Source organism: Ambystoma mexicanum, chromosome 11 (genome assembly GCF_040938575.1).
Source record: "Ambystoma mexicanum isolate Mex_15411 chromosome 11, UKY_AmexF1_1, whole genome shotgun sequence".
NCBI classification, from domain to species: domain Eukaryota; kingdom Metazoa; phylum Chordata; class Amphibia; order Caudata; family Ambystomatidae; genus Ambystoma; species Ambystoma mexicanum.
In genome coordinates, this window is record NC_090934.1 from 40,895,171 (window position 1) to 42,048,603 (window position 1,153,433).

Here is a 1,153,433-nt window from a genome sequence, read left to right on the forward strand (position 1 = left end):
TTCTACATCAGGAAGCAGGGGGGGCACTCGATCCCTGGCGCTCTGCCAGTAGGCCCAGGACTTGTGGCATTGGGCCATCAATCAGGGGATGTTCCTCGTCCCTCTTCACCTGGCGGGAGTCAAGAACACCATTGCAGACACCCTCAGCCGGGAACTGCCTCCTGCCACGAGTGGGAGCTTCGTCAGGATCAGGTGGACTGCCTGGGGCATTCCCCAGATCGATCTCTTTTGCAACGGTGGTGAACTCCAAATGGCAGAAGTTTGCCAGCAGGTTCCACCAGCCGAGGAGCTTGGGGTACGCATTCTCCTTCCCATGGGAAGGACTGTTTCTGTATGTGTTACCTCTCCTGCTACGAGTCTCAACACAGTGCCAATGCAAGATGATGCTCATCGCCCCTGCGTGGCCGAGGCAGATTTGGTATCTGGACCTTCTCGGCCTGTCCGCGTCGTATCCAGTCAAGTTGCCGGTGGTTCCGGATCTTCTCACCAGAGAGGGAGGCACAATCCTTCATGACCCAGGATCACTGAACCTGAAGGCTTGGTTCCTGCAGCCTTAGAGTTTGGAGTTTATGAGTTGCCAGCAGACTGCAGGGAGGTCCTCGCCAAGGGCAGGGCATTGTTGACTTTGAAGTGCTACGTCCATAAGTGGAAATGCTTTGCTACGTGGTACCGGGCACAGAATATTACTCATCTGAGGTCCTCAAATCGTGCCGTACTTGCAATCCTTGGCAAAGGCTGGGATGGCTCACGCATCCATCAAGGTACATCTGGTGGCTATCTCCTGCTACCCCAGATCCCCAGGGAGATCCTCACTGTTGTCGCACAGACTCGTCAAAGAGTTTCTCAATGGGCTTTTCTTCCGTACCTTCCCGCTGGTGAAAGCTCCTGCCCTGGCATGGGAACTCAACGTGGTTTGGACGAGGCACATGGGGGCTCCTTTCGAGCCTATGCATCAGGCCCCAGTCAAGTTTCTCTTGTGGAAGATGGTTTTCCTTGTGGGCATCACCTCTGCCAGACGTGTAGGGGAGATCCAGACACTATCTTGCAAGTAATTGTACCTCACTTTCCATGAATTAAGGCTGGTACTGCGTATGGACACCTCTTTCATGCCGAAGGTTCCGTCGGAATGCCACCTCAACGTGTCTTTGGTGTTGCTTGTTTTCTTCCTGAAACCTTTATTGCCAGAGTTTATGGTCTTGCATTCACTGGATGTTGCTCGTGCCTTGAAGTTGTATGTGACGCACACAAAGAGTTTTCGGAAGACTTCTCAGTTGTTTGTGAACTTTTGGTCCTGTGACCCATGGGAAGGCCTTGTCCAGGGCTTCCATTTCGAGGTGGCTCTCCGACTGAATCATGTACTGCCATCGGTTGGCAAACCGACCATTGCCGGGCCGTCCGAGAGCCCACTTCACCAGAGTGATCGCTGTGACGACGGCATTCCTGTCTGGTGTGCCCCTGGTAGACATCTGCAGGGCTGCTACGTGGAGGTCCATGTACACCTTCACAAAGTTCTACTGTGTCGACACGGATTCCAGGGAGGAGTCCAGAGTCGCCACGCAGTGCTACACAACCTGTTTGCTTGAAGCGAGTTTGTTCCAAGAGTAAGTGTTAATTGCTTCTGTTGAGCCTTGCCACCTCCCGTGGGTTGTGCAATGTGTACTTCTATGTATTCATTATTCATGAGCATGTGAATCCATGCCAGACGCCATGCTGGAGAAGGTTTAAGTTACTTACCTGTAACTATTGTTCTCCAGCATGCGAACCCTCCCTCCGGGCCTTCTGCGGCTCTTCGTGGTCATACTGCCACTTTACATGCTTACCAAATCTGAAGATGGCTGGCAGATGCAGGGCTTAGGGAGAGGACTGTTATTGGATTGGGGCAGTAGGACCCAGAGGACACTGATTGGTTTAGAGAACGAATACAGTTTTAAAGTGAAAGTGAAACTGTTTTTTCTTTTATTGTGATGCACTGTATCGTGCCCCCGGTACCCACGCTATCAGGCCTCGGCCTCTCATACCCTATGCACATTTTATTTCAAATGCGCATCCCTCCTTTTTCATAACAAAAATATAAAACCAACATGAACTATAAATTGCTGTCAACGTGACATACAGAAACAAAGAGGTGATGGCTGGAAGGTTTAGAATGAATCTTAACCACTGGCATTGCTCTGGGCAACCCTCCAGACCACCGTTCTTCGCAGCTCCACAGCGCCCACACACTCTCCCTTTTGCTGGACAGTCACTTGCATGTGGGAGATCGTAGCCACAATTTGGACAAGGCTGTGATGTGTCCGCCTTCTTCTGAGACCACCGGAGTTAGGACAGGCCAGCGTTCGCCACCCGCCCTATGGCACATACCTCTTCACCCTTCACTGATTTGACTGCAGCGTCCATCTTGGTGGCATAGCTGTCGGCAAGCTCGTAGGACCTCCCCATGTCAATGATGCCTGCTAATGTGAGCCCCGGTTCACGGAGTACCTGTCGACGTAGTTTCCCAGAGCTACAGCCTTGTAGTAGCTGGTTGCGGACCATGCCTTCCTCATTTTCCCAGTGGCACGTGCTGGCCAGTTGACGTAGCCTCCTGAAAAATCTGTCCAGTGATTCATCTTCACATTGCCTTTCGCTGCACATGACGAAGGGTTCGAAGTGTTGGTTTGCTAGTGGTATGAAGTGTTCCATGAACGAGTGCTTCACGGCTTGATATGAGCCATCAGTGGGAGTGAGGGATTTGAAGATGCAATATACCTCAGATCCTGCAGCATAGAGGAGTGTTGCCACCTTCGCTTCGTCATCCGTCTCACCCGTGGCCTTAAAATACATCTCGAGTTTCTCGACCCATAGCAGCCATTTTGGACCCAATGTCGAAGGAGCGCCCGATTCGTCAAACTCTGGCATGGGGGCCAGTGTTCCTTGTTGTCTGGGCATCCTCCTGATCTGTGGGGGTGTGTTCGCCCCTTGAGCGCCATCTCCCGGGTCACTCATGTCCACCGACCGCACAGGCACCTATCACTTGCGTGAAGGCAGCAAATGGACGGAGATGGACAAAGGAAAAGGGAGGTCCCATGACGGGCCCTCCCCTTCCTTGGCACTAGCAAGAAGGAGACGAAGAATTATTTTTCTTTTTTTTAAGTAATGGGGCCCCTCAGGCTCTTCCTGGTGGCCCTGTGGCCTTCTTAGCTTGATTTAGCCCCCATGGGCTCCAATAATTGAATGGATGGCGCACGAGCACCCCATGTGTGGGGCCGCAACCATCAACAGCACAAAATGGCGCATAACACATTCCCACGCGGGTAGTGCTCCAGGCTTTGGGAGACCTTCAATTGATTTCCTCTGTGGCAGTTGTAGAGTAAATGACCTTAGGCAGGTCCCAGAGGAAGTCCTGTGGGAAGAGCCGCGAGATAACGAGCGGCAACTCCCGCTCACAGCATTCAGAGCAACGAAGCACGGAGCAGCAGGCTGCTATACGCTGTCCCCTGCAACCTGCTGCCAAAAGACTCTTACGCATCTTAAACATAGGAACCACCAGCAGGACAATATCAACCACATGAATAGATGCTGCTGTGTATGCTGGAAGGGTATTATTATGTAATGCCAGTGGTGTGTGTGAAGATATAATAAAAGCACACTAACACAACCTTCAGGCCTGGTGTAATCATTGTCAGGCCACTACATAATTGGCCACAAAGGACGGGATCAGCCCAACTGCCCTACGATGCAAGCACAATGCCACCACCACCGTTCCTGCAAGTCCCATGCAAGCCAGCCATTCCGTGGCGCCAATGGGAGCCTTTATTTCAAACTTATCTGGAAGCGATGGATAAAACAGTCTATCCAGCGGTGCGCAAGAAGGCCATGCTATTAAATGCGCTGGGCATGGAAGGACAAAGAATCTTTGCAGGCCTGAACCCAGAAACCCCGACAGGAGACAGTGATGACGTCTATCAAGAAGCAAAAAGGAGAATAACCAAGAGATTCTCATGTAAAGAAAATGTATTACTACACAGAATCAGATTCTACAGCAGGAAGCAAGAACAGGCAGAACCCATGGACGAACACATAGTCAAGCTAAGAGAATTGGATGTGTTGTGCGCATTTGAAGCAATATCAGAGGAAAGAATCTGCGACATGCTCATCGTCCACACGAACAACAGAAAGGTACAAGACAAATTTATTCTTGAAAAGGAAATTGTATTATATAAAGCAATCCTGATTGCGAGGGTAGTAGAAGAGGTGTCCTGTAGGCACAAAGAGTGGGGAATTGCTGCGCAATCACCCAAAATACAGTGGGTGCAATCCAAAGGCAGAAGGAACCGAGGACAACGCGAAGCCAGGGATGACGCAGCAGTGAAATGCGAACTGTTGAAGTGCCACAGGTGCACCAGTACAAGCCACGTAGCCAACAGCAGAGAATGCCCAGCAAGGAATAAAGAATGTTCAAAATGCAGAAGGTATGGACATTTTGCCTTGTGTGTGCACATGGAAAGCGAAGAAAACTGTGGCAACAATCCAGAACGAAGAAGGCAGAGATGAGGTCTACTCAGATGAAGAAGCATGCGCCACAGTTCTCATGGTGAATAGCGGCACGAGTCGGAGGGAAAAGCCCCACTGTCAATGGCCATGAAACAAGAGTGATGGCAGACTCGGGTTCCGACCTCACCACATTACCCATAAATTTGTACAAAAGCATGGTGGGAAGAAAAAGGGTAGAAGCCTACAAAGCGAACATCAGTCCCACGGTGTACGGAGGTGCTAGTATAAAGCTTTTGAGGGGTACGTCAAAGCAATAGTGGAATTCAAGGACAGAGTCACCAGAACCAAAGTATATCTGGCAGAAAATGGACCACCAGTATTAGGTTGGGATGACCAAGCTAAATTGCAAATCAGGCTCGACCCCATCGTGGAGGAACAAGTCCTGTCCATAAACAAAAATGGTGCCTCAATCAGCAAAGTAGAATTTCCACAATTATTTTCAGACACACCTGATCGCATCTAAAACTATGTGCACAAGATGAAACTAAAACAGGGAGTAGTACCAGTCAAGCATAGTGTGAGACCTGCGCTGGCAACGGCGAGAGTTGCACTACAAGAAAAGCTCAACAGGCTGCTATCGGAAGGAAACATAGAGACGGTGGACTCATCAGAGTGGCTCAGCCCAGTGGTTCTCATAAAGAAACAGCATACTGGCGACTTGCGTATTTGCATTGACTTACATAGCCTAAATCTGGAGGTGGTGGCGGACAGCTACCCCTTACCGATTATAAATGATCTGACCTTCTGACCTTGCTCATGAAGGAGGCTAAAATATTTTCAAAATTAGACATGAGGGATGCCTACCACCAAATCACCGTACATCGAGAATCCAGACCCCCTACGGCATACATAACCCCATTTGGAACGTATCAATTCACAAGAATGCCATTTGGGTTGTCCTCTGCAGCCTCTGCGTTTCAGCGCATGATGGACTCCCTCTTAAAAAACATTGGTAATGTCTCTTACTTCCAGGATGACATATTAATATACACAGAAGATATGGAGACACATGATGCAGCTCTCTGCAAAGTGTTGGCAAAATTGCAGGAGGCAGGAGTGCGGCTATGCTACAACAAATGTGAACTGCAGGCGGATGAAGTAGAATATCTGGTATACACCATATCCAAGGCAGGTATCAGTCCCAAGAAAGACTTACTGCAAGTAATCGTAAAGGTGCCTCACCCAACCAGCAAAGAAGAGCTAAGATCATTTTTGGGACTATCAGAATACTATGCAAAATTCATACTAAACTTCTCAGAGACCACTGCTCCCATGAGAGAATTACTCAATGCACGCTGCCAAGAACGTTTTCTACCTTCTGGCCTGCCCGAACTGCACCCGAGGCCACTACCTCGTGCTGGGTCCACTCCGCACATGCGGCACCGGGCGCGGGCATTTACCTTCAGCCAGGCTACACCGCACACATGGCCTAGGGCTTAACTTTAAGCCGGGCTGCAGCTGACAGACGCTGCCCGGCTTGGGACTTTCAGGATGCCCTGGAGGGCCGCTCAATGCTGACAACCCCCAGGCAGCATTGATCTTCTTTGTCCCTACTTCCAACGGACACTTTCCAACTGTATTTTATCCTTTCATTCCGTTTTGGAACATCCTTAAGTCTAGTCCATCTGAATTGGGAGGGGAGATCTACCTGCTGTGCACTGTCTCAGTGTTCCAGGTTGTGATTTCCTGGCTGAAGCTAGGGAAGGAATCACGTGGGAAGGGAGGGAGTTCTCCCGTATGGGGTGTGGGATGGGTGGAAGGGGCGAGACAGGATGAGGAGCCAGTTGGTAGTTGGTGTGTATGCAATAAAATAGGGTGACCAGACGTCCCGGTTTTGCCGGGACGGTCCCGGTATTTGGTGCTCTGTCCCCCTTTCTCAAGAGTATGTTCCCATTAGAAACTGCAGTGGTCCCGGTTTTTTGTAGAATGTCTTCATAGCTGACAGGCAGGAATGCACAGAAGAAAAGCTGCATTTTACAACTTAAGATAGCGTAGTTTGTGATAAATTATTTATAATATGCATTTCTTTGAAAAGTAGCACTTAAACCCCCTTCCCCTCCAAACGTTACTGAAGTGTAGAGCTATGACAGCCACTTTCAAGAGTTAGTGCTACTTTTATGTTAGTTGCCTGTCCCGGTTTTTCACTTTTTAAATCTGGTCACCCTAAATAAAAACATACACCTAGCCCACTCTGTGTCCGCTCCTTCTTTCATGGGTGGGTGAATAGCACAATGGCAACAAGGGGGTCGGCCTGCTCGTGCTTCCTGTGATAGGAAGTGTGCCTGACGCCAGCATGGAAGCAAACGCTGCTGGCGTGGTAATTGCGGATCTCGCAGCTGCCGAGACAGATCGTGACGAGGCGTGCCTGGGCTCTGGGAAGCCATCCAAAGGGTCGGAACACTGCATCTGAGAGGAGGAGAAGGCGCGCGCGGGAGCGCTACTCTGCAGGAAAAAGCTCACGTGACTTTCAGTGCTACCGCGGGTGTGTGGAAAGCACTAATTATACAAGAGACATACCTTGTGTCTTCTCAGAAGAAGAAAGTCGTACAAACACAGTGGATTAAAGGCCTGAGCAACCCCATGACCCCACAAGCACACAAGGGAGATGTGAGGCCAGACACTTCACGTCAGAGACACAAGTGAGGCCACTGTGCACACGACGGTAGATGCAGACACGCACGCTCACGTCAAAACCCAGCTTGATAACTCTGATCACTGAGGGAATACTGGTGGACAGCCAACAACCTCATCAACCAATATAATTTAATCATCATGTCGGAAGAGAGGAGCCGCACAGTGCCTGTCACACCGCCTGTGTTCCTACCCTCAAGACTCCAGGACAATCTGGCAATGCAAATGTCCACTCATTTTGATCTGATGGAAACCAGCAGTCTAGCAGTCTAGGGCACCGCTGGAAGAGATGGTTAAGAGACTGTGAGTTGTACATTAAGGCTATTGGACCTTTAAGAAGATAAGAAACATAGTCTGTTGACACTTGCCATTGACACAAATGTACGGGACATAGTAGATGAACTCCCTTCCAGTATGATCAACCGACACATACACCAAACTCAGAACACCTCTCACTGACTACTTCACGCTGCACACTAATGTAGGCTATGCACATCACATCTTTCATATGACCAAACTGACGAAAGGAGAATCAATGGATGCCTTTGTAATGCAAAAAACAGGGGGGGTCCTGGGAGTTTCTTTGACAGACATTAGTCCAGGTTCCGAGAGCCTTACCCAGATTCTTTAGCTCACTATCTTTCACAGAGGAGATTTTGGGTCTCACCCTAAGTTACTAGGGGAATCCAGACGTGGACCCCTTGCTCACTATTTCTGAGAGAGGCACAGATCCACCTTACTGATGAGGTCCAACCAGACCGAAACACATGTCTGGGGTTTCTGTTGGTACTCTTGTTCAGAGGAGAATTGCCAGGCATTTCGGTGCTGGACTGCCCCAGGGCAGGACAAAGACTGATATGTTTGGGATGTTTCTTCTCTGTGAAAGATGGTGAGCTAAAGAATCTGGGAAAGGCTCTCGTAACCAGGACTAATTTCTGGCAGAGGGACTCCCAGGACCCCCTTTGTTTTTTGTACATTTAAGTAACGTTGGGTCTCACCCTAAGTAACTAGGGGAATCCAGACATGGAGCCCTTGCTCACTATTCTTAGAGAGGCACAACTCCACCGTGCTGATGAGGTCCAACCAGACCGAAACACGTGTCTGGGGTTGCTGTTGGTACTCTTGTTCAGAGGAGAATTGCCTAGCATTTTGGTGCTGACTGCCACAGGGCAGGACAAAGACTGATATGTTTTGGATATTTCCCCTCTGTGAAAGATAATGACCTAAAGTATCTGGGAAAGGCTCTCGTAACCAGGACTAATGTCCGGCAGAGGGACTCCCAGGACCCCCCTTGTTTTTTTGCCTTTGTAATGCGCCTTTGAATTTGCCCAAAACATTGTGACTTTAACAATTATTCAAATGAGGAGGCCTTAAGGTCACAAATCATTGCTGGGTGTGAAAGTGTAGAGTTCAGAAAATATCAACTTCAAAAGCTGTGTCGTTGGAAGAAATCCTACGCCTAGTGAGATCGGATACGTCCTGGGCCCTCCAGAAAGAGAACGTGAGCAACATCAAAATCTCCATTGGACAGGCGCAGGATGTCAACAAATTACAAACAATAGCACCTCAAAGGGGGAAAGGCGAACCGCTCTGCTACCAATGCGGATATGAGTTTCCCCATGAAGGTACATGTCCTGCTATAGGGCAGCAGTGCACAACATGTGGGGGAGACAACAACTTGAAGGCAGTATGTCGTATGTACCGCAGTCAGGCATGAGGTGAGGGGAGTGGTGGCGGAACAACATGCACCAGAGACAAGCCCCAGGGACCTCCAGCAGTCTATCACGCACACCATCGCGGCAGGTATGGAGTAGGTGGAGGCTATGCCGCCATTGAAAAGTCCCACTAGGATATCTCTACTTCCTGGTTTAACAGTGTAGTCTTCTTCCCCCTTTTGTTTTCCTTCCGGTATTTAGCCACACCCACCGATCTGTCCGGTGCGTTGCACCCCTTCGCTTTCCGCTCTGGGTGCTGTCGCTCTCTCTCATACTCTTTAGCTTTTGTGCTTATTTCCTGGCTGCTGTTTTTTTTTCCCGGTGGCTCAAATTTGTTTCCCTCCAGGTTCTTTCCCCTTTGTTACTTTCTTTCTATACTTCTCGTGCCCCGCACCTGCCGCTTGGGTTTCGTGATCGCGGTGGGGGCGGCACTGTCTTTTCCTCGGCTCTCTCTCTCTGTGGTTTTTCGGGTTTGTTATTTTGAATCTGTCACTAGCCCTTCCGCTCTCCTGATTTCCCAGGATTCTTTCCCTTCTATTTTCTTTATTTCCATTTGCTTTACTGGCAGCTTACCTTTTCTTTCCCTCTCGGTCTGTTGTTTGCTCTTTCCTGGTGTTCCTTCTCTCTCTTCTGGGGGTGGAATCACTCTGGTATTCCGTTCTGCGAACAGGAATCTCCCGCTTACCGTGGACACTCCTCCCAGCTCCACGGCGACAAACTACTTTGAACTGCAACCGGAAGCATACATCCTCCTGTTCTATTGATCTTCTACCCTGATGAACTTTTGCTATCTACGGTCAGCAAGCCAGAAGTCTTTAATCCAAACCAGCCCGTCTACGTCCTGAGAGGTTTTTTTAAGCACTGCTTTTTTCCTCTCTTCCGGCATTTTCCGGAAAGGGGTCCCCTGTTCCCCTGTGTAATTAGTGTACCAGGGTGGCTTCTTCCATGGGACGACCATATCTCTTCTGAAGGAAAAGGACTCATAAGAAGAAGGGACAGAAAAAGAAATCCTCCACAGAAGAATCAGGTCAGGAGGAGTGGGGTTCTGAAGAGCGGGAGGTTGTCGGAGTTGACACAGGCATGTACCAAGCACATGAACAAAACCCCAGGAGACATAAGTAAAATAGGGACGGAGGAAGTGCATGAGAGGTAGCACCACCAGAATGGCAAACAACCAGGTGTAAGGAAGGAATTGTATCAAGAATAGACAGACACAAGTGATCACGGTTCAAAGGTGTTTATTAAACTATATAGGTAGGGTGGGAAAACACCAAATCTAAATCTAAATCTAAGATGGGAGCAAGCTACGGCGATCAAATTAAAATAAGGCAGTCCTAGTGGCGTCATATCAAATAAAAAGGGCCCATACTAAGAAAATCCTATTGCCAATCCTTACTCCTTACGCTAAAATACAAAATAGTGTGGTATAGGGCTCATAAGAAATAAAGAAGTGTTCACAAATAATATGTCAGGATGCGGTAGTCGTGGTCTCCCTTCCCTGCGTTTTGAGCACGGGACAAGGCAGAACTCTGGAGCACAGCACACGCTCAAGCTTTCCCAGCAAGAGACGACAGTTCCGTTTTCAGCTATTAGGATCTTCAATGGCCAACCAAGACGCTTGTTCTATAAAAAGTCTCTTGCCTTCGAGGGCCTTATGCGTTCAAAATAACAACAAAAGTTCCTTTCTACGCACACGTTGGGTGAGGCTTTTTTCACCCTTGCATCCTCTTCTGTGGTATTCACAAATCTTAATGTCTTTTCAAACAGTTCAATGTAGACCACCCTCTGCCGGGTACAATCTAGTCAACACGCTGTTCCTTTGGGACTTTAGACTTCGCCCCTTGTCATCGGCATCCCTCCTACGGGTTCACTCTTGCCAATCTCACAGTTCCTTTTACTTTCTTACGATATGGGATTCACTTCCCTTTCACGATCATCTGCCGGTCAAAGACTTTCGACTGTATAGAGGATTTTAAAAGACCCCCGAATTACCACTTTGACCCACTTCTCGCCTTTCCCAAGGCCTTCTGCTAATAGTAGTTTAAACAATCGGGCAATCGCCCTGAGTTTTTCGAGTGAGCACACAGTTTGGTTACTTTATCGGTCCTCCCCCGACTCACCGACTGTGATGAACCGCTTGGCTTTCTTCATATCGGGAGTCAAGGCCGGTACTACGGTAGCAGGTGTCTCCCTCTGTCCTGCTTATCAACGTAGGCCCGCTCCGTATACCGTTGACATCTGCTGCAACACACTTGGGCTATTGTTTCTCTCCTTATCACCCCCTCGGTTTGCGCTGTCTTTCTCCTCCTCTTGAACTGTTGTGCCTGGGTAGCTGTCTCGTCGTGCGGTCTGCCTTGCTCATATGGTGCTCTCATGCTCCACCTTTTATCCCTGTGGGGAAGGGAAGGGCCGTCGGGTGTGTGTGTGATTCAGGTCAATTGCCTGACTTTGCCTGACCCTTGTGTTGGGACACATCAGGTGAATGGCTCTGGTGTTTGTCCGTCGTCTTTTATGATGTGCAAAAGTGTTAGAGTTGGAAAAGGGGGGGTAGAGTGTTTGAATATCCTACAGGGTAGGATGGGGAAAAGGTGTTATAAGAAGGGGGATACTGCGTCTCACCTGTCGGTGTCCCACTTCCACTCCCCGAGGACCCTCCATCCAGGTGATCCTCCCTCACTGGTCCACCCCTAGGAACTGGATCCAATACCAATGGCCGTGTCCTGGCCACCTGGATGACAGATCCCCGGAGACTAGTCAGGGAGACACTGTCAGGCATCTCACACAGGCCATCAACTTCTCAGCCTAAAAGAAGACCCAAAAATATGTCCACTACCTGTTAGAACAGTCCGAAACTGACAGTGGGTCCAGTCAATCATCGTCGGAGGAATCAAGGAAGAACCCAGAAAGAAGGAATACGTATATGCGCTAGGAACCCTACGGCAAAAGAACAGAGCCTGATATGGGCAGCAGAAATAAGCATATACCCTTACGGTTCAAGACCCTGCTGCCGTGCAAGGGATACTTCATGGCTCATTGCAGATACAAATCCCAATCAAACAAGATACCAATGCACGTGCTGGAAGCGCCACAGACAGTGGATGCATATTAAGTTTCAAAGCCGTGCTAGATATGGTACTGATACATATACTCTCATAGCTCACAAATATCACGACCCATCTGCAGAAATTGAAAAAAAATTCCCCACACTCTTTCAAGGGCTGGGAAAACTAAAAGACAGACAAATCAACCTCCACATCAACCCCGAAGTACAACCTGTAGCACAATACTGTAGAGGAATCCCTATCAACATACAGCAACAGGTACAAGAATAACTACACAACCTACTAAAACCAAACATCAACGAGGCAGCGATAGGGCTCACTCCGTGGGTATCACCCATCATTCCAGTACCCCAGAAAGGCATCAGAATATGTGTGGACATGCGCCGCCCAAACGCAGCCATCTTGGGGGAAAGGCATCAAGCCCATTGCATCACAGACATGGTACATCTATCAAACGGGGCCACCATATTCCCAAAATTGGACCTTAATAAAGGTTACCATCAATTAGAACTAAGTGAGGAAAGTCGATACATAACCACATTTGTCACACACCTAGGAATCTACAGATGCAAGCACAGCGCCCTCAGCTTTGGAGTGTTGTCGGCGGTGGAAATTTTCCAAGCAGAGCCCCCCTAACACTCCCTCATCCCTTCTCTTTCTTGGCACTTTCACATTCTGAATGCTCACATGGCCTGGTAGGCCTGCTTCTATCTTTCCTTGCTATATTCTGTTTTGCATTCCCATGTGCCCTCCATGTTGCCCTGTGGGTGCTTTGAAACACAATTTACTTGATGTAGAAGCAGAGCAAATAAATAAATAAAGAATGTCATCAGGCACATACCTTAACTGTCTAAATTACAGCAACGCCATCTTGGTGTTTGGGAGAGCGCAAGAACCATGACAACATGCTGATAAGACTCTGCGTGGCGTTAGAGGGAGCTGATCTCACCTTCAACAAAGAAAAATGTGAGTTTAGGAAAGGCACTCTTCGGTTCTTTGGACATATATTCTCGTCCAAGAGCATGACCCCAGATGCCGAAAAAGTGGCAGCACTCACCAACGCAAAAGCCCCGACAAACGTTTCAGATCTACGATCATTCCTGGGTCTAGCCAGTTACTGCACTCGATATATTCAAGATTTTGCATCTGTAAGCAAACTACTGAGGGCTCTCACAAAACAGCAAACACCTTTCATATGGACCGACAAGCATTTCAATCGATACACCGGCCACAGAAAACATGGTATAGTTCAATACAGCATTGGAAGACTGAACTGATTGTCAACGCCAGTCCTGTAGGATTAAGGGCCATACTGACACAAGTGGATCCCATCGACAGTAAAAAGCGACATATTGTCTCATATGCCAGCAGAAGTCTATCAGAGCAAGCTTACTCACAGGCAGAAAAGGAGGTATTGGCCGTAGTATGGGTCTGCAAACATTTTCACTTATTTTAATATGGAAAACCATTCACAGTGGCCACTGATCACCAAGCTCTACTGTTCACCTACGGGAACCCACAGGCAAAGATGCCTTCTAGAAATGCCCAATAGGGTTTGAAACTTCAAGATTACAGTATCCTAATAGTCCACCGACCAGCAAGGATGAGAATCCTGCAGATTTATTATCCCGACATCCAGTTGCATCGGCCTCAACAAAAGCCTCAGTTGAAGACCAATATATCAACTACATTGTGCATGCGGCTGCACCTAAGGGAGTAGATCTATCACAACTAATACAAGAGACTGAGAATTATCAAGCACTTCAAGTAGCTCTCAGGTGCATTGAATCAGGGAGGTACAAACAGACCAAACAGGCTGGTGAAAGTGCAGGGGGCCGGAAACACTCTAAGACATCCAAAGCCTGGGGTCAGTCAAGGAGGAATTGGCCAAGTCAGAAGACAGACCTGTTAAAAGGAACCAAGATCGTCATACCCAGGACCTTACAGAAGAGGATACTAGAAGTGGCATATGAAGTTCACAGAGGAATCATATCCACGAAAAGAATGCTCCGACAAAAGTTATGGTTTCCTCAACTAGACGCACAAGTGGAAGCACTTCCAAAGCAATGCCCCACCTGCGCAGTGATTACCCACACACCAGACCTGAGCCTCTGTGCATGACAGAACTACAGGAGAAGGCATGGGTTTGAGATAGCCATTGCATTTTTTGGACCCACTGAAGGGCGGAGGAATACATACTGGTGGCAATAGACGAATATTCTCATTTTCAGGTCACGCAGCTGGTAGCCGCTCATTACACCATACAATCTTTGGACAGGATGTTCTCCACATATGGAGTGCCAAGAGTAGTGAAATCTGACAATGGACCCCCATTCACAGGACAAGACTTTAATACCTTCATTGAATATATGGGATTCAAATATAGACAAATAACACCCTTATGGCCACAGGCCAGCGGCACAGTGGAATGTTTTAGGAGTTACATTAAACGACCGTGCAGATCGCCCATCTTAAGGGAGAACCCATTGAAAAGATGCTTTACCAACTACTGAGAGACTACAGAAACACTCCCCACAGCACCACTGAAGGTGGGCACCCAAACATGTGTCCTCACAAAGATGCAAAAGTAACAATAACACGCCCTGTTAGGGAATGAGACCAAGAGATAAGTTGCAAGGATCACAAACTTTATGTAAAATAAAGTATGCAAGCAAAGAACTCTGCTGCCCGAGAGCGCCCTGCCAAAAGTTACACGGGAAGCACATTATAAGAAGCACTTTCGTCATAAATGCCTAGATAAAAGATGCCTCGCACCAGTTGAATACATATCATATGTTCCTAATGCATAAACTGTATTGTAACGACTAACTGTACCAACCAAAATATCAGCTCTATGCCTTTTGGAATTCATAATGTACCACTGAATGCCTCTATTCCTGTAACTAAGCTCTTGCAAGTAACAGCGCCTCAATGCCCATGGGCTACTTGCGCGCTATATAAATATAAATAAATAAATAAGTAAAATAAAGGACATCATCGTATATGGTACAAAATCACAGTGTGGATTGGAGGGGCCGTATGGCACAACCTGCTCTATAGGGGATGCCAGGCTGCAATTGGCTGTTGCTTTCCAGTCGATCTGGTGGCACGTGGGTCATCTGGGCTCATCTCCGCAGTGAAGGTCAGGACAAATGTGACACAAATTTAAGTATCTAAGCTAAACAACAGGAACTGATAATATGAGAATAATTGCAAACATAAAATCATTGCATGAATGTTGGTACTTAGAGAAAACGGGTTAATATATTGGCATTCCAACCTCTACGTTCAGGGCTTCATTGATACCAGGGTCCCTCTCCCAGGTGTCTCCCTTTGGGGGTTTGATCTACTATTTATGTTCCCTGATGCCTCATGATACGAACAGACATGCGTTGATTAGAAGAGTATATACTGCTGCACAGGATTAAGTCTATGTTGGGTGTCCTGGAATGGCCAGTGCAAGGGGGTCAGATGTGTATCAACATGAAAGAGAGTGGAGGGTCAGGGACTGGTGGGCACTGGCCTGGCGGGGTGGCGGTTGAGAGGGCATGGGTAGTATAGTGGAGATGGATTGGCATTTGTGCTGGGGGCTGCTTCGATCTCACGCTCTGCAGAGAGAACATTCTGTGGAAGTGATAATAAACAATTCCAACAAATAAATGACTGGTCTTCCGTGAGAACAAGATTGCACGGAGCTGGCAGGGGGTGGCAATGTCATAGGCTCTCTGTGCGAGGTGCTGGGGGAGGGCGAGCTGAGTTTACAGAGGGATGATTTTTGGGCCTAGTGAAAGGATGGCATCTTTTGCAATGCAAAATGGCGTCTGTTCTCGGGACTGTGAAATCATACGTTTCTATGTCATATCATAAGGGGACGTGCAATGAGGGTGTGTGTCCCTCCACCCTTGGCCTACACGTGATCTACTTACCGTGGGAAAGGCAAGGGGGTGGGATAGGGCCATCTCCTTGTCAACACCACTGGGATGGCACCATCCGAAGTAATGTTTGTGCACAATATTCGGACAAGATTACCCCATGTCACGGCCCTGGAAGGAAGGTATGAATGAGACCGAAAGATGAGGGAACAAGACACCCGAGCAAAGGAGTACATGAAAATGAGGGCCTACAGTACAAGAAGAGCCCGGCAGAACGATCTAGTACCGGGAGACGTAGTGATTGTGCGACAACCGCAGACTCGCAAACACATGGCTGTTTTTCAGAGTTCTTCACTGGTCGACACCAGATTAAATGGGTCTCTTATCACTGCCGAAGGAGAAAGGATGACTGTGACGCGTAGCTCTTCACATTACAAAAGAATGGCAGGCATTGCGTCCTGCAAAGATCTCATGGGGAATACTCTGATTCCGATGGACAAGTTTCTCCAGAGCTCTCAACTCACACGCTTTTGGCAGGTGTCACCCGCCTTGTAAACAGCTGACTCACCCGCCAAGACCCCTGCACGCCCATTGGTTTCAATGGGCCTCTCACCCGCCAAAAATAAAATCGGGTGTTTTCACCCGCCTTTGCGACATAAATGGTTGAGAGCTATGGTACTCCATACGACGGTGATGGTGAAGAATCGAGTGGAGAAAGGCTTGATAGCCCAAACCAACTGGACCCTGGCCAAGGTTAGGTGAATGTTGGTACCAGGCCACAGAGAGCAAGAAACAGATTGCAGCGACTCATCGAAGAAATGGACTAGGAGCCAACCTAATGTTTAAGAATAGGGGGGTTGTTATGTCCTGGGTGGAGCTAGGGAAGGGAGGGAGTTCTCCAGTACAGGGTGCTGGGTGGACGGAAGAGGCGAGACAGGATGAGGAGGAGCCAGTTGGAGTGTATGCAATAAAGTCATACACGTAGCCCATGCCATCGTGTGAGTGAATAGCACACAGGTATCCCCCATGGTAGGGAACTTGGCACTTCCAGGTAATTCCACGTTAAAGACATAAACCTTTAATAATTAATAAAGAAACTGTTTGAACCGCCTTGTGTCTTGTCTTTTATATTTTTATTAATAACGCCCTCCCTGGAAGGCCCATTTGGCCCGGGAGTTACATTAGTCTCTTTTCTTTGCTGCTGGTTAAGCAGGTAAAGACGAGAAATGGGAGGAAAGTTTCCTCTTTCAATAGAATCAAGTCTGGAACTTGCCATTAGTTACTGCCACTCGGGATGAAACATCATAACACTACCAAGCTGTTTAATGGTTTGCATTCGCATTGAAGAATCAGTACTTTTTGGTGGCAATGATTTATTAACGTCATGCTCACGCTGAGGAGATCACCATCCATTGCTATAACACTACAGCTGAAGGTGTGGCGGTCGCTTGCGCATGCGCACATTCAACCCGCCGCGCAGTTTCATGTACGGCCTCTGCTGTTACTGCGCTTCGCGCATGCGTGGAGCTGTACCGCGAGAACTTGGCACGTGCTAGCTACATCCGCGGATTGGCGTGCGGCCGGAGCGATCGAAGGCGAGAGGGCGGCGCTGCGCACGCGCATCGTGCACTGCTAGGCGTGGGCGCGTGCTGCTGAGGTGACGTCGCTCGCACCCACCCACTCGCTGGCGCGTGTTAGGAGACAGGAGGTAAGGGGAGGGGTGGCGGGGGAGAGGCCGGGAGAACGGGCGCGCTAAGGCTGCCGGGAGGCGGCAAGAGCCACGGCCCAGCGCCCGCGTGGGCCCCTCTGCCTCCCTGGCATGCCACACCTCATTGCTTTGCGGCAGGGCGTATACACTGCCGATGCCCCGCGTGTCTCTGGCAGCCACAGACCTTTGCACTGCTGCGGCCTTTCCAGTAGATCACTTGACCTGGCAGTGCATTTCCTTTCACTTCACCCTCCATCAAGCAGGCCATCATCTCGGGCAGCCTTTTAGCACGTCCCCTTCCTCGGCAGACTGGCAGTGCTTTCCTCTTGGCAGCACCCTCCACAGCCCTCGGCAGACAGACTGGCAGTGCTTTCCTCTTGGCAGCACCCTCCACAGCCCTTGGCAGACTGGCAGTGCTTTGGTCTTTACACTAGTCACAGCCCTTGGCAGACTGGCAGTGCTTTGGTCTTTGCTCTAGTCACAGCCCTTTTCAGCACCCTCCACAGCCCTTGCGAGACTGGCAGTGCTTTGATCTTTGCAGCAGTCACAGTCCTTGGCAGCACCCTCCACAGCCCTTGGCAGACTGGCAGTGCTTTGGTCTTAGCAGCACCCTCCACAGCCCTTGGCAGACTGGCAGTGCTTTGGTCTTTACACTAGTCACAGCCCTTGGCAGACTGGCAGTGCTTTGGTCTTTACACTAGTCACAGCCGTTGGCAGACTGGCAGTGCTTTGGTCTTTACACTAGTCACAGCCCTTGGCAGACTGGCAGTGCTTTGGTCTTTGCTCTAGTCACAGCCCTTTTCAGCACCCTCCACAGCCCTTGCGAGACTGGCAGTGCTTTGATCTTTGCAGCAGTCACAGTCCTTGGCAGCACCCTCTACAGCCCTAGGCAGACTGGCAGTGCTTTGGTCTTTGCAGCACCCTCCACAGCCCTTGGCAGACTGGCAGTGCTTTGGTTTTAGCAGCACCCTCCACAGCCCTTGGCAGACTGGCAGTGCTTTGGTCTTTACACTAGTCACAGCCCTTGGCAGACTGGCAGTGCTTTGGTCTTTACACTAGTCACAGCCCTTGGCAGACTGGCAGTGCTTTGGTCTTTACACTAGTCACAGCCCTTGGCAGACTGGCAGTGCTTTGGTCTTTGCTCTAGTCACAGCCCTTTGCAGCACCCTCCACAGCCCTTGCGAGACTGGCAGTGCTTTGATCTTTGCAGCAGTCACAGTCCTTGGCAGCACCCTCCACAGCCCTAGGCAGACTGGCAGTGCTTTGGTCTTTGCAGCACCCTCCACAGCCCTTGGCAGACTGGCAGTGCTTTGGTTTTAGCAGCACCCTCCACAGCCCTTGGCAGACTGGCAGTGCTTTGGTCTTTACACTAGTCACAGCCCTTGGCAGACTGGCAGTGCTTTGGTCTTTACACTAGTCACAGCCCTTGGCAGACTGGCAGTGCTTTGGTCTTTGCTCTAGTCACAGCCCTTTGCAGCACCCTCCACAGCCCTTGCGAGACTGGAAGTGCTTTGATCTTTGCAGCAGTCACAGTCCTTGGCAGCACCCTCCACAGCCCTAGGCAGACTGGCAGTGCTTTGGTCTTTGCAGCAGTCACAGCCCTTGGCAGCACCCTCCACAGCCATTTGCAGACTGCCAGTGCTTTGGTCTTGGCAGCACCCTCCACAGCCCTTAGAAGACTGGCAGTGCTTTGGTATTTGCAGCAGTCACAGTTCTTGGCAGCACCCTCCACAGCCCTTTGCAGACTGCCAATGCTTTGGTCTTTGCATCAGTCACAGCCCTTGGTAGCCCCCTCCACTCGCTCCCCACAGTCCCTGGCAGTGCTGTTGTCTATCCATAGCACCATATATGACTACCCCCTAGTAAACTACAGTCTCTAGCAGCACACACCTCTTCCAACAGACCCTAGCCCAGCGCTGTTCCCCCATCAGGCCACAGTACTGACCGTACCCCTTTCAGCTTTCCATGGAACAGTACCCTGCCTGCAGTGCCCTGATATGCATCGAACAGAACCCATGTTTCCCTCAGACCTGGCATGATGTGTGTGTGTCTGTCTCTCTCTTGAACCCAATGCAGTGTACAGGACAGAATACACAGGCTACTTCTTTGATATGTATGCCTGCTGCCTCCTCTAGTTTGGCCAAATGCTGCAAGCCCCTCTTCTAGCCCGAGTATAGTTAATAAATAACTAAATTAGTAATAGCCTAGTCCCCTCGGTTGTAATTTGCTGGAGAGTTTCAGTTGTGTTCCATCAAAAAGTTCTTCAAATAGGAGTACTTTGATATGTTGTGTTTATGGTAAGTTTCAGAGAGACAAGTAGCCATAGTGATTATACATTGTAAGTTTAGTTGCCAATGTGACCACGTTGGATTGAAAGCTCCTGATTATGGAAAAAATGTAATACATTTAAGCATGTTTAAAAAACGAGTGCTCCAGAAGTCACTTGAGACAGTCGCAGCCTCCCCATGTTTGAGGATAATTGATTGCCTGTAACTACTCCTGTTTCAGAGGTTGAGTGGTCAGTGTATGGTATGTTGACTCAATGCTTAAATGTCCATTTCTGCAGGGGGAGCTTGAAGACAAGCGTCACATACATAGAACATGAGGCAGAAGAGTAAGAGTAGTGCCTGGCGGGGAGAGATGCCAGGGTGTGAAAAGGCTGAGTTTTCCAGCGATGCTTCAGGGAGCAGCACTGTACACCCCAGCTGTGGAACAGATGAGGGCCCCTACCTGCAGAACCTTCCTGACACAGCGCAGGTAGGATTCTACACAAGCAATTTGCCAACACTATTCTTTTCAGTTCCTAATCAGATAAAAAAGGAAGTCAATGCCGGAGACAATTGGCAGATCCAGTATCCAATGAGCTTCAGTACCCTAGACAGCTCAGATGTGCCAGGGGTGTCAGTGAAGAGTATGTTAGAAAAGGAGGTAGAGAAGGGTACGGTTGGGAGTGCACCAGGCAATGCAAGAGCCGCAGAAGACAGAAAAGCTGCAAGTTCTACAACACCATCTTCCATTTTCTTTAGCACGATTGAGGTTCCATATACTTCTGACACTGCAGTGACGCAAGACCCTCTAGCTAGACTGCAGGTAGAGAATAGAGCAGGAATCCCAGTAGAAGTGCAAGAGAAAGGGCCACTTGACACATTGGGGACTGTGGCAAACTTATTGCTTGAGGGCTCCTTGGCTTCTCCACATGTACATGGAGTAGGGGCACACAATGAGGCTAGTGAGGACCTACAGAGTATAATGCAAATCAGTGGATGTCTTTCACATGCTGGAGTGGAAGACCCCGGGGAAGGGAAGACCCACCCATTTGATGAACAAGCAAGGCAAGCAGGCTGTTTATCAGATTGTCTTGCAGATATGCTGGAGTCGGGGCTGTTTTCCCGGATGGCACCTCAAATGGAGGGAGGTATGGTCATAACTTGTAACTCCTCTGACCCCAAAGTTGGAGAAAGGGGAGCGCATACAGTGGGAAGGGGTTCCTCACAAGAGAACAGCATTGTGATACAAGAAACGTCACAGTTCACCCACCGAAAACCTCGGAAGGATAAGGAGAAAAAAGAAAAGAAGCAAGTTGGTTTCTCTGAGTTTTCTGTCGGCAGCAGATTCACAGACAGGTCTGGATGGTGCTCCGTTCTGCAAAGGGAAGAGGAATTGCTCTCAGAAAAGCCAATTGCAGATTGTTCATGTGTCATTGCTCCTGATCTTGCCACACCATCACTTAGGCCATGTTCTCTTATTGCAAAAGGAAGCAAGCCAAAGGCTCTGAAAATCAACGACGTTACAGCATGTGCAGAAGTAGCCGACTCGGCCATGAGAGAAGGTGCATCAGCCCAGAAATGTTGCAATAAATTAAGTGCTATCAGCAGCTCTGTTCATGTCTCCTCACCCCACTCAACACCTGAATATACTTCTGACCTTTTTGAAGGCTCTTTCAAAGCACAGGTGGGCATTGGACCAGACATTATAAATGCAAGACAACTGCCTGTACCCTACAAGGAAAGCAACAATGCTCATTGCATAGTGACTACTGCGAAGGTTGCAAAACAGAGTACCGCAGCCATTTTGAATAGGGCATGTGAAGATGAGGAGTCACTTTCCAAAGTAGCCATTGTGGTGCTGAAACCTGATGGACAGTTGGATGAATCTACCTCAGATAAAAGCATTGCCCTGCCTGTAGGGGTCGCTGAAAACACACTGCTGGAGAGCTTGGAGGAGGTGCCACCTAAAACGGTGCATTCTGACACAGAGGAAGTCATGGGTAGTGAGATAGAAGCAGGGACCACCAGAGCTTTCCTTGAGTGGGATGGAGAGGATACGATTTGTAACATGGATGAGATGGACCAGTCCCCGCCAGCCATTGTAGCAGATTGCACAGAGGTAGGATAATGGTAACACCTTTAATAATTTTGATGCCTTTAAAGATTTTTGTCCAATGATGATATGATGATTTGCCATGTAAAAAAGATCTCGTTAGTATTGAGGCTTGAACTATTGTGGACTAATCCACACACCATTAATAAAACACATATGGTGCATTTAAAAAAGATTGCTACTGACCATATTTTTAGGAAATTGTTAGACGCCTGTAATTCACTTCGATCCGGCACTCAGGGTGCAAAACCGAATTAGCCCTAGAAGCATATCTTGACGTGGTTAGTCCATCCACAGCACAAGCACTATTTCTCAAATTGAGAGTCAACATCTTTAGTGTAGCCACTTTTACCAGCTTTTGGGGATCTAGGCATGACTCCTCGTGCCCAGTTTGCAGATAAGCTTCCAAAACATTAGCCCACTTTTTGCTCCTGTGCATCGGGTACACGGTACTAAGAGCGAAATATCTGAAACCCTTGTTTATGCATAAGAATATCAGCGAAATAAACAAAGCGTTTCAAATGATAAGACAGTCCTCTGATATCACCTTGGTATTTCCAGTAATCAAATATATCCACTGTGCATGGCTACGTAAGGCCTTCTCCGCTTACATGTTCTCAACTGCATGTACAACCTATTTTAGTATGACTGATTGAGTAACAACGTATTGTAATGTCATTATATTGATTTCTTTTTTTTTTTATCGAACACATTTTAATGAAATATGTTTATGCTTGTATTTTGTCGGTTTATGGCACACTGCTGAATAAAGCTTGTGTTAATTGATTGATTCTGAGATTCAACGCAGTCAGTGTGCCTCAGTACGAGGCTGTGACCGGTATGGATTTTCATCCGGCGCCCAGAAAAGGGCAATTACCGGGTCATTACGACCTTGCCCGGCCCAGTAATTGCCCTTTTCTAGGCGGCGATAAAAATAATTCCCCATTACCATCTGAGCCCCATAGGGCTCAATGGGAATGGGGAGGGTGGTAGCAACGGTACCGTTATGAACGGTACCATGGTACCATCAAGTTCTGCTCGCAGGTGCCGGTACGGCCACCAGGAATAAGCTGGTGGCTGCAAGGGCACCCACGAGCAGAACTCGTAGTATGACGGTACAGTAGCAACGGTACCGGTAGCGATATCGGCGCCGTTGCTGCCTTACAGCCATACTCGTAATGAGGCCCAGTGAGTGAGACACCAGTTGTACCAAACTGAGGAGGGAACAGCTTTGCGTGAAACCTTATCCTCTCTTATTCATTCATTTTTGTCACTCCTTTCCCATTGTCCTCAGATCCTTCACAAGCATTGCTCTTTCCCAAACCATACAAAGGCTGATTCACAGTACAATTGCGACGCATATGTTAGGAATGTATGTAAATGTGCAAACTAGCTTCAATTCTGAAAGTACATTGTGCAAATACATCCTGAGATTAATTAAACAAATGGGGGTGAGGGGTGAGTGAATGTTTGGCCAGTGATAGCTTGTCCTTTTCTCATGAAGGGGTGCACTACGATTGCACAAAGGTCCATTTTCGCCTGAATATCATGAGTAAAAGTCCAACGTACAACAATTTATACTTTTACCCTTTTGAACTGTGTACAAATATATAATTGCTGTGGTGACATTCAGCAGCTGGCCTTGCAATGTCAGGATTGTGGTTCCACACCACTCACTGTGCACCTGATCCCCTAAGTGGTACCTCACCTTTTTGCAATGTATGTTCTTGCTGATGGTACGCTTCGTATGTCCTTTGCATTTCTATCAGCTGATTACATGCGCTTTTTGGCACACTTTCAAAGAGGTTTGGCTATGTTGATCAACCTGAAAACGTAAAGTGATACAGAATTGACACTTTCAAAATACTAAGGGGACTAGCCTTTTTTTTTACTGGTCAGCGCCCTACTTCCTCCAATAACGCTGTGGAAAAGGATCCATGACTGCCTGTCGAGGTATCTCAGTGTCCATTAGTATGTTGATAAAGTCTTAATAAATGCCCACTCGTTTGTCCAAAAAGTTGGATTGACAGATACAGCTATTTCCTTAAATGCCCACTAGTTTGCCTTAGGAGGTTGGCTGGCAAGCCTCTCAAATGCTTCGTTGTTTCACAGAGAACTCTTGTACCCCTGTGCATCTTAGTAAGCATCTGCTAATTTGTTCAAGGTGTCCGGAACAAATGTGCAGCTTTCTCAGCAAATTACCATTATTCTTCAAAAGAAGTCTGGCCAGCAAGACCAAATGCCTCCTAAAATGCCAGTTATTTTATCTGAGAAGTTTGGGCTGAATGGTCTAGGTGTTCTTTAAATGCTGCCAATTTGTTCAAGGAGACTGGGCCAGCAGGTCCAGATGTCCTTTATAGTAGAGGTCTGCAGTCTGTGGCTCTGCACATGCTTTGGACTTCAATTCTCATGATCCCTCACCATTGACTATGCAGGCTAGGGCTGATGGGAGGTGTAGTGCAACATATCTGGAGCCCCAAAGGTTGTAGACCTCTCCTTTATAGGGTTGTTAATTTGTCCCGCAGGTTGGTCAAGCAGACTGTTAAGCAGACCCTGATGTCTCTTTAAATACCTGCTGGTTTGCCCAAAGTTCTGGACTAGCATGTTACAGATGTCTCTTTAAATAACTAAAGTTCTGGACTAGCATGTTACAGATGTCTCTTTAAATAACTAAAGTTCTGGACTAGCATGTTACAGATGTCTCTTTAAATAACTTCTACGTGTTCCAGGATTGCTAGCCCCACTGCAGTTTAGAGAATGTACATTCAAAACCACACACTTCATCTGCCGGCCTGCCATAGAATAGAAAAAAGATCACAGAATATGCAGTTTTCATGCAGCCTATTATTATGTGCTTTTTATGGTGGATAATCGGAAAACAGAAACTACTGACTAAAATCATACTAAAAGTTGTGGCATCTTCCTAAATCTATTTACTGAAAGAATTACGCTTTAGCCGTTTTCTCTCACTCTTACAGTGGGGTTATGTTTGGCATAATGTGGATATTATTGCGATACCAATGGGTGAGGCTTACACGTCTGTACCCCGAAGGACATCAGAAGCTGTAACAGAGTGTAAGGCTAGATGACAATAGGAACAGTTCTGAGGATGCCAATGGATTATGACTTGCTTATCATGTCTCAAAGAGAACCGAGTTTGATTTTTCAATTTCATGAAGTACTACTAACCTTTATATAAGCAAAGAAATGCACTTTTGGCAACTGGGAGTGTAACCCACACCGCTGGCTCATTAGACAAGGTCTTTTTTCCATTTTGTCTGTGTGTCCTGAAATGGAGGCACCTTTGTACTGGGTTTGCACCCCACGCAGAAATATGTGCCTGATATAAAAACCAAAACCCTTTATTTGAAACCAGTGCTGTGCACACTCACTCCCCTCTCATCTCTCATCTTAACTTTCATTCCGATTCTGTTGGCTGTCTCCATGACCACCAGTCTGGCTTCAGAGCTGCTAGAAGCACGGAAACTGCTCTCCTGAACATCCGTGAAGATCTGCTCTCCAACCTTGACTCTAATATTCCCTCTGTCCTCATCCTACTCAATCTCTCTTCTGCCTTTGACACGGTCAACCATACCATCCTGCTCAACCGTCGGCGTGATAACCTGGGTATCACTGATCAGGCTTTGGCCTGGCAGATTTCTTTCCTCTCTGATCGACCCTTCCAGGTCCAACTTGGGTCCTTTCTATCATCTATCTTCCTCTCTAACTCAGTGGTGTTCCCCAGTGGTCTAACCTCTCACCCTGGCTTTTCAACCAATACCTGGCAACTCTCGCCGACTGCATTGCCATTTTCTGCTCAAATTTCCACTGCTACGCTGACAACACTCAACTCATTTTCAGGCTGCCCTCGGCCACCTCCTCTCCGTCTCTCATTTCTGATTGCCTAACTGCCATTCAAGATTGGTGTGCCGCCAATGATCTTTGTCTGAATGCCAGCAAGACGGAAATCTTCCTCATCTGCACACCTTCACCTTCCTTTCCCCTCACTCTCTAGCTGGCCTCCCTTGGCCCTCCTCCTACCCCCTGGGGTAGATCTCTGTCTTCGGCTGGGGCCTCCCTCTGGAACAGCCAGCCTGCCACTCTAAAACTGGAGGAGAACCATCTCTGGTTCCGGAAGCACTTCAAGACCTTCCTCTTTGCTTCTACCTTCACTCCCCTTCTCCCCTGCTGATCTGTTCTCTTCTGGCACCGTGCACCTGGCCACCCGCTGTCCAACGGGCCCAGGTACCTGCTCACCCTGCCACCCTCCTGCACTGCCTCCGGCTCACCCCTTGCACTAGGGTCTGTATCTGTACCCATACATCCACCCCCCCTTTTCTTCCTGCACTTATCAGACCTACCCTTTCTGCTGCCTTAAACCCAGCACTTGCCACTTGCTGGCTGCACTACCACAGTTTGTTGCCTTCATTATTTATTTATTATTATTTATCTGTTTCTCCTTTGCTCCGCACTTTCCACTGTCACGGGGCCTAGTAAGATCGTTGTTTTGTTCTCCCATGTTCCCCTCCCTTGCCTTGTCGCGCTCAGAAACACTTGTGTACAAGCGCGATAGAAATAAAACATCAATATCAATGGCTCCCCACAGAGGAGGGGGTTCTCTTCCAATCATCTGATTACAAAACATCCAGTACCCAGAGCCAGCCATACCCCAGAAGGGGGATGGTCACATTTCAGAGGGCCCCCTTTTCCTGTACCCTCTGTGCCAGTATGTTTATGTTGAATACCACATTGCATCACACCATGCTTGTGACCCGAAATGCTGGCCAAGATTTCTCTTCTCATTTCAAAGAAACAACAAATCCATAAGAACACCCCACGCAAAGACTTCTGGACACTCCGGCAAAGAGAGAGAGCTAACAGTAGAAAGACAGAGACCTTGCTTCCTCGTCAGAAAGCCTGTAGGAGCGGCATGCACACACCACTATGGGATAGAATTAAACAGAGGCAAAAACCTGAGCTCCTACATGACAATCGCCGAAGCCATACGTTGCACGTCCGGCATAACCCGCCCGATGAGTACAGGGAGGTTCCCCTATACATCCAGGAACGTTGAACAACCTCCTCCCAACCAAGAACTGAACTAATAGTATGGGCGGCCAGGCCAGAGCCCGGTAACACGAACTAGGACACTGTACAAATGCCATTGTTGATCTTCGATGGCCCTATGTGGATTTTGGAGGGTGGAGGCAAAGCACTATGCACTATATAAAGATAACTTTGTATGTAACACCTCCCGGGTGGGGAAGGCAGGGCCAGATAGAATAGGGACAGCAGACCAACCAGAGGATAGGGAGGGGGTTAAAAGCATCCGCAGGAAGTTATGAGTTGTTTGGCTGAGGTCAGAGGAGAAGGAGATGGCAGACAAAAATAACTAGCAGGAGGAAGGTGGAATGGGTTGTGGAGGACGATTTTTGGAACAAGTAAGGCATTGGTTAGCAAGTGCAAGTGGCCCTGCATTGTGAGTGGAGGAGGGAACGTCACATTGAAAGGTGGCGGTAAGAAATAAAAGGAGTGAGAGACATCAGAGGGGCAGAAGAGGAAGACACAAAAAATAGAGAAGGAGGGCTGTGTCAATATGAGGAGAGTAACCAGAGGGGAACAGCAGGAAGTGAGAGGGAGATGAGTATGTGGATGTGATAGGAAGGAGACATAATCAGGCAGAGTGTCTGAAAGGCACAATCCTAGATCCCTTTGTAGATAACACCACTGTATGCTGTAGGGAAAATGTATGAAGCCCCTGAGGGACTTTAGATAAATAAGGCACTGGCCTTTAGATTTTAACTCTGAGCAAAAGTCAGTACTCCTACGTCCCCTCCCCTTTCCTCCATACTTGTGGGACATTACGCCCTTGGGGACAGGACCGGAGCACTTTTGTCAAAAAGCATAAAAAATGAAAATGTTTGTTCTTCTATTTTTACGCGGGGTACCGCATGTGGCCGTAACCCCGCCCTCCTGAGCTCTGCCCTGTGCATCGCCCTTCAGTCCTTTTCTCCACACGGTCGGGGCTGGACGCACTAGCATCACTGGGAATTTTATTTTTGTTCCCGTTGTCCTTTCTTCTGGCTCCGGTTCCTTGGTCGTCTAGTCCTCTGTCTATGCCGGAGCGTCTGGGATTCGTGTCCTGTTCTTCATGCAAACGTCTCTTCGCTAGGGCGGATCCCCACTCTCTTTGCTTGGAGTGCCTAGGCCCGGAACATCATTGGGATTCGTGCTTCTACTGCGACTCCCTCTCTATCCGGGCACTCCAGCGTCATCTTCTTCGGTGGTAGGAGGGGTTTCAGCGGGAGGCGGGGCAGATCATCACCGAAGACCGGTGGGTTTTGTCCATCGGTTGGGCAGGCTTTCGCTTACCCCTTTCCCCAACCCAACCCTTCCTTCCAATAGATCGGGATGCCTTCCCTCAGAGCCGAGGTACAGAAACTTCTAGACCTCAGAGCGGTGGAACCTGTTCCCCTTGGAGAGCAAGGGGAGGCCGTCTACTCTCGTCTGTTTACAGTGCCCAAACCCAACCAGGCTGGCCTGCGCGCTATCCTCGATCTTTCCCAGTTCAATCTCTCTCTTCCCCAAGAGAAATTCAAGATGATCACGCCCTGTCAAATAATGTCTCTTCGGAAGGGCGACTGGCTCAGTGTAGTGGATCTTCAGGACACTTATATGCACATTCTGATATGGAGACCGCATCGGAAATATCTGCAGTTCTCCCTGGGAAGGGAACATTTCCAGTTCTGTGTGCTCCCGTTTGGTCTCAGCTCAACGCTGCGTGTCTTTACGAAGATGATGTCGGTCATTGCAGCTTTCCTTCGGCTACAGGGTGTTCATGTATATCTGTATTTGGACGACTGGCTCCTACGCAGCCATTGTCCACAGATGGCTTTCAGCAATCTCCAGTCTCTCCTCCAGCTTCTGTTCCATCTTGGGTTGTCGGTGAACTGTCGGACATCTTCCATGACGGTCTCCCAAGACCTGATTTTCCTGGGTTTCTGTTGGAATACGATCGATTCCAGGGTGTACCTAACAGCAGACAGGATTGCGGATCTATCTGCCACGTATGAGCTCTTCCTCCAGTCAGCGCACATGACGGCTTGGTGGTTTCAGAGACTTCTGGGCCTTAGGGTTTAGTGCGTACTTGCTCTTCCTCTTGCACGTCTGAAGAGGCAGCATGCTCAGCCGCTTCTTCGGAGCGAGCTCTTGGTGTCAGGCTTTGGACTCGGATTCCAAGATGATCCCAGTTCCATCATGCATGACAACGGATCTGCTATGATGGTCTTCGACCAACAATCTTGCTGTGGGGGCCTCCCTTCTGGAGCCCTGCCCACAAGTGACGATTACCACGGATCCCTCCCTTCTGAGGTGGGCCGCGATGCTGGATCATCTCCAGGTTTTCGATCTATGGACACTGCAGGACAGGCAGTTTCATAGAAACTATTTGGACTCCTGGCTGTATTTCTGGTGCTAAAAGCTTTTCAGCCGTCCATCACGAACAGGGTGGTCCGCATCCGCACAGACAACTCGGTGGCAAGGCTTAATATCAACAAGCAGGGTGGCACTAAGTCACCTCCCCTTGTGGATCTTGCCATTCACATTTGGGAATGGGCCGTCCAGCGCAGCATTTGGCTACTGGCGGTACACATTCCGGGTCACTTCAATGTGACTGCAGACTCACTCAGCCGGCGGACAGCAGCCAGCTACTAGTGGGAACTGAACACAGAGGTCCTCTCCACCATTTTGCCGATTAGACTGCCATTGATTCCCAACCTGCTTCACCAGTGCGATCAGCAGATGTGGCACCCCTCCCCACAATCTTTCAGCTTGGCGGCCTGGTGCCTGAATTCAAATCCTTAGTGCAGTTTAACTTGTCCGAGGACAATATGCGCATTATCCAAGCGGCCAGCAAACCTTCTACGAGATCCCAGTATAGGAGCAAGTGGCTCCGGTTCTGCCACTGGTGTTGAGCTAAGCAGCTGGACCCCAGACATGCTACGATTGACACTGTCCCTTTCGTTCATATCTCATCTGGCGGCTTCGAGCATTCATGTGTTGTCTTGCAGGACTTACTTGTTGGCTATTGCCGCCTACCTGTCCACTGACAGCTGCTCTTTTTCATTGACAAATCCAGTCATTAAAAGGCATTTTGCAGGTCTATTACATAGTTTTCCACGGTACGCAATCCTCACCCCAAATGGGATTTGAATGTGGTCCTCACCGCCTTATGCCATAAACCATTTGAACCCATGGCCACTGCCGATCTCAAATGCCTTTCTTGGAATGTTGCATTCTTGATTGCAGTGACATCGGCAAGACGAGTAAGCGAACTTCAAGCTTTGTGGAACATCCGTTCCTCACCTTCCATAGGGATACGGTTGTGCTCCGCACTCATCCTTCTTTCCTGCCTAAAGTGGCTTCTGATGTTCATTTGAATCAATCTATCTCATTACCTGTCTTTTTTCCTAATCCGACCTCAGTTGCTGAGTGAGTCCTACACAACTTAGATGTCAGGTGAGCCCTGAAGTTCTCGACAGAACGAGCCAATTCAGAGGCTCCGCACAACTCTTTGTTACATTTGGAGACCCGAAAGGGAAACCTGCTTCAAAGGCTACTGTGTCCTGATGGATTGCCTACTGCATTTCAGAAGCATATACCATTCAGGGCCTTCAATCTCTGAAGGGCATTCATGCCCATCTTGTACGTGGCAAAGTAGCTGCTGTTGCCTTCCAAAAGTATGTCCCTTGGGAATCCATTGCCAAGGCGGCTACGTGGGCTTCCCCATCAGCTTTTTGTAACCATTACTGCTTGACCTGAGCTCCAGGGCCGATGCCCAATTCGGCTAGGCTGTTCTTAAGAACCTGTTTCAGTAAGGAATTTCCATCCATCCGTATTACCTGTGAGGAGTGCTTGGGAGTCTCCCACAAGTATGGAGGAAAGGGGACAGGACGTAGGAGTATAACAAAGTTAATCACCGTAGTGACTACCTTACCCCTAGGCCATAGTCCCCTTTCCTCCATACGCCCGCCGGCCGGCCCCTCTAATAAGTATTTTCTTTTATTGCTTAAATGGTCGCAGACCTGGCGATAGAAAAGGACTGACGGGCGATGTGCGGGGCGGAGCTCAGGAGGGGGGGTTACGGCCACGTGCGGTACCCCAGTAAAAATAGAAGAAGGACAAACATTTTCATATTTTATGCTTTTTGACAAAAGTGCTTAGGTCCCGTCCCAAAGGCCGGAATGTCCCACCAGTATGAAGGAAAGGGGACTATGGACTAGGAGTAAGGTAGTCAGTACGGTGAGTAACTTTGTTAAAATAAGACAGTAGAGTGAAACCTGAGGTATATACTAACCTTAGGTGTTGGGACACCTGTGCTATGGAGGATTGGTGCTTTTTAGAGGAGAGATACAGGGACTGCTCTAGGGCCTGAAAAATCCAATAAAAACCTATCAAATGTGTTTGAGACTTGAGTATTTATTGAGCCATCTATGACACAATGTAGGCCACGGAAAATGGAGGTGATTTTTGCAGTTTTTCCAGTCTTGCACAATTTTGGCGTTGTGCGCTCTTTTGTCCCTTGCTAAAGCTAGCCCAGCGCCCCTGACCCGTTATTGTTAAATTACTGAATTCCCGAGACAGAGACATGGGATTGCGCAAAGCTAGAGGGAAAGAAGAATTGGGCTGTCTGAGCTCGAAAATAGGGATATAGTCAGACTTTACAACATCTGTCCAGTCTGCCTGACATTCCTTTATTCCTTTATTTCGGTCAAAACAAAGTTGCAAGTTCGAGCTATGCTGTAAGCCACGTTATTTCCAGCTAATCTTTGAGTTATCTATAGTAAGACACACATTATTTCTTCATTAGTCCAATGCGGTTGCCCTTCTGGAGGAACTCATTATGACCTCTCCTGTGGAAAGAGAGGCGGTTTGGTACATGATAGCCTGCCACCAAGAAGTATCATGAAACATTGTGGGGTTGTGACGAACCAGAAGAAGGAGTCTCACGCAACAAGGACGTTTTAGTGATCTTTATTTCTTAAAAGGAAAGGAAATGGCTATCTGACTGTCACACTATGGGAATGTTCCCTTCCTAATCAAACTAACTAAGGTGCTTGTCTATAAAAGTCCACAAAATAATATGTCTTCTGTCCAATAAGCTAATCCTGTCTGGCCCTACCACTAAACGTATACCTAACTCGGGTATCTCTCCTTTAGCCGTATTCCTCAAGTCTTTGTTTCAGGGTTTTCCAAAGTGTGAAGTTCTGTTGGGCGGAAAGTCAATATTGAATAATTCTCTTATTACTGTTGTCACAAATGAGTCTCAGCAGCTCTTGATATACGGTGGAGGCTTTCGTTTCTGTAAATCTCGGATATCTTTTCCACTTATTCCCTCACATTTTGTGGTGATCTTCTCTTCCCTTTTTGTTTTTATGTTTAAACACATGTAATACTGGGTATTTCCCTCTCTTAATGTTGGTTTCCTCTTTAGATATCTGAGGCCACTCCTCCTGGGTCATTTGGTTTCCTCCTAAATGTCATAAACTTGACAAGATAATCTCTGTGTTTAGTAATTTGATCTTCGGCTTCCACCTCTTTCAAGGAGGTACTCTTCCTTTTGTCCTTCTTGATTTAGACCCGTTTCTTGTGGGGTTTTTCTTTCTCTTAATATGGATTGCCTCTTTAGGTAACTGAGGCCTCTCCTCATATGGCCTTTTGTTAAATTCTCCCTTCAACTGTCTCTGAAATTGGAAGGTTCCTCTCTGAATTATCTCATTTAGTTTTTCATAGTCTTTTCTCCTAAACTGCTAATGTTCAGCAGTAGTTATCCTTTCCAACTCTTGTGGGTCCTCCCCATGTATGGGTTCTTGCTTTCCCAACTTTTCATATTCAACCTGACAGTCAATTTGATAGTGTTCATCTAATCCCTGTAGCCTCCATTTTCTCAGAATGACCCTGGTACCTTCGTTCAGCATGAGCTGATTCACCGGGCTCAGCTTTGGGATGTACCTGCTATGGCTTCTTGTCACGTCAGTGTCCTCGTTTTTGTTGCGGGCTCACTCTCCACGTCCCGTGTTTTCAGGATGCTCTGCACAGGTTTGCCGAACAAAGGCTTTCTTACACACTTCCGCTAAGGTTTCGGCATTCTTCGCTGGGTCAAAGACCAGTACGGCAGTCCTGTGGCAACACCACCACTTACAAGCGTCTGCCAAGCCTTCAGGCGTACAGTGCCTTCCCACTGGTCTCTTCTCCCAGCTCCCCGGTGTCTTTGCTTGATTTTTCCTATTCCACAGGCTCTCGTCAACTTTGCAGCTGCACTCTGCTCAGCCCCTCCAGGCCTGGGTACTTCAAGAGGGTTTCTCCGCCGTATCGCTCGCTCTCCTCTCCCATATCTGGTTTTTGTCTTTTCAAAGATTGTAGCGTGAGAAAAGGAGCGTGTCGTTTCCATTCATGGTTTGTCTTCTGTCCAGCATTACCTGAAGCCAATAGATATGAATCCACATTAATTATGTTTGGGGTGTACGGGAGGTATGGTATCACAAGAACGACACTGACACAAGAGTTACAAGTTTCCAAACATTTATTAGATTCTTGAGGTTTGGAGAAACTCCTAATAAAGGATCAATGTGGCTGAGTCAGCTCTCCTTCTCACATGTGACAGCATAGAGAAAGACGACCCCCGAAGACAGGATGACACACTCTGGCGCAGGTTCTCAAAACAAAGGCAGTTCAAAACATGGATCGAGGCCCATCTGGCCTTCCATGTTAAAGTCACTTATTCCAGCGTTCCTAAAGTTCTTTCAGAGTTCAACAAAATGTTCACGTAGGTTTCCCTCCGTCGGGCTCGGACCTCTCAAAGCTTTAATAATTTACATAGGCCTAACTCTGCCGGGCTCAGACCTCCCAATCAACAAGTACCTGATTGAATGCAGATCTCCCTCAGCCGGGCTCAGACTTCACAATCACAGCACCCGCAGGGGTGTAACGCTTACCTTAAATTCCTGCGGGAGCAACGCGCGATTGGTACTCCTATTGTCTTCTCAGCTGGTCTTGAAGCAAGCCCTGTGGGCAAAAATCTCTATTAATATGTAGGCTAACCCAGGCAGTTCACTATTGCTCCCAACGACTCAAAAATCCCAAGTCTATAACTGTTATTCCTGTTGAGAGAGTTTCTTGGCTCACCTGGTGCTTATTTTTGGCGAGCTCTCCATCCTACTCGTGGGTAGGGACGTATTGTTCTGAAGAAAAAATATAAATGCTGGAAATCTGATGAAGTGTAGAAGGCAGATGTCGTCACAACTGGAATTATGAATTCTGCTGCCAAGGATTCTCAAAAATAGGCTTCTCAAAACTTGGGAACTGTAGAATACACTAGGTCTCTCAAAGAAACTGGGTTCTTTAACTAGGAATTTACTCTATCTGTACATGTACTAAAATGTATGTCATAGGTAGTGGAAAAAAACGCCCTAGACAGGAAAACTGGGAAGAAATAACAGAAACATGTGTCTAAAGAGTGTCCCTAAATATGCGTTAAATGTGGGTGCCAACTATCAAAGAAGTAGAGTGACTCAATAGGGCTGTAGGGCTGGTAATACGTCTGTAAGTCCCTTCAAATGGAGGACTAGATAAACAGAGGAACAAATGGCAACATGCCACTGAACGTTACTCTGCTGCGGAAAACGATTGTCTAATAACTAAGTTACATGACTCAAAACCCATATCTAATTAACTAAAAGGTTAATTCCACAACCCAGGAAATGTTCGCTAAATATCTTTTCTCATTTGCTTAAGGTTCTGAGGAAAACTGTTTATTCACCAGCTGCTGTTGAATTCCCTGTCACGAAAACCAAAACGGGAGCTCCCTCTTGTGGAAATATGTTCAAGAAGATAATAACACCCAGGCACCTAATAACTCGCAAATAACTGATGACGGAAAAACCTGTGAAGGGGAACTAAACAATCGTAATATATTTTCTTAGGAAAAATGTACTGTGAATAAGCAAATAACGGATAGCACTGTGAACCGCGGTAAGCGTTTGTACTGCGAAGGCAGTTTAACGTGAAGCGCGGTGCTGAAGGAGCGCGAGGCTTATATAGACAGCCACGCTCTAAAACTGCCACGTAACACATAAACCAATGTCATTAACCACAGGGGGCCGGCATCTTAGGAACTGAGGAATAGAATTAAGTGCTATGACAATCCTGTAATCATTTGCTTTTAACCCCTCCTTTCCAGGCGCACCAGGCTAGTACCCAAGTCAACCCTAAACTAGGGGTCACTCCTGAATCTACACCAATGGAACCATTAACCTGGGGTGATTTTATGAGGGTCATGACAAGGGGTTCCCTTACCCAAGCTTAATTCACATTTGTAAGGGGTTCCCTTCTCCTAACTTATCACACTTCCGGTCTCCCTCAGTCGGGCTCAGAACTTTTACCGATGTTGAAGACTTTTGAATGCACAAGGCATTTACCATAGACCTCCGCAGGACCACTTCGACTATCTCTTCAGCCTGCACTCTTATGTTATTTGCCCCAGTGTCTCTTGTTCTTGGTAGTTCAGTACCATAAGCACAAAAGTTAAAAGAAATCTTTCTCTTCGATCATTTAGATTTTCACTTCCCCTTTTGCCAGGGTTAGTCTTGACGATTAAGCATTTCAGAGTACATTCACTTTGCCGCTTTATAACAAAACATTTTACATATCGTGGATACTTTCGAGTAGGCTACCTCCTTTCGCCAGCCCACTCCGCTACTCTGTATCACTGGCTTCATAGTTATCAGCAACTTAAAAGTTCATCACTAGTTAGCTTTCTTTCGCGCCTCATCAGCATGTGCGCAACCTCCCCTTGTGAGATACACTGTTGCGGCTTCAGTCTTTACTTGACACAAACCTGGCTTTAATGTCTTTCACTAACTCACTGGTTTTGCACATTCCTTTCTTGTCTCTGTGGCTTTGATTCACAAGTCAAGGTTAATACCACAGGGTTTGCCTTGCCTCCCCAACTCTGTCATTCAACCGGGAGGGTCGCTGGAGTCCTTGAAAAACAATGCAGGTTTCTTCTTGGCTGCGATTTGGCTTTCTCTGCGTCTCCTTCACGGTTTCCCGGAAGCAACAGCCTTCTGCAGGTATTTTCACGGTTTTCCTACCCTTTGCTATAGTCCATCGATCGGTCCTCCTGCTCCAGTAGGTTCGCCTTCGCCCCGGAAGTTCTGCTCCTTCTCATGTTCCACCTTGCTCACAGTGTGTATCTATGTTCCGCCTTTTATCCGTGTGGGGAGAGCCAATGGTTATCAGATGTATGTGATTAACGTCAATTGCCTGACTTTGCCCGACCCGAGTAGTGGGACATGTCCAATGAGAGATGTAAGTGTTAGTCTCTTTACTCACAGTCACCCTCTTCCTCAGCCCAGTGTTTGTGTAGAAAGGGGGTGGGGGAGTTAGGACGTTGGAGGATCCTATACAATAGGATAGGGTATGGGTGCAGGAAAGGGGGGAATACCGCGTCTCACCACCGACTGCCTCACCCTCACTCCCCGAAGATCCCTCAACCAGGTGATCCTCTGACACCGGTCTACCCCCATGGTCTGGATCCAAAGGCGAAGGCTGTGCCCTGGCCACCCGAGAGAGAGATCTCTGGGGACTAGTAAGTGAGACACCCTTTGGTTTCTCACAGGGGGAAGTCCTATGCAAGCAGATAGCATGGCTGCTATAGGGAGATCCATGTGGGAATGGGTTTTGCTTGTCCCCTAGAAGGGAGTTACTCCCAGTTAGGTCCCACTTACCCAGGCCCCTAGGGCAGGTCTTGCTAACCGGGCTCACCTCCCTAGCCTCAAAGGTGGTGGCTCCCCCCTGGGGAGAAAGGACGAGCATCCTAGATTGATCCACTGTTCCCTTTTTACTTGGATTTCTTTTACTCAGTCTGTGTCTCTTGGACGGAGGAGTATGAATGGGTGATTGTGCATCTCATTGGATATCAAATTGCCCTGATGAAGGTGTTCATAGTTTATTGTGTCCTTTTTGTCTTTGTTAACTTCTTATTTCTGCAGCGGACATTCCTGGCATGATGTTAATGGTTTTTTTTACGGAAGTAGATACCGTTTTGCATTCCCCCTCCGATGGAAATATGTAACAGAACCTGCTTATTTTGCTTGAACATGATTTATCTCTGGGTTGGGTAGTGGCGGTTAAGTGCAGTATTCTAAGGACATGGCTTTATCTGACACCCAATGGCAGTGGCCTTATGTTTATATTAGTATATTTTGGGCTCTTTGTTGGAAAGGGAGACAGTTTCACTGCATGTTGGGTGGTTGCGGCGAGGTTGATAGGTGGAATGTGGCTGAGATTCAGTTGTTCAAACTGGTATGGGTGTAACTAAAACATAATACATGTTGTTGCGGGTAGGAGACATATTGTTTCGATGAATCCTCCATATGTTGATACCTAGACAGGGTGAAATGGACAGAGAGAATGCTGATACTGTTCCACATGTATGAACTGAAATGTACAAGGTATTAATAGCTTGTCCAGGCTAAGAAATGTGCAGCCTATCTAAATATGTGGGGAACCGAAATAGCCTTTTTACAGGAAACACATTTGGCATATGCGATGAATGACTGACTGCTTTGCTAAAGGAAGTTGACTAATAGGTTTTACACAACATTCTCTGCCAATTCGTGGTTAGGAGGTTTATTATTACCCTTGTTCACTTGACCCTTCCATTTACTCCTTCAGCAATAGGTATCGAACTAGCCGTTTCTGCGGATACATTCTTATGCCTCAAATATAGATCTCCCTGGATTTTTTCAGGTACTTGTTGTCAAGTTTTGTCAATTGCTACTGTTGAACGTGCTCTGGGGTGGCGATGTGAACGGAATCGTACAAAAATGTCGACATGGGAATTGCGTCTGCCGAAAATGCAGACTTTTTTTTAACCTCCCCTTACACCACATATATATGTGGGGGGGTTTAGAGTGTAATATTAATATGGGGGGATGTGGGGGGCTCCCCGCGCATATTACATGTGGTGTAAAGGGTTAAAAAAAGTCGGCATTTTCGGACAAAATCTGGCCCATCTCTTCTCATCAATGGAAAAGTGGAAGTCTGCCTCCCACCGTTCCCTTATCTGATTCAGTTTCGGGGTGTGGGTCTGAACATCATTGTATAGCCTAGAGATTCCCAGACCGCTCTTAGCTGTCACCAATTGTACACCTGGATGTGGTGGAGGTTCATCCGGGAAGAGTGGCCACCTTTTCTGAAACGCAGATCGCATACCGTAATATTGAAGCGTTTTCAGTGGCCCATCTCCCAGCACCCTCAACAGACCCAGGTCCAAAAAAACACCATTCACAAACATGTCCCCAAGTTTCATTTCACAATTAGGGTCCCAAGCCTCCTGTATGCTCGTATCGTGCGTGGGGGGGATTCCCGGGAAGTTCCAGAGAGTTATCTCGGGGTTGTAGGGGGCCTCCAATCTAAGCCTTTTGAATATGGCTTCCCATACCCGGACTGTGCAGCTAACTGGATTGCATTCGCAGGTGTCTTTATAGCATGGGTCAAAAATAACTGATTGTATGTTGGTGGGATGTGTAGTGTACTCCTCTATCCAAGCGTGGGGCGTGTTGTTCTCATCATTGTACCAATATTTAGCAAAGTGAGCCTGTGCCACATAGTAGTAAAGCTCGAAATCAGGGGCCGCTATACCCCCCGAAGAATATGGTTCTGTCATTTTTTCCCAGCTAATTCTCGGTGCCTTGCCGTTCCAAAGAAATGTTACTGCCATGGATCTGAGTCTGGTGAAGAAGGCTCTGCCAGGCCATATAGGGATGTTGACAAATAAGTAGAGAGGTTTAGGCAGGATGACCATTTTGAGAATAGTGACTCGTCCAGCCAAGGAGATCGGGAGTCGCCCCCACATTTGTAGCTTGGCGGTCAAAGTTTGCAGGGCGCTGTCGTAGTTGTCTGAGTATAATGTGAGCTTATCCCTGGATACTAGAATTCCCAGGTATCTGATATGATTATCAGACCACTTGAGTCCATCCGTAGCTGCGGGGCACTGGGTGGCAGGTGTAAGCGGAAATATCTCCTTCTTGGCCCTGTTTACCGTGTAGCCGGAGTACTCAGCAAAGTCCTGAATCTCTGCCATAATGGGTGGTATATTGAGTTCAGGCTCCTTGACATATAACAAAGTGTCGTCCGCATAGAGCGATATTAGTTGGGTGGATCCCTTCATTTTGATCCTTCTATCAGAGTGCCTGAGGTGGACCGCAGCCGCCATTGGCTCAATGGTCAATGCGAACAGCAAGGGGGAAGACGGACATCCCTGTCTGGTTCCCCTCCCCAGCTGGAACATCTGGGAAATGGCTTTATTGGTCAGGACACGAGCCCCAGGTTCTGTGTACAGTAATTTCACATATCTTATGAAGTTGGGTCCCATCCCAAACGCCTCCAGAACTGCAAGGAGATAGACTCACGAGACCGAATCAAACTCTTTTTCGGCGTCGAGGGATATGGCCGCCGCACTTCTAGCGGGATCTATCTGCGCCATTATGCCAAAAAGTCTTTGGAGGTTTAGGGCCGTAGACCGTGTGGGGATAAACCCGCTCTGATCGGGATGGACTAGGGCAGGAACCGCCGGTAGAAGCCGATTTGCGAGGACCTATGCAAATATTTTAGCATCTGTATTTATGAGTAACAGGGGTCTATAGGACGAAACGTCCTGTGGTGGCAGTCTAGGCTTATGGAGTACGGTTATGATAGCCTCTCTCATGGTCAGGGGTAGCCTACCGCACTCAAGTGCCTCCTCCCATACCTGTAATAGTATCGGAACGAGTTCCTCATGAAACTCTTTATAGAATTCAGCACCCAAACCGTCCGACCCCGATGCCTTGCCAGAAGCTAGTGCTTTGACTGCCTCTACAATTTCTTCTGCAGTCACCAGTTGCTCCAACGCTAAGCGCTCTTCATCGGGGAGTTTAGGCAGGGAGAGAGCCTCAAGGTACATCCTAATTTCTGCAAGTGTTTTCTTATCTTTATTAGAATACAAATCTTGGTAGAATTTCATAAATTCCCCATTGATATCTTCATCGCTTAGCAGTATCCTTCCCTGTGTTGTGCGTATACTTGTGATCTGTGTGGGTTGCCTATCGTGTTTGAGCAGGTTGGAAAGTGTTCTGCCAGCTTTGTTACCCTCCCCGTATCTGCGTGCGCGTATGGGGGCCGCCATATATCGGACTTCCTTTGTGGCGAGCTTACCAAACTCCTGAAGGTGTGTGTGTATATCAGCCAACACTGCCTTGTCTCGCGTGTTTGTGTATGTTTTCTCTAGAACATCTAGTTTGCCTTCGATAGTGGACAATTCTGCTCTTACAGCCTTCAGCATACCCGCAGTCTTGGACATCAGAACACCCCTTACCCAAACCTTGAAGGACTCCCACACTGTTGAGCATTTGTCCACTGATCCCACATTATTGGAAAAAAACTCTTCAATCTCAACATGGAGCGCCTCTACTGTCCCGGGTCTCCCAGTATTCCACTCGGCATCCTCCACCTTCTAGCCGGACAAGGGGCCTTCAGGAACATTAGTTCCAACAGTACTGGGGAATGGTCAGATAGCGTCCGAGGGAAGATTTCGCACCCCTCCACCCAGGCCATCAGAGACATGGAGACAAACCAATAGTCAATCCTAGATTCCGATTTGTGCACCGAGGAATAGAATGTGTATCTCCTGCCATCAGGATGAACTTAAAGTTGTGACAAAACATGTTTCAGGTTCAATGCTGCCCTACTAGGAGTTCTGGTAACCTTCGAGGACCTATCAAGGACCTGGTCCAGAGCCAAATTGAAATCACCCCCCACAGCACCCCCGGAACATCCAGTGACACAATTATCTGATATACATCCATATAGAACGCAGGGTCATCGATATTGGGCCCGTATGTCATACCTGCGCCATGGGCGCACACATTGGCAAACATCATGGACTATTTGTTATTCATTTTTCTTCAGAATACTCTTGGAACAACCCCTATTCACACTTTGGTACTTAGTTCCCGTTTGCGTGACTTTGGTGCCTTCTTATATAACTCAACTAACTACATGTACCACAATGCACCTTGCTACAGCTATCAATTCCTGGCCATTCCCATTTGTCAGCATTGGAACCACAATCCCCAGAAGCCCTAGGGATCAGTGCTGCTTCCACCGTCTCAGGACCAGAGAGGGAGGAGGCAGATTGTATTCAGGTGTGCTGCTCCAGGTGCTGCCAATTAGCCTGCCGCAGTACAGGGAAGGGCGGCATTTAAGCAGCTGCCTGCAGGAGCTCAGTCTCTTGCATCAAGAGTCCTCCCAGCCCCTTTTTGCCTTTTGTCTCGAATTTGTATGCTGTTCCTGCTGCTGCATTTTCCTGCTTTTGTTCCAGTGCTCTTTCTAGGCTTCCTGCCTTGCAGCCTGCTACACCCTGCTGCCTACAGCCCTAGCCTTTTGGGTTCCCTGCCTCACAGCCCTGCTCCTCTGGGCTTCCTGCCTCACAGCCTGTTACACTCCGCTGCCTACAGCCATAGCCTTCCATGCTCCCTGCCTCGCTGCTCTGCTCCTCTGAGCTCGCTCTTTGCTGCTCTGCTCCACTGGGCTTCCTGCCTTGCAGCCTGCTACTCTCTTCTGCTTTCAACCTTGACCCTCGGGTCTCTCTGCCTCTACGCCCTGTTCCTTTGGGTTCGCTCCTTGCTGCCCTACTCCTCTGGGCTCTCTGTCTGCCGCCTACTACAGCTCTCAGTCCTGCTCCTCTGGACTCTCTGCCTAGCAGCCTACTACAGTCCTCTGCAATCCACTACAGTTTTTCTGTACCTTGTGCCATTTGGTACTATAGCCCTGCTTCCTTGTTTGCAGCCCCCCTTTCCTGGCTGCTGCTCCCTTGCTCTCTTCCTTGTTTGCAACCCCTTGTTCTTGATCCCTGTCCTTCTCTTCCTTGACTCCTCTGTCCTCCCCTTTAGTTTACCCATCTCTATTGTACTGTTTCTTCCTTCATTCCCTTCTGCTAGATTTCTCTTAGACTTCCTTGTCCCTGGTTATTTCTGTTCTTGTCTCTCTTGTGTCTTATGTTGATCCTTTGTACAGAGCTTGACTGTTGGTTTCTGGCAGGCAACCTCTGGCCTTTCCCTTGTCGCGTTTTCTGTTTAACAGACACCCACAGCTGTTGTTCCCAGCCATGAGCAGACAGAGTGGGCCTCTGTAATAGTAATCCGTGCAGAAGGCTGGAGTTTCCAAAGGTCTGTGGAACACTCTTTTTCCATATCTGCATACACCCCAAGAGGGAATCCAGTTTGTTTGTATCTTTGTATTTCCTGCCCCTTTCTGTTCACAACTACAGTTGCCTACTTTTCTTTCTTGATGAGTTTCCTGCTGTGTGTGTACTTATCTGTCACCTTACATCAGCACAGCCAACCAAACCCTACCTGGGGGCCCTGTGCCACTCTTGACAGAGTGCCATCCTTGACACCGTATGTGTAAACCAGGAGTATTTGTTGAGTAGCCACCTCCCCCAGACCATGACATATCTGCCCAGAGGATCAACCCTGTGGCCGCCCACCCTGAATCCAAGGCCTGGATGAATAAGCGTAATCACCCCTCTGGACTGGGATGAATAATCAGTGTAGAACCTCAGGGGACCCCACCTGGGCAGCATGTGGCCATTACTCGTTCCCACCATATGGGTTTCTTGTAGCATCAGGATCTGGGGATTATGTCTGGCAACATAGTTAGAAACCTTCTTGACCTTAGCCTGATTATTTAGCCCCCGAACATTCCATGTCAGAAGTTTAACCTTAAGTCCGTGACCAGGGCCCTGAAATGAAGCATTAGCCATTGTCCAATGACACGAGTGTACAGAAATCGTGCAATATTTTCAGTGCCAGCCTCAGTGCAGCCACATTTTTGCTTTTTGACCAACAAAACACTTTAAACCATTTTACCTCTGAACAGAGCTCCGCAGAGTGACACCAACCCCCAACAAGATGCCACCTTAGGTCTACACAAGAGCTGAAGACTCCAAGTACCAAACCCCTTCCCACCCCCCCACCCTCATCATCACCCCCAACTTGACGATGTATCCAACAAAACTTATGGAATATTCCACGGGTAGCCATGTTGCTCCACATGGCCGTCGATCAGGTCCAACGACTCCACCGACCACATTGCCTGCTGTAGCTTGATCGAATACTTAGCTTGACTGTAGCCTTAGAAAGAGTGAACAGGCGGGTGTTCCCTAGTCTGCAGGTCTGGGTCTGTTGTTTTGGGCCGGTCTGCCCCCTCTGGGAGGAAGGGGTATGGACGTTTCAATATATTGCGTGGCCTCAGTCGGAGACTCAAAGAAATGGGCCCTTCCTGCATGCTGAATCCTCATTTTTGCCGGAAACATCAAAGCATATGGGATCTGGCGTTCCCTTAAGAGCCTCTTGACTGGCTCATAGGATCTTCTGCTTGCCTGCACTCCTGCGGAGAAGTCCGGATAGAAATGAATGTGACTGTCCTCAAATTGTAGGGTGCCTGCCTCTCTCGCCTTACGTAGGATTGTGTCTCTGTCCCTATAGTTGAGGAGCCGTGCGATTATGGTAGGCGGTGGCGCACCCGGAGCTAATGTACGGTGAGCACGTTCCACCAAGAAATGTTAGGAGAATGCTTCCGTTCCAAACAGGGTTCTAAGCAGTGTCTCGAGTTGTTTCTCCATTTGGCCTTTGCCGAAAGATTCCGCCACACCCACCACACGGATATTATTTCTCCTGGAGCGCGACTCCAAATCCTCGCATTTGTTTTGCAATTTCGCCATGTTTTCTTTGATTTGGATGATGTCACGGCTGTGATGTGAGATAGTGTCCTCATATCCTGGTTTCGGTTTCTGTAATGCGTGAGCTTTCTTTCTCCACTCTTGCTTTTAAGGAGCCGATAGTGGAGACTATGTCATCCAATTTCGTGTTGACTACGCTGAAACCATTCTGCACTATTGCGGTCAGGTTGTCTAAATTCTCACCAGGCTCAACAGTGGGGGCTTCGTTAACATCAATGTGGGCGTCAGCCTGCGTGGCCTGGCTGTGACTGCCTGTGTAGGCATCCATCGGGCCTTTCTTCTGTTTCCCAGGAGTTTTGGCGCCTTTCCCAGACTTCTGTGGCTCCCCCATTCTAGTGTCGGAGTCACGCTCCAAGGCAGTGCAGAATGCTGTTGGTCAAATTCTAATTCGCTGTTCCCCGTATGCAGTGTCTAGGCTCTGGGGATGGATCCACACAAGGGGCTGAAGGAAGTCGAAACGGTTACATAATAGGTCCCATCAGAGACCAGATTGTCCGAATGGACTGTGTCCCCCCACGTACAACAATAGACGTTTATTGCATAAGCTGTGTGGAATAGTTCTGTGTTGATCCAGGGGTTCTACAGTTTATTTGTTGAACCGCTTTGGTCTGTAGTTACAGCTGCATATGATGAGGCTTCCGCCCAGTCCGGTCCCGCACGGGCCGCGGCCCCATTTCAGGAGTGCGGGCCCGTGCGACTGGCGGCCCGAGAGCCGGAGTAGATGTGCAGGGCGTGAGCCCGCCTCGGCCCAGCAGCTCCAGCTACTGGCGGGAAATCAGGGCTGGTATCGGGGGTCCCAAGGGGGTTGCAAGTCTTTACCCCCAAGAACTGAAGTGTATCTCGGCCCCTCAGTCGCCGCCCAGTCGTATCTCCTTACCCGATGTCTTTTCGTTTCCAGGCCCCACACGGGTCCGCCGATCACTCCACCGCGTGCCGAAGTGTAGGACCAGCGGAGAGTTTTCCCAGACCTCAGCGGCAATGGCCACAGGTCTCCATATGCCAGGGCCGGACTGGAATGTGAGTCGTATGATGGAGCCCCCCGCTCCGCGGCCGACCCAGCGCAGCACCAGCAGAGCTCAGGGTCTAGGTTGCAGCTCAGGCTCCTCCCCTCCAGGGGCCTCGAAGCTTCAGCCGCGCAGCGGCATTCGCGTGGATTTTTCTTGGAGCCCGGCAGCGGATATTGTAAGCCGCGCATGCCGGCTAATCTTCCCGGGGTTGTATCTCCGGCGTCTTTGGACTCTGAATCCCAGGAGTTCGGCCGGCGGACCACGGATGGCTGGGCTACCGTCTCAGAGCATGTAGGCTACACAGGCAGTGGTATAGCGGATGTTATAGCGCAGGATGTCGTGGTGGAGCGGGAGCTCTAGAATCAGGTGGCCATTTCTGACATGCGCAACAGTGCCCCCCCCCCCCCTGTCCCGAAGTTTTGAGATCAGGACAGTGACAGATTCCTCCATGGAGGGGGTGAACGAGCCCGTTTCCAAAAAGGTGTTGAACAAAGCGGGCAGTTGCAGGGCTAAAATGTTGCTGTATTTCTTATAAAACGGCACAGGGAAACCATCTGGGCCTGGAGCTGTGTTTTGCATAGATTTGATCACCTCAGCCACCTCCTCCGAGGTGATAGGCTCTTCCAGGGCGTCCATCTGTGGGTGGCGGGGCAACTTCGGGGCTGATTGCAGGAACCCTGTGATTAGATCTACCTCCGTAGGTTTCCCGGACATCACCTCTCTATGGTGTTCAGTCATGATGGCTAGATTTTCAGAGTCAAGACAGCGGGGTATCCCCTCTCGGTCCCGGAGGACTGTGATGGTATTCCTGGTGTGTAGTTTCTTTAGCTTCTGCACCAGCAGACGGTTGGCCTTATTGCTATTCAGATAGTAATATTGCTTTGTGAATGCTAAGGCTCGGGCCATCCTGTCCGCTAGGTGCATTTCGAGGACTCATTTTGCTTTGCGGAGCTCACTCCATGATTTAGTCGACTGTCTCTTCTTATGAGTAGATTCTTTCGCCATCACTGTCCTTTCTAATTCCTCTAGTCTCAGCTGGTGTCTGTGTTTGTGTGCTGCAGCACCGTTCATAGCCACCCCCCTTATGACCGGCTTCATGGCATCCCATACAGTTGCTTTTTTGGAACCCTTGCCCATATTTTCTGTGAAGTAGTTTGCCAGGGCCTCCGAGAGCTCCTGACTGTCTGCTATATCCGTCACGAGGTAGTCTTGCAACTTCCAGGCCCTTTGTGGGGGGTCCGGTAAACCCGCTGTAGTTGTGCCACCTCCGGGGCGTGGTCTGAAATGATCCTCAGTCCTATGTGGATGTCTGTGATGCAGGGGAACAGGGCGCTCGAGAACAGGAGGAGGTCTATCCTCGAAAGACCTTTGTGGACGTGTGAGAAAAAGGTGAAGTCACTTGCTTTGTCGTTAGCCAGTCTCCATGCGTCTACCGTCCCCGTCTCCCTCAGAAATTCCACCAGTCCCAGCGCTTTTGAAAAGTCTGATCCGCAGGGCGGCAGGGACTTATCGACAGTGGGGTCCGGGGTGAGATTGAAGTCTCCCCCAATTAATAATTTCCCTTCGGCACAGGTGGTTATAACTGGGACGATCTTGTGTAAGAAGCGCTCCTGGGCTTCATTCGGGCAGTAGATGGCCGCGATGGTGACCGGGAGTTCGACCAAGAGTCCCTTAATCAGCAGAAATCTGCCTTCGGGATCACGTTTGACCGTGACCTTGGAGAGCGCCACCGCTTGGCTGAGCAGGATTGCGACCCCTCTCTTTTTCTTGCTGCAGGATGCGAAAAATCTCTTGGGGAACCCGTGGAACTTGATGCGTTGCTCGTCTGCGGCCAGGAGATGAGTTTCTTGCAGACATACTATGTCCGCCTCCAGTTGGGCCAGGCGATGTTCCGCGGATTTCCTTTTCATAGGGGAGTTCAGGCCCTGGACGTTCCATGTGATCATGGTTAGATTAGTGGTAGGTGGACCCATTTCAGAGGATGTGGATGCTGATCCTTATTTCTGCCTCCCACCTTACTCTGCCGCCTCGTGTGGGTGGGAATCATTATGACAGTCCTCCATGTCCCTGATGTAAGACCCCCTCCGCTGTCCCCCCTTCCCTCTTAAAAAACAACAAAACTTGGTTCTCTGGACCATCCTTCAACCAAAAAGGGGGGGGCTCCGGCTGGGCCAACGCTGCCTTCTGAGGTGTGGGCCAACTGGCCTTTGCTGCTAGTTGAGAACTAAGGGTGTGCGACGTTTGTCAGTTTGTTGGTATGCTTTCCTGGTATTCGTCCTGTGGTGGGGTCCATCTGGGGTTTTGGGCCAACAGGGCCCGCTTCCCGGCCTCGGGACTCTGTTGGGTGCCTTCGCCATCTTTGCTGGGCCGTTTGCTTTTTTGTGGGGGGCCTCTGATCCTCCGGCACCTCCTCTCGACACGTGACCAGCCCTGGTGGGGGACCCTCCGTTCCTCCCGTTCGGAGGGCGGGTCTTCATTGTTGTTTTCCTCTCCCCCGTCATGGAACAACAACTTTTCTGCCTCGTGAGTGTTGCGTATGTGGTGGGTGCTCCCATTCCACACGAAGATTAATGCAGTGGAGAACCCCCTGTGGTATGAGACTCCTTTTTCCCTTAGCCATTCTGTGACTGGCTTCAGCGCCTTTCTTTTGGCCAATGTCGATGCCGCCAAGTCCTGATATAGAGAAATGAACAGGATACGAAGAGTGTTTCTAGCTTCCAGCATGATTTCCTCCTTTACCTTGTAGTAATCCTGTCTCGCGAGGACGTCAGGTGGGACCGAGGGGTTGGGCCTGGCCCTGGTTCTGTGGACCCTATCAATCACCAGGGGGCTGTCATCCAGTAGAGTCAGAATGAAATGGAAGAGGTCTCCCACATACCTCTCCAGGTCGGTATCCGAGACTGATGAGGGTATGCCCCTAAGACGTATGTTATTTCGGCGGGAGCGGTTCTCTGCATCCTCTTGCTTCAACTCAAGGGCCTCACATCTGGCCTCTAACGCCGCCATTCTGTCTAACCCCTTTTCGATTTCGTAAGCGTGTTCACATAGGGTGTTCTCTGCTTCCGCCGTCCTGGTTTCCAGTTCCCCTACTCTTGTGTCCAACACCGTGATTGTGCCTTTCACTTCCTCCGTCCCTCTCTGAAACTCCTTAGTTAGTGCCGCAAGCAGCTCCCGGAGGTCCGATTTTGTGACCGCACCCGACTGGGTGTTTTCAGCGCCTGTTTCCCCCATCTCCAGGTGTTCCCCTCTCCTTGATCTGTCCGTGGCTGGAGTGCATAAGAGGGTTGCTATGTCGGTCTGCTTGCTGGATTTCCTGGCCATGTCGGGCTAGGTTGGAAGTCCCACAAGGGCTCGGCATGCCGTAGGGTTTGAGGTACAGTCCAAAGAGGAGGGATGGGGGTCTGTCACTGCCGGCCCCCACCCCCACCGGAAGGTTACTGGCTCAGCTGATGAGGGAGGAGTGCGACGGAGCTCCAAGCCCAGGGGCCACTTTCTGGCCAGTATTGACCGGACGTGTCTGCGCTTCTGATGTGGGGAGGGGGGAGATTGTGTGATCCCCGTCTGGTGCTTGATGTGGTGGGACTGCCCAAGGCTGATCTCCTGCTAGGCGTCCGTGCTCACCTCCTGATTGTGTGCTTCAGTGCCCTCGGAGTTCCACCTCACCCATGTTGGATTGAGCCCCAGAGCCACTCCGCCTCAGAACTCCGGGACGGGGCGCCGACTGCGTGTGCCCCCAGGGAGCGGCACTTGTGGGGCTGGTGTCCCCGGGTGGCCTTTGCAGCTGTCTGCGTCTGCTGCTCCCCTGCTGGCCCAGGTGGAAGGATGCGTGAGATTTGGACGGAAGTCCCAATTCAGGCCCAGGAGTCTGCCTCTGCTCCCACCGGGCTCCAGCCCCTCTTGTCTGGGCTTTGCTGGGCAGCCGCCCCTGACTGACTGGGTGCCGGCTACCGAAAACTCTGTCTTCCTTAGCTGGGATTGTAGGGGGCGCCGGCCCCACCAGGACGCTGCACCCACCTCTGGAATGGGCTCCTCTCTCGTGGCGTAGTGGCCCGATCCTCCAACGGGGGGCGGGGGAGTAGGCACCGCCACCAAGCGGGTCGCGACGATGGGCCTCAGCCCTGTTCTGTCCCCACACCGCTCTGCTCTCAGGCCTGGGCCGTGTGAGGTTGCTGCCCCCAGCCGACCTCCCTCGGGGTCCGGCAACTCCACCTCACCCCTCTGGATTCCTCCAAGGCCCCGCAAGGTATCGCCCTGACTGGGGATCCTTGGTATAGCTACTATGGATGTCGGGTTGCTGTGGAGGCACGGGCAGACCGGTAACCGCCAGTGTCACGGTGCACCCGCTTAGCCCCCAGGCTCCGGCATGGGCTTCACGGGGCACCGGCCTCGGCGGGGCTCCAGACGGCCTCTGTTGACAGCTGTGTTGTTGCGCGGATGGGGCCGACCGGACTGGGATGCCGCTGGCCCACTGCGGCTCCCAGCCTCCGTGCCCGCCGGCCCTTCCAGCGGGGGGGGGCGCCTCCCCACGGCTGATGCCTCCGGCTGCAGGATCCTCACTCGCCCCGTTGGCTCTCGGGCCCCCTCTGGGTTCACCAGCCCAGGTGCCTCACACCCATCTCCGGCGGCGTGGTGTCGCCGGTGTGGCCGCACTCCGCTCCAAGCCCCGGTGTGGAGCCGCAATAGGGCACAGTGGGGGACGGCGATGCTATGCGCCAAGGAGCGCTACTGGTCCGGTGCTGCTGTGGTAACGACCCCTCGGATGTCCGCCATCTTATATGCCACGGCCTCCCCCGCTGCTTCCCCTCTCGGGTCTGGCAAAGTGCTCAACCCGGCCGCACCCCGGCACCAAAGACGATCGGGGGCTACCGTGAGAGTTCCGCTACACGAATCCGGGCAAGGCAGTATTGAAGATTCAGTCTCCCCGGTGCATTTTTAAAAGGCGCGTGGCAGCAGCTGGGAGCTCTTACAGAGCCATGCCGACCGCCATGACTTCAAGCCACGCCCCCGGTTACGCCTATTTATTCCTCACATCACTTTTTAGTCTCTTTTACCCTCCATCTGTACTAATTCGTCATTCGCTATTTTCTACTCCTCTGACCTTTTTTTTCTTTTTTTTTACTCCACCTTTACTTATTGTCTTTTCAATCTTGATGAATTTGCCACCCTTTCCACAGGATCTGCTACGTCACTCTCCTCTTCAGCTTTGACTTCTAATTTGAACTCTTTATTTACAGCTCCACCTTTTCCCCTACCTGGATACATCTTGCTCTTTGCTTCTTTTGATGTTCTCTCCATCGTGCTGAATGCTGCTGGAAGAAATCTTGATCTTGAAACTGTATGCTCTCTTCATGTTTCTTATCACTCTCTTTGTCTTCGCTAAGCAGCAGCACTATAATGTTATCTACTTACTCTCTCATTGACTATTTCAAGTACTTTTTCATCTTCTTTCTCTGCTTACACCTTATATTTTTTCTCCTCTTAATGCTATTTTGCTAATTATTTTGCTTCTAAGCGCACACTTCTGCATTCTTCCACAGGGCCTCTCTCCTTCCTCCCCCATGACTGCTTCCACCACCCATACTGAGTTCAAAATGGCAACCTATCTGTCGTGGACCCAGCCCCCCGTTCTTTCTGATTCTTTAGTTTGTTCCTTGATTCATTATCACGTTGTCCAACTCCAGGCCTCGAGGGACGGATCCATGTCGGATTTTCAGGATACCTCCCTTAATATTCATCAGATACATTTGCATACAAGGATTTTAAATGTATGCACATTTTTCTTCATGAGGATTAATGAGGGATATCTAGAAAACCTGTCAGGATCCCAGCCCTCGAGGCCCAGAGTTGGATAAATCTACTCCCTTTCTTGGCTGTTCTCTGTAGTATCACTTCACTCATCTCTTGTTTTCCTCTGAATTTAAGCATACATCGGCTCCCTCTTCTGAAAAAGCCTTCTTTACTTGCTTTACGTCCTTCTAATTTTGGCCCATTTCTCTTCAATTTGTCCCAAACAGCTCGAACCTGTTGTTTGTTGTAGTCAAATGTCTATCCATCTACATCACTTTTCACTGTCATCCTTAAACCAGTCTGCTTTAGTTTTTTTCACTCCGCTGCAATGGCACTAGTTTATTTGACCAACTCCCTTCTCTCGGCTCATTATGCAAAACACTAATCTCTTCTGATGTTTCATGATTTAATTTCTGCTCTTCACTCACGCTGTTGGTCATTCTACCTTTCTACTTGTTCTCTCCTCCCTTGTCTTTAGGGGATCTATTCAGGATTGATTTCACTCCTGTCTTTCTAATCACAGCTACTATGTTTCATGGGTATGCAACTCCAACGGACACTTGCTTTGCAGTATGTGTTACCTCAAGGTTCTGTTCTCTGTCCCCTTTTTATCTCCCTTGTTAGGGTGAATTCTCCTTCTAGGGCTAATTTCCCTCACCCAGTGTGTCCCCCAGCAGCTTTGCTGGATTTCTGGAGTTTATTTTTCCACCTGGTAAGAGTGTACATCTTTTTCCACTCTTACATGTGTTTTGGCCTATGTGTTTTTACTCATTGTGTGATCTTGGGCACTGGAGCACACCTCTCCAGGTGCCCCTGTTCTTGTATGGGTTAAACCGCACCTTTAGTGTAGTAACCCAGGGTTGTCTTTAAGACTTCCCCCTGACTCAATTTCACTGGGGCTGACTACTTTCCCCCAGAAAAAGGTAAAGTTGCCATTTACTTTACCTAGTCATTTTTACCACAGACCCAGTACACCCCATCTTACATGGAGTACTGGAAAGGGCTAATCTGTACCCCTTTTCTGTCTGTACCTCCCTGAGCATTGTTTTGCTCTTTTAACATTTAGACTTGGCTGGTGGCAGTGGTATCTACCCTAACTTTTCCACCACGATCATATTAGATAAACGTGGTACTGTTCTTGGCTATTATATTAGCCTCGAACATAAACCCGCTTGACCAAGTCGTCTTTCTTTTGGCTCCGGTTGGGTTTATTCGCCATTTCTTTTTGTTAAAGTACTTCTTGTGTTTTACTTTGCGCGGCAAACTAGGTTCGCCTTCTTTGTTCACCGTCTTTTTGGCGGTGCGTGATTGACAGCCAGGCTGTGTGAATGGGGGTTTTGCGCATAAAAGGCAGGTCTCTTGGGCTAGAAGTCAGAGTCACCTCTGGAACTACAAGGAACCGAAGAGAAGCAGAGAGAACGACGGCTGATGCAACTACCCCGTCCCGGTGAAGCCCTGCTGCAGTCCTGAGCTATCTACCCTTCGACGACTAAGAGAAGATCCAGTCCGGAGTCTTCTTCCCTTGAGCCTGGTGGAGATAACCAGCTCATCTTCTTCAGCCAGAGATCTCTGCCGTGGTCGAAATTGCTGCACACTGCTGTAGTGGTCCGGATAGCCACCTGCTGAACCTCTCCTGTTTTTAAGGAGCACGCCTTTTCGTTGTCGCTGCTGCCGGCTTCATCCCTCTGTGGTGCAGACCCCCTTCAGACGTCCTCCTTCAAAACGAAGCTCCAAGAATCGTGGGTCTGCGGGAAACCAACAGGAACAACTGCCAGGGCACCAGCTGCATCGTGGAAATAAGGAACTGTGTTCTACTCGAGGAAACTGGGTGAACCCCTTTTCTTCATCCTCAAGGCTCGTCCTTGTCTTCCCTCCTTCTTATAATTTTTGCTTCTGAACATTGACAATATTCAAGTACCCTTGGGCTATACGGAATCGTGAACTGTCTAACGGTGTGATCTTCGGCACAGGCCTCCGGTGTCCCCTAAACCTGGCCCGACCCTTTGACTTTTGAACTCCGGTTTCTGAGTGTTTCTCGATACTGTCTGCCTAACCTAAATATTGCCTGTGATTTTTGCCTCCAACTCCCTCTGGGTATCTCAGGTTCTAAGTGTGTTTTTGCCCCGGTAGCATTTCATGTCACGGATACGCGTTTATTTAGTAGACCGAACTGTCAAAAAGTGATCGCAACCGTATCCGCGGTATCGTGTTTTGTTCATAACACTGGTTCATTCAAACACAGGGTACTTACCTTGAGACTTACTGTACAAAGTGAATTGGTTAGTTGTAGTATATTTACTGTGGTTTTGTTTAAAGTTTAAATGAGGTGTTGTGTTTATAACTGATGGTTTAAAAATAAATGTACTTATATTTTTTACCTGAAACCTTGAGTCAGTGTTTGCTTGTGTCAAAGTAATTGTGGTCCCTTTGTGTAATCTCTGCTACTGCTTATATACTCTTGAGATAAGCCTGGCTGCTCTGCTACTGCTACCACTATAACTTAGTAGTACGGGCTTGTACCAAAGGTAAAAACCTGTATTGCCACCTGTAGTCTCAATTGTGTGTAGTGGTCCCTAAGGGCACTGCACAGGATTCTGCCTAACAGTGGTGTACAGCGGTGAGGATTTGGAAGTAGAGTGATTACACTTAGAGTGCTGCTATTGCTTGGGTTCAACTACCCACAAGGCTAACACTATTTAACTGAGAAATCATGTCAAGTATGGAAAACTACACTGAAGAGAGTCTTTTACTCTATACTACTGAGGTTCTTAGAACCATGTGTAGAGATAAGAATCTCTCTGGTAAAGGAAAAAAGTCTGAACTGGTTGCAAATGTAATGGGAAAAAGTCTGGAGAGGGGGTCAGAAGGGTCTACCACTCCAGCCAATGTGGATTTTGATGTTTCTGATTCTGAGAGTGTTAATTTGGAAGAAGTAGATGAGTCCTTGCTAGGAAACCCTACAACTCCTTTGCCTGCTCAGAATGCACAACCTCTGTCCACAGGGAACCCCACAGGTCCTACACTTACTCCTGAATTTATTGCACTTAAGAAAATGAGACTTGAATTAGAAGTGAAACGTATTGTTGCAAAAACTGCCATAAAACATCAAAAGTTAAGGCTCAGATAAATGGAGCTGAATCATGAACTAGAAATGAAGAAACTGTCTCTAGAAAATGCTTCTCTCCCAGAGTCTTCTAGGTCTTCCAGCCCTAAGAGACCCTGTATGCCAAAGGAAATGATTGGTATGTATGAGACTAAACTTGATGTTTTGGATTGATGTTTTGGATTGGTTAGCACTGTTTGAGTACAATCATGGGATTCAAGGTATCTCAGGGAATCAGTTGATTCCTTGGCTTTTCTCTGTTGCAAGTTCTGCTGTAATGGAGTTGGGGGAGGAGGATAAGCAGGATTATGAGGGTGTGAAACTAGCATTAATAGCTAGGTTTGGGAAGACCACTTCCCAGTATCTTAAGAGGTTTAGAACCCTCAAAAAGCATGATGGTACCCCTTCGGCTACCTGGGTGTGTGACTGTTTGAAAAACGTAGATGGTTGGGTTAAGGGTTACAAAGTGAACACTTATGAAGATTTGATGAATCTTGTAATGTTGGAGTCTATTTTTGATGCCTGCTCTCCTGAGCTTAGACAGCACTTGGCTGATTTGAAGGAGATAGATCCTAGGAAGCTAGCTAAGGCTGCTGACTTGGGGGTTGCCAACAGGGCCACTCACAAGGATTCTGGGGCTACTCAGAAGAAGGATGAGGGGAAGCAGTCAAAGAAAGACAACCAAGAGAATTCAAATACCTCCCATCCAGAAGAGGTCCCCAAACATAACCAAGGTAAGCCACAAGGGACACCAAACAGGGCTAGTGTACCTCCTCCTGCCAAACCAGAGGTAAGTCAGGAAAGACCCCCATTCCAGAGAGCATTTGGTAAATGCATTAGTTGTGGGTCAACTGACCATATGAGAGGAGATCCCAGATGCAAGGGTAACCGTGCAGGGGTCAGCACTACCTCCTTAGCCTTCTTCCCAGAGGAAGAAGTACAGATGTCTAGTGCTCACTTTCATTTGTTTGCTGAAGAACCTTTGGCCCTTCAAGCAACTGTATCCTTAAAGTCCAAGGGTATGAGTAAGAAACCACATAGTGATGTATATGACTCCATTCCTGAAAACTTTAGGGAGTATTATGTGGACAGTGTTCTTGTCAATGGTCAGGACACCCCTGCCATGAGAGACACTGGGGCCAGCAGAACAGTTGTGGATGAAAGATTTTTCAGGTCTGAGGATGTTGCTAAGGCACCCAAAGGCCCCAACAAGCTTGCTGAAGGCCCTATCCAAATGGTTCCTATTCTACCAGCTCTCATTCAGTATAACAATATGACAGTGAGGATCCCTCTCAGTATTCAGAGTGAGGTGCCTGGGAGAGTCCTGTTGGGCAATTATCTAAAAACTCTAGGAGTAGTATCCAGTACCCACATCTCCCCCCAGTATGGAGAAGCAGAACCACACCAAATTGGCTAAAGAGGCCACCTTAAGGGACCATTGCCGGCTAGTATGTTAGGGAAATGGGAGTCCAAACCAAGCTCCATCATTGTTCCCCCAGTTTTTTTTTATTTATTTGGTTTTATTGGTTTTAACACAAACAGAAAAGGAAAAGAAACAAAAAGATAAAGTATACATCATATGAGACACAATTCGTAACGTTCGACTGCATAACAATGACAGAGCACATAATATCCTCACGAGGTGTGGAACATTCGTCTCAGTTCACATTTTGAGGTGTGTTCACCTTAACTAAAGAACTTCACCCTCCCCCCTCCCTTCCTTGTTCTAGCACATATCCATTGTTCGTTATTGAGTCGTGGGAACATCGATAGGACAGTAATCGTATCTACGTTGTCTGGTCGGACAGCGATCACTCATTTCGAGAACTCTTCCCTTGTTGCTGATATGATTTTGCATTTCGATCAAGACCCTTCCGGCTCTTCCGATTGGGATTCGTGGTCCATTGTTAAGTGTTTACTTTTAAAGTCCATCTATAGGGCCTCACATTGGGCGGCCTTGCCATGTAGAGCGGCAGTTTTGGTTTCCATTAAGTAGATATTTGTGGCTAGGGCGATCCATTCATTCTTTCCAGGCACTGTTGCGGATTTCCATTTAATTACCAGTAGTGCCCTGGCGGCAAGTAGCAGGTGAGGGGTCAAGCCCTTCACTCTGGTCCAGTCATCTTCATCCCTTTCTAAGCCAAAAAGTACTAGGTAGGGGTCAGCGTCTCTTTGGATGCCTTCTATTTCCTTGATCCATCCCAGGACTTCATTCCAGAATACCTTGATGCGCGGGCAGCCCCACCACATGTGCCAGTAACTGGCTATTTGACCACATTTCCGCCAGCATATTGGGTTCATTGCTTGGGACATTTTGGATAGCCTGAGGGGATCGTATTGCCACCTTTGTAGGAGTCTGATGGCATGAAGTTTGTATTGACAGGATATTGATGTTTTGGAGGCAGCTCTGCACATTGTATCCCATTGATCTGGGTGTATAACCTCCCCAAAGTCTTTTTCCCATCTCAACCTCAGGGGTTCCGTGGATCCATCTCCCGCTGCTATTAGTTCTCGGTACATCGCTGATATAAGACCTTTCATCTCTGTTTTATTGTCTAGGATTTTCTCGAATGGGGTCAAGTCTCTGTTCAATTTGTCTTTCCATTCTGCCTGCGTTAGGACCCCTTTCAGTTGGATGTACTGGAATGTGGATAGGACGCCTATGCCCAATGCTTCAGTCAATTCTGGTAGAGTGATATATGAGTCCCACTCTTTCCAAGCTTGCCTCATACCATGATTGGTACCTTCCCACGTCGGGTATATGTTTTTTTATTTAAAAAAAATAAAATAAAAATTTAAGTTTAATTAACTTATCACACAACAAAACAATACAAACCAAACAAGCAATGCAACCTTCAACCGCTTCATTATACATCCATAATTTCTAGTCGCTGCTTCCCTTTCCCTCCCCCCTTTACAAGTCTATTTCTTTTAACCTTCCGTTTCTGCATCCTGTGGTACGGTCTCCGCTTCTATATCGTCTGCCTGGTCTTCAATTGACCCAAACAGCTCGGCTATCAAAGGTTTCCAGGCCATCAGGGACTCGGTCTTCTCCTCCCCCCCTGCGTTACTAGCCTCTTGCCACACCATGGTTTCTGTCTCGGCCCATTTTTGTAAGTCTCTCCACCATACCTCCACATTTGACATATAGCAGGTCTTCCAACCCATAGCAATTCTCCTTTTTGCAAGCACATAAGCCAGGTCCTTCAAATTGTGATCTTGGGAACCCCCCCCCCCCCCAACAAACAGGCCCACACTGTGTTCAACACAATCTTAACCCCTTTTTTCTCCAGTTTCTCTTTTACTGCTCTCCAAAAACATTAAATGACCGGGCATGACCAAAACATATGAACCATGCCCGCATTCTCCTCATCACATTTGGGTCATGCCTGCCGTCCTGCATTCTCAATCCTCGATATCCTCCAAGGTGTCATGTATGCCCTATGCGTAACATATAGTTGTAACTGTTTCAGTCTCACATTCCTAGACACCTTCTTATGATACCCCTGCACCCTTTCCCACATCCCAGCCTCCATCGGGGCACTAACGTCTGTTTCCCAGTCCATCCTCAACTGCGTGACTTCCTTCCCCACTTTAGAGATCAACATTTCATATATTCTGGAAATATCATGACCCCCTTCTGCTATGTCATATATCATAACTATGGTGGCATCTGGTTCCTCCTCCAGCACTGTTTCAGGCCATATTCTCCTAATTCGCTGCACCATTCTGTAATATGTACTGGCCCTCGTGCAACCCAGTTTTTTTCTTGCAGCTCCTTCACAGTAATACTAGAGCCCTCCCGCCAGATGTTTCCCATTGTTGCCACCCCAACCGGATGGCTCCTGATTGTCATTCTTAGCTGCACATCTGCCCCCGTTCACGTCGGGTATATGGTTGTCTATGCCGGGGGACCATAAGTGACTGAGCGGGGACGGCCAGGTAGTAATTTTGCGAGTTTCTTTGCCTGTACGCCATATGCTCCATATGGTGCTCAGTATGGGATGTCCTTTGATTTTCTTTAGTACCCTTTTGTGCGGAGTCCATAGCCATTCTGATACTGTGGCCGGGGAGAAATAATGGTTGTCCATTTGGACCCATTGGAGGTTGTGATGATCTCTGAGGTGTGGGATTAGGACTCGCAACTGGGCAGCATTGTAATAAGATCTCAGGTCGGGGAGTCCGACCCCTCCCTTGTCCTTGGGGAGCGTCAGCGTGGTGTATGGGATCCTTGGTTTCCTTCCCTGCCATATAAATCTTATCATGATTTTTTTAGCTTCAATAAAGAACCCTTTTGGTATTTCAAATGGCACCATTTGGAAGGGATACAGGAAGCGGGGAAGGCACACCATCTTGGCCGCGTTGATTCGGCCAAGCCAGGAGTTTGAGAGTTTGCTCCATTTCTTAAGGTCCGCTGCGAACCGCTGGAGGAGTGGAGGAAAATTGGCTTCAAATAGGTCGTTCAGAGTTCTGATAATCTGTATGCCCAGATACTGTAGTGTGAGGTGTTCCAGCTTAAGGCCTAGTGGGAGAAGTTTGGCGTCATTTTCTTCTGCGGTTCCTTGGAGGGGGAACAGAATGGATTTTGTCTTATTCACTTTGAAGCCGGAAAATTGCCCGTATTCATCCATTAGTCTAAGGGCGTGGGGAATGGACTCTGTGGGGTTGGTTATGTAGAGGAGGATGTCGTCCGCATAGAGCTCTATTTTGTATTCTGTCGGACCTAGCCAGATCCCTTCTATCGCAGGGTCAGCTCTCATCGTTTGTGCCAGGGGTACTAATGAAAGTGCGAATAGGATTGCAGAGAGGGGCTCTTGTCTAGTCCCCTGTTTCAATTGGAACCATCAGGAGTATTCTCCATTTACGGATATCGATGCCATGGGGGATGTGTATATCGCTTGTATTCCCCTCCTAGCTTTGGGGTCTATTCCAACCTTCTGCAAGACTGCTCCCAGAAATACCCACTACACTCTATCAAAGGCCTTTTCCGCATCAATTGACAATAGGACAGGGTCATTGGGGAGATCATGGGCCACGTGGATGAGGTGTAGTGTTTTGCGCATGGAGTCAGCTCCCTGTCTTGCGAGTATAAACCCGACTTCATCAGGATGGACCAGAGGGGGCATTTGGGTTTCCAGTCTAGCTGCTAGTACCCTGGCATAAATTTTGGCGTCAAGGTTAAGAAGGGAAATCGGAAGGTATGACCCGCAATTTTTAGGGTCCCTTCCCTGTTTGGGAATCACTGTTATCAATGCCTTTTTAAAGGAGTCCGGGGCCAGACTTGTCTCTGATATTTCGTTAAATAACTCCGATAGGAAATGGGTTAGTTGTTTAGTAAATGTTTTGTAGAAGCCGGCTGTGTAGCCATCTTCGCCCGGGGATTTGTCTAGTGTTATCCTTTTAATTGCGTCCTGGATCTCCTGTTCAGTAATTGGCAAGTCGAGGAGCTCAGTTTCTGCGTTCGTTATTGTGGGCATAGTGATTGATGATAGGTAAGCGGTTATGTCCAGTTGGCCGGGGGTTATTTCAGAGGTGTAGAGCTTCTCATAGAAATTAGCAAAGGATTCTGGAATGGTACGGGGGACAGGGGGAGAGGGGGTGGGATCCTCAATGATTTCATTCACTCTGCGGTCTGCTCTTCGTTCCCTAAGTCTAGCGGCTAATAAAGCGTCGGCATTATCTCCTTTCTCATAGAATTTCTGTTTTAGAAACTGTAATTTCCGTACCACTTGGTTGTGTTCTAGGAGTCTTAGTTCTTCCCTTTTTAGTTGGGCTGTTTTCATTTTTTCAGGGTCCACCTTAGGTTCTTTCCTCATCTCCCCCTCTAATTGACCTATTTCAGCCTGCAACCTTTGCTCCATGATCTTCCGCTCCCTCTTCTTGGAGGACCCTTCTCGTATTAAAACACCTCGCCATGTGGCCTTCCCTGCCTCCCAGACTGTTTGCTTGGAAACCTCCCCATCATTATTTGTCTTAAAATACTCATCAATTTCGGTCTCTATGGTCATTTTGAAGACCGGGTCTTTCCAGAGGGTCTTGTTACACCGCCACTTCCCTCCCAGGACAGGTAGATCGGCCCAGGAGATATCTACTAGAACCATGTCATGATCTGACCAGGTTATCGGGGTGATATCTGAGTGTTGTGCAGTGGTTGTGAGGTCGCTTGTGAGATATATGTAATCAATGCGCGTGAATGTGTGGTGAGGGTTCGAATAGAAGGTGTATCCAGTTGCGCCAGGATGCATGCTTCTCCAGACGTCCTTCATGTCGTACAAGTCCATTATCTCAGCCAGTTCGGTTCGCCCACCCTTATTTTGGTTCCTTGTTTCTGGGTTACCAGGTTTCCAATCCATATCAGGGTCAGCCCATTGGTTGAAGTCTCCCCCCAGAATGACATGCCTTGTGTCCGCTAACATTATTATAGGGATCGTTTTCTGACGGAATGCAGCCTGCACAGTGTTTGGGGCGTATACAGTGGCGATAGTCACTTTTACTCTGGCTATTTTCCCCGTTATCAGGAGAGTACGGCCCGACACGTCAGACCATGTCTTTTCCACCTCGAATTGGATTCCCTTCTTGAGTAGAATACCAACTCCTCCTTTCATTAGTGGGCCAGAGCCCCAAAACTCCAGGCCTCCACGCTTCCCCAGGATGCTCCGTTCTTCGCCTTTGGCAAACTTGGTCTCCTGCAGGAGTAGTAGTATGTCAATGTTGGATCTGCAAAATTCCTTGAGCACTAATGACCTCTTGGTCGGGGAATTCAGGCCCTTCACATTGATGGACGCAACTCTGAGCGAGCCTCTCACTTTGAGTTCATCAGGTGATGCTGTCGTTGGGTTTCTTTGGTGTGTCGTTCACTACTGGCGACCAGACAGTTGTTCGATCTCTCAGTCCCAGACAAATGTTGACATTGCGGATTTGAACAAATGGTGCTATTATTGTTCCCAGATTTCTTTTCTCCCCTCCCCCTTTCCCTCCCTCTCTGAGTCCCTGGCGTTCATCTGAAACCAGGAGCTGAAGATGTGCTATCGCCAGCACTTTGACAGCGTCTGACTCGGACATGATGGAAGAGTTCAGTGCAGTATCGGACCACCAGTGGGTAACCGTTGCCTCTCGGTCCCATTCAAGTATACCATCGTAACATATCGTTGAGCCCCCTTCACCTGTCTCCCCCCTCCCCCCAACTCCATAAATTTCAACAATAACATCAAAAAAAGGAAAACAAAGGTATAACGATACGTGGGTCATCCGGCCTTTTCATCGGGTGTTCGTTTCCCCCCTTACTTCAGGGGGGGTTGTCGCTGCCGGGCACTACCATCTCTACAGTGATTACGTCGGTTTGTGCCAATAATTGATTGGCTCCGGACCGTTTGTTTGTGAAGACCTTTGATTCCCCGAGTTCAAAAGATCTATCCTCATTTCCCGTTTTCGGCCGTGTTGTTTGGGCGTCTGTATTTTCTTGATCCTTTCACTCTCACTCTCTTTCTTCTAGGGCCCTGGAGTTCCCATTGTGTTCCACCCTGGTCAGTCTCGCCTCTTTCGCCACCTCTAGGGGATGTCCCGAGAATATCCGCAATACAATCCTTGATCTCATCTTCGGACCAAAGGACAATTCTCGTGCTGTCGTGCTCAAATGTAAGGGAGAAGGAGTATCCACAACGGTATCTCGTGCCCCTCTCTTTGAGCCACTTGGTCAAGGGCTGCAGAGGCGCCTTAACGCCAACGTGAGCAATGATAGATCCTGGAAGATAGTGATGTAGGCGCCGCCCAGTGTGAGTGCATCTCCGGACCTGGCCTTCATCAGGATCCTATTCCTGTCTTGGTATCGGTGGAATTTTGCGAGCACAGACCGGGGACCACCGGGGGGTCCGCCAGCCCTATGGATCCGTTCGGTTTTGGGCTTGTCTATCTCTTCATCTGCCATTAAGTTTTTTATGATGTTGTGTATCGTGATTTTGAGTGAGTCTTCATTTTCTCCTTCGGATTCTGGGATACCAAAAAATCGGAGGTTATTCCTTCTTTCCCTGTTTTCCAAATCATCAATTTTCAGTCGTATCTCCTCTTCCTTCTTTTCAATGTTGCGTAACCTCTTGTCCATTTGGGCTTCGAGAGTGTCAATGGACGCCTGATTGTTCTCGACACCTTCCAGTCTCTCCTCAAAGTTGTCCATTCTCTGGGTGATCCTGTCGATCTTACCGCCCAGATTGGCTCCCAGGGTCTTTATCTCCGACAATAATGCCGCAATGTCCCCCTTGGTGGCCGCAGCCTCCGCTCCAGTGACATCTGTTGCCATTGTTGTTTTCTGGTCAGGGACCGGGGGGGCGGCATGTAGGCGTATTTAGCAAGCTTGTTTTGTATGTGCATGGAATGGTTCTTAAGTTAGAGGAGGCACACGCCCCTGATTCGAGGGCCCTACCTTTTATATGGTGGTGTAGGATCGCGGAAGAAAGGGGGCGCGAATGTTCAGGTCTCCGTAGAGCTTTGGAGGGGCTGGGGAGGTGCCCAGGTGATTCACTTGGTAATCCACGTTCCGGCGAATGTTGCCACTTTGGGTCCGGTGGGGCCACTAGGGGCCAGAGAAGCTCCCTTCACTGTTCTCACTGGTATTCACTCCTTTACACTCACTGCCTTATTTGATGGGCTTGTTCACCCTTCTTCTCCCTCCTCCTCTTGATGTTGTAATTCACCTAAGTGCTCAGTGGCGTATTATGGCATTTAGATATCTTGAGGGCCTTCCATGGGGTGTGGGAGCCCGTGCGTGCCTGGGACGGCTTTCTCCTTCCTTGCAAAGCGATCTCGGGCATCGGTGTCCGTGCTGGAGGGAGCAGTGTGTACTCCGCAGGCAATACGTAGTGTGGAGGGGAGCCGGAGATGAGGGGAGGGAGAGGTTCGAAGGCAGAGATATGCGATGTTTATAAATTGCGGGTGGCCGTTCTGAAGTGTGTTTTAGGCGCGCACCAGGTGGTGTCTTGTAGGCATGGAGGGAGAGATGGGCACCCTCCCTTTCCGTGTTGCATTGCTTGCCAGAGGACTCAGTCGACACGGCCACCGCTCAGGTGATTGGGCCGGCCAGGAGCAGTATGATAGGTCTGCGCCCAGATGTCCTGCCTTCCCCGTCAGGCAGGTGTTGACAAATGGTGAAGGGCCCAGTTTGCGCGTGCACCAGATCTGCTTTTCAATAGTCGCTCCTGGGGGGTGACTGACACTGCAGCACGTGTGCCGCGGCTTCGGGCGACACGGGCAGCTCCCCCCTAGCAAGTCTCGGGGAAAAGGGCCTCTATGCAGCACGGACTCTGCTGCTGCTGTTGCGTCTATCGAGCGGCCGTGAAAGCGCCACTCACCTCCATCGCAGGCGGGATTCGCTACGCACTCCAGCAGGTCTCCGGGTGAAATGGACACAGAGTGGGGGCTCCCATCGAGCGGGGGTTGTGTGTTCTTTTGTTCCGCGGCACCCTCACCTCAACCCAAAGCGCCTGGGGGGTGGGCGGGCACCAGGGAGGAGGCAGGTCTCGATGCACCTCTTCAGACGCGGGCTGTGGGCCTGCCTTCGGATCCGCGGTATCGGGTTGCTTGTATTCGACTTTCTCTTTCATTTCTCCTCACGCGCGAAACTTCTATTGGTGTTATCTCAGGCTGCACACGTCTGATCTTCGTCGGATATTTTCCCGTAACTTTGGGGGGGGTCTTCCGACACACGTTTCTCCGTTTGACTCCTGTGGGGGGGCCGTGGTGTGGGGGCTCAGCTCACATTACAGACCTACAAGACGGAGCTCACACGGGGAAGCAGGTCATCCATGCGCCCCATGGTGGCCAGTCGTTCCCCCAGTTTTAAAGTCGCTAACTCTCCCTGCTTCCAGACCAACTGACCAACTGGACCCCTCTCTAGGCCTAAGAGAACTGGTAATTCTCAGTACTGGTGGAAGACCAGAAAAGACAAGTCTAAGGCAAAAAACCTTCAGACTGTTGGACCTTCTACAGAAGACTCCAACCCAAATCCTAATGTTAGGAGAGGAACTCCTAAAGTAGGTAAGGTTAGATCTAAGAGGAAGGGGAAGCATATACCTTGCTTATCCCCAGTCCCTTCAACCAAGATACCTGAGACCCAACCTGCTCCCCAAAGAGAGGTGGTGAGGAACCCTGGAGGCCACTCTAGATCTAAGGGAATCCTTTACAAGGACCCCATGAAAAAGCCTATCACAGGTTCAGGAGTTGTACCAACTTCTGAGGGACTGGTCAACCAGATCCACTATAGATTCAAAAAGAAAGATGTCTCTCCAAGGGTATGAAGGTCATATAGCTTACAAAGGAAAACCTTTGATTGTAACATTGAAAACAGAGTAGGACGTCACCACCAAAATGCTGGTGGTCTCTCTAGGATGTTTTTAACCGACTAGAGGTATGAGATCCATCCAGGAGTGGAATAAATCCTCCTGTCCCTTAGTCTGGGGGGGGCGAGTGTTAGGGAGAATTCTCCTTCTAGGGCTAATTTCTCTCACCTAGTGAGTCCCCCAGCAGCTTTGCTGGATTTCTGGAGTTTACTTTTTCTACCTGGTAAGAGTGTACATCTTTTTCCACTCTTACATGTGTTTTGGCCTATGTGTTTTTACTCAATGTGTGATCTTGGGCACTGGAGCACACCACTCCAGGTGCCCCTGTTCTTGTATGGGTTACACTGCACCTTTAGTGTAGTAACCCAGGGTTGTCTTTAAGACTTCCCCCTGACTCCATTTCACTGGGGCTGACTACTGTCCCCCAGAGAAAGGTAAAGTTGCCATTTACTTTACCTAGTCATTTTTACCACAGACCCAGTACACCCCATCTTACATGGAGTACTGGAAAGGGCTAATCTGTACCCCTTTTCTGTCTGGACCTCCCTGAGCATTGTTTCGCTCTTTTAACATTTAGACTTGGCTGGTGGCAGTGGTGTCTACCCTAACTTTTCTACCGCGATTATATTAGATAAACGTGGTACTGTTCTTGGCTATTATATTAGCCTCGAACATAAACCCGCCTGACCAAATCGTCTTCCTTTTGGCTCCGGTTGGGTTTATTCGCCATTTCTTTTTGTTAAAGTCCTTCTTGTGTTTTACTTTGCGTGGAAAACTAGGTTCGCCTTCTTTGTTCACCGTCTTTTTGGCGGGCTTCTGCAGAGAAGCCCTCCTCAAGGCGCCTGGGTGTCTAGGTGGGCTGAATGTGAGGGAGGTGTGTAGTCACCCCCTGCACAGGGTATCCTAGGAAACCCAAGTCACACTTTTCCATGATTGGTTGAGGTGGTTGTCCCGGCCGGACAACCCCCCGCTGCGTGATTGAGAGCCAGGCTGTGTGAATGGGGGTTTTGCGCATAAAAGGCAGGTCTCTTGGGCTAGAAGTCAGAGTCGCCTCTGGAACTACAAGGAACCGAAGAGAAGCAGAGAGAACTATGGCTGCTGCAACTACGCCGTCCCTGTGAAGCCCTGCTGCAGTCCTGAGCTATCTACCCTTCGACTAAGAGAAGATCCAGTCCGGAGTCTTCTTCCCTTGAGCCTGGTGGGGATAACCAGCTCATCTTCTTCAGCCAGAGATCTCTGCTGTGGTCGAAATCGCTGCACACTGCTGTAGTGGTCCAGATAGCCACCTGCTGAGCCTCTCCTGTTTTTAAGAAGCACACCTTTTTGTTGTCGCTGCTGCCAGCTTCATCCCTGTGTGGTGCAGACCCCCTTCAGACGTCCTCCTTCACAATGAAGCTCCAGGAATCGTGGGTCTGCGGGAAACCAACAGGAACAACCGCCAGGACACCAGCTGCATCGTGGGAATAAGGTACTGTGTTCTACTCGAGGAAACTGGGTGAACCCCTTTTCTTCATCCTCAAGGCTCGTCCTTGTCTTCCCTCCTTCTTATAACTTTTGCTTCCGAACATTGACAATATTCAAGTACTCTTGGGCTATACGGAATCGTGAACTGTCTAACGGTGTGATCTTCGGCACAGGCCTCCGGTGTCACCTAAACCTGGCCCCAACCCTTGGACTTTTGAACTCCTGTTTCTGAGTGTTTCTCGATACTGTCTGCCTAACCTAAATATTGCCTGTGATGTTTGCCTCCAACTCCCTCTGGGTATCTCAGCTGCTAAGTGTGTTTTTGCCCTGGTAGCATTTCATGTCACAGATACGCGTTTATTTAGTAGACCGAACTGTCAAAAACTGATCGCAACCATATCCACGGTATCGTGTTTTGTTCATAACACCGGTTCATTCAAACACAGGGTACTTACCATGAGACTTACTGTACAAAGTGAATTGGTTAGTTGTAGAATATTTAACGTGTGGTTTTGTTTAAAGTTTAATAGAGGTGTTGTGTTTATAACTGATGGTTTGAAAATAAATGTACTTCTATTTTTTTACCTGAAACCTTGAGTCAGTGTTTGCTTGCGTTAAAGTAATTGTTGTCCCTTTGTGTAATTTCTGCTACTGCTCATATACTCTTGAGATAAGCCTGGCTGCTCTGCTACTGCTACCACTATAACTAAGTAGTACAGGCTTGTACCAAAGGTAAAAACTTGTATTGCCACCTGTAGTCTTAATTGTGTGTAGTGGTCCCTAAGGGCACTGCACAGGATTCTGCCTAATATCCCTCTATTCTCTCGTTTTTTCTCATCACTTTCCTGTGGATGACTCCCACATCTATTCTGAGTCGCTTCACTCTTCTCTCTCTGCTTGATAGCTCCCCATTCAGTCTTTGATGTTGCATGACGTCCTTCCCCTTAATCCTGCTAATACGTAGGTTCTCCTTTTTCCTGCACTCTTTGTCCTATTTTTGTGCCTTCTTCTGCAATCACCTTTCCCCCTCACTGTTATCTCCTGCTTCCTCTGCTCATAATTTTGGAGTAGCCTTTCACTCCTCTTTTTCCTTTATTCCTCACATTTCTACTGTTGCTTGGTCCTGTTGCTTTCATTTGTAAAATATTTGTAAGGCTCAACCTTTTTTTCTCTTTCTCTTTTCATTTGTTCAAACTTCACATGTATGATTGCCTTTCTTCTCAGTCTTCCTGCTTCTCAGTTGCCTCCTTATTGCTCCATCCACAATTCTTCTATTTATCCTCTCTTTAGACTCTCTTTGAGATTCTGTTCTTCCTACTCAGAATTTGCTGGCTTTCCTTTGAGTTTCTCCTAGTTATTCATTTGCTTTGTATTGTATTCTGTGGTTTCTTTTTATTCACTTAACCACACCCTTTGGTCCCGATGCAGGTTTCTTTTGGCTTTCTGTCGCACCCCTTGGGCCCGATCTTGTTTCCACTCTTGTTAGTTTAGACTACTAAGTGGTCAAAATTATTGCTTTAGAGTACAGCTAGGGAGTAATGGTACATGAGGAGGGACACACAGCTTGTAGGTGTTGTTTGGTTATTTGCCCACCCATTGACTGCCTATGGCCATGCTAATCCCTATGGCCATTTCCACCCAGTTCCTGCCCCTCCCCACCCACAACACCTATTCATGGGAACTCTTTGAGCTTGCTTTAATCAAGCCTTACCATCAAACTGTGCACTCAAAGTGCCTGTCACTGTATTCTCAAAGCAGTATTCTGAGAGTTAATTTCTTAATTGGAGTGGGAAACGCACTACTCGTGTAATAAAAATGTCTTAACCAGGTCTGCCTTCAGCCTCTCGATTTATAAGCAAAATGGACATTACTGAAGTTCTGTTAAAAACAAGCATTGGTAAATCCAACAGCTTTGCCTTGTGTATAGGTATTAGGCATTTGTCTGGCACTGCTACTAGATGCACAGCAATGACTATGTTAAGGAAATATTAATGCTGAGCTTATTTCAAAGACATCACGATGACTTCTGTGACAGTGCCTATGTGACAGCTGGACTGAATTTTTCGTGAGACTCAGCTGCATTCTATGGGTTGCAGCGCGAGAGAGGGCAAGGTTGATGTAAGAAGCCTGGCCATCCCAATGCCAACTGTATACCGTTTGGGCTCTGCTGTACGTTATGTGCAAGACACACCTGTCTTAACGGCTGACATGCAGTTGACATGTAATTTCCATGCAGAAGAGTGAGAGAAAACACAGATACCACCCTAAGTCTTCACTTTCTTTGTATAGTAGAAAATACTGGGTTGGCTTTGGAAGTGGTTGATATAATGCATAGTCATCTATGGAGAATCAAGCTCACTGTAGGTGCCATTGTCGGTATCCTGGAGTGCCCGGTCCTCTAGAGACACCACTCGCTAATCCTCCTCGATCACCCACCTACATGAGTCCCTGGGAGGCCGATTCTCTACAGGGGAGAGTTCTGATTGCTAGGTCCATATTGCTGGGCAAGGTAGGAAGGCTAATGGATGGGTTGTGTGAGAGGGGAGTGGGACACCGAGCGGTATTAGGGTGGAATATGCTGACAAGGGGTTGTTTGTCGTGTTAGGCAAGTGGTGCAGAGGGGAAGAGCCAGGTTTGGAGTGCTTTCCTGAAAGTGAGGTGGTCCACTGTGTGGCGGATGGATACAGGGGAAAGAGTTCCAAATTGTGCGTACTTGTACTGAGAAGGAGGTGCCCCCGTGTGAGTTGATTTGGTCACTGGAATTACAAGTAGAAGTGCTGTGCCTGATCTGAGATTTCTGTTTGGTCTGTAGCGAGTACTTTTTTGTTGCAGGTATTCAGGTCATTTGTGGTAGAAGCTCGGTGAGTGATACACATCGCCTTGAAGTAAGGTCGCTGACCGACCCGAAACCAGCGGAGAACTCTGAGGGAAAGATGTGTTCTCTAGGACCTAAAGCTATGAAGAGTGTCGCGGCAGTATTTTGCACTCAGAGATTTCTCAGCTGCGAGGTGTGTGCTCCAAAGTATAGTGTATTGGCATGTAGGCATGAAAAGATGTTTGCAAAAATAGTAGTGACGGTGCGAAAAGGTCACGAAAGATAAAATGTGGCAAAGGATCTGTATCTGGAGGAAACTGACCCGCAGCCCCTTGGAGGGGGGCCAGAATACCCTCATCTGGCTGAGAGAAATGAGGATCTCGCTGGAGCTTCCTAATGTACCAGGGGTCGTCTCTGGCTCTTAAAGTTGGAAACGGCAAAGTAGTTAAAACAGGAGCATACACCAAGCAAGAAGTAACAGTGTTTATTACAAGTCCAGAGTCAGCTGGGAGAGCACAATTCATTCAGTACAGTGGAATAGGACTGAAAGAAGGGAGCTGTCGGTGCCACCTACCGCGGCCAAACATTTTATAGGGTTAAACATTATCAGCATAGAACAAAGTTAGCAACACTGTTTAATCATCCTATGAAGCTTATTGGCGGGACTACGTCAGTTCCCTATAGTTAGGCATACACTAGTCAAACATGATTGGAGTAAGCCTTCTTGACGCCCCGCTGCCCGAAACCACCCACAGTGACGTCACAGACCTTCCCACACCACCCACAATGACAAACTTTTCATGACATAGTTCTGCTGACCAGCGGAACATTATTAATCTGACAGTGGCCAGTTCTCATGAGAACCACAATGCAACCTGGGTTTGGCAATGAAGAGATATTTACACAGCATCTAACCAATGAGGTGCCCCGCTGACAGCAGCAAGGCCTCAGGACAACGAAACTCATCACCTGATTGGTCCCCTCCTGGCTTATCCCTTGGCCCCATCACCCTTCCCAAGCCCGTCTGTCAAGGGGGGATTTGAAACTGCTGACTCCACCATGGTGCTCCTTCAATTTACCAGTGTTTATTAATGAGAGATTTTCCTTTCCCAGCGAGTACACGGGAGCCTGGCTCACTGACCTCGAAAGTGTCTGCAGGACCCATGTCCCAGCAACTACAGTCTCCTGGGAACGGTCAGGTTGAAACATTTCCCCAGCAACCTGCAAGGGCAGAGTGCTAGAGAAATTCATGTCTGCCCCGGAATACGGGATTCGTCAGTATGGAAACCCAGGTGGCTTTACTTATCTGCGGCCTGTATGTCGTTGTGGTTATTGTATAGTTCAAATTATACTGTGCTACCCCCACTACCCGTGGCCCAAGTTCCCGGGTCTCTGTCACCCAGCTCACCCCTGGGTGCCCCCTCCCCTGATGTGTCCCGCCAACTCCTCATGCTGCGCCAGTATACACATAAGGTACATGGTGTAGCTGTCAATGGCGTCTCACCCACCTCTAGGGATGCCCTCTCCCCTTACCTATCATTCCCGCAACTGATAGGTGCGCCCCCCCTTGGCAGTGCTGTATTTGCACCTTTACCGCAATCCCATGCATTCTCCTTGCCCATGTTCCTCGTTGGCCATGTTGGCCAGAGACAAGTTGCAAGAGTTTGACTGCACCAAGCCAGTTTTCCCTGTTATCCTCTTGACTGAGCCTGAATTAGTCTTGACCTGGCATGGCCATTGAACCTCTTTGGAATACTTAAGAGCGTTTGGCATGTGTGGCGGGGACATGGCGTGGAAGTCTGTTTTATACCAAAGGTTCTGGGTAAAAGGCATCAACACACAAAAGTTATCAGCCCTATTTGATAAGCAGATTCTGCTTTTGTGAAAATGTTCAGACGGACAGGCCAGGATGTATTAGTAACATGTAAATTCTCTTTCTTTCCAAAGGAACAAGAGGGAGCATTTTACCGACCATGGCACGGGGCCAAAATTGCGTATTATGTACGTTCTTTATTTTTCTATTTTCTGTGACAGTTTGGTATGAACGTTTTTTAACAGGTTCCAATACTAATGTCAGTTAGCTGTGATGCCACTGATGGTCACTGAGCTTTGGTGCGAGTAATGATTTTCCTCATGGTTGACACCAGTGATAATGTCACTCGCTAGTGTGACTTAGCTGGGACATCAGTACTAATGGTAGCTGCATTGCCAGGGGTGATATGACATAGCTTTGGTACCAGTAATGACATTCTCCAGCATTGGATCTTTCATGAATTCACATGCTGTAAATATTCCCGTCGTTAGGCTGGGAATCTCCGGTTACCTTGACTTAGTAACGTTGTTGCGGGTGCTTTTGGTCCCCACCAATAGGACGTAGAGTGTATAGCTCTGCTCCAGCAGCTTCCCCTCCTCCTCTGATTTCTACCATCTTCCGAGTTGTTGAGATTCCTCGTGTTCGTCTCTCCTGGGAGAAAATAGTTCTTCAAAAAATGTATATTTCTTCAACTTCCTCCATTCGGAGCAATCAACGTCTACGTACACGGTTCCATTTACAACCATAGAGACCTCGGGACCAAAGAAGTCCTTATTTAGGCCATGTGACACTTGCGGCCTAAAACATGTATATGAGGGCAATAGACTTAATACAGAATGTCTTTACTGTCTCTACCCCAAACATTCCACGGACAGATGTGACATCTGCCAGGGTTTCTCACAAAAAACCTTTAAGGACAGAAACCGTTGCCTAATCTGTTGGCTCAATGAGGGAGCGTACCCAGCATCGGAAGTGGGGTCATCACGGAGTGGGAGAGCTACCACTCCCTCTGACAAGAGGTCACCATCACGGCAGCGATCCAGGTCTGAAGAGCCGATGGGGGAAAAAACAAAAAACAGGTGAGGCAAAATCTCCATGGGTCACTATAAGGCCAAACATTCTTTTCCTGTTAAAAAGCCACCAGGTAGTGGTGAGGGCTCCCATACTGGATCTAAGCACTCGGGTAAGGCCCCTTCGACGAAGACAGCATTAGAAAAACAGAAGGATAAATGCTCACGTCCGTCGACAAATCCCATGTCCGACCCGTCCAGAAGAGCTCTGACGATGGACAAACACAGATCCAAATTGGCTGCGAGGACCTCCTCTTCGTTTTCGATGAAAAAAGAAACACTATTTGTCATCGGAATCTTGCAGATCCTCCTCTGGGCATGAATCATCAACGAGACACCTGTCGACGACCAAATCATTGTCGAAATCCATTCCGACGACAACGCCATCGACAATGGCATCGACGACGACAACTTTGTCAGCGTCAACGGCCCATCCCTCATTGACGACCAACTCGTCGATTACCAAAAGACATAAATCGCCCGGAGACAAACCTACACAACTGTCGCCACCATCACGACGGAGACTTCGGGATTACCTAAGCAGGACAGTATATTGTCTCCCAAAGGTAATTTGAAAACTCCAACAGGGGACACGGTAGAGCATGACTGGGCTCCTCTAGGAATGTTTCCTATAGATTACCCTGATATCATGGCAGAAGAAATTTAGCAGCATGAAATCACGTCAGATTCTGAGCCTCCGCCAGAAGAATGTCCAGGTGTCCCTGAGTCCTGTCCTGAAGAAGGAACTTCCCATCCTCCTATCCAAGGACCATCTAGAGAGGAAGACACACCTATAGGGATTTAGACACCTACCATATCATCAACACCTGCTGGAATGCGCGGTATGAATCCGCAATACCCCCGAATAAACCTGCAATCCTTGCTTTCGTTGCTTACAACACTACAATCACTTTTGGGGCAGCTTGATGCCAGGCTTCCACTCCCGCAGACTCAGACAATTCGGGCATACGGAGAAGGTCAAGTTACGCTGCAGCATCAAAGGTACCCAAGTCATCCCTTTAGAGATCAACACAAACTTCCTAGACCTCCACCTCCACGAGGATATAGTCCACGTAGAAGAGAGCAAGAGGAGGGAGAATTGGTTGGCACAGACCAGGACACTGGTCCGCGGGATACAAACTCCACCACCTCTTGGTCTCCACGCAGGGACGACACGTGGGACACGGATGATCCTGACCAAGGCGTGCCAGGTAGCCCTGCTCAACCTTCGCCTCCAGATGACATTGGGGCTTTTCACTCCATGATGTCTAAAGCATGCCAGGAGTTTGGTTTGATCCCGGAAGAGGAAAAGAAGTATTGTTTCCTCTTCGACCACATGGATAAACGCAGGAAGAAGGTAGTGTTCTCCATACCCATCCTGGATCACATTTGGCAGGAGGGCCTCCATACTCTGAAGCATCCATTTACAGAACCGGCAGTTAAAGGTAGACTGGATAAGAAGTATAAGGCGCCAGACACAACACCAAAATGTCTCACTTCACAATCTGTTCCAGAGTCAGTGGTATCAGCGGCAGCAAGCCACAAGACTCGTACGCAGCATAAGTGCTCCACTCCCCTAGACAATGAAAACAGAAAAATTGATGACTTTGTAAAAAAGGTTCTCACTGTTAGGCAGAATCACCTGCAGTACCCTTTGGGAACACTACAGGTAATTAGGACTATAAGTGTAAGCACAATTACACCTTTGGTACAAGCCTGTACTACAAAAGTAAAGTTGTAGCGATGGCTGAGCAGCCAGACGTATCTCAAGAGTTTAAGTGAGCAGTAGAACAAGTTACACAAAGGACCAACAAATACAGTGATTCAAGTAAACACTTACTCAAGGTTTCTTGGTAAAAGAATATACGTTTAATTACTCAGTCACTTATAAAACATTACACTAGCACAAGCAGCTCAATATCACACACTAATACACCACAAAAATCCAACCGGTAAGTAATTGAACAAGTTTAGCTCAAAAATGAAGTGTGAGCAAAACGGCACTTCAGATACTTAATAAGGGAGGGAAAAGACAAGGTTATAGGAATAGACAGCCCAAATACGTTCATAGGCAGGGCAAAGGGTTTCAGTTAAATACACCAGCAATTCTTCTCAATAGGCCTGGGTGAAAGTCAATGGTTCAGAGTCTTTTGTATAGGATAGCACAGTTCTGGTAGATGACGGTTAAGTCTTTCCCACATGTTTTTAAAGGATTTGGCTAGGCGAAAAGACAAATGTTTAGGGAAGGACAAGCCTTTGTAGTTGAGGAAAGTTTCACGCACTTTCTCGATGGCCGAAATTTGAACCAGAATAGGACAGTGTCCAGGTGGCTTGCGAGTTGGTTGTTCCCACCAAACTCAAGGGAAGAAGTTAACCTTGAAAGGCTTCTCTGTCGTCGGAGTTTCAGGCAATTCAGACCTGCTTCACCGGTCGTCCAGGAGTTGCAGCAGTCCTCTTCCTTCCTCTCCTCTTCGGTTCTTTCGTTCTAGTGGTCGACTCTGCTTTCCAAGTCCCAGAGACCTGCTTTTAAACAGTTTTCCCCCATTCATTCCAGGCTGGCTGTCACTCACACAGCAGGGTGGCTGGCCTTGCCTTGCCAGACAGCCAGCCAGCCAATCACGCCAGAGTGCATTCTGGTCTTCTAGGAGACTAAGCACAGGGAGTTTCGGGCACCTCCCTCACATCCTGTCCACCCCAGACACTCAGACGCCAGAGGAGGGCTTCAGCACTGAAGCCCGCCAAAGGCCATCGAACAAAGTGACCAAACCTGGTTTGGCGCGCAGAGACAAACACAAGAAGGACCTTTCTTAAAAGAAATGGCGAAAAAAGATGGCCGGAGTCTGTTTTTACAGATAGGTCTTGGGCGCCATATTGAAAAACATGGCTGACCCGATTTTTAGCTACTGTTGTTAACAGTAGGGAAAAATAACGGTAGTTGATCTAAACCATTGCCACCAGCCATTTAAAGTAGGAAAGGGTAGCATTTTACTGTTACATGAGTGTTTTGACTCAGGTGAAGCTAGGCAACCCCTCCAGCACTCTATATGAGGTAGGGTGTGCTGGGTCAGTAAATTTAAAGAGACTAGTAAAGTCAATTTAACTTTAGATGCTCTGGGAGACAGTAGTCAGTCCCAGAGAAGGTATTTAATCCTTGGGGAGTCTGAAGGATACCCCTGTGCCACTGCACTGAAGGTGCTGGGTGACACACAGAAAAAGATGATGCCAGTGGAGGTGTGTTAAAACTCCATAACCAAAGAACACAAAAGTAAAACACACATAAAAATACATGAAAGAGTGGGAAAGAAGGCTCACACTCTTTCCAGGTAAAAAATAAAATCCTAGAAATCCAGCAAAGTTGCTGGGGGTCTCAAAAGATAAGGGAAATTAGCACATTTGGATAATTCTCCCTAACACTCACCGTTGGGGCAACAACTGTCAAAGCAGCAAATGCCCTTGCAATATTGGCTCGATACGATCGAGAGATGTGTCATCGGCTGGCTCCTATATTGCAACACTTGCCGGAACAACAGAGGAAGGAAGCCATGACCCTAGTGTGTGATGGGGAGGAAGCCTCGAATCACAGCATTAATATTGCTGTAGACCTCGCAGAAATGGGGTTCAAACAGATTGTCAATGGGGTAGTCCTCCGACGGCAAGCATGGTTACGTTGCACCGATTTTCGGCAGGAAGTACAGCACAAAGTCCTTGATATCCATGTGAAGGGGAAAATCTGTTTGGGGACACGATTGATGAGGCCCTTAAAGCCATGAAGTCAGATCCAGACACTACTAGGTCTCCTGCAGCCCTGCAGGGCATGCAGACCTTTTACTCCTTTCGAGGATCCTCAGGTAATTCAAGATTCTCATCCTCTAGAGATAACAAGAACTACAATAGACCCGGATACTACTCTCAGGGCTACAAGAGAAATTACCAATCCTCCCAGCGCCGCAGGGAATACCATCATGGGAAGTGAAAGCACGGATCAAGCACCTCTCAAAGAGGTAGGCAAACTAAGAATCAACAATGACTGCCACAGGAGCAGACTGGTGGGGGTTAAATGTGGCGTTCTACCTCGATGCGACGAGTGGCAAACAATAACAAAGGACGGGTGGGCAATCCAGTACGGCCACTTGTTGGTTCAAATGCACACAAATCTCGATACCTCCCTTAAAGGTATCTCACCCGCACCTTCTGGTTTTACAGGAGGAGGTACGTCAAATGCTAAGAAAACGAGCCATCGAAAGAGTTCCTCCTTCAGCAAGAGGACAAGGAGTATACTCCAGGTACTTTGTCGTCAAGAAACTAGACGGGAAGTGGTGCCCTATCCTGGACTTGCGAAGGCTGAACAAAAACATCAAAAAGCAGATGTTCAAGATGCTAAAGACCATACAACCCCACAAATATTTGGCGGCGTTAGATCTCATGGATGCATACTTCCACGTGCCAATACACCTAAGGCACTGAAAGTACCTCAGATTTGTGGTCGGCAAAAGCCAATACCAGTTTCGGGTACTCCCATTCGGCCTGAAATCAGCACCCAGGACGTTCACGAAGTACCTGGCACCAGTAGCATTCTTCCTCCAAAAACAGGTCCACTACATCCACCCATACTTGTACGACTGGTGGTTCGAGGTTCAACATACAAACAAGCCTTGTGTTCTCTCAGACAAACAGAAATTCTGCTCCAACAATTGGGATTTGCAATAAATTAAACAAAATCTTGTACAGTTCCCTCAAAAACGGTGGTTTTCCTGAGCACTCAATTCCTTGCGGACCAAAGTCTTGTCAGACCCTCATCAGACAGGTGACAAAATTGATAATCCTAGCGAACTCTTCCACGGCAGACAAGCTAGTCACGGTCCGCACATACATGACTCTCCTACGGACCATGTCCTCCTGCATCCCTCTAATTCCCCTCTGCAGGCTGCACATGCGGACAATGCAAAGGTTTCGGGCTACCAGATGGTCCCAAATCCGGGGCTCCTGGTCAGACAAAGTTACAATTTCTCAGCCTCTATCAAGCACACTAAAAGGACATACCCCTGCAACTTCGAAAAAAGAATGCCCCCTGTGGAACCCAATTACCATCTCACGCTTGTGACGGATGCCTCCCTGGTGTGATGGGGAGATCATTTGGACAAGCACCCAGTCAAAGGCCTTTGGACCCCCGAAGAAGCCATCCTCCACATAAATGTGCTGGAACTGTGGGCAGTACATTGGGCTCTAAAATCCTTCCTCCCGCTCATCAAGAATTCAGTGATTCGAGTCCTCACAGACAACTCAACCACAATGTTTTGTCTGCGGAAACAAGGCAAACACCCTGTCCCAAGAAGCGCAGACCATTTGGCACTGGGCCATCCAACACAACATTCTGCTTCAGATCTTCCACGTGCCTTGGATACAGAACAAGCAAGCAGACACCCTCAGTGGGGATTCATTGCAGTCACACAAATGGCAACTGCACAACATCCAGATATCCAAGATTTTCTCAATGTGGGGTCCTCCCCCTCTAGACCTTTTCGCCACTCACAACAAGCAGTGCAAGACATTTGCGAGCAGGATCCTGCATCTGGACTCTCAAGGGGACACATTCTCGTTTGCATATGCGTTTCCCCGATACAGATACAGATATACACAAAGGTCACTGCTAAATAATCCTGGTGGTGCCGTACTGGCCCAGGAAGACATGGTTCTCGGCCCTTCTGCAGCTGGTAGCGGACGATCCAATCCATCTGGGATCTCATGCCAATCTTCTATCCCTGACCAACGGGATGATTCTTCATCACGATCCGGGCTCTCTCAGATTAACAGCGTGGCTCCTGACCACGCTGAATTCGGCCATTTGGATATGATATGATACTTTATTTGTATCGTGCTTGTACACAAGTGTTTCAGAGCGCGACAAGGCAAGGGAGGGGAAACAGTGGAGAACAAAACAACGATCTTACTAGGCCCAGTGACATTGAGAATGTGCAAGTGCATGGGAAAGGGGAAAAGTGCATGGAAAGGGGAGAGTGGAAAGTGCAGAGCAGAGGAGAACAGATAAATAATAATAAATACAAATAAATAGATAATGAAGCAATAAACACGGGTAGTGCGATCAGCAAGTGGCAAGAGCTGTGTTTACGGCAGCAGAACTGGGTAAGTCTGATAAGTGCATTAAAGAATAAAATGGGGCATGAGGGCCTGTAGGGGTTACAGATACAGTCCCCAGTGCGAGGGGTGGCCAGGAGGCAGAAGGGTGGCAGGGTGAGCAGGTACCTGGGCCCGGGGGACAGAGGGTGGCCAGGTGCACAGTGCCAAGAGAGCAGGTCAGCAGGGCAGAGGGGTAGCAAAGGCAGATGCAAAGTGGAAGGTCTTGAGGTGCTTACTGAACCAGAGATGGTTCTCCTCAAGTTTTAGAGTGGCAGGGAGGCTATTCCAGTGGGAGGCCCCAGCCGAAGACATAGCTCTCCCTCCAGCTCGTTTCTTTGAAAAACGACTGACCCTGAGGTAGAGGAGCAAAGGGCTCGAGAGGGGAGGTATTTGCGGAGGGATAGCTGAAGGTATTTTGGGCCCAGGCCCCAGAAAGCCTTGTGGACAATGCAGAGGGTTTTTTAATTTAATCCTTGCATCCACTGCGAGCCAATGGAGAGATTTCAGAGCTGGAGAGATACGATCCGAGGGTTTGAGGCCAAGGACAAGTCTTGCAGTCCTGTTCTGGATTAGTTGCAGGGGGCGAAGAGTAGAGGCCGGTAAATTTAGAAAGAGGCTGTTACAATAGTCCAACCTAATGAGAACCAGAGCTTGGGAGACAGTGAGCTTCTGGGGGAAGGAAAGGAAAGGAAGAGGTGCAGTAGGAAGTTTGACTTTTTAGAGACCTCCGAGATGTGGGAGGAGAAGGAAAGTGTGGAGTCAAAGATGACCCAGAAGTTCTTAGCCTCGCAGGTGGGGATGGCAGGAGGGCCAAGCGAGGCCGGCCAGAGGGAGAGGGGAAAGGATGGAGAAGGTGTGCCAATGAGGAGGATCTCAGTCTTGCTGGCATTTAGGCAAAGATCATTGGCGGCACACCAATCTTGAATGGCAGTTAGGCAATCTGAGATGAGAGAGGGAGAGGAGGTGGCCGAGGGCAGCCTGAAAATGAGTTCAGTGTCGTCAGCGTAGCACTGGAAATTTGAGCATAGAGTGGCAATGCAGTGGGCGAGAGTTACCTGGTATTGGTTGAAAAGCCAGGGCGAGAGGTTAGACCCCTGGGGAACACCACAGCTAGAGAGGAAGATAGATGATATGAAGGACCCCTGTTGGACCTGGGAAGGTCGATCAGAGCAGAAAGCGGTCAGCCAGGCCAGAGCCTGATCGGTGATACCCAGATTCTCACGGAGACCATTGAGCAGGATGGTATGGTTGAACATCCCTGAAGATTGTCAGCGCATTCTAGCAGCTGCTAGGGCCCCTTCTGCTAACGTTTCCAATAACCACAAATGGAAAACATTCTTCTGTGCATGTTGTGCACAACAGCCCAACCTGCATGCACTGGCCATAAAACCTCATCAGGTCCTTCCTTACCTGCTAAAATGAGCAAAAGAAGGTCTAGCGATCTCTTCTATTAAGGTATAATTATCAGCAATTTCTAGATTTGCAAGAAAAGGGATATCATCCCCTCTCTACAGTGACAGACTAATGAAGCACTTAAAATGGCTTTTTCGTACCTTTCCTCCAAAGAAAAGGATTCCACCTGTATGGAGCCTGAACCTGGTCCTGGCAGGGTTTATGAAACCCTCGTTCGAACCTCTGTCTACAACACACATCACATTTCTCACATGGAAGGTGTCTTTCTTAGTAGCCATTACATCCTCTAGCCGTGTTTCAGAGCTACAAGCTTTGGTAGTAGACCCTCTTTTTCTGCGATTCGCGAAAGACAAGGTGATACTCTCCACCAATCCTCATTTTATCCCAAATGTTTCAACAGAGTTTCACAAAAATGCAACCATAACTCTGCCTACATTCTTTCAAAACACCACTTCACCAACGGAGAAGGCCCTACACTCTCTGGATGTGAAAAGGGCATTGAAATATTATCTAGACCGGACAACATTTTTAGATCAATTAAACAGCTGCTTGTCGCCTTTGGCCCATCCAACAAGGGAAAATCCATTTCAAAACGGGGCATCGCAAGATGGATTTCATCTACAATCTCCTTCTGCCACTTGAAGGCAAATAGGCTGGTGGAAAACTGCGCCTACAGCGCACTGTACAAGAGTCTCAGCTGCCTCTGTGGCTCTCTGGTCTGGAGTACCTATCAGAGACATTTGCCAGGCGGCAACATGGGCAATACCCCACACATTTACCAGGCACTACTGTTTACATCAGCAGCAAGCTGAGCATGTGCAGATGAGACAGCAGTCCTTCAACAGCTGTTTCAGTAAGGTAAGCCCTGCAGCTTCTGTTTTTTTCCCTTTGTCTACTTGCGTATGTATTCTTCTCGCATTAACACAGAGAATTTGAAAGTATCTAAACTGTGTTTGCCTGGGTTATCACCTCCTACCATGTATACTGCTATAAAATCTATTCACAGCATGTGAATCCATGAAAGATCCAATGCTGGTCAATGGAGTTGTTTCTTACCTGTAACTCCATTTCTCCAGCCTTGGTATCTTTCATGGGTTCACATGCGCCCTCCAGCCTTCCCCTACAGGCAAACATCCTCTATTAGGGATATCCTCCAGCTGGAGTAGTTAAAATTGGAGGGGAAGCTGCTGGGGTGGAGCTATACACTCGACGTCCTATTGGTGGGGACCAAAAGCACCCACAACAACGTCGAAAGGACACTCAAGGTGTCAAGTTCTTTCCATAGGAAAATGACTAAGTCAAGGTAACCAGGGATTCCCAGTCTGACAACGGGAATATTCGCAGCATGTGAATCCATGAAAGATACCAACACGGGAGAAATAGAGTTACAGGTAAGAATCTACTCCCTTCCTTACGTTTGATACCAGTGATAACATCACACAGTAGTCTTACTTAGATGAGACATCCATAATAATGTCAACGCTGGTGCTGAGATCACATTAGTTATAATCCCAGAGTCATGACAGCAGTAGTTTTTAATGCACAGTTATGGCAGCAATTTTAAATATGTATTTATTTATTTTTGCATTTGTGGCAGTGCACTGAACCCTCATGTATCTAGGCGCTAGTTTCATTAGGTAAGGAGACAAGATAATTACAATGGAGAAGGAAAACAAAGTATCAGGAATCAAGCAGTACAATCACACATAACGTGAATAAAAAGAGTCAGAGAGTCCGTTTCGGTGGAGGGGCCGGAGCATGGTGTCTCAGGTGAAGAGTCAGGTTTTTCTAAAGGTGGAGTAGGAGGGTTCTTTTCTGCGATGGGAAGATTGATCCAGAGCTTAGTGGCAATGACAGGAATGCTCATGCCCCCTGTGGTTTTTCAATTGAAGCTGCGATTTGCGGCTCTCTGTTGATGTGGGGGGATGTATTTCTCCATGCTATGGGAGAGGTAAGCTGGGCAGTGTTAGTGAGGCACCAGTGTGCAAAGCACATTGTCTTGAATTTGATTGGCTTGCGGATCAGTAGCCCGTGGTCATTTTATTCTGGCTTCTAAGACATGGTCGTGCTTGGACAGATTAAGGCAGCCCAGAGGGTGTTATTTTGAATGGTTTGTAGTTTACACATGTTTTGCACGGAGGCGCCTGCAAAGAGTGCGTTGCAGTAGTCAAGTTTGGCTCTGGTAATAGCTCTGGCTATGGAAAGACGGTTGGTTGGGTGAGGAGGGTTTGCTGATGTTGAGTAGTTTGGCGGTGTAGGCAGCAGATGAGGCAATGGCATTTACTTGGCGCAAAAGTTAGAGGGTAGCTAAAATTGTGTTCCAACTTTGCATTTTGTACTGCGTGCACACACCGTATTGTACTGCTTTTGAGTGCTTTCTGCTAAAATCGAATTTAGGAGTGCTTACCAATTTGTTAATGTTCTGTAATTCTGGCCACTTCCAGCATACTCACTGATTTCTGTTTGACTGGCGGCCTGGTGTGATTCTATTGTTGCATAGTGCTTCTGACCGTCTCTGTCAGCTGACTCAACCTCTATTTCCTCCGTATCTATGTCAGAAAACACCCCCTCCTCCTCACCTGCTTCTTCAGACGTGCTGTCTCGTCGGAGCTCCTTTCTTCTTCGTCCTCTTTGTTTCTTTTTGAAGAGATAAGGTCTTCTCCGGAGTGACGCCACAATGATACCCTTATAGACAGAGGTAGCAAAGGACCCCGCTCCGGAGGAGCCTTAGTAGAGGAAAAAGCCAGGAAGGCGGAAAAACCTCTCGAGATGGTTGGCAGGCGGTCCTTGCAGGACGAAGATCCGGCTGGAGAAAATCTTCCAGAGAGATAGGATGCGCGGGCAAGCCCGAGCTTCTTGAAGGTCTCCAAAGTCCTCTGACAGTCTTTGAGGTAAGTAGCTTCCGGCAGACCACATAAATCCCACGGGAAGGTTCCGGACCCAGTAAGACTGGAAGCACGGAGGACAGAATAACAGGAAACCAACAAGGGTAATGAGTATGAGGGAAAGAAACCCGGGGAATGGGAAAAAGCCAAACCCAGCGGGAAAAATAAAAAACGGGGGAGCCGGAAAAAGAGCAAGGAACGAGGACAAAAAAAAAACAAGGGAAAGAAAGACGGGAAAGCGGGGAAACCACTGGGCAGCGGGGAGAAAGGAAGCGTACAGAGAGAAATGGGAAAGGAACGAGCAGGAGAGAGCAACAGCGTGTAAACTCAGAAGCGGAAGCGAAAGGGTTGCAACGCAACGTGTCGCAGAAAGGGGAGTGTTTAAGAAGGCCGGAGGAAAACAGAAACTGAAAAGGAAAAAACAACTAGACCGATAAACCAGGAAATAGAGAAAGGAAAGAACGGCACCACCTAATGGCCGGAGAACCGCCAAGTCCTCCATAGCCTCCATGAAGGCAGGCACCCAATGCGCGTGACACTCTCCCCTGCTATCCTCTGTCAACCCCCCGCTTGTCTCTGCTCTCATGGTGCTCTCCGTCCGTCTCTCCTATCTTTTCTAACTGCTTCTCCATCACCTATCCTCCTTCGAATGGATTGTCCTCCAAAGTATTCCTCATCTTTGACACTGGTTGTCCAGCTTCAGCTGCTTCAGAAATAACATTTCGGCAGAAGGCGGCTCTGTGCGTCGATGGCGTCGAGTCGATGTCCCTCGAAGGCCTCCATCGAGGATGATGTCATCGAAGGCATATATAGCACGCGCATCGCCCGTTGGCCTCAGTTCCGTTTTTCTGCGACAGCGATTGCTTCGAGTGAAATTCGGCATGCCTCATCTTGTGACGTCTTGTTCCAAAAACCTCGATAAATATGTCTTCTTCTTCGACACCGTCAACACTGAAATCCGGTTTTAAGATATGCCGGGATTGCGGGTAAAAAATGTCACTCACTGACCCGCACCGTATCTGTCTGTGTTGCCTCAGAGAGGGCCAGGATACCACTGATTGTTCCAAGTGCCAATCCATGACGGTAAAAGCCTTGAGGGAACGGAAGGGAAACTTAAGGTAAGGATAACCCTAAAAAATCACATACCCGACCCGCTCGGCCTTCGACTGACGAGTCGAGAGGCGACTGTCCTCCTAGGAAGAAGGCCAAGCGATCTAGGTTGAGCAGTGGTTCCCACCACTCTTCTTCTTCTTCGAGGAAATTAAAGAGAAGGCACCCATGGTCGCCTTCATCGTTTGTCGTTTCACCCAAAAGGGCTGCATGTCCTACAAGAAAATCAACGCCGGCTGAATGAGAAGCCCTCAGGGCTTAAATGTTAAAGATTTCTGAAAAACAAAGCAATGCTCCTACTGAGCCTTCAAAAGAAGCCGGAAAGGAAAGGTCTCGTCCGAAAACCTGTGCTCCCTCGAGCCCGGGTAAAAGGCCTGATCCGCATCGGGAGCCCTCGAGGCCTCGATCCAAAAAAATCAAAGGATCATACAGGACATAAGGATAAGTCAAGGTCGAGGTTGTTGATTGCCTCAACACCTTCAATGGCGGCTGTGCCTTCGACGCTAGCCAGGCCCTCAACGCCGGCATCAACGCTGAAGCCTTCAATGCCAGCTGCGCCACACTTGCCAGCTGCGCTGTCAGTGCAAAGCGCCCCGCCAAATTCGGCGCTGATAAAGAAAATATCGACGACGTCGTAGCCTGTTAGTACAACACCTGACAAAATATATGCTCGACTCCCGAAGAAAGAGTTCTTCAAGTCTCTTCTATTTTTGAAGAAGAGGAGCTTTCTGAAAATGATGAAGCCCCATTTAGCTTACAGTACAGTACACCCAATGTACCAGAGAGCTTTATGTCTGAAGAATCCCGAATGCAGGACCTGTATGAGAACTTGCAAACATCAAGTGTTGTAGATACCTGCCAGAACTTGAGTTTGGAAAGCGAGGGCCAGGGGAACATGCAGACTCGTCTTTTAGACAGCTCATGTCAAAAGTGGTTGAATAGTTGGGTTGGAGTAGGCCCCCATTGCCCTATGACCACGACTACCTCACAGACATTCTGGACAAGGGTCCACAAACTGATCTTATTTTGCCTTTTCATGTGGCACTGCAAAAAAGGGTGGCTAGGAACTGGGAGACTCCGGAATCTAATCCGGCAGCCGACAAGAACTTGACAAAAAATAAAACGCAAAACACCCCTTCAGTAGCGACCCCGATTACCTTTTGAAACACCCCACACTGGAGAGTCTGGTGGTGCAGGCAGCCACGGCTACTTCTTAACAGGCAGCGTATCCTACCATCCCTCCTGATAGGGACCACAAGCGCGTGGATGGATGGGCGAGGAAGGTATTTTCTGCAGGGAGCATGGCACTAAAATCTGCCTACTCCACTTGTGCCCTCGCAAAGATTTCGTATACTGTATGGGACTGTATCTCCATGGCGGCAGAGCACATTCCCGAAGGGGATGAAAGGGATGGCTTCCTAGCTATTTTTAAGGATGGCAAAGCAGCCATGTGCGAGTCCCTTCAATCAGGATTGGATTTTGCGGATAGCATCAGCACATCCATGGCTACCAGCACCGTTATGCACAGATTTGCGTGATTGAGGAAGTCGGGTTTTGCACCTGATGTGCAATCTAGGCTTATCAACATGCCTTTTCACGTGTCTCATCTTTTTGGCAGCAAGGCTGATGAGACCCTTGAGAAGTTGCAGACCTCAAAGTCGGCAGCCAAATCTTTAGGCACCGCTATTAGGCAAACCTCAGCCTTTTTGTGTTAGTGGGCAACCTTGGAGGGGTATATCTTTTGCTACTACTCCTCATTTGGAAGGGTGAGACGAATGGCCAGTCAAAGAGGCCAGAGAAGATTTCCTCATGGTGGATAAGGTAGAGATGCCAAGCCAGCTCAAGCAGCAGCCTCCTTACCATTGGCTTCTACATCAGCCGCCGCAAAACCACTCTGAGTCCTTCAGTCACAGCTCACATGTGGGGGCCAGACTGACTCAGCATCTAGAAGACTGGCGAGACATTAATTTGGATGCTTGGGCTCTGGAAACCGTATCCCACGGTTACTGCCTTCCTTTTATAAAGAGACCTCAGAACAATCCACAGGGGAACCGCTCTTTGAGGATTACGGATCCGTTCCTTGTGTAGGAGATTTTAACCCTGCTAGAGAAAGGTGCTATAGAGCCAGCGCCTGCAGCGGAGAGGAACAAAGGATGGTACTCCCCATATTTTTTGAAACCCAAGAAGGACAGCGGACTGAGACCCATCTTGGACTTGAGATACTTGAACAAGTTCCTCAGAAAGGACAGGTTCAAGACGGTAACACTTTCTCAGATCCTTCAGGCCCTCCAACTCCAGGATTGGTTGATGTCATTGGACCTTCAGGATGCTTATTTTCCTGGGCCAATCCAGCTCAAGCACAGAAAAACCTGAGGTTCGCAGTTGGCGGTTCTCATTATCAATTTCGAGTTCTACCATTCGGGCAGACCTCCACCCGAGGGATTTCACCAAACCGATGGCGGTGGTGGCAGCTAGTCTCAGGAGAGGGGGGATTCACGTCTACCCCTACCTGGATGATTGGCTGATCAGGGCACGGTCTCCCGAACAAGCCCGGTTCATCTCAATGTCTCCTGCCACTCTCTTCACAGACTGGGTTTCTCCCTCAATTGCAAGAAGTCCCATATGACACCTTCCCAAAAGCTCCAATACATTGGAGCAGTGCTGGATACATCCTTGAGAAAGAGCTTGCCACCCGAGGTGAGGGCTCAAGGCATTCTTCAAATGGTGACCAAATTTCAGAGTGCCTACAGTCTACTAGCCTTTGATTTTCTAAGGTTGCTCGGCCTCATGACATCCTGCATTTTTCTGATGCCAGACGCTCGCCTGAGAATGAGATCTTTTCAGTGGGCTCTAAGAACTCAATGGTCCCAGTTCTCAGGAAAGATGTCGGACCGACTTCAGATTCCAAACAGGGTCTCACAGGATCTTCTGTGGTGGGCCTGCAAGGACAATATGATGAAGGGAGAGCCCCTTTGGCAACCATGGCCAGAGATTACAGTAGTGACGGATGCCTCACTCAGACAGTCAGCGGTCGTTGGTCTCCATCAGAGTCCAAACTACATATCAATCTGTTGAATCTGAGGGCAATCAGACTAGCCCTGAAGGCCTTCCTGCTCTCTGTACGGGGAAAGAATGTCCTCATAACGACAGAAATCACACTGGCCATGCACTGCACCAACAACAGAAGAGGCGTAGGGTCACTATCACTGTGCAGAGAGGCAATGCAGCTCTGGTACTGGGCAATTGAAGAAGGAAGCTCCATATCGGCAGTTCACCTAGCTGGGAATAAGAAGACGGCGGCGGATGCTCTTAGCAGGCAGAGCCCAGTCTCCCAAGAGTGGGAACTAGCTAAGGAAGTCCTTCAAGAGATCTTCACCCTTTGGGGAAACCCTCAAGTAGATCTATTCGCGACTGAGGTGAAACGGAAGTGCAAAAGATATTGCTCCATGGAATTTCGTCTGAGAGGAGCTCTCAGAGACGCGTTTCCTCCAGTCCCCGTCATTCCTCGTGTAATCAGAAGGTTGAGAAGGTTCGGGAAACACATAATCCTAATTGCCCCAGATTGGGCCAGGAGACATGTCCATCTGTCCTCCGATGAGTCTTCCACAAAGAAGGGACCTTCTCTCGCTAGAGGGAGGTTGGGTTCTCCATCCTGAGGTCAAGACTCTCAACCTTCACGCTTGGTATCTGAAAGGATGAGATACAAGGATTGGGACCTCCCGGATGATGTAATGGAGGTGTTGCTTTCGGTCAGAAGGCCAGCAACAAAGTCTTTGTACCATTGCCGTTGGAATACGTTTTGCAACTGGTGCAAGGAAAAGAATGTTGATCATTTTCTATGTAAAACTCTGGATGTTTTATCCTTTCTTCTATCCTTAGCTAATATGGGCCTTCAGATTGGTACCATTAAAGGCTACTTGGTGGCGCTGTCCATTTATAAGTGCTTGTCAGAGGAATGTTCCTATTTCAAAATTCCACTGGTGACTCAATTCCTGAAGGGGCTCACTGTGTTCCCTCTATCTCCTTTCCAGGTTCCGGTTTGAGACCTTAATCTGGTTCTAAAATTCCTGATGTGTGCTCCATTTGAACCTCTGCACACATGTCTGTTAAAGTTATTAACCTTCAAAACATTGCCATTGGTAGCTCTGACATCAGCCCGTAGAGTGAGCGAGTTGCAGGCACTTTCATCCAAGCCACCCTTTACCATCTTCCACAAGACAGGGTTGTTTAAATGGTCAAACCCTCCTTTTTGCCCCAAATCATTTCAGACTTACATTTGAGTCCGAAAATGGTTCTGCCTTCCTTCTATCCCCCACCTCATCCTGGTAAGGATGAGGAATGACTTCATAGGTTAGACTCTCTGAGAGCGTTCAGCTTTTACATCTCAAGAATGTCTAAATTGCAAATTGATGACCAACTCTTCATCGGATATACAGGACAGAAGCTAGGTCAAGCTGAATTTGTGAAGCGCCAACGTGGTCTTCTATACACACGTTCACTAAGCATTATTCCCTGTATTATTCCCTAGGCCAGGATGGTTCTTTTGGCAAGGCAGTCCATCATTCTATCCATGAAAATGTAGTAATTCGAATTCTACTCCCTTGGGAGTCTGTCAAAGATGAGGAATACGTCGGAGGACACAATCCATTCAAAGAACAAGTTACTTACACCTGGTAACGTTCTTTCGACTGGATGTTCCTCCCACGAATTCCTCATCGCCCTCCCATCCTACCCCTCAGTAGAATTTCCTGTGCTATTACAGCTTCCGTTGCATCAAGGCTGAGTACGGTTACTCCCGTGTTTTACGGGTATCTCTGCTGCAAGAGGAGGGAAAAACAGAACTGAGGCCAGTGGGGCTGCGCGTGCTATATATGCCTTCGATGACATCATCCTCAACGGAGTCCTTCGAGGGACATCGACTCAACGCCATCAACGCACAGCACCCTCTGCCAAATTTTCTTTTAAGCAGCTGAAGCTGGACAACAAGTGTGAAAGATGAGGAATACGTAGGAGGAACATCCAGTCGAAAGAACATTACTGGGGGCAAGTAACTTGTTCTTCTCACACAACACAAAGTCTGGAAGGAAGAAACTAAAAAAGGCACTCCTGAGATCCAACCCTGGTCTGCCCATAGCAGACACCTACATCAATGCTTCCTCCAGACAGACTAACACTGACATTAATTGTGCTGTTCCCTCTTCTAAACTTTGGACCCCCCCATATGGTCTCTGACCTCTCCCCTTTCTCCTCCTCTCCACTCTTCCAAATGCACCATTACTATGTATCATAAGGGCACTATCATGGCCCAGGGCTCTCAGCCCAATCTCCTCCTTCTTGACATGCGTCTTCCTTCTCTCCTCAACTTCCCACCCTCTCCTTCCACCCGTCCTTCCCTCATCCCTCTTCTCCCCGCCCCCTGTGGCGGCACCAAACTCCTGTGCCCCCCTCGCATTTCATTTAAAGGGGGCAACCAGCTTCATTTAGCTACCCTCAATTCTCGCTCTGCTATGAAACACTCCTCTGACATCTGTCACCTCTTGATGACCTTGACGTCCTTGCTCTCACTGAGACGTGGTTCAAGGCTAGGTCTGTCACTGCTTTTGACACTCTTCTCCCTGAGGGCTACAAGATCCTGTCTAATCCAAGGTCTTCCCGGTCTGGTGGTGGAATGGCTCTGATCTTTTCTGAGTGGGTTGCTGCCTCCATAATCTCCACTGAAACCTACTCATCCTTTGAAAGCCTAGTCTGCGGGCTGTCTATCTCGCCTACCTTTTCTCTCACTCTTGCTACCATCTACAGACCCCCCCGGACCGACTTCCCTCTTCCTCTCAGAATGGGCCCGTCCTCCTCTCTTCTTGCCTCCTCCCCCAAACTTAACTTCCTTGGGGATTTCAATATCCATTTCGACTTTTGTGTTTTGGCCTCTGTTCTCTTCTACCTCTGCAACACTCTTTCCCTCACTATCCTTTACTCTGGTCCAACCCACACTTCCGGGCACACCCTGGATGCTCTCATCTCAACAGACAACCCTCTCACCAACCCTCTATCCAGGTCTGACCACTCTCTCCTTTCTCCCCTCAGACCTCCCGTGTCCCCAGATTTCACTGCCTGCACTGCCAGACTCCTTCTTCGTCATTCGACCAATGAAGCGTGTCAGTTGATACATTTGCCGCCTCCTTCATCCCTCCTCTCCCACTTCATTGGACTCTCCTCCTGACTCTGTCCTAACTATCCCCCATCTCTCAATCTCTAACACCCCCTGGACATCTTGGCCACTGTCATGAGTATCCGCATTAAGCTTGCCTCCAAAAGCAACTCTTGGTATGACTCCGACTTGGCAGCTTTGAAATGCAAGTGCAAAGCTGCAGAGTGGAAGTGGGAGACTTCTAGCTCGTCCCCTAACAAACTGGCCTGCTGCCTACTCCAAAGGCAATACTGCCTCTCCATCTGCTCCAAGAAGAGGGCTCATGTCCAAGGCCGCATCTCTGCAGGCACCAACAACACGGCTGAACTCTTTAAAATCTGCAAGGAACTTTCCAATCCTACTGCAGTCTCCTCCTCTCCTCCTCCCTCCCAGGCCCTCTGCTATGCACTGGCCACCCACCTTTCCTCCACAACTCTTGACACCATGTCCTTTCTGTCATCTGACCCCCACCCCTAACCTTCTCTCATCCTCCTTTGCCCCCCACTCCCTCCTCTCTCTCCCATTGCACCAGATGAGATCTCTAGATTGTCCGCTCTATGAAAGTCTCCTCTAGCAGGTGCTCCCCTGCTCCTCCCGTACCATCAAGGACAACACTGCCTCTCTCGCTCTAGCTTTGGCTGACCTCTGCAACCCCTCATTAGCCACAGGCTCCTTCCCTCAACTCCTCAAGCACTCTCGTGTGCATACTCTCCTAAAAAAGCTGTCTGCGGACCCTTCTTGCCCGGCTAACTATCGCCCTATCTCTATCACCCCATTTTTGGGCAAACTCATGGAGAAGCGGGTCATTCCCCAACTGACCCTCCACACCGAACTGGTTGGCTGCGTCCATGACCACCAGTCCGGTTTCAAACTGCTCTCCTGAACACCCGTTTAGACCTACTCTCTAACCAGGACTCTAACACTCCCTCTGTTCTGATCCTCCTCGCCCTTTCTTCTGCTTTTGATACAGTCAACCACTTCCATCCTCATAAACCATCTCCATGATACCCTTGGCATCATGGATAGGGCACTGGCTTAGCTGACCTCCTTCATTTCTAACAGACCTTCTCAAGTGCAAATGGGTCATTTTCTCTCTTGCACCTCACTCCTCACTCTCTACCTGTGGCGTCCCACATGGCTCTATCCTATCACCAGTTTTTCAACATCTACCTGGCCCCTCTGGCACACGTGATATCCACTTTCTCCTTTCATTTCCAGTGTTCTGCAGACGACACACAGCTCTCTTTCAAAAAGAAACCTTGGGATCATCTTTGACTCCTCTCTCTCTTTCTCTCCACACATCATGGACCGTGCCAAGAAGTCACATTTTCAGCTTCATCTCCTCATGGGTATTCTACCTTTCCTCACCTTCCCCCAGAAGCTCAATGTCTCCAGAGCCCTGGTTCTCTGTAGGCTTGACTGCTGCAATAGCCTCTTCCTCAACCTGCCTCTTTCCTCCCTTCGCCCCCTTCAACTAATCCAGAATAGGACTGCAAGACTTATCCTTGGCCTCAAGCCCGGGAACCGCATCTCCAGCCCTAAAATCTCTCTACTGGTTGCCGGTGACTGCAAGGATCAAATTCAAGACCCTTTTCATCATCCACAAGATTGTCTGGGGCGTGGCACCTCTTTACATCCAGCTTTCCTTCCCAAAATATCTCCCGACCAGAGTCCTTCGGTTTTCTGGCAACAACTCTCTGCAGGTCAAACTTTTCTCCAAGCAGAGAGTGGGAGGTAGAGCCCTTTTCTTGGCTGGCTCCTCCCTCTGGCACAGCCTCCCTTCCCCCCTCAGACTTGAGCCGGATCTTCTTAAATTCCGGAAACTTCTCAAGACTTGCCTTTTTTCCTCTTCCTTCACTCTCCCCGTTCCATGCTAAACTCTCCATCTGCCGCTGAGACTGGGGCCTGGTCCCTTCAGAGTCATATAGGGGCCAGACCACCCCCTACCAGTCCCCCCAATATCCTTTGCCAGAACTTTCCCTTGGGATCCCTTTCCCGGACTAGCCCAACTTTGGTCCTCCCTGTCCACGGCACTCACCCTCGCCTCTCCCCTCCCCTGGCAATTGCTGCCTTGGCCCACACAGCATTTGCCACTCCCACCCCGGAGGGTACCCCACTCCTGCACTTCTCCCTCTACCCCCAGCCCCTTGCACTTATCACCTTGTATTCAGTTGCACGGTAGAATTGTCCCAAGGCCAATATAATCGTTTTTATTGTTCCACTTTTTGATTCCCTTGTCCCCACCAAACTCCCAATCTTGCCTGGAAACATCTGTGTGTATAGCCGCCATAAAAATGACCAATACATTAAAAAAAAGAATAAGTAGATGCCCAAGGTGGTGAAGTTTGGATCTGATTTCTGTCTATGTTGAAGGCTTTGTAGGCTGGGTCCTGGTTGCAGAGTGTGGTGTGTGAGGCTACGATGAGGATCTCGGTTTTGTCAACATTTAAGCAGAGCAGGTGGGATGCCATCCATTTTTGGATGAGACGTAGACAGAGTTTATAGCCGGAACATCTTAGTTGTAGATGCCTGAGAGAGAGAGGAAGATTTGGGTGTTATCAGCGTAATTCGTGTATGATATGCTGAGGACATCCAAATGGTCAAGAATGGGTTTCGTATAAATGTTATACAGAGTAGGGGAGATGCACGAGCCTTGTGGGACGCCACAGGTTACTAGCGGGAGTGGGACTGCATGATTGTCCATGAAAACCTGAGTAGAACTGTCTGGAAAGAAGGATCTGATCCTTTCAGAGGCTGGAGGGGAGAAGTTAGCTGTTGAGATGAGGTGGTTGCATAGGGTTTGGTGGTCGATGAGGTTGAATGCTGCTGATAAGTCCAGCATGAGGTGCAAGGGAAGTTTTCAATGTCTTTAATACCATCCAGTTTGTTTTTAAGGTCCAGCAAGGCGGATTCAGTGTTGTGTCTTGGGCGGAAGCCTGATTTTCTGATGGCCAGGATGTGGTTTTCTTCGAGTCAGTGTTAGATCTGGATGTTAGCTGCGCGGTCAAGGATTTTTAGGATGAAGGGAACAGTAGTGATGGGGCGGTAGTTTGTAGAAATGGTGGGGTCGAGAGATGGTTTTTTAAGCAATGGGAGAATACCATATTGCAAGCTGTCGACACACATGCCCTGCTTAAAAAGCGCAAAGATAAACAATGTGGTATTCTATAGGTTATATAGATTATAGGTTATAGGTTGACAAGGGCGCCCTGGGTTGGTTGCTATGTTGACAAGTTCCTTAAATTCAGAGAAAGAGGTATGAGGCGGTCCTTAATGAGGTTTCTGGAGCAGCGGGCTAGAGATTCTCGTTTTACTGAGTGGAAGGGGCTGGGCCGTTTGCTGCTAGGGACAACCACATATGTATGATAGGCAGACATTTGTCCCCCCCCCTTTTTGTAGAATTGTTGCAACAAACAGTAAGGACCGAAGTATTTGTACGTACACACAGTTAGGCTGTGAGTGACTATGCTCTTCCCACTGTCTGTCCCCCAAGAAATGATCATGGCAGTAAACTTGCCCCTTCACAATTAGTGCATTCATGGGAATACCCAACAGCATGTATGTCACAATCATGCCCCCTCAATCATTGCACACACATGAGTTCCCTTTAAGCAGTTATGGCACCATCATTCATGCACCACACGCAGTTATACTGCCATTAAAACCCACACATAACATATGCGGTACTCAGGCCACACCTAACTTTGTGGCAGCTATCAAGCCCCACACAGATAGGTTGGTTATAACTATTATCCACCAACAATTATGGTCTTCTCAACCTTGTACCAAAGAGAAGAATTTCTACAGTCTTGGAAAGGGAAAGAAAATAAGCGGACAAAAGACTGGTGTATGTCCAATAACATTTAAGTAGAAAAGTAGCTGCGAGGAGGGAAATATGGAGTCGCTGAAGCGCGATGATCAGGTCCCTGGCACTTCTTAGAACGAGTGTTGTCTGGTGGAATTAGTGCTGCTCATAATGGCACCATTTACCTTTACACATACACCACTATCATGGAAACAAAAGAACACCAGCAGTCTTAGGCATAGTCGTTAAGAGTTACAGCTCCTTAGTACGTCAGGATTTCTACTATCTTGAACTGTTAAGCAGTTCGTTTTTTAAGATTAGCACATGGAGCTTTGTTTTTAGTGAAATACGTGACAGGACAGTATTTACAGAACTGAATTTCCAGACCCTCTTAGAAGCCCTCGACACTTCATTTGCCGGTATCTCTTAGACAAAAAGCTATTAGAGGAAGATATGTTAAAAATGTGTTTATTTTGTTTCTGTATGCGTTTCCTTCTTTCTCGTGGTTCTTTACTGACTTTCTCTATTCTGCTCTCCTCTTAACTCCCATTAGAGAGTAGTTGATTCCGTATATAGGCTCCTTGGAACCAGAGGTTCTCCAGACACAAATGACCTCTGTAAGTTGCAGGAGTTGGAAAGTGTGCGCAGCGAAGACGAGTCTGGGAACCCACAGTGCCACCCTGTAGTGATGGAGGTAGGTTCAGCAGTCACTCAATAACAGTGTTGTAGTCAGGCCTTTGAGATGGAAAGCTACCATGTCCATGCTAAGTAAGTTGGAATAACACACTGTATGCGCATAGCACTCTTTTTCTTCCAAATTAGCACTGAAATGCCCCTCATTTGACATGATACCAATAATTTGGCACAAAGTAAAAACATTTGATACAAAATGTACCCTTGTCAGTCCCCATAACTGGGCGCAAAGGCATCCCCTAGTATTTTCCAAAAGATTTGCTGAATATCACCCTTAAATTGTATAACTAATTGTCCCAGTATTGTCCATAGTTGTTTTATGAGTGTCCCCTTATTTGTTTCCAAAGTGACTGTATATTTTCTTGCTGGCTTTAAAAAGTGACAGGCAAATTGCGTAATGTGTCTGAGCACCTGAGGAAAGCGATAAGGTGCTTATAATGGAGCCTTCATTCATTGTTTAACTATGGGAGTGTTAAAGAACACATACCTAAGGCAGTGCTGACTGGTGCAGACTGTAAGGGGTCTCAGTGTGCACCAAGTTCTGAAAGTGCTACCTGTCCCACACTCATGCAAGCTGTAGCAGGTATAAACCCATTTAGGTATTAGCGGGCACAGAGTCATCCAGGCACAAAAGGAAAAGACTCATAAAGGCAGCAGCATAAATGGACTCATGCAAGCACTGGAAGGCACATACAAATGATAGCCCTGGCTGTTAGTGGGCTGGTGGGTAGAGGGTATAGACTGTTGAATCAGTCCTTTTTTTAATTTATTCAGTTTACAGTATATACATATCATGAATATGAATGGATTACAAAGACACTGTGGGTCATCCATTGCAAATGACATCAAGTATCAGCATATTACAAAATCAATATCCGTCCGAATAATTCCCTTTCTTATAGACTGAGCTGGAGGGTTTGGAGCATAAAACCAGTGCAATAAGTTAGGGACATTGAACCATATGTCCCATAAGTGACTGATGTATGGTGAGCCTGAAATGTGGTGGTCTTTTGGCATGGCGATGTTAATGAGCTATAGATCTGCTCATAGGTCTTTGACAGTTGTGAAGACTTTGCAAGGATAAGGGGAAGTGCTGGTCTTGAAGTTTGTAAAGGCTAAGCTTCTTAATCTGCACTGGGAAAAGAGTGCGCTGAGCCATTGTTTTCTTCTGAGGAAATGGACCCATAAAATGCTCAAGACATTTTTGACAGAGCATGTGCAGATTAACGTTGTACATAGCAGTCTCAGAGTGAATGTCAGAATAGGACATGGGAAGTCGTGACTTCCAACATTTGCTTACAACATGGAGTTTATTATCAAGTGAGCTGAGCCTTTCTGGTCCATGCAGGGTGCTATATTGTAGATACACTATTTGGGCAGTGCTATTAGCTAAATACTTTGACAGTATCTTTATATCTAGGGACGCCTTAGGGACGTTTTGGCAGACAGGTGATAGTCAACCAGATCCAAGTCTTTGCTGGAATTTCAGTTCAAGACAGTTTCCTGAATAGACTTCAGTTGCTCGCCTGGGTAATGTATGTTGAACTGCTCATTACTATTAATGTTTAGGCTAGGCAGCAATTCCTGAACACCATAGGGCATGCACCTTTTGGGAAGAGTCCTTTCAGCTTGCATTGTATTCTAGCGGGATGGACTGGCCCATAAGCATTCATGTGCCTAAGCCATTGCAATTCTAAATGACTATAGCATACATGAGCAAATAGGGTCGGAGATGTTTGCTCATATTCAACAGGCTACACATTATTTAATGGTTTATTTTATCAAGATGATTTAAAAAGAGAATCATTATCTTCTGTGAAGTGTAGATGCAGGTAAAAGTGAGGGATGTGAGCATTATAGGACCCAATAGAGAGATCAGAATGGCCCTCTCTCCCATGTTGAAGATGATCAGTGTTTCACCTCTGTGAAGTGGGTCATTCCAGGGCACTGTGGTTCTTGCACTTGGCATTTCACTGCTCTGTTTCTCTATTATCCTAACACAGGCACTGGACGCCTTATAGAGTTGCAGTTAACAACCCATTGTATGTGCAGAAACCGCTCTCAGTGACATGTAAGCAGAATTCTAGGCCATTGCTGGATTGCCCAAAGTGGTTGGGGCCCTAAAATGCAAATATGCGGCCCTCGTACCCCCCAGGGCCCGAGAGAAGGTCTTCAGAGCACACACATGCAACACAGCTTCAACCTGCAGAAGGTCTGTGACACAGATCTGCTCTTCACACATGACATGATGATCGGGAGCAACAACTATCAGCCACGCGCCATGGAGGCACTGCATCAAATTCAGACCTGGCTTCTTCGTACGTGTTCAATGCAACACAGACTTGCATGTCATCACAAAGTTAACATTCGCTGCTTCTTACTTGGAAGCACTCTTTCAAAATGTCTTTGTGAGTTAGAGATGATGGAGCACAACCTGCACAGTATAGTCACTCAAAGCAATCACATGAAAACATTAACAATATTCTATCATTTACTCATGACCACACAGTTCTGTTTGGGTAGGCCATTAGTGCATGAATGAGTGTGCACTGCCTTTAAACTAGGAACTGCAATCATCCTAAACCCCTTCATCCTTCTTACAGGGAATTGGAATTCTCTCTATGAACATGGCTTAATACACTGTCACGTCAGCCTTGGACACCAAGGCAGCATCACTGCAATGGGGCACACATCAGCACTCAGATCACCATTGAGTTGGCATTTGGTTTTTGCAAGAACCTTTTCAGGTGTCTCCCGGTGACTGGCGTCTGGGTCTTGCAGGACACACCCCACAATGCTTATATTTCTCTTCAAAACCACACTTCCTTGCTATGCTCTGCTAGTAGACTCTAAAAGCTAAAACAATGTTCATGTTTCTTCATAGGAAATGCTAAAACTGCATGATGGGGGTTAAATTACAAGAAATGAGTGCATGATAGTGGGAGGAGGAGGGCGCTAGAGTGCCAAACAAGATGGCCGCTCCACCGTGAGCTCCTCGCCACGCTCCCGAAATTTTGATTTAAACAGCGCCTGTTGGGGTTGAGCCGACATCAGAACTCCACGATTAACCTTTTACAGTCACTGTGACCCCCCGGTGTGGAAGCATTGAAGTGCGGCCCCTGCAGCGCAAAAACTGTGCCATGTCGTCCCGCGCACACCCACAGACACGTCTCCGGCAACAAGTGGGAGGCTGTACCAGAGGCGCCAAACGCTGCTTCATCACCAAGGCACCCCAATGATGAGCCCGCAACCATCGGGTGTCCATAGAACAAGAGGCTGGGTTACCCCCGGCCAGCCAGCACGTCTGCCGCCATGGCAGTGAATCTCTGGAACACCCGTGCCGCGGAGTGCAGCCTCCATGCAGCAGCCAAATATCGCGGTGTGGGAGAGGCGCCATCTGGACTGGCCGCGTCCCTGTTGAACGCCCAAGCCGGCCCATCACCCCGCGCAGGAGAACTGGCTCTGAACACCAGACCCGGACCACCTGCTAGAATCGAGGTAAGGCATTGCTGGCCGCCCTTCCTGCTGTTTTTCTCGGCCCCAGCGCATCTATACCAGCTGCAGGGACAGGCTGTTGCATGCCTGTTCCTGAGTTTTGACTGGTTGAATCAGCAGCAGCCCTCCAACGCCCTGGGAGAGTAATCACCTCTGGCCGAGACAAGCGGCCAAAGCATACAGAGCGCCATAACTTCGCACTACCTCCGACCCACAACTCCTGAGCGGCCGCAACCCGCCCACCACCGCAGAGGCGAGGAGAGTGGCCCCTTCCCGAGGCCTTTTCCGGTGCCCATCACAAGAGTCATCAGCGGGGCAGGTGCGGCAACTGCGCCTGGAGCACACCCCACGACCCATCAGACCCCTGAAAATAATCCACATTCAGGGCTTGGTCCGCCCCTCCCACGCAGTCCCGCTTCAGTCGGACCGGGCCGATGGTGGTATTCTGAAAGCATGGCAAAGGACGCGCTGGGGTTCCAAACCCACTGTGGCAGTCAGCAGCATTCACCCCCCCGCCCCAGTCCCCCCATTCGCCGTGATACGGGGAGCCCGGCGGCGGCGCGTGGAACGCTCATAGCCTGACCCAATCCGGACCAAGCGTCAAAGGAATAAAACAAGTGTGCTCTCCCAACGACAAACACTTTGGGGCCTGGGGCGTTCGGCAGAATATTGCATGGCCCTGACATAACAAGTGGAACTAGCACCCACAGAAGTAACCCACCATAACACGTGAGACAACTGAGGCCCTCACTCCAAACCACTCTCACCTCCGGCTAAGAAAAGGTCACAGACTCCCTCCCCGGCTGCTCACAATGGACACATGCCAAATCTGGCCCCCAGGGTGGGAAGAGAGGATAGAGAGGAACACCAACCTGCCCAAGCGTTATGGCACATGGGTAAAACCGCGCCAAGAGGAAAGATCACCTCTTGCCAAACAAAACGCTAGTGGAACAGCAATCACCCTCCATCTACCCCGCTGGAGGTGAGTGAGGCAAGGGACCACTGCTTAACCCGGTCCGCCTATAGTTGTGGGGCTGCAGCTCACCTCCACTCTCAGAAACAGAGATTTTATAAAACAGCCTATCCTGAGTGACCTCCTCAGACCGCCACTCATGGCGATATAAACCAAGTACACAGCGTCTGGAAGACAGTCCCACAGTAATAAACACCCCGGCCTCTGGACACCCCTCGACCTGCCATAAACCAGCCATCGGTCGCATCCTCCGGGCCCCCTGTTTCCTGGCCCAGATCCTCAACGAGACAGCTCCCTGCTCCAGCTGGGCATGTTTCCCCCAATACAAGACTCTCCAAGCCCACTAACAGCAGCCACCACACATGAGGAAATCAGACAAGTCACAGAGGAGGCTCAACTTCAAGTCCGGAGCCACCACCAGGACCCCTGGATCACAGACTTCCCCCGAGCCCCTGGAGACAATGACGGAACCAAACAACGACGCTGCCCAGGTCCCATGCACTGACATTCGTGAAACCCTACTAGACCTTAAAGCTGGAATTGGCAACCTCGACTCGAAACTGGATGCCCTATCCTCAGAGGTCGATTAACTGCAACACCGACTTGACAAGCACGGGGATAGACTCGACACTGCTGAACAGCAAGTGTCAGACCAGGAAGACGGGAGCGCAGCTCTCTTAGTCAGGGTTTCCACACTTGAATCCCAGATGAGAGCCGTGATAGCTGAGAACAAAGCTTTGGAGGGGCGGAATGGTCACAACAACATTAGATGGTAGGGGTGAGAGAGAAACAAACTCCATGGAAGAATTTGTCGAGTCTGTGTGCAGGGAGCTGTTCAGAGATGCCGCTTTATCCCACCTCTTTGTGGTGGAAAGGGCGCATCAGATACCCGCGACCCGTCCAATTCCAGGAGCACCCCTGCGCCCAATCATCGCGCGGCTACTTAACTACAAAGACTGAGATACAATCCTGCGACTCATAAGGGAGAAGGGGGAGCTACTTTATGACTGTGACAAAATCCAAGTGTACCCGGACTTTTCGCAGGCAGTCCAATCGTCCTGCAGGTTCTTTCGCCGGAGTGAAGAGACGCCTCATGCACGACCAAATCCAATACTCTATGCTATTCCCTGCTAAACTGCGTGCACAGCATGCTGGCAAAACACCAGCCGAAGCAGTCAGCAGCTACCTAGATGACATTGGCTGCTAACCCACCTGCAACAAACCAAGACTTGATGGGGTCGACCGCACCCGAAGAGACCCAACCTGAAACCTCAAGGTATGTGGAGACCCAACAGAATATAGCCACATACCCCACTTTTCAACTGCAAAAAACAGCACAGACAAACAAGGGGGTCCAACAGTCACCCCTAACATTTACCGTCTTGATTGAACTACCTACACACTATTCACAGGCGCAATTATCCACATCACCACTGGTAGCCGGCGGTCTTGGCTGGGCACTCGCGCCCCGTGCACAGCACTGTTCCAGAGTTTTTGGTTTAAAGGGTGGGTACATCTAAAATGCAGGTTGGGGGTTGCCTGCGTGGGTAGGACTGGGAGGGGAGTTTCGTCTAATTTCAGGGAATGCGCCACCCATGGACCTGGCCGCCATCGACCAACCCTCCCATTAGATCTCAACACACAAAGGAAGCATGCACATAGCTATCGTACAGGACCTAAAATTGTCACAAATACCCTGCGTACTCATGAAACAACCCTTGGCCATTCAAAGTAGCAACATGAAACATTAGAGGCGGTAACAACCCAGAAAAGGCACAGAAGATATCCCACTACCTCAAGAGACACAAATTCGACGTCACCCTTATACCAGAGACTCACCTGCTTCCTTCTTCTGAGAGTCCATGGGCCTCCACGTGGGGATGTCATAGATACTACTCTTCTTTCTCATCCTACACCAGAGGTGTGGCCATATTGATTAGCAGGAATGCAAAGTTCAGGCTGGTGTCAGTGGCACGGGATGACGAGGGCAGAGCACTGTTGGTCCACGGGGTACTGGAGGACACTGAAGTTGTCGTGATAAACTCATACGGCCCAAACACTGACAGCACCAACACATTCGACTGGGTAATACCGGCCGGGGATTGACACAGCCACAATCAAATGGGGGTGCGACCTAAATACCACTCTAAACCACACATGGGATAAATGACATTCATCCAATAACACAATCACTAAAACAAGCCTACAAGTCCGAGAAATTTGTGAGAACTACAACTTGATCGACATATGGAGACTTCACCATAGAGAATCTCATGAATACACGTTCCACTCCTGGGTTCATGGGTCCAGCTTGCGCTTAGACTATTTATTAGTGTCCCGTTTGGGAGGTTTTCAGTGGGACGAATTCCTGATTTTCCCAAGAACACACTCCGATCACTACTCAGTCACCCTAGAATGCATCCCGGGGAGACAACCAAAAGAAAAGCTCCACCTGGAAATTCAAAACAGGGGCGATTCAAGACCTGGTGTTCACCCAAGAGCTCCTAAACTAGATTAAATCCTTTCTCACCATTAATCAGGAGTCAGATACATCAAATGTGATCCTGGAAGAAACGCTAAAATGCTATATCAGAGGGATATGTAGGAGGGAATTGGCGGGAAACGACATCCGGCTAAAAGAGCTTGAGCAAAACGATACCGCTCTAATAGACCCCCACACAGTAGCTCTCATCAGAGAAGAGAAGAGCTAGGTAGGTTTAGAAGTAATGCTGACGCGAGGGCCGGCTCCTGGCACAAGGCCACCTAATACGTGTTACGCTCACCTGGTCTCTGCGGAGGCGTTGGGGCACGGTTGCAGCCCTCCCAGGAATTAGATCACCCCCGTCCGGTCTTTCCCTCTGCGGATAAGTTGTGAGCGGCGGGAATTGGTGGCACTGCTCCTGCTTGGATATGAGAAAACGTGAGTGCACTGATCAGTGATTATTGTTCCACTCAAACCCTTCTACCCAAGGTGCGATTTCTTTGGGTGTGTACCGTCCCATATGGCTCACCTGTTAATTATTGATGGTAAGCGCTCCGTCCTGCTACTTCTGGCAGGGGCGCTTGTTGATGGGATCTAGTTCCTTCACTGATCCCTGGTAAGTAATAGTCCAGTCCAGCTGCCACTATGCTTCTCCTCTTGTCTCTTCCCCTTTCCGTTTTCTCTTTGTCTCTTCTTGTTTTCTGTCTTGGTATTATTGCTCTCAATATTGCTGTTAATTCCTGAATTACGTTTTCTCTCCAGTTTTCTTCCCAATAGGTGGAAATGTGGTTCTTAAGCAGCTGTGGGTGCGCGGAACGCAGCCAGGAAGAAGATGGTTGAAACCGCAATGTCTGACAAAAGGTGAGTGATGGTTTAAGGCAAAGCGCGAGGTTCGGTGGTAGCGCGACCTACGACATGTCTTTTAAATGTCTAACCTTGCCTTTTTTATTTTACTTGCAGGTGCTGCTGTCGCTGGCGAAGCGCGTCGCGTTGCAGTGCCAAGATGAAGATTTCAGCGTCCCAGAAGATTTGAAGATGAGCTGCGGTGCCAGGATGAAGATGTCAGCGTTCCGGGAGCCTTGAAGATGAACTGCGGTGCCAAGATGAAGATGTCAGTGTTCCGGAAGCTTTGGAGAAGAATGTCAGCGGTGAGAGCAGGTTTCCAGCTGGTAAGTATGAAAGCTGGAAGCAGGATTTCCAAAGGTAAATTTAATCCCAGGCGACGGAGAGTGTTATGCTGCATGGAAGTGCAGAATAACATGAATCGTCTGCCTCAGGGATCGGAGCAGCTTATATAGCTGTGATCGTGGGCATGTCTACTAGGCCTGGCTTGCCTGCCACACCCTGCCACTCCCAGAGAGTCAGCACATGCAAGGCAACCCAATAGCAGCAGCCCCACCTTACAGTCCACGTGGGGCTGCTTTAGTGATGAAAGTTCCCATGTTAAATGCGTCTTGCACCCAAATGAGGTGTTATGTCCCAAAATAAAAGCATTCTTGTCCCAAATAAATGTCTTTGGTTATTGTTATTCATGAGTCTGGTGCCAAAGGTGCCAGGACTGTGTCCATCCGGGGCCCCTGTGCATGTGGCCTTTGAATGTTTGCGTTCTTGGTCCGATGACCATGACATCACTCCCCCTCAAGGCCTCTCTCAAGGGTGGTCCTCCTCCCGGTCCTGGTTTGGTAGGAGTATTGCGATGGAACTGCCTGATTAAACGTGGAGCATGGACATGTTCGCTGGGTTCCCATGTTCGATCTTGAGGTCCATAAACTTTCCAGTCTATAAGGTAATACAATTTGGACCAAACCACCTTGGAGTCCAGGATGGATTTGACTTCATACTCCGGTTCCCCATTGAGTAATTCGGGCTCTGGTGGAGGACTAATCTGTGTGTTTTGTTTCACTGGTTTGAGGAGAGAGACATGAGATACTGGGTGAATCTTCATGTGCGATGGTAACTCTAATTTCATGGTGGCAGGGTTGATTATTGCTTAGCTAGAATAGGGGCCCAAATATCTGGGGTGGAAGGCCCTTGGTCCTTTCAATGGTATGTATCTTGATGCTAACCAGACTCTATCCCCAATCTGGTAATCGGGAGCTTTTTTCGGTGCCGGTCAGCAAACAGTTTTTGTCTTTCTTTGGCCTTAGTCAAATATTCTGTCGCTTCCTCGTGAACCTGAGTGATGGTTTTAAGCAAGGTTTTTATTGCTGGCATTTCCAAAGTATCGGGTGGATCAAATACTGATGTCCGCGGATGTCTTCCAGGCACAGTATAGAATGGAGTTTGTCCAGTACTCGTGTGAATAGAGCTCTTTTATGCATACTCGACTAGCCAGAGTATGTCTTTCAAGGAGTCCTCGGAGTGCTGTAACATACACCTTAAATACTGCTCTAACGTCTGATTAGTTCGTTCAGTTTGCCCATCAGTTTGAGGGAAATGGCTTGTGGACAACCAGATGTCAATTTTTGCCATTGTACAACACTTTCTCCAAAAGGCGGAAACAAATTGAGTTCCACGATCCGATATTAAAATTGATGGAAATCCATGTAATCAGACAATCTGTTCTAGAAACATCGTAGCCAGAGTCGATGCAGTTGGGAGTCACTTCAGAGGGATGAAATGGGTCATTTTGGAGAATAAATCCACAATGACTAAGATGGTGTTGTAACCATTGCAGGGAGGAAGATCTGTAATAAAGTCCATTGACAGAGTATGCCAAGGGGCTGGTGGTACCATCAAGGGACGTAGTAAGCCAGCACGGTTATGTTTCTGAGACTTGTGTTGTGCGCAGACACCACAGGTTGCAATAAACTGGGCAATGTCTTTTCTCCAAGTTGGCCACCAGTAGTTTTGCTTTATCTTAGCCTGAGTTTTGGCTATCCCTGGATGTCCTTCCACTAAGGAATCATGATAGTTCGTGATGATTTGGTTTTACAGTGTCTTGTCCTTGATATATAAGCGTCCTTGAAAATATGGTAGATTGTTTTCGATAGTGTACCGGTCTCCCTTTAAAAGCCATTCCTGTCGTGTTCACTCATTCATCTGGGATTGCAAACTGGGTTTTAAGTCATCTACACACCTGGTGGTGGCGATTTTGGTTTGGATTCTTTCTTCGGAAATGATGGCCACAGGATCTGATGTTATAAAAGCTCCTTTTTCTTCACTCATGTGTGATAGTGCGTCTGCCCTTCCATTCCATACTCCAGGTCTATAGGTGATAATAAAGTTGTATTCTGCGAAAAAGAAAGCCCAACAAAGTTGATGCGAGGATTGTGCTTTGGCAGTCTTCAAGTATTGTAAGTTACGGTGGTCCGTGATGACGGTGACCGTGTGTCTTGCCCCAAGAAGATAATGTCTCCATGCCTTGAATGCTGCTTTAATCGCCAGCAATTCCTTATCCATGATAGCGTAATTCAACTCGCGGGCAGAGAACTTGCGAGACCAGAATGCGACGGGATTTAACTTTCCTGTTTCCGGGTTCCGTTGGGACAATACCGCTCCCATTGCTACGTTTGAGGCATCTGTGTCAGCCACTTATGGGAGATCTGGTTGAGGGTGTTGAAGAACTGGTGTTGTGGTAAATGCTAGTTTCAGCTTCCGAAAGGCTTCTTCAGCTTCTGTCGACCAATGGAATTTCTTGTTCTTTCTCAGCAGAGAAGTAATTGGGTGTACGATTTGTGATACCCCAGGTATAAAGCGATGATAGAAATTAGCGAATCCGAGCACACTTTGTACTCCTTTCGTCGATGTTGGTGAAGGCCATTGGAGGATTGCGTCCACCTTTCGCGTGTCCATATGTACGCCCTGTGGTGTGAGCATGAAACCGAGAAATTGGGCCACGGTCACATGGAAGAAATTATTTTCCAGCTTGGCATACAAGTGGTGTTGTCAAAGATTTTCTGGAACGGCTCGGACATGACCAACATGTTCTTCCTTGGAATTTGAGTCGATTAGAATGTCATCTATGTAAACAAGCACGCAAATGTCCAATGGTTCACGGAGTACGTCATTCATAAAGAATTGGAACGCCGCGAGGGCGTTACATAACCCGAAGGGCATGTCCTGGTATTCGACGAGGCCATATTTCGTGCGAAAGGCCGTCTTCCACTTGTCTCCTTTTTTGACTCTCACAAGATAGTAGGCCCCTCATAAATCCAGCTTTGTGTAAATCTGAGCATGTTTCACCTGATCCAGAAGTTCTGGTATAAGTGGTAAGGGGTGACGGTTTTTTACTGTGATCTAATTGATTGCTCTGTAGTCAATACAGGTTCTTAAATCCCCCTCCTTTTTAGGTACGAAGAAGAGGGACGATGAAGCAGGGGACTTGGATGGACAGGTAAAACCGTTTGTCAAACACTGATCCAGGTAAGTTCTTAGGTGTTGGTTTTCCTGCTCTGTTAGAACGTAAATCCGGCTGCAGGGAATCTGGGCTCCGGGTACAAGGTCTATTTGGCAATCGTAGGGTCTGTGCAGAGGCAAAACGTTGGCTTGCTCTTTTTGGAAGACTTCCTGGTAATCTATGTATTCAAGTGGTAAAGAGCCAGTGAGACCCAGTGTTAGGCAGAAACCTGTGCAGTACCCTCTGGGACCACTGCAAAAGATTTAGGACTACAGGTGTTTGGCAGTAAACCCACTTGGTAGCATTCTGTACCACACAGATTCACTTGGTAGCTGTGGCTGAGCAGTCAGACTTCCCTCAAGAAGAGTTAGGCAGTATACAGAGTATTCACAATAGGTCAAGAGAAAACAATAGAACAAGTAAACACTGACCAGGGCTTGGTGTGAAAGAGATATCATTATTTATTTAAAACCACATCTAGAAAAACACACAGGCACTAATAGTAAGCAATTCAGAAACACGGTCACTAAAAGATATACACTCCCTTAAAAGAATATTAGACAAGTCTTAAGTAAAGCCCACTTATTTTTAGACAGCGGTGAGCGCTTAACGTAGATGGCACTCTAATAGTTTGTTTTAAAAAGGGAGAGAAAAACAGAATAAATTGAAACAGATCCCAACACTTTTTCACGAACACAACAAGAGAGGAAGGCAAAGTAACACCGTGAATTCAGAGTCAGTAGGCCGGCTCCGCTTCAAGAGGATCAAAACGAAATGTGTCCCAGGTCACACGGTTGCAGTGCACAAAAGTCTTGTAACGGTTCAAAAAGGAGTTGGACCAAAGAAAGGGATCAGTTAGAGGGTCAAGGCGGCCAGCCCAGTCCAGAAGGTTAAGGGGTTATTATTACCTTGTAGCAATCTTTAGAAAGGGAGGCCTGGCGGACACGGTACCTTAAAGTGGTGAGAATACTCCAGCGGGGGCAGTTGTTCCTGGCAGCGGATGCAAGTCGGTGCTTCGTCCGGGGGTAGAGAGGATCTCGTCGGGGAGGAAGACAGGAGTCCGTTGCACTGCCAGGGAAGAAACCAGCCGTGGAGTTTCTTAGGTACAAGGAGCGGTCCGTTGTTTCGCGGTCCAGTGGTAAGTGGCTATCCGGCTGCCGGGGTGCTTGGCACGGGCAATTCGACCACAAACCGGTCTGGGGTGCGAAGAGAAGAAGATAAACTGGTTGTGCCCACCAGTCAGGGGAAGAAGCCTCTCCAGCCGGGAGATCTTCTCTGTCGTCGGGAAGTGGTGAGTCGGTTCTGCAGGGCTCCACCGGTGGTGTCGTCGTGGTAGGTTGGCTCAGCTTCTCCCTCGTCGGATTCTCAGGTCCTGTGGCGACTTCTGAAGTTCCAGTCCCCAAAGCCCTGCTTTTATGCAGCATACCCCCATTCACTCAGCCTAGCTGTCAATCAAACATGCTAAGTGGTGAGCCGGCCGGCTCACCACTTGGGCCAATCACACAAGAGTGCGACTTGAGTTACCAAGGTAACTCAGTCCAGGGTGCCTAAACCCCCTCCCACAACCCCTGTGGTACCCAGACAGAGTGGCACCACTTTTGGAGGCTTCTGTGGAGAAGCCTGCCAAAAAAGTGGAACAAAGGGCTCGACTTGGGTTGGGGTCACAGAAGAGAACACAAACGCCATTTTAGAATCGAGTCTTGGCAAAAAATACCAACCAGCGAATTAATATTAATTAAATAAACCGGCGGTATGTTCGAGGCTATGAGAATTAAATAAAGTTGGTAGCCTCGAACAATGGGAAAATCCCATAGGGAAATATTTGCGGTCGAATATAAAAAGTAGTTTCCACTGCCACCAGCCAAAACTCGATCAGGGGGACGGAGATGTGCCCCCTCGACTAACAGACGCGGGGCAATCGAATTGCCCCGGCAGTACGTCCACAATATGATGGTTTGTACTTGTTTCTGTTCATAAATTGGGACTAGTAAAGTCAATGGTGACTTTACATGCCCTGGGAGACAGTAGTCAGTCCCAGGGTATGGAGTCTATGGTGGGGGTGTCACTATGACACCCCTGTGTTACTCCACGGAGGGTGCAGTCAAAGGAACACCATAAATCATGTCTATGAGTGGGAGAAAAAGAGTCTCACTCTTGGCAGGAGAAAAAAACAAACTCCAGAAATCCAGCAAAGCTGCTGGGGGACTCACTAAGTTAGGAAATTCAGCCTAAAGAGAGAATTCTCCCTAACACCCAGCACGATTCCTTTCTTTGGTTTCATGTTGACAACATCTTTGTTGTAACAGGTGTCAGCACATTGTTAAGAAATGGTCAGAACTTGTTTTCGCCAGGCGATCCTAGGATTATGGGTCTCCAGCCAAGGCATTCCCAATATCATCTGGAACTGAGGAGCACCAATGAGATCGAAGGTAATGTCCTCTTTATGTCCGTCCTGCAACAGAAGCTTGACTTTCTCTGTGTATTTTGTCACTGGGCCGGATGATAGCTGAGAACCATCCACCGCCGTGACGTTTTCCGATTTCAAGTTTTGTTGGAGAGGGAGGCCTATTCGGATAGGCAGATCTTGGTCAATGTTACCCACAGCTCCACTGTCAATGTACGCCTCCAAGGCATGTATCTTTGACGGTTGCTTGTGATTCACCAAAAGTACTGGAAGGACTAGATGGGAGGTTTGCACAGATTCCTTTTTCTCGCTCGACAAGTGGACCCCTATGCTTGCCTGGCATTGGAGTTTCGCCAGTCCTGTACTTCTTCTTCGTCGTTTTTATCCGTTGTTCCAACTACTTTCTTGGGTGTTTTTACCAGACATTCACGGAGGAAGTGACCTGCTTTACCACAATATAAGCAGAGCTATTGCCTTCTTTTCTCTCTTTCCGCCTTGGTAAGAGGACTCTGTAAACCACCGATTTACATTGGTTCCTACTGTTCGTGTGGTTCGGTTTGGTTTTCACGGGTTTGCACATAAACTGACCTTCCTTCTGTTCTGATCGAGTTGCACTGTTAGGTCTATATAGTCCGCACACCTCTCAGGTGGGATCACAACTTGAGCCAACACATCTTTAAGTTCCCCACGTAACCCTCGATAAAAGAGCATAGTTCTCTTTTCTTCTGGCCAGTTGGTCTGGGCTATGAGACGATTGTAGGTTGCAATGTAGGTTAATAGATCTTGATTCCCCTGTCTGAGTGACAACAATTCATTGTCCAGAGCTTGTCCTTGAGTATGTCGGGCAAACAACTTTTCCATCTCATGCTGAAAATCCCTAAAGTTCCGAAGCAAAGGGTCATCTTGAGTGACCAATGGTATTGACCAGTCTGCCGCGTTGCCTCCTAGATATGAGAGTACAAATGCAACTTTGGCTTGATCGCTAGGAAAGGCCCCAGTTCTGCATAAAAAATAAAGGCGACATTGGTTCATGAATATGGCAAACTTGTTTGGATCGCTGAAGAAGCTTTCGGGCGGGGCTAAAGGCACTGTTCCTGGAATTACCACCTGAACCAGTGTTGATTGCTGTGGCGTGGAAGAATGTGGTGTGGAAGAATGGGCTATCCCCGGCAAGGGAACCTGCCCTGCTTGTGCCTGTATCATCTGTCTTGCCAAGTCGTCGGTTCTTTCTCGAGTTACAATAAGATCCCTCCTTAAAGCACTGGTTTCCTGCCTTGAAGCATGTACTTCAGCCCGTAATTCCCCTAGTAATTGGGCCAATTAGTCTGTCTCTGAAGTCTCCATAACGCCCAGGCAGAGAGTCGTAGAGGCTTTGTGTTCTATTACGCTCACCTGGTCTCTGCAGAGGCGTTGGGGCACGGTTGCAGCCCTCCCAGGAATTAGATCACCCCCGCCCAATCTTTCCCTCCGCGGAAAAGTTGTGAGCCGTGGTAATTGGTGGCACTGCTCCTACGTGGATATGAAAAAACATGAGTGCACTGATCAGTGATTATTGTGCCGCTCAAACCCTTCTACCCAAGGTGCGATTTCTGTGGCTAAGTACCGTCCCATATGGCTCACCTGTTAATTATTGATGTTAAGCTCTCCGTCCTGCTACTTCTGGCAGGGGCGCTTGTTGATGGGATCTAGTTCCTTCACTGATCCCTGGTAAGTAATAGTCCAGTCCAGCTGTGACTATGCTTCTCCTCTTGTCTCTTCCACTTTCTGTTTTCTCTTTGTCTCTTCTCGTTTTCTGTCTTGGTATTATTGCTCTCAATATTGCTGTTAATTCCTGAATAACGTTTTCTCTCCTGTTTTCTTCCCAAGATGTGGAAATGCGGTTTTAAAGCAGCTGTGGCGGCGCGGAACGCGCCCAGGAAGAAGATGGTTGAAACCGCAATATCCGACAAAAGGTGAGTGATGGTTTAAGGCAAAGCGCGAGGTTCGGTGGTAGCGCGACCTTAAACTGAATGTCTTTTAAATGTCTAACCTTGCCTTTCGCTTTTACTTGCAGGTGCTGCTGTCACTGGCGAAGCCCGTCGTGTTGCGGTGCCAAGATTAAGATTTCAGCGTCACAGAAGATTTGAAGATGAGCTGCAGTGTCAAGATGAAGATGTCAGCGTTCCGGAAGCTTTGGAGAAGAATGTCAGGATCAACAAAGACATGCACAGGTGAGAGCAGGTTTCCCAGTTGGGAAGTATGAAAGCTGGAAGCAGGATTTCCAAAGGTAAGTTTAATCCCAGGAGGCGGCGAGCGTTACGCTGCATGGAAGTGCAGAATGACGCAAAGCGTCTGTCTCAGGGATCGGAGCAGCTTATATAGCTGTGATCGTGGGCATGCCCACGAGGCCTGGCTTGCCTGCCACACCCTGCCACTCCCAGAGAGTCAGCACGTGCAAGACAACCCAATAGCAGCAGCAGCCCCACCCTAGAGTACACATGGGGCTGCTTTAGTGATGCAAGTTCCCATGTTAAATGCACTTTGCACCCAAATGAGGTGTTATGTCCCAAAATAAAAGCATTCTTGTCCCAAATAAATGTCTTTAGTTATTGTTATTCATGAGCCTGGCGCCAAAGGCGCCAGAACTGTGTCCATCCGGGGCCCCTGTGCATGTGGCCCTTGAATGTTTACGTTCTTGGCCCTATGACCATGACAATACGGCAGTATGGCGAGGGCCAGAAACCTGGGTCCCTCCTGGCAAGGCTGCTGGCGGCGGAAAGGCGACCCCCACAGGTGTAATGCGTCCGCGATCCACAGGGGAAACTAGTCTACACAGAAAGTGAAATAGTGGCGTCATTCCGTGCCTTTTACCTCGAACTATACAGCTCCAAGACCCAGAACAACCCAGAAGCCCTCCAGGAGTACCTAGACGAAAATGAATTGTATTGGGTGGAGGGAGAATCGAGAGAGTCCCTAAAAAGAGAGATCACAGTTGAAGAGATTCTAGCGTCATAAAAGAACTTCCAGGGACTAAATCGCCAGGTCCTGATGGCCTGACGGGAGAATTCTATAAAGCACTCGCCGCCCCTTGATCCAATCCTACTATCAGTGTACGTAGAGTCCCTGATGAACGGATGTCTACCCCCCACACTACGTGAAGCCATCCTTATCCTACTCCACAAACCAGGGAAACCCGCCCAGGAGTGTGCCACATATAGACCGATATCGTTAATAAACGTAGACAATATAATCCTTGCTAAAATCCTAACCAATCGACTGCTCCCCCTAATGCCGGGACTGGTATTAGCAGACCAGGCCGGTTTTATACCAGGTCGAAACACGGTATCCGTCGACTGTTCAGCAATATCGAGGCATTAGACCCCTCGACACATGAGGTGGCAATCCTGCTTGATGCAGAGAAGGCCTTCGACTCTTGTCGAGTGGCCATGCCTCTTCGCTGTGCTAAAACAAATAGGCCTGGGGAACTACTTTTTGAGTCTAATCGCTCCCCTGCTATAAACACCCCTCAACCAACAATACACTGGGGAAAACAAAGTCAGATCCCATGGAACTAAAAAGAGGAACCAGGCAGAGCTGTCCTCTATCGGCCATACTCTTTGTGCTAGCAATGGAACCACTGGCAGCGGCCCTCAGAACCAAATTCATGGACGAAGGTCTCACCATAGGTCCCCACAAATTGATCCTATCCCTACACGCTGACAACGTTGCCCTCTTCGTCGGCAACCAAGCGACAAACCTAAATCCGGTACTCAAGTTCAGAGCTTTCTTGAACTAAAAATTAACCACAATAAATCAGTTGTGTTCCCACTAACCCAGGAAACATCCAAATTTAGAGACGACTTTGAACTCAAGTGGGAGTCCTCCTGCGTCAGGTATCTGGGTGTAATGATGTCCAGAAATTACAATGACCTATTCCAAGATAACTACAGTAGAGTAATGGAGTCACTTAGCGATAAAATATCGAGGTGGAAGCACCTCCCACTCACTATGGGGGCGTGTTTCAATCGTAAAAATGGTTATGTTGCCCAAACTTTTATACCTGTTTGTGAACATATCACTGTTACTGACAAAGGGTTTCTAATTCTTGAACTGATATGACAGGTAAGCCAGCAAGCGTTGCGATCCTCGTATAACCAATCTCCAAAGGCAGCTTAATGCTACACGACTATGAATCCTACTACTGGGCGGCGCAGGCACAATTCCTGAGCCACTGGTACACCACCCAGTTCTTCCGTCCACATGTCCGGATTGAGAGGGCCCTAATAACTCCCAACCTTCTATGAGCAGCCATCATAGGAGAACTCCAATTATCGGCAAAAACCCTGAATGTGGTACAGACCACGTACAAGGTGTGGAGAAGGATAGCACATAAAAGTGACGTTGCGTCAGATTTTCTCCCCTCCTCCCGGCGAGATTCATACCGGGCATACCACTCACGACTGAGAAAGTGTGCAGGCTCGAGAGTGGGAGCCGACTCGCCCTTCGACATTTCTGTCTACTTCAGACTCCAACACACTCCTAGGTTTATATTCCTCTTGTTCCCCAATCAACCATCCACATGGCAGCTCTTACACAGGGTGATCGAAGCACAAGGAGAGGGTAGGCTAGTATCCAACATCTACAAAGATCTACTATCCATCTCCACAAGCCGACTAACTGCCCCAAAACAGCAATGGGAAAAAACACTTGCAGACACGATAGATGAAGATGACTGGGCATATGTGCTGCAGCAGACACAAAAGGTGTCCCTAAACTCGATATACAAACTTATCCACTTCAACTTTAGTAAGCAAGTTTCTGATGTTTGTTAATCTGCTTAGAATCACATGCTGTGCATAGGTCCGACATCCAGTGGTCACTGCGGAGTATTGCATTTTGTTTTTCGTAGTCGAAAAGGGGACGTCGACAAGGCGTGTCTGTAACACTATCCCTATAGTGACGTGTGTTGTACCCACAATCCCTCACGCGTCGAGGTCCCTCAGATTGTTTTTTTCCGCCCAGCTACTGGTCGCCTTTACGCGGAGCTCCTCGAGAGACATTACAGATTTCATCTCCTCGACCTTTGGTCGTTTTCCTATATTAATATAGAACATATCGATCCCGCCCTCGACGCTGTTGTGAAGCTGTCTCCGCCGAGCAAGATCTTCGACGGAGGGGACGAGCGGAGGAGATCCTTCGGCGTTGCCGAACACGTGGCCTGGCCTCGCAGGCCATATACAGTAGGGAGAGTGGGGGTCGTGGGACATCTCTAATTTCTGAGAATGCCTTTCCTTTTCCCCTTCCTTTCCCTTGGGGTGGTTATCACGTTTTATTGCCTCGGCTATGGAGAGGACACCCTTTAGGTTTTGCCCGCTTTGCAAGGGCAAGTTTACTTGGAAGGACAAGCATTCACGGTGTAACCGCTGCTTGCCCCTCGATCACAAGGAGGAAGGTTGCACGGCTTGTCGACTTCTTAAGCCGAAGACTCTAAAAGACCATAGGGTCAAAAGGTGGGCGGCCTACGCTATGTCGAAGGCCGACGCTCCACCCACCGTCGCTACCTCCGACAGTGACGAGGAACGTGATACCACGACCTCCGCTTGGAAGTCGAAAACCCCCCTAGAGAGCGCACACACGCTTCGTCGTCTGTCCCCGGCCCCGACGGGCTCGGCTCACGCCCTGCTTATGGGGATGAACACCCCGGCGACACTGACGCACACAAGACCACACATAAGCACACAACCCATGGCTCTTCTTTGCCGAAGGCAAAGAGAGCATCAGCGCCCAAGGAGACGCAGGTTTCACCGGCGGCCTCCTCGGACCGGTCGGGTTCGAAGCCCCTCTCGCAACGGCAGCTGCGACCAGCGACTGGGCTTTCGGCAAATAAGGGCGCCGCCCCCAAATCATCGGCCGGAGCGCATCAGCAGAAAGCGCATGCCGCCGTAGAGCGTTCGACACCCATAACGTCGAAACCACAGCTCTCCGCTGACAAACGAGTCGCTGAGAGCTTGGCGAGGATCGTGGTAGCCGACGCCCACAGGCGTACGCCGAAAGACACGTCGAGCGCTACGCAAAGGTCGAAAGACACGCCGAAAACACAGGGATGATCACCTTCAGTCGAAGGGATTCCCAGCACACCTGAAGGCTTTTCGGAGGGCGACGGGACACTTTCCTCGACGTTATGGGAGAGGTCGAGCCGTTTTCAGCTACAAGACACCAATTTTCCCCCGATAGACCGCTCAGGGGTACCCCATGAAACCAGGGAAAGGCTCCATCTCTGCATGGAAAGAATGGAGAGGTTTATGAATGCCCAAAACCCTCCCACTCCAAAGAGAATAAGAGAAGGGCCTCAGGAGGACCCCAGGGCCAAAATTCCAAGATTAGTCAATCCCCACCAGGACACAGCCTCAGACTTCCATAGTGTGTATGACCTCACTGGGGAAGAACATTATTTTGAGGAAGAGGATGATTTTATAGACGAGGAAGACAGACGGAACCAGGAGGAAGGTCTGGAAGACAGCCCAGACTTGGTAGGAGAAGGCTTCGGAGAAAATCCAGAAGAAGGACCTTCTCACCCCTGGCAATCACCATCAATATATTCCGACACTGATGTCCTGAACCTAAATCCTCCTGACATTTCACCTGTTAGAAACACGTCTCCCATTGACGATTTAGAAACATGTCTCCCATTGACGATCAACCCACATTTAATGCCCTGTTGCGCAGAGCAGCAGCACACTTCGAACTGGACACTGGGGAGCTCTCCCCTGAATTAGACTTTGTAGAAAGGGTAATTAAGGAGAAACCCCCGGTCAGTCAGACAATTCCCCTCCTCGCTTCGGTGAAGAGAAGAATCATCCCTTCGCTGTCCACACCCGCACTAATCAGAGGGGTCAATCCTAGAATTGAAAAACTTTTCACTCCTTCACCCTCAGACCCGCTGTACATCAGGGGACATTCCATTCCGGATTCCCTGGTAGTAACCAACACAAGAAATAGGGCAGGGGTACCACTTTCCACCAGTGAGGCACCACCTGACAAGGAGGGCAAGTGGTTATATGCCCTTGCAAAAAGAATTACATCCTCGGCCGCCTTTTCGGCAAGAATTGCCAACAACAATTCTTTGCTCGCTAGCTATGCGGACGCGCAGTGGGCCAAACTGCGCAAAGACGCCGAAGAAGCGCCGGAACCATTACGTACACGCCTGCTTTCAACTATTGGCGAAGGAACCCAGGTCAACCAGAGTATTGTAAAGAGCTCTCTGGATGCGGCAGAAACTGCAGGACGTTCCCTAGTTCAGGGAATAGTCCTAAAACGACACGTATGGCTGCGCAACTCAGGGTTCAAACCGGAGACACAGGCATCTTTAATAAATAAACCTGTTGAAGACTCAAACCTCTTCGGGAAAGCGGTGGATGAGGCTCTGGAGATGGCTAAAAAAGATTTCGATACTATCAAAACTCTTGACCAAATCTCTAAGCCCGCTACCAGGCGCGGCTATGGCAATAAACGCTTTTTTCGTGGCCAACGCCAACAACAAAACCAGCAGCAACAGTACCCTGCCACCAATTTCCAGACCAATAGTGGCCAGTACATCCAAAGAGCACAGCGCCGGGGCAAAGGAAGAGGGCGAGGGTCCACCCCCAGAGGTTCCCAAGCCCCTAACAACACCAAGTGACGCGAAGATTCGCGTCCCCTCCCATGCAACACCGGTCGGGGGCCGGATAACATCCTTTCTTCCAGCATGGGAGGGTATAACGTCAGACCGCTGGGTACTTTCCACCGTAGCCCACGGATACTGCATCGAATTCAACAGTTCCCCAACATACAAACCCCCGAGGGGACGACGCATGTCACCGGAACATCTTGCCATCCTTCTACAAGAAGTACAGCAACTACTGGAAAAAGGAGCCATAGAGGTCGTGCCTCTATCTCAGGTAACGGAAGGTATTTATTCAGTGTACTTCCTTGTACCCAAAAAGGATCTAACCATGCGCCCTGTATTAGATCTGCGCCCAGCGAACAAGTTTATCAAACCCCAAAAGTTTCGTATGGTGACCCTACAGGAAGTGATCCCACTGCTATCACAGGGAGATTACATGACAACATTGGACATGAAAGATGCATACTTTCATATTTTAATGTTGCCAGCGCACAGAAAATACCTCCGGTTCATGATAGAGGGCAAACACTACCAGTTCAGAGTGCTACCCTTCGGCATAGCATCAGCACCGAGGGTATTCACGAAGGTACTGGCAGTGGCAGCGGCCCACCTGCGCAGGTTGTCCATTCCAGTTTACCCTTACCTCGACGACTGGCTCATAACAGGGGATTCTTACGAAACATGCTTCTCCAATACCCAAAAGACTGTAGACCTTTTGTTCCAGTTGGGCTTCTCCATCAACGAAAAGAAGTCCAGCCTAGACCCCAGCCAAATCAAACAATTCCTAGGGGCTCTAATTCAAACAAAGGACGGCCTCGTCTTCCCCTCCAGAGAGAGGGTCCAAAACATGTTGTTTCTGATCCCTCAATATGTGACCGGTCGAGAGGTGACGGTACGCAAAGCAATGCGCTTGCTAGGCATGATGGCGTCGTGTATTTATTTGGTACCTCACGCGCGCCTGCGCATGCGCCCAATGCAGGAGTAGCTCAACAGCCAGTGGTGTCAGGCCAGCGGACTATGGGACAACCTAGTGGTGGTCTCGCAGGCCTTAGTTCTCTCGCTACGGTGGTGGACAAAAGAAAACCTAGAAAAAGGGAAACCCTTTGCCACACGCGCGGTGGAAGCCACTCTAACCACAGACGCATCCCTCACAGGATGGGGGGCTCACCTATCCCATCAAACTGCTCACGGAGAGTGGACTCCGAACGTAGCATCCAAACACATCAATCTTCTGGAGCTACTAGCGGTGTTCAAGGCGCTAAAAGCCTTCAAGGAGCACCTACAAGGCAGGACAGTGATGGTCCTTACAGACAGCACCACAGCCATGTATTACATCAACAAACAGGGGGGAACCCACTCTCCAGGACTGTCCAAACTGGCCCAAAACATATGGAAGTGGGCTCTCAAACAGAATATGTTCCCTCTGTCACAACATGTACCAGGGGAACTCAATCTGCTGGCAGACAAACTCAGCAGAGATTTCCCCCTGCCCGAAGAGTACGAATGGTGACTGCACGAAGACATCGTCTTCGACGTCTTCACGCAATGGGGGTTCCCAGAAATAGACCTGTTCGCAACCCTGGAGAACTCACAATGCCAAAGTTACGCCTCCAGGTACCCCCAGAACCAATCCAAGGGGAACGGTCTGTCGATTCAATGGTCAGGGAGATTTGTTTACGCTTTTCCCCCGACTCCCCTTCTCAACAAGGTAGTGCACAAGATGCACCAGGAACAAGTGACCATGATACTGGTGGCCCCAATGTGGGCCCGACAGCCATGGTTCGCTCACTTGATGGAGATGTCTCTATCTCCCCCAGTGAAACTCCCCTGCCCGTACAACATGCTGTCACAAGACAAGGGCAGGACTCTGCATCCATGCCCCCAGAACATGAACTTAGCAGCCTGGCTCCTGAGATCATAGAATTTGGACATCTACAGCTCCCACAGAGATGCATGGACATCCTCAGGGAAGCCAGAAAACCTAACACTCGCCACTGCTATTCTAGCAAATGGAAGAGATTTGTCATTTGGTGCATAGGAAAGAGCATCAACCCAATTGACTGCTCTCCCACACATATTATTCTATACCTGACCCATTTATTGGATTCAGGTCTAGTGTTCAATTCCATTAAAGTCCACCTAGCGGCACTTTCTGCATACACCACTTCCCAACTCAAAGTGTCGTGGTGGAAGATCCCTGTTATAAAGGCCTTCATGGAGGGAGTAAAGAGAATACACCCCCCGATAGCTAACCCAGCTCCCGGATGGGACTTAAACGTGGTACTTACCAGACTCATGGGCTCACCATTTGAACCCATGCACAAAGCATCTCTTAAAGACCTCACTCTTAAGACTGCTTTTCTAATAGCTATCACCTCCATCAGGAGAGTAAGTGAACTACAGGCTCTTTCTGTTCTAGACCCCTTTGTTACAGTTCACAAAGATAAAGTGGTTATACGCACTCACCCAAGGTTTGCTCCAAAATTCATCTCAAAATTCCATGTAAACCAGTCTATAGAACTACCAGCGTTCTTTCAAAATCCTTCCAACTTGGGAGAAAGGACTCTGCTCACACGCAGAGCGGTCATGTTCTACATGGAAAGAACCAGACCACTGAGGAAGACTAATCAGTTCTTCGTCTCGGTGGCAGCAGGAAGAGAAGGGGATGCAGTTTCAAAGTCCACTATTTCTAGATGGATTGTTCAATGCATCACTCTCTGCTATACTCTTGCTAAGAGAGAACTGCCCTTTAGGCCAAGAGCACATTCTACTCGAGGCACGGGGGCGTCCATAGCATTCATTGAAAATGTTCCCCTTGAGTCCATCTGCAAAGCGGCTACCTGGAGTTCTGTGCACACCTTTACAAAACACTACTGTCTAGATGCACACTCTAGATCTGACTCCCAGGTGGGACAGGCAGTATTAAGACATCTTTTCTCTACTGTTCCTTCTCATAACCCACCGCCAACTCCGGGTACTGCTCGCTAGTCTATGCACAGCATGTGATTCTAAGCAGATTAACAAACATCAGAAGACAATGCATTACTTACCGTAAAAGCATTTCTGATGGTTGTATCTGCTTAGATTCACATGCGCCCACCCTTCCTCCCCGCTTGGATGGAAGGAACATAGACATCTTTCTATATTTCTCTCTTTTCTGTACTCACTCACGTCTAGAAGGCTCCCTCAGGGCAGAAAAATACAAACAGAGGGACCTCGACGCGTGAGGGATTGTGGGTACAACACACGTCACTATAGGGATAGTGTTACAGACACGCCTTGTCGACGTCCCCTTTTCGACTACGAAAAACAAAATGCAATACCCCGCAGTGACCACTGGATGTCGGACCTATGCACAGCTTGTGAATCTAAGCAGATACAACCATCAGAAATGCTTTTACGGTAAGTAATGCATTGTCATACCATACGCCAGCCAGACTTCACAGACAACGCACGGCCACTACCGCCGACTGAGGGAGGTGCAGCATTTCCTCAGCAGACTTCCTACACCTGGCCTGGGAGTGCCTGACAATTAGTCGATTCTGGGGGGAGGTGCTGAACAAAACCTTGGCAATAATAGGTGAACAACTTGAACAATGTCCTACAGTGTCAATGCTGGGGTGCACCAGGAACATACAACCCTGGGTGAGGAAACTAGCCGGTCTATTGCTAGTACTTGCACGACGACGCATAGCCATGGCGTGAGGGAAAGGACAGCCTCCCACAGCGCAAAGATGGTTGCAGGACATAGCATTTTGCCACGATATGGACGTGAGCTTCGTCAAAACTTTGCCCCTACTTGCTCAACCACCAGACATATGGGGTTCCTTCATCAATCACCGGTTGGCGTCACCAGACTGAACTTTGCTGCACCAACCCCAAGACCCAGTCTTTTGACAGACAAGCCCATCATGCGACAACCACTATGAATTAACTAAGACACTCATGCGTGCATGCCTTGAACTCTTTAAGTCCTGTATATGGGTGGGGCAGGGGGCTAGCGGGACCGGGAACCACAGGGCAAAGTTTTCATTTGTAATGTGATTTACATTTGTTTGAAAGACCAAAAATTAAGTTTAAAAAAAATGATGGGGGGTGGAGTAAAAATGACTAATGAAAAGGTGAGTAAAAGTGCCCTTCAAAATATACAAAATGCCTTAAAAAAAAATGTGCACGATCATCTTCAAAAACAGGAGAATTATCGGGGGACTTCAGACTTATTTCACTTTGAATACATTTTTTGCTTGATGGACAAGTAATTACCCAAATCAGTAAATCATCACAATAAAAACATATTTAACTATGCATATCTAACTCTCTAGAAGTTCTTACATTTCCACTGTAGAAGACAGTTATCGAGACAGGAGGCGAGCATTATGCTTTACTTCTTTATTACTGCTCCCACATCAATTCAAATTTAAACATTTTTCATCTTTAAAACTTGGTAACACATCTTTTGCTTCCTCCCAGGTTCTCTGGAGGTAAAACACAAACAGGTGTAGCATAGTTTAAAAATGTAAGGAAAATGTCTCCATAAACTACTAGTCCCCACAATCCTCTGGGTTTGGGTAGTCCTGGTCTGTCCACTTTGCCCAATCAGGCTCTGCCCATACCTATAAGAGAGACCCCTTATGAGTCCAACTCCTCTTTCTTGGTTGCTGCTCCAACAAGCTAAGTACCTTTTATGTAACGTTACGCATGAAATGCCGATAATAGATATCTGTGTGAGAAAAACAATGCTCTGGAGCGCCTAAGCACATGGATTCATATAATATTGAAGCGCACACGCTTTATATTGATAGAGCCTTCAGCGGGTGAATGTCCGTTTGTAAAAGCATTACTTTACCTCACATTTTGACATAGACCGAGCGAGCGTCCTGCTCCTATTCGCATCATTCACTGTTCACCTTCCCATTTTGTTTTTACTTGCATTTGTTTTCACTAGTAATACACATCATCGCATCATTCACTGTTCACCTTCCCATTTTGTTTTTACTTGCATTTGTTTTCACTAGTAATACACATCTGGGGCCGGAGCAGCTTGCGACCGTGCTTACGTATGGCAGCCTGCCCCACCCCCTGATACGGAGAAGCTCCACAAGAGTTTTCTCGCAGCAGGGCGTTACGACCCTGCGGGCGCAGCTTTGCAACAAGCTCGCCCCAGCAGCCACTGCGCTATTACAAACCATTGCCACAACTTCGAGAGGAGCCCACAGGTGAGGATCAAAACCTCTCCCTCAGTTTTAAGAGAGTCCTGGGGGACTCATTAACACAGACTGTGTCTGAAGGAGTTTTGCCCCTGACTCAGAGGCTAGACCGATTGGAAGCCATGCTGAGCAAGCAAAAAGCTGAACAAGAAAAGTCCAGGAAGAGGACCTCGACCCCTCTGGCCCAGGGGTGTACATTACTGGGATGAAGAGGATTCCGGAAATACTCCGGACGACGAGAGCGGGGAGGAGGCAGAAACCCCTCAGCAACCAGAGGTATCAGAGCAGCCCCCAGATGATGAGGGTCTATTAGACATAATCGACCCGAAGGCGATATGGCATCCTAAATCCACAGACTGTGTGCCTTCTCCCAGAGTGGCTCAATACATGACACATCACATAACGAAGCCTGTGGACAGAGAGATAAGATCCAAAATGAGAGCGGAGTTTCCCAGACCTGAGCTCCCAGGCAAGGTGACCGGCACTCCGGACCTCGATCCGAAAATGGTGACCTTTGTCACGAAATCATCCAAGGATGTGCGGAAAGGGGTGGACCGGGTGTGGCGAGAGTGCCAAGATAAACTCTTGGACCTCACAGACCCGCTCGCAAAGATCATGGATTTGGCCGAAAGAGCCATGGACACAAGCACGCCAGTGGACCCTGGGCCCAACGCGCAGTCTGTTTGTTATAGGGAATGCAAATTGCGCACTCTTCAGAGAGGAGGAGGGGTATGCTGTTAAAAATTGACAGCAAGCAGAGCGACCTCTTGTCGTACGAGGCGGTAGAAGGTGCAAAAGGCCTATTGTTTTGGGATGCTTTTGCCAAAGAAATGAATAAATTTGTCGGTACATATTCCGCCTTAGAGAAAGCTCAAAGCTCAATAAGAATGCTCCCAGCCGGGTTTTCGCTGGGACCGGACGTCCGAGGAGTCGGGCGTCCGTTCGTTTTAGTACACACAGAAGACCCCAAGGACCGAGGGCACAATACTGGTAGAACCGCCAGCAGGAGAGCCTGTTTCCCTAGTAACAGGAGAAGGAGAGGAGCCTACAGGCAACAGAACACGCCAGGGCTGAGTATGGTACTGTCAACTTCCACAGTGGGGGGCATGACGATCCAATTTTTGCATGCTTGGTGCGAATTATCCAGCGATGCTTGGGTATTACAGGCAGTATCAGGCATTGGGCTAGAATTTATAGGTACCCCCTACCAAGCGTAGGCACCAGCCTCAATGTTCACGCCGTGAAGCGAACAAGCGCCACTCTTCAGCGAATTGCACAGTCTAGCAGACAAGGGGGCAATAGAGCAGGGGTGCCTGGACAGCCCAGGTTTCATCAGCAACATGTTCCTTGTCAACAGAGGGGAGAAAGTCAGGCCAGTGATAAATCTGAAGAGTCTGAACGAATGGGTCATATACAGACACTTCAGGATGGAGGGCATACACCTTCTTCGAGACCTACTCAGGACACGGGATTGGCTCGTCCGATTAGACCTCAAAGATGCATAGTTGACTATCCCAATAGCGGCGGAGCATCACAAGTATATACGCTAAATGTGGGGCACGGAAGTCTAGAAGTTCACATGCCTCCCCTTTGGCCTAGGGTCTGCACCGTGGACCATCACCAAGATTATGTGCCCAGTAGCAGTGGCCATTCGCGAAAGAGAGGGATAAGGATAATAATTTATCTAGACAATATCCCCGTTTTGGGTCAGAGCGCAGATCAGCTACAGGGTCAGTCCCTATGGGTAGGCAACCTAGTGTCCTCTCTCGGCTTCGTTATAAACACAGAGAAGTCAAACCTTCGACCCGCCCAGAGAATGGAGTTCTTGGGGTTCATCATAGACACAAGAAAGGCCTCACTGGAATTACCAGCACAGAAGGTAAGATCGATAAAGAAGGAGCTGAGAGCTGTGATAGCGAAAAAGGTTATTTTGCTTCGCAATCTAGCTCGGACAGTGGGCCTCCTGGTGGCTTCGATTCAAACAATTTTTCCAGGGCCATTGCACTACAGAGCTCTTCAGAGACTGAAGATCAGACATCTCGGGGGAGGTCTGGCCTATCACCAGGTCATTACCCTAGATCAGGAAGCTATCACAGAGCTGCAGTGGTGGCTGCACAATATGGAAGCCTGGAATGGCATGGAGATATTTGGGGACACCCCAGATTTAGTGATAGAGTCTGATGCCAGCTGAGCATGCTGGGGAGCACAATGCGATAGTATAGAAACAGGAGGGAAGTGATCCGAGGCGGAGGTCCAGCTCCACATAAACTGTTTAGAACTCCTGGCAGGGACTGTTGCGCCCTTCTCAAGATGGACAACATCTCCGCCGTCCGTTACATAAACAAACTGGGATGAACATCTTCCAGGATGTTGGCGGAATTAACAAAGGATTTTTGGCATCGTTGTCTACAGCAGCAGATAATCAGTGTCAGCAGAGTATTTGCCAGGCGCTCAAAACTTAGTGGCGGACTGGAAATCGCGATATCTGGTAGACTCCAGCGACTGGAAGCTACTCCCAATCATCTTCACTCGGATCCAACAAGTTTGGGGAGCCAACCTCCAAGTTCTTCAGTTGCATAATAGACCCAGAGGCAGCAGGGACGGATGCATTCCTGCAACAGTGGTCGGGAGCAGTGCACTACGCGTTCCTGACGTTCGTCGTGTTGACGAGAGTGTTAGCGAAAGTGCAGAGAGCAGGCAGAGCTAGTGCTCATAGTTCCGATGTGGAAGTCCCAGCCGTGGTTTCCAGTAGTAATGGAATTTTCTACGGATTTCCTGAGAGTGCTCCCTCACAGGGAGGACATACTTCAGGACCCGAACGGTCAGTTTCACCCGCTATTAGCAGAGGGCTCTCTACGCCTGATGGCTTGCAAAGTTTCAGGCAACAATGGCAACTGCCAGGCATTTCGCAGCTTGCTGCAGACTGTATTAGGGACTCCTGGGCGCCTTTCACCATCAGGAGCTATGGTGCCGCTTGGGGGCGTTGGACCGCCTACTGCGCAAACTTCGGTGTTAATCCCGTTTCGGCCCCTTTAGTATACATGCTGAACTTTTTAGCCCAGAGGTTTAGTGAGGGCTGCACCTACAGAACAATGGGAGTATACAGATCTGTGATATCGGCGGGCCATGACAAAGTGGAAGGGAAGCCGATAGGGGAACACCCAGGGGTGCTACGCCTTCTGAAAGGGGTGAAGATGCGTAACCCCTCAAGCCCAAATATTTGGTGCTCTGGGACGTGCGAGTTGTATTTCAACTATTTTTGGCCTGGCCCGACAACAAAGACCTGTTGCGATCCCAGTTGTCAGGGAAACTAGCCATGCTTTTATGCCTTATAGCATGCAGTAGAGTTTCAGATGTGAAGGCACTAGAAATAGATAGAAAGATTTTCTATCCAGAAGGAGTAGCCTTTAACGTAGTGAACAGAACTAAATCTGACTCTGTGATTATTTTTTATCCATACTTTCTGAATAATGCCAAGCTGTGCGTAGCGCAATGTATTAAAGACTATGAGAGGGCTACAGCAGAAGTGAGACCGAGAGGGGTCACCCAACTGTTAATTACGCGCAGGAGTCCTTTCCATGCAGTTGCGACAGCCACCATTGTGAGATGGGTTAGAGAGGTAATGCACTGGGCATGTATAGATTTATCTCAGTTTGGCGCGCACTCAGCCAGGGGCGCGATGGCGTCTAGAGCATTTGCAGCAGGTTGTCAGGCTGAGAGGTCCTATGTCCGCGGAAGCTGCTGAACCCCCGACAATCCCCCTGAGATGTAATTCCCAGAACTAGATTTCAATTCAGCTCTGTAAACTACACCCCAAAGGGAAAGGGGGAAGTGGATAACAAAACAACACCAGGCAGACTGCGTCAAGGCTAACCAGAGCTGAACCTGCAGGGGATATAAGAATAGCAGATACAATTCCTTAATTTACTTACTTAACCTTATGAATGGGAAGACATTAATCCTTAACTAACAATGAAAAAATCATACCTTGCTCTTCTCTTGAAATTTCTTAGAGAAGCTGATAAAGAAGCTGAAAATCTCTCTTACTTGAGACACTTGAAATTCACAGCAACTTCTTACTTTAGGCAAATCTGGAAATCTTAGTTCATTGTCTTTTTTCCAAAATGCCCTGGATGTCCAGTTAGATTGTTCTTAAAAATATTCTTTCTTTTTCTTTCAAACTTTTCAAACTATTTATAATTATATTGAGTTTTAGAATCCTTGAAGAAAAAACACGTGTTAAACGCACACGCAGGTTATCTCCATTCAGATGAATGATGAACTTCACTTAGAAATCTTCCTGGTTGAAGAACACGCGCAAAGAGTTCACTTACGAACGAATACACGCGATCAAAAGAATCCACACGCGCAAAAATCCACACGCGCAATAATGTTCTCGCGCGGAACACGCGAAATAAAAACACCCGCGCTCTTGAGTTCAAACGCGTCGAATTGATTCTCACGCGAAGGAACACTCGCGCTGGAAAACACACGCGCTCTTTATTCCACACGCGACGTATTGATTCTCACGCGAAGGAACACTCGTGCTGGGAAACACATGCTCTCTTTAGTCCACACGCGACGTATAGATTCTCGCGCTAAGAACACCCGCGCTAGAAATCACACGCGCTCTTTAGTTCACACGCGACGTATAGCTTCTCGCGCTAAGAACACCCGCGCTAGAAATCACACACGCTCTTTAGTTCACACGCGACGTATAGCTTCTCGCGCTAAGAACACCCGCGCTAGAAATCACACGCGCTCTTTAGTTCACACGCGACGTATAGCTTCTCGCGCTAAGGTGCACCCGCGCTCTGAAACACACGCGCATTTAAAATCGCACGCGACAAACAGCTTCTCGTGCTCGGAACACCCGCGCTAGAAAACACACGCGCACTTGAATTCGCACGCGACAAACAGATTCTCGCGCTAAGGAACACCGCGCTGGAAAACACACGCGCACTCTGGGAGTTCAAAAGTTCTAGTACAAACACAACTTTTCACGAATTTTCAAGGAGAATGTCATTATGATGAACAGAGTTACAGTACAAATAAAGTCACTTATCTCCTGAGCAAATTCAAAAGGATCTTCTGCTTTTCCTGTCTTCAAAAACGAATTCCTGCCAACTGATAGCTTCTCCTGTAACCCCCAAGAAAGTAGCCGCTCAACTGCTGACGCCTGAAGGATAAAATCCACCAGGCCTAAGACTAAAGCAGGAGCAGCCACTAAACACGTCCTCTCAGATGGGGTTTTGATGATGAAAGGCACAGAGTGACAGTTTAGAATGTTCATTGTTGTTCTGCATTGTCTTCTAACCAATCAGAGCTGTCACTGGGAGGCTCCATTTTGCCTTGGGTCAGAACCAGGATTCTGAATCAGCAAGTTAAGGCCTAACCAACTATAATAGAAAACTTCCCACCCACACAAAGCTAATCTGAAAAGGATAAATAAAGAGAAATAATGAGAAGGAAACTTGAATAAGGGAAGGAAACCTGACAGTAACCCCCCTCCTAATGCCCAGTCTCTGGGCTTATCTTATGTGGATTTTTAGCGTGAAACTTAGCAACTAAACGGGGGCCATGTACATCAACTGAATCTTCCCATGATCGTTCCTCTGGTCCATATCCCTCCCAATCAATCAAATACTGTAACCTTCCCCTCACTTTCCTGGAATCCAAAATTTGTTTAACCACAAATTCCTCAGATGAATGCTCCAAAATCACATGGGAAGGTGGTGTTCTAAATCTAGTTCCTGAACAAACTGGTTTTAAAAGACTAGGATGTAGAAAGTAGGATGTACCTTCAACTGCTTGTGTAATTTCAATCGTACTGCCACAGGGTTGATGATTCTCTCTACCTCAAAAGGGCCTACAAATCGTGGACTGAACTTATTCTTCCCCTTAATTTTCAGGTACCGGGTAGAAAGCCAAACTAAGTCTCCCACCTTATATTCAGGACCAGCCTTTCTTCTCAAATCTGCACACCTTTTATATTTCAACTTATTTTCTCCCAGAACCTTTTTTGCTCTATCCAAGTTATTTTTCATTATCAACAAACGATCTTCCACTCTAGGATTCCCTGAATCCTCCAACACCTCAAAACACAGAAAGCGAGGATGAAACCCACGACCCAAAAAGAAAGGGGACATAGAAGTAGCATCTTTTCCACAATTGTTGTAAGAGAATTCTGCCAACCACACCAAATCCACCCATTCCTCTCTAGCTTGTAAATAACACCTTAAAAACTTCTCCAATTCTTGATTTACTCTCTCCACTTGTCCATTACTCTCCGGATGATACCCAGAAGTCAAACTAACTTCCACCCCAAGTTTCTTACAGAAGGCCCTCCAGAATTTTGAAATGAATTGAGATCCCCAGTCAGAGATAACTTGACTTGGGAGTCCATGTAGTCGAACTACACCTTGCAAAAAACTATGAGCCAGTTTTTCCGCGGTAACCTCTCCCTCCATTGGTAAAAAATGTGCTTCTTTAGTAAGAAGATCGACCACAACAAGAATGGTAGTACAACCCTTATCTTGAGGGAGATCAACTATGAAATCCATAGAAATTGTGTGCCAAGGACGAGGAGGAACAGGTAACGGCTCCAATAAACCATGCGGCTTCCCAACTTGACTTTTCGCTTGTGCACAGACTACACAAGTTTTAACAAAGTTCAATGTGTCTTGGCAAATTTTTTCCCACCAAAAATTCCTTCGAACCAATTCCAGAGTTTTTCTGAAACCAGGATGTCCTGATAAAATGGATTCATCACAATTTCTCAAAACCTTTTCTCTTAATTCATCAGTAGGTACATAAAGCTTGTTATCAAAAAAAGGAAGATCGTCTTTCAAACTTCTGGCTGGATCCAGTCTCGCCCACTCCTCCATCTTCTGCAAGGACATATTTTGACGAACTTCATTCAAAAAATCCATTTCTTTAATGGCTCCAGCTAACAAAAAACGTTCTGGAGCAATTATAGGTTCTGGTTCTAGAATCTCTTTCTCCTCACTTCCAGGAAATTGGCGAGATAACGCATCAGCTTTTTTGTTCTGACTTCCGGGTTTAAAAGTCACAATGAAATCATAATCTGCAAAGAATAAAGACCAACAAAGTTGTCGTGGAGACAAAGTTCTTGCAGATTTTAAAAACAATACATTTCGGTGATCAGTAAGGACCATTACTGTATGTCTTGCTCCTTTTAGAAAATGTCTCCATTCTTCAAAAGCGGACTTTATTGCTAATATTTCACGATCAGCAATTGTGTAGTTCACTTCAGCAGCAGAAAACTTCCTAGAAAAGAATGCAACTGGATGTATTTGACCAGTAGTTTCATTCCTTTGAGAAAGCACCGCCCCCAACGCTGAATTTGAAGCGTCCGCCTCCACAAAAAAAGGTTTAGAAAGATCTGGATGAATTAGAATTGGACTAGAAGTAAATCTTTGTTTTAACTCTTGAAAAGCTTTTTCTGCTTCAAGGTCCCAGTCAAATTTCACTCCTTTTTTCAAAAGTCTCGTTATAGGAGCAACCAGCCGAGAAAAACCTTCTATAAATCTCCTATAAAAATTGGCAAACCCTAAGAAACTTTGTATTTCCTTAACCTTAGTAGGAGAGGGCCATTCAAGAACTGCTTGCATTTTTTAGGATTCATTTCTAAACCCTTAGGTGAAATTATAAAACCTAAAAACTCCACAGAATCTGTATGGAATTTACTTTTTTCCAATTTGGCAAACAAATGATTTTCTCGCAAATTTTGTAAAACTAAGCGCACATGTTTCTGATGTTGATCCAGGTCAGAAGAGAAAATCAAAATATCATCGATATAAACGACAACAAAAATATCCAAGTATTCTCTAAAAACCTCATCAATGAAAAATTGGAAAGCCGCTGGAGCATTACATAGACCGAATGGCATAACTTGATATTCAAACAGCCCAAACCTGGTCTTAAACGCTGTCTTCCATTCGTCCCCTTCCTGCACACGTACAAGATGGTAAGCTCCTCTCAAATCTAATTTAGAGAAAATATTTGCTCCTTGGATTTGATTAAGCATTTCCGAGATGAGAGGAAGAGGATACCGGTTCTTAACAGTGACTTTGTTAACTGCTCGATAATCTATGCAAGTTCTAAGCGTGCCATCCGGTTTTGGTACAAAAAATAAAGGAGAGGCCGCCGGTGACTTAGAATGACGAATAAACCCTTTGGCCAAATGTTCAGACAAATATTCTTTTAAATAATCATTCTCTTTCTCAGTAAGAGCATATACCCTACTACTAGGCAAAATTGTTCCTGGCTCCAGTTCAATTTTACAATCAAAGGGCCTATGGGGTGGTAATTCTCCTGCCACTTTCTCATCAAATACGTCCCAAAAATCTTTGTAACACTGGGGAAGTTGACCCACTACAGCTCCCACATCATGACATCCAATTCCAGTCTCAGCCAGAAAACTAGACACGGAATTACTTTTTTACATCTTCCTCTAAGAGACTTCCTGAAAAGCAATTCTCTTTACAAAAATCGGACTGCATGTCAATTGTCCTAGCACTCCAATCAATCAGGGGATTATGGAGAGTAAGCCAAGGCATGCCCAAGATAATCTTCAACAAAGGGGCATCAATTAACTCAAACGAAATTATCTCTCTGTGACCTCCTGATAACTCCAAAGTTAAAGAACCAGTTCTATGCGTAATAGGACCAGAAGATAAACACGTACCATCTACAGCCCTAGCCTGCTCTACAACCTCCTTCTGAATAATTGGAATTCCCAAAGATTTTGCCAGACCCCAATCCATGAAATTCCCAGTCACACCAGAGTCAAGAATTACAGGACCATTTCCCTTACACTCCAACTCACAAAATAAGGATACATTTATGGTTATATGAGGAACCGCTGTCTGCACCGTATTGGCGATCTGTTGTACCTTGACTGCTGAGGAAGAAGTCTTCTTGGGAGTGTAAGGACAGTTTCCTAAAAAGTGCCCACCTCTTTCACAGTATAAACACAGATTATTATCTCTCCTCCTAGTCTTTTCTTCCACTGTTAAAGGGCCTCTGATTCTAGGAGATGGATTATTCCCTTTGGGTCTACTCTCTACTTTAGGTCTATCTACTCTAACTAGAGACTTTACATCACTCTGACAATGACGCCTCTCTGCCTTCCTTTCACTCAAACGAAAGTCCAATTGAATAACCAAATCAATCAGACCTTCACAAGTAGAAGGGCGTTCAACTACTCCAGACAATGCATCCTTTAACTCATCTCTAAGGCCCCGATAAAACAACGAGGCCTGTTTAACCTCGGGCCACTTGCTTTCTAACACTAGGGACTTAAATTGTGTTATATAAGCAATCAAGTCTCTATTACCTTGTTTTAATTCTAAAAGTTCACCATCCACTTCCAGAGATAACTGTCTTCTATCAAACATCTTTCGGAATATCTCTAAAAAACTGGTATAATTTCCTAAAACCACACTCTTTTGACTCACCAACAACCCAGCCCAAGCAGATGCCTCCCCAGAAAGATATGACAACATAAAAGTTATCTTAGAAGCATCCGATGGAAATAATTCTGGTCTACTCATAAAATGTAATTCACATTGTGTCAAAAACACCCTAAACCTCTTGGAATCCCCATGATAACGTTCTGGAGGCGCCAAAGGAACTGGCATAATTATACTCCTTACCCCTTCTGCCACTGGAGGCGCCCGTTGTATTTGTGGTAACTGATCTTCTCTTTCTAACTCAGGTGGAGAACCTGCGCCCCCTGAAACCTCATCCTCTCTTCTTTCTCCCCTCTGCTGAATTTGTGTAACTTTAACACTCAAGTCATCCACCTTTTGACTAAGTAAGGCATTTTCATCCCGCGAAATTTTCAACTCCTCCCGTAACTCCCTGATCAAAGATCCTAACATCTCCACGGATTCGTCGGGGTTCATGACAGCTCGGGCGGACTAAATTATTGGCCTTTCATTCTGTCAGGCTGAGAGGTCCTGTGTCCGCGGAAGCTGCTGAACCCCCGACAATCCCCCTGAGATGTAATTCCCAGAACTAGATTTCAATTCAGCTCTGTAAACTACACCCCAAAGGGAAAGGGGGAAGTGGATAACAAAACAACACCAGGCAGACTGCGTCAAGGCTAACCAGAGCTGAACCTGCAGAGGATATAAGAATAGCAGATACAATTCCTTAATTTACTTACTTAACCTTATGAATGGGAAGACATTAATCCTTAACTAATAATGAAAAAATCATACCTGGCTCTTCTCTTGAAATTTCTTAGAGAAGCTGATAAAGAAGCTGAAAATCTCTCTTACTTGAGACACTTGAAATTCACAGAAACTTCTTACTTTAGGCAAATCTGGAAATCTTAGTTCATTGTCTTTTTTCCAAAATGCCCTGAATGTCCAGTTAGATTGTTCTTAAAAATATTCTTTCTTTTTCTTTCAAACTTTTCAAACTATTTATAATTATATTGAGTTTTAGAATCCTTGAAGAAAAAACACGTGTTAAACGCACACGCAGGTTATCTCCATTCAGATGAACGATGAACTTCACTTAGAAATCTTCCTGGTTGAAGAACACGCGCAAAGAGTTCACTTACGAACGAATACACGCGATCAAAAGAATCCACACGCGCAAAAATCCACACGAGCAATAATGTTCTCGCGCGGAACACGCAAAATAAAAACACCCGCACTCTTGAGTTCAAACGCGTCGAATTGATTCTCACGCGAAGGAACACTCGCGCTGGAAAACACACGCGCTCTTTATTCCACACGCGACGTATTGATTCTCACGCGAAGGAACACTCGCGCTGGGAAACACATGCTCTCTTTAGTCCACACGCGACGTATAGATTCACGCGCTAAGAACACCCGCGCTAGAAATCACACGCGCTCTTTAGTTCACACGCGACGTATAGCTTCTCGCGCTAAGAACACACGCGCTAGAAATCACACGCGCTCTTTAGTTCACACGCGACGTATAGCTTCTCGCGCTAAGAACACCCGCGCTAGAAATCACACGCGCTCTTTAGTTCACACGCGACGTATAGCTTCTCGCGCTAAGGTGCACCCGCGCTCTGAAACACACGCGCATTTAAAATCGCACGCGACAAACAGCTTCTCGCGCTCGGAACACCCGCGCTAGAAAACACATGCGCACTTGAATTCGCACGCGACAAACAGATTCTCGCGCTAAGGAACACCGCGCTGGAAAACACACGCGCACTCTGGGAGTTCAAAAGTTCTAGTACAAACACAACTTTTCACGAATTTTCAAGGAGAATGTCATTATGATGAACAGAGTTACAGTACAAATAAAGTCACTTATCTCCTGAGCGAATTCAAAAGGATCTTCTGCTTTTCCTGTCTTCAAAAACGAATTCCTGCCAACTGATAGCTTCTCCTGTAACCCCCAAGAAAGTAGCCGCTCAACTGCTGACGCCTGAAGGATAAAATCCACCAGGCCTAAGACTAAAGCAGGAGCAGCCACTAAACACGTCCTCTCAGATGGGGTTTTGATGATGAAAGGCACAGAGTGACAGTTTAGAATGTTCATTGTTGTTCTGCATTGTCTTCTAACCAATCAGAGCTGTCACTGGGAGGCTCCATTTTGCCTTGGGTCAGAACCAGGATTCTGAATCAGCAAGTTAAGGCCTAACCAACTATAATAGAAAACTTCCCACCCACACAAAGCTAATCTGAAAAGGATAAATAAAGAGAAACAATGAGAAGGAAACTTGAATAAGGGAAGGAAACCTGACACAGGTGTACCTTTGCAAGATATTATTAAGTCAGCCAACTGGTGTAATTAATCCAGATTTAAGACTTACTTTCTATTTTAAGCCTGTTTCGCAGATAGCTAATAGAGTTATTGATAGCGTTGAACCAGCATAATGCTTGCCTTCAGTCTCGACATAGAATGACGATTGCCCACGCTTACAGTGCAGGCCAGTCTTGATTCTACTAAAGACAAGAAGGTGAGCATTATATCCCACCCGAATGGGTATGGACATACAATTAACTGTATTAATGAGTATGTTAATCTAGGACCCACCCTTATAATAGCGTCTCCTTTTCTTCAAGGAGAGGAGCAGAAAGCGACCTGAGTGGACGTGAGGAATAATGGAGGGTTCAGTTCGAGAAGGAGATCTTCTCATCGCAAGACCATGGTTTTGGCGCGATGGATTATACAAGTTCTTTAGTTGGTTCAAGTTGACTTTTGGGATTTTCACTTACATTTGTTTTAGCTGCTAAAGAAAGAGGAGTTGGACTCATAAGGGGTTTCTCTTATAGGTATGGGCAGAGTCTGATTGGGCAAAGTGGACAGACCATGACTACCCAAACCCAGAGGATTGTGGGGACTAGTAGTTTATGGAGACATTTTCCTTACATTTTTAAACTATGCTACCCTTGTTTGTGTTTTACATCCAGAGGACCTGGGAGGAAACAAAAGATGTATTACCAAGTTTTAAAGATGAAAAATGTTTAAATTTGAATTGCTGTGGGAGCAGTAATAAAGAAGTAAAGCATAATGCTTGCCTCCTTGTCTTTAATAGAATCAAGACTGGCCTGCGCTGTAAACCTGGGCAAGCTTCATTATAAATTGTTCCAAGGTGATTTAACAGGCATATAATATATTGTGGAGCCGTCGCATAGGCAAGCAGTCTCTGTAGTTTACTCCATTCCAGTGTACCTGCATCCAGCTCTTCGATCTACAGTCTTTTGTCAGTGCTAACTGAAGGGGAGGACTCTTAATCCCTGTTCTGGCCGTGGAGCGGTCGCAGAGCCGTTGCAGAGGCAAGCAGTCTCTGCAGTCTATGGCAGCGACTGCAACACGGAAGGCCCCTATCCTGGCTGGCGATAGCGAAGTGAGAAAGCTGAGGAGCTCTAGACCGCGTCTGCTGGGTCTCACTTGGAGCACTGTCGAACCATCAGAGGAAACAGAGCTTGAACGAACATCCTAACAGCCGAGGGTCGTACCTAACACCCGGCAAAAACAACATCCTCTGGTTCCTTCGAAGAGGCCAGGAGTGCGCCGTAGCCCCCACCAGCAGGAACTTTCAATTTTCCACCAATTGAGTCGGCGAGGATGAATCCGCCGAGCCACGTAGCCGAGGACAATGAGGCGGCCGGTGCTAACGACGGCGCACACGCCTCCGCTCCACACGACACACCATCCGGCCCGGTAAAGGGCTGCGTGGAGGACCAAGCCCAGGCCATTTCCCCAGACCTAGAGACGACCGACTCAAGCCTGAAGAATCCTCCAGACTTAACACCAGATCCCAAGCAGAAGACTTCTCTTCAAACAAAGAAGCGGCCAGGCTTTTATTTTACACCCGAGACTACAGCTGACACCAGCGCCTTAACGGCCCAGCGGGATGCCATAGTCGTTGGACAGACGAGCACGAGTGTGAAAGCAACAATCATGATTCACACCAACGCGGAAGAAGAGGACCTGCGGACCACCCCAGACGAAGAGGAGTTCTTGACCCCTACCTCCCCTGATCCATCATTGGAGGTACTGCCCCCGCCCAAAGTCCGGTCGACCCCTTGTACCGGCCAAGGACTCCTCGGTGTCGGGGGGTAACAGCTCTCCTAGCCCTTGGAGGCAGTCAAGTGCAGCACATCCAAAAAAACGATCCAGCCCATCTGGGTCTCAGAAGGCCCTTAACGGCTCTACTACCATAGTCAGCCACGACATCCGAGACCCTGTGGAGAAAGGTGGCCCACGCCGGCCCCTAATAATGAGACCATCTAGCAACACCCAAAAAATGATTTTCCGTAGAACTGTACGTTCTAAGGTGCCATACAAGAGTGGGTTAATGTGAGCGAAAAGACTTCTGGCTTCAAACCCCTCTGCTTCTATGAACACGCTCAAAGAGTTATTTGGCAAAAAGCGTGCCGAGAAGGTGAAAGTCACCAGGATCTCTCGGACGTAGAATTATTGGCCATTGTTGAAGACACGGCCACGCACCTTTCCACCTTAAATATACCCCTTAAGTATTCCACACTGGCAGAAGGAAATTCTCGCAAGAAAGTGCCATCAATATGGACGCTCGGTTCCCTATAATGGCACTTTGGAAAGCCACAAAACGACTTGGGAGAGAACTGTGGATGGGGGACAAAAGTGGAAAGCAGCGCTGCTGAAAGCAGCAGCACGCCTGAGCTATTGCCAAGCACTGATACTCAGCATGTACAAGAACTGACAGCTCTACAGGCAGAAACCAAGGGGGGAGATATAGCATTGGCCATACCGGAAGAGTGGAAGAAGGGCATAGTCCCTAGCGATGCGGGCGAGGCAACAACTCCCGTGGCCCGACACAAGAGTGTCCTGCCCTCGCATCCTCAACCGACACAAGAGTGTCCTGCCCTCGCATCCTCAACAGGACAAAGCGCCCCACGACTGGGCTAGCCACTCCCCTCGAGAGCCGATCAACAAACCTGGCCAGATTGCAAATACACAAGCATCGGCAGAGAGTCAAGTTCAAGAACCCACCCCTTAATAGACGCCTCAGCGAAATTACCTTAAGGCCACCCAATGAAACCCCCCACAAGAAGCTGGACCCAATGTCTATTCTTTCAACAGTTACCATCGCCTTGGCCCCATTTGGGAAGTTGTATGAATCACTCAACGACACTCTCAGAGATCAAAACACTCTAATAGCCTTCAGGCATACCAAACTCATCTACTTGGAAGGATTTGTGACTGCCTCACCATTGTGCCGGTCCAACGACCAAAAAAGTGGTTGGGAAGCAAGAACTGACCCACATCCTCGGAGGGGGGCACACTGCCAATGCACCCTGAAATTGACTCCCATCAAAGTCACAAGGAACTCAAACAAACAAAAGTGACTCAAAGACTGTAGAAATACCCCGAGAACAACTTGGGAAAGAAACCCCTGGGGGGGATATGACGAAATACACCTCGCTTGCGTCGAGGGATCTATTACATCGGCCACCTCAGAAATTCATTTGAAAGCAACGGACCTGAAAAACTCCTCGCAACCTCAGAGAAAAGCTTCCAAGAGTAATGGCTAGGCGGCTTTGACCCTGCCTACGAGTGCAACACTTCAACCCGCTCCGAATGTAATCAACTTCACGGCTGTCAAAATCCCCTCTACCTTTGAAATCTTTAACCACAAAAGGGCCGTCCAACAGGCCCCGAGAAAAAGAAAGGCCCTGAAGCCAAGAAACCCCGCGCACCAGGGCGGAGCGAAGCGAAGCTTCACTCTCCCAACTCTGACAAAAAAAGGGAATTCCAAGATAGCAACAAGGAAGACTCACCTGTTTATAGCAGAAAAATATTCAAACTGAAGCCTCCTGATCACCGGGATGACCCAGGCAAGACTACTGACCAGAGGGCGGAAGACTCTTTGAGTTCAGTAGATCTAATGAAAATGAGCGTATACACCGTGGAGGAATCGGAATCTGAAATTGCAGACATTCCCCAGCAAAAAAGAAAAAAAACAGAAAGTCGGGAGAACAGAGCAATGTATTGTATTGTATTGTATTGTATTTTATTTGTAACACACACCTACAGGCCCAGAGGCATCAGGGCGCAACTTTAGACATGGTTACATAAGCATACATAAATTCAAACTTTAGATACAGTGCAAAGTATTCAGAGCAAACAGCAATATACATCATTTACAGAGTAGAGGTCAGGGCAGGCGTATTACTGGGACAAGGCTCCCAGGTACATAAGAAGTCCGAATTTAGGGCTGATTGAAGAGCCACAATTTCGTTTTGGACTTGATGGCACTAAAGCATTCTTCAGATGTGATGGTGAAGGGGAGGGCATTCCAGAGCTTGGAAGCTAGGACGGGGAAGCTTGATCCACCCGCTTTTTGTAGTTTGAACCTAGGGATAGTTAGACAGTGGGTCTGGGCAGTTCTTTGAGGGCGGGTGGGCGCCTGGTGGGATAGCTGGCTGCAGAGATACGGGGGGGCTTGGTTGGCTAGGCATTTGTGGGTAAGGCTTAAGGCTTTCAGTGAAATTCTCTGTTTGACCGGTAGCCAGTGTAGATTGGACCTAGATTCCGAGATGTGGTGGTTCCGCAGGATGTTTAGGGCCGCTCTAATGGCGTTATTCTGGGAGATTTGCAATTTGTTCAGATTCTCTTGGCTGGTTCCTAGGTAGAGGGCGCTACCATAGTCGATTCTGGTCATGATGAGGGTTCTGGCCAGTGTGATCGTGTTTGGGTTGGTCAGAAATGGCCTGCAGGCTGCAATGAGTTTGCAGGTGTATGCTGAGGCAGATCGGACTGCATTTGTTTGTCGGGATAGGGATAAGGTGGCGTCAAGGTAGACGCCTAAAGTTTTAGTGTCTTTTGAAACTTGGATAGTGTTGCCATTGATGATAAACGATTGGTAGGAGGTTCGAGTTTACTAAGGCGTTGCGTAGTGCCCAAGATGAGGAACTCAATCTTGTCATTGTTGAGGCATAACTGGTGTTGTGCCATCCAAGCTTGGATGACCAAGTAGACATCGTTCAAGGCCTTAGTGTCAGCCAAGTAGTCTCCAGTGATGGGAATGAGTATCTGGGTGTCGTCAGCGTAATTCGTATAAGAGACACCCAGATAGTCAAGTACATCAAAGAGCGGTTTTGTAAAAACATTATTGAGTGTTGGCGACACGCAAGAGCCCTGGGGGACGCCGCAGTGAATAGGGGAAGGATCTGCAGCTGCGGATTGAGAAAAGACCCGCATAGATCTATTACTCAAGAATGATTTGATCCAGGCCGTAGCTGACGGAGAGAAATGGGCGGCAGAGTGAAGATGCTTGCATAAGTTATGGTGATTGACCATATCGAATGCCCTAGAAAGGTCAAGTAGAAGTAACATAGCAAGTTTGCCGTTGTCCTTTAGAACTTCAATTTGAGTTTTTAAGTCTAGTAGAGCTGTCTCTGTTCCGTGCCTGGGGCGGAAGCCAGATTGTCTAAGACCTAGAAGATTATTGGCTTCCAAGTACTCTTGGATTTGCAGGTATGCTGCAAGGTCTAGAATTTTTAGCAGGAACGGGACAGTAGTAACAGGTCGGTAGTTGGTAGGTATGCTGGGGTCAAGGGAGGGTTTTTTGAGCAGGGGGATCACCCATGCGTCCTTAAGGTTGTCAAGGACAATTCCTGTTTTAAAGGAGGCGTTAATGAAGGATGTGATAAATGGGGCCAGATCATGGGCAGATTCCTTAATGATTGGGGCAGGGCAGGGATCGCTCTGGCAATTGGAGGGTTTGATCCTCAGGATAATGTTTTCCACCTCCGCAGTGGTGAGCGGTGAGAAGGCAAACCGTTTGAGATTGGGCAAGTCAGTGGAGAGGGCCCCAGCTGGGGTGGGAGGGCGAGTGTCCAGTTTCAGGCTGTTTTGTTTAGCTATGATTTTAGATTGAAGCATGGTGATTTTATTCAGTAGCGCTGCCTGAATGTTGGCACACCATTTGCTGTCTTTAATGCAGGTGTTGGGGGGGGGGGGACGGTAGCAGGAGTTTCAAGCTCTTTTAGGATCTTAAAAAGTTCCTTAGAATTGGATTCAGCTTGCAGGATGCGATTATTAATGGACTCTTTTTTCGCCCCTATAATGGCTACTTTGTAGGTAACTGATGCCAAGAAGAAACCTTCTTTGTGCGCGTCAGAAGGGTGGCTTTTCCAACGATTGTCTGCGCATCGTTTGGTTTTGCAGAGTACTCTTAACTGTGGCGTGAACCAAGAGTTAAGGTGTGCCTGAGGTTTGGCCTCCTCAGTTTGATAGGGGCAATAGCGTCTATAGCTGTGAGCATGCTGCAGTTATAGATGTCAGCTAGGGTGGTGGGGTCATTGCAAGAGTCAGTGGCCGCTTTAAGCGAGGGGAGTAACAGAGGGAGAAGGTTTTCCTTGGTTATGTCCTTTTTATTTCTGGTCGGGAGAGCAGGCGCTATCAGGGTCGGGATGCGAGGGGAAGCTTCAATATTAAAGGTGATAATGTGGTGGTCTGACTATAAGCAAGGGGCAATGGCCAGGACAATGATATTGCAGTTAGAGCTGGCTAGCCAGTCAAGGGTCCTGCCTTTAGAATGCGTGGGCTCTTGGATGTGCAAGGTGAAGCCAGAGTTAGAAAGGGCGTTTTCCAAGTCTAGTGCAGTAGGATCTTTGGGGTCGCCAAGTCCCAGGTTGAGGTCTCCAAGGATGATAATTTGTGAGTTAGTTTTTGCATTGTCAAGGAGGAGGGGGGAGATTTCGCCGACAAAGGATGGTGCGGGGCCCGGGGGCCTGTAGATTAGGAGGAGGGTGGCTGTTTGATTAGGTGTTAGTGCAAGTTTGACTGATAATAGTTCAGCGGACTCAAGTTTAGTGTACGATGACATACGGCAGAAAGGGCGCACACTTCCCTTGTTTATTGCAATTAATTCAACTGTTCTCTTTCGAATATGCCCTGCGAATGCTTTGTCTAACAGTGACTTACTCCTCAACTTCCATGTGGGTAGTGGGGGTCTCGGAGCCGACACCCGCCATCTTGCTACGAGTGGGGAGTGGTGCGACAGGATCCTTGCCAAATATTCTACTTCCTCGAATTCAGTAACGTGTTCCTCACTAGCGAACACATGGGCCCTCATTACGAGTTCGGCGGTAACCATGCCGCTATTGGCGGCATGGCTGCCGCCGAAATCGCGTCGGGGTCCGGGTCCTCGGAATGAGGACTTACCGGGCCATTCTGAGTTCGGAAGGCCCGGTAATTCCTCCCTCCAAGGACACGGAGACGGTCCTTCCCCATTCCCATTTCAGCCCCTATAGGGCTGAATGGGAATGGGAGAGGGAGCAAACAACGGGCCATTACGAGATGGCCCGTTGTTTGCTCCCTCATCCCGTCGCGGGACCCGGTAAGCACGCCTGGTTTTCCCAGGCGTGCTTACCATGTCCCGCGAGGGGACCTCGTAATGCGGCGGTACGGAGTGAACGGCGCCGACACCTTTTACGGCTCCGTTTACTCCGTACCGCCAGGGTCGTAATGAGGCCCATAATCTATTCTCGCGTATACTTTATGTGGGGCCGAATAGTGTGAGTATTCTCTGCCTGCTCCATGGTTTACCCTCCATAAAACACACAGTTGAAAGTGATGTAGTAGCAAGTTTAACACCTTGGTTGGAGGAGATGGCCATTTATGTTTCTCATCCGATCTATCAACAGAAGGGTCCAATGTACAATTAAAATCCCCTCTCAAGTTCAGTGTCCCATCCCTGTAGGGTCCCAGCCTTGCATACAATGACCTGAAAAACACAGTAGCATCACGATTTGGGGCATAAGTGTTCACAATGCATATCTCCTGATTTTCCAATATACCCTGTAACATTGCCATTCTGCCTTCATTGTCTGTCTTGGTGAACAACACTTTGAATTGGGTTCACCCAAATGAGGACCCCTCTTGCATATGTAGAATATATGGAGCCCACCGTCACTCCCCCGACGCACCCGCCAGGTTTTTATGTGTCTGTGCGTCTAGATGCTTTTCCTGCAACAGTGCTATCCCTACTTTGTTCCTCTTTATGTACATGCTCACTCTTCTGCGGATCACGTAGTTATTAAGCACTCTGACATTCCATGTCATTATTTTGACAGTGTCAGCCATTGTAATACCATGACTAGGGTATCCGTGAGGTCGCCAGCCTGTTGCCAACCTCAATAAGAGTGCAATGTAGCGCTTAATCATGCATGCCAGGCTTCCAACCCCACTCCAAACAAAACTATAACTTAACTCGTTGAGCTATGCTAGGACTTTCCCGTTTCCGCTCCATTCAACCTGGTCGCTATACTAGGCTCCTGGTGCACCACGAGCGGGCTCTATACAGTAGCCCGTAAACTACTTTTCAGGGTGTACGCGGGGGAGGTAGTGGGAACTGCACTGAGCATTCCCTCTACCGGGTTTCTGTGACTCTCTATGTTGCTCCTGTTATCTCTGTAACATTTCTTTGCCGCTTCCGAATACTTTATATGTCCTATTGCTATGTCGCCTGATCTCGTCTTCTCCTGGGTATGTGCCTCTCTTTCTTGCCAGTTCTGTTGTGGCAGTCTGCTTCGGGTCTCTGCCCTCTCGCCTAGGAACGCTGGCTCAGTTCTGCAGTTTCAGGTATCTGCGCACTGTTCATCCATTCCTGTGCTTCCATCGGCGTCTCGAAAAATAGGGCTTTTGTATATCACCTTACGTTTTGCTGGCTATATTAACATGTATTTTAGGCCCGCTTTCCTGAGCCTGCCTCAGTCATGATATATTGGGCTCTCCTCTTCTGAACTTGAAAGGTATAGTCCGGGTATACTGAAATTTTTGCTGATGCCCTTTGTATCATTCCCCCTGACCTGGAAAAGGCCAGGATCTTCACACTATCCTTGTAGTTTAACACCTTAGCGATTACAGGCCCTGGTGGAGACCTTCGGATGAGGGCACAATGTACTCTTTCTATCGTAAACCCTTGGGTGAGTTGCCCCGCTCCTATGTTTTCAATATAGGTAGTGGGATCAGAGATTCTGATGTTGTTTCTGCGTGCTCAACCCTCCGCATCTTGTGCTCTATCTTCCAATTATTTAACTTTCTGCAAGAGGATGTCAATGTCCTTCTTCTTTGCACTCTCACTTCAGTGTTCTCCTTGACCTGCTCCTCCAATTTCCCTGAGTGTTCCGCTATAACTCGGACAACTTGTCATACCAGTCCTACATCGATGCCCCCTGCATCTATTTTGGCCTTGCTTATCAGCCATGTCTTTTGGGGCTAACGCCTGTTTATCCTCTTTCTCTGCACTGTCTCCTTCTTGGCGATTTGCTGGGCCTTTCGTGAATGTTTCCAGCGTGGTTTTCTTTTGTTTAGTGTTATTGCTCTTGGTCGACATTGCATTTCGCGGGTCTCACAGTGCTCCCTGTCTGCTCTTGTTCTGAGGAGGCTGACCTTCTCCTGTAGCCACCAGTGCTCTGTCTGACAGTGTTCTTTTGGGTCTGAATACTCCCCTTACTGAGTGGTCCCAACCCATCGCCGTCACCAAGCGTGCTGCACTCTTTTTTTTTTTAACTTTATTTTTGAATTTTGCATACCTTCGGTGTGCAATTGCACCAACTGGGTGCACATTCAGAACAATAAGAAAATAAAAAAAGGAAAAAGCTATACCCAACTTCGAACTCTCTTGCAAAGCCGCCCCCCCTCCCAAGTCCATCAAAATAAATTCCGATACATTCTTTCATCCTTGTCAACTAGTTTGAGTTCAGAGTTATATTACGGATCTCAGTTGCTGCATTAACAGAGTTTCATTTTACTGCTGAACGAACGTTATTTAATCCTGCAAACCAGCATTGTGAGCTGTGAAGGGGCTCTTGCTGGTGCCCGTGTGCTTCCTGGAGGAGGCGGGGCTTGTGCAGCACACGTGACGTATCACGTGAGTTCTAACATCTTTAAAACACCGAGCCATCCGCCCGAGGGGCGAACGTTGCTGCATTAACAGAGTTTCATTTTACTGCTGAACGAACGTTATTTAATCCTGCAAACCAGCATTGCGAGCTGTGAAGGGGCTCTTGCTGGTGCCTGTGTGCTTCCTGGAGGAGGCGGGGCTTGTGCAGCACACGTGACGTATCATGTGAGTTCTAACATCTTTAAAACACTGAGCCATCCACTCGAGGGGCGAGCGTTGCTGCATTAACAGAGTTTCATTTTACTGCTGAACGAACGTTATTTAATCCTGCAAACCAGCATTGCGAGCTGTGAAGGGGCTCTTGCTGGTGCCCGTGTGCTTCCAGGAGGAGGCAGAGCTTGTGCAGCACACGTGACGTATCACGTGTGTTCTAACATCTTTAAAACGCAGAGCCATCCGCCCGAGTGGCGAACCTTGCTGCATTAACAGAGTTTCATTTTACTGCTGAACGAACGTTATTTAATCCTGCAGACCAGCATTGCGAGCTATGAAGGGGCTCTTGCTGGTGCCCGTGTGCTTCCTGGAGGAGGCGGGGCTTGTGCAGCACACGTGACGTATCACGTGAGTTCTAACATCTTTAAAACGCCGAGCCATCCACCCTCGCGGCGTTAAGCACGTAGGAGACAAGCCCACTGGCTGTTGTGCGGCTGTTTGGCGCTGCCGGCGCCCATCCGGAAGGCGGTAAGACACAGGAGGTGAAGCCATCCCGGTAAATACAGTTGGCAAAGATTACTTGATTTGAATTATAAATATAATCACACATACTTACAAAGCCAGCCATTGAGATTCAGAACATAAACTAAGCACCTTTGCATTTTAAAACATTTTTACTGAAGATCTTGGTGTTTTACCAATATTGAGCAGCGGGAGACTGCAGGGCTAGTCCCTTTGATCCTAGTCGCCTTCTAGTCAGACATATCAAGTTGGTACAGATCGTTTTTACGGTGCACTTGGCCCAGCCCCATTTTGGTGTTGCTTCAAGAAGAGTGATCGCTGAGTGGGCTATCTTGCTGTCTAATTGTGCAGCAGGAGGCAGTGATTTAAACACTTCATATCTTCTGTATATTTCTCCCTCCTATTTCTTGTGAGCTACTTACTAGGTTTATGTACACATTGAAAACAGGTATGCCCGGTAACTTAGCCACAGTGGACTCTAACCCCATGGCCCCTATTTTAATGAAGAAGTTAGCAACTCCCAAAATTAGTAAGATTGGGGCCTCCCACATGAAAAAAAAATTCAACATTCGGTGTCATTGGCTTCTGACATATGTCAATTTTGCACCAACGATACTAACACGGCTGAGCCATGTGAGGAAGTCACTGTGATATATGCCTTGGCCGGGAGGGTAGCGGCAGAACAAACTATAATGCAAGGAAATGCCTCTGAATACGCCCCGCAGGTGATTCAAAGCCTTGTGACTTCGGTTAGTAACGAGGTTTGGTCCGCCAAACAGACAGAACCAGCAAAGGGGATGCGGTCTGATGTGGAACAAACTCAGGTGGAAGTATCTAATAGGCTCCTTGAGTCTTCGCCGAGAAAGGTCACCCTAGGTGCTATGGCCCCGCAGCCGAGTCCGGATGAAGAAAGGCATTCTGAACTGAATGCGGCCAAGACACGGGTGCCGGAAGCTTCTGATTTGACAATCCTGGGTGCATTTAATAGCGGCGAATTGCAGGGATCGCAATCAGCTCCAATATTGGTTGATTCATTTAGAAGCCATGTCTCCCCATCATCAGAGGTTCTCCCTCCCCTTTGTTCAGTTTTGGCCCAACAGAGGCTTAGAGCTGCTCATGATCTTCTAGTGGTTACAGGGGAAATTGATCAAGATATGATAAGTTTTATGAATACAAGTAACAATACGGGAACTGATATTACAGATGCAATGTACATTTGTTCAAATACTGGAGACCTAAATCAATCAGTGTGTGAAAGTGTGACTTCTCCAATGGAAAATACCATTTAACCTAGGCATCAGTCGGTAGATAATGAGGTGAAAACTATTAACCATGATCTGTCCAAATCACCCAGGCTGTTTGATAAATCCCAGGAGCATCTGTTGAACAATTCTGTCTCCTTTATTGCCCCTACTCCAACAGGCAGTCGCTTTGGGGAAGTGGTTCAAGAGCATAATAATTTTTTTATAAATGGTCAACGATCTGGTCGACCATCTTTCCCTGAAGCCCCGGCTCTAAACAATACCCTGAGTGCTATGAACACCGCACTAATGTCAATAGCCAAATTATATGAAGTGCTTGAATGTAAGATAAATGCTCAATCAGAAATGTTGTTACAATTGATAAAAAAACAGTCAACATTCAGACAAACAGGTTATGTCATCCGTAACTTCTCCTAAAGTGGCTGTCATTGAGACGCCGCTGGAGTTGGACTCCCGCCGCATCCCTATTACTATCAAAAATGAAGCCATTATCGGAGTTGAGTGTGGGGTCAACACAGAATTAGCACACTCTTTAACCCCAAATAAGGTCTGTACAAATATTGCTGAAAAAGAGGGCAATGATGTTGTTTTTAATGGGGTTAATGTAGATATAGTCTCTGAAATCGTTCCAGCAACAAAAAATGTGGTGAGTTAATCTGTTGGAACTAATAAAGATACTGGGTCTACTCTATCCTTTCAATTTTCCAAGACAAATCCCTTCTCATTTATGGGGAAGGCGATAACGACCAATCGCTTATCAGCAATAAGCAGACTGGTGTCCCAAAGCTGAAGTATGTCAAAACTCCTCATACAAAGAAATTAGCTGTTAGAAAAGTAACAACTTCTAACTCTCTTGCAGCTAGGGCGAAGAAGCTAGAAAAGGATAAAACCCAATTGAAACAAGTAAACAAGACTCAGGTGCTGGAAATTGTCCCCCCACAGGAACATGAACCTCTGAATAACTTGATAGCTATGATTTCACCACCGAATACCTCCACAGAGGTGCCGGAAAAAGGGCTGCAGTTCAAACAACTAGCATCTAACCAAATTCAACATGAGAAATTAACTCACCCTATCATAAATGAAATCCGAAATGAAATCAGGGGCTCTATTGCCCAAGGCTTCGCTATGGTGAAAACATCTATCACCACAGAGGAAAAAGAGTCGCAGGCGCCCCTGATAATGAATGAACAACTCCAGATGGCGAATCAACTATGCCCGACTGTGCAGGAACTTCGTGATGAAATCAGGGAGTCCCTTGCTCAATACATGGGTCAGTTTCAAGAACAAAGTAAAGATGTTGGGATGTCTCAGGCCATTCCCATATCAATTCCAAACATGTCCCTACTATTGAAGGGCCCTATGGGTGTCACCAATGGACATTCTCAATCATCTTTGATTTCCCATGAGCCAAACATAATAAACCCTAGAGATATCTTGGGTCCTGAAGGAAAAGCTCGTAATGATGGAGAATTCAGACAATGCCATTGTCTATTAATGACGTGCCGCGAGCATCCTTTTCCAAAATATGATCTGAATCGTATGAGCATCTTGAACATATGTGGAGAGATTTCAACCCTATATGATCTATCTTTCTCTGACATTGACCTGGTTGAATTTATAGAGCACACTAACCTATCTCGAGTAAGATTGTTCATGAGATCGGGTATCACCCTGAATGCTCTTTGTCAGGCAAGGTCAGATTTTTTCGATTTAGGTTTTCTGATTACCCAAGATTTAACGTTGAGTGAAAGCCCAGCCCCGTTACAGAATCAGCCCCGAATTTATCAAAACATGAAAGAGGCCCAATATGATACTCACTCATCCAAAGATCTGCAATCGAATTGGCAACTAAACTCAAATAATTCAAAACAACTCGAGAGCGAGGACAATATGAGGCTTCTTTCATGGAGTACTCGAGGTCATAGGCACTTCATAAATGCGCCGAATGATGGGTTAGTTGCCTACGACATAATTGTATTTCAGGAAACGTGGCTCATAAATGAACCGATTTGGGACTCGCATTACATTGTAACAGTGCCAGCAGTCAAGAAATTGTTTGGTCGCCCGATGGCGGGTCTACTCATAGCAGTTAGAAAATCAATGAACTGTAAGATAACTCCGATTTTCTCCCCCTCACCATACATTCAAGTAGTGAAAATTTCCAGAGCCTCTCTTTCGATTGTAATTATTAATATATACTGGGCTAAACAGCAGTTAACATCTAAAAAAAAATTCTCGCAAATGAATGAGGTCCTCAATTCTTTGGTATTGGATAAAACAGTTGATCACACCCTTGTTATGGGTGACCTAAATCCGCATATGTTATTGCGTAAGACCATGGAATACTCGCCTGATGAATTCCGGTGGTCCGAGCTAATGAGAGAGAGGAATTTTGTTATGCTAAACGGTTCCGTTGAGGGCGATATTCCGATGAAAACAACTTGGCACCGCCATATTTTATCTGCTTGCTTGGATTATATTTATGTTGATAGGTGACTCTTAAATATGATTGTCTCATTAGTGGTGAAAGAAACATCTATGAGTGACCATGACCAATTATGTATGCTGTGGAAATGGCTGAGTAATTCCAAGGTCTTACCTATGCAGAAAGAATTGGCCCACCTTGAAATAAACCAAGCTGGAAATCGCATTTGATGGAACAAGCAAAAGCTAATGCGTTTTGAACATGTTCTGGATCTTGACTTGGGTGGTTCTAGCTTTAAGGAGGGAGCATGTTATGTACAATCTATGCACATTTTCAAAGAGAGCGGGAGAAGAAATCACCAGCATAAAATCAAACACACCCATGCGTTTGACTTGGATTTAAAACTTCCGCCTCCTAGCTAAAAATCCAAGTTTTAACAACATTGCATTAATAAAACATCTGAAAATGATTTACAAGAATTGGCAAAGAGGTCATACGTATATACAATACCAACTCGATGGAGAAAGAATGATGGATCAACTGATAGCAAAATCATCAGGTGGCATTTGGTCCTTATTAAATGAAAATAACTCATCGAGCCAAATAGGTTTTCAAACCAACCCAGTTCCACAAGATAAGTGGATTGATTATTATGCTGGTGCCTACTCACCCCCCTTTCCAGGAATAAAATTCGACTGGTCAATGCTTAAAATGAATCATGACATTTCCTTCGATAAAGACGACATAGAGTATTGTATATTGAAACTCAGTCGATCTAGAGCGTGTGGTCCAGATGGTCTTTGTAATTTCACGCTGAAAGAGAATCCGTCTGCTTGGGCTGCTATTCTTCTTAAAATCTTTAATCACTCAATACAGACAGGTAGAATTCCTGAATCCTGGACAAAATCGATATTAGTCCCAATTTATAAAAAGGGAGATAGGACTGACCCTAAATCTTATAGGCCCATTGCCCTATTAGATTGCCCGGGGAAGATTTTTGCAAGGTTGATCTTAATGGCCTTTAACACCTGGCTATCGGAAAAAAACTTAAGGGATGAGTTCCAAACAGGATTTATTCCGGGCATAGGTACTGCAATTAATTTGCTTACTCTTAGCGCTGTCATTCAAGCAAGTAAACAAAAAAAACAAGCAATCTATGTGGCTTTTTTGGCATTTCGCACGTTGTTTGTTTCTGTACCCCGTGAGCTATTATATTTGAAACTTTTGAAGCAAGGTTGCCCCTGGCCAATTCTAAAATGGATAGTACAGTTTCATTCAAATACCACTATCCAAATTCGATTAGGAAGAGATGGGCTATTATCAACTGACATAAAAACGGAGCGTGGTTTAAAACAGGGCTGTTTGCTTGCTTCAGCCATCTTTAATTTCTTTATTTAGAATTTTGGATGTGGCTTTAAGGATTTAATTACAGATGCGCCTAGAATCATGGGTGTTCCAATCAAGAGGCTACTATATGCAGATGACATGGTCCTCCTATCAAAAACACCTCAAAGTCTCAATATCATGCTAAAGGCCCTAGATGAATATGCAGGTAAAAACTGCATTTCAATTAATGTGAATAAGACACAGATTATGCAGTTCGGCCTCCCAAAGCAAAGATGCCGTACACACTCTGGGATTCTACAGAACAGTAATCTGAGCGTGGTCAGAAGTTATGTCTACTTGGGTGTAATAATAAGCAATCACCCGATGGATGTTCGTTTTGAAGAGAACAAACAAACTAAGCAACATATGCTTATCTCTCAAGCTAGGATAATCAAAGCCAGGTTGTGTAAATTCTCAATCCGACCTTTGATAATATTCTACAGGCAAAAAAGTGATGCCGATTTTATTGTATGGCACTGAGACCAAAAGATGGCGCCCATATACATATTGGTCTAAAATAGAAGGCGTCTATTGGAGAAAAATGTTACATTTACCTGCTTCGGAGCCCTTACCCATGATTCGGTACGAATTGGGGCTTATTTCTAGGCATGGGATATATGAGTGGAAATGGAGTGCACTTTATCGAAAATTGATGATTGGTGACAACAAGAATGGCCTGTTATGCTTATTGTCTTTACATATGTGTCAAAATACGAGTGACACCTTTATTAAATCATGGAGACTGAGAGCGCTGACGTTGCTACACGATGCAGACATATCACTAAAATTGTTAGTTGAGAATCCTGAGAAGGCCAAGCAAAAAATGTGGGACCATGATTGGAACTTAACGCGCCTTCAGTGTTTGCGGTACAAAAAGTTTCAGGAAAACCCGTTTGAGTTAAAGAGACATGGGAAAACAGCGCTCTATCTATTAGTGTCTCCAAGTCCATCATACCGGTTGGCATTTCTGCGCTTCAGCCTTCATAATTATCTGACAGCTGAAGTCTTATGTAGACGTAACTTATTACCCAAGAACAGAATACTTTGTCGCTTTTGTTACACAGCAAAAGAGACTTTAAGACATCTAATGGTTGATTGTGTTGAATTGTTATCATTAAGATGTAACCATTTTAAACTCTTTTTTGAGGGTCATGTGAATGTTACCCATGATCACTTATGGCATACGCTATTTTATACAAACAGGAAATCACTTAATTATGCAACTATCAATTTTTTGAATTTGCTAAAGTTACAAGATTATGATAAACTTGGTGCAGGTGCTATTGAAATTACTTTATAATGATTTATATTCTTCTAATTTTATACCTTTAATGATAAACTAGCTTTATCTTCATCTGACAAATGAGTAGTCACATGATGTTTTATCTTGCTATGGTATGTAAATTGTTCTGGATATGTAAATTGTTGAAAGGCTGTAAAAAGATTTGTCTCTTTTTTCAAGCCAAAACAATAAAATAAAAAAAATAAAAAATAAAAAATTACGGCTCTCAGTCACAGAGCCCTATTTCAAGTTCCAGGGGTCTCGGAATCCGAGGATTCAGCGCTGTTTAGCAGATATGCTATATATGGCCCCCAGATGTCGGGGGGGCGCGCATGCAATGGTAGGTTTCTTATAAAATCGCTCTCCACGTCCTGACAGTATGTGATGTCTTTTTTCCAGTCTTCAATCTTCGGGAGTGGGCCTCGGCCCCAAGTCATGGCGATTCTCCTTCGAGCCAACACCAGAAGAAGGGCTGCCAGCTTACGTGATAGCTCCCAGCGCCCCTGAATTTCAAACCCTGAATTTCCCTTCTGAACATGGATGCAAAACTTTACTCAATGGTCCTTCCAAATGGACTACAGAGAGTACTGGGACATTCAGTTAAAAATGCAGCCGAATGTAACAAAGCATAATTAATGTTAACAGGAAACCCTTGCTTTAGGACAGGAGTTTTATGTACTTTCATTCAATTCCATCATTATACTTTGTTAATTAAATGAATGGTATTACCCATTCAGATTTGTTTCTAAGGCTGACATTTCAACATCTTCTTTGCATCAATAGTCCTTACGTGAGCAGTACAGAGGACCTCACCACTCATCGATCCTAACCTCCTAGCAGACCTATACTCGGAAACCATGCTGCAAGCGGTTAACAGCATTGCCCCTTGAACACCTCGCAAAACCAAGCCAATCACACATCTCAACTCTTGGTTCACTCCCTACCTTGCTGCCCTTCGCACCAAAGAGCGCACAGCAAAAGCCACATGGAAAAGATCACCATCAGACACCCAAAAACAGCATTTTGGCACCTCTGCCAAGACCTACAAAGTCGCCATTTTCCAAGCCAAATCCACCTCTTACAACACCAGGATGACCAATGATAATTCCAAAGCACGTGAAATAATCACCATTCCTAGATAATTAGAAACACCCCCACTCCACCTCCCAACCTCATCAAGGTTGAGGTGTGATGCACAAAAATCCAGAAAGCCCTACTAGACAAGATAGACACACTTCACAAAAAGATTGAGACAAAACGTACCTCCATGAGTACCACCCAACAATGTTCCCTCCTCAACCGGCCCACCATCACAGAACCTGACTACCCACCTTTCCACTTTACCCCAGTCTCCCAAGCAGAGGTTGCATCCATTTATTTTGAAAGGTTTGAAACCATCCAGGAGCTTTGGTTAAGGATTGCACTAAAGCATTGGCGCCCTTGATCACCTCCTTTGTTTATTTTTTTAACAACTTTATTTAAGGACCGGTCGCAACAGAATACATATATATTCATCAAGAAAGGCAGCCATATGGTATCAACTTTAAAAAAAAAGAAAATGTTTTATTATATTTCCAAACAATAATAAACACCAATCACATCCATTATACAGCATAATTGTCTTGAACTCTGTTCCTCAACCGTCTAACACTACTTTAACCCCCCCTTAACTCAGCCTGCATCTATTATCTAAACATACATTTTCAATCATACTGCATCTGCCTCTCCTAACGTGGTCTGTGTGGCCTCATCCCCTCTATTGCTTGTAAACAGTGTAATGGTTAGGGCTATCCATCGATGGATATCTATTCCCAACTCAGCTTTCTGTTCACCCAGTGCCTTTTCCCATACTCCAGTTTCTGGTGTGATCCAAATTTCCAACTCCCTCCACCATCCAGCTATACTCGGTTCCTTAGCATCCTTCCACTTCATAGCTATACTGCGTTTAGCCAATATGTACATCAAATCTTTGATTTTGTTTAACGGTTTGTCTTTTGCGTTTCTCCTGTATCGGCCCAGCAGGCAAGCCTCCAGTGTCTGGATATCTAGTTCTATCCTGCCTTGGGCTGCCTTGTGTACCACCCCTCTCCAAATAACTTGCACCATTGGGCATCCGCAAAACATGTGCATGAGTCCAGCATCCGTCGCTCTACATCTGGGACATTCTTGTCTATTTGCACCTTTAAATGTCGCAATGACGGCAGGTGTGAGGTACGCTCTTTGTGTAAAGTACAATTGTATTACTTGTAGTCTAGCATTCCTAGAGACCCTCTTGTGGTATGATGTCACTTCTTTCCTTTCTCTATCCTCAAACGTCTTCCCCAGTTCCTTTTCCAATTTCTCCCTACTCTTCAGTTCTGTGTGTGAATCCCGGACTATCAACACCTTCTAGATCCTAGAAATGTCATGTCCACCCTCTGCCACCATAAGCAGCTTCTCGATTTCTTCACCCCCTATGGTCTCGTCATTTCTATTCAGCCATATGTCCTGTAGTGCCCTCAATACCGTGTTATGTAACAGAAACTGACCCTCGTGTATGCCAGTGGCCTCTTGCAACTCCCCAAACGTCATCAGCCCCCTTTTATTCCTCAGGTCCCCCACCATAGCTATACCATGTGCTTCCCATCTGGATCTCACCATTGCTCTACTACCAGGTTTGCCTTCTAGAATCGCTGCTATCGGGATCTGCGGCGAGAGCGGGTCTGTTAGCCCCATCGCTCCACAGGTCCTCTTCCAGATTCGGATGCCTAATTCTACCAGGTAAGGCTGCCCTATTTGTTCCCTGATGGGCATCCATAGTAGGTACCTTAGGTACTTTTCTTTAATGACCGACTGCAGCAACTTTGTTTCTGTCGTGGGGTCATCGGCAATCCATTGCACTACATATTGTAGCTGGCATGCCAGGAAATACAACTTAAACTTTGGTATCTTTACCCCCCAACCCCTGTTCATATGGTCTTTGCAGTGTGCTCAAAGCCACCCTGTTCCTCCCCTCTTGCCACAGGAAACCCCTACAAACTTTTTCTAAGTCCCGAAAGAACGGTCTCAGAACATTATACAGGATTTTCCCAGAGTAATGCATGAGTCTCGGCCTTGCCACAGTTTTAAGCATCGCAGCTCATCACCGACAGGGGTAACTTACTCCAGCTCTACATAGTTTTTACCAACCCATTTTTAGCCTGTGCTGTGTTAAATTCATGCTCCTTTTTAGGGTCATGATAAATGTTGACTCCCAGGTATCTGAAGGTGTTCTTGCTCCAGGGTAGAGGAAGTACAGGTAAGTCCACCTCAGCCACAGTTGCTGTCGCTGCCAGTGGAAACAGACACAACTTGCTCCTATTTATTCTGATTCCTGTCAGTTTACTGGAGTTATCCAGCACCTCCAGGATGTGCAGCAGATTCCACTCCGGATTGCTCAGATACAACAACGTATCATCAGCATACATAGACACCACATGCTGCACCACCCCTATGTCTTTCCCAGCCTCTCCATATTCCTGCTGCAAATACGCTGCTATAGGTTCGGCCTCTATAATGTATAGCATTGGGGACAGTGGGCAGGCCTGTCCCGTGCCCCTATATGATTGCCATTTATCTGAGTACGTACTCCCTGTACGAACTCTGGCCATTGGTTTGGTGTATATCAGTCGAACCCATTTCATGTACTGTGGCCCAATCCCCATCTTTGTCATTGTGGCATGCAACCAGTTCCAGTGTACTGAGTCAAATGCCTTAGTTGCATCTAGTGCAAATTCTGTCCTATAATCTTTCGTGCTGTAAATCACTTGGTGCAGTCTCCGGTGATTCTCCGTAATACTTCTCCCCGGTACGTATCCAGTCTGTTCCGGATCGATGAATACCTGTATTACTTTGCACAGTCTGTGTGCCATGATCGCTGTGAGGATCTTGCTGTCTTGGTTTAACAGTGACAATGGTCTATAGGATCCGCAATCCGCGCTTGGTTTATCTGGTTTGAGTACTGGCACTACAACCCTCTCTGTGATAACCTGGGTATCACCGGCCAGGCCCTGGCGTGGCTGACCTCTTTCCTCTCTGATCGACCCTCCCATGTCTAATTTGGGTCCTTCCTCTCCTCTATCTCTATCTCTACCTGTGGTGTTCCCCAGGGGTCTAACCTCTCTCCCTGGCTGTTCAACCAATGCCTGGCACTTCTTGCCCACCGCATTGTCGCTCTCTGCCCCAACTTCCAGTGCTATGCGGATGACACTCAGCTCATTTTCAGGCTACCTTCAGCCACCTCTTCTCTTTGTCTCATCTCTGAATGTCTGTCTGCTATCCAGGAGTGGTGTGCCGCCAATGATCTCTGCCTTAATGCCAGTCTGACTGAGATTCTCCTCATTGGCACACCTGCTCCCTCCTTTCCTGTCACTCTCTGGCCGGCCTCTCTTGGCCCTCCTCCTGCTCCCACCTGCAAGGCTAAAAACCTCTGGGTCATCATCGACTCCACACTCTCCTTACATCTCTGACATCTCTAAGAAGTCTTCTAGCTGCACCTCCTCAGAGGTATTCTTCCTTTCCTCTCCTTCCCCCAGAAGATCACTGTCTCCAGAGCTCTGGTTCTCTCTAGGCTGGACTATTGCAACAGCCTCTTTCTAAATCTACATGCTTCTACCCTCCGCCCTCTGCAACTCATCCAGAACAGGACTGCGAGACTTGTCCTTGGCCTCAAGCCCAGGGATCGTATCTCTCCAGGACTGAAATCTCTGCACTGGCTCCCAGTGGCTGCAAGGATTAAGTTCAAAACCCTCTGCATTGGCCACAAGGCCTTCTGGGGCATGGGGCCTCAATACCTTCAACTCTTCCTAAATATCTTCCTTCTCAAGCTCTTCTCTCATCCGCCTCCAACTCCCTCAGGGTCAATCGGTTCTCCAAGCAGCGAGTTGGTGGTAGATCTCTTTTTTCGGCTTGGGCCTCCCTCTGGAACAGCCTCCCTGAAACTTGAGGAGAACCATCTCAGGTTCCGGAAGCACCTCAAAACCTTCCTCTTTGCCTCTGCTTTCTCTCCTCCTCTCCCCTGCTAAATTCCTGGCAAAAACTGAAACTGCGCTGGTTACCTGGGCACCCTCTGATATCGGGCCCAGGTCACCTCCCCCTCCAGTTGCACACCTGCACTGCCTCCCTGGGAACCCCCCCGCACTTGGGGACTGTGTTCTGTATCCGTACAGGCCCCCCTACCAGCTCTTATACCCGATGTCTTTACTTACCCTTGCACTTGCCACTTATCTGGCCTTATGTTTTATTTATTGTTTTATTTATTCTATGTATCCCATGTATTGCACTTTCCCCTCCCATGCACTTGCGCGATCAGAATGACACCTGGCCTAGTAAGATCGTTGTTTCTGTCTCTCTCTGTTCCCCCTCCCTTGCCTCGTCGCGCCTTGAAACACTTGTGTATAGGCGCGTTATAAATGCCATATCATATCATATCAGGGCCTCTCTCATACCATCTGGTAGTATGCTGTCTGCATACACCTCAATGTATACCTTGGCCATCAGCTGTGCCAGCGCATCAGCGTAGGTTTTATAGAATTCGCTAGGGAGCCCATCCGTAACTGGTGTCTTCCCGTTGGCAATGCTCTGATGGTAGCTATGACCTCCTGCTGAGTTATGGGTGCTTCTAATGGCTCTTTCTGGAGTGCATCTAATCGACGCAGGGTAATAAGATCAAGTGTGTCTTGTAGGTCCCTCTCCTCGCTACCTAGGGGGTCCACATAAAGTGCTTTGCAATATTCGGAGAAATCCTTGTTTATGCCTGCTTGCGTGTTTACTTCTTCTTGGTCTCTATTTGTAATAGAGCATATAGGGTTCTAGTGTAATTCTGTCTATACAGCCAGGCTAACATTCTCCCAGGCGTATCCCCCTGCACGTGACTCCTTTCCAAATATTTCGCACAATTAAACTTCCTCAATCTGTCCCACTGCACTAGACATTCCTGTTTCAGTGCGATCACTTCCTCCAGGTGTTCTTTGGTTACTTTAGCCTCCCCATCCAACACCATCAATTTATCTTCCATGTTCTTGAATTCATTGACAATGAATTTTTGTCCCCTCCCGATTCTGCTATCATTTACCCCCTCTTATGACCACTTTGTATGCCCCCCAGGTCGTGCTCACCTTCTGCACACTTCCCTCTTTTATTGCATTTAATTCAACTGTTCTCTTTCGAATATGCCCAGCGAATGCTTTGTCTAACAGTGACTTACTCCTCAACTAACATGTGGGTAGTGGGGTTCTCGGAGCCGACACCCGCCATCTTGCTATGAGTGGGGAGTGGTGCGACAGGATCCTTGCCAAATATTCTACTTCCTCTAATTCAGAAACGTGTTCCTCACTAGCAAACACATAATCTATTCTCGTGTATACTTTATGTGGGGCTGAATAGTGTGAGTATTCTCTGCCTGCTCCATGGTTTACCCTCCATAAAACACACAGTTGAAAGTGATGTAATAGCAAGTTTAACACCTTGGCTGGATGAGATGGCCATTTATGTTTCTCATCCGATCTATCAACAGACGGGTCCAATGTACAATTAAAATCCCCTCCCAAGTTCAGTGTCCCATCCCTATAGGGTCCCAGCCTCGCATACAATGACCTGAAAAACACAGTAGCATCACGATTTGGGGCATAAGTGTTCACAATGCATATCTCCTGATTTTCCAATATACCCTGTAACATTGCCGTCCTGCCTTCATTGTCTGTCTTGGTGAACAACACTTTGAATTGTACGACTGGGTTCACCCAAATGAGGACCCCTCTTGCATATGTAGAATATATGGAGCCCACCGTCACTCCCCCCACGCACCCGCCAGGTTTTTATGTGTCTGTGCGTCTAGATGCTTTTCCTGCAACAGTGCTATCCCTACTTTGTTCCTCTTTATGTACATTCTCACTCTTCTGCGGATCACGTAGTTATTAAGCACTCTGACATTCCATGTCATTATTTTGACAGTGTCAGCCATTGTAATACCATGTCTAGGGTATCCGTGAGGTCGCCAGCCTGTTGCCAACCTCAATAAGAGTGCAATGTAGCGCTTAATCATGCATGCCAGGCTTTCCCCTCCCATCCATCCCTCCATCCCCCAACCCCACTCCAAACAAAACTCAAACTTAACTCGTCGAGCTATGCTAGGACTTTCCCATTTCTGCTCCATTCAACCTGGTCGCTATACCAGGCTCCTGGTGCACCACGGGCGGACTCTATACAGTAGCCCGTAAACTACTTCTCAGGGTGTACGGGGGGAGGTAGTGGGAACTGCACTGAGCGTTCACTCTACTGGGTTTCTGTGACTCTCTATGTTGCTCCTGTTATCTCTGTAACATTTCTTTGCTGCTTCTGAATACTTTATATGTCCTATTGCCTGATCTCGTCTTCTCCTGGGTATGTGCCTCTCTTTCTTGCCAGTTCTGTTGTGGCAGTCTGCTTCGGGTCTCTGCCCTCTCGCCTAGGAACGCTGGCTCAGTTCTGCTGTTTCAGGTATCTGCGCACTGTTCATCCATTCCTGTGCTTCCATTGGCGTCTCGAAAAATAGGGCTTTTGTATATCACCTTAAGTTTCGCTGGCTATATTAACATGTATTTTAGGCCCGCTTTCCTGAGCCTGCCTTAGTCATGATACATTGAGCGCTCTTCTTCTGAACTTGAAAGGTATGGTCCGGGTATACTGAAATCTTTGCTGATGCCCTTTGTATCATTCCCCCTGACCTGGAAAAGGCCAGGATCTTCACACAATCCTTGTAGTTTAACACCTTAGCGATTACAGGCCTTGGTGGAGGCCTTCGGATGAGGGCACGATGTACTCTTTCTATCGTTAACCCTTTGGTGAGTTGTCCTGCTCCTATGTTTTCAATATAGGTAGTGGGATCAGACCCCTCCACTCCTTCAGGCAGCCCCACGATTCTGATGTTGTTTCTGCGTGCTCGACCCTCCGCATCTTGTGCTCTGTCTTCCAATCATTTAACTTTCTGCAAGGGGATGTCAATGTCCTTCGTCTTTGCAATCTCACTTCAGTGTTCTCCTTGACCTGCTCCTCCAATTTCCCTGTGTATTCCGCTATAACTCGGACAACTTGTCGTACCAGTCCTACATCGATGCCCACTGCGTCTATTTTGGCCTCGAACCTTGCTTACAGCGCGCAATTGCCTCCAGGATCTGATGGCTCCCCGTATCAGCCATGTCTTTTGGGGCTAACGCCTGTTTATCCTCTTTCTCTGCACTGTCCCCTTCTTGGCGATTTGCTGGGCCTTTCGTGAATGTTTCCAGCGTGGTTTGCTTTTGTTTAGTGTTATTGCTCTTGGTCGACATTGCATTTTGCGGGTCTCACAGTGCTCCCTGTGTGCTCTTGTTCTGAGGAGGCTGACCTTCTCCTGTAGCCACCAGTGCTCTGTCTGACAGTGTTCTTTCAGGTCTGAATACTCGCCTTACTGAGTGGTCCCAACCCATCGCCCTCGCCAAGCGTGCTGCACTCTTTTTTTTTTTTTAAACTTTATTTTTGAATTTTGCATACCTTCGGTGTACAGTTGCACCAACTGGGTGCACATTCAGAACAATAAGAAAATAAAAAAAGGAAAAAGCAATACCCAACTTCGAACTCTCTTGCAAAGCCGCCCCCCCCCTCCCAAGTCCACCAAAATAAATTCCGATACACTCTTTTATCCTTGTCAACTAGTTTGAGTTCAGAGTTATATTATGGATCTCAGTCACAGAGCCCTATTTCAAGTTCCAGGGGTCTCGGAATCCGAGGATTCAGCGCTGTTTAGCAGAAATGCTATAAATGGCCCCCAGATGTCGGGGGGGCGCGCATGCAATGGTAGGGTTCTTATAAATTCGCTCTTCACGTCCTGACAGTATGTGATGTCTTTTTTCCAGTCTTCAATCTTCGGGAATGGGCCTCGGCCCCAAGTCATGGCGATTCTCCTTCGAGCCAACACCAGAAGAAGGGCTGCCAGCTTATGTGATGCGGGTTGAAGGTATTTGGTGAGACCAAGAAGGGTCGGTAGTTATTTGTAAAACGGAGGTCCAGAAGCGTTGTATTCCTGGGCAGACCCAAGCTAGGTGGAGAAAGTCTGCATTTGCTGCTGCGCACCTTTCGCAATGGGCCGACGCTTCTGGGTGATGTTTGTGTTTCTTAACCGGGGTGTAGTACGTTTGATGTACGAAGTTGAAGTGAATTAGTTTATAGCGTGTATTTAATGCAACCTTTTGAGTTTGACGGAGGATTTAGGCCCAGTCTTCTGCGGTTATCGTTTCTTGAATGGCAGTCTCCCATTTCTGCTGTGTTTTGGGGCTGGGTCTCCCGGTGTTGACCACAAGGGACTGGTATAGCAGCGAGATTAGCCTTCCCTCCCCTTGCTCCTGAATTGTGTTGTGCAATAAATCCCATGTAGGGGATTGCTTGGGGAATAAGGGAACATCCTATGTAGGGTATGGTGCAGTCTAAAGTAGAGGAATATATCTAGGGAGGTGTTTCCGCCCCTGTATTTGGCCATTTGTGGAGTTAGAAAGGTACCCTAAGGGAAAAGGTCCCCGAAGGATTGGATTCTGACCTTATCAGCCCATATTAAGAATACTTTTTAATTTCTGATGGGGATGCCAGGGATAAATTTGATTGGCAGTAGAGGGGAAAATCTTATGTTCACTCCATATTTGACAGCCATCTTTTTCCAAATTGCGTATGCTGATAGGACAGTGTTTAACGTGTTGTATGGAACCGGGATCTGACTGATAATGACGGCACTTAGCAAGTCAGGGGAGGCCAGGGCTCGCTCCACTTGCACATGTGGGCGAACGAAATGGGTCATGTACCAGTGGCTCAGGAATTGAGCCTGGGCTGCCCAATAATATTTTTCAAAGTCCGGAAGCACCAGGCCACCCTTCGACGTTGGTAGAGTTAGTGTGGTGTACGCAACCCGTGCAGGTTTACCCGCCCATAGCAACTCTAGGACTAGACTCTTGACTTTTTGGAGAAAGGCTTTGGGGAGGAGTAGTGGGATATTTGTGAATAGATACAGAAGCTTAGGAAGGATGACCATCTTCGTCAAGGAGGTTCTGCCCCATAACGTTAACGGCAACGATTTCCACCTATGGATTCGTTCCTGCAGGGAATTTAGTGTGGACACATAATTATCTTTGTATATCTCATGATGGTTACCTGACATGTAGATACCCAGATAGCGAACCTTTGAGTTTTCCCATTTAAAACCATGATCATCTATGAACTCAGTTGTATTAGAGGTCAAGGGGAACACTACAGATTTGGAATGATTGGTTTTAAGGCCTGACATTTGGCTAAATGTTATCACTTCGCGCATTACAGGGTTGAGGTTGTCTTGGGGGTCGCTGACGAATAACATGACATCGTCAGCGTAAAGAGAGACAATCAGTCTATGGGGACCTAGTTTAAGACCCCGGTGCAATTGGTTAGCTCGTAGTCTCGAACCCAAGGGTTCCATAATAAGGGCAAAAATCAGCGCTCCAATAATATGCTTGAGGACCTAATGTTTTCAACATGACGTATGAGCACGGGTCTTTATATAACAGGGATACTAACTTTATAAAGAAATTGCCTAAACTCATTTGTCTGAGTCTTGCCAGCATGAATGGCCATTCGACAGAATTGAACGCTATCTCGGCGTCGAGTAGTACTGCTATTGCCTGTTGAGTTGGATTTAGGGCCTCAATGACGCCAAACAGCCTTCTGATGCCGAAGGTGGTGCTGCGCCCTGGGAGGAATCCGGCTTGATCTCCGATTACAAGTGCCGGCATTAGAGGAAGTAGCCGAGAAGCAAGAATTTTGGCCAGAATTTTATTGTCCAAGTTGATCATGGAGATTGGCCTATATGATGCACAATCGTCTGTGGGCTTGCCGGCTTTGTGCAGCACCATCACGTTGGCTTTGCGTAGCGTGGGGGGAAGGATTCCACGCTCTATTGATTCCTCGTAGACACGGAGCAGAAGGGGGGCCAGGATGGTCGCGTGGGCCTTGTAAAACTCCCCAATGAGCCCATCGGGTCCTGGCGCTTTGGTGTAGGGAAGTGATTTTTATAGCTGCCAGTATTTCTTCCACTGTTATCGGTGCGTTCAATGGTTCACAAGGGCTGCTTCCACCCAATATAGCTCGGTGTCGTCGAGGAACTCCTGTATAGATTCAGGATCAGAGTTGCCTTTGGAGCTGTACAGGTTTTGGTAGAAGTTACAAAATGCGTTGGCCATGTCCTCCTCCGAGTATACCAGTTGCCCTTGTGCGTCTTTGATGCATTCAACGCGGGTTGGGGTTTTGTCTATCGATAGTAGACGGGCTAATAATGCGCTTGGCTTTTTCCCTTCTCCGTATTGCCGGACCCGGTGCTTGCGGCTTAGGAAATTAATTTCTCGCTCAGCTGTTTCTTTAAACTTCAGAAGTTCTACCTTTAGTTCGGCTTGGGTATGTGGGTCTGTGACTGTGGAGGCTTTCAGCTCTAGTTCTTTTAAACGTTGTTCACTACATGAGAGTTCTCTATGGATCAATTTTAGTATACCATTTTCTTTGGCTAGGCATATCCCTCGCACAAAGCATTTTAGCGTTTCCCAAGTGGTGCTGGGGGAGTCGACAGAGTCTTGGTTTGTCTCAATGAAGGTTATTATTTCTTGGCGCAGTTCTGCTGCGAAGACTGCATCAGTGAGTGAGCCGGCCTGAATCAACAATTGAGTCCGGGGACTGTAGTATCTGCTAGGGTGACGTCGAGTGCGACCATCGAGTGGTCAGAAAAGGATCTTGGTAGAATTTAACTAATTCCCCAGACGAACGGGCTGTGGGTGGAAGCCATAATGTATTCTATCCGGGAGCTAGTATTGTGAATGGCTGAGTAGAATGTATAGTCTCTTGTATCCTGGTTGTGAAGTCTCCATGTGTCGGATAGATCAAATGTTTGGCAGATCTCTTGCACTTGGGCGCTGGCTTTGGACGGATTTCCTGTTGTGTTGTGGGATTTGTCGAGTCTGAGGTCAATTGGCGTATTGAGGTCTGCACCCAATATAATGGTTGCTGCTTTGGTCTTGTCTAGTTGGGTCATAACCCAATTGAAATTGTTGGGGCCGTCGGTGTTTGGAGCATAATAGTTCACAATTACTACTTCTTTTCCTGCGATTATCCCTCTCACTAGCAAGGCTCTCCCCTCGGAGTCTTTCTGCGACTCAATGAAACTGAAGTTCGTTCTTCTGTCAATTAGGATTGCAACTCCTCTGGCGTAGGATGAGTAAGACGCGAAATACCTATGACAACCCCATGATTTGGCCCAGTGAGGTTCTGCCGAAGGCAGGAGATTGGTTTCTTGTAATATGGCGATGTTAATTTTGTGTCTTCGGAGATACTGGAGGATTCTCCTAGTTTTCGCTGGTTGATTACCGCCAGGAATGTTCCAGGTGGTGATTTTAAATGTTGTCACTACTATTTAGGAGGCCGGGTGAGTTCATGTCTGCCAGGACATGAGGGTGTGACTGGAGTCTTGGTCCATATAGGTGTCCGAAGGAGTTGGTTTTCAGTCGGTCAGCGATATGCTGTGTGATTGCTGTGGAATGAGAGTGAGGGGTAAAAGGCGGCTCTGCAGAACTTGATTCCCTCCCTTGTGTGGGCAACCCCCAACTGGCCCACCACGAACAGTCCCTTGTAAACAATACAGTCAACATTGCTGTGCTAGGGGCGCTGGTGGCCCTCCAAGCGGAGGCTTGCTCCCTACTCCCGATACAATTTCGTTCCGTGGTGATGATTTCGTTACGTTGGCGGAGATTAGATACCTTTGTTTTGTGTTACTTATGTGGTGGGTTTTATGGCGGATCTCTCCTTGGTCGGCTTCCCCTTTGCGGGTTTCCGTTGTTTTGGGCAGGCCTGCAGCGGTTGCGGTCCAGGTAGTCACTGGTCTCCGGTGTGTTGAAGAACTGGGTTTTACCTTCAAATTGGATGCGAAGTTTCGCCGGAAAAAGCATTGAATATTGAATTTGGTTTTCTTGCAGTCTGCGTTTCACGGCTGTAAACAAACGTCTTTGTGCTGCGACTGCTTGGGAAAAATCTGGGAAAAACGGAATCTTGTCTCCCTCGTATTGGAGCTCCCCTTTATCTCTGGCGGCTCTGAGAATTGCATCACAGTCCTTATAGTTTAGCAACTTAGCTATGATACGACGAGGGTTTGTTCCTGGGATGGGTCTTGAGTAAGGAATTCTGTGAGCTCTTTCGACAACGAAAAGCTTGGACAGGATCTCTGGTCCAAACAGGTCTATGCACATCTTCTCCACGTGTTCCTCCATTTTGGTGGTCAGTTGATGCTCTATGACTCCGACAATCCTTATGTTATTTCGCCGGGAGCGACCCTCCAAGTCCTCGTTCTTGGCACTTACTGCTTTCATTTGCGCTTCTAGTGAGGATACCCTAGCAATTAGGGCTGTTGCACCGTCGTCGAGGTCGGAGACCCTCTGCTCAACTGTGTCTAGCCTGTCTGCATGTTTATCCAGTCGATGTTGGAGCTGGTCAACTTTAGCGGGAGTGTATCTAGTTTGCTCCCAAGGCCTCCTATGCCTGCTTTGAGATTGAGCAGTATTTCTCTGATGTCGAAGTCCTGCGCCTCTTCCTCGTCTTGGGGTGGTGCCTGGGTGGGGGATTGTGATCCGCTGTTGGAGGAGGTCAGTTTGGCTGAGGAGCAACTCTCAAAGTTCAGTTTTCTTTGTGACCTATCAGTTTTCCCCATTTTCGGTGTAAGTGGAGGTGTCAACGCACCAGGGAGGCGGTGCTGAGCCGGTCGGGGAGATCTGTCTGGGTGACTGTGTTCTATCTTGCCGGACGATACGGTGTGGTAAGCAGGCCGGGGATCAGGACCTTATGCTGTGCTCTAAGGTGCGGTGCTGTCATTCACAGGATGTTCACGCCTGGTAATTATCCCCCGGGCGAGGTGTAGGTGGCTAAAGCACTATCTGGTTGGTCTCCGGGTGAATACTGGTGACATGGCTCCGTAGGTTGGATAGCTTCCGCTTGGTTTTTGGTACCCCTGGGTTGTAGGATTATGCCGCTGTAGTTAGTGCTTGAATTTTAGAGCACTGCTCAATGCCGGCCATTCTCACTTGGGCCCCCCGACTTGCGTGCTAAAGTCGGGCTTCTAGGCGCTCTGTGCCTCTCCTGGTCACCCCCAGTGATCCGCGCTCGGGACTGTTGTCTCCTGGGCGGGCGCGTCACCGAGAATCGTGCCGCCAAGACTACCGCCGGCAGTGAGGAGATAATCCCTGCTTCCTCCGTGCCTGCAGTCGCTGGACCCTGCGGAGCCCCGGCGGCCGCTGATGATCCGAATGTCACATGGGGTAGTCCGGGGAACTCAGCAGGCTCGCCGAGCGGGTGAATGCATTATATAGAAGCGCAGGGCGCTCGTACCTGGACTCCAGCCGGGTCGCGGTTGGCTGTCTCTGCGCTCCTCTCTGCAATAGTGTCGGGCCGCTCCCGACTCTCAGGCCCCTTCTGGACGCTGCGGCTGGACGCCACAGCCGCGAGTCCGCCGGCCACCCCCAGCGACTCCGGAGCTCGAAGCGTAGCCGGCACTGCTGGGAAATTTCAGTCGGGCGTCGGATCGCCTCTCAGCCGACTGCCTCCCGCGCACCTGACTTTCTGTGCCATCGCCAGAGGCCGTGTCCCCACTTTGACAGGGGGGTGAGGGTTCCTCTCCGGCGGTTAATCAGGGCCGAAACGCCAGATGGCAGGCGAGATGGTCGCAGAGTTTTGTGCAAAATCGCCTCAGCGATGTATAACTGGTGAGAGGTAGAAGTACAAACACCACGGAATCAGCGATTAGTCAGGATCTTGTGGGAGCTACACGGAGCTCACAGGGAGGCCGCCATCTTGGATGGCTCTCTAGCACCCTCTCAAGCGTGCTGCACTCTTTTGATTAATGCCGCCTCTGTATGACCTTCTTTATCACTGGTTCTCCTCAGGATGCACTGTGACTATGTAAAAAGTTCCAGGGTACTGGGTCTTTTGATACTCCCGGCCCGCTTTCTTGGTCTCTGGCTTCATACCATGCGAGTTGTCGGGTTCCTTGGCTATCCAATGTAGTCTAATTTTTTAGCTATATTGATGTTCTTTATGGACTGGTCTTTTCCCAGTTCTTTGCAGTTGCCTTATGCCAGGACAGGGGGGGGGAGCTCAGGGCTCGTTTGACCAGTTTGTTCTGCCCCTTAAACCTTCTCTGTCAGCTATAGTCTCCTCTCCCCTCAGATCCTTTGCGGAGGTTCTATTGTCCCTTACGCTTGGCGCAGATGTGTTGTTTACTGTTCTCCTCATGAGGCATGTTGCTTCAGGTGTAGTCCCCCTCCCAGGGTTCTCTGTCATTATGGCGTAGTGCTGGAGTTTGTTGCGTGTACTTTCCTTCCCCTCTTCTCTCGTGTTGACCTTTAGCTCCAGCAGTCCGATCATCTGGCTGTGGGCTTCACTTATCGCCAGCTCAATTCAGTAGCGTATTATGGCATAAGCTGTCCTCCTCCCCGGAGGGTGTTGTCCCTTCTGAGACTCGGTTGCAGCTCGGGGGCTGTTACGCGGCACTGCCGCCTAAATTGTTTTATGCCCAGCTTGTTCTGGCCCCCAATTAACCTGCTGTTTTCGTCGCCCATCACGCTTCATAAGTGGGGCTTGCACACATGTCTGTGCAGTGTATTGTACCTTTCACTTTTCCTGGTGGCCGCCTGCCTTAATTAGATGGCCGCGGCGGTGCTTCAAGGGCGGCGGGGGGTGCCTTGTTCTCGTACGCTTATTTTAGCAACTCAAGTGCTGCGCCCCCACCTTCCACTCCTTACGGCCTTCTCCAGTGTCCTCCGGCGCATATAGGCCCCTTCTCCTGCTCCTGCCCAGCTGACCCTCTCTTCGTTGTCGCCTCGCAGTGACCTGGTGGGGAGTCTGCCTTCTCTTCGGTCTCTCCGCTTGTGTCCGGTAGCAGCAGTGTTCCCACCAACGATTTCTTGCTGGCTCAGGCACCCGCACTCGTCTGTCGGGCTGCTGCGGTCGCTCCTCTTGCTCTCTGCTACGTCCCACAGCATTCCCAAAGGTTCCGTAGACTTGGTCCAGCCACTCTGCTCTTTCGGGCGCAGGCCTCCTTTGTCCGCTGCACTGCACCACAGTCTGCAATCTGCCAGCCTCCTTAATACAACAGTTCTGGGAAATCCTTGTCTGCCATGGTACATTACTTCTCTCGTCTGTGCTTCCGGGCAGTCGCTTTGCTGATGGCACAGCTTCTGGCCTCCTCTACCGCCACATGGGTTCCCTGATTTTTGCTGCTGCAGTGTATTCATTTCTGGTGAGTCAGGCTGAATAAAGTCGGTATACAGAGATTCTTGGTGTCGGATCTGTCGGAGCTCCAAGTGTGCACACCTGCCTCACATGGCTGCTGGCCACGCCCCCATGTGGTATCAACTTATGTGGATTGAGCCCCCCATTCCCTTCCCCATCTCATGAACATGGTTCAGAAAACCACCCGATGACCCCGTCCCTCCCTAGCGTGAAGGAGGGGGCCCCTAAGGCCGTAGGAAACGTCTTGCTAGCTGTGGTTGTAAGGTCAGCACTGGGAACGTTCTGTTGTATTCCAGGATGGGGGCCCAGCAGTCTGTAAAGCGGTTTAATGCTCCTTCTTTAGCTGCCGTGACTTCTTTGGCCACTAGGATATCCCAGACTTTCATCCACCATAGTGGTAGTAGGGGGCCTTCCTGAGTCTTCCACTTGCGAGCCAGGGTGATCTTTGCTGCTAGGAGCAGCTGAGTGAGAAGCTTAGCGGTCGTTCCCGATTTCGGGTAGCATTCTGGCCACGCAGCTCCCGGCAAGACCACCTCTGGGGTCAGCTGCAATTTGCAATGGGTAATCGCTTCAATGGTTTGGAGCACCTTCTCCCAGAAAGCCCTCGCCCTCAGGCACTCCCACGACATGTGAAAGTAGGTCCAGCGGGCACTGCATGGCCTCGAGCAAGCCGGGTCCCGGGACTTCTGAAAGCGATGTAGGCGTTCCCAGGGATAGTACCATTGGTGGAGGACATTCCCTGTTGGTGATGCATCTCGACGCAGAGTTATTTCTAGTCCAAATGTCGACCCATGTTTGCTCGTCTATGGGGTGCCCCAAGTCGGTTCCCAGCAGGACATGTATGCAGGCTTGGTTGTTAACATCTTGTCTTGTAGCAATCTATATAGCTTGGTGATGAGTCCCTGGCGCGAGCTCTCCTTTAGCGCGAGCTCCAGGGAGTTAAGCTCTCTCGTGGCTCCTTGTTAGATTGCTGGCTGAGAGATCCAGTGCCGAATTTGGGCATAGGTGAATCTGTCTGTTTCTGCCAGGGAGAAGCGTCTCTTGCAATCTTCGAAAGTTAAATGGGCGACGTTCTCGTACAGTTGAGAGAGAGATTTTAGGCCGCCCCTAGCCCCATTTCTAAAGTTTGCTGTGTCCAGGCCTGGGGAAAAGTCTGGGTTTTGGAGGACTGGGGAAAGTGGGCTTGGCCTCCTAGGAAGTTTCTTCTTTCGTAGCGCCCAGTCCCAAGAATTTAGGGTGGTTCTGGTTGATGAAAGTATTGTCAGCCAGTGCCGGCGCGCCTTGCCTGAGATATGCAATAGAGAGCTCATTGGGGGTTTGGGGGCTCTTGGCTTGTTCAATGCATGTCCACCATGGGAAACTTGCATTCTTGCCCCATGCAATACCGTTTGTTAATTGGGCCGCCATGTAGTAATTGTGCAGATTAGGCATCCTCATCCTGCCCCATTTGGACGCACCAGTCATCACCTTTAGTGGGATCTGGAGCCTACCCCCTCTCCGTTGTCTTGCGAGTTGCACTGGTACGGTTGAGCATAGGTACAGGAATCTGGGCAGCAGGTTCATTTTACATGCTGTAACCCTTCCCAGGAGTGAGATTTCCTGGCCCTCCCATCTCTTAAAGTCGACCTCTAGGTCTTTAAACAGGGTGGGAAAGTTGACTGCGTATAGTTGAGTAGGGTTTGCCACAATGTGTACCCCAAGGTAGTTTGTCAACGTGGAGCTCAATTTCAATGGGCATGCCCCCCTAAGGCAGTTTATCGTCTCTTTGGCCATCTTTACCCCCAGTGCCTCTGACTTAGTGTAGTTGATAGCGAAGCCCGCCACCTGTTCAAAAGCTTCCAGCTCTGCTGGGGTCGCTTGAAGGGAGGTTTGGCATTTGGTGAGTGAGAGCCTCACGTCATCTTCGTAAAGAGATGCTTAGAATTTTTCTCCCTTTAATTCCATCCTTGTTATGCTGTCATTCTTCCGCATTCTCTGTGCGAACGGTTCCATTATGAGGGCAAAGATTAATGTGAAGAGCGGACATCCCTGTCTCATCCCACAGGAGAGTGGGATAGGGGCCAAGAGTTTTTGGTTTATCCTTATGGTAGTTTTTGGAGTGTGTAGTTGGTTAGCAGAACATTGGCCCGAACTGAAAGGCCTCCAAGATGAGACGCATGAGATGCATGAACCCGATCAAAGGCTTTCTTGCGTCCAGGGTAAGTATGGCTAGTTCCTGTTGTTCCTGTGATGCCAATTCGATGAGATTAAGGGCTCGCCAAATGTTGTCTTCTGTGCTTCTTCCCTTGATGAAGCCTGTCTGGTCCGCGTTGATGATGGCCGGGAGAACCGTCGCCAATCTGTTCGCCCCCACTTTGGAGTCAATATTTGAATCTATATTGAGAAGTGAAATCTGACTTTCTGATGCTTGTTAATCTGCTTAGAATCACATGCTGTGCATAGTCCGACATCCAGTGGTCACTGCAGAGTATTGCATTTTGTTTTTCGTAGTCGAAAAGGGGACGTCGACATAGGCGTGTCTGTAATACTATCCCTATAGTGACGTGCAGTGTACCCACAATCCCTCATGCGTCGAGGTCCCTCAGATTGTTTTTTTTCCGCCCAGATATTGGTCGCCTTAATGCGGAGCTCGTTAGAGAGAAATTGCAAAACATTTATTTGACCCATGGTCGTTATTCTTTAAAGATTACATCAGACCCCTCCTTTGACGGCGAAGCTGTTTTCAACGTCGATTAAGAACTTTGATGGCGGTGACTTAGACGGCGGCGATCGTTCAGTGCTGCCGAACACGTGGCCCGGCCTCGCGACCTATAAAGTAGGGAGAGTGGGGGTCGTGGGACATTTCTGTTTCTTTCTAAGAATGCCTTTCTCTTTCACCCCCCCTTTCCTTTGGGGTCGTTATCACTTTTAACTGTATCCTCAGCTATGGAGAGGACTCCTTTTAGATTTTGCCTGCGCTGCAAGGGCAAATTCACATGGAAGGATAAGCACAAGCGGTGTAAATGTTGCTTACCCCTCGACCACAACGAGGACGGCTGTGCGGCCTGTAAACTTCTTCGCCAAAAGACTTTAAAGGACCGCAGGGTCAAGAGGTGGGCAGCCTACGCTATGTCTAGAGCTGATTCCTCACCCGCTGCCGCCGAGTGCGACGAGGACAGTGATAACCCTACCTCTGTTTTGGAGGTTGTAGACCTCTCTAGGGAGCGTACCTGTTCCTCAGCGTCTGTCCCCGGCCCCGACAAGTTCGGCTCATGCCCTACTTATTGGGATGAACACCCCGGCGACACTGACACACATAAAAAACATAAACACAAGCACACAACCGACGGCCCTTCTTCGTTGAAGACGAAGAAAGCCCTAGCGCCAACGGAGATGCCGGGCCTACCGGCGACCTCTGCCAACTGTAAGGGTCGCAAGCCCTCCCCGCCACCGCATATGCGACTAGCGACTGGGCCACCCTCAGATAAGGGCACTACCACCAAAACGCCAGACGACATGCCTCGTAAGAATGCGGCCGTCGGCGAGAAGGACTCGGCACCGCCAAACACGGTGCCAGATGAACCTTCGACGGAGAAATTAATCGTCGAGAGCTTGGCTCGTATAGTTTCCACTGATGGTCAGAGACGGACGGCGAGGGATACGCCAAACCCCGCTCACAAGGCCAGGGAGACGCCGAGAATGCCGGAAGGAAGGCAGGGACCGCCCCCTCCGTCGAAGGACCTAGCCTACGAGAAGGGTTCTCAGAAGGCGAAGGGAGTTTATCCTCGACTTTATTGGACAGGTCTAGACGGCTACAGGCGGAGGAGCTTCCCTTTACGCCTCCAGACCGTTCTGGGTTACCACATTGGACCTTTGAAAGTTCCAATCATGTATGGACAAGCTGGATAGATTTATGTCCACTCCTGAACATATAATACCCAAGAGGTCAAGAGAGGTACTTCATGAGGACCCCAGGGCCAAATACCCTAGACTATTTAACCCCCTTCAAGAGGAGGTTAACACATATGACCTCACTGAAGAAGAATCTCACTTCCAAGAGGATGAGGAGTTCCTAAATAGTGAAGACCAACAAAACCTAGAAGAAGAAGGTTTTGAGGAAAACCCAGACATGGTTGGGGAGGTCTTCAGAGAAGACCCAGATGAAGGTGGCTCACAGCCTTGGCAGTCCCCAGGAGCGTCAACAGACCCTGACGTCCTGAACCTGTCCTCTCCTCAAACCACACCAGTCAGAAACCCGTCACCTATAGATGACCAACCCACTTTCAACGCGCTACTACGGAAAGCAGCAGCTTATTCTGAAATTGAGACTGGTGAAATTACTCCCGAAATAGATTTTGTAGAAAAAATCATTAAAGAGAAACCACCTACTAGCCAGACTATTCCCCTCCTCGCCTCAGTCAAGAGATGACTCATCCCATCGCTATCAACACCTGCGTTGGTTAGAGGGGTCAACCCAAGAATTGAAAAACTGTTTAGTCCCTCTCCATCGGACCCATTATACATTAAGTGTCACTCAATACCAGATTTCTTAGTAGTAACTACCACGAGGAAAAGGACAGGGGTTCCGCTATCAACTAGCGAAGCACCCCCAGACAAGGAAGGAAAGAAGATCTACGCCCTCGGTAAGAGAATTATAGCCTATGCAGCTTTTTCCACCAGAATTGTCAATAACAATACCTTACTGGCAAGCTATGCTGATGCCCAATGGGGAAAGTTACGCCAAGACCTCGAAGAAGTCCCTGAGCCCCATACGAACCTGCTTGTTAACCACTGTAACGGAAGGAACGCTGGTTAACCAAAGCATCATCAAAAACACACTAGATGCTGCAGAAACGGCTGGCCGTTCTTTAGTCCAGGGGATACTTGTCATGTCTGGCTCCGGAACTCAGGTTTTAAGCCAGAGACCCAGTCGTCACTCAACCAACAAACCAATTGAGGATTCCAACCTCTTTGGGAAAGCGGTGGACGACGCACTGGAGACCGCTAAGAAGGATTTCGATAACCTAAGGACTTTAGACCAGATCTCAAGGCCTCCCAATAAGTGAGGATACAGCAACACACGCTTTTTACGAGCCCAACGTCAACAACAGCAACAACAACAGCAGTACTCTGCAGGTAACTGGTCCTCTACTTAAGGAACCAGCGTCCAATACACTCAGAGAGGACAACGTCGTGGCAAGGGAAAAGGTCGGGGCCCCACTCCTAGAGGTTCCCCGGCTACCAACACCAAATGTCCTGAAAGTTCGGATCCCCTCCAGCATGGGAGGGAATACCAACAGACAGCTGGGTATTGTCAACTATAGCCCGCACTTACTGCATAGAATTCAGTCGGTCCCCCACGTACAGACCCCCAAGGGGACGACGCCTATCACCGGAGCACCTCGCCATCCTTCTTCAAGAAGTCGAACTGCTACTAGAAAAAGGAGTAATAGAGGTCGTCCGTCTATCACAGGTAACGGAAGGTATTTATTCAGTGTACTTCCTTCTACCCAAAAAGGACTTAACCATGCGCCCTGTATTAGATCTGCGCCCAGCAAACAAATTTGTCAAACCTCAAAAATTTCGTATGGTGACCTTACAGGAAGTAATCCCCCTGCTTTCACAGGGAGATTACATGACAACACTGGACATGAAAGGTGCATACGTTCATATTTTAATGTTGCCAGCGCACAGAAAATACCTCAGGTTCATGGTAGAGGGTAAACACTACCAGTTCAGAGTGCTACCCTTTGGCATAGCGTCAGCACCGCGGGTATTCACGAAAGTACTGGCAGTGGCAGCGGCCCACCTGCGCAGGTTGTCCATCCCAGTATACCCTTACCTCGATGATTGGCTCATAACAGGGGATTCCTACGAGACATGCTTCTCAAATACCCAAAGACTGTAGACCTTTTGTTCGAACTGGGCTTCTCCATCAACGAGAAGAAGTCCAGTCTAGACCCCAGCCAGATCAAACTCTTAGGGGCTCTAATTCGAACAAAAAACAGCCCCGTCTTCCCCTCCAGCGAGAGGGTCCAAAATATGCTGTTTCAGATCCCTCAATATGTAGCCGGTCGAGAGGTGATGGTACGCAAAGCAATGCGTTTGCTAGCAATGATGGCGTCATGTATATACTTGGTACCTCACGCGCGTCTGCGCATGCTGCCCATGCAAGAGTGGCTCAACAGCCAGTGTTGTCAGGCCAGCGGACAATGGGACGATCTAGTGGTGGTCTCGCAGACCTTGGTTCTCTCACTCCGGTGGTGGTCGAAGGAAAACCTCGTAATAGGGAAACCATTCGCCACCCCCGCAGTGGAAGCCACTCTAACCACAGACGCATCCTTCACAGGATGGCGGGCTCACCTATCCCATCACACTGCACACAGAGTTTGGACTCCGAGTGTTGCGTCCAAACACATAAACTTGCTGGAACTACTAGCGGTCTTCAAGGCACTGAAGGCTTTCCAGGCACACCTGCAAGGGAAGACAGTGATGGTCTTCACAGACAACACCACAGCCATGTACTACCTGAACAAGCAAGGGGGCACTCACTCTCCAGGACTGTCCAAGCTGTCCCAGAACATCTGGAAGTGGTCTCTCAAACACAACATGTTCCTGTTGTCTCAACATGTACCAGGGGAACTCAATCTTGGACGTGTTCACACAATGGGACTTCCCAGAAATAGATCTGTTCACAACTCTGGAGAACACCCAATGCCAAGATTACGCCTCCAGGTACCCCCAGAACCGCTCCAAGGGGAAAGGTCTCCATATAACATGGTCAGGGAAATATGTTTAAGCTTTTCCCCCGACTCCCCTTCTCAACAAAATAGTGCACAAGATGCACCAAGAACCAGTCACCATGATACTAGTGGCACCAATGTGGGCCCGGCAACCATGGTTTGCTCACCTGATGGAGATGTCTCTGGCTCCACCGGTGAAACTACCCTGCCCGTACAACATGCTGTCACAGGACAGGGACAAGACGCTGCACCCATGCCCACAGACCCTGAATTTAGCAGCCTGGCTCTTGAGGTCATAGAGTTTGGACTTTTACAGCTCCCTCAAAGATGCATGGACATTCTTAGGGAGGCAAGAAAACCTAACACTCGTTACTGCTATTGTAGCAAGTGGAAAAGATTTGTCATCTGGTGTAGAGGTAAGAGCATCAACCCCGTTGACTGCTCTTCCACACAAATTGTTCTTTACCTGACTCACTTATTAGACTAGGATTAGTCTTAAATTCTATAAATGTTCATCTAATTGCACTTTCCGCATACACCACGTCCCAACATAAGGTGTCATGGTGGAAAGTCCCAATTATTAAGGCCTTCATGGAGGGAGTAAAGAGGATCCACCCTCCTATATCTAACCCAGCTCCCGGATGGGACCTAAATGTGGTACTAACCAGGCTTATGGGCTCACCCTTTGAACCCATGCACAAGGCAACACTTAAGAACCTCACTCTTAAAACTGCTTTCTTAAATGCTATCACCTCCATTAAGAGAGTAAGTGAACTACAAGCACTCTCTATACTAGACCCCTTTGTAACAGTTCACAAGGATAAGGTGGTTCTACACACGCATCCTAGGTTTGCACCAAAATTAATTTCTAAATTCCATGTCAAACAGTTGATAGAACTACCAATGTTCTTTCGAAACCCATCTAATTTGGGAGAAAAAAGCCTGCATACACTTGATGTGTGCAGAGCCGTCATGTTTTATATGGAAAGAACTAGACCACTGAGAAAGACTAATCAGTTCTTTGCCTCGGTGGCAGCAGGAAGAGAAGGAGATGCAGTTTCAAAATCCACTATATCTAGATGGATTGTCCAATGCATCACTCTCTGTTACACTCGTGCTAAGAGAGAACTACCCTTCAAGCCAAGAGCACATTCTACTCGAGGCACTGGGGCTTCCATAGCATTCATTGCAAATGTCCCTCTTGAGTCCATTTGCAAAGCGGCAACCTGGAGTTCTGTACACACCTTTACAAAACACTACGGTCTAGATACCCATTCTAGATCTGATTCCCAGGTGGGACAAGCAGTATTAAGACATCTTTTCTCTACTGTTCCTTCTCACAACCCACCTCCAACTCCGGGTACTGCTCGCTAGTCTATGCACTGCATGTGATTCTAAGCAGATTAAGAAGCATCAGAAGACATGCATTACTTACCGTAAAAGCATTTCTGATGATTGTATCTGCTTAGATTCACATGCACCCATCCTTCCTCCCTGCTCGGATGGAAGGAACATAGACATCTTATTACTTTCTCTCTTTTCTATACTCACTCACGTCTTAGAAAGCTCCCTCAGGGCAGAAAAAATACAAACAGAGGGGCTCGACGCATGAGGGATTGTGGGTACACTGCACGTCACTATAGGGATAGTATTACAGACACGCCTATGTCGACGTCCCCTTTTCGACTACGAAAAACAAAATGCAATACTCTGCAGTGACCACCAGATGTCGGACTAGCACAGCATGTAAATCTAAGCAGATACAATCATCAGAAATGCTTTTACGGTAAGTAATGCATGTCATATGAAGCACATTCCCTTGGATATTTTCCAGGTTTCAGCAGCATGATAGAGGTGGACTCATGCATTTATGGGGTTAGGGTGCCTGTTTCACGGAAAGAGTTCAGGAGCTCGTTAGAGGGCCCATGAGGCCTGGCTTAAAGAGTTTGTAAAATGTGGGCGAAAAGCCATCAGGGCCTGAGGCTCTGTGTGTTCCTGGCTTTTATCACTGCTTCTACCTCTTTGGTGGAGATCAGAAGATCCAAGGCATTCTAATCTGCTTCTGACACGCCGGAGATAGTGACTTGGGCAACGTATCGCTCCTGTTGCTTAGGTGGTTCAAGGGGTGGCTGTCATAGTATTGGTTAGGTGGGCTGTTGCCAGCTGCAGCTTTGCCTTTTCCCCCTAATCGGTTGAACCCTCGGAGTCCCTTAAAGCTGTGATTTGGTTTTGCCTTCTCATTTTCGCCAGTTTGCTGACCAAAAACATGTTGGCTTTATTTCCATTAGCATAGTAACTTTGCTTTGTTTTAATCAGAGCCTGGGTTGTATCTTCCGCGTAGTGTGCCTCCAGGTTGGTGCGGGCAAATCGGTCCCCTTTGGCCGCTTTAGGAGATCACCCTTTCTTGAGGTTTTTCTCAGCCGCCGCCATGTCTTCCTCCAACTGTTCTTTAATCTTCCTGCATCGTTTCCTGTATGCCAATGCCTGGGCGATCAGTTCCCCTCTAATAATCATTGCCTCCCATCTGCTGCCTGTGGAGGTGAGGCCCGCAGGGTTCTTCTTAAAATAGTTGTGGATAGTTTTGGTCATGTCGTCTTTCAATGCCATGTCATGCAACATTGGGTTATAAAGGGACCATTGGTAAAGGAAAGAAGTTGAGGGCTGGCCAGTAGCAGGTCAATTTGCGAGGAGTTGTTGTCTGGCCTTCATTGAGACTAAGGTGTGTAATTGGCCAAAGAGCTCACCTTTTACCGCAATGTATCTGCCCTCAGGATTCTGCAGGACCTCCCGTCCGTTGAACGGTGTTCTTATTGCCAGCAGGATCGCTGTGCCGCCCCTCTTGTATCCACTGGATGCCAGGTGACTTTTTGGCAAGGCTCTGTCCCATAATCGTGGGAAGTCTGCTCAGTGCAGATGCGTCTCCTAGAGGAAGATTACTGAGCTGTAGAGGTCCCTTAGGCGTCAAAGTGTTGATTTGCGTTGATCTGGTGAGTAGGCCCCTAACATTCAGAGAGAAACTGTGCAGTTTCTGATGCTGTGGAGGAGTCTCTTGCGGCTCTGTCTCAGCTATCGTTGGGGTAGATTAGCAGGTTTGATTGCGGGCTTCTGCCTTCCAGAGTAGTAATGTTCGACTGTTTCTGCTGCGGCCAGAGCTTTAACTTTTGGGACCTGGTAGCAAACATGACCAGGCAATGAGGAGAACTAACAGTAAAACAAAGTCGAACTGGGCCCTTGGGGCCATGAGCCGATGTGTGTGTCCATGTACTCGGCTGTGGCGGGCCGTGGGACGCCCGAGTTCCAAGGCTGTGTTCTAGCAAGGAGAGTGGGTTACACTTCGCCGACTCCGTATTGGTGGAGGACCTGTAGCTGGGCGTGGGGAGATGGGTCATGCATTTTGGTATCTTCGTGCAGGAATTTCGTTGTGGTTTCGGGGGCTCTACCGTTTCTTTCGCTTGGGGACAGGCTCATTAGGTCTTCATCCGGGGTCTCGGGTTCCCTCACCGCCCCTCGAGGATCACCCTGCCTCCTCCAATGAGTGAATTCTACGAGTTTGGCCTTCAAATGAGAACTGGAGAGACGCTGGGAAGAGCCATCGATATTATATTTTCCGGTCTTGGAGGAAGGTTGAGAGGGGCCTGAGGGCTCTGTGCCTTTGGACCGTCGTGGCCGCTAGGTCCTGGTACATTTGCAGCAGGGCTCTATGATAATTTAGGTCTCCCTGGGTGCTACTTGCAGTCATGATTTCTGCTTAGTTGTTAAGAAGTGGACCCAGGTGATCACTTCAGATGGGTCTGCTGCCGGGGAGCCCCCACGACTCCGTAGTCTGTGAGTGCGGTCCAACAAGAGCAAAGTTTTGTCGCAGTCGGCGAGGAGGGTTAGGAAAAGTTTGCTTACGTAAGCCGCTAGGGCCTGGTCCAAGATTGAAGACAGCAATCCTCTAATCCGTATGTTATTCCTGCGGGCCCTGTTCCCAAAATCCTCCTGCTTGCGCTTTCTTCACTTTCCTCCTCCAGGACCTGGAGTTTTCTCTGCAGGTTTGTGAGTTGAGTTGTATGATCCAGGGATTGGTTCTCCATTTCCTCCATTCGGTTGTCCAGGCTTTCTGTCTTGGTTGCAACTTCCGTCATGCAGCTCCGGAATTCCGATTTGATATCCACTAGGAAGGCCTGTATATCGTCCTTCGTGGCCCTTTGTCCTGGGGACCTCTTGGGGGATTGTGCCTGGGCGCGCCCCGGGTCAGCTTTTTGATTCTTCTCCAGCGGCTGCTGGAAGTGTCTGCCGATTTTGAAGATTTCTGTTGTTTGGCCATCTTGGCTATGGAAGCTGGGGCGAGGCTGGAGTGCTGAGTGCTGAGACTTGATCTCTCTATAGCTTTCCCGCTGGTGTGTTGTTGGACTCTCTGCTTCTCGCCGTTCCGGCTGTTGTGTCACTGTGATCCTGCGCCTTGTGACTGGGGGCCTACAGCCTGTGCGTTCTCGGCTTGGGTCAACTCACGCTCTCCCCACCCGCCTATAGTGTCAAGCAGGCGGTAGGGAACCACTGATAAGAGGTGACCAGCGGTGATCCCCTGAGTTTCCCACTTTGTCTCCCTAGGCGTGGCACTGGGGGTTAGCTGCTGACCTTTCCGGAGTAGCTGGCGGAGGAGAGTAGTTCCGTGTTGGTGGCGCAGCGCTCCTTCTTAATGTGGGTGTCCGTGGCTCAGGCCAGGGTTGGGGCTGGAGTTCGTCTCGTGGCGTGTAGCAGGGCCAACATTACGGCCAATCTTGCGTCCATCACAGCCTTTGGGGAGGACTCACTGTTGAGGCTGCTATTGGGTCTCTCATATGCAGCACAGAAGTCTGTGGCGGTCCCCTCTGGCCCACGGATGCTGCCGCTTTTGTTTCCTTACGGCCCCGTCTGGGCCGGCTCTCTTGGTGGCTTTCGAAGCCCGTCTCTCGCTGCTGGGTTGTCTCACCTAGCCCGCGCCTCTTCCACCAGGGCTACAGATCTTGGCGGGCATCCGTTCACCTGCCGATCACCGTCCCTGAAGATTTGGATCCACTGGATTCTCCCCCATCGACCCTCTGCTTACTGTCCCGAGGGTTGGGCTGCTGGTGAGCACAGTATGCTCTGGCCGGGCGATCCGGTTTTGCTGCAGTCTGGGGCACCACGGTCTTGGCCGCTGCAGGCTCTTCCCTCTAGTGTGCCTTCGGAACTGCCATTTTGGAACGCTGGAGAGCTGGCGGTCCGACTTTCCAAGGCTTTTCACGGTATTGCCAGCTCCGGTTTCTCCCCCACTCTCTCTATCAATGCCCAGGCTATTCCGTGACTTGCGATGTGTCCCAGTTTCTCCTGACGGGTTTCATTTTGAGTGAATTTAGGCGAAAACACGGGTGTCGCACAGAGGCTCTCAGCAAGGCGACTGCATTGCCGGTGCCTCAAGCCATGCCCCATCACCTCCTTTATTAATGCCTCCTTTGCCTCCTGGACAGTCCCCACCTCCCTACAGGAAGCCTGGGTACTTCCTCTTCTAAAGAAACCATCTCTAGACCCATCCTTCCCCTCCAACTATCGTCCTATTACAACAGTTCCTTTCCTTCTCAAGATCCTAGACAGAGCTGCCTACATTCAAATAAACGGTATCTAGAATTAAACCGCATACAGGCGTTCGGCAATCTGGCTTCTGTGAGCAGTTAATAAAGCATAATAATGACTGTCAGATCCACATTAGCGCCCTACATAGACCCCTGAGCTGTTTAATCAAGTGTATATGACATCGTGAGAAGCAGGACCCACTGGTTGTTAGATAGAGAGGCAAAACAAATTGTAATGTTTATAGTCATTTTTATGCTTTACTGCTCAGCCCTTTTCTTGGAATCGCATTCACTTACAGGCTTTCCTTTTCTGTTGTCTGCTTTTGGTTTCCTTGAAGTATCAATAGTACTACTCCTAGGTTTTGCCTGGTACCAATATTCAGTATACATTTCTGTTCTTTGCACACACTTCTATGTTTCAAAACATCTGAAAAAGTTGTTTCTAAATTGTATATAAACTGAATGAATGTATAGAAAGTGATAAATATAAAGTATCACGTTTCCTGTCTAAATATATACAGAATAGTCAAAAATGCTCCCTGAAAAACCTAGGAGAGATACTTGTAAATGAACTTTGTTGACTGCTTGCATCGAGTTCTAAATCTAGTGATCTATCTCGCTAGAGTAATACTTTCTGGTTTCCCTGTCAAGACATCTTTGTTGTATTGCATTTATGTTTCCCTGGTCCTTGAAGGAGTAGGGGTTGACCCTCACGTGTACCAATGTTTATTAGCTAGACTGTCACTCAGTTTATTCTCTACACACACATGTGGAAGGTCTGACCGTCACCTATACTGCAGCCACACCACATCCCTGATTTGGGAGCCGATACTTACAGAGCATGGGCCTGTCAAGGACACCTGCACTCCAGTCACATTGCTTGGGTCAGAGTGCATACTCTAGAGGGCCAGGCTACATTTCGGAAGTAGATCACATGAAGCTTGATCTTGGTATGTGCGGTCCCAGAACCTCTCTCTCTCTCTCTCTCCTTTCATTTTGATGCCAAAAGGCTGTTTTTGGAGGACCAGAGATAATAAGAGGAAATCTTTTTATTTTGCTAATTTCTACAGCACTTTGGCGAAAGTGCCCTAAAAGTAAAATAAAATAAACAATTAAATGAACTGAATTATTAAATAGAGGCCCGCCCTGCACTCTGTTCTCTGGTTGGGCTGCTGGTTATATCCATTACTGACCAGCATTATTAACAGAAGTGAAGATGAGGTGCAGTGGATGATCTGTGATGCATCAGGATGGAGGGATATGTGTATAATTAGCACACAAACTACATTAAACTGTTCATAGTTTCTGTCCCTGAGCTTTTTGAACAGGATATATATTATAATTCATATTCGTTTTTGCTTTGCATGATGCCATATTTTCTTCTAAAGTTTTTCTCCTGCTGTATCTCTCCCTTGAATGTCCCTATCTCTGCTCTTCATCTTCAGACATGGCTTGATAAGGAGAATATGAAGAACATTCAGGCGACTGAGGAGACTCCACCAACCACAGCACTTTTCACACCATATGGTGCTAGTGTTTTTAAGAAGCCACCAAAGCTAGGTGCTACAGTGTGTGATGATGTGCCAGGTATGTGTCATTTCACCTTTGTTCTGATTTCCTCATTCCCAGTTCCAGAAGCAGCATCCAGTTGTTGGTGGGGCTCACAGGACAGCATAAAAGGGGGTTCAGAAAGAACACCAATGCCCCTCAGAGTATCCACAAACATCAGCTTCCCATTTTCATTTAGCAATCTCATTTACTGATGTCTATATTGCTGTGTTCATCTGTATATTCCAAGGACACTTTCATCTGCCCATTATCAGCATTATACACATAGGCAGCATAGGCCATATGGCGGACGGACTAAACACGTAACTCTAGAAGTAAAGGTTCAAATTTAGTTTATTCAAATACAGGAGGGGGATGGGATAACACCTACAGGAGCTAGGGGTTTAACTACAAGACTGGAATTCCCTCTTTGGGACTGTTCTTCAGTAACAATGTCAGGATTGGTCAAATAAGTTAGCATAAGGGGTCTTCCGCTCTAGGGGTTTGTGGTCCCCACCCCCTATTCTCTAAACACAACACACTCACAGTAGAACCAAGCTGCTTCTTGGCATATTCTCACAATCACAGGAATATAGCGCCCAGCTACATCTTTGCCACAGGTTCTCCACACAGCAATATAGCACCCATCTCACTATTTGTTATTTAACCAGGAGAATAGTATCTAGCCCACATCTTCCTGAACTGGGCCTACTATGCCCCATTTCACTAGTAAGGGATTTAGACACTTCCCATTGATCAACCTCATTGCGAGTTGGCCGGGATGACAGCAGTAATTCCGCTGGATGCAATTACTGTTAACGCTGTGGTGACCGGCTGAATGAATTACCGCCACATTACAAACTTACAGGAGCGTGCAGACACCATCAGCAGTAACAGTAATTCTGTCAGGTGGAATTACAGCTGTAAATGAAGTTCGGACTGTAAGGGCCTCATTACGAGTTGGGCAGCATGCATGCAGTAAAAGTGGCGGTAACCAAATTACTGCCACATTTACTACACTGCCAAATTATGGGTGGAATTAGCTACAGCACTAATTCTGCAGGTCGGAAATACTGACAAGATGCAAAATGGTATTTCTGCCATATGAGTAGATGGTATATCTGCCAAAAATGGGCAGTAATTCCACCAAAAACACAGTGCAGTTACCGCCACCAAAAAGGTCGAGGTAAATAAATACATGTGATGAAAATCAAGTCTCAGGTGCACCCAATCCACACTGAAAGAGTACATAAGGCCCACACCTGACCCAAACACCATGCAGCCACTGGGACATGCAGCACCTCCTGCTCTACATGGAGGTACAGAGGCAGGAACAGCAAGACAGAGCACATGGAGAAGAGAGGAGGGGGAGGCGCCATATAAAGCGAGCGCCCATTCACCGGGTCAGACCCTCACGCTGGGTTTTAACTGATTTCCAGCTAATAACTATTTATCGGCTGAATTGGGAGACGATTGGAGAGCTACTCTCCCTGGTCCACAACATCCACATCAGGATCAACACCAGAACTGCTTTACACCCGCTGCTGGTGTTTGTGTCAGTGATTCATTTTCTTGCAATTGGCACCTACCAGCACACTGTGGGCACGCGACATGGCATGTTTCAGCCCACATTTTCAGTTTTGCTAGGCCAGGTGCTGGAAGCACTCCTGCACCATGCAACCGGGCACATCTCCCTGTCCACCACCCTAGCACAGATGAATGCAACAAATGAATGTAATACACAACAGCCCTCCTGCCCAACATAATTGCTGCTCTGGACTGTACCCAAATGGTGTTGGTTGCCCCCAAGGCATCCAAAGAGGCATACCGCAACAGAAAGCAGTATCACTCAATGAATGTCCAGGTCACCTACGTTGCAGGACTCATCATCACACACTGCTGCGCCCACTTTCCTGGTCTCACCCACAACGCCGTGTACCTGTGGAACAGCACACTGACTGCCTACATAGGGAGCCACAGAAGCCAGCAGGCATGGATACTGGGTGAGTACAAGGGCAATCACACAAAATAATCTCACAGCACAAGTGAAATTTATTTATTTATTTATTTATTTATATATTTATAACGCGCCGAAGCTCGCAAGCATCAGGGCGCGACAACAACACAATAGGACAGATCACAGGACAACATGAAAAAGGAGGACAGGGGACTCAAGGAGTCCATGCTGAATATGTAGCGAAATTATCGAAAGAGTAGAGTTTTCAGCTGCTTCCTAAATAGCGAGTAGCTACTTTCTAATCTGAGTTTCTCAGGAAGCTCGTTCCAGAGTGCAATAGCTTTGGTGGGGAAGGCTCTCCCGAGTCCAGTAGCTTTGACTCTGGTGTGGCTAACTTTGAGTAGCCCTTTTTTTGCTGATCTAAGACAGCGGCTTGGTTCGTACCAAAGAAATTCCTTCTCTAGGTATGTAGGAGCCGTGCCAAAAAGACAGCGGTGGACAAGTGTCAGGGATTTGAATTTAATACGCTCCTCAATGCCGAGCCAGTGAAGGCCTATTCGGTCATGGGTGATGTGCTCGCGCTTGGACTTCCCGGTAATAGTTCTAACAGTGTTATTCTGGATGATCTGGCATTGTTTAATGCAAGATTTACTTGAACCGAGCATCAGCGCATTCCCATAATCCAGTCGGGACAATATTGTGGCTCTAGCAATGATAGCGCAATTTGTAGCGTTGCGATATGGCCTAATGCGGCGTAGTAATCTCTGGTGGTACTGGCAGTTCTTTTTAAGAAAAGCGACTTGAGCGTCTGCTCCTAATGAGGATTGCAGGTATATGCCTAGTGTTTTCACCTTAGTTAGGACCGTGATGTTAGAGTCCTTAATAAGAAATGATGAGTAGGCTGGGCCTAGATTGGATAAGGCTTTTGAAGATCCGAATGTCATAAGTTCTGTTTTTGAACTATTCAGACACATCCAGTGGGCTTTCATCCAGCTTTCTATAGTATTATAGATTGCTGAGAGTCTGTTATTGTCTGTGGTGTGGTCTCCGCTGAGTTCTATAATAAGTTGAGTATCGTCTGCGAAATTGGTAAAATAAATATCCAACTGTGAAAGAAGGGCACAGAGGCCACGGATATATAAATTGAATAGGAGAGGGGAGAAGCTAGCACCTTGAGGGACGCCACAATCCACTGGATTCGTGCCAGAAGAGTGTCCACCCCAGGTGATTTTGGATTTTCTGTCATTCAAAAAAGAGGATATCCAGTCGATGGCTTCCGCGGCACAGTTTCCTGCATTTCCCAGGGCCTCACGGAGCTTCTCGTGGTCTAATAAATCGAAAGCCGCCGAGAGGTCCAATAGGATGAGCAGGCCGGCCTTGCCTTTATCGAGGATTTCTAGCATTTTAGATTGAAGGTCGAGTAATGCTGATTCCGTGCTATGAGCACTTCTGAATCCTGATTGCTGTGAGTGTAGCAGGTCGTGCTTGTCAACATACACTTGAAGTTGATGAGTGGCCACCTTATCAAGAACTTTCAACAAAAAGTTGCAATTCGTGATAGGGCGGAGATTGGCTGGATTTTGCTGGTCAAGGCCGGGTTTTTTAACCAATGGTGTAACTGTAACTGTTTTTATGCTGGTGGGAACAGTCTGGTCTCTAAAAGACGAGTTTGTCATGCGACAAAGAAAGGGTGAAAAAGTGTCTGCATTATCTAGGATGAATTTGGGGGGCAATATGTTTTCAGGGCATGTAGTGCAGTTCATGTTAGAGAGAGTCTCCGCCATGATTTCTGGTGTTATTGGTGTGAATTGGAATTTGGGTACTTTGATCTCGGGATTTACCTTGTTGTAAGTCATTGGGGTGTCATTAGTTTGGCAATTTAAGATGGTGTCTTTAGCTTTTAGAATCTTTTGAGAAAAAGCAGTTTGGACCTTTTCGCAGTCCAGCAAGGATGGCTGGAAGGGAGGGGTGAGAGTAGGTGGCATCTCAAAGGTTTTTAAGATTTGAAACAGCTTTCCTGTGGAGTTGGATGCACCTGAAACTTGCTCATTGTAATAGTTTTTCTTTGTTTCAATAACTTTATTTCTGTAAAGAATGTCCGATTTCTTCCATATGTCTTTATTGAGTACTGTGGGGTTTTTGAGCCACTGTCTTTCAAGTTTCCTTTTGGCAGATTTTAGGGTGCCTAATTCCGTGGAGAACCAGCTTTGGTGGTTGAGGTTGGGGCGCACTAGTTTGTTTTTCAGTGGGGCATTCTTGTCTAGAAGAACTTGGAAGTAGTTGTTATAAGTGGTGATAATAGTGTCACAGGGGTCATCATCTGTGGTATTATCCATGATGTGTGAGATCCCCCTTGAGAGCATATCTGGCGTAATTTTCTTGAGGTTTCTACTCTGGGTAGTTTTGGGTAAATTGTCGGGAGGAAATGTGAAGGAGGCCTGGGGGACATTACCACTACTTACCAATGCATTCCTTGCCAAGACCCTGTACATGCAGGACCTGCCCCCTCACCACGCACATGACATCCAGCAACCCACAGGACTTGGCCCTGCAGGACAATTCAGTAGCATGTTAGTAATGCCTATTGCCCCAACAAGTAAGTAATATGCAAATACAGCCAAAACCAAAGTACAACACTGCACAATTACAATGCAACCCTAGGAGACAGCAATGGCATGTAATCTACAAACCATGCATGTGAAGCCATAACAGAAGGAACGCAGGAACCACAAACATGCACAAGAACAACCAATCACCCATCAGGGCACATGCATGTTAGTAACGCACAGGCCCAACACTGCCACATGCACATTGCAAATCCGATCACAGGCCATGCATCTCACAACTGGTGTGTATGAGCTGTGTGCAGTGTATCTCAAAGTGACAATGCATATGTACCCGGTTAGTTCATAACACTGCTTTCAATTTCCATTACTTCTTCAAGAGAGTGTCAGTCAACATGGCATGTAACATGCCGCGTCTCCTCAATGCACTGTGACTGACATCTGTGAACTTTGCACTTGCAGGTGACTGGTTGCCTCAAGCTCCCATGGCTGATGACACCTGTGCGCAATCCATGGGGTCAGGACAAGGGGCTTGACTGTGTTGCCTCCTGTGGCAGAACTCTCACGCCTGTGTTTGGTAATGAGTCTGTGGACCTTGGCCTGTCGGTCATTCCAACCTTTGCAGCAGTCTTCACTGTCACGTGGGACCCTGCACATTGCCGCAGCCTTGTCCCTGATGCTGGCCCAGATGGCAGCCTTCCACTGGCCAGAGGTCCTCGGTGTCTGGTGCCATAGAACTCATCAGTGTGAGCCACCACCTCATCAGCAGCAACCTCAGGCTCACCCTCGCCGAACTTCACCTTGCACAGCCTCATGCCAAGCACCTTAACTGGTCATGAGGCTTTGCAGGCTGGGCACGTAGCTAATTCAGACAAATGTTGCCGGAAATTCCTCCGCTGGAATTCGGCTGCCGGAATTAGCGCCCAACCCTAAACCGGCGATGTGGTAAATGTATTAGTAATTCCGTTACCGCCATTTTTACTGTATACCCCACAACTCGTAATGTAGCCCATAGTGTCCTTCTCACACGTAAGGGATATTTTACTCTTCCAACTCTCAACAAGGAAGTTGGTAGCTTTCACTTCGGCAAACAGTGTAGTTCTTATCAGGATTTCCAGGTGAGAGTCAGGAGGTCCAATAACCAGGAGCTTCCCATCAAGTTGGCTTGTTTGCCCAGTAGCCTTAAGGGTTTGGGTATGTGTTACCGAATTATTTTTTATCGCGGCAAACTGACAGAAAATTAATTTGCTCGAGTCCCAATTTAAACGCACATGCGTTTTTCTTTTGGGGCGGGGGGTTGGTCCCCCGCCTCCAATTTTAAAGAAGCAAGGACACCCCTGCACCTCCAAAATTGCAAAATCTCAAACATGGGGAACGGGGGACACCTCCGCAAACCCTGCTCTCCATGGTTGGTATTTTACAACAAAGGCCAAATTCCCCATGCAAAATTTGACCAAATTGGTCATTATGTCAATTGTTTTAGGTCAAATAGGCTAATACCGCCTCAAGCGGTTTCTTAGGCACCCTTTTTGTGCTCTCCTGCTCATCTTCTGCCTCTGGATAACAACCTTTGCTGCTGATGCCTTGGCTTTCCTAGCTTCTCTGGGTCCTCTCCCCTCCATGGCTCCTGTCTCCTCTTGCTTGTTTACATTGGCTCCTTTTCTCCTCCAACGTTCAACATTCTCTCACCTCCCTATCTGGCCTTATATAGGCATTATCCAAAGACATTTTTTCTTCGTATTCCTCTGATAGTTCGACCGCGGTACTCACATTATCTAGATTCGCCATTGTTTCTCTCCTGTGCCCCACCCGCTGTGGGTCCGCACCTCTCCAAATTACTAAAAAGCCTGTGTTCCATTTTATTGTCCAGTGAAATTCCTATCTATGCTTTCTTTTCCCGATGCCCTTGTGCATAGTGTAGGAGCGGCTTCCTGTGCCCTGTCCACTTCTGCAGCTTTCTGCTACATATCGTAAGATTTGTAATTCAACACTGTCTTTTAAATTTCTGCAAGGATACTGGCTCGTGAACAGTGCCGCCCCATGCTTGCAGTCTATAGCTTCTTCCTTCTCACAGGTTGTTTGTTGCACTGGGTGTAGGTTTCGTCTCATCCCCCACAAGGACCTATTTTGGCATACCAGGTTACATGGGTTTAGGCTCAGCCACAATTGTAACCAGGGCCAGTAACCAGGCTGAGACAGAATTGCACTAAATAACACTTGGTTTATTTCGGGAATACATACATTTAGAAAGGTGGGGCAAAAGAACAACTCAACTTGGGATTATAAATTGAGAAATTAAATAAATGCTCCTTCTCGCCTGGGCCACCCACTGGCCTACACTCAGGGAGACAGAAATGTGGGTTTGGTAGGTTCCCACATCCTGTGGCTTTCAGCTGAATTTACCCTTCTGAGGACTGAGACACAGACATCTGTGCTTTTGTGGAAGTCCTTTATCCTTGGTTCTCAGTCCTGGGTTTTAGGGTTCCTGCACCCCTTATCCTCTGTACCAGAGTTAAGGGGTTCCTGCACCCTTCTTCTCTTGTGAATTATTGGGTTAGTCTCTCTTGAGTGCTCCCAGAGGCGGGTTTCAAGAGGACTCCGTCACCTACTTCTCCTAGGGCCATGACCTCCCTCGACACTATGCTATGTGCATGTTCCTCCTTGCACATTGCTCCTCCCACCGTGAGTGTGACCTCTTCACAGTGGAGCCTTTTCCCTACTCCTTGACTTTGGCTCAACATGCTTTCTCATGCCCTTTCAAGCCTCCTTTAGCACCACCTGATGCCCTCCTCTTACCTCTCCTCACTGATGTTGTAAATCGGATGAACTCCTGATGATCTTGGCTATGCATTCTCAAAGCAATGGTTACATGACTGATGTCCCTAGAGGTTGGGAGAACCCATTTACAGAATGGATTGGCGTAGGCAGAAGCTTCAAAAACATGGTTATTGAGTATTTCCTGGTGGACTGTAAATCCATTTACATACATGGTGGTTGCCAAACAGTTGATATAGGCAGTGACTTTCACAGGCCTGTTGTAGTCCATACGAAGATGGGATAGTTGCAAAAGTGGCCTATGGGGAACACAAGCGAAGAAGAGTTCTTCATTATCTCTAAGCTTTGGCGTTTCCTAAAGTCGATAAAGGGCAGTCTTGTGCAAAGTGATTCATGTTTCCACTGAACATGCATAGGCCTTCCAAACGTCTCTCTCTGCATAGTCCATTTTCCATCAGGTAGGTTCTTCCACAACCTCAGTTCAATAAGAATTGAAGGGCTGGCTAGGAAAGGATGCTAAGGTTGACGCCTTTCAGGCTTCTTTTGTTTGTACTTGAGGTTCTGGATTCATTCATCAGTTCGAAGGTCTTCCATAGTGGCTGGGGCAGGGTGCACTTGTACTAGAGCATGATGAATTTCAATCTCCCACAGACCCTGAAACTCACCATGATACACATTATAATGGGAGACCAACATTAGGAGATCTGTAGTGATGAGCATGCTGAACTTGGTAAATATCAGCAGGGTCGAGTCATGGAGACAAACACAGGCAGATGAAGTGGAGAAATAAACACTTTTGAGTTTTGTGAAAACCTAAAACAAGTGTGAAAATTTACACTTTGTAATCAATCAGTTGCAATATTTGAATTTTATTTACAACCAAATATAAAGAACCAGAAATAACAATAAACAACAAGCGGAATAACACCCTTCCGGACTCCTTGTAATTCTTGAAGGTATACAGTGATCATAACGAAAAATAAATAACAAAGCTTTTATAACGAAAAATAAATAACGAAAAAAATGTTGAAATTTTGGTTCAAAGTATAAATGGGGGTGGGGTAATGGATTAAAAAGTGTGCAGGTAGGTTGGGGAGTAATAATGCTAGGGAAACAGAAGGTTTGGGGGGCCCTTCAAAATAAAAAAGAGAAAACAATTTGAAATGTTTTCGTTATTTTTCATTCACTGAAAAGGTTTTCGTTATTTATATATTCGTTATAAACACATGGAACCTTCTTGGAACTATCGTATAACAACTTAGAATTCAACTCAGCCGAGTGCAGCAGCAAGACACTTTCAATTGAATGACAGGCATATGAAGCCTATCACTGGTACCATTGTAGCCGATGAGACCCCAGTGATGAATGACGTTGCAAGGCATAGAGCGGGGCTCAGAGACACCTTTTTGAAGTCAGTGGTTTACACAGGTGGGCTGCGTCTTTTGTTGAGAGCTGGGCAAGGTTAACTCATGCAGTTCCTTGAGTGAACACTGAGGCCTGTGGGGTCGTCAATGGTTTGCGCAACAAACTGAGCTGATTCTTGACATTCGCTCTCCAACACACTCCAAATATCCTCTGCCATCCCCTACTCTAAACACTCTCTGCCTGGCTGGGTCACTGTGGACCCCTCTTGCGTATTTGAGGGTGAATGAGAAAGGGGTTGTGATTGGTTTGACTTAGTGAGGTTACTTGTGTGTTTCCACATTTTAAATAGGGCCAAGCCTTTAAAAGGCTGGCCCATCATTTGTGATTTTTCTTTCCCTACTGGTAAGGATGCTGTCCGCAATCCAAAGCCTGTGCTTGTGCGCCTTGCCCGGAAAGGTTACTTGTGAGAAAAGTATCAGCATTTTCGAACATGGTGTAATTTCCTGAGTGTGCTCTCGGGGCCTCTGCTTCAGCAAAACCAACATGGCATGAGTGTTTGAAGCTCAGGCAAGCTTGCGGGCCACAGACAAATATGGTTTTCCTTGGGAGTCTGCGCGAGCCCCTTGGTGCACGAGCCCCTTGGGCGAGTGCTGCATGAAATAGCAATTTGCTTGTGAGGTCGGATTGAAGGTATGCATCTAAGAATTCTAATTCCTTTGCTACGTGATTCATTTCTGTTGTACAGGTGAGCGTTCACAAAGGGAAAGTGTGAGGAATTTTTTCCACTACAGCAGTGTACAAAATACTTCTCTGTGTGCATGGGAAGGGTAGGGTACCAGTGATTCCATATTGTTTTTCTTTCTCTGGGGTAGAGATTGTTAAAGGGATATTGCCCTCAAGGGGTCTCATGTGACTGCCCCTTCCCCTTAGGTGGGGACTAAGTGTCGGGAACCAGGGGAAATTCTCCATACCACCCCTGGGGCCCTCATCCACTGGCTCAGTTAGGCACCCAGCCCCTTGGTCACTCCATTAGATTTACCTAGGACTAGGCAGGGGACTTTGTCATAATTCCAATCACTGTGTATTCAAATGGTGGTGAATCTTTGGATCTTGTTATATAGTTCATCCTGTCACTTAACCTTGTACAATAAAGTGTCCCTGTATGTTGTGCTCGAAATGGAATTGTTATCGTACAAGCTCAGGAATGTTATGTGGGACAGAATGTGGAAGGAAGGTGGAGTTCAGTTGGACACTGTAATCTGGAGATGATGTGTGATGCTGGAAATGCCTTAGGGCCTCCAGTCCTTGTCCTACCACTTCTCTGTGTGCGTTTTCCTTATGTTTTCTGTCACTGAGGTCCTGGGAAGCCCTGACTCTGTCCCTGCCTCCTGAGTAGCTGTTGGGTTTAAAGCCCATACATGTCTCTGTTATTTCCTTTCCCCCTGACTGGCTTTTGGGTGGAAATACCATATACGGCTCTGGGGGTGCTTACTGTCAGACTAACTTGAGCCTTCCCAGGTGTTGTCTGTTATGGGTACACCCTAGGGGTGGGACCTTTGTGAATGGAGTTGGGAATCAACTCACATTCTCTGTTGTGGTTGCCTAGTTTGTGTATGTGTGTGACATAATGAATGAGACAACCCTGACTGAAACTGACATGAATGCAGTGTAGTGTGCTGAAAGGCTGGGTACTAACTCCAATCCACATTCTTTGTTATGGGTGCCTGGGTGGAATTAATGGCCTGAATCCCGGTGAGCCTGATTGGCTGCCTGCCTGCAAGAATGCTCTTCTACGTAATTGGCTGACTGAGCCTGGCTCAGCCAGAGTGAATGAGGGACAGATGTGTATATCTGGGGACCTCTCACTTACCAATTTGTTCAGAAGCTGAAGTCGAAGCTTAGCAAGGAAAAGCTGTTCCTTGAAGCGCAGCTTGAAGAGAAGTATGTTGTTGCATATCTTCAATGTAATCTGAAAGCTGTCTTGAGTCAGAGAAGTCCATTGGTGTTGCCAAGGGTCCGGAGGTGCGTTTCGTGACCGCTGGAAGCCGTTGCTGTCTACCGCCCAGAAGAGGGGGTACACTGGCATAGTGCTGCTGGACACCAAGATCTGCGAATGTTCCAAACTGCCTAAGAACATTTGAAAGGACCTCCTTGTCGTCCCCACTGACCACGTATTTCCGCCAGAGAGAGTCCTGAGTCGCTGCATGCAGTGGAAGGTCTGCCGGTGGGTTTCCTGCCACCAGAAGCTAACAAAGACGTCCCGAGGGTCCAGACTTGGTGAAGGTTCGGGGCCAGGTCGCCAGACGCTGTCTAGAGGTCTGTGCCAAAAGTCAGTAAACCACAATAATACGAAACCTGACACCAAAAACTCCAAGTACAAAGTGTCATTATTTATATGTGTGTATATTCCTGAACTCTTATTTTATATAAAGAAGCTGTGTTATCACCTAACATTGTGTGGGGACATTCCTTTGTGCGGGCTTTGGGGAAACACTGTACTTAAGAACCTGACTTCATCACCTCCTGAAAGCTTAAGTATGGCTGTTTGCCACGTTATAGCAAATTGAGAGCCTTGCTGGGGTGTTCTGTGCCTTTACCCTACCGTATAGAGGGCAGAAGTACAGGTACCCCCCTCAAGTCTTTACATGGTTACATGGTGAATGTGCTGCACTGTTCTCTGATACACTTAAATAAAGATGGCTTCAATGGATTTGATGAAGAGCACCTGGTTCCTATCGACAGCTGTAGAGGAGAGGGATCAGGCGGTGTACGGAGTATGGTATTCATGTGCCTGAATATGCTGTTTTGGAGGCAATATGTAGCTCACTGCGCAAGGTAGCGAGGCTCAAGCTGTTCCCCACCTGGTACCAGCAGGGATTGTTGCACGCTTGCTGGATGTTGGAGGCCGTTCCCGAGATTTGGGCCTGAGAACTGCATCTGGGGGCTGTTAGTGTTGGGGCGTGACGTGGAGGCCACATGCCCGAGCTGTAGTCAATCACACTCCGGTTGCTTGTTAACGGGGACACTGCCACAACTCTGCCCCCCTTACACACTCGTTTGATCGTGAACACAACACAGTTGCTTGGCAATAAGGACGTCACATGTCTGTACAACATTCCTGCATTTATTTGTCCAGCAGCAGCTGTCAGTATGAAGACTTTGTGTTCTGTAGCTGCAGAGACGTTGGGCACTTCAGCACAAGATACTGAGTGTATTAATTGAGAACGATGGAGAGAATTGGATTGGAACATCTGAGGGAAGAACAATATGTTGAGAGACAAGCTCTGGGACTTATAATTCTTTTTTTTAGTTTAATTCTTTGCTCTTATCCTCTCTTTAATTACATATTTTGTTATCATGTTATTGTTCATGGCAAATATTCTAGACCCCGCTCTGTTCCACAGGGTGCCCTGGACAGTCATCAGACCCTGGAAGGTCATCAAGATGGACAAACTCCTCATAGACCTGAATGAATATAGCAAACTCAAAAAAGTGTCTCAAGAAACCTGTTCAAATCTTTTTTTTAAACACAGGCCTCTAGATGGTTGGTGGTTGGTATACCAATAACAACAACCACTGTAGGAAATAGAACAGAACGATGGAGCAAATCTGGATGAAAAATGATCATTAAACGGTGAAGCTGCTTACTACCAAGATCTTCACGGCAGAGACTCCAAAATTTTAAAAAGCCACCTACATTGCACAATGCCCTCAGAAGGAAAGGTCCATTTCTCCAGCATGGGGTCTGGCATGGATTCACATGCTCATGAATATTCCCTGTCGTCAGGCGGGAATCCTTGGGAAAAGAAAAAAACAGTTTCACTTTCGTTTATAAACTGTCTTTCGAATGCATTGTGTCCTCCCACATATTCCTCATCTTAGATATATTCGTATCATCGGCTTTGCTGCTTCGGGAAAAAGAATTCCACACCAGGGAGGGCTAAGCTCGATGCCGTGGCGCTGATGTCCCTTGATGGCTGCCGTAGAGTGTCAACGTCATCCGCAGTATAAATGGCTCGAGCTGCGCCCGTTGTCTTCAGTTGAGTTTTTCCGAAAGCTTTCGCTTTGTGTGTATGAAAACGGTGCTTCAGTCTTTCGAGATGTCATCCTCATCTAATCCTTCTACCCCTAAAACTGGCTTCAAAAAGTGCAGGAAATGCGGGAAGAAAATGTCTATTACTGAACCCCATCGAGTTTGCCTCTTGTGCCTGGGTCCAGACCATCGAGTTGGCGACTGCGGTTCCTGTCAAGCTATGACAGGTAAAGCTCTTAAGGAACGACGAGGTGAATTGGCGGTGGTGGAGGAATTTTCGAAGGCCTCTTCGAAGAAAAATAAAGGCTCTGCAGAGTCTAGGGAAGAGCCCCGACGTAAGTCGAAGAAATCTAGGTCGAGGAGTCAGTCAAGAAAATATTCGTCTTCATTGAAGAAGACGAAGAAAAGGCGTCACCGATCTCCCTCCTTCTTATGACTTGTCCATCAAAACATGATTCCTGTAGAAAATGGGAGGGTTTTAGAGCCTCAATGATGCGAATCTTCGAGAATGCGGCCGACCCCATCGAAGAAATCACGCGAAGACCATGCCCCAGCTCATACTAAGGATGACAGAGGAAGGTCAGAGACTAGATGCTCTAAATCCGGTGAGAAATCTTTGAGGGTGTCGTCTAGAGAAAACTCTCCGATACCTCATAAGAAGAGCAAGACAGGCCTATCGGTGCATAAACCAAAGGCGACATCAGGCAAAATGGCATCAGGTTCCAAACCGTCATCAAAACCTGTGTCGATGGTTTCCTCGACACCTCTGTCGAATACTTACTCGACACCAGTGTTGAATTTCCGTCGACACCTTCCTCGACAAAGCCTCTATCAAAGGTACCTTCGACATTATCGAAACCAGCGTTGACAACATCGACGCCATCAACGTCTTTGTCGAGGGCAACATTGATTCCGGCACCAGTATCGACGCCTTTAGCAAAACCAAGGTCGATGCCCTCACAAACCACAGGTACATTTTTCACCCTGTGCCAAGAAAATACTTTTTCAAGTTTATGGCCTCTATTTATGAGGAGGAACAATCCTTGGATGAGGACATTTCCCTTTTGGGGGTAAGATATGGTACAAAAAATGTTCCTGAGGAACTGATTGACAGCTAGTGGTATAGACACGTCACCTGAATTGGAATTCGACAAACCTGACCCAGCTGATCATGCAGACTCAGCATATAGAAATATTATGAATAGGGTGGTGGAGTTCATGGGGTGGAATAGGAATTCACTCGGCTACGAACAACATGACATGACAGACATTTCAGTCAAGGTCCTCAAAGGGATCCTGTTCGTCCTTTTCACACAGCCTTTCAGGGAAACCCCAGAATCTGGACTAGCGGTAAACAAACTTTTTGCTAGGAAATATAGACCTTCATCCTCTGACCCTGACTATTTAACTAAGCACCCTATGCCTGAAAGATTAGTAGTCCAGGCAGCTACTTCCACTAGACAATCTGCATAACCCTCAATTACCCCAGATAGGGACGATAAGAGAATTGATGCCTGGTCTTGCATGATGTTTTCTTCGAACAGCATGGCTTTAAAGTTAACAAATGTGACTTGGACCCTTGCAAGATTCACATACACCCTGTGGGATTGTATTAGTGCGGCGGCTGAACACATTCTTGAGGGCAAGGAACGAGACGGCTTCCTTGCGATTGTAAAAGATGGGAAGGAGGCTATGGGGGAATGCCTCCAGTCAGTTCTGGACACTGCTGGCAGCATCAGCAGGTCCATGGCATCTAGCACAGTGCTACGCAGGTTTGTGTGGCTGAGGATGTGCAGGCCAGACTTCTCAATATGCCATTTGACGGCTTGAGGTTGTTGGCAGCAAGGCGGATGAAAGTTTGGAGAAGCTGCAGACCTCTAAGGCGGCGGATAAGTCACTTGGCGCCTCCATACATCAACCTCAGCAACACTCCTACTCAGGCTCATCTTCCTGGAGGCTTCTTAATTTTCGATTTTATTCCTCATTTGGAAGAGGAAGAGGACAGGCTAGTCAAAGAGCACAAAGAAAATGTCATCGGGGTGGATGAGGAAAAGGTGCTAGATAAGCCCAGCAGCGGCATCTGTCCCCTCAGCCGCTGCTGCAGCCACTGCAAAGCCACTCTGAGGCCTTGACCCATGGTGGGAGGCAGGATGTCTCAGCATCTGAACGAATGGCGGGGCATTACTTCAGATGCTTGGGCATTGGAAACAGTGGCTCAAGGTTACTGCCTTCCTTTTCAGAAAAGGGCTCAGGACCATCCACCGGATACAACTCTGTCAAAATTCCAGATCCGCACCTGTTGCAGGACACTTTAACCCTGCTAGAGAAAGGGGCAATAGAACATGTACCTGTAGCGGAGAGGAACAAGGGTTGGTATTCCCCATACTTCCTCATCCCAAAGAAGGATGGAGGAAGAAACTTGAACAAGTTCCTCAGGAAGGACAAGTTCAAGATGGTAACCCTTTCTCAGATCCTTTAGGCTCTCCAACCCCACGACTGGTTGGTATCATTGGACCTTCAGGATGCTTACTTTCATGTGCCAATCCATCTAACGCACAGGAAGTACCTGAGGTTCGTGATTGGCAGTCCTCACTATCAGTTTCAAGTCTGCCATTCGGGTTGACCTCCGCACCAGGGTTTTCCCCAAGTTGATGGCGGTAGTGACAGCGAGTCTCAGGAGAGGGGGGATTCACGTCTACCCATACCTGGGCGATTGATTAGTCAGGGTACGTTCACCCGAACAGGCCCAGGGACATCTGAGCATGACCTGCCATTTCTTACACAGACTGGACTTCTCCTGCAATTACAAGAAGTCAAATATGATACCATTCCAAAGACTCCAATTCATTGGAGCAGTCCTGGATACTTCCTCAGGGAAAGTCTCGCCTCCCGAGGTGAGAGCTTATCACATTCTGCAGATAGTAACAAAGTTCCATAATGACCAGCATCTGCCAGCCTTCGATTTTCTGAGGTTGTTCGGCCTCATGGCATCCTGCATTTTTCTGGTGCCAGAGGCCAAAATGAGAATGAGATCCCTTCAATGGGCACTCTGGACTCAATGGTGCCAGTTTTTGTGGAATATGTCAGATCTTTTGCAAGTTCCGGCCAGGGTGGTTCACGATCTTCTATGGTCGGCTTGCAAGGACAATACTCTCAAGGAAGAATCTTTTTGGCAACCATGGCCGGAGATAACAGTAGTGACGGACGCCCCACTCACTGGGTGGGGAGCTCACACCTACGATCTGACAATCAGCGGTTGTTGGTCTCCATCGGAGCCCAAACTGCACATCAATCTTTTGGAGCTGAGGGCAATCAGACTAGCGCTGAAGGCCTTTCTGCCCTCTGTACGGGGAAAGAATGTCCTGATAATGACGGACAATACAGTGGCCATGTACTACCTCAACAAGAGAGGAGGCATGGGGTCACTACCACTGTGCAGAGAGGCAATGCAGCTCTGGTTTTGGGCAATACAAGAAGGAATCTCTCTGTCGGCAGTTCACCTAGCCTGAGAGCAGAACACGGTGGCGGATGCTCTGAGCAGGCAGAGCACAGTGTCCCACGAGTGGGATCTAGCTCAAGAAGTCCTTCAAGAGATCTTCACCCTTTGGGGAACCCCACAAGTGTATCTGTTCACGACCAGTGTCAACAGGAAGTGCGAACTGTACCGCTCAAGGGAATTTCCTACAAGAGGAGCTCCAGGGGACGCGTTCGTATTGGACTGGAATTTCCACTCCTATACGCGTTTCCTCCAGTCCCCGTGATTCCTCAAGTAATCAGGAGGTTGAGAAAGTTCAGGAAAACCATGATCCTAATTGCCCCGGATTGGGCCAGGAGGACGTGGTACCCGGACCTTCTGGATATGTCCGTCTGCCCTCCAATACGTCTTCCACTAAGAGAGGATCTCTACTCGCAAGAGGAAGGTCGGGTTCTTCATCCAGCGGCAAAGACACTCAGCCTTCAGGCATGGTTTCTGAGAGGCTGAGATATAAGGATTGGAACCTCCCGGATGACGTAATGGATATTTTGCTTTCGGCCAGAAGGCCAGCAACAAAATCCTTGTACTGGTTTCGTTGTAATAAGTTCAGTAACTGGTGCAAAGATAAGAATGTCGATCCATTCCTATATGGCACACCTATGGTACTTTCTTTCCTATTACATGTGGCCAATCGGGCCGCCAGTCTGGTACAAAATAAAGATACTTAGCTGCGCCTTCTACTTTTAAGCGCTCCTTGGAAGAGGTATCTTACTTCAAAATTCCATTGATTGTACAATTTTTAAAGGGTCTCAATAACTTGTACCCTCCAGTCCCACTTCAAGTCCCTGTTTGGGATCTAAATTTAGTATTAAAATTCCTTACATGCATTCCTTTCAAGCCTTTGCATTCTTGTCCGCTAAGGCTTCTCACTTTGAAGACAATCCTACTAGTGGCTATTACTTCAGCCCGCAGGGTGAGTGAGTTACAGAATCTCTCTTGTAAGCCTCCTCACACCATCTTCCATAAAGACAAAGTTATACTTAAAGTCAAAACTTCATTTGTACCAAAAATGACTTTCACTTGTCTCAAAAGATCACATTGCCTTCTTTCTATCCTCCCCCTCATGCAAATAAGGAGGAAGAAAGGCTCCAAAGGCTGGACCCAAAAGGGGCTTTCAGCTTGTATATTTCTAGACTGGCAACATTTCGGCAAAGTGACCGACTTTTCAATGGATACACCGGCCACAAATTGGACCTGGCAGTAACAAAACAGACCTTATCCAGATGGATAATTCTAGCAATTGGAGAGTGTTACAAGCTGGCAGGTAAAGAACCTCCAGATGAGCTAAGGGCTCATTCTACTAGGCACATGGCGACTTCGACGGCTCTTCAGAGGGATATCACCATGCAGGATATTTGGGCAGCGGCCACCAGGTCGTCAGTGCACACTTCTGTGAAACACTATTGTTTAAATTCCACCTCTTCCCAAGGAGGTCTTTTTGCTAAGGCCGTTCTACATACGGTCCATGAGTAGAATTGTTTAGTACTCCCTCCTCCAAATTTTCACTGCTTCGGGAGTCTATCTAAGATGAGGAATACGTGGTAGTACACAATTCATTCGAAGAACAAGTTACTTACCAACTGTAACGTTCTTTCGATTGGATGTTCCTCCCACGTATTCCTCATCAACCCACCCAACCTACCCCGCCGTACAGTTTGTGTCTTTTACACTCAATGTTCTTTGAGAGCTTACGGTCTAATGGTATGCCTTATCAACTCATCAGTTGAGAATATCGGAAAAACAGAACTGAAGCCAATGGGCGCGGCTCGAGCCATTTATACTACGGATGACGTCGACACTCTACGGCAGACCTCGAGGGACTTCAACGCCATGACATCGAGCACAGCGCCCTCTGGTGTGGAATTTTTTTCCCGAAGCAGCAAAGCTGATGATTCGAATATCTAAGATGAGGAATACATGGGAGGAGCAGCCAATCGAAAGAACGTTACATTTGGTAAGTAACTTGTTCTTCTTACCACTGCCCCCAAATAAATCCCCGGGAGAATTTCAGATGGTGATGGCCTACAAATGCATCAACACTCAGTTATACAGAACTACAGGTAAGAATGATTTCTTTACTGTAACTCGCTCATTTGTTCTATCCCAAGAGTGAGCATTTGATTCCAAACAAGAAAAGAGCCGCCTACTTGTAACTTGTTGATACACTAGTAGATTCCATCTTGCCTTTAATAAGTGACAAGTCATAAAACAAGCAGGGTTGCATAGTAATTTGCTATGCAATTCTGTAGGTTTGCTAATTAAATTGACACTTGTGTATCAACGATCGTTATTTAAGTTAGCCTGTTCAATGAAAACACAGCTCACCCTGCATTCCTCTCTTGCTCTCAGTGCTGTCTCCACCCTCTTTTCTCTGGTCACTGCAAGTTCAAAGGGGCTAATGGAGAGAGAGGGCAGCAGTAATCATTTCCTCCAGTAGTAATTGGGATGATACTTTTATTAAGCTAATTATATCCTGTCTGGTATAGACCAGTATATGTTAACTTTTCTTGTAAAAGACAGTCATGCAATTCCATTCCTTTTTTTTTTTGTTAACACTTTATTTTTGGCATTTGCAAAACAGAAAAAACAAAATCATAACCGAACATACATGGAAGTGACTGTATCTTTGCCCCCACTCCCCTTCCTCCCGCCCCCCCTCCTCCTGTTCACACCCGAGCCTGAGTCAGTAAAATTCTGCCGTTGACTACAGCAGTCGTACTGGGACGTGTGTCTTTGGGACCCTTTTGGGATTCTGGGGTCACACTTCTGGATGAGTCATTGCTTTCGGTGGACAACAAATAAGCGAAATATGGGCCCCAGATGTCGGGAGGTCGATCATGCAGGGGGAGAAGTTTGATGAAGTTCGCCTCTGTGTCCTGACAATATGATACGTCATGCAGCCATTGCTGAGCTGTCGGTATAGGTCCTTTTCCCCAGGCCATTGCTATTCTTCTATGTGCCAACAATAGCAGCAGCCCTCCCAGCTTGCGTACTGCAGGGGGGAGGTATTTAGTGAGCCCTAATAGAGTAATCTTGGGGTCTGGTTCGATGAGTGTGTCTACAATTGCTGATGTTTTTTCCAATATTGAAACCCAGAAGTGTTGTATCTTTGGGCAGGCCCATGCGAGATGGAGAAAGTCTGCTGATGGATTTCCACAACGGCCACATTGTGGAGGAGTCGCGGGATGGTAGTGATGAATTCTGGCGGGGGTATGGTATGTCTGGTGAATGAATTTCAGGTGAATTAGTTTGTATCTCGTGTTTAGTGATACCCTCTGCGTCTGTGTTCAAATATAATCCCAGTCATCATCTGGGATTGTGGCCTGGAGCACTCTTTCCCATCTCCCCCTAGATGCTGTCGGGTTTGTGGCGGTATCTGCTATGAGGAACTTATAAAGCATTGAGACCAGCTTACCTTCCCCCTGTGATTGGATAACCCCGTGGAGTAGCTGCCAGGTCTCGGGCTGGTGGGGAAACGAGGGTAGTATGGTTTGTAAGGCGCTTCTGAGGCGGAAGTAGATGAACGTATCTAGGGCAGTGGAGGCCCCGCAAGTTTTGGCCTGTTGGGGGGTAAGGAAATGCCCGTCTATGAAGCGGTCACCTATACACTTAAATTTTAGCTTGTCCACCCATGTCAAATAGACTTTTTCCGCGGACAGCGGGACCCCGGGAATTAATTTTACCGGAAGAAGGGGAGAAAACCTGGTCTGGACTTTGGATTTAAGCGCTATTTTTTTTTCATATGGTAATGGTGGTGAGCATCGGGTTTAGGGAGTGGTGTGGGGTTTGTGTTGTGCCTAAAATCACAGCTCTGAGCAGATACGGGGATGCCAAGGCCCGCTCAAGTTGGACATGGGGACGAATGGATTGAGTAGCATACAAGTGCCCCAGAAATTGGGCTTGTGCTGCCCAGTAATATCGTTCTACGTTGGGAAGAGCTACCCCTCCTTTTTTAACTGGCTGAATTAATGTTTTATAGGCTATTCTGGCTGGTTTACCCGCCCAAAGCAGTTCGAGAATCATACTCCATAGTCGTTGGAGATGTTTCTGGGGCACTAGTAGAGGGAGATTTACGAATAAATAAAGAAGTTTGGGGAGTATCACCATTTTTACCAGCGAAACCCGGCCCCATAGAGTGACTGGTAATGATTTCCACCTCTCCACTTTCACCTGCAATGATTGAAACACTTTGCTGTAGTTATCTTGGAACAGGGTTTGGTGATCCCTGGCTAAGTGGATGCCCAGGTAGCGCACATTAGAGTGTTCCCATTTGAAGCCATAGTCGTCTTGGAATTGTTGGGTCTGCGGAGTGAGTGGGAATATGACAGACTTACTGTGATTGACCTTTAATCCGGAGAAGTTGCCGTATTTTATTATATCACCTATTACTGGATTTAAGTTTGTTAACGGGTCACGAATAAAAAGGGCGATATCATCTGCGAATAGCGGGATTATTAGCCTATGGGGACCGAAGGACAGGCCTCTCTGTATATGCCGAGCTCGAAGATCTGAGGCTAGTGGCTCCATCTCCAGTGCAAAGAGCAGGGCGGGCAGTGGACACCACTGCCTAGTCTCCCTCTGGAAGTTGATTGCCCCTGATCTAGTTTTCCCTAGGATAACGTGGGAGCGGGGTTGATTATACAGCAAGGCTACTAGTTGGCGGTACCTTTTGCCCAGGCCCATTCTCTGTAGGATTTCAAAAAGTAATGGCCATTCGATGGAATCAAATGCCTTTTCGGCGTCTAAAAGGACTGCAACTGCTTGGTGTGTGGGATCCAATGCCTCCATGACCCCAAACATGCGTCTTATACCAAACGTGGTATTGCGGCCTGGCACAAATCCGGCTTGGTCAGCTAGGACCATTGCTGGCATCAGGGGGATGAGTCTGGAAGCAAGGATCTTGGCCAATATTTTATTATCTAAGTTGATCAGAGATATTGGCCTGTATGAGCCGCATTCTTCCGGCGGTTTGCCAACTTTATGTAGTAGTATCATGTTGGCTTCTTGGATGGTCGGAGGGAGTGATCCGACCTCAAGTGCCTCCTCATAAACCTGTTGTAATAGTGGGGCAAGAATGGGTGCAAACGCTTTATAGAACTCTCCTATCAACCCATCTGGGCCGGGGGCCTTGGTACTTGGTAGATCTTTAATGACCAGGACGATTTCTTCTATCCTGATTGGTGAGTTTAAGGGTTCCCTTAACGTGGCCTCCACCCAAAATAATTCTATATCTGCCAAGTAGTGGGACAGTTCCTCCTGGGAGGCGCTGAAGTTGGTCCCATATAGGTTCTGGTAGAAGCTGCGGAAGGATTCCGCTATTTCCTTTTCGGTATGCACTAGGGTGCCCTGGGGATTCCGAATCTGCTCAATTTGCGCAGGCTTACTGTCCGCCGCTATCAGCCTTGCAAGAAGGGCGCCCGGCTTCTGACCCTCCCCGTATTGGCGGACTCGAGGCCTTGTGCTAAGAATTTCAGTTCTCTGTCCGCCGCCGCTCTGAATTTGTCGAGTTCGGTCTTCAGCGATGCCAGCACCTGCGGTCCCGGCGAGTTTAATTGTAATCGTTCAAGCTCTTTCAATTAAGCCTCACTCTGTGCTAGTTCACGTCTGATGAGTTTCAGGATTCCATGTTCTCTGGTAAGACAAATCCCTCTGATGTAGCATTTCAGAGATTCCCACAGGGTCCCGGCGGATGATACTGAGCCTTGGTTGATGTCAAGGAACGATAACATTTCTGTGCGTAGTTCCTCGGCAAAAACCTGATCTTGCAGGGACCCCGGCTTGAACCTCCAGTGCCTCCTCCCCTCCGAGAGATCTGGCGGGGCGTATTCAACAGTGACGACCGAGTGGTCGGACAAGGATCTGGGCAGTATTTGGCTGTTTGACCATTGATCTGAACTGTGTGTGGACACTAGGATGTAATCCAGACGGGAGCTCGTTTGGTAGACCCAGGAGTGGAATGAAAAGTCACGTGACTCGCCATGTTGGCGTCTCCAAATGTCCACGAGATCATAGGCCTTGCAAATCTCGCAAACCTGGAGTGCCGCCCTAGAGGGCTCTGTAAAGGTTGGGTGCGATTTGTCTTTCTGAGGGTCGAGAGCGGTGTTCAAGTCTCCTGCCCATATGATTGTTGCGGATCTTGACTCTCCCAGGTGTGTCATTGCCCAATCAAAGTTATTATGACTGTCTGTATTCGATCCGTAAGATTTATAATAATAAACTCTGTGTTTTCGAGAATGCCATGAACCAGAAGTGACCGCCCTTCTTCATCACTCTGGGTTGCAATCAGTCTGAATTTCAGTGATCTGTTTATTAGGATTGCCACTCCCCTGGCGTATGAAGAGTAGGACGCAAAGTACCTGTGGCAGCCCCATTCACGTGACCATCGACTCTCCGTTCCAGGGAGGAGGTGTGTTTCCTGAAGGCGATGTCCACTTTGTGCCTCCGGAGGTATTGTGACATTTTCCTGGTTTTAGTCAGGTTATTGCCCCCTTTAATGTTCCATGTGGCAAGCTTGAATGTTGTGGATGGGAAAATTGTGTTTGTTTATTGGCCAAAATGTCAGACTTAATTTGCTGCGCAGTGACCCAGTTATTTTGTTTGAATCTTCGGGTTCCGAACTGCGGGACTGCTTCGGTGCTTTCTTTGGTGGGTGTCTCCAGGTGGCGGCGGGGAGAGGTACGACCCCCCAACAAGTACGCTTCCATAACATGAATCTTTTCCCCTCCCAATCATGGGAACCCCCAACTCGCCCATTAGCCCCCCCCCAATGTCCCCGAACATAACTTAGCTGCGCCTGGGGCGCTAGGGAACTCCCAAGGACCAGCGCATCTTAACTCTAATGCGGTTTTCCTGAATCCGGGGGATCATTTTGAACGGTGCAGGGTAGCCGGCCTCCAGGTGTGGATGTGCCTCAAGGTGGGTCGCCATTTGCTCGGTCTCTCCTTAGTGATCTTGAATTATCGAAATTTTGTTTGCACCCCAGTTTATCAAGAAACAAATTTGCCTCTTCGGGAGTGTTGAAAAATTGTGATCTGCCATCGTGTTAAACCCGCAATTTGGCAGGGTAGAGCATGGAGTACGTCAATTTGTTGTCCCGTAGTCGTCGTTTCACTCCTGTGAACGTTCTGCGCAGTGCTTGGAACGAGGGGGAGAAGTCAGGGAAAAATTGGACGTTGTCCCCGTCATACTGCAGTTTCCCTTTTTTCCCTAGCAAGGCGAAGAATAGTATCTCGGTCCTTGTAATTGAGCAGTCTCGCTATAATCAGGTGTGGGGGCCCTCCGGGAACAGGTCGGTTGGTTGGTACCCTGTGCGCACGCTCCACCACGAATAGATAGGGCAGTGCCGGGATTCCAAATAGTTCTCGGCATAGGTTTTCAACAAAGTCTTCCATTTTTCTGGCGGGTTGCTGCTCTCTTACCCCCAGGACCCTTATGTTGTTCCGGCGTGATCGCCCTTCTAGGTCCTCGTTTTTGGTCATGACAGCTTTCATTTGTGTTTCCAATGTTGTAACCTTAGTGGACATGGAGGCCATATTATCCTCTACATCAGAGATACGTTGTTCGGCAGTGTCCCCATGTTTGTCTAGCCGATGGTGTAGCTGGTCGACTTTGGTGGACAGCGAGTCCAGCTTACTGTCTATGTTGCTGATTCCCGCTTTTAACTCGAGCAAGATTTCTTTAATGTCTATGCTATGCACGGGTTCGTCATCCCTGGGCATGTTCTCCTCCGGTTGCTCTTGCTGCACATGTGCTTTAGGGGCTTTCACTATGGTTCCCGCCTCAAATGTTAGCTTTCGCTGAGACTTGTCTGATTCCCCCATCTCGTTGTTGGCGGTGTGATTGAGCCGAGTGTGTTGGGGTGATCGCTCCCCGCATGCGACGCTGTTTCAGAGCGGGCTCGAATCACGGGGCCCACTCGAGTGCTGTTGATGGCCGCCCGACTCCCTCAGACCATCACAGGAGCCCACCGGCCTTGTCGTGCTGCGTTTCGTTTGTGTTCTCCCCTCGGGCAGGCTGTGCAGCGCCGTTGGCGCGGACTTCCTTCTCTCCTTTTCACCCGCCCTTCAGGCTGCCCCGGGTGTCCTCCGGCCACATCCATTCCCAGGCCCCGCCGGGGCCGGACTCTCACCTCCGGGGGGCCGGATGGACCCCGAACCAGCTTTACACTGGTCGGCGTGGGGGGGAAGCTGGGTCGTCCCTGTATTGACTCGGCCCGCAAGGCCGCGCTGCTGCTGCCCTCTCCGCCTCCGCCGATGGGGGCCACTGGATCTGGTCTCTCCCCGCCAGTCTTCGCGCGGGCCTGAGCCCGTCAAGTCGTCTCGGGCGCTGTCCTCCGTGGCGTCAGGCTCCCACGGGTGACCCTGGGGGGGCCGCAGGACTCACCGCCGCTCACTCGAGAGAAAGCCCGGCTGCCCGCGGCGCCGTTTTTATCGGGGGCCTCTCTCTCTCTCCCATTCCGCACCGGCTGGCCGCCGAGGCGATTCCTCTTTCTTCCAGGGGGGGTGTCGGCTGACGCTTCTCGTGTTGGGATAGCTGTCCCACTGTAGAGGGGGGTCAGATGGCCCCTGGATCCGTGTTATTTTACAGGATTGCTACGATGCGCTGGCAGAGCTCACACCAGAGCGGCCATCTTGGTCGCGCTCTAGCGCCCTCTATATGCAATTCCATTCCTAAAAATGTAAGTTGGTACATCATATATACAGTTTTTCTACTGTAAAACACTGCACTGTCTCCATGTTTCACAGTAACGTTTGCGTTAGTGTATCTAAAGCTCATAGTGTGTACTATATTTAATTTTGTTGGGGCATATGCCTCACATTGACGAGTGAACAACTCTGAAAATGTACATGATCACACGGCCAAATGCTTTTGATGGCAAACCTTGTTTTGTGACCTTCTGGTTACAAACATCTGTGCAACTGCTGCTCACCCCATGAGCTGATCCCATACTCCCTGACGGTCTTACCTTATCACCCTGTTGCTTTGTACCAGCTACCCTGAAAGTGAGATGGCAGCATACTACAATATTCCACCTAGTTTGCCCAGTTCTCTGCCTGCTACACAATCCACTCTGCTTAATATCTTATTTTCTTTCCTCTTGAATAATTAACAGACACAGCTAAATAGATGTTTAGGCAAAGTAGTAATCAATAGTTCCATCCAGTCTGTACATCGACACATCTACTGCAATACCATACATTGTAGTAAGCCTCCAGAGCTCACTTTGCTCTATGATTATGATTGAATTATATATTAGCACCTGTGGCTCAGAGCTCGCCTGTTTTGCCTTTTGATCATATCTATTTTTTTAATCTCCATGCATACAGCTAACCTTTTACATTTTTACAGACACTCGTACAGGGCTTGCAAAGTCTACCTGCCCACTTGCATAGTCAAGTAGATTTTATAACGAGTGAGCACCATTTGCAGGGGATGCTTGAAACTTTTATGTAACATTTACTTTGCAGTAAATGTCAACTAAAGGCTTCACTGTGCATGGCTGGCCTCTGGGTGGTGCAGTGTGCCAAACATAAAGTAGGTTTGTAGTGACATGCACCATTTTACAGAAAGCACATTTACATTTTTTGCGATCCATTGCTATGGGTCGAGTGCATTTCTTTTAGGTCGAGTAGGTAAACTAAGTTACTCGAACTGCAGGTCTAGCAGACTTTTAAAGAATGTGCAATGCCTGACTCATCTCACTAACGTCTTACTTCCGCGGTACACAGAAGTGCTGTATTGATGCTCATTTTAGGTCTTGGGTACAAATAGCGTCTGCTGACATTAAAAATATTAGTATAACATAGCTAATCAAATAGGTTTGTTTGCTAATCAAGGTCATCTTAATTGGCAAACTCTCCCAATCAATTTTTGAAAACTAATTTATGCCTTGAGTGATGAGGTAGTTTCACCATTCTTTTTCAACTGAAGTCGTAGATGTATGATTTGTGGTGTTGTTTAATTCTTCCTAATGTTGATGCGTTTCACTGTCCTGTTTTGGCTGTTGTGAGGGCACTGGGCTTGACATCATTTGGCTATTAGAAGAGTATTCTTGGCCTTAAATCTGTCTGAATTGGATACACATTTACCTGGGGAATGTAACATTTAGTTATTTCAGTTAAACAAAGAAGGGAACCTAGGCTACCCCACCTGTTTCACACTGGCCGGTTATGGGTCCAGCACACAATTAACAGATCTCTGTTGGTTAGTCTGCACATATGAGAACACCCAAACTGACCAGACAGATGTGAACCTTTACTAAACCACACTATAAAACAGTGAAATTAAAGAACCAATGTATGAGGTTGTTTATAATGCCTTAAATGCTGAAACTATCCATGATTATTTCGGTTAAGCAAAAAGAGCTTTTGTCAATAGCAGTGTGATGCAACTTGTTTTAAATTCAAATACAAATAAATGTAATTGTTCTGCATACAGTTTGGGTGTTCTCATATGTGCAGACTAACCAACAGAGATCTGTTAATTGTGTGCTGGACCCATAACCGGCCAGTGTGAAACAGGTGGGGTAGCCTAGGTTCCCTTCTTTGTTTAACTGTAATACCCCTCATAACGTAGGCCCCCCTGATCAAAAAGAGGGACACACTACCCCCTAATTTACAATAACATTTTGTTATTTTACATCTGCAGTTTTATTTTGTATTATTATTGATGTTATTGTACACTGTTATTATTTTGTAAGGAGATAAGAATACAGAGAAGAGAAGAAAGAAAAAGAAAGCATTTTTAAAAGGGCAATTGCTTTTGAACACATCTGCGATGCCAACCCAGTCGATGGCACAGGTCCGAGATACCTGCCTTAACGTGCTGTGTGACATCATGCAGACAAGGTATGTTCACATTTTATATTATTCAGTGTGACCTTAAACTAGCAGTGCTTGTTATGGCTAGGACAATCCACCTGGTCCTGGTGTACTGCAAAGAGACATGGTAGCCATTTACCACTCACACTGGAACACATATTCAAATTCCTGGTTCACAAATCTACCCAGGGCAAGGCACCACTGTATCTATCCTCCACTATCCCACTCTACAAGCCTTCTCGTAATCTCCGCTCTGCCTCCTCGACTACCCGTGTGGCTCCTAGCGCTCCGTGTGCTTCCTCTCACTTCTGCTCTTTCTCTCTTCTTGCTCTACTTGCACGGAATTCTCTTCCCCCGTACATCCGAGAAAAAATCCACACAGAATTTTTCAAAACCAAACTAAAAGCCTACCTCCTCGCCTCTGAGTTACCCTCAGAACCTACCTCTCATCTGTCTTCAAGCTTAAAAATGTTCCTCACCTCTAACATGCCTCTGTTTCACTTCTTCTGCCTCCATTATAACACTTCACTCATCATGGTCACGTCCCGAGCACAGCTGGCCATACCGTCTACTTGCACTTAAAAATGTCCAATTTTGTCTATGTATGTCCACTTATGTATTGTCCCCGGTGACTGTTCCAGTTACTCCCCTCCACAACCTGGTCAGAGGGGCCCTCAAGCTCACTCCGTTGTAAGAAGCTCACAGCTCCCTGTCAAATCTGATTTTGTATCTATTGTACGTTCTTTTGTGATCAAAAGAGCATTGTTCTTCCTGTATATAAATAAAGCATTCAAATTTAAGGTGGTACTTAGAATGACTTTTAAATTCGACTAGTAAAGAACCAAGATAAAATGGGGTTTGTTTAGAAGCTTGAGAGGGTAAGAGATAAAGGTCATTATAACTTTGCTGGTGCAGTAATAAGGTACTGGTAATTCTGTTTACCAGCACTTTACCGCACCGGCAAAGTACAAGTTTGCCGGTGGGGCACCTGAGTTACCTGCAGCTAGGAATTGGAGGTAACTTCCCAGCATTACCAGCACTGGTATTACCGGTGCCAATAATACCAGCAAACCCCCCCATGGAGTCTTAATAGCACTCCATGGAATAGGGATTTACAGCCGTTGCCGGCACTCGTAATCAGGCAGTAATACCACCGGACCGAGTGCCTGTAATGGTAATACAGTTTGGTGGTATCTGGGTGGATTTACCGACCAGATACCACCAAACACGTAATGATATGATATGATTGGTTATTTACTACACGCTTAATACCCAGAGGTTTCTAAGCGCAGACCCGGGGATCGAACCTGTGTTTCTTCCAAGATGAGCATGTTGCCCCTGAGCTATCCTCCTGAGACGTGCAGAGAGTGTTTTCGAGTGACAGAAGGAGAGAGAGACAGAGAGAGAGAAAGAAGGAGATAGAGAGGGAGAGAGCGAGAGAAAGGCAGAGAGAGAGAAAGAAGGAGAGAGGGAGAGAGTTAGTGAAACTCAAACCAACGTGTCAGTCCATATTCTTTTTTAAATTGTAATACAGTTTATAATAATCTTTTACACACTCACAAATATAAAATAACACTATATATACACATTACTCATTCAATACAATATATCCACACAATTGATTATTCAGTCCATATAAATGCTAAAATTGTTTATTTGAAACCTCCAGATTTATGAATATTTTCCTCCAGAATGGCATGGATACCCATGAGACTCTGAACCAAAGTAATTATTAGGTTGATCTAATGACCACTGAGAAGTCTATGCCACAAATCCTCTCGGGACAGGGAATCATTCAATGAGTACATTTCCCAAGAAATGTGCTTCTTAGATTAAAGGTTTCTCTACAGTGTTGCACCAGGTTCTTTAGTGTTTCCTGTGAAGAGTCATCTCTGCAGAGTCTGCAGCGCCGTTCATTGCTCACAATGTTTCTAATTGGTCCGCAAATCTCAAGATTAAATCAAAAATGCATAAGAATGCTACGATAAATTGGACTGGGACGTTTGCAGAGATATTTGAGCAACGCATTGACTTGATAGTGTATTCTTCCATACTCTTTCAAAAGTTTGTATTTAAGAATAACCTCCTGGCCCTACTCCATTCCAGTTTTCAACTTTTCTTTTCAAACTGACTGAATTAATAATAAGTTGATCTTTCTGGTGAGACCAGTAAGACTGAATTTGCTAGAGCTGGAATTTGGTATGCCAGATCCTTCAGAACATGTAGGTGCTCCCTATAGACAACTAAAGTAATTGAATTTCTGGGATAGAGCAGGGCATCCCCTCCATTTGAGCAAGATGAGATGACTGGCATCTTCGATCAGGGGCCACAAAACGACCTTGTGTTGCTATTTCACATTGCCCTGCAAAAGAGGTTTTATGGCAAATTGGGAGGCGCTGGAAACAAGTCTGGCTGTCAGCATACATCTTACCAAAAAATAGAGGCCTTCCAGTAGTGATCCTGAATACTTATCCAGACACCCGACACTGGAAAGCTTGGGGGTCCAGACGACAAAGTCCGGTCAAAGCAAGCAGCATACCCCACTACACACCTCCAGATAGAGACGATAAGCGTTTCGATGTAATGGCAAAAAAAGTGTTCTCAGCCAGAAGTATGGTGTTAAAATCAGTCAATGCCACTTGCGCACTTGCAAAGTTATCTTTTACCTTGTGAGACTGTATTTCCATGGTGGCTGAACACATTCCAGAGGGAGAAGAGACAGATGACTTCCTGAGCATTGTGATCGATGGAAAGGAGGCAATGTGTGAATCTCTTCAGTTAGGTTTGGACTCTGCAGATAGCATTAGCAGAGCCATGGCAGCGAGCATGGAAAAACACAGGTTTGCGTGGTTGAGAAAGTCGGGATTTGCACCGGTCGTGTAGTCCAGACATCTCAACATGCCCTTTAACGGCATTCAGCTGTTTGGCAGCAAGGCTGAAGAAGCTGCAGACCTCGAAGGCGACAGCCAAATCACTTGGCGCTGCCATCAGACAGTCAGCGGGCGTTGGTCTCATTTGGAGTCAAAACTACACATCAGCTTTTTGGAGCTGAGGTCGATCAGACTAGCGCAGAAGGCCTTTCCACCCTCTGTACGAGGAAAGAATGTCCTGATAATTACCGACAACACAGTGGCCATGTACTACCTCAACAAGCGAGGAGGTTGTTATATATAGTCTTGTACATTGTCACTGGCCTGGAGTGATTGCCAATAGAATGTGATGTATGATGCAGCCAGGACAATGTTGAGTGCATCAGTATATGAATGTTCTGAGTGAGTCAGTTGGGGGCCTGAGCTGGAGTGAGTGGATGGCCGGTGGGTCTTCTCCTTCATGTGTACTGTACTACCTATCCCTGTCCTTGTCCTGTCATCCAGACTACTGTATATACCTGAGAGTAACTGGAACTGTATATACTGTACCAATAAAGTATACCTGGACCAACATCAGTCTCCACAGCTGGTCTGTGTGTCCCGTGTGACTAATAAGAGACTTTATTACATTGGCGACGAGAGTGAAAGAACCCTGGACGATGAAGAATATGGAAATGTAAAGGACAGACCAGCAGAGAGGAGCTGCAGCAACATAAAATGTACAGTAAGGAGAGCTGTGGGGGGGGGGGGAACAGCGTCTAGAGAGACCCACCATTCCCCTGTGACACTCATAACTCCATCCTGCCCAGCAAACATCAATATAACAATGGATTCCCTGGGAGGGAGGCCCCCAATCAAACAATTATGCCCAGGAATCCTAGAATGCTGCATCTGAGAAAATGACGTCCCACACACACGGGGAAATAGAGTGTTTATTTATAATAGATGACTCCAGCACAATATTGTGTACTTTCAAAAATAAAGGAGTTCATCATCAGAATAATTGCAAGAAATGTTATCCCACAAAGATTTAGTAAGTGGTGCCAACGCTCTATGCCTCTGTCCAATAACATATTGTGCTTTCAACCAATCATGCGCATTGACTTTCTTCTGGCGCCAGTAAGAAAGAAAAATTTAAAAATAAAAAGGGTGACTTGTCTTATGCGAAGACACGGCTGCGTCTGTAAATGGAATAGCACCAGTTTTAATGTTGAAATAATAACCATTGGCTATCCAGTACCTGCAGTAACACAGCAGATGACGCCGCAGCTTTGTGTTTTCCACCAATAATAAGGTAAATATACACTGAAAGTGCGACGTGCTGTCATAAAGGAACGATCCCAAACGTCCCGATACTCCTTGGATAAATTAGGACATTATTACAGTGATAGATATACTTGTTTTTAAAAAATGCTACATGAAATGACGGTTGGCATCTGAGGCCCAGCATGGTCTGTCCCCTTCCAGCCCTTCGTGTTAATGATGACGTCACAATCCTGATGGGGGGTATTGGCTATGACTTGCTCATGAACAAGTGTGGCAGCAATGTTCGGTGTTCCGTGCCCATGACGAGGACGTGTTCAGCAAAGGAACCCTCCTACGCGCACGTAGCGTCCCTCACAAGCGTAACTATCATGGGCTGCAACTTGTGAACGTGCACTAGCTGTGCATTCAATGAACTTTCCAGCGCAAACGGAGCATCTTTAAAGGCTGGGTCTGTTTAAGTGTGCTACTGCGTATCATCAGCAAAGGAAACAAAGTGAATCGGATGAAAGATCTCCATTAGGGTCTTCAAAGGAGGTGAAATGACTGCGTTCCGAGCACCCAAGATGTAGACATTTTCAGTGAATTGAAGCTGGTTCATATGATTGATACCCCATCTGGTGACTATGTTTCTAATGGAGGCATCGTGTTTAATAAAGTGCTACTGATTTATAGAAACAAGAGAAAAGTAACGGAACTCACACTATAACATTACAAAAGCATGTTTTAAAATTGCAGAATTTAGGATACTGAATATTAATAATTTTTCTTTTTGAAAAGCATAGTTTTAAAAAAAAAATGGCTGGGCTGATGATACTAATGGAAAAATATGTTGCAGAAAATTACGTGCTAATGTTGCTCAGGGGTTTTGAATATATATGGTTAACTTGTTCATTCATAAGTGATATGTAGGAACGTGTGGTTTGGCCAACCAACATGTGTCCTTTTAGTTTGAGGTTTCTTATTGATTTTCATGAGCTTTGTAAGTAGATCTACAAATCCACCCCACGTCTTGAGTTTACAATGGTGGTCATAATGCAGCATATGGGTATTCTAAATGGAAATAAATAGGATTTCTAAAGTGCAAATGATTTAGTACAAAGTGAATAATGAATATTTTTTTTTTCTCAATGACAATTTATCACCATCACTAAGAAATGTTTACGTGATTGAAAAACTTATGCTATGGTTATGGTGTTAAGGGTTATGATTTACCCTATGGAAAGAGGTGAACAACACATCAGATACCCTGCAATTGACGTTGGGACATTGTCTTGCTCAGTTTGTGAAATGTTGTGGCCCACTCTTATGTGTCTCAGTCCGACCATGACGCACGTTTTGCAGTCCATGGTCGCGTTGCAGGGTATTCCTGTTAATGTGCATTGATTAACTAGTCTTGGAGACTAGAGCCATAAAGGAAAAATGTGGCGGTATGTATACTCTTGTTTGGGGTACATATGTGTATGCTCTGATGTGAGGTACTGTGTTTGGGCAACTGACTGAATAAGGGTTGCGCCAAAAAAGGAGATTGTGCAACTGACTGAATAAGGGTTGCGCCAGAAAAGAGTTTGGGCAACTGACTGAATAAGGGTTGCGCCAGAAAAGAGTTTGGGCAACTGACTGAATAAGGGTTGTGCCAAAAAAAAAAATTTTTTGAAATTGCCGGCGGATGTACATAACCTGTATATAGTGCGCACTTTAGCAATAGTTAATGTTAAGCATTTTAACCTCTGTTTCTTATAGTAATAGTTTTAAGTTTAAGACTTCCGGTGCTGCCAGGAGCACCCCATCTGTTACATGTAGTTTATCTGTGTGAGATTCTGGTTGTGGTTAGATTTATGAGTGGGCGAGTGATATGTGTTTGGCTGTTTTTTTCTGCATCCTGTATGTAAGGGTGATGTTGTGTGTATGAACCTGATATGAAAGGGAGATGTCACGCGTGGGTACATCCGGTATGAAAGGGAGATGTTATGTTGTGGTTGAATCTGGTATGAAAGGGAGATGTTATATATAGTCTTGTACATTGTCACTGGCCTGGAGTGATTGCCAATAGAATGTGATGTATGATGCAGCCAGGAGAATGTTGAGTGCATCAGTATATGAATGTTCTGAGTGAGTCAGTTGGGGGCCTGAGCTGGAGTGAGTGGATGGCCGGTGGGTCTTCTCCTTCATGTGTACTGTACTACCTATCCCTGTCCTTGTCCTGTCATCCAGACTACTGTATATACCTGAGAGTAACTGGAACTGTATATACTGTACCAATAAAGTATACCTGGACCAACATCAGTCTCCACAGCTGGTCTGTGTGTCCCGCGTGACTAATAAGAGACTTTATTACAGAGGTGTAGGGTCACTACCACTGTGCAGAGAGGTATTGCAGCCCTGGTTCTGGGCAATTCAAGAAGGAATCTCCCAACACAGCAGCGGATGCTCTGAACACGCAGAGCACATCTCCCACGAGAGGGAACTAGCTCAGGAAGTCCTTCAAGAGATCTTCACCCTTTGGGGAACCCCTCAAGTAGATCTGTTTGCGACCAGTGTCAACCGGAAATGCGGACTGTGCTGCTCAAGGGAATTTCCTCTTGCGAGGAGCTCTAGGGGATGCGTTTGTAGTGGACTGGTAGTTTCCACTCCTGTATGCTTTTCCTCCAGTCCCTGCCATCCCTCACCTCATCAGGAGGTTGAGAACATTTGGGAAATCCATGATCTTAATTGCTCTGGATTGGGCCAGGAGAACGTGGTACCCGGACCTTCTGGTCATGTCATCTGCCCTCCAATGCGTCTTCCACAAAGAGAGGATCTTCTCTTGCGAGAGAAGGTGCAGGTTCTCCATCCAGAGGTCAAGAAACTCAACCTCCTTGCATGGTTTCTAAGAGGTTGAGATATAAGAATTGGGACCTCCCAGAAGACGTAATGGAGATTTTGCTTTCGGCCAGAAGGCCAGCAACGAAGTCCCAGTATTAATACCCAGGGAACAAATTCTGCAGCTGGTGCAGGGAAATGAATGTGGATTCTTTTCAGTGTGATGCACCTATGGTGTTATCTTTCTTATTACATTCAGCAAATCTGGGGCACCAGATTGGGCCCATCAAGGGCTATAGCCGGGCTTCAGTCTTTAAGCGCACGTCGAAAGAAACCTCATATTTCAAGATGCCACTGATTATTCAATTTCTAAAGAGACGAACAAATGTGTTCCATCCAGTGCCATTTCTGATCTCAATTTGGGATTTAAGTCTGGTACCAAAATTCCTTATGTGTGCTCCTTTTGAGCCGCTTCATTCCTGTCCATTGAGACTGTTGACTTTTAAGCCCATTTTATTAATCGCTTTGATATCTGCATGCAGGGTGAGCGAATTACAAGCCTTTTCAAGTAAACCAGCATTTACAACCTTTTATAAGGACAAAGTTGTCCTGAGGGTGAAACCCACTTTTCTTCACATCTCTCAAAAGATTGTTCTGCCAACATTCTACCCACCTCCACACCCTGGTATGAAGGAGCAAAGGCTAAACCGGGCACAAGTTGGGTCTGGCAGTCACAAAGCAAACATTATCCAGATGGATAATCCTATGCATCACAGAATGTTACAGGCTTGCAGGAAAGGATCCCCCATAAGGCATGAGAGCTCACTCCACAAGGGGCATGGCTCTGTCTTCTGCCTTGCAGAGAGGGGTGCCGATTAATGGCATTTGTGCGGAAGCCCCATGGTCTACCATTCGTGCCAGTAGTGGGGTTTAATCAAAGGCCCCAAACAAACAGAACCGAAGGGCCCACTGAAAAAAATGACCAGCCTTCAAGAACCTTCACACTGAAAATGGGCCTATTTAGGCAGAATACGTGGGTGTCTTTCTGCAATTGAAATGCACAGAAAGCTAAAACAAAAATGTAATCAGGATGCAGATTGGAAAGGCACATCACATTGCTGGCTGAGAGATAAACGCAGCATTTTCACTGAGACTGCCACCCATCAAAAGGGGATGCACTATGACAACTCAGACCCTCTTTTCAGCATAAAAACGAATTGCAGATAATTCAAAATATCTTTTATTAATGACGGAAATAAACCACCCTGTACTTTCAGCTGTCCAATTTAAAAAAAAACAAAGCTGTGTGAAAAGGAAGTAGACATCCACCGATGCAAAAGCAAAGTGAACCCTGATCAGTGAAATACCCAGGGCCTCATCACGAGTTGGGTGGTAGCTCATAAATGCCACGGTAACGGTAGTACCGCCACATTTGAGGACTCGCCTGATCATGAGTTGGGCGCTAAATGGGCTGTGGACCTCATCACGAGTTGGCCGGTATCCCATCTGCAATACCACCCAATTGGAAAAGCGTTAGTGCCCACCGGCCTGGTGGTATTACTGCCGGATCATGGGTTGGCATTAACGGTAAATCCCCTTTACCATTGGATCCAATGTGGCATTTTTTACATTAATGCTGCGCGCTAATACAGCCGACGATAATACAGGGCTCTAAATGGGATTTTCACCTCCAGAAAAACTCTGGAGGTAATACAGCCCATTTAGCGCCCAACTGGTGATAGGGCCAGCCCTTAAATGTGGCGGTAATACCGTTACCGCCACATTTAAGGGCTACAGCCCAACTTGTGATGAGGCCCACATGTGTCACCTCCAGCTTTTTTCTGGAGGTAAAAATCGCATTTTGGTCCTCATCACGAGTTGGGCAGTAGCCCTCCAATGTAGCTGTAACCGTCAAACCGCCACATTTAAGGGCTGGCCTGATCATGAGTCATGCTAAATGCACTGTCAACGCCAGCTTTTTTCTGGAGGTAAAAATCCCTGTTTTCGGCGGAGTTTATTACCACTGGCTGTATTAGCGTGCTGCATTTGCGCCGAAAAATGCCCCAAATGGGGAATGGGGGTATACCGTTAACGCCCAACCCGTGATCCGCCGCTAATAATGCCGGACCGGGTGGCTCTAACGCATTTACAGTTGGGCGATATTACTGCCGGGATAATGCCCAACTCGTGATGAGGCCCACAGTATTTAAAGAATAAAGGCTGATTTTAGGAATTGCAATATTTGAGTTCATTCAGCCAAGGACAATCTGTGGGTCACTGGGCATAATTTGCAAATTCCTTCCCCCACTGCAAGCCTGGCACATGCATCCCAGCCATTTACAACTGCAATAGTGTGGCCTGCTCTTAATGGTGTTCAAAGCAAATCTCCCATGTGGCCAGACCTGTTGTCTCTGATCCGTGCATCGCCAAAGGCCTAGCCAGGGCGTGACATGAATGTAGGAAGGAGCTGTGAAAACAGGGCTGCAATCTAGGCTGAACTCTGAAAACAATACAAGAAAATAGAAGGTTTTCAGATTGAAATGGTGGTCAACTTCAGATAACAGGTCACATGCTGGCCAGGAATGGACAATATGTCGAGACAGGAGAGATCAGAATTGCATATATATGAAGATGTCCGATTAGTTTAAAACGACTATCATAGCTGATGCATTTTTCTCAGCAACCACAAGTCGTACTGCATTTATTTATGTGTCATTTAAAAGATAATTTCCAGGTGATTTTGTTGAAATTAAGTTCCTCCACCTGCGATTGAGGGAATTGTAATGGCAAGCTAAAATGTGTTTCTGACCGCTCTGAAAATGTCCCAAATTTAAGAGTTGGCGAAATGGTGGAGTGTAAAATTAGATATCTGGTGAGTAAACTGCATGTTTATAACTATTCTACTTTTTGGATAAACGGTGAAAAAATTGCCACACGCCTGTGCAACATGATGCCAAAATGGCTGTCATTTGATTCAATCCCCAATGATAAATATATATCATGGCATTTCTCCAGCATGGGGTCTGGCATGGATTCACATGCTCATGAATATTCCCCGTCGTCAGGCTGGGAATCCTCGGTAGAGAAAAAATCAGTTTCCATTTCCTTTCTGAACTGTCTTTCTACTAGTAACCAATCACTGGTCTCTGGGTCATACTGACCCCAGCCAATGACTGCCCTCTACCTAAGCCCCTCCTCTGGCAGCCATCTTCATATTTTTACCACACGTTCAAGTGTTGGGAGTCCTTGTGCTATAGCTCTCGAGCTTTTTCTGCGTTTTGTGATTTTTCAAAGAGTTTAATCTCATTTTTTCGGTCAATCGAGCCTAAAGCTCCACCGTTTCTTCTTCCGATCAACGGTGACCCGTTTCAGAATTTTCTACGGCCCTCAAGGGCAAAGTTTTCGTCGTGCTACGCTTCTTGGAGGATTCCAGAAGACCTTGAGGCCCACCCCGTGGACATGACCCAGGACAAAGGAAGCTCGACGCCTGGATCCAATCTGTTCAGGAACTGCCCTGAATGCGGATTGCAGAATGTGTTCAAGGAGGACGAGCATTCTAGATGCCTCTACTGCTTTCACGAAGACAAAACGCACGTGGAGAAGGACTGTGCGTTTTGTAAGAACATTTCGGAGCGGACCATGAGGGATCAGCAGATCCGCCTCACCAACTGGCTGGAAGGGAAGAGCCCAGCGGTAGGTGAGAAGAAGAAGAGGTCCGAATGGTCTTCTAAGTCCTTTAAGGGCGCCCCGGCGACAGGGGCACAACAGAAGGCTAAGCACCACGCGTCTGTGGGCACCGGGAGCTCTGAACGGTCAGGCTCATCGGCTGCCAGGCAGGGCGCGCTTTCACCGACCCCATCAACCACGAGCCAACGCTCTGGCTCGGGGAAGAGAAAATCAGAGAACCCGGGTAAGCTTCTGGAGAAGATACGGTCGATCCCGACGGAAGTAGCCGAGGGGTAGCGAGGCGGTGAACCCCCCCCCCCAAGGTGAAGGCCTCAAGCACGCCCAAAGTCGTGAGGGCCTTGATTCACCTGGCTAAGGCCTCTATCGAGGGAGTCGGGGCGGCCCTGGCGAAGCCTGTGGAGGTGACCTCGGGTCCCAGAGTTTCCCTGCCACCGCAGAGGGAATCCTCTTTTCAGCCCATCGATAAGATCCCCGTGAGAACCCCGGTGGAAAAAGAGGGGGGGCGGTGGCCATCACCGACACGGATACAGCCTCTGAGGAGGAGCTGGCTGGAGTTGTGAAGATCCTCAATAAGAAGTTTGAGGCGGTCCGGTCCCACGGGAGGGATCCCAACGAGGCGGACGTAGAGAGCGACGGCGGTGCCGACGAGGTTCCAGTGGAGGCGGAGGATTCCACTTCCCAACAGTCACGCCCGTCGCAGCCGGTACCCGAGCCACGAGACAACTTGGGAGCCATCTTAATGGCGATCCAGGCCTTATGTATGGAGATAAGGACGAGGTTGCCCTTACCCCCAATGGATGATCCAGCGGAGCCTGGCCCATCAGGGAGCCCTCCAAGCAAGCAGAGGAGAGTTCACCCCCCCCGCCCTTCCGGTCTTCGCGGCCCTCACAGCCTTCATCTCCTTCCCCTGATCCTAGGGAGGACACGGGTACAGAGACGGCCACGACGGGGATGGATGGCGACGGTGGTGACAACGGGATGGGCCTTCCATCACCACCCCCTCGGGCCTCCCTGCCCGATGAAATTGGCTCCTTTCCCGCCATGATTGCCAGGGTATTCAAGCTCTTCGAAGAACAGAAGAAGGAAGGTTTCCTCTATCAACGGCGTGAGGCCAAAAGGAAGGTGGTCCTCTTGGTCCCGTTTCTTGACGACATCTGGGACGAGGGGCTGTTGCTCCTGAAGAACCCGTCCATGACCCCTGCCAAGAGATACTGGTACGAGAAGAAGTACCGGGTCCTGGATTCCGCCCCTCTGTGCCTTAGGGCGCAGCCGACCCCGGATTCGGTCGTCTAGGCAGCGGCCAAGAAGGGTTGCCAGACATTTGGTTGAAAAAATGTGGTCGACTGGACAAATGGTCGAACCAATTTGGTCGAAAGCCAAATGGTCGAATTTTTGTTTTTTTTATTTTCACCCCCTTTTTTTTTTTTGGGGGGGGGATCCCCCCAACCCCTTTTTTTTCTAAAAACCCTTTTTTTCCCTAAACGAAAACCAAAAAAATGCATGTATAAATAAAAAAAAAAATTCGACCATTTGGTTTTTGACCAAATGACGTCGACCATTTGTCTTTCGACCAATTTACAGTCGACCACTTGTCTGGACAGCGCCAAGAAGAAAGCGGCGGGGGCTACGGCTTCGACTTCTACCTCCCCCCCGGACGGCGAGGGGAAGAAACTGGACGCCATGGGGCGACGGGTCATCTCGTCGGCGGCGACGACGATTAAAACAGGCAACGCCCTAGCGATTGTGGCCCGCTACGACAGGGAGCTTTGGTTTAAGATAGCTCCTCTGCTGGACTTCTTCCCGGACGACAAGAGGGCAGAGGCCCTGGAGATCCTGCAGGAAGGCGAGGTGGCATCGGACCACGCCATAACAGTGGCCACGGACATTGCTGACACCGGTTTCTGCCAGTTGGGCAACAGTGTTTGTCTTTGACGGCGTGGTTGGCTCAAGGTGACCGATTTCCGCCAGGACATGCAAACCAGAGTTTTGGAAATGCCCTTCGATGGAAATAATCTGTTTGGCAAGACAGTGGACGACTCACTGGACTCACTGCAGGCCAGCAAGGCCGACACAGAGACGGCCCGGGGCTTGGGGATTTTGCAGCAACGATGGCCGCCTTTTCGGAACTCCGGAGGCAAGCAAGGTGCCTCCAAAAGATTTGGCGGCGGCTACTCGACGAACCGCCAGGCGGCCTGCTCATCGTTGCAGGAGGCATACAGAGGACGCGGCAAGTCAGGAGAATCTCGTAGTCGTCGCCAAGGAGGCCAAGGCGGCAAGGCCACTGCCAAGGAGGACTGAACCGGCCGTAGTGGCGGGCCCCCACCTGAGCACCCCAGTGGGAGGCCGGCTGGAGAAGTTCATCAGCGTGTGGGAGTCCATCACCACAGACCGATGGGTGCTGGATTTCCTGGCCCGCAGGAACACTCTGTGGCCAGGAAGGAAAACCACGTACCACAACTGCTGCTGGAAGTAAGGGCGATGCTGAAGAAAGGAGCCATCAAGCTCATCCCAAAGAGGCTCCGGGGCTCCAGAGTGTACTCTCGATACTTCCTCATAAGGAAGAAGACCGGCGGCTGGCGACCCATCCTGGACCTTTGTCGTTTAAACAAGTACATCAAGGCCCAGAAGTTCTGGATAGTCACCCTCCAGCACGTGCTGGGGCAACTGGAGGAAGGCGACTTCCTATCATCGCTGGACTTGGAGGATGCCTACTTCCACATCCCCATTCTAAAAGGACATTGAAAGATTCTCAGATTCGTAGTCCAAGGACGGCACTACCAATTCAAGGCCCTTCCTTTCGGATTGAAGACGCGCCCAGGGTATTCACGAAGTGCCTAGCACCAGTGGTGGCGCGGCTGTGCCTGCAGGGGATCCACGTTTATCCCTACCTGGACGATTGGCTCATCTGAGCAACGACAAGAGACCTCGCCGTCGGGCACACAGCGAAGACCGTCCAACTGCTCACGGACCTGGGATTCTCCATCAACTTTGCCAAATCCCACCTGGTTCTATCGCAGGTCGCACTGTTTCTGGGAGCCAAGCTCGACACAGTAGCGCGACTGGCCTCGCCGTCGGAGGAAAGGACGAAGGCCATCATGGGAAAAGTGCAGCGGCTGTTGACCATGGACATGGCCAGGGTGAGGTCCATCAAGTCCCTTCTCGGCACTAAGGCTGCGTTTCTTGTGGTCTTGATATCCTTGTGCATCTTCCTAGTGCGCCTGTGCAGACTGCGGATGCGGCCACTGCAGGAGTTCCTCGACGCCCGTTGGATGCAAGCGACGGGCAGCTTCGAAGACAGGATCTCGCTTGACGAGGCCTTTCGGCAAGCGATCCGGTGGTGGCGCACCCGCGCGCATCTGGCGGCGGGTATGGACTTCCAGACCCCGGCACATCAGGAGATGGTGACGACAGACGCCTCCCTGAACGCAAGAGGCCTTTGGCTCCCAGAGGAGAGGTCACTCCACATCAACATACTGGAGCTCCGGGCTGTGTTCTGGGCCCTCAGGTCGTTCCTTCCGTCCCTCAAGGGCAAGGTGGTGAGGATCTTCACCGACAACACCACCACAATCTTCTACATCCGGAAGCAGGGAGGTACCAGATCCCAAGCCCTATCCAAGGAGGCGCAGGATCTGTGGCACTGGGCCGTCGCCCAAGGGATGTTTCTGGTACCCTTCCACCTGGCAGGAACAAAGAACACCATCGCCGACTCACTCAGCAGGGAGCTGCGCTCGTGCCACGAGTGGGAGCTATGACAGGATCAAGTGGATCTGCTATTCCAACGATGGGGCAATCCCAGATCGATCCATTCGCGACGGCGACGAACATCAAGTGTCAGAGGTTCGCCAGCATGTTTCCCCAGCCGGGGAGCATGGGCGATGCCTTCTCATTCGCCTGGGACGGCCTGTTCCTGATTGTGTTCCCACCGTTGCCGCTGCTTCTGCGACTCATCAACCAACTCAGACGGTCCCGCTGCAGGATGATCCTCATAGCACTGGCGTGGCCGAGACAGATCTGGTTCCAGGACCTTCTGGACATGTCAGTGGCCCCCCAGTCAAACTGCCGATGGACGCGGATCTCCTCGCCAGAGAAGGAGGCGCCAACCTCCACCACGACCCGGTGTCGCTGAACTTGCAGGCCTGGCTCCTGCAGCACTAGTTTGGAGGGTACGATATCCCGGCGGACTGGAAGGAGGTGCTTGCAAAGGCCAGCGCGTCCTCGACTCTCAAGTGCTATGAACATAAGTGGAAGAGGTTCTTTGTCTGGGGCCGTGCACAGAAGATTAACCCTCTGTGGATTACGGCCCCCCAGGTGCTGCCTTACCTACTGTCGCTGGCCAAGGCGGGGCTAGGGCACGCCTCCATCAAGATACATCTTGCGGCGATCTCCCGCTACAGCAGAACTCCAGGACGATCATCTCTGTGGTCCCATCGTCTGGTGAAGGAGTTTATGAAAGGATTGTTCCGATCATTCCCACCGGTGAAGGCTCCAGCCCCGGTGTGGGAGCGCAACGTGGTGCTGAGCAGGCTCATGGGGCCGCCATTCGAGCCTCTGCATTCGGCATCGTTGAAGTTCCTCTCGTGGAAGACTGCGTTTCTTGTGGCCATCACCTCCGCACGAAGAGTGGGAGAGATCCAGGCCCACTCCTGTAAACCACCATACCTGACTTTCCACGAGACGAGGGTGGTGCTGAGGACGCACCCCTCCTTTATGCCCAAGGTGCTGTCGGACTTCCATCTCAACGAGCCCTTGGTGTTACCTGTTTTCTTCCCGTCGCCTTCGTCACCGGCTGTGAGGACCTTGCACTCACTGGATGTAGCTAGAGCGCTGAAGTTCTACGTTGATCGAACGAAGAGCCTTCGGAAGACATCACAACTGTTGTGAACTTTGGACCTGTGAACCAAGGGAAGGCCCTCTCGAAGGCTTCCATTTCCAGATGGCTCTCTGGCGGCATCATGCACTGTCAAAGGTTGGCAAACTGACCGTTGCCCGGCCGTCCGAGAGCCCACTCGACCAGAGTGATCGCTGCTACCACGGCGTTCTTGTCTGGCCTACCCCTGCTGGACATCTGCAGGGCTGCTACGTGGAGGTCGATGCACACCTTCGCGAGATTCTACTGCGTCAACGGGATTCCAGGGAAGAGTCCAGGGTCGGCCAGGCAGTGCTGCACAACCTGTTCGCCTGAAGGTGGGCCTGGTGAGGAGGTAAGAGTTGCTTAATGTTGAGTTGATGAAATTCTTAATGTTGAGCCTTGCCACCTCCTGTGGTTGTGCATGTGTGTACTGCTATGTATTCTTATATTCATGAGCATGTGAATCCATGCCAGACCCCATGCTGGAGAAGGAACAAGTTACTTACCTGTAACTGTTGTTCTCCAGCATGGGTCTGGCATGGATTCACATGCAAACCCTCCCTCCTACCCCTCTGCGGCCCTTCACTTGGTCCTACTGCCACTTTCCGTGCTACCAAATCTGAAGATGGCTGCCAGAGGAAGGGCTTAGGTAGAGGGCAGTCATTGGCTGGGGGCAGTATGACCCAGAGACCAGTGATTGGTTACTACTGAGAAAGACAGTTCGGAAACGAAACTGAAACTGATTTTTTCTTTACCGAGGATTCCCAGCCTGACGGCGGGGAATATTCATGAGCATATGAATCCATGCCAGACCCATGCTGGAGAACAACAGTTACAGGTAAGTAACTTGTTCCTTATTAGTAAATTACAAAGTTTTGCAACATAACTACTGTCTGGCGAAAGTTGACATAAGAAAAGGGAATTTCAAACGAGAGTTCCAATCTTCCTGTTCTAGACTCCTAAACCAGTCCTCAGAGAAAGGCTGGCCTTTGTGGGAAAGAGAAGGTTAACTGTCCAATCCTGGTTGCGAGGATTGCTGCAGGGCACTACCCAGTATTGGAATCCTGTTGGTGTCATCACAGGTATATAAAGTGGATACACTATGAGAGAAAGGGGAGAGCTACTAAAAATGACACACTGACAGCCGCAAAGAAACACCAAAAGAGATTTGCTGAAATTGCATATGAGTGGATCTTGGAAGAGGGCTGTAGATGTCCATTGTTGGGGAGGTCTAAAAGCATACTGGCCCTATGGTGAAGAGCTGGGGACCATCCTTGATAGTGATGTGACCAGACCCCAGCCATGCCATCAAAGAGGATCCTGAAATGCAGCTGGCTTTCCTGAACTTTAAACAGAGGTTTCAGAGTAAGTAGAATTGTCCCATTTGAAACCAAAAGGTGGGGGTATCTGCTTGCCTTAAACCCTTTTCCTGTATAGTGGGCGGGAGGGGCAAAACTGTGTATATCCTTAGCCTATTTGACTGAATATTAATGTAATTAATTCCCCTTTAACGAAACACCAAGGGGTGATTTTTGTTAACATTAAAAATTCACAAAGCTCACTTCCAGTGTACGCTAAAAGCTATAGCCTGTAATGTAATTGGGTAATCCTATTTTTCCTATTAACCCCGACTTCTTTTAGATTGAGGGGTCTCATTGTCCCCAAACTGAAATCCCTAACCAGATCCTCCAGTTTATAGTGATTTTGCAATCCCCCAAAATGTAGCGAAAACTGATGTTTTAGCAAAAATTACTTTAAAAAAAATACCTAAAAGGGTCAGGTTCTTAAAACTTTATATGATGCATTAAATGAGATACACAAGCCAACAAAAAAGAACAATTAAAAGAGCAATTACTAACTCATCACTTTCCCCAAAAAAAACAGCCCAATTTTAAATGTGCCCACTCAGATGGCCTTTTTCATCCCCTTACGCAAGTCATGGGGCGTTTCTGTGCATTTAAAAGTACATCCCAAATTTACAAACAAGATGCACTTTTAAATGTGCAGAAATTGTAGGTAACCCTATGCACATGCTTTGAATAGGCACACGGGGGGTGCCACTGCATGGCAGGGTCTCTCCTGACCCTGTCATGCATTTTTTTTTATTTTTTAAGTGTCACAGCATAGGTATGAACTACTGCTATCGCACTTGCATTTCTGTTCCTCCAACGGGAAAGAAATGCTATTTTTTGAGTCACCGTGAAATGCGTTATGAGCGTGTCGAACATTGTCAGGTGAGCGCTTCCGACACTAACATATTCAAGGCGGTTTGTCAGCACACTATTTGCGCTACAGCTCAGTGTAACCCCCAGAACAAATGGGGCCCTGTTAGGGGTTAATAATAAAATATAGAGAGACCACAAGGCACAAGAAGGAGTTTAAGGGGATTCTAGAATGGCCACTGAAAGAGTAGCAGCTTAGAGTGCAGCTCCTGCTCTCCACCCTTTCAACCTTTGGTTTATCCGTGTTGGCTGAAAATGTCAGGCAAGAAAAAGATTGAAACTGCTGAAAACCCCTCTTCTAAAAAACCTAAGCAGCTGAGTGATGCCTCAGATGAAGAAACACTTGAGTAGTGGAGATCTTTTTAAGCTGTTAAAGCAGGTGGCCAGTGATGTTTGAGATGTTAAGGGAACCCTGAATGATTTATCTGGAAAGGTCAGTAATTTAGAAACCCGCATGACTGAAGTGGAGGGGAGAAGTACTGGCTTGGAGTGAGAAGCTGCGGGCAGTTACAGAGCATATCCAGAACTGCAAGAAGAAATGAACAGGCTCCAGATGAGAAATATGTCCTTGTAAATAAAGGCAAAAAACAATAATATCTGTTTAGTTGGAGTCCCTGAGAAGCCTGATTCTGATCTAACTGCTCTGGTAATAGATATCTTACAGAAATGCCTACCTGCTTGCGGATTGCCGAAAAATGACTTGGATGTGGTATTCAGAGCAGGGAAAGTCGAGGTTGGAAGATCAAGGCAAATGATTATCTCATTTGTAAAAACATCCATTAAGGAGCGGATTTAGCATGCTGCACGACAGTCGGAATCAATATCTTGGCAAAGAGAGTGGATTCATGTCTTTCCGGAATATCCAAGAGAAGTAGCCAACAAGAGGCAAAACACTTGGATAAGGATAAAGGGATCAAAACCACACTTTTTAAACCTGCGACTTTGTAATTGTTTCTGCCTGAAGGAATTAAACTCACAGATACCCGGGGCAGGCTTGCAAATGGCTTAGAAAATATCCAGCCATCAGCCCCATATCTTAGGAGTATTTCTGATGCTTTGCCTGGATGACTGAATGGTCATGTGTTTGTTTCATTTTGTGCTTTTAATTTGCTTGTGTTTATACCCAGATCTGGATTATACTAATGTTATAAAATATGTATTAATTATTGTGATATACTGCATTGTTGATATGATATTGTCATTATTATTTAAAGTATGCTAACGGCCACTGAGCGCGCAATGCAAGGTGTTTCAGTTATCTTTTCATTTCATTACAATGTGGTGTCGGGGTTTGATCTGTCGGGACGTGACGGCTGTGTCAGTGCCATGTTGAAGTAGCTCTGGTGCGCATGATGCCAGCTAGATGATGGGTGGTGTTACGCGTCGCTGGTGTCTGGGTAGATTTCCATGGCCGCCGGATAACGTCGAGTGCTCAGCGTACCAGGTATGGAGGGACGCCTAGCCTTGTGTATGTAAGACAGTGTTTGGGGTGTGCTGCATGGACGTCTGGTATTGGCTGTTAAAAATGTCTTTCTTAATAGACAGCCCATTTCTTATTGGCACCTTATGCTGGTTTTTGTTTTTGTTTGGTGACTGGTAAAGACCCTAGCAACCGCATGATAAACATACTGTATTATCCACAATGGTATTCCGCTCCATTTGGGGAAAAACACAATGGGCCTCATTACAGGTCGGGCGGTCTGGAATTAACAGTGGCGGTATACCCGTCGCCACTGTTAATTCCGGACCGCCCGATCCCGACTCCTGCAGGCGGGAGATGATGTTCCCGCCAGGTCTGACCTGGCGGGTTTAACACCGCCTGCCTGCAGGCGGACGTGGAAACACCGGCACCATCACGAGATGGTGCCGGTGTTTCCACTTCCCCATTCCCATTGAGTCCTACATGACTCAATGGGAATGGGGATTTACCGAATTCCGACTCCCGAATTCCCGGGACACAAGGGTCGTAATGCCCTGGTGTTTCCGGGAGTCACGGAGGCGGAATGGTAATACGAGTCCAGCGGTAACCAGGTGGTTTTACCGCCTCGGTTACCGCCGGACTCGTAATGAGGCCTTTAGCCTTTACATTACTGACACCCTTTCGGGTCTTGGCTGTCAGAGTGGACGTGGCAGGTCTGTGTGTTGCAGTGGCTGATCCATCATGTGGATGGTGGATCAGATGAAGAGAAGGCAATAGGGGCCTATATAAGTGGGATATCTTACGGGGTGCAACGGTGACGTACATTGTCAAAGGATTACACTAGTTGATAAAATTGTATGATTGCCTTTCATATTTGCATTTAATTTTACTGCCGTGTGGGAGGGCGTCGGTTGGGACGGATGTGTCCTTTATTGGGAGTGTGATGGGAGCTGTGGCGGCATGGTGTTTTGGGTGCAAGAACAGATGGGGGGCAAATTCTGCAAATTGTTTTCTGACACAGGGTTAATGAGCGTGAATTGAAGTACATTTCCAACCCCACTGGTCAAGAATAATCAGTACTCGGAATGTATGTGCATTTTCGATGGGCATGTTATATTAGGTTAAACTAATCTACATAATTGTATTGGGTTACTTTGCAAGGATATGTGTTTTAGTATCAAATTCAAATGCAATGTAATGGTCGTATGAAGGCACCATAATGCCACTGCGGTCGCGGTACAATGGCCACATTGTTAATCTTGCCTGCTAGACCAAAGCAGCCAGCCCTCCCATATCCTTGAGAGAGTATCCATTTTGTTGGTGGCGTGTGGAGTGTTTGTGGCACGGGATGAACAGGAGATACAGGATATGGTGCGGTATGAGGTAATTGGCGTGCTGTAGACAGTGTTTTCTGTGTTCCCCGTGATCACCCCAGCTGATGGCATCCCCTCCACAGCGATTGTGATGGTTGGGATGTCCCAGTTGTCGGGGTTGGTGCTCTATATCGGGAGAGGTAGGAGCGGTTTCAGTTTTGGAGGGTCAGTTACTTTGGAAGTAATATTGTGCGTACCTTGGAAGGGGTTTATTTCTTTTTTTTATTTCTTTTTTTAAACTTTATTTCTGGTATATGTACAGTGAACAAACAAAATTACAACATAACAACAAATATGGAAGTAACGTGTGCTTCATATCCTGTCCCTCCCTTCCCCGCCCCCCTCCAGGACGCCCTCTTGTTGTGTTGGTGGTGGTTATCAATTGATTGCTGAACTCAGGCTGGGGAGTGTGCCCGCATGATTCTGTTGGGATTCCGGGGATGTGTCTCTTGAGAAGTCGCTGTTTCCTGTGGACAACAAATAAGCGGTGTATGGGCCCCATATATCGGGTGGTCGAGCGTGCAAGGGTAATAACTTGATGAAGTTTGATTCTGTGTCCTGACAGTATGCTATGTCTTTCAACCACTGTTGTATAGTTGGTGTGGGTCCTTTTCTCCATGACATCATGATTCTCCTGCGTGCCAGTAGTAGTAGCAGTCCTCCTAGTTTGCGTGTTGAGATGGGAAAGTGTTTGGTGAGTCTCAGGAGTGTGATCTTGGGGTCAGGTTCTATGGGTATGCTTACCATTGCGGCTGTCTTTTCCAATATCATTTGCCAGAATTGTTGTATTGATGGGCAGGACCATGCTAGGTGGAGGAAGTCTGCTGATGGCGTACCACAGCGACCGCACAGTGAGGGGGTCGAGGGGTGGTAATGGTGGAATCTAGCGGGGGTGTGGTATGATTGGTGAATGAATTTTAGGTGTATTAGTTTGTATCTTGTATTTAGCGATACTTTCTGAGTTTATGCTAGAATATATTCCCATTCTTCATCTGGGATTGAGATCTGGAGGGCCCTTTACCATCTCGTTTTGGGTGTTGTCGGGTTCGGGGCTGTTTCCATCAGTAGCAATTTGTATAGCATCGAAACTAGTTTACCCTCCCCTTGCGACTGGATGACCCTGTGTAGCAGTTGCCATGTTGCGGGTTGTTGTGAGAACTAGGGTAATCTGGCTTGCAGGGAGCCTCTAAATCGGAAGTAGATAAACGTGTGTAGGGCGGAGGAGGCTCCACAGGTTTTGGCCTGTTGGGGAGTGAGGAAGTTCCCTTCGAAGAAAAGATCGCCCATGGTTTTTAATTTTAGCTTGTCAACCCAATTCAAGTATACTCTCTCTGCGGTCAGGGGAATACCGGGAATTAATTTTATCAGAAGTAGGGGGGAGAACCTAATCTGAATATTACATTTCAAAGCAATTTTTTTCCATATTGCTATGGTGGAGAGGACCGTGTTTAGAGTGTTGTGTGAGGTGTGTGTCAGGCCAAAGATGGCTGCTCTGAGCAGGTTAGGGGATACGAGGGCTCGCTCTAGCTGGACATGGGGACGGATGAGGTGTGTGGCGTACCAATGACCCAGGAATTGGGCTTAAGCTGCCCAGTAGTAGCGTTCTACGTCTGAAAGTGCCATTCTGCCTTTTTTTACTGGCTGGATAAGTGACTTATAGGCGATTCTGGCTGGTTTGCTCCCCCCAGAGAAGTTCCAAGATTATGCTCTTCAGGTGTTGGATATGTTTTTGGGGTACCAGTAGGGGGAGATTTACAAAGAGATAGAGGAGTTTGGGGAGTATTACCATTTTTACTATCGACCTCCGGCCCCATAGAGTGAGTGGCTGTGTTTTCCATCTCTCTACTTTCCCCTGTAGTGATTGGATTACTTTACCATAGTTATCTTGGAAGAGGGTGTGGTGGTGTCTGGCCATTTGGATACCCAGATAACGAACATTTGAGTATTCCCATTTGAAGCCAAAGTCATCTTGGAATACTTGGGTCTCTGGGTTGAGTGGGAATATAATTGACTTGCTGTGGTTGATCCTTAAGCCGGAGAAATTGCCGAATTTTATTATGTCCCGTATTACTGGATATGTCGGGTCACGTATGTAAAGGGCGATGTCATCTGCATACAGGGAGATTATTAATTTGTGGGGGCCAAAGGTCAGGCCTCTGTGTATGTGTCTGGCTCGGAGGTCTGAGGTGAGGGGTTCCATCACCAGAGCGAAGAGCAAGGTGGACAGTGGGCACCCTTGTCTTGTTCCCCGCTGAAGATCTGCCGCCGTCGATCTGCCGCCGTCGATCTGGTTTTCCCCAGAATGATGTGTGAGCGAGGTTGGTTATACAAGAGGGCTGTTAGCTGGAGAAATCTCTTTCCCAGGCCCATACGTTGAAGGATCTCAAAGAGAAAGGGCCATTCGATGGAGTCGAAAGCCTTCTCGGCGTCGAGGAGGACCGCCACTGCCTGGCGTGAGGGGTTTAGAACCTCCATGACTCCGAACATGCGTCTGATACCGAATGTTCTGTTGCGGCCTGGTACAAATCTGCTTGGTCTGCTAGTACCAGCCCTGGCATCAGAGGAATGAGTCTGGAGGCCAGGGTTTTGGCCAATATTTTATTGTCCTGATTAATCAGTGATATTGGTCTGTACGAGCCACATTCTTCTGTGGGTTTGTTGGCTTTGTGCAATAGTATCATGTTTGCCTCTCTGAGAGTTGGTAGCAGTGACCCGGCCTCTAGTGCCTCCTCGAAGACTTGCAGCAGTAGTGGGGCGAGGATGGGTGCGAAAGCTTTGTAAAACTCGCCTATTAACCCGTCGGGACCAGGCACCTTTGTGCTTGGTAGGTCCTTGATGGACTGGAGGATCTCCTCTGGAGTGATGGGTGCGTTTAGGGGTTCCCTTAGCGTGAATTCCACCCAGTACAGTTCTATATCAGCTGGGTAGCATGCCAGTTCCTCCTAGGTGGCAGTGAAGTTGGTTTTGTATAGCTTTTGATATTAGGTGCAGAATACTTCATCTATTTGCTTGTCGGTGTGCACTAGGGTACCCTCGGGGTTCCGGATCTGCTCAATCTGTGTGGGTTTTCGATCCGCCGCTATCAGCCTCGCAAGGAGGGCTCCCGGTTTCTGCCCCTCTCCGTATTGACGGAAGCAGTGGCCATGTGATAAGAATTTTAGTTTGCGGTCCGCTGATGCTCTGAACTTGTCAAGCTCTTCCTTCATTGACACTAGCACCTGTGGCTCTGGTGAGGTGGTTTGTAAGTGTTCGAGCTCTTTCAGACGGGACTCGCACAAGGACAGTTCTCGCCTAATGAGTTTCAGAATTTCTTGTTCTTTGGTTAAACAGATCCCTCTGACGTAACATTTCAGGGATTCCCACAGGGTTCCGGCCGATGACACCGAGCCCTGGTTGATTTCAAGGAAGGTTATGATCTCTGTGCGGAGTTCGTCAGCGAATAGCTGATCTTGTAGGGATCCGGGCTTGAATCTCCAGTGTCTTCTCCCTTCTGGTGGGTCTGGTGGGATACACTCAACTGTGACCGCTGAGTGGTCCGATAGTGATCTAGGCAGTATTTGGCTATTTGTCCATTGCACCTTGCTATGTGCGGAGACCAATATGTAATCCAGGCGGGAACGGGTTTTGTGGACCCAGGAATGGAATTAATAGTCTTGGGACTCGCTGTGTTGGCGTCTCCAGACATCTACCAAATCGTATGCTTTACAGATCTCTAGAATCTGGAGAGTCGTTTTAGAGGTGGTTGTGGACGTTGGGTGAGCTCTATCTTTCTGTGGGTCCAGTGCGGTGTTCATGTCTCCTGCCCATATGATTGTTGCGGGTCCTGCTTCCCCCAGGTGTGTCATTACCCAGTCAAAGTTGTTGTATCCGTCCGTGTTCGGTCCGTAAGAGGTTATGATGATGAATTCTGTATTTTCCAGGATCCCGCGTTCCAGAAGTGACCTCCCCTCTTCATCATTTTTGACTGCGAGTAATTTGAATTTCAGTGATTTATGTATTAGAATTGCCACTCCTCTGGCGTATGTGGAGTATGATGTAAAGTATCTATGACAGCCCCAGTCTCGGGCCCAACAGTTCTCTGTTCCGGGTAGCAGGTGAGTTTCTTTGGTCAGAGCAATGTCCACTTTGTGTCTCCGGCAGTATTGCGTCATCTTTCTTGTTTTGGTTGTGTTATTGCCCCCTTTAATGTTCCAGGTAGCTAACTTGAATGTTGTAGGTAATTGACTGTTTGGTTGGATTTGGGGCGAGATGTCGTTCTATCGTGTTGGGGCACATCCCAGCGGGACTGTGCGTGGGTTCTTGCTTTTCCAGGTGAGAGCTGACTTTGGTGCATCCATTGGGCTGCCCCGGGCGGTGGCGGTAGGGTATGGACCCCTGATAAGCACACTTCCATTACATTAAACCATTTCCCTCCCGGACACGGGCAACCCCCAACTCGCCTGTCAAATTTCCCCACCCAAAGTCCCGAAACATAACAAATCTTCACTTGGGGCGCTAGGGAACTTCCAAGGTCCAGCGCACCCTGGAGTCTGGCGTGGTTGTAGGATCCAGGGGATCATTTTGAAAGGTGTAGGGCGGCGTGGTAATGGGCGCGAGTGGGCATCATGGCGGGTCTCTGTCTGCTCGGTCTCTCCTTTGTGGTCTCGGGTTGCCAATATTTTGTTTGCACCCCAACTTGTCGAGGAACGAGTTTGCCTCTTTGGGTGTGTTAAAGAATTGTGATTTGCCGTCATGTTGAATTCACAGTTTGGCCGGGTAGAGCATGGAGTATAGCAATTTGTTGTCCTGTAGCCGGCGTTTTACTCCGGTGAATGTTCTGCATAACGCCTGGACTGAAGGGGAGAAGTCGGGGAAAAATTGGATGTCGTCTCTGTCATGTTGTAAATTCCCTTTCTCCCTTGCAAGACGGAGGATCGTGTCCCTTTCTTTGAAATTAAGCAGTTTCGCTATTATTGGGTGAGGGGCTGTCCCGGAGATGGGCCGGGTGGTTGGGACCCTGTGGGCTCTTTCTACCACGAATATGTTGGACAGCACAGGGCTTCCAAATAGCTCCTTACATAGGGTTTCCACAAAGTCTTACATTTTCCTTGTGGTTTGCTGCTCTCTTACCCCTAGGATCCTGATGTTTTTCCGGCGTGATCGCCCTTCGAGGTCCTCGTTTTTGACCATGACGGCTTTCATTTGTGCTTCTAGTGTTGATACTTTGGTAGACATGGAGGACACGTCTTCAACATCGGAAATTCTTTGTTCGGCAGTGTCAAGCCTGTCCCCTTGTTTGTCTAATCGATGCTGTAGCTGGCCTACTTTTGTAGATAGGGAGTCAAGCTTGCTGTCTATGTTGCCAATCCCTGCTTTTAGATCGAGAAGGATTTCCCTGATATCACTAGTTTGTGTGGGGTCATCGTCTAGGGGCATGGACCCTCCTGGGCTCTCCTGTCTCTCGTTCGCCTTGGGGGTTTTGACGGTGGCAACCGTCTCAAAAGTCAGCTTCCTCTGAGATTCATCTGATTTTCCCATCTTGGCGGTGTCTCTGTGCCTGGGTCAAGGGTATGGATTAGCTCTAGTTTTTCACCCCTTAGCTATTTCTCTCCTATGGGGTAATTGGCAAGATTTGTGGTTCGTGGCTCTTGTGAAGGTTCTTGTGTCCTCTGAAGCCACCTTGAGAGGGGGTGGTCTCCCGGTGTTCAGCTGGCTTTCGCCTGGTTTTCGGGACCATTGGGGGTATTTGTTTTCAATCATCTTATGCCTTACTCTCGTGGGGATTTACTAGGCAACACGGGGGGTCCAGCTTGTTCTAGGCGTACGTTTTGGGCCTCTTGGCTGGTGCAGTTTCAAGAAATCAGCCGGGCCCTAATGTGCCTTTAGTGTCTGTCCCCCCGCCGCGGGAGCTGTATGGCTGTGGGTGAAGGAGAGATCCCCTGGTGGCCTCCATCCTGCTAATGTGCACTGTGCCTTGCCTGGGGGCGCAGTGTTCCCTGTCACATAAGCTGCCGCCGGGTGGGGGGGTGTTCGGGGGAGGCTTACCTGGGGTGCTAGGTTGCTGCTGCCTCTTGCCTGCTTCCTTGCGTGCCGAATGGGGGGGGGCGCTCGGCCGTCGGATGATTGCGGGGGGGCGTGCCTGCCGCCTGGATCCCCCGGGGCCTCCACTTAAAAGTATTGTGTCTGGATGCCGCTGGTGGGGTTTGCTCTGTGTGCTCTTCCCCACGGGCCGGCGTGTGGGCCGATCGTCGCTGGGTCTGCCTTTAGGACCTGCTCTCCAGCTGTGCGGCTGTTGTAGGCCCCCACGGGGGGCTTCAGGAAGGCCGCAGGTCTTTATGGCCGCGATCCCGCGTGTTGTCACCGAGGCCACAGGGCACCGCCGGCCTGCCCCCCTCCGCGGCGCTGCTGTTTCGCGGATGCCGCCGCGGGATGTGACCGGTGCGGGTTTCACCTCTTCCGGGCCCGAGCCCGAAAAGGTCGTCTCAGGTGTTCCCCCTGTCGTCGGAGGGTAGCAGCTGGTGCACCTCGCTCTGGGATATCTGCCACACCATTGGGGGGGTTGGATGGCCCCCGGATCTGTTGTTTTTGAAAGGATTTATCAGGGTGCACTGCTGGAGCTCACATAAGAGTGGCCATCTTGGCTGCGCTCTAGAGCCCTCTCTGGAAGGTCTTTACTTCTACCTGAAGGGGACAAGCCCTCTTATCCAGTGATAATTTACGGTGGGTAGGTGAATATACTGGAGGGGTTGGATGCTCTTGTTTTATTACTGGAGTTTAATATAAATGACAGCCGGAACTATCCGTGATGGGTGGGGAGCAGGTTTTTGGGTATGATCAAGTGCTTTATTTTTATTACTTTACTTGCAGGTTTCTGTACTATGATACAGCGCTATATCTGAACAGTGGGCTGTGTGTTGTAACTACTGCCAGATTTGTCGGGTCTCTCTTGCCCAATTTGGGTGTGGGTTTTTTATTTTTTATTTTCCTTTCTATTTCCTCCTTTCTCTCTCTTTCTTATTTAACTATATCTCTTATTTGTCCCATTTTGTGATGTAAAACATGAATTCTAGGTTGATTAACCATCTAATGTTATCAAACGAACCAAGGTGCTGAATCATTTTAAATCTATGCCTTGTGTCATTGCGTTTCTCCAAGAAATACGCCTTGATGATAATGAAGCTGAGAAACTTAAAAGACGGTCGGCTGGAAAAACCTATTTTTCAACACACTCAACCAGCAAAAGAGGTGTCTCAATACTTATCAAGAGGAATTTTCCTCTTAACAGTCCTGGCCAGCAAAATAGATAAGGAGGGGAGAATTGTTTGTGTTACAGTCAAGATACAAAGCAGTATACTGCTTTTATGTAATGTATATGCGCCAAACTCAGATGATCCTCTTTTATTTCATACGCTTGCACAAATTATCCAAAGCTGCAAAGTCGACTCGATTGTGTTGGCTGGAGACTTTAACTTGGTGATGGATCAAATAATTGACCGGTCTAATGGTGATTGCTCCCGGAATCCAAAACAAAGTAAGAGGTCACTAGAGAGTTTGGTTACTGAACTGCATCTGGATGATATATGGCGTCTGGAACACCCGTCGGAGAGAGACAATAGCTTCCACTCAGGTGCCATGACTCATATTCATGCATTGATTTTTCTTTTACCTGAGGTCGAGTGACGCTGAGTTGTTTTGATTCCAAAATAGGTCTGATCAATATCTCGGACTATGCACCTGTGTCGTTATGCCTTTCCCTTGAATATACTTTGGTCAAGTCAGCGAGGTGTAGACTGAACTCAAACATTTTGCAAGATTTGTAAACTAGAGGGGGGATTGTGGAGGACATCGAAGAATTCATTTGAAACAACAAGAAAGAGGGCATGGCAGTCTCTACAATTTGGTAGGCGTTTAAATGTTTTATCAGAGGTGTACTGATGTAAAAATCTGGTAGATTCAGAAAGATGAGGGAAAAAAGATGAAGACGTTATCTGCAGAAGCCAAGCGATTGGAAAAACAGTTGGTCATGTTCCTTGATGAAGGCGTTAAAACAAAACTGAGGGAGATAAAGTATGAACTGTACAAAATAATTTCAGATCTTGTTGATTGCACTTTATCCAGGCAGCGGATTAACTACTTCGAGAATGGAGAGAAGGCCGGTAGGCTTCTTGCTCACAGGGTGAAGGTGGCTGAGGGTTGCGCATCGTCACTGGAATTTGAAACCCAGAAGGGGGATTGGAGACACAACAAAAGGAGATCAATATCATGTTTCATAATTTTTATGAACGCCTCTATAGATCAGAATTGAACTGCGAGTCAGAGGCTATAAAGTCCTTCCTAGACTCCATAGAACTTTCTTGTCTAACCAATGAACAACCAATGAATCGTGAAGGTTATATACAATTAGAAGATGTTCGATGGCCCATTTCATCACTCAGTGTAGGCAAGTCGCCTGGCATCGATGGGCTACCTACAGAATTGTACCAGATATTGCCTGACAGCGTCCTACAGCTATTATGTGATGTGTATAATGCGTCTTTTGATACTGGCTCCCTGCCAGATACTATGCGGCACCCCTTGATAACTGTGTTAACAAAAAAGGACAGATCACCTACTAGGTGCGCCAATTATAGGCCGAGCAGCTTAATCAATACGGATTGTAAGATCTTGGTTAAAGTATTAGCTAAAAGGCTGCAACCAGTGATACCTTCGTTAATCCATAGTAATCAGGTCGGCTTTGTCACCGGAAGATCGGTAGCTGACAATATGAGGTGTTTACTATTGACAATTGAACATGGACAAGCGACTGCTGCGGCTGTGGAATCCCTTATCTGATGCAAGACATTCAACAATTTTCTTCTGTGTCGGGTTATAAGGTAAACTGGGGCAAGTTGGAAATTCTTCCAATCAATAACTTGTGTATGTAATTCACATGTAGTCAGTTCCAGTTTACTTGGTGTCAAGACAGAATGAATTACTTGGGGATCTGTATTGGGCCGGAATTGGTGAAGTTACTGAAAATGAACTTCGAAATGTCGGTCGGACATGGATAGATGGGGAGTCTTGAGGCTGTCAACATGGGGGAAGATCAATTGTATTAAAATGAATTTCGCGCCATGTGTAAATTATCTCCATTCCATGCTTCCAATCAAAGTGCCAAAGCATTTCTTCAAAGAGATTGATAGAATAATGCATAAATGTATATGGGGCAGCAAGCTGCCAAGACTTGCGTTGTGGAAAATACAGCTTCCCCAAAAATATGGCAAAATGAATCTACCTCACTTTTCAGAATATCATCTAGCATTCATGGTTAGACATCTGTGTAAAGTTATCGACACGGATGGAGAGCCAATGGTTGACATGATGAGGGAAAGTAATGCATCATCTCAATTAGCTCCCAAGGCCTTGCTGTCTATAGTGACAAAACATTCAAAAGGGCAAAATCCTCTGACTGCTTTTCTAAAGGAGTGCTGGTGTGACCTATCTAATTGTATTGGAACCAATCCGTTCTTATCCCCGGATGCTTCGATCTGGCTCAATCCAGCTTTGAAATCTCATAGAAAAGTGCTATTCTGGCCAGCGTGGTTCCTAGCAGGAATCAAATAAATTAAAGATCTGATCAAAGGTAAAGAATGGATTCCATTTACACAGCTATGCCACGCATTTGATTTAAAAGAATGCACCTATGCAGAGTATAAAAAACTGAAGAGCATCGTCTCCACGAATATGGACCCAACACAACTGGCGACTCAGGGCAAAGCTTGTTCGGCTTTAGAGACTTGTAAACGTGCTGTTCGCCCAGCTGCAACTATGTACAGGATTCTGAGAACATGCCATAAGGGGAATCCAGAGACAGCAAATGTTTGCACAGAAGAACTGGGTGCAGTGATTGACCAAAACTGCTGGCTACAGTGCTGTGGTAATGTGTGATTTACGAGCATGGACTGGGGCTTAAGAGCGTCGCAAACCAAACTTCTTTTTAGAGCCTTTTGAACGCTGGTGCATCTGTTTAAAAGACACCTGCTGGGAAAGGATTAGTGTTGGAAATGCAAGCAAGCAAAAGGCACTCTTAAGTCATCAGATCTGGTTCTGTCCCAAAAATAAGTATTCTGGGAGGGTGTTTGTGAAAGATTAGGCTTGGTCTTGTGCTCCGCCATTCCAATGGTTGCGTCTCTTTTGGTACTGGGAGATGTATTATTGTTAGAGGATGTTGACTTCCGTGGAAAAATATGGTTAATCCGGGCCTATATGAATGCAGAAAAGATGATTTTGAGGGCTTGGAAGTTGTCTACCTCTTTTTGCATCGATGACTGGGTGGAAGAATTACTTACCGTCTACACTTATGAAAAGGCAATTTGTAAACTAAAAGGAGAGACTGAAAAGTTTATGGACATTTGGGGGAATTTTCTTAATGTTTACGGTTAAAGTATATGGGCTGACGCCACCTACTGGTGTGTTTTGTCCAAATTCATTGTTATTTCGAAATGTATACGGATTAGCTCTTGTGTCAACAAAGACCATGCAAATGTTGTGTTAGGATATGTTTTAGGATTATTCATGAGTTGTACTACCAAATGATAAATTTAAATACCCTTTTGTTCCTTCATTTCCTCTTTTGCTAGTTTTTTTCTATTTCTTTTCCTGTTCTACCTTTTCTTCTCATTCTTGCTTTGTTATACATTATGATAAGGTTTGTTTTTACATTCCATTTTATGACCTCATTTGTGACTTTATGATGCTTATTTATTACTGATTGTATTGTAAACTTTATTTGTGTGAAAAATAGAAATATTTAAGAAGGAGTTTAAACGTTTTTATTTAATGTGTGTGCTACTAATGGACTTACCTGACTGTACCATGTTCCCCACCATGGGGGACACATGGAACTTGGAGGCTGAAGGATAACGGCAGGTCTCCCCTACCAACCAGCAGACACATGGACTGAACTCACCTGTGAGTGTGAGAAGAAAAGAACCATTAAAAGTGACAGTTGAAAAATGAGAGCCAGGGGACAGAAAGAAAAGGAAAGAGCTGTGTTACCTGGAGGGTTGGCAGCCTCGAGCACACCCCCAGCGCCCTCTTATGGGGTCGAGCCAGGCTGTGTCTGCCAGCTGCAGCTCGGCATGAAGATAAGCCCCAGGGCGCGTGCATGAGGCAGCCCGGGTGAAGACAAACGCCTGGGGCCGCATGTGCGCGGCGGTCCCCGAGCGAGAGCGTGACCTCATAGGCATTGACCGCCTGGTGGCCAACATTGTCGGGCCAGAAGATGGGAAAAGTCCTGGGTTGCGTGCCTGGTGCAGCCCAGGTGAAGATAACGCGCCGGCCCGGGCTGTGTGTTACCGCGACCCGGACCAAAGCGTGGCCTGAGGGCGACAGGGGCCTGGGGGCCTGGCGGCCTGTCCTGGTGGTCCGGAGGTATGGGAAGTCCCAGGCCGTGTGTGTGGCGCGGCCCGGGTGAAGATTATGGCCGTGCGGGGTGGGCGGTGAAGAGGAAGATAGCCCAGACTGCACATGCAGGATGAAGGCGAGTCCACCAGAACCGCCGGGGGACCCACGCAGCATCTGCTCTCCCTGGGGCTTAACGGGCAGAGCAGGGAAAGTAGAACTTAACTGGTGTCCCAGTGTCGATGTCTAGTGTGGCTGGGGTTCAGCGCTGTGCGTGCCGCTGGGTGGAGTCCAACGAAGACAAATCCCTGCCTGGGAATTAGCTATGAAACCACTGCCACGGAGGAACTAAATTATTAAAGGGCCATTCTTGCACAATAACAAAGTAAACAAAAACATCAACCCCTGCACTGCCAGCAGAGAGAATGCACTTTTAAGCCCTAATGAATATTTAGGGCGGCCAGAGCCTGAACCAAATAAAAATGGCCACAGAAGAAATAAAGCAGAATAAGGGCTCCCAAAGCACTAAAAAGCGAATAAGGGATCCCAAAGCCCGAGGAGGAAGTCATCGACAGATGTCCTGTGATAGGCACCCGCGGCAGAGCAAGGGCTTCAGTGTATGTGTGCAGAAGGACAGTGACAGCATCAACAGAAGGTACTGTAATTTACTGACTTTGTTTCAGGACTCATCAATGAGGACTGTGCTTTAGTTAGTAAGGGCCGACTGCAGCTGCCAAGGTTGTTCAAAGTTTCGTGGGGTTAAAGTATATGTGGAATGTGGGGAGGAGGTAGTAAAAGTGATGCCCAGGGTGAAGTAATTGATAACCTGCTTAAGGCTAATATGCATTGGGTTTTCAAAGGTAGCGGGCGCCCCTCTCTCGACAGAACAAGGCCTGATAACCTGTTCAGGTTATCATGTCTGTTCTTGCGAGAGAGGGGCGCCCGCTACCTTTGTAAAACTAATATGCATTGGGGTTTACGCAATGGGTATCCCTTACCTACATTAATGCATCATCAGACATGGAATGGAAATATGGATTGAGGCAGCGGTTGGCTTAACGGAATCTGTTATGCCTAACCAATGCGTTTTATTTTTATAAAAGCCTTTGAGGGCCTTTGAGGGCTTGTTAACATCTGGAACGCATCATTGTGGCCCATCTCCTGTATTAACACCTCTTATTTGCAGGATGCTTAGCGCAACCCACTAGAGCAGCTGGTCTGGAATGCTGGGGTGGTATCCATGGAAGCTGTCTATGCTCTGGGAAAGGGAAGAGTACACCCTTGCCCGGACCAGTGCAGTTTAACCAGGCGACATCTGTAGGTCTGTTCCTGACCTGAAGTATTTTTAATACTAGGCTTCCTGGGGCAGGAAAAAAAGAAATCAGGAACTACATTAGCCCTGTGGAAATGCGCAAGTCACCATTGAAAAATAAGGTGACTTGCTCATTTCTAAAAATGGGTTATCTAAAAATAGCATATATCCTCTGCTCTATTTTTAGATGCCCCATTTTGGAGGATCTGGGCCAAAATCTACATTTTAAAAAAATTGTCACAATATGAGAGGGAAAGGAGAGGGAGAGGGGGGAGTGATGGGTGAGATGTGAATTGATAGGCAATAAAGCAAAGGGAGAGCAGTTGGTCAGAGGGGCGGACGGTGGGCAAGAGAGCAGAGCGGAAGCAGTACAGCAATGGGCCAGAAATCAGAGACGGAGCGCCAGGCCAGAAATCAGAGATGCAGCGGCGGTAAAGAAAGTAGAGGGAGTGCGTGCTCAGGGGGAGCAGTGAGCCAGAAAGCAGAAAGGGAGCGGTTGGCAGGAAAGACGCAGTGAGCTGCAGATTAAGAGGGAAGAGTGTAATAGAATGGGAGAAAGGATGCAAGATGAAGTAGCACAAAAGAATAACTGTAGGGGGAATTGGGGAGCATAAGGTGTGAGTTGGGAGTATGATTTGGAGCGCAACAGGGATTGGGGAGTGCAAATTGTTGCTTGGCAGTGTGACAGAGCACGTGAGTCTGTGTATGACAGAGTGAGAGATTCGGGAACGCAAGTTGTGATGGGGAATTGGTGAGACGTGTGAGAGGTGTGTTGGTGTTTGGGGGATTGGAGAACATAGAAGGGGAATATTTTCAGCATTACAACTGATAATGATCAATACAGTTAATAATATGAACTAGACATGCACATTAAACTAAAAACATAGCCAAAACAAACACTGTTCTGCCAAGCCAGACACATTTGGGGCTCTTCTTATTAAATTGATACAAAAGCTACATATACTGACACAAAAGCTATGCACACTGACACCCTGGTTCTCTTGTAGCCTTGCACAATGCCTCCTTCTTGCAATGTGCCAATCTTACACCCTCCAGTAAATAAAAAATTACGCAATAAGTAAAGGTTTGTGCCGCAATATTTGCCATTTCATGCAGCAAACTTTGCCATTTCATGCCGCAATATCCTGGAGGGTCTGATCAGTAGACACTTGGCAGGATAGAAAACCAAGTGCCCTGGAGAGCCAATACCAAGGGGTCTGGGACCTAAGTGAACTAAAGAGGCAAAGCAAAAGTAAATAGGTCTGGGACCCAGCGGACATCAAGAGGAGGGACAGTGAAACAAACTGTTTAAAGTATCCTATGTATAACACTACGTGGCAGGGAAGTACACCGGGTCTGTTCAGCTGAACATTGAGTAAGATTGAGGTGGAGAACCCGTGAGAGCAACACAGCAGGGTCTGGGACCCCTTATGAAGTTGGACAAGGCCCAGAAAAACAAACCAAAAGGTTCAGGCACCCACACAAGAGCGAAGAAACAAATAATCAAGGGTCTGCGGCCCAAAGCAATTTGGATACAGCTCAGAGGGGTCTGAGAGTCACGTGAAAGAGGATTAAGACTGTAATAATGCGAAACAGGAGGTTGGGCACCCATAAGCAAAGGAAGAGGCACTTTCTGAGTTTTGTGGTCAGGTCTGGCAGGATAGCGCACCAGACTTGGCACTTCAGTTTTGAGTTGGAAGAAGATTCCCTGGGGAAGAGGCCCCCTTTTTACAAGGAAAGTATGTTTTGTCCTAAAACACTCTACGGCTAAGCCTGGCAGGATAGTAAACCAGACTTAACACTACATTTGGGAACTGAAGACAAGAACATGGGGAAGAGACTTAGCCCCATCCTTTTGATACTTGAGACCTGTGTTTGGAGAGTCACTCATTGGGCCTCATTACGAGTTTGGAGGTATTTCAGAGGTAAATCCTCTAAAATTACCACCAAACGGATTTACAGTTACCACCACTTGGTCAGGTGGAATTTCCACCTGATAACAAGTGGTGGTAGCGGTGTAAAACCCCATTTATTTTGCGTCCATTGGACCCAATGGGGCTTTTTTTTGCGAAATTACCATGCAGAATTACTGCTGCAGTAATTCCACCAATTCTGCAGATTTTTTGGCATTGAGTGGCAAGATTTACCTCGAGTTTTGCTGGAGCTAAATCTTCCCCTCGAAGCCAAAACTCATAATTTGGTGTAGTGGTAAAATTGGAGGTTTGTTACCTCTAATTTTACCACTTACTGCCACACTCGTAATGAGGCCCAATTGTGTTTTCACTCGATGAACTGAACTTTAAAGGTTTGCATCCAGAATGAGAGAAGCCTCCTTCTGGATCAATAAGATGGCCAGTTTTTCCTTAGTTTAGTGTAAGGGACGGACATAGGTTTGGACACAGGACGGTGGACTTTATATGTCGCAAGACATCCTGACAGAGGCCTTAGTGTTTTGTTGAAGTAGCGCAACCCCACATAGAAATAGGTTAAAATAGGTTTTTCCTTTTCTTTGTTTCAAAATAAAAGTCTTTGCCAACAAGCATGCCACCACTGTGTCAGACCCATACTTCTGCACCCTTACACTACACACTGGGCCTCATTACAAGTTTGGCGGTAGCCTTGCCGGTAAAACCGGCAGGCTGCTGCCGAACTTGCAAATTTTACAGGCGCCCGGGAATGGGCAATTACTGGGTCATTACGGCCCTGCCGGACCCCGCCGGACTTGCTATTTGCCCATTCCCAGGCACCGGTAAAAAATGCTTCCCATTCCCATTGAGCCCTATTGGGCTCAGTGGGAATGGGGAGGCCGGATGTACCAGCACCATTCAGAATGGTGCCGGCCCATCCGACATGCTCTGCTCGCGGGTGCCGGTCTGCCCGACAGGTCCGACCTGGCAGGCGAAAAGGCACCCGTGAGCAGATCTCGTAGTTTGTCGGTCCGGTAACTACGGTACTGACAAGCTTACCGATACCGTGGTTACCGGACCGGCAAACTTGTGATGAGGCCAGCTATGTTATGTGCCAACACATTTCTTTTATTAGATACAATTAGGTTTTGATGATGATATGCACATAAATAAGACTCAGATTGTACTCAGGAACTCTAGTTCAACAGTTAACACGATATATACAGTACCAGGTGGTACCACAATTATTCTTAGCTTTAGTAATAATGAACCAATTGTCACATGTCATAAAATGCACTAAAGTTAATAACCACTGTTTTACCTTAAAACCACAAATGTAGACATGCAGGCACATTACATTAGAACACTGGCAGAATAACTTTCAGGGTAAAATGCTATTCTGTGTGAAGATCCCCTTACCTGGGCAACCTGCACTAAAAGGTAAGTTATACTTTGCTTTTATATTAATGCCCAGTCCATGTTCAGTAATTTGTAGTAACAGAAATGCCAAAGCATACAAAAAGACCCAGGACTTTGCGCACTCTTTGGTTCAAGAAAGGTTTGTTTTAATTTCATCTAATATTAAGCATCCAATCTTAGATTATTGCCCTTATTACGATTACACGTGTTTCGGCCTTTCCTGGCCTTTATCAAATCAGGGCTAGTATGGTCATGCTGAAAATGATAAAAAGTCAAGGCAAATACAAAAAATTACAAAAAAATACACATTATATATATATATACATGGGTATAAAGCAAGTTTGGTGACCCGTTATATAGCTGCCAATTCATCAGAGTAATTACAAGAAAATCATGTATTACAACATACAGATTCCATGAGAAAAATGAAAAGTTATCCCAAGGTGCATCATTATACATGAAATAGAGTAACCAATAATTCATACAATTGAAAAGTAAAATGGGGGGTGGGAAAAAAGGGAGACAAACATACAGAGACAAGAAAACGAAGAAGGATTTAGTCACGATATGTCTCAGACTTTAACATGTATGCAAATGGGTGTCAGTAATAATTATCACGACTTACCCATACCAGGGGTCATTAATTCCTTGTATGTGGTAGTAGTTTGATGGGACGAATCCCAGTTAAGAGTGTTCTGATATCCAAAAATAGATGCAGAGAAAAAATATTATTTATATCTAGTGTTATGGTTTACATCTCATTGTAGTGCACATATCCCTCTTATTTAATGTCACATGCTTCTAGATTATGCCAAAAATAGAAAGCCCCATGTTGTTAAAAAGCAGTGGTGATCCGCCACCTTAGAATTCCATCCTCACTTAGTAGCAAAAAGTTTGAAATCGTATTGTTAACATGCCCGTATATATCCATCTGACCATCGGGATAAGAACAGTGCTACTGTGCAGACTTAAGACTGCGTCCTTACTTACATAGTAAACAGTTTAGGATCGCATTGTAATCGTACCCGTATGAGTCCGTCTAACCTGCGGGATATATCACCATCTAGTATGGAAATCCCAATTAGAGGGAAACGTAAAGTGCCAGTGCGCGAGAACATTAGTCAGCACTTACTTTGGGAAACACCCGTAGTCATTCGCGTCGGCTTCGAACAGAGGAGGCGGGTGCCATCTTGGGACCATATAAATGGTTCCCATAGTGACGCAACGCTCAGCGTTGTACGGCCCGGTAGCCCAGCTACTCACGCATACGTTCTAACCTGAAAAACCTGCTCGTATTAAGTGTTACCAGCTTTCGCCGTGGTGCACATAAAAATATAAATAAATATATATTGTTGCAATGTTGTCCACATTGTTGGTTTGTGAAAAGAAATACAACACTAGGCACACCTAATAGTAACAATATTTGTGAATAGTTTGAAATAAATCCTCAAATGCTTATGAGAAAAATGTTTACAGATATTTTGAGGTGCGGGGGAGATAATCTCAACCTTGGCATCTGGGTCGGTACAATAACAAAACAAGAAGTGTATGTTCCCAAAGTGGGGAACTCCTGTCCCCTGCACACTGTCTAAGCCCTTAATATCCCCAATTAATATTTTTTACAGGTAGTATCCTGTATTCCCTGGGTGATAGCCCCTCCCACATATGATGCCGGATGTTTCTCATCCTTTTTAAGAAAACGTTCTATTCCAGTTTGAAAAATACACCCTAAACACAAGGTCAGCAGAATTCACTTCTCTTTACATCTCGTTATCATACACCTATCTACAGGTTTGGTTCAAATAAATAGTCCTTAGTTTTCTGGACCGATTGGAGTGTTGAATTCACTAATTCTAACTAAAATGTACATCATTAGGTTGATAACAATGTTGATGTCAATATTGAAGCACTACATAGATGTTACCCATATCATGTATTTATCATGCTTGGTTTGAAGATGTATATTGTTTTGATTGCCACAAACTGTTGTGGCACAGAAGATTTGTTTAAGTTTTATAATATTATTCATTAATACTTTCTTCCATAATTTGTTTTTGCTTTTGTAGAAACTTTGAAAATTGTGAATTTTGCCCCTGATGAAGAGTGAATACTCGAAACGTGTTGGGCCATCAAATGATTAATCAGATTAATAAATTCCTCTTTGTACCTATAGAAATGATACCATTTCATTGTCTAAATTAAGGCCGAGCAAAGTAGTGTTAAAAAAGCTAATTATTCTGGATTCCTCTTGACGTAATGCTCGAACTCTGTCTCCACCTCTTTTGTTCAGTGTAACATGTTGCAAGCCAATGAATTGGATGTTGGTCTTCTCATCCATTTCATGATTCTTTTGCCAGTGTACTGCTAGCGGTAAGGTCGGATCCTGGCTTCCAATTTTAGCCAGGTGCTCACGTATGCTAATCCTGAGCTCTCTTTTGGTACTACCTATATAGAGTTTTGTGCAGGTGCACCTAATCGCGTAAACTACATATTTTCTTCTGCAATTAATGTAATGTTTAATTGTAAAAACTTGTCCATTTGTGCCCTGTAGTCTCTTGGTTTTGTCACCAGCAAATTTGCACAGTGTGACATTTATCATTGTCCTTGCAGTTACGTCTTGCTCGGATATATTCACCGAAGGGGATATTGTGAATGGTGGTACATTGGTGGCAGCTGAATGCATTTAAAACTGAGTTAACTTCCGTTGGTTTTCTGAAAGTCCATGTTTCTAAATGGTCATCCTGAATAGTAAGATCTAGAACGTTAATTGTTTAGCATTAAGTTCTCCGGTGAATTGTATCTCGAATTGGTTATGGTTCAATCTTTCTGCGAATTCTTGAAATGAAATTTCAGACCCCTTCCAAATCAGAAAGATATCATTTATATATCTTATCCAAAGCTTGACTTGGTCTTGGAATGCCGGGTCTTGATACACTGTATACTCTTCCAACATCCCCATAAAGATGTTGGCTAATAGTGGGGCATACTTAGTCCCCATTGCCACTCCCTTTAGTTGCTGAAATAGACAATTGTTGAAAATGAAAAGGTTGGAATCCAAGGTTATTTGTAACATTTCCTTCAACATTTCAATTTGACAATAATAGGATGTGGACTCGCCTTTGAAGGTGTGATCAATAGACGCTAATGCCCATTTATGTTGTATGGACGTGCATAGCGCCTTGACGTCCAAGGTTGCCAATATGAAGGAATCCTCCCAAACAAATGTTTGTAGAATGTTTATAAGACTGGAAGAGTCTCGTAAGTAAGATTTAAATTGTGTCACTCGTGGTTTTAAGATCATATCTAGGTATTCAGATAAGTTCTCCGATACCCACCCGATACCACTTAGTATCGGCCGTCCCTCTGGTATATCTTGATAGTGTTTATGGATCTTTGGTAGGAAATACATTGTTGGTGTTACAGGATTGTGCGTGATAACATTTTTTTTTTTAATTTGATTTAGTTGTTATTACAACTTTACACATTTTTTACAAAAAACAAATATAATCAACATTCACTATCAGCATAAAAGAACTATATAAAAATATACACATAAAACTTAGATTCTATTAGTGCATTATCTTCCACTTTTGCAATTTTCATTTTTTCTAGTGTTCCAGTACACTAAAGCACATCCTTTAGGAAATTCTTTTCGCACAAGGAAATGCTATGTCAAGCAATTGTATAGCAGCAATGCTGATAGATATTCTTCTTGCGCTAAAAATTTCAGACCATATTTCATCATAGGATTGACTAACATGTTGCCATGTCATTTCTTTTATCAGTTTAAGTCGATGTGGAGCAAAAGCATTACATTGGATAATGATATGAGCAATTGTTTCTGTTTGAGATTTATCATTACAGAACCGACAATAGCTCTGCTTCTTTGTGACCATATCAGGTCTTAACAAGATTTCATTGACTGGCCATAAATTAAAACGCAAACGCAGAATTTTCCATCTTAGATTTACAGACGGACATTTGATGAGATAGTCAGCCATACTACCAAACTCCTTGTGACCAAAAAGGAGCCTATTAAAATCTTTCAATCTAAGGCACTTTTCTTGAGTGGCTAACCAATCGGTCTGGTACAATTTAGTCTTGGCTCGATTTGAATTGGTAATCAGAAGATCAATTGATATGTGTGCCTCAGCAATGGCATTCATAACGTGTGTCCTGCATTTTTGTGGGAATGAGTGAGTAGAGAACAAAAGGTAGTTTGCCAGGATGGCTAGGCTATCTTGCTTACTTGTCCCCATAAGACATTTTCTTAGAAGGCTTCACATTTTCCATGTAACTTGAGCATGAATGGACAGCACGCCAAGTTCAAATCTCAGTAACATATTAGATGTGCACTTAGGCAGTCCAAGTGTGCGTTTCCAAAATTTTGCTTCAATGCAATCCCAGAACTTGAAGGTTCTTGGGAGCACAGATTCCAAACCATATATGAGAACAGGTGTTACCTTTTGTTGGTAAAATCTCATGATCGGAATGCAAGTAAACTTACCAAATCTTGCATGAATTATTCTGGCCTGCGAAATTAACCCTGCTAATTTGGTTTGAATTGTTGTCTCAAGTGCATTTTCTGAGGCAAAGTTGTTAAAATATACCCCTAGATATTTATATTCATCTACGATCTGTAGCTTTTTGTTACATATCGACCATGTATGTTTAGTCCGTAGAGACGATTTTGGTTTCCCAAGAGTAATGATTTGCGTCTTATGTTCATTCACTGTGAGATTATTTTTTGCTACATAGAAATCAAGGACATTCAGTAATTGTTGGAGGCCACTAGGTGTTTGTGAAATAAGGACTAAGTCGTCAGCATAAAGTAGCCAGGCGACAGTTTGGTTTCCCAACTTTGGGGGATCAGATTGAGCCACAACAAGGTCACCCGCCAGGTCAAGCAAAAATAAATTAAAGAGAGTGGAAGCAAGTATGCATCCTTGCTTGAGTCCTCTCTCAGTTGGGATTGCTTTAGATAAAAGACCCTCTAAGTTTAGCTTCACCTGGACAGAAGTGTTGGAGTGTAGCAAGCTCACAATTTTTAACAATCTCTCTGGGCAACCATATTTCGCCAATTTCCTCAAGAGTAGCACTCGGTCAACAGAATCAAATGCCATGCAAAAGTCCACAAATGCGACATATAAGGGTTGCTTTCGCATGGCATAGGATAGTTTGATTGCATTAAGGATGGTCAGATTAATAGCTGTCCCGAGTCCTGCTACAAAGCTGGATTGAAAAGGGTCTCTTCGCTTACAATGGAGAGACCAACTATTTAAATCACGTAGTACCAGCCTGCAGAAGATTTTTCCCGGAACATCTAATAAGGATATAGGTCGATAGCTCAAGGGATTTTGCCTATTTCCCTTTTTATAAATGGGAACGATGATGTAATGCGTCCAGGAGCTCAGAATTTTTTGAAGGTAAATGATTAGTTGAAAAAGTGAGTACAAAATTGGAGCCCACAGGTCGATGTATTTCTTTAAGACCGCATTCGAGAGACAATCAGGACCTGGGGCTCGGGACATGCTTGCTTTATTAATATAATATAAGATGTCATCTTGATCAAACATAAGAGTAAAGGGAGACGATATCATGTCCGAGGTCTCACTCAAGGTTGGAGCAACGTATATAGATGAAAAGTGGTTGCACCAATCATTTTCCGACACTCCATTTATATGAGATGACACTTGAGATGCATTAGTAACTGAATTAAGAAATTGCCAAATTTGTGCTGTATTTTTGTTTTTAATTTGGTCAAGCATAGCTTCTCCCTCTTTTTGTTGTTTTGTTATTTTGTATTCTTTTATCCAGTTTCTATATGTAGTTCTAATAGCTCTTAGTGTTTGAATCTTTAAAAGAGGAGATAATTTAAGAGCTTGTCTCTTTTGTGTTTTGAACAAAGCTTTCCTAGTGCGAATTGCAATATCATATGGTTGAGTTGACTTTAATTTAATGTTTTGTTTTGTGGCATATAATTGCATAAGATCAAAAGGGACCATTCTGTGTGGTTCTACCGACATTTGAGAGATCTCTGCATAAGATCTTATATGGTCACGAAAGCATATTAAAGACTCGTGAGACCATTTTAATCGGTTCAGAGAGTTATTGGTTTCATATCGGCCCATAAGAGATTGACTTTCTACATTTGGTACAGGGGACGACGTGATCTTAAATGTTAATGGGCATTGGTCACTATATTGTGATGACTTGATGGCAAAATCGGTAGTGTGTGCAAAAAGATTTCTGGAAACAAAAATAAAATCAATGGTTGCTGACTGTTTTTGGCTATGCCATGTCGGTAATGGAGGAGAATCTGCTGCACAGGTGCCATTCAACATAATCAGATTCCATGACTTCATAAATTTGTTCCATAATCTTATGCGCTCAAGATCTTTTGAGGTTTCTTTTTTGAGAAGATGCAAATTCAAATCACCCACAATAATTAAATGTACAATTTCCCGCACAAGCATAACATTTTCTAAGACAGCTGTTAGATCTTTCAAAAATGTGGCAGTTGTAATGCCCATTGGATTCCAATATACATTAATGCAAGCAATTTTAAGAGAACTGACAGAAATGTAGGAGCATTGGATTGACAGAAATATAGGAGCATTGGATAAACGGGTTGCTGAAAGGCAAGGGAGAGAGATGAATATTTGCTAGAGAATTAGATGCCATAAGCAGACCTGACATGGGTCTACCTCTCGTGGCACGCAAGGCTGGTTCAAGTAATATATCGTAATTATTTCAAGTTGGTGCAAGGGACAGCCAAGTCTCTTGTAAACAAAACAAATCATAATCACCCAATATGCTTTCAGAGTTATTAATAAAATGAGAGAAACCTTGAGTGTTCCAACTTAGCACCGACAACCCCACCTGCTCCTTATTTCGATCTAGTTATACTCTGGTGATAACATTTTGACTCTTGTGCATGGATGTATTTGTTTCGTTTCTGTGTTTAGGAATGTACGGTTGGAATCTATGAGCAGATTTTAGGCAGGACTTAATAGGACCTTTCTCCTTGTTGTTACTTGAGAGTACAAATCCCAATTCAAACAGCTTGTCCTGGGCAGCCCAAATAATGTTATGGATAATTAAAGACCGACACCATATAAGGACTGTTGTTAGATCCTCCTTGTTAGGGAATTCAATCTGATCAACATCAACAGAATCAATCTCCCGCAAGGATTTTACATCCGAGAAGAGTCTAAGAATACTCTCTCGGTTCATGTTATATGATGTGGCTAAATCTTCTCGTGGTGTTAAAAGCAAGGAGTGTCTATTTTCTACTTTTATTTGCTGCTTTCTACCAGACATCGTTGATTTATCAGAAGAAGGCTTTGGGACTGCCGCTGCTTCATTATCAAATTGTTGTGAGCTTAGATGTTTTTTGAATCTTTCATCTTTCGGATGATTTTGCATTTGCGCTTTGGAATTTAGCATCCATAAGCGTGCAATGGACTCTTTGATCTCATTTGAGTCCGTTTGTGACATGTTATTATTAACAGACCCCTCCCTTGTTGTTTTCTCATTGGCGTATGTCATTGAGTCAGCAAACGAGACTCGTTTTACCGATGACTTTGATAATTCACTAGGCATCACGCGTGACACAAGATCAGGTGAATTAACAGTCAAGAATTTTGCTGGACCATTAGTTATGATCGGAAAGACCGGAGGTTCAAATGTTCGTGTCTCCAGATATAAGTCAATTTCCTCCCTTAGTGCTTTTCTTGATGATGCAATATCTTCTGTCACTTTAGTAATTGAGTCACTCACTGCGTTTGCTTTGTCAGCAGTGGTTCTCAAAGGCACACAAGCGTACTTATTTGGAGTTCTAAAAGACACTCTTTCAGCCGCTGTGCTAAGATCATTGCTAGAATTGATAGGAGGAACAGAAAATAGTGCACTGCGAGCTTTGTTTTTGACTGAGGTCTGTTGTCCCTCGGCCAATTTGATCAGATCATTCAGTGGAGGATGATCCATAATCATTCCTACTGATTGAGTGCTGGTGATGTCTTTTATTTTCTTGGATTTTGCTAGAGCAACATATTTTTTAGTTATGAGGCTCACAGCTGTTGCTGATCTAGAATTCGCCCTTATTATATTATTGACGAATTGTTTAGTAGATGGAGAGGCTGTCACTGTTACAGTTTTCATATTTTTTGTTTTTATTACAGCCGTTTGTTTGGTACCCTTCTTTTTTGAAGCACTCTCACTCGCTTCATTGGCAGCTCATTTGTCAAAAACAGAATAGGTCGATTTAGGGGTTTGAACACACTCCAATTTTTTATTTTCTGTTTGCACCAAAGAACGATCAATAAGGGACGGTAGGGCGGACCCTTGGAGTGCAATTTTTTCTACTATAATACCTGGCACAAAAGGAACCGCTGTCTTGGAAATGTGTGAAACACTGGACTTATGTGATTCGAGGCAAATATGAGAGTCCATGATAATTTCTACGATTTGACAGTCTGGATCTTCGATGGTTTGAGTGCTTGCACAAGACCCAGACACAATATCTCTTAATGTACAACTCGGCTTCTGGGCCAGAGATTCGGCTATTTTTTGTTGGAAATGAGTAACATTATTTATTTTTGCATTGATGTCATCATGTAAAAAGATCACCTCTGATGACAATTTAATTTGATTATTTTCAAGAGTTTTAACATTAGCAGTAAGGCACTTTAAAGTGCTGTCCACTGATTCAAAGAGCTTCGCAAGGGCCATGAGTGCTATATTCATGACTTCCAATGTAAAATTTGCAGATTTTGAGTTGCCAGAAGATCTTTCAGGGCTTGTAAGGATGTTGTTCGATCTTCGTGGAGTTGGTGGTATATATGATACCTCCAACGTCGATATATCGCAATCAGGACGATGGAACATATCTGGAGATTGCGATAATTTCGAGCCCTCTGCTCTGGCCGAGCAACACGAGTTGTTAATCTCTAGATCATTTATTGTTTCACTTGATTGTTCATTAGCCGCAACGGCTCCAGGCTGCACAGCGCCAGACAAAGCATTTTTCAAAAGCATACTGTCTGACATAGAAGCAGGCGTTTTAGAAGTTTCCGGATTTTCTTCTAAGTTTAAGTTGTCATCTGAAATGAGCACCGGCTCAACCCCACTATCTGTTTCAGAGTTGGCCGGCACAACATCAATAACATCAGTAGCAACAGCAGCTTCTACCATCTGATTAGTGGGGAGAGCTGAAGTGCTCATTCCACTCTGTGCCCCAAAACCATATTTCCGAATGTCAACATTGTCCATCGGCAGCTTTTTCGTTTTGTCCTTTGTTTTGAGTTTAGATCGGGCAGAGCGTTGGACAGGCGTTGAGCAGATATTTACTGCAGGACTTGCTGATAGCCTTTCATCCGCCGTCGGCATCGGCATAGACTGCGTTTCCGACATAATTCGTTGCCGTATGTCCGTGGGCATACCAGTTGTAAGATGATAAATTTAGTTTCTTTTACCAGACATATTTTATAAACAACACTATGGACCACGAGCTTAGTGGGCGGAACAGACTACACAATGAAACTCTCAGGTGCTTGAGAGCAGATTTGGTAGTCCTGTGGAGCCCCGGACGCGGCAGCGAAGCGGCAAAGCGGGACTCCACGGGGACTCGTTCAGGTGCGCGCGCGCGGTGCGCGCGGATCCTACCTTATAAAGGCCCGTCTCCAACAGGGACCAGCACAAAGCCTAAATAAATATAAACAAACTATAGTTACTATAGTTCACCTTATGTATAAGGTACAAAGTGCTTTCTTGAGAGTTGATTTCACCTGCTGGTAATTGTAGTCACGACTGCACACGTCCACGAAAGTTTTATAATTCCAAATGAGTTGGAACAGAGCAGTAACCGAGCAGAGTGATGCGGCAAAGCGGGCCTCCACGGGGACTCGCTCGGGTGCGCGCGCGCGGAGCACGCGGCTCCAACCTCATAAAGGCCCGCCTCCAATTGGGACCAGCACAAAGCCTGCTGGTAATTATAGTCACGACTGCACACGTCCATGAAGGTTTTATAATTCCAAATGAGCAGGAACAGAGCAGTAACCGAGAATGGTGATGCGGCAAAGCGGGACTCCACGGGGACTCGCTCGGGTGCGTGATAAAATACGATCGTTCTTCATCAGTTCTCATTCTGTTCCAGCGCATTATTGATTCCTCAATTTGGTTGAGAATTATTTGGCGGTCTGTTAGGTTCAATTGTCTGTAACATCCCGGTGTTGCTAAATGATTAGTAGCCATGCGCAAGTAATCTTTTCTATCCATTACCACAATATTGCCACCTTTATCGGCCTCCTTTATAACAGGAATTGTCTGCTTTTCTCTCTACAGGTCCCACCACCCCCAAAGTACCTTGGAAGCAACATGGGAACCTGGCCCAAGATGAATCTGGGAACCCTGGGTAGACCCTGAGGGAGGAAGCCCCACTTCCTTGTCACAGTACCATGGATAGCTTGGAAGGCAAAATGACGGAGTCTCTCAGCCTCACTTGACGATGCCCCACAAGGGTCAACCCCCTCTGGAAGAAAAAGTCACTGGATTGTTGCTGTTGAGCAGGAGAAGGGAACCAAGCAGTGTTGGAAAGGCAGCAGGGCATGCTGTCACAGTAGTTCCCTTAGTCGGGTTGCTGTGCCGGCTGTGGATGTCCCATAAAGCTGAAATTCACTGTGGAACTCGATAAAACGTATGAGGTGAGGATGAGTCCTTTGGTTTTTGTTGATGACCTTCGGTGGCGACGGGTTCAGTGGCAGAAGTAGTTGTCGGGTTTTGTCGGTTGATGGTTTTTCGCCAGTTAATTCTTTGGTGCTGCAACCTCAGCACGAATGACAGGGTGGCTTCTGGCGACTTAGGCTCGAGCACTGGACTTCTCTGCGGGCCACCACCAAATTGAGACCTTCAGGATTCGTTCCTCGATGCAGAGTGGCAGGAAACCCACCGGCGAGCACTTCTCTGCAGGCGGCGACAATAAACTTCCATAGCCGGGGAAAAGTGGGCAGATGTCGGGCCTGCAGTGTCAATTGAAGATTTCTTACGTCGGGTGGATTTCCAAAGTTCCAAGATGGAACTTTACAATCTCTGGACGTCGAGCAGCACTATGCTAGGGTACTCCCTCTTCTGGGTGATACACTGAAGTCTGGCTTTACAACCGTCACAGACAGCCTCCGGACCCGGGACAATGCTGGTGGACTTTAAGGGCTCAAGATGTCCAGTCACTCTTGTTCTGGACCCACGAAGATCTCTGCAGGATGGCGGCGACTCAGCACTGGCTTCTAGGACGCTTCAGGTGACGAACAGCAGTTGCTCGATGTCCCCTCATAGCTATGGGAAGAGGTTACCTTTCCAGGTCCTTTCTTGATCAGTCCTTGATTCAGCACAGCAGACCTTAGATCTTGTTAAGATTTGCAGCAGAAAACTTCTTCCTCCATCTAGATTCAGGATACACCTTCAGGAAAACTCAGGCTTATGACACATGGTTAAGTGAGGGGTCTTCTATTATAGACACATCCCCCATTCACCCAGGCTGAGCTAGGGTCAGTAAGCCAATCACACACTAGTGCATTCATCATGCATCACCCAATCAGGCTCACAGGCATTCAGACCCTCCACCCAAAACCAGACACCCAAAACAGTTGATGTGTATTGCGGGCAATTCCCAGCTTTTCACACATCACAGCTTTTCACACACTGCATTCACTCCACTTTCAGACAGGTCTGGCTCAGACAGACCACAAGTATTTTGACACATAACCAAACCAGACACCCACAACACAGACTGTGAGTTGACTGCTCTTTCCATTCATTCATCACCCACACTTAGGGTGTACCCAAACAAGTAGTCTTTGGGAAAGGCAGCCCCAGAACCATGCATGGTCCGTCCACCCAAAAAGCAATCAGGGGAAGGGAACAGAGTCAGGGCTTCTGAGGACTTACTTTGAGAAACAGGAAGGAAAAGGCACTGGCAGTAGGGATCATGTCCTTAGGCATCCACTGATTCCTATGGCAGGGCCTGGGCGGCTGAAAATGGGGGATCCCCAGAGTCTCTACAAAACCAGCATGTAGCTGCCAGTAGCCCATACCATGTTCCGTGGGGCAACACACAGGTGCCCAAATAACACAAACTGGGGTACCAAGGTGTACCTCTACCAATGGGTATCATAGGGGCATCCCATGTGTTTTTTCAGCAACAATAAAAGAATGAAGAGCTGCACTTCCAGGTTTACAAACTGGAACCCTGTGCAGAAAACACACACCAGAGACGTAGGCCCTCATTACGACCCTGGCGGAGAGGGGTTTACGCCAGCGTAATGCATGGCGTACCTCTCCGCCAGATTAGGACTTTCCGTAGCGCCATGGTGATTTTTACGCCCGGATTTTCCGGGCGGAAAAATCCATGGCGCTACGGGTCCCCTCGTTAATTACGCCACCGTATTCTACGGTGGCGTAATTAACGCCTTCCCCACTCCCATTATACCCTATGGGGCAAAAATGGGAATGGGGAAGGGTAAATGGGGATTGGGGACTTACCGCCCCGCCAAGGTCGGAATGGGGCGGTAAGTCCGCCAACCCCCATGGCGGAGTTGGCAGCTCTGCGCCATGGTCCATGGTGCAAATTGCACCATGGATCTCCGCCAGGGTCGTAATGAGGGCCGTAGTAGGGTAAGGACGGGGAGGACATGTCCCTAAAAGCATTTCCAGCATCACACCAACCCACATGACTGTGCACTGCATGGCAATGCCGTAGCATAACAGTAAAGCATAATGCCATATCTAGTGAGTAATGCACCAAGGTAGAACTACATGTAACACATAGCATAGAGAAACCATACAAACATAGGTATTAGCACAGTGTACCACAGCAGAATGATTAAGCAATACAGTGATGACACGTACGCTGAAAACTATGAGGTACATTACACAATAGCAGGAACACACAAACCACAAAAATGCACAATAAAAACTGGACGCACACCTCGAGGACGCGGCCTCCATTCTACGACCAGGCTCTCCCGAGGGCTCGGGGCCCTCTCTCCCACCTCGGTCGGACCCGGCCTTGGAGCTTGGCTCCCCCAAGCCGAAACGGACCCCCTGGTCACGAGTGCAGAGATCCCGCAAACCCAGATGATGGCCCACGCTTCCCCTAAGGATCAAGCGGCACCGAGACTAGCGATATTCTCTTAAGCTCGCCGCGGACCCCATGCGGCCTACACCCTCATCCTAGGTGGATGTCATCGTATTACCCTTGGAGAAAACTTTGATCATGTTGCCCAGGTCGCCCGTTGCCGGGGGACCCGCCGACAGTTACCAATCGGCCCCCCGGCCAGTTAGGTCCTCCCGTTGGAGGCCGAAGTTGGAAGTCCGGAACTCCCGTTGGAGTCTATTGTTAAAAACCATCAGCCACAGGAGCTCTAACTCTGCTGACACATCGCAGCCATGGCTAACCTAGATCCCTCCCAATCCCTCCCCCCCGCGCGGCAAAGGTCCTCGGACAGCCAGCCCTTGCATCAGAAATTGAAACTCACCACCTTGAATGTTAGGGGCCTGAACTCCCCCCCGAAGAGAAAATCCATCCTACACAGGCTGCAATCTGACGGAACCTCAATCGTTTTCCTTCAGGAAACACACCTAATTCCAGCAGACTTTTCCCGCCTTCGGAGCAGGCTCTTCCCCACGCAATTCTTAGCGTCCAATGGCACCAAAAAGGGTGGCACCGCTATCCTTCTGGCTGCGGGCTTGAACCCCCAGGTCCTCGACGTCCTGCGCTGCCGAGATGGTCGCTTTGTGGCTCTCACTCTCGTCTCAGCATATGCCCCGAATGAGTTCCAAGAAGGATTTTACCAGGACCTGGAAGAGATCCTCCTCCCGTTCACTGAGGGTCAACTTGTCCTCAGGGGGTGATTTCAACGGGGCCCCGGACCCTCTTAAAGACAGGTCTCACCCCCCAACCTCCAGGGACCAGAAGCTAGCCCTGGCCCTGCTCCATTTGTTCCGCACGCTTGGTGTCGTCGACACCTGGAGAGTTTTATACCCGGACGAGAAGGACTTCACCTTTTACTCATATGTACATCGCACTTTCTCCAGAATCGACTTGCTGTTGGCCTCACCCCGGATACTGGCCTTCACGGATGACGTCACGATCGGCCCTCAGATCCTCTCAGACCATGCCCCGGTCTCGCTCTCCCTCCGAGTCCTCGACCCGGATCCCCCTCCACGTCGCCAATGGACCTTGTATGACCCTATCCTGGAGGACATGACGGTGAGAGATGCGATCGCCAGGACAATCAAAAACTTCTTAACGGAGAACCGTAACGAAGACACGTCCCCCGCCAACACCTGGGACGCCATGAAGGAGGTGCTCAGGGGGGAACTGATCGCCCAAGGCACTGCGTTTCACAAACAGAAGAAGGCGACCCGGGACACCCTGGAGGCCGAGGTTTTTGCAGCTGAAGCGGTCCACAAGTGGAAGGGCTGGTCCCCGAAATCCTACAAAGCCTTGCAAATGGCGAGGAAGAAGCTGGAGGCTTTCCACGCCGACACCACTGCGAACCTGCTCGCTAGAACCAAACAATGGTACTATGTCCACAATAACAAAGCCAACAACCTCCTGGTCAGCAAGCTGGCTGGTGAGAAGACTCGGAAATCCATCCTGGGGCTTCGAGACCCACAGGGGTTGGTTCACTATGCAGACCAAGAGAAAATTTGGCTAGCCGCGGCCCATCAATCTGAAATTATGACAGCGGTCCCGAGGGACTTTGAAGCGCAGCGAGCATTCATTCGTAAGGCGGCCCTTCCAAGCCTGGCCCCGGAGGTTAGCCAGGAGCTGCAAACGCCTATCACTGAGGAGGAGGTGGAAGAGGCTATAAAGAGTTTGAAGCCTAGGGCCCCCGGCCCGGACGGCTTCACCACCCGGTTTTATAAACTCTTTCGTCCCCAATTGGTGGCTCCCTTGGCCCGCCTTTTCAATTCATTTGCGACTACCGGAATGATCACTCCGTCCATGCAGGAATCCATCACGGTTCTCGCTTTAAAGCCCGGAAAGGACCCCCTTGAGAACAGCTCATACAGACCGATTTCCTTGCTCAATTTGGACGCCAATATTTATTCAAAGATCTTGGCTAACCGCTTGGCTCCGGTCCCACCGAACATCATAGACCCGGACCAAACCGGCTTTATCAACTACCGGTCCACGAAAGATAATATTCGCAGAGCTCTAAACCTCATGGAGGTGACCACAAGAAATTCCCAGCAGCTGGCCTTACTTGCCCTGGACGTGACCAAGGTCTTCGATAAGGTGGACTGGTCATTTCTTACTCTTACCCTCAAAGCCTTCAGCTTTGGTCCAATCTGCAGGAAAATGGTCCTGGCAAATTATCAAGCTCCCAAAACCAGGCTCAGAGTTAACGGCCACCTGTCGGACCCTATCCTTCCTACCTGCGGAACGAGGCAGGAATGCCCCCTGTCCCCCCTGCTTTTCGCCCTGGTCATGGAACCGTTGGCCCAACGGTTGCGGACAAACCATCTGATAAGCGGTCCGAAGATAGGTCCCAGCACAAGATCTCCCTCTACGCGGATGACGTCTTGCTAACCGTCACAAACATCCAATCCTCCCTGAGGGCAGCTCTGGGGGAGCTCCATAGCTTTGACGAGGTAGCGGGATTCACCATCAACTTCTCAAAACCAATAGCCCTCGGTGTGGGCCTGAGCCCGGACGAAAGGGTCGCCCTGGAGAAGCAAAGCCTGTTCCAATGGAACACCCAAGCAATGCCATACCTAGGGGTCCAGATCCCAGCACAGCCAACAAAAGTCTACCAGACCAACTTCCCCCAGGTCTTCGAGGAATTGGAGAAGGACCTCACGCGCTGGCGGTCGCAGGAAATCTCCCTGCTGGGCCGTATAACGACTTGCAAAATGAACCTCCTTCCCCGATTCCTATATGCCTGCGCTTCCCTTCCCGTCGCAATCCCCCTTCCCCCCTCACGAAGCTTCAACGGAAATTGATTGACTTTATATGGAAGGGCAAGAAAGCGAGGATTCCCCGGAAAACGATGATGGCCAGCGCTAGACTGGGAGGCCTGGGGGTCCCGGACCTCCGCAAGTACTATATAGCAGCGCAGCTGGCCCATCTCCAGGCATGGGGACTGGCCTCAGGTCGCCCAAAGTGGGTGAACATCGAACAATCCTGCCTACCCCTGCCTCTTCGCTTCCTCCCGTTCCTCCCCAACGGCTTGCGTCGGAGTTGGCCAGATGTGCTGATGGCCACGAAAAACTTGATAAAGGCATGGGAGTGGGCCCGCAGATACAGAGGGATCCCAGGCGACCTGAGCGCGCTCTCCCCAATCTTCCTCAACCTAGCCTTCTCCCCAGGAGCTCAACCAGCGAACTTCAGGAACTGGGTCGCAGGAGGCCTTGAAACGCTGGGACAGCTCTTCGCAGGAGACTCCCCCTTTAACTTCGAACAATGTAAATCCTCTTTTCAGCTAGCGGAGACGGACAGATTCTCCTATGCCCAACTAAGACACTGGTGCTCCAACCCCCAGACCCGGATGGCAGCAACTCGGCCTCTTTCTCCCTTGGAACTCACAGTGTCTGACCTGCCTGCCTGAGGGAAGATTTCCGCTCTCTACAAGCTACTGCTGGACGACCCCCTCCTCTCTAAACCCTCCCTACATGTCCCTGTGGGAGACGGACCTGGATCACGCTATAGAGGACCAATCCGGGTGGATATCTGGACCAGAACGCGCACGGCATCCCGCAGCATCACCAACCGGGAATGCGCCCACAAACTGCTTTTGCGATGGTACTACCCCCCTTTACGTCTTCACCACTTCCAACAAGCCCTGGGCTCCCACTGCTGGCATCTATGCGGCCACTTGGGATCCTACTTCCACATGTGGTGGACCTGCCCTAAGGTAAAGGAGTTTTCGCCACTATAAAAGACATCACCCAAGTGACCATTCCGCTACCTCCCAAACAGGTCCTTCTAGGGATCCCGCCCCCGGACGCTTACCCGAGAACGGGGAGGAGGGCCACGCTGATCACTCAACTCTTGCTGGCCGCCAAAATCACAGTAGCCCGCACCTGGAAAACTGCGGAAGGCCCCCTCATGGCCCTATGGTGGATCAAACTCTGGGACATCCTAATAGCTGAAAAGGTCACGGCAGCTAAGGCGGGCAGACTCTATCGTTTCTTGGACATCTGGACTCCAGTCCTGGGCTACGACCAGAAATATCCGGCGCTTACTTTTAAGCCGCGCCTGATCGCGACCGCTCTCCATTCTATGGGGGACGGCTCGCCGCCTGGCGGGAAGGAATGAGGCCCGGGAACAATGCCTTCTGCAGGCGTAGGGGTTGGGGGGAGGGGACTTTCCAAATGCCATATGTTGTCTGTAACAAATGTAAGTTTATCATGCTTGCTCCTGTGCGCTGTTAATAAATAAAGAAGTTTAAAAAAAAAACTGTACGCACCAAAGAGAACATTCATAATGGCATACCATTGGAATATCACAGTCAGCATGTACCTTGTTAATCCTGTCACAGTGTATGAATGACACAACTGGTGAATCAGAGATGTGTGAAAGGGGTATCCCAAAGTGCAATTGCACATGTAACCCTGTAGAACTTGACGCTTCAAATAATTACAGGCCGCAAGAACTCATCGACAACTTTTTCTAGTCACTCTACTTCACTCTTTTATGTATAGCCACCAATTAAATTGTACACTGTCACTCAAATAAGCATTGTCCTTAGCTTGTGTACATTTTAATTAATGGTTTATTCAGTGTGTTTATTCAGTGTATGTAACACCCATAGTCTGCCCATACCCTCACCCCCAACACCATGACCCACCACACACCCTAATCCCCAACACCATGTCTCTCACCACACCCTTATCCCCAACACCAGGATCCTCCCCACATACATCCCAGTGGTCTGCAGTCTGGCACATAAATGCGTCCACTACTACCTCCTCTTGTCACCTTTCCTTGTTGGTGTGGCAGCAATACTGGTGCGACACTGCGAGCACCGTGGTTGTGTGCTCACCACAGAACCGTCATTCGGGGTGGCTGTCACTGAACTGCTTGGTTCACTGCCCCGGAAGGGCTGCATGGTGAGGGTAACGGCCCTGGACATGGTGCCATTGGTGACAGACATATGCTCTGCCGACTCCCGCACCAGTTTTATTTTTATTTTATTGAGAGCTTTATTTAGGCGCTTTGTACATCAGAATTGTGTTTCAAAGTGCCACAAGGCTAAATGGGAAGGGAAGAGGGGAAATAATAACAATGGCAAAAACAGTGAAATATACAGTCCTGGTCCGAATAGGCCGTGCAAGGGCATTGAGGAAAATTGAAGGGGATGGGGATGGAAGGAGGGGCCCGGGACAGAAGTGCTAAGGGGAACCAAGGCCGAGAACCTCAGGCTAAGTGCTACTGCAGGGAGCTCTCAAAGTTGGGATGTGGAGCCACCAAGCAGGAGCCGGTAGGGCAGTGCAGTAGGGGGAAGGGTGCTGGCAGGGGAGGAATTGTCTGTGATCCTGTGAGAATTATGAGGATCAGGCCACTGGTCACAGCGGCAGTGTGGTGATTAGCAGGGAAGGGAAAAAGAAGAGCAGAGTTTTGAGCAGTTTCTGGAATTTACGGAGGACCGGCTCAAGTCTGAGAGGGGCAGGGTAGCTGTTCCAAAGGGAGGTACCAGCCAAAGAGAGAGACCTGCCCCCCACTCTATGCTTGGAGAAGTGTTTGACAGTCAGAGAGTTGGAGTTAGAGGAGCGTAGAGCCAGAAGGCGTTGTGGATGATGCACAGGGTCTTGAATTTGATCCTTGCCACCACCGGGAGCCAGTGGAGGGATTTTAGGGCTCGAGAGATATGGTCCCTGTGCTTGAGGCCAAGCATATGTCTTGCAGCCCTATTCTGGGTAAGCTGGAAGAGGCCAAGGGAGGAAAGATGGAGGTTGAGAAAGAGGCTGTTGCAGTAGTCCAGCCTGGAGAGGACCAGAGCTCTGGAGGCATTGGGCCTCATTACAAGCCGCCAAACTTGGGAATTATTCTGGCCCCTGGCAATAGGGAAATACAGGGCCATTACAACCCTGGAGGACCCTGTATTTCCCCATTGCCAGTGGCCGGAAATTTATACTCCCCATTCCCATTGAGCCCAATACGGCTCAATGGGAATGGGGAGGTTGGATGCACCAGCACCATTCAGAATGTCCGACCTGGCGGGTGAAACGGCACCCGCAAGCAGAACTCGTAGTTTGCCGGTCCAGTAACTACGGTACCGGCAAGCTTACCGGTACCCTAGTTTATGGACCGTCAAACTTGTAATGAGAGCCATTGAGTTTCTAGGGGAAGGTGAGAAAAGGAAGAATGCCTCTGAGGAGGTGGAGCTGGAAGTGGGGCTTCTTGGTAAGGTGCATGATATGAGGGGGGAAGGAGAGAGTGGAGAGAGTGGAGTCGAAAATGACCCCAAGGTTTTTGACCTCACAAGATGGTGTGGTTAGAGGGCCCAGAAAAGGTGGCCGGGGGTAGGAGGAAAAGAGGGCACAGGTGTTCCGATGAGGAGGATCTTCGTCTTACTGACATTGAGACAGAGATCATTTGCTGCATACCATGTCTGAATGGCAGACAGTTAGGGATGAGAGAGGAGGAAGAAGAGTGGGAAGTAGAGGGAAGTTTGAAGGAAAGCTGTATGTCATTGGCATAACACTGGAAATGAGGAGAGAAGGAGGAGATCAGGTGAGTAAGAGGTGAGTCGATATTGAAGAGCCATGGCGATAGGATAGATCCCTGGGGGATGCCACTGGTAGAGAGGGTGGTGGTGGAAGAGAAAGGTTCTAGTTGCAGTTGGGAAGGGCAGTTAGTGAGGAAAGAGGTCAGCCGATACAATGCCCGGTCCATGATGCTGAGGGTGTCACAGAGCTGTTTTATGAGGATGGAATGGTTGACCGTGTCAAAGACAGAGGCAAGATCGAGGAGAATGTGAACAGTGGGAGAGTTGGGAATCAAGATTTGCGAGCATGGTTTCACGGGGTGTACAGTAGAGCAGTTTCCGTGCCTCTGGATGCCCGAAATCCAGATTGATGTTCATGAAGGCAGCCAACAAGATCAGAGTGGAGAGTAAGTTGGAGGAGAACCAACTTCTCCAAGAGTTCACCCAGGAATGGGGTAGTAGCGATAGGGTGATAATTAGCCGGGCAGGAAGGGTCAGCAGACAGCTTTTTTAAGAGAGGGTGCACAAGGGAGTGCATGAGAGATAGATGGAAAGAGTCAGTGGTGAAGGAGTGGTTACAGAAGTCAGCAAGAGCCGGGGCGAGTGAGGAAATGTTGTCTTTAATGGTTCTGAAGGAGCAGGGGGGCACCTGTTTGGAGGAGGCCTTCATAGAGCGGACCACTTTAGAGACCTTTTCTGGTGCTGCAGGCAGGAATGAGGCAAGAGAGGGGCTGGTAGGATGGGGGCCAATGGAAGCAGGGGAGGAGGCATGGGAGAGTAGATGGGGGTGAAGGACAGTGAGGACAGGATGTCATGAGCTTTGAATGTGAAGTGGGAGGCCAAGGCAGTACAGAGAGCCTAGGAAGGAAGGAGAGAATTGGAGACTGCAAGTGAATTGGCAAGTTACTTGCAGATTTTGAAAAGTTCAGCAGTACTATTAGTGGCTGTAAAGATGCATGCTTGGATGTGTGCCCGCTCCTTGGAGCGGATACAGAGTCTGTATTGCCTTTGGAGCAGGCTGCGGGCCTGTTTGTCAGAGGATAAGCCCAAAGTCTACCACTTCTGTTCAGCAACTCTGCACTTGCATTCCAGAGATGCTAGAGCAGAGTCGTACCAGCTGTTGTTCTTGGTGGCAGCTTTTAGGCAGATTCTAAACGCACACTGCGCACTTCTCCGACCAAGCAGATTCTTGGATCACCTCCTTCTAAAAGGCAGAACCATGAAAGTCTTCTCAAACATAGCAAATGCAGCTCCCACCATCATTCCTTGTGGTGTCCCTCCGGGATCTTGTACTGCCCCAATGCTATATAATCTCTTCACAAAGTCCCCTTTTGATAAACTTGATGCACTTGGGATTGCATACACAAACTATGCTGATGATACCCAGGTGCTCCTTCCTCTAACAGGAATTTATCACCAGGACGCTACAGCCCTACAGCAAATGTACTCCACCATCCAAGCCTGGATGGGCACAAATGGCCTTTGCCTCAACAGGGATAAGACTGAGATTCTGATTCTTGGCCAAAGTCCACTCTAGCCAATCTAGACTCTCTCTACTCCAACTTCCACATTGACAACTGCATCATCCCGTCCTATCCTCTGTCAAAACTCTAGGGGTCCACATTGATGCTACACTGTCCATGAACAAACAAGTCAGCGCTATTGTCTCTGCCTCCGCCTTAAGTACCAAACTCATTAACGCCATAAAACTTTTCCTAACAAAGGACAACTGTCTCTCTATTGCCAGAGCCACCATGGGGGCCAAGCTTGATTACTGCAATGCGCTCCTAGCCGGCTCATCCAAAAAAACATAAACAGACTCCAACTCACCCAAAATAATTCAGTCAGAGCAGCCCTTAGTATTCCAAAAAGAGACCACATCACACAAGCAAGAATGACTGTTCACTGGCTTCCAGTCAAAGACCACATCATGTTAAAAATTCTCACGACCACACACAAATGCATTAACTATACAGCACCATCCTACCTTTCAGACACACTATCCAGATCGCTCTCAACCAGGCCTACAGGAATATGCTACTCCAACCAACTCACCGTACCGCGTATCAACAGGGCTAAGGCAGACAGGAGGGATAGGCTTCCCATATCTTGCCCCGAAGCTATGGAATGCCCTCCCCAATGCTCTCAGAGCTGAAACTTCTCTCCAGTAAAAGTGGCAAAGAGTGGAAAAAAACATCCAGAAGTGGAAAAACCCAGCTCTCTTCTACTTGCATTCATTCCCAGGACCCCTTATCACTGAACCTGCATTGCGCTCCGACTCCCCTTTTCAGTTCGTCCTTCAACAGACAATACTATAACTATTCTTCACAGTAAGTTCATTTAGCAACAATATTTAAGTGACCTTGCTCTGCCTTCACTACCAAGCTGCATGTCTACTCTGCTGTGCTCGCAAAGCTTACGAAAAAAGTAGGCTTTATTACATTGATGGAAGATGAATGTCCAAGATGGCCACACGCCGAAGCCATGTCATTTTAGCACATAAGCATTACAAAACACACTTTCACAAGAGTCTACTCCGTCGACAGGGATTCCAGAGAAGAGTCCAGGGTCAGCCAAGCACAGCTATGCATCGCTTGAAGGTGAGCCTGTTCTGGAGGTAAGAGTAATTGCTTCTGTTGAGCCATGCACCCTTTATTCATGAGCATGTGAATCCATGCCAGACCCCATGCTGGAGAAGGAACTAGTTACTTACCTGTAACTATTGTTCTCCAGCTTTAGTCTGGCATGGATTCACATGCAAACCCTCCCGCCATCCCCTCTGTGGCTCTTCTTGTCCATACTGACACTTTACGTGCTTACCAAATCTGAGGATGGCTGCCAGAGGAGGGGTTTTGGGAGAGGGCGGTCATTGGCTGCGGGCAGTATGACCCAGAGCTCCATGATTGGTTTAGAGGAGAAATACAGTTTGTAAGTGAAACTGTTTTTTCTTTTATCGAGGATTCCCGGCCTGATGACGGGGAATATTCATGAGCATGTGAATCCATGCCAGACCCATGCTGGAGAACAATAGTTACAGGTAAGTAACTTGTTCCTTCACAGGAGGAAAAGCTATGCTGTGGACTGTCTAACATGTCTAACGTGCCACCACAAAACTTGCAGGTATCCATCCTCATACAACACTTAGTCCTAGTCCACTGGGATCACGTTGCTGAGGACTACACCAGATCTGAATAACTGCACAGTTTTGTGCTGTCGATGTCACAATCAGATCACGGTGGGAATTGCCACACTAGATGGTTGGGCACAGGCCATTTCAAAAACACTAAGCATACTACCAATAGGACAATATATTTTTTAGTGGCAATTTCCCCCCATTTTGTAAAAAAAAAAAAAACTCAAATAACAAAAATACAACCAAAACAAATGTTGCCTTTTTTACCCATTTTTACATGTTATAACCGTAATGTTCTTCCTTCCCTGCAGCTTCTGTTGCTCAAATGTATTTTTCACAATTTGTTCTTTGTAACCACGGATATGGAGTTAATTGTCTTTTTCTGATAGCCGCGGGTAACAAAGGGCACATTATTATGGAGCAGCGATCGCCGCCCTATAGTTAAGGTGAGTGGGACTCCAATAGGAACCCCTCCAAATTCTGTCGATAACTTTTGTTTCGAGTAACAGAAATGACCGAAATTCCAAAATTGATTAAGGACTCGCCAGCCCCCCAGACTGCAAAGTTTCATAAAGTTTTGGTAAAAAATATAAAAGTTATTAAGAAGTCAAAAAATTATATATATGTGGGCAGTAGTCTTGCAAAGATGTATTTTAGGATACATTGAGTGTAGTCTTTGTACACAGTTACTTTAAAACTTTAATTAACTTTTAATTCATCGACAGTACATATAAATATCAACACTTTAACAAGTTAAGTAAATATGCAAAGTTATTTAAGAACAAGCTTATTTGGGGGCAATGTGGTTACACAATTTCTTTCTATTTTACTTTCTACACATACATAGTTTTCATTAGCCCAATTGTCTGTATTATTAATGTCAATTATGTATGGAATAACAAAACCCTTCAAATTCAAGAAAAAACGTTAGTTGTATGGACGTTAAGGTGAGCAATACGTTGTTTAAAAAAAACTTGAAATTCAAGGAAAAAACATAAGTTGCCTGGACATTAAGTTGAGAACTTAACGCAACAAAACCCCTGAAATGCAGCTAAAGCCACCTTAACTTCAAACCCCCTGTTGCGCTGCCTATGACCCCATTGATGACATTACAGATCACATCACTGATGAAATCACTAATGACATTACAACAGTATCTGGCATGGCATTCAGCTATTGTCAGTGTGCATGGCTAAATATATTTTAACACAGTAATGGCTACTAATCATTGCCTTCAGTTGTGGACTGTGGTCATAACCTTCACCCATGTGCACCGTATATTTTAAAACAGTAACATGCCACCAACCATAGAGTTTGGCCTTCACCAGTGGCTACAGCCATCAGTTGTGTCCACTGCATAGTATATACACTAATCAGCTACTAGCCATGGGCTTTAGCACAATACTGGCCAGTGGCCACAATCTTTGGCTGTGCCCACTGTATATTCTAATATATAAATGGACTTTGGACGTGCTCACTGTACACTATACACTAACCAGCCACTAGCCATTGTCTTCAACACATTAATAGCCAGTGGCTACGGCCTCTGCCTGTGCCGACTGTATATTCTAACATATTAATGGGTACTAGCTATAGCCTTTAGCTATGGCCATTGATTACAGCCTTCAACGTTGCACACTGTATATTTTAAAACAGTGACGGGCCACTAGGCATGGCTTTTAACCATGCATATCAGTATTTTGTAACACTAACTATCCAATAGCTAAGGTGTTTGGTCATGGCCAGTGACCTCAGCCTTCGTCAATGATGTCATCAGTGATGCAATGGGTGATGTTATCAGTGTTCTCCAACAACATGTAATTGGTGATGTCATCAGTGATGTGATCTGTAATGTCATCATTGGGGTCATAGGCTGCTCAATAGGGGGTGCAGAGACAATGGAGAGGGTTTTGAACGTAATCCTCGCAGCCACTGGGAGCCAGTGAAGAGTCTTCAGTCTTGGAGAGATATGATCCCTGGACTTGAGGCCAAGGACAAGTCTCGCAGTCAGTGTTTTGTGTGAGTTGCAGAGGGCGGAGAGTAGAAGCAGGCAGGTTTAGAAAGAGGCTGTTGCATTAGTCCAGCCTAGAGAGAACCAGAGCTCTGGACACAGTGAGCTTCTGGGGGAAAGGAAGAATACCTCTGAGGAGGTGCAGCAGGTAGTGTGACTTCTTAGAGATGTCTGAGATGTGAGGAGAGAAGGAGAGTGTGGAGTCGAAGATGACCCCAAGGTTTTTAGCCTCACAGGTGTGAGCAGGGAGAGGACCAAGAGAGGCTGGCCAGAGAGTGACAGGAAAGGAAGACACATGTATGCCGATGATGCACTTTGCGGCACCATACTTAGCGCCTTCCCCATTTCCATTGAGCCCTATGGGGCAAAAATGGGAATAGGGAAGGGCCATGGCGGCATGGGGAATTACCGCCCCGCCAACCTCGGAATGGGGCGGTAATTCCCCATTCCGCCATGGCGGAGTCGGTAAGTTACCGGCATGGACCATGGTGCTGTTAGCACCATGGTCCAACACCAGGGTCGTAATGAGGGCCACAGACACAGAGACTCATGGTTTTAGCCATAAACATTTATTGACAAAAAAAAAGGGGGTTGGAACATGATTCTCTGTTCCTGTGCTATGAAGTGTTCCCCTACCTCAAACAAAACTAAAGTATGTCGGATGTCAGAATGTCCAAAGTAAAATTATTCTGGCCCTCACATTCTAACTTGATTAACTCTAAGGTGAAAAGGGTAATGTCTTTGGCCTTGAGTGCCGCGTTATCAATGTTCAAAAAGGGAAATGGGTAACTCCGACTTAAAGTTCCAGAAGGATCAAGTTCCTTATTCCAGAGGGTGGTTCCCTCCCCCTGGATTTCTACTCCCTCTGGTGTACATTCAAAGATACCAGTTCCTTGAGTTTCTCTTGATCCACAACGCAACCGCTACAAAAAACAACTTGGTTTTTATCTTGGTAGAATACCTGGTGTACTTCCTGCCAAGTTTTCATTCTTCCTTTCTTGTTCAACATTACAACTACTACACAAATCAACTTGGCTCTTTAGCTTTATCTTGTTAGGATACCTGGTGTACTCTCCTGTCAGGTTTTCACTCCTCTTCTCTTTGGTTTCATGCAGCCTTTGGCTAGCCCTGATATATCCTTCTCAGGACCCCTTTAAGTGATGTAGTTCTTATACACTGTTCAGTTTGTCCTTGCCTGGTGTGTTTCCTTACCAGGGCTTTCTTATGTGAACACACTTGCAATTACCTGGTAAACTTTCCTGCCATGGCTTTCTTAAAAACACTTGCAACTGCCTGGTGTACTCTCTTGCCTGGTGTACTCTCTTGCCAGGATTTTCTTAAACACACTTGCAACTGCCTTATATACTCTCCTGCTAGGCCTGTCTTAAATGAATACACTTGCAACTTTACTTTTCCTGGTGTACTGTCCTTCCAGGACTTTCCTCTTGTGGACTCTGCACACACTTCCAAAAGTAATATCTTCCTGTGTTTGCTTTATCTAATACTGCATCTGCCTGATACACTATCCTGCCAGGGATTTTCTTAAATGTGGATTGTATGCGCTCACATACTTGAAAGTCTCCTACTTTTTGTCTGTTTTCCCTTTTAAAGAAATGTTCACTAGCTCCTTCTCTTTCAAGTACTTGATTTGCTTCCTTAACATATATTCACCTTTGATATGTCTGCCAGTAAGCCCTGGTCTCCCTGCTTCCCTTCCCTGGACTCACCGGTTCTTGCTGGCGTACTTTGTTCCTCTAGCAGCAAGCTGGTGGCGTTCGTTCTGCATTTCCTCCCGTCTTGCTGCCTTCTTTCCTCGGCTTCTCTGCTTTTTGCGGTTCCTGCTGGACCCTTCTGCTTCGTGTCAGGCTTTGGTAAGGCAAACGCTGCCGCTCAACACCTGCAAACTCCCAGGAGTCCTTCTGCCATTCCTGCAGCGTGCTTTCCTCTTCTTCCCCTTTGAGCCGGATGGCTCCGCAGAACTGCTGGTAGACCCATGGTATTTCGGTCCTTACCGAGAAAAGCAGCTTTCTCCCTCCAGCAGCGTGCTTCAGTCAGCTGCTTCTGCTGTTTAAATTAACCGGCCACAGGTATGCGCTCACAACAACTAGAACGCAGCTTGTGTTCTTGGTCTTTTTCCATTCTGCATTACTTGGCTCATCTTACTCGTCCCAGTATTCTTGCAGTTATGGGAATGGAAGTCCATTCTTGATGATTTACATGTAAAGTCGGGTTAAGTGTTCTCAGTGTTCTTTAAGGGCAAGTTAGCTCTGAATATCTTATAGGTAGTATCTGAGAAGATGTGTTCATGAGTCTTAGAGGGTAAGTCAAATTTTGATGGCTGACATAAAGATGTTGTTATAAGGTCTTTAGTACCCTTCCTAGGTGGAACGAGAAATGTTTCCAACAAGGACCATATACTTTCCTTTTCCATAGCCTCCTGGATTCTTGCATGTTTGTAGCTGACTGAAATGAGCAACCCTGAAGAACTAACCTCTCAATATCCAACCCACTAGTCTCAACTTATATATGGCCAAGGCATTCACGTTTCAATGCCAGAATTTGTCCGCGGAATTTCAATGGGGGTCATTCCGAGGTTGGAGGTAAGGAATTACCGACACAGGTAAGGGTGCCGATGCCAGTAATCCCTTACCTCCGTATCCCGAGGTCCCTTTGCGGGTCCTTCCTTACCTCCTGCTTTTAGCAGGAGTAAAGTACGGGACCCGCAAAGGTACTTCGGAGGTAATTACGGTACCGTAATTTACGGTGCTGTAATTACCTCCTTCCCCATTCCCATTGAGCCCTATGGGGCAGAAATGGGAATGGGGAAGGGCAAAAGATGAATGGGGAATTACCGGTCCCTCCAACCCTGGAATGGACCGGTAATTACTCCATTCACCATGCCGGATTTGGGACGGTTTCGGAGGCAACCATGGAGATAATTACTCCATGGTTAGCTCCAAACCCGGAATGAGACCCAATGTCTTTATTTGTAACATCTAAATGCCACCCTCAGAGGTCGAGTTTCTATTGCTCTTCTTGTTTTTACCTAACTTTAATTCCCAGAAAGTCGTTAATTTCACTGGTTGACATAAAGGCACCCTCCTCATTCTTCCCTTTCTGCTCCTGTCCTTTTCACTGGTTGACCTATGGGCACCATTCTTACTCTTCCCTTGCTTCACCTGTCCTTTTATAAATGTGCATAATAGAGGGTGGCGGGGGGGAATATCCCCATTGGCACATATGTCCCCTCCTTTTTATCTTCTCGTTTTTCCTCCTTTTCCACCCTTTTGTTTTCTTCCCCATACCTTTTGTTCCCCCACCAGCCGGCATTAATCTATGGTACTCCTCTTCTGTGTGTTCCATGTCTCTCCTACTGCTGATCTCTCAGCCACAGAAAAATTCAATTACTGCAAAGTACTCTGTTCTTTTGCATTTTTTCTATTTTGACATAGTTTGTCAACTTTTCAATCGTCTACTAACATGTCATACCCTTTTGGAATTATAGTGACTTTTGCAATACATTTTAGGAGCATGCACATCTGTTTTGATAAGTGCAGGTTTTATTCATCAAATGTGTTGGCCAACAGGACGAGGACGCATCAGCGCCACGCTATTCTGAACTCAGGGCCCACCAACAGCGCAGATGTGATACACAGGGCTGACCCATATCTGATACAGGACCCCAAATGGGGCAAGTGACAACTACAATTAGCCTTGATAAAGACCCACGGATCGAAACACGTGTCGGCTGGTCACAATTGGGACCATGAGCCCACACCACAATTGATGAATAAAACCTGCACTTATCACTAAAAACGCAGACAGTGTGGAAAATCTACTTTTTTCAAAAACAACAAATCGCAAGGTATCCAGGAAAACCCCCCCTATCATATATGTAAAGCAGCTCACCTAGGAGCTCCTAGCTAAATAATGTAGGCAAGGTTAAGTAGCCTTGTGTAGCGTCCTTCTGCCTTTTTTTGGCCTCGCTGTACTTGGCACTGAGATAATCGTAGAGGCAGATGAGAAACCTCTCGTGTTGATGGGTGCATGTCAAGTACCATGGTCCTGTGTGCAGGTACGGTTCTATGGGTTTAGCAGAGACCCTTGGGAATATGTTGCGCAGATGGGAGAACCAAAGCTCTAAGCCTAAAAGTGCTTTGGGTAAGGTTACCCACTAACGGTGGAAAGTGAGATTGGGCTAGAAAATGATGCATTGCTATCACTCAATTAATATTCATGTGGTGTCGGCTAGGCTTGTGTTGATCACTTCTGGGCAATTTGTTTGTATAGTGCAAGGTAGTATATTTTGGAGGGGGTAGGTTATTTGGTTAGGGGAATAGAATAGACAGAGATGCGAGTAGTGGTGCACCTTCTGGGAGTGAGGTAACATACGCCATCCAGCATGATAAAAATATTTTTTGTTATATGTTTGTGGCATTATTTGTTTGGCTCAGTTTCAGCTTGTGTTGAGACCCAGCATGTCCATTGTTAGTCTTTGTCAGCAGGTTGTGTGTGGTTTCCCAGTATTTTCCATAGTTTAAGTGGTTCCTTCCATGGAGCGAGTTAGAGGGTTATAAATGTATAGTTGAAGGGCTCTAGTCCTGGTGTTGTGCTAAGATTAGTTGCATTAACACGTTTTTAGTTGTTTTCTGTAAGTTAGGTGGATTTCTGTTTATAGGTGTTTAAGTAAAGAGTTCTAGTGGTTCCTAGAAGGGAGAAGGAGGTTCCCCCATGCCATTTTCAGTTGAAGTTGGTACGATTACTAATGAGTCATTGCAAGTATGTAATGTGGGAAATTCCTTTTGATGGATGCCAGGTCACTGCCATGGTAGGCACAGCGATCGATGTGCAGAGTTTTGAAATGGAGGACTTTGAAGTGTGCTGTGTACTGGGAGATGTGTTTGAAGCTTTATAACCTTCAGACTAATCTGGCTGTCACTTTTCGGGCTCCTTGTAATTTGTTGATGGCTATTCCGGTTGTCAAGGCGAAGGTTGTTGGCATAGACAAGTGTTTACAGTATCAGTGAGATTACTGCCATGGTCCTGTGTGTGAATATCAGGTAGGGAACGATGTGTTACACCTCGCTGGGGGCTCATTGTGGGGTTAGGTGCAGGGGTAAAATGTTCAAGTTGCAAGCTATTAGCCAACCATAAAAAGTCATTTTCCACCCAAGTTCTATACATACAGACAGCACACACTATTTCTTACTCGCCAAGAGTCAAATTATCACTAAACAATGGCTAGTGGCAAGTGCAAATTTTGGCCCTGGGTTAGGGGATGTTGCACTGCAGTTCATGAGTTATGTTTTCATTGGGTTGAAACTAAGCCTGTTTAAGGTTGTGTAAAGGTCCACCCGTGTAAGGTGAGTTGAGGACTGTTGTGTCCATTGTTGGTCCATTTGTGAATTTTATGTGTTGTTTGAATAGTTGAAGCATGTCAGACATGTTTTGCTGATGAAATACAGGAGTGTGGTCAAGTTTATTTTGAAAAGAAGAGGTGATAGGCTGGAACCGTGGGGTTTTCTACCTGCCACGTTGTGAGTGCCTGATCTGAAAGGTGCCATCAGTGTTGTTTCTGTTCACTCAGTAGAGAAGGAGGTGATGCAGCATAGAGCGAGTGAATTTATCTCAGAGTCCTCTAAGCTTTTTAGCAGGATCTTGTGACTGTTGGTGTAGAATAAAGATTACCCCTGCTATCTGTGCAGGGAGTATTCTATTAAAGACTAGGAGGCGAGCATTATGCTTCAATTTCTTTATAACCACTCTCAGCAGTTTTAACAAAACTATAACAAAACACACAACTTTCAAATGTCCCAAAGTGACTTTCTTTCATTGAACTACAAGTCCCATAGTCTCTGTAGTCCTCAACCTCCAGCTCAGTATATCACCACTTCCTGTCCCTGAGCTCCTCCTCTCTTTTACCTGCTCTGACTGTCCTTCGATTTCAACGTGTCCCGCCAACGGTGCGAAGACTCAAACCACTGTAACTGGCAGCCTTTAAACTCCGGCTGCTCACTCTTAACTTTTCTTAAGGTCTCTCACTCAGCTATTCTTCTGATTCTCCCCTGAAGAAGAATACAAAACAGACATAAGGGTGGTGCGTATGAACTGTAATCCAATCCATTATCAGTCATAACAGTAAAGCATATATAAAACGATACATCATAATCTTAATAATCCAGGGTGGGAAATTAATGCTCGCCTCCTAGTCTTTAATAGAATTAATACTCCATGTGCAGATAGCAGGGTTAATCTTTATTCTATGGCAAGACTGGAGGCGAGCATTATGCTTGTTCAAAGCTTGTTCCGTACTGTCACTGCTATATTCTCAGGTGGCTTAAAGTAAGATTATTTAAAGGTACGGTCATTAGCACAGTCTGCTGCTAGCATAATCTCTTGTAGGAACACCCTTGTCGTGTACGCTTTAGATGCCATGGCTCCTCTGATAGAATGCGTCCGTATTTTCGCAGATAGATACCTGCTGCTTGCATAACTTCTCTAACCCATCTTGCGATGATAGCTGTCTTTACCACCTGAAATGGTTTTCTGCACGCAATTAATAACTGTGTGATGCCTTCAGGTCTGTGCTCCGCTGACCTAGCTTTGTACTCTTTAATACAGCTTGCCACGCACCACTTAGTATTATCCGGATAGTACGGGTAGTGAACTGAGGATGTTCCTGTTTTAGGTCTTTGCACTATCATGAAAGTCACTCCCAGAGGCCCAAAAGTCCTCCTATTGATCTCTAAGGCTCTGACGTCCGATACCCTTTTACAGGATATGAGGCAGAATAACATTGCTAGCTTCCCTGACAGCTGCTTGTGAGATAGGTATCTGTTCGTTGGCCATCTTTCTGTCAGCCGAAGGACAGCCGTCACGTCCCATAATCTGTTACACTTGGGTTCGGGTGGAACCTTAAACTTAGCTCCCCTGATTAGTTTAAACACTGCTGGGGGTTCTTCTGCTGGCGCTCCGTCTATCGGCAGATGCCCCGCCGAAATTGCAGATCTATACACCTATGGTGCGGAATGCTTTACCATCTTGCAGAAGCTGCGCTAGGAAATTCAGTATTCCCACTACAGGTGCTGAAATGGGATGAAAACCTCTCCCCTTGCACCAGCTAGTCCACTTGGCCCAAGCCGCGTCATAGCTCCTCCTAGTGAATGGTGCCCAGGATTCTGCGATGAGCTCTGCAGCTTGCATCGAAATGCCTGGCAGTTCCCATCGCTTCCTGATATTCTGCACGCGATGAGCGGGAGTGTCCCTCTCACTCTCAGAGGATGACACGACCCAGCTGGGTCCGTGAGTAACTGTTCTCCTTTGGGGAGGAGTCTCGGCAGATCTATCGAAAGCTCCATCAGGGTCGGGAACCAGACTTGCGACTTCCATAGCAGCGCTATTATTATCAGCTTGAGCTTCCGGGTCTAATCTACAGCTGAACTATTTGGTTGTCTGAGCGTTGGATGCGAACAGGTCCGTATGGACTGGCCGCCATCTCTGATTCAGCCTCTGAAACACTACTGGATCCAGCTCCCAGTCGCTGGAGTCTGTGAGGTATCTGGAGTTCCAGTTCGCTATTACGTTCAGTGTTCCAGGCAGGTATCCTGCTGTCACTGGCGTGCCTGTTTGTAGGCAAAAGTGCCACAGGTCTTTGCCTAGCTCTGCTAGCATCCTGGACCTCGTTCCCCCTAGGTGATTTATGTAACGGACCGCCGAGATGTTGTCCATCTTTATCAGAACGCATGACTTCACTGTGTCCTTTGTGAACTCTTTGATTGCGAAAGAGCCCGCTAGAAGCTCCAGGCAGTTTGTGAAGTTTGAGCTCTTCTTCGCTCCACTTGCCCCCTGTCTGCAAGTCTCTGCATCTTGCTCCCCAGCCTATGTGACTGGCATCCGACTCTATGATTAGGTCTGGACGGTCCCCGAAAATGGCACGCCCATTCCAGGCGTCCATATTCTGTAGCCACCATTCCAGTTCCGAGACGGACTTCGGGTCCAGAGGTACCAACTGATGATATCTCAGCCCTTGTTGCAAATGTCTTATTTTCAATCTTTGTAGTGCTCGATAATGTAAGGGACCTGGAAATATGGCTTGAATGGAGACTGCTAATAAGCCTACTATTCTCGCGAGCACTCTCAGTGAAATCACCTGCTTCTGTAAGCATAGTCTGATCTCTCTCTTGATATCTCATAACTTCCGTAGAGGGAGCTCTAGGATAGCTTTTTTTTGTGTCTAGCACAAACCCCAAGAAGTCCAGTCTCTCTGCTGGTTTGATATCTGACTTCTCTGTGTTCACTAGGAATCCTAGAGACCGGATTAGCTCGAGGACCCAGTTCGTCTGGTACTCAAACACTTCTCAATCCTCTGCTAGCAGTAGTAGATCATCTAGATATATTATCAATCTTATCCCTTTCTCTCGGATCGTCGTGGCCACTGGTTTCATCAGTTTGGTGAAAGCCCAGGGTGCGGACGCAAGCCCGAAGGGCATCGTCTTGAATTGCCAAAGCTGTTTCCTCCAACGAAAAGCTAGAAAGGTCCTGAAACGCTCCTGTACTGGGATTGTAAGGTAAGCGTCTTTCAGACCTAGTCGTGTCAACCAGTCTCCTTCTCTCAGGCAATCTCTGAACTGGAGGATGCTTCCATCTTGAACTGAAGATACACCACCGAGCCATTCAATTCCTTTAGATTTTTACTGGTCGTACCTTCTCTTTCCGGTGAATGAGAAACATGTTGCTTATGAAGGTGGGGGTCTGTGTGCACCTCTCTATGGCTCCCTTCTGTACAAGCAGAGATAGCTCTTGGTCTAGGCATGCTTGCTCTATTGACGCTAGGCGCTGCAGATGGGGAATGCGCTGCTGTACTGGTGTCTGAATAAAATCTATCTGCAGACCTCTGACGTTGTGCAAATTCCAGGCATCGCTGGAAAGCGCGGGCCAGTTTTCCCAGAACATGCTGGTTCTCCCTCCCACTGGTGGGTTTGGTGTTATTCTTACCTGTTGTAAAATTTTGACCACAGCCGAAGCCCCTTCCTATACAACCTCTGAAATTACGGCCTCTGGCTGGGAAGAACGCGTCTTGCTGCCTGTTCTCCCAGTATTGTGCCCTCTGATTGGGGGGCCTTTGTCCTCCTTGCTGCCGACCGGTCGAACGACCCCTGAAACGACCGATCCTGGCAAAAACTCTATTCAGGAAAATCTTCCTGATGGAAGCCTGAGCCTTCTCCAAGGATGTGTATGTTCCTACGAAGCGGCCCATCTCCTTTCCGAAAGTCTCTGCGAATAGTAGGCCTTGCACCGCCTCTCCGGCTTCGTAAGACGCTAGGTCACTAAGCTTTGTGTCTATTTTGAGCAGGAGACCTCTCCTTCTTTCTGAGGCGATAGCGCAATTAGCGTTACCCAGTAAGCAAACCACTCTTTGTGCCCATATAGCCAATGCTTCTGGATCAACTTCCTCTCCGGTGTCTCTCGCTCTTTCTGCCAGATCCATGATCTTAGCGAGAGGACCCGCTAAAGCCAGCACTTTTTCTGGACAGCTCTTCCAGGATCTGTCTATCCCTTTGCGGGGGTCTTTGCTAGTTTTTGATACAAAAGTGAGCATTTTGGGGTCCAGCTCGGGGGTCTCCCGGGTAAGTCAGGTCACGGGCATTCCGCTCGGAGGCGTTGTCTGACCTCCTTGTCTAAGGCTTTCCTCAACCTCGCCGTCTTATATTGTGCTACTCTGGGTGATGGCTGCCAGTCGGATGATCTCAGGTTCCGGATGCTATCCCGATCAAACATATCATCTTGCTCCTCCTCGAGGTGCTTCTCTTTGCGGGCTCGCTTCCCGCTGGGTTTTTCCCATTCCTCCTCGACTGGTTCATCTTTGTCTGGGTAAGAGGAGTGTCCCTCTGTTGGCTCCTCTTCCGAGCCTGGGTCATTATCTCCCTCATTGTCTTACCCGTGAGAGGGGGGTCGTGAGGTCTGGCACAGCTTGATGCTGAAGATAGGCTTCCTTAAAGGCATGGTCTAGTAAAAATTTTTATTGTCCCTACGGGTCGGCCATGTTTTTTTAAGCCTAAGTGGCTCGATTTTAGAAAACTTTCCTATGGACCTTACCCGAGTTTTCGTCCATTAAACGCACGCGAAAACAAGCATCAGGGAGCCGCCATTTTCTGATAACCCTATCATTTCCCCCATCGCCCTGGCTGACCTGCTTTTGCGGCACTAAATCAAATCCCCCGCCCCTGAGCCTGTCATCAGCAGACTCGTACCGCCCATTTCCCAACGCCAAAGCACGTCTTGTGTCAACATTCGCTGCGCTTCAGCTAATGACGTGTCGCCATGGAAATGGCAGGACGCCTCTTTCCTCAATAAGTATAAACAGACCGTTTCACAACACACAGCAGCAGATTTTCAATTCCATTCCTCTCTCTGTGTTACTTTGAGTATTCTGTGACTCGTTTCAGTGCTCTGGTCAGCTACCTTTGCCGCTTGTAGCCCGTGTGAACAGATACCAGTACCACTGCTATAAATTATTTTGTTTGTTTAACACACAATGGCTACAATAATGCCCTTCATGTACGAGCCCGAGTATACCGAGGAGGAACTACTGGAAAGGGAAGCACGCGAAAACGATGGGGATTCGGACGGCAGTTGGCAGGACGTATCAACAGATGAAGAGCCAGGGCCTAGTCGCATGGACGGCGTCTCCACCTGGTGCACATGCAGTCGGTGCGAGCTAATGCCAACTGAGGACGAGAACTGCTGCTGCCAAGAAAACTCGGGATGCCTGGCCTACATTTCAGAAGGAGAGCCACGACCGCAATGCATCACCGAGCTGCCAGACCTCAGGGCAGCCTGCCTCACACGGGCCGTGTTGAGAATAATGATGGTGCTTATGCACGAACTTCGCGCAACTCGTAATCCGAGTAACGAGTAAGTATACTCTGCTTGTCATGCCACTCCTATTTCATGTTCTTCTACTAAATACAAAATTACATCTACATATCATTGTAACGCATGTAAGTCGTTCAATAATGTGCATTGTCTAGATAGCATTTGTCCGTGCAGAATGCCATTAGTTACAAGAATTGTCATTGAAAACGAACGTTTATTAAACTTATCTTGGTCATTTAAAAACAGTTTGTTTCATTCCTTTTCACAGTTGGTACAGGCTGCTGGCCTATCGTTCCTTTACATGGTGGCTCCACGGGAGGCTTGGAGACCGCGTTCGAAGAGTGATACCCGCCTGTGCCGTTCGTGCCATTAGAGAAACGTTCCCGAGTGACAGCGGTCTGTACAGGGGATTTTCTCTCGCTGTGCTGCAACCTGACCTGTATAATCTTTAAAGTCTTGTATTTTTGTGTCATGAAAATAAGATACAAAATAAAACACCACATATATTTTAACAACGGTTGTTTTGATTTTTTAAATGAATCAAGTGTGTCTCCATTCAAGGATGGAAGTCAGACATCTGTGCTCCGAATGGGTGAAGGTCTGGTCGCTGTGAAGCAGGGTGGTCACTATCTAAGCTAACATAACATATTCTCGATAATGCATGCACTAAATAACACTTGTTCAAAGTCTTTCAGTAGGTTATGTCTCTATAAAAGTCACACATATATCTATACTAACAATTACCATTGGATTATACAGGCCTTAGGGTCTTGACCACTATAATACACCGGTTGAAGTGTGGGTCTGTGCTCATAAGAATCTCTGGTATGTGGCATTTGTTATTGATAAGCAACGATATACTATCATTGATATAAAGGCGATATACTATATATTGATATAAAGGCGGTTAGCGCCAGTGGATGAGCGCTGGCATGGGGGGCTATCAGGGGCGCGAAAGGCCAAGGTGCCAAACTACATGTACACTTCAAAAGGTATCCCTCGCCAAGGGGCCATCGGTCACATGGCCTCCTCAGACCCTGTGTCTCCAGCCAGGCCTCCCCTTGAAGCAGGCCGCCCCCCTGCAATCCACATAAGTGTGTCTCCATTCAGCAGTCTTCCTGTGCCTTATCTGCACGCCCCAGGCCCATCCATCCCACCCACCCTCTATCAAAGGCGGTTCGCGCCAGTGGATGCGCGCTGTCAGGGGCGCGAAAGGCCAAGGTGCCAAACTACATGTACACTTCAAAAGGTATCCCACGCCAAGGGGCCATCGGTCACATGGCCTCCTCAGACCCCGTGTCTCCAGCCAGGCCTCCCCTTGAAGCAGGCCGCCCCCCTGCAATCCACATAAGTGTGTCTCCATTCAGCAGTCTTCCTGTGCCTTATCTGCACGCCCCAGGCCCATCCATCCCACCCACCCTCTATCAAAGGCGGTTCGCGCCAGTGGATGCGCGCTGTCAGGGGCGCGAAAGGCCAAGGTGCCAAACTACATGTACACTTCAAAAGGTATCCCACGCCAAGGGGCCATCGGTCACATGGCCTCCTCAGACCCCGTGTCTCCAGCCAGGCCTCCCCTTGAAGCAGGCCGCCCCCCTAAGACCACGACATATGTACGTCATTCATTCACAAACACACCCCTGTTTCTAATACTTTATAAACCACTTGATATGTCTCATGAGAACATCTTTGTGCTTTGCAAGTCAACTCCTGAACGTGTTACCTGGCAACCACTGAGATCTACGCTAATCTCCTCGTCGTTGTGCTATCCGTGAACTTCTGTGACCGCTTAGAGCAAATCCATCAGTGTGCTCCCTGTGGCCACCCACCTATTCTCCTGCAACATACTGCTCTGCTTGCTGAATCCAACTGTTTGTTCGTCAAGGTAAGGCCATGTATCCTACTCATATTTCGCAGATTTTTAAATTTCTATCTATTTGCGAGTTGAGTACACAATAGTGCTATGTTCATTGGTCTCATTGCTATTGACTTGAGTTTCCATTCCTATGCTATCAATAGATCTATTTATTTTCATCTGTGTCTATTGTCATCGAATTGCATCCTTCGGGGGTCCAGTCTATAATGTAAGCATGTTTCCTTCTGGTGCAATACAGAACATCCAACGGATGAGTCACATGTTCAGATTTTAGTCACATCATTTATACATTTCTGCAACTTATGCAAATACTAAGCCGCACATAATGAACTGGTATAGTTCCTGCGACCAAAACAAACCTTGCATTGATCATTGTATGATTCATTTACTTTTGTATCAAATCTTTATTTTTGAAGATTGTATAATAATGTCGATATTTACTTTTCAGATTTATCAACAATGCCTGCCTGTTCGATTAGCGGTTGCCCTTCGAAGACCCATGCGAAATCTGAAGGCACTAAAATGCATGTATTCCTGAAAACCGTTGATCGAATAAGAGAATGGGTCAGACATTGCGGATATCCACTGGATGAGCTGGAAAGCAGAGTCCAACAAGTGTTACAGGACAAGAGGGGTGATCAATACCGCACCTGCAGCCGGCACTTTTCCTTGGACATGTACACAACATCTTGGGTAACAAAGGAGAATAAACGGCTAGCGTCACGTAAATTGCTCGAAAACGCTATTCCCACTCTATTCGTCCACATTCCGCCACCGGTGAGTCAAGTGTCCGGATTTAGCTTTAGGCCTTGCGGTAGTGTGTAGGTATCCGAACGGATTAATTGATATTGTAGGTGTTCTATCCCTTGTAATAATTTCGATATTGATATGAGTGTATAGTTTTTTGAATAATGACATTTATCAATATATTCTTTTTCGATTTCATAACCCACAAACGCAATGTATATATATGGGAACAGGGAACTGTGCTGTATTGAGCATTTTTCAAGTATTCTGTCGCCTTACATGGCTATTTTTAATATTGGCATTTCATTATCAATCATTAATTTACCTTTACAACTTCTTGACTATCCCTTGAATCTGAAGCAAGAACATTCTACATCCTTGACGTGGTTGCAGTTATCAACCACTTTTAGCGCGTATCAGGTAATCTTACTAGGCTAATCCGCTACAGACTTGTTTTATGCATGTCAAGTAATAGTTTTATTTTATCGTGTAATTATTTTACCGAATGTTTGGTTAGTGCTTTCCAATTGGTATACACCTTAGTTATCGTCCACTGGTGTGTGTTTTCAGTTATAATTAGTGTTATCCATACTAATGCAAGTACTGTCTTTCAGGGAGATGCTGAAGCGTCCGCCACATCTACAACATTTCTAGATGTTCTTCACCAGCAGGAGGTATGGATACTGACAGCTCCATCGAGCGTCATCATCAGAGCTAGAATTCTTGTCGTTTGTTTGTGCTACACGATGTTTCATTCGTGGTTAGCCGTTGATATGTACCTGTGCTGTCGACCCCAGGTGTGTGTTATGTTTTCACTATTTTAATCCTCACTAATGCAAATACTATGTTTCAGGCAGTTGATGGAGCGTCAACCCCTGCACTTGATGCAGAGCCTGACATTCAAGTAATACCAGGGGAAGTGGAAGCGGGACCATGCGTATACGAATCGGCGCAACAGCTTTCGGAAGTGCGCACTACATTTGCAACATCCATAGATATTCTTCAGCAGCACGAGGTATGGATAATGACAGCTCCATCATGCGTGATCATATAACGTGATTCCATTTGCTATACTTTCTTCCCTATTAATGCAAGTGCTGTTTTTCAGGGAGACGACGAAGCTTCCACTACAATCACAACATCCAATTTAGATGATGCAGATGTAAATAAATCAGAGAAATAAGTCGATGAAATGTGATCATATTTAGATTTTCCTTGATTCTTTTGGACAATGCATCATTTGCGGTTATCTCGTTATATGTACCCGTGCATTCGACTCCAAGTGTGTGTTATGTTTCCAATATTGAAAACCATACTAATCCAAGTACTGTGTTTCAGGGAGACGACGAAGCTTCCACCACAATCACAACATCTCATTTAGATGATGCAGATGTAAAGGAATCGGAGAAATAAGTCGATGAAATGTGATCATATTTAGATTTTCCTTGATTCTTTTGGACAATGTATCATTTGTGGTTATCTCTTTATATGTACATGTGCCGTCGACCCCAAGTGTGTGTTGTGTTTCCAATATTGAAAACCATACTAATGCAAGTACTGTGTTTCAGGGAGATGTGGATGCCTCCTCTCCAATACAACCATTCATGGCAGTCCATGCAGAGCCAGAGGTATGGATACTGACAGCTCCATCGAAATAGATCATCACTGGTCGAACACTTGTCGTTTGATTGTTGCACACAATGTTTAAATCGTGTTTGGCTATTGAGATGTACCCGTGTGTTCGTCATCACTTGTGTTTTATGCTAACAATATTTTGATACATAGTAATGAAAGTACTATGTTTCAGGGAGACGATGGAGCCTCATTCTGTGCTGTCTATGCGGATACAGAAAATATAGTCGTTGCAGTGCAAGAGGTAGGGAGGACATGCGGAAACGAATCGGAGCTACAGCGTGCAGATGTTGAAGGTCGAGTCAAAAAAGTTGCAAAGAAAAAATAACAAAAAAAGGTTAGTTACAAACAGTTCATAACTTTAAAAAAATGTTTGTGCTGGGGACTATTTTATGTTTTTTTCCAGTCAATTGTACTACACTTTATCTTGTGTTTAAACTGAACATCCCTTTTCCAATCTCTCCTCCAGTTACCCGTGGGTGTCAGAACTATACACACACAGACAGTGAAGAGATGTGGCTTGCCAGACCGTGTACACTATGGAGGAACTATTAATTGAGGCGAGGCGTGTTCAGGCTCGAGATGCTCATGTCCAATGGCCAGAACATGAATTAACTGTGTTTGGAGACTACAGCAAAGTTGCATTGGACCATAGCTACAGTGCGACCGCACCACCACAAGAAGATGTTATTGAATGTATTGAAGATAGCTCTGAAGTAGTTGCAGATCAATTCACACAATCTACACCCGCCAAAAATTTGCCACCAAAAAACCTGTCGACATTGTTGTGTTCTCCCATCAATGTTGAAGTAATAGATGTCGAAATGACAGAGAATGAACCAGCCGCAGCATCCAAAGACGCATCAGAACTTGATATCAGCGATATTACTTTCCAATGTGTTGAAATCTCCACAACGTCACCTGCCGAAACAACGTTGACGCAGGATGACAGTCTAATGAAAGAGAGCAAATACATTGTATTCGACAGTTTGATGGAAATTATAAGTATGCTGAAATGTGTGCATTCCATTAGAGGGAAAGTATGTGGGAAGCCATTGATTAATGTGACTCGTCAAATAAAAGGCAGTAACGTCAAAATAAATGCTGCCTGTAGATTAAATCATATGTTCTCATGGTCTGCACAACTGATGCTGGGGAAACTGCCGGCAGGCAATCTACTGTGTGCAGCTGCATCACTTTTTAGTGGCTCCAGTTTTAGAAAGTCAGTGGCTTTCTTTCAGTTTGTGGGACTCCATTTCATTTCTAAAGCGCTGTACTACATATACCAACGTGATTATCTGTTTCTGGCAATTAGTGATGCTTGGAAAATTGAACAATTGTCTCTAGCAAGTACATTCGAAGGCAAACGATTCAGGCTAGCCGGCGATGGACAGTGCGACAGCCCTGGATTTTCTGCCAAGTACTGCACCTACCACTTTCAGGACATGGATAGTAAGAAAATTGTGAGTTCGGTGGTAGTGCAGGTAACACAATGTACATCGTCAGTGGTCATTGAGAAACTAGGATTTATAAAATCAGTGGAATATCTACAATCAAGGGGAATGCACATCGACCTCATAGCCACGGATAGACACGTTTCAATTGCCAAGACAATGAGAGAGCAGTTCCCACATATTAAACATCAATTTGACGTATGGCATCTTGCTAAATCAATCAATAAGAAAATCTTGGCTGCAGGGAAAAAAAAAGGTTTTGAAAGTATTTTGCAGTGGCCCCATTCTATCACCAACCATCTTTGGTGGAGCTCAAAAACTTGTGAAGGGTCAGTGGAAATACTACTTGAAAATTGTGGTCACTGGTGCACCACTGTACCAACGTTCACCGCTGGACAGCAAATCAACATTTCCACCAATGTGAACATGGCCCTTTGTCCCCAGAGGAGGCACGGAAGAAGAAGTGGTTGATTCCATCTTCACCGACACACAAAGCCATTGAGAAGATTGTTTTCAACAAAACTCTATCAAGAGATTTGAGAGGACTGACAGAGTTTGTCAGACACGAGATTTGGAGGTGTTCCACAATATGTGCCTAAAGTACAGGCCAAAGCGCTTGCATTTTAGCTTTCGGGGCATGAAACATCGCACTCTACTAGCGGTCTTGGCCCATAACAGCAATGTCCGACGTGAACAATCTAGGACTAGGGGTAAAGTAAGGATGCCTCGCTACACTAAGGTGTTTTCAAAACGAAGTAAGCAATGGGTGATCAAACCAGTCTATGATGAAATGCAGTTCGACTTTGTGAAAGGCCTTATTGTTGCTGTGTTAGAGAAGCACAGATATGGAATTTTGGACGTTTCTGTGTAGAGCAATGATCCATTGCCACCGAACATTGCGACTGTGCCATGCCCACCCGAAGCACAGCTGATTGTGAAGTACAAATCCCGATTTAAATAATTGCAATACGATTGTCTTTTTGTAAATAAATGTTATTGTACAGTGTACCTGTAACCCTAACCCCTACCTTCACCATCATGGGTGGCGAACAAGCTGGGTGTCATCTTTGAATTCCCTCTATTCACCTCATATGTGTATGTGTATATTTTTCTCATGTCTCATCTCATGTAAATGTAAATGCTGTGCACTGTAAACGGAGGGGAGGCTTGCGTATTGCAAATAATAAAACAAACAAACAATAAATCTCACTTTTAACTCAACTCCTGTGGTACTTTATACTTTCCCTAACCTTCCGCCAAAAATTAAATGTCTCAATTTGGGCTGCAAAGCTCGCAGACAACGGGGATAAAATTGGGGCACTTAGAACGCGCCAGCCAAGCGGGCCGTGGCATTTGGGAGAGAAGCCAGTTCGCATTTGCACATTGAGGCGCACTACATAGACGGATTCTAAACTTCAAGTTCTCACAGATGCCTATACTTCGTGATGTTGCAAATAAAGAATGCGAAGGACAGCAGCTTTTATTTTCAGCTCGCGCCCAGATGAGGCCCACAAGTCGCACTGGAAGTATAAGGGTCTATTGTTTTTTGACCTTGAGACAGGGACCATGCTGAAAGAACTACATTTGAAGGGGGTGCGCAATAACGTAAGAGACGATAAGGCAGAAAATTCAGAAACTAGACCGAGTTTCATTTTAGTTCAGTACATGAAAAATCGTTGTCAAGAGCACTTTCCGTTTTACAGACTGCATTACGAAGAGGCACAATGGAAATTTCAAATATAATGTAAGTAAATGTTTACACGCTTTTATACCGGAATGAAGATTTAATGAATGGATGCATGAATAAATGAATGAATGAAGAGCTACGAAAAGCAAGGAAAACGTGATTGTAGTGGACACATGGGCATGCAGCTCCACTGATCTCACCGATCTCGGTCCTTGGCCCAGCCACTTTTCCCTGCACTGCCTACCTGCACTACGAGACTGTCTCTGTATCCTTCAGCCCCTTCTCCCGGCATGTACCTTGTACTTGCCGCCAGCTGGCCCTATTATTTAATTTGTATTCAACTAACCATGTACGGCATGTACTTCAGCCCCTTCTCCCGGCATGTACCTTGTACTTGCCGCCAGCTGGCCCTATTATTTAATTTGTATTCAACTAACCATGTACGGCACTTTGCCCCGCTCCCCTCTTCCCCCTGCGCAATCAGAAAGACACCTGGCCTAGTAGGATCGTTGTCTGTCTGCCCTTGTTCCCCACCTGCCTCGTCGTGCCTAGAAACACTTGAGTATAGGCGCGTTACAAATGCCATATCATATATCATATCATTCCTCACGCATGTAGACTAACTGTCGTTTATCATTGTGTGTTGGCCTCGATTTATTTCGTTACTTTTCGCATTGATTTTAGAGCCGAACATACTCCATTGAACTATCCTTGCAAGCAAATAGTTTCTGATCGGCTGTAATAAATAAAATAAGTAATATTAATGAAGATCGGCTGGTGAGACTAATTATAATTGTTTTGTTTTCATAACAGGTATTTGCTCCCCTTCTGCTACTGCCATTGGTTTGAGACACCAGCAGATGGCTTTTACAGTAGACACATGCAGCTTCGTGTGAACAACTTGAGCACACTGACAATTTTATGGGATGATCGCCAAGGGCCCACATGCCCTTATGCTGTACTAGTGGCTAGAAGCAACATATCAACCTTTACGATGGACTAGTGCCTAGTTGATGGAACAGCCTTGCGGTTCACCGTGCTTCCAAAGTGCTTCTTTTAACGAAAAGCAACACCCTGTGGACCATGGCGGATACAGATAAAAGAAAATAAATGGCTTTCGGAGTTCATATGGCAATTGCTGAATATTCTCTAAACATTTAATGTAAAATAAATGTACTTTACCAAATGTACCGTGTTGCTGTTTGGTTTTAAAGTACAGTTTCATATTCCGAATTGTGGTGCGCTGTGTTGTGAGATGGTCTGTGTTGGTTTCCGGGTTCTGTGTGGAGTCGCGTAGAAGATGACTGGGCGCGTTTGCCTACGCAGCACAGTAACGTCACGGAGAGAGGCGGGGAATATGAATGTTTTGATAATGTCAGGCTCAGGGGCGGGGGAATTGATTTAGTGCCGCAAAAGCAGGTCAGCCAGGGCGATGGGGGAAATGATAATGGCGGCTCCCTGGTGCTTGTTTTCGCGTGCGTTTAATGGACGAAAACTCGGGTAAGGTCCATAGGAAAGTTTTCTAAAATCGAGCCACTTAGGCTTAAAAAAACATGGCTGACCCGTAGGGACAATAAAACTTTTTACTAGACCATGCCTTTAAGCTTAGCGTAAGCGTCAGCAGCCTCCAGGGCCTTATTATCCGCCCCATCCAAAGGGCCCTGGGGGTCCTCGGAGGCTTTCCTCTTCTGGGCCTGAACCTGCGGGTCTGGCGGGCGTGCGGTCAGTCCTTATGGTGCTTTCTTTTGGCTTAATCAACATAGCCTCCAGGGTTTCAAGTCTGTCTTGTAGGGGTCTCACCCCTTGAGCCACGGCTTCTACTAGCAAGTTCCCTAGCACCTCCTTGAAGCTTGCTCCTAAGTCTAGAGACTGCTCCATTCGAAATCCGACATTTTCAGGAGAGTACTGTGTGCCCAGGTACCTGCAACAGGTGTGTTTGCACGCCCACTGGGCTAGTAGATGTATATGCCTTATATTATTACTTTTTTTTTTTGTTTCTTTTATGTGGCTGCACCGGACTTTGTTTTTCTGTATGCCTGTGATGGCTTTATATTCAATATCTGACCTCCAATCCTGAGACTTATTCAATATCTGACCTCCAATCCTGAGACTTCTGTAATATTCTGTATGTGAGGCTCAGGAACTGTTCACTCTCACTGATGCTGGGGACATACACGAGGGGGAGAATCGTTTCTCAACAGTCCGGACAGTGCATGGGGGAGAACCTATAGGACTTCTCTCTCAGCGTGTCAAAAATCTGCGTGTGTGCAGAGGTTTCTTCAGTGTCGCATTCGGCAAACATGCTGATGCTCGTACAGCGTGCCAAGCGACGCCTCCGCAAAGGAGGGGGCTGGCGAGCGTGACTTTGCCCTCGTACGAGGGCTATGAGTATCACGGGCTGCCCGGCCACGCCCTCCCAAGGGAGGGGGCCAGAACGGTCTCTGCTCTCGCGTGAGGGCCCTGCTACCTCCGAAGCGGGCTGACAGACCCCTGTCGTGCCGAGTATACGACACAGGGTGCCAGCCGCCGGAGCCGCGGTAAGACTGCTTACTTACCTTCTACTACGCTCCGTTCCCATGTAAACGCCCGGCAGGCGTGTGTGAATATTAAAGAAAACGAACGTGCAGCGCGCCTCACATAAACGAAACATTCCATGAATCATATATATTAATATATATACTACGTGGTCCCTTGTGGGGGAAAACTTTGTCAATGTCTACTTAATTACCCCTATCTATACTTCAGGTAGGGTATAATCCCCCCAAGTACCATATCCCAAAGGGGGGAAGAAAACATTACTTATCTGCTTGAAGAGCAGTAAAAGAAGAGGAGGAGCTCTGGGACAGGATGTAGTCATATACTGAGCTGGAGGCTGAGGACTACAGAGACTATGGGACTTGTAGTTCAATGAAAGAAAGTCACTTTGGGACATTTCAAAGTTGTGTGTTTTGTTATAGTTTTGTTGAAACTGCTGAGAGTGGTAATAAAGTAGTTGAAGCATAATGCTCGCCTCCAGTCTTGCCATATAATGTGACTAAACTGTCCTTTAGGATGAGCGCACTGGATGAGTTACGTCAGTAGATTCTGTGTGCAAGCTAGTAGGGCACAGAGATAAGTGTACATATTAATTGCTACCTTGCCCAGCAGTTATTGAAACTACACATGTTTTCTCATGACACTCTAGATATACGCACAGGAAAATGTCTAGTGTAAATGACTTAGAAATAAACATACACGTACCCGTTCGTATAAGAGGACAAGAAAATAAAGGATTTTTGTTTGGAGACAGTGGGGAGTATTTCTAATTAAGACAGATGAGACAGTCTAGTCTTAAAGGATCTGGCTCTTCTCTTTCAAAGATATTCTGGAAAGAATTGCAATATGTCTGTATGGGCGAGAGGCTTCCCTCGCCATGTAAGGACTGATGTAAGGATTGTGGTGAAGAAGACACAGGGCCTCATTACACGGTAGGCGGTAAGGGTTTACCGGTACCAGTATTTTACCGGTACCGGTAAACCCTTACCGCCTTACTACGAGGTCCCTTTGCGGGTTGGAGAATTTAACGCCTGCTTTTTGCAGGCATTAAAAACCAACCCGCAAAGGAACCAGTGAGCTAATTACGGTACCGCAATTTGCAGTGCCGTAATTAGCACCTTCCCCATTCCCATTATGCTCTATGGGGCAAAAATGGGAATCCGGAATGACAATGGGGGAAGGGGGAATTACGCCCCACCAACCTTGGAATAGGGCGGTAATTCCCCTTTCCACCAAGGCGGTGCCGGTATTTTACCGGCATGGACCAAGGTGCTCATAGCACCTTGGTCCACCGCCGTCCGTGTAATGAGGCCCACAATCTTTTAGATATGAGAACTTTTGCATATAAAATATTGTCACAATTCACGTCTTAAATGATGAGGTTGCTTCATGACTGCAGAATTCTAAATGTTGATGACATTGGTGCCAGTGATCCTTGAGATTACACATTGCTCAAACGAAAATGGCCAAATCCGGCTCAGCACTGATCCAGGCATGAACAGATGCATTTATATTATTGGTGATATATATTGAGCTTAATGCCAGACTCCTCCATCATCTGAGAGCTGAATGGGGGATCAGGCCCATTTGGAACAGCATTCTCATGTTCGCAAGGCAAGCAAGTTGCCCCTGCGCTATCCTCCAGGCCCAATGCAATGCATGTCACTTAAAACAGGATTGTGCAGGAGGTGAAATTATTCAATGAGTTGTAGCTGGAGATGAACGCATAATCCTTTCTGGTTTTGATTGATGTCTTGGCAGAGTCACAGAGTCCACCGACATCATTCTACCGGAAGAATCAGTGCGAAACGTGGCAAGTAACATAGAGTACGAACTGTTTGCCTTGTGCAAAGGAACAGCCCACCTATACAAGAAGAAGTACAGGACCCTTGCTTTCAACCTGCGGGATCCAAAGAACAAGGTAGGAAGCAGTATTCCCTCTTAAGGTGGTCACCTATTTTTGCTCTTCTCCCTGTGTAAGCCTTTCCTTTTTCCATGCACATTGCCAGGCTGTAAATCATGCTCTTTCTCCGTTGAAGATAGCAGAGCTGTGCCAAGGATGCCTTTCCTCACCTGGTATGGTATGGTATGGTATTGTTTATTTATAAAGCGCCTATACACAGGCAGTGTTTGAAAGCACTCAGGAGGAGCAGGCCGCAGCTCTGCATTTCTCAGAGAAGGAGGATGTCTCCTCTTTTTCTGCCCTGCACAGAACTTGCCATAGGGATTCAGGTTCCTTCACGGACTAAACAAACTAACTGCCCTGGAGCCGTTGTACCGTGCCCAACACTCTATGTGTGGTCCAGAATGTCAGGGGCTTAGGACAAATCCCTGGATTTCATCAGAGTTACCCATTTTGATTGTGTCTTCCCACGTATTCCTCTTCCTATGATATCTCCATTCCACTGTTAGCTGCTGTGGAATTTCTTTTGCGGTAGAGGGCGCTGTGCGTCATCGCCATTCGCTGGATGCTCCTCGACGGCCTCTGTTCTCCATCGAGGTTGAAGTTATCAACAGTATACATAGCATGCACTGCGCCTGTTACTTCAGTTCCGTTTTTCCACTAAAGCGTTTGCTTCGGATACGACACAGTTGTTTTCGGACAAATGTTCGAGCTATTATTGAAATTGTGAACATCCTCTACCACGGAGACAGGGTTAAAAAAAATGTATCGACTATCGCTCGAAAATTTCCATAACCGACCCTCATCACATCTATTTTTGGTGCTTTAGCACTGACCGCAGGACGGCTGACTGTGGATCCTGTCCGTCCATGATCGGGAAGGCACTCAAGGAGCGACGGGTTGGCTTGTCAAAAATCCCCTTCCACAACACCTTCCAAAAGACGTTGATCGGACAAATCGAGGGGTGAGTTGCTACCGAGAAAACGTTCAGAGTAACGCTTCTCACCATTCCTCTTTGTCTTCCAAAAAAATCAAAGAAACAACATCACAGGTCTTCGTCCACGTTCTCCGACTCTTTTCCTGAACGCAGAGTAGCCTGCCCAGGTAAGGCAGCATCAAAATATGAATGTGTGGCTTCATATAATAAATATTTTCGAGAAGGCGGCTCGTCCCCCTCGAAAGGTAAGATAAAAGGCTAGACATGTGTCGAGCCTACTAAGGCCAAAAAGGAGGCAAAAAAGGCTAAAGCTTGTGCGCCCTCGAGCCCGTGCGAAAAACCGCCAACCGCTCGAGGACTCGAGGAGATGCCCAGTCCTCAATCCTTGAAGACTCCTTCGAGTCGCGAGTCAATCCCTTTGTGGCCAGTGCTGTCAACGCCAAAGGTGTCAAAACCTTTGCCCTTGAAGGAAATAGAAAAGTCTTTCAAGCCTCTTCCAAAAATGAACATTTTCAAATAGCTTTCCTCGATTTTTGAGGAACATGAACCTTCAGATCAAGACACGCCGCCTTTTGGTCTGGAGCATGGAACACCCAATGTTCCTGAGGCCTTAATATCTGAAGGGTCCAGAATGAAGGATCTATACGAACATCTTCAGAGTACAAGTGGCATTGGCACTTCTCCTGAAATTGAATTTGGGAAAGCTGATACGTCTGAGCAAGCTGAGGTGCTTTAATGGCAGCTTATGAAAAAGTTAACGGAATACCTATGTTGGGGGTGACCAGCTGCACTCTTTGAGCAGGATGATCTGATGAACATTTTGGATAACGGTCCACAAAAAGACCCTGCTTTACCTTTTCATTCAGCTCTTCAGAAAAGGGTCAAGGTTAACTGGGAGTCTCCAGATACAAAACCAGCCGTCAGTAAAAATCGTACCAAAAAATACAGACCCTCAACCATTGATCCGGAATATCTTTCAAGGCACCCTAACCCGGAAAGCCTTGTGGTTCAGGCTGCAACCTCTCCATCAAGGCAGCCAGCATACCCTACCATTCCACCAGACAGGAAAGACAAGCATTACAACGCACTGGCTAAAAAGGTATTTTCAGGCAGTATTATGGCTTTAAAATCGATCAATGCCACTTGTGCTCTTGCAATATTTACCCACACCTTGTGGGATTGTATTCCAATGGCAGCTGATAACATCCCTGAAGGAGAGGAGAGAGAAGGATTCTTGTATATTGTGAAGGATGCAAAAGGTGCAATGTGTGAGTCTCTCCAGTCGGATTTGGACTCTGCTGATAATGTTAGCAGAGCCATGGTGGCGAGTACAGTTATGGGTAGATTTGCGTGGTTGAGAAAGTCGGGGTTTGCACTTGATGTGCAGTCCAGACTACTCAACATGTCCATTGATGGCACTCAATTGTTTGGCAGCCAGGCTGATGCAAGCCTTGAGACATTACAGACCTCAAAAGCTGCAGCCAAGTCATTTAGTGTTGCTATCAGGCAGCCTCAACCTTCGAACCCCACAGCACAGGGTTGGAGGGGTAGGTCTTTTCGCTATTATTCCTCATTTCGAAGAGCGAGAGATCTGGCCAGTCAAAGAGGTCAGAGAAAATTCCCTTGTGGTGATCGAGGAGGAGGTTATAAGTTCTCCCTCAGCTGCTGCTTCAGCTGCCTCAAAGCCTCTCTGAGGCCTTAATCCACAAGACTCCAGTTGGAGGCAGGCTCACCCAGCATCTGTAAGAATGGCGGGGCATTACTTCTGATGCTTCGGCCTTGCAAGCAGTAGCCATGGGTTACTGCCTCCCCTTTTTAAGAAGGCCTCCGGATCAGCCACGGGGGAGCCACCAAAATTCCAGATCCGTTCCTCTTGCAGGAGATTTCCAGTCTGTTTGAGAAAGTGCTATAGAAACAGTGCCTGTGACGGAGAGGAACAGGGGGTGATACTCCCCTTACTTTTTGATCCCAAAAAAGTTGAGACCCATTTTGGACTTGAGATACTTGAACAAGTTCCTCCGGAAAGACAAGTTCAAAATGGTTACCCTTTCTCAGATCCTTCAGGGGCTCCAGCTTCAGGATTGGATGGTGTCATTGGACCTTCAGGAGGCTTCCTTACATGTGCCTATCCATCACAAGCACAGAAAGTACCTGACGTTAGCTGTTGGTGGTTCTCATTACCAATTTCGAGTTCCACCATTTGAGCTGACCTCTTCCCTGAGGGTTTTCACTAAGTTGATGGCGGTGTCTCATGAGAGGGGGTTTCACGTCTACCCCTACCTCTATGATTGGTTGACCAGGGGCCGTTCTCCTCAAAAGGTCCTGGAACATCTCAGCATAACCTTCCCCACTCTCTACAAACTAGGCTTCTCCCTCAATTTCAAGAAGTCCCACATGACACCTTCCCAAAAGCTCCAGTTAATCAGAGCAGTCCTGGATGCATGCTCAGGGAAAGTCTTGCCACCCGAGTTGAGGGCTCAACACATTCAGCAGATGGTCATCATTCTCGTCGACCAAGGTGGGTCCGAGCAGCATGCCTCTCCCGGTTCCAAGAAAGCTGAGCGGGCTTCTAAGACCATTGAGGGCGCCCCTCCCGCAAGGGTCCAACAAAAGGCTAAGCGCTGCAAGTCCACTGCCACCGGGAGCGCCGTTGCGAGGGGCTCCTCAGTGGCCAGGGCACGTCTGACTTCTCCAGCTTCAGTCACCAGTCAACGCTCAGGATCTTTGGCCAAGAGGAAGTCGGACTGTCCGGACTAGTGCTGAATACCTTTCTGCCAGGGGTGGACTGGGAACCAAAAGAGGCCCTGGAAATTTTTTTCAAAGTGGCCCCATATTGCACATTTTGAGAAAGCCCAACCCTTTTCCTATGAGAAAATTTGAAAATAGGCTACCTAAGAGGCCCACGGTGCAGAGGCCTACCAGGAAAACTCCAGAGTTCCCTGTAAGCCAGTCCAGCCCTCATCGGTCCGTGGTGTATTTTACTGCACTACTATTGCAGTCAAGTCCACCTCAGGACCGCCTGCCTACCTTCTGCTGGTCTGCACCTTCCACCCGACTGAGCCGAGCCGTTGCTTTCAGTTTCCTACAAAGATAATCTTTAAGCGCATGCGCACTTTAAAACAAGGTTTCAGTTCAACCAATTTTACAATTAAATTGCTTACCACAAAAACAGAACCTTGTTATTTAATATAAACCAGTTAATTCACTAACACATTTTGTCTATAAACTTTAATTTGGTACTTATGCATAACAACTCTGAAATCTATATTTGTATTAGCACCATGTGCCCATAGCATTATAGACCTCAGTGGACTAGTTATCGCTTAGGATAATGGCCGTTCCCCAATTTATGGCCCTCGACTTCACCTCAGGCCATAACTTGGTGATCGGCCAATTGCCCGCAATAACCACCCTTCCCTCATTCTAGAAGGCTAGATTAGCTTCCAACTAATTAATAGTCTTTCTTTCAGCCCCACTCTGCATCCTACTTGCATACCTCAAAGTGCACCACAAGGCTGCTAATCCAAACCTCACACATTTTAAGCCACTGCATAACGTACAATATCGACACGCATGACAACATGGGGTCTGCCATTCACATCCCCCTTGCAACCACTGAAGACAGCAACACCCACAGGGATACGGTGGAAGGAAGATGGTATATTATCCAGGAGGGTAGCTAGTTACAAAATTCACGTGCACGGACGCACGCACACACACACACTTTTCAACAAACATATGGCAGAAATCACAAATTTTACAAAACAATGTTAATGTTGTTGCCTCTGCCAAACTTAATAAAAGTGGAATACTAAGCACCGCACCCATCAAAAGTTTAGTCAGGAACTTCTGATAGCACACCAATAAAAGCAACAGTTGGGTAATATTTTTTAGAGCTAACATTCCTTCTGGGTCTATCTCACTGGTAACCAAACAGCCTAGGGGCCTTCTACCATGCACTTGGTTCATGTGTACCTCGCACAGCCAACAGACGATGTATATGAAAGTTATGATGCGTTACACATGGTGAGAACTGACGCTATGCCAAATCGCAGATATTTTTAAAGAGCCAACGCAATTACTGTGAAAAACGTAAATAAAGTGCGGACTTCCCTATATTTGGGTTCTGTATAAATTGTAAGCCACATTTTAATACATTACATGTCTATAAATGTTCGATTTCCAAAACCCTTTCCCATAACTAATTTATTTTTAGGGATACTGGTGTCTTTCGTAAAAAAGCAATGTCATGATTAATTCTATGTCAAGACCGGAGGCTCACATTATGCTTCTCTTTCTTTTAATTCATTATTTAAGAAAGCTCAGCAGCAAGGTATTTTAGCACTTACATGTAACAAAACTCATGTTGGAAGTGCATCAATAAAATACATAACCAGGAAAAAACTTAAGGTACAAAATATTCACAACACGGGGAAAAAGAAAAAACTTCAAATCCCATGATGCCCCGAGGGTCATCAGTGTCCCAGTGTCACGTGATACAGTTCCTCCAATAAGTGAATAGGTGTTCCCATAAACAGTCCTGAATAAGAAACGACTTCCTCTTTCTTTGCTGCTCACAGCAAGAGATAAGTCATTTCTTATTCAGAACTGTTGTCATTCATGATATATTTGCCTGTTATTCTTGTTTGTTTTCTCTAACGTAGTTAATATTTACAGAGATTGCGACGTTCTTGTCATGCAGTGTTTGCCATTCGTTTAGTCGTTATACACCGACGCCAGCTGCCTTTCGCTGCCGTCAGTGTGAATGTGCGCGAAACAAACGTTCGTTTAGACAGACACGATTCTGTTTATTCAAGCGCAGCTGCGGGCGGCAAGCTGCGGCGCCACGTACCTTTTTTCTCTGCCTCCCCGGCCCGGAATTCTACGCGCGGGCTCCGGAGAGCAACTGTCAGAAAGGCGTGACGTGCCAGTGAGGCACCAGGGGGAGCTGCAGTACCTACAGCACAGAGCTCGGTCTGCTTAGCTTGCTTTGCCAGGTACTGAGGGGAGGTAATACTCCTGAAGTTCATAACCTTTATTGCCCATCCACATATATATCTGGCATAGAGATCTTCTGGGCCATTGAGAGAAGGTGGTCAGCCCAGTTAAAAAAAATAAAAAAATAAAAAAAAAGCACGGTAAGGTGATTTATTATGGCAGCACAATACAGTCCCCAATCAAACCAGGAATGGTCTGAGGGAGAGGAGGACAGTTGTTTTATTGACGAAGTGGCTATGGAAAGGAGCCTACAAAAGGTCCTAGGACCCGCTGTCGAGAACAGTGTACAGAAAGCTGTGTCAGGCAGGCTCTTTCCCATACAGCAGCGCTTTGAAGAAATGGAAGAACGCATGCGAGGTACTCCTCCAAAGGGAGGTAAAAAGACACAAAAGAGGAAACACCTTACCCAAGGGGGAAGTAGTCAGGCTCGCAAGAGCAAAAGCTTTGTGACCCCCCTGAGCCAGTTGATACCTGCCACTGCTGCACTAACTGACACCTTCTCCAGGCTGAAACACGCCTTCATGACCAGGGAGGTAACCCCTTCCATTGAAAGACCCTCTAACCTCGAGGAAGGAAACAGGGGTGTTAGACCCTCGAGCCCGGAGGGAGACCAACAGGGCGTTGAAGATGAGACAAACTCGGCAGTATATGATGAGGAGTCATCACACACTTCTTCAGAAGAGAATACTGTGATTTGGGATTCAAAGCCCTCGACCTCGGGGAATGCGGCAGCCCCCATCCCCAAGGCAAGCACCAGAGAACAACACCCTACTGAGGGAATGTTCGACCCTGAGGACTTGATTCATCCCAGGTCCACCGACTGGCAGCCATCGGTCAGGATAACAGAATACATGTTTAGCAGGCTGCGTAAGCCGCTAGAGAAAGAAACCAGAGCAAGGCTCAGAGCTAAAATGCCCACGCCCTGACATTTCGCATAAGATAGCGATGACACCAGAATTAGATTCCAAGATGATCACCTTCATGGCGAAGCATGTGAAAGACCCTAAAAAGGGCATCGACAGAGCCTGGAAATCATGCCGGGAATAAACTATTGGACGTTGCGGGTCCCCTCTTAGTTCTGGGAGAAGGAGCTTCCACCTCCTCAACCCCCATTGATCCGAATTGGCGAACACAGAGTCCGGCGCGGAAGCGCAAGGGCTACTCTTTGGTGATCCTTTCATGAAGGAGATGACCAAATTTGTGGGCACCTTTACTGCTCTGGATAAGGCTCAGGCCTCCATTAAGAGGGTGTTCTCGTCTAAGGTTTTCACCAGGGCCGGTCGAGGTCGCTCTTCCGACTGTTATGCCTTCGACAGAAGACCTCAGTATCAACAGCAAAACACCTGGCAAGACCGAGCCGACACCTTCTTTCCCTCCAGAGGACATAGCAGAGGCCGCTACTGGAGGAGAGGACCAAGGAACAGGTCTCAACAACCCTCAGGTCAGTCTAGCGACTGCTGCGCCAGAGCCGCGCACGCCCATTGGGGGAGGCTAGTATTCTTTGCAGATGCCTGGGACGCGTTGTCAGGAGACGCATGGGTCAGGGATACAGCGCGTGGACTTCGGCTAGAGTTTTTCGCACAGCCCTTTCAGTTCAGTCCCCCTGTCCCAATACATATGTCAGAACTAGATCAAAGAGGGCTAGATAGCGAAATTCAGAGCCTGGTATAGAAGAGGGAGATTCAGCTCTGCTCGACCCCAGGCGGTTTTTTCAGTCCAATTTTCCTTCTATGCAGAAAGGAGAAGGTAAGGCATGTAATAAATCTAAAGGCGCTCAACAAATTCATAGTGTATAGACATTTCAAGATGGAAGGTATCCACATGCTGAGAGACCTTCTCAGACCGAGCGATTGGCTCGTGCGTCTGGATCTCAAAGACGCTTACCTCGTGGTGCCCATCCATCCGGAGCACACAAAGTATCTAAGATTCTCTTGGGATCACAGAGATTGGGAGTTTACGAGCCTACCCTTCAGTCTCTCTTCAGCTCCCTGGGCATTTACCAAACTGTTAAGACCCGTAGTGGCGCACTTAAGAGAGCAAGGCGTCCGCTTGATAATTTATCTGGATGACATTATCCTCATGGCTGAATCTCGAGAGCTACTGCAGGAACAGACCAAACTAACGATAAACTTGCTTCACAGCCTCGGCTGCCTCATCAACTGGGAGAAGTCGGTTCCTTGCCCATCCAAGAATATGGAGTTCCTCGGGTTCATTGTAGACACCCAGAATTCGCAAGCTTCGTCTTCCAGCTGCCAAGATACATTCGACCAAAAGAGAGATTTGCAGACTTCTACAGAAGGATTTCATTTCTCTACAGTAGCTAGCGAGAGTAATAGGCCTCCTGTCCTCATCCATACAAGCAATTTCTCCGGGCCTCCTACACTACCGGGAATTGCAAAGACTAAAAGGCCAACACCTGCAGCGCAGTCTTTCCTACTCTCAAAGACTGACGCTATTGTCCCAAGCAAGGACAGAGCTAAACTGGTGGCTTTTGCACATGGAGGCCTGGAACGGCAGAGCGATTTCCGGTTCTGCCCCGGATATCATTATAGAGTCAGACGCCAGCCGTTTGGGATGGGGAGCAAGATGTGGCACAGCTGCCACTGGAGGGACCTGGTCTCCGCAGGAGCTGGATATGCACATCAATTGCCTAGAGCTCCTCGCGGGATCATTCGCAATATGCTCTTTCGCCAAAAACAAGGTGAGCTGTTACATTTTACTAAAGATGGACAACGTACCTGCCGTGAGATACATAAATCATCTGGGTGGTACCAGGTCTCGTCCACTAGCAGAACCAGCCAAAGACTTATGGCATTTCTGCTTGGATCATCAGATTTCAGTGACCGCAGAATATCTGCCGGGTCTGAAGAACATAATAGCAGCGGATTGGCACTCTCGCCATTATGCCGATTCCAGCGACTGGAGTCTCGACAAGAATGTATTTCTCCGCTTACAGCAACACTGGGGCCCATTGTCCATAGACCTTTTCACGTCTCGGCTCAACGCACAACTACCAGTGTTTTACAGTTGGAGACCCGATCCAGCAGCATCAGCAACGTATGCGTTCCTACAGCCTTGGACACAAGGGATACTCGATACGTTTCCCCCTTCTCAATGATAGCGAGGACCCTGGTGAAGGTCCGTCAGGACAGAGCAGAATTAGTCCTCATAGCCCCAGTATGGCCTTCTCAGATCTGGTATCCAGTTATTCGGGAACTTTCCACAGATTCTCCAATCCTTCTACCCCAGTATCAGGATCTCCTGTTAGATCCATGGGGACAAGCTCACCCCATGCTGATTTCCGGGTCTCTGACTTTAGCAGCTTGGAGGATTTGAGGGCAAGATGGAGAACTCTGGGCATGTCCAGCAAGGTAATTCATCTCATTGAAGTGAGTTGGGCCCCTGCCCCAAGCAAGCGGTATTCCAACTGCTGGAATACATGGAAGCTGGGGTGTCAGGACCGAGGCGTGCATCCAGTTTCAGCGCCGTTAGAAGAAATCCTAAATTTCTTAGCCTCCTTAGTAGAGAAAGGTCTAGCTTACAGGACAGTGAACGCATACCGTTCAGCGATTTCTGCAGGGCATAATTTCATACAAGGAGCTCCAGCAGGGGAACACCACTTAGTGTGTAGATTACTGAAGGGTATCCGCCTTACAGTGCCACCTTCGTCCCGTTACAATAAACTTTGGGACGTTAATAAAGTGCTCAATCTCTCTTGGCCAGCCAAAGAAGAGCTATCGCGTACGGCACTCTCCGGCAAGCTTACTACGCTGCTTTGTCTGATCTCTTGCAGGAGAGTATCAGATGTCAGGGCTCTAGATCTAGAAGGTATAGTCTTTTTCTCCGGATGGTATAGTCTTTCACATACGAAGAAGAACTAAATGTGATTCTAGGGTGATCTCTTACCCAGCATTTAGGGAACAGCCCAAACTTTGCGTGGTTCAGTGTTTGAAGGCTTATGAGGAAGTAACGGCTCCGCTTAGACCATCTCCAAACGGGCAACTCCTCATAGTTATTCGCAAGCCTCATAAGGCGGTTTCGGCTCCTACCTTGGCCCGCTGGGTGCGTTGGACGCTGGCCCAAGCGGGAATAGATACACTGCAGTTCGGAGCCCATTCAGTCAGAGGAGCCATGGCTTCAAAAGCTTTTCAAGTTGGCGTCCGTCTCGAGGACATTATGAGAATGGCTGATTGGGCAGGCGAATCCATATTTAAGGACTTTTACTTGAAACCAGTAGAACAACCTGCTTCGATAGTGGTGAGTAAGCTTTGAACGAGCATAATGTGAGCCTCCGGTCTTGACATAGAATAAAGATTTTCCATAATAACTTACTAGAAAATCTTGATTCTATTTAAGACACGGAGGCGAGCATTATCCCACCCTTCGAAGAAAAGCATGTGGTTTACCACTTGGAAATGATGCTATTATCATTACAAACTGTCAGTTTGATCTCTTATATTGTGTAACAATATTAAGATGCTTTTCTCTCCCACCCCTTTAAGGGAACTAGGGTTGCTATACGCAAAAGCTAAAATATTCAATTTTTTCTTGATAGCTCCTGCAGACAAGTCCACCTGACTTACACAGTAGCGGACCCTTACCTGGTTGATCGTGCTTTAAAGTTTATCATCAAAGACAGCAAGTTCACAGCCTCGAAAGAGGAAGTTTCTTATTCAGGACTGTTTATGGGAACACCTATTCACTTATTGGAGGAACTGTATCACGTGACATTGGGACACTGATGACCCTCGGGGCATCATGGGATTTGAACTTTTTTCTTTTTCCTCGTGTTGTGAATATTTTGTACCTTAAGATTTTTCCTGGTTATGTATTTTATTGATGCACTTCCAACATGAGTTTTGTTACATGTAAGTGCTAAAACACCTCCCTGCTGAGCTTTCTTAAATAATTAATTAAAAGAAAGAAGCATAATGCTTGCCTCTGTGTCTTTAACAGAATCAAGAATTTCTAGTAAGTTATTATGGAAAATCTTTATTCTCTACATCAGTCGGAGCCGTCTTTCTTTCATAGTTTTGCATGCATACGATTTCTAATGCTCCTCTGCCATTTGTCAGACTTTGTAGCACTGATTACCATCTCAAATCTTCAGGGCCCTACCCAAGTACTGGCCTGTAAGAACGCCCCGTGAAAAATGCCCAGGCAGGAGGGCAAACGTCAAAAACACACAACGCCCAAACTACCCAAGCAGCAGGATGCATCACGGGTCTGCACAGCCGCTGAAGCTCCATGGAAAATATTTTTCAAGCATTCCCTCTGAACAGAGGTGCCCCTCATTTCTATTACCCAGCCACGCTCGAGCTACAGCCAACACCTCCGCCCCTCACCACCAAGCAATGTTCTGATTCAATTGTGCACCTCGCACCTGAGTGTAAATGCTGCCCTGCTGCGCTCACTTTGCCAGTCGTCGTAGAGCAATGTGTGCAGTGCATCATGTGATGCAACATGATTCGAGCGAGCACACTCACCAGGGCTGCATTCTTGCACGTGAGGTTCCACCTACGCGGGCAGTGCACTGGCCTCAAAAGGCGCATGCGCCAGCCCAGCCCTCAACTGCTCCGGCCGGGTAGAAAAGAACTGCGCAGCCAATTTCATGCGAACTACCCAGACTAACTGTGTCTTCTCACATGATTTGTATCCTTACGCAGTTCATTCCGCTAACTCCCAAAGAGGCCCTATGCCCCGAGACCTAGTGGGGAAACTCCCGGTGTCCCGCTGGGCCAGTCCAGCCCTGCTTTCTGCCCTCTGTACGGGGAAAGACTGGTTGTGATCATGATGGACAGCACAGTGGCCAGGTACTACCTCAACAAGAGAAGAGGTGTAGTGTCACTACCACTATGCAGAGAGGCAATGCAGCTCTAGTTCTCCAGCATGGGGTCTAGCATGGATTCACATGCTCAAGGATATTCCCTGTCGTCAGGTTGGGAATCCTCGGTAAAGAAAAAATCAGTTTCAGTATCATTTCTGAACTGTCTTTCTCCCAACAACCAATCACTGAGATCTGGGTCACACTGCCCCCGGCCAGTGACTGCCCTCTAGCTAAGCCCCTCCTTTAGCAGCCATCTTCAGATTTTTACTGCACGTTCAAGTAGTCCTCGTGTTTAGCTCTCGAGCTTTTACTGCATTTTTTTGCTTTTTGGAAGAGTTTTACTCTATTTTTCAGTCAATCGAGCCATGTGCTCCATCGATCAACCTTCCGATTAACGGGGACCCATTTTTCAGATTCTTCATCCCCCTTTAAGGGCAATTTTCATCGAGTTTCTTCGTGGAGGCTTCCAGAAGATTCTTCAGGCCATGTGGACCATGTCGGAGGAGAAGAAGGATTCAGCCCTCCTGTTCAGGATTTGCTGCGACTGCCGTTTGCAGAATGTCTTTTTGACGACAAGCATTTCCTGTGTCTTTACTGCCTGTACCCGACGCACGTGGAGGAATACTGTGCGTTTTGCCGGGGAAGATGCCACCTCGCTCGCTGAAGGATCGGCATAGGCCCCTGCTCTGGGTGGGTCCCAGCAGCATGCCTTTCCCGGTTCCAAGAAAGCTGAGCAAGTTTCAATGACCTTTGAGGATTCCCCTCCCGCGGGGGTCCAACAAAAGGCTAAGCACTGCGAGTCCACTGCCACCGGGAGCGCCATTGCGACTGGCTTCTCAGCGGCCAGGGCGCGTTTGACTTCTCCAGCTTCAGTCGCCAGTCAACGCTCAGGATCATTGGCCAAGAGGAAGTCGGACCATTCTGGCAAACTCAAGGAGAAGCCCAAGACTGACCTGCCGGAGAAGGCCAAGGTGGATTGGGCACGGACCCTCCCCCTAAGGAGAAGGCCAGGACACCCAAGGCCAAGCAGGACAAGGCTCCGGTCCTGACCGTGAAGGCCCAAGTACACCTGGCGAAGGCCCAGCCTTCCATCGAGGGGGTTGTGGCGTCTCTGGCAAAGGCTGCTGAGGCGGCTCTGCAGGACGCAACCCCGAAGGCGAGGGTATCCCTTCCTCCCAGCAGAAAGGCTGCGTTTCCGGCCCATTAAGAAGACCCCAGAGAAGAAGATGCCATTCATCTCCCAGAGACCTTCCCCTCTGGTAGCAAAGAAAGGAGGGGGGCGCGGTGGCCCTCCAGGGTACGGATATCTCCTCTGAGGAGGAGCTTGTCTACCTGCAAACCATCCAGGAGGAGGAAAGCGTAGGGAACAGGCCCTACGACGAGAGCGTCGATGAAGGCGATGACGTCAAGGATACCGTTGAGGAAGAGCAGAAAGGCAACGAGGGCCTGGGCTTCCTGCCGGTGCCCCAGCTGCCTATTCTGCCTCCAACTCAGCTGCCACCCCTGCCTGAACTACCTCCTAGAGACCTCTCGAAGGACATTTTCTCTGCACTGCATACTCTGGTCTCTGAGATACAGACAAGGATGCCTATCATGCTGACGGACCCGCCCGTGGCGCCAACGACGACCAACCCCTCTGTCAATGGGTCAGCCTCCGGCCAAGAAGAGGAGGATACACCCTCCATCTCCTTGCCACCCTTTGCCCCCATCTCACCCTGCCCCCAGGGATGATACGGATCCTGACACAGCGACGACGGACACAGGCACGGATGACAACGGTGCAATGTTGACCTCCCTTCGCCACCTCCCAGATCTTCCCCGCCGGATGAGATAGGCTAGTTCCACGCGATGATCTCCAGAGTTTCGGAACTCTTCCAGCTTGCTCCAGAGAAGAAGAAGGATGGCTTCTTTTATCAGCGCCGCGAGGCGAAGAGAAAGATGAAGAACCCTTCTACGGCCCCGGCAAAGAAGGATCGCATTGAGAAGAAGTACAGGGTGCCAGACTCTGCGTCGGTTAGGCAGAATCTTGTGCAGTGCCCTTAGGGACCACTACACACAATTAAGACTACAAGTGGTAATACAAGTTCACCTTTATGTACAAGCTTGTACTACACCGTTAAAGTGGTAGCAGTAGCGGAGCAGCCAGACTTATCTCAAGAGTAAATGAGCAGTAGTAGAGATTACACAAAGGACCACAATTACTGTGACTCAAGCAAACACTGACTCAAGGTTTTTGGTTGAAAAGTAAAAGAACATTTATTTCTAGACCATCTGTTCGTATAACACTTCACTTATACTAATGTAAAACCACACGTAAAACACACTATACACAACCATTTCACTTTGTGCAGCACAATTCAAGATAAGTACCATTGGTTTTGACTGACCGGTGTTGTGAAACAAAGACGTTACCGGGGGGACAAGTGCGATCACTTTTTGCCAGTAATACAGTTCGGTCTTACTAACAATACGCGTACCCACAGGAAGAAATGTTACTGGAGATAAAACACACTTAGCACATGAATCAACATAAGAGTGTTGGGGATAAAAATCATAGGCAATACTTTTGTCAAGGCAGATAGAATCAGAGGACACTTTTCTACAAGTGAATAAAAGTCAATAGGCCTGCGCCAGTGTCAAGTGGACCAGGGTTCCTGTTGTAGAGCATCACACGGTTTGTACAGTTCACGATTCGAGATTGCCAGGAGTACTTGGATATGTCACAAGAGGAAGCAAAAGTTATAAGAGGGAAGGAAGATAAGGACAAGCCTTTAGTGAGGAAAAAAGGGATTCACCCTAGTTCCTTGAGGTCAGAAACAGTACCTTATTCAGGTGAAGAAGAGCTGGTGCCACGGCAGTTGCTCCTGGTAGTTCCTGCAGACTCACGGTTCCTGTGACTTTGTGCAGCACAATTCAAAATAAGTACCATTGGTACTTGGTAGAGCAGATGAGCAGTAGTAGAGATTACACAAAGGACCACAATTACTGTGACTCAAGCAAACACTGACTCAAGGTTTTTGGTTGAAAAGTAAAAGAACATTTATTTCTAGACCATCTGTTCGTATAACACTTCACTTATACTAATGTAAAACCACACGTAAAACACACTATACACAACCATTTCACTTTGTGCAGCACAATTCAAGATAAGTACCATTGGTTTTGACTGACCGGTGTTGTGAAACAAAGACGTTACCGGGGGGACAAGTGCGATCACTTTTTGCCAGTAATACAGTTCGGTCTTACTAACAATACGCGTACCCACAGGAAGAAATGTTACTGGAGATAAAACACACTTAGCACATGAATCAACATAAGAGTGTTGGGGATAAAAAATCATAGGCAATACTTTTGTCAAGGCAGATAGAATCAGAGGACACTTTTCTACAAGTGAATAAAAGTCAATAGGCCTGCGCCAGTGTCAAGTGGACCAGGGTTCCTGTTGTAGAGCATCACACGGTTTGTACAGTTCACGATTCGAGATTGCCAGGAGTACTTGGATATGTCACAAGAGGAAGCAAAAGTTATAAGAGGGAAGGAAGATAAGGACAAGCCTTTAGTGAGGAAAAAAGGGATTCACCCTAGTTCCTCGAGGTCGGAAACAGTACCTTATTAAGTGAAGAAGAGCTGGTGCCACGGCAGTTGCTCCTGGTAGTTCCTGCAGACTCACGGTTCCTGTGACTTCAGTTGTGGGGACAAGAAGGAGGACGTCTGGAGCGATCTGCCCTACCCAGGGATGAGGCCAGCAGCAACAGTGAATAAAAGGTGCGCTCCTTTAAAACACGAGGGGCTCTTCAGATGGCTATCCGGACCACTACAGCTGTGTGCAACGATTTCGACCAAGAAGAGGATCCTCTGCCTGTGGAAGATGAGCTGGTTAATCCCACCAGGCTCAAGGGAAGAAGACTCCGGACTGGATCTTCTCTTGTAGTCGAAGGGTAGATAGCTCAGGACTGCAGCAGGGCTCCACCGAGACTCGGTAGTTGGAGCAGCCGTCTTCTTATCCTCTTCTCTTCGGTTCCTTGCAGTTCCAGTGGCTACTCTGACTTCCAGCCCAAGCGTCCTGCCTTTTGTGCAAAAGTACCCCATTCACACAGCCTGGCTGTCAATCACCCAGCAGGGGGGTTGTCCGTCCCGGACAACCACCTTAGCCAATCATGACAAAGTGCGACTTGGGTTTCCAATGATACCCTGTGCAGCGGGTGACTACACCCCTCCCTCACATTCAGCCCACCTCGACACCCAGGCGCCGAAAGGAGGGCTTCTTGAGAGAAGCCAGCCAAAGGACGGTGAACAAAGAAGGCAAACCTGGTTTGCCGCGCAAAGTAAAACACAAGAAGGACTTTAACAAAAAGAAATTGCAAATAATCCCGACCGGAGCCAAAAGAAAGAGTATTTGGTCAGACGGGTTTATGTTTGTGGATACTATGATAGCCTGGGACAGTACCACGTTTAAATAATATAATCGCGGTGGAAAGGTTAGGGTAGATACCACTGCCACCAGCCAAGTCAAAATGTTAAAAGAGCAAAACAAAGCTCAGAGTGGCACAGACAAAAAGGGATAGGAGTTAACCCTTTCCAGTACTCCATGTAAGATGGGGTGTACTGGGTCTGTAGTTTTAAATGACTATGTAAAGTAAATTGCAACTTTACCTGTTTTCTGGGGGACAGTAGTCAGCCCCAGAAAATGGAGTCAGGGGGAAGTCTCAAAGTCAACCCTGTGTTACTGCACGGAAGGTGCTGTGTAACACACATAAAAAGTGGGGGTCATGGAGTGGTGTCCTCCAGAGCCTACTATCACACAAACAGTAAAAATACACATGGCACAACACATGTAAGAGTGGGAAAAAGGCTCACAATCTTACCAAGTGGAAAATATAAACTCAAGAAATTCAGAAAGCTGCTGGGGGAATCACTAGGTGAGGGAAATTAGCCATAGAATGAGAATTCTCCCTAACACTCGCCCCTCCCTCCCCCAGACTAAGGAACAGGAGGATGTAATCCACCCCTGGATGGATCTCATACCTCTAGTCGGTTATAAACATCCTAGAGAGACCATCAGCATTTTGGTGGTGACTTCCTGCTCTGTGCTCAATGGAGAAATCAAACCCTTGCAGGCAGATTCACCATCTGAGTAATTTGGGGTTTTACCCTTTCATTTGCATCAGCCATCTCAAGGGTTGGTGGTCAGTCTGAATAATGAAGGTAGAACCATACAAGTATGGTCTAAACCTCTTCAATGACCGCACAATAGCAAAACATTCACGTTCTATTGTTGCCCACCTTGTCTCAGGACCCTTTAACTTCCTGCTGATGAAACAAATGGGGTGTTCCCTACCTTTCTCATCCAGTTGACTAAGGACTGCACCTATACCTACATTAGAAGCATCACTTTGTACAATGAAGGGTTGGTGGTAGTCAGGAGCTCTTAGGACTGGTGCTTGACAAAGGGCTTTCTTCAGGCCTTCAAAGGCTTGATTGCACTCCTCATTCCACCTGACCTTTTTAGGAAATTTGAGAGAGGAGATGACATTCAAGGGAGAAGCTATGTCCCATAGTTCTCTATGAAGTTCCTATAATACCCAGTGAGACCTAAGAAGGCTCTCACTTGGGTTTGAGTAGTAGGGGTGGCCCAGTTCTGTACAGCGTGTACTTTGCTAGGCAATGGCCTTATTTCACCTCCTCCTACCTCATGTCCAAGGTAGACCACTGTGCTCTGACCAATTTGACATTTACTTGCCTTTATGGTCAGATGGGCCTGCTCAAGAGCCTGCAAAACATATCTTAGGTGATCAGTATGTTCTTTCCTTGTAGGGCTGAAAACTGCAATGTCATCCAAGTATGCCATGCAGAAGTCCTCCATCCCATTCAGAACTTGATTGGCCATCCTCTGAAATGTAGCAGGTGCATTCTTTAGTCCTAAAGGCATTAACTTAAACTGGTAGAGGCCTTCTGGGGTGTAGAATGCAGTTCTCTCCTTGGCATGGTCTGTCAGGGCTATTTGCCAATAGCCTGACGTTAGGTTAAATGTGCTGAGGTACTTTGCTGCACCAAGTTTATCCACCAGCTCACCTGTCCTTTGCAAAGGATGGGCATCAGTCTTAGTGACTGCATTTGGAGCTCTATAGTCCACGCAGAATTTCATCTCCTTGGACCCTGCCTTTGGTACAAGCGCATCTGGGCTAGACCAAGGACTAGTAGAGGGTTCTATAACCCCGAGATCAAGCATCTTGTTGATCTCATTTCTTATATGGGTTCTTATATTGTCTGACATTCTATACCCCCTGCCTTTCACAGGCAAACAGTCGCCAGTGAGGATATCATGCTGGCCCCAGGGGGTCAAGCCTGGTGAAAGTGAGAACAGGGAGGCAAACTGATTTAACAGTAACTTGCACTCATCCTGCTGGTCAGTTGTTAGACTGGAAGAGAAATTAACTCCTTCCACTTGCTCATCTAAAGGTAAGCCTCTGAGGAGGTCAGGCAGAGGTTCACTCTCCTCCTCCTCCTGAGCTGAAGCTAGGAGCAATGCTCCCATGTCAGGTCTAGAGACACAAGCCTTTAAACGGTTGGTGTGAAAGACTCTGGGAAGCTCCTTAGGATTGCCTAAATCCACCAGATAGTTCACCTCTCCCGGTTTACCCACAACTTTGAAGGGTCCTATCTATTTGTCCTATAAGGCCCTCTGCCTGTTAGGTACCATAACAAGAAAAAGCTGGTCTTGAGTAAACTCAACCATGTTAGCCTTCTGGTCATTCCAATGCTTGACCAGAGCTTGACCAGCTTTCAAGTTATCACTTGCTTTTGCCATCATGTGTGACATTCTCCTCCGGAGACCTTTTGTGACATTCTCCTCCGGAGACCTATCAAATAGTCAGTCACTCTGACTGGCTTGGGGAAGGAGCACTCTCCAACCCCTCCTTAATCAGGGCCAATGGACCTTTGACTGGATGGCCATAGAGAAGTTCAAAGGGATTGTTACCTACTCCCTCCTGAGGGACTTCTCTATATGAAATGATAAGGCATGGCAGTAGAAGGTCCCACATTCTTTTAAGGGGTTCTTCTAAAGCACCTATCATGCTCTTCATAGTTTGGTTAAACCTCACTACCAACCCATTGGTTTTGGGATGATAGGCAGTCGAGAACTTGTAGGTGACGCCACAGGTTTTCCACATGGCTTGCATGTAGTGGGCCATAACATTTGATCCCCTGTCAGATATCACCTCCTTAGGAAAACCTACTCTGGTAAAAATACCAAGTAGGGCCTTAGCCATAGCCGGAGCCGTAACAGTCCTCATAGGTATTGCTTCAGGATACATAGTAGCATGGTCTACTACAATCAGGATAAACCTGTTACCTGAAGATGTGGGAGGGTCAAGAGGACCAACAATGTCAATCCCAACCCTCTCAAAAGGGACTTCCACCACTGGGAGAGGCACCAGGGGTGCCACATTCTTGGCTCCACTCTTGCCAGAGGTTTGGCAAGTGTGACAGCTCCTACAGAATTGGTCTGCCTCTGAACCCATTTTAGGCCAGTAGAAGTAGAGGGAGAGCCTTTCTTTGGTCTTCTTAAAACTTAAGTGACCATCCAAAGGTATCTTGTGGGCTAACTGTAGGAACTGGAGTCGGTTCACTAGAGGTACTACAAGTCTTTTGCAGTCTCCAGCGGTTGACTCAGTCAGTTCACTGTAGAAGAGGCCATCTTCCCAGTGCAACCTATACTTTCCAGGCTCGGTCCCATTGAGCTAAGAAGCTGCCTGTAGGCAAAGACCTTCAAGAGTAGGACACTCCCTTTGTCCTCTGCTGAAGTCTGCCCTGTTGGGTCCACCTTCTGCCATTAAAGACTGCAACTCAGGATGTTCAACAGGGTCAAGATCTACAACCAGCGTAAGATCTTATTCTAGATCTGATTCCTCAGTATCTAATTGAACCATACAGGGTTGAACCTCACACTCAGCCTCAGCTGGTGGAGGAGTCACAGGTGTGACTTTGGACAGTCTTGGAGGGGTGCTTTCTGGTTTCTTTCTGTTTGACTTTGGGTTTCCCCTTTGTCTCTTTCTGTCCTGCAATAGCAGTAAGTAAGTCCTGTGGACTTGGGGTGATAGTTTCTTCTATCAAGTCCCCAGGAGAGCCTCTCAAGGTTCTCTCCCTAGCAGACCTTGTCAGCTCCTGCTTCCTTTTGCTGGGAAGCCTGGGGGTACTAGACACAACTCCAAGAGTTTTAAGGTAATTACCCAACAGGACTCTCCAAGGTACGTCACTTTGCACACTTACAGATATTCTGACAGTCATGTCATTGCACTGGATGAGAGCTGGTAACTGGGGAACCATTTGCACAGGGCCTCCAGCTAACTTGGTTAAGTGTTTGGGTGCCTTAGCAACATCCTCCACCTTGAAAAAACATTCATCAACCACAGTTATGCTGGCTCCAGTGTCTCTGATGGCAGGGGTCTCCTGACCATCCACAAGAACACTATCTTTATAATATTATCTGGGATTGAGTTATAGGGCCTCATTACATGGTAGGCGGTAGCCATGGCGCTATTAGCGCCATGGCTACCCCCTTAACGCTATCCGGGTCCGTGTTCCCGGAATAGGGACTTACCGGGTCATTCTGACCCTGGAGGACCCGGTAAATCCCCATTCCGGGAACCATTCCCCATTCCCATTTGAGCCCCCATAGGGCTCAATGGGAATGTGGAAGGAGCTAATAACGGTACTGCAATTTGCGGTACCGTTATTAGCTCTGAAGTCCCTTAGCGGGTCCCTTCCATAAGGCCTGGTAAAACCAGGCGTTAGGGGTGGGATCCGCTAAGGGACCTCGTAGTAGGGCGGTAAGGGATTACCGGCACCAGTGCCTTTACCGGTGCCGATAATCCCTTACCGCCTACTGTGTAATGAGGTCCATAGACATCTAAGTTCTGTTGTTCCCAAAGACCCAAGGAGACTCACCTGACAAAAGAAAAACAGGAGGAGGTGGGGCCGGAAATGGAAAGGGACTACTATAGGAGCAACATATTCGGCATACGCCAGAGGGGTAATTACGTGGTTAGCACTGCATGTCCCTTTTAAGTCCCTTTTAAGTCATTACAGTCAACCATAGAGCCAGACGGGAGCACTAGTAGAAAATAGGGAGGTAAGCATTATTAACACGGATGCCCCGAACCAAGACACTAGCGGCTATTTCAGAACTCTATGCAGCAGGATCAGCCCCTATATTGGGGGGGACAGTTATATGGGGAGGGGGCTTTAATTATACGCTAGATCCCAGGGTGGACAGATCAGATGATAAGTTAGATAAGCCCACCCCGGTAGCGAAGGCTCTGAAGGCTCTCCTAAATGATTTTCGACTACTGGACGTATGGAGAATGCACCAGCCACAAGATAGGCAATATTCTCACCACTCGGCCACACAAAACCTACACACGTGGTTAGACTATATATTTACTGCACTGGAGCTGACAGGGGAACTAGTGCAGTTGGAATACAAAGCGAGAGTCCTCTCAGACCATTCGCCATTGATCATAACATGGCAGTACTCACCACCCAGAGCTCGGTTCCTGACGTGGAGACTTAGGGCCGAAGCTTTGAAAGACACAGTGTTCAGGGAGGACCTAAGGAAGGAAATAAAGGAATATTTTGAACATAACACCGGAAGCGTAGAATCGACTGGCACACTATGGGAGACATTCAAGGTGGTGGTGAGGGGGGCGGCAATATCAAAATCCAAGGACCTACAAGGTGGAATAACATAGGAGTTGCATGAAGCAGAAAAGAAACTAGAGACAATAATGCGCAAGGGTGCGCATTCCCCAGAAGAGGCCGGTACTATACGAAAATCACAACAGGATTGCAGGAAGTACTGGGAGAGAATATGTAACCTGAACTATAAAAGATACGTCGAAAGACAGCACGCAGAGGGAGACAAGCCGGGCAGTCTGTTAGCCTGGTTTTATAAGAGCGAGACACTCAGACAAACAATTAGAACGGTACAGGGGATGGATGGACAAATACTAGATACCCAGGAAGGAGTGAACAGATGCTTTTTAGAGTTCTACCAGCGACTGTATATGGATGTGGACGAGGGAGAGGAGATTGATAGGATGGAAACATTGAAGGACATCAGCCTTCCCAAACTAGATGCAGCGGAGAGGGAGAACTTGGAGGCCCCAATTACATTATAGGAACTAGAAGCAGTAGTAAAGCTCCCACCTACTAGTAAAGATCCAGGGGCAGATGGACTCCCTAGTGAGTTCTACAATACGTACCAGGCGGAGTTGCTCCCCCCTCTACTGGCAATGTTAAATGAGGCGCTAGATAAGGGGATGTTGCCGGAGTCTCTAAGGGAGTCAATTATCATCCCGCTCCTAATAAGCCTTACATGGACTGCGGGTCATATAGACCGCAGGATAGCAAGATACTTATGGCAGTGCTGGCGAATAGGCTGACACCAGTTATCAATAAACTCATACATCCTTACCAGACCGGGTATGTTCCGTGCAGAAGCATATCCGACAATCTAAGGAGGCCCCATCATGTTATAGAATACACAGAAAGGGATTTCCAGGAGTTTGCAATAATCTCGTTAGATGCAGTGAAGGCCTTTCACTCTGTCAAATGGCCGTGGCTGCTGGCGGCTTTGAAGGAATACGGGGGTTGGGCCCACGTACTTGAGATGGGTCCAGATGTTGTACAGTAAACCACTGGCTCGATTCAGGACGGAGCGTCCATCTCCGATCGGTGGCAACTCAGTACTAGACAAGGGGGTACTAGACAAGGATGCCCGTGATCCCGGATGCTGTTTATTTTGGCATTGGAACCCCTGGCAATATAATTGAGGCCACAATATGGAGAGGTGGGGATCAGCACAAAGGGAGGGCAGCCTCTGATATCAATGTATGCTGATGACATGCTGCTGTACTTGAGATACCCTGAAGCGAGCCTACAATATCTTTTGGAAGTAATTGGGCGATAGGCGGTGCTGTCCGGCATAACAGTGAACCTCAAGAAATCATGTATATTTCCCCTGGGTAGGTATAAAGGGATACCACTAGAAGAACTGCTGATATTACCAATACAATGGTAGACCAAGACCTTTAGATACCTGGGGATTGAGGTCGAACACAAACAAAACACAGAGAAGGCGGTAGCTAACATTGAAAACAGCATGAGTTTCTGGACCAAGCTCCCTTTGACCATGTTGGGGAGAGTGGCTCTGTTAAAGATGGTGGTGCTGCCTAGGCTGTTGCACTACTTTGTGAATATACCATACATGATACCTAAGCGGTTCTTTGTTAAAATCCAGGGTATATGCAGGGGGTTCATATGGCACAACTCTAGAAATAGAATCACATTATGGAAACTGCAAAAAACGTATGACCAGGGGGGCATGAAATTGCCCAACTTCGAGATTTACTACCTGGCCAGCCAACTACAATATGTGGCGAGGTGGTTATCAGAGGATTCCACATCAGAGTCCAGATTGTTCATAACAGAATATTGTCCCATTATTTTTAAAAGAATGGATATGGTTGCCAATATCACAACGACACGGGAGGACAAGAGTGTTCCCCACAGATGCCGCTAGTGGCACTGAACAGAGTGGATGAGCAATTGAGGAAGATAGTCCAGAAGCATTGGGAACCGATTGGTATAGCAATGCTAGGGGATGTATGGCAAGATGGGAATGTGGTGGAGTTTGACACACTGGTGGGAACCACCGGTTTACACTGGGGACTGTACATCACTTACACTAGGTTGGTGTGGAAGATAAAGAGCACCTGGTCAGAAATAGTGTTAGAGGGTCAGCCCGACACGGCCATAGAAACATTTTATGATGTGTCAGATGGAGGTCATGAGGTCTCCTGAATCTATGAACTGCTGATGTCTAGGGTGGGGAAGGAAGCTGAGACGGGATCGGGAAAAGGAAGCAGGAGAACCAATGGCCGACGGGCTGTGGGGGAGGGTGGAGGGATAGCACAAAAAAGTGCCCAGGAACGCGAGGTTGCAACAAATCCAGTTATATGTTATGCATAGGGTGTATATGACTCCTCAGAAGATAGCCAGTTTTAAGAATTCGAGAATGCAAACGGGTCCTAAATGTGGGGAGGAAAATGCGGGACTGGTGCATATGTTCTGGGCATGCCCGGCAATAAGGAGATTCTGGAGAGTGGTAGCCTACCTCTTGGCGGGGAAAGAGATAGGTTTGGAGGTGGAATCTGTGTGGGTGTGTATGGTAAGGGGGTTCCCTAGGCCGCGTAGAATGAAACACATAAGCAAAGTCAAAGACCTGGCTTACGTACTCGCTAAGCGCAGGATTGCTATGAGCTGGAAGGCAAGCCACAGACAGAAAGCAGAAGCCTGGTGGCAGGATCCTCTACAATGGGCAGACGCAGAAACAATGGTGTGGAGTTAGGCAGTAAATAGAGGGGGAGATGAAGAAGTTGAGACGTTGATGGCCTGGAGGTAACTAGTAGCCACTCTGTCTGGGTCTGACCAGACATGCCTGGAGGACGATGGATCTTGAGGGAGAGAGGGAAAGGAGGTGCCCTCAGAAAGGGTGGTGGAAGGCGGTGATGAGGCGTAGACTCGGGATAGGAGAGGGGGATAATGTCATTTGTTGTTCACTGTTTGTTTTTTCTTTTTTGTATTTGTTGTTGAAAATAGTAAAAACTGTTTTAAAAAACCAAAAAAAAGGTGGTGGGGAATTCCTGCACGGATTTCCAGACCCCACTGCACCAGGAGACGGTCACGACGGACGCCTCCCTGTAAGGATGGGGTGCTCACACCGGAAGTCTTCACGCAAGAGGCCTGTGGCTGCCGGAGGGGAAAACATTGCACATCAACGTTCTGGAGCTGCAGGCAGGGTTTTGGGCCCTCAAGTCGTACCTCCCGTCCCTCGAGGGCAAGGTGGTGCGGGTCTTCACGGACAATACCACCACTATGTTTTACATCAAGAAGCAGGGGGGCACCAGATCCCAAGCACTCTCCAAAGAAGCGCAGGACCTATGGCACTGGGCCGTCTCCCAGGGGATGTTCCTCATTCCTTTTCATCTGGCAGGAGTAAAGAACACTGTCGTCGACTCTCTCAGCAGGGAGCTACGCTCTTGCCACGAGTGGGAACTTCCGCAGGACCAAGTGGATCTCCTGTTCTGCAGATGGGGCACTCCCCAGATCGATCTGTTTGCGACAGCGACAAACACCAAGTGCCCGAGGTTCGCCAGCAGGTTTCCCCAGCCGGAGAGCATGGGGGACGCATTCTCATTCCCCTTGGACGGCCTGTTTCTATATGCATTCCCTCTGTTGCCGTTGCTTCTTCGACTCATCAATCAACTCAGATGGTCCTGGTGCAGGATGATCCTCGTCGCACAAGCGAGGCCGAGGCAGATCTGGTACCCGGACCTTCTCAGCATGTCAGCGTCCCCTCCAGTTAAGCTTCCGCTGGTCGCAGATCTTCTCGCCAGGGAAGGAGGTGCAATTCTACACCACGACCCAGGATCGCTAAACCTGAAGACCTGGCTCCTGCAGCGTAACAGTTCGGGGGCTACGATCTCCCAGCGGACTGCAAGGAGGTGCTTGCCAAGGGCAGAACATCTACTCTGATATGCTACGGACATAAATGGAAGAGGTTTGCCGTTTGGTGCCGTGCACAGAAGATCGATCCTCTATGAGTCACGGCTCTGCAGGTACTACCATATTTGCTGTTGTTGGCCAAAGCAGGACTGGCCCATGCCTCCATCAAAGTTCATCTGGCAGCTATCTCCCGCTACACAGATCTCCGGCACGGTCGTCGTTATGATCACACTGTCTGGTTAAGGAGTTTGTTGAAGGACTGTTCCGTTCGTTCCCGCCTGTGAAGGCTCCAGCCCCGGCGTGGGAACTTAGTGTGGTGCTGACTAGGCTTATGGGCCCTCCATTTGAACATATGCAGACAGTTCCATTGAAGTTCTTGTCGTAGAAGACAGCATTCCTCATGGCCATCACCTCTGCACGACGAGTGGGCGAGATTCAGGCCCTGTCTTGTAAGCCACCTTATTTGACTTTTCACGACACAAGGGTGGTGCTGAGGGTGCGCCCATGTCAGACCCCATGCTGGAGAAGTAACCTGTAACTGTTGTTCTCCAGCATTGGATCTTTCATAGATTCAGATGCTTGAATATTCCCCGTCGTCAGACTGGGAATCCTGGGTGATAAAAATAATTATTAAAATTTTTTTAATATGCACACATTGCTAAATAGAAATGCATGTACATAGCCCATTATGGCATATGAGCCATTGTATTGTGTAGTCCCTCCACCTCACTTTGGTCCTTTATGGCCCCAACCAATGAGGTGGTAGGGCTTCAGCTCTGCCCCCGGCAGCCATCTTCAGATTTTTCACCGCAGTCTAACAGACATAGGGAATCCTCAAGCTCTCTGAGCTCTTCAATTCTTTTCTACTTTTTGTGTGGAATATATTTTTCAAATATTTTTTACTTTGTTCCCCTGCTAAGGGGTTTTGGTCTCAGATAATTTTTGGGACAAATAGCTTTCGTTTTGGCTACATCTCAGGCTGTCAAGAAGCCTTCCCTGTTCAGGGACTGCATGAGGTGCAAGAAGAAGTTGGTTTATATGAAGGACCCTTATGAACATTGCATTTACTGCTTGTATCCGCATGACATTCAGAAATGTGATATTTGCACGTCCTTTTCCAACAAGACCCTTCAGGACAGGCACAGAAGACTTCTTTTACATCTGGAAGCCAGGGATCAATCTTTGGACGAAGAGTCTGTCAGAACAGCTCCTGTCCACTCCAGCATTCCATCTGAGAGGCAAACTTCGAAGAGAATGGCCTCTTCAGTTGAAAGGAGTTCCTCTCCCATTGCCAAAAGATAAGAGGAAGCTGGAGATAATACCTTTTCTACCTCCACTGGACTCCACAAGACAGAAGAAGTCACATTTGGCAACAAAATCTACCTCCAAAGATAAGGAGGAGTTTGCAAAAAAACAGGGTGGGTGGAGGCATTCGTCGACGGGGAAACCGTCCACGAGCGAGGGGAAGGATAAAGGCCCGTCGTTGGCCAGACCGGCGATGAAACCCTCATCAACGACGAATACACATAAGACATTGTCTACGGCAAAATCCTCGTCATTGGATTTATCGTCCACGAAACAGTCATCGACGAAGGAAACACACCATTCGTCCACGAGGCACTCATCCACGAAACGCTCGCCCACAGAGCACTCGTCGATGGGGGAGCGACCATCCAAAACACATTTGTTAACGAAACACTGGTCGACGGAACTACCGTCGGCGGGACGCTCGTCGACGAAGGTACCGTCGACCACAACACCGTCGGCGACACCGCAAGTTCCTGCATCTATGGAGGAATTGGAGCCAGAGGCGCCTTCCGCTCATCCCAGGGTGACACCTGTCATTGAGGACAGTTTCCTTGAGGCTGCAGAAGCTGCTGAACCAATGGTAGCACAAGTTTCTCCTTTGGGGGACATGGCAGAGCTTCCTGACGTAATTCTCCAGGAGGAATTTTCAGATGCAGAAGTGGTGGAAGAACGACCTTGTCCTTCTCCTTGGCAGCCTTCTACGGAAGAGGCCAACTATCCTCATGACCCGATACTGATGTTGTCCATACAGAGGATCATGGATGAGTTCTAAAGGCGTCAAACCGAGCAGAGCAGGCCAGCTGATTCGATAGAACCGGAAACTCGTCTGAGAGACACGTCTCCAATTCCAGGTACATCAAAAAAGTTCACCTCACAGGAGTAGACCTCAAAAGAGAGCACGATCACCTGAGCCTGCTAGAAGGTCTAGGAGCCGGACTCACAGTGCTTCACTGACAAGAGTCCCATCACCACCATCATCGCATAGACATCGATCTCCGGATAGGGATCCAACAATGGTGCCATCCTCCGTTTCAGTCTCGGATTGACAGGAGGATCCTTTTAGAGCATTCTCTGATCCAGGAGAAGGCGAGATTACACAGGAGCCTGACGCAGCCAGTGAGTGGGATGAATACATTGTAGAGAAGCCCAGGAAGAAAGATTCCCCAGGCGATGCTTCACCTCCGGATGATCTGGTTTCTTTCCACACCATAATAGGCAAGGCTGCAGAATTGTTCAAAATTCAGGTTACATCAGAGGAAAAGAAATCAGTGCTTTATGAGCACAGGGACAAACGCCGGAGGACGGTGACCACGATCCCTCTTCTGGACACCATTTGGGAGTCCGGATCCAAGATCTTGTCTATGCCCTTATCTACTCCGGCTCTGGTTTCTAGACCAGAGAAGAAATATAAAGCACCAGAGTCTGCACCGCTTTGTCTGAGAGGTCATACAAAACCGGACTCGGTCATCACAGTTGCAGCTAGGAAGAAGCTTGCCAATCCCGCTTCGCTGCTATCAGCACCACCGGATAAGGACGGACGTAAGCCAAAAGCTATGGGCAGGAAGGTATCAGCTTCGGCGTCGCTTACCATCAGAGCGGGCAATGTGCTTTGGCTCTGCATTTCATATGATCGACGCAGCGGGTGATGTGGCCGAATCAGGTTTCAGACAGATGGCCCATGGCACAGTACTCAGGAGACAGGTCTGGATGAAGGCTGCCAATTTCAGGCCTTAAGTCCAAGCGCAGATATTTGACATGCCCTTTGATGGACAATAGCTCTTCGGAAAGAAAGTCGACAACCACCTGAAGGGAATTAAATCAGACACGGACACAGCCCGAGCCATCAGTTCTTTAAAGGACAAGGATAAGGACTGTCGGTCTTTTCCCCCCTTTAGAGGCTCATCTTCTAAGTACAGAGGGGATGGCCGCTCCTCTTATGGTCAGAAGGCCCAAGGTAGCACGTACCAAGAGAATAAGTATCAATCCTCCAACAGATACTCCCATAGGGGCAGGCGTGGCTCTTCCCAGGGGAAGTATCAAAGCAAACAAAACTGACTATCCGATTCTTTCCCCTCAACGTCACACCCCAGTGGGGGGAAGGGGAAGCCAGTTCTTCCAACGCTGGCAGTTAATTACATCAGACAAATGGGTGTTGCAGGCGATCCGAGAGGGTCCACACCTTAGAATTTCTAGACCAACCTCCTTCCCTGCCTCCAACTTCGCGCAGGCTGCATATGTTAAGGCAGGTCATGTCTGAAGTTCAAAAACTGCTCCAGAAAGCAGCGCTAGAGCCGGTGCCGTATCCCCAGAAGGGAAAGGGTTTCTACTCACGCTTCTTCCTCATCAAAAAGAAAAACGTCAATGGAGACCCATCTTGGATCTGAGTGCACTCAACAAATATATCAAACGCATAACATTCAAGATGATAGCATTGCATGGAGTGCTTCCTTGGCCACTTTAGACTTGGAGGACGCATACTTCCATATACCGATCCATCCAGCTCACAGGCAGTTCCTCAGGTTCCCGGTGGGAGAGCTTCAATTTCAGTTTCTAGTGCTCTTGTTCGGCTGAAATCAGCACCAAGAGTTTTCACAAAATGCTTGGCACGAGTAGCTGCAAAACTCAGGAGGACAGGAACGGAAGTCTTCCCATACTTGGACGACTGGTTGATTAAAGCATGTTCCGCCGCAAGTGCTCGCTCAGCAGTTTTAAGGACTATCAACCTCCTAAAAGAGTTAGGTTTCTCCATAAACAACATGAAGTCCTGTCCAGTTCCTAGAAAGACAGTTCTCTTCCTGGGCGGCGAGTTCGATACCAGCATTCCCAGGGTGAGACCATCAGCAGAAAGGGTAGCGGCGATTCTACGCTCAACCTCGTGCTTCCTGGAGAGAGAGACAACATCTGTATGCTCTTAAAAATCCCTTCTGGGCATGAAGTCCTTGTGCATATGACTCATACCAAATTGCAGGCTTTGCATGAGACCGGTTCAGGGGGCCATGGACCACCAATGGAAAAAAGCTCTCAGATGTTGGGAGGGCGGTGTCCAGATTTCATCGACATTACACAAGGTTCTTCGATGTTGGAATGTTCTGCGAAAACTTCTACAAGGCATGCCGTTTCAAGCACCGACACCGACCCTTCTGCTGAGGACGGATGCGTCATTATCAGGCTGGGGCGCTCACCTTGCGGACCTCCAAACCAAGGGCACTTGGTCGGCACAAGAGTCCCAACTCCACATCAATGTGTTAGAGCTCAGGGCTATAAGGTGGGCGCTGAAGGCTTTCCTGCCTGTGGTAGTTGGACATGTACTTACAGTCCAAACAGACAATACAACCTCTATGCACTACACAAACAAGCAAGGAGGCACAAGGTCAGAGATCCTGTCACAAGAAGCTCAACAGCTATGGGCATTGGCCTTGCACCACGGAGTGCAGATCAAGGCAGAGCATCTTCCAGGAGTGGACAATATCCTAGCGGACGAACTAAGCAGAGAATACAGTGGGAGCTGGACGAAAAGGAAACCCAACAGATTTTTGCCTTATGGGGCCATACGCAGATTGACCTTTTTGCCACCAAGGAAAACAAGAAGTGCCGAAGGTTCGCCTCAAGGTACCCGGAGTACCAATCAATGGGAGACGCTTTCTCAGTGGCTTGGGCGGGAAAGTTCCTCTATGCCTTTCCCCCCATTCCCCTCATTGCTAGGATACTACGCAGACTGAAAGAACAGAATTTTTCAATGATCCTACTTGCGCCGGATTGGGCGCGACAAGTCTGGTACTCGACTCTGAAGCATCTATCCCGACGGCCCCCGATTCGTCCTCAAGGCGCATAAATATCTGTTGACGCAACAGAACCACAAGGTCCTCCACAACCCGAGGGGCCTATCTCACAATACATGGTTCCTGATCAGCATAAACTGATGAATCTTAAGCTACCATCAGAATGTTGGGATATCATCAGGGCCGCGTTAGCCCCATCGACACGACTCACCTACACCAGGAAGTGGACTCGATTTTCCAAGTGGTGCGAGAGATCTCCCCTCGATCCTCTCACTGTTTCGGTTGACCAAGTTCTACCCTACTTATTGTGCCTAGCTAAGACAGGGCTTTCATTGTCCTCCATCAAGGTCCATCTGTCAGCCATAGCGGCGTACACAACAACTCTGAGATGCAATCCTTGCTCTCTTTGCCGGCGGTTAAAGTCTTTCTGAAAGGCCTGATGCGTATTTATCCTCCTACGCCCACACCAGTCTCGAACTGGAGCCTGAACACCGTCTTGACAGCCCTATGGAACCTCCCTTCGAACGCATACACAGATGCGACGGGAAGTTCTTGTCTTGGAAAAAGGCCTTTTTGATAGCCATCACATCAGCCAGAAGGATCAGTGACTTGCAAGCTTTCTCGTCTGAACCTCCGTTTACTTGGTTCCAGAAGGACCGCATCATCTTAAGACCACATCCTAAGTCCCTTCCTAAAGTGCTGTCGGAAATGACACTCACTGAGCGCATTGTTTTGCTAACGTTTTTCGAGAATCACGCTTCTGAAGCAGAAAGAACATTACATTCTCTGGACGTTGCGAGAGTTTTGAAGTTTTGCTTGCAGAGAACCAAGGAGTTCCGCTCCTCAAACCGACTGTTCATTGCTTTCTCTGGTCGTACCAAGGGCCAGCATATCTCTAAACAAGGTCTGGCACGCTGGGTTTCATCCTGCATCACCCACTGCCATCAGATGAAAGGCGACCCTCTAACTAGACCGCCATCAGCGCACTCCACCAGAGGGAGGGCGGCGTCAGCAGCATTCCACGCAGGGGTTGCCTTGAAGGACATATGCAGAGCCGCCATGTGGAGCACTCTGCACACGTTCGCGAAACACTACTGCCTGGCTGAAGATACCAACAAAGAAACTGCAGTTGGACAGGGAGTGCTCTGGCATCTCTTTGCATAAGGTAGGACCAGCCTCCTTTTCCCACCTTTCCCTGAGTATGTAACCGTTGTGTTGCTGCATGGTAAAAGTTTGATCAGAAATATGTTTTCTGTATTTATGCATATATGTATATGATGGTGGCATATTTAACTGCTTGGTATTCTATTCAAGCATCTGAATCTATGAAAGATCCAATGCTGGAGAAGTCTTATTTACTTACCTGTAAATGTATTTCTCCAGCATTGGTATCTTTCATAGATTCACATGCGCCCGCCCGCCTCCCCTGAGAGGCTGCTCCTATGCTCAGCATCCATCATACTGTAGTCTCTACGGTTCAAAATCTGAAGATGGCTGCCGGGGGCGGAGCTTAAGCCCTGCCACCTCATTGGTTGGGGCCATAAAGGACCAAAGTCAGGTGGAGGGACTACACAATAGAGTGGCTTATAGGCCATAATGGGCTATGTACATGCATTTCTATGTAGCAATGTGTGTATATTAAAAAAAATATATATATTATTATTTTTATCACTGAGGATTCCCAGTCTGACGACGGGGAATATTCAGGCATCTGAATCTATGAAAGATACCATTGCTGGAGAAATACAGTTAGAGGTAAGTAACTAAGACTTCTCCATCATGGATTCACATGCGAACCCTCCCATCTGCGGCTATTCTCTTGGTCCTACTGCCATTAATGTGCTACCAAATCTGAAGATGGCTGCCAGAGGAGGGGCTTAGGTAGAGGGCAGTCATTGGTTGTTAGGAGAAAGACAGTTCAGAAATGAAACTGAAACTGATTTTTTCTTTACCGAGGATTCCCAGCCTCACGACGGGGAGTATTCATGAATGTGAATGTGAATCCATGCCAGACCCATGCTGGAGAACAACAGTTACAGGTAAGTAACTTGTTCCTACTGGCCACTTCAAGAAGGAATCTCACTAGAAGTCGTTCACCCAGCCAGAGAGGAGAACACGGCGGTGGACGCTCTGAGCAGGCAGAGCACAGTCTCCCACGAGTGGAAACTAGCTCAGGAAGTCCTTCAAGAGATCTTCACCTTTTGGGGAACCCCTGAGGTAGATCTGTTCGCGTCCAGTGTCAACCAGAAGTGTAAGCTGTTCTGCTACAGGGAATTTCCCCCGAGAGGAGCTCTAGGGGACATATTCATAGTGGACTCCTGTATGTGGTTCCTCCAGTTCCTGTCATTCCTCACGTGATCAGAAGGTTGAGAAATTTGGGAAATCCATGATTCTAATTACTTTTGTTTCGGCCAGGAGGACATGATGTCTGGACTTTCTGGACATGTCCATCTGCCCTCCAGTTCTTCTTCCACAAAGAGAGGATCTTCTCTCGCAAGAGAAAGTTCTGGTTCTCCATACAGAAGTCAAGAGTCTCAACCTTCACGGATGGTTTCTATGAGGTTGAGTTACAAGGATTGGGACCTCCCGGGAAGACGTGATAGAGGTTTTGCCAGCACCAAAAGCTCTGTATCGCTGCCAGTTGAACAAGTTATGTAGCTTGTGCACAGAGAAGAATGTGGTCCCTTTTATATGTGACACACCTACGGTGTTATCCTTCCTACTGCATCTGGCTAATCTGGGGCTTCACGACCAAGACCTGTGGACTCCTTCGGAGAGACAGGAACATATAAACCTATCAGAACTGGCAACCGTCTTCAAAGCCCTAAAACAATGACTCCCAACCATACTGGTCAAGTCAGTCATAGAAAACACTTTGGTCACGTTCTATTAGAACGTCTTTTAGATATTAGAGACAGAGAGCTACGAGGAGATGAAAATTAGTTTGATGGAGCTTCCATTTGAATGGGTGGGAGGAGAGTGGACAGAAGAGAGTGAGTGGTTAAGGAAAATATAGGTAACTCCAGTGGATAGAGCAGCAGAGAGAGAGGGAAGGTTAAAGTCACCAATGACAATGAGGAAGTTGTTTGGGAGGGATAGAGTCAATTAGTTGGGAGAAGTGGTCAAAGAATCGCACCAGGTAGCTGATAAAGAGATAATATGTATGCCGTAGGGTGTAGTGATTTTAGATATAATGTATTTGAAAGAGGGTGAATTAGCGGGAGATAGGGAAGTAGGAGAGAAAGGAGGTTTGGAAGATGGAAACAGTCCTATACCACTACCCCTACCAGTGAGGTGGGGAGAGTGGGTGAAGGTATAGGCAGGTTCATGAAGGGCATCAAGGGTTGCAAAATCAGAGGAAGAGATCCAGGTTTCGGTGAGGGCAAGAAGGTCAAGAGAAGGAGAATGAGAAAGGAAGAAGTCAGAGTAAAGGATGCAAAGGAGGTTTTATTACAGACAGACTGCTCATTCCAAAGAACAATAGAAAGAGAGTGAGATATAGAAGCATAGCGATATTGGGTATGAGAAATAGAGAGGTGCGGGATATATGCGAGAAGAGGAAGTGTAAGGAAATCTGTGGTTTGAGTAGGTTTTGTGAATGGAGAGGGTAGTGGAGCTAGAAAAGGGGTGGCATCGAGGAGAAGAGATCATAGGGATGGGAAGAGAGTGGAGATGGTTCTGAGCGGAAGAGAGTGCAGAGAGAAGTAGAAGGGAAAGGAAGAGATAGCATTGGAATTGCATGGTGAGGGCGAGATTGAGAAGACGGAATAATGAGTATTTAGAGTCAAGTAGCAGGACACAATAAAGCAAAGACTCATAGGCAAATGGCTGAGCGAAGAAGGCTTGTTGATTGCCCTTTACTTCTACGTCCTTAACTAAAGACGCCCCGGGCTGGTCACAATATGGAGCTACTATACTATGTGACAGGGCAAAATCACCTTAAGATGACTGCCACTTTCCGCTCCAGGAGCCAATGTCATGTGATCCGTGACTAGTGCCCCAATTGGTGGTTAGAATGGAGGAAGGACCGTGGGAACCTGGGAGCTATGCTGGCTGGGAACTGGAGTTGTTGCTGGGCTCTCTGGTGGGCAAAGTTGCGATGAAATGTCCGCAGATTTTCGCTCCGGGTCCATGCTCACATGATCTGAGAACAGTGCCCCCAATTGGTGGTTAAAATAGATGCAGAAAATGGTCTGGGAGCCACTCTACCGAGAACGAACAAGGCCAAATAAACATGTTCTGTGGGAAGGCTCACATTCGGGAGGGTCTACAACCACGTTTGAGCTCACTGTCCTATCACAGAGAAGGAATATGCACACCGTTGTTTAGAATATGTATTTATTTATTTAAATACTTGAGGAACAATGACTGCTCTTTTGATCCCAAAAAAAAACGTTCAATAGACAACAAATCAGATTTGACGGGAAGCAGTGAGCTTCTTCCAATGGGGTGAGTTTGAGGGACATTCTGACCAGGTTGTGGAGGGGAGTAAATGGGACAGTTACGGGGGGACAATACATAAGTGGACATACATAGATTAAGGACAACCAACATTGGACATTTTTAAGTGCATGTAGACGGTGCGGCCAGCTGTGCTCGAGACGTGACCATGATGGGGGAAGTGCTGGAATGGAGGCAGTGGAAGTGAGAGACAGAGTCAGGTTAGAGGCAAGGGAAAAATATTAGTTAGCAGGCAGATGAGAGGTAGGTTAAGAGAGTAACTCAGAGGCGAGGAGGTAGGTTAGTTTGGTGTTGTACAAATCCATGTTACTGTTTCTTGGATGCCCGGGTTAAGAGAATTCCATGCAAGTGGAGCAAGGAAACAAAAAGAGCAGAAGTGAGAGGAAGCACAGGGAGGATGAGGTGCCACAAGGGTAGACGAAGAGGCAGAGTAGAGAATACGAGAAGGCTTATAGAGTTGGCGAGAGGAGGATAGGTACAGTGGTGACTTACCCTGGATAGATTTGTGAACCAGGAGAAGACATTTAAATCTGGCCCTGTTTTGCATCATCAGTCATCCAGCCTGGTGACGGTATGAGGAAGTAGGTGTGAAAAGAGGGCGTTCAAAGAGAGTCCTGGTAGTGAAGTTAGTGATCTTATCTAGAGGACTGAAAGCATAGTTGGGAAGACCAAAGAGGATGCAGGCACAGTAGTTCAATTTGGATAAGACAAGAGTGACTAAGAGATGCTTGGTGTGTTGAAAGGAGGGAGCTGTCTGATTTTCCTAATATTACGAAGGTTGAGGCGAGCTGCTGTTCCAGTTTTGGAGGTGAAAGTAGAGAAGGTGTGAGAAGGGTCACAGATGATGCAGCATTTTCTAGCTGAAAAAGAGAAGAAGATTAGGGGAGAGTGTGAGGTGGGAACTGGATAGACAGAGGAAGAGATGAGAGAGAGCTTTTGGCAGGGAAAAAGAGTACCTCTGTTTTGGTAGGGTTTAACTTCAGAGAGTGCGTAGCCATCCCATATTTAATGGTAGAGAGACAGTTGGAAATGTTGATAGAGAGATCAGAGGAGAGCTCAGGAAAAGAGAAGAAGATTTGGGTGTCATCCGCGAAGAGTTGGTACGAGAACCCAAAGTAGGAGATTAGTGCCCCAAGAGCAGAAGTGGAGAGTGTGAAGAGGAGTGGACCCAAGACAGAACCTTGTGGAACACCAACAGTTAGTGGAGTGAGCAGAGTGGTGTTGTTGCTCCAGGAGACAGAGACTTGGCGAGGTGCAAGGTATAATAGAAGCAGGTCTTTGGGAAAGCTCAGAGCAGTGCTGGCTAGTCGCAGGAGTTGTGGTGGAAAGACCTTTCAAAGATGGCGGCTTTCCAGACAGATGTCTCCTGAGCAGCCTCTAGATTGACTGTGGGTGCTTATTGTAGGTCCCCTAATCTCTGCAGGAAGCCTCAGCCCAATGACATGAGTTCCATTGGAACCAAACATGCTGTTCCAATAGTTCACCTGGGGGAACGGACCAACAGTCTATTTACAGTTTGTCCTCTTTTTAATGGAATTCCATGAAAGGCAGGCTATTTCTTAGTCGGTGGAGTTGAAAGATGGCAATTTTTGCTATTTTGTTTATCTAGAGCAGAATGAAACAGAATGAATTGAAAATTACACAAAGTTTTATGACCACGTGAAAGGGAGGGTATCGGAAGAAGGGAGACTGAATATGAGCAAAGATATTTTCTAAGTCAAGGGCCAGTTGGAATAAGATTTTTACATCATCTAAGTAGCATTGGAAAATTTGAAGAAGAAGGTTTTGCAGAGGGAGGCCAAAGGCTTCATGCTGGTGTTGCAGCGCTTGGGGAAGATGGCAGACAGACCCCTGCCGCACCCCACATGTAGGCTTTGTATTGTTTGCCACAAAGTCCTTGTAGGACACTGGACTTGACAGCTAGACTTTAGGCTTATTGTTTGTTTATCCGTCTCCCACTGAAAGTTAAAGGCGGTTAGTGCACGGTCTGCACATAGGCTTCACAGAAGTGACCTGGAGAAGGATGTGAGGACCCCAATGAAGCGATCCTGACCCGCAAGATGACTCTGGACATACCAGAGAGCAGCTCCGTCATCACCATCTGGAGAAGTTGTGGTTCCTGTCTGGATGGCCAAGATCAGCAACTGATGACCTTGGGACCAAAGAAAGAACAGAGACCCCCGAGTGAGTTAAGCGATCTATTTGATGCAAGCACTGTAGAGTAACACAGACTCTGAGATTACAGATACCAGTTCCTGGAGGAGCATCCTGAGAGGTTTTAGTTCTATTCTGTATGTGCAATGTCAGCCAGGACAGACTCTTGAGGCCGAAGAGCAGAACCCTAGAACCTTGATTCCAGCATTCCTTCTTTCGTCATCCTCCTTGATCTTTCCTCTGCTTTCGACAAGGTCAACTATGGCATCCTAATCAATCGACTATGTGAGAACCTGGGCATCACGGATCAGGCCATGGAGTGGTTTGCCCCCTTCCTCTTGGACCGCCCCTCCCAGGTCCAACTTGGTCCATTTCTCTCTGCCACCTCTATCGCCACCTGTGGAGTTCCCCGGGACTCTATCCTCTCACCGTGGTTTTTCAGCCTCTCCTTGGCCCCTTTGGCCCACCTGATTTCTACCATCTCCTCTAACTTTCAGTGTTATGTGGATGCCACTCAGCTTTCCTTCAGGCTCCCCTCAGCCTCCTCTCCTCTCTCGCTCATCCCTGACTGTCTATCCACGATTCAGTGTTGGTGCGCCTCCAACAATCTCTGCCTTAATGCCAGTAAGACTGAGATCCTTCTCACTGGGACCCCTGCGTCTGCTTTCCCTCTCTCACTCTTTGGGCCCTCTTCCTTTGCTTTTCTGCGAGGCAAAACACCTTGTTGTCATCTTCGACTCCACTCTCTTTCTCTCCTCACATCTCGGGCATCGCCAAGAAGTCCCACTACCAACTGCACCACCTCAAATGGAATCTTCCCTTTCTCACTTACCCCCAGGAGCTCACTGTTTCCCGAGCCCTTGTTCTCTCTAGACTGAACTACTGCAACAGCCTCTTAATCTGCCTTCCTCTACTCTCCGTCTGGACAGGACTGTGAGACTTATCCTTGCCCTCAAGCCCAGGGACCGTATCTCTCCATCCCTGAAATCTCTCCACTGGCTTCCGGTGGCAGCAAGGATCAGGTTTAAGACCCCTTGCATTGTCCACAAGGCTTTCTGGGGGCACGGCCCGTACTACATCCAACGCTCTCTTCCAAAACACCTTCCTTCTGGAGACCTTTGCTCAGCTACCTCCAACTCCCTGAGGGTTAGATGATTCTTCAGGCAGAGAGTGGGGGTTATATCTCTCTTCTCTGCAGGTGCCCCCGTCTGGAATGGGCTACCTGCCCCTCTCAAACTTGAGCCGGACCACCTAAAGTTCCAGAACCAGCTCAAAACCTTCCTCTTCTCCTTTGCTTTCTCTCTCTCCTTCCCCTGCTGCCCTACCTGTCTGCTGTACCGACTGGTTGCTTGGCTACCCTCACAGTCTCACTGGGTACCACGCTCTTTCTTGATCAGCTACCCTTGCACTGCCTGCGGGCCTACCATGCACCTGGGGGCTGTAACTGTAACCCTACAGTCCCTTGTTCTCCTTGCAATACCCGGAGGCCGCTACCCTGGCTGCACTTACTCAACTATTGCTGCCCTGTTTCCCCTCCCCTCTCCCTTGCACTCCCCACCTCCCTTCCCCTTGCACTTCTCATTCTCGCACTTGCACGATCTGAATGACACAATGTTTAGTAAGGTTGTTTGTCTTGTTCTCCCTCTATCTTCCCTCCCTTGTCTTGTCACGCTTAGAAACACTTGTGTACAGGCGCGTTATAAATGACTTATCATATTATATCAAAACTGAGACATAAGGCAGGGCACAGTGTGTCCAGTGAAGAAGAGAATCTTTTGAAAGTGAATGTCCCAGCCCAGCGGCAGTAGATCCTGCAGTTGCCCCCTGCATGTAGAAGTCAGCAATAGAAGCCACTGTATCTACAAAACTGGACAAAGGCCTAAATTGAGGTTGGGGACCCCACAAGTTCAGACGAGACTAAGAACAGGTGACAAGGCCAAATACAGCTTCTGAATGAAGAATGCACAATGGTGACCCTATGATGAGTCAAAGGTTACAGCAGAACACACCACTGAAGGTCACACCGGGAGGACAGTTTCTGTGTCCCACCATCAGTTCAATCGTTGAGTAGAGACCAGCAGCATCAACGGCCATGTTGGGCCTCTACATGATGCAGTGCTTCTGATTCAGGGTCATGCATCAGAGGTGAGTCCTGGAGGTCAGAGGAGCACACTAGCGGCTTCAGAGGAATGGATCAAGTTGCCCCCGCTACATCACAGGGAAGCAGCTCTGCACATTGTTCCTTGTCGTTGCAGGACTGGCAGTGGCGTAAATTATTAATTTATTGTGGAAAACTGATTTGAAGAATAGGGAGGTCTACAAGCCTGGGAAGAATAGAACAGCACATGAAGCAAGGATAATGGCAGAAAAAAAGAACTTAAATAAAACAGCAGCATCAGAAAGGCTCCTAAGAAGTACAAGATGAAGAGAGATAGGACTTAGTAAGCGGTTTCCTCCAACTGTGCTTTAAATATTCTGCTTAATTCCCCGAAGGACAATTTAGTTCTGAGATCTGGTAGTAGATTGTTCCAGTAATTGGATCCAAACATAGTAAAGGAACAGCTACCATGTCAGACTCTGTGGAATTGTAGCATGCTTAGAGTTTCACAGAGGAAGATGTCAGATTCCTTGAAGGCTTGTGCATGTTCATGGTGGCCCCCTGCTAGTCGGGCCTTTGTGCAGAGAGTCTTAAAGTTGATTGTCTGCTTTAGTGGAAGCCATTTAAAAATGAAGCAATTTACGGTTCCCTGGAGCGACCGCATACCTTCCATCTACATGTGGTTCTCCACTTGTCAGGTGAACAAGTAGGCCGAAGCAGCTTCTCTTTTCCTGCTGCCTTCCTGTGTTTCGTGTCTGACTGAGTTGGTGCTCCCTTTCTGCTGTCTTCCTGCAGGGCTTTGGCATTGGTTTCTCATTGCGCCTCTCATTTGCTGCTGCTTGAGACTCCCCAGGGACGAGCTTCTCCTGTCTGTGTCTCGGCAGGGCGGCTGTGCTTTCCATGGGCTTGTCTGCATCTTGATCCACCACGCAGGGCTTGGGCTTTCCTTCTTCTTGCCACATCTTCCAAGGAGGAGGTCCCTCCCCTGCAGTTCTGCGGGTTACTGTCCTCCTGTGTAGTGACGCTGATTGGGTCTTTATCTTCCACACAACCAGGGATGGGTCTTTTCTCAACTGTCTTTTCGTAGGTGTGGACGGTGCTCTAAAAGGGTCAGAAACCATGCCCGTCCTAAGTATGGGATGTTGCAAGTTATTATACAGAGTACCGCCCATATAACCAACAAAACTATTAGGTTCTTTTGACAAGGGAGGAAAACATATATCCCTTTTTAGGGATTGCCTGTCTTCTAAGGGGGGGTCACCCCCAGTGGGATCCCACTTGCTCTGTCCCTTAAGGAGTGTTAAGATTAGCGGTCTCACATCGCTAGTCCAAAATGGGTGGTTCCCCCTTGGGGAGAGGAGACAAAGTCCCTGAGTTTGTCACATCAGTCAGGTTGATTTGAGGAGTTAGACCCATAGGAGGCAAGCAATTTGAATAGGGTGGAGGATCGATTTAGGGAACAAAGCACAAGATTTCATTTTTCTCAAGATTCAAGGAGAGGTTGTTATCAGTTGTGCAGTCTTGGATTTTTTACAGAAAAGTTGGAATCAGATTCACAAGAGATGCTGGTGCAGAGCTTTTGTAATTGTCTTCAGACAAGTCCTTCATCCTGGAGTTGCTCGATCAAATCCCAGAAGTTGACAAATACTTGTGCAGAGTCAACTCACATGCGTAAAACAGGGGATAAGGATTACCCCAACCTCCATTCACACACATACGCACCATTCAACGTTTTGGTCGACAGACAGCGAGTGTGGGCCGCCACACATACAAATTCCGTAGGTAATCTCACAGGATGTAGATTCTAAGAGAATCCCAGATAAACACACTCTAACACACACACTCACACACTCACTTGGCCAGAACACAAGTCGGAAATGACCCTACATAGTCTTTCCCAATCTTCTTCCAGTGTCCAAACAGCTAGGAACTCCCGTTCTGAGCCCACAGGAAGGAAAAATGCTTTCTGAGATTTTTTTAAAATGTTTTTTTATTTGCTTTGATCATAATTTTATCTTTCAAATTAACAACAATAATAAAATCAAACAAATCACCATTTATTTCATTCAAAATTAATTAGTTCATTTGCATGTATTTAAACCACATTTTAATAAATAAGCATCTTGCATTAAAAGAAATCTCATGCTTAAGTAGATATACATGACGTTTAAATCTGCTGTTATGGATTTTTCCTCTAAAAACATTTAAGAAAGCCCAGATTTTCCAACATTCTCAACATTTCTGTGGTTAAAAATGTTCCTCTAACTGCACCCATTCTACTCTATATTTCATCCGGGGAAGGAGGAAGAAAAATATTTAAAAAATGTCCCATATATTTTGTTTATATTTTGCTGAGGGCCTGGCATTCCACTAATATATGTCTCAATGTTTGTACGGTTTCAGTTACTTTGCAAAAGCTAGATAACCATAATGATGATTCCGAGTGGGAGAACATGCAAATGAAACTTCCCCTGTTAATAAAAGATTTAACCGGAATATAAGAAATTTACTTCGATAGTGTGCACTGGGATAGAGCATAAGATATTTTGGCAATGTACCTAGAGATTTGTCTTCTTTTGAAAAGGTGGAATGAAGATGGTAACCGCTTGTCCTAGCCATTGTCTCTATTCAGTCCTTTTCTCTAAGATATTTTTTCACCAATAGGGGATTTCTGTTGGAATCTGACATACTCCTGCCGCTTTTCAGTAGGGCACTTTCCACAATTTGCTTCATACATTTAAGTACATCAGATGATTCAATGATCAGAAGGCATTCCAAGTCCTTGTATAAGGAACTCTGCATGAGGCATAGCCGGTCAGATAGCACCGCGAGTAGAGCACTCGCTTTGACATCCGTGCAGAGCCTGCCGACGTAGGTTTGAATCCCGGCAGGGCCAAACTCAGCCTTTCATCCTTCTGAGGTCGATAAATGAGCACCACACATCATGGGTAATAATAAGCAGCACTCAGATACCTGAGGGTTCGGAGTGCTATATAAATGCTAAATTATTATGATTTTACCAGGCAGGGTTATAACATTCCACTGAAAGCAGGCTTGAAGGGAAAGCACTCCAATTCAAACGAGAAATAGGGCATGGGTGTTGAAGAGGGGAGATTTAGGGTTTGCTTCCATATTCTACACTCCAATCTTCCGCATGCTCACTCATAACACACTGGCCCCACTTCAGAACCATACAGAAGTGTAGGGACTATCATACGTATGTAACATTTTGTGAGCAGTTTTAACGAAACTTACAATATTTAGACAATCTTTTTAGTATGATATACCATTGAATCGACTTTTTTCTCCAATCCTTCCATGATGGTCCTGTCCCTAGAATTTTCCAAGATTGGGAAACCAAGATATGTTAGTTCGTTTACTAAAGGGATCTGGATGTTGTCTATGTACCACTTGAAACCACAATTTCATTTGGCGCACTTGAAGAGATGGAGGACACTTTTGGTTTATAATTAAATAATTACTTTTAGCATACACCCCCAGAAAAGTCAGCAATCTTTGCAGACCGATGGGGGTCCGATCTATCACAACGACATCATCGGCATAGACCAACCAATATATGCTTTTGTTGCCCAATTTGGGACTAACAAAAGTAGCCTTTTCCAGTGCCCCGTCCAGATCAGCGTGATATAAATGAAAAAAGATAAATTAAATTATCTCATCAGTAAAGTGGCCCTCCTCATCAAGGCGAATTTGTATACGATTATCATTGTAGATATACTCTAAGATAGCCAAGAACGTTGGTGGAATTCCCCAAAGCCTTAATTTGGACCATAGCTTATCACAGTTTACCGTATCAAAAGCCTTGAAAAAATCCACCAACGCTATATAAAGTGAATCGCTCTTCGTCTTCAAAACTTTCTCCCTTAAAACGGTTAAAATAATTCCATTGAGATTTGTACCCATTCCTTTCCTGAAGCCAGTTTATTTTTTTTCCAGAATATGATTCTCCACAATCCAGGCTTCCAATATCTCCAGACCTAAAGCCGAAAAAACCTTACTATCCGCATCCAGGAAGGCTACAAGCCGGTAGTTAGTAGGATCCGACCGATTACCCCTCTTGAATATGGGTATAATGATGGAGAGATTCCATGTAGTGGGCATTGTTTTAGTTAAAAGGATATCATCCTGAGATTTAAAATAGCCATAATGCATGCAGCTACCTTTTAATGGTACACTGCCACCAATTAGAATGAGAACAAGGGTCTTGCATTAAAGAGTTGCTTACCCAGTGAGATCTGGATGGAATTCACTGAAGAAAATGTTTAGGGCATCATAAAAATTAAGCACGATTAAAGAGCGACAAAACAAAATGCCATGCAAGGATTCTTATTTTACATTAAATGCTAATTGCACACAGGACGACCAACGTTAGCACCTACATGCCAGTGGGTCTTCTGCATGCAATTTTAAACTTTTATAAAGGTTAAGTGCAAAAGTAACCAGGCCTTTATTTGCTCTATCTTGTAAAAAATAATATGCTATCTGTACATTAAGCTTTGCAGACTGCATTTACCAGTGGATTCCTCATTTTAGCAGGTGATAAATGGAGGCAGATTCCATAGGATAGCATTTATTTTATGCCTTCATGAAATTCTAATGCAGGCATAAAACAAACACATTCAAGACAGAGCAGGAAAGGTGGAGATGTTAACCCTGCTTCCTTTACCTTCTCCACTCTTTGAAATCAGCAGGATCATTAAATGAAGGCATAAACACATTAAACCTTACTTTTATTCCTGCATTTACTTCTCCAGACAATATAAAATGACCTGATTTGTCACTGTCCAGATGGTTTGGACCACAACACCCATGATCCTGCACCGCTGACTAGTCTTACTAGAGGTGATGAGAGCTGAAGCCCAAAACATCTAGGCAGCCACATAATGAGTAACCATGAGAAAGTGCCATTCCTCCTCCCATCTGACTCACATCTCTCTTAGATTTAGGAGGAGCTTTTTAAAAGAGGAAGATTTTTTTGCCAGTCGTTTGCCTATCCATTTAGGTTTTCCCATTTCCTATGTGGTCTTATGTTTGTAAGTAGTAGCAGTTTATTTTGGTCATCCTGCAATATTGTGGTCTGAGACTTGAGGTGATTGAGTCCAAGCAGAAACCTGGGGAGAAAGATGGTTTGGAGATCGGATGTGGGAATTGTGTGATAACTTTAACGTGATGTGGTGTTGTGATATATGGACTAGGTGACATGGGGTGTGATGCTTGAGACCTGAGTATAATGGTTGAAATCAATGGGAGAGGTTCTTGGGTGAGAGATAATGAGTGGAACACTATGCTGAAGTAGCAGTCTCGAGGCTGTGTGCCAGTAAGTGTTATGGGTGTGTGTGCAGGTGTAAGGGATATGTGCCAGTTACTGTGAGCGATGTGTTCCAGTCATTGTCAGACTTATGTGTTGATGAGTATGAGTGATGTGTGTGGAATCATGTAATGGATGTTTGCTAATGAGTATGAGGGATTTGGGTAGGTAAGGCTGAGGGATGTGTGCCAGTAAGTGTTAGGTGTGTGTGACAGTCATGAAAGTCTGTCTTTAAGTGTGAGCGATATATGCAAGTGAGTGTGGGTTGTTTGCCAGTGAGTGTGAGGGATATGCAACGTTAAGTGTGAAGTATATGCGCCATTCAATCTGAGGGGTGTGCCAGTCAATGTGAGGGAGATGTGTGAGGAATATGTGCGAGTTAGTGGGAGAGATGTTGTTAGACAATTCCTCTCTTCCACTGTATTCAAAGTTGGAGAGGAATCACATTAGATCTAGGCAGTAAGGTGTTTCTCAACTCCATGTGACCCTTGTAATGGTAAGTGTAGGAGAGGAGCTGAGGGTAATCTCTTGGGTGGGACCAAGGTGGTAAATAAAATGAATTACACACACATTCAATAAGGAAATGGCTGCACAATGTTTAACTCAGCATATACATGTATCTTTTTTGTTGTGCAAGAGAAAAGGAAATTAAGTGTTACAAGTAAATATGTTCGGAAAAATGATAGTTTAGTGTCTTAGTTCCTATCCCTGCCAAGTTAGTGTCAGTGGGACAACTAGAAGGGCAACCAGAGCCTCCTGGCTCAAGGTTGACCAAGTTAGCATTATAATCATACCCAAAGTTGGGTTTATTCTAAAGGGAATAAACATCCCCCTTAGAAATCAGAGCAGCTGTGTATAGACAATAGGCAATCACTTGCAATTGTAGGACAGCAACCGCTAGCTGCCAAACAGTTTAGAAATAATAGTCTCCAGTTAATCAAAGATACTTATAATCACGAGAAGGAAGCTTTCCCCGCAGAATGGGAATTCCTTACAATTCTCCAACATTGGATTGTTTATGTTGCTGAATATTCCCAGTAGTCATGCTAGGCATCCTCTATACATTAGCAAAGCAGTGTGTATGCACATACACACAAACACTGCATTCACTTTAGTGCTCGCTCAGCTTAATTTCGGGTCATTTGGCTTCAGTCCACTGAGGCAGTAGTCCCTTAGCTCCTCCAACAGAGGCCATTGTGAGGGGTCAGAAATGAGAGGCGCACAGAGTTGTAATAATATCATTGCCAGACATTTTTATTCAACAAAAATGGGTTGGATAAATGCCTTTCTAACCCTATCCTAAGAAGAGTTTCCCCCCTGCCTAGGAAACTAAAGCTAAGTATCAGTCTGTGTCGAGTCTTTAGAAACTTATAAACTGTCTTTGTTCCCAAAACATTTTAATTAGGCCCTCATACTAGAAACAAACAGCTAAAGGAATGTCTCTGACTTATGTTTATCAAAGGGTGTTCGTACTCAAAGTAAAATAGGTAATCTAACAGAAAAGTCTTACTCAAAGTAAAATAGTTAATCCAACAGAAAGGTGTTCTCAAAGGAGAAACCTTTGGATCCAGAGGATGGCCCCCTTCGCCTAGAAATGTAGGTAGGATGTCAAAATTGTCTCTTTTAAACACCAGTTTCTTGATATCACAAAAATGTCTCTTTATCCAATAGTTGCTTTGGTTCTTTGTACTAGGTACAGAAAGTTCTTGTGCAAACAAGATATTCCAGAACATTCAACACTTCCTTGTCTTCTTTGTACTGGATTCACAAAAGTTCTTATTCATATGATAAATTCCACACTAAGCTTTCTTTAACTTCTTTTGTACTTTGGTGGATTGCCTGATGTGCTTCTTTACCAGGAACCCTCTTGTGAGCTCTTCAGATATCCTGGTATACTCCCCTGCCAGGTATCTTGTCACAATGTCAAAAGTCTTTGTGCAACTTCAATCTGCTTACCAGGACTTATTTCATGTTTTTTCCAGATTTCTTGGTATACTTCTCTGTCAGGTATTTTACAGCATGCTTAAACTGCCTTCTACGTTTGGGTGGACTTCCTGGTATACTCCCCTGCCAGGAATCATCTTGTAGATTCTTCAGATCACTTGGTATACTCCCCTGCCAGGTATCCTCCCATGGTTTTAGAGGTTTCTTTATATCTTTGGTGGATATCCTGCTATACTCCCCTGCCAGGAATCCATTTGTAGATTCTTCAGATCCCGTGGTATACTCCCCTGCCAGATATCCTCCCATAGATTTAGACCTTTCTTTACAACTTTGGTGGATATCCTGCTATATTCCCCTGCCAAGAATCCTCTTATGGGTTCTCCCCTGTCTAGTATCTTCCGATGGTTTTAAAGTTCTTATTCAGTTTCAAAATGCCTTGTATATATGGTTGCCAGGACTTCTGTTATGGACTTCTTAGATCCCCTGTGTTCTTCTCTGCCCTGGATCTTGCCAGAATGCCATATAGTTTGAAACACCTTTGGTGGTTTGCTGGTATACTCCCCTGCCAGGAATCCTTCTCTTGGGTCCTATAGATCCCCTGTAATACTTCTGTGCCAGGTATCTTTCCCGAAATGCCAACTTGCTGGTTTAATCCTTTCACCAGGACTTCTTATTGTTTTCACTGTCCTTTTTAATAGTTCACAGTCATATCAACTTTGCTGTGTTTCTGTTGATTGGCTTTGAATAACACTTACTACAATTTTCCCCACATTGACATCTCATGTATAGGGATTTGCCAAGTTGTGTCATTGCACTTTATCTTGTTGGTATTCAAATATTCTCAATTCATTCACTTGCTTGCATGCTTGTCGGTACATCCCGGGCTCCCCAATAGCCCTGGGCCGACCCACCGGTAGTTTGCAGTGTCTCTGACTTGTGGCGTACTTCTGCGGTGAAGCTTCCTCCCTGGGACAGCCCCCTTCACAATGCAGACCTATCGCCAGCATCTCTTGCAGCTCTGCGCTCATCCGCTGGCTTCTCTCTATGGCTTGGACCGGAGAATGCTGCTTCCTGGCATGACCCTACCTTCAGGGGCTCTGCTGCTGTGTACAGTGCTCAGACGGTCCTTCAGATGTGCTGCTGTGTTGCTCCTTCTTTTGCGCCACACCGGTATGTATAACTCGCTTTTGCGAGCCACCTCATGGCTAGGCCTGTTCTCTCTTTCTCTCTCTCTCTCTCTCTCTCTCTCTCTCTCTCTCTCTCAAAATCTGAATCAACTCCTTTCTCCTCTTCTTCGTCTCAGTATATGAGGCTTTATGGGAGCTGAAGTCCGTAGAAGTCATTGGATTTCTAAATGTATGTAGTTTAGAAGTCTTACTTAGAAAAACATCAGAAACATTGGATGTGTTATGTGTGTTGTGAATATTTGAGTAATAACTGGAACTCTGTTTAGAGTGACATAAACAAAGGCGTTTTACAGCAGGATTTGTGGGGTGATAGCAAGCCATCAATACTTTAGATATTATAAGATCTTCAGGAGAAAGGGTAGAATACTAAGTCTCGTTCACTGGGGTTAACCCCCTCCAACCCCTGTCAGAGCTGTCTCCTCCCATGTGATCCTCCCTCATATATCCACCCCAGGGTCAGGATCAGATAGCAACTGCCGTCCCCTGGCTGCATGGGAGGAGGTCACTGCCAGGTAACCAGTGATGACGCTACTGGATTCATCACATACCCTTTCCAAGACATAAATTAGTCTTGCAAAATTGATTAGTCGAGAGTGCTAAATAAAAATATTGTGATTAGCAATTCAACGTATATGATTAGCAAATTTGTATATCCTTACTTAGAATCAGGGCCAAAGCAAGACATGCTCACCCTGTACGGCAGCAGAGGGCCTAGGACCCTCGCATGCTTGTTTCGCCACTGATGCTATAATGAGGATGCCTTTTGTTGGACAAGTGACCGGTCACTGCTACCCTTGCAAATTCAACCGTGCTTCACACTAGTGCCTCGCAAACAGTCAACACACAATTTTTACTTACTGGCAGAGCATTTAAATAGCAAGCTCCTCATTAGTGGTGGTTCATTGGTGCACCATTGTTTCTGAAAAGTGTTCACTTTCCCTTCACATGATATGCAGTAGCAAGCATGATTCTGTCAAACATGACTTCAAGAAGGTGACCTTATCATACAATACCTTTTAATGTGAACATCTTAAACGTACAGTTCTCAAGATCATAGGATTTTTTTTAGCTTCACATTACTTGGTGTTCTACAAAAATCGGTAAATAAAGCTACAACCATATTATTTGTTCTCAACATGGATTTATATATTTTTCAGCTTGGATGATGCTTTTTTTGTAAATTTCAAAACCTCTCTACAAAATAGGGTATTCTTTAAAACCAAAGAGCTATCTCTACCAACTAAAGCTGGGAAGATATTTGGTTACAGTCGTTATGTTGCAGACTGGTCTCAAATCCCGGCTTCACAATTAACTAAAGTGTGGTATCAACCAGCAGTCAGAGGAAGGGCATTTTTCACTTGATGTCAACCCCCATTGCACTATTCTAAGTCTTAAACAAAATATTTTGACAACATGTGTTTTCCCTTGACATCACTGGTTCCCTACCCTTTGCTCTAATCTCTCGATTGGTCGTTCTGCTCCAGTAGGTTTGCCTTAGCCCTGGAAGATCTGCTCCTTCTGTGTTCCACCTTGCTCAGAGTGTGTCTCTACGTTCCGCCTTTTATCTATGTGGGGAGAGCTAATGGGTATCAGATGTTTGTGATTAAAGTCAAGTGCCTTACTTTGCCTGACCTGATTAGCGGGACATGTCCAAAGAGGTATGTAAGGGATAGCCTCTTTACTCTCAGTCTCCCTCTTCCTCTGCCCAGTTTTTGTGTAGAAAGGGCGGGAGTTGGCACGTTGGAGGATCCTATAAAATAGGATAGTGCATGGGTATGGGAAAGGGGGGAATACCGCGTCTCACCTCGGTTGCCTCACCCCTATTCCCCGAGGACCCCTCACCCAGGTGATCATCCCACACTGGTCCACCCCCAGGGTCTGGACCCAAAGGCGATGGCTGTGCCCTGGCAACCTGAGAGAGAGATTCCCAGGGGGACTAGGAGGCGAGACACCCTTTGGTTTCTCTCACCAGTCAGTCTGAGTTGTGTGCCAGTAAGTGCAAATCTGTGTTCTAAATCTTGTGAGATATGTGTGCCAGTAGGTTGGAGGATTCTGTGCCTGTTAATTCTGCAATAATCTCTCATTTCTTTTCTTCCCACAGTTGTTTCGTGAAGTGGTTCTAGGAGAAGTGACTCCTCAATGCTTGGTGCTGATGAGCCCTACAGAGCTAGCATCACAGGAGTTGACAGAGTGGAGAGACCAGGAAAACAAGCATGTATGTCACTGGCCAAGAAACACACCTTACTGGTTCCTCCCTGCCTGCAATCTGTACATGTTTTTTTTTTCATGTGTTCAGGACAGTTGTTAGGTTCACTGCATGTCTGTCCCCGTACATAGAAATGTATACTTTGTGATAAGATCCTTTCCAGACTGAAAATGGAAGCTATACAGAAAATGAAATACAAATATGAAAAGCATTGTTGCCTTAGTGCAGATCAATTTTTTACTCAAAATCAGACTTTGTGCTCTTACGCCTGTCCCCTTTTCGCCATACATAAATAATGTTGTCTCGGGGAAGTGGACTGGATCAGATCCTATGAAGCAGTAGCCTTTTTACTATTAAGAATAAGAAGGACCTACCTTGCACATGCTGCCTAAACCAAACCCTTGTTTTATTTCACTTAGCAGATGGCACTGGAGCTTTGCGTGGCAGCTGTGCTAAGTGGGTACCTACATTCTTTATATTTTTGGAGCTTTCTTGCTCATACCCGAGGCAAAGGGGTCTGGACAGTGCGTGTTGTGCTTGAGAAATGTTTTGCCACTGCCATGCACTCGTTATACTTGGAGAGGACCCTGTTTGGGGACAATGCTTTAGTTGTGAAGGACTTTCAGGCCAGGTTTTTTTTATATGCGGCTATGCAAGTGGATGAAGTGTTCCATCTTCTAATGGATTGTCCTTCCATGGATTCCTTATCTTAGATATATTCGTATCCTGCTTTGCAGTTCCCAGAAGAAATACATTGACAGAAGGGGCGCTATGTGCATCAGCGTCGATGACCTCGACTGTTACCATTCACGCGTCCGGACGTGACGTTGATGATAGTATATACAGCACGCAACGTGCCCCATTACCTCAGATCCGTTTTTCAACATGCAGAGCACGTTCTCGGAAAGTTCGACTTGCCGCAGCAAAAACCTTTCTTCAACGCACCTCGTACTGTTTGATTTATTTTGTTGACTGTGCCAATGTCTATGCCAAAATCAGGCTTTAAGAGATGTGTGGACTGAGATTCGAAGATGTCGATCACTGTTCCGCCCAGGATTTGTCTCTGGTGCATAGAAGAAGTGCCCAACGTTTTTGAGTGTGGCTCCTGCCAGTCAATGACCAGTAAGGCCTTGAAGGAGAAAAGATCGATGTTCATCTTAGGTCGATCGGTATCTAAATCTCTGTCCTCCAACCCTTCAAATAGAAAATCTTCAGAAGGAAGCCGTTACACAGGAGACAAATCTCCTTAAAGGCCCAAGACAAGATCTAAACACTCCAAAAGATCTAGATTCAGGAGTGAATTGCTTCATTCCTCCACTTCATCATTAAAAATAGAAGAGAAACTGCATCATCTTTTTTCGTCATCCAATTCTTCGCCCACCAGGTGTCAAATACGTTTCTCCAAGAAAACCACCTTGGCAGCTGAATGGAAACATTTTAGAGATAGAATGTTGGAGATGTCTCAAAGGCGGCTCCTACTGGTCCCTCGAAAGAGCCAGAGAAGGCTGTAGAAGGCTGTAGATCACACTGCGCCTTTCCATGACCAGCAAGGAATCGGTTAAGACTCTGACCTGGGCACCCAAGGCCAGAGTTGAAAGGTCTCTGAGATGTCCACCAGAGTGGCGTCCACACTGTCGACGGCTGAGGCAGCATTGAAGCAAAAGGCTGCCAATGCATCCTCTTCGAAGGAATCAACAAAGTCAAAGGGACCTTCGATGTTGAAATATAAACTACAATTGAAGACAGATTTTTTTAAATCCTTCAATTCCATTGAGGAAGAGGAAACCATTCCCTTTGGGTATGAATGTTTTGGGACTCCGAATGTCCCAGAGGAATTAATTTCAGAGGAATCACAGATGGAAGACCTAGTCCCATGCCTAAAAGACAGTCTAGATACCTTCCCTGAAATTGAGTTTGCCACTTCAGATATACCTTCTCACCCAAATACAGTCTGTAGGACTCTAATGAACACAGTCATAGAGTATTTGGGATGGGGATCATCCTGCAAAGGACATTACCCAAGATGACTTAGCTGCCATCTTAGATAAGGTGCCTCCTAAGGAGCCTTTGCTGCCCATTCGTAGAGCACTAAAGAATCCACTCTTGGAACTCTGGAAAAAAAACAAGATATCATTCTTGCAGTAAATAAGGAGCTGGTTAAAAAATACAAACCTTCTTCAATGTACCCTGATATTTTATCTAAACACCTTACACCAGAAGGCTTAGTGGTACAGGCTGCTACTTCCACATTCAAAGCCGTAGATTACCCTACCAATCCTCCATAAAGGAGCGGTAAGCGTTATGACGAGCTTGCAAAAAGGATTTTTTCAGCATGATATACAGCTACACATTATGGAATGTGATTGCACAAGCGGCCAAAAATATTCCAGAAGAAGAAACGAGAGAAAGATTTACTAACCTTATTAATGACGGGAAGGAGGCCTCATATCAATCCTTTCAAAATGTGTTAGATGCATCAGGCTGTGTTGGCAGATGCATAGGATCTAGCGCTGTTATCAGGTGTTTTGCATGGCTACACAAATCTGTTTTTGCTCCCCATGTCCCGTCAAGACTCCTGGATATGTCCTTTGATGGGTCCAATTTATTTGGTTCCAAGGCGGATGACAGTATGGACATACTGCAGGCTTCCAAGGCTTCAGCAGAGTCTTTAGGGGCAGCCATGTGCCAAGCACAACAACATCCACCTTCACAGAACTGGAGAGGACGGTTCTTTGGGTACTGCTCTTCCTTCAATCAAATAGGAGAGGTCAGTCAGTACAAAGATAAGGGCAACAAAGATTTGGACACGCCCCCAAGAAGTCAGGCAGCAACTCCCTCCTTGCCCTCAGCCACAGCCCCAAAACCTCTCTGCACATTTTGCTCACAAGACTCCAGTGGGAGGCAGATTGACCAAGTATCTGCAAGAATGGCACACCATTACTTCGGATGCATGGGCATTACAAACAGTTGCTGAAGGGTACTGTCTCCCATTCATAAAGAGTCCTTCAGTTTGTCCCAGGAGTGAATACTCTTAATGATCCAGGCCTTCTCCTCTTTAAGGAGATTCTTACTCTGTTAGAGAAAGACGCAGTGAAAAAGTTATCCGTAGCAGAGAGGAACCAGGGTTGGTGCTCCACCTATTTCATGGTCCCCAAAAAAGACATCCTGGACTTGAGGCACTTGAACAAATTCATCAGGAATGACAAATTCATGATCGTTTCTCTTTCACAGATCCTCCAAGCCCTACAGCTCAAGGGCTGGATGGTGTCAATCGATCTTCAAGATGCTTTCTTTCATGTTCCTGTACATACCAGACACCGGCAGTACCTGAGGTTCGCCATTGCTAGTTCTCACTATCAATTACGAGTACTGCCTTTCAGGCTTACCTCCACCACAAGAGTCTTCACCAAGTTGATGGTGGCAGTGAATCTAAGGAGAGGAGGTATTCACATATTTCCCTACTTAGACAACTGGCTGATCAGAGCTTGTTCTCGCGAGCAGGCTCTGGAACATCTCAACCGCACCTGCCACTCCCTCACAAACGGGGCTTCTGCCTCAACTCCGAGGTGACATTTTCTCAGAAGCCTCAATTTATTGGGGCGGTCCTGGACTCTTCCTCAGGGAAGTCTTTGCCTCCCAATTTGAGGGCTCATCATATCTCTTTTAGATGGTAATGAGATTTCAAAACGCCCAATATCTACCGGCATTCGAATTTCTGAGGTTGCTGGGCCTCATAGCATCCTGCATTTTCATGATGCCGGAGACCAGCCTGAGGATGAGGTTCCTCCAGCGGGCCCTCATATCCCAATGGTCAGAGTTCTCAGGCAGGATGTCATACCTTCTTCAGGTCCCGAGCAAAGTTGCACAAGACCTCCTGTGGTGGGACTGCAAGGAGAACTTGATGATCAGGGAACCTTTTTGGCAACCCTGTGCAGAGATAATTGTAGTCATGGATGCTTCCTTCATGGAATGGGGAGCACACATGCGCGATCAATCGTTGAGTGTGCTTTGGTCCCCCGTAGAAGCAAGACTACACATAAACCTGTCAGAGCTGGGGTTCGATCAGATTGGCACTGGTGGACTTTTTGCCTTCCATCCAGGGAAAGAACGTCCTGATAATGACAGACAACACAGTCACCATGCATTACCTCAACAAAAAAGGAGTTGTAGGGTCACTATCACTGAGCAAGGAGGCAATGCAGCTCTGGTTTTGGACTCTACAAAACAGTATATCTCTGTCGGCTGTTCATATAGCTGGGAAAGAGAATTCAATGGCAGACACTCTGAGCATGGAGAGCATGATCTCTCACGAATGGGAGTTGGCTCAGGGAGTGCTTTTAGAGATCTTCACCCTTTGGGGAACCCATCAAGTGTTTCTGTTTGCATCCAGTATCAATAGGAATTGCAACATGTTCTGCTCCAGGGAATTTCCTCAGAGAGGAGTTCTGGGAGACACGTTCATAGTGGACTGGGAATTTCCACTCCTGTATGGATTGTCACCAGCCCCTATCATCCCTAATGTCATCAACATGTTGAGGAAGTTTGGAAAATCCATGATCCTGATAGCCTCAGATAGGGCCAGGAGCCGTGGTACACAGACCTTCTAGACATTCCCTTCTGCCCTCCATTGCCCAGAGAGTGAATCTACTCTCGTAAGAGGTGGGCTGTCTTCTTCAACCAGGAATTAGAACACTGAATCTTCATGTCTGGTTTCTGGGATGCTAAGATGTAAAGATTGGGACCTCCCGGAAGATGTTAAGGAGGTGTTGTTTTCGGCTAGAAGACCAGCAACTAAAGCCCTATACCGCTGGCGTTGGAACACGTTTTGCAACTGGTGTAGAGCTAAAGATATAGATCCTTTCTCTTGCAGAACACCTGCAGTGCTTTCTTTTTACTGCACCTAGCCCATCTCGGGCTGCAGGTGAGATGCTTGGCGGCGTTAATCAATATTCAAACGTACGCCAAAGCAAGGCTCTTACTTTAAGATGCCTATTGAAATATAATTCCGGATAGGATTACAAACACATTCCCTCTGGTCCCTTTTCTGGTTCCGTCCTGGGATTTGAATTGGTTTTTACATTCCTAATATGATCGCCATTTGAACTGTGGAGCAGTACAAATGGCGCCTGAGAGCAGTCCTCTCAGGCTACTACCGTAGAAAACTCTCTTTTTAGTAGCTATCACTTTTGCAGGTTTAGTGAGCTACAAGCCTTATTCCACAAACCACTTTTCACCGTATTCTCTAAGGAGAAGGTCGTTTTGAGGGTTCATCCCTCTTTCCTTCCTAAGGTGGTTTCTGAGTTTCTCTTATCTCATACAATCACACTGCCATCGTTCTATCCCCTCCCCGTTCTAAGGATAATGAGAGGTGCACAGACTTAACCCCAAAAGAGCTCTAATTGTAAACATCTCAAAGATGTCCTTTTTAAAATTTCCTTTTACATGTATAGCAGCGTACAAAGCCCTGGGGCATCTAGGCGCTAGTTACAGTAAGTGCAATAGCATAGTTCAAAGGCGCAGGACCACGTAAAAGGGCTAAAGCCATAAGGATATATTTTGAAAACCCCATCAGTAAAAGCCCTGCCTCGTGATACAGGGGCTACTTCAGGTATGTAAGCAAATACGAATGGCAAAATAAGTGTGAGTGCACATTCTGGCGAAGCCTCGTCTCATGGTACAGGGGCTACTTCAGGTATGAAAGCAAATATGAATGACACAGTGGGTATGAGTGCACAACCTGGCAGAGCCTCTCCTCATGGTATGGGGGCTACTTCTGTTAAGTAATCAAACAGGAATGACAAAATAGCTACGAGTACACAATCCGGCAGAGCCTCTCCTCATGGTATGGGGGGGCTACAGCAGGTATGCAGGAAGCATTTGTATTTTGTATTTATTTTGTATTTGTAAAGCGCAAACTTGCCCTGAGGCATCTGGGCACATAAATTACAAGAAGGGGGTTACAAGCAGGCATAACAAGGTCCCTCAGTGGAATAATCTTAACATCGATGATACAATAAACCTTAAGCAGGTTACATAACGGTGCAAAATTACAAATATTACTCCAGAAAACAAATAAGGATGGTGAAGCCGAACGTAGAAGACTCTATGGCGAAAGAGTGGTAGAAAGAGCATAGAGAGGTAAGGGGTATGAAGTGCTAGTGTAGTTATGGTAGGCGCCTATAATACAGGTGTAGTAGACTCATCAAGCTTGTGAAGGCAGAGTTTGGTTCTGAAGGAATGGAACGTAGGTTCTGATCTGAGTGTGGACAGGATGGTGTTCCAGAGTTTAGCTGCGAGGACTGTGAAGCTTGCTCGCCCAGGTGACTGCAGCTTAAATCTAGTTATAGAGAGTGTATTGACCTAGGGTGTTCTGAGCTGTCTATTCGCGGCATGCTGCGTGAAAAGGTTGACCAAATAAGCTGGTGCCAGATTGTTCTGAGCCGTGTAAGATAAGGCTAAGGTTTTAAGGGATATTCTCTGCATGATGGGGAGCCAATGTAGGTTGCGTCTAGTGTCTGAGATATGGGATCTTCTAGGGATGTTAAGCGCCGTCCTGATAACATTGTTTTGTGTAACTTGTAGCTTGTCAGTGTTTTTTTGGTTAGTCCCTAGGTAGAGAGCCTTACAATAGTCTATTTTTGCCATGATTAGAGTTCTAGCTAGGATGATGCAGTTCTCAGTGCTCAGGAATGGTCTGCATGCTGTGATAAGTTTGCAAGTATAAGCCGAGGCAGACGCTATGGCATTTGTTTGTCTAGTTAGAGCTAGAGTAGCGTCAAGATAAATGGCAAGAGCTTTTGCTACATTAGACACTTTAATGATATTGCCGTCTTTGGTAAATGATTTGTAGGCTGGGTCAAGTTTAGCCAGTTTGGAATGCGATCCAAGGATGAGTAGCTCCGTTTTCTGATCAATGAGGCAGAGCCCATGATGCGCCATCCATGCCTGAATGATTGAGTATACATCAGTAAGTGCCTTTGCATCAAGGGCAAAGTCACTAGAGATCGGGATGAGTATCTGGGTGTTGTCAGCGTAGTTGGTGTATGAGACACCCAGATAGACAATTATGTGAAAGTGTGGCTTGATAAACACATTGTATGATGTGGGAGAGACACAAGACCCTTGAGGGACTCCACAAGAGACAGGGGCAGGTTCTGCAGAGGCTAAAGGAGAGAAGACCCTCATAGTTGTATTAGCCAAAAAGGAGCTAATCCAGGATGACGCTGAATCCGAAAAGTGCGCAGCAGTTTTGAGATGGCGACAGAGAATTTTATGATCGACCAAGTCAAAAGCCGCTGACAGATCGAGCAGGAGGAGGAGTGCCATCTTGCCCTTATCTTTTAGTTCGTCAATTTCAGTTTTTAAGTCAATCAGGGCAGTTTATGTGCTGTGTCTAGGACAGAAACCAGATTGACGGAGACCGAGTAGTTGGTTTGATTCAAGATAGTCCTGAATTTGCATGTAAGCAGCGCAGTCCAGAATTTTGAGTAGGTATGGTACCGTAGTGATAGGCCTATAGTTGGCTGGGTTGCTTGGGTCAAGGGAGGGTTTTTTAATTAATGGAATAACCCAGGCATCCTTACGGTTATCCAGGACAATGCCAGATCTGAAGGAGGCATTTATAAAGCTAGTGATAAAAGGCGCAAGGTCATGCGCAGCTTCCTTGATGATAGGTGCAGTGCAAGTATCACCTTGACAGTTTGATGGTTTGAGCTTTTTGATAATATTTTCCACTTCCTCAATGGATAGCGGAGAAAAGCTGAAAGGTTTTAGAGGGTGTTTAGGGGCTGGGAGGTTAAACGATGGTGTGTTCAGGGTAGAATCGGTAAGGTGGTTCTTTTTAGCATTTATTTTTGTTTGAAGTAAAGCAATTTTATCTAAAAGTGCCTTCTGAATATTCGTACACCAGGCGGCGTCAGGGGAGCATGTCACCACAGGGGCAACAGGGGACTCTAATTCCTTGAGGATCTTAAAAAGTTTGTGTTTGATTGGGCCTGCATGATACGTTTGTTGTAAGCATCTTTTTTGGCTACAAAAATAGCAGCTTTATAAGTGGAGGAGGCTAGAGTTAGGTTGTTTTTGTTAACAAGGGAAGCTATATTTTTCCAGAAGACTCTGCCTTTCTTTTTTCTTTGCGTAAGTCTCTAAAATGGGGGGTGAACCAGGAGTTCAGATGAGTACGAGGTTTTTGTTTACGCAATTTTAGCGGTGCAATAGTATCGAGGGCTTTGCACATAGCCTGGTTATAAATATCCACTAGAACTGTGGGCTCTGAGCAGGTGGTCAGAGAGGTATTTAGTAGAGGAAGAATGATGGGAAGAAGTTTCTCAGTCGAAATACCCTTCTTATTGCGTGATTGGGTTTGCACGTTTGAGGACTGGAGTTAATTGCAAAGGTTATTTTGTAGTGGTCTGACCAAAGGCATGGAATCACAGAGATCAGGTTAAGCTGGCAGAACAAAGAGACGAAGTAAGGACATTGCAGGTAAGTTACATGATTAGTGTTAGGCTAAGAGACAAAGATAAGGGATATCATAGACATATTACAAACATATCAATAGTCAGAATGTCGAAGTCGTGTGTTTTCAGAATGTTAAAAGTTTGGCACAAGTCTAATAATGTCAAGATCGGTGTGTTTCCAGAACGTTACAAGTTTAGCATAAGGATAACAATGTCAAGATCGGATGTTTTGTGGACATATTACAGTATTTGCAGATACGATAACAGTTAAACTTGGCGTGTTAACTGCTATGTTGCAGGTCTAATGTTAGACAAAGAGTTAAGGGTGTGGGCTTTGCAGACATATTCACGGTCCACTCAGGCAAGGAGAGGAGAGGCTGAAGTCTGGTTGCCGAAGGGATGGGGCTCTGGAGGCACATAACGTTGTTGCTGGATAGCTGCTGAGACATGTAGAGGGGCAATCACCTGGACAGGACAACCTGAACAGTTGCAGCGTGGGGGTGGGAGGGAGGTATGAATGGTACAGAAAAGCTATGTATTAGCGCATAATTCAAGTAGACAGAAGAAGAGATAGGCTTCTTCTTACCTTTGCGGGCAGCAGGTAATCCAGAGGGACAGAGCACCAGGCAGAGCCAGATCTGAACAAAGAAATCAGGCATGCAAGAGGGGAGGTGATAACGGAGTCCAACTCTGAGGGATGGCTTTGCAGCAGACAGAGACAGGCTACAAGAGCCTTATAACCGGGCCTTTGAATAGGGCCGGCTTTGCCTCCCGGCTCAGGGAAAGCTGGGCATTTGCTGATGGTGTGAGCCAATCAGGTCGCACGAAGCAGGGAAGTGCGGCCAAAGTTGGAGGCAATCGGCTGTTGTTGTAGTTTTCTCCACACTGGCGGCCATCTTTTCAGGGGGATTCGCCTACCGGATATTGCTGGATTCATGATGGCACCAGCTGGGGTATCGATGGCATGGATATCCGCAGTGTGCATGGCAGCAAGAGAGGCATATCAGACAAGACAATCAGTTATTCGTTGGCTACACTGGTCACAAATTAGACCAAGCCGTGACCCAACGAGCACTGTCACGGTGATGTATCCTATGCATTTCAGCGTGCTACTCCATTGCTGGAAAAGATATCCCTGATCATTTAAGAGCTCATTCCACTTGTGGAGCCGCAACATGGACCTCCCTCCATACTTACTTTCTTTAACTTTTATTCATTAGAACAGGTAAACACATTGCACTTGAAATTTCACAGTATACATTATATGACCAGTTTAATTACATCATATCTGAATGGCTCCATTACCATGACTCAGTGGAATCAGGGGGTTGGGGGGGGTTATATGTGTATTGCAGTGCCAGACCAAGCAGGCTCATCACCCGATGCAACACTTCACTCTACAATCGCTCGTCTCCGTACGTGATAGTACTGGAAAGGTTCCCAAATGTCCTTTGGTCGAGGGTGAGACTATCATCACATAGCCCTCCTCCTTCTCATTAAAGTAAGTCAAGTCTCTAAGCCATACATTGAGGAGCTGTTTTAGATATCCAGTATTTCAGAATACATTTTTGCCTTCAACACATCCCAGATTAAATAATCTTTGCACAATTATGGATACCATCCCAATATTTCCCAAGGGGTATTTTAGTGGTGACATTGCTGGGGGGACTTTCACAATCACTTTTAACACAACAGCAACCTCTTGTCAAAACCGTCTCCCACTCGGGCAATCCCAGAACATATGGTAAGAATCTGCCCCAGCACCTCTGCAATTTGGACATTCATAAAGTCAGTGTTATCGTAAGGGTGAACAGCAGCCGGGACAAAGGACATCCCTGTCTTGTCCCTCAGCTTAGATGGAAGGCGTGTGACAGGACTCGTATAGACACTGGCCGTTGGTGCTGCATACATCAGCCCACACAGTTTATGAAGTAATCCCCAAAGTTAAAATGGCGTAGTACTGCAAAAAGGAATTTCCATGAAATTGAATGAAAAGCTTTCTCTGAATCGAGCCACGCAGCAACTGCCTGAGCCTGTGGATTAATTTGCGCTAGTATGAAAAATAACCAACGTAAATTTAATGCTGTGGATCGACTGGGAATGAAGCCTGATTAATCTGGATGTATCAACCCTTACATGCATGTGAGAAGCCGGGAAGCCAACACTTTCACAAATATTTTAACATCTGCGTTTATAAGTGAGAGTGGTCTGTATAATCCCTTTTCATGTGGAGCCCTACCCGGCTTCCCCCAAAACTTTAAGGACGGCTTCAGAAAGCGTTGGCGGGAGCCTCCCTCCATCCACTGATTCCTCCCTTAACTTAAACAGTCTCAGTGTGATAGCCTGCCCGAATTCCTTATACAGCTCAATGTCCAGGCCTTCCTAGCCGGGGGCTTTCCCCGATGCCAGCGCAGAGATAGCTGCAGTAACCTCCTCCCCTGCTATTGGCTGATCTAGAGACATGCGGGCCTTTGCGGTCAGGGCTGGATGGTCTATATCCCTCATATATCTTTTCAGCTCGTCATCTGTACAGGTCTCTGCGTTGCTATACAGGGGATCGTAGTAATGTAGGAATTTGTCGTTATTCTCCTCCCTGGTGGTCAACACCTCCCTCGTCCACCCCTCTATATCGGCAATGGAATTCATCCCCCTTTCGGCCCTTACAACCCCTGCGAGGAACCGCCCAGGTTTATCAGTCGCCCGTATCTGCGTGCCAATATGGGTTTGGACAAACATTGTGCCTCCTTATCAGCCAACTGTTGTCATTTCAGCATGTTCCCCTTAATCATGCCTAATAATGCCCTGCCGTTGGTCACCCTGCATTCATTCATTAAGTCCCTCAGCTGCCCTTTGACCTCCTGCAGCTCTCCACGGGTATCCTTCAGTATCACAGTTGTTGAAGACACCAGCTCCCCTGCAGCTAAATCTTAAATGTTTCCCAAACAGTGGAGTACTGTGCCACTGACCTTTAATTTCTAACGAAAAAGTCATCAATCCTGTCCTGCAGAAGAGCCACCACACCAGCTTCCTGCAGTAGTGTCGAAGACATTAGTCGCCTAGGTTTAGGCGCCAACTCCAGCCATAGGGACAGTGTAACAAGCGAATGACCTGACAAGGTCCTCGGGTGTATAATACATCTGCACACCCTTGGCTCCCAATTAGAGGATACCAACCATTAGCCGATTCCTCACATAGTATCATGGACCGTCGAGAAATAAGTATACTCCTCTGTCCCCGGATGTTCGTTCCTCCAGACATACAAGGTTCATTTGGGACATAACCTGTCTGATCATCTGTATTGCCCCCGATGGTGGTACGCTGTGTAGAACTGGAGCGGTCCAACATGGCATTTAATACAGTTTTCAAATCGATAGTGCCTTTGGAAAGTGCAAAGCTGTGCTTCAGAAACAATGGCACAAGAAAAGTCGGAGAGAATCAGAACTGTGGTCCTATCTTTGAGGCATTAGGAATGAACATTGGAAAACCAGTGATCATGATCACTATTGGGCATGTGGATCTAAAACTTAAATGAAGTTACCCAAAGATTGTGGAGGAATATGCACACTCGTCATGTTCCGGCGTTGGTGATTCCTTAAAGTGATTTGAACTATGACAGTTTCCCGAAAGCAAATGCTCACCTGAGGAAGTGGAGCTGATTAATCAAATAAAGAGGAAGAACTATTTCCCTGCCAAGTCAATAGAAGCTTTTGACGCCATTCCTTATGAGCACAGACTGTTCAGGCAGAGTTTGTCAGTATTTACGTTGATCTTCATGCCAAGAATCCAGGTTGGAGCAAATACCAAATGGCTGCAGATTACCAGATGGGAATTGCTGCAGACGATCAACACAACCATAAAGAGATTCAATGCTATCAGAGAAGAGATGAGAGCCATATGACTGATGACTCTTCAGAATAGATACGTCCTGGACATGATCACAGCTATGGGTGGAGGTGTTTGTGCAAAAATTGGAGAATCATGTTGCATATTAATACCTTCTCATGACGACGAGAATGGCACCTTGACTTAGGCCATCGAGATGCTAACGAAGCTACACGTCCAGATGATAGACGAAGTGGAAAACATTGCTGATGACAGCAGGTTTGGATCACTCTTTTCTTGGGTTCCACAATGGATAGCAGACATGTTCAAGTTCCTTGGATCCCTGATCGTGTTGGTGTTGCTTGGATTTTGTGTGATCAAGATAATAATCACATAATGCAAGAAGATAGCAAAGAAAGCCAGGGGGATGAAAATCATGATCAATGTTGAATCAGGATGTAAGGCCAGAGACTTGACACATGAAGAAATCAGGGACTTTGTGAAGGCCAGTATCCATTCACCTGAGGGAACGAAATTCCTCTATCCAAAGAATCATAAGAAGTATGTGGGAAAGTGGATCTATTGCAGTCCAAGTGGACAGTGCATGCCCATGACTTGGAACAAGGATGAGCATGTGAAATCAGCTGGATGCCTGAAGGGAGTCATAAAGATATGGATCCCAATGAAGCATTTCTTCAGAAAAAGATGTCTAGATGTGATGAATGATGGGAGAGTGGGCGATGAATCGCCCAGAGGGGGGAGTGTAGAGAAGGAGCTAAGTACCCCTACCTCAACCACTTCGCCCATATTACCTATAGGTTGGGAACCAGAGTGTGAGACACGTGTGGTAACAGTGAGAGTATCAATACCGAGCAGAATCCTAGAGGCAAGTTTCCCATTGAGGAAACCATACCTGCATACGAGACAGTATGATATCGGGAGGATAGCTCAGGGACAACATGCTCGACTTAGAAGCAAGATGACACAGAGCAACACAGGTTCGATCTATGGGTCAGCGCTTTAAAAACTCTGGGTATAATGCGCGTTATAAATGACCTATCATATTATATCATGTGAATGAAATCCCGGAAGAAGCAGGACCAATGAATGGCAAAGAAGAATGGTGACGTCATGCAGAGCCGAGCTGATGTACATAGAAGAGATGCAGAGACTATAGAATGCAGATTTTCTATAAGACATCAAGAAAGTGTCAAAGATAAGTGACATCTTGGGATCAAGATGAAGAAACTTATGCTACAGAACTGATGAAGATGTTAAGTCAGTTTATACATGTACAGATGCAAAGAAACGCAAGCAGATGAAGTATTTTTGAGGCTAGCTAAGTAGTGAATAGATTGCGCCATGCGCCAACCTAGACATATATATATATATATATGTATATATATATATAAGTGAGTAATGAATAAATGCTTCTACTACGTGTTATAGCAGAGCTGGGCTATAGAAGAAAGGCCTCTTTTCCAGTATGTCGCAGTTAGAAAACAAGTGAATTACGAAGTGAATCTCAGAAAGGCGAGACTGGATGAGCCAAGGTCTTATCAGGCTGGAGTGAGCAGATATTGGATACAAATAGTGTGAAAGAACAGGGCTCCTGTTCAGAAAGCATGGACAAAAACAAGTTAGATGTCAGAGGTCTGTTAGAAAATAATATTTTAAATACACGAGAGGCTTCATTTTGTGGATGAACATTATGGTCACACCTACGCATGAGGGTGGAGCGTGCCTTTACTCCCCTGAATTCTCCAGCGCAAAGAACACTCCCAAGGACAAATTCAAAGCCCTAATTGACAGCAGACCACTGAGGTGATGATAGATGAATATGCTAATTGGTGGGAAGCTATGGTTGAAGACTAGCTCACCAGCATGCTGCTAACGTAGGTGGAAAAGTACTGACAGAGGTTAGAGTGCTAGCCAATGGTAGGGGGCCGCATGATTAAGGGTCCTATAGTTTGTGGAGCCAATGGGACGTTGTGTATTTAGTGACGTTCGTAGTGACCTGTTTAAGGGGAGGGCTTAGTTGCCCCATCTGATGTTAAGAAGCCTACCACTATTCTTCACTCCTGTAGACAGGATCGTATACTTGCAGGTTCCTTAAGAACCAATCACTTTCTTCACTAGGTTTTTGTAGTTTGCCACGTGGGATGACGTTAGTAATACATAGGTTGACGTCATCTATGATGATTTTTTTTGCTAAAAAAGGTTTTTTTCAAATGCATTGAGAGATCTTACGCTGAGACTTCCGTTGATGTCTGTTGTACTCCCTGTTTTATATAATTTATATTAAGTTATCCTTTTGCCAACTACGTGAGTCGTTTCGATTATTGATGTTTGAGTAATTTCTGCATCCCCATCCATCTCAAGGTTATTGCTACCTCATCTTAAAGGGCTGGAAGACTCCAGTTCACTTTCGTAAACAGAATGGTGGTATGTCAGGATCATGATTAATGGTATAGGAAGGCGGAAGTGCTTCCCTGTTTCCTACTGGTGACATTCTAAATTAGATAATTGATTGATAAGGTCTAGCATTTTGATCAGAATTCTTGGTGGATTGGTTGTACTTTTATTTGCAAAGACAGAACATCCTAGCGGTAACAGAACTAATTGGTCAAATTCATTAATGTTTGTTTCATCAAAGTTGCCAGTGGCACTATCGTTCCATCTCCTGAAAAACGATGCATAACAAGAGGTTGATAGTGGGAGCGGATAGATGTACCATCCTAAACCTTTCTCACTGTGTTGTGGTAGGTGAGAACATACCCAACAGTTAGTTTTGTTCAAGATTGCATGAGTGGCATTCATGATCTGTATGAGTGTATTATTATGATATCCTTCTCTGTGTTTGAGATCAAGTGGACGAAGAGTGTGAGAGTGTCCGTTCCCAGACAGTAAATTGTCTGAGGCATGAGGCAGGGCGTTGTACCATGTGTTGCCATAGCAAAATGCCCACCTCCGCAGGTCATGAACCGCCATCACATGATGGACGGTAACGCATTATAACTGTTCTGAAAAAGTATAAAGTGCGTTCGCTTCCCCATGCCTTTGCTCATCTTCTCTATGCCTGTACACATGCATTGATGAATCTGGGTCCGCTTAAGCGATAATAAACTGCTGTGATATATTTGTTCCTCGTGACTGGTGTGTCTTCATTTATTTGCATTAATCCAGATTTGGGACTAACAGTTGGGTTTTCGGGGGCAGCGGGGTGAGGTGGGGGGGTGATGTGGGCTTGTTTAGCAGTTATGTTCTGCTGTAGGGAGGAGATTTTGAAGCGCATTGCCTTTTGGATGTAAAAGCACCAGGATTCATATTTGATGATAGTACTGGGAGTGATTCTACTTCCCTGAGGGTGCAGAAGATTTCTTGGGCATTTGAGCTGGCATTAATTATTCTAGTGTAATAGGGGGTCGCTTTGGCTGTGATAATGGCTTGTTTGTATTGTTTGCTGATCGTGTTGAAGGAGGCTTTTAGTTGATCAGATGGATTTTTTCTCCAGAGTGCCTCTACTTGTCTTTTCTTCTGGCGTAAAGCTTGTATGTCTGGGGTTAACCAGAAGTTGATGTGACCTACTGGTTTGACTTTCCTGTGAGTTAAGGGGGCCGTCAGGTTTATGGCATTGGCCAGTAGATGTCTGCTAGAGTCTGTGGGTCAGTTAAGGTTAGGTTTTCAGGTTGGAGTGGGGTGAGGAGAGGCGATTAGAGTCTTTGGTTATTTTGCGTGTGCAGCGTGAGAAAGTGGAGAGCAGGGCTGATGGGCGGGCAGTTGCTGTTCCAGGTGTTGGAATGTGAAGCTCACGATGTGGTGGTCTGACCAGGGGCAAGGTAGTATGGAGGTGGTAGTGATCTGGTTATTTAGATTTGTTATCCAGTCCACGGTTCTGCCTCTGTTTTGAGTGGGGGTTTGGCTCCTTTATAAGTTTGCTACAGCTGTAACGCGGCTGTCACCTGGGTCGTTAAGGCCTAGATTTAGTTCTCCAAGTATTATAGTTCTGGTGGAGTGTTACTCCACACACCAAGATCCGGAGGATTGAAGTGGTGGAACTCTCAGATCAACCAGTCCCGACCTCAGCTACCCTGAGTAATAAGTTGGTTGGAATAGCAGAGCAGATATAGAGCCTGGAATAACAATGTATAAGACAATAAGAAACTGACTACTGAGTTAAAAAAATCCCCTTGAACCCTTAGGGAAAGCACAACTGACCTGGAAGGAGAGGGTTGAGGAGCCAAGAGGGAAATTCAATTCCAAGGACACAACGACAGGAGAAAATAATAAACAGGAAGGTTAGTTAGGGAGGAAACACCCGCACGGCACGAGGGACGCACTAGATACGGGTTGGTGCAGGTAACTGGAAAGCGTCCTGAACTGCACTTGCAATGTAAAATACAAATCCAGCACAAATCCAGCACAAAGTCCAAGGAGGGTAATTTCTTCAAAGCAACTAATGTCAGACGATGATTGTATAATGTAGCCCTTGTGGAAGGAACCGAAAAGCTACAAAGCATACGAAAACGACTACTAACAGCCGTCGGCAATCCAGGAAACGTTCCGAGTCGTAACAGCGTGTAGAACCAAAATCAGCTGGGCAATCCGTGAACAGTCCAAAGTGGAAGACAAGGTCGAAAACCAGGAAATCTAAGCTGGAAGGTTTGAAGAAGGAATTAGCTTGAAGGCTAAACACGTAAGAGAACGTGTAGACTACAATTAGCAGCACTGAGCCCCGAGCGGAACCGGATTAAGAAGGCAAAGGGCGGGGCATCGGTGTACGCGTAGTGCATAATGCGCATGTCAGCTGACGCGGTCGATACTGATACCGACGTCCATACAGTCTCCATGGAAACCGATAACGCTGCCACAGTGATGTCTTTCCCTGGACGGTGTAAGCCGGTGTAACTGCCGAGGGAGGCTGACGAGAACCGAGCTGTCGGAGGGAACAGCATCCGCCCCCAAAGACGCCGGCAACCCCCGGGAGGCATGGAATTCTCTAAGGAGATCAGGACAATGCAAATTACCAAGGGGTTCCCAAGTCCGGTCCTCGGGACCAAAACCCTACCAGTCAACCAAGTAGAAAGCAGTACCCCTAGTTATCCTACAATCCAGAATACTTGATACCTCATATTCCTCCTCTCCATCTACCAAAACAGGAGGTGGTCGAGCCAATAAACGTGTAGAAGGAGGACAGGGTTTCAGTAAGGACACATGGAAGACAGGATGGATACGCCATGACTTCGGCAAAGCCAACTTCACAGCGACAGGATTAATCATAGAGATGATAGGAAAAGGACCCACAAATCTTTTACCTGCCATTCGCAGGTTCCGTGAAGACAACCAGACCTTCATACCGACCCGATAGTCAGGACCAGGCACACGGCGAGCATCAGCAGTCTTTTTGGCATGCTCTTGGGCCCGGAGTAAATGGCAACGGATGTCCCGATGCAACTGGTCCAAATCACGAACACAATCCGAAGCAGCTGGATTTGTTGTAGGCAAGAATGGATCGAGAGGCAAAGACCGTGGATGAGACCCATATAGAGCAAAAAATGGTGACACTCCTGTGGCTGAATGCATAGAGTTATTATAAGCAAATTCTGCTTGGGGTAATGCAGTAAACCTAGATTGTTGAAATTGAAGGCACAAAAAACGTAAATACTGTTCTATGGTAGCGTTTGCCCTTTCAGTTTGGCCGTCCGTCTGAGGATGATAGGACGAGGAGTATCTGTCATCGATGCCAAAAGAATCAGTGAGTGCCCTCCAGAAACGAGATGTGAACTGTGTTCCTCGATCAGACATGATGATGGACGGTAATCCAAATAACCTGAAAACATTAGCCATAAACAACCTGGCCAACTGAGGAGCAGAAGGCAAACCTGCACAGGGCACAAAAATGGTGTGTTTGGTAAAATAGTAAATCAAAACCCAAATGGGTTTTGATTGAGCATTCACTTCAGGTAGATCGACTATGAAATCCATTGAGACCATGTGCCAAGGTTTGTAAGGGACCGGTAATGGACGTAATAGTCCTACAGGTTTAGATCTGGAAGTTTTGCATTGTGCACATATTGCACAAGAGGAAACATAATCTTTGATGTCCATAGACATGTTAGGCCACCAAGCCCAACGACGTAAGGCCTCTACTGTCTTCTTGTGACCGGGATGTGCCGCGGTAACAGAATCATGGGACCACTGTAAGGCCAAGGTAAGAGCATGACCCGGTGGTATGAAGATGCGTCCTTGTATGAAAGGGAGACCCTGAACCATGTCTAGGCTTAGATCAGCGACTTCCGTAGGATGGGAAGAAACCCATTTCTCAATGACGGAGCGTAGAGTGGGTTGCACAGCACACGCACAGATAACCTTATTAGGTAGCAGTGGAAGAGGTTCTGTCTTTGATGGCCGCTCCTCAACATGAAGGCGAGATAGAGCATCAGCAGACACCTGAGCTCTGGCAGGACAATAAGTAATAAGAAAATCGTACTGCGAAAAGAACAGATGCCAACGGGCCTGCCTGGCAGTCAGACATTTCATGGTCTTAAAAGCGAGTAAACTCCTGTGATCAGAAAAAACTGTGACAGGATGACAAGCCCCTAATAAATGATGCCTCCACTCGGAAAAGGCGTCTCGGATGGCCAAGAGTTCACGTTCAGTGATGGAATAGTTCTTTTCATATGTTGTAAGTTTACGAAAAAAGAAAGCAGTAGGATGTATTTCACCAGTAAGGGGACACTTCTGAGATAGAACCGCGCCAATAGCAAAACCAGAGGCGTCAGCTTCCACATAAAAGGGTAACTCCGGATCGGGATGTTTTAGGACAGGAGCTGACGTGAAGGCCAATTTTATTTGTTCAAATGAATCTTGAGCCGCCTTAGACCAGACAAATGGAACCTTAGCGCTGGTCAAGGAAGTGAGAGGTGCAGAAAGCCTCGAAAACCCATGTATGAAACGCCGATAAAAATTCGTGAATCCCAAAAATGATTGGAGTGATTTCACTGTTTTCGGGCTAGGCCATTCCAAAATAGCCTTCACTTAGGATTTGCTCATGCGAACTCCGATTGGTCAAATCATATCCCAAGAATTCAACCTCCGGGGTATGAAAAATACATTTCTCAATTTTCACATATAAGTGATTTTGTCGCAAACGCTGAAGTACAGTTCTAACATGTTGGATATGTTCTGGAAGTGTCTTGGAGTAAATCAGAAAGTCATCTAAATAGACAACGACATACTGATCTAATATATCATGAAAAAGGTCATTCATAAAATCCTGAAAGGTGGCTGGAGCATTGCAGAGACCAAATGGCATCACAAGGTATTCATAGAGACCGTAGCGTGTCTTGAATGCGGTTTTCCACTCATCTCCAGCTCTCATACGTACCAAATTGTACGCTCCTCGGAGATCCAGTTTCGTAAAAACTTGTGAGGAACCCAATTGGTCGAGAAGGACCGATATTAACGAGAGTGGATATTGATGTTTAATGGTCACAGCATTCAATGCACGATAATCTATGCATGGACGAAGATCTCCTTCTTTTTTGGGAACGAAAAAAAGTGGAGATGCCGCTGGCGATTTAGATGGACGGATGAAACCCATCACAAGTGCTTTGTCGATGTACTCCTTTAACACTTGATCTTCTTTGATCGTTAGCGAATACACCCTGCCGGTAGGTGTCTTAGCCCCTGGTATCAGATCTATTGGGCAATCATAGATCCGGTGAGGTGGAAGAGTTTCTGCCATACCCTTGTCAAAAAAATCTGAGTAATCCATATATTCAGGTGGAACTGAAGGTATTGCAGTAGCAGAGATAGCTCCTATATGCAAAGAGGAGACAAGTGCTTGAATTGGGCTATTCTGATTAATAGTATGCAAGGAAGTGCATGACGTATTGCATACAGAGGATGGAAACTGCACCAGTTGGGAAGACCATTCGATGGTGTGATTGTTGTATTGAAGCCACGGAATGCCCAAAATGACTTTATAAGCAGGGGCCTTGATAACGTCAAAGGATATCTCCTCGGTATGACCTTCTTTAGTAGACATGAGCAGCGGTACTGTCTGGTGAGTGACCATTCCTGAAATCAAGGTAGATCCATCGACGGCATTCACCATTTCAGGTTGTTTTTTGGGTATTAAGGGAACCCTAGATAAAGATGCACAAGACTGGTCAATATAATTGCCTGTGGCTCCGGAATCAAAAATGGCATTTGCCTCAAAGATTTCTTCATGGGCTACCGAAAAGGTAACAGGAAGATGAACCAATTGGAATTGGCCAAGTTTACAAGAGCCCTTGTTTGAATCTCCCGACGTATGGACTCCTTCTACTGTCGGGATTTGGCGTTTCCCGCCTTCTTTTTGGGCTTTTTGGGACACTCAGGCAACAAATGATCGGCTGCTCCACAATACATACAAAGATTGTGGGACCGGCAGTGTTCACGTTGAGCCGGAGTTAGCGGGCTTCTCACCGCGCCGATCTGCATAGACTCAGTGGTTGGCAGTTGTGCAAGGGTATCAGAAGGTACCGACATGAATGGAGGCAACCTCTTTTCCCCACGACGTTCAGCCTTTCGAGCGTTTCTTTGGAGGACTACGTCGAGGAGCTCAGAAAAAGCGGTAGGAACCACAGGAACTGTGGATAGTATGTCTTTCAGTTCCTCAGAAAGGCCTTGATAAAATACAGCGGCTTTTTTCTCTTCTGGCCAGTCCGTCTCCGCTGCCAATTGATTGAATTTTGCTAAATAAACCAATAAAGCGTTGTTCCCCTCTCTATGTTTAAGGAGCTCAAGATCTGTGGCTTGGGTGGTATATCTAGTGTCAAACACCTTGCTCATCATTGAAAGAAGAGCGTCACAATTATATAATAGATGGCTGTTGGATTCAAGCAATGGATTATCCCATGCTGCTGCCGTAACCCCTAAATGGGATAAGACAAAGGCTGCCTTGGTGGTGGAGGTAGGAAAGGACTTAGGACGGCATAAAAAATGCAATTTACACTGATTTATAAACGTCCTATACTGTTTTGGATCGCCTAGAAAGCGTCCTGGGGGGGCCAAAGGAAACTGAGTAGTCAGCATCACGGGAGCTGGTTATGGATTAGGTACAGGAAAGCCAGACCCTGAAGCCATAGCTCCAGCTCCTGCTTGGTATGCTGGTGAGGTTACTAAAGACTGGATTGCATCCATGCGTTGACGCAAGGCCTCCTGAGCTGTGGTTAATTCAGAACGTAACTCAGTGACCATTTGCACTATTTGCGCTAATGCGTTGGTTGTCTCTGTAGACATCTCAAAGGCTGCTAATTCTGTTACTCCACACACCAAGATTCGGAGGATTGAAGTGGTGGAACTCTCAGATCAACCAGTCTCGACCTCAGCTACCCTGAGTAATAAGTTGGTTGGAATAGCAGAGCAGATATAGAGCCTGGAAGAACAATGTACAAGACAATAAGAAACTGACTACTGAGTTAACAAATCCCCTCGATCCCCTAGGGAAAGCACAACTGACCTGGAAGGAAATGGTTGAGTAGCCAAGAGGGAAATTCAGTTCCAAGGACACACCGACAGGAGAAAATAATAAACAGGAAGGTTAGTGAGGGAGGAAACACCCGAACGGCACGAGGGACGCACTAGATACGGGTTGGTGCAGGTAACTGGAAAGCGTCCTGAACTGCACTTGCAATGGAAAATACAAATCCAGCACAAATCCAGCACAAAGTCCAAGGAGGGTAATTTCTTCAAAGCAACTAATGTCAGACGATGATTGTATAATGTAGCCCTTGTGGAAGGAACCAAAAAGCTACAAAGCATAAGAAAATGACTTCTAACAGCCATCGGCAATCCAGGAAATGTTCCAAGTCGTAACAGCGTGTAGAACCAAAATCAGCTGGGCAATCCGTGAACAGTCCAAAGTGGAAGACAAGGTCGAAAACCAGGAAATGTAAGCTGGAAGGTTTGAAGAAGGAATTAGCTCGAAGGCTAAACACGTAAGAGAACGTGTAGACTACAATTAGCAGCACTGAGCCCCGAGCAGAACCGGATTAAGAAGGCAAAGGGCGGGGCATCAGTGTACGCGTAGTGCGTAATGCGCGTGTCAGCTGACACGGTCGATACTGATACCAACATCCATGCAGTCTCCATGGAAACCGATAACGCTGCCACAGCGATGTCTTTCCCCGGACGGTGTGAGCCGGTGTAACTGCCGAGGGAGGCTGACGAGAACCGAGCTGTCGGAGCGTAACATGGAGGGTTTGAAGTTGTTGCATAACATTTGAATGATACCTTCTTCAAATGGAGGCAGATTGGCCAGGCGGCCGATAGGGGATGTTGATGGTCACCGTATCTACTGGGGAGGTGGAGAGTTTGACAGAGAGGTGGGTTTAAAGTTTGTTTGCCTTATGCTGTCAGTGGATCTGAAGTTGAGAGTGTCTTTGTAGATGAGGGCAGTGTGTCCCCCTCTGGAGTCCTCTCTGTCCTGTCTATGTATGGCAAAGCCAGCAGGGAGTGATAGGGATAGGGCAGGGCCCGAGGCTTTATGGAGCCAGGTTTCTGTTATGGCTAGCAGGTGTAGGTCCTGGGCGATGATAAGGTCATGTATTTCTATGGCATGGGCGGGGTAAGATCTGGCATTGATGAGGGCTCCTTTCAGGTGGTGGAGTGAACACTGGTGTGCAAGGTGGTTGAAGGGCGGGGAGGGGCTGAGGACTGGATCGTGCTTGCATGGAGAGTTTGAGATGAGCTAGTAACGATGATGTGGGTAGATTTCTGAGGGTGTGTTTTTAAGGAGCCAAGGTGCATCTTGGCGTAGGCCTGGCTGCTGTTGGAGGCTGAAGGGGGGTGAGCTGGTTTGTGTCTGCTCGAGGTAGCTATGGTGGGTTGGGTATGAGGACATTTCAGTGTTCGTGTCGCCTAGTCAAAGGTGACTGTATGTTTGGAGGAGGGGTTGGGTGTCTGGTGTGATCTGGTGCCTAAGTGGGCATTTCTAGTATGGGTGGAGGCAGGGCGTCAGGGGGGCTGTTAAGATGGATTTCTAAACTCTGACCTGGTGAGCAGAAGTTTCGGAGGCCACCCTAGTGGAACAGGGGAACCTTGTGGACAAACCAGACCCATCTACGGTAGCTTGGCAGGCGGTCAAGACTAAGGGCCTCATCACGAGTTGGGCGGTAACGCCGGCGCTAATAGCGCTGGCGCTATCTGCCCTACGGCCAAACCCACCGGCGCTATTAGCGCCGGATCACGGGTTTGGCGTATTTGGAAATCCCCATTCCCCATTGAGCCCATTCGGGAATGCCCCAATCCCCATTGGGCTCAATAGGGAAATTTTGCGCTCATACCGCCAGCGGATTTCCCGCCGGCGGTATGAGCACGAATTTTCGGCGGATTTCACCCCAGCTCAGAGCTGGGAAGAAATCCGCCGAAGCCCTGATTTGGCGGACCCTTAAATCCGGCGGTAACAGCGCTACCGCTGGATTTAAGGGTTACCACCAAACTGGTGATGAGGCCCTAAGTCTCAGGAGGGGCAAGAGTGATCAGAAGCCCACAATGAGCACACACAGTAAAACTCCACAGATTACTCTTAGACAGATGTATCAAAATACATTTATTATAGGCCTTCTAATCAAAACACAATTAAACCATAGTTATGAATAAACAATACCAGACACGTTCATATACTATCATATATACAATAATGCGATTAGCCTAAGGCTGATGATGGGAGAACAAAATAACCACATCCTGTAACAGTTAAGGGGTTAAATCAACACAGATATAAGTTTAGGCAGTCCTTCATCAACAATCCCTAACTTATGTAGTCCAGCCATACAAAGAGAGAAAGCTAGCGCTCAAAGTGTAGTTGTGCATTAACAATTCGCGGTTGTGCGTAATCGAAAAAGCAGCTCTCTTCAGGGGACTGTAGCTGCTCAGGACGAGGCTTGAGGCGATGAAGAATACGTTCCTATTCCTAGAAGAGGGCCTACCCTTGCAGATAGAGTGGCTTTTGGAGTTCGTGAATAGCTGGGGAGCGCAGGCTTTCCCAGCCAAGGTGAGTATCTTTTGAGGGACACTTGTGCGTAAAGGTGCCATGGGTCCACTGGTAAGCGATGAAAGTACTCTGCGACCTTTGAAACAGTCCGCACAAAACTTTGGCCGTCCAGCACTCTTCACCTGTTGGTGTTAACCCTGCAGTTTGAGGATGCTCACCGGGACAATCGACCGTGACAGGGTTTTTGCTTTTTCTCAGCCCTTGGAGGAAGAAGAAGGTCTGTTCCAGTGCGGCCCAGCCGAGGAAAGAAATCTACCACCAACTTGTTGCTTTGAGAAGCGATTGACCTTGAGGGAGTTAGAGGCGGATGAGCGAAGGGCACAAGAAGGAAGATATGTAGGAAGAGAGAGTTGAAGGTATTGCGGCCCCAGGCCCCAGAAGGCCTTGTGTACAATGCAGAGGGTTTTGAACTTAATCCTCGCAGCCACTGGGAGCCAGTGCAGAGATTTCAGTCCTGGAGAGATACGATCCCTGGGCTTGAGGCCGAGGACAAGTCTTGCAGTCCTGTTCTGGATGAGTTGCTAGAGGGCGGAGAGAAGAGGCAGGCAGATTTAGAAAGAGGCTGTTGCAGTAGTCCAGCCTAGAGAGAACCAGAGCTCTGGAGACAGTGTGCTTCTGGGGGAAGGAGAGGAAAGGAAGAATACCTCTGAGGAGGTGCAGCTGGTAGTGTGACTTCTTCAAGACGTCAGAGATGTGAGGAGAGAAGGAAAGTGTGGAGTTGAAGATGACCCCGAGGTTCTTAGCCTCGCAGGTGGGAGAAGGAAGAAGGCTGAGAGAGGCCAGCCAGAGAGCGACAGGAAAGGAGGGAGTGGGTGTGTCAATGAGGAGAATCTCAGTCTTTCTGGCATTAAGGCAGAGGTAATTGGCGGCACAACACTCCTGGATAGCAGACAGACAGTCAGTGATGAGAGACGGAGAGGAAATGGCAGAGGGTAGCCTGAAAATGAGCTAAGTGTCATCTGCATAACACTGAAAATTGGGGCATAGTGCGGCAATGCGGTGGGCAAAAAGTGCCAGGTATTGGTTGAACAGCCAGGGAGAGAGGTTAAACCCCTGGGGGATACCACAGGTAGAGAAAATATAGCGGAGAGGAAGGACCCAAGTTGGACCTTGGACGGTCAATCAGAGAGGAAAGAAGTCAGCCACGCCAAGACCTGACGGTGATACCCAGGTTATCACAAAGACATTTGAGCAGGATGCCATGGTTGACCGTGTCAAAGACTGAAGAGAGATCAAGCAAGATGAGGACACAGGGTGTTAGAATCAAGGTTAGAGAGCAGGTCTTCACGGATGTTCAGGAGAGCAGTTTCCATGCTTCTGGCAGCTCTGAAGCCAGCCCGATGGTCATGAAGGCAACCAACAGATTCAGTGTGGAGATTGAGCTGGGAGATGGCCAGCTTTTCTAGGAGTTTGCCCAGGAAGGGAGTGATTGAGATTGGGCGATAGTTAGCCGGACAGGAGGCATGGGCAGAGGGTGTCTTAAGAAGTGGGTGCACAAGGGAGTGCTTCAGGGGGGATGGGAAGACTCCAGTGGCGAAGGAGTGGTTGCAGAAGTTGGCCAGGGCAGAAGCCAGGGAGTCAATGTGGTCCTTAATGGTTTTGGAGGAACCGAGGTGAACCTGTTTGGACGAGACTTTCATAGATCGATCTTGTCTAGAAACCTTATCAGCGGAGAACAGGGGAAAGGCAGAGAAGGAGGCAGGAGAGCTTGTAGTAGAAGGGCCAGAGAAAGAGCAGGGAGTAGAGGGAGGGAGGGGAGAGGAGGAGAGTGAGGACGGGATATCCTGAGTTTTAGAGATGAAATGAGAAGCCAGTACCGTGCAGAGGGCCTGGGAAGGGACAGGAGAGGTAGAGACTGCGGCAGGGTTGGCCAGTTCCTTGCAGATTTTAAACAGTTCTGCCGAGTTGTTGGATGTCACAGAGGCGTGGGCTTGGATATGAGCTCTATTCTTGGTGAGGACAGGGAGCCGGTATTGCCTTTGGAGCAGGCGGCAGGCTAGTTTGTCAGAGGATGTGCATGAAGCGCGCCATTTCCTCTCAGCCCCCTTGCACTTGCGTTTATTTTATTTATTTTCAAATATTTTTTTATTGTCATTTGTCTACATTTACTTAAGAAACAATCGGTTAATAATAATTAACATTAAAAGGGGAGGAGGAAAAGTGTGAAAACAAACAATAAACAAACTAAACAAGTAGTCTTTGTTGCCAAGTAGGTGTGTTGGGGCTCAAGGCCCGCTTTGTTTGGACTGATGGGCTGCGGAAGTTCCCTGGTGGTGAATTGGCTGGGGGTGCCTGGTCTGATAGTTCTAGAAGCTTCCCTGCTGGGTGTTGAAATTTGCCCGTGGTCTGTTGGTGTTCAGGTGGGTAGTGGTATCTCAGGGAGGCTTGTCGTCTGACGGGTGCAACACTTCCCATATTAAAGCTTTCCAGTCCTCATAGATTGTGCTTACTTCTCCTCCCGCTTTGTCTGCTCCTTCTCCCCATACTGCTGTCTCGGCTCCTGACCAGCGCTCCAGTTCTTTGTGCCACCTGTCGAATTGTGGGCCCCTGGGAGATTTCCAAGCCATAGCTATAGTTCTCTTCGCCAGCACGCATTCCATGTCCATAAGTTTCACTATGTGTCATAGCTTGCTTATTCCTGGGTACGTTCCAGAAGGCATTCTTTCGGGAACCATTCGTATCATGTCACCCCCGCTTTTTTGCTGGTCTGTTCTATTCTGGACTAGAGGCTTTGGATCTTCAGACATCCCCGGAACATATGTATCATCCCCGCTCCCTCTGCGTTGCATCGGGGACATAGGGGGATATTGTCCTTACTGAATTTGACTATTTTTCCTGGTGTCATGTATGTTCTGTCTAAGACTTGTAGTTGAATTAGTCTAAATCTGGCGTTTCTGGACACCTCTCTGAGGTATAATAGGACTCCTTCCCATTCCTTTTCGGTGATTTCCACTCCCAGCTCTGCTTCCCACTTCGCTTTAATGGCCTCGCTTTTGGGATTGGGCCTGTTTGCTAATTGAGCATAGACCCTAGACACTGGTTTCCATCCATCTCCTAGGTTGTATAATAGCGTTAACAGTGGGTCTTGCTCTGGTTTGCCTCGCCATTCTTTCCATTGCGGCTTCGCGCTTTCTCTAACTCTTCTGTGCCACAGGAATTGGCCTTCAGGTAGAGCCTCTTTCGCTACCATGGTTTCAAATTCTCTGAAAGTTCCATCTTCATATGTGTCTCCCCAGGTGTAGGTGCCGTGTTCTTCCCATTTCCTCATTAGGGCTAGGCCCTTTTTTCCTTTACACACGCCTGCTGTGATCGGTATGTCTGCTGTGTAGTGGTGTGTCCCTCTTGTGAGTTTCATAGTCCTGGCCCATACCTTCTTGCCCAACTTTACTAGCATCAGGGTTTCTCCTAGGCATCCCTCCGGGACCCATAGTATTTCTTCCAGATTTGCTGGCGCTACAGGTTGTTTGAGCAGCCTGGTTTCGGAGGTGCGCTCATCCGCTAGCCATTTAATCACGTGACTCAGCTGGGCGGCTAGGAAGTACCTTTCGAGGTCTGGGAGTTGGATTCAGCCTACTTCGTATGGTAGTGTTAATGTTCTGAGGGATATCTTGTGTCTAGTATTGCCCCATAGCAGTTCCCTCAGTAACTTTTCTAATACCCGGAAGAAAGAGGCTGGGATAAGGCAATGTATGTTATGGAAAAAGTATAAGAACATTGGGAGCACTATCATCTTGACCGCTGCCGCCCTGCCCATCACCGATAGTGGTAGTGTTGACCAGAATTTCATTGATTTTCTGATCCCGTGTACCGCCACTTGGGTATTACCCCCATGCATCTGTGCTGGTGTATGCCAGATGTTGACTCCCAGGTATCTAAAGGTGTGCCGCTTCTACTGGAATCCCACTATCGGGAGTTTGGTTCTGGTACTTTCAGCTAGACCCCCCCAACAGGAATATGCTTGACTTCTTCCTGTTGAATGACATCCCTGACACCCGGACAAAGTTCCCTAGGACCTCTAGGATTGTTGGTAGGTTAAGGTGGGGGTCTCTCAGGTATAATAGAACATTGTCTGCACATAATGAGACTATGTGGTATTTGCCCCCAAGTCTGATGCCCGTATCAAAGAAAAGTTTCTTAATATATGGCTAGTGGTTCTAGACCCAAGATATAGAGCATTGGGGATAGGGGTCAGTCCTGCCTTGTGCCCCTCTGGATGTCCCATAGTGCTGACACCGTCCTCCCAGTCTTGACTCTGGCCACTGGAGATTGGTATAGTATTTATATCCATCTAATGAAGGTTTCCCCCAACCGAAACTGTCTCAGGACCTCCAGCAACCACTCCCAGTATATGGAGTCAAAGGCTTTTGTGGCATCCAAGGATACCACGGCATATGATTTGTGTGTGTGTTTTGTTTGTGCCACTATGTGTTGCAGCCTTCGTAGGTTCATGGCTGTGCTACGGCCTGGTACGAACCTATTCTGGTCTTCGTGTATTAATGTGCCTATCACCCTCGACAGTTTTTGGGCTAATATGGTCGTCAGTATTTTTATATCATAATTAAGCATGGCCAGTGGTCTGTACGAGCCACATTCCTCATTTGGCTTCCCAGGTTTGGGGATCGGCACTATCAGCGTTTCCCTCATGCTTTTCGGTAGGGTCCCTTTTTCGTATGACTCACTAAAGACTTCCAAAAGAGTAGGGCCCAGGGCTATATCGTACACTTTGTAGAACTCAGGGGCAGACCGTCGCTGCCCGGGTCTTGATCATGGACAGCGATTTGTCCTCCACTGTTAGGTCCTCGCTTAGGGCTGTTCTCTGGGCTTCGTTCAGGGTTGGTAGGCCTATCTCTTCCAGGGTGTCTAGAATGTCTCTTTGTGGTGTCACTGTTGTGTTACTGTACAGCTGGGAATGGAAGTGCCTGAAAGTCTCATTGATTTCAAGTTGCAATGTATGGGTCTCACCGGTGGGGGCTTTGATTTCAGTGATCGGGGGTTTCGGGTGTTCCCTTTTGCACAGCCAGGACAAAAGTCTACTCGGTTTATCACCTTCTGCATGTGCCCGAGTGGTCTTGATTATGAAGTCGAATTTGGCTAATCTGGCCCATGCGCTTTGGCAGTCATTTCTAAATGCGGTGAGTTCCTCCTCTGTTTCCCTGGTTTTGGGTGCAGTGGTTTCAAGCTGAGTGATCCGCTTTTACCCAGTTTCTAGTTCCTTCCTCAGGGTTTTCCTTATGCCACCGGCGCTAGCAATGGCTTCCCCCCCGACGACCACTTTCAGTGCTTCCCCTATCGTGTCCCATCCCTCCACGCTGCCCACATTGACATCTAGGTATTCTTGTATTTTGTCTCAGTGTCGTTCTAGGAAGGCGTCATCTGTGTGTGCTTCCGTTGGCATCTGCCATAGCGGTATGGGTGGTTTGGGCTCCCGCGTTTTCCATTCCATGAGTAGTGGGGAGTGGTCGGATATTGTTCTTCCCAGGTAGGATGCTGACTCCACTTGGGGCAAGTGTTGTTTGTCTACTAGCAAGTAGTCAATTCTGGTGTAGAGCGTGTGGGGGGATGAGAAGTATGAGTGTTCTCTGTCGTTTGGGTGAAGTTCACGCCAGACCTCATCCAGGTCCAGGTTCTCTAATACCTTGTTCAGTGGGGATTGGTCAGAGGCGGTTGGTATCGTTAGGGGGTTGGATCTGTCCAGCGTGTAATCTCGTATGAAATTAAAGTCCCCTCCCCATATGGAAAAGCCGTCTCGATAGGGTGCTAGTTTGCCACTGAGCTTAGCCATATAAGACAAGACACCGCTGTTGGGGAGGTAGGAGTTGACGATACATATTTCCAGTTGTTCGATGCTGCCTCTCAGTATCCAGTACCTTCCTTCCTTGTCCACCTCTTTCGATAGCTTGAATGGAGTTACACCGTCAATCCAGGTGTACACTCCACGCGCATACTTGGAGTAGGCCGCACCGAAGCCCTGCCCTCCCCACCTCTCTGACACTTTGACAGTGTCTTCAGCTGTTAGTTGGGTTTCCTGCAGGAGTGCAATGGAAACATGTTTTCTTTTCAGATAGGATTTGATGCTGTTCCTACGCATATAGTAGCCCATCCCCCTGACATTCCACGTCATCACCTTGATGTCAGCCGCCATCTTTGTATCGTGTTATCCAGATTAGAAGTTCTGCTGTCCATTGTTTTTGTGTGACTGTCGTGGCAAAGACTAAAAAACGTGTAAAACAGTAACTTGATTAACTCAACCAACTGCACCCAGCAGTTGCATCCTGTGGGCAATGCTCAGGTGCCCCCGCCACGTTTTGGCCTCTCCAGGCCGTCCCTGGCGGGTTGTGATGCGACGGCAACAGGCCTGCATCAGTCCTTTCATAGGGTCGTGCCATCTTGCATGGGTGAGGCGGTGAGACAGGCTTACCGTCATTTGATGAAAACACTGGCTAAGTTAGTTGCTTGTTGTGGGTGAGTTGCTCCAGCAGGGAACCGCTGGTCAGTGTTTGGATCCTGCATCTGTTTCCCCGTCGTCTGCCATGTTGTTGTGTTCGAGCCACATATTTGCCGCTGCCGAGGTCTCAAGGAAGATGGCCCGTCCTTTATTTATGATCTTAAGTCTGGACGGGTAGAGCAGCATGTACTTGAGGTTCAGCTGGCGCAGCCTGGCCTTGACTGGTATGAAGAAGTTTCTTGCCCTCTGGACCGCCGGGGTGTAATCCGGGTATATCGTGATCTTTGCGTTATCCCTATTTATTGCTCCTTCCTCACGTGAGTAGTGTAGTATGACTTCTCGAGCATGGGGTCTGGCATGGATTCACATGCTTATGAATATTCCCCGTCGTCAGGCTGGGAATCCTCGGTAAAGAAAAAGATCAGTATCAGTTTCGTTTCTGATCTGTCTTTCTTAGTAGTAACCAATCACTGGTCTCTGGGTCATACTGCCCCCAGCCAGTGACTGCCCTCTCCCTAATCCCCTCCTCTGGCAGCCATCCTGAGATTTTTACCGCACGTTCAATTGTTGGGAGTCCTCGTGCTATAACTCTCGAGCTTTTACTGCGTTTTGCGTTTTTTCAAAGAGTTTAAACTTATTTTTTCAGCCAATCGAGCCTCAAGCTCCACCGTTTCTACTTACGATCAACGGGGAACCGTTTCTGAATTTTCTACGCCCGTCAAGGGCGAAGTTTCGTCGAATTACGCTTCTTGGAGGATTCCAGAAGATGAGGCCTACCTCGTGGACATGGCCCAGGACAAGGGAAGCTCGACGCCCAAATCCAAGCTGTTTAGGAACTGCCCTGGATGCGGATTACAGAATGTTTTCAAGGAGGATGAGCATTCGAGTTGTCTCTACTGCCTTCACGAAGACAAAACGCACGTGGAGAAGGACTGTGCGTTTTGCAAGAACTTGTCGGTACGGACTATGAGGGATCGTCGGAACTGCCTCGCCAGCTTGCTGGAGAAGGGCACAGCAGGTGAGAAGAACAAGTAGTCCGAGCGGTCTTCTGAGTCCTGTGAGGGCCCCCCGGCGACGGGGCCCCAATAGAAGGCACAGCACCGCGAGTCTGCGGGCACCGGGAGCGCCGAAGGGTCGGGCTCCTCGGCTACCAGGCAGGGCACACTTTTACCGATGCCATCAACCACGAGCCAACGCTCTGGCTTGGGGAAGAGAAAATCCGAGAACCCGAGTAAGCTTCTGGAGAGGCCTCGGTCAATCTCGAAGGAGTCAGCCGAGGGGGAGCGAGGCAGTGACCCTCCCCCCAAGGTGAAGGCCTCAAGCGCGCCCAAGGTGGTGAAGGCCTTGATTCACCCGGTTAAGGCCTCTATCGAGGGAGTCGTCACGGCCCTGGCAAAGCCTGTGGAGGCTACCCCAGTGGAGGCGACTTCGGGGCCCAGAGTTTCCCTGCCACCGCGGAGGAAATCTTCTTTTCAGCCAATCGATAAGACCCCTATGAGAACCCCGGTGGAAAAAGGGGGGGCGGTGGCCATCACGGACACGGATTCAGCCTCTGAAGAGGAGCTGGTTGGAGTCGTGAAGGTCCTCAGCAAGAGGTTCGATGAGGTCTGTTCCCACGGGAGGAATCCCGACGAGGTGGACGAAGAGAGCAATGGTGGTGCCGACGAGTCCCGTGGAGGAGGAGGACTCCAACCCCCCAACCGTCGCACCGGCCACAGGACAACTCGGGGGCCATCTTGATGGCAATCCAAGCCTTATGTACGGAGATAAGGACGAGGTTACCCTTACCCCCGACGGACGACCCAGCAGAGCCGGGACCGTCGGGAAGCCCTCCAGGCAAGCGGAGGAGAGTTCATCCACCCCCGCACTTCCAGCCTTCGCGGCCCTCTCAGCCTTCATCGCCTTCCCCTGATCCTAAGGAGGAAACGGGAACGGATACGGCCACGACGGGGACAGATGACAATGGTGGTGACGTCGGGATGGGCCTGTCATCACCACCACCCCCTCGGGCCTCCCCGCCTGACGAAATTGGCTCGTTCCACGCCATGATTGCCAGGGCATCCAAGCTTTTCCAGCTCTGCCCTGAAGAACAGAAGAAGGAAGGCTTCCTCTATCAACGGCGTGAGGCCAAGACGAAGACGGTCCTCTCGGTCCCGTTACTTGACGACATCTGGGACGAAGGGCTGTCTCTCCTGAAGAACCTGTCCACGACGCCCACCAAGAGGGACCGTTACGAGAAGAAGTACCGGGTCCAGAATTCCGCCCCTTTGTGCCTTAGGGTGCAGCCGACCCCGGATTCGGTCGTCTCGGCGGTGGCCAAGAAAAAAGCGGCTGGGGAGACGGCTTCAACTTCGACCTCCCCACCGGACGGTGAGGGGAAGAAACTAGACGCCATGGGACAACGAGTCATCTGGCCGACGGCGACGACAATTATGGCGGCCAACGCCCTAGCAATTGTGGCCCGCTACGACAGGAAGTTGTGGTTTAAGATCACTTCCCTGCTGAACTTCCTCCCGGACGACAAGAGGGCTGAGGCCCTGGAGATCTTGCAGGAAGGTGAGGTTGCGTCGGACCACGCCATAACGGTAGCCACGGACATTGCTGACACCGGTTTCTGCCAGTTGGGCAACGGTGTTTGCCTTCGGCGACGGGGGTGGCTCAAAGCGACTGATTTCCGTCAGGACGTGCAAAACAAAGTTTTGGAGATGCCCTTCGACGGGAACAACCTGTTTGGAAAGACAGTAGACGGATCTCTGCAGGCCATCAAGACCGACACGGAGACGGCTCGGTCCACAGGAGTTTTGCAGCAACGACGGCCGCCCTTTCGGAACTCTGGAGGCAAGCAAGGTGCCTCCAAAGGATTCGGCGGGGCTCCTCAACGTACCGCCAGGCGGCTCGCTCCTCGTCGCAAGAGGCCTATAGAGGACTAGGCAAGTCAGGAGGATCTTGTCGTCACCAAGGAGGTCAAGGCGGCAAGTCCGCAGCCAAGCAGGACTGAACCGGCCGTAGCGTCAGGCCCCCACCTGAGCACCCCGGTGGGAGGCCGGCTGGCGACGTTCGTCAGCGTGTGGGAGTCCATCTCCACCGACCCTTGGGTGCTGGATGCCCTGGCCCAAAGGCACACTCGAATAAAGTGCCCCCGCATTCCTCCCGTGGCCAGGAAGGAGAACCACGTCCCTCAACTGCTGTTGGAAGTAAAGGCGATGCTGAAGAAAGGAGCCATCAAGCTCGTCCCAAAGAGGCTCCGGGGCTCCGGAGTGTACTCACGATACTTCCTCATCAGAAGGAAGACAGGCGGTTGGCGACTCATCCTGGACCTGCGTCGGTTAAACAAGTATATCAAGGTGTCATGATGCCTACCCCCAGGCATCCGGATCGAGTCCATCAGCCCTGGGAGCAGGCATCCAGATACTCATTAAAACCCCAACAGCCCCGGCTGGGGGCTGTTTGGATTCAGTCCTGGCGCCTTAGGCGCCAGGCTCATCAAAAAAATCAGTCCTGGCGCCACAGGCGCCAGACTCATAGACTTTACTTACCTTATGCAGACCATGCTGCAAATGAGTCCAAGCCAACGTGAGGCCTGAATGGGACTATTTTATTACAGGGACTATTTTTTACTCGGGTGTGATTGTGTGGAACTTCTTACCTGGGGCTACTTTGCAGGCTATTTAAACCACGCCCGAACAGCAGCTCATGCTTTGTGTTATTCTGCATCCAGCAGCGTAACGCTCACTGTGTCTGCAAGTCAGCATCCAGTCTTCTGCCACGCCCGCCTCGAATCCGGAGCTCCTAGACAAAAGGAAAAGAAAGGAGAAGAGATTAGATCACGGACATTATTTGATTCCTTACCTGATTCCGGACCCGGCACATCTCTGAGCCTGGAAAGGACATTATTTCAGCACGCGTCGCTTCGCCAGCAGCAGCGCCGCGTTATACTCACCAGTCCACCGCATCTTTCAACTCGCCGCTGCCTCCATCATTTTCTTTGTCGAAACCCAGCACCTGGGGGGAAAACAAAAGGAATAACAAGGTGAGCCGAGAAAACCGACAAAAACAATCTCTTTGCCACCATAGGCTTACCTGCTTTACCACCGGAGGTATTATCCTTTAATTTGCTGCATCTTTCTATGCCGCACCTATAAAGGGAGAGAAAACAGCAAGTTAAACTCATGCAACTTTTACCCGACAGTGTTTGGTAATACAGACTTTTACCTGAATGCCATCTGCTGCCTCCAGGCAATATTCTTTTGGACCCAGCTGTAACCTAACGAGGGAATGGAACAAGAGTGAACATCGGACATATTGAACTCTTTGAACTTTATAGACACTGGAGTCAATATTCCTCCGGAACTCCTCCAGTACCTTCAAACCAGTGAAGTAACTGGTATCTACGCGCCCCTGCATGCCATGCAGGATGGAGAGCTCAACATTTAAAAACATAAGGTGAGGTTACCAAGTGGGGATATCAGAGGTGATTAGTGGGGAGAACGAGAACAGTTGGGGGGGGCATCACTAAAGTCCACGGGTGGCTAAATCCCTTTCTCCACTTGCAGGAGAATACTTCTACGAGTCCAGCAGACAAGATTAGGCGGGCCAGTCCAGACTGTAATCTCTTCACTACGCATCACGTTGGTGGAGACCGCAGCTATCCGGGTCCGATCGACGCCCCTGTGGGAACCAGGTGAGCGTAACAGAACACAAAGCCTATCTACAAATACCCACTGGGCGTAATGGAGACCTCAGAAACCGACCAACTAGCCCAATTGTTAGGAGAACTTAGGGCAGAAGTGCACTCCGCGCGCCAAGAAACTAATGCCCTCAGGAGAGAACTGATTGTGTCAAAGGAGCGCACTGATGATCTTGCCAGACAACTGCTGCAAAACCAAGCCGGGCAAACACCACTACCTGGACTTGAGGGGAATTCAACCCCCGTTTCATCGAGCAGCCCTGTGCAAGTGGTTCTACCAGGGAGCATTCCTTTAGCTCCACCGAACGCTTTGCTGGGTACCCGAAAAGGTTTGCCGTGTTCATGAACCAATGCCGCTTGCACTTTTTATGCAGACCAGAAGCTTTTCCAAACGACCAAGCCAAAGTAGCCTTTGTACTGTCATACCTTAGTGGCAGCGCAGCGGATTGGTCAATTCCATTAGTCAACCAGGATGACCCTCTTCTTCGGGATTTTCAGGGTTTTCAATTGAGCATGGAAAGACTATTCGTCAGACATTCACAGGGACAGGCCCTGGATAACGAACTTCTATCCCTATGACAAGGAAACCAGGACCTGCTAACTTATATCGCAACCTTCAATAGGTTGGTGGTGGAAACCGGATGGCCAGAGGTAAAGCGAATTACATTATTTCATCGTGGACTTCGGGGTGAACTCAAAGATGTTTTGGGCCAAGTTGTGAACCCACCTCAGGATTGCGCAGAATACGTAGACTTAGTGGTCCAGCTAGACCACCGACTTCAGAATAGAAAAGCTCATCGAGCTAAGTTCGAGAATCGGATATTGGTTAAACCCAATGTTACTCCCAAAGGAACAGATGCATCAGAACCAATGCAGATCGGGGGGGTTAAGGGACGCTTAACTCAAAAAGAAAGAGAAAGGAGACGACAGATGCAGTTGTGTCTGTACTGTGGGGCCTCAGGACATTTTCTATGGGATTGGCCTATAAAACCATCGAAGAAAGTAGTCGGAGTTGCTGATAGAAATCAAACAGAGCCTGATTCGGGAAACAACCACGTCAGACAAGCGTAGAGGTCCGCTTGCCGAGCTTAAAGAAGGACACTCAGACCTCGCACCTAATCATACCAGTGGTCCTTATTGATCCAAGGCAGCCATCACGTATGCACGCAGTGATAGCCGGGCCGTAGGAAACTATGTGGACCACGAATTGACTTCTAGGATGAATCTACCTCTCTGCAAAAAGACCACTTCGGATGTTATCACCAGTCGATGGAACTGAAATTGCCTCTGGGCCTGTAACTCATTCCACCACAGAGATGACACTGTTGGGTCAAGATGGGCATCGAGAGACTATTGTGTTTGACTTAATCAAAGCCCCGCAGTTCCAAATAATACTGGGGATACCTTGGTTGGAAACACATAATCTTTGTATTGATTGGCGAGAGAAGAGAGTAACCTTCCCGGATTGTGCACACACCTGTTACCCGGAAAAAATCTTGAACAAAAGCCTGGCCACAGTCGCTAATCCAGTCTTGCAGTTACCTCAGGAATATCAAGAATTCCAGGATGTTTTCCAAAAAGAACAGGCAAACACCTTACCACCTCATAGATCATACGATTATCAAATCGACCTCATGCCCGGTGCACAACCTCCATGCAGTAGGATCTACGCCCTTACGGAACCCGAAAACTGTCACCTACGACAATACTTGGACCAATACCTTGCTAATGGCTTCATTCGTCCATCTAAGTCCCCCGCATCGTCATCTTTATTCTTTGTGCCCAAAAAGCAAGGTGACCTCAGAACGTGCATAGAATACGCGCATTAAACCAGATCACGGTGAAGAACCGATATCCATTGCCTCTGATCCTCGAACTACTAGACCAAGTAAAGGATGCTTGCATCTACACTAAATTAGATCTCCGAGGGGCATATCATCTGGTACGTGTAAAGAAGGGCGACAAATGGAAGACTGCTTTTCGCACCAAGTATGGATTAATCGAATATCAGGTCATGCCCTTCGGGTTGTGCAATGCACCAGCAGCCTTCCAGTATTTTATGAACAATGTCCTTTGTGAACTCATTGACGTCTGTGTTGTCGTATACATAGACGATATTCTAGTGTACTCCTCCTCAGAATCAATCCATGTTAAGCACGTTCGTGCAGTCCTTGAGAAACTATGCCAGCACAAGTTATATGCAAAATTGGAAAATGTGTTTTTCATGCTACAGAAGTTGAATTCCTTGGATTTATCCTGACTCCAAAAGGAGTCCGAATGGACTCTCGAAAGGTGGACGCAATTCTCAAGTAGCCATCACCCAGTTCAGTTAAAGGGGTGCAAAGCATGCTTGGATTTGCTAATTTCTACCGCAGATTTATTCCTGACTTCTCATATGTTGTACACCCCATCACAGCACTTTTGCAAAAAAATAAATGCTTCTTGTGGACCGAAGAGGCTGAAAAAGCCTTCCAAGAACTGAAATTGAAATTCACGTCGGCACCTGTCTTAAAGCATCCACGCCCGAGCTCCCATACATAGTTGAAACCAATGCATCCATTTTAGCCATGGGGGCTGTCCTGTCCCAGAAGGATCCGGAAACTGGTCAACTTCATCCAGTAGCATTTTGGTCCAGAACATTCTCGTCCCCCGAATTAAACTATGCGGTTACCGATAAAGAGTTGTTAGCCATCAAATCCGCCTTCAAGGCTTGGCGGCATTATCTTCTCGGTGCCAGGCATACCATTACTGTAATCACCGATCACAGGAACTTGCAGTATTTAAAAACAGCCAAGGCCCAATCATCGCGTCACCTTCGATGGGCCTTATTCCTTGCTGAATTTGATTTTGTGATCACTTATCGACCAGGCTGTAAGAATGGCAAGGCAGATGCTTTATCCCGAATTGGGATGGGAGAAGCATATTCAAACCCGGAACCGGTGCCTATAATTCCTGAACAAAGAATTCTTGGGATAACTACTCTACAGATCTTAGAAGATATTCATTTAAAGATCCAACAACTTTTCGATTCAGCAGCCCTGCAGGACTGGGTTAAAAAGGGCCCAAATTATTCAGTTGTCAATAACCTACCTTACTATCAAGGGCATCTATTTCTACCACACAAGGAACTACAAGAACAAGTCATCTCTAATTAGCATGAAGCTCTGATGGAAGGGCACCCAGGCATTGCAAAAACTGAAGCTAAAATTAAAAGACAATTCTGGTGGCCCACCTGGCGAAAAGATGTAAAGTCATTTGTACTGTCTTGTGGCATCTGCGCCCAGAACAAAAGTCAAAAGAAGAAACCAGCTGGTCTTTTACAACCTTTAGATATTCCACCCACACCATGGCACACTTTGTCTTTAGACTTTATTACAGATCTACCGCCATGTAATGGATTCAACACCATTCTAGTTATTGTGGATCTTTTTTCCAAGATAGCCAACTTTATCCCTTTAAAAGGATTACCTTCTGCTTCGATCTTGGCCAAAGAATTTCTCGAAAATATTGCGAATACATGGATTTCCTTCCGTATTGATCTCTGACCGAGGTAGTCAGTTCATTTCGCAATTTTGCCACAAGTGTTGTCAATTGGCACAAATCGACGTAAGGTTATCAACCAATCACCATCCCCAAACCGATGGTCAGACGGAGAGAACCAACCAGACTCTTGAACAATACCTACGTTGTATGCTCCACCAAACCGAAAATAATTGGAAGGACATTTTATGGATTTCTGAATATGCATACAATAACTCTGTACATTCAGGAACCGGACACAGCCACTTTTATACCATATATGGATATCATCCACGAACCTCAGAACTCGATTCGCCCCAGCATTTAGAAATTCCGGCAGTAACTCATCTGCATTCTACTATTACACAAGCTTTTAAAGAGGCAACAAAACATTTGAAACAAGCAAAACAGAAATACAAGAAAAATGCTGATCAACATAGAAGTGAGACCCCACCATATCGAATCAGAGACCAAGTTTGGCTGGCTACAAGACATATACCTCTGAAAGGAACTCAGACTTTTAATCCTAGATATTTGGGACCTTACACCATTAAGGCCATTATCAACCCGGTGGCCGTCAAATTAGAATTAGAATTCATGTTTCACTTCCAAAACCAATTCAACCCGGGACAAGATTAACCAAACCACCTGACCCCATCCTAATAGATGGAGAACCTGCATTCGAGGTAAAAAACATCCTGGACTCTAAAATGGTTAAATCAAGACTTTTTTATTTAATCGACTGGAAGAGTTACGGACCACAAGAAAGGTCATGGGAACCTAGTGACCACGTTCATGCTCCTCGATTGGTGAAAAAATTCCATCAGGACTTCCCAGACAAGCCAGGGCCAAGGGGAAGAACAACTTTAGGAGGGGCCTTGAGGGGGGGGGGATGCCCCGGATCGTGTCCATCAGCCCCGGGAGCAGGCCTCTAGATACTCATTAAAACCCCAACAGCCCCGGCTGGGGGCTGTTTGGATTCAGTCCTGGCGCCTTAGGCACCAGGCTCATCATAGAAATCAGTCCTGGCGCCATAGGCGCCAGGCCCATAGACTTTACTTACCTTATGCAGACCATGCTGCAAATGAGTCCAAGCCAACGTGAGGCCTGGATGGGACTATTTTATTACAGGGACTATTTTTTACTCGGGTGTGGTTCTGGGGAACGTCTTACCTGGGACTACTTTGCTCACTGTGTCTGCAAGTCAGAATCCAGTCTTCTGCCATGCCCGCCTCCAATCCGGAGCACCTAGACAAAAGGAAAAGAAAGGAGAAGAGGTTAGATCACGGACATTATTTGATTCCTTACCTGATTCCGGACCCAGCACATCTCCGAGCCTGGAAAGGACATTATATCTGCACGCGTCGCTTTGCCAGCAGCAGCGCCGCGTTATACTCACCAGTCCACCGCATCTTTCAACTCGGCGCTGCCTCCATCATTTTCTTTGTTGAAACCCAGCACCTGGGGGGAAAACAAAAGGAATAACAAGGTGAGCCGAGAAAACCGACAAAGACAATCTCTTTGCCACCATAGGCTTACCTGCTTTACCACCGGAGGTATTATCCTTTAATTCGCTGCATCTTTCTATGCCGCACCTATAAAGGGAGAGAAAACAGCAAGTTAAACTCATGCAACTTTACAGTGTTTGGTAATACAGACTCTTACCTGAACGCCATCAGCTGCCTCCAGGAATGGAACAAGAGTGAACATTAGACATATTGAACTCTTTGAACTTTATAGACACTGGAGTCAATATTCCTCCGGAACTCCTCCAGTACCTTCAAACCAGTGAAGTAACTGGTATCTACGCGCCCCTGCATGCCATGCAGGATGGAGAGCTCATCATTTAAAAATATAAGGTGAGGTTACCAAGAGGGGATATCGGAGGTGATTAGTGGGTTAGAATGAGAACATTTGGGGGGCGGGGGGCATCACTAAAGTCCACGAGTGGCTAAATCCCATTCTCCACTTGCAGGAGAATACTTCTACGAGTCCAGCAGACAAGATTAGGCGGGCCAGTCCAGACTGTCATCGCTTCACTACGCATCACGTTGGTGGAGACCGCAGCTGTCCGGGTCCGATCGACACCCCTGTGGGAACCAGGTGAGTGTAACACAAGGCCCAAAAGTTCTGGATGGTCACCCTCCAGCATGTGCTGGGACAGCTGGAGAAGGGCGACTTCCTGTCGTTGTTGGAACTGGAGGATGCTTACTTTCACATCCCCATTCTAAAAGGACACCGAAAGTTTCTCAGATTCGTGGTCCAGGAACGGCACTATCAGTTCAAGGCACTACCATTCGATTTGAAGTCGGCGCCCAGGATATTCACCAAGTGCCTAGCACCAGTGGCGGCCCGGCTGCACCTGCGAGGGATACACATTTACCCCTACCTGGACGATTGGCCCATCCGTGCAAGGACAAGAGAACTCGCCGTCGAACACACAGCAAAGACCGTCCAACTGCTCACGGATCTGGGATTTTCCATCAACTACTCAAAATCGTGCCTGGTTCCTTCGCAGGTCGCACTGTTTCTGGGAGCCAAGCTCGCCACAGTGGCGCGATTGGCTTCTCTGTCGGAGGAGAGGACAAAGGCCATCTTGGGCAAGGGGCAGCGCCTGCTGGCCACAGATGTGGCCAGGGTGAGATCCATCAAGTCCCTGCTCGGCATGATGTCCTCATGCATCTACCTGGTGCGCCTGTGCAGGCTGCGGATACGTCCTCTACAAGAGTTCCTCAACGCCCATTGGATACAAGCGGCGGGCAGCTTCAAAGACAGGATCCCGCTCAATGAGGCCTTCCGCCAAGCGATTTGGTGGTGGGGCACCCACGCGCATCTCGCGGCGGTCACAGACTTTCAGTCCCCGGCACATCAGGAGACGGTGACGAGGGATGCCTCCCTGGAGGGATGGGGAGCGCACACCGGAGATCTCCACGCAAGAGGCTTTGACTCCCGGAGGAAAGGTCACTCCACATCAACATCCTGGAGCTGCGAGCCCTGTTCTGGGCCCTTAGGTCATTCCTTCCGTCCCTCAAGGGCAAGGTGGTGAGGGTCTTCACCGACAACACCACCACGATGTTCTACATCCGGAAGCAGGGAGGCACCAGACCCCCAGCCCTATCCAAGGAGGTCCAGGATCTGTGGCACTGGGCCGTCCCCCAGGGGATGTTTCTGGTGCCCTTCCATCTGGCAGGAATAAAGAAAACCATCACCGACTCACTCAGCAGGGAGCTGCGCTCGTGCCACGAGTTTGAGCTGCGTCAGGATCAAGTGGATCGACTCTTCCAACGATGGGGCAAACCCCAGATCGACCTGTTCGCGACGGCGACGAACTTCAAGAGCCAGAGGTTCGCCAGCAGGTTTCCCCAGCCGAGGAGCATGGGCGATGCTTTCTCGTTCCCCTGGGACGGCCTGTTCCTATATGCGTTCTCCCCGTTGCCGTTGCTGCTGCGACTCATCAACCAACTCAAGAGGTCCCGGTGCAGGAAGATCCTCGTCGCACCGGCGTGGCCGAGGCAGGTCTGGTTCCCGGACCTTCTGGACTTGTCAGCGTCCCCCCAGTCAAACTGTCGATGGAAGCGGATATTCTCTCCAGAGAAGGAGGCGCCATCCTCCATCACGACCTGAGGTCGCTGAACTTGCAGGCCTGGCTCCTGCAGCACTAGAGTTTGGAAGGTACGATATCCCGGCGGACTGGAAGGAGATTCTTGCAAAGGCCAGGGCGTCCTCAACTCTCAAGTGCTACGGACACAAATGGAAGAGGTTCTCTGTCTAGTGACGCGCACAGAAGATTAACCCCCTACGGATTATGGCCCAGAGGGTGCTGCCGTACCTGCTATCGCTGGCCAAAGCGGGGCTAGCTCATGCCTCCATCAAGATACATCTAGCGGTGATTTCCCGCTACACCAGAACTCCTGGGCGATCACCTCTGTGGTCCCATCGCCTGGTGAAGGAGTTTATGAAAGGACTGTTCCGTTCATTCCCGCCGGTGAAGGCTCCGGCGTGGAAGCTCAACGTGGTGCTGAGCAGGCTCATGGGGCAGCCATTCGAGCCTCTGCATTCGGCCCAATTGAAGTACTTGTCGTGGAAGACAGCGTTTCTTGTGGCCATCACCTCCGTACGACGAGTGGGAGAGATCCAGGCCCTCTCCTGCAAGCCTGTGTTCTTGACTTTCCATGAGACGAGGGTAGTGCTGAGGATGCACCCCTCCTTCATGCCCAAGGTGTCGTCGGACTTCCACCTCAACGGGCCCTTTGTGTTACCAGTTTTCTTCCCGTCACCTTCGTCGCCGGCCAAGAGGACTTTGCACTCGCTGGATGTAGCTAGAGCGCTGAAGTTCTACGTGGACTGCACGTGGACTGCACAAAGAGTTTTCGGAAGACATCACAGCTGTTTGTGAACTTTGGACCTGTGAACCAAGGGAAGGCTTTCTCGAAGGCTTCCAGTTCCAGATGGCTCTCCAGCTGCATCATGCACTGTCACCGGTTGGCAAACCAACCATTGCCCGGCCGTCCGAGAGCCCATTTGACCAGAGCGATCGCTGCTACCTCGGCGTTCCTATCTGGTGTGCTCCTGCTGGACATCTGCAGGGCTGCTACGTGGAGGTCGACGCACCCCTTCACGAGATTCTACTGCGTCGACCGGGATTCCAGGGAGGAGTCCAGGGTCGGCCAAGCAGTGCTGCGCGACCTGTTCGCCTGAAGGTGGGCCTGGTGAGGAGGTAAGAGATGCTTAATGTTAAGTTATGAAATGCTTAATGTTGAGCCTTGCCAGCTCCCGTGGTTGTGCATGTGTGTACTGCTATGTATTCTTATATTCATGACATGTGAATCCATGCCAGATCCATGCTGGAGAAGAAACAAGTTACTTACCTGTAACTGTTGTTCTCCAGCATGGGTCTGGCATGGATTCACATGCGCACCCTCCCTCCTTCCCCTCTGCGGCGCTTCACTTGGTCCTACTGCCACTTTACGTGCTACCAAATCTGAGGATGGCTGCCAGGGGAGGGGTTTAGGGAGAGGGCATTCATTGGCTGGGGGCAGTATGACCCAGAGACCAGTGATTGGTTACTACTAAGAAAGACAGATCAGAAACGAAACTGATACTGATTTTCTTCTTTGCCGAGGATTCCCAGCCTGACGACAGGGAATATTCATGAGCATGTGAATCCATGCCAGACCCATGCTGGAGAACAACAGTTATAGGTAAGTAACTTGTTCCTTCCCTGTCTTGGAAGTTGAGGATCCTGGCTATGATTGGGTGTGGATAGGATCCGGGTGGTGGTTTTTTCTGAAGGACACTGTGCACCCTTTCGTCAGCAAATCCTTGTGAGAGTCGGCCGGCCCCTATCTCCTATTGTAGCAGGGTTTCTACAAAGTTCGTAGGGTTGAGGCCCTCAGTACCCTCTGGAACACCGAGCAGACGGACATTGTTGGGTCTGGATCTTCCTTCGGTGTCCTCAGCTCTTTCTTCTAGTATTTTATTGCGCCTTTCTAGCACCTCCACCCTGGCTTGCACATCTTTCAGCGCTGTGGACATCTCGCGTTGTTCTGATTCAGTGGCTATAACATGTTCTGTGAGAATGTGCATGTCTTGGCGCATTAGTTGCATATCCGATTTCACTTCCTCTATCTTGGTGTCAATGAAGGAGCGAAGCCCTGATATTGCTTCTAGTATATGTTCATCTTTAGTGCACTCCCTCTGAGCTTGTTGGATTGCTTCCTTCTCTTTGGTCTTTTGGACGGACTGCCGCAAATGATTCCATAATGTTAGTTTTACTTTTCCCTTTGGGAGGGGACATGACTTTGGGTTGGAAGGGTGTTAGGCATAATCCTGTGCAGTGCCCTTAGGGACCACTACACACAATTAAGACTACAGGTAGCAATACAAGTTTTACCTTTGGTACAAGCCCTTACTACTATGTCAGAGTGGTAGCAGTGGCGGAGCAGCCAGGCTTATCTCAAGAGTATATGAGCAGTAGCAGAGATTACGCAAAGGGACCACAATTACTGTGACTCAAGCAAACACTGACTCAAGGTTCCAGGTAGAAAAATATAAGTACATTTATTTTTAAACCATTTGTTGTAAACACAACACTTCTATTAGATTTAAAACCACACGAAAAATATACTACAACTAACTAATTCACTTTGTACAGTAAGTCTCAAGGTAAGTACCCTGTGTTTGAATGGACCGGTGTCATGAACAAAACATGTTACCGTGAATACGGTTGCGATCACTTTTTGACAGTTCAGTCTAATAACTAAAACGTGTATCCGTGACATGAAATGCTACCGGGGCAAAAACACACTTAGCACTTGAGATACCCAGAGGGAGTTGGAGGCAAAAGTCACAGGCAATACTTTGGTTAGGCAGACAGAATCGAGAAACACTCAGAGACAGGAGTTCAAGAATCAAAGGGCCGGAGCCAGGGTTAAGTGACACCGGAGACCTGTTGCCGAAGATCACACAGCCAGACAGTTCACGATTCAACGTAGCCAAGAGTACTTCGATATTGTCAATGTTCAGAAGCAAAAGTTATAAGAAGGGCAGAAGAAAAGGGCAAGCCTTGAAGATGAAGAACAGGGGTTCACCCAGTTTCCTCAAGCAGAACACAGTACCTTATTCCAATGGTGCAGCTAGTGCCCTGGCAGTAGTTCCTGTTGGTTTCCCGCAGACCCAGGGTTCCTGGAGCTTCGTTGTGAAGGAGGACATCTGACGGGGGTCTGCACCACACAGGGATGAAGCTGGCAGCAGCGACGAGGAATAAAAGGTGCGCTCCTTAAAAACAGGAGAGGCTCTTCAGGTGGCTATCCGCACCACTGCAGCAGTGTGCAGCGATTTCGGCCACGAAAGAGGATCCTCTGGCTGTAGAAGATGAGCTGGTTATCCCCACCAAGCTCAAGGGAAGAAGACTCCGGACTGGATCTTTTCTGAGTCGTTGAAGGGAAGATAGCTCAGGACTGCAGCAGGGCTTCACCGGGACGGGGTAGTTGCAGCAGCCGTCGTTCTCTCCGCTTCTCTTTGGTTCCTTGTAGTTCCAGGGGCGACTCTCTGACTTCTAGCCCAAGAGACCTGCCTTTTATGCGCAAAACCCCCATTCACACAGCCTGGCTGTCAATCACCCAGCAGGAGGGTTGTCCAGCCTGGACAACCACCTCAGCCAATCATGCTAAAGTGTGACTTGGGTTTCCAAGGATACCCTGTGCAGGTAGTGTCTACACCCCACCCTCACATTCAGCCCACCTAGACAGCCAGGCGCCTGGTAGAGGGCTTCTGGGCAGAAGCCCACCAAAAGACAGTGGACAAAGAAGGCGAACCTAGTTTGCTGCGCAAAGTAAATCACAAGAAGGTCTTTAACAAAATGAAATGGCGAATAAACCCAATCAGAGCCAAAAGAAAGACAATTTGGTCAAGTGGGTTTATGTTTGAGGCTAATATAATAGCCAAGAACAATACCATGTTGATCAAATATAATCGCGGTAGAAAGGTTAGGGTAGATACCACTGCCACCAGCCAAGTCTAAATGTTAAAAGAGTGAAACAATGCTCTAGGAGGTACAGATAAAAAGGGATACAAATTAACCCTTTCCAGTACTCCATGGAAGATGGGGGGTACTGGATCTGTGGTAGATTGACTAGGTAAAGTTAATGGTAACTTTACCCTTTTCTGGGGGACTGTAGTCATCCTCAGACCTTTTCTGGGGGAATGGAGTCGGGGGGAAGTCTCAAAGACAACCCTGTGCCACGGCACTGAAGGTGCTGTGTGACACACAAGAAAAGGGGCTACTGAAGTGGTGTACTTCAGAGTCCACAATCACAAAAACAGAGAAATATACCTGGCAAAACACAGGTAAGAGTGGGGGAAAAGCTCACACTCTTACCAAGTGGAAAGAAAAATAAACTCCAGAAGTCCAGCAAAGCTGCTGGGGTACACACTAGGTGAGGGAAATTAGCCATCAATGAGAATTCTCTCTAACACTCGCCCCCACCAGACTAAGGGACAGGAGGATTTATTCCACTCCTGGATGGACCTCATACCTCTAGTCGGTTACAAACATCCTAGAAAGACCATCAGCGTTTTGGTGGTGACTTCCTGCTCTGTGCTCAATGGAAAAATCAAATCCTTGCAGGCAGATTGACCATCTGAGTAACTTTGGGTTTTCCCCTTTCATTTGCATCAGCCATCTCAAGTGTTGGTGGTCAGTCTAAATAATGAAGGTAGATCCATACAAGTATGGTCTAAACCTCTTCAGTGACCACACAATAGCAAAGCATTCTCTTTTTATTGTTGCCCACCTTGTCTCAGGATCCTTTAACTTCCTGCTGATGAAACAAAGGGGGTGCTCCCTATCTTTCCCATCCAGTTGACTAAGAACTGCACCTATACCTACATTAGAAGCATCAGTCTGTACAATGAAGGGTTGGTGATAGTCAGAAGCTCTTAGGACTGGAGCTTGACAAACGGCTTTCTTTAGACCTTCAAAGACTTGATTGCACTCCTCATTCCACCTGACCTTTTTAGGAAATTTGGGAGAGTTGATGACATTCAAGGCAGAAGCTATGGTCCCATAGTTCTCTATGAAGTTCCTATAAAACCCAGTGAGACATAGGAAGGCTCTCACTTGAGTTTGAGTAGTAGGCGTGGCCCAGTTTTGTACAGCCTATACTTTGCTAGGCAATGGCCTTATTTCACCTCCTCCTACCTCATGTCCAAGGTAGACCACTGAACTCTGACCAATTTGACATTTGCTTGCCTTTATGGTCAGATGGGCCTGTTCAAGAGCCTGCAATACATAACCTAGGAGTTCAACATGTTCTTTCCTTGTAGGGCTGAACACTGCAATGTCATCCAAGTATGCCATGCAGAAGTCCTCCATCCCATTCAGAACTTGATTGACCATCCTCTGAAATGTAGCAGGTGCATTCTTTAGTCCAAAAGGCATTACCTTGAATTGGTAGAGGCCAGCTGGGTGGAGAATGCAGTTTTCTCCTTGGCATGGTCTGTCAGGGCTATTTGCCAATAGCCGGACGTTAGGTCAAATGTGCTGAGGTACTTGGCTGCGCCAAGTTTGTCCACTAGCTCATCTTTCCTAGCAAAGGATGGGTATCAGTCGTTGTGACTGCATTTAGAGCTCTATAGTCCACGCAGAATCTCAACTTTTTGGATCCTGCCTTTGGTACAAGCACAACTGGGCTAGACCATGGGCTAGTAGAGGGCTCTATAACCCTGAGTTCAAGCATCTTGTTGACCTCATTCCTTATGTGGGATCTGACTTTGACATTCTGTACCCCCTGCTTTTGACAGGCAAACAGTCACCAGTATGTATGTCATGCTGGCCCCAAGGGGTCACGCCTGGTGAAAGTAAGAACAGGGAGGCAAACTGATTTAACAGCAACTTGCATTCATCCTGCTGGTCAGATGTGAGCCTGGAAGAGAGATTAACTCCTTCCACTTGCTCATCTAAAGGTAAGCCTCTGAGGAGGTCAGGCAGAGGTTCACTCTCCTCCTCCTCCTGAGCTGAGTCTATAAGCAGAGCTCCTATGTCAGGTCTGGAGACATAAGCCTTTAGACGGTTGGTGTGAAAGACTCTGGGAGCCACCTTAGGATTGCCTAAATCCACCAGATAGTTCACCTCTCCAAGTTTAACCACAACCTTGAAAACTCTTATCCATTCGTCCTGCAGGGCCCTCTGCCTTGTTGGACCATAACAAGAACAAGCTGGTCTTGAGTAAACTCAGCCATGTTAGCCTTCTGGTCATGCCAATGTTTGACCAGAGGTTGACCAGCCCTCAAGTTATCACTTGCCTCTGCCATCATGTGTGACATTCGCCTCCGGAGACCTATCACATAATCAGTCACTCTGACTGGCTTGGGGGAAGGAGCATTCTCCAACCCCTCCTTGATCAGGGCCAATGGATCTCTGACTGGATGGCCATAGAGAAGTTCGAAGGGACTGAATCCTACTCCCTCCTAAGGGACTTCTCTATATGCCAAGAGAAGGCATGGCAGTAGAAGGTCCCACTTTCTTCTAAGGGGTTCATCTAAAGCACCTATCATGCTCTTCATAGTTCTGTTAAACCTCTCTACCAGCCCATTGGTTTGGGGTGGTAGGCAGTTGAGAACTTGTAGGTGACTCCACAGGTTTTCCACATGGTTTGCATGTAGTGGGACATATAAATTGATCCCCTGTCAGACATCACCTCCTTAGGAAAACCTACCCTGGTAAAAATACCAAGTAGGGCCTTAGCCACAGCCAGAGCCGTAACAGTCCTCATAGGTATGGCTTCAGGAAATCTAGTGGCATGATCCACTACAACCAGGATGAACCTGTTGCCTAAAGATGTGGGAGGGTCAAGAGGACCAACAATGTCAATTCCCACCCTCTCAAAAGGAACTCCCAACACTGTGAGAGGCACTAAGGGTGCCACATTCTTGAATCCACTCTTGCCAGAGGTTTGGCAAGTGTGACAGCTACTGCCGAATTTGTCTACTTCTGTACCCATTTTAGGCCAGTAGAAGTGCAGAGAGAGCCTTTCTTTGGTCTTCTTAAAACTTAAGTGACCAGCCAAAGGTACCTCATGGGCTAACTGCAGAAACTGGAGTCGGTTCACTAGAGGTACTACAAGTCTTTTGTAGTCTCCAGGAGTTGACTCGGTTGGTTCACTGTAGAAGAGGCCATCCTCCCAGTGTAACCTATACTTCCCAGGCTCAGTCCCATTGAGCTGAGAAGCTGTCTGTAGGCGAAGGCCTTCCAGGGTAGGACATTCTCTTTGTCCTTTGCTGAAGTCTTCCCTGTTGGGTCCACCTTCTTCCATTAAAGACTGCAGCTCAGGATGGTCAACAGGGTCAAGATCACCCACCAGGGTAGGATCTTCTTCTAGATCTGATTCCTCAGTATCTAGTTGAACCATACAGGGTTGAACCTCACACTCAGCCTCAGCTGGTGGAAGAGTCACAGATGTGACTTTGGACAGTCGTGGAGATGTCCTTCTGGGCACAGGAGTGCTTGCTGATTTCTGGCTGGCAGACTTGGCTTTCCCCTTTGTCTCTTTCTGACCTGCAATAGCAGTAAGTAAGTCCTTTGGACTTGGGGTGATAGTTTCTTCTATCATGTCCCCAGGAGAGCCTCTTAAGGTTCTCTCCATTGCAGCCCTAGTGAGCTGCTGCTTCCTTCTGCTGGGGGGCCTGTGGTGCTGGACACAACTCCAAGAGTTTTAAGGTCATTACCCAACAGGACCCTCCCAGCCACGTTATTTGTACACTTTCCAGTATTCTGACAGTCATGTCATTACACTGGATGAGAGCTGGTAACTGGGGAACCATTTGCACAGGGCCTCCAGCTAACTTGGTTAGGTGTTTGGGTGCCTTAGCAACATCCTCTACCTTGAGGAAACATTCATCAACCACAGTTATGCTGGCTCCAGTGTCTCTGATGGCAGGGGTTTCCTGACCATTCACAAGAACACCATATTTGTAATACTCTTAAGTATTATCTGGGATTGAGTTATAGACATCTAAGTTCTGTTGTTCCCAAAGACCCAAGGACACTAAAGAAACACTAGCTGAGACTCTCATGTGCTCATCAGCTAGTAGTTGAAAGTTTCCACTGGCTATAGGTACTTCATCCCCCTGGGAGAAGGCTAAGGAGACAGTGTTGATCCCTGAAGGTTTACCCTTACACTTGGGATCTCCTTTCACATGGCCAGGTAACCCACAAACAAAGCATTTCCCAAATGCTCTCTGGAATGGGGGTTTGCTCGGACCTCCATCTGGTGTGGAACCAGATGGTACACTAGCCTGATTCGGTTTACCTTGTGGCTTACCCTGGTTATGTTTGGGGCCCTCTTTTGGATTGGAATTATTGGAATTCTCTTCGTCTTTCTTTGGCTGCTTCCCCTCATCCTTCTTCTGAGTAGCCCGAGAATCCTTGTGAGTAGCCCTGTTGGCAACACGTAAGTCAGCAGCCTTAGCTAGTTTCTTAGGATCTATCTCCTTTGAATCAGCCACGTGCTGTCTAAGCTCAGGAGAGCAGACATCAAAAATAGACTCCAACATTACAAGATTCCTCAAACCTTCATAAGCGTTCACTTTGTAACCCTTAACCCAACCATCTAAGTTTTTCAAAGATTCACACACCCAGTACCATCATGCTTTTTGAGGGTTCTAAACCTCTTAAGATACTGGGAAGGGGTCTTCCCAAATCTAGCTATTAATGCTAGTTTCACACACTCATAATCCTGTTTATCCTCCTACCCCACCTCCATTACAGCATCACTTGCAACAGGGGGGAGCATAGAGAAAAGCCAAGGAATCAACTGATTCCCTGAGATACCTTGAATCCCATGATTGTACTCAAACGTTGCTAACCAAACAAAACATCAAGTTTAGTCTCATACATATCAATCATTTCCTTTGGCATGCAGGGTCTCTTAGGGCTGGAAGACCTAGAAGACTCTGGGAGAGAAGCAATTTCTAGAGACAGTTTCTTCATTTCTAGTTCATGGTTCAGCTCCATTTCTCTGAGCCTTACCTCTTGATGTTTCATTGCAATTTGTGCATCATTACATTTCACTTCCAATTCACGTCTCATTTTCTCCAGCGAAATAAACTCAGGAGTAAGTGTAGGACCTGTGGGGGTCCCTGTGGACAGAGGTTGTGCATTCTGAGCAGGCAAAGGAGTTGTAGGGTTTCCTAACAAGGACTCATCTACTTCTTCTAAAGTGAGACTCTCAGAATCAGAAACATCAAAATCCACATTTGCTGGAATGGTAGGCCCTTCTGACCCACTCTCCAGACTTTTTCCCATTAACTTTGCAACCAGTTCAGATTTCTTTCCTTTACCAGAGAGATTCTTATCCCTACACATGGTTCTCAGAACCTCTGAAGTATAGAGTAAAAGACTCTCTTCAGTGTAGCTTTCCATATTTGACATGATTTCTCAGTTAAATAGAATTAGTGGTGTTAGCCATGTGGTTAGTTGAAGCCAAGCAATAGCAGCACTCGAAGTGTAGTCACTCTACTTCCAAATCCTCACACCCTCAGTACCCTCTGGAACACCGAGCAGACGGACATTGTTGGGTCTGGATCTTTCTTCGGTGTCCTCAGCTCTTTCTTCTAGTATTTTATTGCGCCTTTCCAGCACCTCCACCCTGGCTTGCACATCTTTCAGCGCTGTGGACATCTCGCGTTGTTCTGATTCCGTGGCTATAACACGTTCTGTGAGATTGCGCATGTCTTGGCGCGTTAGTTGCATATCCGATTTCACTTCCTCTATCTTGGTGTCAATGAAGGAGCGAAGTCCTGATATTGCTTCTAGTATCTGTTCATCTTTAGTGCACTCCCCTGGAGCTTGTTGGATTGCTTCCCTCTCTTTGGTCTTTTGGACGGACTGCCGCAAATGATTCCATAATGTTAGTTTTACTTTTCCCTTTGGGAGGGGACATGACTTTGCCTTGTGAGTTGGAAGTGTGTTAGGCATAGTCCTGTGCAGTGCCCTTAGGGACCACTACACACAATTAAGACTACAGGGTGCAATACAAGTTTTACCTTTGGTACAAGCCCGTACTACTGTGTCAGAGTGGTATCAGTGGCGGAGCAGCCAGGCTTATCTCAAGAGTATATGAGCAGTAGCAGAGATTACACAAAGGGACCACAATTACTGTGACTCAAGCAAACACTGACTCAAGGTTTCAGGTAGAAAAATAGAAGTACATTTATTTTTAAACCATTTCAACATGACACTTCTATTAGATTTAAAACCACACGAAAAATATACTACAACTAACCAATTCACTTTGTTCGGTAAGTCTCAAGGTAAGTACCCTGTGTTGGAATGAACCGGTGTTAGGCACAAAAACACGTTACCGGCAATACGATTGCGATCACTTTTTGACAGTTCGGTCTACTAAACAAACGCGTATCCGTGACATGAAATGCTACCGGGGCAAAAATACACTTAGCACTTGAGATACCCAGAGGGAGTTGGAGGCAAAAATCACAGGCAATATTTTGGTTAGGCAGACAGAATCAAGAAACAATCAGAGACAGGAGTTCAAGAGTCAAAGGGCCGGAACCAGGGTCGAAAGACACCGGGCCAGTTGCCGAAGATCACACAGTCAGACAGTTCTCGATACCACTTAGCCAAAAGCACTTCGATATTGTCAATGTTCGGAAGCAAAAGTTATAAGAAGGACGGAAGACAAGGGTGAGCCTTGAGGATGAAGAAAAGGGGTTCACCCAGTTTCCTCGAGTAGAACACAGTACCTTGTTCCAGTGGTGCAGCTGGTGCCCTGGCAGTTGTTCCTGTTGGTTTCCCGCAGACCCACGATTCCTGGAGCTTTGTTGTGAAGGAGGACGTCTGAAGGGGGTCTGCACCACAAAGGGATGAAGCCGGCAGCAGGAACAAGGAATAAAAGGGGCGCTCCTTAAAAACAGGAGAGGCTCTTCAGGTGGCTATCCGGACCACTACAGCAGTGTGCAGCGATTTCGACCAAGGAAGAGGATCCTCTGGCTATAGAAGATGAGCTGGTTATCCCCACCAAGCTCAAAGGAAGAAGACTCCGGACTGGATCTTCTCTGAGTCGTTGAAGGGAAGATAGCTCAGGACTGCAGCAGGGCTTCACCGGGATGGGGTAGTTGCAGCAGCCGTCGTTCTCTCCGCTTCTCTTCGGTTCCTTGTAGTTCCAGTGGCCCAATAGACCTGCCTTTTATGCGAAAAACCCCCATTCACACAGCCTGGTTGTCAATCACCCAGCAGGGGGGTTGTCCAGCCCGGACAACTACCCTGGCCAATCATGACAAAGTGCGACTTGGGTTTTGTAGGATACCCTGTGCAGGGGGTGACTACACCCCTCTCTCACATTCAGCCCACCTAGACACCCAGGCGCCTGGTGGAGGGGTTCTGAACAGAAAGCCAGCCAAAAGACGGTGAACAAAGAAGGCAAACCTAGTTTGCCACGCAAAGTAAAACACAAGAAGGACTTTAACAAAAAGAAATGGCAAATAAACCCAACCGGAGCCAAAAGAAAGACAATTTGGTCAAGCGGGTTTATGTTCGAGGCTAATATAATAGCCAAGAGCAATATCACGTTTATCTAATATAATCGCGATAGAAAAGTTAGGGTAGATACCACTGCCACCAGCCAAGTCTAAATGTTAAAAGAGCAAAACAATGCTCTAGGAGGTACAGATAAAAGGTGATACGAATTAACCCTTTCCAGTACTCCATGGAAGATGGGGTGTACTGGATCTGTGGTAGATTGACTAGGTAAAGTTAATGGTAACGTTACCCTTTTCTGGGGGACTGTAGTCAGCCTCAGAAATGGAGTCAGGGGGGAAGTCTCAAAGTCAACCCTGTGCCAAGGCACTGAAGGTGCTGTGTGACACACAAGAAAAGGGGGCTACTGAAGTGGTGTACTTCAGAGTCCACAATCACAAAAACAGAGAAATATACCTGGCAAAACACAGGTAAGAGTGGGGGAAAAGCTCACACTCTTTCCAAGTGGAAATAGATAAACTCCAGAAGTCCAGCAAAGCTGCTGGGGGACTCACTAGGTAAGGGAAATTAGCCATCAATGAGAATTCTCCCTAACAAAGTGTGACAGGTCGGGCCACCAGGCTACGCTTGGCCCTTGCGTTTTGGGCCGGCGTGTGCGTGTGCTTCTGTGATTTCTACTCAATGTGTGCCCGATTCAGGCCTTCTTCCTGTACTGTTGCCGGTTTCCTTATGTGGAGGTGTCCCCCAAGCGGTTTGTTGGAAAGGGTGGTCGGCAGCTTTTGTTCTTCGTGTTGTACGGTGTCAGCGCCGGAGTCGGTGGCGCAGTCACCCTCTGTGGCTTTGTTCTTTGGTTATTTCCCCCCTTCTCCAGTGACTAATGTTGTTCCGCTTGCAGTTTAGCAGTGGCTGATTTGGTTTATATCTCCACTGGTCTCAACGGGTGGTGGTTTGCCCTATTGAGGCGATGCAGCTCCCAGTTTGGTGGTGCTGCACACGGGTTGTTGGGCTGGAGGATGCAAGCGTGCTCTGGACCAGTTGGTGTTGGTGCGCGCTTGTCAATGCAGGTTAGACACCAGTTATGGTGGGCATTTCATACTGCAGTGCTGTGTGGGCCAGTGATTGTGCTTGTTTTAGGGGTTTCGTTTTGTTTTGTAGGCGCCTCCACCTGCTTCGTCGTTGATTCCTGCGCTCATATGGCGGCGCAATGCCAAAATGACAAGTCCAGTGCTCGTCGATCGCTTTTGTGGGGTGGCGGCTGTGTGTGGCGCTCTTGGTGGCTTGCCGCGGCTGGCGTATGGCGGCAATGCTCCTCTGGCTTTGTCCTTATTTCGCAGGCTTTTCGCCCTCGGTTTTCCCAGTGTTCTTTAGGTGGGGGCAGAGGGCTTTGCGTGTGGGTAGTGCGGCCGCTCACCGCCACACCCAGGTTTTTTTTTATCACAATCCCCCGGGCAGTGCAGGGGAATATTTATTGTATGGGGTCCTCCCCCGGCCCTTGATCAACCCCGTCTCACCTTATGCAGGCAGTGCCTCCTGCTTGGGTCTTCTTGCCCCCGGTGTGCCTTGGTACCTCTTGGCCCGGCCTCCTCACTAGTCGCAGGTGCTTTGCTGCAGCCACCAATATTGCCTTCCGCCCGAGCGACGGATGCAGGGCGTTCCCGCTGCGGTGTCCTTGGTGGTGCTGTCTGCTCACCGCTGCTCCACCTCCTGTGTCCCCAAGGTAACTTGTTTCCTCCCCGCCCGACCGGCTCGCTGCTTGCAGTTTTGGTGGACCCCTTCCACCTCCAGTGTCGCCTCCGCCCGGGGCACGGCTCCAGGGCGTCTCCCCAGCAGTGTTCTGATGGTCTCGCTCTCGCGCCGTCACACCGCTTCCTCCTGCGCAGTCCGGCTGTTCCGCCTGGACCCCGTACTCCAGCGCTACGTTCTGCTCCCGATGCCAAATGCGTTTCTCAGAGCCCAGGTCCTGCTGTGTTGGCGCCCGCAGCTCGTGTGGTGTACGCTGGCCTCGCGTTGTTGCGTTGTTGTCAGCCTCAGGCCTCTGCACCATCGCCATCTTGGCCGACCCTGGGGCCCGACTTTGTGTTCTCAGCGGGCGGGTTTGCCGGCTCCGATCCGGCTTGTTCTTGCTGCAGGGTATGCTGTGGCGGCTCCACTGCAGAAACGCTCATCTATTGCGTTTGTTTGTAGATTTTAGCCTTAATTCGTAAGGATCTACTAAGGATCAAGACGGGGAGCTCCGTCTCAACACGTCCTTACATCGCATGCTCAGGCCTCGCCCCCCTGCACTTGCGTTTAAGGGTGACGAGGGCTGAGTCGTACCAGGAGTTGCACTTGGCTTTGGGCTTCATGCGGATTCTCATGACAGGGGCAAGAATATCGAGAGTGTCAGATATAGCAGAGTGGAGCATGGAAAGGGCTGTGTCAGGGAGAGAGTCAGCCAAAGAGGGAGGAGGGGGTGAGAAAGTGGAGGCAAAGGCCTCGACTGACCCACGCTTCATGGGTCAGATGACTGAGAAGGTGGGTGGCAGCGATGGAGGTGGCTTGGCCTGAGGGGTACAGGGGGTGAGATGAGTGCTCATTAATTAAATCCAGAAGAGCTGAGAGGAAAGGACTCTGTATGCGTTGAGGGAATTAAGACACGCACGGAAGAGGTGTTTGTGAATGAATGCAGGACAAGTGTATTATTCTTGCAGCATAACCAAACCAAACTTGGCACAGAGAGACAAAATGTCCATAGTGTCAGGTAAGGATTGTTATCGGCAGTTTTGCAGAGGTACTGTGAATTACATTTTTGAGTGCGTTGAGGGAATTAAGACGTGCACAGAAGAGGAGTTTGTGAATGGATGCAGGACAAGTGTATTATTCTTGCAGCATAACCAAACCAAACTTGGCACAGAGAGACAAAATGTCCATAGTGTCAGGTAAAGATTGTTATCGGCAGTTGTGCAGAGGTACTGTGAATTAAATTTTTGGACAGCGTGGAAAGGAAGCGCCTGTTGGGAACCTATTGTGCTGTCTTTGAGGCCGTTCACTCGTTTTCTTATGTGGTGGACATTAAGACTTTGCGGTTCATTGGAGTAACGAAAGTGAACTGCAACTGGAGTTATTCTAAGATGTTTGAGTTGTCAATGGCAGCATTGGCAGTGGTTGTGTGAGGAGACATGTATGAAGTTATATGCGGCTCGGTAGTGCAGTGAACCACATTTCTTTGTTTGCATAGATGCATAGTCAATATAAAGTGATGTGATTTAGTGCTTTTCATGATGTTTGTCATAAGAAGTGTGCAATGTGGATGCAGCAACGTTGCCTTTGTGTGAAGAATGCTGTAACCCTGTGATGTGTGTTAGGGGAACATTTTCACATTTATAAGTGTGCAGGGCTAATGACAGTATAACCCTTTGAGAATTTTAGGACTGTACATCCACTTGGCAAGCTGCATCATGCATTTATTTAAAGTGCAGTGTTTAAAACTGAATTTACAAAATAAAGTATTGGTCATGACCAGGGCTGGCTTATTTGTTGTGTTATGTTGTGCCAGTTTAACAGTTGGAGGTTTTGCAAATTTTGCAAATACTGGAATTAGTTTCAAACTTTTCTAAATAGAGTGGTTGTGAGTGTGTTTACAACCAGGGTTGATAGGGGGTTAAGCCTTTCTCTGTACGAGTGGCTGTGAGTGTGTACACATCCAGGGTAGTTAGAGGGGTAAGCCTTCCGCTTTATCAGTGGCTGTAAGTGTGTTTCACAACCAGGGTAAATAGGGGGTTTATGCCTTCTGCTGTGAGAGTGGGTGTGAGTGCCTGCTAAAAGCTGACAATTGTATGTGTCAGACAGAGTTGAAAGGGGGAGTCCGTACACATTTAGTGGTTGTGCATGGTTGCACCAACTTGGGTAGATAGGGGTGTGTTTGCATCCCACAAAGTATGTGTGTGGGTCGGCTGGGTCAACCCAGCCACAGTAGAAAGGGAAGTTTGCCCCATATTATAAGAGTTGTATGAAATGTCAGCAAGAGTAGAGAGGGGGGGGGGCTCCTTCCACGTTACGGATTCAGAGTTCCAAGGGGGTACGCCACCCGATTTTCCTTATACAGAGTTGCGTCTCTCTTTATACAAGGTGCACAGTGTGATTGTGTGTGTGTGTTGGTAGCATGTGACACCCTGTGAATATGTGTGTATGTGATGTGTGCATCTGGTGATTCTGGAAGAAAGGGAGATGTGTTGTGATGTGCATTGTGTGTATGTGGTGATTCTGGAAGAAAGGGGGATGTGTTGTGATGTGCTCTTTGTGTATGTGGTGATTCTGGACAAAATGAAGATGTGTTGTGATGTGCTTGGAAGTGAATGTAGAAGCATGTGGTGTAAGATGAAATGTTGTGGTGTGAGTGAGGGAATTCTTGTGATGAGGGTTCTAAGCCTAGGCAGTTGCAGAGCCCCTGCCTTGGTGATGGGAGCCAATGTCTGTTCCTAGTAACTGTTCCTACTGAGCTAACTTAATGTAACGTAAGGATATGTAATAAAGCTACTGGAACATACCTGCGATCCTAAGGAAGTCACTTTGTTACACTTTCCCTATCCAGTAAAGAAGAAACCCTAATTCCAGAGCCTCTAATGTCATGTTGCCATTATTCAGAACCCCATTGGCTAAACTTTCCAAAAAGAACTCTATATTTACTCTTCAGAAGTACATTACACCTCTAAATCATATTTAACGTCTAATGTTTATAATTGTTACAAAAGTGTCCAACAATGTAACTTCCAACAGTCTAAAAATCCTTGGGACTCCAAGTCCCAGAAAGCCTCAAGTACTGAGACAAAGAAGAGGAGCAGGGAGTCAATATGGGATGAAAGTGATGCTAGGTACAACGTGCAGTCTAGTTGTCAGGTTCACAATAGCTGCACGGGACATTTAAACTTGGAAATCAACTGCAAGGTAGAAGATAAGGAAAGGAAAGTTGCAGAGAACACAGAGTGGGAAGCGAACTCGGAGGCAGAGGCAGTCATGTAGGCGATCCGTGCAGGAAGAAGAAGACGCTCACAGGAAACCGTCTGGAGGCATCACGTACCGGAGAAGAAGAAAACCAGTGAAGTTATAGCGGTGGCCCTGGAGGGACCGCTACAAGCGAGAAGTAATTTGCCACAGCACCAGAGGAGAAGCGATCTTGTGGAGTGCCAATGGTTCCATCGGCGAAGGAGTGAAAAGCTGACATGGGAACCGAGAGAGACTCGGTCTATCTGGGAGGCCTGCCTGGCAAAATCTCTTTGCTGCAGGTGCATGTTACACCAGTGAGTCAACCCAGAGGCCCAGAGGAGTCGGGGGCCCCAGAACGTGCTATGAAGTTAACGAATACTTGCCAAGTCATTTTGAATACTGATCGGGTAGAATTGAAGGACAAGGGCAAAAAAGGGTACAATTCTCACTATATAAGATGTCAGTTTTGGGAGTACCTGGAACCTGCATTGCCATATGCCAAGAGACATTAAAGAAGAAATAAAAGTGTCAAAGTTGTGCAATTCTCCTTACATGAGATGGCAGTTTTTGGGAAACTTGGAGCAAGCATGGCCAAAGCCAAAAGACAATAAGAAGGAAGTTGACAGACAGAACATGAACAAACCCCATATGTGGGATATCAATAAGGGGAAGTTGGAAGAAGTAAAAACTGGAGTCGACAAGGTATAAACAGTGAAGAAGTGCAAATGTATTACACTTTATTCTTTTCATTTTTTTATGTTTTTGGTGAAAACACCTTTACAAATATAACCAATACAACTTCAGAATAAAATTTCGGAACATTAGTTTAAAATAAAATCATCTCATTATTTCACACTTTACAATTTTGCACTACTTCTAAGAACAGTATTTTCCCTACAAACCAAACCCAGGTACATTTTTTACACTATTACACTACTTATAAAAGCATAATTCTAATACAAAGCAATTTACAAAGTAAACAGTGACAATATAAACACTTAGATTACATAATTATAACTCAATTGTAGATCGGATAAAACTCCTGAGGAACCAAAACATTTTACATTCCCCGACAGGTTTTCCCCTACCTTAAACTACATCCTCTAGGCTTTCTGTACCAAAGATCTTATTCCCTATGAGTCCCAAAATTTTGTGAACAGAACAAAAGCTTGAAAACAGAGGGAAAAGGGAATCAAAAGAAAAAAAAGAAGAGAAAGTAATTTTAAAAAAGGTAATTCGTAAAGTGAGTAATTAGTCGATTGTTTGGACAATTCCTACGTAACAACTCCACGCCTTTCCCTAAGGTGCCTGTCTCCTCGGTCTAGGTGTCTTAACAGCCAGTGACAACCACTCAATTCCTCACCCTACCTGTTAGGTATCCTTCTAACTAGGTTTGTTTATCCAAAACCTGGACCACTTCTCCTTGATGGTAAAAACCCAATCGGGTAAAACGTCACCAGTAAGGCAAATAGACTTACGTCTATACATAAAAACTCAAAGCCCAATGTTCCTCACCATTTTCAACTTCATATGATCGAGTCCTTTTCCTTAAGACTGTCTTCAATGATGATTATCAAACGTACTGTTGCAAATATGATCGCATTGCTGCTACCCCACATGCATCTTGCCCATGTCAAGTCCCGCGCTACACTGGACATGGTCCAAATGTGCTGCCCAAAACACACCAATCTTTGATCCTCGAAACTGAGATAGAACATAAACAGATGTTTCAATGTTTCACACATTTTGGGTCTCCAACAAAACCGACATGCTAACACAGCTACATTGGTAGAGGAACCATGCCAGTTTCTTGTGCGGTATCCTGTATGTATTAGGTCTAGTCTGAACCGCATATAGGTGCTGCATACTTTAATACACGGAAAGCAAGTAATATATTCTCTATGTCTGTTTTGTGCATGTCTAAATTTTGCATATTCTTTAAACAAGACATATCCTGTGATGACATCAGAGTTATACGCCCATGCATTTAAATAGAATCTATTTTTTACAGCCACTGCACGCTCCACTTGATCTTATTGCGTCATGTTAAGAGAATATAAGATCTTATTCATGCGAGTTTGAAATTTTGCCACCGATACCGGATAGTCCTTAAGCAACATCTCGTAAATGTCCTCATACAAAGAATTTGCCGGCGGAGATAACATCTTGTTGTAATTGTTTACCATTCTGCAATCAAATTTGGCAGCCAGCGCATACAAGCCCAATTCGTGGTTCAAAATGGAGTTTGGTAAGTACCTGGGTAATTCCAACACAGTTTTCCAAACGCTTCCCTGTATTTTGTTTAGGGTAGGGCCTATCTACAACAAACAAAGGTCGAGCCCATATAGAATTATGGACTCAACCTTTAGTTGGTAAAAATCTATAAGCGGTTGGAGACAGAACCTACAGTAACGGTGAAAAATCTGTTTCATCTGAGCCATCAGATGTTCCATTTTAGCCTTGAGAAACGTTTGCCATTTATCAACAGAATTGTGGTTAGATATTGGTAGACCAGGTGCGTCATCTCCGTAACCACCGGTATCGGATTGCAATCGATGTGCCATTTGAAGACTGAGATTTTTCTCTTTGCTGTACTAATATGTTCGATTAGAGGAATTGATGGATAAGTTATTTAACAAGCAATATTGGTGGAAATAGTTTAGCTTATTTTGTAAGCCAAAAGGCGTACGGCCCAGAAAAATCACATCGTCCGCAAAGGCTAACCAGTTTAAACGAAGTTTGCCCAATCTCATAGGGAAGATATCAAAGACCTTCCATAGAGCGTCAATGTTGGCAAGGTAAAGATTAAAAAGTACCGCCACAAGGTTACAACCTTGCTTAACGCCGATCTCTGTTGGGATATTGTCCGTTAATAGACCGGAGGAATTGATTAGGACCCTGTAGGAAGTATTTTTATGGAGATGAGCAAAGAGTGCAACTAACTTTACTGGGATACCATAAGACAGCATTTTTTTTCCACAGATGATTTCTGAGAATGCTGTTGAATGCAGAAGATAGGTCCAATGAGGCCATATAGATTGTTCCATTCGACGGGAGGCGAGATGAGGCCAACATATGTGCTAAAATAGTGGCGTGCAGCTGAGTACCTATCGCTTTACGGAAGCCTACCTGAGATCTTGAAAGAATTTGCTTCGTAGCAAGGCAGGTTTCCAACTCATTTAAAATCAGACGTGAAAAGATTTTCGCTGCAACGTCAATCAGCGAAATGGGCCTAAAGTTCACAGGGTCATCCAAAGGACCCTTTTTATGGACCGGAATAATAATGGCGGTTAGCCATGAAGGCAGGATGATACCAGAGTAATAAATGGACCTAAAACGGGTGAGGAGAAATTTCGCCCAGAAAAATTGGGTCGTCCTTAAGGAGGTAGACCGTCTGGGCCGGCGGATTTTGAAAATTATAATTGAGAGATGGCCCAGGTTATGTCATTAATCTCCGATGTACATGTAGGAGGGATGTTCAATGTTATCATTGCTTTCTCCTCTCTAGCATGGTGTACTGGTAAAGCGTATGTTCTTTTAAGATATTTATACCATAAGTCGCCGTTTATACTTGCAGCAAGGCGATTTGTCGTACTGTGCGTGGGGTTTCGCAAGATTGCTCATATGTCTCTGACATTTCGTTTACATAGCAATTGTACCATGTTCTGATTTTCCAACAAATGGGGAGCTTGCCAGAATTCTTTTCAGGTTTATTTTATATTTGGATAGAATGGATTTTTTAAACGCAGCATAAAGTACTATAGATTTTGTGTCATGACGCCCACGTCTAAATTCACAATTTTTTCTACGTTTAAGTTTAGCTATGTCTACAGAATATTGTTGTGTATGAGTTGCATCAACAGGCTTAGATGGAAGTTTAGACAGGGTTAAGAGATGAGACTGAATCATCTGTAAATTATAAGCAATGACTTTCTCAAGAAACGCCAGAGTTGTTGTACTCTCAGCGACAACCCATAAACCGCAGTTTAGCCAGGATACGAGCTTCCTACAGATTAATGGATTCCAGCGGACAGAAATGGCATATCTGTCCGTCTGGACCAATGACAATGTGTCCATGATTTGAAAGGTATTACAAGTAAAGTGAAGATTTACTCTTAGTAGCCTGTGGTCCCCCAACCCAGGGTCACTCAAGATGAGTGGGTCGAAGTGAGCCGTCAAGAAACTCGATGCCAACATATAATCCATATGAGAACATGCCGACCCACGTTGCCATGATACCTTGGGACAGTTTGCCACAAGAGGGATAAGATGTATGTCCCAAGCTTCCAGAAATAGGGTCCATATTTTTCCCCTTGCGAGTGCCCAACTTGCATAGGCAGTTAACGCTTTCCAGGATTGTATGTTTTCATCACTCCCAAGATTGGTGTTAAACTCTCCACCTATGAGGATTTCATAGTTGTTGTACTGCAATATGGCATTTGTCAAAGCAGCATTTCATTAATAAAGCATGCTGTTAGTAGATGGTATTTGAGGGTTCCAATACAAGGAAATAAGCTGCAGTTTAAGTGGAGGCAGTTCTTCAAACATCACAGCGACGATCAGAAAGGAGTCAGACTATTCAAAACGTTTCACCATAAATCTTAGGCTGTTCTTATTCAAGATGGCTAGACCGCCACTTCGACGGCCTAGACACCCTCGCCGTGCATGAACGAAGTAGGAGGAATAGCCCTCAACGTGATAGTCTGCCATGGACATTGTTTCTTGCAAAAAGATTATGGCCTCATCACGAGTTTGGCTGTATTCCCGGCTGTAATACCGCCGACTGTAATAGCCCTAGCACCGACCGGTCCGGTGGTATTACCACCGGATCACGGGTTGGACCTTAACAGTAAATCCCCATTCCTGATTGGGTCCATTGGATCCAATGGGGAATTTTCAGTGCTAATACTGTGGGCTAATACAGCTGGCTGTAATACCGCCGAAAACAGGGATTTTCACCTCCAGAAAAAAGCTGGAGGTAAAACAGCCTATTTAGCGCTGGACTCGTGATAGGGCCAGCCCTTAAATGCAGCGGTAATACTGTTACCACCACATTTAAGGGCTACAGCCCAACTAGTGATGATGCCCATGTCTTTCGTAGTTAAATTATGTAAAGAGGGAATTTGATAAAACGTATTCATCAAAAATGAGCTGTTAATCCTGGAGACACCATTTATTGCAGGGTCACTGGCCCATCCAAGGATATATTTCATATCACTGTTCACATCAAAAAATGTGGAATGGGTTACTACCGTGGCGGGGGAGTATAAACCAGATTTTCCTTGACGTTTATGTTAACTTTAGCAGAAGGGAGGTTCATTTCATCCCCTGGTGTTGCTAGCTGCTTTTTGACCACAGGCTAATGCCGAGCATCATGCGACTTCCTACCTTTTTCCGATCAAGGAGTCTGGAATATGATGCTGCAAAGTATGTAGCTCAGGTCATTCTATAGTAGAGGCCTTCTTGTTTTGAGCCAATGGAAAGAAGTTGAGTAAATGTGATTGGGTGAAAGTAGAAGACCATTCACTACGTTGAGGTAGGGGTAGCATCGACTGAATCTGTTGCATCTTCTTGAGAGATGCTGGAATGCAGCTATATCGGTAACTTTCACTGAAGCACTCAGGGGTAAGAGCTTTGCTTCCCTTTCCTCCGGAGCCTTAAGTTGTAAAGCTTTTTTACTTTCATCATTCAGTTCCATAAGATCTACCGGGAACTCCTCAGGGGATAAAGCAGACTCTACTTTCTGGATAAAGACCTCCTTACCTTTATGGGTTCCCATTTCCTTTTTGTTTCCTTTCCGAAGGGTAGCGTCCTGGGTCTTAGTTTTTGCCCGTTGCAGTCGTTTCTGGGCTCTAGAAATAGATTATGTTGCTTTACTGGACATGAAGTCTTTCCCTGACTGTCTCCTTTCCTCGTCTCCTGACTGTCGAGGTACATGTTCCTCGATTTGAACAGTCTTCAATTGTTGGTCTATGATCTCCGTTAGTGCTGATGGGCTATCAGGAGACTGTGTTAAATCATCTATTTGAACCAAATTGCTAGATGCTGCTTCTGGTAGGCTTAGCTCTTGTGGTATCAACTGTGCCTTAAACAAAATTTGCTCAATTTGTAAGATTCTGTCGTGCTGTAATTTTGCCTCCTCCAATAAATCTATCTGTTCCCTATCTGACGTTGCTCCCGGCCTAGTTTCTTGCGCATGTAAGACCTGTGCATATGTTTTCACTTGGTAACTGCCCCTTTGGCATCTTCATCTGTTTACGTTGCCTGCGACACTGTTTTATTTGTTATTGCCTGAGAATGCAGAAGGGTTTGGCAAGCCCGATACGTTCTTTCCTGGCATGTTGCATGAAAAGTGTGGCACGATTCTTGTGCCATTATGTACCCATCTATTTTACTAACTTTCACAGTGATATCAGCGAATGATTCTTTAAATTCTCTGAGCGTACAGTGGGTGAGTTCATGGCCTTTATCTAAAAGGTTCAGAATTCTTGTCATCACCGGAAAGTTATGGAGCTCACGATCGGGCAAATCGATCAGGGACTCTTCCGGTGTGGAGAAAGGCCTATTGGGCACTTTAGACAAATTGTGAGGGGAAGATGCCGACCGCTGTGACTTGGTGAGGGATAAGGGGGACAGAGGAATTGGTGTACCATCTGGCATTGGCTTAACTGCCTCTTTGCAATTCGCCTTCGCACTACAACCTTGCCCCAATGCCATGCTAACTATAGACGGTCGACTTGGTATAGCAAGCTCGCTATACAGGAGTTTGTCAGCCTAGTGAAGATGGACCTGTTCACTATAGGCAAAAGATCTAGAAACCGGGGTCGAAGGACCAAGAGACAATCGCACACGCCTTCCAAGCTCATTCATAATGGCAGGTGCAAGCATGGATGTGTCAGATATTGACACTTGGCCATCCTGCACATCCATGTTCGCCCGACTGGGCTCCACAGACACAATCCCATCATTCATCAACATGCCGTCATCATCTTTGGAGTTTTTAATTGAAAGTGAGCGTGGGTGAAACGGATGACTTCCCCCGGGGCACAGACCTCCAGGCACCTTGCTAGAGGGCTTCAGAGTTGACAGACTGGACTCATCTTCCATAACTGCTTGAGGAGACACAGGGGGGGTTGGTCACTGGCATAGACAACAAAGACTTTATGCTCAGCAAGAGCAGGGGGAGGGTCAGGTTGTTAGATTTATTAACCGTTACACTAAGTCTAGTCCCAGGTCACAAAGAGGAGTACTGCAGTTGAGCAAAAATATTGGAAACTAATAAAAGAAGTACCAGATTGAAGAGAAAAAAAAAACAAAAATCTGTAAAAAGTCAAAGAACACTAAATCAACACTATACCCAAGTGGCATACCGTTAACTCTGGGATCTGAAGTCTCACAGACTCGATTTCACCAGGTACAGTCTTAATATTCAAGGGAAATGACAAAAATACCTCCACCCCCTTTTAGATTCACATACCACCCAAAACCCAAATGTTGCTGCTGCAGGCCACTTTTTTTGGCAGCACCTGCGGGTAATTTGTTCACCCTCTTCACCTGTAAGACTCAATGGTCACCGTGCACTCGTCAAAAAGGCAAACAAAGCTACATCTACACAGAGGCTCAAAAGCACCCAAGCCCACAGCCCACCCAGCGCGAGCCCAAGAGCTCCAGTTCCAGTTATTCAAATGAAACTTAACTTCTTCAACGTACAGCCTTTTCAAAAGTAAAGGCCTCAAACAAAATCCCCTGACATCAAATAATCCAGGTCACGGCTGTTGATTGAGCACAAACACCCTTTAGAGTAGTTGGCCGGTTACACAGAGGCTCAAGGGGCACTAATGGCAACAGACACCCCCGCACCAGCCAGCGGCCCAAATTCTCGTAAATCAAATGTGCCACAAGAAGATTCCATTTACCTTATTTAGGGGTTCAAAGGCGTGTTGGCCTGCAGTCAGCCCCCCACCCCTTTTAAGGCAATGTCATGGAGGTTAGATCAAAGGAAATCACAATCAGATCCACATAATCCTTGTTTTTGGGTTCAAAGGCGTGTTGTCCTGCAGTCACCCACTTAAGGCGATTTCCAATGGATGAATCAAATATGTGGCATAACAGTTCACATACATCCTATTTTGGGACTCAAAGGTGTCTTAGCCCGCAGTCACCCCGTTAAGGACTTACATAATCAATGCAATACCCCGCCCCCCCCATTTTTTTTGGGCCTTAAAGGACTACTTCCCGCAGACACCCCACACCTGTAATACTGCCAATAGCTCAGTTCTAACAGGTCACAAACACCTTCCCCAGAAGTTTCCAAGAGGGTCAAGGAGCATTAAACCCACAATTACCCCACTAACACAGAGCACTTAGAGCTACAGAACATCCACCACCATTTATTTCACAGCTTGCCATTCCGATTCAAGGACTCTGATGCCCGCAATGGACCCTTGAAAAAAGAGGGCAGAGCTAATATTTCAAGACCCCTGACAATGTCTATATAAGCGATACAGTCAAGAGGCCTGTGCCGAAGTTTAAACATGCAGATTGGCGTGCGCAGATTATAAAGCGTAGCTCGTCGAGCACATAATAGCTAAGTTGACAAGTGTCATGTGTGGAATTAACCGTGGCCGGTCATGGGAAGTGGCGCACGTCAATCATGTAACAGCAGTAACGAGTGTTCAAGATGTTTGTACACAGCTCCTGGCACAACGATGATGGTATTTCACCTTTGATGTTAGTCCAATTCCTACTATTCAATCACAGGCACCAATATTAACGAACTGATGAGAGTTATCAAAGGTGAGAGAGCCCAGATGCAGCGCTTCAAAGCAACGTGCCAAACTTACAGTTCGCGGAGGCCTAGTTGCAGGTTGGAGATTAGGGGATAAGCAACTGGACACGGTCCAAAGTCTCACACGTGAGTGGAAAGACTGAGGAGCACGCCGGGGCGCACATACAGGGATACCAGGGGGTTAGGTCTTACCCACAGGTGCATCCAAAATACAGGAAGACGTCCTCCACTGCCGCTGCTCCGCAATCCGCAAACACCAAACACACTGCTAGCACACTGTGCAGCGCTTCGCGCATGTGCGATGTGTTTATGGGCAAAGATTCCCAAACGCTGGTAATAGAAAGAGGACTGTTTGTAGAGAGCCCAAATGCAGATGAATACAGGAGAAGCAAATGAACAGGACCTTCTCCAAGCCTCCAACCAAACACACTGCTGGCACACCACACAGCGCTCCGCGCATGCGCAGTGTGTTTATGGGCAAAGATTCCTAAAAGCTAGCAATAGAAAGAGGACTGTTTGTAGAGAGCCCAAATGCAGATGAATACAGGAGAAGCAAATGAACAGGACCTTCTTCAAGCCTCCAACCAAACACACTGCAGGCACACCGCACAGTGCTCCGCGCATGCGCAGTGTGTTTATGGGCAAAGATTCCCAAACGCTGGTAATAGAAAGAGGCCTGATTGTAGAGAGCCCAAATGCAGATGAATACAGGAGAAGCAAACGAACAGGACCTTCTCCAAGCCTCCAACCAAACACACTGCGGGCACACAGGAAGAAAAATGAACATTGTTGCAAAGACCTGGTGGAAGATACACATCAGGCAGTGAGCCCTTTTTGGAAAGAGATACCTGGCAGGAGAGTACATCAGGGTATCTGTGTGGACCAGAAGGGGGCAATTCCTAGAAGTGGAGTACACCAGGAATTTATAAGGTGGAGAAAAGGAAAACATTTCATTGAGAAATTCCTGGCAGGAGATTGTACCACAAAGTCATAATTTTGGACAGTTGTATAAAAGAAACACTTTTTCATTTGAAACAGTTGTTGAAGTTAAAAAGACATGTGTTTTGCCATCCTGAAAATAGTGTTCTATATAAAAGATATTTGCTTTAACATCCTGAGAAAAGTGTTCTATAGAAAAGACATTTGCTTTGTCAATCTGAGGAAAGTATTTTGTGAAAGAGACATTTTCATTAAATGTAACAGAACATTGTTGGAGCAAAGCACTTTTTCTGAAATAGTTCAGGGGACGGGAATCAACACATGGACACAAGGAATGTTTTGTTAGCATTACATTTTGGATTTGTGCACATTTTTGTTGAGTTGAAAACAGAGACATTTTTCTTACATCTTTTGATTGTGCTAGTGTGCCGGTCAGATATCTTTGAGACACAAGGTCAGCTTGCTTTAGTTTTAGTTTCACAGGCAGTGACAGATAGGCCCAACCTCCTTTTTATGTTAATGCAAGTGGCTAATGTTGAGAACATTACAACTTTGTGTCCATCTCTGTCACGGATCACCACACAAGAGAAAGTATGCGTGGCCGGTGGCTTCAGCACCCTTTATCATTGTTACGCAGTTGGCGGTTACCTTGGCGACTACAGCAACATTTCAAGCATAGGCGAGCTGTCTCTACAGCTGCACACTCACGTTGAATAAATTCACTAGTTGCCATGGTTACCCGACACGTGGGACGGCCAGAATGGCGAAGGACTTCCGGGAAAATCCACAAAAGTATTCCCCTTCCGGTTGTCCGGCACTTCAGATTGAAGTTGTCCCCACAAGTTTCGTCCTGCTCGTTTCTCTCCAAAACGCTTCCTGGAACTTTATTCTTTTCTGGCAATTGAATTCCTATTCAAGATTTACCATCTACTCTAAAGTTACGCAGCAAATCAATCCGGTTTGCTCTGTGGACGCCCTCCTCTTTGAACTGACCTCAGACCGAAAACTGGATTGCGTTGGACTTCCTGGCTTTGGATTCCTGACTCGAGATATACCATCTACTCTTCAGTTACGTTGAAAATCAACCCTGTTGGCTCCGCGGACGCCCTCCCCTTTGAACTGTTCTCGGACCGAAAACTGGATTGCTTTCGACTCCCTTGGCTTTGGATTTTAGTATTGATTTTTAATGTTTCCTTTTCTTTTTGTTTTTTCCTCCAATTTCGGCAGACATTTCGAAATAACTTGAAGGAGCACGCCCCAGGATAAGACGCTTTGCAGTTTTCTGGATACTGCAGTAGATTTGCAAGAGCATCCTCATTCCGCCCCGGGTAGGTTCTTACTAACCTTCCTCTTTATTATTTTTTCCTCTACGTGTATGGATAGTTCTGCCTATTTTTATTTATTCAAATTTGCGATTACGTTCTCTACGATTAGGAGGGCTACAAATAGAGCGACGCCACCTAATAAAAGGATAAAGGTTTTGGCGCCCACATTATCAGGTTTGTCCTACTACTACTATTGTACCACATTATCCTTACCTCCTTTCAGATACTAAATCTTTTTTCCCCTTCTTTACAGCCTGGGGCATACCAATGCAGTATTAATTGCTTTTTTACTCTAACTGCAATTTTGTCTGTACCCTTAAACAGAGTGGTGTTTAGAGAAAAAGGTTACCCTGTATTCAGGAGACCCCGGCTCACAAGGTTTGAGGTAGGGCTGACTTAGATTTTCAACCTCCGATATATTTGTGACTATTATTATTCAGTGGTGGTGGTCGCAACAGAATCAGAAGCCTATATGAACGCCACTGAGGCGCTAGTCGCTGTCATCCAGTTAATGGTGGAATTACGAGGTGACATGATCACTGCTCATGACAACCTTCGTCATAGCACGGATGCTCTCCAGTATGTCACATGTTCTAGTATTCAGAATGGCGCCCAAGCTGGTCCCTTTCTGGGTCTTCCTACCCTTTTTGGGCCAAACGCCTGTACCGGTCTTAATGTCCACTCATTTCCCTTTGGCCCCGCCTGAAAAATTCAATGCCGATCCGAAGGCCTATAGGAACTTTATAAGTCAATGCAAGCTACACTTTCCTTGCCGCCCTGCCTTGTTTCCTGATTCCACTACAAAGGCGGCATTTCTGCTTTTCTATCTCGGAGTGGTGGCAGCTGCATGGGCTAATCCATTGTTGAAAACAAATAGCTTTATGCTATATGATTGTGATGTCTTGATCACAGCCATGAACCGTGTTTTTGATACCAGATACAAGACGCGATCCACTGATTTGGAGTTCCTTAACCTTAGCCAAGGAAACTTTCAGTTGCTTTCTTATTTGGCTAGGTTTAACCAATTAGCTGTGCAAACCGGATGGCCCGAAGACGAGAAGGCCGCCGTGTTCTATAAAGGTTTATCTGAAGGGCTCTTTTGTTGGTTTTTCTGAACTGTTGGATCCGGTTTTACAGATCGACGCCAGTCGGGCTGAAAGGATGGGTCAATGAAGGACCACCATCCGACAATGGTAAAACCTCAGGATACAGTGGTGAGCCACACTGAAACCGAATCCATTCAGATAGGGGTGGTACGTGGTCTGTTATCTAGTGCAGAGAGGGGACATCGGGCAAGGCAAAAATATGGATGTACTCTGGCTCAGTCGATCATTTATTGCGAGACTGTCCCAAAAAAACAGTTAGGAAGACGGGAAACTACAAGACTCGCCCATAGAAGGAGTCCCCCTGCCGAGTAGTTGCCCTTTGGACTCCCAGTTGACCCCTGTTCTGTCACTTGTTGTCTTGCCCATTAATTTTATGGATAGCCGTGAAATTCCTCTGCTTACCCGTGCCACTATCGTCTTTGGTTCTACTGACAATTACATGGACTTCGGATTGCCCAACAATCAGGAATCCCATTCCTGCCTAAAAGCAAACCTTAAGTTGTTAATGCAGTCGATGGAACCACTTCCATATCCGGCTTTGTGATAGAACAAACTCAGGACATCACGATAAAATAGCTTTTGATCTCATAACAACACCCCAATATGGTGTTATACTGGGTCTATCATGGTTACAAGCTCACAACCCTCAGATCGATTGGGTACACAGGAGGTAACCTTTCCTTCTGATTTTTGTGATTCCCACTTTCTTTCGTCTGGTACTCTCTTCGGTGGGGGCAGTCATCAAGAACACCGACACCCAAATCCTGGACGTATATTTGGTATACTCTGATGTATTTGATAAAAAAAAGGCTGAACAGCTTCCGCCTCATTAGCTATATGATTGCCCTATTGACCTTATTCCTGGCTCTTAAGTCCCTACAGGCCGGGTATACTCCCTATCCCTTAAGGAGAAGGAGGTTCTTAAGGAATACATCAAGGAACCCTTAGCACATGGGTTCATCCGCCCTTCTAAGTCACCTGCTGCCGCCCCGCTGTTTTTTTGTACCTAAGAAGGGGGTGATCTGAGAGCCTGTATCGATAACAGAGCACTCAATACAGTCACCATGAAGAATCAATATCCACTGCCACTTATCTTTATCTTGCTGGGCCATTTGGGTTCCTCTGTGATCTTCTCCAAACTGGATCTCAGGGGGGGGTTTACAATCTGGTCCGCATACGGGACGGCGATGAGTGGAAAACAGCGTTTAAATCACGCTATGGATTGTTTGAATACATGGTAATGCCCTTCGGGCTATGTAATGCTTCAGCCACATTCCAGTTCTTTATGAACAATGTTTTTCGAGACATGTTGGATCAATACGTTGTCATATATTTGGACGACATCCTGATCTATTCTCAGTCTTATGACCAACATATTGAGCCTTCCGTTTAGTTTTACAAAGGCTGAGAGACAACAATCTGTTTGCCAAACCTGAAAAATGCGTTTTCAACACCAATGTGATTGAGTTTTTTCAGATATGACCTAACGGACAAGCGTGTGGAAATGAACAATTACAAGGTTAAGGTTGTATTAGACTGGCCTGTCCCGACTTTCGTTTAAACATTGCAGTCTTTTCTAGGATTTGCTAACTGCTATGGAAGATTTGTTCACTCCTTTTCCTCCATTGCTTCCCCTTTGACATCTCTCACGACCACTAAAACGCCCTTTCACTGGACCCCTGCTGCTCAACAAGCCTTCAATGCTCTCAAATCGGCGTTTATGACTGCTCCGGGTGCTCCAACATCCCGATCCTTTGCAACAATTTTTGGTCGAAACTGACTCTTCAGGCGTTGCAGTAGGTGCTGTTTTATCACAGAAGTGCCCTGGAACGGGCCAGATCCACCCAGTCGCCTTTTTACTCCGGAAACTGAGCCCTTCTGAGAGGAATTATACCATCACAGAGCGTGAACTATTGGCAATCAAGACTGCTTTTGTAGAATGGAGGCAGCATCTGCTAGCGGCGCAGTACACATTTACCTTGTATACTGACAATCTCAACCCATTGGCCCTGAAGACCCTGAAATGCTTATCTGCCCGGGAAGCACGTTGGTATTCCTTCTTTTCTTTGTTTGATTTTGTTATCACCTATTGCCCAGCTGCTCATCACTCTAAAGCGGATGCTCTCTCTCGTATAGGTGTCCCTATTGAGGTACAGAGAGAAAACCAGTACTTCTTGCTGCCTCACAAGGTGGCCTGCGGTTGCACACCACAATCATCGCTTAGGGAACAGCTCCAGATGTGGGTCCTAAAGTCACCCAAAGAACTCACAGAATTAAATTCTAATATTATCAATGGGCTCCCTTACATACTGGGGGAAAATCTATATTCCTACTGAAGAGGCAAGAAGGAGTGCTCTCCAGTGGTGTCATGATTTGCATATAGCAGTACACCCAGGCAGGCAAAAGACGCTGGACCTACTGAGGAGATGGTGTTGGTGACCCTCTATGACATGTGATATTCTTGAGTATATCTCCACATGTTCTGTATGTGTCCAGTGAAAAAAAGTCAATGCACAAACCCTATCGGCCTTTTGCGCCCTCTCCCGATTGCCCATAAGCCCATGTATATGGTATCCATTGACTTTATCGGGGAACTCACTACTGTACAGGGTTATGACCCTATCTGATAAGTCATTGATTATTTCACAAAAATTGCCATATCCGTTCCTTATCAAGGAGTTCCATCAGCTCCACTGTTGGCGGATTTGTTTTCCAAACACATCTTCCGATTTTTTGGGTTACCCTCTATCATTATTTCTGACACTGGATCTCAATTCACGTCCCATTTTTGGACTGCTCTGACTGCTTCACTTGGGATTGAGAATCGGTATTCTAGTGCTTACCACCCACAAACCGATGGGCCGACGGAAAGAACGAATGTCTCCATTGAACAGTAGCTCTGTTGTCTTTGTCTCCAGCATCAAGACAGCTGGCTATCTGTCTTACCCACGGCTGAGTTTGCATATAATAATTATTTTATAGAGACGTCCTGGTTACCTTGCAAGGAGAGTAATATGACCCTTTTTTATGAAAGGATCTCACACGTTTTAGCTGCGTTTATTACAAGTGTGTTTTTATTTTTATTGGAACATAGTCTAGACACATTGGGCCTCATTCTGAGTTTGGAGGTAAGTAACGTCCCTTACCGGCATGGCGCAAATAGCGTGGCCGTGCTGGCACCAGTCCGCTAATAGAGGACTATTAAGAGTTTGCAGGCACAAGCTTTGCGCCATGCAGGTAAGGTACCTAGCGCCATGCCGCAAAAGGCTCCCAAAAAGCCCTTACCGGCATCAAGCTAAGCGTGGATAACACTACCGACACAGTTCAATGCGTCATTAGCGGAGTCCCTCCTGTGCATCGGCCCCGTGATGAAGTCCTGCCACATCTTCATCTTCCCCTTCATTATCATCAGGTGGTAACAGTTCAATGTCAGGGGGCACGGGCACGTTCCGGCGGATACACATATTGTGCAGCTTTACACATGCCATGATGATCTTGGCCACCATCTCATGCCTGTAGAGGAGTGCCCCACCCGAACGGCTGAGGCATCGAAATCGTGCCTTCAACAGGCCAAAGGTCTGCTCGATGACCACACGGGTACGGGTATGGGAACGATTGTAGTCCTCCTCGTGCCTATTCTGTGGGTTTCGGACAGGGGTGAGGAGCCACGGCTTCAAGGGATAGCCACTATCACCTGTATGAGAGGAAAATAAGGTAAATGTCAGGGGAATCATGAAGAACAGCTGTACTAGTCACACATGCCAGCAGGTTATTGTTGCCCACATGCACATGTCCCTGGATGCATTTACGCTATTTTCTGTTCCTCCATGTGTCCTGTGCCATGGTCTAATGGTGTGGGTTGCATCTTCAAGATGATACATGGTGTGCACTGCCGTCTTGTTGCACATGCATTGTGTATGCATACAGCTGTGTTAGTGTCAAATTAGTGAGGTGTTGTGTCCTGTGAGATTTACTTAGACGGAGTGTTGGCAGTAGTCTGTGCAATATTGGGAAATCAGCATTGATCATTCCCATGGTTACATGCAGCACTCTGTGAGTGTGCCGGCCCTGTGCCGGACAGTGGATTACCTAGTAGGTGCAGTTTGATGCACTCCCAGGGATGCTTGTCCTGTGTGGAGATATGCTGGAGACAGCAATATGGTGCATATGCACGGCATGGTGCAGGATGGCATTACGGAGGGTGAGGGTCGCTGATGGGTGGTGCGCATGTTGTGGGATGTGGGGTGATTTCCTGTTTGTCATTTCGTGATAGGTGTCGACCTTACTTCATTCACATGGGATTTGTGTGTCTTGTACGGTTTGTGATGGTTTCGGGCAATATGTTTGGTGATGTGCACATCGTGCAGTCACATCAACATTGGCAGCATGGTGGTGTGTGCATCTCTCCTCTCTTTTCAATCTCTTGTGCCAGTCCTGCTACTTACCAAGTAGCCAGGCACGTCGTCCAGCATGTCGCTCCATGAAGCGTGATAGCGTGAAGTTCCGCAGGACCAAAGAGTCATGAGTCGATCCTGGATATCGGGCACAACAATGTGTGATGATCTTGCTGGCGTTGCATACCATCTGCACATAGATGGAGTGGTATTGCTTGCGGTTGCGGTACACTGGCTCCATGGCGTGCGGGACCACCAATCCACGTGGGTGCAGTCGAGGGCACCTACACAATTTGGCATGCCTGCCAGTGCATGGAAGGCAACTTCTGTATCAAATATCTCCTGGGGAGTCTGTGGTAGGGATATGTAGTCCCTCGTGTGCTTGAGGAGGGCATCCAGCACTTGGTTCAGTATCAGGGGAAAAAATGGTTGAGATATGCCATGCATGTGCCCCACTGTGTGCCGGTAGGCGCATGTTGCAAGGAAGTGGAGCACAGACACTACCTTCAGTAGAGGGGGGATGGCGGTGCGTATTTCAATGAGGCTCACTATGTCGTCGTGTATCAGGTCCACTATGGTGGTGATGGTGTCCCGGTCCAGATGGTACAGGGTGTGGATCTGCTCTGGGGTTAGGTTGAAAGGACTGGCTCTGATGTGAGGGATTGGGGGCTGCCAGCGTGGTAACGGTGGCTGCACTGGTGGGGCATGCTGGGCCTGTCTCTGCCTCCTCCTCCTTCTGCGTCTCCTCTGTGGTGGCGGCTGTTGTTGTTGTTGATGTTGTGGCAATGCAAGCAAGTCCTCCAGCTCCAGTAATGCTACTACTATTGGAATCATCTTGGTGTGGGAGGGGGTGTGGTGTGTGGGTATGCTCCTTTTGTACTGGGCCAGACTCCATTGCCTCCACCTGTGCTGATTGTGTGCACCTGTGGCAGTTGGGAACACTGCTCAGGGCATTTAACGGTAGGTCGGCGATGCCGGTATTTACGGCATGCCGGTAAGCACTTTTTCCGACTTCATGAGGCCGTTATTTGCATCTCCGCCTCACTTGGGATCTACTCCAGTTTACGGCATGCTGCTAATGCTGGCATGGTGGGTCGCTTGCGCGCGCCCAGACCGTTAATAATGGCTCCGTACTTTACGATGCCGTTAATAGCGGTCCGGTAGGTCAGAATATCCTTTAGCGGTAATCGATGCTGGTATTCCTTTACCGGCATCGTTTTTCCCTTAGCACCAACCTCGGAATGACCCCCATTGTCTGCAAAGAGAGGTCAGCTGACACGTGTTTCAACCCTGGAGGGTCTTTATCAAGGCAGATGGGTATAATAACGGACCAGATTCCGTATGGTTCACAGTGGCCAATGGCAGATGTGTCTTCCAGTATATAAAGTGGTCATTAGACTGTTGCCGCGATGACGCGTATTGCTCGAGGCAGAGCCCATGTGCGATTTGAAACACACGAGAATCACTGCTGTTGTGGATTGTTCATGCACGAATTCTCAAGCGGTGCGGACAGCATCCAACAAAGGAAAAACACGTTAGTGCAAACATACGTACAATTAGACAGAGACCTGGATGGGCCCACCGGCTTCTCCCCAGGCAGTGATAATCCAGCCTTGTCCTGCCGTGCTCCTGTTTCTTTCCCGCGAGGGAACGGAGAGCTGCGTGGGAATGCAGCGTTTCACTGCTGGGCCCAAATTCCAGCAAATTCACCGCCTCGCCAGGGTCCTGTGTGAAGGGGTTCCTCCACATGCTTAAATCTGCATACAATGCTTCCTCCGGGCCCGTGGCTGCCACGCCAACAATCACAAACAGGCAGCATGGGCCGAAGAAGTTCTTAAATAGCAGTTGGATGCACCTGCCTCATTCCAGACCAACTGCCAACTAAAGGATCATGAGGATTGTAGTTTTCGATCCCTTTTTGCACAAAACACTCTTTTAGCACAACCTTTCAAGGCCAACGGCTCCTTTTTCCTTACATTCCCATCCATCACTAGCACAGGAAGTACCCGAGGTTCACCGTCGGCGGTTCTCACCATCAGTTATTCGGGCTGACCTCCACCCAAGGGTTTTCACCAAAGTGATGGTGGTGGTGCCAGCGAGTCTCAGGACAGGGGGGATTCATGTCTACCCCTACCTGGGCAATTGGCTGATAAGGGCTTGTTCTCTCAAACAGGCCCTGCAACATCTCAGCATAACCTGCCACTTGCTTCAGAGATAGGGCTTCTCCCTCAATTTCAAGAAGTGCCACATGATACCATCTCAAAGGCTCCAGTTCATCGGAGCAGTCCTGGATGTGTCCTCTGTGGGAAAAGCCTCGCTACCCGGGGTGAGGGCTCAGCACATTCTGCAAATGGTCACCAAATTCCAGAATTCCCAGCGTCAGCCTTGGATTTTTTGAGGTTTTTGAGGTTACTTGACCTCATGGCATCCTGCATTTTCTCAGTTCTCAGGTAAGATGTCAGATCTGCTTCAGGTTCTGAGCAGGGTCACACAGGATCTTCTGTGGTGGGCTTGCAAGGACAACATTCTGAAGGGAGAGCCTTTTTGGCAACCATGAGATAACAGTAATTACGGATGACTCACTCACTGGGTGGGGTGCCCAAGCCAACGATCTGACTCTTAAGCGATCGCTGGTCTCCATCGGAGTCCAAACAACACATTAGTTTTTCGGAGCTGAGGGCAATCAGACTAGTGCAGAAGGCCTTCCTGCCCATTGTACGGGGAAAGAATGTCCTGATATTGACAGACAACACAGTGGCCATGTACTACCTCAACAAGAGAGGAGGTGTAGGGCCACTACCAATGTGCAGAGAGGCAATTCAGCTCTGGTTCAGGGAAATTCAAGAAGGAATCTCCCAAGCGGCTGTTCACCTGTCCGGAGAGGAGAACACGACAGTGGATGCTCTGAGCAGACAGAGCACAATCTCCCACGAGTGGGAATTAGCTCAGGAAGTCCTTCAAGAAATCTTCACCCTTGGGGAACCCCTCAAGTAGGTATGTCAACCGGAAATGGGAGCTGTTCTGCTCCAGGCATTTTCACCCAAGAGGAGCTCTAGGGGACGCGTTCTTAGTGGACTGGCAGTTTCCATTCTCTGTATGCGTTTCCCCTAGTCCCCGTCATTCCTCAAGTAATCAGGAGGCTGAGAAAGTTTGCAAAATCCATGATCCTAATTGCTCCAGATTGGGCCAGGAGGACGTGGTACCCAGACCTTATGGACATGTCCTTCTGGCCTCTTATTTGTCTTCCAAAAAGAGAGGATGTTCTCTCACAAGAGGAGGGTCGGTTTCTCCATCCAGAGGTCAAAACACTCAACCTTCACGCATGGTTTCTGAGAGGTTGAGATACAAGGATTGCGACCTCCCGGAAGAAATAATTGAGATTTTGCTTTCACCGAGAAGGCCAGCAGCAAGGTCTCTGTATCGCTGCCGTTGGAACAAGTTCTGCAGCTGGTGCGGGATAAAGAATGTAGAACCTTTTCAGTGTGGTACACCTATGGTGTTTTCTTTTCTATTGCATCTAGCTAATCTGGGGCTACAGATTGGAGCCATCAAGGAGTACTTGGTGGCACTTTCAATCTTTATGCACACGTTTGAGGAAGCCTCTTACATCATGATGCCACTGGCTGTTCAATTTTACTGACAAATGTGATCCCTCCAGTCCCATTTCTAGTCCCAGTTTTGGATTTAAATCTAGTACTGGTGTTCTTTATGTGTTCTCCCTTTGAGACAATCTTACTGATTGCGTTAACATCAGCTTGCTGGATATACCAATCACAAGCCTTATCATGTAAGTCCTCCATTTACAATTTATATAAGCACAAGGTTGTCCTGAGGGTTAAACCCACTTTTCTTCCGAAAGTAGTTTCTGACATCTCACAGAAGTCGTTCTGCCAATATTCTATCCACCTCCACACCCTAGTAAGGAGTAAGAAAGACTACACAGAATGGACCATAAATGGCCTCTGAGCTTTTAAATTTCACGTCTGGCAAAAATAAGGCAGGAGGATCGACTTTTTGTGGAATAAACGGGTCATAAATTGGGTCTGGCAGTCACCAAGCAGACATTATCCAGTAATCTTGTGTATCTCAGAATGTTATAGACTTGCCAGAAAGGATACTCCAGAAGGTCTCAGGGCTCACTCCACCAGGGACATGGCTACGTCTTCTGCCTTACAGCGAGGGGTGCAGATTAATGACATTTGCGCGGCAGCCACCTGGTCTTCCATCCATACCTTCACAAAGCACCACTGCCGGGACTCTGCTTCAGGCCATGAGGCGGGATTTGGAAGGTCGGTTCTACATTCCATCCATGACAAAACCTGAGAATTGGTATTCTTTGTCGAAAATTCTTTCTTCCTCCTCCAAACCTTATACTGCTTTGTGAGGAATATGTGGGAGGACACAATCCATCTGAAGAACGAGTTACTTACCCTGGCAACGCTCTTTTGACTGGATGTTCCTCCCGCATATTTCCTATCGCTCCTCTCATCCTATCCGGCAGAATAATTTCTGTGCATTACACCTTGCGTTCTCTCAGTGTCTAATACTGTCTTGGACATGCTAATGCCAGTTGTCCTGTGGGTTGAAGGTGAAAAAACGGAACTGAATAACGGGCACAGTGCATGCTATTTATACCTTCGGTGATGTCCACCTTCGAGATGGAGCCCTCGAGGGACGTTGAGACGACCACGATGATGCACAATGCCCTCTGTCTAAAAAGAAAATCTAAAGCAAAGCAGCTGATGCAGGAGGGGAGGATATCTAAAGATGAGGAATACGTGGGAGAAACCTCCAGTCAAAAGGGCTGCACTGAGCATCCACTTGCACCTATTCCACCAAGGCACAGGGGAATGTGTCTCATTTAGGCACATTTCAAAGTGCATGAATTCGGGATCTTCATTGAAATGCGCAGAAATGCCCACTTACTCGTGCCAATTTGAAGCTACAATGCCCTTTGAGAATGAGGTGCTCCTTTCTTTAGCTCAAGTGATGTAATGCACAATCGCATTTCATTACTTGCACCAAAAAAAGTTTAGAATGTGCCCCTTCATGTTTGTGTCTGTTTGTAGTGTGCTGCCTGAGTACATGCAACCTATGTTAACAGGAACAAATGCTGCATGCACTATGGTTCTTGCTCTTCCTGAAAGTTTTAGAGCTCTGGGACTAGATTACTGAATAATAATGGGAGTGCAAATACAGTTTCGGGATATGCAATATCATTAGTGCTAGTGTAAAAGCCATTTTCACTAGCGTTAATGCAATTACGGATGCTGAAAAGCCATTTATGCATGTGCAAAAAATGCTGCTGCTCCCACGATATTCTGGTAATATAGCCCCTCAGGCCTGACCACTAAAACTATTTTCCACAGCTTCTTAACAATAAGTCACATTGCTTTATGGCAAGTTCACTAAAAACAAATACCTGTCAGGGGAAGAGAGAACAAAGCACAAAGAAACACGATATTTTAAGTAGTTGTATTTGGGGTTTTATATAGTCCAAACCTAGGAAGCAAAAGAACGCTGTACATGTCGTTGATGGTAACATTTGAGGTGAGGTGGGGTTATGACATGTGGCATTGGATGTTCTGGTTATGTGGTTGGGATATGATGCAGGATCACAAGGAGGCAAGGTTGCACCTAGGTATTGGAATTATCTGCTTCGTTCGAGGAAACAAAGAAATGGGATTGACGATAGGAAGGCTGCTTTAACCAACATACATTTTTAACCAACACACATTTTTAGATTTGTCAGTGGCATTTGACTTAGTGAACCATGTCATACTGCTATCCAGACTACGAGATCTGGCATATTTATCTCCTGATGCAGTTAACTTGATAAAGTCCTTTCTCTCGGACCGCAGGGCAAAAGTGTTTTATGAGGATGACACAGCGGATGAGTTCTTGGTGACAGGTGCAGTCCCGCAGGAGCCCTGCATATGTTCAACTTTATTTAACATCTTTACAGTATCACTCTTAGAAATGCTGGATGACTATATGCAAACTATGCTGATGACACACAGTGTCTGATTCAACTTACAGGCAACCACAGCAAGGTTACCATCACCATCAACTCCAGATATAACCTCATTGAAATATGGATGGTAGACAATGAGCTGGCGTGAAATAATTCCAAGACTGAACTCATGATTACTGGTACTGCACCACAGTTGCGTAAGCTGGGTGTTGCCTACAAGTCCTTTAAAATTGATGAATGTACCCTGGCCACTTTGTCTAAGGTCAAGACACTAGGAGTAATATTAGACCAAGAGCTGAACATGAAGGCACATATCAACAGTCCTGGTGTCCGGCACCTCATATTACCTCAGACTACTTGCTCAAATGTACCCTTTCTTAATTCTACTAACTGTGCCACTCTCGCTTGTCCCATCATTGGAGTGCGTCTTGGCTATTGTGCCAGCCTGCTACAGGGTACTGGTAGGGACAAAATTCATCGACCACAGACTATTCAAATTAACGCAGTACGGGTTGTAAAGTGTTTAGGAATTACTACATATCTGCTGCTATGAGAACCTTACATTAGCTCCCCAATCGACAGGCATGTTATCTTTCGGACACTGTGTATCTGTTAAGTAGTGAGCCAGAGACAGAAAGGTGTGGTAGCAGATATTTATTTAATGCCAGCAGTTATCACGATGCTTGGTTAAATATATCACTTATATTTCATAAGGCAGAATCAGTAACATGGGACTTTCTCCATGGTTTTAAACGCTCTTCAATAAAGTTGGTCAAGGTCAAATCAGAGCGAGCCGGGTTTCAACTTAAATGCAGTCCATAAAGCTAAAAACCTCTGGAATGCAGCCTTTCCTTAAAAAAAAAATGCAGTTCGCACCTTAATAATATGGATGGAAAACCTCCTTGAAGCCAAGCGTACTTCGTACTGGATTAGAGCGTTTTCTCCGCACGCCCTTCTACTCCAGTGATTGTTTCATAACCTTTCCCCGGCTTGCTGATGGCGGCTCTCCAGGATGCAGCCGTTGCTTGCTGGCCTCGGTCTTGGAATCACTTAAACAAACAAACGTCCGGTGTCTGTTTTCACACTGGAATCTCCTTTTACTCAGGAGCCTTCATCCGCTGAGCAATCGGTCTGCAAGCCAGGTATGGGGCACTTCGGTATGCTTTTCTTTTCCTTCTAATATGCCCACCGATATGGGGAAGCCTCCTTCCACCCCTGCAAGGCGAGAGAGCAGTTGAGTTGTTTTCACCTGTTTTTAACTCCCATGGCCCTCCTCCCCAACAATTAACATCGGGCGTTCCCAGCCATGTGTTTCTCACCCCTGAGGCTAATTCTCCTCCTCCGTGCTTAACCCTCGCATAGCCTGCCTTATTTTTAACTCCTGCCTGCAAGCGTTCCTCGTTATATGGAAATGTGGTTTTTCGTCTTCCCATCTCATTTCTTTACTTCTTTTCAGACTTTTATGTTGAACATGCATTGGCTGGGGCATTCTGCGATATGTGGATTGGGTCTTTGTTTGTTCACTCGTGTCCCTTCTACTCTGCCTAGTAGTTGGCTGGTGGGGCATTCTGGGATATGTAGTTTTTTCACTTTTGACTCGTATACTTAGTATTTTGGTATCTTGTGGGACAGTTGGCTTGTCCTCTTCACTGCTGTTTTCCCCGCAATGCTGGCCGCTACTGTTTCCCCATCACATACTCCCCTCAAAGAACCATGCTGTTCGGGCATGTCAATGGATCGAGATAGATAGTCCGCCACTAACTGATATCTTCCAGGTTTGTGTACTGTTGTGAAGTGGTAGGGCTGTAAGGTCAAGAACCATCGTAGGACTCTATGGTTGGAGTCCTTCTGGGTCGCCAACCATTTCAGAGGAGCGTGATCAGTAAATAGGGTGAACTGCCTCCCCAGTAGGTAGTATCTAAGTGCCTCTACCGTCCACTTAATTGCTAGGCATTCCTTTTTGAGAGTAGAGTATGGCATCTCATGGGGCAAAAGTTTCCTGCTGATGAAAGCTACAGGACATAGGTCTTGTTCGGTACCCTGTGAAAGTACTGCTCCCAACCCGCATCCCGAGGCATCAGTTTGTAAGTAGAATTCTCTGGAAAAGTCTGGACAATGAAGAACGGGTTTGGTGGAAATCATTTGTATTACGGTTTGAAAAGCTTGTTTCGCCTCAGGGGAGATGTACAGGGGACTGTTTGTTTTCAGTGCGTCCATAAGGGGGGCTGCTATAGTCGAAAAATCAGGCAGGAATCTCCTGTAATACCCCACGAATCCTAGAAAGGCTCGAATCTCTTTTCTGGTTTCCGGCATTCTCAATTTTTGTATGGCTTGTATTTTGTCCAGAAACGGGGTTACGATTCCACCCCCTACCTCATATCCCAGGTATTTGGTGGTTTGGGTTGCCAATTTCGATTTTTTTGGGTTAATGTGCAAACCTGCCCCTTTTAACGCCTGCATTACTTGAGTTAAATGTGACAAATGATCGTTCCATGTTCTACTGAAAATGATAATGTCATTTAGATATACGGCCGCATATTGTTCGTGTGTCCTCAGTATTTTATCCATCAGTGCCTGGAAGGTAGCCGGAGCCCCATGTAGCCCAAAGGGCAGAACTGTGAATTGGAATAGGCCCTGGGGTGTGGCAAATGTGGTCTTCTCTTGGTCCGCAGCATCGAGGGGAATTTGCCAATAGCCTTTTGTCAAGTCCAGGGTACTCAAAAATGCAGCTGAACCTAGTCTTTCTATGAGCTCATCGATTCTAGGCATTGGATACGCTTCATACTTTGAAATGGCATTCAGTTGCCTAAAGTCCATACAGAACCTGGTGGAACCGTCTGGTTTTGGTACTAAAACTACTGGAGAACACCAGGCGCTTTTTGAGGGCACGATGGGTCCCAGTGCCAGCATCTCATCTATTTCCTTGGCCATTTCTCCCCGTTTTGCCTCCGGAATGCGGTATGGCCTAAAGCGTACCGTTTTCCCCTTCTCTGTGGGTATGGAATGGGTCGCCAAATGTGTCCGCCCTGGTATCCCAGAAAAAGTCTCGGCTACCGGGCTCAACGTAGCAAACAATTCAGTTCTTTGGTTCTGACTTAATTGCTCCCCCAATTGCACGTCCTGGTGGCTTCTAGGTTGGTTTGGGACCAATTGTTCAGGGACGGACATGTCTGATAAGGTTGAACACATCGCACTGTGGGTTCCTTCCTTCCACAGCTTGAGCAGATTCATGTGATAGTTTTGATATTTGTTTTTCCGTACGGGTTGTTATACCTCATAGTTTACTGGACCCAAGATTTTGGTTACCTGATAAGGCCCGTGCCATTGAGCTAGCATTTTGTTTGTGTGGGTAGGCAATAGTACCAATACCTTGTCACCTATCTTCAAGGACCTGGGTCTACTTCCTTGGTCATGGTATTTTTCTTGTTTTTCCTGTGCTCTACTCAGGTTTTCATGAGCGAAGTCCCTTAGTTTCCCCAATTGTTCCCTCAGGTCGTGAACATATTCTGTGAGGGATGTTTCTTCTTGTTGTTCCAAATTGTCTTTTAGTAATCCTAGCACCGACTTGGGTTGTCTCCCGAATAACAGCTCAAACGGGGAGTACCCGGTGGATGATTGGAGCGTACCCCTTAGAACCATTAGCACCCACGGCAAAACCCGTTCCCACCCCAATCCAGTAGGGCTGGTGGCTCTTTTTAGCATTTGTTTAATAGTCTTATTATATCGTTCCACCAACCCATCTGTCTGTGGGTGGTACACTGAAGTTTTTAGGTGATGAATACCCAGAGTTTTGCACACTTCCTTCATTAAGACTGACATGAAATTGCTCCCTTGGTCCATCACGATCTCAAGGGGTATTCCCACTCTAGCAAAGAAGGGTAATATGACATTGCACACCTGTCTGGCTGAGGTACCTCTGAAGGGGAACGCCTCGGGATATCGGGTGGCGTAATCCACTATTACCAGGAGGAACCGAAATCCCCGACTAGAGGGTTCTAACGGCCCTACAATGTCCATTCCTATCCTCTGGAATGGCTCTTTAATCAAGGGCATGCGCTGCAGGGGTACTCGGGCTGGTGTGTGGTTGCTCGTTTTCTGACATATGACAGACTCTTGGCAATATTTGGCTATGTCCGCATATATCCCAGGCCAGTAAAAGTTCTGTAATACCCTTTTCCCCCGTCATGTGTTCTGCCAAATGTCCTCCTGTGGAATGATCATGTGCTAGTTGAACCAGGGTCTTCCGATATGACTGGGGAACCAACAGTTGTTCTTTCTCTTCATTGTCTGTTCCTCTGGTCACCCTATAATATAGCCCTTGTTTCTCCTTGAAGTAAGGTGTTGTAACTGGGGTTTTGCTCTGGGTTAAGGCTTGTTCACAGGCTCGTTTTAGGGTTTCATCTAACCCTGATTCAGTACGGAAGGATGGCAGATGATCCCCCACTCGCCAGTCTATGAGGGCAACTTCCTCTTCTTTTCTCTCGTTCTGGTTGTTTTTCCTCTTCTGGTTCTTGGTGGTTTTACCCTTATGTCCCTCCCTTTTATCTCGGTTCGGGAAAATGGGGCTTCCTTTAACCATTGATCAAACTCAGGAATGTCTGTCCCTATTAGGACGGTAGCAGGTATGGTGGGGATAACAGCCACTTTAGCCTGTACTTCCTTTCCCTGTAACCCTAACACTATTTCCTTTGTTGGGTACCCTTTAACATCCCCATGAACACATTTAATGTCAATAGTTCTCACCTGTCCTGGAACTGGTTCGCTCACATGTGGTTGTATGGCCGTCTGCCGACTTCCACTATCCATCATAGCCTGTTAAGGACGTCCATCCACAGTTACCTCTATCACATAGGGCAGTTTTTTCTGATGTCCATGCTGTTGCTGCCCTTCAGCCAATGTCTTTATGATTGCCTCCATTATGTCAAGAGTAGACGTGTCTCTGTGAATCCCACTGCTGCCACCACTGTTAAGTAGTGAGCCAGAGACAGAAAGGTGTGGTAACAGATATTTATTTAATGCCAGCAGTTATCACGACGCTTGGTTAAATATGTCACTTACATTTCATAAGGCAGAATCAGTAACATAGGACTTTCTCCATGGTTTTAAACGCTCTTCAATGAAGTTTGTCAAGGTCAAATCAGAGCGAGCCAGGTTTCAACTTAAATGCAGTCCATAAAGCGAAAAACCTCCGGAATGCAGCCTTTCATTAAAAAAAAAAAAAAAAAAATGCAGTTAGCACCTTAATAATATGGATGGAAAACCTCCTTGAAGCCAAGCGTACTTCGTACTGGATTAGAGCGTTTTCTCCGCACGCCCTTCTACTTCAGTGATTGTTTCATAACCTTTCCCCGGCTTGCTGATGACGGCTCTCCAGGATGCAGCCGTTCCTTGCTGGCCTCGGGCTTGGAATCACTTAAACAAACAAACGTCCGGTGTCTGTTTTCACACTGGAATCTCCTTTTACTCAGGAGCCTTCATCCGCTGAGCAATCGGTCTGCAAGCCAGGTATGGGGCACTTCGGTGTGCTTTTCATTTACTTCTAATATGCCCACCGATATGGGGAACTGGCCTCATACCGGTCTGAGTTTGCTCCGTCAGCCTCCTTCCACTCCTGCAAGGCGAGAGAGCAGTTGAGTTGTTTTCACCTGTTTTTAACTCCCATGGCCCTCCTCCCCAGCAATTAACATTGGGCGTTCCCAGCCATGTGTTTCTCACCCGAGGCTAATTCTCCTCCTCCGTGCTTAACCCTCGCATAGCCTGCCTTATTTTTCACTCCTGCCTGCAAGCATTCCTCGTTATATGGAAACGTGGTTTTTCGTCTTCCCCATCTCATTTCTTTACCCCTTTTCAGGCTTTTATGTTGAACATGCATCGGCTGGGGCATTCTGGGATATGTAGATTGGGTCTTTGTTTGTTCACTCGTGTCCCTTCTACTTTGCCTAGTAGTTGGCTGGTGGGGCATTCTGGGATATGTAGTTTTTTCACTTTTGACTCTTATACTTAGTATTTTGGTATCTTGTGGGACAGTTGGCTTGTCCTCTTCACTGCTGTTTTTCCCCGCAATGCTGGCCGCTGCTGTTTCCCCATCACAGAATCACACACAACTTCCTTTTTGGAAAATTGTCCAAGTTACCTATCAAGTAGGCTCTCATGGTTTCCAATTCAGAGACCTCTCAGATCAAACAACTCCAGGCTTCTGCAAATTCCTAAATCCAAACTCTCACTTGTGACTGGGGATCCTTTCCATATGCCAACCAAAGATGCTGGAACACCTTCCACCAGATCTGAGAGCATGTTCCTCTCAAGTTAGATTTAGGCAGGCTCTGAAAACAGTCTGATTTGGCTGGAGTCCTCTTTGTTTCAGTTACTAAATAGAATTTTGTCTCGCCCATGATTTTTGTGTTTTTTGTTGTTTGGCTTGTCTTGCGCAACCATGCCTGTGGACGTTTTCATATTCTGTGCATTATAAATAAAATAATTAATTTCCATCGGCTCCTAAGCACTACACCTATAGTTAACAAGGCAAAGTATCTCTCACTCTTTCTGGCCAAGTAAATGACAGCAGAGCCTAAGAGGCCTAATATTTCCTCAAGGCAAGATGGGTAGTTGAATGGATGTGTATTTGTTAGGGAGCTAAAACAAAAGGGCATGTCTAAGTAAAACAGTGAGACAGTAGGGAGATAAATGAAATCCATTGAAGCAACCACCAATTATCTTGAGTCCAATCCCTAATCTTATGCCTTTGGGCCTCATTACACGGTAGGCGGTAACCATGGCGCTATTAGCGCCATGGTTGCCGCCGGTACCGTACCGAGTCTGCCTTGGTGGCTGGCGGAATTACCGCCCTACTCCAAGGTGAGCGGGGGCGGTAATTCCCCAATCCCCATTTACCCTTCCCCATTCCCATTTTTGCCCCATAGGGCATAATGGGAATGGGGAAGGTGCTAATTACGGTACCGCAAATTGCGGTACCGTAATTAGCTCTGAGGTCCCTTTGCGGGTCCCGTCCTTAACGCCTGGAAAAACCAGGCGTTAAGGGAGGACCCGCAAAGGGACCTCGTAGTAAGGCGGTAAGGGTTTACCTGTACCGGTGCCCTTACCGGTACCGCTAAACCCTTACCGCCTACCGTGTAATGAGGCCCTTTGTCTTTTCCAAAACCTTAGTCTTTATAACTGTAGTTCTCCAGCATTGGATCTTTTATGGATTCACATGTTTGAATATTCCCCATTGTCAGGCTGGGAATCCTTGGTAACCTCAGTATTACACTATATAATAAAACCTTTAAGCCCACTTTAGTAGCCCATCACTGTCCTTTTGGGTGTATTGTGCCCAGCCAATGGGACGTCGAGTATCTAGTCGCATTTAAGGGGCCATCTTCAGATTCTAACTGCATGTCGTGCTGAGGAGTCCTCTGAACCATTCTCCTGAGAGAAAAATTCATTTGATAAAGACAACATTCTACAGAAGTAATTTCTTCAATCAAGCTGCTTCTCCTACACAGATAAGTGGGTTGTCAATTCATTGTGGATGAAAAGGCAAATAAATCCCTTTTTTAAAGCATGCCAGTCATGTGGCATCAAAAACATTATGAAGGGATACGCACTCAGAGTGCAATTAACCTAACCACATACAGGAAGATTATGACATTTGTGCTACTTTTAGTGCAAAAACACTGGAAGATAGGCGTAGGCACCTAGTATGTTGGTTATATGAGGCAGAATCTTCCAGAAGTGTAGTGGCTGCCAAGATTGACAAACCCCAAGCCCCTAAAAGGGCTAAGTCTGAGGAGAGACAACCAACTTTGTCTAAGAAGAAAACCGGGGAAAAATGAAGCCTCGCCATAAAATCCGTCCGGCAGTCGTTGATTACATCACCGACGGGCTCGTCCATGGAGAAAACACTGTGTACGGAGGTTATAAAACAGAAAGAGGCAAAACCCCTGTCAAACACTATTACCAAGTCGACAGCAGCACCAGTCAAGGCAGGCAGTACTGTCCACAACAACCTTGTTGACGACGATGGGAAAAACCTTGCCAATGCCAAAAACGGAGATAACTTTGTTGACGACGATGGGGAAAGCTTTGTCGAAAACAAAGAATGCGAGTGACACTCCGAACCACTGTGCATGGCAATCGCCGATGACGATACGTCCGTTGAAGGTAAGCTCATTCACGACGAAAACTGTGATTGCCAAATGGGTCACGATGACGGGCTTGTCAACAACAACCTCGTCCACCACAGGCAAAAGCAGGATTACATTTGATGACTTAAAAAAGGCTATTGACCATAAACAAAACCGTTGAACCACCCAAGAAGCAGCCAACTGCAACTTTGACAGCATCTCCATTGCCACCTGCTATCAATCCACAGTCGTTTCTTACCCTTTAGGTATTAACCTCACTGCAGTCGCTATTGGAACAACTAGATATGAGACTACCTAATCTCAATTCGGTTGAAGAATGAAGAAAACATGGATGCAGCAGGCCTCAGGGCACTGGAAAGAACGTGGGAAAACCACCTTCAGCGACCATCACTGTCGCACAGTGATGCAGGGGATATAACTCTTGCGGTACAACGCAGCCCCCTTTCTCACGACCCAGAGGTGTTGGGACTACAAAATTTGGTTGTAAGGTGCTTTGTGGGAGTAGCCGGAATTGCTCAAAGTCTTGGGTCGTAACCCAAAACAGCGACACTCCTGCACAGTACCAAAGGTTTCAACTGGTCAGTCCACTGGATGGCACAGGGACACTTCCAAGAAGCCTTACTTGCAGGGTTACCAGGAGGCATCGAGAGTGATTGGTCCCACCACTCCAAGGGTTCGAAGTACCTTCACGGGTCTTCTGAGGTCAAGCGCATATCAAGGCTCAACTGGGACAACAACGGCATTCGGGTTCTAGCCCTCGTCAGTGCATCTCAGGATCGTCCTTTGTTCTGCTTGGTTCTTCAGGATACTTGGTTTCTTCTGCAGACTCATTTGACTCTGTTACTGATCTGCTGGAATGGACACAGGACCCCTCCTCATATCCAAAGTCAGGCGCGTGCTCGGACCCATCCCATCAATGAGAAGATCTGCCCCATGTGTGTACACCTGCAGCGGTCCAATCAGGGACCACTGGGGCCCTCGTGCTCTCATGCACACCAGACACCCTGGCACCAGTAATGTGGATTGGGACCCGGCAGCCCCAGCCCATTTCCTGGATGCCTACACATGTGTACTGCAGGGACCCACAAAAGAAGCAGCTTTCGCTGTCAACTGCATGCCCAAATAAGGAAGTCCTGCACCTGGAGAGGCAGAGGGAAGGTCAAAGGACAAAATGGCCAAAGGGACAGACAAAAGATCTTGTGACACTGCCATCTTGGAAACCAGCCACAGTCTTGGGCCAAACCCGACAAACACGGTGTGGCTCGATAATAAGTTACGCAAATATAAGAAAAGGCTACTGTTTTCTCCAGTCTGTCCCAAGCGGTGGGGAGTCATAATGTCGAAAAATAAATGTCGACAGACAAAAATGTCGACAAAATAATGTCGAAAAAAAAAATGTCGACTTTCTTTTTTTTTAATGATATATTTATTTTAGGGGTTCGGGAGTAAAAAAAAAAGGGAAAATAAAAAAAAAATAAAAAAAAGGGGGGCTGGGGGGGAACCCCCCATTTCGAAAAAAAAATGCATTGAAAAAAAAAGTCAACATTTTTTTTTTCGACATTTTTTTTTCGACTTTTTGACTGTCGACATTTTTGTTGTCGACATTATGACTATAAACCGTCCCAAGCCACATTGTACAACCACCAAAAATTCCTTAGAGAGTGTCTAGGGCCGAAAAACACAATGGCCCAATTGCGCGATATTGTAAACTACTTTACACAATGATAAAATGTTTCCATCAAGTGGCAGCAAAGCCTCAAGGACATGTCAGTTTCCCCATAACAATGAGCTAAAGCCCAGTAGAGTGCAGCTGAGGGCTGTGCTCCACTGTAAAAAGTAAGGTCAGGGTACAGAAACAGATACAAAACATTTGGGGGTCCATAGGCTGTGGAGGAAAAGTTGCTTCAAGAGAAATCTTTTCTAACTGTGCATAACTTTTTCTTTATGAGATTCCTGTTTCTTCTGGGGGATGTATGGCTTTGTTCTAAAGGGGTTTCACACCGACACAGGTGAGTCTCCTGAGGGGGTTCAGGAGAATCTATGGCACACGATTAGACGCGAGAATAAGGCTGCCAGGGATCTAACCCGAGACTCGAAGAGAGACTACTATTTGCTTTAACCCATAAGGGGCAGTAGATGAAAATAAGCCCTGATTTGAGGAAGGTCCAAGAGTGACCGAAACACGTGTCATCACAAAGGGCATCAATATAATAAAACACTTGTTGAAAAAACTGGGCGCAGTCTCAACTTGGGATCTTTTCTCTTTACTTAATTCTATAATTCATTTAGGAGAAGATACCTGAACAGGAAGCAAATGGTATCCTCCTGCAACAACTGCTTGGGCAAACTGCCTACCACAAAACCCCCAGCACACAGCATTCCAGGTGACATCACCTGCAGGTGTGTCGTACGAGAACCCTCACAATATAATATGAACAGGTACAGCCCACAGTAAGTTTCTCCATATGTTTCTCCTTTACCACTGTTGCCCAAAGCCGTTAGCAATTTGCGACGTAGTAACAATAGCTACCTCATTTTGCTAATCTGCAGTGGCACAACATAGTCTGGTTGTCAGGTCATTTTACCCAACAGAGAGGCAGGGACCTCCATGCAACCTCTCACTAGCTTCACTTAGCAACTTGGTCCCACAGGACCTGCTTCTTTGTTCCTTCGGTCTCTTCGGAGAGAACATCAGCATAATCTAGGCTGCAATAAAATAATCTGCCAAATCATAGTACATGAGTAAATAGATGCGGGTCTGCAATTGGTGTGTAGTTAAGCTGATACTTCATCAGATGTGTTATCACACATGCCACGTCTAGCTGAGTATGGGATTAATCTGGACTTGTGCAAGACATATTTCTGCTGTTGTGGCTTGTCTCAGGCTATTCAGTCACATCATTGGTCTTTTGCAATTCTATTGTCTGGTTCAGACCCCTTATTAATAATACAATTTGATTGTTAATCCATCAACTTTAACTCATAAGGTCTTTGTGCCAATGGCCTCTGCAGAGCTTCTTAGGCTGGTAACTTTGAAAACATCCTTTCTGGTGGCTCTCACTTCAGTTTACTGAAACAGCGAATTGTAGGCGCTCTGTTCAGCCGGCCTTTTTTTAATTTAGCAAAGACAAAGTGGTGTTGCAGACGCACTATTGCTTTGTCCCAAAGTAATCCACATGAGTCAGGAGAATCCCCTTTCTGTTTTCTTCTTGGACTCAGTGTCACAGATGGATCCATATTTGACTTGAGACTCATACAACATTTAAATAAAGGGGGGCATGGCTAAAGAGCCATGTGAAAGGATGTATTCGGAGGAGCTCCGGTCCATCCGACATGGATCCGGAAAAAAAGTGCACTTAAACGCACCAGTGGTGGACAAAAAAGCAGGTTCATGCATGTGAGCCTAAACGGACCAAAGCTGTAAAGCCATATGCCAGAGAAACATGAAGAAAAAGAAGCTTAAGGCACGACGTGATTGAGGAGGGTCGCACCTGTGGAGATCCAAGATGGTGGATGCTGCAGGGACAAAGAGACTCAGACAGATCCAACGCTATTAGGCAGTGCGGACAGGCGGGGCTCAGCAAGCATCAGAACACGGATGCGCGGCTGCAGCACAGAACGGTACACCAGAATTCCTCCAGGCTGGTGACCAAGCACAGGCACCAGGCGGGGGAGGACATTGGAATATCCACAACCCACGGTGGAAAAAGGCTGGAGGAATGCGCCACCCGACCTCTCACTACGGATGCCAAGGCGAGCGACACCGAACTGCAGCTGAAGCCACTGAACACTGATCAGGCGGAGGGAAGGTGCAACTGTTGCGAGAGGAATTTGAGCGAAGTGATGGAAGCAACATTGTTGCATATGTAGTAGGAGCTCTGGAAAGGACTGCGTACGTAAGATGATCAGCAGAAGACCTAAAATAAGGCACACAGTGGCGACGAGCAGCAGCCCTAGACCACACATAAAGGTCTCACCAACGCACAAGGATAAACGTCAGAGAGAACCTGACCAGCTATGACACGGAGCGCCCTGACGGCAATATACAAATAGAAAACTAAGCACAAGATACGCATGCCTGACACCAGGACAGACCATAAATGCGAGATGTCGACCAAAGCGGCCAAGTCTAAAGTGAAGCAGTCCTCACTAGACATTTTCACAAAGCCAAACCACTCCGGGAAAGGAGCGAGCCCACAGGTACACACCACACCCGGGAAAGAAGAGCCACAGAGAGAAGATCAAAGGATATTGGAAGCCATCGCTGCACTGAAGACTGCCTGAGAATCCAAACTAGACAAAAAGTGAGAATCTCCCTGAAGGCCAAGATAGACAAGGTTAGTGTCGATGTCAATCTCTTCAGACAGGATGTCATGGCCATAGCCGAACGAACTGGCACGCTGGAGAAAGACATGAAGACATGAAAGCCACCACAGAAACGGGCAAAGAGTACAGAAGGGAGATACATATCTTGCAACAGAAGCTGGACAATTTAGAAAACGGGGTTGAAGAAGCGGAAGGAAGGGCGAGAAGGAACAACATCCGCATTGTGGGACTACCTGAAGGGGAAGAGAATCCCGATCCCACAGAGTACATTGAGGCCATGATATTACAAGAGATAGGTGGGGGCACATTATCCCAAGTTTTCGCAGTAGAGAGGGCGCACAGGGCTCAGACGAGCAAACCACCGCCCGGAGCCCCGCTTGCCCGATTATAGCCAAGATACTGTGTTACTGGGACAGAGTAAAGATCCTCGAGTACTTCAGGAAAGGTGGAACAATTTCTCTAGAGCTTCAGCGACCATCACGGCGTGCCCGGACTACACATTCCTGATACAAGAGCGACGCATGACCTTCGTGGCGGTCAAGAGACGGTTGCGGGACTCCAATCTGAAGTACAGGCTGCTCTATCCAGCAAGGCTCATGGTCCTACATAACGGCAAAGCGCTCTTCTATGAGACTCCAGAGGATGCAGCCAGGTGGTTGGACGGAATTAACTGTCCAGATGAAGCAGCAGACCGAGAGTTGGAGGAGAACGATACGTGAACTGCTGTTTTTCTTCTGAAAGAGGGGTCGGGAATGATGGGCTGACACTGGGAGACACTCCAATATGGGGCGCGATCTGGTTGAGATGGCAAGGGACAACTGGCGGTAAAAATAAGGGTGCACTGCGAATAAAACATGGGAGCAATACCGTAGATTGCGACTTCACCCCATGGGGTAGTTTAGGTAGGATATTGTAGTATAGTATCCACCTGCAGCGACCATCACACCGGCAACGGGATGGGATGGAGATGGGCAACAGTTGGGGGGAAGAGAGTTGGCAGGGGGGTAGTTGGGAGTAGATAGTGGTTTGAGGGCAGGAAGGGTGGGGGGAGGGAGAATTGGTAATAATGCAGGGAAACAACACGGTGCGTCTACAAACACAACTTAATTCACACAAGAGGAGGGTGGGGAGGAGGGCGGGCGGTGTAGGATATGGCTAAAATGGGAGACCTAAGAATAGTGACCTGGAACGTGCGTCGATTAAACACCTACATCAAGCGTAAGAAAATCATGATGCACATAAAGCGACAAAAGATAGATATAGCAATGTTACAAGAAACCCACTTTACCAAAGAAAAACTAGAGTTGATGGAAAGGGACCACTAAAGGCACCACATACTCAGTGTATGCTAGGGGGGGTCCTCATATGGATAGCACCACATGTTCCCTTTAAATTGTTACGGCAGGAAGTGGGAGCGGACGGGAGAATGGTATTGGTGAAAGGAGTGGTGGGTAATAAAGTAGTAAATATGATTTACATTTACGCCCCGAATAATGACACCGCACAGTATTTTAGGAATCTATACACCACTACCAACCCATAGATAGATGGAAAGGTTATAATTGAGGGGACTTCGATTGTACGCTAGACCCCGTGATGGACAGGTCTGATGTCAAGATGACCAGACTGAATCATGCAGCGAAGGCCCTAGCCACATTTAAACAGGACTTTCAGATGACCGAGATATGGAGGGAGCTTCACCCACAACGCTGAGAGTATTCACATTACTCAGACTCACACGACTTACACGACTTACTACCTGCCTCCCTGAAACTTGAGGAGAACCATCTCCGGTTCCGGAAGTACCTCAAAACCTTCCTCTTTGCTTCTGCTTTCTCTCCCCCTCTCCCCTGCTAGATTTCTGATTGAAACTGCATTGAATCTGCACTGGGCCACTCTCACTGTTCTTGGTCCCTGGCCCACTTGCCCCCTGCTCTGCCTCCTTGGCAACCCCTGCATTGCGGGACTGTCTCTGTATCCCTACAGCCCCCCTCCCAGCACTTGTCTGCACTTACCTTGCACTTGCCACCAGCTGGCCTTTATTATTTATCTTGTTATTCTACTACCCCGGTACTGCACTTTCCCCTCTCCCTTTCCCCTTGCACCTTCCCTTCCCCTCTTCCCATGCACTTGCGCGATCTGAATGACACCTGGCCTAGTAAGATCGTTGTCTGTCTTCCCTTTGTCCCCCCTCCCTGCCTCATCGCGCCTTGAAACACTTGTGTATAGGCGCGTTATAAATGCCATATCATATCATATCATACACACCAGGTTGGACTGCATATTTGTGGCTGACTCCCTGGTGGAGGAGATAAAAGATGCAGAGTATAAAGCAGCAGTCCTGTCATACCATGCGCCCCTGGTCGTGACATGGCAGTTTTCGCCTCACAGAACGAGGATCTCGACGTGGAAGCTTTGAGCGGAGGCGCTTAAGGACACTATCTTTAGAGAAGACCTAAGAAAAGCTATACAAGAATACTTTTAAATAAACACAGGAAATGTTGAGTCCGCTGGAACGCTGTGGGAAGCATTCAAAGTAGTAGTGAGGGTGGAGGCAATCTCAAAGGCGGCTAGTTTGCAGGAGGGTATAGTGGAAGACTTGCTAACCACAGAAAGGGAGATCGAAGATATAATACATGCAGGGCTGGAGAGCCCAGGGAGGGCGGAGACCATACAACGCCTAACTGAGAAATGTAAGGCCCATTGGGAGAGATTGTGCACCCTAAACTACAGGAAATAGATAGAAAGACAACACGCGGAAGGGGATAAACCAGGTAGGTTCCTAGCCTGGGTGTGTAAAAGCGAAACTCCGAGACAGGTGATACGAGAGATGAGCCGCGAGGATGGCACAATGGCAGACACCCAGGAGAGGGTAAATGAGTGCTTCCATAGATACTACCGCAAACTGTACACAGATAATATAGAAGGCGAAGGACTCCATGTGAACGAAGCATTAGAAGAGATAACCCTACCCAGGCTAGAGGAAGCGGATAGAGATAGGTTGGAGGCTCCACCTGAACTAGAGGAATTGGAACATGTAATCCGTACCCTGCCCACTAGTAAGGCCCCAGGAGCAGACGGCCTCCCAAGCGAATTCTATAAAACATACATGATGCATCTGCTCCTACACCTGCTAGCTATGCTGAATGAGGCATTTGAAACGGGTAGACTACCAGAATCTCTGCGGGAGGCGTTTATTGTCCCACTCCTCAAACCGGGAAAAACGGATACGGACTGCGGATCTTATAGACCACTATCGATGCTGAATCAGGATAGTAAAATCCTCACAGCAGTGATGGCAAATAGGCTGAGACCATTGATCGACTCCCTAATACACCATGATCAAACAGGATATGTTCCCCAGCGTTGCATCTCTAACAATCTCAGAAGACTGCACCACATCATGTACCGGACTGCAGGGAGTATTGGGGATAGTCTCATTGGACGCAGTCAAAGCTTTTGATTCAGTTAAGTGGCCATGGCTGCTGGCATTCTTAGAGAAATTCGGAATGGGGCCCGGGAACCTGCAATGGGTGAAACTAGTGTACAATGAACCAATCGCCAGATTCCAGATAGGACCTGTGGTTTCCGAACGATGGACACTGAGCAGAGGAACCAGACAGGGATGCCCCTCGTCTCCGATGCTATTTATTCTGGCGTTGGAACCACTAGCAGCATACCTCAGATACTACTATGGGGAAGTGGCCATTAAGACGCAAGGAGAACAGCACTTGATATCGCTTTACGCAGATGACATGCTGCTGTATCTGCAATACCCGGAAGAAAATCTGCAATACGTACTAGAGGTACTCGGACGGTTTGCACAACTGTCGGGCATAACAATAAACCCACGAAAATCCAGCATATTTCCTCTGGGCAGATATATTGGTGTACCAAAATGTGCGTTACCTGTGTTACAGATTGAGTCGGCGGTGGACACCTTTCGATATTTGGGGATTGTATATACCATAAAATAGAAGATGAGCATGAAAACAATACGATAAAGGCAGTGAAAGGCATTCAACGGAGTATGACATTTTGGACAAGATTGCCCCTGAACATGATGGGGAGGACTGGATTGCTCAAGATGATAGTACTACCTAGGCTGTTACACGACTTTGCAAACGTCCCATATTCAATACCTAAACATCTTTTCTCCAACTTACACAGTATATGCAGGGGGTTAATTTGGCATAATACCAGAAATAGGATAGCTCTTTGGAAACTACAGAACCCACATGATCAAGCAGAGATAAGACTACCCAACTTTGAGGTGTATTACCTAGCTGGCCAACTCCAATATGTAGCTAGGTGGTTATCTGAGGACACCACGTCGGAGTCTAGGCTACTGAGAGCAGAATGTGAACCGTATTTCCTAAATGAGTGGATGTGGGTGACTGACCCACCAAAAAAAGATAGATCGGCACTACTGACTCTGGGTAAAAAGATCCGGCATAGAGCCTGCGCTGTAATGGGGATCCCACGCCCGTGCTCCCCACAAATCCCCTTTGTAACACTAGGTGGCATAGACAAACAGCTGAGACAAACTATTTGGGAATATTGGGAACCAGTGGGAGTGACAACAGTGGGAGATTTGTGGCGGGACGGGGAAAGGATGGAGTTCGATACACTAACAGAGGGCTTACACAGGGGAAAGTACATCACATACGTTAGGCTGATGAAGCTTTTAATCAAGACATGGTCAGAAACAGAACTAGTCCAACAGCCAGATGTAACCATAGAAACGTTTCAAGCAGTGTCAGAAGGAGGTCACAAAGTCTCCAGAATCTACGAGATACTGATGTCCAAAGTGGGTAAAGAGGTGGCCCAGGTCAGGCGGAACTGGGAAGAGGAGAGTGGGGAGACCATAAACAATGGCTTATGGGGAGGATGCAAGGATATCATAAGAAAGTGTCGAGGAATGCCAGATTGCAACAGATACAGCTGTAAATCACCCACAGGGCATACATGACCCCAAAGAAAATCGCCAAGGTTGCGAAGGCGGTCAAGCAATGCTGCCCAAAATGCGAGGAAGAAAACGCAGGGATCTTACATATGTTTTGTGCTTGCCCTGAAATCGCAAGATATTGGGAGGAGGTAGCGAGCTGATTGGCTGACAAGGGGATTAGATTAGCATTGGACTCCTTGTGGGCGTGTATGGTAGGGGGCTTCCGTAGACCGCGCAAATTTACGAACGTGAGCAAGCTTAAAGACCTAGCTTATATTTTGGCTAAGCATAGGATTGCCATGGGCTGGAAGACATGCGAGAGGCCGAGTTTAGAAACCTGGTGGAGGGACCTCCTAAAATGGGCCGATGCAGAAACGGTTGTTGGGAGGGAGACAGCTTGCAGAGGGGGCGAAGAAGAAGCAGGAACACTGACAGAGTGGCAGCACTTGGTGGCATACTTGACGGCCATGGAGCCCGAAGAAATGGATACCGACAGCTCACCGGATGGTGACACAGGAGAGACAGTTGTGGACTAGTACACCGTGGTTGTTGATTAAGAAACTGCGAGGGGGATGAGAGAAGGGGTTGTAGTTATATGCACCACGTTGAGGTGCACTGTTTGTTGTCTGTTGAGAAAACCAATAAAACATTATTTTTTTTAAAAAACATTTAAATAAACATGTGTTGCAGTAAGGGTAACCAAACATGGACACCCCTCCTTAAAAGAGTGTGAGGGTTGAAGAACAAAAACAAGTGAGATAAAATATCGTAAGGATCAAAACTTGTCTCCAGTGGGACCATGGTCCTAAATCCAAATGACTTCACCTGTTCCAGGTTGTGGTCCGAGTAAGCTTTCCCCAAACGTATTAGGTAAAGTGATCAAAGTTCTCTGGAGTTCATAAATCCCTGAACCCACTCCCACTGGTGTTTGATAGCAAATGTTGACCCTCCTGGGCTGTGGTAACTTGGCTTTCACATTACAGTTGATTTCTTTTGTGTCTGTTCCGGGTTCATGGTCAGACTACCATCCTTATACTTTGCCTCAGCCAGGGGCAATGGGAGCTGGGGCCCCTGCCCAGGTTCTGGTCCTTCCTGAGTCATTTCCAGTTTGGATGAGCCCACCATGGCCTCCTTTCTTGTACCACACTAGGTTCTAGTCTCCCAGAACTCCTCCGATTTAGATTTGACAGTTGTTCCTCTTACCTTAGACTCCCCTAACAGCTTTCTTGATTTCGGTTCTGCAAGAGTCTTTGTGTCTCAGTACCACCAGCCTGTTATTTGGCTCTATCTCACAACCAGGCGATTCTTGATTACTTTCCTTGGAGGGGATGTGGCTCTTCTAGCAGAAGCAGGCGTATGGATCCCGACAAGTCTGTTGCTGATCGTTTCTTTTCTGTTCTCCCTCAGTTTTCAGATAATTTGTTTCCACAAGAAGGCATTTCCTTTGTATCCTTGATGGGCTTGGTAGTACCCCCAAAATAGGGACAATGGCTCCAGCTATCCTTGCCTCTTCACATATCTCTATGTCTGTGCTCTCCTGTGTCTTTAGGCTTTTTGAGTCTAGGCCCCATCAGTATATGGGCTCTGGTCCACAAAGCTGCAATAGTCCTTGTCCCTTTGCTTCACCCCCATTTCTGGCCTCACTGATCTCACCTTCTACCTCTCAGCACCCCTGCAGGTTTGTGACCCTCTTGGCTTGGCCAATACTGAGTTCTCAGCATGAACCTCTATGCCCACTTAACACCTTCCTTTTTTATCCCCCATCCTTTGCAACTGATGACCTCCTCCTTCTCTCTTCTGTTTTTCTTCCACTGCTTCCTTGTATTTTTCTCTCTCCTCCAATGTCTTCCTCTCCCTTCAACTTAATTCTCTATCCTGGTCTTGCCCTCTTCCAACCCCTTCTGATCCCTCGTTCTTTCCTCCTTCCCTCTCCTGACTTGACCTTCTACAACACCATCTATTCTCCTTCCTTCTACTTTCTCTTTTGCCATCCCCCTCAGATTACTTGCGCATCTCATCACTTGCACCCAAAACGTTTTGAGAATCTGGCCCTACGTGTTTTATGTATGGTATCATCTGAGATCAAGCAAACGATTTAGAGTCTGGCAATGAGCGAATTGTACCTTAGCATCCATTTACTAAAGAATAAACAATTATTGAATCACTATCATTGGTGGCCTTTTTCTCCACTTCAATTTATAGATGATCAAATCTCTCCATCACTATTATATTCAAGAGAATGAGACCCCCTTTGTTCTATGGGCACGTGTCAACCCTGAATTCAGAAAAGAGAACATAATTGCTGTCATTTAGCTGCAAAAGCTATTTGGCATTTGTTCAAGCCTGTAGATCATTTTCTATAGCAAGCAAGTGCCATACTTTTGAACCACAAGTGATACTGTGGTTCTTCTGGGTTCCTCTACATAGCCCCCATGACCAGTTTTGCCACCAACAATATTGTTGCCACAATTTTCCTATTGTCAGTGGGTAGACTTGATCCTTCGGGATATCCAAAAGTATTATCCCCGGATCCCAAGGAAAGGCCTCTCCTATGACATTTGAAATTTAGTCAGGTACCAAGTGCTAAAATGTGGACCATTTATTGTATTCCCACCATATTTGATGCAATGGTCCCAAATTCCCACACTAGCACCTGCATTCTCCCGCTAAATTCCTATTCATGTTACTCAATCTGACTGATGGGGTAATGTGCCTTCTGTTGCAAAGCTTAGTTACAATTTCCCTGAACTGTATGCACATTGAAGACCCCACCGCTCTCAGTAATGAATTTTTAAACTCACACATGTGGAGTAAAAGGAAACGGGGAATAGGACTAAATTAAAGTTATTTAATATATCGTAGTCCATAGTCCCCTTTCCCCCACTAGTCCCTCCCTTTGTCCGCTCTAAAAGAGTCTGTGGTCTCAGCTTCTGGAATGAGAGGCAGTTGGGGCTGGAAGCATCCACCGAGGTGATCCTGAGCAGGAGGTGTGTACACATAGGAGATCTATTTGTTTCTAATAGTAAAAATGCTGCTGTGCATCATGCTCCGATCCTGGGGATAATATCCTGTAACTAGAGAGAAAAGGGTCTATCGACTAGGAGTACAGTTATCAATACAGGTGAGTAACTTTAATTGCATCAAATAGTCCTTCTTCTGGTGTTCCTTGTCAATATCTGTTTACATTTCTTTCACTGAAAAACTGGTGACACTACTCCTTTTGCCAATCAGTGTGCATGTGGATGACAGCACAAGCATGTGGATGTGGGGAGGGAGGGCTGAGAAGGGTAAAGTAAAAATGCTTGAAGTAATAAAGATGCACTTAAAAAAAACAGGGGTCTTGGGATGGCTCGATGTAGAAATTAACTGAGGTTTGTGAGAGCCAGATAAAATGACAAAATCAAGGGAATAGAGGACACCCACTTCAAGGTATAGGAGTGATTCACACAGGAACACTGCTATTGGTGAGGTGAAGGGTGATGCATGTTCCAGAAAGTGTTCAATTAATGGATATATTTGGGGGAGTGTGAAAATGCAAATGGGCATTGCCATAAGGGAGACAGAGGTGGAAGAGGCACCCCTATCATGTGGAAGTGAGGCCAACTACTGGAAGAGAGAGAGAGAGAGAGAGAAAAAGAAAGAGAGAGAAGAGAGTGAAAGAGAGAGAAAGAGAGAGAGATACACCTGTCATGACAAGCCGAATTGGCAGAGAGGAGTGTCAGAAACTTGGTAAGTGGATCCTGATTTGATTCCCGGGCTTTTATTATGTATTGTTCCCCAGATGCCAGTTCTAGAAATTGACTGATGCTCATCTTTTGCTTACCCAATCAACATCTGCGTGTTCCCCCCCTCCCCCTCTGCTGTATGATCAGATCCAATAGTTAGCTATAAGGGCTATCTGAGGCTGTGTTTTTCTGAGGCTCCTGAAGTCCATGGGGTCTCAGAAACATCATTTGGGTAGCAGGTTGTTCCATTACCGGTCATGTTTTTCTAGATTGTGATTTTTTTTTAGAGCTGCCAACTCCCCCATGTCAGCAAATCTTCAGTTCTTGGTTCAGGGACCAGTTGGAGCAGGTGGGTCTTATGGTCATGGCATTTGGTTTACCTTGTTGTTCAGCAGATGTCTCTTCAAAATAGTAGAGGGTGCAGACAGTAATTCCTTCTTTCTTTCATAGGCCCTAGACATAATAGAAGAGGAGGAGAGAAAAGTGCAAACATGGCAGGTGACAAAGCTCACGCACAAAGGGTTAATTGAGATTGACGCTGATACGGACCAAATGTTATCCCTGGAGGACTTGGAGGTGGGTGCATGCATTTGAAAGATATAACAGTGTACCAAAAGCACAGATCCAACACACACAGGTCATGCAGCTTAATTGTCATTTGTGGCATGTTTTAGTGCACCTGGGGTCAGATGCAGCTTTACATCTTCCACCTCAAACACTTTACTGCATCACATCTCTGAGTGAGCAAATGAGATACTTTGTATTCACCAACAACTAATTAAAGCATCTTTTGGCAAGTCTTTACTGTAACCCTGCATACAGCCCAAAGAGAGAAGTTCCCCCGGATGAGATTATATATTCTCATTTATTTATTTTCCCTTTCTCTCTTCCTTTAGTTTCCTCACTTTTGTAGATTTTAATTTCTGTATATGTACACTTTGTGCTCTCTTTTTGCACTGGAACTCCCTCATAGCTCTGCCAGGGCACCTTAATCTTGGTCCAGCACCCCTGCTCTTTTATGTACTTGGAAATAGTGCACTTAATCCATTCTAGGATCTTCCTTAATACTCATAAATAGGGAATAACTCAACCTCTGTGTAGGCCCTTGCATGTTTTTTTTTTGTGTAATCTATCTTTATTGTAGTAGTTCCATACAAATGAAAATAAAAATAAAAGCTACAGTTATACTTATTGCGTACATGTGCATTAGAGTCATTGTTGCTGTTGTGCATGAGTCTTTTTGGAACTTAACGTTTTATAAGTTTAGAAAACATAAAAAGAAGATAACACACAACAGAGTTAAACAGACTTAACATTACCTAACACTGTGGCATGAATGATGTTGATTATGAGTCCTTGTGGCCAGAGTCTGTTGCCGTCCCTAGGAAACCAAACATAGCCCGCTGGCACCACCTCAGGGCCCCTATAATATTGAAAATGTCCACAGCAGAGAACGCCTGTGATAATGGGGCTCTCTCGCCTTCACCCATTCGTAAAACTGGGACCACACTTTAAGATAAGTCTAATAAGACCCCATGGACAGTACACACACTTTTCGATTGATAACACACCCCACAAACGAACCCCCTTCCAGGGTTTTCCATTGGTGAGCCAGGACAGTTCTGGCAGTGGTTAGCATATGCGTGAGCAGGCTTTCCGCGGGCCACTTGCTGATAGACTCCCTCCTCTATTGTCCCAAAAGGATACCTAATGGAGAGTGAGATAGTTGGACCCTGTAATGCCCTTAATATGCCTTAAGATCTCTTTCCAATACACCTGGGCTTTCGGGCAGGCTCACCACATGTGTATCGGGTCTCTGATTTCCCCACACTTCCTCCAACGTAAGGGCAAGTATTGCTGGTGTAGTCTGTGTAGCCTCTCTGGGGTCAGATACCATCTGAAGCAGAGTTTATATGCTGCTTCCTTTATTGTAGCACATCTAGATGTCTTGTGTGCCCTACACCATATCTGCTCCCATACCTCGAGTGGTATTGCAACCCCCACACTGAGGTCCCATTGTTCCATATACTCGAGACTTTCAGCCTCAGCGCCTGATTCCAGTGCTGCACAGCGCAATTGATGGCAGCAAGCAGGGTCCCTCCTGCCCGCCTGGCCTGACCACTAAGAGAATGGTAAGCTTCCTAAGGATATGGATGTGACACACTGCTCCAGATCACACAACCCTTTGGGTCAGATTGTCTGTCAATTCAAGCATGGGGGTTATCCCTGCTGCCAGCAGATATCTATCGATGTCTGGGACCCCCAAACGCCCAGAATAGACCGACCGCGTCAGAACCTTTCTGGGGATAAGAGGCATCTTTTTACCCCAAATAAATGTGAACATCTCATGTTGCAGGGCCTGGATCTGTGACGTTGGTATAATTATAATTGGGGATTTATAACACGCTTAAACCAAGAGGTTTCTAAGCGCGTACCCAGGGATCAAACCTGTGCTCCGTGTCATTATGCTTCCAAGGCGAGCGTGTTTCCTCTGAGCTATCCTACCGGCACTGGTAAGTGGAAGGGAGCTTGCAACATACAGCAGTTTGGGCAGTAGAGTTATTTTAAGTGCAGCTATGCGCGCAAACCACCTGAGCTCCTGCTTGTGCCACCTCTGAAGTTTATCTTTCAGTTCCGCCCACAGCGGAGGCACATTAGCCTTATACAGTGTCTCATACTCCCTGGTTAGTTTGATACCCAAATATTCAATGTCTGATTCAGGCCATTGGATTGGGAATTTTTTACGCCAGCCCTTCACTGTCTCCGGATCCTCCATTATGAACTGGGTTACCCAGCCCTTTAAGACGAGTAGCAATACCCTGGAGATGGATGGGGAAGCAGATTTTATTCATACATCAATTATCAAAACGACTCAGGTAATTTCGCAAAAGGAAGTATGTTTTAATATCAAGTATCTAAAACAGGGAGTACAACGAACATCAGCACTCGCTCGATTGTCTTACTCTACTCATCTTTAGTAAAAACTGAGGTTATATTGTGCAAAATCGCCATCAGTGACGTGCTGACCTGTGTCATTACCAACGTCATCCTACGTGGCAAACTATAAAACCTATTGGAGGGAGTGATTGATTCTAAGCGAATATCTAAGTATAAGTTCCATATCAGTATAGAACCGTGAAGGAGAGTGATAGGGTATTTAAGATCAGGTGGGGCAACTAAGCCCGCCCGTTACAATGGCCACTATGAACGTCACTAAATACACAACGGTCCATTGGCTACACAAACTATAGGACCCTTAATTACGCGGCCCTCTACAATTGGTTGGCTTCTAACCTCCGTCAGTACTTTTCCACCTACGTTTAGCAGCATGCAGACTGAACGTCCAGGTGCTGGTGGGCTTGCCTTCACACTAGCTTCCCACCAGTTAATGTTTCAATCCATCATCACCTCAATGGTCCAGTGTCAATTAGTGCTTTGAAGTTTGGCCTTGAGTTTGTACTGTGCTCTGAGAAATGTAAGAAGTGCGGGCACATCCTGCCCTTGTGCGTAGGTGTGACCACCTCGATGTGCCAACTTCCTTCTTCCACGTGACTGGACATCATGAAATCTAGTCTTTTCGTGTATTTAATATTATTTTCTAATAGTCCTCTGACGTCTTTTTTTTTTGCTCTAGCCTTCCGGACAGGAGTCTCTGTTCTTTCACACGATTTGTATCCAATGTCAGCCAATTCCAGTTCTGATAACACCTTGGCTTCTTGGCTCATCCAACTCCTTCTGCTGGGATTCACTTGTTATTCAATTAACTTTTTCACTCCAACAACCTGAAATGAAGCCTTCTTGTTAATGTTCAGCACTGCTTATAATGCGTAGTGGAAACATCCATCTTTTACTCATCCATATGCATCTATATATATTGGTGCTTGCCGCAATCTATTTACTATAAAGCTTGAAGCTAGCTTTTAAGAATTACTTTGCTGCTTGTGTTTCTTTTGCATCTGCACATGTTTCAACTAGCTTAATATCTTCATCTGTTTCTGTGGCATAAGCTTCTTCACTTTGATCCCAAGATGTCACTTATCCTTTGTACTTACTTGATGCTTTATAGAATATCTGCATTCTCTGGTCTCTGCATCTCTTCTGTGTGCGTCCTCTTTCTGTGTGACGTCTCCATTAATCTTTGCCATTCATCTCCTCTGCTTCTTCAGGAATCTCATTTAAATGGCCATCATATCGTCTTGTATGCAGATACGGTTTTCTCAATGGGTAACTTGCCTCGCTGATCTTCTTAGGTATAGGTACTCTCACTGGTACGGCCCAGAGTCCACGCTGTGCTCTTTGTCTGTTCATCTGTTCCGTGTATGTCTCATACTCTGGTTTCCACTCTATAGGTAATAGAGGGGGGGCAGTTGGAGTAGGGATACTTGGCTCCTCCTCTGCACTCCCCCCTCTGGGCAATTAATCAACCACCTTCTCATCATCCTTTATATCTAGACATCCTTGTCTGAAGAAATGTTTCTTTGGTATCCATATCTTTATTACTCCCTTCACGCATCCTGCTGATTTCACATGCTCATCCATTTCCATGTCATGAGCATGCACTGTCCACTGAGACTGCAATAGATCCATCTTCCCACATATTTCTTATGGTTCTTTGGGTATAGGAACTTTGTTCCTTCAGGTACATGAATACTGGCCTTCACAAAGTCTCTGATCTCTTCATCTGTCAGATCATTGGGCTCCCATCCTGGTTCAACATCAATCATAATCTTCATCACTATGGCTTTCTTTGCTGTCTTTTTGCACTGCAAGATTATTATCTTGATCACACAAAATCCAAGCAATATCAACACGATCAGGGCTCCAAGGAACTTGAACATATCTGCCATCCATTGTGGAACCCAAGAGAAGAGTGGTCTAAGCCAGCTGCCATCAGCAATGTCTTCTACTTCGTCTATCATCTGGCCATGGAGTTTCGTCAGCATGTCTATGGCCTCTGTCAAGGTTCCATTCTCGCCATCATGAGAAGGTTTGAATGTGCAACATGATTCTCTGATTTTTGCACAAACACCTCCATCCATAGCTGTGATCATGTTCAAGACGGATCTGTTCTGGAGAGTCATCAGTCATATGGCTCTCATCTCCTCTCTGATTGCATTGAATCCCTTTATAGTAGTGTAAATTGTCTGCAGCAATTCCCATCTGGTTATCTGAAGCCACTTGGTATTTGCTCCAACCTGGATTCTTGTCATGAATATCAACTGAAGATGTCTGGCAGAACAGTCTGTGTTCAAATGGGATAGAGTCAAAAGCTTCTATTGATTTGGCTGGAAAGTAGTTCTCTCTATTTATCCTCTTTATTAGCTCCACAGATCTCTTCTTCCTCAGGTGAGCATCTGCTTTTGGAAATCTGTCGAGGTTCAGAACACTCTTCAGAATCACTAATGCAGGGACATGGACATTTACCAATGTGCATATTCCTCCCCAGTTTTTAGGTAGCCTTATTTCCTTATTTATGCCTTGGATCCACAAGCCCAATAATGATCCATGATTACTGCTGTTCCATGCACTGTTCCTAATGTGTCAAAGATACGATTGCATTTCTGATTTTCTCCAACTTTTCTTGTACCATTACTTCTGAAGCACAGCTTTGAGCTTTCCAAAGGCACTATCTGTAAGGGTCCTTAGAAAGTCTTGGCCATAATGGTTTGCATTCAAAATAGTCGATTCAGGACGATTAGTTACCATCCAAGCTCTGCAGATCACCACTCCCTTTCCCCATCCCTCTGGGGATAACACTGACCCCCAGATCTGCATTTGACCTCTGCTCTTCCAAATTCGAATATCGTCTGCAGATTTTCCTTCGGTCTTCAGCTTTTTTTTCACTTCCCGTCTGATTTCAGCTCCTTTTACTCCAGGTTTTTCGTATCTGATCACATGATTCCTCGGCTTGGCATTGTTTCTTGTTTTTATATCTTGAATATAATCATCTTCATCTGGATCTGTCCATTCAGTTGCCCATTTGAGAGAAGCATCACGACCCATGACCTCTGGTTTTGCAAAGTGCTACATGTGAAAGATAATGTGCTGTTTTGACATTATTTCAACAGCTACGAAGATTTTCGACTTCTCCATGCTGTATGGCAGGAGTGCACATAAGAAGCATTCCTCTTTGAAGTTCTTTTCCCAACTTCATTCATATGTTGGTATCATATGTTATTTCCCATGTGTGCCGTGCTGTCCGGGTAATCATTTAATTCATAATTATCTTCCTCTGTGCTTCTTTTAGGTCTCATGTTATGGAATCTCATGTGAGATTCCATAATCAAATCATGAAGTGTACCAACATAGCTTCTTCTGACTGGATTAATCACAGTAACATCTATCCGTGGACGAGCTACACCTTCATATGCTCCTTGAGCTGGAAAAGTTCAGAACGTCTCATCTGCTCAGCAGCCCATTTAGGCATGAAAACGTCTTGCATAATCTCCACCTGGGATCTTCTTTTCGAAACTGCTTTTGGGTCACTTGTCACTGGACCAGGTGTTTTTGCATGTGTTACTTGTGTAGGCTCACCCTTTACAACCCCTTGTCATGACTGTCTTGCCAAGCCTTTCTCTGTTGTCCAAAAATAAGTTCTGAAACACCCTTTGCTTGTGAACGATTTTTAATTACATCCATCTCTTGAACAGGAATGACTACATAGGGTCTAGGCTGCCTAGTAGTTGCCACGCGTACATTTTCCTTCTGCTCAAGAACATGCACAGGAGTCTGAGCTCCATTCGCACCAATATAGAACGCTGTTCGTACAGTCAGTGAAAGTAGCACGATTATGAACACAGTGCAAGTGTAAATGATACAGTGGTACGTTAATCTACAACATTTATTTCCTGGACAGCGTGAGTGTCTCTCGTCATGTGGTAATATTATATTGCTGCTTAGATTCCCCATCTTGATTACCTAAGGAAGAAAAAACTCAAACTTTAATACATCAGCATTGTGAACTGCTTCTGGGAGCTGCTGTCTTGACTCAGCAACTCGTTCTCGATCCATTGTCTGCTTACTGGATGACAAAAACAACTTTCTCTGTGTCTCTGGAATCAGTCCTTCACAAACCAAACTGTAGATGCCTCTTTAGTATGAAGAAAAACGACCTCAGTAAGTCTAAACAAGCTCAATGACATAGATTATCTCCCAGTCTATGCCTCAACCTTTCGCTCTGTCCCTCAAAGGAAAGTTTCTACATCGACCTGTGATTTCGCTCAGAATAATAATGCCTTCCAAGATCACATTCAGATTTGCAGTGTTTCTCGAATCCCTTAGAAAGGTGAGCACATCAGTGTGCCTTCCAACAAGATGCAGGTACTCCTCGATCAGACGAAAAAACACCACACTGACTAGTCTATGAGCTGGATCAGTTGATAGTGGCATTTGTACTCTCCTCACTGTACTCAGGTAGTTGCAAGAGTTGTTCAATGATGACTATGAGCAATTTTCTTATAATTGGGCCATTCTTAGGATCTCGCAAGAAAGCTAGTTTCTGATGCTTGTTAATCTGCTTAGAATTGCATGCTGTGCATATGGTCCGACATCCAGTGGTAACCGCAGAGTATTGCATCTTGTCTTTCGGGGACTGAAAGGGGACGTCGGCATAGGTGTGTCTGTAAAACTATCCCTATCGTGACGTGTGTAGTACCCAAAATCCCTCACGCGCCGAGGTCCCTCAGATTGTTTATCTTTACCGAATTTTCGGTTTATGCCCCGTTAAGTCACTTCGCCTAATAAGACATCTTCGACGAAGACTACGGAGGAATCGTCAACGGCTGTGGTCTCTGCGCTTAAGATCTAGTGGCCGGATTTCCACATGGTCGGGTCCTGTGGCCGACCTATACAGTAGGAAGAGTGGGTTCGGGGTGGCCATATTGTTATTATGTTTTTCCTCCTTTCCACTTCTTTCCCTTTCAGTCTGGTCATCCTTCCCTTTGAATATGGAAAGTACTCCTTTTAGATTCTGACCTAAGTGTAGGGTTAGATATCCTTCGAAGGATGAGCACAGGACGTGTAACGCCTGTCTCCCCCTAGAGCACGACGAAAAGCGGTGTTCGGTGTGCATGCTCCTTAAGCCTAAAACACTTAAGGATCGCTGTGTAAAACGGTGGGCTGCGTACGGCATGTCACACATGGAGCCTCCCTCCCCTACCGCAACACCAGCCGAAAGTGACGGGGGTACTTCGGATGACCAAACGTCCAATGCGGATGTTATAGACCTTGAGATAGACACTTCTAGGTCTGCCACGCCCGTTCCCGACCCTTTCAGACTCGACTCTGGTCTTGCTACAGGGACTGCACCCGGCGACAAGGGCGTACAGAAACATAGCACTAAGCACACAACCCCAACGCCATCTTCGACGCCTTCGTTGAAAAAGGCGAAAGCGCCAACGGGTCTGTCGAAAATTTCGCCGGTTCCCTTGGATGGTGTAGATCCAAAGCCTTACCCGCATCCGCAATAGCCCATGACGACTGGGCAAACAAAAATGAATAAGGGCGCTACTCCCCAATCTACACGCTCCGAAGTTTTAGATTCCGAAACTTCTACCATATATAAGGTCTCTATAGGCCCGAAAGTTTCGACTAGGCCTCTACCCGGCACTCTGACCGCTGGGCCTTCTGGTGCAGCAGACAGCATTTTGGCTACTGCTACATCGTCGGAGGCTTTGTCCCACGACGATTCGGTTACTATCAGGAAGAGCATCGGTAGGATCGCAGCGGCGGTGGGCCTTACCCCGGTCCCGCAGAAAGTTATGGGCCAGGCCGCGGAAAGATTTTCGACGGACTTGGGCCGCGATTCCAATGACTCTTACGTGGATAGTCAAGAGCCTCTCTCAGACACCCTGAGATGTTCCTCTTGACGCCAAAGGGCGGAGAACGTTGTTTCTCCCCACCTAGGCCCTTTAATGTCCTCAAAATGGACTACTGAAAAATTCGAGGGATGCATGGATCGGCTGGAGCAGATTATCAGACCCTAACCTTCAAATACAAGATGCGCAGCCTCAGGCTTTCCTACAGGAAGAGGTGGCCCACATGGACACATACAGGGAAATTTATACTGAACAAGAGGAATCCTCTTTTCTGGATATTTATCGAGAAGATCAGCAAGAGACTACAGAGAACTGGGAGGAAACCCAGGAAGAAGGACAGGCTCCTTGGTCACATCAAGATCAGTACTCTGATATTTTGTGCATCGATTCTCCTCCTTCCACTCCGGCTCGCCAGGCCTCCCCTGTGGATGACCAAGTAGCTTTCAGCACCATGTTGAAAAAATCAGCATAATTCTTCAAAATTGCCACTCAAGAGGCTTTGCCTGAGCAGGATTTTTTGGAAGACATTATTAAGGAAAAACCTCCCACAAGTCAATCCATTCCCCTCCTTAACTCTGTTAAGAGGCGGATAGCTCCATCTTTAGTCACACCTGCCCAGACAAGGGCCGTGAACCTGAGAGTCAAAAAATTATTTCGGCCTTCTCCTTCCGATCCCCTATATATCAAGGGGCATGCCATCCCGGACTCACTGGTGGTGACCACTACTCGTAAGAGGGCAGGGGTACCCCTTGCCACTGGAGAATCACCTCCGGACAAGGAGTCTAAAAGATAGTATGCCCTAGGCAAACGTGTCACGTCAACAGCGGCATATACCATTCGGGTTGCTAATAATACTACACTATTAGCAAGCTATGCCGATACCCAGTGGAACCTGCTCCAAGAAGGCCTTCAGGAGGTCCCGGAGCTGGCTAGGACCAAGCTTCGCGCCATTGTTGCGGAAGGAAAACTGGTTAACCAGAATGTGATCAAAAACATCCTGGATACTGCAGAAACATCTGGCAGAGCCCTTGCACAAGGGACTCTTCTGAAGAGACACGCATGGCTGCGTACATCGGGGTTTAGACCTGAGACTCGGGCCTCATTAATATGCCCATCGAAGAGTCTAACCTCTTTGGGAAGGCCGTTGATGAAGCGTTGGAGACAGCCAAGAAGCAGCATGAGACCTTAACGTCTCTGCAACAAATTACACAAAAACACTCGTCCCAGAGGCGTAATAACTCTCGGCGGTCCTTTCGAGGACAAGCTCGTGCCGGTCAAAACAACTACGGCACGGGCAAATTCAACAATAACCAAACATCTGGAAGCCCCGCTTACTATCCCTCAAGGGGTCAGAAACGCGGCAAAGGTAGAGGCAGAGGCCCCAATCCCAGAGGAGCCACAGCCTCGGGTCAGAAATGACCACCAAGTCCAGGTCCCCTCCCATGCCTCCCCGGTCGCGGGGCGATTAACATCTTTCCTCAAGGCATCGGAGGGGATAACTTCCGACCAGTGGGTCTTAAAGACGGTCGCCCACGGTTATTGCGTGGAATTCTCCCGACCTCCACAGTTCAGACCGTCGCGCTCACGGCGCCTTTCACCGGACCATCTAAAGATCCTGATTCAAAAGGTGGAAGCACTGCTGGGCAAGGACGCCATAGAAGCCGTCCCTATTCTTCAGGTAAACAAGGGTATTTATTCAGTGTACTTCCTTGTACCCAAAAAGGATCTCAGCATGCGTCCTGTTCTAGATCTGCACCCAGCGAACAAGTTTATAAAACCCCAGAAGTTTTGCATGGTAACACTACAAGAAGTGATCCCATTGCTGAAACGGGGGGGACTTCATGGCAACATTGGATATGAAAGATGCATACTTTCATATTTCAATGTTGCCAGCGCACAGACCATACCTAAGGTTCATGATCCAGGACAAACACTACCAGTTCAAAGTACTCCCCTTAGGCATCGCCTCGGTGCCAAGGGTGTTTACCAAAGTCCTGCCAGTGGCAGCAGCACACCTGTGCAGACTATCAGTCCCAGTTTACCCTTGCCTCGACGACTGGCTCATTACGGGGGACTCGTTCGACGCTTGTTTTTTTCGAACACCCAAAAAACAGTAGATCCTCTCACGACAGACGCATCTCTCACGGGGTGGGGAGCTCACCTGCTTCAGTAGACGGCACACGGAGTGTGGTCCCCTCAAGTAGCGTCCAATCATATAAACTTACTGGAGCTATTAGCAGTGTTCAAAGCATTGAAAGCCTTCCAGGTACAACTGCAAGGGAAGACGGTGCTGATCTTAACCGACAGCACTACAGCAATGTATTACCTGAACAAACAAGGGGGCACTCCCTCTCCAGGGCTATCCAAGTTGTCCCAAAACATTTGGATATGGGCTCTCAAACACAAGATGTTTTTGTTGTCCCAACATTTTCGAGGGGAACTCAATCTAGCAGATGTACTCAGCAGAGATATTCCTCTGCCAGAAGAATACGAATGGCGACTGCATGAAGACATTGTATCCAGCGTCTTTGCTGAATGGGGCTTCCCAGAGATCGACCTTTTCGCTACTCAGGAGAATGCCCAATGCCAAGACTACGCCTCCAGGTACCCCCAGAACTGGTCCAAGGGGAACGGTCTCTAGATAACCTGGTTGGGGAAATTTGTCTACGCTTCCCCACCCCCCCCGACTCCCCTTCTCAACAAGATACTGCACAAGATGCATCAGGAACCAGTTACCATGATACAAGTGGCCCCCATGTGGGCCCGCCAACCAGGTTCGCTCACCTAATGGAAAGTTAAGAGGATTTATCCCCCACCTCTCACCCAGCTCCTGGGTGGGATCTGCTGAGTGTGGTTTTAACCAGGCTCATGGGAGAGCTCCCTTTGAGCCTATGCATAAAGCAAGTCTGAAAGACATGACTTATAAGACAGCCTTCCTAGTGGCTATCACTTCTATCAGAAGGGTTAGCAAACTACAGGCTCTTTTCTGTTTTAGATCCCTTTGTCACAGTCCACAAAGATAAGGTAGTTCTGCGCACACATCCCAGGTTTGCGCCTAAATTTATTTCAAAGTTCCATGTGAACCAGTCAATCGAACTACCCACTTTCTTCCAGAACCCTACTAACATGTCCGAAAGAAGCCTTCACACACTAGACGTGCGCAGGGCAGTCATGTTTTACCTGGAGAAAACTAAACCACTAAGAAAGACTAAACAATTCTTCGTTTCAGTAGCAGCTGGTACAGAAGGGGATCCTGTCTCTAAATCAGCTATCTCAAGGTGGATTGTCAAATGCATCACACTATGTTACACTCTTGCAAAGAGTGTACTGCCCTTCAAGCCTAGAGCACATTCTACTCGAGGCACCGGGGCATCTATAGCATTCATTGCAAATGTTCATCTTGAGTCCATTTGGAAAGCGGCAACCTGGAGTTCTGTACACACCTTTACAAAACACTATTGCCTAGACACTAATTCTAGGTCTGATTCTCAGGTAGGACAAGCAGTACTAAGACATCTTTTCTCTACTGTTCCTTCTCGCAACCCACCTCCAACTCCGGATACTGCTCGCTAGTCTATGCACAGCATGTGATTCTAAGCAGATTAACCAGCATCTGAAGACATGCATTACTTACCGTAATAGCATTTGTGATGATTGTATCTGCTTAGATTCACATGCGGCCCTCCCTACCGCCCCGCTCTGGGTGTAAGGAACATAGACTTTGTACTACTGTCTCTCTTTATGTATAGCTTTGGGCTCCCTCATGGCAGAAAAAATACAATCGGAGGGACCTCGGCGCGTGAGAGATTTTGGGTGCTACACACGTCACGATAGGGATAGTGTTACAGACACGCCTATGCTGACGTCCACTTTTGGTCCCCGAAAGACAAGATGCAATACTACGCGGTTACCATTGGATGTCGGACCATATGCACAGCATGTGAATCTAAGCAGATACAATCATCAGAAATGCTATTACGGTAAGTAATGCATGTCATACCAGTAGTTCTCCCCACCAACGAAGGGAAAGAACACAACACCAACTCGAAATAAGTAAGAATGTGCCTAGAAATGTCATCACTGGGTGACACCATAGGTAAATCCAAACAGAAATTCAGTGTCAAACGAATCTGGGTACTGTAGCCTTTTCTAATTGCTGTATCCACGATCAGAATCTGGCATAATCCTCTTCTTATCAAGGCTTAAGCATGCCTCAGTCCAAAGTCAATAAGCTACTGTGGCTTCACGAATACAGATCTTCCCTTAACCCTGCAACTGATATGCAGAGAGTGTTTGAATTGACTTTCCATCACCCTTTTATAAATGGCTTGAAAGGTGTGTCCCGAACCAAGCTACAGTCCAATGAATTCTTTATCTTTCTACTTGTCAGCTTCTGCATCGTTCTTCCTCGTCATCGATCTTGTCTGCACGTGCTGTGGTTCTTCCCCGATGCTTGTACTTGCTTCGTGTAGGGGTGCGGGCAGAGGAGTTTCTACAGCAAAGATTTTAATGTCCCCAAGAAAGATCCAAGCATGCCGGCCCTGCAATTTGACAGCAGACGGCGTGACGTCTTCCACAATGAATGGGCTGTTAAAACGGGGTTCGTCCCAATTTTTCCTTACGTGGTTGCGGACTAGAACCGCATCTTCAGGGATTGGGAAAGTTTCTGAGATTCGTCTGTCGAATATCTTCTATGTTCTCTACTGCCCTACACCAATGTCACTACAGCTGTCCTGGAATGACAGAACTGGAAGTCATACAGTTCAAATAATCATGAAATTCCATTTCTAACAGTTCTGCAGTTGGCTGAGCATCACTTCTAACTCTGGATGAAGGCATTAGGGGTGCTCTCATTCACCTCCGCGTCACTATTTTGTGGGGCGTGAGATGGTGGTCAGAACCCGGTTGGTTCCTTAAAGCATATAATGCCAGTGGTAGGTAATGCAACCACCCTTTCCTTAAGGTAAGCTTAGATTTGGCTATTCTTTCTTTTAGCAGGCCGTTGAGCCTCTCACAGTTTCCATTTCCTTGCGGATGATAAGCCGAAGAAAACCTGTGCTTTATGCCAAGCAACAAGCTGATCTGTTCAGATGTCTGATTTACACAATGTGGACCATTATCTGACCTCATAACTTCACATACTCCCCATCTAGAAAATACTTCCCGCACTAAAAATGTAGCTGCACAGGTGAATCTGGGTGTGTACATTGACCTGCCTCTAGCCATCTCGAGAAAGGACACACCACTACGATCAGGTATCTATATCTATATCCATTACATACTTGTATCATGTTGACATAGTCGATATGCCAGTGCTGAAAAAGGCCATTAGGTCTTGGAATGACTCCTGTAACTGTGCACAGTGTATGCCCAGCTGTGCATTGTTGACACACAATACAGTTCACTACAAAGGATGTAACATGTTCTGCTAAATTTGGCAGAAACCATTCCTCAGCAATAGTTGTAGCGAGATTCTACCTAGTCGTATGCGCGGGGTAGTGTAGCTGTTCCAGTGCTACCCTTAATAAGGCTATAGGCATCACCGGTTTACCAGTGCTGTCATGTCACCACAATGCTTCAAAGGGGTTTAAAGAACACCCTCTTCGCGTCCACAAATTATTTCCTCTTGAGGTGCTTCCCCCTGGACATCTATTAACTGCGTTTTTGACAAGTGGTTGTATCCTTCAGATACAGTCATCATAACAATCATTTTTTTCCTGCACTTCATCAGACCTACCATGTCTGCTGCCTTAAACCTAGCACTTGCAAATTTCTGGCTGCACTACCACTGTTTGTAGCCTTTATTATTTATTTAGTGTTATTTATCTGTTTCTCCTCTGCTTCCCCCTTTCCACTTCTCCCCATCTTCCATGCGCTTTTCCCCTCCCCCTCTCCCATGCACTTGCGCGTTCTCAATGTCACTGGGCCTAGTAAGAGCGCTGTTTTGTTCTCCTCTGTTCCCCTCCCTTGCCTTGTCGCGCTCTGAAACACTTTTGTACTAGCGCGATAGAAATAAAATATCAATATCAATTCACATTAGGAGTTTCAACATTCATCATCTATTTATCTGTAATTGCTACGCGCTTGGCCACAGCGTCTGCTGCTTGATTTCCACTTGAGATCAAATCTGGCCCCTTAGTATGGGCTGCGCATTTAACGACTGCTATGCCTTCTGGGAGTTGTAGTGCTTTAATAAGCCTGTCCAATAAGGTGGCATGCTGCACTGGCGTGTCGTCTGTTCGGAGGTAGCCCCTCCTTTTCCAATGGGCTTACCCTTTGTGCACCTTTGAGGTCACATAGGCGGAGTCACTGTACACTGTTACTTCCTGGTCTACGTGATTCTCGATTGCGAGTATCAAAGCCAATAATTCTGCAGCCTGTGCTGAATAATGAGATGGCAATCGGTAACTAATAAGCACCCGAAATTCCCCATTTGCAGAGTGCTTTACCACAGCGGCACCTGTATACCTCTATCCATCATTTTGATCGATGCTTGAAGAACTGTCAATAAAACAATCTCTCCTCCTGCTAATGCATTCTCTTTTATTCTAGGAAGTTCATCATAGAACTCTTCATAGTTTGCGCAGTTGTGTATTGGTTCTCCTTCTGTCACTGGCTCCGCTACAAACATGGCAGGATTCACTATTTTACATCAAACTGTTTTGATTGCTGGGTTTGATATGACTACCTCATAGGCAAAAGCCCTTTGAGAAGTCAACGTGCCTTTTGGTTTTTCTAGAATGGCAAATAGTGTGTGCTCAACAAATAACGTCATGGATCATCCCATCACAGCTTTCTCTATGGCGAAGGTGGCGGCTGCTAAACTTTGTTTGCACGGAAAATAACCTCTCATCGCTGGGTGTAAAATTCCACTGTAATATGCAAGAGGGTTGCACCCCAACGTGGTTCTCTGCGTGAGCACTGCCGTCATACCAGTGCCATCTGTATGCAAGAACAAGAATTCCTCAGCATAATTGGGAATCCCTAAAACTGGATCTGTGCAAATTGCTTTTTTCAATTCGTCAAACCCTTCTTCCATTGCCTCAGTCCACACAATTTTTTCCTGCGTTGCCTGTGCTTTCTTTAAAGCCTGCAATAAAGGTCTTATATATGAGCTGTAGTCAAAGACCCATGCTCTGACATAATACCAAAAATCTGTGCATGTGCTTTATCGTGTGTGGCTTTGCTGTTTTTAAAATAGCTTCAGCTCTCTCAGGAGTATCTTTCTTTCCCTCATCAATTGGCCAATATACAATACTTCTTGTTGACAGTATTGTAACTTTTCTTTGTCAACTTTATATCCTTTATCAGCGAGTATAGGCATCAGCTGGACAGAATCGATTCTGCACTCTTCTACACTCTTCCTCTGAGGTGCTGCAAACTAAAATGTCATCTACATATTGCAACACAATGTTTTCTAAAGCAATTTTGCTTATGTCCATCTGAAGTGTTTTTCAGCCGTGTTTGTCTGAACGTAAAGGTTGCCAGATCCTGTGATGGGATTGGGAAAAGCACATTTTTCAAGTCAGTCACACTGAAATATCGTGCTTCAACAGGTGTATTACATAGAATCATAGACGGGTTAGGAACTAGAGGGAGCTAGAGGGAACACGGCCTCTACAATCTGGCTAGTTGGACAAAGGTCCTGCACTAGACGCCACAACCCCCTTACTATTTTTCACAGGGTACAGTGACGTATTACATGGTGACTCTGACGTCACTAAGATGCCCTGATCCATCTTGGCGGAAATCGTCTCTCGGGACATAGGATATTGTCGTCCTCTAGGTAAAATTGCTCCTGGTTTCAATTTAATCTTTACTTCTACAACCCCCTTTAATAGGTCTACGTCATAGGGGCCGGTAGTCCATAATGAAACTGGCACTTTCGCCATGTCTTCATCAAAATACTTGGGACGTTTTTGTGCTATCATCATTTTCTGATGAACTTCTCTTTTAATTAATATTACCCAGTAAGTGATACACATCTCAAATATCATTTTGTCATTAGATGGATGATCTCCAAACAGATCATCAGTGATGTCGGTCAATCTGTAACCTTCCCCGTTGGCGATTATTGCGCACCATTGTTTTCCTTCATCATCGTGTCCATCAAGCAAAACCATTTCCCCTCACACTATGGCTGCTTGTATCTCTAAGGGGAAAACACGTCCCTTTTCTTCAAGCATAGGTATTCGCGGTCTAAACAAAAATTCATCTGGAGTACTCATTGTTCTGACCGCTAGGCCTGGTAGCCATTACAACAGAATGCATACTCCATACTGGAAAATCTCTGGTTCCAATGGAATTGATCTCATAGCTAGTTGTCCTGCAAATGGCATAATCATTTCGCACACGTTTAAGTAATGCATTTCTGGTGTTGAACACACTATACCTTCATCAGTGAACGAGATTGTCATATTCAACTTAGTCATTAAATCTCGTCCCAATATATCGGCAGGTGTTTGCCTCGAATATAGTAGTGGCACCTTCATGTCACATTCTCCTATAGAAACTGGTAATTCTTCAGTGAAAGAACTCTGCTTGTGGCTCCTGTGAACCCCTGAGTATTCATGGCATTACCAGACATGGAAAACGTTCCCTCTCTTATACATGAGCACGTTGCACCCGTGTCTACTAAACATGAAAAACGTTTGCCTCCCATACTGACGTCCACTCTTGGTTCCTCATGAGGGTTTGGCGTCACAGATAGTATGGAACACATCAGCTCTCCCAGTGAGCTGTCCTATAGCGGGTCCACCTCATCCCGTTACTTGTTAAAGGATTCCCTCCATTGGCAGTGACATCCCCTATCACAGGAGTCATTAACTGACCTGTGTTTGTGTTTTGCTGAAGCTGCATAGGTGATTGCTGTGACTGTCCTTGTGGCGGATTAACTGCCACCTGCTGTGGTTGGAAGCCTTGCTGCACTCTCGGCGCATGCTGCTGCATTGCTTGATTCTGCGCAAATCCATCTCCATTCTGCTGCGAATATGCAGGTGGATTTGACATCCCCCTCATGAAAACTGGCCATTTTGTTCCATCCCTAGACTTCTACACGTGTAAGAAAAATGCCCCATCGTTCCACACGTCCAACATATAGGCGGTGGTCTCCCAAGCTGCCCATTTAGCATACTCTGGTTATCATTCTGCATATTTTGAAACCCATCTTGGTTATTCTGAAAGTTTCCCTGATTATTCTGCCAATTCCCTTGATTACCTTGCCAACCACTTCCTAGAAATCCTCTTCCTTGTGGAGCATATCCACTATTGTTTTGATCAAACTGCCTTGATTATTCACCTGCGGCATGTTCACTATCTGCTGTGAATTCGATCCCTCTACGCTGGTCAACATCGCCCCTTCAATGGCGTACTCGGATAATGTTTTCTGGACTAACTTTGCCTCCTCGCCTTTGCGAACATCGTTCTTTTTGCAATTCTTTTCCTGCAAGAGTCTGCAGTAATGCGCAATGGTCAGCTGAATCTCTGACCACGGTTTAGCTTCTATACCTACTAATTTCTTGAGCTGCTTCTGTACTAGCTCTGACAGACCTTAGCATAATATATGACAAAATACTGGTATAGATTTTCCCCAAGATTCACGCGTTTCCAAGGCCCAAGCCTCCTGGAAATTTTGAATGTAAACCAACGCATCATCTCCTTCCTGCATCTTTTTCTTCATTATAGCTGCCATATTGGGCGTGTCCGGAATACAGTACTCAAAGCGCTTTCCAGACTGCCTCCCTACAGTTATTGAATGGTGCTCCGTTGCGAGTAGTGTTGACTGTAGTCACACCAGGGTACCCTTCCCTTGTCCACACGTCATAAGCCCTCTCACCAAGTATGGCTATTAAAAGACCCTTAATGTCCCCTATGATCAATGTATTTCCCCCCGTCATTTTCTCTAATTCATGTATCCATTTCCCAGCACCAGAAGTTAAACTCGGGAGTTTACACCTTGGATTATCACTATGCATTTGAGGCCATGGTAAATACTTTGGTCTCGTTCCTCCTTTCTCTAGCAAGGGAAACTGTGAAACTCCAAACTCATTCTCATCCCTCATCATGTCTATCCACCGCCGGGACGATATTCCCGCATCGCCTTCTACCTGGCAATGATCTTAACCTGCTAACATAAGGGAGTGACTCCCCCCTCTCATCGTGGAGTTGCCCCCTAGGTCGGTCTGACTGTGTCAATGGCTCCGATGCCTTAGATACAGGTGCGTTTAAATCCGACCATCTTACTTCTTTTTCCATAGAAAAGCATCCCTCAGGACCACGTGCATCACCTCTCTCTTCCCCATGGAAGGTTTCCCTTTCCTCGTCCGACATTTCTTGTGCCCAACTCGTGCAACTTCTCTTTTCGTCATCTCTATTTAGAGTCAGTCTGTCTAAAGACAGTTCCTTATGTCTAGTACTACATGAGGCTTCCCCCGTGTCATACAACTGAGTGCTCTCGAGACGGTCATTTTCGCCCTTCCCCCTTGACTCCTTCTGAGCTCTCATTTCATGATATACTTTATCGATCGCTTCCCCAATGCTCCTCGAGTCAAACTTGTCTTCTAGATTTGCTCTACACAGCCTGGTAATGACTCGTATTCTGGAAACAATTCCTCTATAGCCTCCCATACTACTTCTGGATTAGGATCTCTTACTTCCTTTTCCAGGCGAACAAGATCGCATACTCTCTGCCTTCTTTTATGTTCCATATCGTTGTCAAATTCTCTACGTTTCCTTGCTTCCTCTCTCAGTCTGTCTTACTCTTTTTTCATCATATCCCTTCTCTCGTTTGCCCTACGTATCTCCTCATCCCTTCGTCTTTGCATTCTCTTATCTCTTAACTTCTGTTCCTCCGCTTCTATTCTTTTTTGTTCTAACCTCTCCTGCTCATTGATCGCTCTCTGCTATCTCGTTTTCTTTGCTCTTCTGCTCTCTCTTGTTTTCTTGACTGCTCTTTTTGATATAACTGCTCTTGTCTTTGCCTATCCTTCCTTTTCGCTTCTTCATCTTTCAATCGTTCGTCTCTTTCTTTTGTCTTTCATTGATTGCTCTCTGTCTGTTAAGTTCTTTGATTGCTCTCTGTCTGTTATGTCGTTTACTTTGCTCTTCTGCTCTCTCTCGTTTTCTTGACTGCTCTTCTTGATATAACTGCTCTCGTCTTTGCCTATCCTTCCTTACACTCCTTCGTCTTTCAATCGTTCTTTTCTTTCTGTGTCTTTTTTATCTTGCTCGTCTTGATCTTCCCTTTGTCTTACGTCCTCAATGCCTGTACCTTTGAGTTTAAGCAAAATCTGACCTCCCTTCCATTAATTCTGTAAGAGCGCTATCTCATCAGTTTTATCTCTTTCTCCTTTCCATCTCTTTATTTCTCTTCCTATATCTAGAGATGTGCTTGCTCGATCGCTTCTCACCTTATGGCCTCTCTCCTTGTCCCTCAGGACTTTAGAGATTATATCTTTCTCAGTATTTTTCTCTGGACCCTCGTCACTACTTTGCGTAGGTGACTCATATGCCGGATTGCTATACCCTGTTGCTGCTTTAAGTTCCCTTAATGGGTATAACCCATCGTCTTTCTTACTCTCGTCTTCTATATCAGCCGGGCGGGTGGAGCAGAGGGCTCTTCACCCCCCTCTTTGCATACATTAAGTATCCAATCCAAAGGAGGCGGCTCATCTCGCTCCACCTGGTACGTTTTCCAGAGCTCTAAGCTCGCTAGGTGCTTGTCTAGCTTCTTCCCAGTATATGCTGCATGCAAATTTGTCGTCATATGCTGCAAGACTGTCTTTGATAGTTACCCTCCTTGCAGCGAATGCATAAACATTTTTTCTGCGATTCCTTTAACCCATTCTGCACTGTACTGTCTAAGTTTGTAAGTTTGGGTGCATGTTTTGCCAATTGCTTGCATAGATGCACTAACAGAGTAACATCCTCCATTCTCGATTGTCTACTCTTAGCTTGCCAACACTTGCTTGCTTTAATCACAGGTTTAGAAACACGTTTAAAGAAAACAATACAATATGAGAGAGCACCAACCGTTGCAAGCTCTAATCCTGTCAATCACAATTTTAGTTTAATCTTGCTAAAAAAACAACCATCAAATACAATTAAAAAAAAATTTGATTTCCTTTTCAACTTCACACTTCTCTATTTATCGTCAATTTTTTCTTAAGTTTGACATGAACATTTTTTCTAAACAACATAAAACAAACAAACAAACTTGACCGGTCACATACATCTCCTACGATTTTCTCTTTAAGACTCGTCTTGCCCTCTAAAAATACTTCATACGAAGTGTAAATTAACCCCTTTAGATCTACCTTTAATCCGATCTATTTTCTATGTTGTTCTACTATGGGACTCTGGGTTCAAATATCTTCTAACGTTCTTCAAAACCTAGGTATGGGCGTATCCTCTTTATCGTGGCCTCTCACACGATATTCCTTATTATATTGCTCGGCCACACCCAAGTCAATAACTCATTCCCCATACATATATATTACACTCTTACTCTTACGTTATGTTTATCCTGCCTTCCTCCGTTAATCTCCTTTATTTTACCACGCAAGCATCAATTTGCCATACGCCTCAGTTTCTACTCACCATTCGCATCTTTTCTTCTTTGGACCCTCAGGATCCTACGCCTCCATTACTGCCTCTTCAAACTGTTGTCCGATCCGCGTCACGTAGACGTGGGTGGGGATTGTTATGGAAACTAAGGGGAGCAGTCACACCCTCCTTGCAAGGATTTTTTCAATTATACTAACCACTATCTATGGGGAGCTTCACGTCCTGTCAGCCGAATGGCAAAGGTCGTGCGATATTACCAAGACTCTAAAGTTTACTTATGTCGATGGTCGATGGATTTTTTAATAAACCATCCTCTCTCTGCTACCAAGTGAACTGGGATACCCAGCCCTTTAAGATGACTAGCAATACCCTGGAGATGGATGGGGATGCAGATAATAAATATACATCAATAATCAAGACGACTCAGGTAATTTGGCAAAAGGAAGTCTGTTTTAATATCAACTATCTAATAGAGGGAGTACAATGAACATCAGCACTTGCTCGATCCTCTTACTCAACTCATCTTTAGTAAAAACTGAGGCTATATCATGCAAAATTGTCATCAGTGACGTGCTGACCTGTGTCATTACCAACGTCATCTTACGTGGTAAACTACAAAACCTATTGGAGGGAGTTATTGGTTCTAAGTGAATATCTATTTATAAGTTCCATATCAGTATAGAACCATGAAGGAGAGTAATAGGCTATTTAAGATCAGGTGGGGCAACTAAGCCCTCCCCTTAAAATGGCCACTATGAACGTCACTAAATACACAACGTTCCATTAGCTACACAAACTATAGGACCCTTAATTGCGCAGTCCTCTACAACTGGTTGGCTTCTAACCCTCGTCAGTACTTTTCCACCTACGTCTAGAAGCATGCAGACTGAACGTCCAGGTGCTGGTGGGCTTGTCTTCACACTAGCTTCCCACCAATTAATGTATCAATCCATCATCACCTCAATGGTCCAGTGTCAATTAGTGCTTTGAAGTATGGCCTTGAGTGTGTACTGTGCTCTGAGAAATGTAAGGAGTGCGGGCACATCCTGCCCTCGTGCGTATGTGTGACCACCTCGATCGGCCAACTTTCTTCTTCCACGTGACGGGACACCATGAAATCGAGCCTTTTCGTGTATTTAACATGATTTTCTAATAGTCCTCTGACGTCTTTTGTTTTGCAGTAGCCTTACGAACAGGAGTCTCTGTTCTTTCACACGATTTGTATCCAATGTAAGCCAATTACAGTTCTGATAAGACCTTGGCTTCTTGGCTCATCCAATTCTTTCTGCTGGGATTCACTTGTTTTTCAATTAACTTTTTAACTGCGACACCCTGAAATGAGGCCTTCTTGTTAACGTTCAGCACTGCTTATAATGCGTAGTGGAAACATCCATCTTTTAATTCATATGCATCTATATATATTGGTGCTTGCCGCAATATATTTACTATAACGCTTGAAGCTAGCTTTTAAGAATTACTTTGTTGCTTGCGTTTCTTTTGCATCTACACACGTTAAAACAAGCTTAATATCTTCATCTGTTTCTGTGACATAAGCTTCTGCACCTTGATCCCAAGATGTCACTTATCCTTGGTACTTTCTTGATGCCTTTATAGAATATCCTCATTCTCTGGTCTCTGCATCTCTTCTGTGCGCGTCATCTCTTTCTGTGTGAGGTCACCATTCATCTTTGCCATTCATCTCTTCTGCTTCTTCAGGAATCTCATTTAAATGGCCATCATATTGTCTTGTATGTGTTGTCTTGTATGCGGGTACGGTTTTCTCAATGGGTACCTTGCCTCCCAGATCTTCTTAGGTATAGGTACTCTCACTGGTACTGCACAGAGTCCACGCTCTGCTCTTTGTCTGTTTATCTGTTCCGTGTATGTCTCATACTCTGGTTTCCACTCTATAGGTAATAGAGGCAGGGCAGTTGAAGTAGGGGTACTTGGCTCCTCCTCTACAGATATATTCAATGCTTTAGGCTTATTATAATTGATTTTAAACCCTGATGGCCCAGAAATGTCCCCCAGTACTCCCCTCACCCTTGAAAGTGACCCAGCGGTGTCTCCAAAGAATAATAACACGTCTGTGGTGGTATAACGTTCATTCATCGCCAGTCCTTTTTTCAATGTTTTTTTTTTCAGATGATTCTTTTAGCCAAAAAGCTCATCAAAAAATATATGGGGGTGGGGGAGCGGTAAGGGTATTTAAGGGGTGGGAGTGGTTGGGAATAGTTTAAAATAGGGGAAGGGGTGGGGGAAACCACCAAAAATAAAAATGTTTGATGAGTTTTTGAAATAAATAATTGGAAAAAACCCATTGAAAATAAGACTGGTGATGAAGGAACATAGAACCGTCAGTAGCATATAGCGTGATTTTGTGCTCATTTCTGTCCCCTCTTACTCCCTTGATCCCTGCGGCCGCCCTTATTATACTAGCCAATGGTTCCATGGCCATTGCAAAAATCATCGGAGAGAGTGGGCACCCCTGTTGCATGCCTTGTCTTATTGCAATTTCTTCAGAGAGACGCCCATTAACCACTAACTTCATGGAGGGAATTCAGAAGTTAACTAGTACCAATGCGCGAAAAGGTAGGGCAACAACCAGAAGCCTCCAGAGTCCTCCGGAGATACCCCCAGTCCATGCAATCAAGGCAGCATTTATAAATGTCTGCCGTGTTTGCCTGCCCCAATCGATTATATCAACTGCACGCCTAGTATTGTCCTGTGTGTGTCTGCCTTCTGTAAACCCAGCCTGAGCAGTATTGATATTCTTGGGGAGGACCCGTGCCAGCCGCTGAGCCAATACCTTTGCATAAATTGTTGCGTCGTTATTCAGCAACGATATAGTTCGATAGCTGTCACACTCCACTGCTTACTTGTGGAGCTTCATGAGCAGTGTGATAGTCGAAATCTCTATATTACGAGAAATGTGGCCCTTTTCCCTGATCTTATTAAACAATCTAGTCAGGGGTGGCAATTACCGAGGTTTAAAGGTCTTATAAAAACTATTCCCGAATCCGTCTGGTCCCAAGGTTTTGTTAGGTGGAACGGAATGAATGTCTTCGTCCGACAACTTTAGTCAGATTCACCCGGTGTAAAAAAAAACTTCCTCTTTATGGGGGTTAGACTCTAGTGCCCCCGCCTCCACCAGCTTGGAAGCACTGGTACCTGGGACAGAGAGTATCCTGCTTGCCTGCGTCCCTGCGGCACGGCAGGAACAACTGTTGTGACTTCCACACTGACACTCAGGCAGCTGGAATCGAGGGCCGTGGCCCAGCTGGGCTCCAGGATGCGTAGAACTGGGGCAGCGGCTTGACGGTGAGCAAGCGATGGAGTCGTGGAGGAAACGGCAGGTCCCTAACTTGGCAGTTTACAGTGTGGCACGATCACTGCAGGCAAGAGTGCTGTCCCAGTCCACTACTGGTGCGAAGGAGGCCGGCAGTGCTCCTCAGGACGATATCGGCCCAGAGCTGCAGTCCAACAGACAGTGGGAACAGAGTACCCAAGAGCCTACTGAACTACCTCAGGGAATACTGGGCACTGAAGAGGTAGGCACAGTGGCAGCCCTTAAAAATCCTTGTTTGAGGAGGACCGCATTTATCAATCCGGCAGCATGATAAGCACTTAATGTGAACTGGTTACGTAACGATTGTATATTCTTCAAAAGGAAAAGGGGCAGGGAGCCATTTCCTGCATCCTGCCAGCTAGCCTTCTCAGCATGTACGAAAGAGGTAGGCAGGAGTCACCCTATGCATATTTAAAAGTATGACAGGGGCACTTTTGATCCACAGCTGAGGCACCATAAATAAGTCTGGGCTGGAAAGTAGCGCTTTCTGGCAGCATAGTCACTGAAAAACCTTCCTAGGACAGCATTTAAACTAAGCCTTGGTATGGACTGGCTCAGGAGTCAGTGGATTGGGTCCACTGATCCATGGCCAAGCTGGCAGCTAAAGGCAAAGGGCCCCAGGGGGGAGACGTCAAGGCACGGCTTCAGGGGCAGGAGGGGCCCTAGAAGGGTCTGATGGTGGCCTCGGTCCATAAGCACTCCCCTGCTGACCAGCAGCTTGATCTGGAGGTACCCCCCCCAGTGCTGGATGAAATTAAGTGGGAAATCAAAGACAGCAGAGCGATTGCAAGGTTTTTAAAAATAAAAATGTAATTTTAAATGTCATAGCCAGTTGAAATAATATGTATACGCCTATTTGGCTAACAAACAGATTTTTTACAAATACAGCATTGTACATGCACCTTATAAAATGATCAAGAATACCGGCAGATATGTATGAAAAGAGAAAATGACAGCTGCCATTTTAAGGCTGTCAGGCTACACTAATGTTGACAGTTGAGCCACAGATCATTTTTCTTCTCTGTGGAGTAAGATTGTGAGCATTGATGGAAGATTTTGTTTAAAAAAAAATACATAGTATTCTTTTAAAACTGCAACTTCCCACAACAACAACAAAATAAAACAAAACATGGTGGGGTGGAAGCTTTTTAGGCTTTCTTTTCACTTAAAACATTACCAGAATTCCATCTTCTATCAACATAAACTGTCAGTTACAACAAAGAGATGTTTTGTGTTAAAGTAAGGATTTTCACCCTAATTTTCAAGTGCCATCTGTTGTTCTTGAACCTTCCATTAACATAATGCTAGTGCTGTTGACATATGGTCTCCGCTGATGGTATAAAATCCAGGAAAGACTGACTAAATTGTGCTTAGGCTTTCTGATCCACACCATAGAGGAATGACATGTTTGTAAAAACTGCCCTATTTGCAGCCAAAGGACAATGAGGACATCAGAGTGAGAGCCAGGCTTGCCTCTTTGTAGGCTCAGGGTACTTTGATACGTAAGCCTGGTACACACAAACTACGAGAAATAAGGTTTTCTTTTCTGGGCAACCATCAATGGCTGGATCTGACACATTCGGGTTTCTTCAGAGTGTTGGTTGAATCATAGTCACCACCAAGATAACCATTTAATATTGATATCTTAGACATTAAAAATGCTGATGACGACCTGTTCACTGTCTAGGGGATTTTCCCATGGTAGGGTCCTTCAGAATGACAAAACCTTGACAGCGAGGTATAAGCCGCCAGTCAACTTTGATGTTGAGTAGGGCAACGTCATTGGTGTTAGTGATGAGGCTGTCCACCTCCACTGCTAAAAAACACAGGAATTTGCTTGCTACCCGCTGGCCCCCACAGATCTGCAGCTGCTGCATCAGAGCTTTCAAATCCACCAGCAGGTATAGGGGCTGCTGCTTAAATGCAGAAATCCCAGAGCGGAACAGGAAGCACAGAGCCAGGTCGATCTCTGACCCTAACAAGGTCATTCAGCCCTCTTGAGGCAATGTTAGACCGATTGAGATTGGGGTGATTTCTCTTCTCATTGGACTTCGTACAGCTGAGAGTCTTTCAAAATGGATTATATTGTGACCGTTATGGGTATGACCAGATGTTTGTCCAGAGCCAGCTGGGCCTAGAGACCCAAGCTACTCCTCACTGATGACGCCTAATGAAGCGGAAACATGTCTGTGGATGCGTGTGGTCTCATGCAGAAGGGGCTTGACCTAGCAGCTCGGGCTGGACTGCCCTTTTTGTGTGGTACCAAGCCTGATTTGCATATGGTCTTTCCCTTTCTGTAATGGCTTGGCAGGTGGAAAAACTATGGTCTGGGGGGTTGCCTAGAGCTGTGCCAGCAGTTAAGGATGTACGCTATGAAAAAGAGATGCAGAGTCATGCCAGGCGAGAATAAGAACACTACCTTGAAGCGACAGATGAAACTACAGCACCACTGGCGTAAACCCAGTACCACCAGAGAGAAAGAGAGAGAGAAAGAGAGAAACAGAGAGAGAGAGAGAGAGAGAGAGAGAGAGAGAGAGAGAGAGAGAGAGAGAGACAGCTATACACAGCACTGTCATGAGATTTCCTGAATACAGTAGAGTAGCACCCCGCGTACCAATCCAAAGACCCCCCAGACCACCAGGGAATACAAGGGAAGAAGGACACCCACCCCTGAATGGACTTACTGGTCGACTTCCTGGGAATGGGTCCCGCATGAATTATCATAATCCAGGGGTGCCATTTTTGGTACACAGTAAATTTGCTCTGTGAAAATGGGTGGGGTATATCCCCCTTATGATTTTTTCGATACACCCCAAGTGTGGAAGTCAGGGCCACATTAACCAGGGAAAGCTGTCTAATCCTGAGCGAGACAGGGGTATATAAGCAGGGAACAGGAGTGGAGAGGAGTGAGTTGTTGTGTGGAGGAGGGAATAGTAGCGGGGACGAGGGAGTAGTAGTGTTTAGCAGGGGAGTAGAAGAGTGGAGGAGGGAGTAGTAGAGTTGTGGAACAAGGGGTAACATCAAAGGCTGGAGACGAGATCTAGGAGAGTGCAACATTGTATATCAAAGCCATTTGTGGGAGGAGTCATGAGGAGAGGAGAAGTAAAGAGCGTAGAAGTAAAGACTTGAGAGTGGGTGTGTTAGAACCGACTGGCGTCTAACAGGGTAATTGCAAGGCACTATCCCAAAACCCCAATTGATCACTAACAACTGTTTAGTGCAGGAACAGTTAAGAAGTACTTGACAGATTGATATGATATGATATGATGTGATATGGCATTTATAACGCGCCTATACTCAAGTGGTTCAAGACACAATGCGGCAAGGGAGGGAGAACAGAGTTAAGACAGAGACAACGATCCTAACGATCCGGGTTCCATGAGGTCGAGCAGGAGCTCCCTCGACCACCAGCTGCAGGAGCAGCCCCATGCTGCCTCGAGCCCTGCCTGATGCTAGGTAAGCCAGGAGGCTACACGTTTTTGCTTTTAGGCATCTCTGCCTCACCATGCTGAAAATCGCCTGAATTTATTTTTCTGCCAAGCACAGCAGCCCTCTCTGCTTAATGGGCACTGAAAACGAAGCACACACCTTCTAGAATTGCTAATGCAAAAACACAAGGTTTTTGCAATTTAAAGATGGCCGCCGCCGCCGCTTCCTTCTACCTATTCTGCTTCTCTGCCAAGCCTCAGAAGCCTGCTGCCCTGTGATTGGTCGCCTGCTGCCGCTTATCCAATCGGGGTGCACCGGCAGGCGAAGCCGGCCCCCGACGAAGGCAACATACAAAGGCTCCTCCTGACTGAGCATGACCGAGCATTGATCGTGCTCGCCGTGCTATGGTGCTCGCGTCAACCAGGTGAGATGCTCACCTACTCATATGCCCTCCTGTTAACCTCCCACCTCCTTACTGCAAGTCAACACATTGTGCGTGTTGCTTGTGGCCTGATCCCCACCCCTCCCAGCTACAGCACAGCCCCGCTCCCTCAAGTGACTTTCTTCACTGCCAAATAGCACGCAAGCCAAATACATGGCTGCGGGCGCGTCTCCCCGCAAAAAAAAAACTCCTCCCTCACAAACCCCATGCATGCACGCAAAACGAAACTGTATCCCGTGCTCCACCAACTCCCGGTACCCCAAAGGTACCATATGCTATCGTGCACGGATCTAAATGACATTTCGCACTTTGGACATGTTAACTTGCCATCATATGTGCATTGTATGTATAACTCTTCATGCCATGCCTTGCCTCCTCTTCGATGTTGAAGTGTTTTACCTGTTTCATTGTGCCACCTTACCCTAAAAAGTGCATTTAGGTATTGTGTCAGCTTACGCTGTATTCCAAATCTAGGCATTGTGTCATCTTACGCTGTACTCCAAATCTAGGCATTGTGTCAGCTTACTCTAAAAAGCGCATTTAGGCATTGTGTCAGCTTACGTTGTACTCCAAATATAGGCATTGTGTCAGCTTACTCTAAAAAGCGCATGTAGGCATTGTGTCAGCTTACGCTGTACTCCAAATATAGGCATTGTGTCAGCTTACTCTAAAAATTTAATCTAGGCATTGTGTCAGTTTACGCTGTACTCCAAATCTAGGCATTGTGTCAGCTTACTCTAAAAAGAGCATTTAGGCATTGTGTCAGCTTACGCTGTACTCCAAATATAGGCATTGTGTCAGCTTACTCTAAAAAGCGCATTTAGGTATTGTGTCAGCTTACGCTGTACTCCAAATCTAGGCATTGTGTCAGCTTACTCTAAAAAGCGCATTTAGGTATTGTGTCAGCTTACGCTGTACTCCAAATCTAGGCATTGTGTCAGCTTACTCTAAAAAGGGCATTTAGGTATTGTGTCAGCTTACGCTGTACTCCAAAACTAGGCATTGTGTCAGCTTACTCTAAAAAGCGCATTTAGGTATTGTGTCAGCTTACGCTGTACTCCAAATCTAGGCATTGTGTCAGCTTACTCTAAAAAGCGCATTTAGGTATTGTGTCAGCTTACGCTGTACTCCAAATCTAGGCATTGTGTCAGCTTACTCTAAAAAGCGCATTTAGGTATTGTGTCAGCTTACGCTGTACTCCAAATATAGGCATTGTGTCAGCTTACTCTAAAAAGCGCATTTAGGTATTGTGTCAGCTTACGCTGTACTCCAAATCTAGGCATTGTGTCAGCTTACTCTAAAAAGCGCATTTAGGTATTGTGTCAGCTTACGCTGTACTCCAAATCTAGGCATTGTGTCAGCTTACTCTAAAAATTTAATCTAGGCATTGTGTCAGTTTACGCTGTACTCCAAATCTAGGCATTGTGTCAGCTTACTCTAAAAAGAGCATTTAGGCATTGTGTCAGCTTACGCTGTACTCCAAATATAGGCATTGTGTCAGCTTACTCTAAAAAGCGCATTTAGGTATTGTGTCAGCTTACGCTGTACTCCAAATCTAGGCATTGTGTCAGCTTACTCTAAAAAGCGCATTTAGGTATTGTGTCAGCTTACGCTGTACTCCAAATCTAGGCATTGTGTCAGCTTACTCTAAAAAGGGCATTTAGGTATTGTGTCAGCTTACGCTGTACTCCAAAACTAGGCATTGTGTCAGCTTACTCTAAAAAGCGCATTTAGGTATTGTGTCAGCTTACGCTGTACTCCAAATCTAGGCATTGTGTCAGCTTACTCTATAAAGCGCATTTAGGTATTGTGTCAGCTTACGCTGTACTCCAAATCTAGGCATTGTGTCAGCTTACTCTAAAAAGCGCATTTAGGTATTGTGTCAGCTTACGCTGTACTCCAAATATAGGCATTGTGTCAGCTTACTCTAAAAAGCGCATTTAGGTATTGTGTCAGCTTACGCTGTACTCCAAATCTAGGCATTGTGTCAGCTTACTCTAAAAAGCGCATTTAGGTATTGTGTCAGCTTACGCTGTACTCCAAATCTAGGCATTGTGTCAGCTTACTCTAAAAAGCGCATTTAGGTATTGTGTCAGCTTACGCTGTACTCCAAATCTAGGCATTGTGTCAGCTTACTCTAAAAAGCGCATTTAGGTATTGTGTCAGCTTACTTTGTACTCCAAATCTAGGCATTGTGTCAGCTTACTCTAAAAAGCGCATTTAGGTATTGTGTCAGCTTACGCTGTACTCCAAATCTAGGCATTGTGTCAGCTTACTCTAAAAAGCGCATTTAGGTATTGTGTCAGCTTACTTTGTACTCCACATCTAGGCATTGTGTCAGCTTAGTCTAAAAAGCGCATTTAGGTATTGTGTCAGCTTACGCTGTACTCCAAATCTAGGCATTGTGTCAGCTTACTCTAAAAAGCGCATTTAGTTATTGTGTCAGCTTACTTTGTACTCCAAATCTAGGCATTGTGTCAGCTTACTCTAAAAAGCGCATTTAGGTATTGTGTCAGCTTACGCTGTACTCCAAATCTAGGCATTGTGTCAGCTTACTCTAAAAAGCGCATTTAGGTATTGTGTCAGTTTACGCTGTACTCCAAATCTAGGCATTGTGTCAGCTTACTCTAAAAAGCGCATTTAGGTTTTGTGTCAGCTTACGCTGTACTCCAAATATAGGCATTGTGTCAGCTTACTCTAAAAAGCGCATTTAGGTATTGTGTCAGTTTACGCTGTACTCCAAATCTAGGCATTGTGTCAGCTTACTCTAAAAAGCGCATTTAGGTATTGTGTCAGCTTACGCTGTACTCCAAATCTAGGCATTGTGTCAGCTTACTCTAAAAAGCGCATTTAGGTATTGTGTCAGCTTACGCTGTACTCCAAATCTAGGCATTGTGTCAGCTTACTCTAAAAAGCGCATTTAGGTATTGTGTCAGCTTACGCTGTACTCCAAATCTAGGCATTGTGTCAGCTTACTCTAAAAATTGAATCTAGGCATTGTGTCAGCTTACGCTGTACTCCAAATATAGGCATTGTGTCAGCTTACTCTAAAAAGCGCATTTAGGTATTGTGTCAGCTTACGCTGTACTCCAAATATAGGCATTGTGTCAACTTACTCTAAAAATTGAATCTAGGCATTGTGTCAGCTTACGCTGTACTCCAAATATAGGCATTGTGTCAGCTTACTCTAAAAAGCGCATTTAGGCATTGTGTCAGCTTACGCTGTATTCCAAATATAGGCATTGTGTCAGCTTACTCTAAAAATTGAATCTAGGCATTGTCTCAGCTTACGCTGTACTCCAAATCTAGGCATTGTGTCAGCTTACTCTAAAAAGCGCCTTTAGGCATTGTGTCAGCTTACGCTGTACTCCAAATATAGGCATTGTGTCAGCTTACTCTAAAAAGCGCATTTAGGTATTGTGTCAGCTTACGCTGTACTCCAAATATAGGCATTGTGTCAGTTTACTATAAAATTGAATCTAGGCATTGTGTCAGCTTACTTTGTACTCCAAATGTAGGCATTGTGTCAGCTTACTCTAAAAAGCGCATTTAGGTATTGTGTCAGCTTACGCTGTACTCCAAATATAGGCATTGTGTCAGCTTACTCTAAAAATTGAATCTAGGCATTGTGTCAGCTTACGCTGTACTCCAAATATAGGAATTGTGTCATCTTACTCTAAAAAGCGCATTTAGGTATTGTGTCAGCTTACGCTGTACTCCAAATATAGGCATTGTATCTGCTTACTCTAAAAAGCGCATTTAGGTATTGTGTCAGCTTACGCTGTACTCCAAATATAGGCATTGTGTCAGCTTACTCTAAAAATTGAATCTAGGCATTGTGTCAGCTTATGCTGTACTCCAAATATAGGCATTGTGTCAGCTTACTCTAAAAAGCGCATTTAGGTATTGTGTCAGTTTACGCGGTACTCCAAATCTAGGCATTGTGTCAGCTTACTCTAAAAAGTGCATTTAGGTATTGTGTCAGCTTACGCTGTACTCCAAATATAGGCATTGTGTCAGCTTACTCTAAAAATTGAATCTAGGCATTGTGTAAGCTTACTTTGTACTCCAAATCTAGGCATTGTGTCAGCTTACTCTAAAAATTGAATCTAGGCATTGTGTCAGTTTACGCTGTACTCCAAATATAGGCATTGTGTCAGCTTACTCTAAAAATTGAATCTAGGCATTGTGTCAGCTTACGCTGTACTCCAAATATAGGCATTGTGTCAGCTTACTCTAAAAAGCGCATTTAGGTATTGTGTCAGCTTACGCTGTACTCCAAATCTAGGCATTGTGTCAGCTTACTCTAAAAATTGAACCTAGGCATTGTGTCAGCTTATGCTGTACTCCAAATCTAGGCATTGTGTCAGCTTACTCTAAAAAGCGCATTTAGGTATTGTGTCAGCTTACGCTGTACTCCAAATATAGGCATTGTGTCAGCTTACTCTAAAAATTGAATCTAGGCATTGTGTCAGCTTACTTTGTACTCCAAATATAGGCATTGTGTCAGCTTACTCTAAAAAGCGCATTTAGGTATTGTGTCAGTTTACGCTGTACTCCAAATATAGGCATTGTGTCAGCTTACTCTAAAAAGCGCATTTAGGTATTGTGTCAGGTTACGCTGTACTCCAAATATATGCATTGTGTCAGCTTACTCTAAAAATTGAATCTAGGCATTGTGTCAGCTTACGCTGTACTCCAAATATAGGCATTGTGTCAGCTTACTCTAAAAATTGAATCTAGGCATTGTGTCAGCTTACTTTGTACTCCAAATCTAGGCATTGTGTCAGCTTACTCTAAAAAGCGCATTTAGGTATTGTGTCCGCTTACGCTGTACTCCAAATATAGGCATTGTGTCAGCTTACTCTAAAAAGCGCATTTAGGTATTGTGTCAGCTTACGCTGTACTCCAAATATAGGCATTGTGTCAGCTTACTCTAAAAATTGAATCTAGGCATTGTGTCAGCTTACTTTGTACTCCAAATCTAGGCATTGTGTCAGCTTACTCTAAAAAGCGCATTTAGGTATTGTGTCAGCTTACGCTGTACTCCAAATATAGGCATTGTGTCAGCTTACTCTAAAAAGCGCATTTAGGTATTGTGTCAGCTTACGCTGTACTCCATATATAGGCATTGTGTCAGCTTACTCTAAAAATTGAATCTAGGCATTGTGTCAGCTTACTTTGTACTCCAAATATAGGTATTGTGTAAGCTTACTCTAAAAAGCGCATTTAGGTATTGTGTCAGCTTACGCTGTACTCCAAATATAGGCATTGTGTCAGCTTACTCTAAAAATTGAATCTAGGCATTGTGTCAACTTACGCTGTACTCAAAATATAGGCATTGTGTCAGCTTACTCTAAAAATTGAATCTAGGCATTGTGTCAGCTTACGCTGAACTCCAAATATATGTGTCAGCTTACTCTAAAAATTGAATCTAGGCATTGTGTCAGCTTACGCTGTACTCCAAATATAGGCATTGTGTCAGCTTACTCTAAAAATTGAATCTAGGCATTGTGTCAGCTTACTTTGTACTCCAAATCTAGGCATTGTGTCAGCTTACTCTAAAAAGCGCATTTAGGTATTGTGTCAGCTTACGCTGTACTCCAAATATAGGCATTGTGTCAGCTTACTCTAAAAATTGAATCTAGGCATTGTGTCAGCTTACGCTGTACTCCAAATATAGGCATTGTGTCAGCTTACTCTAAAAAGCGCATTTAGGTATTGTGTCAGCTTACGCTGTACTCCAAATATAGGCATTGTGTCAGCTTACTCTAAAAATTGAATCTAGGCATTTTGTCAGCTTACGCTGTACTCCAAATATAGGCATTGTGTCAGCTTACTCTAAAAAGCGCATTTAGGTATTGTGTCAGCTTACGGTGTACTCCAAATATAGGCATTGTGTCAGCTTACTCTAAAAAGCGCATTTAGGTATTGTGTCAGCTTACTTTGTACTACAAATCTAGGCATTGTGTCAGCTTACTCTAAAAAGCGCATTTAGGTATTGTGTCAGCTTACGCTGTACTCCAAATATAGGCATTGTGTCACCTTACTCTAAAAAGCGCATTTAGGTATTGTGTCAGCTTACGCTGTACTCCAAATATAAGCATTGTGTCACCTTACTCTAAAAAGCGCATTTAGGTATTGTGTCAGCTTACGCTGTACTCCAAATATAGGCATTGTGTCAGCTTACTCTAAAAAGCGCATTTAGGTATTGTGTCAGCTTACGCTGTACTCCAAATATAGGCATTGTGTCAGCTTACTCTAAAAAGCGCATTTAGGTATTGTGTCAGCTTACGCTGTACTCCAAATATAGGCATTGTGTCAGCTTACTCTAAAAATTGAATCTAGACATTGTGTCAGCTTACTCTAAAAAGCGCATTTAGGTATTGTGTCAGCTTACGCTGTACTCCAAATATAGGCATTGTGTCAGCTTACTCTAAAAAGCGCATTTAGGTATTGTGTCAGCTTACGCTGTACTCCAAATATAGGCATTGTGTCAGCTTACTCTAAAAATTGAATCTAGGCATTGTGTCAGCTTACGCTGTGCTCCAAATAAAGGCATTGTGTCAGCTTACTCTAAAAAGCGCATTTAGGTATTGTGTCAGCTTACGCTGTACTCCAAATATAGGCATTGTGTCAGCTTACTCTAAAAATTGAATCTAGGCATTGTGTCAGCTTACTTTGTACTCCAAATGTAGGCATTGTGTCAGCTTACTCTAAAAAGCGCATTTAGGTATTGTGTCAGCTTACGCTGTACTCCAAATCTAGGCATTGTGTCAGCTTACTCTAAAAAGCGCATTTAGGTATTGTGTCAGCTTACGCTGTACTCCAAATATAGGCATTGTGTCAGCTTACTCTAAAAAGCGCATTTAGGTATTGTGTCAGCTTACGCTGTACTCCAAATATAGGCATTGTGTCAACTTACTCTAAAAATTGAATCTAGGCATTGTGTCAGCTTACGCTGTACTCCAAATATAGGCATTGTGTCAGCTTACTCTAAAAAGCGCATTTAGGCATTGTGTCAGCTTACGCTGTACTCCAAATATAGGCATTGTGTCAGCTTACTCTAAAAATTGAATCTAGGCATTGTCTCAGCTTACGCTGTACTCCAAATCTAGGCATTGTGTCAGCTTACTCTAAAAAGCGCCTTTAGGCATTGTGTCAGTTTACGCTGTACTCCAAATATAGGCATTGTGTCAGCTTACTCTAAAAAGCGCATTTAGGTATTGTGTCAGCTTACGCTGTACTCCAAATATAGGCATTGTGTCAGTTTACTATAAAATTGAATCTAGGCATTGTGTCAGCTTACTTTGTACTCCAAATGTAGGCATTGTGTCAGCTTACTCTAAAAAGCGCATTTAGGTATTGTGTCAGTTTACGCTGTACTCCAAATATAGGCATTGTGTCAGCTTACTCTAAAAATTGAATCTAGGCATTGTGTCAGCTTACGCTGTACTCCAAATATAGGAATTGTGTCATCTTACTCTAAAAAGCGCATTTAGGTATTGTGTCAGCTTACGCTGTACTCCAAATATAGGCATTGTATCAGCTTACTCTAAAAAGCGCATTTAGGTATTGTGTCAGCTTACGCTGTACTCCAAATATAGGCATTGTGTCAGCTTACTCTAAAAATTGAATCTAGGCATTGTGTCAGCTTATGCTGTACTCCAAATATAGGCATTGTGTCAGCTTACTCTAAAAAGCGCATTTAGGTATTGTGTCAGTTTACACGGTACTCCAAATCTAGGCATTGTGTCAGCTTACTCTAAAAAGTGCATTTAGGTATTGTGTCAGCTTACGCTGTACTCCAAATATAGGCATTGTGTCAGCTTACTCTAAAAATTGAATCTAGGCATTGTGTAAGCTTACTTTGTACTCCAAATCTAGGCATTGTGTCAGCTTACTCTAAAAATTGAATCTAGGCATTGTGTCAGTTTACGCTGTACTCCAAATATAGGCATTGTGTCAGCTTACTCTAAAAATTGAATCTAGGCATTGTGTTAGCTTACGCTGTACTCCAAATATAGGCATTGTTTCAGCTTACTCTAAAAAGCGCATTTAGGTATTGTGTCAGCTTACGCTGTACTCCAAATCTAGGCATTGTGTCAGCTTACTCTAAAAATTGAACCTAGGCATTGTGTCAGCTTATGCTGTACTCCAAATCTAGGCATTGTGTCAGCTTACTCTAAAAAGCGCATTTAGGTATTGTGTCAGCTTACGCTGTACTCCAAATATAGGCATTGTGTCAGCTTACTCTAAAAATTGAATCTAGGCATTGTGTCAGCTTACTTTGTACTCCAAATATAGGCATTGTGTCAGCTTACTCTAAAAAGCGCATTTAGGTATTGTGTCAGTTTACGCTGTACTCCAAATATAGGCATTGTGTCAGCTTACTCTAAAAAGCGCATTTAGGTATTGTGTCAGCTTACGCTGTACTCCAAATATATGCATTGTGTCAGCTTACTCTAAAAATTGAATCTAGGCATTGTGTCAGCTTACGCTGTACTCCAAATATAGGCATTGTGTCAGCTTACTCTAAAAATTGAATCTAGGCATTGTGTCAGCTTACTTTGTACTCCAAATCTAGGCATTGTGTCAGCTTACTCTAAAAAGCGCATTTAGGTATTGTGTCCGCTTACGCTGTACTCCAAATATAGGCATTGTGTCAGCTTACTCTAAAAAGCGCATTTAGGTATTGTGTCAGCTTACGCTGTACTCCAAATATAGGCATTGTGTCAGCTTACTCTAAAAATTGAATCTAGGCATTGTGTCAGCTTACTTTGTACTCCAAATCTAGGCATTGTGTCAGCTTACTCTAAAAAGCGCATTTAGGTATTGTGTCAGCTTACGCTGTACTCCAAATATAGGCATTGTGTCAGCTTACTCTAAAAAGCGCATTTAGGTATTGTGTCAGCTTACGCTGTACTCCAAATATAGGCATTGTGTCAGCTTACTCTAAAAATTGAATCTAGGCATTGTGTCAGCTTACTTTGTACTCCAAATATAGGTATTGTGTAAGCTTACTCTAAAAAGCGCATTTAGGTATTGTGTCAGCTTACGCTGTACTCCAAATATAGGCATTGTGTCAGCTTACTCTAAAAATTGAATCTAGGCATTGTGTCAACTTACGCTGTACTCAAAATATAGGCATTGTGTCAGCTTACTCTAAAAATTGAATCTAGGCATTGTGTCAGCTTACGCTGAACTCCAAATATATGTGTCAGCTTACTCTAAAAATTGAATCTAGGCATTGTGTCAGCTTACGCTGTACTCCAAATCTAGGCATTGTGTCAGCTTACTCTAAAAATTGAATCTAGGCATTGTGTCAGCTTACTTTGTACTCCAAATCTAGGCATTGTGTCAGCTTACTCTAAAAAGTGCATTTAGGTATTGTGTCAGCTTACGCTGTACTCCAAATATAGGCATTTTGTCAGCTTACTCTAAAAATTGAATCTAGGCATTGTGTCAGTTTACGCTGTACTCCAAATCTAGGCATTGTGTCAGCTCTCTTTAAAAAGCCTTCCGTGTACATCCCAGCCACATATGCAGCATCTGCTGATTGCCACCCACCACCAACAAAATGTTCCTACCAGGCACCTTCACAATGCTGCTGAGAACTATTCTTCACCTCATTAATTCCTCTTGTTCGCCTAGTTCCACCCTGAGCTTGGCCACCGTAGGCACCAGTCCACCACCTTCCGTAGAGCCCCACCCCACAACCATGCCGTTCCAATTCACCCTACCATGCAGCCTCTCAGAAAGAAATACCAGATTACGGTCCAGACTACCTAAACTGTACGAGCCTCGAGCCAGGGACTCGATCCAGTCCAAACTGAATAACCGCTCCACTACCATTAGCACCTGCGCCAACCTCACATTGGAAAGACCTAAGACCAGCCCACCTAATACTACACCCAAACACAAAACCTACAACACAGCCACCATCTCCACCCCCACCAAAACCACTGCCGCACTCATAAAAGGCGCTCTTATCAACGCACGTTCTATAATAGCCCATGCTACAGACATAGCGGACCTCATCCTAGCAGAAGATCTAGATTTCTTAGCCGTAACCGAGTCCTGGCTCCACGCAGCCGCAGGACCAGCCCTCTCACTAGCCATCCCCGACAGCTACATCATCCTCCGAGCAGATAGAACAGAATCTAGAGCCAGTGTCCTAGCTGTAATTGCCAAAACACACCTCAACATTAGACTTGACTCCTCTACCCACTTACCATCTTGTGAAACACTCACTGGTAAGCTGCCTTCTACTAATTCCCAAACGATATCCATCCACTTACTCTACAGACCTCCCGGGCCCTTAGGCTCCTTCGAGGAAGACCGTAGCACTATCCTCACCAATAACCTGAAAAACACCTCCCAGAGCCGCCTCCTAGGGGACTTCAACCTATGCTTTAAAGACCCCAAAGATCTCCAGGCTACCCTCATCAATAATACTCTTTCTGAATTAGGCTTTACCCAAAAAGTATCTGGCCCCACCCACAACAAAGGGAGAACCCTCGACTGGGTAGCAGACTACAATTGTGCAGCCTCCATTACCGATAACTCCCCTCAATCATGGTCTGACCAATATCTCCTCTCCTTTACCCTCGAAGCCTCGAGCCCCATCACCAACAATGTGCTAGCTTCAGCCATCCCCACGGGAAGTAAAAAAAATATCACAGTGGAAAAACTGATACCTCTCATCCTCCCTACTCTTAACCAACTCCCTGCTTCCTCCAACCCTCACGACGTGGTAGAAGGCCACAACAGAACTATGCGCTCTGCCCTAGACTCCATTGCACCATTAAAACTAAGAAAATGTAAACCGAAAAAGCATCTCAACCACTGGTTCTCCCACAGACCACAACAAAATATTGCTCAATAAAATAACGTCCAATTACAAAAAAGAATTCATAGCCGCCAAACAAGGATCGTACAACCTGAGAATAGCTCAATCCAACTCCAGCACCAAAGAGTTGTTTAAGATCATTAATGAACTGGAAACACCTGTGCTAACCCCAGACACCTGTGTGAAGGACAAACAATGGTGCACCAGTGTCCAAAATGCCCTGAACAACAAAGTCACAAGCCTTCAAACTAAAATCAAAAATAAGAAAGACTCCCTAGCCAAACCATCCAACCCCACCAACACGACCCCGCGCCCCACGCCCCAACACCCTCCCGCTTTAGCTTCTCCAAAGTCTCCACTCTCGAAGTGGAAAAAATCATTCTCAGCCTAAAACCATCTAACTGTCAGGGCGACCTTTGCCACCCACAAATTATTAAAGATGCGGCAAGAGACCTCTCACCATTCATCACAAGACAAATCAACGCCTCCTTCTCCTCAGGTACCGTCCCCACCAACCTCAAAGAGGCATGTGTCCTCCCCCTTCTCAAAAAGCCTTCTCTGGACCCCTCCATTCCCACCAACTACAGACCCATTACCACCGCCCCCTTCCTGCTCAAGATATTAGACAAGACAGCCTACCAACAAATCCAAAAATACCTTGAACTAAACCACCTCCTTCGTATCCGACAATCAGGCTTCAGACCCCAACACGGGACAGAAACAGCCCTCATCGACCTGAAGGCTCAAATTGACACCCTTAGAGACAACGGGGAAAATGGCTTTATTGCTTCTCCTCGACATCTCTGCGGCATTTGATCTAGTTGATCACAAAATCTTATGCAATCACCTGGATTCAGCAGCCCACTTTTCCCAAGAAGCCATCGGTTGGATCGAGTCATTCCTCAGCAACAGATCCATGCGTGTCTTCTGCACCACAGCTGCCTCTGACCCCATCCCCATCACATGCGGAGTCCCCCAGGGCTCATGTGTCTCCCCCACACTGTACATCGTGTTCATGAAGCCCCTGTTTGATGATCTAGATGGTCTGGGTATCACCTACACTAATTATGCCGATGATACCCAGATCCTCATCCTGTTGACAGGAGATTACAACCATGATTTGGCCTTGGTGAACAGGGTGTACCTCATCATCCAGGCATGGATGGCATCTCACTGTCTATGCCTGAATGGTGACAAGACTGAACTCATTATACTTGGTTCCACCGCAAACCGAACCAAATTGGACCACAACTACACCAGCTTCATTATAGACGGGAATCTGATCAAAGTAGCTAAGGAAGTAAAAATCTTAGGAATATACATTGACTCCTCCCTCTCCTTCTACAAACAGGTTAGCTCTATGGCATTCTCCACAGCCTACACATGTAAGCTTATAAGAGCAGCCAAACCCTTCTTTTCCACCCAGAGCTGCACTACCCTAGTCAGAGCCCTTGTATTATCAAAACTGGACTATTGCAATGCCCTCTAGGTAGGAGCCAGCAAACAGGCAACTAACAAAATACAGACGCTACAAAACAACACTCTCAGAGCAGCGCTCAGCATCCCAAGAGAGAACACATCTCCAACAATAGGAGAACCCATAACTGGCTCAACAGAACAGATAAAATCCTGCTCAAAGTAGCCTCACTAACACACAAATGTCTCAGCAACACGGCCCCCCGCTACTTAGTCGACAGAATAAGTACAAACACCTCGAACAGACCTACTAAACCTCCAACGCTAATCTTCTCACAGTTCCCGGATTCAAACGCACCAAAATGGGTGGCAACAGCTTCCAGGTGAAAGCAGCCCAACACTGGAACTCCCTACCACCTTCTATAAGAACACCCAAAACCTACACACACTTTAGACGCAACTACATACACTGGATAAAGAACAATGACTGCTAATGCCATTCATCCCACCTCACCGCTACCTACCTGTAAATATGTTTCTGATGTTTGTTAATCTGCCTAGAATCACATGCTGTGCATAGGTCCGACATCCAGTGGTCACTGCGGAGTATTGCATTTTGTTTTTCGTAGTCGAAAAGGGGACGTCGACAAGGCGTGTCTGTAACACTATCCCTATAGTGACGTGCGTTGTACCCACAATCCCTCACGCGTCGAGGTCCCTCAGATTGTTTTTTTCCGCCCAGCTTATGGTCGCCTTACGCGGAGCTCCTAGAGAGACATTGCTAAACAATTACTACGGACCTCGGTCCTTAATCTATACTTATTGTTAAAGATCCCTCCCCTCGACGTTAGCTGTGAAGCTGTTTCTCCACCGAGCAAGTTTCGACGGAGGAGAAGAGATGGAGGAGATCCTTCGGCGCTGCCGAACACGTGGCCAGGCCTCGCTGGCCAACATACAGTAGGGAGAGTGGGGGTTTCGAACTTTTACCTTCTCGTCGAGAATGTCTTTCTTTCTCCCCTATCTTTCCCTTGGGGTTGTTATCACCAGCTTTTATCGCCTCAGCTATGGAGAGGACACCTTTTAAGTTTTGCCCACGCTGTAGGGGCAAATACACTTGGAAGGACAAACACAAGCTCTGTAATCATTGCTTGCCCCTCGATCATAAAGAGGACAGCTGCGCGGCCTGTAAGCTCTTGAAACCAAGAACTCTTAAAGAACGGAAAGTTAAGAGGTGGGCGGACTACGCGATGTCGAAGTCAGTTTCCTCACCCGCCGCCGCTGTTACAGAAAGTGACGAGGAGGGTGATAACTCGACGTCCGTTACGGAAGTCATTAACCCCCAGAAGGAGCGCTCGCGCTCCTCGACGTCCGTCCCCGGCTCCGACGGGCTCGGCTCACGCCCTGCTTATGGGGATGAACACCCCGGCGACAAGGACGCATACAGACCCCATAGGCCTAAGCACACAACCCACGGCTCTTCTTGGTCCAGGACGAAGGATCCACCAGCGCCGAAGGGGACGCAGGGCACTCCGGCGTCGACCTCAGACCGCAAGGGTCTCAAGCCCCACCCGCAAACGCAGCCGCGACCAGCGATTGGGCTTTTATCTAATATGGGCGCTACCCCAAAAACATCCGACGTAACGCTCCATAGAGCGGCCGTCGAAAAACAACGCGCAACGCAGGCAACGCTGACTCCAGAACCTTCGACTGACGAACTCGTCGTCGAGAGTCTGGCGAGAATTGTTTCCGAGGACAAACGTAAGCGGACGACGAAACAGACGTCGAATACCGCACCCAAGGATATAGAAACACCGAAAAAGCACAAGAGTAGCCAGGAACTGCCCTATCCATCTAAAGGCACTTCCGAACTACCGGAGGGCTTTTCTGAGGGCGACGGAAACCTTTCGTCGACGTTGTGGGAGCGTTCGAAACGTTTTGAAGGTGAAAACACTGATTTCCCCCCTCTAGACTATTCAGGGGTTCCCCATGAGACCCTGGAAAGACTCCATTCTTGTATGGAAAAGATGGAGAGGTTTTTGGGTAGCCAAAACCCACCCACACCCAAAAGACCAAGAGAATGGACCCAGGATGACCCTAGGGTCAAGATTCCTAGGCTGTTTACCCCTTCTTCAGATGCATATGACCTCACTGAAGAGGAGCAATACCTCCAGGAGGATGAGGAGTGTTTAGGTGGAGAGGAAGAACTTGAGGAGGAGAGGTTTGAGGAAGACCCTTACACTAGCGCAGGAGCTTTTGAAGAAGATACAGCTACCTCACAGCCCTGGCACTCCCCATCAGTGCAGCCTTGGCAATCCCCATCAGTGCACTCAGACCCTGATGTCTTTCATCCTTCTCCTCCCAAGGACTCACCTATTGGGAACACCTCCCCCATAGATGACCAGCCTTCACTTAATGCACTATTGCGCAAGGCAGCAGCGCATTTTGAAATAGACACAGGGGAGACCCTTCCGGACATAGACTTTGTAGAAATGGTTATTAAAGAAAAAGCCCCGGTCAGCCCGTCCATTCCGCTCCTGGCTTCTATGAAGAGAAGAATAACTCCCTCCCTTTCCAATCCGGCCTTAGTCAGAGGGGTCAACCCTCGGATAGAAAAGCTCTTCAGCCCTTCGTCTTCTGACCCTTTGTACATCAGGGGACATTCTATTCCGGACTCTCTGGTAGTGACTAACACAAGAAAGAGAGCGGGGGTACCACTATCTACTAGTGAGGCACCACCTGACAAAGAGGGCAAGAAGCTCTATGCACTTGGGAAGAGAATCACGACATCCGCCGCCTTCTCAACCAGGATCGCGAATAACAATTCCCTACTAGCTAGCTACGCAGATGCACAGTGGAGCAAGCTGCACAGCGAAGCAGAGGACGCACCAGAACCCCTGCGTTCACGCCAGTTGGCTACTATATCAGAGGGAACTCTTGTAAACCAGGGCATCGTAAAGAACTCCTTAGATGCCGCAGAGACAGCTGGCCGCTCCCTGGTTCAGGGAATACTTCTCAAACGCCATGTCTGGCTGCGCAATTCGGGATTTAAGCCAGAAACCCAGGCTTCCCTAATAAATAAGCCCATAGAGCAAACACATCTGTTTGGGAAAGCAGTTGATGAGGCCCTAGAACATGCGAAGAAGGAGTTTGATACCATCAAGACTCTTGACCAAATTTCTAGGCCACCTAACAGACGCAGCTATGGCAATAGACGCTCCTTTCGTGGCCAACGACAGCAGCAAAGCCAACACAATTTTACTCTGCTACCAACTGGCCCTCTAACCAAAGCACCCAGTTCAGTCAAAGAGGCCAACGTCGTGGCAAAGGAAGAGGGCGCGGTTCCAGTCCAAAAGGCCCCACACCCAATACCAACAAATGACCCAAAGATTCGGGTCCCCTCCCATGCATCACCGGTCGGGGGCCGGCTAACATTGTTCCTTTCAGCATGGGAGGGAATAACGTCAGACCGCTGGGTATTATCCACCATAGCCCACGGATACTGCATCGAATTCAACGGTTCCCCGAAATACAGACCCCCACGGAACCGACGCATGACACCGGAACACCTCACTATTCTTCTTCAAGAAGTAGAAGAGCTACTGAAAAAAGAAGCTATAGAGGCTGTCCCCCTATCTCAGGTAACAGTATTTATTCAGTGTACTTCCTTGTACCCAAAAAGGACTTAACCATGCGCCCTGTATTAGATCTGCGCCCAGCGAACAACTTTGTCAAACCCCAAAAGTTTCGTATGGTGACCTTGCAGGAAGTAATCCCACTGTTATCACAGGGGGATTACATGACAACACTAGACATGAAAGATGCATACTTTCATATTTTAATGTTGCCAGCGCACAGAAAATACCTCAGGTTCAAGATAGAGAACAAACACTATCAGTTCAGATTACTACCCTTCGGGATAGCATCTGCACCAAGGGTATTTACGAAAGTACTGGCAGTGGCAGCGGCCCACCTGCGCAGATTATCCATCCCGGTTTACCCGTACCTCGACGACTGGCTCATAACAGGAGATTCTTACGAAACATGCTTCTCCAATACCCAAAGGACCGTAGACCTTTTGTCCCAACTGGGCTTCTCCATCAACGAAAAGAAGTCCAGCTTAGACCCCTCCCAAATCAAACAATTCCTAGGGGCTCTAATTCGAACAAAGGACGGCCTCGTCTTCCCCTCCAACGAGAGGGTCCAAAACATGCTGTTTCAGATCCCCCAATATGTGGCAGGTCGAGAGGTGACGGTACGCAAAGCAATGCGCTTGCTAGGGATGATGGCGTCATGTATTTATTTGGTACCTCACGCGCGCCTGCGCATGCGCCCAATGCAAGAGTGGCTCTACAGCCAGTGGTGTCAGGCCAGCGGACAATGGGACGATCTGGTGGTGGTCTCGCAGGCCTTGGTTCTCTCGCTACGGTGGTGGACAAAGGAAAACCTGTTATTAGGGAAAACTTTTGCCACACCCGCAGTGGAAGCCACTCTAACCACAGACGCATCCCTTACAGGATGGGGGGCTCACCTATCCCATCAGACTGCTCATGGAGTGTGGACTCCGAGCTTAGCATCCAAGCATATAAACCTGCTGGAACTATTAGCAGTGTTCAAAGCACTGAAAGCCTTTCAGGAACACTTACAAGGAAAGACAGTGATGGTCCTCACAGACAGCACCACAGCCATGCACTATCTCAACAAGCAAGGGGGCACTCACTCTCCAGGACTGTCCAAGCTGTCCCAGAATATATGGAAGTGGGCTCTCAAACACAACATGTTCCTACTATCACAACATGTACCAGGGGAACTCAATCTGCTAGCAGACAAACTCAGCAGAGACTTCCCCCTACCCAAAGAGTACGAATGGAAATTACACGAAAACATCGTCTTAGACGTCTTCACGCAATGGGGTTTCCCGGAAATAGACCTGTTCGCAACCCTGGAGAACTCACAATGCCAAAGTTACGCCTCCAGGTACCCCCAAAACCAGTCCAAGGGGAACGGTCTGTTGATTCAATGGTCAGGGAAATTTGTTTACGCCTTTCCCCCGACTCTCCTCCTCAACAAAGTGGTGCACAAGATGCACCAAGAGCAGGTTACCATGATACTAGGAGCCCCAATGTGGGCCCGGCAGCCATGGTTCGCTCACTTGATGGAGATGTCCCTATCTCCCCCAATGAAACTTCCCTGCCCGTACAACATGCTGTCACAAGACAAGGGCAGGACACTGCATCCATGCCCTCAGACCATGAACTTAGCAGCCTGGCTCCTGAAATCATTGAATTTGGACATTTACATCTCCCTCAGAGATGTATGGACATCCTCAGGGAAGCCAGAAAACCTAATACTCGCCACTGCTATTCTAGCAAGTGGAAAAGATTTGTCATCTGGTGTAGAAGTAAGAACATCAACCCGGTTGACTGCTCTGCCACTAACGTTATTCTGTACTTGACCCATTTACTGGATTCAGGTCTAGTGTTTAATTCCATTAAAGTCCACCTAGCGGCACTTTCTGCATACACCACTTCCCAACTTAAAATGTCGTGGTGGAAGATACCAGTTATCAAGGCCTTTATGGAAGGGGTAAAGAGAATACACCCCCCGATAGCTAACCCAGCTCCCGGATGGGACTTAAACGTGGTACTTTCTAGACTCATGGGCACTCCTTTCGAACCCATGCACAAGACAACTCTTAAATACCTCACTCTTAAGACTGCTTTCCTAATAGCTATCACCTCCATTAGGAGAGTAAGTGAACTACAGGCTCTTTCTGTACTAGACCCCTTCGTATCAGTTCACAAGGATAAGGTGGTTCTTCGCACACACCCAAGGTTTGCACCAAAATTCATCTCGAAATTTCATGTAAACCAATCTATAGAACTACCAACGTTCTTTCAAAACCCTTCCAGCTTGGGAGAAAAAAGTCTGCATACACTAGATGTACGCAGAGCTGTCATGTTCTACATGGAAAGAACCAGATCACTGAGAAAGACTAATCAGTTCTTTGTCTCGGTGGCAGCAGGAAGAGAAGGAGATGCAGTCTCTAAGTCCACTATATCTAGATGGATTGTACAATGCATCACTCTCTGTTACACTCTTGCTAAGAGAGAACTACCCTTCAAGACAAGAGCAGATTCCACTCGAGGCACTGGGGCTTCCATAGCATTCATTGCAAATGTTCCCCTTGAGTCCATCTGCAAAGCGGCTACCTGGAGTTCTGTGCACACCTTTACAAAACACTACTGTCTAGATGCACACTCTAGATCTGACTCCCAGGTGGGACAGGCAGTATTAAGACATCTTTTCTCTACTGTTCCTTCTCATAACCCACCGCCAACTCCGGGTACTGCTCGCTAGTCTATGCACAGCATGGAATTCTAAGCAGATTAACAAACATCAGAAGACAATGCATTACTTACCGTAAAAGCATTTCTGATGGTTGTATCTGCTTAGATTCACATGCGCCCGCCCTTCCTCCCCGCTCGGATGGAAGGAACATAGACATCCTCTACTATATTTCTCTCTTTTCTGTACTCACTCACATCTAGAAGGCTCCCTCAGGGCAGAAAAATACAAACAGAGGGACCTCGACGCGTGAGGGATTGTGGGTACAACGCACGTCACTATAGGGATAGTGTTACAGACACGCCTTGTCGACGTCCCCTTTTCGACTACGAAAAACAAAATGCAATACTCCGCAGTGACCACTGGATGTCGGACCTATGCACAGCATGTGAATCTAAGCAGATACAACCATCAGAAATGCTTTTACGGTAAGTAATGCATTGTCATATTTGTAAATCCGTAAACTTTTGCCTTTTTCATGACTGCTTCAATCATCTATTATCTATTGTATCTACTGCACTGTATCCATAAAACCATTGTAATTATTGTACTGCATTGTAACATTTAACCAAGCTGCGAATAACCTTGTTGCTCCTGCGCCCTCATACCCTCGGGTCTGGTGCGCAATACAAATGAATAAACTAAATTAAACTACTAGGCCAAGTGTCATTCAGATCGTGCAAATGCATGTTGACGGAGGAAGTTTAAAAGTGCAGGGTTGGAGGGGGGGTAGGGACAGTGCAGTACATGGAATAATAGAATAAATAAACATAGAAGTACGGCCAGCTGGTGGCAAGCGCAATGGTAAGTGCAGACAACAGGTGTCAAGTGCTGGTGGGGGACAGTAGGGATACAGAAAACAGTCCCCAAGTGCGGGGGTTGCCAGGGAGGCAGTGCAGGTGTGCAACTGGCGGGGAGAGGACCTGGGCCCGAGATCAGAGGGTGTCCAGGTACCCAGTGCAGTTTCAGCCAGGAGTTCAGCAGAGGAGAGGAGGAGAGAAAGCAGAAGCAAAGAGGAAGGTTTTGAGGTGCTTCCGGGACCGGGAATGGTTCTTTCCAAGCTTCAGGGAGGCAGGGAGGCTGTTCCAGAGGGAGGCCCCAGTTGAAGAAAGAGATCTACCACCAACTCGTTGCTTGGAGAAGCGAGTAACCATGAGGGAGTTGGAGGCGGATGATCGAAGAGCCCGAGAAGGAAGATATTTAGAAAGAGAGAGTTGAAGGTATTGAGTCCCCAGGCCCCAGAAGGCCTTGTGGACAATGCAGAGGGTTTTGAACTTAATCCTCGCAGCCACTGGGAGCCAGTGCAGAGATTTCAGTCCTGGAGAGATACAATCCCTGGGCTTGAGACCAAGAACAAGTCTCGCAGTTCTGTTTTGGATGAGTTGCAGAGGGCGGAGAGTAGAAGCAGGCAGATTTAGAAAGAGGCTGTTGCAGTGGTCCAGCCTAGAGAGAATCAGATCTCTGGAGACAGTGAACGTCTGGGGGAAGGAGAGGAAAGGAAGAATATTTCTGAGCAGGTGCAGCTGGTAGTGTGACTTCTTAGAGACATCAGAGATGTGAGGAGAGAAGGAGAGTGTGGAGTCGAAGATGACCCTGAGGTTTTTAGCCTTGCAGGTGGCAGCAGGAAGAGGGCCAAGAGAGGCCGGCCAGAGAGTGACAGGGAAGGAGGGAGCGGGCGTGCCAATGAGGAGAATCTCGGTCTTACTGGCACTAAGGCAGAGATAATTTGCGGCACACCATTCCTGGATAGCAGACAAACAGTCAGAGATGAGAGACGGAGAAGAGGTGGCCGAAGGAAGCCTGAAAATGAGCTGAGTGTCATCCGCATAGCACTGAATGTTGGGGCAGAGAGCAGCAATGCGGTGGGCAAGAAGTGCCAGGTATTGGTTAAACAGCCAGGGAGAGAGGTTAGACCCCTGGAGGACACCGACATGTAGAGATAGGGATAGAGGAGAGGAAGGACCCAAGTTGGACATGGGAGGATTGATCAGAGAGGAAAGAAGTCAGCCACGCCAGGGCCTGACCGGTGATACCCAGGTTATCACCGAGACGGTTGAGCAGGATGGCATGGTTGACCGTGTCAAAGGCAGAAGAGGCACTCTGAAGCACACTCAGGAGTCCTTCAGAGTGTTGGTTGAATCACAGTCACCACCAAGATAACCATTTAATATTGAGATCTTAGACATTGAAAATGCTGATGATGACCTGTTCACTGTCTAGGGGATTCTCCCATTGTAGGGTCCTTCAGAAAGACAAAATCTTGACAGCGAGGTATAAGCCGCCAGTCAACTTTGATGTTGAGTAGGGCAACGTCATTGGTGTCAGTGATGAGGCCGTCCACCTCCACTGCTAAAAAACACAGGAATTTGCTTGCTACCCGCTAGCCCCCGAAGATCTGCATCTGCTGCATCAGAGATTTCAAATCCATCAGCAGGTATAGGGGCTCCTGCTTAGATGCAGAAATCCCAGAGCGGAACAGGAAGCACAGAGCCAGGTGGATCTCTGACCCTAACAAGGTCATTCAGCCCTCTTGAGGCAATGTTAGACCGATTGAGATTGGGGTGATTTCTCTTCTCATTGGACTTCGTACAGCTGAGAGTCCTTTGAAATGGATTATATTGTGACCGTTATGGGTTTGACCAGATGTTTGGTCAGAGCCTGCTGGGCCTAGAGACCCAAGCAACTACTCACTGATGACGCCTAATGAAGCGGAAACATGTCTGGGGATGCGTGTGGTCTCGTGCAGAAGGGACTTGACCTAGCAGCTCGGGCTGGACTGCCCTTTTTGTGTGGTACCAAGCCTGATTTGCATGTGGTCTTTCCCTTTCTGTAATGGCTTGGCAGGTGGAAAAACTATGGCCTGGGGGGTTGCCTAGAGCTGTGCCAGCAGTTAAGGATGTACGCTATGAAAAAGAAATGTTAAGTCATGCCAGGCGAGAATAAGAACACTGCCTTGAACCGACAGATGAAACTACAGCACTAATGGTGTAAACCCAGTACCACCAGAGAGAGAGAGAGAGAGAGAGAGAGAGAGAGAGAGAGAGAGAGAAGAGAGAGAGAGAAGCTACAGCTATACACAGCACTGTCATGGGATTTCCTGAATACAGCAGAGTAGCATTCCGCCTACCAATCCAAAGGTCCCCCATACCACCAGGGAATACAAGGGAAGAAGGACACCCACCCCTGAATGGACTTAACGGTCGACTTCCCGGGGATGGGTCCTGAATGAATTAACATAATCCAGGGGTGCCATTTTTGGTACACGGTAAATTTTATCTGTGAAAATGGGTGGAGCATATCCCCCTTATGATTTTTTCGATACACCCCGAGTGTGGAAGTCAGGGTCACATTAATCTGGGAAAGCTGTCCAATGCTGGGCGAGACAGGGGTATGTAAGCAGGGAACAGGAGTGGAGAGGAGTGAGTTGTTGTGTGGAGGAGGGAGTAGTAGTGTGTAGCAGGGGAGTAGAAGAGTGGAGGAGGGAGTAGTAGAGTTGTGGAACAAGGGGTAACATCAAAGTCTGGAGACGAGATCTAGGAGAGTGCAACATTGTAGATCAAAGCCATTTGTGGGAGGAGTCATGAGGAGAGGAGAAGTAAAGAGCGTAGAAGTAAAGACTTGAGAGTGAGTGTGTTAGAACCGACTGGCGTCTAACAGGGTAATTGCAAGGCACTATACCAAAACCCCAATAGATCACTAACAACTGTTTAGTGCAGGAACAGTTAAGAAGTACCTGACAGATTGATATGATATGATATGACATGATTTGGCATTTATAACGCGCCTATACTCAAGTGTTTCAAGGCGCGATGCGGCAAGGGAGGGAGAACAGAGTGAAGACAGAGACAACGATCCTACTAGGCCAAGTGTCATTCAGATTGTGCAAGTGCATGGGGAAGGAGGAAGGGTAAAAGTGCAGGGTTGGAGGGGGGTAGGGGCAGTGCAGTACATGGACTAATAGAATAAATAAACATAACAGAAGTACGGCTAGCTGGTGGCAAGTGCAATGGTAAGTGCAGACAACAGGTGTCAAGTGCTGGTGGGGGACAGTAGGGATACAGAAAACAGTCCCCAAGTGCGGGGGTTGCCAGGGAGGCAGTGCAGGTGTGCAACTGGCGGGGAGAGGACCTGGGCCCGAGATCAGAGGGTGTCCAGGTGCCCAGTGCAGTTTCAGCCAGGAGTTCAGCAGAGGAGAGGAGGAGAGAAAGCAGAAGCAAAGAGGAAGGTTTTGAGGTGCTTCCGGGACCGGGAATGGTTCTCCCCAAGTTTAAGAGAGGCAGGGAGGCTGTTCCAGAGGGAGGTGCCAGCTGAAAAAAGAGATCTACCACCAACTCGTTGCTTGGAGAAGCGACTGACCATGAGGGAGTTGGAGGCGGATGATCAAAGAGCCTGAGAAGGAAGATATTTAGGAAGAGAGAGTTGAAGGTATTGAGTCCCCAGGCCCCTGAAGGCCTTGTGGACAATGCAGAGGGTTTTGAACTTAATCCTCGCAGCCACTGGGAGCCAGTGCAGAGATTTCAGTCCTGGAGAGATACAATCCCTGGGCTTGAGGCCAAGGACAAGTCTCGCAGTCCTGTTTTGGATGAGTTGCAGAGGGCGGAGAGTAGAAGCAGGCAAATTTAGAAAGAGGCTGTTGCAATGGTCCAGCCTAGAGAGAATCAGATCTCTGGAGACAGTGAGCGTCTGGGGGAAGGAGAGGAAAGGAAGAATACTTCTGAGTAGGTGCAGCTGGGATTGTGACTTCTTAGAGACATCAGAGATGTGAGGAGAGAAGGAGAGTGTGGAGTCGAAGATGATCCTGAGGTTTTTAGCCTTGCAGGTGGCAGCAGGAACAGGGCCAAGAGAGGCTGGCCAGAGAGTGACAGGGAAGGAGGGAGCGGGCGTGTCAATGAGGAGAATCTCGGTCTTACTGGCATTAAGGCAGAGTTAATTTGCGGCACACCACTGCTGGATAGCAGACAAACAGTCAGAGATGAGAGACGGAGATGAGGTGGCCGAAGGAAGTTTGAAAATGAGCAGATTGTCGTCCGCATAGCACTGAATGTTGGGCCAGAGAGCGGCAATGCGGTGGGCAAGAAGTGCCAGGTATTGGTTGAACAGCCAGGGAGAGAGGTTAGACCCCTGGGGGACACCGACATGTAGAGATAGGGATAGAGGAGAGGAAGGACCTAAGATCAGAGAGGAAAGAAGTCAGCCACGCCAGGGTCTGACTGGTGATACCCAGGTTATCACCGAGACGGTTGAGCAGGATGGCATGGTTGACCGTGTCAAAGGCAGAAGAGAGATCAACTAAGATTAGGACACAGGGTGTGATGGAATCAAGGTTGGAGAGGCAGGTCTTCACGGATGTTCAGGAGAGCAGTTTTCGTGCTTCTGGTAGCTCTGAAGCCAAACTGATGGTCATGAAGACAGCCAACAGATTCAGTGTGAAGATTAAGCTGAGAGATGGTCAGCTTTTCCGGGAGTTTTACCCAGAAAGGGAGTGATGGATATTGGCCGATAGTTACCTGGGCAGGATGGGTCCGCAGAGGGTTTCTTATGAAGAGGGTGCACAAGGGAGTGCTTCAGGGGAGACGGAAAATCTCCAGTGGCAAAGGAGTGGTTGCAGAAGTCGGCCAGAGCAGGAGCCAGGGAGTCGATGTGGTCCTTGATGATTTTGGAGGAACAGGGATGAATCTGTTTTGATGAGACTTTTATAGATCGGACTTGTCTGGGGAAAAAAGGGGAAAGGCAGAGAAGGAGGGAGGAGAGGTGGCTGAAGATGGGCCAGAGGAAGAGCAGAGAGTGGAGAGGGGAGAGGGGAGGGGGGGAGAAGGAGAAATGCCCTGAGTTTTAGAGATGAAATGAGAAGCCAGAGCCGTGCAGAGGGCCCGGGAAGGGACTGGAGAGTTAGAGACTGCAGCAGGATTGGCCAGTTCCTTGCAGATTTTAAAGAATTCGGCCGAGTTGTTAGATGCCGCAGAGATGCAGGCTTGGATGTGAAGTTTCTTCTTGGTGCGGAGATAGCCGGTATTGCCTTTGGAGCAGGCGGTAGGCCAGTTTCTCAGAGGATGTACCAGAAGCACGCCATTTCTGCTCAGCCACCCTGCACTTGCGTTTGAGGGTGAAAAGGTCTGAGTCGTACCAGGAATTGCACTTGGCTTTGGGCTTCAAGCGGATCCTCATGACACGGGCAAGAACATCGAGAGTATCAGATATAGCAGAGTGGAGCATGGAAAGGGCTGTATCAGGGTGCGAATCAGCCAAATGAGGAGCGGGGGGGAGGGGAGTGGCGGCGAAAGCCTCAACTGGCACACTCTTCATGGGCCGAATAACCGAGGAAAGGTGGGTGGCAGTGCTGGTGTTGGCTTGGGCTGTGGGGTAGAGTGAGTGACCTGGGAGAAAAGGTCAGAGTGATCACTCCAGCAGAGAGGAGTGGTGAGAGGGCTAGAAAAGGGAAGGTCTGAGGAGATCAGAACATCCAGAGTGTGCCCTGCAGAGTGAGTCGGGCCAGAGGGGAGAATAGAGAGCACGAGAGAGTCACAGAGGTCACAAAAGAGTCCAGAGGAAGGACAGGAAGTATCCAGGTGGATCTTAAAGTCTCCAAGAAGGAGGAGTTGAGTGGTCGAGACCAGGAGGGAAGAAGAAATGTCTGCCCATTCAGAGAGGAAGGAGGAGATCTGACCAGGCGGCCGATAGATAGTAGCCACAGTAAGGGAATGGCTATTAGAGAGAGAGCCTGCAGACGAGGCATTCAAAAGAGGAGTAGGCCTGTGTGGGAATGACAGAGGCAGGAATCCACTCAGGGAAGATCAGGGCTTGACCCCCTCCGGAGTGGTTGGGCCTGGGCACGGAGAGGATCTTGCAGCCGTCAGGGAGGAGAGTGTCAAAACTTGTGACAGAGCTAGCCGTGAACCATGTCTCGGTGAGACCGAGGACATCAAGGTCAAGTTCCTCCAGGAGGTGGCAGATATCAGAGGAGTGTTTGACAACTGAGCAAGAGTTAAGAGTGGCAATATGGATAAGGTTGCCATCCTTGAAAGACTTCCGGGGAGGGGTACAAATCAAAGGTGTGCTCTGCGGAGGTGTAGAAGAGGAAGGAGGAGAGGGCAAGGTAGCCAAGGAGGAGACAGCAGGGGAAGGCGAGGAAGCCGTGGAGGGAAGAGAGGGGACAGCCGGAGAAGAACGGAAGTTGATCAAGCGCGGGAAGCGTCTATCAAAGAGGAGAAGATTGGCCTGGGGGACTTGGACCAAGACGTACCATTCAAGTAAACATTAATGATTACCTTAGAGGAGTGGAATGAGGCCAGGTGTGCCTCCCACCGGGTGCCACCATTATTGGGAGAAGAAGAGAAAGGCGAAAGCATAGAGACCATTTGAAGAGTCCATAGGTCTGGCGAGGGAACGACAAAGAGGATGTCAGTGAAGGTTTGCCTAGAGGCGGCACTGGTATAGGTGTCAGCGGTAGGAAGGCCTGGGTTGGAGACCAGGATATCCTTTATAAACTTCTTCCTATCAGATTTAGTGAGGAGAGAAGGATAGTCAATAGAGAAGCAGTTAGAAAAGATAGGGAAGACAGAGAGCACCATAGAGTAGGTGGGGATAGGAGAGAAGAAAGGGGAAGAGGGAGGGGGCAGGGAGAACACTAGGGAAGGATACAGGGAGGGGCACATGCAGATGAGACAGGGAGAGTTGAGATAATAGCAGGCAATTGGACAAGACAACAGGCACTCAGACGATGGTAGACAGTTGCTAGATAGGAAAAAGGCCTAGGCTTCACAGTGCAATTTTTAAACACTTTCACAATGCAATTTTGTTTGAACCCACCTAGAAAAACACACCTAAATGTGAGAGTCCTGTAGGGGGGAAAAAGGTCTAGGTTTCACAATGCAATTTTGTTTGAACACACCTGTTGTTTGCGGATAAAGAACCAATAATCTCATTACAGAGTACTTCAGTTCGGCCTCCAGACAGCCAAATGCTTATTCTTGAAATGCATTGAAGTGGTGGCTGAAAATGTCAAAGAAAATGTATGCCTATCTTTTTCTGGATGACTGGTTAATAAACTAGATCACATTCGAGAAAGCAAAGAAAGATTTTCACGTTGTGTAATGTCCCATGCCCTCTAGAGTCTAGATTCTCACGTGAGCATGGACAAATCATCACCAATTCCAGAGCAAAATCAACAATACTTAGACTCCATTTTCAACACAAATAGTGTAAGAGTGTCTTAGTTGGAGGAAAGACCAACATCGGTCCTCCAGGAGTGCCTCAATCTGCAGACCATCCTGTACCTATCAGTGAGAGAGGTGTCTTCGCTTCTCTGGACCCACTTCATCATGCATCTTTATTGCCCCTAATGCAAGACTGACATGAGTCATTACCTACCCAGCGAAAACATTGTTGGGACAAACAATATTTTTCTCCTCCTACTTATATTATGTTACCAGGACTTGCACCTTGCATCGCTGCCATTTTCCATGGCCTTCCACGCTCACGTGGATCTGAAAAGGAAGGGCTTTGGGAAGGTTAGTGGGTTAAGAGGAAAAAGCGCAAGATGTGCTGTTGGTAGCTTCAGTTCGGAAAAAAACAGTGACTGGGTGCTGGTATGATTTGGTAGACTGGCCTATGTGTGTTGTATGTGAGAATTCCTCTGTTGCGTGTTGTGGAGAGATGGAAGTGTTGTTTTTAGTTTTGGTGGTTCGTGTCTGAGGCTTGTGTCAAGGCGGTTATATAATGAGGTGGATATGCTGTGTGTTAGAGGGTTAGAGAATTACTAGTAGGGTTGGTTGGGCTGTTTGGGTTTGTTGCAATGGCTTGGCCCTTTCGCTTAGTCTTGTTCCTGATGTGTTTGTGGTAGCATTTAAAAGGTCCAGTCTCGTGGAGTTCTCTTGCGTTGTGGTGGGTGGATTATTTGTGGCTCCAATGTTTTCTTCAGCTCAGAGTCTTAAAGAACCATGTTTTTAATAATGTCTTGGACTTGAGGTGATCCACTGTTGTTTGTATTTTCTTCAGGATCAGGTTCCAGAGTTTTACTGCTGTGTATGAAAATTATGATCCCCCAAATTAGTATTGGTTGTGTTCGAAGCGGATGCCATTGCTGGATCTTAGAGTTTGTGTTGGTTTGTAGTTGGTGAGTTTTCTCATGTGTGCATTCCGTTCCTTGGCTGTGGTTCGCGCTGTGTGTTATGCAGAGCGTTTTGAAGAAGATTTGTTATTTGAATGTCAGCCAATGCAAAATTCTCAGTGCTAGTGTGATGTGTTCTCTTCTTGTGAGTTTAAGCAGTAGTCTTACAGTTGCGTTCTGTAATCGTTGTAGCTCCCTCAACAGGAATTCAGGCATTCCAGTGTACATGCTGTTGCCGTAGTCTATTGATATGACGAGAGAGATGATGGCAAGCGTTCAGTTTGTGAAGTAGAAGACGGAAAATATTTATCGTTTGTAGGTTAAGAAGAATTGCTTAACTACTGTGTTTACCTGTTGTTCTACTGTTAGCTCATTGTCTATCAGGATTCAAAGATTTTTGACCGCCATGGATGGTTCTGTCGGGTTGCTTAGTTTGATGGGCCATGGAATGTGCTGGTTGTTTGCCTGGTCGTTGGGTGTAATCATGATTTCGGTTTTGTCCAGGTCGAGTTTAAGGCTGATGGTGCTCATCCAATGAGGCAATTGATTAGTGTTGGGTTTTGCTCTTCATTGGGTTGATTTTATAGATGATTTGGGTGTTGTATGTGTAGTTTTAGTAGGCGATGCCGTTTTTTTCATGAGGTTGATCAGTTGAGTCATGTTGATGTTAATGAGTGAAAGCAATGAGCCCTGTGGGACTCCACATGTTGTTTTCCGAGGTATAGATTTGAATGGCTCTAGCCAGATTGTTTCTATTTTCTCTATTAGAAATGATTTTAACCAGAGGAGAGCAGTGTTGCCGATCCCAATGTTTTCTAGTCTTTTGATGAGAGTGTCATGGTTGACTGTGTCGAAAGCTGCTGAGAGATCGAGGTATTGGAGTCTGCGTTGGTCTTTAGGTCGTCCCAGATAGATAGTAGCGCGGTTTCTGTTCCAGCAACTGGCTGATTTCCTTGTATTCCAAGATTTGTCCATAGACGTAGCTTTCTAGTAGCTTTTCCACGTATGGTATATTTGAAATTGGTCAGTAGTTGGTAAGGTCTTCCACGTTTCCTGAGGTAACTTTAAGGAGTGGTTTGATGTGGGCCAATTTGAAGGCTTGTGGCACTGATCCTGTTGCTAGTCAGTGGCTGAAGACGTTGAGGTAGTACTGGTGTTTGCTTGGTGAGAATGGTTTGTACACCTCTGGTGGGCATGGATCTGCTAGGGAACGCACTCTGTTGCTTTTGCTCACCAGGTTTCTGAATTCATCTGTTGAGATAGGCGGGAATATGTTTAGTCTGGTCGTTGGCTCCGATGTTGGCTGGTTGAGGCGGTCTGTGGGACCTTTTGGCTTGCTTTGTTGGATTAGCTGAACGTTAGTGATTTTGTTCTTAAAGTGGTTGGGTAGGGAGTCACATAGTTTTTGTGTAAGGATCGATGTGTTGTTGCATATATAATCTGGTAGAGCCCCTGAGGTGTTGAGAAAGCCGTCTTCTCCTTGGCCTGGTCAGTCAGAGCTATTTGCCAATAGCCTCATGTGAGGTTAAAGGTGCTCACAAACATGGCAGCACCTATCTTGTCCACAAGCTCATCAGCCCTGGGCAATAGGTGAGCATCAATCTTGGTGACTGCATTGACTCCTCTGTAGTCCACACAGAACCTCCAATCCTTAGTACCTGCCTGGGAACTTGCCTTGGAGACAGTGACCACTGGGCTGCATCAGGGGTGGGCTGAGGGTTCAAAAACAGCCAATTCCTACCTTTTGGCGACCTCTGCCTGGATGTGGTTCTTTACAGTGTCTGATATCCTTTAGCATCTGCTTTTGACAAGGAACAATATCACCAGTGTCAATATCATGCCTACACCATGGGGTGAGGCCTTGTGTCAGTGAGAACAGAGGGGCATACTGCTGAATCAAAGCCCTGCAGGTCCTCTGCTGCTCTGGTGTCAGATCTGGAGAGAGTTGCACTCCCTCCACTGAGCCATCCTGAGGGTTGCTATGCAGCAAATCAGGAACGGGCTCACCCTCATCCTCTTCTTGCTCTGAAGCTAGCAAGAGTCGTGAGACTTCTCTTCTCCTGTGGAAAGGCTTGAGCCTGTTGACATGGAATATCTTAAGAGCTACCCCAGGAACAGCCATGTCAACCAGATAGTTGACTCCGCCCATCTTGGAGATTATCCTGAAGGGTCCAGTTCACTTATCTGCTAAAGCTCGAGACTTGGTAGGCTGCATCACAAGGATCTTCTGACCAGGAGTCCAATCCACTTGTGCGGCTTTAAGGTCATGCCAGTACTTGTCAATTCCCGATTTACCTTAAGATTTGCTGATTCTTGGCCCATCATCTGAGCCATCCTCCTTCTGAGGCCTAACACATAGTCCTCCACTTGCCTGGCAGGACCTGGAGGGGTGGCTTCCAAACCTTCTCGTACTAAGGCAAGGGGCCCCCTCACTGGATGTCCAAAGAGGAGCTCAAAGGGGCTGTAACCAACACCCTCTTGAGGCACCTGTCTGTAAGCTAACAGAATGTATGGTAGTAGGAGATCCCATTTCCTCCTTAGGGGCTCTTGCAAAGCACCCAACATGCCCTTGACAGTCTTGTTAAATCTGTCAACCACACCATTGGTCTGAGGATGGTATGGGGAGGAGAATACATAGGTTACACCACAATCCTTCCACATAGCTTGCATGTAACTAGACATGAAGTTGGTTCCTCTGTCAGAGATCACCTCTTTAGGAAATCCAACTCGGGCAAAGTTGCCCAGGACAAGCCTGGCAACCAACTTGGCTGTTGTGGTCCGAAAGGGTATAGCCTCAGGGTACCTGGTGGCATGATCTACCAGAACTAGGATGAACCTGTATCTACCTGATGTGGGTTGTCAAGGGGACAGACAATGTTGATGCCGACCCTCTCAAATGGTGTGCCAACTACTGGCAAAGGTTGCAGTAGGGCAATGACACTGCCTCCAGTCTTATCAGACAACAGACAAGTGGGACAGGTCTTGGAGTGAGCTTCCACTTCTACTCCCATTCCTGGCCAATAGAAGTGGGCTGAGAGCCTTTGCCTGGTCTTCTTAGTGCCAAGATGACCAGCTAAGGGCACCTCATGCGCTAACTGCAGTAGGAAGGGCTTGTACACCTTAGGTACTACCAACCTCTTGAGAACACCAGGTTTAGGCTTGATGGGCTCACTGTAAAGGAGCTCACCCTCCCAATAAATCTTAAATCACCTAGGCACTTCACTTTGTGCCTGGGCCTGGGACAGTTTCATAGACCCCCAAGAGAGTGGCACTCTCTTTGACCATTACGAAAATCCCCCCTAGAGGACCCACCTTCAGCCAGCAGGCATTGAAGGTCAGGGTGATCCTCTGGGTTAAGCATCTCTCCCTGGGGAGGGTACTCTGGCTCTTCTCCCACTGGAGTTGAGTCAAGGGTCACCTAGTCCCTCAGGAGCTGGGGCCACCGTGGGTGCTGTAGAAACAACTGGAAGAGAAGAAGCCCCCTTTACAGAGGTTGTTCTTCTTGCTTTTCCTCTTAGCCGTGGGTTTCCCCTTTGGCTTGGATAGCTATTAGTCAGACCCTGTTGTACCTGTGCCCTAGTGACTGCAGCAGCAGTCAGGGGTAACCCATCTGAAATTAACCCCATCACGACCAAGTCATTCCCCAACAAAATGTTGGCAGGCACATTGTCCTGATCCAGGACAGTAGGCTTTGCTGTCTTGTCATCAATCTGAATGGTGACTAGGGTTACAGAAGATCATTTCGGAGGCCCACCTGCTAACCTAGAGGTTCTCAGAGGAGCACCTACCTAGTCCTCTGGACTCAGCAGTGTCCTGTCCACCACTGTCATGCTAGCCCCAGTGTCTCTCGGACCAGTGGAAGGCTGGCCATTTATGACGACACGTCTCAAAAACCATGTAGAGCTCTGTGGGATTGTGGCCAGTACTTCTGAGTACTGGTCCCAGGCCCCAAGGGACACTAAGGAAATATCTATAGGTGCACCAAAGGTGATTCCTGGAGGGGAGGGGTGGACAGTGGCCTCTACCTCAGGCATAGAGCTAGGGCAGGCTGACAGCCTGGACACCAAATGCCTTACCTTTGCACTTGGGGTCATCCTTTCTTGGTCCAAGGCCCCACAGTCCCAACAGGTACCAGGAATGCAAGGGACTGAACTGGATCCACTGGGAGCCTGCTTTGCAGCAGGAGCACCACTACTCTTGCTCCCACCGCCATGAGACTTATACCCACTACATTTGTGGACCTTAGAGGGAGAGTGTTTAGGCTTATTTGGATGCGGCTGCTTCTTTGACTCCTCAGCCTTCTGAGGGGTGCACTTCTCTTTGTCCTTGTCCTTCCCACTGGGATTCTTAGGGGACACCCTGTGGGAGACCCACTTATCAGCCAACGTGGCTAGCTTAAAGGGATCCAAAATATTCTGGTCAGCAATGTACTGACGCAGCTCTGGTGAACAAGCCTTGCAAAAGTGTTAATAAAATAAGAGGTGTGACAGTTCAGCAAAATACTTGGCTTTGTAACCATCAACCCACCCCATCATATTCACATGTGCAGCAATCACCCAATCAACCCAAGACATAATCACTATTGTTTTATAATCCTGAACCTTTTAAGGTACTGGGTAGGTGTCTTACCAAACGTGGCAGTGAAAGCAGCTTTCGTGCACTCATACTGGCTACTTTCTTCTACACTCAGTTTCAGAATACAATCATAACCAGTCTGAGGTACTCTACTTAACAAACACTTAGCCCAATCTATTTGATCAACATCATGGATACCACAGGTCATTTCAAATGCTTCAATCCATTGGAGGATATCAGAACCCTCAACATACACACCAACTGAATCTTTCATAAACCTGGTGGCAGGGGACCTGACACTCTCAACTGGTTTGGCTGAAGTCTCCACTCTAACTTTCTCTAGCTGGATTCTGTGACATTCAGTGTCTCGGTCCTTGAGTTCAAGATCTCTGTTTTTGAGTACAACTTGTTGTGCCAACTCCTCCTTCTTCAACTTAGCTTCAGTCTCTAACTTTTTGTATTTAATGGCCAATTTAATCCTTATTAACTCAAGTTCCAGGGCACTCCCTGAAGAAGCAATGCTGGGTTTTGGAATAGAAGTAACAGGAGAGGTGGCAATCCCAGTGGAAACATATGTGACTTCACCAGGGGTAAGGACCCCATCGGAGTCCCTCAGACCCCCCAATATCATCATGAGTTTCACAATCTGCCTAGAAATCCACATGGGCAGCTATAAGCTCCGCGCTAGACTTAGCTGTAAAATCTATTTCTCTCTATTAACAAGCACTCTGGAGAGCCTCTAAGCTCCTCCTAGTCAATTTACAATTGCAATAGTTTCCATTGTTTGTAGTGTAGTTATCAGTATACACTAGTAAAACTCTAAATCAATAAAGAAGTGTAGATATTTTGTAGTAGCTAGGTTAAACACTGTGGGCCTCATCACGGCCTTGGGTAATACCGCTGGGATACCGCCAACGCACATAGCGTTACCGCTACTCGGTCTAGCACAATTTGCACCAGATCACGAGTAGTGGTAAGGCTGTAATTCCCTGTTTATTTAAGAGCCCATAGGACTCTATATGGATTTTCGGCGCTATTACTGCCGGCGATAATAGCGCTGAAAACGGGCATAAATGGGTGGAAAGTTGGAAATTTACCTCCAGCAAAAAGCTGGAGGTAAAACTCCAAACTTTCTGCCCAAATCATGATTGGGCCAACCCTTAAATGCAGCGGTTATAGCTTTACCGCTGCATTTAAAGGCTACCGCCCAACTCCTGATGAAGCCCTATGTTTTAAAACCAGTGATCCCACTTTGGCCACCAGTGTTAATACTGGAGGGCGGTATCTGTAGTTCTACCCCCTATCTGGTAGGATAAAGGCACAGAACAACCCCAGAAAGGCTCTTAATTTGGTAGTAATGGACGAGCAACCAGGCTTAAGCTTTTAGGAGGTGATGAAGGCAGGTTAAATACAGTGAATTCCCAAAGCCCCCATAAAGGAATGTCCACACACTTTATATGAAATACATTTCAGTAAAATATATACACATAAATAATAACACTTTGTACTTGGAATACTTATTCAAAGAATGGCAAAATATTCACAATTATGTGGTACCATCACACAAGACGTACATTCAGTAATAGCTGCACTAACTACTGGCAGTTTTAAAGAGGCAGGTGAACTCATAAGTAAGGTAGAATAGAATAGGAAAGAAAGGCAGGTTAGATGTGAACAGTGGCAGAATACTTTCTTTAGCTTAGATAAATAATTCTGAGTGAGGATCCCATCCACCTGGGCAACCTGTAAGGGAAAGTTAGGGAGTAACTTATCTTGTCTTTTACAGCCCAGTCCAATAAAGTTCAATAACCCACTGATTTCTTTTAAAATGTTCTACTATCCCAATGTACCTGAGAAGCCACAGGAGAACAGAATTCAAGACGAATCTGGTAGGCCTGGACGACCCCTGACGCTAAAAGAGACTCTTCCTTGTCACAGTACCTTTGGTGCCTTGGCAGGCGAAGTGGCAGAGTTTCTCTGTTTCACTCGACGATTCCCTCCGAGGATGGACTCCCCTTGGAAGAAGGAGCCACTGGGATGTTGAGTCTGCGAGAAGAATGGAACCAAAGTCTTCCCAAGTACTGCTGTTTGGCTCTTCGCTGTGCTCTCCTTTGGTCAATGATTACTCCGACTGTAGCAGTCCTGGGAAGACGAAACTTGTGGTGATCTCCTTTAAGGCTTGACAGTTGAAGATAATACCCTTGATACCCTTTGAATACTTTGGGTGGCGAAGGGTGTATAGGTCACTTTTGGTGTCGGGTTTTGGATTTATGGGGTTGGCCGACTTTCGGTTCTTCGGTGCCCAGACCTCTGGACGGCTTCTGGCGACCTGGACTCGACCACTGGAGTGGATCTCGGACCCTCACAAAGTCTGGACCCTGGGGACGTCTTTGTTAGCTTCTGGTGGCGGGAAACCCACAAACGGTCCACCCACTGCACCCAACGAGTCCGGGCTCTCTGACCTGCAAGAAAAAGTGCCCATTGGTGACCATTTTCCCATGTTTAAGGGGCTTTTTGTTATACGTGAGCATCCCTTTTGCCTTCCAACCAGGTAGATACTCTACAAAACTATTTCGCGCATAATCAGAATCCGTTAACAAAACTATCTCTTTGAATTTATTTTCAACGGCAGTCGCAATCATCAATGGCAGCCAGCTCTGCTATTTGGCTACTACTAGCGGCAATTCTCAGACTCGCTCTTGGAATATTGTCATATTTGAGCCAAATATTTCCTATTCCCGCCACAAGTGGCTTTTCTTCATTATTTTACACATGATATGCGCATCCATCCACATACATTGTTGGTAAATCTTTGCACACCTCTTCCTTGAAAGCTTTGTGTGGAGATTGTTCAAATTCATTCAAATTGTGTTCTATTTCTGCATCATCAGATGTACATTCAGCTGCGCAATCATGCAGATCTGCTAGCCTTTGAGCAACTCCACTCTTTTTATTCTGTCCATACTTCACCTCCACAGGGAATCATTGTAATGCCAATGCCCAGGAAGTAATTCTGGACTGTGCCAAATTACCTGATCTAATTCTTTTACTTTGCAAAAACTGCAAGGCTTGATGATTTGTTTCAACAATTACTTTTCCTCCCTGAATGATGGGACGGAAATGCTGCAACACCCACACAGTGGTCAGAAGAACTTTTTCACATTCACAAAATTTAGGAGCTGATTCATGGAATTTGTGCGCCGAAAAACGGGGATTTGTGCGCCATTCTGCCCGCAAACCCCTATTTGTTAAACAGGGATTTGTGGGCAGAATGGCGCACAAATCCCTGTTTTTCGTCGCACAAATTCCATGAATCTCCCCCTTAGTTTCAACTTGCATAGGCGATAGTTTTGTGATTTAGATCATGTCTTTGGGATAATACAGCTGACATACACAGATCTGTGAATCCTATTTCCACAAAGAAATCCTGGTTCTTTATGGGATAGACCAAACATGGTGCTTTCATGAGACATTCTTTCAGTTTCACCACTGCTTCAGATTGCTCCTTTTCCCATTTCCATGGTACACTCTGCTTCAGTAATTTAGTTAAGGGTTGAGTGATCTCGGCCTAATTCTCAATAAACTTCCTGTTATAGCCTATCATCCCTAATTGTCAGGTTGCTTGATTGTCGTGAAGAGTATTGAAACCTCCGTCCCCAAGTACCACAGAGAGAGAATACAAGATTACTCTCTAAGCGATCATTGAGGCCATAGGTGGGTAGTTCTTGAAGCTCGGATCCACGGGAAATGTTGAAACCCAAGGCAGCTGTAAAGGAAACCTTTATTAGCAATCAACTGAGCACAGTACAAGCAAACAAGCAGAATAAAGAGCAGGGCTTACCTAAACTGATGGGTGAGGAAGCCCAGAACCTATGATGGTTGATAGTTCCGTGGAGGGGCACGTGAGCTGGTTTCCCTGATGACAGTATGGAGAAGAACTGTAGGCTGGGTTAAAACCCAACTTGGCCTCCTGTAACTTGATGAAACAAAAGGACCAAAATCCAAAGTACTTGATAACGTAATGCCGTAATGCCAAGTCCAATTCAGGGTAATCCAAGACAGTCCAAAAGGCGTTCCGAGTTCGAGATGAATCCAACAAACAGAGCCAAAGACGTGAGTAAAGCAAATCCAAAAAACAATTCAAGAGTCAAGAGCCGTGAAACACAAGGTATCCAAACGCTGTACAGAGTCCTCCAAAGAACAGCTGTGAAGCGCGGATGTGCGGAAATTCATCGCTTAAGTAGCGGAAGCTTCCGCGTCACCTGATCCGCGAGTGAGACGGATGAACGCGCCACGTGACCCGCAGACGTGACACGTGAGCGTTGTTTTGATCTCAATGGTCTCCATGATCGTGGAATTGACTTTCTGCTGGCAGCGACCTGTAGCTGGCGCCTGCAAGCTCCCTCTTGCAGACGCCATGGCAGACGCCAGTGAAGGAACGGGGAACCCTTGCGTCTGCATGTGTGGCCCTTGGGGTAAACCTGCTCACGTGACACCCGTCCACTGTGAGGGACATAGAGTGGAAACCTGACTGGGGTAACTGGTGTATTGTGAGTGTTGCCTGTCCTATTGTCTGACCTAGATGTTTGTGAAAAAAGGACAGAATGAGAGGACAGCGTGACAGAGCCCCCCTCCCCCCAAAGGCCCACAACCCCGTGGGCACAACGGATTGCCCCTATGGAAACAGGAAACCAAACGAGGCGCTTGAACATCACCCACAGGAATCCATGAGCGCTCTTCCGGGCCATAACCCTTCCAATCCACTAGGTACTGCAAACCCCCTTTGAAGAAACAAGAACCCAGAATAGCAGACACTTCAAAGACATCCGGGGAGGAAGGGGAAACCGGAGCTCCAGGGGAACGAAGACGGGTAGGACCAGGGCAAGATTTGAGAAGAGAGACATGAAAGACGGGGTGAAGCCGCCATGAAACCGAGACTCGAAGGCGATAGGCCACGGGGTTGATCACCTGGGAGACCACAAAAGGACCAACGAAACGGGGCAACAACTTGCGGCAACCCTGTACATGCAGATGACAAGAAGAAAGCCAAACTCTATCCCCCACAGCAAACGAAGGGGCCACAGAACGCTTCCGGTCCGCGGCAGCCTTCATGGAATCCTGGGCTTCTTTGAGGTGCATGAAGGTCTGCGCGTGGACAGCCGAGATGTCTCTGATGCAAGAAGAGGCAGCCGGATTACCAGAAAGCGAGAAATCCGGGATGGGCAGGATTTTAGGGTGCTGACCATACAAGACATAGAAAGGAGAGAAACCAGTGGAGGAGTGCACCGCGTTGTTATAGGCGCATTCAGCCATATGCAAGATGCGAAACCAGGACTGTTGATGCTGGAGAATCAGACAACGCAGATACTGCTCCATGGTTTGATTAACCCTCTCGGTCTGTCCATCCGTCTCCGGATGGTAGGCCGAAGAGTAACGTGAATCGATCCCCACTAGTCTAGTCAAGGCACGCCAGAAACGAGAAGTGAACTGAGGACCCCTGTCGGACACCAACACTGATGATAAACCAAAAAGGCATACGATGGACTTGAAAAACAATCCTGCCAGAACAGGAGCCGAGGGAATGCCCGAGCATGGAATAAATCGTGCTATTTTGGTGAACGAGTCTACCACAACCCAGATGGAATCAAAACCCTGAACCCGGGGAAGATCCGTCACGAAATCCATTGTCAGGGTATGCCAGGGCCTCGGGGGTATGGGAAGAGGCTGCAGGAGTCTTAATATAGCATTCCACATCCCTTCTCATGGAAGGCCACCAACACCAACATTGTAGACGCGAAAGTGTTCTTCGCTGTCCAGGATGTGCATGAACAGGGAGATCATGGGACCATTCAAGAGCCAGATTGCGCACATCAGTGGTAGGTAGAAACAACTTGTTCTGAAAGAAAGGCAGACCGTCTTGTAATACCAAATCCCAATCTGAAAGTAAGGATGGGTGAGTGGAAACCCACTTACGGACCATATCCAGCAGAGTCAGAGAAGGAGTACAGAGACATATCACATGTTTCTTATCTAACAAGGTCTCTGGATAGACTGGCAATGAAACCCCCCCAGGAGAGCGAGACAAAGCATCAGCTTTTCCACGAACGGTACCAGGACGATGCATGATTTGGAAATAGTAAGCGGCAAAAAACAGATGCCACCTAACATGTCTGCTATTTGAGCATTTCAGAGAAGCTAAATCGCGGAGATTCTGATGGTCCGAGAAGACCGTCACCCGATGTTTTGCACCCAGGAGATAGTGACGCCAGACTTGGAAAGCTTCTTTGACAGCCAGAAGTTCTTTTTCGGTCACCGTATAGTGACACTCTGTGGGTGTAAACTGCCAGGAATGAAAGGCGACTGGATGCAAGCGTCCAGTAGAGACATATTCTTGAGACAGTATTGCCCCTAAGGCGAACAAAGACGCGTCCGCCTCAACTATAAAAGGGAGATCACTGTCAGGGTGTTGGAGGACAGGAGCAGTGGTAAACGCAGCTTTTAGGGTATCAAATGCAAGCTGTTGATCGTTGGACCAATTGAATGGAACTAGAGGACTGGTCAAAAGAGTAAGAGGTGCTGCTATGGAAGAAAATCCAGAAATGAATCTTCTATAGTAGTTTGCAAAACCCAAAAAAGACTGCAATGCTTTAAGGTTGGTGGGAGTCGGCCATTCCAATACCGCCTTGACTTTGGCATGGTTCATAGTGAGACCATCAGGAGTGATGTGAAACCCTAAAAATTCAATGTTGTCAGTGTGGAATTGACATTTTTCGGGTTTTGCAAAAAGGGAGAACATGCGTAAGCGTTTTAGTACCTCCCTTATGTGTCGGATGTGTTCCTCTTGAGAACGTGAAAAAATGAGAATGTCATCCAGATAGACCACCATAAATACATCTAGAATATCACTAAATATCTCATTCATGAAGCGCTGGAATGTAGCAGGCGCATTGCAAAGGCCGAAAGGCATGACCAAGTATTCATATAATCCGTAACGAGTGCAAAAGGCCGTTTTCCACTCATCGCCCTTTCTCACACGTACTAGATTATACGCACCCCTGAGATCCAACTTAGTGTACACTGAAGCATGCGTGAGGCGATCTAATAGGGGCGTGATGAGAGGAATAGGATACCTGTCCTTTTTACTGATGGCATTTAGACGTCGGTAGTCAACACATGGGCAAAGGTCTCCCTCCTTCTTTGGGACAAAGAAGATAGGGCTGGCTGCTGGATACGAAGATGGACATATGTGACCCTTACGTAGGGACTCTTGAATGTAAATTTTCAAGGCTTGTTCCTCAGTGGGAGATAGCAAATATATACGACCCTTTGGGACTACAGAATCTGGTAGTAGTTCAATAGGGCAATCTTACAACCTATGAGGTGGAAGGATTTCTGATGATCCCTTATCAAAGACGTCCAGGTAGTCTCGATAAGGCTCCGGAATTGTCTCAGCTAAAAGACCAACAATGTGCGTGTCTGCCAAGGTAACGGAAGAAGGTTCCAAAGTGAGTTATGAAACAGTACTGAGAAGTTGGGCTGGAGTGCTCTCAGTAGGAGGTGTAGTAAGGCAAAACTCCTGGCAAACTTCTGACTCAAAAAACACAGAACCTGTCTTCCAATTGATCAAAGGGTTATGCAGTCGCAACCAAGGGATGCCTAAAATAAGGCCGTATTGGGGCATGGACATCAGGTCAAAGCTAATGGTTTCTTTGTGGTTAGTTTGTATGACCAAAGTGAGAGGTGCTGTCTCTTGTTTATCTTGTTAACTGGGCCAGAAACTAACGAACTCCCATCTATGGTCTGTACGGGTTCTGGTCGGGTCTTGGCGATAAGAGGGAGATTAAGTGTGTGGGCCATATTGATATCGATATAATTGCCAGTGGCACCAGAATCGATGATGACAGTTACTGAATGTGAGATCTCAATACTGGGTTGTAACAATGCATGTACCATCACGGGTCTGATGGTGCCAAACGCAGGCACCTGGTCCGGGGAGTGACTTATAGCGCTCGAACCCACCCCCGGGTCTATGGTCGAGCTTCCCGAAAACCCTGAGCTTTAGCCTTTGGGCGACGTGGACATTCTTTCACAAAGTGACCAATCAACCCACAATAATAGCAAGCATTGTCCACCCTCCTGCGCTCCCTTTCTGTGGAAGTTAAAGGACTACGTAGACCTCTCACTTGCATAGGTTCAGAAACAGACTCAGAATGAGAAGATCCTGCAGAAGGGATAGAACCAGAAAACCCAGCTTCAGCTTTCCGTTCTGAGCGCCTGGCATCGACCTGGAGAGCCAGATCCACTAAATCAGGGAACACTGTGGGCAAGGAAGGAACAACTGATAATGCATCCTTCATAGAGTTGTTCAGACCCTTGTAAAATACCACAGCCCTCTTGCTCTCAGGCCATGAAGTCTCGGCTGACAGTTGGTTGAATTTTGTGATATATTCAATGAGTGTTCCCCTGCCTTGATGTAACTCTAATAGTTCTAGATCCCTGGACTGGGCTTTGTGGCGAGTGTCAAAGACACGTGACATTTCTGTGACCAGGAGGTCGAAGTCGTATAATGCTGGGTTATTATTCTCAAGAAGTGGTTTGGCCCAGGCAGCGGCTGTTCAAGATAAATGTGATAACAGAAAGGCGGCCTTAGAAGTAGGATCGGGGAAGGAGGTAGGTCGACACAGGAAGTGTAACTTGCACTGATTTATAAATGTGCGGTACTTGGTGGGATCCCCCTGGAATCTTTTGGGTGCAGCCAATGGGAAAGGAGTGGGTAAAATCACGGGAGCAGGAGTGGTTGGGCCTGGGGCCTGGGGAACTGGGGCAGGTAATGCCGCGTCCCCGAACTCTGCATCTGCAGGTAATGGGTTGCGAGTACTCTGAATAGCATCTAAACGTTGGTGAAGGGCTGTGGTGGTGTCACGGCTCGCTCCCTTCGCTCCCGATCCCGTCACTTGGGGACATGTTTTGGGGTTTATTCCCTACTGGACATTTCCTCCAAACCTTATGCTACAGTGCTGTGATGAATTGGGAACGCTAAAACCTTATTTTCCAAGTTACTTCCCTTCCGGATCCATTCCAGGTTTTTGGCAGCCAGCATGCTACTTTAATCAAATGACTATGCTTCCCAGAATGCCTGGCTCACTGCTTCACCTCCTCCCTTGCAGGACAAGGTTGGGTGGAGGATAGGCAACACCTGTGGCTGCAGGTGCAGCAGGCGGCACACCTGAGGGGTGTGCTCGTTAAGCAGCTTTAAAAGCCTCAGTTTGCTTCAGTCCAGTGCTGGTCATTGTTGCAGTGTTCCTGTTGTGACTGGTCCCTTGTTCCTTGTTCCTAGCTTTTGTGCCTAGTTCCTAGTTCCTGTTTCTTGTTCCTCTGCCCTGGATTTCGGATTTATGTGCTTAATTGATTTCTGCTTTCTGGATTTCCCTTTCTGTCTTCCTCTGTCTGCAGGCAGCCTTTCTCTCTGCTTTACCCTTTGATGCTGCCCAACTTGCCTGTGTTCTCTTTTTCTTTGATGCTGTCTTTTGCTACTGAAAAACTTGATGCATTAGTCTTTCCCTTTATAGATTTAGCTTCCTGCCTTTTCTCCTTGGATGGGTGGGAAAGGTTTCCTTTTGTGATATCATTTTCCCTGCTCCTGATCCTTACTTTCTATTGGGATCCATTCCATGTTTTCCATTGCACTTCTGCATTTATTTCCCATTGATTATTAGGTGTGGGGTGCTGTTGTAACTAGTCCCTGTGTGAATGCCTTTTGTTTTCCTCACTATTCTATTATCACAATTCCTACTTGCCCCTTGACTTGGGTCTTATGTATTTAGTTATCCTCCACCCATTGCTCTTATAGCCTTCTGGGTCCCTGGTTGATCAACTGGGTTCGTGGGTTTACTGACATTCAAGTGGTCTTTCCGGTCCTCGTGAGTACTGTTTCTAAGTTCCTTATTCAGTATCATCCAGAGTGTCAGCTCACAGATCCTGTCCTTGCTTGCCCTCTACGTGGGTTTAGCGCTGTCAGTCTCTGTAATAGCATAGTGGGTAAGGAGTTTGCCGACTTTCCTTTCAGTCATAAGGAGGTTCTAAGTGCTTACCCCACATCCCTTTTCATATATTGGTATTATTGTTTCACTCTATTTGCACTCCTGGGTTTTAGTATACACGAGTCTTGGGTATTGTATGTACGTTGTTAGATTCAAAGTTGTTCACTGTGCGATTCCGTGCACATTTCCCTTGCCATATTCATTGCCTTCTTCCTTTCTTAACAGGTGGCTGCAGCCATGTCCGCTCTTAGTACTGTGATCGCTTGAATCATAGCTGCCATGGGGTCATCCGCGGCACCCTGCATACTCTGCACGACAAACAAAGGCTTCACAGTCAGTCAGGTTGCTTGATTGTCGTGAAGAGTATTGAAACCTCCGTCCCCAAGTACCACAGAGAGAGAATACAAGATTACTCTCTCTGCGATCATTGAGGCCACAGGTGGGTAGTTCTTGAAGCTCGGATCCACAGGAAATGTTGAAACCCAAGGCTGCTGTAAAGGAAACCTTTATTAGCAATCAACTGAGCACAGTACAAGCAAACAAGCAGAATAAAGAGCAGGGCTTACCTAAACTGATGGGTGAGGAAGCCCAGAACCTATGATGGTTGATAGTTCCGTGGAGGGGCACGTAAGCTGGTTTCCCTGATGACAGTAGGGAGAAGAACTGTAGGCTGGGTTAAAACCCAACTTGCCCTCCTGTAACTTGATGAAACAAAAGGACCAATATCCAAAGTACTTGATAACGTAATGCCGTAATGCCAAGTCCAATTCAGGGTAATCCAAGACAGTCCAAAAGACGTTCCGAGTTCGAGATGAATCCAACAAACAGAGCCAAAGACGTGAGCAAAGCAAATCCAAAAAACAATCCGAGTCAAGAGCCGCGAAACACAAGGTATCCAAACGCTGTACAGAGTCCTCCAAAGAACAGCTGTGAAGCGCGGACGTGTAGAAGTTCAGCGCTTAAGTAACAGAAGCTTCCACGTCACCTGATCCGCGAGTGAGACGGATGAACGCGTCACGTGACCCGCAGATGCGACACGTGAGCGTTGTTTTGATCTCAATGGTCTACATGATCGCGGAATTGACTTTCTGCTGGCAGCGACCTGTAGCTGGCGCCTGCAAGCTCCCTCTTGCAGACGCCAGTGAAGGAATGGGGAACCCTTGAGTCTGCATGTGTGGACCTTGGGGTAAACCCGCTCACGTGACACCCGTCCACTGTGAGGGACATGGAGTGGAAACCTGACTGGGGTAACTGGTGTATTGTGAGTGTTGCCTGTCCTATTGTCTGACCTAGATGTTTGTGAAAAAGGGACAGAATGAGAGGACAACGTGACACTAATAAGCTTTTCAATCCTTTCAGATTATTAGGATTTTTCAATTTCTGTATCACTTCCACCTTTTTATTTTGTGGATTCAAACCATGTTCAGTCACTTCATGGCTCAAGAAATTTACTTTCTTTTTGCACCATTGTGCCTTCTGCAAGGATACTTTGGCTCACGCCTTCTGTAACTGGCCAAGCACATGCCTAATCTCATTAAAAAGACTCTTCAAGTTTTTATTTTTAATTAGGACATCATCTACATAAACTATTGTCCCCCTTTCTGCTGCATCTGGGAGTGCTTTTCTCAAAAATATTCAGAATTCACTTCCACTATTGACATATCCAATGGGTGTTCTGGACCATGTGTATTGGGTTTTATCAAACGAAAAGGCGAACAAAATGTGTATGTCTTCAGCCAGTGACAGGCACCAGTATCCAGCTGTGAGATCTGACGTGGTAAACACCTTTGACTCATGGACCCGTGCGAGACCTTGATCAATAAATGGTAGCGGCCGGGAGGTGGCGCTGTGGAGCAGCCCAAGATGGCTGCCTAGCCTTTCAGCTCTGTGCGGTCTCGGCATTCATCCGCTCGCATCTGCGGTTCCTGACATCGAGTAGGACCATCGTCTGGCCATGCTGCTCTTGCCACTGCACTGAACATATTGTGCAACTTTGGATTCGATCTGTCCCCCCGGGACCGGGTTGGTGCCCTTGCTGGTGGTGGGCCTCGCATTCTTCCCGGCACCGGCGGCCGCTTGCCTTCCGGCCCCCCTGCCTGGCTTGCCCAACTCCCGAATCTCTTGCTTGCCCCCTGGGGCTGCCGAGGCAGCGGCTCCCTGCTTTCCGCCGCTCTGAAGACTTGCTGCGGCCGCGGGAGAGAACCGATGTGGACGCCGCGACTTGCCGCGGATTGCCGGCCGGGCCCTCAGTTGGGCGGGCGGTGCTGCGCCGCTTCCAGCCGCACTGGCGTTCTGCGCAGCCTCCTCCGACGCCAGCATTGCAGAGGATTTCTTCGACCCGTGGCCGCGGCGCACCAGGCCCCCCCGGGACAGACCTCGTCGACCCCCCATGCAGCCTGAATACATGTGGATGCCGCGCACCCCAGCCACTATAGCTTTGATGCTCCGCCAGTAACACTCTACTGACCACAGCAATCTCCCAGCTGCCCTGTGGTACCTGTTGCAACAAGAAACACTACGGTTGGCTCTGCCTGCCTCTGCTGCGATCTGCACACCTCACTGGAGCCGTGACATAGGTGTGTAGCCTCCGGCCCTACCTGGGCATGCGCCCTTCCCATATCCTCATCCTGCTCATAAGTGTGCCCCTTCTGCACCCGGGCCTACTACAGCAACAATGCCTAGCAGGTCCACGGCAGCTGCCCAAGGGGGCGCGATGGACACGTTCACTAAAGCGATCCCTTGTGATGAGCCAGCCCGTGCGTCATCGCCACAGGACGAACCTGATCTGAACCCCCACCAAGCGGTTGGGACACCTGACCTCATCCTACTAATGGAATCCATGGCCAAAAACTTTGCCTCCTTCCACGAAAAACTGAATGACATTAATGCTAATGTTGCCTCGCTAAAGACTCGAGTAGACCAGGCGGGATCTAGGATCACCGAGGCGGAAAACAGAATCTCATCGAACAAAGATGGTATTCACACGCTCCAAGACACTGTGGGCTCCCTAATGCGCAACATGAGAAGTGTTAAGACGAAATGCGACGATTTGGAATCTCGCAGAAACAACCTGCGCATTATCGGGGTCCCCGAGAATGCTCTCAAGGGGCGATGTAAGATGCAGTGGAAAAACTACTTAAATACCTGCTGGACAATCCTGCCCTCTCACCATATTTCACGGTCGAGCAGGCACATCGGGCCCTATCGCTGCACCCCAGACCCGGCGACATTCCCAGGCTGATTATCGCAAAGATACTAAATTACTGCGACAGAGATCTCATCCTCTGTCTGTCGAGGGAAAAGGGGGACCTGCGCTTTGAGGCCCACACCATTAGAATCTTCCCGGACTTCTCGCTGGCGGTGCATCAGGAGAGGTGCCAATTCTTAGGCGTCAAGAAGCCACTCAGGGAGCCCAACGTCCCATACGCCATCCTGTTCCCGGCAAGGCTAAAAATCACCCATGATGGCAAGATCTATTTCTTCACTGTCCCAGATGAAGCAGTGAAATTAATCGAGCTACACATACCTCTACATGGGCTGCGAGGCTACCGCGTACCATAAGCAGCATGGCCCCTAGGGTTATACCGTGTCCACTGATCTGTGCCTTTAGATGTGTTGATGGCAACCTCACTGTGTCTACTCAGCAACTATGGCCTCCTATCATGTGCATTTGGGCTGCAGACTAGCTCCTAACTGTCTACTCTGCCTTCGCCCCCTCCAGGTTCTCGGAGCTAGCCCTGTGCCCTACTCTTTCCTGCAATGTCTCTGAGTGCACTCTCTGGTCTCAGAGGCTGCTTGTGATACCGTTTACCGCAGCAACACATTCGGGACAGCACATGCTGCCCCGCAACTAGCTCAAGATGCAGACCGCACGGTACCAGCGCTCCCTGCTGCAGTTGCAATGTATGAGTTTGACTTCATGTTGTTCCTCTTACTGACTGGCCCCTCTTGGGCTGGGATGTGGCCCTACCCACATTGGGTCTGGCCCTCTAACCTTTATCTCATGGTTGGAGCAGGTCTAAAGGGCGGCATTTGTGTTCTGGGAGGGGGTCTGCACTGCATGTTGGGGTTGGGCAGAGAGGGTGTGGGGGGGCATAGTTGGGGCTGGGTTAAAAGTAAAAAACATGGCAGAGGGATACATGACTTTTACTCAACATAACTGTACATACGGCAAATGCAAAATATGGAAAGGTAATGAATATTACTGCAGGGATGTTCCATAAAGTGACGCTATGGCCCTGAACATCATGACATGGAATATCCGTGGTCTGAGTAATTTCACTAAGGCCCGCAGGATAACTGCCTACGCCCAGAGGCATGGCACCAAAATCCTCTTCCTTCAAGAAGCTCATGCCCTTGGGCGCCTAGCAACATACCTCGCCCCCACGTGGGGCGACAAAAGGTACTATACAAAGTACTCCAATCAGTCCAGGGGGGTCCTAACTTTAATCCATAAGTCAGTCCAGTTTTCCCTGCGTTCCAGCCACATTGACCCCGTGGGCAGATATGTAATACTTCATTGCTCACTCGATAATATGGAATGCCTCCTGGTGAACACATATGCCCCCAACTTCGATGCCCCAGATTTCTTTGATGCCATCACCACCACGCTCCTTAAGTTTATTGGTATTCCCATCATATGGGGCGGGGACAAGAATTTAATCCTAGATAACGACCTGCAAAGATCCGGGACAGCACGCAGAGCCCCATCATGCGCTGCCCACAGATTACATGCCCACATGGACACACTAGGTCTTAAGGATGTATGGAGAGCTCTCAACCAACAGGCTAGAGAGTACACCTTCTGCTCATCGGTACATGATAGCCTCTCCAGGATTGATCTCTTTCTCATATCGAGCTGCATGGTAGGCAGGGCCACAGAGACCAAGATATTACCGCACACATTATCTGACCATTCACCAGTAACACTTTGTATAACACTAGGACATGACAAGCCCCCCCACTCCTCCTGGAGATTTAAGTCAGAGGCCCTCCAAGACATAGGGCCTCATTACACGGTAGGCGGAGAACCATGGTGCAATTAGCGCCATGGTTCATGCCGGTAAAATACCGGCACCGCCTTGGTGGAAAGGGGAATTACCGCCCCATTCCAAGGTTGGCGGGTGGTAATTCCCCCTTCCACCATTGCCCTTCCCCATTCCCATTTTTGCCCCATAGGGCATAATGGGAATGGGGAAGGCGCTAATTACGGCACCGCAAATTGCGGTACCGTAATTAGCTCCCTGGGTCCCTTTGCGGGTCCCGCAAAGGGACCTCGTAGTAAGGCGGTAAGGATTTACCGGTACCGGTAAAATACCGTTACCGGTAAACCCTTACCGCCTACCGTGTAATGAGGCCCATAGTTTTCACAGCTGATATTCTGGCTGACATCAACACCTTCTTTAAATGCAATAATAGGCAAGACACCTCCGATGGGGTACGCTGGGAGGCATTCAAGGTCTTCATCAGGGGGATGTGTATCTCTAGGGAAGCTGGGGTCCTCAAAGCCATTAAAAATAGCTTGCAGCAGTCAGAAGCGAAGTTAAAAGAGCTCGAGAGAGAGTATGCCTCTGCCCCTTCCCCAATCATACTGGCACAGATCAGAGCGGAATTGGAACTATTCGAGACTCATGCTCAAAGAGAAATTCAGTACTATGCCCGTTCTGTAGCGGTCAGGAAATATGGCGAGGGGGATAGACCGGGTAGGACACTGTCCAGACTGGCCCGCACCGAGGGGGGCAGAAACCGCATTGACTGTGTCAAAGACACAGGTGGCACCCTGTGCTGGTCCGACCAAGACATCCTCGAGTCGTTCACCGCGTTCTACACGACCCTGTATGACCTCGAGCAAGAACACAGCCTACAAGACACGGACACCCTGCTAGATCAAATCCCCATGATCCTCCTTTCCCTCGCGAGTAGCGACCTACTTGAAGCCCCTATCACCCTTGACGAGATAGCCATGGTCATCTCAAACTGCCCTAGGGGCAAAGCACCTGGCCCGGACGGTCTAACCTCAGAGTTTTATCGGGAACATGTAGCCATTCTGGCACCCAGACTCCTTGAGGTGTGGAATGAGTCACTAGAGCTGAACATCCTACCCCAGTCTATGCGCAAGGCGCTTATAACTCTGCTTCCCAAGCCGGGTAAACCGCTGGACGAATGTGGCTCCTACAGACCCCTCTCCCTAATCAACACAGACACGAAAATATTTGCCAAGATTATCGCTAATAGGTTCCTCCCCATTATGACCCACTTAGTTCACCCCGACCAGAGTGGGTTTGTACCCGGCAGATCCACAACCCTCAATATCCTTCGCCTATTTAATGTCTTGTCTAGAATTGACCCCAACGCAAATGCTGTGGCGGTCATTCTCGATGCCCAGAAGGCGTTTGATATGGTGTCATGGCAATATATGTGGGAGGTGCTTCACAAAATGGGAATTGGTCCATGCATGAGATCGTACATTAAACTCCTCTACACAAGCCCCGTGGCCAGAGTCCTAGTCAACTCCAAGGCCTCGGCCCCTTTCGCTCTTCACAGAAGTACCCGCCAAGGCTGTCCGTTCTCCCCGATACTCTTTGCGCTCGCCATAGAACCCATGGCTGGCAACATTAGGGACAAACACACACGCAAAGGTATATGTCTTCGGGATACCCCCGAGATTATTTCACTATATGCTGACGACGTGCTTCTCTATATCAGAGACTCGGCTGCTCCCTTGGACCCAATACTAAGAGACATAACCAAAATTGGCACCTTCTCGGGCTTTACCATAAATTATACCAAATCTGAAATCTTCCCGCTCACCCTGACCACTACACAGCCACCCTGTGAATTCCCCCTCCGCTGGTCTCCGAAGGGCATCAGATACCTCGGGGTGCAGGTGTCCCTCAGTAAAGCTTCACTTATGGCCGACAACTACGTGGCTGCGGCGCAGCTTGCAGAGGCTCAAATGTCGAAATGGCGCGGTCTCCCACTCTCCCTGTCGGGTAGACTGTCTCTAATCAAAATGATAACTGTCCCCAAATTACTCTACGTCTTCGCTAATGTGCCGATTTGGCCTGGAAAGCGATACTTCAGGAACCTGCACACTGCATGCGCCCAATTTTTGTGGCACTCTGGCGCGGTTCGTAAGAAATGGCACCACATGTCCCTCACCTATGAAAATGGGGGCTTCACCGCCCCGACTTCGCTAAATACTGCTCAGCCGCACAGGCCCAAAACGCCACATACTGGTACACGTTCTCTGACCCTCCCCCGCATGTTAAGCTCCAGAAACTAGCAAGCGAAGGAATCAATATCCTCTCTCTCATTCTCCACCATACATTTCGTGCCGATGCCCAGCCGACCCCGTAGCGGCCACTGTCAGGGCCTGGAAACGTATTCTGCAGACACAACCCGGCCACCACCCATATTGCAAATGGCTGCCCATCTGGCAGTTCCCAGGGCTCAGCCCTACACATGATAAACTCCTAATGAAACGCTGGCACGATTTGGGCTACCGGGCCCTGACCGACTTCTACCCGGAAGGGAAGTTTATCACTCCGCAGACGTGGCGCCCCGGTCACCCTGGCACTGCGTTGGAACTACTAAAATATTACAGGTTGAGGGCAGTGTTCCGCGCCTGGTGGCCCTCATACCCTGATGAGCCCCCAGACTCACCTGAGATTCACTACATTTCCAACTCGGCCGGAGCTAGAGGAATAGTGTCCTCGCTATACAAAATGCTGATGGCCGACCCTAAGGACGTGCCACTGACGGCACGTGAAACGTGGAGTGATGAACTGGGCCTCCCCATCACTGACGCAATGTGGAAAAAAATGTGCATGCATACATACCCAAACCACCTCTCTAAATGCCAGACATAGGTGCATACAATATAAGCTCCTGAATAGATTATACTACACATCACACAGATTGGACAGGTTCGCACACACCCTGGCTCGCACCTGCCCTAGATGTAGGTCTCCTGCTGCAGATCACATTCATATGTTTTGGTCCTGTGATGCGTTGGGCCCATACTGGAAAACCATAATGGACGCTCTCTCAGAAATCACAGCGTCCCATATCCCTCCAGAACCTCTAGCTATATTGTTCGGCCTGTGGGATAACCCTGAGTTGAGGAAGTTGTCTAGGTTTTTGAATGTTGCCACCATAGCAGCCAAAAAATGCATACTACAATGTTGGAAGCGTCGACCCCCCCCCCCTCGTTTGAGATGTGGTTGGCGGCCCTCACCTGGACTCAAGCGTGTGAGGAGGACTATATCAATACCCTTCCGCCGACCTCTCGCCCCAAGAATGTATGGACGGAATGTTGTACCTATCTGAACAACAAGGATGACTTAGACCTACTGTCCTCCCCCCTCCTGGTGAAGTAACTTAGTCCATTGTTGAGTCACACAATCTTGTATAACTGTATATCTGTCCTCGCTGGCTTTTCCCGTGTATTGCTTCACCACTCATGCAACGGCTACCTTTTTCCTTCCCCTGCTGTATATTATGCATTGTGTTGTTTGTCTGTTCTCTCATCATGGCAATAAATAAAGGTTAATAAAAAAATGGTACCGACCATCTGGACACTGGTAACCTTTTGTTTAGTACTCTCAAGTCTGCAAACAGACTCCATTGACCATTTGGTTTTAACACGCCCAAAATGGGAGTGTTTGAGGTACTTTGAATAGGCCTGATAATTCCTCTGGATTCTAAATTTTTCATTATCTCAGCTAATGACTCCAAACATGCCAATGGTAGCCGATATTGACGCACAAATACTGGTTCCTTACCCTGTCCCTCCAGTAATGTGGCAACATACATATCAGTTAGGCCACAATCAAATGCATCTTTGGCAAAAACCTCTTTAAAATCCATGAATATTTTTCTCAACTCATTTCTTTCCTCTTCATTCATGCATGTATCTGCAGCCTGAACCTGCTCCTCCACCATTTTTGAAAATTCAGGGAAATCCTCCAATAGAGGAACCTCTGCACTCTCCTCTAACTCTGCGGCTGTATCTCTTTGTAAAGTTGCCACCTTTAAATATTTCGGCATATCCACTTCCATTTCAATACGCTGTTTTTCTGTTTCATTCTTGTTTAAATCAAATAATATGCCATTTTTCTGGTGACAGCACACCGTCTCACTTGAATCATAAGGGTACAGAGACTGAATTTTGAATATCCCTTTAGGTTGGGAATCCACAGACTCTGGCAACTCACCCTGTTTATTCACATATTTCTCAGGGATGTTCCCAATCGCTGGATTACTGAAATCTGCAGTATAATGTGATTTTTGTATTGCCATACCTAATGCTGAATTCTCTACTAAATAGATATCTTGACATCCTTTATTATCCACCATGATTTTGATGGTCTCATCCCCAATCTCCACCAGTGGTGTATGTTCACATAGCCCTTGTTGCATCATGGATTTATTTTTGCACACAAATGCATTACATCCTTCTTCACCTGTAGCTCAATTGCATATGGCACCAACTGCGCACAATGGGCCTCATTACACGGACGGCGGCAACCAAGGCGCTATTAGCGCCATGGTTGCCACCAGTATTTTACCGATTCCGCCCTGGTGAATGGGGGAATTACCGCCCCATTCCAAGGTTGGCGGGGCGGTAATTCCCCATTCATCAAGGCCCTTCCCCATTCCCATTTAAGCCCCATAGGGCTCAATGGGAATGGGGATGGAGCAAATAACGGTACCGCTATTAGCAGTACCGCTATTTGCCCTGAAGTCCCTCAGCGGGTCCCTTCCTTCACGTGTGGTCTGGCCACACGTTAAGGACGGGACCCGCTGAGGGACCTCGTAGTATGGCGCTAAGGGATTACCGGCACTGGTGCCCTTACCGGTGCCGGTAATCCCTTAGCGCCATCCATGTAATGAGGCCCAATGTCTCTTGTCTTCAAACTCAGGTTCATGCCCCCCTAACCTGGACCACACTTTTTGATTAAGTAAGTCCAACACCATACACATTCTGTGCATAATGTAATGTCCCAAATAAAAATCATTTTGTGTCCCACTCACTATCCGCACATTGTGACAGATAGTTTTAGGGCCAATGCTAATTTTTAGAATGCATCTACCTACAACTGTATTCCCTGAGTCCGGCTCATCTAACCCGACAATGTGTTGGTTTTTAATTGTGAATTTTGGGATTTCCTCGCTTTCAATTATTCACTGGAGTTGTCGGAGTGATTTCCCTGGGGCTCGCAGGTCCATCCGCAGACCTCTCGGCCTCCCGAGTCCCAAAAGGAGTATGAGGCACACACAAGAGCAAGGTTTGTACTGCTGCTTATTACAGAAACAAGCAGGGACGAACTCTCAGACCATATGCATCCGGGAGGCTCTCCTCATTAGTGGGCTCGCAGGCTCTTTTTACCGTTGTATGACGCACTACGTGCCTCACCTGGCAGAACTATCCCCAAAACCTAGCGCCACTTTGGGTTGGCTCCCCGAGTGGTAAGATCAGTATAGTTACCTATAGGAAAGAGTGTTATTGGGTGAGGAAGGGTCAGGGGGTACGCTTGGGCCATCCCTAACAATTGCTACAACAAATTTGTTACAAGGGGACACTTGGTGATTGGCTAGACTATAGTGGCATCATAATGCACCCCTCGTACTCTGATTGGTTCATCCGTGAGCCCCCAAGCCTGGGACCATCGTTGTTCCCAGCTCGCGGTTCTGGCAACAATGTGCGACTATGTGTCAGTGACGGACAATGGACAGGTCTCACTAGTGGCTAGTGTGCATGTCTTTCCCATTGCTGTAGGTGTCCAATTTGTCACTTTATTGTTGCAGACTGTGTCCCAGACCTGAGATCCCAGCGCTTTTCTGTCCTGTAGGCTTGGCATCGTATCAGGTCGGCTTACTCACGTGTGGTGAGACCGTGGCTGGAGCAGAATTATGAGCGTTTGATTTGTATTTCGGCTCTGAGGAGCGTTTAGCAGTGGCAGGTGTAACCTTGGCGCGGGGAGCATGTAGATTGCAACATCGCGGCCTCGGCTGTGGGCTCTTGTTGGGGCTCGTTCTGCGTGATCAGCGCTTTGCAGTTTCGTCTGAGAGGCTTCTGCCTGAGGACTCTTGCTTTGCAGCCTAGCTTCTGGGTGGCGGTACATAATCCATCATATGGGGGTTACGAGGGGCGACAGAGTTTCATATGCATTAGTAGATATATAGGGTGGCGTCTTCATGGTGTTAAGTGGCAAGAAAGCGTCTGCAAGCATATACACAAGCTCTTCAGGCATCTTGCGTTTCTCCGGTGCTGTAGATGGCCTATGTGGAAAATAACAACGATGGATGTCTGTGGGTATATACGGTCCTCTGTGTCATAGCACTGAGTATGTTCTTCATGCAGGTTGGTGTGTGGGTGACCTATGTGCATGGTGGCACGTGTGTTCTTGTCTGTTGGCTATCTCTAATGATGATGGCGTTTTGTGGTTACTGTCTAATCGAGTTGGTCCATAAGGTCGATGTCAGTTCCACCTGAGGTTCCCGCACGTGGTTTCATTAACAGGCAGGCTCCCTGACCGTGTGGGGCGTGGCCACAGTGGATCTTGACGTCTGGTGCGGAAGTGAGGGGGTCGAATTCCTCTCGCAGGGGTGCTTGGGCCGTGATGTCCTAGGCCATGGTTTGGATGAGAATGGGGGGAAGGGATTCTCCTATTTTCCCTCTTTAGTCCCCGCTCTGGTCGACTTGTCGACCACAAAATTATCCACTCTCTTGTCTCCGCGTACTCGCCATACCTTCGTTATTCCTGCCAAGTGTCCGTACTGATTCACTTGATCTTCAAATGACCAGTACATATAGACGCAACCACCAATGTGTTTGCAATAAACCCACTTTCCAACGTGACTCTTCGGGTTCCTTGGGTTCTCTACTTTTACTGATGGTGGATATAAATCTGCTTCTATTATGTGCTGGCGTAACCGTTCACATTCCTTTATAATGATGTCTGTGTGTTTGTCGTCTTCAGCTGGCATTAGGGAGTGCATGCCGATTATTTCAATCATTTCTTCAGTGGTACGGTTTGATCTTGTCTTCCATACCTTAATCCCCATCAGGACGGCCATTCATAAAATTATGCACCCTGTCACAATCTTAAGACCATCTGAGAGCCAAGATGGCATCCATGACCAAATGTATGAGAACCAGCTACCGTCCTTCTTCACTCCCTTTGTTTCTTCTTCCATTTTGGCATGCATCTTGGCCAGCTGTGATACTGCCTCAGAAAGCGTGCCGTTGTCCTCGTCGTTGGCAGGAATAAATGTGCGACATGAGCTCCCAATTTTAGCGCAAACACCTCCTTCCATTGCTGTCAGGAGGTCCAGCACATACCTGTTTTGAAGTGCTACCATCCGTATTGCCCTCAGTTCTTCTTTTATCGCGTTAAATCCATTAACGGTGGAGTTGATCATCGTTAGCTCCCATCTGGTAATCTCTAGCCACTTCGCATTTGCATAAGCCTGCATCCCTGGATGTATTATGGAAGAAAAGAACATTGCCGCTCTGCTAAACAGTCTGTGTGTTGGTGGGATTGTTAAGCAGCTTCACTTCAACACTACAGCTAAGTCAATGCCTAGTCTGGGATGCTGAGGGAAACCCTTATTGATATATTTTTAGGTCTATTTCATGTACTCTGGATGACAACCCTTATGTAACACCCCTTTCTTAGAATCCCCCTGACCCCACTGAGCCGAGAAGTAGGTCTGTTTTGCAAATTTAAAAGGTTTATTTGAGAAATATAACAATATATATCTATCACACTTTTATAATAAATTAATATTGGATATCACACTTAAAATATGACAGTGATCAACAATGGATAATGTTCTACTGGTAAACTGATTTGGTTACTTAGAAGTAGTATAGAGGATGAGGTAGCTGAAATGCTTCATGGTTTCAAGGAAATGCAAGGTGGAATAAATGCAGTACAGAAAATAAACTGATATGGTTTCACAAGAGATAATATGTTCACTTTTCCCCTGGTGGCAATTCACACCCCCACCCCCTATATGCAATGCAAGGAGATGGAAGTAACACACACAGTCTTCAGGAATACAATCAAATACAATACGGAATTCAGTTCCCCCCCAGCAAGCTTAGAGGAAATAGGTAGAAGTTTGAAACACAGGCCCAAAATGCTTTTAAATGTGATGGCAATGGATGGGAAAATGTGCTAACTGATTTACATCCCTCTAGAGATTCAGGGTGAGTGAGAGATGCTTGTTGGTATTAGTTCAGGCTCACTTTAGTAATGCTCTATGAGTTATTACCAGGTTGCAAACGGATTTTAACAAAGGAAAGAATGGAGCTGCTATTTTGACAAGTAGAGAAATTGAGCCAAATCGCAAATCGCGGTAAATTTCGCGAGTGCGTAAATCGCGATTGCGGTAAAAGTATAAGGAGTAGGAAGTCGGTTCTAGGCTTGTTGGAAAGCTTAGATTCTAACGGTTCCAGAGATACGGACGATTTAATAAAGGTAGATTTTCGGATTTAAAGTAAAACTCAAAATGACAGGTGACAGCTTGCATCTGCAGAATCGACAGGTGACAGTTGTGCAGCTTTAAAAATGACAAGACATGATTTCTAGGAGGCTGTTCTAATTAGGTTAAAATAGTTTGGATTAGATTATTTTAACTAAGAGATTGGGTTCTGCACAGTTCTGGCGGATACTCACTCCTAATTTTAAAATGAATGGGCCTCGTCACGGATCTGGTCAACTGGGCTGGACTTCGGGCGGTTCTGCTCACAGCGTCTGGGTCAGTTCTGCTCTGCTGGTCTAGCCTCTCTGGATACAGCGGCCTCTGGTTCTGGATACTGCTCTGCTTTCAAGTGGATTCTGGATGTAACACTGCTTTCTGGGTACTGGCAAAAGTTCTTGGCAAAGAATTCAGACAGCTTGCCCGGCTGTGGAATAGTTTGCAAAAGATTTTGAGGCCTGCTGACAAATACTTTTGCTTGCAGTGGGCCTTCTTGGTTCAAGGTTCTGTAGTCTCTGTTTAGCTTGGAAGTCTAAGTGTTGGATCTCTGGATGTGAAGTCGTCGGTCAGCACGCTCTGCAGCAAATGGAATTGAATGTCTCTACCTGTCCCAGCAGTCTCTTTTTATGTGTTTTGGAAAGTGGGTGTGTGCGTTGGTCATAACTAAACCTGCCCCTCTCACTTATCATTGGCCAATTCCTCCTCTCTCCCTTGATTGGGGGAAGGAAATGTGAGTCAGAGTGATGCTGTAGGTTTTATGGTCAGAGGAACCTCCCCTTGTCAGATTGTACACAAATCTATTTCTGACCCAAACACATATTTATCTATGTACCATTTTTCTAATATTATAGGTCCAGTTAACATATTTTCTGTAGCACCAAACCATCCGATCCCTGTCTTTGTACGATGTTGTGTCCACTGATGACAGAATTCTCCCCTTTTCATCCAGATAACGACCTCTAAACCTTTCCAGATTTTACACAAATGTGCGCCAGGGATATGGGTTACAGATGATAAAGTGTCAGATTTTTAACATGCAGACATTTGGAGTAAAACCCTATTTTCCGCTAGCAACCCCCCAGAATACACCACAGGGTCCTAACACCTCTTAAAACGTGCACAGAAAAATCCAAAGAATAATGATATTATTTATATAATTTTGACCAGTCCGCACTATGAGTTATCTATCTTTTTTAAATTATGCCCTGGTCAAAAAGGGGTGTGGCTTCCCACATCACATGGTGGAATAACTGGTTTATCCACTTCCACCAAGCTCAGCTGGCTCTCACAGGCACTGCCCGTCCCAGTTTCCCCCAAGAGGAAGCCACTTTACGACCCCCCAATATAACATTTGCCTGAGCCCAGGACAAGGCTTTGTTCAACCTCCTGCAGGTGCCCCTCCCCTAATCTAATCAGAGAGGTGTCAACTCCTTTTGGTGGGGAAGCAGGATACAGCTAGGCCTGGGAAGAGTGGCTGAGCAGGTTTCTCCTGTTGGGGGTAGTTGTCAGGCAGAATTCAGCTAAATGTCACTTTAGTTCCCAGTTTAAATCAAACTTACAATTTTTACATATACATTAAATAATTACTTCCTTCAAGTCATTTCAGAATATAGTTTTACATTGTGTCCACCTCTTAGCAAGTCTTTCCTTGGCCTGGTTTGGGTTCCTCTGTTCAGTTTTACACAAAAGTCTGGTGGTTTTAAAACGCCGGCTTTCTGATAGTGGTGAGTACCGGTATTGCATCCATTTTTGGGATCTGTCTTGAATTACTGCATTTCAATAGAGTGGTCTTTTGCTTGATAGTATAGGACCCTTGCTTAACATTGTTTTGATGGCATCCTTACAGTAGAGTGGTGATGTGGAACCCCCCACAAGAAGGTTGTATCTTTGGAGTGGTCTTGTGCCAACTGCGCAGTTCTCCTGGATTCTGGCGTGAATGTGGGCGGCGACAGCTCAACCCCACATCCACCTAGTCTATTGATTTAGTTTGTTCTGGGATAGAATAATGGGCGGCGACAGCTCATCCCCACATCTACCCAGTCTATTGATTCAACGTGGGTGAAAACCCTTGACAAACCCCCCCACCCGACTGCGCTTTGATTCAAGTCGAGGGGAAGTCGGGTGCAAAGGATGTTTTGAGCCCTTGCGCTGGTATGTCCACATTATCTTCTTCCAATCCTGTAGATGGCACAGTTCAGCATCTTTTCCTCCAGCCAGTTGGATCGATCGGTCCTCCTCGCCGGTCCTGATGGGAATATTGGGCGGTACCCCGGGCCCCTCGGATCTGTGCTCCCGGTCCCTGGGCGTCCTCCTTGGCCAGTCTCCAGGTTTTCTTTCTCCTAGGACGACAAAGGAAAGCGGCAATACCTATTCATAGACATTTCTCCCCCACTATTGATATAGTGGGGCGACATATACATTTTATACTTTAATAGACATAGCATTCCAATTTTGAAAAACATGATATAATTCAGAGACAGAGGCTTACAAGCGTCATAATATTTTAGAGACTATATGTGGGATATTTTAGGGTTGGAACTGAATTAATCTGGAGCGGTCCCTTCTGGGATTCCAGAGGATTCCTCAAGTTGTTGCAGAGTGTGCCTAGGATGGCAACACTTTAGCTGATTAATATGGACCCACTTGTCTTCCCCTTCTGCCGAACTGCCTTTGGGGATGCGGATCTTGTATGCAACAGGGGAGATTTTGTCTATAATTTCAAACGGTCCCTTCCACGTAGGCAAACATTTTCGCTGTTTGGCCTGGTTTCTTTGGAAATTGTATAGATAGACCCGGTCTCCCACATCATATACTTTCCTGGTGGTTTTCAGGTCGTAGTGGGTCTTCATGCTATCAGCTGATCTTTCTAGATTCCGCTGAGCATAGTCAAAAGCATGTTGGAGGTGTTTCTTTAAATTCTCCACATACTCCTGAGTTGTGGAGGCATTTATCAACGTTTGCTCTTGGGTTCTGTAGAGCAAATGCTGGGGAAGCACCATCTTGTGTCCAGTCATCAACTCAAATGGTGACATTTTAGTTGCAGATGAAGGTGTAGATCTGATGGCCCTTAGGACCAGAGGTAATCGGATATCCCAACTTGGCCCAGAATCTGCCACAAACTTTTTTAATATGCTCACAATGGTTCGGTTGTATCTCTCTACTGCTCCAGAAGAAGCTGGCCGGTAAGCAATATGTAGCTTCCTTTTGACCCCCAGTATCTCCCACATCTTTGACATTACTTCACTGGTGAAGTGGCTACCTCTGTCTGACTCAATCCTTTGAGGTAGACCAAAACGGGAAAAGATGTGGTTAATCATCAGGGCAGCTGCTGTTTCTGCCTTGCAGTTTGGGGCCGGGAGACATTCCACCCACTTGGTAAACAAGCATGTAACGGTCAACATGTACTTGTTTCCTCTAGACGAGCGAATTACAGGGCCTACAAAGTCGATTTGCAAATCTGACCATGGCAGTGTCATCCCCCTCTTTTGGAGAGGCGCACGGTGTGTGAGGGATGATGGCTGAAACTGTGCACACACAAGACACCCCTTCAAGTATTGGTCGAGGTCCTGCCCCATGTGTGGCCAGTATGCAACCTCTCTTAAGATTTCCAGTGTTGTGTGAAACCCCCTATGACCGGCGGTGGCCGCATCATGGGCGTGACTTAACATCAGCCTTCGGAATGAGGTAGGGACCACCCACTGATCATGGCCAGCTTGGGATTTCCTTACCAACAAACTGTCTTGGATTCGGAATCTTTTTGGACATTTCATCAACACTCTTAGGTCCTCTTTCCCAGTGTAATCGGTATCCGTCAGGGGAAAGTTCTCAGGGTCCTCAATGTGTTGGTAAAACTTACCAATTATTGGATCCCCCTTCTGAGCTGTAATCAAATCAGCATCAGGGGTCTCCTTACTCCATTGTGCAGTTGAAAGATCATTGTGAGCATTGGTCTGGGACCTAGTGATAGCAGTGACCTGGATTTCCCCCAACAGGGACTCTATTTTTATTAGATCCCCTTGGATGGCCCCGGTTTTGACCAGCTGATCAGCTAAGTCATTTCCAGTTTTGTCTGGTCCCTCTACTTTGGAATGACCCTTGATCTTTTTCCAGTAGATGGTCATCCCATTCGATGTGACCAGATCATAAATATTTTGGATTAACTTCCCATGTTTCAGGGGTTTGTTATTAGCGCATAACATGCCTCTGGTTTTCCAGTTAGCCAGGTGCTCCACGAACCCGTTCCGTACATAATCCGAATCTGTGATTATGACCAGTTCGTGGAGTTGATGTTGGACAGCAGTGAGGATGGCCTGATGCACGGCCATCAATTCTGCCACCTGACTACTTCGGGGACCAATTTTGTATCCAGCGGAGGGTTCTGGGGACTCATTCACCCACGCATTCCCTACGCCGGCCACCAGTTCTTTCTCCCCGTTGTTGTCAACATGGTACGAGCATCCATCCACATAGACAGTGGGCATTCCCTCACACTTGTCTTCTTCAAAGACTTTGTGTGGGGAATTAAGGTATGCCTCCATGTTGTCCTTGATTTTTAGACTTCCGTCCTCGAGACAGTTTTCTCTGGCACAAACATGCAAGTCAGCCAGACCTTGCGCGAGGGGACTCTTCTTGCTTTGGCCATATCTGACCTCTACAGGAAAGCCTTGCATTGACAGAATCCAGGAAGTAATTCGGGAATTACTCACATTTCCGGCCCGGATTCTGTCACTTTGGAGATATTGCAGAGGCTGGTGTGGAGTCTCCACTATGATGTTTTCCCCCTGGATAAATGGGCGGTAATTCTTCAATGCCCACACCATTGCCAGGAGTGCCTTCTCACAATCGTTGAATTTTTCCTCCACAGAGGATAAAGTTTTGCTCGCATAGGAGATTACTTTATTGACCTTGTCATGCTTTTGGTATAATACTGCCGTGAAGCACGTATTAGAGAACCCTGTCTCCAGGAAGAACTCCTTGTTTCTGATACGGTAAGCTAGGCAAGGTGCTTGTGAGAGGCTTCTTTTGAGTTATCTTGTTGCCTCGGATTGTTCTGGATCCCATTCCCACTTGACCCCCCCCCCACAAGAGATGAATCAGGGGTCTAGTGATCTCTGTGCAGCCTTCAATGAACTTTCTGCTGTAATTAGTCAGTCCAAAGAGGCTCCTTAGTTCCCGCAGAGTCGTGGGGTCTTTCAGTTTCTGAAGTGCTTCCACTTTCTTTTCCTAGGGACATAGACCCTGAGGAGTAATCTCATGCCCTAAGAAATTAACACGGGTTCTACACCACTGTGCTTTCTGAAAGGAAAGTTTTGCTCCGGCGGCCCTCAACTGTGTCAGAACATAACGGATCTCCGCTATGTGTTCCTCCACAGACGAACTTTTGATGAGGACATCATCTAAATAAGCCAGGTTACCCCTCGCACCCAGGTCGGGCATGGCCTTATGTAGGAAAATGTTGAATTCATTGCCGGAGTTGAGGTATCCGAAGGGAGTCCGGGTCCATGTGTACTGCTGGCCCCCAAAGGTAAAAGCCAGTTTGTATTGGTCCTCCCTACTGACAGGCACGGTCCAGTATCCATTGGTTAGGTCTATTGCTGTGAATACCTGTGACCCTTGAATCTGGGCCAGCCTTTGGTCAATGTAGGGCAGAGGCCATCGGGAAGTATGGACCCGTTTGTTGAGCTCCCTAAGGTCGGCGCAGAGTCTCCACTGGCCGTTTGGCTTCAATATTCCCAGCACCGGATTATTGAAGGTGCTGTGTACTGGACGGATTATGCCCCGGGACTCAAGGTTCTTAATTATTTCAGTAAGGGACTCCATGGATGCGAGAGGCAAACGATATTGCTTCACAAACACTGGAGTCATTCCAGGGTCCGTGGGAATTGTTGTGGTGTGGATGTCGGTGCGACCACAGTCATATGAGTCTACCGCAAAGAAGAAAACTTGTTTCAACTTTTGCTTCTGTTCCAGAGTCACGCAGGCATCAGCTAGGTATACCCTCTCTTCCACCATCTGCCTGAAGCCTGGAAAGACTTCTGGTTTTGCTATCTCAGCGGCCTCCTCCAGCTGGGTGGAGAAGTCCCTGGTCAGAGTGCTGATTTGGACTGGAGGCTTCAGGTGGGAAAGGCAGCCCTCATGGACCTGGAAAATCACCTCATCCCTCCTGAAGTCACAAGTCACATCTTCCTTACCATAAGGGCAAGAAGTGTACACCAGGAAGTTCCCCCCATGCCGGGTGAAAATCCTGTCTGGTGTTGTATTGTCCTCACTGTCACTGTCAAAACAGTCCTTGGGGATGGGTCCTAACAGTTCATTTCCTAAATCAATGGAGAAATGTTGGTCATCAACCGCCATTCCAATAATGGTGCCTGCGGGTAGAGTAATACTCTTTAAGTCGCTGTTATCCACCTCTATTGGAATGGTGTCATGTTCTATGTTGACTAATGGAGTTGGGTTTAACCCCAACCCTTGCTGTTGGAGAGAAGCATTTAGATGTATGTAAGCATCAGGGTTTTTCAATTTTTGTCCTCTTTTAACTTTCACTTCCAGGGAGAATTGTCGGGTCCTTTCTGGGATGGTGACTTCCTCTTTGATCTGAATTTCAGCTGCATAAGGTAGCAATTGAGCTGACCTAAATGCTTTTTCTGGATCTTCAAAGCCCATGGGATTATCCGCTAATTGGGACCAAGCTTTGAAGTTTATTAGGCCCAAACTAATGGCAAAGCGATTGAGAATGTCACTGCCTAAGTAAAAGGGGGCAGTGACTTCTCGCACGACCCAACAATTATGGACTATGCTCTTGTTGCCAATGGAGATTTTGAGCATACACCTGCTTGGCAGGAGATGTTTGGAAATAGGTGCTTCCAGGTCCATTTCCCATTTGTCTATCAGTTTGAATGTGGGAATGGCTGGATCTTTTGGGAGTTGGTGGAACATGGCTTCGCTGATGAAGCTCTTACCGTTGTTCACACACACTCGAGCGAGAACAGAGTCCTTCCCATCATTTAACTGAACAGGGATGAACAACTGCTCTCCAATTTGCTGAATATCAGCCAGGCTCTGAGCTGATTTCACATCTTTCTGGACTATAGGAGTGGGGGTGTCTGATTGTGGATTGGTAAAGAATTTCAGAGTGTTTCCTTCCAGTGTGGAATACCACCTTAAACTGGAAGGAAGGTTGATTTTCAGAAATAGAGAGGACCCCCATCACCAGTCTGTTGTCCTACTGCTATTACTGTCACGTCTGGAATTTGGCTGTTCTGGAAGTGAAATTCTACTTGGTCAGATTTTTGTTCAACCATGCCATTTAAACTAACATGGTTGACACTCTGTTTTAATTTTATTGGTCGGCTAGTCTGGGTCCAGAGGACCTTGTTTACACAATCTATTAGGGGTGACAACCTTCTCAGGAGGTCGTTCCCTAGTAAACAAGGGGTGCCCTCTGGAGTCACTACTATGACCGGGTGTTTCACCTTGTGTCGCCCAATTTTGATGTCCAAATCTGCAGTCCCCTCGACAGGAATTTCCTTCCCGTCAAAGTTCTGCAGTTGTCCAGGAAGAGAGGTGAGAGGAATACGGTAATTCTCCCCCTTCCTGCATTCAGTTCATCAAAGGCCCTTCTGGACAGAAGGGTAGCTTGAGATCCAGTGTCAACCAGCGCCAAAATTGTACCCTGCCCCTGTACTTGTACCGGGGCATAATATCTTCCCTCCTTCTCCTCAAGGGGGCACAGATAATGCACATTTTTGGACAACCGGTGGGCTAACTTTCTGGTTTTGGACATGGCGAGAGAAGAGATTTGGGCAGAATTCGGTGGAGAATCTCGGGAATCTGAAAGAAAAAGTTGGCAACTGGAGATCAGAGTCATTGTGGGTTCTCCTGGTTCCAGTTCTGGGCCACCCCCCCCATTATGGAGGCAGTCACCAGGATGGGTTTGAACCAGGGGATTTTCTTGCTGTTGGTTCTGGGATGAGATGGTGGGCGACGGTAGCTAAGTCTTCACATCTCCCCAGTCTGATTTGGCAACCCTTGGGACCCATTTTTCTTTGGGAGGAGTTCCCCCATCTCTAAAGGAGAAGATCCTTTTCCCAGGATCCTCTGAGGATCCCTCTCCCTCAAATTGGAAGATCTGTACCTCCTCCACAAACTGGGCCTGTTTGGGTACTTTGTTTCTCCTACCCCCCCTCTGCTCCTTTGGAGGCAGACTTTCAGGGGCAGGAGATTTCGTTTCCGGTTCCTGAGTTTCCAGGGGCTGTTTACAAGTGAGGAAGGAAGCTTCCTCCAAGGCTTTACACCCCTCTTCCCCTTGTGCCTCCTCCCTGGGAACCGGTGGGTTATCAGGGTGCTGCCCCGTCATTGTTCTGGAGCACCAGGCCCAGAGTTTGTGGCATTCTGCGGTGGCATGCTCATCTGAGGGTTCTGTTGAGCCCTCAGTATGTGACCCAGATCCCGTGCCATATTTTGGACCTGGCGCTCAAGTTGTGCAACCCGCTCAGGCTGATACAGGGATCTATTTTCTCCCCTGGGCTGATCCCGGGAAGGGTAGCTATCCCTTCTCTGGTAGTACCTAGTCTGGTAGTACAGGTAGTACCTGGTTGGGAAGATTCGGGTACCCCTCCACCCTTGGCCTCCCCTCTCCCGGATTAGGTTGTCTGGGCTCAGGGAATTGGGGAAAGAAGGATGGATGATTTTGGGGCTGGAAACTGGGTGGATACCTGGGAAAAAAGTTCTGCCCAGGATTTGGAGAATTTCTGCCCTCCTGTGGGAAGTTGGGAGGGAGGTTCCCTGGGTTAGGTGTTTGGCTGGATCCCCCCCCTTGGACTGGAGGAGTCCACACATAACCCAGGATGGGTCGGTTTCCCTTGTAGCGGGGACTTACATAATCAGGGGAGCAAGGGACCCCATTTGTGGAACTACCTCCTCGACTCCCTGTCTGTGACTGGCCTGAGGGCCTTCTGGGTTTGGCATTATTAGGTGCAGGTAGGTTTTTAGGCCCCCCATCTCCAAATCCAAAACGGGGGTGACCTTTACCTCTGCCACCTTGGCAGCAGCAGGGGTGCTGTTGGTTTTGGTGTTTTTCTGTGCATTATTTTTATTTTCGATGGCCTTCTGCACCTCATAGATCCGGGTAGCCTGTTCAATGACCCAGTCTAAAGATCTTTTCTCATGAAATCTCTCACGAGCTGGGTCATTATGTATTTGGGTAAGGCATGGAAAAATGTATTGATAAATTCTCTGCTATCCGTGCGCACCCTTCTGGTGGTCTGCGCAAAAGCACGCTTTAATTCTTGCACAAACTCTTGTGGGGCCTGATCCTCCCCACATTGCAAATTGTATGCTGTCTTGCGAGCCTCTTGAGGATTTCTGTGCACAGAAAAATGTTTCAAGATGGCCGCCCTATATGCGGACCATCTTGAATGGTTTTGGTCCTCCAGCCCTGCAAAGAAACTGGAGTATTCTGGTGAGAAGGTCCATTTGACGTACTGGATGCAGCTACTGCTGTCCTTCAAATGGAAAGTCTCCATCATTGGTTCATAGAGCTCCAAGTGTTCCCAAACAGAATACTTGGCGTTCTTATGATAAGGCGTGATGACACTCCTTGTTGCCTTTATTTGTTTCAATGGGTCCTTAAGCAAGGCCCTTTTTGCCTTATTGGCCTTTTTGGTTCGGGTAACCCTTGTCCATTCATCCTCTGACTCAGAAGCACTGCTCCCAGAGGTGCCCGTCTGATCTTCCAGGTTTTCCCGGATTCTGCGAGCCTGGGAATGGCTGGCAGAATATGGGGACCTGGTCTCCTGTGTCCTGTAATGCTCAGAGGAGTCTTCAGATCCCTCCTTGCTGCCAGGATTTGATGGGTACTCCCCCCCCACTGACCTAACTGGGCAGAGGTTTTCAGGATGCTCTTAATGGGCCTACTCTCCTGTGGTTCCCCACTAAATTGCACTGTGCTTGGGTGCCCATACCCGGATGCCTGCCCATCCATTCCTGGGAGGTACTGGCCTATGAGCCCCATACTTCTAGCTGGATAGTAATCTGCTATCCCCGTGGCCCTGGGCTCATGTGCGCGAGGGGACATGGGGGTGGCAGAGTCCATGGACTGGGAGAGATGAAGGCCTCTGGTACTAGGGCTCCTGAGGTTATGCTCAGGAGTTTCTCTTTCCCAGCGAACCTCATCTCTATCCGCCCCTGTTCCCTGTTGCAATGCAAGAGCCTGCGCTTTCAGTTCCTCAGTTAAGGCCTTACTAGACTCTTATCAGTCTCTCCTGCATCACTATCTGTTGCTGGAGCCTATCATTGTGCTGGCAGAGAGCCTCATTCTCTCTCTGTGCCTCCTGATTGGTCCTGGAGTACTGGGCCAGTCTCTGCTGCAGGAGGGTTACCTCCTGAGTCCCATCCCTACTGGCCTGCTCCTTTCTTGCCAGAGCCTCCTCCACCCTCCTGGTGTGCTCTAACAAGTTCTGGTGTTCTTTTTGGAGGTCACCCAGTCCCTGGAGGGCCAGGTGATTTTCTTCCATTTTCCTTTTTAAGTGGCAGACTTCCTGGCCTAAGGTATCCCTTTCCTGACTAAGAGCCTGCATCTGTGCCGCCAGGTAGACCCTTTGCCTTTGGAAGGCACCAGCTTTCTGGCGCTCCTGGTCAAACTGTGCCTGGGTATCCAGGTCTTTCAAAATCAGTTTATTGCTCTCTGCCTTCTCCCTATCTAGGTGGCTTTGCAGGGTGACTACCTGCTCAGCACATGCCCTATTGAAGTCTAACTGTTGCTCCAGCTTTTTCTGGCTCTGCAGTAGGGAGTCCAAACCTTCTTGGTACTCCTTCTGCAAGGCCAGAAATCTGGTATCCTGGTCAGCCTTTTCCTGTTGCAGCACATCCATACCCTCCTTTATTTTAGTGATGTACTGTCTGCTGTCCTTTTCTGACTCCTGGCTCCTGAGCAGCCTCTGCTCAGAAGAGTCCAGATCAGATTGGGCCTTCTCTAACGCCATCTGTTGCCTATTTGCCAGATCTTGGCCTTCAGCACATTTGTCCTGCATGGCTCCCATATATAGGTACAAATATGCCGCTATCCTGGCAATCTTATTATGTTCATCTTTGGTTTTAGGGGCCATATATAGTTCACTCAGGGCCACATGTAGGGGACCCTGATCTCTCCATATATCTGACCCTGTTTCAGTGACCTGTTGCGCGATTTCCTGCAACCAGATCGTTTGGTCCTGATGAGTCCACTCACCTCTCACAAATAGCTTATGTAAGAAGTGCTCTCTGTCTATTTTGATGTCTACCAGTGTCGTCATTCTGGAATTTGAGTTCCTTCCTGACTTACAGAAGTTTGTATTTTATTTTTGCAAAACAGACCGTTTCCTTAGAGCATTCCTTTGAGGAGTGCTTTACAGAGTAACACAGCGTGGAGATCCGACCGGATGTATGTCTCCTGTCAGTTAGTACACTGTATTATTCTGCACAAGTGATAGATCTAACCGAGAATCTCCGGCTACGAGCCCCCACTTTGTTAAGCGGCTTCACTTCAACACTACAGCTAAGTCAATGCCTAGTCTGGGATGCTGAGGGAAACCCTTATTGATATATTTTTAGGTCCAGTTCATGTACTCTGGATGACAACCCTTATATAACACCCCTTTCTTAGAATCCCCTGACCCCACTGAGCCGAGAAGTAGGTCTGTTTTGCAAATTTAAAAGGTTTATTTGAGAAATATAACAATATATATCTATCACACTTTTATAATAAATTAATATTGGATATCACACTTAAAATATGACAGTGATCAACAATGGATAATGTTCTACTGGTAAACTGATTTGGTTACTTAGAAGTAGTATAGAGGATGAGGTAGCTGAAATGCTTTATGGTTTCAAGGAAATGCAAGGTGGAATAAATGCAGTACAGAAAATAAACTGATATGGTTTCACAAGAGATAATATGGTCACTTTTCCCCTGGTCGCAATTCACCCCCCCCCCCTATATGCAATGCAAGGAGATGGAAGTAAAACACACAGTCTTCAGGAATACAATCAAATACAATATGGAATTCAGTTCCCCCCCAGCAAGCTTAGAGGAAACAGGTAGAAGTTTGAAACACAGGCCCAAAATGCTTTTAAATGTGATGGCAATGGAGGGGAAAATGTGCTAACTGATTTTAATTCCCTCTAGAGATTCAGGGTGAGTGAGAGATGCTTGTTGTTATTAGTTCAGGCTCACTTTAGCTGAGTTATTACCAGGTTGCAAACGGATTTTAACAAAGGAAAGAATGGAGCTGCTATTTTGACAAGTGGAGAAATTGAGCCAAATCGCAAATCGCGGTAAATTTCGCGAGTGCGTAAATCGCGATTGCGGTAAAAGTATAAGGAGCTGCAGAATCGACAGGTGACAGTTGTGCAGCTTTAAAAATGACAGATGACACAATTTCTAGGAGGCTGTTCTAATTAGGTTAAAATAGTTTGGATTAGATTATTTTAACTAAGAGATTGGGTTCTGCACAGTTCTGGCGGATACTCACTCCTAATTTTGAAATTAATGGGCCTCGTCACGGACCTGGTCAACTGGGCTGGACTTCGGGCGGTTCTGCTCACAGCATCTGGGTCAGCTCTGCTCTGCTGGTCTAGCCTCTCTGGATACAGCGGCCTCTGGTTCTGGATACTGCTCTGCTTTCAAGTGGATTCTGGATGTAACACTGCTTTCTGGGTACTGGCAAAAGTTCTTGACAAAGAATTCAGACAGCTCGCCCGGCTCTGGAATAGTTTGCAAAAGATTCTGAGGCCTGCTGACAAATACATTTGCTTGCAGTGGGCCTTCTTGGTTCAAAGTTCTGTAGTCTCTGTTTAGCTTGGAAGTCTAAGTGTTGGATCTCTGGATGTGAAGTCGTCGGTCAGCACGCTCCGCAGCAAATGGAATTGAATGTCTCTACCTGTCCCAGCAGTCTCTTTTTATGTGTTTTGGAAAGTGGGTGTGTGCGTTGGTCATAACTAAACCTGCCCCTCTCACTTATCATTGGCCAATTCCTCCTCTCTCCCTTGATTGGGGGAAGGAAATGTGAGTCAGAGTGATGCTGTAGGTTTTATGATCAGAGGAACCTCCCCTTGTCAGATTGTACACAAATCTATTTCTGACCCAAACACATTTATCTTTGTACCATTTTTCTAATATTATAGGTCCAGTTAACATATTTTTTGTAGCACCAAACCATCCGATCCCTGTCTTTGTACGATGTCGTGTCCACTGATGACAGAATTCTCCCCTTTTCATCCAGATAACGACCTCTAAACCTTTCCAGATTTTACAAAAATGTGCACCAGGGATATGGGTTACAGATGATGAAGTGTCAGATTTTTAACATGCAGACATTTGGAGTAAAACCCTATTTTCTGCTAGCAACCCCCCAGAATACACCACAGGGTCCTACCACCTCTTAAAACGTGCACGGAAAAATCCCAAGTATAATGATATTATTTATATAATTTTGACCAGTCCGCACTATGAGTTATCTATCTTTTTAAAATTATGCCCTGCTCAAAAAGGGGTGTGGCTTCCCACATCACATGGTGGAATAACTGGTTTATCCACTTCCCCCAAGCTCAGCTGGCTCTCACAGGCACTGTCACTCCCAGTTTCCCCCAAGAGGAAGCCACTTTACGACCCCCCCAATATAACATTTGCCTGAGCCCAGGACAAGGCTTTGTTCAACCTCCTGCAGGTGCCCCTCCGCTAATCTAATCAGAGAGGTGTCAACTCCTTTTGGTGGGGAAGCAGGATGGAGCTAGGCCTGGGAAGAGTGGCTGAGCAGGTTTCTCCTGTCGGGGGTAGTTGTCAGGCAGAATTCAGCTAAATGTCACTTTAGTTCCCAGTTTAAATCAAACTTACAATTTTTACATATACATTAAATAATTACTTCCTTCAAGTCATTTCAGAATATAGTTTTACATTGTGTCCACCTCTTAGCAAGTCTTTCCTTGGCCTGGTTTGTTTTCCTCTGTTCAGTTTTACACAAAAGTCTGGTGGTTTTAAAACGCCGGCTTTCTGATAGTGGTGAGTACCGGTATTGCATCCATTTTTGGGATCTGTCTTGAATTACTGCATTTCAATAGAGTGGTCTTTTGCTTGATAGTATAGAACCCTTGCTTAACATTGTTTTGATGGCATCCTTACAGTAGAGTGGTGATGTGGAACCCCCCACAAGAAGGTTGAATCTTTGGAGTGGTCTTGTGCCAACTGCGCAGTTCTCCTGGATTCTGGCGTGAATGTGGGCAGCGACAGCTCATCCCCACATCCACCCAGTCAATTGATTTAGTTTTTTCTGGGATAGAATAATGGGCGGCGACAGCTCATCCCCACATCTACCCAGTCTATTGATTCAACATGGGTCAAAACCCTTGACAGGATGTCACTCAGAGCTGTTTCTGACCTCCCCCACAGGTAGTTCCCCGTCAGTGGTTCTCCTTGTCTTTTCGCTCTCGACAGGCTGGTTGTGTTGTTCCGTTGATTGCTTCCTCCTATCTTCACTTACCTTTTCTTCCTTTTATTCCCATCGTCCATCTTAGGGAAGTTTTCCAGGTTGACGTGTTTTTGCGGTACTACCAAGGATGGTACGTTGATGTGTACCATAGTGCATACTCCATTCCACAACGGTGGCAAGCTGTGGTATACCTTTGCTCCGCAGGCCCAATAGTGATCCATCAGAACTGCTGTTCCAGCACCCCCCTCAGGAATCTTTATTGTTCTTTTGCAATCATCATTTTTTCAACATCTACTTCTCCGTCATGCTGATAACACAGTGTTGGTGCTGTGAGTGGAAGTATTGTTATTGGTTCTTCGTCCTTATCTAGCCATGTGACCAGTACTGCACTTCTTGTACATTCATTGTAACATTTGTTGTTCTCTTCTTGAACTGTCATCACCGATGACTTCGCCAAAGTCACCATTTTACTTCCTACATCTCCGTCCACCCACCGTTCTTTAGTGTATACCTTGCCATATATTAATATTAGTGGTCTTTCCCAGCATCCTGGTTCACCAGCAACTTCTTTTGCGTGCCATTCGCATGTTAGGTTGTTCAGTGTAACCTCTGTTGTGTCTCCTTTGTCGGTTCCATCCGTCATGTACTGGACCCCTTGCGTCAGCTGGCAGTAGTTGTCATACATTGGTAGTGTATCAGGCACTCCACTGATGTTGCAGATAGTTCAGTTGCCACAAATGTTCTTGATGCGCTCATGGCGTATGGGATCAACGAGCACACATAGCAGCTGTCCTTAGTTGTGCCTTTAACAATTTTGGACATGTGCTTGTACCACATATTGTTTGAGACGTGTATGTATCTACCCCATGTGTATCAATAGAAACACTACGTTTATCTCTCTTTATGTTGTCTTTCGTACTACTTGTACCACCTGACGCCGTACTCGTTGCAGCCATGGTAGGGGAGTTGTTAGTAGAGCGTGATGCGATAGCATAGGAAGCATGGTATGTCTGCCAGACAGTGGCAGTAATCAGACCAGTGGTAAAAATATTCCTAACATCTTTATTACAATTACTAATACCACTGGCATACCTTTCTTACCTCTGCTGCGGTCCTGCAACCACTTTACTTTTAGATGATATAGACGCCCGCCTGCAAATCTCTCAAAGTATGCGTTATTTTATTAGTATCTTCTAGTCAAGCCCTCCCTATCAAGTAATCGTTCAATGCCCATGCAAAAAGCTGTTCCCACGCTCTCCTTACCGTCCTATCTCTTAGGGCGGGTAATACTGCGTGGAGATGTGGAAAAGATTGAACTATTATCAAAAGATACGTGTTATAATACACACATATTCTTCTTTTCTTTAAGTGTTTTTTGCACTTCTTATAATGTAAACAAATTGGTGCGACAATGCTTCTGGGGTGTTGTCGTCCGCGGGCAGCATTTACCCCTGGGCAATGACGTATGCGTTAGTGACGTATATTCCCTTTTCTTCATATTACATATACAACAGTACTGTTCGGTACCTGCATGTGCGAGACAACAAAGAAGAGAGCATGAACGTGTCTACACAGTGTGGTGTATGTTGCAGATCGTTGGAAAATGTTCTTTATTAGGTGGTTGCTGGGGCGGGGTTTACTTTATGTGGGATCTCATGACCATAGGGTTGGCTCTGGGTCTTTGGTCGTTTATGTCCTTTGGGGGGTTTGGTGTCTGAGCTGTGCGTTGTTGTCGTCAGTTGTCGTTGCTGATGCGTTGGCCCTTTCGTTGATGAGAGGGGGGTCTGTGCTTTGTAGGGCTTGATGTCGTGGATGTGAGTCCATACGTTTTTCCCTTAATTTTAATAGCTCTAGGTGCTATTTTGTCCACCTCGCGGGGCCCTGTGAACTGTGGGTTATTCCATCTCCTGTTAAAGTTCCTTAGAAGGACCTGGTCCCCCTCTTTTACTGTCCACTGTGCAGTTTGTTCCTGTTCTTCGTTTGTTTCTCCTTGCTGGTTGTTCTTCGACCCGCCCCATGTCCGTTCAATCTGTTGAGAGATAAAAGCGACACTAGTAACCAGGGAAGAGACATATTCATACATTTCTTCACCAAAGACATTGTGTGCAGCATTGCAATCTGTTGTTGCTCTTGGTAGCGGTGTGAGTGGAAGTTGCATTTGGCGTCCGGTCAACACCTCGTGGGGTGTGAGGTGGTGGTCCGACCCTGGCCTATTTCTCAATTCAAACATGGCCAAGGGGAGGCAGTAAAGCCAACTCCTTTTGGTTGTTTGCTGAATTATTGCTATCTCTTCTTTTAGGACGCCGTTGAGGCGTTTGCAGACACCATTTGCTTGTGGGTGATACACGCATGCAAACTTATGCTTTATTACCAAGAGGGCAGTTATGTGTTGGAACATTTCGTTGGTAAAGTGTGGGCCATTGTCAGACCACAGCACTTCGCATACTCCCCACCTCGGGAACACCTCCCTTACCAGAATCTTTGCTGCTCTGAAGGCGTCTGCATGGGAGCATGGACCGGCCTCGATCCACCTAGAAAATGGGCATACTACTACAATCATGTATCTGTACCCTTGACATACATTGATCATTGTGTAGGTGCAGGAAAGGTCCTTCAGGCCAGGGTATAGTACCTTTGATCACCTGCAGCGTGTGACCAGCCGTAAATTGCTGGCATGTGAGACAATTGCTAATGAAGTTTGCAACGTGTGAGTTTAGCTCGGGACAGAACCATCCTTCCTTTATTCGTGCTGCAATCACTTCTTTTCCTGTGTGTGTGAGGTGGTGTAGTTGGGCCAATAGGGCCACGGGCATCACTACTTTGCCTGTATTATTGTCGCCATAATGAGTCTGTGGGGGACATTGTGCATTGTCTTTTGACCCATAGTTCCTTTTCTGCCATAGGTGCTGCTGCCTGTAGCTCCATTATTTGTGTTTCAGGGATGTGTGTGTACCCATCCTTCATCAACATCTGTCTTGCCCCCCCTATCTTTTTGTTTTTCTGGGAGGGTCCATGTCTCGCCAAAGTATGCAGCATATTTAGCATGTGCGTATGCTGTTTCATTACCTTTTGATATTGGATCATCCCCATTTGTGTGGGCCTGACATTTCACTAGAGCTACTTCTTAAGGGTCCTCAATTACTTCAGTTAGTTCAGCAAGTAGTAGAGCATGCTGCACCGGAGTGCCGTCAGCTCTTCTGAACCCTCTTCGTTGCCATTTTATTTACCCTGAGTGCACTGTTGATGTGACATGCGCTGTCAGAATATATTGTGACCCTTTTGTCATTGCTCTCTTGGAGGGCTAAAATCAGTGCTACTAGCTCTGCTGCTTGTGCTGAATAGTGTTGTGGTAGCTGGACGCATTTCACTGGAACGCAAGTCCAATCGTCCCTCAGTCGTACCACTGCTGCACCTTTTCTTCTCACCCCATCACTCTGGTCAATTGTTGAGAACCCATCTATGTACATTGTCTCTCCCCCTTCTAGGGCATTTTCCTCAACCTTCCTTGTGCTTGAGTAAATTTTGATGGCCTGTGTGCAGTCATGAGCACAATTGCCATCTTCCACTACCTCTGCTATAAACCGTGCTGGGATTATGTTACTACACCTCACAATTTTCAATTCAGGTCTGGGCAGTATTATTTCATAACCTGTTGCCCTTTGAGTGGTCAATGTGGATTTTGGTTTATTCAGTATTGCAAAAAGTGTGTGTTCCACGTACAGTGTGGTGGGGCACCCCATTGTTATTAAGGATGATTTTTCTACGGCAAATGCTGCTGCAGCCAGGCTCTGTTCGCACGGGAAGTGACCCATCATTACAGGATCCAAATGTCCACTGTAAAATGCTACTGGTTTATGTTCCATGCTTGTTTTTTGTGTCAGTACATCTTTCATCATTGCAGTATCAGTAGAATTGTTCTTCATAGTTCGGTGTGGCTGGTACTGGTGCAGTTTAGATGGCATTTTTCAATTCATTGAAAGCCTCTGTCATTTCTCCTGTCCATCCCAACTTCCTCTCCCCCTTCTGTGATTCTCTGAGGGCCTCAAGCAGTCGTCCTATGTATGAACTGTAGTCAAAAACCCATGCCCTGCAGTGGTTGCATAGGCCAAAAATTGCTGCAATTCTCTCACCGTCCTGCTGCAGTGTGTTCGTTATGGCTTGTGCCCTCTGTGGTGCAATGTTTCTTCCTTATTGTGAAAAATGCTGGCCTATGTAGAGCACTTGTTCTTGGCAGTACTGCAATTTCTCCTTGTCTAACTTGTATCCTTTCTCGGCTAACACTGTGAGCATTTTTACAGAGTCCCTCCTGCACTTCTCCTCTGTGGTGCTGCAGATGATGATTTCATCTATATACTGCAGCACCGTACTTTCCAAATCTATGTTTGCCAAATCCATTTGTATCACTCTGTTAAAGATGGATGGTGATTCACAGTACCCTTGTGGTAGTCTTGTGTGTTTTCATTTTGTATTGCGGTATGTGATACTTGTTAGGTCTTGTGAGTCGGGGTGTAGAGGTATTGAGAAGAAGGCGTTTTTGAGGTTAATCACAGTGAACCGTGATGCCTCTGCTGGTATTCCACACAGTATAGTGGCTGGGTTAGCCGCAATAGGGTATTCTGCTTCTACAATGTGGTTAAGGGGTCTTAAATCTTGGTTGAAATGCCAGGACCCTCCCTTTGCCTTACGCACAGGATACACTGCAGTGTTGCATGGGGACTCTGATGGTACCAGTATTCCTCTATTCACTAGGGCAGTTATTGTTTCATAGATCCCCTCATCTACCTCATTGGACAGTGGGTATTGTTTTACCTTAGGCAACATTGCCCCTTTTTTCAACTTTATCTTTACTCCTCCAATGCTTTTTATGCAACCTAAGTCATATGGACTAGTGGTCCATAGAGATGCTGGTACTGCTGCTAAATCATCCTCATAAAATGGCACTTCAGTAGGGGCAGGTGCCTCTAGTGCCATTGCCATCTTTTGCGCTATTTCTTTGTATGTCACTCTCAACCAAATGTCGACGCTCATCTCAAACACCATCCCCCCATCTCCGTTATCGTCCGAGAAAAGCTCTTCATCTGATACCCGTGTTAGTCGGCATCCTTCTGCTAATGCTATTACTGCTCTCCATGCCCTCCCCTCCCTATCCTGTGCATGAATTGCAATGTAGTCTGTGGCTGCCACAATACTCTCAATGCTCACTGATATCATGGCCCCTTCCTTTTCACTAGCCGGTGTTTCGCGTCTGAAAAGGTAAGGTGCTCGTCTCCTCCACACCTTTCCTGGTAGCCATGCTATTGCCATGTCTGTTCCATATTGGAAGATGTCTCCATCTGCTGGTTCTGCCCTCGCCACTGTTTTGCCACAATAAGCCTGCAGGATGTGGCGTGCTGCGAGCATGTTAATGCCTGGTGTGGAGCATACTATTCCTTTGTCAGTAAAGGAGATGGTCATGTTCATTTAGTCTGCTCATGTTGTCTCTCCCTAGTATGTTAACTGGTGATTGCTTTGAGTATAGCAGTGGGAGAGACATATCGTGATCTCCAACAGATAAGGAGATGTTATCAGTGAAGGGAACCAACCCTTGACCCCCAGAAAATCCTTGAGTGTGCATAGCTTCACCTGACAAGTTGAACTTTCCCTCCCTGATACAGGACCTAGTGGCCCCTGTGTCATCTAGGAAGGAAAATGTTTTGTCACCTATCGCCACCTGTATGCATGGTTCCTCCGCAGGGTTAGGTGTTACTGATAGGATGGGAAACATCAAAGACATCTGTGGGCTGTCCTATTGTGGGTATAGTGACTGTCCGTTCCCTGTGTAAGGTTTATGACCTAATATTGTCACCTTCCCCAGCTGTGTCTGTTGTATAGGTGTGTCAGTGGATGATATTGCGTTGTCCTGTATTTGTGTAAACTGCTGCACTGGTTGGACTTGTTGTGTTGTAACTGCCTGTTGTTGTGGTAGGTGGTGTACATGTGGTTGTTGTTGTGTGTATGTTTGAAGTTGTAGTTGTGGTTGTAGGGGTGCGTTTTTGGGGTTGCAGTGGTGCTTGTTGTTGTGGTAGTGTTCCCACCCCCTGTTGTGGCTGCTGTTGCTGGTAGAATTGTTGTTCCCTGTGATGCCCCTGCTGTCCTTGTTCTCCCCAGGCTGCTTGTGCCAGTCTCATTCTACAAGTGCGTGACATGTGTCCTACCAGCCCACATATCCAGTATGTTGGTGGTTCTCGTGCTTGCCATGGGTATCCCCCCGTGTTGTCTGAGTACCGCTGCTGTCCATATTGATTGTAACCCCGGAACCCTCCCCTTTGTTGAGGTGCCAGTGGGCCAAATCCTCTCCCTCTCATTTGTCCACCCCTCCCTCTGTAGTTGTTTGAGTATGCATTCCCCATGTGCATATAACCCCCTCCCAACTGTGCTGTGTATGGTGGGGGTGGTGGCATCTGTTGTGTCGTCATTTGTACTTGCTGTAGTGGTGCTGTCTGTTGTTGTGTGGTGTCTTGCGTTACTATGACCTGGGTGGGGGCTGTTATCAGTGCGCCCTCCATGGCATATTTGGATAGTTTCTTTTGAACCAATTTCGCTTCTTCTGCCTTTCTATCTTCCTTTTTTTGTTCATCTTTTCTTGCCACATCCTGCAGTGGTGTACTATTGTCAGCTGTATCTCTGGCCATGCCTTCGCTTCCATTCCCACTAGTTTCTTTGGGCCTCATTACACGGATGGCGCTAAGGGATTACCGGCACCGGTAAGGGCACCGGTGCCGGTAATCCCTTAGCGCCATACTACGAGGTCCCTCAGCGGGTCCCGTCCTTAACGTGTGGCCAGACCACACGTTAAGGAAGGGACCCGCTGAGGGACTTCAGGGCAAATAACGGTACAGCTAATAGCGGTACCATTATTTGCTCCTTCCCCATTCCCATTGAGCCCTATGGGGGCTCAAATGGGAACGGGGAAGGGCCTTGGTGAATGAGGAATTACCGCCCTGCCAACCTTGGAATGGGGCAGTAATTTCCCCAATCACCAAGGCGGAATCGGAAAAATACTGGCGTAAACCATGGCGCTAATAGCGCCATGGTAACCGTCGTCCGTGTAATGAGGCCCTTTAACAGTCTCTGCACTTGTTCCGGGAGCCCTTGCACCAGTATGTGATAAAAAATTGCTAGTGTTTGTCCCACGGTTCCCGCGTTTGCAGGCGCCACTTCTCCTGAATCTCCTAGATGTAATCAACAGGATCTTCATTTTCATGCATCTTGCGTTATTGCTCCTATGTCTCAGGTGTCTGGGTATTGGACACTCAATGCCTGCCATAGCGCGTGCCTACAGTTAGCAAATGGTGCTCCATCATGTGGCGTGTCGCTTATTGTTACCCCTGGAATCCCTCCCTCTTCCAAATGTCATCTGCAGCATCCCCCAGTATTGAAATTAGGATCCCTTCACATCACCCACCTCTAACCTTTGTCCCGCAGTGTGTTTTTCCATTTCATATATCCACTTCCCAGCTCCTCCACTCAGAGATGGAAGTCTGCATTTGATATTTTCTTTGTCTGCTTGTTTCCATGGGACATATTGTGGTTTAGATCCCCCTCTCTCTAGGAGTGGCATTAAATTGTACTCCCTCACCTCCCCCAGAGTCCGTCTGTGTGGGGGTATGTCAATGTATTCGTTGTCTTTTTCCATATTAGATAACTCTTTGATACTGTCAATATTACAGTATGTTACTCTATCACTTCCTATGTTCTTGTTCCCCCTTCTGTTACCTTCCTGCCCCATCCTGTGTATGTCAACTCGCTCTTCCAGTCTACGCCCCGGGATCTCCCTAAGTCTGTTAACATATGGCGTGTGTAGTGCAGGTGGTGTCAGTGGCCATGGTGTTTTTCTGTTCATTTGCCTATTTTTCATTCCTTCTATGTTTTGCTCTCCCCGTGTCCCACATTCCCAAGATGACCCACAGTCAGTGCGTGTTATGTATAATTTGCCTAGACCTTCCCTATTTCCATCACTTCGCCCTCCGCACGATCCTTCTTCCTCCTCGCTGCAGAATCCGTCTTGAAATGTCAATCCCCAGTCTGTGAGTTTCCCCCCACACTGTAACTATCTTTAGATCTATAAAGTCTATGTCCATGTACTCACCTCCCTTCTCCGCGGCCCCTTGTGTTGATATTGTCGCAACTTCCTTATCCTGACACGTATACTTTTTTGCCCCATGTTCCTCCCTCCTCACTCCTCTTTCTTCATTCTTTTTCCTTACTACCTAACCACCTATTTCCGCTCGTGCTCTGCAAAGTTCATCCATTACCGCGTCGCTCACCTTTCCTAATATCTTTTTCTCCTCTTCCTTGCTCCCCCATATTCCGCCCTCCCTTTTCATTATGCTTTCTATAAACTTCCCTTCTTCATATTTTCGTGCGCTTTCTGATACAATTTTCTTCTTCCACAGTCCCATTTCCCTGTCATTCTCTTCTTGCTCCTCCTCCTTCCTTCTCATCGCCTGTTGTTCGATGCGTGCCACTCTTTCCGCTATCGCCCTTATGCACGCTTCTTCCTTTTTCCTTTTTTCTTCCTCTTGTTCCTTCACTTTCACCTTCTCTTCCTTATTTGCTTTCTTTTCTTCCTTTCTTTCCCGCGCTTCCTGCTCGAACTGTCTGATCAGTGCGCTCCGTACTTCCCTTAATTCTGCCAGCCTTTCCTCCAACATCTCTTCCTCATCCTGTGACATTTGTCCTTCCTCCTTTTTACTTACCCCGTGCCCTGTCTGTAGGTAGTCCATCTCTTCCTTACTTATCTGTCTCTTTGCTTCTTCCTCTTCCCCTGTTAGCGTCCCTCTGAGCTTCAGAAGCACCTGTGCTGCTATCCATTCGTCTGGTCCTACGTTTGCTAAATCTCCCACCCCCACCCCTTCTGGTAGCTATCTGTTTGCACGTATGGTGGTGGGCTGTATGCAGGGTTGGAATATCCCTCGGCGGCCGTTAGTTGTGATCGGGCAGCTTCTCTCAGCTCTGTTACTGGATACAACCCCCCTTCCTCCTTCTTCACTTTTTTAACTATCAGTGTTTCCTCTGCACCTTCCTTTTTTCTCCAGCATGGGGTCTGGCATGGATTCACATGCTCATGAATATTCCCCGTCGTCAGGCCGGGAATCCTCGGTAAAGAAAAAAATCAGTATCAGTTTTGTTTCTGATCTGTCTTTCTTAGTAGTAACCAATCACAGATCTCTGGGTCATACTGCCTCCAGCCAATGACTGCCCTCTACCTAAGCCCCTCCCCTGGCAGCCATCCTCAGATTTTTACCGCACGTTCAAGTGTTGGGAGTCCTCGTGTTTTAGCTCTCGAGCTTTTGCTGCATTTTCGCGCTTTTTCAGGAGATTTTTTTCATTTTTTCGGTTAATCGAGCCTCAAGCTCCACCGTTTCTACATCCGATAACGGGGACCTGTTTCGGAATTCTTCTACGCCCCTCAAGGGTGAAGTTTTCATTGAGTTACGCTTCTTGGAGGATTCCAGAAGATCTGTGGCCTACCTCAACGGACTTGGCCCAGGACAAGGGAAGCTCGACGCCCGGATCCAAGCTGCTCAGGAGCTGCCCAGGCCTGTGGCCAGGAAGGAGAATCACGTCCCTCAACTGCTGTTGGAAGTAAGGGCGATGCTCAAGAAGGGTGCCATCAAGCTCGTCCCCAAGAGGCTCCGGGGTATACTCAAGATACTTCCTCGTCAGAAAGAAGATAGGCGGTTGGCGCCCCATCCTGGACCTGCGTTGGTTGAACAGGTACATCAAGGCATAGAAATTCAGGATGGTCACCCTCCAGCACGTGCTGAGACAGCTGGAGGAGGGCGAATTCCTATCATCACTGGACCTGGAGGATGCTTACTTCCACATCCCCATTCTAAAAGGACACAGAAAGTTCCTCAGATTCGTAGTCCAGGGGCGTCACTACCAATTCAGAGCCCTGCCGTTCGGATTAAAGTCGGCACCCAGGGTGTTCACCAAGTGCCTCGCACCTGTGGCGGCGCAGCTGTGCCTGCAAGGGATCCACGTCTACCCCTACCTGGACGACTGGCTAATCCGTGCAAGGTCAAGAGAACTCGCCGTCGAACACACAGCGAGGACCGTCCGCCTGCTCACGGAGCTGGGATTCGCAATCAACTACCCCAAATCCCATCTGGTCCCGTCGCAGGTGACACTGTTTCTGGGAGCGAATCTCAATACAGTGAAGCGACTGGCATCTTCGTCGGAAGAAAGGACGAAAGCCATTTTGGGCAAGGTGCAGCGCCTGTTAGCCACGGATGTGGCCAGAGTGAGGTCCATCAAGTCCCTCCTCGGGATGATGTCCTCATGCATCTACCTTGTGCCCCTTTGCAGACTTCGGATGCATCCGCTACAAGAGTTCCTCGACGCTCGCTGGATTCAAGTGGCGGGCAGCTTCGAAGACAGGATCCCGCTCGACGAGGAGTTCCGTCGGGCGATTCTATGGTGGGGTGCCCGTGCGCACCTCGCGGCATGCATGGACTTTCAGGCCCCGGCGTATCAGGAGACAGGAACGACGGACGCCTCCCTGGAGTGATGGGGGGCCCACACCGGAGATCTCCACGCAAGAGGCCTCTGGCTCCCGGAGAAGAGGTCTCTTCACATCAACATCCCAGAGCTACGAGCCGTGTTCTGGGCGCTCAAATTGTTCCTTCCGTCCATCAAGGACAAAGTGGTGAGGATCTTCACCGACAACTCCACCACGATGTTCTACATCCGGAAGCAGGGAGGCACCAGATCCCCAGCCCTATCCAAGGAGGCCCAGGATCTGTGGCGCTGGGCCGTCGCCTAGGGGATGTTTCTGGTTCCCTTCCACCTGGCAGGAATAAAAAAACACCATCGCCGACTCACTCAGGAGGAAGCTGCGCTCGTGCCACGAGTGGGAACTACACCAGGACCAGGTGGATCGGCTCTTTCAACGGTGGGGCAAACCCCAGATCGACCAGTTCACGACGGCGACGAACTCCAAGTGCCAGAGGTTCGCCAGCAGGTTCGCACAACCGAGGAGCATGGGCGATGCTTTCTTGTTCCCTTGGGACGGCCTGTTCCTGTACGCGTTCCCTCCGTTGCCGTTGCTGCTCCGGCTCATCAACCAGCCCAAGGGGTCCAGGTGCAGGATGATCCTCGTCGCACCGGCGTGACCGAGACAGATCTGGTTCCCCGACCTTCTGGACTTGTCAGCGTCCCCACCTATCAAGCTGGCGACGGACGCAGATCTTCTCTCCAGAGAAGGAGGCGCCATTCTCCATCACGACCCGGAGTCGCTGAACTTGCAGGCTTGGCTCCTGCAGCACTAGAGTTTGTAGGGTACGACATCCCGGCCGACTGCAGAGAGTTTCTTGCAAAGGCCAGGTCGTCCTCAACTCTCAAGTGCTACGGACATAAATGGAAGAGGTTCTCTGTCTGGTGCCGTGCACAGAAGATTAACCCTCTGCGGATTACGGCCCCTCAAGTATTGCCGTATCTACTGTCGCTGGCCAAAGCTGGACTGGCTCACGCCTCCATCAAGATACATCTGGCTGCCATTTCCCGATACACCAGAACTACAGGACGGGCGTCCTTATGGTCTCATCGCCTGGTGAAGGAATTTATGAAGGGGCTATTCCGATCATTCCCGCTGGTGATGGCCCCAGCCCCGGCGTGGGAGCTCAACGTGGTGCTGAACAGGCTCATGGGGGCCCCATTCGAGCCTATGCATTCGTCGCCGTTGAAGTTCCTGTCTTGGAAGACAGAATTTCTTGTGGCCATCACCTCCGCACGACTAATTCCAAGTGCCAGAGGTTCGCCAGCAGGTTTCCCCAGCCGAGGAGCATGGGCGATGCGTTCTCGTTCCCCTAGGACGGCCTATTTCTTTTTGCGTTCCCTCCGCTGCCGTTGCTGCTCCGGCTCATCAACCAGCTCAAGAGGTCCCGGTGCAGGATGATCCTCTTCGCACCGGCGTGGCCGAGACAGATCTGGTTCCCGGACCTTCTGGACTTGTCAATGTCCACACCAGTCAAGATGCCGACGGACGCAGACCACCTCTCCAGAGAAGGAGGCGCCATTCTTCACCACAACCCGGAGTCGCTGAGCTTGCAGGCCTGGCTCCTGCAGCACTAGAGTTTGGAGGGTACGACATCCCGGCCGACTGCAGAGAGTTTCTTGCAAAGGCCAGGTCGTCCTCAACTCTCAAGTGCTACGGACATAAATGGAAGAGGTCCTCTGTCTGGTGCCGTGCACAGAAGAATAACCCTCTGCGGATTACGGCCCCTCAAGTACTGCCGTACCCACTGTCGCTGGCCAAAGCTGGACTGGCTCACGCCTCCTTCAAAATACATCTGGCTGCAATCTCCCGATATACCAGGACTACGGGACGGGCGTCCTTGTGGTCTCATCGCCTGGTGAAAGAATTCATGAAGGGACTATTCCGATCATTCCCACCGGTGAAGGCTCCTGCCCCGGCGTGGGAGCTTAATGTGGTGCTGACCAGGCTCATGGGGGGGTCCCATTCGAGCCTATGCATTCGGCGCCTTTGAAGTTCCTGTCATGGAAGACAGCTTTCCTCGTGGCCATCACTTCCGCACGACGAGTGGGAGAGATCCAGGCCCTATCTTGCAAGCCTCCATACTTGACTTTTCATGACACAAGGGTGGTGCTGAGGATGCACCCCTCCTTTATGCCCAAGGTGCCGTCGGACTTCCACCTCAACGAGCCCTTGGTGTTGCCAGTTTTCTTCCCGTCGCCTTCATCTCCGGCCGAGAGGACTTTGCACTCGCTGGATGTGGCTTGAGCGCTGAAGTTCTACGTGGACCGCACGAAGAGTTTTCGGAAGACATCACAGCTTTTTGTGAACTTTGGACCTGTGAATCAAGGGAAGGCTCTCTCAAAGGCTTCCATTTCCAGATGGCTCTCCAGCTGCATCATGCACTGTCATCGGTTGGCAAACCAACCGCTGCCCGGCCGTCCGAGAGCCCATTCGACCAGAGCGATCGCTGCTACCACGGCGTTCCTGTCTGGTGTGCCCCTGCTGGACATCTGCAGGGCTGCTACGTGGAGGTCGACGCCCACCGTCACAAGATTCTACTGTGTCGATCGGGACTCCAGGAGGAGTCCAGGGACGGCCAAGTAGTGCTGCGCAACCTGTTCGCTTAAGGTGAGCCTGGTGAGGAGGTAAGAGATGCTTAATGTTGAGTTGTTGTATTGCTTAATGTTGAGCTAGTTGCCACCGCACGTGGTTGTGCATGTGTATACTGCTATGTATTCTTATATTCATGAGCATGTGAATCCATGCCAGACCCCATGCTGGAGAAGGAACAAGTTACTTACCTGTAACTGTTGTTCTCCAGCATGGGTCTGGCATGGATTCAAATGCGAACCCTCCCTCCTTCCCCTCTGCGGCTCTTCACTTGGTCATACTGCCACTTTACGTGCTACCAAATCTGAGGATGGCTGCCAGGGGAGGGGCTTAGGTAGAGGGCAGTCATTGGCTGGGGGCAGTATGACCCAGAGATCAGTGATTGGTTACTACTAAGAAAGACAGATCAGAAACGAAACTGATACTGATTTTTTTCTTTACCGAGAATTCCCGGCCTGACGACGGGGAATATTCATGAGCATGTGAATCCATGCCAGACCCATGCTGGAGAACACCAGTTACAGGTAAGTAACTTGTTCCTTACCTCTGAAACTGCGAACAATCCTTCTGACTCTTCCTCACTTTCTTCAGTTTTGGGTGGGTTTTTTGGCGCTGTACACCCGCCCCCTCCTTTCACCTTCTCCTCCTTTACCTCTTTCTCCTCCTTTACCTTTTTCTCCTTCTTTACCCCCTGCATTGTGAACATCCCTTGTGCTCCTGGTGCACACCCCTGGAACATCTTCCAGAGATCGAAAATGTCTAAATGACTCGCTAGCTTCTTCCCCTTGTATGTATTATGTAGATATGCCAGCAGAGAGTGTTGCGTACACATATCAAAGCTGCCGTTGGGCAGCCAGTGTACCCTTAGCTTGTTGTCCGTTCCTTGTGTCCACTCAGTGCTATACCTTACTATTTTCTCTCTGTGCGGTGTTAATGTCGCGCAGATGTGTTGAAGTGGTGTGGTTAAAGCGCTTGCTCTGAGCCCTAATCCCGCCCCTATCCAATAGTATGTGGACATGTTACAATTTTGCTCTTTTCAATATCACCCTTTTACCTGGCCACGTAAGTTGGGGACTTCAGACTGTCTGCTGTAAAGAAAAACAATCTTTTTATTACAATGCTTTTACTGTTCTTTTTTTTCAATGTTCAATTATGGCCCCCTTCAGCCGTGGGGCACAAAGCCCCCTGCGGCTGCGTGCCCTGTGTGGCGTGCTTTTGAGCTGCCCCACCTTCCTGTGCTGCCGGTACTTGGCACACCTTCATGCTTTTGAGCTGCCCCACCTTCCTGTGCTGCCGGTACTTGGCACACCTTCAATTTAGCCCCTCCTCCTCCCCCGTCCTCACTGCCTGCGCAGTTTTATACTTCCTTACCCCCTCCCGTCTGTCGCACCGCCCTCTGGTGCAACCCCCCTTTTCGAGCGCGGGCCGGCATTCTCTGTGCACGGCCGCCTCTCTCCCTTTGCCCCTCCCTTACCGCGTTTCCTTGCCTCGATCACCCCTGGATGAAAACAAGATGATTGTTGTGTCCTATACAAGCCCTATGGGTGAAGTCACCAACCGCTACACGATATTACCGGTACGTACAATTACAGAACCAATGAACGTGCGATATCTTTGACACTCTTATTCTCCGTAAACCCCACAGCTGTCTTCCCACCGCGTGTAGAGTGGAGTATTCAACAATCAATTAACTATTACAATCGGGCTGCGCACGCTGCGTCGCCTCGCGTGTGATACGCCCCCTCTCTAGGGGAGCTTAACCAGCCAATTATCTTCCACACTTGGGAAACAATCTGGCTACCTCCTGCGGGAATACGCCATCTACTCACCGAGCTAAAACACTCAACTAGTAGGAATCCTCATCTATTCATTGATCTACAACTACAAATTCATAGGAAAACAACACCTCCCTTATACAGGTGTACGCGATCTAGATCAATCAGTGCGACCCGTCAGTCATACGTGGGTGCTTGAAGCCCCACCCAATCCGCTCTGTGACACTATAGGGGACGCCTTCGTGCCTGGCCCGCTACACCTCACACATCTATCGCCGCTTATTAGTTAAAATCTTTTTCAACACACTATAACAACCGCCCGCAGCCCTCTTTACAATTCCTCCCCCCTCCCACACAACATTACTTTGCTGGTTGCGTCATACTCACATCAAGTCCTCACTTGCCGGTTCCGCTCGACCTGCGGGCACCCCTCTCAATCACCTTGCCGCCTCCCCTCGTCTGGACCACGTCTGGACACTCGCCAACCGCGAGCGGGATACTACTCAAGTCGGCTCCTGACGGCCAATCTCCAGATTGCGCTGTCCGGTCGTCTCGCAGTTCTGCGATGGTCCTGTAGTCCTCAAAAGGGGGCAACGGCAGAGGTGGCGGTCTTGTCGTGGTTGCCCTTAATTTAAGCAGATCTCAAACAGATATCAGCAGTGCCTCCAACTTGTCGGAGTGATTACCTGGGGGCCGGCAGGTCCGTCCGCGGACCTCTGGATATGGGGAGGCCCCAACTCCTCCCACGTCCCAAAAGGAGTATGAGGCACACACAAGAGCAAGGTTTGTACTGCTGTTTATTACAGAAACAAGCAGGGACGAACTCTCAGACCATATGCATCCGGGAGGCTCTCATTATCAGTGAGCTCGCAGGCCCTTTTTACCATTGTATGACGCGCTACGTGCGTCACCTGGGAGAACTATCCCCAAAACCTAGCGCCACTTCGGGTTGGCTCCCCGATTGGTAAGATCAGAATAGTTACATATAGGAAAGAGGGTTATTGGGTGAAGAAGGGTCAGGTGGTACGCTTGGGCCATCCCTAACAATGCTACAACAAATTTGTTACAAGGGTGATTGGCTAGACTATAGTGTCATGATGCACCCCTCGCACTCTGATTGGTTCATCCACAAGCCCCCAAGTCTGGGACCATCGTTGTTCCCAGCTCGTGGTGTAGTGTGCATGTCTTTTCCATCGCTGTAGGTGTCCAATTTGTAACTTTATTGTTGCAGACTGTGTCCCAGACCTGAGACCCCAGCGCTTTTCTGTCCCATGGGCTTGGCATCGTATCAGGTTGGCTTGGCCACGTGTGGTGAGACCGTGGCTGGATCAGAATTATGAGCGTTTAATTTGTATTTCAGCTCTGAGGAGCTTTTAGCAGTGGCAGATGTAACCTTGGCGCAGGGAGCGTGGCATGTAGATTGCAACATCACGACCTTGGCTGTGGGCTCTCGTTGGGGCTCGGTCTACGTGATCAGCGCTTTGCAGTTTTGTCTGAGAAGCTTCTGCCTGGGGACTCTTGCTTTGTGGCCTACCTTGGCCTAGCTTCTGGGTGGCGGTACATAATCCATATTATGGGGGTCGCGAGGGGCGCCAAGTGTTATATGCATTAGTAGATATATAGGGTGGCGTCTTCATGATGTTAAGTGGCGAGAAAGTGTCTGCAAGCATATACACAAGCTCTTCAGGCATCTTGCGTTTCTGCGGTGCTGTAGGTGGCCTATGTGGAAAATAACAACGATGCATGTCTGTGGGTATATACGGTCCTCTGTGTCATAGCACTGGGTATGTTCTTCGTGTAGGTTGGTGTGTGGGTGACCGATGTGCATGGTGGCACGTGTGTTCTTTTTCTGTTGGCTATGTCGTCATGGCATCTCTAACGATGATGGCGTTTTGTGGTTACTGTCTAATCGAATTGGTCCATAAGGTTGATGTCAGTTCCGCCTGAGGTTTCTGCACGTGGTTTCATTAACGGGCAGGCTCCCTGACTGTGTGGGGCGTGGCTACAGTGGATCTTGATGTCTGGTGCGGAAGTGAGCGGGTCGAATTCCTCTCGCGGTGGGTGCTTGGGCCGTGACGCCCTACGCCATGGTTTAGATGAGAATGGTGGGAGGGGATTCTCCCATTTTCCCTCTTCAGAGTATTTTCTCATTAATGAAACTTCTTTCTTGTTCAAGTGCTAAGGTGGCTTTTGTCATTCCAGAAAGACTTTTTACACCAATAGGGATCAATGGCTGCCCATTTCCCATGTGTATTTCAGAAAGTGTTGTAATATGCTTTCTGTGGTTACCTCAGGGCTAACATTCTGTTTGCACTTCTCTTCCTTTAAGTAAAAGCGCAAAGTATTTTCATCTATCTCTGTTTGCCATTTTCTTTTAGGATCCAAATACATTTCCATGGATTGCTTTTCATTTTCACTTTGCATTTCACCCTGACACATCAGGATGACAGTGACACTAGGCACACAGCCATTTTGAAAGTACACCTCCACTGCATCATCTGATTTAGCCACAGTATGGCATTCTTTTATACTGTTGTTTTGTGACCTCACTTTTTTAGGCCTCAATGGTTTTTTAGCTAGAGACCATAAAACCCAGTTAACCCCATCAATGAGAGACGACAACCTCTTCAGGCAATCTGTTCCCATCAAAAGGGGATTTCACTGAGAGATTTGATCAATACTTCCAGTCTCAACCCGTTTTCCTATCTTCATGTCAATGTCAGCGACACCTTCGATAGGTATCTCCTCACCATTGAAATTATGTACTGGGCCTTCATTTTGTCTCACTTCGATATGATTCTGCAGCGATCTCCCTTCATTGACAATTTTCACCAGTTCTCTGGACATAATCGTGGTCTCCGCACCTGTGTCAATCATGGCAAATGCATCACACTTCTCTTCCACAGTAATAGGAGTATAATACCTGTCCTAAACTTCTTCCAGTACACACAAAAAGTGTGAATTTCTGCTGATTTCAGGACACACCTTTCTCAGGCCATTTTCTTTTTTTGCCAAGCACAGAGGCAAACGAAAGGATATATTTCCCTCCCTTTTGCCTATTTCAATTTGGGAATTTTTGTCTATTTTTCCATGTTCAGAAGCCATCTGCAGTGTACCCACTCTCCGCCCCTCTGATCAGGAACCATAAGCGTTCACACTGCAGTTTTTTTATTGCAAAACCTCACAAAGATCATGTGGTAGTTTGTCATTTTCTGGCTCAGTACACCTATTTGTATTTTGGATTGTCCCTGTTTTTTTGGCCTCTTGGAATATGTGTGGCTCAAAGTACTCTTCAAGTGCCCGGCCTGTACCCTCCTTTTGAGCACTCACTTTTTCTGTCTGCATTTCATCAGTATTTTAACTAACAAGGGAAGATGTTTCTACAATCAACCCTACCTCTTTACCAGGTGTTTTATCATGGCATGCAATGTCTTTTTTGACTCTGTCTCTCTGCTCTTTTGGAATTTCTTGTTTATTTTCTCCTTTAATTTTCGCACGCTTCGATAGTCTGGTTCAACTCCAAATTAAACCAGACCCCCTTTTTGTGTGGGTGTGTACTATTTATTTCACTTCCATTGGTGGGTATTTTCATGTTTAAATCAACAAACAATTCAGGACCGTTAGACATAACTGGTACTTGGGATTCTGTACTTTTATCATTGCAGGGGCTTTTACATAGTGACTTATTTTCAGAGCGTACAAGTTCACTCCTTTGACATTCTGCACACTCGCTTTATGGCTACTATTGAACTGCACAGAGTTTTCCTATTTGCACAGACAACATTTTAACTTGGGCCTCAAGGCATTGAAATGTGTCAATTTCCCTGGAATCTTCTTTTTGTGGCCTAGGCCCGGTACTGGTTACTTTCACCCTGGTTGAATCTGTTCTGGTATCTCTCAGGAGATTGATTTCTAATTGAGTTGTTTCTGAACTCTTGATTCATGGGAGGTGGGGAGTGCGGTGTGACCATTCTTTGGTTGTGATCCACTGGTGGGGTGACTGATTATAATGGCGCGGGGTATAGTTCATGTTTTGTTTTTCATTTTGTGGGAATTGTTCTCTATACTGATTTCCATTTTCAATGAACCGATCCACATATTGTGGTCTGTCTTGATTGCCATATACCATAGTATTGGGGTCAAATCTACTTTGTGCCCCCGCGTCTGGTATCGACTATTGTCTCTTTGATTAGGACTAATGTGATTTTCTCTATTGCTCGGATCATGTGACTGAAGCATCAGTGTTTGGGATGGCATCCTCTGTGGCGCACCCCTTTGATCAGGTGTCATATTATTCCTGAACTGGGCTTGGGCTGATTTATGTGGCATTTTTGGTGTGGAGTCTTTAGATTTTGATTTTGCCTCTTTAACTCTAGCTCCCTCTTCACTCTGACAATATATGACCTAATATAGTTTAGTTTCTTGTTCTACAATCCACTCTGGCAATTTCTCACGATCATATTTGCAAATTAACTGTGATATGTCTTTTTGTAAGCCATTAAAATAGGCAGTTTTAAACTCAGCAGAGTTAGGGCTGAAAGATACATCAAAGCAGTAGAATGCTCTTTTTAATTCTTGGAGAAACTGGCAAGGTGACACATTTGGCTTTGCTGTCATGGAATATGCTGCCTTTTTTGCATCCTGCAACGACTGGTTTGGTGAGAAGTGATGTCTAACCTCTTTTGCAAATTCTGCCCTTGACATATTTTCTTGCTCATTTAGGCCCCTGATAATGCTAGCAGTAGCTGCACCAGGAGTTAGGTGAAAGTACTGTCTATATTGTTCCCTGGGTGTTTGAAGAGCTTTAAATATATCATGTACTGTTTCTAAGTGATTCTATATGCAGCAATCACCTCCCTTTTTGAACGGTTTAATCAAGGCCTTGATCGATTTAATTATTTTGATAGGACTGCTTGCCGCTATATTTGGTGTTGCATTATTCAGTTGTTCATTCCTTTTCTCAGGTGGACAGGATTGGCGGTAACCATCGGCGGGTGAGTCAAACCCCCCAAATGTGTTACACCCAGGCTTAGCCAGCGGTGTAGAAGTCGGGCTAACCTCAATCCCATTGAATGTGGTGCCTTGTTATTTTTCCTGAGATTTGTTATTACCTATTTGCTGCTCCATATCTTTGCACTTTTTATGAAGTCGGTGTGCTTCCTGACAAAGGTAAGAATTCTCATCACCCATCTTATTAATCACATCCTGCATTTCACTTATCTGCATTTGGCACTGATTAAATTCTCTGTTCTTGTCATTTTCCCGCAGAATTTTGGCAATTTCTTGTTCAATGGCCTGAAACTCCTCTTCCCTTTCCACGTTGTCTTTTTGGAGTGTTTGCATCTCCTAAATGGTGTCCTCTTTATCTTGTCTGATGACACTTACCACCCTTTTTAGTTGTTTCAGCTCCTGCTCACTATCCCCAAACTGTCTCTTCCTCATTTAGATTGCATCTTTCTATTATATGACTCCAATTCCAATGTTAACTTCTTTTCCTGCTTACGTGCCTCCTCTGAATTAATCTGTATTCTGTTAATGATCTCAGCGTCATCCTCCTGTTAAAGACTGGTTTAATAGAAACCAGATCTTGGCACAGAGCCTTATTAAGCAGTCTTTTGTCTGCATCTCTAAACAATCTTAAGAGGCAGACGTGGATTATGCTGCCGCCTTCTTCAAAATTATTTAATGGTTCTTTCTGCACTTCCCCACAAATGCGGTCACGCCAAAGGACGGAATTGGCTCCTGACCACACGCCATGCGCAAATAAGTTTGCCTCCAGGTATTTCACCAGTTCAGAAAATGTGGCCTCTATTTGAGACATAATGGTACAGTGTGCAGCGCTACACTACTCTCACAGGATTCATTCCCTTTAAATGCACCAATGGCAGTGTGAAACACACTTGCCACGCCCAGTAACTGCTATACAGTCTGTTCCCACGGGGCCAACGCACCAAATTATGTTGGGGTTTTTGTCATAGAGCTATTACCTAACTTGGGCAGTATTTTAGTATCATGGTAAATTGGTGGTAATTTAGTATGGCGGTACAACAGTGGTGAGTATATTTATAGTACTGCCCTATATGATGAGATAAACTCTTCCCCTTTTGTATTTGATTCTGTTTTACGGTTGACTGTAAGTACAATTTACCAGACCTTACACATTTAGTAGGAATAAAATATTACCACATGTTGTGCTGATTACTTATATACGACATCAGCCTACCATACTTAACGGTCCTGTTCAGCCTCCAGCATGCACAGCTGAACACACTCACACAGGTATCATAAATTTCAAGCTTGCTCTTCTGGTTCCCCAACTTTTATTTGTACTCAACCACCACCAGTAAATATTTTACCACTGTGTGGTATAAGCGCTGAGACACTTCCTTATTACCTCACCCTTTTTAAAAAATAAACACCAGAGACACAATAAAACAATCCCACCGCTTTTGTTTTCTTGGTGCGATTATTTTCTTTTATGCATGTATCATTTTAAAATAGATTTTGCAATACATATGTTACACAATCTAGACTTTTGTAGAAAATACATAAACCAGCTCGTACACAATGAGAACATATCTTTTTTTCTTACCAAAACTTGGAACACGATGAGATTACAAAATGCGCTTTCTTAGAGAAGAGACACAAACATGCATGGCAGAAGCCTTTTTCATTTTCCGTTAAATCACAGTGTGCGAAAGAAAAACAAAACAATGATTCAGTTGAAACTAATGATCTATTTCTGTCTATCTAATTGCAAAGATAATTCTCTCTCTCCTCGCGCTCTCCTCACTTTACAAATACTCACCCTAAACGGTGAAGCCTGTGCCCTTTATCAGGAAAATTCCCTCTCTGCCGGTGTTATATGCAAAGAAGTGTTGCAAACTCTGTACTGTTTTTCGCGCCCCTGTAGGTAACCTTGGAGCGCAGCGGCAACTAAGACCTGGGCCGCTCAGTGCTTGCCTCTGCTCTCTCTGTTCCCTCTTCTTCCGACCGCCAGCAGCAAAGAAGAACCCCACACCCTTTCTGCTTGGTGTATTTATGCCTGAGCCCTGTCGATCAAAAACTAAACCTGCCCTTTTTTAGACGTCCTTTGTGCTCCAGTAAGTTTCCAGAGCCGTAGCATTTCTCTCCCTAATCCTAGAGAGAGTTTATATGTATCCACTTTATTTCCTGCACAAACAATAGCTTCTCTGAATGGAAAAGACAGCTCATTCATTTTGCTTGCCTGTTTAATTCCACAAAACGAAAAGCTGAATTTTTAATCTGGGCTTGCTTGCATTTCAATGTTAACATGAGCACTAATTAATTACTGGCATACTATTTAATAGGAATGGTTAGTTGATTAATCTGGGTTAGTTTCTTCAATGCAAGACTAGACAGATGGCAAATTTTCCTTATAACATGAATCACATTTACATGTGCTCAGTGCATATATCTGCTGTCTTTTGCATCCAGTTTGCTAACACCATAGAAATCCTAGTTCACTGCTTCATGAACGCAATGTATTATTTTTAATCTGCTGCCTTCACCTGCACTAAGTCCCTATTTGCTTTTATCCATACTGAAAGTACTGTCATGTTTAAATAATTTGCTGTTCCCATCTGCACTCATTTTACTGGCTGTCTCCATTGAAATTACTGCCATAGCATAGCATCCTACAGTGCCCAGAAAATACACATAAGAAGTACAAGGGTGTACCCCACGCACGGGTGCCATAACGGTATCCCATCGGTGATGGTCACCGAAAGATAAAATGAAGAGCTACACAGCCAGAGGTCCAGGCTGGACCTCAGTGGCAGAATGCAAAGAGAAAACACACACAGAAAAGTGGTAGACAAGGACAGGAGGCCCTGTGTCTCCATAAGGAATTTCCAGCATCATACCAGGTATCGTTGATTGTGGTTGGATAACAAAGGGTATAATGAGGATTGCATTGGGAGTGCGGTCGTGACAAGGTTTTAGTTTCTGAATATTGCATCTAGTGTGTGGCCTGGTATGTGGGTTGCTCCATTTACCATTTGTCTTAGATCCATTGTCGCTAGTTGATTAGTTAGTATTTTGGGTGTCATTGATGTTGTCTTCTCTGAACCAGATGTTGAAGTCTCCTCGATTGATCAGGCGGTCGTGCTTAATGGCCATGTTAGTGACAGTTTCTACGAAAGGTGTCTACGAATGTAGGGTTATAGTGTTGGCAGTCTGTAAACGAGTATAAACGTTAAATTGATTTGAGTGTCTGAGGTTAGGTGTATGATGAGCGATTCACATTTTGTGATGTTTAATGGTACGGCTATTGTTAGGTGGTCCTTGTATGTTACAACACTTGTATATAGGCGCGTTTTAAATGCCATATCATATCAAGTCCTCCTCTATTTTCTAGACTGTTGGCTTGCTTGAGAGTGTAGTTGTTGGGTATGCAGTCGTGCACTATGACCTTGTAGTTTTGGGTTAGCCAGGTTTCCATGATTAATAGGATGTCTATCCCTCTGTCGCATAGCAGATTGTAGATTTCTGTTGTGTGTTTTTGACATGGATCTGGCTTTGATTAGGTTTCAATGTATCTTTGTGATTTTTATAGTCTGTTTGGTTTTTGGCTGTGTCTTTTGGTGGCCATGTTGGTGCTGTTCATTATTACTGGTTGCCCTCCTAGCCACATACAACATCCACATCCACCAAAATGCTGACGACACACAGCTATACCTCAAGCTCAACTCCATCAAGGACATCCACAGGCTCATAACCTGCCTCTTGTTGATCCAATCTTGGATGCCCAGTGCATACTTGAAGCTCAACCCCTCCAAGACAGAATTCATACTCTTCACCAACGACACAGAACACACAGACATACAGACCTGGCTAACAACCATGAACCTTGAGGGCTTCACACCCGAGCACTCCTCCTGCGCCAAGTCCCTCCGGTTCTGCATCGACAAACACCTCTCCTTCAAGACACACATAGCTAAGAAAACTCAGACATACTGTTATCAGCTCTCCATCCTGCGGAATAAAGTCAAGTCCTTCCTCCCTCCAGACAGCTTTAGATCCACCATTCAAGCACTTGTCCTATCCCACCTGGATGGAGGCGAAGTCCGCCCTTGTGCCCCTGAGAAGTGTCCTACGCACGGCTGCACACCCCATCAAGGGTGTACACAAATACAACCACATCACCCCGGCCCTCATCAAGCTTCATTGGCTCCCACTGCATGCATAAATCACCTTCAAGTCTTGCTGCATCATTTATAAGGCAGTCACCCTCAAGTCACCCAGCGACCTCGCCGAGAAACTCTGCATCCTCGAACGAGCAGCGCACCACGAGAAGCCAGGACAAAACCTCTCTTGCTGCAAAAAGGAACTGTCCAGAAGACAAGCCTTCTCTGCCTATGCCCCAAGACTATGGAAACTCCTCCCCGTTAGCGTCAGGCTCGCCCCAAAGCTCCTACAATTCTGAAAAGAACTCAAGCCCACCCTGTACAGCTTTACCTCTCCTCTGTATCCTACCTCACACTGTGTATTTGTTCTGTTGCTCTGGAAAGCACTCTATTATGCATCTATACTGTTGTATAACCATGTGAACGCTCATTGTGTATCTGTGTTGTTGTTTATGATGCTTGTGAATCTACTTAGATTCACAGGCTGTGCATATAGTCTGACATCTAGTGGTAATCGCAGAGTATTGCATCTTTTTTTCAATATGGTCGTGACTATAACACTATCCGTAACGTGACGTGTAGTGTACCCAAAATCCTTCACACTAGTCGGTCGTACATAATGCGGAGCTTGTAAGAGTTTATATTGCTGATCCTATTCTTCGGCGGTTCGCTTCGATTTCAACCACTACTTCGACGACTGCTCGACGCCTGATCCTGCCCGCTGACACTCCCTCCTTGACTGCTCGTGACTGCTTTCTACTCACCCTTGGCCCTCTGGCTCTGCCTGACAGTAGGGAGACTAGGACCCTGTTCTTACTGACTTCTCTTGAGAATGCCTTTTCTTTACCCCTTCTCGTCCTCTTTCTTTGGTCTGACTGCCGTTTCCCTCTGCTATGGAGAGGACACCTTTTAAATTCTGCCCGTCTGGCAACAGCAAATTTCCATGGAAAGACACCCATCGCTGATGCAATCAGTGCCTCCCTCGTGATCACGACGAGCGTCACTGTAAAGCCATTTTCGGCCTAAGACCTTGAAAGACTGCCGTGAGAAACTGTGGGCGGCCTACACAATGCAGGCCGAGAGTCGCTCCCCCGCTGGCGTTTCAGACGAGGAGTTTGTCGGCAGCCGCGTCTCTGATTCGGAAGCTGTTTACCTAACCCTGCAGATCATCAGGGCATGTGGCACTCCTTACCCCCACATGACCCTGACCTTGTGAACATTTTTAGGACGCTCCTTCTGTCACTCAAACCAGGGACTCGTCACCTATTGACGATCAAATGCTTTTTGTTTTTTTTATAAACTTTATTTAACTTGTTTGTACTTGGGTTACAGGTTTGCTTATCATGTAAAAATCAAATGTATATATTACATTATTAACATATTATTTTCCTCATTTGCATTAGTATTTTTGTTTTGTACATAGTTTTTCTACCATCATCACACCACAATGCATTTTCTTTGGCATTCCATAGTAATTACTTCAACACAACTTTATTGTTTGTTCATATATTGCCGGAATAGCCCACTAATGTGTTTAGGTCTGCTTGTTGTTGGAACAGTACTCACGTATCCCTCATCCCTTTCATTTTCAAAGGTCAATTCTTTGAACTATTCTTGCATTGTCAGGGCCAGTTTTGATTTACATTTTAATAAAATACATTTCTTGGTGACAATGCATCCCATATTAAAGAATCTTCGGGTTGTAACCTTTGTCTTCCCAATGCCACCAAATAGGTATCTGAGAGGGAGCATAGTTGGGGGAATATCAGCAATCTGATGTAGCACTTCAGCAACCTTAAACCAAAACTTCAAAATGTGTAGACATCCCCAGAGCATATGCATAGTGTCTGCTTTTTCCATCCCGTATTTCATGCATTTGTTGTCAGCAGTGGGCGAGAATTTTTGCGATTTTCTCAGGCGTATAATGTAGTCTATTCAATACCTTGAATTGTATGAGTCGATAGCGCAAGTTCATTGACACTTCTTTTGTTAGCAGACAGTATTTCTGCCATTTTGTTTCTTCTATTGTGGTCTCAGTATCCCTTTCCCATCTTACTCTAACCGCATCATGACTTTTGCTTTGGCTTTGTACCTTAGTATATACTCTGGACAGTAGTCTCCCCTTGTGCGATCATCTCTATGCTATCAGTAGATTCTGATTCTAGCGTGAACGATGGCCATTTCTTTTTGACGGCTGTACACATACGATAGTGTTGAAATATCCTCACTGAGCTCATGCCCAGTTTTTGCTTGAATTCTTCTATAGTAACAAATCTGGTGGGATCCTCGGGCAGTTCCACAATGGCATACTTTTGCAGTATGGGGAGGTAATGCCCAGTCTTTTATATATTCGGTGCCATGCATTCATCGTGGTCCGTATAGGGTCATATGGACATGAGACTGTGTAATGATTACTTACTATTACGGATCAGAGGTCAGAAAGGCTTGCTCCGTAGCTTTCCAGTGCTATATGCGGGATGTTCGAGTCTGAGATGTACCAATACCCTGCACAATGTGCCTGTGCAGCGAGCTAATAGAGTTGGAAGTCAGGGGCTTCTAGGGCGCCTCTCACACATGGTTCAGTGATATTTTCCCATTTCATGCTTGCAGCCCCTCTTTCCTATATAAATTGTGTGACCATTGTGCACAATCTTTTGAAGATCCTCTGCCGGAATCGTGTTAAAGAAATATAGCAGCTTGGATGCCACAACCATCTTAAGAAGTGAGATTCTGCCATATAGTGAGGTTGGGTATTTGGTCCACAAGCTTAACTTGAATTCTAATTTGTTTAGTTACCCTTCATGGTTATTTTCTAGTAATAATTTATGTGCCCGTGACATCATTACCCCTACATATTTTATGGTGGTCGGGGACCATTTTAGCCCGTACAGGTTTTGCCGGTTTGTTTGTGTTTTCTGTTAATGGGAAGAGTTCTGACTTGACCGTGCTTATTTTATACTCATAGTGTTGTGTGAATATCCTGACCTCATCCAGCACTGGAGATTACCGGCGGGCCACTTAATGTGTATTCCTCTGTGGCCACGTAATGTAATTATATACAGCTTGCTAGTAGTTCTGTGGTCAGGGCAAATAGAATGGGCGAAAAAGGGCAACCCTGCCGCGTACCCCTCGCCAGCTGAAAGGGTATAGAATAATTTTGATTTGTGTACACTATTGCTTTTGGATTTGTTTATAGTAGTTTCACATATTTTATAAATCCATCCCCTAACCCAAATCGTCTCAGTACCCCAAACAAGAAATTCCAAGACACTGAGTCGAAGTCTTTTTCAGCGTCCAGAATAACAGCCACGGCTGAGGCCTCCGGGTCTATCTGCACCATAGTCCCAAACAGTTGTCGCAGGTTTAGCGCGGTTCACCTACCTGGAATGAATCCTGATTGGTTTGGATGTACTAGGATAGGCATATACGGAAGGAGTCTATATGCAACGATTTTCGCAAATATGTTCATATCTACATATTTTCATACGACATTGGATGGTATGAGGACATCTCCTCAGGGAGGGTGTCAGGTTTCAAAAGTAATGTTATCACTGCCTCGGTGAGCTAGCCTGGGAGCGGACCCGTGCTCACGACTCCTCCCATACATTCAGTAATCGTTGGGCCAATATGTCCTTGTAAGCTTTATATAGCTTGATCCCCAGTCCATCCGGACCAGGGGCCCTCCCGGGGGTCAAAGTGGATATCGCTTTGGTGATCTCCTCTAGTGTGACTGGGCTATTTAATTTATTCACCGCTTCTTGGTCTAGACGGCAAAGGGGAGTTTCATTTAGATAATCCTTTACCTCTGTCCTAGTTTTAATATCCAAGTTTGCATTTAGTGTTTGATAATATTTTCTAAATGGCTCATTAATTTTACTAACATTAGTAATATGGCTGCCTTCCGGGTTAGTTATACCAGTGATATGCAAGGTTTCCCTCTATCCTCTCATTATTCCTGCAAGAAGTCGACCTGGTCTGTCCCCCTCCCCGTATTTCCGGGCCTGGGTCTATTTGGATGCAAAGCGGACCTTGCGGTTTGCTAAGTCCCGACATTTTAACAAGTTTCCTTATGGTATGCCCAAGAGTGCTCTGTCTCCACTTTAGCCATATTCATTTTCGAGTTTCCTCATATCTTCCTCTATTTCACTTAGTTCTTTCCTAGTGGCTTTAAGTATACCTGCTGTTGATGCTATCATCATTCCCTGGAGCCACACTTTAAATGTTTCCCATATGGCGGCGTGTGCTTTCACTGATCGTTCATTATCATTGAAAAAACTGTCTATCTCTATGGCCAAGGTTTTCTGCCAGAGAGGTTTTTGTTAGTGCGGCCGGAGCCATTCTCCATAGAGGACGGGGCTTAATATCAGATGTTGGTGTTATCTCAATAGTTATAGGGGAATGATCTGAAAGGGTACGTGGTGTGGACCTGTGATGTCTATCGATCCACGCCGTTGGGACCTGCCAAAAATCGATTTTGGATAGGGCATCATGTACTGTAGAGTAATATGTGAATTCAATTTTGTTTTTGGTGTTTCGTTTAGTCGTGAATGTTGCAACATGATCTGTTGTATCATTTGGGATGCCCTAGTGTTCCCCCGATTACTTGTATTAGACCTATCTTTGGTAATATCGAGTATAATATTGAAATACCCCCCACAGTACCGGGGACTCCAGTGTCTTCCCAATTATGGACACTATGTGAGCACTATGTGAGCATAGAAAGCTGGGTCATCTATGTTTGGACCATATGTGTTTAATAAAGTAATGGACTTGTCGTTGATTGTCCCTGTAACAATCACATATCTACCATGGGGGTCAATATGGGTGGATGTCATGTTAAAGCGTATAGATTTATGGATAAGTGTTATTACACCTTGCGCTTGTGAGGAATATGAAGTATAATATCTACACCTGCCTGATTTCGGAGCAATTCTGCTGTGCGTTATGTCAAGGGCTTGTTTCCTGTAGAATTTCTATGTTTGGTGAGCGTCTTTCAATATATGCCCACACTTTCCTTGCTTTAATCGGGTTGTTTAATCCTTGTACGTTCCATGATAACAGTTTCAGATTATCTGCCATCTATATCAAGTTTGTGCATTCTTCCTAGGCTGTTTCTGAGCACTGTTTGTGTTCCGTCCACATGTCTTTGTGTCCCTTTCACCCAGGTGCAACTTTTCTGGTTCTCATACTTTCGTGATCCATACATTCTTGGTCTAGTTACATGCTTCACACTTAACTTTCCGAACTTGACTTGATTAACTCCCCTCCCATCTCTCACCTCCATCACCATCCACCCCAACTCGATGATGTATAACCCTTTGAACATTGGACACTCCCGGAGGCGTTTTGTTGACCGCTATATCACCCCAATCGGGCTCCGGCACCCATCTAACTTTAATTACATCATTTTTTCATGCTTTTTGTCATTTATTCAACGGGCGGCTACAGGCAGCTACAGCCTCGGCGGTGTCGTCTCAACTGTTTTCTTCTTCCTGGTCCTCTCTGTTTCTTAACAGATTAATTGGTTCTCTGCGTGGTGACAACGGCAGGGCCGGTGTAGAGGCTTTGACGTAGTTAAGTGTGTCAGCAGGGGTCTCGAAAAAGTGTACTCTGCCCCCATGTTGTATTCTTAATTTTGCAGGAAATATCAGAGAATACAGAACTTTCTGCACTCACAGGAGCCTCTTCACAGAGTCGGATGTTTTCCTTTGGGCCTGTACGCCTGCAGCAAAGTCTGGGTAGATGTGGATGTTACATGATTCAAATCTCAGCGTGCCTAGTTCTCTTGAAAGTTTTAGGATTGCGTCACGATCTCTGTAATTGAGCTGCCTGGCTATGATCGTACGTGGAGGCGGGCCAGGGTGCGGTTTGCTCTTTCAACAACAAACTGAGCGGAAAGCGCAGAGGAGTCAAACAATGATTTTAATAGCGACACAACAAAGGGTTCCATCGGGCCCCTAGTTGCTGATTCTGGTACCACAATAATTTGTATATTGTTCCGCCTGTAGCGCGATTCCAGATCATCACACTTGTTTCTAATCTCATTCAGCTCTGTTTTGAGAGTTGAAATGTCGTGACCATGTTGTTGTATTGTATCTTCTGTTGTACTGACTCTTGTTTCAACTTCATTGATGCGCCCGCTTTCCTGCCCCAATTTTGCTTTAAAGGAGCCCATTGTGGAGACAATATCGTCCAAGTTCAAATGGATTGCCATAAACCCACTTTGCATGGTTTGAAGAAGGTGATCATCATGCGTGTTTCCCGCCGCCGCCTCCTCCTGGCCTGCACCGGGGAGTTTGGTCACTTCAGCCACCACATGATGAGGGCCCGCAAAGGAGTACATCGGTCCTTTTTTCTTGTTAGCGCCTTTCATCATGTCACCGGGGAGTTCTGCAGTGCAGCTGAACAATATTTGTCTGCTGCGGTTTTCTATACCAGACCTCGGATCTCAAGTTTCCCGGTCATATGGGTGGCAGGATTGCTGCCCTATCAAGAATCATGTTGTTTGCACTATTGGTTAGTTAGGTTTCATGCACCTGTACAGTTGCAACAATGGGGTTTGTCCCGTGGCCGTGGCAGCGGGTGTCACTGCGGTTGCATAGTATTGCCACTCAGTTACTGAGGTTTATCTGCGTGGGCCGCTGTTACCAGCCTGGGTAGGAGCAATGGCCCTGTGGGAGCCCTGCATAGTGTTTGCGTATTCCTTTTACCTTGTAGGAGTTCTTATTATTCAGAAGTGGTGACCATATCACATGGATTCCTTGTTGCCAAGCAGTGGGTTTGTAGGCAGCAGCGGTGCCTCTTCAGGATTGATGGTGCAAGATATCAGGGGGTTTGAGGCCTTAATCTTGTATCTTTAATGATGTATTGTATGTTTCAGTTGGCGTGGCTCAGCTGCGCCACACGATTCGTTTTTCCACCACCTACAATCTTCTTCCCCAGTGTCACCACTCAGTTTCTCCTCACTTTATTTCGGAGTACACCAGAGCCAGATCATGTATCATTTCCCAGATTCCCTCCTGGTGATTATATTTTTTGGCCCAAGCGTTTCTCTACCCAGTGGTTTCACCCAGCCTCCTTCACGCTTTGCTCACAAGTGAACCTGGTCCAGGTCATGCACCAATTCGCCAAGTGGTTGCTGCAGTTGTTATTTACTTCCCCCGCAGAGTCTCAACAGCAACAAAGTGCGCCACAGCCCCTTAGCCACCCCGCTTAGCTAGGGTCTAGTCTGGTTGTCTCCCAGAAGCCAGCAGTGTTCTTTTAGGAAGCTTACCCTCCAAAGTGCTTCTTACTGCATTTATTGGGCACCCCAGCAGCTAATCTACTGGTAGTTTTCTTATTTTGTAATGGTCCGGTGCTATCTTTCTACAGGGTATAGAGAGGCCACAAGGTTTACACTGTCACCAGTAAATTAATTCTAGAGGTCTTTGTGTTCTCTCTTTGTTTTAATTGTGTGTGCATTCCCTGGGGCAGCCAGCTCCGCCACGGGACAGAGCAGCACAGAGCCGCGCCATTGCCTGCACCCCACACAGGGAAACAGTGTCAGCACTCGCAAAGCCGCCCCGGCCCCCTGCGTGGTCCTCACCACTGCTTCGGGGCCTTAGTCGCCCGCCACGCCCGCACCGTTGCGGCAGTAAGCAGCAGAGCCAGCAATCCAGTGGGGGCACAATCCAGACATCGGTCTCCTCAGTCCCGGTCCCGGCAAGGTGCCGCGGGGCCGGCAGCACTTACCTCCTGTGTCTGCTGAGGTTAGTGCAATTGCAGCGCTGGATTTCTCCTGGGGTGGACACAATCCACTATGTCAGGCATTACTGGCACGGCACCCCACACTCTGACTCTTCCCGCCTGGCTGGGCAGTAGTGACAACTGAGAGAAGGCCAGTCTCACCGGCGGGAGGGTGGGCTCTGGACCGCCACACCGCCGCAGACATGCACCGCAGTAGAACTTGATGTAGTCAGGCACAAAGACCCAATGTCAGCAGCGCAGCTCGAGTGATAATGGCAGGCTCCAGCCGTCGTCTTGTCCCCAGCTCCTCCTTCCGGCGTGTGGTTTCGGAGGCCACCGGCGGCGCTCCCCGGGCGGGAGTTCAAGCAGCCACTGCTCTTGCCAGGGATTATCTCCAAGCCCTATTTTGCAACACTCTGTGCACTGAGTTAATACCTTCACATGCCTGTAGTTTTTAGATACAGATTAGGCACTGTTCAGGATGGATTTAAATCATGATTGCTGATGGGATCGGAGACACTCAATCAGGCGGCCATTTTCTACGGCTGCTCAACAGCGCCTCCCACGATCAAACGCTTTTTAATAACCTTCTTAAGAAGGCGACTGATCATTTTAAAATCAGCACTCAAGGAGTCGTCCCAGACTCTGGCTTCCTGGAGAACAGCCTTAAAGAAAAGGTCCCACTCAGGCAGGCTCTGTAAGGAACGCACCTTCCCCAAACTCACTACCAAGAAACAGCCCACATCAGTTGCAAACTATGATATCCAGGGACTCCTACTTTATATTGACCTACAGAGGATAGCATACCAGCAGCAACAAAGAAACCCACCAGGGCTCAGGTGGAGGAGACACGTGGGATAGAGGGAGCCTATACCCAGAGTCGGCCCATTGCTCGAACACTGACCGATGCACCGTTGATAACACTGTATCGCCTCAACCACCAAACCATTGCAGACCTACTCACCCTTATACAGAAGTGTGGGGACAAGTGCAGGATGCACTGCTGAAACATGTGCACCAGCACATCTCTCTGCCTAGCACCCCTGCAGATGGGCATGCCACAAAGGCCAGATTTTACAGACGTGCCCACTTCCCCAATGAAATAGCAGCCCGAGATTGCAAGCATATGGCATTGGTGGCACCCCAGGTATCAAAGCATGTGTTTCGAAACAGGAAACAGTACCATTCCCTGAATGTGCAATGTACATGCGATGCAGACCTCACTGTGACCCAGTGCTGTTCCCACTTACCATGTTCAAGTCATGACGCCATGGTTCTACTGAACAGTACCCTGCCTGCGTACATGGAGACCCACAGAGGACAGCAAACTTGGATCTGAGTTATGTATCCACAAAGGTGAATGTAGAAGCGAAGGGGGTGGGGCCAAAAATCCACTGTGCACATATAGCTCAAGGTATCCTGGAGCATGATACACATGACTCGCCAACACCCCATGCCATACCCCCTCCACACTAAAGCAGTCAGGTTGAATTGACCCCAAGTCCCAGAATGCATAGGGCACCATACCTGAAAATGCATTTTTGTGGTAGAACTCCCCACCTCTACCCCTCAGATATGATCCCAGGCCGAGGTGGCCACCCATTGAAGCCGAACGCAAAGCAACCCACCTTGCCCAGTAGCACACAATAGTCTGCAGACATTCAAAATGTTATATCAAACACACACCAAAGCGGGCAAGATAATGGCAGCATAGGCCACAACATGCAAAGTAACCATTGGGATGAGCAGGGACAATTGGGGGATACAGATTATGGGGGTACATATATATGCTGCAGAGCAAAATGGGCACAAGTCATTGTGCATTGCCAAATGCAAGGGCAAGGCACCCCATTGATGGCACTAGAGTGTGCTGAAATAACTGTATGGAAGTGAAAAGCATGCACCACTTAGCCAGGACAAGGAGGTACGACCAGTACCTATGCAAGTAACACGGTTTCTTTCCACTTGTAGCTGACTTTGGCTACCCACAACCGCCGTGGCTCATTGCCACAATAAGGAACCCTGGGACACCACATGAAATTGCCTACAACGAGGCACAAAAAAGGACCAGGCTATGAATAGAATGCACATGTTGACCCATGAACAGTAGATTCTGGTGCCTCCACTGGGCTGGAAGGGCACTTGTGTACAGTCCAGAGAAGGCTGGGAAGATAGTCCTTGTGTGTGCGATGCTGCACAATATGTACATCAGGAGTAATGTACCATTGCATGCTGGGGAGGACTTGACTCAGGGGAGGAGGGTGAAGAGACATGGGCTGGCAGACCCGTATAGAATGGTCAAGAATTGATAGACAATTTTTTCGGACATAATATATCCAGACTACACAATGTAAATAGATAAATCAATGTAGTAAACTCTATGACACAACCATAAAGACTACCGATCTTTACTTGCGATGCAAATTCCATTTATTAAGCCTGTGATACCCATGCCCTCCCACGTCTCTCACTTCTCAACACCCATGCCCTCCCACCTTCCTCACTTCTCAACACCCATGCCCTCCCACCTCTCTCAATCCCTAACACCCATGCCTTCCCACCTCTCTCAATCCCCAATGTCATCTTTGTTAGGGAGAATTCTCTGTAAAGGCTAATTTCCCAAACCTAGTGAGTCCCCCAGCAGCTCTGCTGGATTTTTGGGGTTTATTTTTTTCTCCTGCTAAGAGTGAGACTCTTTTACTCCCACTCCTAGACATGATTTGAGGTGTTCCTTTATCTTTCCATGTGTTTTATGGGCTATGGGGTCTTTTACTCCATAGGGTCTCATGTGTTTTTGATGTGGGTTACACAGCACCCTCCGTGCCGTAACCCAGGGGTGTCGTAGCGACCCCGCAACATAGACTCCATACCCTGGGACTGACTACTGTCTCCCAGGGCATGTAAAGTCACATTGGCTTTACTAGTCCCAAATTATGAACAGAAACCAGTACAAACCATCATGTTGTGGACGTACTGGTTGGGGCAATTCGATTGTCCCCCCTGATCGAGCTTTGGCTGGTGGCAGTGGATACTACTTTTTATTTTCGACCGCAAATATATCTCTATGGGATTTTCCCATTGTTCGAGGCTACCAACTTTTATTATTTAATTCTTATAGCCTCGAACATACCGCTGGTTTATTTATTTAATATTAATTCACTGGTTGGTATTTTTTGCAAGAACTCGATTCTAAAATGGCATTTGTGTTCTCTTCTGTGACTCCAACCCAAGCCGAGCCCTTTGTTCTGCTTTTTGGCGGGCTTCTCCACAGAAGCCTCCAAAAGTGGTGCCACTCTATCTGGGTACCACAGGGGGTGTGGGAGGGGGTTTAGGCACCCTGGACAGAGTTGCCTTGGCAACTCAAGTCGCACTCTTGTGTGATTGGCCCAAGTGGTGAGCCGGCCGGCTCACCACTTAGCCTGTTTGATTGACAGCTAGGCTGAATGAATGGGGGTTTGCTGCATAAAAGCGGGGCTTTGGGGACTGGAACTTCAGAAGTCGCCACAGGACCTAAGAATCTGAGGAGGGAGAAGCTGAGCCGACCTGCAACGACGACACCACCGGTGGAGCCCTGCTGAACCGTCTCACCACTTTTCCCGACGACAGAGGAGATCTCCAGTCCGGAGAGTCTTCTTCCTTTGACTAGTGGGGATAACCAGTTTTGCCTTCTTTTCACCTTCCTGGAGCATCTCGTGGCGGCCTTGCCCGTGCCAAGCACCCCGGGGACCGGAATACCACGGCTTACCACTACCGCGAAGAGAAGGGTAGTACCTTTTAACCGAAAGAACTCTGCGGCTGGTTTCTTCCCTGGCAGTGCAACGACCTTCACCTTTCCTCCACAGGGAGACCTCCTCTTCCTCTGGATGAAACACCGACTTGCACCCGCTGCCAGGAACAACTGCCCCCGCTGGAGCTTCCTTCACACTTAAGGTACTGTGTCCCGCCTGGCTTCCCTTGCGACAGATCGTTCGGGGTGACAGTAAAGCCTCGACTTTCTAACCTTTGCTGGCCTGGGACAACCGAGCTAACTTTTCCTGACTTTAATTTCAACCTTTTTGTGCAAACTATCTACAAGACTCTTAAGGCATAACCCCTCTGTGTGAACCTGGACCCCTTCTGCTTGCTCTCTCCAAGAGCTGGGCCTTGCAATTGACTTTCTTGCTCTCCAGTAGAACTCTGCCTATCCTGCCTTACTGTGGTTCTTTTAAAAGTACTGAAATTTGTGTGCTTCCATAACTCTGCCTTTTTCCCTCCCTTTTTTAATAACTTATTAGAGTGTCATCTCATGTTAAGCGCTCACCTCTGTCTGAAAATAAGTGGTATTTCTCACTAAGACTTGTCTAATAAGTAATTAGGGTTGTATATATATAATAGTGACTGTGTGCTGAATTTACTTACCTCTTTTTTGCTAGTGTAATTTACAAGTGTGTCTTTAAATAAATAATTATATACTTTTACACCAAAGCTCTGGTCAGTGTTTGCTTGTGCTACTGTATCTCAGTACCTATTGTGTATACTCTATATACTGCCTAACTCTTCTTGAGGGAAGTCTGACTGCTCAGCCACAGCTACCAAGTGAATCTGTGTGGTATAGACTGCTACGAAGTGGGTTTACTGCCAAACACCTGTATTCTTAAATATTTTGCAGTGGTCCCCTAGGGAACTGCAGAGGTTTCTGCCTAACAATCCTGGAGTTATGAAATAATTTGTTTTGGTGTTTCACTTGGCCAGAAGGTGCATTTGGTGTGTGAGTAGATGAGTGCAACAACCTCCTACTGGAACTCCCTGCTTGTGACCCTTCTGTGGGGGTAACAGAGGCAGAGCTGACAAACTCCAGGCCACACATGTTTGCATCATGAGAAGAAGTGCACTCTGCCTTTTGTCTTGGCGTGATGACAGTGCATCTGTAAACCCTGCACCCTCTGGCCCACCACATTTTTCATCACTGTAGCCTCATCTAGGTGTCAGCACTGATGTGTATTTTCCCTGGTTATTTTTCTTGTGGCCCCTTGCCCAGCATCCTACATTGCCTGTTCATGCTGCAGGTGGAGCTGTGTGAGCCTTTTCATCCTCTCCTGCCGTTGCTCAATTCCTGTGAGCCTCTCCAGATGGCAGATAAGGCATCACGGGGCAGGGCAGCAGGTAGGCGAACATGTGAGTTGGTGGGTGTCACATCACTCAAACATTGCTTGTTCGCCACTGTCTGAAGTATCATCACCATCATCAGCTGTGCAAGTTACTGCAGGTTAACAGCAACAAGGGATTGGGGAGGACTGATCACAGGAGAATCAAGGGCTGCAGAGGGTGGCCTGTGAGAGAGCAGGTAAATTACAGCCCCACCCCAGTTCGGTGACAAAGAGCCAGTGCTGGACACAGATGAAGGGTGCCTGGTGGTAGTAGTCGCCAGTTTTAATCCTGCTTTACTTGGCACACTGCTGGCATTTTAGGTGCCGGATGGTCCCACCGTCAAGGGAATTGCCAAATTTGCAGTTGAGGTGGTGATGATGGGTGCAGCAGCTGATGATGGGGCAGGCAGCTCGGTGACAGTGGTCGGTGTAGAGTTCACAATGGCAGGGACCATGCTGGTAAAGGTGGCAGCTGCTCCCGGGTACACCTTTGATCCAGCTTTTTTGGCTGGGGTCTTACGGTGACTGCCAGATATCTGAAGTGCATGGTTGGCAGAAGATGTGCTTGCGGTTGTGGAGTCTATTGCTGCATTGATTGGCACAGATTTTGGAGGTGCTACATCACTGCCATTGGTACCTTCACCCTGGCTGCTGTGAGAAATCCATAGATGTCGTCACTTCGAATGGATTGTGTCCTCCCACATATTTTTATTTTTTTATTTTTTTTATTAGCATTTAGCTTCAAGAGAAGCTTTTTGCCATTTACAGTTTGAATTAAAATTCAATGACAGTAAAAGCACATAATACAACGATTTCAACCAATTAAAAAACGAAAAACTACAAAACAAAAGATATTAACAGCCCTTACTGTGCCAAAAATCATAATTACCTACATCCTGTACAGCACAATACACAAGAATTAAACTCCTTTATCAATCTAGATTCACATCTTTCCTTCAAGCTTTTTGAAAATGATTGATACCATCTCTAGCAAAGCAAATGTTACAGATAACCTCGAACCCTGTAACAGTTGTAACCAAATATCTTTCTTCATTAGGGTTCGATTGTTCATAAAAATCTGCCTAATAGGTTGCATCGAGTATCCATAACACCCTGGCAGCTCATGATAAGATGACAGAGCATTTCCATTTTGTGACCACAGAACCTGCATTTGTAATCTCTAATACTTTTCGGCTTTCTGGCTTCAAGAATTTCTTTTGTCGGAAAGATGTTGAAGCGCATTAGAAATTGCAGTACAGCCGAAGGAAACTTGCTCAAGTAAAACAGAGTTGGACCACGCTTATTGAGAGCTATGCAATATTTTCCATAAAGTTTGGAAGACTGCGCAGACTCAGACAACTCAATCCAATCATACTCATGCAGACGTTTTTTCACATAGTCTGGATTTTCAATGAGTAGTTTCTCTGTAGATTCGATTGAGTCCAACAGCCCCAAGCATTTAGTACTCCATTCAACGAGTAATTGCTCTTTTCCTGTTTTAAGTGCCTGTCCCAGCAGCCCAAAGCCGCTATCAGGTGGAGGCAATAATTATTTGCAATAGAAGGATAGAGTTTTCCAACTGACATAGGTGATGAGAGAGGTCAACCCAAACTCTTTCCTTATCACCGCCATCGGTATGCAATTTGGGATGTCAAGTACGGATCTCCAGAAGATGCCCTCTAGAATTTGCCATAGCTTCCAGCTCAGCTGAAGAGAGCACTCAGCCCCATAGGTCACAGTGGGAACTACCTTCATGTTGTAAAAGCTTAGCAAGGGTGCCAGTGTGAATTTACAGTATCTACATTTCTCCAGCATGGGGTCTGGCATGGATTCACATGCTCATGAATATTCCCCGTCGTCAGGCTGGGAATCCTCGGTAAAGAAAAAACCAGTATCAGTTTCGTTTCTGATCTGTCTTTCGTAGTAATAACCAATCACTGGTCTCTGCGTCATACTGACCACAGCCAATGACTGCCCTCTACCTAAGCACCGCCTCTGGCAGCCATCTTCAGATTTTTACCGCGCGTTCATTTGTTGGGATCCTCGTGCTATTGCTCTCGAGCGTTAGTGCTATTTTTTCACGTTTTTTCTCAAAAACTTCGTTTTTTTCGGTCAAAAGAGCCTCAAGCTCCACCGACTCTCCATCCGATCAACGGGGACCCGTGTCGGATTCGTCTGCGCCCCTCAAGGGTGAAGATTTCGTCGAGCTACGTTTTTGGAGGACTCCAGAAGCTTCTCAGGCCCGGACATGGCCCTGGAGAAGGGAAGCTCGACGCCCGGAAAGCTGTTCAGGGTCTGCCCTGGATGCCAGCTGCAGAACGTCTTTAAGGAGGACGAACACTCCTTTTGTCTCTACAGCTTACATGAGGACAATACGCACGTGGAGAAGGACTGTGCGTTTTGCGGCAATATGTCGGAGCGGACCATGAAGGACCGCCATCAACGCCTCACCAACTGGCTGGAAGGGAAGAGCCCGTCAGGCGAGAAGAAGAGGAAGAAATCCGAGCGGTCTTCTAAGACCTTTGAGGACGCCCCAGCGACGGGGGTCCAACACAAGGCCAAGCACCGCGAGTCCGCTGGCACCTTGAGCGCCGAACGGTCGGGCTCTACGGGCGCCAGGCAGGGCGCACCCTCCCCGGCACCTTCAGCCACGAGCCAACGCTCTGGGTCGGGTAAGAGGAAGGGCGAGTACCCGGCGAGGCTCCTGGAGAGGCCCCGGTCGAGCTCGAAGGCCCCATCGGAGGGGGAGCGAGGCAGTGTCCCCCCCTCAAGGATAAGGCGGTGAGCGCACCTAATGTGGTGAAGGCCTTAATCCATCCGGCCAAGCCCTCTATCGATACTGTTGCGGCGGCCCTGGCTCAGCCTGTGGAGGCTACACCAGTGGTGGCGATCTCGGGGCTCAGAGTCTCCCTGCCACCTCGGAGGGAGTCCTCTTTTGTGCCCATCGATAGGACCCCCGTGAAATCCCCGGCGGGGAAGAAAAAGGGGGGGCAGGGCGTTGTCGTAGATTCGGCTCCAACCTCGGAGGAAGAGCTGATCGAGGTCTTAAGCCACGGCGTTGCCGTGGATGAAGACCGGCCCGTCGGGATGGATCCCGACGCAGGTGACGACGACATCGTCGAGGGTGCCGACGGGGCCCCTGATCGCCCGTCGGATTCCCCTCTGCCAGCGCCGCAAGACAACTCGGCGGCCATTTTGTTGGCTATACAGTCCTTATGCTCAGAGATAAGGACGAGACTACCGTTGCCGACGGAGGAACCTCTCCCGTCGGGGGATCCTGAACCGGGACCTTCGGGTGTTCCCCTGCCCAAGAAAAGAAGGATTCACCCTCCACCTCCTTTTCAGCCGTCGCGACCCGTCCAGCCCTCCTCCCCGTCCACCCGAGGGGATGATACTGGGACTGACACGGCAGCGACGGGTACGGACGACGAGGTATACGACGAGGATCTGCCGTCGTCACCTCCCACCAGGGCTTCTCCGCCCGACGAGATTGGATCGTTCCACTCCATGATCGCCAGGGCATCCGAGCTTTTCCAACTCTGCCCTGAGGAGAAGAAAAAGGAAGGATTCCTTTATCAACGGCGCGAGGCCAAGAGGAAGACGGTCCTTGCGGTGCCTCTACTGGACGACATTTGGGATGAGGGCCTCGCCCTCCTCAAGAACCCTTCCACGACGCCAGCTAGAAGAGACCGGTACGAGAAGAAGTACCGGGTCCCGGACGCGGCCCCCCTGTGCCTCCGGGCGCAGCCTACCCCGGACTCCGTCATCTCCGCGGCGGCCAGGAAGAAAGCGGGGGGGGGTGCGGCCTCCACATCGACTTCCCCACCGGACGGCGAGGGAAAGAAATTGAACGCTATGGGACGCAGGGTCATCTCGTCTGCAGCGACGACGATTAAAGCGGCCAACGCCTTGGCTATCGTGGCCCGCCACGACAGGGAGCTATGGTACAAACTGGCTCCCCTGCTGGACTTCCTACCGGACGACAAGAGGGCGGATGCCCTGGAGATCCTACAGGAAGGTGAGGTGGCGTCGGACCACGCCATCACTATTGCGACGGACATCGCCGACACTGGGTTTCGCCAGTTGGGCAACGGCGTGTGCCTTAGGCGGCGTGGATGGCTCAAGGCTACGGACTTCCGTCAAGACGTACAGACCAGAGTCCTGGACATGCCGTTCGATGGGAACAACCTGTTTGGGAAAACAGTGGACGATTCCCTTCAGGCCATTAAAGCGGACACTGAGACGGCCCGGGCCCTTGGGGTTCTGCAGTAACGACGGACGCCCTTTCGGAGCAGCTGAGGCAAGGGCGCCTCCAAAGGTTCCGGCGGCGGTTTCTCCACCTACCGTCAAGCGGCCCGCTCGTCGTCTCAGGAGGCCTACAGAGGACGAGGCAAGTCTGGCGGACCCCGCCGTCGTCGCCAAGGAGGTCAAGGCGGCAAAGCCTCGTCGAAACAGGATTGAACCGGCCGTGGGGTCGGGCCCCCGCCGAACCCCCCCGGTGGGAGGCCGGCTGGCGAGCTTCGTCAGCGTGTGGGAGTCCATCTCCACCGACCGTTGGGTGCTGGACGCCTTAGCCCGGGGCCACGCGCTCGAGTTTCAAAGAAGGTGCCCGCGCGTCCCCCCGTGGCCAGGAAAGAGCTTCACGTCCCTCAGCTTCTCCTGGAGGTAAAGGAGAAGCTCAGGAAGGGCGCCATCGAACACGTCCCAAAGAGGCTTCGGGGCTCGGGAGTTTACTCGAGATACTTCCTCGTGAAGAAGAAGACGGGAGGATGGCGCCCCATCCTAGACCTGCGACGTCTGAACAAGTTCATCAAGGCGCAGAAGTTCCGGATGGTCACCCTCCAGCACGTCCTGGGTCAGCTGGAGGAAGGACACTTCCTGTCGTCGTTGGATTTGGAGGATGCCTACTTCCATATTCCCATCCTAAAGGGGCACCGAAAATTCCTCAGGTTTGTGGTCCAAGGGCGTGACTACCAGTTCAAAGCCCTCCCCTTCGGACTACGGTCGGCACCCAGGTTATTCACCAAGTGCCTTGCACCGGTGGCGGCGCAGCTGCGCCGCGAGGGGATCCACGTCTACCCATACCTGGACGACTGGCTCATCCGAGCCAAGACGACGGAGCTCGCCGTGGAGCACACGGCAAGGACCGTCCAACTTCTCACGGACCTGGGATTCTCCGTGAACTACGCCAAGTCCCACCTGGTACCCGCGCAAAACGCACTGTTTCTGGGAGCGAAGCGCGACACAGTGTCCCTTCTGGCCTCCCCGTCGGAGGAAAGGACCAGGTCCATCCTGGGCAAGGTACAGCGGATGTTGGTTTCCGACGCGGCCAAGGTGAGGTCCATCAAGTCCCTCCTCGGAATGATGTCTTCTTGCATCTACCTCATTCCCATGTGCAGGCTCCGGATGCGCCAGTTGCAGGAGTTCCTGGACGCCCGCTGGATCCAAACGACGGGCGGCTTCGAGGAGAGGATCACACTCGACGAGAGTTTCCGCCGAGCGGTCCGGTGTTGGGGCACCCGCGCGCATCTGACGGCGGGCATGGACTTCCAGACCCCAGACCACCAGGAGACAGTGACCACGGATGCCTCCCTGGAAGGGTGGGGAGCGCACACCGAAAATCTGCACGCGAGAGGCATTTGGCTCCCGACGGAGAAGTCCCTCCATATGAACGTCCTGGAGCTCCGTGCAGTGTTCTGGGCCCTAAGGTCCTTCCTTCCGTCCCTCAAGGGCAAGGTGGTGAGGATCTTCACCGACAACACCACCACCATGTTTTACATCAGGAAACAGGGCGGAACCAGGTCCCCAGCACTGTCCAAGGAGGCGCAGGACCTGTGGCATTGGGCCGTCGCCCAAAGGATGTTTCTGGTGCCGTTTCATCTGGCAGGGATAAAAAACACCATCGCCGACTCACTCAGCAGGGAGCTGCGCTCGTGCCACGAGTGGGAACTACGGCAGGATCTAGTGGATCGCCTCTTCCGACAGTGGGGCACACCCCAGATCGACCTGTTCGCGACGGCGACAAACTCCAAGTGCCGGAGGTTCGCCAGCAGGTTTCCCCAGGCGAGGAGCATAGGCGATGCTTTCTCGTTCCCCTGGGAGGGCCTGTTCCTCTACGCGTTCCCTCCTTTGCCACTGCTAATCCGGCTCGTCAACCAGCTCAAGAGGTCACGGTGCAGGATGATCCTCGTCGCACCTGCGTGGCCGAGGCAGATATGGTTCCCGGACCTTCTGGACTTGTCAGCGTCCCCGCCAATCAAGCTGCCGGTGGACGCGGATCTACTCTCCAGGGAAGGAGGCGCCATCCTCCACCACGTCCCGAAATCGCTGAACTTGCAGGCCTGGCTCCTGCAGCGCTAGAGTTTGGAGGATACGACATACCGGCCGACTGCAGAGAGGTTCTTGCAAAGGCCAGGGCGTCCTCGACTCTTAAATGCTACGGACACAAATGGAAGAGGTTCTCTGTCTGGTGCCACGCACAGAAGATTAACCCTCTACGGATTACAGCTCCCCAGGTACTGCCGTACCTGCTGACGCTGGCCGAAGCTGGACTGGCACACGCGTCCATCAAGATTCATCTTGCTGCGATCTCCTGATACACCAGAACCACGGGCCGGACGTCCCTGTGGTCTCATCGTCTGGTGAAAGAGTTCATGAAGGGACTGTTCAGATCGTTCCCTCCGGTGAAGGCGCCGGCCCCGGCGTGGGAGCTCAACGTGGTGCTGACCAAGCTCATGGGACCTCCGTTCGAGCCTCTGCACTCGGCCCCGTTGAAGTTTCTGTCGTGGAAAACAGCGTTTCTTGTGGCCATCACCTCCTCACGACGGGTGGGAGAGATCCAGGCCCTTTCCTGCAAGGCCCCGTACTTGACTTTTCACGACACGAGGGTAGTGTTCAGGACGCACCCCTCCTTCATGCCCAAGGTACCGTCGGACTTCCATCTCAACGAACCCTTGGTGTTGCCTGTGTTCTTCCCGTCGCCTTCGTCGCCGGCTGAGAGGACTTTGCACTCGCTGGATGTGGCTAGAGCGCTGAAGTTCTACGTGGACCGCACAAAGTGTTTTCGGAAGACGTCACAACTCTTTGTGAACTTTGGACCTGTCAATCAGGGGAAGGCTCTCTCGAAGGCTTCCATTTCCAGATGGCTCTCCGGCTGTATCATGTACTGTCATCGGTTGGCAAACCGACCGCTGCCTGGCCGTCCGAGAGACCATTCCACCAGAGCGATCGCAGCTACCACGGCGTTCCTTTCTGGTGTGCCCCTGCTGGACATATGCAGGGCTGCTACGTGAGGTCGACGCACACCTTCACAAAATTCTACTGCGTCGATCGGGATTCCAGGGAGGAGTCCAGGGTCGGCCAAGCAGTGCTGCGCAACCTGTTCGCCTGAGGTGAGCCTGGTGAGGAGGTAAGATGCTTAATGTTGAGTTTGATGTAATGCTTAATGTTGAGCCTTTGCCACCTCCCGTGGTTTTGCATGTGTGTACTGCTATGTATTCTTTATTCATGAGCATGTGAATCCATGCCAGACCCCATCCTGGAGAAGGAACAAGTTACTTACCTGTAACTGTTGTTCTCCAGCATGGGTCTGGCATGGATTCACATGCGAACCCTCCCGCCTACCCCTCTGCGGCTCTTCACTTGGTCATACTGCCACTTCACGTGCTTCCAAATCTGAAGATGGCTGCCAGAGGCGGTGCTTAGTAAGAGGGCAGTCATTGGCTGTGGTCAGTATGACGCAGAGACCAGTGATTGGTTATTACTACGAAAGACAGATCAGAAACGAAACTGATACTGGTTTTTTCTTTACCGAGGATTCCCAGCCTGACGACGGGGAATATTCATGAGCATGTGAATCCATGCCAGACCCATGCTGGAGAACAACAGTTACAGGTAAGTAACTTGTTCCTTAATCACTCTTTCCTGGGCTGTTAACATCTTCAATTTGCGCCTCACCACTACTTCTCTTGGGGCTTCACTGTAGCTTGCATTAATTGGTATACTCAAGTAGAGCATTCCTGTTGTCTCTCGAATACCACATATTGCTCATCTTTGATATACTCTGATAGCCTGCTTGCAGCTCAGGAACTTTTCACAGCAGAAGGCGTCTCAAAGGCCTCCATCTGTCTCGAGTATGACGGTGTCTGTATAAATGGCACGCACCGCGCACGTTGCCTCAGTTACCTTTTTCCACATAGATTGCTCGAAACAGTTCATCCTTACTACACACTTTTAATTTTTTTGAATATGTTCACGTCTTGCCCGAAAACGGGATTTAAAATATGTTCCGATTGTGGCTCCAAGATATAAATAATAGATCTGCTTTGGGGATGTCTTTGGTGCTTGGGAATGGGCCACAAAGCCGATGACTGTGGCGCATGTCAATTGATGACGGTGGAGGGCATATTCACTTGTCCTGGGTAGGATTTCCCCCAAATCTGCTTTGACTACTCTGTCGAAGGTTAAATTGTCCAAAGACAAGAGCTCGAGAGACGTTTCTCCTCACTGATCCAAGAAACGCAGCCAACATGCAAAGTGTTCCAGGTCGAGGTCTTGTCACTCTTCGTTGTCCTCCTCGAAGAAGTCCAGAAAGAGATGCCATTGTTCTCAATCGACCTCTGGATTCCTCGCCCGAGGGAAAACTGGTAAGATTCCCTAAAAAGACGGCTTCTAAGGCTGAGTTGGAGGAATGTTGGATGTATTTGCGAAGGTAGCCACTACCCTTCGGAGAAGTCGAAAAAGACTTCCGTTCCATTGTGTCAGGCCACGAGGGTGTCGATAAAAACCACTGTTCGTGCATCCTAGAGCCCTCAACGTCGAAGTCAATGTTGTCGAAACCTTTGACATCCTCATCCAGCTCGTCAAAGGTTTTTCAGCCGCAGACAAAGAAGACCACTTCAAGTCTATGAGCTCAATATACGAGGAGGACGAAGAGGAGGAAAGCCCTGTATTCGGGTTTGCCTGGATTAAGGCAATCTTGGGGTGCCAGAAGAGCTCATCTCAGAGGAATCTAAGATGAGAGAACTGGTTGAAACACTTAGGAATGCTAGTGGGCTAGACACTTCTGTGAAGTGAAAATTGGCACACCTGAGGGATCTGTGCATGCGGATGGATCGTACGGATCCGTGATGTCAAAAGTCATAGACTATCTGGGCTGGGGGAGAGCTGCTGTGGAGTTTGAGCAGGATGATTTAACTGATATCCTGGATAAAGGGCCACCAAAGGATCCCATCCTCCCATTCCTTAAAGCAGTCAAGAATAGCGTTCTGGAAAATTGGAGGAAACCGGACTCCACCCCTGCAGTGAATAAAGATTTCACACAAAAAAACCTTACTTCGCTGACCCAGAGTTTCTTTCTAAACACTCAAGCCTGGAGAGCTTGGTCGGGCAGGCAGACACCTCTACTTCCAAACGGTGCAGCATGCCCTACAATTTTGCCAGACAGAGTTGATAAACAAGTGAAGTCAATAAACGAGTGAAGTCCATAAATGAGTGGAGACCCTGGGGATGAGAGTCTTCTCGGCAGCGAGCCTGGCTCTTAAGGAGTTCAACGCCACCTGTGCCTTGGCCAAGTTCACTTATACTCTGTGGGAGGTGACTGCTATGGTGGCTCAACATGTCCCTGAGGAGGAAGAGAGAGAGGGCTTCCGGAACATCGTACAGGATGGGAAGGATGGCATGCGTCAGTCACTACAATCGGGTTGGGACACAGCAAACTGTGTGAGTCGCTCCACGGCTGCCAAGACTTTACTTTACTTTGCTTGGCTGAGAAAGTCAGGCTTTGCACTGGATGTGCAGTCCAGGCTTTTGGATATGCCTTTCGTTTGCTCACAACCTTTTGGATCCAAGGTAGATGAAAGCCTAGAAAAGCTGCAGACCTCTAATTCGGCAGCTAAATCTGTCAGTGTTGCAGTTCGGCAGCCACAACAGGCCCGATCTTCCTCTTCTTCCTGTCAAGGTTGGAGGGGTCGGTCATTTCGTTTTTATTCCTCTGATGGAAGAAAGAGAGGCCAGTTTTCTCAAAGGTGACAAAGGAGACTGCCTCGTCGTTCACGAGGACGTGGAGACAGAGGTGCCTCTACACCCTCTGCCTCTTTGCCATCCACAACCTCTGCGGCTCTAAAACCACTTTAAGACTTTAAGTCACAAGACTGTGGTAGGGGGCAGGTTAACCCAGCATCTGGAAGAGTGGCGAAGTATTACATCCGATGCCTGGGCACTGCAGACAGTTTCCCATGGATACTGCCTCCCTTTTATGAAAATAACTCAAAGTTGTCCCTCAAGAGGCCAGTCCTTGAAAGAACCAGACCTGCTTCTCTTACAGGAGGTTCTAGCCATGTTGAGAAAGGTGCAATCGATCCGGTACCTGCAGCGGAAAGGAATCTCGGCTGGTACTCTCTGTACTTTCTGATCCCAAAAAAGGACAGAGGATTGCGACCCATTTGTATTTGAGATGCTTGAACAAGTTCCTCAGGAAGGACGAGTTCAAGATGGGCACTCACTTGCAGATCCTCTAGCCCCTTCAGCTCCAGGATTGGATGTTGTCATTGGATCTTCAGGATGCTTATCTCCAGGTGTCAATGCATCACAAGCACAGGAAGAGATTTGCCATTGGCAGTTCTCACTATGCGTTTTGCCTACTGCCTTTCGGCCGACCTCTGCCCTGAGAGTTCTCACCAAGTTGATGGTGGTGGTGGCAGTGAATCTAAGGAGTGCAGGGATTCCCATCTACCCCTACTTGGACGATTGGCTGATCAGAGCCCGCTCACCTGAACAGGCTGTGGAACATCTAGACAACACCTGCCACTTTCTCCACAAACTGGGCTTTTCCCTCAACTTCAAGAAGTCCCACTTGGCACCTTCCCAAAAACTGCAACTTATAGGAGCAGTCAATGATTTCTTCCTCGGGGAAAAGTTCGCCACCCGAGGTAAGGGTACTTCACATTTCGTAGATGGTAAGCAATTTCAGAGTGCCAAACGTCTTCCAGCTTTCCATTTTCTGAGGTTGCTGGCCCTCATGGCATCCTGCATTTTTCTGGTGCCAGAAGCATGTCTGAGGATAAGATCCCTTCAGTGGGCCCTCAGAACCCAGTGGGCACAGTTCTCCAGCAGAATGACAGATCTACTTCAAGGGCGCACATGGATCTCCTGTGGTGAACCTGCAAGGAGAACATGATGAAAGGGAAACCTTTTTGACAACCATGGTCGGAGATTACAGTGGTTACAGATGCCTCCTTCGCAGGTTGGGGGGACATACCAACAAACTGATGATCAGCGGACGCTGGTCTCTGATGGAGTCAAGACTGCATATTAACCTTTTGGAGCTGAGGGCAATCAGAATAGCGCTGATGGCCTTTCTGCCTTCTGTATGGGGGAAGAATGTCCTGATGATGATGGACAACACGAAGGCCATGCATTACCTCAACAAGAGAGGAGGGGTAGGGTCACTACCACTGTGCAGAGAGGCAATGTAGCTCTGGTTTTGGGTAGTGCAAGAAGGAATCTCTCTTGCAGCCATTCACCTAGCCATAGAGGAAACCATTGCGGCGGATGCTCTGGGCAGGAGTGGGAGTTAGCTTTGGAAGTCCGTCTATAGATCTTTGCCCCTTTGGGGAAGCCTTCAAGTGGATCTGTTTGCGTCCAGTGTCAACAGGAAATATGACTTATTCTGCTCGAGGGAATTTCCTCAGAGAGGAGCTGTGGGGGACGCTTTCATGGTGGATTGGGAATTTTCACTCCTCTATGCGTTTCCACCAGTCCCCGTCATTCCTCATGTTCTCAGGAGGTTGATAACATTTTGTTAATCCCCCACGCAGTCTACCAACCGGATTCTTTATGGCCGAAACCCACAAGACTTGATACCCGGTGATTGAAACCGGCAGACAGGGCACCACCAGAAGTCAAGACACGTGCAGACTTGAAATATGCCGCTGCAAAAAGTAAAGGACCAGAAAACAAGCTGTCTATGCCTACGCCCCAAGACTATGAAACCTACTCCCTGTCAGCATCAGACTCGCCCCCATGCTCCTACAATTCAGAAAAGAACTCAAGACCCACCTCGTCAAGGAATATCTCTGCCTCAACACCTAGGCCATCACATTGCCCCTTGCGCCACCTGACTCGCTTGATGCCATCTGCACCTCTTATCCCTGCGACTCGGTACTTTACCGACCTCTGTGATCTCCCCCCCACCCACTGTATATCTTTTCAGTTGTTACCTCTGGAAAGTGTTCTGTTATGCATCTGTACTCTTGTTTACCTCTGTAAAGCGCTCAATTATGTATCGATATTGTTGTATATCTCTGTAAAGCGTTCCGTTATGCATCGATATTGTTGTATATTTCTGTAAAGTGTTCCGTTATGCATCGATATTGTTGTATATCTCTGTAAAGCGTTCCGTTATGCATCGATATTGTTGTATATCTCTGTAAAGCGCTCCATTAGGTATCGATATTGTTGTATATCTCTGTAAAGCGTTCCGTTATGCATCAATATTGTTGTATATCTCTGTAAAGTGCTCCATTGCTTCTCAAAGCTAGGTCAACATTTAATAAATACCATAATAATAATAATGCCCATGACTCTTGGAAATTGATGATGACACAAGATTCAATATCATTTCTCCAGGCTAGGTCTTCCATTTTAGCTAACAAACCTGTTATATTTCATGAGGCTATGGATAATCCCTTGTAGCTTGTTATGGGGGAATTTTCACCTTTGGCTTGGGCAACAGAGTGGGGTTGAACAGTGGTTTTCAGGTGTCAGTGATGTCTTTGTGGCTTCAGACAATTTTTGACAATGATTGAGATTTCGCTTGAAAGGGTTTTCTTATTAGCCTCTGACTTTGAGGTGATTGACAAGAAACAAACCGAGGGAACTACTTTGCCCCGTTATCGTTTCCTTAGCACTGTTTGGGACCCCACTGGAGGATAGCATCGGAAATCAACTGCAAAAAGACCACCCGCCAAAATATAACCGACCAATGTAACTTCACTGATATCATGTAATGTTTTCATGTGATCCGGAAACCTGCAAACAGATACAATATCTTCTCTGATAATTCCACAGCACCCTTAACATAACGGATCCAGTGTATACCCTTATTGGTCAAGGTATTTGGACGTTCCAACGCACTTCTTGACATTTTGTAAAGAATAGCCCTATACAAAATGTTTTCAACATCATAACCTATTGTCCTAGCATTTTGTTAGCCATTAAGACGCCCAGAATAAACATTGGCAGCATTTCTAAGATCTCTGTTCGAGTCACAGGGGCCTATAGTTGAGGTTATATTTCCCCTTCACTGGGTAGTAGGGATATAGGACCAAGATGCTAGAAGCCAGCTGGCTAAATAGACCATTGACCATCTTCTTACTTCCTTTTTTCCATGTGATGGATTTTGCCAATTTAGTCTTGTGTTGATTATCTTCAGTAATAATGACATTTTTGGGGCGTGGCAGTTGTTTGTCTATTAAATATCTTTTTACATTCAAAAACTTAAATCATCATTTCGTTTTTTAAAATCTCATCGTCTCTAGACAGTTTGCTTAAAGATTCAGTGCAAGTAACTTTAAACTCAGAATGAATAAATAGTCCATAGGCGTACCTGTTCTTTGGGTTGGTACCCACTCGAGAGTCCGCAGCCGCACTTTAGCTCACTGTACCTTTCACAGATGAGAAATATCCTTTTGCATATCAGTCTTTGTCCCGCCTATGGACTATTTTTTGATTGTTTAAGGGACCTAGGAGTCACCCTAAGTTTCCTATGGTCATCCAGACGTCAACCCCTTGCTCACTGTACTCAGAGAGGCACAGCTCCACCTCACTGATGAGGTCCAACAAGGCTGAAACACGTGTATGGGGTTGCTGTTGGTACTCTTGTTCAGAAGGGAATTTCCATAGCATTTCGGTGCTGACTTCCCATGTGGGTGGGACAAAGACTGACATGCATATGGATATTTCCGGTCTGTGAAAGATACAGTGAGCTAAAGTGTGGCTGTGGACTCTCGAGTGGGTACCTCCCCAAAAGAACAGGTCAATGAGCCGTGTTTGTTCTCGCAGAGGGGCGCCGATGGACTATTTTTTGATTGTTTAAGGGACTTAGGTTTAGTTACCCTAAGGTTCCCAGGGTCATCCAGACGTGGACCCCTTGCTCACTGTACTCTGACAGGCACAGCTCCACCTCACGGATGAGGCCCAAGAAGGCTGAAACACGTGTATGGGGCTGCTGTTGGTACTCTTGTTCAGAAGGAAATTGCCTAGCATTTTGGTGCTGGACTGCCCCAAAGACTGATATGCAGATGGATATTTCCTATCTGTGAAAGGTACAGTGAGCTAAAGTGTGGCTGCAGACTTTCGAGTGGGTACCTTCCCAAAAAACAGGTCAATGGGGCGTGTTCTTTCTCGCAGAGAGGCGCCTATGGACTATTTTTTTATTTTAACTTTAAACTCAGACATAAAACCCACACAACTATCCGAATCATAGTTCTCCATTGTCTGTGTTGAAGCCTACTTATTTGCCGGAGTGCGACGGAAAAGCAACCTGACATCATCAGCGTCAGGATCATTACACTGCCGGAGGGGCTTAAATCTGTTCGAAATCTCCACCCCGCTCCCTCATGAGTGTCATGACCATTAAACTGCTGCAGGGGGTTAGATCTATTTGAAAGCACAGCTTCCTCAACAATGCAGAATTGAACTTCCCCATCATTCTCAGTTGCCACATTTAGTACCAGTAGACACCTTACTTCAGAAGCACACAGATCCGGCTTAGGTTTACATGGATCTAGGTGTATCTTTAATGGTAAGGTAAATAGGCGGGTGCCTTCTTGATTACTAGGGGAATACATTTCAAAAGCATTCAAGTGTCCCCAGTCACCAGATTGATCATTTTCTTTTAGTTTAGGGTTAAAATCTGATTCTTTTGTTAGCAAATATGAGTAGGAATCCAAAGGTTTGATATAGGCAGCATCAATTGTTTTCAAATCAACTGATAAATTCTCATTTTCTAAAAATAAATAGTTAACTTCTGTAGTTGCAGCTGCAGCAATAGCAGGTTTTTTAGGGACTGGCAAAACTTCTTGGCTTGTTAGGAGCCTTCCTTTTCCCCTTTTTCGAAAGGACTTGATACAGTGATTAAAGCACATCCATTTCACAACACAAAAAGGGTGTCCAGTTAAAGTACTGAATTCAAAAGGATCGAATGCCAAAGGTGAGAGTCAATTTGACCTAAAACAAAAGGGTCGAATTTTTTTTTTAAAATATTTTTTTTGGGGGTTTCCATTTTGGAAAAACAAGTGGTTTTTACCACAAAAAGGGGGTTTGGGGGGTAATCCCCCCCCAGAAAAAAAGAATTCGGCCCTTTGGTTTTCGGTCCTTTTAATTTGACCCTTTGGTCATTCGATCCTTTGCATTCGAAACTTTGACCCAGAACCCACAAAAAGCACTAACCATTCTTCTGCTTCAGGCACGGTGGTGATACCACCTCTCTGTTAACGCCAAACAGCGCGTCTTAAGTGCTGACTTTGCCACGGATGCTGGCTCACCAGATATGCTCCATTAGACCTGGGCTGCGGTGGTGGAAGGGGAGCGTCACCACCAATTCCGGCGGCACACTGCTCGTCCTCAGCCAAAAAGCACAACTTATTGCTTATAGCGCAAACCTAGCTCAGTAGCTGCAGATCACTTTACAGCAGGAGGTGCTAGTATTGGGTCTGGGTTTTTATACAATAGTGCAGTACAGTTGGTGGAAGGAGTGAGAAATGTATATTCGTCCATCATGTTTGTAGTGTTTTGTGGAACTGGAGGATGGTGGGGACATTCGTGCCTCTGCTGGGATTGAGAGCCAGATTGTCAAGGTGTGTCTGGAGAATGACTTCTTACAAGCCTTTTCTTTACAGGCTTGCTTATTTATTTATTTACATTTTTGTAATGCGCCACATGCCCATAGGCGTAGACTCCGACCTTTTGATAGGTTTGCTGTGAGATTTGAGAGCCTCCAGAGGTGTAGAGTTTAGCCACCAAGTATGTTGGTGTTGCTTTTCAGACTGCTTGGTATGTGATACATGCAGTCTTGAATTTAATCCTGGCTGGGAGGGGAAGCTAGTGAGGCTTAAGCAATGTTGGAGGGATACAGTTTAATCGGCAGGCACCTGTAATGTGGTGGGCAGCTTTCCGGGTGGGGTAGGGGAGGGAGTTTCAGGAAGCCCTGTAAGAATGCAATTTCCCCCATCGACTTGTGAGCTTGCGAGCGGTTGGACCACCATGCGAAGGTCATGCTCAGGGGTGAAGGGTTTGATTTTGCGCATTTTGAAGATCTGTAGCCACACGGTCTGTGCCTTTTGGCCATGTGCTTTTAGAAGGAATAGCTACTATCACCAAGGAAACTCGGGGATTTGGCTGAGTTTGACAGCTGAGAGGCGAATCCCTCCAGGCACATGTCCTCCAGCCAATGTTGTTTGGTGGGGAGAGACTGATGATGACGAATGTGGTCCTGGTGGGTTACAGTGTGAGGTAGTAGTTTGGCATCCATATTTGGATGGTAGCAAGGAATTTGCCATAGTAAGCGATGCCCTGGGACCCACTGACATTAGGTTACAGCTGAGGGTTATGATATGATATGATATGATATGATATGGCATTTGTAACGCGCCTATACACAGGTGTTTCAAGGCGCGACGAGGCAGGGAGGGGAGGAACAAGGGGAGACAGACAACGATCCTACTAGGCCAGGTGTCATTCAGATCGCGCAAGTGCAGGGGTGGGGGAGGGGGAAAAAGTGCAAGGGGAAGGGGAGGGGGGGAAGTGCAGTACAAGGTAAGTGGCGTAAAGTAATAAATAAATAGGGCCAGCTGGTGGCAAGTGAAAGATAAGTGCAGAACAAGTGCTGGGGAGGGGAGGGGGGCTGTAGGGATACAGAGACAGTCCCGCAGTGCAGAGGGGTTCAAGGGCATCAGTGCAAGTGGAGAGTGGCTGGGCCCAGGACCGAGGCCGTTAAGAGTGGTCCAGTTGCAGAATCAGTGCAGTTTCAGTGAAGAATATTAGCTGTTCAGCAGGGGAGAGGGAGAGAGAAAGCAGAAGCAAAGAGGAAGGTTTTGAGATGCTTCCGGAACCGGAGATGGTTCTCCTCAAGTTTCAGGGAGGCAGGAAGGCTGTTCCAGAGGGAGGCCCCTGCCGCGGAGAGAGATCAACCCCCAGCTCGTTGCTTCGAGAAGCGGCTGACCCTGAGGGAGTTGGAGGCGGATGAGCGAAGGGCTCGGGAAGGAAGATATTTGGGAAGAGAGAGTTGAAGGTATTTAGGACCAAGGCCCCAGAAGGCCTTGTGGACAATGCAGAGGGTTTTGAACTTTATCCTCGCAGCCACTGGGAGCCAGTGTAGAGATTTCAGTCCTGGAGAGATACGGTCCCTGGGCTTGAGGCCAAGGACAAGTCTCGCAGTTCTGTTCTGTATGAGTTGCAGAGGGCGGAGAGTGGTGGCAGGCAGATTAAGATAGAGGCTGTTACAGTAATCCAGCTTCGAGAGAACCAGGGCTAGGGAGACAGTGAGCTTCTGGGGGAAGGAGAGGAAGGGAATAATACCTCTGAGGAGGTGCAGCTGGTAGTGTGACTTCTTAGCGACGTCAGAAATATGAGGAGAGAAGGAGAGTGTGGAGTCGAAGATGACCCCAAGGTTTTTTGCATTGCAGGTAGGAGCAGGGAGGGGGCCAAGGGAGGCAGGCCAGAGAGCTGCAGGGAAGGAGGGAGTGGGTGTACCGATGAGTAGAATCTCAGTCTTACTGGCATTAAGGCAGAGGTCATTGGCGGCACACCATTCCTGGATAGCAGACAGACAGTCAGAGATGAGGGAAGGAGAGGGGGAGGCTGAGGGTAGCCTGAAAATGAGCTGGGTATCGTCCGCATAGCACTGGAAATTAGGGCAGAGAGCGGCGATGCGGTGGGCAAGGAGTGCCAGATACTGGTTTAACAGCCAGGGAGAGAGATTAGATCCCTGGGGGACACCACAGGTGGAGAAAAAGATGTCAGAGAGGAAGGACTCCAGTTGAACCTGGGAGGGTCGATTTGAAAGGAAAGAGGTCAGCCACGCCAGAGCCTGACCTGTGATACCTAGGTTTTCCCGGAGACGGATGAGCAGGATGGCATGGTTGACAGTGTCAAAGGCAGAGGAGAGATCGAGCAGAATGAGAACACACGGAGTGTTGGAATCGAGGTTCAAGAGAGGGTTGTCAGCATACTGATGGATGGCTGTTTAGGGGTCAATTAGGAGAGTTCAGAAGGGCTCCATGTATAGATTGAAAACAATTGGAGAGTGGGGGCAACCTTGAGGGACCCCACAAGTGACTGAGAGTCGGTTGGATCTGAATTAGTCTATCCGTACAGACTGGTGCAGAATATTACTCTTAATCAAAGGGGCAACCGTTTTGAAAGATTTCATTGGTAATGTATCCAAAGCATAACCAGAGGTTTGAGCAGAGGAACCACCCCCTCAAGTTAAGAAATTGATACTTTTTCTCAAGTCAAAACAAGACAGTGCAGCGACTGGTTTTCAATCATGCAACATGATAGGGAGTGGAATGTTTGTTGAATGTGATAAATTAGCTCAGAGTTGGTTAACTTTGTCTATAAAAAGTTAGCAAGACTTTCTGAAAAAAACAGAGAGGTCAGCGTATCTGGTTTTGTAAATTGTGGTGTAAATAACGCATTTAGCCCAGTGAGTGGGTCTTTCAAGAGATTGGTAGAATCCAAAAGTATACACATAGAGAAGTGTTATTTTGCTTTAAATACTGCTTGCTTGTGCATTCTTAGGTGGCTTCTTAAAATGTTAGTTCTCCAGCATGGGGTCTGGCATGGATTCACATGCTCATGAATATTCCCCGTCGTCAGGCTGGGAATCCTCGGTAAAGAAAAATCAGTATCAGTTTCGTTTCTGATCTGTCTTTCGTAGTAGTAACCAATCACTGATCTCTGCATCATACAGACCACAGCCAATGACTGCCATCTCCCTAAGGCCCGCCTCTGGCAGCCATCTTCAGATTTTTACCGCACGTTCAAGTGTTGGGATCCTCGTGCTATTGCTCTCGAGCTTTAGTGCTTTTTTCGCGCTTTTTTCATAGGAACATTTTCTCTTTTTCGGTCAAAAGAGCCTCAAGCTCCACCGTTTCTTTATCCGATCAACGGGGACCCGTATCGGATTCTTCTACGCACCTCAAGGGTGAAGATTTCGTCGAGCCACGCTTTTGGAGGACTCCAGAAGTTTCTCAGGCCCATCTCGGACATGGCCCAGGAGAAGGGAAGCTCGAACCCCGGAAAGCTGTTCAGGGTCTGCCCTGGATGCCAGCTTCAGAATGTCTTTAAGGAGGATAAACACTCCCTTTGCCTCTACTGCCTGCATTAGGACAAGACGCACGTGGAGAAGGACTGTGCGTTTTGCGGCAATATGTCGGAGCGGACCATGAAGGACCGCCATCTGCGTCTCGCCAACTGGCTGGAAGTGAAGAGCCCGTCAGGCGAGAAAAAGAAGAAGAAATCCGAGCGGTCTTCTAAGACCTTTGAGGGCGCCCCAGCGACGGGGGCCCAACAGAAGGCCAAGCACCGCCAACAACAGAATGTGGCATTTCAGGTTAGGGCAGCAGCATAGTGCAACGACTGTTCAGAGTAGGGCAACAACAGTATCTGGCATTTCAGGTTAAATGAGCAGCGTAGTGCAACAACTATTCACAGTAGGGCAACAACAGAATGTGGCATTTCAGGTTAGGGCAGCAGCGTAATGCAAAAACTGTTCGGAGTAGGGCAACAACAGAATGTGGCATTTCAGTTTAGGGCAGCAGCATAGTGCAACGACTATTCAGAGTAGGGCAACAACAGTATCTGGCATTTCAGGTTAGATGAGCAGCGTAGTGCAACAACTATTCACAGTAGGGCAACAACAGAATGTGGCATTTCAGGTTAGGGCAGCAGCGTAATGCAAAAACTATTCACAGTAGGGCAACAACAGAATGTGGCATTTCAGGTTAGATGAGCAGCGTAGTGCAACAACTATTCAGAGTAGGGCAACAACAGAATGTGGCATTTCAGGTTAGATGAGCAGCGTAGTGCAACAACTATTCAGAGTAGGGCAACAACAGAATGTGGCATTTCAGGTTAGATGAGCAGCGTAGTGCAACAACTATTCAGAGGAGGGCAACAACAGAATTTGGCATTGCAGGTCCGATGAGTAGCGTAGTGCAACAACTATTCAGAGTAGGGCAACAACAGGATGTGGCATGTCAGGTTAGGGCAGCAGCATAATGCAACAACTGTTCAGAGTAGGGCAACAACAGAATGTGGCATTTCAGGTTAGATGAGTAGCGTAGTGCAACATCTATTCAGAGTAGGGCAACAATAGAATGTGGCATTTCAGGTTAGATGTGCAGCGTAGTGCAACAACTATTCAGAGTAGGGCAACAACAGAATGTGGCATTTCAGGTTAGATGAGCAGCGTAGTGCAACAACTATTCAGAGTAGGGCAACAACAGAATGTGGAATTTCAGGTTAGATGAGCAGCAGCATAGTGCAACGACTATTCAGAGTAGGGCAACAACAGAATGTGGCATTTCAGGTTAGATGAGCAGCGTAGTGCAACAACTATTCAGAGTAGGGCAACAACAGAATGTGGAATTTCAGGTTAGATGAGCAGCAGCATAGTGCAACGACTGTTCAGAGTAGGGCAACAACAGAATGTGGCATTTCAGGTTAGATGAGCAGCGTAGTGCAACAACTGTTCAGAGTAGGGCAACAACAGAATGTGGCATTTCAGGTTAGATGAGCAGCATAGCGCAACAACTATTCAGAGTAGAGCAACAACAGAATGTGGCATTTCAGGTTAGGGCAGCAGCGTAATGCAACAACTGTTCAGAGTAGGGCAACAACAGAATGTGGCATTTCAGGCTAGATGAGCAGCGTAGTGCAACAACTATTCAGAGTAGGGCAACAACAGAATGTGGCATTTCAGGTTAGATGAGCAGCGTAGTGCAACAACTATTCAGAGTAGGGCAACAACAGAATGTGGCATTTCAGGTTAGATGAGCAGCGTAGTGCAACAACTATTCAGAGTAGGGCAACAACAGAATGTGGCATTTCAGGTTAGATGAGCAGCATAGTGCAACAACTATTCAGAGTAGGGCAACAACAGAATGTGGCATTTCAGGTTAGATGAGCAGCGTAGTGCAACAACTATTCAGAGTAGGGCAACAACAGAATGTGGCATTTCAGGTTAGGGCAGCAGCGTAATGCAACAACTGTTCAGAGTAGGGCAACAACAGAATGTGGCATTTCAGGTTAGATGAGCAGCGTAGTGCAACAACTGTTCAGAGTAGGGCAACAACAGAATGTGGCATTTCAGGTTAGGGCAGCAGCGTAATGCAACAACTGTTCAGAGTAGGGCGACAACAGAATGTGGCATTTCAGGTTAGATGAGTAGCGTAGGGCAACAACTATTCAGAGTAGGTCAACAACAGAATGTGGCATTTCAGGTTAGGGCAGCAGCGTAATGCAACAACTGTTCAGAGTAGGGCAACAACAGAATGTGGCATTTCAGGTTAGATGAGTAGCGTAGTGCAACAGCTATTCAGAGTAGGGCAACAACAGAATGTGGCATTTCAGGTTAGATGAGCAGCGTAGTGCAACAACTATTCAGTGTAGGGCAACAACAGAATGTGGCATTTCAGGTTAGGGCAGCAGCGTAACGCAACAACTGTTCAGAGTAGGGCAACAACAGAATGTGGCATTTCAGGTTAGATGAGTAGCGTAGTGCAACAACTATTCAGAGTAGGGCAACAACAGAATGTGGCATTTCAGGTTAGATGAGTAGCGTAGTGCAACAACTATTCAGAGTAGGGCAACAACAGAATGTGGCATTTCAGGTTAGATGAGTAGCGTAGTGCAACAACTATTCACAGTAGGGCAACAACAGAATGTGGCATTTCAGGTTAGGGCAGCAGCATAATGCAACACCTGTTCAGACTAGGGCAACAACAGAATGTGGCATTTCAGGTTAGATGAGTAGCGTAGTGCAACAACTATTCAGTGTAGGGCAACAACAGAATGTGGCATTTCAGGTAAGATAAGCAGCGTAGTGCAACAACTATTCAGAGTAGGGCAACAACAGAATGTGCCATTTCAGGTTGGATGAGCAGCGTAGTGCAACAACTATTCAGAGTAGGGCAACAACAGAATGTGGCATTTCAGGTTAGGGCAGCAGCGTAATGCAACAACTGTTCAGAGTAGGGCAACAAAAGAATGTGGCATTTCAAGTTAGGGCAGCAGCATAGTGCAACGACTGTTCAGAGTAGGGCAACAACAGAATGTGGCATTTCAGGTTAGATGAGTAGCGTAGTGCAACAACTATTCAGAGTAGGGCAACAACAGAATGTGGCATTTCAGGTTAGATGAGCAGCGTAGTGCAACAACTATTCAGAGTAGGGCAACAACAGAATGTGGCATTTCAGGTTAGATGAGCAGCAGCATAGTGCAACGACTGTTCAGAGTAGGGCAACAACAGAATGTGGCATTTCAGGTTAGGGCAGCAGCATAGTGCAACAACTATTCAGAGTAGGGCAACAACAGAATGTGGCATTTCAGGTTAGGGCAGCAGCATAGTGCAACAACTGTTCAGAGTAGGGCAACAACAGAATGTGGCATTTCAGGTTAGATGAGCAGCGTAGTGCAACAACTATTCAGAGTAGGGCAACAACAGAATGTGGCATTTCAGGATAGGGCAGCAGCGTAATGCAACAACTGTTCAGAGTAGGGCAACAACAGAATGTGGCATTTCAGGTTAGATGAGTAGCGTAGTGCAACAACTATTCAGAGTAGGGCAACAACAGAATGTGTCATTTCAGGTTAGATGAGCAGCGTAGTGCAACAACTATTCAGAGTAGGGCAACAACAGAATGTGGCATTTCAGGTTAGGGCAGCAGCGTAATGCAACAACTGTTCCGAGTAGGGCAACAACAGAATGTGGCATTTCAGGTTAGGGGAGCAGCATAGTGCGACGACTGTTCAGAGTAGGGCAACAACAGAATGTGGCATTTCAGGTTAGGGCAGCAGCATAATGCAACAACTATTCAGAGTGGGGCAACAACAGCATGTGGCATTACCGGTTAGAGCAGCAGCGTAGTGCAACGACTATTCAGAGTAGGACAACAACAGAATGTGGCATTACCGGTTAGAGTAGCAGCGTAGTGCAACAATAATTCGGCCTCAATGCAGTGCAACATTCAGGATGAGGCTACAGCGTGGCCGTTCACGATAGGACAGTACAGTGATCATAGTAATGGGCGCAACGCTGGAGGGATAGTGGTTGCCGGGCAGCAAAGTACTTATTGCATGTATACGAGGAGTTGAAGCTTTCGTAGCGGTGAAGTCTTAGGCGGGTGAACGTGTCTTTGGAGTTGTGCGGTGACCGGGCGGGTCTCTAAGAAGAGGCTGGGTACCTGATGTGGGGTTGCAGGTAGGTGAGCAAGCGAGCAGACCGCGATGGGATGTCCTCGTACGGCAATGCCGCTAAGTAGTTGAGAGGAGGCATGTATCAGCTGCGCAACAGCTATAGAGGGAGGCTGATCCTAAGGCGGGTAGCGTTAAGGGTATGGTGATTAAACGGCATAGGGCCAGATGTGGGCTCACCTTGATAATGCGGGTTGGTAGTATGCAAGCCAGAAGGGTAGAAGTGTCAGAGCTCGGCGATGCTCGGTCAGGCTCAGTCAGGAGGAGCCTTTTTCGGTTTCCTTCATCGGGGGCTGGCTTTCGCCTACCGGTGCCCCGCGATTGACTGTCTGGCAAAGTGGGCCAATCAGAGTGCACGTGGTGCACAGAAGGAGTTGAAATAGGCCAAAAATATGGCGGCGGCCATCTTGGAACAGCAGAACCCTCGTGGTTAGGGCTGCCGAGAGTGGGTTTAAATCACTTCGTTTTCAAGCCAGGTTGCCATGTTGGTCTTAATATGGTCATGGAATTGTCAATGATTGAGGACATCTAATTTAGAAATGCAGATGCGGGATTTCAGCAGAGGTCGCAGCCTCTACGCCTGTGGAATGGTATAGCCTCCAGGCTTACCTCGTGCACATCAGTGCCTGAACGGAGTGGGAAACTGCTCCTGCAATTGCCTGGGAGAGGGAGCTCTTGCTCCAACCTCGGGATGGGTGTTGTAGTAGAGGAAGTTAAAAAGATGCTGAGGGCAAACATTATCAAGCCTTCTTCCAGCCCATAGGCCTGCGCTATTGTATTGGTAACCAAACCGTATAATTTGCGGCGGTTTTGCATAGACTAGAGGCAGGTTAACGCCATCTTTGCCTTCAATGCCTATCCTATGCTACGCATCGATTAATTAGTTGATAAACTAGGAAGCGCGTTCATGGTGGACTGGGAATTTCCACGTTTGTACGCGTTTCCTCCAGTCGCCGTGATTCCTCAAGTAATCAGGAGGTTAAGAAAGTTCAGGAAATCTATGATCCTAATTGCCCCAGATTGGGCCAGGAGGACGTGTTACCCGGACCTTCTGGACATGCCCATCTTCCCCCAATACGTCTTCCACAAAGAGAGGATCTTCTCTCACAAAAGGAAGCTTGGGTTCTCCATCCAGAGGTCAAGACAGTCAACCTTCACGCCTGGCTTCTGAGAGGTTGAGGTATAAGGATTGGGACCTCGCGGATGACGTTATGGAGATTTTACTTTTGGTCAGCAACAAAATCCTTATACCGGTGTCGTTGGAAGAAATTCAGTAACTGGTGCAGGGATAAGAATGTGGATCCTTTTCAGTGTACCACTCCCATGGTGCTTTCCTTTCTAGTACATTTAGCCAACTCGGGCTCCAAGTTGGAACTATTAAAGGAAATTTGGCAGCGAAATCTATCTTCAAGCACTCCTAAGAAGAAGTTTCATATTTCAAAATGCCTTTGGTTATTCAATTTGTTAAAGGGTTAACAAATACGTTCCCTCCTACACCATTCCAAGTTCCCATTTGCGATTTAAATTTAGTTTTAAAGTTTTTTATGTGTGCCCCTTTTGAGCCTTTACATTCTTGTCCTTTAAGGCTCCTAACTTTAAAAACGGTTCTACTAGTGGCTCTAACTTGAGTTGCAGGCGCTCTCTTGCAAGCCTCCTCACACGGTTTTCCATAAAGATAAAGTTGTTTTAAAGGTCAAGCCTTTTTTTTTACTACCTTAGTTTCGGATTTCCATCTGTCAAAATAAATCACTTTACCATCCTTTTAGCCTCCTCCGCAAGCTAGTAAAGAGGAGGAAAGATTCCACAGACTAGACCCTAAAAGGGCTCTCAGTTTCTACATATCTAGACTGGAAAGATTTAGACAAACAGATCAGTTGTTTGTCGGCTATACTGGACACCAATTGGGCCTTGGTGTGTCCAAACAAACTATATCCAGATGAATTATCCTAGCAATATCTGAATGTTACAAATTGGCTGGGAAGTAGCCTCCAGATGGTTTAAGGGCTCATTCAACCAGGGGCATAGAAACTTCCACGGCTCTTCAGAGGCGTGTCCCAGTGCAAGACATTTGTGCTGTGGCCACTTGGTCATCAATGCACACTTTTGCAAAACATTATTGTTTAGACACCACTTCTTACCAAGGAGGCCTTTTTGCAGAAGCCGTCCTTCATTCTGTGCATAATTGAAGAACTATGGTACTCTCTCCTCCTCTAAATTACAACTGCTATGGGAGTCTATCTAAGATGAGGAATACTTGGGAGGACACAATCCATTCGAAGAACAAGCTACTAACCAACTGTAATGTTCTTTCAACTGGATGTTCCTCCCACGTATTCCTCATCGACCCTCCCAACCTACCCCTCCGTACAGTTCTTACGCTTGTTGCACTTGTACTTCCTTAAGAGCCTGACATCTGCCGACACAAAATACAACTGATGCGACCATTAACATCGAAAAAACAGAACTGAACCAACAGGCACGGCTCGAGCCATTTATACGACGGATGACGTCGACGCTCGACGGCGGCCTTCGACGGACCAATCTACGCAGCGGGAGCACAGCGCCCTGTGGCGAAATTTTTTCAAAAAGAGGCAGCAAGCTGACAAATATATCTAAGATGAGGAATACGTGGGAGGAAAATCCAGTCGAAAGAACGTTACAGTTGGTAAGTAACTTGTTCTTTGGGAGCCTATCTAAAATGAGGAATATGTGGGAGGACACAATCCATTCGAAGAACAAGTTACTTACCAACTGTAACGTTCTTTCGATTGGATTCCTCCCACGTATTCCTCATCAACCCTCCCAGCCAACCCCACTGCACAGTTTATGTGTTTTACACTCAAAGTTCCTTTAAAGCTTTTGGTCAAAGGGACACGCCTTATCTGATAATTATTGGCTACAATATTAAAAAAAACAGAACTGAGACAACGAGCGCTGCTCGAGCCATTTATGCTGCGGATGACGTCGACGCTCGATGGATACCGCCAAGGGACATCGACCCCGCGGACTCGAGCAGAGCGCCCTCTGGTGGGGAACATTTTTTCCGAAGCAGCAAAGCTGAAGGTAAGGATATATCTAAGATGAGGAATACGTGGGAAACAGATGAGGCTAGATCGCATATGGGAAGGATGTATGGTAACCAGAAGGTGTCTCACCCACTAGTCCCTGTGAATCTCTCTCTCAGGTGGCCAGGGCACAGCCATCGCCTTTGGATCCAGACCCTGAGGGTTGAACAGTGCGGGAGGATCACCTGGGTGAGGGGTCCTCGGGTAGTAGGAGTGGGACACCTTGTTGGCAGGAAGCTGTTGCTTTAAAGAAACCCTAAAGACAAAGCATAAGACCGGGAACACAAGCTGAAGAATCCGGCATTGTGTGTCGGAGATACCGAGGGTCCTCCCGCGTTACTGACCAAGGCGGGGAGGAGCAGCAGACGCTGTGGTATCGTCATTGGGGAGACCAATACCAGACTGGTCTGTGTTGAAGTCAAGGTTGCAAGCGGCAACATTGTAAATAGAGCGCTGGAACAAACATTGTTAAACCCATGAGATGAAAGACGGGAGTGAAGCTAAATTGCTGGTGAATATTTGAACATTAAAAGGAAAGATACGATACCGCTGATAGTTTGTCCGGCACTGTGAATGTATTCAGTCGTAGGTCTCTTTACGGTATCCTGACAAGAGAAACAAAAGTAGAAGATTGATGTGAAGTGTAAATTGTGTGAAATTAATCAAAGGGGTCCTACGACAGTTTAAGTAAAACCCATCGCAGATTTGAAAGTCTTGGATTCTGATATCAAAAGGGTTCTGAGCACGGACGAAGGGGATCCAAGTTTTGAGCCCGAACGAGGGAGACCCATTTGCTAACATTGTAGAAAAGAGGATCTGAGCCCGGCCGAGGGGGATCCATGGTCTGAGCCCGAGCAAGGGAGACCAAATTGTGAACATTGTAGAAAAGGGGCCTAAGCCCGGACGAGGGGGACCTGCGGTCCGAAAGCCCTGACAAAGGAAAGGAACTTTTGTGTTTTGTTTGTTACATCAGTACCTCTGCAATAAGAGACTGTCATTGTGAGAGAGACTTTGGCGGAAGGCCCTGATGCCTATGTATTGAACTGTTACCCCGTGGCCAAGAAGCCAGAGTGAGTGCGAAGCCCGCACATGCCGCCTTGTCCCATGCTGAAAATGTGGGGAAGGGAAGCCAACTGCTCAACTGTCCTGACATATCATTTCTTGAGCACTTTTCATTTACATACATTGTTATCCCACACTATTTTGTATTAAGAAATAATGATTGGCAGTGGGTTTATTAGTATAGGCCATTGTATTTTGACAGACTCCACTAGGACTGTGTTGTTATTATTTGATGGTCGTAGCTTGCTCCCATCTTTAGATTTAGGTTTAAATAGGCGTTCTACCAACCCATTGAAGTTCAGTAATCACCCTTGAACTGTGATCACGTTTGTCTTTCTTCACTGTTTGATACCATGCCTTCCTTACAGTCACCAACTGGGTGTCAGTGAGTATCCACTGTGAGGGCTTGGCCCTGGGGATGGGTGCCCACCTTGTTGAGCTCTTCTCCTCCTCTTCATTAACCCCCTCCAACCCCCCAATGTCGCCCCTCGTGTTCTCCCTGTGCCATGGCCTGGTGTTGTCCTGCAGCTCAATTTACAGAAGCAATATGAGCAGCTGCCTGTCCCAGCTCACACTGAAAAATGCCAGCATGGTGTTGGAAACAGTGTTTGGGGTAGGGGTGTGCCTTATGTAGCCCGCTGGAGTGCATTGGGTGCAGCCCTGTGGCTTCATTTCTGGCACATGTGTTCATTTATCGTAAATGTTCCGTGTTTTCAGCGGTATTAGCACCGGTTTTCGGCGCTAGTACCGCCGCAAATGCAATTGTGATGCGGCTGTAAAAGCGCTTGGAGTATCCGGAGCAAATAATGCTGGCTGTAATAGCACCGGTTGATTTTACAGTCAGTGGTATTTGCGCCGGCTCGTGATCTGGCAGAGCAGTATTGGCAGCGCTAATTCCGTTACCGCCACTTTTAAAGGTTACCACCCATCTTGTGATGAAGCCCATAGTCCTTTATCTAATTCACCTTTTCGACTCAGGGCTTGTTTTCAATTCTCAGGGTCCACCTTGCTGTTCTCTCTGCATATACCACCTCTCGGAGCAAGGTTTCATGGTGGAAGATGCCTGTGATTAAGGCCTTTGTGAGAGGGATAAAGAGACTTCATCCTCCTATTTCCAACCCAACTCTCGGATGGGACTTGAATATTGTTCTCACAAGATTAATTGGAGCTCCTTTTGTACCAATGCACAAGGCTAGCCTTAAGTCCTTCACCTATAATGCTGCCTTTCTGGTGGCCATTACCTCGATACAAAGAGTTAGTGAACTGCAGGCCCTCTCAGTTCAAGACCCATTTGTGACTATTCACAAATATAAGGTGGTATTGTGCACACACCCAGGTTTTGCGCCTAAATTCATCTCAAAGTTCAATGTTAATCAGTCAATTGAACTTCCCACTTTCTTTCAAAACCCTACAAACTCAGCGGAAAGAACCCTCCGTACAAAAGATGTTAGGAGAGCAGTGATGCACTACCTTGAAATAACTCAGCCATTTAGAAAGACAAACCAATTCTTTGTCTCTGTGGCAGCTGGTAGAGAAGGGAACGCTGTCTCTAAATCATCTATTTCCAAATGGATTGTTACATGCATCACATTGTGTTCTTGCCAAGAGAGACCTGCCCTTTACATCTATAGCTCACTCTACTCATGGCACAGGGCTACCATAGCATTAATTGCAAATTTTCCTCTAGATTCCATTTGCAAAGCGGCAACCTGGAGTTCTGTTTCACGCAACACTGCTGCTTAAACACACACTAAGTCTGATTTTCAGGTGGAACAAGCAGTGCTAAGGCATCCCTTTGCTACTGTTCCTTGATACATCCCACGACCATCTCCGGGTACTGCTCGCTAGTCTATGCACAGCATGTGATTCTAAGAATAAATTACTCACTGTAATCATATTTCTGATGATGGTATCTGCTTAGATTCACATGCGCCCACCTTTCCTCCCATCTGGGAGTATAAGGAACATAGACATCTTACACCTTCTTCTTCTGTACTCACTCATGCTTTTGTAAGGCTCTTTCATGGCAGAACAAAAAGAACCGGTGGGACCTTGACGTGTGAAGGATTTTGGATACACTACCGTTCATGTTAGGGATAGTGTTACAGTCACGCCCATGTCGACGTCCCTTTTCGCTCTTCGAAAAAACGGGTCAATACTACTGTTAGGGAGAATTCTCTGTTTAGGCTGAATTTCCTAACCTAGTGAGTCCCCCAGCAGCTTTGCTGGATTTTTGGGGTTTATTTTTTTCTCCTGCCAAGAGTGAGACTCTTTTACCCTCACTCCTGGGCATGATTTGAGTGTGTTTCTTTGACTCTAGATGTGTTTAATGGGCTATGGGGTCTTTTACCCCATAGGGCTTCATGTGTTTTTGTGATGTGTGTTACACAGCACCCTCAATGCAGTAACACAGGGGTGTCATAGTGACCCCCCAGTATAGACTCCATACCCTGGGACTGAGTACTGTCTCCCAGGGCATGTAAAGTCACCATTGACTTTACTAGTCTTGAATTCTGAACAGAACCAGTACAAACCATCATATTGTGGACGTACTGGCTGGGGCAATTCAATTGCCCCGGGGTCTGTTAGTCGAGGGGGCACGTCTCCGTCCCCCCTGATCGAGTTTTGGCTGGTGGCAGTGGATACTACTTTATATATTCAACCGCAAATATTTCTCTATGGGATTTTCCCATTGTTCGAGGCTACTATCTTTATTTAATTACGATAGCCTCGAACATACCGCCGGTTTATTTAATTAATATTAATTCTCCAGTTGGTATTTTTTGCCAAAACTCAGTTCTAAAATGGCGTTTGTGTTCTCTTCTGTGACTCCAAACCAAGTCGAGCCCTTTGTTCCACTTTTTGGCGGGCTTCTCCACAGAAGCCCTCCAAAGTGGTGCCACTCTGTCTGGGGTACTTAGGAGGGGCGGAGGGGGATTTAGGCACCCTGGACTGAGTTGCCTAGGCAACTCAAGTCGCACTCCGTCCTGATTGGCCCAAGTGGTGAGCCGGCCGGCTCACCACTTAGCATGTTTGAGTGACAGCTAGGCTGAGTGAATGGGGGTTTTCTGCATAAAAGCAGAGCTTTGGGGACTGGAACTTCAGAAGTCGCCACAGGACCTAAGAATCCAACGAGGGAGAAGCTGAGCCGACCTGCCACGACAACACCACTGGTGGAGCCCTGCTGGACCGTCTCACCACTTTTCCCAACGACAGAGGAGATCTCCCGCCGGAGAGTCTTCTTCCTTTGACTGGTGGGGATAACCAGTTTCAGCGTCTTTTCGCCTTCCCGACGTATCTCGTGGCCGCTTGCCTGTGCCAAGCACCCCGGCAACCGGGATACCACGTTTTACCACAACCGCGAATTAAAGGGTAATACCTTTAACCGGAAAACTCAGCGGCTGGTTTCTTCCCTGGCAGTGCAACGACCTTCATCTTTCCTCCAAGTCGAGATCTTCTCTTCCCCTGGACGACGACGAGACTTGCACCCACTGCCAGGAACAACTGCCACCGCTGGAGGATCCTTCCCACTTAAGGTACCGTGTCCCGCCTGGCTTCCCTTGCCACTGACTGTACAGGGTAGATTTAGCCCCCGGCTTTCGAACCTGGGTTAGCCTGGGACACCCTGGCTAAACTTTTCTGAGCCTCTCTAAACTCTTTTTCGAACTCTCTGCAAGACTTTCAAAGCCTACTGTAACTGTGTGATCTTGGGCGCATTTGTGCTCTGCTCTCTCTAAGAGTGGGCCCAGCCTATGGACTTTGGCTCACAAGTGACTTTTGCTCTTCTGTCTTGCTAATAGTGTTCCTAAATCTTAGAGTGTTGTACCTTTCCATATTCTGTCTTTTTCCCTCCCTTTTTCATAAACTTATTGAGTGCCATCTATAGTTAAGCGCTCACCTCTGTATGAAAATAAGTGGTGTTAACTAAGACTTATCTGATAAGGAATAAGGGTTGTATATATTATAATAGTAACTGTGCTTAGAGTATTTTACAATAAGAGTGCTGGAGTGTTTCAAGCAGTGTGTTTTTAAATAAATAATTATATACTTTGATACCAAAGCTCTGGTCAGTGTTTGCTTGTGCTATTGTATCTGAGTGCCTATTGTGTATACTCTGCATACTGCCTAATTCTTCTTGAGGGAAGTCTGACTGCTCAGCCACAGCTACCAGGTAAATCTGGGTGGTACAGACTGCTACCAAGTGGGTTTACTGCTAACACTTGTAGTCCTAAATCTTTTGCAGTGTTCCCAAAGGGAACTGCACAGGTTTCTGCCTAACAACTACGCTATTACCAATAGATGTCAGACTGCTAAGCACAGCATATGAAAACAAGCAGATACATCATCAGAAATACGATTATGGTGAGTAATGTATGTCATACCTCCGTAAAGCGCTCTGTTGCTTCTTGAAGCTAGGTCCGCGCTCAATAAATACCATAATAATAATAATAATAATAATAATAATAATAATAATAATAATACTGGTTAAATGCACGTTTGGGTCTGTGGGGACTGATTCTGCATTGAGTAGCTCAGCCAGGTTCCGTATTGGGTTGATGTCTCCTTCGTGGTCGTCTCTCTCTCGATGTTGATGGGGCCTATGGTGGTGCCACTTTTTGGTGATGAAAGGCGTGGTAGTGTTATTTACTTCAGGTTGGTGTTTGTGTTTCATGTCTTTCTCTTAGGTGTTCTTTTATCCTGTTAATGTGCTTTGAGGTTCTTTGGCATCATCGACTGTCTAAGTGGGTGGTGGGTTGACATGTAGGGGTTTATGTAGAGCTATTCTGGTCTTGTTTCAGCAGATGGGCTTTTTTCTGTCGGGCAAGCTGTTTTATCCCTTGGTGTAGGTCTATTTTCAGGGATGTTGTTCCGAGATTGTTCCCTTTCATTTGCTCTGTTTTGGTTGTTCCTGGTTCGTCAGTCTTTCCTGGTGTGGGGCATATTGTACTGGGTTCTGTTCTGAGAAGGCTTTCATTCTAGGTGGGAGGGGGTTGTCACGGGTTAGAATATTCTGCGCACCAGGATATCCTTTGGGTAGTAAACCACCAGTATCGGGCTCCCCACTACGAGGGCCTCCCTGTGGTGATTTGTTGCGGCCTGTGGTTTTTATTTCTTCCCTTGTGGGTTCTGGCAGTTTTGTAGTTGTGTTTGTATTTGTATTGTGTTCACAGTTGCGAATGCCTCCCCGTGGTACCCTTTGTTTTGATATTGCCCTTGTGGTGACCTGTCATTTTCTAGTTGTAGTTGTGTCAGGTTCACAGTGGCTAAAGCCTGCCTGTGGTGACCTCAGTAATCTCAGCACATTCTAGAACTGGTATAATTATATAAACAAACTCCATTCCTAGAATATATGGAGAAAGTGCTGAATAGTGGAAGAAATAAATAGTGTTTTCCCAAGTATGTTCTTTCATTTTGATATAATGACTGGATACCACATGAGACTTCTGCAGAAGTGTGTCGTGCCGCAGCAGTCCTAGAGGTCTGGCTCTGGGAAGAGAAAGTAAAATGTTCAAAAACGTAAAGAATTGTTTATATTGATGGTGTAAGAGATTCAATGTAATGATGGGGTCTGTTCAACTCTTCCAAAGCACTTAGGGTCTCATCAGAAGTTAGTCGGTATCCTGGCTGTAAATCCGCTGGGATACCTTCCATGCAAATATTGCTACTGGAACTTGGTCCGGCGCTGAGTTGTGTGAAGGCTGTTACTCACCATTTTGCTAAGAGTCCTTGGGACTCTACGGGGCAGTATCAGTGCTCTTACCGCTGGCGCTCATAGTGCCGCAAATGGGCGGAAAGTGGCAAGATTTATGTCCAGCTCAAAGCTGGAGGTTAATCTGCTACTTTCCGCCCAAACACGGGATTAGCGTTACCGCTGCATTTCTACCGCTCCACCCAACACCTGATGAGGCCCTTAGTGGCGAAGACTCCTTCATGGGCAATTGGCAAGCCCACGTGTGTCAATTCTCAACTCATTGCATCCATTCCGACAAAGAGAAAACCTTCCATATCAGCATGTTGAAGCTGAGGACAGTTCACCTAGCCTTCCATCCCTCAAAATGTGCTCCCTGTTCAGCTAGAAACATCACAGTACCTTAACATGTTACCTGAACATGCGGCAGGGATGAGGTCCAGTGCACAGGCAATCAGGCATAAACCGATATTGCCCAGGATGTTTAGATAATCCCTGTCCATGGAAAAGTTAGTCACTGCGTCAGAGAACTTCTCTTGTGAATGCAGGGTTGTAAGAATGTGGGTCAAGTTGGAAGGTGAGTGTTGTCTTGGAATGATGATGTTACATTGCATCATGCCGGATTCCTGTTCTGCAACAGTCATTTTCAATGTATAGATTCTTTGTGTATGATGGCAATCCGTCCTCGTGCTGTAAAGGATGATAGCCTAATAAGTGGGGCCTAAAGCTAATGTAGTGGGCCCCACCCCAATAGGAGTAGGCAAAGGGAAAAGGGGTTTGTTCTGACAAATGTGCAGCAGTGATCAGACGTAGCGAGTATACTCAAACTAGCAAGGGGGCTCAGTGGGTTTCATCCCACGAGTAATCTTTTTTAAAATAAGTTTAAATAGGTGCATTTTACAAAGCACTTTCTGTGAAAATGTATGTAAAAAGCCACACTGTTTACACTTGGATTTGTTGGGTAAGAGATGGAAAATAATCCATTAAATTCCAAGTCACCATCAATGCACAGAACATTTTCCAGTGCATTTTCATTATGCCTTTGGCCCCTGTATGCCAGTCCTCTGCATGTGTACAACATATTTTCATACTGATTCATAAATGCCAGAATTCCACATAAGAGCATCCTCAAGTTTGTTTTGCCCATGATGCCAGTAATGATACTATAACAAAATATTTGTATGCTGGCTCTGCTAATATATGCCAGTATCCCATGTAAGGACCTACTCCGGTTGACTTTGCTTTAATGCCAGTAAAAAAAAGAAACTGCCCCAGTAAGAAAACAGGCCCTTGCTAAACACGGTCTTTGCTTGCTTCTCAAATGTCCCCCATCTAAGAACACTCATCATGTTGTATTTCCCCCTTAATGCCAATATAATATACCTTCCGTTGTAAGAAAATGTCTATGTTCCAATGCCCCTCTGTGCCCCAGTTTCATATGCATGCAAACACACACACACTCTCCTGCATATCACCCGCCAATCACTGCTCAACATTTCCCCTAGTTTTGTATTTTGTTCTAGGTCTGGTAGCATGTAGGGAGAACTGGATGCTGCCTTCAGGAGGCATAAGAGGTTCTGGTTAGGGTGAAGTGTCATAACCTGTCTCTGGTATCTATAGGAAGCTCCCCAGAGTTGAAGTCTGGGTTTGGTGATAAACGGGGTCAAAACAGGTGAAGACACCCGTTTTCTTTTTTTAGAGTGTCTATATGGTGGCTGTGCTGTGACTTGAGGATAAGATGTGCCTCTTTTCAGTAGGTTGATCAAATCTGTGCAGGAACGTCTGTTTTTGTGGTGGCTGTTAATGTTGGCAGTGTGCTGTTTCCTGGAAGTCCCCACTGATTGATGAGGTAGATTGAGAGATATACTGCAGAGGAGGTCTCCGGACAGACTATCTGCCTGACCAAACCATAGGGGGTGGTTTATTTATTGAGTTATGACATGTATATAACTCCCAAACCCAGAGGTATCACAGCGTTTGTTACATAGCAGAATATGGTTACAGATAGACTTAGTTATTCATACTTATTGAAAATCCTATGAATTCAGAGCCATTGTTCTCAATACAAACGGCCCCAGTTATGTTGGAGGCCCGGAGATGCAGGGAAGGCATCGAAAACGAATGAAGGTTATTATCCAATAGCTGTGTAGTAGGTAGAACCGGGGCAGCTGCTGTCAATAGGGCAACCTGGGAGGAAAAAGGAGGAAAACATCTGACAAAGGGAAAGTAGCATTTAGGAGAATGACAAATTCACAGGCTCCCTTGCGGAGCACTTGCTGTTGTAACTGAGCATACAAAGAGGAGGAGGAAAAATAGAAATGTGTAAAGCATAACACCATGAAGCAAAGAACTGGAGTGGCAACTGCTGCAGCAAGAACCCTTCCTCTACCAAAGCAGGAAACTGTAAGCATACATAGCAACTGCTGCAGCAGGAACCCTTCCTCTACCAAAGCAACTGTAAGCATACATAGCAACTGCTGCAGCAGGAACCCTTCCTCTACCAAAGCAGGAAACTGTAAGCATACATAGCAACTGCTGCAGCAGGAACCCTTCCTCTACCAAAGCAGGAAACTGTAAGCATACATAGCAACTGCTGCAGCAGGAACCCTTCCTCTACCAAAGCAGGAAACTGTAAACATACATAGCAACTGCTGCAGCAGGAACCCTTCCTCTACCAAAGCAGGAAACTGTAAGCATACATAGCAACTGCTGCAGCAGGAACCCTTCCTCTACCAAAGCAGGAAACTGTAAGCATACATAGCAACTGCTGCAGCAGGAACCCTTCCTCTACCAAAGCAGGAAACTGTAAGCATACATAGCACCTGCTGCAGCAGGAACCCTTCCTCTACCAAAGCAGGAAACTGTAAGCATACATAGCAACTGCTGCAGCAGGAACCCTTCCTCTACCAAAGCAGGAAACTGTAAGCATACATAGCAACTGCTGCGTTGAACCATTCTCTGTGTATGATGCATAAGGGTAACAAACACATTTCTACTGATTCATTCACGATGATAATACTGGTCAGGGTGTAAAGTTGCCATAGTAACTTTAGGAAAGGGTACAGGTGTAGGCTTTATCGAAAGGGGCAAATACATATCACATAATACAAAAGCGCAGCGCAGGATCCAAAACCAAGAACAAAGGCACAATATCAAGCGATACAATTTCTTTCAGCGTCTAATACATAATCTTTGTAGGGCAATTGTCTTTTGTCATGAGGGGTAGGCACAGTTACTTCTATGCTTCTAATTTTGGCAGCTGCTCTGGTTCTGCTGTATTTCCTTGTTCAATTCATTGTGATGGTTGTGGACAATTCGCAGGAAGTGAACAGAGATCCTTGCTTTTACAGGCATGTCTGTTCTTTGCCTGTTGATTGAGTTTTTTTGCAGTTGATTGTTGTGGTGGTTAGATGTAGTTGTGAGGGCTTAGTGACCAGGGTAACTTTTACCTCAACAACTGATATGGTAGTAGGGTTAGCAAGATGCGTTAGTGGGGAGATCTGATGACAATTTCAATGTATACAATCCAGTGAATTTCAGAAGGCTTACCTTTTAAGAACATCGTCCACACCCATCTGCAAGAGACGCCATTAAGCAAAACCAGCAAGGGCCTGTGTGAAAGTGCAGATTCGCCGGGAGCAATGTCATGCATTGCAAATCAACAGGGTGCAAGCCACACTCTACAAAGAACAAAAGAAGAAAACATCACTTTGTAGAAGCCACTAGGGTGCAATCCAAAGAGCCAGAGTGCAAATGCTACAGTGTAAGATTCCTGACCAGCATCCCTCTACCATTCCAGTACACACGGACTCACGCATGTACACACACAGAATCTCCACTTACCCCCTCTCTGCTAGTAGTTCTGAATCATCACCTGCAGCAATCCTGAAAATACAATGCATAGTTTTATTGACAGATAGATGCCTGTGGGTCCTGCTATTCTGGCGATGGGATCCCTCTTCAGGGGTGTTTGTAGTATGCATGCTGTTCTGAAGCTTCTAAATTCGGCCTCATAACAAGTTGGGCGGTGGGGTAAAAGTGTGGCAGTAATTCCGTTACCACTGCATTACCGTACCGCCCAACTACACATTTGGCAGAGAGGAGGAGGGTTCCCCTACAACTATGAGCTGGAGATAAACCCGCCACCTTTCCTGCTGAGGTAATAGCAACATCGGCGGAATTACAGCCAGCGGTTATTCCTCCGAAATCCCTATGGAGTCCTAAGGACTCCAATTAATGGGGACTAACACCACTTGTAATCCAGCGGTAATTCTCCCAGACTAAGTGGCAGTAAGCTTAACTCCATTTGGTGGTCTCTCCGCGGATTTACCGCTGAAATAGCACCAAAATTGTAATGAGGCCCATTGTCCTATTTTGGTGTGTCCACTTGGAAGTACGGAGAGCAAGAAGGGCAACTTTCTGGGCTACAGTTTTTCTGATTATGATTTGATGTGTCTTTAGGGCCCACTACTAGCCAAGGAACAAGCTTTGGGTGCTCATCTTCCTGCCAAATCGAAGAATAAAGACTTGCCAAATCAGCACAAAGGTTCCCTTCCGGATTGCTTCATCTGGTCTGGTAAGAAAAGTGAAACTCGTCTCCCCCCCTCGCTTCCTTGCCCCTCCACAATTATTGCCATGAGATTTTATTTTCTTAAAATGTCTCGTTGTTTATGCTTTGTTGGTTTGCGATGTAGGTTTTAGGTTACCCCAGTGCTGGTTATGAACTGGCTTTTTTGCACTCACTGTTATGTGATCATGATTGAATTAAATGAACTATGGGGGATTGCTGTGGTCCGTATTTCTATGTGAACCCTAAGTACATGTTTTGGTTTTCAGCATTGTCGCTTTGTCTGATGTTGCTTGAACTGTGACTTCTGTAGGGGTGGGCCTCTAATCACCTTAATCCAAAGCAGGCCCACCACCTAAGAAGTGAGTGCACGTTTTGTACTTAATGCAAGTTTATTGTACAATTGTCCGGGGAGCAGCTAGATGACTCTATTGAGCCAAACTAACCCCCAAGTCTCAACGAACCACATAAGTTGACACATTATATACAATTTTGCAACAGTTAAACCACTCACATATATTCTATTACAATCCACCACCACACATGATTGGACTAAGCCTCTACAAAGAAATCCCATCTGTCTCCAATTCTTCCATTATCATTGGCCACTTGTTATCTTAAATACCATCTCCAGATCATATTCATAGCACGCCCCTTCTTGGGATTCGTCACTGGTAGATCATGACATCATCAAACAGTTAAACATTTCTGTGGAAATATAATTCATTACTAGTAAAACTGGCCTGAGCCCTTTAAGCTTAAAAATAATTGCACACGGTGTGCATAGCTACTTCAAGCGATATGAAGGAGGCTGAGTAAACAGGTTCTTTTTGAACTGACGATAGCGATCTCATCCACCCCTGCTTACTGGCCCCATTGAAACATTCTAATCTAAATAACTGCCATTTCATCAGGCACAGCACATCTGAGAATGCAATTGATCCTCCTGGATTTCAATCACTTTAGCCTCGAGTGCCAATTTACCCCAGGTTTTATTGCTGGTCAAAACAAATAGCTGAAACCCTTCTGCATGCTTCCATGTACTTAAGATTACCTCTGCTTTCTGCGATACTAACAGGGCATAAAAACCATGACCGGTCTCTTTAGTTGAGCTGACCATCGGGTAAGGTCGTAGTTACTTATTCACCCATCCTAAGGCCTCAGAAACTATGCAAAACCAGTTTCTCAAAGTCAAACTCTGACTGCCGTGTTTTAATCCATTTGTAAAAATGGGCCATTACATGTACATTTTATAAATTCACTGTGTATGTATATAAGTGTGCATGCATTGTTTGTTCTCTATGACCAGTCCTCTTCCTTGCATGCGCGTTATGAAAACTCCTTGTTTATCATGTTTTATATTTCATTTGGTAGTTTTAGCATTTGTCTTTCTACATGCGTGCAAAGCTAACATGTATCAGTTTGACCAAAAACACTAACATATCCCATTGCCATTAAACCACACTGGATACATGCAACATTGCCCCCAGTTTGCTGCACCCCCAGTCACAAATATGGCACGCACAACATGAAGCCGTCTTTATAGTTGGGGACATACCTGACCACCCCAACACTTGTCATGGAAAACCTAATGATTTTAGCGCTCATCCTGAGCTTAACATGTTTCACTTGTGCGCTGAACTGAAAGAAAATGAAGAAAAGAGAACCTGGGTGGTGTCTCTATCAGCATTGATGTCTGTTCTGTGCTGCCTACTCTCATGGTGCAGTGCCATTGAGGACTTAAGCCTGCTTCATACTGCTTGCTCTGTTGCTTCATGACGGAGTGCCAGAGTGCCAGGACTCACATCTGCTTCATACTGCTTGCTCTGTGTAAAGACTGGAGGTGGGTGTCTGTACTTCTTTCCCTCTATATGGTAGGGTAAAGGCACAGAGCACCCCAGCCAGAGCAATTTGGTAGCAATGGATGAGTAATCAGGCTTAAGCTTTCAGGAGGTGATGCAGGTTGGTTGTTAAGTACAGGGGCCCTCATTAGGACTCCGGCGGAAAACCATGGTGCTATTAGCACCATAGTCGATGCCGGAGTCCGCCAGGGCGGAATGGGTAATTACCACCCCATTCCAAGGTTGGCAGGGCGGTAATTCCCCATGCCACCATGGCCCTTCCCCATTCCCATTTTTGCCTCATAGGGCATAATGGGAATGGGGAAGGCGGTAAGTACGGTACCGCAAATTGCGGTACCGTACTTACCTCGAGAGTCCCTTTGCGGGCCCCTACTTTAACGGCTGGTCTAGGCCAGCCGTTAAGGTCGGGTCCCACAAAGGGACCTCGTAGTAAGGCATTAAGGGTTTAACGACGCCGACACCTTTTACAGCGCCGTTAACCCCTTAACGCCTGGGTCCTAATGAGGCCCAGTGTGTCCGCAAAGCCCCCACAAAAGAATGTCCACACACTATGTTAGCTGATAACACAGCTTCTTTTGTATAAAATAAGGTTGCTACCCAAACATATACATATAAATAATAACACTTTGTACGTTGAATATGTATTCAAAGAATGGAAAATTTCTGGAGCTTGTGGATCTGCTTAGATCACATGCTCTGCATAGTCCGACATCTAGTAGAAGTCGCAGAGTATTACAAGATTTGTTTTTAGTAATACTATCCCTAGCGTGATAGTATCTCGTCGACGACTGATCGATCGATGGCCAGACCTGGCCTTACAGGCCTCTTCGGGCTTCGGCCCATTACAGTAGGGAGAGAGGAGGGAGGTTTTCTATACTGACTTCTTTTAGAGAATGTGTCATGATCCATAGAACGCATCCCTTTTGGCTTCCTGGTCCCTGACACAACGGGGCTTGCACTCCTTAGTACTTCCAACATGGCCGTCCTAACATGGAACGCTCTCCACCAGCCACATCAGACGTAGCACATTCTATAAAGAGACCGCGGCCCCGCACGTCTCAACGCTACCGCTTCTAGCTAGACGTGTGCTCCGTAGTTCACTGTAACTAATCTTTTGTTTCCTGGTTCCCGGACCCTCGATTTCCCCCTCTACCTTTCCTTCCTCCTTATTCTGCCTTGAATCCCTGATCTCGTGTATCGCCTCCGAGTGCACCTCCCTCGTTTCCTGGACTTCTCGGAGATTCCAGGTACCCTGGACGTTGAACGCTGAACGCACGCTGGAACCAGAAGACGCTCGCTCGGGGTTGTACAGAACCCGATTCGTACACAAGAAGACTTCTTCCAAGAATTCCAGCAAACATCGAAGTCAGGTGAGAAGGAGGGAAATCTGTGACAGAATGTTTATCCCATCATTCCCTTTCTTCTATTTTCGCCCAGCTGCGCTTTTAAATCATAATGGACATAACCCCATTTAAATGTTGTCCCTCCTGCCATTGTAATTTCCTGTGGCAGGACACGCATCAAGTGTGCAATCACTGTCTCCCGAGGGATCACACCGAAAAGCACTGTAAGTCCTGTCAGCTTTTTCGGCCGAAAAGCCTAAAGGATCGGCAGACCAAAAGCTGGCCCGCTCATGCCATGCAGGCCAAGGCCTCCATATACGCGACGGAAGACTCCAGCGAGGTCAGCTACGGGGTCATGAGTGACGCAGAGGGAGATCGGGATCCATTGGAACCCCAAGTGCAGGCCTCCGACTCTGAGAAGCAGGCCGGTGGTCCTGTGATGGAGAAGAACCCCGGCGCCAAGGCACACATAAACACAGATACGCTAAGGACATACCCCATGGCCGATTCTCGGCAACACTGTCGAGCGTCAAGGCCCATGCAGTGACTGGGGATAAAGCCTCAAGTTCATCACTGCCTTCTGGGCCATCACGCACGTTTTTGCCTCATGGTAGTTCCCAAAATCCGAAAGCGAAGGTCGGTTCGAACACCACATATAAAAAAGCCCGCCTTTTACCGAAGAACAGGCTGTGAAAGGCATTTCAGCTTCTCCTAAAAAAGCACCTAAAATTCAAACGTTAATCAAGAAACACGTCAGTGCTTCACTACTCAAGGCAAGATCACTGATAGAACACAAAATGTCGACACCCTTGGCCCAAAAAGACACCCAGACAGAGCTGTCTAACATCACAGACACCCTCTCTGTGGCTATGCGCCATACAGATACCATTCCCTCCAAGCCCACCACTGCTAAAGATGTCACTCCTTCCCAGGGCCCTGTCATCTCGGGCTTCCCACCCCTATGTCATTTTACACCAGAACAATGTAATAACATTCTAGGGTGGAATGACCTGTTTCGTGGACTTCATGGACAAACACCCTGACCAATTGACAGTTCTTAGAAACGTCTCACAGGCAGGGGCATTAGCAGAGTCACCCTCTGCCAAAAAGACTCTCCTTGAGCCACTCCCGAGCACCTCTGCTCTAGGCATTCAGGACTCGGCAGTATTCCAAGACACCACTTGATACCAAGGCCCATCTCAGGACTCATATTATGACAACCAAGCAGGGTCTCAGGGTGACCTCTATCACCAAGACCAGTTCTACGACAATGATGATGGCAGCATTTACATAGTGCAGTCGCCAGACACTCAGGACCAGCCGGTAGCAGATTTGCCAGTTGACATCCAACTCCAGTACAACAACCTGCTAATAAAGGCGGCGCAACATTTCAATATCGACAATGTGGAGATACAGGTCAATAAGGACTTTGTGGAGGATATCCTGGGGGACAAGAAGTCCGCCACCCAATTTATACCTCTCCTGCAGTCAATCAAGAGGCGTACCCAACCGTCCTACTAATGCCTAATCTTACAAGGAAGGTCAATCCTAGGATAGAAAAAGCTATTCAGAGCCGTGCCCACTGACCCTCTGTATATCAGGGGCCAGCTCAGACCAGATTCTCTAGTGGTCACCACCACCAGAAAAAGGGCAGGCATTCCCCTGGCGTCGGCATAAGCCCCGCCAGACAAGGAGATTTTAAAGATGTATACGTTTGGGAGAAAGATTGCTTCCTCTACAGAATATCAGACTAGAATTGCTAACAATACGACACTGTTGGCTAGTTACGGCTGCCATAAATGGGATGAGCTGGAACAACAACTAGAAACTGTCCAAGAGCCACTAAAGATTCAACTGCTTAAAACCATATCAGAAGGCAAACAAATCTCCAACTGTATTCTGAAAAACAATCTAGATGCAGCGGATAACGGAGGACGCATCATAGCGGATGGGTTGCTTATTAAGCGGCATGCCTTGGTTTAGGCAGTCAAGGTTTAAGCTTGAGACTCAAGCAAACCCCTTAAACATGCCAATAGAGCCAAACATTTTATTTGGGAATGTTGTTTCTTTGTTTCCATAGTGCCTGGTAGAGAAGGCGATCACATAGCAATGAGCGCCATCTCCAGATGGATAGTCAAATGCATACAACTCTGCTATTCCCTATCCAAGAAAGTTCTACCTTTCACCCCAAGGGCACACTCTACCAGACCTACAGGAGCTACCTTGGCTTTCATTGCAAACGTCCCTCTGGACGCCATCTGCAACGCTGCTACATGGAGTTCTATCCATACGTTTCACACAGCATTACGGCATTGACAGACACTCTAAAGAAGATTAACATGTGGGACAAGCGGTCCTAAAACATCTCTTTGCCGCTGTACCTTCTAACTTCCCACCTCTTTCTCCAGATACTTCTCGCTAATCTATGCAAAGCATGTGATCTAAGCAGATCCACAAGCTCCAGAATGGATACATTACTCACCGTAATCGTATTTCTGGTGCTTGTATCTGCTGAGTCTGCAAGAAGAATGCAACCAAAGTCTTTGCGAAGTACCGCCGTTTGGCTCTTCGCTGTGCTCTCCTTAGGTCGATGATTTCACCGACCGTAGAAGTCCTGTGAAAATGAAACTTGCTGTGGGCTCCTTAAAGGCTTGGCAGATGAGATTAGGACCCCTGGAACCCTTCGATGACTTCTGGTGGCGACAGGTGCATAGGTCACTTTTGGTGCTGGGTTGCGGAATTTTACAGTTTTCCGACTTTCGGTTCTTTGGTGCTGCAGCCACAGCACAGACCTTTGGGCGGCTTCTGGTGACCTGGACTCGACCACTCGACGTCAGACCTTCACCAAGTCTGGACCCTCGGGACCTCTAGGTTAGCTTCTGGTGGGGGATACCCACCAACAGACCTCTCTTCACTCAGCGACTCTGGACCCTCTCCGGCGGGAAAAAGTGGTTAGTGATGTTGGCATGGATGTCCCTTGAAATGTTCTGAGGCAGTTTGGAACTTTCGCAGCTCTGGATGTCCAGCAGAACTATGCAAGGGTACCCCATCTTGTGGGCAGTAGACAGCAACGGCTTTGAGAGGTCATGAAACTCATCTCCGGACACTGGGCGACGCCAATGTCCTTCTTCGACTCGAGATTTGCAGGAACTCCTCTTCAGGACTAACAAAGACCCCCTTCTTCTGACTGCAGGCACAAAGGTCTAGCTCCCAGGGTACTTCGATGAAGAGTAGCAGTTTGCATGATGGTCCCTTGTAGCTCAGGGAGAGGTCTCCTTTGCAGGTCCTATCTGGATCAGTACTCAGAAGAACATGGCAGCTTTCAGATTACAGTGAAGATATTGCAGCAGCAGACTTCTCATCCAGTTGGGCTTCAAGGAACAGCTTCTTTTTGACTTCTTTGACTTCAGCCTCTCAACAAATTGGTAAGTGAGAGTCCACTTTCTAGGGCCCCTCAACTTTTTGTTTTTCCCCCTATTTGTTTTTCTTTTGGCACACTAGTTTACTTTTGGCAGGTAGAGTGTCTTCTCCTGAAATCTCCCTGCCATCGCAACTCTTTTTGCCATATTTGAGGTATATGATAATGGGTCATCCATAAGGCTCCCTCTCCCAGGGGGAAACTTCTCAGATATCCCATTTTTGCTTTAGGGAGACTACATCATCCTTCATAGTTTTTAGGGAGTAGGCTGTAGGCAACTGTAATTTTATTTTTTCTTCACCAAGTGTGCCTAAATGTAAGATTTCAGATGCAATTGGGGTACCAAATAATTTCTTTTTTTTATCCATTAAACTTAATTAAACACTTTTCTGCACCAAATATAAGCACATCATAAATGGACTTATACAGAAAAGAAGACAATAATGGTGTGAATGACAAGCCCGCACCTCTATTACATCCATCTACTTGGTTACTGTAGTGCTCATGGTGGAATAAAGCAGGTAATAAACATGAAACTACAGCTCCCAGCAGGCTCCGCGTACGAGCTTGGGTGTCAGGAAGACTCCCGGAGAAGCACTGGGATCTTGTTGAAACCCAGATTTGTTGGTGTTAGTCGTTTCCAGGCCGCATCAGCAAAAGCAGATCTTGTGTGTCTTCTTGGCTGGCGGAACTATTCTACAAATACCCAGACTCACGGCCGCGGAGTCTGCAGAGTCTCTTGGAGTGACCAGTGGCTCTTCTCTTTCCTTGCTGAAGGCGGAACTATTCTACAATACCTAGACTCACGGCGGAGCGGCCGCGCTGTCTGCAGAGTCTCTTGGAGTCTGTGGAGTTCTGTGGCAGTTCTGTGGGAAATGGGACCCGGAACCACACAACAGCCCATTAAACCTAGTGTGAGGTGGTCCAGAGGCAAATCTCCTGATACCCATACTGGCCCGCTCGCTGGACCTCACCCCCTCACCAGGCTGCAACTGCGCAAGAGAGCCCTTCGACTGGAGGGAAAGAGCTCCCTCTCGGCGCCCCTAATGGTCTCCAAGCTACAAGTGAGTAACCAAATATCACCTAAATTGATGACCTTTGCCACTACTAGATTGCCATGTTTAGAGGCACCGGATCAAGCCCACGGTGATGGTGATGGTGTTGACTTAAACATACAGGTGTGTGAGCACTGCCACATGGAAGGATGTAACAACTGTAACAATTGTGAACAGGCGGGCTGTGAACTTGCAGACTGTGAAATAGCTGAATCAGTGGACTTAGTGAACCTACACGCAATACATGAAATGCAGCAGCCTGCGATAACTGCTAAAATGAGCAGTCCAGTCTTAATTGCGAGCTGGGGTCCGCCGACTTGGCTGGCGGTGGCTGCGTGGAGGAGTGCTGGGCTCCCGCTGTCGCAGCCGGGCTGGTGGGTGTTGTGGGAGCCGCTGGTGTGTGTTTCGCGGCCACGGCCCCTTCGTTCTTGGTACAGCCAGCTGGTGCGGCTGCCGACGCTGGTGGGGCTGGTGAGGTGGCTCCTGCCGCCCGGACGTATGAGTCCGCGGGCTCTCCTTGTTTGCTGGCGTCCGGTCGGGTGGCAGCGGGTGTGGGCGTGCACGGACTGTCAGATGCCGGCTGGTGTGTCCCTCGGGTCTGCGTGTCTCCTCAAGGCATGCCTGGAGGGGAGGAGCCATCGCCAGGAATACGAAACGAAAAAAGGACTAGACCTGGCCATGAGGCAAGAAATAAACTGCAGGCTCTCTGGACAATACGCATACTGGAGAACAGTTTAGCACCACAGATACAAAGGAATCATGTTCCGATGAACGTGGTGCGGAGGTCTTTTTCTCTGCCAATTTAGATCCAGACCCTTCGTTTGGAATGATTCCTGAGCCGTCAGCAAATATTTCTCCCTTCATAGTCCAGCTAGAACACAAGGATCAGATAGAAAGAAGACAATCATTGGAATTAGTGAACAAAATATTAATGGATCTAACTCACATCAACCAAAAACGAAAAGATCAAAATCCAAACCTTTCTATGCTGAACACAAGCGAGATAACTAACAATATTAATTCACACGCTAATAGGTGCAAAGACGATGAACCCCAGGCAGGTGTACAACATGATGACAATAACACAGATCAAAACATAAGCAACGAGGAGGAGTACACTAGACAACGGATCATTCAGACAAATACCACATCCATATGGCCAAGTGGAATAATGAAACGAAGAAGAATAATGGACAGTGAGTCTCCGAAGATTCTCGACTCACAAAAAAGGTTGAGACAAGCTCAAATTGACATGGAGCCAGCTGAAAAGGCGCTTACAGACAAATCAATAAACATCAATGAAACTGATAAACGACAAGTGTCGAATAACACTAAGACTGCAAAGTCCGCAATGGTTACTTCCTCAGACGAAACCAGTACGGAGTCCTCTATAATGGACCGTGAGTACCCCAAAATCAGAAGAACGTATTACAAAACTAAGCACAGAATGCAGAATGTGCAAAGAGACACATCTGATCATTTGGAGGACACAATCAAAAAATACATAAAAGAATTATTGCCTGCCTTGTCCTCCGTAATGTCAATGACCATCTCGCCATTCCTGAAAATGTATGAGCACTTAAATGAAACAATAAAGGATCAAACTACTTTGATCGCTTTGATGAATTCTAAGCTAATTAGCATCGAATAAGAAACGAGACATGACAAACAGTGTTATAAAGAACTTGCTCAGAAAATTGATGGAATGATAACCACACTAGCAACACAAAAACGGAACAATACTGAAGATAAAAAGCTATTGGCTGAAATTGCAAAAGAAGCACTCTCCCTGTTAAAACAGGAAAAAAGTACCGAAGGAACTAATCCCATACCAAAAAAGATGTGTGTAAACAGCAATCTGAGTACGGATGTACCCGTTCCACAAAAAGAAGTAACAAATGAACATCTTCATGGGGAACCAACTACTATGAGTCCAATGAACAAACAAACAAGTACTGCAGAACCCAAAGTGATTGATTTGACAATACAAGAACCATTAAGTGTGGCAAGAGACAATCTGGACCCAGCCACAGAGAACACACCGACCATCAATGAAATTCAGCAACAAACCAGGATTCAGCCGCAGGAGTCAGGTATAAGCCTCTCCTTTAAAGACGTACTTGTGTTATCTACTAGAGCAGAAAATGGAGCTAATACAGATAACCAAAAACCTTCCACATCCTCAAAGGATAAACCTGAAATAACAGAGAAACACGCAATAAATCTGACACCTGAAAAGCTGACGACTAAGCCACCTGAACAGACTCTGTTTGACATCTTCAATGCACTTAAACAACCTGCAAGATCGAAGCGTGCAAATACTGCACAAATTAAAAAGACCAAAAATCAAGTTATGAAAAAAAATAATACTACCAATAGCTCAAGAAAGTTTCTACGAAACCTAAAAACTGTGAGCTTTACAATAAATCAAGGTGAAGATAATACAGTAGAAAAGGTGAAGGATCCCAATACTGGAATGAAAGAAAACAAAAAACAACAGGAAAGCTGTAAAAATATAACTATCGATAAGGAAAACTCAAACGATTTAATGGAGCTATCGATATATGAAGATGCAGGTGTAAGCGAAACGAAGAGCTCAGAGGACATCGTAGTCGGTGATCAACCGAAACCGTACGACAACCCTGCTCTGGAGGCCACGCAGGAAGCCAAAGACAAAACAAATGAAACTGTCTATGTCCCGTCCACAAGGGAAGGTCAGGATATAACAGAAGCGCGTGTATGCGTGATGGTGCCAGTAATGAACACCGTAAAAAGCAAGAAGGTAAATGAAAGCAGTCCTGTGTTTCGAACAATGGAGGAGAAACGGAATCAGCTAGCTTGTAAAGAGTCGTACATCAGTGACCAGCCCAAGAGAGCTAGTCGATCCATAAGTCCATACATGCACAAGAAAGTTGCGACTCAAACCAGAGATGTCGCAGTTAGCCAATGCGCCTCAGAGAACAATTCCAATGGCCCAGCGTGGATCCCTCCTTCCCAAAGAGCTCAAACTGAACATGCTTATAAAAAGAACAGTCGGCAGAATGGTAAACAGGAACCGGAACGAAAACCTCTATTTAAATATTGTCTCGGTTTAGAACGGACATTTACAGGAAAAGACGGTTTAACGTTGAACCGTACAAATGTCCTACAACTCTTTCACTACGTCCCGGTGCTAAGGACAATTGAATCCAGAGACATTAAATGTGTTGAATTCTTCAAAGAACCGGAAAACGATAAAGTAAAGCTCCATCTTGACTCTAGAATAGTATGTGACATCCTCCTAGATGCAACGGCAGCCTTACTCTCGCTAGGATTTGATATCTTTGAAGTCAACAAGAAGGAAGACCGAATCAACAACAGAACAAAAAATTCAAACATAAATATGCCATCCCCGATAAGAGAAAAAGTGAAAGTAAATTATGAAGATTTAGACAATGAGAAGATGGCAAGAACGTATTCCTTAACCGACAACTCAATAACAAGTGAAACTGTACACAACAAAGACGTAGAAATACAAGTAGAGAAAGAACAAATCCAAATCATGTTCATATGTAACAACAACCAAAGAAAGGACAGTAATACAAGATCTTTGCTGCCTGAGAACGATGATGATCTAAAAAACTGGAGCTGGATCCCGGATGCATTGACAAAATCTAATAGAAAAAATTAACGCCAGGCCGTTCCAGCTAAATCAACAATTAGCTGTGGATCATGGAATACACGAGGATACAAACATCTTCTACAACAGGAGTGGATGAAAGGCCTAGACATAATATGTCTCCAGGAAACCTGTATGACCGATCCTCCAATCTCTGACGCATATGATATCTGTTTTAACCCAGCCATTAAAAACGAGAAAAGAAGACCGATGGCTGGATTAATTACACTGGTCAAGAAAGAACTAGGATACAAGATAACTGAAGATATAAATGTAAACGCGTACATACAAGTGATCCACATGTACAAACAAGATGAAGATCAAAGGGCTACAGATTCAATCCATATTATTAACATCTACTTGCAACATAAAACAATGAAACCAACGTGCGTTATTGACATGATAACGCAATTGCTCGACGAAATCAATGAGCAAGTTGATGCGTCTAACATTATACTCTGTGGTGACTTAAACATCAAGTGCATAGAAGATAATACATCAGAGCACACGAGCGAGTCTACCACAGCTAAGCAATGGTGTATAGAGATGGAAGCACGAAAGATGCATATGCTGAATGGAAATACGCCTGGGGATATTCCAGCTAACATGACCTGGAGAAGAGACAACCAGAAATCCATTTTAGATTACTTCTTCGTATCTGAGACTTTGCACTGGAGAATAAAGACCATACAAGTCCACGAAAAGCAAGAAAGCAACCACAACTTGGTGGAAATAACTCTGGCCAATATAACATCAGAATCCCGAGCTTATTGGAAACATGATGTTGTCATTGATTCTTCAAGACTCCGTTTCAAACTTGAGGACTCAAATGTTAAAGACATTACAGCTATGTATAATTCTGAAAAAGATGTACTGGAATATTCTCGCGCAATTCAAGGTAAAAAATCATGGCCTTAAAAGACCAGGCTTTGTACCAAAACATACATTTGATCTAGAGATTCTAAAACAAAAACGTAAAATGAGATCACAAATACGAGCTATACAAATAACGAATACTCCAGAAAAACAAAGCAAAAAAAAACACATTATGCAAATGTGTAAAAACTGGTTAAAGTCCCATAAGTCGATCGTGAAGCAACGCGATGCCGAAATGATGTTATCAAAGCTCGATAAAACAAACACGCGAGACTTCTGGAGTGTCATTAACCAACATGGTACCTCGCAACAAGGAACTATGACAAATGCAGTAAAAGAAAAAGACTGGATAACTCATTATACAAATGTATATTGTAAGAAAGAGAATGCAAAAGAGCCAAAATTTGCACCCGTAACATCGTGGGACTTAACTTTTGAGTATGATGAGATTCTAACAATCATCAAAAATCTAAATCTCTCAAGAGCGCCGGGCCCAGATGGGCTGAGCAATCACATATTAAAACAGAATCCCGATGAATGGGCCAGCTTCTGTCATGTACTCTTCCATAAAATTGCGACCTCACGCTGTGCCCCGAAATCCTGGAAAAGTGCTATTGTAGTCCCTATATTCAAAAAGGGAGATAGAAGAAATCCGAAGGACTACCGTCCAATAGCACTTCTAGATGTCTTGGGAAAGGTATACGCAACAATGCTAACACACAAATTAAACCAATGGATCCACGCTACAAACCAACTGGACCCAAGGCAGACAGGATTCGTTAAAGGAGTCGGGTGTGCCTTGAATCTGCTAATTGTCAACAGTCTAAAAATGGAAACGATAAGATCGGGCAAAAAAATATACATCGCTGTCATAGATTTTGCTCATGCTTTTGATAGTATTCCTCGAGAAAAGGTATGGGCCAAATTACATGCTTGGAAATGTCCCATAAGTCTTATATTGGCAGTACGCGAATTACATACTGAAACTAATATACAGATTAGACTGGACAGAGCTGGTAAATTATCGGATGCCATACCTACCCACTGTGGAGTCAAGCAGGGGTGTCCATTGGAATCCATAATTTTCAATTTATTTCTCTCTGATATAGATGTCACTCTTGAGCAGATCCAGTCATTCCCACCAAAAATAAATGGTCAGCAAATAAGCCGCCTTCTCTACGCAGATGATCTAATTTTATTAGATCTTACTCCTATAGGCCTGCAACGAAAACTAAATGCACTAGAGCGATATGTTCAAACTAACGGATTTACCATTGACACGGCAAAGTCTGAAATTCTCGTGCTAGAAAATCTTAGAAGCAAAAGCAAAGGCAGAGTAAGTAAATTCCGCTGGTCATTAGAAAAGACTTTCCTTCAAAGCACACCATCGACAAGATACTTAGGAATGATCATCAACTCAAGCATTAATGACACACCTTGAGTTGCTAGTGTTAAATCTAAATGCCAACAATTGGCAAATCAAGCATGCATTATCCATAAAAAATATGGACAATACTCACTACTCCCAGCCTTGGCGTTTTACAAACAAAAAGCAGTTCCAGCACTCATATATGGAGCTGAATGTGCATTTTGGGCCTCATGGAAGCTGTGGAATTCCCTTGAAAATACCTTTTGGACCAAGGTATTACATCTGCCCCAAGGTACTCCGACGGCGTGCATCAGATATGAGCTCGGCCTAATATCAATTCACGCCAGAATCTGCTGGAACACGCTAAATCTATACTCGAAAATAACCAACATAAATACTCCTATTCAATTTGAGATCTTAAAAAACATTGAAAACTCCAAGGAACTAAATGTGCTAACCTCATGGGTGGAGAGCTGCAAGATGATTTTAAAGAATCTTGAAACTGATACCAAAACCTTACACAGTAACCCAAACTTGGTGAAAAAATACCTATGGAGAAGTGACTGGATCGCAACAGAAGAGAAAAGAAGAACGCACAAATTGATGGAAAATGTACCACATGAAAAACGAGCATACAACGAAATCCCAAACTACCTAAAATTATTTCCAGAGATGCAGCGGCGTGATTTATACTTTAAATTCAAATTGAATCTATTTAAGACACAAGAGCGAAAAAGCTTATGGCAGAAAAATAAAAACATGACAAAGATCTGCAGATTCTGTGGGCTATGTGAGGAGATGTTAACACATCTTACTTTGCTATGCACAGCCCTCACAAGGGAACGAACAAGCTGTCTCGGAGACTTGATCAACAAAAGACCCTTCCTAAATGCTGACGAGTGGTGGCAAATCTCGTTTGATGAGACAGATAGGAAATTAACTTTTGCCCTTACCTTTTTTATAGATATTGTGGAAATTAAATAGCTTTGAAAAGGAAACTGCTTAAGCAAACGGCCGGAAAAAACTGCTGAGTAAAACTGCAACAAGCTGTTGAATTAAAATGTTTATGTTATGTTGTGTGGATTCGATGATGTAATCATATTTTAAAGGTTTGTAATAAACCGTATAAAATAAAAAAAATAAATAAAAATAAACATGATAACTGTGCATTGCAATGAAAATAAAAGATACAAATAAAAATAATAGCAAACACTTGATGAATAAAATACACATCAATTATGAAACATGCAAAGAACATATTCAAGTGCAAATCTGAGTGACCTCTGGTTGTGTCAGCTTGCGGTTTAAGTCGCATTCCGTAACTTATATCAGTGAAAATGATGCCAACTCGTGAGGCCTTAGATGGATATTGGGGTTATCGTGTTAACTTACATATGTAATTAGTGGTGCGAAGTCAGATAGGAATTGCGGCATCCACTCCTGCATTGCCCCTTCAGTTTTGCTCATGGCGGCTACATACCAGACTCGTTCCCAACATCCCCTAATATCTGGTTCTTCCTGGCCCTTCCAGTGTTTTGCTATAACCAGTCTTTCCACAACCAAGAAATGAGTAACCAAACAAGAGCTTCTTGCTCCCAGTGTGTAATGGCACTGGGAGTCTTTGTTGCCCAATAGTAATACCAAAGGTTCAAGTTCAAGCTCAAACCCACAGATCTCTTTAATTTGGGCGACCACTTTCTTCCAGAACCCTTGGATTTGGGGGCGCACCCAGCACATATGAAAAAAGGAGCCAGGAAACGTCCCACACCTCCAACATTGGGGGGAAAGTTCTGGGTTCATTTTGTGCAACCGTTCTGTAGTCAAGTGCTAATGACACAATAGCCCAAAACAGTTCTCTGTGAGCTGGACCGCCTGGAATGTCTTACCCGTCCTTGTCCAAAGGTTGTACCATGTTTGCTCATCTATGAGCCGTCCCACATCCTTCTCCCATCTAGACGTGTACCCGTGTGGGGCTTTGCATCTACTGGAGTTCAACGCCTTAGATAGGGTTGCGAGGCTCTCTGCTGGAGGATCGCCTACAAATAGATCCTCAAAGAGGGTTGTATCCCGCTTCCCCTGGATTGTGACATTTGATCAGGATACCCAGTGTCGCAGTTGAATATATCCGTATCTATCCAAATCGTTGACCAGACAGGCCTGTTTGCATTGGTCAAACATGAGAGGGAGGTTATAGCGAAATATCTGTTCGACCCACCCTCTGACCACAGAAGGAGAAAACCCTTGCTTAATCCCGGGAGGAAACTCGCCATTTCCCCATATCCCTGTCATGGGAGAGCGGGAGGTAGTCGTAGCATATCGCTGAACAACCTTGTCCTAGTACTCCAACTTGGTACTAGTTGCTGAGAGCCCCCTCGCTCCCAATCTTCTTACCCTCTGGGAGATCCAAAACCAGTGATGCAAGGGGGACTCCAGGGCATCATGCACTATGGCGACCCAGTGCTTTGGGTCATTCTCTGTAGCCTGGCTCTCTAGGACAGGCGCAATTTGAGCAGCAAAGAGATAGCTTTCAATATCGGGTACCACTAATCCCCTCCCCGCCCCCCTTGCTGTCATGAGCGTATGTCTAGCAACCCTGGGGGACTTTCTTGGCCATATGAATCTAAAAATAAATATGTGTCTGCAATTCTTTCAATGCTGCCCTGAGGATCCAGGTTGGTAACGCTTGAAATATATACAATAGTCTTGGCAATAGAGTCATCTTAATTGCTGTTATTCTGCCCAACCAGGAGATTTCAGAGGCACCCCATCTCATTAAATCTTGCTTGTCCCCAGCAAATAGTAGCAGTATATTGGCTGCATATAGATCAGTATACTTCTCTGTGAGGTGAACACCCACATATTTAATAGAATGGTAGGCCCATAAGAATGGGAAGTTGGATTTCTGATGCTCAACCATCTCCTGTGATTCTTTTATATTGAGGATCGTTGATTTTGAATAATTAATCTTGAAGCCCAAGACCTCTCGTAATCTGTATAGCAGTGAAATGATGTGAGCAATGAGATCAAGGAGTCCCGCATGTAGAAAAGGAGGTCATCGGCATAGAGCGCTAGCTTGTGTTGGTAGACCGCCACTTCCGCCCCGAGAATATCCCTAGAAGAACGCACCAAACAGGCCAGGGGTTCCACTGCTAAGGCGAAGAGGAGGGGGCACAACAACACCCTTGCCGGGCTCTCCTCTGCAAGTTAACTGGGTTCAAGAGGACCACATTTACCTTGATCCGGGTAGAAGGGAGGACAAAATTAGCCAGCACTAATTTACTAGAGCGCGGGCCAAACGCTAAGAATACCTTAGATAAATACCCCCAATCGACGCCATCAAACACTTTCTCAGCTTCGATTAAAAGTAAAGCTAGTGACTGTTATGTTTCCGTGCCCAGGCCGAGATATCCACCGTCCGACGAATATTATCAAATGCTTGGCGCCCAGGAACAAAGCCTGTTTGGTCCGCCGCTACTACACCAGGGAGTACCACAGCTAAGCGTGTAGCTAGCACTTTTGAGAATATCCGGCATCATAATTTATGAATGCTATTGGTCGGAAAGAGGAACATAGTGTAGGGTCCTTCCCAGGTTTACTGAACAGTGTTAGTGTTGATTCCCCCATTGATGGTGTAATAGACACAGTCTCCATGTAGGAATTAAATGCTGCTGCTGTGTTGTGGGAGAGAAGACTTCAGAGAATTTTTTATAAAACAGGGCGTGAACCCATCCGGGCTTGGAGCTTTGTTTCTAGGGAGGGCGCAAATAGCTTGTGTAACCTCTTCTACTGTTATAGTCGTTTCCAGTCTCTGAGTGTGTTCTTCAGATATTTGGAGGAGGAGGGCATCCAGCAGAAATGCGTCCTGCTGTAGGCCATTAAGAGAGTCTGCTGCAAACAATTCAGTATAATACTGTGTCAATATGCCAATTTTAGCAGGTTCATCATCGTGCAACCAGCCTTTGGTGTCCCTCAGTCCACCAAACGTAGTGCCTTTTTGCTGTACTAGAAGCTCATAAACCAGAATACAGGACACCTTATTCGAGGTGCTGTAGTAAAATGTATTTGTCCAAAGAAGTTTATGGGAGATGTCATCCGCTCACACACTTTTAGTTCCACCCTCGCCACCTGCAACTTCATGTATGTTCTCCTAGCTACGTCTACCTGATATTGAGCTTCCCACTCCTAGATTGCCCCCTCAGCCCGATCATGCTGGGCTGTAAGGATTTTTTTCCGAGATGACGCCAAACTGATTAGCTCCCTCCTCAGCGTTGGCTTCCAAGCCTCCCATACCCCCGTCAATGAGACCTCTCCCGTAAGGTTCTCTTGGAAGTAATGGGTAATTCTCTGTGTGGTGGTGGCGCATATTGCCTGGTCCGCCAACAAAGTGTAAGTCAACTTCCACCTCCCAGTCCATACCCGTCTAGTTGTAGAGTAACAGGACATAGGCCGGTAGAGACAAACTCCCAGAACCCCCCCTTACTTATGCATATTAATTAGCTTTGGGTTTTCACCCTAAGTTACTAGGGTAATGCAGACATGGAACCCTTGCTCGCTGTTTTAGAGAGGCACAGCTCCACCTTACTGATGAGGCCCAGCCAGGCCGAAACACGTTTCTGGGGTTGCTGTTCGTACTCTTGTTCAGAAGAGAATTGCCTGGCATTTCGGTGCTGGACTGCCCTTGGTCAGGACAAAGACTGATATGTAGTGGACATTTCTCTTCTGTGAAAGGATGGTGAGCTAAAGACTCTGGTTGGGACTCAAACCCGGGACATAGGCCGATAGAGAGAAACTCCCAGAACCCCCCTTACTGCTGAGGAGGGAGACTTACACCCAGCTTCCACTAATGTAGCCTCTCAGACTGAGGACACCGTCTTAGTCACCCACCCCGCAGCTCCCGCCATGGTTTCGTCAGGCCTCTGCTACCGGGGGGAGCGGGCGCTCATCTCATTTCTCCTCTCTCCTCTCCTCAGCTAAACGTATCTAACGGGCTCACACCACCATCAGCCTCCAGCCAGGCCACCCCCCCAAAATATTTTTTTAAGGCCTCCTCTCTGCCATTTTGTATTTTACATTTTCCTTTGTTCAGGGCAACCATGACGTGGGCCTAAAATGGCTGTTCTTAAAGTATAGGGTTGAGGAGGGTCCTCAAAGATATGACTGTTTTTGTTTTTTACATACACTGTGCATTTTAATAGTGTGTATTGTGTGCTCAGGTACTTTTTTGAACTACTGTGTGGGTGTTAGTGAGCAGGCCTGAGTCCAACTGAGTAAGTGCAAGGCTCTATCCCAAACTCCCATTAGGGCAAAGACAACTGGTTAGTGCAGGCACAATTGGGAAGTCCCTGAAGGAATAGATAGATAGCCTTTAGGGAGAACCCTCTAGCTGAAGGTAGCTGTTAGACATTAGGGGCTACCGTTCAGTAGAATTAACAAGGGCTATGAACGCCTGGGTTAGGGAGGAAAATCCCAAGGGAGACGAGAGGGAAAGAGTGGGATGCACTGGGACCCAGAAAAAACTTCATAAAACCTGTGAATTGTCTTTCAGGCTTACTGTCCACGAGGGAGGAGAGGGAGGGCTGTAGCCCAGCTCGCTTTAAATCTACCCGACCTGCTTGATATCGCCGACAATCACCAAATGTAAGGTAACACAGAGTGCGATCGCAGGTGCACCACACACCCACCTGGAACCTTTGTGTCACCCCACGAGAGATGACCATGTTCTCATGCGCCAGCGTTGTTGAATCAGCTGCCTTTTGTTCAGAAAAAGTCGTAGAGAGAATTAAGATGGCCGCCGCCATGCTTTGTTATCACACTGCCTAGCAACGCCTGTGCTCTGAGCCCCGAAGCCTGATTGGGTCTCCTGCTATATTTCACCGCCCAGGGTGAACCGGAAGGCAGAAGCTGGCCTGATCTCTAAAGGCCTGGCTTAAAAGGCTGATCGCCTGTGTGTGGCCTCATCTGGAGGCCGTGCCATGGCCACCCCCATCTCATCGGACATTGAACAAGAGACGCCTCCTCTCGACCTGCTCTACACTCCACTTCAGCCTCTAACACTCTCTGGAGGTGAGAGTCGACAAACACATCAACGCTTCCAACATTTCCCAACAACTTCCTAGCTCCTGTCAACTATCCTCCTCCAAGACTATGGGCTTTCTGTTACTTCTGCAAGTAATCCAAGGTACTAATCACAACTAACACTATCCAGAATTGTGTGCACAATTGTATGCAACCTATGCCCCTACTTTATAACTACTCATGCCCTGTCGTGTGGCACATATGCAAGAATTGCATCTATGCTCCGCCTTACGCAGCAGTGATGCTGTCCCCTTGCGCCTTTAAGCCAAAGATCTACCCATTCTAATCAAAACATGCATTTGCCTAAAGCATTAGACAGTGCGCTCCGGTGTAATTAATGAGCAATTTACGCATGCCTGCTTTGTCCCTTGGCTGATCGCTTATATGTATCATTGTGTAAGCGTCGCTTAGCCCTTCATACTCTAATGCAATATGTGTACCTTCCTTTGTTCTGCCTAGAATATGACACACACTTACTCTGATTAGTAAGTTCCTCTAGTGTTGTCTATCTAAATGCGCTGTTAACTATAATTGTGTGAAGTTTGCATTCGTCTAAAGTATAAGACATTGCGCTCCTGTCTTATTAATGAGCAATTTACGCATGCCTGCTTCTTCCTGTGGCTCATATGCCCTGCTGTGTTAAGCGTCAGTTAGCCCGTTATACCCCAATGTAACATGTGTCCTTTCTTCTGCTCTAGAATTAGACGCACACGTACTCTTACTAGTAAGTTCCTCTTGTCTTGCCTATCTAAATGTGCTGTTGCCTACAACTGTTAGCCAGAATCCATTGTGTTACCTTATACACACTGTTGTCCCCTTAAGCAATACAGCCAAAGATCCACTTATCCTACTCATAATGTCCACATGGCTACATGTAAAACATAACGGTCTGTGCTACTAATGAGCAGTTTACACAGGCAGGCTCTTTTCCGTGGCCGATAGTTCATATGCCTTGCTCAGTAAACAACTATTAGCCTCCTTATTTACTAACGCAAATACTTGTGTATCTGCTTCTGGCCCGCCCAAAACAAGACACACAATCATCACGATTAGCAAGCTCCACTAGACCCGACTATCCAATGCCTTGTTACCTTTGACTGTGCTGGCTAATATTCTGGCATTACATATTATACTGCATCGCTATTGACTCAGCTTCAACGTGCAATAATTTAGACGTACTGTAATGAATCAGCCATGGAAGATATGGAACCGATGGAGACACACCTAATATGGAGCAAGAAGTGCCATTCAGCGGTCTATGCTTCAGTTCCAACAAAGCTGCTGCGACGTATATACGTCACACGCATCAGAGTACCGATGCGTTGTATCGTCGTTTTTCTCGCAAGAACTTCCAACGCTAGTTTTCCTGTACTTAGCCTACTTGCTAAACTTTTTTTTTCCTTTCTTTAAGTCCTAGTTTTTTCTGTACTTTCTTTCACTCTGGAGGTGTCTCTCGTTTCTCGGCTGATGGTATATCGAGCGCTGTATAAGACTTCACGGAGGAGGTAAGGGTTCCCTGTTGCTTCCTTGTTTACTTACCTTGCTAACCTATATCTCCTGATCCTGTTCCGTTACTTTCCACGACTATATTTCCGCCTTGTGTTTCCTTTGCTATCTACTTGTTCTTTCTTGCTCACTTTGTCTTGCCGATACTGTCAGGCAAAGCAGCTCATCTTTCGAGCGCTCCGTCCTTCCCCTGCATCGGGCAAGACACCTTACCTTACGCCTGGCTGCATTCCACTCGGGCCAGGCAGCGGATCTCCACGGCTGCATTCCGCTTTGGCCAGACAGCGGACCTCCACGGCTGTATTTCTCCGTAATCCAGAGACTCCCACTGCATAGTTCACTGGTCCTGTCATCTGCCTCCTATAGCGACTATCAGGATTTGGAGTTGTTTACCTGTTCCAAGCGGCCATATCAAACTACTCTTGGATCTTATGCTTACCAATCTTCAAAGTCTCTGCCATCTACAAGGAGGAAGATACAACACACGCAGGGTTTTTTCTGCCAACCGTCTTTTTCCCTGCTTTAGGACTGGCTCCTTGGGGGTCTCCGGGACTTGGTTCCTTCTGGGCACGACGGCCTCTGAGGAGCCACGCCCCTATTTGCATCACAAGAAGGACAGAAAGGAGAAGAAGACAAGAAAGCTCCGCAAGAAGAAAGAAACTGAACAGTCAACTGATTCAACAAAAGAGAGAGGTGAGGAGGAGTTAAAGGAAGGGGTTAAAGGTATTGACCAGCCTGACACGTACCTTAAGACTCAAAGTCTGCCTGCCTATATGCCATAGGAGTAGATAAACTAATAGCCTCCTCCTGACTATAATATGTACGTCACTGGCCGCCTTGCAATCATCCTCCTGCACATCCTAACACAGGTTCTTCTTCATGATATAGTGGCCGCTCACGTTCTTCCAAAGACTAAAAAAGTAACGACAAACATGACCTCATCATCACTACTGGGGAAAAAAAACCCTCAAATGTCTGCCACCCCTCAGCCGAAACCCACATTACGCAAATATCAGACCAACTACATTCCTAACCAAATTAAAACAAATTAGCAAGGTCCCTAGCTTCAACCTAGCCACCACCTCAGATGTAGCAGAAACCCTAACTCCTTGGCAATGGATCACCTATATGCTAGGAAACCCACACCAAACCAGCCCTGTGCCATCAGAGGTAGAAATGCTGGGCTTGGTTCTAGACTTAACAGAAACTTCTCCCTACAGTCTAAACCACGAGATTGATTGATTGATTGATTGATTGATTTATTGAGAGCCTTACACCAAGGCGCTGTACAATGGAACAACAAATACAGAGAAATAACAACAATTAACATTGTGAGCAAGAATACAACTTGAATCATTCTACAAAACAGTGCAAGGAGCAATTAACTGAGAGGGGGGGAAGAGGAGTGGGGATAGGAGTGTTGAGGGGGTAGGAGAAGGATAGAATAAGTGTAGAGGAAAGGGAGAAAGAATGTAATGCAAGAGGGGAGAGAGGAATAAAAAGAGGGTAGAAACGGGCGGGAATGGAGAGGGTAGGGGGGCTTCAAGGTGGGGAATGGAGAAGGAGGGATTTAAGGTAAGTGCGAAATGAGGTGAAGGTAGAGGAAGAGCGGATTGGGAGGGGGAGAAAGTTCCAGTGCAGTGGAGCAAGAAGGTGGAAGGAGCGGAACCGGGAGGAAGCACAGGGGGAAGGAGGTACAGTGGGAAGGAAGCGGTCAGCGGAACGAAGGGAGCGAGAGGGGGAGTAGAAGGAGAGAAGGGAGGAGAGATAAGGAGGAGCAAGACCATGGAGGGATTTGAAAACAAGGCAGAGAAAGTGGAATTTTAGTTGTAGGTGGAGAGGTAGCCAGCCAAGGTGAGAGAGCGAAGAGGGGATGGAGTCGCGGGAGGTAAGGAGACAAAGGGTACGAATGGCAGAGTCGTATATGGATTTAAGAGGGGCAAGCTGAGAAGAGGGAAGTCCGAAGAATAGAGAGGAGCAGTAGAAGAGGCGGGAAAAAATGAGCGAGGAAATTAGTAGTTTGGTAGCATGGAATGTAAGAGAGGGGCGGATTTTGCGAATATTGTAGAGTTGGTATCGGCAGGTGCGGGAAGTGAGTAGTAGAGGGGAAGAAAAGGACTTCGGTTTTATCGGTGTTGAGGGAAAGAAAGCGGGAGGACATCCAGTTCTTGATGGCTGTGAGACAAGAGGAAAGTTTAAGATGGAGGTCAGGTGTGAAGGAGGAGAAAGAGAGAAAGAGCTGAGTATCATCAGCATAGAAATGATGGGAGATGCCAAAGGAGGAGATAACAGGAGCAATAAGGGAGGTGTAGAGAGACAGGAGGAGAGGACCAAGTACAGAGCATTGAGGAACACCGTAAGTTAGAGGGAAGGAAGGAGATGTCTGGCCTCCCCATGATACAGCAAAAGAATGGGCAGAAAGATAAGAGGATAGCCATTTTAGAACAGGGCCTTTGAATCCAAAGGAGGAGAGAGTGAGGAGCAGGAGTGGGTGATCGACAGTGTCAAAAGCGGCAGAGCGATCAAGGAGAATAAGAATAGAGGATTGTTTCGTGTGACGAGCGGAGAGGAGTGAGTTGAGAATAGAGGTGAGAGCAGTTTCAGTGGAATGTTCGGGACGGAAGCCAGATTGGAAAGGGGGAAGGAGAGAGGAAGTTGAGACAAAGGAAGAGAGTTGAGAGTAGGCAAGGCGTTTAAGGAGTTTAGAAAGGAAAGGCAGAAGAGAGATAGGTCTGTAGTTAGCAGTGATCAGTGGATCAGCAGAGGGTTTCTTAAGAATAGGAATAATTGTTGCGTGTTTGAAGGCAGAGGGAAAGGTAGATGAGGAGAGGCAGGAGTTGAAGAAAGTGGTAAGGTAAGGGATAATGAGAGGATAGATCTTAGGGATGAGAGCGGAGGGGAGAGGGTCAGAGGGGGCGGACGTGGGGTGGGCTTTGGAAAGAAGAGAGGAGACATCAGAAGGGGAAACAGCAGAGAAGACAGACATGATGAAGGAGGGAGGAGAGGGGGGAGGAGGAGTGAGGGAGTCAGAGAAGGGGTTCATTTTTTGCCTGAGTGTGATGATTTTGGAGGAAAAGGAGGGATTAAGTGTGGAATTGGATGAGGGATCAGGAGTGGAAGGAGATAGAAGGCGGGAAAGAGTTTGAAAAATCCGACGAGGATGCTAAGTTTGAGACTGAAGAAGGTTAGAGTAGTAGGAGGATTTGGCCGTTGCAAGACAAGATGTACCTCCTACTCCTACAGCAACAAATAACCTTACGTCAGAAACATCATAACCTAAGAAAAGTAGTGATAACCAAGTTAAGGATCGCACTAACCCTCCCGACACCACCAGTCTCAATCTTAATCAACGCCATATCTCTGGTGGCCCATGCCTTAGACATTGCTGACTTAATCAATACGGGAGACCTAGATTTCCTAGCTGTATCAGAGACTTGGTTACATGAGGCTGCAGGACCCTCCCTTCTACTCGCCATACCCGACACATATACCATTGTTTGAGCTGATAGAGTCACGTCAAAAGGGGCAGCAAGGCCTTCATCGCAAAGTCCAGCCTAGGCCTGACAGTAACTATATCGCCTGCCGTCAAATACTGCAAATTACTAACAGTTAAACTCACCACGACCAAGACAAGTACTTTAACCATCCATCTAATCTATAGACCTCCAGGGCCTGTTGGCTCCTTTGAGGAAGACATCACCACTATACTCTCGGACAACACAAAACCTACGTCACAAATACTACTGCTAGGTGACCTCATGCCCACACACGAGAAAGGTAGAATATTAGATTGGGTAGCAGATTTTAATTTCAAGACCTCAATCTCTTCTATTCAACCCCAGACCTGGACTGACCACTAGCTTGTTTCCTTCACCACCCTAACTAAACGAATAGACACTAAAACTGAACAGATAGCTCCGCCCCTCCTGACAAAGAACAAACGGAACATTACTACAGACAAGCTTTTGCCCCTCCTAATACCTGCCTTGAACTCCTCACCAGAATCGTCTCACCCAGCTAAGTTAGTTCAATTATACAATGCTACTATGACTCGAGCTTTTGATGCTATTGCCCTCTAAAAATGAGGAAAAGCAAACCGAAATCCCACCTCAACGCTGGGTTTAGCCCCCAGCTAAAAGCCCTGCGGGGAGAGAAAAAAATACTAGAAGTCCTGTGGAGAAATCTCCTCTCTAAAGAAAATAAACCCAACCTGATTGAAGTATCTAGCAAATGCAAAGCTGAAATTCTACGGACCAAAAGAGAAACGTACAATGACAGGATCAATAAAGTAAAGCTAGTTCCAGCAGCAAGGAACTCTATATGATTCTAAGGGAAGTGGAATCTCCCTTAGCTCCTGAAGATCCTTGCATCAAGGATAAAGTGTGGTGCACCGACATACAAAATGCTCTGTCAAATAAAATTACCACCCTCCAAATCCAAATCGCAGCCACACGACTTAATATCACTCATTTAGACTCAGACCTGGAACCCCCAAGTAAACCTACCTAACCGCCCTCCGAAATTTAAATTCTCACAAGTCTCTACTGCTTAGTCTGAAAAGATTATTGCACCACTCAAGCCCTCTAGATGCCAAGGCGATATATGTCCAGCCCAAATAATCAAAGTAGCCGCCAGAGACTTGGCCCCATTTGTCACTAAACTAATAAATGCTTCATTTCGCACCTGCAAAATGCCATCTAACCTATAGGATGCATGGGTTGTACCCCTGCTAAAAAAAAGTGTCACTGGACCCAACTATTCCAACTAACTATAGGCCTATTACAACAGTCCCATTCCTCTTTAAAATCATAGATAAAGTAGCAAACCTTCAGATCCAGCAATATCTTGAGACCAATAACCTCCTATGACTACAATCAGGTTTCAGACCACTTCATGGCACTGAAACGGCATTGATCGACCTGACTTACTCAAGGACAAAAGGCAATGGGCCTCATTATAAGGTTGCCGGTCCAGGAACTGCGGTACCTGTAAGCATGCTGGTACCGTAGTTCCCGGACCGGCAAACTACGAGTTCTGCTTGCGGGTGCCATTGTGGCCGCCAGGTCTGACCTGGCGGCCGTACCGGCATCCGCGAGCACAGCATGTTGGATGCACCGTTTATAACGGTGCCGCTTAATCCGGCTTCCCCATTCCAATTGAGCCCTATGGGGCAGAATATTTTCCGGTGGCCAGGAATGGCCAATTACTGGGTCCGGCAAGGCCGTAATGACCCGGTAAATGCCCATTCCAAGGCGCCGAAAAAATAAATACTGCGCCAGCCTCGTAATGAGGCCCAATGTGCCTTGCTCCTCTTATTAGACCTGCCAGCTGCCTTCGATTTGGTAGACCACATTGTCATCTGCAAGCACTTGTCTTCTGCAGCTAATTTCTCTCAAGAAGCCTCTGACTGGATTCAATACTTTCTCAAAAATAGGTCAATGAGAGTCTTCTCTCAGTTGTTAGCCGCTGATCCATCCCTGATTACATGTGGCATCCTGCAGGGCTTGTGCGTTTCTCCCATTATGTACAATATATTCACAAAGCCTTAATTTGACAGCCTTGATCACCTGGATATCGTCTATACTAACTATGTAGACGATACCCAGATACTCCTACCCCTCTCTGGAGACTATGGCCCTCATTACAGGTTTGCCGGTCTGGAATTAACGGTGCCGGTAGAACCGTACCAGCACTGTTTTCCGGACCGGCAAACTACGAGTCCTGCGGGCTAGTACCGGCCCGCCCACCAGGTCTGACTTGGCGGTTGTAGCGGCACCTGCCCGCAGAGATACACAGAAACACCGCCACCATTATGACATGGTGCCGGTGTTTCCGTGGTCGCCATTCCCGTGGAGTCCTATGGGAGTTCACAGGAATGGGGATTTACAGAATTGCAGGCGCCGGATTTACCGGACCATCAGGGCTGTAATGCCTGGTAATTCCTGCAAGTCCGGCGCCAGTAATTCACTACGAGTCCGGCGGTAGCCTAACGGTTTTACCGGCATGGCCACCGCCAGACTCGTAATAAGGGCCTATGACAGTGATCTAGCCCTCCTGAACAAAATATACCTAGTCATTCAGGCATGGATGGCGGTCCATGGCCTATGCTTGAATGACGATAAAACAGAAATCCTAATCCTAGGCGCACCAGCCCACCTCAATAAAGTTGATGCTTAATACACATCTTTCAATATTGATGGTATTAACATCAAAGTGGCTAAAGAGACCAAAACATTAGGCTTCTACTTGGATTCCACCCTGAACATGGGCAACAGTGTATACCTGCAAGCTAATTCATGCCTGCAAACCTTACCTATCAACCAAGAGCTGAATCACTCTAGCGAGAGACCTAATCATGTCGAAACTCAACTATTGCATCGTCCTTTATGCAGGTGCCAGCAAACAGATCTTGAACAAACCTCACATATTACAAAACAAAGGGGGGTCTTGGAATCTCTCTGCCAGCACAAACACAGCCCAATTACCTGTTCTTGGGTGAATAACCCCTGGGAAAGACTCTACCAAGTCTTTAGCTCACTCTCCCTTTCACCAAAACAATGCTCTCAGAACTGCACTAAGCATCCCGAGAAGAGAACATATCTCAGAGGCTACAAGAGAAACCAAATGGCTCTCCATTAAGGATAGGATTCAATTCAAATTAATTTCAGTCACCCACAAATGCCTAAATAATGCTGCCCCACAGTACCTCCAAGAAAAAATCATCAGAAAATCATGTTCCCAGATTCAACCTGAAAAAGGCAGGTGGGATTAGCTTCCCTATCCAAGCCGCCCAATACTGGAACGCTCTCCCTTTGCACCTCCGAACTGACCAGACCTTCCTAAGTTTCAGGAAAAATACTAAAACCTGGCTAGCCACAAATGACATCTCAACATCACCTGTCGCACACAACCTTCTTACCTAACTCCTGCTTGCACTCCTGTTATCTGTGATAATGCTATATTATGTTATTAATTATTGTTATTGTAATTTTCTACTACGCTGTTCCTATCTCTGTAACATGCTACTGCCATATTGCTATACTTTGCCTGCATCTTACTCATGTATGCATAAACACCTATTCTCACCTGATTCAATGCGCCCAGATACCTAGAGGTTTGCGCACTTTACAAATCAATAAACAAACAAACAAACAAATAAGGAGCTCATTTTGCTCCATAACGTAATTTGGCGGTGAGGAGTTTGTACATTTAGACAAACACGTAGGCGGCTCCCCGCAGCTAAATTCTGCCCATTTGCACGGCGGAGTGCAAATGCACAGGGCAAAAGGCGTTACAGTTAAACAATGCCTGTCATGCACGCATGGTAGCCAGCTTTTACAGTTAAAATTAAAGGCTGGCTGCCATGGGTGCATAGTAGGCACGGTTGAATTGTTAATTGTGGAGAGTCTTCAGATGGGAACAGCCACAGGATGGTGAGGCATCAGCAACGTTAAGGCTCCTTACTTCCTTTCCTCTTCACACTTCAGACAGCAGTGTTTATACATTTATGGTGGCAATGTCCCAAACTACGGAATAAGATGAGAGAAATAATGGATCTGAGGCAGGGGCAAGCTCTTTTTTGTTACGAAAATGTTAAAACTCTGTTGGGCATATTTATAGAGACAACATAACTGGGTCTTGGACATCATTGCATATCTCCAACCTAGTTTCCTGATGGCTAGAATATAGAACATGATTTGAGACTTTAATGTTTGCCCTCGGTAGGGAACTTAAAATCTTTCTTCACACCTTGGACTGCTCCTTGGATCATGTGAAATTCCACAACAGGAACTAAATTTGCCCTATGGGACTGAGAGCACTGGGGCTGCTGGGACCCTGGCACATGGAATCCATGGGCTAGACAGCAATGCGAGATGAGAAAGTCTCCTCACACCGGGAGGAGATGGCTTTATTCTGAGAAACAAGCAGACTGAGCACCTATAACTAGGGTTAGATGATACAGAGTGTGGGGAGGGGGGGAGGTGCAGCGGCAGAGTTATTGGTAAAGCATACTGTTGAAATGCCAGTGTGTGTCTGGTTTAATGCTTCTATTATTTAAGCAATTGATATTTTTAAAGTATATCAAAATACAAATAAAAAGTATTTACTTAGTTGGTGATTTCTGTACCCTTAGTCCTGGTGCTCCCTTTTTCAAAGCACCCGCCTGTCCATTAACTCAATGGGCCTCATTATGAGGTTGCTGGTCTGTAAACAACGGTACCGGTAAGTTTGCCAGTACCGTTGTTTCAGGACCGCCAAACTATGTGTTCTGTGAACGGGTGCATTTACGCCTGCCAGGTCTGACCTGGTGGGTGGAACGGCACCCGCTCGCAGACCTTGACGGATGCACCATTCACAATGGGACTCAAATGGGAATGGGGAGTAATATTTTCCTGTACCCGGGAATGAGGAACGGGCGCCGGAAATAAAATGACTCCGGTGGCAGCCGTGCCGGTATTTACCGGCATGGCTACCGTGTTATTATGTGCTTCAACCATACTAGCGTAGAGAAGTTAAAGCTACGGAAGTGGTGTGGCGTTTTGCTGACACACATATAAATAGGCGGGCTTGCCTATACATACTCACATTTATTGTCTGTGCAAAAGGACGCAGCAAACTTTTTAAGAGGCTTTTTCTGTGCCTATCTGTGATGCAGGCCTTCCCCAACCATTCGTGAAGGAGGGAAAGTGAGAGGAACAATTAAGAGTGACAGAATCACCATGAAGGTAATATTTTCTTTTTTCACCTTTGAGGTTAATATCTATCTCTGCCTCCTCTTTGTAGAGAATGAGCCCTCCCAGAAGAAAACAACAAGTGTCTTAGAAAGATTTCCAAGTAAAGAAGCAGCAGAGAATTCCCACATCTCAAATGGAGAGAGAAGCATCGCGAGCAATGACAGCAATGAAAAGATGGGGTGAGTGGAGGAGTGTCGGAAAATGGTTGTGAGCAGGGAGAAGAGCCAATTGTGTGAGAGAGGGGAACTCCGTTGGAAGGGTTGATAAAGACAAGTGTGTGCCTGCGGAGGGCTGGCTGTCAGTGAGCAAGACTTCAGGTAGGAGATGGTAAAGGATGTGTGTGCTTAAAAAGGGTCAGCTGTGTGATATGTGAGAGCAGATTCATTGCGAGTCTCTGAGGTGTAATAAGGAGCAAGCTATAATATCCACTCTTACATCTACCCCTTAGAATGATTGGCTTGCAGGACATGATACCTGAAATATCCCTTCAATGAGCCACTACCAGAGGGGACAGAAGAGACCACTGCCCCCCTAATGATGCCCAGAGAAAGGAGATGGCCCAACCAAGACCTCTTGCCTCCATTGAGAGTTGACACTGTCAGGGTCTTAGAACTGAACCTGAGTTCAGACACATCAAAGGAATTGAGGCTCCAGTGGCAAATTAGATGAAGACATCGTGGAAATGAAGGGGTGACTGAGCTCCCCTCTTGTAGGGGGCCTCACTTTGTCTGGATGATTGCCGTTTTCTCTATGTAACCTTGCATAATTGCAGCCTGTTGACTGGGCAGTTGCAAAAACCTCAACTGTGTGGTTGAAGACAGAATTTTCATCTGCTAGCCAACCAAGAGTTAGAGTCACTTTCATGTTATGATATGATATGATTAGTCATTTATAACACACCTTACACAAGTGTTTCTAGGCGCAACAAGACAAGGTAGGGAGACAAAGGGAGGACGAAACAAACAATCTTACTAGGCCTTGTGTCATTCAGATCATGCAAGTGTAGGTGGTAGGGGGGGGAGTGCCAGGAGGAGGGAAAGGGGGAAGTGCGATCAGGGCAGCATTGCTCTGAGTAAGTGCAGCCGCAGTAGCCGGCTCTGGGTAGCACAAGGAGGCACGGCATTGTAGGGTTACAGATACAACCCCTAAGTGCGCGGAAGCCCGTAGGCAGTGCAGGTGTTTACAGGTCATGGAGGAGCCTGGTACCCATTGGGTTCTGAAGGTAGCCAGGTGACCAGTCAACACGGCAGACGGGGGGGTCAGCAAGGGAGATAAAGAGAGAACGCAGAAGTAAAAAGGAAGGCCTTGAGCTGCTTCCGGAACCTGAGATGGTCCTGGTCAAGTGTGAGAGGGGCAGGGAGGGCATTCCAAAGGTAGGCTTCTGTTGAGGAAAATATCTATCTCCCACTCTTTGCCTGGAGAAGCATCTGACCATCAGAGAGCTGGAAGTAGCTGAACAAAGGGCTCGAGAAGGAAGATGTTTAGGAAGAGAGAGTTGGATGTAGTGCTGGCCCCTGATCTAGAACGCCTTGTGGACAATGCAGAGGGTCTTGAACTTGATTCTTGCAGCCACCAGGAGGCAGTGGAGAGATTTCAGGGCTGGAGAGATAAGATCCCTGGGCTTGAGGCCAAGGACAAGTCTTGCAGTCGTGTTCTGGATTAGTTGCAGAGGGCAGAGAGTAGAGGAAGGCAGGTTGAGAAATAGCCTGTTGCAGTAGCCCAGCCTAGAGAGAACCAGGGCTCTGGAGAGGCTGAGCTTCTGGGGGAATGTGAGAAAAGAAAGAATACCTATGAGGAGGTGTAGCTGGTAATGGGACTTCTTAAAGAGGTCTGTGATGTGAGGAGAGAAGGAGAGAGTGGAGTCGAAGATGACCCCAAGGATTTTTGCCAGGCACAGGCAGAGGGTCCAAGGAGGGCAGTCAGAGTGAAAGAGAGCAAGCGGGGGCAGGGGTCCCAATGAGGAGGATCTCAGTCTTGCTGGTTTTGAGGCAGAGATTGTTTATTTATTTATTTATTTGTTCATTTGTAGCGCGCGCCTAACCCAAAGGTATCTGGGCGCATTACTTGGTTTACATTACATTAACATTGAATTTCTGGTCATTACAATTTGTTACAATATACACAGTCATTTCTGGTCACATTAAACGTGTGATGGTTCATCCATTCTGCAAGAATAGATGAAAGCATAGCAAGTAGTAGTACAATAGTTAACGCTCATGAGTGAAGAGCCAAGTTTTCACATTTTTTCTGAAAGGCCAAAAGGAATGTTCCATGCTGAGAGCAAAGGGCATAGAGTTCCAGAGTTTGGCAGCTGGTACTGGGAAACTGTTGCCCCCTGCTTTCTGAAGTTTGAATCTAGGGATCTTTAGCAAGTGCGCCTGGGTAGAACGTGTCGATCTGTTAGTTTGATTTTTGGCAAATTTGTCTGCCAGCTATTTAGGAGCTGTACTAGAAAGGCATTTGCGTGTCATAGCTAGAGTTTTCAAGGCAATTGTGTCTTGTATTGGAAACCACTGGGCAGATCGCCTGGCAAACGTGATATGGTTGGCTCTCGGTATATTAAGAGGCGTTCTTTAGGAATTATTTTGAATAACTTGACGTTTTTTTACATTGCGACTGCTCGTACCTAGGTACAAGGCATTGCAATAGTCGAGTCTTGACAGTATCAGACCTCTAGCCAGGATAATGCAGCTGTCTGCTGATAGAAATAGTCTACGGGCGTTGATTCGTTTTGAGGGGTAGGCTGCTGCTGAAGCTGTGGCGTTAACTTGTCTCGTCAAGGTATGATATGGTATGATAGGTTATTTATAATGCGCTTAATACCCAGAGGTTTCTAAGCACGGACCCGGGGATTGAACCTTTGGTGCTCAGTGTCGCCTTGCTTTCAGGGCGAGCATGTTGCCCCTGAGCTATCCTCCTGAGCTATGAGTCCAGGTAAATGCCTAAAGTTTTCACTTCTTTGGCCACTTTGATAGTGCTTTTGTCAATATTAAATGATTTCCACTAATTGTCTAGTTTGTTTAGTCTATTTTGAGATCCGATAAGGAGTAACTCAGTTTTGTCCAGGCTTGTATTGTATTGTATATTTCGTTGACTAGTTTCAGTTCAGTGTCCTAGGACACTGTGATAGGGATCTGGATTTGGGTGTCGCCTGCATAGTTTGTATAGGAGACACCCAATTAATCCATGTGGTCGAAGCAGCTCTGAATATGTTATACAATGTGGGGGCGACGCAGGAACCCTGCAGAACACCACAGGAAACTGGGGCTTTGTTCGGCGGATGCAGTCAGGGTGAATACCCTAATTGTCCTGTTAGATAAGAAGGACTCTATCCAAAGAACTGCCTTGGAGGAGAAATGGGCTGCCGTAGTTAGATGTTTACCGAGGACTTTATGGTTGACCAAATCAAAGGCCGCGGAAAGGTTGAGTATTATTAGGAGCGCTAGGTTACCATTATCATTTAGCTCATCCATTTGGATTTTTAAGTCTATCAGTGCAGATTCAGTGCCATGACCTGGTCTGAAGCCTGATTGGTGAAGGCCCAGGAAGGAGCTTGTTCAATTCTAGGTGACTTTGAATTTGCAGGTACGCTGCTCTATCCAATATTTTGAGTAGAAAAGGTACAGTGGTTATTGGCCGATAAGTAGTTGAGATATTTGGGTCTAAAGTGTTTTTTTTAGTAATGTAAGGACCCATGATTCTTTTAGGTTAGATGAGACAGTACTTGATTCAAATGAGGCGTTTATAACAGATGTGATGAAAGGAATGAGCTCCTCCACAACGTCTTTGATGACTGTAGCTGGGCTGTCACTGTGACATCTCGATGGTTTGAGGCTAGCAATTCTTTTCTTTACTTCGATTACCGATAAAGGTGCAAACTCAAACTGTGTACAGTTTTTATTTAGCGAATTGTCACTAGGCTCTGTAAATTGGGAGTCGGTAGTAAGGCTAAGTTTTTTTCTCTATTTTGGATTGAAGTAGTGTAATTTTATCCAGTAAGGCTTGCTAGATGTTGGTGCACCAGTTAGTTAGTTAGTTTGTTTGTTTGTTTATTTTATTTATATAGCGCACCTGACCCAGAGGTATCTGGGCGCTTTAGAGGACAGTTACATGAACATGGCAATCAGTTTGTCAGAGGGTAGTGTACATACATTCAAGTGGGTATAACACGTTGGCTAAGGGTAAATTACATATATCAATCCTAGTCAAATACAGATAGTTATTACAAACACAGTAGTTATTTAGTTCTTGCTAAGTATCCAAGATATAAAGCTTCTCCTGAAGTTGTCGAATACTTGTTTGCTCCTGATTTCTGATGGGAGGGAGTTCCATAGTTGGGAGGCTAGAACCGTAAAACTAGATCCGCCAGATCTTTTTAAGATAAACCTAGGGACCGTCAGGCAGGAAGTGTCTGTGGATCTAGTGATATGTGTAGAGGATCTCCAGGGGAATTTTTCGGTGAGATGGGGGGGGGGTGGCTGGGTGGTTCAGTGCTTTGAAGATGAGACATACGGATTTGAGTTTGATCTTTTCGTTTGTCGAGAGCCATTTGTGTTGTATCCTGGTTGCTGAGATGTGTTCATTTCTAGGTATATTTAGAGCAGCTCAGAGCATTGTTCTGCAAAGTCTGAAGTTTGTTAATTACTGTTTTGTTGTTGCCTAAATATAGCCCATTACAATAGTCCAATTTGGAACCTATAAGAGCTCTGGCAAGAGTGAGGCAACTTTCAGAAGATAGCATAGGTCTGCAAGCTCTTAGCAGTTTGCCTGTGTAGGCAGTGGCTGAGGTGGTCATATTTACTTGTTTGCTGAGGTTAGAAATGGCGTCAAAATAGAAGCCAAGCGTTTTTACTGCTTTGGCGATTGGAGTGTTGTTCCCATCTATATTGAATATGTTATAGTTTGGGCCAAATTTGTTTAGGTTTGTTGTGGAGCCTACTAGCAGTTAGCATCTTTGATGCAAGATTCTTGCGGTGGCACTGGGGATTTTAATTCTCGTAGGCTAGTAAATAGTTCTTTGGATCCAGAGTTAGCATTGCCAATTCTTTCATTGTAAGTGGTACTTTTGGTTTGAATGATAGCAGTTTTATAGTGGTTTGAGGCAGTGGTGACAATATCTTTGTTGGAGGTGGTTGTTTTTTTCCAGTTTCCTTCTGCATTTCTTTTAGTACTGCGCAGGGTTTTAAGGTTAGTGGTATACCACGTTTTTAAGTGTCCCCGTGGTTTAGCTTTGCACATTTTCAACAGGGCTACTTTGTCTAAAGCCTGACGTAGGGTATCGTTGTAGAGCTCTACCAGTGATAGGGGGTCCTTCTTGGCATAGTTATAGTAGTTCGTAATAGGGTGTTTTAATGGCAATAGTCTTTCAGTTGTAATGTTACGTTTATTTCTTGTGAGTGCTGGTGGAGCTAGGTTCAGACAAGAGTCTGCACTCGGTATGTCCTGAATGGTAAAAGAGATAAAATGGTGGTCCGACCAGGCACATGGTGTGTTAGACAGAATTGTTATGTTGCAGTTACTGTCTGCTAACCAGTCCAGTGTTCTGCCTTTACTGTGTGTAGGGGAAGTTATTCTGTGCGTGAAACCTAGTCCTGTTAAAGTATTAACTAGTGTTAGGGGATTGTCATCTTTGGCATTGTTGAAGCCTAAGTTGAGGTCACCTAGCATAATGATTTGAGAATTTGGTGTGGAGTTCCAAGTGAGGAGCTGTGTGATGTCTTCCTCGAAGAAGGAGGTTGGTTCTGGAGGTCTATAGATGAGGTGTATGGTCAGTTCTCCAAAAGGGAATCGCTGGTTAGTAAGTTCTCTTAAGCCTATCTGTTTTTTTGTAATAAAGGCAACTCCTTCACCTCTGGAGGCATCTCTGTCCATTCTTAAAATAGTATAGTTATCAGGAAGGCCAGTGAGAGAAGTGGACCAGCTGCTGCATGGAGCCAGGTTTCTGAAATTGCTAGAAAGTCCAGGTTATTTGTTACTATGAGGTCTGTGATATCGAGCGCATGAGCCAGGAGAGATCCTGCATTAATAAGGGCAACCTTGATTGAGGGGACAGCTGAGTTAATTGCAGCGTGTGTGTGTTTGGGACAGGTGAGTCTTAATCAACGTTGGATTTTGTGTGGTGGGTTGAGACGTCAGGGTCGTGCACAAAGTGTCTTTAGCATGATTAGTAGAGGGCCTATCCTTTGGTATGTTGGATCTGCAGAGATTGTTTAGAATAAAGAGATTAAGTTTCTGCTTTTTCTTAGACTTCTTAATACAAGCTCTAGTAGAGTTGTGTGTATCCCTTTTAGGGCATGTTAGGTTGTTCTGTGCCTTAAGACTTTTGGGGCAATGCATCAGGAATTGCAGTGTTATTATAAGACGTGATCTTAGTCGACAGTTCCTTAGGTGAACAGGGCAAGGTTTATTGGGCGTAGGCCTAGAGGCATATAGTGAGATCCATTGGGTAGGGGTGAGTGGGCAGGAGGTATTTGGTGTTGATTCTTGTTTCAGTTTAGTTATAGTTGTAGCAGGCTGAAGTGCCGGGAGAAAAGCGGTAGGCGCTATGTACCATGATTGTATTGGTGGGGAAGACATAGTGAGTGTTACGTAGTGTGTAGTAGCTCTATGGGACGGGCAATCGTTAGTGTCGGTATTGAGGATAGGCACTACCATTTCTAAACCAAGGACGGTCGCTGTATTTCAAGGCAATATAGTACTTAATCCGTAGTTCTTTCCTAATAGTCGGTATTGGTCACCTATCAAACGCCAAGGTACATAAATCCTAACAGTTGGCGTATATTGGTATCCCTATGATTAAACTAATGCAGCTTTTATTGGCAAGAGTATGTGCATGCAGATCCTAGGTTGAGACCTCAGGCGTCGTGCACGCTTAGTTATGCATGGTAGCAGAACAGCATTATATGTACAGTGCAGTAGTACTAGGAAAACTTCATGCTGAAGGAAGCAAAGGGAGTAAGAGTACAGTTCAAGCAATAGAGTACACCTCTTTAAATGGGCAGACTAACGTCACAGATAGTATTTGTAAATCGGATGAAATTCACATCAAGACTGTCGGAGACGAGACTAGAATGTTTGCAGCCTTGGTAACGCTCGTAGTTAGCGCTAGCAGCTATCATATACATTCATGCCAAGTAACGACTATGGCGATGGGGTTGGCGATTTATGGCATGATAATCAAGTAACAGCACATACTATCTATGTGTACTGTGAGACACGCAAGGGCACCAGAGTAACTTGTGAATGTCACGCCTTTCGATAGAAAGGTAGTGTCAGCATAGACGCACAGTATAACTGTTCAAGCTATTAGCATAGTTGTTAACGATAGAATCAGATTACAAGTTACGCTGACTGGCGAGTTTGCCGTATTCGAGGTGATTGCGAGTGTACCGGGTAATTGTTAACAGAAGGCTGCAGGATTTCCGGGTGATGATGGGCGTCAGAGAGTTTCCTTGGATTCAGGGCGCACCCACGCATTGACAGGCACAGACAGGGGCTTTCTTCACGGGGCCTTATTCGCAGGGCCGGTTTCAGAATGCCGGCGGACTGCAATTGGCTGAAGAAGGAGCTTGTTGCTAGGCAATGTGATTAAACAAACTTGTTGTGTGGCGGTGATCCGCTGGTGTGCCTGCCTATTTAGAGTGTTAGGGCACTTTGCATTTTCTCTAGTTGTAACACGGAGCACAAGACACTGCTCCACGTGTTTTAGTAAAGGCAAGCAAAGAAAAGCTTTCCCGGGACTCCGTCTCGCTTCCTACTTCATTGGGGGCATCACTTTTGAAGTAGATGGTACATCGATGAAAAGAATCCATCTCGGCCTCTTAATGAACTTGGACCGTAGTTATCATTGAATGCGCACCATTCCTGAATTGTGGATAGACAGTCAGGAGTGAGCGAGAGAGGAGAGTAGGCATCGGGGAGCCTGACAGAGAGCTGAGTGTCCTCCACATAACACTTGAAGTTAGAGGAGAAAGTATAGATGAGGTAGGCCAAGGGGGCCACATAGACGTTGAAAAGCCAGGGTGAGAGGTTGGAGCCCTGGGAAACACCACATGTTGAGAGAAAAGGACCCCAGTTGGATCGGAGAGGAATGGTCCAAGAGGAAGGAGGTCAACCATGCTAGGGCCTGATCCGTGATGCCCAGGTTCTGACGGAGAGTGCATCATTGACCGTGTCAAAAGCAGAGGAAAGATCAAGAAGGATGAAGACAGAAGGAAGGCTAGAGACGATGATTAGTGAGCAGATCTTCACAGGTGTTCAGGGGAGCGGTTTCCATGCCTCTGGCTGCTCCTAAGACAGACTGATGGTCAAGGAGACAACCAACAGATTCAGTGTGGAGAGTAAGCTGGGAGATGGCCAGCTTTTCCAAGAGGTTGCCCAGGAAAGGAGTGATGGAGATCGGGCGGTAGTTTACAAGACAGGATGGATCGGCAGAAGATTTCTTCAGGAGGGGGTGCACAAGGGAGTGCTTAAGGCCTTAGGGACAAGTTAAAGTGGCAAAAGAGTGATTGCAGAAATCGGCCAAGACTGGAGCGAGGGTGTTGATGTGGACTTGATGGTTCTGGAAGAGCAGGGCAGCACCTGCTTGCATGACACTTTCAGAGATCAGACTAGTCTAGTAACGTCATCAGGAGTGATCACAGAAAAGAAGGAGGAGACGGAGAGGCAGCCACAAGGGGGCACAGAGAGGTAGAGGGAGAGGAAGTTGAGAGGAAGGGGAAAGAGAGGAGTAGAGGGCATGATGTCCTGAGTTTTAGAGGGGAAGTGAAAAGTCAGAGCCGTGCAAAGGGTCTGGGAGGGAACAGGAAAGGTGGACAATGCAGCATGATTTGCCAGCTCCTTGCAGATTTTGAAGAGTTCGGCCGTGTTGTTAGAGGCCGCAGAGATGCAGGCTTGGATGTGGGCGCCCTTCCTAGACAGGACAGAGAGTCTGTATTGCCTTTGGAGCAGGTGACAGGCCCGTTTGTCAGAGAATGTGCCCAATGCCCTCTACTTCCTCTCAGCCACCCTACACTTGCATTTTAGAGTGGCGAGGTCGGACTCACACCAAGAGTTGTACTTGGAGGTAGGCTACAGGCGGATTCTCATTACAGGGGCAAGGACATCAAGAGTGTTAGAGATAGAAAGATGCAGGCTAGATAGGGCTCTGTCAGAGTGTGAGTCAGCCGTAGGAGGAGGAGAGCATTAAGTGGCCAAGCCCTCCACTGACACACGCTTCATGGGCCGGATGACCGAGAAGGTTGGTGGCAGTGCTGGGGTAGGCTTCACCTGGGGGACAGAGAGATTCAGGTGGGAGGAGAGCAGAAAGTGGTCAGTCCAAGAGCGAGGAGTGGTGAGAGGGTTAGAGAGGGGGATGTCAGAAGAGATGAGAGCATCCAAGGTCTGGCCGGCAGAGTGTGTCGGCCGGAGGGTAGAATAGAAAGAGAGATAGTGTCGCAGAGATTGCCCAAGATCCCCGAGTAGGGATTGTGAGGGAAGTATAGTTATGAAGTGTCACTTTCATTACTAGGCAGTGGCAGGGCATAAGCATAAAGCACATGTAGTAATGAGACAATGAAGCATCCAGGTGGATGTTGAAGTCTCTAAGTAGGAGAAGTTGAGAGGTATAAACAAGGAGAGAAGAGGAGAGGACTGCCCATTCTGAGAGGAAGAGGGAGAGGCCAGGAGAGATAGAGAGCCTGCAGACCAGGCATTCAAAGGAGGAATAGACCTGCATAGGGATGACAGAAGCAGGGACCCACTCTGGAAAGAACAGGGCTACTCCAGCTCCCGGACGGTTGGTACTGGGTTCAGAGAGAATCTTGTATCCCTCGGAATGGAGAGTGTCAAAACTCGTGACAGAACTGGCCATGAACCCTATCTCAGTGAGAAAGAGGACATCCAGGTTGAGTTCTTCCAGGAGATGATAGATGACAGAGGTTATTTGACAGCTGAACGAGAGTTGAGAGTAGCGATGTGGGGCAGGTTGCCACATTTGAAAGACTTCTGTAGAGGGGTAAAGTCTTGTGGTAGGCCCTGCAGAGGTGGTAGTGGGGCCCGTGAGTGGGCAGAGGAGGAAGAAGAAGAGGAAGAGGAGGGTGCCAGAGAGGTGGCAAAACGAGTATCAGGAGAAGGGAGGAAGTTGATAAGACACGGGTAGCGTCTATCAAAAAGGAGGAGATTGGGCAGAGGTCCCTGGACCAAGCCGGTGCCATTCAAATAGACATTAGTGATGGTCCTGGAGGAATGGAAGGAGGCCAAGAGGACCTCCCATCTAGTGCCACCGTTAATGGACGAGGAGGAAAAAGGAGAGAGAACAGAGACCGTATGAACGGTCCATAGGTCTGGAGAGGGAACAACAAAGAGGATGTTATCAAGAGTCTGTCTGGAGGAAACACTGGCGTAGGTATCAGCGATAGGGAGGCCTGTGTTGGATACCAGGATGCCCCTTTTGATCTTCTTCTTTTCAGACTTAGTGAGAGGGATAGGGTAGGCGATAGAGTAGCAGTTACAGAAGATAGGAGAGACGGAGAGCATCATAGAGGGTGTTAGGAGGAGGAGGGAGTGCAGGTGGGCAGGTGCAGGATGTGCAGGTGGGGAGGGGGGTTCACACACAAGTGAACAAGCAAGGGGGGGCAGGTAATTTACCAGTTACGGGTATCCCCAACAGGAATGTTGGGGGGTGTTTCTAGAGAAGTGGGAGAGAGATAAGGACACAGATCACTGCAAACAGTTACACAGTTCAGGAGGTGGGGCTAGACAAAGAAGAGGGGCTAAAGGCAACAGATCAAGCAAATAGTAACTCAATTAGGGGGGGGGCTAGGGAGGAGTGGACAAGGGCCAGAAGGGCACAGTTCCACAGTAATGATGCATAATGCCCTACTACAGTTCTTGACTTGTGTACTACTCTCTGTGATAAAGGGGCTGCTGACCACCTGGTTCTTCAGTGTGTATCTTTCAACAGCCAAATCTCATTTATCTCCTACATGGCATGAAATGGCATGCCTCTTGTACTTTCTCTCCAAGTGTGGTTGGTGCAACTCCCTTTTGGTGTTGAAGTTTGTATGTGATTGCTGCAGAAAGAACTAAAAGAAGAGTACATTTGAAAATGTCTGTAATCCTAATCTAAATCTAAGGTTATTCATAGCATGGGCAAATTAGAAGAAGAGTTGAAGTCTTGTATCTGAGGAATGTGCTGTACTGACTGTTTCTAGCTTGCCATAATGTGACAGTCTTTTGTAACAATGTCTTCCTTTTCAGGCCAGTTCCAGCCAGGAACCTGCACCAGAAGGCTGTGCAGGTCACAGTATGGACCGGGTTCCTTAAAATGTTTACGTTGAAGAAATTTGCTGCCAAAGCTTTCCATGTCTCGGGCTACGGCAACGGCCTCTGTCAGGTGCTCTCCTGTGGGGTTTTTGTGGGCTGTCAAGGACTGGGTTTTAGTTTGATGATGTAATGACTTGTAATTAGTTGTTTAGTCTTTTTATAAAATGGTGTGGGTAGGTAAGGAAAGCATACATACCTTTCGTGGTAGTTCCTCGTTGGGTACCTTCATCACATAAGTCATCAGGCTAGGTTGTGGTGTGTGCTCAGGTCCACAAATTGTCCAGAGGAGATGGTGACTCTTCTAATCAGGCTTCATCATTTTAACCAGGCCTGTGTTAGGTGTGGCACGAATGGGCGTTATACAGACTATTTTCCAGTTGAGATGGGTGTGCGCCAGAACTGCGTCCTGGCGCCTCTACTCTTTACTCTGTACACAAATGGTCTTTATGGCCACCTGATCAAATCAACCTCAGATGTCCCGAGTTGTGCAACAGAATACTGCCGCTTCTGGCCTACCCGGGTGACACTGTTCGGATTGCATGCACGTCAACAGATGCAGCCTTTATGGACGACCTGGATCTGAAGGTCAATGCTCAGAAATATGCTCTTATGGCCTGTTTGAAAGGGAGGCAGATTCCAAAATGTCCTCCCATGCTTAGTAAAGGTGCAATTATCCCGAAAGTCAAAACCTTTAACTATCTCGAAATTGCTTTTTCATCTAACTTTTCTCCTGTTGAGCATGTCAAGAAACAGTCTGTTAACTTTAGACAAGCGCCAGGGGGGTTGCAAAGATCTTTGGCTATGTTTAAAGCCAAACCGATGGATTTGGTATTAAAAATATATGATAGTAAAGCTGTGTCAGTGGCAAGGTATTGTATGGATATATGGGGGTTCGAAAACACAGGTCCATTGCAGGTAATTGAAAATTATTTTTTCAAATGTATATTGGGCACCTGTAATACTGGCAAAATCCTCCATGATGTCCAATGGGACCCCATGAAATGGGGAGTTACACCGGATACCACCAATTGAAATCCGGTAGACGTTGCACCGGACAGAGTGGCTGTATCAGTAAATCCATTTGCTGGTATTCTGGTGGATTTACCGCCGGAATACCAGCAAACCTGTAATGAGCCCATCCTCTATTTTACTGGTTTAGAGTGTGGTGCAAAGATAAGGCCAGCTTGACGCATTACATAATTAAGACGATCATTCTGAAAGACTCTGTCAGGATTCCTCGGCTCGCTTAAATAAAATCTGAGCTGGGGACGGGACACTCAATGCTGATTCAATATTTTACTTTCCTGAAACTGTAACTTCTAACTTAATAAAGGTGCTGAAAGCACAAACATAAATCCTCAGAACGGAGAATAGGGAATATAATTAGTTATAGATTCCCTTCAATAGAAGGCATGTAATTGTATGAGGCTAGGGCATGCAAAAATATCTTTTATGGGCATATTTCCTCTGTCAGAGAGTATTGATCACCAGAAAAAGTTTTAACTGCCTTTCCCTCAGAGCTATCACAGTGGTCTGAGAATATGCCTATTGTGTTGCTGCAAATGCTTTGGAGGGACAGGGCCTCCATTTCCTTGTCCTGTACTGCCTTATCATGTGTGTTCTGTGTTGTTTTCTGCACAGGAGTCCATGTGGGACTCCTGGCAGTGCAGCTCTTCCTCTTTTTGGTTGTGGTGAACAGAGACCCTTGGGATACCCTTATGGCACCCATGGGTGGAGGTACACCCCTGTGCCCCTAGTGTATGTTTTTGGGCACCTGTGTGTGGCTCAAAGAGCAGGGTATGGGCCGTGGCAGCTCCATGCTGAATTTGACTGGTGCTCTGAGTATCCTCCATTTTGGGATACCCAGGCCCTGCCATATGAATCAATGGATTCCGGATAGAAGGCAAGATAGCCCCTGTGGCCTCCTGGTTTCCATTACCTGTTAACTTGTTTTCCCCAAGTCCTGGTCAGCCCTGACTCTGTACCTCCCCCTGACCGGCTGTTGAGTAGAAGAACCATACATGGTATTGTGGGGATGTCCAGGCCAGACTGGCTGGAGCCTTCCCAGTGACTGTATGTTGTGGGTACACCCTTGGGGTGGGACCTGGGTGAATGGAGTGTTTGACCAATATGCATTCCATGTTATCGATGTCTGGGTGGAAGTGAATGGCCTGAATGCACTGTGAGCCTGATTGTCTGCCTGCATGCATGAATAACCTTCTGACTGATTGGCTGACTGAGCTTGGCTCAGCAGTGTGAATGAGGTGTAGATTTGTATATCTGGGGACCTATCACTTAGCAATTTGTTCAGAAGCTAAAGTTGAATCTTGAAGCTGCTTATCCTGGAAGCCCAACTGGAAGAAGAAAGTTTGCTGCTGCTTACCGTCGATGGGATCTAAAAGCTGTCAAACCTGTCAAGGACTGATTCAAGAGAGGACCTAGTTAGAAGACCTCTCCCCGAGCTACAAGGGAACATCATGAAAAAGCTGATATTCATCGAGGCACCCTGGGAAAGACTGTCGACCGGAGACGGGGTCCGCCTGAAGTAAAGCACCAGGACATCTAGGCCGTCGACATCCATCGTCGTCGTCCAGTGTTCGCAGGATTTCCGTAACCATTGGATGCCAGTTGAGTCATATTGCCCAAAAGCGGGGACAGCTTGACGACGTGCTCCTCGACGACCGGAGCCGAAACGCTCTACCTTTGCCTAACAACATTTAAACAAAGGGCTCCCTTGCCATCACCGTCAACCGCTTTGCCCCGCTGGAGAAAGTCGAGGTCCTCGACGACCGAGGAAAGTCAGCCGGTGGGTTTCCCGCCACCTGAATTCCACAAAGACGCCGATGAGTGAAGATCCAAAATCCAGCTTTAGTCGAGTCCTGATCGCCGACGTCGACACCCGACGCCCACTGCCAGGCCTCCGTTCTTCACCGAGTCCACAACGGCCGAAGCTGTGTGTCTCGACGACAGTGTTCACAAATTACTTTGCGGAATCTCGACGCCCGTGGCCCCTGCTTTAAAAGGAGTCCACCCTCGAGGGATCCGTTGACGAACCGTCAAAGAAACTCTGCTAACTCAGGTACATTGGGGTAGTGGAACATTCTTGACCAGGAAACAAGACTATTTTAACATTAATGGACTGGGCTTGTTAATACACTTTATTACATGTTGCCCAGGTGGGGGGGCTCCTCACACAGAACTGTGTCTTAGTAGTTAAAGTACTATTCTGCCATTGTTTAAACTAACCTGTATACCTTCCTATGTCCTATGCTGATACACATTACTGTTTGTTTAGTATGCCATTCGAACTGTCAGCAGCTGGTTCATTTTAAAGGAGTCATTAGTTAACCACATAGACATTGTATATATTTGCCATGTTAGATTTGTCAAAGTACAAAGTGTGTTATTAATTGTGTATATATATTGAACCTTATTTTTATATAAAGAACTGTGTTAGCACATATCATAGTGTGTGGACATTCGGTTGTGGGGGGTTTGGGAACTACACTGTACTTAAGAACCAGTCTGCATCACCCCCTGAGAGCTTAAGCCTTGGTTGCTCGTCCATTGCTACCACATAGAGAACCTTGGCTGGGGTGCTCTGTGCTTCTACTTTGCCATACAGGGGGCAGGAGTACAGGTAGCCCCCCTCCAGTCTTTACACCTATTCGCACCTGGTAAAGGCAGATTGACCAATCACCATCCGCCTTTGATTGTGCATTCACCGGCACCAGTAATAAAAACAAATAAAAAGAAAATGGCCACCACCATTAAAATAGAAAAGGGACAAGTTTTCTTTTTGGATGACGGCGGCCATTTGTTGACCTTTTCTCCATGGCTGCCGTCATCCCTTTTCCATTTTAATGGCGGCGGCCATTTTTTGTCTTTTGCTTTTCCTCTGACAGGAGATGGGCTCGCGCTGATCTCATCTCTCGTCAGACGAAAAAATAAAGAAAACCATCCGCAACCTCGGAAATCCCGGGGTGCAAATATCTTTCACACCCTGGCTGGGGGGTGGACACAGCATTTAACGGCCCGCAGACCGAGCTGAGGCCCTCGTAAAGCTCAGACTGGCGGGCCTTTAAACACTGCCCCAACCGGGCCGTGAAAGCTACATTTTGCAATGCTCCGTCAGAGGACCTACCACAATTTTATTGTTCTGCCCAGCATACTCAGAGCTTAGATCTAAGACTCTGAGACTGATACTCCGTGAATTTAGGCTTACAGTCCAGCATTATGATTTGATTTTTTACTGTGGGCTGATTCCCCCAGAGACAGTTGGGCCCTTCTAACATTTGTTAGGGGTGCCCATCAAATGAAATTTTAATGACATGAAGGTTCATCTCACCTGTGCATTATTATCTTGCTGCTGTATTTGATTAATGCATGTTTGAACAGAGTTTGTTCATGGAAATTGTTATATTTCTGAAATAAACTATTCTGATGTGACATATTTGTAGCCTTTATGATATTGAATGGTATAATGCAACACTTTTTCACATAATTCTTGGGGTAAAGAAAAATAGAAGTAACTCTATTTTAACATGTTTGCAGTTTTTGAAAACAGATGGCATAGGCTGCAAAGGGAATAGGAACACTTCACCTTTAATGCTACTGGTTATCTAGCCCAACACTGCTTTGCTGGAGCCCAACACACAATTATTTTTGGAGTGTCATGTGATATGGAAGATGTCTGTCGTATTTTTAAGGAGTATGGGTGGATGTGTTAGCCAAGAAGGGAAACCTTTTTTTTCAGGTAACTGATAACCATTCATAACTGTTAGCGAAGAATTGCAAGCAGTACTTCCAGAAACACTTAGGGGCACGAGGAGGACCACCAGACATTAAGCAAATAGATTCCCAATAATGGTTTAAATTTGTATTTATTTTAATAGCAATAAGCTGTCTACATAAGCAAGTATGGTTATGAAGTGTCACTTTCATTACTAGGCAGTGGCAGGGCAGAAGCATAAAGCACATGTAGTAAGGAGACAATGAATGATCATCAGATGGTAGAAAGGCTGTCGCTTTTGGATCCTGACCCTGGAGATGGATATGCAAGGGAGGATTACTCGGGGAGTGGGGATGAGGCACCCTTGGGTGAGACATTGTATCTCCCATTTCCCTTCAAAAAGCCTAATATTGCTCAGGTCTTTGTAGGATATTATCAATATCTTCCCTATTTTCCATGACATCCTACTTCCAAAGCACACCACTTAAATACTCCGATGAGGAGGCCACCATTAAAATAGAGGAAAGACTGGACGAAGAAGCATGAGCGGTCTAGTTGTTGGGCTCATTACCATGGAGCCGGAAACTTTAAAACAGGCTCAGCTGAGATATATCAGGGGAAGCACGGCAAACACGAAGGAGAGTTTGAGGGCAGAAGCTGTGGCGGCGAGGACCACTGACTGCTGCTGACCAGAGCTCTGCAGTAAGCAGCTGGGAAGCGAAAAAGCTGTGGAGGATGCCAAATACCAGCACAAGCAGACCGTGAATTGAGACCTGTTCCCGGAAAGCCACCAAAAGGGGCAATCCGACTGCAAGAAAGCCGGTGAGTCCACCTGGGTGAGAAGGGGGCCCTGGATACGGTGGATTGGCAGTTTTGATGCCAGAAACATTTGGTTTTGAATATTTTAATTGAATACAAGGAAAAAGTGAATGGAAATCAAGAGACATTTGATTTTGAATAGCTAAATTGAATGTAAAGGAAAAATGAATGCAAAGCAAGCATTGCCAAGAGTCAAATAAGTCAGCATTACTAAGAGTCAAGTAAGCTAACATTGTTAAGTGTTCAATGATCGAGCATTGCCAAGAGCCAAGAATAATTTAGCAAGAGAACTGAAAAAGTAGCAAAGCCGGTATGCATGAGAATATGTTTCCTAGCAGGGGAGTGTACTGGGAAGCTTATGATGGATTGTGCAACCTGAACTATAACATCAACCGCGTTTTCTTTATTTTTTTTTTAAACATCTTTTTATTAGTATGTCAACAAATAAATTACACAACAGTATAATACAGAGATAAATAGCAAACCAAATAGAACTATTCTAAATGATTTAACCATATTGCATATCAATAAACAAACTTCACAATCAAGTCATCCCCCCTAGACACACTAAGAAACCTTTAAATTATGCAGACAATAAAAGAGCAAAATACAATAGCTGCAAACACACCCAATTTAGAACACAAACACCTCACAAACAACACCAGAACAAACCCCCCCAAAAAGAATAACGAAGAAAAAATAGAAGAAAAGCAAGAAGGGAAGTGAAGAAGGAGAGGATTTTTTTTAAAAAACATGTTTTGCCCACTTTTTTATCTACAACTCAATCAGTCATATAAGGCATTGAATGGTCCCCAAAATATATTGTACTCCTCTTCCTTGTCTTTTACCTTGAACAAGAGTTTTTCAAAATTCGATAAAGTGCGTAAATCAACCAACCAGTCTTCCACTGAGGGCTTCTTCCTAGTTTTCCAAACCCGAAGGATCAGTCCCATAGCCATTAGCAAAGCCTTATCTATCCAATTGCTGTATCTCAAAGAACGTTTACACCTATCGCGATGTAGAAGTAAGATAATATTTCCACCCGACCTCTGTAAAACTACATCCAAAATTAAATTAATCCTATCAATCACATCATTCCAAAAATTCTGAACTCTTGAGCAACTCCAGAGAAGGTGTAAAAGGGTACCATTTTCATATCCACACCCCCAACATAAATTATCCGTTTGTAGCCCCAGCCTATACATTTTAACTGGCGTCCAGTACACCCTACCTACTATTTTCTGTCTGATCATACGCAAGTTTAAATCAGTACCCACATTGGCACTCACCCTAAGTATATCCTTCCATTCCACATCTGTGAAGTCTGCATTTATATCACCTGACCACACCGTTCTCAATTTGTCCCATGCCACAATATGTTTGTTTTCTAATTGCATAAAGTTCATGTATGTACGCACACAATATTCCTGTCCAGTAAGCAGTTGACGCAAAGCGGGTATGACTTCTAAGGAATTATTAACCATGCCTTTGCTGAGATTAATCAGGGAACTCAATTCTACATATTTCCTTCTTTCTCTTGCATGCAGCCCATACTTCCTTTGCATTTCCTCAAACGTCAAAAGACGATCTCCATCCAATACATCACCCAATGTCAAAACACCCTTCCAAACCCAATTCTGCCATATCAGGCATCTATTGTTGAGTTGTAATACCTTGTTATGCTAGAGAGAAGCATCTTCACTAAATCCATATGACTGACTATTCTCTCTAAACCATAACCACATGGTCTGCCTAGTTGGCGTTATTGACTTAAACTTGAACCTACTGGCCGACATATTACCCATGGTATAAAGATTATTTAAACGATGCGGACTGCAAACATCTCTCCATGCGCAGCCAGATAGCACCTTTAAAATCTTCATTTTTATAATAAGTTCCCTTCTTGAGTAGAAACGCCTTACAGTACTTATATAAATCCGGATAACCAAAATCTCCTTCTTCAACTCTCTGCAGCAACATACATTTTGGAATCCGTGGTCTCTTGCCCAACCCCACAGAATACATTGAAAAATGTTATCAATTTGCAAAAAGTGCTTTTTGGAAATTAATAACGGAATCGACTGAATTATATATAATACTTTTGGTAACAAAATCATCTTTATAGCATTTATTTTCGCCCATAATGATGCATGAAGTCTTTCCCATCTTCTTATAGGATACACAATTTTATCCACGAGTTTGTCAATATTATATTGAATAATTTTCTTTAAATCACCAATGATGTATATACCAAGATATTTAACACACTCGGGGACCATATGCACTTCTGTACCTTTAGAATGTCTCTGCTACAATCTTTAGACAGTGGGAAAATCTCAGTCTTGTCCCAATTTATCTTATGTCCAGAAAGCTCACCTACCTCCTCAAACATCTGTCTCAGAACCAAACCACATTGTTCCGGATTTGACAATAGGACCAACATGTCATCCGCATAAGACAAAACTTTAACTTCTACTCTTCCAACGCATAAACCTTTGATTTCCCCTCATTGCCTAATATAAGCAGCCAATGGTTCAAGTGCTAAGTCAAACAAAAAGGGCGACAGAGGGCACTCTTGTCACGTGCCTTTAGATAACAAAAAAGGCATTGAAATCAAACCATTCACAGTCACTCTTGCTTTAACCTCATAATGAATACAACTAATAATTTTCATAAAGGTTGGCCCAAAACCCATTTTTAATAAGGTATATTCCAAAAACCTCCAATGAACCCTGTCAAACGCTTTCTCCGCATCAAAAAACCCTAAGATCCCCTTTGAGTTTTTATTATGATGCATCACTATGACATCCAAAACAGTCCTAATGTTATCATTGCCATATCTTCCTGGGATGAAACCCACCTGAGACTCATCCACCAGATCTCCCATATTTACCATAAGCCTATTTGCTCATATTTTCGTAAAAATCTTAAAGTCCACATTCAACAATGAAATTGGTCTATAATTACTGCACTTTTTGTGATCCTTATCAGGCTTAGGAATAACAATAATCACTGCATCTGTCATTGATTCAAATAAAGTCCCGACTCTAAAAAATCATTAAAGAGAACACACAAAATTGGCGATATCTGATCTACACATTTTTCATAAAATTCTGAAACGATCCCATCTGGCCCCGGTGATTTCCCATCTTTCAATTGTAATATAGCATTAGTGACCTCAGCTACATATATCATAGATTCAAGAATACATTTTTTATCATCCCGAAGTTTTGAAAGATTAACTTTATCAATAAAAGATTGTAAATCTTTTTCATTAGGATGTAACTGCTCCTTATCTAATTCTTCATAAAATAGTCTAAATGTTTCACAAATATCATCACTCCTATGAAATACTTCTCCCTCATCATTTTCAATTGATGAAATACACTTGTCTGCCATTAGACCATTAAGCTTATTTGCCAAAAGTCTGCTATTTATGTCCCCAAATTCCCAAAAAAGCTGATTTGTATGAAACAAACTCTTGCCTGTTTGTGTTTGCAGAAGTATCTTTATTCTTCTTCTAATTTGTTCAATTTATGTTTTATGCAATTCATTTCCACCTGCGCACAGCTCCTTTGTAAATCCAAAATCTCCTTCTCCAACCTTTCAATCTTTTCCTTTTTTTCTTTTTAGCATGTGAAGCTCTACAAATCAATTCACCCCGCAAAACGGCCTTAAAACAGTCCCATGCAATCTTAACATCTGCCGAACCATTATTTTCCTCAAATTATTTCCGGATAAAGTAATCTAATCCTACACTAATCAACGGGTCATTAAGGGTATTGGCTTGCATTCTCCATCTGTTATTCTTTTTACGTATAGTACTCACATTGACTTTCAAATCTATCAGCGCATGATCAGAAATACATCTCTCCCTAATACTGGAACTAAATGTCTGATCAGCTAATTTATCACTAATTAAAAAAAAATCTATCTGTGAATATGAATTATGTACCGTTGAATGAAATGAATATTCTCTATTTCTTTGATGATGAACCCTCCAAATATCAACAAGAATATATTTAAATGCAAACTGTTTCAATTCTTCATCGATCCTCCCACCATTATACCTGCAATCCGACTTCCTATCCTGGTCACTATCCATCACCAAGTTAAAATCTCCACCCAAAATTACTGCCTCTCCCTCCTTCTCCTCCAAAAGACCATCTAATTTCCTAAAACAAAATCATATCTGGAGCACATGGAGCATATATTTTCCCAATAGTTAGTTTCCTTCCATTATGATATACATCTATGAGTAGAAAACAACCCTCCTGACCTTTTACTGTTTTTTCAATTTTGATTGACAGTCCCCTCAAGAACAATATGCTAACCCCCCCTAGATTTATCATAATAGTACGAAAAACCTGTGGGTATTTATGATTAGACAAATAACCACCAATTTGCTCATTCAAATGTTTCTCCTGAAGAAATACCACATCCCCCCTACTCCTCCATATCCGTGCCAAAACCTTCCGTCTTTTGAACACACATCAAATACCTTTAACGTACCACGAAACAAAGTTTAAAGGATCAATATCTCACTATTAAAATTACTTGCATTTTTACATATTTAAATTCCCATCTGCAGATAAAAATATGTATTACAAAATCTAATCGTGAGAAAAACCTTCCAACCTAAAAGTGGGAAAAGTAAAAAAATAAAAAAATAATTAAAAAAAGAAAGAAAATAAAGACAACCTTCCCCACACACTCACAGAAAACAACACGAAACATACATATTTACCAGTTCCAGAAGCCCAAACAACCATCAGGCTTATGATAAGCACAATTATATACATACCAACATCCATTCAGAACTATACTCACCAGACATCCCAGACCGACCCATACACAACATATAAAGTAATCCCCTACCTTACTTTAAGCCATAGCAACTCAAGTCTACTCCATTGTATTTATAAATAAGACCCCACAACATATCACCGCAAACTATAACTTCAATTACATAACGATATCTTGATCATTTGTCAACAAACACATCCTTCTCCCCCCTCCCCTCAAATATTTAAATGGCATGCATACACCCAAATCTATATTATCAAACCAAAATCTAATTATCCCTCATCATACACCACTGTCCACACATATCCTTTATATAGCACACATATTAATGATCCATTGTACCATACAACTAACCCATATGCGCTCAATCACTCCCAACTAAAACTAGGCCTAAACAAAGTACTTATTAGTCTTTAACAATCCGCCTTGTGATTTCTCATCAACTCTCGGACTTATCGATTTAGGCATCACACACTCCTTTTAATTCACTCCTTTTAACCAAATCACCATGACACATAGCATTTACTGATCTGAATACATTTTTAACAAGCAATAAATAACAATCAACCCATATGAACGCCTACCCAACCACACAATATATTGTCTATAACAGCCTCAACTAGCATTCCACTATGCCGCCTATCACAAACAATAGATTCCTTGTTGACTCAAATAACCTAACAAACTTCAATAACACATCAGTCATAAAGTCAATTAGTCCGCAAGAGTTTTTCCAAATGTTTAAACTTGCACCAACAACCAGTATAACATGCAAGACCATCTGTGAGAAACACCACACGCAAACCATAATGTGTATGTAACCAAAATGCAATAACATTCATAAACTGCTTGGTTACCAGTATCCACGAAGGCAGAAACAACCCCAATCATCCCAACGCACATTTTGGACAGAATATAAAAAATCAATAAACAATAAGATTAAGGCACCAGGGTAGAGTGTGCAGGACAGTGTTCTTCCAACAAACATGAAGACATCCAGCCAGAAAGTGGGCACAATAACAATGTAGCATATCTTCTAATACACATACTCTCATTGAAATATATATTACATTTAGGCATGTAGGCAAATACAATCTTACTCACAGTTATAATATGAGTCACCTTATATCCACTCTAAACACCAACTCCTGGGTTAATGACCCAATGACCCATTATATGAACTTTAGAGTAACAAGGCGTTCAGATATAGACATTTGTCATAATAAACAGCCAAGTCTTTGCATTTTAATATGAATCTAGAGGTAACGAGATAGGTTAGCCCCAAGAAAGTGGTCCCCGACACTTTAACAAGGCAAACATTGAAAGATCTGCAAATCGGGCATCATGTATATTAAAGATGAAGAATAGCTGGATTCGTATCTTGCTGACTCCACTAGCACCCTATTAGATGTCAATGTGGTGCCTGAAGGAGGGCCTCACAGAATCCCTACAGCAGTCTAGTCTCATCATACCCTTGACACCACTGAACCCAGCAAACCAAATACATTATCTCATCAGCTGGGGTATGTACATCAGTTCAAACAAGGAATCTACATATCCCACCAGATGTACTCCCTTCACCATGTAGTCTAAAGATTGGAGAACCATATTAGTGCACAGGGAGAGTAAATAAAGCTGCCCAAAGCCGCAGTATCACATGAGATCCAGAATGGCATTCAGACCACGATGACGTTGGCCATGTGTAGTTCTCCATGTCTTGCTGGAATCAGCGTGCCAATGTTGGGGAAACAATGCAAATAGAGAAAAGGTCTTGTGGTGCTCCATGGGTCAGTGCGGTTTACACTTAGCTGCACGTGTTCAAAGCAAGGAGCTTGACCTGAGAAACGGCCTGCATCTAGAGCCTATTTCATCAACCGTGTTTTTTTAACAGGAGAGTATACTGGGAAGCATATATTGGTTTTGCCAGTGAAAGCTACTGAAGAAGTGAATGTTAATGAAATCCGTGATAATAAACCTTCAAAGGCAGTTGAAAGGGCACTGAGTCAAGCCTCATTGGGAAGGTGAAACTGTGTCAAGAAACATATGAAAAAGAACCAAGTAAGGTGTATCGGTTGCATGACCTGTAATGGATGGACCATGTGGCCTGACAACTGCGCCTAGACCGAATACACCCACCTAAGGAAAAGCCCCACTGTGATTAAATAAAGGAAGCCTATGTGAATTGAGATTGATGAGCTAAACGTTAAATTGGTGGCAAGTAACCAAACTCGAAGAGCTGGGGAAAATATCCCAAAGAACTGTGTTATGTTGGAACTTAAAATATCCGAAGGAACAGTGTTGTTTTTGAAACATTGGAAGACTTGAAAGCCAGTGAAAGGGAACCCCTTTGTTGTAAAGGGAACTATTTGAATCATGGGGAAGGGAAAACAATTTTCCAATTAAGAGCTGGAAGAAGCTCTGAACTATTATTTGGAACACATCCTTTGATGCTGACATCCCTACAGACTGTATTCAGTTAGATGTGAGGGCAAGTATAAGGGTTGGACAGAGACAGACATTTGCTTCGGACCTCCTGACACAGAATATCATTAGTTTCATTTAGGTAGGGAATTCCCACCTTATCTTAGGGCACGTTAGGTATTTTCCCAACCCTCATTTTTAGTTTTAAAAAGTGTATACGTTAAATTTCTATACCGTTGTCTGTGTCACATTCATGATGCCTTCTCAAATGGTGTCAGGTGTGGGATGCGGCTCAACTGATTCAAGTTGGGGAACCCTAACTTTTAAGAAGTTAAGTCCCAGAGCATCAGACCCCTCTGTTGCCACATAACGCTCTATTGGGTTTGATATTTATAACAATAGGGAATAAATCATTCCTCTAGGTAAATAAAGACTAATACCTACTGATCTGATCTTGATTTCACCCCCACAGACATACATCAGGTTGGCTTCTAAGTCGGGGTTAGCATTGACATTTGAAATAGACGTTTTAGCCAGGATTATAGAACCAGAACTCAGGGGGTACATAAAGGTGTACTACAAAATCATGGTAAAGATCCCTTTCCAATTTGTCAAGGGAATACAGCTGTACAGGGGGTACTCGGGAGAGCAGTATTTCCTAGGGTGAAAGAAGAGGCCGGGAAAGAGGTGACAGAAGGAGGTACCCAAGGCGTTGGGGAAGCCGATGAGACATCTGATACCCCACACCAAACTGAACTCAGAAGGGTTACAGACAAAGAACCTGAGACTCTTACCGGCCTATCCTTTGCTTAAATGATTGATCTACTATTAGCTGAAGCCTTCTTGCAAATTCTACCAAAACACGAGGGCCGGCAGAAAGGGAGTACCTTTTTCTTTTGAAATCATGGGTTGCTGTACAGAGGAGACACCACTTCTGAGGGCATGGTTAGATCACAGTTGGTAGGGTCAAAAAGTCAGAAACAAATTGTCCTAGAAGTAACACACTCCCATTTGACGGGCAGTCATTTGGGGCAGACAAAAACTCTGGCACATATCCTTAACACGTTCTACTGGCTAGGACTTCACCCAGATATTTAGAGCTGTGTACAGTCTTGTGAGATCTGCCAACAGACTAGCACCCATATGCCACCACCGGTACCCCTACAACCTCTCCCAATTATTGATGTTCCATTTTCTAGAAGTGGCATGATATTGAAGGTTCCCTAGACACATCAAAATGAGGGAATAAGTATATTATGGTACTAGTAGACTATGCCACGCAATATCCAGAATTCTTTCCCCCTCAGAGCTTATACTACACAGCATATCCTGAAACAGTAGGGTTTCCCAACAAAATCTTAATGGATAAGGGCTCTACATTCATGAGCAAACTCATGGGGGAAGTGAAAGAACTATTACACATAATCACCTTAACAATTTAAGCATACCATCCTTTAAAGGCTGGAGGGGCTATCTGTACTTCTGCGCTCTGTTTGGTAGGGTAAAGGCACAGAACACCCCAGCCAGGGCTCTCAATTAGGTAGCAACGGGCGAGCAGCCCGCTGTAAGCTTTCAGGAGGTGATTCAGGCTGGTTCTTAACTACAGTGAATCTCCAAAGCCCCCACAAAGGAATGTCCACACACAATGGGCCTCATTACAAGTCCGGCGGTAACCCTGCCGGTGCTACCGGCGGGTTGCCGCCAGACTTGCAAGATTTACCGGCGCCTAGCTTGCCGGTAACACTGGGGGATTACAACCCTGGTGTTCCGGGAAGTTAGGTGTCGGTAAATTGTAAATCCCCATTTCCATTTGAGTCCCATAGGATTCAATGGGAATGGGGACCACGGAAGCACCGGCACCAAAAATAACGGTGCCGGTGCTTCTGTAAAACTCTGCGGGCGGGTGCCGTTCCACCCGCCAGGTCTGACACTGGCGGGCAGGATGGCATCCGCCCGCAGAGTCATACTTTGCCGGTCCGGTAACAACTGTGCCAGTAGGCATACCAGCACCTTTGTTACCGGCCGGCACAGTCATAATGAGGCCCTATGTTAGGTGATAACACAGCTTCTTTATATAAAGTAAGATTCAGGAATATATATTTATTTAACTAATAACACTTTGTACTTGGAAATACTTTTCTGATGTTTGTTAATCTGCTTAGAATCACATGCTGTGAATAGTCCAACATCCAGTGGTCACTGCGGAGTATTGCATCTTGTTTTTCGAAAGTCGAAAAGGGGATGTCGACATAGGCGTGTCTGTAATACTATCCCCGTAGTGACGTGTAGTGTACCCAAAATCCCTCACGCGTTGAGGTCCCTCAGATTGTTTTTTTCCGCCCAGAATACTGGTCGCCTTATGCGGAGCTCGTAAGAGACATTGGGCCTCATTACAAATCAGGCGGTCCGGAAATAACGGTGGCGGTAAACCCGCCGCCACCGTTGTTTCCGGACCGCCTGATCCCGACTCCTGCAGGCGGGAGGTGATGTTCCCGCCAGGTTTGACCTGGCAGGTTTAACACCGCCCGCCTGCAGGCGGACGAGGAATCATCGGCAGCATAACAAGATGCTGCTGGTGTTTCCACGATCCCCATTCCCATAGGACTCAGTGGGAATGGGGATTAACACCATTCCGCCTCTATGATTCCCGGGAAACCGGGTTTGTAATGCCCCGGTAATTCCGGGAATCACGGAGGAGGAATGGTAATACGAGTCAGGCGGTAACCAGGCAGTTTTACCACCTCGGTTACCGCCGGACTCATAATGAGGCCCATTGCCTTTACCATTTATTCGACCCTTGGTTGTTTTGTCAGTTATCGTTAATCCAAACGCCTCCAGCCCTCTTTCGACGGCTAAGAAACTTCCCCGCCGAGTCAAGATCTTCGACGGCTGTGGTTTCGACGGAGGCGATCCTATCGGCACTGCCGAACACGTGGCCCGGCCTCTCCGGCCTACACAGTAGGGAGAGTGGTGGTTGTTGTGGACATTTCTGTTTTCTTCTAGAATGCCTTCCCCCCCCCCCCCTTCCTTCGGGGTCGTTATCACTTATTATTACATCCTCAGCTATGGAGAGGACTCCTTTTAGATTTTGCCCTTGTTGTAACGGCAAATTCACGTGGAAGGATAAGCATAAGCGGTGTAACCGCTGCTTACCCCTCAACCACAACTAGGTCAGCTGTGCGGCCTCTAAACTCCTTCGTCCAAAAACTTTGAAGGACCGCAGGGTCAAGAGGTGAGCAGCCTCCGCTATGTCAAAGGCTGATTCCTCACCCGCCACCGCCGAATGTGACGAGGGGGATAGTGATAACGCTACCTCCGTATCAGGTTGTCGACCTCTCTAAGGCGCGCTCCCGCTCCTCCGCATCTGTCCCCGGCCCCGAAAAGTTCGGCTCACGCCCTACTTATGGGGGATGTACACCCCGGGGACGCCAACGCACATGAAAAAGTGGCTAAACACACAACCCACAGCCCTTCCTAGACTAAGTCGAAGAAGGCCCCATTGCCAACAGAGACGCCGAATCTACCGGCAGCCTCTGCCAACCGTAAGGGTTGCCAGCCCTCCCCGCAGCAGCATGCGCGACTAGTGACCGGGCCGTCCGCAACTAAGGGCGCTACCACCAAAACGTCAGATGAAACACCTCGTAAGAGAGCGACCTTCGGCGAAAAGGTTCCGGCACCGCCGAAAACCGTTCACGATCAGCCCTCGACGGACAAACTAGTCGTCGAATGCTTGGCTAGAATAGTCTCCAATGACGCTCAGAGATGGACGGCAAAAGAGTCGCCGACACCCGCTCACGAGGCCAGAGAGACGCCGAAACCTACCGAAGGTATGCCGGAACCTCCGCCCCCATCGAAGGGAAGACATAAAGATACATCCCCAGTGTCGGCCCCACAAGAAGGTTTCTCAGAGGGTGACGGGTGTATATCCTCCACGCTATGGGAGAGATCTCGACACCTAGAGGCGCAGGAGCATTCCTTCCCACCACTAGACCGTTCAGGGCTATTCCAGTGGACTATGGAAAGATTTCAATCGTGTATGGACAAACTAGATAGGTTTATGTCCACCCCTGAACACGTTACACCCAAAAGGCCAAGAGAGTTACTCCATGAAGACCCTAGGGCCAAATATCCAAGACTCTTTGACCCACTCGAAGAGGAAATTGATACATATGACCTTACTGAAGAGGACCCACATTTTCATGAAGATGAAGAGTTCCTAAATACTGAGGATCTACAAGACCCTGTAGGGGGCTTTGAAGAAGACCCAGACTTAGGTGGATCACAGCCCTGGCAGTCTCCACGGGCGTCAACAGACCCTGACGTTTTAGATCTGTCCTCTCCTCAGACCACACCGGTCAGAAGCCCGTCACCTGTGGATGACCAGCCCACTTTCAATGCACTGCTACGCAAGGCGGCAGCACATTTTGAAATTGACACAGGGGACTTTACTCCAGAAGTAGACTTTGTGGAGAAAATAATTAAGGAAAAACCACCTACTAGCCAGGCCATACCCCTTCTTTCCTCAGTCAAGAGACGCCTCGTTCCATCTTTATCAACACCAAATGACCCGAAAGTTCCAGTCTATAGAACTACCAACGTTCTTTCAAAACCCATCAAACTTGGGAGAGAAAAGCCTGCACACACTTGATGTGGGCAGAGCGGTCATGTTTTATATGGAAAGAACTAGACCACTGAGAAAGACTAATCAGTTCTTTGTCTCGGTGGCGGCAGGAAGAGAAGGAGATGCAGTTTCAAAATCCACTATATCTAGATGGATTGTCCAATGCATCACTCTCTGTTACACTCTTGCTAAGAGAGAACTGCCCTTCAAGCCGAGAGCACATTTTGCTCGAGGCACTGGGGCATCCATAGCATTCATTGCAAATGTTCCCCTTGAGTCCATTTGCAAGGCGACAACCTGGAGTTCTGTACACACCTTTACAAAACACTATTGTCTAGATGCCCATTCTAGATCTGATTCCCAGGTGGGATAAGCAGTACTAAGACATCTTTTCTCTACTGTTCCTTCTCACTACCCACCTCCAACTCCGGGTACTGCTCGCTAGTCTATGCACAGCATGTGATTCTAAGCAGATTAATATACATCAGAAGACATGCATTACTTACCGTAACAGCATTTCTGATGGTTGTATCTGCTTAGATTCACATGCACCCGCCTTTCCTCCCCGCTCGGATGGAAGGAACATAGACGTCTTATTACTTTCTCTCTTTTCTGTACTCACTCACGTAGTCATAAGGCTCCCCCATGGCAGAAAAAATACAAACAGAGGCACCTCGACTCGTGAGGGATTTTGGGTACACTACACGTCACTATAGGAATAGTATTACAGAGATGCCTATGACGACGTCCCCTTTTCGACTTTCGAAAAACAAGATGCAATACTCCGCAGTGACCACTGGATGTCGGACTATGCACAGCATATGAATCTAAGCAGATTCAACCATCAGAAATGTTTTTACGGTAAGTAATGCATGTCATTCAAAGAATGGAAAATATACACACTATGTGGTACCACACAATACTTAAATTCAGTAATAGATGCACTCACTGCAGACAGTTTTAAATGGGCATGTGCATTCTTAATTGAGGTGTATCAGCATAGAATAAGGAAGAAAGGCAGGTTAGTTGCGAACAGTGGCAGAATGCTTTCTTTAGACTAGATGTACAATTCTGTTTGAAGATTCCCCTACCTGGGCAACCTGTAAGGGAGTAAATTCTTTTACAGCCCAGTCCAATAATGTTCAATAACCTTCTGCTTTCTTTTAAAAGGTTCTACCACCCCAAAGTACCTGAGATGCCACAGGAGAACAGGATCGAAGATGAATCTTGAACCCCTCGACGACGCTCTTCCTCGTCATTGTACCTTTGGTGCCTTGGCAGGCGAAGTGGCAGAGTTTCTCCATTTCACTTGACGATTCCCTACGAGGATGGACCCCCCTTGGAAGAAGGAGCCACTGGGATGCTGAGTCCAAGAAGAAAAATTGAACCAAAGTATTTCTGAAGTGCAGCAGTTTTGCTCTTCGTAGTGCTCTCCTTTGATCAATGATTTCTGCTACTGTAAAAGTCCTGTGAAGATCAAAACTTGCTGTGGGTGCCTTATAGGCTTGGCAGATGAGAGTAAGACCCCTGTAACCCTTCGATGACTTCTGGTGGCGACGGGTGAATAGGTCACGTTTTGTGTTGGGTATCGGAATATTGCGGTTTTCTGACTTTCGGTTCTTCGGTGCTGCAGCCGCGGTACAGACCTCTGGACGCCTTCTGGCGACCTGGACTTGACCACTGGACTGGACCTCGGACCGACCCTCGGGATGTCTTCATTAGCTTCTGGTGGCGGGAAACCCACTGACGGACCGTCCTCTGCACTCAGCGACTCTGGACTCTCTCCGGAGTGACAAATTGGTCAGTGATGCTGACAACGATGTCCCTTGAAATGACCTTTTTCAGTTTGGAACTATCGCAGGTCCGGGTGTCCAGCAGCAGGATGCCTGGGTACCCCCTCTTCGAGGCGGTAGACAGCAATGGCTTCCAGCGGTCAGGAAATTCACCTCCAGACCCTAGTTGACACCAATGAACTTCTTCGACTCGAGAAGTCCGGCCACTCCTGTTCAGAACTCGCAAAGACCCGTTCTCCCGACAGCAGGCACACAGGACTGGCTTCCAGGGTACTTCTGATGAAGAGTAGCAGGTTGCACGATGGTCCCTCATAGCTCAGGGAGAGTTCTACTTAGCAGCAGACCTCTCCTCCAGCTGAGCTTCAAGGAACAGCTTTTTCTTGCTTCGGCTTCTGAACAAATTGGTAAGTGAGAGGTCCCCAGATATACACATCTGGTCCCCATTCACTCTGGCTGAGGCAGTCTCAGTCAGCCAATCACGCAGAAGGACATTCATGTAGGCAGGCAGCCAATCAGGCTTACAGGCATTCAGGCCATTCACTCCACCCAGACACCCATACTAAAGTATGTGGATTGGGATAAGTACCCAGCCTTTCAGCACACTTCACTACATTCATGTCAGTTTCAGTTAGGGATGTCTCTTTCATTGTGTTACACACACAGAAACCAGACACCCATAACACAGAATGTGAGTTCACTTTTGATTGATTGATTGGTTGTTTATTTGTATAGCGCCTATACACAATGACCCTCATTAGGAGTGTTGCAGTAAGGAAACAACGGCGCTGGTAGTTCTACCGGCGCCGTTGTTACCTTGCCGCAACATTCCGAGTATGCTCGCGGGTGCCGCTCTGGACTCCTGGTCAGACCAGGCGTGCAGAGCGGGACCCGTTAGCATCCTCCCCATTCCCATTGAGTCCTATGGGGGCTCAAATGGGAATGGGGACGTACAGGGTCTGCGTCCCGCGAAAGGGAATTACCGAGCCCTCCAAGGTCGGAATGGCCCGGTAAGTCACCTTTTGCGGGACCCGGACGCGGATTTGGGGGTAGCCATGCCCTTATTAAGGGCATGGCTACCTCCAAACTCGTAATGAGGCCCAATGTGTTTCAAAACGCTTCAAGGAGGGAGGGAACATGGGAGAAATACAATTACATTCTTACAGGTCCTTGAAACAAATCAGAATGTGAAAATAACTATCATATCATATCAGATAGTACAAGTGCATGGAACAATAAGGGAGAGGAGTGGGAGGGAAAAAAAGGAGACCAAGACTAGCAGTAACATTACTATGCCTGAAGACAATTGTTGCAGTGCATTAATGACAAGAAGAGAGGGAGGAGGGGACGACTGGGGGAATGGAGTAAATGGATATGGAGAGGAACAGAACAAGTGGCTCTCTTAAAAGGTCAGTGACAATTCAAGGTAGAGCTGGGGAGGAAGTGGGAGGAGAAGACAAGGAGGGAAGGGGGGAGAACTGACAAGCTGTTATCAGAGGTCAGGGGACAGATGATAAGAGTAAGTGCTAAGATATAATTGAAAGGGAGGCAGGGGAGGACAAGATGGCTGCAAAAGGCAGGCAACTACAATTACTATGCCTAACGACAATTGAGGTAGTGCCGAACTTTCACAGGACAATCGCAGGAAGGAAAGGAGGGACAGGCGGCTGCAAAACACAGGTGGCTACAATTACTATGCCTGACGGCAATTGGGGTAGTGCCAGTAAATTGACAGAAGGAGGGAGAGGAAGGGAAAGGAGGAGAAGGTAGGGGGAGGAGAAGATGAGGGGAGGGGGCATAAGGCGTTAAAAGGTAAGGAGGGGGTGAGTGGGGGGCAGAGAGGCACTCACGGGGGGTAAAGGGTGGGCGGCTTAGAGACTCAAGGGGGGCAGGGGTGGTGGATCGGCAAGGAGAGCACTCAAGGGAGTGGCATGGGGCGGGTGGGGGGATTGGAGACGCTCACGGGGGCAAGGGGTGAGAGGGGTCTAGGAAACACTCTCAGGGCTGGGGGGTCTTGGGGACACTCAAGGGCAAGGGGCAGGTGGGGGGCCTGGAGACAAACACGGGACAGGGAAACACTAAGGGGGGAAAGGGGGCTTGGAGACATCACAGGGGGGATACCGTGGGGGGGGGCATTGGGATCTCTAATGGGGGCTAGGTTGGGGAGGAGCATTGAGACACAACGGGGACTGAGAGGGCAAGGAGACACTCAACGGAGGGGCTGAGGGAGGGGGGCCTGGAGACATCACAGGGGCTGGGGGGCATGGAGACACTCACAGAGGGATTGGGTAGAGGGCGGGGCTTGGAGACATCACGGGCTGGGGGGGCATGGAAATACGCACAGAGAGCTGGGGGAAGTCGGGGCATTTGTGACATTCAAGGCGGGATGTGGTGGGGGTGCATGGAAACAAGCACAGAGGGGCTGGGGGACTAGGAGACATCACAGGGGCTGGGGGGATGGAAACACGCACAGAGAGGCTGGGGGAGGGTGGGGCGCATTTGAGACATTCAAGGGGGGATGAAGTGGGCATGGAATCAAGCACGGAGGGGCTGTGGGAGGATGGGGATCTAGGAGACATCACAGGGGCAGGGGGGCATGGAAATACGCTCAGAGGGGCTGGGGGAGGGTGGGGGGGGCTAGGAGAAATCACAGGGCCTGGGGGGCATGGAAGACGCAGGAGGGGGAGGGGAGGGGCTAGGAGACATCACAAGGGCTGGGGGGGGCATGGAAACACGCACAGGGGGCAGGAGACATCACAGGGGCTGGGGGGGCATGGAAACACGCATGCAGGGGCTGGGGGAGGGTGGGGGGCTACGAGACATCATAGGGGCTGGGCAGGCAAGGAAACACGCATGGAGGGGGTTCGGTGGCTAGGAGACATCACAGGGGCAAGGGGGCATGGAAACATGCACAGGGGGCCTGGGGGGCAGGAGACATCACAGGGGCTGGGGGGGCATGGAAACACGCATGCAGGGGCTGGGGGAGGGTGGGGGGCTAGGAGACATCACAGGGGCTGGGCAGGCAAGGAAACACGCACGGAGGGAGTTCAGGGGCTAGGAGACATCACAGGGGCTGGGGGCATGGAAATACACACATAGGGGCTCGGGAGGGTTGGGGGCTAGGAGACATCACAGGGGCTGGGGGTCATGGAAACACGCATGGAGGGGCTGGGGGAGGGTGGGGGGCTAGGAGACATCACGGGCTGGGCAGGCAAGGAAACACGCACGGAGGGGGTTGGGGGCTAGGAGACATCACAGGAGCTGGGGGGCATGGAAACACGCACATAGGTGCTGGGGAGGGTGGGGGGTTAGGAGACATCACAGGCTGGGGGGCAAGGAAACACGCACAGAGGGGCTGGGGGGGCAAGAAGACATCACAGGGGCTGGGGGGCATGGAAACATGCACAGAGGGGCTGGGGGAGGGTGGGGGGCTAGGAGACATCACCGGGTCTGGGGGGCATGGAAACACACACGGAGGGGCAAACCTAGGGCGGCATGTCGGCACACTATGGGAGACAGGGGTAGACATGGCCTTTGTTGTGGCCTTAGATGGATGGCCAGCTTCCGCCTCCCGGTTGCTCTCATTGGCTTAACAAGCCAAGTGCAACCAATGGGAGGGGGAGCTGGGCCAAACCACAAGGCCACAGCTCAGGTGAAAAAACAGTGTGGCCATGTTGGAAGGCACAGGTACAGAATTAGACACAAATGGCAAGAAAATCACAGGACATTGATGCGCTCCTTAACAGAGTCAATCCACGACGTGCGCAATGAAGAGTTACGAATTTAGATACAGTTTTCAGTAATAATGCGCCACGCCATGCAGTTCAGGGGGTGTTGAAGAAAGTCCTCAGGAGGCAGATGGACGCCTCAGCATCGGCAGAGATCCTCTGATGAAGTGGCAAGGGGAAGTGGAGGGACCTCGTAGTGGGCCTTAGGTGGATGGCCGGCTCCCGCCTCCCAGTTTCTCTCATTGGCTTAACAAGCCAAGTGCAACCAATGGGAGGGGGAGCTGGGCCAAACCACAAGGCCACAGCTCAGGTGAAAAAACAGTGCCGCCATGTTGGAAGGCACAGGCACAGTGAGGCAGGGGTACAGAATTAGACACAAAAGGCAAGAAAATCACAGGACATTGATGCGTTCCTCAACAGAGTCAATCCACGACGCGTGCAATGAAGATTTACGAATTTAGATGCAGTTTTCAGTAATAATGTGCCGCACCACGTGCGCTCTGGACAAAGTAATTGGGCTTACCCCAGCTGTTCAGAGGGTGTTGAAAGTCCTCAGGAGACAGATGGACGCCTCGGCATCGGCAGAGGTCCTCTGATGAATTTATGCACAATTGCACCACCTACCAACACCACATTCTTAAGACCACTGTGAAGATTAACAGCAAGATCACTTGTGAGTCAGACATTGTGGTGCATGTTCTCAAATGTACATGTAATAAGTGGTACATTGGGAGCACCAAATGAAAGTTAAAGGTCTGCATTTTGCAGCATGTCCGAGCAATTAATCATGACCCCACGTATCCCATGGCCAAACACTTTGGGGACATACATGATGGCAAATTGGATGGATTTTCCTTTTTTGGAATACATAGAATTGTCCTGGGGCCCAGAGGAGGTGATAGGGAATGACTGTTACGCCAACAAGCAACGAGATGCATTGTGGACTTTGAAACAAAGAACCCCATCCGACACAACTTCGATGAAGAGATGTACACTTTGCATGTTTGGGAGAGTGGGACCTAATAAGCAGTTTGCATATTTCATGGTTGTGAGATCAATTGGTACCTCTATTCTCTGCACCCCTTTTCTTTCTTCTTTCTCCATTTGCTTTTCCTTTTGCCAAGATTCCCATATAGGCGGAATTGTTTACAACTATTTCTCTAACCATATTGGGCACAGGAAAAGTTGACCTCGTCGACCTCAATCCATAATACCTGGACGGGTCATAGTATTTGTTTTGTTAAGGGAGTTTGTTCTTTTCCAGTTATGATGCATCATCATTGTTTTTAATTGTCTGGGTTGCGTGCCTGCCCATGGATATTATTGGCACGTGTTGTGTTGGGAAGAAGAGAAGGGAGGAAAGATCTTAGTGGCTCCCTTATTGTCATAACCACAAGATAAGAGATTAGCCAAAGCTTTGTATGTTCAGACTTGGTTTCCTATTGGGATTCGAACTTAGTGACCTTAAGTAGCTAACATACACTGATGCCATCTGACATCGTATGGATCGGTTAGAACATGTTGTGCTAAATGCACATGGCACTTTGCAGTTGCACTTTAGAATGCACTTGTCAATTTGTCATTAGATTATATTTCAACTCTAAGTGCCCCTTATTCCGTGACATGGGGCCTCATTACGGCGAAAGCGGTAGGGGGTTAACAGGGCCGGTAGAGCTGTCGGCCCCGTTGACCCCCTACCGCCTCATTACGTGGTCCACTCGCGAGACCCGCTAAGGATGCCTGGTAGAACCAGGCGTCCTTAGTGGGTCCCGGAAGCAGACCAGGATGCTAACAACGGGCCCGTCATTAATGGGCCCGTTGTTAGCATCCTTGAATGGGGAAATATCGGGCCCTCTAAGGTTGGAATGGCCCGGTATTTCCCCATTCAGGGAACCCAGACCCGGGTACCCGGAATGAGGGTAGCCATGCCACAAAAAGCGGCATGGTTACCTCCAGGGTCGTAATGAGGCCCATGGTTTTACTGTTGTAACAGATTTTGCTATTGAATTAGTGTGTGTCATAACTGTACTTGAATTTTCTTTTTATTGAACAGCTCATTAGAAAGTTCTTTCATTGACTGATTAACATGTAAAGTGTTTGATGGTATGATACGGGCATTATGTGCTCTCGATGTCCCTCCCTCATGCATTTAGCACTCAGCATTTTATATACTGGCTGTATTGATATGAAATATACAATTAGTTGGATGTATGTATTGTATGCACTAGCACTTTGCATATAACCTGTATAACCTGTAGCTCCTAATTAGTCACACCTTATCTCGTGTTTCTATATTGCACGGTATGCTGCTGAGATCTGATACATCTGAAAGGGAAAGTAAGCATTTAGCACTTTAAAAAGCGGTGAATCCTGAGATTAACTATTTCCGCTAGTCAGGGTCATACCAGACATGCACTGAGCACTTAGCACTTTTGACCTCTATTACCATGATGTTACACCCTGGCAGGTATGTGTTTGTTTGTATACACATTTGGAATTACAGTGATCTCACACTGTTGTGTTAGATGTATTCGTAGTACCACTAACATCATGAAATGTATATAACAGAGACCACAGAGTTGCTGCTTAATGTTGCAGTGATGCTGTATTTTTATGCGATAGATTCTGGTGCAGGAGTGTCCAAATGTGTCACCATATTATTCTATTTGTAAGTAATGATGTGGAGAAGTTTATATACACATCGTACATATTTTATTGGGGGGACACAAAGTGGGCAAGCACAAATATTAGCAAATTTCAGTATTCTAAGATTGTCACGGACAGTGTGGACAGTAGGCATTGTATTTATTCACCGGGATAAGTGGTCACTCTATGGGGCTGGCATGTTAGATTCATACTTGGTATCTATCAGTAAATAGACACAAATGAGGGACCATATGAGTCATGGATACCAACATGAGATTATTTTCACACTATGTGAAAGAAAGACCTGTCCCTCTTCTCTTTCCATTACTTTGTCATGACACGTGGCTACTAAATGGGCGAACACACCAACAGTAAGCTATGCGATCAAGCGACTAGGTGTCGCGAAACGCGTCAGCTTTTTGTGGCTGTCTTCTGACACCGTTTTAAGATGAACAGTATATTTTTAACATTGTTATTTTCAACAAAAAAAATAAATCAGGAATTTCAGACTCCATTCATATAGGTCCCACTCCTAGGGTGTACCCACAACAGAGAGAGCCTGGGAAGACAAGAGGCAGCCCCTGAGCCATATGGTATTTCCACCCTGCAGCCACTCTGGAGGAAGGGAACAGAGACGGGGCTTCCCTTGACTTTGGGAAACGAGGTAAAAGGCAATAGAAACCAAGAAGCCACAGCGGCCATCTTGCCTTCTATCAGGAATCCATTGATTCTTATGGCATTAAAGGTGTTGGTGTTGTTGCCAACCTTCAAGAATACATACATTTCCAAATGGCATGAACCTTATGATGTACTAGAACAGACAGGCCCATGTAACTATAATATTTTCCAAATTGACCGCTGAGTAAAAACCCAGGTATCAGAAAAGAACAGAGTTTACACTGGTGCACACCAAATGTTATGAGTATGTCTTTCTGGAGTAAAGGAGAAGTATTGAGGTGCAGAGGAGTGTAGTACAACCCTGACACTAGGTTGTAAGAGTCAAAAGAACACAAGAAAACAGTGTCCACGAGCTGTGGAACACTTGCATCCCCTGCACTCTCTAGGTTTTTGTCAACTGTAAAACAATAGTTAATTTAGTATTTGCGAGACAGATATCTAGAGTTGTTTGAATCAAAGGACCTTGGTGGGAGAAAAGCCCACTTGTTAACTAGTAAATATTAGAATAATTCACAATAGAATCGTTACTCAGATTTCATTCTAAATTGTATTTCAATCTAGTTTCCTAAGAGAGAGGCTTTACTCCTAAAGGCTTTTCTCCCACCAAGATCCTTTGATTCAAACAAATCTAGATTTCTGATGTTTGTTAATCTGCTTAGAATCACATGCTGTGCATAGGTCCGACATCCAGTGGTCACTGCGGAGTATTGCATTTTGTTTTTCGTAGTCGAAAAGGGGACGTCGACAAGGCGTGTCTGTAACACTATCCCTATAGTGACATGCGTTGTACCCACAATCCCTCACGCGTCGAGGTCCCTCAGATTGTTTTTTTCCGCCCAGCTACTGGTCGCCTTTATGCGGAGCTCCTCGAGAGACATTGCCAAATAGTTTCTTCGACCTTTGGTCGTTTGTTATTAATATCAATAACGTAAATCCCTCCCTCGACGCAGAGCCGTTTCTCCATAGCGTTCATTGCAAATGTTCCCCTTGAGTCCATCTGCAAAGCGGCTACCTGGAGTTCTGTGGACACCTTTACAAAACAATACTGTCTAGATGCACACTCTAGATCTGACTCCCAGGTGGGACAGGCAGTATTAAGACATCTTTTCTCTACTGTTCCTTCTCATAACCCACCACCAACTCCGGGTACTGCTCGCTAGTCTATGCACATCATGTGATTCTAAGCAGATTAACAAACATCAGAAGACAATGCATTACTTACCGTAAAAGCATTTCTGATGGTTGTATCTGCTTAGATTCACATGCGCCCACCCTTCCTCCCCGCTCGGATGGAAGGAACATAGACACCTTTCTACATCTCTCTCTCTCTTTTCTGTACTCACTCACGTATAGAAGGCTCCCTCAGGCCAGAAAAAATACAGACAGAGGGACCTCGACGCGTGAGGGATTGTGGGTACAACACACGTCACTATAGGGATAGTGTTACAGACACCCCTTGTCGACATCCCCTTTTCGACTACCAAAAACAAAATGCAATTCTCCGCAGTGACCACTGGATGTCGGACCTATGCACAGCATGTGAATCTAAGCAGATACAACCATCAGAAATGCTTTTACGGTAAGTAATGCATTGTCATCTGTCTCGCAAATACTAAATTAACTATTGTTTGTGAGTTGACAAAAACCTAGAGTGTGCAGGCGACGCAAGTGTTCCACAGCTCGTGGACACCCGTTTTCTTCTGTTCTTTTAAAAACCCAGGTATACCATATCAACATACTGAAGGAGTGGAAAGAAAACCCTGCAGGGTCTACTACCACCATTCTAACCTGTTTATTACCTGATGACTCTGATAGAAAGGTACTGGTCTCTTCTGAAATTAGTAACAATTAGAAAGAGATCTCTTTGAACTACTCCTCCAATTTATCTATGTATTCAGAGAGGAGCCATGGAGAGTGAAAGGATTTTACATCACCCCTGCACTCCCGTGGGTAAAGTGGTACACCTAAAACCTTACAGAATACCCGAGGGGAGGAAAGCGAATATCATCAAGGATGTCAGGCTAATATTATTGTTTATTGTTATTGTTTATTGTTAATATAAGTTCAGCCTACTGGCTTTGTATATACAATGTACAGAACATACATGCAACATAACAATTACATTAATTCTGCTACTATTTAAAAACAATAGTGACGGGGGAAAAATACATAATGATCATTGCATCGTTTTGTTACTTTAAAACTCAGGGCCTCATTACGACCCAGGCGGTAAGTTACCGCCTGGGCCGTGACTTTACCACCATGGCGTAAACTACGTTTACGCCATGGTGGTTGGCGGACTTACCGCCCCATTCCGACCTTGGCGGGGCGGTAAGTCCCCAATCCCCATTTACCCTTCCCCATTCCCATTTTTGCCCCATAGGGCATAATGGGAGTGGGGAAGGCGTTAATTACGCCACCGTAAATTACGGTGGCGTAATTAACTCCATGGTCCCTTAGCGCCATGGATTTTAACACCCGCTAAAAGCGGGTGTTAAAACCTCCATGGCGCTAAGGGACCTCGTAATTGGCGGTAAGGGGTCGGCGCAGCTAACGCTGGCGTAAACCCCTTACCGCCAGGGTCGTAATGAGGCCCTCAGTCTCAATAAAACGTTAAATAAATAAAATTGAAATCATATTTAAAGAAGTGAAGTACCTCTAGCATTAGAGAAATTCCTTATCAAATAATAAAAAAGGAAAGGATACAATGCTTATGATTTTCATGCACTTCCAATAAAATTGAACTAGGTAATATATCAAGTTAGCACCACAACCCTTTAAAAGGCAGCCCATATCCATGCGAGATCATTCAGATCAATGTTGTTATTGTATGCTTTCAAGTAACTATATCTCAAACCACCTAGGCTTTCACAACCTAGAAGCAAATGCTCTAGGGTTTCAAGTTCATCCGTACCAAATAGCCTACAATAATGTGCAAGACGCGGAATTCCAAGGCGGGCACTGTGAGTAATAAGTGCTTCTCTAATGTCAAATTTCATTCTTAAATATTGCTTAGCAATCGTACTTTTGGGACACACCGCTATGTAAGATGGTTGAATGTCACCTCTGGTAATATACTCACAGAAGTCAGAGCCCTGACTGCTAGACAATAAGTTAACCAAATATTGTTCTCTGGTGAACTGCTGCATTTTTGTTTTGAGGCGAGACTTTATAACATAAACTGCTCCATTGGGCAGCAGACCACGACCTCCTTCCTGCCATTTGGTACATGTAGTTATCATATTCCCCAAGGTGCCCATTGAACGGTATTTGTCAATATCTCAAAAGGCACCTACAAAGGTGCCTATCATGGTGTCATGCTCTAGTTTCAACAAATTATCACAGAATAATATAGTTTTTACAATTGCATCCAAGGTAATTCCAACAATATCAAATTCGAGATAGAGATACTCTATGGGTAATGAAGGTGGTAAGCACAGTAGCCTACGCAGAATGACTGCCTCATATCGTCTGAGCAGGGGCCCTTGCTCACCACCCCAAATTTCTATTCCATAAAACAGTGTTGATGGAACTATGGTTTGGTACAACAGTAAGAATGTTTCTATGGACATTCCACTTTGATTCCCGACAAAATGCCTGATTGCAGTGATGACTTTGTTACATTTCAATGTATTCTCTTGCCAGTGGCTATCCCACTTCAGTGTACTTTGAAGGTTTAAACCTAGATACTTGTAACAAGAAACATTCTCTACATTCAACCCATTCATTGAACAAGCGAAGCTACGAATCTTCCTAGATGGTGGGGCAAATGTAATTATTTTTGTTTTGTCAATGTTAACAACTAACCCGTTCATTTCTGCGTATTTGCCTAACGCATCCTACATACTTTGTAATCCTCTGGGAGTGTGGGGTATTAAGACTAGGTCGTCGGCGTATGCCAACCAACTATTAAAATGCCTACCCATCTTTACCGGATATATGAGCGGCTGATGAACTGGGAACCTAGGTCAGACAGATAGAGGTTGAAAAGGGTAGCAGCAACTATACACCCCCGTTTGACCCCACATCATGTAGGCATTGGGGCTGATAGATTCCCTTCTGCGTCCAACCTAATCCTGACAACAGTGTCTGTATAGAGGAGTATCAGCATTTTAAAGAGCCCCGGTGGAATATTCCATGACACCAGTTTTCTCCATATTCTTCCTCTTAGCACAGAGTCTAAAGCAGCTGAGAAATCTATAAAGGCTGCATGCACCCTTACAGAATACCTGAGGGGAGGTATGCGACCGTCATCCAGTAAGTCAGATGCTTGAGGCTAATATGATTGAACCATCTAGTAGTCCCTGGTTTTCCCGCAGCATGTAGAAGCCAAACCCGATGGGACATGGAGATTTTGTATTGACTTTAGAAAAGTCAATGCCTTGCCAAAAGTCAATGCCTTGTCAATTTTAAAAAGTCAATGGGCTTCATTACGACCCAGGCGGAATGGGTTTAACAGTGCCGGTAAAGGTGCCGGTGCCGTTAAACCCATTCCGCCCTATTACAAGGTTCCCTTGTGGGTCCCGCTCTGTACGTCTGGTCAGACCAGCCGTCCTTTGCGGGTTCCGCGAGGGGACCAGGGAGCTAACAACGGGCCCGTTATTCTTTGTTAGCTCACTCCCCAATCCCATTGAGCCCTATGGGGGCTGAAAAGGGAAAGGGGATGTGTTCCCTGAATGGGGAAATACCGGGTCCTCCAAGGTTGGAATAGCCCGGTATTTCCCCATTCAGGGACCACGGACCCGGACCCGAGTTTGGAGGTAGCCATGCCCTTATTAAGGGCATGGCTACCTCCAAACTCGTAATGAGGCCCAATGTAATATCTGCCTTTGATGCCTACCCGATGCCCCGTATTGACGATCTCATTGATTGACTTGGCAACAATGTCTATCTTTCTACCATAGACTTTACAAAAAGCTATTGGCAGGTTCTCTTGTATGGAACGGATAAAGAAAAAACTGCCTTTGCCACACCCCTTGGTTTATTCCAATTTAAATTCGTCCCATTTGAATTGCATGGGGCAACTGCAACATTCTAGCGGTTGATGGATAAGATCTCACAACCTTACTCTGATTTCTGCGGGACGTGTATAGATGATATTGTGATCCACAGTAAGACCTGGGAATATCATATATAACACCTCTATCCCATCATGAGAGTATTAAGAACAGCAGGGTTAACAGCAAATAGTGAGAAATGCAAACTAGCTCAATCCTCAGTAAAGTACTTACGATTTTTCGTTGGGAATGGCATGGTACAGCGACAACAAGGAAAGGTTAGGGCAGTCTTAGATACACCTACACCAAGAACAAAAAAGATCTAAGGGCCTTTTTAGGACCAATTTGCTATTACCGATGGTTCTTCCCTAAATTTTCAAGTAAAACCGCTAGACTCACTGATAAATTGAAAAATACTAGTCCCCAGAAAATCAAATGTAGTGAAGAAGATCAAAATTGTTATATAACCTTGAAAGAAGCCCTTTGTCAGAGCGCCATTTTAAAAGTGATTGATTTTTCAAAAGAGTTCATCCTGCAGACGGATGCTTCTCTAACGAGACTAGGAGCCGTGTTGTTCCAAGATCACGACGGCCTGGAACACCCAATACTCTACTCCTAAAATGATTCCTAAGAGAGAAACATCACTCTGTCATTGAGCTGGAAACACTCACTCTAAAATGGGCAATTATCCATCTAAAGTACTTACTACCTGTTAGGGTGGAAATGAAAACTCCTTACAGATCATTCACCTCTGTATGGATTAGCCAACGAAAGGAATCAAACCCACGAGTTATGCAGTAGCTTTTCGATCTGCAAACATATTGTTTCCCTGTGGAACATCGAAAGGGTCGAGTTCAAGGAAATGTCGACTTCCTTTCTTGATTCCCTTGCGGAACATCCAGATCAAACCTGCATAGGGGAAGGGTACGTGAGGAATCTGAGGGCGTCCTCACTTCTTTCCCCGACATATCCTCCCCCCAGGTGGCCAGGGAAAGGCTGTCGCTCTCGGATCCTGACCTTGCGGGCGGATATGCGAAGGAGGATCACCTGGGTGGAGGAGACTTGGGGAGTGGGGATGAGGCACCCTTGGGTGGGACATGTATCCCCCATTTCCCTTTTTTTACAAAAGCCTAATACTTCCCAGATCTTTGTAGGGTATTATCAAACTTTCCCTATTTTCCTAAACAACCTACTTCCAATGCACACCACTTAGGTACTGAGACGAGGATGCCGCCATTGAAACAGAGGAAAGACTGGACGAAGAAACATGAGTGGTCTAGTTGTTGGGCCCATTACCATGGAGCCGGAAACATTAAAACAGGCTCAGCTGAGAGGTATCAGGGGAAGCACGGCAAGCAACAAGGAAAGTTCCAGGTCAGAAGCTGTGGCGGCGAGCAGGCACCATCCCGAGACGCTGGGAGGTTTATGGAGTGCGATCCAGTGCAACGAGCTAGAGGGGCTTGTTGGCTGGTTGAGGCACAGCAGAGAAAGCAGTGCAGTACATAGTGAAGGTACCGGGACTGTTGGAGAGTCTCCCAAACGCTTACAGTTGAAGGACCACTGACAACTGCTGACCGGCGCTCCGCAGTAAGCTGCTGGGAAGCGAGGAAGCCATTAAGAATGCTGAATACCAGAGGGAACCAGCGTGAGCAGACCATGAATGGAGACAAATCTACAGAATTCTGCCGAAAGGGGAAATCAGACCGTAAGAAAGCCAGTGAGTCCACCTGGGTGAAAAGGGTGCCCCCGGATATGGTGGATGGGTGGTTTTAATGCCAGAGACATTTGGTTTTGAATATTTGAATTGAATATAAGGAAAAAGTGAATGGCAATCAGGATATGTTTGCTTTTGAATATCTGAATTGTATATAAAGGAAAAGGGAATGGAAAGCAAGCATTGCCAAGAGTCAAATAAGCCACCATTACTAAGAGTCAAGTAAACTAACATTCTTAAGAGTTCAATGATCACGCTTTGCCAAGAGCCAAGAATAATTATGCAAGGGAACTGAAATAGTAACAAAGCCGGTATGCAAGAGAATACATTGTCTAGCAGAGGAGTGTACTGGGAAGCTTATGGTGGATTGTGCAACCTGAACTATATTATCAACCATGTTTTCTAGCAGGAGAGTATACTGGGAAGCCTCTGTTGGTTTTGCAAGTAAAAGCTACTGGATAAGTGAATGTTAATGAAATCCGTGAGAAAAAGCTTCAAAGGCAGTTGAAAGGACACAGATTCAAGCCTCATCTGAAAATGTGGCAAGAAACATAAAACAGAACCAAGTAAGGTGTGTAGGTTGCATGACCTGTAATGGGTGGACCCTGTGGTCCGACAGCTGCGCCTAGACCAAATACACCCACCTAAGCCCCACTGTGATTAAATAAAGGAAGCCTATGTGAATTGAGATTGATGAGCTGAACGTTAAATTGGTGGCAAGTAACCAAACTCGAAGAGCTGGGGAAAATATCCCAAGGAACTGTGTTATTCTGGAACTTAAAATATCCCAAGGAACAGTGTTATTTTTGAAACATTGGAAGACTTGAAAGCCAGTGAAACGGAATCCCTTTGTTGTAAAGTGAACTATTTCAATCATGGGGAAGATAAAACCTTTTTCCACTTAAGAGCTGGAAGAAGCTCTGAACTATTATTTGGGACACTTATCATTTGATGCTGATACTGGATCTGCGTTATAAAACCGCATTCCAAAAGCTTGAATTACAAAATTGTGAAGCCCACTTGATCGCATTTTGTAATTCAAGCTTTTGGGATTTTGGTTGTTTGCCCCCGCTCGGCATTTAATGTATGCCGGGGACTCCCTCACAGCCCACAATACCAAACTAGGGAAGGGGGGGGTGGTCACCCCTGCAACACAGCGCTCCCATTGTTCCGTATTATGGGCTTCGATCCCTTCTACCAGGCCGAATGTGCACTAAATGTGCATTCAGCCTTTATTTCCTCAGTATTTTGGGCTAAACCCGCTGACATCCCTAAAGATTGTATTCAGTTAGATGTGAGGGCAAGTATAGGGTTTGGACACAAAATGACGTTTGCTTTGGACTTCCTGACACAGACTATCATTAGTTTCATTTAGGTAGGGACGTTCCACCTTATGTTAGGGCAAGTTTGGTATTTTCCCAACCCTCATTGTTAGCAAATAAACGTTTATTCGTTAAACTACTATATCGTTGTCTATGTCTCATTCATGATGCCTTCACAGACGTTGTTACAATTCTAACCTCCATCTCTTGCTTAGAGGTTTCAAATTGGAGGTGTGCTTTACTGTATTTTAAATGCATAATCAGGTGGTATTTATCTCATTGTGTATTGATATGAATGCCACATGTGGTAAATACCACAGGCATCATAATCAGGCAGAGAGGTAAAACAGGCTGAATTTGGAAATGCTGTCTTTTTCTCTGTTACCACCTAACTCCAAATGAGGTTCTTTGTGTTTTATCTTATCTATGTAGTACCAAAGGTACCACTTGAAATGGTTTGCATGGATTTCTAAGCAGATTTCAAGATGTTAGCAACATACACCAATAAAGGAACTGCTTAATTTACCTGGCAATTAGACATTACTTTGCATGTCTCTACAATGTAAATACCTCAATTTCACTTACCAATCATGTCAGCGTTATGGCAGTTCGGAAGGCCAATTTCCACTCAGTGTGGAAACTGGTAAAAAGGAGTATACTGAGAGCTTCCATACGGTCTCTACCCTTGGAGTGGTCAAAACGGATCCTGTGAGTAGTCTTTTCTAAAGACTCTGCTAGATTACAGGAGCACATTGACAGATGACTGATCTCTCTTCCTGGTGCTGCATGGATCGAAAACATGCAGGGTACACATGTGTGCTTAGCCTCTTTGCTTTATTAAAAATGGGTCCACAATCTGCAGTCAAGTGTAGGTACTCACAGTGGAGGATACTAAATTGACTGATCGACGATTGTGCTGTGTGGTGTCGTGGAGTAAGGAGTTAGGCAAAGGGGTGGCATGTTTCAGCAAACTTCAATTTAGGAAATAAAGAAAGAAACTTACCTCTCCCTATCTCTAAAGGGTTATCCCTGCCTAAACAAATATCAACTCGGGTGCTTGTCGTCAGTATGTTTGTCCAAATAAAAAGTGTCTGTACTCTGTCCAAAAACCTTCTCTAACCCTACCACTAATCTACAAAAGGATTCCGCATCTAAATGAAAATAGTTCCAGGAAAATGGCGCCCTTCTCCTGGTCAACTGACTCAGTCTTTATCTCTTTTCTAACAATCATTTGCACTAGCTTCTGTTTCAACAAAGAGAATATGGTCAGGAGAATGATTCCCTTTTCCTGACCCCTCCCCCCCTTACACATCCTTGATAGCTGTCTTGGATAGATTTTGGCAATAGTCCTCAAACGTCTCTTCGCTTCTTCCCAAAGGCTCCTGAAAGCTTGCTTTACAGTTCCAGCAATTCTTCTCTGTTTTATGATGTTATGAAGATTACCTCCAGATAGCTCTTGTTGTCTAGTATCCTCTTTAATCCTATTTGGATTATCGCTGTGATGAGAAGATTCTTCCTGATGCTCTCTTGACTCTTAGATATTCAATATCACTACTGTGATGAGGGAGCTTACTCCAGAGGTTCTCTTTACTCTTGATTCTCTTGTCAGTACCGTGATGAGAGAGATTAGTCCCGGGGTTCTCTTGACTCTTGATTCTCTGGGTGTTACTACTGTGATGAGGGGGATTACTCCCAAGACTCTCTGGACTCATGAGCTGCCTCAAACCCCTACCGGGTCTCCTGCTGCTCCCGTTACCTGTAGCGTGTCAAGACTGTGTTGCTGGTTCTTCCTGGGGTGATAGGATCACTTTTGTTTCTTCAACCCTTCCTGCTTCCTTCACTCTGCTCCCTGCTTCATCCTTGCGGTTCCACACAGCTCCAGCGCAGTTGTAGGACCACATGGTCCACCTCCCGATGTCACGCCACCACTGTCTTCTTTTTCACTCTTCCACTGGTCAGGAGCTTGGCTTCCACTGCAGTGCTCCGCCAACCGTTCCTGGATGTCCCTGCCGCTGGAGATTAGTGTTCTTGCAGCTTTGCGTTCCCAGGTCCGAATTCCCCACCCTCTGCTGGCTTCATGCCGGCTGCTCTCCCTCTTTCCCAGGCCTTTCTCGCTCTTTATTTCTTGTGGCTGCATCCTCCACAGCGTAAAGTCAAAACCCTTCTTTACAGTTGTTTAGATAATCTTCATGCCTACTTGGGACCAACTCTTCTCAGTACTAGGGTAAGACAACCTGTTATTACTCTGCAGGTTCTTTAGCTCTTCTTCGTCTGGGTTATATTATGTTGTGGATCAAAGACGGAAGAGAGATTACCATAACAGACAGTAGTGTTATCAGGGATTTCTGACCCAGACTTGTTCTTTACAGTTGTTTAGATAATCTTCATGATTACTTGGGACCGACTCTTCTCAGAACTCTGGTAAGACAACCTGTTATTACTCTGCAGGTTCTTTGGCTCTTCTTCGTCTGGGTTATATTATGTTGTGGATCAAAGACGGAAGAGAGATTACCATAACAGACAGTAGTGTTATCAGGGATTTCTGACCCAGAATTGGTCCCTGTTAGGTAGAATTCTCCAGAATAACTAATTTCCTTTACCTACTGAGTCCATCAGCAGCTTTGCTGGATTTCTAGGATTTATTTTATTCACCTGGTAAGAGTGTGAGCCTTTTTCTCCCACTCTTACATGTGTTTTGCTGTGTGTGTCTTACATTTTTATGTGTTCTTGGATTGTGGAGCTTCATCTACTCCATAGGCATCATCTTTTTACTGTGTGGTACACAGCACCTTCAGTGCAGTAACACAGGGTTATCTTTTTCAGACCTCCCAACTCCGACTCCATTTTCTGGGAATGACTACTGTCTCCCAGAAACATGTAAAGTTGCCATTGACATTATTAGTCTTTTTAAACTCACAGACCCAGTACAAACTATCGTACATAGAGTTCAGGAAAGGGTTAAAAGTTATCCCTTTTTGTCTGTTTCTCATAGAACATTGTTTCGTTCCCTTTTCACTAAGATTTGGCTGGTGGCAGTGGTAACTACCCTAGTTTTCCTACCGCAGTTATCTTAAATAGCCCTGGTAGTGTTTTAGACTATTTTAGGAGCCTCGAACTTAAATCCGCCGGTCCATATGGAATTTTGTACGGTTCCGGCTGGGTTTAGTCACCATTTCGTTTTGTAAAAGTCTTTCTCTGCACACCAAACCGGGGTTCATTCCTTTGTTCGCTGACCTTTGACGGGCTTCTGCCCAGAAGCCCTCCTTAGGCGCCTGAATGTCTGAGGGGGACAGGGTGTGAGGGAGGGGTTTGAGACTCCCTGCACAGGGTCTCCTTGGAGACCCATGTCGCACTCTAGCATGATTGGCTGAGGTGACTGTCCCGGCGGGACAGCCACTGTGCTGTGTGATTGACAGCCAGGTTGTGTGAATGGGGGAAAACTGCATAAAAAGCAGGTCTCTTGGGCTTGGAAGTCAGAGTCGCCACTGGAACGAGAGAACCGAAGAAAAGCTGGAAAAAAGAGGACCCTTACCATGACGTAACCGCCCGGTGAAGCCCTGCTGCAGGTCCGAATCTCCAAACTTCGTCGACAGGGAAGATCTGCAAGGAATCTTCTCCCCTTGAGCTTGTGGGTCCAACCTGTTCGCCAAACTGCAAGCCAGGCCTCCCTCCTCTGGTTGAATTTACTGAACAGAGCTACAGTGAACAGGATAGCCAGGAGGAACGGACCCTGCTTGGGGTTTAAGGAGCGCACCTTTTATTTGTCGTTTTGCTGCGCTGCTGGTTTCTTCCCTGAGCAATGCAGGACCCTCCAGTCTTCCTCCTTCATGTCAGTCCAACAGTCGCTTCAGGAACCGTGAGCCTGCAGGATCTGCCAGGAACATCTGCCTCAGCTACGGCATTCTTCTTCTTTTAAGGTACTGTGCTAACCCGGTTGTTCGTTTCGTACAGCCGCGGTGAAAGTGTGTGAAACCTTTCGCCAAATCGAGGGCTTGTCCTTCTTTATTCTTTGAAGTAACTTTTCGTCCGACCAGCTTCATTCTGAACTCTTGGCAAACACTTAACCGCAAACTACCCTGAACTGTGTGATCCTCTGCAAAGACTGTTCCATTGACTTTGGGCCACGTCCCTTGAAATTGATTTCCTCACTGTAGTTCCTCTTTCTAGATTGCCCTGCCTAAATAACTTGTTGGTGCTGCTCAATTCCTGCCTAACCTTTGTCTTTCCCTCCCTTGTAAATTGTTCGAGTGCCATTTTGCTCACACTTCATTTTGAGCCTAACTTGTCCAGAATCCATTGGGTGCGGTGTAGTGTATTAGAATCAGGATTTTTCAACTGCTTGATAATAGTGAAATGTTTAATAACTGATGTGCAAATAAATGTATATTCTTTTACTCAAAAACCTTGAGTCAGTGTTTGTTTGAATCATAGTAATTGCTGTCATTTGTGTAACTATTGATACTGCTCCACTACGGGGCTAATCTATGGTACATTGCGAATCATTATTAACTCATGAACCTGATGTGGGATACTGCTCACCTTACTCTTGAGATAAGTCTGGCTGCTCAGCCATCGCTGCCACTTTACTGTGTAGTACAGGCTTGTACCAAAGGTGAATTTGTACTGTCACTTGTAGTCTTAACACTTAATTGTGTGTGGTGTTCCCAAAGGGTACTGCATATAATTTTGCCTAACAGTCCCTAGGAAAAAGGGGTTTGGGAGTTCCTTCACGGAACGGAAGTCCTTATCCCCATGGGGGGAGTCTCTCCCTGTGAGGTCCTGCTACTGGGTAGCGGCCTCTCCTCCCCAGCCTCGCAGGGAAGGGCGCCCCCGTACCATTGGCCCTCCGGGTCAGGCCTCCAGGAGGGATCAGCAGCCCAACCAAGCACAGTTAAAGATCCCACTATCTCCTCATTATTATCAGTGCACATATAAACTGGAAAAACCTGGAACATTGGTACTATGGGAGATGGTGTAGATTTATGTACTGGGGAGTCTTGGACCCCTAAGGGGGATTCACCCCTAGTGAGATCACGCTTGCATTGTCCCCTAGGGAGTGTTTTGCCTGGCCTCCCTAGTCTCAAACGGGCTGGCTCCTCCTTAAGGAGAAGGAATGTATTCCCTGGATTCGCCACACTACCTGCTCTGCAGCATTTGGTGTGGTAACTGACAGTTCTGGGAACCATGCCTGGTGTGGGTAGATGTAGACGATGATGATCATCCTAGTCTTAGATTTTAGTTTACTGTATGAATTTCAGAAAATGTTCCTGGCAATATTTGTGTTTTGCACCTACCTCTGCTCTGCCCACAACAGCATATCCTTCAGACCCAGTGCCAACATGTTTTTTGTAATTGGCTGGATAGAAGTGGACATTATTGTCTGATGTATCATGCATAAATGTGTTCAAAGTCAAGGTTAGTGGTTATAGCAATCATAAGTTTAGCCACCTGGAAGGAACTTAAAAATGATTTCCAGAGATGCTTTATAAAACCAGTGAACATTGGCATAAAAAAGTGGTGGAAAAATGTGGGAGGGGTTGCTCAATGACTTGCTGCCTTAGGGTCCGCTGGGGGATATTAAAAGGGAACAAACTTTGCTTCCTCTTTCATAGCAGAAAAAGGCAACGGAGTGAATCCCTGAGGTCGATACAGGGACTGGACAGTGTAGTTAGTAAGGTTAGGTCGGAGGAGCACAGATGCAGAGCCACCAACAAATGACTGGGTCCAGCGTTCCCTACCTAACTTATACCTTCTTCAGCATATGGTCTATCACGGATTCACACGCTCATGAATGTTCCCCATCGTCAGGCTGGGAATCCTTGGTAAAAGAAAAAACTGTTTCACTTCAGCTTTAAAACTGTATTTCTCCTCTAAACCAATCACTGTCCTCTGTGTCATACTGCCAGCATCCAATGACAGTCCTCTCCCTAAGCTCCATCCCTAGCGGCCATCTTTATATTTTTACCGCACACTTCAGTCTTGGGATTCCTCTTTTTGCTCGCCAAGCTATTTTTTCTTATATCATGTTTTTTCAACACATTTTTGTACATTTTGAAAGATTTTTGTGTCATTGCTCGACCGGAGGTCGACTACCGGCAGCAGGGACCCGCTGATTGCGAAGATCATACTACATTGCAGATCTTCAGCGAGTTTCTGCAAGGCCTGTGCTTTGGGCCTATATCGCGCCTTTTTTTACCATGACCGATGAAAAGAGATGTCTCTTCAAACTCTATGCAAAGTGTGGATTGAGGAATGTGTATGTCGAAGATCGACACTACAAATGCTTGTATTGTCTGCATCTGCACCATGATGAGGAGGGATGCAAGGTTTGCCGGGGAATTTCAGAAAAGACGAAGAAAGACTGCTGCAGCAGGCTGGCGGCCTTGTTGAAATCGTGTAAGGTCTCTAACTCCACTTCAGGGAATGGTCATGCTTCCCCCAGGACCGGCCGATCCTAATAACAAACTCCCTCAGAAAAGAGGTTAAGGTCCTTTGAGGACACCACGCTCCCCGCGGGATGGGGGGTCCAAATGACGGTCAGACTACACGACGTTGATCTCGCTGGGTGTGACGCATCTGCAGGTCCCAGCGCAGGAAGGACAAGGTCGCGTCACCAACTGCTTCTACGTCGAGCATACCAGTGAGGGGTGCTCCTGTTAAGGATAATGAGTGTGAGAGGACAGTTTGGCTTAGATCAGGTGACTGTTAGCAACACAACAGTAAGAGACTACAAATGTTTGTTGAGCAGAAAGCACGCGCTTACACATAATGCAGCAGCTGCTTTCAAGTGACAAGCATAGACACATGCTGCAGATAATATAGGTTCCTTTAATAAAAACGAACGTGTGGCCAGCGAAGAACACACGCATAACCTGCTGCTGGGCTGTAGTGACAGGCGAGGAACAGGAAAAGGTAGCTTCCTCTTTCAGCAGAAGAAACCTAACCACAAGTCGCCACTTCCTGTCTTAAACTGCACACAAGAGATGCCTTTCTATTTTTACACCATCTGATAAGACAGGAAGCACCAATAGATACCTAATATATGCACATAGTCAAGAGTGTGTGAAAGCAAGTGTCGCTTTTTATCTCAGCTCAGTTACTATAATGGAGTTTGAAGTTGTGTAGGAGCAAATGACACGCTTTGCACGTTCCCTCGAGCAGAAGCCCAGTCACTCTAAGGGAGACAACCAGTGGTCACAGACAGTACCTATTTTCTTATGTTTGCACATAGGAATGTAGTATATGCAAGCAAAGTAAATAAACTCTAGTAAACGCTAGGTTTTAAGCTCTCATATGGCAGGATATGACGCTCAAGTCTGATCCCTTTTTACAAATAAAAGGCAAGCTAAATGGGCAGAGGGTAGGCAACGCAATCAGCAGAACTCAAGCACTGTGGGCTCGGAAGAGATTGAGCATCGCAGGCCCAACTGACTGGAAGCCGTGGTCAATTTGCATGCAGCACAGCTTGTCCTAAAGCGTGAGTTTGAATGTGGAAGTCTTGCTGTGTGCAGGTTGAGACTAAAGGCATTTGGTATGTTACATGTTGGCATGGCACACCATACCATAGTATAGCATAGATCAACATAACATAAATCCCATGTCACTCACAGTTGCTAAACTAAAATGATTACTTGTTCTTCTCACTATTAATGTAAACCATGCTCTTAGCTTACACCACAGTTCTTCTCATATGTATGGTGATTTGCTATGTCATATTTGCTTTTGTTATAGCGTGTGCAATATAAATTAGAGCGTATAGGAAATAGCTGCGATATTAAAAATATATTAACCTGCTATCCTCAGTGTCAGCTGCACATTTTTGAGTAATGCTTCATAATGGTGTCTCTCTGAGTCCAAAAGAACTTCACAAAATGTCCTGGCTGTATTTTTGTTAATTATGCTAAGGGGCGTGAACACCCAGGAAGACTGTCCCAAGCGCTAGGCCAAACTCCTGGGGCACCCATTATCATAAATATGACTTCTGATTTCATGTCCACTTTCCACAGCCAACTAAGGTGGAGGGAAGAGGGCAGAAATCAAGCTTGACCAACAGCCAATCAAGTCACTCCCTCTAAGAAAAAGTCCTTGACTCTGTCTAAACTCTGCTTACCATATGCACATAAGGCATCCCGAAGGAAAGATCGAAAGGTGGCCCTTCACTGCCCCCATAGGTGATGCCATCATCATCGGCAGTCCAGCCGACCAGAACCACTTTGTCATCAGCACTCACGTCCAAATCGACAAAGGCTACAACCACCCCGTCAACGATCTTGTCGACGGCCATCACTTCTTCATCGGAGGGGGGACTGGACACAAAGGTGGTGTCCATGGTCAGGGCGGCAGCTACTCCTAGAGCGTCACTGCCACCAAGATGTGAGGTGGCTGCTGCAGCGCCTACGAAGGCCCCTGGGAAGGGCACAGCTGCCCTGGCCGCTCAGCCACAGAAGTCTCTGGAGAGGTTAAGGGATAAGGCTCTTGCCGATCCTAAGAAGGGTACGAGCCTGCGGGCTGTCCCAGAGAAGCCTGTGCATATTTATACCAGCTCGGACAAGGGCGAGGATGACCTGCCTGAAGATTATTATTCAGACCCCAAAGGGGGAGAGGGAGCCCATTTCACCACCTCGCCAAAGAAGGCGCATCAGTCCTGAACAACCACCACTTGTTCGTTTCACACCTCAGCCGAGGGATCTATCCCTGGACATACTGACAACACTGCACACGTTGGTTTCGGAAATCCAGCAGAGACTGCTTTCTACTCCGGGCTCTGCACCGTCTCGGAGCCCTCCAGGAGCCTGTCCCGGCGCAAGGCAAAGGACCTGTCATGACCAAGGTGTCACCCGACACCTCCACCTCAGATTTAACCCTGACTGGGGATCCGGCAACGGACTAAGGCACGGATACAGCGGCTACAGCCACGGACACCGACGAGGAAGATTACTTTGTGCCAGAAGACGGGGACTCGTTGGGTGTAGATGAACGTCACAGGGCCTCTCCGCCGGATGAGGTTGGCTCGTTTCACGCTATGATGTCCAGGGCCACAGAGCTGTTTCATCTGGTACCTGAGGAGACTGAAAAGGAAGGATTCCTTTACCGGAGAAGTGTTCCAGGTGGAAGACCATCATGTCCGTCCCCTTACTGGACAATATCTGGGAGGAGGCTTGGCTCTACTGAAGAGCCTGAGGTCCCAGCCTTCACCCGACTTCCGCCGCGGCCATGAAGCAATCAGTGAATCAGTCCTCGTCGTCCATGGTGCCCCCTGATCAGGAGGGGAAGAAGCTGGATGCGATAGGAAAAGGATTACCTACACTGCTGCCAGCACCATTAAAACGGCTAACGCCCTTGCCATTTTGTCCCGCTTTGACCAGGAGCTATGGTATAAACTAGGCCCTATTCCGGACTCCTTATCCCACGATAAGAAAGTGTAAGTTGTTGTGCTGTTCTAGGAAGGGGAGGTGGCCTGGGACCAGGCCATTACAGTGGCAGTAGACATCGCAGACACAGCTTTCTCCGGCAAATTGGCAATAGAGTGTCCCTTCGGGGGCAGAGATTGCTCAAAGCCACCAATTTCAGATCAGACGTTCAGTCCAAAGTGTTGGATATGCCATTTGATGAAGAGAACGTCTTTGGCAAGACCGTAGACGAGTCTCTGGGCACAGAGATGGCACGTTCACTTGGTACCCTGCAGCAACGTCTGTCGTCCGTTCGTTCCTCGGGAGAAAACTCTGCCATGTCCTCCAAGGGATATAACACTCCTTATCATCAACCCTCCCGCTTCATGACGCAAGGGGCATACAGAGGTCGCTCACAGTCATATGGTAGCAGAGGGTAGCGTTGGCGCCGCCCGCAGGGCAGGGCCCCGACACTGAAAAAGACCTGAACCGGCCGTGGGCTTGGGTCCCCACTTGTGCACCCCAGTGGGAGGCCGGCTTGCGAGGTTCATCAGCACGTGGAAGAACATCACCACCGAAAGATGGGTGCTGGACCCTCTCGGACAGTGGCACACTTTGGAGTTCCAATGCAGGTGTCCTTGTATTCCACCTGTGCTCGACAAGAAAAGCATGTGGCGCAGCTGCTACAGGAGGTCCACGCCATGTTAAAAAAAGTACAGATAGAGCCCGTCCCCCAGCTCCTTCGTGGCTCTCGGGTGTACTCCAGATACTTTCTGGTGCGAAAGAAAATACAAGGGTGGAGATCGATCCTGGACCGGAGATGCCTCAACAAGTACTCAAAGTCCTAGAAATTCAGATAGTCATGTTGCAGCACGTGCTTGGCCAGCTGGAACAAGGTGACTTCCTAGCATCTCCGGATCTGGAGGATGCCTACATCCATCCACCGGAAACACCGCAAAGTCTTGCGGTTCGTGGTACAGGGACAGCACTATCAGTTCAAGGCTCTCCCCATCGGCCTGAAGTCGGCCCCAAGGGTCTTTATGAAGTGCTTGGCTCAGTGGTGGCCCACCTTCATCTCGAGAGCATCCACGTCTACGCTTATCTGGACGGTTGGCTTGTCCGATCCCGCTCCCTCACTTTGGCGAGCGAACACACGACAAGGACTGTCCGTCTGCTGACGGATCTGGGATTTTCCATACATTATCCAAAGTCCTGCTTGGAACCATCTCAGAACGCTTGTGTTTCTGCCTGTCTGATTCAAAATAGTAACGTGTCTGGCTTTACCCTCGGAATAGAGGGTGGTAGCTATCCTGAAGAAGGTACAGCACCTGTCATGGCACCGTCAAGTCGCTTCTGGGCATGATGTCCTCCTGCATCAACCTTGTCAGCCTTTGCAGATTGCAGATGGGACCTCTTCAGGAGTTTCTGGATGCGAAGTGGCTTCAGGTTTCAGGATCCTTGAAGGACAAGATCACCCTCAACGAGGAGTTCCGACAGGCGATACAGTGGTGGGGCGTGGGCCCTCACTTCTCAGAAGGGGCTCTGTTCCAAGTCCTGCCATACCGGGAGACAGTCACCACAGCTGCTTCCCTGGAAGGTTGGTGTGCCCACACTGGGCAGTTGCATGTCAGAGGCAACTGCCTGCCAGAAGAAAAGACTCTTCACATCAACATCCTGGAGCTTCGGGCGGTCTTCCTGGCCCTCAAATCCTTCCTGCTGTTGCTGAAGGGCAAGGTGGTGAGGATCTTCACCACCACCATGTTCGACATCCGGTAACAAGGCGGCCCAGGAGCGGTGGCACTGGGACCTTCGTCAGGACATGTTTCTCATTCCTTTCCACCTGACGGGCACCAAGAACACCATTGCAGACTCGCTCAGCAAGAGCTACGTTCTTGCCAGGAGTGGGAGCTTCGCCAGTACCGAGTGGTTCTTCTATTCCGCAAATGGCGTCTGCCCCAGATCGACCTCCTTGCTACGGCGACGAACTAAAAGTGTCAGAGGGTCGCCAGCAGATTCCCGCAGCCGAAATGCATGGGGGAGGCTTTCTTGTTCCAGTGAGAGGAACTGTTTCTTTACGCCTTTCCTCCGTGAGAGGCCAGAGCCTCTTCCACATTAAAGTGCCAAAGACATAAATGGAAGTGATTCTCTGTGTGGTGCCAGGTGCAGAGGATCACTCTGCTGTGTTTCACGGCCCGCAGCTTCTGCCATTCCTACTTTCCTTGGCCAAGGCTGGACTGGCTCATGCCTCTATCAAGGGGCACTTGGCCGCCATATCCCGTTACACCACAACACTGGGTAGGGCTTCCCTGTGGTCTCACAGACTCGTCATTGAGATCATCAGGGGCCTCTTCAGGAATTTTCTGCCTGTGAAGCTCCAGCTTGGGAACTCAATTTAGTGCTAACTAAACTCAGGGGGGCATTCTTAGAACCAATGCATCAGGTTCCCTTGAGGTTCCTCTCCTGCAAGACGGCTTTCCTTGTGGCGATCACCTCGGCCAGTCGGGTCAGGAAGATCCAGGCCCTGTCCTGCAAACAGCTGTGCGTATCCTTCCACGCTACAAGGGTGGTACTGCATACACACCCCACCTTTATGCCAAAAGTACAGTCAGAGTTCCTCCTTAGTGAGCCTTTGGTGTTGCCTGTATTATTCCTGAATCCGTCACGCGGAGTGGGCATTGCATTCTCTGGACGTTGCTTGTGCCTTGGAAGTGTTTTTTACGTAGCACGCACGAAATGTTTTTGGAAGATTTCTCAGTTGTTCGTCAATTTTGGACATGTGAATCACGGATAGGCCTTGTCGAAGGCTTCCATGTCCAGGTGGCTCTCCGGCTGCATCATGCACTGTCATCGGCTGGCTAACAGGCCTCTTCCGGGCCGACAGAGAGCCCACTCCACCAGAGCCATCCCAACAATTACAGCGTGTCTCTCTGGTGTGCCCCTGCTCAACATCATCGGGACTTCTACGTCGAGGTCCACCCACACCTTCAAGAGGTTCTACTGCTTCAGCAGGGATTCCAGGGAGGAGTCCTGGGTCGGCTAAGCGGTGCTACGCAACCTGTTCACTTGAGGTGAGTCTGTTCCAGGGGTGAGTTTTGTATTGCTTCTGTTGAGCCTTGCCACCTCCCGTGGTTGTTTATATGTACTGCTGTGTAATCGTTATTCTTGTGAATCTATGCCAGACCCCATGCTGGAGAAGGTTTAAGTTACTTACCTGTAACTAGTTCTGCAGCATGGAACTGACATGGATTCACATGTGAACCCTCCCTCCTTCACCTCTGTGGCTCTTCCTGGTTTATGCTGCCACTTCACCCATTCTTCACCTCTGTGGCGCTTCTTGGTTCATACTGCCCCTTTACGTGCTTACCAAATCTGAAGCACACAGTAGCCACCCCGGAGTCAATTGGGTTTGACTTGTCCATAGTCAGGACCTTGTTATAGAACCAGGCGAAAGACAAATGATATCTACTAGTCTAGTCTTGTCTTCTCCCAAGGATACCTACATTAGACTAACATCCAAGTCGGGTTAGCCTGGAAATATAGTTTGGATGTACTGGCTGTCGTGGTGGACCATGATTATAGCGGACATGTTAAAATCCTCCTTCAAAACAATGGAAGGCAGTCTTACCAATGTGCTCCAGCAGCTTGAAGCAGCTGTGTGCGAAATGGAATTAGCAATAAAATATCTCAGACCAAATAACTGGACGACTCAAAAGGAGATGGTAAAATACTGCTTTAATCTCAAAGAAGTAAAGCAGGGTGAATAAACACTCATCAAATCGATTTATGCAGGATCACAATGTCTTTTTGATTATACTCACTTTATATAATGCTAGATGCGTTATCTATGACGTCATCCTACGTGACAAACTGTAAAACCTATGAATGGATTAGGGAACCATGTCTACATATAGATAGCACGCCTCATTGGCGGTCTCTTGTCTGGGAGACACACCCTGAGCACCCTGTAATATACTCGTCATAGCAGTGAATATGGAAGCGGAATAATACTTTGCAACATTGTATGTAAAAGTGCATGGCAGACTTTTCTGATTGGTGGGCACCCCAATTCCAACCTTGGAAATTCGTCTTGCTAGCAGCATGTAAATAGAAATAAAACTCAGCTCTCCCCTTGTTTTCCTAATTAGTCTACCCTCTCTCATAGGTAGGCCACATGACGGTGTTTACTGCTTGAAGGCTGCACTTGCTAGTCTGCACTGTCTCAGGACATTCGAGGGAGTGTAGGCACACCATTATCTTAGCTTCAGACTTAATGAATAGCCCTTTGTATGCGAACTCTCTATCACGTGTCAAGAGACCATGAATTTGTCCATGTCGGTAGTGCATTTAACACCATTTGATTCAATTAAGCCGCGTCCCCTTTTAATTGTCCAATACTTGGCATCTGTAAATGTTCTTGTTCCTCCTAATCTTTGGGAAATATGGCCTCACACATGGTCTGCTTGTTAGACTCCCTTCGTGCTTTGCCTTCGTCTCTCAAAATAGCATCTCTGGTCCTAGGCCAATGTACTGCTCTATTTTGCAAGGGAAAACAACTTCTTCATCATCTTTTCACTTTAAGATAATGGGCTCATATTTTGAGGTAGTTGGGTTGATTGACATAAGCCGTCGTCCCTCTTCTAATGGTCGTCCTAAACATTGAATATATACCTCTCATAAGCAAACGTCTGTATGCTCTCTCTTTCTTGTGTTTCAGCGTATTTACAGTTATTGACCAGTGAGTCACTTCATTCTTCTCTGTGCTCATAATTACTGTTTTGTGGGGTACATGTTTCTCTTAGTGCTTCAGTTACATCGTCATTCTTAAGTATTTTCATATCAATTCAGCATAGGTTCTTACATATTATGTATGACATTCCTTTGCTGTCGTCAGGCTTTGTTTTAACGCACATCCATTCTGTTCATGACTGCATTTCGACAGCTCGGCAAAGTACATCCATCTTGGTAACTTTCCTCCTCTATGTCAGCTTGCGGGCACACTCTGAAGGGTTGTCTAAGTGCATATCGTCTCTCATATACTTGACATGGTAAAGGAATATTGCAAGGATTCAGGCAGGGGTTCTCATCATGGCTCTTTGTCATCCCAATATGATGGTGGCAAGGGGACATGGAACGAACATAAAAAGGAAAGTAGGACTGTGTACCTTGTCAGATCCTCCCTGGAGCAACTAGGACTGGCTGGAGACTTGCTACGGAGAACAGGAAAGGCAGAACCAGCCTTGCAGAACCCACACTGTGTTCCCCATTGCCTAGTTTGGAGAATCGGGGATCCGGGAGAGACTGGGAGTCGGACCACGTGGCCGGACCGAGAAGCAAATGCAGAGAAGGACCAGACCTGGGAACGCTGCGAGGACACACGTAGGCTGCTGGAAGGCGTGCAGAACCCTGCAGCTGGAAGAAGTAGTTCAGTGAACCCACCCGAGTAAACCATTAACGCCACAAAGGGTACATGGGTTATCGCAGTGGGTGGTAGAGATAACAAAGAACAAAGGAGGGGGTTGGGGAAGGCTGAAGAATCCCATCTCCCTCGTACCTTTACTTGGGCAAAACTCTGAAAGAGACAAATGAAAAACAGTGCCTGACAGGTTAGTGTACCAGTCCTGGGCACGAAATGTGACAAACCTGAGAGAGTGGTCTGGTACCCATCCGAAGTTGGAAAAGCCCCGCAAGAGCAGCACACTAGGGTCTGGGACCCACACAAAGTCGGGGAAGGCCCACAAGAACAGCACACAGGGGTCAATGACCCATATCAGTTCAAAGAAGTACACAACCAAGGGGCTGGGGCCCAAAGCAAGTCGGGGAGGTCCTAAGACAACATAGAGGTGCCTGAGCCCCACACAAAAGAGAGACAAGCTACACAACAAGTCGGAAAGATCCTGAGACAACCCAGAAGGGTCTGGGACCCACACAAGAGAGAAAGAAAGAGAGAGAGAGAGAGAGAGAGAGAGAGAGAGAGAGAGAGAGAGAGATAGAGGTGCAAGACGTGAAGATAAGGGGTTGAGGACCCATTGCCAAAGAAGGGACATTTTCTTGAACATCAAGAGCTACAGTTAAGTCTGACTTGATGTTATATTTGTGAAATGGAGAAAGAACAGGGGAAGAGAGACTCCTGATACCTGGGAACTGTGTTGTTGTGAAATAAGACAGACTGTGAAACAAAAGAGGAGGGTAGGCAATCCCCTGTTAATCCTTGGTGTTTTTGGATATCTTTGGAGGAGCATCCAACATCGAGAACCTTTAAATTAAAGAACCATTTGTCAAGAACTGAACATTGGAGTTCGCATCCAGAATGAGAGAAGCATCCTTCTGGATCAAGAAGATACACAGTGTTTCCTTAGTTAATCTAGAGTCTAGAGGGATGGAAATAGGTTTGGGCATAGCACAGTGGACATTTTACTTTATTGGACATCCTGACAGAGTCCTTATAGTCTTTTTATTGAGTTAGGCCAACCCCTCTTAAACCATATATGTTTTCCTTTTCTTTACTTTAATATATAAATAAAAGTATTTACCAACAAACATGCCACCACTGTGTCAGACTCGTCCTTCTGCACCCTTATAGGTCTTTGCCTGCTTTTAATATAAATATGGTACTCCATTGAACCTGTTACTGAGTCTGAATCCAGACCAGAGTTAAATAAGAATGCCAGAAGAGGTGCCAGCAGATCCTGTAAGATATTATAGAAATGAGTTAAAAAACCATCCGGGCAGAGAGCCTTTGAGGCAGGGTGGGGCCAAATGGCCCTCCGCACCTTTCCAGATCCTCGCAAATTGATTAAGTGATCCTGGGGAGGCTAGTCATTTGGATAAACTCACTCTTTACCTCTGGAGAAAGTGCCGATCGAGTCAGCAACGTGCAGTAACAGAACAAGAAAGCCTCAAGCTTGGAGTCCTCAATGTGTTGAAGGAAGCCCTCAGCATCCCAAACACTCACAATGTAGTTTCTGGATTTAACCAGATACAACCTTTAAACCAGTAGCTTATTGGCCTGGTTCTTGTTAATAATAAAATTGTTAAGTGCAGAGTAGCCTTCTCAGAGGCCATGAACGCCTCTAGGTCAGCTCTAGCCAGCTGTGCCTCGCTATATGCCTTCTTAGAACCAGTTCTAGAGTGGTTAAGGTTTTTTTCACAGATCATGTCTTCCAGGCACTGCCTAGCAATGTTTCTAGTTGAGAAATGGGCAGACGAGCGACTAATGATCTGCCTGCGAGCCGCTGCCTTCAGTGCATCCCAGACTACGCCCTGTGGAGAACCGTATTGAGCATTTTTCCGAAAATAGTTCCTGATCATGTCAGTGAGATTGTTTCCGGAAAACAAGATCTTGAAGTAGGTGGCCATACATATGCCACTCACGAGTCGGTGGGAGAGACGATCTATGATGCATGTGGGAAAAGTTCATATAATATCTCAATACCATGCGAAAACCTCTAGATCTCGATCAGGCCGAACCTATTTGTTCACTTCACGCCCGAAAATACTGCATTTGGAAATACCAATGCAAAAGTAAAGGCGTGCATTGAACACATATGATCACATTGTAGAATGACACAATCCCTGCCCTACAGTGCGGAAGACACCTCTGCAACCCCCAACCCCGTTATACTGCACTAGGGGAACAGAGGACACCCCCACAACCCCAGATCCCATTATGCGATATAATAGAGATTAGGCATTTTCAAACATGCAGGTTTTTTCTTTCTCAGTATTTTTCCCTGAACCCAATCAGGCCCCACTCACGTAAAATTCTGTACTAGGCATTTGCAATTTGGAAGTTAGACAAGGAAGACAGCAGAGTTTTATCAACTGTAAGGTCAGGTACAAGGTTAAAATCACCCTTCATGAGCATCTTGCATTCAATAAAGGAGGCCAGGGTCGGGATCAAGAAAAGCAGATAATTAGACTGTCCCTCATTGGGGAAGTGCACAGAAATCAGGGTAATCAAGTATCCAAATAAATGTCCTTTTACCAACAAGAACCTACCGTGGGCGTCTCACAACAACCCAGATGTTGGAGAGGTACTAGAAAGCTAAAATTACTGTTGCCCTCTTTTTGGAAGAACCAGAAGCAAAACATTGCGTAGGAAAATACTTGCTGTGAAGTCTCTTCTCATCCATCGCAAGGAGATGAGTCTACCCCCATAGCTTGGAATCTATTCAACATGGACCTCCTCTTCACCGGGAAGTTCATGCCCTGGACATTTAAGGTTACCACTGCCACTGACCTCCGACACCAGGCCCAGTCTAAGCCAATGCAGACGCCCAACATGGTAAACATGGTGAACAGCAGGAAGGCACATCGTAATAACTCCCAAACAGTCAGTTGATCCATGCAAAGAAGTCAGTGGACAGGGGGACGACCCAGCTCAGGTAGTGAAAATCCTCTAGCCCCCCACATGCCCCATGGTCATCTTCTTCCTCTGGGCCTACCAACTGTCAACCAAGGACCCACTCGAGAATGGCCATGCCTGAGACACCCCGTGCTTCTGACCCAGATGGGGCAGAGTGGAGTCACCTGACAATGAGTTCATGAAAAGCACTGCCTCTTGCATGGACCTGAGCATCCTCCTCTCACCATGAGCCACGTAGATCACTGCACAAGGGAAACCCCATTGGTACTGAATTCCTTTTTCACGCAGCCATGAAGTTAAAACACAATACTCTCTCCTCTTGGACAAGGTTGCGGGTGCCAGGTCTTCAGGAAGCACTAGCTTGGTACAGTTGAAGGAGAAGCCAGCTTGTGAGCGGGCCTCCCGCATTATCTTTTCTTTCACTTTGAAGGAGTGGGCTCCCATTAAAACATCCAGAATAATTTTATTCCACAGCTTGGCAGCAGCGTACACCCGGTACATTCGATCCAGAATTATCGCCCCTGGCTCTCTGTGGTCCGCACCCGCAAGAAGAGTTTGAAAGAGGTCTTGGACGTAGGAGTGTAACTCAGAATCCTGGACCTGGCTGGGAATACCACGAATCCGAATAGTATTCCTCTGAGATCTGTTTTCTGCATCCTCCTGGCATTTGCTGAATAAGCTTCTGACTTTCCTCCAGCAAAGAGATCCTATTGTCGAAGAGTGAAAGATTGTAACTTATTTTACAAGTGATGTTTTCAAGGTCATCGATCTAGGATTCGCCACCTTCCATCCTCTTATAAAATGGAGAGACTTTCTGGGAATTCTATGAAACTGAGCTCTGGAATTCCCTCTTCATCTCTGCCAGCATCAGTAGAAAATCCTGCTTTGTAGCAGTGGCAGGCAGTTCCAGCACCTCATCCGAACTCCCTCTCACCAGTATCTCAGTGGAATATTCCATCCTCTGCTGCCTCTTCTGGGACTGTAACATGGCCATCACACCACCAGATTTGCTGGACTTGCCGCCTTAGACATCATTGCAAGATGCTGGACCAGAGGACATGAGGTGGAAGGCGCGGGCAGAGAACGCAAAAGGACACCCACCAAACAGAACAAGTGGTGGCGGGGGAACAGCCCCACGATGAGAACAGGGGAGTACAGATCAGCAGCAGTGACGATCCAAACAGGGGGCGGCTCTGCAACAAGCAATTCCACCCTGGGCGAGGGAGTGGTACAGCATCGCGAATGAGCTTTGAGAAGTAATGGCTGGGATTGCACAGATGAGGGAGAAACACTACATGTCTTCTAAACGTGAGTCACCACCACAGCAAACAGTCAGAGCCAAAAGCTGGAATCTCAAAGTAGGGGGCCCAAAAGGCCCAGAGGTCTGATACAATGTAACAGGTCCACTCAACGGGACGACTACTCCTTTGGGGCTCTGGGTGCCACTCTGTACAGAAAAGGGGGGGATCAGACTCCAGCCCGCTCCCGGGTTGCCCCAGGATCCCCTGTGCACCAAATCCTTCCACTGCAGACTGGCTGCTGATCCGACTCCATGCTCCTCAACTTCACACCTGACACAGGGTCCCAGGCCTTCTCTGGGGGTGGGGGGAGTATGAGGGGACTCCAAACTCCGCTCCCCACCCCAGCCTCACCTAAAGCTGCAGGGTGTTGCAACTCTGAATGTACCAGCCACCGCCTGGATGGGAGGGCCTCGACCGCGGCCAAGCTCATTCCCTTTATCCTAGACCGTCCCGCACCAGCAGCTCACGGGCATCCCCTGGGGGCCAGTCAGGCCCACACCACCGAAAAAAACACTGCCCGGGCTGTCGGATCCCCACCAGCGCCACAGCGCGGATGGCCGCCATCTTATTTATTTTATTTTTTTATTAAATGACTTAAAATGGTTTACAAACTTGTAAACCTTTAGTCATAATGTGCAGCAAAATAAAAGGAAAACAAAAGAAAATTATAGTGATATAAACTCTTAGTGTTCGCGCATAAAACATCACAATAGTCACCTAATTGTCTTACAAAAAGTCAGTTAGTGTTACTCATTTAAAAACGGGTTGCTGGTTCGAGGACCTTACCACAACTTAAACACATCTATGCTGTATACATGAGGACGTAAAGAATGACCTCCCAGAAATGGATCATCTTCAGACCAAATCGACATCATTACGACGATTACTGTTCGCTTTACTCGTAAAGCTTTCTCAGATGTTTTACAGTTTTAACAAGGGACCCTTCACTCCATTTCGTCTTTGAGAGCCTTGGATAGTTCCTTCCTTGCCTAATCCTGTCCATTTCTTGTGATTAGTTCCAGTTTCGCCGAGATTAGTAACAGGAGTTTAGTTAACGCCAGTATAATGTGGGTTTTGTCTCCTTCTATTAGGATCGTCCACCATTCTTCCATTGCCCTTGTTCTGTTTTTTGTAATTATAGCTCCCATGTCTTGTATTCTTTCCTCATTTAACATTTGGCAACTGAGCACCAGATGTTTTAATGACTCTACCATGTTTTCTTGTTTACACAGTCTACATGTGGCTTCACTCTGGTTGCCCTTCCTTCCACTTGACCATACATTTGGAGATCCAATATTTAGACGAATTCTCATAAATTCAGTAGTTCATTTAATTTTCGTGCTCCGAACCAAAAGTCATCTCGGTTTTTGTAATTATAGATCTCTTCCAACGTCTCTATCCAATTGTTGGTATATAGTTTCTTCTTAATCTTCCCCGGCTCGCGTGTCAGTGTTTCATCTGATTCGTTCAGATCCGTGATGGTTTTCTGGCAGATGATTTGCCATTCCTTAAGGAGTTTTTCCCTCAGATCTTTCATTGCCTTTTTTAAGGTCTGAAAGGGCCCCTTCCGGGAATCTTCGAGGCATTTACGGTATAGCAATAACGATTTCTATCTGGTGGTTGCTTTTAACGATGTTAAAGCCAGTTCTCTTCCCACTATGTGAATAGGTGTGCTTTTTGGCAATCCCAGCACGTTACGCCCAAAAATTCCTTCCAGTTTTTGCCAGATATTCTCAGATAGCATAAATGATGTCTCTGCCCCGTAGGTCAAAATTGGAGCAGCTTTCGATCGATAGAAGGAGATCAAGGGGATTAATGAGAATCCACAGTGTTTTTTTTAGAATTACTTTTCCTAATGCCATAAGATTTTTTGCTTTGCTTCGCAGTAGGGCAATCTACGGGACTTCACATAAGCTTGAGCTGATACAGACACCCAAATACGTGAATGTTTTGACTACTTTTATCCGTTGGCCTTCTTTCAGGAACCATGCAGGCTTAGCCCCAGATCTTACCCTGTCCTGGTCACCGAAGACCATAATCTGGGATTTAACCGGATTGATTATTAAATGGTTAGATTCCAGCTAACACTGGAGGGCATTGAACTGCCTCTGTAGCCCTATTGAGCCCTGATCCATAATGACGATGTCATCAGCATACAAAAGTCTCCCTATGTTGGTATCCACTATCTTGGGAGGAAAAAAACGGGTTTCCGAAAAGGCATTGTCAATATCGGATATGAACACGTTATAAAGTTCAGGAGCTAACGGGCATCCTTGTTTAACCCCGATTCTTATCGGGATTGCACTTGTCGGCTGTCCCGATTTATCCAACTTGACTTTAATCGCGGTATCCTTATAAAGGCTTTTGATGTTACTCAAAATAATCGGCGAGCATCTCCAAGCCTCAAGTTCTGCCCATAGCAAAGATATTTTAATCGAGTCCAAGGCTTTCGACAAATCTATGAATGCTAAATAGACTTTTTGCCCTTTCCTCTGTATAGCTTTGGCTTTTAAAAGGTTTAAGAGAAAGATGTTAACCGTCGTGCTGATGCCTTTGACAAACCGAGACTGCCATTGATCTTGATGGCCCATTTTCTCACTCCATTGGGAGAGCGATTTTAACAAGATGGATACAAATATTGTTCCTGCCACATCAAGTAAAGCAATTGGGCGGTAGTTGCCGGTTCTGTTCGAAGCCCTTTTTTGAATATCGGACCAACTACCGCCGTCTTCCATGACAAGGGAATCTGTGCTGATGCTAAGATGCCTTTAAATAATTTGTGCAAAAAAGCAACCCATAGCCCCAGATTTCGTTTCAGGTGGACGTTAGGGCCTGGTGCTCTGGAGTTTTTGAGTTTCTTTATCAGATCCTCGATTGTTGAAACTTCAATGTCTAACAAATGGTCCTCTGTGCACGGGCTAACTCACTGTGCGGGATCTAAGATCTCTATCTGAGATTCCTCTTCTTCCTGTCCTTGGGAATTTGGGTAATAGGTAACCCAAGTGTTAGCCAAAATTGGGTTAGCCGACAGAGCCTCTTGCGGGGCGTTCATTTGATTTATTGTTGGCCATATCTCTGCAGTGTTCCTTGTTTTAATGTTGTCTAGTATGCGTTGGGCATCTTGATTCGCCATGCATTTTTTGTGAATTTTCAACCAGTTGCAGTATTTTTCTTTTAATTTGTGAATTGCCTCTGCATTATTCATTGATTTACTGTATTTAAGACGTGTTATTTCCTTTTTTAAGTTCTTTTTCTTTACCACAATCTGCTTGTCATATGCGTGCTTGTGTGTCAAGACTGGCTTCTGTCCTCCGCCTGTGATTAGTTGTAAATTCTTTAAATAGGGGGGTGTAATTTATACATTGCTTGTCTTTTCCCTCTATGGACAATTTGATTGAGTGTGTTAGTTTTTCAATCAAGTTTGGGAAGTGTCTTCGTTCGATGTGGAGTCTATTTCTGCCGGGATTTACCCTCAAGTTTGCTTCAAATCTCTCTGGGGCTTCCTTATTGTTGTTGTGGCAGACCATTATTAATTGGCTCATTTTTACTGCTACCAGCTGCCAGCTGGTTTTTAAAAGCTGGATTTAGTATCATCCAATAACCCTCAAATAGTGTTGCTTTGAGGAGCCATGCTTCTTGGAAGCATACTATATCAGCTTCTAATTTTGGGACATCGCTATCTTGAAATAGTGAGACCATTCCATTTTTTTCCTAGGTGTTTCATGCTATTGTTCCTGCATTTGTATTCTGCCAGAAGCCCTGCTAACCATCTCAAGTTTGCTTCAATCCACTCAGTTGTTAACTTATTGCTGTCAAGCTGTTTTGAACTCTCTTCCCTTGATCTCCCATTGTTGCACTATTTTGACTCAACCTTGGTTTTCCTGTCGCCTTCCTCTGTTAGTTTGGTTTCGCTTTTGGCTTTGTTGCTGCGAAAGACTTCTTATTTGCAGTTTGCTGCTCTGCCACTTGTTTCTTGAATCTAACCATCCACGTTGGTGGCGGTGGGTATTTATGAGAAATTCGATCACCTTTTTGGGCCGACTCAATTATAGGGGGGGCATTTAATGCCCAATCATTCGAACTGTCCTCATCCTTTTCAGAGGTTTCTACATCCGTGTCCTTGGACACACTAGATTCTTTTGATGCTGCACTGTTCTCCAACTGACTGTCATCTTCTTCCGGGATGCTATAAGTTGAAAGGTCCATCAGGTCAATTTTGCCGGAATCTTCGATGCTTATCTCTTCCTGCTCCTTTCTATTGTCAATAATAATTGTCTCCCTGCTTGGTGTTATTGTCTACTTATTGGTCTTTGTCAGTGCCCCTATAGCCAGGCTTGTGACCGAGAGGTTTTTGATGAATGATCGACAGCTGTTTGACTTTAATTTAAAGGGATTGATTTGATGTTTTGATTTCTTCATTACCACTGGCTTTTTGCCAGTCCTCTTGTTGTTTGATACTGCTTCAGTTTTTTTTTCCGACCCCACCCTGCCCTCAGTAGAGGTTCCATTCACTTGTGGGTTCTTTGTAAAAATGTTAGAGATTTTCCGCACCGGTATGTTGGCATCTATGCTGCCCCCTGCCTCTGGTTCCTTTTGGCTGTTGGGGGCCATGCCGGTGTCTTGTCCATGTATCCCTTGAACATTGTTACGGATTTGGGGCGTCCCCTCCTCCAGCAAACCCTTCTCGTTAGGGAGCCTATTAGTCTGTAGGCCTAATTCCCCATCACGATTCCCCATTGACGTGTGATAAACAGTGTTATCCTCCTCGGGTTTCTGGTGTCATTATCTGTAAAGTGCAATTGAGGCACAATGGTGTTATCTTTTAGGCCGGGCGGGGAGATCTCAAGACACTTTATGCCACTTGATTGACCAACCTCACAGGTTTCTGTCTGCTTCAAAGGCATCAAAGTTTTTGACCTCTTCTGGCCCCAGCACTCCTAGTCCAGTTGATGATCTGGAAAATCTTCTTTCGTTTTTTTCCTTTATAATCGGATCTAAGATGTCGTGCAAAAGTTGGGTCACCCCCGCCGAGCTGTTATCCATGTTTTTCTTGATGCCGGTAATGAAACCCTCCACAAATATCATTTTGGTGTTGACCTTTGCCAGCATTTTGGAATGGTCCTTAAGGTTTCATCTAGTGACTCAAAGTTTCATAAAAGGTGACAAAATCGCTGCTAGAGTTGACACCAGATTGAATTCTTTGTCCTCCCTGATCTCTAAGATCTTTGATTGGCCTGGGAGGCTCCTGTTTTCCTCTTGGGGGTCTATAGTGATAGAGGCTGTTTCTTTGGTCAGCAGTCTCTTCTCAATACCATCTTGTTCCCCCTCTGTGGTTTGCGTGCCCAAGGTCTTACCAATCACGGCAGTGTTCATCCCTTTATCCGCGCAATTAGACCTTTTGATGGCACCTGACGTTTTGTGGATATCTTTTGCCATTATTTCCGAGGTTTCTAAGAGTAATTCATCTGGTATTTCGGCCTCAGTCCTATCACTGCAGGGGCACTCTTGTTCTTTAATTCAGTTCGCCGACTTCCGTCGATTGGAGCTGAAATAAAATCGCCTTCCACTTAAATCGTCACCTAAAGCTAAAGTGGGCGGTTTCCATATGTAGATACCAGTAGTACCTCGCCTTGTTGTGTTGTTTGCTGAGGTACCCACATTGAGATTGCTGTGCCAGAAGCCCAGCTTTCCCGATTCTTTCTTGGAGATACTGCCCGTCTGGGCGTTTTGTTCTAAACATCGTTTCAGTCTTTTTTCCTTTAAGTTACCTCCTTCCTCTCCCGGGGTCACTTGGGCTGGCTTAAGCCATATGTCTCCGTCAGTCTTATTGGCTGTCAACTCAGCCTTATCCTGCTCCTCATGCATTTTTCTTTTCTCTGCAGTTCTTTCTTCTGCCCCTGCAGCAGTGAGCGTACTAGTTGCCTGCTCTGCCCCATCATACTTTGCCTATTCAGCACTGAGTTATGATTTGAGGGTGAATAGGGCCCAGCTGACTTTATCTCTTCTACGGTCTCTGCTTGCGTTGTTAGGTGTCCTAACTGCCCCCTATCCAGATTGCTCATTTGGTTCATATGGTTCTGCTGCGCCAGGTTCCTAGGGCCGCCCGGTCCCTCCTTACCTGCGCCCCACTTCGAACCTGTTTCCTTTCTGGTCTGAAGTTGCGTTGCAATTGTCCTGTTCCCCAATACCTCTTTGTCTTCCACGTTATCCGTTGATAGTGGGGTTTGTTCCCACCTCCCCTTTTCAAACCCACTCCCCTCCTTTGGGAAATCCTGGTAAGAGACCCCACACAGGCCATCCCGGCAAGCACATCTGTGCACTCCGGATATAGCCTCCTTTCCCGGAACCTCCATTTCAATTGCTTGATTTCCCAAGGTTATCGCTGTACACCGCCCAACTTCCACAATGACATTTAGCGGAATGCTTGAGTTAGTTAAGTTGGTCTCCAATCTCTCACATAAATCTGAGACCTCTGCACTCAAAGGGGCGTTTGCCTTTGCTGTAGGGCTATCAGTTCCCAGATGGCTTACCTCCCCTATTGTCTCCAATGTCCCTGTGTCGACCCCCACCTCCTGGTTCTCTGATGGTGAGAATTGGTGCTTTATCTGCACCGGGGACACTTTGGCTGGGGAGAGAGTGGGTTTGGGGTTGGGATGACTAAGATCCAACATCTCCATGTGCTGTCTGAGAAGGGCCCTCCTCTCAGTATATTCCGCACTCTTACTGTGTAGATTGCACCGTGGAAGATTCTGTCTGGGCGCCATCTGCCACCCTCCACCAGACACCAGGCACTCTGCACACACTCCGCCCGCTCTGCTCCAGGTGCAAATTTTATGGTGAAAAACGAGTGTGATTGGGGGCAGAGTTTCAGGACTGGCTGCAGCAAAGTATGTCTGGAATTGTAGTCCTTACTCCAGTTGTGGTCCGTGATTCCCAGCACAAAGCAAGTATTTTTAAAGTGTCCAAAGTCGCAGAATCCAAACGCCAGCAGCAAAAGCAGTTTGTGCAGCACGCCAGACACTCTGCACACACTCCCATCTTATTGGGAGTCCACACCAGAACTGACAGCTGCAGCCGTTCTGGTAAGCCTCCGGGCTAGCCAGTGTCGGCCCCCTAATTCACGTGAGCGGCACCCCTTAGGGCCACATCATGTCAGTGAGCTTAATGCTTAAAGGACAGCTGCAGGGCCCCTGTCACATGCAGTCTCACAGAGCCTCCATCAAGCATGTCTTGCTCAGCGTCGGGCCAAGCCCCCTCCCACCCGCTAAGGGATTTTAAAGACATCTGTCTGCAGTAAAACGCACGTTGCATCGAAAGCTTCAGTATCGGGAACCAGGCACATCTTCTCTGGCCAGCAGCTCAATAGGGCACCATCCATTTACCTTCAGCCAGTTGGCCCCATGGCCCACTGGTAGCCCTTGAGCAAGATGCAAACTTGGCAGCAGTTACAACCAGACTTCCACTTAGACAAATGAGGGTCTGGGTGTCATCAGCATAGGTCTTAATGCTGGCAGAGCTCAGCCAATGAGTATACATTAATATCAAATGAAAAACACCTTTTGCCTACTAAGTCGATCCTCTCTGTGTCTCTGCCCAGAGTTACAGACAAATGTGAAGTTGAGTGGCATGAAGACCTTGTAGTGGACACAATCATAGAGTGAGCCATTTAGTGAACTCTCAAGGAGAGTCTTTTACTTGTAAAGACAGAGGTATGTGGAAGCAGGCTTGAGGATTAAATGCAATGTCAATGGAAATAAACCTTGCCCAACAGACACCTCCCTTTTAGGAGTGAGGGAGTCCCTAAAGTTTTAAAGTTCACAGATTGCTGAGTTGGCGCGGACATGAGTTTGAGCTCTTCATTAGGAGGAGATAATGGCTTCAAGTCCTCTCAGGTATCAAAGCCCCTGTGGCCGGGGTACTGATAAATGAATAGGCTCCATTGAGTTTCGAAGCACAAGCAAAGCGGTTATACTTGCTGTCAAGAGGGCGAGATCTGGGTCTGGTTAATTCTCTTACTGGTGATTCAGTGTATGCTATTGGTGGATTAGGTTTAATAGTCTCACATGATGTGTTCTTTGAAGAGATTAATCAACCTCGTCTCCAAGAAAGGAGTGTGATGAATCTGATGTTGTCATCACTCCTTTCCCAGCACTGACCTCTTCCCATGTGGCCAGGGGAGGCAGCCGCTACCTGGTCCTGACCCTGGGGACGGCTATATGAGGGAGGATCACATAGGAGAGGCATCCCTCAAGGGACTGACACGACATGATTGGACGAGACATGGTATCCCCCTTTTCCTTTTAGTGTTACCCACTCCATTCCCTATGCCTTTATAGCATATTGTCATAACCCCCTTCACCCACCCATGTAACTATTGAGAATACCTTCCAATGCTCTGCCCCAAGAACTAACTTCCCTTTCTATGAATATAAAAGTACTGGGACGAGAAAGCTGAGTGGAGTAGTGAAGATCGACAAACACCAATGCACAAGCTGCGCTCTAGTGGTTGCAAGTGCATCATTGGTCCTGGGACATATAAAACTCCAAACAAGCTGACAGGAAATAGACGCTGGCTGGGAAAATCTCATCCTCTCTGTACTGTCCGAGGGACCGCTCTGCTGCTGGGAAGACTCTGCGCACATGTCAGGCAAATGGGAGCCGCGATGGGACGCGGAATCCGCAGAGCGAGGTCGGCGAACCGTGAGCAAAGGAACAGGACGCCAAAGAGCCACTGTATGCTTACCGCGGGAGAACCGAAGCACGCCATAGAGAACTGGTGAGTCCACAAGAGGGAAGCTGGGACACAGGGCACTTTGGTATCCCTACCAGAGGCAAATGAGAATAAATGAAGCATATAAAACAGAATGTGAGACTCAATATTTCCACAAGAGAAATGACGGAATGAAGGCAAGATATTGTTTAGTTTGCAAGTGTGTCGAGTGAAGCACATATAAAGCCCTGTCAGGAGAGTATACCAGGCTGATTCAAGTTTGCAAGTGTGTCAAGTGAAGCACACGAGAAAGCTCTGGCAGGAGAGTATACCACGCAGATTCAGGTTTGTAAGTGTGTCAAGTGAAGTACATGAGAAAGTCCTGGCAGAAGAGTATACCAGGCAGATTCAAGTTTGCAAGTGTGTCAAATAAAGCATATGAGAAAGCCCTAGCAGTAGAGTATACCATGCATAGTCAAGTTTGCAAGTGTGTAAAGTGGATTACACGAGGAATTCCTGATATGAGAATGCATAAGGTTTAGCAAAAGACTGTGTGGAAATTACATTAAAGAGGAAAAGAAACCTACAGCAGGTTCCCTACGAAATGAAGACTAACAGCCAAGTTGTTTTCCAATACAAACAATTTATCTGGACAGATAAGTGTGAGGAGGGCTCATACTCTTAGGAGCTTGGACATTTATACAAGGAAACCCTGGGGAAGGGAACAATCCCCTGGAACTGTGAATGTCATCTAATTTGGAACTTCTGTGTTAGAATTACCTCTTTCCTTTTGAACATTTTAGTTCACTTTTCAATGCCAAGACACTACTTTACCCTTTCCACCATAGAAAAAATATTTCGAATGTAAAGGCCAGAATAGAACTTTGGGCACAGGACATTTTGCTTTGGAATCGTTGGACTGACCCGAGGGGCTCAGGGGCCTTAATGGGCTGTCCTCGGAAGGGAGATCTAGTTCATCCTCTTCTTCCACCGCAGGGTGTAAGGGATCGTCGAGTGGCACCTCCAAGAGTCTGTCCTCTGCACGATCCAGCATGGCTTCCGGCACAGGCGCCGAGGGTGTCCAGCATACCGGAGCTCGTTCCGAGGTCGTGAGTCAGGGTGTTGCAACTACCGGCTGGCCAACCGAGGACTCGGCACCTACCAGAGTTATCTCTGAGCTTGACGCTTCTGTTTCGGGTGCAAGACCCAAGCTGTATCCTCCCGTACCTGAGGCCTCTCGTGGCTCAGGGCTTTCTTGTCCTCCCGCCCAGGGCGGGGTGCAAAGCTTTAAAATGGCGGAGAAGCACGTGGCAGAGCCTGCCAGACCTGGGGCCATCTTGGATCCAGCTCAGGGCCCATCCGTGCTTTCGCCCATCGAATGAGCATTGATCCCAGTCCCCTTCCCTCTGGAAGCGGCAGCGGATTGTACGGTACATGCATCTGGTCTCCTCAGGGATACATCTACCCATCACAGCCTTGCAGCTACACGCCCCAGGTGCCTCTGCGCTTTGACCAGGAGCAAGACCCTGCACCTTGGAGGGCCGGGCCCCTAGGCACCCGGCGGCTTGCGAGGACGGCTTCTTCATGCCCTTCATCTTCCTCATGTGTTCTCCTCAGATGATGGGGTTCCTGAAGGAATTCATTCTGCAGATGATGCTGACCCGGCCCGTCCTCTGGGTACTCCTCCTGTTCCTCCGGTGCTGCGGGTTCCATTGCCGGTACCTCCCCCGGTCCAGGCCCTACTGGTTGTTCAGACCCCTCCACCTCCTGTACCACCAAGGCCTTCCTCTGAACAGTAGTGGGATCTGTATTCAGCGTCGGACTAAGGGGGGACGCCGTTGGCACCTGTGTCTCAGGGCCCGGATTCCCCTCAGTCTGTGGAAAAGGGGAAGGGGGGAAGATGATGACAATGAGGATGATGATGCCCAGGACGATGACCCCTCAGCATCCGTTAAGGCTTTCTTTGACCGCCTTCAGGGCCTGGCGGAGTTCTTGAGGGTCCCTCTGCCCAAGGATGGCCCCCAGGAGTCTGGAGTGCTACCAGAGGTCTTGGACAAGCACACCACGTTCTGGTCTGGCATCCCTCTACAGAAGTATGTCTCGCAGGTGGCGCGACTGGTCAGGGAGAAGCCCAGGGCCAACGCCCAGATGAACAAGAAGCTGGACAGCCAGTTCAGGCTGATGGACAAGGATCTAATCCTCCTGGGCTCCCACCCCCAAGCCTCATTCTTCAGTGGGACTGCGGCCTCCTTTAGTTCTGAACCATAGTCTTTGTCGTCTTCCTCCATGGGAGCCACCTCCAGTTGTCTTTCCAAGGGGGACAAGGTCCTCAAGTCTTTGGGAAAGCGCTGTTATTCCATCTCAGGACTGCATCTGCGGCAAGCTACGCAGGCACCCTCTTGGCTGCGGCTAACCAGAAACTGTGGTGGGAGCTCTGGGAATTTCTGCCCAACCACCCTTCGGCCAAACAAGCCTCCTCTAGGCCGGTCTGGCAGATGTCCGGGCCATTGCGCAGGACCTCAGGGAGTCTTCAGTCTCCCACATCGACACAGCCAGCAGAGGGCTGTGTCTTGGTGTCAAGATGAGAAGAACAGCGTGATTTTTATCTGACGTACAGGAGTGGATCCTGGAGCTGGCCTTCGAGGGCGTGGACCTTTTTCATTCGTCAACCAATAACGAGTTGACAAAGAAGAAAACCTCCACTGAAACCGCCAAGTCCTTGGCCATACTGACAAAACCTGGACAGAAACCCTTCCCTCACTCCCAGGACAGGACCGAGTTCAAGCCCCTAGCTTTCTCCAGCTTCAAGGGATTCTGGGGCCGCGGTACACAGAGGCCTGACAGGTTGCCCAGCGACAACAGGTGGAAACAGCAGGGGCCTGCGTGAACTGGGGTGTCCAACCCAGCCCTTTAAAACGAGGTAGCAATACTTTGAGATGGATGGAGATGCAGAATATACTCAAACATCAATAATCAAACTGACTCAGGAAGTTGAAAAAGTGTGTCTGTTTTAATTTCAATGATCTAAAATGGAGTTACAACGAACATCAACGCACTCGCTCGATCTTCACACTCAACGTATATCATTAAAAAACTAATTTTATAGTGAAAACTTGTCATCATTGAGGTCAACCTACTTGGTAAACTACAGAAACCTACCTGGGAAGGTCATGGGCTTACAGGAAACATCTAGGTATACGTTCCAGACTTGTCAGGGAAGGTGATTGGGTTTCTGACATCAGGTGGGGCAACTAAGCCCTCCTCTAGTGCAGGTTTCCACGAACATCATCAAATACACAACGTCCCATTGGTTATACAAACGATAGAGCTCTCAATTACGTGGCCCTCTATAATTGGTTGGCACCCTCGTACCCCTCTCTAATATTCCACATAGGTAAGAAGCACGTGGGCTGTCATCAGGTGCTGGTGGGCTGGTTATAACCATAGCTTCCCACCAAGTAGCCTGTCATATATCATCACTCTTGCAGCCTGCTAGTCAATTAAGGCTTTGAACTTGACCTTGGAAATGTTCTCTGTGCGGGTGAATATGAGGGAGTATAGGCATACTCTGTCTTCTTGGTTTCAATACAGCTTGTCCCAGTGTCTATTTTCATCTGACCACGGGACTGCAGACCACGTTTTAGAGACTTTCTGCATTTAAAATACTATTAAATGATGAACCTCTGACGTCTTCAATGTCCTCGCTCTTCACCTAAGACAGGCGATTTTCTTTTCACACGTTCTGTAACCACTGCTTGAACATTCAGGCCCACGGTGGCCTTGACTTCCTGGTCTTGGGCCAACCAAGCCTTTCTTTGATTCACCTTCATGGTTCAGTCTTCAATTTCTTACTGCAACACACTGAAAAATCCTTCCTGCTTACAGGATCCAACTCTGCTAAAGTACATTGTGGAATCATCCATAGTCCATACATTTCCTATCCATATAAGTTGGTTTATCGCCGCAATCTATTCACTACATAGCCAGCCTTTAAGGATACTTTGTCTACTTGCTTTACTACCTCTGTACAATTGCAAAAAGACTGGATATCTTCTTCATTATTTCTGTAGCATGACATCTCCATCTCAAGCCCGAAATGTTGCTCATCTTTAAAACCTCCTCTTTAGAGCGTAGAGAATGTTTATGTTCTCTCGTCTATGCATCTCTTCTGGGGGCTTCAGCTCTGCTTCTTCATGACGTCAACAATCTTCTCTTTTGTTCGGTTTTCACACTTCCTCCAGGATTTCATTCAAATGGCCATCATATTGTAAATGCATGTATGGCTTCCTCAATGGAAACCTTACTTCCAAGATTCTCTTTGGTATAGGTATAGTCACTGGTACTGCACGGGGGAGGATCTTTGGGTGGAGGTACTTGGCTCCACCTCTACACTCCCTCCCTCTGGGTGATTCATCGACCACTCTCTCATCAACCTTCCTATGTAGACATCCTTGTCTGAAGAAGTGCATCTTTGGGACCCATATCTTTATGACTCCCTTCAATCATCCTGCTGATTTCACATGCTCATCAGTACTCCAGGACATAAGCATGCATTATCCACTTAGACTGCAGCAGATCCACTTCCCCACATACTTCTTGTGGTTATTTGGGTAAAGGAACTTGGTTCCTTCAGGTTCATGAATTCTGTCCTTCTCGTAATCTCTGATTTCTTCATCTGTCAGCTCTTAGTTTTCCATCCTGACTCAACATCAATCATGATCTTCATTCCTACAGCTTTCTTTGCAGTCTTCGTGCATTGTGAGATTATTATCCTGATCACACAAATCCAAGCAATACCATCCCTAACAGGACTCTAAGGAACTCTTCCATCCATTGTGGAATCCATGAGAATATTGATCCAATCCAAACCAACTGTCATCAGCAATGTCTTCCATTTTCTCTATCATTTGGAGGTGTAACTTCGTCAGCATCGATATGGCCTCTGTCAAGGTGCCATTTTCGTCACCATGAAAAGATATAAATGTGCAACATGATTCTCCAATTTTAGCACAAACACCTCCATCCATAGCTGCAATCCTGTCCAGGACATATCTATTCTCTTCCTTGATAGCATTGAATCCTTTTATGGTAGAGTTGATTGTCTGCAAAAGCTCCCATCTGGTTATCTGTAACCAATTAGTATTTGCATCCGTCTGGATTGTGGGCATGAAAATTATCGTGAATATCGATGAAGTCGTACTAAACAATCTGTGTTCATACGGGAAAGAATCGACGGCTTCCATTGACTTAGCTGAGAAATAGTTCTCTCTCTTCCATCGATTCAGGAGTTCAGCAGATCTCTTCTTCCTCAGGTGAGGATCTGCTTTCGGGAACTCACCAATGCTGGAACATGGACATTCACTGTAGAACATAGTCCTCCCCAATCCTTGGGTAGCTTCATATAAGCACTGGATCCACAAGCCCATTAGTGATCCATTGTTACTGCTGTTCCAATGCTCAGTCCTGGCACGTTAAAGATTTCAACCTCAATTCTGATTATCTCCAAGTTTTCTTGTGCCATTATTTCTGAAACATAGCTTTTCACTATTCAAAGGTACTATCTGTAAGGGTCCTCCTTTGTCTTCGACCCATGTCAGTAGTTTGGCCATAGAGGTTTGCATCCATTCTCCACAGTGTCAATAGTCGGTTTGTAGCATCCAATTTCTACCCACAATCTGCAGATAACTACTCCTTCCTCCCATCCATCTGGAGTAAGTACTGATCCCCAAATCTGCATTTGCCCTCTGTTTTTCCATCTTTGAATGTCTTCTGTTGATTTTCCTGGACTCTCAAGACTTTTGTTCACTTCCCATCTGATTTCAGGCCCTTTCACTCCAGGCTGTTTGTATCTTATCACATGATTTCTGGTGTGGGCTGTTGCTCTTGTCTTTGTGTCTTGAACATAATCATCTTCATCTGGAGCTGTCCATTCTGTTGCCCATACTAAAGAGGCTGTTCTGCCCATGAACTGACCTTGCTCGGCAGAATGCAATGTGAGATAGACAGTGTGCTGTCTGAACATCTATTTCAGTGGCTATGAATATCTTAGACTTCCCCATACTATAAAGCAGGAGTGCACATACATAGCAATCCTCCTCTGAGGTTTGTTTGCCTACCTCTTTCATGTGCTGATACCACATATTGTTCCCTAAATGTGCTGTGCTGTCTAGATAATCATTCGATTCATGATCATCCTCCCTTGTAGTTATCTTAGGTCTCCTACTTGCCTCATGAGCTTCTATAATCATCTCATGAAGTATATCAGCATAATTCCTTCTCAATGGGGGAACGATAGGGGCATTTGTCAGTGAAATCGGTGTCTTTACATGTGCTACTGGTGTAGAAACACTCCCATAAGGTCTCTTCCTATTGGCATAATACGAAGGTATTCAAGAATCATGAAAAACTTGCGAAGCCAACTTCTTCCCAAAGAGAAGCCTAAACCTATCTGTCACAGGATTAGGTGCTTTCATATGTACCACTGGAGTAGGGACAATCACATAAGGCCTTGGCTGCCTTATAATTGCCACTTCTGTACCCTCCTGCTGCATAGGAAGATATACATGAACTTCTGCCTTGTATGGATCTACATAATAGACAGTACGTACTGTGAGAGAAAGAAGAATGACAATAGACATGCTGCATGTATATATTCTGTACCAGTATGTCCATCTTATACCACAATAGCTCCTTGCATGTCGTGGTGCTCTCTCGTTGATGGCCACATTGTTGTTGCTATTAATGTTGCTTATAGTGCTTATGATTACTTTTAAGGAACAAGAAAAATATGTTTTAATCGGGCAATCTCATGAAATATTCTGGCAACTGCTAGATCTGCTCCACAAGCAACTGGCTGATTGCAAGACGGGTGATAGGATTCAGAATCAAACCAAATGAGGATTTGCTTCCAGTAAATAGTTTTAAAAAAACAAGGCGAGTAAGTTGTGAATATCATCACTCGAGAGACCCCTCCACGCATTCAACGAGATGTGTCAGGCAATAAACAGATCTGCCTGCGAATTTCATCTATCAGCCAGTTTATCACAGGTCGATTTCTATGATCCCTCAGAAATACATGAGTATTGGTTTCTCGTCCAACTAGATAAGGATGCTCTTCAATCAAGAAATAAAAGACCATTCCATGCAGTTTGTGTTCGCCTTCGTCAGACAGGACCATCTGTGCTTGCTGTCCTATATTCAGGTAACTGGAGGATTTGCTCTATGATAGCTGTGAGCAGTTTCCTCACAATTGCACCATTTTTAGGATCTAACATGTGTATTTCAACAGTTCCCCGAACCAGTGAAGGATATGCACGAAGAATGAAGAAGAAAACAGCAACAATGATCCGATGAACATTGCCATTAAGTACCACCACGGGTGTCTCCAAAGAGAAACTGAGTGAGAAAGGAATCGGGGAACTGCTCCCTTTTCCAATTGTCAACGATGAACTCTAGGTCTGGCATTTCTTTTCCCTTCAAGACTTCAATATGTCTCAATCCAATGCTAGCACGCTCCCGTGGCTCAAGAACAATAGCTTTTTTCACTCCTTGCTTAGCAGCTACAAAGAGTGTCTCCAACGAACCACAGTGCAATAAACTCTTTATCTGTCTACTAGACACTCTGCGTCCTTCTCCCTCGTCATTGATCTAGTCTGCACATGCTGAACTTCTTCTCTGTGGCTTGCTTCCGAATGGGGTGCGGGTGAAGCGGTCTCACCGGTGTAGATCTTGACGTCGCCGAGGAATATCCAAGCGCGTCTCCCTAAGACCTTCACTGCCGATGGTGTGACGTCCTCTACCATGAAAGGACCATTAACTCTGGGTTGTGGCCATTTGCGGACACAGTTCCTGATCAGAATTTGATCTCCGCGAAATAACTTTGGCAATAATAGTTCATTTGGTACGGTTGCTGTGTGGTCTTCATTTGTGTTCTGAGACCGACACCCTGTCCGCTTGAGTTGATCTGAAATGACAGAGATACTTGTCATACATGTTAAGTACGCACGTAACTCATCTCCTAACAATTCTGCTGTTGTCTGGGCATCCCTTCTAGACTTCGGTGGAGGAGTGAAAGGCGTTCTCATTCGCCTCCCCGTTACTAGTTTGTGGGGCGTGAGGTGATGGTCAGAGCCTGGTCGATTCCTCAGTGCATATAATGCAAGAAGCAGGCAATGTAGCCATCCTTTTTTCAAGGTTAACTTTAGCTTAGCTATCCTTTCCTTGAACAGACCCTTGAGTCTCTCAAATCATCCGTTTGCTTGCGGGTCATATGCTGAGGAAAACGTATGCTTTATACTGAGCAATTAGCTAATTTGTTCGAACACTTAATTCACAAAATGTGGGCCATTATCTGATCTCAATACCTCACATATTCCCCATCTGGGAAATACTTCTCGGACTAAGAACTTGGCAGCGCAAGATGCGTCTGGATGTGTGCATGAACCAGCCTCAACCCACCTAGAAAAGGGGCACACCACCACTATCAGATATCTATAACCATTACAAATTTGCAGCATGTCAACATAATCGATATGTAAATGCTGAAAAGGACCATTCGGTTGAGGTATAACTCCTCTCGCAGCGTGTGGCCAGCAGTAAACATTTGACATATGATGCAATTTACTACATAAAAAGCAATGTGTTCTAACAAATTCGGTACAAACCAGTCCTCCACAATAGGTGCTGCTGCAAGGCTTTCCCTAGTGACATGCGCAGGGTAGTGTAGCTGTTTCAACCACACCCTTAATAAAGCTACAGACATCACCGGTTTACCAGTGCTTTCCTGTCGCCACAATGCCTCAGAAGGTGATAAAGAACACCCCCTACCTGTCTACAGATATTTCTCATCTTGTGATGCTCCACCTTGAACTTCCATCAATTGTGTCTTCGATAAGTTATTCTAGCTTTCATTTACAATCACCATCACCACTATTCTTTCTTTCACATCAGGCGTATCAAAGCTCATAATGTCTGTTGAATATGCTACTCTTTTTGCTTCTTCGTCTGCGGCTTGGTTTGCCTATGAAATAATGTCTGCTCTCTTAGTGATGGCTACTGGGAGTTATAATGCTTTAATAAGTCTGTCCAATAAGGTGGCGTGTTGCACTGGAGTGCCTTCCTTTCAGAGGTAGTCCCTCCTTTTCCAACGTGCTACCCCTGCATGTACTGTCGACGTAACATAGGCGGAGTCACTGTATACATAGCATTTCGGTGCTGGACTGCCCATGTGGGCGGGACAAAGACTGATATGCAAATGGATATTTCCCATCTGTGAAAGGTACAGTGAGCAAAAAGCGTGTGCTGCAAACTCTCATCTCAGAACAGGTTTTCATGCCATGTTCTTTCTGGAGAGGAGCGCCTGCTACCTTTTTTGAAATATTTGAAAGGAACTTGGGGTTGGTCACCCTGAGTTACCTGGGGGCAACCAGACGTGGACTCCCTGCTCACTGTGCTCAGAGAGACAAAGCTTCACCTCACTGATGAGGCACAACAAGGCAGAAACATGTGTATGGGGTTGCTTTTGGTACTCTTGTTCAGAGAGGAATTGCCATAGCATTTTGGTGCTGGACTGCTCATGTGGGCCTGACAAAAACTGTTATGCAAATGGATATTTCCCATCTGTGAAAGGTACAGTGAGCAAAAAACGTGTGCTGCAAACTCTCATCTCAGAACAGGTCATCATGCCATGTTCTTTCTGAAGAGGAGCGCCTGCTACCTTTTTTGAAATATTTGAAAGGAACTTGGGGTTGGTCACCCTGAGTTACCGGGGGTAACCAGACGTGGACTCCCTGCTCACTGTGCTCAGAGAGACAAAGCTTCACCTCACTGATGACGCACAACAAGGCAGAAACATGTGTATGGGGTTGCTTTTGGTACTCTTGTTCAGAGAGGAATTGCCATAGCATTTCGGTGCTGGACTGCCCATGTGGGCGGGACAAAGACTGAAATGCAAATGGGTATTTCCCATCTGTGAAAGATACAGTGAGCAAAAAGCGTGTGCTGCAAACTCTCATCTCAGAACAGGTTATCATGCCATGTTCTTTCTGGAGAGGAGCGCCTGCTACCTTTTTTGAAATATTTGAAAGGAACTTGGGGTTGGTCATCCTGAGTTACCTGGGGGCCACCAGACGTGGACTCCCTGCTCACTGTGCTCAGAGAGACAACGCTTCACTTCACTGATGAGGCCCAACAAGGCTGAAACATGTGTATGGGGTTGCTTTTGGTACTCTTGTTCAGAAAGGAATTGCCATAGCATTTCGGTGCTGGACTGCCCATGTGGGCGGGACAAAGACTGATATGTAAATGGATATTTCCCATCTGTGAAAGTACAGTGAGCAAAAAGCATGTGCTGCAAACTCTCACCTCAGAACAGGTTATCATGCCATGTTCTTTCTGGAGAGGAGCGCCTGCTACCTTTTTTAAAACATTTGAAAGGAACTTGGGGTTGGTCACCCTGAGTTACCTGGGGACCACCAGACGTGGACTCCCTGCTCACTGTGCTCAGAGAGACAACGCTTCACCTCACTGATGAGACCCAACAAGGCTGAAACACGTGTATGGGGTTGCTTTTGGTACTCTAGTTCAGGGAGGAATTGCCATAGCATTTCGGTGCTGGACTGCCCATGTGGGCGGGACAAAGACTGATATGCAAATGGATATTTCCCATCTGTGAAAGGTACAGTGAGCAAAAAGCGTGTGCTGCAAACTCTCATCTCAGAACAGGTTATCATGCCATGTTCTTTCTGGAGAGGAGCGCCTGCTACCTTTTTTAAAATATTTGAAAGGAACTTTGGGTTGGTCACCCTGAGTTACCTGGGGGCCACCAGACTTGGACTCCCTGCTCACTGTGCTCAGAGAGACAATGCTTCACCTCACTGATGAGGCCCAACAAGGCTGAAACACGTGTATGGAATTGCTTTTGGTACTCTTGTTCAGAGAGGAATTGCCTTAACATTTCGGTGCTGGACTGCCCATTTGGGTGGGACAAAGACCGATATGCAAATGGTTATTTCCCATCTGTGAAAGGTACAGTGAGCAAAAAGCGTGTGTAGCAAACTCTCATCTCAGAACAGGTTATCATGCCATGTTCTTTCTGGAGAGGAGCACTTGCTACCTTTTTTGAAATACTGTTAGTTCCTGGTCTGCGTTGTTCTCGAGTGCGACAATCAGTGCCACTAATTCTGCCGTCTGTGCTGACAAGTGAGACGGTAGTTGTGCACTTGTAATTACTTCGAAAAGAATCTCCCCAGCTGCCAAAGCATTTTCTTTCATTCTCGGGATCTCATCAAAGAATTCCTCATAGTTTGAGCAATCATGTGCATGCTCGACGTCTGCCAGTGGTTCAGCTACAAACGTGGCAGGGTTCACTGTCTTACATCTGATTATTTTAATCGATGGATGCAATATAACCACCTCATAAGCAGATGCTCTTTGAGATGTCAGTGTACCTTTGGCTGTTTCCAAAACAGCAAATAATGCATGCTCAACAAACAACGTCATGGAACACCCCATTACTATGCTAGCAGACTTCTCAAGGCTGAACACAGCGGCTGCCAAAAATTGTTCGCACAGGAAGTGACCCCTCGTCACTGGGTCCAAAATTCCAATGTAATATGCTAAGGGGTTGTACCCGAACGTAGTTCTCTGTGTGAGTACTGCTGTCATGACTGCTCCATTCGTGTGCGAGAATAAAAAGAATTCCTCAGAATAATTAGGAATCCCTAAAACTGGAGATTTGCAAATGGCCTTTTTTAACTCATCAAACCCTTCCTCCATTTCCTCAGTCATACAATATTTTCCTGATTTGCTTGATCCTTTTTTCGGGCCTGCAACAATGGCCTTGTGTATGAACTATAATCAAATACCCATGCTCTTACATAATTGCATTGTCCCAGGAATTGCTGCATATGCTTTATCGTGTGCGGTTTAGCTGTTTTCAAAATCGCCTCAGCCATTTCAGGTGTGACTTTCTTTCCTTAATGCAAAATTAACTGACCTATGTATAACACCTCTTCTTGGCAATACTGCAATTTTTCTTTGTCCACCTAATAATCTTTTTCGGCTAAACCAATCATTTGCTGAACTGAGTCACGTCTGCACTCTTGCTCTGAAATGCTGCAGACCAAAATATCATCTATGTATTGCAGCACAACACTAGGCAAATCAATATTGCTTAAGTCCATCTGCATGACTATTGAAAATCGATGGAGACTCACTGTACCCCTGGATTAATCTTTACTTTTCAACTTAGTCTGAAAGTAAGCAACATCTTGGGAATGTTTAAAAACACATTTTCAAGTCAATCCCAGTGAAATATCGCGCCTTAACAGTGATACGACATAAGATCATCGCTGGATTAGGATCTAGAGGAATCTCAGCCTCTACAATCTTGTTAATTGGGCACATGTCCTGAATTAAACGCCACAACCCCACCTTTGATTTTTTGACAGGATACTCCGCGGTATTGCATGATGACTCTGATGTCGCTAAAAGGCCTTGATCCATCATGGCGGATATTGTCTTAAAAATACTCTTGTCTGCCTCTCAAGACATGGGATACTGTGGTGCTCGAGGTAAAATTGCTTGTGGCTTCATTTTAATATTAACATCTCCAACCCCCTTTAATAGACCTACGTTATAAAGGCCCGTAGTCCATAATGAAACTAGCACTTTCGCCATGTCTTCATGACGCTGTCTCACCATAATCATTCTCTGTGGAACCTCGCGTCTTTCTGCCCTAACCCAATAGGTAATGCTCATTTCGAACACTACTTCGTCATCAGATGGGTCATCTTTAAATATGTCCTCATCAGTGACTTAAGTTAATCTGTAACCCTCTCCAGTAAAAATGACTGTGCTCCATGATCTTCCTTTATCATCAAATCCTATAAGCATAGCCAATACCCCTCTCAACACAGCTGCTTGTAACTCTAAGGGAAAAATATGTCCCCCCTCTTCGTCCATGGGAATCTCATGTCTAAAGAGAAATTCATTAGGTATTCTCATAGTCTTTCCTACTAAACCAGGCAGCCATGTTAACAAAATTCGTACCTCATAATGAAATTCTTCTGGTTCTAACGGTACCCTTCATATGGCTATTTGTCCTGTAAATGCCATGATGAATTCGCTCACATTTAAATAATGTATTCCTGGCGTTGAACACACTATGGGCCTCATTACACGTAGTGCGGTAAGGGTTTACCGGTACCGGTAAGGGCACCAATACTGGTAAACCCTTACCGCTTTACTACGAGGTCCCTTTGCGGGTTGGTACTTTAACGCCTGTTTTTTAGCAGGCGTTAAAAACCAACCCGCAAAGGGACCTGGGTACTAATTACGATACTGCAATTTGTGGTACAGTAATTAGCACCTTCCCCATTCCCATTATGCCTTATGGGGCAAAAATGGGAATGGGGAAGGGCAATGGGGGAAGGGGGAATTACTGCCCCGCCAACCTTGGAATAGGGCGGTAATTCCTCTTTCCTCCAAGGCGGTGCGGGATTTTACCGGCATGGACCAAGGTGCTAAGAGCACCTTGGTCCACCGCCTACCGTGTAATGAGGCCCTATGCCTTCATCAGTAAAGGAAATCGTCATGTTCAATTTCGTCATCAGATCTCGACCCAATATATTAACTGGTGCCTGTTTTGAATACAACAATGGAACATACATATTGCATTATCCTATAGAGACTGGCAATTCTTCAGTAAAAGGAACTCTACTTGTAGCTCCTGTGCAACCTTCAGCATTCATTCATCGCATGACCTGATAGTAAAATGTTTCCCTCCCGTATACACAAGCGAGTTGCACCCGCGTCTACCAAAAAAGAAAAGGATTTGCCTCCTATTGTGACGTCAACCCTTGGTTCCTCTTGAAGATTTGGCTTTACTGATAGTACTGAACACATCAAGTCACCCAGTGAGCTGTCCTGTTATGGGTCCATGCTTATTCCTGTACCCATGAAAGGATTCCCACCCTCAACAGTGACATCCACTATCCTAGGAGTCAATAACTGTCCTGTGTTTGCTCCCTGCTGTATCTGCATGGGTGCGTACTGTGACCGCCCTTGTGGCGGATTCAATGGTGCTTGCTGTGGTTGCAAAGCCTGTTGCATTCTCGGCGCTTGTGCTTGATACACTGTTTGATCTTGGGCAAAGCCGTCCCTATTTTGCGAGCTATATGCAGGCGGACAAGCGGTCCTCCTCTTGAGAACTGCCCATTCTGCAAATACCCTTGGCTCCCACATGTTCGTGCTATGTGCCCTGTCATTCCACATGTCCAACATACAGGAGGGAGCTTTCTAATTTGCCCTCCCTGCATGCCTTGATTATCGTTCTGCATAGGCTGAAACCTACCTTGGTTACTCTGGAAATGCCATTGATTATTCTGAAAGCCACCTCTTCCACAGAAGTTTCCTCTACCTTGTGGTATAAATCCATTCCCTGCTTTATCAAACTGCCATTGGTTATTCACCTGTGGCATACCTGCTGCTTGTTGTGATCCTGACCCTTCTCCACTAGTTAATATTGCCCCTTCTATAGCATACTTCGATAGCTTTTTCTGTACCAACTTAGCCTCCTCAAGCTTCCTACCGTCTTTTCTCTTTTGATTTTTCTCCTACTACAATCGGCAATGATGCGCTATGGTCAGCTGTATTTCTGGCCTTGCTTTTGCCTCCATACCCACCAGCTTCTTGAGCTATCTCTGCACCTTGTCTGGCAGCCCTTGACATAATATATGCTAGAATAAAGGTATAGATTTTCAGCACGGCTCGCACGTTTCCAGGATCCACTGCTCTTGGAAATTCTGAATATAAATAAGCAGATCCTCCTCTTCCTGCATCTTACATGCCATTATAGCTCCCATAGCTGACATATCCGGATACTGTACTCGAAGCAATTTCCAGACTGCCGCTCTACAATTATTAAAGAGTGCTCCATCATGAGCTGTGTTCTGAGCAGTGACTCCTGCGTATCCTGCTCTCAACCAAATGTCATCAGCTCTCTCCCCAATTATAGCTGCTCGAAGACCCTTAATGTCCCCTATAGCCAGCGTACCTCCTCCTATCATTTTCTCTAATTCATAGATCCATTTTCCGGCACCCGACGTCAGACTCAGGAGATTGCATCTTAAATTATCCTCATCCATTTGGAGCCATGGTATATACTGTGGTCTGACCCCTCCTTTTTCTAACAACGGGAACTGTGACATCCCAAAATCGCATTCATCCTCCATCGTCTGCCTGTCCATAGCAGGGACAATGGTTCCACACTGTCTTCTTCCCGGTAACAACCTTAGTCTGCTCACATAAGGTGGCGAGTCCCCTCTCACACTATGTGGTCGCGTTTTAGGTCAATCTGGCTGCGCCAGTGGCACTGGCATCCTCGATTTAGGTTGGTCCAGATCTGACCATCTCACTTCCCTGTCTGTCGGAGAGCACCCCTTAGGACCACATGCATTAGCTCCCTCCTCCCCACTGAAGGTTTCTCTGTCTTCGTCTGACATACCTTGTCCCCTCACTAGTGTGGCTTTCCTCTTTCTCATCTCTATTCAGAGTCAGCTTGTCCAAAGAGAAGGCTCTATAGTCAAGGCAGAACAAACCTCCCTCTTTGCCTTGTGACTGTGCACCTTCAAATCAATAATTCTTTCCCAATATTTTTTATTCACTTTTGGTCCTCATTTCATGATAAACCTTATCAATTTTCTCTCCAATGCTACTTATATCAAAATTATCCTCTAGATCTACTCTAGACGGCCCTGGCATTGGTTCATGTGTCAGGAAGAATTTCTTCTATGTCCTCCCATGCTACTACTGGATTAGGTTCCATTAACTCTTTCTCTGTGCGATCAATATCGCGTGCCTTTTGTCTTCTCTTAAGTACTATTTCCTTGTCAAAATCTATTTGTTTCTTTGCTTCCTCCCTTACCCTTTTCCTCTTCCTGTCTTTTCACCTCTCTTCTCTCATTTGCTCTAGGCACTTCTTCATCTCTGCGTCTTTGTATCCTTTTATCTCTTAACTTCTGTTCTTCCTCTTCTTCTCTTTTCTTTTCTAGCCTACCTCGTTCTTCGATTGCCCTTTGTCTGTTATCATACTTCCTTTGCTCCTTTGCTCTTTCCTGTTTTTTCAACTGTTCTTGATACAGCTGTTCTCGCCTCTGTCTACTCTTTCCTTTGGCCTCGTCTTCTTTCAATCGTTTCTCTCTTTCTTTATCTTTTTTATCCTGTTTGTCCTGATCTTCCCTTTGTCTTACTTCCTCGATGCTCTTTCCATCAGGTTTGAGCAATATCTGACCGCCCACCCATTCATTCTGTATGAGCGCTACCTCGTTAGCTTTATCTTTCTCTCCTTTCCATCTTTTTATTTCTCTCTCTATATCTAGAGATATTCCTGGTCGATAACTTCTCTCCTTGTCCTGTGGGACTTTAGGAATCACATCTCTTTCTGGAGTCTTTTAGGGAATCTCGTTGCTGCTACAAACTGGCGACTTATGCGTTGGGTTGCTATACCCTGTTTCTGCCTTAAGCTCTTTAAAAGGATGTAATGCCTCATCTTTCGCGCTATCGCCATTTACTTCAGGTGCGGTAGGGGGAGCAGAAGGCTCTTCGCCACCCTCTTTACACTGATTAAGTATCCAGTGCAGGTCTTCCCGTTCCTCCTAGTACATCTTACAAAGCTCTAAGCTGGCTAACCTCTTTTCTAACTTTCTTCCCGTGTATGCTGCGTGCAATTATGTCATCGTGTGTTGCAAAACTGCTTTAGACAGCGATCCACATTCTGCAGTGTACTGCTTGAGCTTGGGTGCGTGTTTTGGCAGTTGTCTGCACAAGTGTATAAGCAGAGTAATATCCTCCAGGATGGCTTAGTCACAATCGACCGTCACAATTTACCGTTATTTCACACAAAGAAATGCTTTCCAAAAAAATAATACAATATGAGCGTGCACAAATCGTCTACTTATTCATTGATCATTATCATTCAGCAATATAAATAAATAATAACATTTCAAATCTCAATGTTTCCACCACAGTCTATTTCTTTCTTATTTTCAATATTTATTTTCCTTGCCACATACACATACACAATATACAGACAAACAGACAGACTGACAGACTGGCCTGTCCACATATTTTTCCGTCAATGCTCCTCGTGACCATTCCTGCCCCTAATAATGACTCAGATCGGAGTATGAACTGTCCTCTTTTACGATCATTGATCGTTCATAGCCTTTATACGTCCAGTTGAACTTTAGGACCAGCTCCTTCTACACGTCCTGAACGTAGTAGTCCAGGCTTATTATATAGATCACTCCTCGTCTATATTCCTTAAACTATGACCCTCTTTGTCTTTCACTATGGCACTCTTCATCTTAAACCAAAAAATAAAACACCCCAATCAACCCTCCGTTACTCTATCCCCATTATCACACTTCCCCACTCAGTGCTTGTTAGGCAGAAACCTGTGCAGTTCCCTTAGGGAACACTGCAAAAGATTTAAGACTACAGGTGTTGGCAGTAAACCCACGTGGTAGCAGTCTGTACCACCCAGATTTACCTGGTAGCTGTGGCTGAGCAGTCAGACTTCTCTCAAGAAGAGTTAGGCAGTATGCAAAGTATACACAATAGGCACTCAGACACACCAATACAAGCAAACACTGACCAGAGCTTTGGTATCAAAGTATATAATTATTTATTTAAAAACACACTGTTTGAAAACACTCCAGCACTCTTATTGTAAAATATTCTAAACACAGTTACTATTGTAATATATACACCACTTTTCCCTTATCAGATAACTCACAGTAAAACACCACTTATTTTCATACAGAGGTGAGCGCTTAACTAGATGGCACTCCAATAAGTTTGGGAGAAAGGGAGGGAAAAAGACAGAATATGGAAAGGTACACCACTCTAAGATTCAGGAACACTGTTAGCAAGGCAGAAGAGCAAAAAGTCACTGGTGAGCCAAAGTCCAAAGACTGGGCCCCCTCTTAGAGAGAGCAGAGCACAAATGCGCCCAAGATCGCACAGTTACACTAGGCTTAGAAAGTCTTGTAGAGAGTTCCAAAAAGAGTTTAGAGAGGCTTAGGAAAGTTTAGCCAGGGTGTCCCAGGCTAACCCAGGTTCAAAAGCCGGGGGCTAAATCTACCCCGTACAGTTGGTAGCAAGGGAAGCCGGCAGTTGTTCCTGGCAGTGGGTGCAAGTCGCGTCGTCGTCCAGGGGAAGAGAAGATCTCGACTTGGAGGAAAGGTGAAGGTCGTTGCACTGCCAGGGAAGAAACCAGCCGCAGAGTTTTCCGGTTTGTTTCGCGGTCGTGGTAAAACGTGGTATCCCGGTTGCCGGGGTGCTTGGCACAGGCAAGGCGGCCACGAGGTACGTCGGGAAGGCGAAAAGACGGTGAAACTGGTTATCCCCACCAGTCAAAGGAAGAAGACTCTCCGGCGGGAGATCTCCTCTGTCGTTGGGAAAAGTGGTGAGACGGTCCAGCAGGGCTCCACCGCGGTGGTGGTGTCGTGGCAGGTCGGCTCAGCTTCTCCCTCGTCGGATTCTTAGGTCCTGTGGCGACTTCTGAAGTTCCAGTCCCCAAAGCCCTGCTTTTATGCAGAAAACCCCCATTCACTCAGCCTAGCTGTCACTCAAACATGCTAAGTGGTGAGCCGGCCGGCTCACCACTTGGGCCAATCAGGACGGAGTGCGACTTGAGTTGCCTAGGCAACTCCGTCCAGGGTGCCTAAATCCCCCTCCACCCCTCCTAAGTACCCAAGACAGAGTGGCACCACTTTGGAGGGCTTCTGTGGAGAAGCCCGCCAAAAAGTGGAACAAAGGGCTCGACTTGGGTTGGAGTCACAGAAGAGAACACAAACGCCATTTTAGAATCACGTTTTGGCAAAAAATACCAACCGGAGAATTAATATTAATTAAATAAACGGGCGGTATGTTCGAGGCTACCGTAAATAATTAAATAAAGGTAGTAGCCTAAAACAATGGGAAATCCCATAGGAAAATATTCGCGGTTGAATATAAAAAGTAGTATCCACTGCCACCAGCCAAAACTCGATCAGGGGGGACGGAGACGTGCCCCCTCGACTAACAGACCCCGGGGCAATTGAATTGCCCCAGCCAGTACGTCCACAATATGATGGTTTGTACTGGTTCTGTTCAGAATTTAAGACTAGTAAAGTCAATGGTGACTTTACATGCCCTGGGAGACAGTAGTCAGTCCCAGGGTATGGAGTCTATACTGGGGGGTCACTATGACACCCCTGTGTCACTGCACTGAGGGTGCTGTGTAACACACATCACAAAAACACATGAAGCCCTATGGAGTAAAAGACCCCATAGCCCATTAAACACATCTAGATTCAAAGAAACACACTCAAATCATGCCCAAGAGTGAGGGTAAAAGAGTCTCACTCTTGGCAGGAGAAATAAATAAACCCCGAAAATCCAGCAAAGCTGCTGGGTGACTCGCTAGGTTAGGAAATTCAGCCTAAACAGAGAATTCTCCCTAACACTCGCCCCCCCAGACTAAGGGACAGGAGTATTTAATCCACTCCTGGATGAACCTCATACCTCTAGTCGATGACATACATCCTAGAGAGTCCACCAGTATTTTGATGGTGACACCTTGACCTATGTTCTATGGCCCAAGCAAAGGTTTTCCTTTGTAAGCTATATGACCTGCAAACCCTTGGAGGAACATCAGTCTTTTTAAAGTTATAGGGGATCTGGTTGGCCAGTCCCTCAGAAGTTGTTACAACTTCTGAACCTGTGTTAGGCTTTTTCAAGGGGTCCTTATAAAGGATTCCCTTAGATCTAGAGGGGCCTCCAAGGTTCCTCACCACCTCTCTTGTGGGAGCAGGTTGGGTCTTAGGCCTCTTGGTTGGAGGGGTTGGGGTTAGGCAATTTACCTGCTTCCCCTTCCTCTTAGATCTAACCTTACCTACTTTAGGAGTTTACCCCCTAATATTAGGATTTCAGTTGGAGTCTTCAGTAGAAGGTCCAACAGTCTGAAGGTTTTTGGCCTTAGACTTTTCTTTCCTGGTTTTCCACCAGCATTGAGAATTACCAGTTCTCTCAGGCCTAGGTAAGGGTCCAGTAGGTCTATCCTCCTCTTCCTTAGAAGCGGGGGGGTCACAGACTCTGAAACCGGGGAACAATGATGGAGCTTGGTTGGGGCTCCCATTTCCCTAATGTACTAGCCGGAAATGTGCCTGGGTTAGAGGTCAACTTACTAACACCAGGGCTTGTAGTGGGGGTCTCAGTAGAGGTTCCCACAGGCTTAGAGTGGTCCCTTAAGTAGGCTTCTCTAGCCAATTAGGTTAGGTTCTGGTTCTCCATACTGGGAGGCCTGGGGATATGTGACACTACTCCTAGAGTTCTCAGGTCATTCCCCAACAGGACCTTCCCAGGCACCTCAGCCTGAACACTGACAGGGATCCTCACTGTCATGTTGTTACACTGAATGAGGGCTGGTAGAATAGGAACCATTTGGACAGGGCCTCCAGACATCTTAGTGGGACCTTTGGGTGCTTTTGCCACATCCTCAGGTTGAAAGAAGCTTTCATCCTCTACTGTTCTGCTGGCCCCAGTGTCTCTCCTGGCAGGAGTATCCTGGCCATTGACAAGAACACTGTCCACATAATATACCTTAGAGTTAACAGGTAGGGAGTTATACACAGCCCTATCCTGGGTGTCTAACCAGACCCATAGGCTCTAAGTTTACAGTTGTTTGAAGACCCAAGGGTTCTTCAGCAAAGAGTTCAACGTGGGCACTAGCCATCTGTACTTCATCCTCAGGAGTGAAGGCTAAGGAGACTGTGCTGATCCCTGCAGGTTTACCCTTGCATCTGGGATCCCCTTTGATATGGTCAGTAGCCTTACAGATATAGCATTGTCCAAATGCTCTCTGAAAGGTTGGCTTGTTCTGACCTTCTTCTGGTTGTTGGCCAGAAGGTACACTAGCCTGATTTGGTTTACCCTGGGGCTTACCCTGGTCATTTTGTTGTTTGTGGCCCTCTTTGGTATCGGAGGTATTAGAATTCTCTGGATTCACTTTAGGTGGCTGCTTTCCCTCATCCTTTTTCTGAGTGACCCCTGAATCCTTGTGAGTGGCCCTGTTGGCAACCAACAAGTCAGCAGCCTTAGCTAGTTTTCTGGAATCTAATTCCTTTGCCTTAGCTAGTTTTCTGGAATCTAATTCCTTTGAATCAGCCAAGTGCTGCCTGAGCTCAGGAGAGCAGGCATCATAAATTGACTCCAACATAAAAAGATTGTTCATACCTTCATAAGTGTTCACCTGGAACTCTTAATCCATCCCTCTAAGTTTTTCAAACATTCACTCACCCAGGTAGCCCAAGGGGTACCATCATTCTTTTTGAGGGTCCTAAACCTCTTAAGATACTGGGAAGGGGTCTTCCCAAATCTAGCTATCAGAGCTAGTTTCACACATTCATACTCTTTCCTATCCTCCTCCCCCAACTCCATTACCACATCAGTTGCAACAGGGGGAAGTCTAGAGAACAACCAGGTGAGTAAGTCATTTCCTGTGATGTTCTGGAGCCCATGATTATATTCAAACAGAGACAATCAATCCAACACATCCAACTTAGGCTCATACATACCAACCAATTCTTTAGGCATCCAGGGTCTTTTAGGACTGGAACTTCTAGAGGAGCCAGAGAGAAAAGCATTTTCGACAGATAGTTTCTTCATTTCTAGCTCATGCTTGAGCTCCATTTCCTGTAGCCTTAGTTCTTGATTAATTTCCCGATGTCTCTGTTCAGCCTGAGTATTCAGTCTCTTGAACTCTAGTTCAAGTTTCATTTTCTCTAATTCAAGATATTGAGGACTGAGTGTGGGACTTGGCAAAGGCCCAGTAGGTACAGCAGGTAGAGCAGATAGAGGCCTGGGGGGACAGTCGCAGCAGCCTCACCCTCCTCTTCTGACTCCTCCTCAAGATTATCAACATTTGGATCAATTTCTATACTGTTATCTACATTTTCTGTCATGGTAGGTTCCTCTGAACCATCATCCAGACTTTGGTTAGCTAACAACCTTTCTATTACTTCCATTTTCTTGCCTTTAGTCAGGAGGTTCTTATGCTTACATAGTACTCTTAAACAATCAGCAGTCTTTGTAGCAAGGGACTCTTGACTATAAGTTTCCATAGTTGACATGTTAGAAAGATTACTTTTTCAATGCTAAGCTTTGTGGTTAGTTGTACTAAGGTATCCTAAAGCACTCTAAAATCTATACTCAATACATATCCCACCGCTGTACACCAGTGTTAGGCAGAAACCTGTGCAGTTCCCTTTGGGAACACTGCAAAAGATTTAGGACTACAGGTGTTGGCAGTAAACCCACTTGGTAGCAGTCTGTACCACCCAGATTTACCTGGTAGCTGTGGCTGAGCAGTCAGACTTCTCTCAAGAAGAGTTAGGCAGTATGCAAAGTATACACAATAGGCACTCAGACACACCAATACAAGCAAACACTGACCAGAGCTTTGGTATCAAAGTATATAATTAATTATTTAAAAACACACTGTTTGAAAACACTCCAGCACTCTTATTGTAAAATATTCTAAACACAGTTACTATTGTAATATATACACCCCTTTTCCCTTATCAGATAACTCACAGTAAAACACCACTTATTTTCATACAGAGGTGAGCGCTTAACTAGATGGCACTCCAATAAGTTTGGGAGAAAGGGAGGGAAAAAGACAGAATATGGAAAGGTACACCACTCTAAGATTCAGGAACACTGTTAGCAAGGCAGAAGAGTAAAAAGTCACTGGTGAGCCAAAGTCCAAAGGCTGGGCCCCCTCTTAGAGAGAGCAGAGCACAAATGCGCCCAAGATCACACAGTTACACTAGGCTTAGAAAGTCTTGCAGAGAGTTCCAAAAAGAGTTTAGAGAGGCTTAGGAAAGTTTAGCCAGAGTGTCCCAGGCTAACCCAGGTTCGAAAGCTGGGAGCTAAATCTACCCCGTACAGTCGGTAGCTAGGGAAGCCAGGCGGGACACGGTACCTTAAGTGGGAAGGATCCTCCAGCGGTGGCAATTGTTCCTGGCAGTGGGTGCAAGTCGCATCGTCGTCCAGGGGAAGAGAAGATCTCGACTTGGAGGAAAGGTGAAGGTCGTTGCACTGCCAGGGAAGAAACCAGCCGTAGAGTTTTCCGGTTAAAAGTGGTACCTTTGTTTCGCGGTCGCGGTAAAACGTGGTATCCCGGTTGCCGGGGTGCTTGGCACAGGCAAGGCGGCCACGAGGTACGTCGGGAAGGCGAATAGACGGTGAAACTGGTTATCCCCACCTGTCAAAGGAAGAAGACTCTCCCGCGGGAGATCTCCTCTGTCGTTGGGAAAAGTGGTGAGACGGTCCAGCAGGGCTCCACCGGTAGTGGTGTCGTGGCAGGTCGGCTCAGCTTCTCCCTCGTCGGATTCTTAGGTCCTGTGGCGACTTCTGAAGTTCCAGTCCCCAAAGCCCTGCTTTTATGCAGAAAACCCCCATTCACTCAGCCTAGCTGTCACTCAAACATGCTAAGTGGTGAGCCGGCCGGCCGGCTCACCACTTGGGCCAATCAGGACGGAGTGCGACTTGAGTTGCCTAGGCAACTCCGTCCAGGGTGCCTAAATCCCCCTCCACCCCTCCTAAGTACCCAAGACAGAGTGGCACCACTTTGGAGGGCTTCTGTGGAGAAGCCCGCCAAAAAGTGGAACAAAGGGCTCGACTTGGGTTGGAGTCACAGAAGAGAACACAAACGCCATTTTAGAATCACGTTTTGGCAAAAAATACCAACCGGAGAATTAATATTAATTAAATAAACGGGCGGTATGTTCGAGGCTACCCTAAATAATTAAATAAAGGTAGTAGCGTAAAACAATGGGAAATCCCATAGGAAAATATTCGCGGTTGAATATAAAAAGTAGTATCCACTGCCACCAGCCAAAACTCGATCAGGGGGGACGGAGACGTGCCCCCTCGACTAACAGACCCCGGGGCAATTGAATTGCCCCAGCCAGTACGTCCACAATATGATGGTTTGTACTGGTTCTGTTCAGAATTTAAGACTAGTAAAGTCAATGGTGACTTTAAATGCTCTGGGAGACAGTAGTCAGTCCCAGGGTATGGAGTCTATACTGGGGGGTCACTATGACACCCCTGTGTCACTGCACTGAGGGTGCTGTGTAACACACATCCCAAAAAAACACATGAAGCCCTATGGAGTAAAAGAGCCCATAGCCCATTAAACACATCTAGATTCAAAGAAACACACTCAAATCATGCCCAAGAGTGAGGGTAAAAGAGTCTCACTTTTGGCAGGTGAAAAGAATAAACCCCAAAAATCCAGCAAAGCTGCTGGGGGACTCACTAGGTTAGGAAATTCAGCCTAAACAGAGATTTCTCCCTAACAGTGCTCATTCAGTTTACCACCTCACTCAGCCTACTCACCATTCGCGTTTTCGACTTCCGACCCTCGAGATCGTCTCCTCCTCAACCAGCCGCTTCAAACTTTGGTTCGCTCAGCTTCCTGTAGAAGTCTGGAGGAGATTCCACTTGAAAACTAGGGACCTGTCCCACCTGTCATCATTGACGTCAACCTACATGGTAAACTACAAAAACCTACTTGGGAAGGTGATAGGCTTACAGGGACCATCTAGATGTACGTTCCACACTTGTCAGGGAAGGTGATTGGGTTTCTAACATAAGGTGGGGCAACTAAGCCCTCCTCTAGTGCAGTCTTTTACGAACTTCATCAAATACACGACGTCCCATTGGTTATACAAAATATTGGGGCTCTCAATTACGTGGCACTCTATAATTGTTTGGCACCCTCGTACCCCTCTGTAATATTCCATATACGTAAGCAGCATGCAGGCTGTCATCCAGGTGCTGGTGGGCTGGTCATAACCATAGCTTCCCACCAATAAACATGTCATCTATCATCACTCTTGCAGCCTGCTAGTCAATGAAGGCTTTGAACTTGACTTTGGAAATGTTCTCTGTGCGGGAGAACATGAGGGAGTATAGGCATACTCTGTCTTCTTGGTTTCGATACAGATTGTCCCAGTGTCTATTTTCATCTGACCACGTGACTGCAGACCACGTTTTAAAGTGTTTCTGCATTTAAAATACTATTAAATGATAAACCTCTGACGTCTACGATGTTCCCGCTCCTCACCTAAAACAGGAGTTTTGTTCTTTTCACACATTCTGTAACCACTGCCTGAAAATTCAGGCCCACGTGGCCTTGACTTCCTGGTCTTGGGCCAACCAAGCCTTTCTTTGATTCACCTCCATGGTTCAGTTTTCAATTTCTTACTGCGAAACACTGAAAAAGCCTTCCTGCTTACGGGATCCAGCTCTGCTAAAGTACATTGTGGAATCATCCATAGTCCATACATTTCCTATGCATATAGGTTGGCACATCACCGCAATCTATTCACTACATAGCCAGCCTGTAAGGATACTTTGTCTACTTCCGTTACTGCATCTGTACAATTGCTAAATGACTGGATATCTTCTTCATTATTTCTGTAGCTTGAACTTCTTCATCTCGAGCCCGAAATGTTGCTCATCTTTAACACCTCCTCTTTAGAGCTTATAGAATATTTATGTTCTCTCGTTCCTGCATCTATTCTGGGTGCGTCAGCTCTGCTTCTTCATGATGTCAACAATCTTCTCTTTTGCTCGGTTTTCACACTTCCTCTGGGATTTCATTCAAATGGCCATCATATTGTGAATGCATGTATGGCTTCCTCAATGGAAATCTTACTTCCAAGATTCTCTTTGGTATAGGTGTTTTCACTGGTACTGCACGGGGAGGATATTTTGGTGGAGGTACTTGGCTCTACCTCTACACCTCCCCTCCCCCTCTGGGCGATTCATCGACCACTCTCGCATCAACCTTCATATGTAGACATCCTTGTCTGAAGAAGTGCTTCTTTGGGACCCATATCTTTATGACTCCCTTCACGCATCCTGCTGATTTCACATGCTTATCAGTACTCCAGGACAAGCATGTTCTGTCCACTTGGACTGCAGTAGATCCACTTCCCCACATACTTCTTGTGGTTATTTAGGTACAGGAACTTGGTTCCTTTATCTGCCTGAATTCTGGCTTCACGTAGTCTCTGATTTCTTCATCTGTCAGCTCTTTAGTTTTCCATCCTTACTCAACATCAATCATGATCTTCATTCCTACAGCTTTCTTTGCAGTCTTCTTGCACTGTGAGATTATTATCCTGATCACACAAAATCCAAGCAATACCATAACTAACAGGGCTCCAAGGAACTTGAATATATCTGCCGTCCATTGTGGAATCCATGAGAATATTGATCCAAACCAACTGTCATCAGCAATGTCTTACATTTTGTCTATCATCTGGACGTGTAACTTCGTCAGCATTGATATGGCCTCAGTCAAGGTGCCATTCTCGTCATCATGAGAAGATATGAATGTGCAACATGATTCTCCAATTTTGGCACAAACACTTCCATCCGTACCTGCAATCATGTCCAGGACATATCTATTCTGAAGAGTCATCAGTCGTATGGCTCTCAGCTCTTCCTTGATAGCACTGAATCCCTTTATGGTAGAGTGGATCGTCTGCAAAAGTGTCCATCTGGTTATCTGTAACCAATTCAATCAACCTCCTGTCCCGAGCCTGATCATAGCAGCTAGATACCCTGGTGGAGCTGGAGCTCCTAGCACTGCTGGAGCAGTGCACCCCAAAGACCTACAGCAACGATGAGGTAAGCCAAATGGCTTAATATCATCCTCAGACTGCGACTGCTGCTACTCGTATCCAGAACAGCGGCTGCACATGATTTTACCCTGCTCCCGCATTATAAACATGCCGGCGACCCATTCAATCTGAATATAGCATTTTTCGTAGTGATCCCCTCCGAAGTGCCCAAGCCACCATTGTACTCCACGAGGCTGAGTACAGGCCAAGATGGCCGCTCCTCGCACCTAAGGTGCACTCTCAGCCAAACCACCTGGAAAACTTGTAGGCTGCGCTAGGATTGGCTGCCCACGGCATTATTTGGTCCAATCCACAGCCGGCAGGCGTAAGCCGGCCCTACTCACAAAGGCACTCGAAGTAAGGTGCCTCTCCTGTCCCGAGCCTGATCATAGCAGCTAGATACCCTGGTGGAGCTGGAGCTCCTAGCACTGCAGGAGCAGTGTCCCCCCCCCCAAGACCTACAGCAAGGATGAGGTAAGCCAAATGGCTTAATATCATCCTCAGACTGCGACTGCTGCTACTCGTATCCAGAAAAGCGGCTGCACATGATTTTACCCTGCACCCGCATTAGAAGCATGCCGGCGACCCATTCAATCTGAATATAGCATTTTTTGTAGTGATCCCCTCCGAAGTGCCCAAGCAACCATTGTACTCCACAAGGCTAAGTACAGGCCAAGATGGCCGCTCCTCGCACCTAAGGTGCACTCTCAGCCAAACCACCTGGAAAACCTGCAGGCTGCGCTAGGATTGGCTGCCCACGGCATTATTTGGTCCAATCCACAGCCGGCAGGTGTAAACCGGCCCTACTCACAAATGCACTCGAAGTAAGGCGCCCCTCCTGTCCCGAGCCTGATCATAGCAGCCAGATACCCTGGTGGAGCTGGAGCCCCTAGCACTGAAGGAGCAGTGCCCCCCGCCAAGACCTACAGCAACGATGAGGTAAACCAACTGGCTTAATATCATCCTCAGACTGCGACTGCTGCTACTCGTATCCAGAACAGCGGCTGCACATGATTTTACCCTGCACCCGCATTAGAAGCATGCCGGCGACCCATTCAATCTGAATATAGCATTTTTTGTAGTGATCCCCTCCGAAGTGCCCAAGCAACCATTGTACTCCACAAGGCTAAGTACAGGCCAAGATGGCCGTTCCTCGCACCTAAGGTGCACTCTCAGCCAAACCACCTGGAAAACCTGCAGGCTGTGCTAGGATTGGCTGCCCACGGCATTATTTGGTCCAATCCCCAGCTGGCAGGCGTAAAACGGCCCTATTCACAGAGGCACTCGAACTAAGGCGCCTCTCCTGTCTCGAGCCTGACCCCAGCTGACCACGCCGTCCGCCAGCCTCTCTGCCCGGCTGTCCAGGACCGGATGGAAAGAGGTACATGACTCCACCAAGGTAATTCCTCTCTGTTGCATTGTCAGCCCTTGCGCTCTACAACAAGTGCTATGCTCTATGGTTTGCACCTACGGCCCCACCATAAACATATTACGGCTCCCAGCCTTAACATGGGGCAATGGACATCCCCCATATGTCTTCCATACTAAGCTGCAAATACTTCAGCACCTGTAATGGCTATCACCTGCCATCGCGCACAATAAGTCAATGATATAGACCATACGTTCATACTACGCTGCATCCTACAGTAGTCAGACACGTGATCCAGCAACTCAGCACGGCACGCCTGACTCGTAAATTAATTCCTGCTTCTGTAGCTTTTCGATCGCACCATCTGATGCGCATGGTATGAAAGACTTCCGCCTTGTATCAGAATATTGCCTGTAGTTAACACTGCCACTATAAACTCCCATTATTCTATGATGTTATGAGCAATATACTGCAAACTCTGCGCCCATTCAAACAAATGTACGGTGCTTTCAAGCGCATCAAACCAGATTACTGTACTGTACTCTCATGGTTGCCTAAACTACCCATTGTGTTCTGCACTATAACATTGCCCATAGTGAACCTGCTCATCCACTTTACCATAACAGTGCCCTTCGACTGTGAATTGGTTGCACCTTATAGTATATATATACTCTTGACCTATTTAGGAGTAAAACCGTGCCCTCCTGCTAGCATATACTGTTCCAGTATTGTACTGAACTTGCCCACCTGTGCTACCACACTTTTGACCATCGTTGATTTTGAACTGCTGAATGTATCTGTAAGCTTATGTCATGCGATGCATTGGACACTGGCGCCTGTGGCCCCGTATGTGTCTCGGCACTTCCTGATTCCCGCCACCCATTTGGTCTACGTGCACCCAGCAGTCTAGTTCTTTTTCCAACTTGATGCACGTAGTCCTATTTTAGACACACCCCCGCGTACCGTCCCTGCGTTGCAACCTTTCGGTCAGCTGTCTTCCTTTGCTGCCGCTGTTGCGCTACGCTTTATCGCTCTGTTTCCTCTCGGAGTCTATTTTTATTTACTCCTTTCTTGTCTGCTTTTACCCTTCCCTTCTCTCCTCCTTAATCCCGCTCTCTCTCTTTGTCAGCCTTACCGTACGCTGCCTTGCACATACGGGCCTTTCTTACAAGCGGTGCTTCCGCTTTCCTTTTTTCCCTGGCTCAGTTCTACTCCTCCTCCTTATTCCCGCCAACCCTTTGGCATACCAGCCGGAGTACCTCCCGCTCCCAGTACCTCTACCCTTGATGGTACGTTTGTGATTTGACCATACGGATTCCATTGCTGAATACTCGCCATACACTGCAGTCAGTGCCCATCTTCTGTACGGAGTCCTGCTGTACACCGGTCAGAGGTTTATTTTGCCACATCTGGCTTTTTCCCCTTATTTGTCCCTCCCGGGAAAGGGGTCACAGGGAAGTGCTATTAAATAGCCTTCACTGTGGCTACCTCCTGTGCGAGACACAAGCTACCAATAAAAAAAGAAAATGACTACAGATCCCTCAGATCTCTGAGCCCAGAAGAAGAAGACGCAGATTGCACAGGTGAGGAGGTGGAGGAGGGAAGCTGGGACATTCCACACCACCAGGATAAGGAACCTGACAGTTTGCAACGCCCCCTACCTAAGATGGCTACCCCGGAGCAAGTGCAGGAGTTAATAGCTGCAGTACAAAACCTCTCACTAGAGATGCAAAACATGAAGGCTGAGAACAATTTACTGAAGCAGATGGTAGCAGCTCGGGAACCACCTACCACCGATTTACCACCAATGGCCTTATCCTCGGGCAAATATGACGGTTCCCCCAAGAAACTAAAGGAATTTCTTGATGCTTGCAGGGTCTACTTTGCCTTTAGAACCCGCACATATGCATCGGATCATGCGAAGACAGGATTTCTGATTTCCAACATGACAGGTAATGCCCTGGCTTGGGCCACCCCATTAGTTACTGGTACTGATCCAGTACTCCAGGATTTTGGGGCATTTGTGGAGCTACTGAAGCGCATTTTTGAGAGACCAGAACTTTCTTTGGCAGCTGGGGAAGAATTGTTAGACGTACACCAGGGTGAAACTGATGTAATGTCCTACATATCGTCGTTTAAAAGACTGGCTATGAAAACCGGTTGGTCTGACCAATCCCAGTTCATTTTGTTGCGCCGTGGCCTTAAAGAAGAACTAAAAGACGAACTGGCACATTTTCCACAACCTGCCTCATTACCCAAACTGATGACTGCTGCACTACAAATGGAATCCAGAATGCAAAAAAGGCGTAATGAAAGACGGAAGTCACATGCTTCTTTCACCGGACCTCCCTCTCCTCTCTCACCTGCTGCCAAACATTCTGACGAACCCATGCAGATAGGCGCAGCCCGGCGATCACTGACTCCTGAAGAAATGAAGAGAAGTAGGGAACAAGGTTTATGCGCCTATTGTGGTTCGGATCGACACACAGTACGAAATTGCACCGAACTGTCCACCAGACTGGCGGAAAACGAAAACCCTCGACCCTAGAAGGGACGGGCAATCGAGGGCCATCTTATAGTCCCTATGTTTCAATGGCTATTGATTCATCCAACACTTCCAAGGACTCCCGCCTAATGGTGTTAACCGTGAAGGTTACGGTCAATGGTAATCAAGTAGAGACTTTGGCATTACTTGATTGTGGTGCCGCAGGGAATTTTGCAGACACCTTATGGGTGGACAAAGTCGGAGCTAAACGCATCGATCGCAGGCATGGGCAAACTGTAGATGGTGTGGATGGAAAGCCTTTGAGCTCAGGGCTTATTCTCCAGACTATGGATCCCCTACCTCTCATCATTCACCAGCATTCAGAGGTCATTACCTTTGACATAATCTGAGCAGCACACTTCCCTCTTATTCTAGGGATCACATGGCTACGTCAACACAACCCAAGCATAAATTGGAAGACTAACTCTTTGAAATCTGATTCAACTCATTGCCATACCAATTGTATTCAAGAGATGCATTACCAGCAGGTAAAGACCATTCCCAGGACTCTTCTCACCACTGTTAGTACATACTCTTGCCCAGGTGTTAGAAGAGTACAACACAGTCTTTGCTGACAGCACTCCATCAGAATTCCCTCCCCACAGACCAGAGGATTGTGCTATAGACCTAGTGCCTAATGCCTTGGTGCCTTTTGGGAGAATGTTCGCGCTATCTAGAACGGAGAAGAAAGCACTTCGGAAGTATCTCGATGAGAACCTATACAACGGCCTCATTAGACCCTCTAAATCCCCTACTGGTGCTCCTTTGTTTTTCATACCCAAAAGGGACTCCAGAGACCTTCGGCCTTGCATTGATTACCGAGGACTAAATAAAGTAACTGAGAAGGACAGATACCCCATGCCACTCATGCCCGACATCTTAGAGGCGGTCCAGGGTGCCTCAGTCTTCAGCAAATTGGATTTGTGCAATGCCTACCACCTGCTTAGAATACGCTCCGGGGATGAGTGGAAGACGGCGTTCAGGACGCCCTTCGGTTTATACGAGTACCATGTGATGCCCTTTGGCCTAGTGAACGCCCCTGCTGTTTTCCAGAGGTTTATAGACCGGATTTTTTCGGATCTTCTGTTTGTTTCGGTGGTCGTATACCTGGATGACATTTTAATTTTCTCCAAAAACATGCAAATACACCAGGTCCATCTGAAGGAAGTGTTAAAGCGACTCAAACAACATCAATTACTGGCCAAGAGAGAGAAGTGTATTTTTGGAGCCACTTCAGTACCCTATTTGGGTTTTGTTCTTTCGCCTCAAGGTATTCAGATGGACCAAAAGAAGATAGATGCAATTCTCAAATGGCCTGCTCCCTCTTCTGTTAAAGAGGTACAAAGATTTTTGGGCATGGCTAATTTCTACAGACGTTTCATCCCAGGGTTTTCCAAAATCACCCTGCCAATTACAAGCCTTCTAAAGAAGACATCCATGCCCTTCACTTGGAGCGCCCAAGCAGAAGAAAGCTTCCAACACTTAAAGGAAAGATTTTGTAGTGCTCCCATACTACGACAGCCAGATCAAGGGAAGCGTTTCATCCTTGAAACAGATGCCTCAGCAGCTGCTATAGGAGCGGTTTTACTTCAAGAACATGACAACGAAGAACACCCAGTGGCGTATTTGTCAAAGACACTCACACCGAGCCAACAAAACTACTCGGTCATCGAAAGAGAGCTCTTGGCCATGAAAAAGGCATGCGAGGTCTGGAGACGCCTATTACAAGGGGGGAGCCATCCCTTCATCATCAGGACGGATCACAAAAATGTACAGGTCTTACAATCCATGGATTGTATCAACTCCAGACAAGCGCGATGGGCGCATTTCTTTTCTCAGTACGATTTCTGTATCACTTACATCCCAGGGCGCCAGAACACTTTGGCCGACGCCCTTTCCAGGAAAACCCATGCTTCCAGTGCCTCTTCCTGTACACCGGAAAGACTGTTCCCTAGGAACCGGATTATTGCCACCGCCTCTACGTTTTTACAACAAGTCAGAGAGGCTACAGCAACGCAAACAGAACCAAGAGGTTAAGCAAAGGCTGAAGGTCTTCTGTTTAGGAAGAGGAAATTATGGGTACCATCCAAAGTTTTGCAAGACAAGGTTCTGTCCTGGTGCCACAACTATGAAACGGCGGGCCATAGAGGACATGCCAGTGCATTGGATTTAGTCAGAAGGGCTTTTTATTGGCCGGGCTATTCCAAGGATGTGAAACAATATGTCAAGAACTGTAGTGTGTACAACCAGAGCAAGTACTGCACAAAAAAGCCTATTGGGTTGTTGCAACAGGACACCATTCCTGATCGTTCGTGGAGCCATATCACTACTGACTTTATCGTGGATTTACCGCATTCACAAGGTTGTTCCTGCCTTATGGTGACCATAGATTCCCTCACCAAGATGGCTCATTTTTCTCCTCTTCCAGGTCTGCCCACGGCAGTTGTTATGGCAGTGACTTTCATAAGAGACATCTTTAAACTCCATGGTCTTCCAGACAATATCGTCTCAGACTGCGGGAGTCAATACATATCCACGTTTTGGAAATCTCTCTGCAAAGCCCTTGGAATCGAACGAGCATTATCATCTGGGTATCACCCCTAGACCAATGGGCAGACTGAACGCTTAAACGCAACCTTGGAACAGTATCTACAAAGTTACACAAACCTAGGACAGGACAATTGGGTGGACTTACTACCCACAGCAGAATTGGCATATAATAACGCCAGTCATTCTGCAAGCGGTATGTCCCCGTTCTACTGTTCATATGGGTTCCATCCCCGTTCCATTATCCCTCTCTTTTCTGTTCCATCTTCCCTTCCGGCTGTGGATGAAGTGTTGGCTCGCCTTAAAGACACCCATGAAAAAGCTAAACTCAATTTGTCAGAGAGTCTGAAAACATACAAAAGACAGGCCGACAGGCATCGACAGGAGGTCCCTGAATGGAAGGTGGGTTCTAAAGTATGGCTTTCTACCAAATATCTACCGCGATGGTCTCATCCGTCTAAACTTTCACCACGGTTCATTGGGCCCTATCCCATCATTGCCAAAATAAATCCTGTGGCGTTCCGCCTTAAATTGCCTCATGCTCTAAGGCGTATTCACCTGGTTTTTCATGCCTCCCTACTAAGGAGTGCGGACCAGACTCGCATTTCTCGACCTCTCTCTGTCCCGCCTTCTCCTCTTGACATACCTGAGTATGAGGTCTTGCAGTTGAGAGATTCCAGATATCATAAGGGTCGCCTGGAATACTTGGTACATTGGAAGGGGTTCTCTTATGCGGAGGACTCTTGGGAACCCATTTCACATATACATGCCCCTATCCTTCTCAGGAAATTTCACAGGGCTCACCCGGGCAAACCCGGGCGTTCGAGGGGGCATACTGTCATGCAACGCATTGGACACTGGCGCCTGTGGCCCCATATGCGTCTCCGCACTTCCTGATTCCCGCCACGCATTTGGTCTACGTGCACCCAGCAGTCTAGTTCTTTTTCCACCTTGATGCACGTAGTCCTATTTTAGACACACCCCCGCGTACCGTCCTTGCGTTGCAACCTTTCGGTCAGATGTTTTCCTTTGCTGCCACTGTTGCGCTACGCTTTATCGCTCTGTTTCCTCTCAGAGTCTATTTTTCTTTAATCCTTTCTTGTCTGCTTTTACCCTTCCCTTCTCTCCTCCGTAATCCCTCTCTCTCTCTTTGTCAGCCTTACCGTACGCGGCCTTGCGCATACGGGCCTTTCTTACGTGCAGTGCTTCCGCTTTCCTTTTTCCCCTGGCTCAGTTCTACTCCTCCTTATTCCCGCCAACCCTTTGGCATACCAGCCGGAGTACCTTCCACTCCCAGTACCTCTACCCTTGATGGTACCTTTGTGATTTGACCATTCAGATTCCATTGCTGAATACTCGCCATACTCTACAGTCAGAGCCCATCTTCTGTACGGAGTCCTGCTGTACACCGGTCAGATGGTTTTTTTTGCCACATCTGGCTTTTTCCCCTTATTTGTCCCTCCCGGGAAAGGGGTCACAGGGAAGTGCTTTTAAATAGCCTTCACTGTGGCTTCCTCCCATGCGAGACACAAGCTACCAATAAAAACAGAAAAGGACTACAGATCCCACAGATCTCTGAGCCCAGTGGAAGAAGACACGGATTGCACAGGTGAGGATGTGGAGGAAGGCAGCTGGGACATTCCACACCAACAGGATAAGGAACCTGACAGTTTACACCGTGAATGCTGTATTGTGTGTGCCTTTGAACTTGCCACTCAGTAGCCTATAGTCATCAGCCATAATCAAATTTGCCCATCCTGCTAACATCACATTGCAAACCTATTGTGAATTGACTGCACCTTTTATAGCATACTCTATTAACCTGCTTTAGGAGTTGAACTTTCATACCTGTTAGTACACATTGTCAATAACTTACACTGAACGTCCATGCACCCTAACTTGCATTGCCTGATTTTAAAAGGACTGCATTGTATCTGTAAGGATATACCATGGAATAATGTGTATTAACCCTCCCATTTAGTAGCTCATATCCCTACCATGCACTAACTTTGCCTCAGCTTATTCTCACAGCACTCACCACTGGGGGCACCCACTCTCCCCTCTGCCTAATTAAACCATGCCAACCTCTGAGCTCCAACTAACACTCATACAGCTGCTACGCTTTAGCGCTCTTATAACAATGGCCTGCCTTACTCTCATACTCTGCACTCTGCAGGAGAGAAACACAAGACTTAGAGCAAGACTGCCTAAGATTTACGAACCCAAGACAAGTAGCTTTAACACCCAAGTTTCTGACAGACGGCTTAGCACGAAAAATTCTCAGCCCTACCCACCCACACTACCTGCAGAAAGTGTGTACAAAACCTATCCTAAAACTCACAGCCATAAGCAAAGACCCTCCTCTACCCTAGGCAAACACAAATCGTCAACCATCACCGGAGCCATCATTAACTCCAGATCCCTCCTGGCCCACTCCACAGAAATAGCAGATATACACTCTATGGAAGATCTAGACATCTTAGCAGTAACTGAAACCTGGCTTCACAACGCAGCTGGTCCAGCCCTTATGTTAGCCATACCTGAGGACTACCAAATACTTAGAGTGGATAGACCCTAACGCCGGAGGGGGTGGCCTTGCCATCATAGCTAAAACTAAACTAGCATTGAGGCTCTCCACACCTCCCGAACTTAAATCGTGTGAACTACTCTCTGCTAAACTCCCTATCTCTGACAATAGCCCTCTAACCATTTTCCTAGTATATAGACCTCCTGGTCCAATTGGCACCTTCGAAGAAGACCTGTCCAGCCTCCTCACTAAGAACATCAAAGACACCTCACAGATTGTAATATTAGGCGACTTCAACCTGGGCTTCAACGACCCCAAGGACAAATATGCTTTATCTATTGAAACCATTCTGACTGATCATGACCTATCCCAAAAAGTCCTCACCCCGACACACATAAAAGGGCGCACCCTAGACTGGGTAGCCAATCTAAACTGCAACACACCATTACCAAAATTACCCCTCAACCCTGGACGTACCACTATCTAATTAATTTCTCAACTACTATAGAGTCTCCAAAACAGAAAAATAATGAATTAGCACCTCCGCTCCCCACCAGAAGCAAAAAAGACATCACAGTGGAAGAACTACTCCCACTCCTTCTAACCACTCTATCGAATACCTACAGTACTGACCCCAGTACAGTAGGAACCACCTTTAATGATACTATGATGAAACCCCTTGATACCATTGCGCCAACCAAACTTCGCAAAAGTAAACAACAGGCTCACCTCAATACGTGGTTCACCCCACAGCTTAAAAACCAAGACTACAAAAGAGGAAGCTGCAAGCCATCTGGGGACATGCCCCACTATTGAGAATAAAGCTAACTTTGCCAATATGTATAAAAAGGAAATAATCTGTACTAAAAGAAACACCTTTAATGAAACAATTGCCAAAGCTAACTCCAATACTAAGGAGCTATTCACTTTTCTTCACGAAATGGAGAATCTTATACCACCTACAAACAATATCCCGAAAAATAAACAATGGTGCACCAGCATCCAAAACGCCTTAGCCAATAAAATAGCCACTCCGCGGACCAAAATTGCAGCCAAAAAATCCTCCATGCGCCCTACTGAGACTCACCCCACTCCTCCCATCTCTACACCCAGCTTGTGTACACCTTTCAGATTTACCAACATATCTATACTGGATACTGAAAAGGTTATACTCTCACTGAAACCCTCCAATTGCCAGGATGACAGCTGCCCTGCCCAAGTAATCAAGGATGCCGGCAGAGCGCTAGCTCCTTTAATTTCCAAACTCATTAACGCCTCCTTCAATTCTAGCACTGCCCCAACCAATCTTAAAGAATCATGGGTTCTACCACTTCTTAAAAAACAGACACTAGACCCTTCCATCCCCACCAACTATAGACCCATTACGACCGTTCCTTTCCTCTTCAAAATTATTGATAGAGTAGCTTACCTCCAAATCCAAACCTACCTGGAGGCCAACCACTTCTTAGGATCACGCCAATCTGGATTCAGACCTCAACATGGTACTGAAACGGCGTTAATTGACCTGAAGACACAAATCGACGAGTTGAAAGATAAAGGTAAAACAGCTATAAAACTCCTCCTTGACTTGTCGGCAGCCTTTGACTTGGTGGATCATGCAGTATTATGCGACCATCTTGCAACAGCTACTCACTTCTCGAGTGATGCTATAGCGTGGGTTCAATCCTTCCTAGCAAACCGTATGATGAGAGTGTTCTCCCCATCAGCCTCTGCAGACCCAATCCAAATCTCTTGTGGTGTCCCACAAGGTTTGTGTGTCTCACCAACAATTTATAATATCTTCACCAAGCCCCTATTCGACAAACTTGACTGATTGGGTGTCACATATACTAATTATGCTGATGATACTCAGATCCTCATTCCCCTCTCGGGCAATTTTGTCGAAGACACGGCTCTGGTGAACAGAATATACCTCCTCATTCAGGCATGGATGGCCTCACATGGACTCTGCCTGAACGACGATAAAACTGAGATCCTGATCCTGAGCTCTGACTCTAACCTAAAAAAACTCAGTCCTAACTGCGCTGCATTCACTATCGACGGCAACGTAATGAAAGTAGTCAACCAGGTAAAAACACAAGGCTTTTACTTGGATTCCACAATATCACTAAAAAAGAAGTTAGCTCCATGGCCTCCTCCGCAGCCTATACGTGTAAATTAATCAGGGCCTGCAGACCCCTTTTATCTAAAACCAGCTGCATTACTCTAGCTAATGCATTAATAATGTCCAAGTTAGACTACTGTAACGCCTTATATGCCGGAGCTAATAAAAGTACCATCAACAAAATTCAAACATTACAAAATAATGCGTTAAGAGTAGCTCTGAACATACCATAAAGGGAGCATATCTCCAAACGCAGAAGAGACCAGCGTTGGTTAAAAATGGGTGACAGGATACTACTCAAAACAGTATCCCTCACCTACAAAGGTCTTAATAACGCTGCTGCCCCTTATCTCCTGGCTAGACTTACTAGAAAAACCACAACGCACCACACCAGAGCCTCCAATCATCATTGCCTAGAAATTCCTAGATACAAACTCTCCAAAGCATGTGGATCTAGCTTCCCTGTTAAAGCTGCTCTCTTCTGGAATGCTCTGCCTGCTTCCTTCAGAATGGAGCAACCTTATTCCTGTTTCAGACGGAACCTACAGAACTGGTTGTGAACCAACGACAACTAGTTATAGACCTCCAGCTGGACCCCGACCTCCCTGCTTGAACACTGCATGCACACATATTGCCTTCCCACTTGTTCATGAATGTATCTACTAGTTCCCATGGATACTAGACCTAACCTATTTGTATCCTGTTGCTGTTTCATGTTCCATGTATATGCCTGTACTCTGTAACTAAGCTTTAAGTACTCGTGTACTGCTGCGCCCAGCTACCCAAGAGTTTGGTGTGCATTACCATATAAATAAACAAAGAAACAAACAATTAGTATTTGCATCTGTCTGTATTGTGTGCATGAAAATGATTGTGAATATCGATGATGTCTTACTAAACAGCAGTGCCAGCTTTAATCTATGGCGCAGAAACTGCCTTTGGTTGCCCCTCCAGTTTGTGGGATAGCCGTGAAAACATCTTTTGGGGCAGAATCTTGAAAGTTGCTAGAGGAATACCAGCAGCAGTATTAAGATATGAATTGGGGTTAATCTCTGTAAATGCAAAGGTTACACGGAACACTCTGTCAATCTTTCGCAAGATAATCCTGCCAAATGGTGCACCGCAAATGAAAATTTTGCATGATTTGGCTGATAAACAATCAAACACAGTTTTTTCAGCCTGGATAAACCGATGTCATCAGATCCTAACGGACATAAATAGTGATGTACTCACTTTGAAAGAAAATCCAGATGCCGTAAAGAAAAAACTGTGGGAAACCGATTGGATCAGCACTTGCATAAACAGAGCGAAATATTCACTCTTGAAGAATGTCCCCTTTGAAGGAAAAGCCTACAATTCAATCTACAAATATCTTGAAAAATGCCCAGACAAACAAAAAAGAATTTTGCTAATGAAATTTAGGCTAAATCAGTTTAAGACCAAAGAAGTAATTATGAGTTGGACCAAATATTAGAAGATGAATCCAAAATGTAGTTTTTGTGACCATTTCGAAGAAAACATCACACATCTGATTTTTTACCTGTAAAGCCTTCTCCACAATAAGAATGACACTGTTTGAATCAATTGTGGCAAACAAACCTCATCATACCATGTAAGAATGGTGGGAAGAATGTTTCATAGACGTCAATAATAAACTAACATTTGCTCTAACATTTCTCCTTAAAAACATTGATGAAGAATTAACCAAATCGCAAGAAAAATGGACTTAAATATAGGTCTGCGATTTGTGATGTACTTTGCCGAATTCAGTGTTCATTTGATCTTTTTTATTATTTTAATTGTTTACATTTTTTTATTTTTGATGTTTTCTATTCGCTAATAGCGATATTTATAGATGTGAACAGTTAAATGTAATGTCACCTTTTTTAAAGGTTTGATTAAACCAATAAAAAAACAAAAACAAAAAAAAACGAAACAATCTGTGTTCATACTGGATAGAATCGAATGCTTCTATTGACTTAGCTGAGAAATAGTTCTCTCTCTTCCTTCGATTCAGGAGTTCAGCAGATCTCTTCTTCCTCAGGTGAGGATCTGCTTTCGGGAACTCACCAATGCTGGAACATGGACATTCACTGTAGAACATAGTCCTCCCAATCCTTGGGTAGCTTCATATAAACTCTGGATCCACAAGCCCATTAGTGATCCATTATTACTGCTGTTCCAATGCTCAGTCCTGGCACGTTAAAGATTTCGACCTCAATTCTGATTATCTCCAAGTTTTCTTGTGCCATTATTTCTGAAACATAGCATTGCACTATCCAAAGGTACTATCTGTAAGGGCCCTCCTTTGTTTCCGACCCATGTCAGTAGTTTGACCATAGAGGTTTGCATCCATTCTCCACAGTGTCAATAGTCGGTTTGTAGCATCCAATTTCTACCCACGCTCTGCAGATAACTACTCCTTCCTCCTATCCATCTGGAGTAAATACTGATCCCCAAATCTGCATTTGCCCTCTGTTTTTCCATCTTCGAATGTCTTCTGTTGATTTTCCTGGACTCTCATGACTTTTGTTCACTTCTCATCTGATTCCAGCCCCTTTCACACCAGGCTGTTTGTATCTTATCACATGATTTCTGGTGTGGGCTGTTGCTCTTGTCTTTGTGTCTTGAACATAATCATCTTCATCTGAAGCTGTCCATTCTGTTGCCCATACTAAAGAGGCTGTTCTGCCCATGAACTGACCTTGCTCGGCAGAGTGCAATGTGAGATAGACAGTGTGTTGTCTGAACATCTATTTCAATGGCTATGAATATCTTAGACTTCCCCATACTATAAGGCAGGAGTGCACATACATAGCAATCCTCCTCTGAGGTTCGTTTGCCTACCTCTTTCATGTGCTGATACCACATATTGTTCACCAAATGTGCTGTGCTGTCTAGATAATCATTCAATTCATGATCATCCTCCCTTGTACTTTTCTTAGTTCTCCTTCTTGCCTCATGAGCTTCTATAATCATCTCATGAAGTATATGAGCATAATTCCTTCTCACTGGTGGACTCATAGGGACATTTGTCACTGAAATCAGTGTTTTAACATGTGCTACTGGTGTAGAAACAGTCCCATAAGATCTCTTCCTATTGGCATAATACAAAGGTATCCAAGAATCATGAAAAACTTGCAAAGCCAACCTCCTCCCAAAGGGAAGCCTAGACCTATCTGTCACAGGACTAGGTGTTTTCATATGTACCACTGGAGTAGGGAAAATCACATAAGGCCTTGGCTGCTTTATAATTGCCACTTCTGTACCCTCCTGCTGCATAGGAAGATATACATAAACTTCTGCCTTGTTTGGCTCTACATAATAGACAGTGCGTACTGTGAGAGAAAGAAGAATGACAATAAACATGATGCATGTATATATTATGTACCAGTATGTCCATCTTATACAACAATAGCTCCTTGCATGTCGTGTTGCTCTCTCGTTGTTTGCCACATTGTTGTTGCTATCAATGTTGCTCATAGTGCTTATGATTACTTTTAAGGAACACAAAAACGTTTTTTAATTGGGCAATCTCATGAAATATTCTGGCAACGGCTGGATCTGCTCCAAAAGCAACTGGCTGATTGCAGGATGGTTGATAGGATTCTGAATCAAACCAAATGAGCATGTGCTTCCAGTAAATAGTACAAAACCAAGGACAGTAAATTGTGAATATCATCACTCGATAGACCCCTCCAGGCATTCAACGAGATGTGTCAGGCAATAAACAGATCTGCCTGCGAATTTCATTTATCAGCCAGTTTATCACAGGTCGATTTCTAGGATCCCTCAGAAATACTTGAGTATTGGTTTGTCGTCCAACAAGATAAGGATGCTCTTCAATCAAGAAATAAAACACCTTATCAAGCAGTTTGTGTCTGTCTTCATCAGACAGGACCATCTGTGCTTGCTGTACTATATTCAACTCGAGGACTGGACCATTTTTAGGATTTTGCAAGAAGTTGTGTATGTCAACAGTTCTCCCAACCAGTGAAGGATATGCACAAAGAATGAAGAAGAAAACAGCAAGAATGATCCGATGAACGTTGCCATTAGGAACCACCATGGGTGTCTCAAAAGAGAAACTGAGTGAGAAGGGAATCAGGGAACTGCTCCCTTTTCCAATCGGTCAAAGATGAACTCTAGGTCTGGCATTTCTTTTCCCTTCAAGACTTCAATATGTCTCAGTCCAATGCTAGCAAACTCCTGTGGCTCAAGAACAATAGCTTTTTTCGTTCCTTGCTTAGCAGCTACAAAGAGTGTCTCAAACAAACCACAGTGCAATAAACTCTTTATCTGTCTACTGGACAGTCTCTGCGTCCTTCTCCCTCGTCATTGATCTACTCTGCACATGCTGAACTTCTTCTCTGTGGCTTGCTTCCGATTGGGGTGGGGGTGAAGCGGTCTCACCGGTGTAGATCTTAACGTCGCCGAGGAATATCCAAGTGCGTCTCCCTAAGACCTTCACTGCCGATGGTGTGACGTCCTCTACCATGAAAGGACCATTAAATCTGTGTTGTGGCCATTTGTGGGCACAGTTCCTGATCAGAATTTGATCTCCGGGAAATAACTTTGGCAATAATAGTTCATTTGGTCCGGTTGCTGTATGGTCTTCATCTGTGTTCTGAGACCGACACCCCGTCCGCTTGAGTTGATCTGAAATGACAGAAATACTTATAGTCATACATGTTAAGTACGCATGTAACTCATCTACTAACAATTCTGCTGTTGTCTGGGCATCACTTCTAGACCTCGATGGAGGCGTGAGAGGCGTTCTCATTCGCCTCGCTGTTACTAGTTCGTGGGGCGTGAGGTGATGGTCAGAGCCTGGTTGATTCTTCGGTGCATATAATGCAAGAGGCAGGCAATGTAGCCATCCTTTTTTCAAGGTTTACTTTAGCTTAGCTATCCTTTCCATGACCAGACCCTTGAGTCTCTCACATCATCCGTTTGCTTGTGGGTGATATGCTGAGGAAAACGTATGCTTTATACTGAGCAATAAGCTAATTTGTTCGAACACTTCATTCACAAAATGTGGGCCATTATCTGATCTCAATACTTCACATATTCCCCATTTCGGAAATACTTTATGGACTAAGAACTTGGCAGCGCAAGTGGCGTCTGGATATGTGCACGGGCCAGCCTCGACCCACCTAGAAAAGGGGCACACCACCACTATCAGATATCTGTAACCATTACAAACTTGCAGCATGTCAACATAATCGATACGTAAATGCTGAAAAGGACCATTCGGTCGAGGTATAACTCCTCTCGCAGCGTGTGCCCAGCGGTAAACTTTTGACATACGATGCAATTTACTACATAAAAAGCAACGTGTTTTAACAAATTTAGTACAAACCAGTCCTCCGCAATAGTTGCTGCGCTGCTTTCCCTAGTGACATGCGCTGGTTAGTGTAGCTGGTCCAACTACACCCTTAATAAAGCTACAGGCATCACCGGTTTGCCAGTGCTTTCCTGTCGCCACAGTTCCTCAGAAGGTGGTTATTGAACACCCCCTCCATGTCCACAGATCTTTCTCATCTTGTGATGCTCCACCTTGACTTTCATTTACAATCATCATCACCACCTTTCTTTCATTCACATCAGGTGTATCAAAGCTCATAATGTCTATTGAATATGCAACTCTTTATGCTTCTTCGTCTGCGGCTTGGTTTCTGTGTGAAATAATGTCTGCTCTCTTCGTGTGCGCTGTGCACTTAACGATCGCAATGGCTACTGGGAGTTGTAATGCTTTAATAAGTCTGTCCAATAAGGTGGGGTGTTGCACTGGAGTGCCATCCTTTCAGAGGTAGCTACTCCCTTTCCAATGTGCTATCCCTGCGTATACTGTCGATGTCACATAGGCGGAGTCACTGTACACGGTTACTTCTTGGTCTGTGTTGTTCTCGAGTGTGATAATCAGTGCCACTAATTCTGCAGCCTATGCTGAAAAGTGAGACGTAGTTGTGCACTTGTCACTACCGCGAATTCCCTGTTAGCCGCGTGCCTTATTACAGCGGCACCTGAATATCTTTGCCCATCAGTTTGATCGCCTTTTGAAGACCCATCAATAAAAAGAATCTCCCCAGCTGCCGAAGCATTTCTTTCACTCTCGGGATCTCATCATAGAATTCCTCATAGTTTGTGCAATCATGTGCATGCTCATTGTCTGCCAGTGGTTCAGCTACAAACGTGGCAGGGTTCCACTGTCTAGCATCTGATTATTTCAATCGATGGATGCAATATAACCACCTCAGATGCAGAAGCTCTTTGAGACGTCAGTTTTCCAAAACAGCAAATAATGCATGCTCAACAAACAATGTCATGGAACACCCCATTACTATGCTAGCAGACCTCTCAATGGTGAACACAGCGGCTGCCAAAGATTGTTTGCACAAGAAGTGATCCCTCATTACTTGGTCCAAAATCCCACTATAATATGCTAAGGGCTTGTACCCCAACGTAGTTCTCTGTGTGAGTACTGCTGTCATGTCAGTACCATTTGTGTGCGAGAATAAAAAGAATTCCTCATAATAATTACGAATCCCTAAAACTGATTCTTTGCAAATTGCCTTTTTTAACTCATAAAACCCTTCCTCCATTTCCTCAGTCTATACAATCTTTTTACTGATTTGCTTGATCCTTTTTTAGGGCCTGCAACAATGGCCTTGTGTGTGAACTATAATCAAATACCCATGCTCTTGCATAATTGCATTGTCCCAGGAATTGCTGCATATGCTTTATCGTGTGCGGTTTTGCTGTTTTCAAAATCGACTCAGCCATTTCAGGTTTGACTTTCTTTCCTTCATGCGAAATTATCTGACCTATGTATAACACCTCTTCTTAGAAATACTGCAATTTTTCTTTGTCCACCTTATATCCTTTCTCTGCTAAACCAATCATTAGCTGAATGGAGTCACGTCTGCACTCTTCCTCTGACATGCTGCAGACCAAAATATCATCTTTGTATTGCAGCACGACATTAGGCATATCAATATTGCTTAAGTCCATCTGCATGACTATTGAAAATCGATGGAGACTCACTGTACCCCTGGGTTAAACTTGTGCTTTTCAAATTAGTCTGTCTGAAAGTAAGCAACGTCAGATCTTGGGAATGTTTAAAAAAACATTTTACAAGTCAATCACAGTGAAATATTGCGCCTTAACAGGGATACTACATAAGATCATCGGATTAGGAACTAGAGGAAACTCGGCCTCTACAATCTGATTAATTGGGCTGAATTAAACGCCACAACCCCCCCTTCGATTTTTTGACAGGATACACTGCGGTATTGCATGGTGACTCTGACGTTGCTAAAATGCCTTGATCCATCATGGCGTATATTGTCTTAAAAATACCCTTGTTTGCCTCTCGAGATATGTGATACTGTCGTGCTCAAGGTAAAATTGCTTGTGGCTTCATTTTAATCTTAACTTGTCCCTCCCCTTTAATAGACCTACGCCATAAGGGCCCGTAATCCATAATGAAACTGGCACTTTCGCCATGTCTTCATCAAAAAATGCAGGACGCTGTCTCACTATCATCATTCTCTGTGGAACCTCGCGTCTTTCTGCCCTAACCCATTATGTAATGCTCATTTCGAACACTACTTCGTCATCAGATGGGTCATCTTTACATATGTCCTCATCAGGAACTTCAGTTAATTTGTAACCCTCTCCAGTAAAAATGATTGTGCTCCATGATCTTCCTTTATCAACAAATCCTATAAGCATAGCCAAGACCCCTCCCACCACAGCTGCTTGTAACTCTTAAGGGAAAATCTGTCCCCCCTCTTCGTCCTTGGGAATCTCAGGTCTAAAGAGAAATTTATTAGGTATTCTCATAGTCTTACCTACTAAACTAGGCAGCCATGTTAACAAAATGCGTACCCCATAATGAAATTCTTCTGGTTCTAACGGTACCCCTCGTATGGCTATTTGTGCTGTAAATGCCATGATCAATTCGCTCACGTTTAAATAATGTATTCCTGGCATTGAACACACTATGCCTTCATCAGTAAAAGAAATTGTCAAGTTGAATTTCGTCATTAGATCTCAACCCATTATATTAACTGGTGCCTGTTTTGAATACAACAATGGAACAGACATATCGTATTCTCCTATAGAGACTGGCAATTCTTCAGTAAAAGGAACTCTACGTGTAGCTCCTGTGAAACCTTGAGCATTCATGGCATTACCTGATACTAAAAATGTTCCTCCCATATACACGAGCGAGTTGCAGCCGTGTCTACTAAAATAGAAAAGGACTTCCCTCCTATCGTGACGTCAACCCTTGGTTCCTCTTGAGGATTTGGCGTTACTGATGGTACTGAACACATCAAGTCACTAAGTGAGCTGTCCTATTATGGGTACATGCTTATTCCTTAGCCCGTGAAAGGATTCCCACCCTCAACAGTGACACCCCCTATACTAGGAGTCAATAAATGTCCTGTGTTTGCGCTCTGCTGTATCCGCATGTGTGCGTACTGTGACCGCCCTTGTGGCAGATTCAATGGTGCTTGCTGTGGTTGCAAAGCCTGTTGCATTCTCGGCGCTTGTGCTTGATACACTGTTTGATCTTGGGCAAATCCGTCCCTATTTTGTGAGCTTCATGCAGACGGATAAGCGGTCCCTCTCTTGAGAACTGTCCATTCTGCACATACCCTTGGCTCCCAAATGTTCGTGCTATGTGCCCTGTCATTCCACATGTCCAACATAAAGGAGGGAGTCTTCTAATCTGCCCTCCCTGCATGTCTTGATTATCGTTCTGCATTGGCTGAAACCCACCTTGGTTATTCTGGAAATTCCCTTGATTATTCTGAAAGCCTCCTCTTCCACAGAAGTTTCCTCTACCTCGTGGTATAAATCCATTCCCTTCTTGATCGCACTGCCTTTGGTTATTCACCTGTGGCATACCTGCTGCTTGTTGTGATCCTGACCCTTCTCCACTAGTTAATATCACCCCTTCTATAGCATACTCCAATAGCTTTTTCTGTACCATCTTAGCCTCGTCAAGCTTCCGACCGTCTTTTCTCTTTTGATTTTTCTCCTGCAACAATCGCAATGATGTGCTATGGTAAGCTGTATTTCTAGCCATGGTTTTGCCTCCATACCCACCAGCTTCTTGAGCTATGTCTGCACCTTGTCTGGCAGCCCTTGACATAATATATGATAGAATACAGGTATAGATCTTCTCTACGGCTTGCGCGTTTCCAAGATCCACTGCTCTTGGTAATTCTGAATATAAGTAAGCGGATCCTCCCCTTCCTGCATTTTACGTGCCATTATAGCTCCCATATCCGACGTATCTGGACACTGTACTCGAAGCGCTTTCCAGCCTGCCGCTCTACAATTATTAAACAGTGCTCCATCATGAGCTGTGTTCTGAGCAGTGACACATGCGTATCCTGCTCTTGGCCAAGTATCATCAGCTCTCTCCCCAAGTATAGCTGCTGGAAGACCCTCGTCCCCTATAGTTACCATGTTTCCTCCTGTCATTTTCTCTAATTCATAGATCCATTTTCCGGCACCTGATATCAGACTCTGGAGTTTACATCTTAAATTATCCTTATCCATTTGGGGCCATGGTATATACTGTGGTCTGACCCCTCCTTTTTCTAATAACGCTAACTGTGAGATCCCAAAATGACATTCATCCTCCATCACCTGCCTGTCCAAACCAGGGACAATGGTTCCACACCGTCTTCTTCCCGGTAATGACCTTAGTCTGCTCACATAAGGTGGCAAGACCCCTCTAACACTATGGGATCACCCTTTATGTCAATCTGGCCGCGCCAGCGGCTCTGGCGTCCTCGATTTAGGTAGGCCCAGATCGGACCATCTCACTTCCCTGTCTGTCGGAGAGCACCCCTCAGGATCACATGCATTAGCACCCACCTCCCTACGGAAGGTTTCTCTGTCTTCGTCTGACATATCTTGTCCCCAACTAGTGTGGCTTCCCTCTTTCTCATCTCTATTCAGAGTCAGCTTATCCAAAGAGAAGGCTCTATGGTCAAGGCTGAACAAACCTCCCTCTTTGCCTTGCGACTGTGCACCTTCAAATCGATTGTTTATTTCCAACATTTTTTATTCACTTTTGGTCCTCTTTTCATGATAAACCTTATCGATTTTCTCTCCAATGCTTCTTGTATCAAAATTATCCTTTAGATCTGCTCTAGACGGCTCTGGCATTGGTTCATGTGTCGGGAAGAATTCTTCTATGTCCTCCCATGCTACTACTGGATTAGGTTCCATTAACTCTCTATGTGATCAATGTCGCATGCTCTTTGCCTTCTCTACAGTTCTATTTCCTTGTCAAAATGTCTTTGTTTCTTTGCTTCCTCCCTTACCCTTTCCTCTTCCTGTCTATTCACCTCTCTTCTCTCATTTGCTCTACGCACTTCTTCATCTCTGTGTCTTTGTATCCTTTTATCTCTTAACTTCTGTTCTTCTTCTTCCTCTCTTTTCTTTTCTAGCCTACCTCGTTCTTCGATTACCCTTTGTCTGTTATCATACTTCCTTTGCTCCTCTGCTCTTTCGTGTTTCTTCAACTGTTCATCTTGATACAGCTGTTCTCGCCTCTGTCTACTCTTTCCTTTGGCCTCGTCTTTCAATCGTTTCTCTCCTTATCTTTTTTATCCTGTTTGCCCTGATCTTCTTTTTGTCTTACTTCCTCAATGCTCTTTCCATCAAGTTTGAGCAATATCTGACCGGCCATCCATTCATTCTGTACGAGCGTTACCTTGTCAGCTTTATCTTTCTCACCTTTCCATCTTTTTATTTCTCTCTCTATATCTAGAGACATACCTGGTCAATCACTTCTCTCCTTGTCCTGTGGGACTTTAGGAATCACATCTCTATCTGGAGTCTTTTCAGTAATTTCGTTGCTGCTACATACAGGCGACTTATAAGTTGGGTTGCTATACCCTGTCGCTGCCTTAAGCTTGCTAAAAGGATATAATCCTTCATATTTCGCACTATCGCTATTTACTTCAGGTGCGGTAGGGAGAGCAGAAGGCTCTTCACCACCTTCTTTACACTGATTAAGTATCTAGTCCAGGTCTTCTCGTTCCTCCTAGTACATCTTCCAAAGCTCTAAGCTGGCTAACCACTTTTCAAACTTTTTTCCTGTGTATGCTGCATGCAATTATTTCGTCGTGTGTTGCAAAACTGGTTTAGACAGCAATCCACATTCTGGAGTGTACTGCGTGAGCTTGGGTGCCTGTTTTGGCAGTTGTTTGCACAAGTGTATAAGCGAAGTAATATCCTACAGCATGGCTTAGTCACAATCGACCATCACAACTTACCGTTATTTCACACAAAGAAATGCTTTCCAGAAAAATAATACAATATGAGCGTGCACCAATCATCGCAGCTCCAAGCCTCTGTGTCACGTTTACTTTAATCTACTTATTCACTGATCATTATCATTCAGCAATATAAATAAATAATACAATTTGAAATCTCAATGTTTCCACCAGTTTTTTTTTTTCTTATTTTCAATATTTCATTTCCTTGCCACATACACCATATACAATATACAAACAAACTGACAGACTGGCCGGTCCACATATATTTCCGTCAACTCTGCTTGTGACCATTCCTGCCCCTAATAATGACTCAGATCGGAGTATGAACTGTCTCTTTAACAATCCTTGATCGCTCTTCGCCTATATACGTCCACTTGAACTTTAGGACAAGCTCCTTCTAAACGTCCTTGACGTAGGAGTCTGGGCTTATTATATAGATCACTCCTCGTCTATATTCCTTAAACTATGACGCTCTTCGTCTTTCACTATGACTCTCTTTGTCTTAAATCAAAAAATAAAACACCCCTATCAACCCTCCGTTACTCTATCCCTGTTATCACCCTTCCCCGCTCAGTGCTCTTTCAGTTTACCACCTCACTCAGCATACTCACCATTCACGTTTTTGACTTCCGACCCTCAGGATCGTCTCCTCTTCAACTTTGGTTTCAAACTTTGGTTCGCTCAGGTTCCTGTAGAAGTCGGGAGGGGATTCCGCTTGAAAACGAGGGACCCGTCCCACCTATCATCATTGACGTCAACCTACATGGTAAACTACCAAAACCTACTTGGAAAGGTGATAGGCTTAGAGGGAACATATAGGTATACATTCCATACTTGTCAGGGAAGGTGATTGGGTTTCTAACATCAGGTGTGGCAACTAAGCCCTCCTCTATTGCAGTTTTCTGCGAACTTCATCACATACACAATGTCCCATTGGTTATGCAAATTATAGGGCTCTCAATTACGTGGCCCTCTACTTGGAAAGGTGATAGGCTTAGAGGGAACATATAGGTATACATTCCATACTTGTCAGGGAAGGTGATTGGGTTTCTAACATCAGGTGTGGCAACTAAGCCCTCCTCTATTGCAGTTTTCTGCGAACTTCATCACATACACAATGTCCCATTGGTTATGCAAATTATAGGGCTCTCAATTACGTGGCCCTCTATAATTGGTTGGCACCCTCGTAACCCTCTGTAATATTGCATGTATGTAATCAGCATGCAGGCTGTCATCCAGGTGCTGGTGGGCTGGCCATAACCATAGCTTCCCACCAATTAGCCTGTGATCTGTCATCACTCTTGCAGCCTGCTAGTCAATTAAGGCTTTGAACTTGACTTTGGAAATGTTCTCTGTGCTGGAGAATATGAGGGAGTATAGTCATTCTCTGTCTTCTTTATTTCGATAAAGCTCGTTGCAGTGTCTATTTTCATCTGACCATGTAACTGCAGACCACGTTTTAGAGTATTTCTGCATTTAAAATACTATTAAATGATGAACCTCTGACGTCTTCAATGTTTTCACTGCTCACCTAAGACAGGAGTTTTGTTCTTTTCACACGTTCTGTAACCACTGCTCGAACGTTCAGGCCCACGGTGGCCTTGACTTCCTGGTCTTGGCCCAACCAAGCCTTTCTTTGATTCACTTCCATGGTTCAGTTTTTAATTTCTAACTGCAACACACTAAAAAAGCCTTCCTGCTTACTGGATCGAGCTCTGCTAAAGTACGTTGTGGAATCATCCATAGTCCATACATTTCCTATGCAAATACATTGGTGCATCGCTGCAATCTATTGACTACATAGCCAGCCTTTAAGAATACTTTGTCTACTTGCGTTACTGCATCTGTACAATTGTAAAATGACTTGATATCTGATTCATTATTTCTGTAGCATGAACATCTTCATCTCAAGCCCGAAATGTTACTGATCTTTAGCACCTCCTCTTGAGAGCCTGTAGAATATTTATGTTCTCTCATCTCTGCATCTCTTCTGCATGCGTCAGCTCTGCTTCTTCATGACGTCCCCAATCTACTCTTTTGCTCGGTTTTCACACTTCCTCTGGGATTTCATTCAAATGGCCATCATAATGTTGTGAATGCAAGTATGGGAACTTTACTTCTAAGATTATCTCTGGTGTAGGTATTTTCACTGGTACTGCACGTGTCTCACACTCTGGCTCCCAACATATAGGCAGCATGGGGGAGGAGCTTTCAGCGGGGGATCTTGGCTCCACCTCTGCAGGCCGTCGCGCAGGTTTTTCTTCTCCCCTTCCTCTGCCCCCGCCTCTGACGCCAAGAAGCTGTGGCTTCAAGGTCGGGGAACACAACTCGTATGTGGGGTGCCGTTTGGTCATGTTCAAGGACAGCTGGAAGTGTCTTTTCAGCAACCCATGGATCCTATGCGCAGTCCCACGGGTGTCAGTCTTCCTTTTTCTTTGCCTCTACTATCCTCTCCTTCTCGTCAGATTGCGTGCCTGCCTCTTTCAGGGGAGTTCCTTTCACTCTCGGAGATGTAGGCGATAGAACCGGTTCGTCTTGTAGACAGGGGCTCTGGGTACTATTCCAAGATTTCTTCGGTACCTAAGAACAACCAGGCCCGCCTCAGGGTTGTCCTAGACCTGTCATTTCTGAATCTGTCTTTACCGCTGGACCCATTCAAGATGATTACTCCCGCGCACATAGCTGAGTCTCCGTGTGGAGGGGACTGGATATGTTCCCTGGACCTTAAGGATGCGTACCTGCATGTACCCATTTATCAACCGCATCAGTATTTTCTGCTGTTCACGATTATGTTGTACCACTTCAGTACAAGGTGCTGCCGTTCGGCCTGCATTTGGCCCCTTATGTCCTCACAAAGTGGATGAACACTGTGGCAGGTGTTCTCCGCTTGGAGGGCCATCATCTGTACCCTTTTTTGGACGACTGGCTGGTGAGGGCAGGGTCACCCGAAGGGGTGGTGCACTCCTGCCATAGATTGGTGGATATCCTTCATCAGATAGGGTTCTCCCTCAACCAGAGGAAGTCACTGTTTGCCCATCTCAGGAACTGGTCTTCCTAGGGGTGCATTGGAACACTAATGTTCAGCCGGTGTTCCCTATGCCCGAGAGGCTTCTGTCAATCTGCTAGGCTGTGGGGCACATTCTAGCCAGCTCAACCACTGTTTCAGTGGGAGCCTCCTTCACCCGACTGGAGCCTACGCTAGTGGTGGATTCCTTCCTTTCGGGCTGGGGATACTCTGGAGGGCTACGCGATTCATGGAGCATGGTCCATGGTGGAAGCCCTCCTGCATATCAATGGACGGAAATTCTACTACAATGGTTTACCTGAACAAGCAGGGTGGCACCCGTTCCCCCCTCCTCTGCATTAAGGCAGTATCGATCTGGGAATGGGCCCTAATGGACGGGATTTGGGTTTCAGCAGTCGACCTCCCGGGGACAACAACGCAGAAGCGGAGCAGCTGAGCTGCTTGCGGTTCAACACCTACAAGTGGGAGTTGCACACTGACTCCTTGTGGCATCTCTTCCAGCGTTGGGGGTTTGCGGACCTGGAAATCCCGTGTGAATTCTAATTGCAAGTTTCAGGCTTCGGTGGGTTACAGCCTCATCCTGATTGCCCCTCACTGGCCTTCGGATCTGCTGCAGTTGTGTTCCTAGGGTCCCGTCCACCTTCCGATCTCCAGCAGGGGATTACTGACACGGGGGCGGTGGAGCACCCAGACCCAACCAAGCTGGCACTGACGGCCTGCTTCCTGACCAGCTGAGGCTTCAACATGCTACATTTTCGTCTGACAACTGGGACATCATTCAGCAGGCCAGGAGGCCCTTGACTCAGTCCCCGTATAAGAGTAATTGGACTGCCATTGGGCTTGTGACAAGGGTCTGGACCTTGTCACCTGTTGTCTGAAGGATGTACTGGCTTTTTTAGCATACCTAGCTCGTTCTGGGGGTCAGGTGGATACTTACCGCACTAATTTGGCTGCCATTGGGGCTTGCAAGAATTCCCCTGACCACGTGTTTTCTGCAACCAACCCGGTGGTTAAGGCCCACCTTAAGGGGTGGTTTAGGCTTTTTCCACCAGTGCATAGGCCGCATCTGCTTTGGTACCTCAATGTGCTTCTTGTTGATCTGCAGGTGTTCTCCTAGTGCAAGCCCTTCAACATTTTTCACAATGATTAAGTCATCTTGCGCACTCACCCAAACTTCTTGCCCAAGTTGGTCTCTCCATTTCATCTGAAACAAGAGATCTGCCTGCCGGTGTTCTTCCCGAACCAGCAGTCAGAGGCAGAGAGGGTCCTGCCTTCATTGGACCTGAAGAGGGTCCTCAAGATTTATTTTTCTTAGACGAAATCCTTCAGGAAGTCTGAGGCATTGTTCGTGACTTTTAGGGGCTCCTCCCCTGGCTCTCAGGCTTCCATCGCCGTTGGATGGTTCATGTCATTTTGGAGGCGTACACGGCCATGGGCAGACCTGTTCCTGAAGGGATTCCTGCCCATGCGGTCAGAGCCAAGCCCACGGCCGTCGCGTTTCATACATGCTTCTTGGGATGTTATTAGCAAGGCGGCAATGTGTGCCACTCAGTCGGCCTTCTGTAAGCACTAGTCAGTGGACACCAGCTCCAGGCGCGATATAGATTTTGGTCAGGCGGTTCTCAAGAACCTTTTTGCTTCTTCCTAGATACGAGACACGGATATCACAGCTTCACCCAATGTTCTTGTTCGGTGGAATCACACACAAGGATGGAGGAAAGGGGATAGGGCGTATGAGTAGTTAAAGTTACTCACTGTAGTGACTAGCAGGGATCAAAATTGGGATTTGTTGACCAGGGGCAAAAATAAGCTCCTGGGTATCAGGCATAACCAATTAGGTGCTACCTCTGTGGAACCAGAAGCTAGTACATAGTGTGCACCAGATCTAACTTTTTGCAAGATTGTAACTCTAATGTTTGTCCATTTTATATTAACCAATATGCTGTAAATGTCCCTTGTATGTTCTTTATTCTCCTTTATATACATTCCCAAACTACACAGTTAATATCATGTAGTTTAATTTGTATGGCACCACTTGCCACAGGAGTCAAAACTATCTGTTGCTGTTGGTTTCAAGCTAACCAGGTTCCCCTTGGCTATAACCAGGAGCTAAATAGCCCACAGCTCCTGGCAATTTCGAATGCTGGACCAGAGTACTCATAGTGCATAGTCCCCTTTCGTCCATACGTTCTACCCATTTTCTCCTGCTAGTATGCCAAGGTCTAATATGTACTAAGAGTAGCCAGGTATCTAAACGTCCCATGTGTTCAAAAGGGATTGTGGTGAGGCACCGGAGGGTGGGGCCACAGCAGGGCATTCCCATGCCTGAGGTCCGCGCGCTATACTAAATTTAAAGGGGAAGCTCAATTTTTCGCTGCCAAAGGTTACAGTATCATCCCCATGTTGGGGGACGCCCACAATGACGGAAGAAAGGGGTCTATGGACTATGAGTACTCTAGTCACTACGGTGAGCAACTTTAATTTGCTCACTCTCATTTAACAGGTGGTCACTGAGATACAGCCAAGACTCAAGCACAAATAATAAGCCGTTATAATTGCCTCGGAATCCATGCTGATGTGAAAAATGTTGTGCTTACATGTGCCGAGTCAAAAGACTAGCTTCCAAATGCCCTCTCAGCTCCACTACAGCCTTTACCTATCATTGATGTGAACTTTTGCCCTGTAGGAATGGATGTAGTTGGACTCCTTGAGCCATCTTAATTGGGGAATCGTTACATATTAGTAATCGTGGATTATGCGACCTGATACTCAGAACCCTTCCCATTATGCAATAATACGTCCCAACAAATTCTAAAACACTGTAACCCTATTTTTTTCACAAGTTCGTTTTCTGAAGGATGTCCTAGTGGATCAAGGGACTAATTTCATGAGTCGGTTAATGGCAGAGGTGAAGGAAATACTACATATATAATCTCTCAGGACTTCTGTTTATCACCCGAAAACCGATGGATTAGTGGAACGGTTCAATAAAAACCTGAAACATCTCATCAGTATATTGGTTGAAGCTGACGGCAAAAACTGGCATATCATTACACCGTGGGACTTTTTTGCCATCCGAAAAACACCATATTCCTCAACAGTGTTTTCACAATTTGAATTATTGCATGGTAGAGTGCCGCGGGATGTCCTTGACATGTTGCCGGAGACTTGGGAGTAACGGGAGGAATCCATGTTGCCCCTCTCCCAAACAGGCTAACATTTAAGAGAACATATTGCTACTGTGAGAATGATGGTCCAAGCCCACCTGGTTAGAGCTCAGGAAAACCAAAAGACCTCTGATAATGAGAGCTTTACTCAGGTCCTTGTCCACTGGCCAAAAGGCTCCTATTCTCCTTCCAATATCTGAGAACAAATTGTTGTCCAAATGGCACAGCCCTTATAAGGTGATTGAACCAAAGAGGGCAATATAATTATCGAATCTCCCAACCGTATTGGCGAATTAAGACCCATATCTACCACATAAACCTCCTTAAGGAGTGGAGAGAGGATCCTGCCGAGAACCAGTCTGTTAACAGAAGAATCAGAGAGAAATACCTTGATTCCTTCCCACCAACAATAAGAAAACAGCCTTCTCCACCCCCTACTGGACTATTACAGTTCAAAGTATTACCCTTTGGACTTCACGGACCAAGTCCTATGGCCTTACTTCTCTTTCTGTGGAGCTTATGTCGATGATATAATCATTCATAGTAGGACAGGGAAAGAATACCTACATCACCTATACTTAGTAACCAGAGCCTTGAGGGAAGCCGGGCTCAGAGCAAAACAAACAAAATGTCATTTGGCACAGTCAGCAGTCCAATATTTCAGTGGTTTTGTGGGTAATGGGCTTATTCAACCACAATGTGAAAAAGTGAAAGCTGTTCAGGAGACTCCAGGGCCCAGAAGCAAGTGTGGGCTACATTGACCCACTCAGCGGAATTCCCATCCATAACCAAGCTGCGCTTCTGCAGTCAACAGCAAAATAGCAGCGCTGGCTCCTTGGAGCACCATTGCATCAAAAACTGTGTTTGGCAGCGACAAAAGTATGGCTGCACCATCTTTCCAAACACCTTTTGGGTGAGTTGGAATAGGGAGCACACCGAGAAAAATGCCAGTTTGTGTTCTTGTGTGCACCAAAGGAAGCGAATTGAAAAAGACAGCACTGCTCAGCTGCTTGCAAAGAGTTCCAATTGAAAAGGGAATATTTTACACTAAAAAGGATGCTGCCCTGACGCTATTTTCATCTATTTCACATCACATTGCTTTTATCAATAAGGCCATGCCATGCCCATCCATATCCACATTGTGCTTCAGCAGAAGAGAGCTTTATCCCGGCATGACAGGCTATGTCAAGCCAAACCTGGACTGAAATAAAAGAAACTTCACTTTCAGCCGTGCGAGAAAATGCTTACCTTTTGGGCTACATATTGTCAAAAATCAATGCTTCAAAGAGGCCGTGGCTCTCTGGACCTATGTCAATTTCATTGGACATGTCAGATTGCTGTATAAACGAAACTGGCTGGGGCTGCAGAACAATATTGGGAAGTCAGATGGAAGAGCAAACCTTTGAAAAGAGAAATCCCAGCAGCATTCACCATGTGTCAAAATGAGCTTTTGCAAACCAAAAAAAATGCCTGTTTTAAAAGTACAATGTTGAATAAAAGCCTGTCCTGGCCTAGTAATGTTAAGGGGTTTTGCTGGGAAACATATGTGGGATGTTTCATTCAACAGGCTTGATTTTGATTCAGAACAAAAATAAAATAAGAAATAAAGACATGGACTTCCTTCTGAATCTTGTCAAACAGGTTTCTGCTTGGGGGGTTGCTAGCAACAGAAGGAGCCACAATAGATTCTAGGACACATGAGTGCTAATTGCTACCTTGGAAATCTTTGAATGGACTAAAAGCACTCAACAGCCTAGGCTCATCAGACTTTTATCTGGGCTGAGGCCTCATACAAAAGGGATTCTGGGACACGGACATGTGAAAAAGGAAATCACACGTCCCCGCGACTTCTACTGGGAGCTTCAAAGCCAACTCAAGAGTAGCCTGGAAGTACATGACCATATTTGGAGGACAAAGGCAGACCATTTGTTTCAAAAGACTATTTTATTAATAAACTTTAAGACTTTTATCTTTGCAACAGGAATTCGCAGGAATGTAAACAGTTAAAAGTTTAAATGTCATTTTTGTGGTTTTCAAACAAGACATGGGGGGTCATTGCGAGTTGGCCGGTAAGGGGTTAGCGGCGCCGGTAATGGTGCTGGTGCCGTTAACCCCTTACCGCCCTATTATGAGTCGGCTCGCGGGACCCTTTGCGGGACCCGCAAAGGGCGCCTGGTAAAACCAGGTGCCCTTAGCGGGTCCTGCTAACAGACCAGGGAGCTAACTAGCTCCCTCCCCATTCCCATTGAGTCCTATGGGGGCTCAAATGGGAATGGGGATGGGTTCCCTGAATGGGGAAATACTGGGTCCTACAAGGTTGGAATGGCCCGGTATCTCCCCATTCAGGCAACCCGGGCCCGGTATGCAGGTTGGGAAAACTAACTGTGGGATGTTCTGGACATAGTAAACCCACATCATAAAGCTGATGTCATGTCTTTAAGAAGCCAACCAGCTGACTGCAAGGTGGTAACAATCACCCCTGACCAATCCAGTAGTTTAGAGGCGTGCCCAGCTAAGCATGCCCCACCATAAATTCTATGATGTCACCATGCTTTATAAATAGGGGTGGCTGACATAACTCCACACACTCTCTTCTGAATTTCCAGCGCCTGCGTATCCTGACATTCCAGATCCACCTTTGCAAGATTCCAGACTCTACTGCAAGGCCAAAGCATAGCTGATCCTATCCCTGCAAGGCCAAAGCATAGCTGATCCTATCCAGCAAGGCCTTGATCCAGAAATCCCACTAAAACCCCATAACAAAATCCCACTAACTTCAGGGAGAAAGGGGAAAGGTGGCTGAGCTCGCTGTGGGATTCTCCAGTGCGGCCTACTTTCCCTGCCTACCCGCTCCATCCCGCTGCGGCGTCACTGTGCTGTGTCCAGACCTTTATTGCTGTCTTTTGCCAGGAGAGCCCGCTATCTGGCGACCCGAGCCTTGGAGTCCAGAACCTGGTTGGCTGTTCCTAATCCCAAATCCAAGAGCGGATTGTGAGTATTTCCCCTTCCATAGCAATCCATAGCCTACTCCATCTTGATACTTGTCTTTGTTCTACTCTCTAAGCGATCCTATCCATACCCTGGTAACTTGTCCAAAACTGTTCGAATTATCTGTGCACCCTGTCTTTGATTTTCTAGTGTTAGTGCAATTCTTTCATTCACCTCATCTTGTAACTCCTTATTTAAATTATTTCCCACATAGATCTGAACGCGGGGTAAAAGGATTAAGTGGCAAATTAACCTGGGATCGTACCGTATCTTTCTTTAACAATCTAGTCTTAATCATCTAGTTTAAGTAAAATGTTTCCTTTCTTTCCAAACCGATTTGCTCTTCTTAATTGCTTCATTTTACCAAAACGGAACCTCCTTTCACCTTGAAAATCTCATCCAGTTCTTCAGCTATAGTCACTCTTTCACATTTATATTGTCCCTGTGATGTGCATCTATCACCCTGCCCAAAAACTGCATTCCGAGTTTGTATATTTACCAGTTTTTTAATAAGAAAACATTTGTGCCATTTAAAACTGCATCTGTGTAAAATGCAACTTTCCAACGTGTGATTCCAGCTGCATCGACTTCTTACTTTCAACTTGCTTTTGAACTGTATGCCCTTGTTGATACCTTGCTTTGTGATTGCCAGTGTTTATAACTTCCTGCTATTGTGAGAAATAATATTTGCCTCATAGATTTAACTGCACGTTAATTATTTATTTGTCAATTTCCGAGTGTCATTTTATGTCATTGCAAAGGGTTTAAAATCCGTTTTTGCCTCTTATTTTGTGAGGGTTTTGATTCTGTTTGCTGCCACATATCCTTGACTACCTGCTGCTTCTTTCCATCCACTCAGCGGGTTGAGGAAACATTGCAGGGGGACATCTTAACTCTGGTGCTATCTATCCTAATTGAAAAAGTGCTCCTATTCAATTGTGCTTTGGATATGTCTTTATAGAAGGTTACCCAAGTGTATTTCAGTAGTTTTCCTTGTTATCATCACCCGGTGGTGATTGCTGCCCGAAATAAAAATTGTGTGATTTTCTTTGAAATTAAAAATAAATATTGCATTCCCACCAACAGGTCTGGTTCATGGTCCATTGTGACCCGGGGTATTTGTAAAAGGGGATGTGAGACGGGTTGTGTGCCATCTCAAATTGAAGTCATAGAAAATAAAGAGAAAGCATTCCTATTGTGTGCTACATCCTAGGCTAAGACCAAGGTGTGTCACCCGATTGAAATCCTTAACACAAGAAAGATATGAAAGCTTTTCTGAGACTATTCATCCCCAGTTATTTTTCTATCACGTCTTGCCTCGCTGATAAACTTAAGAATTTAGAACCCCAAAAAAAAAGTGGAGTGATGAAGACCAAAACAGTTTTGACAAATTCAAGAATATTCTGTGTAGTGAACCAGTGTTAAATGTGGCAGATTTTACCAAAGAGTTTATAGCCGTAGGAAGCTATATCCCCAGGAAAATAACTCCGCCACAATTTAGCTTGAGGCCCTAACTACAACGCGGGTGGTTTCTCACCTCAAATACTTCCTCACTGGCAGGAAATTTAGACTGGTCACTGATCATTGACATGGATGAACCTCTGCAAGGACCCCAATGCACGGGTCATGTGCTGGTTCGTAGATATGCTGGCCGTTTGTTTCACGGCAGAACTCCGAAAAGGAAGATTACAGGGACATGTAGACTTCCTTTTCCTTTTCCCAATAGGTACTGAGAGAACCAGCAGCATTAGGGGAAGGGTATGTGATGAAATCGATGGTGTCATCACTCCTTTCCTTTCCCAGCGGTGACCTCTCCCCATGTGGCCAGGGGATAGCAGCCGCTACCTGCTCCTGAACCTGTGGGGGTGGCTATATGAGGGATGATCCCATGGGGGGAGGTAACCCTCAAGGGAAGGACACAGGCTCATCGGAAGAGACAGGGTATCCCGCTGTTCCGTGTGGGGATACCCCCTCCTTTCCCCAAGCCGTAATGGCATGTTGTCATAACTCCCTTCACCCACCCATGGGAGCTATTGAGAATACCCTTGCATGCTCTGCCTATGAATCCCTAAGAACTGACTTCCTTTTCTATGAATATAAAAGTACTGAGAAATCTGAGTGGAGTAGTGAAGATCGGCAAAGACCAGAAGCACAATCTGCACTCTAGTGGTTGGAAGCGCATTATTAGAGAGACTGACCAAGGGACTGCTGTGCTGCTGGGAAGACCGTGGAGCCAACCGTCTCACAGAGAAGACAAAGGGAAGCAGGAGGCAGTCTGCTACGTGGACGCAATGAGGAGTGGAAGGCAAGACTTCCCGGCGTTCGCGGGTACCGGAGAGCAGAATTCAAGCCACTTAAATATGGAGTAGCACATAGCAGGCAATTGGGAGCCGCATTATATGTGAGAAATGGGTATGGGAATGTCTTGCAGTGTGACACTTTGAGAACCAAAGTTGTGCAAGGGGGGTGTGTCCTTGTTTTTGTAGGGAATAAACTTCCCCCGTGAGAATCTATGCCTACTTGTAAAGGCAGGTTGGTTCTCATGATTATAAGAAAGCAACCACAAGCTGTCAAAAGATTTGGAAATAGCTTTAGAAGACAAAGTTCACCAGCACTAGAGACATCCTATGGTTTCCTAGTAACAATTCTATGTGACAGGGTCAGGGTTCTGACCCTGTCAAGAAGGGATTAGAACACCTCTCATCCTGCGGTGGGAGACCTACCAGGGATTTCACCAGAGCCAGTCCTACCACAGAGGTGAGGTGTGGGAGTTGGGAGGGCCCCAATCTCTGGCCCTTCTACTTCATGAAATGAGTACCTTTGGACTATTGTTCCCAGAATACCTGGTGGTGGAGAAGAAAACGAGCAGCACCAGAGAGCAGCTTGCACTATAAAGCGGTGGCTCAAACACTCTGCACGACACAGACATGTGCAGGAGAATTATTCTAACCTTTTGCAAGAACACAGAGCCGATCAACAGATGAGCAATCCCAGCATTCTACATGATACACACTGAAATAGTTTACTTACCTGCAGCAGGGTGCAAAGCCTTCCCAATGTCAGACGTTCAAATCAAATGCTCGGGCCGGCTATATTACAACTGGGACATTTTATGTGGTTTGAACAGGATACCATTTCCAATTGCAGATGTACCTTCATACGAGTAACGATAGGGCTTAAACCCCTCTTTATGTTTTTGCTTACCTGTAGCACCTCTCTTGGAGAAACAAAAGCTAGCGAATAGTCCAGGGAACCAGCTCAGGGAGACACCCAATAGAGAGAGAAATGGGAGGATAAAAAAGAACACAGGCAACAGGAAGGTGTGGCTTGTTCGGGTGAGGTGGAGATAGTAGTTTGGAGAGGGTAGAGTAGTAGTGTAGCGAGTAACTGTGTAGAGGGGAGAGTTGTGGTAGAGAGCGAAGGAGAGCAGGAGCAGAGACAGAGCATCAGAGGGACAGAAGGGAAGAACGAGAGAGAGATGAAGGAGAATGGGAGTCTGTTGAGGGTTCTGCCCAGCGTAGACCAAAGGAAGGGCCCCTAGCATGCCCCTTTTCAATGTTTTTTAATAAAAAGCTGCAAATTATCTTTGGGAGTTGCTGTGTTCTTGTGGTGATCTGTGACATCTAAAGGTGAAAAGGTGACTCCCATGCAGAAGACCCAGCTTTGAAGTTAGCAGACGTGATGTGTGGCCACAGCCAAAGGTGACCTGATGCTGGGATATGATACATGTAAGGTAAACCTGGGATGCTTCAGAATTCCAGGGGGCTTAATTCTATGTTGTTTCAGTTTTAGTGTCATATCTAAGAGTGGGCCCCTGGCTCTGCCTTTTACCAGAACCAGCCCTTGGTCATCCCATGCTCCTACCTCAACATGTAAGGCTATGCCGGGCAATCAGAAATACTTTTTCTGGGAGCAGAAAGCTCTTAATATCTTGTAGCCCAGTTGGTTCCATCTAATCAAGTAGAGAGAACACTGCTCCTAGTTTCCTTGGGTTGATGTTGATGAGAAGGCTGGAATCCAGAGCTCCCAACCGTGCTTTGTCTTCAGATTGTGATATTATGTAGGTTTGCCACAGCTAAGGTTTCACATGGTTGTCTTCGGATTCAGGATTCTTCCCGAAGACTCGTCCTAGCGATCACCAACGTTTTAGGTTTAGATTTCCTTGTTATAGGAATAATGGAATCTAAGTTTGCATGTCAATTACAATCATGCATCCTTTCAAACATTTGGTGGTTACACAATCATTGGGGGTTGCCACATTAAAACTTTGATGTGGAGTCAGCCTTGAATGCTTTCATCCTCTACACATCTTCCCAGATCTGGACTTGACTTGCGCTGCCTGAGGGCTCCTCGGCTAAAGTGTTCAAGACCATACATGGGCACATTTGTATCCTTTTACACAAAGGAATTCTTTTTTAGCTGTGGAACTCATTAGGAATATCTAACACAGGAGCGACACCTAGGGACTGTCGTGGGAACATATACTGTTTAACTAATTTGATATTTACTTGCAAGGGCCTGGGCTACTTGCAAACTAATATCTGCTCTGTTTACCTTCTGGTGCTCGCACAGCTAAGCTTAGGAAATCACAGGTTTCCTTTTGGGAATCCAACCCTGAGAGGCTGAAAATCTCTCATGGGACATAATTAAGGCTTCCAGTTTCTGTTTTTACTGATTTTTACGCATAAATACAGATGGAAATCAATCTGCTTTCTGTCTGTATTTATTTATAAACATTGAAAAATAGGTCTTTCTCTCTGGTTCTCTATGATTTCAGTCATCCGGTGTAGGGCAATCGCATTGCAGATTGGCAGCATGGAGAGTGTAAAAGTTGTTATGGAAAAATTTGAGCTAGCTTTTCTTTCCTATATGGCTGCATGTGTGCTTTAAATGACCTTTTTATTAGAATAAATGCAGAAAAATACTGTTTGCAAATTATCATTTTATATCACAAAAAATAAATCTGGATAAATACACAAAAAAAGGCCAACACATAAATATGGATACATACAGATGGAAATGGCAGAAAAATAAATACCATAAAACCGGAAGCCTTAGAAGACATAATACACACAGGCGTGTCCTTTGTTGGGCTTTCAATTAGGGCTCCCTAGGGAATAGATTGGTTACCAAGTCCAAGTTAAGCAAAATGATCAGGGGGATCACACTGTATTCACTGCTCAGGACCTTAAAACTAACAGGAGCCAATAGATCCAGAAGGTCAGGATAAGGAACCCCCTACCTTTAGCTGGAGTTGGAGATCATCACTAACTGCATTTACACTGCTTTTTCAGGTGCAAGCTTGTGTGACCTCCTGTCTAAAGAGGAGCTGTGCCTGGGTCTGGAGAGCAGAAGCCTTCAACCACTAAACGTTCTGTACGGCTTATCCTGGCAGTGACTGCACTCGCCTATGTTATGGTGAAAACACATGAGGCAGAGTGCATGCCGTTCCTCCTTTGCTATTTTACCAATGCATTTGATGCAAGGCTTAAACCATAAGAGACAATGAAAGGGGCGGAAAAAGAAATGGAAACACTGTTTTGTACAACTGTCTGTTGCTTCCCAGCCTCGCTTGTGCTTTGTAAACCCCATACATACATACATACATACATACATACATACATACATACATACATAGATACATCATCATAAGGCTGCGCTGCTGCAGGGCATTGTGTGCGGCTGGGGGAGGCTATCTGGCTGTCAATATTTAAGGGGTAAGCTCATCCCTTTGCAGCCAATGACTGTGTATTTCATAAACTGAAAGTGCGTTAAAATAAATGTAAAAGTGCTTGATCTCTTCCTCCTTCCCAACTGGTAGGTGAATGATTAACCTGCAAAAGATTATTTCACTTTTAGAATTTTGGTCAGGAGCTCCTGCATGGTCATACTTCTCGAACAAAGTTTCCCAACCCAATGGAATCTGGTTTGTGTGTCACCAACCTGTACCTGTTGTTTCTGCATACCACTAGGACAGAGTGAAGTGTTCTCCTTGGCATCGTCACCGTTGTGTGCTTGCTACACTTCCATTTCTGTCTTCCCTACATTGAAGTAGCATTTTTCTTTTATCCACTTGGCTAAGCTTTTCAAAACATTCCTTCTTGCTGCAACAAAAGCCACTGACCTCAGGTTGCAGTAACGTACTGGATGCAGTAAGCAGTTCTCAGTGGTTACCCTTACAAAGTCTTTGTGCTCTTTCGAAAGTTACATTCGGTAAATCCTTGTCATTTTTGGTTTGGAATTCAACTGAACTACCTGAAAATGTACCTCATCTCCATGCGGAAGGGTCCTGTAATGATGTCCTCATCTGACTTTGTGGAGAAGAGAATCCAGTTGCATCTTTCAGGTCAGAGGCATTCAGCACCGCATGCGCTCCTGTGTCATCAAAGCCTCTCAGCACCAGTGTGAAGGTTGTCTCCTCTGATTCGGTGCCTTTTGTCACCCTTTCAGGAGTCGGACACTGGTCAGATGCACTTAAGGGTACCACTGGTGGGAAGCACTGAGCCGCAACGTTTGCACACAAAATTTGAATGTATTTACACTCCATGCAAATTCACACATTACTCCAAAGGTGCGTTCTAGCCCCAAAATGGCACGGACACTAGGGTTGATCAGCCTTACCAGGCCAGATCCTCAAGAAGTGTAAGAAGGCTCTGCACATCTTCATTCCTCTAGGGTTTCATTACCAAAACTTTAGTATTGACGATACTTGAACAGAGGACTTTCTGCTACCAAACATCTCTAAAACCACTGAAAACCAACGAATCAATCGCAGCCTGCCAAACAGCACAAAAGAGGGTGAGGACAAAGATTCTAAAGTGTTCTTTGCCTTATGCTGAGACCATATACCGGCACAAAAAAAATACAAGTAAGAGAAAAAGGAAAAGGAAAACAGCCTTCCCATTCACATCAACACTATTGTTCGTAAAGTCCTTTAGTTATCTTAGGTAACGTCTCTTTTGAGGACTCCTTTTCTGTGCTAACCATTAACGTTTATTTCTAAATATTGACATCATCTGAACCTATCAATGTTTCTGTGTCAGAGGTTGATCCTCCTTTTTACCTTAGGAATCTTTCAGCACTCTTGTGAGGGCTTAAACTACTCTAGACCATTACTTTTCAACTAAGGTTTTACAATTCACTCTTACTCATTAATGTACAGGAACGGGCCTCATTATGAGTTTGGCTGCAGCCAAGGAGCTACTAGCTCCATGGCTGCCGCCAAACCGGGCTCCTTTACCGGGTTCCCAGAATGGGGAATTGCCGGGCCATTCTGAGTTCGGAGGGCCTGGTAATTCCTCCCTTTGGGAACCCAGACCTTCCCCATTCCCATCTGAGCCCCCATAGGGCTCAATGGGAATGGGAGAGGGAGCTAACAACGGGCCGCGATTACGACAGGCCCGTTGTTAGCTCCCTCTTCCCCTTGCGGGACCCGGTAATGACGCCTTGTTTTACCAGGCGTCCTTATTGGGTCCTGCGAGGGGACCTCGTAATGAGGCGGAATGGTGTTAACGGGCCCGACATCATTAGTGGAGCCCGTTAACCCATTCCGCCTCACTTGTAATGAGGCCTGTGATGTGTTAAATGTTTACCACACCACTATGAACACAGGTCATGTTTCTCTGTCTTCAATCCAGCCACAATAAATTGAAACAGACTTCTTCTCTCATGTGGAATCCAGGGGAAGACCCTTTGCCTATTCCTGCACCAGCTTAGAATTGGCTAAAACAAAACGCAATAACTAGCACAGTCATGAAGTCTATCTTATCCAATTTTTTGTTTTGTTTTCAGGTTGATGATGTAGACTAGCAAAAACACAAAACACTGGTTACTTGTTCCTTTTCCGAGCTTCCTTGTTGAGACCCTCTCTGTCCTAAAATACCTAGGGTACAGACGGATAGAGCAAATACCTTGGTTATAGGTGTATACAGAAAATATCTAGTGTACAGGCGGATATAGAAAATACCTTGGTTACAGGTGTATACAGAAAATACCTAGGGTACAAGTGGATATAGAAAATTCCTTGGTGATAAGTGGATAAAGACCTGCCTACATCTGAGGATTAATCAAAACTAATCCATCCGGGTAAACAGTTTTGTGCGTTGATCCTAAAAGCAATACAGGAGCACACCCTAGATAAATTGCCTCCTGAAAGACTGTTTCTTCAGGATTATTTTTAAAACATTCAGCAGCATCTACTGAGAAGACCCGCTGTCCACAGAAACTTCCACCGTTGAGCAGGCTAGTTTAACCTAGTCAAGACCTCACTCTGACCCTTCTACCAAATGTAGGCTAAGCCCTTTGTTCTTGCTGCAACTCTTACCGCCCAATCAATGGTTGTCTGAGTGACCTAGAGTAAAGAACTAAACTGCATCTCTGGGTAAAATGAGTTACAAGGAAATACATCCTTTGTCCGTTAGGCAAATAAATACACCGGATACGACAAGCAGAACTGGGAACAATCGTGCAGCTTTCCTGACCTATTTTCCTGCTCTTCCAGCTGCATAATTTCAGTTTAGTCTATCTGAAGGTAAAGAAACCCCTTTGCGGCATCTACAAATAAAGCTCCAACAGACAGGCAAACCAGGACAGCAAATAATGCAGTTTGTGTGTGCAGAGGTGCCTGCTTAAGAACGTCCTCTCTGCATTCTGATTTCTCTTTGAGATCTGGAACTTAACGCCTTTAAAGTTGGACAAGCTTTGGAAAGTCCAACGTCTTTCATTTCAATGTAGAAGAAAAGATTTTGCGCAAGCCAAACCCACAACTTTACGGATTGCCTCTTTCCAAGATACTTACAAAAAGGTTCTGCTTGACTTCATTTTGGGAAAGCAAGTTGCTTCCGTTGCAATCAAGGAGTATGCGTCCCCTATACGAGTAAAAATGTCTTCTTTTTACCATTAATGGGATTCAATTAGCCAAGACCCTTGTGGTAGGAACATAATAAAACAGAGGCTTCATTGAACAATTTACCTGTTCAACTCTTCACTCCAACAAAATTGCAAATATTTTCTCCATGACTCATGTAAGAGATAAAATATCTTCTCCTTCTTTGCGCTATGTGGCTTGTGCCAGTGAATGAGAGAGGCATGAGGTGTTACTCATGCTATTAGTGTGTACCTAACCATGGGGGGCATGAGGCCTATGTTGCTCTTTCAGACATGTTTCAGAGTCTTTTAGGGGAAACGTTCTGCAGGTCAACCCTGGTACAGATTCCAAGTGGTTGACTGGTTAATCTCAGTCGATCTCAAGGATGCATACTTCAGATCCCCGTCTACTTCCCGACCCCCATCTTTCTATCTGGTTCCTCTCACCCGACCTTGCAGCTTGAATTTGCTCATGGTCCCACTGTTTCTGCAAAGGTATCGTGGAACAGAAGTTCTCCTCATTTCTTCATGTCTGGGCTCGGCAACTGAGCACCATAACAGCGTTTCACCATTTAACGCAGCTCGTCTCAGCTCCATGTTTTCACTATCCTTTTTGCTTTACCCCTTTTTCTTCTCTCTGTGGAGCGCTGAACTTATCATGGATAGGGACAACAGACCAATGGGTCATCCGTTTGTTTGGCAAAGGCATTACACCACAGACCATCACCATTTTTTTTTAATTCACCCTATTAGAACAGGTGTCATCTTTTTGAACTGAGGTTTGCACCAAGCATATGTTTGACTTCCCTCTCTGTGATAGCCACACAACTAGAACTACAGGAAATGTCCCTTTTGCTGTGCTTAGAGCACTGGCTCATCAAAGCTGTCTCCGAGCTTCAGTTAGACCAGTCTTCAATGATGGTGAGACATTCCTCATCACCTGGAGTTCTCTGTTGATCAGAAAAAAATCTCAGTTCATTGCAACTCGCTGGGTTCATTTCATCATGACAGTTCAACACACTACTTTGGGGAAGTGGTTTCCACCTCTTGAGAAGCTCCAAGCATTCAGCAAACATGTTCAGAATTTCACAAAGGCCTCCGCATGGTGGGTCCTTCCGCTTTTGCATCTTAGGATCGCATGTTTCTCCAACGTCCTGCTCTCCCTACTTCCCAACTGATATGGAAAACTTGCACCACAGGCTGGAAAAGATAAAGCTTGTCCAATAGAAGGTGTTGTCTCTTTAAGACTTTTAGAATAGAGTTTGATACATGCAAGCATCCCGCTGCATGTCTGTATACGCCCCATGCATCACCAATGGACACAGCCCAGTTCCTGTTTTCCCATCTCTGCTATTTGACATGAGAAGTTTCTCTGCGTGCATCCCTTTTTCATGGTGTTTTTCCGTGCATCCCTTTTTCAGGGTGTTTTTTTTCTTGTGCTGTCTCCTCTCTCTAAGGGGTGTATTTTCAATTTGATTGGATATATTTATTGTCAGCATTGCTTCTTTCTTCGCACAAGGTGCTGACGATAGGGTTCAGGCGATGCATTGGAAGCAGTAAGCTCTTTGCGTTGGCAGATACTCACAGAGCCTGTGTCAACCTTCTCAGGAACTTCCACCTGGTGAATTCCTGTCACTTCTGTGTGGGCATAAAACCAAGGTTGAGAACCTGCGTAGTCTCCAAGCTAGAAAGGGGTCTGGTACCACAAACCACTGTGGTCTTTGAGGAGGGAAAGAAGACTTTATATCTTAGCCCTAAGAGGGAATTAGGACTGGGCACAGTCTCCAACTTAGCATTGCCATTGGGTACCGGTGTTAAGGTCGCCACTTCAGATAGCTCCAAAGAACATACCACCACCTTTCAGGAATTCACTACGGGCGCACGCACTTGCGAGCACCCCTCGAAGAAAAGTACCAAGAGCAAGGTTTGGCTTTCGGTACTGCATGACATTTTCACTCCAGACAAGGTTTAGAAGGTACCAGAGAGAAGTGTTTCTGCCTCTGCACGGTCCTGAACAGGCAAGAATCACTGTAAGGGCTACATGTTCTCCAAGAAGGTGGAGTCTAGCTCTCTTCCTTTGGGATTTGAGTCTAACTCCCTCCAGGATCCCGGTACCATTAAGTTGACACAGCCCGTTCCTAGGAAAAAACACTGAAAACATTCAGCACCGACTTCGGTACATTCTTCACAGAGTCACAGCAATCGTGGCTATCATCCTCTCGCGCCTAGACGAGGCTAACTCCTTTTACTTTGAAGCCCCTGCATATTAACTAAGAAAGCTCCAATGTGTCCAAAACACTGCATCTAGACTCCTCCTTGCCCTGGCTTCAGGGAGCACATCACACCTGCCCTTCGGGTGCTCCACTGGCTACCCATCGGGCAACGGGACACCTTCAAAGCCATGTGCATGACCCACTGTGATCTCCACAAGATTGGCGCTCAATTTCTTCAACACAAACATACCCGCTACAACCCAATAGAAACCTGCGTTCATGCTCTGCACTCCTCCTTGTGATCCCTCCCTTCCAATCCACAAGAAAAGGGGGTCCTCCTTTTCCGTCCAAGCTCCCACACTCTGGAGCTCAATTCCAGGTAGCATTCACTGACTAGAGGGTCACCTTGCTTTCCGGAAGGCCCTGATTATTTCCACCTGCAACTTGACGACCCATCACATTTCAGGTTTTACCCACCTGTCAATTAAGCCCAGGCAGCATTGTACCCACAGAATCCCTACTGCGCAAGGTAGAGAATACATTCCTGCAGACCCCAAGACAGAACTCCACACCACATCTACGAGACCAAGAAACCAGCTGGGACTCAAGGGATGCCTACCTCAAAAACCCCTTCTCTGCACACAGAAATGCAGAAGAATGTGATGGAGTTGACTGGTGTTTTTTTGCAAAGTCATTAACTGCCATTACTGCACCATCCATTCAAAGTATTCGGCTTCCTATTTTCTGCCTTCTTCTTTTTGCCAAAAAGAAGAATAGATTTTGTTCAAGACCCTAGTCAGCAGTCTCCTCAACTACCAGCCAGGACACTGCTCCAAAACGGGCTTTACTCTAAAGTAGGGGGTGCATGCATCATCTCTTTCAACATATCATTGTCTAATCCTATACCTACATTGGCGGCACTGCCCCCTTCCCTCCCAAGGAATTCCCAGAACATAGCGCCTACACATATTCTGCCTCTGCTGATTGAGATCAGTAACTCTCAGACCCTTACTAGTGAGCCTGCCACCATGGAAGAGACCTACTAACAATCCCTCACACTGGCCATCAACACTGTGGTCCTGCTGACACAACACAAAGTCAAACCTATCGCACATCTGAACTCCTGGTTCTCTCCCGATCACAAAGCACTTCGGGGAAATAACATGAGGCTGAAGCAATTTGGAGAAACAACCCCTCAGAATCTAACAAAACCTTCTTCACCTCCATATTGAAGGCTTACAAACAGTTGATACTTCAAGTGAAAAGTATGACCTACAATGCTAGAATAGATAAAGCAAACTGGGAGCTTTTTGCGGTAATATGAGGCTAGAATCACCTCTACCCCCTGCAACTAGCTGTATAAAAAACAGCACTTGGTGCACTGACATACAAAATGCATTGCTTACAAAATTACCCTGCTTCAGAAGACAATACTGCTAAAAAATACTTTGAAAGCTTCTACTCTACTTACCCTGCTCCTGAACTCCAAGCCTCCCCACTAATGTCAAGTGTATTCAACTTCAAAATGGTCTGCAAAAAGGAGGTTATCCAGATTATCAAAGGATGTAAACCTTCCCGATGCCAAGGGGATGTCTGCACTGTTTCAGTCATTAAGAACTCTACAGAAGCACTTGCACCGTTCATCTTCTCCCTTATTAACGCCTCATTCTCCTCTGGCGTAGTACCAACTAACTTAAAGAAGGTCTGGAGTATGCCATTGCAAAATAAAATACCCTGGGCCAGGCTATACCCACTAATTACCGCCCTATCACCACTGTCCCCTTCCTTCTCAAAATTCTGGACCGTGCAGCATATCTCCAGATCCAGTCGCACCTTGAAACTAACAACCTCCTTGGCCTGTGCCAATCAGGGTTTCGTCCCGGCCACGCACTGAAGCAGCACTACTAGACTTGAAAAATCAACTTGACGAAGTCAAAGATGCAGGGAAGGCAGCCTTTGACCTTGTTGACCACCAAATCCTCTGCCAACACCTACATTCTGCAGCGCACTTGTCCTCAGAAGCCATAGCATGGGTCACCTCTTTTTTAACTAACCGATCTATGAGAGTCCACTCAGCCACTGCCACGCCCCCAGAGCCCCTGTCACTTGCAAGGTCCCCCAAAGCTCCTGTGTGTCACCTGCACATCTTACACCAACTATGCAGACGACGCATGTTAGGCAACATTTCACTTACTGCCATTTTACCTCTATACGTGTTGACTCCTCAACCCTTTTGCTTTTGTTTCATCCTCCTGTCTTGGTTTCGTACCAGTGACGCCCAGACTTCAGCTGCACTCCACTGGGCTTTCGTACTGGACAATGTTCTTAGGATTAGACTGGTGGCTGCAGAAGTTTTTTTCATGTGTTTTTACATTTCTTTATCGAGCCATACCGCGCTTACTGCTTTTGGCTCATGACTGCGGCTAGTGTCTGTCATGGCCGTGCCACAAGTTCTTTTGCCTTCTCCTATGGCCATTGAGGAGGGGGCCTGAGTTCAGACCCGCAGATCACCCTTAGGTCCAAATCGACCTATACACACAGCCAAGTATCCAGAGATGTAAAGCTGATCCAAGGATTGTCCGGAATCGCGCGGAGAAGGTTTGGCACCCTGAGCACGTAGAGAGTAGAGTCTTGCTTTGCACACGATCTTCGAATACCTGCAAAGGTGCTTCAAACCCCTTTGAGTGGTGGGTCCAATCACTCTTGATGCCTCCTTGTTGACCTGCAAAAGAGCCTTCTCGGAAGTGTCCCTGTGCTCTCCAGTGGACCAACCAGGCTGTACCTTGGCACCTGCATTAGAGCTTTGCTACATCGAGTTGTGCCTTAAGCTTTGGGGAAATCCTAGTTCGCACTGCAAAGCATCTCCTTGCCAAATTTCCCAACTGCTTTGGGCCGCGAGAGAGTAGTGTGCGTCAGACTGCAAGATGTGGATGCCCCTGCATCACTGTGGCGGCCGCTGCTGGCAACTTTCACGCTTTCTTCAAGTGTCCTGAGACCAGCTGCATGGGTGCTTTGTGTCCTGCATTTGTGACGAGAGATCCATCTCCAGTGGTAAACCGGACCTGCATCCGCACCCGCAGCACCTGTGCAGGTTGAAGCTTAACCAAGGAGGGCGTTACGTACTTCAGGTGACCATCTACAAGCCTACCAAGTTTGGACCAGGAGTGAGCTAAGGGCAGTGAATAATCATATCGCTTACCGTGGGTCCCTAGTTCATCCAACCTGTTTTAACACACAAAGGATCCCTTGTGGTCCTTGCCTTGTTTTGAGTGGTTCTTGCCATCCGAAAGTTGGGGACAGCTTTGTTCTCTGCAGCAGATTCTCCTCAAATTTCCACACTCAGAATCTCTTGCTAACTTTTCCTTCCCATTAAATATTGTCCTTTGTAAGCTTAATGCTCACTGAGCGCTTTTACGCACAAACTTGACACTGAGCACAAGGCTCCAATCTTCTCATTTTAAGTTAGGGGTATTCATCTCTGGAGTTGGCCAATGTATTAAAGTTTGTCTGCTTTTCCTCCCAACAGGTTTTGGCAGGAAACCGCACTTTACCGCATATGGCTGAATCTGAAACTGCACTGGTTACCTGGCACCCTCTGATCTCTGGCCCAGGTCCCCTCCCCGCCATTGCACACCTGCACTGCCCCCCTGGCAGCCCTTGCACTCAGGGGCTGTTTCTGTATCCCTACAGCCCCTACTAGCACTTGCCACCGGATGTCTGCACTTAACCCTGCACTTGCCACCAGCTGGCCGCACTTTTATCTATCATTTATTGTCTTTGTTTATTTTACTGTTATCAGTAGTGATAGTACCGTGTTTGCCATTATTCACTTGTGTTTGTTCTTGGCCTAATAAATTGTAAATTTTTGATATACTACTGTCTAAGGGTAGTTCTTGTCCTACTGTGTGTGCTCATCCAAGACCACAGATCACCCCCACTACTCCTGAGACTTAGCCATGGCTGCTCTCCAAGCTCCCTTAAATTTTCTTGGCTAACTTTGCAGAAGTGGTCCCTGTTTCACTAACAAGGGTGGCCTCCTAAACCTCTGTTCACCAGAGCAGAGTTTAGAAATCCATTCTAACAATACACAACTACTCCTCCCCATAACAGGCAACTACACTACTGACTAAAGTACTCTGCACTCAGTCTACCAAACCATCCAAGCGTGGATGGCCTCGCACTTGGCTATGTCACAATGACGACAAGACCGAGATCCCCTTGGTCGCTTCTCAAACCTCACTAAACAAACTTGATGCAAAAAAATCTTCTGTCATTGATGGCTTCACCATCCCAGTCTCAGGTGATGTCAAGACGCTAGGTGTTGACCTAGACTCCACCTTGTCGCTAACAAGGCAGATCAATGCCATTGCATCATCCGTGGCCTAGACCATCAAGCTAATAAATGACTGTAGACCCTTTTCTCTACTGACAGCCGTCTTACCATTGCCAGGACACTCATAAATTCCAGATTGGATTATTGCAATGCCTTGTTTTCAGGCTCCTCCGCCTGTACCATTATCAAGTTGCAGGTCATACAAAACAATGCCCTCATTGCGGCACAGAATATACCGCAGCGCACTGGTTTCCGACACGTGAGCGGATTATCTTTAAAACGTTTGCCATCACACACAAATGCCTATCCAACACTGCCCCCAAATACCTTTCGAAGAAACTCACTAAAGTACATTCGGTTAGACCTACTCGTACCCCTTACACCTAATGTTTTACTGCTCCTTGATTCAGGCTTCAGAGAGCTGGCGGTTTGAGCTTCTCAGTTATTGCTGCTAAGAATTGGTATGCCTTATCTCTTGATCAAAGAGCTAAACAATCTTACTGGGCCTTTCATAAGCAGCTTAAGACACTGTTATGTACTGAAAATGTGGCTATGGCAAGACACAAAATTCCATTACTTTTGCCTGAAGCGTTCTTATTTATTTTAGCATTTATAGCAGTGCACCAAACCCTCAGGCATCAGGATGCTAGTTGCAGTAAGTGCGAAGTGACATTCTTCAAAGAGCAGGATCATGCATACAGATTACATCATACATGTGGTAAAATATAATCTGGCAAACCCTCGCCTCCTGGTACAGGGGCCTGCAGCAGGTATTTAAGCAGACATGAGTTACAATATAAGTATGAGTGCACGATCTGGCAAACCCTCACATCCTTGTACGGGGGGCTACAGCAGTTGTGTAAGCAGACATGAGTGACAATATAAGTGCGAATGCATATTGTTAAAAAGGATTTCTGAACTCTGTCCTGGAGGGGCAGAGGTTCAGAAGGCCAGCCTAGTTTCTTGGAACAGGGTAACCTCTGGACAAGCCAGACCAATCAGGGTAGCGATGGCGGCGGTCAAGACTAGGTCTCAAGCGGGGTGAGGGTAACTGAAAGCCCACAATGAGCACACAAAGCAAGGACATTTACAAATTACTCCAGGCAGGTGTTATATTAAAAATATAGACACATTTATTACAAGGCCTTTGTAACATGAACCATAGTAAAGAATCACGGCAAAACTCAAGTAAACCAACACATCACAATCAATACAATATATATACAAGACTGAGGGTCTAACGAGTTAGAAGCACAAAATATGCAGACCACCTAGATGGGGAGGAAAACAGGCAGTGCAAGTAATCGTTAGGCCCAGTTCGACATCAGAGACCACCTAACTAGAAGGAAGTCCGAGCCCTACGAAGAGTGGAGCCTTGTGCTCAAAAGTACCTGCACACGCGGGTTCCAACGGGCCAAGGAGTGTCTCTTTGGGGAAATCAGGCAGTTCAGAGAGGTGAACAAATGATGGCGAACAGACCTCCGCTACTCAAGCGCGGCCTCCACTTGTGGGCAGAAGCAGGGCGCGAGTACGGAGAAAGAGGTGCTGTTTTCAACAGCAGGGGAAAGCCACAGGGTCCTGCAGGAGGGAGACCGGTTCAGGGTATTGACTACTCACCGGTCCCCGATGCAGGCAGACCCAGGCTTCTCCGAGTTAGTTTCTTCGCTGGCAGGTTCAGATGCTATCAGAGGGACGTCTCGGCGCCGTGTAGATTCCGCGGCAGCAGAAGTCAGGGTCGAGGGTGTCCCAAATGCAGCGAACCCGCACAGTTTGTTACCACAGCAGTGCAACTCGGCAGCCGCTTGTATTCCAGACCCAATGTACACGTCTCACTTCAGACCTGGGAACGCCAAGTGTACGAATCGTGTGAGAGTGTCGAGGGCTCAGATTACAGCAGCAGCCAGACGGCAGTAACAGAGCAAGGTTCCTGTGTAGGCTGGTCAGTCCGCTGGATGGTCCAGGGACGCTACCGAAGGCTTACGTACAGGAGTTGGTGAAGATGCTGAGAATAGTTGTTCCCACTATTCTAAAGGGTCGAAGCGCCAGTACAGGCCTTCTCGTACGATCAGAGGCAGAGAGGTCTCACAGTACAGTACGACAGCAGTGCAGGGTGCCAAACCTTCAGCGGGTCACCAGCGATTCCTCGACTCAGCTTCTTAGTTTCAGGATATTTGGCTCCTTTATCCTTGGTTTGTGAGAACTTAGGAGATCGACATGGTAGTGGTGTTTCCAGCCTCCTCTTATCCAGAGTTCCCTTCGCGCCAAAACGGAGAGGACCCAATGGGAGATCTGCTCACAAAACACTCACACCATACGTGGACCTATCACGGACCACGGTGGTCCCAGGCATTCAAGACACATTAGACTCTCTGGCACCCAGGATGTGTATTGGGACCAGACATCCCAGCCCACATCCTGGAGGCTCACACCAGGCCTGTAGAAGCCTGCGAAAGCATCTGTGTTTCGCGGGAAAGTACATGCCCAAATAAGGATGGCCCCGGTCGGCTCGACCCGGGGAAGGTTAAGGGGCAAGACGGTCAGCAGACTGGACAAAGAACCTCGTGGTCTGGCCATTTTGGAAGCCAGGCCACCCATTTTGGCCAAACGCGAGAAGCGCGGTTAACAGGGCAAAAGGGAGTTTAAAACACAAAGTAACGATCGCTGCCACCAGTCCCGTGCGTGACATACTTGCGCAGTTTGTTATAAATCCATCGAGAGTTTCTAGGGCCTGTAGAATGACTAGAGACCCAAGAGTGCAGTAACTTAGCTTACAGTGCCCTCTTCTGCCATGTTGCGCGAAAGCTGCAACATGAGGAAAGAACTATGGAAAACAACGTTTCCCGGTACTGACTGTCTTAAGGGCATGTCATTTTCCCCGTAAGAATGGAGCGAAAGCCCAGAGGAGTGCGGCGGAAGGCTGCGCTTCTCTGGCAAAGTCTAGATCAGGGTGTAAAACAACAGCAAAAAGTTGGGGGTTGCCACATGGAAGGAAAATTACGTACAATATGAAATCTTTCCTAACACACATTCTGGCACAGCCTCGCCTCATGGCACAATGGGCTACAAAAGGCGTGCAGGCAGAAATAAAGGACAGAGCGAAGAGACAAAGTAAGGTTATTACAGGAATATTAAAGATTTGTCATTGGACTGAGAGACAAAGCGGAGATTGACAAAGTGATTTGCAATGGTTAAGTTACATGTTGGTCATACAAAATCAAGCAAAGTCAAGTGTGCATTGATTAACAAAATGAATTGGTTGTATGTGATTTTTTCTAAATCTTTTTCAGAGAATGATTTTTTAAAACATTTATAACGAAGAAATATTGATATATTGTATTTATTTTTATTTGGAGGTGTCCCCCCAAATCCCCTGTTTCCCTATGCTTTTAACCCCACCCTAACCCTCTCCCTACCCGTTCTAACCCCTTACGCCACTTCCATATATATTTGTTTTAACATTTTTATAGCTTTTTGTTATAATTGTTTCATTATCAAATTATTCCCTGAAATGTTTTCGTTTAAATCACTGGATACCAATGATTTTGTGTTTCATGGCAAGAGAGAATCAAGTGCCCTGCCTGCTGGTTTCAGGGAGAGGCATGGTGGGCGGGCAGGGACACTGTAGATAGTTACACAGAACAGTAATGAACTACAGCAGTAAGGTGCTTAGAAGTGCAGGGTTTAAGAAGATGTAACATGGAAGCAGACACGGAACCGGCAAAATGCTTGTACTATTGGGTGAGTGACAAAGCAGCCTGCCCTGCCTGCTTGTCTAGGAAGAAGCAAGGTGGGCAAGCGGGCCACAGGCACGCCGATCTAAGGAACAGTGGAGTAGTAAGGTCTAAAGATTGTCTTTGCTATGTCGGTTTAAAGAGTTACATGTTTGTCAAACAGGGTAAGAGAGCGTCACGAAATCGGGCAGAATCAGCGATAATCAGAAATGACAAACCCTATCTTCTGAGACAGGCACAGTGGATAGGCGGCGACACAGTACGCAAGCATGGAGCAGTGATATGGGACACATGTTGGCTAAGCTGCACCCAGAGGGCTGGGTGCCACATCGACAGTCTTAATCCATTTAAAAGTCAGAAATCTGATTACATCCAACATTTTAATGCTGCGAGCAGAGATCATGGAGTGTACGTAATGGGATGGCTCCTAGATGTGCGATTGCATTGGCGGTAAAACATAAGGAGGTATCGGGATGGCAGGAATTATGGCGGTAGCACGCAGGCTATAACGTGCAACGGAAAGAAGGCATCAGCGGTTACTGGTTAAGCGCTAGAGTAGATGCAAATGGGAAGCTAGTAAGGTAGGAGAGTGTTGGTTGAGGATTATTTGCAAATTGCCAACATTTATCAGTAGGTGTCAGAGTTTCTAGTGAGACGAGAGATGTCTGAGAAAGAGCCGACAACAGATGGGCGAGACGTAGGAATGGTGCCTCCTTACCTTGCAACACAGATATTGGCACATCGTAAGGCGTCACATCGGGTGTTCATGTGAAATGATGAGAGTTATGTGGATGATCGAGGGAGTGTCATTCTGGTGAAAAGTTTGTAGCGCCCAGACAGGCCGAGACTGCGGATGTGGAGGACCCTTAAATGGGGCCCTTAAAGGTGGCTGGCTTCACCTGCTGGCTCCATGAACAGGAAATACATAAGCAAGCCCACAGCCAATCTGCCTACTGCGTAGGCGGGCACTCAGTCGAAGCCAGAATCACAATTCTTGTTGCCGCCATGATGGTATCAGCCAAGCAGATAAATAGTACATAACACATCAAAGGCTTACCTACTGCTGGGTGACAGGGCCCTAGAGATCTTCTGCATGCATGATGAAGCACAGGCCCAGACAGAGAATGCATAGGGCCCTTAAATGGGGCCCATAAAGGGGGCCGGCTTCACCTGCCAGCTCACTGAACAGGAAACACATAAGCAAGCCAACAGCCGATCTGCCTACTGCATAGGCGGGCACTCGGTCGGAGCCGGAATCACAATTCTTGTAGCCGCCACGACGGCCATGATGGTAACAGCCAAGCAGATAAATAGTACATAACACATCAAGGGCTTACCTGCTGCTGGATGACAGGGCCCTAGAGATCTTCTGCATGCATGATGAAGCACAGGCCCAGACAGAGGATGCGTAGGACCCTTAAATGGGGCTCTTACAGGGGGCCGGCTTCGCCTGCCAGCTCACTGAACAGGAAACACATAAGCAAGCCAACAGCCAATCTGCCTACTGCGTAGGAGGGCACTCGGTCGAACCCAGAATCACAATTCTTGTTGCCGCCACGACGGCCATGATGGTAACAGCCAAGCAGATAAATAATGCATAACACATCAAAGGCTTACCTACTGCTGGATGACAGGGCCCTAGAGATCTTCTGCATGCATGATGAAGCACAGGCCCAGACAGAGGATGCGTAGGACCCTTAAATGGGGCCCTTACAGGGGGCCGGCTTCGCCTGCCAGCTCACTGAACAGGAAACACATAAGCAAGCCAACAGCCAATCTGCCTACTGCGTAGGTGGGCACTCGGTCGGAGCCGGAATCACAATTCTTGTAGCCGCCACGACGGCCATGATGGTAATAGCCAAGCAGATAAATAGTACATAACACATCAAGGGCTTACCTGCTGTTGGATGACAGGGCCCTAGAGATCTTCTGCATGCATGATGAAGCACAGGCCCAGATAGAGAATGCGTAGGGCCCTTAAATGGGGCTCATACAGGGGGCCGGATTCCCCCTCCAGCTCACTGAACTGGAAACACATAAGCAAGCCTGCAGCCAATCTGCCTACTGCGGAGGCAGGCACTCGGTCGGAGCCGGAATCACAATTCTTGCAGCCGCCACGACGGCCATGATGGTAAAAGCCAAGCAGATAAATAGTACATAACACATCAAGGGCTTACCTGCTACTGGATGACAGGGCCCTAGAGATCTTCTGCATGCATGATGAAGCACAGGCCCAGCCAGAGGATGTGTAGGACCCTTAAATGGGGCCCCTACAGAGGGCCGGATTCCCCTTCCAGCTCACTGAACTGGAAACACATAAGCAAGCCTACAGCCAATCTGCCTACTGCGGAGGCAGGCACTCGGTCGGAGCCGGAATCACAATTCTTATAGCGCCCATGGCAGCCAGATGGTATTGTAAAATAAAGATGCAGCCAAGCAGGAAAATAGTGCATAGCCCAGACATTGTGATCTATTTGTACATGCTATTGTAACTCTGTAACCTATCATCTCTGTAACCAGCGCCTTTATACCTTTGGGCTTAGTGCGATTTATAAATGAAAAAATAAATAAATACATGTTCTTCCATATTCTTCCAGGCATCGTGGATCCCCAGTAGAAGAAAGGATTTCCTCCTTTTCCGAAGCCAAGTTGAGTTTCGTGGATTTTCTGCATCATCATAAAGCGCCTGGCCTTAAATTTCACACCTCTGCCTTCATTCTCTTCACCAACTTTTCAGAGGTCTTCCATGCTCGTGCAGGGTATTCAAAATCATCTCTTCCTCAAGGCAATAGAAATGGTTCCATAGAACAAAAATAAGCCCAGGATTCTACTCTCTGTCTTCACAGTGCTGAAGAAGACAGGTGGAATCAGACTAATTCTAGACCTCTCGGAGCTCAACAAGCTCCTCCCTCACATGACCACTCTGGCACACATCTCGGAGGCTCTGCAGGTAGGGGATTGGCTTAGCTGTGGATCTTCAGGATGCCTAGAAGGTTCGCAAAATCTCCTCGCCCACTCGCGTAGTCAAGATATTATGAAGGTTGAGTACCATTATGGAAATAGAGGGATGTTTGAAACGTATATTTGCTATTTACAGCAAACAAACATTGTGTGCAGAAAATAGCAAATACAAGTTTCACTGTGTGTTGCTGGCCTCTGGGTTGCAGCATTGTGCTAAATATGAAATTTACGTATGATGAAATGCGGAGCAGGACGTATTGGCGTGGCCGGTTCGGCACAGACGTTTTGCCGCAGGAGCCAGTTTGGCCAGGCCCGTTCGGTGCGGGGACGTTACGACACCAGTATGTTTTGGCGTGAAGACTGTCATATTCTTTTTAATGAGGGCTCGGAGTGAGGTACTACAGAGTACTCAGGCATCTGTAGATGTGTTCCACAGTGGCATTTCCCCTCTTAGACACGTTCCAGCGTATGTCTGGAAGGTATCCCAGTCCCCCCCAAACCCCTACCTTTGTTCCCATTTTAAGCCATTATTCAAATAGCTGCATGCTTTCTCACTGAGCCTATACTGTGCCAACAAGACAGGTCAGTCTGATAAGGCACATTTTACAGAAAACTCAGGTCACAGGTTCAGCTTGCCGCAAAAGAGCTCTCGGCGTGGTGATGCATCTGCTGTAAAGCGCTCTATGTAATCTGTAGACCACTGGTTCTAATCACAAATCAATAGCACAGTGCGTTAATGTGTCTGCTGCCTGTTTTTGCCTATATGTTGCAGGCCGCCGGTTCCAATTTTGGTAAAGTAGCTAAGTGGGTGTAGCCCTTCGGCAAAGAAGCCCGTGTAACCTGCAGGTCACATGTTGTTTCCAATGCATCAAAGTAGTCCATTGAGGAAATGTGCCAGCCCAGAGCTCTGTCTACAGCTTGTGGGGTTTAGGCTCCATTTACAGTAAGACATCTCAGGGTAATCCTTTGCCCTCTGCCAATAGCTATGACTAACCTGCAGCAGGTCTCATGAACCTTGTGAAGTCCGATACCTCAGCAGGTACATGTGCCTGCATCCGAGTTCAGTATAGAACTCAAGGGAAAGAGTAAATTCCTGGCAGTGCTGACGTCATTTTACAAAGTTGCAAAGCACATTTAGATGGGTAATAACACCTATTATCTAAAGCGCCAAGAGACTGTGCAGCGGGCCCTGTGCACTGTCTGCGGTTTACTCTAGCCCAGTAAATCGCTTCTGCCTGTGGGCCCTGTGCTTGATGAGGCACCTATTGACTCAGCTCACCTGAGTTTTTTGTTTTTGTGGGTATATGTTTGCGTTTCTAGGTGTGGGACCTACTCGTGTGTCTCAGGTGTGTGCATTTTACCTGGGTGTTTATATGGTGTCATGTGGGAGGTTGACACATACCGTGGCATGCCCTGCCTATTCCAGCATTGCGATTGGCTAGCATGGGGCTGCGTGGATGCACCTCAATCCTGACCTGCTGACGCTGCCTAGCGTATTCCAGTAGCGGTACCCACATTTATTCAAAGCACCTCGATCCTAAGACGCGCCACACCTGGCGAATACCAACACTGGTACCTGCACAGAGCTCAATTGATGCACCCCAGCATAGCCGTATGTTTCGGCACTCCTTCCCCATCAGAAACATCACGGCCGAGCGCTGCCTTCTGTCTGCAACCTCCTGAAAGCGCTAGAGGCATGGTGCCGCCCCTACGAAAAGAGCTCTATCTGTGTACCTCACCGATGACGTTCTCCACCCCTGTCCATTAAAAACCTGTGACCCGCACAGGGATCCATCGGTCTACTCTTCATCATCCATGACATACCCCAGCCTTCTCTATTCCAGCACTGAAACCCTCACATGGCTCTACTGACGCACCTCAACCATGACCTAAATCAGTCCTGTCTACTCCAACGATGGGACCCGCACATGGCTCCACTGATGTCCCTCGTCCATGACACATCCAGCCCTACCTATTAAAACCTTGGGACCTGTGCTGTCCCAGCCCTACCAAATGAAACAGGGCTGGGACTGCCATTGAACCTATTGCAAATAATGCAAGAAAATGGAGCGGGGGAAATATAGAAGGAAAAACACAGGTAGACGACCAGAAAAATATAAAGGGGGAGAAAGAGGGAGAACAAAGTTTAAACCAACCTACTCACACAATTCTGTTCGAATGCAACACCTTAACAGGTACAATACCTGTCAACGTGCTGCATTTGAAAGGAATTATGCTTTTGAATTTGCCGTAAGGGAGTTGGAATTCCAAGCGTCCCTCGCACCAAATCGCCTGTGCCAGAAAGGGTCCTGTGCCAAAATCGGCAAGCTAAATCGGCCGCGGCAGTGTACTGGCAGCGCCGAACCGGCCCGCAGCGAAATGGCGGCACCAAAAGAGGGTGAACCAGATGAAATGTATCATTTAGCAAAGCACTAGTCATTCTTTTAACCTTACAGTGTGGCAAGTTCCCTTTTTTAGGTCGAGTAGGTAAACTAAGTAACCAGACCTGCAGGACTAGTGGTATTTGTAAGAAATTGCCTGGACATTTTCCACATCCTCATCAGGAAGGAACACAGTCAGTACTTCATGTTCACTCTGGGCTGTCAGCACTACCAGTGCAGGTGCCTACATTTCGGTTTGAATATGGCCACCATGGTGGTGGCAGCTCATCTGTGGCTCATTACGATCTACCTTTACCCCTACCTTGATGATTGCTTGATCAGGGCTCCCCCTCCGGAGGAAAATCTGAACAGTCTCGTAGTCAACATAAAAAAGTTATCCTTTGTCCCAGCCCATACGATTTTGTTCATAGGGGCAGTTCTGGACACTTTGCTAGGTGTGTTTTTCTCCCTACGCTGACAGAATTTAAGCTTTGGAAGAAAAGATCCACCATTTCGCCATCAGGACTCAAATGTATGCACAGTGGTTCCAAAGGCTTCTGGGACTGATAGCTTCATAAATTCTAGTTGTGCCTTTGGCCATACTCAGAATGAGGCCCTTGCAACCATATTTATTAGCAAGCTGGACTAAGCTGTTGGACCCTCAGTCCATAAATATTTCTAATACAAAGGAAATCCAGAGTTCTCATAAGTGGTAGACTTTGGCCGAGAATCTCCTGAAGGTATCTCCCTTTTCTCCTCCAGTCTCCAGAACGACGGACTCCACCCTCTCGGGTAGTGAAGGCCACTCTCAATATCACGAAAAACACAAGAGTTTTTGGTTTCTTCAAGAGAGGAGTAATCACATAAACTAATTTGAACTGAGAGCCATTTTAAGAGCCTCAAGTGTTGTCTGCCTCCAATCAAGGGGAAGGTGGTTTAGGTGTTCATGGACAACACCATGGCAATGTTTTCCCTAAACAAGCCGGGAGGAATGAATTCTCCCTCCTTGTGCCTCCTAGGTTATGAGCTGTTGCATACCATCTTCAGGGGGAAAACCATGAATGCGGACCCCTTCAGAATGTTGTTTGATGCCACTCACAAACGGAATCTCAACAGGACGGCCATCATTCAATTTTTCCAGAAATGCGGACATCCCTTGGTGGACTTGTGTGCGAAAGAGTGCAGCCCTCTTTGTCTGGAGTAAGACTCTAGTCAGTTTCTTAAGCTTCTTTCTCTTGTCACTAGTTTGCTGGATTCTAAGCACCTTCACAGAGGCACGTAATTGCAGCCTAATCTTGGTGGCTCCTTCCTGGCTCCGACAGATATGGTTCTCAGACCCCATCTTGCTCTTGAGGCAAGTGTTTAATTTCCTCCTCATGACCCGAGATCTTCTAGTTCACCCTTACCTACCATCCCTGAGCTCAAGCCTCGGGTTCTTGAAGAACCAGTCAGTGCACTTGTACTTGCCCCTGGGCCTCTGCACTTTGCTCAGCACTACTGCACTTTCAGCATATGTTTCATGAGAGGGGTAACCTCCCTGCACTTAACCCAGGACCCTGCTGGACTCGGCACACTTGTTCCCCCTACCCTCTCTGACCTGAAATTACTAGGCCTAGTAAGTTCTGTCTTCTCCAGCATGGGGTCTGGCATGGATTCACATGCTCATGAATATTCCCCGTCGTCAGGCTGGGAATCCTCGGTAAAGAAAAAATCAGTTTCAGTTTCGTTTCTGAACTGTCTTTGTACTATTAACCAATCACTGGTCTCTGGGTCATACTACCCTAGCCAATGACTGGCCTCTACCTAAGCCCCTCCTCTGGCAGCCATCTTCAGAATTTTACCGCACCTTCAAGTGTTGGGAGTCCTCGTTCTATAGCTCTCGAGCTTTTACTGCATATTGCGTTTTTTCATAGAGTATTCTCTTTTTTTCAGTTAGTTGTGCCTCAAGCTCCACCGATTCATCAATTGATTAACAGGGACCAGTTTTCGTAAGCTTCTACGCCACTCAAGGGCAATTTTTCATCGAACTTCACTTCTTGGAGGATTCCAGAAGATTCTTGAGGCCTACCACGCGTGGACATGGCCGAAGATAAGGGTGACTCAACGCCACTGTTCAGGATCTGCCCAGGAGGTGGACTATGGAACATTTTCCTGGAGGATGGGCACTCCTAGTGCCTTTACTGCCTACACTCAGTCAAATCGCACGTGGAGGAAACCTGTGCGTTCTGCAAGGACATGTCCGCCTGCACCATGAAGGACCGTCGCAAGCGGCTCGCTGAGTGGCTGGAGACAAAGAACCCGGCGGCAGGTGAACCCCAGCAGCACTCCTCTCCCAAGAGGAAATCTGAGCGGTCTTCTAAGACCTTTGAGGGTGCTCCGGCGACGGGGGCCCAACAGAATGCAAAGCACTGTGAGTCCGCGGGCACCGGGAGTGCTGTTGGTACGGGCTCCGCAGGAGAAGGCTGGGCGCAGCTTCGCCGATGCCGTCAACCACGAGCCAACGCTCTGGCTCGGCGAAGAAAATGTAGTCGGAGCGCCTGGGTAAGCTCCGGAGCAGGCCCGATCGACTCCACGGTGAAGGCCTCAGACGTGCCCAAGGTTGTTAAGGCCCAGGTTCTCCACACAAAAGCGTCTATTGAGGGAGTGGTAGCGTCCCTGGCGAAGGCCGCCGTTGAGGGTTCCCAGGAGACATCCACCAAGACGAGAGTTTCCCTGCCTGCCCGGAGGGAATCGTCTTTCGTGCTCATTGTCAAGACGCCTGTGAAGATGACTGTCATCTGCCTGAGACTGTTGCCCCTGGACAGGAAAATAGGGGGGGGGGGCGCAGTGGTCCATCTAGAGGAGGAACCTTCAGGCCTGGCAGTGCCTGAGAAGAAGACTGTCTTCTCGATACCGCTGATGGACGACATTTGGGCTACCAACTAAGAGGAGACGAGTCCATGCTCCTCCACCGTACCATCCCTACCCTCCATCCCCTTTGCAGAGGGATGAAACGGCGCCGGATACATCGATGACGGGTACAGACGACGATGACGGAACAGATCTCCCGTCGCCAGTTCCAAGGGCTTCTCCCTCCGATGAGATCGGATCCTTCCACGCCATGATCTCTTGGGCTTCAGAGCTGTTTCAGCTCAACCCCGAGGAAAAAAAGGAGGGTTTCCTCTATAAGCGACGAGAGGCCAAGAGAGAGACCGGTACGAGAAGAAATACCGGGTTCCAGACTCTGCACTGAAGTACCTCAGAGCGCAGCCGTCCCCAGACTCTGTGGTCTCGGCGGCGGCCAGGAAGGATTCTGCTGGGTCGGCAGCTTTGACTTCCACTTTCCCACCGAACGGTGACGGAAAGATGCTAGACGCCATGGGACGACGGGTCATCTCATTGGCGGCGACGACCATTAAAACGGCCAACGCTCTCGCCATTGTGGCCCGCTACGACAGGGAGCTGTGGTTTAAAATCGCCCTTCTCCTGGATTTTCTCCTAGACGACAAGAGGGCAGAGGCCCTTGAAATCTTACAAGAAGGCGAGATGGCTTCGGACCATGCCATCACGGTGGCCACGGACATCGCCGACAACGGGTTCTGCCAGATGGGCAACAGCGTTTGCCTTCGCCGGCGTGGTTGGCTAAAGGCCACCAACTTCCGTCAGGATGTCCAGACGAGGGTATTGGACATGCCCTTCGACGGGGACAACTTGTTTGGCAAGACGGTGGACGTGTCACTGCAGGCCATCAAGGCAGACTCTGAGACATCACATGCCTTGGGCACGCTCCAACAACGGGGACCGTCCTTTCGTGCCTCTGGAGGCAAGTCACAGGGTGCCTCCAAATGGTTCAGCAGCAGTTTTTCCTCGTACCGTCAAGCAACCCGTTCTTCTTCCCAGGAGGTCTACAGAGGCCGCAGCAAGGCCGGAGGAAATCGTCGTCGTCGCTAAGGGGCCCATGGTGGTACGGCCTGTGCGAAGCAAGACTGAACGGGCCGTGATACCGGGCCCCCACACGAGTAACCCGGTGAGAGGCCGGTAGATAAAATTGGCGGCGTGTGGAAATCCATCTCCACCAACCGTTGGGTGTTGGATGCCCTGGCCCACGGACACTCCCTGGAGTTTCAAAGGAAGTGTCCCCGTTTTCCACCTTGGCCAGGAAAGAAAACCACGTTCCACAACTACTTCTAGAGGTACGGGCAATGCTGAAAGAGGATGCGATAGAACTCATCCCGAAGAGGTTTCGGGGCTCCAGAGTATTCTTGCGGTATTTCCTCGTCCGAAAGAAGACCGGTGGTTGGCGACCCATTCTAGATCTGTGCCGCCTCAACAAATGCATCAAGTCACAGAAGTTCCGGATGGTCACCCTTCAGCACGTGCTGGGACAGCTGGAGGAAGGAGACTTCCTGTCGTCACTGGACTTGGAGGATTCTTACTTCCACATCCCCATACACAAGGGGCATCAAAAGGTTCTGCGCTTTGTGATCCAAGGACAGCACTATCAGTTCAAGGCCCTTCCCTTCCGCTTGAAGTCGGCGCCAAGGGTCTTCACCAAGTGCCTGGCAGCGGTGGTGGCGCGGCTGCGCCTGCAGGGGTTCCACGTCTACCCCTATCTGGACGATTGGCTCATCCAAGCGAAGTCATGGGAACTCATCGTCGAACACACAGCGAGGACCGTCCAACTGCTCACGGACTTGGAGTTCTCGATAAACTATGCAAAGTACTGCTTGGTGCCATCGCAGGACGCTCGATTCCTGGGTGCCAAACTCAACACGGTGGCATGACTGACTTCACCGTCGGAGGAGAGGATAAAGGCTGTTGGCCATGGAAGTTGCCAGGGTGAGGTCCATCAAGTCCCTGCTCGGCATGATGTCGTCATGCATCTACCTCGTTCGGCTGTGCAGGTTGCGGATGCGGCCGCTGCAGGAGTTCCTCGGGGCCCGTTGGAAACAAGTGTCGGGCAGCTTTGAGGACAAGATCACCCGCAACGAGATGTTCCGTCGAACGATCCGGTGGTGGGGTGACCCTGCACATCTGGCGGTGGGCATGGACTTTCAGACCCCAGCGCATCAGGAGACAGTGAAAACGGACTCCTCCCCGGAGGGATGGGGCGCACAAACCGGAAATCTCCACACAAGAGGCCTTTGGCTCCTGGAGGAGAAGTCGGTGCACATCAACATCCTGGAGCTCCGGGCCATGTTTTGGGCCCTCAGGTCCTTCCTTCCGCCCTTCAAGGGCAAGGTGGTGCGGGTCTTCACTGACAACACCACCACAATGTTCTACATTCGGAAGCAGGGGGGCACCAGATCCCCAGCTCTCTCCAAGGAAGCGCAGGATCTACGGCACTGGGCCGTCGCTGAAGGGATGTTCCTGGTATCTTTTCATTTAGCAGGAGTGAAGAACACTGTCGCCGACTCACTTAGCAGGGAGCTGCGCTCTCTCCACGAATGGGAGCTTTGGCAGGATCAGGAGGACCTACTGTTTCGACAATGGGGCAATCCCCAGATTGATCTTTTTGCGACAGCGACGAACACCAAGTGCCGGAGCTTCGCCAGCAGGTTTCCCCAGCCGTAGAGCATGGGGGATGCATTCTCATTCCCCTGGGACGGCCTGTTCCTTTATGTGTTCCCACAGTAGCTGTTGCTTCTGCAACTCATCAGTCAACTCAGATGGTCCCGGTGCAGAATGATCCTGGTCGCACCGGCGTGGCTGAGGCAGATATGTTACCCGGACTTACTGGACATGTCAGCGTCCCCTCCAATCAAGCTTCCGGCGGACGCAGATCTTCTCGCTAGGGAAGGAGGCGCGATTCTGCACCACGACCCGCTGTCGCTGAACCTGCGGGTCTGGTTCCTGCAGCGCCAGAGTTTGGAGGATACAAGATCCCGGCGGACTGCAACAAGGAGCTACTTGCCAAGGCCAGGGCCTCTTCGACTCTTACGGACATAAATGGAAGAGGTTCACTGTCTGGTGCCGTGCACAGAAGATAAACCCTCTACGGATTACGGCCACTCAAGTGCTGCCGTACTTGCTGTCGCTGGCCAACGCGGGGCTGGTGCACGCTTCTATCAAGATTCACCTGGCCGCTATCTCCCGCTACACCAGAGCTCTCGGGCGGTCGTCGCTGTGATCGCATCGCCTGGTTAAGGAGTTCATGAAAGGACTTTTCCGCTCGTTCCCGCCGGTGAAGGCTCCAGCCCTGGCGTGGGAGCTCAATGTGGTGCTGACTAGGCTCATAGGTCCTCCGTTCGAGCCTCTGCATTCGGCGCCTCTGAAGTTCCTATCATGGAAGACGGCGTTTCTTGTGGCCATCACCTCCGCATGACAAATGGGAGAGATCCAGGCCCTCTCCTGTAAGCCTCCCTGCTTGACATTCCACGAAACAAGGGTTGTGCTGAGGAGGCACCCCTCATTCATGGCCAAGGTGCCGTCGGATTTCCATCTCAACGAGCCCTTGGTGTTATCTGTTTTCTTCCCGTCACCTTTGTTGCCGGCTGAGAGGACTTTGCACTCGCTGGATGTGGCTAGAGCACTGAAGTTCTACGTGGACCGCACAAAGAGTTTTCGGAAGACATCACAGCTGTTTGTGAACTTTGGCCCTGTGAACCAAGGGAAGGCCCTCTCCAAGGCTTCCATTTCCAGGTGGCTCTCCGGCTGCATCACCCGTTGTCATCGGTTGGCAAACAGACCATTGCCTAGCCGTCCGAGAGCCTATTCGACCAGAGCGATCGCTGCAACTGTGGCGTTCCTGTCTGGTGTACCCCTGCTGGACATTTGCAGGGCTGCTACATGGAGGTCGACGCACACCTTCACGAGATTCTACTGCGTCGACCGGGATTCTAGGGAGAAGTCCAGAGTCGGCCAAGCAGTGCTGCGCAACCTGTTCGCTTGAAGGTGATCCTTGGTGAGGAGGTAAGAGATGCTTAATGTTGAGTTGTTGTGCATGTGTGTCCTGCTATTTATTCTTTATTCATGAGCATGTGAATCCATGCCAGACCCCATGCTGGAGAAGGAACAAGTTCCTTACTTGTAACTGTTGTTCTCCAATATGGGTCTGGCATGGATTCACATGTGAACCCTCCCGCCTACCCCTCTGCGGCTCTTCTCTTGGTCCTACTGCCACTTTACGTGCTACCAAATCTGAAGGTGGCTGCCAGAGGAGGGGCTTAGGTAGAGGGCAGTCATTGGCTGGGGGCAGTATGACCCATAGACCGGTGATTGGTTATTAGTAGAAAGACAGTTCAGAAACGAAACTGAAACTGATTTTTTCTTTACCAAGGATTCCCAGCCTGACGACGGGGAATATTCATGAGCATGTGAGTCCATGCCAGACCCATGCTGGAGAACAACAGTTACAGGTAAGTAACTTGTTCCTTGTCCCCTCTTGTCTCCCCTCCCTAATCTGGTTGCGCCTAGAACACTTCATGCACTTGCAATAGGAGAAATGGCATCAGGTCTAGAACGCTAGTTACTTCTTTGTTAGATCATTCAGAAACTTCAAGGCCTAGGAATGACTACTATATATTCCCTTGCTCCCTTGCCGCCTTGAAGCACTTTACTTGTGTATACGCGCTGTACAAATAAGCAATCACAATTACAATTCCAATGGTGGAATCTCTGACAAAAACATCTGTGGTCATGCAAGCAGCAAAGAAATACTCCACAAGAAGCCAGTATAAGAGCAAATGGCAAAGGTTATGTTAGTGTTTTTTATCAAAGAATATCAATCCACTTAAACCCTCATTGGATAATGTTTTGTTCTTTATGACTTCATTGACAGACACAGGCATTCAGGTACAATCCTGCAAGCATTATCTGTCTGCCATCACCACATACCTTAATTCTTCTGAAGAGAACTTTCTTTGAAATCTGAAATTGGTAAAAGGCATTAGCACATGGACATCATTATTGACCTCCTCTTAGCTAAACAGAATGTTCATAGTATAGTCAAAAACTACTGGTATTGACTGCATTTTGAAAATTCGGACTTAGCACACCGAAGCGAAAGCTAAAACATGGGGAAATGCTTTTACTTTATACAGAGAAACAGTTTGCACACCCCTACAAAATAAAACCACATTTAATTTACTAATTCAGTTTCTAAATATACGGTTTTATGACAAAACTAAATGTGTTTAGTTCAGCACCAAAGGTTCGAACATGTATTGCTACTACCATTATGTGCTAATAGCTTTATAGACCTCAAGAGGGGTCATTATCGCTTGAGGTAAAGACCCTTGCCCATCCTATGGCCCTCGATGAACTTGGTGGTGGGTCAGCATAATGACCCCTCCCGTGGTGTATAAGGTTATATTATGAGGGGCTTCTTATTCTTTACCCTCTGTTTAGAGTACCCCCTCCTTCGTGGGACCTAAATGTGCTTCTGGATGCTATTGTATGTATGCCTTTTGAACTTCTTCATTCTTGTGACTTGGACCTTCTTACATGGAAAACAGCCTTGTTGGTGGTCTGCAAGAATGGTAAGTGAGCTTCGGTATTTTTTTTTCTTCGGAAGACCCTTATCGTCTTCCACAGAATTTGTCGCCCTTCAGACTGTTCCATTTATCATTCCAAATATGTTCCCTGATTTGCATTAATATCCAGAGATGGTTTTACTGGTCTTCCAGACTAGGGCTCACACTTCCTCAGTAGAGGAGACTTTGCACAATCTCGATATGGCAAGAACAAAGTATTTCAGGCAATCCGACTGCCTGTTAATTTCTTAATGGACCTTTCCCCATGGCACAGTGCGTGTAAAGCTACCATTGCTAGGTGGAAAATGTCTTATATTTCTAAAACTGGCAATCTGATTGGTCTCCGGGTTCCTGGGAGATTTCATGCCCTTCCGACCAGAGCGAGGGCAGCATCGGTGGCCTTGCAGAAATATGTCCCCATTTCAGCTACCTGGGCTGCGCCTCATGCTTTTGTGAGGCACTATTCTTTGGATGCTCTCTTTGGCTGGCAAGTACTGTGCAACCTTTTTGTTTAATTCCTGCCCGGGCATATGCTGTCTCCCCCACCCATTTCATGGATCTGCACAGTTTGGGATTGCAACCAGTTGGGAAAGAGGGGAGAGCAGGACTCTGGAGTATGGATAAATTACCTTCCTGGTGATTCCGGTGCACCTGGTTCTTGTTCTCCCTCCACAATGCCTCCCCAGCCACCTCCCTACACATGTATGCTGTGTCATAACCTCGACCACGGAAAAAACTGCTGAATTGGAAGGTGTTGGTTGGTGACGCATGGGTGGGGGCTGTGCCGGGAGTGCAGAGGGGTGGTCGGGTGTACTGAGCCATATTCTAAAAGTCTTATAGAGACAGTACCTTCTTTTGGAGAAGCTTTTTCCAATCCAGCTGGCGGTGCAGGTTATGCCAACTAGTTGTGAAGGATCAAGAGCAAGGACTAGGAATCACCATGAAGGTAAATTTTTCGATTCATATGGTGCCATTTGCCAGGTTGAGAATGAAACTTCTTCAGAAGCACTTGGCTCAGTATTAATATCAACTGTTAACGACACAATCCAAAATGATACCAAGTAGGCCTTTGATGCAAAATTCTGCTCAGTGATGGGTTCAGGGGGAGACTACAAACGCTCCCTCTGTTGTTGGGGAACTCATTAACTTCTTCACCAGATGCTCATATTATGGATAATTTAAGACAAAAAGTATTTTATCGACCATCTGAAATTTAAAGACATATTATTTTTGACTAGGTCAGATGCACAATACAAGAGTATTGTTCTCCAGCATGGGGTCTTGCATGGATTCACATGCTCATGAATATTCTCAGTCGTCAGGCAGATACTGCCCCAGCCAATGACACTCGTCCTCCTAAGCCACACCCCTGGAAGCCATCTTCAGATTGTACTGCATGTTTCTAGTGTTCGTAATCCTCATGCTGCGCTCCTTGAAAATCATTAGTTTTTTGCTGTTTTTTTGCAGAAATTTTCCATCTCTTCATCGTCAACCGTCACTCTGCAACTATCAGCAGCGGGGACTCGTTGTCGGCAGAGATCGTCAATCCACCGTCAGATCTTCAGCCTATTGCACCACAGGCCCAGGCTTGGGCCCACACCTCGATCATGGCGGATGGCACAAAGAAAGGCCTCTTCAGGTCCTGTTTAAGTTGCAGCCTGAAGAATTTCGTCATCGAGGATCGACACCTCAAGTGTATTTACTGTCTTCATCCCCACCACGACGCGAACGGATGCTCAATTTGTCAATCCTTTTGGTCGAAGGAAGACTTGGATGGACCGCCACCAGAGGTTGGTGGCATGGATCGAGGAAGGTAAGGCCTCTGACGTGACCTCCGAGCATATTCATGCCTATTTCTGGACTGGCAGGTCCACTGAGCATACTCTCTCTGGTAGGAAGAGGTTGAGGTCCTTTGAGTCTGCTTCTCTGGCAAAGATCCATAAGAAGGCGAAATAACACACTCCATCAGCTTCCTCGTCAACCGAGGCCATCATGACGCTGGTTACAGTAAGACAGGAGAAGGGGGAGCGGACACAAGGGGGGGGGGTCTGCGTCAAGAGACATGTCTTTGGACATCCTAACCACCATGTACACTCTAGAGGTACAAATTAACAGAAGTTTCCCTCTGCTTCTGTCCCTGTTCCGGCCATGAGTCCTCCAAGTCCCCCGCAGCATCAGCCGACACCGCCTCATAAGGCCCATGTTACCCCTCGGACTGCACCAGCGGTTCTGCATACACTGGTGGAGGTGACAGTTCAAACTGACACTGACACCTCTCGTCATCATACAGATGCATTTGACGACTACGTTCCCGCGGATGGGGAACCTCCAGATGTCGATGAGACCGCCAGGGCCTCTCCCCGTACGAAATTGTCTCTTTCCACTCCATCATTTCAAAAGCTGCCAAACGCTTCAACCTGGTGCCGGAAGAGAAGGAAAAGGAGGATTTCCTCTTTCAGTGGCAGGAGTCCTCCAAGAAGACCATTGTATCGGCCCCTTTATTGGATTACAAATGGGAGGATAGCTTACCGGTCAAATAGTCTCCTAATACCACGCCTAGTAAGTGTGGCCGGTTAGAGAAGAAATACTGGGTTCCAGACTCAACATGCCTTTGGTCTCAGCCTTCTCCAGAGTTGGTAGCTTTGGCCACCGCCAGAAAGTGGTCCTCTCTTAATCGTCCATGGTGCCTCCAGGCCAGGAAGGCAAGAAGCTTGATGATGCAGGCAAGCGCATCATCACCGCGGCAGCTTCTACCATCAAAGACACCAATGTCCTCGCCATCCAGTCAAGGTACGACAGGGAGCTGTGGTACAATCTGGGGCCCACCCTCGACTTCCTTCCGGATGATAACAAGGATGAAGCTTTTGGCCCTGTTCCAGGAAGGCGAAGTGGCTACCAACCACGCCATCACTATTGCTCTCGACATTACGGACTCCAGCTTCACCAGATGGCGAATGATGTGGCTTCCCAATGCTAAGGCTGGCTAAAAGCTACACATTTCTGCATGGCTGTGCAAACCAAAGTCATCGACATGCCGTTCGATGGGTACCTATTTAGAAAAGCGGTCAATTACACTCTCCAGGCCATCAAGACTGACACAGAGACGGTGCCCTCTCTTGGGACCCTGCAGCAGAGCAGGATATCCTTTTGTTCCCTCAAGGGAAGAGTCTCCAGATCTACCAAGGATTACAGCTCCCCCTATCACCAGCCCTCCTGCTCCACCATCCAGGAGTGTTTTGGGGGGTACTCCCAGGCCTATGGCAGTGGCACCCAGCATTGTTGTTGCCCCCCATCCAGGACATAGACGCTGAAGCAGGCGTGATCCAGTGTAGGACTTGCACCCCAATCTACACCCCAGGGGAAGGCCGCCTATGAAATGTTGTCAATCAGTGGCGAAAGATCTTCACAGACAAATGGGTGCTGGACGTTCTGCAGCACTTTGGAATTTCAAGACAGTTTGCCCGCATTCCTTGCGCTGCACGTCAAGAATTGTACATGGCGCAGCTTCTGCAGGAGGTCCAAACCATGCTTCACAAAGGGGCAATAGAACCAGTCCCTCAGCACCTCTGGGGCTCCAGAGTGTACTCCAGAAACTTTCTGGTGAAGAAGAAGAAATGGATGGCAAGAAATCCTAGACTTAAGGCGCCTCAACAAGTTCCTCAAATCGCAAAGGTTCAGGATGGTCACTTTACAGCACGTGCTCAACTAGCTGGAGGAAGGGGATTTTCTAGCAACTCTCGACTTGAAAGACGCGTACTTCCACATCCCCATTCATCGCAAGCACCAGAAAGAAGTTCCTGCGTTTTGTCGTCCAGAGAAGACATTTCCCTTCAGCCTGAAATTACTCTGATGGTGTTCACCAAATACTTGTCCCGGTGGCAGCACATCTACGCCACAAGGGAATCCACGTCTACCCTTACCTGGACGATTAGCTCATTCAGTCCCACTCTCACGCTCTGGCAACCCAGCACACAGCGGAGACCATGCAACTTCTAATGTTGCTAGGCTTCTTGATCAATTGTCCGAAGTCCTGCTTGGCGCCATCTCAGAACGCTCTGCTCCTGGGCGCCCGACTCAGCACAGTCTTGTGTCTGGCGACTTCCTCAGAAGAGAGAGTGATGGCTATCCTGGGAATGGTCCAACAGCTGTCGGCAGCGGCCGTTGCAACAGTCCGGTCAATAAAGTCCCCGCTGGGTATGATGCCTTTCTGCATCCATCTGGTCCCTTTTTGCAGGCTTCAAGTGAGACCCCTTCAAGAATTTCTAGATGCCAGGTGGCAGCAAGTCACGGGCATATGGACAGACAAGATATGTCAAACCCTGCAATTTTGATCAGTTCGTCCACACTGTACTGGGCTACAGTCACAACCGCTGCCGCCCTGGAAGGTTGGAGAGCCCACACAGGACATTCTCACGCCAGAGGCTTCTGGCTCCTGGAAGAAAAGGAATTGCACATAAACATCCTGGAACTGTGGACGATGTTCTGGGCCCTCAATTCTTTACAGCCTCAGCTCCAGGGAAAGGTGGTGCAGGTCTTCACGAACAACACCCCCACCACGTTTTATATCAGGAAACAGGGCAGGACGTGCTCCCCGCTCTCTCCCTGAAAGCTCTGTCTCTATGGCACTAGACCATTCTTCAACGCATGTTTCTCATCCCTTTTCACCTGGCAGGCGCGAAGAACACCATTGCAGACTCTTGCCATGGTCCTGGCACGAATGGGAGCTTTAGCAAGCACAAGTGTTGCACCTCTTCAACAAATGGGGTCTTCCCCAGATTGACCTCTTTGTGAGAGCTGCCAACTCACAATGTCAGAGGTTTGCCAGCAGATATCCTCAGCTGAGGAGCCTGGCCGATTCCTTCTTGTTCTCTTCAGAACATTCCCACCTGTAAAAGCTCCTGCACCGGTGTGGCCACTGAACTTAGTACTGTCTCGACTGATGGTGCCTCCGTTTGAACCAATGCATCATGCCCTTTTGAAGTTTCTGTCATGGAAAACCACCTTCCTGGTGGCAATCACCTTGGCCAGGTGGGTAGAGGAGATACAGGCCCTCTCCTGTAAGCCTCCATACTAGTCCTTCCACGCCACTAATGTGGTTCTGCAAACTCATCCTTCCTTCATGCTGCAGGTTTCGTCGGACTTTCATCTCAAATGGCCAGTTTTCTTTGCGAATCCTTCTTCGTCTGCGGAAAGGGCATCACATTCGCTGGACTTTGCGCGTTTCCTGCCGTTTTACGTGGCACGCACAAAGAACTTCTGAAAGACTTTTAAGCTTTCATCTCCAGGTGGCTCTCCCGCTGTATATTGCATTGCCATTGTCTGGCCAACAGACCGCTTCCAGGCCAGCGAAGAGCCCTCTCCACCAGAGCCACTGCGGTGAGAACTGCGTTTCTTTCTGCTGTTCCCTTGCTCGACATCTGCAGGGCTGCTACGTGGAGGTCTAACCAAACATTCACAAGATTCTTCTGTGTCGACAGGGATTCCAGGGAGGAGTCCTGGGTCGGCTAAGCAGTGTTACACAACCTGTTGGTTTGAGGTGAGTCTGTTCCAGGGTTAAGTGTATTGCTTCTGTGAGCCTTGCCACCTCCCGTGGTTGTGTATATGTACTTTTATGTAATCGTATTCATGAGCATGTGAATCGATGCAAGACTCCTTGCTGGAGAATGTCCTAGTTACTTACCTCTATCTCTTGTTCTCTAGCATGGGTCATGCATGGATTCGCATGAAAACCCTCCCTCCTTCCCCTCTCTGGCTCTTCTTGGTTCAGACAGCCACTTTATATACGCTACCAAATCTGAAGATGGCCACCAGGGGCGTAGCATAGGAGGGCGAGTGTCATTGGCTGGGAACAGTATGACCCGAAGGACACTGATAGGCTTTAGAGGAGACAAGCAGTTTTAGTTTAAAGCTAACCTACTTTCTTTTTTACTGAGGATTCCCAGCCCGATAACATTGAAAATTCATGAGAATGCTGGAGAACAAGAGTTACAGGTAAGTGACTTGTACCTTATTCCTGAACAAACAGTGGGCGCAAAGTCTTACTTTGTTGTCAAACTAGAAATTATATCGTGCCTCCTATTGCTATGAATATATGTTTCTGAGGCTTGTGGAATCTGCTTAGATCACATGCTGTGCATAGGCCCACATCTAGTGGAAGCTGCAGAGTATTACAGTTTGTTTTTCGAAACTCGAAAATGGGCGTCGACACAGGGCGTGCCAGTAATACTATCCCTAGTGTGACGTCCACTGTACCCAAGATCCCTCACGCGTCTAGGATCCTCAGATTGTTTTTTTCCACCATACTGGTCGGAAGCATTTTGCGGAGTCCCCTGTCCTTAGCCATACTTTTGCTAAAAATTTAAAAGAATAATCTATTGACATCCTTCCCCACCCCAACGTTGAACTTCGACACTCGACGCCGGCTGGAGAAGAAATCGACCGTCGGCTGCTGCACGACGGTTTTGGGCCTCGGAAGGCCGCTGGCCTCGGCCCGGGCCTTGGAAGGCCTCTGGCCTCGGCCCTGCAAGTAGGGAGAGTGGGGTGTGGTACATACTCTACACTCTTGGTATATAGGTACACCTTATACATTTCCTACACTTAACTGCCCGCTGCCTCAAGGTGCGTATGGAGGGTACCCCTTTTCAATTCTGCCCCACGTGCAATCGCAAATACCCTTGGGTCAACAGGCACGCCACGTGCAATCTCTGCTTGCCGAGGGACCACCCCGAAGCGAACTGCAGAGCGTGTAGTAGGTTTAAATCTAAGACACTTAAGGACCGTTCGACGAAGCGTTGGGCCCACCACGCCAGGCAGGCGGCCATGGCAGCGGAGGGCGCCTTCAGCGATGGCAGCGACGCCGTACTTTCGGACGGCGAGGGCATTACGGCGTCGAAAGACAGCCGAGCGCAGGTCCCCGACCTCGGAAGGTCGTCCGGCAGGGCGGCTATGGGGAAGACCCCCGCCGACACAAGCGCTTCACATACTACACACACTAAACACACTAAGTCCAACCGAGACTCGACGACGTCGAGTTCTCGGAAAGAGGCACAAACAGAACGGTCCGATTCGGTGTCATCCACTCTTGCCAAGAGTGCCTCGCTCCCTAGGCTAACAGAAGTTCGATCGTCGGGAGACGAAGACGACTTCCACCCCCAGGCCGCGCTCCAGGAGTCGGAGCCCGCAGTTAAAGCCAGCGAGGCTCCATGCTCGAAGGACAGGGACACAACCCCCGATCCTCGACGCCAGGTGTCGAAAAACTCCGGAGACACTAAAGGACAGGGAAAACATTTTTCCACGCACGGGGAGGGGGGAAAACAGCAGAAGAAACTACCTATGCATTCTTCCACACCTGTGAAACACTCCACTCCCCCTAAACAGACAGACAAAACCAGGTCTGCTGATAGGTCTACAACCAGCAAAGCTACTCATGATAAATCCCATAGACTTACTGAGAGAGTCATTCCCAGTTCCAAAAAATGGTCCAGTGAAGACATAGATAGGGTCATGTCAAGAATGTCTTCTTTGGCTGATTTTTATGATAAAAATCCAGAACATTTCCTCTCGTATGATCCACAAGGGGCCACACCCTCAGGCTCTACTGATCCTATCCCCCCGAGTAAAAAGCCCCGGTTTGAAACTCCGATGAGGTCAGAACCCTTCGAGGTACAACCTTACGCAAGACCATACTCACGGTATCAAGGAGAGGCTTCCTTTGGTGAGGACCAAGAATTTGGTATGATAGAAGAGCAAACCGGGACGGGCTACTATGGGGATGATGAGGACCAAGAAGAAGAAGAGGAGGACCCGGAAACATACAGAGTAGATTCCCCGGTAGAGAACGAAGCCCCGGTTACCGACTCCCTGGTCGATAACCAACCCCTCCTAAATGAGGTTCTCGCTCGCGCAGCAGAACATTTCCACATTGACACCCACGGTGTCCAGGAGGAAAGGGACTTCGCAGAAGAGTTAGTGGGAGAAAGGAGGCCTGTTGCCCAGACCATCCCTATCCTTAAGTCCATTCAGCGGAGAATAGATCCGTCCCTGGTGAACCCGAACCTCACCAGAGCAGTCAATCCCAGGGTTGAAAAACTTTTCAGGGCGGCCCAGTCTGACCCTCTCTATATAAGAGGACATCTGAAGCCAGACTCCCTAGTTGTCACCAACACTCGTAAGAGGGCTGGAACACCCTTGTCATCGTCCGAAGCTCCTCCTAACAAGGAGAGCAAAAAACTATACGGTTTCGGCAGGAAAGTAGCCTCAACGTTCGCCTATCAAGCAAGGATTGCTAACTCCACCACCCTGTTGGCCAGCTACAACTGCCATCAGTGGGAAGAAGTCACGGCACTCATAGCCTCTGCTCCTGAACCCTTAAAGGGCCAGTTCGCTCGGATTTCCGCAGAGGGTAGAGCCGTGTCTGGTTGCATTTTGAAAGCAACCTTCGACGCCGCGGACAACGCAGGCAGATTGATAGCGGAGGGCACTGTTATCAAAAGACATGCGGGGTTACGGCAGTGTGGTTTTAAGGCAGAAACCCAGGCATCATTGTTGGGCAAACCGGTGGAAACCGATCTGTTGTTTGGTAAGGCGGTCGAAGACGTACTGAAAAATGCCAAGGACGAATACGAAACACTCAAGTCCCTTGGCCAGTTAACCAATAAACCTCCTAACCAGAGAGGGAATAGTAATTTTCGTCGCCCACACGGCCAAAATTCCCAGAGAGGATCTAACTATTCCCAGGGGCAGGGTACACAGTGGAACAACAACCAACAGTCTACCCAGGGTTACGGCAGAGGTAATAGGAGAGGTTGTGGTAAAGGCAGAGGCAGCCCCAGCAAGGGAGGCGGCACGCCTCCACCAAAGCAGTGACGCTCAGTTCAGGGTCCCTTCTCACGCAACCCCAGTAGGGGGACGCATTTCCAACTTCACCCAGGCTTGGGAAGGGATCACATCAGACAGATGGGTGCTGTCAACAGTATCCACAGGATATTGTATTAGAGCTACTGCAGCGTCCCCGGAACCATCCTCCACGACAAAGAGTACACTCTTTAGAACATCAGAAGATTCTCCTCTAGGAGATTGCCATTCTGCTAGAAAAGGACGCGATAGAACACCAGGTAAACAAGGGTATTTATTCAACTTACTTCCTTGTGCCAATGAAAGATTTGACAATGCGCCCAGTATTGGACTTACGGCCTGCCAACAAGTATGTCAAGCCCCAAAAATTTCGTATGACCACGCTACAAGAGGTAATCCCCCTCCTAAAAAAGGGGGATTAAATGGCAACCTTGGATATGAAAGATGCTTATTTTCATATTTCCATGTTCCCACCGCACAGAAAGTATTTGCGCTTCAAGGTGGACAGTCGAAACTACCAATTCAAGGTACTGCCCTTCAGGATAGCTTCAGCACCAAGGGTATTCACCAAGGTACTGGCGGTGGCGGCTGCACACCTACGCAGGGAGGCAATCCCAGTGTACCCTTATCTGGACGACTGGCTCATAACGGGGGAAACCCCAGGAATTTGCAGGACAAACATTCAAAGGACTATCCACCTCCTCCACGAGTTAGGCTTCTCAATCAACGAGAAAAAGTCAAGCCTGGTGCCAAGCACCTCAAAACAATTCCTAGGAGCAATCCTATATACCCAAGAGGGGTTGACCTTTCCTTCAGAAGAAAGAATTCTGAATATACTACTGCAAATTCCGCATTATCAGTCCGGTCAACAAATAACGGTACGCAAAGCAATGCGTTTATTGGGCATGATGGCGTCATGTATTTACCTGGTCCCCAATGCGCGTCTGCGCATGCGTCCCATGCAGGAATGGTTGGCGAAACAGTGGTCTCAGGCAAGTGGTCAGTGGGACGATCTAGTGGTCGTTTCGCCAACACTGGTACAACGCCTTCACTGGTGGACAAGAGAGAATCTCGCACAGGGGAAACCCTTTTACGATCCCGAAGTACAGGCAGTAGTCACTAGAGATGCATGTCTGACGGGGTGGGGAGCTCACCATCTCCACCACACAGCTCAGGGTCTCTGGTCTCACTCAGTGGCAAGAACCACATCAACCTGCTAGAGCTTCTGGCAGTATTCAGAGCGCTTCAGGCGTTCAAGCCCCACCTACTAAACCTGTCAGTGCAAATCCGGACGGACAGCACAACAGCCATGTTATACCTCAACAAGCAAGGAGGGACTCGCTCGCCAAATCTGTCCAGGCTTGCCCAGAAAATCTGGATATGGGCACTCAGACGGAACATCTTCCTGTCATCACAACATGTTCCAGGGGAGCTCAATTCCCTAGCGGATGCTCTGAGCAGAGACTCCCTCCCAGAGGAACACGAATGGGTTCTACACAGAGAGGTCGTAGAAGATATCTTCTCTCAGTGGGGTTTCCCCACTATAGACTTATTCGCCACAAGCGAAAACAAACAATGCCCAGGATTTGCATCCAGGTTCCCCAAACCAGACTCCCAGGGGAACGCCCTGTGGATGAACTGGTCAGGGATGTTTGCGTACGCTTTTCCACCAACTCCTCTCATCAGGAAAGTGGTGAACAAGATGAACAGAGAGTCGATGACGCTCGTCCTAGTTGCTCCCATGTGGGCAAGACAACCGTGGTTCCCACACCTACGCAAGATGGCGGTGTGCGAGCCCATCAAACTTCCATCCTGGTACAACCTACTGTCCCAGCACCAAGGTTAAACAGTGCACCAGCAACCCAACTCAATGAACCTGGCAGCATGGCTCCTGAGGTCATAGAGTTTGGACATCTCAATTTGCCACAGAGGTGTATGGACATCCTAAAGGAATCTAGGAAACCAAACACAAGGCACTGTTACTTTGACAAGTGGACGAGGTTCGTTATCTGGTGCCAGAGTAGACAAATCAACCCGGTTGATTGCACTCCTTCCACTATTGTTACATACATGCTCCACCTGCTAGATGCAGGATTGGTTTTTAACTCACTGAAAGTACACCTGGCAGCCCTGTCGGCTTACACCACTTCCCATAACAAGGTTTCGTGGTGGAAAGTACCAGTAGTTAAAGCCTTCATGGAAGGAGTAAATAGACCTCACCCTCCTAGTTCAAACCCACCACCAGGGTGGGACCTTAATGTGGTGCTAGCCAAGCTCATGGGACCCCCTTTCGAACCCATGCATAAAAGCAGTCTCAAACACCTGACTTATAAAACGGCCTTCTTAGTAGCTATTACTTCTATAAGAAGGGTCAGTGAAATTCAGGCTCTGTCAGTGCAGGATCCCTTCTTTACTGTCCATAAAGACAAACTGGTTTTACGCACACACCCTAGGTTCTCACTTAAATGTATATCAAAATTCCATGTAAACCAGTCCATCGAGCTTCCAGCTTTCTTCCAGGACCCGCAAAGCTCGGCTGAGGTGAAACTACACACCCTAGATGTGCGTAGGGCGGTCCTCTACTATGTAAATAAAACCAGACAGCTAAGAAAAACAGATCAACTTTTTGTCTCCGTAGCTACAGGCAGAGAGAGGGATCGCGTCTCTAAAGGTGCCATCTCGAAGTGGATTATTAACTGTATCCAGCTGTGTTACTCACTCTCTGAAAAAACTCTGCCTTTCACGCCAAGAGCCCACTCTACTAGAGGCATTGGGGCCACTCTGGCTTTCATTGCAAATGTACCCCTTGACACCATTTGCAAAGCAGCTACTTGGAGCTCTATTCACACTTTTACTCAGCATTACTGCATTGACACCCATTCCAAGGAAGATACACAAGTGGGACAAGCGGTTCTAAGACACTTATTTGCTCATGACCCTTCTCACATCCCACCTCCTTCTTCAGGTACTGCTCGCTAATCTATGCACAGCATGTGATCTAAGCAGATTCCACAAGCCTCAGAAGGGATACATTACTCACCGTAATCGTATTTTTGATGCTTGTATCTGCTTAGATTCACATGCGACCCACCCTTCCTCCCCTCTGAGAGAAGGCGCATGATTGCTTGTAGTCTTACCTTTCTGTCTATCTGCTTGGATTATCTGTACTCACGCTACTCCTCATGCTACCTCATGTCAGGAAAAATACAATCTGAGGATCCTAGATGAGTGAGGGATCTTGGGTACAGTGGACGTCACACTAGGGATAGTATTACTGGCACGCCCTGTGTCGACGCCCATTTTCGAGTTTCGAAAAACAAACTGTAATACTCCGCAGCTTCCACTAGATGTCGGCCTATGCACAGCATGTGAATCTAAGCAGATAGAAGCATCAGAAATACGATTACGGTGAGTAATGTATCCCATATTGGCCTACGCCAAGCTGCTAACAAGCTGCTTATAAACTACATGTGAATAAACTCGCATTGCAAGGTCCTGACCTTAGAAACCATGTAAACTGTCATTTCGGGTCAAGCCGCCATTTTAGGTTTTCTTGCGCTATAAAGTCACCATGTGAGCTAAAATGGTAGCCTATGTTATTCAGAACAGAACTCGATTGTCATGACCTCTGTACAGCTAATCTATAACTTGCCTGCAGGCCACTTGTTAGGGTCATGAGCTGAGACCTTGTCCTTCTGCTGACCTGCGTGCAATGGATTACCTGTATCACCGAAACTGATCTATAATTGAATGAGAACACCTGCTTAACTATATTGTATAAATTAAGTCCCGCATTGTAATGTTAGGCTTAGAGCATACATTATTACCATTTCTTCTTGTTAATGTATAAACCTAAGATGAACTAGATTTGACCTGGCAAGGGACCCTAGAGCAGTAACTTATTTATGGAATGGTTAACCTGCAGAAAGGCTGGACAACAGGCTGGAGAAATGTATAAAAGCCTGACTGTTTCAATGAATATTTGCACTCACTGAGCACACCGAACCATGCCGGAGTTCGCTGTGTTGTACTGAGGGTCGATAGCTATCTGAATTTTGTTCTGTTCTTTTGTAACTGGATTCAGAATAAAATAAAGTACTTTGTATGTTCCTTTGTAACCTGTGTTTGGTGTGTTTCCTTTTTGGTTACCCTGCCTCAAGATTGATGCCGGATTATTGAAGGTTTACGCACGCTATCGGACCGGGATCGGACGGTGTGACATAACGGGCCCGACTGAACGAGACGCGACACCTCAACAGCGCTGCACAATCCGTTCCCTGGACGATAGCCGTGTGGTCTGAGACGGCATCTTGACGAGGGTCAATTTTTTGAGGCGGGCAGATTTGCCAAAATCACCATACACAAGGTAAAATTCGTTAGGTAAGTCCTTTGTAAACCGATCGGTCCTCCTTAGGTTTGGTCAGGTGAGTCGTTACCCGACTCTTAATTCAACCCTGACAATTTGAATTTGGCACATTGTATCTGCAGACACAATTATTGACCAGGTAACACCGAGTATTTGAGAAATGCCTGGGAAATTGTCTAGCTGCTTTAGGGCATTATTCCACAGCGATAGACAATCTTTGGAATTTAGCCGTCCGGCACCACAGGAGGGGTCGCCGGCATGTACTATGTACTGTAAGCATGGCATTGGAAGTGTAGTATTTAATAAAATTTGGCACAGACAAACCAGACATGCCTCCGAACTTCAGTGGCCAGTCAATGGTAGTTTTGAGATCCCTCGTATTGAATATTTAGAGTCAGTCTTGTTAAAAAAGAAGGCCAGACCTGCAGCATTTGATGTTTTGCAAAATTGGAAAAGAGAAGCGTTGCAGCAGCTTAAAAGTAGGGAAAAACATGTGCGCCGTCATAAAACAAATGCTGAAAAGGCGTTGTTATATGATCAGGACAAACAGTCTGAGTCGGTTAGGAATATGGACAGGGCTTTCTCACTCGGTATTCAGAAAATCTATCCTTCTAAAGATCTTCATGTTTCTGATGAGTTTATCGACAAATTGTTAAATGAACAAAGGCCTGGTGCCTCTGCACCACCTCCGTATGTTCCTCTTCCTCCTGCTGTACCTCTTCCTGCTGTTATTCCTGCTCTTCCTGCTCAACCTGTTGTTCATATTCCTCAGGTTGTTGTTCCTCCACCTGCTCCTCTGCCTCTTTCCATTGCACCATTAATAGTACCTCCATTGAATTTGCCTGCACCCTCACTCCCAAGTAGTTCTGTACCGCTTGTAGTTGATCAGGGTGCGGGGTCGAGGATTGTTACTCGTAATACTGTTCCTACAGAAAAGAAACAGGATTTGTTTGCATGGGCTAAGCATTGTATGGAGAGAGATGATCGAGCTAATGTTCTTGCCACACTTTCTAATATGGATAATTTTCCTGAGAAAAATGTTTTCATTTAAGGTTTAGGGATTCATTTATGTGTAATGTGGGGTAAATTAAATAATGCAGACCTCCCACAAGGGTTGAGGGACCTGAATACTTTAGCGTTTTCGAGAGACACTGTGTAGAAGGTACATGAGCATGTTGAGAGGATATTTGAGTATAGAAAGGAGTTGGAAAGGTTACGGAATGAGGATGACGAAGAAGAAAGTATGTATGTACAGAAACGATTTCTTCCGTGTCGTAAATCGACATCTGAGGAGGCGCGAATTTGTACAAAAGATGCGATTAGATGGATTTCAGACATATCGATAACTCCAGTTGAGGTATATGACACATACAGTCAATATACGCTAGAAATGCAGAGGAAAGTGATATAGGTAATGGTAGAGTACCTGCAGGATGAATGTTTAAAGAGAAAGGTTAGTTGTCCCACAGAGTTATTGAGCATTTATAAGAGAGGTTTTTCACTTGACACTTCTTCAACTGCTTTAGCGCTCGACTTAGCTCTGTTGCTTAGTAAGCGTTCGGAGTTGCCTACATCTCAGTTGCCTATGAGAGAGGTTCCAAAGGTTGAGATTCCTGCTAATGCTCCAGCAGGTACACCTGCTGTGGACATTCCAGCACATTATGTATCGCAGTTTGTTCACGTCCCGTTTTCACGACAGGAAGTGAATACTATTAGACAAACTATTCCTGACATTAGGAAAAATCCGACAGGGTTCTATAAAGAGATAGAGTCTGTTTTGCAGTCCTCAGTGTTTACCCTAGGTGACATTGATTTGCTATTCCCTGTACTCCTGCCTGTAGATTTGTGGAAACAAGTTAGAACTATAGATGATGTACCAGGGTTGGGAGATACATGGGCTAACATAGTTAGGCTTGATGGGGAAAGGCCAGCTGGTGAGAGACCACATCAGGTGATACTAACTTTGCCTGACAGAATCATTGCAAAACTGAAAACTATAATCCCTGAAAAGAGAATTATTTGGGACAAGCTTACGGCCTGTGTCCAAGGAAAATCTGAGGGTGCTACCGAGTTCTTTAATCGGTTCGAACAGGTATTCTCGGATTTCAGTGGACAAGACTTAGGCACAGAGTCTGGGAAAAGATTATTTGTGGACAAATGTGTACGTGGATTGCTGCCTGACATCCAGTCACAAATTATGTCTTCTGAGAGCGCTTGGCAGGCGAAATCCCAATCAGAAGTACTGCACATGGCTCAGTACTACGAGAACCGTGTCAATAATGAAAAAGATAGAGTCGAGAAGAGAAAAGGTGATTTGAAGACTAAAGTATTGTTACAGCAAATTGTTAGAGGCCCCAGAGGGGGTAGTTCGCAGATTAGAGGTCAGTATGTTCCACAAGGGAATGTGCCCTTGCGTCCTGTGAATATTAACCAGTGTGCCTATTGTCGCCAGGAGGGTCATTGGCGTGCACAATGCCCCGTCCTTCGACAGAGGTCGAATAACACATTTGGAAATATGGGTAGACGATTCAGAGGTCGCCCGGGTGTAGGGGGCCCTGGTAGAGGTCAGTTTTCGCAGGATCCCCAACAACCTTTTTCACAGGATAATCAGACTTCGAGTGTGGATACTAGAAACATATTTGATCATCCTTCTGCTGCATATCTATCTGAAGAGCTTCCTTTTGATGATATTTTGTTTCGTTAGGATTGCCTGAACAGGGTTTGGAACCTACACCTATTCCCGTTAATCAGAAAGGTCCCTACGTTGAAATGGTAGTGGGAAATAGGAAACATCAATTTTTGATAGATACTGGAGCACAGAAGTGCTCCATTGATCATTCTCGGGTTCCAAACATTCCACTGTCAGGGCAAACCAATGTTTCTGTAGGGTTTTCTGGCACACCAGTTGTTTGTCCGGTTTCTTCACCGGTACCTATTTCTTTGGGTCCCTTTATGGACCACTGTCCATTTCTCTTGACTTCGAATTGTGGAGAGAATTTGCTGTGGTTGAATCTGTTGAAGGAATTAAATGTGGTAATTCATTGTTCTTCTGATGGAGTGCGTTTGACGAATTCACCACAGCAATGTTCTGTTTCGCAATTCTTGATTAGACCTTTGCCGCCAGAATTCAGTAATGTACCAGAGTGTTTGTGGGCAGTTGATGACAATGATGTCGGTGTTTTGCAGATTGAGCCTGTTAAAATAGTTTTGAAACATGGAATTAAGCTGCCCCACATTCCACAGTATAAGATCTCAGTTGAAGGCGAGCGAGCTTTGAAGAGCTTTGTTTCCGATTTTGTGCATCGTGGGGTGATTGAGGAGATTGCAGGAAGTTTGTGCAATAGTCCGATTTTACCTGTGTACAAAAAAGATGATAATGCAATTCCATTTCGTTTTATAATTGATTTACGTGCCATTAATAAAGTCGTCGCTCCGCAATTTCCAATTGTGCCTGATGTGACGACAATATTAACCATGATTCCAGCTACAGCTACTCACTTCAGTGTTGTGGACTTAAGAATGCTTTCTTCAGTCTTCCTATACATGAGGATAGTAGATACTTGTTTGCGTTCACCTTAGGGGGACGCTCATTCACATTTACTCGTGCACCTCAAGGTTATACTGAGAGTCCTAGTATTTATAGTAGGGCTTTGAAAGAGCAGCTTGATACCCTTGGATTGCCCCCTACTTGTACGTTGCTTCAATATGTTGATGATTTGCTTTTAGCCGCTGACTCTGAGATCTCTTGTAAAGAGGGCACTGTGTTGTTGCTCATCCATCTAGCTAAGCATGGTCACAAAGCTTCACTCAAAAAGTTTCAATATTGTAGCCAGGAGGTCGCCTATTTAGGCTATCTCAAGTCAAAGGAGGGAAGAAGATTGACACCTGAAAGAATAAAACACATTTCTGGCATGTCTGTCCCAAATACACAAAAGGAAGTTAGAGCCTTGATATGTATGGCTTCTTACTGTAGGTTATGGATCCCAAACTTCTCACTAGTGATAAAACCGATGTTGGCCTTGACGAAGAATGGTATTTCTTCGCCATTGCCATGGAATATGGAGCATCAACATTCATTCGAGTTGCTCAAGACTGCATTATGTTCGGCGCCAGTTTTGGGCACACCGAACTATGAGAAGGCCTTTGTGTTGTTTGTGCATGAATGTGATGGATGTGCTTTGGCTGTATTAATGCAGGAACATGGAGGGAAGAATAGGCCATGCGGTTACTACTCTTCCGCCCTTCATCCTGTTGCATGCGCTTTGCCAAGATGTTTGCGCGCTGTCGCTGCTGCTGCTGCGTCTGTAAAACAGAGTGAGGGAATGGTCCTAGGCCATGATTTAACCCTGATGGTGCCTCACTCTGTAGATATTCTATTGAACAAAACCCAAACGCAACACCTCACTTCCGCACGACTGACAAGATATGAATTAATCTTGTTTGCTCCCCACATTCAAATTAGGAGGTGCTGGTTCTTAATCCGGCTGAAATCCTACCTTTCCCGCAAAATACTGTTTGCGGTGACGAAGAGTCACATGACTGCCTGTATACTACTGAACAAGATACAAAAGGCAGAGTTGATTTGAGGGACACTCCTTTGGATAACCCACGAGGGGAGCTGTTTTGTGATGGCTCCTGCTTCAAACTACTGGATGGTACATCCACAGCTGCTTATGCAGTCACTACATTGAGTACGGTTGTGGAGACCAAGAGAATTACGCATAACTCTGCGCAGGCCGCAGAGATTATAGCATTGACTCGAGCTTGTGAGCTTTCCGAAGGGCTAACAGTAAACATATATACTGATAGCCAGTATGCCTTTGGAGTGGCTCACAACTTTGGGAGACTTTGGTCAGAGAGAGGGTTTTTAACTTCGCATGGCACCAAGATCCAACATGGCTCCCTGATAGTACAATTGCTTTCAGCGCTTACGCTCCCTAGTCAGTTAGAAATCATTAAGTGCGCAGCACATCGCAAGATTATAGATGATGTAGGGAAAGGGAATGCTTTCACTGATCAAATAGCTAGACAAACTGCCTCTGATCTCTTCACAGAGATGTATGTTTCAAGGGAGACTGTAGATGCCTATGCAATGGATGAGGGTGTTGGGTCTGTACGGGATATCCAAGCCGATGCCACATTAGAAGAATCCAAGAGGTGGGCTGAGGGCTTGGGGAAACTCGATGATGATGGGTGTTGGGTGGACATGGTTGAAGGGAAATGGTTGCTTCCTAATGCCTATATAGTAATGATGGTTACCATGGCACACGGTCCCACACATGTGTGCGCTCAACAGATCACGAGAATGTTACAGAAAGTCTGGGTAAATGATAAGATTTCAAAAATTGCCCAGCATTATGTCCAAAATTGCATGATTTGCCTACAACACAATGTGGGAAAGGGCACAGCAACTCCAAGAGGTAGCTTTGGGCCTCCTTCTGTCCCGTTTGAAGTGATTCACTTTGACTTTATTGAAATGGAGCGATGTAACAATCTAAAATATGTCCTTGTGGTCATTTGCACCTTTAGTAAGTGGGTCGAGGCTTTCCCTGTTAAAGACGCTACAGCCATGACCACTGCAAAGACCATGTTAAAGGAATTCTTCCCACGGTTTGGTTTGCCGAGAGTTATCTGGTCGAATAATGGTCCGCATTTTATCGCTGCTGTAATTCTACAGATATGTACGGCATTGCAAATTGACAAACGATTCCATTCGGCCAGACATGCTCAGAGCGCCGGATTAGTGGAAAGACACAATGGTATCATAAAAAACAAGCTCGCTAAGATGTGTGCCGGCACCAAACTAAAATGGCCGGACGCCTTACCGATCGTGTTACTTTCAATGCGGACAACCCCTCAAACTAAGACTGGGCTCTCTCCCTTTGAGGTGGTAATGGGGAGACCTGCTAATATTTGGGGGTTGCCTAAAAGCTGCGCATTGCGCGATGTAGAAAATGTACTTCTCTCCGACTATTGTAACCAATTGACTAAAAACCTGTTTTCAATTTATCACCAGGTGCGAGAGGCATTGCCAGTGAGGTATGAGGGCCCCGGTCACAGTCTACGACCAGGGGATTGGATCCTCGTTAAATCCTTCGATAGTTCGTCTTGCTTCGCACCACGATGGAGGGGCCCCTACCAGGTGCTCCTGGTCACTAAGACTGCGCTGCGGGTAGGAGGACATCGCCACTGGATCCACGGCAGCCACACCAAACGGATCCCACACCCAGTGCCATATGATACAGAAGACGCAGAACCCCTTTCCGACATTGAAACCAACGTACCCGAAACGGCAGACGGTGGAAAGAGAGTATCGGAGGCCGTTCCGGAAGTTGTAAGGCCCGACAAAACGGCCATCTTGCCTCCTTGCTCTCCCACTGCATCGTTTGTGGATCATCCATCTTCTGATCCAACTTCCGTTCACTCGCCACCTCCTGTGGGAAGTGACGACATCCTGTCTGCTGATTCTTTTGCACCGGAAACTGTGAAGTATAATCTCCGCCCAAGGAGATAGGTTTGCAATACGGCTCTTGCTGTACAATTGAAAGAATTTGAGGGCTTGCCTTTTTTTGGCCCAATTGCATAAAGGGTTCTGTTGGCTAAGGGTTGTGGGAAAAGGCATTAAGAAGACGCGCGACCGGAGTCGCCAGCAAACGAACAATTGGTGTTTCTCGATTGAAGACGACAATGCCTTCATCCGCTACCTTTCGTACTGAACATTTGGACAAAAATGTGACTAGGAGAGACAATGAGCAGATATGTATGGGGGTCCCGAAAACGTTTTGTTGTCTACTGGTGATAATCACGGGACTTTTAGTAACTGTTGGTTGTGGGTTTTGGTATTTGGAGAGAATGTACCCTTTGAATAATTTCCTACCTGTAGAAAATATAACTGTTGTTCCCACTCCTTCTGTGCAACTACATACCTTGTCACCTAGAGATCTTTTGCATAGACGGAATTATCAAAATAACACTCTACTTCTAATTATGAATGCTACCCATGCAATCTTTAACAGAACCAATTGTTGGATCTGCTCGCATTTACCGCAACATGGGGATAAGGGGCTAGGTTGGTATATTCACTCTTTACATTTGACAACTGCTTGTTATGCTTCACTTAGAGCACTGTTCTTCGGCCGATGGAACGATAGCATCTCGGGGAACTTTGATGGCACTAATTTGAATAGTTTTGAGAAACGTGTTCTGCCTCCCCTGGAATGCTCGCTTTTCGCAAATAGGAGTAAGCTCAATATTGCTTCTGTTAGGCCTTCTGATAGACTGTCTCGTCCTTTCCAATCTTTGATTTCCTTTAAAATGGCTCCGATAGGCAATAAGGATGCCGTGCCTCCTTCTTATACTGTTAACCATAGCCCCAATTCAGTTTCTTTCTGCATACAGAGGAATGGCACCCGGTCAATGGGAGATTTTAAAGGTTGTACCAACGTTGCAAATTTGACTGGGGAAGACAGACCTTTGTATGTAGGCGAACCTATCTATTTTGTTTGCGGTAATGTAGCATTTCCATGGTTGCCCAGGGATTGGCAGGGAACTTGTTATCTAGGAATCCTGTTACCTGGGGTGTTTATAGCAAGTACTGTAGAGGTTTCGAAGGCTTGTCCACGGCGGGACGAGAATGGCGACACTCCAGCACAGGTTTTAGGAGATGTAGCAAAATCATTCCTTCCATTCTTTGGGCAGATAGCGAATTCCGAGGATATCAGGAAACTAGCGAGAGTACTGGAGAAAACCATCAACCGGACCACAGACATACTCTATAATATGACTTTAGAGCAGAAAGCGATAAGATTGATAGCGCTTCAGAACCGGATGGCATTGGATGTCATTCTGGCTGAACGTGGTGGAGTATGTAAACTAGTGGGGTCCGCTTGCTGTGTTTTCGTACCGGATTCCTCCCCAACTATTTTTAAGGCAATATAGAATATGCACATTCTTAGTTCAGAAGTGCATGTTCCCGAGGGAAATTGGGATCTTAGCGCTTGGTTCTGGGACTTCTTGCGGTCTTGGGGTTGGAAAGTGCTTTCAGCCTTGCTGATTATTTTGGGAATTCTGCTATTTCTTTGTTGTTGTATCCAATGTCTACCAAGTATATGTTCAATGCTAGGGGGATGTTGTGCTCAGGCGATAGGTACAATAGGACATAAAGTGTGCAGGGTGTATGGACGATGACACATGGAGTTATTTGCAGGGAGATCAGAAGTAGTTTAGCACTTGGCATAGGCCAAAAGGAGGGTTTGTCAAACTAGAAATTATATCGTGCCTCCTATTGCTATGAATATATGTATATTGGCCTATGCCAAGCTGCTAACAAGCTGCTTATAAACTACATGTGAATAAACTCGCATTGCAAGGTCCTGACCTTAGAAACCATGAAACTGTCATTTTGGGTCAAGCCGCCATTTTAGGTTTTCTTGCGCTATAAAGGCACCATGTGAGCTAAAATGGTAGCCTATGTTATTCAGAACAGAACTCGATTGTCATGACCTCTGTACAGCTAATGTATAACTTGCCTGCAGGCCACTTGTTAGGGTCATGAGCTGAGATCTTGTCCTTCTGCTGACCTGTGTGCAATGGATTACCTGTATCACCGAAACTGATCTATAATTGAATGAGGACACCTGCTTAACTATATTGTATAAATTAAGTCCCGCATTGTAATGTTAGGCCTAGAGCATACATTATTACCATTTCTTCTTGTTAATGTATAAACCTAAGATGAACTAGATTTGACCTGGCAAGGGACCCTAGAGCAGTAACTTATTTATGGAATGGTTAACCTGCAGAAAGGCTGGACAACAGGCTGGTGAAATGTATTAAAGCCTGACTGTTTCAATGAATATTTGCACTCACTGAGCACACCGTACCACGTCGGAGTTCGCTGTGTTGTACTGAGGGTCGATAGCTATCTGAATTTTGTTCTGTTCTTTTGTAACTGGATTCAGTATAAAATAAAGTACTTTGTATGTTCCTGTGTACCCTGTGTTTGGTGTGTTTCCTTTTTGGTTACCCTGCCTCATATTATTTCCTTGTTTTCACATTGTGTGTAGCCTTGCAATATAGTTGTAGGAAAGAGTCCTTCAAATGCAGGTCCTTCCTGTGCCGTCCCATCTTGAGGGAAAGAAGAATGTGGAGGCAGATTCTATACTACAGTAGCATGCTCCACTTGAATGGGAGATCCACAAGACAAATGTCTTTGTCAGAACTTTTGAAAGTGGGTTTTACCAGTGCCCTCATTATACCTCACCTCTCAGCATGGGTGATCATTTTCCAGGGGATGCTCTTCTGCTTGTCTGCTAGAATGCCCCCAATTTCCTCCTCTTCAGTCTTCATGGAACTCTGTAGAAATTCAAGGTCCCAAAACCCAGCAATAACTGTCATGTCTCTGTCTTGGCCTTTTCAAAACTCATCCTTCTACTGAAAGGCAAGCATTTGCGCGGCCTCAGATTCCAAATCTTTTAGTTCAAAATGAGGGCTCTGTTCTTCCCCACTATCGTGCATTATTGAACTTGAAGAAACGGCTAGCTTATGCACATTTCCATAACTCAGAGACTCGCATTACATTCATGTACTTGGCCAAGAAATAATCAACTATGAAGCAGAACATAAACAAATGGTTAAGGTTTTGCCTTCCTATGGTTTATTACACCTTTTACAGTTGCTCTGTGGAACTCAAATCAAGTTCTTGCTTCCGTGATACACACATTCCTCTACAGTCCTTTAAGACTTGCACCTTCTAACTTGTAAAGCATTGTTTCAAATAGCCATTACGTCAACATTAATTTCCACAGGGACAAATTGTTTCTTATAACAGTTCCTTATTCATGCCACTCGTTTAAATCGACTGTCCCCTTAAATCGGGAAATGATTCTGTCTCGTTCCCCAATTTAAACCATGCTTTATTGACTGATTAAATTCACAAGCTAGATGTTAACAGATGCTTTTCATTCTACCTACAAAGAAAATTAACGTTCCAAAATCTGATCTTTTTGTCCTACATTGTGGACTCTTGCCCTGTCATGGAGTTCTATGTCAAACAAATTACTTGACATTTTGATGACCTGCCAGAAACGTCCCTTTTTGATAATCTCCTTTTTTAATCTCCTTTTTTGACAAATTAACTGTTTTTTCCCCCTAAATTGGGGAGGAGCGGGTTTGCTCTCATATTTCCCACCTTACTTTCCCTTACCTTTTCAATTTTTGTAAAGCAAACTTCCCGGCGTTTTCTTTTTTTCTGTTTTTAAACTTTTTGACTTATCATCCATTTAACCTTATCTGGTTATAGTCATTATGCAATTCATCAAAAAAGGTTGTAAAAAAGATATGTCCATTTGTTCTCAGTGAAAGCAGCTGAACACTGTGAAGGATACTAATGCCAGATGGAATTTCCTTTGTATTGAATATGAAATCAGATCCGTTCAAACATCTCTGTTAGGCAGAAACCTGTGCAGTTCCCTTTGGGAACACTGCAAAAGATTTAGGACTACAGGTGTTAGCAGTAAACCCACTTGGTAGCAGTCTGTACCACCCAGATTTACCTGGTAGCTGTGGCTGAGCAGTCAGACTTCCCTCGGGAAGAGTTAGGCAGTATGCAAAGTATACACAACAGGCACTCAGATACAAAAGCACAAGCAAACACTGACCAGAGCTTTGGTATCAAAGTATATAATTATTTATTTAAAAACACACTGTTTGAAACACTCCAGCACTCTTATTGTAAAACACTCTAAACACAGTTACTATTATAATATATACAACCCTTATTCCTTATCAGACAAGTCTTAGTAAACACCACTTATTTCCAGACAGAGGTGAGCGCTTAACTATAGATGGCACTCCAATAAGTTCATGAAGAAGGGAGGGAAAAAGACAGAATATGTGAAGATACACCACTCTAAGATTTAGGAACACTTTTAGCAAGGCAGAAGAGCAAAAGTCACTTGTGAGCAAAAGTCCATAGGCTGGGCCCACTCTTAGAGAGAGCAGAGCACAAATGCGCCCAAGATCACACAGTTACACTAGGCTTTGAAAGTCTTGCAGAGAGTTCGAAAAGAGTTTAGAGAGGCTCAGAAAAGTTTAGCCAGGGTGTCCCAGGCTAACCCAGGTTCGAAAGCCGGGGGCTAAATCTACCCCGTACAGTCGGTGGCAAGGGAAGCCAGGCTGAACACGGTACCTTAAGTGGGAAGGATCCTCCAGCGGTGACAGTTGTTCCTGGCAGCGGGTGCAAGTCTCGGTGCCGTCCAGGGGAAGAGAAGATCGCGACTTGGAGGAAAGATGAAGGTCGTTGTACTGCAAGGGAAGAAACCAGCCGCGGAGTTTTCTGGTTAAAGGTATTACCCTTTATTTTGCGGTCGTGGTAAAACGTGGTATTCCGGTTGCCGGGGTGCTTGGCACAGGCAAGGCGGCCACGAGATGCGTCGGGAAGGCGAAAAGACAGTGAAACTGGTTATCCGCACCAGTCAAAGGAAGAAGACTCTCCGGCGGGAGATCTCCTCTGTCGTTGGGAAAAGTGGTGAGATGGTCCAGCAGGGCTCCACCGGTGGTGTCGTCGTGGCAGGTCGGCTCAGCTTCTCCCTCGTCGGATTCTTAGGTCCTGTGGCGACTTCTGAAGTTCCAGTCCCCAAAGCCCTGCTTTTATGCAGAAAACCCCCATTCACTTAGCCTAGCTGTCACTCAAACATGCTAAGTGGTGAGCCGGCCGGCTCACCACTTGGGCCAATCAGGACGGAGTGCGAATTGAGTTGCCTAGGCAATTCAGTCCAGGTGCCTAAATCCCCCTCCACCCGTTCTAAGTACCCCAGACAGAGTGGCACCACTTTGGAGGGCTTCTGTGGAGAAGCCCGCCAAAAAGTGGAACAGGGGCTCGACTTGGGTTGGAGTCACAGAAGAGAACACAAACGCCATTTTAGAACCGTGTTTTGGCAAAAAATACCAACCGGAGAATTAATAATAATTAAATAAACCGGCGGTATGTTCGAGGCTATCGTAATTAAATAAATAAAGATAGTAGCCTCGAACAATGGGAAAATCCCATAGAGAAATATTTGCGGTTGAATATAAAAAGTAGTATCCACTGCCACCAGCCAAAACTCGATCAGGGGGGACGGAGACGTGCCCCCTCGAATAACAGACCCCGGGGCAATCGAATTGCCCCGGCCAGAACATCCACAATATGATGGTTTGTACTGGTTCTGTTCAGAATTTAAGACTAGTAAAATCAATGGTGACTTTACATGCCTTGGGAGACAGTAGTCAGTCCCAGGGTATGGAGTTTATACTGGGGGGTCACTATGACACCCCTGTGTTACTGCACTGAGGGTGCTGTGTAACACACATCACAAAAACACATGAAGCCCTATGGAGTAAAAGACCCCATAGCCCATTAAACACATCTAGTGTCAAAGGAACACACTCAAATCATGTCCAAGAGTGAGGGTACAAGAGTCTCATTCTTGGCAGGAGAAAAAAATAAACCCCAAAAATCCAGCAAAGCTGCTGGGGACTCACTAGGTTAGGAAATTCAACCTAAACAGAGAATTCTCCCTAACAGTCTCAGCGACTTCATGCCTCATCCACCAGAGCTAAGGCAACATGGGGGACCTTTCGAAGACATGCACCCATTGCATACATTAGTAGGACAGCTATCTGGGCCACTTCTTGAAAGCATTACTCTTCGGATGCTTTTCTCAGGATGGATACCACTTTTGACCACCTCTTTGCTTGAAACATGGACAGGGCATCCACTGCAATCCCCCGCTAAACCTTTTGGCCTTTAAAATGCGATTCCCAAATTCTTGAGAAGGTGGGAGAGCAGGGCAATGAGTGAGAAAAGATCACCTTCATGGCAAGTCCTATAGTCTTAGTCCTTGCCCTGCCTCCTTCGCAGCACCCTCTTGGCCATCTCTTTGCAGTATATGTTGTCCTCCAACTTTCCACTTGGAGAAAAAAATGTAATACCTTCTCCAGCATGGGGTCTGACATGGATTCACATGCTCATGAATATTCCCTGTCGTTAGGCTGGGAATCCTCAGTAAAAGAAAAAACTGTTTCACTTTTGCTTTAAAACTGTATTTCTCCTCTAAACCAATCACTGCCCTCTGGGTCATACTGCCCCCATCCAATGACATTCCCCTCCCTGTGTTTCTTTGTAAAATGTGAAAGTTTTGACCGATTTTTGTATTTATCGTTCGGAGTTCAAATACCGGCAGCAGGGATCCATTATTGGTGAAGATCAAACTACATTGAGGATCTTTCATCGGAAGGCCCAGACTTGAGCCTACTTTGTGCCTTTTCATCAAGACCACTGAGAAGAGATGCTGCTTTAAACTCTGCACGAAATGTGGACTAAGGAACATTTTTGCGGAGGAACGACCCCACAATTGTCTTTACTGCCTGCATCCGGACCATGATGAGGAGGGATGCAAGGTATGCTGTGGTTTTTCCAAAAAGACCAAGTAGGACCGCTACAGCAGGCAGACAGCATGGATACAAATTAGGTAAGACCAGCCAGTCCCACAATCCAACTCCCTCAGATAAGAGTTTGAAATCCTTTGAGGACACACCGCGGGTGTCCAAAGGAAGGCAAGGCCACTGGCCACGGATCCAACTGTGCGGGTCCCGGCTCGGGAAGGTCAAGGTTGCCATCACCGACCACATCCACTGTGAGCCTGCCGGCGAGGGTCGCACACTCAAAGGGAAAGTCCTTGACCCCTTTGAAAATCTGCTTGCCATCGGCGGACCAGGCGACGAAGGAGAATTCCAAGATGGGCTCTTCTCTGCCTCCATCGACATCTCAACCAGCCAAGACAACACCATCATCAACTGTGCCATCAACAGCCACATCGACAACGACTGCTGTTGCCACCCTGGTGACGACCCCGTAGACGGCCTTGTTGACGACCACTACTTCTTCAAAGAAGGGTAGACCACAAAGATGGTGGCCATAGTCACAGTGACAGCTACTCTTTGGGTGTCCTTACTGGCATGGTGTGAGGTAACTGCCACGGCTTCGGCGAAGACCCCGGGAAGGGGACATCAGCCTCCTCACCCCAGAAGTCTCAGGAGAGGGGAGGGAGTAGGGCACCAATGATCCCTAGGAAGGTAACAAACAAGGAGCTAAACTGAGTGTGCCGGGGCATGTTTATACTAGCTCCAATGAGGGTGATGACCTGCCTGAGGGCTACCATTCAGACCACGAAGGGAGGCCAGTGACCCTTGTTGGAAGATGGGTTGCCACAGGGTGAACCTTATCGCCTACCTCTGCAGAAGGGGCGTTGTAGCCCAGAGCCTCACCCTCTCACTCCTTCTACACATCAACCCAGGGACGTTTCATCGTACATTCTGACCACGCTGCAGAAGCTGGTATCGAAAATTCCGCAAAGACTGCCGCCTACACCGGGCCCTGCTCTGTCTGGAAGTCCCCCACGACCGCTTTCGGGAAGTCCTTCTTGGCGCAAACACAAGTCAAAGGGCCCTGCTGGTCCAAGGCTCAAACCACAGCATGGATTGACATGCTCATGAATATTCCCTGTCGTCAGGCTGGGAATCCTCGGTAAAAGAAAAAACAGTTTCACTTTCACTTACAAACTGCATTTCTCCTTTAAACCAATCACTGTCCCCTGGGTCATACTGCCCCCCTCCAATGACAGTCCTCTCCCTAAGCCCCTCCTCTGGCAGCCATCTTCAGATTTTTATCGCACTCTTCACTGTTGTCCTCGAGTTTGCTCTGTGAGCTACTTCTATGTTTTTTTGTGTTTTCAACAGAAAAGGTTTCTACTTTTATTCCAAAGAGCCTGTGTGCTCTTTTCTTCATCTGCCGACACCGGGGACCCGTTGTTGGTGAATTTCAGCCCCCCTCAAGGGTGCAGATCCTCGAAGTTTCCAGATGGCCATCAGGCCTACTTCACGCCCTCTGACCATGATGGAGGAGGAGAAGGAACATCCCTGTTCAAGCCTTGTGCCAAGTGCGGGCTACGGAATGTGTTTGTGGAAGACAAACACCTACAATGCCTCTACTGCCTGCATCCGGACGACAAGGAGGTGGATTGCGAGATATGCCTCGGATTCTCCAAGAAGACAACAAGGGACAGGCACAGTAGACTGGTGGTGTGGCTTAACGCTAAGACCCATGCCCCGTGCCCTGAGCAGGGTCCTGCCTCACCCAGGACCGGCCTGTCTGAGGAGCGGTCATCTAAGTCCTTTGAAGGCAACTCATCTGTTGGAGGCCAAGACGAGGCCAAGAACTGCACGTCCAAGTCGACTGGGGTCACTGCCGAAGCGAGTCATAAGGTGGATAGGGTGTGATCAACGTCTTGGGAGGATAGCTCAGGGGCAACAGGCTCGCCATTTAAGCAAGACGACACAGAGCAACACAGGTTCGATCCCCGGTTGCTTATAAGCCTCTGGGTATAAAGCGCCTTATAAATAACCTACCATATCATATCATAACGTCGGCCCCTCTGCCTCCATTGCCAGCCGGTAATCAAGCTCCTCCTCAAAAAGGAAATCATCTACCCTGGCTAAACTGCAGGAGAAGTTTGAGAAGCCACGCACGGAGGAGAAGAAGGCCAAACTGCCCAATCAGGCACAATCGGTGCAGGCTAAGACTTTGTCGATGAAACAGTTGGTGGCAGCTGCTCTGTCGACGGCTAAAGGAGCTGACCCTGTGAAGGTAGCCCCACAGCACAGAAAGTATTCTTGCCTCCTAGGGGCAAGACTGATGCAGTGGCTTTGGCAAAGTCTGCTGGCACGCCAGAAGGGGGGAAACCGGTTTAGACCCCGGTTCAAACCCCACAGGGGGGAAAGAAGTATGGGGCAAGTAGGCCCCACACAGCCCTTACAGGCCGTGGCTCAAGACATTGATGTCTCGTCCACAGACGACGAGGACCAGGAGTCCTTACACACGATCCCAGAGGACATGGAAGAAGAGGATGACGGTGACGACGGAGGCGATGGCGCTGGGCCTAGTTTTCCTGATCCTGTCAGCTCAGCTGAGGGATGTGTCTCTGGACATTCTGTCGATCCTTCACACCTTGGTGTCAGCGATCCAGAAGAGGATGCCACTGGGCCCGTTTCCAGTGGTCCCCCAGGCACCGGTTCAGCTTCCAACAAAGAAGAGGAAGCGTCATCAGAATCCTCCATTTCAGCCTCCACACCCGCATCAGGCCCCATCTTCAGTAGACCTAGACATGGGTACGGGGATGGATACAGCAATGACTACGGACGACAACAATATCGTTGCAGCGAGCGGCGGGTCTCTGCATTTGGATGCACCACCTAGAGCCTCTGACCTTTTTCATCTTGTGCCCGAAGAAACCAGGAAAGAGAGCGCGACACCAGGAGGAAGACAGTCATGGCGGTTCCCCTTCTAGACGATGTGTGGGAAGAAGGCCTGGCCCTCATAAAGAACACTTGCATAGCTCCAGCTAAACAAGATAGACTGGAGAAGAAGTATCAGGTGCCAGACTTCACACCCAAGTGCCTGAGGTCGCCAATATCCGCAGATTCGGTGGTATCGGCAGCCGCGAATAAGTGGTTGAGTAACCCGTCCATGTCGTCTTTGGCTACTCTGGACAGCAAGGGGAAGAAGTTGGCCGCCATGGGAAGGAAGCTGATTTACACCACGGCGTCCACTATTAAGGCGGCCAACGCACTGGCGATCCTGGCCAGGTATGACAGGGAACTGTGGTACAAGCTGGGCCCTATTCCGGAGTTCCTCCCAGATGTTAAGAGGATGGGGGCAATCACTCTTTTCCAGGAGGAGGAAGATGTGTCTGATCACGCCATTGCAGTGGCGTTGGACATCGCCGACACAGGGCCATGAAGTTTCAGCAGGAAGTCCAGGCAAAGTCTCCTTCGACGGAGAGAACTTGTTTAGGAAGGTCGTTGACAAGTCCCTCCAGACCATCAAGGTGGATGCGGAGACGGCCCGTTCCTTGGGCACTCTCCAACAGCAGCGTTCTTCTTTTCGCTCCTCCAAGGGAAAGTCGAGCAGGTCTTCCAAAGGTTTCTCCTCTTCGTACCCTCAGCCTTCCAGATCCATGACCCAGGAAGCCTACAGAGACCATTCCCAGGTCTACTGTAGAGGAGGACAGCGTCGCCCGCTGGACAGGACGCCTACTCCAAAACAGGCCTGAACTGGCTGGGTCGTCGGGGCCCCACACATGCACCCGGTGGGTGGCCAGCTGACGAGGTTCGTCAGCGAGTGGAAGAAGATCACCACCGACAGCTGGCTGCTGGACGCTCATGCCCAAGGACACACTCTGGAGTTTCAACGCAGGTGTCCCCGGATCCCTCTGGTGTCCCCTCAGGAGCAGTACATTCCTCAGCTCCTGCAACATATGCGGGCCATGCTGCAAAAAGGCAGTATAGCTAGTTCCCCAACGGCTCTGGGGCTCCGGAGCCTATTCCAGATATTTTCTGGTCAGAAAGAAGACCGGGGACTGGAGGCCCATCCTAGACCTGCAACATTTCAACAAATATTCAAAGTCCCAAAGGTTCAGGATGGTCATGTTACAGCACATGCTCGGCCAACTGGAGGAAGGAGACTTCTTGATGTCGCTGGACCCGCAGGACGCCTATTTCCACGTCCCAATTCACAAGAAACATCAAAGGTTTCTGCGTTTTGTAATGCAAGGCCAGCACTACCAGTTCAAAGCCATCACTACCAGTTCCTTTTGGATTGAAGTCGGCCCCCAGAGTGTTCACCAAATGTCTGGCACCAGTTGCGACCCATCTATGTCTGAGGGGTATCCGCGTATACCCATACCTCGACGACTGGCTCATTAGGGCCCGCTTGCGGGAGCTGGCCGTCAGACACACCAGTCCAGCTACTGACAGATCTGGGATTCTCCATCAACTATCCGAAGTCCTGCTTGACACCATTGCAGACCGTGCTGTTCCTGTGAGCCAGACTTGATACAGTGTCCTGCCTAGCGTCACCCACAGCGGAGAGGATAGCAGCCATTCAGTGAAGGTGCAGCGGCTGCTGTCAATGAAGTGGTTGCTCGGCATGATGTCATCCTGCATCTACCTCATCCGTCTCTACATGTTGCAAATGCGACCTCTTCAGGAGTTCCTACACACTCGCTGGATACAGGTGTCTGGAAGCTTTGCGGACAAGATCCCCCTCGACGACGAGTCCCGACGGGCGATAAGGTGGTAGGGCGTCTGCTCCAACATCGCCCGGGGCACCGGGTTTCAAACCCTGCCATGCCAGGAGACGGTCACCACGGACACTTTTCTGGAAGGCTGGGGAGCCCACACCACATGTCTGCACGCCAAAGGCCTATGGCTGCCTTAGGAGAAGAACCTCCATATCAACATCCTGGAGCTACGGCAGTGTTCTGGGGCCTCAGGTCATTCCTTCCGTTTCTGAGGGACAAGGTGTTGAGGATCTTCACGGACAATACCACCACCTTGTTCTGCATCAGGAAATCAGGGCACTCGATGCCTAGCGCTCTCCAAGGAATGCGCAGGACTTTTAGCTCTGGGCCGTCGGACAAGCGATGTTCTTCGTTTCTCTTAACCTAGCGGGAGTCAAGAACACTTGCAGACTTCCTCAGCAGGGAATTGCACTCCTGCCACGAGTGGGAACTGCGGCAGGACCAGGTGGAATACATCTTTGTCAAGTGGGGCAGGCCCCAGATCGATCTGTTTGCAACAGCAGCAAACTCCAAATGCCAGATGTTTGCAAGCAGATTCCATCAACCGAGGAGCCTGGGGGATGCGTTCTCCTTCCTGTGGGAAGGGCTGTTTCTGTACGCATTTGCTCCGTTGCCTCTCTTGCTACTAGTCATCAACACACTCAGACAGTGGCAGTACAGGATGATACTCATCGCACCGGCGTGTCCGAGGCAGATTTGGTACCCGTACCTTCGCAGCCTGTCGCCGTTGCCTCCCGTCAAGCATGCCGGTAGTTCCGGATCTTCTCACCAGAGAAGGAAGCACAATCCTACATCACGACCCAGGATCGCTGAACCTGAGGGCTTGGCTCCTGCAGCCTACAGTTTGGGGGATACAAGTTGCCAGCGGACTGCAGGGAGTTCCTCGCAAAGGCCCTGGGAGTCGTCGACTTTGAAGTGCTAAGGTCACAAGTGGAAGCATTTTGCTACATGGTGCCGGTCACAGAATATTACCCCTTTGAGGTTCACGGCCCCACATATCCTGCCGTACATGCTATCCTTGGCCAAGGCCGGACTGGCGCACACCTCCATCAAGGTGCATCTGGCAGCCATCTCCCGCTACACCAGATTGCCAGGAAGATCGTCGCTTTGGTCCCATGGACTTGTCAATGAGTTTCTCAAAGGACTTTTCAGAGTGTTCCCGCCGGTGAAGGCTCCTGCCCCGGCATGGGAACTCAATGTGGTTCTGACAAGGCTCATGGGGGCCCTCTTTGAGCATCTTCATCAAGCTTTGCTCAAATTCCTCTCGTGGAAGACAGCTTTCCTAATGGCCATCACCTCTGCCAGGAGGGTAGGTGAGATCCAGGCCCTATCCTGCAAACAACCATACCTAACTTTCCACGAATCGAGGGTGGTGCTACATACGCATCCCTCCATCATGCCGAAGGTGCTGTCGGAATTCCACCTCAACGAGCCTTTGGTGTTGCCTGTTTTTTCCTGAAACCTTTGTCGCCGCCTGAAAGGGTTGTGCATTCGCTGGACGTTGCTCGTGGCCTGAAGTTCTACTTCACACGCACAAAAGGTTTACGGAAGAGTTCGTAATTGTGAACTTTGGCCCTGTGAACCATGGGAAGGCCTTGTCCAAGACTTTCATTTCAAGTTGGCTCTCCGGCTCCATGGCTCAATGTCATCAGTTGGCTAACCCGCCGCTGCCCGGCCGTCCGAGAGCCCACTCCACCAGAGTGATTGCTGCAACAACGGCGTTCCCGTCTGTTGTGCCCCTGATCGACATCTACAGGGCTGCTATATGGAGGTTCACTCACACCTTCGCGAAATTCTACTGTGTCGACGGGGATTCTAGGGAGGAGTCCAGAGTCGGCCAAGCAGTGCTACGCAACCTGTTTACCTGAGGTGAGTCTGTTCCAGGGGTAAGTGTAATTCCTTCTGTTGAGCCTTGCCACCTCCTGTGGTTGTGCATGTGTGTCCTGCTATGTATTCGCTATTCATGAGCATGTGAATTCATGCCAGATCCCATGCTGGAGAAGGAACACATAACTAACCTGTAACTATTGTTCTTCTGCATGGGTCTGGCATGGATTCACATGAGAACCCTACCTCCGACCGCTCTGTGGTTCTTCTTAGTTATACTGCCACTTTACATGCTTACCAAATCTGAAGATGGCTGTCAGAGAAGGGGCTTAGGGAGAGGACTGTTATTGGCTGGGGGCAGTATGACCCAGAGGACAGTGATTGGTTTAAAGGAGAAATACAGTTTTAAAGTGAAAGTGAAACCATTTTTTCTTTTACCGAGGATTCCCAGCCTTACGACTGGGAATATTTATGAGCATGTGAATCCATGCCAGACCCATGCTGGAGAACAATAGTTACAGGTTAGTAACTTGTTACTTGCTTCTGTTGAGTCTTGCAACCTCCCGTGGTTGTGTATATGTACTGTTGTGTAATGTTTATTCATGAGCATGTGAATCCGGCCTGACCCCATGCTAGAGAAGGTTTAAGTTACTTACCTGTAACTCTTGTTCTCCAGCATGCATCTGGCATGGATAAACATGCAAACCCTCCTCCTTCCCCTTTTGGTTCATGCTGCCACTTTACCTGTTTACCAAATCTGTAGATGGCCACCTGGGGTTAAGCTTAGGGAGAGGACTGTTATTGCATGGGGGCAGTATGACCCAGAGGCCAGTGATTGGTTTAGAGGAGAAATACAGTTTTAAAGCAAAAGTGAAACAGTTTTTCCTTTTATAGAGGATTCCCAGACTAGCGACGGGGAATATTCATGAGCATGTGAATCCATGCCAAACCCATGCTGGAGAACAATAGTTACAGGCAAGTAGCTTAAACCGGATACACAGTGGTTTTCGATGCATGGGTGGGGGCTGGGCTTTGGCGTATGGAGGGTCGCCTATGGTGGGAGCCAAGCTCTAACATTTTTAAAGGGATTGCTTCTGGTAAAGCAGTTTTCTGGTGCTGGCATTTCCAAAGCACTTGTGCAGAAGGGAGACCAATGACTAGAGATCCAAAATGACCATGAATGTAATGTTTCTTATTAGAATTGTTGTAAATTGAAGGGATTTATGACATTATTTAGTCCCTCCTAAATAACAGAAAAAACGTTTTTCCTGACCCTAAAAACGCGCCCCCAAAATATTCTAGGACTGGGGTTATTTTCTAATCTCACTCCAGTCCCAGAATATTGATCAGTGAGTCTGGAATAAGGTTAAATAAACATCGTCCCTCCAGCGATATTCTGACTGGATACCATTTGAAGCAGTGATTCAGGATCCCTAATGAATATCCTTCAGGTTAATGAATACAATGAAGAACCCATGATGGAGAGACGTACACAGCTGAACCAGTGGCACATTCCAGCCCACACCCTTGATTGGGGTGGGGCACTGGATTGCCTACTCAACTGTTCCCTGGCCCACCTATTTGGGACTTGGTGTGAGAAACGCAGACAGCTGAGTGTGGCCCACTGTGAAAGGAAAGTTAGATCCACTGTGAAAGCCGAGTGGGACCCACTATGAGAGGGTACCTGGGAGAGTGTTTGGCTCTGCTGTGATAGAGGAATGGGACACACAGTGAAAGGAAGGGATCAGCTAGGAAAAGGAGTGGCAATGCTATGAGAGAAGAGTGCAACTAACTGTGCGGATGAGCAGGAACTGCTGTGAGTGTAAATTGGTACCTACTGAGTGGTGCCTGAAACTTGCAATGTGATGGATTTAGACCCACAGTGAGAGAAGTGAGACACTGACATTCGGAGATGAGTCATAGCTAGTACGAGGAGAAACCTCCCATCTAGCTTTCTGTAAAGCCATAAAAACTGTGCTCTTCATCTAAATCCTGCCCAAGCGCAACGCTCTGAAAAACTGCACCAGCCTTTTGTACTGTTCCGCTACCATGTACTTTGAACCGCTTGAATATGCTATGCCAAAAGCACTGCCAACTGTATTGTAGTTGCCACTGCTAACTGTATTGTACCCCATGTTAATTTTGTAACTAAGCATGACACAAGTAACAGCGCCGCAATGCCCTTGGGCTGTATTATGCGCTATAAAAAGTGTAATAAATAAATAAATACAGAGGGGTGTGGGATCCACTGTGACAGACAGGACTTGCTGTCAAAGATGATTGGGTCTCGCTGTGAGAAGGGAGTGGAACATATTGTGCTATGTGAGTGCAAGTTATTATGAGAGATGAGTGTGACTTCATTGAAGAGATGTGTCAGTCTGGCTGGGTGAGGTTTGTTGTTGATTTCAACCTTTGATATCTCTAGGCTTTGCCGGAAGTGATCGAGGCTCAGAGCTGCATTCTTCCGGAAGCTGTCTGGGAGTACATGGACAAGATCTGGCCCGCTGAATCCAAGGTAGGTCTGGGACCTTTTTGACGTAAACTAGCATCATGTACATCTCCTCAACCGAGCTGCCGTACAACCCACCGTCACCAACTCGTTGTACCCACCCATACATCACAACACCCACCACTACCCTTGAAACCAGTGTTTGTACCTCCTCACCTCTTAACAGCCTGTGCCGGTTTGAATTGTTGTATCTGTCACCATTTGCAGAGTATGCAATTTTTCAATTTAGTATAAGAACCTATATACATGTACCATGAGATCTATCTGTAAAGACCTACTTGATTGCCAGTGTAGTGGGGCTGAGTTGTGGTTCTACACATACTTAATTGTAAGTGACTAATTCTCTCAAATTCTAACATGTGGCTGTTTCATTTGGAAGAATATGGTATGCTAGATTGCCACTGTTCGAGTCACAGTGCTCGGGGCATAGACGAATCCCAGAACTGTTCCAGCCGTACAGGCCTACAGGAGGGATGTGCACATGTGGCTATCCATATCTAACTGTTCCAGCCATACAGCCCTACAGGAGGGGTGTGCACACGTGGCTATCCATATCTAACTGTTCCAGCTGTACAGCCCTAAAGGAGGGGTGTGCACACATGGCTATCCATATCTAACTGTTCCAGCCTTACAGCCCTACAGGAGGGGTGTGCACACGTGGCTATCCATATCTAACTGTTCCAGCCGTACAGCCCTAAAGGAGGGGTGTGCACACATGGCTATCCATATCTAACTGTTCCAGCCTTACAGCCCTACAGGAGGGGTGTGCACACGTGGCTATCCATATCTAACTGTTCCAGCCGTACAGCCCTACAGGAGGGGTGTGCACACGTGGCTATCCATATCTAACTGTTCCAGCCATACAGCCCTACAGGAGGGGTGTGCACACGTGGCTATCCATATCTAACTGTTCCAGCCGTACAGCCCTACAGGAGGGGTGTGCACACGTGGCTATCCATATCTAACTGTTCCAGCCGTACAGCCCTAAAGGAGGGGTGTCCACACGTGGGTATACATATCTAACTGTTCCAGCCGTACAGCCCTACAGGAGGGGTGTGCACACGTGGCTATCCATATCTAACTGTTTCAGCCGTACAGCCCTACAGGAGGGGTGTGCACACGTGGCTATTCATATCTGACTGTTCCAGCCGTACAGCCCTACAGGAGGGGTGTGCACACGTGGCTATCCATATCTAACTGTTCCAGCCGTACAGCCCTACAGGAGGGGTGTGCACACGTGGGTATCCATATCTAACTGTTCCAGCCGTACAGCCCTACAGGAGGGGTGTGCACACGTGGGTATCCATATCTAACTGTTCCAGCCGTACAGCCCTACAGGAGGGGTGTGCACGTGGCTATCCGTACAGCCTTACAGGAGGGGTGAGTACACGTTGCTATCCAAATCTAACTGTTCCAGCCGTACAGCCCTACAGGAGGGGTGTGCACACGTGGCTATCCATATCTAACAGCATGAAAACCTCATGGCATTCTGTTGCTTTTTAATTTTTTTATTTTCATTTCTGTGTTCAGATAAAACATAAGACCAATTTTATAATATAAATAAGCATTTCCTTTGGCTAAACTCGAAACAGTATCTTTAGGCACCAACAGCTTCAGCCTTAAGTTGTGATCTGCACTTTTTCTTTCTTGTGGATGTAGAAAATAAAACAGCCAGTGGATTGAGCTGGGAAATTACAGCATCCGTTGAGTCGCATCAGTAGAGGCATTCCATTTGTCAGGAGGCAGTGTACCAACTGATAGACGTAGGAGCTGCTATTTTCCCTGGTTTTGATAATTTGGAAGTTTCCAGGGGGTATGAACGACTATACATATGCAGCACTATTACGAAGCCTGGGGGATTCAGCACAGCATAAGTGCCACAGCCTGACTTGTATAAATGCTGTGCGTTTAGATACAGACCAATCGCATTACTAGACGTGGTGGGGAAGGTCTTTGCGTCTACAATACTGAAAGCATTAGACCATTGGGTACAACAAAGTGGACGACCTGATCCATGGCAATCGGGTTTTGTGAAAGGGAGAGGCACAGCACTTAACATCTTCCTGATTAACTTAATGAAAGCCAGAACACAAAGGAATAAAAACCAAGGAAGCTATATTGCGTTCGTAGATTTGTCGAAGGCTTTCGACACCATAAAAAGAGCTAAACTATGGAAGAAAATGGAAAGCTGGGAATGTCCACAGACACTGGTGGAGAACATCAAAGACTTGTGCACAGATACAAGCATCAGACTCAGATTGGACACAGCGGGTACATTAACAGACGAAATTCAGATAAAAATGGGCTTAAAACAAGGATGCCCGCTGGCTCTGGAATCGAGGAGTCATTTGAGTCCACTCGCTGCTTTCCACCAAACATAGCAGGAACGCCGATTGGGAGATTGCTTTACGCAGATGATATCGTCCTGATGGACCAAACCCAAATCGGTTTGCAAAGACAGCTCACTACATTACAATCGTATGTAGACTCAAATGATCTGGTAATAAATCCAGAAAAATCGAGAATTCTGAAGCTGTGCCCAGGAGGTAATAGAAACAGAGGGAAAAAACTAGGATGGTCTCTGAAAAACAAAAAAATCTTGGAAGTTGAAGCTTTCACGTACTTGGGAGCCTGTATAGACAATACGAAAAACAACATGCCAAGAATAGTGGGGCTAAAAAGGAAAGCAACCAACCTAGCTGCCCAAGGGAGAATTCTGCGTAAAAGATACTGCAGATTCACCTTATCACCTCTAATATCCTTTTACAGGATGAAAGTGGTGCCAATATTAACATATGGGGTAGAATCACCAACCCCCCTACAAACTCAAACATGGTCAATCCTGGAGGGCCTGTTTTGGAGGAAAACTTTAGAGCTTCCCAAATCAGTCCCAATACAGCGAATAAGGAGAGAGCTGGCATTGACATCACTCAAAACAATTGCGGTATGGAAAATGCTAAGTTTCTACCGAATACCGAAAATGTCTTGAAGAAAACACCACGGGAGGATTTGGGGTTCTGATAAAAGCCCTAAAAGACCAATCTGACATAATCTTAATAGACTGGCAAAGGACATGTCGAGGGATCCTAGTGAACCTCAGTGAGTCAGAGGATGACTTATGGATCAAGAAGACAACCGCAAATACAAAGGTTACGAAAACATCTGGGCTCAACCACGAAAACTGAATCAGATCTCGAGTTATCTGACTTTATTCCCTAACTGGTACTTCCGAGACCTTTTTCTGAGATTCAGATTGAACATTTTACCAACGGGAGAAATATTACAAAGAAGAAAAAGGTTGGATATCCGTGAAAGCTGCAGAATGTGTAAAATAAAAGGAGAGATAGAATCTCTGAAACATCTTACACTACAGTGTACCGGTTTAAGGAAAGAGCGAGAGCAGTGCTTGGGGGACATCATTAGAAGTCACATGACAAGGAATGTTGATGAGTGGTGGAAGACTCTTGTAGAAGGAGAAAAAATTAAAATAACATTGGCACTCATAAGACTAGTGATTCTAATTCTCAAGAAACTAGAGGTGATCAACAACATGACCCAGGCACAATAAGGTGTTACCAAGCTCTGCTATCAGGTTACTGTACATCAAACTGAAGACACATCATGGAAGAATGGACATGATCAGGTTAAAGGTTTCAAATATGGAAACCATACAATCTGTTTGAATAAAATAAAAAATAAATAAATAAATGCTGTGCGTTTAGATACAGACTTTGAAGGAACCCAGCAGCAGCTCCACAGGAGGTTGTTTCACCCGAGGGGCAGGGAAGGACAGTGCCCAACTCAGGAGTCTCAGGAGAAGCAAGGTGTGCAATCCCAGACATTGGGGGTGCCTCTGTTCCCATGCTGACAGTCCCAACCATTCCCTCTGAGGACCAGACGCCAGGCCTCAGGCTGGTGGATGCGGGCTGCGCCAGCCACTAGTTACCTTTACGATAGAAGGAACTACCTGCAGCACTACATCCAGTGGCTGCTCTTGTCCATCGACCTGTGAAACCGCCAGGGCTGCACCATGGTGCTGGGGGGCGTAGGCGGCTAATTGGATAGGATGGCCTTCTAGACTGTGGTGTAGGTGGCAGCGGCTAGTGGGTGGAGACTGTGGCTGGTGTGGCTGCGGGAGGTGTGAGATCACATTTCAGAGGGTGATGCAGTTTTTCTGAGATGGCAATGTGTTTGAAGCAGGTACAAGTGAAACTTTGTTTTGGATTGTGGGGAAGTTTCTAGCGCCTATTCCAGTTAAGCCATTGTCTGCTTTTGGCATTTTGGGTTGGTTAGAATAGTTAAAATTATGATGGCCTGAAAGGTATGCAAAAACAGCTGCAACATCTGCCATCATTTCAATATTAGGATCCATAACTCTTCCCATGTGCAGGTGGAACACCGACAAATCCTTAATATATTATGCATTGCCAAAGGAAAAAGACTTTCATCCACTGCGGTGAACAAAAGTCTTTCTACTATGCGTATGCTTAATGAAACTTCCATATTCAAACATAGGCATATCATCATCAACATAACTTTATTCAGCCATAAGAGTACAAACAACACAAAATAACATAAACAGTACAGTCCTGAAGTATTTGACAAATTAATCACAGAATACTTGAGCATGTTACTACTTTACACCAAGCTACGTCCCACCAATAGAAAAGGACATTTACGTTTGACCCTAGGAGCCCAGTCCAGATCATGCTCCCACGATGATCAGCTTCCATCAGTCTTGTGAAATTCTTTTGGCCTTAGTCTATTACAATTCTCTGGGGCCGTCTGCCCAGCGGCAACACATGTGCCCCTGGTAACACAGAATTGGAAGGCCTGACTACGGACCAATAGTCTGTTCTAGAGTTAGGGTGAGGGCTAATTCGGATGGATCTGTTAATTATTGAGGCACTTTTTTTATTTGTACCTTAGATGTCACGGGCAGTACAGTGATCCCAAAACTCCAGCCGAATAAAATCATAGTCCTTCACCCCCTGGTCCAAAAGAAAAAGCCTGAACTTTAGTTGCGCCTGCCACGGAGATATCCGACCTTATCCTGGCAGAAAATTATGACTTTCTTGCCATCACCGAATCTTGGTTGCAGGCAGCAGCAGGTCCTGCCCTTATGTTAGCAGTTCCTGATGATTACAGCATTCTGAGAACAGACAGATGTGAGGCTCGAGGAGGAGGTATAGCTCTCATTGCTAAATCTAATCTGTTCATGAGACTTGCCCCTTCTTTGGACATTAAATCTTGCGAATCCCTCACAGCCAAACTACCTATTGCTAATTCCCAAACACTCACCATTCTCCTCATAAGCAGGCCTCCAGGACCCATTGGCTCATTTGAGGAGTACATCTCCACCATCCTCTCCGACAATCTAAAAATACCTTGCAAGTACTATTGCTGGGGGATCTTAATTTGGGATTTAATTACCCTAAAGACCAACAAGCAACCATCGTTGCTATTATCCTTTCAGAATTTGGAATCATCCAAAGAGTGAACTTAACCACACATGACAAGGATAGAACATTCGATTAGGTCGCAGATTATAATTGTAACGCCTCGATTACTGCCATAACCCCTCAGGTATGGACAGACCACCACCTCTTATCATTCACAATAGCAACTAAAATGCCCACCACCATAAATACTCTATCCGCTCCTCCCACGCTAACAAGGAATAAAAAGAACATTACGGTTGATAATATTCTACCCCTTTTCTTACCTACCCTCAACTCACTACCTGATAGTATGGAACCTAAAATGCTAGTTGAGCAATATAACAAAATGATGACCGCTTCATTTGATTCCATTGCCCCCTTAAAAATGAGACAAAGCAAGCCTAAAATCCATCTCAACTCTTGGTTCACCCCACTCCTGAAAACTGTGAGAATGGAAAAAGAAAATGCAAGGTTTCATGGAGGCTATCACCTTCCGCTGAAAATAGAACAACCTCACTAATATATCCTCCCGCTACAACAAAGAAATACTTTTGGCTAAACAAAAAACGTATAATAATAGAATTTCACAAGCTAACTCAAGTATGAAGCAATTATTTGTCATTTTAAAAGATCTAGAAATTCCGATCCCAGTGCAAGACAATTGTATGAAGGACAAAACTTGGTGCTCCAATATTCAGTAAGCACTAGCTAATAAAATCACCACCCTTCAGGGCAAAGTCGCAAAAAAGAAAGCCTCCTTAACCACCACAACCGCTCCCTAACAATAGCCCGGCACCCACTCAAAAACAGCCATTCCGCTTTAGCTTTTCTAAGATTTCTATTCTCGAGGTTAAAAAAGTCATCCTTTCCCTCAAACACTCAAACTGCCAGGGTGATCAACGCCTAGCCCAAACAATCAAGGACGCTGCGAGAGATTTAGCATCTTTCATATCGAAGCTAATCAATGCCTCTTTCTCCTCGGGCACCATCCCAAGTAACCTTAAAGACTCCTGGGTACTCCCTCTCCTTGAAAAATAGGCATTAGACCCAACCATACAGACTAACTATAGGCCTATCACTACAGTGCCATTCCTTCTCAAAATCCTAGAAAAGGTGGCCTATCTCCAAATACAAAAGTATCTGGAGCTCAACCAACTCCTAGGAACCCGCCAATCAGGATTTCGGCCCCAACATGGCACTGAAACGGCATTAATTGATCTCAAGGTCCAAATCGATGAGCTGAGGGACAAGGGAAAATCAGCCTTACTTCTCCTCAATCTATCGGCTGCAGTTGAACTGGTGGATCAAAAGGTCGTATGTAACCACCTGGACTCAGCAGCACATTTCTCTAAGGTTGCCATAGTTTGGTTACAATCATTCCTAAGCAATAGGACCACGAGAGTCTTCTCACTCGCAGTGGCTGCAGATCCCATGCCTATCACCTGCGGAGTGCCCCAGGGATCATGTGTCTCACCCACATAGTACAACATATTTATCAAGCCCCTTTTCAGTGATCTGGACCATCTGGTATCACCTACACTAACTATGCAGATGATACCCAGATTCTCTTACCACTTACCGGTGATTATGACAAGGATTTGACCTTGGTAAATAGAGTCTACCTCATCATCCAGGCATGGATGGCCGCTCACGGTCTATGCCTGAATGATGACAAAACCAAGCTCATTATCCTGAGTACCACATCCAAACTCAAAAAACCTGGCCCGGAATACATCTCCTTTAACATTGTCGGTAACCCTATTAAAGTCGCCAAAGAAGTAAAAACTCTAGGCTTTTACCTTGATTCCACCCTCACTTTAACCAAACAAGTTAACTCCATGGCCTCTGCCACTCCATATATATGCAAACTATTTAGAGCTGGTAAACCATTATTATCTAACAATAGCTGCATCACCCTGGCCAGAGCTCTAATCCTGTCCAAATTAGACTACTGTAACTCCCTGTACATTGATGCCAACAAGCATATTGTCAGAAGAATACAAACGCTCCAGAATAATGCCCTTAGAGCTGCCCTAGGTATAGCAAGGAAAGAGCATATTTCTGCGATAAGGAGACAGAACAACTGGCTATCCAGCAATGACAAAATCCGTCTGAAAACTGCCTCACTTACTTACAAAGGTCTAAATAACACTGCACCTTGCTACCTCACTGAGCGATTCAACAGAAAATCCTCGAGCAGGCGTACAAGAACAGCCAATACTAATTACCTTACTGTGCCAAGTTTTAAACATTCCAAGGTCGGGGGTAGCAGCTTCCTGGTTAAAGCAGCACAACTTTGGAACTCTTTGCCCGCATCCTTGAGAGTTGATCAACCATAGATGAACTTCCGACAGAATCTTATCAACTGGCTCAAAGACAATGGGCCTCATTACACGGTAGGCGGTAACCATGGCGCTATTAGCGCCATAGTTGCCGCCGGTATTTTACCGTGTCCGCCTTGGTGGATGGCGGAATTACCGCCCTATTCCAAGGTGAGCGGGGGCGGTAATTCCCCATTCACCAAGGCACTTCCCCATTCCCATTTTTGCCCCCATAGGGCTCAATGGGAATGGGGAAGGAGCTAATTACGGTACCACAAATTGCGGTACCGTAATTAGCACCAAGGTCCCTTTGCGGCCCGTTCCTTAACGGCCGGTAAAACCAGCCATTAAGGTCGGGTCCCGCAAAGAGACCTCGTAGTAAGGCGGTAAGGGTTTACCGGTACTGGTGCCCTTACCGGTACCGGTAAACCCTTACCGCCTACCGTGTAATGAGGCCCAATGGCCAGTAATAAATTTGTGTCCCATCTCACTGCACTGTAAATAGATCTAGATTGCTCTGTTAAATCATGTTCCTGTCTGTATAGTGTTTTTCTTTGCATTGTTTTTGCCCACCATTTTTGTACATCATGCATTTGTATATCCTTACTTGTATTTTATATGCCATTGTGTAACCTAAACTCTTCTTGTATCGCCTGTGCCCTGATACCTCTGGTTCTGGCGCACATTACAAATAAAAAAACAAACAACCAAACAAAACAAACAAAGATCAACTGTGGTTGATTAGAATATGGGTCTGTTTGTAGCTAGTTAGGGTTTCAGTACCAGAAGATGATTTCCATGGCTATCAGTAAATGATCAAATTCCCACTTCCCAATACACCGATTTCATCAGCCCCCCACTCACTCACACTCCTTTGGCCCCCGACTTCCTCGAAAGAGCACTGGTCGCATTCAACCCAGGTCCTCCAACTCTCACTCCCTGTGAAAAAAGTGGGTGGGAATGACCACTCTGGACACAGTCTAAGTGGAACTGTAATTAACTTTTATTAACTTTGAGATAACAAAATATAGTCTATGCTGTTATATATGTGTCAAAAACTGTACTTCACTTCCGGACATCAGTCTTTGGGTTAACAGGGCCTCTAGATAGCTGGTCCTTAGATTATTGGCTCATCTCCCCATTACTTTGTCTACTATTTGTTCCCCACAAGTTCAAAATCAGGTCTTCAGGTTTTGACCAAGAGAAAACTGGGCCCAGTGAGCTTCATTTCTCCGTTGGCCTAAAGTTATGCTGGTTCACTTGAAAGTTACAAAAGTCTCTCACTCCTTCTCTCTGGTTTACTCCTCAACGTTCCAGTTCCCTTCACATCTCATAGTTCATTGTATATATTTCCTCCCGTGGCCTGGCTTATCAATCTGCTTTTCCCCGCTCACCTCGTTCTGACAGATTCTTCGTGTGGCAGCCCTTCTCAAAGCACGACCTCTTCGAACGATGTTACAGCACCGATCAGCTGTGTAGAAGGAGGCGCGGCAGCCTCTGCAGACTCTCGGCCCCTCCTCTTTCTGTTGGGGCCTGAATCAGCTGGCGCCTGCTGTGTTGCGGCTTCAGAGCTTACAGGAGCCGCGGCGCTGCGCGTCAGCTGGAAGGCCCGTCTCAGCCCGGCTCACGATGTTGGCTTCTCCCTCACAACAGTGGGGGCCCGGAGCGAAGAATTCAGCGCTTCAGAGTTCCTTCTCAGCTGGAGCTTCACACACGTTCTGGCCACATAACACTGTGTCCTCCGGTTCGTACTGGTAGCGTCTCCTTCAAGGAATCTCTTTGAATTTTTGGGACTTGCTTAACTCATCAAACGTTGCTCAACAGGAGCATCCTTACTTAATTTTGCTGTGCACAGAGGTCAATAGGCCCATTCAAACACGGCTTCCTCCTCCGGTATAACAGCCTCCTCCTCCTCTCCCAACTACTGTTATTTCCCAAAACGAAAACATAACAGAGAGACAGTTTTAAAAGAAAGCACCTTAACTGAATCTTCCACTCATCATTGGGTCAAAGACATGCCTATCTTATAGAGGTAAAGATTCTCCCCTCATGACTCATGCTGACATCATAATCACTTCAGGCTTCAACACTTCAGGCTTCATGGCTTGCTGACAATTGTCTAACTGGCTCTGATTATGCTCTTATCTGACTTCTCCTCCTGCTTTGTCACATATCCTCTCCCTTAAGCCCTTACGCTCGGGAAGGACGTGTTCTCGATAGGAAATCAGCTTGAGCCATCTTCCTTCCGGGTTGTTGGACAGTCTGGAACGAATAAGGCTGTAACGACAGGAACCACCTTAAATTAACCCTGTGGTTTGTCTCCTTGTTCTGGGACAACCACACCAGAGGTGCATGGTCCGTAACTAAGGTGAACTTCCTGCCCAATAAATAGTACCTCAGGGACTCGACTGCCCACTTTACGGGTAGGCACTCCTTCTCTATCGTCGTGTAGTTCACTTTGTGAGGCATTAACTTTCTGCTAATGAATAGAATGGGTCTGTCTTCCTTCCCCTTATTCTGGAATAGTACTGCTCCTAGGCCCGTTCCAGAAGCGTCTGTGTGCAGATAAAAAGGCATCTTAAAGTCGGGACAGTGAAGGACCGCTTGGTCTGAAAGAGCAGTCTTTAGCGCCTTAAATGCCTCCTCAGTTTTAGCATTTCTCCATTCTCTTTTTGGTGGGGCATCCGATCTTAGCAGATTGGTCAAGGGAGTTGCCAGGGTTGGGAAATGTGGTATAAATCGACGATAATATCCCACAAACCCAAGGAATGCCCTGATTTGCCTGGTATTTTCAAGAAACTGTATTTGTTGTATGGCCTCCAGCTTCTCTTGTTGCGGACGGATAGTTCCTTGTCCAACAAAGTATCCCAAATATCTGGTATATGGGTTGGCCAGGTTTGTTTTTTTTGGGTTTACGTGTAAACCTGCCTCCCTCAAAGTCTGGAAAATTGCAGTTAAATGGCCCAGGTGATCGGCCCAAATCTGGCTATACACCACAATATTATCCAAATATTCCCCTACGTAATCCTCATGGCCCTTTATCAGGTGGTTCATTAGTCTTTGAAAGATGGCTGGGGCGCCATGAAGTCTGAATGGAAGTACAGTAAATTGGAACAGCCCTCTAGGTGTAGCGATAGCGGTCTTTTCCTTGACCTCGGGAAACAACGGAATTTGCCAGTAACCTTTGGTCAAATCAATGGTGGTAAGGTATTTTGCCTCCCCGAGGTTCTCCAGCAAGTCGTCGATTCTGGGCATGGGATACGCATCGAATTTGGACACTTCATTTAGTTTTCGAAAATCCATGCAGAAGCGAATGCTACCGTCCGGTTTCGGCACCATCACCAGAGGTGAACACCAATCACTATGCGAGTATTCCACCACCCCATCTGAAGCATCTCTTGTACTTCTTTCTCTACGGCCTGTAGCCTAGCTTCTGGAATCCTATATGGTCGCATTCTTACTTTTGCCCCTGGATTTGTCTGAATGTGGTGGCATGTTAGTGTTGTTTTTCCTGGTAATGACGAAAACAATTCTGAATACTGGTCTAGTAACTTGGACAGATCTTCTCGTTGTTCCGGACACAGCTCAGGGTTGATATTTAAAGCTTCTCTCCCAAGCGGAGCCTCGGAAGTGGGCAGGTACTCTGACGACCCCTCCTCCAGATTAATCATAGCAATCATCGCCTCTGGCTCAGTCCATTTCTTTAATAAGTTTACATGATAGGTCTGAAGAGGGATTTTATTTTCAGGTTGGTGAACTCTGTAAGTCACTGGCCCCAAGACGTCTTCAACGGTATAGGGACTTTTCCACAATGCTAGCATTTTATTTTCAGTTGTGGGTAAAAGTACAAGGACTTGATCTCCTACTCGAAAGCTACGCATTCTCGACTTCTGATTGTAATACTGTTCTTGTCTTCCTGAGGCTTGTTGTAGGTGACTCTGGGCCACTGACTGAAGTTTCTTCACTCTTCTCTTCAGTTTTGAAGCATATTCTGTCAGAGTAATCTCAGAATTAGACTGCTCTTCCCAAGCTTCTTTCATGATGTCCAGCAAGGTTCTCACTGGTCTCCCGAACAACAGTTCAAATAGGGCGTAGCCTGTCGAAGACTGGGGCGTATTCCTCAATGTCATTAGAATCCATGGTAGGACCCTGTCCCAAATTCGTTCCCCTGGCTGTATGGTCTTCATCAGCATCTGTTTTATCGTCTGGTTGTATCTCTCAACCAGACCGTCTGTTTGAGGATGATAAACCGCTGTTCGGAGTTGCTGGATATGTAGAGTTTCGCATACTTGTTTGAGGACCGCTGACATGAAGTTACTACCCCTATCCGTGACTATTTCCTTGGGAATACCCACCCTCAAGATGAATGGGACTAGGACATCACATATCTGTTGGGCAGTCGTGGAGCGTAAGGGAAAAGCCTCAGGGTACCTAGTGGCATAATCCACAATCACCAGAAAATACTTGTGCCCTCTGCTTGTGGGATCTAGCGGTCCTACTATGTCCATTCCTATTCGTTGAAATGGTTCTAAAATCAGAGGCATTGATTGGAGAGGAGCCTTGCTTACATTTGGTCGATTCTTTTTTTGACACTCAGGACACTGTTGACAAAAGCGTGCCACTTGACCATATACTCGCGACCAGTAAAATCTAGCTAGAATCTTCTTCGTAGTCTTTTCAACTCCCAGATGGCCCTCCCCAATTTGAAGATGGGCAAATTCAAGGACCGGCCGGTAATACTTGCTAGGAACTAACAACTGTCGGACAGATTCTTTGTCAGAAGTACTAGACACTCTGTAGTACAAACCATTCTACAGCATGGGGTCTGGCATGGATTCACATGCTCATGAATATTCCCCGTCGTCAGGCCGGGAATCCTTGGTATAGAAAAGAAAATCAGTATCAGTTTCGTTTCTGATCTGTCTTTCTTAGTAGTAACCAATCACTGGTCTCTGGGTCATACTGCCCCCAGCCAATGACTGCACTGTCCCTAAGCCCCGCCTCAGTTTTTTACTGCACGTTCAAGTGTTGGGAGTCCCCGTGCTGTTGCTCTCGAGCTTTTGCTGTGTTTTCGTGCTTTTTTCAGGAGATTTTTCTCATTTTTCGGTTAAATAGAGCCTCAAGCTCTACCGTTTCTACATCCGATCAACGGGGATCCGTTTCAGAGTTTTCTACGCCCCTCAAGGGTGAAGATTTCGTCGAGTTACGCTTTTGGAGGATTCCAGAAGTTCCAAGGCCTACCCCGGACATGGCCCAGGAGAAAGGAAGCTCGACGCCCGGGAAGCTGTTCAGGACCTGCCCTGGATGCCAGCTTCAGAATGTTTTCAAGGAGGACGAGCATTCGTTATGCCTCTACTGTCTCCATGAGGACAAGACGCACACGGAGAAGGACTGTGCGTTTTGTGGGAACATGTCGGAGCGGACCATGAAGGATCGCCACCACCGTCTCGCCAACTGCCTGGAAGGGAAGAGCCCGTCAGGCGAGAAGAAGAAAAAGAAGTCTGAGCGGTCTTCTAAGTCCTGTGAGGGCACCCCGGGGACGGGGGCCCAACAAAAGGCTAAGCACTGCGAGTCCGTGGGCACCGGGAGCGCCGAACGGTCGGACGTGTCCCCCGTCGCCGCCTGCTCGGGCATCCCCGCTCAACGAGATTGGATCCTTTCATGCCATTAATTTCCAGGGCATCCGAGCTCTTCCAGCTCTGCCCAGAAGAGAAGAAGAAGGAAGGGTTCCTTTACCAACGGCGCAAGGCTAAAAGGAAGACGGTTCTCGCCGTACCGCTTCTTGATGACATCTGGGATGAGGGGCTCGCCCTCCTCAAGAACCCTGCCACGGCGCCGGCAAAGAGGGACCGGTACGAGAAGAAGTACCGGGTCCCTGACGCTGCCCCCTTGTGCCTTTGGGCGCAACCTACCCCGGATTCGGTCGTCTCGGCAGCGGCAAAGAAGAAAGCTGGGGGGGCATCGGCCTCGACATCAACTTCCCCGCCGGACGGCGAGGGCAGGAAGCTGAACACGATGGGACGACGAATCATCTCATCTTCAGCGACGACTATCAAGGCTGTCAACGCCCTGGCTATCGTTGCCCGCTACGACAGGGAGTTGTGGTTCAAAATCGTCCCTCTGTTGGACTTCCTTCCGGACGCCAAAAGGGCTGAGGCCCTTGAAATCCTACAGGAAGGTGAGATTGCTTCGGACCACGCCATCACGGTGGCAACGGACATCGCCGACACCGGTTTGCGTCAGTTGGGCAACAGCGTTTGCTTGAGACGACGAGGATGGCTCAAGGCCACGGATTTCCGCCAGGATGTACAAACCATGGTTTTGGACATGCCCTTCGACGGGAACAACCTGTTTGGGAAGGCGGTTGATGAGTCCCTTCAGGCCATCAAGACAGACACAGAGACTGCCCGGGCACTGGGAGTGCTCCAACAACGACGGCCGTCCTTTCAGAGCTCCGGAGGCAGACAAGGTGCCTCCAAGGGATCCGGCAGTGGCTCCTCCATGTACTGCCAAGCGGCAAGATCTTCGTCCCAGGAAGCCTACAGGGGACACGGCAAGTCGGGTGGTGCCCATCGTCGTCGACAGGGAGGTCAAGGAGGCAAGGCGGCCTCCAAACAAGATTGAACCGACCGTGGGGTCGGGCCCCCGCCGAAGCACCCCGGTGGGAGGCCGGCTGGCGAGCTTTGTCAGCGTTTGGGAGTCCATCTCCACCGACGGTTGGGTGCTGGACGCCCTGGCCCAAGGGAACGCTCTCGAGTTTCAGAAGAAGTGCCCTCGCGTTCCACCCGTGGCCAGGAAGGAAAATCACATCCCTCAACTACTGTTGGAACTAAGGGCGATGCTCAAGAAGGGTGCCATCGAGCTTGTCCCAAAGACGCTTCGGGGCTCCGGAGTTTACTCAAGGTACTTCCTCGTAAAAAAGAAGACAGGGGGATGGCGCCCCATCCTGGACCTGCGACGACTGAACAAGTACATCAAGGCACAGAAGTTCCGTATGGTCACCCTCTAGCACGTGCTGGGACAGCTGGAGGAGGGTGATTTCCTGTCGTCGTTGGACTTGGAGGATGCGTACTTCCACATCCCCATTCTAAAAAGACACCGAAGGTTCCTCAGGTTCATGGTCCAAGGGCGGCACTACCAGTTCAAGGCCCTCCCGTTCGGATTGAAGTCGGCACCCAGGGTGTTCACCAAGTGCCTCGCACCGGTGGCGGCGCGGCTGTGCCTACAGGGGATCCACATCTACCCCTACCTGGACGACTGGCTCATCCGGGCAAGGACAAGGGAGCTCGACGTGGAGCACACTGCAAAGACTGTCCAGCTGCTCACGGACCTGGGATTCTCCATCAACTTTCCAAAATCCCACCTGGTTCCGTCGCAAGTCGCCCTGTTTCTGGGAGCCAAGCTCGACACAGTGGCGCGGCTGGCCTCGCTTTCGGAGGAAAGGACCAGGACTATTCTGGGCAAGGTGCAGCGTCTGCTGGCCACGGACATGGCCAGGGTAAGATCTATCAAGTCCCGCCTCGGGATGATGTCCTCCTGCATTTATCTGGTGCGCCTTTGCAGGCTTCGGATGCGCCCCTTACAAGAGTTCCTCGACGCCCGCTGGGTCCAGTCGACGGGCAGCTTCGAGGACAGGATCCCTCTCAACGAGACGTTCCGTCAGGTGATCCGGTGGTGGGGTACCCGCTCCCATCTGTCGGCGGGCACGGACTTTCAGACCCCAGCTCACCAGGTGACAGTGACGACGGACGCCTCCCTGGAAGGTTGGGGAGCGCACTCCGGAGATCTTCACGCGAGAGGCCTTTGGCTCCCGGGGGAGAAGTCACTCCACAGCAACATCTTGGAGCCCCGCGCAGTGTTCTGGGCCCTCAGGTCCTTTCTTCCGTCCCTTAAGGGCAAGGTGGTGAGGATCTTCACCGACAACACCACCACAATGTTCTACATCCGGAAGCAGGGCGGAACCAGGTCCCCGGCCCTATCCAGGGAAGCCCAGGATCTGTTGCATTGGGCCGTCGCCCAAGTGATGTTTCTGGTGCCTCTTCATCTGGCAGGAATAAAAAACACGATCGCCGACTCACTCAGCAGGGAGCTCCGCTCGTGCCACGAGTGGTAACTACGCCAGGATCAAGTGGATCGACTCTTCCGACGATGGGGCGAACCCAAAATCGATCTATTCGGGACGAATTCCAAGTGCCGGAGGTTCGCCAGCAGGTTTCCCCAGCCGAGGAGCATGGGCGATGCTTTCTCGTTCCCCTGGGACGGCCTATTTCTTTATGCGTTCCCCCCGCTGCCGTTGCTGCTCCGACTCATCAACCAGCTCAAGAGGTCCCGGTGCAGGATGATCCTCGTCGCACCGGCGTGGCCGAGACAGATCTGGTTCCCGGACCTTCTGGACTTGTCAACGTCCACACCAGTCAAGCTGCCGACGGACGCAGACCTTCTCTGCAGAGAAGGAGGCGCCATTCTTCACCAGAACCCGGAGTCGCTGAACTTGCAGGCCTGGCTCCTGCAGCACTAGAGTTTGGAGGGTATGACATCCCGGCCGACTGCAGAGAGGTTCTTGCAAAGGCCAGGGCGTCCTCAACTCTCAAGTGCTACGGACATAAAGGGGAGAGGTTCTCTGTCTGGTGCCATGCACAGAAGATTAACCCTCTGCGGATTACGGCCCCTCAAGTACTGCTGTACCTACTGTCGCTGGCCAAAGCTGGACTGGCTCTCGCCTCCATCAAAATACATCTGGCTGCAATCTCCCGATATACCAGGACTTTGGGACGGGCGTCCTTGTGGTTTCATCGCCTGGTGAAAGAATTCATGAAGGGACTATTCCGATCATTCCCGCCGGTGAAGGCTCCTGCCCCGGCGTGGGAGCTTAATGTGGTGCTGACCAGGTACATGGGGGCCCCATTCGAGCCTATGCATGCGGCGCCTTTGAAGTTCCTGTCATGGAAGACAGCTTTCCTCGTGGCCATCACCTCCGCACGACGAGTGGGAGAGATCCAGGCCCTATCTTGCAAGCCTCCATACTTGACTTTTCATGACACGAGGGTGGTGCTGAGGACGCACCCCTCCTTTATGCCCAAGGTGCCGTCGGACTTCCACCTCAACGAGCCCTTGGTGTTGCCAGTTTTCTTCCCGTCGCCTTCGTCGCCGGCCGAGAGGACTTTGCACTCGCTGGATGTAGCTAGAGCTCTGAAGTTCTACGTGGACCGCACGAAGAGTTTTCGGAAGACGTCACAGCTGTTTGTGAACTTTGGGACTGTGAATCAAGGGAAGGCTCTCTCGAAGACTTCCATTTCCAGATGGCTCTCCGGCTGCATCATGCACTGTCACCAGTTGGCAAACTGACCGCTGCCCGGCCGTCCGAGAGCCCATTCGACCAGAGCGATCGCTGCTACCACAGCGTTCCTGTCTGGTGTGCCCCTGCTGGACATCTGCAGGGCTGCTACATGGAGGTCGATGCACACCTTCATGAGATTCTACTGCGTCGATCGGGACTCCAGGGAGGCGTCCAGGGTCGGCCAAGCAGTGCTGCGCAACCTGTTCGCCTAAGGTGAGCCTGGTGAGGAGGTAAGAGAGGCTTAATGTTGAGTTGCTGTATTGCTTAATGTTGAGCCTGTTGCCACCTCCCGTGGTTGTGCATGTGTGTACTGCTATGTATTCTCTTATTCATGAGCATGTGAATCCATGCCAGACCCCATGCTGGAGAAGGAACAAGTTACTTACCTGTAACTGTTGTTCTCCAGCATGGGTCTGGCATGGATTCACATGCGAACCCTCCCGTCTACCCCTCTGCGGCTCTGCCACTTTACGTGCTACCAAATCTGAGGATGGCTGCCAGAGGCGGGGCTTAGGGAGAGGGCAGTCATTGGCTGGGGGCAGTATGAGCCAGAGACCAGTGATTGGTTACTACTAAGAAAGACAGATCAGAAACGAAACTGATACTGATTTTTTTTTCTATACCAAGGATTCCCGGCCTGACGACGGGGAATATTCATGAGCATGTGAATCCATGCCAGACCCATGCTGGAGAACAACAGTTACAGGTAAGTAACTTGTTCCTTCTCTTTGACGAAATGGGGAGTTTTCCCCTTTGGCTCGATTCCTGTCGAATCTCTGGCATTTTTCAGAAGGGGGTCGAGTTCTTGGGCCATGCGAAAACTATCCCCTTGCTCATCTATTTTCCAGTCAACAGCTATGGGATACATGTTCTTTTCGACCCGGGCCTGTTTTTCCCTCTTCTTCTGAGTTTTACTCTTCCTTGCCTTACGCGATGGTGATGGAATTTCGTGATTCTAGAAAGGAGCCTCTTTTAACCATTGTTTCTCTAGTTTGAGGATCAGCCGAGGGAGATCAGGCACATCAGAGCCAATTAACAAAGGTTCAGGCAGCGCAGGCATTATTGCGGCTTTCACAGTCATTCGTTCCCCTGCTAGCTTTACCAGGATCTCCTTAGCTGGATACATCTTTACATCACCATGCACATATCTGATGGGAATTCTTTCTTTCAAAATTTCTACACCACCTACCAGTGCCGGATTTACAGCCGTTTGCAAACTCCCCAAATCCAGCATTGCTCTGGTAGGTCGCCCCTCTACCTCCGCTTCACAGACATATGGATACGTGTTCTTCCGATTTGGGACAGGTCCAGTGAGGTTGACCTCTTTAGCCGATTCCATAACTCCCACATCTATCGGTTCCGCCTTGATTTTTCTCAGACATAACCGAGCTAGGTGGCCCCATCGCCACACTCAAAGCACTGGGGACCTCTTGCGCTGAGACTGGGTGGCCTGGACAGCTGTGACGTTCCGGTGGCTTCAGGGACAGGTCGGAGTCTTCCTCCCATTCCGGCTTCCTGATAATTGAATTTGACCAACAGGAGCTGCCTAAGGTTCGGTTGTTCAAAGTCGCCTGGCTTCCCCCGCTCTTAGGTGTGGAGGGATAGACCATCAGCTTTGCCTGTCCAGCCTTCTGGTACGCCGAGGCGATGTTGACTGCTTCAACCAAAGAGGGTCTATGGTGTTGTCTAACCCACCTCTGCATTGGCAAAGGCAAAGCTTCTATAAACTGTTCCAGTATGACTTTCTCGGCCACCTCATGTGTGGTTGAGGTATGTATCTGCATCCACTTTTCCCCTATTTCTTTTATTCGGTAAAATAGCTGACTGGGTGTTTCCTCCGACATGAGCCTAGAGTCTCTAAACTTGATCCTCTAGGCTTCGTCGTCGTGACCCAGCCGCTCAAGCACCACCCGTTTCATGTCTGCGTAAGCGGTGTCCCCAGCTGGGTTTGCTGCCCGGTCATAAGTGGTGCGATGTAATGACACCACCTCTCGGGGGGCCACTGAGCATTCCGGGCGACCCTTTCGAAATTGACAAAAAAATGTGCGGGGTCTTCACCGCTGGAAAAATTTTGAAGGACCGAAGTGGGTACTGGGGTGTGGTTTCTCATGTTTGTGGCTTCCAATAACTGGGCCTGCTGAACCTGTAAAGCCTGTTTGAAGGCTTCTCTATCGGCCTGCGCCTGCTGACTCTGAAGTTGGAGGGCCTGCTGTAGTAACTGCTGTCCCTCACTTAAGGTCTTTATCAATTCCTCCATCGTGTTCCAGTCAATCCCACCGCTGCCACCAAATGGTGAAAAAAGTTGGTGGGAATGACCACTCTCGACACAGTCTAAGTGGAACTGTAATTAACTTTTATTAACTTTGAGATAACAGTATCCTTCTGTACTCCTGCATTCTTGTCAGGCTCCCTCATTGCAGAACAAAAACAACTGGGTAGACCGTGACGCGTGAGAGTTCATGGCTAGGCTACATTACACGTCACAATAAGGATAGTGTTACTGTCACGCCCGGGTCGACGTCCCTTTTAGATCTTCGAAAAAAAGATTCTATAGCTTCATGATTACCACTAGATGTCAGACTATATGCACATCATGTGAATCTAAGCAGCTACAAGCACCAGAAATACTAATACGGTGAGTAACTTATGTCATTCAGCATTTTCTCCCATCTATACTGTGCTTTACCATCCTAACATTTCACCATTTTATACAGTGATAACACAATGTGAATGAGCCTGGGGCATGCCTTGTAATGTGAGCAGTATGTGAAATGGAGGGCGCCTGTGCAGTGTCTTTTATATATTCCTTAAAGGTAAGGAGCGAGCTAAAGTAAAAAACTATTGTCAAATGATTGTCCTCCCCTCTATCCTTCAGCTACTATAAAGAAATAAGAACACCATCATCATTTAAGTCCCCTAATGTACATATCCCCAGACTGTTCAAATGAGTCTGAAATTACCCCCAAATTTTATATTGACCCTAGTGTTGGTTGCAATTTAAACAAGGGAGATACACAGTGGTATCTCTTGAATGTTCACCTGTTTGTGATGTTGTGCTGGCTGTTTGAAGCTGTTACCTAGGGCAATAGATTTTACCCATTAAATTAGATGTCCTTGCTGCGGGGTGTGCTGCTGCTTTTTCTATAGCGACATGAGAGAATCCGTATGGGCCAGTGTACCACCATATTCTGTAATGTGCTTGAGCGACCCAGTAAATAATTAAAGGTCCAGCTCAACGAAACACCTTGTTTCTATCTATGCATTCAGAAAATGTATCCACTCTAAATTGTTTAGTTGCCTAGATTAAAGTTAACTTTTATCTCTTCAGACGATCCCAGTAGGTTTCAGGAGGGGCAATAGGAGCACTCACAAATATGTAGAAAAGTTTGGAACCACAAAAACTTGCCAGAGCACTCGTGCAATAATAGAAAGGCCATTCTAATCCATTTTGTCACTTTCGTTTGAAAGGCTATAATGTAATTATCTTGGAATACAATATTGATGTCTGTAAATTTCACTATATCCAAATACTGGATGGAGGATTCCTGCTGTCTAAAACCCAAGTCTCTGGCAGACCTCGCAGTCACCAGCGTTAGAAACAGGAGCTCTGATCCAGAGTTTTGTCCAAGAGAAACCACCCTGTTGATTCCCAGCGTTAGTTGTTCAAGGAAAAAGGTAATGCGTTCCATTTCTTTTGGCCCAACGTTTTAACTTCTCTTTAACAACCTTTATTTATCCTATCTCTGTATCTTTCTGGTGCTGACCCCATTCGGCTTCATGACAGCATGCAAAGCATTAGTATCTTTCTCTAGATCGGGGTCTGACATGGATGCACATGCTCATGAATATTCCCGGCGTCAGGCCGGAATCCTCGGTAAAAGGAAAAACTGTTTCACTTTCACTTACAAACTGTCTTTCTCCTATAAACCAATCACTGAGCTCTGGTCATACAGCCCCCAGGAAATGCCTGACCCCTCCCTATGCCCCTCTGGCAGCCATCTTCAGATTTTTACTGCATGTTCAAGTGTCGGGAGTCCTCGCGTTTTGCTCCGTAGAATGTTTCTGTGTTTTGGAATTTTTTCGTGAACATGTCCATGTTTCATTCTTTTGACCGGCAAGCGGGGATCCGTTTGTCAGCATCTTTCGTTACCCCTCAAGGGCAAGAATCATTGAGTTTTCATGAAAGATTCCAGAAGGACATCAGGCCTACACCGCATGCCGGACCATGTCGGAGGAGAAGAAGGACAGAGGTCCTCTCTTCAAGCTCTGCTCCAGCTGCTGATTAAGGAACGTGTTTGTGGAAGAAAAATACTCCTGGTGCCCTTACTGTCTTCATCCGGATCACAAAGAAACGGATTGCGAGATTTGCCTTAGATACACCAAATGCACCATCAAGGATCAACACAGTAGATTGGCGGCATGGCTCAACGCCAAAGCCTCTATCGCGTGTGGCAAGCAGGGGCATGCCTCACCCTGGACCGGCCAGTCTGAGGAGCGATCTTCTAAGTCCTTTGAGGTCGCCCCATCCGTGGGGTCCAAGACAAGGCCAAGCACCGCAAGTCAGTTTCTGTCAGGGTCGCCGCGCTAGAGGGTCCCGCGACGAGCAGGATCTCGAGGCATCGCTCCAGCTCCTCCTAGAAGAGGAAATCGGCTAACTCGGGGAAGCTGCGGGAGAAGCCAGAGAAGGCCAAGGCACAGGGTAAGGTGTCCAACCTGCCCCTGAAGGCCCAGGTGGCCCAGACAACATCATGCTCGACGATCGAACTGGTGGCGGCGAGGGAGACGCTGTCAACATAGGCGCTGGGCCAGGCAAGCCCAGGGACGTGTCGCTGGACATCTTTCCACTCTCCACATGCTGGTGTCAGAGATACAGAAGAGGATGCCAACGGCGTCTCCGGCCCCAGTGGCTCCGGGCCCACTGCCGGCAAAGAAGGAGGAGCGGCACCCTATGCTGCCCCCTCAACCGCCTCACATACCCCTCCCCCCTAGGGATAAGGGGACAGATATGGTGACGACAGATACGAACGAAGACGGCTGCAACGTGCCCCTGCCACTGAGAGCGTCGCCACCGGACGAAGTGGGATCATTCCACTCCATGGTCGCCCCCATGTCAGAGCTCTTCCAGCTGACGCCAGAAGAGACCAAAAAGGAAGGGTTCCTGTAGCAGCAACGAGAGGCTAAAAGGAAGGCCATTCTGCCAGTGCCTCTCCTAGAAAACGTTTGGGATGAGGGCATGGTGCTGATGAAGAATCCCACCTCAGCCCTGGCAAAAAGAGACTGGCTAGAGAAGAAGTACTGGGTGCTGGAGTCCGCACCCAAGTGCCTGCGATCACAGCCCTCCCCAGACTTGGTTGTCTCGGCGGCTGCAAGGAAGAAGTCCTCAAATCCATCGTCGTCAGCCTCCGTTCCCCCAGACAGCGAGGGGAAGAAGTTGGACGCAATGGGCCGAAAGGTGATATACTCGGTGGCAACAATGGTCAAGACAGCAAATGCTTTTGCGATCCTGGCCAGGTACGGCAGGGAGCTGAGGTAAAAGATGGCCCCGTTGCTGGGATTACTCCCAGACAACAAGCGGGTAGAAGTGCTGGAGATCCTCCAGGAGGGCAAAGTGTTATCGGACTATGCCATCACTGTGTCCCTGGACATCGCTGACATAGGGTTCCGGCAGGTGGGGAACAGTGTCTATCTCCTTCGTCGTGGCTGGTTGAAAGACTCCAACTTTCGGCAGGAAGTTCAGACGAGGTCCCTGGACATGTCGTTCGACAGGGACAATCTCTTTGGGAAGGCTGTCGATGACTTGTTGCAAGCCATCAAGACCGACACAGTGATGGCCCGGGCCCTTGGCATGCTGAAGCAACACTGCCCTTCCTTTCGTGCCTCAGGAGGCAAATCCGGAGGATTGTCAAAGGGTTTCGGCGGTGGATCGTCCTCTTACCATCAACCCTCCCATTCCACAACTCAGGAGCCCTACAGGGGTCATTACAAGGCTTTCACAGGTGGCTGCTGCCGTCATCGCACCCAAAGTGGCACGCAGGCCCCGAGGAAGGACTGAACCGTCCAGAGCGTTGTGCCCCCACCCATGCACCTCGGTGGCAGGCCGACTGGCGGGCTTCAACAGCGAGTGGAAGATCTCCAACGACCGATGGGTGCTGGACGCTCTCACCCGTGGACGCACTCTAGAATTCCAGCAGAAGTGTCTTCGGATACCACTGGTGGCCTTACAGGAGCAGCACATCCCTCAGCTCATGCAGGAGGTACGGCCATGGTAAAAAAGAATGGGCGATAGAGTGCGTTGCAAAGCGCCTCTGGGGCCCGGGGGCTGGTGGCCCATTCTTGACCTGCGGCGACTAAACAAGTTCCTCAAGTCCTAAAAATTTCAGGATGGTCATGTTGCAACACGTGCTTGGCCAACTGAAGGAAGGGGACTTCCTAACGTCGCTGGATCTAGAGGACGCGTACTTCCACGTCCCCATTCACGAGAAGCATCGGCAGTTCCTGCGCTTTGTCGTACACGGACTGAATTACCAATTCAAGGTCCTTCCCTTCAGACTGAAGTCAGCACCCAGGATGTTTACGAAGTGCCTTGCACCAGTGGCGGCCCATCTATGTCTGCAAGGAATACATGTGTACCCGTACCTCGACAACTGACTCATCCGGGCCAAGTCAAGGGAGATCGCCGTCGACCACACGGACAGGACCGTCTGGCTGCTGACAGATCTGGGATTCTCTGTGAACTATCCAAAGTCCTGTTTGATTCCAATGCAAGATGCTCTGTTCCTGGTGGCCAGCTCAACACAGTTTCCTGCCTGGCAGCTGCCTCAGAAGAGAGGATTGCGGCCATTTTGGGCAAGGTAAAACTGCTGTTGGCACTGAAGATCGCCACAGTGCGAGCCATCAAGTCATTGCTCGCCATGATGTTGTTGTGTATCTACCTGATCAGGCTCTGCAGGTTGCGGATGCGACCCCTCTAGAAATTCCTGGATGCCCAGTGGAGCCAGGTGTCCGGAAGCTTCATGGACAGGATTGTTCTCGATGAGGAGTTCCGTCAATCGGTAAGGTGGTGGGGCGTGCGCTCCATCCTCACCAGGGGCACAGACTTCCAGAGCCCCGCATACCAGGAGATGGTCACCATGAACGCTTTCCTGGAGGGATGGGGAGCCCACACCGGACGTCTCCATGCCAGAGTCCTGTGGCTGCCGGAGGAGAGGGATCACCACATCAATGTCCTGGAGCTGCGGGCCGTGTTCTGGGCCCTCAAGTTGTTCCTTTTGTCCCTCCAGGGCAAAGTGCTGAGGGTCTTCACAGACAATACCACCACAATGTTCTACATCGGGATGCAGGGGGCACCAGATCCCCAGCGCTCTACAGAGAGGCGCAGGACTTGTGGCACTGGGCCATCGCTCAGGGGATGTTTCTCATTCCTTTTCACCTGGCGGGAGTCAAGAACACTGTTGCCGACTCGCAGCAGGGAGCTGCGCTCTTGCCTCAAATGGGAGCTTTGGCAGGATCAAGTGGACAACCTCTTCCTCAGGTGGGGCAGACCCCAGATCGATCTGTTTGCGACAGCGACAAACGCCAAGTTCCAGAGGTTCGCCAGCAGGTTCCCCAAGCCATGGAGCATGGGGGATGCGTTCTCCTTCCCGTGGGAAGGCCTGTTCCTGTACGCGTTCCCGCCGATGCCTTTACTACTACGTGTCATCAGCCAACTCAAACAGTGCCAGTACAGGATGATACTTGTCACCCCCACGTGGTAGAGGCAAATTTGGTACCCGGACCTTCTTAGCCTGTCACTGTCACCTCCAGTCAAGCTGCCAGTGGTCGTGGATCTGCTCGCCAGAGAAGGAGGCTCAATCCTGCACCACAACCCAGGATCGTGGAACATGTAGGCCTGACTCCTGCAGCCTTAGATTTTGGTGGGTACGAGCTACCGGTGGACTGCAGGGAGGTCCTTGACAGGGCATCGTCGACTTTGAAGTGCTATGGGCACAACTGGAAGTGGTTCACGACTTGGTGCCGGTCGCAGAAGATCAACCCCCTGAGGGTCACGGAACTTCAGTCCTTCCGTATTTGTTGTCGTTGGCTAAGGCAAGGCTGGCACACACCCCCATCAAAGTGCATCTGGCGGCTATCTGCCGCTACACCAGGTCTCCGAGATGGTCTTCTTTTTGGTCACGCCGTCTAGTCAAGAAGTTCCTCAAAGTACTGTTTCGAATGTTTCCGCCGGTGAAGGTGCCTGCCCCGGCATGGGAAGTCCACGTAGTGCTGACGAAACTCATGGGAGCCCCCTTCAAGCCTATGCATCAAGTTCCTCTCCTGTTCCTTTCGTGGAAGGCAGCTTTTCTCATGGTCATCACCTCTGCTAGGGGGGTAGGTGAGGCCTTACCTGACTTTCCACGAGACAAGGGTGGTGCTGTGGACGCACCCTTCCTTCATGCCAATGGTCCCATCGGATTTCCATCTCAACTAACCATTGGTGTTGCCTGTGTTTTTTCTGACTCCTTTGTCGCTGGCTGAAAGGACTTTGCACTCGCTGGATGTGGCTTGCGCACTGAAGTGCTTGGTGGCATGCACAAAGAGTTTCCGGAAGACGTCACAACTTTTCCTGAACTTTGGTCCTGTGAACCATGGGAAAGCTTTGTCCAAGGCTTCCATCTCCATGTGGCTCTCCGGCTGTTTCACTCACTGTCACCGGTTGGCAAACCGACTGCTGCCCAGCTGTCCAAGAGCCCATTCCACCAGAGCGATTGCTGCTACGACGGCGTTCCTGTCTGATGTGCCCTTGCTGGACAAAAGCAGGAATGCTACATGGAGGTCTACGTACACCGTCACAAGATTCTACAGCGTCGACAGGGACTCCAGAGAAGAAACCAGGGTCGGCCAAGCAGTGCTGCACAACGGGTTCGCTTGAAGTTGAGCCTGGTCCGGAGGTAAGAGTAATTGCTTCTGTTGAGCCTTGCCACCTCCTGTGGTGTTGTATGTATGTACTGCTATGCATTCAATATTCATGAGCATGTGAACCCATGCCAGAGCCCATGCTGGAGAAGGAACAAGTTACTTACATGTAACTCTTGTTCTCCAGCATGGGTCTGCCATGGATTCACTTGCGAAGCATCCCTCCTGCCCCTCTGCAGCTCTTTTTGGTCATACTGCCACTTAACATGCTACCAAATCTGAAGATGGTTGCCAGCGGAGGGGCTTAGGGAGAGGGCAGTCATTGGCTGGTGGCAGTATGACCTAGAGCTCAGTGATTGGGTTATATGTGAAAGATAGTTTGTAAGTGAAAGTGAAACTGTTTTTTCTTTTACCGAGGATTCCCAGCCTGGCGACAGGGAATATTTGGGAGCATGTGAATCCATGCCAGACCCATGCTGGAGAACAACAGTTACAGGTAAGTAACTTGTTTCTAAGCACTTTGCACCCAGCTATCCTCTCAGAGCATAGAATGTGATTCAACGTTGCATGTGGGAGGTTGATGGGAGCAGTTTTTTTTGCACAGATAATGGTACTAAGGTCTCCGAGCAGCAAGTAGGCTGGTGCAATGAAGTGAGGTATGTACCTGGATGAAAGCCCACAATGGGGGTCATTACGACCTTGGAGGTAACCATGCCGCAATTTGCTGCATGGTTACCCCCTTACCGGGTACCGGGTCCGGGTTCCTTGAATGAGGAATTACCGGGCCATTCCAACCCTGAAGGACCCGGTAATTCCTCATTCAAGGAACCCGGACCCGGCACATCCCCATTCCCATTCGAGTCCCCATAGGGCTCAATGGGAATGGGGAGGGAGCTAACAATGGGCTCGTTAATAACGGGCCCGTTGTTAGCACCCTGGTCTGCTCGCGGGAGACGCTAGGGGCGCCTGGTAAAACCAGGTGTCCTTAGCGGGTTCCCGCAAGCAGACTCGTAATGCGGCGGTAAGGGGTTAACGGCTCCGGCACCTTTACCTGAGCCGTTTACCCCTTACCGCCAGGGTCGGAATGACCCCCAATGACATGTTAAAAGGAGTCTGTTAATTTGCCAGAAAGGTAAGCATCTGTGCATAAACTTTTGTAGATGATTCTGAGTGCAGAGCCAGTGCAGGTGCATTAGGGCTGTGAGCGCCTGGCCGTAGCATCCTAAATATTAGATTACAGTCTGCTACCTAGAGCTTTCACATCAAAATAGATGAGTGGATACAGGATGAATCTATCGATTATGGAAAGCTACTGCAGAAATCAGGAGAGGTAAAGAATTATTTTGATCCGTCTCGTCTAAAAGACACATTTCTATGGGCCTCATTACGACCTTGGTGCTGCCGTAATGAAGGGGGCCGGTACGGGACCGGCCCCCTTCATTACGGGAGCGCCTATTACGAATTTCCCTTTGCAGGACCCGGATCAGACGTCTGGTAAAACCAGACGTTTTTTCCGGGTCCCGTGAGGGGAAGAGGGAGGTAACAATGGGACACTTGTAATGTGCCCGTTGTTACCTCCCTCCCCATTCCCATTGAGCCCTATGGGGGCTCAAATGGGAATGGGGAATGGTTCCTGCAAGGAGGACTTACCGGGTCCTCCTATGTCGCAATGACCCGGTAAGTCCCCATTGCAGGAACCCGGTAATGGAGCCCGGTTTGGAGGCAGCAATGGTGCTAATAGCAGAATGGCTACCTTCAAACTCATAATGAGGCCCTAATAGTTGATTCAAGAGATCACGGATGGATCAGTGGCCCTCATTACGACCCTGGCGGAAATCGAAAAACGATGGCGGAAATGCAATACCGCCATCGAATAGCGCTCGGTGCGATTATGACCCGTCACCGCAAAGTACGATGCCATTAGCGACACCGCAGTGAACGCCAACGCTAACTGCACCAAGTACGCGCGCGCGCCATGCCAAACCGCAATTACCACCATGGCGCAACGGTACGCGAATTCTGACCCCAGCGGACATGCACCTAACGCCATCAAGCACGGCGGAAAGTACCATTCCGCCATGGTGAGAAGTACGGCATCGCGAACCAACCGTAAACGGCCCTACTGAGTGCCTGTACACCGCTCCCTGGCCACATTGTACAACTCCCCGTAGGTGCAATGAAGCCACACAATGCAACCAGTGAAATGTACAAGTCATCCATGCCTGCCAACGAACAAATGAATCTCAAGAGGGGCCAATGGAAGCTGCAGGGCACAGATGGCACGAATACAGAAGCCACACAAATGGACATGACCTCAGTCTCCCTCCAAGAAACGCACGCAAACACAGGCACCTGTGACCAGCCATATTCTGATAATCACATCATACCACCAATCCAACTGGCTGACCGGCATCTGTTACACAAAAGCCATTTCCCCGCCCCTGAGCATCACATCATCAAAACAGTCACATTGGCAGCCCTCATCCCTGACCTCACTGGGCTTCGTAGGCAAACGCGCCCAGCACAGTACCACGCAACTATACTCCGAAGCTGGAACCCAATGCAGATCTCCTCACAATACATCGCTCCCCAAATAGGAATATGACACATCACCTGCAAAGAAGAACGCTACACGGTTCATATCAGAATAGGAATTTAATGCACAACAAATTCACCAAGCCCATACAGCCATCAGGCCATGAACTCCAAAATACATTTCACCATTGTGGGCTGCATCCGCAATAAATGACCAGCTGCTTCTTGTGTGACGCCCTGTACCCTCATGGCACACAGGGGCTACATTCTCGTACGAAAAGGCAACATGGAAGCGCCTCGACCCGCAGGGCCGTCCCAATAGGGAGGCACTAGTCCAGCTGAAAGGCCGAAATGTTGCTCCTAGCCACTAGTACTGCGTAAGGGCATGTGGCCCATTGGCGATCGTCCCATAAGATCGTAATGCTGCTCCACTGATTAACACGAAGCAGCAGGTGTCGGGAGTAAAATCCATCTGCAGGAGTGGCATACAGATGGCAGTGGCAAAAGGGGAGGAGATACCTGTCACCCAAACGAAATGAAAAAGAATAGTATGGCCATCAGAACTACATTTGAATTACTCACTTCAATGATCACACCAAATCCACAGCCATATGCATGCTAGCCCACTCCAAAGGATCATCACCAACCAAAAACCACTAGCGAATCATAACTATCTATATCGAGGTGAAAACACTATCACAAACGCCTGCTTCCATACTCACATGACATGTGAAACTTCCATTGAGTCTGTGCGTAATGCAGCCTGCAAAATCCACTGTGCCCCAGCCCGTAATTTCAGTGTTGTGAAGCAACAAGTAATTGGGAACGTCCGGCCTTATCGCCCACTTCGCTATTGCGCATCCCATACTATTCATATCAATCATTGCATCCACGCCATGGCCCCTGTCCCAAGGACATTGAACAATAGAACGTTATATTTGCAGTCAGACCTGTGGGCATCTCCTCGCCGCTAGCTGAAAACCGAAAGCGCCGTCCTTCGAATTCCTCATTTGCAACATCACGTCGAAAAGGCATCTGTGGCCGCTTGAAATCACAAATTGATCCATCTAGTGCGGCTGTGTGTGAAAATGGCAACTGCCTTCACTCACAAATGGGACGCCCCGCCCGTCGGTGAACCTCGGTGCAGTGTTGCATGAGGGTCTACCGTTACTCGAGTACTACGTTCCACTGACCCTTCACAAGTCTGTTCGCGACTGCAAAGATAGTATGTGAAACAATGGGACCAAAGCAGAATGAACATATCAACCAATGTTACACTGCCATCGGGTACAAATACATGATTGTAATGGCAAGATGCCATTCGTCGAATTGCAGCGTTGTGTGCGGGACGTGCTCGCCCAAAGGGGAGAGCAGCTTGCACAGGTGGAATGAATCACCACAGGTGGAGGCCATACAGCCTGGAAGCACATAAATTGCACACCCAACCCCCTCCCACAACCACACCCACTCCGAAATGCTACCGGCAGGACTAGCCATGTTGGCCCTGGGGGACCTGATAGCACTGCAAGTACTCCAACTTCAAGAAGAAGACGAACACCGACTACAACCGGCCGCACGGAGGAGACGCAGGAGGAGGAGGAGGAGGAGGGCAAGGCAGGGCCAGCAAGGGCCGCCAGCACAGCCACTACCACCACGCGGGCAGCCCGCAATCCCACGCCTCCGAGCACATCCGTTCAACCTCACTGATGAGCAGATCCACACCCTCTACCGTTTGGACCGGGACACCATAACCGCCATTGTGGACATGACACAGGCTGACCTTGCCAGCATGATAGATAGCCCAACCGCCATCCCACCCCTACTGAAGGTGGTGTCTGTACTCCACTTCCTGGCCACAGGCACCTACCAGCACACAGTCGGACAGTTGCATGGCATTTCACAGCCACTGTTCTCACGGACACTATTGCAAGTGCTCAATGCCCTCCTGCAGCACGCAGACGACTACATCTCTCTACCACGCTCGGAGCAGGAAATTACGAACGCAAAAGTGGGATTCCATGCACTTGGCGGCATACTGGGTTGCATTGGTGCCATCGACTGCACCCATGTGGAATTGGTTGTCCCACATGCCATGGAGGCCCAGTACCGCAACCGAAAACAATTTCATTCCCTGAATGTACAAATGGTGTGTGACTCCAACAGGATCATTACACATTGTTGTGCCCGATTCCCAGGATCAACCCATGATTCTATGGTCTTGAGGAACTCTACTATACCACGCTACATGGAGCGACACGCAGGGAACAGATCCTGGCTACTCGGTGAGTCTCATTTCAAGCATGATAGTGTGGGGTATGTGATGCGGCAATGACCTGGCAGGAAGGGGGGGGGGGTGTGTACGTAGCAATGGCATTCCTCAAAATACCTTCATTGTCCACATACAGGTGATGCCGGGTATCCACTGAAGAGATGGCTCCTTACACCAGTCCGCAACCCACGGGACCAGCATGAGGAGGACTACAACCATGCCCACTCACGTACCCGTGTAGTCATTGAACAGGCATTCGGCCTACTGAAGACTCGTTTCCGCTGCCTCAGCAGGTCTGGCGGGGCACTCCTGTACCGACATGAGAAGGTTGCAAAGATGGTCATGGCATGTGTCATGCTACACAACATGTGCGTACGTAGAAATGTGCCCATGCCCCCTGACGCAGAACTGCAAGCACCTGAAGATGGTCATGATGAGGGTGGGGATGTGGCAGCACCTCAAGGAGTCTGCGAGGCACAGGAGGGCCGTGACATTCGTCAGCATATCATAGATTCATGCTTCTAGCACTCACGCCTGGTGGCTGATACATGGACACGGGACTTGTGGCACTGTGTGTGTCTGGAACATGCACAATATGGACTGTACGCCTATAATGGCCTCGTACACAAAGATCAATGTCCACGCATCTCATTGTATGATCGTGCATTGTTCATGGCATATGTGATATCATGTTAAACACCCTATCGACCCGCCACCCAAGTAAGCCCAACACACCCCCTCCACCCTCCTACCTCCCCCCCGAACACCAGTGTCCAAAGATGCTCATTGTCAGTGGGCAGTCGCTATTGCAAGCCCCCTCTCCGGGTATCAGGGGCACCCCTGCCTGTGGAGCGCAGGTTCCTCCCAGATCTACGTTGGGGGCTGCCCTGGACGGAACTTGCAACGGATGATGTCTCTGTCTGCTCACGTCCATGCATGTCCCTAAGGGTTTGTGAGAGCTCAGTGAGCACACGGCGCACAGCGGCAAGTTCAGCACATACGTCTTTGGACGTCGCATGCAGTTCCCCCCTCAGGCTCTCGGTGCTTCTCTCCATTTGTACTCTCAGGCTCTCGGTGCTTCTCTCCATTTGTGCCCTTAGTGTCTCTGTACTTCTCTCCATTTCTGCCCTAAGTGTCTCAGTTGATGTTTCTATGGCTGCCTTAGTACCCCCACATTCATCAGCATGGTCCTTGAGGAGCGTGGCCAGTTGCTGCTGTTGCACGATCACCTGGTCGAGGGACTGTTGCCTCTGCTGTGCCATGGCCATTTGCGGTGGTGTCACAGAGGGGCTGGTCACCTCATGTTGCCTTGCCACAGGGCTTGTGGGGGATGGCCAGTCGTCGTCTTGTGGGTGCCCCTGCGTGGTATCCTCATGGTGTACGGGATGAAACAGACAGGGGGATTGAGACAGGTCATGGATGGATCTAACTTCGACATCCCCGTTTTCTGTGTCGGAGCATGCTGCCATTAATGCAGTGTCACCTATGGTGCTGCTGCCACCAGAAGCAGTGCCTACTGTGGCATCCATTGTGGGGACCTGTGGTGGTGCTGTTGTGGGCATGCTGGCTGCTGGGGTGCCTGTTGGAGTTCCCTCCTGTGTGCTGCCACTCGATTTGTGCTGCTGCCGTGTCTTGATGCGTGCAGCTGAGGTGGAGGGTCTTTGGCCGTTGGTCTTGGCCCTCTTTGCAGGTGTGCTGGTAGGGGTGTCCTGGAGCTCGTCGTTTGGATCGGACCCTGTGGTGGAGTAAAGGAGGGCGAGCGTTATAAATGGGTCTGTGGAAATTGGAATGGCAATGTATCACATGCATTGGGGTGGTACATGAGGGTGATTTGGGTTGGGGCCTTGGAGGTGGTTTCATTTGTGTGTGGAGTGAGGGTGCAGTTGTTTTGCAGCCTGCAGTTAGGGTGTGCCTGCTGCACGTGTAGAGGGTGTTTTTAGGATTTTTAATTATTTATGTATTTAATGTGACTTTTAAAGTGTGCTATCAGGCCTATGCATGTGGCCGTTCTCCTGGACATGTGTTACTGTTGCACTATGTGGACACGTGGTACTTCACATGATTGGACATTGTGGTTTTGGCATTGTTTTATTTGGGGCACCTACCTGATTCTTCGGTTGTCTGCACTCCTTTCTCCATCCCTCCGACTCCCTCTATACTCTCCATTCCAATGGTGGAGGCACAGATTTCTTCCCAGGGGGTCAACTTGATGGGTGATTCCGATCCCCCACCGGTAGCTGTGGCAATGTTGCGGTTGGCAGAAAGTATGCTACGGACGCGGATCCGCAGGTCGTCCCATCGCTTTCTGCATTGCTGTGGGTTGCGGGGTGCGGTCCCCACCGCACTTACCCGCTGTGCCACCAGGGCCCATATGGCCTTCTTGTTCGCAAGTGCCGTCCTGGTCATTTGCGTGGAGAAGACGGCGGCAGCATTCTCCTGGAGGGTCTCTGTGAGCATGGTGGGTTCCTCACGGGAGAAGTGGACCTGCCGCTTGCGGTCGCACGCTTTCTTCGCTACTTTTCCCATTATTCTTGGTTTCACTAGGGTGGCTAACGGGTTGGGATGTGTCTCAGGGTAGTGTTTTTAATGGTTGTGTGGAAATAGTGTTTTTATAGGTGTACGGCGTGATGTTTCCCGTTCCGGGACCATGTTTTTACTTCCGTTTCCGTATATTTCCGGTCACCGTACTTTCCGGTTGCCGCTCATTGCGGTGACCGCTAAGATGGGTGGCGGAATTGCACCTAGGGCGCCGTACGGCGGCGGTGTGGGCCGTTTTGGGGTCATTTCCGCCATCGCGGACTTTGCACTTCCGCCATGGCGTGGTGCTCGTGCCCGATGGGTCGGAATGAGCCGCACTTTGCTCCGTCGTGCAATGGCGGAAACGCTATTTACGCTATGGCGGTCCGGTCGGTCGATTTCCGCCAGGGTCGTAATGAGGGCCAGTGTCAGTTTTGATACCAAGACACAACACAAGATTCATTGGTCGGGACAAGGACTGAGACCTATGGGCCAAAGTGGGAGTTCCTTATTATAGTTAAGCTTGCAGTTTTAAGAAGTGCGTGTGCACACACACACACATATGCACCCGCACACACAGACACAAGCAGACATCTTTTCTCTTTTTCTTTATTCCTCACGCTCTTTGTCCCTCTCCTTCTCTCACCCTCTGTGTCTTTCTCTCAACCACTGGCACTGGTAGTTTTTGATTGAGGGCAGTAACAAAGAACTGCATATTACCCACCTTGAATAATGTAACCCATGACAGGGTTAATCTTCTGTTGCCTAATCCTGATATGCATTCAAAATGGCTTGGACACCATTTGATTTCCTTTGGCTGAAACCCGGCATGGAAACCATTCAGCTGTTTATTATCCTTGATAAAGTCTTGAAGCTGAGCCAGTGCCACTTTGCTTGTGCATGTACCTTATCTCATGTTCATGTTTCATTACTCATTAAACCTCTCCCCCCTCACTTTGCTTTCCATCTTCATCTAGGAAATGAGCATCATGCGCTTCAGCCCAAGTGATGCTAAGGATGCCCATGCATACTCCCTGCTGTACGCCTATCTAAACAACAAGCAGCGATATGGGATTCTGACATGTGAGGCCATGGAGGCGTTTGTGGTGCCGCTGGCATCGTACCAGCCAATCCCTTCCAAACTTCACCCATTGGGCGGACCTGGTAAGTACTGCAGTGAGCCATGGTCTGGCTGGCACCAGGGGTTTTGCTCCAATGTCCAGAAACAGATGTTTATTGAGAGCGGATTCATCACTTAAACAGACACATGTTCAATTTATAGTTGGTAGGTTACATTGCAAAGTGTACAATGTAAGGGGATATTCCCATTGAGAAGAGACACACTCAGATTGGCAGCCACATATTCTATGGGACAGTGCAGATGCCTTAGCTTTGCAGTGAAAGATATTAAGGCCTTGCTCAGATGAGTAGTTGTATACTGTAAGTATACTAGGTTAGTATTGGTGTATTTGAGTACAGAGAAAGATATTTGGTTTAGGTGTGCACTGGGTGGTGTTATGGTTTCTTCAGAATTGATTGATTTATTTATTTATTTATAGAGCGCTTTACACCAAGGCGCTGTACAATGGAACAACAAATACAGATTAATAACAAGAAATAACATTGTGAGCAAAAATGTCAACTTGAATCATTCAACAAAACAGTGCAAAGAGCAATTAACTGAGAGGGGGGAGTGGAGTGGGAATAAGAGTGTTGAAGGGGGGCAGGGGAAGGATTGACTAAGTGTAAAAGGATGTGGGTATAGGACTGGAGAGGGGCAGGAGAAGGATTGAATGAGTGTGAAAGGAAGGGAGAGAGAGTATAATGGGAGAGGGGAGAGGGGCATTAAAAGAGGGGAAAAATAGGGGGGGGAGTAGAGAGGGCATGGGGGGATACAAGGTGGGGATTGAAGATGGAGGGTTTTAAGGGAAGTGCGAAAGGAGGTGAGGGTAGTGGAAGAGCAGATTGAGAGGGGGAGAGAGTTCCAGTGTAGAGGAGCAAGGAGTTGGAAGGAGCGGAACCGGGAGGAAGCGCAGGGGGAAGGAGGTACAGTGAGAAGGAAGTGGTCAGCGGAACAAAGGGAGCAAGAGGGGGAGTAGAAGGAGAGAAGGGAGGAGAGATAAGGAGGAGCAAGACCATGGAGGGATTTGAAAACAAGGCAGAGAAAGCAGAATTTTAGTTGTAGGTGGAAAGGTAGCCAGCAAAGGTGGGAGAGCGAGGAGGAGATGGAGTCGCAGGAGGTAAGGAGACAGAGGGTACGAATAGCAGAGTGGTATATAGATTTAAGAGGGGCAAGCTGAGATGCAGGAAGTCCGAAGATTAGAGAGGAGCAGTAGAAGAGGCGGGAAAAGATGAGAGAGGAGATTAGGAGTTTGGTTCGTGGAATGTGAGGGAGGGACGGATTTTGCAAATATTGTAGAGGTGGTATCTGCAGGTGCGGGAGGTGAGTGAAATGTGTTGTAAGAAGGTGAGAGAGGAGTCAAATAGAACGCCTAGATTGCGAGCATGGGTGGAGATAGGTAGATTGGAGGGAGGAAAGTGGATGAAAGGGGGAGGAGAAGGAGGGGGAAGAGTATTAGAGGGGAAGAAAAGGACTTCGGTTTTATCAGTGTTAAGGGAGAGAAAGCGGGAGGACATCCAGTTCTTGATGGCTGTGAGACAAGAGGAGAGTTTAAGGTGGAGGTCAGGTGTGAAGGAGGAGAAAGAGAGAAAGAGTTGAGTGTCGTCCGCATAGAAATGATGGGAGATGCCAAAGGAGGAGATCACAGGGGCAATGAGGGAGGTGTAGAGAGAGAAGACGAAAGGACCAAGTACAGAGCCTTGAGGAACACCGTAAATAAGAGGGAAGGAAGGAGAGGTCTGTCCTCCCCAAGAAACAGCAAAGGAACAGGAGGAAAGGTAAGAGGATAGCCATTTTAGAAAAAGGGCCTTTGAACCCGAAAAGGGGAGAGAGTGTGGAGCAGGAGTGGGTTATCGACAGTGTCAAAAGCTGCTGACAGATCGAGGAGAATAATGATAGAGGATTGCTTAGCATGACGAGCAGAGAGGAGCGAGTTAAGAATAGAGGTGAGAGCAGTTTCAGTGGAATGTTTGGGACGGAAGCTAGATTGGAAAGGAGGCAGGAGAGAGGAAGTAGAGACAAAGGAGGAGAGTTGAGAGTAGGCAAGGCGTTCAAGGAGTTTAGAGAGGAAAGGCAGAAGAGAGATAGGTATGTAGTTAGCAGTGAGCAGTGGATCAGCAGAGGGTTTCTTAAGACTAGGAATGATCGTTGCATGCTTGAAAGCAGAGGGAAAGGTAGATTAGGAGAGGCAGGAGTTGAAGAAAGTGGTAAGGTAAGGGATAAGAAGAGGGTAGATTTTAGGGATGAGAACGGAGGGGAGAGGGTCAGAGGGGGCGGACGTGGGGTGGGCTTTGGATAGAAGAAAGGAGACGTCAGAGGGGGAAACCGAAGAGAAGGTAGACATGATGGAAGAGGGAGGAGGGCGGGGGGAGGAGGAGAGAGGGAGTCCGGGAGGGAGTTAATTTTTTGCCTGAGTGTGATGATTTTGGAGGAAAAGTAGTTAGCAAAGTCAGATTTGATGGCCTATAGAAGGGAAAGTTGGTGTAGTTTAGAATAGGTGTGTTCTAAGTGGAGCAATGGCTTACTTAAATTATGTCCTAGAAGTACAGTTGAGAGTTGGTGTGCTCTGAGTGGAGGCATGGTTTAATTAGAACCATGTCCTCTACAAGTGCAGTTGCTATTGTTGAAAGTAAATGCACTTTAGATGGAGGCACAGTTTTCCAAGATGTAATGCCCTCTCGAGGGACCATTGATGTAGTTAAAAGTAGGTGTGCTTTTAGTGGAAGCATGATACACCAAGATGTAATACTCTCTAGAAGGACCGTTAATATAGTTGGGGTTAGGTGTAATTTTAATAGATTCTAGGAAAAATGACACAATCTACATGGAATTTGTGTACTTTACGAGAAGGAGGAGATCTAGGCTGTGTAGTATGCGTGAGAATATAAGACCCGGTAAAATGGAGGCAGTAGCTGCTTAGAGTAGTTCATCTGTAACGGGGTGGGAGCTTGCAGGAGCTTGATCATTTTCTGCTTAAGGCTTTTGTCCAGATAGAAAGGGACAGAAACGTGGTCAGATTCTCCAAAGCGCATCGCCTCACTTGGGCCAGTCCACAATGAGCGTATGAATAAGTGCATCGTAAATGCGCTCATATAGATGCCCCCCACACTTTGGCTCATTTGTGCAAATAAGGGGATATTTCATGGCATTTAAAAGCGCATCATGAATTCACAAACAGGATGTGCTTTTAAATGCCCTGAAATTAGGATCATCCCCCTGTGCCTTTTAAAACAGGCTGAGGGAGGCGCAAATCATGACATGGTCATTGTTCTTAATACCATCCTGAATAAAGCCTCCCAATTGAGGTTATTGAGCTTCGATGTATCTCTTTACGAGGAAGAGGTTTCTGGATTAAATGTTGAGAACTTGAAGTCTGATACTCAATCGAGAAAAATTCTGGTATCTGCCGATTTTAGCGGAAACACTGATAGGGGTGTGTCATTTATGAGAAATAATATTGAGACTCCTGATACAAATTATGACTGGTCCTGGCTGAATGGTGCATTCCTTCAATCAGGGAAAACTGGAAATCCTTAGCCAAAGCAAATTAATTTCTACTATGGATGCTCTTTCACATCTTGGAACTCACAAGGCCATGGTGATGTGCTGTCAAATCTAACTTTGGGTGAACAATTAAAACTACACTATCTGAGTTTCTTACAAGAAACATGGTTAAGTGACATACCATCTTTTGATGGATATGTATCTCATTTTCAATCAGCATGAAAGGGTTGTGTGCGTAGGCCTTCTGGAGGCCTGCTAACCTTGATTAAGATATCTGGAACACAAATGTTGTGGGCTTTTCTCCTATTTGCAATGGTGTTATGGCCTCTCTTATTCGAATTTTAGAGGGTGAAAGGGCTATTGATTTTTTATTTATAAATGTTTATTGGCATAAAGGCATTATTGACTCGGAAGTAGCTTTGAACAAGCCTGGTCCCTTTATACTTCTATGGTGTAACAGTACAAGAGACGGTTATCCTGTGGTTTTAATGCACATTGCACCTTAATGGGCCCCAAGGATCTACCTGACCTACGTCAATCAATATTAGTGAGGGAAAGGTCATAAATGGTTGAGAATGTTGTATGGATTGGGTCTCATAATGTTTAATGGGTCGGTGCCCAGTGATGTTTCTTCTAAGTGCACTTGGATCAATGGTATTCACTCTTCTACCATTGATTATATTTTTGCAGGCACATGGGTTTTTGATTGCTATACTTCCTTGGACATACTACCAAACGAATGGAGTGATCATAGTATGATGGTAACTAAAATGTATTCATGGATTACACGCCTGAACCCTGTTGGTCCCTGAGATCTTTCGGTTAATTTTTCTGGCAATAAGATATAGTGGAATACTCGTAATATTGAGTCAATGAATTTTGCTATCTGAAACTTTTGGCAACAACATTGTTGAGCTGGAAGTAAAACATCTTTTCCATAGATCTTTTCCAACCGTTTATAAAGGATATCACTGATCATTCACTGCTTAGCCCCGCAACCCCTGTTTGGAAGCTAAAATCGAAACATAGCCATTTATATGATGATGATGATGATGTAAACAGGAAACGCCTCATGCGAGCCAATTTACAAAATTTGAAATACTCAGAGACACTGAGTTCATCCACAAGGTTGGGAGAAATTAAAAGAGTTAAAACCAAGTATAGGAACTCGTTGAAGAACCATCGAGTTCAACTTCTTCAAAGGGAGACTGAAAATATGTAAGAGATTCTGAGAAATAAGAATTCAATTGAATTCTGGAAAATTATTAATGGTGACCCATATAGACAAGTTAATTTCCAACTAAACTCAGTATGTGAATCAGATACCCATTTTACCTGTATTTTACAGAACAAAATCTACCAAACCTAAGTTGTTTCACTGACCAACATAGGGAGGAGCACCCATGGACTTTATTTGTTGCTCGTGATATGGCTGAACGCACCATCAGTAAACTAAGCTTGTCGAAATCCCCGGGGTCCCAATAAACTCTAAAACATACTGGGCCTCATTACGAGGTGGGTGGTAAGGGATTACCGGCACCAGTAAGGGCACCGGTGCCGGTAATCCCTTACCGCCCTACTACGTGTTCCCTTTGCGGGTCCTCCCTTAATGCCTGGTTATTCCAGGCGTTAAGGACGGGACCCGCAAAGGGACTCTGGAGCTAATAACGGTACCGCAATTTGCGGTACCGTTATTAGCGCCTTCTCCATTCCCATTGAGCCCTATGGGGGCTCAAATGGGAATGGGGAAGGGCCCTGGTGAATGGGGAATTACCGGTCCCGCCAACCTTGGAATGGACCGGTAATTGCTCCATTCACCAGGGCAGAGTCGGTAGGGTTTTGGAGGCAGCCATGGAGCTAATGGCTCCATGGCTACCTCCAACCTCATAATGAGGCCCACTGTTTTAGACGAATGGTCGATAATACGAGGAGTCAACAATTCCTGAGTCATGGCATGTAGCCCATACTATTCGAATTTATAAGAGAGGTGTGAGAAATGACCCAGGAAATTACAGACCGATATCTTTACTTGACGCAGATAGTAACGTTTTCACCACCCTACTTTTAAAACATCTAGAAGGGTGGGCGATTGAAACTGCCCGTCTTCAGAAGTGGTAAACGGGATTTCAACAACAAATGAGGACATCTTTAAATGGTATGGTGGTGACTTGTGTTCAGTCCATGGTTTGAACTTCGATGCAGTAAACAGAAATTTGTTATGGATAAAACGGAGGAAATTGGGGATTGCAGGTGGTCTCTTGTCACTAATTACTGTTCTTAATGATCAAACTACAGTATAGGTTAAGCTTAATAGTGAGGGAGGTTTATCATCAAAAATTACAACCTCAAGGGGTGTGAGACAGGGTTGTGTACTCGCATTCTGTCTTTTTGATCAATATATGTCCGACATTGGGGACCTTTTAGATTTAGCTGCATTGGCTTCGCCTAAGATCTGCGATTTTAAAGTAATTTGGTTGAGTTCAGCTGATAACTTTTTTTATTGTTTGATTGCACTGAAATTGGTTTTCAGCATATTTTAACAGCTTTTAATTGATTTGCAACTGACCATTAATTGAAAAGAAATACAGCCAAAATGCAAATAATGCAATGAACTTTAAAAAAGCAAGCAAGTAATTTCTCTTGGTCGACTCAAGGCCAAACTCTAGAAAAGCTGAAAGATTTTATCTACCTAGGTTTTCCAGTTGTCTCCCGACCGGGAAAGAGTCAAATCAGAAAATGGTTGAAAAATCATGTTAGAGACCTATCGAATCAGGCAATGAGAATTGGTGCTCGTTGTGGAAAATTGTCATAAATTCCCATTTTAAAATTCTATGAAGGAAGGGTTCTTCCTAAGATCCTATATGAAATTGTCAGAAGCGACCAGTGCTAGTGGTGGTGCTAGTTGTGGTGCGGCTTGACAAGCAAACGTGCTGTTGTGCTATTGTTGCGCCTGACGCAGTAGGGTTCATTCCTCGCTTCCTCGCTCCTCCCTGTGGACGTTGCCAGCTCGCGTCACACGCTGAGAAACCTTGCGGAAGACCTCCACTAAGACTCCTCTGACAGTGCCGTAGAATGTCTGAGGGAGAGAGAGAGTCGTGAGCCACGAGTCACTTGAATCAACCCCTGAGTACTTACGGCGTCTATGGTGTAACAGCGCAACTGTGAGGCACTGAGGAGAGGTGATGTGTTTATTGTGTGTGTTGTGCGTTGCATGCCTCCCAAAAACATGGGAGGAGGGCGCAGTGACTGTTATCAGCTTGCACCGTGCCTGCATCTTGCCTGTTATTGCTATTGCTGACTTATACGTTGGTATAAGTTGATAGACTAAAGCCTGTGTTTCTGCGGTTTGGGCTGGTTGGCTTAATTTACTGACCCAGCCGACAAGGCACCATAGTGTGGTTAACCACTTAGCAGTTTAATAGCTCAGTGACTGCAGGGAAAAGGCTTTTTGAACTGAGGCTGCCATTGGTGAAGTACTAGACAGAAGGAGACAGATAGAGAGGGGAGCGGATAGAGGTTGGTAACTGTGGGCGACATAGCCTTTGAACCGACCCACCCACCGTAATTATTCCCTAAATTATCCGCCTTTAAGGTTTATGTGGTTTAATAGTGGACACTCATCTGTTTCCACAGATTAATTCCCTCTATCCCTGATCAAAAACTATAATATCGGAATACGTCTTTTGAAAAGTATTTAAATGTACCCATTACTCCCTCCTTGAAGCAAAACCAAACTAATCAATATCACAAAGCCCACAGCAAAGCTTACAGCCAAAACCCATACTTAATAGTGTTAGGCAGAAACCTGTGCAGTTCCCTTAGGGACCACTGCAAAAGATTTAAGACTACAGGTGTTTGGCAGTAAACCCACTTGATAGCAGTCTGTACCACACAGATTCACTTGGTAGCTGTGGCTGAGCAGTCAGACTTCCCTCAAGAAGAGTTAGGCAGTATATAGAGTATACACAATAGGTACAGAGATACAGTAGCACAAGCAAACACTGACCAGAGCTTTGGTGTAAAAGTATATAATTATTTATTTAAAGACACACTTGTAAGTTACACTAGCACAAAAGAGGTAAGTAAATTCAGCACACAGTCACTATTATATATATACAACCCTAATTACTTATTAGACAAGTCTTAGTGAGAAACACCACTTATTTTCAGACAGAGGTGAGTGCTTAACATAAGATGGCACTCTAATAAGTTATAAAAAAGGGAGGGAAAAAGGCAGAGTTATGGAAGCACACAAATTTCAATACTTTTAAAAGGCAGAGTTATGGAAGCACACAAATTTCAATACTTTTAAAAGAACCACAGTAAGGCAGGATAGGCAGAGTTCTACTGGAGAGCAAGGAAGTCAATTGCAAGGCCCAGCTCTTGGAGAGAGCAAGCAGAAGGGGTCCAGGTTCACACAGTGGGGTTATGCCCAAAGAGTCTTGTAGATAGCTTGCACAAAAAGGATGAAATTAAAGTCAGGAAAAGTTAGCGAGGTTGTCCCAGGCCAGCCCAGGTTAGAAAGTCGAGGCTTTACTGTCACCCTGAACGGTCTGTCGCAAGGGAAGCCAGGCGGGACACAGTACCTTAAAGGTGAAGGAAGCTCCAGCGGGGGCAGTTGTTCCTGGCAGCGGTTGCAAGTCGGTGTTTCGTCCAGAGGAAGAGGAGGTCTCGCCATGGAGGAAAGATGAAGGTCGTTGCACTGCCAGGGAAGAAACCAGCCGCAGAGTTCTTTCGGTTAAAAGGTACTACCCTTCTCTTCGCGGTAGTGGTAAGCCGTGGTATTCCGGTTGCCGGGGTGCTTGGCACGGGCAAGGCGGCCACGAGATGCTCCAGGAAGGTGAAAAGAAGGCAAAACTGGTTATCCCCACCAGTCAAAGGAAGAAGACTCCCCGGACTGGAGATCTCCTCTGTCGTCGGGAAAAGTGGTGAGACGGTTCAGCAGGGCTCCACCTGTGGTGTCGTCGTTGCAGGTCGGCTCAGCTTCTCCCTCCACAGATTCTTAGGTCCTGTGGCGACTTCTGAAGTTCCAGTCTCCAAAGCCCTGCTTTTATGCAGCACACCCCCATTCATTCAGCCTAGCTGTCAATCAAACATGCTAAGTGATGAGCCGGCCGGCTCACCACTTGGGCCAATCACACAAGAGTGCGACTTGAGTTGCCAAGGCAACTCAGTCCATGGTACCTAAACCCCCTCCCACACCCCCTGTGGTACCCAGACAGAGTGGCACCACTTTTGGAGGCTTCTGTGGAGAAGCCCGCCAAAAAGTGGAACAAAGGGCTCGACTTGGGTTGGAGTCACAGAAGAGAACACAAACGCCATTTTAGAATCGAGTTCTGGCAAAAAATACCAACCGGTGAATTAATATTAAATAAATAAACCGGCGGTATTTTCGAGGCTATAGGAATTAAATAATTAAAGTTGGTAGCCTCGAACAATGGGAAAATTCCATAGAGATATATTCGCGGTTGAATATAAAAAGTAGTATCCACTGCCACCAGCCAAAACTCGATCAGGGGGGACGGAGATGTTCCCCCTCGAACAACAGACCCCGGGGCAATCGAATTGCCCCGACCAGTACGTCCAAAATATGATGGTTTGTACTGGTTTCTGTTCATAATTTGGGACTAGTAAAGCCAATGGTGACTTTACATTCCCTGGGAGACAGTAGTCAGTCCCAGGGTATGGAGTCTATGTTGGGGGGTCGCTACGACACCCCTGGGTTACGGCACGGAGGGTGCTTTGTTACCCACATGAAGAACACATGAGACCCCATGGAGTAAAAGACCCCATAGCCCATAAAACACATGGAAAGATAAAGGAACACCTCAAATCATGTCTAAGAGTGGGAGTAAAGGAGTCTCACTCTTAGCAGGAGAGAAAAAAATAAACCCCAAAAATCCAGCAGAGCTGCTGGGGGACCCACTAGGTTTGGGAAATTAGCCTTTACAGAGAATTCTCCCTAACAAATATCATTGTTGGTGGGCTGGTGTACAAACAAAGAAGGGAGGAAATCATGGGAAAATGTTTAAAACATCTAGAAAAGCCCAAATCACTAAGACACATCTAAAGTGACAAAGCAGGCAACAACTAGGGCAATCCCTGCACAAGTTAGCACTAAGCAGAGGAGCATTGGGCGCTCATTTCCACTTAGCTCAGAGCATGTTTTGTCTAACTCTAAAGAGGCTGGCTGCGGTGGGTCCTTCGCAGCCAGAAAGAAGCAATGATACCATCGCTTTCAGACATAAATGCCGGGGAAGGCAGCAATTTCAGTTTGGACTGCACCATTACTGCTGCCTCAGTCCCCCATGCAGAAGGCGTATGTAGATTGGCAGCTGCAGAGGGCGAATGTGTGGGACACCTATGGAGGTCACTAATGGAAATGGCAATGATCTATTATTGGAGACAAGCTTTAACAGCATAGCTCTTCAACGTTCTCATTCCACACTCCTCCTGCCTCAAACGCTACAAACATCTATATGTGAAATGGTAAAGGTGGACGGGGATCAACATCGGAATGTTACCGCTAGCAGTGGTCAACTTATAACCTCAAATCCTCTGTGCACAGCAAACTGTCCCCAAATCCCATTAAGTCTTTCTGCTCTGTTGAAGAGTTTTTGGCTATGGTTGATTCTAAGCTCACAAAAGAGAAAAGTGCCACATACGAAGAAGATATTCGTCCCAAGAACCCCCCTCTCAAACAAGATCCGATGATCAATAGACTTGGGTGTAGAATGAATGAACTACTGGATTCCTTTTCTCAAAATTGGAAACTCATTATTTCAAAGGGGAGATGGTAATCTTCATACTCAAACAACATTTTTTGCTTCAGGCACAAAAGATTCTTTAGCAGCAAACACATCAGCATAATTGCTAAAACATTTCATTGTAAATTGTGAACTGCCCCCGCGACAGCTAACGATTAATCAATCAGAACATTCTGATAATTATCTGTTTATGGTCTTGGCTCAGGTAGCAGCAGCTTTGGCCCTTTCGGTAGGCCCAGGTCATATACAAGGGGAAAACAGACCTACATTAACACTTTTTCAATCTGATCAAGCTGTTCATAATTCAACTACCACAGGCGGAGCTCTTAAGATCTGATGTAGCTGAAATCCAGCAATCCTCTAGAGGGGCAGCCCCCCCGCCCCTGCCAAGATGTTGCTGTAATTGTAACTGCATGTCTGCCTCAAAACACACTGAGAGTAGTGCTAAGATCCCCCAAGAACAGCTGACAACAACATTTTCCAACGAGACATTAGAGATTATGTGGACTGGCTTAAGATGGAGGCTTTAAGTCAAGATGTTCTGCAAGCAGTGGGACCCATCAGAGAGCAGCATATTCAAGACCACACTATACTAGTGAAAACTCTGGACCTATTTAATGATTTGGTAAATCAAGGTAGGCCAAGATATGACAAACCCTCTGCTCATAGCGCCCCTCAAATTTTCCCTCAAGCAAGATCAGAGTCCATCACAAGGTGTCAAATACTCATGTTGCAGCTCTGCCATCCTGTTCTGACAAAAAGAAAACATCAGCACAAGAGGCGCTTGGTCCTCCATCCATGAGAACGGAAAGAGAAGCATCAGCTACGGGATCCTCAGAGCACCACCCACAACAACCTGATGATCAACAGGAATATAAGGAACCTGGCACATTTTCAGCCACCCCAATCATGGCAGGGCTCCAGTTACAATAACCCGATAATAAATAAACTGGAATCCAGACAGCCTTTGCAAGGGCCTTCCTAGACCTCCGACTTAAAACTTCATAATTGAAACTTAAATCAAAACTCTACTAACTCAGTGTCCCATCCGGCTAAAGAGAGAGGAAAATTAGACACTGGTACAAGTGCACAGGTGAACTACCTAGAAGGTCGGAGGAAAAATAACCAAATGTGTACCTTTAGGGGTTCTTTCCACAGAAACAAGAACGCATACAGAAGAAGAATGGACAAGGTGCTAAGGGACAACCTTGGCATCATAGGGAACGCCCGTAAAATGGTACCATGTTGTCGGATTGCATGTATTGTGGTGGCTGTAGCATAAGAGCGACATTTGCAGATAGAAGCATATGCAATATATTCTGAAACAAACATGAAATCTTATCACTGCAAGGCATAGACATTTTCCTAAATAAGGGCGCTCAACAATGCCATCTCCATGAACATTGGTATCTTCCTACGCTTGCGCAAACAATCAAAGAGGGCAATACGGTTTAAACCGATATTCAGAAGGTTCTTAAGAATCATGCAATTGCTTGATTTGCCTAGAATCAGCTGAAATCATGGGCATGGCCCCCTCAGCCCTGGAGAGAACCCTGTGCAACTCACAGAGACCTATTCTTTTTGCACAGGCAAAGGAACCAGTTTATAATTCAGAGATCAGGTCTCGTGCAGGGGAATCTAACCCCGACAGCCGGAGGGCGTGGGCCCATTAAAGGGCTGTCCTGGAACATTGCCGGTTTGAACTCTAGCTCAAGGATCCAGCATTAGTGTATTACGTATCTGGTTTTGATGTTTTACATTTTCAGGAGACCTGGGCCTTAGAAAACATATCTCTTTCAAACTTTCTATGGCTTTTTTGTTCTTGCAACCTGCAATGAAAAAGAAAAAAATAGTGGAGGGCTTGCAACATATGTGAAAATTTCAATAAGTTCCAATTGTTTTGCAGACTTCTTTACTAGTTCGGTCCTCCGGGTTAACATTTTGATGGAAAACCCGAAACGCGCCCTGTCTGTGATAAACCTTTATAATTCCTCGCAGAGCAGATCCTCGGGAACAGATCTAACATGCTTGTTGAATTGCTTGGATCGTTTTAGCTCTGGTGACTAACCTGAAAGCACTCTGATCCCATTTGTCATAATAGGAGGTGCTTTTAATGTAAGGCTGGGAGACTGTTTAATAATGTAGAACGTCAACAAATAAGTAGATGCTACATTAAATATACCAGCACCAGTAATGCTTGATGGGAAGACATACACACCAGGAGCAAATCTACTGAAATAGTAAGCGACTCGCAATTTGCGCTCTGTAAATGGAAGGTTACCAGCAGGACGATCCGGACGCTATATTTATAACTCTTCCTAGTACAGATCAACAATCGATTATTTCATGGTTCATGCGCTCGATTGGCGGTATTTGCAAGATCTCAAAACAGACAAGCGCCTGGAGAGCGATCATGATCCCATGATCTTGTCGATTTATTATGGTAATACCATTAATATAAACAGTGCACAGACTAATCTAGGCACAGCGTGACACACCTCAACTGATAGTAAAAAGCATGTAAACTGGGCAGCAATGGATAGAGACTCCTGCTCTAATAACATAATAGTAAAATGCCTCCCTTATATTGAATACTGTTGTGATTCTAGTGGGATATGCTCATCACTCTTAGATATTTATAAAAACATCATGCATATTTGCCAACTTAATATGACTACCACTGTACGTTTAAACAAACAAACATTTTCTAAATTACCATGGTATAATAAAGACTGTAGAACCTTGAAATACCACCTATTAAAATTAGCAAAGAGCCTTTATCGAAATCATCCGCAGCTTGCCTTAGCGAGTTTGTTTTATAAAGATTCCTTACATCAGGCCAAGGAAGTATGGAAGTCCAAACAATGGCAGGAACTAGAAGAGGCAGCCAGAAAATCCAATAAATGCGATTACAGGAAAATTGTTTCACAAAGTACCTGTCCTTTAAGAGCTGAACCCTCTGAGTTTCCCTCCCCTTTCGCCTGGACTAACCACTTTTCGAATTTGTTTGGCAGAAGAGGAGACAGTTCAGGGCCAATAAATGATGACAATTTTGAACAGCTATATGTATTAAATAATGCCCTCGCTCTGGAGTTTCAGGTGTATGAAATAGGAGAAGCTTTGTTTTCAGTTGCTCCTGGCAAGTCTCCTGGCCCGGACGCCGTGGTGATAGACGTATTTAGGAAGGAACATCTAATATGGGATCCAACCTTCACAAAAATGCTCAATACATTTTTGGCCACAAGTAATTTTCCCTCAAGCTGGAAGGAATCAATAATAATTCCAATATTGAAAAAAGGTCAAAGAACCGACCCCAGCTGCTATCAGCCCTTATCCATGATAGATGTGACGGTAAAATGGTTGGGCAGGGCATTATTGTCCCGCATAATTAAGTGGACTAGAGAAAATCGTAACTGTCAGAAGAACAATATGGCTTTAGGGTAGGGGTTGGCACAGCAGAAAAACTCTTGAACCGTAGTCTGCTTTTAGACAAATATGTGAAAATACGGTAATCCTGTTTATCCGGGATTCATGGATCATTCCCAAGCTTTGCTGACATGCAGTCTTGTTGTCTTGCACTTCTTTAGCCCTACAGAATTTAGTTTTTGCCTATACAAACTATATAGGTAAGACAGATTTGGCAATACATATTAAAAAATCCAAGGATATGCAATTGGGTACACAGTACAAGAGTCTACCTCCCATTCGTGTATCAGGGAAAAATCGATTGGGTGGAAAAATTAACGTATTTAGGAGTGACTTTTAAAAACAGGGCAAGTTGGTTAGACCATCTTGCTGAAACCGCACAAAAATTTTCTCAGGCCACGTCAGGCCTGTGGTGCATTATATAGATTCACACAAGAATCTATATAACTTAAGCACCAAACCCACTCTAGATATTTATCGGGCGTAGCCAGTAGCAGCATGTACTTATGACGCAGAAGTGTGGGTCTGGAGCATTGCTCATTCACTTCAGGTTAAGGGAAACAATTTCTTGCAGGGCATCTTAGGGGCTGCTGGGAGCCCCTCTATTTATTTGCTCCATCAAGAACTAAACCTGGATTACATAACTGATTACATAAGTTTAAGACCAGTGCTGTTCTGGCTGAGAATATGGGTGCAAACTGAGACGCACTGAACGAATGAAACGTTGCAGGAGTTGATGACATTGGACATCCGTAGAAAGATCAACGGGCTAAATGCACTTGGTAAGACACTTGATAGCCTTGGTTTACCGAGTATTTTTACTGCTCCAGCAACTATTTCTAGAACGGACATTAATTTAATAAGGACAAAATACCTGGAGCATGGAAGGGAGCAACGCAATGAAATGCAAAACTGGTCGGTCTCTAATTATTTGAACCATGTATGCAACGGGGCAAACGCTGAATATATGCATTGGTTTCATCGTAAAATAATAAGGTGTGTTCTGCTTCATCTGATGATTGGCTGTCTCCTATTATTACCAAGAGCTTTGCGGCAGCACTCATCTGGACCACAAAATGATTATTTGTTGCCGATGCAATGTGATTTTATCTATGACATGGTTCATTTTCTGTTAGTTTCACCATGTTTTCCTGAATTAAGATAAACGTTTTTATTACCGGCCTTTAAGAGATTAAAGTGTAAGTCAAGCAAAGAGGCATTACATTGAATATTCTCTTCACCATTGAAAGACGTTGCAGTGGCTGTTTACAGGTTTTTAGAATCTTCTTTGTCACTCCTTGCGAAGTTTGTTGTAAACTAGAATGTCTGTGAAATGTTTTAAATTATTATATTATATCGTATCTTGTTTTTTATGGAGCAATGCTTCGAAATAAAGATTTTAAACCTATATGGAATTGAGATTTTTTTATTCTTAGCTGTGCAATGATCTGGTAACAATGGAAGGGAACTTTTGGTGAAATGTGTTTACTTTTCAGAAATCAATACCATTAGCATTAATTCAGTACAAATTGGGGATCAACTCACTCTCACATAGAGTGAAGTGGAGTTTATTGACCATTTTTAGAAATATAATTTGCCACGTTGTGGACTCTCTATATTGCGACTTGGAAAACCTGGTGAGAACGAAATACTTTGGCGAAGACGTGCAGCACACCAGCATCTCTTCTTAAAGTCTTTAGTAAGATTATTGGAGTAAAGACCCCCAGCAACAGCAGAGATCCACCAGCAACCACAGGTAACTTCAACTGACACAATAAAGAATGTTAAGCAAACGTAAATAGACACAAACACTCTGACCTTCTTGGAACTCTGGTCAGAGAATCATTCCATGCAGAATTAACCCATTCCGAACATATGCTTATTCCTCATTGAGAAAGCACATTACAACACATCGTCCCCTTTTTCACATATCACATTGAAAAGAGAATAACACCCTCAAACGTGGCCTCTTTTCACAACTGCAATTCTATCTTTATTCCAGACCTGATCACCCACAACACGGACCGCACCTTTTAACACAGCAACAACCTTGACAGGTTCTGAATATAAACAATCACCTTTTCTCTTAACAACTCCTTTCTTAATTCTCACCCTATCACCACATTCTACACGCAATTCCTTCTTCCCTCTCCTTTCATTCTCACGCATAACCCAATCACTCTTCTTCCTCTTCAACACGTTCCTCACCTCATCAATGACCACATCCGATTCTCTACTCCTCCCTAACCATGGAGGACACTCCATGGAGAAAGGCTTCCGACCTCTCATCAGCTCAAACGGACATAAACCAGTGGTTGTATGAGGTGCCATACGCATCGCCCACATCCTATTTTGGATGGTCACCATCCGCACTCTTGTCCCATGCGAATGCTTTCCATCACACACCTGTTCAACCTTTCGACCACCCCATTAGTCTCAGGGTGATATAAAGCAGCTCTTTTATGCCTAATCCCGCATCTCCTTAAATATCTTGGAAAACATCCACCAGTAAATTGGGTGCCATTATCTGTAAGAACACTCTCCGGAAGATCTTCACTCGCAAAAATCCCTTGCAAAACATTCACCATGCTCTCCCCCGAGATTTCTCTCACTACTCTGAAATCACACCACCTGGAGAACAAATCAACAGCCAATACACAAATCTTCCCCTACCATAACCTAAATCAACAGGACCCAAAATGTCCATGGCTAAATCACTCCACACCTTAGACGGAACGCCAACATCTACTAATGGCTGCTTCCTTGCTTCAATCCCCTTTCCACTCATAATACACATGTGACACCCGCTCAGACATTTCTCAACATCTTTGTCGAAACCCGGCCACCAATAGTCCGACCTCAACACACCCTTGGTCTTGGAAATGCTGATATGGCCACTATGTGCTAAGTCAATTATTCTGTTGCGAATACCTCCTGGGACCACTGCTCGCTCCCATCTGAACAGAATCCCATCTGTAACCGACAACTCATCTTTCACCTCCCAAAAAGCTTTCTCCCCCTCAGCCAAATCTGCCTTCTTGGGCCAAACTGAAGTTAACACATAAGTCAGCACCTTGTTAATCACTTCATCCTTCCTTAACTCAGCTAACCACTCCTCCTTAGAAACGATCCCCTCGGAGTTCACAAATACCATCTCCATATCATCAATATCCTCCACCACGTCATGTGTCATAACTCTTACTCTCGACAAACTATCAGCCAAAATATTCTCTTTCCCAGGAATCACTTCCATTTTGAAATTATGAGCCTGCATTCTAGTAACCCATCCAGCTACTCTGCGTGAAATTTTATCTAAACCCCTACTCTCAAAAATCACCTTCAAAGGTTTGTGGTCCGTCCGAATAACAAATTCTACCCTCCATACAAAGTTTTTAAAGTGCTCTACTGTCCAATATCATGCTAGAGCTTCTTTTTAAAGAACAGAATATCGTAGCTCTGCACCCTTTAGACAACGGGACGCATGAGCAATCACCTCTTCTGACCCATCTTCATGCCTTTGAGAAAGAACAGGCCCTAGGCCTTACCTCACTAGCATCTACCGTGATGATAGCCAATCTTTTTGTGTCAAAACAGCCTAACAGACGAGCCAAGTCTATCTCTTCCTTAATTCTCGGAAACTCTATTTCGCAATCTTGACTCCATATAAATTCAGCACCTTTCTCTAACTTTTGTGCCATAATTCTCTACAAACTTTTGGTAAAACTCAATCATGCCGAGGAACGAACGTAGTTCAACCTTGGTTGCCGGCCTTTGAATTTCTTTTATTGAATTTATAATACTCTCCTTAGGTTTTACACCCTCACACGACACTTCATGACCCAAGTAATCCACATTAGACACAGCAAATTTGCACTTTTCCTCTCTTAAAGTAATTCCCTTCGCCTCAAAAATCTTCAGAACCCTATCCAGAATTCTTTCATGATCCTCCAAGGTCTCTCCACATATCAACATGTTGTCTTGGAAGCAAAATACCCCTTTTTCACACCTGAGCAAACGGTCCATGACCTTTTAAAAAACAGACGAAGCCGATGGCATCCTCCTAAATTGATACACACCTTTGTGAGTAATGAATGCAGTGACCTTCCTGCACTCTTCGTCCAATTCGATCTGATGATATGCCGAAGCCATGTCAAGCTTGGAGAAAACCTTACCACGTCCTACCATCGTCAACATCTCACCCATGTTCGGCAAAGGGTGCCTATCCACTAACACGCATTTGTTAAGTTCACGCATATCTATGCATAGCCTCAAATCACCTGAACTCTTTTTAACAACTACAACAGGTGATACCCTTTCCACACCTCCTGCTTTCTCAATCACACCCATCTTCAACAGTTTCTCCAGCTCTTTCTTGACACCCTCCCGTAAGGAGAATGGTATAGACCTAAGCTTTGCAACAACAGGCATGCTACCCCTTTTTATGGTGATTTGGTGCTGAAACCCCTTCACTCTCCCCAAGGTTTTGCTGAAGACATTAGAATGCTTTGCAACATACGAGCTTGACGAGACACATGCCGTAGCCGCTTGTAACACTTGATCGCCTCATTAGGGTCTAGCCTGATCCCTATGTTCTTTTGCTCCCTCCATCCAAGCAAAGTTTGACCTTTTTTGGTAATGTAAACTTTTCCATCACAACTACCCCCCTTAAATTCAAATTTTCCCAAGGTATAACCTAACAGTTCAATCCTATCCTGGTTATAACCTCCAGGATTTATGTCTGGCTTAATAAAACTAGACACCTCCCCTTTCATCTCCTTTTCGAATAGAGCTCTCGATACCAAGGTAATCTTTGAGCCAGAACCAGCCATCATGCACATTTTATGACCAATCACACTCAATGTGGCATAAGGGCGTTCACACTTGTCCGCACTTTCACCCTCCGACACAACGTTCACTGTATTGACATTGACATTTTGCAAAGGAAGAGTAATCTCCGACAACGACCTTCCTTCTTCTTCTTCATTGACATATAAAACCTTTTTCTGAATAAACTGCCAATGGTGATAGTTTTTACAACAGTTCGCAAAGTGTCCTCTTCTTTTGCACTTGCGACCAGGACAAATGATAGATGATGCGAAATGTGTACTGCTGTCGCACCGAAAACACAGTCTCTCATCTTTTCTGTCGGCTCTCTGTGGTGGGTCTTGATTCCTTGTTTCTTCTGCGGCCCCCCGATTTGTCTGCTTGTTTTTCGCTCTTTTACTCTTCGCATCCACTCCAAAATAATTTCCGCCCTGTTCTCCTTTAGTTCTCCTGTTTCGGCTTTTGATAGCTTCGCCACACAAGCTAAAGAGTGTTCTACTCGTCTTGCAATATCTAAGACCTCATCTAAATTGCGTTCATCCCTCAACCACAATTCTTTCCGAATTTTGTTGGACCCGTAAAGATTCATGAATTGGTCCCGAATATGCTCGTCAAATGCTTCTTGGAATTTGCAAGACAAAGCCAGATGTCGCAAAACCGTCACATATTCTTCCACTGATTCACCTTGGGCTTGTATGCGCATGCAGAAATTAGAGCGCTTGTTAGGTAAGATTTCCACAGAGCTGGTAAATCTTCCTTTCCTGGTTCAACTCCAGAACTTTTTGCTTTTCTAGTGGGATATTTTTCATTAATACCTCAGTGAGTGGGAACCTTTTTCCACACTCACCTGTCTTTAACTCTTTTTATGGGTGTCATTTATAAGACTCTCCATAGTGTCTTTTTAAAGTTATCATGTCTAACAACTTATTGGCAAAAAGTGCCTGTTGTTGCTGCGTTGCCCTAGAGGCTTCCCATGTAACTTTCTTGTGCTAATCTTGAGTGAACTACAGTTCCCAAGGGTAGAAAGGATCTTTGGATCCCTTTTACATTTTATTCTGTGAAACCAGCACACCCCACCTTATGTGGAGTGCTGGGGAGATACAATGTATACCCTTTCACATTTAAACTGTAACAATTATGTTACAGTGACAAGCTTACCTTTAATGGATGGTGGCAGTGATACCTTTTATTAATTTGGTGCACCTTTACCGCGGGCTGTAATCACAGCTGCAGTAAAGGCACCTAAGGGTGCTCATTTTACCAAAATGGCCCCTGTCTTCTTTTTCTGCCATTTTAGTGTTTCTTGTCGTTTCTTGTTCCTTCCCCTGATATCCAGGGTGGGAAATTCCTTTGTTTGAGTTTTGTCTTTGGCGGGAGTCCCCTGGACACCCCACCCAGGCTCCAGTCAGTCTGTAAGCACAGGAAGTGAGGGAGGAGTCCAAAACTTCCCGCTCCTTTGTCTTAGGCCTTCCTTCAACTGGGCCAAATCCCAGTGGGGGGTTGGCTGTCCTGATTGGACAGCTAGACGCCCCTTTCTTGTAAAATGCGGGGAGAGAATGCAGAGGTTGTGTTGCAGTTCCTGATAAATACTGGAAACCTGGAAGCTGAAGTCATGTCGACCACTGGAACAGAAAACCGAAGCGGATGAGGAAGAAAAAGCGGCGGGAATGATTTCCAGCGACCGGAGAGCCTGCTGTGTAACCGGAGCCTGCTGCAGCCCTTCCTTCCAATCGGGGGTCTCCGAAAACGACGATCCGAACCCAGAGCCTGGTGAGACCCACTAGACTCAAGAAGACCTGCATTTTGAGCCATCCCACGGGTTGCTGCGACGTTGCGTTCTTGCAATACCCCAATACCCTGGGACCTCCAGCCACTGTGCGGTGCATGGTCTTCCGAATTCCGAATCTCGCTGAAACTTCGTGGGCATCCTGGTGTATCTCCAGAGACACGAATCGAGTCAAAAAAGCCCCCTCACAAGTGTGCTGGAGCTTTTAAACGACGAGAATTCAAACGCGATTTTCTGTCTTCTTCTGTGCTCCTTGAAAAGGCGCCAAACCCGCAGAACTGCATTCAGCCGCGAGAGAAATCTTGCCTAGAGCCTTCTTCATCGATCCCTGCTGCAAAGTTCCTTCTGAGGTCTTGTGTTCAGTCTCCAGGACAAGGAATCCACTGACCGGTTATTTGGCTGCAGTCCCTGAAGTTCTCCTGCTGCAATCTCTTCTTCATTGCTGAGGTACTGTGTTGGCTTGAGTATATACTTACCTTAAGCCTGTTGGGATTTCTGTGCAGTCCTGGAGTGTTTTCTGTGTTTGGGAGGTGCCTCGTCCAGTACACCCAGTCCCACTGCTAGAATCCTGCTGGGGTGTATTCTGTGAAGCCCCTGGACTCTCTTCTAACCCTAGAAGTAAAGTACTCACTTGTTTGCCAGTTTTCCTAAGGAAACTTTGACTTTTGCTACTAAAGAACTTATTCTAACACTGCCTGTTGGTCACTAGTCCTAGTGACCCCCCTTCTGCCACTGAGAACACTCATGCTCTAAGGGAAAGACTTTGAAGGGATTGGGACTTCTGCCTAGAAAAGAAATCAAGTGTTTTACTTACTTATAAAGAGCTGGTGGGTAACTGTAACTCTCAGAGTGAGCAGTTGCAAAAGTTCTTACTGATCTTGAATGTGTGATGCACTATTCTTAAAAGTATGGTTAGCTTCTTTTCTTCCTTAGCCACTGTTTTGCCAGTCTAAAAGAAAGTAGATGTAAAGGTATTTTACTCTCCTGTGATTAGGTTGCCCCTCTTTACAAAAGTAATGTGTTGGTTTCACCAGATTATTCCTGTAGGGTAATTGTATGAGTGTCCTCCAACTGTTGGTACCACCAGGTTAGTCCTGTTAGGATAACTGTATGAGTGTCCCCCAACTGGGTCTTGCTTCCCCTGACTTGCTGGTAGCCTGTCCTAAATAAGTCTACATTAGGTTGTTGCCTAACTAGAATAATTATTCAGTAAAGAGTGACATTGTGTTTTACTTTCCCCTTCATTGTGAAGTTAAAGTAAGTGGGTTTTACTTACCTTGTGTTAGCTGTGTGCCATCCAAAACAAGTTACCAGAGTTATTGCTTACCTCAATCTGTGGTTCCCTGATTTCCAAAGTATCTGTAATTACATATTACATCCTTAGGTTTTACTCACCTGGTATAACTGTGTGTTATGACAAAAGTAGTTATAGGTTTTTACTGCACCTAGAATAAGTGTTTCACTATTCACCAAAAGTATATTGTACAGTTGACTGTTTATGTGATTTGTTCCAAGAGACATTGTACAACTGGAAGGGCCTACTGTTCTTGTATTACCAAAAGTAATCTAAAAGTAACCATTGGTCTTTTACTCCCAAAGAATAGGCTTGACCTATACTAAATGCGTATAACAAGGTTTTGACTTCCCTAGAACTACTGTTAGGTGTTCCAAATAAGGTCTATACTTGGGTCTGTGTACTTTCAAGTATAGTGTTGTATTTTATATTGTGACTTTATATAATGTGTTAGTACTTACTTAACCCCTAGATTTATCTGGGCCTACCTGTATTTAAATAAATCCTTTATTTTTACAATACATAGGGCCTCATTACACGGTAGGCGGTAAGGGTTTACCGGTACTGGTATTTTACCGTTACCGGTAAATCCTTACCGCCTTACTACAAGGTCTTTTTGCGGGTTGCGGTATTTAACGGCTGCTTTTTGCAGGCGTTAAAAAACCAACCCGCAAAGGGACCCAGGGAGCTAATTACGGTACTGCAATTTGCGGTACCGTAATTAGCGCCTTGCCCATTCCCATTATGCCCTATGGGGCAAAAACGGGAATGGGGAAGGGCAATGGTGGAAGGGGGAATTACCGCCCCACCAACCTTGGAATGAGGCGGTAATTCCCCTTTCCACCAAGGCGGTGCCAGTATTTTACCGGCATGAACCATGGCGCTAATAGCGCCATGGTTCTCCGCCTACCGTGTAATGAGGCCCATAGTGGTTCAGTGTTTCTTTGGATCATTTGTATTACAATTTTCACTTGTACTGTATCTACAGCCCTCTCTCCCTCCTAAGATAAGCCTGGCTGCTCTGTTTACACTACCCCAAACTCAGGTGGTACAGCCTTATACTAAGAGTGGAGTCTTGTACTGCCTCAGTTGAATGGTTTTACTAAGCCCTTAGTTGGACTTCAGATAAACTGTCCTAACAGCGCCCCAATATTGTACTTGTCTTTGGGTGGAAGTGCTTGTCCAGCTTTAATAGGGCATCCCCGCCACCATCTCCAGCAGGCCGAGGAAGTGTTTCATAAATTCTTTGTCCTTCATACCCTTTGTCCTTCATAGAAAGTGCAAAAGTAGCGCAAGCTTTCTTTCATTGGAATAAGAGGTGCCACCAGCTGTCTTAAGATAATGCATAAAGCCCTTGAGCCACTGAGCCCATAGAATCTTTGCGGGACCTGGAATGGGCATAAAAATCGGGGGTCCAGCTATCCCAGGTAATCCTGCCATGTTCTTTCACAAGTCACTCGCACTTCTCCTCAAATCACTCAGAGAAGTAATGAAAACAAATGAACAATTTTTGAATGGCGTACTTGAACTTTAGTCTTGAAACATACTTGGTATTACCTACATGTCTCTTTATTACTTCACATGTAAGTATCCCAGAGACAGTGTACACTGTGCCTCTTACTTCTTCGGCTCCTTCATACTTTTGCCATGAAGGGGGAGGAGGCTTAGTGGAGTGGCCACATGTTTTCTACGGGGAGAAGGCTTAGTGGAGAGGGCACATGTTTTCTAGAGGAAGGGGGGTTAGTAGAGGGGGCACATGTTTTCTAGGGGGGGGTTTAGTGGAGTGGGTGCATATAATTTCTAGGGGGGAGGAGGCTTAGTGGAGAGGGCACATGTTTTCTAAGGGAATGGGTCTTAGTGGAGAGGCCACATGTATTCTAAGGAGTGGGGGCTTAGTGGAGTGGGTGCATATCATTTCTAGGATAAGGAGGATTAGCAGATTTGGTGCAGGTGTTTTCTAGGGGTCGGTGGCTAAGTGGAGAGAGCAGGTGTTTTCTAGAGGAAGGAGGTTTAGTGTACAGCATGCAGGTGTTTTCTAGGGAAAGATGGCTTAGTGGGGAGGGTACAGGTGTTTTCTAGGCGAAGTAGGCTTAGTGAAAAGGACATTGGTGTTTTCTCGGGGAAGGAATCTTCGTGGAGCGGGTGCATATGATTTCTATAGATAAGAGGCCTGTGGAAGGTGGTTTCAGTTGAAGTCTTCCTCTAGATCGACTGTGCCTGCTTCAAAGGAGTGAAATCTGGCTTAGAAGGAGCAAGTGTGAGCTAAATGAATAAAGCCTGATCTTAATAGAGTCACGGCTGTAATGGAAGGAAACCTGCTTCAGGTGGTGTTGTTGTGCTCTTCCTGAATCTTTATGAGCTTTTTTTATATATTTATTTCTGAGGCTTGTGGAATCTGCTTAGATCACATGCTGTGCATAGGCCGACATCTAGTGGAAGCTGCGGAGTATTACAGTTTGTTTTTCGAAACTCGAAAATGGGCGTCAACACAGGCGTGCCAGTAATACTATCCCTAGTGTGACGTCCACTGTACCCAAGATCCCTCACGCATCTGGGATCCTCAGATTGTTTTTTTCCGCCATACTGGTCGGAAGCATCTTGCGGAGTCCCCTGGCCTTAGCCATACTTTTGCTAATTATAGAAGTTTAAAATTATTTACTGACATCCTTCCCCACCCCAACGTCGACCCTCGACACTCGACGACGGCTGGAGAAGACATCGACCGTCGGCTGCTGCACGACGGATCTGGGCCTCGGAAGGCCGCTGGCCTCGGCCCGGGCCTAGTAGGCCGCTGGCCTCGGCCCTGCAAGTAGGGAGAGTGGGGGGTGGTACATACTCTCACTCTTGGTATATAGGTACACCTTATATATTTCCTACACTTACCAGCCCGCTGCCTCAAGGTGCGTATGGAGGGTACCCCTTTCCAATTCTGCCCCAAGTGCAACCGCAAATACCCTTGGGTCGACAGGCACGCCACGTGCAATCTCTGCTTGCCGAGGGACCACCCCGAAGCGAACTGCAGAGCGTGTAGTAGGTTTAAGCCTAAGACACTTAAGGACCGTTCGACAAAGCGTTGGGCCCACCACGCCAGGCAGGCGGCCATGGCAGCGGAGGCCGCCTTCAGCGATGGCAGCGACGCCGTACTTTCGGACGGCGAGGGCATTACGGCGTCGAAAGACTGCCGAGCGCAGGTCCCCGACCTCGGAAGGTTGTCCGGCAGGGCGGCTATGGGGAAGACCCCCGGCGACGCAAGCGCTACACACCCTACACACACTAAGCACACTAAGTCCAACCGAACCTCGACGACGTCGACTTCTCGGAAAGAGGCACAAATAGAACGGTCCGACTCGGTGTCCTCTGGGCGCTCTCGATCGAGATCGCCTCATGACGCAAGGCAATCATCCACTCTTGCCAAGAGTGCCTCGCTCCCTAGATTAACGGAAGTTCGATCGTCGGAAGACGAAGACGACTTCCACCCCCAGGCCGCGCTCCAGGAGACCGAGGCCGCAGTTAACACCAGCGAGGCCCCACGCTCGAAACAAGATACCTCTCCAGACCCTCGACGCCAGGCGTCGAAAGTCTCTGGGGCCTCCAAGGGGCAGGGAAAACATTTTTCCACGCACGGGGAGGGAGGGAAACAGCGGAAAGCTCAGCCTTCCACTCCTGTAAGACCATCCTTCCACCCCAAGCAGACAGATAAACATACATCTACTGGGACATCAACATCCAGCAAGGGTACCAGTGAGGACATAGACAGGGTCATGTCAAGGATGTCTTCCTTAGCTGATTTTTATGACAAAAACCCAGAACATTTCCTTTCGTATGACCCTCAAGGGGCCACACCCTCAGGCTCCTCTGATCCTATCCCCCTAAGTAAAAAGGCCCGGGTCGAAAGACCTGACCCCTTCGAGGTGCAGCCGTACTCTACTCCATACTCTACTCCACACCCCAGATACCAAGGAAAACCTTTCCCTGAAGGGGACCAGGAGTTTACAATTATGGAGGAACGAACCGGGTCTGAATACTATGCGGAGGATGAGGACCTGGAGGAGGTAGAAGATGAGCAGGAAATTTACAGAGTAGATTCCCCGGTAGAGAGCGAAGCCCCAGTTACCGACTCGCCAGTTGATAACCAACCCCTCCTTAATGAAGTTCTTGCTCGCGCAGCAGAACATTTTCACATCGACACACATGGTGTACAGGAGGAAGGGGACTTCGCAGAAGAGTTGGTGGGAGAGAGGAGGCCGGTTGCTCAGACCATCCCTATCCTTAAATCCATCCAACGTAGAATAGATCCATCCCTGGTGAATCCTAACCTCACCAGAGCAGTCAACCCCAGAGTCGAAAAACTTTTTCGGGCAGCCCAGTCTGACCCTCTTTATATAAGAGGTCATCTTAAACCAGACTCCCTAGTGGTTACCAACACTCGGAAGAGGGCTGGGACACCCTTATCGTCGTCAGAAGCTCCTCCCGACAAGGAGAGCAAAAGACTGTACGGGTTTGGCAGGAAGGTAGCCTCAACGTCCGCCTACCAAGCAAGGATTGCAAACTCCACCACCCTGTTGGCAAGTTACAACTGCCATCAATGGGAAGAGGTCGCGGCGCTCATAGCCTCTGCTCCTGAACCGTTAAAGGGCCAGTTGGCTCGGATCTCGGCAGAAGGGAGAGCCGTGTCTGGTTGCATATTAAAAGCAACTTTCGGCGCTGCAGACAACGCAGGAAGATTGATAGCAGAAGGTACTGTTATCAAGAGACATGCGTGGTTACGGCAGTCGGGGTTCAAAACAGAAACACAGGCTTCATTAATAAACAAGCCGGTGGAACCAGATCTATTGTTTGGGAAAGCGGTCGAAGACGCACTCAAGAATGCCAAGGACGAGTACGAGACTCTCAAATCCCTTGGCCAGCTTACCAACAAACCCCCGAACCAGAGGGGGAACAGTAATTTTCGTCGCCCACGCGGCCAAAATTCACAAAGAGGCAACTATGCCCAAGGACAGGGTACACAATGGAACAACAACCAGCAGTCTACCCAAAGTTACAGCAAGGGTAACAAAAGAGGTCGTGGAAGAGGCAGAGGCAGCCCCAACAAGGGAGGTGGCACGCCTCCGCCAAAGCAGTGACGCTCAGTTCAGGGTCCCTTCTCACGCAACCCCAGTAGGGGGACGCATTTCCAACTTCACCCAGGCTTGGGAAGGGATCACCTCAGACAGATGGGTGCTGTCAACAGTGTCCACAGGATATTGTATAGAATTACTGCAGCGTCCCCGGAACCACCCTCCACGACAAAGAATACACTCCTTAGAACATCAGAAGATCCTTCTCGAGGAGATCGCCATTCTGCTAGAAAAGGACGCTATAGAACTCGTCCCAGGACAACAGGTAAACAAGGGTATCTATTCAACTTACTTCCTTGTGCAAAAGAAAGATTTAACAATGCGCCCAGTATTGGACCTACGGCCTGCCAACAAGTATGTCAAGCCCCAAAAATTCCGTATGACCACGCTACAAGAGGTAATCCCCCTCCTAAAGAAGGGGGACTACATGGCAACCTTGGATATGAAAGATGCTTATTTTCATATTTCCATGCTCCCAGCGCACAAAAAATACTTGCGCTTCAAAGTGGACAGTCGCCACTATCAATTCAAGGTACTGCCCTTCGGGATAGCTTCAGCACCAAGGGTATTCACCAAGGTACTGGCGGTGGCAGCTGCACACCTACGCAGGGAGGCAATCCCAGTGTACCCTTATCTGGACGACTGGCTCATAACGGGGGAAACCCCAAGAATTTGCAGGTCAAACATTCAGAGGACTATCGACCTCCTCCACGAATTAGGCTTCTCTATCAACGAGAAGAAGTCAAGTCTGGTGCCAAGCACCTCAAAACAGTTCCTAGGAGCAATCCTAGATACTCAGAAAGGGTTGACCTTCCCCTCGGAAGAGAGAATTCAGAATATACTACTGCAAATTCCACATTATCAGTCAGGTCAACAAATAACGGTACGCAAAGCAATGCGGTTACTGGGCATGATGGCGTCATGCATTTACCTGGTCCCCCACGCGCATCTGCGCATGCGTCCCATGCAGGAATGGTTGGCGAAACAGTGGTCTCAGGCAAGTGGTCAGTGGGACGATCTAGTGGTCGTTTCGCCAACACTCGTACAGAGCTTACACTGGTGGACAAAAGAGAATCTCGCAAGGGGAAAACCCTTTTACGATCCCGAAGTACAAGCAGTGGTAACTACAGATGCTTGCCTGACTGGGTGGGGAGCTCACCATCTCCACCACACAGCTCAGGGTCTCTGGTCTCACTCAGTAGCCAAGAACCACATCAACCTGCTAGAGCTTCTGGCAGTATTCCGAGCGCTTCGGGCGTTCGAGCCCCATCTACTAAACTTGTCGGTGCAGATCCGGACGGACAGCACGACAGCCATGTTCTATCTGAACAAACAAGGAGGGACTCGTTCGCCAAATCTGTCCAAGCTTGCCCAGAAAATCTGGATATGGGCACTCAGACGGAACATCTTCCTATCAGCACAACATGTTCCAGGGGAGCTCAATTCCCTAGCGGATGCCCTAAGCAGAGACTCCCTCCCAGAAGAACACGAATGGGTCCTTCACAGAGAGATCGTAGAAGACCTCTTCTCTCAGTGGGGTTTCCCCACTATAGACCTATTCGCCACAAGCGAAAACAAACAATGCCCAGGATTTGCATCCAGGTTCCCCCAGCCAGACTCCCAAGGGAACGCCCTGTGGATGAACTGGTCAGGGATGTTTGCGTACGCTTTTCCACCAACTCCTCTCATCAGGAAGGTGGTGTACAAGATGAACAAGGAATCGATGACGCTCATCCTAGTTGCTCCCATGTGGGCGAGACAACCATGGTTTCCACACCTACGCAGGATGGCGCTGTGCGAGCCCATCAAACTCCCAGCCTGGTACAACCTACTGTCCCAGCAACAAGGTCAAACAGTGCACCAGGAACCCAACTCAATGAACCTGGCAGCATGGCTCCTGAGGTCATAGAGTTTGGGCATCTCAATTTACCACAGAGGTTTATGGACATCCTAAAAGAATCCAGGAAACCAAACACAAGGCACTGTTACTTTGACAAGTGGAAGAGATTCGTTATTTGGTGCCAGAATAAACAAATCAACCCAGTTGATTGCACTCCTTCCAACGTGGTAACATACATGCTCCACCTGCTGGACGCAGGTTTGGTTTTTAACTCTCTGAAAGTACACCTGGCAGCCCTCTCGGCTTACACCACATCCCATAACAAAGTATCGTGGTGGAAAGTACCAGTAGTTAAAGCCTTCATGGAAGGAGTAAAGAGACTTCACCCTCCTATTTCGAACCCACCGCCAGGATGGGACCTCAATGTGGTGCTAGCTAAGCTCATGGGCCCCCCTTTCGAACCCATGCATAAAAGTAGTCTCAAACACCTGACTTATAAAACGGCCTTCTTAGTAGCCATTACCTCCATAAGAAGGGTCAGTGAAATTCAGGCTCTGTCAGTGCAGGATCCTTTCTTTATTATCCACAAAGACAAACTGGTTTTACGCACACACCCTAGGTTCTCACCTAAATTTATATCTAAATTCCATGTAAACCAGTCCATCGAGCTTCCGGCTTTCTTCCAGAACCCGCAAAGCTCGGCCGAGGTGAAACTACACACCCTTGATGTGTGTAGGGCGGTCCTCTACTATGTAAACAAAACCAGACCGCTAAGAAAAACAGATCAACTGTTTGTCTCCGTAGCTACAGGCAGAGAGGGGGATCGCGTCTCTAAAGGCGCGATCTCGAAGTGGATTATCAACTGTATACAGCTGTGTTACTCTCTTTCTAGAAAAACTCTGCCTTTTACGCCAAGGGCCCATTCTACTAGAGGCATTGGTGCCACTCTGGCTTTCATTGCAAATGTTCCCCTCGCACCATTTGCAAAGCAGCTACTTGGAGCTCTATTCACACTTTTACTCAGCATTACTGCATTGACACTCATTCCAAGACAGATACACAAGTGGGACAAGCGGTTCTAAGACACCTGTTTGCTCATGACCCTTCTCACATCCCACCTCCTTCTTCGGGTACTGCTCGCTAATCTATGCACAGCATGTGATCTAAGCAGATTCCACAAGCCTCAGAAGGGATACATTACTCACCGTAATCGTATTTCTGATGCTTGTATCTGCTTAGATTCACATGCGACCCACCCTTCCTCCCCTCCGAGAGAAGGCGCATGGTTACTTGTAGTCTTACCTTTCTGTCTATCTGCTTGGATTATCTGTACTCACGCTACTCCTCATGCTTCCTCATGTCAGAAAAAATACAATCTGAGGATCCCAGACGCGTGAGGGATCTTGGGTACAGTGGACGTCACACTAGGGATAGTATTACTGGCACGCCTGTGTCGACGCCCATTTTCGAGTTTCGAAAAACAAACTGTAATACTCGGCAGCTTCCACTAGATGTCGGCCTATGCACAGCATGTGAATCTAAGCAGATACAAGCATCAGAAATACGATTACGGTGAGTAATGTATCCCATATATAACATAACAACTTTAAAAAAAAATGTTTATTGACATTTTTTGCAAGAGCATAGACCTCAACATGAGAAGCCCACCCACAGTATATTAACACCATCATAAAATAACAGCACAAAATAAAACTGGAGCTTTGTTGAACATCCTCATATTTATAGGGGTATAAAAACCAATAGTAAATTCTGAGGGGAAGGCACTCATAGTATGCGAAGTTCCAAGCTGCCCCTTGTCCCATTATCCTCTCATCTAGATGGCGGGAGGGTTTTATCTAGATTTGGGTACGGAGAGAGTTTGAAGTCGCCCCCGATCAGTAGGTGGCCTTTTTGCAAATGATGCTGTGACTGGTAAGAGCTTACAGAGGAAGTGACCTTGTTCCTTATTAGGGTTGTAGATTGCCAGCAGTGTAATGGGCAGTTCTACCAGGAGGCCCCTTAGTTGCAAGAAACTCCCTCTGGATCCCTCTTGACTGTGACCTAGGTTAGTGGCAAGTTGCGACTGAGTAGAATGGCTACCCCTCTTTTTTTCTGGTTTGCTGAGGCGAAGTAGCATTTCGGATAAAGTCGGAAATGTATCCGCTTTTCGTCCGACGCTAGGAGGTGAGTTTCCTGGAGGCATATGATGTCAGACCCAAGTTGGGAGAGTCTCTGTTCCACTGCTTTCCGCTTCCTGGGGGCATTCAGGCCTTGCACATTCCAGGTCGTTAGAGTAAGTGTTTTATCTTGGGGACCCATCATCTGAATCTATGAGGGTGTGCTCAGTTGTCTTCCTTGGTTGTGTTTCGGTCTTGCTTTGTGTTCCTTTCTTCTGTTCTGCCCCCCCCCCCCTTCTCCGATTTTCCCACCTCTCCTTGCCCTCCAAATCATAGCAGAGCTTCCGGACCAGCCTTCAGCCAACGGGGCAAGCGGCCGGGCCAACGCGCCAACTTGGATTGAGGCAAAGGTGCCTCTGGTTCTTTCAGTGAAGCGTGAGACAGTCGTAGTTTGGGTCTTCGCGGGCCCAGAAATCACAGGCGTTCAGAATGGAGCCTGAGCCCCCCGGGGTACTCCAGAGGCTGTAGTATGTAATATCCGTTGAGTATAGGGCCTGCTGGAGAGCCCGAAGACTTTGCAAATTTTCATCTGGTGCAAGTTCTGGTGTAACTACCCCCTAATACAATTCGTTCTGCATAGGCAATAGGTATGGTGGGAGCTCAGGAACTCAGTGGACCTGGATGCTCGGAAGAGCGGACCTCCTGTTCAGCGGGTAATGCTCATTTTATTTTTAGTGGGGGGACCCCTCAGTCAACGATGCCTTTCGATGCGGGAACAGGAGTTTAGGGGCTCCCGCTGCCCCTCCTGCGTGTTGAGCGTGGGTCTGTCGGATTCATCAGGCCCGTCTTCTGGGCTCATGAAGCGTTCCGCCTCTGTGGGGGAGTGAATGTGACTGGTCTTACCTTCCCATGTGAAGGAGAGAGCGGTAGGAAAGCCCCACTGGTATGTAATATTACTTTCGCGGAGCCATTCACCCATTGGTTTTAGGGCTTTCCTCTTTGCCAGGGTGGTTGCTGCTAGGTCTTGGTATAAAGATATTGCGGAGTCTCAGAAGTGTATGCAGGCCGAGCCTCTGGCCTCACGCATGATTTCTTCCCTGATTTTGTAGAAGTGAACCCTTACTAGGACTTCGGGAGGGGAAGCAGTGCTTTGCTTGGCTCTTGTCCTGTGCACTCTGTCAAGTTCTAACAGAGCTTCGTCTGGGAGGGTTAAGATGAAGCGGAGAAGGTCATTAACATAGGCCTCCAGTTCCTCGTCTGAGATGGCAGAGGGGATTCCCCTCAGGCGGATGTTGTTGTGTCTGGATCTATTTTCTGCATCTTCTTGTTTGAGCTCGAGGGCGTCGCACCTAGCCTCTAGAGCTGCAAGTCCATCTTTTGTTCGAAGAGTGTGGTTTCAGTTAAGTTAATCAAATCAGGAAACACGCGGGCTACCTTGATTGATTTATTAAGTTAAATACATAAGAAAGACCTTCAGCAGTACCAACATTTCATCAACACGGACTGCAGGCTAATAACTGACAAAGATAGAATTACTATGAAAGTAACCACTACCTCACAAATATGTAGAAGATTGGTGCAATCTGAGGACATAGCTGCACTCCAGCAATGACACAGATGCACTCCAACACTATTAGATATCCAGGTAAATACATTACAGCTATAACTATAACACATCTCCCTCCTTTATTCTGCCATAACACCATCAACCGCTCTTCACAACAGCAACACGATTCATGTTCCACACCTGTCCTCCCACCACACGAATCGCACCACGCAACACAGCCACCACCCTCACAGGATCCGAATATAATGCTTCTCCTTTCTTCTTTAACATTCCCTTCTTTATCCTCACCATGTCTCCACACTTGATCCTCAATATCTTCTTGCCTCTCCTGACATTTTCACGTGCCACCCATTCCCCTTTCTTTCTCTTCATATCCCTCCTCACCTCATCCACCACATAGTCACACTCTATACTCCTTCCCAACCATGGAGGACTTAATGCAGTGTTGGGCTTACAACCCCTCATTAACTCAAACAGAGTTATCCCCGTGGTCGAATGTGGTGACATGCGCAAACCATATAATCTATCCTGAATTGCAACCTTCCTGTCAGACCCTGTTTCCGTCGCCATTCGAATACTCTCCATGATGCATCTGTTCATCCTCTCCACACATCCATTAGTTTCAGGATGACATAAAGCTGTCCTCTTGTGATTGATCCCACATTCCTTAACATATTTGATAAAATACCCACCAGTAAACTGGGGACCATTGTCTGTAAGAATGCTTTCTGGAATACCTTCCCTCGCAAACACTTGTTGCAACTCCTTCACCATAACCTCTCCAGAAATCTCCCTCACAATGTTAAAATCACACCAGCGGGAGAATAAGTCAACAATCACAACCACATACTTTCCTCTTCCATACCCTAGATCAACTGGACCTAGAATATCCATCGCCAAATCTCTCCAGACCCCTCCCGGTACATCAACTTCTACTAAGGGTTGTTGTTTTGCTACTTCTCCCTTCCCTATTTTCTTGCACATAGAACACTTCAGTAACCTCCTCTCTATATCTCTATCGAATACAGGCCACCAGTAGTCGCTTCGCAAAACACTCTTGGTCTTGGTAATGCCTATATGTCCCGCATGAGCTAAATCAACCACTCTATTTCGTAACATTCTGTGTACAACATCAAGCTCCTATTTGAACAGGACCCCGTCCATCACACTTTATTAATTTCTGACTTCCCAAAATGGTACCATATCATGTTCACCATATCATGTTCCATATCAACCTTCCTGGGCCATACCCCCGATTCCACGTACGCTCTAACCAAACTTAAGCAGTCATCTTTGCCAGCCACCTACAACCATTCTTCTTTCGATACTATACCATCAGTATTCACAAACACCATTTCCATTTCCATGTTTTCAACACCGACATCAGAATCTTCACATCTCTTCAATCTCGACAAGCTATCCGCTAGTACATTCTCCTTGCCCGGAATCACCTTGACAATGAAACTATGACATTGCATGCAGGTAATCCATCCAGCAACCCTTCTGGACACTTTATCCAAACCTTTATTTTCCAAAATGTCTTTTAATGGTTTATGATCTGTACATAAAACAAAACACGTCCCAAAATGAAATTTCTGAATTTCTCCATGGCCCAATAACGTGCCAGTGCCTCCTTTTCCAGCACTGAGTAACGAAACTCAGCACCCCTCAAACTCCGGGACGCGTGCGCTAAGATAAATTCCTCACCTTTATCATCCACTTGCGATAATACTGCTCCAATACCCACTTCTGACGCATCCACCGTGACTTTGCTCTGACGACTCGTATCAAAATGCCCTAGGGGTTGTGCTAAATCAATTTCCTTCTTCAATCTGACAAATTCCTCTTCACATTTAGCCAACCACACAGTCACTTCCCTTCTTTAATAATTTTCTCAATTCAATCACCTTACTGGCATAGTTGCACACAAATATTTGATAGAACTCGGTCATCCCTAGAAATGATCTCATCTGTGCTTTGTTTTACGGGCTTTTAATCTCTTATGGCACTCACCAAACTCTCCTTCTGCCTTACTCCACTGATCGATATTTTGTGACCTAAATATTCAACTTTCGATACACCAAACTTACACTTTTCCTCCCTTAACACAATGCCACTCTTCTCAAACACATTTAACACCCTATCTAGGATGCTTTTGTGTTCCTCCTCATTTTCCCCACATACTAGCACATCATCCTGAAAACAATATACACCTCTAATTCCACCAACTAACTTATCCATGACTTTTTGAAAAACCGCAGAAGCGGACACAAGACCAAACGGCTTCCGTTTAAATTAAAATACCCCTTCATGAGTGACAAATGGCGTCAACTGAAGCTCCTCAAGTTCCACCTGGTGGTACGCGGACGCCATGTCCAACTTGGAAAACACTTTCCCTTGTCCTATTCTGGATAGCATCTCTGACATATTCGGAAGTGGATGGCGATCCACCATCACACATTTATTAAGTTGGTATAAATCCACACACAACCGAAGTTCTCCCGAACTCTTCTTGACAACCACTAGGGGAGAAGTCCAATCCACCCCTCCTGCTCTCTCAATAATACCCTGTTTCAACAGTTTGGAAAGTTCCTCCTTGACCCCTTCTCTCTCAGCCAAAGGCACCGGCCTTAGTTTAGCTACAACTGGCACACTTCCCTTCCTCAAAACAATTTGATGCTGTACGCCCTTAATCCTTCCTATACCCTTCCTAAATACCATGGGATGCCTACTCATGACCGTTCCGCCAACCTGCAGCACCTGCTCAGGTTCATTTGGATCCAATCTAATTTCCAGTTTTCTCTTCTCCCTCCACCCCAACAAAGTGAGGCGTGTTTGGTTACATACATTTTTCCTTCACATTTCCGACCTTTGAATTCAAACTGACCAATGGTGTATCCCAACAAATCAATTGCATCTTGATTGTACCCCCCTGATCTGATGTCCGGCTTCAACAAACTTCGTACGTCACCTTTCACATCCCTTTCAAACACCTCTCTTGATACTAGGGTGATTTTTGATCCCAAATCAGTCATCATCCAGACATCGCTTACATTCACCTCGATATTCGCATAAGGATGTTCACAATCATCATCCTCATCATTGTCATCACCCACAACATCATCTGAGGATTTTCGCCCATACTCCTCAGTGACATATAAAATCTTCTTTTGACTGTGCTGATAATTCTTGCAACAGTTGGTGAAATGTCCTCTCCTCTTGCACTTTGAACAAATTGCTCTTCTTCCCAGACAAACCACTGAGGCAGCAAAATGTAAGTTACTGGCGCACTGATAGCATAAACGTTTCTCTTTTTCTCCTCTCTCTCCCTTCTGCTTATAGTTTTTGGTCTCGTTCGCTGCTCGATGCACCTGTTTCTCCTTGTCCTTAGTCTTCTTCTTGGTTTTGGACTCATTAATATTCAAAACTTGGGCCTTTATTTCGTTGGTGTCTTTCTTTGCTAACTTCGCAATGCAGGCCAATGAATGTTCAACTCTGTGAGCAATACCCAACACCTCATCCAATGTAGGTTAATCCTTTAGCCATAATTCCTCACGTATCTGGTCAGAACTGCAGTGCGTCAAAAATTGATCCCTCAAATGTTCATCATATGACCCTTGGAACTTGCAAGATGACGCTAATTGACGGAGAGCAGTAACATACTCCTCTAGTGACTCTACTGGTTCCTGCATTCTCATGCGAAAATTATACCTTTCTAGTATAGTGCTAGTTTTTGGGTTAAAATGCAAGTCCATTTTAGCGAAAAAACAATCAAGTTCTGACATGGCATCCCCTTCACCATCGCTTGCAAGTTGTGGGAGCATTTCAAAAATTCTCTGTCCCTCATAACCTAAATGGTGCATCAGTAATGCAAGATTTCTGTCATTAGAAAATTAATTAGTACCAGCCGCCTTCAAATAATGCACAAACCCTTTCTTCCATTGTGCCCATTTAATCTTGACTGGTCCTGGAGTGGCCATAAACATGGGTGGGCCACTGACATTTGACATAGCCATGACAACACTTTCACGTTATTGCTTGGTTGATATGTGAGTTGTTTTTCTTTTTTCCTTCTTATGCAATGCACTTTCCGCTTTCTTAGATGCACCTTCCCCTTTTTCCTCCTTTATGAATTGTTGGCAGCCTGCTGCGCTTCTGCTGCTTGTGCCATGCTCTTCTGCTTGCCTCAATCTCTTAATATCACCTTTTTGGCACCTTCTGCCCATTTCGTGTCCTTTATGCAATGCTGGCAATCTCCTGTGCCTATGCTGCCTGTGCCCTGCTCTTCTGCTTGCCTCCTTTTTGGCACTTTCTGCCCTTGTCCCTCTGCTCTCCCACTCCCAATCTGCACCTTCTTATCACTAATCTTCACCCCTCACCTCTTATCTCAACTCCCTTCACCTCTCACTTCACCACCTCAGATTCTGCTCCTCAGCCGCTTGTTACATCTTCATCTTGCGCTTGTATACCGTGTATTACGGTAGCTCGGGACGGCAAGGGGAGGAGTAGCAGCCACGTCAAAGCACCGCGTACGAGAGGACTCGCTTAGGTCGGAGAACTGATGCCGGTGGAGCGGTGAGGGGGCTTGGGTCCGCACACCAATGAGAGAAACTGAGCGGGGAGGAGGGCGGTCGGGGGGGCACTTACTTGGAGGCACGGTGGCCGCTGCAACGTTCCGCGGAACGGAGCGGCTGGATCACGACACTGCAGCAATTCGGGCCTCAGTAGAGCAGGGACTGCAGGCAGCAGAGGTCTTTCTGGCAGGAATCCTCGTTGCCAATGTTAAGTTAATCAAATCAGGAAACACGCAGGCTAACTTCATTGATTTATTAAGTTAAATACATAAGAAAGACCTCCAGCAGTACCAACATTTCATCAACACGGACTGCAGGGTAATAACTGACAATGATAGAATTCTGATGAAAGTAAACAACTACCTCACAAATATTTAGAACATTGGTTCAATCTGATAACATAGCTGCACTCCAGCAATGACACAGATGCACTCCAACACTATTAGATATCCAGGTAAATACATTACAGCTATAACCATAACAGTTTCTATTTCATCTGTTCTGGTTTCGATTTCCCCCACCCGCTTGTCTAGGGTTGAGATCTTGCTTTTTAGCTATTTGGTCGCTTTTTGGTATTCCTTAGTGATAGCCGATAGGAGTTCTTGCAGGTCCCCTTTGGTAATTGCTTGTGCAGATTGGTCAAGGCCAGGTTCTGTGAGTGTACCCGGACATGGGTCTTCGTTGCGCTCTCCTCTCTATGTTTTCTCCGTCATAGTTGCCGATAGCAGGGTGGCAATGTCCGCTTGTTTTGTGAGATTTACATTTCTAGACATTATGTGCTGGCTGCTGTGGCGGCACCCCAGGGGACCCTGGGCTGCTGGTGTCCTGACCTGTAGTTCGGTGGTATGGGCCTCCGGGTTTCCTACAGTTGTACTCCCCTCACCCCGGGCCCCTGCTTGATTGGTGCCTGTTTGCACTTTCACTTCTGTGCCAGTCCATCTCGGTGGGGGAGTTAGGTTATAGGAAGCACCAGATCGCCCTAGATAGGATTTGGCTGCCGGATTGCCTGGGTAGTCACTAGGTCTTCTGTCTCCCAGTCGCCTTCCTCTGGGCTGGGACAGTACACAGAGGACCGGGCTGCCTGACTCCCCAGGAGCAGGTGGGGTGCTGCACGGTGGAGGTAGGTTTTGCTTGGGGGCATCCGTGGCTGTGGAGAGCACCAGACTCCTTCCTTGGGACCCCTGTTGGAAGAACGTAGGTAGCGGCGGACAAATAGAGTGTTCCGGGAAGGCAGGGATGGGGGTAGAGCTTACCCGCCAATGGAGATGCAGCCGTTGCGCTATGCGGCACTGTGGGGGCTCGTTGAATTAGGACGGGCGCCCACGTCCCTTGGGATCAGTGGAACTGTCCTTTAGAGCCGATGTTTTACCCCCCCGATGCTGCCAGGAGTGTAGAGCTGCGCAGGGTGTCCAAGGGACTTCATGCGGCCGGGTGGGATGATCCGGCTCTCTGCTTGGGATCGTGCGGTGCGTACTGTGGCAGGAATCACCCTACCTTGTGTAAAGACCGGTAGGGGGTGTCTGTACTTCTGCTCTCTATATGGTAGAGGAGAGGCACAGAAGACCCCAGCCAAGATTCTCTATTACGGTAGCAATGGACGAGCAACCAAGGCCTAGCTTCTCAGGAGGTGATGCAGGCTGGTTCTTAAGTACAGTGTAGTCCCCAAGCCCCCACAAAGGAATGTCCACACACTGTATTGGTTAGAACACAGTTTTTATATAATCAATATTCAAGGTTATGTACACTTATCATAATAACTCACTTTGTACTTAGGAAAATCAACAATGGCAAATATATACAGTTCTAAAGTGGTACCACCCTTTGTATTAGATCTCATGAAAAGTGCATCAACAATACCGTAATCATGTCACACAGATCAATAGAGTGAAACCAGCAATAGAGAGAAGAGAGAGAATAAGGTGGTTGAACAATAGGCAGAATACTGGCCCCTACCACTAGACACAGTTCTGTGTGGAGTTCCCCCCACCTGGGCAACCTGTAAAATAAAGATATAGCACAAGCCCAGTCCATATATTGTTCTGCAAGTCTTATTCCCTCCTATAATGTTTTTACCCCCCCAATGTACCTGGTGGAGTCGAGTTCTCCGAAGAGGCGTCGACAGATCCTTCTTGAGCGACCCCCTTTCAAGCGGGAGTCACGGATCGTCGAGAGGCGTCGAGGAACTCGGCGCTCGGCGGCGGGGAATCGACGGCCCTTCTTGAATGCCTTCCCTTTCAAGCGGGAGACACGGGGCGTCGAACGTCCGTCGACAAACAGGGTAGAACGGCGTCGATGAGGCGGCAGCTTCGTCCGAGCGGTGCTCGTCGGCGTCGGAGCGTCGGCGTCCTGCAAGGCAGAGGCGTGCGGGGCACCTCGGTGACAATAGTTCTGGGCCGCAAAGATTGTGGAGACGGAGGCCCAGCAAGGGCGTCGAGTCGTTCGAGTCTTTGGGGTCTTCGGGTGGCGGGAAACCCACCGGCAGGTTTCTCCTCGGCGCGTTGGTCGTCCTCGACTTTCTCCGGCAGGACAAAGCAGTCGACGGTGCGGACGAGGGAGTCCTTCGATTCAAATGTTCTTAGGCAAGGAGCGGACGGCTCCGGTCGTCGGCGGCACGGCGTCAAGTGGTTCCCACGGCTGGGCAACACAACTTCGACGGGCCTCCAGCGGTTACACAAACCTGCGAACCCTGGTCGACGGCAATGGACTTCGACGGCGTCGATGTCCGGGTGCTTCACTTCGATCTCCTCGGCGGTCCCGTCTCGGGTCGGCAGCCTTTCGAGGGTCTGTCTTCCAGGGCGCTTCGGCGAAGATGGAGCGGTGCTCGATGGTCCCTCGGAGCACGGGAAGAGGGCGCCTTACCAGGTCCTCTCTCGGGTCAGTCCTCGACGAATTCGGCAACCTTCAGATCTGTCGAAGCAAATGCAACAGCAAGTCTTCTTCTTCCAGCTGGACGTCGAGGATCAGCAATTCCAGTTACTCTTGAGTGGAGACTCAGCTTCTGAACGCTTCTGAACGTTCCTGAACAGTGGTGAGAGGTCCCCAGATATACTATTCTGTCTCTCATCCACACTGCTGGCATACACTCAGCAGCCAATCATACAGAGGGGCATTCATGCAGTCAGTCAGCCAATCAGGCACACAGTGCATTCAGGCCACACTCCTCCCTCTCAGACACTCACAACAAGGAATGTGGATTGGGACAAGTACCCAGCCATTCAACACTACACACTGCATTCAGGCCAGTTTCGGGCAGGGCTGTCTCAGTCTTTGTCTCTCATGCCAGAAACCAGACAACCACAACAAGGAGTGTATATTGGTCACACACTCCATTCACCCAGGTCCCACCCACAGGAGGTACCCACAACATACAGTCACTGGGAAGGCTCCAGTCAGTCTAGCTGGGCCTTCACAACAACACCATATATGGAACTTCCACCCAACAGCCAGTCAGGGGGAAGGGACAGAGTCAGGGCTTCCCAGGACTTTGGGAAAACAATGTAACAGGCAATAGAAAGCAAGAGGCCACAGGGGCCATCTTGTTTCCTATCAGGAATCAACTGATTCCAATGGCAGGGCCTGGGTATCCCAAAATGGAGGACACCCAGAGCACCTGTCAAATTCAGCATGGAGCTGCCACCAGCCCATACCCTGCTCTGGGGGCCACCCACAGGTGCCCAAAAACATACACTAGGGGCACAGGGTTGTACCCCTACCCAGGGGTGCCATAAGGGTATCCCATGGGTCTGTTCACCAAACCAAAAGAGAGAGCTGCACTGCCAGGAGTCCCACATGGACTCCTGGGCAGAAAACATGACAGAACACACGATAAAAAGCAGTAAGGGACAAGGATTCAGAGGCTCTGTCCCTCTGATGCATTTCCAGCATCACAGTCGCCCCCCCCAGACTGAGGTGGAGGGTGTCTAATCTTCCACGGGATAGACACCCTCATCCAGACGGTCAACATACCTTCTGGAAAGGCCATCTGCATTATCGTGACTCTTCCCTGGTCTGTGCTCTATGGTGAAGTCTAGCCCTTGCAGGCTAATGGACCACCTGAGCAATTTCGGATTCTCCCCCTTCATCTGCATAAGCCACTTCAGGGGCTTATGATCTGTTTGGACCTTGAAGGTAGACCCCGTAAGGTAGGGCCTAAAACGCCTAAGGCTCCAAACTATACTAAAACACTCCTTTTCAACAGTAGCCCACCTGAGTTCTCTACCCTTGAGTTGTCTACTGATGAATATGATAGGATGTTCTCTCCCTTTGTCATCTAACTGGGACAAGACAGCTCCAATTCCGGTGTCGCAGGCATCCATCTGGACGATAAAGGGTCGGCTGTAGTCAGGTGCACACAACACAGGTGCCCTACACAGACTTTCTTTCAAGCCATCAAAGGCTCTCTGACAGTCTTCGGTCCAATTAACCTTCCTAGGCTGTTTGGGTGAAGTTAGAGCTGTCAGGGGAGCAGCTATGGTTCCATAGTCCGCCATGAAATTGCGATAGTACCCAGTGAGGCCCAAAAAGGCTCTCACCTGGGTTTGAGTAGTGGGAGTCTCCCAGTTCTGTACATCCTGTACTTTACTGGAGAGAGGTTGGATTTGACCCCCTCCTACCTCATGACCAAGATAGGTAACTTTCCCCTCAGCTATCTGGCACTTGGTGGCCTTGATAGTGAGGTTAGCCCTTTTCAAGGCCTGCAACACCTTATCCAGATGTGTCAAATGCTCTTCCCAGGTGGAACTGTAGACGGCAATGTCGTCTAAGTAAGCCACACAAAAGGCTTCCAGCCCACTGAGCGCATGGTTGACCAATCTCTGGAAGGTGGCAGGGGCATTCTTCAACCCAAAAGGCATGACCCTAAACTGGTAGAGTCCCTCAGGTGTTGAGAAGGCCGTCTTTTCCTTGGCATGGTCCGTCAGAGCTATTTGCCAATAGCCTGAGGTAAGGTCAAAGGTGCTCACAAATTTGGCAGCACCTATGGTGTCCACGAGCTCATCAGCCCTGGGCAATGGGTGCGCGTCAGTTTTGGTGACGGCATTGACTCCTCGGTAGTCCACACAGAACCTCCAATCCTTGGTACCCGCCTGGGAACTCGCCTTGGGGACAAGGACCACTGGACTGGACCAGGGACTGGTTGAGGGTTCAATAACACCCAGATCCAACATCTTGGCGACCTCAGCCTGGATGTGGTTCTTGACGGTATCTGACATACGGTAGCACCTGCTTTTGACAGGCACACTGTCACCAGTGTACATTTCATGCCTACACCACGGTGTAAGGCCTGGTGTCAGTGAAAACAGAGAGGCATACTGTTGGAGCAAAGCCCTGCAGGCCCTCTGTTGCTCTGTTGTCAAATCCGGAGAGAGATGTACTCCCTCCATTGAGCCACCCTGAGGGTCGCTGTGCAGCAAATCAGGAAGGGGCTCACTCTCATCCTCTTCTTGCCCTGAAGCTAGCAAGAGACATGAGACTTCTGCTCGCTGGTGGAAAGGCTTGAGCCTGTTGACATGGAATACCTGAGGGGCTACCCCAGAGGCTCCCATGTCAACCAGATAATTGACTTCGCCCATCTTGGAGATGATCCTGAAGGGTCCAGTCCACTTGTCTGCCAAAGCTCTAGGCTTGGTAGGCTCCATCACAAGGATTTCCTGTCCCGGAGTCCAATCCACTTGCGAGGCTTTAAGGTCATGCCAGTACTTATTCAATTCCTGGCTGGTCTTGAGATTTGCTGTCGCCTGACCCATCATCTGTGTCATCCTCCGTCTGAGGCCTAACACATAGTCCCCCACTTGCTTGGCGGGACCGGGAGGGGTGGCTTCCAAGCCTTCTCGGATCAAGGCGAGGGGCCCCCTCACGGGATGTCCAAAGAGTAACTCAAAGGGGCTGAAACCAACACCCTCTTGAGGCACCTCTCTGTAAGCAAACAGCAGGCATGGCAGGAGGAGATCCCATTTCCTCCTTAGGGGTTCTTCCAAAGCCCCTAGCATGCCCTTGAGAGTTTTATTAAATCTCTCACCCAGACCATTGGTCTGGGGGTGGTAAGAGGTGGAGAACTTGTAGGTTACCCCGCACTCTTTCCACATGGTTTTCATGTAACTAGACATGAAGTTGGATCCTCTGTCAGAGACAACCTCCTTGGGGAATCCAACACGGGTGAAAATGCCCAGGAGAGCCCTGGCAACCACCTTGGCAGTAACAGTCCGAAGGGGTATTGCCTCAGGGTACCTGGTGGCATGATCTACCAAGACCAGGATGAACCGATGTCCACCTGAAGTGGGAGGGTCAAGGGGACCGACGATGTCGATGCCCACCCTCTCAAATGGTGTGCCAACCACTGGCAATGGCTGCAGTGGGGCAATGACCTTGCCTCCAGTCTTGCCAGACAACTGACAAGTTGGGCAGGTTCTGCAGTGGGACTCCACCTCTACTCCCATCCGTGGCCAGTAGAAATGGGCAGAGAGCCTCTGCTTAGTCTTCTTGGTCCCAAGATGACCAGCCAAGGGCACCTCATGCGCCAACTGCAGAAGGAAGGGCCTGTAAACCTGGGGTACCACCAACCTCTTGGGGGCACCAGGTTCAGGCTTAGTGGGCTCACTAACAAGGAGCTCACCCTCCCAATAAATCCGGAACGTCCTAGGCACTTCTCCTTGTGCCTGGGACAGGGCCTGTTTCCTCAGTCCCTCGAGAGAGTGGCACTCTCTCTGTCCCTTACAGAAGTCTGCCCGGGAGGGTCCCCCTTCAGCTAACAAGCATTGAAGGTCGGGATGATCCTCCGGGCTGAGAACCTCCCCCACAGGAGAGTCTTCTGTCTCTTCTCCCACAGGAGTTGAGTTTGGGTTTTCCACTGGACCCAGCCCGTCCGGAGCATGGATCCCGATGGGTGCTGTCGGAACAGCAGGAAGAGAAGGTGTTCCCTCCACAGAGGTGGCCTTCTTGCTCTTCCTTCTTCTTGCCTTAGGCCTTGCCTTTGGCTCGGGTACCTGACCCACAGCTAGACCCGGTGTCACCTGTGACCTAGTGACTGCAGCAGCAGTCATGGGAAGACCATCCGAGATCAACCCTAACTCTACTAGATCATTTCCTTACAGAATGTTAGCAGGGACATTGTCCTGAACCAGGACAGGAAGCTTTGTTGTCTTGTCTCCAATCATGAGTGTGACTAAGGCTACAGGCGATAATTTGGGAGGCCCACCAGCTAACCTGGTGGTTCTCAGAGGAGCACCTACATAGTCCTCTGGCTTGAGCAGGGTCCTGTCCACCACTGTCATGCTTGCCCCAGTGTCTCTCAAACCAGTAGAAGGCTGGACATTCAAGAGGACACTTCTCAAAAACCTACGGGTGTTCTGTGGGATAGTCGCCAGTACTTCTGCATACTGGTCCCAGGCCCCAAGGGACACTAAGGAAATCTCTACCGGAGCACCAAATGTGATCCCGGTAGAGGAGGGGAGGACAGTGGCCTCCACCTCAGACACGGGGTAAGGGTAGGTCAGGCTGACAGCCTGTACTCCAAGTGCCTTACCTTTACACTTGGAGTCACCCCTTTTGTGATCCAGAGCCCCACAGCCCCAACAAGCGCCAGGAGTGCGGGGTACGGTACTGGAACCACTGGGAGCCTGCTTTGCAGCAGGTGGACCACTACTCTTATTCCCACCCACAGATGACTTATCCCCACTAGATTTTTGGGTCTTAGGAGAGGAAGGTTTTGGTTTACCCGACTGTGAATGCTTCTGGGACTCCTCAGCTTTCTGAGAGGTCCCCTTTTCTTTGTCCTTGTCCTTCCCACTGGAGTCCTTAGGGGACACCCGGTGGGAGACCCACTTGTTAGCCAACCTAGCCAGCTTAAAGGGGTCCAAAATGTTCTGGTCAGCCACATACTGACGCAGCTCTGGTGAACAGGCTTCAGAAAAATGCTCAAAAAACAAGAGGTGGGACAATTCAACAAAAGTCTTAACCTTGTACCCATCGATCCACTCCATCATGTTCATGTGCGCAGCACTCACCCAGTCAACCCAAGACACATTCTCTCTTTTCTTAAAATCCCTGAACCTTCTAAGGTATTGGGTAGGTGTCTTGCCAAACTTGGCAATCAAAGCAGACTTCATACACTCATACTGACCCCTTTCTTCCACACTCAGCTTCAGAATACAGTTATATCCAGTTTGAGGCACTCTGCTTAACAAACACTTAGCCCAATCTCTTTTATCAACATCGTGAATCGCACAAGCCATTTCAAACGCTTCAATCCATTGGAGGATATCTGAACCCTCCACAAATACACCAACCAAATCTTTCATAAACTTGGTGGCTGGGGACCTGACACTCTCACTGGTTTTAGCTGAAGTCTCCACTCTAGCTTTCTCTAGCTGGATTCTCTGACATTCAGTGTCCTGGCTCTTGAGTTCAAGATCCCTATTCTTGAGCTCCACTCGTTGCGCCAACTCCTCTTTCTTAAGCTCAGCATCTATTTCCAACTTGCGGTATTCAAAGGCCAATTTCATCCTTAATAACTCAAGCTCCAAGGAATTGCTGGGGTTTGGAACAGAGGCAGCAGGATTGGCGGCATTCCCAGAAACAGATTCAGTAGAAACCCCAGGGGCAGAGTCCTCATTGGTTGCATTCCCCCCCTCATCAAGAGTTTCACTATCCGTCTGGTAGTCCACCAGGGCAGCTATCAGCTCAGCCCTAGACTTGTCCACAAAGTCTAACTCCCTGGCTTCACAAGCACTCTGGAGAGCCTCCAAGCTCATCCGAGTCAATTTGCCATTTGCAATAGACTCCATTGTTTGTAATGCAGTTATCTTGTACACAACTAAACCTTAATTTAATAAAGTGCAGATATTCTTTGTAAGTGGCACGGTTATACACTGATTCTTAAAACCATAAGCATCCCACCGCTGCCACCAGCTGTAAAGACCGGTAGGGGGTGTCTGTACTTCTGCTCTCTATATGGTAGAGGAGAGGCACAGAAGACCCCAGCCAAGATTCTCTATTACGGTAGCAATGGACGAGCAATCAAGGCCTAGCTTCTCAGGAGGTGATGCAGGCTGGTTCTTAAGTACAGTGTAGTCCCCAAGCCCCCACAAAGGAATGTCCACACACTGTATTGGTTAGAACACAGTTTTTATATAATCAATATTCAAGGTTATGTACACTTATCATAATAACTCACTTTGTACTTAGGAAAATCAACAATGGCAAATATATACAGTTCTAAAGTGGTACCACCCTTTGTATTAGATCTCATGAAAAGTGCATCAACAATACCGTAATCATGTCACACAGATCAATAGAGTGAAACCAGCAATAGAGAGAAGAGAGAGAATAAGGTGGTTGAACAATAGGCAGAATACTGGCCCCTACCACTAGACACAGTTCTGTGTGGAGTTCCCCCCACCTGGGCAACCTGTAAAATAAAGATATAGCACAAGCCCAGTCCATATATTGTTCTGCAAGTCTTATTCCCTCCTATGATGTTTTTACCCCCCCAATGTACCTGGTGGAGTCGAGTTCTCCGAAGAGGCGTCGACAGATCCTTCTTGAGCGACCCCCTTTCAAGCGGGAGTCACGGATCGTCGAGAGGCGTCGAGGAACTCGGCGCTCGGCGGCGGGGAATCGACGGCCCTTCTTGAATGCCTTCCCTTTCAAGCGGTAGACACGGGGCGTCGAACGTCCGTCGACAAACAGGGTAGAACGGCGTCGATGAGGCGGCAGCTTCGTCCGAGCGGTGCTCGTCGGCGTCGGAGCGTCGGCGTCCTGCAAGGCAGAGGCGTGCGGGGCACCTCGGTGACAATAGTTCTGGACCGCAAAGATTGTGGAGACGGAGGCCCAGCAAGGGCGTCGAGTCGTTCGAGTCTTTGGGGTCTTCGGGTGGCGGGAAACCCACCGGCAGGTTTCTCCTCGGCGCGTTGGTCGTCCTCGACTTTCTCCGGCAGGACAAAGCAGTCGACGGTGCGGACGAGGGAGTCCTTCGATTCAAATGTTCTTAGGCAAGGAGCGGACGGCTCCGGTCGTCTGCGGCACGGCGTCAAGTGGTTCCCACGGCTGGGCAACACATCTTCGACGGGCCTCCAGCGGTTACACAAACCTGCGAACCCTGGTCGACGGCAATGGACTTCGACGGCGTCGATGTCCGGGTGCTTCACTTCGATCTCCTCGGCGGTCCCGTCTCGGGTCGCCAGCCTTTCGAGGGTCTGTCTTCCAGGGCGCTTCGGCGAAGATGGAGCGGTGCTCGATGGTCCCTCGAAGCACGGGAAGAGGGCGCCTTACCAGGTCCTCTCTCGGGTCAGTCCTCGACGAATTCGGCAACCTTCAGATCTGTCGAAGCAAATGCAACAGCAAGTCTTCTTCTTCCAGCTGGACGTCGAGGATCAGCAATTCCAGTTACTCTTGAGTGGAGACTCAGCTTCTGAACGCTTCTGAACGTTCCTGAACCTCCTGAACAGTGGTGAGAGGTCCCCAGATATACTATTCTGTCTCTCATCCACACTGCTGGCATACACTCAGCAGCCAATCATACAGAGGGGCATTCATGCAGTCAGTCAGCCAATCAGGCACACAGTGCATTCAGGCCACACTCCTCCCTCTCAGACACTCACAACAAGGAATGTGGATTGGGACAAGTACCCAGCCATTCAACACTACACACTGCATTCAGGCCAGTTTCGGGCAGGGCTGTCTCAGTCTTTGTCTCTCATGCCAGAAACCAGACAACCACAACAAGGAGTGTATATTGGTCACACACTCCATTCACCCAGGTCCCACCCACAGGAGGTACCCACAACATACAGTCACTGGGAAGGCTCCAGTCAGTCTAGCTGGGCCTTCACAACAACACCATATATGGAACTTCCACCCAACAGCCAGTCAGGGGGAAGGGACAGAGTCAGGGCTTCCCAGGACTTTGGGAAAACAATGTAACAGGCAATAGAAAGCAAGAGGCCACAGGGGCCATCTTGTTTCCTATCAGGAATCAACTGATTCCAATGGCAGGGCCTGGGTATCCCAAAATGGAGGACACCCAGAGCACCTGTCAAATTCAGCATGGAGCTGCCACAAGCCCATACCCTGCTCTGGGGGCCACCCACAGGTGCCCAAAAACATACACTAGGGGCACAGGGTTGTACCCCTACCCAGGGGTGCCATAAGGTATCCCATGGGTCTGTTCACCAAACCAAAAGAGAGAGCTGCACTGCCAGGAGTCCCACATGGACTCCTGGGCAGAAAACATGACAGAACACACGATAAAAAGCAGTAAGGGACAAGGATTCAGAGGTTCTGTCCCTCTGATGCATTTCCAGCATCACACCTTGGAAAGCCACTCCGGGCTAGATCAGGTGCTGGAGCTCAGGCGGCCCTCATGCCACATGGGGAGCCAGGTGCTTGCGCCTCTGTGCCGCCTCCCTACGCTGGCCCCGGGCTTCCCGACATGGGCGTGAGGCCGACCAGCGGATTTTCAGGCTGTTGGCGAGAGGAAGAGTTGCCTTCGGAGTCGCCTTCAGCTGGCCCCAATCTCCACGACGTTTGGATTACTCGCTCCGCCAGCCCGCTCTAAGAATCAAGTGTGGGGTGCACTTGGTGGGGGTAGCCAGACACTAGAGCGGGACCCCGGAGCTCTTGAATGCACAGGCGCTCCTGTTTTGTGTTGATAGGCTCCGGCAGTATGGGCGTCTCGGGTGAGCAGGCCTTCACAGGAGGGTCAGCGTTTAGTCATTAGAGGGCCTCCGTGCAGACCACCTCTCAGGGCTCTTCCACCAGCGTTGCGCCTGCCATTTTGGGTGCACTGCGTCCGTTGTGAGCCCTTCCAGGAGGAATTCGACACTAACCATGGATTATGGACTGTCTCAGCAGCCTTCACCTGATCTATGGACCCTCATATGGTCTCTGTTCTCTCTCCTTTCTCCTCTTCTCCCATTAATGGTGGTACCCTTTGGGATGCCCTCCTGGCCTCCTTCCTATCGTCTAAGGTCATCATTAATGTCTACTTTAATGGGACCGTCTTGGTCCAACCCTCAGGCCAACCTTCATCTCTTTGATAGACGCTTTCCTCATCAACTTGCTTTCTTCTCCTGCTGTCCCCTCCCCCCTTTCCTTGGCTACCTTACCTTCCCCCTCCCTCTCTGCCCCCTCTCGGGCACTCTCTACACTTCCGCAGGGCGTACCTCTGATCTGTACCCCTCCCCGGAAGTCCTTCAAGGAGGGCAACCTTCTCCACATTGCCACTCTTAACTCCTGCTCCGCTGTCAAACACTCCTCTGATATCTGCCGCCTTCTTGAAGAACTTGACCTCGATGTCTCGGTCTCACTGAGACATGGTTTACGGCCAGCTCTGTCACCAGCTTTGACACATTGCTACCTGATGGCTACAAGATCCTCTCTGCGCCCAGGCCCAACCGCTCTGGTAGTGGCGTAGCCCTTATCTTCCCTGAGTGGATTCCTGCCTCTGTCATTCCTACGCAGGCCTACTCCTTTTCTGAATGCCTCGTTTGCAGGCTCTCTCTCTCGCCTAGCCATTCCCTTACTGTGGCTACTATCTATCGTCCACCTGGTCAGATTTCTTCCTTCCTCTCTGAGTGGGCAGACCTCTCCTCCTCACTCCTGGCCTCAACCACTCAACTCCTCCTTCTTGGAGACTTCAACATCCACCTGGATGCCTCCTGTGCCCCCTCTGAACTCTTTCGTGACCTCTGCGACTCTCTCTCACTCACCAGTCTCCCCTCTGTCCCGACTCATTCTGCAGGGCACACTCTCGATGTTCTGATCTCCTCAGACCTTCCCCTCTCTGTCCCTCTCTCCACTCCTCTCTCCTGGAATGACCACTTTCTCCTATCCTCCCACCTCACCCTCCCCACCCCGCAGGCCAAGCCACCTCCGTCACTGCGACCCACCTTCTTGGTCACCCGACCCATGAAGCGCTTGTCAGTTGAGGCTTTCGTCGCCACCTTCTCACCCCGCTCATCCCCCCCTGGCTGACTCCCATCCTGACACAGCCCTCTCCTTGCTCCACTCTTCGATATCCTTGCCCCTGTCGTGAGAATCTGCCTGAAGCCCAAAGCCAAGTGTAACTCCTGGTATGACTCAGACCTCGTCACCCTAAAATGCAAGTGTAGGGTTGCCGAGAGGAAATGGCATGCTTCAAGTTCATCCTCTGACAAACTGGCCTGCCGCCTGCTGCAAAGGCAATACCGGCTCTCCGTCCTCACCAAGAAGAGAGCTCATATCTAAGCCCGCGTCTCTGCGGCATCTAACAACTCGGCCGAACTCTTTAAAATCTGCAAGGAACTGGCCAGTCTCTACCTCTCCTGTCCCTTCCCAGGCCCTCTGCACGGCACTGGCTTCTCACTTCATTTCAAAAACTCAGGACATCCTGTCCTCACTCTCCTCCTCTCACCCCCCTCCCGCTATTCTCTGCTCTTCCTCTGGCCCTTCTGCAACCACCCCTACTCCCTCCTTCTCAGCCTTTCCCGTTTTCTCTCCAGACAAGGTTTCTAGAGAAGTCCGATCTATGAAAGTCTCATCGAAACAGGTTCACCCCTGTTCCTCCAAAACTATCAAGGATCACATCGACTCCCTGGCTTCTGCCCTGGCGGATTTCTGCAGTCACTCCTTCGCCACTGGAGTCTTCCCCTCCCCCCTGAAGCACTCCCTTGTGCACCCTCTTCTTAAGAAACCCTCTGCTGATCCCTCCTGCCCTGCTAACTATCGCCCAATCTCCATCACTCCCTTCCTCGGAAAGCTCCTGGAGAAACTGGCCATCTCCCAGCTCAATCTCCACACTGAATCTGTTGGTTGTCTTCATGTCCATCAGTCTGGCTTCAGAGCTGCCAGAAGCACGGAAACTGCTCTCCTGAACATCCGATAAAACCTGTTCACTAACCTCGACTCTAACACCCCTTGCATTCTTATCTTGCTTGATCTCTCTTCTGCCTTTGACACTGTCAACCATGCCATCCTGCTCAACCGTCTCCGTGATAACCTGGGTATCACTGGTCAGGCTCTGGCGTGGCTGACTTCTTTCCTCTCCGACCGACCCTCCCAGGTCCAACTTGGGTCCTTCCTCTCTGACATCTTTTTCTCTACCTGTGGTGTCCCCCAGGGATCTAACCTCTCTCCCTGGCTGTTCAACCAATACCTGGCACTCCTTGCCCACCGCATCGCCGCTCTCTGTCCCAACTTTCAGTGCTATGCGGATGATACACAGCTAATTTTCAGGCTACCCTCGGCCTCCTCCTCTCCTTCCCTCATCTCTGACTGTCTGTCTGCCATCCAGGAATGGTGTGCCACCAACGACCTCTGCCTTAATGCCAGTAAGAGTGAGATTCTACTCATTGGCACACCCACTCCCTCCTTCCCTGCAGCTCTCTGGCCGGCCTCTCTTGGCCCTCCTCCCACTCCCACCTACAAGGCTAAAAACCTCGGGGTCATCTTCGACTCTGCACTCTCCTTCTCCCCTCACATCTCTCACGTCTCTAAGAAGTCACACTACCAGTTGCACCTCCTTAGAGGTATTCTTCCTTTCCTCTCCTTCCCCCAGAAGCTCACTGTCTCCAGAGCCCTGGTCCTCTCCAAGCTGGACTACTGTAACAGCCTCTATCCAAACCTACCTGCCTCCACTCTCCACTCTCTGCAACTTATCCAGAACAGGACTGCAAGACTTGTCCTTGGCCTCAAGCCCAGGGATCGTATCTCTCCAGGACTGAAATCTCTGCACTGGGTCCCAGTGGCTGCGAGGATTAAGTTCAAAACCCTCTGCATTGTACACAAGGACTTCTGGGGTCTGGGGCCGCAATACCTTCAACTCTCTCTTCCTAAATACCTTCCCTCGAGCTCTTCGCTCATCTGCCTCCAACTCCCTTAGGGTCAATCGCTTCTCCAAGGGGCCTCTCTCTGGAACAGCCTTCCTGCCTCCCTGAAACTCGAGGAGAACCATCTCCGGTTCTGGAGACACCTCAAAACCTTCCTCTTCGCTTCTGCTTTCTCTCTTCCCCTCCCTTGCTGAATTCCTGACTGAAATTGCACTGGTTACCTGGCCACCCTTTCTGATCTCTGGCCCAGGCCCCGTCAATTACCCACCTGCACTGCCTCCCTGGCAACCCCTGCACTTGGGGACCGTTTTTCTGTATCCCTTCAGTCCCCTTACCAGCACTTATGTCTGCACTTCCTTGCACTTGCCACCAGCTGGCTGTTTTACGTGTCTTATTATTCCACTTCCCATGTACTGCACTTTCCCCACTCCCATCCCCCTGCACACTTTCCTTTCCCCCCTTCCCATGCACGATCTGAATGACACCTGGCCTAGTAGAATCGTTGTCTGTCCTGCCTTCGTTCCACCCCACCCCTTGCCTCTTCGCGCCTTGAAACACTTGTGTATAGGCGCGTTATAAATGCCATATCATATCATGTCATATAGTATAATCGCGGTAGAAAAGTTAAGGTAGACACCACTGCCACCAGCCAAGTCTAAATGTTAAAAGAGCGAAACAATGCTCTAGGAGGTACAGATAAAAAGGGCTAAGGTTTAACCCTTTCCAGTACTCCATGTAAGATGGTGTGTACTGGATCTGCGTTTAAATGGCTAAGTAAAGTTAATGGTAACTTTACCCTTTTCTGGGGGACAGTAGTCAGCCTCAGAAATGGAGTCGGTGGGAAGTCCAAAAGACAACCCTGTGTCACTGCACTGAAGGTGCTGTGTAACACACAAAAGAAGGGGGCTACTGAAGTGGTGTACTCCAGAGTCCACAATCACAAAAACAGATGAAATACACATGGCAAAACACAAGTAAGAGTGGGAAAAAAGGGGTACACTCTTACTAAGTGGAAAAACAAACTCCAGAAATCCAGCAAAGCTGCTGGGGGACTCACTAGGTAAGGGAAATTAGCCATAGAATGAGAATTCTCCCTAACAGCGGGTGCTGTTCCGCCCGCCAGGTCTGACCCTGGTGGGCGGGACGGCACCCGCCCGCAGAGTCGTACTGTGCCGGTCCGGAAACCTTACCGGCACCGGTCTTTCCGGACCGGCACAGTCGTAATGAGGCCCATTGGTATAGATTGAAAAGACATCACTTTATATCAAGGAACGTACTACACCTTAGTGCCCATTATTACAAATACTGTGGGAAGCTATGTCAAAAAATGGCAATCAAGTTCTGAGAAGTTACAAAAACGCAATGCAATTCTTTTTAAAAATTGAGTGGCAAACCCTTTGGGACTATTGCCATCATGTGCTAATAAATGGACACAAGTCGAAGGCGCTGGAGTGGGACTGAATACAAACTCACAAACACATTTATAAGTTAAGGAGCTATTATGAATTTATTAGGTTACAAAGGACATTTCTCCCCCCCCCTCATTTGTGTTTTAATACATCCCTCCCCTATCCATCGTAGAATCATTCTAATGTTTCAGCTGGGTAATCCTCCTATGTTGGCATGGTCAGCTGGCAAGGTATTCCCCGTCTTAAACATCTGTGCCAGTTATGTAAAAGCAAAGTCTGTGTTGAGACAAACAGCCACGTTTTGACCCAATGCCAGGCGGTTCCTCACTTATTACACTGCCACGATAGTGGCAGTGTAGTTATGGTGAAGTTGCTGTTTCCATAGGAAGAGCACTTTTTGGGCGGCTTATAACTTCGCTCCCCCTGGACGAATCCTCACCAAACTTTGCAAAAACAGTATATGGCCCACTCTGAATTTCTTTGCAAAGTTTGGTGAGGATTCATGCAGGGGGGGAAAGGTTATAGGGGGAGTCCCAAAATTTCTGTTTTTCCCATAGACTGAATGGGAATTTTTTTTTGCTTGCGCCTACAGCCCAAACCGCTGGATGGATTTTCACCAATTTTGGACCAGGAGCAGCGGCTTGGTCCCGAAAGCGTACTTTTGCAAATTTGGTGAAAATCCGTCCAGTAGTTTTTTTTTAAAATGACCAAAAAGTAGGGCAAAAAAAATGTGTGATATCTGTGTTCGGTCCGCGAACGGACTTCCCTGTTCGCTCCGCGGACAGGACGGTGATTGGGCCAGCAGCTTGTGTGATGTCCGCGGACATCTGACGTGCTCTCTCATTGGATGCGGTGAAAGCATGCAGTGCGTCTGGCTTCAGAGACGCCCGCCATCTTTCTTTCCCGCATGAGAGGCTTTGTCAGGTCAGCAGGAGCGTGTCTGTCTCCTGTTCCTCCCACCCCCGCTCATGCCCTGTGTCTGCCCCACCCCCCGCTCATGCCCCGTGTGTCCTTTCTGTCCCCCCCACCCCCGCTCATGCCCCGTGTGTCCTTCCTGTATGCCCACCCCCGCTCATGCTCCGTGTGTCCCCTGTTCCTCCAGCCCCCTGCTCACGCCATCGCACACGGTGGCCAGCGGAGGGCCGAGGAGCGGGATCTGCCACACAAACTCATGTCCGTGCGGCATGTCCGTGCTTTTGTTTGTCCCCCACCCCCGCTCATGCCCCGTGTGTCTCTCTCCCTCCCCCCAACCCCCGCTCATGCCCTGTGTGTCTATCTCCCTCCCCCCACCCCCGCTCATGCCCCGTGTGTTTCTCTCACTCCCCCCCACCCCCGCTCATGCCCCGTGTGTGTCTCTCCCTCCGCCCCACCCCCGCTCATGCCCCATGTGTCTCTCTCCCTCCCGCCCACCCCCCGCTCATGCCTTGTGTGTCTCTCTCCAGCCGACCCCCCGCTCATGCCTCGTGTGTCTCTCTCCCTCCCCCCACCCCCGCTCATGCCCCGTGTGTCTCTAGCCCTCCCACCCACCCCCCGCTCATGCCCCGTGTGTCTCTAGCCCTCCCACCCACCCCCCGCTCATGCCCCGTGTGTCTCTAGACCTCGCACCCAGCCCCCGCTCATGCCCCGTGTGTCTCTAGCCCTCCCACCCACCCCCGCTCATGCCCTGTGTGTCTCTAGCCCTCCCCCAACCCCCGCTCATGCCCTATGTGTCTCTCTCCCTCCCCCCCACCCCTGCTCTTGCCCCGTGTGTTTCTCTACCTCCCCCCACCCCCGCTCATGCCCCGTGTGTGTCTCTCCCCCCCACCCCCGATGTGTCTCTCCCTCCCGCCCACCCCCCACTCATGCCTTGTGTGTCTCTCTCCCGCCGACCCCCCGCTCATGCCTCATGTGTCTCTCTCCCTTCCCCCCGCTCATGCCTCGTGTGTCTCTCTCCCTCCCCCCACCCCCCGCTCATGCCCCGTGTGTCTCTAGCCCTCCCTCCCACCCACCCCCCGCTCATGCCCCGTGTGTCTCTAGCCCTCCCACCCACCCCCCGCTCATGCCCCGTGTGTCTCTAGCCCTTCGACCCACCCCCCGCTCATGCCCCGTGTGTCTCTAGCCCTCCCTCCCACCCCCCGCTCATGCCCCGTGTGTCTCTAGCCCTCCCCCCACCCCCGCTCATGCCCCGTGTGTGTCTCGAACCTCCCCCCACCCCCTGCTCATGCCACGTGTGTGTCTCTACCCCCACCCCCCGCTCATGCCCCGTGTGTCTCTAGCCCTCCCACCCACACCCCGCTCATGCCTCGTGTGTCTCTAGCCCTCCCGCCCACCCCCCGCTCATGCCCCGTGTGTCTCTCTAGCCCTCCCGCCCACCCCCCGCTCATGCCCCGTGTGTCTCTAGCCCTCCCGCCCACCCCCCGCTCATGCCCCGTGTGTCTCTCTCCCTCTTGCCCACCCCCTGCTCATGCCTCGTGTGTCTCTCCCTCCGCCCACCCCCCGCTCATGTCTCGTGTGTCTCTCTCCCTCCCCCACCCCCCACTCATGCCCCGTGTGTCTCTAGCCCTCCCACCCACCCCCCGCTCATGCCCTGTGTGTCTCTATAAGCTCCCACCCACCCCCCGCTCATGCCCCGTGTGTCTCTAGCCCTCCCACCCACCCCCTGCTCATGCCCCGTGTGTCTCTAGCCCTCACACCCACCCCCCGCTCATGCCCCGTGTGTCTCTATCCCTCCCCCCACCCCCCGCTCATGCCCCGTGTGTCTCTATCCCTCCCACCCACCCCCCGCTCATGCCCTGTGTGTCTCTATCCCTCCCACCCACCCCCCGCTCATGCCCCGTGTGTCTCTAGCCCTCCCACCCATCCCCCGCTCATGCCCCGTGTGTCTCTATCCCTCCCCCCACCCCCCGCTCATGCTCCGTGTGTCTCTATGCCTCCCCCCGCCCCCGCTCATGCCCCGTGTGTCTCTATCCCTCCTCCCCGCCCCCCGCTCATGCCCCGTGTGTCTCTATCCCTCCCACCCACCCCCCACTCATGCCCTGTGTGTCTCTCCCCTCCCCCCCACCCCCTGCTTATGCCCTGTGTGTCTCTATCCCTCCCCCCCACCCATTGCTCATTCCCCGTGTGTCTCTATCCCTCGCGCCCACCCCCCGCTCATGCCCCGTGTGTCTCTATCCCTCCCGCCCACCCCACGCTCATGTCCGCTGTGTCTCTATCCCTCCCACCCACCCCCCGCTCATGCCCCGTGTGTCTGTATGCCTCCCACCCACCCCCAGCTCATGCTCCATGTGTCTGTATCCCTCCCACCCACCCCCCGCTCATGCCCTGTGTGTCTGTATCCCTCACACCCACCGCTCATGCCCCGTGTGTCTGTATAACTCCCACCCACCCCCCGCTCATGCCCCGTGTGTCTGTATCCCTCCCACCCACCCCCGCTCATGCCCCGTGTATCTGTATCCCTCCCCCCACCCCCTGCTCATGCCCGTGTGTCTCTATACCTCCCCCCCACCCCCTGCTCATGCCCTGTGTGTCTCTATCCCTACCACCCACCCCCCGCTCATGCCCCGTGTGTCTCTATTACTCCGACCCACCCCCCGCTCATGCCCCGTGTGTCTCTATCCCTCCCACCCACCCCCCGCTCATGCCCCGTGTGTCTCTGTCCCTCCCACCCACCCCCCGCTCATGCCCCGTGTGTCTCTACCCTCCCCCGCTCATGTCCCGTGTGTCTCTATCCCTCCCACCCACCCCCCGCTCATGCCCCATGTGTCTCTATCCCTCCCACCCACCCCCCGCTCATGCCCAGTGTCTCTATCCCTCCCGCCCCCCCTCATGCCCCGTGTGTCTATCCCCTCCCACCCACCCCCCGCTCATGCCCCGTGTGTCTATCCCCTCCCGCCCACCCCCCGCTCATGCCCGTGTGTCTCAATCCCCTCCCGCCCACCGCCCGCTCATGCCCCGTGTGTCTCTCTGCTGTTGCCCCCCACCCCCCGCTCATGCCTCGTGTCTCCCTGCTGTTGCCCCCCACCCCCTGCTCATGCCCCGTGTCTCTCTCTCCTGTTACCCCCACCCCCCTCTCATGCCCCGTGTCTCTCTCCTGTTACCCCCCACCCCCCTCTCATGCCCCGTGTCTCTCTCCTGTTACCCCCCACCGCCTCTCATGCCCCGTGTCTCTTTCCTGTTGCCCCCACCCCCCGATCATGCCCTGTGTCTCCCTGCTGTTTCCCCCCACCCCCCTCTAATGCCCCGTTTCTCTCTCCAGTTACCCCCACCCCCCTCTCATGCCCTGTGTCTCTCTCCTGTTACCCCCGACCCCCCGGTCATGTCCCGTGTCTCTCTGCTGTTGCCCCCCACCCCTTGGTCATGCCCCGTGTCTCTCTCCTGTTGCCCCCCACCCCCCGGTCATGCCCCGTGTCTCTCTCCTGTTACCCCCACCCCCCTCTCATGCCCCGTGTCTCTCTCCTGTTGCCCCCCACCCCCCGGTCATGCCCCGTGTCTCTCTGCTGTTGCCCCCACCCCCGGTCATGCCCCGTGTCTCCCTCGTGTTCCCCCCACCCCCCGCTCATGCCCATGTCTCCCTGCTGTTGCCCCCCGCTCATGCCCCGTTTCTCTCCCATGTTACCCCCCACCCCCGCTCATGCCCCGTGTCTCTCTCCTGTTGCCTCCCACCCCCCGGTCATGCCCTGTGTCTCCCTCCTGTTGCCCCCCATCCCCCCGCTCATGCCCCGTGTGTCTCTATCCCTCCCCCCACCCCCCGCTCATGCCCCGTGTGTCTCTATCCCTCCCACCCACCTCCCGCTCATGCTCCGTGTGTCTCTATGCCTCCCCCCCGCCCCCGCTCATGCACCGTGTGTCTCTATCCCTCCTCCCCACCCCCCGCTCATGCCCCGTGTGTCTCTATCCCTCCCACCCACCCCCCACTCATGCCCTGTGTGTCTCTCCCCTCCCCCCCACCCCCTGCTTATGCCCTGTGTCTCTATCCCTCCCCCCCACCCATTGCTCATTCCCCGTGTGTCTCTATCCCTCGCGCCCACCCCCCGCTCATGCCCCGTGTGTCTGTATCCCTCCCACCCACCCCCAGCTCATGCTCCGTGTGTCTGTATACCTCCCACCGACCCCCCGCTCATGCCCCGTGTGTCTGTATCCCTCCCACCCACCCCCAGCTCATGCCCCGTGTGTCTGTATCCCTCCCACCCACCCCCAGCTCATGCTCCGTGTGTCTGTATACCTCCCACCGACCCCCCGCTCATGCCCCGTGTGTCTGTATCCTTCACACCCACCGCTCATGCCCCGTGTGTCTGTATCCCTCCCACCCACCCCCCGCTCATGCCCCGTGTGTCTGTATCCCTCCCACCCACCCCCAGCTCATGCTCCGTGTGTCTGTATACCTCCCACCGACCCCCCGCTCATGCCCCGTGTGTCTGTATCCTTCACACCCACCGCTCATGCCCCGTGTGTCTGTATCCCTCCCACCCACCCCCCGCTCATGCCCCGTGTGTCTGTATCCCTCCCACCCACCCCCCGCTCATGCCCTGTGTGTCTGTAAATCCCTCCCACCCACCCCCCGCTCATGCCCCGTGTGTCTCTATCCCTCCCACCCACCCCCCGCTCATGCCCCGTGTGTCTCTATCCCTCCCACCCACCCCCCGCTCATGCCCCGTGTGTCTGTATCCCTCCCACCCACCGCTCATGCCCCGTGTGTCTGTATCCCTCCCACCCACCCCCCGCTCATGCCCGTGTGTCTGTATCCCTCCCACCCACCCCCCGCTCATGCCCCGTGTGTCTGTATCCCTCCCACCCACCCCCCGCTCATGCCCCGTGTGTCTCTCCCCCCACCCCCTACTCATGCCCCGTGTGTCTCTATCCCTCCCCCCCTCCCCCTGCTCATGCCCCGTGTCTCTATCTCTCCCCCCATCCCCTGCTCATGCCCCGTGTGTCTGTATACCTCCCCCCACCCCCTGCTCATGCCCTGTGTGTCTCTATCCCTACCACCCACCCCCCGCTCATGCCCCGTGTGTCTCTATTACTCCGACCCACCCCCCGCTCATGCCCCGTGTGTCTCTATCCCTCCCACCCACCCCCCGCTCATGCCCCGTGTGTCTCTGTCCCTCCCACCCACCCCCCGCTCATGCCCCGTGTGTCTCTCCCCTCCCCCCGCTCATGTCCCGTGTGTCTCTATCCCTCCCACCCACCCCCGCTCATGTCCCATGTGTCTCTATCCCTCCCACCCACCCCCCGCTCATGCCCAGTGTCTCTATCCCTCCCACCCCCCCTCATGCCCCGTGTGTCTATCCCCTCCCACCCACCCCCGCTCATGCCCCGTGTGTCTATCCCCTCCCGCTCATGCCCCGTGTGTCTATCCCCTCCCGCCCACCCCCCGCTCATGCCCCGTGTGTCTCTATCCCCTCCCGCCCACCCCCCGCTCATGCCCCGTGTGTCTCTCTGCTGTTGCCCCCCCACCCCCCGCTCATGCCTCGTGTCTCCCTGCTGTTGCCCCCCACCCCCTGCTCATGCCCCGTGTCTCTCTCTCTTGTTACCCCCACCCCCCTCTCATGCCCCGTGTCTCTCTCCTGTTACCCCCCACCCCCCTCTCATGCCCCGTGTCTCTCTCCTGTTACCCCCCACCGCCTCTCATGCCCCGTGTCTCTCTCCTGTTGCCCCCCACCCCCGATCATGCCCTGTGTCTCCCTGCTGTTTCCCCCCAACCCCCTCTAATGCCCCGTTTCTCTCTCCTGTTACCCCCACCCCCCTCTCATGCCCTGTGTCTCTCTCCTGTTACCCCCACCCCCCTCTCATGCCCCGTGTCTCTCTCCTGTTGCCCCCCACTCCCCGGTCATGCCCTGTGTCTCTCTGCTGTTGCCCCCCAGCCCCCGGTCATGCCCCGTGTCTCTCTCCTGTTGCCCCCCACCCCCCGGTCATGCCCCGTCTCTCTGCTGTTGCCCCCACCCCCCGGTCATGCCCCGTGTCTCCCTCGTGTTCCCCCCACCCCCCGCTCATGCCCATGTCTCCCTGCTGTTGCCCCCCGCTCATGCCCCGTTTCTCTCTCATGTTACCCCCCACCCCCGCTCATGCCCCGTGTCTCTCTCCTGTTGCCTCCCACCCCCCGGTCATGCCCCGTGTCTCCCTCCTGTTGCCCCCCATCCCCCCGCTCATGCCCCGTGTCTCTCTTCTGTTACCCCACCCCCCTCTCATGCCCCGTGTCTCCCTCGTTTTCCCCCGCCCCCCACTCATGCCCCGTGTCTCCCTGCAGTTGCCCCCCGCTCATGCCCGTGTCTGTCTCCTGTTACCCCCCACCCCCTGCTCATGCCCCGTGTCTCTCTCCTGTTGCCCCCCACCCCCCTGTCATGTCCCGTGTCTCCCTTCTGTTGCCCCCCACCCCCCAGTCATGTCCCATATCTCCCTGCTGTTGCCCACCCACCCCCCTCTCATGCCCCTTGTCTCCCTGCTGTTGTCCCCCACCCCCTCTCATGCCCCTTGTCTCCCTGCTGTTGCCCCCCACCCCCCGCTCATGCCCCGTGTCTCCCTGCTGTTACCCCCCACCCCCCTCTCATGCCCCGTGTCTCTCTCATGTTCATGTTCCCCCCACCCCCCGGTCATGACCCGTGTCTCCCTGCTGTTGCCCCCACCCCCCGCTCATGCCCGTGTCTCTCTCCTGTTACCCCCCAGCCCCCGCTGATGCCCATGTCTCCCTGCTGTTGCCCCCCGCTCATGCCCCGTGTCTCTCTCCTGTTACCCCCACCCCCCTCTCATGCCTCGTGTCTCTCTCCTGTTGCCCCCCACCCCCCGGTCATGCCCCGTGTCTCCCTGCTGTTGCCCCCCACCCCCCACTCATGCCCCGTGTCTCTCTCCTGTTACCCCCCACCCCCGGTCATGCCCCGTGTCTCCCTGCTGTTACCCCCCACCCCCGCTCATGCCCCGTGTCTCTCTCCTATTCCCCCCACCCCCCGCTCATGCCCTGTGTGTCTCTCCTGTTGCCCCCACCACCCGCTCATGCCCTGTGTCTCCCTGCTGTTGCCCCCCACCCCCCGCTCATGCCCCGTGTATCCCTGCTGTTGCCCCTGCTCATCCCCCGTGTCTGTCTCGTTACCCCCCACCCCCTCATGCCCTGTGTCTCTCTCCTGTTACCCCCCACCCCCCTCTAATCCCCGTCTCTCTCTCCTATTACCCTCCACCCCCCTCTCACGCCCCGTGTCTCCCTGCTGTTGCCCCCCACCTCCTGCTCATGCCCCGTGTCTCTCCCCTGTTACCCCCCACCCCCCGCTCATGCCCCGTGTCTCCCTGCTGTTGCCCCCCAACCCCCTCTCATGCCCCGTGTCTCTCTCCTGTTACCCCCACCCCCCTCTCATGCCCCTTGTCTCCCTGCTGTTGCCCCCCACCCCCTCTCATGCCCCTTGTTTCCCTGCTGTTGCCCCCCGCTCATGCCCCGTGTCTCCCTGCTGTTACCCCCACCCACCTCTCATGCCCCGTGTCTCTCTCCTGTTCCCCCCACCCCCCGCTCATGCCCCGTGTCTCCCTGCTGTTGCCCCCCACCCCCGCTCATGCCCCGTGTCTCTCTCCTGTTACCCCCCACCCCCCGCTGATGCCCCGTATCTCCCTGCTGTTGCCCCCCGCTCATGCCTCGTGTCTCTCTCCTGTTACCCCCACCTCCCTCTCATGCCTCGTGTCTCTCTCCTGTTGCCCCCCACCCCCCGGTCATGCCCCGTGTCTCCCTGCTGTTGCCCCCCACCCTCCACTCATGCCCCGTGTCTCTCTCCTGTTACCCCCCACCCCCCGGTCATGCCCCGTGTCTCCCTGCTGTTACCCCCACTCCCGCTCATGCCCTGTGTCTCTGACCTTTTCCCCCCACCCCCCGCTCATGCCCTGTGTGTCTCTCCCGTTGCCCCCCACCACCCGCTCATGCCCTGTGTCTCCCTGCTGTTGCCCCCCGCTCATGCCCCGTGTATCCCTGCTGTTGCCCCCGCTCATGCCCTGTGTCTGTCTCCTGTTACCCCCACCCCCTCTCATGCCCTGTGTCTCTCTCCTGTTACCCCCCACCCCCCTCTAATGCCCCGTGTCTCTCTCCTGTTACCCCCCACCCCCTCTCATGCCCCGTGTCTCCCTGCTGTTGCCCCCCACCTGCCGCTCATGCCCCGTGTCTCTCCCCTGTTACCCCCCGCTCATGCCCCGTGTCTCCCTGCTGTTGCCCCCCAACCCCCTCTCATGCCTCGTGTCTCTCTCCTGTTAACTCCCACCCCCCTCTCATGCCCCTTGTCTCTCTCCTGTTCCCCCCACCCCCTCTCATGCCCCGTGTCTCCCTTGTGTTCCCCCCACCCCCCGCTCATGCCCCGTGTCTCCCTGCTGTTGCCCCCCACCCACCGCTCATGCCCCGTGTCTCTCTCCTGTTCCCCCCCACCCCCCACTCATGGCCTGTTGTGTTCTCTAAAAGATTTTCCTTCCTGCACCGGGACATCGCAGGCGTCCCGGTTTGGGAAGAAAAATCTTTTTTTTACCACCTGGGGTTCCCACTTTGAGGACCTAAGATGCTAGTGGTCTTCATCTATTGAAAAGGATGTTATGGTGACGTTGCACTAATAAAAACCTATGAAATGCAGTAAAAAAAAATTGTGTTACAGGGACGTTATGGTTAAGTTGCACTAATAAAAACCTATGAAATTCAATGAAAAAACTTTGTTAACGGGACGTTATGGTTAAGTTGCACTACTAAAAACCTATGAAATTCAGTGAAAAAACGTTTTTAAAGGGACGTTATGGTTAAGTTGCGCTACTAAAAACCTATGAAATTCAGTGAAAAAACTTTGTTAAAGGGATGTTATGGTTCCAAGTAAAACCGAAAAACCCTTGAAATTCGCCAGTTATGGTAAGCTAAGTAACCATAACTCGCGCCACCACCGTGCACTGCTAAGACTAACACCCACGACATCAAAGATGACATCACAAATGTCATTGATGACATCACTGATGACATCACATGTCTGGCTCACTCTTTTTTCTTTTGCTGACATATCTAGGCCACATGGTTTTCTTCAGTAACAGTCAGAAACTAAAAAATGTATTTTATTTGTAGACGTATCCTTCAAGTAGGTTCTTACAGTAATTCCCTTAGAGTCCAGTCACATCATATGAAACATATACATAGGGGAAGATACAAGCTTGAAAGACAGCAATCCTTTTTGTGCATAAAGATAATCAATAGACTTATCAGCACTTTCTGATAGTTCTGTTGTTTATTTATGGCTGTACTTTCCCTGTATATGGTCATATTTGTATACATTGTACTCACACTACTTTCCTTAGGGTCCAATCACATCAAGTGATACATATACATAGGGTAAATAGCAGCTTTGAAACAGCAATCATTTATTTGCATGAAAATAATCAGTTAGGTTATGAATTGTTTCTGCTACTACTTGTGCTTTTTTGCTAACTTCACTTTCCCTGTATATACCCATATTGGTATGTGTTCTTGTCTCTTTGTGTTTTGTCTCTAGTAATGCAATTATGTAATACATGGGTTTTATTAGCTACTTATTACATATTTCACAGTACTCAAAAATCTATTAAGAAAACAATTATCTCATTATTCAACATATTAACATTACGAATATTATACCTTCATCTTGTACGCTGTGCACAATGCTATGTTTCTGCATGTGTAGCTTAGTATACTAGATAGAACCCCATAATAGAATGCTATTTATATCAATGCATCGTTCAATGCACTAATTAGGGTATGATATTTATTGCAATGATCCTTGACACTTTTTTCGCAACATTATAATAAGAATCCCTTGTACACATATTTCTTGAAAAGTACATACACATGTGATGTCATCAGTGATGTCATCAATGACATTTGTGATGTCATCTTTGATGTCGTGGGTGTTAGTCTTAGCAGTGCACGGTGTTGGCGCGAGTTATGGTTGCTTAGCTTACCATAACTGGCGAATTTGAAGGGTTTTTCGGTTTTACTTGGAACCATAACGTCGCTTTAACAAAGTTTTTTCACTGAATACAAGATATATTTCAGTAGATTTGTGGTCTGTTGCGAACGTATGCATTAGGACGCCTTCTGCGCACGATGCCTAGAAAGTCACAGTCTTTCACTGATGCGCGCACTGTCAAGATTATGGATACGCATAAGCAATATTTGAAATTCCCTGATAACAGAATTTTAAGTACCGATTTTAAGTGATGGAGATTTGTTTGTAACTTAATTGAGAAGTATGAGCAAGCTACATGGCCATTTGTTCTTAAAATTCGTGATGATTTATTATGTATGTGTACTATTTTGGATATTAATCAACTAATAACTGTGCATATGTGTTTTAACAGTTTTACTGTTCAAATGTTGTTGCGGTACAGTGTGAAAAGGGACATTTAACTCAAACACTTCAGTAAAAAAAAAAGAAAGAAAACTTAGCAGATATAGCTGTGCAAATTAAAATGATCGTGCATGTTTTAGGCTGCTGCTTAAGACCTAATGCTTGGAATGTGGCCTACAAGAGAGATTGTAGGGTGTATTTTGAATATTCTGATAGGCTGAGAGGTTAACTATAATGGAATCCATGTGCATACTATAACTTGTTTGTTTGCCTATGAAGGTTGAAGCACCATGCCAAACCTACCAAAATGTGTGTCCTTTTTCTCACACACATCCCTGCAGCAGGTCCACAACCTACTGAACTACGTTACCATCATTGTCTTGCATGCTATAATATATACCGTTGTAAGTATCTCAATGCACACCACCAATTAATTTCAAATGATGCGTGGAAGTACGTCAACATCTCATAAATCTGTGGAGTTCATGGATTTTAACAGAAACACAACTGTTTTCCCTCTTTACATTTAATAATGTACTTGTAAAAACAAACAAGATGGATTTTTATTCCAATAAATGTTTTGGATTGCCTTATAACCTCCTTGCATTATATTTTGTGCTTGTTGAATCGTGCTTATGTGTCCTTACATGCTTTCATAAAGCCACACCCCCTCTGACCCGCCTACTTGCCTCGGACTGGTGAAAACATCACGTCCCAGGCTATGTCCGGGGGTGTAGTCTGGATAAGTCAGTCTGCAGCTGTCCTCAGTTGGACACTAACTTCCAATTCTCTATCTTTTTATTTTATGTTTCCCGCTGCTACTTCCTTCGCCACAGCGCGCCCAGCTCACTCGCTTGCTGGTTTACGCTCCTTCGGCCATCATAGTGCTTGCTCCATTTTTGCTTCTTAAATTTGATTGTTACTGCCTTTTTGGAATTGTTGACATGTCTGTTTTAAATTCTGTTCCTTGTATTCCTCGTAGCTCTGTTTCTAGTCTTTTCGTAACTATTCTAATCTTAGCTATCCTCTTTGCTCCAATCATCCGCCACCTATTAATATTAGCCCGTCTGGAATGCTTGATCACTCTAATAAATCTCACTCTGTTTTAGACACTTTCCTCCGTCTGAAACTAAATATTTTGTCTATTACGAGACGTGGCTTTCGTTTTATCATACTGCTATTCCTGCTTTGCTTTCTCCCTCTGACATTGCTTTCCTTCACACACATTTGGCCCGTGCTGGTGAAACTTGTATTCTGTACCGCTAATCTTTTATTTGTACTCCTACTTCATTGTCTCTTCCTATATTTTCTTCATTTGAATACTCACTCACTTCTTTTTCTCATCCCCATCTTTTTTGATGATATTGATCTCTTGCTCTCTGTTTTGTTATCCTCTTCTACCCCATTTATACTCCAGGGTGATTTCAGTCTTCATCTCTCTTCTATTCCCTCATCTCTTTGTTTTCTTTCCATTCTTGATTCTTATCTCCTGGCTGCTCTTTCTACTCCTCCTTCACATGTTTCTGGTTCTTGTCTCAATCTTATTTTCACTTCACCTTTATCCACAACTTCTGTTTCTGTACATCCTGCTTAGTCTTCTGATCATCATCGTTTATTCTTTTCGATTCTCCCTTCTCTTCTCGACTAGTCCACCTAGTTCTGAACTCCAACATATTTTCGTTGAGATCTTTGTGCTTTTAACACTCCTTTGTTGTTTTCCTCTTGTATTTCTACTCTTTCTTCGCATCCCTCTTTTGCTGCTCTATCTGTTGATGACATGGCTACTTCACTGTCTTCCTCTCTTTCTTCTTCTCATGATTCTCTTTACCCTATTACCCCATTCAGCCCCTCTCAGAAATCACCTCATCCATGGCTTACTCCCCATCCTCGCTCCATGCAGCAAGTTCTTTGCCTTCTGGAGCGACGCTGGCGCAGTTCTTTTTCTGACACAGATTGTATTTTTTCTCTTTTCACACACTATATGATGACCATCTTTGATCCAACCGCTCATATGGAACAAGTTGCTTACCTGTAACTATTGTCCTCCAGCATGGGTCTGACATGGATTCACATGCTCTTGAATATTCCCCGTCGTCAGGCTGGGAATCGTCGGTAAAAGAAAAAACAGTTTCACTTTCACTTACAAACTGTATTTCTCTTCTAAACCAATCACTGAGCTCTGGGTCATACTGTCCCCAGCCAATGTCTGCCCTCTCCCTAAGCACCTCTGCTGGAGCCATCTTCAGATTTGGTAAGCACGTAAAGTGGCAGTATGACCAAGAAGAGCCGCAGAGAGCATGTGAATCCATGCAAGACCCATGCTGGAGAACAATAGTTGCAGGTAAGTAACTTGTTCTTTCTCCAGCATGGGATCTGGCATGGATTCACATGCTCATGAATAAAGAACACATGACAGTACAACATTACACACCACGAGAGGTGGCAAGGCTCAACAGAAGCAATTACTCTTACCTCCGGAACAGGCTCACCTTCAAGCGAACAGGTTGCGTAGCACTGCTTGGCCGACCCTCTGGAATCCCTGTCGATGCAGTAGAATCTTCTGACCTCCATGTAGCAGCCTACAGATGTCCAGCAGGGGCACACCACACAGGAATGCTGTCGTCACAGCGTTCGGTCTGGTGGAATGGGCTCTCGGATGGCCAGGCAGCGGTCTGTTTGCCAACCGATGACAGTGTGTGGTACAGCCAGAGAGCCACATGGAGATGGAAGTCATTGACAAGGCCTTTCCATGGTTCACAGGACCAAAGTTCCCGAATAGTTGAGACGTCTTCCGGAAACTCTTTGTGTGGTGCGGGCCAAGTTGAACTTCAGAGCATGAGCCACATCCAGCGAGTGCAAAGTAATTTCAGCCGGTGACAAAGGTTTTGTAAAGAACACATGCAACACCAAAGGCTCGCTGAGGTGGAATTCCGACGGAACCATTTGCATGAAGGAGGGGTGCGTCCGCAGCACCACACTTGTGTCGTGAAAAGTCAGATAAGGCTGTTTGCAGGATAGGGCCTGGATCTCACCCACCCTTCTGGCAGAGGTGATGACCATGAGAGGAACTTGATGCATAGGCTCGAAGGGGCCCCCATGAGCCTCGTCAGCACCACGTTGAGTTCCCACGCCGGGGCAGGAGCCTTCTTCGGCAGGAAAGATCGAAACAGTCCTTTGAGGAACTCCTTGACGAGACGGTGTGACCAAAGGGAAGATCGTCCTGGAGACCTTGTGTAGCGGGAGCCAGCCGCCCGATGCACCTTTAAAGAGGCGTGCGCTTGCCCTGACTTGGCCAAGGACAACAAGTATGGAAGAATCTGCGGGGCAGTGTACCTTAGAGGGTTGATCTTCTGTGACTGGCACCACGTAGCGAAACGTTTCCACTTGTGCCCATAGCACTTAAGAGTTGATGAAGCTCTGGCTATGGCAAGGACCTCCCTGCAGTCCGCCGGCAACTCGTATCCTCTGAATTTAGGAGCCAAGCCCTCAGGTTCAGCGATCCTGGGTCGTAATGCAGGATTGCGCCTCCTTCTCTGGTGAGCACATTCGTGACCACTGGCAGCTTGACCGGAGGCGACGCTGTCAGGCTGAGAGGGTCTGGTTACCAAATCTGCCTTGGCCACGCCGGGGCGACGAGTATCATCCTGAATCGGCACTGTTTGAGTTGATTGATGACTCGCAGCAGCAGCGGCAGTGGAGGGAACGCGTATAGAAACAGGCCTTCCCACAGGAAGGAGAATGTGTCCCCGAAGGTCCTCAGCTGGTGGAACCTGCTGGCGAATTTCTGGCATTTGATGTTGCTGCCATCGATAAAACAGATGTAACGGGATGAGGAACATCTCTTAGTCGATGGCTATACGTCCTGCTCCTCTCTGGAGAGCGCTGGTGATCGGGTGCCCCCTGTTTCCTGATGTAGCACATCGTGGTGGTGTTCCCCGTGAAGATCCTCACCACTTTGCCCTTCAGGGGCAGAAGGAATGACTTGAGGGGCCAGAACACTGCCCACAGCTCCAGGACATTGATGTGAAGACCCTTCTCTTCTGGCAGCTACAGGCCTCTGGTGCGCAGACGTCTGGTGTGGGCGCCCCAGCCCTCCAGGGAAGCGTCCGTGGTGACTGTCTCTTGGTATGGGGGGTTTTGCAACCCTGTGCCTCGGGAGATGTTGGAATGGACGCCCCACCACCTTATCGCTCGACATAACTCATCGAGAGGGATCTTGTCTGCGAAGCTTCCAGCGATCATCCAGGAACTCCTGAAGAGGTCGAATCCTTAGCCTGCAGAGACGGATGAGGTAGATGCACCACCACATCATGGCGAGCAGCGACTTGATAATCCTCCCCGTGGAGGTCTTTAGTGACAACAGCCGTTGTACCTTTCCCAGAATGGCTGCTACCCTCTCCCCTGAGGGCGATGCCAGGCAGCAGACCGTATTGAGCCTGGCTTCCAGGAACAGTGCGTTCTGCAATGGAATCAAGCAGGACTTTGGATAATTCATGGAGAATCTCAGATCCATCAGCAGATGGACAGTCCTCTCCGTGTGTCCGATGGCCACTTCCCTTGACCTTGCCCGGATGAGCCAGTCGGTGAGGTACAGGTACACCTGTATCCCCTGTAGACGTAGATGGGCCGCTACTGGTGCCAGGCATTTCATAAACACCCTGCACGCCGACTTTAGGCCGAAAGGGAGGGCCTTGAATTGGTAGTGTCTTCCTTGCACCACGAAGCTTAGGAACTTCTTATGCTTCCTGTGGATGGGGACGTGGAAGTACGCGACTTGCAGATCCAGCGACGTCAAGAACTCTCCTTCCTCCAGTTGGCCGAGCATGTGCTGCAACATGACCATCCTGAACTTCTGGGACTTGAGGTATTTGTTGAGACGCTGCAAGTCTAGGATGGGTCTCCAGCTCCCGGTCTTCTTCTTTACCAGGAAGAATCTGTAGTAGGCTCCGGAGTCATCTTGGAACTTGCTCTATCGCTCCCTTTCGTAGCATGGCCAATATCTCATGCAGGAGCTGAGGGATGTTCTGTTTCTGCCGGGCCGCCGGAGGGATCCGCTGACATTTTTTCGGAATCTCCAGGGTATGTCAGCGGGCGAGAGCATCCAGCACCCATTTGTCGGTGGAGATCTTCCACTCGCCGACGTAACTCGCCAGCTGCCACCCACCGGGTTGCATACGTGGGAGCCCGACGTCCTTGCCGGTTCAGTCCTGCTTTGGCGCTGGGGCGAAGACAGCGCTGGTCACCTCCAACAAAAGCCTTGAAACGGCCTCTGTAGGTCTCCTGGGTCGTTGACCGAGAGGGTTGATGGTACAGAACCACCACCGATCTGCTGGACTTTCCGCCAGAGGCGCGAAAGGATGGGCAGTGTTGCTGAAGAGTGCCCAGGGCACAAGCTGTCTCTGTGTCAGTCTTGATGGCCTGCAAAGACTCATCGACTGTCTTCCCGAAGACGTTGTCCCCGTCGAAAGGCATGTCCAGGACTCTCGTCTGGAGCTCCTGGCAGAAGTTGGTGGCCTTCAGCCAGCCTTGATGCCGGAGACAGGCACTGTTCCCCATCTGTCGGAAACCTGTGTCTGCGATATCCAGGGCCTCCGTAATGGCATGGTCCAACGCCATCTACTCCTTCCTGGAGGAGTGAGAACGCATCTACCCATTTTTCGTCAGGCAGGAAAACCAGAATCGGGGCCAGTTTGTACCAGAGTTCTCTGTCGTACCTAGCCACAATTGCCATCACGGTGGCCGCTTTGACTGTTAACGCCACAGAGTAGATGATCCTTCTCCCCATTGCGTCCAACTTTTTTCCCTCGTTGTCCGGAGGGATCAGAGGACGAAGACGAGGGGTTAGATGATCTCTTCCTAGCAGCCACCGATACCAGAGTCCAGCGACAGTTGCGACCGTTGGCACCTGGGTGCGTACTCCGGCACCCAGTATTTTTTCTCTAGCCTATCCCGCTTGGCTGTGGCCGGATTCTTCATCAGAGCCACGCCCACCTCCCAAATGTCGCCCAGGAGGGGTACCGCCATGATGGTCTTCCTCTTTGCCTCACGCCTCTGGTAGAGGAAACCTTCCTTTTTGGTCTCTTGGGGTGTCAGCTGGAAGAGCTTGGATGCTCTGGCAACCATGGCATGAAACGACCCCACCTTGTTCGGAGGGGACGCCCTCGGCTACCGCGAGCTGCCTGCCGTGACAATGTCGGTACCATCCATCGTTGTCGCTGTGTCCTGGTCCCTCGGGGAGTGAAGGAGCGGAGTGCTTGGGTTGGATTGTGACTCAACCTGAGCACTCCTCGCCTCTGCCCCCTTTTTTTCATCCTGAGGGGCAGGATTTGGCTTAGCTCCAGCATCCTCTTTTCTGGAGTCCTCTCCATGCACCCGGAGGAAGCGTCCCACTTTGGGGGCAGGGACACTCTGGGCGCAGCCAGGGCTACCTTGACTGGGTCAGCCTCTTTGGCCTTCGAGAGAGCGGCCAATACCATTTCGATCGCTGACGACGATTTTGTCTGTGCCGTCTGGGCCTTTTTTGGCAGGTCGGTCGCCTTTTCCTGCACCTTAGGCTGCTCCTGCGGCTTAGCCGGGTGTGCGGATTTCCTCTTTGAGGAGGAGCTGGAGATGGAGGCAGATGGTGAGGTGAAAGCACCCTGCCCATTGCGGGACCCGCTTGTACAGTGACCCAATGGAGACGGACTTGCGGTGCTTGGCCTTGTCTTGGGCCCCCACGCATGGGGCGCCCTCAAAGGACTTAGAAGCCCGCTTCTCAGACCAGCTGGTCCTGGGTGAGGCATGCCCCTGCTTGGTCCACACGTAGAGGCATTAGCGCTGAGCCACGCCGCCAGTCTAATGTGACGTCTTTCATGGTTCACTTACTGAACCCGAGGCAGATCTCGCAATCTCCTTCTTGGTGGTCCAGGTGGAGACAGTAGAGGCACTGTAGGTATTTGTCCTCTACAAACACGTTCTGCAGTTAGCAGCTGGAACAAAGCTTGAAAAGGGGGCTTCCCTCTTTCTTCTTTTTCGACATGGTTCGGTGTGCGTAGTAAGACCGATGGCCTTCTGGAACTTTCAACAAATACTTGACGATCCTTGCCCTTGAGGGGTGCAAAATTCACTGACAAACATATCCCCGCTTGTCGGCAGAGAAAGAGCACACAGGCTCTGTTTGACAGAAATATAACTTTTTCTCGAAAAAAAAGAAAACGTAGAATAGCTCACGGAACAAAACTCGAGGACTCCCAACAGTGCAGTAAAAATCTGAAGATAGCTGCCAGAGGAGGGGCTTTGGGAGAGGGAAGTCATTGGCTGGGGGCAGTATGACCCAGAGCTCAGTGATTGGTTTAAAGGAGAAATACAGTTTGTAAGTGAAAGTGAAACTGTTTTTTCTTTTACCGAGGATTCCCGGCCTGACGACAGGGAATATTCATAAGCATGTGAATCCATGCCAGACCCCATGCTGGAGAACTCGTGTTCCTGAAAGATGACATGCTCATGCTACCAGAGCTAAGGCAGCATCTGTGGCCTTCCAGAAATATTTCCCCTTTGCATACATCTGTAGGGCTGCTACCTGGGCTACTCCTCGTGCTTTATTCAGTCCCTATTCTTTGGATGCCTCCTCCAGGAGGAATGCTATCTTTGGTCAGCAAATACTGTGCAACCTTTTTGCTTCACCCCTAGAAGGGCACATGCTGCCTCCTCTACTCATTTATTCTGCACAGTCTGTTTTCCAAACCAGTTGGAATGAGGGAGAGCATGACACTAGTTTGAGAAATTACCTTAATCGGAAATGGGAGGTGTCAGTCAGTTGGTGACACTGGATCCCATTCTACAAGGCTTAAGCAGCAGCATCCTCTTTTGGAGATGCTTTTTCCCATCCAGCCTGCGGTGCAAGCTATTCCAATCAGAAATGAAGGTGGGAGAACAAGAACTAGGAATACCTGATCACCATGAAGACAATTTTGTTGATAACGCAGTCCCATTAACAACATCTCCAGTGTTCCTCTCTCCCTCCTGCCTGTTGCTCAAGCATTCAACCCAGCAACACCATGACAACTCCAGAATGCGAGATAGAAATGAAGAGCAGAAGAAGAAGCATAGGATTGGAAGGCATACGGGAAAGAAAGACAAGTCAGCAAAAGATTCAAGAAACAAGAAAATAAGTTAGCTTCTCAGAGACACAATTGCCACTCTCTCCTTGTTTCTTACACCTCCAATGTGAACCCGCCCAGCACTTTCCAAGTGATCTTGAACAACCTTCTTATCTGTGGATTTGAAGTCCCCTTATTTGACAACTCGTGCCAGTTTGATCTTGATCTCATTTCACGCGAGAACCTTCATGCCACGTACACATCTCACATGTCATAGCGATTCTTTCATTGCACCCCTCCTTTTTTAAAAATGTTTTATTTAAGTTTATTAAGATTTTCAAAACAGGGAAAAGGACATTACAAAACAGTGTTAGAGACTCATCTAAGTGGTAAACAAACAGTAAGCATATTATCCCCAACAGTGTGTGCATAGAGTGTTCATAAATAGTTTTCCTATCCCCACCCCCCTGGAACATTTATTCCTCCCTCATTCACAAAAGTATATATTTCTAAAGGTCTCATTTGGTGCACAGTGGAAATCCTTTAGCAGCAATAGTGAGCTTGGTTGCCTTCATATGGCTATCTCTGGGTCGTGGCACGGGTCTCTTTCCACAGGTAGTTAGGTATCCTTTAATCGGGCAAGTGGGCAAAGTTGCCCGTTCCTCTTTCTGTATCTCAACAGTTAGTCCCAGGCATGTATTTACGTACAAAGTCTCCCCAAAGCATGTCACATTGCATAGATTTTGCATGTAGGGTCGAGGTTATTTTTTCCATAACACATATATTCAAGGCTACATTAACCCATTCACATTTGCTTGGTGCTTTTTGAGATTTCCATTTCATTACCAAGATGGCAAGTGCAGCTAACAAAAGATGAGCTGCCAAACCCTTGATTCTATGACATTCATCTTCACATCTTTCGAAACCCAAATAGAATAAGAAAGGGGTCCGCAGTTGTACGAATTCCATCAAGGTCTTTGATCCACCCCAGGACCTCATCCCATTAAACTCTGATCCAGGGGCAGCCCCGCCACATGTGCCACTAATCTGCATTTCACCACATTTCCTACAGCACCACAGGCTCGTAGACTGGAACATCTGAGAGAGCCTGTGCAGGTCATATTGCCACGTGTGTAATAGTTTTATTGCATGGAGTTTATTTTGACTGGATATAGAGACCTGGGAGGTGGCCCTGCACATTTTTCCACACATGCCCGGGTCAACTTCATCACTGAGATCTTTCTCCCATCTACTCTTCAAAGGTACCGCTTCGATCAGTTCCCTGTACATAGCAGATATTAGACCCTACATTTCCGTTCTGGAGTTTAACAGCTTTTCAAAACGGGTACCCTTCATCTGTAGAACTGAAAGACAGGTAGGGGCCCAGCCTCAAACCAGGATTGTAATCTTCTCAGGTTGGGAATGTGTTCTCTGATGCCTGGGGCCCATAGGTGGCTCAAGGGGGACGGTCTCGAGGTAACCTTTTGCATGTCACTTCTTTCCCTAAATATTTCCCAAAGAGTTTCCAGTATCTGGTGGTCCCTTAGTCTCCGTAACAGCTTGTTTCTCGGTACCCATAGCCATTCGGAGACGGTTGCTGGGGCCAAATAATGAATGTCAAGAGCAATCCATTGGGGTTCTTTATGATTTCATAGGTGGGGAATCAAGATTCGTAGTTGGGCAGCTTCATAGTATTTCCTCAGGCCTTGTAGGCCCACTCCACCCTTGTCTTTAGGTAGCGTCAGGGTGTCATAGGCAACCTTAGCTTTCTTTCCCTGCCAGAGGAACCTTACAATAGCTCTTTTAACCTCATCAAAAAAGGGCTTTGGCATTCTAATAGGAAGCATCTGAAATGGATAAAGCAAACGGGGGAGACATACCATTTTAATTGCATTGAGCTTTCCCAGTCAAGATATCGTCAGTCTTTTCCATTTGGCGCGGTCGTTGTGGAACCTTTGGAGGAGGGGGGGGGGGGGAATTAGCTTCATCGAGTTTATTCATGTCCCTCGTAATCTGTATGCCCAAATATTTCAATTTGACATTTTCCACCGTAAGACCCAGCAGGAAGAATCTATCTATATCAGCTTGCATGGTTTCATGCAGGGGGAATAGGATTGACTTTGCTTTATTTATTTTGAAACCCGAGAGTTCCCCGTATTCTCCAATTAGTTGGACTGCTCTGGGTATAGAAGATGTGGGGTTCGAAATGTGCAGCAGTAGGTCGTCGGCGTATAAATCCACCTTGTACTCAGTTCCTCCCAATTGAAGTCCTTCTACCTGACGGTCTTCCCTTGATTTTTGGGATAGGGGTTCTAGTGAGAGCGCAACAAGCATCGCTGAGAGGGGGCATCCCTGTCGTGTTCCCCTGCCCAGTTCAAACCATATGGAGTATTCTTCATTCACAAAGACGGAGGCTTTGGGGGATGTATACCCTTCTTGGATCCCTTTCCAAAATTTCGGGCCTATTCCCACCTTGCAGAGGACTGCCATCAGAAAGCCCCATTTAACCCTGTCAAAGGCCTTCTCTGCGTCGACTGACAGAAGGGCAGGGTTGTTGGTCATTTTCTGGGATTCATTAATCAAATGTAGGGTCTTCCTCATTGTGTCGGCTCCCTGTCTCCCTAGTATAAAACCGACTTGATGAGCATGTATTAGGCGAGGCATGAATGTTTCCAATCTGGCGGAAAAGACCCTAGTGTACATTTTGGCATCCACATTTAGTAATGATATGGGACGATATGAACCACATTGCTTGGGGTCCCTTCCCTCTTTAGGAATTACCGAAACAAGGGCTCGAACGAAGGAGTCTCGGGCCTTCCCAGTATCAAGGATCTCATTAAAGAGTTCAACCATGAAAGTGAGAAGGGGGAGAGAAAGGATTTGTAGAATCCGGCAATGTAGCTGTCTTCCCCATGGGCTTTACCAAGTGATAACCTCTTGACTGCATTTTTGATTTCTTGTTCTGTTATCGGGCCCTCCAAGGAAAGAGATTCATTGCAAGTTTTGGCATCTTGACAGAAGACAGATAATCTTCAGTTCCCGGCAGGCCGGTTTCTACCTCCGATCTGTACAGGGTCTCATAGAAGGTGGCGAAGGCTTCAGGAATTTCTGCATTAGGTACAATTTGGGGGCTCCTCCCTTTCTCTATTTCTGTCCAGCCCTTAATCTTGCGGTTAAGCGTACATCCGCTTTGTCCCCTTTTTCATAAAACGTCTGTCTCAGAAATTGCAATTCACGGACTGTCTGCCCGTGTTCTACAAGACAGAGCTCTTTCTCTCTACTTTTTCGCCTCTAAAGTCTTGTTAGCTCTCCCACTGTCATCCTTCCTCACCTCCCCATCCAGGAGACAAATCTCTTTCCAGAGTTTGTTTTCAATTAGTGTCCTTTCCCTCTTTTTGCTAGAGCCCTCTCTAATTAGGACACCACGCCATATAGCTTTCCCCGCTTCCCACACTGTCACTTTGGAAATCTCCCCGGTATTGTTTATCTTGAAATACTTGTTAATTTCGCTTTCCATCTCCGCCTTAAAGGCGGGATCTTTCCAGAGAATTTCATTACACCCCCAGCGTCCTCCCTTTGCGGGTAAATTATCCCAGTGGATGTCTGCTGTGACCATGTCATGGTCAGACCAAGTGACCGGAACAAGCTCTGATCTCATCGCAGTGTTATACATTTCTTCAAACAGGTATATGTAGTCGATTCTAGTAAATGTATTATGGGGGGCAGAATAGAAGGTATAGCCCTGCTCTCCAGAGTGGAGCCCCCGCCAGGTGTCCCGCAGTCTGCATACATTCATCATGTTTGCAACCTCAGTGCGGCCCCCTTCAGCCGGTTCTCTTGCGTCAGATTACCTGCTTTCCTGCCCAGACTAGGATCTGCCCATAAGTTAAAGTCAACTCCAAGGAGGACATGACCCATGGCCTCGAGCCTCATTTTGGGGATTGTTTTAGCAAGAAACCTGGATTGTCCTGAATTGGGGGAGTACACTGTGGCAAATGTGACATTCACCTTCTTTATAGAGCCCGCCACTAGGAGAGCACGCCCCTCTACATCCGCCCATATCTCGAAGGCCATGAAATCTAGTCCTTTTTAATGAGTATCCAAACTCCTCCCCTTCTCAGGGGTCCAGACCCCCAGAACTCTGTCCCCATTTACACCCCTAGGATTCTCCGTTTTCCCCCACTGGCATATTTTGTTTCTTGCAAATTCCTGACATACCAAGGATCTCTTGGTTGGAGAGTTGAGACCATTGACATTTAGTGTTCCTACGCTAAGGAGACCTCTCGTCTGTGGGTCTGAATTAACCGCCATTTATAATTACATATGTCAAGTGACCTCTCAACTGGGATCAGCAACCCAGCAAACCATTAAACAACTTTGTATGTACCAATCTGTGACCTAATGAGGATTCTGTTCCTGTCCCACCCCCTTCCCACTCCACCTCCCCTCCCTCCCTCCACTCCCCTCTTCTCTCCTTCCCCGGTTGATGGCATCCGACCAAATCCAGTTGGAAACACTGATTCTGTACCGGACCACCAGTGGAGACCGTTACCTCATGGCCCCTTTACATAAAATATTCACAATAACATTTGAGCCCCCATTCCACGTCCCGCCCCCCCTTTCCCAGATCAAAACATTAACACCTTGTAAAATTGAAAACTCGTTCCTCACACAAGTTCAGCCTCTGAAACTCACTCCTCCTTCCTCAGCGAGGGACTTTCAGATAGATATGGTCCCCTCTGCGCCCTGGCCGATCGGGGTATGGGCTGTAAATAACCTGCCAAATAGTCTGCAGTTGCACCGCACTCCCCTGGCATCCTACGTTTATAAAAAAACTCCTTGGTCGGCATAATCCTGGCATCCTACGTTTATAAAAAACTCCTTGGTCGGCATAATCCAGGCGGTGGGGGAGGTGCACCCAGGTAGGGACCGCCCGCCAGGCCTCCAGCCTCGGGGGGGTGCATATCTTCGAGCGTCTAGGGTATTTTGACCTTGATTGGTGTTGAACTTGCAGAGGTTTGTTGGAGTATCAGCCAGACTCTGCTTTCTCCTTCAGGTGAGGTGTTGCCTCTTCGGAATTTCCAGTATCCCTTCACCCTTCTTCTCCATGGCCCTTGGATGCGCCACTGTCTTCCACTTTGTCCTGTTTCCTCTCGGTCTCCTCCCTCTTCACGAGTCTCCAGAAGTTCTGAAATAAAGGACCGAATTTCTCTTTCGGATCTCAGCCGCATTTTCTTGCCTTCATGTTCAAAAGAAAGGGAGAAGGGGTATCCCTATCTATATCTGATCCCGCGTTCATTCAGCCATTTTGTGAGGGGACCGCACATTCGTCTCAGGGCTAGGGTCAAGGAAGATAGATCCTGGAAAATCGGGATTCGCGCTCCGCCGAGGGTGATCGGCCCATTACCTTGGGCCTTTTCTAAGATTCTGGCCTTGTCCTGATAGTTGTGGAAGCGAGCTAGGACCGACCTTGGTCCACCTGATGGCCCTCCCGCTCTGTGTATTCTCTCCGTCTTTAGCTCATTGATCGATTCGTCGGCAACCAAAAGCTTAATTATATCATGGAACGTCTTCCTGAGGTCTCCTTCTGTTTCACCCTCGTGTTCTGGGATGCCAAAAAAGCGCAGATTGTTCCGCCTCTTGTGATTTTCTAAATCGTCCATTTTAAGGCAAATCTCTTCTTCTCTTTGCTCTATCTCTGCTATTCTGTGTCCCATTTAGGTCTAGAGAGTGTCTATGGAGGCTTGGTTATTCTCAACTCGTTCGAGTCTCTCTTCAATCTGGTCCATTCGCTGCATTATCTTATCAATTTTCCCACCTATGTTGGCCCCCATGTTCTTGATTTCGCTTAGGAGAGCTGCAATATCTCCTTTTGGTGGCTGCCAATTGAGTTCTAGAGGCTTCCATGATCGGGTTGTGGGAGCTTCCAAAGGCAGGAGGGAACGGGGAGTATGCAAACTTGGCTAGTTTCAGTTTTATGTTCATATACACATAGACAGGTCTTCCACTGCGCAGGTCTCTTATGGAAAGGAGGCGATGGTCATAATCCCCAAGAGTTGCACAGAGGGGCAGGTCAGTAGGCCAATTGGGTATCCTCCGGGTCCTGGGTCTGCAGGAAGCCTGCTGAGTTCAGCGAGGGGGAGCAAGCGGATTCCAATACAGCCGGATGAAGGAGGGCACACGCTCCGTTCCCAGGGGCTCAACCCTTCGGGTGAAGTAACGGTCCACAATGGTTCACCTCTCTCCCGGGCCGTCCCGTTCGATCCTGGGGACTCGTGACTTCTGCAATGTTTCTGATTGTGTGGGATCGACGGGCACAAATCTCCAGGCCTCTTACAGTGGTGTGGGAGTTTGTCACTTACTGTTAAGTGTGTCACTAGCACCTAGAGGAGGGCACAGGCCCCAAGGTTGGGGTCCCAACCCTCTCGTGGGTTCTTCTGTTGTTTGCCAAGGTGGTGTCGGCTGTGTTCTGAGTAGGCTATATGTCCATGTTTCCTAGTGGGGGTCTACCAACCTACAGGGGCCCAGTCTGTTGTAATAATTGTGAGGAGTTTTCATACAGGAGGGCACACACCCTGATATCGTGGGCCCAGCCCTCTGTTAGTGACTCTGAATATTCACCTTCTTGTGTCCGCTATGGAGGGAGAGGGCTGAATTCCTGTTTGTCGCCTGCGGGGCAGTGTACGTGATGCAGTCACTTCGTGTGTCTTGTCTTTATGCCCGGAGGGTGGTAGGTCCACGCCGCCAGAGGAAGGTACTGGTCCACCGTTTCTCCAAAGAGGAGCTCTCCGCTGATGGTTTACTGCTGTTCCTGGGGTGGTGCATGAGCCTCCAAGCGCTGACTACCTATTGTAAATGTCATAGCAGGTCCTTCGTCAATGATTGGCTTCATTAGAGTCCGGTTCACATGTCTTTAGTTTGATTCCAGGAATGCAGGGTAGTACCAGGCACACGCATGTGCCTCTAGTCCCTCTCGGTCCTGAGTCCTTGCCTCTCACTTCACTTCACAGATTTGTGCTATCAACTGCGCCGTGCCCCAGCTCCATAGTCTCATTGTCATAATCAGTGCTTGTTTGGGGTCACCTGAGTAAGTGCGCTTCAATCCTATTATAAAGTTCTATGTTGTGCTCTTTATCCGTAGTGGGTGAGGGGAGCTGTTAGTTACACCTCTGAGGGCATGCTGGCTCCAGGGCTGGGTATTGCTTGTGTGACTGGTTCTATGGGGGGCCACGGGAGGCGAGGTGTTATTTTTTGCTACTCGTGAGGCCTACGGTCGTTGCCCCATATACCCTTGTAACAGTGGTCTCTCACCCACATGGTTGTGCGAGTCCGGTGCCGCACCTCCCAAGTGGCATCAGCTGCGCAGTATGAGCTTGGGGGCGGGTTGGGAGCTCAGGGCAGACTGTGTGTTGCGGAGCTCAAGGTCACGCTATGGTGTGCACGTATTAGCTCATCTGCCTATATCAGCTTGTCCTCCCCAGTGATCCGTCAGGATGCGGGGGGAGGAGTGCGTGTGCAGCGGTCTGCGCAGGGCTTGCCTGTGTTTTCCTTCAGTAGTCCCTGTCCGACTACGTAGAGTCGTGTGCTCTGCTCGGTCGAGAGCTCGCCCATATTCGAACTTAGTAGGCTTTAGAGTGGACCGAGATGCACGGCTCCTGCCCTCCCAGTGCAGCGTTCTCGGATCAGGAGAGTCTTAAAGCCGCAGCTCTCCGAGCCGCGCTGAAGACGGTCGTAAGCTTCCCCGGGGATCTCTGGCAGTCCTGTGAGTTCTATGGCATTTCTCCAGTGTTACCTCACCTCGCAGCGCCTTCACAAGCCTCCTCTATAGATGGGGGCACTCGTGTCAGAGGACGACGCTGGGGTCCGGCAATTCCCCTATCTTGGGTTATGTCTTTCTGTGCCCAAGCTACCTCTGCACGTTCGGGGGTCGGCTCCACTTTCGATTTCACTGTGGAAGGCTGATTGCAGTCGGAGGAGGGGGGATCTTCTCAACGTCGTGTTTCTTCGTCAAATCTTCACCGATTTCGATCGGACCTTCCCTCTCCTGGAGGGGGCCACTCTCCCAGACCAATTTTGTCAAGTTTTTCCGGGGGGAGGAGGGACTACAAGTGGGAGCTCAGATCACTTGTGGGGCCATGGCATACGGAGCTCGCACGGGAGAGAAGTTCATCCGTGCCGCACCCCTCCTTTTAGATCTCCTCATGCACTTTTTCAACATCAAGAACTCTAAACCCATACCTACCATTCCAGCCTGGCTACAACTCATAATGTATGTTTATTTTTAATACTGTTATTTGATTTTAATTAAGCCTTCAACACTAATTACATACACATATTAAAATCCTAGTGCAAAACATCATAAAAATATAACCCTTGCATTCAACATTTAACATTTAATTATCTGATGTAATATAAAAAAGAGAACTAGTGCAAACTTCATTCCTTAGATCTCAGCTTGTTATTGGGCGCATGTCCTTTCAGCATCTCAAATGGAGAGACACCAGTAGAAGTATGAGGTGCCAACCTGTACTGGAAGACCTAATCACCTCCTGTGCCCACTGCAATGTGTATGGCGTCCATAAGTGTGTAATTAAATCCCTCAATACATCAATTTCCTCTATGATTTTACAAAGATGTGCTGACATGCTTGAGACGGTAATCCTGCAAGAAAGCCTCCATATGCCTAGAGGTCAAATGGAGCCCATTAACAGTCATAGTGTTCCTGGCCACTTTCAAAGAATATACATTACAACAACCACACACCCCTCTAAAAAGAAATGAACCCATAAGAGCCTGGGCAATTTCATCCCATGGCATTTCAGGGGCAGCAGGCACAGACATGGGAGGTTCATTGCAACTAGTACTTTGTTCTCTCGTCATACTCATGACACTGAGTAGTGAGCCTTTCAATATAGGCATCCATCTTGGGCCACCAAAAATCCTCCAATCAGGGCTTTTATTTTGTACATGACCAGATGACCTTCCTGGCAATGGACCTACAATGACTTTATCTTGCAGGTCCGAAGGCACCACCAGATGATGTCCTCTTACTATATACTTCCCTTGTATACCTAACTCGTCCTTGACTCTCCAAAAGACCTTCACAAGGTCATCCTTCCTGCACATACCTCCTCACTTTCCCATAGCCTTCATCCTCCAGACAATACAAGGTCCCAATTCTTTCCTTTGACGCACCCTGGCTCCTGAAAAATCTCCTTGATGTTTCCATCTCTACCACTCTCCTCGTCAAACTACACTCCCATAGAAAATGCAGTCCTCAACAGTGCTCGAATATTCAAAGCAGTATGGTCAATTCCTCGAAGGCTAGTGAGCCACTTCACTATTCTTCTGAACACACCATTTAAACCCTTTTTGTAAAAAAGAATGCCACAGTAATTTAATAGGTTTTGAACTTCCCTACAGCTCAGACAAATGCCAATGCCTCATGCTCAATAGAACATTATCTTTTTTCAGGACCTTTGAGAGTCCTGGAGGAAAATGCTACTGTAAACTGTTCACTCCCCTTCGCTGCATAAGAACTGCACCCAAGCCATCCTTGCTGGCATCAGTATAAAGAAGAGAATGCATATCCTCATTAAAACCCTTGAAGTCAAGAGCATTGAAGAATTCCCTCTTGATCATTTGGAACTCTCTGTCACATTCCACAGACCATTCAAAATGGGAATTCTTCCATCTTTTGAGGTTTTATTCGTCAGAAAGATTTTTAAGGAACCTCTCATAAAATTCTACCAATCCTGGGATGGGTGATTACTCGGCTTTACTCTTGGGTTTGGACATAGCCTTGATTGCTTCCATAGCTTAATGCCTAGGTGGTACTCCACCAGCAGACAATGCATGCCCTAAATAGGGTATCAGGTAATAATATCCCCATATATATGGTCACCGTAAATAATATTGCTGGGAAAATATCGTGGCGATATTATTTGGGTGACCATATATATGGGGACACGGGCAAAAAAGTGTCCCCCGCATGTTCCATGCAATAATGTCGCCACAAAAAACGTCCATTTTTCGGCGATATTTTTGCATGGCGTGATTTCTGTGGCGACATTATTACATGGAACCCTAAATAGTCTACCTTTCTGGTTCTAACGGTTCACTTTCCTGTGATATTATCAAACCAGCATTTCTTAGGACCTCCCGCACATGGCAAATACTTGAGTCATGTTTCTGATGGTTGTCCTAACCAATGTAGCATCTAACACCCTTCATACCACCCAGGAGGTTGTCCATTGTCGTTTGGAAGATGCTGGCCACTGCTATCAGGGTATAAGCTTACAATGAAACAGCCCAAAGAGTCTAATGAAGGTCATGAAGTCCCTAAAATGTGGATGCAAGCACCCTTGATGATACACTGACTTGAGGTCAAGCAGACAAAGCACGAGGACTCCTAATATTTCTGACATTAGTTTGCCTGTCTTTGGAAGAGGAAATGTCTCTGCCTCAACATTGCAGTTGGGACCTCTTGGACAATACCGATCCTGTCAGTCTCAGATGTATCTGCAGGTTTGATTATTCCTTTAGGCACTAGTCACTTCAGTTCTACTTCAACCTCACCCTTAGTAGTGAGCAGTATGGTTTGGACCGTACTGCAGCGCGACTGAGCGTACACCTTCAGCTTGTTGAGGTGCATAAAATGCTTGACCCAACCTGTGGCATACTTGAAAACAGCTTGGTACAGGTTGTCAATGTCAAAGGACCACCCTCCCAAGTCCTTTCCGGGAGGTACAAACAAAACGTGGTCAGGTTGATCAGGATCTGATCTAATTTCAAGATTAGTTTGCTCATCCCAAGACTGCAAATGCCCACTTTTCCTTTTCACATGAACAAAACCAGAGGATTTCTGATTTTAAAAACTCAAAACCTGCATTTAAACGTTGTGCCCGTAACTTAAGCATTAATCAGGAGGTAGTCCACTCCACTATCAACTAACATATCTGTTTCAGTACCATTGACATTTTACAACAGCACATAGCTTTGCCATTTTATGGCTCCCTTTAACTGAATTCACTGAGTACACCTCCTCACTTCCGTCCTGCACTTTCCAATGGGGCTACATGGATCTGTACATTGCTTGGATAGATTTATTTTCATTGAATTGCCTGCAACACCTGGCAAGATGTCCTTTCCTGCCACAGTCTTTATTAGTAATGTGAATAGCAAAGCATTATTTGTCATTTGTGGAGTGTTCCAGGCTCCCATATCTGAAACACATCCAGGTAACAAAACTGCAAGACTCTTCTTTGAATTTAAGTGCCCTGTTCAGGTGTCCTCCTAACTCCCAATTCTGCTTGTGTCTTTACTAGTCTTGTATGTTGTCTTTGTTGTATTGGCCACTCAGTAGCTTTTGAAACCTCAGGTTCTAATTGTTTTTTTCAGTATGTTCAATAACATTAGCGATTTCAATCGCTTTTTCCAGTGATGGGTCTGTCTCTATCCACAATGCTTCCCTCACTTAGTGGTTGGCAAACTTAATCATTAGATGGTCTCTCTGGTTCTTCTCTTTGCAGTGCCTACATTTTACATTTGATGGCAAATCCCCAGTGTGCAGTGACAGACTACTCCACAGATTCACCTTTCCTTTGATCCTGTGCCATAAAGTATACAATACAGGAATTGTGTTCACCTTACCGTGAATTGTTTACCCAATTTTAATAAACTCTCTTTCTATTGAGCCAGAGGCCCTGGAAAATGCTATTAGATGGCCTGTCCTTCATGTTCGAGGCTGTAAAATATTAATACCCCGGAGAGGGCCAGGGGATTGGGATAGAGGCAGAGATTCTCCCAGCTAATTAGAAAACTCGCAGTACAGAATTTGCCTGCGTTCCGAGCCTCCTTAGAAGTAGGAGGTTGCCATCTTCCCTGCCAGCAAAAAGGCAAGCCAGCCTGTGCCCCCTTCCCACAGACTCGCCAGATTCCATCTCCCTCGCCCACACCACCAACCCAAATCCGGCACAGCAGGAGCTGCCTCATCCCTCGCTGGCACCACAAACAATCCCACTTGTGTAATGGCTGCCATGGAAAGTGAGAAAGAAATACATATAGTCCCTTATCCATGGCGGGCATCTTATTGTGTAGGTTTTTTAAAGTTGAGAAACGTCAACTAGGTGATTGGTCCGTCTCAATCCATAATGCTTCTCTCACCCAGTGCTTGGCATACTTAAATCATCTGATGATGTCTCAGGTGCTCCTCTTGGCAGTGCCTACACCACATTTTATGGCAAGTCTCCTGTGTGCAGTGACAGACTACTCCACAGATACACATTTCCTCTGTTCTCGTGCCCCAAAATATACCATGTATGAATTGTGTTCTCCTTTACCATAAAATGTTTATCCAGTTTTAATAATCTCAGCTCAAATGCATGGAGACCTTTTTCCTCTTGTGCCCAGGCCTCTGCAAGACGCTTAAAGAGGGTCTGCCCTTCATATTCGAGGCACTGAAATAACTGGCATCCTTCATTCACAAACAGTCACCACGGTAACTCCAACATCCACAATGTGAGTTGGAAAAGAAGATCATGAATAGAAAGAAGCATGGGAGAGGAAAACACACAGGAAAGAAAGAAGTAAAAGAGCCAAGTAACAAACAAATAAGATATAAAACAATGCCCATCTGCTATGGCACAAGGGAGAGGGGCGCAAAAGGGAGATCAGCCCTGACCACTCTTGATTTGCTGTGGGACCCTCTGTTGCCCCTTGTCACCCTTACATCTCTAGAAGAGAGCACTTAATTGCCCCGGTGGTCTTCAGACACTCCTCAGAATTCACTGCTCCAGTGACTGGCATAGACCTCTTCCACTCCACCGATTTGTACACGCTCCTCACCTTCTCAAACTTTCACTACCGATAACGGGGTGCTGCAGCTCACTACCTAGTCAGTATATTTACATGTCATGTCAGAGCCAGTGTTAGCCCCAGGTGTGGGTCGTCGCTGGGGTGTCTTCATGCAGGCAATCTCAGGTCTGCAAGCTCCAGTGGCACAGCTCTGAGACCCTCACTCGCTCCATCTCAGTTTTCCAGCTCTGGCAACCATCTTGAAGCCTTGCAGAGCAACTCTCGACAGCTTCCATGTTCGATCTTGGAGTAGAGTGGCTTATTTGTACAACTTGCCCTAGTGAAACAAGATGAGGGCACATCCTATAGACTGTTAGAATTGGTGTGGTTAAGAATGCAAAAGCGGAGGGTTTAATGCATCGGCTTGTAAGGGAGCTCTAAAGAGATACTGCTACCTGGTGAATGGCCATGCCCCTGGAGCATGGCAGTGCCCCTGTGGAAGGAACTCTTGGTCTAGGTGGAGCAAGTGTGCTCTGGAGGAAGGAGGTATTCTAAATTGAGTAGGTGTGAGCTTGGAGAAGCAGGCTTGGTCTAGATAAAACTGGTATGCTCAGATGGGAATTAGTGTGTTTGGCTTTGTAGGAATAGAGCTGGTGGTGTGATTACTGTCATGGTAGATTATATAGTTTTACTGGGATTCAGACAGTAGATATCTCCACACAACATGTGGGAAAGATTAAGGAACTAATTATAACATTCATAGATTCATAACACTTCAGACAGTCTCCTCTGGATGAGTAAGAGGATGGATTTGTGTCACTGTCCAAACACAAGCCTTTAACTTTTCCCTCCCATCCTGTCATTTGTGGCTTTAGAGGTTTGAGCTGGGTTTGGCAGACATTCGTTTTCTGGTCTTTGGCTAACATATTCAAGATCAGCATGGGTGTAAGATGCTAAAAAGCAGTGAATAGTGAATAGTGAAGCCAGGAAGATATCTCAGGAGCACCACGCTTGTCTTGGAGGCAAGACAATGCAGAGCACCATGGGTTCAAAACTTACTCCAGCACTTAGAAGCTGGACTACAACATGAAGCATGATACTAGAGCCTAATTTTATTTTTAATATGGGTCATAGTTTTTCATGATTGCATTTTGTGCATTCTGGGGTCTGCCTGAGAAATGGGGGTTTGCAGGGTGGCACCTGCATACAGTACAATGTTCAGAGATCTACTGTGAGAGAGACGGTAAATTATCCTTCCTTGCTAATCTCTTTTAATGTTCTCTTTCTATAGGTCTTGAAGAGTCACACAACAACTTGTTGCTAGCAGTAATTCTACCCAAGATGAAACCCGGTGACCTCTTAATGTTGAACAAAAGACCTGATGCTTCGAGGAAAAGAAAGTCTGTCACCTTCGACAAGTACGTGGGGAGGCAATATAACGTGAAGCCTCCTATTCACCGCACTCAACACCCGAGGCCAAGGCAGGCAATTCCAACTTTTCAACCATTCCATTCGCCAAGTCCATGCCATGACTCCTGGGACAGTCCACCTCAGATCCCCAGCCCGACTCCTTCACCACAGGGTCAGTCAAGCATCAGTCTATCTCCGGATTACCTAGACAGGATCTTACATGAGCTGGAGATAGAACCGATTGTGGATGATGGTGATGGCACCCAGAGAGGTGAGCACTCCACCAGTGTTCATTACACCCCTGTCGCCCAGCAAGATGGATGGCTGCTGGGTGATCCAGGGGATCAGGAGGCCTGCAGGTCTGGCCTAGTGAACGTGCTCCAGCTCCTCAGCCATAATATACCCATGATGAGTGATCCATATGGAATACTACCTGGAGCTGCTGCAACCTACGACAATCTGGTCAACACAGGATTTCCATTGCCATGTGGCTGTAGTGGGAAGGGGTTGGGACCAGTGTACCCTCAGTCAACAGGGACACCTTGTTTTACCCAAGCAGCTTCTGCTTACTCTCAGCCAGGTGAAGGTGTTGGAGTGGCACCACAGTTCATAGGCGGTAATGACTTGCAGTCAGTACTGCAAGCACTTCTGAACATGACTTCTCAAATCTCGCTCCCTTTTGGCACCCAAAACCCAGGATTCATTCAGAGTGGTGGATTGTGCGCCCCATTGATGCCACAACCAGATGCATTTGTCGCACACCCTTTGGCTTCCTTTATTCCTGGCTACAGCTCCTTCACTCCAGGCTCTTAATCTGGATATAGGGTCTGCAGATGGTTTTTGTGATAGCTTTGATGTAACCAATAAGGCAGTGGCAAGGAGATTACCTGTCAGTGATGCATCCATGGGCCACCTACCCCTCCATGCATGGGTAACTTTCTTCTGCACCCAGTCACTGTGGGTGGTAGTCCGTCCAAAGCACAAGAACAGTTTGTTACATGAGTACGCTATCTTCAAAGACAGTAAAGGCGCATCCCATTTCCCTTTCCTGTGCATTGGAACCACTGACTCCCAAAGTTTACTTAAAAATCATTCTTAGCAAAGTTCGTTATCCTCATTAACCAGAATCTTTGGTCGTTTTTTTACTTTTGTAACCATGTTGAAAATTATTGTATTTAAGACAGAATAATAAATATTTAACAGTGGTATTTTTACACGTCCTATTAGTCCTATTCACTAATAATGTGTGTGGTGGCTTTTGATGTGTAAGCTTGGTAACTATTAAGTGAATGGAGGATTGTACCCTTGAATATCAATTGCATAGGTGATGATACCCTATGAATTCAAAGGCCATGCGTTATTGTACAAAGCAGTAGCTGGCATGGACGATCATACCCTTGTGCACAGAAGCCATGCATGATTGTACCTTAGAAGCACAAAGGGTGCAATGGGTGTGGATCCTAGGAGTACAGAGGGCCTCAGTGCTGCTAACTTGGTGACAGAAGACACAGATGATCACGCACAAAGAGCACAGCATGCATGGAGGTTGGTGTCCTAGAAGTGCAGAGGTCATGGGTGCTTGATTTCTAGGAGTAGAGTACATGCTGGATGGTGCTCCAGTGGCAAAGAGGCAAAGTAGCACAATGAGCATAGAGCTGGTTCCCTAGAAGTGCAGAGATCATGGAAGCTTTTTCCTTGGAATAGAAGTCAGGCTGGCCTGTGCTGTAATAGCACATAGGCCAGCACCCAAGGAGCACAGTGAGCATTGAGGATGGTTCCCTAGAAGTGCAGAGGTCATGGGTGCTTGATTTCTAGGAGTAGAGTGCATGCTGGATGGTGCTCCAGTGGCAAAGAGGCAAAGTAGCACAATGAGCATAGAGCCGGTTCCCTAGAAGTGCAGAGATCATGGAAGCTTTTTCCTTGGAATAGAAGTCAGGCTGGCCTGTGCTGTAATAGCACATAGGCCAGCACCCAAGGAGCACAGTGAGCATTGAGGATGGTTCCCTAGAAATGCAGAGGTCATGGAGGCTTGTTTCCTAGGAGTAGAGTGCATGCTTGCTGGTGCTCTAATAGGTATCACACAGGCCTGCACCCAAGGAGTACAGAGAGCATGGAGGATGGTTCTGTAGAAGTAACAAGGTCATGGAGGCTTGTTTCCTAGGAGTAGAGTTTTCCTGGATAGTGCTCTAGTAGCATAGGGCGCTGGAACCGAGGAGCACAGTGAACATGGAGGATGGTTCCCTAGAAGTACAGCAGTCAGGGAGGCTTGTTTCCTAGGAGTAGAGTTTTCCTGGATAGTGCTCTAGTAGCATAGGGCGCTGGAACCGAGGAGCACAGTGAACATGGAGGATGGTTCCCTAGAAGTACAGCAGTCAGGGAGGCTTGTTTCCTAGGAGTAGAGTTTTCCTGGATAGTGCTCTAGTAGCATAGGGCGCTGGAACCGAGGAGCACAGTGAACATGGAGGATGAGTCTCTTGACGTGTAGAGGTCATGGAGACTTGTTTTCATAGGATTAGAGTGCATGCTAGCTGGTGCTATAGTAGCACAGCGGCCCATAACCAAGGAGCACACTGAGCATGGAAGATGGTATCCTAAAAGTAAAGCGGTCATTGTTAGCACTGATTTTCTATACTCTGGTCTGTTTAACAGATGTATAGAAGGCCAACCTATATTGTGACAGGAACAGGTGCTAGGTGGAGGCGCAATCGGGCAAAACAAATTACTGTTCGTAAGTATAAGAGATTGGACTGCTGTAAACCAATGGAACAAGTAGGTTACCTCAACGCAGTCTGAACATACAAAACAAGCTGTTGTTTCATGGAAGATGTACTGTCACATAGGTTCAGGTAAAGGGGAAAACAAATTACACAATTGACAGTCACGGGTCATGGCATAGGCAAAGACAGCACTAATCCAAGCAGACTATTGTGATTTAAACTGTGACTGTCAATTGTGTAATTTGTTGTCCTCTTTACCTGAATTTATGCGACAGCGCATCTTCCATGGAACAACAGGTTTTTGTGTATATTTTGATAGGAACAACTCTCGGAAGCTGTTGCCAAACCAGTACAGGTAGCAGTGACAGGCGGTCTAGGCTACGTTCTTCAGATGGGGTGAGTTTATAAAGGGTCCACAATGAGGTCACACAATGGGCATCACAAATTACAATTAGACAGGATGTATAAAAATACATGTACTTAATTATGGCCAAACACGCTACAGAAAAATGACTACAAGCAGATAGACTTATCAGACAACACTATTAAACTAAATACATATACATTCACTGGGGTGTAAAGCATAATACAAATCAAATACTCCTGCAAAGGAAAGGTTAGACAAGTATTATGCACAAAAAGGACCACAAAGATGATCGCTAGCTAAAATTGTCCAGCCCTAAGTTGCCTGGGGCCTTGTGCCCTATTGTTTAGGATACGGTCCTACAGAATTTAGGATGCAGGAAGAAATGCAGGTAGGGTCTATGGGGTCCAGTGAAGGATTCTTAGAGTTATGGTTCACAGTAGGCTAATGCCCAAAATTAGCCCCAACAGTCACAGAAGTCTTGCATAGGCAAGTAATGGCAAAGCCATACGTGTTAGAAATAGGTTTATTATAAGCCCCTTGACTTATAATGGGAGCATAGGGGTAGGTTAAAAGCTCAGTAACTTAACCCTCTTACTCCGAATCTTCCCCAGTCTTGGTAGAACAAAGGAAGGGTGTCCTACGTGCTTTTCCCGCCGAAATTCACAGACCTCGATTTCCAGGGGTTGCACGTGCGAGCTTCACTCCGGTGGGTGTATTTTGCTGGTGCAAGGACTCTCGGTCGAAGAATGCAAAAACTCTCGATGCAGCACCCCTCTCAGGACTGGACTTGTGTCAGGTAAGCACGTTTCAGACGATGCACTCTGTGCACAGCGATGCAACAGGACTGAGTAACCGCAGTCGGACTTTCCCGTCTATCTCGGGTCCCCTTTCTGTTAGGACACCAACATTTTGCAGGAAGGAGTCTTGCAGTGGCAACTGAAACTTGCTGCGGTGACGTCGCTTGCATGGTAGCTCAAAAACCCAGCTAGTCAGCCACAGGACGGTTCCCAGGCACTTCCAAAGTCTCTCTTTGGCAGGGCACCGAGCAGACGTCGGGTATGGTCAGGTCTCGCAGCTGGACAGGATACTTGGCTCCTTCAGGTTTTCCAGGATCTCTGAAGAATGGGTGCAGGGGTCCTCTTCTTATCCTAAAAATCAGGTAGGAGCTGAAACTCCCAGTAGCCAATAGAAGGAGTAGGCCACACACACACACCCCAGTAGTGGTCCAATCAGGACCACTGGCGGGAACATTCATGCATACCACTCATACATGCAGAAACCAGAATGTGGATTGGAGTCAGACTGATCCAGCCCACATCCTGCCTGCAAGCACACATAACCGTCCAATAGCCCGCCAAAATCTGCTGCTTTCCCTCTGAGGCCAGGAAGAAACAACAAGATGGAAAAAGAACAGGCGAAAAATCTTGTGGCAGGGCCAAATTTGACCAGTAGCCAAGCACAGTAAATGCAGTAAAGCTCAAACGAAATTCCCAAAAAAGTGGGGGAAGGGTCACTGGTGCCACCAACCCATCTTTTAAGCACCTCTAGAATAACCAAAAATCCTTGTGAGTGTTAGTCTAGGGCAAAACAAAAATGCACCCCATTGCACTGCAGTGTAATCTGCTTTGTGCAATGATAAGAAGTTACCACAAGTGATACAAAAGTAACCACAAGTAGCAACATTGTAACATGACTAAGGGAAACACTATTCTCCAGCATTGGATCTTTCATGGATTCACATGCTTAGAATATTCCCCGTCGTCAGACTGGGACCCTCGGTACACATATATAGTATTTTCCTATAGGAAAACTTCCAACACTTTTGTGTCCTATCTACGTCCTTTTAGGACCCGCCTACGCATGCTCTGTAGGCCGTCCCAGTATAAGAGGCCCGCCCCCGCGGCTCCTCTTCAGATTTCAACCGTCTCCAAAGTAGTGGGATCTCCTCGCGTCGTCTTACTATTTTGTACAAGGTTGTGTAACCTGGAGTTGGAGTTCGAGGAAATTTTTCCTCCATGGCAGGAAAAGCGTTGTTCCGTCCATGCGCGACGTGCGGCTTGAAAAAAGTTTACGAAGGGGACGGACATATGGATTGTATATACTGCCTCCACCCTCATCATTCGGCTGATAACTGCGACATATGCAAAGGGTTTTCTCAAAAGACCCTCAAAGACCGAAATCGTCAGCTGGTGGCATGGCTGAATGATGGAGCGGGGGCATACCCCCCTTCGGAGGTAGGCTCCACACAATCGGCGAAAACATCACACCGCGCTGCCTCGTCGGAACCACCGGCGAAGAAATCTCGACCGACGGAAAAAGAGTCATCTCGGAGTCATTCAGCTAGAGAGTCCTTGTCGAAACAATCGTCATCTTCATCAAAAAAGTATGACAAGGAAAGGCCGAAATCCTCCTCGGGCGATCACCATAGATCGACTTCGAGTCGAGAGTCGAGTAAAGGCAGGCCAAGTGTGGAAAAGGCGGGACCGCCTAAACCACCTGCTAAGTCACCGTCGTCGACGGCGGTCCAGTCATCGGCCACCCTGCCATTGACGCATGTGGTATCCACCGTCCCACCGTCAACGACTGCGACGGTGGCCTCGTCAACGGGGGTTCTACAGGAAGCCTGGAGGCCTGAAGTTTTTGATCCGATCCCCCCGGATACTTTACTGCAAGAACAGGCTGTGTCGCTGTCCTCAGGGGAGGACGAGAGCGGGAGAATAGCTGGCCCGGCAGACCTAGGGCTACGAGTGGTTGACAAGTCGTCGACGAGGGGATCCGGTATACCGGTATCTGCCCCTCTTCTCAATCCTCAATCTGTTTTGTCGTTGGAAATTCTGTCCACGCTTCAGTCTTTGGTACAGTCGTTGGACCAGAGACTACCTCAGGCAAACCTGGCACAGTCACCCGTCGACGAGCCGGGCCCGTCCCGTCCGACGCACTTACGCACGCCAATCTCAGCACTGGCACCCCAAGAGGAAGGTGAGCTGCCAGATTCGGAGTCTGACAGGTCGGATATCTCTTCATCCCCCTCCAGGGATCCAACCTGGGAGTCAGAGGTGGAGTTAGAAACCCCAAGAAGCCCAGCTCACCCGTCCCCTCCGGACGACATTGCATCATTCCATTCTATGATGGAGAAGGTGTGTAAGGAATTTGGTTTGTCCCAGGAAGAACAGAAAAAGGACTGTTTTTTGTTCGACCACATGGGTAAGAGAAGGAGGTCTGTGTTCTCAATACCAATACTAGACCACGTGTGGAAGGAGGGGTTGCAGACAATGCGTCACCCCTTTTCGGAGCCGGCAGTGAAAGGACGCCTCGAGAAAAAGTTTAAGGCTCCAGAGTCTACCCCCAAGTGTTTATCCTCCCAACCAACGCCGGAATCGGTGGTGTCGGCGGCAGCGGCGAGGAAGGCGAAGGCCCAGCACAAGTGCACGACTCCGCCTGAAAACGAAGCAAGACGCCAGGATGCCTTTGGCAAAAAAGTGCTCTCCGTGGGAGCAACCACAGTAAAGGCCGCAAACTCTCTGGCTATTGTAGCCAGATACGACAGAGAGATGTGGCACAGGCTGGCGCCGTTGCTGGATCATCTTCCGGAAGAGGATAGGAAGGCAGCGATGTTACTTGTCCGAGAGGGTGAGGAAGCCTCCAATCACGCAATAAACATTGCGGTGGACCTCGCTGAGTCAGGCTTCAAGCAAGTCAATAATGGGGTCGTATTACGACGACAGTCATGGCTTAAGTGTACCTACTTCAGACCAGAGGTACAATACAAAGTTTTAGATATGCCTTTTGAGGGAGACCTTCTATTCGGAGAGAAGGTAGACGAGGCCCTAAAGGGAATGAAAGAGGACTCGGACACGGCACGTTCATTGGGTGCCCTCCAGAGTGGCCGAAGCTACAAGTCTTTTCGTCCCTTTAGAGGGGCTTCAGGTAATTTCAGATTCTCTGCGTCTGGAGACAGATCCTTTGGCAGGTCGGCTTACCCCTCCCAGGGATACAGGCGTGCTTCCCAAACGGCAAACCGACGCCGGAACTTCCAGACGTCCAGGAAGAGACCATCCTATCTGTCGTCGTCGAGAGACAAGCAAAATAAAGATCAGCAGTGACAGACAACACACCGTTCTGGGGGGAAGAGTGTCAGCATATGTCGACGAATGGGAACGAATAACGACGGATCAATGGGTGCTGGACACTATAAGAAACGGGCACTCTCTACAATTCAAGCACAGCCCTCCGCACATTCCACCTGCATTCACCGCTCATTCCCATCTGAGGATACTGCAACAAGAGGTAACTCTCATGTTAGCAAAGGGCGTGATAGAATTAGTTTCAACATCACAGAGAGGTCAAGGAGTCTACTCAAGATACTTCGTCGTAAAAAAGCCGAACGGCAAATGGCGTCCCATTTTAGACTTACGCGATCTCAACAAGTCTTTAAAGAGCCTAAAATTCAAAATGCTCACGCTGCAGGAAGTGATCCGCGCCGTTCAAGAAGGGGATTTTCTAGCGTCCCTGGATTTACAGGACGCGTACTTCCATATTCCAATGTGTCGGAAACACAGGAAATTCCTGAGATTTGTAATAGGGTGGACTCACTACCAGTTCACGGTTCTTCCCTTTAGGCTCAAGACCTCCCCCAGAACGTTCACAAAATACCTGGCCCCAGTAGCGGCCTGGCTAAGGAAGCAAGGCCACCACGTATACCCATACCTCGACGACTGGCTGGTAAGGGGATCCTCCCCAGCGTCGACCAACACAAGTTTGCAAGCCACCATGCAGCTTCTACAACAGCTGGGATTTGCCATAAACTTCGAAAAATCCTCTCTGCGGCCATCGAGAACGTTGGTGTTCCTGGGGGCACAGTTCGAGACCCAGTTAGGGCTAGTGAAGCCTTCTCTCGACAGAACCTCAAAACTCAATCAGCTGGCGAGCCGATTACGACAAACCAACAGGCTCTCAGTGAGGAAATACGTTTCGGTCCTAGGGGCCATGGCATCCTGCATCCATCTAGTGGCAAACTGTCGCCTAATCATGAGGCCAGTCCAGGAATTCCTCACGGACCGATGGACGCAGGCCCAAGGATCGTGGTCAGACAAGATAACCATCGACGACGACAAACTGCTTCGGACCCTTCAGTGGTGGCAGAGTTTCCACAATCTGAACTACAGGAACCGGAGTTTCAGCGAACCATAGTCACGGATGCGTCCCTGACCGGATGGGGAGCTCACATGGGTACTCTTCAAACGCAAGGTCGCTGGTCTCCAACGGAGTCACTCCTACACATAAACGTGTTAGAGCTCAGAGCAGTACGATGGGCCTTGAAGGCTTTCCTACCACACATCAAGGGATCGCGAGTACGAGTACTGACCGACAATACGACGGCCATGTTTTATTTGAGAAAACAAGGAGGGACGCAATCAAGAACTCTTTCCATGGTGGCCCAGAAAACATAGCATTGGGCATTAAAGCACGAGATTTCCATCGTGGCTCACCATCTCCCGGGAGTGAGGAATTCGCAAGCAGATTCCCTCAGCAGAAGCATGGCCCAGATACACGAATGGGAAATGGACACAGTTCAGCTGATGACAGTGTTCGAGAAATGGGGTCACCCCCCTCTGGACGCTTTCGCAACCAAGGACAACAAGAAATGCGAGCAATTCGCAAGTAGATGGCCTCAGGAGGGTTCCATGGGGGAGGCATTCTCCTTCCCATGGACGGACATGTTCCTTTATGCTTTTCCTCCGTTCCCCCTCATACGGAGGACAGTACAGTGGATACGCAGATACAGTTGCCGGGTAATTCTAGTGGCACCGTACTGGCCGCGGCAACCATGGTTCTCCGACCTGCTTCACCTGTAGCTGGAACATCCAATAGCGTTTCCGAGAGTCCCGAACCTACTATCCCGGGACAAAGGCACGGTGTGGCATCACAACCCGGACAGTCTCAACCTTGCAGCCTGGCTCCTGACTTTTCAGAGTTCGGTGCGTTAGACGTTTCGGAGGATTGTCAAAAAATTCTGCAGGCGGCTCGAGCCCCTTCTACCAACAAATCTTACACCTATAAGTGGCGGAGGTTCTGTGAATGGTGTCGAGGACAGCAAGGCCTACAACCGTTGACGGTGACGCCGGAACAAGTTCTACCTTACCTGCTTCTCTTGGCGGAGAGGGGTTTATCCTTCACATCGATAAAGGTGCACCTGGCGGCCATCTCGAGGTTCACGAGGAAGAGACAGTCGTCTCCTCTATTCAGCGACAGACTTGTGAAACACTTCATGAGGGGTTTATTTCGAACCTTTCCCCCGGTAAAACGTTTCCCTCCAACTTGGAGTCTCAACACAGTGTTGGCAGGCTTAATGAAACCGCCCTTTGAGCCTATGGCCACGTCGGACATGAAATTCATATTGTGGAAGTTGGCATTCTTAATTGCTATCACATCAGCTAGGAGAATCTCAGAACTGCAAGCGCTGGTCGTAGACCCGCCATACTTAAGATTCTTTAAGGACAAGGTGGTCCTGGCAACTAATCCTACGTTCGTCCCAAAAGTTCCGACAGTGTATCACAAACACTCGTCCATCGTTCTACCTACTTTCTTCGCGACCCCATCATCGGCAGCAGAAAAAGCTCTTCATACCTTGGACGTTAAGAGGGCTCTGAAATTTTACCTACATCGTACACAGGAACTCAGGTCTACTCGACAACTGTTCATCGCATATGGTCCGTCGACGAGGGGAAAAGCGATCTCTAAACAAGGATTGGCTCGATGGGTCTCATCGACGATTGCGTTTTGCCACTCCAAGGCCGGAAGACCGCTGCAAGGGCATCCTAGAGCCCATTCTACAAGATCAACGTCCTCCTCAGCAGCATTATGGGCAGGAATTCCGCTAACGGATATATGCCAGGCTGCGGCATGGTCAGTGTCCCACACCACACCTTTACCCGCCACTACTGCCTTACCAGGCAGCATGCGGACGAGGTGCAGATGGGAAGAGCGATCCTGCGCCATCTGTATCAGTAAGGTAAGCTCCACGCTGTGGAGAATCTTTTTTCTACCTTTTGATGACAGTATACTTTATGTGGGTAAGGTTATATGAGTAAACTTATTCCTGCTGTACATATGCATTGTGTATTATGGTGAGGGTATATTACATTACATTCTCACTGCCGTTTCAGGTGTTACTGCTATACAATCTATTCTAAGCATGTGAATCCATGAAAGATCCAATGCTGGAGAAGGGAATAGTTTCTTACCTGTAACTCCATTTCTCCAGCATTGGTATCTTTCATGGATTCACATGCGCCCGCCAACCTCCCCGGAATGCAATGTATTTGCGTGATAAGTTTAACCCTTCCGAAATCTGAAGGGGAGCCGCGGGGGCGGGCCTCTTATACTGGGACGGCCTACGGAGCATGCGTAGGCGGGTCCTAAAAGGACGTAGATAGGACACAAAAGTGTCGGAAGTTTTCCTATAGGAAAAGGCTATATATGTGTACCGAGGGTCCCAGTCTGACGACAGGGAATATTCTAAGCATGTGAATCCATGAAAGATACCAATGCTGGAGAAATGGAGTTACAGGTAAGAAACTATTCCCTTTCCCAGTACTGATAGCCTGAAGGACATATCCGTTTCCCCATAACATAAACATTGCTACATTTGGGATCTGGCCTACACCCAATAGTGAAGTTCAAGGCCTGCAGACTCATGAACCACCTGAGCCACTTTGGACTCTCTCCCTTAATATCTATCAACCACTTCAAGGTTTGAGGGGGAGCATACATGGAGGTAGGACCTCAACTTCCTAAGGCACCATACAATGGAAAAACAACTCTTCTCCACCTGGGGCCAACTGAGTTCTCCACTGGTAGCTGACTAGACAAATAGTGTTTTCCTCACCTTTGTCTTTTAGCTGGGAAAGTCTTCCAACTATCCCAGTGTCATAGGCATCCGTCTGCACTATGAAAGGTCTCTTTCAATCAGATGCCCTTAAACCAGGGACCTGCCCTAGGGATTCCTTCAGGACAATGAAGATCTTCTGACACTCGGGGGTCCATGACTAGTGAGGGCAGTCAGAGGGGCATCTATATTACCATAAGCTGCAACTTTACTCCGGTATTTCCCAGTGAGGCCCAGGAAAGTCCTTTCTTGGGCTTGGGTGGTGGGGATAGCCCAGTTCTGTCCATGATGTACCTCACTGACAAGAGGTTGCATCTTGTCCCCAAATACTCCAACTTCATGCATGAAGAAGGCCAATGGCTCCCGTTTAGTTTGATATTTGCCTGTCTTCCTGAACAAGTTGGCCTGGTGAAGGCCCTGACACCCCATCTCTTGAGTCAGACCCAGTTCCTTCCAAGTGGGGGTTGAATCTGCCATGTCATCCAGACATGTATTGCTGAGATCCATTTTTTTCCCCCATTCAGAACAGGGGCTAAACTCAGTTAACAGGTGTCAGTTGCAGCCACCATTCCTTAAATTCATACACTGAAGTAAGGCTCTGAAAAGGGCGAAACTGCTGTCTCCTCCTCAGCACAGACTGCAAGCAATATGTTGCCATACCCTGCAGAGAGATCATAATCGCAACTGTACTTTTCAGTACAGAGCTGATCCACTAATGTGTTACTTCTTAGTGAAGAGTGTGCTTCTGTCTTGGAGACAGAACACAAAGCTCTGGTGTCCATACAGAATCCAAAATGGCTTTACCTGTATATCCCTCCAGTTCCTCAGAACTGAACTCTTGACAGCTAGATTGCTCAGACACTCTTTGTTCCAACACAGGGTGGTTCTCAAATCAACTGTCAGAACTTTTTCTTGGTTCTGAGCCACCACAATACCCAATCTTGGTGGGTTCACTTACTCCCAGAATACAGTGTTCTTTACACCATCCTGTTATAAAGGGTATCAGTGATAACAAGATTGCCTCAGCAAACTCTCCAGCTCATTTTGCTGATGGGGGGTCAGGCGAGGAGACACTAGGCCATCCTCAGTGAAGCCATTAGAAGGGCTGATTTGGCACAGAGCAGGGAGACACACAGATTCCTCTTGCTCGCACTATATAGCCATAAGCAGGGCTCTGATTTTATCTCTCAAGATACAATCCTCCATACTATTCCCAGGAAACTGTATGGCTACCTGTCCATGTTCACCAAAGCCTTGAGAATAGTTTACCTTGCCAAGCTGTGAACAATGGCAAGACCCAGACCACCGACAGGTAGTCAGGGATTTACAGAACAGGTTTGACAGGAGAAGGTCCCGCCTCCTTCCCTGGGGCTCACTGAGTGTTCCAATTAAACTCCTGAGAAATCTGACAGATCTCTCTCTCAGACCATCCTGTGGATGACAGCTCAGTGTCACTTGACAGGCCACTTCACCATCCCTCCACTGGGTCTGACCACTACTGAGCACATTAGAGGAGATACCTCTGTAGCTGTCATTCAGTATGGTGTCAATGACTGACATGGCGATCATTCCCTGTGGTTTGGCACAAGGGCATATGGGATTATGATCCGTAATCACCACTTGCAACCTATTGCCTGAGTTCTCCAGAGTCAAGGGGCTAATAAAATTAGGCCTTGTCTCTGGTAGCAAGGAGTTCACTCCTAAAAGTGAACTCTGGAGTAATTGAATTCTTGTCTCACTCCTGTCAACCTGGTGACAGAGAGTGAGACTCCCACATTGGTTTTCCTCTGGGACCCCCATCTTGAGCCAGCAATGTGTGTTACGCCACACATGTGATAACCTGACACTAGGATGCATCACAAGGGGAATGTCATACACCAACTGTAGGAGGAAGGGCCTCACAACCTGAGTAACCTCCAACCTCTCAAGGTTTGCTCTGGTGGGCTCTGTGGGCTTACCTTGCAGGAACCCACCTTGCTTCACTGGAGGGGAATCCTCCCATTGGAAGAAGGCCTTTCTCCATAGGCCTAACCACGATGGTGTCCTTTTCTGTTGGCCCATACTTCTTGGTCTCCTAGGACTCTCCTCTATCTGTATACTAGGCAGCTGAGGAGGCCCATCGGACTCAAGGTTTTCTGGGGGTCCTTCTTCCAAACAAGGAGTGGGACACTTCCAAGTACCTCAACATCAGTTGTAGGTAAGGCAGGGGGAATATTCTCCTTCCCTCTGCCTCTGTTTCTGACTCCACTGGCCATGAGTTTCCCCTTAAGCCTAGGCTTTCTCTTAGGCTTGGCTAAAACAGCCTGATTTTGAGACCTAGTGCTTGAAGGGTCTGGTGAGGGGCTATCAGGACCTAAGTCATGAAGCCTCAACTCACCCAGCGCTCTTCTAGGAACCACTCTCCTTACATTTACACATGCCCTGACCATTTATCTATTCACAGCTTGAATGACAGGTGCTACTGGCACATTAAGAGAAGGCCTACTAGCCAACTAAGTATCCCCCACAGGAACTCTGGCAAATAACCTGTGGGTTTACCATGAAGGAAGCTACATCAGTAGGACTGGGCTCAGTGTTCCTAACAGTAGAGGTAGTTACACCTCCCATCTGAACACTATCCTCAACAGAATTATCACTATGCAATAGGACTGGGATGGGAACCAGTGCTCCAGCATTGCTAGTTTCCAAGGAATCTAGACAAACCTCAGACTCTTCCTCTGAGGGAATGCAGTCTAAAGGGAAGGACCCCCCTGCCATCTCTTCTTCCTCATACTGAGAGAAGGCCAGACTGGCAGAGTGGACCCCCAAAGTCTTACCCTTACATTTGGGGTCCTCCTTCTTGTGGTCACTTGCTCCACAAGTGAAACAAGTCACACTGGCACTTGACACAAAGAGGGACTTAGTGTAACCACTCACCTGCTTGGGGGGGTTAGTCCCACTACCCTGACCTGACTTCCCCTTATTAAACTTTTTGTGGGCCTTCTTGGACATCGTTTTATCAGTATCCCCACCCTCCTTCTCTTTCTGCTTCTTTCCCTCCTCCTGCTTACCTGAAGCAGGCTTGTGCTTATGGGATACTGTATGTGAAACCCATTAATCAGCAGCAATGGCTAGCCTCTTTGGAGTTTACTCCTTTGAGTCAGCCAAATACTGCTTAAGCTCTGGGGAACAAGAGACAAAAATATGTTCAGGCATGACCAAATTGACCATGCCCTCAAAGGTGGTCACCTGATAGCCTTCTATCCAGCCACTCAAGTTCTTCAAAGAATCAGCATCAAAACGTACACAAGTAATACATGATTTCTTTTTGTATTCTCTAAACCTCCTCAAGTATTGGGCAGGAGTCTTCTCTAACTTGAGGATAAGAGATTGCTTCAGTTTTACAAAGTCTAACCCATCAGCCTTTGACATTTCCATAATGGCACTGCAGCCAGAACGGGGCAGTCTGCTGATCAACATTGCAATCCTGTCAGCATCACTCACTCTTTGTACCTCACATGCATATTCAAAAGTTAAAAACCAGTCAATTATATAATTCTTCTCCTCATACATACTCAGGAGATCGTTAGGAAACCTAGGATGTGAAGAGGACCCAGAACCATCTCCAGATTTCCTGGAAGAACCTCGTGAAGCCTGAATCTTGGCACGCTCCAGCTGGTGATCCCTATCTTTCTGCCTCTCAACCCTCTGAATTTCAAATTTGCCCATAGCAAACTCTTTGACCCTGAAGGTGTCTCTTTTGAAATTGAACAATGCCTCAGCATTTGAGGAGGCCTCAACCAGAAGTCCAGAGGATGCACCTTCTCCCTCCTCATCCTCAACACAAGTCACTGAAGTGAGAGTAATGACATTACGGGTGCTGGGTCCAGCCCCAGCTCCACTATCAGGACCATTTGTTAAGTTAGACACAACATTCTTTCAAAATCCAGAATTTTTACAATTAACTCAGCTTTTGTGCCAGAGACTGTCAAGCCTCTCTCAACACACAACTTTCTCAATTGCTCCACTTTTGAGGCACTCAAAGTGGTTAGAGTGATTGTTTCCATGATACTTAGTATAGTAGGCCACTTGACAATCACATATTATAGTGTCTTGTGTAAGTATAATCTGTACACACCACCAGTGATCTACACTGCGGTACCCAATACAGATCCTTTTCACAGAACACCCAGATGTTAAGTGGAGAGGGACATCCCACCGCTGGACACCAATTTGTTAGGACTGATTTTCTATACTCTGGCCTGGTGGACAGATGTATAGAAGGCCAAACTATATTCTGACAGGAACAACACTGGGAAGCTGTAGCCAAACCAGTTTAGGTAGCAGTGACAGGCGGCCTAGGCTAAGTTCTTCAGAGGGGGTGATCTAGTAAAGAGTCCACAATGAGGTCACACAATGGGCATCACAAATTACACTTTGACAGGATGTATAGAAATACAGGTATTTGATTATGCCCAAAACACACTATAGAAAAAGACTACAGGCAGGTAGATTTAGCACACAACACTATTAAACCAAATTCATATATACATTCACTGGGGTGTAAAGCATAATATAAATCAAATACTCCTGCAAAGGAAAGGTTAGAGAAGTATTATGCACAAAAAGGTCCACAGAGATGATCCCTAGCTAAAATTGTCCAGCCCTAAATTGCGTGGGGCCATGTGCTGTTACGCTCACCTGGTATCCACCGGGACGCCACCCATCCCTGGTTGGATGATTTGCACTCTCGAACCCTCTCCCGGTCCCTTAGTAAGGCCTCTGGTTAAAGATGGGTCTGCAATATAGGAGAGCTGGATTCACTACCAGATTGTCTTTATATTTTCCCATCTCCACTGGCCTCAACTCCTTCCACCCCCTTGGGCCTTCTCCTCACCTTAATATTGTAAAAGGTGGATTCTCCGTCCTGCTCCTCGTGGCAGGGGCGTATAGATGTGGGGGGCGAGCAGCGACCAAGTTACTTTACTGGTGCAAGCCCCCCTCCTGTGGGAATCCAGGCCTGCTGCGACTCCGTAGGTTTGCTGCTTTACAGTCTTTATATGCAGTTCTTATGTTCCTCTTAGTTCGAACAATAATGTCTTGGTTCTTTCCTTTTAGACATCGAAAGGTATTTTGGTGTTGTCATGCAGTTTGAAGATGAGCATGGGCCGGTAGGTGAAACCGCGGTGTGCGCAATGCTGTCCGGTGAGTAATGCGCAATGCGCGGCACTGTTTCACCTTTTATATTGCTAACCTGTGTCTTTTCTCTCCTTGCAGGTTGCGTTGTTCCTCGCCGAACGCCGTAATGTTCCAGCATTGATACTGACCAGGAGATGACTACTCGGGTAAGAATTGTGTGGCTTTCTTCATTCAGGAGGAAACATGAGTAAACGCTTACTAATGCTGTCTTTCTTTCTCCTCTTTCCAGGTTATGGTATTACAGGATGCATGCGGTGCCGGATGATGGAGTTTGTACCTTCAGGTGAGTGGAACTGAAGTCGGTGATGGATTGAAGACAGGATACTGTTCCAGGTAAATTTCATAGTGTTCTTTCTCTCTCTGCAGGTCCTTGGTTTCAGGTAAGCTGGCATCAAAGAACTGGACACGGTGAGCGTTACGCTGCCCACAGCAGAATAACGCAAAGCATGTACTGTTGTTTGGGTTTGGTTTAAATAGTCTCAGGTAAAGTAGTCCAGGTAAAATAGTCCCAGGTCTGCCTCACCCAAAGTAGTCCAGGTAAAGTAGTCCCAGGCCTGCCACACCCAAAAGACTAGACCACATAGCTCAGTTCCTTGTAACTGAGCTATGTGTGTACCTCCATGTTGGCTCAAACCCCCCCAAGTTAAATAGTCCCAAGTAAATAGTCCCATTCTAATGTTGGTCTTCATGATGGTTATGAGCCTGGCGCCAGAGGCTTGGATGAGGTTTTAAGGCCTTTGACCTGGTCCTAACTGGAAGGCTGACTTGCGAGTGAGGGCCAGGGGCAAGGGTCATGACAGCACTCCCCCCCAACGCCCCTCTCACGGTGGCACTTCTGCTTGGTCCTGGTTTGGCTGGGTAATTCTGATGGAACTTTTTAATTAAGCGAGGTGCATGGATGTATTCACTAGGTTCCCATGATCTGTCTTGAGGGCCGTACCCCTTCCAATCAACTAAGTAGTATAGTTTGGATCTGGTGTATTTTGAGTCTAGGATATCCTTTACTTCGAACTCTGGTTCTTCGTCAACTAATAGTGGTTTTGGTGGTGTTGTAACCCGAGTACCGGCTTGTACCGGTTTCAGGATTGATAAGTGAAACACAGGATGGATCTGCATAGTTGGTGGTAGGGCTAACTTAACTGCCACTGGATTTATTATGGATTCAATAGATTAAGGTCCCAGATATCGGGGACGAAAGGTCTGAGTCCCTTTTATGGGCACATATTTTGATGCTAACCAGACCTTGTCTCCAATTTGATAGTCGGGGGCTTTACTACGATGTTGGTCAGCAAATTTCTTTTGTCTGTTCTTGGCTTGGAGTAAATGTTCTGCTGCTTCTTTGAAGGCCTGGGAAATAGTCATATGTAGGGTTTTAACCACTGGCATTTCCAAAGGGGTTAGGAGATCCAATTCTGAAGTATGTGGATGTCTGCCATATGTAGTGTAGAAAGGGTTTGTCCAGTGCTGGTGTGTAATGAATTATTATAGGCATACTCAGCTATTCATAACAAGTCCTTCCAATTTCTTTCCACTTGATGTAACATGTAATGTAAGTATTGCTCTAGGGTTTGGTTTGTTCTTTCTGTTTGGCCATCTGTTTGAGGGTGGTGACTTGTGGATAGTCGAATGTCAATTTGGGTCATTGAACAGCATTTGCTCCAGAAGTTGGATACGAACTGACTACCTCGATCTGAGATCAAGACGGATGGAAAGCCATGTAGCCGTACGATTTCCTCCAGGAATACTTTTGCTAAATTGGATGCATTTGGAAGACCCTTAAAAGGAATAAAGTGTGCCATTTTTAGAACAACTCTAAAACTACTAAGATGGTGTTGAATCCTTGACTGGGAGGTAGATCTGTAATTGAAATCAAGGGACAGTGTGTGCCGTGGTGCGGGAGGAATTTCCAATGGTTGGAGAAGACCAGCTGGTTTCTGCTTTTGGGATTTGTTTTGTGCACACACACCGCAAGATTGGATGAATTGGATGATGTCTTTATGCAATGTGGCCACCAATAGTTTCGTTTTACTTTAGCTAGAGTTTTGGCAATTCCAGGATGCCTTCAATCAGGGAGTTGTGATAACCCGAAATAACCTGCTCTTGTAAATCTTTACTTGGCAAGTATAGACGGTTCCTAAAATATGGTAACTGGTCTTTAATGGTGTAATGTTCTCCTTGAGTACACCACTCTTTGAGAAAGTGGGATCTATTAAGAGTTGGATCTTGTTTTGGAGTTCACCCTGTGTCAATGTTGTCGTAAGTCCCAGGAGTTTGTCTTCTGGAATGATGGCTTCCGGATCTGGAGTTATGTATACCTTTTCATCAACACGCATGCAGGACAAGGTATCAGCCTTTCCGTTTCTGACTCCTGGCCGATAGGTGATCACATAGTCATATTCAGCGAAGAAAAGAGCCCACCGCAGTTGACGGGATGATTGAGCCTTTGCTGTTTTTAGTTATTGCAAGTTTCGATGATCAGTTATGACCGTGGCAGTATGTCTAGCACCAAGGAGATAGTGTCGTCATGCCTTGAAGGCTGATTTTATAGCCAAGAGTTCTTTGTCTGTGATAGCATAGTTGAGTTCAGGAGGTGAGAATTTTCATGACCAGAAGGCCACAGGGTGTAACGGGCCAGTTCCTGGGTCCCTTTGTGAGAGAATAGCTCCCATAGCCATGCTAGAGGTATCTGTTTCAACTATATAAGGGAGGTCTGGGCGAGGATGCCATAGAACTGGAGCAGAAGTTAATTTTTTCTTTAGTTCTTGAAAGGCCTACTCTGCTTCTTCGGTCCAATGGAACTTCTAATTGTTTTTTCTCAATAGTTATGTAATTGGATGCTCTATTTGGGAAAAATCTGTGATGAATCGGCGGTAAAAGTTTGCAAAGCCCAACATACTCTGGATTCCTTTAAATGAAGTTGGTGATGGCCAGTTAAGAATGGCATCTACCTTGTGCCTATCCATACTGATGCCTTTTGGTGTGAGGATAGAACCGAGGAACTCCACTTCGGTGACATCAAAAGAGCATTTTTCAAGAATAGCATACAGTTTATGTTGGCGGAGTTTAGTAAGGACGGAGCGGACATGTCTGACATGGTCTTCTTTTGTAGCAGAATACACTAAGATGTCATCAATGTAAACCAGGGCGGAAACGTTGATTAACTCCCGCAAAACATCATTCATAAAGTACTGGAATGCAGCAGGAGCGTTGCAAAGTCCAAAAGACATTACCTGGTATTCATACAAGCAGTATTTGGTACGAAAGGCTGTTTTCCATTTGTCTCCTTTCTTCACTCGAACAAGATGGTACGCCCCCACTAAGGTCCAGTTTGGTATAGATTTGGGCGTCTTTGACTTGATCCAATAATTCGGGAATAAGGGGCAGTGGATAACGTTTTTTTACTGTGATCTGGTTTAATGTGCGATAGTCGATGCAAATACTCAATTCTCCTTCCTTCTTTGGTACGAAGAATAAGGGACTGGCTGCCGGTGATTTAGATGGGTGGATAAATCCATTTGCCAGGTACTGATCAAGATAAGATTTCAAATGGAGGTTTTCTGGTTCAGTAAGTGCATATGGTTCGACCACAAGGAATTTGTGTACCAGGTATGCAGTCGATCTGACAATCGTAGGGCCTGTGCGGTGGTAGAATATTGGCTTGTTCTTTCTGGAACACGTCTTGAAAATCTTGGTATTCATTTGGTAGAGTACTAGCCACACCTAGTACAATCCTCGCCGTACTGGCAGTAGCAGATGTATATCAGTCTGTTTTCCCCTTTTCTTGGTAATAACCGGTGCAAGCACAATCATCGGAAAAGGCCAACTTCTTGGCACGCCAATCTATTAGAGGGTTGTGAGCTACCAACCATGGCATCCCTAAGATTAGTCGAAACTGAGGAGCTTTGATGAGATTGAATGCAATAGATTCTCTGTGGGCACAGTAGGGTTAGTGCTGCTGTGCATTGGGTTACTGGTCCGGAAGCTATTTCTGCCCCATCAACAGTAGTAACTTTTTCAGTAGTCGACTTAGAGGGAAGCCCCATCTCTGCTGCCAGATCCTGGTATACATAATTCCCAACTGCTCCGCTGTCTATGTATGCTTCGACAGCATGCATCCGAGACGGTTGTTGGTGTTTGATCAAAATTACTGGTAATGCAAAGTGTGAGGTCTGTGGCTCATCCTTCTCGCTCGACAAGCGGATCTCTACGCTTGCCGGGCTTGGTAGTTTCCAACTCCTTGTTATTATCTTCCTTCTCTGTGGCTCCAACAGTTCTCCTTGGTGGTTTCAAGGGATATTCTTTGAGGAAGTGACCTGATTTTCCGCAATATAAGCATAATTGCTGTTGCCTTCACTTATCTCTTTCAGTTTTAGTTAAAGGGGGCCGTACACCTCCGATTTGCATGGGTTCTACTGTGTTTTCCAATGTATGTGGAACATTATCCTTTGACCGGACATACACAGCTCGAGTGTCTAACTTTATCCGGTCTGCTTTTCGGTCTTGTAATCTGTGATCTAATTGCACCACAAGGTTGATGAATTCTCCACAGTCTTTAGGTGGGTTAACCACTTGAGCAAGGACATCCTTTAGTTCCCCACGTAGACCCCGATGAAATAGTGTGGTCCTTTTTTCCTCAGGCCACCCAGCTTCAACGACTAGTCTGTTAAATGTTGCTATATATGTAAGCAAGTCTTGACTTCCTTGACAGAGTGACAAAAGTTTGTTATCTAATGCTTGGCCTTGGGTATGACGAGCAAAGAGTTTTTTCCGTTTCCATCTGGAAACCCCCAAAGTCATGTAACAACGGGTTATCCTGATTTACCAATGTTACCAACCAATCCGCAGCACTGCCACTCAGATATGACAAGACAAAAGCAACCCGCGCTTGGTCGTTAGGAAAAGCCCCAGGTCTGCAAAGGAAATGAAGACGACACTGGTTCATGAACGTTGCGTACTTCTTGGGGTCCCCTGTAAATCGTTCAAGTGGAGCTAAAAGAACTGCCCCAGGAAGGGTTATTTGGTTTATAGTCATAATATCGAAAACATAATTTCGAATTACAAAAATGTCGAAACAAAAATGTCGAATTCAAAAATGTCGAAAACACATACATATAATAGAAAGTCATTAATTCGAAAATAAAATGTCGAAAAAAAAATCGAAAAACCAATGTTAAAATAACTATGTAAAATGTCACAAATACTAACGTTTTTTATGGGGGGGGTCCCCCCAACCCCCCCATCCCAAACCCCTACCCCAACCCCCCCTCCTCCCCATCCCCTCCCAACACCCCCCATGGATATACCTTTAATTTTAAAAAAAATATATTTAATAAAACATTAATTAAATAATTAATTATTTAAAAAAAACCCATCCCAAACCCCTAAGGCCACTGGTTAAAGATGGGTCTGCAATATAGGAGAGCTGGATTCACTACCAGATTGTCTTTATATTTTCCCACCTCCCTTGGCCTCAACTCCTTCCTCCCCCTTGTGCCCTCTCCTCACCTTAATATTGTAAAAGCTGGATTCTCCGTCCTGCTCCTCATGGCAGGGGCGCGTAGATGTGGGGGGCGAGCAGCAACCAAGTTACTTCACTGGTGCAAGCCCCCCTCCTGTGGGAATCCAGGCCTGCTGCGACTCCGTAGGTTTGCTGCTTTAAAGTCTTTATATGCAGTTCTTATGTTCCTCTTAGTTCGAATAATAATGTCTTGCTTCTTTCCTTTTAGGTATCAAAAGGTATTTTGATGAGCATGGGCCGGTAGGCGAAAGCGCTGTGTGCACAATGCTGTCCGGTGAGTAATGCGCGATGCACGGCGCTGTTTTGCCTTTTATATTGCTAACCTGTGTCTTTTCTCTCCTTGTAGGTGGCGATGTTCTTCGCCGAGCTCCGTAATGGTCCAGCAATGATACTGACCGGTAGATGACTACCCAGGTAAGAATTGTGTGGCTTTCTTCATTCGGGAGGAAACGTGAGTAAACGCTTACTAATGCTGTCTTTCTTTCTCCTCTTTCCAGGTTATGGTATTCCAGGATGCATGCAGTGCCGGATGATGGAGTTCGTACCTTCAGGTGAGTGGAACTGAAGTCGGCGATGGATTGAAGACAGGATACTGTTCCAGGTAAGTTTCATAGTGTTCTTTCTCTCTCTGCAGGTCCTTGGTTTCAGGTAAGCTGGCATCAAAGTACTGGACACGGTGAGCGTTACGCTGCCCACAGCAGAATAACGCAAAGCATGTTCTGCTGTTTGGGTGTGGTTTAAATAGTCTTCGGTAAAGTAGTCCAGGTAAAGTAGTCCCAGGCCTGCCACACCCAAAACACTAGACCGCATATCTCAGTTCCTTGTAACTGAGCTATGTGTGTGCCTCCATGTTGGCTGAACCCCCCCAAGTTAAATAGTCCCAAGTCAATAGTCCCATTCTAATGTTGGTCTTCATGATGGTTATGAGCCTGGCGCCAAAGGCGCCAGGACTGACTCCAAGAGATTCTTGGATGAGGTTTTAAGGCCTTTGACCTGGCCCTAACTGGAAGGCTGACTTGCCAGTGAGGGCCAAGGGCAAGGGTCATGACATGTGCCCTATTGTTTAGGTTACACTTCCACAGAACTTAGGATGCAGGAAGAAATGCAGGTAGGGTCCAGTGAAGGGTTCTTACAGTTAGGGTTCACAGTAGACTAATGCCCAAAATTAGCCCCAACAGTCAGAAGTCTTGCATAGGCAAGTAATGGCAAAGCCAAACGTGTTAGAAATAGGTTTATTATAAGCCCGTTGACTTATAATGGGAACATAGGGGTAGGTTAAAAGCTCAGTAACTTAACCCTCTTACTCTGAATCTTCCCTAGTCTTGGTAGAACAAAGGAAGGGTGTCCTACATTGCTTTTCCCGCCGAAATCCGCGGTCCTCGATTTCCAGGGATTGCAGGTGAGAGCTTCACTCCGGTTGGTGTCTTTTGCTGGTGCAAGGCACCCCGCTCCGGACTGGACTTGTGTTAGGTAAGCAGGTTTCGGTCAATGCACGCTGTGACTTTCCGGTCTATCTCGGTTCCCCTTTGTGTTAGGATGCCGAAATATCGCAGGAGGGAGACTTGCAGTGGCAGCTGAGGGTCCAACAAGTTTCAGGCCGAAACTCAGTGCAGTGACGTGGCTAGCACAGTAGCCTAAAAACAAAGTTGGTCCGCCACAGGATGGTACCCGGACACTTCCAATGGCTGTCTTTGGCAGGGCACCGAGCAAACGTCGGGAATGGATTGTCCCTCCACTCCAAGGGTTATAGCACCTTCGCAGGACTACTAAAGATCACGAGCAAGACAGGGCTCTATCAAGGCTTCAGCAGAAGTTGGCTGCAAGGTCTCCCTCAGTCAGGTTTCACGTTTCTTTGCGGGTCTCGCAGCTGGACAGGATACTTGGCTCCTTCAGATTTCTCCAGGATCTCTGAAGAATGGGTACAGGGGTCCACTTATTATCCTAAAAGCCTGGAAGGAACATTCATGCATACCACTTAGACACACAGAAACCAGAAAGTGGATTGGAGTCAGACTGATCCAGCCCACATCCGGCCTGCAAACACACACAGCCCTCCAGTAGCCCGCCAAAAGCTGCTGCTTTCCCAGGGACTGGAAGTCCATACAAGGATTTTCCTGGCCTCTGAGGCCAGGAAAAGGCTAAACAACAAGACGGAAGAAGAACAGGCGAATAATCTCGTGACACATCCATGTTTGACCAGTAGCCACAGTCAGTAGCCAAACATGATAAATGCGGTAAAGCTAAAACGAAATTCCCCATAAAGTGGGCAAAAGTCACTGCTGCCACCAGCCCATCTGTGAAGCACATCTAGAGTAACAAAAAATCCTCTGAGTGTTAGTCTAGGGCAAAACAAAAATGCACCCCATTGCACTGCAGTGTAAGCTGCTTTGTGCAATGATAAAAAGTTACCACAAGTGATATAAAAGTAACCACAAGTTGTAACATTGTAATGCGACTAAGGGAAACACTGTTTCCCAGTACTGATAGCCCGAAGGACATCAGATTCCCCATAACATTTGTCAGATTCATAACACATCAGATTCAAAAATAAAAGCAAAAGGTTTAGGGGTTCCATAAAAATGGAAGGCAAGGTGCAGTAAAGAGAATCTTTCCTAACGGTCATGGAGGATTGTTTCCTAGGAATAGAGTGCATGCTGGCTAATGCTATAGTAGCACAGCGGCCATACCCAATGGGCACAGTGAGCATTGAGAATGGTTTCCTAGAAATACAGAGGTTTAGGAACTTGTTTTCTATGAGTAGAGTGCATGCTGGATGGTGGAGCACTGTGAGCATTGAGGATGGTTCACTAGTAGGACAAATGTCATTGGGGCTTGTTTTCCAGGAGTAGAGTGCATGCTGGCTGGTGCTGTAACAGCACAGAGGCCCCTGCCCCACGAGCACAGTGAGCATGCAAAGTGGTTCCATAGATGTACAGAGGTCATGGGGGCTTGTTTCCTAGGAGTCGAGTTCACGCTGGCTGGAACTCTAGTAGCACAGAGGCCCGAACCCATGGAGCAGAGTGAGCATGGAGGATGATTCCAGAGAAGTGCAGAGGTCATGGAGGATTGTTTCCTAGGAGTAGAGTGCATGCTGGCTGGTACTCTAGTAGCACAGAGGCCCGAACCCATGGAGCAGAGTGAGCATGGATGATGATTCCAGAGAAGTGCAGAGGTCATGGAGGATTGTTTCCTAGGAGTAGAGTGCATGCTGGCTTGTACTCTAGTAGCACAGAGGCCCGAACCCAAGGAGCACAGTGAGCATGTAGGATGATTCCAGAGAAGTGCAGAGGTCATGGAGGCTTGTTTCCTAGGAGTAGAGTGCATGCTGGCTGGTACTCTAGTAGCACAGATACCCGAACCCATGGAGCACAGTGAGCATGGAGGATGATTCCAGAGAAGTGCAGAGGTCATGGAGGCTTGTTCCTAGGAGTAGAGTGCATGCTGGCTGGTACTCTAGTAGCACAGATACCCGAACCCAAGGAGCACAGTGAGCATGGAGGATGATTCCAGAGAAGTGCTGAGGTCATGGAGGCTTATCTCCTAGGAGTAGGGTGCATGCTGGCCGGTACTCTAATAGCACAGGGGCCCGAACCCATGGAGCACAGTGAGCATGGAGGATGATTCCAGAGAAGGGCAGAGGTCATGGAGGATTGTTTCCTGGGAGTAGAGTGCATGCTGGCTGGTACTCTAGTAGCACAGAGGCCTGTACCCAAGGAGCACAGTGAGAATAGAAGATTATTCAGCGGTCATTGAGGCTTGTTTCCTAGGAGTGGAGTGCATGCTGGCTGGTACTCTAGTAGCACACAAGCCCGAATCCATGGAGCACAGTGAGCATTGAGGATGGTTCCCTAGTAGGACATATGTAATTGGGGCTTGTTTCCCAGGAGTAGAGTGCATGCTGGCTGGTGCTGTAATAGCACATAGGCCCGTACCCAAGGAGCAAAGTGAGCACCGGGAATGGTTCCCTAGGAGTACAGGATGATTCTCCAGACGTGCAGAGGTCACGGGTGCTTCTGTCCTAGGAGTAGAATTCATGCTTCCTGGTGCGCTAACAGCACAGAGGCTCCTGCCCCACGAGCACAGTGAGCATGCAAGGTGGTTCCATAGAAGTGCAGAGGTCATGGAGGCTTGTTTACTAGGAGTAGAGTTCATGCTGGCTGGTACTCTAGTAGCACAAAGGCCTGAACCCAAGGAGCACAGTGAGCGTGGATGAAGATTCCAGAGAAGTGCAGAGGTCATGGAGGCTTGTTTCTTAGGAGTAGAGTTCATGCTGGCTGGTACTCTAGTAGCACAGAGGCCTGAACCCAAGGAGCACAGTGAGCGTGGATGATGATTCCAGAGAAGTGCAGAGGTCATGGAGGCTTGTTTCTTAGGAGTAGAGTTCATGCTGGCTGGTACTCTAGTAGCACAGAGGCCCGAACCCAAGGAGCACAGCGAACGTGGAGGATGGTTCCATAGAAGTGCAGAGGTCATTGAGGCTTGTTTCCTAGGAGTAGAGTGCATGCTTGCTGGTGCTATAGTAGTATATATATATAAGAGCTGGATTCCCATGTCTATCCAGGTGACATTATATCAATCTATATACAAATTATCAGGGCGATTCCGGATAATGAGTGCCCACTCTTTTTATTTAATGTGAGTCATATATAAACACAAGTGTAAAAACTCACAAAACAATATGAAATATTAGTCAGTGTTGCACAGGAATAAAAAAATCATGCATTGCATGTACATAACACTCAAAACTGCAAGAACAAAGTGTGACTCCTATATGTGTGAAACAGCCCGTCTAACTTTAATGGGGCCATTTAAATATATCTACCTCATTCGTCGGCTAATTCTGCAGTGTTTTAGTTAAACCATGCCATATCAATGAGTTGTCGGCAGAACAGTGTTTTGGCCTATTGAGCAGTTGGAATGTGCTCCTGTTTCACCGGCCTTCATCAGGACAGAAGATTGTGTAATGTCTCTCTCAGTGAGGCATCCTGTGGTCCAATGTCGTTCACATTTGCTTCATGCACGCCTGGGAAATCATTTGGAATGATTGTCCGGACTTCTTGGTGTGATCTCTTGTATGTCTTCGGTTGTATAACAAAAGACCAGTGGCTTTACTTGTACTGATGTATTGGTGCTGCTAGTCACTCAGGTACTTGTCCGGCGGGTGGTAGGCCTGTCACATGGCCTGTAGTTGCCAATGAAGGGCTGCCTTGAAATTGAATCTTCCTGACCGCCGGCTACGCTAGGTACAAATCACATTAAATAAAAAGAGTGGGTCTCTCATTATCTGGAATCGCCCTGTTTATTTGTATGCAGATAGATAAGGTGTTATAGTAGTACAACGGACGCACCGAAGAGGCACGGTGAGGATGGAAGATGGTTCCCTTAAAGTATAGCGCCAAGGAGGCTTGTTTCCTAGGAGTAGAGTACCTTCTTGCTGGTGCAATAGTAACACAACGGCCCGTACCCAAAGAGCACAGTGAGCATAGAAGATTGTTCCCTAAAAGTACAGCAGTCATGTGGGCTTGTTTCCCAGGAGTAGAGTGCATTCTGGCTGGTGCTCTAGTAGTACAGAGGCTCCTGCCCCACAAGCACAGTGACCATGAAGGATGGTTCCCTAGAAGTAGAGAGGTCATGGGCGTGTTTCCTAGGAGTAGAGTGCATGCTTGCTGATACTGTAATAGTATAGAGGCCCGACCCCAAGGGGTACAGTGAGCATTGAGGATAGTTCTCTAGTAGGACATGTCATGGGGGCTTGTTTCCCAGGAGTAGAGTGCATTCTGGCTGGTGCTGTAACAGCACAGAGGCCCCTGCCCCACGAGCACAGTGACCATGATCGTTGGTGTCCTAGAAGCGCAGAGGTCATGGGCGTGTTTCCTAGGAGTAGAGTGCATGCTGGCTGGTGCTCTAAGAGCACTGAGTACAAAACCCAGAGACCACAGTGAGCGTGCAAGGACGTACCCTAGAAGTACAGAGATCATGGGGCTTGTTTCCTAGGTGTACAGTGCACGCTTGCTGGTACTCTAGTGGCACAGAAGCAAATACCCTAGGAGCTCAGTGAGCATGGAAGATGGTTCACTAAAGGTACAACAGTCATGGAGGCTTATTTTCTAGGAGTAGAGTGTATGCTGGCTGGTACTCTAGTAGCACAGAGACCCGAAACCAAGGAGCACAGTGAGCATGGAGGATGATTCCAGAGAAGTGCAGAGGTCATGGAGGCTTGTGTCTTAGGAGTAGAGTGCATGCTGGCCAATGCTGTGATAGTACATAGGCCAGTACCCAAGGAGCACTGAGAGTATTGAGGAGGTACCCTAGAAGTACAGAGATCATGGGGCTTGTTTCCTAGGAGTAGAGTGCATGCTGGATGATGCTCTACTAGTACACAAGACCGTACACAAGGAGCACAGTGAGCATAGATGTGGTTCCTTAGAAGTGCAGAGATGATGGCAGCGTGCGCCTAGGAGTAGAATGCATGCGGCTGTTGCTCTTATAGCAGTAGTAGTGGGTGCTACTCAAGGTGAACAGAGTTTATGGATTCTGGTACACATATTGTACCGAAGGTACAGGCTTTGTCAGAACTATTTTCAAAGTTTGATTTGTTCTGTATTTGTGCCTATTTGAACCGGCATAATTCACACAGTTTCATCTTTATGGACAACATAAATGGAATGGTCAGAGCAGATCTTTTGGAGCTGCTACCCACACCAAGGTACAGCGAGAGGTTTAGTGACGAGCAGGTTAAATACATTTGGTTGTGTTGGCACAAGTACAGCAGCATATGACCATCCTGGCTAGATGCCCGTTGTGGTGTTTTCTTCTCTGGATTGATTTGATTTGATTTGATTGTTTATTTGTATAGTACCTATGCACAATGTGTTTCAAAGCGCTTCAAGGAGGGAGGGAACATGGGAGAATACAGTGACATTCTTGCAAGTCCTTGAAACAAATTAGAATGTGAGAAAATAAATATAATCAGCCAGGCGACATTTCAGATAGTGCAAGTGCAGGGAACAATTAGAGAGGAGAGGGGAAAGGAAAATGAGACAAACCAGCAGTAACGTTAATATGCCAGACTACAGTTGATGTAGTGCATAAGTATACAAGAGGATGGTGAGGGGGAGAAGGGAGGGTGTGGAATGAAGGAGAAGGAGAGGAACAAAACAAGTGAATATAATAATAGGTAATTCGACGATTCTGAATAGTGCTGACGAGGGAGTGGGAGGAAGACAAGGAGGGAAAGGGGACAGACAAGCTGCTATCAAAGGTCACGGGACAAATTATAAGAGTAAGTGCTAAAGGACATAAAAGGGGGGGTGAAGGAGGAGAGGGCAGGTAGCTGCAAAAGGCAAGCAGCTACGATTGGCCAGATGGCAAATGGGGTAGTGCCGGACCGTAACAAGACAAGGGGAGGGAAAAAGAGGAGGGGAGGGCAGGAGGATAGGAAAGACAGGCAGGAAACGATTACTATGCCTGGTGGCAATTGGGGAAGTGCCAGTCTAAACAGGAAAGAGGGGGTCGGAGGAGGCAAGGAGGTGGGTGGGGGGACAGAGCGACACTCACGGGGGCAGAGTGGAAGGTAGGGCCGACAAAGAGACATAAAGGGGGAATGGGGGTGGGTGGGGGTCAAAAAAGACAAACACGGGGTCATGGGGCTGGGTGGGGAGACACAGCGACATTACAGAGGCAAAGGGGTAGGTGGGGGGCCACAATCACGGGGATGGGTGGGGGGGCCACAGTCACAGGGATGGGTCGGGGGACACAGCCAATAATCACAGGGATATGGGGGTGGGATGGGGGACACATCCATACTCCTGGGGGCATGGGGGTGGGAAAGGGGACACATACACTCGACAATCATGTTGCACGGCTCGTCACGGCACAGAAACTGCTTTGCTAGACCTTAAGTCCACCTTGGCTGGCATAGCAAATAAAAATCAAGCTGCACTGCTGATGTTGCTCGACCTTTCCGCGGCCTTCAATCTTGTTGATCACAGCCTGCTAGTGACAAGGCTCGGAGAGGTCGCAAATTGCTCCACACTGGCATCCAAATGGATAGCCTCCTTTTTAGGCCCTCGTATGGTAAGTGTCTGTGTGGGCAACAATCCTTCTATCCCCATTTCTCAAATCTGTGGTGTACCACAAGGTTCCTGCCTGTTGCCTATGCTCTTTAATTTGTATATTCGACCGTTACTGGATCTCCTAAATAAGTTGGGTGTCCAATATACAAACTACGCAGACGACACTCAGGTTGTCATCCAGCTTAGCGGCCACTATAAAAATGATGCTGAATACGTCAATAACATCTATAAAGCTATCCAGGATTGGATGGCTTGCAATTCCTTAGCTCTGAATAACAACAAAACAGAGCTCATGATAGTGTCCACTAAGAACACCCAGAGCAAGTTGGCCACTGACTATGCCAACATCACAATTGCTGACAATGTTATTACAGTCCAAAAGAAAGTAAAGACGCTAGGCGTTATTCTGGATGATGAACTATCCATGAAGCCTCATGTCTCCAATATCCGGTCTGGCTGGGGACTCATTAATAAGCGAATACAATATATTCGCCCATTTATAACAAATGAAAATTGTGCACTTCTGTCCACAGCATTGATAAACTCCAGACTGGATTACTGCAACAGTCTACTGTCCGGCACCACTGCTGTCAATATACAATCTCTTCAAGTGGCTCAAAATAACGCTGTACACACCATCTTTAAACAATTGCGTCATACTCACATTTCCATCTATAGAAGATGCTACACTGGCTTCCGGTAATACATAGAATAACACACAAAATGTTGACAATGACACACAAGTGTGTGTCCCTAAGTAGCCCTGCTTATCTGTCGGAACGTATTAAAACCAAGACAACTGGCAGGAACCTTCGCTTCTCTACTGCTACAGTACTTGTTTCTCCCAGATTTAAGCTTGCTAAGTTCGGAGGTACCAGTCTTGATTCTCAGGGTCCTCTGCTCTGGAATTTACTCCCGGCTGCTATACGCCAACTACAGAATGATCATCTTCTTAAAAAGGCTATCAAGACTCACCTTTTTAACAAAGAGTAAATCATCGACTTCCCTTTTTGACTTTATCTGGCCAGGCTTTTTATGTATTGTTTGTCTTGTTCTCGTTCTCATTCTATTGAGCGCCTTGAGGCCCATGGGCATGTGGCGCGTAACAAGAATTAAATAAATACATACTCATGGGGAGTTCAATCCAGCAATGGGAGTTGGATATGGGCAGTACGTTTGCGGAACGGGAGTGGTCCAGTGCGCTGTTATACCCAAAAAGGTTTCAAGGAATGCTAGGTTTAAGCTGACCTACTTCTATGTGCTCCATAGAGCCTATATGTCTCTGCATCTCATCTCACAATTTCCTGGTGTCCCAGGTGTGGAGAGGACAGGGCAGACATGATGCACATGTTCTGGGTGTGCCCAGTATTTAGAAGGTTACGTCAGGAAATGGAATTGAGGTCTAGAAAAGGAGGTATAAAGAGAAAGGCAAATGGGCAGGGCAAAAGAAGCCAGAGAGGACACAGTGCTTGCAAAAAGACTTTTAGGGTAGAAGAGGCAGCAGGTGGCTGGAGGTTGTGGGTACCTTGCCCTAGTACACCACAGGCTTAACACAAATGAACATATGTTCCAGCCTCACTGCGCCAGCAAGAAAAAGGTTGTGGAGACTGCTTTAGTTGCAGAGTATATTTAATGAAAACAGGAAACAGCCTGACACGTGTTTCGAGCAGTGCGTGCTCTTCATCTGAGGCTGATATGGATTAAGTAAGACATGTCATTCATCATAGAGCAAAATGTATTGCACCGTGTAGAAATTAATTGGATATAATTAAAACAAGTAACATGATAACGGGGAAACAAAACACGGGGGTATCATGGGAGTGGAAACCAAACACCATAACACATTTTTCACCCATGAGCTATCACAGGTAAACATTGATTGGTTTCCCAGTAATCAAATAAATGTGTGAGTTTCAAATATGTCATGCACATGAAGAAAGAGAGAAAATAATGCACAACAGAATAGATGGGATGGAGAACCACAAACATTTGTTGAAAAGAAATTATATAAATACCGTCCATTTGCTGTTTCCCAATTGCCACGGAGCCATGGTAGCAAGATATCGATTCACAATGGCAAGAAAAGAGCAGTACAAAACAGAAAAGAACAAGAAAAGGCAGCAAATTGTACCATTAGAAACTTGTTGCTATAGCATTGTTAGACAGAGATGTAGACCAAATTTAAATCAACTGGTAAATAACATATGGGTAAAATGAGGCTAAATACCTTGTATTAAGAAGGTCTGATTTGGTGGGCTTGTATTATTAGCTGTGTTATTTAGAAAGTTTCAAAATTAGAAAAGACCAAAAGATTATAAAAGATGATAATTACTACGTTGCCGCCGTAGCGGAATGCACAGTCTTGTATTTGTAATATTTCATCTGGGCAAGCCTTCTAATAATGGTGCATACCTTTGATATGTCATGAATGCGGAATGCATATTGCTGTTTTTTCAGACGTGCAGAAGACAATATCGGTACGGTGATTCCATAATGTGGGTGATTCCGATTTGGATAATTGAAAGAAAAAAGGTAAACAAGGATGTGTCAATAGTAATAGACATCATGTCTGTTTTGGGCCATCCATAATTTATACGTCTGAGCATGCAGCTGTGTGCTGCGCTGGGTTTTAGGGACCATGCACAAATCTTACCTGGTGGTCTGCTGGCGTGGGTCTGGTCTCCTCATGAGCGCTGCGCCGTGTTGGTTTGCTATGTTTAAAGTGATAAACTCGCTCGCACACTGTATACACAGAATGCCTCTTTTGGGCTGCCATCTTGGGTGGGTGTTAGACATGTAAGTGCTAATTAGAGGTGAAAGCGCCACTGTGTATAACGTGGCTATAGAGAATAATGTGGCAAACTAATCTAAATGTCAAATATTAAAAAATGATTGTGCATTTTCTGCGTAACTGGGATAAATCTTGGTAATTGGTTGCATATATTATGCATAGTTTAAGTTGTGTTCACGAATTTACAGATTGTAATTAGATCAAATGGAAGGAAAACAAACTAAACGTCTAGTTGAACGCAGACCACAATGGTCTCAATGTCCAAAATTGTAACAAACACTGTAAAACCAGGTGTTCTGAGCGGGTCCTGCGAGCAGACCTCATTATAGGGCGGTAAGGGGTTAACGGTTCCGGCACCTTTACCAGTGCCGTTAACCCCTTACCGCCCACCTCGTAATGAGGCCCACAGACTTTACTACTCAGTCACTTACCTTAGCTAGCTCTGGCTCGAGTCGAGTCTCTCTCTAGTCTCCCACTCCCTCGCCGCGATAATCAAAATTTAACAGGCTTTGCATATGAATCCCTGCTCCATCAAGGGGCACGAACAGTAAAAGGTGAAGCCCACTTAGCGGGACAGTGTTCTACGCCCAGTGTGCTGAGAGCACAGCAGACGTTTGTTTGTTTCTCTTTTTCACCTCGCCCCATAGTTGAGTACCGGTACTCTCTTTCAGGCGTTGAGAAGTGCAGGTATTCAAATTCTCAAAAATAAGAAGTGCAGGTACTGAAGGCCAGGTAGAATTCGAACAACACATAGAAGGCATTATAACGGAATATTAGCAATGAACTTGGCGTTGGTGGAACCTGGGGGAAACCAGCCATGGACTCCATGCATTTCGGTGCTGGACTGCCCATGTGCTTGGGACGAAGACAAATACATACAGGTTGTGCTTGCGTGTCGTCACAATATGCCCCAACCAACAACCCATTACAATGTAAGCCAGCAATACCGGTCAGAAAATGAAACCTTGACTTGTTCGTCTATAAACTCGTCTACAGTAAAACGTACATTATATTTGGTATTTCCATTCTCTTGGCATAACGCAGTGTCCGCTCAGATCAACCGTTTTCATAAAATGAAATTACATGTTCCTTTGTCCAGTTTTGAAATGTTGAACCTTAACGTTTTTGCGGGTATTACACACCTCCCGTCATTTAATCCATAGCGAATCCTCACTTTCTGCCAAGGACGAACAATAATTGAACCTTCTTAGGAGTGTGTATGCTAAGTTTCCTTTTGGTGAAGGAAAGCCACAAATCAAAAACATACTGTATAGGATGTGTCGGTGTGAACAGCCCACAAGCAACATCAAACACAGTGACCTTCACTCCATGGCAGCGATTAGCCCGGCCGACCAACGTGGCATTTGAAATATATTCAAAAAACAAATTGTTTGTTGGCATCCACCAATGCCGCGCTATCGTGAATACTTTTTTACTCTTCTATATTGATAGTGATTTAGTTATTTTATGACAACAGTTCCAGTTAGTGTCGATGAATGAACATTACACTACTAGGTACAACCAAGTTCGAAGTTAGTTCAAAATAGATAGACATTTTTAGATCAGAAAGCGATGATTAGGTGACCTGCCCTTACCTTGACTAAAAACAATTGGATTCAGCAAGCAGGGTAGTTAGTAACAGAACAGGTAGCACGATCACGAGTTGACTTCCAGTGCTCACAGATGTTTTCAGGATAACTATCAAGGGGTTTATAAAGAATTAGAAAAGTGGGTGTGTATGTGATGCAGAAAAGGGCTGGAACACTGCTAAATGGAGACACACTTATGTGGATTGCAGGGGTGCGGCCTGCTTCTCGGGATCCTGCCCGGAGACACTGGGTCTGGGGAGGCCGTGTGTTCACGGGCCCCTGAGCGGAAGATACCCTTGAAGTGTACATGGTTTTTGGCACCTTGGCCGTTCCCACCCTGCCAGCCCCCTTGGGAGGGCACGGCCACAGGTGCAAACTGCCATTGATACTGAAGGGGGGATGGAGGGGCATGACGCATGCAGAAAAGGGCTGGAACACTGCAGAATGGAGACACACTTATGTTGATTGCAAGGGGCACAGTCTGCTTCAGGGGAACCTGCCTGGAGACACTGGGTCTCTCTAGGCCGTGTGAGCAATGTCCCCTGCGCGTAAGATACCTTTGAAGTGTACATGGTATTTGGCACCTTGGCTATTCCCACCCTCCCAGCCCTGCCAGGACAAGTGAGCGTGTCCTTGATTCAATGGAAATTGAAACAACTATTCATAGAAGCTGATTTTTATTTTATTTTGTTGCTGATGTTGATAGCACAAATGTACTACAAATTGTATACTTCGGGTTGCAGCACAGTGTGGGAAAATCCCTTGTACTGACCGCTGTCACTGGGGAATTTGGTTCGAATGGCATCAACGATACAGGCGGGTATTACTCGTCGAACGCGGTAGCCAAGCCTCCCATGAAGCCACCATGTAAACGAATGATAGGCCACCAGCCTGTACCAGCTCTAGAAGAGAAACATACAAACTGTATTTAAATTAACATGATAAGTGTACAAACCTTAGTTGAAAATGCAATCTTGTATCTTATGGCACAGTTGCCAGTACAAATGTTACTTCATGTATAAATCAACTTGGGCTTTAAAGTGTAGACACATTAGGGGGGCGTGGCCAACCGCCATGTGAGTAAGCCGCGCTTCGTTGCAGCTCCGCTGATGCGCCCATCATATTGCCTACAATCTGCATCTTACCTGAAGTAAATTACAACTGCAACCCAGGGATCGCCTCAGTACCGTCTGCTGACCTTCCGACGGCAGTCCGAGACCTGTGCGCGCTTCCAACGAGGAGAAACACTGTGGTGAAGGTGGAAGGTGCGCGCCCAAAATGGCGGCTGCCTGCTGACGGCGGAGGAGACGAGCGCCGCGTCGCCGAGCGGAACAGGAGGCTTGCCCCCAGCTGCGGCTGACCGGGGAAGGGAAAGCGGACAGCTGACCTTGCCGCCCGGCGGGCACGCAGCGCTACGACCGGCGGCTGAAGACTGTGTCCGCCTCCGAGTGCCTCCCCGGCGCGTGGCCTGCAGCGCCGACGGCGGAGGCACACATCAAAGGCCTGGACCCGAAGATCTGATGTGCCTGTGGGCGGCACCACACTGCGAGGTACGGAGTGGAAGTGGGGCTGGGGGGACATAATCAACTCTTGACCCGCCCAACTGAGAGAGCCCACAGCCCCCCCGCTAAGCGGACCGGCATAGGCCCACGACACCACCCTGGGGAGGGGCCGTACCCCGCTGCCGGCTGAACTCGAGGCCGCGGTGCGGTCGCGGGGGCAAGATTGGAGCTCTGGCATCGGGGGCCCGCCTGGGCCGCAACCCCCTCCAGCACTCCGGGGTTGCCGCTCACCGGTGCCCTCACAAAGACCACTGCAATAAGCCTGCTAAGCACCACGGCGCACACACTAGCAATGAACGGAACTGCATGGCCACGCGCTCTGGGGCAACGTGAAATAGCCACGCCACGGTGCACACTCCCGACCCCAACTCCAGAACCACTGGCAACCATTGCAAGCTCGCCGGCACAAAGAGATGTCCGTAAAAGGCGCCAGGAACAAGCACAGGCAGACAACAATGGAGGCCTTTGCAGCCACAGGTGCCACCAAGCCAGACGCCGCAATCACAACCTCGGCGACTGCGGAAGAGGGGCCCCCCGAACCCGCAAACTCGCAACTACTTGAAGCCATCTTGGCACTCCAAAAAACCATGGAGGGCAAAAAAGATGCCGTGACCATTGATTTGAACCTGCTGAGACAAGACGTGCGCTCCATCGCAGGCAGAACAGAAGCATTAGAGTCTCAGGTAAAGGAAAACACAGAAGCCAAAACCCACCTCTTGAGAGAGGTAGACGCCCTAGCCCAAAAAGTAAAGAACCTCGAAGACAGGGCGGACGAGGCGGAAGGGCGGGCGCGCCGCAACAACATCAGGATCATTGGACTGCCGGAGGGAACAGAAGGAAATGACCCCACAAACTTCGTTGAGAACCTGCTGCTGCAGGGGGTCGGAGCCGGGAAATTGTCTCAGGGGTTCACCATTGAAAGGGCGCATCGATCTCTCACTAGACGCCCACCACCTGGGAATCTGCCAAGGCCGATAATTGCAAAAGTCCTCAATTATAAAGATAGAGAGACTATCCTAGCCCATTCTCGGACCGGTGGCCGAATAGAATTTGACTCCGCCAAAATCGCAATCTACCCAGACTATACCCTCCAGGTTCAGAGGAGTAGAGCTCAATACGCCCACATAAAGGCTGGATTGAAAGATGCAGGCTTGCGATACATGCTACTGTACCCGGCCAGACTAAAGGTCATCCGAAACAATAGAACGCACCTCTTTGAATCACCGGCAGAAATAAACGAATGGGTGGATAGGGAGCAGATTCCTGACATAGACGATGGCAACGGAAAACACGAGAAAATGGCACCCTCAGGGTAGCCAAATGAAACCACCTTATTAGAAAGCACACGAAGTAACCTCAACTCGCAGATTGTGGCACCATTGAGTGTCTTGGAGCTGGCCGAATGGCACCGCTTGGTATCGGACACTACCAAGGGGATTGTCCTGCACCCCCGAATCTCTTTGGGTGACTAACCCGCCCGTAGGGCACCAAGAGACCGTAGGTCTAATGGAGCGGAAACGGGATGTCAGAACGGGGGGAACCCCGCTAGACTAGTTCTGTTAGCGGCTAACGCCAAGTTTACTGTTCATAGGGATGGGAACCCGCCTGTTGAAATCCCGTCTCAGTTAGTTAAAGGGGAAGTCCTGGACCACCTTGATCACCACACACCACCAATCCGATCTAGAGTCAGCAGGGGCTCCTGCCAGAACGAGCCACCGCACCGCATACGGATAGGCCAGAGGGCAACGCTACTACACAGCCCGCCCGCACACCCACACACATGCCACACTCATGAATAACGTAGTCAAAGTCATGTCATGGAACGTCAGGGGCCTGAACAGCTACATTAAACAGCACAGAGTCCACACCTTCCTTAAACGCCACAAGATAGGAATTGCCTTATTACAGGAAACCCATCTGAATGCACAAAAGCTAGCAGCATTGGCTAAGAGTTGGAGAGGAACCCTGATAGGTACCACGTATTCCAACTACGCACATGGAGTACTGATATGGATCGCCCCCTCCATTCCCATCAACCTAACATACACTAACATCGATAACGAAGGTAGGATGGCCTTGCTTAGAGGCACCATTGAAGGCAGAGAACTCTGCCTGGTGAACACATACGCCCCCAACCACAACGCGACGGTCTTCTTCCGTTCGTTATACACTCGGCTCAGTCCGGACAGAGATGGCATGCTAATATGGGGTGGGGATCACAACTGCACCCTAGATCCACGCATGGACTGATCGGATAGTAAACATACCCGCCCCTCCCCTCCCGCTAAAATATAGAAAGCCCTCTTACAACAATACGCCCTACAAGACCTCTGGAGGGCTCAGCACCCAGAGGGCAGAGTCTACTCCTTTTACTCACCCCCACACGCGGTACACACTAGAATTGACAGTTTACTGGTGAGCGAGGAACACTTAGACACATTCGAGGACACGCAATATCTGGCCAGAGTGCTATCGGATCATTCCCCCATAGTTACCTCTTGGACAATAATGGCACCCCAAACCCCATACCCACATTGAGACTCAGAGGCGAAGCACTGTTGGATAAGGCATTCCAAGAACAGATTAGACAATGCACGGCGAACTATTGGCAGACGAACATGGACAGTGTCCAGTACGTCAGCGCGCCATGGGAAGCATACAAAGTAGTGATCAGAGGGGAAATGATAGCCATCACAGGGGGAGCCCAAAAATCCATCACAGCGAAGTTAGCAAGCGCTGAAGAAGAGCTGAAGCAATTAGAATCCATAGCCTCCACAGACCCAGCCCACGTACGCAAAATAATCGAATTAAAGAAGGCCTGCCTACAACACTGGGAGGCCCTCGGAAAACTCAGTTACGCCAAATACACCGAGAGAAACCACGCCCTCGGTGATAAACCGGGTAAGCTACTTGCGTGGCTGTACAAGCGAGAAACCCCCAGAACACCCATCTGCCGTATACGCGATGATAACGGCATAGACACGCACTCACAAGCTGCCATAAACCACGCATTCGCTGGGTATTACCAGGCCCTCTACACTGACACCCCACCGCCTACAGACACTGAAATAGAGGACCTACTGGACATCATTAGACTACCACACCTTGATGAACACGCAGCGGAATCTCTGGAAGGGCCAATAACCCCTGAAGAGGTTGCAGTTGTTATTAGAACGCTTCCCTCTGGGAAGGCGCCGGGTCCGGATGGACTCCCAGGCGAGTTCTACAAGGCCTACGAGGACGAACTAGCCCCGTTACTCTCCCAAGTGTTCAACGAGGCATACGAAACAGGCCAACTACCTAGTACCATGAGGGAGGCGGTCATCATACCACTCTTAAAACCTGACAAAGATAGCGCAGAGTGCGGCTCATATAGACCCTTGTCCTTACTAAACACAGACAGTAAGGTCCTCACGGCAATACTGGCCATTAGGTTGCGGAAAGTCATCCCTACCCTGATCCACCAAGACCAAACGGCATATGTGCCCGGCAGAACCATCACCGAAAACCTACGCAGACTGCACCATGTCATCTACAGTACCGAAGGTAGACAAACGCAATGCGCAGTGGCGTCCAAAGCGTTCGACTCAGTGCGCTGGAAATGGCTTCTGGCTACCATGTCCAAGATGGGGATAGGGCCTAGCTACATTAAGTGGGTCACACTCAACTACACCAACCCTGAGGCCAGAGTACGCACCAACAACACTTTCTCAGACAAATGGAGGCTGTCCCGGGGAACTAGGCAAGGATGCCCCCTATCACCCATGCTGTACATTATGGCTATAGAGCCAGTGGCAGCATACTTAAGACAAGAATATGGAGATGGGGGCATAGTGGTAGACGGGAAAAACCACGTGATTTCTATGTACGCTGACGACATGCTCCTCTATCTAACGAACCCTGCACACATACTGCCCTACATACTAGAAACTTCAGACAGATTCCACAGATATACGGGGATCCAGATTAATCAGAACAAATCCTGCCTGTTCTCCCTAGCCGCCTTGAGCGGAGATGGGGCCGGAGTGCTCCCCAAGCTAGCCCTGAAATGGGAACCCTCCTCCTTTAAGTACCTGGGCATTAGGGTGCACAGAGACCCCAAGACAGAGCACGCTCTGAATACAGTCAGGGCAAAGGAAGGCCTGGCAAAATCAATGGAGTTCTGGAGCAGGCTGCCGCTATCGGTGGCGGGCAGAGTGGGCTTACTAAAAATGGTGGCGCTACCCAGACTTCTTTACTTCTTCACTAACGTACCATATAACATACCACGACAATTCTTCAATGAACTACACAAGCTGTGCAGGACATTTCTGTGGCAAGACGGAAGGCGCAGAATCGCCCTAGAAACAATGCAGAGACCATATGACAAAGGTGGCCTCAAGGTTCCTAACTTCGAACTGTATTACCTAGCTGGACAATTGAAGCACGTGATACAATGGATGGCCGACGAGGCCTCAACAGACACTCGCCTGCTGCAGCCAGGAGTCACGCAACTGCTACTCAGGGACCTGCTGTGGACTGAACCCAGAACCAAACAACCACACTCGTACTTGATCCTCCTAGGCATCCAGATATGGAAAAGAGCCTGCAAGGCCGCAATGCTTCCGGACCCCTACTCCCCACAGATCCCGATAGCTGCCATCATGACTAACAGGCCGGGAAGTCAAAGGATAATAAGAGACACTTGGGAACCTAGCGGCGTCGCCACCCTGGGCGACCTGGTGGACGACCAGGGAATCTTAAATTTTACTGAGCTACATGAAGCCTCTGGGATCCACACGGGACAGTTCTTACTGCACAATGCAGTGGTCAAGAGACTAGCAGCCCGCTGGCCCACAATGGAGAACTTGGATACCGGACACGAAAGCATCGAGAGCCTGCTCGGGGCAGCGGAGGGGGGCCACGAGACCTCCAGAATATATGAAACACTGCTAGACAGCACCACCCAACAAAGCCTTAAGTGTAAGGAAAAGTGGGAACAGGAATTTGGCTTACAGTTTGAAGACAAAGAGTGGGGGGACATATTGGTATACCACAAGAAGGTATCCAGGAATGCCAGGTTCCAACTCATCCAATTCTACATCATGAACAGAGCGTACCTCACACCAGACATCATTTCCAGATTTAGCGGAGCCGTGAGTACGGGATGCCCCAAATGCAACGAACCCCATGCAGGGATGACACATATGTTCTGGGGATGCCCCACCATACAGTCCTTCTGGGCTCAGGTCAAAGCCAAGGTGGCCGAGGCGAACGTCACCCTGGAGGTACACACGCCAAAAGCATGTATCCTCGGTAGATACCCCAGAAGCAAGAAGAATAGACCACTCAATAAACTAAAAGACCTAATGTATATACTGGCAAAGAGACGCATCGCCATGAACTGGAAGCGCCCTGAGGCCCCTTGCTTGTCAACATGGTGGGAAGACCTTCGCAAATGGACGAATGCCGAAACAGCTGCTTGGGAGATGGCCCAGAGCCAACAAAGACTGGACACCTCGGACGCCCTACTACAATGGGTGGCGCTAATTGTTACATTGTTCAACCCCAATGCAGATGGCTCCTCTGGCGACGACACAAATGACTCACAATAATCACAGTGCTTGAACTTGTGGTGTATTACGTTTTGGTCCGGACAGTTGGGAAAGGGGGAGGGAGGGAAGGTGGGGTGGATGTAATTGTACTGTTGTTTTGTTGAGTAACCACGTTATTGGTACAATGTAAACAATAAAAACAGATTTAAAAAAAAAAAGTGTAGACACATTACAAAAGTGAACACCCATGCAATCCATAACGTTTGGGGGACAGAGAAATATTTTTTCTTGGTTGTACGTGAAAAACACATAAGATGACCACTATGATTTCCCCAAATCGCAAGAGATGTATTGAATTTTTCTGACGATCCTGGACACAGCCAATGCCGGTGCAGCCCGCAAAACCGAAGTAACATCGCTGCATGCAACATCTCTGAAATCATGCTTTCCTGACCACATTCAGGATTCCGTGTAGCCTGTGCATGCTGTGTATGCTGTCCTACCCATGAGTACAGCCAGTGATTGTGACACTACATGAAGACATCTAATGTCCTGAAGAAGATGGTTTTCAATCGTTTATAACCATCGAAACCGGTCGACCTGACCTGTTGTGGCCCCTCCACAACACTTTATGATATCTCCAAGAGGATATATGATATGATATGATATGGCATTTGTAACGCGCCTATACACAGGTGTTTCAAGGCGCGACGAGGCAGGGAGGGGAGGAAACAAGGGGAGACAGACAACGATCCTACTAGGCCAGGTGTCATTCAGATCGCGCAAGTGCAGGGGTGGGGGAGGGGGAAAAGTGCAAGGGGAAGGGAAGGGGGGGAAGTGCAGTACAAGGTAAGTGGCGTAAAGTAAAAAAATAAATAGGGCCAGCTGGTGGCAAGTGCAAGGTAAGTGCAGAACAAGTGCTGGAAAGGGGGGGGCTGTAGGGATACAGAGACAGTCCCGCAGTGCAGAGGGGATTCCAGGGCATCAGTGCAAGTGGAGAGTGGCTGGGCCCAGGACCGAGGCCGTTAAGAGTGGTCCAGTTGCAGAATCAGTGCAGTTTCAGTGAAGAATATTAGCTGTTCAGCAGGGGAGAGGGAGAGAGAAAGCAGAAGCAAAGAGGAAGGTTTTGAGGTGCTTCCGGAACCGGAGATGGTTCTCCTCAAGTTTCAGGGAGGCAGGAAGGCTGTTCCAGAGGGAGGCCCCTGCCGTGGAGAGAGATCTACCCCCAGCTCGTTGCTTCGAGAAGTGGCTGACCCTGAGGGAGTTGGAGGCGGATGAGCGAAGGGCTCGGGAAGGAAGATATTTGGGAAGAGAGAGTTGAAGGTATTTAGGACCAAGGCCCCAGAAGGCCTTGTGGACAATGCAGAGGGTTTTGAACTTTATCCTCGCAGCCACTGGGAGCCAGTGTAGAGATTTCAGTCCTGGAGAGATACGGTCCCTGGGCTTGAGGCCAAGGACAAGTCTCGCAGTTCTGTTCTGGATGAGTTGCAGAGGGCGGAGAGTGGAGGCAGGCAGATTAAGATAGAGGCTGTTACAGTAATCCAGCTTCGAGAGAACCAGGGCTCGGGAGACAGTGAGCTTCTGGGGGAAGAAGAGGAAGGGAAGAATACCTCTGAGGAGGTGCAGCTGGTAGTGTGACTTCATAGCGACGTCAGAAATATGAGGAGAGAAGGAGAGTGTGGAGTCGAAGATGACCCCAAGGTTTTTTGCATTGCAGGTAAGAGCAGGGAGGGGGCCAAGGGAGGCAGGCCAGAGAGCTGCAGGGAAGGAGGGAGTGGGTGTACCGATGAGTAGAATCTCAGTCTTACTGGCATTAAGGCAGAGGTCATTGGCGGCACACCATTCCTGGATAGCAGACAGACAGTCAGAGATGAGGGAAGGAGAGGGGGAGGCTGAGGGTAGCCTGAAAATGAGCTGGGTATCGTCCGCATAGCACTGGAAATTAGGGCAGAGAGCGGCGATGCGGTGGGCAAGGAGTGCCAGATACTGGTTGAACAGCCAGGGAGAGAGATTAGATCCCTGGGGGACACCACAGGTGGAGAAAAAGATGTCGGAGAGGAAGGACCCCAGTTGGACCTGGGAGGGTCGATTTGAAAGGAAAGAGGTCAGCCACGCCAGAGCCTGACCAGTGATACCCAGGTTTTCACGGAGACGGTTGAGCAGGATGGCATGGTTGACAGTGTCAAAGGCAGAGGAGAGATCGAGCAGAATGAGAACACACGGAGTGTTGGAATCGAGGTTCAAGAGCAGGTCTTCACGGATGTTCAGGAGAGCAGTTTCCGTGCTTCTGGCAGCTCTGAAACCAGATTGATGGTCATGAAGACTACCAACAGATTCAGCATGGAGGTTAAGCTGGGAGATGGCCAGTTTCTCCAGGAGCTTGCCCAGGAAGGGAGTGATGGAGATAGGGCGATAGTTAGCCGGGCAGGAGGGGTCGGAAGAGGGTTTCTTGAGAAGAGGGTGCACAAGGGAGTGCTTGAGGGGGGAAGGGAAGACTCCAGAGGCGAAGGAGTGGTTGCAAAAGTCAGCCAGGGCAGGAGCCAGGGAGTCGATGTGGTCCTTGATAGTTTTGGAGGAACAGGGGTGAACCTGTTTAGACGAGACTTTCATAGATCGGACTTGTCTGGAAACCTCGTCAGCAGAGAAAAGTGGAAAGGCAGAGAAAGAGGGAGGAGGGGTGACTGCAGAAGGGCCAGAGGAAGAGCCGGGAAGGGAGGGAGGGAGGTGAAAGGAGGAGAGCGAGGACAGGATGTCCTGAGTTTTAGAGATGAAGTGAGAGGCCAATGCAGTGCAGAGGGCCTGGGAGGGGACAGGAGAGGTAGAGACTGCAAGATACAAAGACACTAAATACCACAACCCAGTACTAAATGGGTTTCTAGCACCTCCAGTGCAGAAAAGTGACTTTGTTTTTCAAAAGAAGAATTTCTGTTTTTACTGTTTCAATCAACTCTTTTAATATTACTTTTAATTTAGACAACCACCCACATGAAAAGGATTCTGAGACATTTGGGTAAATAAAGAACATACTTAGAAATCCCAATGCCCTTACACCATTCATGTTAGCTATAAGGTTCTTGAGTCATCACCACAAGAGATTTTTACCTCTCTAAGCAACTTAGTACCTGTTGGGTGGTTGCCATTTGGCAGAACATCTCCCGATCTAGCGTCCATTTTGGACTTCCCAAACTCTATTTTCTAGCTAGGGCAATGACATACAGCCAATTAAAGAATTTTTCCCCGTCTAACCGTCCTTTGTGTACCACTATACCCCTACGGTTAGGGATGACAACAATAATTTTTTCTATGGCTTCATTAAGCCTCAATTTGCCATGTTGTTTTTTTCTTGAATTGCCAGACTACATTCATTTGGCAGTGAAAGATCAAAGATACGACAGTTGTAGGAGACAAACATGAAATGTTAGTGGCCTAAGTTATATCACATCTAGAGTACACTTACTCGTTATTTGGATTACGAGGGTGAACTGTTGCGTGAAGTTCGTGCATAAGCACCATCATTATCCTCAACACGGATCTTGTGAGGCAGGCTGCCCTGAAGTCATGCAGCTCGGTAACGCATAACGGCCGTGTCTCGTCTTTCGATATGTAGGCCAAGCATCCAGAGATTTCTCTGCATCAGCAGTTCTCCTCGGTTGGCATGACCTGGCACCAATTGCAGGTACACCAGGTAGAGACGTCTTCCATGCGACTAGGCTCTGGCTCAGGATCCGGTGATTCGTCCTCCCAACTGTCATCCGATGCCCCATCGATTCCGCATCTTTCTCTTTCAACTAATTCCGGCCTCGGAATACTCTGGCTCCTACAGATAGGGCTGTATTGTTGCCATTATACGACAAAATTAAAATTGATAGTAATGCTAGTACTAGTATCTGTTCGCACAGGCTACGAGCAACAAAGATAGCTGAACAGAGCAGAAACGAGTCACAGGATATACAAAGAAAGACAGTGAAATGATTGAAAAAGCAACTCTGATGTTGTCTGATGAGAAGCGGTCTGTTTATACTTATTGAGGAAAGAGGCGTCCTGCCATTTCCATGGAGACACGTTATTAGCTGGCGCACATAGAGCGTTGACATGAGACGTGCATTTGCAGTGTCAAATGGGCTGTACGCGTCTAGTGATGTCAGCTTCAGGGCCGGGGGATATGATTTAATGATGCAAGGGCAGTTCAACTTAGAGCGATGCAGCAACGGATAGGATTAGCAGAAGATGGCCGTGCCATGCTGCCTGATTTTGCATGTGTAAAAGTGAGGAAAACTATGGTAAGGTGCATAGAAATTGTTTTTACGATCAATCACATTTAAATGCGTAAAACTACATGCCTGAATGCTCGGGACAATAATATTTTTGAGTGCACTTTTCCTTTAACTAGAATCTACCTGAGTGCTACTATACACACCCATTCACTCCTTTTGGGGTGGGACAGAATATGATGTCAGTTTCCTTTTATACCAGCTGGTCAGGTCATGTTATACTATGTTGAGGTGTCATTATAATGTTTTGCTTTAAATGTCTAATTTTCAAGCGCTTTTGAAGCAGCCATAAGGATGACACCTCCTAAACACAGAACCGTCACAGCACCCTTCCTCCAAAAAAGGCAGACGTGGAAATCTAATCTGTTAACCAGATCATACACCCCTGGTTTTTTATTTATTTATTTTACATTTGTATAGCGCACAAACAGCCCTTGAGCATCGAGGCGCTGTTACTTGCAGGGAGGTAAGTTACAGGGGAGGTACAGGTGGGTAATGCATTTACATGTTGTACATTAATACATTAAGGGTACAGATTCGAAATACATTTTGTAGTTTACCAGGAGATGCATTCAGTAATCACAGGTGAAGAGTGTGGCGTACATCAAGCAAAACGCTTGTTTGACCTAAAGTTCTCATGATGCCCTCTATTAACAGGACACAAAAACTGCATCCCAGAACGCGAGTCAAAGGCTGGATTATGTAAACTCACATAAGCACCCAGCCACAGCCTAAGGATTCCTGCCTCACACACCAATATAACCATTACCGTAAAGGCCCCGGCAGGACTCAGGAACCTCCAGGAAGGACAGAGTAGGGCTTCTGCTCCCATGGAAGCCGTGGTCGAACTCCCAACCTCATTTAAATGTGCCCATATTGCCTTCCAGCTTCCCCATATATAGAATCTGGCCATTCGGAGCTTAGGTGCGTACGTAGGGGGATTTTACATGCTGCGTTTTCGTGGCATGGCTTTCGACATGTCTTCTCACCATGACACTGTGGAAGGCTCAAAGTCTGGCCATAAGCACTTTGCACACAAGCCTACGGTTTTGGTTACCATGACATAAATGAGCAAAACATTGGACCTTTTTTTGCTTGCTTTTCAGTTTCTTTGGGGTAAATTTGGCAAATTCGAATTTCTAACATTCAACCCCTCCAAAATAGTGTTTGGGGCCTAGGAAAGTAAGTGTAAGGCTTTTGCTGCATGTGTTTTCTTGGGCATGGCTTCAATGTGTGCCAGCTCACCATGCCGTGAGTAAATTCCATACATGCGTCTCCAGCTATCTCTCCTCTTGGCGCTGCGCCCCATAGAATACAGTCGAGTCCCACGATAAATTTGGTCCAATTGCACACATAGCTCCTCCACCTTTTCCTTCTCATGCCTTCCTGAGCATCTTATCTGTCCCTCACCCTCATACCAACTATCCACCCGTCTTTGCTTCTCCCTACCTGTTAGGCAAAGTTTGTATGCAGTACCCTTTGGGACCACTACACACAACTAGGACTACAGGTGTAAGCAAAACCAACCTTTGTTATAAGTCTGTACTACACACTTTTGGTAGCGTTGCTGAGCAGCAAGGCATATCTCAAGAGGGAAATGTGAGCTGTAATGATGTTATACAGAGGTCTACAATCACAAGTATTCAAATAAGAATCTTATACTCAAGGTTTCTTGCTATTTCACAGTCAGTTATAAAACATTCACTAGAAGGAGGCAATATATATCACACAAAAATATACTTCAGTACTTCACACTGTGCGGGTCTGAGGCATTTAAACTACTTTGAAGGAGGAGCAAAATGGCATTCAGAGTACTTTGAAGTAGGCGTAAAAAGGCATAGGTTAATAAAAAGAATATTACAGTTACTCTTAAACAGTGCAAATAGTTTGAGTTCACCAGAGGAGCCAATTCAATGCAATAGGGTAGGCCAAAGTCAATGGGCTAAAGTCTTGTATAGGATACGGCCGTTTTGGTAGTTAAACGGAAAAGTCTTTGCCAAAGGGGTCAGAAGTAGTTTGTAAAAGAAAGGTTCATATGTTGGGTCACAAGCTGAAAAGGACTGTAAGTTGCCAAAGTTTCAAGTACTTTCGCAGTGAGAGGTAAGTTCTCTTGGTCGGGTTTTCACAGTACCATACAATGAAGAAAAAGATGCAGCTGAAGACTTCTGTTCCTGGCAGTTCCTGCACATCTCGCTGTTCCTGAGCCTCAGTCGTGGGGATAAGAGGGAGGACACAGGGGGATTCCTGTACTGCACTGGGACTGGTCAAAAAGCTGGCAAATGGCAAATCTTCAATTCCGGTAGCTGTAGTCAAGCACACAAGCTGGTGTCCCTCTCCCAGGTTATTCGGTTTCCTGCAGCACTCTGAAAAAAATACAACCAGCTCCAAGAATGGTATCCAGGTGGCTTAGTGTCGAGTTGATTGGTCCCACCAACTCAAACGGAGAATTCGTTCTTGCAGGGCTTTTCTGTCGAGATGAACTTGGCGATTCGGACCTGCAGCAGGGCTTCACCGTGCAAACCAACGGTCCAGGAGTTGCAGCAGCCGTCCTCTTCAAACTCGTCTTCTGTTCTTTCGTTCCAGTGGTCAACTCTGTCTTCCAAGCCGAGACTCGCCTTTTATCCACTTTCCTCCCATTCATTCCAGCCTAGCTGCCACTCACCCAGCAGGGTGGCTGTCCTTGCCGGACAGTCAGCCAGCCAATCACGCCAGAGTGCATTTGGGTCTCCTAGGAGACTAAGCACTGGGAGTTTCGGGCATCTCCCTCACTTCCTGCCCACCCCAGACACTCGGGCGGCAGAGGTGGTCTTCAGTCCTGAAGTCCGCCAAAGGCGTAGGAACAAAGGAACAAGACCTGGTTTGGCACGCAGAAACAAACTCTAGAAGGACTTTTCCAAAATGAAATGGCGCAAAAAGAAGACCCAGACCTGTTTAAACAAAGGGGGCTCAGATGCCATCTTGAAAAACATGGCTCCCGCGATTTTACGCTACAATTGTTCGCGGTCGTGAAAAATCATGGTAATTTGTTGTAAAACCACTGCCACCAGCCATTTCGAGAGGAAAGGGTAGCATTTGACTGCTACATGAATTTCTAGGCACAGGGGATACTAGGTAACCCCTACGGCAATCTAATGTAAGATAGGGTGTGCTGGGGCTAGTAATTTAAAAAGACTAGTAAAGTCAATTTCACTTTACTTTCTCTGGGAAACAGTAGCTTATCCCAGAGGTATTTAAACCTTGGGGCATCCTAAAAGGCTTCCCTGTGTCACTGCACTGAGGGTGCTGTGTGACACAAATGAAAAGATGATGCCTATGGAGGTATCTAAAACTCCATAATCAAAGAACACAAGAGTAAAACACACATCAAAATACATGAAAGAGTGGGAAAAAAGGCTCACACTCTCTCCAGGTGAAATCCTCAAAATCCAGCAAACTTGCTAGGGGTCTCGAAGGTGAAGGGAATTAGCAGATTTATGAGAATTCTCCCTTAACACTACCATAGTGAATGTTCTATCACGCCGACTTTTCCCCTCTGACAGGCAAAGCGCTACGATGCCATAAACTTTGGCAGGAGGAGCTATACAAATGTACGATAACATAACATAAGGTTTCATTAATAAAACAATACAGAATCCACCTTTTCTCATGGGCGGCGGCTTTGGGGCTGCCATGCTTTGCTCCCCTTTTTTTGCAAGAGTCTCTTGGTTGTATTTCCAGCTAAGCTTGTTGGAAAAGTGTACACCCAAGAAGTTGTAGGTTTTTGTAGTTTCCACACAGTGGTCATTCAAGTGCCACTTTCAAGTCTTCTTTTTAATCTTTTTACTGTGCACAATTATTTTGTTTTCTTTTCATGCGTCTCTAGGCAAAGTGATTTTATATGGCACCCTAGTTGTTGTATGCCACGCTGAAGACCGGTAGCGGGTAAGGTGATTTAATATGGCACCTGCAAAGGCATCCTGAAGCAAGACACAGACAACAAATTCAAAGTTCAAAATAAAATGGTTTATTAAATCAAATGTCAGGATGGTAGAAGGCCTAACTTGCCCTATGCTAAGGTTGGGTTTCCCTACCTGAACGAAACTAAGGAAAGTCTGAGTTAGAAGGTTCAACTCAAAAGTCTGTCTGTGTCCAAAACCAATCCTTGCCTTCAAAACTAAAACTAACAAGTGTGTAGGGATGTCAAAGTTAAAGGAAATAGTGTTCAACTCAAAATTCTGACCTTCGTCCAGCTCTTAGCTTACTTTTTAGCTCCCCTTCCACAAGTTCAAGAAACCTCCACAAAAGTCTCAAGATTACCTTTCTAAGGTTCAAGGCAATACAGTTCCACACAATCCTTGGGGATCTGTAACGCTCACCTGGTATCCACGGGGATGTCACTCAGCCTGTTCTGACCTCTTACGACCTTGAAACCTTCCATGGAGGCTATTCGACTGGAGACTGGACCTGAAACACAGGATTGGTAGAGTTTAACTCCCTATTGTCTCTGTGTGCTTGAACCCCTTCTTCTCTGGGGTCTAACCCTTCCCTATGATCCAAAGCTCACCTTGCTCTCCGTCCTGCTTCAGCGCAGGGGCGCGTTGATTGATGCGGGCTTGTTGCTGCCTAGTTACTTCACTGGCAAGAGTCCGACAGGTAAGTATAATGAGTCTTTTGAACAGTTCTCTAACTGCGTTCCTGCTGAGATGAGTAGCGCTGAAGGTGAGTAGCGATGCACCCCTTTCGTATTTGTATTGAATTGAGTTCTTTTTCTGTGTCTTTTAGGTGCCGCGACGTTTTCAGCGTGGATGCCGGTTATGAAGAACAAATGCAGTAAGCGTGGTATGCGGCGCCTCTAGAGGTTTCCACGCTAACCTGGAGTGTCTTTCCCTCTTGCAGATGGATGAGAAGTTCCGGAGACAGAGTTCCCCCAGAGCGGCTGGGATTCAGGTAAGCGTTTGAAGCTCGTACAGTATTTAAAAATAAGCGAAGATTTGCAGAATGCTTACTAATGCCTTTTTTCTGTTCTTTTCCCTTTTCCTTAGGAAGCGGCGTGCCGGTATGGGAATGACACTGCCGAAGATGCCGGCAGAACAGAAGAAGTGATGAATGATGGGCAGAAGCGCCACAAGGTAAGGCTGTTCCTAACGGTGTTCTTGTTCTTGCAGGAGCTGAGCGCAGAAGAAAGATGCAGGCCTACTGGAGACCGATCCGAACACGGTGAGTGTCACGCTACAGGTGCAGAAAACGCAAAGCATGTTTCTCAGCATGGGCGTGGTTTAAATAGTCTCTGGGTATCCCAGGTGTCTCTGGGTTGAACCACACCCAAAAGACTAGACTTCACATGCAGTTCTGGGAACCGAAATAGGTGGGGGCATCCATCTTGTCCCCATCAATGCACTACAAGTCCAATCCCCAATGTTATCCTATGGGAGTGAGTGAGTCTGGTGCCACAAGCGCCAAGTCTGACTCCAAGTGGGTCTTTGGAGGGATGGAGAGACCCTTGAGGGCCATGTAGGTGATCGTGGCCTGGCTCCAGCCTGACATCTTGGAGGGCTGGGGACATGAGGGGCAGGAATCATGACAGGATCCCTTTCCCAAGTTCCAAGCAACACAGTTTAAAAGAAAAGGGTCTTGAGGCTCCGTCCCCAAGACAGATTTGCAGGTCATCAAATCTCAGGTATCCCTTCCCCAAGACTTCAACGTAGCTGTAGGTATTTGTTTCAGTCTTTCACAGTTCAGCACAACTCTAGGTCGACCTGACCCGCCTTCTGGAATGCATTACCAGTTCACTTACCGTGCTTCTCCTTGGTTTGTTTCACAATGTCTTTGGTTTTCACAATTTAGGGCTCACAGTTTGCGCAACTAGGAACCCTACGTTCTTCCGCCCACACAGGTTCTTATGTACGTGCCCCTGTGTACAGATTCACACTCACTTAGCTTCTCCTTGTCGGCATCACGGCTCTATGTGCAACTTCACACTTTCCTGGCTTCTTCTGGTTAGCCTCTTGATTTTGCCATATCATGTCACACACCTCTTGCCAGTCTTTGGCCTTGCCGTACTGTATTCATGCATAAGTTCACTTAGTGGTGGTCTTGTTCATGCCCACACCTTTCTGTCGCACTCTTTCTCACTTGTGCTCTTTTCCATAGGTTGCTTTCAAATGAGCACTTTCCCTATTGGCTTTCATCAGCTTCTAGCGTTGCCCATAAAGTTGTATTCAGTTCAATAATCACTATGCTTAAATCGGCTTGGTTTCAAGTTTTCATTCATACAGCACTTTGTTACTTATGTGCTAAGAGCGCCCTGGCTTTTGAGTGGCTTTCCCCGACACTCACAGGTCCTCGGCGTTCCGCTCCGGCGGCTCTGCTGCTTACTTTTTGCCTCTCAGTCCGACGGGTCAGCCTCTGCGAGTCTCGCTCGCACTGTGGGTGCTGTCCTCCACAGGCCGGCAGCTCTGCTGTTTCGGCACAGACACGGGCGGCATTCTTCTTTCTTCCTCGCTCGCAGCTCCAGCTACTCTCTCTCCAACACGGAGGCTCCCACACCTGTGGCAGCCTAACGGCTCAGCTCACCCTAGGCTCCACAGGTCCTTTGGAACATATATTTCAGCGCACAAAACCCAGAGGAATCTAAGTGCTAATTACAGAAAGTGCATTGCACAGTTAAAAAGTGCAGTAACATGCATAAGTAAGTACACTGTCCAGCAAAATCTTGCGTCATGGTACGGGGGACTACTACAGATGTGCAAACAAGCATAAGGACAACATCAGTGGGTGTACACGGTCTGATAAAGCGTTGCCTCATGGTAAGGGGGCTAGGTCAAGTGTGCAAACAAGCATAAGGACAACATCAGAGGGTGTACAAGGTCTGGTAAAACCATTCCGTATGGTGCGGGCGCTACTTCTGGGTACGATAAGCCAGGAAGATAGCTCAGCAGATTGAGCGCTCGCTGCTGCAATCTGAGTGTTATCTGCAGGTCGCAGGTTCGAATCCCGGCAAGGCCAACTCAGCCTTTCATCCTTCCGAAGTTGATAAATGAGTACCAATTTCGGTTGGGTGATATTGTATGTAAATATGTGCTCTGTAAAGTGCTTTGGATTAAGGCGCTATATAAATAACACATCATTATCATCATTATCATTACTCACACTATTCGCAGATGCTTATCTCGTTCCTGCACACAATCCCAAACTGTTGGCTTTGACAATGCTTGTTTGCTAAGTAACCGTTGTTATGGGAGAAGGGAATGATACCGTAGTGTCTCTAGTACTTGGCCATTGGTCCCTAAATCTATATGAACCAACCGAATCTCTCTCTGAGTTACATGCATTCAGCCTTGGGTGAGGACTGAAATGCAAGGATTTGAGTTCTGGAAGGCTGCCATCTTGTTCTGGACAAGCCCTGGGACTTGGCGACAACCAGCCCTTGCCCAAAATAACCTGGCTTGTCGCCATGGTCTTGCTGGGTACCCAGGCTTTTCTGATTTAAAGAGACGGACACATGATTTGCATAAATAGAAAAATGGAAACATTGAATAAATGTTATTCTTTTTGATCTGTTTCTTAATTAAAATTATGGACTTCATTTGGTGCTTGTATTCTCTTAATTGGAATATTTAAAAATGTGTATGACCCTTTTAAAAATTACAATAAAACTAACAGAGAAATAAAACAAAAATATGATTTATTTAATTTTTATTTTTGAATCCGTGATGCTTAATTAAAATAATTAAAATGTGGGTACTAGTCTTGTGATTTTATCCTCTCATTTTGAATATTCAAAAATGTTTAGGACTTTTCTTTTTAGTAATAAGCATAGAATAACATGAAAATAAAATATATATTTGTAGAGATATCGCGAGACTTCCGAACCTCGTGAGATCTCGCTACGGGAAGCGGAAGAGCGGCTCCCGTGCGCCAGAAGCGGAGAAGCTGCAGCAGAGGGCACAGAGCAACATCAGCTCCCGTGTGCTCCTCTTATGGACTGACACACATCCAACTTCAAGCTTACAGACTTATGAGATATAAAGCTGAGTTGTGAGGCCTGTTGCCTCTGTTACATTACTGAGTTATTGTTACTTGAAAGAAGCTGATATCAATTACTGAATAAAGAAGTGCTACCAGCAAACCTTCGGTCTACTGTGCATTATTTTACAACCTAATTGGCAACGAGGATCAAGACTGAAACCCACACGGCACCATGCAAGAAGCAACACCACCCCGCCATTCCTTCAAACGCCAGGTAGGCCTGCAATTCCTTGGCCACAATGGCAACCCTTATTCACCACGTATCTAGAAGCCTTGGGTGGCGCAGGCTACACGGCAGCGAGACGCAGAGCCATGGTACTGAATGCCTTGGGCGTCGAAGGCCAAAGAGTTTTCGAAAGTCTCACCCCTGAAACTGTGGCCGGGGACAATGATGACGTATTTAAAGAAGCAGTTAGAAGAATAGTCAAAAGGTTTGCCAGCAAGGAGAATACCGTTCTACACAGGATACGGTTTTATAGCCGCAAACAGGAAGCGTCCAAACCAGTAGACGACTACGTAACCAAACTACGTGAATTAGCCATGCTGTGCAACTTTGGAAACAACGCAGAAGGATTGATCTGTGACATGCTAGTAGTACATACCAACAGCAGGAAGGTGCAAGACAAATTAATTCTCGAGAAGGAACTGCAGTTGGAAAGAGCCGTCGTAATCGTGAGAGCAGTGGAAGAGACTGCGGGGATGAGGAAAGAATATGCAAGCGGACACATTCCTGCGGAAGTACAAGCGATAGCCTTCCGCCCAAAGAAAGAGAAATCGGTTTTCGACATGAGAGAAGGGAAGTGGGCAAGGAAAGAACCGTTAAAATGTCACAGGTGCACCAGCACAAAACACCTAGCCTTTGACAAAGAGTGCCCCGCAAGAGCCAAGAATGCTCAGTGTGCAAAAAGATTGGACATTTCTCAATAGTGTGCCGATGGCGAAACAAGAAAGTCACCAGCGTCAATGCTGAACACAATACGGAGAGGGAATCGTCCTTGGATGAAGAAGGGAGGCCGACGGTTATAATGGTGAACAGCTCACGGGCCAGGAGGGAAAAGCCCCATTGCGCCATTAAAATCAACAGATTGGAAACGTGAGTCATGGCAGACTCGGGCTCTGACCTAACTTTAATACCCCTGCACACATACAAAGAGATGATGGGCACAGAGAGTCAAAGTGTTCAGCACTCGACACCAACCCACAGTGTTCGGAGGCGCATCTGTTGACCTGCTGGGCTATATCAAAGGAAAGGTGGAGTTCAAAGGGAGAGAGACCACCACAAAAGTATACTTCAGTCAGGAAGGCCCAGCAGTGTTAGGCTGGGATGATCAGGCTAAACTGCAAATCAAGCTTGACTCCAGCACAGAGGACCAAGTACTCTTAAGTCAGTTCTAGAGGAGCGCCGGTAGCCAGAGAAGATTATCCAAAACTGTTTTCGTAAGGGCCAGGACACATCAAAGGCTTTGTCCACAAAATACTACTCAAAGCAAATGCAGTCCCCATCAAACACAGAGTAAGGCCAGTACCAGCGACCACCAGAGACACGCTTAGAAACCAACTGGACAAAATGATGAAAGAAGGCACCATCGAAGAAATTGAAGCATCGGAGTGGTTGAGCCCGTTCAGGCTAATTAAGAAACAAAATTCACAAGAGTTAACGGTACGCATCGACTTTCACAGTCTAAACCTGGAAGTAATTGCAGACAGCTACCCCCTGCCAAGCATCAACAAGCTAATCTTCATGATGAAGGAAGCCAGAGTGTTCTTAAAGTTAGACATGAGGTATGCGTACCATCAAATACAGTTACATAAAGACTCCAAGCCACTTACCGCCTTCATCACCTCGTTCGGCAACTATCAGTTCATGAAGATTCCGTTTGGCCTATCATCCGCAGCCTCAGCGTTTCAACCCATGATGGACGCACTACTACGAAACGTCAAGAACGTGTCCTATTTCCAGGATGACATACTAGTGTATGCTGCAGATGAACAAATACATGATGCCACGCTAAAGAAGGTTCTCACCAAGCTCCAAAAAGCGGGAGTGAAACTAAGGTACGAGAAATGTGTACTCAAGGCACAAGAAGTCGATTATTTGGGGTACAAGATATCGGCGCACGGCATAAGCCCAAAGCAAAACCTTTTGTGAGCAATAATTAAAGCTCCCAAACCTACCAACAAAGACAAGGTGAGGTCATTCTTAGGTCTGTCAGAATACTACGCTAAATTCATCCCCAAATTCTCAGAAACCTCAGCGCCACTTCGAGAGCTCCTCAAAAAGGGGTCAGAATACACGTGGCAAGAAGCTCAGAAGAAAGCGGTGGAAAGCATCAAATGACTCAGAGTGGAAGCACCGTGTCTACAACCGTTCGATCCAGACTAGTGTACAGTCATTCCCACAGATGCCAGCGCATATGGATTAGGAGCCGTCCTCACCCAGAAAAAAGGAGACACTGAACATGTAGTGGCATTTGCCTCCAAGGCCCTATCACCAGCTGAACAAAATTACTCCACAGCCGAGAAAGAGATGCTGGCATGTACATGGGCCGTGGAACACTTCAGGACGTACGTATGGGGCACGAAGTTCAAGTTAATCACCGACCACAAGCACCTCATCCATATGCTCAGCCCATGAGGCACCAAAGTGTGGACACCCAGGTTGGCACGCATAGCAGTCAAGCTGCAAGAATACACATTTGAGATACAACAAATCTCTGGGTGGAAAAATGTGCAGGCAGACTGCATGTAAAGATTGCCGGAAGGAAAAGACAAAGCCACCACCTTCTTGCAAGAAGAATGCATAGTAGCATCCATCACAGACCTCAGGGCCACAGACTACCTAGAGCTGAACGAAAGACATTGGATGGAAGAAGATGAGAAAGACCCCACCATGGAGAGAATCAGGGAATGGATCAAGAATGGATGGCCAGATGAAAGGGCAGTGCCACAAGGTATGAGACCATATTGGAAAGTGGCTGATGAAATTTCAGAGACTGAAGGCATAATCATGAAAAATGACCAAGTAATTCCGCCCACATGAATGAGGAAAACCATCCTATGCATAGCCCACGCAGGACACTTAGGAAACACCATGACACGGTGAAGAGTGAGGGAAGCATACTGGTGGCCCTCCATGGATCAGGAGATTCGAACAATGATCGAGAGATGCCATGAGTCATGTTTTGTCTCAACAGTGACAAACGCTTGAATATCAGACAAGCTCCCATGATTCCCACTGAAATCCCCGAAACAGTGTGGTCAAAAGTAGGTCTGGACTTTATTGGACCACTGGAAGCGATGACGCCCGAACATCGATATGGCATAATGTTAGTGGACTACCTATCGAAGTGGGTTGAAACAGAGTTTGTCCCCAACATCACGACTGCCACCGTGATAGAAGTCCTCACTGCCATCTTTCAGAGTGAAGGGCTCCCCAGCGAGTTAGTAACAGACAACGGGGTACAGTTAATTTCCAGAGACATGGAGTTGTTCCTGAAGAAATATAACATTTACCAGAAGAAAGCAGCGTTATATCATCCACAAGCCAATGGACATGTGGAGAGGGCAAACAGATTCATCAAAGGAGCCATCCAATTAGCGACCGCCTCAGGAATGGATCCCCTCAAGATAACCAAAGAGGCCATCACGGCTCACAGACTGACTCCCAACGGTATCACCCAAATCTCCCCATTTCGCATGTTGAGAGGGAGGAGAGCAGCCTCACACTAGTGCCACCATGGTTAACCAGGGTAAGAGAAGACGACGAAGTAGACATGTCGGAAGTAGTGTGGAGAATAGAGAACAGCAAAGCACGCATGAAGAGGTGGAGTGACAAGAGAAGTAGAACAAAACAAGGTCAGGAGGTAAAAGAATGAGATTGGATTAAAATATGTTTAACGACCAAAGACCAAATGACTGGCTCAAGGTTCAGCAGACCCATAAAGGTGATTCACAGAGGAACCAACCACGTCCGCACCAAGGACGGCTGCACATGGAACATGGAGAGAGTAGCTATTTTCGAAAAGAGTCAAGAGAGGGAAAAGACCCATGAAGGACCCAAAACCTATGAAGTATCGGACAGAGAGGCTGTGAGAGAACAAGAGACGGAGACAGGCAGAAGAGAGGTTGAGGAGGAAGATGTTGAAGCAGATGCACCTTTGGTTATTCAGGAAGCCGATCAAAAGCAGGATGCCAGCAGTGAGAGGGACAACCGGCCGAGGAGGGAACACAGAAGACCGGTGAGATACAATGACTATGTCATGCAGTAACCTTTTTTGCATTGCAGAGTCTCGCGAGATCTCGCAACGGGAAGCGGAAGAGCGGCTCCCACGCGCCAGAAGCGGAGAAGCTGCAGCAGCGGGCACGTAGCAACATCAGCTCCCGTGTGCTCCTCTTATGGACTGACACACATCACACTTCAAGCTTACAGACTTATGAGATATAAAGCAGAGTTGTGAGGCCTGTTGCCTCTGTTACATTACTGAGTTATTGTTACTTGAAAGAAGCTGATATCAAGTACTGAAAAAGAAGTGCTACCAGCAAACCTTCGGTCTACTATGCATTAATTTACAACAATATTTGTATTAATTCTCTGGTGCTCAGTTATAATAAATGAAGTTCTAAACTATATTTAGCAATTTTATTGTCCTTGTTTCAAAATCTCTCCTTAAGGCAGAGGTCTTCAAACTGTGGGGCACGCCCCCCCAGGGGGGCGCGGCCGCCTCCTAGGTGGGGCGCCAGAGCCCAGCATGAAATGTGTAAAAACAAAAAAAAAAAAATATATATTATTATTATTTTTTTTTTTTAGATTGGAGGAAATGGGAGGGGGAAGATCACATGGACCATAAAACGGTCTTAGGCGCCAATGAAAACATGGCCAGCAGTTGCAAATGGATATTCAGTCCTTTAGTCACAGACTGAATAGTACCCAAGGGGTTATTTTTTATTCAAATGTAAACAAATTGTGATATTTAAAGAATATTTATTCAGCAACAATGGTCAAAACTACTAGCTGCATAGTGAAGCAACTCCTCAAGCTAGCCCACATTGGGCAAAAAAGTGGCCCATTGTGATTGGCCTACACTAGCATTTTGCATTTTTGGTACAGTCATCGCCCTATTGCCCTATAGGCCAGTCCAAGCCTCCCGACTCATCCATAATGGGTGAAGAGGCATCCACCCACTGGCCACCTCACCCATTATGGAGGAGCCGAGGAGCCAGCGCAGTGAAACACTGAGCACTCCCTCAGCTGCTTTTTCCAGCTGAGGGAGTGCTCCCTGGCTGGCTGAACTGTCAAAGGGAAACACTGTTTGCCTTTGACAGTTCATTTTCCCAGCCGCACATGATCACTGAGCCATGCAACGTTGGGGGTGTTTTGCTTCGCCAGCCTTGCATAGCTCATTGGAAATGCTGGCTGGGGCACTGCATGTATGTATGTGCGAGGGGGTGCTCCTGCGCCTCCTCGCACATACGGGCAGAGCAACCTGGAGCGGGGCATTTTAGCAACCATGCGAGGTACTTTTAATGGTGATTTATTTTTTATTTAAATGTATATGGATGTGTGTATGCTTGTGTTATGGGACTGTGGTTGGAGCAGGATGGGCGGCAGCACTGGGAAAGTGGTGGGAGTATGGTGGGGGAGAGCCCAGGGTCTGTATTGGGAGTAGGGTGCGGTGACGGCATGCACAAGTTCATAGCGATTTCTACATACTGTCCATCTGGCACTTTTAGGGGGGCCCGGCCTGCCTAAACTTGGCTCAGGGGGGGCCCGAGCCAAAAAAGTTTGAAGACCACTGCCTTAAGGTATATATATATATTCCAAATAATTAATTATCTAATGCTAACTATTACAGAAAAAGAAAATGCTAGTCTTTCTTGTTCTGCCTTATTCGCGTGTTTGGAACGTCCCCGTCCTTTCTGGAACCTTCTGCAGGTCTAGTGCCACTTCTGGAGCTGGCAGGGAAGCAGTCGCGTGTCTGGAACGTCCCCATCATTTCTGGAACCTTCTGGAGCTGGGAGGAAGCGGGCTTTGCGCGCAGGTGCTGCTACTCTCGGTGGCCTGTCAGCCCCGCCTCTTTCCCCACCTTGTGGCGTTGCTCTTCTGAGCTTTTACGGTGCCTGCTCTTGCCTCTTTCTATAGTTGCTATTCTTTACAGCCAGGCTTCCCTTTGTCAGACCCGCCGAGGCCCACATGTGACAGGCGTGCAGTGGCACTCCAGACACAGCCTGGCACCCACTTCTCATAGCCTCACCCCTTGGCCGCTTCTCATTGGCACTGCCTGCCTCACCTCTATGTGCCCATCGGTTCAGCCACTTTATGGCCTGGTATGTTTTATTGCACACACTTCGCCTAGTAAAGTGTGTTTGACATGTGCACAGTCCATCCTCTGCCCTCCCCTTCCTCCCACGCACCAGCCAGCTTCATCCAGCTGCTGGCCACCCTGTGTAATCACAGGCACTCTGCCAAGAGATAAGGGGCAGAAATGCCAGCCTCCCGCCTGACACTTCTCCTCTCATAACAGGAACTTAATAAAGCTGGACAAACCGGGCTACCCGGGCACTGCAAAGGACACCCGCTAACGCCTCTTGATGTCATTCAATGGCCTTCAGGCAACACACAGAGCTCTGCAGCACGTACATGTACCCATTAGTCTAGATCATTGGTGCTCCAGCCAGTAACTCGATGTGTGCATTAAGATTTCTGAAGTGGCTACATAGCCTCCCGTTGAGTCTTGCTTGAGTTAAGACCTGTGACCCCCTGGTACAAGCAGATCTCAGCAGTGTGTGCATTAACTTACTGAGCTATTTCACTACTTCTCAAGTCAAGTGTTGCAGTGGTGTGTAGGCCGTGTGGTTGTAGGGCGAGTGCCATGTACTAAGGCACTGTTTCAGAATGTTTACCTTGCTTCTGAGCTAAGATGCTGGAGCGAGCGCCCCTCTGTGCCCCTCTGGTGAATGTGTAGCTGTGTCGAGTGCTTCTCTCATGGCCATCTTTAGGTATTTCGGGGTGGGAGGAATTTGACCATCAGCACAGTGAGTGCTCGCCTAGGCTTTTTTGAAATGTTAGATGGTAAACCAACCTCAGGAAAATGTGCGGGGCTAATCCACACACATTTTCTTATGCTCACACCACGACAAAAGCATAGACCTGTGTAATCTGGGTGGACACAGCCTACAGGCACAGTCCCCCCTGTCATATTGAGTTGGAACGTGACAGCCAGGAGTACACTAAGTCTTCTCAATGAAGGGGAAGGACCAAGCTTCCCCTTGCCATAGCCAGCCTGATTAACTAACAAAGGTTCCATCGATCCGCCATGCTCTTTTTTCTGCCTTGCAGCTGGTGGCAGCGATTGACATACCAATTAGACTGTACTTCAACCAGGCCCACATGGGGCCTGGTTGCAGAGGTTAACCAAGGAGACAGGAAACCCCAACAACCTTCCACATGTAACTGTGTTAACCCGAAGCCAGTTCCCACCGTCAGTGTCATTGACAGTGAACTGTCATATCTGGGACTGCATGTTTACAGTAAAAATCCCCAGTAGAGGCACCCCATTCATCAGGTAAGAGAATGTGGTTTTCAGGGGCCAGAGAGTCTGATCTTGCCGCAGGTTCAAGGGAGACCTGCCGCTTTAAGCAGGAACCACAGAGAGATCCATTAACCTGAGAGACTCTTTGATCAACAACAGACAAGAAGCAAGCTGGGTGGGACTTAGTATCACATGTTTTCACCCCTTTACCATTCCTGTTATAAAGCACTCTGGCTATGACCTCACATATATAGGAGATTGTTGGTGGGGACCCCAGGATTGGTTCCTTAAGGTGGGCTTAGCCTACACCAATCCCTGTGGCCCATTTGGCTTTAAAAGAGTAGTGAACCCCTCTTTTGAGAGGACATCTAAAGACTTAGCAAGGAGTAGCAAGAAGAACTCAGCATTGGACCCTGGCTGAAGGTACAGCCCATTGAAGAATCTAGAAGTGCCTCGACAAGCATCTACCACCACCTGCCTTAAAGGACATTCCTCGAGCTGCAACCGACTGCAACGCTGGCTATTGTCAACCCACAGTCGCTTAAAGACATCCAAGTCTTCGCGACCAGTGCTTCAGAACCACCGACCAGCACTGAGACAATGATTCCTGACCCAAGCCGTCATGTAGACCAGCCTGCAGCGGTTTGTCCAGCGTCCCTAGCTGAATTGTCTTGCTGCCTGATACCCGCAGCTGACTCCCGTCTTGAACTCTGTCCCAGAAGCCTGCAAAGCTCCCTGAAGCCGACTCATCCCTGTCGTATATTGTATATTATGGTTCTGTCCCCCTGGTTCTTCCCCGAAGGCCCTTAGAGACATATTAAGACCATTTGCTTCCTTTGTGCTGCAGGCAACTAACCTTACACTGCTGTGGGTATTAACCATACCGACTACCCTCCTGTCAGTATCCAGAGTGCCTCCCTTTTCCTTCGTGAAACTGTCTGTCCTCTGCATTCCTTTACAGGGTGGGTTGTATTTCATAGTGTTGCTAGAACTGTCTATTGTGTATAATTAAAGTCGATATTTGATTACTACCTTGACTGGACAGTCCCTTTTATCATTGGGTAATAATTGTATTTTTGCTAAGATGCAACTAACCAACGATTCACAACCTCTCAGAGATAAGCCTGCTGTTCCATCTACGTTACCAAAATTGGAAAAGGCGGATTTTAATTTGCTTGGGTTTCCAATCTGTTCGGATCCTTTCTGGTGTACTAGAGGTGTGGGGCTGATTGATGGTTTAGAAACCGATATGCACCCCATTACCACTGTTGCCCCGGAAGTTGATTCGTCACACAGGGCCTGGGCTGCCACTCAAATCAAAAAAATAAAGGGATCTAAGAATCTATATTACCCCCAACCCCCTTTTTTAGGATTGTATTTCATAACTGGATCTGTTGCCCTGGCAGCTTTTAAAATAATCATGAAACACCCTTGAGACTAACAAGGGCAACACTACCTGTCCGATAAGGGTGTTCTACCATAGCCAGGGCACACATTTACACTATAGCACACACACTTAAGGTATACCGACTGTAATCTAAATTGCAAGCAGGGCACTTTATAGGCAATATGGTGCCGTGGTCAAACAAGAAGCAGCTTTGGCAAGCCAACTGTGTGGGCTTGTTTGTAGGTATGGGAGAGGTATTTGCCAGGCACTGATATAATGGCACAACCTGATCATAAGATGCAACAGCTGGAAAATGAGGACACTACCTGGCAAAGGCCTTTCCAATACTTCTAGCCCAGGCTATTGGCTTTGTTGTTTCTTGTTTTTAACAGGACTTCAGTGCATGTAAGAGACATACATCAAGTGGCTGAAAACACTCTTGCTTAAGGTATTTATATTACACCAGCAGCCATTTACAACTGCAATTAAGCAATTAATTCTCAGCAGTCTGCTTAGAAATAACCCGGCTTGCTAATGGTTAATAGTAAGGCTTGATAAAGCTAGCTCCACGAGATCTCAGGAGGATGGACTTTGGGCAGGGAGAGACAGGCAGTGGGTGGGAATGGCCGTAGGGATTAGCACGGCCATGGGCAGTCACTGTGTGAGTAAATGACCAAACAACGCCGACAAGCTGTGTGACCCTCCTCACATGCCATCTCCCGCCTACCTGTATGCCAGTGCATTACTTTCAGCTTATAGGTGGTGCTTAAGCGCCATTTAATAGCTCAAACTAAAAAGGCTCCAGCTACCTCCCATGACAGGCACTTTTCATCAATTGCACAAGTGCCCAGGCACAAATATTGCAGTAGGGGGGTCCCCCAAGGCTACAGATATAAAAGTCTGGCGGCTGGAGTGGCAAACGCAGTAGTGTAGGCAGCCTCAAGTGCCAAGCCCGAGCCAGTTCAGCAAACACTGCAGTATAGCATTCACTTCACCCCTCTGCCACAATAGAAGGCTGGCCCATGAGTGGCCAAGGGACAGTTCATCCTGGCGCGCCCACCAGACAAATAACCTCTTTTATTTATGAAGAGTACTGAAGTCTATTAGGCTGCGTGGGGAGCACAGGACTTGGGCAGAACCTGTCTTGGCATTTCCCAGATGCCACCCAGGCAGGCGCTGCTGGCATAGAAGTGTTCAAACCCGCTGCTGTCTCCATGGTTTATTTCCGAATATTGCAGGAGTTCCAGGGAACCGACCTGAACCTCAAGACCACAAACTAACATGAGGTTGAGTCCTGAAACTTTCCAAGACCAGCAGCAGGGGTGGGCGGAACCCGAAAGGGCTGAATAGGGGTCCTGGGGAAAAATGCCAAATTCTGGGCAAAATGTGCTTCCTTTCACCATTCCCATTTTCGCCCCATAGGGCTCAATGGGACTGGGGAAGGCGCTACGTACGGTACCGCAAATTGCGATACCGTAATTAGCACCGAGGTCCCTTTGCGGCACCCTACTTTATCGGCTGGTTAACCCAGCCGTTAAGGTCCGGTACCGCAAAGGGACCTCGTAATCAGGCGTTAAGGGTTGAACGGCGCCGACACCTTTTACGGCGCCGTTAAACCCTTAACGCCAGGGTTGTAAGGACCCCCATGGAGTGAAATTGACGACTTTGACCGTTTTCCTTTTGGAAATGTCATATTGGGGCGGTTTTGCAGATAGATGTGCACGATAGGGACCAGTCAAGGGGTTGTCAAATATTCTGTCCCCTTAAACTTTCCTTGATTCTTTCAGAGCTGGTTTTATTTGGACTTAGAGCTTTGCCCCTGGTATTCCTCCTCGCGCTGCTCTAATACTGTTTGTTTTGTTTGTTTTGTCCTGTGGTCTTTTGTGTGCGCGCCCTGAGGCCTCTAGGCATGTGGTATAAGAACTTTAAATAAATAAATAAACACATGACATAGCAGAAATGTTGCATGCGTTAGCGAAAAACCAAGGCTCAGCTCAGACACAGCACTTCCATGAAAGGGCAAAGGGCCTTTCACATGTCGTTGCTGCATAAAGTCACATTTAAGCATGATTTTCCCAGCACACTGATCATCAAAAGTGCACAGCACTCAAGTCTCCATGGCCATGCGCGAGACGTACAGCCAATGATGGATGTTGTTGCTTGTCATTCTGGGACTTGTAGTTTTCCTTTTTATTCTTTTATTTAAAAAAAATTCTAAAGTGCAAACGTGGCTACACGGTGTCAGATCGCTGTGCAGTTTCTAAACCAATCCAAAGTATTCATATTTTTTACAATGCCCACATAATAAAATCAAAGAAAAATATCAACATCAAAAACAAGTGTTAAAATTGCGCGTTCTCAATGTCACTGGGCCTCGTAAGATCGCTGTTTTGTTCTCCCCTGTTCCCCTCCCTTTTTGCCTGGTCGCGCTCTGAAACACTTGTGTACGAGCGCGATATAAATAAAATATCAATTCAATATCAACAAAAATAGCATTTGTAATTTTGAACCTGTCTTCATAAAAAATGTCAAAAAAATGGTAGTGTCAGCATTCAGTCTGCACATGTCATCAATATTTACACTGCGTCACAAAGCGGCCAAAAGAAAAGTGCATTTCCTAAAAGCCTTATTGCAGAGTTCCTAAACTTCAAATAATCCCTAATCAGGCGTCATTCTTTTGCGGTAATAGCCTAGTTTTTACCACCACGCTTGAGAAAGAGCGATTCCTCGAGACGTAAAGAGTCCACTACGGGGCCCTCTGGCGACCACCTGGGATTTTTCATTTGGAAACAAAATACTCGGGGGACTGAAAACATGAAGCTTTATAAAGCGTTCAGTGATGCTTCGTTCGATAGGCGATGCATGCAGAGGCTTTAATATTGGGGGAATATGACCGAACGTCCTTGCCCCACTGACTCATCCCGCGGCTGCCTTACAAACTGACCTCAGTGGGGCGAGCAGTGATTCTGGTAGTCCGGTAAGCAGTGGGTTTCCGAACTCTATCCTACAAAGAACGAGCGACGAAAGGTCTCACAACTCTTAGAGAAAGCAGATTCAAGTTTGCAGATATTGACTAACCAATTTGTCTGTGGAATTAAAGAAACTTGTGAATCTAACAAAAAGCCTAAGGCCCGATTAATGGAAATGTGCGCAGAAATCCCGCAAGGGCCGCGCGCTAAGAAGAACACTGCGCGAGCCTGCACACAGGATAAAAAATACGCACTCTGCATATTCATGGAATTGACTGCTCAAAGCAGGGGTGTTGCTAGGTCTGAAAAAGATCCGGGGCTAAGCTAATGTCAGGACTGGCTGGATTTGGGGCTAGCTATAGTCTTTTGGTTGTAGCCCCTGAGCTTCTGTCCGGGGCTAAAACCAAAAGACACGGGGCTATACCCCCTGAACCCCCACTAGGAACGCTTCTGGCGCAAAGTAACTGTAATTGCAAGTCGCGGCCCGAACGCCTCCGACACGCCCTCACGCAAAGCATAATCTGCCACAACAGCTACCTTTGTGCGCTCCCCGGGCACGAATACAGGCACACTTCAAACAGTGCGTGGGGTCCCCCATAAGCAGGCCTGCATCTCGGGGATCCTGCACAAATTCCCCAGTAACTGTTTCCGGCACCCAACAATATGCGTTTGAAAATTCGTAACTCGGTTGAAATCTCACAAAATCTGCGTGCGAACCCGGTAAACCGTTCCTGCACCCCGCTACACTGCGTACGTGCATCCCTAAGTTGAACCCCGGTTGCAAACATGCACCCCAAAATCCGACATGAAAACCCACCTCCATGCTGCGATTCCTATACGCAAGTGTACCTACGCCTGCCTTCGGGTGACGGACAGTATGAAGGACTTGCAGGGCCTTTTCCCGAGCAGGAGGTTGTACAATCGAATCCATGAATATGTCTCGTGCCGTGCAATTGTGGGGGTGCAGGGGACTGCCTGCAGACTGTCCCTCATAAAACTCCCACTTTTTCACATGTTCTGCCCCTTTCCCAGCCCTCTGCATAAGCCACGGCCACGCTCTGCGTGGTCTCTAGCATAAGGCGCTTAACAGCTCACACAGACGTGCTGGGCCTGTGCGAACTCTACCCAACTCCCAGGAAAGTCCTGCGCAGTTGGTTCCATGAATCGACGAATGCGGATTTGCAGGCAGTTTGGCGTGCAAGTCCCTTATTTCCCACTCAAATAATTCCATGAATTGGGCCCCAAGGATTTAGCCGTGCAAGCAAATTGTTTAGGAGCTTTTAAAACATTTGCTTTCAGAAAAAGCTCAGGCAGCAATGGATCGGGCTTCGCGTGAGAGAATAATTTGATATTTTGTTATTGAAAAGTTGATTTAATACAGCAAAATCAATTAAAAAAAAATAAGAAAATCTGTTTTTGGAAGTATTTCGTTTCAAAACATGAGAAGCCATGCAGCTCTTGTCTCTCAGGCCTTTATTGCTCAGCAAGAGGGTGTCTCTGAGTAAAGCTGGGTGTCGTCGGTGTATTGGTTATCGATACATCGTGTTTGGGAATCACCTCAGTGAGCGGTTCCAGGGACTCTGGGGAAAACCACAAGTCCCAGAATTCAAAGGGAAGTACAGGAATGGATGCATTGGCACACCTGGCGAGGGGAACCTTGAGATCACAGAGTGGTCATGTATGGATTACCCTGCCTTTTGCCACTGCCTAGTTGATTTGTGAACTGAAAAGGCTGTGTGGGCCGGGTCTGGAGAAAGGCTTCGCATGTGTCAGTCACATGTACAGAGCTCATGTGTGTAGTAAGAACTTCTAAAGTGTGAAGCTCCTGTCGTGACATGAACACAGGAAAGAGTGTGAATAGATTTTCTGATAGATCCTCTGAGCTGCTGTGTCTCACAGCGCGCTGCTTTCTTTCTGTATAGATAATAGTGAGCCTGCAAACCTGCCCAGTCCCCACCTCCAGGCGTCAGTAGCCCTCTGACATGCATTCATCAAATAAATAAATAATCAAAAAGAAAGAACAACTGACGACCTTACTCTTCACAACGAACTGTCTAAGTGAAACCAGCCCACGCTACCATTAATTTGTCTAATTCTCTTTTATTGCACTTTATGCAACCAGCGCCTTGATGCCTCCAGGTTTGGAGGACTTAATCAATGCAAAAATAAATACATCCCCACCAGACAATTTAGGGGCCTGCTGCCGACCTTAATTGACCTCTTGACATGAAAGGCACATGTGTTTATGGAGCGCTCCCCTCCCTGAAGACCTGGGTCGGATTCACAGCTGCCCCAGTTGCGCCCCTCCTGCTCTGCGCCCCGGGCAGCCTCTCATTTGGCCCGCCCTTAGGAACAGCTCTGGATGCAGGGCACAGATCAGTAGCTGTATGAAAAGCATAATACTTATTAAGACTAGTCCTACATCTACCACCTTGTTGAGGGAACTGCTCCTGAAAGAATGCTGACAAGGAGTCTTGTTGCCTGGCGGGACAGCATTTATGACGGGGAAGAGGCTTTTAGAGCAGGGCCTTGCTGGTAATGCTGCACTTACGCCCGCTGCAGGAGCTGGTGCAAGCCGTGCACAGGCCGCCACCACACAGGAGGCAGATATGTTAAAAGACAGCCAGAAAATAGTGCAGCTATTGAATTGCTAAGAAAAGTTACCAGTGCAGGCACATGCCAGAGGCTCCAGGGCGATACCAATCAGAGGTGAAATGCAGGCAGGCCAGAGCGCCATCATTGAAAAGCCCTCACCCAGAGCAGACCGTGTGAATTCAGGGGAACCTGATGTTGCACGTGGTTCCACGTGCTCTGCCGCGCATGCACCGTTGATGTGCCACGTGCAACGCTGTGGCGCAACGTGCCCAGCTGCGTGCCACGTACCCTGCCACGGCATCACGTGCCCTGCCGTGGGGACACGTGCCCCGCCTCGGGTAGCTCAGTACAGCCACAATGCTGTAATAAATTACTTTGCAGAACTGCAAAGCATCCTGCATGTGTATGATTTCTGCATATTGATCATCACAGACCAAATCCCATGGGTTTCAAGAAGACATTCTAGCTGATTCTGGGTTACACATAATGAAGCTTGACATGGACCTTAACCAGTTTATGGGGAGTACAGTATCTGGCAGAAGAGATTCGGGCGGCAAGCCTCCACCAACAAAACAAATCACTCTCTGATTTCTGGAGGCTAATTCAATACAAAACAAAGAAAGAATGCTGAAAAATGAAAACATAAAAATGCCCAAATTAGACACATGCCGCCTATTTGAAGACATTGCAGTGGTGGGAAACTGATAGGCAAGAATGTATGTAGTAACGATGTGGGAGACTACACCAGTCTTGTCCTCTTGGTATTAGGTAACCCACCTTTTGGTATAGGCCTGCACTACACAAGTAGCTAGTGTGACCGAGCAGCCAGGCCTATCTCAGGAGTGGCAAATGTGAGCTGTAGAGCTGTAGAAATGACATTCGCAAATACAAGTAACCAAGTAGGTTTTAGTTATAAATAGTTATTTATTTAACATCAGTTTTTAAATAAGCATTCTTTAAAAAGGGCAATTTGTGTAACAATTACATATACTTTAAAATACTTTTCCAGAATCAACACAAAGTAAGATGCGTCCTACACCCTGAGGTGACTTCACTAACTAGGACATTAATGGCATTTATATATCAGTAGTACACTTTGTAGATTCTGAGGTTTGTAGAAAGGAAAGATTAAAAGAAGGAAAACGGTTAACATGTTCTCAGGGCATGTGAGTATACTTATATCTTCCAATGAAGTCTAGACAAAAACCTTTCCCAGCAATAATAGTTGAAAACCAAGTTATCACCTCTGAGGGACAGTAAGTATCAAAGTCAAGTGGACTAGAAGAGTCAGCAGGGAGCCAGGACAGCCAACGCCAGTTGGAGCACAGTCTATGGAGCTGAGGCACTTCTTAGATAACAAAGTCTTGCACAAAGATAGAGAGTTTGTTGAAGAAAAGCAACTGTAGCGTCACAAGCTGTTACACTTGTGAAGGTTAGAGCTGAAATCAACTCTAGCAAAGTAGCTACTGCAAGTCTCAACTGAGAAGAGCAACGCCACATACACAGAGGTAAGTACCCCGAGTCGGAACAGTACCTTTGGTTAGAAGAAGAGTGGTCCAGCTGGCTTCTGTCTGGTTGCAGTGATGCAGGTCCTGGATTCCTGGGCCTCAGTTGTGGGGACAAGAGGGAAGGCGTCTGGGGACTCCTGCAGCAGCAATTTGGAGGTCGGCGGCAGCTACAGGCTCTTATCAGATCACCAGCACTTTGAGGTTTCAGCGTTCGGTAAACAGCACCACCGCAGATCTTTGACACCGGTGGGGCTTCCTTCACTCCTTGAGTCCTGCTCTCTGGGGAGGGGTCTTGAGCTCTGGTCATCCTGTTTCTAGCGAGTCCTGGAGAGACTCCTGGAGCTTATGGCTGGCTTGTAGACGTTGCACTCGAAAATGGATTTCTCGACCGCTGGCACTTTCTTCCTGCAGCAGCAAAGATGTACAGCCCGTCGGGGAAGATGGTCCAGTGGAGTTCATCTCGGGGTTAGTGGGTCCCACTAACCCAAGGGAAGAAGTCGTCCCTTCTGAGCTTCTCTTGTCGATCAGATAAAGGAGTTTCACCACAGCAGCAGGGCTTCACCGGGCAATTCAAAGGCCTAGGAGGATGCAGCAAGCTTTGTTCATGGTTTTTTCATCACTTTGTTCTACCCAGTGGTCGACTCTGCCTCTAGTCCCAAAACCGTCGCCTTTTAAGCAGGGTTCTCCCATTCATACACAGCCTAGGCTGTCAATCACACAGCAGGGTGGCTGTCCGGAAAGGACAGCCAGCCAGTCAATCAGCACTGAGTGCATTCAGGCACTCCTACAGACAAAGGACAGGGGAGCTTCGGGAACCTCCCTCACTTCCTGCCCTTCTAGACACACCGGAGCCAGGGCCGGGTTTCAGTACTGAAGCCCACCAAAGGCAAAATGAACAAAGGGCTCATATCTGGCTTGACATGCAGAGTAAATCCCAAGAAAGACCTCACAAACAGAAAATTGTGAGAAAAGAAGACAGGGGCCATTTTGACAAAATGGTCACCCATGGGTGCTATACTGCAGCTGGGGATTCAGCCTGCGGTAGAAAAGTACAATGGTAGGAAAATTAAACCACTGCCACCAGCCATTTAAAGCATGAGGGTAACATAGAATGTTACATGAGTAGCTAAGATGAGGGTCTACTAGGTAACCCCCCCAGCACTCCACATACGGTGGTGTGTGCTGGACTTACAAAGAGAAAAGGTAAGTAAAGTCAATTTCACTTTACTATTCTTGGTAACTGTAGTTCACCCAAGAAAAGGTATTTAAACCTTATGAGAAATCTAAAGGATTTCTCTGTGACACTGCCCTGAAGGTGCTGTGTGGCACTATACAAAAAGTAGATGCCTATTGAGTTTGTCAGACTCCAAAAACAAAGGAAACTCATAATCCAAATCAGGTAAAAAAAACACGAGAGAGTGAGAAAAAGGGCTCACTCACTCCAGGGTTAAAATTAAAAAGTCTGTAAGTCCAGCAAAAGAGCTGGGGGTCTCTAAGGCTGAAGGGAATTAGCACAGACATGAGAATTCTCCCTAACAGCGACTGCTGCAAAACATGGCTTTTAAATATCTGTGTCGAGCTGCTTGGTCCGTTCCCAGAGAGAAACGGTCCAGTAACACTGGGCACATTTGCCAGCGGGAGACCGGCCTGTACCCGGGGAAGTGCTGGCAATGGCCATGCCCAGTGCAATGTGTGCAGGAAGGTACAAGGGCAAGAAACTGCAGCCTGAAGGTGCAGACAGATAAGCAGTGCTTCATCTGAAGAGCGTTTGCATGTTATTCCCTGAGGTCCCTTTTTGCAGAATTTAAATGTGGTTCCCAGAATATTCCATCCCAGGACGTGTATGGCCACGCATTTAGCTCGGCTCCTGGTTGGCTCCCCCAGGCTCGGCCCTCCCCATGAATAACCTGGCTCTCTCAGGTCTCCTTCTGAAATCCACTGTGTGCAAGGAACCCTCTGGGCTAGGAATTCCGTGCCAGAGGAGCGGATGAGCAACAGAGAACCGAGGACACGGCCAGAAAAACACCAGAACGCAGAGCTGCGAGTGTTCACTCTCCGAGAAGAACGTGCAGCCTGGAACCGAGAAGTGCTGAATGCATGAAGGGGTGAATGCTTCAAGGAGCTAGCCTAGTGACACTGGCAGTGGAAAGAGGACATGGACGGCAGAGAACTGATTGCTGGGATTCTGGCTCTTACTCAGTGAGGATTGTGATGAATCTTTCCGGGGTGAGTTCCTGCCTGCTCTGTCTCGGGGTGAGTGTCTCCGTGTCCTAGTCTGGGCGAGTGTCTCCCTGCTCTGTCTCGGGGTGAGTGCCCCTGTGTCCTAGTCTGGGTGATTGCCTTCCTGCTCTCGGGGTGAGTGCCTCCATGCCCTAGTCTGAGGTGAGGGCCTACACACCCTAGTCTGGGGTGATTGCCTCCCCGCACTCTCTCGGGGTGAGGGCCTACACACCCTAGTCTGGGGTGATTGCCTCCCCGCACTGTCTCGGGTGAGGGCCTACACACCCTAGTCTGGGGTGATTGCCTACCCGCACTGTCTCGGAGTGAGGGCCTACACACCCTAGTCTGGGGTGATTGCCTCCCCGCACTGTCTCGGGGTGAGTGCCTCCGTGCCCTACTCTGAGGTGAGTGCCTCTCTGTTCTGGGTCAGGGTGAGGGCCTACATGCCCTAGTCTGGGGTGAGTGCCTCGGTGCCCTGGTCTGGGATGAGTGTCTCCCTGCTCTGTCTCAGAGTGATGCCTCCATGCCCTAGTCTAGGGTGATTGCCTCCCTACTCTGTCTCTGGGTGAGTGCCTCCATGCCCTAGTCTGGGGTAAGTGTCTCCCTCTCTGTCTCAGGTGATGCCTCCATGCCCTAGTCTGGGCTAGTGTCTCCCTGCTCTGTCTCGGGGTGAGTGCCTCTGTGTCCTAGTCTGGGTGATTGCCTCCCTGCTCTGTCTCGGGGTGAGTGCCTCCATGCCCTAGTCTGAGGTGAGGGCCTACACACCCTAGTCTGGGGTGATTGCCTCCCGGCACTGTCTCGGGGTGAGGGCCTACACACCCTAGTCTGGGGTGATTGCCTCCCTGCTCTGTCTCGGGGTGAGTGGCTCTGTGCCCTAGTCTGAGGTGAGTGCCTCTCTGTTCTGGGTCAGGGTGAGGGCCTACATGCCCTAGTCTGGGGTGAGTGCCTCGGTGCCCTGGTCTGGGATGAGTGCCTCCCTGCTCTGCCTCAGAGTGATGCCTCCATGCCCTAGTCTAGGGCGATTGCCTCCCCACTCTGTCTCTGGGTGAGTGCCACTGTGTCCTAGTCTGGGGTGATTGCCTCCCCGCACTGTCCCGGGGTGAGTGCTTACATGCCCTAGTCTGAGGTGAGTGCCTCTCTGTTCTGGGTCAGGGTGAGGGCCTACATGCCCTAGTCTGGGGTGAGTGCCTCGGTGCCCTGGTCTGGGATGAGTGCCTCCCTGCTCTGTCTCAGAGTGATGCCTCCATGCCCTAGTCTAGGGTGATTGCCTCCCCACTCTGTCTCTGGGTGAGTGCCTCCATGCCCTAGTCTGGCCCTATCTCAGGGAGAGTGCCTCCGTGTCCTAGTCTGGGGTGATTGCCTCCCTGCGCTGTCTCGGGGTGAGTGGCTCTGTGCCCTAGTCTGAGGTGAGTGCCTCTCTGTTCTGGGTCAGGGTGAGGGCCTACATGCCCTAGTCTGGGGTGAGTGCCTCGGTGCCCTGGTCTGGGATGAGTGTCTCCCTGCTCTGTCTCAGAGTGATGCCTCCATGCCCTAGTCTAGGGTGATTGCCTCCCCACTCTGTCTCTGGGTGAGCGCCTCCATGCCCTAGTCTGGGGTAAGTGTCTCCCTCTCTGTCTCAGGTGAGGCCTCCATGCCCTAGTCTGGGCTAGTGTCAATCTGCTCTGTCTCGGGGTGAGTGCCTCTGTGTCCTAGTCTGGGTGATTGCCTCCCTGCTCTGTCTCGGGGTGAGTGTCTCCATGCCCTAGTCTGAGGTGAGGGCCTACACACCCTAGTCTGGGGTGATTGCCTCCCCGCACTGTCTCGGGGTGAGGGCCTACACACCCTAGTCTGGGGTGATTGCCTCCCTGCTCTGTCTCGGGGTGAGTGGCTCTGTGCCCTAGTCTGAGGTGAGTGCCTCTCTGTTCTGGGTCAGGGTGAGGGCCTACATGCCCTAGTCTGGGGTGAGTGCCTCGGTGCCCTGGTCTGGGATGAGTGCCTCCCTGCTCTGCCTCAGAGTGATGCCTCCATGTCCTAGTCTAGGGCGATTGCCTCCCCACTCTGTCTCTGGGTGAGTGCCACTGTGTCCTAGTCTGGGGTGATTGCCTCCCCGCACTGTCTCGGGGTGAGTGCTTACATGCCCTAGTCTGAGGTGAGTGCCTCTCTGTTCTGGGTCAGGGTGAGGGCCTACATGCCCTAGTCTGGGGTGAGTGCCTCGGTGCCCTGGTCTGGGATGAGTGCCTCCCTGCTCTGTCTCAGAGTGAAGCCTCCATGCCCTAGTCTAGGGTGATTGCCTCCCCACTCTGTCTCTGGGTGAGTGCCCCCATGCCCTAGTCTTGGGTGAGTGTCTCCCTCTCTGTTTCGGGTGATGCCTCCATGCCCTTGTCTGGGGCGAGTGTCTCCCTGCTCTGTCTTGGGGTGGAGGCCTACATGCCCTAGTCTGTGTGAGTGCCTCCGTGCCCTGGTCTGGGGTGAGTGCCTCCCTGCTCTGTCTTAGAATGATGCCTCCATGCCCTTGTTTGGGGTGATTGCCTCCCCACTCTGTCTCAGGGTGAGTGCCTCCATGCCCTAGTCTGGGCGAGTGTCTCCCTGCTTTGTCTCTGGGTGAGGCCATACATGCCCTAGTCTGGGGTGAGTGCCCCCATTCCCTTGTCTCGGATGATTGCCTCCCTGCTCTGTCTCAGGGTGAGTGCCTTTGTGCCCTAGTCTGGGGTGATTGCCTCCACGCACTGTCTCGGGGTGGAGGCCTACATGCCCTAGTCTGAGGCGAGTGCCTCTGTGACCTGGTCTGGGGTGAGTGTCTCCCTGCTCTGTCTCGGATGATGCCTCGTGCCCTGGTCTGGGGTGAGTGCCTCCCTGCTCTCTCTTGGAATGATGCCTCCATGCCCTTGTTTGGGGTGATTGACTCCCCACTCTGTCTTGGGGTGAGTGCCTCCATGCCCTAGTCTGGGCGAGTGTCTCCCTGCTTTGTCTCAGGGTGAGTGCCTCCGTGTCCTAGTCTGGGGGTATTGCCTTCCTGCCCTGTCTCTGGGTCAGGCCCTACATGCCCTAGTCTGAGGCGAGTGCCTCTGTGACCTGGTCTGGGGTGAGTGTCTCCCTGCTCTGTCTTAGAGTGATGCCTCCATGCCCTAGTCTGGGGTGATTGCATCCCCACTCTTTCTTGGGGTGAGTGCCTCCCTGCCGTAGTCTGGGGTGAGTGTCTCCCTGCTCTGTCTCAGAGTGAGTGCCTCTGTGTCCTAGTATGAGGTGATTACCTCCATGCTCTGTCTAGGGGTGAGTGTCTTCATGCCCTAGTCTGGGGTGAGTGCCCTTGTACCCTAGTCTCGGTCGGGTGATTGCCTTCATGCCCTAGACTGGGGTGAGTGCCTCCATGCCCTAGTCTGGGGGGAGTGTCGCCACGCCCTAGTCTGGGGTGAGTGCCCCATACCCGATCTCGGGTGATTGCCTCCCCGCTCTGTCACAGGGTGAGTGCCTCCATGCCCTTGTCTCGGGTGTTTGCCTCTCTGCTCTGTCTCAGGGTGAGTGCCTCCATGCCCTAGTCTGGGATGAGTGCCCCCTTACCCTAGTATGGGGTGAGTGCCCCCTTGCCCTAGTCTGTGGTGAGTGCCTTCATGCCCTAGTCTTGGGTGAGTGCCTCCACGCTTTGTCTAGGGGTGAGTGCCTGTGTGACCTAGTCTGGGATAAGTGCCTTCATGCCCTTGTCTTGGGTGAGTGCCTCCACGCTCTGTCTAGGGGTGAGTGCCTGTGTGCCCTAGTCTGGGGTGAGTGCCTTCATGCCCTAGTCTTGGGTGAGTGCCTCCACGTTCTGTCTGGGGGTGAGTGCCTTTGTGCCCTAGTCAGGGGTGATTGCCTCCGCGCACTGTCTCGGGGTGGAGGCCTTTATGCCCTAGTCTGAGGTGAGTGCCTCTGTGACCTGGTCTGGGGTGATTGCCTCCCTGCTCTGTCTCGGGGTTAGTGCTTTTGTGCCCTAGTCTGGGGTGATTAACTCTGCGCACTGTCTCGGGGTGGAGGCCTACATGCCCTAGTCTGTGTGAGTGCCTCCGGGACCTGGTCTGGGGTGAGTGCCTCCCTGCTCTATCTCAGAGTGATGCCTCCATGCCCTAGTCTGGGGTGATTGTCTCCCCACTCTGTCTTGGGGTGAGGACCTCCCTGCTTTAGTCTGGGGCGAGTATCTCCCTGCACTGTCTCTGGGTGAGTGCCTCTGTGTCCTAGTATGAGGTGATTGCCTTCCCGCACTGTCTCGGGTGAGGGCCTACATGCCCTAGTCTCGGGTGATTGCCTTCCCGCACTGTCTCGGGGTGAGGGCCTACATGCCCTAGTCTGGGGGGATTGCCCCCATTCCCTAGTCTCGAGTGATTGCCTCCCTGCTCTGTCTCGGGGTGAGTGCTCCATGCCCTAGTCTGGGGTGATTGCCTCCCCACTCTGTCTCGGGGTGAGTGCCTCCATGCCCTAGTCTGGGCGAGTGTCTCCCTGCTTCGTCTCAGGGTGAGTGCCTCCGTGTCCTAGTCTGGGGTTATTGCCTTCCTGCCCTGTCTCTGGGTGAGGCCCTACATGCCCTAGTCTGGGGTGAGTGCCCCCATTCCCTTGTCTCGGATGATTGCCTCCCTGCTCTGTCTCAGGGTGAGTGCCTTTGTGCCCTAGTCTGGGGTGATTGCCTCCACGCACTGTCTCGGGGTGGAGGCCTACATGCCCCAATCTGAGGCGAGTGTCTCTGTGACCTGGTCTGGGGTGAGTGTCTCCCTGCTCTGTCTCAGAGTGATGCCTCTATGCCCTAGTCTGGGGTGATTGCATCCCCACTCTTTCTTGGGGTGAGTGCCTCCCTGCCGTAGTCTGGGGTGAGTGTCCCCCTGCTCTGTCTCAGGGTGAGTGCCTCTGTGTCCTAGTATGAGGTGATTGCCTCCACGCTCTGTCTAGGGGTGAGTGTCTTCATGCCCTAGTCTGGGGTGAGTGCCTCCCTGCTCTGTCTCGGGTGATGCCTCCTTGCCCTAGTCTGGGGTGAGTGCCCCTGTACCCTAGTCTCGGTCGGGTGATTGCCTTCAGGCCCTAGTCTGGGGTGAGTGCCTCCATGCCCTAGTCTGGGGGGAGTGCCCCCTTACCCTAGTATGGGGTGAGTGCCCCCTTGCCCTAGTCTGTGGTGAGTGCCTTCATGCCCTAGTCTTGGGTGAGTGCCTCCACGCTTTGTCTGGGGTGAGTGCCCTGACTTGAACGTATGATATACATCCTGTAACATTGTGCACCTCACAGATACCCACCTGTATCCCAGATGCCCAGGTGAACACAGAATATGCCTTTTGAAGCATTTTGCCACCCCACAGATACTGTTTCCACTATTGAATAACAGAATACATGTATCCCCATCCACACCGCCTGGTGAGAATTGAAATGGAGTAATGTTGGATAATTACAATCTGGAAATTCACATGTGATGACCCGGGTGCACCGGAGGAACGTAGGGATACTTCCCAGCGTTCTGATCGCACTGCACTCAGGGTTGCATAATTACCGTGCTCACTGCACTCACCCGCATCTACAACAGGATCGATTCATCCATTTAATGACCCCAAGTAATGACTAGATAATCTCATTAAAGTGCACAATGTGTTATACACCAATTTGTCCGAGAATCAAACGGGCAGTCTCCATGGCTACACAGACTCATTCGACGTGCCCACACCAAGATGGCGGGCGCTATAGCTTGATGCACGCATGCGCACGGTTGCCATAGTTACTGGAATACATGCTCAATGGCGGCCGTTCATTACAACCTTTCTCACAATAATGGATATTCACTCACAGGGGCGTTGCTAGGGGGGGGCTAAGGGGGCTATAGCCCCTGATCTTTTGGTTGTAGCCCCGGATAGAATCTCAGGAGCTACAGCCAAAAGACTCGCTAGCCCCCAGTCCCGACAGTACCGACATCAGCTTAGCCCGGGGTCTTTTCCAGACTTAGCAACTCCCCTGTTCACTCAGCCTTCAGAAAAACACATAGTAACCCCCGCATCAGACCAGCGTTAAGAGTTTGATAAACTGAAACTCCCGCGTTCCCGCGTTAAGCGCACTCGAATAGAGGGCTTCATGCGGATACCCGCACGGACACACACATTAGGCATAATGCAATTTTTAAGCCTGCAGTACAGTACACCGAAATTGGCTTTCTATTTAAAGAATCTTGTAACATTTTTCTGTGGGCGATGGACATGATACCCTCAAACACCATAGTGACCTTGGAGAAAACACACTTGCCCTTGTGGTGAGTATTACTTTTCCAACCTATTGACCATAATTAGTGTAATTTGTAATTTATGATGTACTTTGAACGGATATGAGCCGAAAAGTTATTTAACTCACAACCAGCAACCCAATAACTTAGTTATGAGAGTGACAAAGTGTTGTTGAACCAACATAATGAAGTCCATTTCTGTCTTACCCGCAGAATGGTCATTACCTTTTGGGAACAGATTACTTGAAGGCCCTGAAGATGAACTTCTCTAAGTTCGAAACGCGTTGGCACTAATTATAGAAATATCGTCCCAAGTTTTCCTCTGGACATTGAAAAAACCATAAAGGTCTATCTTATACATTTGATGAACGATGCACAAGCTCACGTAGAACCCCATGAAGACATGGGGAGTGGACAGATTGAGAATCACTAGAGTGAACCAGATGGTTCCCCTAGTGTTAGTTTTTGAACTGGACAACACAAGTGTATAAGAAAAATCGTACTTGAACTTTAGGTTGAAATTGAATTATTGTCTATATTTTTTGAACACCTAACTTTTTGTACTGTTTGAAACTAAGATTGCTTTTTTAAGTTAATAAGGACATGCCATGAATGCCTATTGTGATTAACTTGATTAAAGTGACATACGATTGATTTTCTTTGAAATATACACTTATGACTTCTGAGATTTATATCTTTAAGAATGGCAGTAAAAGTGTTTGCTTGAAACGTTTATAGTTTGACATTGACTGTTATCATTGAAATATTCTAAACTGTGCTTTAAGTCTTAATATTTGAATATTAAAAGTGGTCACCATTTTGACCAGAAAAAAACATAGGAAGGGCATTGACCCTACAGGAGTGCAGGAAAGTTTCACCCCTTTGCAAATAAGTGGTAATCTTTCGAATGTGAGTGCCCCCTTGCCCTAGTCTGGGGTGAGTGCCTTCATGCTCTAGTCTTGGGTAAGTGCCTCCACGCTTTGTCTAGGGGTGAGTGCCTGTGTGCCCTAGTCTGGGGTGCGTGCCTTCATGCCCTAGTCCTGTGTGATTGCCTCCACGCTCTGTCTAGGGGTGAGTGCCTGTGTGCCCTAATCATGGGTGAGTGCCTCCACGCTCTGTCTAGGGGTGAGTGCCTGTGTGACCTAGTCTGACGTGAGTGCCTCCATGCCCTAGTCTGGGGTGAGTGCCCCTGTACCCTAGTCTTGGGTGATTGCCTTCATGCCCTAGTCTGGGGGGAGTGCCTCCATGCCCTAGTCTGGTGATTGCCTTCTTGCACTGTCTCACAGTGAGTGCCTACATGCCCTAGTCTGGGGTGAGTGCTTCCACGCTCTGTCTAGGGGTGAGGCCTGTTTGCCCTAGTCTGGGGTGCGTGCCCCCACGCTCTGTCTAGGGGTGAGTGCCTGTGTGCCCTAGTCATGGGTGAGTGCCTCCACGCTCTGTCTAGGGGTGAGTGCCTATGTGCCCTAGTCATGGATGAGTGCCTCCACGCTCTGTCTTGGGGTGAGTGCCTGTGTGTCCTAGTCTGGGGTGAGTGCCTCCACGCTCTGTCTAGGGGTGAGTGCCTCCACGCTCTGTCTAGGGGCAAGTGCCTGTGTGCCCTAGTCAGGGGTGAGTGCCTCCATGCTCTGTCTAGGTGTGAGTGCCTGTGTGCCCTAGTCAGGGGTGAGTGCCTCCACGCCCTGTCTAGGGATGAGTGCCTATGTGTCCTAGTCTGGGGTGAGTGCCCCCACGCTCTGTCTAGGGGTGAGTGCCTGTGTGCCCTAGTCAGGGGTGAGTGCCTCAACGCTCTGTCTAGGGGTGAGTGCCTGTGTGCCCTAGTCTGGGGTGAGTGCCTCCATGCTCTGTCTAGGGTTGAGTGCCTCCACGCTCTGTCTAGGGGTGAGTGCCTGTGTGCCCTAGTCTTGGGTGAGTGCCTCCACGCTCTGTCTAGCGGTGAGTGCCTGTGTGCCCTAGTCTGGGGTGAGTGCCTCCACGCTCTGTCTAGGGGTGAGTGCCTCCACGCTCTGTCTAGGGGTGAGTGCCTGTGTGCCCTAGTCTTGGGTGAGTGCCTCCATGCTCTGTCTAGGGGTGAGTGCCTGTGTGCCCTAGTCTGGGGTGAGTGCCTCCATGCCCTAGTCTGGGGTGAGTGCCCCGTACCCTAGTCTCGGGTGATTGCCTTCATGCCCTAGTCTGGGGTGAGTGCCTCCATGCCCTAGTCTAGTGATTGCCTTCCTGCACTGTCTCACAGTGATTGCCTACATGCCCTAGTCTGGGGTGAGTGTCACCATGCCCTAGTCTGGGGTGAGTGCCTCCATGCCCTTGTCTCGAGTGAGTGCTTCCAAGCTCTGTCTAGGGGTGAGTGCCTGTGTGCCCTAGTCTGGGGTGAGTGCCTCCACGCTCTGTCTAGGGGTGAGTGCCTGTGTGCCCTAGTCAGGGGTGAGTGCCTCCACACTCTGTCTAGGGGTGAGTGCCTGTGTGCCCTAGTCTGGGGTGAGTGCCTCCACGCTCTGTCTAGGGGTGAGTGCCTGTGTGCCCTAGTCAGGGGTGAGTGCCTCCATGCTCTGTCTAGGGGTGAGTGCCTGTGTGCCCTAGTCAGGGGTGAGTGCTTCCACGCTCTGTCTAGGGGTGAGTGCCTGTGTGCCCTAGTCTGGGGTGGGTGCCCCACGCTCTGTCTAGGGGTGAGTGCCTGTGTGCCCTAGTCAGGGGTGAGTGCCTCAACGCTCTGTCTAGGGGTGAGTGCCTGTGTGCCCTAGTCTGGGGTGAGTGTCTCCACGCTCTGTCTAGGGGTGAGTGCCTCCACGCTCTGTCTAGGGGTGAGTGCCTGTGTGCCCTAGTCTTGGGTGAGTGCCTCCACGCTCTGTCTAGGGGTGAGTGCCTGTGTGCCCTAGTCTGGGGTGAGTGCCTCCACGCTCTGTCTAGTGGTGAGTGCCTCCACACTCTGTCTAGGGATGAGTGCCTGTGTGCCCTAGTCTTGGGTGAGTGTCTCCACGCTCTGTCTAGGGGTGAGTGCCCATTTGCTCTAGTGTGGGGTGAGTGCCTACATGCTCTTTCTAGGGGTGAGTGCCTGTGTGCCCTAGTCTGGGGTGAGTACCTCCACACTCTGTCTATGGGTGTGTGCCTGTGTGCCATAGTCTTGGGTGAGTGCCTCCACGCTCTGTCTAGGGGTGAGTGCCTGTGTGCCCTAGTCTTGGGTGAGTGCCTGTGTGCCCTAGTCTGGGGTGAGTGCCTCCACGCTCTGTCTAGGGGTGAGTGCCTCCAGGCTCTGTCTATGGGTGAGTGTCCATTTGCTCTAGTCTGGGGTGAGTGCCTACACGCTCTGTCTAGGGGTGAGTGCCCATTTGCTCTAGTCTGGGGTGAGTGCCTCCACGCTCTGTCTAGGGGTGAGTGCCTGTGGGCCCTAGTCTGGGGTGAGTGCCTCCACGCTCTGTCTAGGGGTGAGTGCCTCCACGCTCTGTCTATGGGTGAGTGTCCATTTGCTCTAGTCTGGGGTGAGTGCCTAAACGCTCTGTCTAGGGGTGAGTGCCCATTTGCTCTAGTCTGGGGTGAGTGCCTACACGCTGCCTGCTGCTGCTGTTTCTTCTCCTTTAGGCGCCGCCGTAGCTGCATTTGTCACTTTCGTGTGGACGAAGCTAATGTAGTCCTCTGACGCCACCATGTGGCATATGGTAGACAACACACCCTCTTTCTTGCTCCATTGCAAAACTCTCCCAGGTCAGTGTAGAATGGATCCTTGCCATCATCACTCATCACTGCCTCTATAAGTTCAGGCCCGACCTAAAGGAGAAACAAAGTGAGTGACGTATTAGAAGACTCCCAGAGATACGTGCACCCCACGAGCAGACTGTGCCCAGAGTCCTGTACCTGCGGCATCCTGCCACTACTCTAACCAGAGGCCTGCACTGGCAACCTGGGGTGGAACTGTACTGAGTGCACTCTGTTAGAGGCACCCGCAGTCACCCTGCACTCAGTGCCCTGTACTGGCACGCTGGCGTGAAACTGTACTCAGTGTACTGTGCTAGAGGCAGTCTGCAATCACCCAATACTCAGTGCCCTGTACTGGCACCCTGAGGTGAAACTGTGCTCAGTGCACTGTGCTAGAGGCAGTCTGCAATCACCCAATACTCAGTGCCCTGCACTGACACCCTGAGGTGAAACTGTACTTAGTACACTGTGCTAGAGGCACCCCGCAGTCACTCTGCACTCAGTGCCCTGTACTGGCACCCTGAGGTGAAACTGTACTCAGTGCACTGTGCTAGAGGCTCCCCGCAGTCACCCTGCAATCAGTGCCCTGTACTGGCACCCTGAGGTGAAACTGTACTCAGTGCACTGTGCTAGAGGCAGTCTGCAATCCTGTAATACTCAGTGTCCTGTACTGGCACCCTCGGGTGAAACTGTACTCAGTGTACTGTGCTAGAGGCAGTCTGCAATCACCCAATACTCAGTGCCCTGTATTGGCACCCTGAGGTGAAACTGTACTCAGTGCACTGTGCTAGAGGCAGTCTGCAATCACCCAATACTCAGTGCCCTGTACTGACACCCTGAGGTGAAACTGTACTTAGTACACTGTGCTAGAGGCACCCCGCAGTCACCCTGCACTCAGTGCCCTGTACTGGCACCCTGAGGTGAAACTGTACTCAGTGCACTGTGGTAGAGGCTCCCCGCAGTCACCCTGCAATCAGTGCCCTGCACTGGCACCCTGAGGTGAAACTGTACTAAGTGCACTGTGCTAGAGGCAGTCTGCAATCCTGTAATACTCAGTGTCCTGTACTGGCACCCTGGGGTGAAACTGTACTCAGTGCACTGTGCTAGAGGCAGTCTGCAAGCCTGTAATACTCAGTGTCCTGTACTGGCACCCTGGGGTGAAACTGTACTCAGTGCAGTGTGCTAGAGGCAGTCTGCAATCACCCTGCACTCAGTACCTTGTACTGGCACCCTGGGGTGAAACTGTACTCGGTGCACTGTGCTAGAGGCACCTCGCAGTCACCCTGCACTCATTGCCCTGTACTGGCACTCTGAGGTGAAACTGTACTCAGTGCACTGTGCTAGAGGCTCCCCGCAGTCACCCTGCAATCAGTGCCCTGTACTGGCACCCTGAGGTGAAACTGTACTCAGTGCACTGTGCTAGAGGCAGTCTACAATCCTGTAATACTCAGTGTCCTGTACTGGCACCCTGGGGTGAAACTGTACTCGGTGCACTGTGCTAGAGGCAGTCTGCAATCACCCTGCACTCAGTACCTTGTACTGGCACTCTGGGGTGAAACTGTACTCGGTGCACTGTCCTAGAGGCACCTCGCAGTCACCCTGCAATCAGTGCCCTGTACTGGCACTCTGAGGTGAAACTGTACTCAGTGTTCTGTACTGGGGGCATCCTGCAGTCCCTCTGCACTCAGTGTCCTGTACTGATAGTTTGAGATCAAAGTGGACTTTGTGCCCTGTACAAGAGGCATCGCACTAAACACAGAGCCCAGTACTGTGGGCGGAGCACGCTGTGAGCACACTACAAGCACTGTCAAGGAGCCATCCCGCAACTGCACCGTACACAGCTTGATGGGTAGCATCTGCGACCCCACAGTACTCAGTGTCCTGTATTGGAGGCATCCCACGGCCACACCGTACACAGCTGCACTGGAGGCCTCCTGCAACCACACTGTACTCAGTGTCCTGCACTGGAGGCATCCCACGACCACACCGTACACAGCTGCACTGGAGGCCTCCTGCAACCACACTGTACACAGCTGCACTGGAGGCCTCCTGCAACCACACTGTACTCAGTGTCCTGCACTGGAGGCATCCCACGACCACACCGTACACAACTGCACTGGAGGCCTCCTGCAACCACACCGTACACAGCTGCACTGGAGGCATCCCACGACCACACCGTACACAGCTGCACTGGAGGCCTCCTGCAACCACACCGTACACAGCTGTACTGGAGGCCTCCCGCGACAGTACTGTGCACAGCTGCACTGGAGGCCTCCTGCAACCACACCGTACACAGCTGCACTGGAGGCCTCCTGCAACCACACTGTACTCAGTGTCCTGCACTGGAGGCATCCCACGACCACACCGTACACAGCTGCACTGGAGGCCTCCTGCAACCACACTGTACACAGCTGCACTGGAGGCCTCCTGCAACCACACTGTACTCAGTGTCCTGCACTGGAGGCATCCCACGACCACACCGTACACAACTGCACTGGAGGCCTCCTGCAACCACACCGTACACAGCTGCACTGGAGGCATCCCACGACCACACCGTACACAGCTGCACTGGAGGCCTCCTGCAACCACACCGTACACAGCTGTACTGGAGGCCTCCCGCGACAGTACTGTGCACAGCTGCACTGGAGGCCTCCTGCAACCACACCGTACACAGCTGCACTGGAGGCCTCCTGCAACCACACTGTACTCAGTGTCCTGCACTGGAGGCATCCCACGACCACACCGTACACAGCTGTACTGGAGGCCTCCCGCGACAGTACTGTGCACAGCTGCACTGGAGGCCTCCTGCAACCACACCGTACACAGCTGCACTGGAGGCCTCCTGCAACCACACCGTACACAGCTGCACTGGAGGCCTCCTGCAACCGCACTGTACTCAGTGTCCTGCACTGGAGGCATCCCACGACCACACCGTACACAGCTGCACTGGAGGCCTCCTGCAACCACACCGTACACAGCTGCACTGGAGGCATCCCACGACCACACCGTACACAGCTGCACTGGAGGCCTCCTGCAACCACACCGTACACAGCTGTACTGGAGGCCTCCCGCGACAGTACTGTGCACAGCTGCACTGGAGGCCTCCTGCAACCACACCGTACACAGCTGCACTGGAGGCCTCCTGCAACCACACCGTACACAGCTGCACTGGAGGCCTCCTGCAACCGCACTGTACTCAGTGTCCTGCACTGGAGGCATCCCACGACCACACCGTACACAGCTGCACTGGAGGCCTCCTGCAACCACACCGTACACAGCTGCACTGGAGGCATCCCACGACCACACCGTACACAGCTGCACTGGAGGCCTCCTGCAACCACACCGTACACAGCTGCACTGGAGGCATCCCACGACCACACCGTACACAGCTGCACTGGAGGCCTCCTGCAACCACACCGTACACAGCTGCACTGGAGGCCTCCTGCAACCACACCGTACACAGCTGCACTGGAGGCCTCCTGCAACCACACCGTACACAGTTGCACTGGAGGCCTCCTGCAACCGCACTGTACTCAGTGTCATGTGCTCGAGGTATTCTGTGACCATATTTTGTGTTTGTGTGTTTTTGTTATTTTTATTATTGCAGCAACACAATGCGTTAACCATCCACACTTTCGGACAGGATACGTGGCAACCGTCGACCAGGTGCCCTGCATAAGGAGTAGCTGACGGGCCAGTGTTGGGGTAGACAGGCCAGGGCAAGAGCGAGGACAGCAAGCGAGTGCGAGGGGACTGGCTGCGAGCATGTCCCAGACTGCAATGGGGCTGCGGGCAGGGTGCTCATGGGCGGGGAGTGGCGAGCCCAGGAGTTAAGAGTGCTCCTTCTAGGCACCGGGCAGGGTGCTCATGGGCTGGGAGGGGCGAGCCAAGGAGTTAAGAGTGCTCCTTCTAGGCATCGGGCAGGGTGCTCATGGGCGGGGAGTGGCGAGCCCAGTAGTTAAGAGTGCTCCTTCTAGGCACCGGGCAGGGTGCTCATGGGCGGGGAGTGGCGAGCCCAGGAGTTAAGAGTGCTCCTTCTAGGCACCGGGCAGGGTGCTCATGGGCTGGGAGGGGCGAGCCAAGGAGTTAAGAGTGCTCCTTCTAGGCACCGGGCAGGGTGCTCATGGGCGGGGAGTGGCGAGCCCAGGAGTTAAGAGTGCTCCTTCTAGGCACCGGGCAGGGTGCTCATGGGCGGGGAGTGGCGAGCCCAGGAGTTAAGAGTGCTCCTTCTAGGCACCGGGCAGGGTGCTCATGGGCGGGGAGTGGCGAGGCCAGGAGTTAAGAGTGCTCCTTCTAGGCCCCGGGCAGGGTGCTCATGGGCGGGGAGTGGCGAGGCCAGGAGTTAAGAGGGCTCCTTCTAGGCCCCGGGCAGGGTGCTCATGGGCGGGGAGTGGCGAGGCCAGGAGTTAAGAGTGCTCCTTCTAGGCACCGGGCAGGGTGCTCATGGGCGGGGAGTGGCGAGCCCAGGAGTTAAGAGTGCTCCTTCTAGGCACCGGGCAGGGTGCTCATGGGCGGGGAGTGGCGAGCCCAGGAGTTAAGAGTGCTCCTTCTAGGCCCCGGGCAGGGTGCTCATGGGCGGGGAGTGGCGAGGCCAGGAGTTAAGAGTGCTCCTTCTAGGCCCCGGACAGGGTGCTCATGGGCGGGGAGTGGCGAGGCCAGGAGTTAAGAGTGCTCCTTCTAGGCCCCGGGCAGGGTGCTCATGGGCGGAGAGTGGCGAGCCCAGGAGTTAAGAGTGCTCCTTCTAGGCACCAGGGAGGGTGCTCATGGCCGGGGAGTGGCGAGCCCAGGAGTTAAGAGTGCTCCTTCTAGGCCCCAGGCAGGGTGCTCATGGGCGGGAGTGACGAGCCCAGGAGTTAAGAGTGCTCCTTCTAGGCACCGGGCAGGGTGCTCATGGGCGGGGAGTGGCGAGCCCAGGAGTTAAGAGTGCTCCTTCTAGGCATCAGGGAGGGTGCTCATGGGCGGGGAGTGGCGAGCCCAGGAGTTAAGAGTGCTCCTTCTAGGCACCGGGCAGGGTGGTCATGAGCGGGAGTGACGAGCCCAGGAGTTAAGAGTGCTCCTTCTAGGCACCGGGCAGGGTGCTCATGGGCGGGGAGTGGCGAGCCCAGGAGTTAAGAGTGCTCCTTCTAGGCCCCGGGCAGGGTGCTCATGGGCGGGGAGTGGCGAGCCCAGGAGTTAAGAGTGCTCCTTCTAGGAACCGGGCAGGATGCTCATGGGCGGGGAGTGGCGAGCCCAGGAGTTAAGAGTGCTGCTTCTAGGCACCGGGCAGGGTGCTCATGGGCAGGAGTGGCGAGCCCAGGAGTTAAGAGTGCTCCTTCTAGGCCCCAGGCAGGGTGCTCATGGGCGGGGAGTGGCGAGCCCAGGAGTTAAGAGTGCTCCTTCTAGGCATCAGGGAGGGTGCTCATGGGCGGGGAGTGGCGAGCCCAGGAGTTAAGAGTGCTCCTTCTAGGCACCGGGCAGGGTGCTCATGGGCAGGAGTGGCGAGCCCAGGAGTTAAGAGTGCTCCTTCTAGGCACCGGGCAGGGTGCTCATGGGCAGGAGTGGCGAGCCCAGGAGTTAAGAGTGCTCCTTCTAGGCACCGGGCAGGGTGCTCATGGGCGGGGAGTGGCGAGGCCAGGAGTTAAGAGTGCTCCTTCTAGGCACCGGGCAGGGTGCTCATGGCCAGGGAGTGGCGAGCCCAGGAGTTAAGAGTGCTCCTTCTAGGCACCGGGCAGGGTGCTCATGGGCGGGGAGTGGCGAGCCCAGGAGTTAAGAGTGCTCCTTCTAGGCACCGGGCAGGGTGCTCATGGGCAGGAGTGGCGAGCCCAGGAGTTAAGAGTGCTCCTTCTAGGCACCGGGCAGGGTGCTCATGGGCGGGGAGTGGCGAGCCCAGGAGTTAAGAGTGCTCCTTCTAGGCACCGGGCAGGGTGCTCATGGGCGGGGAGTGGCGAGCCCAGGAGTTAAGAGTGCTCCTTCTAGGCACCGGGCAGGGTGCTCATGGGCGGGGAGTGGCGAGCCCAGGAGTTAAGAGTGCTCCTTCTAGGCACCGGGCAGGGTGCTCATGGGCTGGGAGGGGCGAGCCAAGGAGTTAAGAGTGCTCCTTCTAGGCATCGGGCAGGGTGCTCATGGGCGGGGAGTGGCGAGCCCAGTAGTTAAGAGTGCTCCTTCTAGGCACCGGGCAGGGTGCTCATGGGCGGGGAGTGGCGAGCCCAGGAGTTAAGAGTGCTCCTTCTAGGCACCGGGCAGGGTGCTCATGGGCTGGGAGGGGCGAGCCAAGGAGTTAAGAGTGCTCCTTCTAGGCACCGGGCAGGGTGCTCATGGGCGGGGAGTGGCGAGCCCAGGAGTTAAGAGTGCTCCTTCTAGGCACCGGGCAGGGTGCTCATGGGCGGGGAGTGGCGAGCCCAGGAGTTAAGAGTGCTCCTTCTAGGCACCGGGCAGGGTGCTCATGGGCGGGGAGTGGCGAGGCCAGGAGTTAAGAGTGCTCCTTCTAGGCCCCGGGCAGGGTGCTCATGGGCGGGGAGTGGCGAGGCCAGGAGTTAAGAGGGCTCCTTCTAGGCCCCGGGCAGGGTGCTCATGGGCGGGGAGTGGCGAGGCCAGGAGTTAAGAGTGCTCCTTCTAGGCACCGGGCAGGGTGCTCATGGGCGGGGAGTGGCGAGCCCAGGAGTTAAGAGTGCTCCTTCTAGGCACCGGGCAGGGTGCTCATGGGCGGGGAGTGGCGAGCCCAGGAGTTAAGAGTGCTCCTTCTAGGCCCCGGGCAGGGTGCTCATGGGCGGGGAGTGGCGAGGCCAGGAGTTAAGAGTGCTCCTTCTAGGCCCCGGACAGGGTGCTCATGGGCGGGGAGTGGCGAGGCCAGGAGTTAAGAGTGCTCCTTCTAGGCCCCGGGCAGGGTGCTCATGGGCGGAGAGTGGCGAGCCCAGGAGTTAAGAGTGCTCCTTCTAGGCACCAGGGAGGGTGCTCATGGCCGGGGAGTGGCGAGCCCAGGAGTTAAGAGTGCTCCTTCTAGGCCCCAGGCAGGGTGCTCATGGGCGGGAGTGACGAGCCCAGGAGTTAAGAGTGCTCCTTCTAGGCACCGGGCAGGGTGCTCATGGGCGGGGAGTGGCGAGCCCAGGAGTTAAGAGTGCTCCTTCTAGGCATCAGGGAGGGTGCTCATGGGCGGGGAGTGGCGAGCCCAGGAGTTAAGAGTGCTCCTTCTAGGCACCGGGCAGGGTGGTCATGAGCGGGAGTGACGAGCCCAGGAGTTAAGAGTGCTCCTTCTAGGCACCGGGCAGGGTGCTCATGGGCGGGGAGTGGCGAGCCCAGGAGTTAAGAGTGCTCCTTCTAGGCCCCGGGCAGGGTGCTCATGGGCGGGGAGTGGCGAGCCCAGGAGTTAAGAGTGCTCCTTCTAGGAACCGGGCAGGATGCTCATGGGCGGGGAGTGGCGAGCCCAGGAGTTAAGAGTGCTGCTTCTAGGCACCGGGCAGGGTGCTCATGGGCAGGAGTGGCGAGCCCAGGAGTTAAGAGTGCTCCTTCTAGGCCCCAGGCAGGGTGCTCATGGGCGGGGAGTGGCGAGCCCAGGAGTTAAGAGTGCTCCTTCTAGGCATCAGGGAGGGTGCTCATGGGCGGGGAGTGGCGAGCCCAGGAGTTAAGAGTGCTCCTTCTAGGCACCGGGCAGGGTGCTCATGGGCAGGAGTGGCGAGCCCAGGAGTTAAGAGTGCTCCTTCTAGGCACCGGGCAGGGTGCTCATGGGCAGGAGTGGCGAGCCCAGGAGTTAAGAGTGCTCCTTCTAGGCACCGGGCAGGGTGCTCATGGGCGGGGAGTGGCGAGGCCAGGAGTTAAGAGTGCTCCTTCTAGGCACCGGGCAGGGTGCTCATGGCCGGGGAGTGGCGAGCCCAGGAGTTAAGAATGCTCCTTCTAGGCACCGGGCAGGGTGCTCATGGGCGGGGAGTGGCGAGCCCAGGAGTTAAGAGTGCTCCTTCTAGGCACCGGGCAGGGTGCTCATGGGCAGGAGTGGCGAGCCCAGGAGTTAAGAGTGCTCCTTCTAGGCACCGGGCAGGGTGCTCATGGGCGGGGAGTGGCGAGCCCAGGAGTTAAGAGTGCTCCTTCTAGGCACCGGGCAGGGTGCTCATGGGCGGGGAGTGGCGAGCCCAGGAGTTAAGAGTGCTCCTTCTAGGCACCGGGCAGGGTGCTCATGGGCGGGGAGTGGCGAGCCCAGGAGTTAAGAGTGCTCCTTCTAGGAACCGGGCAGGATGCTCATGGGCGGGGAGTGGCGAGCCCAGGAGTTAAGAGTGCTCCTTCTAGGAACCGGGCAGGATGCTCATGGGCGGGGAGTGGCGAGCCCAGGAGTTAAGAGTGCTCCTTCTAGGCACCGGGCAGGGTGCTCATGGGCAGGAGTGGCGAGCCCAGGAGTTAAGAGTGCTCCTTCTAGGCCCCGGGCAGGGTGCTCATGGGCGGGGAGTGGCGAGCCCAGGAGTTAAGAGTGCTCCTTCTAGGCACCGGGCAGGATGCTCATGGGCGGGGAGTGGCGAGCCCAGGAGTTAAGAGTGCTCCTTCTAGGCCCCGGGCAGGGTGCTCATGGGCGGGGAGTGGCGAGCCCAGGAGTTAAGAGTGCTCCTTCTAGGCACCGGGCAGGATGCTCATGGGCGGGGAGTGGCGAGCCCAGGAGTTAAGAGTGCTCCTTCTAGGCACCGGGCAGGGTGCTCATGGGCAGGAGTGGCGAGCCCAGGAGTTAAGAGTGCTCCTTCTAGGCCCCGGGCAGGGTGCTCATGGGCGGGGAGTGGCGAGCCCAGGAGTTAAGAGCGCTCCTTCTAGGCACCGGGCAGGATGCTCATGGGCGGGGAGTGGCGAGCCCAGGAGTTAAGAGTGCTCCTTCTAGGCACCGGGCAGGGTGCTCATGGGCAGGAGTGGCGAGCCCAGGAGTTAAGAGTGCTCCTTCTAGGCCCCGGGCAGGGTGCTCATGGGCGGGGAGTGGCGAGCCCAGGAGTTAAGAGTGCTCCTTCTAGGCACCGGGCAGGGTGCTCATGGGCGGGGAGTGGCGAGCCCAGGAGTTAAGAGTGCTCCTTCTAGGCCCCGGGCAGGGTGCTCATGGGCGGGGAGTGGCGAGCCCAGGAGTTAAGAGTGCTCCTTCTAGGCCCCGGGCAGGGTGCTCATGGGCGGGGAGTGGCGAGCCCAGGAGTTAAGAGTGCTCCTTCTAGGCACCGGGCAGGGTTCTCATGGGCGGGGAGTGGCGAGCCCAGGAGTTAAGAGTGCTCCTTCTAGGCACCGGGCAGGGTGCTCATGGGCGGGGAGTGGCGAGCCCAGGAGTTAAGAGTGCTCCTTCTAGGCACCGGGCAGGGTGCTCATGGGCAGGAGTGGCGAGCCCAGGAGTTAAGAGTGCTCCTTCTAGGCACCGGGCAGGGTGCTCATGGGCGGGGAGTGGCGAGCCCAGGAGTTAAGAGTGCTCCTTCTAGGCCCCGGGCAGGGTGCTCATGGGCGGGGAGTGGCGAGCCCAGGAGTTAAGAGTGCTCCTTCTAGGCACCGGGCAGGATGCTCATGGGCGGGGAGTGGCGAGCCCAGGAGTTAAGAGTGCTCCTTCTAGGCACCGGGCAGGGTGCTCATGGGCAGGAGTGGCGAGCCCAGGAGTTAAGAGTGCTCCTTCTAGGCCCCGGGCAGGGTGCTCATGGGCGGGGAGTGGCGAGCCCAGGAGTTAAGAGTGCTCCTTCTAGGCACCGGGCAGGGTGCTCATGGGCGGGGAGTGGCGAGCCCAAGAGTTAAGAGTGCTCCTTCTAGGCCCCGGGCAGGGTGCTCATGGGCGGGGAGTGGCGAGCCCAGGAGTTAAGAGTGCTCCTTCTAGGCACCGGGCAGGGTTCTCATGGGCGGGGAGTGGCGAGCCCAGGAGTTAAGAGTGCTCCTTCTAGGCACCGGGCAGGGTGCTCATGGGCGGGGAGTGGCGAGCCCAGGAGTTAAGAGTGCTCCTTCTAGGCACCGGGCAGGATGCTCATGGGGGGGAGTGGCGAGCCCAGGAGTTAAGAGTGCTCCTTCTAGGCACCGGGCAGGATGCTCATGGGCGGGGAGTGGCGAGCCCAGGAGTTAAGAGTGCTCCTTCTAGGTACCGGGCAGGGTGCTCATGGGCGGGGAGTGGCGAGCCCAGGAGTTAAGAGTGCTCCTTCTAGGCACCGGGCAGGGTGCTCATGGGCGGGGAGTGGCGAGCCCAGGAGTTAAGAGTGCTCCTTCTAGGCACCGGGCAGGGTGCTCATGGGCAGGAGTGGCGAGCCCAGGAGTTAAGAGTGCTCCTTCTAGGCACCGGGCAGGGTGCTCATGGGCGGGGAGTGGCGAGCCCAGGAGTTAAGAGTGCTCCTTCTAGGCACCGGGCAGGGTGCTCATGGGCAGGAGTGGCGAGCCCAGGAGTTAAGAGTGCTCCTTCTAGGCCCCAGGCAGGGTGCTCATGGGCAGGAGTGGCGAGCCCAGGAGTTAAGAGTGCTCCTTCTAGGCATCAGGGAGGGTGCTCATGGGCGGGGAGTGGCGGGCGGGAGTGGCAAGCCCAGGAGTTAAGAGTGCTCCTTCTAGGCACCGGGCAGGGTGCTCATGGGTGGGGAGTGGCGGGCGGGAGTGACAAGCCCAGGAGTTAAGAGTGCTCCTTCTAGGCCCCAGGCAGGGTGCTCATGGGCGGAGAGTGGCGAGCCCAGGAGTTAAGAGTGCTCCTTCTAGGCACCGGGCAGGGTGCTCATGGGCGGGGAGTGGCGAGCCCAGGAGTTAAGAGCGCTCCTTCTAGGCATCGGGCAGGGTGCTCATGGGCGGGGAGTGGCGAGCCCAGGAGTTAAGAGTGCTCCTTCTAGGCACCGGGCAGGGTGCTCATGGGCAGGAGTGGCGAGCCCAGGAGTTAAGAGTGCTCCTTCTAGGCACCGGGCAGGGTGCTCATGGGCGGGGAGTGGGGAGCCCAGGAGTTAAGAGTGCTCCTTCTAGGCACCGGGCAGGGTGCTCATGGGCGGGGAGTGGCGAGCCCAGGAGTTAAGAGTGCTCCTTCTAGGCACCGGGCAGGGTGCTCATGGGCAGGAGTGGCGAGCCCAGGAGTTAAGAGTGCTCCTTCTAGGCCCCAGGCAGGGTGCTCATGGGCAGGAGTGGCGAGCCCAGGAGTTAAGAGTGCTCCTTCTAGGCATCAGGGAGGGTGCTCATGGGCGGGGAGTGGCGGGCGGGAGTGGCAAGCCCAGGAGTTAAGAGTGCTCCTTCTAGGCACCGGGCAGGGTGCTCATGGGTGGGGAGTGGCGGGCGGGAGTGACAAGCCCAGGAGTTAAGAGTGCTCCTTCTAGGCCCCAGGCAGGGTGCTCATGGGCGGAGAGTGGCGAGCCCAGGAGTTAAGAGTGCTCCTTCTAGGCACCGGGCAGGGTGCTCATGGGCGGGGAGTGGCGAGCCCAGGAGTTAAGAGCGCTCCTTCTAGGCATCGGGCAGGGTGCTCATGGGCGGGGAGTGGCGAGCCCAGGAGTTAAGAGTGCTCCTTCTAGGCACCGGGCAGGGTGCTCATGGGCGGGGAGTGGCGAGCCCAGGAGTTAAGAGTGCTCCTTCTAGGCACCGGGCAGGGTGCTCATGGGCGGGGAGTGGGGAGCCCAGGAGTTAAGAGTGCTCCTTCTAGGCACCGGGCAGGGTGCTCATGGGCGGGGAGTGGCGAGCCCAGGAGTTAAGAGTGCTCCTTCTAGGCATCGGGCAGGGTGCTCATGGGCAGGGAGTGGCGAGCCCAGGAGTTAAGAGTGCTCCTTCTAGGCACCGGGCAGGGTGCTCATGGGCGGGGAGTGGCGAGCCCAGGAGTTAAGAGTGCTCCTTCTAGGCACCGGGCAGGGTGCTCATGGGCGGGGAGTGGGGAGCCCAGGAGTTAAGAGTGCTCCTTCTAGGCACCGGGCAGGGTGCTCATGGGCGGGGAGTGGCGAGCCCAGGAGTTAAGAGTGCTCCTTCTAGGCACCGGGCAGGGTGCTCATGGGCAGGAGTGGCGAGCCCAGGAGTTAAGAGTGCTCCTTCTAGGCCCCAGGCAGGGTGCTCATGGGCAGGAGTGGCGAGCCCAGGAGTTAAGAGTGCTCCTTCTAGGCACCGGGCAGGGTGCTCATGGGCGGGGAGTGGCGAGGCCAGGAGTTAAGAGTGCTCCTTCTAGGCACCGGGCAGGATGCTCATGGGCGGGGAGTGGCGAGCCCAGGAGTTAAGAGTGCTCCTTCTAGGCACCGGGCAGGGTGCTCATGGGCGGGGAGTGGCGAGCCCAGGAGTTAAGAGTGCTCCTTCTAGGCACCGGGCAGGGTGCTCATGGGCAGGAGTGGCGAGCCCAGGAGTTAAGAGTGCTCCTTCTAGGCCCCAGGCAGGGTGCTCATGGGCGGGGAGTGGCGAGCCCAGGAGTTAAGAGTGCTCCTTCTAGGCATCAGGGAGGGTGCTCATGGGCGGGGAGTGGCGAGCCCAGGAGTTAAGAGTGCTCCTTCTAGGCCCCAGGCAGGGTGCTCATGGGCAGGAGTGGCGAGCCCAGGAGTTAAGAGTGCTCCTTCTAGGCACCGGGCAGGGTGCTCATGGGCGGGGAGTGGCGAGGCCAGGAGTTAAGAGTGCTCCTTCTAGGCACCGGGCAGGATGCTCATGGGCGGGGAGTGGCAAGCCCAGGAGTTAAGAGTGCTCCTTCTAGGCACCGGGCAGGGTGCTCATGGGCGGGGAGTGGCGAGCCCAGGAGTTAAGAGTGCTCCTTCTAGGCACCGGGCAGGGTGCTCATGGGCAGGTGTGGCGAGCCCAGGAGTTAAGAGTGCTCCTTCTAGGCCCCAGGCAGGGTGCTCATGGGCGGGGAGTGGCGAGCCCAGGAGTTAAGAGTGCTCCTTCTAGGCATCAGGGAGGGTGCTCATGGGCGGGGAGTGGCGAGCCCAGGAGTTAAGAGTGCTCCTTCTAGGCCGTGCTCCTTCTAGGCACCGGGCAGGATGCTCATGGGCGGGGAGTGGGGAGCCCAGGAGTTAAGAGTGCTCCTTCTAAGCACCGGGCAGGGTGCTCATGGGCGGGGAGTGGCGAGCCCAGGAGTTAAGAGTGCTCCTTCTAGGCACCGGGCAGGGTGCTCATGGGCAGGAGTGGCGAGCCCAGGAGTTAAGAGTGCTCCTTCTAGGCCCCAGGCAGGGTGCTCATGGGCAGGAGTGGCGAGCCCAGGAGTTAAGAGTGCTCCTTCTAGGCACCGGGCAGGGTGCTCATGGGCGGGGAGTGGCGAGGCCAGGAGTTAAGAGTGCTCCTTCTAGGCACCGGGCAGGATGCTCATGGGCGGGGAGTGGCAAGCCCAGGAGTTAAGAGTGCTCCTTCTAGGCACCGGGCAGGGTGCTCATGGGCGGGGAGTGGCGAGCCCAGGAGTTAAGAGTGCTCCTTCTAGGCACCGGGCAGGGTGCTCATGGGCAGGAGTGGCGAGCCCAGGAGATAAGAGTGCTCCTTCTAGGCCCCAGGCAGGGTGCTCATGGGCGGGGAGTGGCGAGCCCAGGAGTTAAGAGTGCTCCTTCTAGGCATCAGGGAGGGTGCTCATGGGCGGGGAGTGGCGAGCCCAGGAGTTAAGAGTGCTCCTTCTAGGCACCGGGCAGGGTGCTCATGGGCAGGAGTGGCGAGCCCAGGAGTTAAGAGTGCTCCTTCTAGGCACCGGGCAGGGTGCTCATGGGCGGGGAGTGGCGAGCCCAGGAGTTAAGAGTGCTCCTTCTAGGCACCGGGCAGGGTGCTCATGGGCGGGGAGTGGCGAGCCCAGGAGTTAAGAGTGCTCCTTCTAGGCACCGGGCAGGGTGCTCATGGGCGGGGAGTGGCGAGCCCAGGAGTTAAGAGTGCTCCTTCTAGGCACCGGGCAGGGTGCTCATGGGCGGGGAGTGGCGAGCCCAGGAGTTAAGAGTGCTCCTTCTAGGCACCGGGCAGGGTGCTCATGGGCGGGGAGTGGCGAGCCCAGGAGTTAAGAGTGCTCCTTCTAGGCACCGGGCAGGGTGCTCATGGGCGGGGAGTGGCGAGCCCAGGAGTTAAGAGTGCTCCTTCTAGGCACCGGGCAGGGTGCTCATGGGCAGGAGTGGCGAGCCCAGGAGTTAAGAGTGCTCCTTCTAGGCACCGGGCAGGGTGCTCATGGGCGGGGAGTGGCGAGCCCAGGAGTTAAGAGTGCTCCTTCTAGGCACCGGGCAGGGTGCTCATGGGCAGGAGTGGCGAGCCCAGGAGTTAAGAGTGCTCCTTCTAGGCACCGGGCAGGGTGCTCATGGGTGGGGAGTGGCGAGCCCAGGAGTTAAGAGTGCTCCTTCTAGGCACCGGGCAGGGTGCTCATGGGCAGGAGTGGCGAGCCCAGGAGTTAAGAGTGCTCCTTCTAGGCACCGGGCAGGGTGCTCATGGGCGGGGAGTGGCGAGCCCAGGAGTTAAGAGTGCTCCTTCTAGGCACCGGGCAGGGTGCTCATGGGCGGGGAGTGGCGAGCCCAGGAGTTAAGAGTGCTCCTTCTAGGCACCGGGCAGGGTGCTCATGGGCGGGGAGTGGCGAGCCCAGGAGTTAAGAGTGCTCCTTCTAGGCACCGGGCAGGGTGCTCATGGGCGGGGAGTGGCGAGCCCAGGAGTTAAGAGTGCTCCTTCTAGGCACCGGGCAGGGTGCTCATGGCCGGGGAGTGGCGAGCCCAGGAGTTAAGAGTGCTCCTTCTAGGCACCGGGCAGGGTGCTCATGGGCGGGGAGTGGCGAGCCCAGGAGTTAAGAGTGCTCCTTCTAGGCACCGAGCAGGGTGCTCATGAGCGGGAGTGACGAGCCCAGGAGTTAAGAGTGCTCCTTCTAGGCACCGGGCAGGGTGCTCATGGGCGGGGAGTGGCGAGCCCAGGAGTTAAGAGTGCTCCTTCTAGGCACCGGGCAGGGTGCTCATGGGCGGGGAGTGGCGAGCCCAGGAGTTAAGAGTGCTCCTTCTAGGCATCGGGCAGGGTGCTCATGGGCAGGAGTGGCGAGCCCAGGAGTTAAGAGTGCTCCTTCTAGGCATCGGGCAGGGTGCTCATGGGCGGGGAGTGGCGAGCCCAGGAGTTAAGAGTGCTCCTTCTAGGCACCGGGCAGGGTGCTCATGGGCGGGGAGTGGCGAGCCCAGGAGTTAAGAGTGCTCCTTCTAGGCACCGGGCAGGGTGCTCATGGGCGGGGAGTGGCGAGCCCAGGAGTTAAGAGTGCTCCTTCTAGGCACCGGGCAGGGTGCTCATGGGCGGGGAGTGGCGAGCCCAGGAGTTAAGAGTGCTCCTTCTAGGCACCGGGCAGGGTGCTCATGGGCGGGGAGTGGCGAGCCCAGGAGTTAAGAGTGCTCCTTCTAGGCACCGGGCAGGGTGCTCATGGGCAGGGAGTGGCGAGCCCAGGAGTTAAGAGTGCTCCTTCTAGGCACCGGGCAGGGTGCTCATGGGCAGGAGTGGCGAGCCCAGGAGTTAAGAGTGCTCCTTCTAGGCACCGGGCAGGGTGCTCATGGGCGGGGAGTGGCGAGCCCAGGAGTTAAGAGTGCTCCTTCTAGGCACCGGGCAGGGTGCTCATGGGCAGGAGTGGCGAGCCCAGGAGTTAAGAGTGCTCCTTCTAGGCACCGGGCAGGGTGCTCATGGGCGGGGAGTGGCGAGCCCAGGAGTTAAGAGTGCTCCTTCTAGGCACCGGGCAGGGTGCTCATGGGCAGGAGTGGCGAGCCCAGGAGTTAAGAGTGCTCCTTCTAGGCACCGGGCAGGGTTCTCATGGGCGGGGAGTGGCGAGCCCAGGAGTTAAGAGTGCTCCTTCTAGGCACCGGGCAGGGTGCTCATGGGCGGGGAGTGGCGAGCCCAGGAGTTAAGAGTGCTCCTTCTAGGCACCGGGCAGGGTGCTCATGGGCGGGGAGTGGCGAGCCCAGGAGTTAAGAGTGCTCCTTCTAGGCACCGGGCAGGGTGCTCATGGGCAGGAGTGGCGAGCCCAGGAGTTAAGAGTGCTCCTTCTAGGCACCGGGCAGGGTGCTCATGGGCAGGAGTGGCGAGCCCAGGAGTTAAGAGTGCTCCTTCTAGGCACCGGGCAGGGTTCTCATGGGCGGGGAGTGGCGAGCCCAGGAGTTAAGAGTGCTCCTTCTAGGCATCGGGCAGGGTGCTCATGGGCGGGGAGTGGCGAGCCCAGGAGTTAAGAGTGCTCCTTCTAGGCACTGGGCAGGGTGCTCATGGGCGGGGAGTGGCGAGCCCAGGAGTTAAGAGTGCTCCTTCTAGGCACCGGGCAGGGTGCTCATGGGCAGGAGTGGCGAGCCCAGGAGTTAAGAGTGCTCCTTCTAGGCACCGGGCAGGGTGCTCATGGGCGGGGAGTGGCGAGCCCAGGAGTTAAGAGTGCTCCTTCTAGGCACCGGGCAGGGTGCTCATGGGCAGGAGTGGCGAGCCCAGGAGTTAAGAGTGCTCCTTCTAGGCACCGGGCAGGGTGCTCATGGGCGGGGAGTGGCGAGCCCAGGAGTTAAGAGTGCTCCTTCTAGGCACCGGGCAGGGTGCTCATGGGCGGGGAGTGGCGAGCCCAGGAGTTAAGAGTGCTCCTTCTAGGCACCGGGCAGGATGCTCATGGGCGGGGAGTGGCGAGCCCAGGAGTTAAGAGTGCTCCTTCTAGGCACCGGGCAGGATGCTCATGGGCGGGGAGTGGCGAGCCCAGGAGTTAAGAGTGCTCCTTCTAGGCACCGGGCAGGATGCTCATGGGCGGGGAGTGGCGAGCCCAGGAGTTAAGAGTGCTCCTTCTAGGCACCGGGCAGGATGCTCATGGGCGGGGAGTGGCGAGCCCAGGAGTTAAGAGTGCTCCTTCTAGGCACCGGGCAGGGTGCTCATGGGCGGGGAGTGGCGAGCCCAGGAGTTAAGAGTGCTCCTTCTAGGCACCGGGCAGGGTGCTCATGGGCAGGAGTGGCGAGCCCAGGAGTTAAGAGTGCTCCTTCTAGGCACCGGGCAGGGTTCTCATGGGCGGGGAGTGGCGAGCCCAGGAGTTAAGAGTGCTCCTTCTAGGCACCGGGCAGGGTGCTCATGGGCGGGGAGTGGCGAGCCCAGGAGTTAAGAGTGCTCCTTCTAGGCACCGGGCAGGATGCTCATGGGCGGGGAGTGGCGAGCCCAGGAGTTAAGAGTGCTCCTTCTAGGCACCGGGCAGGGTGCTCATGGGCGGGGAGTGGCGAGCCCAGGAGTTAAGAGTGCTCCTTCTAGGCACCGGGCAGGGTGCTCATGGGCAGGAGTGGCGAGCCCAGGAGTTAAGAGTGCTCCTTCTAGGCACCGGGCAGGGTGCTCATGGGCAGGAGTGGCGAGCCCAGGAGTTAAGAGTGCTCCTTCTAGGCACCGGGCAGGGTTCTCATGGGCGGGGAGTGGCGAGCCCAGGAGTTAAGAGTGCTCCTTCTAGGCATCGGGCAGGGTGCTCATGGGCGGGGAGTGGCGAGCCCAGGAGTTAAGAGTGCTCCTTCTAGGCACCGGGCAGGGTGCTCATGGGCAGGAGTGGCGAGCCCAGGAGTTAAGAGTGCTCCTTCTAGGCACCGGGCAGGGTGCTCATGGGCGGGGAGTGGCGAGCCCAGGAGTTAAGAGTGCTCCTTCTAGGCACCGGGCAGGGTGCTCATGGGCGGGGAGTGGCGAGCCCAGGAGTTAAGAGTGCTCCTTCTAGGCACCGGGCAGGGTGCTCATGGGCGGGGAGTGGCGAGCCCAGGAGTTAAGAGTGCTCCTTCTAGGCACCAGGCAGGGTGCTCATGGGCAGGAGTGGCGAGCCCAGGAGTTAAGAGTGCTCCTTCTAGGCACCGGGCAGGGTTCTCATGGGCGGGGAGTGGCGAGCCCAGGAGTTAAGAGTGCTCCTTCTAGGCACCGGGCAGGGTTCTCATGGGCGGGGAGTGGCGAGCCCAGGAGTTAAGAGTGCTCCTTCTAGGCACCGGGCAGGGTGCTCATGGGCAGGGAGTGGCGAGCCCAGGAGTTAAGAGTGCTCCTTCTAGGCACCGGGCAGGGTGCTCATGGGCGGGGAGTGGCGAGCCCAGGAGTTAAGAGTGCTCCTTCTAGGCACCGGGCAGGGTTCTCATGGGCGGGGAGTGGCGAGCCCAGGAGTTAAGAGTGCTCCTTCTAGGCACCGGGCAGGGTGCTCATGGGCGGGGAGTGGCGAGCCCAGGAATTAAGAGTGCTCCTTCTAGGCATCAGGGAGGGTGCTCATGGGCGGGAGTGGCGAGCCCAGGAGTTAAGAGTGCTCCTTCTAGGCACCGGGCAGGGTTCTCATGGGCGGGGAGTGGCGGGCGGGAGTGGCGAGCCTAGGCCCCAGGCAGGGTGCTCATGGGCAGGAGTGGCGAGCCCAGGAGTTAAGAGTGCTCCTTCTAGGCACCGGGCAGGGTGCTCATGGGTGGGGAGTGGCGAGCCCAGGAGTTAAGAGTGCTCCTTCTAGGCACCGGGCAGGGTGCTCATGGGCGGGGAGGGGCGAGCCCAGGAGTTAAGAGGGCTCCTTCTAGGCCCCGGGCAGGGTGCTCATGGGCGGGGAGTGGCGAGCCCAGGAGTTGCTCATGGGCGGGGAGTGGCGAGCCCAGGAGTTAAGAGTGCTCCTTCCAGGCACCGGGCAGGGTGCTCATGGGCGGGGAGGGGCGAGCCCAGGAGTTAAGAGTGCTCCTTCCAGGCACCGGGCAGGGTGCTCATGGGCGGGGAGGGGCGAGCCCAGGAGTTAAGAGTGCTCCTTCCAGGCACCGGGCAGGGTGCTCATGGGCGGGGAGGGGCGAGCCCAGGAGTTAAGAGTGCTCCTTCTAGGCACCGGGCAGGGTGCTCATGAGCGGGGAGTGGCGAGCCCAGGAGTTAAGAGTGCTCCTTCTAGGCACCGGGCAGGGTGCTCATGGGCGGGAGTGACGAGCCCAGGAGTTAAGAGTGCTCCTTCTAGGCACCGGGCAGGGTGCTCATGGGCGGGGAGTGGCGAGCCCAGGCGTTAAGAGTGCTCCTTCTAGGCACCGGGCAGGGTGCTCATGGGCGGGGAGTGGCGAGCCCAGGAGTTAAGAGTGCTCCTTCTAGGCACCGGGCAGGGTGCTCATGGGCGGGGAGTGGCGAGCCCAGGAGTTAAGAGTGCTCCTTCTAGGCACCGAGCAGGGTGCTCATGAGCGGGAGTGACAAGCCCAGGAGTTAAGAGTGCTCCTTCTAGGCACCGGGCAGGATGCTCATGGGCGGGGAGTGGCAAGCCCAGGAGTTAAGAGTGCTCCTTCTAGGCACCGGGCAGGGTGCTGATGGGCGGGGAGTGGCGAGCCCAGGAGTTAAGAGTGCTCCTTCTAGGCACCGGGCAGGGTGCTCATGGGCAGGAGTGGCGAGCCCAGGAGTTAAGAGTGCTCCTTCTAGGCCCCAGGCAGGGTGCTCATGGGCGGGGAGTGGCGAGCCCAGGAGTTAAGAGTGCTCCTTCTAGGCATCAGGGAGGGTGCTCATGGGCGGGGAGTGGCGAGCCCAGGAGTTAAGAGTGCTCCTTCTAGGCCCCAGGCAGGGTGCTCATGGGCAGGAGTGGCGAGCCCAGGAGTTAAGAGTGCTCCTTCTAGGCACCGGGCAGGGTGCTCATGGGCGGGGAGTGGCGAGGCCAGGAGTTAAGAGTGCTCCTTCTAGGCACCGGGCAGGATGCTCATGGGCGGGGAGTGGCAAGCCCAGGAGTTAAGAGTGCTCCTTCTAGGCACCGGGCAGGGTGCTCATGGGCGGGGAGTGGCGAGCCCAGGAGTTAAGAGTGCTCCTTCTAGGCATCAGGGAGGGTGCTCATGGGCGGGGAGTGGCGAGCCCAGGAGTTAAGAGTGCTCCTTCTAGGCACCGGGCAGGGTGCTCATGGGCAGGAGTGGCGAGCCCAGGAGTTAAGAGTGCTCCTTCTAGGCCCCAGGCAGGGTGCTCATGGGCAGGAGTGGCGAGCCCAGGAGTTAAGAGTGCTCCTTCTAGGCACCGGGCAGGGTGCTCATGGGCGGGGAGTGGCGAGGCCAGGAGTTAAGAGTGCTCCTTCTAGGCACCGGGCAGGATGCTCATGGGCGGGGAGTGGCAAGCCCAGGAGTTAAGAGTGCTCCTTCTAGGCACCGGGCAGGGTGCTCATGGGCAGGGAGTGGCGAGCCCAGGAGTTAAGAGTGCTCCTTCTAGGCACCGGGCAGGGTGCTCATGGGCAGGAGTGGCGAGCCCAGGAGTTAAGAGTGCTCCTTCTAGGCCCCAGGCAGGGTGCTCATGGGCGGGGAGTGGCGAGCCCAGGAGTTAAGAGTGCTCCTTCTAGGCATCAGGGAGGGTGCTCATGGGCGGGGAGTGGCGAGCCCAGGAGTTAAGAGTGCTCCTTCTAGGCACCGGGCAGGGTGCTCATGGGCAGGAGTGGCGAGCCCAGGAGTTAAGAGTGCTCCTTCTAGGCACCGGGCAGGGTGCTCATGGGCAGGAGTGGCGAGCCCAGGAGTTAAGAGTGCTCCTTCTAGGCACCGGGCAGGGTGCTCATGGGCGGGGAGTGGCGAGGCCAGGAGTTAAGAGTGCTCCTTCTAGGCACCGGGCAGGGTGCTCATGGCCGGGGAGTGGCGAGCCCAGGAGTTAAGAGTGCTCCTTCTAGGCACCGGGCAGGGTGCTCATGGGCGGGGAGTGGCGAGCCCAGGAGTTAAGAGTGCTCCTTCTAGGCACCGGGCAGGGTGCTCATGGGCAGGAGTGGCGAGCCCAGGAGTTAAGAGTGCTCCTTCTAGGCACCGGGCAGGGTGCTCATGGGCGGGGAGTGGCGAGCCCAGGAGTTAAGAGTGCTCCTTCTAGGCACCGGGCAGGGTGCTCATGGGCGGGGAGTGGCGAGCCCAGGAGTTAAGAGTGCTCCTTCTAGGCACCGGGCAGGGTGCTCATGGGCAGGAGTGGCGAGCCCAGGAGTTAAGAGTGCTCCTTCTAGGCACCGGGCAGGGTGCTCATGGGTGGGGAGTGGCGAGCCCAGGAGTTAAGAGTGCTCCTTCTAGGCACCGGGCAGGGTGCTCATGGGCAGGAGTGGAGAGCCCAGGAGTTAAGAGTGCTCCTTCTAGGCACCGGGCAGGGTGCTCATGGGCGGGGAGTGGCGAGCCCAGGAGTTAAGAGTGCTCCTTCTAGGCACCGGGCAGGGTTCTCATGGGCGGGGAGGTGCGAGCCCAGGAGTTAAGAGTGCTCCTTCTAGGCACCGGGCAGGGTGCTCATGGGCAGGAGTGGCGAGCCCAGGAGTTAAGAGTGCTCCTTCTAGGCACCGGGCAGGGTGCTCATGGGCGGGGAGTGGCGAGCCCAGGAGTTAAGAGTGCTCCTTCTAGGCACCGGGCAGGGTGCTCATGGCCGGGGAGTGGCGAGCCCAGGAGTTAAGAGTGCTCCTTCTAGGCACCGGGCAGGGTGCTCATGGGCGGGGAGTGGCGAGCCCAGGAGTTAAGAGTGCTCCTTCTAGGCACCGAGCAGGGTGCTCATGAGCGGGAGTGACGAGCCCAGGAGTTAAGAGTGCTCCTTCTAGGCACCGGGCAGGGTGCTCATGGGCGGGGAGTGGCAAGCCCAGGAGTTAAGAGTGCTCCTTCTAGGCACCGGGCAGGGTGCTCATGGGCGGGGAGTGGCGAGCCCAGGAGTTAAGAGTGCTCCTTCTAGGCACCGGGCAGGGTGCTCATGGGCGGGGAGTGGCGAGCCCAGGAGTTAAGAGTGCTCCTTCTAGGCATCGGGCAGGGTGCTCATGGGCAGGAGTGGCGAGCCCAGGAGTTAAGAGTGCTCCTTCTAGGCATCGGGCAGGGTGCTCATGGGCGGGGAGTGGCGAGCCCAGGAGTTAAGAGTGCTCCTTCTAGGCACCGGGCAGGGTGCTCATGGGCGGGGAGTGGCGAGCCCAGGAGTTAAGAGTGCTCCTTCTAGGCACCGGGCAGGGTGCTCATGGGCGGGGAGTGGCGAGCCCAGGAGTTAAGAGTGCTCCTTCTAGGCACCGGGCAGGGTGCTCATGGGCAGGAGTGGCGAGCCCAGGAGTTAAGAGTGCTCCTTCTAGGCACCGGGCAGGGTGCTCATGGGCGGGGAGTGGCGAGCCCAGGAGTTAAGAGTGCTCCTTCTAGGCACCGGGCAGGGTGCTCATGGGCAGGAGTGGCGAGCCCAGGAGTTAAGAGTGCTCCTTCTAGGCACCGGGCAGGGTTCTCATGGGCGGGGAGTGGCGAGCCCAGGAGTTAAGAGTGCTCCTTCTAGGCACCGGGCAGGGTGCTCATGGGCGGGGAGTGGCGAGCCCAGGAGTTAAGAGTGCTCCTTCTAGGCACCGGGCAGGATGCTCATGGGCGGGGAGTGGCGAGCCCAGGAGTTAAGAGTGCTCCTTCTAGGCACCGGGCAGGATGCTCATGGGCGGGGAGTGGCGAGCCCAGGAGTTAAGAGTGCTCCTTCTAGGCACCGGGCAGGATGCTCATGGGCGGGGAGTGGCGAGCCCAGGAGTTAAGAGTGCTCCTTCTAGGCACCGGGCAGGGTGCTCATGGGCGGGGAGTGGCGAGCCCAGGAGTTAAGAGTGCTCCTTCTAGGCACCGGGCAGGGTGCTCATGGGCAGGAGTGGCGAGCCCAGGAGTTAAGAGTGCTCCTTCTAGGCACCGGGCAGGGTGCTCATGGGCAGGAGTGGCGAGCCCAGGAGTTAAGAGTGCTCCTTCTAGGCACCGGGCAGGGTTCTCATGGGCGGGGAGTGGCGAGCCCAGGACTTAAGAGTGCTCCTTCTAGGCATCGGGCAGGGTGCTCATGGGCGGGGAGTGGCAAGCCCAGGAGTTAAGAGTGCTCCTTCTAGGCACCGGGCAGGGTGCTCATGGGCGGGGAGTGGCGAGCCCAGGAGTTAAGAGTGCTCCTTCTAGGCACCGGGCAGGGTGCTCATGGGCAGGAGTGGCGAGCCCAGGAGTTAAGAGTGCTCCTTCTAGGCACCGGGCAGGGTGCTCATGGGCGGGGAGTGGCGAGCCCAGGAGTTAAGAGTGCTCCTTCTAGGCACCGGGCAGGGTGCTCATGGGCAGGAGTGGCGAGCCCAGGAGTTAAGAGTGCTCCTTCTAGGCACCGGGCAGGGTGCTCATGGGCGGGGAGTGGCGAGCCCAGGAGTTAAGAGTGCTCCTTCTAGGCACCGGGCAGGGTGCTCATGGGCGGGGAGTGGCGAGCCCAGGAGTTAAGAGTGCTCCTTCTAGGCACCGGGCAGGATGCTCATGGGCGGGGAGTGGCGAGCCCAGGAGTTAAGAGTGCTCCTTCTAGGCACCGGGCAGGATGCTCATGGGCGGGGAGTGGCGAGCCCAGGAGTTAAGAGTGCTCCTTCTAGGCACCGGGCAGGGTGCTCATGGGCGGGGAGTGGCGAGCCCAGGAGTTAAGAGTGCTCCTTCTAGGCACCGGGCAGGGTGCTCATGGGCAGGAGTGGCGAGCCCAGGAGTTAAGAGTGCTCCTTTTAGGCACCGGGCAGGGTGCTCATGGGCAGGAGTGGCGAGCCCAGGAGTTAAGAGTGCTCCTTCTAGGCACCGGGCAGGGTTCTCATGGGCGGGGAGTGGCGAGCCCAGGAGTTAAGAGTGCTCCTTCTAGGCATCGGGCAGGGTGCTCATGGGCGGGGAGTGGCGAGCCCAGGAGTTAAGAGTGCTCCTTCTAGGCACCGGGCAGGGTGCTCATGGGAGGGGAGTGGCGAGCCCAGGAGTTAAGAGTGCTCCTTCTAGGCACCGGGCAGGGTGCTCATGGGCAGGAGTGGCGAGCCCAGGAGTTAAGAGTGCTCCTTCTAGGCATCAGGGAGGGTGCTCATGGGCGGGAGTGGCGAGCCCAGGAGTTAAGAGTGCTCCTTCTAGGCACCGGGCAGGGTTCTCATGGGCGGGGAGTGGCGGGCGGGAGTGGCGAGCCTAGGTCCCAGGCAGGGTGCTCATGGGCAGGAGTGGCGAGCCCAGGAGTTAAGAGTGCTCCTTCTAGGCACCGGGCAGGGTTCTCATGGGCGGGGAGTGGCGAGCCCAGGAGTTAAGAGTGCTCCTTCTAGGCACCGGGCAGGGTTCTCATGGGCGGGGAGTGGCGAGCCCAGGAGTTAAGAGTGCTCCTTCTAGGCACCGGGCAGGGTGCTCATGGGCAGGGAGTGGCGAGCCCAGGAGTTAAGAGTGCTCCTTCTAGGCACCGGGCAGGGTGCTCATGGGCGGGGAGTGGCGAGCCCAGGAGTTAAGAGTGCTCCTTCTAGGCACCGGGCAGGGTTCTCATGGGCGGGGAGTGGCGAGCCCAGGAGTTAAGAGTGCTCCTTCTAGGCACCGGGCAGGGTGCTCATGGGCGGGGAGTGGCGAGCCCAGGAGTTAAGAGTGCTCCTTCTAGGCATCAGGGAGGGTGCTCATGGGCGGGAGTGGCGAGCCCAGGAGTTAAGAGTGCTCCTTCTAGGCACCGGGCAGGGTTCTCATGGGCGGGGAGTGGCGGGCGGGAGTGGCGAGCCTAGGCCCCAGGCAGGGTGCTCATGGGCAGGAGTGGCGAGCCCAGGAGTTAAGAGTGCTCCTTCTAGGCACCGGGCAGGGTTCTCATGGGCGGGGAGTGGCGAGCCCAGGAGTTAAGAGTGCTCCTTCTAGGCACCGGGCAGGGTTCTCATGGGCGGGGAGTGGCGAGCCCAGGAGTTAAGAGTGCTCCTTCTAGGCACCGGGCAGGGTGCTCATGGGCGGGGAGGGGCGAGCCCAGGAGTTAAGAGTGCTCCTATTAGGCACCGGGCAGGGTGCTCATGGGCGGGGAGTGGCGAGCCCAGGAGTTAAGAGTGCTCCTTCTAGGCACCGGGCAGGGTGCTCATGGGCGGGGAGGGGCGAGCCCAGGAGTTAAGAGTGCTCCTTCTAGGCACCGGGCAGGGTGCTCATGGGCGGGGAGTGGCGAGCCCAGGAGTTAAGAGTGCTCCTTCTAGGCACCGGGCAGGGTGCTCATGGGCGGGGAGTGGCGAGCCCAGGAGTTAAGAGTGCTCCTTCTAGGCACCGGGCAGGGTGCTCATGGGCGGGGAGGGGCGAGCCCAGGAGTTAAGAGGGCTCCTTCTAGGCCCCGGGCAGGGTGCTCATGGGCGGGGAGTGGCGAGCCCAGGAGTTAAGAGTGCTCCTTCTAGGCCCCGGGCAGGGTTCTCATGGGCGGGGAGTGGCGAGCCCAGGAGTTAAGAGTGCTCCTTCTAGGCACCGGGCAGGGTTCTCATGGGCGGGGAGTGGCGAGCCCAGGAGTTAAGAGTGCTCCTTCCAGGCACCGGGCAGGGTGCTCATGGGCGGGGAGGGGCGAGCCCAGGAGTTAAGAGTGCTCCTTCCAGGCACCGGGCAGGGTGCTCATGGGCGGGGAGGGGCGAGCCCAGGAGTTAAGAGTGCTCCTTCCAGGCACCGGGCAGGGTGCTCATGGGCGGGGAGTGGCGAGCCCAGGAGTTAAGAGTGCTCCTTCTAGGCACCGGGCAGGGTGCTCATGGGCGGGGAGTGGCGAGCCCAGGAGTTAAGAGTGCTCCTTCTAGGCACCGGGCAGGGTGCTCATGAGCGGGGAGTGGCGAGCCCAGGAGTTAAGAGTGCTCCTTCTAGGCACCGGGCAGGGTGCTCATGGGCGGGAGTGACGAGCCCAGGAGTTAAGAGTGCTCCTTCTAGGCACCGGGCAGGGTGCTCATGGGCGGGGAGTGGCGAGCCCAGGAGTTAAGAGTGCTCCTTCTAGGCACCGGGCTCATGCTCCTTCTAGGCACCGGGCAGGGTGCTCATGGGCGGGAGTGACGAGCCCAGGAGTTAAGAGTGCTCCTTCTAGGCACCGGGCAGGGTGCTCATGGGCGGGGAGTGGCGAGCCCAGGAGTTAAGAGTGCTCCTTCTAGGCACCGGGCAGGGTGCTCATGGGCGAGGAGTGGCGAGCCCAGGAGTTAAGAGTGCTCCTTCTAGGCACCGGGCAGGGTGCTCATGGGCGGGGAGTGGCGAGCCCAGGAGTTAAGAGTGCTCCTTCTAGGCACCGGGCAGGGTGCTCATGAGCGGGAGCGACGAGCCCAGGAGTTAAGAGTGCTCCTTCTAGGCATCAGGGAGGGTGCTCATGGGCGGGGAGTGGCGGGCGGGAGTGGCAAGCCCAGGAGTTAAGAGTGCTCCTTCTAGGCCCCAGGCAGGGTTCTCATGGGCGGGGAGTGGCGAGCCCAGGAGTTAAGAGTGCTCCTTCTAGGAACCGGGCAGGGTGCTCATGGGCGGGGAGTGGCGAGCCCAGGAGTTAAGAGTGCTCCTTCTAGGCATCAGGCAGGGTGCTCATGGGCGGGGAGTGGCGAGCCCAGGAGTTAAGAGTGCTCCTTCTAGGCACCGGGCAGGGTGCTCATGGGCAGGAGTGGTGAGCCCAGGAGTTAAGAGTGCTCCTTCTAGGCACCGGGCAGGGTGCTCATGGGCGGGGAGTGGCGAGCCCAGGAGTTAAGAGTGCTCCTTCTAGGCATCAGGGAGGGTGCTCATGGGCGGGGAGTGGCGGGCGGGAGTGGCAAGCCCAGGAGTTAAGAGTGCTCCTTCTAGGCATCCGGGAGGGGGAGTGGCGAGCCCAGGAGTTAATAGTGCTCCTTCTAGGCCCCAGGCAGGGTGCTCATGGGCGGGGAGTGGCGAGCCCAGGAGTTAAGAGTGCTCCTTCTAGGCCCCAGGCAGGGTTCTCATGGGCGGGGAGTGGCGAGCCCAGGAGTTAAGAGTGCTCCTTCTAGGCATCAGGGAGGGTGCTCATGGGCGGGAGTGACGAGCCCAGGAGTTAAGAGTGCTCCTTCTAGGCACCGGGCAGGGTGCTCATGGGCGGGGAGTGGCGAGCCCAGGAGTTAAGAGTGCTCCTTCTAGGCACCGGGCAGGGTGCTCATGGGCGGGGAGTGGCGAGCCCAGGAGTTAAGAGTGCTCCTTCTAGGCACCGGGCAGGGTGCTCATGGGCGGGGAGTGGCGAGCCCAGGAGTTAAGAGTGCTCCTTCTAGGCACCGGGCAGGGTGCTCATGGGCGGGGAGTGGCGAGCCCAGGAGTTAAGAGTGCTCCTTCTAGGCACCGGGCAGGGTGCTCATGGGCGGGGAGTGGCGAGGCCAGGAGTTAAGAGTGCTCCTTCTAGGCACCGAGCAGGGTGCTCATGGGCGGGGAGTGGGGAGCCCAGGAGTTAAGAGTGCTCCTTCTAGGCACCGGGCAGGGTACTCATGGGCGGGGAGTGGCGAGCCCAGGAGTTAAGAGTGCTCCTTCTAGGCACCGGGCAGCGTGCTCATGGGCGGGGAGTGGCGAGCCCAGGAGTTAAGAGTGCTCCTTCTAGGCACCGGGCAGGGTGCTCATGGGCAGGAGTGGCGAGCCCAGGAGTTAAGAGTGCTCCTTCTAGGCACCGGGCAGGGTGCTCATGGGCGGGGAGTGGCGGGCCCAGGAGTTAAGAGTGCTCCTTCTAGGCACCGGGCAGGGTGCTCATGGCCGGGGAGTGGCGAGCCCAGGAGTTAAGAGTGCTCCTTCTAGGCACCGGGCAGGGTGCTCATGGGCGGGGAGTGGCGAGCCCAGGAGTTAAGAGTGCTCCTTCTAGGCACCGAGCAGGGTGCTCATGAGCGGGAGTGACGAGCCCAGGAGTTAAGAGTGCTCCTTCTAGGCACCGGGCAGGGTGCTCATGGGCGGGGAGTGGCGAGCCCAGGAGTTAAGAGTGCTCCTTCTAGGCACCGGGCAGGGTGCTCATGGGCGGGGAGTGGCGAGCCCAGGAGTTAAGAGTGCTCCTTCTAGGCACCGGGCAGGGTGCTCATGGGCGGGGAGTGGCGAGCCCAGGAGTTAAGAGTGCTCCTTCTAGGCACCGGGCAGGGTGCTCATGGGCGGGGAGTGGCGAGCCCAGGAGTTAAGAGTGCTCCTTCTAGGCACCGGGCAGGGTGCTCATGGGCAGGAGTGGCGAGCCCAGGAGTTAAGAGTGCTCCTTCTAGGCACCGGGCAGGGTGCTCATGGGCGGGGAGTGGCGAGCCCAGGAGTTAAGAGTGCTCCTTCTAGGCACCGGGCAGGGTGCTCATGAGCGGGAGCGACGAGCCCAGGAGTTAAGAGTGCTCCTTCTAGGCATCAGGGAGGGTGCTCATGGGCGGGGAGTGGCGGGCGGGAGTGGCAAGCCCAGGAGTTAAGAGTGCTCCTTCTAGGCACTGGGCAGGGTGCTCATGGGCGGGGAGTCGCGAGCCCAGGAGTTAAGAGTGCTCCTTCTAGGCACCGGGCAGGGTTCTCATGGGTGGGAGTGACGAGCCCAGGAGTTAAGAGTGCTCCTTCTAGGCATCATGGAGGGTGCTCATGGGCGGGGAGTGGCGGGCGGGAGTGGCAAGCCCAGGAGTTAAGAGTACTCCTTCTAGGCATCCGGGAGGGTGCTCATGGGCGGGGAGTGGCGAGCCAGGAGTTAAGAGTGCTCCTTCTAGGCCCCAGGCAGGGTGCTCATGGGCGGGGAGTGGCGAGCCCAGGAGTTAAGAGTGCTCCTTCTAGGCATCGGGCAGGGTGCTCATGGGCGGGGAGTGGCGAGCCCAGGAGTTAAGAGTGCTCCTTCTAGGCACCGGGCAGGGTGCTCATGGGCAGGAGTGGTGAGCCCAGGAGTTAAGAGTGCTCCTTCTAGGCACCGGGCAGGGTGCTCATGGGCAGGAGTGGCGAGCCCAGGAGTTAAGAGTGCTCCTTCTAGGCACCGGGCAGGGTGCTCATGGGCGGGGAGTGGCGAGCCCAGGAGTTAAGAGTGCTCCTTCTAGGCACCGGGCAGGGTGCTCATGGGCGGGGAGGGGCGAGCCCAGGAGTTAAGAGTGCTCCTTCTAGGCACCGGGCAGGGTGCTCATGGGCGGGGAGTGGCGAGCCCAGGAGTTAAGAGTGCTCCTTCTAGGCATCAGGGAGGGTGCTCATGGGCGGGGAGTGGCGGGCGGGAGTGGCAAGGCCAGGAGTTAGGAGTGCTCGTTCTAGGCATCCGGGAGGGTGCTCATGGGCGGGGAGTGGCGAGCCCAGGAGTTAAGAGTGCTCCTTCTAGGCCCCAGGCAGGGTGCTCATGGGCGGGGAGTGGCGAGCCCAGGAGTTAAGAGAGCTCCTTCTAGGCCCCAGGCAGGGTTCTCATGGGCGGGGAGTGGCGAGCCCAGGAGTTAAGAGTGCTCCTTCTAGGCACCGGGCAGGGTTCTCATGGGTGGGAGTGGCGAGCCCAGGAGTTAAGAGTGCTCCTTCTAGGCACCGGGCAGGGTTCTCATGGGTGGGAGTGACGAGCCCAGGAGTTAAGAGTGCTCCTTCTAGGCATCGGGCAGGGTGCTCATGGGCGGGGAGTGGCGAGCCCAGGAGTTAAGAGTGCTCCTTCTAGGCACCGGGCAGGGTTCTCATGGGTGGGAGTGACGAGCCCAGGAGTTAAGAGTGCTCCTTCTAGGCATCAGGGAGGGTGCTCATGGGCGGGGAGTGGCGGGCGGGAGTGGCAAGCCCAGGAGTTAAGAGTGCTCCTTCTAGGCATCCGGGAGGGTGCTCATGGGCGGGGAGTGGCAGCCCAGGAGTTAAGAGTGCTCCTTCTAGGCCCCAGGCAGGGTGCTCATGGGCGGGGAGTGGCGAGCCCAGGAGTTAAGAGTGCTCCTTCTAGGCATCAGGCAGGGTGCTCATGGGCAGGAGTAGCGTGCCCAGGAGTTAAGAGTGCTCCTTCTAGGCCCCAGGCAGGGTGCTCATGGGCGGGGAGTGGCGAGCCCAGGAGTTAAGAGGGCTCCTTCTAGGCCCCAGGCAGGGTGCTCATGGGCGGGGAGTGGCGAGCCCAGGAGTTAAGAGGGCTCCTTCTAGGCCCCAGGCAGGGTGCTCATGGGCGGGGAGTGGCGAGCCCAGGAGTTAAGAGTGCTCCTTCTAGGGATCGGGCAGGGTGCTCATGGGCGGGGAGTGGCGAGCCCAGGAGTTAAGAGGGCTCCTTCTAGGCATCGGGCAGGGTGCTCATGGGCGGGGAGTGGCGAGGCCAGGAGTTAAGAGTGCTCCTTCTAGGCACCGGGCAGGGTGCTTATGGGCGGGGAGTGGCGAGCCCAGGAGTTAAGAGTGCTCCTTCTAGGCACCGGGCAATGTTCTCATGGGCGGGAGTGACGAGCCCAGGAGTTAAGAGTGCTCCTTCTAGGCATCAGGGAGGGTGCTCATGGGCGGGGAGTGGCGGGCGGGAGTGGCAAGCCCAGGAGTTAAGAGTGCTCCTTCTAGGTATCAGGCAGGGTTCTCATGGGGGGGGGTGACGAGCCCAGGAGTTAAGAGGGCTCCTTCTAGGCCCCAGGCAGGGTGCTCATGGGCGGAGAGTGGCGAGCCCAGTAGTTAAGAGTGCTCCTTCTAGGCATCAGGCAGGGTTCTCATGGGCGGGGAGTGGCGAGCCCAGGAGTTAAGAGTGCTCCTTCTAGGCATCAGGCAGGGTTCTCATGGGCGGGGAGTGGCGAGCCCAGGAGTTAAGAGTGCTCCTTCTAGGCATCAGGGAGGGTGCTCATGGGCAGGAGTGGCGAGCCCAGGAGTTAAGAGTGCTCCTTTTAGACATCGGGCAGGGTGCTCATGGGCGGGGAGTGGCGAGCCCAGGAGTTAAGAGTGCTCCTTCTAGGCATCGGGCAGGGTGCTCATGGGCGGGGAGTGGCGAGCCCAGGAGTTAAAAGTGCTCCTTCTAGGCATCAGGCAGGGTGCTCATGGGCGGGGAGTGGCGAGCCCAGGAATTAAGAGTGCTCCTTCTAGGCCCCAGGCAGGGTGCTCATGGGCGAGGAGTGGCGAGCCCAGGAGTTAAGAGTGCTCCTTCTAGGCATCAGGCAGGGTGCTCATGGGCGGGGAGTGGCGGGCGGGAGTGGCAAGCCCAGGAGTTAAGAGTGCTCCTTCTAGGCACCGGGCAGGGTGCTCATGGGCAGGGAGTGGTGAGCCCAGGAGTTAAGAGTGCTCCTTCTAGGCCCCAGGCAGGGTGCTCATGGGCGAGGAGTGGCGAGCCCAGGAGTTAAGAGTGCTCTTTCTAGGCATCGCGCAGGGTGCTCATGGGCGGGGAGTGGTGAGCCCAGGAGTTAAGAGTGCTCCTTCTAGGCCTCAGATCTGGAGATTCTTTGCAGATTGAAAGGAGTGAATGTTTTCGATGTTGGGGGGTGGGCGTGATTTCCAGTGGTGAGGAGGGAGAAGGTGCAAAAGTGAGATGAAGCTTAAATTGGGAGAAAAGAGAGAGATTAAGGAAGGACTGAATCCTGTGATCATACACTCTGCACCCTCCAGCTCCTCTGGTTTGGCCTGCAACCCCAAATAAACTGTGCCCAGCTATTTTCATTTGGCCATAGTGCCATCTGCTCTCTTTTCTGCCTTCCCTCTCCTTTTGTTCCCCCTCATTGCCCCCATCTCCTCCCCACACACGCCCCCCCCCTCCCAGGAGGACCTCTCGGCCAGAACAAAGGACAAAGCAGCAACACCTGGGACAAAGCAAGCCACCACAAACCTAGAAACACAGGGAGGCGCCTGCCATTACACCTAAGCCCACATCATTCATCCCAAACAAAAACCACTTAACAACACGACTCATCTAGTCAGATCCAAACCAACAGAGAATCAACCAACATCAGAGAACTGCACAAGCAGGAAGCCAAACACCGAAAAAACTTAATTGCACAACCAAACCCGTCGAACAACCCCAAGCCACTACAGACCGACACATCAAGACCACAAACATGTCACGATACAAGTAGGACAAAGAAACAAGAATGAGAAAGAAGAATGAAATTGCCCCCCTGTTGAATGGGAACCACCTACCAGAATTTGCAACACCTCAAAAATCCCACCAACCACCCCTACGGGGACTAAAGATACGGACCAAAGATATTGACCAAGACAAGAACAAAAACAGCATACATCTCCCGCTACCTCCCTGCCTTCAATCCTACCACAATGGAAAACAACCCACAACTAAGGACCCAGAGAATCCTACTGTGGACCCCCAGCAGACCACCAAACCGCACACCACAACACACAAAACCCAGAAACTCCAAAGACATTGGGCCTCATTACACGTTAGGCGGTAAGGGTTTACCGGTACCGGTAAGGGCACTGGTACTGGTAAACCCTTACCGCCTTACTACGAGTTCCCTTTGCGGGACCCAACCTTAACGGCTGGTTTTACCAGCCGTTAAAGTAGTGTGCCGCAAAGGGACCTTGGAGCTAATTACGGTACCGCAATTTGCGGTACCGTAATTAGCGCCTCCCCCATTTCCATTATGCCCTATGGGGCCAAAAATGGGAATGGGGAAGTGGCTTGGTGAATGGGGAATTACCGCCCCCGCTCACCTTGGAGTAGGGCGGTAATTCCACCATCCACCAAGGCGTACACGGTAAAATACCGCTGGCAACCATTGCTCTAATAGCGCCATGGTTACCGCCTACCATGTAATGAGGCCCATTTTCTGGAAAACCCCAACAAGAATCAGAGCCAAACAAAAATCCCTAATCATCCACACCTCCTACATAACGAAAGACTGGATAAAAGACCACATGGACAACCAAACACCTGACTACTACTAACCTGAACAAAGAAACCCGTCACTCAACTTGATTGAACTCTTCAATTAAGGAATAGTGGCCCCAACTACACAAACAGGAAATAATAGCCCCACCCAAGAGAGAACAGAAGGGCCAATAGGCATCATCCGACCAAGACACGAGAAAGGATATGCAACAGAGAACAAGGAAAAATGCACACTCTACACTGCAGTTTACTCAATGTAATATCCATGACTAAGCACAAAAACAGAAATGTACTAGCTCCTAAGGAAAGGTGGCACTGACACGTTCTTCATCACAGATACATGGCTACAAAACAAATGCCCACAGACACATCCCGACAACTTCAAACTAATACATTGTACCAGAGAAAACTGAAGTGGAGGACGAATCGTAATAGCGCACAAACACCACATCTGCTCCGCACCTCTCCCCTCAACCGACTTAGAAGATTGTGAATCACTCCTACTCAACATCAAGCTCAATGCCCAATCCAGCCTACTGTTCCTACTGATCTACAGGCCGCCAACCTACAACCCCAACTTTGCCACCAATCTCATTGACGCCATTGCCAACCTGTCCACCTATCATGACAGCCTGATTGTTCTGGGGGACTTCAACATCTGGTTTGAAAGAGAAAATTAAACCACAGCAAACTCTCTCAGCGCCCTTCTGGAAATCCTCCACCTCAAACAAATGGGCCCACCCACAGTGGTGGACAAACCCTCGATGGAATTGTCTGCAGAGTTGTACTTGTGACCACCGCCCCACCGGTACCAATCATATGGAGCAATCACCATTCACCCTCAAAATCCCAAACCGCACAAGGCCCACAAACATAAAACTCCCTGCGACAAACAAAGGGAAATGGAAGAGTCTTGAGCTGGGAACGCGAACAGAGCTGCTGCAATCAACCAAACCAAACACCGTTTATGATAAATAAAATCACACTGGACTCAGCGGAAGAACATCTTGACAGCTGGATCACAGACACCATAGACCAATTAGCACCTGCAAAACTCTTCAAAGCCACTGCAAAGAAAATTGCATCATGATCGTTCACAGAAGAACTGAGGGGAACTCAACAAAACAAACTGCAAACTGGAAAAACAAGGGAGAAATCACTGCAACTAATCGGACAAAAACAAATACTGACGACAAATCCGAATGTACAAATCAGCATTCCTGAAAGCAAATAAAGCATACTATGCTGCACAAATCCATTCAGCAACAAACCTACAAAAAGAACGAATCAAAACAATCACAAACCCAAACTTGTGCAACAAATGCGTCATACCATCACAATCTCTATGTGACAACATCACTACCCACCTAAGAACAAAAATAGAAGCAATACAACAGACTATAGATGCAAGCGGCCTACCAAAAACACGTCCTCGGAACCACCAGAAATCAGCACGCCACCAACCACCACAATACTCAATCATTTCGATCATTTAAGTGAAGAACCTTTAAACCAATTAATAAAAGACACCTATCTCACCAGATCCCCCAGTGACTCATGCCCACTGGGCAGCTTAAAAAAACTCCTCAACCACAGAACGCCAGCCGCATACTTCTGACTACGAATGAACCTATCCCTAAACACGGGAATAGTATGCAAAACCTTCAAATCAGCATATATCAAGCCCCTCCTAAAAATGAATCAGGAAATGCGGAAGACTCTAGCCATTACGGACCTATATCGAATCTACCCTACCTGGTAGAAATCTTTGAGAACCACATCTACAAAATACTACTCAACCGTGTGGAAGGCAAGGGACTACTCAACCACTTCCAAGTCGGCTTCAGGCCAATGAGAGGAATGGAATCAGCACTTCTATCCATGTGAGACAACCTAAAAATAAATGCAGACAACAGCATCCAATTGGCCCTCATATAACTAGACATGTCAGCCGCCTTCAACACAATCAGACACATAACACTAATACAGAGTCTGGAGGAATGTTGCATCAAAAGCTCTGCACTACATTGGCTGAAATCTTTCCTCACCAACCAAACAGAATGAACACACTAGCAGCCATTTACATCTAACACTAAAAACATCACCTGCGGCACTGCACAATGATCAAGTCTCTACCCACTCCTCTTCAACATCTACATCTCCCCCTAATGAAACTCATTCAAACCCATGGGCTGACCGCCTACAACTACGTAGACGATATCCACCCCATCTTCAAGATAACCTTTGCCCAAGACCCAAACAACACCCTCAACAAATGCCTCACAAGCGGAGTGGATAGAGTGTTTCCTGTGTGGAGCAGTCTGTTATTCATTGCCATACTGGAGAGGAGGAGCCAGCTGTTATAATCCCCCAGCAAAACGAAGCGGAGCGGAGCGGAGTGGATAGAGTGTTTCCTGTGTTCCCTGGTGGTCCGTGGAGGTCCGGAGAGGCTTGGAAACTCGCCAGTAGAAGGAAGAAGGAAGAAGGCGAACGCCGAAGAGAACGGGTAAGAGTAGCTGCGTGTGCGTGCCCCTCCTCATAGTCCCCCTCTTTTTCTTACCAACCGCTCTGCCCTGCGTTCTCTACGAGTGAGCCCCGACAAAAAAAGACACGAAGTGCGCGAAGTGTGCCCCTCGTGCTGCAGGAGCGATTAGAAGTCGCAAGGATGAGAACGGGGGACACGGCCCCCCCGAACACGCGAGCACACGCAAAAAGAGAGAGAGTAACGTTAAGTGCCCCGATGAAGGGCGTTCACACCACCCTAACAGCGATGCATGGGAAGCCAGCAACCGAAGGGAGAGAAGAAAGAGGAGTGGGAGCAGACGTTTTTCATGTAATGAGCTCATTCTCAACACACCACTGTGCTGACACGTTGAGACCAAGAAACGAGAGGAAAGATGACTTATCATTAACCCGAGAGGGCAATGTCTCTAACTTAGCCATTGAAGAGTCGAGCACTTCAAGTGAGGGGATAAGTGAGTCAGAGTACCAAGATGGCGACGACGATTCTATGGAGGGGGACACTGGTTGCCCAGGGGAGTGGACACATGGGAGCGAGGGACGGGAGAGAGATACAAAAGAACAGATTTCCCCCTCCTCCCCCAACGCTCCAACGCAAACTGAAGAAACTACTGACACGATGAGATCTGAAATAGTCGTGTCGCAAACACAATTGGAAGAGGAGAGAATGACGGGGGTCGAGGCGAGACTGAAGATCTGTACTGCTATGATACACTCCGACTCTGCCACAACAACATCTAATGATGGAATTCCACGCACCAGGTCCATGAGGGAAAAATGTACAATAAGGACAGAGAGAGGAAAGTCCATGAAGGCTACCTCGAACCCTACACACATGGACGCTCAAACTAGTAGTAGTGCCCAGTCCGATAAAGCTAAGGGGAGTGTGGACCTAACGAAACACGATTCACAAGCCAATAAGCAGAAGAAAGAAATGAATGAAACAACTTGTGTGCCAGTAGAAGAGATAGCAGCAGAGATGCTCGATCTAACAAACGTGACATCTCCAGGGAGTGTGAGAGGACAAAGTGTGTCCCCATTAGATTGCGCGGATGGTCCCCACGAGTCCCCGTTTAAACCAACACACACTGGTGCTTCTCTAAAGCTACTGGCATGGACAAGAGTGGCCACAATGCACAACAAGGATCGCAAGGATCGCAAAGTTTTAAATTTACAAATTCAAAAGGAAAAAGATCATGCTTTAAGAAACAACAAAAAAAGAACATCGGAGTCAAGCGAGGAAACGAGTATCGCTATGACAGAAGGAAACCCCTTAGAGACGCGGGCTCGCGACGTGAGATGGAAAGAAAGACTTACAAAGGATAGAGCTGCCGAGACACCACGTAGAAGGGATTCAGTAGAGCTTGCTGACCAAGTTCTGAGAGGCCTAGTAGAAATGAATTCCAATTTAGCGAAACGACAAAGGAATTCAGAAACACTCTCATGCGGAAGGACAACTCCACAAGCAGAGTGGCAAAGAACGAAGGAAAAGAGCCTACACGACGTGATGGTACTAGAAGCGAATACTCCCTCCTTCGAATCTAGAAACAAAGAGATTGCAGTATCTCAAAAAAGATGCAGAAGAAAACTAAGCTCTGACCTAGAACTTGAAGGCGGACATAAAAGATTTAAAAGTAATACGAGACGGAGTTTGACACCTACACCAAAGAGAGTAAGGGAGCAAACACAGAGTCAGGCCTCATCTGAGCCTGAAGATGAAGTAGAGTCTCTCCATTCAAAAAAGAAGAGACAACAGTTTGAGGCAACTCTGAGGGCTCCGCAAAACTCTGACGAAGTCACAACACTTGTCGAGACGACAATTGGAAGGCTGAGCCCTGTCTTAATGTCCGCCACGACGATAGCGGTGGCTCTGCTGCTGAAACTTTACGAAAATCTAAATGAGAGCCTTCACGACCAAACAACACTGGTCGCCCTGCTGAATTCGAAAATTGTAAAGCTCGAAATAGACTTGTTGGACATGACGGCACAAGTCGTGGAAACTAGAAGAGGCAATGACATATCTTTAACAGCGCTAAAAGAGTCCTTAAAAGCAACAATAGAAGACAAAAGACTCTTGGCAGAAGTGACGAAACAAGCCCTGACTCTATTACAAAAAGATCGTGAACATAGAGCAGATGCAAATGAGAACCGAACCCCAGCAAAAATCCAAATGAACCCAGAGATAACACATGCCACGATCACAATTGATAGCGATGTTGTATCTCTGACAAATGAGGAAACATTCAAATTAAAATCTGCGCCCATAAGAACAAGGAAGAACAAAAGTAGTTGCTCTGTGACAGACTTGGAAATGTCAATTGTGATGAGACATAGCGCAGAGAAATCAAAAAATACAAAGGACTCCTTGGATGGAGCAAGCGAAAGAAGCAATATAGAGAAAAATAATAAGAAAAAGGAACCCACCAAAGAGAGCAAAGATGGGGGCAAAGACATGAATGAAAACTCACTCAAAATTCCAACAAAAAAAAAGAGGCCCCAAGAAACGGACCTAATTGAGATTATACAAACTGAAAATGAGGAAGAAGGGTGTAAGAGTGAAGTCTCAGATGACTCAAGGACGAATTCGAAAGGAAAAGAAGCGAGACAGACGTTGTTAAATAAAAAAGTCAACGCCATAGCTGAAAAGAAGAACGATGTGGAATGGTTTGACATTTTCGAGCCTAGAAATGCAAAAAAGAGCTCCAGTTCAAGCTTAAACAGTAAGTCTGTCGTCTCAAAGCAGAGCAACCAGAAAATGAAATCCAAAAATCAGCAAGTGCAGAAGGTCAAAAATCCACGAAGCGCTGCAAACTTCTTCCGAAACATCAAAGCGCTAACCATTACAGTAAACAATACTGAGCCTGCGGGCACGATTAACAAAAAAAGCAGCCCAGACTCCAGTGAGGCCGGAATAACAACGGCCACAGAAGAACTATCTAAAGATAAGTCCAGACAGACAGAGAAAACCAAAGATGAAAGAAAAACAAAAACACCAGTGACGATCGAGGAGGAAGTCGAAAACGACGAAAATCTACTAGATATGTCAACCTACAGTTTACAGACTGAAGGAGAAGATGATGAAGACCACGCCATTGAGACAACTGACGAATGCGAATCGAAAATCCAGCAAGACAAAAGGAGAGGAGTACCAATCTTGACATGCAAGATTCCTACAGAACCTGAAAAAGAGGGAGCGACAGGGCAAGTAGGAAAAAGAGTCTTCCAATGGCCGGCGACCCCAAAGAAAGCAGACGCAACGTTAAAAAACAAAGAGCCCAAAGATGGAAACGGCAAAAACTTCTGTACGTTGGAGGAGAAACGTTTAAGGAGCACACAACAACAAAAAAAAATTAACGTGACATGTAGACCACGTGGGGCATCACCTAATTCAACACTCAAAGACACGAAGCGCCAAACGAAGAGTGGGATACAATCAAATATAGTACCTTCTCCGAAAAATCAAAAAAAAGCAGACAAAGCAATCGAGCATAGCTGGAAATCGAAGAAAGATGAGAACTCCACATGATATAGAATACTAGTGGAAAAAATTGACCCCAAACAGAGTGACTCCGCTTTAAATAGATACTCAATACTGCAGATATTCCAAAAGATCCCGGTGTTAAGAACTTTAAAGAGTCCACAAATTGACAGGGTGGAAATTATAGCAGACTCAAACCAGAAATTTGTATTGCTTCATATTGCTGAGAGAAAAGTTGTCGAACGGATAATGACGGGTGAGAGACAATTGTTGAACGCAGGTTATCAAGTGTACGAGGTAGACAATGCACTGGGAGGAAATGACCGTGAAAATTACAACGAAAAAGGTGCCCAGCTGACAACCGAAAAAGAAACACAAATGAAAAGCCAACAGGAGAAAAGATTAATAAATGAAGCACAGGAAAACATAAATGAAGAAGACGAGGAAGGTGGCGGCACACAACACTCGCTGGAGGAGATAAAGCAGAGAAAAATCAGTATAACAGTGGAGAATACCCAGGATCCAAAAAGGACACGGTGCACAAATATACTGAATTCTGAAGAAGTGTCCCAATCATGGAGATGGATAGCAAAATCCTTAAATGGGTCACCCATGAGCTAATGCCAAAAGGGAAAATTGGTAATAACCTCCTGGAACACGAGGGGGTTTAACCACCTACTGAACTCAACACCAGAGGACTTGAGAAAAGCCGACATTGTCTGTATGCAAGAAACATGGCTATCATGTATACCGTACATAGAAGGCTATGAAATAGCTTTTAATCCGGCGATCTGTAATGGAAAAGGTCGCCCAATGTCAGGACAACTAACTCTAATCAAAAGGAAAAGGGGTCTGAGAATTAAGGAAATGTGGAATCTATCGTCCCATTTACAAAAAAACAGCATTGAATCAGTGTGTCCGACAAAAACTAACAATCAGACTATCTACGTTTTAAACGTGTATTGGAATACAACAGCGAATTCGCATCTACAATTTGAGGATGACAACCTAGATGCAATCGACAGCACACTAGAAGGCGACCCAAACGCATTACTAATACTATGTGGTGATCTTAATATGAAGCTGATTGAGACCTCGCAAGCTAAGGTACTAGTGAATCACAGAGAAAAAAAAAACTGTGAACGCTGGCTTAACAAAATGTCCTTAAGAAATCTAGTAATGCTGAACGGAGCGATAAATGGTGACATTCCAGCCAAACCAACCTGGACACGAGGAACACAAAAGTCAATAATAGACTACATCTTTGTCTCTGACAATATATTCCAGGAAATCGACTCCTTCCAAGTGGTCATGACTAACCACAGCGACCACAACATAGTAGCAGCCGAATGGAACAAGAACATCTTAGAGGAGCGTAAGCAATGGAGACAAGATCCATCTGTAGTGCCTGGCCGAAACAGATTGCGCTTGAAACAACGCGATATTGTGGCAATCACCGAATTATTAGGAAAATCTCAAGAACAGAATCGCCCAACGGCTATAGAATACCAACAATTCCTTGAAATTTATAAAGTCAAAAAGAGAACGTCGTCGTTGAGACCGGAACACAGAAACCATCAGTTTGACCCGGAAGTTGTACGAAGAGAAAGAGAATCAAGGAAACTAATACGGAAAATCAGGGCCCTACAGGCAACGGACACAGCAACACAGATAAAAAAGATAAAAAACCGGTACAACAACTGGTATAAACAGCGCAGAGCAATAGTAGAACAAAGAGATGCAGAGTCAATGTTGAAGGCGTTAAATCGTAAGAATACCAGAGGATTTTGGGACATCATTAATGATACACAGAACTCCGATAAGGCGCTGCTATCAAGCATGGTGCAAGAAAAAGAGTGGGTAAGGCATTACACAAGGCTATTTCAAAGGAGAAAATCATCCGAGACATTAAATGAAGACACGAGACAGCCATGGGAAATTGAGATGGAAAGAGATGAAATTAGAGCGACCATCAAAAGATGTAACGCTTCCCGTGCGGCGGGACCTGATGGCCTGTCAAATGCAGACCTAAAAGAAAACATTGAAGAATGGTCAAATTTTTGCTATACACTGTTCAAAGCAATAATAAAGGAAGGGAAAATCCCTGAGACATGGAAAGCCGGGATTATTGTTCCAATTTACAAGAAGGGCGTTCGTACTGACCCCGCGAACTATCGCCCAATAGCCCTACTCGATGTAGTGGGAAAAGTGTTCGCATCGATGTTACTAGTCCAGCTGACCAAGTGGATCCAGCAAAACAAAGTATATGACGAACGCCAATCGGGCTTTGTCAAAGGTATAGGCTGTAGTATAAATTTGCTGATACTGAACCTGTTAAAAATCGACTCCATTAGATCAGGAAGAAAAATATACCTCGCCTTTATCGACATGGCGAATGCATTTGATGGTGTGGACAGAGAAATATTATGGGAAAAACTTAAAGAAAGAGGATGTAATGCGAGCCTCATCCATGCCATCAAAGAGCTATACTCCGACACCTATATACAGGTGAGATTAGATCGTGAAGGAAACCTCACCAACCCCATACCAACTGAGAGGGGCGTGAACCAAGGGTGCCCGTTAGGAGCGACCCTGTTTAACTTCTACATATCGGAAGTTGGAACAGTATTCTCCTCTGTGGTCGCATTCCCGCCACTCATAAATGGAGTCCCAATAAACCACATCATGTATGCGGATGACATGGTAATCATAGACCAGACTCCCATAGGGCTCCAACGAAAACTTACAGCTCTAAGAACCTTTATTGAAGCATTAGGTCTTGAGATCAACGTGGCTAAATCGGAGATCCTAGTATTAGAAAACCAAAGGGGAAGATGTCCAAATAAAAAAAAATCAACATGGTCCATAGGAACAAATAAATTAAACAAAGTGCCGCACGCAAAATACTTGGGGACAACAATCAACTCGAGTATAAATGACACCCCAATGACAAAAAAACTCTTAAATAGCTGCAAATTATTAACAGCACAAGGCACCATTTTACAGCAAAAATATGGCAAATTCTCTTATGAAGCGGTAAGAAGATTCTACCAAAGTAAAGTATGCCCAATTCTCACTTACGGTGCCGAGAATATGTTTGGGTGCGACTACAAAATATGGGCCCGTTGCGAAAGCATCTTCTGGAAAAGGATTCTTCAGATCCCACTAAGTACACCCACAGCATGTGTACTATTTGAGATGGGTCTTCCCACTCTGAACGCGAGAATCACCTGGAACAAACTGGCGCTATTTAGGAAAACCCATGAAGCAGCATACTTAACCCCCGTCAAATTCTTGACTGATGACAAAAGACAAAGAAAATCAGCATTATGGGAGTGGAAACACCAATGTAAAGAAATCTTAGCGCAGTTGGGTTCAGATGAAGACACCTTATGGCAGAATCCAGAGCTAGTAAAACGAAAACTACTAGACTGGGACTGGATAGAAACCAACGAAAAAAGATCTTCGCATAAATGCATGCGGAACACTCCACCTGAAGTAAAAAGACGTAACACACTAGCGAAATACCTAACGTTATCACCATGTAAACGACTACGAAGACTATACCTGAAATTTCGCTTAAACATCTATGAAACGAAAGAGATTCTAATCCATCGAAGGAAGATCGCGGCAAGAAACTCGAAATGCAGGTTATGCGCAGAGGAAGATGAAAATCTAAAACACCTGGTCCTGCACTGTCCTGAACTCAAAGTTCAACGAGAAAAATGCTTAAAGAAAGAGAGATGTCGAGTCTTGTCGTATGGTCTGGAAGAATGGTGGACGCACCTCCACATCGGCGAAAGCAAATCCCTACTGATCGCAATGACGCGATTCCTCGACTAAATGCAAATTCGGTTAGAGGAGACTTCTCCATACGATGAGGATAAGACAATCACAAACGAATGATCAGGCGAACAGTGGAGACACGGATCAAGAATGTCATCAATTTCACTCACACAGTTGCGAAAATGGAAGGCACGAAGAGCATAGAACTAAAAGAGAACTAGAAAAATCGCCTGAGCAGAGATACACTAAAGTTTAGGCGCGACAAGCCAAGGGAAAAATTGTCTTCCAGTCGTAATGTTCTCTGTTGCTTTTAGATGCAATTGGTATATTTTAAAAAAGTGTTTTGTTCTTGTGTAAGAAGTAAGTGTTTAAAAAAAAGTTTTCAAAAAGTTTGTAAAAACTGAATGAAAAATAAAAAAAAAAAAAAAAAATGCCTCACAAGCATATACACCTGAATGACAAGCAACAATCTCAAACTAAATCCAACCAAAACAGAAATAATGATCTCCCCACCAGAAGACACTGTAACACAAACATAACTGACCAGCCAGGCCACCGTGCATGGGTAACCAACCAGATAAATCGGTGCGGAGTGTGGAGGCGAGTGGTCTTCTGTGGTTGGAGTTGGATCTACAGTCTTTCCACTCTGTTCTTTGCTCAGAGGCAGAGCTTTGCTGCAGTACTTGCACTATCCTCTACATAAGCTCTACACTAGCGCAGAGTTCGGAGACAAGCATTCTTCTGTGGTTGGAGTATAGTCTTTCCACCCTTGCTCAGAGGCGGAGCCTTGCTGCAGTATCTGCACTATCCTCTATATAAGCTCCACACTAGCACAGTGCATGACACGGAGTGGGGAGATGAGTGGTCTTCTGTGGTTGGAGTTGGATCTACAGTCTCTCCACCCTGTTCTTTGCTCAGAGGCAAAGCCTTGCTGCAGTACCTGCACTATCCTCTACATAAGCTCCACACTAGCGCAGAGTGGGGAAACAAGCAGTCTTCTGTGTTCTTCGGTGGTCCGGCTTGCAGATGCTGGCCCCTCTCGTATCTATGCCTGTGCTCCAAAGAGACTTGCCAAAGTGATGGCTTCTGGAGGCCCATAACATGACATAAACAAAGGCTCCAAGACGCTGATACGTCTAACAGCATGATTGGATCCGGGGGCCAGGAGATGAGTGTATCCCCGCCTCTTGTCATCCATACTATGTTTATGCCTTAACAAATACACAAAGCCATGTCTAGGCTAACATCAGCAATCGACAATGATGATACCATCAAACCAACGGAAATGATCATTTCTGATACTAATCCTGTCAACACAGCAAATATTCAGCTCAGAGCAACACAAAACATTTCGTGCTCATCTTATCACACTGTTTGCATTGAACACGTCGAAAGCAACTCAGCTGCATCCAACTGTCGGCTCATGTCGCCGGCCCCCATGGAGCTGAGAGAGCGCAGCATGATGGCCAGAGCTTCCCCTGCGCTTTCCCCACAATTTACCCAGGTCGGGTGCTCACAAATGGATTTGGACAAAACTGTTATTACAATAGTGAGATGCTCAGGGTTGCACCCGGAATTGAGCGAATCAAGCGAACTGATGACAGAATCTAATTAATCGACAATACTGTTGGAAGAGGTAGCGCCTAATACGGGAAGTGCAACACTCTCGAACTTGCTGAAGAAATCTGTAAAGTCGGCTTCAAGGGTCTTGACACCAATTCGACTTGCTTTGTCTTGTGTGCCGCAAGCATGCACCCAAAAATGAAATCCCACCAAAGCAGTATCCACTTTCTCCACAACAAATATGGAACAAGTTACTTACCTGTAACTATTGTCCTCCAGTGTCAGTCTGGCATGGATTCACATGCTCATGAATATTCCCCGTCGTCAGGGGGAATCCTCAGTAAAAATAAAAACAGTTTCACTTTCACTTACAGACTGTGTTTCTCCTATAAACCAATCACTTTTCTCTGGCAGGCATCTTCAGATTTGGTAAGCTTGTAAAGTGGCAGTATTTCCAAGAAAAGCCGCAGAGGGGACAGAGGGAGGGTTCGCATGTGAATCCATGCCAAACTCATGCTGGAGAACAATAGTTACAGGTAAGTAATTTGTTCCAACTCCAGCATGGGGTCTGGCATGGATTCACATGCTCATGAATAATAAATACACAGCAGTACAACATTACACAACCACAGGAGGTGGCAAAGCTCAACAGAAGCAATTAACTCTCTGGAACAAACTCACCTCAAACAAACAGGTTGCGTAGCACTGCTTGGCCGATTCTGGACTCCTCCCTGGAATCCCTGTCAACGCAGGAGAACCTTGTGAAGGTGTGCATGGACCTCCACGTAGCAGCCCTGCAGATCTCCAGCAGGGATTAACCAGCTAGGAACGGCGTAGTCACAGCGATCGCTCTGGTGGAGTGGGCTCTCGGACAGCCGGGCTGCGGTCGGTTCACCAACCGATGACACTGCATGATGCAGCCGGAGGGCCACTTTGAGATGTAAGCCTTGGACAACACCTTCCCTTGGTTCACAGGACCAAAGTTCACAAACAGCTGTGAAGTCTTTAGAAAACTCTTTGTGCGTGCCACGTGGAACTTCAGGACACTACAACGTCCACGTGCAAGGTCCTTTCAGCTGGTGACGAAGGTTTCAGGAAAAAAAACAGAAAACATCAAAGGTTCGTTGAGGTGGAATTTTGACGGAACCTTCGGCATTAAAGAGGGGTGCGTCCCCAGCACCACCCTCAATTTGTGGAAAGTCAGGTATGGCTGTTTGCAGCATAGGGCCTGTATCTTACCCCCCCTCCTGGCAGAGGTGATGGCCACAAGGAAAGGCTTTTTCCACAAGAGGATCTTGAGAGGGGCCTGATGCATAGGCTCAAAAGGGCCCCCGCCCCCATGAGCCTCATCAGAACCACATTGAGTTCCCGCGCCGGGGCAGGAGCCCTCACCGGCAGGAAAGAACGAACAAGTCCTTTGAGGAATTCCTTGATGAGTCGATGAGGCCAAAGTGAAGACCTTCCTGGAGACCTGGTGTAGCAGGAGATAGCCGCCAGATGTACCTTGATCGAGGTGTGCATCAGTCTGGTCTTGGCCAAGGATAGCAAATGTGGAAGAATCTGCAGGGCATTGACCCCCAGAGGGGTAACCTTCTGTGACCAACACCTCAGAGCGAAATGCTTCCACTTGTGACCACAGCACTTCAAAGTCGATGATGGACTGTCCTTGGAGAGGACCTCCCTGCAGTCCGCAGGAAAACTCATATCCACCAAACTCTAGGGCTGCAGAAGCCAAACCCTTAGGTTGAGCGATCCAGGTTTGTGATGCAGGATTTCGCCTCCTTCTCTGGTGAGAAGATCCGGGGCCGATGGTAGCTTGATCGGTGGTGACGCTGACAGGCTGAGAAGGTCCAGAAGCCAAATCTGCCTCAGCCACTCCGGGGTGATGAGTATTATCCTGCACTGACACTGTCTGAGTGTATTGAACACTCGTAGCAGGAGAGACAATGGAGGAAACGCGTACAGAAACATCCCTTCCCACGGGAAGGAGAACGCGTATCCCAGGCTACTCGGTTCATGGAATCTGCTAGAAAATTTCTGGCATTTGGAGTACGCTGCTGTCCCTGCTGAGTGAATCCACAATGGTGTTCTTGACTCTCGCTAGCTGAGGAGACCAGGAACATTTCTTGTCCAACCGTCCAGTGCTACAATTCCTGCACTTCCCTGGAAAGCACCAGGGATCGAGTGCCCCCTTGTTTCTTGATGTTGAACATCGTGGTGGTGTTGTCCGTGAAGATCCTCACCACCTTGCCCTTCAGAGATGGAAGGAATGACTTGAGGGCCCAGAACACTGCCCGTAGCTCCAGGATGTTGATATGCAGATCCTTCTCCTACGGTGACCCTCTGGCAGGCAGACTTCCTGTGTGGGCTCTGCTGCCTTCCAGGGAAGAATCCGGCATGACATTTTTCTGGAATGGAGGGTTCTGAAACCCATTCCCTGGGTGATGTTGGAGTGGTCGTCCCACCACCTTATCATCCAACAGAACTCGAAGTTTCCGGACATTTGGACCCAGCAAGCGTCCAGGAAATCCTGAAGAGGTAGCATCTGTAATCTGCTTAGTCGGATGAGGTAGCTGCAGGACGACATCATGCAGAGCAATGACTTGATGGTCTGCACAGTGGCCATCTTCATCGATAACAGCTGCTGCACCTTCCCTGAATGGCCACTACCCTCTCCTTTGAGGGTGATGCTAGGCAGGACACTAATGAGTTAGGCCCCCAGGAACAGCGTGTTCTGCTATGGTGTCAAGCAGGGCTTTGGATAGTTGATGGAGAATCCCTGATCCGTCAGTAGCTTGACGGCCATCTCTGTGTGTTCGGTGGCTGATTCATGCGAGCGGGCCAGGATGAGCCAGTCATCGAGGTATGGATAAACGCAAATCCCTCGAAGACACAGATGTGCCGCCACCGGTGCCAGGCACTTTGTGTACATTCTGGGAGCCAACTTCAAGCTGAAGGGTAGATCCTTGAACTGGTAGTGCTCTCCCTGCACTACGAAGCATAGACATTTCCAGTGTTACCTGTGAATGGAGATGTGGAAGTAGGCGTCCTCCAGGTTCAGCAACATCAAGAAATCCCCCCTTTCCAGTAGCCCGAGCATGTGCTGGAACGTGACCATCCTGAATTTCCGATACTTGAGCTATTTGTTCAGACGTCTTCTTTATTACAAAGAAGTATCTGGGGAACCAGCTCTATTGGCCCTTTTCGTAGCATGGCATGTACTTCCTCCAAGATCCGTGGACATCGGTTCTGAAATTCCAGGGTATGTCCTTGGGCAAGAGCATCCATCTGTCAGTGATGATTTTTTCCCACTCGCTGACGAACTTCATCAACTGGCCTCCCACCGGGGTGCACGGGTCAGGCCCGATATATTGGCTGGATCAGGCTTGCTTTGGCAGCCTGCCTTGCTAGCAACAATGATGCTGTCCTTCTCCCCCGTAGGCCTTGGAACGATCTCTGTGGGCTTCCTAGGTTGTGGATCTGGAAGGGTGACAGTACAAGGAGGAGAAAACTTTCGAAGACCTGACTGATTTTCATCTGGACGAACGAAAGGAAGAGCAGTGCTGTTGGAGAGGGCTCAGGGCACGTGCCATCTCCATATCCGCCTTGATGGCCTGCAGGGACTGGTCGATGACCTTCCTGAAAATGTTATCTCTGTCGAAAGGCATGTTCAGTACCTGTGTTTGGTCCTCCTGGCGGAAATGTGTGGCCTTCATCCAGCCTTGGCAACAAAGGCAGACACCATTCCCCATCTGCTGGAACCCTGTGTTGGCAACACCCAGCACCACTGTGATGGCGTGATCCGACGCTACCTCTCCCTCCTGCTAGAGTGCAATCGCCTCCATCCTCTTGTCATCAGGGAGGAACTCCAGAATCGTACCCGGAGTGTACCACAGTTCCATGTCGTACCTGGCTAGGATAGCCAGTGCGTTGGCCGACTTGATGGTGGACGCTGTGGTATAAATCCCTTTCCTCCCCATGGTGTCCAACTTATTACCCTCGCTGTCCGGATGGACTGAAGACGATGAGAACAGGTTAGATGACTGCTTGCTCGTGATTGCCGACACCCCTGAATCAGGCGATGGTTGTGACCTGAGGCACTTGGGTGCGGATATTGGTGCCCGGTACTTCTTCTCGATCTGATCCCGCTTGGCTGGAGCTGTGCAAGGGTTCTTCAAGAGGGCTTGGCCTTCCTCACACACATCATCCAGGATGGGCACTGCCATGATTGTCTTCCTCTTGGCCTCACGCCTCTGGTGCAGGAAACCCTCCGTCCTGGTTTCTTCGGGCACAAGCTGGAACAACTTGGACGCTCTGGCAATCATAGAATGGTCCGGGACGCCCTAGGCAGTGTGGACCCGCTGCTGCTCCAATGATATTGTCATTGTCAGCCATCATCATGGCCGTATCCATCCCCGTTCCCGTGTCTGGGTATGCTGGGGGAGATGGGGCCAACGCAGAGGTGGAGGATGAAATGGGGTCATCAGTTGCTGCTTCCTTTTCTTCATCGGCGGCTGGTCGGGAGCCTGTGGGACTGTGGAAAAGGCCCTGTGGCATCCTCTTCTGGATCTCTGACATTAAGGTGTAGAGAGTTGATAGAATGTCCAGCGACACATCCCTCTGTGAAACTGGCATGATCAGAACACTAGGCTCCATGTTGTCGTCGTCACCATTGTCATAGCCGTTGTCCTCCCCTTCAAACGCACCTCTTGGACCGTGTGTAGAGACTCCGAATTCTCATCATCCACTGAGGATTTCCATGGCTTGGGCAATGGCTTGGGACTGACCCAGGGCATCCTTGCCTCCCTTTTTCACCATGAGGGGCTGGAGCTGGGTTCTGGGGCGGTGTCCCCATTTCTGGCGTGCCGGCAGACCTTGTCAAAGTCACCACGGCAGCCTTGCGCCTCGGATGGAGGGATACCTTCAGCACGGTGGGGGCTACCTTTTCAGGGTCAACACCTTTAGGTTTCAAGAGATTCGCCGCTAGCAGCTCTATCATCGACAAAGACTTTTCCTGTGCCATCTGGGCCTTTTTGGGCAGCTCAGCTTTCTTCTCCTCCATCCGTGGCTTCTCAGGCTTCTCCCACAGCCTAGCCGGGTTGGACGACTTCCTCTTTGAGGAAGAGCTTGATTGCCGGCAGGCAATGGAGGCATAGGGTGATGTCAATCGTGCCCTGTCTGCCATGGTATACACTTCCACAGCGACCCCGGTGGACCCGGACTTGAGGTGCATGGCCTTATCTTGGGCCCCCATGGATTAGGTGCCCTCACAGGACTTAGAAGCCTGCTCCACAGACCGACTGGTCTTGGGTGAGGCATGCCCCTGCTCGGCACATGGGGCAGAGGCCTTGGCGTTCAGCCACACCACCAGTCACGCCACCAGTCAACTGTACCTGTCCTTTGTCGACTTCTTGGAAAATCCGCAACATACCTTATAGTCTCCTTCCTTGTGGTCCGGATGTAGGCAGTAGAGGCATTGCAGGTGCTAATCCTCTACAAACACATTTCTGATCCCGCACTTGGTGCAGGACTTGAATAGGGACCTTCCTTCTTTCTTCTCCTCCGTCATAGTCAGAGGGCGCGAAGTAGGCCCGATGGCTTTCTGGAAACGTCAACGATCATCGCCCTTGAGGGGTGCTGAACTTCACCAACAACTGATCTCCACTGTCGGCAGATGGAGAGACGAGCACAAAACACAAAAAACCTAGAAGTAGCTCACAGAGCAAACTCGAGAACTCCCAACAATGAATCGTTCAGTAAAAATCTGAAGATGGCTGCCAGTGGAGGGGCACAGGGTGAAAGACCAAAGAAATATCGAGGCTTAGTACCACAAATGAAATACACCAATCACAGGCTAAAAAGATACAAGCATCTTTTATTTCTGTACAGTCAAAGCAAAACAGATAGCTATCTGGCTCCCAACAGCACGCAGTGTGTACCAGCAGACACAATGAGGGGTGAGAGTGCTGGACATCTGAACACAGACATATTTATACCATATTTGAAACATTGTCCAGCCTCTCTCCAAGCTAATAATTCACATGCTAGAGTTTGTGCCCAGTTCACATGTCAAATATTACAATATTGTACAAGGAATTAAGTTTGCATGTCCACGAAGTTACAATGATGCTTGTTGGTTCTCTAATCCATGGTAAGCCTTGTTCCAGGAATCGCCACAATGCAGTTCAGGCAGATCACACGATCTGAGTTTACTTTCCATTGTCTCATTGTTTATATAAGGATGAGGCATATGAGACACAAGGTCTCTTTGCATTGGTGAATCAGTCTGCTCTCAGTCAGCCTAAACATTAACAGAACTCAAAGGTCGTTGAAAACACAGTCCACCATTTCAGAACACAGAAACAAAAGTTGAAATCAAAATGGCAGACGATTCTTAAAATGGCGGCGACATCGATCAAAAAGCAGAACATTATAAATGCGGTTTTCTGTGTAATGCGAATGAGCTTAGGTCAATATTCATAACAAGGCATTATTATGTGATTATATTTTAACAAACCCTACTTTTGGCCTAAGCCAAGAGCATTACTCGAACATTCGCCTTACTCAAAACCCCACGCCTCAATGTCCGTACATCCTGAATCACATTCTTCAGAAATATCGATCGCCATGAGTTCCTTGACAGTGATATCCTACATTACAAAAACATTAGTCATTTTCTCAGGTGCACGTATTTTTGGTCCCAATGTACCTACAGTTTGCGCGCAACATCCCCCTAACATGGAACATATGGCAGGATGACATTGTAAGCAACAACAGAACAATAGAATACCAACAATTACCACCAAGACTGAAAAGAGCTTCCATCCCCAAGACCATAGAAAGTCCCAGAACCTAGCAACAAGATCCCTATTTCCCTCGGGAACATGTACTACTGTACTTAGGATATGCAGATTTTGTATTGCCTTGAATATGGTAGGGGAGGAGCCAGGCACAAAAACACAACAAGCAAATACCACCAATTTACATAATACTGCCCTCAGCTAGGATGACGTCTAACACCATCCTGTTCTGTAGAGCCACTAATCTAATTGCTTTCTGTTCCAACGTCATATTGTATAGTATATCGGTGGTCTGTTGATGGTTCTCTCCAGTACTCTTGCTAGTCTCCTAATATCCTCAGAGTTCATGATCCGTCCCCAAAATGGCACAAAGGATTTTGCTACATCACCCATGACCTGTGAAGGAGTATCACTGTTCTCGTCCCGCCTTGGATGAGCTCTAGAGACCACAGAGGTGCTGGCTACATATACCCCTGGTAGCAAGATACCCAAATAACAAGTACCCTGCCAATCTCTAGGTAAACATGGATAAGCTTCATCACCATAGACAAAATAAATGGGATAACCTACATACAAAGGTCTGTCCTCACTAGTTAGATTAGCAATGTTGGTACAACCCTCAAAAGTACCCATTGACTGAGAACCATCCCTTTGTATGCAGAAGGAAACAGAGTTGGGGCTATGATTGATAGTATAAGAAGGAGGCATGGCATCCCGTTTGCCTACGGGAGCCATCTTGAAAGAAATCAACCATTGGAAAGGTCTAGAAAGTCTATCGGAAGGCCTAATAGAAGCAACATTGAGTTTGCTCCTATTTGCAAAAAGGGAACATCCCAGAGGCGTCAGGACTCATCTTTCAAATTCGTTAAAATTAGTCCCATCGAGGTTCACAAAGGTGCTATCCTTCCAACGACCAAAGAATAGTGCCCTTAGAGAGGCGTAGCATGCAGTAGTCAAAGGAAGAGGATGAATATACCAGCCCAACCCTTTTTCCCCGTGCTGTGGCAAATGCGAACATATCCATCAATTTGTTCTGTTTAGAATTGCATGGGTCGCATTCATAATTAAGAGAAGAGTATTATTGTGGTAACTCTGTTTGTGTTTGGAATCCCTAAGAAGGTAGAGTGTGCAAATGCACGAAAGGTGAAGACATAGTGGGAACACTTTCTGTAGGTAACAAAGTCTCAAGTGGACGCACCCCTCAATATACCAAATCCCAAGCGCAAGTACAACTGTTAGACAAGTTAACATTATCACAAGAAAACAGTGAGTCCTCAAAGACAATGATTTTTGATGCTCAATGTCTTTGTCAGCCACAAGACCGATAGCTTGCTTAGTACGAGTAGCATAAGCGAAGGGCATTGTTCCTCAAAATCCGTTTAGAAAAGTCTCTCTGACAGACTCCTTAAATTCATTCGTTGGTGATCCCCTGACCAGGGGGTTTATCTTGCTCGAAGGTAACTATGCCGGTCCTGGCCACTTACTTATGTTTCAGTGACATAGTGGCAAAGGGCCTAGCAAAACAGTGGCTTCTTCACTGCACAGCTGAGCTGTGCTCTAATTCTAGTGCCGTGGATGCAGATTGTACCTCTAGACTCCAGGTACGGTGTGATCTGTGAACAGAGTGTTGTTGCTTCCTGATGGAAGTGGTGAAACAGAAGCAAGATTGCTCAAGGGTGCAGAGAGATCCGAAGAAGAATACAAAGACAAAACAGCAGTCTCCCCATGCCCCACGGGCTCAGGAAGAATCTCAGAGGCACCCTGGGTGTTGTTCAAAACAGGCTTATCATACGAAACAGAACAAACAGTTTCCTTCTCTTCTTCTTCGTCGAGTGGCAGAGGAAATGGTGTTTTCTTGACGTGAGTCACGTGTATGCAGTGTCGCTTCCCTGCTACTCGTACAGCGGTCTGTGTGGCCAACAGGACCTGAAACGGTCCTCTCCAACGCAGTGCGAGACAGGATGCTCTTTCACAAACTTTTGTAAGCAGCCACTCCCCAGGTTGAAGTCAATGACCTGGCCCCTCGTATTTAACTGGGAGGGCTTCTCACACCTGTTGATAAATCAAATACAAGTTTTGAGTTAACTAGTCACAGTATTCAGAAAGGAGCAAATGCTCCACGTCTTTCAGTCTTTTGGGTTAAGGCAGATTCCAAATATTAGCTGGCCTCCCCATCAAGATCTCGTAACGGGAGTGTCCAGTTCTGGTCTGTGGGGTCGTCTGCATGGACAATAATACTACTGGTAAGGCATCTGGCCATTTCAAGTTACTGCTAGCACAGACTTTAGCTAGCTTGTTCTTTAGGATACCATTATGGCGTTCTACATGTCCGGCACTCTAAGCGTGTCTGGCCGAATGGAACCGTTTATCGATCTGCAATCCTGTGCATACTTGCAGGATAACAGCAGTGATAAAGTGTGGACCATTGTCCGACCAGATGACTCTCGGCAAACCAAACCTAGGAAAATATTCCTTAAGCATGGTTTTCGCTGTTGTAATTGCTGTGGCATCTTTCACAGGGAAGGCTTCAACCCACTTGCTAAAGGCACAAATGACTACCAGAACGTACTTATAGTTGTAGCAGTGTACCATTTCAATGAAGTCGAAATGTATTACCTCAAAAGGGGACCAAAACTACCCCTTGGTGTAGCTGTACCCTTCCCCACATTATGCTGTAAGCATACCATACAGGTTTGCACCAAACGCTCAGCAGTCTTTGAGATATTTATATTTACCCAAACAGGTTCTAGTAATTTACAAATTTTCCTAGCACATATATGAGTAGGACCATGAGCCATTGTAACATGGCGGTGACATAAGCATCGAGTAGCATCCATCTTTTCCTTATATTGTCTACCCAAAAATCTTCCTCATCCAAACTTGCTAAACCCTCAGCCCAGTGCTTAAGTTCTTCTGGAGTGGCATCAGCTTGAATATTTTTTATTGAATCAATTCCTTCATCTATTGTACAGGCATTGGTAGCTTCTTTTGTTATATACATTTCTGAACATAAATCAGTGGTAGTCTGTTTAGCTATCCTGTCAGCAAAAGCGTTTCCTCTCCCTACATCGTCTGTTATTTTCTGATGTGCGGCGCACTTCATGATTGCTAGTTGAGTAGGAAGCGCAAGTGCTGAGAGTAGCTGAACTATCAAGGTACCATGTTGGATTTTAGTTCCATGTGAGGTCAAGAAACCTTGTTCTGCCCATAGTCTACCGAAGTTGTGAACCACTCCAAAGGCATACTGGCTATCTGTAAATATATTTACTCTAAGCCCTTTGGAAAGTTCACAAGCTCGAGTCAGTGAGATAATCTCTGCGGCCTGCACAGAGTTATGCGAGATTCTCTTGGTTTCCACAATCGTGCTTAATGTAGTGATGGCATAAGCAGCAGTGGATGTACCATCCGGAGGTTTGAAGCAGGAGCCATCGCAAAACAGCTCCCCTTGTGGATCTTTCAATGGTGTGTCATTTAAGTCAATTCTGCCTTTGGTTTCTTGCTCTGTAGTATAGAGGCAGTCATGTGACATTTCGTCACTGTAAGCAATGTCTTGCGAAAGAGTCAATAATTCAGCGGGATTTAATACGCAACACCTCTTAATTTGGATATACGGTGCAAATGGAATCAGTTTGTACCTTGTTAATCGTGCGGAACTAAGGTTTTGTGTTTGCGTTCTGTCCAATAGAACGTCTATGGAGTGGGGTACCATTACGGTTAAAGAAAGATTTAAAACCATACCCTCCCATTGTTTTATGGACGCAGCAGCGACAGCTCTCAAACATCTCGGCAAAGCGCATGCAACAGGATCAAGTGTGGAGTAAAAATAACCGCATGGTCTATTCTTCCCCCCATGTTTCTGCATTAATACAGCAAAAGCACATCCATCACATTCATGCACATATAAAACAAAGGCCTTGTCATCGCTTGGTGTGCCCAAAGCTGGTGCTGAACACAGTGCAGCCTTGAGCAGATCAAACGTTTTCTGGTGTTCCAAGTTCCACAGTAATGGCAAAGAAATGCCCTTATTTGTCAATAGACATTGGTTTTATCACTAGTGAAAAATTAGGGATCCACTGTCTTCAGTAAGAAGCCATTCCTATCATGGCTCTGACCTCTTTCTGTGTATTTGGGACAGACATGCTAGAGAGGCTTTTTATCCGTTCAGGTGTCAGTCTTCTTCCCTCCTTTGACAGGAGATAGCCTAGATAGCCGACCTCCTGTCGACAATACTGAAACTTTTTCAATGAAGCCTTATGCCCATGCTCTGTGTCAAGATACACAATAATAGGAGGAGAGGTCGACACTCTCCCCCGAACCACAGAAGCCGAATGAAGTCGACCCTCCCACCGTGGTTGGCACAGGTACCTGATATATATATATAGACAGGACACCACGTGGCAGCCAGTGGGGGGAAGAGGGTTAGGGAGAGGTTGTGGACAGGGGGAGGAGTTTTAGGAACACTGGATAGAGGGTAGAGGAAAACCTAGTTTGGACAGGACTGGGGGAAGTACAGGGAAAAATCCTACACTTAGTAATACTTGTAACACCATAACCTGCAATACTTTGATTACTTGATATCATATGTGGTAGTACTGCCTGTTACCTGATAACCTATATCTTGAGAACACCTTAATACATGTATCTCACACACTGTGTGTCATTGACATGAAACAAAACAAGCATGGTTAGCAGATGAAACATACAATGGGAATACTCCCAAGATGAAGACATGACACATGGCCCCCTGGGCTGGTATATGCAACACTTATAGTACTAACAAGCACATAAATGTATAGAACATAAAGATATGTCAAGTGCTTCCTTGCAGCATAACAGAAAGATATGCACAGTCTCTCAGTATGTAGTTGTCTCCATAAATACCCCGCAGTAACCCCTGCTGGGTTGGAGCAATGTGGGACAATGCAATTCTAAAGGCACCTCTGCGTACTGCCCATAGTTTTGACAAACAAGTTTTGCGTTTTGCAAAGCATACACCTAACAAACACTGGGTACTTCTGTTAGCATGCTCGTAATCACGTGTGCATTTCGTCAAAGAAAAGATTAGCCCTTTCCGCACTTATCTTGTGTCCGGGAAGCTCCTGAGCCTTCCCGGACGTTGAATGCTGTTGCCCGTAGCAGCCGTCGGGATCACTCCTCTCCCCGCTGCAAAGTGCTCACGCCCGCCGCCTCCGCGTTCATACTAATTCCATAGCGGGCTCCTGACTTCTCCAATGCAGCTTCGACCGACGCAGCTTCGACCTCCAAACAAAATAAGCCACACCTGCCGTGCGCCATGAGCCGCTCATAAACCGTTAGCAATCAAGATCAGCTGGCCCCCATGCGCGCACGGCAGTAAACTACCCAGCCTCCCAAGTACTGCTGGGAATTGTAGTTTTGCTGGATTTTTCAGTGTTTTAGCCCTCTGAGCCCAGTATACACACGCTTGCCCTTATTCCTGACATTACCTCCTCTCCGAGGGCCCTTCCCAGGACCTGGCTTACCCGGATGTTGTCGATGAAATTGTTTAACCAACCCTGGAGCATGTACTGATTCCGCCGGCTCCCAAGAACAGTCCTCCGGCCCATAACCTTTCCAGTTAATCAGGTACCATAACCGTTGATTCCTTTTTTTGGCATCCAGAATACTTTTCACTTCATACTCCATCTGACCTTCTTTCATGATGGCTGGCGGTCTCTTAGCAGTCATCCCCGGAGCTGCGGGTTTAAGTAAAGAGACATGGAATACCGGATGGATAGGTACATTTTTTGGCAAATGCAATTTCATAGCAGTGGCTGACACACATTTAATTATCACGTAGGGCCCAATAAAACGAGGCAGAAATTTCCGCGAGCCTATCAAGGCTAGATTTCGTGTGGATAACCACACCTTATCTCCCACTGCATATTTAGGACCTGCTTGTCTATGTCTGTCAGCTTGACTTTTATATTGTCTTTTTGCTTGTTCTAGATTTGCCCGTGCCTTTTGCCTGATCTCCAGAAGCAACTGCTTTCGCTCTTGTAACGCGGGAATTTGTCCCACTTCTGGCAAATGATCGGGTATCATATTCTGCACTTGTCCATATAAACATTAATTTGGTGCCATCCCCAGGGAAGTGTGATAGGTATTATTGTATGTGAATTCTGCCAACCATAAAGCTTGTACCCAAGAATCTCTGCCATCTCCCAAGTACCCTCTTAAATATTGCTCTAGGGTCTAATTCACGCGCTCTGTCTGCCCATCAGTTTGAGGATGATAGCTAGTAGAGAGCGCACAGTTGATTCCCAGCATCTGACAAAAGGCACTCCAAAACCTGGAGGTGAATTGTGAACCTCTATCCGAAATTATACACTTTGGTAGCCCATGCAATCTGACCACATGTTGCAAGAATAACTCTGCCAACTTTCCTGCTCCTGGTATTCCTACACATGGAACAAAGTGAGCCTGCTTAGACATGAAATCCACTACTACCCAAATGGTATCATAACCATTATCAGGAGGTAAATCCGTAATGAAATCCATCGAAATGGAAGTCCATAGCTGACCTGGGGTTGGTAAGGGTTGTAACAACCCTCTCTTCTTCCCATGCTCTGCCTTGTTACGTGCACAATTCTCACACAACCTTAAGTACTTCTCAGAGTCTTGTTTTACTGTGGGCCACCAGAAATATTTCCCTAGCATCTCTTGCATCTTTCTCAAACCTGCATGCCCTGCCAATGGAGAATTATGGCACCAGTATAATGCTTACTTCTGTAATTCCTTGGTGGGCAAATACAGTCTACCCTGATGATAGGGCAAACCTTCCCGTATGGTACGTGCGGGATGAGTTTTACTCCATTCCTGCAGTTGTCTAACTGGTAATGCCTTCTTGACCTGTTCAATGACTTTCTGTGTAATAGCCCTGACAATTCTTTCAGGTGAAATAACAGTTTTAATTTCCCCTACTGAATTATCCACATTTTGTTGTCTAGATAAAGCATCCGCTTTTCCATTCTTACTACCTGGTCTGAATGTAACCACAAAGTCAAATTCATTAAAATATTGAGACCAACGTAGCTGCCTAGGGCTTAGTGATTGTGCCGTTGTGAAGTATTGCAAATTTTTATGGTCTGTTACTACCACCACCTGATGTCTTGCACCCATCAAATAATGTCTCCATTCCACAAATGCTAATCGAATGGCCAATAATTCTTTATCCGTAATAGAATAGTTTTGTTCACACCCTGACAATTTCTTAGAGAAAAAGGCCACAGGATGCAAAATTCCCTCTTCATCCTTCTGTGATAAAATAGCTCCTACTGCCACATTACTAGCATCTGTCTCCACCTGAAAGGCCCTCTCTAGTTTAGGATGTCTTAACACTGGAGCGGTAGTGAATGCTGTTTTTAGTTGTTGAAATGCTCGCTCTGCCTCCACACTCCATGTAAATCTCACTGCCTTTTTTAGTAGTTGTGTAATTGGACTAACAATCTTGAAGAAATTGCCAATGAAACGTCTGTAGAAGTTAGCAAACCCCAAGAAGGATTGTATGTCTTTTATACATTGTGGAGAAGGCCAATTCAACACTGCTTGCACCTTCCTTGGGTCCATCACAATCCCGGTGTTTGTCAATATAAACCCCAGAAATTCCACCTGGCTTACATGAAATGCGCATTTCTCTGATTTCACACATAATTGATATTCTTGTAACCTTTTCAACACTGCTGTTACATGTTTTACATGTTGTTCTGGGGAATCTGAGTACATCAAAATATCATCAATGTACACAATTACAAAAAGATCAATAAACTCATGCAATACTTCTTGCATGAAAAACTGAAAAGCGGCAGGGGCATTACATAAACCAAACGGCATGACAAGATACTCAAATAATCCAAACTTTGTTCTGAATGCCGTCTTCCACTCATCACCCTCTTTTACCCGTATCAAATGATAGGCTCCCCTTAGATCCAATTTGGTATAAATCTTTGCATTCTTTACTTGGTCCAATAGAACCGAAATCAAAGGTAAAGGGAATCGATTCTTGATGATCACCTTGTTTAATGCACGATAGTCTATACAAGTGCGTAACGTCCCTTCCTTTTAGGGACAAAAAATAATGGAGAAGAAACTGGAGAAGTAGAGTGCCTTATAAATCCTTTAGACAACATTTCATCAAGATACTCTCGTAAGTGTTCATTTTCCTTCTCCGTAAGGGCATATATTCTACTACAAGATAATTTCGCCCCTTCTTCTAGTTCAATAACACAATCATAGGTCCTATGAGGAGGCAACTGCTCCGCCACTCTTTTGTCAAACACTTTTGCAAATTCCATGTACTGTGAGGGAATTCTCTTTTCCACTGCTCCCACCACTTGGGGCCCTACTACCTTCTCAATTAACAATGCTGTGGGGCCTGTTTCGAGTAGAATGTGTTCTTGACACCGTTGTTCATCAAACCTTACTGTCCGTAGTACCCAATCAATTTGCGGGTTATGTAATTTTAACCATGGCATCCCCAGAATCAACCCAAATTGCGGGGCTGCTATAAGGTCAAAGGTAATTATCTCTTGATGACCTCCTTCACAAATCATTTCCAATTTCTCAGTCTGTTGTCGTATGGGACCTGATGTTAATGTTGAACCATCCACCGACTGGACTCCTTCTACCTGCTGCTTGTCAACTACAGGTAACCCTAACTGAGTAGCCAGTGAGATGTCTACAAAGTTACCTGTGGCTCCTGAGTCCACCATAGCCCTAACCTCCTGTTTCGTCAAAGCAAAACATAATGTAACAAGAATGTATAAATGGGAAGTTTTACCACCCACCGTGTTTGCAATCCACCTGGGGAATCTTACTTCTAATGGGCCTGACACCTGTGTTCCCCTCAAGGCCAGCCCAATTCTTTTCCCGCCTCCTTCAAACTCTTTTCACCACTCTTCTGAGGGGTATTGGGACATGTCCGTATAAAATGCCCTGCTTGCCCACAATACAAACACAACTTATTGAACCTACGCTGTTCCTTTTCTGCCGCCGATAATGGCCCTCTGACACTTCCAATCTGCATTGGTTCTACTTCACTTGCCCTTCCTCCCCTACTTCTGTCTAGTCGTACAAAAGGTGTTACTTCCGGTCTCTTTTTATCACCTTTCCTTTCGTTCATGCGATGATCCAACCTCAGCGCTAAATCTATCATAGCAGTACATGTGCGCGGTTGAGGCTCCACTTGTGCAATGGCATCTTTTAGTTCCTCCCGTAATCCTTGATAAAATAATACTGTTTGTTCGGCTGCTGGCCACTCCGTCTCTATGACTAGCCTGTTAAACTGAGTTACATACGTTACTAGATCCCGCACTCCTTGTTTTAATCCCAACAATTCCTTATCCTGAGCTAGAGACACCTCTCTGCGATCAAATAGCCGGCCAAATTCCGTCAAAAACTCATCCCAGTTATATAATAGAGGATCATCTTTTTGTACCAAGGGCATCGCCCATGTTGCAGCATCCCCGGTCAAATAAGAAATGACAAAAGCCGTTCTAACCTGTATAGTCTCGAAGGCTGTAGGTTTACACAGGAAATGTAGTCTACATTGTGTAAGGAACATCATGTACTTTCCGGGATCCCCCGAAAAACGTTCGGGGGCTGCCAAAGGGACACTACTGGGAGGGTGGACAATTACCGTGGAATTCTGACTGGAAGAGGCAACTCCCATTGCACTTGCTCCCTCCAATGGAGTTCTCTGAGCAACCAAACTTTGAACTTGAGTCTTCAAATTATCAGCTTCTTGTCTTGTCTGAGCTAATTCCAACTGCATATCTTGGAGGGCCTTTAGCACATCGGCCAAAGGCGGAGGCGTCGCTTCCATTTGGCTTGGGTGGTTTGAGTATCCCAATATGGGGGTGGCTTATTATGTCAAGATACACAATAATAGGAGGAGAGGTCGACACTCTCCCCCGAACCACAGAAGCCGAATGAAGTCGACCCTCCCACCGTGGTTGGCACAGGTACCTGATATATATATATATAGACAGGACACCACGTGGCAGCCAGTGGGGGGAAGAGGGTTAGGGAGAGGTTGTGGACATGGTGAGGAGTTTTAGGAACACCGGATAGAGGGTAGAGGAAAACCTAGTTTGGATAGGATTGGGGGAAGTACAGGGAAAAATCCTACACTTAGTAATACTTGTAACACCATAACCTGCAATACTTTGATTACTTGGTATCATATGTGGTAGTACTGCCTGTTACCTGATAACCTATATCTTGAGAACACCTTAATACATGTATCTCACACACTGTGTGTCATTGACATGAAACAAAACAAGCATGGTTAGCAGATGAAACATACAATGGGAATACTCCCAAGATGAAGACATGACACATGGCCCCCTGGGCTGGTATATGCAACACTTATAGTTACTAACAAGCACATAAATGTATAGAACATAAAGATTTGTCAAGTGCTTCCTTGCAGCATAACAGAAAGATATGCACAGTCTCTCAGTATGTAGTTGTCTCCATAAATACCCCGTAGTAACCCCTGCTGGGTTGGAGAAATGTGGGACAATGCAATTCTAAAGGCACCTCTGCGCACTGCCCATAGTTTTGACAAACAAGTTTTGCGTTTTGCAAAGCATACACCTAACAAACACTGTGTACTTCTGTTAGCATGCTCGTAATCACGTGTGCATTTCGTCAAAGAAAATATTAGCCCTTTCCGCACTTATCTTGTGTCCGGGAAGCTCCTGAGCCTTCCCGGACGTTGAATGCTGTTGCCCGTAGCAGCCGTCGAGATCACTCCTCTCCCCGCTGCAAAGTGCTCGCGCCCGCCGCCTCCGCGTTCATACCAATTCCATAGCGGGCGGCTCCTGACTTCTCCGATGCAGCTTCGACCGACGCAGCTTCGACCTCCAAACAAAATAAGCCACACCTGCCGTGCGCCGTGAGCCGCTCATAAACCGTTAGCAATCAAGATCAGCTGGCCCCCACGCGCGCACGGCTGTAAACTACCCAGCCTCCCAAGTACTGCTTGGAATTGTAGTTTTGCTGGATTTTTCAGTGTTTTAGCCCTCTGAGCCCAGTATACACACGCTTGCCCTTATTCCTGACACTCTGCTAGATGAATAAGCAATAACACAGTGCTCCCTTTGCAAGCAACTTCTGAGTCTGCAGCTAAAAGAAGATCGTCAACGTACTGCAACAATGTACAAGTGGGAGGCAACTCACAATGTATTGAGTTGCTTTTTCAAAGCTCTACTGTAAATGCACGGACTCTACGTGTACCCTTGTGGCACACGAGTGAATGTAAACGAGTGTCCCCTTAGGGTGAATGCAAACAAATATCTACTATCCACGTGTATAGGAAAACTAAAGAAGGCATTCTTAAAATCCACCACACTGAAATGAGTAGCAGAAGCTGGAATCATCGTTAATATCAAGGTTACATCAGGCACAGTTGCAAATTGTGGAGCAACAATCTTATTGATAGCACGCAAATCAATAATAAAATGGAGAGGAATTGCATTATCCCCTTTCTTATGCACCGGTAAAATCGGGCTATTGCACAAACTTCCTGCAATTTCCTCGATCACTCAACGATGAACAAAATCAGAAACTATGTTCTTCAGAGCTTGCTCACCATCAACTGAAAACTCATATTGTGGAATACGTCGCAATTTAGCTCCTGGCTTCAAAACAATTTTAACAGGTTCAATTTGCAAAATGGCGACATCATTGTCGTCAACCGCCCATAAACATGCCGGAACTTCACTAAATTCAGGCGGTAAAGGTGTAGTTAAAAACTGTGAGGCAGAAGATTGCTGGGGTGAAATCGTCAAACGTACTCCATCTGAAGAACAATGAATTACTGCATTTAATTCCTTCAACAGATTCAACCTCAACAACTTCTCACCACAATTGGTTGTTAGAAGAAATGGACAGTAATCCGTGAACGTCCCCAGTGAAATCACTACCGTCTGAGAAACCGGACTAACCACTGGCGTGCCAGAAAACCCTACAGAAATATTATTCTGCCCTGACGGTGGAATATCTAGAACCCGTCAATGATCAATGGAACACTTCTGTGCTCCTGTATCTATCAAAAATAGATGCTTCCTATTCCCCACCTTCATCTCAACGTAGGGCCCTTTCTGCCCGACGGGAATAGGTACTGGTTTCAGACCCTGCTTCGGGCTGTCCTAATGAAACAATATATCATCAAAGACAAGATCCTCAGAAAGATAGGCAGTTGAAGGATTACCAAAAATATTTCTACTATCTATCCTAGGTTGCTGATTATCTTGTGAGAATGACTGTGGATTTTGAGTGAACTGGCTTCTACCAGGACCCCCTACCCCAGGGTGGCCTCTGGATCGTCTACCCATGATACCATGTGTATTATTTGATATCTGATGAAGGATCGGGCATTGGGCTCGCCAATGACCCTCTTGTCAGCAATAAGCACATTGGTTCATATGTACAGGACCCAACTGTGTATTACTTTGTGGAACAAACTGGCCTCTAAACTGCGTACTCCCACCTCTGGTTCCTCTAACTATCTGTTGCAACAATGCTTTAGTTTTCAAGTATCCCTTTTTCTTTTCAATCCTCTCTTTTTCATTATTGACTCTATTGTTGTAATATTGAGCCATATGCAATACTTCAGATTGTGATTTAGCTTGCCAAGCACTTTTGGAAGTCATGATTTGTGATTGGATATCAGGCAACAATCCACGCACAAATATATCCACAAACAACCTTTTCCTGACTTGTTGCTTAAATCCTGTCCGCTAAAATCTGAAAATACTTGTTCGAACCGATTAAAGAATTTGGTAGCACCTTCAGATTTCCCTTGGGTACAAGCAGTGAGTTTGTCCCAAACTATTCTTCTCTCGGGAACCAGAGTCTTTAATTTCGTTACTATTCTGCCTGGCAAAGTCAGTATTACCTGCGGTGGTCTCTCACCAGCTTTCCTTTCTCCGTCTAACTGCACCAAGTTAACTCATGTGTCACCCAGTCCTGCTTGATTGTCTACAGTCCTAATCTGTTTCCATAAATCAGCAGGTAGGATCACAGGGAACAACAAGTCTATATCACCCATGGTGAAAACTGACAAATGCAAGACAGATTCTATTTCTTTATAAAACCCTGTTGGATTTTTCCTAATGTCTGGAATCGACTGCCTAATAGTGTTCACTTCCTGTCTGGAGTACGGGACATGAACAAATTGTGATACATAGTGAGCTTCAATAGTAGTGGCTGCTGCTCCTGTTGCGACATTAGCTGGAATATCAACTTTAGGAACAAATGTTGGAGGAACCTCTCTCATCGGCAACTGAGAAGCAGGCAACTCCCAACGTTTGTTAAGCAATAAGGCTAGATCAAGCACTAAAGTAGTCAAAGCAGTATCGGGCGCAAATACTCTCTTATAAATAATCATCAATTCTGTTGGACAACCTATCTTTTCCCTCATACATTCATCCTGCAGGTATTCTACCATTACCTGTAACACTTTCTTCTGCATTTCTGGAGTATACTGACTAAACGCATCATATACTTCTATGGGAGATATTGACATATCCGAAATCCATCTAAGCGCATCCCTTGTGCAAATGTGCGTCTCTTCACTCATTGATTTACAAGGAGGAAGGAACCGTTTCTGCGCATACAAAGCGTCCAATCTATCACCATCTACTTCATCATTCTGTAACCGTTCTAACTCCCTCCTTAACTCAAAAACCCTCTCGACAGGCTCATTTACTTTCTCCGGAGTATCCCTTGAATAAGCTAAGACATTCAAATTCCTCAACCCTTGTGGGACATCCATGTCTGTCAAATTATTCCACATTACAGCCAAGTGTATACCGATCCCTTCAATAAAAACATTCTGTCCGGGAATACTTTCTAGAAGAAGTGTAGCTAAGACAGCTGATTTTTCACCTTCTTCTATACATTTCTTAGCCCATGCATACAATTCTCTTTTTCTAGCTTTTGAAACTGTACTATGAGTCACTACTTTTGAATTGGCACTGGCCCCTTCAATTGTTTCAAGTGGAGCAAAACCACTTGGAAAAGAAAATTCAGAAAAATCTTGTACAACAGGTAGTGGAGACACTACCACTGGCGATAAAGACAGAGTTAAGGGAACAACAACTGGCGGTAAGGGCAGAGATGCAGAAGGAGCAGCAACAACAGGAAGAGGAGCAACGACTGGAGGAGGAGCTACAACAGGAGAAACAGGAATAACAGCGGGAGGAGGTAACACAGCAGGAAGAGGCACATAGGGAGGAGGTGCATTAGCTACAGTCCTACGCTCATTTAAAAGCTTATCAATTAGTTTGTCTGAGGCATGGAAATCCTTAGACGGATATATTTTCTGTACACCAAGTTGGAAAGCCCTATCCATATTTCTAACAGACTCTGACTGTTTCTGTTGGTCATACAATAATGCTTTCTCTGAATTAGATATGTGACGACGTGCATGTTTCTCTTTACTCTTAAATTGCTGTATAGCTTCCTTTTTCCAATTCTGAATTACATCAAATGCTGCAGGCCTGGCCTTTTTCTTTAACAATATGGACTCCAAATACTCTATGAGAGCAATCTCAAAACTACCATTGACTGGCCACTGAAATTTGGAAGCATATCTAGTTTGTCTGTGCCAAATATCGTTGAATACTATACTACCAATGCCGTACTTACAGTACATAGTACATGCCAGCGACCCCTCTTGTGGCACCGGTCGGCCAAATTCCAAAGAATGTCTGTTTCTGTGGAATAAACCCCTGAAACAGGCAGACAATTTCCCAGGCATGTCAGATCACTGGTGTTACCTGGCGTAGTTTGTGCTCATGAGGACAAAACTGCAACCAAATATCAAGATACTTAGGAATCGGGGCATGGCTCACCTGATTACAAAGGACTGAGGAGGTCCGATCAGATTACAAAGGACAAAGAACCCTCGTGGTTGGTGACTTGACGATCTGAGTTTACTTTCCATTGTCTCATTGTTTATACAAGGATGAGGCACATGAGACACAAGGTTTCTTTGCATTGGTGAAACAGTCTGCTCTCAGTCAGCCTAAACATTAACAGAACTCAAAGGTCGTTGAAAACACAGTCCACCATTTCAGAACACAGAAACAAAAGTTGAAATCAAAATGGCAGACAATTCTTATAATGGCGGTAACATCGATGGAAAAGCGGAGCATTATAAATGCGGTTTTCTGTGTAATGCGAATGAGCTTAGGTCAATATTCATAACAAGGCGGTATTATGTGATTATGTTTTAACAAGGGAGAGTGCTGTCATTGGATGGGGGCAGTATGACCCAGGGGACAGTGATTGGTTTAGAGGAGAAATACAGTTTGTAAGTGAAAGTGAAACTGTTATTCTTTTTAGTGAGGATTCCCAGCCTGACAACAGGGAATATTCATGAGCATGAGAATCTATTCCAGACCCCATGCTTGAGAATGTGAGTTAATCTGTCACACCCAAAGATCTGCTGCCCCACCTCCCGAACATAAGGTCAAGTGAAACACTGGTCTGCACCTCATTAGAGCGTCTTTTTACCATTGCTAGCCCCATTACAGACTCAACCCCGGAAGCCAAACTTCTCCACGCAAGTAGCCCTCAGGCAGGCCATGTGGTTTCTCTCGATGATTTGGAGCTCCAGTGCTCCGCTCTGGCTGTCCACCTTTCCTGAGATATTGCAGCTCTAAAGGGGCGGCTAGAATCACACAAAAAACAAAAAGGTTACCAAAAATCAAAGGTGATGCGCACATTACCACATACAACTATTAAGCTGAGGTCTTACTCGGCATCTGCACCTACAGCAGCGACAGAATTGACAGAACCAAAGATCTCTGTGGCCGCTTGTTAAGAAGGATTCCTGAACTCTGTCCAGGAGGGGCAGAGGTTCAGAAGGCCAACCTAGTTTCATGGAACAGGGTAACCTCTGGATAAGCCAGACCAATCAGGGTAGCTATGGCAGGCGGTCAAGACTAAGGGATCATTCCGAGTTTGGAGTTAAGGGGAAAACGATGCCGGTAAAGGATTACCGGCATCGGTTACCGCTACGGGCTATTCTGACCAGCCAGACCGCTGTTAGCGGCATCGTAAAGTACGGTGCCTCTAATAGCGGCATGGGCGTGGGCACGCGGGCCATCATGCCGGCAATAGTGGCATGCCATAAACTGGAGGAGATCACAAGTGAAGCGGACATGCAAATACCGGCATCATGAAGGCGTTAAAAGTGGTTACCGGCATGCCGTAAATACCGGCATCTCTGACCAACCGTAAAATGCCATGTGCAGTGTTCCCAACTGCCACAGGTGCACACAATCAGCACAGGTGGAGGCAATGGAGTCTGGCCCAGTACAAAAGGAGCACACCCACACACCACACCCCCTCCCACACCAAGATGATTCCAATAGTAGTAGCATTACTGGAGCTGGAGGACATGCTTGCATTGCCACAACCTCAACAACAACAACAACAATGGCACCACAGAGGAGACGCAGGAGGAGAAGGAGGGTGAGACAGGCCCAGCATGCCCCACCAGTGCAGCCACCGTTACCACGCAGGCAGCCCCCAATCCCTCGCAGCAGTGCCAGTCCTTTCAACCTAACCCCTGAGCAGATCCACACCCTGTACCGTCTGGACCGGGACACCATCACCACCATTGTGGACATGATACACAACAACATTGTCAGCCCCATTGAAATACGCACCGCCATTCCCCCTCTACTGAAGGTAGTGTCTGTGCTCCACTTCCTTGCCACAGGCACCTACCAGCACACAGTGGGGCACATGCATGGCATATCACAACCCTTATTTTCACAGATTCTGAACCAATTGCTGGATGCCCTCCTCAAGCACACAAGGAGCTACATATCCCTACCACGGACTCCCCAGGAGATATTTGATACAAAAGTTGGCTTCCATGCACTGGCAGGTATGCCAAATTGTGTAGGTGCCCTCGACTGCACCCACGTTGAGTTGGTGGTCCCGCATGCCATGGAGGTGGTGTACCGCAACCGCAAGCAATATCACTCCATCAATGTGCAGATGGTATGCGATGGCAGCAAGATCATCACACATTGTTGTGCCTGATATCCTGGATCAACTCATGACTCTATGGTCCTGCGGAGCTCCACGCTACCATGCTTCATGGAGCGACATGCTGGATGACGTGCCTGGCTGCTTGGTAAGTTGCATGACTGGCACATGGCATTGAAATGGGGGGAGAGATGCACACACCACCATGCTGCCAATGTTGATGTGACTGCACGATGTGCACATCACCAAACACTGTGCCCCAAAGCATCACAAACGGTACATGACACCCAAATCCCATATGAATGAAGTAAGGTTGACACCTATCACTACATGACTAACAGGAAACCACCCCACATCCCACAACACGTTCACCACTCATCAGCGGCCCTCACCCTCCGTAACGCCATCCAGCACCATGCAGTGCATATGCACTATGTTGCTGTCTCCAGCATATCACCACACAGGATGAGCATCCCTGGGAGTGCATTAAACTGAACCAACTAGGGAATCCACTGTCTGTCACAGGGCCGCCACACCCACCGGAGTGCTGCATGTCACCATCGGAATGATCAGCACTGATTGCCCAATATTGCACACACTACTGCCAATGCGCCCTCTAAGTAAATCTCACAGAACACAACACATCAAAAATTTGACACGAACACAGCTGTATGCGTAAACGAAGCATGTGCAACAAGACGTCAGTGCACACCATGTATCATCTTGAAGATGCAATCCACACCATTAGTCCATGGCACAGGACACGTTGAGGGACTGAAAATGGCGTAAATACATCCAGGGACATGTGCATGTGGGCAACGATAATCTGCAGGCATGTGTGACTAGTACAGCTGTCCATCATGAATCGACTAACATTTATCTGTTATGCCTGTCATGCAGGTGATAGTGGCTATCCCTTGAAGCCGTGGCTCCTCACCCCTGTCTGAAACCCACAGAACAGGCACGAGGAGGACTACAATCGTTCCCATACCCATACCCGTGGGGTCATCGAGCAGACCTTTGGCCTGTTGAAGGCACGATTTTTCTACCTCAGCCGGTCGGGTGGGGCACTCCTCTACAGGCATGAGAAGGTGGCCAAGATCATCATGGCATGTGTCATGCTGCACAAAATGTGTATCCGCTGGAACGTGCCCCTGCCCCTAACATTTAACTGATACCACCTGGTGATGATGAAGGGGATGAAGAAGATGTGGCTGGACATCATCGTGGTGCCGATGCACAGGAGGGACGTGATGTGCGCCAGTCAGTGATTGCACAATACTTCTGACACACATGGCAGCAGAGGGTGACATGATAGTTGGACAGAGGGCACTGGGTGTGGGGGTACATGTACACTATGCACTGTATATGAATAAATGACACATGCGCAATGATGAATGTCCACTCAGCTCTTGCTTTTCACACAACTGGTGTATTAAATATAACAATGTTAATGAAAGTGAAAAAACCCTCCACCACCCTCAGCCCCCCCACAACTCTCCCACACACCCTCACCCCCCGCCCCCCACAACTCCCCCACACACCCGCATCCTCCTCTCCCTCCCCCCACAACTCCCCCACACACCATCACTCCCCTCCCCCTCCCCCTACAACTCCCCCACACACCCTCACCCACCTCCCCCTCCCTCCACAACTCCCCCACACATGCCCCATCAAGACTTCAATGTCTACATGAGGCTGACCTGACTATCAATTGGCATTCCCTGGTCCAGGTGGCGGCATGTCTTGCTGGAGCAGGGTACGTGCTGATCTGCGGAGCGGGCTCTTCGGGGTCGAACTAGATGATGACGGTGTGGCCACCTGCTGGGATTGGGAAGCCGGATGCCCTGCCTCCATGGCATCGGCTATTCGGCCTAAGACCTGGCGGAGGGCCGAGACATCCTCGCAGAGGCGGCTGGTGTTATCTGCAAAGGTTTTGGCCATTGAGGCGGTGTTCTCCGTGATGGACCTGCCTAGAGAGGCGAAGTTCTTATGCCACCCTGTCTGGCCAGTGTGTTGTCCTCAACAAACTGCCGCACAAGGGCAGTCAGCTGTTCTGACCGCTGCGGCCCTGCGGGTGCACCTGTGGAGGTTGATGGTCCCTGGCTGTCCTGCTCAGCCTGCTCAGCCTCTATACTTGTCAAAATGGGACTGAAGTGCCCTTCCATTTGCTCCTGACCAGACAGCTCCGGGGTTGGTGCCGTGGTCAGTGTCGAGGGACGATATTTGAGGGGATGCCGGTGGACTGGGCGTACGGACCACTTCTGATGCATCGTCCTCAACGGGCACCCATATGTCATCCTGTGGGTCCTCCACAGCCATGGGTGCTGTGGCTGCCACCTCCCCAGCCAAACTGGACTCTTCAGAATGTGGTGCCTCGCCTGATTCCTCAGGATGGCCAATGGGTGGTGGTGTTTTGGCTTCTACAGCCCTTGTGGCACCGGTGTAATGGCAACCTGGGGTGTCTTGCCTGTTGGTGCACAGCGGCCCCTGGGTTGTCCCCTCGAGGTCCAAGAGCGGTTGGCGTCATCCCAGGACCTCTTCCGGGGTGTGGTCTTTGCGGGGGTTGCGTCCTGCCCATCGCTGTCATGGTCAGAGCCTGTGGGGGTCGAAGAGAGGGATGGCATGAGTGATGTTTTGATAGGCATCATACATACATTTGGACAATTGATCATCCACACAATTGGGGGTAATAGGCATTTGTGTTTGGATGAGCATGTCGTTTGATACATGGGTGGGTTATGCAGGCATACGTCAGCGTCACTCATGTTGGCCAAGAGCTATGCTATCTGACATGCATATTATTTGGGGCCTGCATGCTGTGTGACTCATGGCATTTACATCTTTGTGTGGTATGTGTCAGGTACGGCATTGCTTTGCAGCAGGCATCTGCATGTGTCTGTGATGCGTCCGCCTACTTTGCTGGGTGTGTGTGTGTGTTGGACCATGTCTTGACTCTTTGGACTGACATATTGGTTGACTTTCATAAGACTCAGCATTACAATGTTTTCTCAAGACACTCACCTCCATCGCCCAATGTTGTGGCGCCACACTCCATCTCGCCAACACCTTCTATCCGCTCCATTCCGATCATGCTCGTGCAGATGTCCTCCCATGGGGTCAGCTTGATTGGTGAGCTGGGGCCTCCTCCTGTTCCCATTGCCTGGCTCCTGTTCACTGAGAGTATATTTCTAACTCTGAGTCGCAGATCGTCTCAGCGCTTACGGCAGTCTTTGACGGTGCGTTGGGTGTTCCCAACAGCAGTGACTTTCTGAGCAACAAGTGCCCAGATCTCCTTTTTTTTCAGACTTGCCTCCCTCTTCATGTTGTTGGAAAAGTCGATCCCAGCATGCTCCTGCAGTGTCCCAGCCAGCATCTCCAGCTCATCCTCATTAAATCTCTCCTTGCGCTGGCGGGCAGCTCCCTTCTTAAGGGCCTTGGGCATAGTGGTGTGATAGGAGAATGTTTTCAGAAGCAGAGTCCAACGGGTCCTGTGTGGTGAGGATGGAAATGGATTGTGTTTTTAAAGATGGCTGCCATGCTCCTTCCCGTTCCTGTGCGATGACGCTACTTCCAGTTCCGCTTATTAGCGGTGACCATTATTAGCGGTGACCGCTAATAACGGTCACCACTAATGCTGCATTTGGCCATGCCGGTAGTGCTATCTGCGCTAAGGATGATGCCGCTAAGGGCATTTTTCGTGCCTTTAACGGCATGGCGGTAATGACCTTAATGGCATGGCGCAAAGCTCGTGCCCGCGGATTTGTAATAGTCCTCTATTAGCGAACTAATGACTGCCCGGACACGATATTTACGCCATGCCGGTAATGACCGTTACTTACCTCCAAACTCGGAATGACCCTCTAAGTCTCAGGAGGAGTGAGGGTGACTAAAGGACCTCAGTGAGCACACAGAGCAAGGACACTTACAAATTACTCCAGACAGGTGTTATAAAAAATATAGACACATTTATTACAAGGCCTTTGTAAAATAGACCATAGCAAAGAATCACAGTAATACTAAATAAACCAATACATCACACTCAATACAGTATATATACAAGACTAGGGGGGTCTAAAGGGATGAATACACGAAATATGTTAAAAACCTAGAGGGGAAGGAAACAGGCAGTGCAGTTCATCTTTAGTCCCAGTTCGACATCAGTTATTCACCTAAGAGGCAGTCCAAGCCCTAAGAAGAGTGGAGCCTTGTGCTCAATAGTACATGTGTGCCAATGCACGCAATGTTTTCCATTGGACAAAGCAAGGTCTTTTTAGAGGTCTCTAACAGCTCGATAACAGGTGGATAAGGTGATGAAGAATAAGTTCCCACTGTTCAAGAAGGACCTCCACTTGAAGGCAGAGGCAGTTCGAGAGTTTGGGATGGAGTCGCTATTTCATAATAGCAGTGGACAGGAGAGGGGCCCCCAGGGGCCACTCATGCATAAAGTTGGGCCTGGAGCTAAGGGCCACGGGGCCACTGGTTGGGGTAAAGATTACTCACCGTTCCCTGAGGCAAGGAGGCCCAAACTTCTGCAGATTAGACCAATTAGGTTGCAGCTTCGAAAGCGGCAAAAAGGACGTCTTGGCACCTTTTAGTTCCTGAGTACCAGCGAGGATTCCCAAACAGGACAGTGGTGATTTCACCGCTCCGGGTGGATGAATCACCTCAGTTTCACTGCAGCAGGCTCCGGGGCAAGAGGGTCACAAATGCAGCGGACTTGCAAAGGACTTTGCCGCAGCAGGGCAACACAATAACCGCATTTACTCCGGTCCGGGCGCACTCGTCTCACTTCAGACCTGGGAATGCCAAGTGTACGAAATTCGGGTTGAGGGTCACGTGGACACAGAGCTAGCAGAATACCAAGTTTCAAGGGCCTCCTCGAAATGAAGGCGGTGACAGAGCAAAGGACCTGCATAAGCTGGTCAGCCCACTTGTTGGCCCAGGGACACTTCAGCGAAAGCTTACTTGCAGGTTTTGGTGAAGGTGCCGAGAATAGTTGGTCCCACTATTCCAATGGGTCAAAGCGTCTTTGCAGACCTTCTAAGACGTCCAGATGCAGAGGAGTCCCACGGGACGGCAGCGGGTGCAGGGTGCCAAACCTTCCAGCGGGTCACCAGCGGTTCCTCAACTCAGCTTCGTAGTTGCAGGATACTTGGATCCTATCCTTTGTTCTGCGAGAACTCAGGAGATTGACATGGCAGTGGTGTTTCCAGCCTCCTCTTATCCAAAGTTGCCTTTGCGCCAAAACGGAGAGGACTCACTGGGAGATCTGCTCACAAATACTCACTCCATATGTGGACCAATCACAGACCACGGTGGTCTCAGGCATTCAGGACACTCCAGACTCTCTGGCACCCAGGATGTTTATTGGGACCAGACATCCCAGCCCACATCCTGGAGGCACACACACAAGGTATGCAGAAGCCCGCAAAAGTATTGGGATTCGCGGGAAAATGCATGACCAAATTACGATTGGCCTGGGTCGACTCGAACTGGGGAAGGTGAAGGGGAAAGATGGACAAAGGACAGGCCGAAGAACCTCGTGGCATGGCCATTTTGGAGCCAGGCCACCTATTTGTGCCAAACGTGGTTAACACGGTTAATATGGCAGGAAAGGGTTAAAAATCATGCGAAACGATAGCTGCCACCAGTCCTGTCCATGACACATCTGCACATTTCATAAAAAGTCCAACAAGAGTATCTAGGGCCTTTGGAAATGACTATAGACCCAAGTGTGCTGTATAGTAACATACATTGCACACTTGCTACATGTTGCACAAAAGTTGCGACATGAGGAAAAGGACTAAGGGAAACAAAGTCTCCCAGTACTGACTGTCTTAAGGGCATATCAGTTTCCCCATAAAAAGTGAGCGAAAGCCCAGAGGAGTGCAGCTGAAGGCTGTGCTTCTCTAGCAAAGTCAGTCAGGAATGTATGTCTAAACAGCAGCAAAAAGTTTGGGGGTTGACACATGGAGGGAAAATTACATACACATATGAAATCTTTCCTAACACCGCTTTGATGCTCAACAACTCGAATGACCCCTTACAGACAAATACTTCTCTCACTGGCACTGTTGTGGACAGGCACACCAAAATTCCCATGATAGGGAAACGATGAGTTCAGCCCACCTGTCAAGCACATGTAAAAACAAAAGAGACCTCGTACATACAGAGCACGATGATGTAACATCCATTCACATTGACCAACATAGTGAGCCGTTCGATGCCCGCAACCAAGACTCAGTCTTTTATCAAAAAGAGCCAGAGCCGGTCGCCCACTTTGCACCGGAAGGTATTGTCTTACTACAAAACAACAGTTTGGCTGTCCTAACAATCTCTATGTCACCCTTCCCCAAAGTAAATGAATCCTTAAACGACACGATAAAAGACCAGGCGACTCTGCTCGCAATGAACCACATGAAACTAGTCCTATTGGAAACATTGATCGCTAAGGTACACAACAGACTGGATGAAGAGGCTGAAGCCTCAATAATTTGGCAGAACAGGTTATGCGACCGAGCAAGATGAGAAGAGTGTGAGAAATAAACTCTGATGACCATCCTTTTGGAAAATTGTAAATGGATGAGAAACCAGTTCTCAGAACGGAAAAAGACCAACCCAGACTCCTCCACAATTACATCCACAAAGAACTAGATCAATACAGCCCGATGGCCATGATAGGGAGACCTAAAAGAAGCAAGCCAACCTCAACCATAAGTGAAACTCCACATCGGAGAAGACAGTCGCTTTGTCACCAAGCATAGACCTGAGTTGGAGGAAGACGAATGTGCCACAAGGGAAAGCCGACCCTGTGCAGCTGCGGACCAACTGCTCCCTCTAGCAAAAGCTGCAGAGGCCAGGACATTGATACAATCTAGCCCAACGCCTCCAGTGACAGTAGCAGCATTAGCCCCGCAAGTGCGACCAGTGAATAATCCTACACACAAACACTTTCTGATATTTGATAAAAACGGCCAAAGTAAATACTGCTCATTCACCAAACGAGGGTCAACAGCAGCGAAAGAAACCCAAAAACCAACAACTGACAAGTCTAACGGATCTCGAACCTTTTTAAGGAATATAAAACTCCCACAAGAGCTCAAAGCGCCCGACTTAGCCCCGAAGAAGACAGACAGAATGGTAAGGATTATGAGTTTGCCCAGTAAGCCTGAAAATTCCCATACACAAAACAATAAATTAAAAGCGACACCTGTACGGAGCTAGGAGGCTCATATTTCTTTACTCGACAGTACGATAACGCATGAAGAAATCACTGTCTTGCTTAATGAAGTCACAAATTATGAAGACTCTAGTAATTTACATGCCGATGATGTCGCGTACTCAGCGCCATCCAACTGCTTGCCGCCATCTTCATTGGTAGGAAGAACAAAAGATTTGCTTCACTTAACAGAATCTAATAGAGAGACCAAGAAAGCAGTGTCTAAAACGAGTTCGTACAATGAATTTTCAAACACTCGATCAAAGGAGTAATGCGATATTTAAAGGTTGTTTGGGTTTTCCTGTCCTTTGTTAGTCCTGTGACCAGCCCCCCAGTGGACCTGTTTGAATTAACTCTGATTAGTATGCAAAGCTGCCACCAGCGGAAAACAAAGAGCAGGGTGGATCCATGGAGCCTTTGTTAGTTAATTAGGCTGGCCATGGAACGAAGAAGGTTTTACCTTCCCCTTCTAAGGTCCTTGATGTACTCTTGGCTATCATATTCCAACTAAATATGACAGAGGGTTTATGGGGCGTCTGTAGGCTCTGTCCACTCAGAGTACATGGATCTATGTGTATGTTGTGCAGTGAGCATAGGAAAATATGTGCGTATTAGCCCACACATTTTCCGGAAGTTGTTCTACCATCATTCAATTTCATTAAACATTTCAATTTAAAGCCCAGGCGAGCACCTGCCCACCGCGTGGATGGTTGAATTCCTCACATTTGCATACTGCATTTATGTGGTTTGAATTTAATTAATATTCTAACATTTCTGTAGCCCCTAGGCCCCACCCCTCGCTTGATAATAGTAAGGCTGCACAAATAATTTTAGTGCTGGAAGCTGAATATTGTCTTTAAGTGCGCACTGCAACCCCTGCACTGTGCCTTCTTTAATTGGAAGATTCAAAACCGGCCCTGTTTCCGCACACACACTCTTCAAGCCTAATCTGTGCCCAGACTTAGAATGATTCTCTGTCCCGGGCCGTGAAGCTTCACGGTACCCTCACTGCACCTGCCCAGTGGGGCAAGGAGATACCAGCACCCTCTTTATCGAGATCCCTTGCTCAACAGGGACCTCAGTAGGGCCTTCCCAGCTCACCCACTCACTGTGAAGGGGGTACTAGGTGAGGGTGTCATTTAACTGATGCATTATGGAACACTGGGGGTGTCCTACTCTCAGGAGGAAAGGGTAGGGCACCTACAAGTTCAAGAAATAGGTTCCTGTCATGAAGTTAAGTTCATCAGATTTCCGTGACAAGGAAAAGGGATGGTAGGTAATATCAGGAATTGTGCTAGCCATCAGAGAAAAACAAAGTAGCCAACCTAGAGATGAAAATGAAAAACATACTTATGGCCACAGCAATGATTGCCTGACCATTGGAGATGGAAAACATACTCACAGAGAGCAGTTTCATTAATGAGGGAAAACACTCTAGGAGATGTATTCATTCAGGCCAGTGGGATGCTGGCTTTGCAATGTAAAGATCCAATAAGATTCTCTTTGGAAGAGTCCTTTTGGCTATTCTGAGCATCGTGTTTGCGGTGGAACATGTGAAAAAACTCAACAATGTAATTGGTGCCCCTTAGGACTCCCAACTCCTGTGTTGAGTATCACTTGTATGTTCTATTACATGATTCTATAAATGTGTAGCTGTTTCCCCAACATGGATCTTCTTGTCACATGGACATTTTGACACACACGCAACATGATTAGTTAAACAGGTAGCATAGTTCTTAAATATTATTTTCACCCTGGAAAACCAACCCCCTTAATATTGTTGTTACAAAAGGAACCCGGGCCCAAACAAGCAATAGTTTTTTTCTTTTGCGTTCATAACATTTTTGGGGGTGCTTCTCTGAGTCAAATGGCATGATTATATTGGCAGTGTTACTTTGCCTGTTTAAAGCAAAGTCAGCCAGTTAACACACTTTTAGCAAAAGTTTTGTAAAGTAGTAGCAAATATGCTCCCAAAATTTGAACTTAACATTAGGTCAAAATAGCTGTGAAATAATCTTTAAAATATCCCTGTCCCGCTTTGAGTTACACTTCCAGCAAAGAATATATACATAGGGTCTGAATAGGGGTGCATAGATCTCAGAATAGCTTTACGAATGTTTCCAAAAATGTGGTAACCCCTCTACCGAAAACGAGCCTCTTCTCTGGGAGGCTTTGCGCTCAGGAGGCTCTAAAAATAGGTTTTAGCTAAATGTAACTTTTTTTGTACAACTTGTAAAACCTGGGGTTTAGCCTAGGTTTCTATAGGTAATCCAGAAGTGGATCCCCTAGCTTCCTGTGCTTAGAGTACACATCACTGATGATGTCCAAGAAGGCTGAAACACGTGTCTGGGCTTGCTGTTGGTACTCTTGTTCAGAGAGGAATTGCCATAGCATTTCGGTGCTGGACTGCCCATATGGGCGGGACAAAGACTGATATGCAAATGGATATTTCCCATCTGTGAAAGGTACAGTGTGCTAAAGTGTGGCTGCGGACTCTCGAGTGGATACGTTCCCAAAGAACAGGTCAATGGACCGTGTTCGTTCTCGCAGAGGGGCGCCTATGACTACATTTTGATTACTTCAAGGGCCTTAGGCCTAGTCACCCTAGGATTCCCAGGGTCATCCAGATGTGGACCCCTTGCTCATTGGGCTCAGAGAGGCACAGCTCCACCTCACTGATGAGGCCCAACAAGGCTGAAACACGTGTCTGGGGTTGCTGTTGGTAGTCTTGCTCAGAAGGGAATTGCCATAGAATTTCGGTGCTGGGTGGGACAAAGACTGCTATGCAGATGGATATTTCTCCTCTGTAAAGCGTGCAATGACTTAAAATGTGGTTGTAGACCACCACCCCTGAGTGAGAAACATGCCATCAAGCAGGTTAGCGCCATGTTCGTTCTTAGATGGGCTACCACACCAGTAATCCTGACCACGCCCCCACCCCAGTAGCTGTTAATATGTCCTGATAAATAGGACTAGGAATATAGACGAGATAGCTGGGTATATGACGCCTGTCATGGCGCAACACCATTGGGCTCCAGCCCCCGGACCCTCCTACATTTTAGGCCGTTCGTATGGGGCCATGTGACCTTCGGAGCCGTCATGAGCAGGACGAAAAGCAGGTGAGCTCAAGTGTGGCAGTGACTTTCCTTTTGTTCTCAGCAGTTCTGTTCTTGGGGCTGAATTGCCAGCCAACAGGCACTGCAATGGGGCTTTTCCAGCTAAAAGACCCCCTCCCCGTACAGCTCCAATTCACTAGCAACTCTCTGTCTGCTTCCAGGACAAAGGGCCTGCTTCACAGGGGGGGAAACACTTTGTAAATCAGGCCCAACGGGTGTAAAACAGAAAAGCTACCTTTTAAAGATGAGTTTATACCCATGGCGCTCACTAGTTTGACATGCAAAAAAAGGCTTTGCTTTGATGTGGACATCAAATGTCCCTGACATCATGTATGACAGCTGCTGGAGGGTTATGCCATACACCAGGTGACCTTTTTACACAATTTCTTTTAGAGTGGGGGGGAATGTTTATTATGCCAAAGAATAAAAGGCAAGTGTAAAAGGTGTGTGTAAGGTTTTGTGCATGAGTTTTTTTTGTCGTGACAAATTTCCATTTATTTGTATGCTGGAGAGGAGGGACAGAGCAAAATTACCTTTTCTGCAACCTTGGTCCTCTTCGTCATACAAAGGCACAGATTTCACGCCAGTATGACAAATTCATGCTGGCACGAATGCTTTGGATTCTTATTGAATCTGACAGCTTTTTACACCAGGTACAAGCAGGCGGATTCCAAAGGAATCCATTCCAAGCACTACCTGCCGTGCATACATGGCAGGTGACATTTACTCCATTTCCTCTACAAAGTGAATAAAGGCTTACAGGCGATTGCGCCAGCATTTACACTTTTGTTTTGCACTTCCTAGTGCAAATGACTAAAATTGCATGCTAGGGACCTGTTTGCACGTAAGGGCAAACGTGGCAGGTCCCCTCCAGGCAATTTACATTTTTAAGTAATAAAATCCCCTGCATTTTTTCCAAGTGCTGAAAGCACACTCTGGTCCATTCCTTTGTAGAAACGGAAATGGGGCACCATACAAGTTAATGTACTCTTCCCACACAAAGTCTCTGAATGAAGCCCCTGCCCGCCCATGTGCCACGTTAGCTCACTCCCAACCCTCATAGTTACAGTTTTGTTGCGCCCCCAGATGCCCGTGTACATGCCCATATGATACCGGAGCTGTGCAGAGGTGTGCAGTCTCTGCTTGTGAGAGTCTGTTCTTGCCCTCTAATTTGGAGGTGTGTCAGCCTTTAAAAAACCCTAATCAGCATGGAGCGCACACAGAGCCGTGGAGAGGTGTGCGGTCCCTGCTTGGGAGAGTCTGTTCTTGCACTTTACTTTGGAGGTGTATCAGCCTTTAAAAAACCCTGATCAGCGCAGAATGTGTGCGAAGCCGTGCAGAGGTGTGCAGTCACTGCTTGTGAGTGTCTGTTCTTGCGCTTTACTTTGGAGGTGTGTAAGCCTTTTAAAAATGCCTGATCAGCACGAAGCACACGCAGATCAGTGCAGAGGTGTGCAGTCCCTGGTTTTGAGAGTCTGTTCTTGCGCTCTACTTTGGAGATGTGTCAGCCTTTAAAAACCCCTGATCAGCGCGGAGCGCACACAGAGACGTGCAGAAGTGTGCAGTCCCTCTAGTACACGCAGGCCGGGAAGTGGGAACAAGAAGAAGACCGTTGGAAATTGGGAAATGTGGTCATCAAGTGAAAATCCTCTATTTTCCCCCTCAGTAGAGACCCGTGGACCAGCAGAGGATCCAGGAGCCCCCCCCCCATAAGGTAGGATTCGTTCCCTTGAGCTGACAGGGGTTAAAGGGGAGTTTGCTGCACCCCGTTTAGAATAAGGCCAAGGGGTGAGCTCCTCCACATTTTGACTCTTTGACTCTGGGTAACCTGGATCCCAATCATGTCTACTTGCCCCTTGAAAGGGGGCCAAATAACAAAACACTAGCAGTATGGCTCCAACAGCTCCCCGTACTAGGTGTCAGTGTCAAATGAGAAATTATATCGTGCCTCCTATTGCAACGAATATGTGTATATTGGCCTATGCCAAGCTGCTTGTAACCCACTTGCGAAGAAATCCGTGTTGCAAGGTCCTGACCTTAAAATCAATGTAAACCGCCATTTTAGGTCAATCCGCCATTTTAGGTTCTCTCTGTAAAGTCACCTTGTGAGTTAAAATGGTGGACGATGTCATTCCGAAATACAACATGGCCGTTTTGACCTCTGTGTGTAATTAATATGTAACTTTCCTGCAGGCCACTTGTTGAGGTCGTGAACTGAGACCTTGTCCTTGTTGACCTGTGTGTAAAGGATTACTCGCGTCAATGAAATTAATCCGCGAGCATATGTTAAGAACAATGTATTCAAATACTGAACTAAGAACACTTTTTTAACTACATTGTATTAATGTTTGAGAAGACCTGTATGAGAAATCCCAAAATACACAGTTGCCGTGTAGGCTTGTTGATGTATGTATTAAAGGCAAACTAGTTACATGTGGATATGCAAACTCAGCATGAACCCTAGATCAGTAATGTATTAGAGGAATATTAACCCGAAGTAGGGTTGGACATCATGTTCGCAAATGGTATAAAAGAGCTACGAATTCTAATGTACAGCATCTCTCATTGAACACACTGAACCACGCTGGAGTTAGTTGTGTTGTACTGAGGGCCGATAGCTATCTGTTTATTTTCTTGGAAAACTGTTCAGTATAAAATAAAGTTCTTTGTATGTTCCTTTGTAACCCGTGTTCGGTGTATTTCCTTTTGGGGTACTCGGCCTCAATATTTTTGATTTTGTTTTCACAGTTGGCGCCCGAATAGGGACCCTCAAGATTGATGCCGGATTATCGAAGGGTGACACTCGCTATCGGACCGGGATCGGACGGTGTGACAAAAATGGGCCCCACTGAACGAGACGCGACACCTCAGCAGCGCTGCACGACCCGATCCCTGGACGATTAGCTTGTGGTCCGAGAACGGCATCTTGACGAGGGTCCACTTATCGAGGCGGGCAGATTTGCCGAAATCACCACACAAGAGGTAAGATTAGTTAGGTAAGATTCTTTGAAATCCGATCGGACCTACTTAGGAAATCGATCAGGTGAGTCTGACCCGACTCTTAAATAATCCTGATAATTTGATTTTGGCGTATTGTATCTGCAGACACAATTATTGACCACGTAACACCAATAATTTGATATGCCTGGGAAATTGTCTACCTGTTTCAGGGCGTTGTTCTGCAGCGATAGACAATCTTTGGAATTTAGCCACCCGGCACCAGAGCAGGGGTCGTCGACGTGTACTATGTACTCTAAGCATGGCATTGGAAGTATAGTGTTTAATGATATTTGGCACAGACAAACCAGACATGCCTCCGAACTTCAGCGGCCAATCAATGGTAGTTTTGAAATCCCTAGTATTGAGTATTTAGAGTCTATTCTATTAAAAAAAGGCTAGACCTGCAGCATTTGATGTTTTGCAGAATTGGAATTATTGTATGACCAAGATAAGCATTCTGAGTCGACTAGGTATATGGATAGGGCTTTCTCACTTGGAATTCAGAAAATCTATCCTTCTAAAGACCTTCATGTTTCCGACAAATTCATAGACAAATTATTAAATGAACGAAGGCCTGGTGCCTCTGCGCCACCTCCGTATGTTTCTCTTCCTGCTGCTTTGCCTCTTCCTCCTGTTATTCCTGCTCTACCTGCTGTTGTTCCTGTTGTTCCTACTCCTCCTAATGTTCCTCTTCCTCCAGTCACTGTCCTCCACCTATTCCTCCACCTCTTCTTATTGCACCAGTAACAGTACCTCCATTGAATTTGCCTGTTCCCTCTCTTCCAAGTGGTCCTTGTAGTCGATCAAGGTGCAGGGTCGAAGATTGTCACTCGCAATACTGTACCACCAGAGAAGAAACGTGAGTTGATTGCATGGGCTAAGCATTGTATGGAGAGGGATGATCAAGCTAATGTTTTTGCCACACTTTTTAATATGGATAATTTTCCTGAGAAAAATGTTGTTATTGAATGTTTAGGGATTCATTTATGTGTAATGTGGGGCAAATTAAATAATACAGATCTCCCGCAAGGGTTAAGGGATCTAAACACTTTAGCGTTTTCAAGAGACACTGTGGAGAAAGTAAATGAGCATGTCGAGAGGTTATTTGAGTATAGAAAGGAGTTGGAAAGGTTACAGAATGAAGATGACGAGGGGGAAAGTATGTATGTACAGAAACGGTTTCTTCCTTGTCGAAAATCGATATCTGAGGAAGCACAAATTTGTACGAAGGACGCGCTTAGATGGATTTCAGATATGTCGATAACTCCAGTTGAGGTATATGACACATATAATCAGTATATACCAGAAATGCAGAGGAAAGTGATACAGGTAATGATAGAGTACCTACAGGATGATTGTGTAAAAAGAAATATTAGCTGTCCCACAGAGTTATTGAGTATTTATAAGAGAGCTTTTTCACTGACACTTCTTCAACTGCTTTAGCGCTCGATTTAGCTCTGTTGCTTAGTAAGCGTTCGGAGTCACCTACTTCTCAGTTGCCTATGAGAGAGGTTCCTCCGACATTTGTCCCGAAGGTTGAGATTGCAGCCAATGCTGCACAGTGTATAGTCGCTGTGAACATTCCTGCACATTATATATCACTGTTTGTTCACGTCCAGTTCTCAAGACAAGAAGTGAATACTTTTAGACAATCTATCCCTGATATTAGGAAAAATCCAACAGGATTCTACAAAGAAATAGAGTCTGTTTTGCAGTCCTTAGTATTCACCCTAGGTGATATTGATTTGTTATTTCCTGTACTCCTGCCCGTAGATTTGTGGAAACAAGTTAGGACTATAGACGACATACCAGGGTTGGGGGATACATGGGCGAATATAACTAGATTCGATGGGGAAAGGCCAGCTGGTGAAAGACCGCCCCAGGTGATACTAACTTTGCCTGATAGAATCATTGCAAAATTGAAAACCATAATTCCCTAGAAAATAATTATTTGGGACAAACTCACGGCCTGTGTCCAAGGGAAGTCTGAGGGTGCTACCGAGTTCTTTAATCGGTTCGAACAGGTATTCTCGGATTTCAGCAGACAACACTTGGCCATAGAGTCTGGGAAAAGATTATTTGTGGACAAATTTGTGCGTGGATTGCTGCCCGACATCCAGTCACAAATTATGTCTTCTGAGAGCACTTGGCAGGCGAAGTCCCAATCAGAAGTACTGCATGTGGCTCAGTACTACGAGAATCGTGTCAATAATGAAAAAGATAGAGTTGAAAAACGAAAAGGTGATTTAAAGACTAAAGTATTATTACAGCAAATTGTTAGAGGCCCCAGAGGGGGTAGTTCGCAGATTAGAGGTCAGTATGTTCCACAAGGGAATGTGCCCTTGGTTCCTGTTAACATTAACCAGTGTGCCTATTGTCAACAAGAGGGTCATTGGCGTGCACAATGCCCCGTCCTTCGACAGAGGTCTAATAACACATTTGGGAATATGGGTAGACGATCCAGAGGTCGCCCGGGTGTAGGGGCCCTGGTAGAGGTCAGTTTGCACAGGATCCTCAGCAACCTTTTTCACAGGATAATCAGACTTCGAGTGTGGACGCTAGGAACATATTTGATCATCCTTCTCCTGCAAATCTATCTGAAGAGCTTCCTTTTGATGATATTCTGTTTCATTAGGATTGCCCGAAGCAGGGTTTGGAACCTACACCTATTCCCGTCAATCAGAAAGGTCCCTACATTGAAATGGTGGTGGGAAATAGGAAACATCAGCATACTTGCCAACCCTACCAATTTAGGCAGTAGGATACCGCTTTTTAAGCAGTCCTTCCGCCTACCGATTTAGTGGCAACAAATACTGATTTTTGTAAAAAAAAAAAAAAAAAAATCGTTAGGGTTGGCAAGCATGCTAGTAGGGAGCCTTTGGTGGTCCTTCTGACATCTAGTCCTGTTGCAAAACCAAGGAACTAGCATTGCCTCAGCTATGTCCTGTACATCTAAAGCCCCTCCTCTGGTGAGGATTGAAGATTTAAGGACCTTATGTCACCCAATTGAGACTCCATGTGCTCGCTCATCCTGCAGCAAAGGTTCAGTGAATCTTGGGGCTTCATCTTTCCTCACAGTGATTCTTGCTGAGGCATTGCTCGGAAATCAGACCAAAGGCCAATCCAGGTGTTATGCATTTGAGGATTCATACTACTCCTGATATCTATCCCCATGCATTCATTTGAGTTCCAACAGTCACTGGGCCTTTCCACTCATCCTCTCAGCGGGGGGACACAAGAACCTATATTGGTTTCTCTGTGAGAGGAAAATGTATGTAAAAGGCTAGCCCTTTGGACCCACTAGGTGTTTTGGCCACCAATTCCCATCAGCCCTAACCAGCAGTGTCATAGGTGAAGGATCATGGGTGTAGTAGACCAAAACATCTGGATGGTTACTGGTTGCCCTTCACATGCAGTGCCTACTATGACCACCTGTGCCTAGGGATTGTGGAATGCAGTACATAGATCTCAGCAGCTTTCGGCAGGATCAACCACTCCATTCACACAAACAGACTCTTTGATTTAGGCATCAGAGACACTGCCCTTAGATGCATCTCCTCTTTCCTCTCTGGCTGCTCCCAAATCATTTCCCTCCCTCCTTTCTCCTCTGCCCCCGCCCAGTCCCCCGCAGAGTCCCTCAGGGAGCCTCCCTCTCCCCTTCAACCTCTACGTTTTGTCCCTCCTGCGCTCATCCGCTCCCACAATCTCCCCTGTTACAACTATGCCGATGACACTCAAATCACCTTCAAGATCCCAAACTCCCCGTCTTCACCCCTCCCAGATCTTGCATCTTGCCTCTCAGACGTAGACCGCTGGATGATGAACAACCACCTGCTCCTCGATCCATGGGAAACTTGAAATCCTAATCTGTGGCCAAACAGCTCTCTTTCCCCAACCTACCTCATGGCCGCCTTCCATAGGACCCCTGCCACTACATCGCCCTCTGTCAAAAACCTAGAATGCACCTTTAGCTCGTACTTGACCCTCTCGCGCCACATCTCGCACCACCTCTATGCTGTCTCCAGATCATGCACCGTCGACTTCTGCATTCTCAAGCAGATCTTTCCATAGCTCTTCTACCCCAATAAAGTCTCTGCAATCATGGCCATCATCCTCTGGCACCTAGACTACTCCAATTCCCTCTATCTAGGGTGCCTGCTTTTCAACTCAGAAAGATCCAACATATCCAAAGCTCTGCAGCATGGCTTCTCCCCTAGAGAATACATCTTCCCCACACTCAGGGTACTTCACTGGCTGCCCGTCAGCCGACAGGCCGCCTTCAAAGCCATGTGTGCCATCCTTGAGAACGACCCTGCTTTCCTCCAAAACAAACTCACATGCTCCCGCCCCACCCGAATACTCAGATCAGGTTCAACACACCTCCTGAAAGTCCCCCCACTTCAAGTTCTCCAGACTAGGAGGAGCCTGCTTCTGCGTCCTTGTACCCACTTTCTGGTACTCACTTCCCCTGTCTCTCCATCTCAGTATGGATCACCTGGCTGTTCCCTCATGCATCCTGAACCCCCCAGCGCTCCCCACAGACTCTAGCACCAACCAGCAGCCAGACCCCGGCTCCCACCTATCTGCCTTTCAGCTACCATGCCTCGTCTCTGATTTATCTTTCTGAGCTCTGCCCCCTGCCACCTTCCCCTGAGCCACCGCCCTCATCCGTAGGAGTTAAGAGGGCATCTAGTAACCTGCACATGATGAGAATTCTGAGGGTGGGAATGGTTTTGCACTCAAACGGACTCTGAGGGTGGGCACTGTATCAAACTTAAGCAAACCTTTAGGTCAAGCAATTGGAGCAATCTGGGGTTTTAAATATTTTATTAGCCAATATGTGGACATTGGGTCCGTGTGAGTCCAAGCTCTCCAACATTTTAATTCCCATATTACAAACCATTCACAACGCAATCTATTTTGCTCAATATTCCATCTCTGTATACACCCCGGATTACAGCTGAAAGCACCCAAATTATCATTTTGCCAAACCAATCAAAAGGAAAAGTTAGAATTGGTGTGTAAAAGTGGCATCCGTTCGGACACGTATGAACCAGCTGCAACTTGTATGCTATATTCCAAAGATAACAAAGTCAGCGGTTGCACCAGCTTGGATAGCACCAACAGTAATGTTTTAGACTACTATATAGTATCTAGAGGTGCCCCTTTTCCTAGCGGAGGTCCAAAAGACAGACAGGAGTAGGAATGATTTGTCAAATAGTTAACATCTGCAGCTGCAAACAAGAGCAACATTTCAGCATGGTTTAACCGGCAAAAATGGAGTCACTTTCACACTAACCAGCAGAGCAACAAGTCCTTTCAAGTAGCATGTTCAATACACAGGGTAATGCACTAGTGTCTTTACAGTGCCACAGAACCATAAAATCAATTAAAACAAACAGAAAACAGTATTGGTGGTTCCACAAGAACTGCATCCTTAAAAGAAGTACTTACAGTGTATACAAGTTCACTTGCTTAGGTATTTGAAATACAAATTTATTATGGTCTAAACGAAAAAAGGAACGGGAATGACAGTAACAAACAGGGTTCACCACTGAAGTGATGTGACTGTAGCAGTCTTTAAACTAGATTTGAAACTTGAGGGGTAAAGTAATTGCAGTCCAAAACAGATAAATACCAGGTCCAAAATATGAAGGAATTAATTTTACTGCCACATTCACTCCGAAGCCCATTCATCTCCTTCAGCATCCCAAAGATTAAGCACATGTTCTGCTCAGCTAGATAATAAAGTGGCAAACACGCTGCACCATCGACATCACAGGGCAGTTGCCTATAAAACTAGACTTCTGACGCTGGGCTCCAGCAGCACGCCCTCACAGATCATCGTCTTCATCTGGCAGTGCAGTGGTTTGGGCAATCTGTAAATCTTGTTCATACTGTGCTGCCAATGCTGGGTCCATAACAACTTCAGGGGGTGCGAGGGCAGGCATTGCTACAAACTCCAAGTTGGGATCACCAATTAGCTTTCTTGCAAGCCACAGGAAGGATTTTTCAAAGTTGTCGTTACTCTTGGCAGAAATATCGTAGTACTGGAAATTCTTCTTCCTGTGAAAGAGTATGGATTTCGCCTTCACATTCCTGTCTTTAATACCCACCTTGTTGCCACAGAGTACAATGGAGATGTTTTCACAGTCTCATACGAGATCTCAATGCCAGTTGGGGACATTCTTATATGTGACTCTTGATGTGACGTCAAACATGATTATTATTTTTTTTGCCCTGGATTTAGCAGCTTATTCAGCCATGGTTGCAGGGTGCACAAGTACACAGAATCCGAGGAACGTACTTCAGTGGGGATGTGTCCAAGCTGCTGCTTTGATAATGGTGTGTTCTTACTGGCAGCAGTTAGCAGGCCAGTGCAACCTCCCCAGACTGTCAGAGGCGCCCGTGAGATCCGCTCCAGCACTTCTGGATATCAACAGCCACAAGGTTCACTGTACCTCAGCTCCCCAGTGCCAGTCTTCTACATGCTGGGGCGAGCCGCTGAAGCCATGGAGAGCCACTCCTCCTAATGAGTTCTGGCAGGTGTGAGCTTGAGCCGGAGCCGGGGGGAAACCGCCATTTCTTCAGCATAGCTGCACAACGCAGCACCCCTCTCTCAGGCACCTGCTACATACTTGCCAACCCTACCGATTTAGGCGGTAGGATACCGCTTTTTAAGCAGTCCTACCGCCTACCGATTTAGTGGCAACAAATACCGATTTTTTTCAATATTTTTGAAACTTTAAGATTCCTACAGATTTTTGGTCACAGAATGTTGGCATGTATGCATCAGTTTTTGATAGATACTGGAGCACAGAAGTGTTCCATTGATCATTCGCGGGTTCCAAACATTCCACTGTCAGGGCAAACCAATGTTTCTGTAGGGTTTTCTGGCACGCCAGTTGTTTGTCCAGTTTCTTCGCCGGTACCTATTTCTTTGGGTCCCTTTATGGACCACTGTCCATTTCTGTTGACTTCAAATTGTGGAGAGAATTTGTTGGGGTTGAACCTGTTAAAGGAATTGAACGCAGTAATTTATTGTTCTCCTGATGGAGTGTGCTTGACGATTTCACCACAGCAATTTTCTGTCTCGCAATTCTTGACTAGACCTTTGCCGCCAGAATTCATTGATGTACCAGAGAGCTTATGGGCTGTTGACAACAACAATGTCTGTGTTTTACAGATTGAGCCTGTTAAGATAGTTTTGAAACATGGGATTGCGCTGCCACGCATTCCCCAGTATAAGATTTCAGTTGAGGGTGAGTGAGCTTTGAAATGCATAGTTTCTGATTTTGTGCATCGTGGGGTGATTGTGGAAATTTCAGGAAGTTTGTGCAATAGTCCGATTTTACTCGTGTACAAGAAAGGCGATAATGCAATTCCATTCCGTTTCATAATTGATTTAAGTGCCATTGATAAAGTTGTCACTCCGCAATTTCCAATTGTGCCTGATGTGACGACAATATTAACCATGATTCCAGCTACAGCTACTTACATTAGTGTTGTGGATCTAAAGAATGCTTTCTTTAGTATTCCTATACACAAGGATAGTAGATACTTGTTCACGTTCACCTTAGGGGGACGCTCGTTCACATTTACTCATGCACCTCAAGGGTACACAGAGAGTCCTAGCATCTATAGTAGGGCTTTGAAAGAACAGCTTGATACCCTTGAATTGCCCTCTACTTGTACATTGCTTCAATATGTTGATGACTTACTTTTAGCTGCTGACTCTGAGAGCGCCTGTAAGGAGGGCACTGTGTTATTGCTTATTCATCTAGCTAAGCATGGTCACAGAGCTTTGCTTAAAAAGTTTCAATATTGTTGCCAGGAGGTCACCTATTTAGGCTATCTCCTGTCAAAGGAGGGAAGAAGATTGACACCTGAAAGAATAAAACACAATTCTGGCATGTGTGTCCCAAATACACAGAAGGAAGTTAGGGCCTTGATAGGTATGGCTTCTTACTGTAGGTTGTGGATCCCAAATTTTTCACTATTGATCAAACTGATGTTGGCTTTGACAAAGAAGGGCATTTCTTCTCCAATGCCGTGGACCACGGAACACTAGCAATCGTTTGATTTGCTCAAGACTGCATTATGCTCGGCACCAGTTTTGGGCACACCAAACTATGAAAAGACCTTTGTGTTGTTTGTGCATGAATGTGATGGATGTGCTTTGGCTGTATTAACGCAGGAACATGGAGGGAAGAATAGGCTGTGCGGTTACTTTTCTTCCGCCCTTGATCCTGTAGCATGCGCTTTGCCAAGATGTTTGCAAGCCATCTCTGCTGCTGCTGCTGCGTCTGTAAAACAGAGTGAGGGAATGGTCCTAGGCCATGATCTAACCCTGATGGTGCCTCACTCTGTAGATGTTCTACTGAACCGAACCCAAACGCAACACCTCACTTCCGCACGGTTGACAAGATATGAATTGATCTTGTTTGCTCCTCACATCCAAATTAAGAGGTGTTGTGTTCTTAATCCGGCTGAACTCCTACCTTTCCCGCAAGGTACTACTTGTGGCGATGAAGAGTCACATTACTGTCTGTATACTACCGAAGAAGAGACAAAGGGTAGAATTGATTTGAAAGACCCTCCTTTGGTTAATCCGCAAGGAGAGCTGTTTTGTGATGGCTCCTGCTTCAAACTTTTGGATGGTACATCCACAGCTGCTTATGCAATCACCACATTAAGCACGGTCGTGGAAACCAAGAGAATCACGCATAACTCTGCACAGGCCACAGAGATTATAGCACTGACCCGAGCTTGTGAACTTTCCGAAGGGCTTGCAGTAAACGTATATACTGATAGTCAGTATGACTTTGGGTTGGTTCACAACTTTGGGAGACTTTGGTCAGAGAGAGCGTTCTTAACTTCACATGGTACCAAAATCCCTAATAGTACAACTGGGCTCAGCGCTTGCGCTCCATATTCAGTTAGCCGTTATGAAATGTGCAGCACATCAAAAGATTACAGATGACATAGGAAAAGGGAATGCTTTCGCTGATTAGATAGCTAGACAAACTGCTACCGATCTCCTTACGGAGATGTATGTTTCAAGGGAGACTGTAAATGCTTATGCAATGGACGAGGGTGTTGAGTCTGTACGAGATATCCAAGCTGAGGCCACGTTAGAAGAATCCAAGAGGTGGGCTGAAGGCTTGGGGAAACTCGATGACGACGGGTGTTGGGTGGACATAGTTGAAGGGAAATGGCTACTCCATGACGCTTATGTAATCATGATGGTCATCATGGCCCATGGTCCTATGCATGTATGTACCCAGAAAGTAATGAAAATGTTAGAGAAAGTTTGGGTAAATGACAAAATTTCGAAAACTGCCCAACGCTATGTTCAGGATTGCATGATTTGCCTACAACACAATGTGGGAAAGGGGACAGCAACTCCAAGGGGAAGTTTTGGGCCACCCTCTGTCCCCTTTGAAGTCGTCCACTTTGATTTTATTGAAATGGAACGCTGTAATAATATCAAGTACGTATTAGTGGTCATCTGTGCTTTTAGTAAATGGGTTGAGGCTTTCCCTGTCAAAGATGCTACAGCCATGACTACGGCGAAAACCATGTTAAAAGAATAATTCCCGCAGTTCGGGCTACCGAGAGTCATCTGGTCGGACAATGGGCCACATTTTGTTGCTGCTGTAATTCTGCAGATATGTGTGGCATTACAGATCGACAAACATTTCCATTCGGCCAGACACGCTCAAAGCGCCGGACTAGTAGAAAGACACAATGGTATCATCAAGAACAAGCTCACTAAGACGTGTGCCGGCACTAAATTAAAATGGCCGGACACCTTAGCGATCATGTTATTAGCCATGCGTACAACCCCTCAAACTAAGACTGGGCTCACTCCATATGAGGTGGTAATGGGGAGACCTGCCAATATCTGGAACCTTCCTAAATGTAGATCTTTGAGAAATGTTGAAAATGTATTACTTTCAGATTATTGCAGCCAGTTGACTAAAAACCTGTATTTGATTTATCGTTAGGTGCGAGAGGCTTTACCTGTGCAATACGAGGGCCCGGGCAACAGCATATGGCCTGGAAGCTGGGTGCTTATCAAGGCATTTGAGCGCTCTTCCTGCCTTGCACCTCGCTGGCGGGGCCCATTCCAGGTCCTGTTGGTCACACAAACGACGGTGTGGGTTTCTGGAAGAAATAATTGGATCCACGCGTCGCATGTCAAGAAACTTCCTCACCCATTGCCACACGATACAGAAGAAGGAGAACAACTCGCTAACGCTGCAACCAACGATCCCAAAGCAGTAGTTAGCGCTGAGAGTGTATCAGAGAATCTTTCTGAGCCCGTGAGGCTTGGGAAACCAGCCATTTTTTCTCCACACTCTCCAAACGTTTTGCTTCCGGAAACTGCTGTTTCAAATTCGGCATCTTCACTTGTTTCTGATACGTTGCTTCCAACGGGAAGTGACGACACATTGTTTCTGGATCAATCAGTACCGGGAAAAGCAAGGTACAATCTGCGTCCAAGAAAATAGACTTACGGCACGGTTTTGCTGTGCATCTGATAGACTTACGGCATGGTTCGGCTGTGCATTCGGAGAAGGAAAGGATCATCGCGGGCTTGTTTTTGCCCAAATTTGAGAAAGGGGATTCTGTTGGCTAGAGTTGTGGAAGGACTAAGAAGTCGCGCGGCCGGGAAGTCGCCAGCTAAAAACACTGGGGTTTGTGATTTGAAGACTACAATGCCCGCCACCGTTACTGCTCGTATGGGACTTGTAAATGATTGTGTGACCAACCGGGACAATGGACATAGAGCTTGGGCCCCGAAAACGTATTGCTGTGTTTTTATAATAATATTTGGTTTTATAATAGTCACTGTCTTAGGCTTATGGTACCTCGAGGAAACTCATCCTTTAGAATCCTTGCTACCGACTGAAAATGTACCTACTGTTCCTACTCCCTTTGTACATTTGCATACTGTGTCCCCTAGGGACTCCCAGCATAGACAAAGGTACCACAATAATACTCTGCTACTTATCATGAATGCTACGCATGCCATTTTTAATAAGTCTAACTGTTGGGTCTGCTCATATTTACCGCAACACGGGGATAAGGGGCTAGGTTGGAATATTCATCCTTTACCTTTGACAACTGCTTGTTATGCTTCTCTTAGAGCACTGTTCATTGGCCGTTGGAACAATAGCATCTCGGGGAACTTTGATGGCACTAATTTAAATAGCTTTGAGAAACGTGTTCTGACTCCCCTGGGATGCTCGCTTTTCGCAAATAGGAGTAAGCCCAACGTTGTTTCTATTAGGCCTTCTGACAGACTGTCTCGTCCTTTCCAATCTTTGATTTCCTTTAAAATGGCTCAGATAGGCAATAAGGATGCCATGCCTTCTTCTTACACTGTTAACCATAGCCCCGATTCAGTTTCTTTCTGCATACAGAGGAATGGTACTCAGTCAATGGGAGATTTTAGAGGTTGTGTCAACGTTGCAAATTTGACTGGGGAAGACAGACCTTTGTATGTAGGCGAACCTGTCTACTTTGTTTGCGGTAATGTAGCATTTCCATGGTTGCCCAGGGATTGGCAGGGAACCTGCTATTTAGGGATCCTGTTACCTGGGGTGTTTATAGGTAGTACAATAGAAGTTTCAAAGGCTCGTCCACGGCGGGACGAGAACGGTGATACTCCAGCACAAATCTTGGGAGATATAGCAAAATCAGTTGTGCCATTTTGGGGGAAAATAGAGAATTCCGAGGATATCAGAAGACTAGTGAGAGTACTGTAGAGAACCATCAACCAGACCACAGACATACTCTATAATATGACATTTGAACAGAAAGCAATAAGACTAGTAGCGCTTCAGAACCGGATGGCATTAGATGTCATTCTGTCTGAACGTGGTGGAGTGTGTAAATTAGTGGGGTCCGCTTGCTGTGTTTTCATGCCAGATTCCTCCCCAACTATCTTCAAGGCAATACAGAATCTGCATGTCCTTAGTTCAGAAGTGCATGGGAAAATGGGATCTTAGCGCTTGGTTCTGGGACTTCTTGCGATCTTGTGGTTGGAAGGTACTTTCGGTCTTACTGACCATTTTGGGAATTCTGTTGTTCCTTTGTTGTTGTATTCAGTGTCTACCTAGTATATGTTCGATGCTAGGGGGATGTTGTGCACAAGCGATAGGTACGATAGGACATAAAGTGTATGCCCCAGATAAAACTTCCAAGGAATACGTGTTAAAAGAAATTTTAGCGAATGACCTGATGGCAATAGATATTTCTGACAGCGATTCAGGGTGTATGGACGATGATGCATGGAGTTATTTGCAAGGAGATCAGAAGTAGTTTAGCACTTGGCATAGGCCAAAAGGAGGGTTTGTCAAATGAGAAATTATATCGTGCCTCCTATTGCAACAAATATGTGTATATTGGCCTACGCCAAGCTGCTTGTTATCCACTTGCGAAGAAATCCGTGTTGCAAGGTCCTGACCTTAAAATCAATGTAAGCCGCCATTTTAGGTCAATCCGCCATTTTAGGTTCTCTCTGTAAAGTCACCTTGTGAGTTAAAATGGTGGACAATGTCATTCCGAAATACAACATGGCCGCTCTGACCTCTGTGTGTAATTAATATGTAACTTGCTGCAGGCCACTTGTTGAGGTCGTGAACTGAGACCTTGTCCTCCGTTGACCTGTGTGTAAAGGATTACTCGCGTCAATGAAACTAATCCGCGAGCATATGTTAAGAACAATGTATCCAAATACTAAACTAAGAACACTTGTTTAACTACATTGTATTAATGTTTGAGAAGATCTTTATGAGAAATCCAAGAATACACAGTTGCCGTGTAGGCTTGTTGACGTATGTATTAAAGGCAGACTAGTTACATGTGGATATGCGAACTCGGCATGAACCCTAGATCAGTAATGTATTAGAGGAATATTAACCTGAAGTAGGGTTGGACATCATGTTCGCAAATGGTATAAAAGAGCGACAAATTCTAATGTACAGCATCTCTCACTGAACACACTGAACCACACTGGAGTTCGTTGTGTTGTACTGAGGGCCGATAGTTATCTGTTTCTTTTCTTGGAAAACTGTTCAGTATAAAATAAAGTTCTTTTTTATGTTCCTTTGTAACCCGTGTTCGCTGTATTTCCTTTTGGGGTACTCAGCCTCGATATTTTTGATTTTGTTTTCACATCAGGACCAGAAGGAAATGGTGCACTGCAAATCTAATCAAAGCCCCTAGCTCTCGCCCTTAGGGACGCCGCCACAGCTGCCCTTGTTTTGTCCAGAAAGACTAGAAGAGGTTGTTTAATGAGGCGAAAGAGTTGAAGAACTCACCCAGTGTGGGATAGCACAGCGGGGTGAGGAAAGGGAGCCAGAGGGGGTAGTATCGCCGGCAATGACTCCCATGATGGCACGCTTATTAGCGAGAGAACGCACATTCGATGCTTCACAGAGGCAACATTTTTCTAGCCCCAATAAAGAGATGAAGCAAAGGGCTTTGCCAGTGCCTAGGGAAAAGGCCATTGTCGAATGTACTCCACCCAAGGAAATACAGTCTGTCCCACCCGGCTCGAAGGAGTACGGACAATGCATAGTGAACGGATTGAGCATGAGGCCCAAGGGGAAGAGGGGACTGACCTCAGTGGGGGATTCAGTCTGTGAATAGGATTATTTGTATTTTGAGGCTGTCTTCAATAGGCCAGACTCTTCTGAATACACCATCTTGCCTATATTGGCCGCTACACATGCTAGAGCGGCCACATACTGCTCTAGTGTTGTGGTTGACTCAGGACATAGCAGTCCTCAATTCAATGCATTCCCACCTGAGAAGGTTCAGTGAGTTCGCTAGTGTTAGCACCTCATCACCCGTCCCATTTGGGAAACAACAGGATCAGTCCCAAAGGGGTGATAGCTCCTCGGGCCCTAGTGGGAGATTTAAGTTCCTATACCAGCCAACAAATGAAGAACTGAAAGAACCGCCTTGCTTCACTGATATGCCCGAAGCTGAAGAGGAGACAAAGGGAAATGCCTTTGAGGGATATGAACTACAAAGGCCACCTATATATACACCACAGGACTCAATCCCTGAATCATCGACTACAAAGGCCACCTATAGATACACCACAGGACTCGATCCCTGAATCATCGACTACAAAGGCCACCTATAGATACACCACAGGACTCGATCCCTGAATCATCGACTACAAAGGCCACCTATAGATACACCACAGGACTCGATCCCTGAATCATCGACTACAAAGGCCACCTATAGATACACCACAGGACTCGATCCCTGAATCATCGACTACAAAGGCCACCTATAGATACACCACAGGACTCGATCCCTGAATCATCGACTACAAAGGCCACCTATAGATACACCACAGAACTCGATCCCTGAATCATCGACTACAAAGGCCACCTATAGATATACCACAGGACTCGATCCCTGAATCATCAAGCCATCTCCTTCTGGAATCAGATGCTCAATTGAAACATGCAGATTCGTGGCCTCCAGAGGTCCACTTGAGATAATCCTTCCTCTGTTGCAGTTTGGTTCTTTCTGGATCGAGCCCGTTGGGAGGGATTACTGTTAAGGACTTTTTCCCCGCTTTGCATTGAAAGTCTTTTTTGCTTCATGGTGTGAAATGGGGGGTTGCATTGCGCATCCCCACTTTTGCACTAACTCGAGAAGATATACGGTCTTCTTGATCCCCTTTTCTGTGATGTCGGCCTGCCCGGCCCATTTGATTCTCTCCCAGATCATACGTTTTCTTCCTCCACAATCATATCGTCTGAGTATGTCGAGATATTCATCAACAGAAGTATATCTTCATCTGATACTTCTTGAGATGCCTTTGTTCCGTATCCATGCCCCTTGCGGTGGTTAGTCCAGGTTGTGTTCCCGTATGATCTTTCGTGGACTTTTGAAAGCTTGGGAGTGTGATATTCCTCAAGAAAGCTCTTGAACCACTTGCATGGCTTTTTTTGAAGAGTGCTGGTTTTTATACTTTTTTGTTGAGTCAGTGGGCCTCATTACGACCCAGGCGGTAAGGGGTTAACGGCGGCGTAAAAGGTGGCGGCGCCGTTAAACCCTTGAACAGCGCCGCCCTGAATCATCGGCCTCTACCGATTCCCACTCCAACCAATCTCTGTTGGGAGGGGGTCCAGCCCATATGCATGAAGATCAGCCTGCAAGAGGGGTGGACCATGATCAACTTCAGAACTTGGTTATGGCTGCCCTGAGGGAGGCAGTTAACCCCTTTCTGAAATTGTATGAGAACCTGCATGAAACTGTAAAAGATCAGGCCACCCTACTGGCGATGTCCCACATGAAACTGATTTCCTTGGAATTGTTTCTTGGATCAGTTGACAAAAATGGACACTGGGCCTCATTACGACCCTGGCGTTAACCATGGCGCTATTAGCGCCATGGTTAACGCCAGTATTTTACCAACTCCGCCATGGTGAATGGCAGAATTACCGCCCCATTCCAAGGTTGGTGGGGCAGTAATTCCCCATTCACCATTGGCCCTTCCCCATTCCCATTTTTGCCCCCATAGGGCTCAATGGGAATGGGGAAGGCGGTAATTATCGTACTGCAAATTGCGGTACCGTAATTACCTCGAAAGTCCCTTTGCGGGTTCCTTCCTTAACGGCTGGTAAAACCAGCCGTTATGGTGGGGACCCGCAAAGGGACCTCGTAATTAGGCAGTAAGGGGTTACCGGCGCCGCCACCTTTTACGGTGCCATTAACCCCTTACCGCCTGGTCGTAAGAGGCCCACTGACTCCAAAAAAAAAGTATAAAAACCAGCACTCTTCAAAAAAAGCCATGCAAGTGGTTCAAGAGCTTTCTTGAGGAATATCACACTCACAAGCTTGCAAAAGTCCACGAAAGATCATACGGGAACACAACCTGGACTAACCACCGCAAGGGGCATGGATACGGAACAAAGGCATCTCAAGAAGTATCAGAGGAAGATATGCTTCTGTTGATGAATATCTCGACATACTCAAACGATATGATTGTGGAGGAAGAAAACGTATGATCTGTGAGAGAATGAAATGGGCCGGGCGAGCCCACATCACAGAAAAGGGGATCAAGAAGACCGTATATCTTCTCGAGTTAGTGCAAAAGCGGCGATGTGCAAGGCAACCCCCCATTTCGCACCATGGAGCAAAAAAGTCTTTCACTGCAAACAGAGGAAGGATTATCTCAGGTGGACCTCTGGAGACCACGAATCTGCACGTTTCAATTGAGCGTCTGATTCCAGAAGGAGATGGCTTGATTATGAACAGAACAAACCTTCTAAAACTCCTCCACTGCTCGCCTAAGCTTAGATTCATAGGTCCTGAAAACATCAAGATGCTGGAGTTTGTGGAGGAACGCCGTCTTGACTGGGTGATCCTCAGTATTGATCATACCTGCCTGACCTCCGGATTTTTCCAGGAGACTCAGCAATTTTAACCATTTCTCTGGGTGTCCGGGCAAGACCCTGGAATCTCAGGAATAATGTATTCTTTCCGGGTCCCGTCAGATCCTCCACCCGATTGGCTGCCAAAGACTGCTGCCGGTGCCAATCGGGTGGAGGTTTGCGCGGACCCGAAAACGGCACGAATGTGCCTCCTATTAGCCATTGCTGGGATGGGGGGTAGCTTTCACTGATTGCTTTTTTTAATGCTTGCAGGACTTCGCCACCGCGGCTCCCTGCCCCAGTGTGGCTTTTTTCTCTGCAGCAATGACTTTAACGCTTGTAGCACATTGGCAAAAAGAATGCAGGTGAAGCAAAATAACGCGCGTTTATTTTGCTTCACCTTTCATAAAAGTGACGACGGAAGGATGAAGGAAATGGAGGAGGCACCCCAATAACCTGTGCGGGGTCCTCCTCCTCCCTCCCTCCCCCCGGGTAAGGGCGAGGGTACCCGCCAAAGCGCGGCAAGTCAGGCAAAAGCCTGCAAAGGGCAAAAAAAGGAAAGGGGTGGGGGATGCCCCATATAATGGGCAGCTGCCCTGCTGCAGGCATTTTCCAGCCCTGCCTAAGGACGCCCGCTGGAGACAAAGGAAGGATTTTGTTTGTCGTTTGCAGCTGAAGGACGCCCGACCTGCCCCTCATCACAGAAGAGTTTCCTGCTCCTGAGTTGGGTTGCCGAGCCAGGCGCAGAAGTTCCAGTTGAGGTGGTGCTCGCTATGGCCGGGCGAGGAGTTTCCAGTTCTTGTGGGTTTTCGTAGGAGGTTTTCGGTCCCATGTGGAAGGTGCGTCGGGTCGCGGAAAGGGAGAGAGAGAGAAGGTATGGCTAGAGGGAAAGTAACTAATCTGGTATTGGTGGGGCGTGGGAGTGGTGTTGCAGGGCTCTGGGCCGTCTTTAAGTTCATGGGTCCAGGGTCTAAGGCGGGTCTCGCGCTGGCGGTCAATGCAGGACAGTATCAGGCTGCAGAAGTGGGCTCAAGCAAGGAAGGGGGTGTAAGGTGCAACACCAGCTAGGTGTGATTGCAAGCATGAAGCGGGCAGCAGGCCAGGCACATGTCCGCAATCTGCTGTGTGGATCTACCCGCCCCAGCAATGTTGGAAATCAGGTGGCCAAGGTTCTTTGGCAACAGGGGTAATTTAGATAGGTCTCCCAGATGTGTTGGAATGGGGGTGAAAGTGGTGCACATTTATTGCTGTGCTTCCAAGCAAGTCAACAGCAGTGCTGCATAGTCTTAAAGCTAGAAATACCATTCGGCAGGTCTCGTGAAAAGTCTTTAGGCGCCTGCAGTAACCTGCACTTGCACTAACCAACTGGGCTGTCTTGTGTGTATTAGAGCTTATTCGAAGCGTGTAGGAAAATGCTGAAACCAGCCCGGCCTCTCGATCTGAGTGAGCCAGCAGGCTTTCGAGGGGTGAACTGCGAAGGCCCTTCAAGATATAAACATTTAGTTTTGCATGAAGGCCTGTGCAGCTTGTAGGAGCCAGGCATGGCCAGTCTCTTCTGCGCTCTGCGAAGTCAGGTGCACTGATAACACAGGAATGTAGAAAGGCACTTCCCACAACAACATGCACTGAGCTTGAAAGCCAAGACTGACAGTAACTTTCCAGTGAAAAACATGTTTGCTGCCTGGAAGGGTGAGCCTACAAGCTTCTCGAAGAGCTGGTACGTCATAGTGATTAACGTGCAGCCCCTAGTAAGAGAATTATACCTCGGCCAGTGAGGGAGGGACTCATCCTGGGCTGTTGGTGAAACGCATGCATGAAGAGGAACAGCGCCTGGACGACCAGCCGTGCACTATCTGGGCCGAGACTTCTAGCATCACATCGCCGCTCCGGTGCAGGCCTGTGGGGGGCTTGGCCAGTCCTCGTCTCCTCTCTCTCGAGGGGTGCCGGGCACTTCGAGTGGCGAGGGTCCCGGGTGTGATCCAATCACATCTCCATCATCATATCTAGGAGCGTAAGAAAAATAATTGCATATTCATCCGTGACTGATAATTGGTATTATCCAGCTTGCACTTTCATTCCCATATTATTGTAAAATGCTGCTTTGTTCTCATTAGACACTGTAGTAATACAGGAAAGCATCATATATTCTGTGTGATTGGCTTTCTTCCAGACTGAGTTCACCGTGTTTCGCATAAATACTTACTTGTGTGGGAAGGTGATTAGGAGTGATTATTGCACTAAGGGCTGGCCCCAGGGGAGGGATCCCCCTTTTCACCACAGCAGGTGAGACAGCTCAGCACGTCACGGTGTCTGCGGGGCAGCGTCAAAATTTTGGGCAAAAGCACCACGGGCCATGAAAACATGGCCCAGGTTAATATGAATTAGTGACTGTAGCGAATGCACTCTGTTAGATAAGTTGGTGTCGTTAAAGAAAGGAAGCGGTTTATCGGGATCACGTAACTTCCACCCACAACACTGGATGTAAGATTGTTTCGGGCAACGGGGTTGTTTGGTTGGTACGGATGGCACATAAGCGGTAGCATGGGGTTGCTCCTCAAGGAGGATTATGCATCGGGAAGCATGTGCCAGAGTAATGTTTTTAATGGTACTAGCACAAAGGGGGGAATTAACACTATGCTATTGTTGGGTTTGTCGAATGTCGGATGACAGAGGAACGAAGGTACGGGTGAGAGTATGGACCCCGGCTCCAGCAAATCCTTGCATTGGGAGGAGGCCTCTGCTTGGTAGTCTAATAGTGGTCTATCGTTTGGGGGAAATGCATGTGGAAAGACAGTCAACGTGGGGCAGGCCTGGCGCTGGGAAGGTTGTTTTGCGATAATAAATGTTAATGTGCGTTCCAAAAATGTTGTATGCACCCTGCTGGAGGTATTTCTTTATTGGTGACTGGCGGGCCAGAAGGGAGTGCGCATGCCTTTCTCAGGGCTGCTTTAACCGCAGGAGTGGTATTCGCCTAGCCATATTGCATAGGCTTTATGGAATGAAAGGGCCCTGCAAATGAGGACGATTAATGTTGCAGTGCACGCGCCGGACATGCATGGCTATGAACTGTATGGCATGGTGATTTTATTGGAAACGTAAGCTTGGGGGGCTGCTCTTCGTTACCGCACGATGTGGCTCGCAGGCAGGATGTGTGCGTGCCAGAAATGCACGACAGAGATGCCTGTGGCAATTGGCTGGGGAGATGCGGGCGCGGGGATGGTAGGCAGACATTAGCAGAATTACTACTATACCATGTTCCACCCCATGCCACGGACTTCAAATACCAGAATGCAGTGGGCACAGCGGATCCAACACAGTGGGGCAGTAGGTGTCATATTAGGGGGTCGGAACAAAGCAGGTGCCACCCCACAGTGTTCAGCGATGCAAGGTGAATAGAGTGATTAAGTGGGCCCTGTGCCGAGGCATTGGCCCAGCAAAAGAGAAGGGCCATGTAATGATGGAGAGACGTAGCAGCAAAATGCCTCATACTTGGAATGGAAAGTAAGAATGTGCCAGGAGGAGGTATGTATAACGCGCCCTTACACAAGTGCTCACATATTAAAGGAGTGCACGGCGGCGTGTAGGTAGGACGAGCAATGGTTTACGTGCGCCTGCCAGCGGTCACAGCCCTTTGAGCCAAATATACAGGGTTCGGCGCATGTCGTACACATTGGGAAAGACGCAATGAAGTGACACTGTTCTGATATGTGAGAATATTGGGGATGTATGAACTGGTCGGGGGGCGAAGCTTGTCATACGGGGATATCAGTGCGTTCTGGGAGGGCACCGCTGTGTATCAGATTTCCGTGGTTGTCTGAAATGTTAGTACCCGAACCTTAATTGCGAACAGCCCGTACATGCTGTGATCGCCTTCAGCCGCCGGGCTACATGTTCCATGGGAGGGAAATTACGAGGCGGCCACAATAAACTGTCTTTTTCTCTGGAAGGTCATCTAAGATAGGAGCCCAAGGGCATTGCTTCCAGGGGTGGCCTAATACTGTTCAATGGTTGGGGGATCATGTTATGGGGCAGTTGTTTTCGGTGGACTGCAGGAATGGCTTTTGTCTGGGGGGGGGCCCCAAGCCGCCAAGCAGTGGCATGCGATTTATGCAAGAACCTTGCTTGGAGACTGCCGTTGGGTCTTTGATTTGGGTCTCACAGTTGGCTAGTGCCTGATGGTATGTTTATTGGGAATGATCAGCACATATGGAGGCACATTTTCACAGAGTCATTTTGGCTTGATTGATGTTTCCGCAATGATCTGGGATTTCATGTCTCCGAGCGGACTCTTGTCCTTGAAACCATGTAGCAGGTAGTCGGAGCCCAGGTGATGTAAAGCCCTCCGGAATGTACAGGAAAGCTGAACTGATAGGCAGGGGTGCCATTGTCTGAGCAGATTGTGGCAGGGAGGTAAACAGACGTTTCTTTGACCGGTTGAGACACCAGGCGGCATTTCACTGCAGATTCATCAGAGAACGCCAATGGATGTCAACCCTTTACAGCCATTTTAAATTGTTGTGGCTCTTGAAAGTCAATCACATAAATACTTAACTTCTCCTAAGTTAGTTTCATTATGCTGTGAAGGGGGTTAGAATTGGGTGGCAATGGCTTATCAGGAAAGAATAGTTGCCTGGGGAATATTATCGGTCAGGTGTGGTACACCCGGAGGGCCCATTTGTCAAGGGGACACCACCCAAAACGGGGAACAGTTAACAGGGCTTGGTAAACCATTTTGGTAAACTAGGTTGATTTATGCAGTTTATAAGGCTTGCACGGGTGATGTATTGGTGATAAGGGCAAAGGCTGGTAGATGGCTGGGGAAAGGATGGCTGCCCGGGATGGGGGCAGCGGAAGTGAAGAGGTCGAAGGGAACAAGCAGATAACAGGGCTTGCATATCATCCACTGGGTTTGGTCACCACCCGCCGGCCCCCATCCACTATAGGTTTATTACAGAAGTAGTGCAGAAGCTAGAATGATAGAACGGAAGGGCTCTATCAGTTTGAAGAGGGCCAAGGTTTCTGGAGCAACGTACGGCACAGAGTGCACTGGGGTTGAATTAGGGACAGTCTTCGCGGTTTGTACGCGTAATACTGGCCGGAATGGCTATCGGGAAGTAGAGATAGTCACAGTGGGAGGCGCATTCTGCATGGATTATGCGGCAATACAGGTTGGATGACAAGGGGTGGAAAGAGCATGGGGCTGGTCGCAGGGGCATCCTTAGGTGAAGGGGAAGGTTTCAGAGGTCGGAGAAGCAATTGGGCAACTGGTCAGTGCCCTGAGTCAACATTATGGGAGCATACGCTGTATCTGAGCGACCAGCAGTTACATTGGTGCAGGATGGTTCTTGCTGAGGGAGTGCCTTATAATTATGGAGCAAGTTGCTCGGGATTGGCTGGCGAATGAGGGCAGGGCTGGCGATGCCCAGGGGAAATAAGCTTTCCGGATTACAGTGGCAGTGCTGGGTAACAGGCTTTCGTGGGATGCTGGCTACTAGGTAGAACTGCTTAACAGACGTGAGCGCTCGCTTTGACATCTGTGGAGAACCTGCTGACACAAGTTTGAATCCTGGCAGGGCCAAACTCAGCCTTTCAGTAATAATAATCAGCGTGCAGTAGCAGGAGGGTTCGTAGCCTTATATAAAAGTGGAATTATTATATCGCTTGGAGAACGAAATGGCACGAAGCAGCTCAGGTTCAAGCACTGGGTATACTAGGAGAAACCTCTGGGTATTGAGCAGGTTAGAAGTAACCCAGCACAGCATATACCAGGGTATTCATCTACCCCACAGAAGATTAGGGGGGGGAGATGGGCCTTACATGAAAAGTATAATGGAAAGTGGGAGCCTCTCTTTGGAAAGCTGGGAGGTTGTGCATACATGACAGGACAAAGGGAAGCTGGGCTGGGACAAGGGGGAAAGAATGCAGAGGTGAAATTCTAACAAAGGACTTAAAACCCAGCTTCACCTGTCGAGAACGGCGCTCCCCCAGTTGGTAACTCCTGCAAGGGCAGGCAGAGCAGGGTGAAGGTGCGGGGGAGCACTAGTCTAACAAAGGGGTAGAAGAATTGCTGTGGTTGGAGTATGCCAAAAAAGAGACCTCTCAGATGGGGTAAACTAGGAGCCGTGGTTTGAGTTCGGGGAAGGAAATCTGGTAGGTGTGGAAGGTTCCCCAGAACAGGCACAACATGGTCAAAAGTGAAGCCACGGGTTGAATGGACAAAATAGCGACTGCATTGCCCAGCAGGGGGCATGGGAAATTTTACATAAAATTTGGCACAACGTGCACTAAACTCTTGGGAAGGTGTTTCACGGAGCGGTCATCGGCTAAAAGGTGGTAGGGGCACGGAAGATGCCCCAGAACAGGCACAACGTGGTCAAAAGTGATGCCCCTGGTTGAATAGACAAAAGGGCGAGTGTATTGGCCAGCATGGGGCATGGAATATTTTACATAAAAATGGGCATAAAGTGCACTAAATTCCTGGGGAGGCATTTCATGGAGCGGCCATGGGTTGAAATGGGGTAGGGGCGGAAGGTTCCCCAGAACAGGCACAACATGGTCAAAGTAAAGCCCTGGGTTGAATTTACAAAAGAGTGAGTGATCTGGCCAGCATGGGGCATGGACAAGGTTACAAAAATGGGGTACAAAGTGCACTAAGCTCCTGGAGATGTGTTTCACAGAGCAGGCATGGGCTTATTAACTCAAAATCCCCAGAGTATGAACTAGTGGAAGGCAGACATTTGTCAGCAAAGGGGTTGGAGCTCCGTGGTTGGAGGTCAGCACAGAACTCTTGGAAAGGTAAAAATGAGGAAAGGGGGAGCCACGGTGGACAGTAACCTACCTGCAGCGTGGCGGTGTTTGGGCGACCAAGCACAAGAGACAGACTCTGAATGAGCCAGGAGAAAGCCAGAATGGTCTTCGCTCTTTTCGGACCAGCGCCTCTTGGGAGCCTAAATGGCAGGGGCGTCTGGTGGTAACAATAAGGGCTCAGCTTCCCCCAAAGAAACAGCGCTCTCCCCACCCAAGAACACGTGCAAGGGCAGGCGAGGCACAGACACGAAGGGTTGGGAGAGTTCAAAAGTCAATTCTGGGGTAAAACAAGCGTTTAAGAGACTAGACTATCCAAACCCTAAAAGGAGAGCGATGAAAAGAATCATTAGATCAGAGCTACGCTGCATAGTCCGCCATCATAACAGGGACAAATTGGCATTAAGAAAGAAAATAAAGCACAGTATAGACATTGGCTACTGGCTACTAGAGCTCAGCGCTTCCGAGCAGATGCAGAAGTCCCAATGAAGGTGCTCAGACATTGGCTACTGGCTACTAGAGCTCAGCGCTTCCGAGCAGATGCAGAAGTCCTAATGAAGGTGCTCAGACATTGGCGACTGGCTACTAGAGCTCAGCGCTTCCGAGCAGATGCAGAAGTCCCAATGAAGCTGCTCAGACATTGGCTACTGGCTACTAGAGCTCAGCGCTTCCGAGCAGATGCAGAAGTCCTAATGAAGGTGCTCAGACATTGGCGACTGGCTACTAGAGCTCAGCGCTTCCGAGCAGATGCAGAAGTCCCAATGAAGGTGCTCAGACATTGGCGACTGGCTACTAGAGCTCAGCGCTTCCGAGCAGATGCAGAAGTCCTAATGAAGGTGCTCAGACATTGGCGACTGGCTACTAGAGCTCAGCGCTTCCGAGCAGATGCAGAAGTCCCAATGAAGGTGCTCAGACATTGGCTACTGGCTACTAGAGCTCAGCGCTTCCGAGCAGATGCAGAAGTCCCAATGAAGGTGCTCAGACATTGGCTACTGGCTACTAGAGCTCAGCGCTTCCGAGCAGATGCAGAAGTCCCAATGAAGGTGCTCA

At 47.8% G+C, this 1,153,433-nt stretch overlaps 1 protein-coding gene across 2 annotated transcripts; it reads left to right on the top strand.

Annotated features, from left to right (window-relative positions):
• Window positions 1–20,095: 20,095 nt before the first annotated feature.
• Window positions 20,096–968,132, top strand: SPOCD1 (SPOC domain containing 1). 2 transcript variants are annotated; one of them, XM_069622501.1, is made up of 15 exons: window positions 20,096–21,907; window positions 70,194–70,247; window positions 93,215–93,355; window positions 178,396–178,537; window positions 205,427–205,574; window positions 289,456–289,615; window positions 339,290–339,403; window positions 442,446–442,571; window positions 560,760–560,789; window positions 615,551–615,665; window positions 645,603–645,732; window positions 656,792–656,927; window positions 845,836–845,925; window positions 880,209–880,395; window positions 966,836–968,132. In XM_069622501.1, exons 1-15 carry the CDS (start codon window positions 20,123–20,125, stop codon window positions 967,765–967,767), a joined length of 4,290 nt encoding a protein of 1,429 aa, XP_069478602.1. In that variant the 5' UTR covers window positions 20,096–20,122; the 3' UTR covers window positions 967,768–968,132. The 2 variants fall into 2 exon arrangements, with proteins under 2 accessions (XP_069478602.1, XP_069478603.1); XM_069622502.1 differs by lacking the exon at window positions 560,760–560,789.
• The last annotated feature ends 185,301 nt before the right edge of the window (window positions 968,133–1,153,433 follow it).

Coding starts and splice junctions, on each gene's coding strand:
- SPOCD1 (XM_069622501.1), top strand. CDS start 20,123: ATGAGGCAGAAGAGTAAGAGTAGTGCCTGGCGGGGAGAGATGCCAGGG. Junction 70,248..93,214: donor GGGCCAAAATTGCGTATTAT/GTACGTTCTTTA, acceptor AACTCCCATTAG/AGAGTAGTTGATTCCGTATA. Junction 656,928..845,835: donor ACGGCAACGGCCTCTGTCAG/GTGCTCTCCTGT, acceptor TGATATCTCTAG/GCTTTGCCGGAAGTGATCGA.